Source organism: Schistocerca nitens, chromosome 4 (assembly GCF_023898315.1).
Source record: "Schistocerca nitens isolate TAMUIC-IGC-003100 chromosome 4, iqSchNite1.1, whole genome shotgun sequence".
In the NCBI taxonomy this organism is placed as follows: domain Eukaryota; kingdom Metazoa; phylum Arthropoda; class Insecta; order Orthoptera; family Acrididae; genus Schistocerca; species Schistocerca nitens.
The window spans coordinates 845,834,202-846,987,634 of NC_064617.1; the positions used below are offsets into that span (position 1 = coordinate 845,834,202).

At 42.3% G+C, this 1,153,433-nt stretch overlaps 2 non-coding genes and 2 pseudogenes across 2 annotated transcripts; 2 read left to right on the forward strand and 2 right to left on the reverse strand.

The window, feature by feature from the left end:
- Positions 1 to 291,652: 291,652 nt before the first annotated feature.
- On the reverse strand, positions 291,653 to 291,726 carry Trnat-agu (transfer RNA threonine (anticodon AGU)). The gene has a single exon. It is a non-coding gene; the product is annotated as a tRNA-Thr (tRNA).
- Trnat-agu (transfer RNA threonine (anticodon AGU)) lies at positions 291,719 to 291,792 on the forward strand. Its single transcript has one exon. It is a non-coding gene; the product is annotated as a tRNA-Thr (tRNA).
- A 792,212-nt stretch (positions 291,793 to 1,084,004) lies between these two features.
- LOC126254090 (5S ribosomal RNA) lies at positions 1,084,005 to 1,084,122 on the reverse strand (annotated as a pseudogene).
- A 19,538-nt stretch (positions 1,084,123 to 1,103,660) lies between these two features.
- Positions 1,103,661 to 1,103,778, forward strand: LOC126253837 (5S ribosomal RNA; annotated as a pseudogene).
- Positions 1,103,779 to 1,153,433: the final 49,655 nt, after the last annotated feature.

Below are 1,153,433 nucleotides of genomic sequence, written 5' to 3' on the forward strand. Positions count from 1 at the left end.
TTTGGTCGCGGCAGTGCTGGTGGTCGTGGTGAAGGTGTGGTGGTGGTGGTGGTGGTGGTGGTAAAGGGGGAGGGGGAGACAGTAACACATTGTGAAAATCTCCCTCACCCAGATCCGAACACTGGATTCGCTCCAGTTCATACGTGTAATGAGTGAATACAGCAAGCAAAATTTCATGCGCCAAAAAATTTTAGAATGGAATTAAGAATATATCTGGTAAAGACGTTTGTATGGAGCATAATACGACAAGTACTCATAAAGTTTTAATTATAACCCCAAGAGAAATTAAGTTACGTAATTAATTTTTGTTTGCTTGTAGGGAAAAATCTGCAGTCCTAGAATATGCTGAAAGCCCTGACCCCACAGTACCGTCGTTCGCCACTAGGAGAGTCAGCAGAAAATGGTGCAGCATATCAATGAACTACCTTGGGGTAGTTCGTTTTCTACATTTTAAGTGAAACAGCCCTTCAACAGCCCTTATGTGTATGAAAACAGTTCGTTTTCCGGCACAAGCACACACAGTTTCGATAGGACATTACCGTTTTCGGCCGTCACTGGCAACCTTCAGATCATAAGACGAATGCTGGTAGTTCAACACAACTACTGAGAAAATCTGTAGTTTGAGTGAACTGGTCCTTCCGTCTTATTATCTAAATATGGCCATTAACGCCATAAAATTGTAATTTATTATTTAAACTGTGTGTGATTGTGGCGGAATATATACTATTGTTTCAGAAGTCACGAACGTTCGAGTACGAGCGAAACGTACACACTAATCCAAAGAAAGGTCGCATGACGAAGGAATTATTCGACTGGGACGGAAAGCAGAAGATATGATGTACATGTACATACAAACAAATCGTTACAATTTCAGACAATTTGGATGATTTATTCAACAGAAAGAGCTTCAAGGACGCGTTGTTGCAGCTCTGGCCCTTATGAAAGCAGTTATTTAGCTTGGCACTGATTAATGGAATTGTTGGATGTCCTTCTGAGGGATATTGTACCAAATTCTGTCTGAAAGGCGTCTTAAATCGTCCAAATTCCGAGATGGTTAAAGGGTCCTGCCCATAATGTTCCCAACATCCTTAATTGGGGGGGGGGGGGGGAGAGATAGCGACCTTGCTAGTCAAGGTAGCATGTGGCAAACAGGAGGACAAGCAGGAGAAATTTTCGCCCTGTGCGGGTGCGCATTACCTTGGTAAATGTAAGAACTGGATGGCTTGCCGTAAAGGGCAACAAAACGGGCCATAGAATATTGTCGACGTACATCTGTGCTGCAAGGATGCAGCTACGGTTCCGCCAGACCGCTGCCGTTTGAGGATTAATGTGCATAAATATGCAAGGTGATCAGTAAAATCTGTAGGCCAACGTTCAGCAGTCAACACGTGATCTCTTAACCCGTCAGAAACATAAATCCGATCCAGCCTGCTCGCCGAGTGGCTAGTAAAAAACGTGTAGCCGTCTAGCTGCCCATGGATCTTTTCCCACGTGTCCATGAGTGCCATGTCCCGGCAGATCGTGTGCAACGCGTAGCAGGAGCTCCGGTGTGAGAACACAGTTAAAATCCTCTCCTATCAAGATGTGCTCATATTTCCATTGGAATAGGGGGGCAATCTCCTCCGAGTAGGATCGTGCCCGGATCCGTCGATTGTTAGGTTCGGAGGGTGCATAGATGTTGACAATACGAATGCCCTTCACGGTCAGAGCCAAACCCCGGGCAGAAGGTAGGTAATCGAGGTCACACATCTGAATCCCTCCCCCCCCCCCCTCCCCCCCCCCCCCCCCCTAAGATCGCTATGCCACGTCCTCCGTCTGCAGCCGGCGCTAGATAAGTGTTGTAACCACGCACGTCGGGAAAGGCACCATTGCAGGTTTACTGCACCAGCAGAATATCCTCGTCTGTGGCGTAAATCGTGTCCCGGAAAAGTTGCATCTTTGCAGGCGAGCGAGCGGTGTTAATGTTCACTGTTCCCACCTTATATGCTTGGTCCGTTGTCGTTGTCATTCTCGTGTCACGCCATTGTGAACTCCAAGGGCTTTAGTCCACTTTTCGTGCTCAGAGGGGTGCCCGCCAACGGGCTGCCAGCCGGCCGCTGTGGCCGAGCGGTTCTAGGTGAAACAGTCCGGAACCGCGCTGCTGCTACGGTCGCAGGTTCGAATCCTGCCTCGGGTATAGATGTATGTGATATCCTTAGGTTAGGTTTAAGTAGTTCTAAGTCTAGGGGACTGATGACCTCAGATGTTAAGTTCCATAGTGCTTAGAGCCATTTGAACCATTTTGAACGGGCTGCCCTCCGTTGTTTTCGTTCCGTAGTGTGCATCCTGTAAGTGAGTTGTCACCATTTGGGGTGCCAATTCCTGTATCTCTTCGACTGGTTCCACCAAGTCGCAGTGGTTGTCAACCCCAGAAACGTCCTCTGATGCATTTCGATGTGGCTGCCGGGACATTGTCCCTGACTCTTCCGTCGGCAGTACCGGGTCAGTCGGTGTCAATGAAGACGGTCCGTCTGAAAGGCAGGACATCTGGTCACCATCTGAAGGAATCTTGCCAGCGTCCTCTAACGGCACGTGTTCCGTGACACTTCTTCGGCTAGAATAACTTCCGTGTCTAGGAGACAAGGAGGAGACAAGGGGAGGACATGTCACCCGAACTATGACACTTTTTGCGACGCTTCGAAGATCGTTGTTTGCTCGCCCTGCCCTCTGCTGCTGTAGACGACGCCTCATTGTGTTCGTCGAGCGTTGGTCGGTCCGTTGCTGCAGCCACTGTCTGGACCTCCACTTCCACGCCGAGTGCCACATGTGAGGGTGCAGAAGGTTCCTCCCTCATGATGTGATTAGGATCTAGGGGCATTCTCCATGTCACCTCCATGCTCCCCTAACTCGGTCTGCTCTTGCATCGACACATCCTTGTCACGGACCGAACTTGGCATCAACTTTCTGCGGGCTACCGACCCGTACGTCATCGGTAGTTGCGTGGGAACTTCTCGATGTGACGCTACTCCACCTGGCAGTTGCATGACGCGGCGCTGTATGCACTCCGAGCGGATATGTCCTTCTGCACCACAGCCAGAACATGTGCGTGGCTGGCCATCGTAAATCACAATAGCTCGACGTCCTCCAATATATGTTTCTTAAGGACGATCCGCACCTGTCGGATGTGTGACTGCGTACCGTTCCATATGGTTGCAGCGTTTAAATAACCATCGATTCTGGTACCTCAAACGGCAGTTGAAAGATCCGTATGAACCTCACTCCCAAGCCTGAAGGAGCCACTGTTACACCTCTGATACGGCCATCAGAGTGTCGAAATTTAAATCTTCTCTGAGCAGGGGCGAGAGTTCTTTCACACGCAGCTTCATCGGTCATCTTGACGTACATTTTACAGTTTACAATGGATAGGTGTATTCCAATTAGGTCTGCAGCAGGCAAACGGACTTCTCACCTCAAAAAACGCTCTATTTCGAAATCCTTGGGTCTGGCATATTCGTTGCCAAACGTAAACTGGAGCGCAGTCTTTCTAAAATTGTGTGGCATGACGATCTAGTCAGACAACTACACGCACGAGTACCGGCGGTGTAAACACGTCCTCGACCACGTGCGCCCGCGGCCGGGACGACTGCATAGAAAATGAATGGGGTGTGGAAATGGAAATCAAATCCCATGTTTCCTGACAGAGCGTAGGGGAACGATGCAGGAGACCCGCACCGACGTTCTAGGCATGGTCCAAGTGGAGGTGGTTTGCCGTTGACTTCCTGAACCGTAATGGGGATAAATGATGATGATGAAGACGACACAAGAACACCCAGTCACCTCGGGGCAGTTGACAATCCCTGACCCCGCCGGAAATCGTCCTGGGACCCCGATGTGTTCAAATGTATGTGAATTTCTAAGCGACGAAATTGCTGAGGTCATCAAATGGTTCAAAAGGCTCTAAGCACTATGTGACTTAACATCTGAGGTCATCAGTCCCCTAGACTTTGAACTGCTTAAACCTAACTAACCTAGGGACATCACACACATCCATGCCCGAGGCAGGATTCGAACTTGCGACAATAGCAGCTGCGCGGTTCCGGACTGAAGCGCCTAGAGCCGCTCGGCCACAGCGGCTGGCACTGAGGTTATCGGTCCCTAGACTTACACACTACGTAAACTAAATTAAACTAACTTATGCTAGGAACAACACACACATCCAAGCTCGAGGGGGGACTCGAACCTCCGTCGGGAGGGGCCGCACAAATCGTGAAATGGCGCCTCTAACCGCGCGGCCTCTATGCGCGGCCCCAACTCACCCACCTGATATATACAACCTTATCACTCACAGATACGCGTTTCATGTGCTTATTAGTTTTGGTGTTACTGTTAATTACCGTTTATGCATGTTCTGCTGGACGACAGCACATATCACTAAATAAATCGGTGTTTTAGTTGATACTGGCGATCTGAGTGTTTTACATCTGCACGTTTGGGAGCTAGATGTTTCTTCTTCGATACTAAAGGAAGACTTGGCAGGAATGTAGTCACTGTACATGATTGCTGAGAATGTACGGTCGCAAGAAAACCGGGCTCCAGATGCACTACTGAGACCATCGTGTTCGGCGGTTGGATCTGGAGTATCGTACTGCAGCTGCAGGCGCAATTTGAGCATCAGTTCCCTGCAAATGACAATGAACCGTTGCAAATTGGTTACTGCAAGGACAGCTCCGAGCCAGATGCCATGTAGCGTGCAGACCCCAAACCGCCGCCATTTGCGACTTCACTGCTCTCAAGCGAGAGATCGTCGGAGGGTAGAGAATAGATGTATTGTGTTTTCTAATGGAAGCTGGTACTGCCTCGGTGCCAGTGATGGCCGCGTGTTGGTTAGAATGTGGCCAGCTGAGGGCCTAAAACTAACCTGTCTGCGTGGTATACACTCTGGACCTACACGTGGTGTTACGGTCTGTGGTGCGATTTCGTATGACAGCAGGAGCACTCTCGTGGTTATCCCACGCACCCTAACTGCAAAACTGTTCTTCAGTTCTTGTGCTGCCATTCATGAGCTGCATCCGAGGGGGTGTTTTCCAACGGGATAGCGCTCGACCACTCACCTCTGTTGTAGAGTGCAGAGTGTTGACACGTGTGCTTGACATGTTCGATCGCTAGATCTGTTTCCATTCGAGCTCGTATGGTATATCATCAGTCGACAACTCGAGCGTCATCCACAAACAGCATTAACCGTCCCTGTATTGACGGACCAGGCGCAACAGGCATGGAACCCCATTCCTGTACCGATACAATACAATTCATGCACGTTTGCATGCTTGTATTCAACATCCTGGCTGTTACATCGATTATTCTGTTACGCAGATGACATGGCCCTGGCTGTGCAACATGAAAGTCTTGAACAGTGTGAAAACTCCCTTAACCAAGGCCTCGGAGCAATGGGTAAATATTTCAGATCTTGGAGATTAATTCTTAACCCAATAAAGTCAGAAGTTACAGCGTTTCATTTAAACAAGCAACAGGCAACCCGATCCGTTGACGTTACCTTTGCTGGTAGAAAGTTAAAGCATAATCCAAACCCAAAATATCTTGGTATTAAATTGAATAGATCACTTACATTCAAACCACACCTAATAGATACTGCCGCTAAGATACGTACAAGAAATAATATTATTCAAAAGCTCGCCAATACTAGCTGGGGAGCTGATGTACATACTCTGAAGATTTCTTCTGTAGCGCTGGTATACTCTGTTGCGGAATATTGCAGCCCTGTTTGGCTTAACAGCAGCCACACGTCTAAAGTGGATACTCAACTAAACAATACCATGAGAACCATTAAATCCACCACACTACCTTGGCTTCCTGTTCTCTGCAGTATGGCTCCACCACATCTTAGGCGGCAAACCGCCTTAGTTAATGAATGGCGTAAAATCTCCTCCAATTCCAACCTTCCAATCCATCAGGACATTGCCCCGAATCTTTCCCGACTAAGATCTAGAAGACCACCATGGAGAACAGCTCAAAACCTTATGGCTACGTCTTACGATGCTATGGATTCATGGAAAAATGAATGGTCTCAGACTGGACTATCCAAGAACTGCAATGAAATATCACCTGGTGGAAACCTACCTGGTACAGACCTGCCAAGAAGAACTTGGATTACACTCAATAGACTCAGAACTGGTCATGGCAGAAGTGGCGAGGTGGGGCATAAGAGATTCACCACAGTGCGATTGTGGACATCCAGAGTAAACGATCCAGCACATCATTCAGGGATGCCCTAAACGTGCGTTTAAAGGATCCATTCGAGAACTTTATGCAGCCTCCCCTGCAGCCGTCGAGTGGATGGAAAACCTAGACATAGAACTTTAAAGAGACTCTATAGATTCTATATATGTGATTGCTGAATGACCTTATAGCAACAGTTTCTATATGATAATTTTATCTTATCTATGACAAGATACCTTATTGTAACAACCTGTGCATGCCTACTTTATCCTTAATTGAATGGCCATAAGACGAGACATTATTTATGTGTTATAATGTATGTTGATTTTATCTTTATCTGTCTGTATGTATTTACACATGAAACCATTTGTACTTGAAAACCACCTAAGCTAAATAAATAAATAAATCGGTTATTAAACAACCAGCATTTCAAATTTGCAATGGCTTATTTTGCGATTGTATTAACCTGTGATCTTTCAGTGTTAATCACTTAAGTGTGTTACCTTGAGAAATGTATTACCGAAATTTGATTGCTCTAAATTAATTATTTCTTAGTGTTGCGAGTGTCGGTGAACATAGAATAAAACCGTACGTAGACAGTCGTCCACGTACATGGTCACTTTGAGCGCTTACAGAGGTACTGGGCAGGAGAACACATCTACTGATCACCTCACTTTCCCCGGTTGACCCGCATCAAGAAGTGTTCTCGGAGGCTGGAGAACGCAGAGGTCGTTCTGTGGCGGTGAGCCCCACCGTGCCTTCCTGGCAGTTGTGCCGGTCCTCGGGGGACCTGGAGACGGAGGAGAACTTTGCGCCAGTGTCTCAGCTTAATAAAGGAAGCGGGCGGGTGGGGCTGTTCAGAGCGCCAGCCGGGGACATTACTCGCCGCCGCAAGATCTCCGTTTCCGGTACTTTGTGCCGGCACGGCGGGGCAGGGCGCCGGATGAGCCTCTGGTGAGGCCGCCCGCTGCGAAAAACGCTTCCTCTGCCGCCAGCGAAACAGTCCCATCGATCTCCCGGCTCTCCTCCGTCTTACACTGACGGGTTTCCTCTCTGCACTGTGCGTCCGTGGAGTTATCCTCAATAAATTTCAGTGACACGGTTTACTGACAAAGATTTTGCACAGTTCTGTAAATAAAAAGTGTCACTAGGGCTATAATTTATATTTTGATTCCTTTATCCATCGATTTGCTGAGGCAATTAGATTACGAAATGAGACACTTAAAGAAGTAGATGGGTTTTGCTACTTGGGAAGCAAAATAACTGATGAAGTAAGGAGGATATAGAATGCAGACTGGCAATGGCAGGAAAAGCGTCTCTGAAGAAGAGAAATTTGTTAACATCGAGTATAGATGTGTAAGGAAGCCCTTTCTGAAAATATTTGTATGGAAGTGAAATATGGACGAAATACAGTTTAGACAAGAAGAGAATAGAAGCATTCAAAGTGTGGTGCTACAGAAGAATGCTGAAGATCAGATGGGTAGATCACGTAACTAATGAGGAGGTACTGAATAAAATTGGGGAGAATAGAAATTTGTGATACAACCTGACTAGAAGAAGGGATCGGTTGGTACGAAACATTCTGAGGCATCAAAGGATCAGCAGTTTAGTACTGGGGAGAGGGGGTGGAGGGGCATAAGTAGCGTGAGGGGGAGGGGGGTGTGGTAAAAATCGTAGAGGGGGACCAAGGGATGAATACAGTAAGCAGATTCAGAAGGATGTAAGTTGCAGTGGTTACTCGGAGCTGAAGAGGCTTGCACATTATAGTGGAGCACGGAGAGCTGCATCAAACTAGACCACAACATCAACATCCTTCTATTCCCTAAGGGGTGCGCTACTGATCTCTAAAACAGCGACATTGGAAGGCCTGCAATGAACGTTTTTTATTGCGCGTATGCACTTTAGTGGCAGGAAGAATAAATCATTATATTTCCTGGTGGTCTTGGCTTTCCCACTGGTACGTTGCAGTTAACACCAGCATCCGCTGAGGATTGCAAGACAAGTGACTGGTGGTTGTGGGTGCGTATAACTATATAAGAACACGTAGTTTGTTCGCAATATAATCATAAAAATCGATTTCATCAGGTGATGCAGTTCAGAATAAAAACTGAATCTCAAATCTTCAAGCAACACACAAGAATAGCGAATTTCAAGTGAGATATTCAGGAAGTGCTTTAAAGGCTTCCCAAATAATGCAGAATAACAATAAACTAACAAGTCATAGAAGAACTGAAGATCACAATAAATGAACAAGATCCAGAGAATAAAAGGACCGTACCAATGATACCAAAAACAACAGAGTTAATTTACACTAATCCAAACCAGTGAATTACGACACAGAATGACTAAATTAAATTTGTTATAACAGATAAAGGCTCATGGAATCAGTGCAGGAGACCACAATGATAAAATGCATAGAATAATTTTGAGCCGTGGCTGGCTCATGTTACGCGTTGGATTAAACCTTGATTGCTATTCTGTGTTTAGTCTCCCACGGTAATCGCGATTATACTGTTATCCTCTCTCTCTCCGCGAGTGACAGCAGCGGTGTGTATCGATATTCTCACCTTATACTATCTTTGGCCTGGAGCTTATAGCTTCCTGCTGTGCTGTGACGGACCAGTTGGTCGGTTGGCGTGGAGCAACGAGGAAATCTTCGCGGCGCGTGGTTTGGCCGGGGCCGCTGGCGGGGTCTACAAGCGGTAGGAGTGTATGGTGCTGTTCCCATTGCTACAAGGTCCGTGGCTTACCGATCCTGGACACGATTGTTCGCCCTATCGACCTGTGCAGAGTGCAAAGTTATAGTAAGGGCCTACGGACCCCTTACAACTGTATGGCGTATTCAGCTGGTTATTAAGTTCCAAATATTAATGCTGTTTTTTTTTAATTTTCTTGGCTCTTGTAATGTTTGGTCAAATAAATAAAGTTGTATGTTCGAGTGTAACTGACAGCCGCTTATTTTCTCCCCTTTCCACAATTTAAACTACCTGTCCTGTCCCGCGGATTTAGCAGGGCGTCTCAAATTTATCGTCCTCAGAAGCCCCTCAAAAGGAAACAATGCAATGTTCTGCTAATATACACCATAATATCCCTCATAGTAACTGGCTGTTCTGTTCCTTTATTATGCTTTGGGGGAGGAAAGTCACACGAATCCAAAGAAAGATTGGACTAATGGTTCTGCTTTTAAGGTTACGCGCATTTTGCATCCTAGAGGAAAGCAAAAGATACATTTTACAAATGAGGCTTCCATTAAAATAATAGTCACCGGGTTAATAAGTTTGAAGTTAAAGTTGTAGTCTGCCCAACTCGTGATTAACCTACAGGCGGCATCCTTACCAAAACCAGTTCAGCACGCAATTCATGAGTTACTCGTTATTTAACAGTCCAGGTAAAATCACAGACATTCACCTATTCTAACACATCCAATAAAGTGGACTTATCAGTGATATGTGACACCAGAAGTGGGTTCAAGTCTGCAGATGCAGCCTTAGGGTGCTGTCGCCTTGATTCTCCATTACCTTGCTTTCCTCGTAGAGAATCATGCCTAAGGGGTATCTGATCCCCACAAGAAAAGCAATATACGAAAGCCACAAGAATGTTACTATCTTTTTTACTCTTTCCACATTCTCCTCAAGGGTAATCAATCACTTTCTTCCCGTCCGAAATGCGTATCAGTTAAAGGTCGCACCGTCCTGTCGGCGATTACTTGTTGGAAAATCTTTCATTCAATAGGCCCTTGAAAGAAACCTTTAAGTGACCCTCAAGAATAGCAAATTTGAACAACTTTAAATGCTTCTGAAATAATGCAGAATGAGAGGAACCAGTTATTAACTAATTAAAATCCGAAATGAAGAAAAACAAGATTTAGAATATAATAGGACAACACCACTCAGTAATACTAAAAAGAACAGAATTCGTTTATACTTGGCTAAGAGAATGAACTACGGCTCACAACGATTAAATAAAATTTATAATGAAACTTTAATGCCAATGGTACCAGAACAGCGGTGATCGGATGCACAGAATAACTTGCCGTGCTCAAGTACCCCAGAAAGTGACACAATGTAATCAGCATCAGAATTAACAAAATCACATATGCAAAATTCGATTCACGCAGTACTGTTTCAAGGACTGCACTACCTAACGTTACCCAGGAGATTCACTACCAGACGAAAACAATCATTCGCATATCAGTCAAAGACAGTGTAATAACATGGGGAACTCTGCACGTACCCGCTGTCTGTATCTGCTGCATAGCACTAGTTAATTTCCAGACATACTTAAACACTAGTTACAATGACCCTTTTAGAGTCTGCAAAACGCAAACACTACCCATGACGCCACATCAGTCATTGATCTCTAGTAGTAGCAATCAACAAATTTCCAGACAGCAAGACAACGCTGGAAGTCTCGTAATTCCAGCCCTCGTGACTGAATGTTCGTGTCGTCAGCCACGACCGCGTCTCGACTCATCAGGCGCTTCTACAAGTCTGTGCTGCTATGTCGTTCTACAACGCTCTCTGCGGTCTCCAAAGATTACCACGGCCACCCTGTTCTCCGCACATACAGGGCTGCTATCATACATTTCCTACAGGTAACAGCCACTCCTCTCCCAAGGCGCAAACTCTGAGACTGCTGTACTGCTGGTTGCCTATCAGCTCAGGAACCAGTCGCTCCGGGACGAAGCCACTGGACGGCGTCCCCTCCATGCCTCGCATGCCGATATGTTGCCCGACAGCTGCCACCCCCGTCTGTGGCAGTGGCTTCAAGATGTAGCTGGTCAGATGTCACACACCAGACTGCGTAACTCTGTCGCTCTGCCCCACTCGTCGATTGCTTTGCTGCTCCGAGCGCTCTCTGCAGCTGCATGACCACATCATCAGTTCTGGCGCCTACGGCCTAGGGGGTGGGACTTTAACTGTGCTAGTACCATGGAGTTTATTCCCCGATGCCTTGATACATGTCCTGTCATCCTGTCCCTTCTTCTTGCCAGTGTTTTCCGTTACTTATCTTATCAGAACACTTGATTTTTAATCTTTTGCTGTAGTACCACGTCTCAAACGTTTCAATTCTCTCCCATTGTCCATGCTCCACTACCGTACAATACTGTGCTCCGAACGCACTTTCTCTGAAATTTATTCCTCAGATTAAGGCCTGTGTTTCACACCAGTAGATTTACCTTGGCCAGGAATGCCTTCTTTGCCCGTGCTAGTCTGTGTTTTATGTCCTTCTTGTTTCGTCCATCTGGGTTTTTGGCTTCCAATGTAGAAGAGCCCCTTAACTTCGTCTACTTCTTGATCAACAATTTTAGTGTTTAGTTTCCCGCTGTTCTCATTTCTGCTACTTCTCATTATTTTCATCCTTCTTCGGTTTACTCTCAGTTCATATTCTGTACACATTAAATTTTTCACTCCCTTCAACAGACCCTGTAATTGTTTTTCACCTTCACTGAGGATAGCAATGTCATCAGCGAATTTTATCTTTGATATCCTTTCACCACGATTTTTTATCCAGTCTTCAACCTTACGTTATTTCTTCTTCGTTGTATAGATGAACAGTGGGGGGAAAGATTGAATCCGTGTCTTACATCCTTTTTAATCTGAGAACTTCGTTCTTAATCTTGAAACTATATTATTCCCTCTTGGGTCCTATACGTATGGCGTATCATCCGTTTTTCCCTGTAGCTTACTCCTATTTTTCTCAGAATTTCGGGTATTTTACACCATTTAATACTGTCGAATGTTTTCTTAGATCGACGACCCATGAGCGTATCTTGATTTTTCTTCAGTCTTACTTCCATTATCAAGCGTAAAAACATTACTGCTTCTGTAGATCTTTACCTTGCCTATAGCTATCTAACAGATCCTCAATTTTCTTTTACATTCTTCTTTATATTATTATTGTTAGCAGATTGGATACATGAGATATTAAGTCTATTTTACCATAGTTTTCGAATTTATCTGCCCTTGCTATCTTCGGAACTACTATCTTCTGATAGTCTGATGGTACGTCGCCAGTCTCATAGCTTCTACTGATCAACATGAATAAACCTTTGGATCCCATTCTCTCCAATGATTTTACAAATTCCGATTGAATGTTATATTTCCCTTATTCTTCATTTGATCTCAAGTCTTCCAGAGCTCTTTTAAACACTCACTAACTCAGGATTCCCTATGTCTTCCTTACGGACTTCAGTTTCTTGTTCCATCAAGTCATCAGATACGTCCATCCTATCACAGAATCCTTCAAAGTACTCTTTTCACCTATCCGCAATTTCCTTTGCGTTTAGCAGCAGCATTGTACGTTTAATGTTACCACCCTTGCTTTTAATTTCACCGATAGTCGTTTTGACTTTTCTGTATGCTGAGTCAGTCCTGCAGACGATCATTTATTTTTTTGGTTTCTTCGCATCTTTCCTGCAACCATTTCTCCTTTCTTCCCCTACACTTCCTATTCATTTCAGTCCCAAGGGATTTATATTGCTGTATTCCTGTCTTTCCCTGAACATATTTGTATTTTCTTAATTCCTCAATCAATTGAAGTATTTCTTCTGTTACCCGTGAAAGGGGTAGCGTCTTTAACTAGCACTCAAAACGTCATGAGTCCTGGGTTCTAATCCAGATACTATTTAAATTTTAAATAAAAATCACTACCAATGACGTCCGAAGACTTCCTGCGTAAGCAGTCATCCTCTTTCCGCCAACGGCCTTGTCAAACAGGATGCAGGAGTGGACAGTGGTTCAGGACATTCTCTTCGCATTGTGGTGGGAAAATCTCACAAAAGGCGGAATAATCAGCAATTATCAACGTCATGAGGATGCAGAAGGCAAAGGAAACCACTGCATTCATGACATATAATGTGTATCCATAGGACATGCGGCCGGAAATTGAAAAAGATCCCGAAGGAGTCCCTCATTCGTATTTCCGGTGCGGGACTGTCAAAGTGGAGGTGATAATGAGAAAAGTCTGGAATTACCAACGAAGAGTTAACATTCTACGAGTTGTAGAAATTAATGTCAGAGGCCTGAAGTAGTGGAAAAGCTAGAGAATCTGAAAAGGAAAATGAAAAGGCACAGTCCAGATGTAATGGGGATGAAGCGAAATGGATAGAAGACAATGGTTTCTGGTCAGAATAATATAGGGTAGTGTGAACACCTAAGCAACTGGTACTGGCCATCCAGGCATAAAGACGACAGTGTGGCTGGAAATGGGGAAATCACAGAAAAGGGAGGGGGGAGGGGGGGAGGGGGCTGCTGCATAGTGGTTGCTCGCTTAACAAAGTCCGGAATGCACCAGCAATGGATGACTTTGAGACAATCTCAACGATGACGAAGTTACAAGTTTTAGAAAATCAATAATAATTCACAGTCAAATATTAAAGCAAATCTAACTACACCTGAAACCTCAGAAAAATGACGCACATCCAGTAAACAATAATATTTTTAATAGCTGTAGGAGTTAATACACTACTGGCGATTAAAATTGCTACACCACGAAGATGAGGTGCTACAGACGCGAAAATTAACCGACAGGAAGAAGGTGCTGCGATATGTAAATGATTAGTTTTCAGAGCATTCACACAAGATTGGCGCTGGTGGCGACACCTACAACGTGCTTACATGAGGAAAGTTTCTAACCGATTTCTCATATACAAACAGCAGATGACCGGCGTTGCCTGGTGAAAAGTTGCTGTGATGCCTCGTGTAACGAGGAGAAATGCGTACCGTTTCCGACCTTGAAAACGGTCGGATTGTAGCCTATTACGATTGCGGTTTATCGTATCGCGACATTGCTGCTCGCGTTGGTCGAGATCCAATGACTGTTAGCAGAATAAGGAATCGGTGGCTTCAGGAGGGTAGTACGGAACGCCGTGCTGGATCCCAACGGCCTCGTATCACTAGCAGTATAGATGACAGGCATCTTATCCGCATGGCTGTAACGGATTTTGCAGCCACGTCTCGATCCCTGAGTCAACAGATGGGGACGTTTGCACGACAACAACCATCTCCACGAACAGTTCGACGACGTTTGCAGCAGCATGGACTATCAGCTCCGAGAACACGGCTGCGGTTACCCTTGACGCTGCATCACAGACAGGAGCGCCTGCGACGGTATACTCAACGACGAACCTGTGTGCACGAATGTCAAACCGTCATTTTTTCGGATGAATCCAGGTTCTGTGTACAGCATCATGATGGTCGCATCCGTGTTTGGCGACATCGCGGTGAACGCACAGTGGAACCATGTATTCGTCATCGCGATACTGGCGTATCACCCGGCGTGATGATATGGGGTGCCATTGGTTACACGTCTCGGTCACCTCTTGTTCGCATTGACTTCACTTTGAACAGTGGACGTTACATTTCAGATGTGTTACGACCCTTGGCTCTACCCTTCATTCGATCCCTGCGGAACCCTACATTTCAGCAGGATAATGCACGACCGTATGTTGCATGTCCTGTATGGTCCTTTCTAGATACAGAAAATATTCGACTGCTGCCCTGGCCAGCACATTCTCCAGATCTCTCACCAATTGAAAACGTCTGGTCAATGGTGGTCGAGCAACTGGCTCGTCACAATACGCCAGTCACTACTCTTGATGAACTGTGGTAATGGGTTGAAGCTGCATGGGCAGCTGTACCTGTACACGCCATCCAAACCCTGACTCAATGCCCAGACGTATCAAGGCCTTTATTACGGCCAGAGGTGGTTGTTCAGGGTACTGATTTCTCAGGATCTATGAACTCAAATTGCGTGAAAAAGTAATCTCATGTTAGTTCTAGTATAATATATTTGTCCAATGAATACCCGTTTATCATCTGCATTTCTTCTTTATGCCAGTAGTGTATTTTGCAGTGACAAAACATTTTCTCACTGAACTTCTGTATCAACAATTTTTAAACGCTTCCTGCGATTTCAGCAAACGATATTTCAGATTATAGCAATGCACTATAGCTATCAACCCTGAAATCCACATATCTGTACCTGAGATCTCAGGCTTTCCCGGCGAATGTGCTGTATCCAAGGTTCTCCGGTGTCCAACCGGATCCGTTCGTCGAAGTTCCACGATATTTCGGCCGATAACCGTTCCGCCATCATCAGGTGGTGCTGATGGAATGATCTGTCTGCCCTGTGTCCGTGGTATTTATGTCCGCGGGGTTCCGAGTCGTACCCCGGCGCGGGCGGCCGGTGGGTCGCCGCGTGGTGGGAGGGGTGGGGGAAGTTGCAGCCACGCCCGGTGGTAGGCGCAGTCCATCTCCGTCTGCCGTGGCGTAAGGATCTCGCGTCCGCTCGTGCCGTTGGTGTTTGATGGTGTTTAATAACGGTTTCCAGGCCTTGCTAAGTTGAAACCCTACTACCGCCACGGCGGACGGAGATGGACTGCGCCTACCACCGGGCGTGGCTGCAGCTTCCCCCAACCCTCCTACCGCGCGGCGCCCCACCGGCCGCCCGCGCCGGGGTACGACTCGGGACCCCGCGGACATAAATACCACGGACACAGCGCAGACAGATCATTCCATCAGCACCACCTGATGATGGCGGAACGGTTATCCGCCTAAATATCGTGGAACTTCGACGAACGGATCCTGCTGGACTCCCGAGAACCTTGGATACATATCTGTCCTATTTATATTTATAGACTTACGAAGTCTTTTATATCTTTTTATTGCAGAAATGTGTTTGAGAACATCGTATTCATCCACAGTTACACAGAAAATGAATTCACCATGAATACCTCATGTCTTGCCTTTCTTGTTTAATTATTTAATGAATGTATTACTATTTTTAGAGATATTTATTTAACTATTGATTACAACTGGTAACACAAAATGAAGCTACTTTAAGAAATGGTCAATCACATGTGTTGGCTGGCACACCATAAAAAACGAGTGACAAAAGACGTTTCTGATAAGCAGACATAAATAATTGTTTGAAAAATATTTAGCGAAAATCTGTTGTCATTTAACGTGAGCGCATTAGCGCAAGAATGATACTTAATTATATATAAACAGCCTATATTTTTAATTGTAGTAAATGGTCTGAGTGTTACCAGTGTGACATTTATCTATTTAAATATTGTTGTAATGTATTAGTTTAGTGCAGCAAGTGTTCAAGTTGAGTGAAATCATGTGTGTAGAACTTAAGAGCGACATATTTTTGGCTGGGATGGCGATCAGCTAATAGAAAAGCAGGCAGTGGCGAAACCTGACTGAAATCAAGCGGGGATAGACTTTTTCTTCGAGTTGTGGGGCGGAAGGGAGCGATTCTGGACACTTTTACATTTGTGTTCGAAGGAGGCCGACCTGCCTATGATAACGAGTGGTATTTGATCACGCATTCAGTATGCTCATTTTCTACCTGTATTTTAAGTGACTATCGTAGGACAACTTTTCGTTTATTTGAGCAGTACTTTCTTGTATATACATTATTCAACATAATTCTCTGTAATCTATATCAATTATAACGTTAGAACACAACCTTTTCTATTAATAATTCATTTATCTTTTATTTTATACTTCTGTGTGTTCCATTAAGTCGCAATTCTAGTCAATCCACAGATTATTTTACTATGGGAGCAGAGCTACAGATTATTATTTGAGCAAGTTAGCTGCTGGGAATAATGGCAGATGTGCACGGCTCGACCCCACGACTACATAGAGCTATACTTTTTAAACTAACCCGTACATAGTCCAATTACCGATCGTGTGAGAAACATTACGTAAAGACGCAACTGGTTTGCTCGTATGGACTGCTCGTCAGAAAGCTTTTACGCAGCAGAAAACCATTGAGTAAAGCTGAAATAGTAATCAGTTGCGTATTTTTCGACGTACTACATCTCACATCAATTTGAAGTTTGTTAGATGCTGCCTTTGCGGTGTTTCAGTGGCAAGCTGTGTGCTTAAAATTCTTGAGGGATGCAAATACTTCGCAGTTTCGGTCAGTGTTCCGCCTCAGGGATCGGAAGCAGCAAAGTACTTTAAAAGCATTACAGCCAGATCCCACAGTGCACTCTGATCACAGACTGTGCGACAGACCTATCTTAATTTTTTAAGTCATATACACACATCAAAAAAAGTTTTGCATCACACTGGTTCACAGAAGTCCTGAAGATAGACGTTGAAACAGACACAGTCCCTTTGACTGTTCAGAGATGTCACTAAGATGAGCAGCACCTATTAGACGGAGGGGATACGACAGCCGATCTGTTCGTCATTCCACCAGGAAGGAGGTACAAGGCTTATGTCGTCTGTAGTTCAACCATGCCTAGACGGTCAATACCGCCGTTCGATCGCGTCCCCATTCTTACTTTGTGCCAGAAATGGCTCCCTGACAGCAACTTCAGCGTGTTAAATAATACTTTTCGTGCAACCACAGGACGTCGTGTTACGACTCAAATTGTGCGCAATAGGCTGCCTGTTGTGCAACTTCACTCCCGACGTCCATAGCCAGGTCCTTCTTTGCAACCACGACACCATACAGCGCGGTACAGATGGACCCAACAACATGCTGAGTGGTCTGCTCAGGATTGGCATCACTTTCTCTACACCGATGGGTGTCGCATATGCCTTCAACCAGACAGTCGTCGGAGACGTGTTTGGAGGCAACACTCCAGCGAGTGAAGCAAGGTGGAGGTTCACAGCTGTTTTGGGGTGGCATTATGTGGTGCCGACGTACGCCGCTGGTGGTCATGGAAGGCGTCGTAACGGCTGCACGATACGTGAATGCCATCCTCCGACCGTTAGTGCAACCATATCGGCAGCATATTGGCGAGACATTCGTCTTCATGGACGTGCACATCTTGTGAATGACTTCCTTCAGGATAACGACATCGCTCGACTAGAGTGGCCAACATGTTCTCCAGACATGAACCGTATCGAAAGTACCTGGGATAGACTGAAAAGGACTGTTTATGGACACACCAATCACTCTGATGGATCTACTCCGAATCGCCGTTGAGGAGTGGGACAATCTGGACCAACAGTACCTTGATGTGGATAGTATGCCACGACGAATACAGGCATGCATCAATGCAAGAGGACGTGCTACTGGGTTTTAGAGCTGTGTACAACAATCTGGACCGCCACCTCTGAAGGTCTTTCTGTATGGTGATACAACATGCAATGTGTGGTTTTCTTGAGCAGTGAAAAGGTCTGAAATGATGTTTGCGTTAATCTCTGTTCCAATTTTCTGTACAGGTTCCGTAACTCTCAGAACCGAGATGATGCAAAACATTTTTTTATGTGTATATACAAAACAGGAACGGATCAGTCGGAGCCAATGAGAATTTGGACATAATAGAGACGTGATGCAGTGGGTGGAACAGGAAAGTTGTTATTGGAGTTTTCTTTCCATAGGCTTGTTTGGTGCAGACATCCACACTAGTTCATCCTGTGCAAGTCTCTTCAGTTCTGCACAACCATTTCGTCCTGTACCCACCTGCGCCTGTTTACTGTAGCTAAGCATTGGTTTCCCTCCAGAATATTTATCGCCCACGCATTCTTCAATTACCAAATTGATCATTAACCTGATACGCTAAGACGTGTTGTAATATTACCCTCCCACATGTCACCATTAAATTTTTCTGTCTCTAAAAGTTTCGAAAGCTTCAAGAGGCGTAAGACATACAAAAGAAAAACTTTTTACTTATCTTCATTTTCTCTGCCTGTTCTTGGCTTCAGTAGTTGCGTCTAGGGGTACATTCTTGCTGCTGAATGATTATAACGTTGTGGGTTCCTGATGACTAAATAACTGATGAAGCTTTGCCTGTATTATTCTTGAATTTTATTCTTTGTCACATTTTTCAATATTACACCGTCTTTACAGTTTCCACTTCTATCAGACCACAAATTACATTATTAGTGACTCAATCAAATGCACGTCTGGTTCCATCAGAGGCATGCGCACTACTACAGCATTCTGCGGTACTTAATCCTGGTACCAGCTACTTCTATAAAAAAAGGTTATGATAGAAAGGGAGTCCCATTATAGTGTCCTACTAATTGACAGCAGCTATTAAATGTCTAGCTGTGTCATAATGTTCTTTTCTACTAAACCTGGTTTTGTATCTTCTCATTAATTATCCGATCCGTCCATCTGATCTTCAATATTCTTCTGTAGTACCATGTTCCAGAAGCCTCTCTTCTCCTCGTATCTGAACTTTTTACCGTGGAACAAGGCTGTGAAGGAAGGATGTTTAGGGTTAAACAACTGGTTGACGGTGAGGTAATTGGAGATGGAGCACAAGCTAGGATTGGAAGCAGACCGTCTGTATCGTTTTCGAAAGACTCATCTCGGAATTTGCACGAATTCATTTATGGAAGCCAAGCAAAATCCAAATCTGGATCGCCGAACGTAAATGGAAATCGTGTACCCTAATCGCTGTCCTCGTCTACAGTTTTTACCCTCTACTTCGCTCTTTAGTACCATATTAGCCTATTATGTTGAGAATCTCCTGATTACTTATCAGTTCCTACTATTTTCAGCACTCTTCTGTAGCACCACATCTCAAATGCTTCGATTACCTTCTGTTTCGGTTTTCCCAATGTCCAATATCCACTACCACACAATTTTGTCCTCCAAATGTGCATTCTCAGAAATTTATTCCCAAAAGTAAGGCCTACTTCACTTGGCCAGGAACGTCCCTTTTGTCAGTGTTAGACTGCTTTTTATGTCCTCTTTGCTTCGTCCATCGTGGGTTGTTTTGCGACCTAAGTAGCAGAATGCCTTGAATTCATCTATTTCGTGGTCACCACTTCGATGTTAAGTTTCTTTCTGTGCTCATTTCTGAAATTTCTCATTACTTACATCTCTCTTCTGTTTATTCTCAATCCATATTTTTTACTCATTAGACCGTTCATTTCACTCAACAGATCCTGTAATTCTTCTTCACTTTCACTAAGTGTAGCTTGTCATCAGCGAACCTTGTCATAGATATCCTTTCAGCTTGAATTTTAATCCCACTTTTCAGCCTTTCGTTTATTTCCGTCATTGCTTCTTCTATGTATAGGTTGAACACTAGGGACGAAAGACTGCATCCGTATTTAACACTCTTTTCAATCCGAGCTGTTCGTTCTTGGGCGCTCAGTCTTATTTTCCCGTCTCGGCTCTAGTACATATTGCTTATTAGTCACCGGACAGAGTGGCCGAGCGGTTAAAATGGTTCAAATGGCTTTGAGCACTATGGGACTTAACATCTATGTTCATCAGTCCCCTAGAACTTAGAACTTCTTAAAACCTAACTAACCTAAGGACATCACACAACACCCAGTCATCACGAGGCAGAAAAAAGCGCCGAGCGGTTATAGGCGCTTCAGTCTGGAACCGCGCGACCGTTACGGTCGCAGGTTCGAATCCTGCCTCGGGTATGGCTGTGTGCGATGTCCTTAGGTTAGTTAGGTTTAAGAAGTTCTAAGTTCTAGGGGACTGATGACCTCAGACGTTAAGTCCCATAGTGCTCATAGCCATTTGAACCATTTTTGCTTATTAGTCCTAGCATACTGTAAAGTACCCCCACTTCCATCAGAATTTTGAACATCTTGCACCATTTTATACTGTCGAAGGATTTTTTCAGGTCGACAGATCCTATGAACGTGTCTTGATTTTTCTCATGTCTTGCTTCTATTACCAACCACAATATCAGGACTGCCTCTGTGGTGCCTTTACCTTTCCTAAAGTCATAATGTTAATTGTTGCTAATTGCCAGTATTACGAGGATCGATTTGTAACTAATGACTTACTTATACAGTGCAAGATACCTGACGATAGTACTTTCGGAAACGAAGTACACGTGGTTTCTTTAGCATTTATTTATCCTTTTCTAGATTGTCCCCAGACAATTTGATACAGTTTCGCCAGCGATACTCAAAACTGTACGACATGTTAGAGGAAGAATAGTTTCTGTTTATGCAAGCAGCTTCTCCTCAGCGCCTGAATTTCTTCCTTGAAGCCACAGTGATCTGAATGAAGGCGATCTTACATTTAGGGAAAAATATTAAAATCACAGGGCGCCAAACGTGGGCCGTATGGTGGATATCGTATTGTCGTGAGTTTCAGCTTCCTAAGCTACTCATTTACATCTACATTTACATACATCCTCCGCTAGCCACCGTATGGCTGGTGGCGGAGGGTACCCTGTACTAACTATTCCATGGTGACACGTGAAGTGTGAAGCCTAACTTTGTCTTGCTGCATTAAAACATTTTCTCTCTCTTCAAATTCTCCTCGGATTGACAGGTAGGAGAGTATTTATGTAACAACTTGAGGTTATCAGTTGGTCGATTCTTCTGTGGAAAATTCGTCAGGTACTGAAAAAAGTTTTGCGTAGCTCATTTAACTTAATTTTAGTCAATAAAACGAAACCACACATCCTTGCAGTACATAAAACATAATTTTACTTCTTCTTGTCCTTCTTCAGTGAGAACATGTAGTGGCTTATTGGGCATTTTTCACTTGCCACTTGCAGACTCACTTTTCGTTCGCTGTGACGAAGAAAAGTAATAGGATGACAGCAGGAAAGGAGAGTCAAATGAAAGGTACCTCGTACTTTCTATGCACTGACCAATCTGCGCAAATATCAGTCCGCTTGTGGCAAACAAAAGGGTAGACCACCTCCTGGATGCGAGCCAAGTTCGACCCTCATGTCAAACAGGCTACAATAGCAGACATTGCAGTCTTCTTCAAATTTAGGGGCGTCATCTAAAATTAATTATTGGTTTATTTTGTTTCAGTGTGAACACTGTCTCGACAACTACAGTATTTTTTTCTTTATTGCGAGGTTCCTGGTTATACTTCGAGAACTAAATGTTAAGGATTTCTCTTTTAAAACTTCTGAACTAAATATTTTTTGTAACGTTCTGTCAATAATTCTCTATCAAATATTCCGCTAAGTAACTCCATAACTGCGATAGTGGCATTTGTAATTTAACACAACTTCAGTTGTGTAGTTCATAGATCATCTTGGTGGCTGGGAGCTCAACAGCATCAAAAATAGCTAACCAACTTTTCTGCACTGTATTTTTACCTACTGAATTTTTGTTACTTTGCCACAATACTCCGTATCATTTGTTTAAAAAGCTGCCCTCGGCATTCAACAAATTTACAAGATACCTTTAACAGGAGCGAATGGAGAGAAAATTCCACAAAAATGTTAACTACAGGACGACGTAGCCAAATGCACGCGTTCTTATTTTTCAGGCATTCTACGAAGAAATCACAGGCTATGACTGGGAATGATATTGACATAAATGGGCTGTGAATGTGAAAGAAGAGTTGCAAATCGTGTGAAACCGATAGTTGCTGACTCTAAATTACTTGTTGCTTCGTATGGTGTTCCAGGCCTGCTACGTTGTTTGCGCTAATTAGTAAATCATCGCTTATCTCGTAATTATTACGTAACTGTGTACTGGCAATTTGCATCCTGGAAAGCTCTTTTTGTATCAGCTACGGGGTGGCAACGATTGTGGTATAAAAATGAAGATCAATAGAACACCTGGAATGGAGAAAGAGCTCCAATAGCTCATTACTGACTGCTTGAGGTGCAAGAAAACGGCACTATATCAGAGATGTAGTATCAACAGCGATAATAATCGTTGTTGGATTTTCTGGACCTGAGGAATCTAAGGGACAAAACTGTGCATTACGAAATGGTTCGATTAATCTTTTCTGCCGCATTAATCGTCTCAGTAACTGACGAAGGTTTTTCTCAAACAGCAGCTTTAACTCTCGTTAATGAAAGTACGTTCATCAAGAAAGAAGTGAATCAAACAAGTGAATCTTACTGTCATATTTCTGACCTATGAAACCCGTAATTTTTGGATGATATTTTATGTTTTTAGAGACGGTTATATTATGCATTTAAAAGACTTTTTATCGTTTTCAGGTGTTCTCTGTTAAGTATGAGCGCTTGTAACGAGCTGGAACTATGTGGCGAAGTGGGACTTGAAATCCGATCTCTAGTTTATCACATAGTGAACTACAAGTTGTGCTGTCGCATACTTCAAATTTCTTCATGTCACCAGTTCTTCCCCACTCTTTTCGGGCTTCGCAGAGGCCTTGCCGCTATATTACTGTGCTATCATATCTTTGAAAGAGAATAGAGTGTAGAAGTCGACACACTGGCAACATATTAGTGAGATGACGTATGTTAACTATTTAAAGGAGTCAGTGCTCTAGTGAATATTCATGTACGTTAAAGTCATCTGCCGCTCGGCATTCTAAATCCAATCTCTGCTCTTCTTGGGCATTCCGTGAGAAAGTGGCAAGATACTTTCGTTGGTCCCTATAATGACTGCAATTCGGTTATCTATTGTGCGTGTATGATGTTTTGTTATCGGTTTCTCTCGATGATTTAGGGAGGAGATGGAGAATATGTTGTTTCCACCACAAACATGTTTCAAAACTCCGATTGTGAGAGAAGAAATGCAGCATGAATTACTTAGTTCAAGCAGAAGACACGTTACACCCTTTCAGCGGAATTTTATTTTCCCAAGTTCCCATCGTCGAGTATAGGATGGTTTTGTTGTCCGTATGTCTGTCTGTCCGACTTTTTCTCAGAAACACTTAGAGGAATCAAATTGAAATTTGTTTCATATGCTAAGGTGTGCAGCTTCTTGACGGTGTAAGTAATTTAAACTTCTAAATCAATGAAGTAAAGAGAAGATGAGAGAGGCGGCGAGGAAAAAAAAGGGAGAGAGAGATCAGTCTTCGGATTAACCTAGCCTTCACCTCTCAACGATATGAGGAGTCGACAGCAACAGATTTCGGATTCCACATTAAACTGTAGGTCCCCTTTCCCCAGGTGCATAACAGGGGTTGGTTTGATACATGTAAGTCACCGAACTGGCGTCAAAGTGAAAGACATGCACCAAGCCATTGGGCCAAAAGAAATTGTTGTTATTGTTACCATTTAGACACATAGATAAGTTTTTATGGTAGACTCAGAGCGCGAGGCTTACCCGCACTTGGCCGATTTTTTATTACATACTAATTATTGTGGATTATCGTAATACACCGCCCTTCCAAAAATGTTTCGACACTGGTTTTATTCAAAGCATATAAGCGATGTTAGCGCAGTAACTACGGTGGGAGCTTGAGCTAAAAATCTCTAAATCGCAGATGTGCATTCGTGCAGTCAGTTGTGAGCAGACAGTTTTAACTAGTGGACGTGCAACTGCAGTGTGTCAGTGTTGTCGAATCACAAATCTAAACGGAGCACTATGTCGAAATAAAGTTACGAGGCGTTCTCCAGAACGTTTTGAAGAAGAGAAAAGTTTCTGCTTAGTCTGCACGCATACCTTGACTCCCAAACATAAACGATGACTCATGAACGCATGCCCCGACTTGACTGAGGTACGAAACGTGGACTGTTATTTTCTCGAAAAAATCATCATGGGTGATGAGGTTTGGTGCCATCAATACGACGAAAGGCAGAGATTCACATGAAGGGTCAACATGACGTACATACGAGACAATGTGATCGACGAATTGAACAAAATCCTAAAGAATGGCTCTGACAGTTTCACGTGGTTGTATGGACGTGCTGTGCTTTATATTCAAGTGGGGGGAGGGCGCTATATAGAACACCTGAAGCACAACAACCATCAAAAGGTTACTCTATTTTTTATTAATCGAAACGCTTTTGACTGATGGGGTATAACACAACGTCCTTGAATGGGTCCGTGATTAAGGTCACTGTCGATGAACATCCCAACCAAGATTGGGCAAATCTATTCGCTACACACCAGATAAGTACCAAGTTACAAAAACTAAAATTCTGTTGTTGAAAACCCAGTGGACTATAGGATTTTTCTCCACATTTGTTACTACTGTATGAAAAACTGCCAAGTTGCAGCGTTGTTCGGAATCATCGGTAACCTGGAGATCCTCTTATAAATGACTGGGTAAGTCGCCTTGAAGGTCGAAGGAAGGCAGTGGCACATATGACAAGATCCTGTATGGAACTGCGGTGTTCAGACCAACCTTCGATCTGAAGACTGCTTTTCTACGCTCCAAATTGAAGATGGATCTACATCTACATCCACATCCATACTCCGCAAGCCACCTGACGGTGTGTGGCGGAGAGTACCCTGAGTACCTCTATCGGTTCTCCCTTCTATTCCAGTCTCGTATTGTTCGTGGAAAGAAAGATAGTCGGTATGCTTCTGTGTGGGGTCTAATCTCTCTGATTTTATCCTCATGGTCTCTTCGCGAGATATACGTAGGAGGGAACAATATACTACTTGACTCTTCGGTGAAGGTATGTTCTCGAAACTTTAACAAAAGCCCGTACCGAGCTACTGAGCGTCTCTCCTGCAGAGTCTTCCACTGGAGTTTATCTATCATCTCCGTAACGCTTTCGCGATTCCTAAATGATCCTGAAACGAAGCGCGCTGCTCTCCGTTGGATCTTCTCTATCTCTTCTATCAACCCTATCTGGTACGGATCCCACACTGCTGAGCAGTATTCAAGCAGTGGGCGAACAAGCGTACTGTAACCTACTTCCTTTGTTTTCGGATTGCATTTCCTTAGGATTCTTCCAATGAATCTCAGTCTGGCATCTGCTTTACCGACGATCAACTTTATATGGTCATTCCATTTTAAATCACTCCTAATGCGTACTCCCAGATAACTTATGGCATTAACTACTTCCAGTTGCTGACCTGCTATTTTGTAGCTAAATGATAAGGGATCTATCTTTCTAAGTATTCGCAGCACATTACACTTGTCTACATTGAGATTGAATTGCCAATCCCTGCACCATGCGTCAATTCGCTGCAGATCCTCCTGCATTTCAGTACAATTTTCCATTGTTACAACCTCTCGATACACCACAGAATCATCTGCAAAAAGCCTCAGTGAACTTCCGATGTCATCCACAAGGTCATTTATGTATATTGTGAATAGAAACGGTCCTATGACACTCCCCTGCGGCACACCTGAAATCACTCTTACTTCGGATGACTTCTCTCCATTGAGAATGACATGCTGCATTCTGTTATCTAGGAACTCTTCAATCCAATCACACAATTGGTCTGATAGTCAATATGCTCTTACTTTGTTCGATAAACGACTGTGGGGAACTGTATCGAACGCCTTGCGGAAGTCAAGAAACACGGCATCTACCTGTGAACCCGTGTCTATGGCCCTCTGAGTCTCGTGGACGAATAGCGCGAGCTGGGTTTCACACGACCGTCTTTTTCGAAACCCATGTTGATTCCTACAGAGTAGATTTCTAGTATCCAGAAAAGTCATTATACTCGAACATTATACGTGTTCCAAAATTCTACAACTGATCGACGTTAGAGATATAGGTCTATAGTTCTGCACATCTGTTCGACGTCCCTTCTTGAAAACGGGGATGACCTGTGCCCTTTTCCAATCCTTTGGAACGCTACGCTCTTCTAGAGACCTACGGTACACCGCTGCAAGAAGGGGGGCAAGTTCCTTCGCGTACTCTCCCATCAGGTCCAGCGGCCTTTCCTCTTTTGAGCGATTTTAATTGTATCTCTATCCCTCTGTCGTCTATTTCTATATCTATCATTTTGTCATCTGTACGACAATCTAGAGAAGGAACTACAGTGCAGTCTTCCTCTGTGAAACAGCTTTGGAAAAAGACATTTAGTATTTCGGCCTTTAGTCTGTCATCCTCTGTTTCAGTACCATTTTGGTCACAGAGTGTCTGGACATTTTGTTTTGTTCCACCTACCTCTTTGACGTAAGACCAAAATTTCTTAGGATTTTCTGCCAAGTCAGTACACAGATCTTTACTTTCGAATTCATTGAACGCCTCTCGCATAGCCCTCCTCACACTACATTTCGCTTCGCGTAGTTTTTGTTTGTCAGCAAGGCTTTAGCCATGTTTATGTTTGCTGTGAAGTTCCCTTTGCTTCCGCAGCAGTTTTCTAACTCGGTTGTTGTACCACGGTGGCTCTTTTCCATCTCTTACGATCTTGCTTGGCACATACTCATCTAACGCATATTGTGCGATGGTTTTGAAGTTTGTCCACTGATCCTCAACACTATCTGTACTTGAGACAAAACTTTTGTGTTGAGCCGTCAGGTACTCTGTAATCTGCTCTTTGTCACTTTTGCTAAACAGAAATATCTTCCTACCTTTTTTAATATTCCTGTTTACGGCTGAAATCATCGAGGCCGTAACCGCTTTATGATCGCTGATTCCCTGTTCTGCGTTAACTGTTTCAAATAGTTCGGGTCTGTTTGTCACCAGAAGGTCTAATATGTTATCGCCACGAGTCGGTTCTCTGTTTAACTGCTCAAGGTAGTTTTCAGATAAAGCACTTAAAAAAATTTCACTGGATTCTTTGTCCCCGCCACCCGTTATGAACGTTTGAGTCTCCCACTGTTTAACTGCTCAAGGTAGTTTTCAGATAAAGCACTTAAAAAAATTTCACTGGATTCTTTGTCCCTGCCACCCGTTATGAACGTTTGAGTCTCCCAGTCTATATCCGGCAAATTAACATCTCCACCCAGAACTCTAACATGGTGGGGAAATCTACTCGAAATATTTTCTAAATTATCCTTCAAGTGCTCAGCCGCATCAGTTGCTGAGCCAGGGGGCCTATAGAGACATCCAATTACCATGTCTGAGCCTGCTTTAACCGTGACCTTCACCCAAATTATTTCACATTTCGGATCTCCGTCAATTTCCTTCGATACTATTGCACTTCTTATCGCTATAAACACGCCTCCCCCTTCACTGTACAGCCTGTCTCTGCGGTATGCTTTCCAATCTGAGTTTAGGATTTCATTACTGTTTACGTCTGGTTCCAGCCAACTTTCTGTCCCTAGTACTATATGGGCGTTGTGACCGTTTATTAATGAGAGCAGTTCTGGATCCGTGTGGAATGGCACGGAGTGAACACGCACGACACCGCCACATCAAGCCTATCAAGATACCTCCCAGATTCGGCTGCAAAAGCCAACGGCTCATATTTTCGAGACAAACTGCACTAAGAAACAAAGTGGGAAGCACAGACATCGTCCCCCTCTAACCAGCAACATTCCATGTTCGTGAGAGCAGACGCTGACTGCGGAGAAGAGCTGGAAGAAGTTAACGCAGAGGAAGTGGAATATCTACTTCGACGCCTCAGTGTCAGAAAAGTAGGAAGCTTCGACCTGCTTTCTGACCAACATCTGCCGACTATTTCACAGAGGTAATTAACCAGATCCTCCGCTGGGAGATTTTCTGGGAGTGGGAAACAGCCGGTCGTGGCCATCGCCAAGGCCGTGAAGTATCAACGAGATCCAACTCCTTACCAGTTTTCCAGCGTATGCCTGCTTAAGCACGTTGCGCCTAACAATTGAACGTTGCATCAGAACAACTATTCCCACTAGAACAGTCAGGATTCCCTGGGGATTTGCGACAATGTGGCATTGGTCACTCTGAAATGGAGTGAATATTTCAGAACAGTGATCTTCAATGTCTCGAGTGTACTACAAAGGTATGTTCTAGCTCCACAACATTGCATATTTTAGCCAGTTGATAGGCCGATCATAGTGCAGCTGGACCTTTGCGCTGACAACACTGTGCTTTAATTGCTTAGAGTGTACGTCACCAGATTGCCCATAACAGAAGGACCCAGGGCTGTACTATGGCACCTCAGCATCAATCGGCCATGAACGTAAGCCACTGAGATTACCAAAACACCAGTCGCTGCACAAGCAGTGCATATTAACACCCGTGAAATGGTTGTGCCCCTGAACCACAGCGAAATACTTGGGCATCACTGATTGAGGCCAGATGTGTAAGCGACGCGTGGGAGGACTGTTCAGGAGAGTGACAGGAATTATAGTGATTCTGCGTCCCTTCTTGAATTCGCGTTCACCACTACTACCACAACTGGCTGTCTCGGTCTGGTGCCGGCGCACCTAATACGGACACGCAGCTGCAGCGTGAGGTAACATACCGGAGCTGCTTGCCAAATACCTGTAGCGGCTATAGAGCTGACGCTTCATCTCACACTACGCCTTTCACCAGACATTCCGTCAGTTGACGTCATCTACCGGTACATCTACATCTACATGGATACTCTGAAAAGCACATTTAACTGTCTGGCAGAGGGTTTATCGAACCACCTTCACAATTCTCTATTATTCCAATTTCGTATAGCGCTTGAAAAGAATGAATACCTATATATTTCCGTAAGAGCTCTGATTTCCCTTATTTTATCGTGGTGATCGTTCCGCTCTATGTAGGGTGGTGTCAACAAAATATTTTCGCTTTGCGAGGAGAGAGTTGGTGATTGGAATTTCGAGAGAAGATTCCGTAGCAAGGAAAAAGGCCTTTCTTTTAATGATGTCCAGCCCAAATACTGTATAATTTCTGTGACTCTCTCTCCCATATGTCGCGATAATACAAGACGTGCTGCCTTTCTTTGAACTTTTTCGATGTACTCCGTCAATCCTATCCGGTAAGGAACCCTGCCTGGGATAGATTGAAAAGGGCTGTTTATGGACGACGTGACCCACAAACCACTCTGTGGGATATACGCTGAATCGTCAGTCCTATCAGGTAAGGACCCCACACCGCGCAGCATTATTCTAAAAGAGGACGGATAAGCGTAGTGTAGGCAGTCACCTTAGTAGGTCTGTTACATTTTCTAAGTGTCCTGACAATAAAACGCAGTCTTTGGTTAGCCTTCCCCACAACATTTTCTATGTGTTCCTTCCAATTTAGGATGTTCGTAACTGTAAAACCTAGGTATTTAGTTGAATTTACGGCTTTTAGATTAGACTGATTTATCGCGTAACCGAAGTTTAACGAGTTCCTTTTAGCACTCATGTGGATGAACTCACACTTTTCGTTATTTAGGATCAACACCCACTTTTCACACCGTTCAGATATCTTTTATAATTCGTTTTTCAGTTTATTTTCATCCTCTGGTGGCTTTATTAGTCGATAAACGACAGCGTCATCTGCAAACAAGTGAATACGGCTGCTCAGATTGTCTCCCAAATCGTTTATATAGATAAGGACCAGCAAAGGGCCTGTAGCACTTCCTTGGGGAACGTCAGAAATCACTTCTGTTTTACTCGATGACTTTCCGTCGATAACTAGGAACTGTGACTTCTCTGACAGGAAATCACAAATCCAGTCACATAACTGAGACGATATTCCATAAGCACGCAATTTCACTACGAGCCGCTTGTATGGTACAGTGTCGAAAGCCTTCCGGAAATCCAAAAATACGGAATCGATCTGAAATCCCTTGTCAATAGCACTCAACACTTCATGTGAATAAAGAGCTAGTTGTGTTTCACATGAACGATGTTTTCTAAATTCCTGTTGACTATGTGTCAATAGACCGTTTTCTTCGAGGTAATTAATAATGTTCGAACACAATATATGTTCCAAAAAACTGCGGACTATCAACGTTAACGATATGGATCTGTAATTTTGTGGATTACTCCTACTACCTCCAAAAAAATGGTTCAAATGGCTCTGAGCACTATGGGACTCAACTGCTGTGGTCATCAGTCCCCTAGAACTTAGAACTACTTAAACCTAACTAACCTAAGGACATCACACACATCCATGCCCGAGGCAGGATTCGAACCTGCGACCGTAGCAGTCGCACGGTTCCGGACTGCGCGCCTAGAACCGCGAGATCACCGCGGCCGGCTCCTACTACCTCCCAAGGATCAGTCATGTGCATCTATAGAACAGGCACTTCCTCTCGCATTAAACCTCTCGTGAGACCTTCCATCAGATGAGCTACCAAGGATGAGCCCCATGCGTCTCCGGGGTGATTTTTCGATCGTGTACAAACTCTAAGCATTGATCAATAAGAGGGTATGGAATAAGAAATGTCTCATGAACTTATGTCCGGATATGCATGGTTTACATGCTAGAGACCGTTTGTTCCATCATACTTTGTTACGTAGACTGCGGTCTAATACGCGCTGTACCATGCAACGACAGATGCAGTATGCACGGTTTGCTCGTAGAGGGCGGTTAGGAGACGACTGAAACAACTCACTAACGGTTGCCAACAATGACATAACCGTTTCTACATTCTTAATGAAAAGTAAACAAATTTACTTGTATAATAAACCTTGCTCCTCTGGATGTTCTGGAAAACTACTGCAGATACACATCTGGGACATATTTTATTAGATTCACCAGACCAATAGCAACCAAATAAGTGGAAATCGTACTTCACTTTAACCTCTTACAGCTTTGCGATAGCTTCATATTAGCGAAGTTGCTAAATTTCAGGCAAAATCTTTCATTAGCCTTAACTAAACATTTGCGGACCTATGTTTATATGAACTTCTTTCTTTAGTTTTACGTGTAGAAAAAATATTAAAATATTTGCATATCTTCGTGAATCACCCTATATAAGGGACAACGTATGGCTGTAGGCCACCCATTCGACGTCAAATATAAGTTTAGATATTGACTGCGCTTAGCGATCTCTACATTGTTGTTGTGACGAGAGGGATTTTTTCGCCCCTATCTTTTGTCATGAATGCTGTCAGGCTAGTTACGAGCTTTTGCATTTGTTGGCCGTCGGCGATAAGAACTCGTGTTTGCAGCCGAAGACGCTATCGTAGAAAGTGTTGGTCACTACAACCTCAACGCACTGTAGCGCCGCTGGATTACTTTTCCAGGCATGAGCATCTACTACGAATTTGTTTCTCAAGATGCTCTCTTCAACCTCTCTAAGGTGTTCTATATCTTTTTGTCCCATCCTATATGTGACCCGCAATTGCTCTGGATAAGAGTACAAACAGCATCAACAGATGGAAGTGGAGAGTTAGGGAATTGTATTTGACGATTCAGTACTAATCTTGGACAAGTTCACATATGTTAATTAATTTCCGTTATCTGAAGGTAGTTCATTTTCCTGCCTTTGTGGATGTTAGGTACGACTTCATGTTGCAACTTATAACTGCGGCCTTCTTTAAGGAGTTGGTGTATAAATGCAGAGTCTCTTTTTCTAAGTCTCCCACTTCTATAGTGATCTTTCAAGCGGGTTGATACTGCCATGGCAGACTGGCCTATATGGTATTTGCTACAACAAGTGACTTTGGATATTCCAGTCTTTTCAAAAGCTGAGCTTTCTATAACATCGGTCAAAATGAATCCATTAGTGTTGTGCACAGAAAATGTTTTAAACTTCCTGAATTTCATATTTTTGGGCACCCTCAAAGAGAGTTTTCCTAAATGTGGAACAATTATTATTACTATCCCTTGTACCTGCGATGGCGTACAAGGAGATTATAAAGGAGCACCCACAGCTTTACAAGCTCTGAGGTATCTTTGTAAATATCAGCAGTGTAAGTAAAATCTGTGTAATTTTTTTGTCATGAATTTTTAAAAAAATAAGCTGCTGGGACTGGTTGAACTTCAGGTATCTTTTTCTTCCTGGCGCCTCTGCTGTCTGAACAGAAAGCGGAAGGTGATCTTGTCTAATGTCTATGTAAAGTAGATTAATTACATTTGATTCACTACTATAATTCTTTTACTTAATATGAGGGTTGTCCAGAAAGTAAGTTCCGATAGGTCGCGAAATGGAAACCACAGTGAAAACCGGAAACGTTTTATTTACAACAGTTAGATACATCTTACACCTACTTCTCTACATAGTCGCCGCTCCAACTCCGAGTTTTGTCGTAGTGTTGTATCAACTATCCAATATCCTCGTCATAAAAAGCAGCCGCCTGTGCTTTCGGTCAGTTATCTGCACTGATCTGCGGCTCGTTGTCTGTGGAAAAATTTTGTTTTCTTAGCCAGCGGTTCTTGTGAGCAGAGATGAGACTCAGGGGGAGCCAATTACAGACTGCATTGTGGGTGATCAAACACTTCTCATCGGAAACGCTGCAGGAGCTTCTCCATTGTCCCTGCACTGTGCGACCGAGAATTGGCATGAAGAAGGAACTCCTCGGCGGTTGTGTTATGTGGGCTGCATGACACAGGCGAAATGTCTAACCAGGCCCTCATACTTGGCGGGAGACGCTATTCCCTACGCATCGTTACGTGCTCGCTGTTCACTCAAAACTGAAAAGAGCCACACGAACGCTCAACGGGCGTACTAGAGACACTGCCCAACACATCTGTGCAAAGCTTTACCGGATTTTCCCAGTGGTTTCCATTTCGCGACCTATCGGAATTTACTATCTGGACAACCCTCGTATTATCATTATTCCTTGTCCTAACCAGATTTTAAATCTTCTTAATGTGATAATGCTATTGATCGGTCGCCATTGCTGCATTTTGAATGCATACTGCATGGTCAATAAACGATCCTGTAATTCTTCTCTATTAATTTTAGAAAGTCTGATACCTTCTAAACAATAATTTAAATGCTAAGCAAATACTGACATTGAAATACTGATATTTCTTCCCACGGTCATGCCATGCAACGAACCAACAATTACTGATTATGCTGACACCTCTCTCCACTCCCATCATTAAAATAATTCCGCTTTCTCTTTTTGGTAGCCAATTAAAAAAATAACGTTAAACATTTCACTAAAGAGAAGGAGGAATTATGCGCAACAGCTGAGACCCGTTTTATAAATCAGTGAACGCTGTACAATATTACACCAGTGTCGTGTGTTAATTGTACGAGTATTTGTTACAGATATCTATATTACGCATGTTGTTAACTCATTTCGTGGAATGTAAACACTCTAAACGATGTCTGAACACAGCGCTGCCACTAATTTAAAAGGCGTGCTACCGAAGGGCCGGACAGAGGGAGGTGGAGCAGTGGTTAGCACGCCGGACTCGCATTCGGTAGGACGACGGTTTAAATCCGAGTCCGTCCATCCTGATTTTGGTTTTCTGTAATTGTCCTTAAATCGTTTCAGGCAGATGGCGGGATGGTTCATTTGAAAGGGTGCGGCCGATTTTCTTCCCTAATCCGATGGGACCGTTTACCTGGCTGTGTGGTCCCCTCCTACAAATCAACCAGTCAACCAACCTAGGGCCGGTAAAATAATAATGCGAAATATCCTGTAGTTGCTGCTTGTGACGTAGTGGTGTAGAGCGGATGAGGACTCGCGTGCTCGTACTTTAGTATATCGACAGACTGAGCAAGCTGCGAACACGACTACCAGCTCCACAGAGGATCACGTGGGCCCAATCAGCTTCTTCTGAGGCGGAATAAAAGTGCAGACACGCCTAGCGGAGGACCACTTGCCTGTTGTTCTCGAATAGTGCTGAGACCATGTGATCCTCTTCTTATTTATACGACGACAACTGTGGCAGACTTGAGCTTTACATGCTTTACTGCCCACAGTCGACCACTCTTTGAGTTGGTTTCAAGTGTTGCAGTCCGTGTAACAGTGTACTGTGCGTGTAAGGGAAACTCCACAACGCACTTCATTCAGATTTAGTGGTAAGATGGCTCTGTGGACAGCCCGTCAAATACTGGACACAGATCAAGCATGAAATCAGGAAGAAGGTGTACTGAACTGTGAAAAAAGAAGTAAAATTGAAACAGTGAACGATCCTAGCTCAAGATGTGCAACAGCGAACACATTTCTGTAGCCATGGGAATTTGGTTATATGGTCACGATGATGGACTACGAAGGTGAAGAGCCGTGTTCAAATGTCCCTCGTGCCTTATTTTTTTCACAAAATTTGGAATGTCCGTCCGGTCATTGGCGTGTCTGTCCGCTGTGTTCAAATTTGTGTCTGTGTCGTGGTGTAACCTCTGTTCGCAACAGCGAGGGGTAAGGAGAGACCTCCAGACGTACGTACCTCCAATTTTTTTCTACACAAGTACCACACGATCTGACTCTAACGTTCCGTTTTAGAAGTTTTGACTCTTAAATTGCTTTATTGTAACATCGTTCACACCCACTTATTTGTTATTTTTGTTTCTGTGAGAGGCCTATGCCGCATCTCGCATGGTCTCATTGTTTACCATAATTACTTGCGACGGTAAATGTATTCTTACTATATGACTCATATTCTATAGCCGACGTATAGTATGACAATTGACAAAACCACAGAAGGAGAACAGACACGTCAGTGACCGGACGGAAGGTCACAAACACACACTTTAATCAAAATTGATCTTGTTTCTCTGTACGTTCTACCTTTCTGCATTCGCTCTCTTTGGTTTTCCGTGTCGGTATATTTATTTGTTGATTCTATACAATTACAGCCTATCGTCTGAAAAACTAAAATAGGCCATACAAATCAAATTGCGTGCTTATGGAATATCGCCTCAGTTGTGCGACTGGATTCGTCATTTCCTGTTAGAGAGGTAACACTTCGTAGTAATAGAAGCAATGTCATCGAGTGAAACAGAAATAATATCCGGCGTTCCCCAAGGAAGTGTTATAGACCCCCTATTGTTCCTGATCTAAATTAATGACATAGGAGACAATCTGAGTAGCCATTGTAAGTAGGCTGTTTATGTTTTCTTATTGGCAACGTTACATAGCGCTCTGTATGAAAATCACTGGATGTGCTGTGTGCAGTCTGTGGCTAGTTTGCATTGTTGTCTGCCATTGTAGTGTTGGGCAGCGGCAGCTGGATGTTAACAGCGCGTAGCGTTGCGCAGTTGGAGGTGAGCCACCAGCAGTGGTGGATGTGGGGAGAGAGATGGCGGAGTTTTGAAATTTGTAATACTGGATATCATGAAGTGCTATATATATTATGACTATTAAGGTAAATACATTGTTTGTTATCTAAAAAAAAACATATAAAACGTCCCCTTTGAACAATTATACATGACTGTGCTTAAACTGACACACAATGTTTTTAGCGCAACGCAATCTGACTTTCAAAAATCCCTACAAAAGAATGGCCCTGACTAACATTAACCTATGCGTTTCACAAATCGCTTACCTCACAAAAATCTTGGTAACTCGAACTACTGCAATACAGCGAGCGCCACTACTGCCAGCTAAATAAAGGATTCAAACTACTGAAGGCACTAACTACTGATAGGCATAGTTAGCAAATGAAAGATTTTGATAGATAACAAACAATGTATTTACCTTAATAGTCATAATATATATAGCACTTCATGATATCCAGTATTACAAATTTCAAAACTCCGCCATCTCTCTCCCCACATCCACCACTGCTGGTGGCTCACCTCCAACTGCGCAACGCTACGCGCTGTTAACATCCAGCTGCCGCTGCCCAACACTACAATAGCAGACAACAATGCAAACTAGCCACAGACTGCACACAGCACAGCCAGTGATTTTCATACAGAGCGCTACGTAACGTTGCCAATAAGAAAACATAAACAGCCTACTTACATACACGGCAGCATTGGTTAAAATAAAGTTTTATGGATGTACTAATATAAATATTTTATGTCTACAGATCCAGTAAATAATAACTTAAAAAAAACGAAGGAGCACAAAAAGACATTTCCCTTCACAGGACATGCATACATAATTTTCTTTTCAACTACATGGTAATATTTTTCGTAGAATAAATTGTGGTGCACCACTTTAATTACATAGACATTAAGATGTGTATAGACATTTCCCTTATATGCATTGTTGTCTTTAGGTTACTATTCTTTCTGCTTGAGCTTTGTTATGTTTAGATATAAGTTATTGCATTTGCTGCTGCTGTTTGCCAGGCATAGTGTTACTGAATTTGACTTTGTGTTACTCTGCTAAGCCAGTTTACTACTGATTTATTTTTCTTGTTAGCTGCACAGTGCCTTATATTAGTTGTAATATTGCAATTGCTTTGCCAATTTGAATTTTTTGTCATTGATGTTTGTGTTAATTGTTTTGTGCTGCTGCATTGCCTCATCCCTTAGTTTAGCATCTGAGCTCAGTAGATTTAAGTTAGCTTAAGAGGGGGTAGCCTATAAGAGAATGAGTTGCGATGAATTTGAAGAAATGCACTGAGAGGCTATACGAGAAAAGTACAGAAAGCAGGTATAAATAGGACTTTTTGGAAATAATGAAGAACGAAGGGAGATCTCCGAGAAGTAAAGAAAGTTTTGTTTGCAAAATACTGCATTAAAACAAACCCTGTCCTTTCCCTTTCTGTTATTCCGCTATGTCTTTGTGTACTCTTGTATATTTGTGTTCTTCCTGTATTTATATGTTTAGCTAATAAGATTTATGTTGTAGAATTTTTCAGATAATATGTTATTTTCTTTGTAAAGATGTTTAGACATTATTTATTCTGTTCTGTTTTAACGCTCATGTGTGAAGTTGATGTTTCGAAAGTTATTCTGATCTTTTATGTGTGTACACATGTCATAATTCCTGTAACACTGGTGTATATGTATATTTCTCTTCTTTTGTAAAGCCTGTGTTACTACAAATGTTATCTGTATTGTTATGTTCTTTAATGATGTATTTTGTACCTTTGTAATTGTATTCTTATGTTATAAAATTGTAATTGACACCAGTTCATCATATGTTAACTTGTAAGTTCCATTTCACTGCACACGTTTCTGTTGGTTATATTAATGCACAATATGTGAGAAGTAGGGACTGTTAGTGTTTGCACGTGTGTTAATAATTCAGCAAGGGACTGGATAACAGCATTGCTGGTTATAAGGACAATTCCAAAAACTTTGTGAGTGCACAAGTGGTGGTTATGGACTTGCTACATTATCTGCAAGACTCTTCAATGGTGATAGTGCACCTGCACAGTCACAACAGATGGCTGCTGGCCGTCTCTACAAGGACTACAGTGGGTCTGCATCTTTGATGGCCCACCATTACCATTATTTCTACAAGGGCTGCAGTGGGTCTGCACCTCTGGTGGCCCACCAATACCGTAATCTCTACCAGGACTACAGTGGGTCTACTCTGTGATGACCTACGTACCAACATTCTTCAAACCTTCGACTGACTCTGCGGTGGGTTTGTTCTGTTGTGGCCCATTACCTGTCTGCATGTCAAGAGTCAGCACTGTCTTTTCGTTGGAAGGACAACACTACTTCTTCAAGACTGCATGGAAATCCACTACTTACGTGTGCATTTTCTTCTACTGCTCAGACTTTGAGAAAAACACTGCTATTTTACTGTAATGAACGATCAGGACTGTCTTTATGGACTGTAAGAAAATTTTAGCTTTTGACCAACATTGTATCAATAAGTGTGTGCCTTTGATTTCTTTGTTATTGTAATTATGAAAAACTTTATCAAATCATTATTGGCCACTGCCCAAAACAATTTGTAAAATTTTTTGTGGAGAGCATGGGGGCTATGTAAGTAGGCTGTTTATGTTTTCTTATTGGCAACGTTACGTAGCGCTCTGTATGAAAATCACTGGCTGTGCTGTGTGCAGTCTGTGGCTAGTTTGCATTGTTGTCTGCCATTGTAGTGTTGGGCAGCGGCAGCTGGATGTTAACAGCGCGTAGCGTTGCGCAGTTGGAGGTGAGCCACCAGCAGTGGTGGATGTGGGGAGAGAGATGGCGGAGTTTTGAAATTTGTAATACTGGATATCATGAAGTGCTATATATATTATGACTATTAAGGTAAATACATTGTTTGTTATCTATCAAAATCTTTCATTTGCTAACTATGCCTATCAGTAGTTAGTGCCTTCAGTAGTTTGAATCCTTTATTTAGCTGGCAGTAGTGGCGCTCGCTGTATTGCAGTAGTTCGAGTTACCAAGATTTTTGTGAGGTAAGCGATTTGTGAAACGCATAGGTTAATGTTAGTCAGGGCCATTCTTTTGTAGGGATTTTTGAAAGTCAGATTGCGTTGCGCTAAAAACATTGTGTGTCAGTTTAAGCATAGTCATGTATAATTGTTCAAAGGGGACGTTTTATACCATCTTAGATTGTTTGCAGATGATGCTGTCATTTACCGTCTTGTAAAGTCATCAGATGATCAAAACGAATTTCAAAATGATTTAGATAAGTTATCTGTATGGTGCGAAAAGTGGCGATTGAAAAAAGAAAAGTGTGTAGTTATTCACATGAGCACTAAAATAAATCCGCTAAGTTTCGATTACGCGATAGGTTACACAAATCTGAAGGCTGTAAAATCAACTAAATACCTAGGTATTACAATTAAAAATAACCTAAATTGGAACGAGAGACTGCTTACACGACGCTTGTCCGCCGTATTCTGGAGTATTGCTGTGCAGTGTGGGATCTGCATCATGTGGGACTGACGGATGACATCGAAAAAGTACAAAGAATGGCAGTTCGTTTTGCACTATCACGAAATAGGGGAGATAGTGCCACAGACAAGATACGTGAATTGGAGTGGGAATCATTAAAGCAAAGGGCGTTTTTCCGTGCGACGGGATCTTCTCATGAAATTTCAATCACCAGTTTTCTCCTCCGATTGCGGAAACATTCTGTTGGTACCCACCTACACAGGGAGAAATGATCATCACGATAAAATAAGAGAAATCAGGGCTCGCATAGAAAAATTTAAGTGCTCGTTTTTCCCGCACGCCGTTCGAGGGTGGAACTGCAGAAAAATGGAAATGAGCGTGTGGCATCGTTGGCCGGGAGGTCCCATCCGGGGAAGATCGGCCGCCAAGTGCAAGTCTTTAGTCGACGTTACATTGGGGGACTTGGGCGCCAGTGATGAGGATGAAATTATGACGAGGACAACGCAACACCTAGTCTCCGAGCGGAGAAGAACGTCCATCCCAGCCGGGAATCGAACCCCGGCCCTCTTATATGGCAAGCGAGCATGTTACCATCCAGGTAAGCAGACGGACTGGAACGGCAGAGAGACAGCTTAGATGTAGACGTAGAAATCACATTTTATCGGATAATAATAAATTTAGAATGTTAATTATTTCTTTCTGATACATATTTAAAAAAAAACTACTTCTGCTACTACACAACTACAATAAAATCACTAACCAGTCAACCCTCTGCTAATACTACTGTTATCACTACAGCGTCTATTCAGTTTTATTTATTTTGGTCGATTTAATCTGTAGATCGGTGTTTCCGTTGTTGGATTCACCCTCACACTAACACTACCCCGGTCAACAGCCATTGTCTGCTGCATTCCTCGGGTGTCGGGCATCATGTCAGCAAACTTTCCACTGTGACTAGAAATTCTACCATTCACTGTTACGTCTGAAAGTGCATTTTTCGATGACCATTTGCACCAACAAATGTAAATGCTTTAGAAACTGTTTCATTCGGTGGCCGCCGACATCGGTTATCTTTAATCCATCTGTAGAGTTCGTTGACTAGCCGGGATGGCAGCAGGCTGCCGTGTGGTTGAATGCCTCGTGAAGCCTTCCGTGACCGTCCTGGATAGTGCGGCTGTAGTATCGTCCAAGACGCGCCAGGTCGACTCGCTCCTTAGTGCTGCTTCGGGATCCAAGATCCTTAGTACCTGACATGCATTATGCGCCGCACCTCCGTAGAGAAAACAGTCTCACGATGTGTGTTCTGGCGTGCCCCCACTACAGCTAACTTACGAGTGTCTTTTGATTTTGTATAGATACCTAGCATACGGACCATAGCCAGTCACATAATATATCAATCCACTCGACGTGTTAGGAAATCTCACTCTTAGTCTCTGTCTATGTTTGGAGGAAATTCATATGTTCTCCCGCTTCTGCCTGAAGTGTTCCATTCAATTTGCGACAGTTATAATACGCGATCTTTTATTAACATTTTCGTACTGCCCTCCTTTCCAAGCATCCTTCGTATTTGTTCAAACAAATTTCGGGCTTGCAGCCGGTCGTTATTCAATACTTCGCACGATATTTCAACTGGGCACCTGCCAGTCATCTTCAGGTGAGCCGTCGCAGACTGGCGGTAACGTTTTTTTTTTTTTCCTTTATTGAATTTCAATTCCCCCCGAAGGGGGCGGGCTGGCAGCAGCTGACTACGCCGCTCTGCAGCCTACAGAATTTGTGTTAAAAAGAGGAAGATAATAAAAAATAACAGTCGGCGATAAAATCGGTGACTTAAAGGTAAAATGGCAGAAAATTCTAGAACTTAAAACATAAAACACATGGGTGATGATGCTAAGATAATACACAAGAAGCAGAAAAATAACAGACAGACAGTTAAAAAAAAAAAAAAACACGGCGACAGTCTGGTTTCTGTTCGCAAGGTATAAAATGCACACCCAGCGACAGCATGATTTCTGTTCGCAACACTGTGGAAAGACGCACAACACTGAACACTCACTTAAACACGGCACTAAAAAGTTGGCACAAATATGACATACCACAGCCGAGAGCAGGTGGGGGGAAACTGGACAGATGATGAAGAAAATAAAATAGGGGGGAAGGAGAAGAAAAGTGAAGGGTGGGAGGGGGGAAAGAAGCCAATGGAGAAGACCCATAAGAGGGGTGGGGGGTGCTGAGCAGACGTGCCAGGGAGTGGGGAAGGCAGAGGAGGGGAATGCAAAAGGACTCGGGGGGTGGGGGAGGAGAAGGGACACAGGGGGAGGTTGGGCGGGGAGAAACACAGGATGGAAGGGGGGAGGAAGAGGGAGCCCAGGGAAAGGTCGGAGGAAAGGAGGGGGGTGAGGATCAGAGTTGATAGGAGGGATAAATGGATGGAGAGAGGGCATCATCCGGGAGGGGGAGTTGACGGAAGCCACCTTGGGAAAGGAGATGGAGGGTGTAGAGATGGAGGGTAGGGGGGACACAACGGTGAAGACGTGGCAGGGGGCGGGGATGGGAGAGGAGAGGAGCAACCAGGGGGTGAGGGGGTTCAAGACGGCGGAAGGTGTAGAGGATGCGGATATGTTCGAGGAATAGGAGCAGATGGGGGAAAGGAATGAGATCATAGAGGATCCGCGTGGGGGACGGGAGGCGGATACGGAAGGCGAGGCAGAGTGCATGACGCTCAAGGATCTGGAGGGACTGATAGAATTTGGGGGGGGGCAGATATCCAGGCAGGACTGGCATAACAGAGGATGGGACGGATTAAGGATTTGTAGGTGTGGAGGATGGTAGAGGGGTGGGCGGTAACGTCCTCCGCACCGCAATATATAGCGTACTGTAACTATTCTGCGCATGCGTCGAAAACTTGATAGTTGAACCAACACTGCCCGCCAGCAGCGCCCTCGCTGGTGGAATAGCGGAACTCAGTCGCCCTCTGCGTTGCTGTTTGCCACGGCCGTCGACGCACTCTGTCGTCTTCGATTTGAGCAAATCGTGGAGATGATGGGATTCCATGCACTGTCCAGCTGGTAGCCGCTGTCACAGTTTAACAGATTTTCCGCCAGTCGTATTTCTACGGATTCTTTAATAATGGAGTCCCAGAAAGACGTTGCTGTGGACAAAATCAATGTTTTCTCATACTCCATTGAATGTCCAGTAGAAATACAATGTTCAGCAATAGCGGACTTGCTTGGCTGCAAAAGGCGGGTGTAACGTTGATGTTCAGTGCAGCGTTCGTTCACGGTGCGTGTGGTTTGACCTATGTAAGCCATACCACATTGGCACGGTATCTTGTAAATTCCGGCCTTTCGTAGTAACAGATTGTCCTTAACTGATCCCACAAGGTCCGCAATCTTCGATGGTGGGCGGAAAACCACTTGTACCTGAAATTTTCGGAGGATTCTTGCTATTTTAAACGAAAGGAAGAAAAGCTAAGAGTGTTCCGGCATGTTCTCCGCTTTATTCACTTTTAGTCCCCTGTTAATCTGCCGGATGGAATACCCATTTTCGCTGAATACTGTCTTTAGATGGGCGAGTTCTTGAGATAAGCTGTCTAGATCTGAGACAGTATGAGCTCTATGAACAAGCGTTTTAAGCAAACTCATGGTTTGCGATGGGTGATGGCAACTCGATGCTTGCAGGTACAAATCAGTATGAGTGGGTTTTCGGTAAACTGAATGCCCTAGAGAACCATCATTCCTCCTTCGAACCAGGACATCCAAGATAGGCAAACAACCATCTTTCTCTGTTTCCATGGTGAACAGGATGTTGCTATGAATGGAGTTGAGGTGATGTAGAAACTCCATTAATTTATCTTCTCCATGAGGCCACACTATGAAAGTGTCATCCACATACCGCCAAAAAACTGTTGGCTTCAGGGCAGCTCATTCAAGCGCTCTCTCTTCAAAATCCTCCGTAAAAAGGTTGGCGACCAAAGGAGACAGGGGGCTACCCATGGCGACACCGTCAGTCTGTTCAAAATATTCTTGATTAAACATAAAATAAGTTGAGGAAAGTGCGTGCCTGAACAAAGCAGTGATATCAACAGGAAACATGTTACCAATCAGTGTCAAAGAATCTGCGAGAGGAACTTTTGTAAAAAGTGAGACCACATCAAAACTTACTAGAAGGTCTACACTGCTAAGACGAAGAGCCCCCAGTCTATTGATAAAATCAGCTGAGTTTCGTATGTGATGTGCGCACTTGCCTACGAAAGGTCTCAGTAAGGAAGCGAGATGTTTAGCTAAATCATATGTAGGAGCTCCAATGTTGCTCACTATTTGGACGCAGAGGAAGACCCTCTTTATGAATCTTTGGAAGGCCATACAGTCTTGGAGGTACACAACCATGTGGTTTTAACCTCTTGATGGTCTCTTGCGGTAAGGAGGAGGAATTTAATAGTGCTGAAGTTTTTCGTTGCACACGTCCTGTAGGATCGTAATCAATCCTCCTATAGGTAGAGTCACTTAGCAGACCATACATCTTATCTTTATACACACCACGAGGTAACAAAACAGTTGCATTACCTTTGTCAGCTTTCAATACCACTACGTCAGGGTCCTCTCTCAGATTTTGTAATGCAGCCCTTTCTGCAGAGGTTAAATTACTGCGTTGAGTAGGAGCCTTCAACAGAGCACGGCATGTTTCCCTTCTTATTTCGTCTGCGGCATCCAAAGGAAGACGTCGTACAGCTTCTTCAACACCACTCAAAATACTTATTAATGGCGGTGCTGTAGGTGTAGGTGCAAAATTGAGTCCCTTGCTTAATACAGACAGCGTAGCGTCGTCCAAATTCTTCTCCGTGAGATTGACAACGGAACGTCGTACCATTATCCCTTCTGGCGACGGCTTCTGTGGCAACAGTCGATCAAATTTTGATATCTGCCGACAATTAGCATCATTGTGGATACACTCGAACTTGGCCGAAGTCACTCCATCAACCCAGTCCCATGATACAGGAGAAAGATACCTTGCAACCTTCAGATGTAACTGGTAAAGTTCTGCTGAAACAGCAACTGGCAGGTGCCCAGTTGAAATATCGTGCGAAGTATTGAACGACGACCGGCTGCAAGCCCGAAATTTGTTTGAACAGTCAATTCGCCGGGAAAATTTTAAAATTCACATCCTTCGTATTTGTATTTGACTGTCTTCCTTTAGCCAGTAAGGAGTTCCTCTTTTCCTAATTTCCTAATCAAGTGGTCATATTCCTAGAATTACTAACAGTTCGTTAGTCGAGATAGTGCTGTGGCACCCGTTTATCTTGGTAGCAGTCCTCGTTGAACTCTTCTTACTAATGAGGCTGGCTTCACTAGCTGCAATCTATGAGCCCAAACACCCACATCATATCCTACAACTGACGGTAATACATATCGGTGGTATGCTCTGATTGTTTCAAAGGGAAGCCGAAATTGCCTATTTACAATGGTTATAATTTTATTCATCGCATTTTTTATCTTTTCTGTCAGCATAGGCCAGCGCACCGATGTTTTAAATTCCCATACACAGCGATGCTCGTTGCGTTTATGTAATGTCGAAATATAGGCGTTTACCGAGGCCGTTACCTGACGCATTCACGTAAGTTTTTAATCTAAAGATGTCTAACACTTAGTCTCCGCAGCGCGGGATTAGCCGAGCGGTCTCAAGCGCTGCAGTCATGGACTGTGCAGTTGGTCCCGGCGGATGTTCGAGTCCTGCCTCGGGCATGGGTGTGTGTGTTTGTCCTTAGGATAATTTAGGTTAAGTAGTGTGTAAGGTTTGGGACTGATGACCTTAGCAGTTAAGTCCCATAAGATTTCACACCCATTTGAACAACTTAGTTTCCCTAGATCATCACAAACAGTGGCCGTAACCAGTGTGTAGAGAGTGTACTAGTATTGCGCTGCGTAATTGTTATGGAGCTCTACGGAAATGAAGAAAGGGGTAGGATGGGTACAGTGTCTTGATATTTTCCGTCAAAAAGATCACGGATTACGACCAGTATTATTTTCTACAACGATACTGCCATTGGGCATTCAGCGCTCGTTTGGTAACAGATTTGTTAAGAGTTTTTAGTGCAGAAAGAAATTTTATTAAAATGCAATGAAGTAATTTTTCTGGACCAAAATAAAATTAGCTAACTACAAAACCACAGACGCTTAAAAATAGGTTTGTTGTTTCATAATTACGGGAAAACATTTGACAAGACCACCGGACGATTTATGCTCCGTACTGTTAACGATTAAAATGTTTCACTGGTGGTCTCTTGCAAAAAAACGGAGCAAATTGCGCGGTCGCTCTCTTAATTACATTCATAATGCCCTATTTGTATTTTTGCCCGAGCTTTTTCAATTCATTTTTTTGTTTTTAAATAGGACAATTTTATAGTGATTTGCTCTGGTGATTTTCCGAATGACCTGCGTAAAATTTGATTAGCGGCCGCGTTATTACTTCCGATTGGGGACGCGTAATTGGTTTAACGGGCAGCACGGCAGTCATACGGGGGGGAAGCACGCTGCCCGGGGCGACCTTGCCCCCCCTCCCCCTACCCCTCCCAATCCCGTCCTCTCACCCCCGCAGTCTCCCGCCCCCTCATCGCCATCAATATTACAGAGCGAACGGGGCCAGCGAAGCTGAGGACAGTCGGGAAGCAGAAGCTTAGCAGGGTCTGCAAGACGGCTGAGGTGGTGTGGAGGGAGGAAGGGAGGGTCAGTGGCGTCGTAAAGCGGGGGCGCCCGCTACTCAGCCGCGATTACAGCAGGCGGTCCGGCGCCATCGCCGCAGACACTCTGGACCGCCGTAAAAACACTACAGGAGGGGGCGGAGGACACGCAGTCTCACGGCGCTTGTGGCCACGCCTGACTTTCGCACGAGACACGCCATGGCAGTGGAGCAAAACCCTGTGGACCGCCGGCCGCGGTGGCGCTGCAGTCCGGAACCGAGGGACTGCTACGGTCGCAGGTTCGAATCCTGCCTCGGGCATGGGTGTGTGTGATGTCCTTAGGTTAGTTAGGTTTAAGTAGTTCTAAGTTCTATGGGACTTATGACCTAGTCAACTTATGACCCATAGTGCTCAGAGCCATGTGAACCATTTTGAACCCTGTGGACCCCTATACATCGAGGCGACGAAAGTTACACGATAACGCTATGCGCATATACAGGTGGCGGCAGTATTGCCTAACAAAGCTACACTACTGGCCATTACAATTGCTACACCACGAAGATGACGTGCTACAGACGAGAAATTTAACCGGCAGGAAGAAGATGCAGTGATACGCAAATTATTAGCTTTTCAGAGCATTCACACAAGGTTGGCGCCGGTGGCTACACCTACAACGTGCCGACATGAGGAAAGTTTCCAACCGATTTCTCATACACAAACAGCAGTTGCCTGGTGAAACGTTGTTGTGTAAGGAGCAGAAATGCGTACCATCACGTTTCCGACTTTGATAAAGGTCGGATTGTAGCCTATCGCGATTGCGGTTTATCGTATCGCGGCATTGCTGCTCGCGTTGGTCGAGATCGAATGACTGTTAGCAGAATATGGAATCGGAGGGTTCAGGAGGGTAATACGGAACGCCGTGCTCGATCCCAACGGCCTCTTATCACTAGCAGACGAGATGACAGGCACCTTATCCGCATGGCTGTAACGGATCGTGCAGCCACGTCTCGATCCCCGAGTCAACAGATGGGGACGTCTGCAAGACAACAACCATCTGCACGAACAGTTCGACGACGTTTGGAGCAGAAGGGGCTAACAGCTCGGAGATCACGGCTCCGGTTACCCTTGACGCTGTGTCACAGACAGGAGCGCCTGCGATGGTGTACTCAACGACGAACCTGGGTGCACGAATACAGGTTCTGTTTACAGCATCATGATGGTCGCATCCGTGTTTGGCGACATCGCGGCGAACGCACATTGGAAGCGTGTATTCGTCATCGCCATACTGGCGTATCACCCGGCGTGATGGTATGGGGTGCCATTGGTTACACGTCTCGCTCACTTCTTGTTCGCATAGGCGGCACTTTGAACAGTGGACGTTACATTTCGGATGTGTTACGACCCGTGGCTCCACCCTTCATTCTCCCCTGCGAAACCCTACATTTCAGCAGGATAATGCACGACCGCATGTTGCAGGTCCTGTACGGGCCTTTCTGGATACAGAAAATGTTCGACTGCTGCCCTGGCCAGCACATGCTCCAGATCTCTCACCAACTGAAAATGTCTGGTCAATGGTGGCCGAGCCTGGATCGTCACAATACGCCAGTCACTACTCTTGATTATCTGTTTTTATCGTGTTGAAGCTGCATGGGCAGCTGTACCTGTACACGCCATCCAAGCTCTGGTTGACTCAATGCCCAGGCGTATCAAGGCCGTTATTACGGCCAGAGGTGGTTGTTCTGGGTACTGATTTCTCAGGATCTATGCACCCAAATTGCGTGAAAGGGTAATCACATGTCTGTTCTAGTATAATATATTTGTCCAATGAATACCCGTTTATCATCTGCATTTGTTCTTGGTGTAGCAATTTCAATGGCCAGTAGTGTATAAAAGGGCAGTGCATTGGAGGAGCTGTCATTCGTACTCTGGTGATTCATGTGAAAAGGTTTCTGACGTGATTACTGCCTCTCGGACGGGAATTAACAGACTGCGAACGTGCGATGGTAGTTGGAGCTAGACGCATGGGACATTCCATTTCGGACGTCGTTTCGGAATTCAATATTTCGAGATCCATAGTGGCAAGAGTGTGCTGAGAAAACCGCATTTTGCGGGTGCGACGTGTAGACGCCTTCAAGATCGTGAACCCGGGCAACATCCTTCAAGAAAAGGACGACGAAAAGTTTACACAAACGACGACCGTGCTGGATCAGCGATGTCTCACGGTCTCCACCGGCAGCAGCGTAAAAAAAACAAAAATGGCCTTTTTAAACGCCAACTCACAAGACACTTTGGCTCCAAATTAAAGATCTTGCAAATCAATGTAGATGGAATCTACTGATACAAATGCGAATACTTAAGTAGTTTGGCAACTCATAGTACCATTGACATAATACTTTTTCAATAAAATCACCAACCACCAGAAGCTTCTGAAGCAAGATTTACTATCACACGTTTGCTGATAGCACACATACCATGTACTAACCATGTATCAGATGCATACATCTGGAACGCTCTGTGACTATAGAATAATTAAAGAAGAACAGCAACATGGCGTTGACACAATAGCTGTCGAAGGTAATGGTGTAATTGTCATGACTACTTACAAACCACCCAAAACAAGCAAGGTAAATTCTGTACTTCCAACGTTCCCTCACCGTTGTATATATAGCCGTCACACTAACTGGGTTTAAAGCAACACCGATGAAAACGGTCAAAAACTAGCCCAGTGGATAGAAACAGAAGATCTACATCTGAGCTACAGTTCCAACCACCTGAAAACTTTCCGATCCGCGGGATGGAACACAAACACCAACCCATATTTATGTATGGTTAGTAAGGACATTAATAACATCCCTCTATCCCATACACAGAACGTATTACAGAACTTCCCAAACAGTCAACACAGGGCTGCGCTAGTCACCGTGGGTGTAGAATTCCCCCTAGTAAATTCCATCAGGAAGCTACGATGGAACTTTAACAAAGCAAACTGGCAGCAGTACATCAAAGAAATTGAAGACAATATTGGATGGATCAGACCTAAAGTAGAAAACTACAAACGATTTATCGTGATGATAATCAGTGCTGCTAAGAGAAACATACCCCGAGACTATCGTAAGGAGTAGATACCATACTGGGACGAAGTCACTGAAAACCTATACCAAGAACACAGCGAGGGCGGTGATAACGAGAAGTGAAAACAAATACTAGGACATTAACATCAGAGCTGAACTTTAGCCACTCCAGCAGATAGTCATGGTCCCTACTAAGGAGGTTGGGCTCTGCTTCTTCTAAAACCATTAGTGAACCAACCTTATGGTCCTTACAGATAGCACAGCACATTAAACAACGAGCTGAAAATGTTCCTCTGGACCGAACAGCTGCAGCTGAAGTAAAAAAAAGAGTTAGACGAAATGGCCAAAAATCAGCAACCTCGCCCCTATTACTCGAACACCTTCACAAATTTAGAAATAAAAGAAGCCATTAGGAGTCTCAAAAATAGGGAAGTCGCTGGCACTGACGGGATCTTTCCAGGATTCATGAAACACCTAACGAAGAACGGCGCAACTTGGCTACGAGATTTCTTTAACAACATTCTCAACACTGGGAAGATCCCACAACAGTTAAAAATAGCTCACACTGTAGCAATACTCTAACCAGGTAAACCACCCAAATATCCAATAAGCTATCGCCCAATGGCATTACTGAGCGTAAACTACAAATTGCTGGAACGACTCATACACAACCGTATCTATAAGGCCATAGATGAAGTGATGCAACCATTCCGGGCAGGCTTCTGCAATAACTGTAGCTGCTGCAAGCAACTACTGGTTCTGACATCATACACAGAAGCTAGCTTTCAAAGAGGACTGAAAACATCAGTGGAATTCGTGGACTTGACAGCTGCCTACGATACCATCTGCCTGGATGGCCATGCTGAAACTGAAGAAAACGATCCCATGCCCTCGGCTCACGACTATCCTGAAGAATATGCTCACCAATCGCAACTTTAAAGTGACAATTGGAATGCACGTCAATAACTCTTTTAAGATCAAGAATGAACTATCTCAAGGCTCAGTCCTAGCACCACTACTATTCAACCTCTACACCAGCGATATGCCTTACACAGTGAGCAAAAAATTCGGATACGCTGACGACCTGGCCACAGCAGTGCAAATCAAATCTCTCGAACAAGGGGCAATGACTTTAACGGATGACCTTGAATTCTTAACAAATATTACAGAAGAAGGCGTCTGCACCCAAACCATTCTAAGACAGAAGTCTGCGTTTTTCACCTCAACAATAAAGCCTTAATGAAAGGCTGGCTGTGTTATTTGACGAACAGAGGGTGAAACACAACTTCCATCGTAAATATTCGGGCGTAACACTGGGCAGGACCCTAACCTACAAAGAAGACCTTAAAACGTTTAGTGAGAAGATCAAAACACAGAATAATATTCATCAATAAACACTTACGGGCTAAGTTGCCGTGGTCGATCTGTAAAACTTCTTCTCCCTGACGTTTCGTTCTCAACTACGGAGAACATCTTCGGAGGTGCTCACCTCCGAAGATGTTCTCCGTAGTTGAGAACGAAACGTCAGGGAGAAGAAGTTTTACAGATCGACCACGGCAACTTAGCCCGGAAGTGTTTATTGATGAAGACGCCGGCCCTGAAAGCCTACATGGAATGACAGAATAATATTATTAGGAAATTGGCGGGTATTTTCTGGGGTGCAGATGCATCAACTCTACGAACAGCAGCAACATCATTAGCCTACACCAGTGCAGAATACTGTGCTCTTGTCTAGCAGAGAAGTCTCCATACCAACATAGTGGACGAGCAGCTTCAAGATGCTATGAGTATTATCACTGGGACATTGAAATCTACCCCAATACCATGGCTCTCTGTCATCGCCAAAATAGCACCGCTAAAACTAAGATGGCAAGAAACATCTAATAAATAATGGGAAAAAATAACACAAATAGATGAAGCGAAATGCCTACCTATTCAAGACGTTATTATAAATTTACCAAATCACCAATTGAAGTTACGAAACCCGATATGGAGTAATTGCTACCTAAGAGGAGAGGATAGCTTATACCTTACAGACGCTTGGAAAAAGGAATGGGAGAACTCGGTCAGTAATTATCACCTTATAACTGACCCCTCAAAAGCACTAAAAGATTTCGACTTTGCTAAGAAAGGGTTAAGCTCAACCGTACCCGAAGTGGCCACACTAGATGCAAGGCCACGGTCTATAAATGGGGATTCGTGCATAACCCAAGCTGTGACTGTGGGGCACCTGAGCAAACTCTGGATCAAATCACAAAAGTGTGCCCTACTAGGAAATTCAGTGGATCAGAAGAGTACTTGACAGAAGCCACACCTCGAGCTATGAAGTGGATCCAAGACCTGGACATCGATATGCAACCAATAGCTTCTGGTCTCACATGATACAAGTCACATTTCTGTATATCACATCACGTTGACCACTTGCATGTATAAGAAAAATTTATTCACTAGTTCATTGTTTTAAATGTATTGGAAACTGAGCCATGTCACCAGGTCACAATTGTTGTCGACTGGTTTGAAGAACATTCTGGAGAATTCGAGCGAATGATTTGGTCCGACATGAACGCCATCGAACATTTATGGGACGTAATCGTGTTGTCAGTTCGTTCACAAAACCGAACACCGGCAACACTTTCGCAATTATGGACGGCTATAGAGGGAGCATGGCTCAATATTTCTGCAGGGGACTTCCAACGACTTGTTGAACCTGTGCTATGTCGAGTTGCTGCACTAAGCTGGGCAAAAGGAGGTCCGACACGGTATTAGGAGGCACCCCAAGATGTTTGTCACCTTAGTGCATATCGAGGTGACTTCTTGTCTTGCGAATACAATGGTTTAATTTGTCGTCAACGCTCTGCATAATCTTTAGTCTTTCTTAGGTGGCCTGAGAACACAGCAGCTGTTTTCGAAAATATGAGTCATCAAGGAAACTGCAGCAGGTAATGTTTTTTGTGCGAACGATGTATTTAAACGTCACCTGCATAGCGGCCGTCAAGATTTATTCTTTTTTACATACTTTCTACTCGTAATCTCTACATATAAAAGGTGCTATCCCGACTAAGTGACTCACTCACTGACCCATCATCGTTCAGCCCAAACCACTAAGGACACAAAATTGAAAGTTGCAGAGGGTATTGACCTTACACTATAGGCGTCGTTTAAGAAGGTGAAGCATTACTTTTGTTTCGCTTTATTTCATTACTTTTAAGTAATAATAGTTTTGATATCGATAACTGTGGTAGCAATAAGCATTTTGAATCTTTAATTTATATACTTCGCCTGGTGAAGGAGAAGCTGCTCTCTCTTATTTTTTGTTTTGTTTTACATGTCACATTCCCTTTTCTCCTTTTTTTCTCCTTTCTTGTGTGTGATCTGTATGAGAATGAGTATAGGTTGAATTTAGCGGGATAAGGGCGGACCAGTGGCAGGAAAAGTAGTGTAGAGGCAATATCAACTTGGTGAGCAAGTTCAGCAAAGAGAAGGTAGCACCAAAGATATCCTAGCTTAAGAGTAAGGGTCGTCAGGTTGGTCACGGAGGTGGTCGTCGTACGCACACCACTGTAGTTTGACCGAGAGAACTGCAGACGGCGAGCACGCTATGCCCTAGTCTAGCGGGAAATGGCAAGATGAGCGGACGCAGCCGGGTGCAGTTCTTCATATTTGGGTAACAAAAGAAGGTAACGGAATGTATTATTTCGTCTTGGGGTACGCGAATGATGTGGGTATCAAGCTTAATTTTTGTCAGTAAAATTTTTAATTTCAGGTTAATTATCATGACTTTGCTGGAATACATGACAGAAAGTAAGGACTTAGTCGTGAGTGGACCTGGGGTGTAAACCTTCAGTTCACGCCGTTTCTTCGTTTGCTAGGAGCTTTTACTTGTTGCTCATTTACACAAAACTTTTTTCTGTTGCCGTAACAGTACAATTTTGAATTTTGGCACATTAGTTAGATAATTTCAGGCCTTTCGTTTGTATGATGTATTGTATTGCATTGAACCGGGGACCTAGAAACGACGGAAGGGCTTCGTCCCCGCTGTAGCCATCAGTAGTTCACAACCCCACAACAGGCTGCAATGCGCCCCCCCCCCCCCCCCACTCCGCGAATGTCTCCTACCAGACGAGTGTAACCCCAAATGTTTGCGTGATAGAGCAATTATGGTGTACGCGTACGTGGAGACAGTGTGTGTACAGCAATCGCCGACATAGTGTAACTGAGGCGGAATAAGGCGAATCAGCCCGCATTCGCCGAGGCAGACGAAAAACCGCCCTAAAAACCATCCACAGCCCACCCGGAGAGCACTGCGTTAAATGGTTCAAATGGCTCCGAGCACTATGGGACTTAACATCTGAGGTCGTCAGTCCCCTAGAACTTAGAACTACGTAAACCTAATTGACCTAAGAACATCACAAACATCCATGCCCGAGGCAGGATTCGAACCTGCGACTGTAGCGGTCTCGCGGTTACAGACTGAAGCGCCTAGAACCGCTCGGCCACCACGGCTGGCGCACTGCGTTAGACCGCGCGGCTAGCCGGGCGAGCTTTTTATAAGACGTACTTGAGCACATGTTTGCAACATTTGTTGGATGCCTACTAATTGTGATTAAACTGTAATATTTGTGTTCTAAACTCAGTTAAAGCCTGTAGTCACAACTACAGTAATTTTGTGGGGTAATTTGATTTAATTTTTAGTGTTTCGTTCATGATTTGTGACTGAGTACGTGTTCGCGCCTTTTGCCTTACGTTGGCCTATTTTGTCAGGGGCTGTGTTTTATTGTTACCCCATTTAATTAAAAGTAAAGTAAATTCAAAATCTTTCACGGAGCAGTAATTTTTTGTGGGAATATTAGTTTCTTTGTGCAGTTTTCTTTGTGTGTTGCGTTCAACCATACAGCACGTGGGTGTCCTCTCTTACATTATATAGCGTATACTGCTATCTAATTTTGGTGTTAAGGCTCCTGGAAACTTAATCATTCTCATGATGTCAGACAGATTTATCGTGAGAATTTTTATTGTTTTTATAGTTTTCTTTGTGCCTTGTGTACGACCACATGTGTTACTTACGTTACACGAAAGTTAAGGTGCCCTTAATGCAACTCTATGCAAAGAGATGTAGTGTCGGTCCATATAATTTAAGTTTCAATAACAGTCACTGATTCATTTTAGCCAGACAGCTTAGTAATTTTAGAAACTGTTTAGAAGTGAACCGTGTGTGTTCAAGCATTCCACCCATCTGATATCTTCCCCTCACTTTTTACTGTTTTAATAACTTTTCTGCATTAAAGTAATCTCTGATATCAGATCTTGCCCAATTTTTGTGGTAAAACTAGCAGTAATACTTGTTCCACTGCCTGGATTTAGCTATGTACACACATGTTGCACCAGTGTTAAGAAATAGGCATTGCACTGTTGAGTTCCGGAAGTAAATTCCGTATCTGTTGCTTAATTATAGGTTTCAGTCTACTGGTAGTGAACCAGACAGTTAATTAATAGGCGTGCACTTGATAACTTTGCAGAGATTCGCTCACCACTTTCAAGTAGATCTCTGTCCACGCCCTACATTGTTCTAATTGCATGTGCACGACTTTGAATTGGTGTGTTCAGGGTGGTTGAGTGAATCCTTCATTTTCCTTTCCATTATTTTCCAAGAGAAAGAACATGTGACCATAATCATGTACTTAGTGAGACCGTTGCTGCAACTGTATCGTCAAGGTAATTTAAAATGTTCCATAGAAAGCATTACAAATTTTGCATCGACTGTTATGCCAGTTTTAGGATAAATAAATGTAAATTATCAGCAAACTACATTTGGTCAGTTGCCCAACTTCCCCCTCCTTTGCCTAATTCTAACGAATCTTATTTCACCCAGAATTTAAATGACTGGCATAAGTATTGAATTAATAGTTGCAACAGAGTTCAATGAATAAGTTAATGAACGAACCTATGCCAATCGCAATGATAATATTACAAGCTCCCGCTACATTTATGTTTTGCTTCATGGTATCTCGCCCTACTAATGTCATCAACTGCGCTTGTAATTAATTCATTTAAAAAAATTTGGTAAAAAGTCGATGTTGACCTCCGTTTCTCGGCTGTTTGCCTAGAGCAACTGAAATAGAGTTTTTAACCATGAAGTAAAATGCATAGCGCGACTAGAAGCCAGCCTATAAAGAAAATGTCATTGAGTCATGTGTATAGAAGAACCAGACGGTAATATTACGAAGGACTGTTTGAAATTCCATTCCTAAGGGGTGCAAATCGGATGAAAAGTTTTTGAGAATACGTCGCTGTTATGGCAATTCTGAGGCTAGACCTACGAAAATTGGTATTTGGTTTCTTGGGCAGAAATAAAGAAATATGTGTTTCATTAATTTTGGAAATTTAAGCGCTGTGGGGGAGAAATAGTAGGTGAAAGTTGTTTTTGAAAATAACCCATTATTAAAGAACTACTAAAGTTACATATATGAAGATTGGTATTTGAGTTCACAGTCCCAAATAAGGAAATACATTTTTCAGTTTTTTTGCAAATTCAATAGTGGAGGAAGTGTGTTATGAAAATATTTAATTATGAAAGCATTTTTGAAGCTAAATACATTAAAATTTGAATTTGGCTTCTCAGTTAGATATAAAAAATACGTATTTCACTGTTTTTGGAAATTCAGCTACTAAGTGGATGATATAGGAACTGAAACTTCACACGGAAATATATCTTTACGCAATCATTTTTGAAGCCAAATCTATTAAAATTTGTATGTAGCTTCTCTGTTGGATATTAAAAAATATGTTTTTCACTGTTTTTCGAAATTCAACTCCTAAGAGCATGAAATAGGGCTATCATCACCCAGCCAAAGCTGCTAAGGATAGAAACTTGAAATTTGGAGACGGTGTTGATATTACACTGTACGCATAGTTTAAGAAGAGATTGTTCGAAATTTCACTCCTAAGGGGAAAAATAAGGGATGAAAAGTTTTATGGAATTATTTCATGATGAAAGCAGTTTCAAAGCTAAATCTATGAAAATTTGTATTTGGTTTCTCTGTTAGAAATGAAAAAAAGTGTATGTTTTACTGGTTTTTAGGGGACGAAAGTTTCTATGGAGATAACTCCACAAGAGTGCGAAATGTCTGATTAGCAGAAACCGGAGTCGCTATTTCGTCAGAAGTATATTCGGAAAACACCATGCTCCTATGGTCTTAAATAGCGTGAAAGTTTAGAAAGTGTTGCAATGTGTGAGCAACGTAAAAATTCGATTAAAGAAAAAAAAAGTTCTACCCAGAACATATAGTCTACGCGAGCGAAGCTAGCTACCACTACTGACCATAATTATATTGGACTCCCAACTCTGCGTTACAACACAAATTTTACGAACACATACAGTTACTTTGTGTGCACAGCTTTGAAAGTGAAATTGAGGAAAAAACGATTTTTTTTCGTACGATAACTGAAAGGTTTGAGTAGAAATGGTCAATGATTTAGTATTCACCGGCACTAGATTTACGTAACAGCTGATTTACATGTCAATAGAAGAGCATTCAGGCACACATTCACACTCACTACATTACCTAACACGCATAAAAATAAAGCTGTATTTTTCGTAAAAATATATTGTGTAGCTAATAAAATTCAATGACTTAACTGCAATAGCTCTGAACAGTAAATTTCGTCAGGTAAGTGTGATGAAGCGAAGTAAAATACACAGTAGTGGTAAACAGTACTGCTGAAGGAGGTTCGTCTTTACGTTTCGATAGAATAACTAGTATTATTTTATAGTGTTGGGTAAAACAATATGATCCAAAGAAACATAACGTGGCTGACGTCAAGAAAATTTAAAAATAAATTTTTGGGGGCTGCACTTTACAATTTTTGTTGATAGATTTAGCTTTGTGGATGCATTGTTGATACGGGTGTCTTTAATTTATTGACAGATGGGCATCTTCGATTCTCACTGACTCTTACTCTCTCACTCTCTCTCAATCATTTAGTAGCGGTTTCATGTTAAATAATCCGTGGCGGCAAACGTCTTCCTCCTTCCATTCAGTAAACCACCACAACACATACATCAGGCCACATGTTTTGTTTCGCACACCACAAGCGTACACCACTGTATCGAAATCACTGCCAGCATCGGACTGTCAATGTTCGACTCTTAGCAACAAATAACCCATTTGGCCTACTCAGTTCTGCTCCCTTCCAAACCTTAAAAAAATTGTTTACTTATATTCTATACAACATACTCAAACATTTTCATGTTATTTAAGTCTTAAAGAAAATTTATCATAGTAATAATGAGAAATAACATTACAACTTGCAGATAGTAAATAAACGCATTTACACAAGTAGTTCCTCACGCCACTAACAGGAGGCACCCGTTGGTGTGTTCACCTTCCCAGATCACTCGTTTCCAGTCATACAGCGTCCAGTGGCGTCCCTCTTTACATCATGTCAACCGTCGTTCAGTATTGACCACATAAATGTGTGGCTTATGGGCAGCTGGTCAACCATTGCAGCCAATTCTTTTTAACTTCCTATGCAGACTCCTGCTGCCAACTGAACTTCTCCTAGCTCTTCGGATCTCACGAGTGATTGTTTCCACTGATTTTCTTTAGCTGTCATTGTTTCTTCGCGATAACACTCTACAGTCACATCACCAATACTCTTTGTCAGCTTTAGAAGGATTGAAATGTCCCTCATAGAGTAGTAGCTCAGTTGCCATCCAGCGACTAGTCAACGTTCGTAGACACTGATCTTTCCTGACTGACTCATTCTGGTGTCTCTGCTTCTCTAGTGATGTCACAATTCTCCCTGCCTCATTTTTCATTGGCATGTTCTCCTCTCGTGACATTTATATGTCAATCTGGGACTGCAGAGGGGTGCCTGGAGACTTTTTATCAGGTAGTGTACGATTCGCTGATATAAAGATCTTGCTTTTACATTTTCCATAGAATGCAACACATACTGTATACGTCTACTGTAACTTCATATAGATAATACCATAGTATTGTGCACTTTTTGGTCTAATCAGTTGTAGGGAAGTAGCAGTTTAAGTATACATGAGCAAAATAAGAAGGTTACGAAGGAGGAGAAGGCTCATTAGCAGCTAATCGTGCGCGTGTGTGAGCCTTAAATGACATGGCAAAGTGTTTTATTTTGGACCTGGTTACAAACCCTAACTGAAATTTTATTACAGCACTGATTGTGAGTCATAAATAGGCGTAAACAAACGTGAAATATCGAAGTTTTCTTCAGCATCAGCTTGGAAGTCTGAAATTGAGATTACATGACGAAAATTTTGTAAAGGACTGAGAATCCTATCCAGCACCTGTTGTCCCTGGTACCCAACAACTAAAGATGTTAAACATGGTTTTATAAATATAAGTGAGAAAGTATCCTCATGTCTAAACTTCTAATGATGTGACGGGAAGCTATGTGATGGACGTTATTCGAACCCAGCTACTAATCACGTAAGTAATCGTATTCAGATGACAGATCTCAAATTTTTCAACATTAGAGAGATGTTTGAGTCTGAAATAGGACGAGGATTTTTTTGCCTTAAAAAAGCCACTACTCAGGATGACGTCAAATTTTAACGGAATGTTATCGAAGAAGTTGGAAACGTTATGGAAACAAAAACCAATTATGCAGATTTTCTCACTAGTTGGCGCTATAAGCGTCATAACGGCAATGGGTTGACCACAAAAGACCGATGAACCGTATTACGACGGCTGTGGTAAGGGTATCACATTAAGCCAACCGTACTGTGCAATGTGCATGACCGCATAAGTTTGGCATTCAACAGTTGTAACACTGTCAGCTACGTAAGCCCTTCCACCATGTCTATGTCATACCTAAACGACTAGAAAAATCTGTTTTTAATTGACCTAACGTAAAAACCGCAAAGAAAGCGACAATGACATTGGTTTTTAATTGTCCTGAGACCAGAAGAAGCTTTAAAAGCAATAATGAAATAGGTTTTTAACTGTCGTGATACTATCGCAAGACATGTTCGGTATCCTGTCCACCGTTTTCTGCCACAAGCTGAAATCGTGAAACAGCATATTCCACAACTGATCGGAGCGCCTCAGGGGAGACGCTCAGAATATGCTGTGCAATACGTGCCTCCAATTGAGCTACGTTTGTAATGGAAGCGCCTAGCATTTACAAAATGCGTCTGCAGCAGCTGCTTCACTGACTGTGCAGTGTGCGAATGAGCACCATCTTGCATAAAAATGATCCTACCCAGACGTACACGCCGGTTGAAACGGCGATTGTCGGCAACAGACTAAGAGTCGGTTGATTCGGGAAAGAGGACCAAACAGCGAGGTCATTGGTCACATCGGATTAGGGAAGGACAGAGAAGGAAATCGGCCGTGCCCTTTCAAAGGCACCATACCGGCGTTTGCGCGAAGCGATTTAGAGAAATCAAGGCAAATCTACATCAGGATGGTCGGACGCGGATTTCAACCGTCGCCCTCCCGAATGCGAGTCCAGTTTGCTAAAAACTGCACCATGTGGCTTGTTACAGACTGTTGTAGTGTTTGACAGTGACGGCACAGGTAACATAACCCGCAACACTCATCTCCTCGACAAAAAAAATCGGCCCAGCGATAAACGATGCCGCCAACCCACACCACACATTTACTATTGTTGAATGAATCGGCACCAGGTGCTGTGCGAGTGGATTTTCCGTTACCTATTTTTGGCAATTCCGCGTATTAACATGTCCCAGGAGATGTAAATGAGTTTCGTTTGTCCACAGAGTGTTCCATGGTCATACATTGTCCCATGTAAGCAATAAATTCTAGAGAAAAGGTTTGTCTCATTGGTAGGTCAGCGTGAAGTAACTGCTGAACGTGGGTGATTTTCTATGGGTAATAATACAGGATTTTTCGTAGAATTTTATGTGCCGTACTCACAGACATGTCCATCGTTCGGGCAATTCCCCGTGCACTGCATGTTTGCACACCAGTGCTCCACCCTTCCTGCGATGCTATCGATCAATTGCTTTCCGCCCTCTGTTATATTGCACTTCAAAAGACCCTGTCTTTTAGAATTTCGTGATCATTTCCGCCAGACCCTTTGTAGACATCAGTCCAACGCCAGTTTTCATACCATTGAAATCATCGGAGCTATTGGCGCACAGTCACCGTTCTTGTAAGAGTACTTTACCAGCAGTGTGCGATTCTGCATTGAGACAGGCATGCCGAACGCCTCAAACACGATCTGAGGAACAGCTGTGTACCCTGCTGTTAATTTTGTTTCCACAACGTTTCCATCTTCTTTGATAAAATTCCGTTGAAATTTGACGACATCCTGAGTATTTGTTCCCTAATGGTGTGTGAAACTGGAGGACGAAAGTAACTTTTGCAAGCTTTCTCACTGCCAAGCAACAGATATCGATTAATCTTGGACCATACAAAGAAAGTGCTGCAGGCTATGTTATAGTACAAAAGATAACTGTCGGAAATACGCAGTGAAACGAACAGAATTGCCACTTTTATTCAAGAACAATAATTACACTGAAATCACAGCGATTGGTAATGATTCCTTGGACGTTAAAAACGGTGGATCATGTTTCTTAATGGGGTGTGTGATCACCATGACCCCAATGCATTATCTGCAACATGATCCCATACTGGCCAGAAGTTTGGTAAGGGGTTATAGTGCTAGAGCACTCCACTCCTTTACCAGCGTGGTTGAGAACTGCTGGATGGTAGCTGGCGCATGTGGACGTGCTCTAATACTTCCCTCCATTGCATCCCACAAGTGCTCGAAGGGATTTAAGTCCGGGGAGAGGTCGGGCCAGTCCATTCGCCAAACACCTTCCAAGAGCACCTCCACCGGCGTGTTCGAAGCGTTCGCGCATGGTCACGCAGAAAAATGAAGTCAGGTGTGAAAGAACCCCTTAAAGACGCACTTGCTGAAGGAGTGCAAGTCAAAAGAACATTGACCAGCGAGTGAACCATAGTCAGAGAGTTGAAGGTCAGTGCGCCTTTGCAACATTTCTCCACACCATAACACCTGGACCACTAAAGTGATCATGTTCAGCAATGTTCCTGGGAGCATTTCGTGTCCTCCTCTTTCGTCACACGAGGGTTTATCCAAAGTCATTACAGAGACTGAATCTGCTTTCATTCAAGAAGAGCACCCGGCCCCACGTTTCGTTGGTCCAGTCCCAATGTTCTTGGGACCATCACAGACGGAGCCGGCTATATGCGGGTGTCCACGAACGCAGCGTACTGGTTGTGGGACAAAGAGACCACGCCCATGCAGTGGCCCTGCCACTGTCGAGTGTGAGATATCGTGCCATGCAGTCCTGATAAATGTGAGCGCAATTGCACGTGTTGTTGGACGTGGGTTCCTTCTTGCCTGTTACCCAACGTAGCGGTCACCCGCTGCTGTAATTGACAGTGGTCCGACACCTCCTCTCCTTCGGGCAGCAGTGCCTGTGGTTCTGAGCGGTCCCGAAGAACGTGAAACAACGTTGTGAAGAGCGCCGAACTTCTGGACTACGTTAGTCACACTTCGTTCTTCTTCCAGTTTTCTGATGATTGTTCCCCGATGAAGTCACCAATATGTTGTCTCTTGGGCATGTTGTAATGAAGGACACTACCACAATGAACTGGCCGGCCGCTGTGGCCGAGCGGTTCTGGAACCGCGCGACCGCTACGGTCGCAGGTTCGAATCCTGCCTCGGGCATGGATGTGTGTGATGTCCTTAGGTTAGTTAGATTTAAGTAGTTCTAAGTTCTAGGGGTCTAATGACCTCAGCTGTTAAGTCCCATATTGCTCAGAGCCATTTGAACCATTTGAACCACAATGAGTTTTAACGCTAACTGATTGACACACACTGTCTCTTCCAAGTTCCTTCAACTGCCCCGTATTGGGCGACCAACCCCATTCGTCGCTAAAGTCACGCTGACTCAAGCATCAGTCCCCTAGAACTTAGAACTACTTAAACCTAACTAACCTAAGGACATCACACACATCCATGCCCGAGGTACCCACTAAAAGTCTTAACTTTGGCGTGTGGTATCAAGGCTTGCGTGCATTTAAACATGTAGTCAAGAATTATTAAACTCGTCTGAAATAGTTACTCGTTCATCGCCAGAGACTGCTGCTGGCACTCGTAAGACCTGCAATATCACGTGCTCTGAAGTACGTGCTACGACCTGTCTTTCTCATGGGCCTCGCCTCACGCTAAGTGACGTTTCACTTCCTTTTTACGACTGGAAGACTTCTGGCAATGTGCTCACGCACGTTCATTCATTTGCTCCTGGTCGTTACAATGTTATATTCTTTATCTATCTAGCCCTTACTCTATGCAGAGGTTAAGATTATGGCTTAGAACATATGTGACCTGTCACCTGTGTTAGAAGGATTGTATCGACTTTTGCATTATCTGAGTGGACATATCGTAGAAACAGCTCAGCTTTTTTCTGAAATGTCCCGCTTGCGGTCATATGGAAAACAGTGATCAAGCTTCAACAAGTGTATTTTGACACCAAGTATTTTGGTAAGAACAAAAATCAGGAACTACAGCGTTTCACTAGGTACAGAGGCTTGACAGAGCTGTTATCTGAAAACCACCAGACTGTTTCTTGTAGATAGTAAAGCCAATAGCAGCTTCGTAGGAAAATGCACTTGCAGTAAAATAATGCAAGTTACAAGAATGTCGTCCTGATTAGGACCAAAACGGCCACGGAAAGGTATATCCTTAATGCAGTCTAAGTCTACAGAGGTAACAACGATGAAAGCTGCGAACAGTGTCATTGTTCCCTACGGTGGGCTTCGAGAGTGTCATGAGATAATGAGGTGATAAGTACCCGCCCAGAGGCCAGGAGACCCTCTCCAAGTTGAAAGAACTGACTCGTGTCAGCTGTACAATGCTGGCGGTGATAACTCGTGATAATATTCTCTTATCGCGTGATGTGCGAACGCGAGTAGGTTCCTCGGAAGTGGCGACCTCTACCAGCATTTGGACTGCTGCCTGCCCGGTCTTAACAGCCACATGGAGAGCTCGCGAGGCTGAGGCGTGCAGCGGCGATGTAGACTGCACGCGTGTCTGAGGTGTCCGACGGGTTGACGCTCCATTTCTCGTACATCTCCGATATACGAGGGCTATTCCGAAAGTAAGGTCCGATAGGTCGCGAAATGGAAACCACGGTAAAAATCAAAAATGTTTTATTTGCAACAGTTAGATACACCTTGCAGCTACTTATCTCCATAGTCGCCGACTCGACTTAGACGTGTATCATAGCGTTGTACCAACTTTCCCATACCCTCGCTATAGAAGGCAGCCGCCAGTGCTCTCCGCCAATTCTCTACGCTGGCCTACGGCTCGTTATCTTGTGCCGAAATGTTGTCTTCATAACCAGCGGTTCATGTGACCAGAGCTGAAACCCAGAGGGAGACAATTACGGGCTGTATTGTGGGTACTCTCACATTTCCATTTGAAAACGATGCAGGAGCATCGTCATTGCCCCTGCAGAATGCGGCTGAGAATTGTCTTGAAGACGAAACAGCACGACAGTTATGTAATGTTAGCTGCATAGCTTCAGGGGAAATTTCTCACCAGGCCCCCGTACTTGGCGGCAGACACTATTTTCTAGACATCTTTACGCACTCACTGCGAACTCAGAAATGAGAAGAGCGACGTGATGCTAACTGGGGTTATACTAGAGACACTACCCAACACATCTGTGCAAAGCTTTATCGGATTTTCATAGTCGTTTCCATTTCGTGACCGATCGGACCTTACTTTCGGAATAGCCCTCGTACACTACTGGCGATTAAAATTGCTACACCACGAAAATGACTTGCTACAGACTCGAAATTTAACCGACAGGAAGAAGATGGTGTAATACGCAAATGATTAGCTTTTCAGAGCATTCATACAGGTTTGGCGCCGGTGGCGACACCTGCAACGTGCTTACATGAGGAAAGATCCCAACCAATTTCTCATACACAAACAGCAGTTGAACGGCGTTGCCTGGTGAAACGTTGTTGTGATGCCTCGTATAAGGAGGAGAAATGCGTACCATCACGTTTCCGACTTTGATAAAGGTGGTATTGTAGCCTATGGCGATTGCGGTTTATCGCATCGCGGCATTGCTGCTCGCGTTGGTCGAGATCGAATGACTGTTAGCAGAATATGGAATCGGAGGGTTCAGGAGGGTAATACGGAACGCCTTGATGGATCCCAACGGCCTCGTATCACTAGCAGTCTAGATGAAAGGCATCTTATCCTCATGGCTGTAACGGATCGTGCAGCCACGTCTCAATCCCTGAGTCAGCAGATGGGGACGTTTGCAAGACAACAACCATCTCCACGAACAGTTCGACGAAGTTTGCAGCAGTATGGACTATCAGCTCGGAGACCATGGCTGCGGTTACCCTTGACGCTGCATCACAGACAGAAGCGCCTGCAATGGTGTACTCAACGACGAACCTGGGTGCACGAATCGCAAAACGTCATTTTATCGGATGAATCCAGGTTCTGTTTACAGCATCATGATGGTTGTATTCGTGTTTGGCGACATCGCGGTGAACGCACATTGGAAACGTGTATTCGTCATCAGCCAGCGTGATGGTATGGGGTGCCAATGGTTACACGCCTCGGTCACCTCTTGTTCGCATTGACGGCACTTTGAACAGTGGACGTTACAGTTAAGATGTGTTACGACTCGTGGCTCTACCGTTCATTCGATCCCTGCGAAACTCTACATTTCAGCACGATAGTGCACGACCGCATGCTTCTGGTCCTGTAAGGGCCTTTCACGATACAGAAAATGTTCGACTGCTGCCCTGGCCAGCACATTCTCCAGATCTCTCACCAATTGAAAACGTTTGGTCAATGGTGGCCGAGCAACTGGCTCGACATAATACGCCAGTCACTACTCTTGATGAACTGTGGTATCGTGTTGAAGCTGCGTGGACATCTGTACCTATACACGCAATCCAAGCTCTGTTTGACTCAATGCCCAGGCGTATCAAGGCCGTTATTACGGCCAGAGGTGGTTGTTCTGGGTACTGATTTCTCAGGATCTATGCACTCAAGTTCCGTGAAAATGTAATCACATGTCAGTTCTAGTATAATATATTTGTCCAATGAATACCCGTTTATCACCTGCATTTCTTCTTGGTGTAGCAATTTTAATGGCCAGCAGTGTAGCATTTGCTCCTTGAATATGGGGAAAACATTGCACATTTCTGGCGCAGCTGTATTAACTGCGATCAACTTTAGCTTGACAGCTACGGCGCGATTAAAGTTCGTTCAGGTTCCGTAGTAATTTCCTAATATTACTGTTTATACCACGGCGTACCCTCTCCGACCTTCACAACTTTGCACTGTATGCATTCATGCAGGTATTTTCATGTAATATTCGTATTTCCTAAGCGTGTGGGGGGATTCAGCAGGACGAACTATTACGACACGAAGACAAGGAGCTACTGGCACCCAAATGAGCCTTCTGTTTGGAGATACGCCGAGCAGCAGCCAAGTAACCCCAGTGTGTTGTGTGTACGGGAGTCACTAGTGGCGTGCCGACTGCCTCCGCGAATATAGGAAGAAACAAAGAGCCCGGCCCGGATGCGCGGCGAGACGTAAAATAACGAGAAACGCGGCACAGATTGCGGCTCGGCGTGCTAAACTCTGATTACGTACGGCCGCGCGGTAGGTGTCGCCTCTGTGCCTCGCAGCTCGCTGGTCGCGTCACACTCTGAGGCTTAAAATGGCGGCCGGGTAATGGAACCGCTGTAAGCCCCCGCTGGCGAAGCCGTATATTTTGCAGGCATATAAAACGTCCTGCGCCGGTGTATATATTGGGCACAATTCCGTGTTATTACACAGTATTACATCCGCAGCCAACATCCCTCCTAAGGTATAAGAAAATTACTTGCTGTGCTTCACGTTACTTTACACAGAGCGAAGAGAAAGAGATTTAAGAAAATGGTGGAGCGTATTCAGCAAGAAATATTTAGGTATGAAGGCTGTAACGAGGTGTTGTATTAAAACAACATTCGTATCTCCTATGGAATACGAGACGTCGAATATTGATAATAACGACTACCTCACGTCGTTTATCCAAAGTATCCGTCAACACCTGGCGGAACAATTACCCATATCAAAAAAATTACTGCCACCTTGTCTACACCATAGATATACATCTCATACACCCTTCCACCCTCATTTCTCACCAAGTAAATACACTACTGACCATTAAAATTGCTACACAAAGACGAAATGCAGATGACAAACGGGTATTCATTGGACAAATATATTATACTAGAACTGACATGTGATTACATTTTCACGCAATTTGGGTGCATAGATCCTGAAAAATCAGTACCCAGAACAACCACCTCTGGCCTGATACGCCTGGGCATTGAGTCAAACAGAGCTTGGATGGCGTGTACAGGTACAGCTGATTACATTTTCACGCAAATTGGGTGCATAGATCCTGAAAAATCAGTACCCAGAACAAGCACCTCTGGCCGTAATAACGGCCTCGATACGCCTCGGCATTGAGTCAAACAGAGCTTGGATGGCGTGTACAGGTACAGCTGCCCATGAAGCTTCAACACGATGCCAAAAGTAGTGACTGGCGTATTGTGGCGAGCAAGTTGCTAGGCCACCATACACCAGACGTTTTCAATTGGTGAGAGTTCTGGAGAATGTGCTGGCCAGGGCAGCAGTCGAACATTTTCTGTATCCAGAAAGGCCCGTACAGGACCTGCAACATGCGGTCGTGCATTACCCTGCTGAAATGTAGGATTTCGCAGGGATCGAATGAAGGGTAGAGCCACAGGTCGTAAACGTCTGAAATGTAACGTCCACTTATTTTACACCACAGATTAACTCTTTCATTCGTGTTAACCTTCCTTCTATTCCTTGTATACAAACAGAATGGCTTATCCGTTGTAACAACACAAGTACCATAATTTCTGTCTCCAACAACACCAATTGCAAATGTTTTATAACAGATAATGTCTCTGTCATAGTAAGCCTCCAATCTTTGTAAAGGCTTGTCACTACCTCTCACCAAAGCAACAGACATCCATGAATTGCCTGTGACTACTTCATTTGTAGTACAAGAAAACGTAATCTTACAGCCAACAAATGTTATTGGCCCAGCTAATATCTCCTGTTGAGACGTTGGGTTTGGTGTCTCGTCAAAACTTAAAACAGTCTTGTAAACAGGCATTCTGCTCCTCCTAGAGTATCTCCTACGACGGTACGGCATGGCTGTGTGCTGCGTGCTGCTGCCTGCAGTCGACTGACGCAGAAACAGGAAGCGCGCCCAGACCACAGCGCTGACCTTATCAGCCCGGAAGTTGCGCAACCCATTCACACAAGTTTGATTTTAGCCCGCCGCGGGCCTAGTAATACTAGGGCCCGCAGCTCCCAGCAGCCTCGCTCAGCGGCTAAGTCCCCTTCAAGGTCACCCGCCTATAAGGCGGCGCACACAGCCATAGCAGCATCTATGGCTGTGTGCGCCGCCTTATAGGCGGGTGACCTTGAAGGGGACTTAGCCGCTGAGCGAGGCTGCTGGGAGCTGCGGGCCCTAGTATTACTAGGCCCGCGGCGGGCTAAAATCAAACTTGTGTGAATGGGTTGCGCAACTTCCGGGCTGATAAGGTCAGCGCTGTGGTCTGGGCGCGCTTCCTGTTTCTGCGTCAGTCGACTGCAGGCAGCAGCACGCAGCACACAGCCATGCCGTACCGTCGTAGGAGATACTCTAGGAGGAGCAGAATGCCTGTTTACAAGACTGTTTTAAGTTTTGGCTGTGTGCGCCGCCTTATAGGCGGGTGACCTTGAAGGGGACTTAGCCGCTGAGCGAGGCTGCTGGGAGCCGCGGGCCCTAGTATTACTAGGCCCGCGGCGGGCTAAAATCAAACTTGTGTGAATGGGTTGCGCAACTTCCGGGCTGATAAGGTCAGCGCTGTGGTCTGGGCGCGCTTCCTGTTTCTGCGTCAGTCGACTGCAGGCAGCAGCACGCAGCACACAGCCATGCCGTACCGTCGTAGGAGATACTCTAGGAGGAGCAGAATGCCTGCTGGGAGCAAACAAGAGGTGACCGAGACGTGTAACCAATGGCACCCCATACCATCACGCCGGGTGATACGCCAGTATGGCGATGACGAATACACGTTTCCAATGTGCGTTCACCGCGATGTCGCCAAACACGAATACAACCATCATGATGCTGTAAACAGAACCTGGATTCATCCGATAAAATGACGTTTTGCGATTCGTGCACCCAGGTTCGTCGTTGAGTACACCATTGCAGGCGCTTCTGTCTGTGATGCAGCGTCAAGGGTAACCGCAGCCATGGTCTCCGAGCTGATAGTCCATACTGCTGCAAACTTCGTCGAACTGTTCGTGGAGATGGTTGTTGTCTTGCAAACGTCCCCATCTGTTGACTCAGGGATCGAGACGTGGCTGCACGATCCGTTACAGCCATGCGGATAAGATGCCTGTCATCTCGATTGCTAGTGATACGTGGCCTTTGGGATCCAGCACGGCGTTCCGTATTACCCTCCTGAACCCTCCGATTCCATATTCTGCTAACAGTCATTGGATCTCGACCAACGCGAGCAGCAATGTCGCGATACGATAAACGGTAATCGCGATAGGCTACAATCCGACCTCTATGAAAGTCGGAAATGTGATGGTACGCATTTCTCCTCGTTACACGATGCATCAGAACAACGTTTCACCAGGCAACGGCGGTCAACTGCTGTTTGTGTATGAGAAATCGGTTGGAAACTTTCCTCATGTCAGCACGTTGTAGGTGTCACCACAGGCGCCAACCTTGTGTGAATGCTCTGAAAAGCTAATCATTTGCGTATTACATCATCTTCTTCCCGTCGGTAGCACGTCATCTTCGTGGTGTAGCAATTTTAAGGGCCAGGAGTGTATTTAGTAGGTATGAAGGCTGAAACGAGGTGTTCTGTTAAAACAACGTTCGTATCTCCTATGGAATACGAGACGTCGAATATTGCGAATAACGACTACCTCACGTGGTTCATCCAAAGTATCCGTCAGCATCTGGCGAAACAATTCCCCATAACCAAAACGAGTTGCTGCCACCCTGCCTACACCATGGATTTACATCTTCACCCTTCCACCCTCATTGCTCATCAAATAAATAAACGAGATTCCGGTATTTTCATCTCCCTTGACACCCAAAAAGCCTTTCAGCGAAATATGTCACTCTGATGTTACATAAAAGGTACACATTTACATACGCCGGGAGCGCACTACCTTCATTCGCTTCTTACGTGTGTCACTATTAAACACATCTGGCAACGCATCTTTTATCCTCTATCTGGTGTGTCTTGTCCATTGACCTGTATACTGCGCACGCCGCAGAAAGTTTCAAATTTCAACCTATAACTAAAAATTATGTCTTCTCGACAACTTCTTCTATTCCATGGACGAATTTATACTTAAAACCTAGTGCCTGTAAAAAATATCTAGTTCCATCAGTAAGATGTAGGAATAAAAAATCAGGTGTTGTTTAAAACTAACAGGAAACATACGGTCGTATACATGTCCAGTAAAGTCATTCATTAAACATAATTTCGGTGAAAGAATCGTTAGTGATCAATGGAACTTGAAAGTAATTTACTTACACATAGGTGGACAAAAATACAGAAACACCTAAAATACACTGAAGCGACAAAGAAACTGGTACAGGCACGCGTATTCAAATTCGGGGTTATATAAACAGGCAGAATACGCCACTGCGGTCAGCAATGCCTGTATAAGACAAGTGTCTGCGCAGTTGTTAGATGGGTTACTGCTGCTGCAGTGGCATGTTATCAAGATTAAAGTGAGTTTGAAAGTGATTTATTTGCCGGCGCACGAGAGACGGGACACAGCATCTGCGAGGTAGCGATGAAGTGGGGATTTTCTCTTACGACCATTTCACGACTGTACCGTGAATATCTGGAATCTGGTAAAACATCAAATCTCCGATATCACTGCGGCCAGGAAAAATATCATGCCAGAACGAGACTAACACTGACTGAAGAGAATCGTTCAATGTAATACAAGCGCAACCCTACCGCAAATTTCTGCTCATTTCAGTGCTGGGCCATCAACAAGTGTCAGCGTGAGAACCGTTCAACGAAACGTCATTGATATGGGCTTTCGGAGAACAAGCTCCACTCGTATACCCTAGATGACTTCACAACACAAAGCTTTACGCCTCACCTGGACCCGTCAACACCGACACTGGACTGTTGACGACTGGAAACATGTTTCCTGGTCGGAAGAGTCTCGTTTCAAATTGTATCATTGTATCGAGCGGATGGAGGTGTACAGGCATGGAGTAAGCCTCATGAATCCGCGGACCCTCAATGTCAGCAGCGCACTGTTCATGTTGGTGGAGGCTCAGTAATGGTGTTGTGCCTGTGCAGTTGGAGTGGTATGGGACCCCTGTTACGTCTCGACACGACTCTGACAGGTGACACTTACATACGTATCCTATCTGATCACGTGCGTCCATTCCTGTCCATTGTTCATTCCGAATAACTTGTGCAATTCCAGCGGGACAAGGCGACACTCCATTCGTTCAGAATTGCTACAGAATGGCTCCAGAAACACTCTTCTGGGTTGAAAACCTTCCGCTGCTCACCAAACTCCCCGGACATGAAGATTATTGATCATATCCGGGATGCTTTGCAACGCGCTTTTCAGAAGAGATCTCCACTCCTGATTTATGGACAGCCCTGCAGGGTTCAGGGTGTCAGTTTCCACCACCACTACTTAGGTATTAGTCGAGTCCATACCACGTCGTGTTGCGGCACTTCCACGTGCTTACGGGGGCCGTAGACGACATCAGGCAGGTGTACCAGTTTGTTTGGCTCTTCAGTGTACAACACATTACCACGCCCAGTAAAGTGTAGGAAATCCGTTGGTATTCAAAGAATCTTATGGTCGTCTCGAAATGGGTAAATACAGTCCCTGTATGGTTTGAAAGTGAATCTTATTGTATTCTTCCCGAAAGATAGCGTCACGTTCATGTAACGACGATGCAGATGAATAGCGGTCGCGGGCACTTTTCTGCAGAGTAGACCACAAAGGCTCAATAAAACAAATTTGAGGACTATGGTAGCCAGTGGATATGCAACAATTCATCCTGGTGCTCATAAAACCCGTTTTGGACGATGCGAGCTGAGTGAACAGAGTCCCTGCCGTCTTGGAACACAGCATCACCACTGGGAAACAAACATTGTACCATGGCACGGACATGACCGGTCAAAATGCTCACATAATCCTTACCATGCAGTAAATGAAGCAGGAAAAGAAGGTTACAAACGTCTCAAAAATGAGACCGACAGGAAGTGCAAAATGGCTAAGCAATGATGGCTAGAGGACAAATGTAAGGATGTAGATCCATATCTCAGTAGGGGTAAGATAGATACTGCCGGGAAAAAATTAAAGAGACATTTGGAGAAAAGAGAACCACTTGCATGAATATCAAGAGCTCAGATGGAAACCTACTACTAAGCAAAGAGGAGAAAGCAGAAAGGTGGAAGGAGTATATAGAGGGATATACAAGGGTGATGTACTTGAGGACAATATTATGGAAATGGAGGAGGATGTAGATGACGATGAAATGGGAGGTATGGCACTGCGTGAAGAGTTTGACAGAGCGCTGAAAGACCTGAGTCGAACAAGGCCCCAGGAGTAGACAACATTCCATTAGAACTACTGACAGCCTTGGGAGAGCTAGTCCTGACAAAACTCTACCATCTGGTGAGCAAGATGTATGAGACAGGCGAAATACCCTCAGAAATCAAGAAGAATATAATAATTCCAATCACAAAGAAAGCAGGTGTTGACAGATGTGAAAATTACCGAACTATCAGTTTAATAAGTCACTGCTGCAAAATACTAACTCGAATTCTTTACAGACGAATGGAAAAACTGGTAGAAGCTGACCTCGGGGAAGATCAGTTTGGATTCCGTAGAAATATTGGAACACGTGAGGCAATATTGACCCTACGACTTATCTTAGAAAATAGATTAAGGAAAGGCAAACCTACATGTCTAGCATTTGTAGACTTAGAGAAAGCTTTTGACAATGTTGACTGGGGTAAAATACAAGGAGCGAAAGCTATTTACAATTTGTAGAGAAACCAGATGGCAGTAATAAGAGTCGAGGGACATGAAAGGGAAGCAGTGGTTAGGAAGGGAGTGAGACAGGGTTGTAGCCTATCCCCGATGTAATTCAATCTGTATATTGAGCAATCAGTAAAGGAAACAAAAGAAAAATTCGGAGTAGGTATTAAAATCCGTGGAGAAGAAATAAAAACTTTGAGGTTCGACGATGACATTGTAATTCTGTCAGAGACAGCAAAGGACTTGGAAGAGCAGTTGAACGGGATGGGCAGTGTCTTGAAAGGAGGATATAAGATGAACATCAACAAAAGCGAAACGAGGATAATGGAATGTAGTCGAATAGGGTCGGGTGATGCTGAGGGAATTAGATTAGGAAAAGAGACGCTTTAAGTAGTAAAGGAGTTTTGCTATTTGGGGAGCAAAATAACTGATGATGGTCTAAGTAGAGAGGATATAAAATGTAGACTGGCAATGGCAGGGAAAGCGTTTGTGAAGAAGAGAAATTTGTTAACATCGAGTATTGATTTAAGTGTCAGGAAGTCGTTTCTGAAAGTATTTGTATGGAGTGTAGCCATGTATGGAAGTGAAACATGGATGATAAATAGTTTGGACAAGAAGAGAATAGAAGCTTTCGAAATGTGGTGCTACAGAAGAATGCTGAAGATTAGATGGGTAGATCACGTAACTAATGGGGAGGTACTAAACAGAATTGGGGAGAAGAGAAATTTGTGGCACAACTTGACTAGAAGAAGGTATCAGTTGGTAGGACATGTTCTGCATGTTCTGAGGCATCAAGTGATCACCAATTTAGTGTTGGAGGGCAGCGTGGAGGGTAAAAATCATAGAGGGAGACCAATAGATGAATACACTAAGCAGATTCAGAAGGGTGTAGGTTGCAATAGGTACTGGGAGATGAAGAAGCTTGCACAGGATAGAGTAGTATGGAAAGCTGCATCAAACCAATCTCAGGACTGAAGACAACAAGGGCAACAATCCTTACCATTAACGCTACCTTGCAGAGTAACAATGGACCCAATGGAACAACGCGATGTGTCTGTCCAAATCATCACCGAACCCCCGGCATCTTTCGTTCTTGGGATGTAAATTCAGCCAGAAGGTAGTAACAGTGCGCAGCATGACTCATCCGACCAAATGAGATTCTTTCGTTTCTGCACACTCCAGGTCTCATGACCTCCGCACCACGATTTCCCGTTAGCGAGTAGTTGCCTTACTGATTAGTGGTTTTGGAATACCAACTAGTCCTGCAATTTGCCTGCTTCTGGAACTTCGTTCATACTGTTCTGTTGCTGGGATAGTTCGCAAGTGTGACAGTCAGTTCTGCAGTGGCCTTTGCACCTGTTGTTCTCTTACTTTTCGTCACAATCCTTTTCATTGACCGTCTGTCACGATCACTCGGGATACACCTTCGTAAACGTTGCGACTTAGCGGCTGATGTTTTTCCGCTTTCGCTGTGTGTGGTATAAAACTTAGATATGTTGCCTTTTGGAATACCCAAATGCACTTATGTTCATGCATGCACTTCTCGGGGTGTTTCCATATATTCGTCCAACCACTTTATGTACTGAAATATTCTGACGACAGTTCCAAATCGAAACCCACCACATTCTCTAGTTCAGCCATACTTCATCCAGCGCTACGTGAAACCCTCGTTCGAGCGGTGTAACAAATGGAAACAAACAAAGTTAACCCATGGAAAACCGAGCTGTCATCTGTGAACGCACAACTCAACGATTCTGATGTGCAGATTTATACCTGTCTCAAATCTACTCAGTCCTCTCCCTAACACAGTCAAATATTTAGCATTAATGTTAGAATTGCGTTGTTTGATACACAACTGTACCAGATTTTTTGTTTTTTATTTCTACTATTGACTTCAGTCAAATTCAGCCGTCTTTGGGTCACAGCTGTGCATTCCGCAGCTGCAATGACTACTCATACTTGTAAAGTTCTATTTACTTACCTTGGGTTACGGCAGACAAGCACCCAAAATGATGAAAAGTTCTGAACACTCCTGTGTAATGCGGAACTTACTTTCTAGCTGGTTCGTGCATTAAACAGTTTATGCAAAACTGCTACGTCAGTTAATTGGTGGTTGGAAAACCTTTTAGAGACCAAGAATGCTTCGAGTTATAATATAACCTTAGGTGGCCAGACATTCTTGCAAAATGTCTTATTAAAAATATTTGGTTCTGACTAAGGACTTTTGCATTATAAATGTGACACAGATACATATATTTGTTGTCTCATGAATGTCAGAGTACGCAAAGGTTGGAATGTTGACTCTGACCCCTTCTTCACACAAACAAAGAATCTAAAGGTATCTCCTACCACAATGCAACCAAGGATTGATCCCCAGTTCCTTACAGAGAACTGACACCACGCAAGAAGAAATGAAAGACTGGAACCAGCTGAGGTCCACTGTAAGCGAGGCGACTAATAACCTCGGACGACCTCGAAGGAAGCGACGTCATAGATGGTGGAATTCAAAATAAGACCTTGCAGTTGATGAGCGTGCCACAGCCTGGAGGAAGTGGAACTAGACTAAACGGCAAGAATACTGGGAGGATTTCACAATGGTGCGGAAACTGACAAGCAAGACCATCAGGCGTGTGAACAGATCTTACGATCCATCAAGACTGGAACAGTTTGATGGAGAATTTAATGCGTACAACACCAGAAACTTTTATCGGGCCTTCTAAGAGGAACTCTCAGTGTATAAGCCACAGTTCCTTCACTTTAAGAATACTGCTGGGGAGCTGGTCACTAACAACGGCGAGAACGTGGAACTTTTGGCAAACTATTTTGAGCAATTGTTTAATTGTGAAGAGCCCACGGAAAGATTGCCTGTTGAAGATCCTCAAGAGATACATATAACATCAAACCCACCAACTATACAGCAAGTTGCTGCTAATGCCATCAACAGTCTTAAGAACTGCAAGGCACCCGGGGAAGACGGCATCAATGCAAAAGTTCTGAAAGCATGTGGAAATACGATCACAGAGACCCTACATCGGATTTTTCACAGGAGAGGAAGGAAAATTTATCAGTACGGCTCAAGACATATTGGGAAGGGAAGAGAGCATCGAAGAAGAACTAGTCATAAGCGCTCCTTAATGGGCTTAATTCAATAATAATTTGTTGTCTCAGGTACTAATGAGAGTGCTAACGTTTTACAATTGTCACTTATTGTTAATAATTTTGATTTTACACTCGTTAAGAGCTGTCTCGTCTCTAATAATTAGTTTCCTGATATTTGTAAAAGCGTGGTACTAATTTACATCTGGACTGACTGCCAAACAACCAGTGTTCTTTACGAGTGTCTTGTGCTAACCATTTTGTGTAATCAAACAGCTATTCCGAACAGCAATCAGAGGACCTGTAAGAAAGTGACATTATGTGGGCTGCATACAAATTGGGCGGAACGGAATTCCAATAGGTCTTCCAGTCCTGAGCGTGATAATACGACGGTTAGCCAATAATTATCAACAGTTTTGTACTAATTGTCTTTAGTTTGGCTCTACGGTTTTGCGTCCTCACAAGTCGCTAGATGACGTTGTTGTCTTCGCCTGTGGCTGGTTGCAGGATTATCACATCGGTAAGCTTTGCAATGTTGCGACGTGAAAACGTCCGCGCCACTCTCTTTCTGCACCATAGGCGAGCAGCGTTCCGTGATCCGTTTTTCGTGGTCTGAAGGCGCACCACTACACTTCCAGCACAATACGGGGACAACGTTTTGTCACAGAAAAGTATTTGCAAGTGGACTGAGTAGCTCAAAAGTTGTCGAAGGTAAGATAAGGTAAGGGAGAGGCATTCAGTTACAGCCACATCTGACGTCAATATTGACCAAGTCCATGCACTTATATTGAATGATATGATAATGATATGATGATGTAACAAACGATATGCAGATTAGTCCACTTAAATATGCTTTAAGAGGCCGTCAATTCAGTTCTGATCAACAGCTGAAGAAAGCGGGACATAAGCAGCTTGCTCCGTAACCAAAAACCCTGTTTTTAGAGGGTATGGGAAAGCTTGTGCAGCGATGGACCAAATGCATTGAAAAACAGGGTGACTATGTTAAAAATTATATCAATAAAATTGTTCTTGTAATATATTCTAAAAATTTATTGTTGATACTTATTGACTTACCTTCGTACAAATATCAAGATCAAATTTGCTTTCATTGTGATTGTTTTGATAGATATGTTCCTATACAAATTGTGTAGTTTCAATTACCAAATTATCAGTACACTAGCTTCAAGAACATTTCGAGAAAATGAGTTTGTGTTTATCATTTGTCAGATTAATGGGTACATAATGGGTGGGGTTCATAGTCGCACATCTTGTAGGCATCTGTTTAATAGATTAGGAATTCTTACAACTGCTTCACAGCACATTTACTCAGTAATGAAATTTTTTCTCAACATGGACCAGTTTAAAATCAACAGCGACATTGATGATTACAATACCAGAAAAAAGAAAAACCTACACTGTCCTTTACTTAACCTATCTTTGGCACAAAGAGGGGTAAAATATGCTGCTATAAAACTTCTTGATAAATTACCTGATGAAATAAAATGTCTGACAGACAGCAGTAATAGTTTCAAAAACAAATTGAAATCATACCTCCTTGACAACTCCTTTTGTACCATAGATGAATTCTTGAATATGAGTAAATAAATCTAGAGATATAATATATGCATTTTGTGCCATTTAAGGGAATGGAATAGATAATGGAAATATTTAGGTATAGCAGTATAACGTAAACAAAAAGAAGAAAATAAACTTGTTTCCTGTGCACATTTCTTGAGCATTTGACACGTTCCACATCATAACGATTTTTCCGTGCTATTGATCAATGGAACACACAACTAACTAACCAACTAACATTTTGGAGTGCACTTAATTTAAGAATATTTCAAGAAAATGATATTGTGTTTAAAAGAAGTTAGTAACAAATTAAGTTGTCCATACCGTTAGTTCTTCTCATGGTGAATTTGTCTAGTGGATTAGCTCTCTCCATTCCGACAGTTCAAGGAGGGTCGAGGGGGAGGATGGGAGAATACAGGATCCTCACAGTCTGCTGATATTATTTTGTTGAAGGAGATACGATTACATAATAAGAAAACATTTGACAGATTTTTTTTCTTTGCGAGTGCCGCACAAACACAAAAATCACATATACACTCCTGGAAATGGAAAAAAGAACACATTGACACCGGTGTGTCAGACCCACAATACTTGCTCCGGACACTGCGAGAGGGCTGTACAAGCAATGATCACACGCACGGCACAGCGGACACACCAGGAACCGCGGTGTTGGCCGTCGAATGGCGCTAGCTGCGCAGCATTTGTGCACCGCCGCCGTCAGTGTCAGCCAGTTTGCCGTGGCATACGGAGCTCCATCGCAGTCTTTAACACTGGTAGCATGCCGCGACAGCGTGGACGTGAACCGTATGTGCAGTTGACGGACTTTGAGCGAGGGCGTATAGTGGGCATGCGGGAGGCCGGGTGGACGTACCGCCGAATTGCTCAACACGTGGGGCGTGAGGTCTCCACAGTACATCGATGTTGTCGCCAGTGGTCGGCGGAAGGTGCACGTGCCCGTCGACCTGGGACGGGACCGCAGCGACGCACGGATGCACGCCAAGACTGTAGGATCCTACGCAGTGCCGTAGGGGACCGCACCGCCACTTCCCAGCAAATTAGGGACACTGTTGCTCCTGGGGTATCGGCGAGGACCATTCGCAACCGTCTCCATGAAGCTGGGCTACGGTCCCGCACACCGTTAGGCCGTCTTCCTCTCACGCCCCAACATCGTGCAGCCCTCCTCCAGTGGTGTCGCGACAGGCGTGAATGGAGGGACGAATGGAGACGTGTCGTCTTCAGCGATGAGAGTCGCTTCTGCCTTGGTGCCAATGATGGTCGTATGCGTGTTTGGCGTCGTGCAGGTGAGCGCCACAATCAGGACTGCATACGACCGAGGCACACAGGGCCAACACCCGGCATCATGGTGTGGGGAGCGATCTCCTACACTGGCCGTACACCATTGGTGATCGTCGAGGGGACACTGAATAGTGCACGGTACATCCAAACCGTCATCGAACCCATCGTTCTACCATTCCTAGACCGGCAAGGGAACTTGCTGTTCCAACAGGACAATGCACGTCCGCATGTATCCCGTGCCACCCAACGTGCTCTAGAAGGTGTAAGTCAACTACCCTGGCCAGCAAGATCTCCGGATCTGTCCCCCATTGAGCATGTTTGGGACTGGATGAAGCGTCGTCTCACGCGGTCTGCACGTCCAGCACGAACGCTGGTCCAACTGAGGCGCAAGGTGGAAATGGCATGGCAAGCCGTTCCACAGGACTACATCCAGCATCTCTACGATCGTCTCCATGGGAGAATAGCAGCCTGCATTGCTGCGAAAGGTGGATATACACTGTACTAGTGCCGACATTGTGCATGCTCTGTTGCCTGTGTCTATGTGCCTGTGGATCAGTCAGTGTGATCATGTGATGTATCTGACCCCAGGAATGTGTCAGTAAAGTTTCCCCTTCCTGGGACAATGAATTCACGGTGTTCTTATTTCAATTTCCAGGAGTGTAGAATCGTGGAATCGAACTGAAAGAAAATTTTATGGACGAAAGCACTACTATATTTGGTGCCACTCAAATACAATACAAATTACTCGAGAAAAATGTTCGCTTTTCTGGAACAAAGGGGAATTTCGTGAAATGCGGAAAAGGACATCAGCTTTTAGTAGGATCGTAAAATAAATTCTTAGATCTATATCACTGAAGCAGACTATTAACAAATCCTCTGTAATAATCGACATAGATTCTACAACCATTCATCTTGCGAAGAACAGGTCACTCTCTTATTTCGCTTCCGATATCTTCGCTCTGCACGTAGCAAACCAAACAGTTGCTAATGGAATAACGGATTAAGGACTTGAGTAGACTACAATTCTCTTATCGAACAGGACTCGCTTAAACGTTCTCAATTCGAAGATGTCTGGCGTAGATAGTGTTGGCCGCACACCTAGGACGTAAACAAGTTTTTTACTACTATTCACGACACGTGCAAGTGAGCTGATAGATAAAATTAGTCGTTCTTTATTGCTTAGGGATTACACGGCTGTTCACAGAGCGTTAAACGTGTTTCGAACATTTTGAGAGGTGGTAGTACCTACGAAAACACGAAGGAAAGTCCTATAAACGAAGGAAAGCCACACTTTCTGCGACCTGCACCCTCGCTCACAGGAGAGGTCCAGCCTGACCCATTCATGACACTTGTTATTGAAGGTGCTCAATTTGAAGTCCGTCCATGGGAATGCATCCCTGTGCCTTGCGGCATAAGGAATCACGCACTCTTTGAAGTACACCCGGTTGTTGTAAGTGCTGTCATGTACTGGAGACGCGATCTTTTAGTGGCTGGACAGCGCTGACAGGGGCGGCGTGCACTAGTGCTTGTGAGTCCCTACCAAAGGTCTAGGGGGTTGAAATCTGGGCAAAGTGGAGGTGCAACTGTGGGATCTTCAAGACCAATGCAGCGGTCCTGAGATGTCAGCGTCAGATGTTCATGCACACTACGGAGAAATTTTGCTGGCGGGCTATCGTGCCTAAAGCGCATCTGCAGGCCTTGCTAACATGGTGCATCCTCCAGCAAGGCAGGAAACACTTCAGTAAAAAGTTAATAATAATGAGCCCCATTTAATCTTTGTGGTAGGATGTATGGCCCTAGTAATTTGTCATGAAGAACGCCTGCCAATACGTTGATGGAGAAACGATGTTGACACCGTCTTTCTACAACTGTATAGGGATTTTCATCAGGCCGTACATGCTGTTTATGAAAGTTCACAACGCCATCCTTTGCGAAAACTGTCGGTAAATAAAGTCTTCGATGAAAACAGTGGATCTGCAGCACACTTTTGCAAGAGCCATTGACAGAACTGCAGTATGCTACGGTAGTATTCTAGCCTTAGTATCTGGACGCGCTGAAGATGATGTGGATACAGCAATTGTTTCTGTACTATCGGCCAGACAGGAGGATGATCACGCACTCTGCTGCAGCCAATCGCCGCACACTGCTTCCAGGTCTTTCGTCCAGTAAATGTAGCACATGCTTCTCTGTCTGAGGTGTGCGGACTGACCGAAGGCCGTCCAGTGCTCGTCTTGTGGGGTTCTAGAGAACCTGTATCCTTAAGACGCAGGAAAAGTTGCTCGAACAGCTTATCAGATGGTACTCACCGACGTGGATATTTTTCCACGTAGGGGCACAGGCTCACAAGCTACTTCCATTTCCTAACCCGTAGCAGAAAATCATATCCGCCATATCAGTTGTGGAGTAGTAAGCTTCAGCTGCTAACATGAGGAAGAGAAAGAGAAATGTACTGGTTCAAATGGCTCTGAGCACTATGGGACTTAACTTCTGAGGTCATCAGTCCCCTAGAACTTAGAACTACTTAAACCTAACTAACCTAAGGACATCACACACATCCATGCCCGAGGCAGGATTCGAACCTGCGACCGTAGCGGTCGCACGGTTCCAGACTGTAGCGCCTAGTACCGCTCGGCCACTCCGGCCGGCGGAAAATGTACTGTACCATTCGTGTACAGTAGGGCACAAACATCGCAATAACCGTAAACATAGCAATGTAGGCACTTTTATAAGTAGATACGACAGTACGATACATACCCAGCGTTACTAGTGATTTGCTGCACAGTACCACACACGTAACTGAAACATCTACAACACAATGAAACCAACGCAACTGCCTGTAGACTAGGAAATACTGACTGGTATGTGTCCTAGAATACGTTGATACAGAGAGACATGTACAGTAGCGAACCCTGTTGTCGAATCACCAAGGCAACGATTCCGCCCACATGGTATTTGTTTCGCTGTCACCGAGGCGGACATTTTCGCAACAAAACGTCTTCTGGCACTATGGTCAAGTATACAAATCTCAGAAAGTACCCGCTTCTGGACCCGTGTTTATTCGACTTTTTCTCTTGTTTTGATGGTTACTACCACCGCTCAAAATATTCGACCGTTTTTCTTTATTAACACGTTGTATAGTGGGTGTCATCAGAAAATTTTTGTAAATGAAAGAGGATCTAATTATGAGCAACATTTAGTGCAAATCTGAAGCGATTTCCTTCTATAGTGTGTTTGGGCGGAAAGATACTGACCATTTATGGGCTGAAGTTCCATTTTCGACTGCTCACCGTCTGAATGCGCAATGGACTGTTTATTTTGTTTGAGGAGAAGTCCATCTTATATCAAACAATGTTCATAAAGAATGAAATTTTCACTCTGCTGTGGACTGTGCGCTGACATGAAACTTGCTGACAGATTAAAACTGTGTGCCGGACCGAGACTCGAACTAGGGACCTTTGTAAGGTAGAAGACGCGGTACTGGGTGAAGTAAAGCTGTGAGTTTGAATCATGAGTAGTTTCTGGGTAGCTCAGTCGGTAGAGCACTTGCCTGCGAAAGGCAAAGCGCCGAGTTCGCGTCTCAGTCCGGCACACAGTGTTAAGCTGACAGGAAGTTTCAATGTTCTAAAATGTCTCGTATGATGCCTCCATTAACGCACAAACCGATAATCAGAAATCTGGTGAATTCTCTTGTGATGTGTAAGACGGGCCGTGGATCAGTAAAAACAAATAATGTAAAAATGTAAACGTCGTGTGACTAGGGCCTCCCGTCGGGTAGACCGTCCGCCGGGTGCAAGTCTTTCGGTTTGACGCCACTTCGGCGACTTGCACGTCGATGAGGATGAAATGATGATGATTACGACAACACAACAAATCTCCGACCCAGCTGGGAATCGAATCTGGGCCCTTAGGATTGACATTCTGTCGCTCTGACCAATCAGCTACCGGGGTCGGACAAACAAATAATATTAGACGCTTAGAAAGAATCGGAAAGTTGAAGACATGGTTATATCACCTTCGGAGAAGAGACAGTTTACCAATGTTATCACTATTTCTTCGTTATCCAAATCGGGTATGATGGCGACCTTTTGAAAACATATTATGGGCGTCGTAATGAAGGCCCATCTCGTTCACCGACTGTCTTGTAACAGAAGTAAAGTAAAGAGAAGCTACACCGTATAGGAGGACCGATTGATGGCAGCGGGACCTTACACATGGAGCGTTCAATAAGTAATGGAACGATTTCTTTTCTCGACAGATTCTGGTTCAATCTTATGTATTTCCAATTACTCCCAGTAGAAGGCAGAGCTATAGCTAATCTTCAAAATGGCATTTGCAACTGAGATGTCTTCCAAGTACAGAGCAGTTGTTGAACTTCTTTTGGCAGAAAACCAAACTCTTAAAAATATAAGCAGCATGTCTAGAGACACGGGGCAGTGGATAAGAGCTCAGTAAGTCACTGGGCACAGTCGTGACTAGGAGAAGGAATGCTGGTTTCCCACGCACTGGCTGGTCGCACACAGCTGAAACCCCTCAATGTTGCAACGCGCGGACTCTCTTATTCGATTTTATCGACGAATAACAATCAGGTAACTGGGCTCAGCTTGACATCTATGTTGGTTGTGCTCACACATGTTAGCGCATTCACAGGTTTATGCCCACTGGGTTCCACGTACCCTAGCTGAAGAGCACAAACAGGAGAGAAGGAACACTGGTGCTGACTTGCTTGCTCATATGGAGATTGATGATGACGATCTCTTGTCATTTGGACAGGCTATGAAACATAGATTCACAACTTTGAGTCTGAAATAAAAGCGGAACACGTGGAGTGGCACTACACAATGTCTCTTCGGAAAATGAAGTTCAAAAGAGTACCGTCAGCTGGTGAAGACATAGTTACAATCTTATGACATTCTGAAGGGGTTACTGAGTTCGATAATTATTTCAAAGGTAACGTTACTGGCAAATTTCGTAGATGCTGCTCTACATGTGTTCTTGTTCCAGTTTTGAAGCTGTTCTTCTACTGATGATAGACTGAAGGCTTTCACGACTGGTGAAAATTTCTGCTGGTAAACTTTTCGGGGTATAAGATCGTGGTTCTGGACAAAACGTTAGGAACAGAAGAGTTTCGTTGACCACGACCTTGTACACCGGAAAGTTTAGCAGCAGCAGTGTTCTTCTACTGTTTACAGTCATTATAAATTTTATTTTCATAGCACCAGGAACTGGACAATCGTTCATTTCATGTTATAGCCGCGCCGGACTAGTCGAACGGTCTAGGGCGCTGCAGTTATGGTCTGTGCGGCTGGTCCCGGCGGAGGTTCGAGTCCTCCCGCGGGCATGGGTGTGTGTGTTTGTCCTTAGGATAATTTAGGTTAAGTAGTGTGTAAGCTTAGGGACTGATGACCTTAGCAGTTAAGTCCCATAAGATTTCACATGCATTTGAAATTTCATGTTATATGTAGAATCAAATAAACGAGTTTCGTTTCTTAATGCTGTGCAAATGAAATTTCGAATGGGAGAAAGGAGAAGAAGAGCTGTAAAATCGGAACAAGGAAACATTTAGAGAAGCATCTACGAAATTTGCCACTGAGGAAGCCTTTCTCATTACAAAAACAAAACACGTAGACACGAAACATTGTAGCGCTTCCCAGCTCACCCTCTCCCTGATGGACAAGGGAATGCCATAACAATAAATGAAAAACGTCTTGGACGTAATTTAGCTCTTGATGATGAACATGGTCAGTAGCCTCGAAAGCTCGAGTTTCATCTCGGTTGTTACTTGTGTCTTCTACACAGTTATTGCAGCTGAAATGTATTTTTAAGATCCCCGCCAATATTCGATATCGGCTCAGAGGCGCTACAGCTCGTGGTTGAGGATTGACACCAGAGGAGAGCACTTCACGTCCCGTGGAACCAGCCTGCTCCCAGCAGTGGGGCCAGACAGCCTGCAGTGATTCAGTCTAGTACAGTCGGTTGCAGGAGCTACTATCAGTTAAGATGTTGTGCCTATTGTATTTGGACCGTGCATTGTACCTCGACTTTCTTTTCCTCGTTACTGACTTTCAATCAGCATTCTGCCCTCCACGAACTGGGCTTTGTTCACAGATTATGCGTTTGCAGTGGTGGCTGGTGTAAAATTTTACCTATGTGCTACAGTGCGGTGGTCTGTAGCGTTTTGATTTACAAGGGTAGTAACCATAACTAAACTGAATACAGTAATCTTTCGTATGTAAAATGAACTGTCTAAATATAGAAAGACGGGAAAATATAGCAGCACCAAGAAGGAGTAGTGTGACATAAATGAAAGTTTGCAGGCGTGTTTCTACGTCTGAAAGATGATGTCAAGTCACTCTGAGGATCCAAATCATATTTGCTTTAAATAGTGAGCGTTAGTTATCTTTGAGATCTGACATCGTGAGTTGATGTTAGTCAAGAATGACTTTAACACGAGAAAGACGCCGTTATCAGAATCCATCTGAGTTTAAACGATGTCGTGTAATTGGCCTGCGAGACGTTGGACGTTCATGCTGCGAAATTTCGGAAGGGCTTGGCAGGAATGTAGCCACTGTACGTGATTACTGCCAGCGGTGGTCACGAGAATTTACGACTTCGAGAAGACCGGGCTCTACTCAGCCACGTGGCACTACAGAAAGGAAAGACCATCGTGTTTGCCGTATGGATCTGGCATATCATACTGCATCTGCAGCAGCAATTTAAGCAGCAGTTGGTATCACAGTGACACAACGAACTGTTACAAATCGGTTACTTCAACAGTAGGGTGGAGGTCTATTGTGTTTTCTGTTGAAAGCTGGTTCTGCCTCTGTGGCAGTAATGGCCATGTGTTGGTTAGGAGGTGGCATGTTGACGGTCTGCAACCAACATGTCTGCTTGCTAGACACACTGGACCCACACCTGGAGTTTTGGTGTGGTGTGTGGCAGCAGGAGCACGCTCGTGATTATCCCACCCACCTTGACTGCAAAATTATACGTCAGTCTGGTGATTCGATCTGTTTTGCTGCCATTCATGAACAGCATTTCAGGGAATGTTTTTCAACAGGATAACGCTTGCCCACATACTACTTTTGTAATCCAATATGCTCTACAGAGAGTTGACTTGTTGCCTTGGCCTGCTCGATCACCAGATCTGTCACCAATCAAACGCACACGGCACATCATCGGACAACTCCAATGTCACCCACAACCAACGTTAACCGTCCTTTTATTGACCGACCAAGTGCAACACGCATGGAACTCCAGCCCACAAACTGACACCCGGCACCTGTACAACATAGTGGACGCACGTCTGCATGCTTGCGTTCAACATTCTGGAGGTTTGGTTATTATTGTACCAGCGTTTCACATTTGCAATGGCTTATCTCTCGCTTAAATTAACCTGTGATCTTGCAATGTTACCTGCAAAAATGTATTACAGAAATTTCTTTACTCAACATTAATCATTTTTAGGTGTCACAAATATTTTTCCGTCATTGTATTTACATTTTATAACTAATCGTTTAACACTTCGAAGAACAAAATAAAATAAAAGACAAAAAATAATGGATTTAGTGGGTATCGAACGCAGGCCACCAATTTGCGAGTACGCGTCTTAACCACTTTACTCCTAGAAATTTACTCACAATATATGCGTAAATCTTTAGAGGGATTTCAGCTTTTCCTATGACCCACTCAGGAGGAATATTTGAGGAATTTGAAAGGGCCATCTACCTGCTTCTTTGAGCCAAATCGGTGTGCCTCTGCCAAAGCTTTCCTGTTGTCAGATTTCGAATAGACCCTCCTAACTCTTTAAATCTCACTGTTCCCCTCCAAAGTTCTACTGGAAAAGTGCCTCTTTACATTATCTCACACACATAAAACAGTATCTTACTAAGAAAAGGTGGCATTTTCTACTCTTACTCTATGAATTTTATTTGTACACGACTAATTTCAGTCTTCCAGGCCCTTTTATAGTTCTGCAATAGGAAAATATTCGTTATATATTGAAATGTCAGCGTCTTTAAATTTGTGTTTTCTATTAGTTTTGGTTCACATGATCCATGGACCTTGCCGTTGGTGGGGAGGCTTGCGTGCCTCAGCGATACAGATGGTCGTACCGTAGGTGCGACCACAACGGAGGGGTATCTGTTGAGAGGCCAGACAAACGTGTGGACAAACGTGTGGATCCTGAAGAGGGGCAGCAGCCTTTTCAGTAGTTGCAGGGGCAACAGTCTGGATGATTGACTGATCTGGCCTTGTAACACCAACCAAAACGGCCTTGCTGTGCTGGTACTGCGAACGGCTGAAAGCAAGGGGAAACTACAGCCGTAATTTTTCCCGAGGGCAAGCAGTTTTACTGTATGGTTAAATGATGATGGCGTCCTCTTGGGTAAAATATTCGGGAGGTAAAATAGTCCCCCATTCGGATTTCCGGGTGGGGACTACTCAAGAGGACGTCATTATCAGGAAAAAGAAAACTGGCGTTCTACGGATCGGAGCGTGGAATGTCAGATCTCTACATCGGGCAGGTAGGTTAGAAAATTTAAAAAGGGAAATGGATAGGTTAAAGTTAGATATAGCGGGAATTAGTGAAGTTCCGTGGCAGGATGAACAAGACTTCTGATCAGGTGAATACAGGGTTATAAATACAAAATCAAATAGGGGTAAATGCAGGAGTAGGTTTAATAATGAATAAAAACGTAGGAATGCGGGTAAGCTACTACAAACAGCATAGTGAACGCATTATTGTGGCCAAGATAGATACGAAGTCTGTGCCTACCACAGTAGTACAAGTTTATATGCCAACTAGCTCCACAGATGACGAAGAGGTTGATGAAATGTATGATGAGATAAAAGAAATTATTCAGATAGTGAAGGGAGACGAAAATTTTATAGTCATGGGTGACTGGAATTCGATAGTAGGAAAAGGAAGACAAGGAAACGTAGCACGTGAATATGGAATGGGATTAAGGAATGAAAGAGGAAGCCGTCTGGTAGAATTTTGCACAGAACATAATGAGCCGTGGTAAAAATTGCTGTTCTGAACAGCGCGCCGCAACGCGTAGTGTGAAGCAGTCGCCCTCCGTTTCTGGCGGTGGCGCCGCTGTGGCAATCGCAGCTTTGGTGTCTCCCTCTGGTGGGAAAGGGGAAAGGTTGCCTGTTCACGTGCATTTAAGGGGCCCCATGAGCTCATGAAAGTAATCAGTTGGTCAGCCGGGTCAGTGTGGGACAATCAATGTCTGTCTGTCGTCCAGAGTGCCAGTATGTGTTAGGCCGCCAGTCTGCTCGAGTTTGTTCGGGCAATGGTCATTGGCGGTTGGATCGATCGGTTGGTCGGTCGCGCACTGGGACGCAAGATGACTTGTCCGCTTTGAGCGTAGGCGCACGTGAGGTCGCCACGGCAGTCCGGTGGGCCGCGCCGTATAGCGAGGGGTAGTGGCTGCACGGGCGACACGAGAGCAACACGAGTCAACCCACGACATAGGTCTGGCCGGCGCGAGCTGCGACGCCGTGAGACGGGAGATCGCCGCGCCTTCCTGCGTCCGTTGAAGCGGCTGGCAGCGGACGATTCGGGATACCGTTTTGGGGGTGCTGCGCCAGGTCTTCGCCAGACACTGCAGTTTATTAGAAGTTAAGTGATTCGTGATATGTTGTTTCATTGTTTCATTTACTTGTTAAATTCTACTTGTTTTCTTGGTCAGTTTCTCGTCCCCAACTTGCTCGTCTGTATCCCGTCCGCATTTGTTAGGCCGTTAGTGTCTGTCTGTCGGTCTACCGTACGTCAATAGCTGCCTCTGTCATGATTGTCGGATTCGGGGTTAACGAGTTTATTGCTTGATGTGTAACGGCCGAATTCCTGAAATATGTTTTTATCTTGCGTATCATCTTGAGAGGCGATGTATGTGTAATGTAGAGCATGTTTGTATATTTTATGAAAGAATGCATTTCATGGGTTTTTATTTAAATGGTCATTTTAGTATATAAAGTTGCCATCCTTCCACCGTAAGAGTTTTTTTTTTTTTTAATCAAGTTGCACCTTCGGTGGCAAGTTAATTTTTTTAATGTTAGTGTTTTGTACCATTTCCATCCCTCCTATGGGGTGCATAGTTTATGTGCTTGTGTGAGTTGTTAAAATTTTTAGTTTAAAGTAATCTGGTGTGTTGCAGATTTGCACCAGTGTAGTTTTTCAGAGGTTGTTGTGAGCGGTCGTGACTACGGCCGTGTCAAAAGGGAGCGGCAAGGTTCTCAGCCCGAAGGCTCGTATTGTCAATATTTATTCTTTCTGCCTCTGAATAAATTGTAACATGATATTTAGATGGTGCTTTCTGATTATAATTTTGAATCTGTTTAAAAAAGAAATAATTAAATAAATAAATAAAGGTTTTTAGGAATAAAATTTCAATTACTTGAAAGAAATTTAATTTGTTTTCATCAGTTACCTACTGGTAACTACTTCCACGCTCACATAGTGTGATTAAATGTGTTAATGTTCTTGATGAATCGCTAGTAAATTAAGTAAATTCTTAAGAAAACGTTTTGAAGGTAAATTTACGGTTCACATAACTTAATCATAGCTAACACTTGGTTCAAGAATCATTAAAGAAGGGTGTATACATGGAAGAAGCCTGGAGATACTGGAAAGTGTCAGATAGATTATATAATGGTAAGACAGAGATTTAGGAACCAGGTTTTAAATTGTAAGACATTTCCAGGGGCAGATGTGGACTCTGACCACAATCTATTGGCAGATGTGGACTCTGACCACAATCTATTGGCAGATGTGGACTCTGACCACAATCTATTGGTTATGAACTGTAGATTAAAATTGAAGAAACTGCAAAAAGGTGGGAATTTAAGGAGATGGGGCTTGGATAAATTGAAAGAACCAGAGGCTGTAGAGAGTTTCAGGGAGAGCATTAGAGAACGATTGACAAGAATGGAGGAAAGAAATACAGTAGAAGAAGAATGGGTAGTTTTGAGAGATGAAATAGTGAAAGCAGCAGAGGATCAAGTAGGTAAAACGACGAGGGCTAATAGAAACCCTTGGGTAACAGAAGAGATATTAAATTTAACTGATGAAAGGAGAAAACACAAAAATGCAGTAAATGAAGCAGGCAAAAAGGAATACAAATGTCTCAAAAATGAGATCGACAGGAAGTGCAAAATGGCTAAGCAGGGTTGGCTAGAGGACAAATGTAAGGATGTAGAGGCATGTATCACTAGGAGTAAAATTAAAGAGACCTTTGGAGAAAAGAGAACAACCTGTATGAGTATCAAGAGCTCAGAGGGAAAACCAGTGCTAAGCAAAGAAGCGACAGCAGAAAGGTGGAAGAAGTATATAGAGGGTCTATACAAGGGCGATGTTTTTGAGGACAATATTACGGAAATGGAAGATGAGGTAGAAGAAGATGAAATGGGAGATATGATACTGCGTGAAGAGTTTGACAGAGCACTGAAAGACCTAAGTCGAAACAAGGCCCCGGGAATAGACAACATTCCATTAGAACTACTGATAGCCTTGGGAGAGCCAGCCCTGACAAAACTCTACCATCTGGTGAGCAAGATGTATGAGACAGGCGAAATACCCTCAGACTTCAAGAAGAATATAATAATTCCAATCCCAAAGAAAGCAGGTGCTGACAGATTTGAAAATTATCGAACTATTAGTTTAATAAGTCACGGCTGCAGAATACTAGCACTAATTCTTTACAGACGAATGGAAAAACTGGTAGAAGTCGACCTCGAGGAAGATCAATTTGGATTCCGTAGAAATGTTGCAACACGTGAGGCAATACTGGCCCTACGACTTATGTTAAAGAATAGATTAAGGAAAGGCAACCCTACGTTTCTATCATTTGTAGACTTAGAGAAAGCTTTTGACAATGTTGATTGAAATACTCTCTTTCATATTCTGAAGGTGGCAGGGGTAAAATACAGAGAGCGAAAGGTTATTTACAATTTGTACGGAAACCAGACGCCAGTTATAAGAGTCGAGGGGCATGAAAGGGAAGCAGTGGTTGGGAAGGGAGTGAGACAGGGTTGTAGCCTCTCCCCGACGTTATTCAATCTGTATATTGAGCAAGCAGTAAAGGAAACAAAAGAAAAAATTCGGAATAGGAATTAAAACGATCTGGACGTGTGTCCATCAGAAAAAAAAATTGTCAAACTGGATGTCACGAATTGATATATAATGACTTTTGAACATTATTAAGGTAAATACATTGTTTGTTCTCTATCAAAATCTTTCATTTGCTAACTATATGACTATCAGTAATCAGTGCCTTCAGTAGTTAGAATCTTTTATTTAGCTGGTAGTACTGGCGCTCGCTGTATTGCAGTAGTTCGAGTCACGAAGATTTTTATGAGGTAAGTGATTCATGGAAGGTATAAGTTATTGTTAGTCAGGGCCCTTCTTTTGTAGGGATTATTTAAAGTCAGATTGCGTTGCGTTAAAACACTGTGTCAGTTTAGTGATGATCAGAATGAGTAAAGAGAGAAATGTCTGAGTACCTTCAGTTTTACTCAGCTGTTTCAGTATCAAATAACGCAGGAGGTTACCAGCACAGTCATTCATAATTTTCAAAGGGGAAGTTTCAACACTAGTGTATGTGCAGTCGAAAACAGACAGATACGTCCCTTCTCTGAGTTGAGTGTAGCGTGACTGACGATAATTTCTGCACTCGACATGAGTTTATAATTATGCTGGTGAGAACGCCACAAAACACATTTTCGTCTACTTTATTTTCGTACCAGGACGCATTTGAAAGGAAACGGCGTAATTTTTATTTGATATCCGGCTCGCATTTGAGAGAAAGCGCGATACTTACACCGAGTTGACGGAAGTCATAGGATAGCAATATGCACATATGCAGATGGTGGCAGTGTCTTGTACACAAGGTATAAAAGGGCAGTACGCGGGTGGAGCTGTTCTCTGTGCTGAGGTGGTTCATGCGAAAAGGTTTCCAGCGTAATTATGGTCGCACAATGGGAGATAATAGACTTCGAATGCGGAATCATAGTTGGAGATAGAGGCATAGGACGGTCCATTCCGGAAATTGTATTCTGAGATTTGCAGTGTCGAGAATGTGCTGAGAAAGCGAAGCCAAATCTAAGACATTACCTATCACCATGGACAACGCAGTTACAGACGAATGAGAGCGGCGGCTTTTGCGTTGAGTTTTCAGTGCTAAGAGACAAGCAAACTGAGTGAAATAACGGCAAAAAAGTATGTATGACAGATGACAAACATCTCCTTTAGGATGTTGTTGTTGTTGTGGTCTTCAGTCCTGAAACTGGTTTCATGCAGCTCTCCATGCTACTCTATCCTGCTTCTTCATCTCCCAGTACCTACTGCATCCTACATCCTTCTGAATCTGCTTAGTGTATTCATCTCTTGGTCTCCCTCTATGATTTTTACCCTCCACGCTGCCCTCCAATACTAAATTGGTGATCCCTCGATGTCTCAGAAAATGTCCTACCAACCGATACCTTCTTCTAGTCAAGTTGCGCCACAAATTTCTCTTCTCCCCAATTCTGTTTAGTACCTCCTCATTAGTTATGTGATCTACCCGTCTAATCTTCAGCATTCTTCTGTAGCACCACATTTCGAAAGCTTCTATTCACTTCTTGTCTAAACTACTTTTCGTCCATGTTTCACCTCCACACATGGCTACACTCCATACAAATACTTTCAGAAACGACTTCCTGAGGTTTAAATCTATACTCGATGTTAACAAATTTTTCTTCTTCAGAAACGCTTTCCTTGCCATTGCCAGTCTACATTTTATATCCTCTCTACTTCGACCATCGTCAGTTATTTTGCTCCCCAAATAGCAAAACACTTTTACTACTATAAGTGTCTCATTTCCTAAACTAATTCCCTCAGCATCACCCGACCCTATTCGACTAGATTCCATTATCCTCGTTTTGTTTTTGTTGATGTTCATCTTATATCCTCCTTTTAAGACACTGTCCATTCCGTTCAACTGCTCTTCCAAATCCTTTGCTGTCTCTGAGAGAATTACAATGTCATCGGCGAACCTCAAAGTTTTTATTTCTTCTCCATGGATTTTAATACCTACCCCGAACTTTTCTTTTGTTTATTGCTTGCTCAATATACAGATTGAACAATATCGGGGATAGGCTACAACCCTGTCTCACTCCCTTCCCAACCACTGCTTCCCTTTCATACCCCTCGACTCTTATAACTGCCATCTGGTTTCTGTACAAATTGTAAATAGCTTTTCGCTCCCTGTATTTTACCCCTGCCACCTTCAGAATTTGAAAGAGATTATTCCAATCAACATTGTCAAAAGCTTTCTCTAAGTCAACAGATGCTAGAAACGTAGGTTTTCCTTTCCTTAATCTTTCTTCTAAGATAAGTCGTAGGGTCAGTATTGCCTCACGTGTTCCAACATTTCTACGGAATCCAAACTGATCTTCCCCGAGGTCGGATTCTATCAATTTTTCCATTCGTCTGTAAAGAATTCGATTAAGTATTTTGCAGCTGTGACTTATTAAACTGATAGTTCGGTAATTTTCACATCTGTCAACACCTGCTTTCTTTGGGATTGGAACTATTATATTCTTCTTGAAGTCTGAGGGTATTTCGCCTGTCTCATACATCTTGCTCACCAGATGGTAGAGTTTTGTCAGGACTGGCTCTCCCAAGGCTATCAGTAGTTCTAATGGAATGTTGTCTACTTCGGGGGCCTTGTTTCGACTCAGGTCTTTCAGTGCTCTGTCAAACTCTTTACGCAGTATCGTATCTCCCATTTCATCTTCATCTACATCCTCTTCCATTTGCATAATATTGTCCTCAAGTACGTCGCCCTTGTATAGACCCGCTATATACTCCTTCCACCTTTCTGCTTTCCCTTCTGTGCTTAGAACTGGTTTTCCATCAAAGCTCTTGATATTCATGCAAGTGGTTCTCCTTTCTCCAAAGGTCTCTTTAATTTTCCTGTAAGCAGTATCTATTTTTCCCCTAGTGAGATAAGCCTCTACATCCTTACATTTGTCCTCTAGCCATCCCTGCTTAGCCATTTTGCACTTCCTTTCGATCTCATTTTTGAGACGTTTGTATTCCTTTTTGCCTGCTTCATTTAGTGCATTTTTATATTTTCTCCTTTCATCAATTAAATTCAATATTTCTTCTGTTACCCAAGGGTTTCTACTAGCCCTCGTCTTTTTACTTATTTGATCCTCTGCTGCCTTCACTATTTCATCCCTCAAAGCTACCCATTCTTCTTCTACTGTATTTCTTTCCCCCATTCCTGTCAATTGTTCCCTTTACGCTCTCCCTGAAACTCTGTACAACCTCTGGTTCTTTCAGTTTATCCAGGTCCCATCTCCTTAAATTCCCACCTTTTTGCAGTTTCTTCAGTTTTAGTCTACAGTTCATAACCAATAGATTGTGGTCAGAGTCCACATCTGCCCCTGGAAATGTCTTACAATTTAAAACCTGGTTCCTAAATCTCTGTCTTACCATTATATAATCTATCTGATACCTTTTAGTATCTCCAGGGTTCTTCCATGTATACAACCTTCGTTCATGATTCTTGAACCAAGTGTTAGCTATGATTAAGTTATGCTCTGTGCAAAATTCTACAAGACGGCCTCCTCTTTCATTTCTTAGCCCCAGTCCATATTCACCTACTATGTTTCCTTGTCTCCCTTTTCATACTGACGAATTCCAGTCACCCATGACTATTAAATTTTCGTCTCCCTTCACTACCTTAATAATTTCTTTTATCTCATCATACATTTCATCAATTTCTTCGTCATCTGCAGAGCTAGTTGGCATATAAACTTGTACTACTGTAGTAGGCGTTGGGTTTGTGTCTATCTTGGCCACAATAATGCGTTCACTGTGCTGTTTGTAGTAGCTTACCCGTACTCCTATTTTTTTTATTCATTATTAAACCTACACCTGCATTACCCCTATTTGCTTTTGTATTTATAACCCTGTATTCACCTAACCAAAAGGTTTTCCTTTAGGATAGCGTGGCGAAATTTAGCTTTAATGGGCTATGGCAGCAGACCACCAATGGGGGTGTCTTTCTTAATAACATGACATCGCCTGCAGTGCCTCTCTTTGGGATTATTGCCATATAATTTGGAGCCTAGACGACTGGAAAATCGTGCCTGGTAAGATGAGTTCCGATTCCAGTTGATAGGAGCTGATGGTAGTGTTCTTGTGTGGTGCAGACCCCATGGAGCTATGAAGCCCAGTTGTCAACATGGAATGGACTGGGTCCTCTGGTCCAACTGGGCCCACCATTGACTGGAAACGGCTACATCCAGCTACCTGGAGACCATTTGCAGCCATTCATAGACTTAATGTCACGGATGACAATCTGCCACGTGATTGGGCCACAATTGTCCGCAATTGGTTTGCAGAATTCGAGCGAATGATTTGGCTACCCAGATCGCATGATATGACCGAGCGAGGTGGCGCAGTGGTTTGCACAATGGACTCGCATTCGGGAGGACGACGGTTCAATCCCGGGTCCGGCCATCCTGATTTAGGTTTTCCGTGTTTTCCCTAAATCGCTCCAGGCAAATTCCGGGATGGTTCCTTTGAAAGGGCACGGCCGGCTTCCTTTCCCGTCCTTCCCTAATCCGATGAGACCGATGACCTCGTAGTTTGGTCTCTCTCCCCAAACAACCCAACCCAACCCTCGCGTGATATGAATTCCATCGAACATTTATGGGACATAATCGAGAGGTAGTTTGTGCGCAGTATGTTGCACCGGCAACATTATTGATGGCTACAGAGGTAGCAGGACTGTATATTACTGGAGGGGGGGGGGGAGGGGGACGTCCAACGACTTGTTGAGTCCATACCTAGTGGAGTTGCTGCACTATTCTGGACAAAAGGACGTCTGGCACGATATTAGGAGATATGCCATGACCTTCATCACCTCCGTTTATAGCGTGACGTGGTACAGTATCGCCGGCTGGAGTGGCCGTGCCGTTCTAGGCGCTACAGTCTGGAACCGAGCGACCCTTACGGTCGCAGGTTCGAATCCTGCCTCGGGCATGGATGTGTGTGATGTCCTTAGGTTAGTTAGGTTTAAGTAGTTCTAAGTTCTAGGGGACTGATGACCTCAGAAGTTAAGTTGCATAGTGCTCAGAACCTTTAGTACGGTATCGCAGGATAACCGGGAACCTGTGCGTTTGTATCACGGGACGACAGAAAACTGTTGACTGAATGTTTCATGTCCTTGAAATGAAGTCATACAAAAAGAAGAGTTGTAGCCAAAAACATGGTGCGCGCATTGCGGTCGAACCACTATGGTTCCAGCGGAATTTGCCAACGTCAGACCTTACCAGTCAGAGGCGCTGTTCTCGAGGCACAGAGGCCCTCTTTCACTTTGCCCTCGCAGCTCGCACTTGTTACTGCGGGCGACACTCGGCTGCGGCGATACTTTGGCGCGCCGTAATGAAGCGGCTCCTCCTGGCTGCCAGGACCGCACATCGGCGCTCGTTGCCGTCACCGCGGCGCGGTGCGTTCCCCGGGCCATCTCATTATCATAACTCCGCCTGGAGGCGCTGCGCGGCGCGGAGCGGCGGCCGCATTCCAGCGCGGGACGCTCCGCCCCTTTATTGGGTTCCGGGCCGCCGCCATTAACAGCGTGTTCTTGGCCTCATCACGTATTCATGTACGGGCCGCCCGGGACAGGCCGGAGATACTTGGCTGCGGTCTAGCGCCACCCGGGCTGGGGCGGGGCGAGCAGCGGTCGCCAGGAGGCGCCGCTCTCTCGCAGTTTGTCTGAGGCGTCGCCCGTCGCTGGGGCCTCAGAGGCGCGCAGGGAAACACCGGTTGCTCCGAAGCACGCATGCTGCACCACAGGGCGTTACTCTCACCTTCATTGATGGTGAACTGCAGCCACTGAAGGTCTGTCTCGTCACCTGAGCCACTTGCCGAATAACAACTGTGTTACTGGACGGCTAATCCGTGGCACGGTCCAGTTGCAGGTTGCTGTCTAACGCCCTCCAGGGGCAACAGAAAATTTATTTTCAACATGCCATACAGCTACTGACATAATTTGAAAATCAGTTATCCATGAGGGGCGTTCAATAAGTAATGCAACACCTTTTTCTGAAATCAGTTTGGTTTTATTAAGGATTACAATACACTCTATTTTTCCACACCCTGCCGGCCGAAGTGGCCGTGCGGTTAAAGGCGCTGCAGTCTGGAACCGCAAGACCGCTACGGTCGCAGGTTCGAATCCTGCCTCGGGCATGGATGTTTGTGATGTCCTTAGGTTAGTTAGGTTTAACTAGTTCTAAGTTCTAGGGGACTAATGACCTCAGCAGTTGAGTCCCATAGTGCTCAGAGCCATTTTTTTCCACACCCTTCTGGCGGTGCCCCATTCCATATTATTAACGACGGCATGTGGAACAAGTTCACAGGTACAATACTGGCTATTAAAATTGCTACACCAAGAAGAAATGCAGATAATAAACGGGTATCATTTGTCAAAAATATATTATACTAGAACTGACATGTGATTACATTTTCACGCAATTTGGGTGCATAGATCCTGAGAAACCAGTACCCAGGACAACCACCTCTGGCCATAATAACGGCCTTGATACGCCTGGGCATTGAGTCAAACAGAGCTTGGAAGGCGAGTACAGGTACAGCTGCACATGCAGCTTCAACACGATACCACATTTCATCAAGAGTAGTGACTGGCGTATTGTGACGAGCAAGTTGCCACCATTGCCACCACTGACCAGACATTTTCAGTTGGTGAGAGATCTGGAGAATGTGCTTGTCAGGGCAGCAGTCGAACATTTTCTGTATCCAGAAAAGCCCGTATAGGACCTGCAACATGCGGTCGTGCATTGTCCTGCTGAAATGTACGGTTTCGCAGCGATCGAACGAAGGGTAGAGCCACGGGTCGTAACACATCTGAAATGTAACGTCCACTGCTAAAAGTGCCGTCAATGCGAACAAGAGGTGAACGAGACGTGTAACCAATGGCACCCCATATCATCACGCCGGGTGATACGCCAGTATGGCGAAGACGAATACACGCTTCCAATGTGCGTTCACCGCTATGTCGCCAAACACGGATGCGACCATCATGATGCTGTAAACAGAACCTGGATTCATCCGAAAAAATTACGTTTTGCCATTCGTGCAACCAGGTTCGTCGTTGAGTACACCATCGCACGCGCTCCTGTCTGTGATGCACCGTCAACGGTAACCGCAGCCACGGTCTCCGAGCTGATAGTCCATACTGCTGCAAAAGTCGTCGAACTGTTCGTGCAGATGGTTGTTGTCGTGCAAACGTCCCCATCTGTTGACTCAAGGATCGAGATGTGGCTGCACGATCCGTTACAGCCATGCGGATAAGTTACCTGTCATCTCGACTGCTAGTGATACGAGGCCGTTTGGATCCAGTACGGCGTTCCATATTACCCTCCTGAACTCACCGATTCCATATTCTGCTAACAGTCATTGGGTCTCGACCAAGGCGAGCAGCAATGTCGCGATACGATAAACCGTAATCGCGATAGGTAACAATCCTACCTTTATCAAATTCGGAAACGTGATGGTACGCATTTCTCCTCCTTACACGAGGCATCACAACAAAGTTTCACCAGGAAACGCCGGTCATCTGCTGTTTGTGTACGAGACATCGGTTGGAAACTTTCCTAATGTCAGCACGTTGTAGGTGTCGCCACCGGCGCTATCTTGTGTCAATGCTCTGAAATGCTAATCATTTGCATATCACAGCATCTACCTCCGGTCGGTTAAATTTAGTGTCTGTAGCACGTCATCTTCGTGGTGTAGCAATTTTAATGGCCGGTAGTGCATAGCAGTGGTTCCAAGACCTCTTAAATAACAGAACCCAGTACGTTGTCCGCGAAGGCGAGTTTTCATCAGAGTAAAGGGTATCGTCAGGAGTGCCCAGGGAAGCGTGATAGGACCGTTGTTGTTCTCTATACTTATAAATGATTTGGCGGACAGAGTGAGCAGTAATCTGCATTTGTTTTGCACATGCTGCCGCAGTGTACCGTAAGGCGTCGAAGTTCAGTGAGTGTAGGAAGAGAAAATTTCTATTGTCTGATGAATGGCAGCTAGCCCTAAACGTGCAATAATGTAAGTTAATGCGGATGAGTAGGAAGATCAAACCTGAAATGGTCTGATACAGTATCACTAGTGTCCTGCTTGACACAGTCGAGTTGTTTAAATACGAGAGGGCTGACTGAAAAATAATGCCTCCACCTTCGTAACTCTTCAACAGTTGGCAGCCTTGGTGTGCGGCAGGTTCTGATTTGTTTCGTATCTTCTACTTTACAGCTCCAGTTATTGGGAAGCCTTAACATTGTGTTGTTACAATGTAAAGTATGGAACGCTGCGCGGACGGTCGGTCAGTGCGATTTAAGCAACGTGCAGTCATTGACTTCTTGACAGCAGAAGGTGTCACCCCAAAGGAGATTCATGAGAGAATGAAAGCAGTTCATGGTGATTGTGATGATGTGGGTATTGTGCGTTGTTGGGCGAGTAAGTTTAAAGATGTTGAGGTGGGAAATCTGACCTGCGTGACAAAAAAGAGTCCTGTGAGAGTAACCACCGAGTTTCACAAGCAAAATGTTGACAGACTGATTCAGGACAATCATCGTATCACTCAGAGAGAAACTGCTTGCACAATCGGCATTTCACAAGAACGTGTGGGTCACATTACTACTGTGCTATCGGAAGATCTGTGCACTATGGGTACCCCGGATGCTGACTCCTGAAATGAAAGCGCACAGACCTGAAATTTGCCAGGAACTCCTCTCTCGTAACGATAATGAAGGTGAAGTCTTTCTTCATTCAGTTGTGACAGGAGACGAAATGTGGGTACACCATTACGACCCGGAGACGAAACGTCAGTCTATGGAATATGGACACAAAGACTCGCCCGAGAAAAAGAAATTCAAGATGCACCCTTCAGATGGAAAACTCATGACCACAGTGTTCTGGGACGCAGATGGTGTTATCCATGTTGATTTCCTTGATCCTGGAACAACAACAAATTCAGAGTGTTACATCTCAACCCCGCGAACTCTGAAACGACGGCTAACAAGGGTCCAAAAGGAAAAGGGAAACGTTTTCCTCAAGCATGACAATGCCAAACCGCACACTTCACATGCCACCGCAGCAGAACTTCAATCTCATCACCGTACGGCATCCTCCATACAGTCCAGATTTAGCACCATTGCGGCTGGTGCGGCTGGTCCCGGCAGAGGTTCGAGTCCTACCTCGGGCATGGGTGTGTGTGTTTGTCCTTAGGATACTTTAGGTTAAGTAGTGTGTAAACTTAGGGACTGATGACCTTAGCAGTTAAGTCCCATAAGGTTTCACACACATTTGATTTTTTTTTTTAGCACCATTTGACTTCCATCTGTTCCCAATAATGAAAGACGATCTGCAGGGACATCATTCTGCTTCTGATGAAGACTTTGAGAGAACTGTGAGACTGTGGTCGCGGAAACAGAGTGTCAACTGCTTCCGTGACGGCTTCAGAAAACTTGTTCATCGTTGGCAGAAATGGATCAAATTGGCTGTTGATTGTGTGGAAAAGTCAATATTAGTAATTAAAGATCACATTTTAAGGATTATTCTGCGTTTGATTTATTAAAATATTCCCGTCCGAACTGAATTAACGAAGGTGGAGGCATTGCTTTTCATTCAACCCTCGACCGAGCGAGGTGGCGCAGTGGTTAGCACACTGGACTCGCATTCGGGAGGACGACGGTTCAATCCCGCGTCCGGCCATCCTGATTTAGGTTTTCCGTGATTTCCCTAAATCGCTCCAGGCAAATGCCGGGATGATTCCTTTGAAAGGGCACGGCCGACTTCCTTCCCCATCCTTCCCTAATCCGATGAGATCGATGAGCTCGCAGTTTGGTCTCTTCCCCCAAACAACCCAACCCATTCAACCCTCGTGTTTGGGCATAACGTTGCAAAGCGGTATGAGCTCGAAACAGCATATCCAGACACTCCGGGATGATGATGACATTGAAACAGAGGATGACACGCGTAAAGCTGAAATACTAAACACCTTTTTCCAAAGCTGTTTCACAGAGGAAGACCGCACTGCAGTCCCTTCTCTAAATCCTCGCACAAACGAAAAAATGGCTGACATCGAAATAAGTGTCCAAGGAATAGAAAAGCAACTGGAATCACTCAACAGAGGAAAGTCCACTGGACCTGACGGGATACCAATTCGATTCTACACAGAGTACGCGAAAGAACTTGCCCCCCTTCTAACAGCCGTGTACCGCAAGTCTCTAGAGGAACAGAGGGTTCCAAATGATTGGAAAAGAGCACAGGTAGTCCCAGTCTTCAAGAAGGGTCGTCGAGCAGATGCGCAAAACTATAGACCTATATCTCTGACGTCGATCTGTTGTAGAATTTTAGAACATGTTTTTTGCTCGAGTATCATGTCGTTTTTGGAAACCCAGAATCTACTCTGTAGGAATCAACATGGATTCCGGAAACAGCGATCGTGTGAGACCCAACTCGCGTTATTTGTTCATGAGACCCAGAAAATATTAGATACAGGCTCCCAGGTAGATGCTATTTTTCTTGACTTCCGGAAGGCGTTCGATACAGTTCCGCACTGTCGCCTGATAAACAAAGTAAGAGCCTACGGAATATCAGACCAGCTGTGTGGCTGGATTGAAGATTTTTTAGCAAACAGAACACAGCATGTTGTTATCAATGGAGAGACGTCTACAGACGTTAAGGTAACCTCTGGCGTGTCACAGGGGAGTGTTATGGGACCATTGCTTTTCACAATATATATAAATGACCTAGTAGATAGTGTCGGAAGTTCCATGCGGCTTTTCGCGGATGATGCTGTAGTATACAGAGAAGTTGCAGCATTAGAAAATTGTAGCGAAATGCAGGAAGATCTGCAGCGGATAGGCACTTGGTGCAGGGAGTGGCAACTGTCCCTTAACATAGACAAATGTAATGTATTGCGAATACATAGAAAGAAGGATCCTTTATTGTATGATTATATGATAGCGGAACAAACACTGGTAGCAGTTACTTCTGTAAAATATCTGGGAGTATGCGTGCGGAACGATTTGAAGTGGAATGATCATATAAAATTAATTGTTGGTAAGGCGGGTACCAGGTTGAGATTCATTGGGAGAGTGCTTAGAAAATGTAGTCCAGCAACAAAGGAGGTGGCTTACAAAACACTCGTTCGACCTATACTTGAGTATTGCTCATCAGTGTGGGATCCGTACCAGATCGGGTTGACGGAGGAGATAGAGAAGATCCAAAGAAGAGCGGCGCGTTTCGTCACAGGGTTATTTGGTAACCGTGATAGCGTTACGGAGATGTTTAATAAACTCAAGTGGCAGACTCTGCAAGAGAGGCGCTCTGTATCGCGGTGTAGCTTGCTCGCCAGGTTTCGAGAGGGTGCGTTTCTGGATGAGGTATCGAGTATATTGTTTCCCCCTACTTATACCTCCCGAGGAGATCACGAATGTAAAATTAGAGAGATTAGAGCGCGCACGGAGGCTTTTAGACAGTCGTTCTTCCCGCGAACCATACGTGACTGGAACAGGAAAGGGAGGTGATGACAGTGGCACCTAAAGTGCCCTCCGCCACACACCGTTGGGTGGCTTGCGGAGTATGAATGTAGATGTAGAGATGGAACGAGCATGCGAGAAATGTGGTAGTGAAGGCGAATGGTCTACTTCGGTTGGGAGAATTTTAGAAAATAGTGATTCATCTGTAAAGGAGATCGCATATTGGGCGCTGGTGCGGCTTATTCTTGAGTACTGCTCAAGAGTCTGGAATCTGCACCAGGTCGGATTGAAAGGAGACATCGAAGTAATTCAGAGGCGGGCTACTAGATTTGTTACCGGTAGGTTCGAACTGCAAGTAAGTGTAACGGAGATGCTTTGGGAACTCAAATGGGAAGCCCTGGAGCGAAGGCGACGTTCTTTTCGAGAAACAGTATTGAGATAATTTAGAGAACCTACGTTTGAAGCTGACTGCCGAACTATTCTACTGCCACCAACATACACTGCGCGTAAAGACCACGAAGATAAGATACGAGAAATTAAGGCACATACGGAAAAATATAGATAGTCTTTTTTCACTCGCTCTATTTCCGAGAAAAACCGGAAAGGAATTAACACAATCCCCGTTAAATGCGACGGCCTTACGCCAACTTATTGGCAGGGTCAGCATGCCCGCATAGTACTATTCTACTGGTCGATGTCGGAGACAACGTCTCGCGTCATAAATAACCTCTCCATCATCCCATGCTGCAATGTGGAATTCCACACAGATGGTTCTTCATTGCACTCCATGGTCTCCTATTAGGTGGCGAAGAACCCAGTAGGCACAAGCCTTTGGTCACCCCAGCTGGTGGAAGAGTGCGTCAGCACTATAAACGGAGATGTCAAGTTCTGCAGCGAGGTGTTTGAGTTGATCTGTAGATCTTCTCGAATCAGAGTGTCCGCACGTTGCAACATTGCGGGAGTCAAAGCTTTCTGCATCCGACGGTTGGACAGTTTTGTGCGATCTTGTTTTGATAATGACAGACGCCTGACCCAACGACTCAGTGTGCTTTTGTTCATTGCCTGGTCTCCCGACACATTTTTCAAGCGCCTATGAATATCTGCGATGTTCCAGTTTTCCGCCAAAAGCAACTTAATGACAGGTCTGTATCTGGAACACACCTCCGTTCCAGACGCCATTTTGATGATTACGTATAGCGGTGGCACCTAGCGGTACTTCATGAAACTACGAGGGTTATTCCGAAAGTAAGGAACGATCGGTCGCGAAATGGAAACCACAGCGAAAATCCGATGAAGTTTTGCACAGTTGTGTCAGGCATTGTCTTTAGTATGCTGGTCGATAGCATTACGTCGCTCTTTTTAGTTCTGAGCACACAGGGATCACATAAAGATACATAAACCAATAGCGTCTCCCGCCAAGTACGAGGGCCTAGTGAGAAATTTCGCCTAAAGCTATGCATCCAACATTACATAACTGTCGTGCGTTTCCTTCTTCAAGACAATTGTCAGCCGCATTCTGCAGGGGCAATGAAGATGCTCCTGCATCGTTTTCAATTGGAAATGTTTGATTACCCACAATACAGCCCTTAATTGTCTCCCTCTGAGTTTCATCTGTGCTCAAATGAACCGCTGTCTATGAAGACATCATTTTGGCACAGACATCGAGCTGTAGGCCAGAGTAGAGAACTGGCGGAAAGCACTGGCGGCTACCTTCTATAACGAGGGTACTGGAAAGGTGATACAACGCTACGACAAAGGTGACTATAGAAATAATTAGCTGGGAGTCGTAGCTAACTGTTGCAAAGAAAACGGTTTTGATTTTCACTGTGGTTTCCATTTCGTGACAAATCGTTCCTTACTTTCCGAATAGCCCTCGTACAATGGCTGAAACGTGAATATTCCACTGCGTTACACAGCAAATTCGGCTTTTTTTAAAACCAAAACAGGCCGAGGAATAAATGTGTTGCATTTCGTATTGAACGTCCCTGGTAATAATTAAGAGCTGTAATCTTATGTCACAGTTTAACACCTTAAGTCAAGAATTACTGTTACGAGTTGTTGTGCGTATCTAAAGGCAGCGTAACTCATGGTACAAAAATCATCCATACTATATTCATTAAGTACTTGAGAACGGGACTACTTAGCGACTTCCAACAAACTTTACACTTAATTTCAAATCTTTACGAAACTTTTTTCCGCTGACATCCTTCACAAAATGCCGAAACGAGAAAAGTTTATTGCTTACTACATCTTTGCCGTTCATGCAGTAAATCGGCAGCATCAGGTACCACATTTTAATCTGTTACTTCTTTCCTACTAACTCTGCTCGCAAGACCTTTTGCACACAGTAAAATTATATCATTGTACCACACATATTCCAGAAGATATTGCGAGCTAACATTGCAAAGATGTTCGGGCTCACATGCGGTTCCTCTTCGTCGAAATGCCTTGGCTCAAACTCGTCCAGGGATTGAACTGTATGTGTCACATTAGACGCCCTGAATTAAACGCTTGTGACCTTTTGGTTAAATTATCTGACTGATGACAAGTTCGTGAAATTCTATAAACATTCAGTGTCAATATAACATATAACAACAATAATAGTAATATCGGGAACTAAATTTACGACCCATAAATGATGTAGGCTACAGAGTTGCCATTTGGTTAGAATAATGTTTATTCAGAAAGCAAACTAACAGCGAAAGTGGTCGTATTTAGAGTTACTATTACACTCTAGCTAATATCCATTTGATACAGTTCGATCATTCACAATCTCATCGCGAAACACAAGTCCAATAACCTGCCCCGTTAACCAGGTGCGCGGCTGCTCAACGCTCAGAGAATATGTCCCGCGATACCACACAACCCGAAAATTTCTAAGTCGTTTCACTTCCTAGCCACCTAAAGACCTAAAGACCAACCGTCTCAATCCGAACTGTACCCTTTGGCGTCTAGACCAGGACTGTCTCTCTGTACATCTCTGGCAGCGTCCCCCGCGTGCCAAAAATCGTTGCCTAACTGACTATTGCAGTTACCTTTCCTGAAGCCGTTTATTTGATTAGCTACAGCTTATTCTACATTATTTTACATTTTAACATATTTAAATAATCAAAGCTTGACCACTTTCACGTTCTAAATAAAGTAACAATAATATCCATTATATAATAAAAGTTAAATTCTTTTGCATAAACCAATACAAGTTTCTTCTTAACTTTGAATGTACCAAAGTGCTTTCTGATAAATAAATAAAGAACAAAAGTAAATATTATGCACTGAACTTTACAACAAATATTATGTTACCTAATGATTCAATAAGGTGTCATTCTATCATCGTTCATTGTGTTTTGTGTGAAGGAAGTGATGATCTGATGCTAACTGAAAATACTGATAATTTAAATTCATTATATCTTTTAAACAAATAAAGTTACAGAGTTAATATTTACATTATTAGTCATTTTATTGATGCGCTTCTATATGAAATGTCGATCGTTAAGATCGACCAAAGCGTTCAGATTTAAGAATTCAGGTCTTTGTTGCAAAACTTTTTTAATTTAACTCTAACAGTAAATCCTAAACTATTATAGATATTATGAATATTCAAATTTTATTGGGATCTCCATGAAAATTTATAAAGGATGGTAGATTAAAATTACTGTGGCTTCATTCCCTGAATTACTACAGAATTAGTTTTCATAAATGTTTCCCTTTATGACCAATCTTAAGTCCGCCATATTTAACACTGCTACGTCTCCTTGGCCACAAACGGCTTCTACAGGGTTTCTCTACGACGTAGGTTCTCGACTGTCTCAGTCGCACACTACAGCACCTAGGCCTCATTCAGTCCAATAGACGCCTGTGAATTTCCCCATCACATGGCGAATCTGAGCTCTTTGTGGCACACAGTCCTGGACGACAGGGTTCGTTTCACGATTCCTGAAGGCTGACTCTTTCGGCCATATATTTAAATGAGAACGAAATGCTCGTTAGCTCACAATATGCCGTCATAAACACTAAGATGCATGACAATATAGCTTTCATTAAAACAGGTCAAATCATCTAGACTGCTCATTCAGTGTTTGACAATGAGAATACTTAGCGACTTCCTATAAACTTGTATATGTACTGATGGAAAAACATGCACAAGACCAAGATGGAGTTATGTGTGAAACACCCGCTAAACCCGCGGGGCAGAACAGGAAATTAGGATTGTGGAAAGGGCCAAATAAGGTTGGGGTCAGTTTCACCTTCTAATTGTAATTTAATGACACATTTACAGCCAAAGTGGCACATAGCCGAACCTTTACCAAATGCAATTCTTTCAAGGCTGAAGGCCTCCAAACAAGAAATATTAAAAATCAACAAGATAAAAATGCAGTTAAAATAGCAAATAAAATAATTAAACATATATCACATCACAGTGGAAAAGCCTCAAGGCAAGGTAGATAGAACAAACATATGCAACGTGCAATATAAATGGCTGAAGGCCACAATTATGTTTCAAAATTTTAAAATATATTACCATAATCTTTTAAGGTAGAAGGTCGCAATGTTTAAGTTTGAAAGATAATTTTAGGAATAAAGTTGCAAGGCTGAAAGCCCACAATTAATTTTCCAAAATTAAAAAAAAAACATAGGCCTTACATTTTAAATAGCTGAAAACAGATAATTAAACACCGGTGGGAAAGACAATAAAGACAACGGCACTCAGAAGCTTCCAGGGAGTTCGGTCTGTCCTCGTTCACTTAGGTGAGACAGGTGGTGAGCCCAACTATACTTGATCTGTCGGAACCCAACCAGGGGACAGCCACGAACCGACTGACACAACGGCTTTCTTGCCACCAACTAGGGGAGTGATGACCTCAGATGTTAAGTCCCATAGTGCTCAGAGCCATTTTGCCACCAACCGGTACATGAGAACTCAAACACAAAAAGTTACGAACGTGATTATGCCCAATGAAATATGCATTAGCTGTCAAAACTACACACCATGTTGGACAGCAACAACAGGTGAGGAAAGGACGCTGCCTGAAATTACGTTAGTGTCCAGGGCAGGTAAGCGGAACACTAACGGCCAAAAGGCAGAAAAATATGCTGGTACACTTGAATTTGAAATACGGTAATATAGTTAACTTCATCCAAAAGGAACACTGCCTGAATTTACGTCAGTGGCCAGGGCAGGTAACCAAAACACTAGCGGCCACAAGGCAGAAAATTCCGCTGGTGCACTTGAATTGTAGTCAACCAATATAGTTAATTGCAGCGCATAGCGGATAAATTTCAGCAATATAAACACTCGGTGTTGCTCACAGGAAAACCTCCCCAACAGCGAACCACCGAAACGAACCACACAACATGAATGGACGTGGCGTGGGAAGTTGAAACCGGTACTCAACTTTGACGTCCTGGGTCAGTGAACCACGAAGCTCGTAGCGATCAGACAGCTTCACACACGCTCCGACACTGCGCAGGGACCGCCATCAGATCCGATTGACTGCACCGCGCGGAGAAGACAAATCGGGAGTCGATGCACACACACGCAGCCGACTCATGAACGATCGGCGAGCCAAAACGCTTCGTCCGGTAGGACGACCGCCCGACGATCGACCAAGACCGTGGACCGGCTCAAGCGACGCGTGGCGGCAATGGTCGAGCGAGCCATGTCGACACAGACCTCGCTGCTGCTCCAACCCGACTGCACTAGTGCCGCATTGCAACTCCCGACTGGCAGGTCCGGACTGCGCTACAGACGCGTTCCAACTGATTGGCAGACCTGAATTCGCAACCCGAACTAGCCTACGACAGACAACGACCGGGAAGTAATAGCAGCCGAGCAAAGATACTACGAGAGGGGATATATCGATACGCGCTGCTAGCGCTGGTCACGGTCAGGCAAGGCAGCGACTCAGTGACAGTAGCGATCTAAATTAACGTAGTGAGGTGGAAGTACGTTAAAAACAGGGTGTAAAATACATGATGGTGGGAACACGAGCCACGCACGGCTCAATGTGAGATAAACGAAAGTTGGTAGGCGTTTTCTATATCTGAAAGATGGTGGCGCTAGTAGCGCCACTATGAGCGTTCAAATCAGGTTTGCTTTAAATACGTGCTGTAATGGTCGTGAGAGTTATTTACCTGTGTTAGCAAAGAATCCCTTTAAGATGACGAAGACGCCTTCATCAACAGCTCAGTGAGTTTCAAGAATGTCCTGTAATAGGGTTACGAGAAGGTGGGTGTTCTTTCCGTGATGTTGCAGAAAGACTTGGTAGGAATTTAGTCACTATACGTGATTGCTGCCAGCGGTGGTCATGGAAAAGTACGGTCGCAAGACGTCTGGGCTCTGGACGGCCACATGGCGCTACTGAGAGAGAAAACCGTCGTATTCGGCTTATGACTGTGGTGCATCGTACTGCGTCTGCAGCAACAATTGGATCAGCAGTTGGCACCACAGTGATACAACGACCTGTATGGAATCGGTTACTTCAAGCACAGCTCTGAGCAGAACGCCCTTTAGAGAGCATTCCACTGACCCCAAACCACCACCGTTTGAGAAGTCAGTAATCTCAAGTGGGAGCTCATTCGAGGGCAGATTGGAGATCTGTTGTGTTTTCTGATGAAAACCGGTTCCGCCACGGTCTCATTTATGGCCGTGTGGTGGTTACAAGTAGGTCAGGTGAGCGCCTGTTACCACCCTGCCTGCGGCCTAGACACAGTAGACCTACTCCTGTAGTTATGGTGTGGGGTGCGATTTCATGTGGCAGCAGGAGCACTCTCGTGGTTATCCCACCACCCTGACAGGAAATTGTGCTGCCGTTCATGAACAGAATTCCCGGGAGTGTTTTCCAATAGGATAACGCCTGCCCACACACCGCTGTTGTAACATAACATGCTCTACAAAGCGTTGACATATTGCCTTGGCCTCTTCAAGCGCCAGATATGTCTGCTGTCGAGCACGTACGAGATACAGTCGGACGACAACTCCAGTGTTTTCCACAACTAGCATTAACTGTCCCTGTGTTGACCGACTAAGTGCAACAGGCATAGAACTCCATCAACAAACTGACATCCGACACCTGTACGACACAATGCATGCACGTTTGCATGCTTGCTTTCAAGATTCTGGTGGTTACACCGGCTATTAATGTACAAGAATTTCGTATTTGCAATAGCTTTTCTTGCGCTTATATTAATCTATGATCTTGCAACGTAAATCACTTCAATGTGTTACCTAGACAAATGTAACTCGAAATATCATCACTCTACATTGCTTATTTCTTAGCGTTGCAATTTTTTTTCCGTGAGCGTGATTTGAAAACTTCTTCAATTATTTACCGGTTATACAAAATGGTTCAAATGGCTCTGAGCACTATGGGACTTAACTTCTGAGGTCATCAGTCCCCTAGAACTTAGAACTACTTAAACCTAACTAACCTAAGGACAATACACACATGCCCGAGGCAGGATTCGAACCTGCGACAGTAGCGGTCTCGAGGTTCCAGAGTGTAGCGCCTACAACCGCTCGGCCACCCCGGCCGACCACCGGTTATACAAGTAACATCAAATACACATATAAAAAAAGTTTTGCATCCCTCGGTTCCGAGATTTCCGGAACCTGTACAGAAAACTGGAATAGAGATCAACATAAACATCATTTCCGCCATTCTTATTGCACATGAAAACCACACACTGAATGTTGTACCACCATTCAGCGAGACCTTCAGAGGTGTTGGTCCAGACTGCTGTACATATCAGTACTTCTGATACCCAGTAGCACGTCCTCTTGCATTGATGCATGTCTGTATTTATCTATGAACTATCCACAAGTTCACAAGGCACTGTTGGTCCAAATAGTCCCATTCCTCAACGGCGATTCGGCGTAGATCCCTCAGAGTGGTCGGTGAGTCACGTCGTTCATAAATAGCCCTTTTCATTATATCCCAGACATGTTCGATAGGGTTCATGCTGGCCACTGTAGTTGACCGATGTCATTATCCTGAAGGAAGTCATTCACAAGATGTGCACTATGGGGGCGCGAATTGTCGTCCATGAAGTCGAAAGCCTCGCCAATATGCTGCCGATGTGGTTGCTCTATCGGTCGGAGGATGGCATTCACGTATCGTACAGCCGTTACGGCGCTTTCCATGACCACCAGCGGCATACGTCGACCCCACATAATGCCACCCAAAAACAGCAGGGAACCACCACCTTGCTGCACTCGCTGGGCAGTGTGTCTAAGGCGTTCAGCCTGACCAGGTTGCCTCCAAACACGTCTCCGACGATTATCTGTTTGAAGGCATATGCGACACTCATGGGTGAAGAGAACGTGATGCCAATCTCGAGCGGTCCATTCGGCATGTTGTTGGGCCCACCTGTACCGCGCTGCATGGTGTCGTGGTTGCAAAGAAGGACCTCGCCATGGACGTCGGGAGTGAAGTTGTGCACTATGCAGCCTACTGCGCACAGTTTGAGTCGCAACAAGACGCCCTGTGGCTACAGAAATCCATTATTCAGCATGCTGGCGTTGCTGTCGGGGTTCTTCTGAGCCATAATCCGTAGGAGCGGTCATCCACTGCAGTAGTAGGCCTTGGGTGGCCTTAGCGAGGCATGTCATCGACAGTTCCTGTCTCTCTGAATCTCCTCCATGTCCGAACAACATCGCTTTGGTTCACTCCGAGAGGCCTGGACACTTTCCTTGTTGAGAGCCCTGCCTGGCACGCTGTAACAATGCGGACGCGATCGAACCGCGGTGTTGACCGTCTAGGCATGGTTGAACTACAGACAACACGAGCCGTGTACCTCCTTCCTGGTGGAATGACTGGAACTGGTCGGCTGTCGGACCCTCTCCGTCTAATGGGCGCTGCTCATGCATGCTTGTTTACATCTTTGGGCGGGTTTAATGACATCTCTGAATAGTGAAAGGACTGTGTCTGTAATACAATGTATCCATACAATGTATCCACAGTCTACGTCTGTCTTCATGGGTTACGGGAACCGGTGTCATACAAAACGTTTTTTGATGTGTGTATTTAACAAATTGACTAATTTGTCTAGTAAATAGTCGTTTGAGGCTATTTTATAAATGAGTTCTCGATTCTTTACAGAAAACTTCGACGAGGATGGAGTATAAAATCAGCTGTAGCTTAAACCAGAACATTCCTCGTAAGGGATTTGGGAAAACCATAGAGTCTGAATTGCGTTATTAATGCGTGTCTGGCCTCTCCCCTTTGTACAAGTTTTTGCTTTGCCACATACATGCGTTGATCAAGAATGTATTGTATTCAACAAAATATCTTCGCATTCGGCGGAGAAAGATGGTGATTGGAATTTCGTGAGAAGATTCCGTCGCAACGAAAAACGCCTTTCTTTTAATGATGTCCAGTCCATATCCTGTATCATTTCTCTGACACTCTCTCCCATATTTCGCGATAATACAAAACGTGCTGCCCATCTTTGAACCTCTTAGATATGCTCTGTCAGTCATATCTGGTAAGGATCCCACACCGCGCAACAGTATTCTAAAAGAGGGCGGACAAGCATAGTGTAGGCAGTCTCCTTGGTAGCTCTGTTACATTTTCCAAGTGTCCCGCCAACAAAACACGGTCTTTGGTTAGCCTGCCCCACAACATTTTCTATGTGTTCCATCCAATATTAGTTGTTCGTAATTGTAATACCTAGGTCGGGCAGAAGTAGTCGGGGGAAAGGAGTTGCTTGCTAGCCATAAGTGGTCTAGTGCGCAGGAATGACTTTAAACATATGGGTAGGCACATTACGTGGCTCTAAATGGGCGCAGTACATCGTCATAAAGAGGAATTTATATTCGAGAATAATACTGTGGGCCAAAACTCGTTATATGGAGCGACAATAAAGCAAGCCTCTTGCCATACGTTTCCGACGAATAATGTTTCACATCGCACTGGTTGCAACCCATCAAAGTAAGATCCAACCAGTATCATTTTTAGAATGTACAAGGCTAGCCAACGTAGCAGCTTTAATTAACAGCGTGTTTAGTGCAGCAACTGTTGTAATGTACTGGGTGACAGTTATTGAACTATATAAAAAAAAAACGTAAATTAGTTACAAACTATGGCGTGCGCATACTTTATGCAACATGTAGACGTCACTAAACATATTCGGATTTAGTTTATGACATGTTCGATATGCGTGCCATCATTGGCGATGATGTGGCGAAGACGAATAGCGATATTCTGCATGAACCGCTGAAGTGTCGGAACACCGGTGCTGTCGATGACATCCTGAATGGCTGTTTTCAGCTCAGAAGTGGTTTTGGGGTTATTGCAGTACACCTTGTCTTTAATATGTTGCTGTTGTGGTCTTCAGTCCTGAGACTGGTTTGATGCAGCTCTCCATGCCACTCTATCCTGTGCAAGCTTCTTCATCTCCCAGTACCTACTGCAACCTACATCCTTCTGAATCTGCTTAGTGTATTCATCTCTTGGTCTCCCTCTACGATTTTTACCCTCCACGCTGCCCTCCAATACTAAATTGGTGATCGCTTGATGCCTCAGAACATGTCCTACCAACCGATCCCTTCTTCTGGTCAAGTTGTGCCACAAACTCCTCTTCTCCCCAATCCTATTCAGTACTTCCTCATTAGTTATGTGATCTACCCATCTAATCTTCAGCATTCTTCTGTAGCACCACATTTCGAAAGCTTCTATTCTCTTCTTGTCCAAACTATTTATCGTCCATGTTTCACTTCCATACATGGCTACACTGCATACAAATACTTCCAGAAAAGACTTCCTGACACTTAAATCTATACTCGATGTTAACAAATTTCTCTTCTTCAGAAACGCTTTCCTTGCCATTGCCAGTCTACATTTTATATCCTCTCTACTTCGACCATCATCAGTTATTTTGCTCCCCAAATAGCAAAACTCCTTTACTACTTTAAGTGTCTCATTTCCTAATCTAATACCCTCAACATCACCCGACTTAATTCGACTACATTCCATTATCCTCGTTTTGCTTTTGTTGATGTTCATCTTATATCCTCCTTTCAAGACACTGTCCATTCCGTTCAACTGCTCTTCCAAGTCCTTTGCTGTCTCTGACAGAATTACAATGTCATCGGCGAACCTCAAAGTTTTTATTTCTTCTCCATGGATTTTAATACCTACTCCGAATTTTTCTTTTGTTTCCTTTACTGCTTGCTCAATATACAGATTGAATAACATCGGGGGGAGGCTACAACCCTGTCTTACTCCCTTCCCAACCACTGCTTCCCTTTCATGTCCCTCGACTCTTATAACTGCCATCTGGTTTCTGTACAAATTGTAAATAGCCTTTCGCTCCCTGTATTTTACCCCTGCCACCTTTAGAATTTGAAAGAGAGTATTCCAGTCAACATTGTCAAAAGCTTTCTCTAAGTCTACAAATGCTAGAAACGTAGGTTTGCCTTTCCTTAATCTTTCTTCTATAATAAGTCGTAAGGTCAGTATTGCCTCACGTGTTCCAGTATTTCTACGGAATCCAAACTGATCTTCCCCGAGGTCGGCTTCTACTAATATAGCCCCACAAAAATGAGTTGCATGTGTTCAGGCCAATCGAGGCCTATGCCCATGGCCTCTGGGTATCCCGGAGCCAGAATGCCGTCCACAAAGTCTTTCTCCAGGACTTCAAACCTCTCCTGCTTCAATCGGGTCGAGCTCCGTCTTGCACGAACCACATCTTGTAGAAATCAGGGGCACTTTGGATAATGGTGAGGAAATCATCTTCCAAAAACTTCACGTACCGTTTGGTAGTCACAGTGTCATCAAGGAATATCGCACCGATTACTCCATGTCTGGACATTGCACATCACACAGTCACCCGTTGAGGGTGAAGAAACTTCTCGATCGCGAAATGCGGGTTCTCAGTCTCCCAAATGCATCAATTTTACTTATTGACGAACCCATCCACATGAAACTGGGCTTCGTCACTAAACTAGACCATTCAATTCCGATCATACAAAAGAGCCAACCATGCAGTTTGAATGTCCCAACGCAAACCGTTCAGAAGTTATGACGATTTTATTTCATATAGTTCAATAATTTCCACCCTGTAAGCGAACTTTACCTCATTCATTTATCTAACAGGGTCCTATCCCGTCACCATTATCGATTCCGAGAATACCACCAGAGATAGAATAGTAAAATACTGAAAGTGATGAGCTTATTTAATTTCGGTAGCTAAGATAAAAAAGCGCAATTTACAGAACTGAGAACTATCCAAAATTCTCACTCAACAGCAGGGAACTTTGTTATTTGGTACAACAGCCAGTTAAAACTTAATGCTTAACAGTGAAAGTGTAAAACCATAATTTAAATGAATTTTGACAAAATATTACTTCAGAATAACACAATTCATGCTTTTTTCTGTGAATTGCGAACTCTGCTAACATTTGCAAATTACATAAACGGGCAGTGTAAAATTACTGATTCTTCGCTAACCCAAACGTTAAGAACTTCCAGAAATAATTTACTGTATAAAAAACAAGTATTTGTGAACATTTTCGTTTCTGCATTCAGTAACAGCATTACAGCGAGTAACCCAAGGCTATTCATTAAGTGAACTGTTTTGCAAAAAATTAACATGTGTTCAGAACGAAATATTTGGTAGTTTTCTAATTGACTTTAATTCGTGGTATGAACTGTGACTTTATATCTGAGCTTGAGACAGCGCTCTTGGTTCCCTTCTCGCCTGCTTGCAATTCAGTGAATAATTAACTACAGTCTATAAAAATTTAATAACCTACAGTAACATGTTGCTCACATAGTGAGTTGGCGACCGTCATTGAGTTATTGGCACTCTAAAATTATAGCAGATTCAGTTTATTTATTCCAAATTTCTCTATTTCTTATTTTTATCTTTTTTGGTCAAAGTTTGTTTCGATCGTTATCATGCGAAACTTGTCGCGCGATAACGATTCGTTTGTAACGGTATCTGCATTCATCCGGATATTCATTATTCTAAGGAATAGATGGCTTTCCAAAACAACAGGGAATATTAGATGCACGTGTCATTTAAAAATCTTAATTATCCTGAAGTGTTGATCCGTTATAAGTGGTATTACTGTTTGCAACAGCATCTGTAACACGCCATAGTCCTGACATTCTGTTTAAAGCCCAGCACTGCTGGTATAGGAAAACAAGGTTCTCAACGAAACCACGGCTCATTTACTAGAGAACAGAAAAATTTCCAGAAGGGAATAGGTTGTGGACAGGTGCACTTCAGTCAACGAAATATAGAATGCAAGCGATACGTCCTGATAGTTATCTAAATAGGACTGCTTCGTTGTAGACAGTTTTTCAGATGTGTCCCCTCTCCATAGCTTGCGGACTTGGAATAGCATTATTACGAGGGTTGGTTTACAGACTCATGGAGTTCTGCTTGCATCTTAGATCAGAACTGAAAGACCGAGCCTCTCTGGACAGCTTACAATCGCTAAGGGCTCAACTAGTTGTACGCCTTGGTCAGTGTTAATAGAACTTGTTCTGCTGTAGGTGTTGTGCTTGAAAGGAACTTGGCCAATCTTTATGAAGTGATATATTAACCCTAGAGTTACCCTTGTGCCTGCTGCATTAAGCTTCATTAAAATTCTAGATCACAGGTGTGGCCAGGACTGTTAATATGCGAGGACTATTCCGAAAATAAAGTCCGATCAGTCGCGAAATGGAAACCACTGTGAGAATCAAAAATGTTTTATTTGCTACACCCACAACTTCCCCCATGAACCATGGACCTTGCCGTTGGTGGGGAGGCTTGCGTGCCTCAGCGATACAGATGGCCGTACCGTAGGTGCAACCACAACGGAGGGGTATCTGTTGAGAGGCCAGACAAACATGTGGTTCCTGAAGAGGGGCAGCAGCCTTTTCAGTAGTTGCAGGGGCAACAGTCTGGATGATTTACTGATCTGGCCTTGTAACATTAACCAAAACGGCCTTGCTGTGCTGGTACTGCGAATGGCTGAAAGCAAGGGGAAACTACAGCCGTAATTTTTCCCGAGGACATGCAGCTTTACTGTATGATTAAATGATGATGGCGGCCTCTTGGGTAAAATATTCCGGAGGTAAAATAGTCCCCCATTCGGACCTCCGGGCGGGGACTACTCAAGAGGACGTCGTTATCAGGAGAAAGAAAACTGGCATTCTACGGATCGGAGCGTGGAATGTCAGATCCCTTAATCGGGCAGGTAGGTTAGAAAATTTAAAAAGGGACATGGATAGGTTAAAGTTAGATATAGTGGGAATTAGTGAAGTTCGGTGGCAGGAGGAACAAGACTTTTGGTCAGGTGATTACAGGGTTATAAATACAAAATCAAATAGGGGTAATGCAGGAGTAGGTTTAATAATGAATAAAAAAATAGGAGTGCGGGTTAGCTACTACAAACAGCATAGTGAACGCATTATTGTGGCCAAGATAGACACAAAGCCCATGCCTACTACTGTAGTACAAGTTTATATGCCAACTAGCTCTGCAGATGATGAAAAAATTGATGAAATGTATGACGAGATAAAAGAAATTATTAAGGTAGTGAAGGGAGACGAAAATTTAATAGTCATGGGTGACTGGAATTCGTCAGTAGGAAAAGGGAGAGAAGGAAACATAGTAGGTGAATATGGATTGGGGGAAGAAATGAAAGAGGAAGCCGCCTTGTAGAATTTTGCACAGAGCATAACTTAATTATAGCTAACACTTGGTTCAAGAATCATAAAAGAAGGTTGTATACCTGGAAGAATCCTGGAGATACTAATAGGTATCACATAGATTATATAATGGTAAGACAGAGATTTAGGAACCAGGTTTTAAATTGTAAGACATTTCCAGGGGCAGATGTGGATTCTGACCACAATCTATTGGTTATGAACTGCAGATTGAAACTGAAGAAACTGCAAAAAGGTGGGAATTTAAGGAGATGGGACCTGGATAAACTGAAAGAACCAGAGGTTGTAGAGAGTTTCAGGGAGAGCATAAGGGAACAATTGACAGGAATGGGGGAAAGAAATACAGTAGAAGAAGAATGGGTAGCTCTGAGGGATGAAGTAGTGAAGGCAGCAGCGGAACAAGTAGGTAAAAAGACGAGGGCTAATAGAAATCCTTGGGTAACAGAAGAAATATTGAATTTAATTGATGAAAGGAGAAAATATAAAAATGCAGTAAATGAAGCAGGCAAAAGGGAATACAAACGTCTCAAAAATGAAATCGACAGAAAGTGCAAAATGGCTAAGCAGGGATGGCTAGAGGACAAATGTAAGGATGTAGAGGCTTGTCTCACTAGGGGTAAGATAGATACTGCCTACATGAAAATTAAAGAGACCTTTGGAGAGAAGAGAACCACTTGTATGAATATCAGGAGCTCAGATGGCAACCCAGTTCTAAGCAAAGAAGGGAAGGCAGAAAGGTGGAAGGAGTATATAGAGGGTTTATACAAGGGCGATATACTTGAGGACAATATTATGGAAATGGAAGAGGATGTAGATGAAGATGAAATGGGAGATAAGATACTGCGTGAAGAGTTTGACAGAGCACTGAAAGACCTGAGTCGAAACAAGGCCCCTGGAGTAGACAACATTCCATTAGAACTACTGATGGCCTTGGGAGAGCCAGTCATGGCAAAACTCTACCATCTGGTGAGCAAGATGTATGAGACAGGCGAAATACCCACAGACTTCAAGAAGAATATAATAATTCCAATCCCAAAGAAAGCAGGTGTTAACAGATGTGAAAATTACCGAACTATCAGTTTAATAAATCACAGCTGCAAAATACTAACGCGAATTCTTTACAGACGAATGGAAAAACTGGTAGAAGCGGACCTCGGGGAAGATCAGTTTCGATTCCGTAGATATGTTGGAACACGTGAGGCAATACTAACCTTACGACTAATCTTAGAAGAAAGATTAAGGAAAGGCAAACCTACGTTTCTAGCATTTGTAGACTTAGAGAAAGCTTTTGACAACGTTAACTGGAATACTCTCTTTCAAATTCTGAAGGTGGCAGGGGTAAAATACAGGGAGCGAAAGGCTATTTACAATTTGTACAGAAACCAGATGGCAGTTATAAGAGTCGAGGGGCATGAAAGGGAAGCAGTGGTTGGGAAAGGAGTGAGACAGGGTTGTAGCCTCTCCCCGATGTTATTCAATCTGTATATTGAGCAAGCAGTAAAGGAAACAAAAGAAAAAATCGGAGTAGGTATTAAAATTCATGGAGAAGAAGTAAAAACTTTGAGGTTCGCCGATGACATTGTAATTCTGTCAGAGACAGCAAAGGACTTGAAAGAGCAGTTGAACGGAATGGACAGTGTCTTGAAAGGAGGATATAAGATGAACATCAACAAAAGCAAATCGAGGATAATGGAATGTAGTCAAATTAAATCGGGTGATGCTGAGGGGATTAGATTATGAAATGAGACACTTAAAGTAGTAAAGGAGTTTTGCTATTTAGGGGGTAAAATAACTGATGATGGTCGAAGTAGAGAGGATATAAAATGTAGACTGGCAATGGCAAGGAAATCGTTTCTGAAGAAGAGAAATTTGTTAACATCGAGTATAGATTTAAGTGTCAGGAAGTCGTTTCTGAAAGTATTTGTATGGAGTGTAGCCATGTATGGAAGTGAAACATGGACGATAACCAGGTTGGACAAGAAGAGAATAGAAGCTTTCGAAATGTGGTGCTACAGAAGAATGCTGAAGATAAGGTGGGTAGATCACGTAACTAATGAGGAGGTATTGAATAGGATTGGGGAGAAGAGAAGTTTGTGGCACAACTTGGATCGGTTGGTAGGACATGTTTTGAGGCATCAAGGGATCACAAATTTAGCATTGGAGGGCAGCGTGGAGGGTAAAAATCGTAGAGGGAGACCAAGAGATCAATACACTAATCAGATTCAGAAGGATGTAGGTTGCAGTAGGTACTGGGAGATGAAGAAGCTTGCACAGGATAGAGTAGCATGGAGAGCTGCATCAAACCAGTCTTAGGACTGAAGACCACAACAACAACAACCCACACCTTCCACCTACTTCTCTACATTGTCGCCGCTCCGTCTTACACAATTGTCCTAGCGTTGTACCACCTTTCCAGTACTCTCGCCATAGAAGGCAGCCGCCTGTGCTTTCCGCCAATTCTCTACGCTCGTCTACAGCTCGTTGACCGTACAAAAACATTAACTTCTGAGCCAGCGGCTCATGTGAGGAGAGATGAAACTCAGGGGCATCCAGTTACGGGCTGTATTATGGGCGGTCAAACACGTCCAATTGGCTGCAGGAGCATCTTTATTGCCCCTTCTGAGTGCGACCGACAATTGTCATGAAGAAGGAACTGCATGATAGATATGTTACGTGGGCTGAGTGGCATGAGGCGAAATATCTTACTTGGCTCTCATACTTAGCGTGAGACACCCTTTAGCAAGGCATCTTTATGTGCTCACTGTGCGCTGAGAACTGAAAAGAACGACATGGTGTTATTGACAGGCATTTAGAGGCACTGCCCCACACATCTACGCAGAGCTTTATCGGACTTTCACTGTGGTTTCCATTTCACACTCGATCGGGCCTTACTTTCCGAGTAGCCCTCGTAACATTTAATTTAGGCAAGTATGAGAGACGTTCAATAATTAATACAACACATTCTTCTGTGTAAGCAGGTTGGTTTTTTTTCAGGAGTCCAATATACCATATTATTCCCCACTCTTTTGGCTACAAAACCCTCTTTTTCAACATAACTTCTGCACAATATGATGGCCTTACCTCACCTTACTGGGGGGGGGGGGGGGGAGGGATGGAGGGGGGTGTCAGTTCTGTATGCCTCCATGGAACCACTCCACTGGTCGACTTCAGAGCCACCATCTTGCTGCATCAATAACCTTCCCATCATCCACGTACTGATTCCCGCTGAGTCCGTCCTTCATTGGACCAAGCAGATGGAAGGTGTGAGATTTGGGCTATGGAGTGTGTGGAGGTAGTACAATACACTTCAGAGTTGATCGTGGCACCATGAGACAAGACATCAAACAGATCCCTTAGGAGTCACATAAGACTGTGGCATTTTTCGGAGGAGAGGTGGTGTGGCGCCACTCCTTGCATTGTCATTTTATTTCTAGTTAGTAGTTATGAACCCATGTTTCACCGCCAGTGACGATGTTAGACAGACAATTATCGCAGTCAGCTTCGTAACGTGCAAGGAATTCCGCACAGATGGTCCTTCATTGCTCTTTATGGTCTTGTGTTAGGTGGGGACGAACCAAGTGGGCACACCCTTTTGATTTCCCCAACTAGTGGACGAGTGTGTCAGCACTACCAACAGAGAGTCCAGCTGAGCAGCGAGATGTCTGATTGTGATCCGTCGTTCACTTTAAATGACAGTGTCCCCTCGTTGTAACACTGCAGGAGTCACAGCTGTGTACAGCTGGACAGCGCAAGAGATCGGTGAGATTTGCGTGGCCTTGTTGAGATGATGACAGACGTCTCACCCAAAGACCCACCGTGCCTTTGATCTCTACCAGACCTCCATAGACATTCTGCTAGAATATGTATCTGTGATGCTCTGGTTCTTCGCCAAAGGAAACTCAGTGACAGCTCCCTGCTTGGAACATACCTCCATAATAGACGCCATTTTGAAAGGTACGTATAGAGCTGCTACCTATCGGATCTTCATTAAACTATAGGAGTTGGAAGGGGAATAATCCACGATGTCCCACAAATAATTCCGCAATTTTTTAACTGAAATTGGCCAGGTACAAGATGTTGTTTTACTAAATGAAAGTCCCTTTTACTTGGCCATAAGTCGTAAGTGGGCATGCTGAGTACACTAGGGGGATTTTTTTGTGGTCTAGCTTTTGTAAACCCATATTTTCCTGAGACATGAAAATGAATGGATAACAAAAATATGCGAAGTATAGGGAAATGACAAAAAAGAATGGAAAATAAAAGCCATCATTCATGTCTAAAATAATCTTACCACAATAATAATTCGGGATACGGAACTGGGTAACAAATACAAAAATAGTGTTACGAAAGATAGGAATGTGTAACCTGTAGACAACACTATTTGTGAAGGAAGTTAACAACTGCCATGTGACTGCAACAGAAAGCTAGATAAAGCAAAACGGAGCAAATTAATTAACAGTTGGCATGCAGAAATAGTAGCAAATCAATGGAAAATTATCAATTAAAAAATTAAATATTCGAACTAGAAAATCCAGATTATGAAATTCATTACTAATATCATTTTTAAGTTTCTTCATTCACTTGTATCTCAGTTTAACATTTCCATCTTAAAAAATTGTAAATCCGAATCAATAATTAATTTGTGGTATCTATGAAGCAAAATAATCTTAAACTCGTCATTGAGCTCTACACAAATTTTTTATCCATATCTAGTATTCAAATCTTCACATCCAGTAATGTTATATAACACATTTACTTATAGCTCACTAATCTTCTTAAATAAATTAGGATTGTTGAGCTTTGTAAGTAAAGTTTCCATTTAAATTGCAAAAATGTTTAAGAAGTTGAAAAGAAATTTTTTGGAACAATGAAACAGTCCCTATTAAATACCTTTCACTCGGTGACCACCTATAGACCAAACTTGCAGACCCCAAAGTTCCATATATCATTGCATCACAGAGACCAACTTCTGAATCAGCAGAACTGCTCCATTTATTCAGGCTAAGACATGCCACCCCTTCTTTAGGAGAGGTCTCAAACCTGCCCAGGGAATTGCTATGAGTCATACAGAAGTGAGGAAAGAAAACGTTTTACCTAATGGGCAGCTCTCCGAATAGATATGATGCAGCATATGACTCAGTGAGATAATGGCCAAAATTCTTCAGTTGGCATACTGGTGTAGGGTTTGACCAAGAAAACAGCCTTGAAAATTGTTTGTGTACTGGATTACAGCACTAAAACTTTTCATCACTTATTTGCATGTAAATACTTTTTTTGTTTCACACTATTACGTTTTTAGAAGAGACGAATTGTAAATAGCATGCAGGCGTGAATGTGAAAACTCAAAATGAAATTACAAGTGAATATCTTGCATGTAAAATGAAGTGCGATACTACATTAATTTAATAGGAGCTTGCCACAATGCCATCTGTGAAGTTATGCAAGTTACCAACTGCTTTCTCTTTGTGTACAACTGTGGAAGAGTGACAGAGATAAGAGGAAGAGTAAACTCGAAGGAATATGTTGTTATCTGGAGGTTGCACTGCGGCTGCATATATGTTGGCAGTCTTTTCTGTCTATCTCAGTCTGTCGGCAAGGCTCATGGAGGCAGGAGGTACACAACTGCTGTGTTCTGCAGCTCATAACTCAAATAACTTAGACGAATATTGATCAATTTTAAAAACTCAAAAAGCTTGGATAATCTTCACGAAAAGTGCTACACAGAAAAATAACGTTAAAGATTTTCATTTGGTAATCTGTGCTGATACCTTACATGAGATTATTCTTATTATATATAATTATGTAAACAACTGTGTCATTCTGTATTTTGTCCCTAAAAGTTGCACAAACCGTCATCATGGTGTTTTGAGGTGGAATATCTTTTTTCCTAGGAGTCATGCTAGTTGCATAGATTGGGTAATTTGTTGTGAAATAATATGAACTCACAATTACATCTCCTCTGGGCTTTATAGTTCACTTAAAATCATGAAATTTATCATACACCTTGAGGCAGTTGTTTGGTAGATCTAGGTTCCACATTTCTCGAGGAAAAACTTCATTTCTTCAATTTTTAAGTTGATGTTCCGTAGTTTGATCTGATCAAGTAATGATAAATCAATCAGCTGGCTATTACTTCAATTAGTTTGAAAGACAACAAAAATAAAATAAGGCAAATCAGGCACCTCCATATTATAATTATTTTTGATATCTATCTCAAAACTGTTTCTACCACTTAATCACGCTATTTCTATAGATGGAAAAGAGTATAGGAGTTTTGGTCTTTCTTGCTCTAATTCAAGTTAATATTCAGGTTCATATTTAACAACTAGAATCCGAATATCCATAGTTTCAACAATAATTTTGCCTTCTCTTAGCAAACTATATTTAATTTACACTCCAGAATTATTTAAATCAGAGTATCTAAAAACAGTGTTATTTTCATTTGAGCTACATATAAAACAAATGGTAAGGTCTTCTTTCCAAATTACTTCTTTGTTATCTTTAAAAAATCCACCACACTGCAGGGAACATACTTTCAATTTTGCCATTGTTCAGAATGTGTCCATCTACATTTATTTTATCAACAAGAAGTGAGGTGAATAAAACTGATGATTTGAGATAAAATATTATTTCCTTTTATTATGATGGCAAAAAAATAATTTTACTATATATTTATTATTTTTTGTTATATTTTCCATCATATCTCAGATAATTTGTTCTATCAGTTGTAACCTTTTCAACCTCATGTACAACTGATTATGATTAGACTGAACCTGACCATCAAGAATATGAATATTACTTTCAGGTACAGTCAATTTTTTTTGAGAACAGATGAATCACCTCCAACAATAAACTATTCCTTTACTACTAATTAAGTTACTGATTAAATGAAAACGTTTTGGTCCTAAGAGAGGAAATCAAGAACAATCACAGCATGATTTTGCATAATTCGCTTTGGTGTGTAACAACAGGACCAAGTAAATATGGAAAAACAACATTAATGATTGATAATTATATTTAGCTCCAGGATGGCTGAATTGGAATAAAATCAATCATTTCTATGTTAACTCAAACTGTTGATCAGCCGAAATACCAACAATTTGTGAAAATGTGTAAAAAAACTAAAAGCCAGAAATAATGAGAAAGTTACTAGTTTTACTAAAAAAGTGACAAAATAATACCATTGGATTAATGCCAAGATAATTTCCTTATAGTATTCAATGAAGTCATTCTCTAAAATCAGGAAGCAGTTAGAGAATGAAACTTCCTGGCACAATAAAACTGTGTGCCGGACTGAGACTTGAACTCAGAACCTTTGCCTTTCGCGATCAAGTGCTCTACCAGCTGAGCTACCCAAGCACGACTCACGCCCCGTCCTCACAGCTTTAATTCTGCCAGTACCTCGTCTCCTACCTTCCAAACTTCACAGAAGCTCTCCTGCGAACCTTGCAGAACTAGCACTCCTGGAAGAAAGGATATTGCGGAGACATGGCTTAGCCACAGCCTGGGGGATGTTTCTAGAATTTCATTCTAGTTAGAGAATATTTAGCTAGAGAAAGACATAAAGGAATAGACCGATTTTCTTTAGCTCTAACACATTTGAAGATACAAAACTAATTAGTCACAGATAATCAAAATTTTAAAAATATTTTTAGGCAAGATGATTCGAATTTAAATATCATTTACCATACGTTTGTCAGTGGTAATCTGAAATTTGATGATTTTATGGGAATTTGTAGGAAATTCTAGAATGGGGATAATTCCAGATTTTTTTACAACTGATGTGACTTGAAAACATAATGAAGGCAAGTACAGAGATAGAATTAAACATTTTTAAACAATGTAAACATAAACATAAGCCATTAAGTCTACAGATTTCCTGGGTTTAATTAATGTTAAAAATTAAATCTTAACTGTTTTTTATCTTTACTAAGCCTTTGCAGAGTATGACCCAGAAGTTGTTAAAAAGTTAGATGAAATAGAAAGAAAAAGGAGGAATTAAAAGAAGCATTTAAAACATGGAAGAAACGACTGAGAACAAAATACAGAAAATATGAAAGAGAGGATCAGCCTGTTATCAATGAAACTGAACAAGTAAAACAAGGAATTGAAGCTTTAGTTGATGAAATGCATCGAGGAAATAGAAAGCTTCCTTATACATATTATCAAACCACTTCCCACCTAGTCGAATTTGGAGATATTCTACAAATTAAGCAATATAGTAGTAATAGTGAAGATCATACACTGATTCAGAAATACAGGCTGCATTCAAGAAATATGAAGAAGAGAAAAAATTAAGTAAAAAGTTAAATGCTAAAAAATAAAGCAAATGAATGTTGAAATATGTTAACAATAGTGGAGATAAAGTTTATGGATTAAAACTTGTTGGTATTGTTCAAATACATTTTTAATTTACCAGTAAAATGTGATAAATTTAATTTATTATTGGCAATATAGAACACGAATTTACAGAGGGATTAACGAATCCTTTAACAAAAAAATATTACTTTAGGTGATATGAATACAAAATTTGATTCTATCAATTTGTGTTAACATATTATTGGATTCAATAGCATTATATTCTGAAAATAATCCAAATAAAATTAAATAAGATAATTTCATAAAAGAAATTGATAAAAGAAAAAATTAACAGCAGATTCTGTGCCGTCCCAGCGACATTTGTGCCGTACAGACATTTAAGACAAAAAAGAAAACTTGGAACAAGGAGTGTATCTCATGACAGAATAAATGTACACGAACCTTATGTGTTTCACTGACTGCATAGGCGGCGTAAAAATCCATTTCTTATGGCAAATATTAAAATTTTAATCTTAGGATCAAGGAGTAAACTATTTATGTAATAACTTCTGTGATACTGATAAGGGAGAAGAAAGCTCCTAGATTGTTCTTCTCTTCCTCTTGCTTCGTTTGTTTCTGGTGTTAAGAAGCAGACATCATGTAACACAAAAGTAATGTAAGCATCTATGCTGTTAACCTTGTTAATATAGTATGTTGAAGTTTATATGGGAGTTATTTCGATATACAGTGAGCCCTCTATCATGATCATTGCATTGGATTAATAATATTTTCTTAATACGTTTACAGCTCCACAACAGCAGCGGCTGCTGCTTCAACAGACGCCATTATGCGTCGATCTAAAAAGTTAAATCATAGTGGAAGCGCAGAGATCGCCCGCTTTCAGATTAAACAAACAATTTTTCACAGCAATGAACCATAGCGGAGAGCAACATTAGTTCTAAGATTTTACTTTTCAGCTTCCACCCTGAGGCAGGTTTCGACTACCACAGCCCGAATATGATAGTAAGCGAAGTATTCTTCGAGTGTTGTGTGGGTCCACAATAACTTCAACGGTCCACAGCTCATGGTCGTGCTGTAGCGTTCTCGCTTCCCATGCCTGGGTTCCCGGGTTTGATTCCCGGCGGGGTCAGGGATTTTCTCTGCCTCGTGATGACTGGGTGTTGTGTGATGTCCTTAGGTTAGTTAGGTTTAAGTAGTTCTAAGTTCTAGGGGACTGATGACCATAGATGGTAAGTCCCATAGTGCTCAGAGCCATTTTTTTAACTTCAACATTTGAGTTCATGCTCTTCAAAATTCGAATACGCCGATGCTAATTGTCATACTATTATATTTTCATTCTCATGTAATATTCTTGGAAGTAAAAACCAGTTAACAACTTTATCATATCGGACACACAATTACATTTACACAAGACACCAAATAAATAAATAAATAAATATACTGCCCTCTCAAAGAACACCCACTTCCATTCCTTAAATGAAAAAAGGACAGATGAAGGATTGATAAAAATATCTACAGAAAAAAAGTTGAATGTATTTGGATGAATGATGTACATGAATTAATTAATACATTAGTAGTCACACATGGTGAAGACATGGTTGGAAATAAAATTTATCATAATGAAAATGTTAACAAATAAATTAAGTCATTTTACTATCAACAGACCACAAGGAATTTCTTATTCGATCAGATTTCTCAATAACCACCCTCACATATTCTGGAAGAATGAAAAATATAGCAAAGGCTTTGTGAATAATTCGATGAACAAACTGCCATTCTAAATCTATTTTCCTCGTCACAAATTTTGTGATCCTGGAACCAAATTAGATGAAAGATAAGCTAGAGGAGATTATGGTATAAATGCATTAGATGAAACATGTAAACAGCCTGACGTTTCCTACAGAGATCATGAAGTTTTAGAGAAAAGACATGAAGGAGATAATTAACTACATCAGGCTGGAGTGGAAAGAATGCATGCTGCTGATGCTTCATTTGGAGGCAAATTAGCTGCAAGTGCAGTTAGATGAATATTATATGGGAAAGTTACAAATGGGTTGAGATGTTGATGAAAATGGATGAGGTTTGTAAAAATAATCTTTCTCATAAAGCTGTATTCTATACAAATGAATAAGTTCAGTATTGTTTACAGTTTGCTGCCTAGTGGCAAGATTAAAGCTAAATCAATTAAAATTAAAGTCAATAGTGAAGAATTAAATTGTATCGATAATTTTTAAACTGATGCTCAAAAAAGAGAGATAAGAAAACTGGAGGAAACATACTTACAACATTAGCTATATCAGTTGTGAAAGAAGTATTTAATATCTAAGAAAAGACAAAGAAGGATCAGGACTAACAAAACATGAAGGTGAGTTTCTACCTTCATTATTGACTGCATTACCATTTTGGGATTCTAAGCTCGATGGCTGGAGGAGTAACTACTAACGTTAATACAGTAATATGCAAGAAAAAAGCTGATAAAGAATTGGAAGAGTAAAAGAGAAACAATATGGCAATGGAGAAGAAGGGTTCTGTAGCAAAAAATTTTCCAAAATGTAATCGATACTCTCCCTAAGGCATTAAGTAATTTTGATACAGAGAATCTTGTTAAACACCTAAAAATCAATCATTTTTGTGACGTTTTTAAGATTGATGAATTACCCAATGGACCAAAACGTTTTGAATGCAGGATAATAAATTTATGTATTTCTGATAATGTTGGCACTCAATGGATATGCTATTATAAGGATAACCATTAAAAATTTGTTTGTTTGTGTGTGTGTGTGTGTGTGTGTTATCAATCCACGGAAGTTCACCACTACACATTCGCACATTGGCTCCTTACCAACAACTTCCAGCTAAGTCTGACTTAACCATATCAGAGCCTCTCCTTGGCGAAGTTAAGTCTGCCCAAGGTGGAGCCTGCCTGTCAAGATCTGCCTGACAGGGTCCACCTGGTTGAAGGGTAACTTTCTCCTGTCTACTTTTGAGAAGGAATTAATAGGTTCGCTGAATGATAAATATTCCATGAGCTGACAACTGAGAATTATCTCAAGAGGTGCAAGTCTCTCTCTGTCATTTATCTTTCAGGTGGTTAACCAGTTACGAAAATCGTTGTATTTGGTGCTACAAAACTAAGTACTACCCTTTCCATCTCTCTGTCTTTGATCGCATGTCGGTCAATCAGAGTTGACCTCTGTAAGTACATTTGTGTGACTTCTTCCCACTTCTAGATAGTTTTGGTTGATCAATAGTAGCTGGATCGTTAAACATTTGATCTTGCAGGGTATGAGTGCGGTGGGAGTTTGTCACAAAGGTATTCTAAACTTTTGGTTCTCCATTCACACTCTCAGATGTTATCTTAACGTCCTAAATATTTCTTTTCCCTGACTGTCTACTGCTCTGTGCACAGTAGCCGGTCTTCCGAGATCCTGCCAAACCAGCAATGCTCCATAGACCTCGGAAGTCCTCTGTCCCTGCACAGCCTAGAGATGCGAACTGCATCGTAACTTATATTGCATCCAGCGCCGGCTCGGCCTACTTCAAAGAGCTGCCCAGTCTGCCCACCTGCCGCCGTTCCTCACCCGTGTTCGAGAGTGCCTTCAATCCTTTCGTGAATTCTGCAGAGGGCTCTTCTCTGCCGGATTATGACCCATGACGCTTCCCCTCACCTACAGTCAAGTTCATTACGCTTTCAAAGAGGTTTCTTATTTAGGTGTACATCCATTTCGATGAAGAAAATTGTAACATATGTAGTTAAGTACTTACTGTCACTGATTCCGATTCATATTTCATATATCGGTGGGGGATTAATTCACTCCGATTTGATCTGTCGTTTTATTTCGAGTTTTACGTCAGTCACAGGACAGTTTGGGAAAACGGTTACCTAACAGCGATGTTTAGCAATACTTGGAGTAAAGGTCATCTCTGAACTATATCGAGTGTTGATTATGGCAGGAAAACGTTGATGAATTTAAAAAAAATATATCAATGTATGCATGTGAACTTTTCATGAATATAACGATTTGTTAAAATAGTAAACTTTCATTTACAGCCGAAGTTCTCAACTAATTTTGTTCGTAAAGAGAGAGTTAGAAAATTTTCTTCCAGTTCTTGAGCTGGATTGTGGGATTGTGAAATGGAGATTATGTGCAGCTGGTTTCTCGATTAATTTCTGGGTGTCTGCACAAAAAATTTTCAGACTCTTGTAAACAGCAGTGGTATCTGAAATAGCACAAACGCATACTAAATGCACAAAAAACAAATAATACTTTAGGAAGCAGTAACAAAACTGTTAATCTACCTTCTCAGAGCTGACTAACCATAAATCGCAAACAAAATACTCTACACCACACAAGTTGTCTGTCTGCAGCTACTTAATGCTACCCATGCAGAGCTGGGCTGAATCGCTAATTATGTCATAAAGCAAGTCGCTTCATATCAGTGTGCACAGTGAGCATGACTATGTACTGATGTACACACTAGTGATCACTTAGACGTAAGCCTGGGTGGTTCAGCAGTATATTGATAGAGTCTTGGTGGTTGAGGGTAGCTATTAGTAGTTCAGCACGAAATAGCTAGTAGAGAATTCACTCAGTTTTCTGTTACAGATAAGTGAATATTTCCTGGTATTGTAAGGTAGTACTGAAGGTCGAACGTAGTCTATTGCAAAGTGTTACGTCGTTATTTGCGTTGCCCTTGTGGGGTCAGATTGAGCTGTTTTGTATCAATTATTTTCATTATGTGAAGAAGATATTTTGTGTTATTCAAGCGCTGTACACATTTATTCGGGGATCAAGGGATCTTTTGTTCATTGTACTGTTTTCTGTCCTGCTAAATTGATCATTGAGCCCAACGTCTGCACTCCCCCCCTCTCCCCCACCCCGCTCGGACCCTGCTCTGCCTAGACTGCGATTTCACTAATTTTTTTCGTTGACTTTGGAAACTTTTGACGTTTGCACTTTTACCCCATGTTCAATGGCTAAATCCCTGCGGCTCGATGCATGGGTCTTTAAGCATCTGAATTCACTTTCCTTGTGTCACCATGTAACCTCCCCCTTACTAACACGTTAATGCGATGATATGACAGTGATTGCGAATGACTAATGAACTTCATTCTGGATGAGGCTATCGTCTCCGAAGAAATGTTGACCAGTTAGTGGAGTGAAGTGTACAACAAGTCGTTTTAGAAAACACTTTATCCTACTATTGCACATTCTACTTATTTGGATTTAATTTAGTGCATAAACAGTACCATCATTCACGTAAAATACGAAACGAAAAGGGGTATCACATGACTCAAAGAGTCCACAACAAAACTGATGGAAGAAATACAGTAATTAAATAGTATGGCCGCTAGCTCAGTTGGACAGTGTGTCTTCAATATCTCATCAATAACTCTGAAAGCAATGAATACAGAACCGTTTGGCTATATGGGTGGCATCATAAACTTTACAAAAGTGTCTGATCACACACTACGTTACGAAACAATAATGAACAAAGGAAACAACGCTTCATGCTTACATATGTTAATTTACAAAAAAAATATTTGACTCTTTATTGCGAAGTAAATTGCTGACTCTAGATAGTTCTTTTGTTATGACAATAATCCGTGTAACCTCAGAAAAACTTACTTATATGCACTAGTTTCCCGGGTATGGCAAGTTACGTACATTGAGTAGAATATAACTACTATGAACACACTTTCTCAAATAAGCGACTGTTGGTTTTCAACACATAGTCAACACCGAAATACGTACCATGTAAGTACACAATGGCAGTATTACAATCTTCACAGATATGAAATCTGTGAACTTAGTTTATTATTTTGTTGGATCTGTGACTGCCAGAATTACTTTAATTTTAAGTAACTTTCCTTTAATTTGCCTTCACTCAATTAGCAAGTATGACATTGCCTCTGAATACAAATGAACATTGTAAGACATTTCCAGGGGCAGACGTGGAATCTGACCACAATCTATTGGTTACGAACTGTAGATTTAAACTGAAGAAACTGCAAAAACGTGGAAACTTATGGAGATGAAACCTGGATAAACTAAAAGAACCAGAGGTTGTACAGAGTTTCAGGGAGAGCATAAGGGAACAATTGACAGAATTGGGGAAAGAAATACAGTAGAAGAAGAATGGGTAGCTTTGAGGGATGAAGTAGTGAAGGCAGCAGAGGATCAAGTAGGTAAAAAGATGAGGGCTAGTAGAAATCCTTAGGTAACAGAAGAGATACTGAATTTAATTGATGAAAGGAGAAAATATTAAAATGTAGTAAACGAAGCAAGCAAAAAGGAATACAAACGCCTCAAAAATGAGATCGGCAGCAAAGGCAAAATGGCTGAACAGGGATGGCTAGAGGACAAATGTAAGGATGTGGAGGCATATATCACTAGGGGTAAGGTAGATACTGCCTACAGGAAAATTAAAGAGACCTTTGGTAAAAAGAGAACCAGTTCTATGAATGTCAAGAGCTCTGAGGGAAAACCGGTTCTAAGCAAAGAAGAGAAAGCAGAAAGGTGGAAGGAGTATATAGAGGGTCTGTACAAGGGCGATGTACTTGACGGTTACGGAAATGGAAGAGTACGTAGATGAAGAAGAAATTGGAGATATGATACTGCGAGAAGAGTTTGGCAGAGCACTGAAAGACCTAAGTCGAAACAAGGCCCCAGGATTAGACAACATTCTATTAGAACTACTGATAGCCGTGGGAGAATCAGACCTGACAAAACTCTTCCATCTGATGAGCAAGATGAATGAGACAGGCGAAATACCCCCAGACTTCAAGAAGAATATAATAATTCTAATACCAAAGAAAGCAGGTGTTCTCAGGTTTGAAAATTACCCAACTATCAGTTTAATAAGTCACGACTGCAAAATACTAACTCCAATTCTTTACAGACTAATGGAAAAACTGGTAGAAGCCGACCTCAGGGAAGATCAGTTTGGATTCCGTAGAAATGTTGGAACACGTTAGGTAATACAAACCCTACGACTTATCTTAGAAAATAGATTAAGGAAAGGCAAACCTACGTTTCTAGCATTTGTAGACTTAGAGAAAGCTTTTGACAATGTTGACTGGAATATGATGATGATGATGATGATGAGCCCCTTACTTCTTTACAGAGCGTTGGGGAGCGACGCGGGGGAACCGCGCCGCCTTACCAGGCAAGGTCCTAGTGGAGGTGGTTTGCCATTGCCTTCCTCCGACCGTAATGGGAATGAATGATGATGATGAAGACGACACAATAACACCCAATCATCTCGAGGGAGGAAAAATTCCTGACCCCGCCGGGAATCGAACCCGGGACTCCGTGCTCGGGAAGCGAGAACGCTACCGCGAGACCACGAGGGGCGGGGTGAAAATCTGGGTAAAACATCAGTTTTAAAAATTAAAACATCTCGTAACTTCTAATTTATGGTATAATTAAATACATCAATTTTATGAAGGTCTTCAGAAGGCAGACCACTACTCCATCCTATTGTGTCCAACAGTCATTTTCACATAACAATGTTGAACTATTTTTCAAGTATGACAATGAGTAGGACAACCCACACAAAAAGCACTTAAATTAAATGAGATGTAATTACTTACTGCAGCAAAGATTGCTTTGATATCTTGGTCCACACTGGGTTGCTGATACGTTCTATGTTCTTTAAGATTTGTTTCCGAACGAATGATTTGCTCAAGACAATATCTTCATCTTCTTCTTGTTGGGTTGGTGGTAATTCCAATATATATACTCTTTCAAATGCTGAAGGTGGCAGGGGTAAAATACAGGGAGCGAAAGGCTGTTGACAATTTGTATAGAAACAAGATGGCAGTTATAAGAATCGAGGGGCGTGAAAGGGAAGCAGCGGTTGGGAAAGGAGTGAGACAAGGTTGTAGCCTATCCACGATGTTATTCAATGTGTATATTGAGCAAACAGTAAAGAGAACAAAATAAATATTTGGAGTAGGAATTAAAATCCATGGAGAAAAAATAAAAACCTTGAGATTTGCCGATAACAATCTAATTCTGCCAGTGACAGCAAAGGACTTGGAAGAGCAGTTGAACAGAATGGACAGTGTCTTAAAAGGAGGATATAAGATGAACATCAACAAAAGCAAAACAAGGATAATGGAATGTAGTCGAATTAAGTCGCGTGATGTTGAAGGAATTAAATTAGAAAATGAGACACTTAAAATAGTAGATGAGTTTTTCTATTTGCGGAGCAAAATTACTAATCATGATCGAAGTAGAGAGGATATAAAATGTAGACCAGCAATGGCAAAGAAAGCGTTTCTCAAGAAGATCAATTTGTTAACATCGTGTGTAGATTTAAGTGTGAGGAAGTCGTTTCTGAAAGTATTTGTATGGAGTGTAGCCATGTATGGAAGTGAAACTTGGACGATAAATAGTTTAGACAAGAAGAGAATTTCTATTCTCTTCTTGTCGAAATAAAGGTGTCGAAATGTTGTGCTACAGAAGAATGCTGAAGATTAGATGGGTAGATCATGTAACTAATGAGGAGGTACCGAATAGAATTGGGGAAAAGAGGAATTTGTGGCACAACTTTACGAGAAGAAGGGATCGGTTGGTAGGACATGTTCTGAGGCATAAAGGGATCACCAGTTTAGTGTTGGAGGGCAGAGTAGTGGGTAAAAATCGGAGAGGGAGACCAAGAGATGAATACACTAAGCAGATTTAGAAGGATGAGGTTTCAGTAGGTGCTTGGAGATGAAGAAGTTTACACAGGATAGAGTAGCACGGAGAGCTGCATCAAATCAGTCTCTGAACTGAAGAGCGAAATAACAACAAATGAACGTAACTGTCAACTTATTGAGGCCTCATTATGAATTACTTTCAATTATCTTCTTAATAAACATAGCTGGAAATGATGGTCTTTCATTATTTTTCGTTTAGGTATTTAGCACCATCACTCGGTTATTCAGGAGGGATGGGACCCTAAGTAGATGACAATGACAGAGGGTAATGACAAGATCAGATTGAAACACGCTTATCTATATTACTATAATGGTCTTCCCTAACTTGTGTGTCCATTTTTACTTACTGTGATTTTTGTCTAACCATGTTTTTTGATGTAACACCCATGTAAATGCTATACTGATTATTTATGATAATTTACTTGTATATGATTGTTATTTATCTATGGATACAATTTCAAAATTAATATACTGTAAAAGAATGAAAATGTTAAAACTTTACTTCTAATACTGGTTTAAGCATAGGGAAAGTAGGTTTGCAACTATTTAAAACTTGGAGCGAAGTCCCACCGCAACGGAACTGACTTGGCGGGAATAGAAAAGATGGATCTGGCGTTCGAACTGCAAAGATCCTATGTGGCATGAGTCAATCGGTGGCTAACAGGCAAAAGGGTGCGCATCTTGTGAACTGAAAGACGCGAGAAGAACAGCAAGACTATGTAATATAGTCTTAGACGTGGAAGTAATCGGGCTGCTATTCAAGGCATACTTTGGTTAGCTCTGTATTACGAAAATCCGACGCTAAGAAGATATGTTTCAGAGCTTGTCTCAGAGGAGGAGCCATGTATACTTTTGCCGCCTTTTTTGGAACAGCACGGGCGATCGACACTGCGACTGCCTTCGTCTCAAGTTATCAGGTGAGTAGCGTCTAACTGCATGGACTAGTTATCTGGTATCGTTTTTGTGTTCTGTAAACTTTGTGGTAAGCCACTGCATTTTATGCTTATTGGCCTACCTAGATATGGTCCTATCCCAAATGCTACGATAAATCGGAGTATCTTCTTTTACTGAACAGAAAAGCAATTGTCTTCCTTAATAAAATTTAATAATTTTTGTGGAGTTGTAAAGTACATGATTATTTACTGAGCATAAGTTTTGAAATACTCCAAGTAGTTTTCATAAATGGACAGTTAAAGATTTAGAGAAGATTTAAAGTATTCAGTTAAAAGATTATTCTTATTGAAATAATTTCATATGTTTTGTTGTCAACAGCGTTTCCCTTAGTGTGTTGCGGCTAAAGTGTTCAGCCTCGATCTGAGTCTACCGACAGATCAGTTTCTGGGTCCTCATGCTAATAGTTGAGCCAGAGATAAATGTCATATTACAACAATGGCAATCAAGATTAAGCAGCTGGCTACAAGTATATCCAATTATACAACATCGAGCTATCACATGTTCTATTTGAGGTAAATAGTAAAAGGAAGTTAATATTTCTAAAGAATGCAAATAATTAAGAAAGGAATATTTCTAAAGAATGCAAATAATGATCAGTTCAAAAGATACAATTACTTCATAACTATTTCAATAGCACTAATTTCCTATAATGAAATTGACAAAAAACCTCTTGACCAAGTCAGTAGTGCTCCACCATCAGCAATCATCTACCTATAATTACACAGCTCTACAAAATAAAATTTTTTTTTCGTTGCCAGGGAAGTTTGAACGAAAATGGGATTTTGTTATGATACTCATTCCGAGTAAATTTGTACTTTTTCCAAATTGGCTCTGGTTTTTGAGATATAGGTTATTTGTGGAAATGAGAGTTTCATGTGGATAATATCGACTGCAGGGTCCATATATGGTGTAATGTATTTGCTACCTGTTTTTTAATTAGTGATATTGTACTATCTTTATTAAACAATCGTGCTCAGGGAGTACATCTGTGTGGTTGAGGATTACATCATGCAAACATCACACTGTCAGCATGTGTTCAGTCCTGTTGTGCAGTGCGTGTGTTGAAGATATTGAGGGTTGTGCAGATTTGAATTCGGCGGTACTCGACATTCATTTGTTGGCCGAGGTAATCCCCGCAACAGCCGATAGGTAGCGTTCAGTGTAATTAAGAAAAATGGCGATGGTCGAAAGTCACACACATGTACAGTGCAGCTTCAAGGAGATAGAACCTTTTCATCGTGACGTAGCAAATAAGAGGTGAGTATTCATTTCACACAAAACAATTAATGATGTTTGTTGGATGTGATTGACATGCAAATACAAGAAAGTTCTGCATAATATGTAGTATTTGTGCAATTTTGTTTTAGGAAAACATGAGTTCTTCACGCCGTCTTTGCGTGAACCATCCAGATGAGTTCTGCTACATTTGTGGTGAATACGTTCTTCAAAAGAACAGGAAGAATATCACTCCTTTTGTGAAGGAAGCGTATTTGGCATATTTCGGAATTAAACTTGGAATCAAGACAAGGCGTGGGCACCCCATAAAGTTTGTAAATGCTGTGTGGAGTGCTTACGGCAGTGGACAAAACGAAAAAGGAAAAGCTTAAACTTCGAAGTGCCTATGGTATGGCGAGAGCAGAAGAACCATACAGATGATTGCTATTTTTGAATTGTTAATGTGAAAGGTTTTAATAGGTTCAAAAAACGAAAGTGGGAATATCCCGATTTGGAGTCAGCAAGAAGACCGGTGGTGCACAGCAACGATGTTCCTGTACCAACCTTCACAACATTACCCACGCTAACATCATCAGATGACGATGTGCACGGCGAGGAATGTACAAGTAGTGGTTCGGAATACGAAGGACGTGAGACACAACCCCAGCAGTTCGACCAGAAGGAGCTCAGTGACTTGACACGAGAACTCAATCTTTCAAAGCAAGCATCAGAACTCTTAGCATCCAGGCTTAAGGAAAAGAACTGTCTTCATCCAAGTGTTAAAATAACAGCTTACCGGACGAGAGAAGAAAACCTTCTTCCATACTTCAACCAAGAAGAGGTTATAGTGTATTGCAGCAATATACCTGGACTTTTACTTGAATTGGGGCTGCCGGAATATAGACCAGAGGACTGGCGTCTCTTCATAGACAGTTCCACTAGAAGTTTAAAATGTGTTCTCCTACACAATGGCAATCGTTACGCATCTATTCCAATTGCCCACTCAACAAAACTTTGTGAAGCATATGCTAACATCAAGATGGTTCTGCATAAAATTCGGTATATGCAGCACCAGTGGTTGATTTGTGTTGATTTGAAAATGGTGAACTTCTTGCATGGACAACAAAGTGGATACACAAACCACCCATGTTTTATCTGCATGTGGGATAGTAGGGCAAAGCACGAACATTGGAAGCAGAAAACATGGCCTCAAAGGGAACATATGGCTGTTGGTGAAGCAAACATCATTAATGAACCTCTGGTTAGTAGGGACAAGATTGTTCTTCCACCATTACATATTAAGTTAGGACTAATGAAGCAATTCACCAAAGCTTTAGACAGAAATGGTAATTGCTTCACATACATCTGCAATACGTTCCCTGGACTCAGTAGTGAAAAACTTAAGGCAGGAATATTTGATGGTCCTCAAATTCGCAGGCTCATCAACGATACCAATTTTACAAGTGTCATGACTGTCACTGAAGCATCGGCCTGGAACAGTTTTGTCGCTGTTGTAAAATGTTTTTTGGGCAATCATAAAGCTCCCAATTACGAGGAACTGGTCAGAAACATGCTCACTAACTTTCAAAACTTAGGAGCTAACATGAGCATAAAATTGCACTTCCTTCACAGCCACTTGGATCGATATCCTCGTAATCTAGGTGATTTCAGTGAGGAACAAGGAGAGCGGTTCCATCAAGATATGAAAGGAATAGAGGAAAGATATAAAGGAAGATGGGAGAGGCATATGATGGCAGATTATTGCTGGAATCTGCAACGTGACTGTTCTGAAGAGACCTATAAAAGGAAAGCGTGCAGGAAGCGGTTCGTCATGGACGGAAAATGATATACTTATAGAGAAACTTTTCAATTATGTTTTATACGTGAACAAATGCCTATCAGGTTTTCATAGAAGCTATTTATAAAGATTATTTTCTTTTTTCATTGTAGTTTGTAGCCCTCGAGTTCAGTATTAGCAATTTTTTCTAATTTTTTGAATAAATCATGCATTATCTCAAAAACTAGAGCCAAACTGCATAAATGGTTGCTATATTCGTCCTCAGCACCACTAACCCATCCTAAAGCCACTCAAATATCCTTGGCAAGAAAATGAGTGTTGACCAGTGTTATCATTAACTTCCTACTGTAATGTACATGTAGTAAGTGTTATTGAGAGCCAGTTGGTGCCTAAACGTATTAATACACCTCCTATGTAGTTCAAGTCAAATCATTGGTACATCACTTGCTAAGCTGTGCTATTGTCTTTTATCTTATCAGCAATACAGAAGTTCAGTATCAAGTAAAGTCAGTCCCAATAGTTAACTTTCTTTATGAACCACGCTACTACTGGCTATAACTTCTCCTCTCCTAATTAGGGTGGAGACCATTTACGTTTACATAATTACAGTTTACATGATTAATAACAGAAGCTTGGTTCGATTCCTGTTTATCTTGCTACTGCTTCCTTTCAATAGAAATGTTTATGGAAACAAAATTAACCCAATAAGTTTCTATTACGCATGATCACAGTCAAATAAGTATCCTAGCACAGGAATAACATTGTTGTTGTTGTTGTGGTCTTCAGTCCTGAGACTGGTTTGATGCAGCTCTCCATGCTACTCTATCCTGTGCAAGCTTCTTCATCTCCCAGTACCTACTGCAACCTATATCCTTCTGAATCTGTTTAGTCTATTCATCTCTTGGTCTCCCTCTACGATTTTTACCCTCCACGCTGCCCTCCAATGCTAAATTTGCGATCCCTTGATGCCTCAGAACATGTCCTACCAATCGGTCCCTTCTTCTAGCCAAGTTGTGCCACAAACTTCTCTCCAATCCTATTCAATTCCTCCTCATTAGTTATGTGATCTACCCATCTAATCTTCAACATTATTCTGTAGCACCACATTTCTAAAGCTTGTATTTCTTATCTACACTGTTTATCGTCCATGTTACACTTCTATACATGGCTACACTCCATACAAATACTTTCAGAAAAGACTTCCTGACACTTAAATCTATACTCGACGTTAACAAATTTCTCTTTTTCAGAAACGCTTTCCTTGTCATTGCCAGTCTACGTTTTATATCCTCTATACTTCGACCATCATCAGTTACTTTTCTCCCGAAATAGCAAAACTCGTTTACTACTTTAAGTGTCTCATTTCCTAATCTAATTCCTTCAGCACCAACCGACTTAATTCGACTACATTCCATTATCATCGTTTTGCTTTTGTTGATGTTCATCTTAAATCCTCCTTTCAACACACTGTAGATTCCGTTCAACTGCTCTTCCAGGTTCTTTGCTGTCTCTGATAGAATTACAATGTCATCGGCGAACCTCAAAGCTTTTATTTCTTCTCTATGGATTTTAATTCCTACTTCGAATTTTCTTATGTTTCCTTTACTTCTTGCTCAATATACAGACTAACATCGGGGATTTCTGTACAAATTATAAATAGCCTTTTGCTTCCTGTCTTTTACCCCTTCACCTTCAGAATTTAAAAGAGAGTATTCCAGTCAATATTGTCAAAAGATTTCTCTAAGTCTACAAATGCTAGAAACGTAGGTTTGCCTTTCCTTAATCTAGCTTCTAAGATAAGTCTTAGGGTCAGTATTGCCTCACGTGTTCCAATATTTCTACGGAATCCAAACTGATATTCCCCGAGGTCGCCTTCTACCACTTTTTCCATTCGTCTGTAACATTGTCGGCATATTACTAATGTAACAGTAGCCGGTAGTGTTATAGAGTACAAGTACGTGCAGTTCCCACCCACAATACGTATTAATGCAACAAAATTCACTGGGAATAAAGCTGGTTAATGCCTCACTCGATTTTTCACATGAACGCAAATAAAACAATCTTACAGTTCCTTTCAGGTGTTAAGCCGTCTTCTTCGTTGTCGTCTACAACGCTCTCATTCCTCCATGTAACACTGCGGGCACACCTTGATTCGCAATGACCAATTATGGGGCAGGACCTTGATGTTACTGGAGCCTCTTACATCTGCCCACACCCGTCATTCTCTCGGTGCCTCACTAGTAAGACCTGTGCACGCCCCTAGCGTCTGTTTACTCTCACGTGTCCCAACCAAATCTGTCTCCTACGCGCTCATCTCTGACGCCACACTCGCGTCCTAAGACGGCGCTCCTACACTAATCCTTACTCTCTGCCAACGAGATTGTTTTTCCTAACTTTCCTCAACGGCATTAATCCAGAACAAATACATCACAACAGAAAAATAATTTATACACGTTATAGTGTCTATCACATTTCTAATTAAAGCACAGAATCGAAAAATATACAGAATAAAACAAGCGCATCATATTAACAAAAAACATAGTGGGTAAAAACTTTGAGGTGGCACATCTGTACTATAGCGGCGCAACCACAGCCTCCAGGCATTATGATAAAACAGCTTTGGCAAGACAATTTCCGCACAGAAATGTCGCCTAGAAAGCGAGCACTATAGCACCGCGTCAGACGTTGCTCTACGTGCTACCTGAAGGGTTAAGGTTAGCTGTCAGCCACTGTGGAAGAAGAAACGAGCTACGTCAAACATCCACAGAACGTGAAAGATGAATACTGCCGGCTGCAAATCAAGACCAACGCTTTGCGCGCATCCTGCATCTGCTCCAAACGCCTTCATGCAGAACTGACTTTCGTCAAGCGGTGAGAAAGCATACGTAAATACATCTCTACATGCGCAGTTACTGAGCTGGTCAGTTGACCCTGGAGTTTATGTTTGTGTTAGCAGTATGATGTTCAGTCCGAAGACTGGTTTGATGCAGCTCTCCATGCTACTCTATCTTGTGAAAGCCTCTACATCTCCGAGTAACTACTGCAACCTATATCCTTCTGAATCTGCTTACTGTATTATTCTCTTGGTCTCTGTCTACAGTTTTTATCCCTTATACTTCTCTCCAGCACTAAATTGCTGATCCTTTGATGTCTCAATGTCTGCTGCCAATAGCTACCTTCTTCTAGTCAGGTAGTGCCACATATTTCTTTTCTCCCCAATTCTATTCAGTACCTCCTCATTACTTTCGTGATCTACCAATCTTATCACGATAATGAACGTAAATGTTCCATGTCGCAACTTTTTAATCAAGTTGTTTGATTTGCATATTACTTTACATCCCCGTACCTTGAATTTATTACCTTTTGCCGCCCAGTATATTGGGCCTCTTATTTTCCACTCTCTTTATTCTTTACGAATTCACTACATTTGCCACCCAACGTATGGCTACTTAATTTGTTATTTGCTTTTCATTTTACGGCAGACCTGGAGGTGTGACCCTGAAGGCAGAGTACGGAACAATCACATACGAGATTTGCTTAAGGTAGCAAACATCTGGAAGGCTTCAAAAGAATCGGCAACACTGGTGCGAGCATGTCGTGCGCCTTGAGCCTAAGCATGTCACAAGATTTATATATTGGCGTGCGAAACTTAAGGACGAAAATAATTTTCGCTTGATATGTCACTGATATGACATGAAGAGCATGCATTACAATCCGTGGCGATCACGTACCATATTGAGAACCATGTCCCCTTTAGTAAACCGAGCGAAGTGCCGCAGTGTTTAGCACACTGGACTTGTATTCGGGAGGGCGAGCATTCAAACCCACGTCCAGCCATCCTGATTTAGATTTTCCATGATTTCCCTAAATCGCTTCAGGCAAATGTTGGGATGATTCCTTTGACAGGGCACGATCGATTTCCTTCCCCATCCTTCCCTAATCCGTGGGACCAATGACTTCGCTCTTTGTGTCATTTTTGCTCGTCTCAGTGCAGAGTTCTTTAATTTACCATCTGCACTACACTATCAGTTCTTTCTATGCGTGATCCAAGTTTCCTCGAGATACACTCCTGGAAATTGAAATAAGAACACTGTGAATTCATTGTCCCAGGAAGGGGAAACTTTATTGACACATTCCTGGGGTCAGATACATCACATGATCACACTGACAGAACCACAGGCACATAGACACAGGCAACAGAGCATGCACAATGTCGGCACTAGTACAGTGTATATCCACTTTTCGCAGCAATGCAGGCTGCTATTCTCCCATGGAGACGATCGTAGAGATGCTGGATGTAGTCCTGTGGAACGGCTTGCCATGCCATTTCCACCTGGCGCCTCAGTTGGACCAGCGTTCGTGCTGGACGTGCAGACCGCGTGAGACGACGCTTCATCCAGTCCCAAACATGCTCAATGGGGGACAGATCCGGAGATCTTGCTGGCCAGGGTAGTTGACTTACACCTTCTAGAGCACGTTGGGTGGCACGGGATACATGCGGACGTGCATTGTCCTGTTGGAACAGCAATTTCCCTTGCCGGTCTAGGAATGGTAGAACGATGGGTTCGATGACGGTTTGGATGTACCGTGCACTATTCAGTGTCCCCTCGACGATCACCAGTGGTGTACGGCCAGTGTAGGAGATCGCTCCCCACACCATGATGCCGGGTGTTGGCCCTGTGTGCCTCGGTCGTATGCAGTCCTGATTGTGGCGCTCACCTGCACGGCGCCAAACACGCATACGACCATCATTGGCACCAAGGCAGAAGCGACTCTCATCGCTGAAGACGACACGTCTCCATTCGTCCCTCCATTCACGCCTGTCGCGACACCACTGGAGGCGGGCTGCACGATGTTGGGGCGTGAGCGGAAGACGGCCTAACGGTGTGCGGGACCGTAGCCCAGCTTCATGGAGACGGTTGCGAATGGTCCTCGCCGATACCCCAGGAGCAACAGTGTCCCTAGCCGGCCGAAGTGGCCGTGCGGTTAAAGGCGCTGCAGTCTGGAGCCGCGAGACCGCTACGGTCGCAGGTTCGAATCCTGCCTTGGGCATGGATGTTTGTGATGTCCTTAGTTAGGTTTAACTAGTTCTAAGTTCTAGGGGACTAATGACCTCAGCAGTTGAGTCCCATAGTGCTCAGAGCCAACAGTGTCCCTAATTTGCTGGGAAGTGGCGGTGCGGTCCCCTACGGCACTGCGTAGGATCCTACGGTCTTGGCGTGCATCCGTGCGTCGCTGCGGTCCGGTCCCAGGTCGACGGGCACGTGCACCTTCCGCCGACCACTGGCGACAACATCGATGTACTGTGGAGACCTTACGCCCCACGTGTTGAGCAATTCGGCGGTACGGCCACCCGGCCTCCCGCATGCCCACTATACGCCCTCGCTCAAAGTCCGTCAACTGCACATACGGTTCACGTCCACGCTGTCGCAGCATGCTACCAGTGTTAAAGACTGCGATGGAGCTCCGTATGCCACGGCAAACTGGCTGACACTGACGGCGGCGGTGCACAAATGCTGCGCAGCTAGCGCCATTCGACGGCCAACACCGCGGTTCCTGGTGTGTCCGGTGTGCCGTGCGTGTGATCATTGCTTGTACAGCCCTCTCGCAGTGTCCGGAGCAAGTATGGTGGGTCTGACACACCGGTGTCAATGTGTTCTTTTTTCCATTTCCAGGAGTGTATATTTCTCAGCAGTAACACATCACAAAAAAGTAACATTCGTCCTTAAGTTTTGCTCCCCAGTATACCCACATAAGAAAATGGACAAGATGTCTTTAATGCCCACTGAATACATGAAATTGAATCCGCCGGCCGTTGTGGCCGTGCGGTTCTAGGCGCTACACTCTGGAACTGCGTGTCCGCTACGGTCGCAGGTTAGTATCCTGCCTTGGGCATGGATGTGTGTGATGTCCTTAGGTTAGTTATGTTTAAGTAGTTCTAAGTTCTAGGGGACTGATGACCTCAGAAGTTAAGTCCCATAGTGCTCAGAGCCATTTGAACCATTTGAACAAATAGAATCCGAAAAATCGACAAGAAACAGTGGGACTGCACCGTGAAATAACGTAAATACGTCCAGAATGCCACGACAAGACTTACGTAAAGACGTGAAAATTTCTAGCTTTTTACAATTGTGAAAAGTTTACGAAGCGATTTCAACAAGTAAAGCAATGCATTTTTTTTTTCGTCCAATTTCGGCTGCAAAAAATACCGCATTTGTTGTGAGACATGTGTAATATTCCTGCTCGAGCCCCTATAGTGTCATGAAGTTCCCATAGGTGAAGGCGCAATACGAAGCCTTCGAAATTGCGTCTTTAACAGAGGTGCGATGCAAGGAGAGATTTTTTTTTTTTTTGGGCTGAAAACGAGAGCATCGCAGATATTTGTAAGCGCTTGCATAATGCCTACGGAGACCTGGAATTGAACAAAAGCACGGTGAGTCGTCGGGCGAGGCATTTGCCATCATCACAACAAGGTCGCTCAAACCCGTCCGATCTCCCGCGTGCCGACCGGCCACACACAGCTGAGCAATGTTAGAACGTTCGGACTCTCTCATTCGAGTTGATCGGCGGGTGACAAACACGTCTCTGCGCAAGTGGATGTTTCTACTGGCACTGCTGACACACACGTCCACAGGTTGGGTTACTCAAAAGTGTGTGTGCGCTGGGTTCCTCGCCGCCTAATAGAACACCAATAAAGAGCAAAGAAGACTATGTGTGCGGAAATGCTTGCACGTTAGGAGGCTGATAGTCACAAATTTTGTTCGAACTTCCTCACAGGCAATGAAACATGGGGTCATCACTTCGAACCTGAAACACAACGACAGTCCATGGAGTTGAGCCACAGCAACTCTCCTCCACAGAAAAAGTTCGAAGCCGCAGCCACAGGCTGTAAAGTCATGGCGACAGTCTTCTCAGACTGTGAAGTGGTTACTCTTTTTGATATCCTCTCTCACGGTGCAACGATCAACTGTGAAGTGTATTGTGCTACCCTCAATGAATTGAAAAAAATGACTTCAGCGTCTTCGTCGCCACAAAAATGCAAACGAACTTCTCCTTCTCCACGACAATGCAAGGTCTCACACAACTCTTCGCATCTGAGAGAAACTCACAGAACCTAGGTAGGCTTTCTTCCTCATCCACTCTACAGCCCGGATCTCGGACCTTCTATCTGTTTGGCCCGACGAAAGACTCTGCAGGAAGTAGTACGTGCATGATGGGGAAAGTTATTGATGTAGCAATACCTTCTACATGTACATCTACAGACACTACGTGATCAAAAGTATCCCGACACCTGGCTGAAAATGACTTACAAGTTCGTGGCGTCCTGCATCGGTAATGTTGGAATTCAGTACGGTGTTGGCCCATCCTTAGCCGTGATGACAGCCTCCACTCTTCCAGGCATACGTTCAGTCAGGTGCTGGAAGGTTTCTTGGAGAATGGCAGCCCATTCTTCACGGACTGCTGGACTAAGGAGAGGTATCGATGTCGGTCGGTGAGGTCTGGGACGAAGTCGGCGTTCCAAAACATCCCAAAGGTATTCCATAGGATTCAGGTCAGGACTCCGTACAGGCTAGTCCATTAAAGGCATGTTACTGTCATGTAATCACTCCGCCACAGGCCGTACATTATGAGCAGGTGCTCGATCGTGTTGAAGGATGCAGTCGCGATCCCCGAATTTCTCTCCAACAGTGGAAAGCAAGATTGTGCTTCAAACATGAATGTAGGCCTGTAGTGTGATAGTGCCACGCAAAACAACAAGGGGTGCAAGCCCCCTCCATGAAAAACACTACCACACCGTAACACCACAGCCACTGAATTTAACTATTAACACTACGCACGCTGGCAGATGACGTTCACCGGGCATTCGCCATACCCACACCCTGCCATCGGATCACCGTGATTCGTCACTCACACAATGTTTTACCACGGTTCAATCGTCCAATGTTTACACTCCTTACACCGAGCGAAGCGTCGTTTGGCGTTTACCAGCGTGATGTGTGACTTATGAGCAGCCACTTGACCATGAAATCCAGGTTTTCTCACCTCCCGCCTAACTGTCATAGTACTTACATTGGATTCTGATGCAGTTTGGAATTCGTGTGTGATGATCTGGATAGATGTCTCCCTATTACGCATTACGACCCTTCTGACACTTCACTCCTTTTCTGCCGGCCGGGGTGGCCGAGCGGTTCTAGGCGCTACAGTCTGGAACCGCGCGACGGTACGGTCGCAGGTTCGAATCCTGCATCGGGCATGGATGTGTGTGATGTCCTTAGGTTAGTTAGGTTTAAGTAGTTCTAAGTTCTAGGGGACTGATGACCTCAGAAGTTAAGTCCCATAGTTCTCAGAGCCATTTGAACCATTTTTGAACTTCTTTTCTCTTTCGTCATAAGTCAGCAGAAACACTCTTTGAGTGCGTTAGCGTCTATAGAATAAATGAATGGGGTAAGGAGTGGACTCTTATTCTATGACAGAGCACAACGGTGTTTAAGCTGTAAATTGGTTTTAATTCTGAATTTTTGTCAAAGAAATACACGAATTTATACAGTATGTGACGTGACAATGTTAGAACGACTGTCAAGATAATGCATCTCGTCCTGAGTAATCGTAATAAGCCAAACACAACAACATCAAGTATTAACCAGAAGTTTCGTTACTAATTTAATCTTACTACTGCATCATGAAGTTCGCCAATATTACAACAAATAATCCGACTCCGGTTCTAAGTCCGGTACTATTTAGGATAACAATCAAGTCTATGGAAAATGGTTAGTTTTTTGTGACAAACGGATCAAAAGATTACACAGGGTTGCTCGAGTTCACAGTGGACGCAAGCTCGCGGTATTTACCTTAGTTATGATGAGCTGACGTCTGCATGGCTGTTCTCGTCCTCTCAAATTCCTATGAAAGCTAATAAAAACCTTTGCTGATTTTATTAACAGGAACTCTAGTATGTTTCTTGTTAGGTGACAAAACATGCACTCATCTTGAAATATGGTGATATGCATGCGCATGGCTGGAGCAGCGTGCATATTATAATGCCCTCTCAGTTCTTGCACGAACAATTAACTAAGTGGCTGGTTTGTTTCTCTGCTGTTGGAGCTCAGCGACGCTCCAGCAAATATCCAGCTGAATGTCAGCCGCAGTGAACGCAGTGGTCTCTCAAATTTCTCCTCTGCATCGTACAGAGCGTTATGCGCCCCGTTCTGCACTTTACAGTTTTCTAAAGCTTCTTTCCCTACTGCTCCGGTGGCCTGCTACTTGCCGTTCTGGCCGAGTCACGTGGCCCGTTCGTTGACTCTCGTCGCGGGACGCCTTTAAAAACTTTCCGTTGTCAACCGTGGCGCGCCCCTCATGCTTGCTTCCAAATGCACTGTTCTCTCCAGCCACTTGTTTCACCTTTTGCTCATTAACATGCAGTGTATAGGTTTGGTGTGTTAATACAGTCGATTGAGTGTCAACCCTTTGCATTGAATACTGTACATTTTATAGGCAAATCTGCCGAAGTAAGTCAGATTCATTCACCTTCCCGTCTTACGATGTATAAAAATTCTTATGTAAGGTGCGAAATTGACCTTCATTCAATCTGCCACCTTATATCCTCTTCAACTGTCAGTGGTCTCTGTCAGTCAGCAGACGAGGTCCGCCTGTACGCTTTTGTGCTGTACATGTCCCTCCACGTTTCCACTTCACGTTTCCGTTACACTTCCCTGTGGACCTACGGATGTTTAGGAGTGTGAAAATCTCTGCTTACAGATGTATGATTGAAGTGACACCCAATCACCTGACCACGTTCGAAGTCTGTGAGTTCCGCGAAGCGCTCCATTCTGCCCCCTCACGATGTCTAATGACTACTGAGGTCGCTGATATGGAGTACCTAGCAGTAGGTGGCAGCACAATGCACCTAATATTAAAAACGTATGTTTTTGTGGCTGTCCGGATACTTTAGATCACATAGTGTAGTTACTCCGCAGGCCACTGTACGATGCATGGCAGAGGGCTCCATCACAACTAGTCATTTCATTTCTTGTTCCACTTGCAAATAGATCGATGGAGATACTACTGTCTATCTGCCTCCATATAAGCCCTAATTTCTCGCATCTTATCTTCGTGGTCCTTACGTGCAATGTATGTTGGCGGCAGTAGAATCGTTCGGCAGTCAGCTTCAAATGCCGGTTCTCTAAACTTCCTCAACAGTGTTTCTTGAAAAGAACGTCACCTACCGTACAGGGATTCCTATTTTAGTTCCTGAAGCATCTCCTTAACACTTATGTGTTGGTCAAACCTACCGGTAACAAATCTAGCAGACTGCCTCTGAATTGCTTCTATTTCATCCTTCAGTCCGACCTGGTACGGATCCCAAACACATGAGCAATACTCAAGAATAATTCGCACCAGCGTGGTGTATGTGGTGTCCTTTACAGGTGAACCACTCTTTCCTAAAACTTCCAATAAATCGAAGTCGACCATTCACATTCCGTACCACAGTTCCCTTTCACATCACTTTTGCTCAGATAGTTAAACGACTTGACTGTGTCAAGCGGAACACTTGTAATACTCTATTCAAACATTACGTGTTCGTTCTTTCTATTCATCAGAATTAACTTACATTTTTTCACATTTAGGACTAGATGCCATTCGTCACAGCAATTAGAAATTTTGTCTAAGTCGTATCTTCCTATAGTCACTCAACTTTGACACTTTACCGTACACCACGGCATCATCAGCAAACAGCCACAGATGGCTTCCCACTCCGTCCGCCAAATCGTTTATGTATATAGAGGACAACAGCACTTCTATCACACTTCCCTGGGGCACTCCTCATGATACCCTTGTCTCCGATGAACACTCGCCGTCGAGGGTTCTATTACTTAAGAAGTCGTTGAGCCACTCACATATCTGCGAACTTACTCCATATCTCGTACGTTCGTTAGCAACCTGCAATGGGGCTCCGTGACAAATGCTTTCCGGAAATCTGAAAACGTGGAATCCGACTGTTGCCTCTCATCCATAGTTCGCGGTGTATCATGTGAGAAAAGGGTAAGCTGAGTTTCGCACGAGCTATGCTTTCTTAAAGCATGCTGATTCGTGGACATAATCTCGAATTGAGAATATGTTCAAGGATTCTGTGTCAAACAGAAGTTAATGATATTGGTCTGTATTTTTGCGGGTCTGTTCTTTTACCCTTCTTATATACTGAAGTCACCTGCGTCTTTTTTTATGCTGGGCGAGAGATTCGCGATAAATACAGGCTAGATAAGGGGCCAATGCCGTAGAGTAAAATCTCTTTGTAAAATCTAACTGATATTACATCATGACCTGTGCATTTATTTGCTTTCAAATCTTTCAGTTGTTTCTCTACACAAGGGATGCTTATAACTATGTTGTCCATACGGGAGTCTGTGCCTTGGCTCCAACGACCACAAGTAAAGTAGTAAGTTGACATAAGCTTGCCGCACTGAATGGAGATTATTTAGAAATGTAGGGATTTTGTACATACTTCCGTCATATTGTCAGTGCACAGCGACCGATGCATACTGAAAAAGCGTATGTTTTAGTCTATAGTCGAATTTATTTATTTCGCCGACTGACTACGTGTTTCGGTACACAGTGCCATCTTGACGCCATATGATGTGATAATTCGATTACATGGTCTGAACAGTACTCCAATAACAATTTACAAAAGTATTGTACACTACAACAGCAGACGTATGCTATACGACGAACCTTAAAATGTATAGTTAGGCTCTTACTGTTGGCACGTAGTCATCACTCTGGCTTCCCAAGTAGATCTGTCAAATACTAAAAGAAGATGTCAATATTGAGCTTTAAATAAATTTAAATAAAGACAAATTAACTATGGACTTAAAATCGTTTCATCAGATATAGACATACAGCATCGTCAGTTCAGAACTTAATAACTGGATTACAGTGTGACAATACGATAATTTTCATAGTATGGCAAGTTAGTTTATGGTTCTTAGTGGTCACCTAAGTCAAAGCCTATCGATGTAGTCCTTCACAACTGCACGTTATCTACGGGAGCGGCTATCGCGACCTTCGCTCGTTGGTGAGCTGCGACATGGCGTCGAGAGGGCCCGATGCATCGTCCCTGGTGTGAGATCCCCAGCGTACATACGCACACTGCTTGGACAAACATGAAACTGGAGGTGTGGCCACAGAGCGTCAACAGATGCTTGCAGAGTAATGTAAGGCCAAAGTATGTCACTATTCACTCTGGTTGCTTTATTTCTTTCCAATAAAAATAATTTTGTATTTTTAATATGTAATGCTACAATTTCGACGACACATACTTCATTAAACATTCTTGGTAACATTGATGTATAACGGTATACAGTGTATACAGGGTGTTCGGAAATTTGAGGTAAGGGGCCCGTACTGGAAAGTACTGAGACGAAACCTGTAACCGAAAGTAATTCTGATACCGCTGACAGTGGAAAACCTGTACCGGCACTGTTGTTGCTAAGTTCGTGGGGTAGGCAACTTTCAGAATTCGTGGTGTAGACCAAGATTAGAAAAAAATTTCTAATAAATATGGGCACTAAAATGCATACCTGAGGACCTACGAACACTTGTTCATCTTCGCTACTGTGAAGCACATCTGGCCAATTGAAAAAGGCATGCATTTTAGAGCCAAGGTTTACTGGACATTTTTTCTTGTTTCATACTATCACCTCTGAAAGTTGCCTACACTACAACCTTAGCAAAAACAGTACCAGTACATGTATTCTTCTGTTGGAGGTGTCAGAACGGTTTTCGCTTTTAGCTCGTTCGATTATGATAGAGAGACCATTACTTCCGACTGATACATTTTTCCTTCTCCATCATCCAAGAAAGTCTGTAACATCATCACATACACTCCCCATGTATGACTTTAAAACTTTGAGGCTCTGTAGCATCGTTGGATTACGTTTGCGGACATGGGTTCCTGTTCAAAATATTATATACTTCTTTCCCTCTACAATCCTAGTCTGCTGGTCCCGCGTGGCGCCATCCTATGCCAAGCTATTCATGGGCCATGTAGAGGAATCCTTCCTGAAAACCCAGAATTCTAAGCCCCTCACCTGGTTCAGATTCATTAATGACATCTTTGCTGTCTGGATCGAAGGTGAGGACACCCTATCCACATTCCTCCAGGACCTCAACAACTTCTCCCCTGGTTGCTTCACCTTGTCCTAATCAAACCACCAAGCCACGTTCCTAGATGTTGACCTCCGCCTCGAATATGGCTACATCATACCTGCATTACGACAGCTGCCACCCATTCCATACCAAGAAGTCCGTTCCATACAACCTAGTTACCCCTGGTCCCTAGTCGCCGCAACTGCAGTGACGAGCAGTCCCTCTCGAAATATAACTAGGGTGTCACTGAAGCCTTTACTGACTGTAATTATCCTTCCAACCTCGTACACAAACAAATCTCCCGTGCCTTATCTTTCCAGGTTCTCACCACCTCCCAAAGTCCCACTGTCTGGCCACTGAGGAACATTCCCCTTGTAACTCAGTACCATCCAAGACTGGAACAACTGAATTACGTTCTCCGCCACGGTTTCGATTACCTCTCGTCTTGACCTGAAATGAGAAATATCCTGCCCACTATCCTTCCCATCCTTCCAGTAGTGGTATTCCGCCATCCACCGAACCTACACAATATACTCGTCCGTCCTTACACAACGCCTACTCCCAGTCCATTACCTCATTGCTCATATCGTTGTAATAGACCTAGATGCAAGATCTGTCTCCTACCATCACCTACTCCAGTCAGGTCATTAACAGCACCCATTCCATCAAAGGCAGGGCTACCTGTGAAGCCAGTTATGTTGTCTACAAGCTAAGCAGCAACCACTGTGCTGCATTCTATGTAGGCATAACGAAAAACAAGCTATCTGTCTGCGTGAATGGCCACCGACAAACTGTGGCCAAGAAACAAATGGACCATCCTGTTGCTGAACACGCAGCCAAACATGATATCCTTAATTTCATAGCCTGTGCCATAAGGATCCTTCCCACCAACACCAGCTTTTCTGAATTGTACAGGTGGGAACTTCCCTGCAATACATCCTACATTCCCTTATCCCTCTTGGCCTCAACTTTCGTTACTCACTGTCCTCACCCATCCCGCCACTTCCCTGCTCCCATTCCAGCACTACACAGCCTTCATTGCACCACCACATCCATTTTTTTTCCTTTACTTCCCTCCTCTCCCCATCTCTCACCTGCCCTCCACCTAACCTGCAGAATTTCACTGTCTGTCATCCTCACCAAACTATCTGTCCCTCTCCCCGCCCTAGCCTCCTCCTTACCCCCAGCCAGTCACCACTCCCATCATGCACTGGTGCTGCTGCTGGCAGTGTGGTTTCAATTGCCTGAGACTGCAGTTGTCTAGGTGAGTTGCGTTTTCGAGAGTATGTATGTGTGTCTATTGTTGACAAAGGCCATTGGCTGAAAAATTAAAGTGTGAAACTCTTTTAGTTGTCCCTATCTGCGACTCAGCATCTCTGCTATATGGTGAGTAGCAACTTTCCTTCTCATAATATTGTTGCATTTCATCCTGGATTTTCCATTGTTTTGAAGTTTATAACGAACTTTTCCAAACACCATGTAAAATGGTAAATTTTAAATTTGGCTGAACAGATTTGCGATTCTGCTTTTAATGTTTTGCTGCAGTGTGTACTATTTTGTTACGTGAAGTCTTAATTTAAAATGTGATGGTACTTTTACAACTGTTTTATACTCTTACTATCATTACACAAAAAAAGAAAAAAATAGTTGTGAACTCTGTACATAGGGGGCACTCTTGTCAGTGTTGGTCGAAATTTACATCTGTTTAAAGATAAATACAATAGTAAATATTGAAATCTTCCTTCTTTCTTTTAGTATTTGACATACTTACTTGGGAAGCCAGTGCGACGACAACGTGCCAGGGTAAGAGGGCAGCTACACATTTTAAGGTGCACTATGTCATACGCTTCCTGTCATAGAGTATAATCCTTTTGTAAATTGCTCTTGCACTACTGTTCAGACTGTGTAATCGATTTATTCGATTACCGAGTGACCTGAAGATGGTGCTGTGTACCGAAATCGGTAGCCAGTCAGCAAAATAAGTAAACTGCGACTATAGACTAAAACATTTATTTTTCAAGGTTTTTGTAGCCAAAAGAGTGGGGAATAATTTTGTGTATTGGAATCCCGAATAAAACCAACCTGCTTTCAGGAAAGAAAACGTATTGCATTATTTATTGAACCCAACTTGTATTGTAAAGAGTTGAAAAGGAGAAACACGAGACCTGTTAGGGTTTGTGGCCCAGAAAGAGAGACGAGAACGCTTCCGGAGCTAGTGCCCGACGTCGTTCTTCTGCGATGCAGCGGCAGGCAGTTTTCCGGTTGGCGGGAGATAACGGGAGCACCCTGGAGGGTCATTAGGCAAACAAGACGCACGTTGATAGGGCTTGGCAGGGACTGGGCGTGGGGGGGGGGGGGGGGGGGGCGGCTGCCCGCGGGCCCGGAAACTTGGCCCGCCTCTCGCGTAACAAATCGGCGCCCTCGCGGGTGGCGCTTATAGAGTGGCGACGTCCGGCGCCGCGACGCCACCTGATGGATGGCGGGCACCGCCCACCGCCCGCCGCTCGCCGCCCCGTGACGTCACGGTCGGCATAATTAGCCTGGTGGAGGGGGAGGAGAAGCTCCCGGCTGTCGGAAGATCCGGGCACTTTCTTCTCGCGTGCGGCTGTCTGTGATGGATGGGAGGGAGCTGTTGTCAATACAAGGCGATCGCCGTTGGCCTTAAGCGTGACCTCCGCTACTGGCAGCTCAATCTGTCTGTAAGATTAACTCCTAAAGGAAATGGGTCTTTTTCTCCTAGGCTGTTCTGCCACACGCCTAACTAGCGAACCATTTATTTTCTTCGATAGGAACTGAACCCTGATGCTCTGTTATTTTGATCACGTCATGTCTTTTATTAAGAGAAGTAACTTTTCGGTTTGTTTTGGAAATCCGTCTTATGCAAACAGTATTTATTTCTTTCTATTCACCCAGATATGTTTCGACAGCTATGTGTCATCTCGTGTGGGTCAAATTTCATTTCTGTTAAGTATAACATAAGGTTTATAATTTTTAGCTACTGCAGCCCTAAAAGATACAACATGTGCATTTTGTTTCCTCTATTTCGATTGCTCACCTGAAAATTTAATTACAAGTGAAACTGCGTTATTTTACGAGGGTCGTTTGCTAAGTAATGCCCACAATTTTTTTCTCACAACATATTTATTGTTAAGAGTCAGAATCTGGTGACAATATACATCAACATGTCTTGTCCATGTCCTAATTTCTACGTAGTCCCTATCACGTTCTATGGCCGTACGCCAATGTTGTTGAAGAGCATGTATACCTTGCTGGTAAAAGCTCTTGTCTTGTAGGTGTAGCCATGTTTACACTGCATGACTGACACTCCCGTCATCTTCAAAGTGTTTCCCCGTAGAGATTATTTAAGCATCCCCAAGAGATGGAAGTCCGAGGGTGTCGGGTCGGGACTGTAGGGTAGATGACACAATGATGTCTGACCCAATCTGGCGATGTGTTGACGTGTTCTCAGACTTGTGTGTGGGCATGAATTATCGTGTTGGAGCAAGATTTCTGAGCAAGATTTCTGCTGGATTCGTGTCCGGTTCTTGAGTCTATTCAGAACCACTTGGCATCAGATCCACGAGAATGACGCCATCGCAATCCCAGAAGACTGGCAGAGGGGGTTGTCCTGAATTTCTTCTTTTGTGGTGAATGAAGATGATGTCACTGCAAGGATTGCCGTTTTGTTTCCGGTGCAAAGTGGTGCACCCAGCTTTCGTCCCCCGTAACGGTCCGTGACAGAGATGCCTCTCCGTCGGCTCCAAAATGCTCCAGCAAGTCAGATGAAATGGCCTTTCTCTGAATCTTGTGGTCCGCTGTGAGCGTTCGTGGAATCCATCGTGAGCACCTCTTTGAATATCAGAGAGTCTTGATCATTGCAGACGCACTTCCAATTCTGGCCGACAACTGTAGAGCCAATTGTCGAGGTGTGATGCGCCGGTCGGCAAGGAATAATGGCATCCGCACGATTCAGTGTGTCTGGAGCATTGGCTGTGACAGGACGTCCCGAGCGTGGCTGATCATGGAGCTCTGTTTCTGCATTTCCTGAAGCTGTAACTTTCTTTACCCGTCACCCAACTGTACTATCAACCGCAGCATCGCCATAAACTGCACACAAACGTTTATGGATGTACACCACGGTTTATTTTTCTGCACATAAGAATTAAATAACAGCACACTGGTTGTAACAGGAGTCGTATGTAGACGCCATTTTGACGCTGTACTACGGCTCTGCCATCTGCCAGAACGGTTCGAAACTTCACCGGCGCACGGAACAAACATCCAATGTGAAGCACCAACAGGGACGTCTGTCTATGTACAATATTTTATGGCTTTTTTTAAAAAAAAAGTGGGACATTGCTTATTGAACGACCCTCGTAGATTGGTTTTTGTGACTTTTGTCACAATCTGTGAAGTAGTCTCGAAGAAAATTCTTTGTGCATTTCTGAAGTACAATTCGAAGGTAGTGATTATGTATGTTACTGTACTTAAATTTTCCATCCTGTTGCATGTCTCTGTTGGATATCTCTTTATAGTGATACTGAGTACACTGTTTCCACACTGTTATTTATAAAATTTCATTCACAAAGTTACTCCACAACTATTTTCCACGAAACGGGAGAAAAAGCGATTCCAGTAGACACTTGTGTCTCCAAACTCGTTGAAAGTTGCTACGTTGTTGTAGCTGCTCACTTGTTTATCGTTTATATTTAATGTGACACTAATTCTGAATGTTCCGTGAGAACTAATGTGTGTGTGTGTTAAAATCACTGTAGCGCTGAGACATAACTACATACGAAAACTTTCCCTCTTTCCTCCATCAAACACACTCACACACACACACACACACACACACACACACACACACACACACACACTCAGTCACGAGAAGTGATGGGGACGCACCGCAGCTGCTAAATCTATGATGACGACAAATGGCGACAGACACCAGCGAGAACATTCCTCGACAAGTCACAACTTCAGTAAAGGTTGTAGTTGGCTCCGCAGATATTTTATGTATTGTATACTGTATGAGAATCGTCAGCGTAACGGTTGCGAGGTACGCCGATATGCTACACATTTTTCGTCTCAACCTCAGGTTGGCTGAGAAACACTTGCTGGAAGGTGCGACTTTTATGCAGGATGGCGCTCAGTCCCATACTGCTACAAGTGCGAAAGATCTCTTGCGCTCTTCGCGTTCTGGGCGGCCACATCCGTCATGCTTGGCCTCCAATGTCCGCTGACCTCAACCCGTGTGGTTATTGTTGTGGGCGTACCTGAAGTCACAGGTCTAGCACCATCGTCCGACCTCATTGGGGACGCTAAAGGACAACATTCGACAGCAGTTTCTCGCCGTACATACTGACATACTGTACAGAAATATTCACAACATTTGTTAGTCACTTTGTGCAATTTTTTTTTTTTTTGATTCGAGTAACACTCCGTGTTATTTATAGTACGTGTGTCAGTTTTTACCCCTCTATCTACATCTTTATGCGAGGAATTCAATTTTCAAATGTTAATGGACTTTTGGGTCACACTGTACATATGTTGTGCCAACTGTTCGCTTGTTTTCGGAATTCGGAATCCAGTTGAAGTTTCATCAAAGTACAGTCATTAAGAGAACATTTAAGGCATCCAGTTCAAAGATTTTTCTTATTGAAATAACTGTGTTTGCAGTTTCGTGTGTTATGTAATTAACAGTGTTATGTAATTAACAGTGCTAGTGACTAAAATGTTCAGCCTCGATCTGATTCTACCGATAAATTAGTTTCTAGGCTGCCATGCTAATAGTTGAGTCAAATTTAATTGTCCTATTACAATAAAAGCAGTCAACAATAAGCAACTGGCTACAAATATTCCAACTATATTAGATACAGGTATCACATGTTTCACTTGAGCTAAATGATATAAGGAAGTGAATGTTCCTTGAGAATCTAAATAATAATCAGTACAAAAAATACGATTACTTCATAACTATTTCAATGGTAGTAATTTCCCATAATTAAACTTACAAAAGAACCGTTTGTCCAGCTCAGTAGTACTCCACCATTAGTAACCATTTACCTATAATTATCATTATCTTCCTGCTGTAATATACAGATAGTAAGTGTTACTAAGAGCCAGTTGTTGCCTAAACGTATTAATATTCCTCTTTTGTATTTCAAGTCAAATCTCTGGTATATCACTTGCTAAATTGTGCTAATGTCTTTTACCTTATGAGCAAAACACCAGACCAGCATCAACTAAGTCATTCCCAATATTTAACTTTCTTTACAAACCATGCTAATACTGGGTGAAACTTTGCCCTGTTAGGCTGGCGACCGTTTCCTTTTACGTAATTACAGTTTACTTGATCACCAACAGAACCTTGGTTCGATTCCCATTTATCTTGCTACTGATTCCTTTCAAAATAAATCTTTAGGGTAACAAAATTAGGTCGATACATTACCATTACACACCGTCAAGGTCACAAAACAGAAAATTCTTTCACAAGAGTAACATTATCGACGTATCACAAATTTAGATTTAGCGGCACGAACTAGCAGTAAATTCAGTAAAACAAATGACAGCAAATATTACAAGAGTTTAGAAAGTAAACTGTAATTCATATTCAGCCTTAAATGGATACGAAAACAGTAGTAGAATAAGGCGATCAGAACGAGACAGTACAGAACGTACCGAGACACATCATGGAGTGCTGTTGAGGGAAGAGTGTCATAAATTCTGCCTACTGTGTTCTGACTCGTTCCATGTCTCGGTAGGTCCGTCTCGCGTCTTAAGGAACCTGAGAAATCAGTGAATGAATAAAATAAGCAACATTCAAAATTAAGGTTTTCAGAAAATAAGAAATGAGGGATCAATCATGTGATAAGTACAGACTTCAGGTATTGTTAAAGGTCTCTTTCACAACGTGTAATTAATTCATAAATACATTTACAGGTTGGATAGTTCAAAGAATATCAGTTACTCTAAGTGAAAAGCACATAATACTTTTTTAATTTTTCGTGTAGTGTTTTCTCCATTTCGTTTTTATATTTCACACATTTCAGTAAAAATGCGGAAGGTCATCTTCATCTGTATATTTATATCAATTTGTAGAGGGTTTTAACTTTAACAAATTTTTCGTTTTGTTGGTATACATGCGATTTACTCTTAATATCTTAATGGTGACAATTTCCTCCCGCTTAAGACCAGAAATAAGAAACCACAGGTTATAATTTATGTGCTGCTGAATCGTCCAGTACCAAGTTCATTTGGAATTAATGTTTTTGTTACATAACAGTAACTATTATTCTTAACAGCCTGCCGTCGATAGTAATCACAGTACCGATGTGGCCTGGTATCCATTGCAAACAGTTTAATTTATGAAGATATTCAGATCTCGTAAGATGTCTTAGGACGTCCTGCAGTAAATAGTTTTCAGTTATCTGGTGGATATACTCATCTACCTCAGCGGAGAGTGGCACTTTCCGAATAGATGGCTGCTATTTTCAGTATAGTTCCTACACTTCGTGCTAGTCGTAGCAGAGGCAGTATCATTTAGACTGAGCGGAGAGCTTTAAATCACTCGCGGATACTGTTGTTTTAATAACTTGATCATCATGTACTGAAAATTGAACACGAGCTTGAATATCGACTGAATGGCACCATGTTTCCCCGATAAATATGAAACTGACAGCGGAAAGGCAAAAAACGCACACTCTTACCATGCAGTGCGATGTTGATGACAATGATTTGCCATTCTTCGTCCTGTGTGCTTTATTCTCCACACCGTATCGCAATAGGGCATCTTCTGTCGCAAGGGACGATTTAATGGTAATCTTACTCTCAACGTTTAACTTAGAAGTTTCCGTCTCAAAGTGAGGGTTAGTATAGCCAGGTCTGCATGCATAGTTAAAATCTTTGTTGCTCTAACATAGCCCCCACAGACGCTCAGGCCAGAGGAATGAAGCGATCTAAAACTTCCATTGCAGAAGAAGGAGAAAACATATAAAATGAAGCTATATTCCATCATGCTACGCATTAAAATCTTGTAAGCAACTAGGAGTGCCTGATAGAAACAAACAAAATTTTTTCAGACCATTAACAACAACAAGCACCCATGGGGGGCATCTGTCGATGGTTTTAACATTCCGTAAACATTACGGTACGCTGAAACTGTATATTGTTCATTAAATGAAGTCATACGGGGTTGTGTTTTGTAGTCTTCCTAAGCCTTATTAGACACTTTTCTTCTTGCTAGTCTATCTTATGCAAGCCTCTGGATCCCAGCAGAGCTACTGTAGCCTATATCCATTCAGACCTGCTAACTGAAGTCAACCGTTTGGCTCCGTCCACAAGTTATACCCTCTACATTTACCTCCTTCTTTTATTTTTTTTATTTTTTTAAATAAATTTCTTTTTTCCTCTGTTCGACTAAGTGCCTAATCGTTGGTTATCAGATCTAGCCATTTAATTTCCAGCGTTCTTCTGGACACATTTAAAAAGCTGTACTATTTTGCTGTCTAAACTGCGTAGCCACCCACTTATCAGTTTCGTAAAAGGCTACGATCTAGAAAATACATTCAGAAAATAAGTCCTAACCTTTACGTTCATATTGAATGTAAAACAATTTTCTCTTTTCCAGAAACTCTCTTCTTGCTATTGCAAGGTTGCATTTTGCACCCCCTCTACTTCTGTCTTCATCAGTTCCTTTGCTGCCTCAGCAGCAGAACGCATTTAATATTTTTACTGTTTCGTTTAGAAAGGTAATTTCCTCATAATCACTTGATAACTTAGCATTACCCATGTGTTACTATTGTTTATATTAATTTTACAATCTCTTTTAAAGACACTGTCAGTTCCGTTCAGCTGTTCTTCCAACTCCTTTTCCGTCTACGACAGAATTACAACGTCATCGACAACCCTCAAAGTTTTTGAACTCCAAATCCTTTCAAGAATTGTTTGTTTACGTGTGAAGTAACAAAGATCTTTTCTGTAATCCAACAGTACGTTTAATCTTGACGATTTCTTACACTGTTTAATATACGTACTAAGAGAAATCGGGAGAATAGTGCATAAACATCGATCTCGGGGTAACTACTTGAAACATATCTTCTTTCAGAAGCAGTAAATGTATGTAATATACATAATGCAGTATCGTAAATTTTCTTTGTGTGTACTTGTCACTGCAGGTGGGTTGTTTGTGAAGAGATATTCCACACCAAGGTGGCTGACCCATGGACTACGACACTAACAACAAAGTAACAGTCTGTACAGGATGGGGACAATGAAAGTGGCCTGGAGAACAGAGTTCCAGGGTACAAAGAAACAAAGCAGAGGAAAGGAAATATTAGGGCTATTCAGAAAGTAAGGTCCGATCAGGAGTGAGAAGGAAACCACAGTGAAACCTGGAGAAGTTTGACACAGATGTGTTGGGCAGTGTATCGACTACGCCTATCGATCGCGTCTAGTCCGTCTTTACAGTTCTGAACTCGTAAAGATATCTAGATAAGTAGTGTCTTCCGACAAGTATGAGTGCCTGTGAGAGATTTCGCCTGATGTCATGCAGCCCACATAACACAACTGTCATGCGTATACTTCTTCATGACAATTCTCGGCTGCGCACTGCAGGGGCAATGAAGACGCTCCTGCAGCGTTTTCGACGGAAAGTGTTATGTCACTCACCATCGGCTCTCTTTCATTTTCATCTCTGCTCACATGAACCGCTGGCTATGAAAACAACTTGTTTGGCAAAGACAACGAACTGTGGCCCAGCATAGAGAATTGGCGAAAAGCACAGGCGGCTGCCCTCTATGACGAGGGTATTGGAAAGTTGGTACAACGTTACGACAAGTTTCGGAGCGGCGACTATGTAGAGAAGTAGCTGGAAGGTATAGCTAGGTGTTGCTACTAAAACATTTTTGATTTTCACTTTGACTTCCATTTCGCGATCGACTGGACCTTAATTTCGGAACAGCCCTCATACAGTACTGACCTGACTATAGCAGATGTTGAAAGTGAAAAACATTCATGTCTTGGCACTTCTGGGCCCTGGTCAGCAGGTTGCTAAAAGCGGATCGAAGCTGGACCGCTGGAATTGCTGCAGTCTCATCCGAAATGTTCTGCTGCAGTTCTTGAAGACTCTGAGGATTGTTGCGATACACGTTAGACTTGAGGGCTCCCCCACACAAAGTAATCGCACACTGAAAGATCAGGTGACCTCGGTGGCCAGCTGGGACTGTGACCGGACTGACCTCTGCTGTCAAACCCGTCAGGCGTGAAGACTATGTAAATGTGTCCCAGCATTCAGCCGGGCGTGTGGGCAGTTGCTCCATTCTATTGAAAATAATTGTAGGTCTTTACTGCCTCCGCTAACGCTGCCACAAACTGACATCGAATCATATCCAATTCTCCGGACCACTTTTATTCGTCCCATCCTGTACTTGGTACGTCCTTGTACTATTTGACGAGATACATTGAGATTTTTCAATTTTTTGATCCAAGGTTGGCCGAATGCCGAAAACCAAAGAAACTGGAATAGGTTGTTGTTGTTGTGGTCTTCAGTCCTGAGACAGGTTTGATGCAGCTCACCGTGCTACTCTATCCTGTGCAAGCTTCGTCATCTCCCAGTACCTACCGCAACCTACATCCTTCTGAATGTGCTTAGTGTATTCATCTCTTGGCTTCCCTCTACGATTTTTACCCTCCACGCTGCCCTCCAATACTAAATTGGTGATCCCTTGATGCTTCAGAACATGTTCTACCAACCGATCCCTTCTTCTAGTCAAGTTGTGCCACAAACTTCTCTTCTCCCCAATCCTATTCAATACTTCCTCATTAGTTACGTGATCTACCCACCTTATCTTCAGCATTCTTCTGTAGCACCACATTTCGAAAGCTTCTATTCTCTTCTTGACCAAACTGGTTATCGTCCATGTTTCACTTCCATACATGGCTACACTCCATACAAATACTTTCAGAAAAGACTTCCTGACACTTAAATCTATACTCGATGTTAACAAATTTCTCTTCTTCAGAAACGATTTTCTTGCCATTGCCAGTCTACATTTTATATCCTCTCTACTTCGACCATCATCAGTTATTTTACCCCCTAAATAGCAAAACTCCTTTACTACTTCAAGTGTCTCATTTCCTAATCTAATTCCCTCAGCATCACCCGACTTAATTCGACTACATTCCATTATCCTCGATTTGCTTTTGTTGATGTTCATCTTATATCCTCCTTTCAAGACACTATCCATTCCGTTCAACTGCTCTTCCAAGTCCTTTGCTGTCTCTGACAGAATTACAATGTCATCGGCGAACCTCAAAGTTTTTATTTCTTCTCCATGGATTTTAATAACTACTCCGAATTTTTCTTTTGTTTCCTTCACTGCTTGCTCAATATACAGATTGAATAACATCGGGGAGATGCTACAACCCTGTCTCACTCCCTTCCCAACCACTGCTTCCCTTTAATGCCCCTCAACTCTTATACTGCCATCTGGTTTCTGTACAAATTGTAAATAGCCTTTCGCTCCCTGTATTTTACCCCTGCCACCTTCAGAATTTGAAAGAGAGTATTCCAGTCAACATTGTCAAAAGCTTTCTCTAAGTCTACAAATGCTAGAAACGTTTGTTTGCCCTTCCTTAATCTAGCTTCTAAGATAAGTCCTAGGGTGAGTATTGCCTCACGTGTTCCAACATTTCTACGAAATCCAAACTAATCTTCCCCGAGGTCGGCTTCTACTAGTTTTTCCATTCGTCTGTAAAGAATTCGCGTTAGTTTTTTGCAGCTGTGACTCATTAAACGGATAGTTCGGTAATTTTCACATCTATCAACACCTGCTTTCTTTGGGATTGGAATTATTATATTCTTCTTGAAGTCTGAGGGTATTTCGCCTGTTTCATAAATAGTGCTCCCCAGATGGTAGAGTTTTGTCAGGACTGGCTCTCCCAAGGCCGTCAGTAGTTCTAATGGAATGTTGTCTACTCCGGGGGCCTTGTTTAGACTCAGGTCTTTCAGTGTTCTGTCAAACTCTTCACGCAGTATCGTATCTCCCATTTCCTCTTCATCTACATCCTCCTCCATTTCCATAATATTGTCCTCAAGTACATCGCCCTTGTATAGACCCTGTATATACTCCTTCCACCTTTCTGCTTTCCCTTCTTTGCTTAGAACTGGGTTTCCATCTGAGCTCTTGATGTTCATGCAAGTGGTTCTCTTATCTCCAAAGGTCTCTTTAATTTTCCTGTAGGCAGTATCTATCCTACCCCTAGTGATACTCGCTTCTACATCCTTACATTTGCCCTCTAGCCATCCCTGCTTAGCAATTTTGCACTTCCTGTCGATCTCATTTTTGAGACATTTCTTTTCATTTTTGCCTGCTTCACTTACTGCATTTTTATATTTTCTCCTTTCATCAATTAAATTCAATATATCTTCTGTTACCCAAGGATTTCTACTAGCCCTCGTCTCTTTACCTACTTGATCCTCTGCTGCCTTCACTACTTCTTCCCTCAGAGCTACCCATTCTTCTTCTATTGTATTTCTTTCCCCCATTCCTTTCAACTGTTCCCTTATGCTCTCTCTGAAACTCTGTACAACCTCTGGTTTAGTCAGTTTATCGAGGTCCCATCTCCTTAAGTTCCCACCTTTTTGCAGTTTCTTCAGTTTTAATCTACAGCTCATAACCAATAGATTGTGGTCAGAGCCCACATCTGCCCCTGGAAATGTCTTACAATTTAATACCTGGTTCCTAAATCTCTCTTACCATTATATAATCTATCTGATACCTTTTAGTATCTCCAGGATTCTTCCATGTATACAACCTTCTTTTATGATTCTAGAACCAAGTGTTAGCTATGATTAACTTATGCTCTGTGCAAAATTCTACCAGTGGACTTCCTCTTTCATCTCTTAGCCCCAATCCATATTCACCTGCTACATTTCCTTCTCTCCCTTTTCTTACTACCGAATTCCAGTCACCCATGACTATTAAATTTTCGTCACCCTTCACTATCTGAATAATTTCTTTTATTTCATCATACATTTATTCAATTTCTTCGTCATCTGCAGAGCTAGTTGGCATACAAACTTGTATTACTGTAGTAGGCGTGGGCTTCGTATCTATCTCATTTCTTTTCACTCCCTACGAACGAACGGTAATTCTGTTGGCTGGGCTGCTGGTGGCACAATGGAATTCACCAGAGACCCCTTTTACTGTATACACGCGAGTTTTGGAACCACTCTCCACAGTGCGTCACGGTTCCTATCCACGAGTACATGAGGTCTACCTGGTCTTTTTTTATTTTTGGCTGTTCCTTAACGTTTCCACTTTATAACCACATCAGATACAGTCACCTCTAGCAGATGTAAAAGGGCTGAAACGTCCCTGATTCATTTATTACTCTGATTACATGAAATAACTAGCCAGCGTTCGAAATCACTCTGAGCACTTCTGATTACCAATACTGCTGCTACTGCCTCTGTGCTGACAACACAGTACTCCCTCCCTCCTTTCAAACTGGCGGATCCCCCTCTCGTGACATTTACTGATCAATTTAGGATCACCTAGGTGTGTCTCGAAACTTATGATCAGATCATGTAAAGATCTTGGTTCAGACATTTTTCATAGAATAGTAAAGAGATCGGTACATGGTTACAGTAACTTAAGATGAGTAATAGCATAGCAATGTGCAGTGCTTGGTCTGTTCACTCGTAGAGAATGACTGATATTTTTCACACGTTATGGTGTAAAAGAAGCACCATATAGTAATTCCATTGCCCGCATTGCTCTATTTCTGTTAACCGATGTACAGTTACAGATTTCCCTTAATAATTATTTGTCTGGTGCAAGATAAGCAGTAGCGTAATAAATAATTTCGAAGTGTTTATAACAGTGACGTGTTTAGAACAGGCTGGTTTCACTATTATTGCTTCGATGTGTTGCTTCCAAGCACTGACAAATGTACTAGCGACAGGGCACGCCAAAGGGGCACAAAAAATGGCAGCTCTTATTTAATGCAAAATAACGACCATAACAAAGAGAAAGAACTAGGTAGTATTAGATTACAAGTGCAAAGACAAACTTATGCAGATCGACATATCGCACAAATATTTTTACCTTTAGTAGCAAGAAATGCAGGAGAAGCGTAAAATTAGTAGGTCTGAAAGCGAACGGGGACTTCTGGGAAGGTCCTAGGGAAGCATTCCGCGTTTGTAACGGAAGACACGTGTAAAACATTGCAGGACACATGGCCAGCTTCTCGAGACATTATCAATTAGAAGTAATAATAAACATCGAAGAAACTGAGAGAAACTCTGCTGAACTCATAACAGATACACTATGTGATCAAAAGTATTTGGATACCTGGCTGAAAATGACTTACAATTTCGTGGCGCCCTTCATCGGTAATGCCGGAATTCAGTATGGTGTTGGCCCACCCTTAGCCTTGATGACAGCTTCCACTCTCACAGGCATACGTTCAGTCAGGTGCTGGAAGGTTTCTTGGGGAATGGCAGACCATTCTTCACGGACTGCTGCACTGAGGAGATGTATCGATGTCGGTCGGTGAGGCCTGGCACGAAGTCGGCGATCCAAAACATTCCTAAGGTGTTCGATAGGATTCGGTTCAGGACTCTGTACAGGCCAGTCTATTACAGGGATGTTATTGTCGTGTAATAACTCCGAGACAGGCCGTGCATTATGAACAGGCGCTCGATCGTGTTGAAAGATGCAATCGCCATCTCCGAATTGCTCTTCAACAGTGAGAAGCAAGAATGTGCTTAAAACATCAATGTAGGCCTGTGCTGTGATAGTGCCACACAAAACAAAAGGGGTGCTAGCCCCCTCCATGAAAAACACGACCGCATCATAACACCACCGCCTCCGAATTTTACTATTAATACTACGCACGCTGCCAGATGACGTTCCCCGGGCATTCGCCACACCCACACACTACCATCGGATCGCCACATTGTGTACTGAGTACCGTGGTCGTCATTCCACATAACTTTTTTCCATTGTTCAGTCGTCCAATGTTTACGTTCCTTACACCAAGCGAGGCGTCGTTTGGGGTTTACCGGCGTGATGTGTGCCTTATGAGCAGCCGCTCGCCCATGAAATCCAAGTTTTCTCACCTCCTGCCTAAAAGTGATAGCACGTGCAGAGGATCCTGATTCAGTTTGGAATTTCTGTCTGATGAGCTGGGTAGATGTCTGCCTATTACAAATTACGACCCTCTTCAACTGCCGGCGGTGTTTGTCTGTCAACAGACGAGGTCGGCCTGTACGCATTTGTGGTCTATCCGTGTCACTTCACGTTTTCACTTCACTCTCACATCAGAAACAGTGGACCTTGGGTTGTTTAGTAATGTTGAAATCTCGTGTACAAACGTATGACAGAAGTGACACCCAAGCAGCTGACCACGTTCGAAGTCCGTGAGTTCTGCGGAGCACCCCATTCTGCTCTCTCACGATGCCTAATGAGTACTGAGGTCGCTGGTATGAAGTACCTGACAGTAGGTGGCAGCACAATGCACCTAATATGGAAAACGTATTTTTGGGGGTGTCCGGATACTTTTTATCACGTTGTGTAAGTGATGCCCATACAAAACTGTACTAGAAACTTGGTCTCTCGCGCAGGGACCGTGACAATAACAAAGGTTAAGCAGTGTCTGAAGACACAGAATTCTTCCCTCGCTCAGCACGCTAATGGAATTGGAGTGAATAGAGAAAATATTAGTATGAAATACCTTCCATCACGGATTGACTGTCGTGTGGCTTGCGTATTATGTGCAAAGTGTTTCAAAGCCTTTGCATCAAACGTTTAAGGGGGATAGATGTCGCCATGACGGACAACTTTTGTTAGAGAAAAAATGTTTGCTGGGCGCTCTTTTGTATTGGTTATGCCCCTTAGAGGCAACAGGGCGTAGTCAATCTGGGACGTTTGTATTCAATGTGTATTGCTTATAATCCAGTCATCTACTCCGCGTGAAAGGCGTTAGTCCCAGCAATTTAAAGTTTCTGATTCGTTTCTAAAATTTTTTTGTCTCCATAAAGTCACTCATTCTTAAGGTTTTCTCGTTGAAAATTAGTGACTTTACTCAGCACAACTGGTTAGTAGACCCCTGCTAGTTTGGTAAAATCCCTTCTCAGCCTAGCGTCAGCACGAAGCGGCAGCGAACGCTTCGTCAAACAGAAGTAGTTATCCGTGTGTTATTTATCGCACATAGATATTTCATGCAAAGGCTTTGAAACTCCCTGTGCATACATAGAGTTAATATATGAGACGTGGAAGTGGTAACTATAATCAATGCCCTCGCTCATTTCCGATGTTGAACTGAGTAATAGGAAAAAGAGGTTGGGACAGAAGTTGTCTGGGTGCGTTTGCTGAACACCAAATGGTGATCACAGTTATGAATCACGAGCTACTTCAGCTATATTACGGGCATTGAAAATAAAAAAATTAAAGTCTTAATTGAAAAATTATCACCAGAGACTTGTGCTCAGCTATCCCACTGTTTCACGAGCTGAAGTATTCCATGTGCGGCGACGCAGTGCATTGCGAAGTTCTGCTCACCTGGTGGTGAATTTCTTCTTGCGCACAGGCCTCCTTGAAGTTTCTGACATGCAGCTCTCAGCTGGAAAAAGCTATAGAGAAAACAGGGGTACACATCATAACCTGAAGTCGCACTAAAATTCTTTTATCGTTGGGAGGAATAGTTAAATAGAAGTATTTGTGCGCGTAATATTTCACTCTATTACGATAAGCTTGCGTACACCAATCATTACCAAGCCTTGCATTAAACTGTACGTAATCTGAAACGTTCACGCGCACACCTCATTCATAACTGTAGCCAGTTTATGGCAATCCTTCACCGAAATTTTACAGATTTTTCTTTTAGAACAACTCACTCAAATGTTGCTACTATCAGCCTCGCGGAACAAAATATTCGATTTAACGAGTAAGCAACACTCCACTCGGAGGTTAGTTATTTAAACCTCACCAAATGTTTCGGGTATCACATTGTACTTGAAATCGAATTCATTTTCACACTTTACGGCACTTCTCAAACATTTTTGTATCGTAATATCACAATATTAATAATGTTTGACGGAGCACATACCAATAGGTCTAATCACTATGAGATCGAAGCCACGTCTCTACTCTTCTCTCTACACAAAAGAAACTTCTAGTTCCCAAAAATCGTGCCTTATGCTAATATCTGATTAGCAGAGAAACATAACAGCCAATAGGAAAGCAGGATGAAGCCCGCTCAATCCTGAGCGTATATACAGAACCAATCGAAATTCGTCACTGAATAACAACAGTGAATTAAAAGATAAATTATGATAATCCATAAACATAAAATTAATTTATAGGATATGGGTTCCGCCCTTTTGCAAATACACTCCTTTTTGTTTTTACCCAAGCTTGTTTCAGCATCTCTGTACCATCATCAGTGAGTTTTTAGTGGGGTACGGTCTTTGTGCATCTTTGGTAGGGTTTGAAGAGTGGGTGCCTTTGGATTTGTATGTGTCATTCGTTTTACTGGCCTTTTGAGAACGTATTTTTGATATTTTTAGTGGTTGTTGGTTGTTTCTCCGATATCTTGCTGTTGGGTCACTGGTCAGTTTGGTGATGTCCTTCAGAAAGAATAGTGGTTTATCTATGTACTCCTGTTCATTAATAATCACAGTGATGTTCCCTTTTTCTGCTCTTGTTGGTATGGAATTGTTTTCTTTCAATTTTCGTTTCAGCATGTTGTCTGTGGTTTCCTCTGGTGTTTTTTTTTTTTTCATTACATTATGGTGGATTTATGTGTTCCGAGTATCTATGTCATTTCTGCAGCAACTAATTCTCTTGTAAAGTTTGCATTAAAATTTGGTGTACTCAGTCTTTCTTGTTCTTTTTTTAATGTGTTCAGATTCTGTTATGAGATCTATTGTTTTTTGTGATAAGTGCGTGTTGATGTTGTGTTTTGGTACATTTTTCAATAGGCTTTTCTCTTGTTTGGTGAGGTAAAGGCCTGTTTGTCGTGGAATTGATGTGTTTGATTGCGGTGACTGTTTGTAGCAAGTTTGCTTGTGCTGTTTATAATTCTATTACGTTTATTGTTTTGTTTCTTCTGGTTTTCTTGCATTATTTTCTGCATGTGTGCTTTTTCTCTCTGTTATTTCCTAAAACTGAACTGATATTACAATTTTCTAAAATCTCTACCAAAGGTGCACAAAGGACATACCTCATTAAAAACCCACTGATGATGGCACAAAGGGCTGAAACATGTTCGGGTAAAAATAAAAAGCAGTGTGTTTGCAAAAAGACGGAACCCATTTCTTATAATTAAACTGCGAATGCGGAAATAGAGGGCGAGAGCTGTGGATCCGAAAAATGAAATAATAAAATTAATTTTCTTTTAACAAAACTATTTTACCAAAATTAAGATCTAATTTCCCCCAGTACCATAAACCGACAAAAAAATTTATATTAAATTTCCCAGTACGAATGACCAATATACACGTCATTCTCGAATATTACTACTTCACTGTTTAGTATAAAAACTTTACATAGAACAGTACTTCACATTCACACCTTCTTTCACTCTCAGGATGAAACACAATAATAATAGTACAAGGGCTGGAACTTAAATAGTGGCAACTATTTATTCACAACCGATTTAAAAGTGTTACATGTTTGTCCTATTACTGTCCTTCAAAGTAGTCACCAGCGTTGTGTGGAACCCGTTGCCAGCGATGTGGAAGGCGTAGTATACCGTTAGTAGAGCCTGTTCTGTTGATGGTGAAAATGGAGCGAGTTATGGTGATTCTCGTGTACAACTTTGATGGTGTTATCCTAACGCAGTACGTTTCTTCACGGCAGACCGTCAATGCAGAGTATTACTGCTTGTTTTTCGAGCATCACCTGCGACCAGCTTTGCGAAAGAAGCGGCGAAACTTTCTGCGCAAACCAAGCATCATTTTGCACGACAATGCACGGGCGCATTTAGCCCAAGCTGTGGCTGCTCTGTTCTGTCGATGGGTCTGGGGGGGGGGGGAGGGGTACTGTACCACCCACCATACTCCCCGGACTTAGGTCCTTTTGAGTTTGGTTTGATTCCGAAGATGAAGGAACCACTTCGTGGCATTCCCTTCAGAAATGTTCCTGAGATTCGACAGGCAGTAGACCGCTCCATTCGCACCACAAACAGAACAGACCCTTCTAACGGTATATTACGTCATCCACATCGCTGGCAACGGGTTCTACACAACGCTGGTGACGTCTTTGAAGGACAGTAACAGGTGCAAACATGTAACTCTTCCGAATCGGGGTTCTACACAACGCTGGTGACGTCTTTGAAGGACAGTAACAGGTGCAAACATGTAACTCTTTCGAATCGGTTGTGAATAACTAATTGCCACTATTTAAGTTCCAATCCTCGTGATTAATAAACAATTAGAAAATTAAACAAACAAAATCGGAAATAAAATTGACAGTAATTTCACTGTAGCTTGTAATCTTACCCTCCCAGACATCATCATTAATTTTTTCTTATTCTCTTCATTATTTTCAGAAGCTTCGAGGGGCGTAAGATATACAAAAGAAAAACTTTATACTTACTTTCATCTCTTGTTGTTGGCTTCGAGTCTTGCGTCTAGGGGTGCATTCTTGCGGCTGAAATTTTGATTTAACGTTGTGGGTTCCTGATGAGTAAATAACTGATGAAGATTTGCCTGTATATTTCTTGAATTTTCTTCTTTGTCACATTAGTAAATATCACACCGTTTTCACAATTTCCACTTAATATTTCAAATTACATTGTTTGTGTCGATCATATAAATACGTTTGTCTCCATCAGAGGCATGGCCCCTACTATTAACATTCTGCTGTATTCACAATATTCGAAAGAGTTTACAAAGCAAAAGCGTTTAAAAAGCAAAAGAGCTTACATGTTTTCTTGACAAAAGAAGAATCTTCACTAAGCCGTGTCATTATTTTATAAATGAATCCAGAAATAAATTTGATAATTGGCGTTAGATTGTGGAATTCATATATGAATTTTAAGCATACCAGAAATTTCGTAATTTCAAATTTTTTGAAAGAAGAGTAATTTTAACTGTGCGTACAGAGTGATAACTAAGTAATTTCTTTTTACACATTTTAGCCTGAAATATAATACATCGTATACAAAATCATATGAAATTCTTTCAGTGAAGCAGCCGAGAATCTTCACTTACACCAGATTCGAGATAAATCCTGGTATCTACTACTTCCATAAAAAAAGGCACTGTTAGAGGTGGGTGTCCCATTACAAGCTCCAACAGTGACCTCTATCGTATCGCATAGAAACTACGTACATTCGAGTCACCTGACGCTACCTGTCTTGCTCGTGACTCGTGCTGCACATCCGATCGCTATGTAATGTCCCATCTGAATGGGAATGATGCGAGGCGCTACGTCTCACCCGTTCCCGGACTTCCTATGGCTGTAACATGAGCCACTCCTCCACTGTGTCCTGCAGTGCGTCGTCCGAGTTGAAGCGCTTCCCTCTGAGATGCTTCTTTTTGAACGGACCAAACACATGGAAGTCGCAGTGCGACAGGTCCGGCCATTAGGGTGGATGCTGAAGCTGCTCCCAATTGAACTTGGCCGTCATACCTTGTGTGATCTTGGAGATGTGTGGACGCGCGTTATCGTGGAGCAAAGTCACTGCCTCCACAACCAGCCCATGCTGTTTGGTCTTGATAGACTTGCTGCTGAGTGGTACTTAAGATTGGTAAATAAATTAGTGAAATCAATGTGAAGTAAAGTAGAAATTAGAAAATAAAAGAAAAACTTAGTTTAGTTTAGAAGAATTACACACTGGCAAACAGCGGGCAGAGCAGAAGAGGCAATGACCGTGTAGCCAGCACGTTCAAGAGAAGCCATCGCTCTCCCCACATAAGCGGAAGCTGTCGATTCAGCCGCCAGGGCATCGCCCGACCGGCTCACGTGTTTCTCAATTGTCACATGTGGTCAAAGGCCCTCGCCTGCATTCCAAGAGCCAATGACCGACGTTGAGAAGATTCTTCGAGAAGCTTTTCAACGTGACAGAAGAGGCAATGACCGTGAAGTCGTTCACCTCCAGTGAACTGAAGTGAATAAATACGCGAGACGCAGTGGACCCGACAAGAAGAGTAGTAGTTTTCAGTTCAGTTTCGGTGGTGAAGACCGTCATGCAGGAAGAGACTACATCGTACACAAAAGTACCAAGTCCGCCGCTGTAATGGAATAGCAAGCAGCAGCCTCGCCGCCAGAAGACAGAAGTTAGAAGGTATTTGAAGACTGAGTTTTAAGTACCCGGGTGACTCGTGAGGACGGGAAGGAGACGGCCTCACATCAGCAGTCACCTGTGAGCTGGGATGAAGATCTGACAGCCGAAGACTGGCAAGCTGGAGTCCGTTGTTCGAGTCCAGGACACTGCCCTTCCTCCGCCGCGCCGCTCCGCTGGCCGACGCACAACAATGACACACGCGGCCGCTTGGAGAAGAGAAATACTGGGACGCCACATCCAAGGTATCACCATCCGATTCACGACTTCGCTGTCAATAATTAAACGGGCCAGTCAACTGGGCGAGATGGCGACACGAGATACACACCGCCAGGCGTAATCAGACGCCGCCGCTCACGCAGCATGAAGGCTTCGCAAACGACACAGCTGCCGCTCTCCTAGCCAGAACAATCCAGTAAGAAAACCGTTATACAAAACTTTCAATAAAAGTTATCTAATGTAAAAATGCTGTTTCATTCTACCTCATACCCGAGCCAAGGAAGAACCCACCCTGCCCACATGTTGTTAAGAGAGAAGAAGTAATTTATTTAGTGTTGTTTTTCACCCTGACATAATGCTTTAGAATCAAATGCCCTTTACGGTAATGCTCATCCTGACAATTTACTAGCATCAAAAGAGGTTCCCAGTTACATTGCGTAGGCTAGAGAGTTTCTCACTGTACGCGTCAGTGTTAATGGTTTTCCGCGTTCGAGGAATTCCATGAATATCGGACCTCGGACCTCTAGAAAGACGGTGAGCCTCGCGTTACCTGCTTACAGGACAATTTTGAATTTCTTATGGGGAGATGACACGACTACATTTGAGTCCCTGAATATCTCACTGATTTATCGTTAAGCGGCTTACGCAGATTTCAACAGGTTTGGTAGTTACAATGTTTCACATCTTTTTATTCGATCTCTCTCTATTTAATTATAAAATCAGAACTTCTGACAGCATGCAGACGTTGATGGCAATCACTGCGAGAGTTGGGGCGAACGAGTGTCCAATGACCTCAAGCTATCATGAAAGGGGGCAGAGCACAACGACGGAAACTTTTCCAGAAGCCACCGTAACAACGCGAAGGGCGCAAACTGAAAGGTAGATGCAGCTTGCAAGGGTGGACAGCTCTTAGCAACAAGCAGATGGACAAGTCCAAGGCACGGAGGACCGAAGAAAGAACAATAGACCATCCGAGAAACACGATTCATGAGAATGAGTTTGAAGGGAGAATTATTTCAGTGTTTCGCAAGATTTTCCACTTGAGAAACTAATACGGGATACTACAATTTTGGTAGGATAATAATTTACAAAGTCACATGTCTGACATGACGGATGTCCTAAAAGTTATAAGTCTGGGTGACAGAACATTCTGTAGAGGGGAATATGTCGGGGCTTAGTTGAGGTCAAACCTATGTCTGATAGCTGTCCACTTCTGTTACCTCATGAGCTTGTTCATTTGATGTTGACTGAGTCTGAGTACGTACAGTCACGAAGGCTGTGCTTTTAATCGATTTTTACATGTATATTTCTGGATGGTGACTATCTGCAGACGTAGCAATAGATAGGTTAACTGAAGAAAGCTTATGGCGCGTCTTACGTCATGACTCAACCGGATGTTGGTAGACTGTATTGTGTACTGACTCAGTGTTGCGATTGATTGCCACTGACGACTAGCTGGTAAGGACTAAGAGGTTAACGTATTTTGTTACTTAGAGAAATCATGTGACATATTGTTGCAGATTCAAAATCTATCCTGGAGGTCCGTGTATAAGCCCTGCTCTGCGTGACAGAGCAGAAAAGTGGATGTAATGATATGTGTGAGCTAATTCCGTAGGGCGTAATTGTTATGTCAGTCGGAATAAGTATCGCAGTCTCATGAGTGTTATTGTCAACTTGACATAAAAGCTGTATCTCAATTGGAGGACAAATGACCAACTTGATTTTACCAGATTGGTTTGGTCTTTCTTTAGCGGTGTACTGACGCATTGCGGAGTATGGTTGTATTCAGACAAAGTTCAGTTAGGTTCACTTTACAACTGGATCATAGGTAAGGGCAGGCAGGTTAAGAGGTCGAGGATGTGGAGCTGGACGTCAAGAATGCAGCATCAGAAGGAATGTCTGTGTTGTAACTGAGTCACGAATCCTTGCTAGACCAACGCTCACCCCCCCCCCCCCCCCCCCAAGCTGATTGTTTGATATTACATTGCCGAAGTGAGTTTTTGGCTGGTTCTTTTCCTTCGTGCAGACCGATGTTTGTATAATACTGGCTTGAACTGATCTGGGCACTCCAGTAGTACAGGTTTTCATTCTAATTGCCAACAAGGTCCTAAAACACTGTTACGAGGGGCATTCAATAAATAATACAACACATTTTTTTTCTGAAAGCAAGGTGGCTTTATTCAGGATTTCAATACGCCATATTATTTCCCACCATTTTGACTACAAACACGTGTTGTTCAACATAATCCCTATTGAATGTGACGACCTTGCACCACCTTAGTGGGATCACTTGCATGCTTCCTGCAGAGTGCGTTCTTCATTGGACCAAACAGGTGGGAGATCATAAGGTACGAGATCCGAGCTGTAGGGAGGATGAGGAAGAACAATCCAGAGAAGTTTCGTGAGCTCCTCTCGGGTGTGCAGATTTGTGGGTGGCCTTGCGTTGTTATGGAGAAATTCGTTTGTATATTTGTGGCGAAATCACGCTGAAGTCGTTTCTTCAGTTTCATGAGGATAGTACAATACACTTCAGAATTGATAACTGCACCACGAAGGAGGACATCAAACAGAAAAATCCCTTCGGATTTCCAGAAGACCGTCACCACGACTTTACCCGCTGAGGGGGCAGCTTTGAGCTTCTTCTCCGAAGAAGAGGTGGTGTGGCGCCACACCACAGATTGCTATTTTGTTTCTGGTTCGAAGTGATGAACCCAAGTTTGTGACGACATTCGACGAACAATTGTCACGATCAGTCTCGTAATGCGCAAGCCGTTCAGTACAGGTGGTCCTTCATTACTCTTTATTGTCTTATGTTACACGCCGAGGAACTCAGCAGGCACAAACCTTTGAGTACTCCAACTACTCTACGAGTGTGTCAGCACAATCAACAGAGAGTTCAGTTATGCAGTGATCACTTTGAGTGAGAGTGTCCGCATGTTCCAATATTTGAGGAGTTCCAGCAGTGTGCGGCCTTCCGGAGCGCAGGAGATTGGACAGGATTTCGCGACCCCTTTGCGATGATGACAGACGCCTCGCCCAATGACTCACCGTGCTTTTCTTGAGTGCCAGGTCTCTGTAGAGATTCTGCAAGCGCCTGTGAATATCTGTAGTGCTCTGGTTTTCCGCCGAAAGAAACTCAATGATGGCTCTCTGCTTGGAACAGATCTCCGTTACAGACGCCATTTTGAATGCTACATATAGCGTCGGCACCTAACGGAACTTCATTAAACTATATTGTCTGGAGCGGGAATATTCTAAAATGTCCCACAGGAAATTTAGCATTTTTTCAACCGAAATTGGCGGAGAAAAGAAATGTGTTACATTACTTATTGAACGCCCTTCTTAGGTTCATAACAAAGGGGTAGTAAACCATGTTCAGGCCTGCCTGGTTAGCCCTGCGGTCTAACGCACGGCTTTCCGGGTTCCCCTTATTCCGCCTCAGCTACACAATGTCGGCGATTGCTGCGTAAGCAAGTTCTCCACATACGTGGACACCCCGTTTACTCTACCACGCAAACATAGGGGCTACACTCGTCTGGTGTGAGACGTTCCCTGCGGCGGGGGGGTCCGAAAAGCACAATAACCCAGAAAGAGTGGTTCGGTGTGGGGCGGCGGAGGGGTGAAGTGGACTGCGGTAGTCGTCGCGGGGTCAATACAGAAGACTCCACTCAAATCTTCTTCGCAGATAACGCAGTCGACAGAAAGCACGGAAATGCAGAATGTGCAAGAAAAAGTTCTTCTGCTTTTACAAGATTGTATCTTCCGCATGGATTAAGACAGTAGCGTGGGATGAATTTTAATTTACGCGTCGATATTAAAAGTTTACCTTGGCATGAGTTGTGAGTGGTTATCGGTAGTGGTGTTTCTGTCGCAACTAGTTCGTACACTCACGCACTCATTGATTACGAAATGTGCGTCGAGTCGAATGGCGAAAACTCAGTCTCAAAATGAGCATGCGTTTTAGGTTTCAGTATCTAAAATTCAGTTACAACTATGCGGAGTAATTTTTATCGAGAGTATATGTCCCTGAAACTCATACAGAGCAAGACGCGTACGGATTTAGCACTGCACCATGGGTCTTCAAAGTCGCCTGATGCGACTATATGTGACTTTTTTACGAGGATCTGTGAAGGCTTCGTCCGTGTGTCTCTCCTTCAACAGCTGCGACACCCCATGGCAGCAGCAGTAATTGGAGAGACTCCAGAAATGCTCGCAAATATTTGGAAAAAGTGTCACAGTCATCTGTATGTTTGTCGTGCGACCAGTCGAGGGCACAGTGAACATCTTTGATAGGTAAATGAAATCAGTTACCTTAATTGCAAAAAGTATTCCAAGGTTGAATGTGCATGCATATAAAAGGTACACCCTCGTAGAATCGGATGATTCATTTGAAAATAGAAAGCTTTGCACTCCTATGCATACTTACTACTTTCTTGCTAGGTGGGCTACGCGAACCACAGTCTTTCGTCTAGCCATTCCATCTCCTTCATCTTTCTCGGTCCATGTACTCTTCTCCAGCTTGTTCCACCGTAATCATATCCTGCCTGATGCTATCAATTTATCTCAGCCGAGGTCTTCCAGTTGGCCTCTCATGCCTTCTGCCACCACCTGCCCGGTGATCTGACCTTGGTGCAATACGTGCCTATATCACTTCCGTCCCCTGTGTTTAATCAGAGCCACAATGTCCAGCGATTTGCACAACTCCTGAAATTCACAGTTTTTTCTTTTTCTCCAGTCGTCTTCATCTTCCACTGGTCCAAAAATCTGTCTAAGAATAGCGTTCTCGAATGCCAGGCGTTTTTGTTTTCTATTTTTTTTTTGTCAGAATGCAGGTCTCTGCTCCATGCCGCAAGATTGTATTACTGTCCTGCAGTTCCAAATCTTTCTGGATCTCGATATAAGCCGGGACTTCAGCAGTTTTCAGAGTACTAACCTTGACGTGTTCCCTGCCTCGATACTTGCCATTATTTCCTGGTCTCTCTCATTGCTTCCACTGAGTAATACAAACATCAAAAAAGTTTTGCATTGCACCGGTTCCCAGAACTCCTGAACAAAGACGTTGACAGTGGATATTGTATCAGAGACATAGTCCCTTTGACTCTTCAGAGATGTCGCTAAACCCACCCAAAGATGTAAACAACCAAGCACGAGCAGCGCCTATTAGACGGAGAGGGTCCGACAGCCGATCAGTTTCAGTCATTCCACCAGGAAGGAGGTACACGGCTCGTGTTGTTTGTAGTTCAACCATGCCTAGACGGTCAATACCGCGGTTCGATCGTGTCCGCATTGTTACTTTGTGAGAGGAAGGACCCTCCACAAGGGAAGTGTCCAGGCAGCTCGGAGTGACGCAAAGCGATGTTGTTCGTACATGGAGGAGATGCAGAGAGACAGGAAGTGTTGATGACATGCCTCGCTCAGGCCGCCCACGGGCTACTACTGCAGTGGGTGACCGCTACCTAAGCATTATGGCTCGGAGGAACCCTGATAGCAAAGCCTCCATGTTGAATAATGCTTTTCAGCAGCCACAGGACGTCGTGTTACGACTCAAACTGTGCGCAATAGGCTGATGATGCGCAACTTCACTCTCAACGTCCATGGCGAGGTCCATCTTTGCAACCACGACACCACGCAGCGCGGCACACATGGGTCCAACAACATTCCGAATGGACCGCTCAGGATTGGCATCGCGTTCTCTTCACCGATGAGCGTCGCATGTGCCTTCAACCAGACAATCGTCGAAGACGTGTTTGGAGGCAACATGGTCAGGATGAACGCCTTAGACACACTGTCCAGCGAGTGCAGCAAAGTGGAGGTTTCCTGATGTTTTGGGGTGGCATTATGTGGGGCCGCTGGTAATCATGGAAGGCGCCTTAACAGTTGCACGATACGTGAATGCCATCCTTCGACCGGTAGTGCAACCATATTGGCAGCATACTGGCGAGGCACTCGTCTTCATGGACGACAATGTGCGCTCCCATCGTGCACATTTTGTGAATGACTTCCTTCAGGATAACGACGTCGCTCGAATAAAGCGGCCAGCATGTTCTACAGACATGAGCCCCATCGAACATGTCTGGGATAGATTGAAAAGGGGTGTTTATGGACGACGTGACCCACCAGCCACTCTGAGGGATCAACGCCGAATTGACGTTTAGGAGTAGGACAATATTGATCAATAGTACCTTGATGAACATGTGGGTAGTATGGCACGACGAATACAGGCATGCCTCAATACAAGAGGATTTGCTACTGGGTATCAGAGGTACCGGTGTGTACAGCAATCTGGACCACCACCTCTGGAGGTCTCGCTGTATGGTACTACAATATGCAATGTGTGGTTTTCATGAGCTTTAAAAAGGACGGAAACGACGTTTATGTTGATTTCTGTTCCATTTTTCTGTATAGCTTCCGAAACTATCGGAACCGAGGCGATGGAAAACTTTTTTTGATGTGTGTAAAACTAAATGAAACTCCGCCCGAACAGACCATGAAGGGCCAACGGTGCCGATCGGCCACCGTGTCATCCTCAGCCCACGGGTGTCACTGGATACGGTGATAGAGGGGCATGTGGCCAGCACACCGCTCTGCAGGCCGTATGTCAGCTTAAGATACGGGAGCCGCTGCTTATCAAACAAGTTGCTCCTCAGTTTGCCTCACAAGGGCTGAGTGTATCCCGCTTGATAACAGCGCTCGGCAGACCGGAAGGTTACCCATCCAAGGGCTATACCAGACCGACAGCGCTTAACGTCGGTGATCTGGCGGGAACCAGTGTTACCACTGCGGCAAGGCCGTTGCCTTTCACTGAGTACTGCCCCAAGATATTTGAGCTCTTTTACGCTTTCAAAGATTTTATCATCCACATCTAAATGTCTTCACCATTCTCTCTGCTCACTACGAGGTAACTGGTCTTATCCATATTCATCTTCATGCATTCTCTCATTGCCTATGCCATTAACACTTTTTTTCATCTGAACCAGATCGTGCTCATTTTCTGTTATTAAAACTACATCATCCACATAGGCCAGGATGTTGATTCTCTTACCCAACTGTATTCCCATGTCTAGGCTTGTTACCTTTCTCAGCGCTGTTTCGAGGACCAGATTAAATAGAAGGGGGGAGAGGCAGTCTCCCTGCCGCACTCCAGTCCTCATCTTGAACTTCGCCTACATCTTTCCATTCGATTTCACCGTGAATGTTGTCTCTTGCTTACATGCTTCTGTTAGTTTTATTGGTTTTCTGAGAACCTGCGCCCATTACAGTTCTTGGGTGTTCACACTGTCATACGCTTTCTGGGAGTCCGTAAAAAGATAGTGAACACCTCTGTTAAATTCTCAGCTCTTTGACACCACTTGCCTTATTACACGTAGTACTTTAATTTTCCCTTTCTAAAACCACATGTCGGAATCCACGTACCTCCTCGACGTATGGTACATAAGTAAGATTAATTATGATATTCCCAATCTGCATATTAGAACATTAAAGCTTATTTACTTTATTCTAAATAACCAATCAATAAAATATGTCATACTGATATTACAATGTAAAAAAAAAAAACTTTAGATTCGATGTTCAAACGAAGTTTAATCACTGTAACGAGAAATATGCATTATTTTGCTTTTGCACTTTATACAATGTAGGTCACCTAATGTCCATTGCTTCTTCTGTTCCGTGTACAGCATGTTTCTCACATTATAATCGGTTAATCAATAAAATATTTCATAATATTATTTATAATGTGGACTGAAACTTTACATTGGTTGTTTTAACTCATTTTCGTCACTGTAACACAAAAGAAAAAAACGTGCCACCGTACTTCATTCAGTATTGGTACATCTAATCCCTATTTTCAATGTGATTCTATTCACCTATAGATAATTTATCTGATCACAATGTAACACACATAAAATCTGACTAGATAGTTCACACCTAGAAACCTTTCATTCCTTTCATATAATACTAGCTGAATACCTAGCATTGCCCAGGTGTGTATTTATAACATTCTTCTATTAGACCATCTACTCCTCCATCTCTCGCTCCTCAACTCCTCCATCACTTCCTCTCTGTCCATCTCCTCCACTTCCTCTTCCTGTGCACCTCCTCCACCCCACACTCTGTCAATCTCTTTGTATCCCTCTCCTTGTCTATCTCCCCCTCGCTCCTCTGTCAGTCTGCACCTCCCAGCTCTGTCCATCTGCTCTTCCTCCCTTTGTCCATCCCCTCCTCCCCCCTCTAATTCCGCCTTCTACTCTCCTCTTCCTCTCTCCCTCTTCTTCTCACATCTCTCTGTGCATCTCCTCCCTGTTCATCTCCTCACCTTTCCTTTCTGTGTCCAACTCCTTCCATCTCTCTATCTTCTGCTCTTCCCTTTCTCAGTCTATTTCTTCTTCTTCCTCTCTCCATCTCCTCCTATCCCTTCTCTGTCTCTCTCTTTCTCCCCCTGTCTCTGCCCATCTCCTCCTCTTTCCTTTCTATTTCGATCTCTTTCTCTCCCCTCACTCCATCTATTTCCCCCTCCTGTGCCTCTCGCCATTTCCTCCTCCTTCTATCTGTGCCTACCTCCTCGTTCCCCCTCACTGTCTGTCCACCCCCACCGTCCCCCCTACTTTTCTTACATCACACTCACTCCAGTAGGAGGCCAGTGACTCGTACCCCTACTGTATTTCTTTCAAGAATATAACTAGTATGTGACCCACATTTGATAGAAATCGTGCCAGGGGTTCATGATGAGCTGTTTACTCGTGGCTTTGCTCGCATTCGCACGTGTCAAATATGTTTTATGTGTATTGTAACCTCCCCGCAAAAATGAAAGATATTATCAAATGTGAATGGACATAGAGCTAAGTGTAACCTCCCCAGAGAAATTTTGAACACAATAATTGAATGTTAACCAGAATAGAACCTAATGCAACCTTCCAGCAAATAAATTTAATGACAATGACAATTAAATAAAAATTAGCAATCTGACCCTAATGTAAGCTGCCCACAAAAAATGTAAGACAATTCAATGATAATGAAATCTCAGTGACAATGAAAACATAAATAGACTGAAATGTCGATCTTTAGGCCCTGATTAAACTCAAATTCTTACCTCAGTAAAACTGGATCTGCTCTTATTTTTCGCCATAGCTCGAAGGAAATGCATTGCAAAAATTTTGAATTTAAGGGAAACTTTTCTTTAAGGAATACCGAGGGAAATATTTCTTTCAATAAAATGTTTCTTTTGTTAAAATGCTTGGTTTGAAAACAAATTATTATTGGGGCGATTCTTGAACAAATTAGTTACAGTTAATTTACATTACATTACCAAATGTGCGCAATGCTGCTTCATTACCTTATTTAAAAATCTACCTCGTCCTGAATCTTGACCAGTGTGCCATGTCGACGCCCGCCGACTCCTCACACACAACTGCGCCTATCTCTCGCGCGCTACTACCACAGACTACGTCATCTCGCATGCGCTACTACTCTCGAACTCTAACTCGCGACTGAACACTCGCGCGGTCAAGCACAGACTAGGAACGACAAATAGCTCTCTGGTCAGAGACTCTGCAATGCCTCGCCATCGCCGCCACGCAACATACGTGTTTCAGTATTTAATGTATTTCACTCGTATTTGTGTTCACCTGTAAGTCCAGTCTCATTTTTAAGCAGCTCGATCTTTATGATATCGTTACTCCTGAACTTTGTGCTGTACAATGATATAATTTTGTAGATACCTTCAGTGTAATATGTGGATATTGTCTGAGTAATGTGTTGTGAACAGAGTTACTAGTAAAGAACTAATGACTTAAAACGTCATGCATGATGAGGCATTTTTTCGCGTATGTAAGTGTTTATGACCTCATATTGTAATATTTAAGGCCTTAGAGCCATCGTAGTCAGCTACAAGGAGCTCTTCTTAGAGCAGTTGAGAAGGCAGCCGTGACAAGATGGTGTAATGTGGTGTGAGATACCGATGACAGATGGTTTGTTCCGTAGGGTTATCGTGAGAAAGATCGCTTAAATTGTGGTCCTTCTCCGCGATTGACTGCTGCGTTCGGAAGTAGCACGCTAAAATGATAAGTTTTTGTTATGAATATTAGAACAACTAACCAGTGAATTTACTTGCATTTCATATAAAATCAACTCTCAATAGCAGGCTACCATTCCGTTATTTCAAAAGTGTTAATTGGCAGCAGAATAGTAAACAGTTGCAAAGGCAGACGAAGCACTTCCGAGATATTCGGATCACTACGATGGCGGGCGAAGTGGTTCGTCTGTTAGATCAGAGCTGGTTCGGCTGTCTCGGAAGGCAGACATTTGTCTGCCTTAGTCGGTATCGGTAAGGACTTAAGTAGCAATGTCTGGTTACTTGGATGTATAACTGACAACAATTTGACAGTAATTACGCAAAAACGAAGTTCATTGGCTTGTTTTTATGAAAGTGTGAAGATTGGAAATTGTTTATGATTAATAAAGTGGAATATACTTGTGCACTCCACTCAGGGTGTTGGAAGCAAATAGGTATCTCACGTTTGCACTGCCATAGGACATAGATTTTTGAGAAAATGTTTTAACAAACGCACGTATATATCTCCGTCTCTGTCCCTCCCTTTTGAACTTACCGTAATACTTCCTGAACTGTGTTTCATACAACGATATGTTTTTACAGGTATATTGAGCGGCATATGGAGATACTGTCTGCGAAACGTGTTGTGAATAGAATTAGTAGTAAATAAGTAATAAATTAAAATGTCATGGACGATGCGTCAGTGTTTGATGCATCTCAGTATTTGACGTCATAACTCCTTAACTAAGTGGTGTATAATGATGTAATTTTTCTGGTATATTCAGTCGTATCTGTGAACACTTTATGTAAAATGTGTCACGAATACAAGTACTAGTAAAGAAGTAATAAATTAAAACGTGATGATTCGTGCGGCAGTTTTACTGCATGAATGGCGAAAATGTAGTAAGCAATGAATATTTTCGTTTCATGATTTTGCGGGGGTCGTCACCGAGAAAAATTTTTTAAGGATTGGAAATTATGTGTAAAGTTTTTTGGAAGTCTCTAACCGCTCTTATTCTGAAATACTGGATGACTGAAGTATGGGGTGTTTGCGAGTCATGGGCTGCACCTCCATCCCACCCATTTGACAGATGCGTTGTTTTTACCCACACAACGATTCTTCACAGACAGTGAGCGATATATGTATCAAATTTGGTTGAAATCGATCCAGTGGTTTAGGAAAAGGTGTGCCACATAAATACATAGACGTATACATACAATAATTTTTATAATTTGTATAGATTCGTTTGTATAATCTTAGTCAATCAATAGAATTCCGTATTAGAATTCTATCTACATAATTTCTCCTGTCTTACAGACTTTTGCATTAATTTCATCGTTCTAGCAAAGACATGTTTTGCTGGACCCATATACGGTATACAACTTCAGTTAGTTATTATCCCTACTGTTGTAGAGTCTTTTAAACTGATTCTTTTTTCTTTACTTATGGGACCTAGGCCACAAGTTTTGAGTTCGTGCTGCAATAAAATATAGTACGCTGTGCTTTAAACTAGTTTCCAGAGAATTTAAGACGTTCACACAGTGCACGCGCCAAAATATGTCAACTTTAAATGTATGGCACAAAGACACGACGAATTCGTGACACAGAAGTATACACCACTTAAGTACTCACCACAGTTCATGTTTTATTAATCATACAATCGTTTCACGTATGTTTCTGTGAAGGCCAAGAAGAAAAAGAAACAAAAATATCTTGTACCTTAATGAATTTTGAACGAAAAAGTTTATTTGTGTCAGTTCACAAAACCGAAAACAACTACAAAACAAGGCCCCAACAGGAAAGCAAGAAAATCTGAAAAAGCCGTCTAAAGATGGACTTTTAATAAATCGGAAGATAGTAACATTTTGCAATAAATATTTTTTTAAATCATACCACTGGCTGGTTTCTGCTTTAAGTTATAAACTTTATAATTGACTAGCCACGTTTATCATAATTTATGCTTTCGACAAGATAGCATCAAGTTAAAAATTACACGAAGTTTTGCCTTTCATCTATTAATGGACATAGACATGTGGAATAAGACAAATCTTCCTGAAACAGCTTGAGATTTATTCTGGGAGAAAACCGAAAATCACCTTCGGCGCTGGCTAGCTCTTGCAAGGAACAGAAGTAAAAAATTACACCCAAACCAATTAACTGATTAACACTAATGATTAAACCAATTTCAAAAAAGATTTTTTTAAAAAATGTAAAGGGACTGACGAGACTCGAACCTGCAACATTCTATTATGGACTCTGACCCTAGCCATTAAGATACGCAAACAGTTTGTGCAGAAATACTTCCTTGAAGCTACCTAGTGACATGCGAGATTCCGAAATCTTTTTTCGTCGTTTACTCACAGTGTGCGATGGTGGATTACTGCAGAGTGTGACACCTGGGATCTTAACCTACATCATCGAATAGATGGTTTCAAGAAAGCCGACCCCACCGCTGGTGACCTCTCGTTAGCACGCAGAGTACAGACTCAGAGGCACTTCGCTCTCTGGTTGTCTCCAGCCGTTCCGGTATCACGTGGTCGCCCGTGACGTCACTCGCGCTCCGCGGCGGCAACACGTCCCAACTTCCGCCCAGAACAGGCGGCCTCTAAACCTCTTTCAGCAGACGCCCGCTCCGCCATTCTCTGCCGTCGCCATCTGCACCCGCTTTTCCGCCCCTTTCGGTTGGCCCGTAAATCCTCCTTCCCGACCGGAATTAATTACGTGAATTATTAAACATCAGAAAGGGGCGTTCCGAATTCTCTCAAGATCCAACTTTGCTTTCTACATCGGGGGCGGAAATTCCTGGCATAGTGCGAATTTGGAGCGTTCAGTCATTCTGGGACGTGTGGCTGAACACAACGTACCAATATGCCTTTGGGCGGGGTAAAGAGTGTCTCAAATATCATGTGAATTCTCAGTTTCTTTGTGCGCTACGAGAAAAATACTACCCGAATCAACGCTAGTACAGGCACAGTAAAGTTTAAACACTATATTGAACCTTATCTCCTGTCATCAAGTGTCAATGTGAATGTAATACACGCTACATTATGGACCCTGTGAAATTTTCAAGCCGGCCGCGGTGGTCTCGCGGTTCTAGGCGCGCAGTCCGGAACCGTGCGACTGCTACGGTCGCAGGTTCGACTCCTGCCTCGGGCATGGATGTGTGTGATGTCCTTAGGTTAGTTAGGTTTAAGTAGTTCTAAGTTCTAGGGGACTGATGACCACAGCAGTTGAGTCCCATAGTGCTCAGAGCCATTTGAACCATTTTTTGAAATTTTCTGAACCGAAAAACGTCTAACTGTCTCTCCAACGTCACCGGTACAAAAACTATAAGAGACGTCGTCTGCAGGTTTGGTTATACCCGCCCGGATAGAGGAGTGCACTAACGCGCCAGCTCCCGGGACAGGGGAGGCGTTCCAGCCCCGGACCGCGTCAACGATGAGGGCTAGTGAACCCACCAGTCTGGATATGATTTTTAGGTGATTTTCGTAATCCAGCTTGGTAAATATCGGTTTGGTACCCTTGTTCTGCCTCATGTACAAAGTATGGAAACACTTCTTGTGTTTGAGTCAGATCAGTCTTCTGATTGGTTTGATGCTGCCTGCCATAAATCCATCTCCTGCACTAACGTTTTCATCTCAGAATAGCTACTAGAACCTACGTCCTCAGTTATTTTCTGGATGTATTCCAATCCAATTTTTACCCTCTACAGCTGCCTCTTGTACCATGGAAGTAATTCCCTGACGTCTTAACAGATGATCTGTCATCCTATTCTTTTCTTCTTCTCAGTGTTTCCCATATATTCGTTCCCTTGCCTATTCTGCGGAGAACCTCCTCATTTCTTACTTTGTCAGTTCGCCTAATTTTCAACATTCGTCTGTAGCACCACACTTCTCTTCTGTTCCGGTTTTCCCACAGTCCATGTTTCACTACCGTACAACACTGTGCTCCAAACGTATATTCTCAGAAATCTCTTCCTCAAACTAAGGCTCATGTTTGATCCTAGGAGACTTCTCTTGGCTAGGAATGCCCATTTTGTCATTGCTAGTCTGCGTTTTATGTTTTCCATGCTCCGTCCATTAAGGATTATTTTGCTCTCTAGATGGCAGAATACCTTAACTTAGTGTACTTCGTTATATCCAGTTCCGATGTTAAGTTTGTCGCTGTTCTCATTTTTGCAACTTTTCGTTAGTTTCGCCTATTCTCGATTTACACTCAACCCATATTTCTCACTGAATGAAATGTTCGTTCCAGTTAGCAGACCATGTAATACTTCTTCACTTTTACTGAGGATAGCAATGTCATCAGCGAATCTCATCACTGATATCCATTTACCTTGAATTTTAATCCCAATCTTGAACCCATCTTTTATTTCCGTCATTGCTTCTTAGATATCTAGACTGATCAGTAGGGGCGAAAGACGACATCCCAGTTTTTCACCCTTTCTAATCCGAGCACTTCGTTCTTGGTCTTCCAGTCTTACTGTTCCCTCTTGATTCTTGTACATATTGTGTATTACACGTCTGTCTCTGTAGCTTTACCCTATTTTTCTCGAAATTTGGACCACCTTGCACCATTTCACATTGTCGAACGTTTTCCCAGGTTTACGAATTCTAATAATATTTCTTGACCTTTCTTCAGTCTTGTTTCCATTACGAACCTCAACGTCAGAACTGCCTCTCTGGTGCCTTTACATTTCCTAAAGCCAAACTTATCGTCATCTCACAGATTCTCAGTTTTATTTTCCATTCTTCTGTATATTATTCTCGTCAGTAACTTGAGTGCCTGAGCTGTTAAGCTGATTGTGCAATAATTCTCTCATGTGTTGGCTCTTTCCATCTCTCGGAATTGTGTGGTATACTGCGTCTCATACATTCTACACGTCAAAGTAAATAGTGATGTTGTTGCCACTTCCCAAATAATTTTAGAAATTCCGAAGGAATGTTATCTATGCCTTCTGCCTCATTAGCTCTTATGCCTCCTTAAGCCGTTTTAAATTCTGATTCTAATACTGGATCCTCTGCCTCTTCCCTATCCACTCCTGTTTCTCCTTTTATCACACGCAGCAAGTCTTCCCCCTCATAGAGGCCTTCACTGTACTCTTTCCATGTACACACTCTCTCCTATGTATTTAACACTGGAGTTCCAATTGCACCCTTAATATTACTGCCCTTGCTTTTAATTTCACTGAATCTTGATTTTACTTTTCTATATGAAGAGTGACTCCTTCCAATCATCATTTCTTTTTTGATTTCTTCACATTTTTCATGCGGTCGTTACTGCTTAGCTTCCCTACACTTCCTGTTTATTTGATTCTTATGAATCGTATATTTCTGTATTCCCGAATTTCCCTGAACCTTCTTGCACTTTCTTCTTTCGTTGATCAACGGAAGTATTTCTTCTGTTGCTCGCGATAGTTGACAGTTGCCTCCCTTGTATCTGTTCTTTCCAACTTCTGTGGGTACCCTTTTTAGAGATGTCCATTCCTCTTCAACTGAACAATATACTGTATGCGAGTATAGTATGGGACAGGGTGGCTTCAGGGACCATCCTTCATCCTGTAGGTGGCGTTACTGTCCTTCCAGCTATCAGTTGATATCGTCGCTGTTGGCCATCGAATTTGGCGATTCCACGCATGCGCACTTCCTGCCTAAAACTGGCATAAATAGGGGGCCCTGGTGCTGCGTTAGCAGTGTGTTCGTCGCACCTGAAGATGTCGGCCAGTTGCGCTGACGAAATATTGTGGAGTTTTCACTATAACATCCGACGTCTCGCCCGAGAACCATACATGCAAGGAATATCATGTTTAACATGACTGTCAGACCACAATGCCATTATAACTTCTTCACCTGGCGTCGGCAGAAGAGAACAGAATCTGTCTCTCCTTATCAAAAATCATCAGCAGAAGTTGAAATCGAACCCAGACCACAAGTATATGAACCTAAAATCAATCCAAGAGACCACCAAATTCTCTTCTTTCTCCCTCATTTTTCTGTCATAACTACGTTGCGCCACACTGGATGAGAATTCTGACACACAGGCTCCCTGTAGTGGTTTGCAGTATGTTCAGTACATTCATTTACTTGGTTGACCGAATCGCCATGAACTAGCTGCCTCGGCTACCCAGTGCATACATTCGACTCTATTTTGTAATCACCGAAATAAAATCACGTAACTGACACCTACACAGAACTGCCAACAGTGTAGGATGCAGAAATTTAAATAGGAAGTGTTCCTTTCGCCTTGAGCTACTCTAATGCGCTATCTGTTTGTTAAAAACGTCGTGCAGTGCAAAAGAAAAGCTGTAACTGTCTGTCTCTCAGAAGTCTAGATCCGGCCATATGCATTATCTCACAGCACTGTGCAATGTGGAAATTCTGGAGGAATTGTACTTGGGTTACGAGGTATTGCTGCTATGTGTTAACAAGTAGCGTAACGGTAAGCGTCGCGCACTGTTGATAAGACGTCGCGAGTTTGTGTATTCACTGCTACATCTTTTAAAATGCCATACTGCTGTCTGGTGAAGTTATCGATCTAATGGAACTTTGAACATAATTCCCTTCACTTCTCAACCCAAAATAGTCGCATGTGGAAAAAGGGCTAACTTCTGCGACGTTTTGTTCTTTTCAGGTTTAATAGATAGCCAGGCCGCAGATGCATCTCGAAACTTTTGTATTATGTATAGGGGAAAGCGCATCTTGCCAGAATACGTCAGAAAAGTATTTTCTACATTATCTGTCGTGTGGCAGTGGCATTTTATTCTTCATCAAACCTTGTTTGACACCTTTAACTCAAAACAAGTTTCCTACAAGCATGTAATCAATAAACTGCGTGTGCATTGTCAGACTGTTATAGATAACATCAGAGAATTCGCATATATCATTGATGATTAATTTCTCTCTCATGTTAACTAATGTTTTAGCAACACTAAAAGAAACCGTACGAAAATTGTGCACTGTATTATAGGAAATGAAATAAAACTACCCACGATAACCTTACGACGAAAGTCTGTTTCAATAAAACTGAGCATCTGTACACAAGCGTGCCTCTATCGGCACGAATTAGTAAAATACTAATCAGTTAGATTTCGATTGGGTCGGTGTTTGATTGGTATGCTGTGTCGTACTCAAGTGGTATGCAAATGTGGCATTTCATTAATAAAGTTACGTATTCCTAGAAACCCAAAATTTGCTTGTCAGCAGCGGAAAGAGGCGTTACCTGTTGTGCAGCATTGTAAGTTTTTCTCAATTGCACTATGAGCCGAAAGTATTTTCTTGCGATTTCCTTATCGATGTGTGATCTGACTGCTTGTAGCTCTTTCACAGAAGGGACAGAAACGTTACAGTCAGCAAGACTGGCACCGCAAACCATAACCGACGCTTTCTCACAGGTTAGCACGTTTCCAATGGGCTAGGGAACAGGCATGCGTCTAGGTTTCCTCTTACGAGACCAGTAGTGGCTAGAATTCGAAAAACCGCTACTTAAAGGACGAGATTACATGCGATTTTCACGTGCAACGACTTTTCTGGGCTGAAAATCGTAAATTTACAATCTTTTGTTACAGCTCAAGCGATAAGAACTAAGATTATTTAATGGAAATGATAGGAAAAATCAAGTGAACTTTGAGGCTTAATTCCATGCACACCAGGAAGTAACTCGTCGATTACAGAGTTGCCAAATATACCTTGCCTTGTTGCCAAATCTCAGTTACATTACCAGCAGGAAGAAGACGAACCGATGTGATCCTACAGCGTACTGAGAAATGACCATAGCTGACGTCTCAAAGACGCGGCTGCTACGGCCTGGAATACGTAATCCGTCTGATTCACATTTCTATAACTGGATTTAGGGACTGGAGCGCAGTTACTAATAATAATCAGAACTGACTACTAACTAAGCTTCATAAATCAGTAACTCTCATAGTTATTTTTATATTTCTTTCGTAAGTGTACTCAAAACTAAGGAAATCATTGACGAACGTTTTCGTCCCTTGCCGATAGTCGAGCACAACAAACAAATAAAAAAATAAATAAAGACTGTGTGTGTGTGTGTGTGTGTGTGTGTGTGAGAGAGAGAGAGAGAGAGAGAGAGAGAGAAAGAGAGAGAGAGAGTGTGCGAGAGAGAGAGTGAGTGAGATAAAAATAAAAAAAAGAATGAGAGAGATAGTAAACAATTGTTGCAAAGAAACTGAATCACGGTACGTAAAGAAATCTTTCATCAAAATGACACGCTCTACATTATTACGAAATGTCGTATTCATGATTTATGGAACAAGTATTAATCTAATCTAGTCTAATCATATCATATTGCTGACTAGTCATGAAGAGGCACGAATTACAGAAATTTTCGCTAATATCAGTAACCAAATCTAAACTTGAAAATAAAAGATGACAGTTTTTGTAATAAACCGGGACTCCTGTAAAGACCCTTTCGTCCCTTTGAACTAACCACAAAAGTAGTGTGATATACCTCCATTCAGAAGGAACAAAGTGTTCATGCATTTAAAGATGAAGCGCATGATGTGAAGTTCTGTGACGGAGATACGAACCCAACAAGCAATCGGATTGTTAACTAAGCAAAATCAAATGTTACGCATTGGTTTTTCTTACCAGCTGCTAGATGTTTCAATCTAAAATAAGGATAAAAATTTTTATGAATGAGCGACAATCGAATCGCACACCTACCGTCCTTCTTTATCATCCACGAACAGAGCTTTAGTAACACTTGCTTACTCACCAACAGTAAGATGTGTGCGTGTTTGACCAGAAATAACGACACCTATTGCGATTGTTGGCAACACATGAACAGACATTAAAAATGCACGTTAATTTTCACTAGCAGACTGGTATGCACGTGAAAGGGCTTGAAATGAAATTATGAATATTTTTGTACTGGATCAGGATTCGGACCCACATACTTACCTTCGGAGGAGACCTAGAGAAGATTGCAGTCTTGGGAAAAGGAACGAAATGATTGAACTATACTGTTCCGAGAGATTCAGATCCTCGAAAGATGAGATACGAATTCGGATCACAGTCCAGCACCAAATTTTTCAACGTCTCTAGTTCAATCAAGTATAAGAAAAATAAGAGCCCTGTTCCTTTAAATGGCTATCGTTTCATCAAATAAAATAAAATTTTCTAATGTAAGTAAGTTTACTGGAGACAGTATTTCTGTTTACCATGACTTCCGCTTATGTCATTTCTCAACGTAAACCGGCTCTGCCCAGTTGGTAATGAAGGAACGTTATGTTTAATGCGGATTCTGGATTATAGCGTCTTTCTCTTGAGGTTACCAGAGGTAAATTAAATCTGTTTGTGCCTCTTAAAAGTAAATGCCTGAACCCACGCATTGCACCTGTGATAGTTCGTTCCACCAGACCATTGTGGCCACATTTCCCAGCCCCAGGAGTGTGCTGTAACGGATGATGTGCTTAGCTTACAAAATTAGTCACGGTGGAAAAAATGTGAGCCTATTAAATGGTTAAGTAGAAGCAATCTGCTGACGTGGAGATTATGCTATTCTCATGTCAGCAGGATGTGAAGACTCTTCTAGGCATCATAGCCTCGATGTGAAGCCATTTTGAAATATTCACTAATTCAGCAAATTTCTTAGTTCGAGAAAATCCACTGTGGAGTGTGAAGTTACCGGATAATTCGATTATTACCGTCATTGTTACTATCATTTTCTTCATACCGTTGGGGGAACACATGTGCTTGAAGATCATTTAATGCCTTTTGGTCATTATAGAAGTAGTTGCCCAAGAAGAGGTTCTTTCCCTGTCTACGGAGTCCTTTTCATGTTAATATCAAACATCATCCATTACTCGCAGATTACATTAAAACTAAAGTAATTGATGAAGACGTTACTTGATAACAAAAACGCGCTGACTTTTTAACTTTACTTGCGCCTAGAAATGGCTGTCGAATATTGCCAAACCAAAAGCCAAGGGATCTTACTGCCTTCCGTTATACGTCGCTGTCAGTTCTTCCACATGATTTGGTCGACGTGACCTGTTGCAAGTTGTTTTTCTGGGTGTTCGGCGTGCAATGTGTGATGTAAATACAGTCTTAAACAAAAAAAAAATTGTCCGTGAGGTGGACAATACACTCGTGATGCCATCAGAATTCTGTGTCCGGCAATATGCTCTGTGATCGACGAGTTACTTCCTGGTGTGCATGGAATTAAGCCTCAAAGTTCACTTGATTTTTCCTATCATTTCCATTGAATAATCTGAGTTCTTATCGCTTGAGCTGTAACAAAAGATTGTAAATTAACGGTTTTCAGCCCAGGAAAGTCGTTGCACGCGAAAATCGCATCTAATCTCGTCCTTTAAGTAGCGGTTTACGAATTCTAGCCACTATTGGTCTCGTAAGAGGAAACCTAGACGCATGCCTATTCCCTAACTCTGTGGAAACGTGCTAACCTGTGAGAAAGCGTCTGTAATGGTTTGCGGTTCCAGTCTTGCTGTCTATAACGTTTCTGTCCCTTCTGTGAAAGAGCTACAAGCAGTCAGATCACACATCGATAAGGAAATCGCAAGAAAATACTTTCGGCTCATAGTGCAATGGTGAAAAAAATACAATGCTGCACAACAGGTAACGCCTCTTTCCACTGCTGACAAGCAAATTTTGGGTTTCTAGGAATACGTAACTTTATTAATGAAATGCCACATTTGCATGCCACTTGAGTATGACACAGCATACCAATCAAACACAGACATAATTGAAATCTAACTGATTAGTATTTTACTAATTCGTGCCGATAGAGGCACGTTTGTGTACAGATACTCGTTTTATTGAAACAGACTTTCGTCGTAAGGTTATCGTGGGTAGTTTTATTTCATTTCTTATAATACAGTGCACAATTTTCGTACGGTTTCTTTTAGTGTTACTAAAACATTAGTTAACATGAGAGAGAAATTAATCATCAACGATATATGCGAATTCTCTGTTGTTATCTATAACAGTCTGACAATGCACATGCAGTTTATTGATTACATGCATGTAGAAAACTTGTTCTGAGTTAAAGGTGTCAAGCAAGGTTTGATGAAGAATAAAATGCCACTGCCACACGACAGATAATGTAGAAAATAGTTTTCTGTCGTATTTTGGCAAGATGCGCTCTCCCCATACATAATACAAAAGTTTCGAGATGCATCTGCGGCCTGGCTATCTATTAGACCTGAAAAGAACAAAACGTCGCAGAAGTTAGCCCTTTTTCCACATGCGACTATTTTGGGTTGAGAAGTGAAGGGAATTATGTTCGAAGTTCCATTAGATCGATAGCTTCACCAGACAGCAGTATGGCGTTTTAAAAAATGTAGCAGTGAATACACAAACTCGCGACGTCTTATCAACAGTGCGCGACACTTGTTACGCTACTTGCTAACACATAACTGCAGTACCTCAGAACCCAACAACAATTCCTCCAGAATTTCCGCATTGCACAGTGCTGTGAGATAATGCATATGGCTGGATCTAGACTTCTGAGAGACAGACAGTTACAGCTTTTCTTTTGCACTGCACGACGTTTTTAACAAACAGATAGCGCATTAGAGTAGCTCAAGGCGAAAGGAACACTTCCTATTTAAATTTCTGCATCCTACACTGTTGGCAGTTCTGTGTGGGTGTCAGTTACGTGATTTTATTTCGGTGATTACAAACTAGAGTCGAATATATGCACTGGGTAGCCGAGGCAGCTAGTTCATGGCGATTCGGTCAACCAAGTAAATGAATGTACTGAACATACTGCAAACCACTACAGGGAGCCTGTGTGTCAGAATTCTCATCCAGTGTGGCGCAACGTAGTTATGACAGAAAAATGAGGGAGAAAGAAGAGAATTTGGTGGTCTCTTGGATTGATTTTAGGTTCATATACTTGTGGTCTGGGTTCGATTCCAACTTCTGCTGATGATTTTTGATAAGGAGAGACAGATTCTGTTCACTTCTGGCGACGCCAGGTGAAGAAGGTATAATGGCATTGTGGTCTGACAATCATGTTAAACATGATATTTCTTCTCTACCAAGTAGACGTTAGGTTAAACCACAATAAAGTCAGGAGCCGCGACATCAACAGTAACCTTTCTTATACTAGTTATTTATTTCTAGTGACGAAACAAACGCTATGTAGGATCACAGGACACTTAGTCCATCTTTTATTTGAGCTTCTGTATGTCGATAGAATTGGTTCTGAACCGGGAATGCGACTCAGACCGCCCTTAACGCGGAATTTGATCCCTTCGTGACAATACAGGTCGACTGCAATTTGTTGTTTGTTCAAAACTGCAGATTCCTCAACATCTCTACATATTGAACGTGAAAGGGTTCGAATCCTAGCCCGGCACTAAAGCTTTCATTATGTATTATCAAGCTCTAGCATGAGAACACCTATTTACTGGTGGATAATAATTTTGATTTTTAATGTATTTTCATTCGTTGTCAACACTAGAGATATCTGACGTTTTTGTGTCCCAGTGAGACACAGAACTGTTTGCGAAATCATTGTAAATTCAAGGATGTTAGTCCGAGCTGCTGGTGGAGAAAAGTTCGGTGGCTGACGTCGCTTTGTGTGCAGTCAACAACGGTATGTGTGGGGTTCGATTCCCAGTCAGCACTGAACTCCTCACATGTCGCTGCTGGTGTAACAAATCCATTTTTAATGTTCGTTTTCTCTAGATTATAACAGCGATAGGTGCCAGGTTGGAGTCCTGGGAAAGAAAAAATTAATGTTTCGTCTCGTCATTTCAGTTAAAACATCTAGCTACTGCCGAGAATATCCAATATGTCACAGTTAATTGTGCTTCGATGACAATCCAATTAGGTTATGGGTTCGAATCCCTGTCTAACACAAAGCCTTACATCACAGCATTTCAAGTAAGTTAGTTGTGAAGAATATTTAACATCTCTCGTAGTTCGTTAATAAGGACAATAGATGCTTGGTTAGGAATTCGCGTCCGTTAAAAATGTTTACGTTATGTAATTTAAAGTTGATATTTGCTAACTGATACTGTCGAAAATCGAGGTATATCACTCTCTGTATGCCTAGTCAGGAATGACTGTTAGTTTCCGACAGTCACGAAGTCTTTGCTTAGTCTGCCTGACCTGGGTTTGAATCCATATGCAGAACGAGACGGTTCGTCGTGTCATTTGAAGTTCATATATATTCTCAACTAGCTGCTCGTGAATAACTTAAATTTTTAATGTCATTTTGTGTTAAATAACAAGTACAGTATCTTATTTTGAAGAGGAAGTCATGAATACGACGAACTTACTACGTGAATTACCTATCTAACGTAATAATGAGAGTGGTAACATTTCATGTATGTCATTTATTGTAATAAATGTGAGCTTACAAGCCTTAAGAACCGTCTTATCTGTAATAAGATGTTCCCTGATATTTGTAGTACCTCGGTGTTACTTTACACCTAGAATTATTGCGATACAGAGCAGTGTTTTGTAGTGGTGACTTGTTGGAACCATTTTCAATAGTCAAACGACTGTACCGAGGGGCGATTAGAGGACCTGCTAGACAGCTGTGCTATGTGGGTTGCATTCGAATCAGGCGAAATGCAATTCAGGTCGTTCGGCTACTTTTGAGCGCGTCTTTACGTTGACAAGCATTCCTGGTCTATTTCCTAGTTCAGGGATCTGAAAACATTGCCTATGAAAATAGTTTCGGTAATATGAACTTTCTGTGTCGTATACTTTCAGTCTTGAACTTACTCTCTTGACGAAAAACAAGGATCCGGCCGCTGTGGCAGAGCGGTTCTGGGTGCTTCAGTCCGGAAACGCGCTGCTGCTACTATCGCAGGTTCGTATCCTGCTTGACCCATCTGAACCATTTTTTTTGAAAATCAAGGGAACCTATAGCGTTAAAGTTCTTGATTAAGTAATTGCACTAAAAAGTAGAGTCATTATCTGACAAGCAGATTACTTGTTATCACTCTCACTAATTTCCATATTTATGATCAGTTTTACGGAGTCGCTGCCCTTACTCATCTAAGATTCATTTAATAGAGAAATATTTTCCAGTTTCTTTTCTGATAGGGTAAAGAATGCATCGTACTGATTTTGGACGCTTATGCAAATCAGACAGTGGGATGCAGAAATGAATACCTACAGGTCTCTGGCATTTCGATCTACAGCACTACTCGTCTATTTAGTTACTATAATTTTACATTTCCTTCAAATGATTAAGATCTAACTTAGCAAAGTTTCTTTCCGTGCACCTGATAAGAGCGGAGAAGCTACCCTTTTCCGATACTTCACAGGATCTGCAACGGCCAAATTATTTTTCATTACACTCGCTAATCCCATATAAGGGGCGATGTCTGTTTTCGTCTGGCCTCGCGGCGGAAGGGAGGAAATTTCGCCCAGCCGGCGCTAGCGGGCCGAATCTTGGCGAGGGAAACTTCTGGCAGCTGCTGTTAAAATGCTTACCTCGGTGTTTTACATTATTGATCTAATTTACAAGCTCAACCTTAATTGCTTCTCAGTTCAGAGGACGAAAGAGAGAGACCAGCGAGCGATGCTGAGAGATAAGAGATAAGGGGGAGATGGGCAGAGGGTTGAATGAGAGAGAGAAAGTGTGAAAGGTGAGAGTAGAGGGAGAGCTGGAAGAGGGAACTAGGGTGTCGGAGTATTGGTGGGATGTGCGGCGAACGCCCGGAATATTGTAAAGTTTTTAATTGGAGCGATTACCCCTTAAGTTGAGTGAGGCAATGCATTAGTGATATCAGCTTCCGCACGTGAGTTCCCCCCGTAGTTCAAGGCGGCGGAGATGTCCTCCTTGGTGTCTTTTATCTCCCTGACTGAGGTGCTAAGGTAGCGCCACGAGGGAACGGACCGGAGATCTTAACAGTGAAATAGGGGTGTCGACTTTGTAAACAGGTAAAAGGACTTCACAGTTTTTGTTAGAAAGGAGCTAGCAAGACAAAAATTTCTTTCTATTCTTCTGATTAATAGACGCAATGAATGCGAATGTCCACGGCAAAACTTCAGAGGCTGTTGAAGGTCTGACTAGTGTGACAGACCAACGATCATTTTATAGATGTCTATTATCTGCAGACGTATTATGTACTTTGGATTATCATAAAGATTTTCTGTCACACCTATTGTAATTCTACGGAAAAGGAAATCCCCCAAGTTTTCCATTGATGTGTCCAATGCAGAAACAAGAGTAAACAAAAGCGAAAAAGAAATGTCAGGCAGCACTTCTACATATACTCCGTAGACTCAACAAACAGCCATTCAACAGACAAAACTACCAAAAAGAATTTGACATAATAACGCATATATTCCAAAACAATGGTTACAGTAGTAACACAGTCACAAAGGTAAACAGCAAAATTAAAAGGAAATTAAAAGCAGAAAACACAAAATCTTTTAAAACATCACAACAGAACCAAACATAATCACAAACACGCAGTTCCGTAAAAACTACACAGAATAATCAGGAAAATATAAGAGAAAACACAAGATGGTATACAATGGCATATAAACACAAACTCACACATAAAATCACAAACATTTTCAAAAGACAGGGAATAAGCATAGCATACACAACCGACAATTCTATCCAAAAATACACCCGATAACTGTCACAGAAGAGAGACATATACTAGAAAGCAGGTATATGTCAGTTACAGTGTAAAACTTGTGACGGCAGATACATAGAACAAACAGGTTGATGTATGGGACAAACCACTCCACATTTGCAGAAAACTTAAGAGAACACAATAACAAACCAACCACTAGAGAAGAAGACATGAAAATAATTAGAATCAGCAATAAAAAACACCTCCTAACCCAGCAAGAAAATTACCACATACAGAAAAGCAAAGCAGAAAAGAAAACCCTGTTGAAAGTTTAACCATACACGCCAAACAACTCATTATTTATAGATAAAATAATAGAGTAACACTACAATGGAGGACTATCATAATAATAACAATAATAATAATAATAATAATGCCACCCAATCCCTTTCCACTTACTTTTCCACGAAGCTTTCCACAAAACATTTAAACCAAAACTCTAATCAGCTGAACAAAACCTTCAACCGTCCTCTGACAGCTATTACAGTCATACTCAACATTCTAAAACTCAAACTGGATAACCACCAACAACCCCACCCCCATCCCACAAAAAAAGGAAAATAAATCCGTGCATACGTACTCTTTTTCATTCTCAGTCTCTCTCTCTCCCTCCCTCTCTCTCTCTCTCTCTCTCTCTCTCTCTCTCTCACACACACACACACACACACACACACACAAGTAGAGATCTAAACATAGAGGATAGACATAGAGTGAAGTCATATAGTGAACATACATCTTGGAATCACATTTTTCGATCAAATATCTATAGTTAGTGACAGAAGACTGATAGTACATCTGAACAATAAGGACAAACAAGATGGAAAGTGGGAAAACATGTTTCTATTTCGTAACTAAATCTGTAGTGCGTCTCCAGCATGTGAGCAGGTGAGAGGAAACGCAAATGCCAATCAAAAACACGAAGAATTGTAAGTAATCACTTATTTACATACAAAAAAGACGTGAACTCTTTTATAATATACAAATAATACATGCTGCTCTATCCTGTGAAAGCTTCTTCATCTCCCAGTACCTACTGCAGCCTACATTCTCCTAAATCTGCTTAGTGTATTCATCTCTTGGTCTCCCTCTACGATTTTTACCCTCCACGCTGCCCTCCAATGCTAAATTTGTGATTCCTTGATGCCTCAAAACATGTCCTACCAACCGATCCCTTCTTCTAGTCAAGTTGTGCCACAAACTTCTCTTCTCCCCAATCCTATTCAATACCTCCTCATTAGTTACGTGATCTACCCACCTTATCTTCAGCATTCTTCTGTAGCACCACATTTCAAAAGCTTCTATTCTCTTCTTGTCTTTTGCTGTCTCTGACAGAATTACAATGTCATCGGCGAACCTCTAAGTTTTTACTTCTTCTCCATGAATTTTAATACCTACTCCGAATTTTTCTTTTGTTTCCTTTACTGCTTGCTCAATATACAGATTGAATAACATCGGGGAGAGGCTACAACCCTGTCTCACTCCTTTCCCAACCACTGCTTCCGTTTCATGCCCCTGGACTCTTATAACTGCCATCTGGTTTCTGTACAAATTGTAAATAGCCTTTCGCTCCCTGTATTTTACCCCTGCCACATTCAGAATTTGAAAGAGAGTATTCCAGTCAACATTGTCAAAAGCTTTCTCTAAGTCTACAAATGCTAGAAACGTAGGTTTGCCTTTCCTTAATCTTTCTTCTAAGATAAGTCGTAAGGTTAGTATTGCCTCACGTGTATCAACATTTCTACGGAATCCAAACTGATCTTCCCCGAGGTCCGCTTCTACCAGTTTTTCCATTCGTCTGTAAAGAATTCGCGTTAGTATTTTGCAGCTGTGACTTATTAAACTGATAGTTCGGTAATTTTCACATCTGTCAACACCTGCTTTCTTTGGGATTGGAATTATTATATTCTTCTTGAAGTCTGTGGGTATTTCGCCTGTCTCATACATCTTGCTCACCAGATGGTAGAGTTTTGTCATGACTGGCTCTCCCAAGGCCATCAGTAATTCTAATGGAATGTTGTCTACTCCCGGAGCCTTGTTTCGACTCAGGTCTTTCAGTGCTCTGTCAAACTCTTCGCGCAGTATCTTATCTCCCATTTCATCTTCATTTACATCCTCTTCCATTTGCATAATATTGTCCTCAAGTACATCGCCCTTGTATAAACCCTCTATATACTCCTTCCACCTTTCTGCCTTCCCTTCTTTGCTTAGAACTGGGTTGCCATCTGAGCTCTTGATATTCATACAAGTGGTTCTCTTCTCTCCAAAGGTCTCTTTAATTTTACTCCTAGTGATACATGCCTCTACATCCTTACATTTGTCCTCTAGCCAACCCTGCTTAGCCATTTTGCACTTCCTGTCGATCTCATTTTTGAGACATTTGTATTCCTTTTTACCTGCTTCATTTACTGCATTTTTGTGTTTTCTCCTTTCATCAGTTAAATTTAATATCTCTTCTGTTACCCAAGGATTTCTATTAGCCCTCGTCTTTTTACCTACTTGATCCTCTGCTGCCTTCACTACTTCATCCCTCAGAGCTACCCATTCTTCTACTGTATTTCTTTCCCCCATTCCTGTCAATTGTTCCCTTATGCTCCCCCTGAAACTCTGTACAACCTCTGGTTCTTTCAGTTTATCCAGGTCCCATCTCCTTAAATTCCCACCTTTTTGCAGTTCCTTCAGTTTCAATCTGCAGTTCATAACCAATAGATTGTGGTCAGTATCCACATCTGCACCTGGAAATGTCTTACAATTTAAAACCTGGTTCCTAAATCTCTGTCTTACCATTATATCTGATACCTTTTAGTATCTCCAGGATTCTTCCAGGTATACAACCTTCTTTTATGATTCTTGAACCAAGTGTTAGCTATGATTAAGTTATGCTCTGTGCAAAATTCTACAAGGCGGCTTCCTCTTTCATTTCTTCCCCCCAATCCATATTCACCTACTATGTTCCCTTCTCTCCCTTTTCCTACTGACGAATTCCAGTCACCCATGACTATTAAATTTTCGTCTCCCTTCACTACCTGAATAATTTCTTTTATCTCGTCATACATTTCATCAATTTCTTCATCATCTGCAGAGCTAGTTGGCATATAAACTTGTACTACTGTAGTAGGCATGGGCTTTGTGTCTATCTTGGCCACAATAATGCGTTCACTATGCTGTTTGTAGTAGCTAACCCGCACTCCTATTTGTTTATTCATTATTAAACCTACTCCTGCATTACCCCTATTTGATTTTGTATTTATAACCCTGTAATCACCTGACCAAAAGTCTTGTTCCTCCTGCCACCGAACTTCACTAATTCCCACTATATCTAACTTTAACCTATCCATTTCCCTTTTTAAATTTTCTAACCTACCTGCCCGATTAAGGGATCTGACATTCCACGCTCCGATCCGTAGAATGCCAGTTTTCTTTCTCCTGATAACGACGTCCTCTTGAGTAGTCCCCGCCCGGAGATCCGAATGGGGGACTATTTTACCTCCGGAATATTTTACCCAAGAGGACGCCATCATCATTTAATCATACAGTAAAGCTGCATGTCCTCGGGAGAAATTACGGCTGTAGTTTCCCTTTGCTTTCAGCCGTTCGCAGTACCAGCACAGCAAGGCCGTTTTGGTTAATGTTACAAGGCCAGATCAGTCAATCATCCAGACTGTTGCCCCTGAAACTACTGAAAAGGCTGCTGCCCCTCTTCAGGAACCACATGTTTGTCTGGCCTCTCAACAGATACCCCTCCGTTGTGGTTGCACCTACGGTACGGCCATCTGTATCGCTGAGGCACGCAAGCCTCCCCACCAACGGCAAGGTCCATGGTTCATGGGGGTGGAAATAATACATATGAAAGGCGTCACCATTGGGATCTAGAATGATACAGTTTTGTTTTCAAATAATACATATGAAAACAAAACTGTATCATTCTAGATCCCAATGGTGACGCCTTAAAGGTGGTAGAATTAAAATAGATTGCAGCAAGAAAAGGCGGTTTTTATTTACAAAACAAATGTGTCGGTGCCTTCGTTGTTTCATATAAAGATCCTACTTCCATACCAGAGGTACCTTTTTGATTTATTTAATTTATACAGGTTTATTCACAGTCAATTAACTATGTAACTAATATGGTCAGTATGTTTTCACACAATCGTTTATTGGTACACTTTGAACAAATGTATTCAACGTGTTTAAAGAGAAGGGTTCTATACACATTAAGGGAGATAGTATAGGTTAAAACTAGAAAAATGGGCTATAGTTATGTCTATTAATAGCTTGTTGAGACGTGGGCCATTCTGCTCTGGCTATTGACACCACAGCTAGTACTCAGTCTGGTATCTCTCATTTGTACTCGCCACTCAGTCCCCATTCTCAAAGACACTGCAAACACGCCTGCCTGACAACTATTCGCTTACATGCATTGGACACGCTTTCCTGTTATGTGTGCATGGGAGTGGAATACACCAACGCCTTCAGATATCCACATAGGCAGAAGTCTAAGAGACTGATATCAGATGAACAGGGAGGCCATATTACTGGAACACCTCGACCAATCCCTCGCTCATTAAACATTTGTGTTAGGCACTGTCGTGCGAGCTGTAGTAAATGGCATGGCACCATATTGTGGATAAGCCATATCTTCTGCCTTTCCGCTCGGGTAACGTTTAACAGTAGCACAGGTAATTTTTTGCAGGATCATCTTGTAGTATACGAATGCACAGTTTCGCGACGATATTTACTGATAAAATTCCCTCAAGCTTTCAGCTGCAGTGGTTTAAAATCCACGAACTATGGGCTAAGTATGCTTCGCTCATTGTGAAGTGGTGATTGTCTTTTGGATGCTGCTATAGTCCTTATATAGCTACACCGCCTTCTGTGACTTCACTGGTTTTCGATCCAGAGCCCTAAAAGTTAACATTTTCATTGCTCTCCCACCGCGCCCGCTTGTACCTTTGGATGATCGGGTCAAAAACAGTGTTTAGGTGATGGCCGCCGTCTTATTGATGGTGCTGTCAACAATTTGTATCTCGATTGTGTTTTTTATTACGCTATCCCTGAAATTCTTAGTCTCATCGAATGCAATACGATGTCCGTTTTCGACAGGGTGAAAAGTATTTAAACCGACAAACTCTGGGAGGTTTTAGGGGACATCAAAACTAATATTTTTCCCTAATGTCATTTTTTTTCTATTAGGATTATTTAAACCAGTGGAGGTCGTATTACGCTCTTCAGTTGTTAGGGGCCGTATTATGATCTTCAGCTGTTAGAGGGCGTATTACGCTCTTCAGTTGTAGGCAACTGCTGTCTACCAGGGTAGTAGTGCATTGTCTCTGTTTACTAATGGAGCGATACGCCTGGAGTGAGTACACTGATATGGTTGGTGCGTACTACGTAGCGCACCACAACGGACGAGCTGCACAGCGTGTTTATCAACAACAATATCGTAATCGCCGTATTCCGCATCATACGACCTTTGCTGCTGTGCACCAAAGTTTGTGTGAGACCGCGTCATTTAGCAGATTACCTGGACAGGGACGCCATCGCACGGTAAGAACGCTGCAATTTGAGGAAGCTGGCTTGCAGCATGTGGAGCGGAATCCTTCAATCAGCACTCGTGCAATTGCACGTGACATGGGAACGAATCAGACGAATTTAAGAGCAGTCCTTCGAGAGCAGTTGTTACGTCCATTTCACTTTCAGCGTATCCACAACATGAAACCAGTTGATTATCCACCCAGAGCACAGTTTTCGTAGTGGTACCTGGAACAGTCTGAAATGCATCCTACATTTCCATCCTCTGTGTTGTTTACCGATGAAGCAACGTTCGGGCGTGATGGAGTCTTCAACATGCACAATTCGCATGTTTGGAGTGAGGACAACCCACATGCCACAGTTACTAGCGCTCATCAAATGCCGTTCTTCGTTAATGTGTGGGTCAGTGTTATTGGGGATTGTTTAATTGGGCCGTATCTGCTACCTAGGCCATTGAATGGCAGGCACTATTACAATTTTCTCGACAGAGCATTGCCAGAATTGCTGGAAGACGTCCCGCTCCCTACAAGACAACACATGTGGTTCCAACATGACGGGGCGTCGGCACATTTCAGTCGTCGTTTGCGTCGATTCCTAGACCGACGGTTCCCAGAAACGTGGACTGGAAGAGGTGGTCCTGTACCATGACCTGTTCGATCCCCAGATATGTCCCATCTGGACTTTTTTGTGTGGGGAGAGATGCGCAACCTTGTTTACGCAACTCCTGTTGCATCAGAAAACGATCTGCTTGCCCGGATAGTAGCAGCAGCAGAAACAATTCAGAATAGTCCTGGAGTTTTTGCCCATGTCAGTCAGAACATGATCCGACGGTGTAACCTTTGTTTACGAGTCAATGGAGGCATTTTTGAAACTCTACTATAATTGAAATTGGGTTGTGTTAAGGTGTTGTCTCTTGGTCATAAAAAAATTGAAAAGTGTTTGTTGGTTTAACTAATTTGCCGCCAGAGAAATCTTCCTCTACCGGTTTAAATAATCGTCATAGGAAAAAATGACATTAGGGAAAAATATTTGTTTTGATGTCCCCTACAACCTCCCAGAGTTTGTCGGTTTAAATACTTTTCACCCTGTAGAGCATACTCTGCTATCATTGATTCCTCGGGGTACTGAAGGCGAAAGCGTCTCTCGTCTTATATACAGCGCCGTTCAATAGTGCGGACAGTCTGTCCGACATAAAACTGTCCACACCCACATGGCGTGCTTGTATCGTTACGCCGACGGCACGTTTGTTGTCTGGTCTCTTGGACGTGAAGAGCTGGAAGAAATCTTGGACCACATCAACAATACCCGTGACAACATCAATTTCACGGTGGAAGTAGAGACAGATGGTGCCTTGCCGTTCCTTCATGCTCTCATCCGCTGTAAAGCAAATGGGTGTCTCACCCACAGTGTTTACCGGAAACCCATCCATACGGACCGATATCTCCACGCTACTAGCTATCACCATCCGCCGAAGAAACACTCTATTCTGAGGACCTTGGTGCGTCGACATGAAGTCGTCTCAGACGCTGAAAATCTGGGGAAGGAACTGAGCTTCTTATGGAAAGTATTCAAGGAAAACGGGATCAACAACCGCTAGATTTCGAAAGCCATCTTTCGGAAAACACATAAGCAGAAGGACTCCGATGAAGACTCTTGCTCAGTAACAGGAAAGATTAGGTGGTCCCTAAAGAGGCATAAAATCGATTCGGTATTCAGGATTCCAGGAAAAATTTGACAACTAAAGACGCCTTTGAAAGAAGAAGTAAGCCTCAGAACGCCAGGAGTATATAAAATATTGTGTTGGTGTGGACAGTCTTATGTCAGGTAGTCTGTGCGTACTCAGCAATAGCAGAGCATGCTCTAGAACACAGACATAGTATTACATTCGACGAGACATCTATTATTACACAGACTAATAGTTTCTGAGACAATCTAATAAAAAAGCGATCGAGGTAAAAAATTGTGACGTCATCCTCAATAAAGATGGCGCACTGCACCTAAGCACGGCTTGGGACCCGGTTGTCGGCGGATTGAAGCGGGTGTGGTGGGCACGTAACGAAAAGTTCGAAACATTATTTTATATGGCGCTAGAGTGAGCATCAGTGACGTCACAGAAGGCATCGCAGCTATACAAGGACAGAACAACAACCAAAGACAAACACCATTTACAGTGGCCGAAGATTACAAGGACGACAGAACGTGTATTCTATACCACTCTACGTAGCTGTGAGTTATGGGGGTATTTTATGATCTTCTACTAATCTCAATCTTCCGTCTCAGGCCAGCGAAGTCTACCACTTACCCCTTGTGCTTGTTACGAAGTAACCAGTACCTACAAGTCGCTGGAACAACTTGAAAATTTTTTCTTATGGAACGTATACGTGATCCATGTCTGTTGATTAAAACTGTTGGCTAATCTGTAGTAGGATAACATGTCTACCGTTTATTGCGTTGACTTATAGGTCCCGACATACTGCTGTTGTTTACACTCCATGGAATCGCAAATCTTGTTGTGATGTCAGCACATTGTCACTACAACACGTATGGAATGGATCAAGTGGAAGATACTCGAAACGCGTTAGCTATTTACACTGACTTGTCTCATCAGCGTTCAACGAGTGCAACTTGGTATTCCGCTCTTTTCGAGATAAGCATGTATTTCTGTCGCGCTGCAAGACTCCGGTTGCCTGCTGTATAGTGTATGAAGTGTCGTTTGTGGTGTCTGTCCCTCAGGTCAGGGACTCTTCCGCGAATCTCGGTCCGGCGAGAGCTTGGCCAGCTGGAAGCGGCACCCTGTCATTGTATTCTGCGTAGCTAGGACATACTCCAGGCTAAATGTTAAGTGCTGGTCTGCTGTTTTATCATGGTGCTGCACATATTTGGGTGAGATCTCTAAATGCTCTTGGCTTAAACTGCGTTTTTCACTCTCATTTTACTTACGTTTCTTGCGGGGCAGAGTAAAGTCTCGCGCTATGTGTATTTTTATATTACTGTTATGGAACACAATATTTCTTCAACGGTATCCATTTGTGCTTCTCTCATTCGTGAAAATTTGCGGCAATCAGTCTCTCTCCCTGTCTTCTGTCTGTCTGTCTGTCTCTCTCTCTCTCTCTCTCTGTATGTTTCTCTACTCGAAACGTTAGTTCTCTCGTGTTGTAAAACTAGGAATTTGATGACTTTTATGCAATACTTGAAACGAGCGGTTCTAGGCGCTTCATTCGGGAACCGCGCGACCGCTACGGTCGCAGGTTCGAATCCTGCCTCGGGCATGGATGTGTGTGATGGTCTTAGGTTAGTTAGGTTTAAGTTGTTCTAAGTTATAGGGGACTGATGACCTCAGAAGTTAAGTCCCATAGTGCTCAGAGGTCATTTTTGAATACTTGAAACGTTTTGTGATCTCCCATACTGGGCTGTCTATCGTATAATTAAGGTTCTTGAATATTTGATCATCTTTGCAAAAGAAGCTCTATTCATCGTTTCATCCTTTTGAAAGTCTCCTTTGTCTGAGCACGAAACGGCGTCACCCCTGCTCATATCTAACGGCTCTTTTGCTACAAGAAACGTACACTCTTCGTACCGCCGTCCATTACTCTTTTGTCTTACGTAACGTCTTTCAACTCCAAGCTATATACCGGTGTTGCTGTTTGTCGCTGAATTCAGTTTCTTTGGCAGCAACGACATTACATCATTCTTCTACGTAGTTTCCTTTATGACCATAAGAGTTCAAAAGCTCATGGAGATATTTATCTTCCGATCGTGCAGATGGCAGATAAATTTGCGATGCAAGAGTCTTCCTCTGTAAGATGGGACTTATTGCAAGAAGCATTTATTAGCTTCGACGAATTTATTACTACTAACAACTAATTTGTGCCCTTCAGAAACCCATCAAAGAAATATACTTGCCCGTTGCGAAAGGTTAACCAATGTCACTCGACATTTAGAGTCAGACAGCCGTACATCTGTGTAAAAGTTGCTTCAAAATTTCAGTTAAATATTCAAATAAAGTTACAAATAAAGTTATTCAAATAAAGTTTTCAGCACTTGATAACAGCATCATTTAAAGGACTAAGGAGAGAGAGAAATAAAGCCAATTAGAAATGAACGCCAGCAAGTAAACAACGTGAACGGAGCAATGAAAGTTCATAACACAAGTAAAATAGCCCATATCTCAACAAGTATGAAAATCCGGGGACGTTAGTATTTCTAGTTTCCACCGGTACTGTCTCGTGCAGTGATATATAGGGCACTCATTCTAAACACTGTCTAAAAGCTTTTCTTATAATTTCTTAACGTGCGCTTTACATTGTACCGATGTCGTTCGCTGTTAACGGACAACGTTCCTGGCAGTGCACGTTATCAACAGTTTCTTCTCTTCCAAATTGTGTGGCATATATTTGATGGTTTCTATTTTCCTTAAAATTACGCCAATTGGTGAGCGTAACCAAAGATGGTTCTGAGCACTATGGGACTTAACTTCTGTGGTCATCAGTCCCCTAGAACTTAGAACTACTTAAACCTAACTAACCTAAGGACACCACACACATCCATGCCCGAGGCAGGATTCGAACCTGCGACCGTAGCAGTCGCGCGGTTCCTGACTGCGCGCCTAGAACGTAACCAAAGAGGCCTTAACAGCCACAACCTCCGAGATGTGTCCTCACCCTTTGAAATCGAGATGGGCGCGAGACATGGAGACGGACTGTTACCGCTACTATTCAACTGTGTTCTAGACAAGATTATGAGAATTTGGAAATGGGAAATTGAAAATAAAGTAATCTTGCCGATCTGCTTAGCGAAAAAATCGAAAGGAATTAATTTCGAATGTCTGGCCTTTGCATATGACTTTACGCCGCTATCTGAAAGCACAAAGGAAGATCATCCAGATCAGTCCCAGAGCAATGATCATCGGCAGAAGGGACTGAGGATGGAATGAAATTCCTTGAAACAGAGACAGCCCAGATTATGAGTGTACAGAGATTTAATGTGCCTCATTAAACCCATACAAGAAAATGGCCTAGAGAAAACGGCGATTGATGATCGGATACCAAAAGTGGGGAGAGCGTATAGGAGAACTAGAAAACGTTTCCAACAAAAGGTGCATGTCATGGAGTGCCAGACTAAGCCACTATAATACAGTGATCGAAACAGAACACCTGAACACCTGTATGCCAGTGAATACCTCTCGATGATCTGTAACCTAGAGAAGTTGGAGATTCTGGAATGGAGATCCGTACGAAAAATCATAGTTGCAATGCAGATGGAGGCTGGCTGTTCGAAAATGTTCAAATGTGTGTGATATCTTATGGGTCTTAACTGCTAAGGTCATCAGTCCCTAAGCTTTTTTTTTTTTTTTTTGGTCACCAGTCTACTGACTGGTTTGATGCGGCCCGCCACGAATTCCTTTCCTGTGCTAACCTCTTCATCTCAGAGTAGCACTTGCAACCTACGTCCCCAATTATTTGCTTTACGTATTCCAATCTCTGTCTTCCTCTACAGTTTTTGCCCTCTACAGCTCCATCTAGTACCATGGAAGTCATTCCCTCATGTCTTAGCAGATGTCCTATCATCCTGTCCCTTCTCCTTATCAGTGTTTTCCACATATTCCTTTCCTCTCCGATTCTGCGTAGAACCTCCTCATTCCGTACCTTATCAGTCCACCTAATTTTCAACATTCGTCTATAGCACCACATCTCAAATGCTTCGATACTCTTCTATTCCGGTTTTCCCACAGTCCATGTTTCACTACCATACAATGCTGTACTCCAGACGTACATCATCAGAAATTTCTTCCTCAAATTAAGGCCGGTATTTGATATTAGTAGACTTCTCTTGGCCAGAAATGGCTTTTTTGCCATAGCGAGTCTGCTTTTGATGTCCTCCTTGCTCCGTCCGTCATTGGTTATTTTACTGGCTAGGTAGCAGAATTCCTTAACTTCTTTGACTTCGTGACCATCAATCCCGATGGTAAGTTTCTCGCTGTTCTCATTTCTACTACTTCTCATTACCTTCGTCTTAATACGATTTACTCTCAAACCATACTCTGTACTCATTAGACTGTTCATTCCGTTCAGCAGATCATTTAATTCTTCTTCACTTTCACTCAGGGTAGCAATGTCATCAGCGAATCGTATCATTGATATCCTTTCACCTTGTATTTTAATTCCACTCCTGAACCTTTCTTTTATTTCCATCATTGCTTCCTCGATGTACTGATTCAAGAGTAGGGGCGAAAGGCTACAGCCTTGTCTTACACCCTTCTTAATACGAGCACTTCGTTCTTGATCGTCCACTCTTATTATTCCCTCTTGGTTGTTGTACATATTGTATATGACCCGTCTCTCCCTATAGCTTACCCCTACATTTTTCAGAATCTCGAAGAGCTTGCACCATTTTATATTATCGAACGCTTTTTCCAGGTCGACAAATCCTATGAAAGTGTCTTGATTTTTCTTTAGTCTTGCTTCCATTATTAGCCGTAACGTCAGAATTGCCTCTCTCGTCCCTTTACTTTTCCTAAAGCCAAACTGATCGTCACCTAGCGCATTCCCAATTTTCTTTTCCATTCTTCTGTATATTATTCTTGTAAGCAGCTTCAATGCATGAGCTGTTAAGCTGATTGTGCGATAATTCTGGCACTTGTCAGCTTTTGCCGTCTTTGGAACTGTGTGGATGATGCTTTTCCGAAAGTCAGAAGGTATATCGCCAGACTCATATATTCTACACACCAACGTGAATAGTCGTTTTGTTGCCACTTCCCCCAATGATTTTAGAAATTCTGATGGAATGTTATCTATCCCTTCTGCCTTATTTGACCGTAAGTCCTCCAAAGCTCTTTTAAATTCCGATTCTAATACTGGATCCCCTGTCTCTTCTAAATCGACTCCTGTTTCTTCTTCTATCACACCAGACAAATCTTCACCCTAATAGAGGCTTTTAATGTATTCTTTCCACCTATCTGCTCTCTCCTCTGCATTTAACAGTGGAATTCCCGTTGCACTCTTAATGTTACCACCGTTGCTTTTAATGTCACCAAAGGTTGTTTTGACTTTCCTGTATGCTGAGTCTGTCATTCAGACAATCATATCTTTTTCGATGTCTTCACATTTTTCCTGCAGCCATTTCGTCTTAGCTTCCCTGCACTTCCTATTCATTTCATTCCTCAGCGACTTGTATTTCTGTATTCCTGATTTTCCCGGAACATGTTTGTACTTCCTCCTTTCATCAATTAGCTGAGGTATTTCTTCTGTTACCCATGGTTTCTTCGCAGCTACCTTCTTTGTACCTATGTTTTCCTTCCCAACTTCTGTGATGGCCCTTTTCAGAGATGTCCATTCCTCTTCAACTGTACTGCCTGCTGCGCTATTCCTTATTGCTGTATCTATAGCGTTAGAGAACTTCAAACGTATCTCATCATTCCTTAGTACTTCCGTATCCCACTTCTTTGCGTATTGATTCTTCCTGACTAATGTCTTGAACTTCAGCCTACTCTTCATCACTACTATATTGTGATGTGAGTCTATATCTGCTCCTGGGTACGCCTTACAATCCAGTATCTGATTTCGGAATCTCTGTCTGACCATGATGTAATCTAATTGAAATCTTCCCGTATCTCCCGGCCTTTTCCAAGTATACCTCCTCCTCTTGTGATTCTTGAACAGGGTATTCGCTATTACTAGCTGAAACTTGTTACAGAACTCAATTAGTCTTTCTCCTCTTTCCTTCCTTGTCCCAAGCCCATATTCTCCTGTAACCTTTTCTTCTACTCCTTCCCCTGCAACTGCATTCCAGTCGCCCATGACTATTAGATTTTCGTCCCTCTTTACATACTGCATTACCCTTTCAATATCCTCATACACTTTCTCTATCTGTTCATCTTCAGCTTGCGACGTCGGCATTTATACCTGAACTATCGTTGTCGGTGTTGGTCTGCTGTCGATTCTGATTAGAACAAACCGGTCACTGAACTGTTCACAGTAACCCACCCTCTGCCCTACCTTCCTATTCATAACGAATCCTACACCTGTTATACCATTGTCTGCTGCTGTTGATATTACCCAATACTCATCTGACCAGAAATCCTTGTCTTCCCTCCACTTCACTTCACTGACCCCTACTATATCTAGATTGAGCCTCTGCATTTCCCTTTTCAGATTTTCTAGTTTCCCTACCACGTTCAAGCTTCTGACATTCCACGCCCCGACTCGTAGAACGTTATCCTTTCGTTGATTATTCAATCTTTTTCTCATGGTAACCTCCCCCTTGGCAGTCCCCTCCCGGAGATCCGAATGGGGGACTATTCCGGAATCTTTTGCCAATGGAGAGATCATCATGACACTTCTTCAATTACAGGCCACATGTCCTGTGGATACAAGTTACGTGTCTTTAATGCAGTGGTTTCCATTGCCTTCTGCATCCTCATGTCGTCGATCATTGCTGATTCTTCCGCCTTTAGGGGCAATTTCCCACCCCTAGGACAAGAGAGTGCCCTGAACCTCTATCCGCTCCTACGCCCTCTTTGACAAGTCCGTTGGCAGAATGAGGCTGACTTCTTATGCCGGAAGTCTTCGGCTGCCAATGCTGATTATTTATCAAAATTTTTGCAGTGGCGGGGATCTAACCCGGGACCGAAGGCGTTTTGAGTATGAATCAAAGACGCTTCCCCTAGACCACGGGCACGCACTACCTAAGCTTACACACTACTTAACCTAAATTATCTTAAGGAAAAACACACACATCCATGCCCGAGGGAGGATTCGAACCTCCGCCGGGATCAGCCGCACAGTCCATGACTGCAGCGCCCGAGACCGCTCGGCCAATCCGAGGCTGGCTGTAAACAGGTAAGTCTACCAGAATGTGGATGTAGAGTATGAGAGAAAAAGAAGCTGATGTTTCTTGGACACCTGTTCAGAATGGACAAAAGTGGACTACCTTGCCGAGTATATGATTACCTCTGGAACGAGACGAACGGTACGACGCGGCTTAAAAAAGCTCAGAAAGAGCTTGAGAAGTCCAGTGCCGACGAAGCCCTCATGTTATCGCGGGACATGTTTCGAAGAGGAAAGCAAAGTTCTGAAAACAGTCAAGTAGAAAGGAGATCTACACAGACAAGAAGAACGTGGAGTGGAGGACAGGAGCAGCTACACAGCGACCGTATGAAGGAGAAATGGAATAAGAAAAAAATGTGTGTGTGAATTCCTAAGGGACCAAACTGCTGAGGTCATCAGTCCCTAGACTTACACACTACTTAAACTAACTAGTGCTAAGAACGACACACACCCATGCTCGAGGGAGGAGTCGAACCTCCGGTGGGAGGGGCCGAATGGAAGAAGAGGAGGCACTGGACAAGGAGGACAAAATGAAGTTTTAGGTGATCCTAAGTGATCAGTTTGTCAATAAAATAATAATAATAATAATAATAATAATAATAATAAAAGGCGACGAAAAGAACAAACCACTAATAGGGCTAACCCCGCTTTTAGTGTGATTACTTGGTTCAGGACAGAACTAAAGAAGCCTCGGACAAGCGCCGTCATGGTCGGGGACGACGCTTGAACCCTATGCCCGCCCACAATGGTAACGACACTGCTAGCCAACTGGAAAATGATTTAAATCCAAATAGAGGTGTTTTGCAGGATATGCTTCCTGCAACCACCCTAGAAGGAAAACAAAGACAGAGGATGAGATGGTCAGATGAAGTTAATCGACACCTCATGTTCTGTTATTACCAAGCAACAAACCTAGGAACCAACACAACTGGATACAGATCACAAGTACACACAACATTTATTACCAGATACCCAGAATTAAAATTTTTAACAGAACAACGACTAGCTGATCAGATCCGTGTAATAATCAAAAATAACAGGATACCCCAGTCAGAATTAGAAAACATCAAACAACAAGTACAACAAATACTAGAACAAAATAATGTGCAATCAGAAGAAGAAGAAGAAGAAAATACAGTAATGGACTCAAACATCCCAGAGCAAACAAACAAAGAAGAACACACATCAATTAAACAATCAGAGGAAAACGAAATCTTAAGACAGCCACCAGAACAAGCACAAATAGAACACGAAGTGACACACATGTTAGATATAGAAGAGAAATTTCAGCTGACATATATAGAATACAAAGACACAAATACAGACATTAGACCATTCTTGCATAGACCACCAAATAACCCACAAGTCGAAACAACAATAACAACTATCAACAAAATCATACACAACAAAATAAATGAAAATACAACAATGGAAGAGTTACAACTACTGGTTTATGTAGGAGCACTCACTACACTAAATATACACACTAGGCAGAGATCAGAACCAACCAACACACAGAAGAAACCCACAAACCAGCATGGCAACACAGGCTACAGATCAGAATAGAAAAACTGAGAAAAGACATCGGACAGCTAACACAATTTATAAGAAATGAAATATCAGACAAAAAACGAAAAAGGTTAGGTAAAATCTCACAACAAGAAGCAATGGAGCAATTAGATGAAAAGAAGCAGAAGTTACAAGCATTGGCCAAACGACTTAGAAGATACAAAAAAAGTGAAAATAGAAGGAAACAAAACCAAACATTCAACACAAACCAAAAGAAATTTTACCAGACAATAGATAACACACACATTAAAATAGACAATCCACCAAACATAACAGACATGGAACACTTCTGGAGCAACATATGGTCAAACCCGGTACAACATAACAGGCATGCACGGTGGATACAAGCAGAAACAGACTCATACAAGATGATACCACAAATGCCTGAAGTGATAATTTTGCAACATGAAGTCACCCGAGCAATTAATTCTACGCACAATTGGAAAGCCCCTGGAAATGATAAAATAGCAAATTTCTGGCTAAAGAAGTTCACCTCAACACATTCACATCTAACTAAATTATTTAACAGTTACATTGCAGACCCATACACATTCCCTGATACACTTACACATGGAATAACCTATCTGAAACCTAAAGATCAAGCAGACACAGCAAACCCAGCTAAATATCGCCCCATAACATGCCTACCAACAATCTACAAAATATTAACTTCAATCATCAAACAGAAATTAATGACACATACAACACAGAACAAAATTATAAATGAAGAACAAAAAGGCTGTTGCAAAGGAGCACGAGGATGTAAAGAGCAACTGATAATAGATGCAGAGGTGACATATCAAGCTAAAACTAAACAAAGGTCACTACACTACGCATACATTGATTACCAAAAAGCTTTTGATAGTGTACCCCACTCATGGTTACTACAGATATTGGAAATATACAAAGTAGATCCTAAATTGATGCAGTTCCTAAACATAGTTATGAAAAACTGGAAAACCACACTTAATATCCAAACAAACTCTAATAATATCACATCACAGCCAATACAGATTAAGCGTGGAATATACCAAGGAGACTCATTAAGTCCTTTCTGGTTCTGCCTTGCTCTGAACCCACTATCCAACATGCTAAACAATACAAATTATGGATACAATATTACTGGAACATACCCACACAAAATCACACATTTGCTATACATGGATGATCTAAAACTACTGGCAGCAACCAATCAACAACTCAACCAATTACTAAAGATAACAGAAGGATTCAGCAATGATATAAGTATGGCTTTTGGAACAGACAAATGTAAGAAAAATAGCATAGTCAAGGGAAAACACACTAAACAAGAAGATTACATATTGGATAACAGCGACTGCATAGAAGCGATGGAAAAAACGGATGCCTATAAATATCTAGGATACAGGCAAAAAATAGGAATAGATAATACAAATATTAAAGAAGAACTAAAAGAAAAATATAGACAAAGACTAACAAAAATACTGAAAACAGAACTGACAGCAAGAAACAAGACAAAAGCTATAAATACTTATGCCATACCAATATTGACCTACTCATTTGGAGTAGTGAAATGGAGTAACACAGACCTAGAAGCACTCAATACACTTACACGATCACAATGCCACAAATATAGAATACATCACATACATTCAGCAACAGAAAGATTCACATTAAGCAGAAAGGAAGGAGGAAGGGGATTTATCGATATAAAAAACCTACATTATGGACAGGTAGACAATTTAAGAAAATTCTTTCTAGAACGAGCAGAAACTAGCAAAATACACAAGGCAATCACTCATATAAATACATCGGCTACACCACTGCAATTTCATAACCACTTCTACAACCCTTTAGATCACATAACATCAACAGATACGAAGAAAGCAAATTGGAAAAAGAAAACACTTCATGGCAAGCACCCATATCATCTAACACAGCCACACATCGATCAAGACGCATCCAACACATGGCTAAGAAAAGGCAATATATACAGTGAGACAGAAGGATTCATGATTGCAATACAGGATCAAACAATAAACACCAGGTATTTCAGCAAGCATATTATTAAAGATCCCAATACCACAACAGATAAATGCAGACTTTGTAAACAACAAATAGAAACAGTAGATCACATCACAAGCGGATGTAAAATACTAGCAAATACAGAATACCCCAGAAGACATGACAATGTCGCAAAAATAATACATCAACAGCTTGCCTTACAACATAAACTTATAAAACAACACGTTCCTACATACAAGTATGCACCACAAAATGTACTGGAGAATGATGAATACAAATTATACTGGAACAGAACCATTATAACAGATAAAACAACGCCACATAACAAACCTGACATCATACTCACCAATAAAAAGAAGAAATTAACACAACTAATCGAAATATCCATACCCAATACAACAAATATACAAAAGAAAACAGGAGAAAAAATTGAAAAATACATCCAACTGGCTGAGGAAGTCAAAGACATGTGGCATCAGGATAAAGTTGACATCATACCAATTATACTATCAACTACAGGAGTCATACCACACAATATCCACCAATACATCAATGCAATACAGCTACATCCAAACATATATATACAATTACAGAAATCCGTAATTATTGATACATGTTCAATTACCCGAAAGTTCCTAAATGCAATATAACATATACCGTACAGCAAAAAGGAAGTGACGCTTGATAAAGGTCCGCGTCACTCCATTCCTCACCAGACTTAACGTCTGAGAAAGTAAAGATAATAATAATAATAATAATGGTAAATCGATAACAGAAATGTGTCAGACAAAATAAATAGGAAAAAGTGGAATGAAAATAGAATGATTACTGCAATACGTGGAGGAGGCGATAGTAATAGTATGTCAGTTTTTAAACATTCTCAGTCGACCTTGATGGTGGTGGTATTTTACATCCTATTCCGTTTCAGGAATCTCGTAGATACGGAAGTAAGTCGAAGCTGTACTGGAACAGTCTCGATTCAGCAATGTGTAATGTATGTTGGATGCTAGATACCTAATGCCCATCGACACAGTGCACTCCATATTCCACCTGCGACACAGAGACAAATTGCAATGCCTAACTTACCAATGGATCCTCCATGAAAAGCGAGGAAAATACCATACTATGGAGATATCTTTGTGTTAGACGTACCTCAAAAAAGCGAGATGGAAGTCAGCAACAAGGCTGGTCAATAAACTGTTTAACAACATCAGCGAACCGACAGGTCCCGACAACATCAGGACGCAACAGCCGGAGGAATGAGGCATCTCTCTACAAGAAGTCGGCTGCCCACAAACACCCTGCCACAATGAACCACCCGCTTCGAATTACGCGAAAAGATAAGAATCGCGAATATGGTGAACTGAAAATATCAGATTTGCTTTCTTAGTTTTTAATTTTCTTTTCTCATAAATGAATGAAGTGTCAAATTATTTCCAATTTGAAATGTTGAATTAACAACGTAACTTCGTAAGATGATAACAAAAACAAAAAAAAAAAGTGTAAGAGGCAGTCGTCTCTCGCAACTGCTCTCTTCTCTCAGTCTTCATTGATCCATAAACTGGACTTCCTTGTTTGGTGCTGCCAGCTGCCAATAATGTTCGACAATAGCAGTTGCTTAGTTCTTTTAATAAAGTGCACTTAACCAGGAGAGCCCCCGTGTCTTGTCAAACAGTAAACATACCAGCGATTCATTTTATATAAACTATTGGACGTCTGTTCCTGACATGTGAAAGGAAACAGTACGTTCGCCTTCAAATAGCACAGAAATTTAATCTCTCTTGCCACAAATAAACAATGTGCTTTCTGATGGTTCCGCAATTATCCTTACGAGTCTGAAGTATTTGTACAATACTCTCGTGAAAATCGTATGGTTGTCCTAATTTAACATTGTACTGTTATTTGGCTAGCTGAGTAATTAATTCAGGGAGACAGCCATTTTAACAGAAAGTTCTCAGCTTATTGCAGACTGGCGTTAGCATTTGAATTCTTCGTTAAAATCAGACGTAATAGTTGTATTTCTAAAGTTAATGTCATTACAATGCAGAAAATGACATCATTATTTCTTATCGCGAACTCGTTTGGATGACATTTCTGATGATGAGTAAAACAGGTGAAAATTAACTGTCCGAATCACACGTACAGTTTCATTTAATGAAAAAGGCGGAAAACATTAGCCTACGAAAATATGTAGAGTCGGTTTTAATACAAAACTGGTTTGCTGTAGAGCGACTACTGCTTAATCACCTTGTCATCAGATAATTCAACAAACGAATCATTATTAGATCTCAGTTATTTGTATATCATTTTAAATTCAATGCAGATGGTGAAATGAACTAATACAAGTAAGGAAAGCAGTTTTATGGACATTGAGTTATTATTAAAATTTCGAGTAACGGTACAATGGAAATTACAATACGGCATCAACATGCGGAAACGAAACGTCCTTGTTACTTATAATCCGTCTTGACTGCATAAAATGTTTATTCACATGACCGGTTTAGGTTCCTCTTGAACCATCTTCAGGTCTGCAATTTCGGTTACAGGAGTAACCTGTCCACACACAGCAACCTTCACAAGCTGACACAGCTGTGTGTGGACAGGTTACTCCTGTAACCGAAATTGCAGATCTGAAGATGGTTCAAGAGGAACCGAAACCGGTCATGTGAATAAACATATTATGCAATCAAGACGGATTATAAGTAACATTGTAAAACCACTGGTTGCGGTCATCCCATCAGACATCGTGTCTGTTTTTGCGGGACGTACTTGATTACTCTACGACCTCTCTGTGGGAACAGACGATGTAAAGTCGGCATCGCGACCATTTAAAATGATCTGATTACAAGGAATAAGATACAGTGGAGATTCACACACACATCAAAGAAAGTTTTGCATCACCTCGGTTCCGAGAGTTACGAAACCTGTACAGAAAACTGGAATAGAGATCAACATAAACATCATTTCCGCTCTTTTAATTGCTCATGAAAACCACACATTGATGCCTGCCTGTATTCGTCGTGGCATACTATCCACAAGTTCATCAAGGCACTGTTGGTCCAGATTGTTCTACTCCTTAACGGCGATTCGGCGTAGATCCCTTAGAGTGGTTGGTGGATCACGTCGTCCATAAACAGCCCTTTTCAATCCATCCCAAGCATGTTCGATAGGGTTCATGTCCAGATAACATGCTGGCCGCTCTAGTCAAGCTATGTCGTCATCCTGAAGGAAGTTATTCACAATATGTGCACTATGTGGGCGCGAATTGTCGTCCATGAAGACGAATGCCTACCAATATGGTGCCTATATGGTTGCACTGTCAGTCGGAGGCTCAAATGGTTCAAATGGCTCTGAGCACTATGGGACTTAACATCTAAGGTCATCAGTCCCCTAGAACTTAGAACTACTTAAACCTAACTAACCTAAGGACATCACACACATTCATGCCCGAGGCGGGATTCGAACCTGCGACCGTAGCAGTCTCGCGGTTCCGGACTGAAGCGCCTAGAACCGCACGGCCACCGCAGCCGGCTCAGTCGGAGGATGGCATTCACGTATCGTACAGCCGTTACGGCGCCTTCCATGACCACCAGCGGCGTACGTCGGCCCCACATCATGCCATCCCAAAACGTCAGGGAATCTCCACCTTGCTGCACTCGCTGGACAGTGTGTCTAGGACGTTCAGGCTGACCGGGTTGGTTCCAAACACGTCTCCGGCGATCGGCTGGTTGAAGGCATATGCGACACTCATCGGAGAAGAGAACCTGATGCCAATCCTGAGCAGTCCATTGGGCATGTTGCTGGGCCCATCTGTACCGCGCTGCATGGTGTCGTGGCTGCAAAGATGGACCTCGCCATGGACGTCGTAAGTGAAGTTGTGCATCATGCAGCCTAATGCGCACAGTTTGAGTCGCAAAACGACGTTCTGTGGTTGCATAAAACCATTATACAACATGGTGGCGTTGCTGTCAGGGTTACTCCGACCCATAATCTCTTGGACGGCTTGAGCGAGGCATGTCGTCTACAGTTCCTATCTCTCTGAATCTCTTACATGTCCGAACAACATTGCTTTGGTTCACTCCGAGACGCCCGGACAGTTCCCCCTTGTTGAGTGCCCCTCCTGTTTTGTTCCACGAAATATTATTGCTGTAGGTGTAAGTTATGCTACATGTTAAGATAGAGGACAATTCGGATGCTACATTTTTCACTTACTCTATGTGCTCTAACTTCTTCAGAAAGTAGATCGCTGCTCCTCCTCTGACGTGCAAAAGAAGAGCTATAGAACTTCTGCAATCGATTATAGTGAAATAAACGTTTGACGTATTTAAATCCATTAAAATTGTTCGAACGATCAAAGTACGAAGTTCTTTTTCTTTATCTCTTAGATTATACAATGAATACGCAGCTGAACTGGTACGTTGGCTACCAAATAAAATGTGAGGCTAGACACGGCTAGACATTAGCACAAGTTTCCCTTGATCGTACAAAACATAATGAGGAACAGCATAAGGATTTTGCAGCAGTATATTTGAAGTCTGTTTTTACAGGATTCTGTAGTGTCCAACACAGGTTGAGGACGGACCATACGGAGTATCTAGTGAATACTAGACGCATGTAAACAACAGAGTTTGTCTCTCTAGATTTTTCTCAACCATTATGTCGGTTGATAAAAGAAATATGTTCATATGCTGTGACTTCTGAAATGTACTGCACAACACAATTGAAGAATTACTTTTTGGAAACCCAGTAATTGTTGTTTTTAATTTGGCTCAACGCCTTGTTCTTTGATGTGTCGTCGAATCCGAAGGATAGGTCGCAGCACAACACGCTTTTGAACTACGGGTATTACTAAGGTTGTTGCCGAACTGTCCTTTGTTGTTTTGTTCAAGCATATGTCAGTGTCGCAACTCCCATGATCACGCCTTAGCAGGGTTGCGAGAGATGAAGGCTGAAAATGTTTAACTGCTTTTACTGCTTCGGATCACGTTCAAGTTATATCGAATATCTCGATCACTAGTGGTTACAGCCTGCACGTGACAGCAAAAATTGCTATCGCCTTGCACTCCAAAGAAGTGTGATTACCTTCAGTGGGTTTGCAACCCTACAAAGTCCTCTGCGAAGTGTTGAAACGTGTATGGATGTCAGCAGTGCCGATGGTTGTCGAGAACGTCGTCTTATTTCTCATCACACTCCGAACCGTCGTTTTCGATTGAGAAATGTGTGGAAATCAACGCCCCAGGAAAAGGAGCGTTTTCATTTGCGCCCTTTATGCCACACCCTGAGGCCTTCTCGTGTCTATTCTGAATGGCGGCGTGTTTGATACAGTATGTTTTCCTCGACCACCCGTAAGAAAATCGCGTTCTTTCAACGCTGGACGTCGCAGTTCTGACCTGCATTGCAGTGGCCTGAGAAGGAAGGGTGAAGTGTTGGTAAGAGAGGATGTGACGACTTTTCCACTGAGTGACACGTGCACGATGGCGTGGGGCAGAATTTTGGTGAAATATGGTGCCGATGTGACTTCGTTAACCCACCTTACACGTCACCCGTGCTGCTGAGCTATGGCTTTCTCTCCCACGTATCGACACCACGCTCTCTGAGGCATCGTCGAACACGAGTTGTAACTAATATGTGTACCAAATTCGATTAAAATCGCTCCAGGGGCTTAAGATTTGATTTTCAATCTTGTCTTTGCTCGCATACGCCATCTTCAAATACGTTTCATACACATTTAATCTATTCCACAGGTATTTGTACACATACTTCACCCGTATGTCTAGCGAATTCGCCCTGCAATTACATTTTCCCACAGATTCATGTTTATGACGTCATACCTCCTGAACTGGCAACGGCCTTGCCGCAGTGGATACACCGGTTTCCGTGAGATCACCGAAGTTAAGCGCTGTCGGGTGTGGTCGGCACTTGGATGGGTGCCCATCCAGGCCGTCATGTGCTGTTGCCATTTTTCGGGGTGCACTCAACCTCGTGATGCCAATTGAGGAGCTACTCGACCGAATAGTAGCGGCTTCGGTCAAGAATACCATCGTAACGACCGGGAGAGCGGTGTGCTGACCCCACACTCATCCTCTCCTCCACTGAGGATGGCAAGGCGGTCGGATGGTCCCGGTAGGCCACTCGTGGCCTGAAGACGGAGTGCTACCTCCTGAACAATGTGCTGAAAAATGACATAATTTTGCACGTACATCCAGTTCTATACGTGGCTACTGTCTGTGAAATGTACTGTGAGTGCCGTCCGGTATGGCCGAGCGGTTCTAGGCGATTCAGTCTGGAACCGCGCGACCGTTACGTTCGCAGGTTCGAATCCTGTCTCGGGCATGGATGTGTGTGCTGTCCTTGGGTTAGTTAGGTTTAAGTAGTTCTCAGTTCTAGGGGACTGATGACCTCAGATGTTAAGTCCCATAGTGCTCAGAGCCATTTGAGCCGTTTTTGTACTGTGAGTACATGATAAAATCTCGAGGTGATTTCGCCTGAAAATGGCAAGTAAGAAACTTCCTGAAACGTTGCCGGAGAAGAACTCATTGACTCGGCTATCAACTCTAGAAGATTCTATCACCGAGATTCGCCGAGAAAGCCTGCATTATCATACTGTGAATAGAGTTAGTAATAAAGAAGCAATAAATTAAAACGTCATCTACGACGCGGCAGTCTTTATGACGTCATATTTTCTGAATTATGTGTCGTACAATTTTACGCTTTCTAGCTACATTCAGTAGCATCTGCAGATATTTTCTGTGAAAACTGTTGAGCTGCTTAATATGTCATGTTCCCTGAACCATGTGCCGTAAATTGATATATTTTTGTAGATACGTTCAGTGGTATACAAGCTCTCAGTCCGCGAAATGTGTTCCGAATAGAATCAGCAGCAAAGGAGCTACAAAATAAAACGCCATGCATGATGTGGTTGTTTTTCACGCATGTGAGTATTTGAAGTCATATGTCCAGAACTATATGTCGTACGATAACACGTTTTTGTAGGTCCATTCAGCGGAAATTGTAGATACCGTCTGCGAAAGGTATTAGCAACAGATTTAGTAGCAACGGAGTAATCAATTTAAGCGTTTTCCATGATGTAGTTTTTCACCCAGTCAGTGTTTACGACGTCGTATGTCCTGACCCATGAGTCGAACAATGACGTAATTTTTATGGTAAATTCAGTGGTACATGTGCATACTGTCTGCAAATTATGTCGCGAGGACAGCTAGTAGAAACGAGGTAATATTTTAAAACGCCATGATACATATGTTAGTTCTACTGCATGAGCAGCGAAAATGTAGTGAGCGGCAAACTTTTTTTTCTTTGATCATTTTGTGTGTGTCAACAGCGACAAAAAGTTACGTAAACGTGTGAAATTATGCTTGAAGTTTGTTGCAAGTCTCTAAGGGCTCTCATTCTCAAATACTGGATGACTAAACTATGGATATTATCGCGTCGTGGAATACACTGTATTTTCATTCCCATCTCCACCCCTTTGATAGGTGAATGGTTCTTACCCCTACACTGATTGTTTTCAGACGGTAAACGATATGTCTATAAAGCCTGGTTGAAGTCGGTCCAGTGGTTAGGAGGAGATGTGGAATATACATATATACTTATTTAAATACATTCATAGATACATACATTTTTAAAATTGCCGTGTGTTAAGACAATCAAAATTACTATGCCTTCTAACCAAAATACGATGATGATTGCAGAGCCAAATTTATAATAACGGTAAAGACATAAATATGCCCCAATGAATTATAACTGTCTCTCTATGTCGTGGTTTTTGCAACTGGTTCCAATCAGCGTCTTAGCAGGATTGTAGACTCACAAATAAGTCGTTTTAACTCACCTTATGGCTGTTCCTCTGAAATCGAATTGTAATTTAGCAATGCTCAGTCACCAGCTCGGAAGGAACAAATGGATTTAAACGTTTCTGAAGTTAACTTGGATTTATTTTGAACTGATTAATAACTGTGTTACGTCTGAAGAACTTTCACTTATAAAGAAGATGGCTCAAGCTCCTCAATTAATTATCCAGCACTGTGGCTACTACTTTGCATTTGACGTCACCAATGAAGTTTTGATTTATTTTCGAATGAAATCAGCCATAAAGAAACCAACAAAGTGCAATTCGACTCTTATTGTCAATTAAAAATTAAGTCAGCTCCGAAGGCGCACCTTTTTGTTGTTTAAGCATTTATGTTATGACTGATAAACGTTGTCCTAAGAACTATCCCTTTGAAAACTCTTACAAAACATTTATAAAAGTATTATGACCGGGAAACAGGACGTGAAACAAATAACAAGAGAATGACGTTAAAACTAAATTGAATAAAGTGTACCTATTCCGAAAACGATTGCACCATTCCAAAATTATTAACTGTAACTCTTCACATTTCTAATTGGCTTTCAGTTTTTACTTAAATGTGCTTGCCTTGTGTGCCGGAGGAATTGTAGTATTGTAAATGTAATTTGGTGACTGATGGCTGGTTCTCACATCTCAAGATTCTTGGAAAAGATTGCAATATTCCATTTTGCCCAGTGCCGCCACTATTCTTACAGTTGCAGACTCTGACATTTCCAACTAGATAAAGTATGGGAAATCTTGCACCCCTTGCGTCTTACGTTTGAGAGACTATCCCTTCCAGATTAAATAGCCACACCAAATATTAGCGGCATAGACACGAGTTTAGCACACACTTTTACTTTCTTTCTTTTGCTTGTGCCCTTTTCCTGCAATGACTCAGGGTCGGCATGGTTAATTGGATTTGGCAAGGTTAATTTAAGGGGTGGCCATGCCCTTCCTGCCGCTACCCCATACCCCCCGGGACGGAATTAATGTAACCCAATTGTCTGAGTCTAGTGTAATCCATGGAACAGTGCGAATGTGTTCAGATGTCTGCGAGCTGTGTAACTGAGGTGGGACGTGGGGACCAGTCCGGTATTCACCTAGGGGGATGTAGATCAAAAGTATCCGGACACCCCCAAAAAACATACGTTTTTCATATTAGGTGCATTGTGCTGCCACCTATTACCAAGTACTCTATATCAGCGACCTCAGCAGTTATTAGACATCGTGAGATTGCAGAATGGGGCGCTCCGCGGAACTCACGGACTTCGAACGTGGTCATGTGATTGGGTGTCACTTGTGTCATACATCTGTATGCGAGATTTCCACACTCCTAAACATCCCTAGGTCCACTGTTTCCGGTGTGATAGTGAAGCGGAAACGTGAAGGGACACGTACAGCAAGAAAGTGTACAGGCCGACATCGTCTGTTGACTGACAGAGACCGCCGACAGTTGAAGAGGGTCGTAATGTGCAGACATCTATCCAGATCATCACACAGGAATTTCAAACTGCATCACGATCGACGGTAAGTACTATGACTGTTAGACGGGAGGTGAGAAAACTTGGATTTCATGGTCGAGCGGCTGCTCATAAGCCACACATCACGTAGGTAAATGCCAAACGACGCCTCGCTTGGTGTAAGGAGCGTAAACGTTGGACGACTGTACAGTGGAAAAACGTTGTGTGGAGTGACGAATCACGGTACACAATGTAGCGATTCTATGGCATGGTGTGGGTATGGCGAATGCCCAGTGTACGTCATCTACCAGTGTGTGTAGAGTCAACAGTAAAATTCTGAGGCGGTGGTGTTATGATGTGGTCGTGTTTATCATGGAGGGGGCTTGCACCCCTTGTTGTTTTGTGTGGCACTATCACAGCACAGGCCTACATTGATGTTTGAACCGCATTCTTGCTTTCCACTGTTGAAGAGAAATTCGGGGATGGCGATTGCATCTTTCAACACGATCGAGTGTTTTTTCATAATGCACGGCCTGTCTCGGAGTGTTTACACGACAATAACATGCCTGTAATGGACTGGCCTGACCAGAGTCCTGACCTGAATCCTATAGAACACCTTTGGGATATTTTGGAACGCCGACTTCGTGCCAGACCTCACCGACCGACATAGATACCTCTCTTCAGTGCAGCAGTCCGTGAAGAATGGGCTGCCATTCCCCAAAAAAGCTTCCAGCACCTGACTGGACGTATGCCTGCGAGAGTGGAAGCGGTCTTCAAGGCTAAGGGTGTGCCAACACCATATTGAATTCCAGCATTACCGATGGAGGGCGCCACGAACTTGTAAGTCATTTTCAGCCAAGTGCCCGGATACATTCGATCACATAATGTACTTGTGGAATAGATTAAATGTGTTTGAAATATGTTTGACAGTTTCGTAGCCGGCCGCGGTGGCCGAACGGTTCTAGGCGCTACAGTCTGGAACCGCGCGACCGCTACGGTTCCAGGTTCGAATCCTGCCTCGGGCATGGATGTGGGTGATGTCCTTAGGTTGGTTAAGTTTAAGTTGTTCTAAGTTCTAGGGGACTGATGACGTCAGAAGTTAAGTCCTATAGTGATCCGAGCCTTTTGAACCATTTTTGAACAGTCGCGTATGCGAGCAAAGCCACGACTGATAATTTAATCCTAATCCCCTGGAGCGATTTTTATCAAATGTGGTACCAGTATTAGTTACAATTTGGAAAGAAATACTATATGGGTAAGAACCACCAGCATCATACTGGATTGAATGTGATAACGGAGAGAAGGGTGGACGAGGAGATGGACAGACAGCGAGGGAGAAGAAGGAGATTGACAGTGTTGGGGGTGGTGTGAGGGTATGAGATGGACAGAGAGAGAGGTGGAGAGTGAATTGTACAGAGAGAGAGAGAGAGCGAGAGAGAGAGACAGAGAGAGAGAGAGAGAGAGAGAGAGAGAGAGAGATGAGAGGAGGAGAGAGAATGAGTAGGAGCAGGTCGACTAATAGAAGACTGCAGAAAATACGTACCCGGACAACGTCGGACACTCAGCTGTTATTTGGTATTTGTCTCGATGAAATCTATTATTAACTTACCACAGCACCTCTTATTAACGCAAGTATGATCATATCTGGCACCAAACGATATTTATGACATAACTGAGGATTTCTTGGTAGAGAGGACGCGGCGTGTTTGCCTTGTACATAGAGTCATCGGGCGGATGTAGAAGTAACTTCAGGTGTGCTCCAGGAACGTGTACTGGGAATTTTGCTGTTCATGTTGAACATGGTTGATGACCTGTAGATAATATTAACAGTAACCGGAAACATTTTGCAGAATGTACAAGTATTTATATTTGGTATGCGTGTGGCAGCATGCTTATCAATATGTTCCAAAACGCCGTGCATATAAACGGCATTTTCCGGTGCTCATACTTGGGGTTCTATTGGTAATAAAAGGGTAAGGGCAAGTGCTTTGGTTATCCCTTGGGCTAGGGACCATTTGTATAACCAACACAAGGATCGTTTTAGTGTCACAATCCTACAATACCGGAACAAAGTACGAATATTACACACTTCTTTCTGCTTAGGCAAATGGAGCAAATCCGCTGTTTCTTGTTTTTGCGCTTCATGTGGGCTACGGTGGGCTTGATGGGACTTATGGCGGCACAGTTATTTCACTTTGTGTTCCTCGGAAAACCCCAAAAAAGTGTTTTTCACTTTATTTTCGCTGTCAGCAGTGGACCGTAACTCTGCGGAGGATTCCAAGACGCGTATGCCCAGAAAATGGTAGAAATTTTTACGATATATTCCAAACATACTTACCTCTAACAACACTGAAAATATTCCTGATATCTTCATCCAATTCCCAGAGGCAAAAATTGAAAGCTACATTACACGTATGTACACGTAAAATATGCCCGTAAAAATGAAATATCTTGATTGGTGACGGGTATATCAGCAATAAATCAGACCGGTGTACTCGTAAATGAATGAATGACTAAATGATACATTTGGGTAAATTCGTAGGGGATCCCTGACAAAGCTTCCCAAAAAACGTTTATCTCCACTTACTCGCCGTCAACAGCGGATCAAAATCCAGTCGCGGATTGTAAGAAGGCTATACACGGCAATATTAACAACATAATTTTTACGTCTGCAATCTTTCGATATATTCCTAAGATTTCGATCTATATAAACCTTGAAAAATTTCTGGATATCTCTACTCGTTTTCGAGATACAGAGGTTCAATGTTATCCTATTTGTCGTTGTAAAATGCACACGCAAAATGCGGTTGAGGCGAAAACGTAGTGTATAAAGAGACGAAGCACGGGAAAATATGATGCAGAACGTCTCCATTATGATCAGAAGGGTACTGTAGTAATGAAGCAGAGTTAAAACTTTGCACCCATAAAATCCGATCTGAGGTGCAAAACTAGTTTAGCGTCATTCATTTTCATGTAAGTAAACTATCAAAATCTTACTGATGCATGAAGTTCTTTTCATATGATTGAAACGCCCTGCTGTGCCAAGAAAAATAACGAAACCAGTGGAAAAATGCTCCTATCGGAGCACAAAAATGGCCAGTATGCTCTTCTTTATGAAAAGACTGACAGAAAAGTGGGATACCAGATGCCTCATTTCACTTTCCTCAGTACATTTAAAAATGTGTTCAAAAATTAATAGCATGCAAACATATTCGCGCTGCTTTTTTGTGCTGAGAGAGAAGGAAACATTGGCAGCAGGTAAGAGACTGAGAAGTCGAACACTACTGGCCATTAAAATTGCTACACCACGAAGATGACATGCTACAGACGCGAAATTTAGCCGACAGGAAGAAAATGCTGTGACATGCAAATGATTAGCTTTTCAGAGCATTCACACAAGGTTGGCGCCGGTGGCGACACCTCCAACGTGCTGACATGAGTAAAGTTTCCAACCGATTTCTCACACACAAACAGCAGTTGACCGGCGATGCCTGGTGAAACGTTGTTGTGACGCCTCGTGTAAGGAGGAGAAATGCGTACCATCACGTTTCCGACTTAATAAAGGTCGGATTGTAGACTATCGCGATTGCGGATTATCGAATCGCGACATTGCTGCTCGCATTGGTCGAGATCCAGTGACTGTTGGCAGAATATGGAATTGGTGGGTTCAGGAGGGTAATACGGAACGCCGTGCTGGATCCTAACGGCCTCGTATCACAAGCAGTCGAGATGACAGGCATCTAATCCGACAACAACCATCTGCACGAAAAGTTCGACGACATTTGCAGCAGCATGTACTATCCGCTCGGAGATCACGGCTGCAGTTACCCTTGACGCTGCATCACGGACAGGAGCGCTTGCGATGGTGTACTCAACGACGAACCTGGGTGCACGAATGGCGAAACGTCATTTTTGCGGATGAATCCGGGTTCTGTTTACAGCATCATGATCGTCGCATTCGTGTTTGGCGACATCGCGGTGAACGCATATTGGATACGTGTATTCGTCATCGCCATACTGGCGCATCACCCGGCATGATGATATTAGGTGCCATTGGTTACACGTCTCGGTCACCTCTTGTTCGCACTGACGGCACTTTGAACAGTGGACGTTACATTTCAGACGTGCTACGAACCGCGGCTCTACTCTTCATTCGATCCCTGCCAAACCCTACATTTCAGCAGGATAATGCACGACCGCATGCTGCAGGTCCTGTACGGGCCTTTCTGGATACAGAAAATGTTCGACTGCTGCCCTGGCCAGCACTTTCTACAGATCTCTCACGAATGGAAAACATCTGGTCAATGGTGGCCGAGCAACTGGCTCGTCACAATACGCTAGTCAATACTCTTGATGAACTGTGGTATCGTGTTGAAGCTGCATGGGCAGCTGTACCAGTACAGCCATCCAAGCTCTGTTTGACTCAATGCCCAGGCGTATCAAGGCCATTATTACGGCCAGAGGTGGTTGTTCTGGGTACTGATTTCTCAGGATCTATGCACCCAAATTGCGTGAAAGTGTAGTCACATGTCAGTTCTAGTATAATATATTTGTCCAACGAATACCCGTTTATCTTCTGGATTTCTTTTTGGTGTAGCAATTTTAATGGCCTGTAGTGTAAATACTGAAAGGTAGTTGTGGTAGAGAAAGAAAGAAGGAGACAATAGCAGTGTGCGAGAAAGAGAGATGCACAGTGGCAGTGGAACGTAGTAGTCAGTGAGAGAACAGTGCTAGCAAAAGAGCGAGAGAGGCAGTGCCGGTGGGAGAAGAATGAAGAGAAGGAGAAAGTGGAATTGGGTGAGAGTCAGTGATTATGCGTGAAGGAGTTTAAGACAACGACAACGAGGAAGATAGAGACAATGAGATTGAGGAGAGACAGCAGTAGCGGAAACAATGAATGACACAGTAGCAGTAAGAGAGAACAAGAGGCAGAAAGTGAAAGTGAGAGGAGGCAGCAGTAGTAGGACAGAACGAAGGAGACTGTAGATGTGAGACAGGACACAGTGACAACTGGGGAGCCATAGAGAGGTAATGACAATGAGTTGGGCTGAATTAATGAGTGTGATTGGCCAATTGGGAGTGGATGGGCATGAGAGATAGCGATGGACTAGTGCATGTGATCGAATTATAGTTAGGGCAGCTTGTGCGAGCGAGAGGTTGATTTCATGTTAAAAAGAGAGCTAATACGTTCGCATGACAATATTTTTGTGAAAATTTTAAGGCGATTCGGAAGGTAGGATGAGGCAGCTGCTATGTCACTTTTCACTTGTGAAGTGTTATTTGAAAAAAAAATGCTCATACATTGTTAATGTTTACAAGACTTAAAAATGTTTCAAAAATTGGCAACGTGCTTTAAATATTCAGAAATGCAAAAATGTGCACTTCGTAGAACGTAAAAAGACATTACCGCATGACTTCAATAACAGTCACACTTTGACTTAGTCAGCTCATAAAAATGTCTGGGACTATGAATTTTTGACGATATGCTGTGAAATGATCACACAGGCTTAGTCGTAGATAAAGCGGGCGGTAGGGTTCGGTACATTAGTAGAATACTCGGAAAATGCAATCAGAGTAAGATAGAGATTGATTATAAAACATTCATATGACTTCTCCCAGATTATTGCTCAAGTGTATGGCGCCCATACAAGACAGAATTGACAGGGGCCGCTGAACATGTGCAGAAATTTAATATCATGTTCACAGGCATTACTGGCTGAAGTAAGAACGGCACTGAAACGACGGACGCTTGAGGAGTGATGTATACTGTACTACAAGAGTCTACTTACAAAGATCAAGAACCACAGTTGAGTGAGGAATTTAAGAATGTGCTACAGGGCCCTGCTTATCGCTCTCGTAGGGCCCAGAGAGACAGGTTTACGGTAATTACAGTCTGTAAAGGATAACCGAAGCACTGGTTCTTTCCGCTCCAGACACGCATATGGAACGGGACGACAAATCTAAAGCGTGGCAAAATGGATGGATCTGCTGCAATGCATTTCACAGTGGTTGGTAGGGTATGGGTGGAAAAGCAGATATTTCAAAATGGAGGAATGGCCAGATTGCAGAGTATAGGGAAGGCGTTCGCAGTGGCTTGGTGCGCTTTTAAATTAGAATAGTTAATTCCAGTCCACGTGGTACACACGCCTACTTTCAAAATCATCTCACTTAATCATGGATGTCATCAGCGACATTATCATCTTCAAGAATTATGTCTTTTGCTTCGCTCCGCCTCTCAGATGGTCATGCTTCGCTTTAAAAGATTTTTCTTTCTTGTTGGATTATATAGTATTGTTGGGTTATATAGTATTGAACCTACAGTTATCCTATTGTTAGACACACGTTGGACACAGTGTTTCCAGTATAGTCTGTGTTTTTCAGTTATAGTGAAGGGGTACAGTACCGCCCGACATTGAAAATAGGTACAACATTCTTCATTATTCTTGTCAGAACAACATATTTTTTGTAATAATAACTCAATTTCAATTAATACACCGAAGCCGGATACCAGTGTAGGAACGAATGACAATTTATTTATTTAATTGATCACATGTGCACTCCCACAAAATAAATCCCTACATCCAATTTGGTGAGATCTGTGAACTGAATGAATGTATGGTCGTCTGCTAACCGCAGATAGTGAATGTGAATATATGATCACCATTAAGACGCTCCTTTGGTCACCTTTGTTGGAACCAAAGAGATAAAATTTACCGGAGCTTTGAGTGCCTGAAATGTGGCTGACCAATACGGTAACAAGGTGCTCCCCCACTTCAGCAGAGGTGCGAGATGACCTGGAGAACGGCCATGTTATCAGCACTCTGCCGCTGGATCTTGTGTTGGTAAGACCTGTTTTAGGTGTGCTCCGTAAAGACAAAAGAGTGGAGACATGGTATGTATGTGAAATACTTAAGAGTAGTTTGAATAATAATTTCTCTATTTCAGGAACTTTTGTGGGGAGAATTAAATGTCAGGCAGGTAATATTAAGGGGATCGTAGTAATCTTCGAAAGTGACCAGCGGTCACAATGAAACCACGTGTAGCAATAAGTTGAAATACTTCCGAGTACTTAAGTCAAGCTGAATTACTAGCGTGTGTACTATAAGTTGAAATATTTAAGAAATGGCGTGTGCAGGACTTGAAATTAGAGACGAGTACTTCCACGTGGTGAGTACTGTGTGAGTCTCAATCTGTGTATGAGACAAAGGATAAAGAGAAGTACTCGTCCATGGTATCAGTTGAGGACTCGCGTGTGTGATGAATATGTTCTTAATATTACTTTGCGTGTTATGTTTCCGTGTGACGCTTGATTCAAACTATAATACTCTGAGAGAGAAGCAAGGTGAGTCACCGTCTATCCAGCAACGCCACTTGGCTTGCACTGCACAGGAAGACGTGCATATATCCTCCAGAGTTCATAGTAGGAAAGAAAAGTTACGAAGTGGGTCAGTGTCGTGTGAAACTGGGATAAATACTAATTGAAGTGGGAAAGCTGAAAGTGATGTGATTATAACGTTGTGACTATTCTTTGTATTGTGTGTTGCCAGTGTGATGTATTTCATGAAATTTAAGTATGTGTGGTTGGCATGGGAGAGAAACAAGATAGTTTCAGAGGCAGTGGGTTATGCATGTTCCTTTTTGTACCACTCGGTCTGGAGGAAATTTTCGTGATGGTGGGTGTGAGAGTTGAAGTGTGAGATATAGCAAAAGATCCACTATCCTATCCAGAAAGTGCACTGTAGCGTTAAATAATTACGAGACCATCAGATAGAGAATCACCAATGTAAAGCCATGCCCACTGGGCGGAATTTATCATGTGTTATTGTTGTAGGTTACAGAATTTGTGTGTTTAGGTTATAGAATTTATCGGAATAAAAAAAGATAGTGAAAAGAAAAAGATTGGTGGCCTTTTCCTTCGAATTGTATGTTGTCATGATATCCAAGAATTTATAAGGTGTTCGCATTCATATTCAGTGCGATGGCCACGTGTTGATCAAATCCGTTAAATAAGAAAGAAAATGTGGTATTGCCAGTGTGTAGTGAACAGTCAGAGTTGTGTAAATTACTAATAGTCAGATGTGCGTTTCCGTTTACGTTGCCTAATATTCATACAGGAGAATAACTTGTAACTTAATTGTGAGTACTAGAGCTCATGTTACTGGATAAATAAGAATGAGACCACTCGCTTGGCAGACCACTCATCTTGCATGCCTGACTGCTTGATGCCACAGTATGAGCAAGGCATGTGGGTGCCTCTCATAATTTCGACCCTGCCAGGATTGTGCTGTTAGGGTTTGCTGTTAAGATTTTTTTTGATTGGATTTGTTAATATTTTTATGTATATTGTGATAGCGCTACGAAGTAAAATATTTTGCTTGCAATTTCTTTCTGGATTGGTGAGTATCTTTTTTTTATGTAATTCATTGCTACGTCGTCCAAGGTTGGAAGATCGTTGTATAATTTTTTTTTGCATAATATCCGTGGTAACTAGGTAGCAGTCGAAAAGTGTAGTCACCATGGAGGAGAGTTATTCTGGGGTAAATGTAGCAGGCGGCATAGTGGAGCAGGAAGTTATTGTCGACCTTGGGTTAATGAGTGAGGATTCAGAAGTGGCTGAATTGGTAAGCGGACCGCGTCTAGGCGATCCGTTAGGCGGCGGGCTTAGTCCACAATCGGGCGAGCCGGGACTAGGTCAGGTATGCAGTGAAAGTGTAGCTACCCTTAGCGAAGCTACGGTTTCTCAGGCGAACGAGGTGAGCGCACCGAAAGTAGCAAATGACAATGTGCTACTGCAGTTTTTACAGAGGATGGATAGAGACAATAAGGAAAGATTGGAAGCGATGAATAGAGATAATAAGTAGTGCGAATAAGGAAAGGTTGGAAGCGATGGATAAAGATAATAAAGAAAGATTGGAGGCGATGGATGAAGATAATAAGGAAACATTGGAAGTGAATAACGGAAGATTGGAAACGATGGATAAAGATAGTAAGGAAAGATTGGAGGCAATGGATAAGGGAAATAAAGAGGCAATGAGGAAGCTACACACAGTTATCGATGAGCGTCTGTCCGCAGTTAATAATCGGTTAGGTGAGGGGAAGAAGAATCTGTGTGCGTTGAAGCAAGTATGTGACGCCATGAAAGAAAAAGCCAATAATTTGGAGGTACGAATAATTGCAATAGAGAGTGATATTACAGAACATAGGGATGTGTTGGCGGATGAGCGAATCAAAGAGGTAGTGGAGGACTTACTTGCAGATAAACAAGGGGCATTAGACAGCGTGGAAGCTCAAGTCACCTGGCACGAAGTGGCGCTAAATAAACACAGGGATGAAGTTGCGGAGGTAGTGGTCAGAATGAATACGATTAGCGCAGATGTAGAAAAGATCAGTATAAGAGGCGAACAGGCCCTGACAGTACGCAGCGAGAGGTTTATGACGACCAGGAGGAGATACAATCACTATTACAGTTTAAAGAGGCACAATTAGAAATAAATAGGAAACATCGGGAAGAACTAGCACAGTTGCAATTAGCGTGCAGTAGCGAAGGTGAAAACCACCAGGTAGATTGCAGAGGGAGAGTGAGATAAATTCAAAAAACGAAAATAGGCAGAAAGAGGAAGACGAACTCAGAGAGTTAGAAGAACGGTTGTGTCGGATAAAACAGGTGGCAAACCCAACTGGGTATAGTCCAAGGTCAGAAAACATAAATGCGGAAGAAGAATGTAGGAGGAACTTCGTGTCGGTACAAACGTACACTTGTTTTCCGGATCCAGATAACTACCAACATCCACGCCTGTGGCTGTCTCAATTTCAAGATTCATTACCTTCATCGTGGGGACCGCTCCTCAAAATAAAGTTTGTGTGTAATCATTTGAGGGATGAGGCTAGAGCGAAAATGCAGGAAGTTATTAAAGACTGTAGTAGCTACAAGAAATTTTGTGACAAGTTTTTAAATGAATTTTAGTCGAAAAGTAAGCAGGACCAGGTTGATGATGCCAAATTGTAACGAAGGTGATGTAAGAGATCCAGTGGCGTGCTATCAGGAAATGCTGAGACGAAATAGGTATTTGGGTGTGCCATACGAACCTGGGGAGCTCATTAGGATCTGTATAACGAAGTTGCCAGTGACATTGCACAGAGATATGGCGATAGCAGGCAGAGGCTTAGACGATTCTGCGTCATTTCAGCACTTGTTACAGGAACTGGGTAATGAGAGCAACATTTTGAACAGAGAAACGACTCATAGGTCAGACAGAGTCGAGGATAGGAACGGCAGAAACTATCAGAATGACAGTGCGAGGTGCCAGGGCTAGCAGTGTATTTAACACTAAATTCTTCTCGAATCTTCATATGGAAATGCCCCCCCCCCCCCTTTTCTAACTCCTACTTTTGCTGTTGCACATGGATTAAGGAGAAACGTGAACTGACAGTAATCGACCCTGCAAGTGGAATAGAAAAGAGTTTGGCACCTGCAATAATTTAATTGGATAGAAATTAAGGGAAGTTTCATTAACGTAGTGAGAAATGAAAGGGTTGCTCTACTGATTAACAGAATGAAAGTTCTGTCCAAAATAACAATTTGATTTATTATGACTAAACTCAAAATAATAAACAAAACACATGAAACATTTACAATACATCAAATTGGATACTCAAATAAATGCTGTGAAGGTGAAGTTGTACATAAACTAGATTGTGACATTTATGACCAAGTGGTATGTGGAACCAATTCCTTGCAACTCAAATCTTAAAAGAAACACCCAGCCAACTCAACATTAATTGCTGCTACGGTAGTGATAACTCAGACAATGAACACCGAAGACAGAACAAAGTTAAAAAAGACGAACAGGCGCGCTCTGCTGAGCTCTGATTATCACAGTGCAAATTCCCTAATCTGCCGGTGCTGTGAACATACATTACCAAGCTGTCTTCTTAACTGCAAGGACACGACCTGGCGTACCGGAAACGATGGCTGGTTGCTTCGACATCCTGTCGTGGTGATGATAATCTCGCGAGTATAGCCTGAAACAAATTGTCCTCGTCTGATTGTTCCAGACTAAAGATTTCCTATCAATACAAATGCGCAGCTGAGGGAGACGAAGAAGGCTCGTCACACAATCAATGACGGTACAGTGATTGATTTTAACAAGCGAAGTCACACAGTAACTCCGATAAAGTCAACTTGAGCCAAAACTGCCCAAGACAGACAACATAGGCCGCTTGTACGCAGAACGCTCAATAGCCAACTGTACTCAGAAAGTTACGTTGAAGTCGAAACTTCAGCAACTTCGTTAAACAGTTACAATCAAACAAAAGTATATTAGACAGCCAACGGAAGGCAGGCTGTCCAGAGCAGAGGGAGCTCAGTCTTGTAACCTACTCCGACTGAAAGGCGAGCGTCGACTCCCACAAGAGCACCCATACAAACCGAACACATAACATTCCCGCCCCCACGACAGTGGCCGTGGTTAAACGTTCCAATTAGCAACTGGAAAACCGGCGGAAAATTCCACTCTATTGCCGAAGCACTACCATTCCACCAATGGAGATTCTTGGCGCCAATTTCTGCGCCGATTTTGCTACGTCACGGAGCTATGTCCTGAGAAAGCCAATAACAACTACGGTTTGGCAGAAAACGCGGTAATTTTCCCGCCAAGACTGCCTGGGGACACAAGTCATTCCCACGCCTCGCTGGTAGCCGGCCAGAAAGTGTTTTCGCTAAGTTTCTACGAAGTAACGGAAATTCTAGCCCAGCCGCTCCTTCAGGCCCCTGTAGGCGCGTCTCCGCCGCTCTACTGACAATGTCGGCGTCTGGAAAGCATTCACTCGACTCCCTCACACCCGTCGGCTTAACCCTTCCAAGATCAGCAGAGCCCGCCTGTCACCAGACCACCCAGGTGACGAGAGACGATGCGTGGTAAGTCCGGGTGTTAAGGAATAGCGACTTTTCACCGCATGCAATTAGAGAGGAACATCGAATTACTCAGACTAAGATAGAAATATGAGAGGGGGCTTCTGCCACCTCTCGACAGGAGAGCATGGAATCAGAGGAATGACGGAAATGGAAAATGGCGAGGAAATAGGGGACAGAATTCATGGGGATATCGACCGTCAAACCGGGAAAATAGAAGATGGGACAGAGATTGAAGAAGAAGGCAAAATGAAAATGATGGGTGAAGAGAGGATAGGCAGTCATTGGGTTCACAACAGAACAATCACTGTGACAATGACGGAGGGACAAGAAGGTGACTACATGATAGACGGGTACAATCTGGGACTATTAATGATGTAAATATTAGGTATATCGATTACGAAAAACTAAGGGAGAATCTGTTAGAGGAGGTAGGAGATGTGGGGAGTGAAGTCCACCCAATAATTAGCGTAGAAATAAATAATATAATCGTACCTTGTGTCATCGACACAGGCAGTGTAATGAGTGTTTTGAGGGAAGATGTGTTTAAGTGTTGTAGTCTTACAAAACCATGGCCAACGTTGCCATTGCAAAGGACAACAGTGAGAGGGGCACTTACAGGAAAGGGAATTGAAGTGAAGTTACAAGCGCAGGTAGGCTTTGTGTGCCAGGTGAAGAGGTTTAGTGAAGTGTTCATGATTGTGTCGTCTCTAACTGTTGAAGGGATATTAGGCGTTAATTTTTTGAACCAATATAAAGCAGTCATTATAACATGAGAAATGGTTCTATGGAGTTGAAACGAGATTCGGAGGAAATTACATTAAGGTTCGACGATTGCTGGAGTGCCAAGGATAACGCACACTTAGCATTATGTCTGGTGGTAAAGTCCGATAGACAGGCACAGAATACGGGGTTCAAACAAGAGAAGAAGGAAATTCATAAATGTTTGGAGGAGGAGATCAGGGAGTTGGTAGATTTTCCGCGATCAGGAAAGCAGAGGCACACAGAAATTGTCAAGATTGCGATAGAGCGTATTAAGAAGGCAGCTAAGGATAGGCAGGAGAAGCAGAAACGAAAGATCCGTAAGATCGAATTAGCAGTAGGAGACAAGGTTCTAATTAAAACTCGTCGATTATCAAAGAAGCACAGATTCCTAACTAGCAAATTCTTTACTGTGTGTAGTGGACCATTCAGAGTGAGGCGGATTGTCCATGAAAATGCTGTACTGATTGAGACGATCAAGGGAAAACAATCTCGTGGGCTTCATGAGATTTCTAACATCAAATTATGGAAAAGTTAAGGCTAGATCAAAAGTAGGCAAGTTATGGTAGATAGTCAGTGTATTTATTTGTGGTGTGTAACGTTGTGCAGGGTCAAATCGAACATAAGAATTTTCAGGCGGGATGTCAGGAAGTATGACGGAATAGACTGCTCGAATGAGTCATGAACAGGAGTCGACTGAGTGGTGTATGTACGTATTTTTTGTCATATGAATAAGGATAAAGCAGAAACGACGTGATGATTAATGAGTGGATAAAGATGGTAGATAGAGAGAGAAGCGATGTGATAAATAGTAGTGGATAAAGGTGATATTTAAGGAGAGAAGCGACGTGAAGCAGTGTGATTAATAAAGAGAGATTCGACGTGATGAAACAGTGGTAAATGAAGGTGAGTAGAATTAATAATGTGGAGATGTCTTAGATGTATGTTACAGAGAGGCCTGGGTATGCTGCAGTCGAGACTGAAGGCGAAGGAACATCAGGAAATGATGGAGTAATGGATGGACGAAGAGCCGAAATACGAATGAAGAGATGAGGTCAACTGCACAACGTGAAGGGACATAAAGGGAGTATGAGATCCAGATGGTAAACGTTGTGGAATAATGACGTAAGATGTAATATAAGTGTAAATCTAATTCTTACCATAATATTTGCAATATGACAAAAATAATTTTTGTTGTTGTTGAAGCCTGGTACCAGTATAACTACTCAAAACGGTACCAACAATGTGTACAGTTATTTTTCAGGATGAATAATTTGTGTATTTTTTGTTCTTAGATGAAATGTCGCAATTCTAAGTTGATATTTAGCAGGATGAATTATCGGTAAAGTGAATGCAGAGGTAAGCCGATGGAGAGAGGTGCCAGAGTGAAAGGACGTAATCCGAGACTGGAATGCTATCTCCGAAACAACTCCATGTGTTATGTGGTTGAGTATAAGGGAGCAAAGGTATGGTATGTTGACGTGAGTGTGGTGGTGTTAAGGTTAGCTGACTTCTAGACCTATTCTGTTAGTGTATTAATGGATTGCATGAAAAGGAAAATGTGGTGTCTGTTGAGTGAGAGTCGAAGAGTCCTGTAAAGGGGATGCTACCGATCCATAACTAAAACATTATTGTGCTTTATTGTTTGATTTGGATGAACCTCGATGGCAGGTCAGGATATGACGTAATGTGGATGGTACATACATGTCCTAGAAATGTTGTTATATATAATAAAAGGTAAAATATGTAAAGAGATACTAATTTCTGTCTGTCACAAGCATAAAGGTGCAATGTATGTTGTGGATTTAGAGTCATCAGTTTCTAAAATGTTTATTGTGTTAGGATGTTAAAGAAGTTTACTATTTAACATTATTGGTAGGTAATCGTGAGCTGTATAGATTGTTTCTTATTTTTTTGTTAGAACACTTTCTTAGGGGTATTAATTTCAGTCTGTCACAAGTACAAAGGTGCGTTGTATATTGTAGTTTTAGAATCAACAATTTCTAATATGTTCACTGTGATGTTAAAGTAGTTTACTATTTGGTATTGTAATTATGAGCTGTATAGATTGTTTCTTATTCCTTTTTTTTGAACACTTTCATGTTTTGTATGAGGGACGACAGGTAAAATCAGTAGCACAAGTGTGGGCTGTATATAGAAAAGGGATAAATGTTGATGTTGTATGTGTAGAAAACTAGGGTGTGTGATTTTATGTTTTTTAGAAGAAAGATTCTTTTATTACCAATCTATCTAATAGATTATACAGGTAATCAATGAGTATTTAAATACTGAAAGAATATCCTTTTGTCTGTAATGTTGCGAGATGCACAGAAGGGTCTGAATGATTGGGTGTCATAGCGCTGAGGTGCCCACGCAGAACGCGCCCATGCCTACATAAAAATAAAGGAGGCCACGCTGACGTCGCCATGGCAGAGGCGACAGAGCCATGGCGCTCCCCACTCCACTGTCGGTCGGGGTACACTCCACGTGCCCGCTACAACGGGTCAACGGCCTAGGGCGACACGCACCTGCAACAGACCATTCATAAGTTGCGCCACCCTTACGACTGGAGACAGTATCCCGCGGAGGCAACAGTGGGTGGTTTTTCTGCTCAACGCTCGCGCGGCGGCGGTGCGACGGCAGAATGAACGACCCCTGGCAGAGTCTGGTGGGCATTTTTTAACAGCAACTATTAACTAGTACTGGACTGTGGAGCCGTGAAACAAGATGACTGCTCGTGTGTCTCAATAAGTTGGAAAGTGAAGGACTGGTGTTTCCATGGTATGACTGGTGGAAAAGATTTTGTCTTTAGCAGACAGGACGATTGTTTTGTTTTATCTTGACCACTGATCAGTGGGATCAATAAACTTTTGGCAGTGACTTGTTAAGTGTGCTTTGTAAATTGCAAGTGGGACGCTTGTTATACTTAAAGAGGACAGTTGTCGTATGGTGACTAAGAATTGTCTGAATGCAAGAAACTAAAGTGGGACATTGACATTTGCATTTGTAGTAGGAGACATTTCTTTAATTGGTGCGGGAATAAGTGCTGTTTGTTGGAACTTACGACTTTTAATTACACCATGAACTGAAAGGACATAACCGTGGGTAATAGTAGTTGTAGGGCCATATCTGGACGACCACATTTGTGTGGATGGTACTCTGAGAGTGACTATGACATTTGTGTTTAATGTGAGATACACTTTACTGTTCAGTGCGTATTCAAAACGCCGATTTGAGTAACTTAAAGACTTTCGTCAGGGTAACCATGGGAGAGCTTTGACACCGAGACAGTGTTTCTGGGAAAACTATCAGCAACTTTTTGACCCGAAGAAAATCACAGAATTAAATGATTCCGTGTGACTCGCAAGGCATGGAATAATGTTCAAATGGTTCAAATGGCTCTGAGCACTATGGGACTCAACTGCTGTGGTCATCAGTCCCCTAGAACTTAGAACTACTTAAACCTAAGTAACCTAAGGACATCACACACATCCATGCCCGAGGCAGGATTCGAACCTGCGACCGTAGCAGTCGCACGGTTCCGGACTGCGCGCCTTGAACCGCGAGACCACCGCGGCCGGCAGGGAATAATGTATTTGTATTTGTAACTGTGTACATTTTTTGTGTTTGATTCCTGAAGGAACAGCAAGTGTTTTTTTGTTTGTTCTGGGTTATCAAGTTCACGTAGCATGTTTATTAGAATATTTGGTACAAGGATGCTTTAATTATTAACCAGTGACGTAATACTAACGTAGCAGCTCTTGTTGCATTGGTCAGTAAGGTTGTCACAGGGGACAAGAGTTTGCATTGCACAACAAATATCGGAATTAACTGATGCATTTTGATGTCTTGGACAGTAATAATCTTGTTGGTGTGTTGACTGAAGCTACTTATTTTCATTATCACAGTGGTGATATTTCACATTGAAGTGTAATGGAGGCTAATCGAAACGCAAGTTCTTGTCGTCTAAATATGTAACAACAGAGAAATGAGCAGTAGAGTAAAATACGAGAGTTACTGGTGGATTCAAACACTTATTGCTAATTATTTCCTCCGTGTATTGATCAAAGTTGATGGACTGACTAGCTCAGCAGCAGGTATTTGTACTGGTGGACAAGGATAAACTCACAGTCGAGTAGTGGTGGCAATTGCTTGAGTGATGATAGTTAATGAGGTATGACATGATGTCTTAGACTATATTACATAACCAGTAGGTAACTTCTGGTATATTTCGTTGTTGTTTTTATTCTCAGTTTAATTTCTCGGTAGGTTTGACGTACATTTTAGAGTAATGAAATGGAGCCTGACATTCTACATGTAACTAGTGTACGCAATTTTTTTCTTCTGTTGATTTTATTTTGTATTTAGACATTGTCATGTAAAGATTACTACAACGCACTTTATGAATGTCAGGTTACTTGCTCTGTGTTTGGATGGTGAGCTGTTTAAAATTACATGAGTACAATTAGTATTTCTTTCATTTGCTATACAATTAGTGAAGTTTGGATTACTCCTAAAAAAATAACGGAGATCCCGGTAACTAAGCAAATTTTTATCTCACCATTATTTTTTATTTGTATGACATAATGTTTTATTTGTCATTTGGATTGTTGTAAATTTGTATGTGTACGTTACTCCGGATTGTAGAGTACAATAATGCAACAACTGTGTCAATAATTTGGTAAAGTAACAGCATTTGGTCGTCTATTTGAGGTCACCAGGGGCTAAGGTATCCTCCTGGTTATTATGATGACTTGCTACATTTGTTCTAATACAGCTTTCTTAAGAAAATGTTCGGAACTACCCTCGCATTGCAAGGATAGTACCGTGCCATTTTTTTCTGCATGGGTAGCCGGTGGTGAAAGGGTACAGTACCGCCCGACATTGAAAATAGGTACAACATTCTTCATTATTCTTGTCAGAACAACATATTTTTTGTAATAATAACTCAATTTCAATTAATACACCGAAGCTGGATACCAGTGTAGGAAAGAATGACAATTTATTTATTTAATTGATCACATGTGCACTCCCACAAAATAAATCCCCACATCCAATTTGGTGAGATCTGTGAAGTGAATGAATGTACGGTCATCTGCTAACCGCAGATAGTGAATGTGAATATATGATCATCTTTGAGACGCTCCTTTGGTCACCTTTGTTGGAACCAAAGAGATGAAATTTACCGGAGCTTTGAGCGCCTGAAATGCAGCTGACCAATACGGCAACAAGGTGCTCCCCCACTTCGGCAGAGGTGCGAGATAACCTGAAGAACGGCCATGTTTTCGGCACCCTGCCACTGGATCTTGTGTTGGTAAGACCTGTTTTAGGTGTGCTCCGTAAAGACAAAAGAGTGGAGACATGGTATGTATGTGAAATACTTAAGAGTAGTTTGAATAATAATTTCTCTATTTCAGGAACTTTTGTGGGGAGAATTAAATGTCAGGCAGGTAATATTAAGGGGATCGTAGTAATCTTCGAAAGTGACCAGCGGTCACAATGAAACCACGTGTAGCAATAAGTTGAAATACTTCCGAGTACTTAAGTCAAGCTGAATTACTAGCGTGTGTACTATAAGTTGAAATATTTAAGAAATGGCGTGTGCAGGACTTGAAATTAGAGACGAGTACTTCCACGTGGTGAGTACTGTGTGAGTCTCAATCTGTGTATGAGACAAAGGATAAAGAGAAGTACTCGTCCATGGTATCAGTTGAGGACTCGCGTGTGTGATGAATATGTTCTTAATATTACTTTGCGTGTTATGTTTCCGTGTGACGCTTGATTCAAACTATAATACTCTGAGAGAGAAGTAAGGTTAGTCAGCCGTCTATCCAGCAACGCCACTTGGCTTGCATTGCACAGGAAGACGTGCATATATCCTCCAGAGTTCATAGTAGGAAAGAAAAGTTACGAAGTGGGTCAGTGTCGTGTGAAACTGGGATAAATACTAATTGAAGTGGGAAAGCTGAAAGTGATGTGATTATAACGTTGTGACTATTCTTTGTATTGTGTGTTGCCAGTGTGATGTATTTCATGAAATTTAAGTATGTGTGGTTGGCATGGGAGAGAAACAAGATAGTTTCAGAGGCAGTGGGTTATGCATGTTCCTTTTTGTACCACTCGGTCTGGAGGAAATTTTCGTGATGGTGGGTGTGAGAGTTGAAGTGTGAGATATAGCAAAAGATCCACCATCCTATCCAGAAAGTGCACTGTAGCGTTAAATAATTACGAGACCATCAGATAGAGAATCACCAATGTAAAGCCATGCCCACTGGGCGGAATTTATCATGTGTTATTGTTGTAGGTTACAGAATTTGTGTGTTTAGGTTATAGAATTTATCGGAATAAAAAAAGATAGTGAAAAGAAAAAGATTAGTGACCTTTTCCTTCGAATTGTATGTTGTCATGATATCCAAGCATTTATAAAGTGTGCGCCATTCATATTCAGTGCGATGGCTACGTGTTGATCAAATCCGTTAAATAAGAAAGAAAGTGTGGTATTGCCAGTGCGTAGTGAACAGTCAGAGTTGTGTAAATTACTAATAGTTAGATGTGAGTTTCCGTTTCTGTTGCCTAATATTCATACAGGAGAATAGTTTGTAACTTAATTGTGAGTACTAGTGCTCATGCTACTGGATAAATAAGAATGAGTCCACTCGCTTGGCAGACCACTCATCTTGCAGGCCTGACTGCTTGATGCCAGAGTATGAGCAAGGCATGTGGGTGCCTCTCAATAGTTGCCGTGAGTTCTGTGTTTAATTTTCTTCTTTAGTGTTCCTTTTATGGACCAGTAATGAATATTCTAATACAAAAGGAGAAACTTCTTGTCTGACAACTTTATTTTTCGTAATTTATCGGATATTAGGATCCGACACTAGCCGCCTTATAGCAGCTAAGGAAAGGTTATTACTTTGTAAAGTTTAATTAACGTTTCTTTCCATCCGTTATTTTTTAATGTACGTTGTATGGTTACACAGAAGTGTCTAAATCTGCTCACTTTGAGCTCCACGCCATCTGACTTGGAAAACATGAAGATAGTTATACTTTCTTACTTATTCAATTACACTGAAGAGCCAAAGAAATTGGTAGACCTGCGAAATATCATGTAAGACCCCGCGAGCACGCGGAAGTGCAGCAACTCGACGTAGCATGGACTCGGCTAATGTCTCAAGTAGTGCTGGAAGGAATTTAAACCATGAATCCTGTAGGGCTGTCCATAAAAGCATAAGAGTACGAGGGGGTGGATATCTCGTCTGAACAACGCGTTGGAAGGCACGACAGATATGCTCAATAATGTTTATGTCTAGGGAATTTAGTGGCCAGCGGAGGTGTCTAAACTCATAAGAGTGTTCCTGAAACCACTCTGTAGCAATTCTAGACGTGTGAGGTGTCGCATTGTCCTGCTGAAATTGCCGAAGTCCGTCCGAATGCGCAGTGGACATGATTGGATGCAGGTGATCAGGTAGGATGCTTACGTACGTAACACCTGTCAGAGTCGTATCTAGGCGTATCAAGGGTCCCATGTCACTCCAACTACGCCCCCCCTCCACACCATTACATAGCGTCCACGAGCTGCTACAATAGCAGGTTATCAAGATTTAAATACGTCTGAAAGTGCTGTTGTAGTGGGCGCACGAGCGATGGGACGCAGCATCTCCAAAGTAATGATGAAATGGGTACTTTCCCGTACGACCATTTCAAGAGTGTACCGTGAATATCAGTACTACTACTGACATTCAGGGTCTGTGGATTCATGAGGTCGTCCCCATGACCGACACGTCCATGTGCTCGATACAATTTGAAACAGTGCTCGTCCGACCAGGCTAAATGTTTCCAGTCATCAACAGTCCAATATCGGTGTTGAGGAGCCCAGGCAAAGTGTAAAGCTTTGTGTCGTGCAGTTATCAAGGGTACACAAGGTGGGTCTTCGGCTACGAAAGCCCACATCGATGGTGTTTCGTTGAATGGTTCGCACGCTGACACATGTTGATGGCCTAGATCTGAAATCTGCAGCAACTTGCGGAAAGGTTGCACTTCTGTCACGTTCAACGATTCTCTTCAGTCGTCGTTGGTCTCGTTTTTCCAGGATTTTTATTTTCGGTCGCAGCGATGGCGGAGATTTGAAGTTTTAACGCATTCCTGATATTCACGGTACACTCGTGAAATGGTCGTACGGAAAAATACCCATTTCATCACTACTTTGGAGATGCAGTGTCCCATCACTCGTGCGCCCACTACAACAGCACTTTAAGACTCATTTAAATCTTGATAACCTGCCATTGTAGCAGTAGTAACCGATCTAGAAACTGCGCCAGGCTCTTGTTGTCTTATATAGGCGTTGCCGACTACAAAGCCGTATTCTGCCTGTTTACATATTTGAATACGCAGGCCTATACCAGTTTCTTTGGTGCTTCAGTATATTTGTCCAAATACAAGAAATTTTGCTGTTGTGTCTTCCAATACTTGAAATGACATCATTTTTATTTTGTTTATTGATGTTTTCGTTGTGTATTTGGTGGTTGTTTGAGCTACTTACATACTGCAACTTTAAACTTTCTTCAGTTTCTGCTATTATAAAATGGCAATCAACAAATAGGAGCGTCATGGAATTAAAATTCTCACTTCTTAACGTGTAGTTTGATATAATCAACCATTTATGAATGATATCGTCACTACAAGCACTGAAACGTTTAGATGCTAGTGGGCAGCCTTGGTTGGTTGGCTGATTTGGGGGAAGGGACCAAACAGAAAGGTCATCGTTCCCTGGGCAGCCCTGTCTAAGTCCTGGATAATTGTCGGCATATTCTGTCCCATTCCTAGCAGTAGGGAACCTCATTTAATTATTTTTGTGTAACGACTGTAATCAGATGTGATGGCACTGCTACTTCCTTTAGTTCTTTCCGCAGAATTTTCCTTTTTGCCTCGTCAACTAGCTTTTCATAAATGATAAAGAACATAGTAAGATGGTAATCTGAGGGCTCTTTTGCTTTTTCAGTTACCTGGGCCAAATTGAAAAGACAGTTATAACATGACCACGGATGCCACAGACAATAACATACACCGAGGTGTAAAGCTAGAAGGAGGAGAAATTTTGTTCGAAGGAAATGTTATTGACATATATTATTGGAACCCTTAGTAAAGAAAAAGTCATTTTATTCGGCTTTTGAGGCAGTCTGTCTAATACTGCGTCAGTTGGCTTTTGATACAATATGGAACTTCTCGTAGACGGGAGCTGGTAACCTCGGATTCTGTATATGTTGGGGGCAATCACAGGCTGCGCATTTCCCCTGGTGCAGAAATCGGCTACTGATTGGAAGTGGGATTTGCAGTCGGCTGCCCACTTCAAGCAGTGGACTGTGACGTCAGTCTCAAATACTGGAAACACATACATCTGCGGTCAGCGACCTGTGCGTCTATCGACAGTCCGCCTATCGACAGTCCGCAACTGGGGAACGCGTGTTCAAACAGAACCGCAATTCGCGAACGCGTCCTGAATTATTCGCAGCAGGCGATCTGCGCTGGAGGAGTTGGTCCGTTTCCTCGCGTGCGGCGACCGGATGCCGCACATAGGCAAGTGAAGGGTCTGCTGCCTGCAATATTGAAGAGAGCATCCGCACACACGTGCAACTACTCACACGACGGGCAAAGTCTGCGCACCCACACGCCGTTGCAGAATACTGACTTTGTGTAAAAGATCAAGAAATGCAGACGGGGGCCCTTTTTCTCGTTCAAGCTAGGCCCACATTCTAGCTCGCTGACTGGTGCAGGCTGTACGCTGGCCGTTCGATGCCACTGATGGAGGAACTTGCAAGTTCTAACTACAGTACTGATAAGCAGTTTCAAAACTCAGGAAACACTAAAACATAGGATCATCGCATTATTTTCTAAGGGCAGCTGGAACACATTTCACATCTACATCTACATCTACGTGGATACTCTGAAAATTACAATTAAGTACCTGCCAAAGGGGTCATCGAACCATCTTCACAATAATTCTCAATTCTATTGCCGGCCGCCGTGGTCTAGCGGTTCTAGGCGCTCAGTCCGGAACCGCGCGACCGCTACGGTCGCAGGTTCAAATCCTGCCTCGGGCATGGATGTTTGTGATGTCCTTAGGTTAGTTAGGTTTAAGTAGTTCTAAGTTCTAGGGGACTGATGACCACCGAAGTTAAGTCCCATAGTGCTCGGAGCCATTTGAACCATTCAATTCTATTCTCAAATAGAGCACGGAAGAAACAAACACTTGTATCTTTCAGTGCGAGCTCTGATTTTTCTTATGTTATTGTGAGGCTCGTTTCTCTCTACGTAGGTCGGCGTCAGAAAAATATTTTTGTATTCGGAGGAGAAAGTTGGTGACTCAAATCTCTTGTCAAGATTCCGTTGCAACGAAAAACACCATTGTTTTAATGATGGCCACCACAAATCCTGTACTCTATCACTGACACTCTCTCCCCTATTTCTCGATAATACAAATCGTGCTGCTCTTCTTTGAACTTTCTTGATGTACTCCGTTAATCCTATCTAGTAAGGGCCCCACGCCGCGCAGCAGTACTCCAAAAGAGGACGGACAAGCGTATTGGAGGCAGTCACTTCAGAGGACCTGTTGTATCTTCTAAGTGTTCCGCCAATCAATTATAGTTTTTGGTTCGCATTACCTACAACATTTTATATGTATTCTTTCCAATTTAAGTTGTTTGTAATTATAATTTCTACGTATTTTGTTGAATTTAGGGCCTTTTGATTGATTTATCGTGTAACAGAAGTTTAATAGATTCCTTTTAGCACTCATGATAGGTGACCTCACATTCTTCATTATTTGGCGTCAATTGCCAATTTCTGCGCCATACATAAAGCTTTTCTAAGTATTTTTACAATTTGTTTTGACCTTCTGATGAGTTTTAGTAGACGATAAACGACAGAGTCATCTGAAAACAACATAAGACGGCTGCCCATATTGTCACCTAAATAATTTATATTGAAAAAAAAAGAAACAGCAGAGGGCTTGAACATTAGCTTGGGGAACACCAGTAATCACTTCTGTTTTACTCGACGACCTTCCGCCAGTTACTAAGAACTGTGGCCTCTCTGACATGAAATCACGAATCCAGTATTATAAAAGACAATATTCCATAAGCATGCGATTTGATTTCAAGCCGGTTGTTAGGTACAGTGTGAAAAGCATTCTGGAAATCTAGAAATATGGTATCAATTGGACACCCCTTGCCAATTGCACTCAACACTTTGTGTGAGTAAAGAACTAGTTATGTTTCACTTGAATAACGTTTTCCAAATACGTGTTGATTGTGCGTCAATAGACCGTTCCCTTCGAGGTAATTCATAATGTTCGAACACAATATATGTTCCAAAATCCTGCTGCATATCAACCTTAATGATCTGGGCCTGTAATTTAGTGGATTACTCCTATTGCTTTTCATGAATATTTGTGTCACCTGTGCAACTTTCCAGTCTTTGGGTGGGGATCTTTCGTCGAGTGAGCGGTTGCACATGATGAGTAAGTATGGAGCTGTTGTATCAGCATACTTTGAAAGAAACCTATTTAGTATACAGTCTGGGTCAGCTTTTATTAAGTGATTTAAGATGCTTAAGTACTCCGTGGATATCTACTTCTAAGTTACTCATGTTGGCAGCAGTATGTCGTAGTCCAGGATACCTGCAACCGAATGAGACTTGTGCTGGCATACGCCTTCGCCAGCACACCGGTCGGCACTAGGAAATATTGTATAGCAGGCGCTGAACTAGGCGTGCCTATGACAAGAGAAGACCAAGACATACCCCCGAGGCCACGCGCCACCATCGCCACCTGGGCAGCGTGCATATAGGCGGCCGCCGCCACCGCCGACCGAGCTGTTTCAATCACTCAATCTCAGTACCTCAGTACGTCGCATCGGGACTCAGTTCGCATTGCATCTCAATACGTCGCGGTGTGCTCTGGTCTTCCACAGTGGTGGTCGTCGCCTCGCAACTTATCCAGCTGTGAGGGAGCGTAGTCAATGCATACAGGGTGTCTCAGCCAACTGTGCCACCTCAAATATCTCTGGAGAAACAATAGATATTCAAAAAAGGTTTTGACCAGCATGAACGTACGGCAGGGGCTTAGGAAACCAAATACTAAGCGAAATTTTAAAACGTAAACAAATACTATTTTCAACACAAAATTTTGTATTTTTATACACCCCCTATTATTTCGTATGCGATCAATAGCATGAAAAATCACAAAAACGTGCGTTGGTTACATCGCAAGCTGATGCTTGAAATAAATGAAGCGAGCAGCTAGCACACGTCCTGAGACTCAAGCGTGCACCTCACGCAGCCGGTAATCGTGATGTTATTGACGCACTACGTTAGTGGTGTGTTAGTGCATGGTGTGGTGTTGTATGACAACACCTTATTGGCCCGTATTTATTTGATGACACACCTAAAGAGGGATAGTTTAGCTCCTTCTTGAGCTGTACCTTACTTGAACCCGTCCCCCTCTTATAATGTATCGAACAATGCAGTATCAGAATGTTGGATGTCCTGCACATAATGTTTATTGTTGCGAAATGACAACTAGGGGTACAATTAGTGGTAACACACTTGGTTTCACGTTTCTAAATCTCATAAGTCCTGAAATATGAGGCTTGTAAAGGATGACAACGGCGTCACAGTTTCTGACGTAATGCATCACATGTAGTACTGTGGTCGGAGCAGGAGTTGCCTGCACTGGTGCCTGTATCCTGCCGTAAACATACCAATATCACCACGGCACGCTCTACCTTCAGTGTACAAGCGTCTCTTAATCTGGTCTGCTGAGCTGCTCTTATACTGTAACGTAATTCACATACGTGCCACATTAAAACCTGTTTTCTTGTGGCTTGTTACATTTACCGTCATGTAGTCGATATGCCGGCCTTCAGTAATAAAGGAAAAATAGATATTATTTTAATTTTTGGCGAATGTAACAGAAAAGCAACCGCAGCTGTGACACGGTATGCGGAACGCTACCCAGATCGGCAATGTCCGCCACGTCGAACCATTGGCAACATGTGAAAGACACCCACGGAAACTGGAAGCTGGGCTCCCACAAAACGTCGACGTACGACGCCAGCGGCTGGCAATGGAAACGAAATTGCTGTTCTGGGTGTTATACCGCACAATCCTCAGGTGGGTGCACGAGAAATTGCTCGAGGTGTAGGAATATGCCACAGTAGTGTGTGTAGAATCTTACATCAGCATCGGTTTCATCCGAACCATATCTCATTGCACCAAGAACTGTATGGGAATGACTTTGAATCCGGCATTGCATTCTGTCGTTATGCACTTCAGCAGTTGCAAGGTAATCCATTATTCCTAAAATGGTTCAAATGGCTCTGAGCACTATGGGACTTAACATCTCGGGTCATCAGTTCCCTAGAACTTAGAACTACTTAAACCTAACTAACCTAAGGACATCACACACATCCATTCCCAAAGCAGGATTCTAACCTGCGACCGTATCGGTCGCGCGCTTCCAGACTGAAGCACCTAGAACCGATCAGCCACTTCGGCCGGCACTGAAGTAACATCACATACACTGTCTACATCTACATCTACATCTACATGGTTACGTGCCTGGCAGAGGGTTCATCGAACCATTTTCATACTACTTAACTGCCATTCCACTCGCAAATGGCGCCCTGGGAAAAAGGAACCCCTAAATCTTTCCGTTCGAGCTCTGATTTCTCTTATTTTATCATGATGATAATTTCTCCCTACGTAGGTGGGTGTCAAGAAAGTATTTTCACATTCGGAAGAGAAATTTGGTGATTGAAATTTCGTAAACAGATCTCGCCGAAAAGGAAACTGCCTTTGTTTCAGTGACTGCCACCCCAACTCGGGTATCATATCAGTGACACTCTCACCCCTATTGTGCGATAACACGAAACTATTTGCTCTTCTTTGCACTTTTCGATGTCCTTCGCCAATCCTACCTGGTAAGGATCCCACACCGCGCAGCAATATTCCAGCAGAGGACGGACAAGTGTAATGTAGGCTGCCTCTTTAGTGGGTTTGTCGCATCTTCTACGTGTTCTGCCAACAAAGCGCAGTCTTTGTTTCGCTTTCCCCACAATATTCTCTATGTGACCTTTTCAATTTAAGTTGCCCGTAATTGTAAAACGTAGGTATTTAGCCGAATTGACAGCCCTTAGATTCGTGCGATTTATTGTATACCCAAAATGTAATTGATTTCTTTTAGTACCCATGTGGATAACCTCGCACTTTTCTTTGTTTAGTGTCAATCGCCACTATTCGCACCATACAGAAATTCTCTCTAGATCATTTTGTAATTGACATTGATCGTCTGATGATTTAAGCAGACGGTAAATTACAGCGTCATCTGAAATCAATCGAAGGAGGCTGCTCAGATTATCACCTAGATCATTTTTGTAAATCAGGAACTGCAGAGGGCCTGTGACAGTACCTTGCAGAACGCCAAATATCACTTCTGTTCTACTCGATGATTTACCGTCTATCACTACAGACTGTGACCTCTCTGAGAGGAAATCACGAATTCAGTCACACAACTGAGACGATACTCCATATGCACGCAATTTGATTAATAGTCACTTGTGAGGAACGGTATCAAAAGCATTCTGGAAATCTGGGAATATGGAATCGATCTGAGATCCCTTGTCGACAGCTCTCATTACTTCATGGGAATAAAGAGCCTAGCTGCGTTGCACAAGAACGATATTTTCTGAATCCGTGTTGGTTATGTATCAATAAGTCATTTTCTTAAAGGTGATTCATAATGTTCGACTACAGTATATGCTCCAAAATCCTACAGCAAATTGAGGTTAGTGTTTGGGTCTGTAATTCAATGGGTTACTCCTATTTCCTTTCTTGAATATTGGTGTGACCTGTGTTACTTTCCAGTCATTAGGAACAGACCTTTCGTCAAGTGAGCGGTTGTATATGATTGCTAAGAAAGGCGCTATTATGTCTGCATAATATGAAAGGAACCTGATTGGTATACCATCTGGACTGGAAGACTTGCCTTTCCTAAGTGATTTTAGTTGTTCCGCAACACGTAATATATCTACTTTTATCTCACTCATTCTAACAGCTGTTCTGGTTTCGAATTCTGGAATATTTACTTCGTCATCTTTTGTGAAGGAATTACGGGAAACTGTATTTAGTAACTCCGCTTTAGTGGCCCCATCATCGGTAACATTTCCATCGCTATCTCGCGGTGACGGTATTGACAGTTTTTTGTCGCTGGTGTACTTTACATATGACCAGAATCTCTTTGGGTTTTGTGTCATATTTTGAGACAATATTTCATTGTGCAAACTATTAAAAGCATCTCGCAGTGACGTCAGCACTAAATTTCGAGCTTCCGTGATTCCGTCTTGGGGATTTTGCGTTCTTCTGAATTTGGCACGCATATTCCGTTGCTTCTGCAACAGTGTTCTGGCGTATTTTGTGTACCATGATGGATCAGTCCCGTCTCTTATTAACTTATGCGTTATGAATCTAGCTATTGCTGTCGATACTGTATCTTTGAATTTGAGCCACATCTAGTCTACACTTATATAATTAGCTTGGAAGGAATGGAGACTCTCTGTTAGGAAGGCATCAAGCGAATTTTTATCTGCTGTTTTAAATACACTCCTGGAAATGGAAAAAAGAACACATTGACACCGGTGTGTCAGACCCACCATACTTGCTCCGGACACTGCGAGAGGGCTGTACAAGCAATGATCACACGCACGGCACAGCGGACACACCAGGAACCGCGGTGTTGGCCGTCGAATGGCGCTAGCTGCGCAGCATTTGTGCACCGCCGCCGTCAGTGTCAGCCAGTTTGCCGTGGCATACGGAGCTCCATCGCAGTCTTTAACACTGGTAGCATGCCGCGACAGCGTGGACGTGAACCGTATGTGCAGTTGACGGACTTGGAGCGAGGGCGTATAGTGGGCATGCGGGAGGCCGGGTGGACGTACCGCCGAATTGCTCAACACGTGGGGCGTGAGGTCTCCACAGTACATCGATGTTGTCGCCAGTGGTCGGCGGAAGGTGCACGTGCCCGTCGACCTGGGACCGGACCGCAGCGACGCACGGATGCACGCCAAGACCGTAGGATCCTACGCAGTGCCGTAGGGGACCGCACCGCCACTTCCCAGCAAATTAGGGACACTGTTGCTCCTGGGGTATCGGCGAGGACCATTCGCAACCGTCTCCATGAAGCTGGGCTACGGTCCCGCACACCGTTAGGCCGTCTTCCGCTCACGCCCCAACATCGTGCAGCCCGCCTCCAGTGGTGTCGCGACAGGCGTGAATGGCCGACGAATGGAGACGTGTCGTCTTCAGCGATGAGAGTCGCTTCTGCCTTGGTGCCAATGATGGTCGTATGCGTGTTTGGCGCCGTGCAGGTGAGCGCCACAATCAGGACTGCATACGACCGAGGCACACAGGGCCAACACCCGGCATCATGGTGTGGGGAGCGATCTCCTACACTGGCCGTACACCACTGGTGATCGTCGAGGGGACACTGAATAGTGCACGGTACATCCAAACCGTCATCGAACCCATCCTTCTACCATTCCTACACCGGCAAGGGAACTTGCTGTTCCAACAGGACAATGCACGTCCGCATGTATCCCGTGCCACCCAACGTGCTCTAGAAGGTGTAAGTCAACTACCCTGGCCAGCAAGATCTCCGGATCTGTCCCCCATTGAGCGTGTTTGGGACTGGATGAAGCGTCGTCTTACGCGGTCTGCACGTCCGGCACGAACGCTGGTCCAACTGAGGCGCCAGGTGGAAATGGCATGGCAAGCCGTTCCACAGGACTACATCCAGCATCTCTACGATCGTCTCCATGGGAGAATAGCAGCCTGCATTGCTGCGAAAGGTGGATATACACTGTACTAGTGCCGACATTGTGCATGATCTGTTGCCTGTGTCTATGTGCCTGTGGTTCTGTCAGTGTGATCATGTGATGTATCTGACCCCAGGAATGTGTCAATAAAGTTTCCCCTTCCTGGGACAATGAATTCACGGTGTTCTTATTTCAATTTCCAGGAGTGTAGATATACACTACTGGCCATTAAAATTGCTACACCAAGAGGAAATGCAGAAGATAAACGGGTATTCATTGGATAGATATATTATACTAGAACTGACGTGTGACTACATTTTCACGCAATTTGGGTATATAGATCCTGAGAAATCAGCACCCAGAACAACCACCTCTGGCCGTAATAACGGCCTTGATACGTCTGGGCATTGAGTCAAACAGAGCTTCGATGGCGTGTACAGGTACAGCTGGCCATGGAGCTTCAACACCATATCACAGTTCATCAAGAGTAGTGACTGGCGTGTGGTGACGAGCCAGTTGCTCGGCCACCATTGACCAAACGTTTTTAATTGGTGAGAGATCTGGAGAATGTGCTGGCCAGGGCAGCAGTCGAACATTTTCTGTATCCAGAAAGGCCCGTAAAGGACCTGCAACATGCGGTCGTGCATTATCCTGCTGAAATGTAGTGTTTCGTGGGGATCGAATGACGGGTAGAGCCACGGGTCGTAACACATCTGAAATGTAACGGCCACTGTTCAAAGTGCCATCATTGCGAACTAAAGGTGACCGAGACGTGTAACCAATGGCACCCCATACCATCACGCCGGGTGATACGCCAGTATGGCAATGACGCATACACGCTTCCAATGTGCGTTCACCAAACACGGATGCGACCATCATGATGCTGTAAACAGAACCTCGATTCATCCGAAAAAATGACGTTTTGCCATTCGTGCACCCAGGTTCGTCGTTGAGTATACCATCGCAGGCGCTCCTGTCTGTGATGCACCGTCAACGGTAACCGCAGCCATGGTCTCCGAGCGAATAGTCCATGCTGCTGCAAAGTCGTCGAACTGTTTGTGGAGATGGTTGTTGTCTATCAAACGTCCCCATCTGTTGACTCAGGGGTCGAGACGTGGCTGCACGATCGGTTACAGCCATGCGGATAAGATGCCTGTCATTTCGACTGCTAGTGATAAGAGGCCGTTGGGATCCAGCACGGCGTTACGCACCGATTCCATATTCTGCTAACAGTCATTGGATGTCGACCAACGCGAGGAGCAATGTCGTGATACGATAAACCGCAATCGCGATAGGCTACAATCCGACCTTCATCAAAGTCGGAAACCTGATGGTATGCATTTCTCCTCCTTACACGAGGCATCACAACAACGTTTCACCAGGCAACGCCGATCAACTGCTGTTGGTGTATGAGAAATCGGTTGGAAACTTTCCTCATGTCAGCATGTGGTAGGTATCGCCACCGGTGCCGGCCTTGTGTGAATGCTCTGAAATGCTAATCATTTACATAACAAAGTATCTTCTTCCCGTCGGTTAAATTTGGCGTCTGTAGCACGTCATCTTCGTTGGTGTAGCAATTTTAATGGCCAGTAGTGTATTTTGCGTTTATTTTTAGTGGTTTTGGTTGTCAAAGCCCGATGTTTCATTTCGAGTTCTTCTTCTATTCTGGACCGTTCATTTTTTGTCCGGTGGTGTGTGCTGAAGTGTGGTGTGTCCGGCTGAGGTCTTTTCGGCGAATACTCATTCCGGAGAGGAGGCCGCAGCCCTCCCCGGAGAGAAGAGGCGCGTTCTCGCGGGATTAAGAGGCCCGTAAACCTCTGGCGAGTGGTGTCCGGCCGAGCGCACTGGGCGTGCCGTCCACTGTGCCCGGCGTTCCACTGTGCGCGGAGGCCGGCGCCCCTGGGCGCTGCAACCCGCGCAGCTCCGCCGCCGCTGTTGACTCAGGGATAGGCCGCCTAATGGCTGTGAAATCCCCGGCGCTGCGCGGCGCCTCAATGAGATGCTAGCGCGCTGGCCCGGTTGTGCCGGCGCCGTGTCGGCGCGGCGTCACGGCGCACACAGGGTGGCGTCCCGGCCGGCCGGCGGCAGGCAGAGCGCGTCTAAAACCCGCCACGCCCCTCCACCCCGCCCCCCTGGGGCCTGCACGGGCCGCAGCCGGAATTCATTAGCGGCATTTATCCGGCCCCGCAGGGAGCCCGCGCCGCAAAAATGGAGGCGTCGCTACCTTGCGGCAAATTCACAGGCGCTAGAGGCGTCCACCCGTAGCACGAACACATGCACATGCACACACACACACACACACACACACACATACACGACCCTCACAAGTGCTTTGTGAGTGCAGAGCGGAAACACAGAGGAAGCTGACAAGCATATTTCCCAAGCGCAACATGCTTCAAAAATGGTTCAAATGGCTCTGAGCACTATGCGACTTAACTTATGAGGTCATCAGTCGCCTAGAACTTAGAACTAATTAAACCTAATGTGGTGTGCGTACTGTAAGACCTTCGGTACACACACCATCAGATTATTTTACTTGTCGCTCTAACGAAGTAGGCGAGTGTCAGCAATATGTCTCGTGATCTTATCGTGGCGTGTTTATCTTCTGCCGTTAGGTCAGACGACAGAAATGCCACTTGCACGCTAAGAGTAGCAGGTTGACGGTGACCAACTTTAAACAGAACTCGAATAATTTTCACACACATTTATTAAAATAATAAATAGCATAGACATTACGTAACTTGATTCTGGATGCTGTTTACAATTGATAATCTGAAGTTCCTTTGGTCTTGGTACGTTAATCTTATTCTCAGATATCTCTGATACTTGACAAGGTGTCTATACATTTCTCTTCATAGCTATGTACAGGAATATGATAATCTTATAAGGCGCAGACTGAAACTTGACTATAGACTGGCACAGACTAAAGCAGACGGGTACAGACTGGTGCACACAAATGCAGACTAGAGAGACTGGTGCAGACAAATGCAAACTGACTGATCGGAGGTCTGTACACTCGTTATAATACCTCGCGCGTTCAGGTATCACTGCGCGAGTGTGATCCGCGAGGAGAAAAGGTTCTACGTTAGCAGCAATCTCATTGGCTGCGTTACATGTTAATACGCGAATCGGCGGAAGCAGAATTTGGTCCGTCTGCATGGCAGCGCCATCTCGTAGTGCGGAGAAGGACGAGTGCTGCGCGTGCGCTGTTGTGCTTAGCGGGGTGCGCTCTAGTGGGAAACTTGTGTACGCGCTGACTACGTGGAACTATGTAACAACACCTAACTAACCTAAGGACATCACACACATTCATGCCCGAGGCAGGATTCGAACCTGCAACTGTAGCGGTCGCTCGGTTCCAGACTGTAGCGCCTAGAACGGCACGGCCACTCCGGCCGGCAGTCCAACATGGGACTGAATTGCAATTTTGTCATATGATGACATGATGTAGACCGTGGCTGTTGTTTGAAGACAAATGTTGATGGTGTTGGGTCAGCAACCAGCCACAAATGAATTCTTCACAGAATAAGTGGTAACTTTTTTCAGAGTTGTATCGCACCAACGAGAAAACATATAGGATCATTCAGCTGCCCCTACTCTTGTCCTTTTATGCAATCCCGTATGTTACATGTGTCCCTCAAAACCAACGATCAAGATTTCCATATAGTATCGCTCGCTACGCGCTTGTGAGGTAGCAGTATTTGGCACCTTACTGTAATATAATAATTGTTGCAAAGACGAGTTAAATATCGGTTATTATGTTATTTATCAGGCAATCGGCCTATTGAAATTAATATAGGGAGTATCAGACGGAATAAGACGCGTATTAACTTTAAGAAATTCGCATGTTGCATGAAGTCGGGGTTCAGGTGATATTTTCACGGAGTTTGGCTGGAGCGGACGAGCGGCACTGCGCAAAGGCAGGGCAGAGGGGTGCGGAAGTTTACAACCGACCGTTACGAGTCGGCATGCGACAGTGTCCCACTGGGGGAGACGCGCCGCCGGTGCAGGTAGGCACCCATTGCGTGGACAACAGAGGCAGGCCTTCGAGGGACGGCGCCTCGTTGGCGCTGGACGTTACGCCGACGCCACTATGTCGAGATGAGCTGGCGCCTAAGGGAGCCTTCCCACGAATCTTAACGTTTTCTGGGGCTTTCTAAGAAACGCGGTTAAGTTAGTGCAATGACCTTTTCCTGCGCGAGGGCGAACAGAGAGACGCGATTGGTGGGTTCAATTTTGAATGGAGTTTCAGTTTTTTCCAGAACATTCTACTCGCAGAATGTTTTAATTGGCTGGAAGAAGCCAGGAAATAATAGTGGGAGCGAACTGTGCTGGTCTAGAGCCACGGGATTGGCCAGCTCGAAAAATAGCGTGGGGGTGGTGATTTTTACAGAGGGAAGCTTTTGGAGCTGTTATCATTGAAGAAGCGTCTTAGCTCCTGTAGCGAGCGGAAGTCGTATTTTCGGCTCTGCTGTAGGAGAGTAAATTCTTTTCAGTGTACTGTGCAGGACTTTGAATAAGTCTGCCAGCTACAACTGAAACTAGTATTCAGTCAGGGGAAATGTCGTGTTTTACTGTTAGAGACAGGCTAATCCCGCTAATTGCGGTTGGGAATACTGTCTCACAGGAAGCAGACAGGAGCAGAGCAATTTCCTTGAGCCACACTATATTAAAGATGTTACTGGATTCCGCCTTTGGGCTGGTGAGTCCCGTCTTAACGAGTGCGAGACGATTGGAAAGAAAGCAGAATTAGCTTTTGAATAGGAGTCTACGAACAGGAAGCCTGTTCGCGAAAATAAATTAATTTTTGTTGCAATTGAAGCTCCGCCACGACGCAGACGCCATCGGCAGCTTGCTGACCTGTCCACGACGCTGCATTTGGTAACGTCATGCTCAGCTTCGGCACTTAATCCGATATTACGCACGCCTGTGATTACCAGAGCTCAGTTTTCCAGCCACGCTTGAGAATTTGTTAATTGCAGTAGGTTTGTCTGACGTATTTTATCCCGTCTGACAAGGGGAGAGAGTAGAAAATAACAGATGCGTTATCCGACCTTAAGAGTTAGTTTTGGAATTTAAGGGCCATTGCCATTACTAGCTTAATTTTATCACTTATAAATGTATGTCATTGTTTAGTTTGATGTCAGGAAGATTGGTGTTCAATAAATTTGTTCAATGCTATCCTTGTTTGTTTAGTAGTGATCAGTTCCCTGAACACTATTTAGTTATTAAATATTAATCAAAATTAGTGAAGGGGCAGTTTTAATTAACAGGTTGGGTCTCATAACAGGCCTTCAGCCAGAGTCAACGACCCGATCCATTAGGCAAAGTTAACAAGTAAAAGCATTCTTGTAACCCCCCCCCCCCCCCCCACGACATTTGGCTGACCCGCCTAGAGTCAGTGATCATCATTTTATAGAAAGAAACCCCTTCCACGCTCATTGTCAGACATCCAGAAAAGATGAAAGGAAATGAAATGATACGTGGGGAGGCTCTGGCGCCAGTCGCTTTCTCTGTTCGATTCACCCGGATCGATTGTTTCCCTCTGGCGTTGCTGATCTTTGCCTACTTGGCCGGTGGTGGTGCTCGTGGACTGGCGGGTAGACTGGGTTTTGGCTTCGGAACGGCCGGTACGTGTCGCTGCTCAGAGAGTGAAACTTGTGTTTGCGTGGAGTTAGCTGGATTTGACCGGTGTATGTGGCTCGGAGTGCGGAAGCGCGCCTGTTATTACGAGTTCTTGAGGCGTCACTGGGTCATGGTCTCCTACACGGGACGCTGAGCAATGTGTTATTCATTTTGGCTAGTGGAGTTGAACTATGTACCACGCAGCTGTCTATTGAAGAAGTAGACATTCAAGCTTTCTAGTTTTGCACTCGGGCCTACCCGTGTTATCACTAACTTCTATCTTTTCTTATGAGTGCCAATATTGTATTGGAACTGCGACGTACTGGTGTAATAATATTATGCTTTGTCTTATCGTCGTCCTTTTAAAACTAGTCTGTTTGTGCTGGGGCAACTTTACATATTTTGAAATTTGAGGTCTACAGTTAATTCTATTAACCATTTTTAATTTGCCTTTGTCTTGATGTGATCTATCTTTGCAAAATTTTATCTTACTATGTTCTGGGGCTGTTAACATTGTTTCTTTTGGCTGTGGCTGAGTGTTTGTGCTTTTCTGTTGCAGCACTGCAGCGGGCACCTAGTCCATGTCTAAATCGATGTCCGGTGTACGACGCCTTGGCCGACCAGTACCAGAGGGAACGGGAGGTTCTTTTGGCCGCGGGGAAAATGGCAACCGATACGGCGGCCACTGAGTTCTGCGGGTTGCAGTGAGTGGGGATCTTTCATTAAGTTAAGTTTCCTCTGCATTGGGACGCCAAGGCGTCTGCTCTGTTTGCTATACTGCTTATATATTTACCTTCAAAACCATAAAGGAAAGAGACTAGCGCTCTGAATTATACCTTGTGCAGCGGGAGTTGAACTTATGTACATGCTAAAGAGAAATACTTGATGGGTAGCGGAAATTGGAAATTATGTGAATTGTCCTATTGCGCTTGCCCAGGTGACCTATTTAAAAGAAACGTATTTCACCTTTATTATTCAAGTGCCCTTTGTTAAATGAAACTGATATTACCTTTTATTATTGAAGTGCTTACAGTTAGTATAGAAGCTATAAGAAGTTCTTGTTTGCACCTAATTCAATTAGAAAGGTATTGTGTAATGTATTTTTCTGACTTGTGAATAAGAGACACTTGTAGAAAAATTTCTGGTAAATACTGTGCCCTTTGGATTAAGCTGTTGATCAGTAATAAATTAGATTATCTTGCAAGTCCTCTGTACTTGTTGTTATTTCACTTTTCACCGGTTTGCACGTAAACCCCACGTTGCAATATGTGTCCCTCAAAACCAACTCTCAAGATTTCCATATAGTCTCGCTCTCTACGCGCTCAATGTCACACATCCAGAAAAAATGAAAGGACCTTTTTTGTAGGAAGTTTAATGTAGTTTAATTTTGTATAGGGATACATTTTCTCTAGAGGCCGTGGTTTTCGAGTTAATCACGAAAAACGTACAAAAGTGACTTTCAATCGCACCCACAGTCCCACATTAAGCTTCCACCTGTCATGATTTTTAGTGTGTTATCCATGGCGCTCCCTCCTATAACTACACAAAAATTGGCCGGTGCACGAATAATTTCCCATTTACGACCTTTTTCGGTATTGATTGACTGCCCTTATTACGCTATCGGCTTAGTCGAAAACATTTATGTAAATTTGATCTAAAAATTTCGTTAATTTCAACAGCATAAACTAAACAACCATGTCGCTGTATGCGTCAAGCCTTCTGACTACGATATTTCCGTGCTTCTAAGTGTCAAATTTGGATCGAACTGTTAACGAAATTGATTTTAGCATAACTCTTACAAAAGTAGTTTTCCTTTCATTACTCTTAAGGCCACGTTTAAAACAATAATATTTGCGAAAACTACGCTGGTGGCGAAATAGCCGCATCAATAGTGACCTGGAGATGGAATATCAGGGACAGTTCGTGCAGTCAGAAATTTTTGTACAGTGTAGGGGTGCCACGAATGACATACTGGAAATTCTGATTGGTGACGGCTGGTTGTGATGCTGGAGGTGTGTTTCAAGGTCACTTTTGTGTGTTCTTTTTGAACAACTCGAAAACAATGTCCTCCAGAGAAAACACATCCCAGTAAAAATTTTAACTGCATTTAATTTCCTGCAAAAAGTTCTGTTCATGTTTTCCGTAGACTGAAGGTTTGTGTGTAGCGAGCGAGAGAGTATAAAAACCAATTCTTGCTTTTTAAAACCCAGATTTAACACTGCAGGTTTCATAAAACGTCATTGGTAGACATTAGTAATTGTTTCTTACAAAATCTTTCACACTGAGTTTGAGCCATGAGCCTGACTGAGAACACATGTTTTCACAGTTTTTATGTTTGCGTCTAAAATCACATCAGTTTAGAAATTTTATTGGTTTTAGCAAAGACCGAGGTGATCAGTACCAGAGGAAACTTTTAGCTCGTATGATACTTTTGCTATACTGCACAGTTGTTCTCATGCCTTTTTCTTTTGTACAGCAAATTTTTCGTTGTCTTTTTTTGTGATTAATAAATCGAATAGAAGAAGCTTTCTGTGATTTTGTTATTTGTCAAGTGAAGATTAGAAACATACCAACACTCTTATTCAATGGAAATGGAAGGCGGCTAACATCAAGAGTTGCCACTATAAAATTATATCATTCGAACTGTATGAAAGCTAAGCGTATATGGCACACATTACGTTTGGTCATGCTCTTCACGTCCACTGCTCAGCTTCAGCTGAGGAATATCCTACAATATACTGTCTAGTGACTTTACTGTTACAGTATCAAGCGAACTGTACGTCAAAATGGCACCATGACTCTTAAAATGATTATGTATTCCGGCTAATTTATGCTGATGGCCAAATAATTGCATGTTAGTGCTTCTCTCACAGATCATGTGTCCATGAAAATCATGGTTATATCGTACTGACAGAAAAAATCAGCCGGCCGCTGCGGCCAAGTGGTTCTAGGCGCTTCAGTCCGGAACCGCGCTGCTGCTACGGTCGCAGGTTCGAATCCTGCCTCGGGCATGGCTGTGCGTGATGCCCTTCGGTTAGTTAGGTTTAGGTAATTCTCAGTCTAGGGGACTGATGATCTCAGATGTTAAGTCCCATAGTGCTTAGACCCATTTGAACCACTTGAAAAAAATCACAACACCAAGAAAGAGTTGTGCGACATAACCGGAAGTTGGTAGGCGTGTTTCTACGTCTGAAAGATTATGTACTTTCAAATTCTGCGTTAGTCGCATAAGAGTGGCGTTAGTAGCTCCAGTATGAGGATGCAAAACAGAGTTGCTTTGGATACACGCAGTAACGGACGTGAGAGTTAGTTACCTTTGAGACTTGACACGATGAGTTGATGTTACTCAAGAATGCCTATAAAGTTACAAAGACGGCATTATTATCACCTCACTAAGTTTGAATAAGGTTGTGTAATATGGCCAAGAAAAGCTGGATATTCCTGATAGTCCTTCTGCGATATTGCAGAAAAACGTGGCAGGACTATAACCACTGTACGTCATTTTGGCAGTGGTGGTCATGAGAATGTACAGTCACATGAAGACTGGGCTCTGGATGGTCACGTGGTACTACCTAGAGGGAAGACCAAGCGTGTTCGGTGTATGGCTCTGGTGCAAGGTACTGCGTCTGCAACAGCAGTCTGAGCAGCATCTGGCACCACAGTGACAACGAACTGTCACAGATCGATTACTTCAAGGACAGCTCCGAGCCTGACACACTGTAGGGTGATAGCGCACACCTCGCTGCAGAGTGAATATTTCATTCTGGACCCTGTAGGGTGCTTCCCACTGACCCCAAACCACCAACCATTGCTACCTCAGCGTTGTCAAGCGACAGCTCATTGAAGGGGAATGATGAAAGCAGGTTCGGCCTCGATGTCGGGGATCGCTGTTTGTTGGCTACAGGTAGGCTAGTTGAGGGCGTGCAACCAATCTGCCTTCGTGCTTGACACACTGGACCAATACCTGTAGTTATGCTCTGGGGTGCGATTTGGTACTGCATCAGGAGCACTCTCTTGGACTGGAAATTCGTACGTCTTTCTGATGATTCGACCTGCTGAGCTACCATTCATGAACAACATTCCCAGGGGAGTTTTACAACAGAATAATGCTCGCCCACATACTGTCGTTGTAACCTAACATGCTCTACAGGGCGTCGACATGTTGTCTTTCGCTGCTCGATCACCAGACCTGTCTCCAAGTGAATACATATGGGATATCATCGGACTGCGACTCCAGCGTCATACAGAAATAGCATTAACCGTACCTGTATGGACCGACCAAGTGCCACAGACATTGAACTCCATCCCACAAACCGACATCCGATCCCTAAGCGACACAATGAATGTATGTTGGCATGCTTGCATTCAACATTCTGGCGGCTATACCGGTGATTGACGTACCAGCATTTCTCATTTGCGATGGATTATCTCATTCTTATATTAACCTCTGATCCTGTGAAGTTAATCACTTATCACTTAATAATTATCACCTAGACAAGTGTGTTCACGAAATTCGTTACTCTGAAGTTATTTTTTGGTGCTGCAACTTTTTTCCATCAATGTATATTAAGTGAATCATAGTCACCACGAAAAATTCCAAAAACACAAGGAGACAAAATGTACTATAAAATTACAGAAAGAGAAATGGGAGGGACTATTAAACTCACTCACATATGGGAATATGAATCTAAAATCAGATGTCTAGTCAAAATGTTTTAAAAATAATGGAAGATTTTTATATCGATATTTTAATTAAGTAATTTTAGTTAAAACATCGTCTTGAGTGAGAAACTAGGTGCCTGAATTGAGTGTACTGACCTTTTTAGATTTAGACAGCTTTAAATGGACTTTTTCTGAAAGGAAACTTGCAAGTACATTACTTAGTTTTAAAGCTGAAAATATCACATTCAGGTTATTTTGCAGAAACTGCGCATTGCTGTCTGTAGTAATACAATAATTATTAGTGCCACAAGGCTGAAATTTCGTTTACTTGCTTATTTTCAGTCTACTATATCCTATAGTATCGCATTTGCAGGCAACTTCATATATTTATCAAACCATGATCACGACCTGAGGAGTCTTGAAACTAAACTGTACACCTGACTGAAGGTAACCCACAAGTAAAGCACAGACAAAACCAAAAGAAAGTTACCTAATCTATGAATACTGAAACTTTGTGAACGCAGTACACAAAAATAATGGTGATACTACCTTACCTATTTTATAGAAGGCTGTGCGCTTTTCTACAAGTTATATTTTTAATAGACATCCAGTATAACTGAAAAGTGAATGAAAACCTCTACGTTTACTAAACATCAATTGAAAGCCATCGGCGTGAAACAGTCTTTTTATTTTGTACAAATGTTCTTTGTACTTCCTTAGGTCACTAGTGCGAATCAAGTTCTGTCTGTATCAAGTTGGTATATTAAGTTGATACGCGTTATATAACAAAGCAAGACGAGCGCCATCGTAATCAACAGAATGTTGTTGTTTGTGTTTCTTCTCATATCGTTGTATGTGCTTCGTTGTAATGTATAACATGGAGTAATGCGTCATCATGAGAATTCATAATACGTGGTAGGACCCACTATAGTCACTATTGCAAAGTTAAGACAGTCAGTCAGTTGTAAGCCGTCAATTCCGTATCTCTGTTATTTTTGAATGGCTCGTCTGCTCTGATTCATGTAGTAAAATCACAAATTTCGACCACTTGTAATGGAAATCTCATGGATCAGTTGTTACGTTCAGATGTAATGTGAAGGGAACCGTTCGTGCCCTTAGTCTCAATCCACATTCATGTACCATACTAGAATCGTGTGCAGGTTACTGAAAATATTTGACATTAGAAAAATGAACATGGAATTTGGTTCATATGCTGACATGTGTATTAAAGAAATAAATGTAAAATGTTTGGATATTAAAGTCAACATGAAATTACAACCAGTCACCCACTGTAGTACTACAGTAGATGTTAAGGCTCATCAGAAAGACATTTTACTTCGTGTAACTTTTGAAAACCAAAGAGATTTTAGTGTGATGAAATTAGTTAGATGTCGACCATGTGTTTTGCTAACGGTAATTGAATTTAGATAGATAGGGATGAGTGACAATCATGTTATAAATATGTACGACGAGATTAAGTAAAGAATGTGTAATGCTAGGACTCTCAGACCGCTGCTAATACCGAACCAGGACTTTTCGTAGATGTTGTTGTTGTGGTCTTCCGTCCAGAGACTGGTTTGATGCAGCTGTCCATGCTACTCTATCCTGTGCAAGCTTCTTCATTTCCCAGTACCTACTGCAGTCTACATCCTTCTCAATCTCTTTAGTGTATTCATCTCTTGGTCTCCCTCTACGATTTTTACCCTGCACGCTGCCGTCCAATACTAAATTGGCGATCCCTTGATACCTAAGAATATGCCCTACTAATCGATCCCTTCTTCTAGTCAAGTTGGGCCACAAATTTCTCTTCTCTCCAATTCTGTTCAATACCTCCTCATTAGTTATGTGATCTACCCATCTAATATTCAGCATTCTTCTGTAGCACCACATTTCGAAAGCTTCTCTTCTCTTCTTGTCTAAACTATTTATCGTGCACGTTTCCCTTCCATACAGGGCTCCACTCCATACAAATATTTTCAGAATCGACTTCCCGACACTTACATCTATACTCGATGTTAACAAATTTATTTTCTTCAGAAACGCTTTCCTTGCCATTGCCAGTCTACATTTTATATCCTCTCTACTTCGACCATCATCAGTTAGTTTGCTCCCCAAATAGCAAAGCTCCTTTACTAATTTAAGTGTCTCATTTCCTAATCTAATTCCCTCAGCATCACCCGACTTAATTCGACTACATTCCATTATCCTCGTTTTGTTTTTGTTGACGTTCATCTTATACCCTCCTTTCAAGACACTGTCCATTACGTTCGACTGCTCTTCCAGGTCCTTTGCTGTCTCTGACAGAATTACAATGGCATCGGTGAACCTCAAAGTTTTTTTTTCTTCTCCTTGGATTTTAATTCTTACTCCGAATTTTCCTTTTGTTTCCTTCACTGCTTGCTCAATATACAGATTCAATAACATCGGGGATAGGCTGCAACCCTGTCTCACTCCCTTCCCAACCACTGCTTCCCTTTCATGCCCCTCGACTCTTATAACTGCCATCTGGTTTCTGAACAAATTGTAAATAGCCCTTCGCTCCCTATATTTTACCCCTGACACCTTCAGAATTTGAAAGAGGGTATTCCAGTCAACAGTGTCAAAAGCTTAGAGAAAGCTAGAAACGTAGGTTTGCCTTTCCATAATCTATTTTCTAAGATAAGTCGTAGGGTCAGTATTGCCTCACGTGTTCCAGCATTTCTACGCAATCCAATCTGATGTTCCTGGAGGTCGGCCTCTACCAGTTTTTCCATTCGGATAATAGTGTGGGAAATAAAGAACGAGAATGTTGCTGCAATGTCAGCCTTGTTCACTTTACTACAGTATACCGACCGTACGACTTCTCTTAGAAGATAGTGTAACGACAACTGTACATATAATAATTTTTTTCTTTATGAATTTCTCTAAATTAGTGTGAAAAATGGTTGATTTAATTTCTTGCTCTTTTCGTGATGTTAAAGAAACTGTGAGTAACTTTTGAAATGAATATTATTAATTAGGTTAGATTTCAAATGATGTGATAATCAAAAGAAAGTGTACTTAATGTTAAAACTATTGTAAAATGTGGAAATTGTAATTTAAACACTTGGTCCATACGTAGGTAATGCATTAGGATATGTGTAGTAGAAAACCTGTGGTGAATACCCTACCTGTAGGGGAGCGGGAAAAGGTGGAGGAGGCGAGCGCGGGAAAACGCACACTGGGCGCGGTTCGGCACAACGGGCTCAGAAGTTAGTCGGAGGCGAGCAACAGTAAGAGTCGGAGTGGTGAATTGGTCAGAGGAACACGTACTGTACCGAGGCGGCTACCCAGGAAAAGTGGATTCCATTGAGCCTCGGGTGCACCGATTCCGACGAATACTTGGCTTGGCTATAATCTGAGGCACAAAGTTGGAAAGATTACGACGCTAAGAAGATGGAAAGTGCCGATGTAGTGTGAGCCTTAGCCGTGCTTGTATGTGTGCCGTGCTGCCCGCTATCTCGCTGCCCGCCAACCGCCGCACCGACTTGCACAGGTCAAACATTTATTTCATCTTTAGAAGTGTATCTGTGTGGACCAGTGTTGAAACTGTTCTAAATGTTCAATAATAACGTGACTTTTACCAGAATTGCTTTAGCCATGACTTATCCCGATCACTGACCTAGACAGGATCCTTACCTCGTATTGTGTAACCCGAGTATCCTGAACTGAAAGTTTATAATTAGTGTAAATGAGAATTATCAGCAGTCAAACTTTTGCTATAAAGAAATTTAAAAGTTCTGTGTGTTATTGCAAATGTTGGTAAAGAACAAAAGTATGACTAACTTGGAAGAAAGTTTTTTGAATTGAGTTAGCGATGTTATTTAATAAATCTGAGACAGAAATAATGACAGTTAAATTATTCAGAAGTAAGGCAAAAGAGTAGTTATCCATAGATTGATAATTTTGAGTGTTAATTTGCCTTCAGTACTTAATAGTTTCAGTATAACGACAATAACAGTTTCAGGGCCCCCCCCTTCCCTTGTTCATTCTTTCAAACCTTGAAATGTGCTGATCATATTTGACCTGTAAATTTAAGTCCTTTATTGAACCTAAGTGTATTAGTGTTGTTTTCCCAATTTCAATAGTGACATTGTATGTGAGTTTTCAAAACTGTGCACTCTAGGAAAATCTATGTCCGATTTCAGTCTGATCAATATACGAAATGCAGTTCATAATAATCATTGCTGTGTGGTGTTGTGTGAATTTAGCTCGTCCAAATTAGTACAAAAAGAGAAAGCTTTAGTTCAGTGGATTTTTCCGGGTCCAAACTTTGCCATATAACGCATCATTACTACGTGTTACTATGCTTGTACATGCACCCACTTGTACAAGGAAAAGCTCACTCATTGCCTAAGTAGGCTGGCGACCGAATCATTAATTATAGGTAGCATCTACTGTGTATACTTCTTGTCCATGCGAACGAGCGATTATACTTTACATATGCTTGATGAATCACTGTAGTTATTGACTGGTTACAAGTCCGATCTTGCTTCTATTAGGTACACGCGGTCAATTTATGTACTAAAATCCTTGGTTATAAGGTGAAGCCCGTGAACTTATTACAGTACAGGCTTTATACAGCTAACGCACGTCCGTTTAAGGGCGGTAGCGTTACAATAGGTTAACGAAAGGTAAACCAACGTTAATAGCAGTTGTAGACTTAGAGAAAACGTTTGACAGTGTTGAATAGAAATCTCTTTGAAATTCTGAAGGTAGGGAGAGAAAGGCTATTTATAACCTGTACAGGAGTCAGACGCAGTAATAAGGAGCCAAGGGGCATGGAAGGGAAGGAGACGTGGAGAAGGGAATGTAGCCATCTCCAATGTTATTTAATCGCTGCTTTGAGCGAGCAGGAAAGAAAACAGAAGAAAAAATGGTTCAAATGGCTCTGAGCACTATGGGACTCAACTGCTGAGGTCATTAGTCCCCTAGAACTTAGACCTAGTTAAACCTAACTAACCTTAGGACATCACAAACATCCATGCCCGAGGCAGGATTCGGACTTGCGACCGTAGCGGTCTTGCGGTTCCAGACTGCAGCGCCTTTAACCGCACGGCCACTTCGGCCGGCAAAACAGAAGAAAAAATTGAAGAAGAAATAAAATCTTTGAGGTTTGCCGATGACACTGTAATTCTTTCAGAGACAACAATGGGCTTGGATGTACAATAGCACGGAATGGACGGCGTCCTGAGAGGAGGATATAAGATGAACACCAAGAAAAGCTAAACAAGAATGACGGAATTAGTCAAATTATATCAGGTGATGCTGTAGGAATAGGATTAGGAAACGAGTAGTACATGAGATTTGTTATTTGGGCAGTAAAACAATAGATGATGTCCGAAGTAGAGAGGATCTAAAATGTAAACTGGCAATTACAAGGATAGTGATTATAAAGAAGAGAAGTTTGTTAACATTGAAGACAGGTAAGTGTTACGAAGTCTTTTCTAAAGGTAATTGTATGGATTGTAGCCATATATGGAAGTGAAACTTGGATGATAAACAGTTTAGATAAGAAGGGAATAGAGGCTTTTAAATTGTAATGCTACAGAAGAATGCTGAAGATTAGATGGGTAGCTGATGTATCTAATGAGGAGGTATTGAATAGAATTGGGGAGAAGAGGAACCTGTGGCACAACGTGACTAGAAGAAGGGATCGGTTGGTAGGACATCTTCTGAGGCATCAAGGGATCACCAATTTAGTATTGGAGGGAAGCATGGAGGGCAAAAATCGTAGAGGGAGACCAAGGGATCAATATAGTAAGCAGATTCAGAAGGATATAGGTTGCAGTAGTTATTCTGAGATGAAGAGATTCACACAGGATAGAGTAGAACAGAGACCTGCAGGAAACCAGTCTCAGGAATGAAGACCACGACAACGACGACGACCACCTGCTTAATAACGTTTTCACCCAGTTTTGAAACTCAGAACTGCAGCCATTCTACGTGGCAGGATTCGACGAGTCCTTGGTAGTTTACCTGTGATGTGTGCCGCCAGAGTTCTACGCATGGATCACGTAATTGGCGTAACTAACAAGTCAGTTGTTTGTAAAAGTGGAGTGGCGCCCTCTTGCGTTCCAGATATCTCCCGTCGGCTCCATATGAGGCGAATTTGTGGACGAGACATAAGTCTGAGTTTACCCCCATGCTCCTTCTGGACTTGTGACAGAGTTATCTTACAGGAAGATGGCATCGTCATAGAAGTAGGTATCAAGCAAAAGAGTTCACGTAGCCCAGAACTGTCTTTGGGCCTTCAATTACTGTCACAGGTCCCGTATAAGACCAAGTGAATGTCCCACATAGTCCTTTCCCAAGGTGGCTTCTGTCGACTCCCCCTCCTGGAGGATGCCTTCTCTCTCTCCATTTATCCCTCCTATCAGCTCTGATCCTCACCTCCCCCTACCTTCGTATGTCCTTTCCCCAGGCTCCCTCTTCCCCCCCTTCCGTCCTGTTTTCTCCCCACCTACCCTCTCTCTGCCTCCCTTCTCTCCCCCAAATCTTTTGTGCTCTCCCCTCCACTGCCTTTCCCACTCCTCCCCGCCATCACCCAGTTCCCCCTTTTCTATGTCCCCTCCCTCCATCAGCTCCCTTTTTCTTCTTTTCCCTTCCTCTCCCATTTTTTCTCCTCATAGGTCCAGGTCCTCCCCCCCCCCCAATCTGCCTCTGTGTCACCCATTTAGTGCTGTTATAAGTGAGTGTTCAGTGTTGTATGTCCCCTGTCAGTGTTGCAAACTGCCACTGTACTGTCGTTAGTTGTGTTTTTTATCTGGTGCAAACAAAAACCAGACTCTCGCCGGTTTAGCGTTTTTTTCTTGTTTGCTTATATTTTAATTATGTTTTTTAACTTTACTGTAGGCTGTAAAGCAGCATATTACACTGTTGCCAGCACGTACCCCCCTCCTCTGGGGGGGGGGGGGAATTGAAATGCAGTAAAGGAAAAAAGAAATCCCACATAGCATTATACTACCCCACCAGCAAACATCTGTAATCTGGTGCATGTTTTATGCAGCAATTCTACTGGATGATGGCTTATCCATACACGACCGTCGATCTGCTGCTTCACCCGAGCAAGCGACGCGTTCCCCAGATCCATCGTCCAATCTGGACGTTCCCGTGCCCACTGAAATCGTAATTGACGATGACGGTGGGTCAACATGGGAACGGGTAGGGGTGGTCTGCTACGTTCAACAACGTATTCGTTAATTAACGCAAGCAGAATGAATAGTGAATCAAAACAATTTGGAGACAAATGAAGAGGAACAGGTAGGAAGGAGAGAATTCGAAATAGATGTTGAAAGTAGCAGATTTTGCTTCACTACCCGAGGGAGACAGGTGGGGTATCTCGAGATGGATGGTGCTCCAATAAGAACAGAAAAAAACTGTTGGCTTCACTCGAGTGCAGCAGGGGTGTAATAGTGCACGAAATTAACCTTGAAAAAGAATAAGTCCCGTCTCAGAAGGTGACCCCTGATCACATGAGCACAAGAAATATTGTGAAGATAACATACTAGCTGACAGACTAAAATAGAGATGCTGCTCGCGTCCTGAGCCTACGAATACCGTCAACAACTGTTTGCAGATTAGCGGCGGTAAGCAAGACAGAGGAGGACGTAACCGTAAGCACATTCCCTTCCTTTGTTTGCGTAAGTGCTTTGCTTTGTTTGGCGGCCCCTAAAACGTGATAAAATGGTCAAGCTTTGTTTATTCGAAAATATGTAAGAGGTACCATGATGCGGCAGAATTATCTCATGTTGAAATATGAGAATGAGCGATCTGTTTTGCTCGGTAAGAAACTTTCTATACCAAAGATTGCATAAATATTTCTTGATTTTCGACAAACGGTTTCCACAGTCTTTTCTATCATCTACTGGCCTTCAAAAGTGTTTGGTGCAAAACGTGATCATTTTGAACAATTTTTCTTCTTTAGGGCTCGATGCATAAAATACGTCTGATAACGACATGTACAGTCGTGCTCAAAAGTATCCGAACGACCTGAATTGCATTTCGCCTGATTCGAATGCAACCCACATAGTGCAGCTGTCTCGCAGGTCCTCTAATCGCCCCTCGGTACAGGCGTTTGACTATTGAAAATGGTTCCAACAAGTCACCACTAGAAAACACTGCTCTGTATCGCAATAACTCAAGATGTAAAGTAATACCAAGGTACTACAAATATCAGGGAACATCTTATCACAGATAAGACGGGTCCTAAGGCTTGTAAGCTCACATTTATTACAATAATTGACATACATGAAATGTTACCACTCTCATTATTACGTCAGATAGGTAATTCACGTAGTAATTTCGTCGTATTCATGATTTCCTCCTCAAAATAACATACCGTACTTGTTATTTAACACAAAATGACATTAAAAATTTAAGTTATCACGAGCAGCTAGTTGAGAATATGTATGAACTTCAAATGACACGACGAACCGTCTCGTTCTGCATATGGATTCAAACCCAGGTCATGCAGACTAAGCAAAGACTTCGTGACTGACGGAAGCTAACAGTCATTCCTGACTAGGCATACAGAGAGTGATATACCTCGATGTTATACAGTATCAGTTAGCAAATATCAACTTTAAATTACATAACGTACACATTTTTAACGGACGCCAACTCCTACCCGGCATCTATTGTCTTTGTTAATAAACTACGAGAGATGTTAAATATTGATTCTTCACAAGTAACTTACTTGGAATGCCGTGAGGGAAAGCTTGGTGTTGGACAGGGATTCGAACCCAGAACCTAATTGGATTGTCATCGAAGCACAATTAACTGTGACATATCGGATTTTCTCGGCAGTAACTAGATGTTTTAACTGAAATGACGAGACGAAACATTAATTTTTTCTTTCCCAGGACTCCAACCTGGCACCTATCGCTGTTATATTCTAGAGAATACGAACGTTAAAAATGGGTTTCTTACACCAGCAGCGACATGTGAGCATGTTTGAACTAGAAATAATATGACGAAGAGTTCAGTGCTGACTGGGAATCGAACCCCACACATATCGTTATTGACTGCACATAAAGAGACGTCAGCTAACGAATTTTTCTCCACCAGCAGCTCGGAATAACATCCTTGAATTTACAATGATTTCGTAAACAGTTCTGTGTCTCACTGGGACTCAAAAACGTCAGATATCGTTAGTGTTGACAACGAATGAAAATACATTAAAAATCAAAAGTATTATCCACCAGTAAATAGGTGTTCTCATGCTAGAGCTTGATAATACATAATGAAAGCTGTTGTGTCTAGACAAGACAGCCTAGACCCAATGAGAGGAAGCCGAAAGGCACGCGCTTAAACTCACGCAGGCTGGCGTGAGGTCTGAAACAGGATACGTAATGAATGCTATAAAGAAAAGTACGTAGCTTCTGGAATACTTAACTTTAATCCACATTTGTAGAACATCGCTCTTGATGATACATTAATAGAATCTCAATATCAATTGAATACGGCGCCTTGCTAGGTCGTAGCAAATGTAGCTGAAGGCTATGCTAACTATCGTCTCGGCAAATGAGGGCGTATTTGTCAGTGAACCGTTCCTTGCAAAGTCGGCTGTACAACTGGGGCGAGTGCCAGGACGTCTCTCTAGACCTGCCGTGTGGTGGCGCTCGGTCTGCAATTACTGACAGTGGCGACACGCGGGTCCGACGTATACTAATGGACCGCGGCCGATTTAAAGGCTACCACCTAGCAAGTGTGGTGTCTGTCGGTGACACCACAAAAGCTTTTGTGCCGGGCCAGGATTCGAACCCTTTCACGCGCAATATGTGGAGATGTTGAGGAATCTGCAGTTTTGAACAAACAACGAATTGCAGTCGAGCTGTATTCTCACGAAGGGATCAAATTCCGCGTTAAGGGCGGTCTGAGTTGCGTTCCCAGTTCAGAACCAATTTTATCGACATACAGAAGCTCAAATAAAAGATGGAATAAGTGTCCTCTGACCCTACGTAGCGTTTGTTTCGTCACTAGAAATAAATAACTAGTATAAGAAAGGTTACTGATGATAGAGTTTCTACATGTCGCGGCTCCTTACTTTAATGTGGTTCAACCTAACGTCTACTTGGTAGAGAAGGAATATCATGTTTAACATGACTGTCAGACCACAATGCCATTATACCTTCCTCACTTCGCGTAGCCAGAAGAGAACAGAATCTGTCTCTCCTTATAAAGAATCATCAGCAGAAGTTGGAATCGAACCCAGACCATAAGTAGATGAACCGAGGATCAATCCAAGAGACCACCAAATTCTCTTCTCTCTCACTCATTTTTCTATCATAACAATGTTGTGCCACACTGGATGAGAATTCTGACACACAGGCTCCCTGTAGTGGTTTGCAGCATGTTCAGTACATTCATTTACTTGGTTGACCGAATCGCCATGAACTAGCTGCCTCGGCTACCCAGTGCATACATTCGACTCTATTTTGTAATCACCGAAATAAAATCACGCATCTGACACCCACACAGAACTGCCAACAATGTAGGATGCAGAAATTTAAATAGGAAGTGTTCCTTTCGACTTGAGCTATTCTAATGCGCTATCTGTTTGTTAAAAACGTCGTGCAATGCAAAAGAAAAGCTGTAACTGTCTGTCTCTCAGAAGTCTAGATCCGGCCATATGCATTATCTCACAGCACTGTGCAATGCGGAAATTCTGGAGGACTTGTTGTTGAGTTCTGAGGTGTTGCAGCTATGTGTCAGCTAGTAGCGTAACGGTAAGCGTGGCGCACTGTTGATAAGACGTAGCGAATTTGGGTATTCACTGCCTCATTTTTTAAAACGCCATACTGCTGTCTGCTGAAGTTATCGATCTAATGGAACTTTGAATATAATTCCCTTCACTTCTCAACCCAAAATAGTCGCATGTGGAAAAAGAGCTAAGTTCTGCAACATTTTGTTCTTTTCAGGTTTAATAGATGTCCAGGCTGCAGATGCATCTCGAAACTTTTGTATTATGTATTGGGAGAGGGCATCGTGCCAAAATACGTCAGAAAAGTATTTCCTACATTAGCTGTCGTGTGGCAGTGGCATTTTATTCTTCATGAAACCTTGGCTGACACCTTTAACTCAGAACAAGTTTTCTACATGCATGTAATCATAAACTGCATGTGCATTGTCAGACTGTTACAGATAACATCAGAGAATTCGCATATATCGTTGATGATTAATTTACCTCTCATGTTAACTAATGTTTTTACAACATTAAAATAAACCGTACGAAAATTGTGCACTGTATTGTAAGAAATGAAATAAAACTACCCACGATAACCTTACGACGTAAATCTGTTTCAATAACATTGAGTATCTGTACACAAGCGTGCCTCTACAGGCACGAATTAGTAAAATACTAATCACTCTGTGTTTGATTGATATGCTGTGTCATACTCAAGTGGTATGCAAATGTGGCATTTCATTAATAAAGTTATGTATTCCTAGAAACCCAAAATTTGCTTGTCAGCAGCGGAAAGAGGCGTTACCTGTTGTGCAGCATTCTAAGTTTTTCACCATTGCACTATGAGCCGAAAGTATTTTCTTGCGATTTCCTTATCGATGTGTACTCTGACTGTTTGTAGCTCTTTCACAGAAGGGATAAAGACGTTACAGTCAGCAAGACTGGCACCGCAAACCATAACAGACTCTTTCTCACAGGTTAGCACGTTTCCACAGAGATAGGGGAGAGGCATGCGTCTAGGTTTCCTCTTACGAGACCAGTAGTGGCTAGAACTCGTAAACCGCTATTTAAAGGACGAGATTAGATGCGATTTTCACGTGCAACGACTTTCCTGGGCTGAAAACCGTAAATTTACAATCTTTTGTTACAGCTCAAGCGATAATAAATCAGATTATTCAATGGAAATGATAGCAAAAATCAAGTGAACTTTGAGGCTTAATTCCGTGCACACCAGGAAGTAACTCGCCGATCACAGAGTTGCCAAATGTACCTTGCCTTGTCGCCAAATCTCAGTTACATTACCAGCAGGAAGAAGACGAACCAATGTGATCCTACAGTGTGCTGGGAAGTGACCGTAGCTGACGTCTCAAAGACGCTGCTGCTATGGCCTGGAATACGTAATCTGTCTGATTCACATTTCTGCAACTGGGTTTAGGGACTGGAGCGTAGTTACTAATGATACTCAGAACTGACTGCTAACCAAGCTTCATGAAACAGTTACTCTCATAGTTGTTTTTATATTTCTTTCGTAAGTGTACTCAAAACTAAGAAAATCATTGACGAACGTTTTCGTCCCTCGCCGATAGCTGAGCACAACAAACGAGAGAGAGAGAGAGAGAGAGAGAGATAAAAATAAAAAAAAAGAATGAGAGAGAGAGTAAAAAATTGTTGCAAAGAAACTGAATAATGGTATGTAAAGAAATCTTTCATCAAAATGACGTGTTCTACATCGTATTCATGATCTATGGAACAAGTATTAAACAAATCTAATCTAATCATATCATATTGCTAACTAGTCATAAAGAGGCACGAATTACAGTAATTTTCGCCAATATCAGTAACCAAATCTAAACTTGAAAATAAAAGACGACAGTTTTTGTAATAAACCGGGATTCCTGTAAAGACCCTTTCGTCCCTTTTAACTAACCACAAAAGTAGTGTGATATACCTCCATTCAGAAGGAACAAAGTGTTCATGAATTTAAAGATGAAGCGCATGATGTGAAGTTCTGAGACGGAGATACGAACCCAACACGCAATCGGATTGTTAACTAAGTAAAATCAAATGTTACGTATCGGTTTTTCTTACCAGCTGCTAGATGTTTGAATTTACAATAAGGATACAAATTTTTGTGCCTGAGCTGCAATCGAACCGCACACCTACCGTCGTTCTTTATCATCCACGAACATAGCTTAAGTAACACTTGCTTACTCACCAACAGTCAGATGTGTGCGTGTTTGACCAGAAATAGCGACACCTATTGCGATCGTTGGCAACACATGAACAGACACTAAAAATGCACGTTAATTTTCACTAGCAGACTGGTATGCACGTGATAGGGCTTGAAATCAAATTATGAATATTTTTGTACTGGATCAGGATTCGGACCCACATACTTACCTTTGGAGGAGACCTAGAGAAGATTGCAGTCTTGGGAAAAGGAATGAAATGATTGAACTATACTGTTCCGAGAGATTCAGATCCTCGAAAGATGAGATACGAATTCGGATCACAGTCCAGCACCAAATTTTTCAACGTCTCTACTTCAATCAAGAACAAGAAAAATATGAGCCCTGTTCCTTTAAATGGCTGTCGTTCCATCAACTAAAATAAAATTTTCTAATGTAAGTAAGTTTACTGGAGACAGTCTTTCTGTTTACCATGACGTCCGCCAACGTCATTTCCCAACGTAAACCGGCTCTGCCCAATTGGTAATGAAGGAACAAGATGTTTAATGAGGATTCTGGATTATAAAGTCTTTCTCTTGAGGTTACCAGAGGTAAAGTAAATCAGTTTGAGCCTCTTAAAAGTAAATGCCTGAACCAACGCGTTGCACCTGTAGTAGTTCGTTCCACCAGACCATTGTGGCCACATTTCCCAGCCCGAGGAGTGTGGTGTAACGGATAATGTGCTCAGCTGACAAAATTAGTCACGGTGCAAAAAATGCGAGCCTATTAAATGGTTAAGTGGAAGCAATCTTCTGACGTGGAGATTATGCTATTCTCATGTCTGCAGGATGTAACGACTCTACTAGGCATCATAGCCTCGATGTGAAGCCATTTTGAAATATTTACTAATTCAGCAACTTTCTTAGTTCGAGAAAATCCACTGTGGAGTGCGATTATTACCGTCATTGTTACTATCATTTTCTTATTACCGTTGCTGGAACACATGTGCTTGAAGATCATTTCATGCCTTTTGGTCATTATAGAAGTAGTTGCCCAAGAAGAGGTTCTTTCCCTGTCGACGGAGTCCTTTTCATGTTAATATCAAACATCAGAAATTACTCGCAGATTACATTAAAGCTAAAGTAATTGATGAAGACGTTACTTGATAGCAAAAAAGCGCTGCCTTTCTTTATTTACTTGCGCTTAGAAATGGCGGTCGAATACTGCCAAACCAAAAGCGATGTAATCTTACTGCTTTCCGTTAAACGTCGTTGTCAGTTCTTCCACATGACTTGGTCGACGTGACGTTGTGTATGGCAGAGAATGTTTTAGAAAATCAATTGTTTTCCTTTGCAATAAACAGAAATATTCTCATTGTAAGCTATGCAAGTTCAAAATTTTCGCATTATTAGTTCAAATTTAATATTAACTTCCATAATGTAGGAAAGTATTTCACAGTTGCAAAACCCGCATCCGACTCATTGACCTTATACTTAGTCGCTGACCATAAATTCTAGCTCAGAGTGACATCAATTTAAGTAACCTATTGTAGTGAAGACTGTTTGCCAGTGCTCTTTTTCACGGGAAATTTGCGGTTCACTCATTGGGCTCCAATAGTACACTGTAACAGCAATTTCTGTGTGTATGCAATGCATGCGGATTGTAGAATTTAGTGGTGCTCTCTCTTCCACTTCTGTATACAATATGCCTGACCTAAACGAGCCCTTTATCATTACAGGCCCTGGGCAGTGCAACATCATATTGACAGCAGTAATGTGCTTATAGTGACAGCCTCACTATTCGTTTTACCTGATTTTGTAATCATTTAAATAAAACAACATGACCTTCCAGTGGGAGACATTTCGTCCCCCTTTTCCTTGTGTGAAATTTGTCACTAAGCTTTTTGCCTTCCAACCAGAGAAATACGGCAGAGTACGGCCAGTAAACGAGTCACAAAACACTATTTAGAGCCGTTAAGACGATTTATTTAAACATTGTCGTAGCTGAAGGAATTTAGTTTCTTCTTAAATCGTCTTATGCAGCAACGTTCACAGATATGTCAAATAGGAAAATCTCTTTATCCATATACGAATGTTGTGAGACAAACTTCCCACAGTTTGTATCATGTCGACCTTTTCGTCTGATAGCACTGCGTAAGTATTTTGTTTAAGAGGTATCACAAGTCTCTTCTCTAGGTCTCCTCCAAAGGTAAGTATGTGGGTCCGAATCCTGATCCAGTACAAAAATATTCATAATTTGATTTCAAGCCCTATCACGTGCATACCAGTCTGCTAGTGAAAATTAACGTGCATTTTTAATGTCTGTTCATGTGTTGCCAACAATCGCAATAGGTGTCGTTATTTCTGGTCAAACACGCACACATCTTACTGTTGGTGAGTAAGCAAGTGTTACTAAAGCTATGTTCGTGGATGATAAAGAAGGACGGTAGGTGTGCGATTCGATTGTCGCTCATTCATAAAAATTTTTATCCTTATTTTAGATTGAAACATCTAGCAGCTGGTAAGAAAAACCGATGCGTAACATTTGATTTTGCTTAGTTAACAATCCGATTGCTTGTTGGGTTCGTATCTCCGTCTCAGAACTTCACATCATGCGCTTCATCTTTAAATTCATGAACACTTTGTTCCTTCTGAATGGAGGTATATCACACTACTTTTGTGGTTAGTTAAAAGGGACGAAAGGGTCTTTACAGGAGTCCCGGTTTATTACAAAAACTGTCGTCTTTTATTTTCAAGTTTAGATTTGGTTACTGATATTGGCGAAAATTACTGTAATTCGTGCCTCTTCATGACTAGTTAGCAATATGATATGATTAGATTAGATTAGTTTAGTACCTGTTCCATAGATCATGAATACGACATTTCGTAATGATGTAGAACATGTCAGTTTAATGAAAGATTTCTTTACATACCATTATTCAGTTTCTTTGCAACAATTTTTTACTCTCTCTCTCATTCTTTTTTTTATTTTTATCTCTCTCTCTCTGTCTCTCGTTTGTTGTGCTCAGCTATCGGCGAGGCACGAAAACGTTCGTCAATGATTTTCTTAGTTTTGAGTACACTTACGAGAGAAATATAAAAACAACTATGAGAGTAACTGTTTCATGAAGCTTGGTTAGCAGTCAGTTCTGAGTATCATTAGTAACTACGCTCCAGTCCCTAAACCCAGTTGCAGAAATGTGAATCAGACAGATTACGTATTCCAGGCCATAGCAGCAGCGTCTTTGAGACGTCAGCTATGGTCACTTCCCAGCACACTGTAGGATCACATTGGTTCGTCTTCTTCCTGCTGGTAATGTAACTGAGATTTGGCAACAAGGCAAGGTACATTTGGCAACTTTGTGATCGGCGTGTTACTTCCTGGTGTGCACGGAATTAAGCCTCAAAGTTCACTTGATTTTTGCTATCATTTCCATTGAATAATCTGATTTATTATCGCTTGAGCTGTAACAAAAGATTGTAAATTTACGGTTTTCAGCCCAGGAAAGTCGTTGCACGTGAAAATCGCATCTAATCTCGTCCTTTAAATAGCGGTTTACGAGTTCTAGCCACTACTGGTCTCGTAAGAGGAGACCTAGACGCATGCCTCTCCCCTATCTCTGTGGAAACGTGCTAACCTGTGAGAAAGAGTCTGTTATGGTTTGCGGTGCCAGTCTTGCTGACTGTAACGTCTTTATCCCTTCTGTGAAAGAGCTACAAACAGTCAGAGTACACATCGATAAGGAAATCGCAAGAAAATACTTTCGGCTCATAGTGCAATGGTGAAAAACTTAGAATGCTGCACAACAGGTAACGCCTCTTTCCGCTGCTGACAAGCAAATTTTGGGTTTCTAGGAATACATAACTTTATTAATGAAATGCCACATTTGCATACCACTTGAGTATGACACAGCATACCAATCAAACACAGAGTGATTAGTATTTTACTAATTCGTGCCTGTAGAGGCACGCTTGTGTACAGATACTCAATGTTATTGAAACAGATTTACGTCGTAAGGTTATCGTGGGTAGTTTTATTTCATTTCTTGTAATACAGTGCACAATTTTCGTACGGTTTCTTTTAGTGTTGTTAAAACATTAGTTAACATGAGAGGTAAATTAATCATCAACGATATATGCGAATTCTCTGATGTTATCTGTAACAGTCTGACAATGCACATGCAGTTTATGATTACATGCATGTAGAAAACTTGTTCTGAGTTAAAGGTGTCAACCAAGGTTTGATGAAGAATAAAATGCCACTGCCACACGACAGCATAAGAGTAGCTCAAGTCGAAAGGAACACTTCCTATTTAAATTTCTACATCCTACACTGTTGGCAGTTCTGTGTAGGTGTCAGATACGTGATTTTATTTCGGTGATTACAAAATAGAGTCGAATGTATGCACTGGGTAACCGAGGCATCTAGTTCATGGCGATTCGGTCAACCAAGTAAATGAATGTACGGAACAAGCTGCAAACCACTACAGGGAGTGATTTCCCTAAATCACTCCAGGCAAATGCCGGGATGGTTCCTCTGAAAGGGCACGGCCGACTTCCTTCCCCATCCTTCCCTACTCCGATGAGACCGCGCTGTCTGGTCTCCTTCCCCAAACCAACCAACCAACCACTACAGGGAGCCTGTGTGTCAGAATTCTCATCCAGTGTGGCGCAACATTGTTATGATAGAAAAATGAGTGAGAGAGAAGAGAATTTGGTGGTCTCTTGGATTGATCCTCGGTTCTTATACTTATGGTCTGGGTTCGAGTCCAACTTCTGCTGATGATTTTTCATAAGGAGAGACAGATTCTGTTCTCTTCTGGCTACGCCAAGTGAAGAAGATATAATGGCATTGTGGTCTGACAGTCATGTTAAACATGATATTCCTTCTCTACCAAGTATACGTTAGGTTGAACCACATTAAAGTAAGGAGCCGCGACATGTAGAAACTCTATCAACAGTAACCTTTCTTACACTAGTTATTTATTTCTAGTGACGAAACAAACGCTATGGAGGGTCACAGGGCACTTATTCCATCTTTTATTTGAGCTTCTGTATGTCGATAAAATTGGTTCTGAACCGGGAATGCAACTCAGACCGCCCTTAACGCGGAATTTGATCCCTTCGTGAGAATACAGCTCGACTGCAATTTGTTGTTTGTTCATAACTGCAGATTCCTCAACATCTCCACATATTGCGCGGGAAATGGTTCGAATCCTGGCCCGGCACTAAAGCTTTCATTATGTATTATCAAGCTCTAGCATGAGAACACCTATTTACTGGTGGATAATACTTTTGATTTTTAATGTATTTTCATTCGTTGTCAACACTAACGATATCTGACCTTTTTGAGTCCCAGTGAGACACAGAACTGTTTACGAAATCATTGTAAATTCAAAGATGTTATTCCGAGCTGCTGGTGGAGAAAAATTCGTTAGCTGACGTGTCTTTGTGTGCAGTCAATAACGATATGTGTGGGGTTCGACTCCCAGTAATATTATTTCTAGTTCAAACATGCTCACATGTCGCTGCTGGTGTAACAAACCCATTTTTAACGTTCGTTTTCTCTAGAATATAACAGCGATAGGTGCCAGGTTGGAGTCCTGAGAAAGAAAAAAATAGTGTTTCGTCTCGTCATTTCAATTAAAAGATCTAGCTACTGCCGAGAAAATCCGATATGTCACAGTTAATTGTGCATCGATGACAATCCAATTACGTTCTGGGTTCGAATCCCTGTCCAACACCAAGCTTTACCTCACGGCATTTCAAGTAAGTTACTTGAGAAGAATCAATATTTAACATCTCCCGTAGTTTGTTAACAAGGACAATAGACGCTGGGTAGGAATTCGCTCCCATTAAAAATGTTTACGTTATGTAATTTAAAGTTGATATTTGCTAACTGATACTGTATAACATCGAGGTATATCACTCTCTGTATGCCTAGTCAGGAATGACTGTTAGTTTCCGTCAGTCACGAAGTCTTTGCTTAGTCTGCATGACCTGGGTTTGAATCCATATGCAGAACGAGACGGTTCGTCGTGTCATTTGAAGTTCATACATATTCTCAACTAGCTGCTCGTGATAACTTAAATTTTTAATGTCACTTTGTGTTAAATAATAAGTACGGTATGTTATTTTGAAGAGGAAATCATGAATACGACGAACTTACTACGTGAATTACCTATCTAACGTAATAATGAGAGTGGTAACATTTCATGTATGTCATTTATTGTAATAAATGTGAGCTTACAAGCCTTAGGACTCGTCTTATCCGTGATAAGATGTTCCCTGATATTTGTAGTACCTTGGTATTAGTTTACATCTTGAGTTACTGCGATACAGAGCAGTGTTTTCTAGTGGTGACTTGTTGGAACCATTTTCAATAGTCAAACGACTGTACCGAGGGGCGATTAGAGGACCTGCAAGACAGCTGCACTATGTGGGTTCATTCGAATCAGGCGAAATGCAATTCAGGTCGTTCGGATACTATTGAGCACGACTGTACATTAGAGAAGATGCACCAGACAGCTGCTTATAATATGTAATCCATATTTACGACAGACTGTTTCGACTTTATCGCTAGTTTCAACTACCTGCGATTATAATTTTGGTGTGAACATGTATGAATCAGGATGTCATTTATATGATAGTAGCTATATTGATGTGACGTCTACGGATATGGATAAATCGGAAATAACATATGCAGCAAACAAAGACAATCGTAACAAATTTTAGTTTGTAAAATAATATCGCTACTCATCTGCACAATCTTTGTATATAAATAGCATTGTAAGACTGGAACTGTCAGACTACTATCACATCGTAATTAACATTTTATTTTCTACACATTGCCATCATTTACCATCTTATTAAAGCAGTGCCAGCTATAATACAGTCACTAACTACATGTTACGGACGTCACGTCAATCAAGACGTGAGTGCAATCTGGCTAGTTTAATATAAATGACATGCACATTGATATATGTTCTCGCTAAAATTGTAATCGCAGGTCCTTGGAAATGGCGATAAAGCCGAAACAGTCTATCGTAAATAAATATTACTTATTATAAGCAGCTATTCGTGCATCTAATCAAACAAGTACTCATTTGAGATGGAACCTGTCAGCAGCACGCGACTGCTACGGTCGCAGGATCGAATCCTGCCTCGGGCATGGATGTGTGTGATGTCCTTAGGTTAGTTAGGTTTAAGTAGTTCTAAGTTCTAGGGGACTGATGGCCACAGATGTTAAGTCCCATAGTGCTCAGAGCCATTTGAATCATTTGTCGGCAGCACTGCCATTCAATTGTGCCGAACATGCTGCTTAAAGTGAAAGACGTGGGAATGTGCATTTTACTGCATATTGTGATTTTTAAGACTTAATGGTCATCTAGTCGTGTGCACGAGGTGCTTCTTTATTGTAAATGTCTCATTTATGACAAACCTCTGCATAATGCGCCACATTTTATTCGCTAATATGACAACTTGGCATAAGGTCCCAACTCACAAGGAACACGTTTTGTAACAAAAAATTTTATGACAGCAAAGTCTGCCGACAACGGTTGTCAGAAACAAAGAAATATTTATGTGATCTTGGCTATAGAAAGGTTTTACGTTGTATAATAGCCTGAGACAAATGCAACCCGTTTCTGTCACCGTGTCGGTTAAGTTGCTCAGTGTGACAAACACGAGGGATGCGAGGTATCACGACTCCATGATGCCTGTAGTTGTCATTGTCATCGAAAGTGACCAGGTCACTCTTGGTTCTAAGCGTTCACAACTTATCTAAACAAGATGTTGCCCACATCTGACCTATGTGACTCATTCTTGTGTGCTGCTGTCGTTCATATTTGATATAATGAGTGATATTGAAAGAGTGCAAATGATTTTTATCGGACCACAGACGCTGAGATAAAATTTTCTGTAAATTAGTAGTTGAAACTATTCGTAATTCAGGTGAAATTCTACATTTTAAATACTTAGAATAAATTTAGCTGTTCCATTTCTTTGTATATAAGTGGTGGAAAAAAACGTAAGGGCGAAATTAGAAGCAGGCGAGAGGTAAACTACTCGTTGATCAGAGACTGAAACCCACGCCGTTGGAATGGAGGTTGGACAAGGATAAGTTTTATGACTTTTTTAACGTAGCACTCCAACAAAAGATGCTGGAAAAACCTCTCAGGACTGAAGGTAAGAAATTCGAACGCCACTTACGCTGGAAATAATTTCATTTAACAAACTGTTCCTACCAAAACTTTTATCCATTGTGGAAGTGGAACACTATGACTGTAATATGAAAAGGTTTTCATAAAATTAAGTTAATCTGGCACATATATTCCCTATAAGATATATCCTCCCTCAATGTGAATATCAACCAATAACGTCTTTGGTTTAATGCGAAATCTTTGAGCCTCTAGTCTAATCACACTTTTTGGTTTGTTTATAAAATGTGGAAGTTGGTGTCTGTGGCAAAGTCTGTTAGTTGTAGTGCGTGAAAGCAATTCGAAAACGTGAATAATGTTTTTCAAAATGCTACACGTAACAAATGTACACTACTGGCCATTAAAATTGCTACACCAAGAAGAAATGCAGATGATAAACGGGTATTCATTGGACAAATATATTATACTAGAACTGACAATTGATTACATTTTGCCGGCCGTGGTGGCCAAGCGGTTGAAGACGCTACAGTCTGGAACCGCGCGACCGCTACGGTCGCAGGTTCGAATCCTGCCTCGGGCATGGATGTGTGTGATGTCCTTAGGTTAGTTAGGTTTAAGTAGTTCTAAGTTCTAGGGGACTGATGACCTTAGAAGTTAAGTCCCATAGTGCTCAGAGCCATTTGAACCATTTTTGATTACATTTTCACACAATTTGGGTGCATAGATCCTGAGAAATCAGTACCCAGAACAACCACCTCTGGCCGTAGTAACGGCCTTGATACGCCTGGGCATTGAGTCAAACAGAGATTGGATGGCTGTACAGGTACAGCTGCCCATGCAGCTTCAACACGATACCACAGTTCATCAAGAGTAGTGACTGGCGTATTGTGACGAGCCAGTTGGTCGGCCACCATTGACCAGACGTTTTCAATTGGTGAGAGATCTGGAGAATGTGCTGGCCAGGGCAGCAGACGAACATTTTCTGTATCCAGAAAGGCCCGTACAGGATCTGCAACATGCGGTCGTGGATTTCCTGCTGAAATGTAGGGTTTCGCAGGGATCGAATGACGGGTAGAGCCACGGGTCGTAACACATCTGAAATGTAACGGCAACTGTTCAAAGTGCCATCAATGCGAACAAGAGGTGACCGAGACATGTAACCAATGGCACCCCATACCATCACGCCGCGTGATACGCCAGTATGGCGATGACGCATACATGCTTCCAATGGGTGTTCACCGCGATGTCGCGGATGCGACCATCATGATGCTGTAAACAGAACCTCGATTCATGCGAAAAAATGACGTTTTGCCATTCGTGCACCCAGGTTCGTCGTTGAGTACAACATCGCAGGCGTTCTTGTCTGTGATGCAGCATCAAGGTTCAGCCATGGTCTCCGAGCTGATAGTCCATGCTGCTGCAAACGTCGCTGAACTGTTCGTGCAGATGGTTGTTGTCTTGCAAACGTCCCCATGTGTTGACTCAAGGATCGAGACGTGGCTGCACGACCCGTTACAGCCATGCTGACAAGATGCCTGTCATCTCAGCTGCTAGTGATACGAGACCATTGGGATCCATCACGGTGTTCCGTATTACACTCCTGAATTCACCGATTCCATATTCTGCTAACAGTCGTTGGATCTCGACCAACGCGAGCAGCAATGTCGCGATACGATAAACCGCAATCGCGATAGGCTACAATCCGACCTTTATCAAAGTCGGAAACGTGATGGTACGCATTTCTCCTCCTTACACGAGGCATCACAACAACGTTTCACTAGGCAACTCCGATAAATTGCAGTTTGTGTATGAGAAATCGGTTGGAAACTTTCCTCATGTCAGCACGTTGTAGATGTCGCCACCGGCGCCAACCTTGTGTGACTGCTCTGAAAAGCTAATCATTTGCATATCAGAGCATCTGCTTCCTCTCGGTTAAATTTCACGTATGTAGCACGTCATCTTCGTGGTGTAGCAATTTTAATGGCCAGTAGTGTATATCTGCAGAATCTATTAACTGTAACTAACACCTTTAAGTAGAACTTATATTGTAAATATTTCTTGAAACTTTACCACACGTATTGCTTGTTTACTGTTGTTTTCTATGTTGTCACATATACACAAGAAGCCTCACAAAAAAAAAAAAAATCTCATGGCTTACTGAAATAAAAAGGCGACTGGTTGTGGTAATTTCTGGAATCTATCGCAATTGTTGTTAAATATTTTTGCCATCATTTTTGCCGTTATCTGCCTAACCGTATTTAGTCCTGTGACCAGACTGCATAGTTGCTGTGGGCAAGCAAACCACGTAAGTAACAGCAGCTACTTTCAGTTGTAAGGGGTACTCTCCCGTCAAACGTACGTTGGACACCAAGCGCAATTCGTAAATACAATAAGAACAAAACTTCTTAAGATATTTGATCACACTGGCTAGCCTTATTTTAAGTATGATTTAAGCTCCATCAGCTTATCGAAATGACTATACTTTGTAACTTTTATGTCTCTGATTATTATTACTAGGAATAACATCGTAACTTTAAATTATTTGACATTATTGAAAGTAGCAATGTAATTAATCAATTATTCCTTACCGAAAATTGGATGCTGCCTCAACGAACAAGTGAAATCCATAGCTAATGTCCTTTAGTAACTCGTCTAACTGGAAGCAGCCTTGAGATGATTGAACACAATTAGCCTGCCAGTGATTTTGTGTATCGCAACAGAATCTCGTAGCACACCCGCTCGGCAACTCGTAGACTATCTCCGGCGACTCTTACCTAGGCTGCGACTACTGTGGAACGCCGCGACACAACCAGAGTACAGCTGAAGAAACAAATAACTGCTGGTCAATGCGTGTAATTGTAGCGGCAACAAGCAAAGCGGCGCTGAGCGAATCAAACATGTTTGTTTCACGTAGCGGCCGACCAGAACGTTCGAGTGACTCCGGCCGCGTTCTGGCAACGCCGCCAACATTCGACTGGTGCTGTGAGTGGTAGAGTCACTACTGTTGCTGGCGCTTGTATTTCTTTCGTTGTACTGTTGCGAAAATGTCATCAGCGGAAGCCTTGACAGCAGTTGTCCTTACACAGCGCTCTTTATGGGATCAGCGAAACAACTGTCATCACAAGTGATTCATTTTGGACAAGTTACCTGATGTGATGCCAGCAAGATTGCAAACAAGTACAGAATAAAATTTATATTTGAGGGGGTCCACAGCCTCCAGATGTTTTATAAACGAAAACGTGGTCCATAGTAGGCTGTAATGTGATTTTTATTTAATCGCGCGATTAGCTGATTTCGACTATTTGTCATTGTCAAGCGCCTGTAAGACCAACGTGGAAAAGCACTACATTCTCTGCATACATGGTCATGTATAAATAACGCTTTACACACCTCACATTAAAATAAAACATTACCGCACAAATTTCTGAGCAAATTCGTGCAGTAATATTTTATCTTAATGTTGGTTTTACAGGTGCTTGACAATGACAAGTAATCAAAATTAGCTAATAGCACGATTAAATAAAAATCACAATACAGCCTACTACGGACCATACTTTCGTTTACAGAATCCATGATTTTTTCCTTTCTGGAGCGAGAGTCATGTAAAATTTTTGAAAAGATATTTCTGCCATTTGCCTGTATATAATACGTTCATTTCACTATGAAGATTTCGGCTTTAGTACGTTTTCAAACTTTACAAAGTCAAAAATCGTCCGACGTGTGTGGTCGAAAAAGTACGTATCACGTTATATAGACCGGTTATCTCGAAAGTAAGTGAGTCAACATTCCTCCGATACACAAAAAGACTGCAGACTTGCATCTCTGACAATTGTAGTTGAGCTACAATGTAAATTAGATGTCCAAAACACAGGTGTAAGCTTCATTTCAACATATCTAAACATCAATAAATGGTTCATTTGGCTCTGAGCACTAGGGGACTTAACATCTATGGTCATCAGTCCCCTAGAACTTATAACTACTTAAACCTAACTAACCTAAGGACATCACACAACACTCAGTCATCACGAGGCAGAGAAAATCCCTGACCCCGCCGAGAATCGAACCCGGGAACCCGGGCGCGGGAAGCGAGGACGCTACCGCACGACCACGAGCTGCGGACTAAACATCAATACAGCGAAGTGAAGCTTACACTTGTATCTTGGGCGTCTTAACTTACATTGCAGCTTCACTATAATTGCCAGAGATGCAAGTTTCCAGCATTTTTATGTAACGCAGATATGTGCTCACACTCATCCACGAGACAACTGCTTTGTATAATGTGATACGTATTTTTCGACAATTTTTGATGTTGTAACACTTGACAACGGTCTAAGGCCGAAACCTGTATAATGAAAGAAATACATTAAATATAATCAAATGGAGGAAATATCTTTTCGAAGAGTAGAGAATACATTTCCTGAATCGCTTATTTGTTTCACTGTCTTAAAACGAGAGATGGTAATAAAGTTCAGGTAGTGTAAATGGTAAATGACAGGCACATGAAAATCTTGTTTTATCATGTGAGAAAAACTTTTCATGTGAGAAAAACATTTCAAAACCTGTATAATGAAGGAAACACATTACATATAGTCAAATGGAGGAAATATCTTTTCGAAGAGTAGAGAATACATTTCCTGAATCCCTTATTTGTTTCTCTGTCTTAAAACGAGAGATGGTAATAAAGTTGAGGTAGTGTAAATGGTAAATGACAGACACATGAAAATCTTGTTTTATCACGTGAGAAAAACTTTTCAAAACTGCCTCATTTGAACAGCTTCATTTGAAGCTCTGTTAAAAGTTTTGGGCTGTCTGGTAAGTGCCCTGCATAGAACACACGATTTCTTACTGCAGGTTGCTGGTTGACACTCAGGAATCTTTCTAGGTCAACGCCAATGTTGTGAAGAACATGTACATTTCACAATATCGCCAGCAAATTCTGGCGAAGTTTCTGTTGGCTTCCACACTATGCTCCACTTGGCGCTCAGTGCTACAAAAGCATATGAATTAATCGCCGTCGTCTGGAAACAGCGTTTGTTGAAATATTCTTTCTCCGGAGCTAAAAGTCATCAACTGTTAGATCTGATAAAATACCTCAACATTGGCTGTGCCTCATTTCCAATGAATGCAGAAGACAACACAAATGATGTCTAACGGTAGTGGAGAGTCCTCTCTGTATCCTCTAACATCGATTATAGTGAATTTCCCATGTGTATCTACAACTGCTTTTAGTACGATTGAATGAAAATGTTTATAACTGTAAGACAGACGTGGGCCGCGCGGGATTAGCCGAGCGGTCTCGGGCGCTGGCGTCATGGACTGTCCGGCTGGTCCCGGTGAGGGTTCGAGTCCTCCCTCGGGCATGGGTGTGTGTTTGCCCTTAAGTTAATTTAAGTTGTGTGTAAGCTTAGGGACTGATGACCTTAGCAGTTAAGTCTCATAAGATTTCACACACATTTGAGCATTTTTCAACAGACGCTGGACCAGAATTTTTGATGAACGTCTTTTCTGTCAACATCATAACTGCATTTGGAAAGTTCTGTAAGTTATATAAATGATTTACAGTATTTGAAAAATAATCCTCAGAGTGCACTCTCATATGGAGTAGTTGGAGGCAATCCCACGACACTTTGGTAGTTGACTCCACAATTCTTGCATGGTTGTGAATCCCACTCTGATTGGCAGGGCCATGACACAAAAACGACGTCTATTTTCCAGGAATCTGTAAGAATCCTCGTGTCACCAGTTGTTGATGCCCCTTAAAAAAATTACATTTTTCCATTGAAAAAAAAAATTACTTGTGTATATTATATATGACGGTAGTATCTGTTACCGAAAGAACAGTTACCGTGGATGACCATGCAGCTTTGCTAGAAATGAAATATTAATTAAATGGAAGCCCTAGCTGCAAACAGGCGTTGATGTACTTCATTGGGGACATGTTGAAAATGTGTGCCCCGACCGGGACTCGAACCCGGGATCTCCTGCTTACTTGGCAGACGCTCTATCCATCTGAGCCACCGCGGTGGCTCAGATGGATAGAGCGTCTGCCAAGTAAGCAGGAGATCCCGGGTTCGAGTCCCGGTCGGGGCACACATTTTCAACATGTCCCCAATGAAGTACATCCACGCCTGTTTGCAGCTAGGGCTTCCATTTAATTATCATTTCACTTATGTATATGAGAAAAAGTACCACCACAGCTGTATCTTGAGAACTTCTTTATCCTATCACACGACTAATTTCGGTGGCACATTACCGTGATCCTCAGGCCCCACCATTGCCGATAGGGTATTTGATTTCCTTGGCATTTACGGCGGGATCCTTGTTACTGCGGCATATGGGCTAGCTTTCATCAGGAATGTATACTCGACACCTTGTTATCTCTAGTGCCATTGGAGATAACACGGTGTCGAGTGTAGACCCATGATGAAAGCTAGCCCACTTGTGCTAGTAACAAGGACCCCCACAGTAAATGTGCCAAAGATATCAGATACTCTTTCAGCAGTGATGGTGCCTGAGGACGACGGTAATGTGCACCGAAACTAGTCATGTGATGTAATAAAGACATTCTCAAGATACAGCTGTAGTAATACTTTTTCTCATATATATCATCAGCTGGAGTACCTCGTCCATACAATAAGATGGACATCCAAAACTTACTTGCATATTGCATTAGATACGAAAGTTCCGTATAGTAATCATATGGCAACATACTCTCCTCTTTGTGTGCTGTTATTTTCCCAAATCTTGTTTCGATAAACTCAAATTCATAGCAGTCTTTATTTTTCATTGCAAACATTTCGTCTTTCTTCCAGTCGGTCACCCAATTTTGAAGTATCGCAATAACACTGACGATTTAAAAAATTGAAACGTCCCCTTTGAACAATTATACATGACTGTGCTTAAACTGACACACAATATTTTTTAGCGCAACGCAATCTGACTTTCAAAAATCCCTACAAAAGAATGGCCCTGGCTAACATTAACCTATACGTTTCACAAATCACTTACCTCACAAAAATCTTTGTTACTCGAACTACTGCAATACAGCGAGCGCCACTACTGCTAGCTATATAAAAGATTCAAACTACTGAAGGCACAAACTACTGATAGGCATAGTTAGCAAATGAAATATTTTGATAGAGAACCAACAATGTATTTACCTTAATAGTGTTCAAAAGTGATAATATATATATCAATCCATGATATCCAATTTTACAAATTTATTCTTTCTGATGGACACACGTCCAGATCGTCCGTTCTCAAAATTCCGCCATCTCGCTCCCACATCCAGCACTGCTAGCAGCTGTCCTCCAACTGCGCAACGCTACGTGCTGTTAGCAGCCAACTGCCCAACGCTACAATGGCGAATATTCCAACGATGCATACCAGCCACAGACTGCACAGCACAGTCAGTGATTTTCATATAGAACGCTACGTGGCGTTACCAATAAAAAACCTAAACAGCCTACTTTCATAGCCCCCATGCTCCCCACAAAAAATTTTACAAATTGTTTTGGGCAGTGGACAATACAGATTTAAAACAAATTCATAATTACAATAATAAAGAAATCAAATGTACACACTTATCGATACAATGTTGGTCAAAAGCTAAAATTTTCTCACAGTCCATAAAGACAGTCCTGATTATTCATCACAGTAAAATTGCAGTGTTTTTCTCAAAGTCTGCGTAGTAAAAGAAAATGCACACGGAAGTAGTGGATTTCCATGCAGTCTTGAAGAAGTTGTGTTGTTCTTCCAACGGAAGGACAGTGCTGACTCTTGACATGCAGACAGGTAATGGGCCACAACAGAGCAAACCCACAGCAGAGTCAGTCGAAGGTTTGAAGAATATTGGTAGGTAGGTCATCACAGAGCAGACCCACTGTAGTCCTGTTAGAGATTACAATATTGGTGGGCCACCAGAGGTGCAGACCCACTGCAGTCCTTGTAGATATAATTGTATTGGTGAGTCATCAAAGATGTAGACCCACTGTAGTCCTTGTAGAAATAATGGTATTGGTGGGCCATCAAAGATGCAGACCCACTGTAGTCCTTGTAGAGACGGCCAGCAGCCATCTGTTGCGACTGTGCAGGTGCACAATCACCATAGAAGAGTCTTGTGGACAATATAGCAAGTCCATAAACCACCACTTGTGCACTCACCAAGTTTTTGGAATTGTCCTTAGAACCAGCAATGTTGTTAACCAGTCCATTGCTGAATTACCAACACACCTGCAAGCACTAACAGTCCCAACATCTCACATACTGTGCATATAATATGACCAACAGAAATGTGTGCAGTGAAATGATACTTAATTTGAAGAACTGGTGTCTATACAATTATAAATTTACAACATAAGAATACAATTACAAAGGTACAAAATACTTCATTAAAGAACGTAACAGTACAGATAACATTTGTGGTAACACAGGCTTTACAAAAGAGTAGAAATAAACACATACATCAGTGTTACAGGAATTATGACGTAAGTAAATATATAAAATAATGAGAATAGTTTTCGAAACATTAATTTCACACATGAGCATTGAAACAGAACAGAATTAATAATGTCTAAACATCTTTACAATGTAAATAACATATTATTAATGCAAAATATATTTGAGGATAACAGTATTCCTCATCATAGTGAATGTAGCTTAGTACTAAAATTCTACAACATAAATCTTATTAGCTAAACACATAAAGACAGGAAAAACACAAATACACAAGAGTACACAAACACATAGCAGAATAACATAGGAGGAAAGGACAGGGTTTGTTTTCAGCGCAACATTTAGTACTGCAGTCCAACCCAAAACTTCATTCCATAGAACTTTCGTCTTATTTTAACATTTGTTTCCACCAAAAAAAAGTCCTTTCCAAGCATGCTTTCTGTATTTATATGTTCACATATTTCTTACCTCATTATTTATTTTCCATTATCTTACCTCATCATTTATTTTTAAGAAAATCCTACCTAAACCTGCTGTCCCTAAACCCTACTTTTTTGTTCATATCCTGTTTCAAAATACTTTTTTGTTTGGCCAAACCATTTTCTTATAGCTTCTCGATGCATTTCTTCCTATTCACCACAACTCGTTCTCTTATATAGCCTAGCCCCTCTTAAGCTAACTTAAATCTACTGACTTCAGATTGAAACACGTATGTATTCAGTAGCAGCGATGGCGAGGCATGACAGAATCTCTGACCAGAGAGTTATTTATCGTTGCTAGTCTGCGCTTGACCGCGCGAGAGTTCAGTGCAGTTCTGAGGCAGTTGCGAGGCAGTAGTTGTACGTAGCGAGTCGCGAGAGCATGTAGTTCGTTCGTGCTAGTAGCACGCGAGAGAAAGTCGGAGTTGTGTGTGAGGAGTCGGCGGGCGTCGACATGGGTCTCTGGTCAAGATTCGGGACGAGGTATATTTTTAAATAAGGTAATGAAGCAGCATTGTGCACATGTGATAATGTAATGTATATTAACTGTAATTAATTTGTTCAAGAATTGCCCCAATAATAATTTTGTTTTCAAACCAATCTTTTTTAACAAAATAATCATTACAATTGAAACAATACTTCCTATGCTTTTCCTGCCAGAATCAATTTATCAGATTTACACAGGGCCTAATGTCAGCGCAGATGACCTTATAAAATTTAGCAGGTTGATCTTAACGTTAATTTTGTGGGGACTTAACATTTTTCACATTTTTTATTATCATTGAATTTTATTACTGTGGGAAGCTAACGTTTGGCACTAATTGCAATTCTATTAATTATTTCCTTTCATTTTTATTTGCATTTTTTATTCAATTCATATCATTTAGTAATAATTACAGGGAGATTACACTTAGCACGATGTCTGTTCACATTTAAATATTTTCCTTTTCATTTTTACGAGGAAACCTACACTTCGGTCTATTCCCATTAACATTTAAGTATTGTCATTTCAAAATTTTCCGGGAAGGTTACACTTAGCTATATGTCCATTTACATTTGAATATTTTTATTTTTCATTTCTCTGGGGAGGTTACACTTGGCGACATCCGGTCCAGGATCGTATTTCGTTGAGAATCTTCTGAAAAGTAGTCAGATATCTGCTCTTATTTAATAAAATATAATTAGCATTTGGCGCAACGCTTTTACTAATTTTATGACTTTCTTTCCTCAGATCATCGGCAATTCGTTGCTCTGTTGTATTTTTGTTTGTTGTTTTTTTCATTGTGCTTATTTCTTTTGTGAACAATTGTGACTATAGTAAAAATCCGCGAAAGACTGTGAATAGTGTATCGCAAAGTATAATGAATGCAATTACCGACTTAAACAACTTGACCGATAGTAATTGTGACACGCAGTGTAATGATGACAATCCTGCGTTCACTGACAATCAGTGCGTTCCAACCACTCATGATGATTTTTGTCTTAATGATGAACAAACGAACTCGGTTATGTCCTCTGTTGATTTGATGACAATCGATGACGCGGGGCGTTCTGTTGTAATGAGCGCTGCCCAGCTTAACACACCCGGTTTGGAAAATTCAAGTAACGTACAGAGAAATTTTTCTAATGGAAATGGACAGGATACTCAAAGTAGGACGGATCTATTGAATTCCGAAATAGGGTCTGACAGTGTACATCCGACTGATAAACCTTTTGGTAAATTACAGAATGACCAAATGGTCAAACAAAACGCGACAATTGCAAATACACCGTCAAACAGTACAGAGAATGGAGTAGGTAATGTTACTTTGGATCAAATTATGGCAATATTGCTACAACAGGGTAAAAAACATGACAGCCTTAATGAAAAACTAGACAACACTTCCAAACAGTTGAATGAAAAAATAGGCACCAATTCAAAACGGTCAGATGAAAAACAGGACAACAATTCTAGACAGCTTTGTGAACAGATCAAACAGCTTAATGAAAAACATGACAGCCTTAATGAAAAAGTAGACAACAATTCCAGACAGTTAAATGAAAAATTAGACAACAATTACAGACAGCTTAGTGAACAGATTAGAGCCGTTGCGGCACAATGTCATGATGCTAAGGAACAGTTACGCGAGGAAATTGAGGCTTGTTCAAGAAAAAGTAGCGAAGAAATTAGATCTGTTGCGCAAGAATTAAGGGAAATGCAAACAGCTACAACAGAAACACTTAGAGACGAAATTAGCGGAGTCGCTAAACAATGCTCTGAAAAGGCTACACAATTATGCAACGAGTTTAAAGCAATGACAGCAGAACTTTCGCGCACAATGGATGAAAAGATTGACGCGAAATTCGACCAACAGAACACTCAGATTGACGAACGTTTTAATCACCACATACAAAACAGTGATACGCATTTCCGCAAATTTATTCAGGATCAAAATAAAGTAAAACGTCAAATGATGGAAACAATCACTGCACAGAGACAAGAAGATAAACGTAAAATGTTTGCGAAGGCAAAAACATACGTAGACAACAATATTGCTACAGTGTCCGACGAAATTAATACCATCAAACAGTTGAACATAGAATTACGTGAGGAAATTTCTGATCTTAAATCAAAAACAGATACACACACAGCTAATATTCAGACAGTGACAGACAGATTCGAACAATTAGAACTAACACAGGATTCCGATGTCATGAAAGCTGACGTTAAAAAATTGAACGAAACCACACGTAAATTACAAAAACAGATTAATGCTTCTGACAGTAAAAACGATGACCAGGCAAAAATACTGACTGAAAAATATGATGAATTGGCCAGTCATATTGATGTTATCGAAAGTACTAATGACAATAAATCAGACGATACCTCACCGGTTTCATTTAATCAAACACCTGAATTTCAAAATCTTCAACAGACAATCAATGAGATAGATTTATCTAATAACACATTGCGTAGAAAATTGTCAAGTTTACAGCAAGAAGTAACAGAGATGAAAAATATTTTAGTTAATAACACATCACAGCAGACGCCACTTTGCGAACAATTGTCAGACTCAAGCAGCGCGTATCATTTGGGTAATCTACAGAGAGCACGGAACTTAGATTCCGAACAACCACAGTTCAATAGATTCTCATACAATCCTGAACCTGTTCCATCATATAGAGACGATAATTTCGATTACAAACATTTTCTATCAGTGAGAAAATTTAAAGTGCTTAAAAATGACAGAACACAGATTCATCCGCTAGATTGGATACAACAATTTAGCTTTGCTTTCTTTTCCACTGACTTGGCCCGTAACACATAAACTTGAATTTATTTGCAGTTTTTTGGAAGGCGAACCGGCAACTCGTATGAGACCAATCGCGAGACGATGCTATTCGGTAGAAGAGTTTCAGAATGGTTTTCTATCAGCGTACTGGTCGAAGACGACACAGTGTGGAATTAAAGATCAGTTAATTAGTTTACCAAATTATGAGAACTCAAATTTTCCCAGTGTTACGCAATTTTTTGAGCATATGGTCCAACAAAACCAGTATTTAAGTGAACCTTATAGTGAATCTGCACTTATACAATTATGCATTTCTAAATTGCCACGATCATTAAGAGTGTCACTTTTAACAGGTCAACAAAAAGAAAATATTTCGGCATTCAGGGATCTGCTGCAGCTTTTAGAAGTGCAGCAATCAGATTATTCTTTCGTAAACAAAAATTTTTCATATAACAACCAAGGCCAACAAACGTACAGCAATTACGATCAGCCACGTAATTTCAATAGTAAAAGTAACAGACGGTTTAGGAACGACAACCACCAGAACTTTAATAGCAGACAAAATTTTGATTATCAATATCGTCAAAATTATCAGCAGTCGCAAACACATCTTGGTAATAATAAAGGTTTTTCTCCGCAATAGCATCAAAGCCAGCCGGTTAGCATACCTAACCAACAATGGAGTCTACAAGGTCAACCAAGCTTTAAAGTTTCGCCGCGTGCATGTATAGTCTCAGCTCCAACAAATAGTAACGCACGGCAGCGAGGAAACAACTACATACAGAAAACACAGTATTTCAATTCCTATCGCAATGCACCATATAAAAATGACTATTACGACAGACATAAAAATAATGAGGACAATTTTCAGCGTACATCTAACAACAGTCGGTCATACCAACAGCAAAATTATCCACAACAACATATTCTAGTGAATGAACCAGATAGTAGGTATCATCCAGAACGTAATACGTCTGGAAGAAGTAATAGAACAGTTCAAATAGTAGAAATGCCACAACATCCTCCTGATAATAATAACACGTCAGATAGAATCTGACTAGATACTGTACAGGTCGCATCTTCCAGTAACACAAGCATTACTTTTGACACGCAAAATATTGTTCGCGAAAATGTAATTACTTTTGACGATATCAGAGACACTCTTTTGCAGGAAAGACCAGTTGTTCAGAAATCCATTTCACACCCTGTCTTCGAAATTAAAATAGGTTCATCGAAATTTTCAGCAGTAATTGATTCTGGATCTCCTATGTCAGTAATAAATGAAGAAACTTTCAACGAATGTAACAAAGAGAATACCTATCCTACATTACCATTAGGCAAAACGAAAGTGAAAGGAGCAGTATCGAGTAAAGGTGTAGACGTTAAATTACAGACGCATTTATCATTTTGTATTGCAGGTCACACATTTCACTCAAATTTTTGGATTGTTCCTTTATTGACAACAGACGTTATTTTAGGTACTAATTTTCTCCTACAACACGACGCAGTGGTTGATTTTCAGAATTCCTATCTAATGTTGAAGGATGAAAATGTGCAATTGGCTTTAGAATTTCAGCATTCTTTATCTGCGGAAGAACAAACAATTAATCGTACAGAGGTCATTTCCGCAACACGTAACATAGACTGTAATTCCACACTGTTCACGGATACGTACATACATAACTATAATACTTCAGACGAAGCTGACTACGACGTAATGCAGATGATTTCTGATAAAGTTAAACAAAGCAGTTCAAATACAGACGACAAACACACGCAACTACATAAAATTCTTTTACAGCAAGCTCCAGTTTTTGACAACATTCCTGGTACTATGTCCGGTTTTATGTATGAATTTCGAGTTAAACAGCACGATACATTTAAAGCAAAGCATTATCCCATTCCATATATCCACCGAGAACAAGTTAAGAAAGAATTGCAGGATATGCTTGACCAAGGAATTATAGAACCGGCAGTTAGTCCGTACATAAACCCGCTTCATATTGTTAAGAAAAAAGATGGCTCACTTCGCCTCGTACTTGATTCACGTCACATCAATGACATAATTATTAATGAAACTGATCGACCACAGACACTAGAGGAACTTCTACAGAAATTTCATGGTACGGCTATTTATTCCACACTAGATTTGAAATCGGGATTTTGGCAAATTCAGCTTCATCCGAATTGCAGAAAGTACACAGCATTTCTCTGTTTTGGTGACTGTTATCAATTTTGCAAATTACCATTCGGCTTAACTTTCTTCTGCAGCCTTTATTCGCGGTTTGAACACAATACTTCAGACAGAACTTAGGACAGAATTACGACGTACGTAGATGACATTCTTATTGCAGAAGCTAACTGGACTGAACACAATCTGATTCTAGAACAACTGTTGCAAACTTTTCATGCACAAGGACTCACAGTTAATCTCAGTAAATCGCATTTTGGTAAAACTTCTATAAAATTTCTTGGACACGTAATTTCAGCAGAAGGCATTGCGCCTGATCCGGAAAAACTTCAAGCTATACGTGACATTACTGTTCCTACGACGAAGAAACAACTACGCAGTTTTTTGGGCTTAATTAACTTTTTTCGTAATTTATTCATCATTCTGCTTTAGACGCACCTAGATTATGCCAATTAACAGGTAAAAACAGTATTTGATCCTGGGATAAGCAAGCACATTGTGAGTTTATGAACTTGAAACATGCTTTGTTGAATGCACCACTTTAATCACACCCAGATCTTACCAGAAATTTTTCCATTGCCACCGACAGTTCTAACACCACTTTAGGCGTACACATTTTTCAGGAAATTGAAGAAGATGGCTCAACTGTAATTAAAACCATCGCATTTGCAAGCCGCATTCTGTCACCTGCAGAACGAAATTATTCCGTTACGGAATTGGAAACATTATGTGTTGTATGGGCTTTTACGAGATTTCGGCATTTTCTTTATGGAAGACACACCACCGTTTACACAGACCGTAGATCGATACAATTTTTACTTTCAGCTAAATTCACACACGACAGATTAAGTAGATGGAAGCTTTATTTACAGGAATTTAATTTTACAATAGTTCACAGTCCCGGCACACAAAATGTTATAGCAGACGCACTATCTCGTTCTCTCAGCAATAATCAGCAAGACGTCGCAACCAACTTCTGCAAAGCAAATTTCAGCGTGATGTACATCCAACAAGTTGCATTTGAAAATTTTATTTCGTCGTCATTACAGGACATAGCAAAAGAGCAAAGTACAGACAATGTGTGGAAAGAAATTAAACACCTTTGGCAAAATAAGAATAATGTTACGATTAGAAACCATTACACTGTACGCAATGACATTCTGTTTCGCCGCTCTCATCCTGACAGCAACAATTGGTTATTATGCATTCCTGACGAACTGGTTAACAAATTAATCTGGTACACTCATTTAAGTTACGCACATTACGGAGCCAGAAAATGTTTTCTTATACTGAGACAGTACTGTTATTTTACCAACATGGAAAAACGTATACGACGAGTTTTAGCGTCATGTAAAATTTGCCAGAAAGCTAAGTCAGACACCACTTCACATATTCCTCCATTATATCCCATTGTACCTGTTAAATTAAGACATATGGCCGCAGTAGACATTTTTGGTCCAATTCCCAGAACCAATACAGGTTTTTGCTACATCTTTGTCGCTGTTGAACTCACTTCAAAATTTGTTACTTTCGTTCCGTTACGCAAAGCTACTGCTAAAACTGTTTCGAAAGCATTTGTAAAGCATTTTTTATTTATGTAGGGCATGTGTTGAAAGTAATTTCTGACAATGGATCACAATTTCGTTCTGCTATATGGATACGCATGTTACGAGCTAGAAACATTTCTCCGATCTATATATATAAGTACCATGCTTCTTCGAACCCTTGTGAACGATTAATGAAAGAAATTGGTAAACTGTGTAGAATATACTGCCACAAAAGACATATTGATTGGGACACACACATATTCTCATTCCAAGATGTAATTAATTCCATTCCAAATGAATCCACTATGCTATCTCCGTCTGTTATACTGAAAAATATTGAACCACCTAACAAAATTAAAGAATTAGTAACATTTCCTACATCTCTTCGATTACGACACCACTAAATAATTGACATTGCACTGAACAACATCAAACGTGCCGCAGAGCGCCGGAGAAGACAGCAAAAACAGGTTTGTATACGCCGAGACTTTCACATTGGACAGAAGATATTAGTACGCACACACTATTTATCCAGCAGAATAAAAGGTAAGTGCAGTAAATTTGAACTTCTATACGCAGGTCCATATCGAATTCGCAGCATTCCTCACCCCAATGTTGTACACGTCGAAACCCTGAGAACCAGAAAAAGTAAAGGCAACCACCACGTCTCTAACATTAAACCCTTTATTGAATGAAGACACTTTATGATTTAACATGCTATGATGCCATTTACACATTTTATGACTATTTCTGCAATTATATTCACGTGACTACCTATTGATGATTATCGCTTTATTTCTTGGCAAGTTGTCATCATTTGTTTATGTATGTACGATTGTTTTCATGTTTTGTTTGTATGCACTATGACATAGTTAAGATATAACACACACCAGTTGACTTTGACATTTTTTTTGCCCTATGATATATCAACATCGTGACTGTTTTACATTTTTTTTGCTACTGCATTGTGATATTCTGTGTACACTTTTTGCATCTGAACACTGTCAATGTCTTTGACATATTACGTTTTCTGTCATGTTATGCTGTATGCTTAATTATGTTACCATAAACCAGTCATTATTTAGTGAGTATATGATGTAAATGCACGATATTAATCTTTGTTCATCATTTTCAGAAACGAATAACGTGTAAAAGAAATAAATTAAACAGAAATGGGAATTTCACATACGGAATAGATGAAAGAAGATGCAAAAACCCTATGAGGAAGAGTAAATGGGTCAGAATTAACAAGCATTAACAAGAATATACTATACACATCGCAGAATAGCAGTCTTAACTAATTTTTTCTTTCAGAATACGAAGCGATTGATGCAGGCTGTCAGACAGAACTACACATCTTAGTTTTACTGATGAAATATGCTAGAGATAAGGAATAGTTATGTAATGAGTAATGAAGTGATTTTTTCCAGATGATAATGAATGCTGATGAATAATGATGAAGAATATGCTACTATGGATAACTTTAAATCATTATATGAATATTATTATGTTATGACTTCTGATGATTTGTAATTAGGAAATGAGTACCAATGATTTGTAATTAGGAAATGACCAATGTTCTCTGTAAAACACCACATGAGCATTAATACTTCTGATGATTTGTAATTAGGAAATGAGTGCCTATGTTCTCTTTAAATCATTATATGAATATTATTATGTTATGACTTCTGATGATTAGTAATTAGGAAATGAGTACCAATGTTCTCTGTAAAACACCACATTAATACTTTTGATGACTTGTAATTAGGAAATGAGTGCCAGTGTTCTCTGTAAAGCACCACATGAATATAATGACATCTGATGACTTGTAATTAGGAAATGAGTGCCAACGTTCTCTGTAAAACACCATATGAATATTATGACATCTGTTGATTTATAATTAGGCAATAAGTGCCAATGTTCTCTGTAAAACGCCAATTTATGAACATTATTCTGTTATACTACATACATGGTACAGAAATGTTCAATAACTGGGCAATGAATGCCGCAAACTACTAATGTAATTCTCAGTGAAGACTAGTATATGACTTAATGTGCTTCACCTTCTGGCCTAACTACCCTGAATTACTGCAGTATCCGTTTATCCTGTATATCCTCTTGATCATGGAGCACTATATTTGGTTTTTGCACTAATTCTACGTTGGTGTACCTTACAAGAACGTGGTGTTGACACGCCATGCTGTCCACCACCTTGAGCGATGGAGATGTTATTATGGTCCCACTGTTTGGTGTACCTAATGTACTGCTAAAATGATAACATGGAATATTACTACGACATTTCAGTGTCTTGGCTACGCTGATAAATACTTCTGGGAAAAGAACTTCAGATTGTTCCACTTGGTGTTGTGCTACAGTAGAAAGATATGGACTTTCAGTGCAGCTGCGTGCAACCTAAAGTGCTACAACCATGATGCAATCCTTCCCTTTCCTATCCTAATTCTTGTAACATAGTGAAAATCATTTTTTTTGCTAATATGATTTGTATTCATGACTGATACATTTTTTTATCATTTGCTGATATGTTCTGAAATACAGTACATGTGCATTTATGTCATTTGTCAATGAGATTGGTACTCATTATGTCTATTTGTTGTGAAGACTTTGAAGAATTTTTCAGTGCATGTGCACTTATGTCATTTGTTAATATGTTTTGTGCTGAACGTCAGTAAGTGTGCACTTTTGTCATTTATCAATATGATTTGTATATACCTTTTTCTGATTTGCTGATATGTTCTGTACTCATTGTATATATATTTTGTTATTGCCTAATATGTTTTGTACTCGGTGCATGTGCACCATATTTACTTCATGATCTACATCTGTTTGTAAAGTTAATCAGTTAAGAAAATATTTGTTGCTCATGGCAAGTCCAAATGACTCACCATCGCTGCCAAATTTTTGCCCCCCCAGTGGAGGGTTATGAAACACGTATGTGTTCAGTGTATTCATTAACAGCGATGGCGAGGCAAGACAGAATCTCGGACCAGAGAGTTATTTATCGTTGCTAGTCTGTGCTTGACCGCGCGAGTGTTCAGTTGCGAGTAGGCAGTTGCGAGTGGGAGTTGCGTGTAGGGAGTCGTGAGGAACAGTTGTGAGTTGGACTCAGTCGGAAGTTGTGTGTGAGGAGTCGGCGGGCGTCGACATGGGTCTCTGGTCAAGGTTCGGCACGAGGTATATTGTTAAATAAGGTAATGAAGCAGCATTGCGCACATCTGATAATGTAACATACGTTAATTGTAATTAATTTGTTCAAGAAATGCCCCAATATTAATTTGTTTTCAAAGCAATCGTTTTTTTTTTAAAAAAAAAAGAATCATTCCAATTGAAACAATATTTCCTATGCCTTTCCTCCCAGAATCAATTTATCAGATTAATTATTGCACAGGGCCTAAGGTCAGCGATGCTGCCCTATTATTGTGGATTTAATGATTAATGTTCCTTTCTCAATTTTTGTGTCGAGTTTACATTTGGGTCATTATTATTCTATAATTTTCGTGGGGACCAAACATTTGGCTCGTTTTCATTATCATGGACTTTTCTTTCAGGGTTATGAAACACGTATGTATTCAGTAGCAGCGATAGCGAGGCATGACAGAATCTCTGACCAGAGAGTTATTTATTGTTGCTAGTCTGCGCTTGACCGCGCGAGAGTTCAGTGCAGTTCTGAGGCAGTTGCGAGGCAGTAGTTGTACGTAGCGAGTCGCGAGAGCATGTAGTTCGTTCATGCTAGTAGCGCGCGTGAGACAGTCGGAGTTGTGTGTGAGGAGTTGGCGGGCGTCGACATGGGTCTCTGGTCAAGATTTGGGACGAGGTACATTTTTAAATAAGGTAATGAAGCAGCATTGCGCACATGTGATAATGTAATGTATATTAACTGTAATTAATTTGTTCAAGAATTGCCCCAATAATAATTTTGTTTTCAAACCAATCTTTTTTAACAAAATAATCATTACAATTGAAACAATACTTCCTATGCTTTTCCTGCCAGAATCAATTTATCAGATTTACACAGGGCCTAATGTCAGCGCAGATGACCTTATAAAATTTAGCAGGTTGATCTTAACGTTAATTTTGTGGGGACTTAACATTTTTCACATTTTTTATTATCATTGAATTTTATTACTGTGGGAAGCTAACGTTTGGCACTAATTGCAATTCTATTAATTATTTCCTTTCATTTTTATTTGCATTTTTTATTCAATTCATATCATTTAATAATAATTATAGGGAGATTACACTTAGCACGATGTCTGTTCACATTTAAATATTTTCCTTTTCATTTTTACGAGGAAACCTACACTTCGGTCTATTCCCATTAACATTTAAGTATTGTCATTTCAAAATTTTCTGGGAAGGTTACACTTAGCTCTATGTCCATTTACATTTGAATATTTTTATCTTTCATTTCTCTGGGGAGGTTACAAGATGCTAAACTAAGGGACGAGGCAATGCAGCAGCACAAAACAATTAACACAAACAGCAATGACAAAAAATGCAAATTGGCAAAGCAAGCAGCAGTATATCTAAATTATCAGAGCAAATGCAACATTACAACTAATATGAGCCAATGTGCAGCAACAAGAAAAATAAATCAGTAGTAAAACTGGCTTAACAGAGTAATACAAAGTGACATTCAGTAGCACTATGCTTGGCAAACAGCAGCAGCAAATGCAATAACTTATACCTAAAAATGACGTAGCTCAAGCATAAAAATAGTACACTAAAGACAACAATGCAGATAAGGGAAATGTCTACCCACATCTTAATACCTATGTCATTAAAGTGGTGCACCACAAGAAGTTATTCCACCAAAAAAATTACCAAGTAGTTGAAAAGAAAATTATGTATGCAGTAACTGTTATTAATCCCTTCTTATTGTTCTTTCCTTTCCAAGTGCTCCTTTTTCGTAGAATGTGGATCATAAAATTATTATTTAATAGATATGTTGACAGGAAGTGTTCACATTAGCAAATGCATTTAATTTTATTTTATAAAACCAATGCTGCAACACAGCTGGAAACCAGATATCAAATGAAATAAGCAACTATGAAAAGCAAAGCATAAAAATATCATTCAATAGTCATGTGACATTTCATAAGTTAGTAGAAATTCTCTCAACTCTCGTAGAAAGACACTTGTCATAATCAGGTGTGCAGATGTAAGAATATTTCCCATCAGTTTATAAGGATTTCAGTAAGTAGCACAAAGTACGAGCTCCACAATATAATAATATGTTTCCAAGTAAAGAGCGTGTCGTATTTGCGATGCTTTCTAGAAAGGAATGTCAATAGCGATGTTAGTGTCTCTCTTTTTTTTCACACCTAATGGCTTTCTTTTTTCAGACGACTACCTCTCAGCTGGGCGCCCAAAACACATTACGTCAAGGTCACTTACCTTTCTTAATGAAATATTTACGACAGCAGTTTCCGCTACAGTGACAGTCTCATATAAAAAATTTCACAGGTCGAGAATTTGCGTTGCAAATGTGTAGAAACAAAATCCTTCGAATATAACAGTGTCCAAAAAATTTTCGCCGGTATTGTGATACATTCATGCATTTACATACATTTCATAACTCTTAAAGTACGATTCTTGATTTCCAACATCCTTTTTCCCATATCAGAGTCCCTAACCACTACTCACTATTCATATACATATAAACACATAATCACATTCCTCATATATGGTAGCATCATTTTATTGATCATAAACATACCTCAATAGCATAATGCACATTGTCGTCATAATAATAACATCATAACACCTCAGTCAAATCTCAAAATCGTTGTAGCTTCCTCCAATAATTTGAAAACCTAAAAAAAATTCTCTGCTCATTTCAATAGTGTCATCTACCTCAAATGTACTTTAAAAATCATGATCCCATACCAAATACATCATTCAAAGCTCTCATAGCATCACAATGGTTCCGAAAAAATATGAACAGTTCACAAAGTACTTACAAAATACAATTTCGTAAGTGTGAAGTTATCCAATGGTACAATTACGCAAACATCTGTCATTGATGTAGTAAAAAAAAATGTTTGTCTCTCTCAGTTAAATGGTCAGATAGCTGTGTAATTTATGTGTTAGAGAAATATAGTACCGATGTGTAAAGTTGTATAAGCAAATACCATATTAGCTAGGGCTCCTTGTGCTTGCCAGACACATGGTACACAAAGTAAGTGTGTACCCCCCTGAGGATTAATGTAAGTATACCCTCAGGTGTAACAGATTACAGCAATCGAATGAAATGCATCACGGAAAACTTTCTTTGTAATTCGAAAATCTTTAAAAATAAATGTTTTAAGTACAAGATTAATCACTCAAATGCGTGTCCTGTAGCGCTAAATTGTGCGTCATGTTGTAACATGATCTCTGACATTACTTAAGGGTAAAAAATGTGCCAAGTGTCGTAATTATCGTCGTCCGTAAGCAAAGTTCTGTGGAAGTCAATGTACTTACCTCGTAATAAACAAATGTGAAATGCTATGTGAATAGATATCGTAGTTATTACGTACAGTACCGTGATCAAGAAAGTACTACACTGTAACGTATTGTTGTGCTACAAAAAAGGCTGTCTTATTGTAGCTATACCACAAAGTTACTACTAAAACATGTTTTACTTTCCAGAAGAATTCAGAAAAATTGTGCAGATATAAAGCAGATACAGTAAAAAAGCAACAATGTAAATTGTGTCACAAATTAGTAGCGCCGTGATATAACCGTGTAGCTGTCAAAGAAACCAAATGCTAAGTCATCTTTAATCCCACAGAAAGTACTTCAAATAAAGAATGTCTTTTCAAGTAAACCAAAATGTTGCATGAAAATCTCATTAGCAGTGCCGATATATGTTCTAAGTATGTGAGCCTTATAGTCGTTACGTGATCGTGGAACTAACAAGCAAGAATGTACACACACAATAGCACTGTGTCGTCTGTTCACTATAACAATGCATTCGTAATTACTGTCTAAATATGTTCCCTAGGTTCTAGACTGGATAGTTAACTTCAAAACATTGTTGCATGTTAACTGTTTCTAAGTGTGACAAAGCGTATTAGTAGCGTGAAGTGAAAAATTTTAAGGCAAAGACTAAGTTAATAAGCAGATTATCTCTCAAGAAACGGTTTTACAAGTGAAATGTGGTACAGTCCTTTACGCTTCCTAGTGCTCAGAGTTAACTTGAACGCAATTATCATGCAGTATACGTCCGTAAAGAATACTGGAATTTTTCTCAAGGTTAGCGTCTATGTTATTTTTCTCTGAGCCAGCCGGCTGCTTGCGGTGCGAGTCATTTTCTGTCTCTTTGTTGGCGCGCGTCGTTATTGGGATTAGGACACCTAACTTCTACAAATACACCTTGTCGAGCGGGCCCTGCGCTGTTTGAATCCCGCCAGTTCAGATGCAATTCAGGTCTGTCGTTACGATCATATCGTCTGTCGTCATGTCGGTAGATTCTATAGTTTCTTTCTTGTTTGTCACGTGGTGGAGAATTTCTCCCTGAATCGTAACTGCGCGCTGGACCGTTGCGTCTGAAGTTATTCTGTCTCCCTTGATAATAATTATTTTGGTTCCCATACTGTCTGTTTCTCTGATTGTCTCTGTGATAGTAATTACTGCGGAGAGGTCATCTTTCCCTGTATTATTACTACTCTGCCAACGGTTGTCATACGGGTGGTGTCTGTTTTGGTCACGATTTACGTTGTAAGAATAGCCTTGTCGTGTCCATTTATTATTTCTGTCATCGCGGAATTGTGACGGATGTGACCTGTAATGGTTGTGCTCCTGTTTTCGCGTTCCGCGATTGTCAGTGTCAATTTCCAATTCTTGTAACAGTCCCTGAAAAGCTTCAATGTCGTCTTTGCAACGTCCTGCCAAAATAATATGTCGCAAATGTTCAGGCAATTTGATTAAGCAAATGCGGATGAGTTCTGAAGGGCTGTATGGGTTTGAAAGATATTGATTCTTATGCAACATGTCTTCAAAATATGTGACAAGACTGGAAAATTCAGATTGCTCAAAGCGTTTCATCGTCATGATGCTATGTTTTACTCGGTCTTGTGTAGCTTGACCAATATACTGAGAGGAAGGCATGATAAAATTCTCCTTCACTGTGACAATCGTGAATGACCGATCGCATTCTTTCAGCTGGTTCAGTCTCTAAGTAGCCACACATAAATTCTAATCTGTGCTCTAATGACCAATTGGGAGGAAAACAATGAGAGAATTGATGGAGCCACGCTCGTGGATGAATATCGTTGCCAGAATTCTTAAATGTTTTGAATTTACGTGTAGTAATGAACAGCTTATAGTCAAAGTCATCGTGTTGGCGAGTCGCATATCGGTCATTGTTACGTTGTGTCGGCAGTTCGATCTCAAAAATCGGTGCACCTTGCCGATTTCTTTCATAATTTCCGAAATGCCCTATGTTATTATTATGCGACTTTTCCGTATTTCTAAGTCTCTCTTCCCGTGTTGGAGCGCGAGTGTCCTCTGAAATATGTAATTTTTGTATTACTTGTGCCAACTGATCTTGTACTTCCCGGATTTCTCTTTTGTGTTGCGTATTAATTTGATTCTGATTTTGTTTGAATTTCTTAATTTGTTCATACTCTTATGTGTCAGTGATGGCTACAGGTCTTGTGTCATTCAGATCATCATCTACCTTTGTAGATAAGTTAGTGAACTGATCCGAAAGTTCGGCTACTTTTTCCGATAGTGTACTTATTTCCTCAGTGTGTTTTTCTGAACCAAGTTTCAGAGTGTCCATTTGTGTTGAAATCGTGTCTACTGTGTCCCATAAGTTTTCCTGAGTTTTTGCAAGTTGCGTAACCGAATCGGTAGATGCAACTGAGTCAATTTTAGCTTGCAAGGTCTCTCCATGATATCCAATATTACAAATTTACTCTTTCTGATGGACACACGTCCAGATCGTCAGCTCTCAAAATTCCGCTATCTCTCTCCCCTCATCCACCACTGCTGGCGGCTCACCTCCAACTGCGCAACGCTACGTGCTGTTAACAGCCCTGCGGTCGCAGGTTCGAGTCCTGCCTCGGGCATGGATGTGTGTCATGTCCTTAGGTTAGTTAGGTTTAATTAGTTCTAAGTTCTAGGTGACTGATGACCTCAGAAGTTAAGTCGCATAGTGCTCAGAGCCATTTTGTTAACAGCCAACTGCCCAACACTACAATGACGAATATTCCAACAATGCAAACCAGCCACAGACTGCACACAGCACAGTCAGTGATTTTCATATAGAGCGCTATGTGGCCTCAGTTCATCATGAAGCTGACGAATAAATCTATGAAATGCGTGAGAATAAAATTTTTTACGAAGCAGTTCCTTTAAAATCCTATGAAGAAGATCAGCCGTCTTGCGCGGCGCGATTGCAGTGCCCGGAGACAAACGAGCTTATGTGATTCCGCGCCACTATCTCCCTTCCTATCTTTTTCTTCTTTTTTGTGGGAAGTGAGCCAAAGTACTACTGTGTATTAAGGCTGGACTTCCGTAATGTTTGGGTAAAGTGATACATGGATTTATTCAATCTTTATTCAGATGCAAGCAGAGGGGAAGGCTCGTATCCCGTGGCCCTAATAAAGGTGTTAGTTTTCGCTGGATTCAGTACTGGGGGGCTTCAACTATTACACGAGAGACCCGCACTCGGTGTCAACGATATGGAGCGATAGAGTCAGTATATTCCAGATGTCGGGTAGTGGGCTTCAGTTCGTCGACAGTATGGAGAAACTTCTGCGTTGCAGATGTTAGGTGATCAGAGGTGCTTGGGATGATCAGTTGGGCGTCTATGTCGGCAGCCCGGGTCCGTCTTGGAGCTCCTAAGATGGGGCGGAGGCGTCTGTTTTGAATGGCTTGTAGTGGCCGAAGATTGGAGGGGCTGATGGCTCCCCAAGTCGACCAGATGTAAAGAAGTGCGGGTAAAACTTTCCGTTGATGCAGCCGAAGCTTCGTTCGAAAGTTCGTCTGGGCAAAGGGGTTCAACTGGTGTAGGAGAAATATGCTGCTAAGGCAAAACCTTATGACCACTGCCTACCGCGAGGTTGGATGCCGGCCGGTGTGGCACATGATGCAGTATGAAAATTATGTAAGAGTAGCAGAGACGGATGGGGGGTAACTCCAGCCAAGATATGGCCTGACAGTGGAGTAATCCTTTGAGATAAGGCACTTTGTCAAAGGACACATTATTATTACGCAAAGCTTTGAACGAGTATCTCGAAAATGGCGAAACTGGTCGAATGTTCACGTGCTACTGTCATGAGCATCTACAGAAAGAGGTAGAAGGACAGTGAAACTACCATTAAACGCTAAAGGGTTGGACGTCCACAACTCTTCACAGACGGTGTGTTTCGGAGGCTTGTCTGCTCTGTAATGTAGGATAGATGGTGATCTGTGGCATCTCTGTCGACAGAGCATAATGCTGATTCACACACAAGTATTTCGGAGCTCACTGTTGACAACATATAGTTGAACATGGAACTGCGCAGCAGCCAACCCCTACGTGTGCACGCGTATACCCAATGACATCTTCAACTGCGACTGCAGTGAGCACGGGACCATAGGGATCCGACCATCGATCAACAGAAACGTATCGGCTCTTCAGTCAATCACACTTTTGCTACACTATGTCGTCGGTCGTCACAAACGCCATCGTCGAGGTGAACGACGGTTCGAAACTTGCAGCTCCGTCACGGACGCAGGCTGGTGGGAGAACTATTACTCTCTAGCGTTTGAATGGGACCTGTGGTAGTAATCGAAGACACACAGACACGCGAAACACCTGCATCCCTTTACGGTTGAAGGCGATCTCATCTTTCAGCAATATAATTGTCCGTGTCTCGGAGCCAAAACCGTATCACAGTACATTGAGGTCATTATTGTGACCTCTTACGTTTATGTCTCGGCTGCCGAATTCGCCTGATGTAAATTCTATGGAACACATCTGGTTCGCTGTCGGGCGCCACCAGCGCATACGCAAATCAGGGGTCCGTTATTTACCCGAATTACATGACCTGTGTGTAGACAACTCATGCCACATACCTCCGCAAATCAACAAACTGTCGGATCCCTGATAAGCAGAATCAGTGACTTATTTCGTTTCAAAGTCGGAGAAACGAGCTAATAAGCAGTTGGTCATAAAGTTTTGGATCATTAGTGTCATAGCTGAAACCTCTTGTTGTGGATATGACGTTTGTAGAGGAGTTTTCTATCCGGAGTGACGCCTAGGTATTTTACTTGGTACATACACGAAAGTTCTTGATACTGAAGAGTAAGCCTGTACCGCAAGTGTGGGCGTTTGCGAGTGAAGAGGACAGCCTTAATTTTGTCGACATTGAGCCGAACCTGATGGTCTGATGCCCACTGTTCCATCAGCTTGAGTTGACGCTTCAGCCTCCCCACTGCTGCAGTGATCCGCCGGTTACCAGTGAGTAAGGCTGTGTTGTCTGCGAATTGAGCTAGGACGACCTGGGCAGCACGAGTAAATCATTAACATAAACGGTGAAAAGAGTTGAGGACAGGAATGTACGCTGTGGGAGACCTTCCTGTAGGCGTCTAGCTCTGGAGCGGTACCAACCGATGTGAACCATTAGCTGCCAGTATGAAGGAAAACTGTCGATTATCTGAAGAAAATAGTTGGGCAAAGTTTGCAGATCTTGCAGTTTGGTTAAGAGTTTATCAGTCCACATATAGCCATAATATTTTTCTATGTCTACAAAGATGCCCGCTGGATAACTGGAAATATTCATTTATGCCTAGTAATTTACTGGCCTTATACAACAGTGTGTGGCGTCCATTATAGGCAGATCACGCACAATGAGGCTGTATAACCTGAAGAGACTCTACATGTGCCTCTTAGTGGTTTTGTTAGCTCTGGCGCGTCAACTCAGCGCACAAACTGTTAACTATATAAAAAAAAAGTCTGAGCAGGTGTGTGACTATAGTGGCCACCATGTGTATTATCTTTACGTCCCTTCTCGTTTCACTAAGATTTTGGTAATTATCAGAGTCCCACACTCATATTCAGTACGTTTATGTCAGTATCACTCACACATCAACAGTGTTGCAGAAACGACGAAGAAACATTCTAAATTTACACGGACGCAAAATCTCCAAGATTGGCGATCTTTTACGGAAGCTCAAAATTTAGCGCGGACTTCAATGCGATATGATTATAACAGTTTCCACAACGAAACTTTGTCTCGAAAACTGGCAGAAAATCCAAAGAGATACTGGTCGTATGTGAGGTATGTTAGCGGCAAGAAACAATCAATGCCTTCTCTGTGCGGCAGCAATGGAAATACTGTCGACGACAGTGCTCCCAAAGCAGAATTACTAAACACAGACGTCCGAAAGCAGACGAAGTAAATATTTCAGAATTCGAATCAAGAACAGCTGCCAACACGAATAACGTTGAAGTAGATATCTTCGGACTAGTGAAGCACTTGAATCACTTAACAATGATACAGTAGCTCCACATTTAACAATCATATACAACCATTCTCTCGACAATAGATCCGTACCCAAAGACGGGAAAGCTGCACAGGTCACACCAATATTCAAGAAAGGTAGTAGGAATAATCCCATAAATTACAGGCCCATACCATTAACGTCGATATGCAGCTGATTTTGAAACATATATTGTGTTCGAACATTATGAATTACCTCGAAGAAAGCGGTCTATTGAAACAAAGTAACGACGGATTTAGAAAACATTGTTCTGATTAAACAAATCCAGCACTTAACTGACACGAAGTGTCGAGTGCTATTGACAAGGAATTCCGTATTTGTAAATTTCCAGAAGGCTTTTGACACTGTATCACACAAGCGGCTGGTAGTGAAATTGCTTGCTTATGGAATATCGACTCAGTTACGTGGCTGGATTCGTGATTTACAGTCAGAGAGGTTACAGTTCGCAGTAATTAACGGAATGTTATCGAGTAAAACAGAAGTGTTTTCTGGCGTTCTCCAAGGTAGTGTTATAGGCCTTCTGCTGTTTCTCGTCTATAAAAATGATTTACGAGAGGGTCTGAACAGCCGTCTTAGGTTGTTTTCGGATAATGTTGATGTTTTTTTGTCTAGTAAAGTCATCAGAAGATCAAAACAAATTGTAAAACGATTTAGAAAAGATATCTGTATGGCCCGGAAACTGGCAATTGATGCCAAAGATTTAAAAAAAAATTATTTACAAAACACTTTGGAAAAGATATCTGTATGGTGCGGAAATAGGCAATAGATCCTAAATAATGAAAAGTATAAGGTCAGCCACATGAGTGCTAAAAGGAAGTCGGTTACACGATAAATCAGTCAAATATAAAGGCCGTAAATTCAACTGAATACCTAGGAAATTCAATTAGGAGCACCTTAAATTGGAAAGAGTACATAGGAAACATTGTGTGGAAGGCAAACCAAATACGACATTTATTGTCAGGACACTTAGAAAATGAAACAGATCAATTAAAGAGGCTGCGTACACTACGCTTGTCCGTCCTCTTTTGGAGCACTGCTGCGCGGCATGGGATCCTTACCATATAGTATTAATGGAGTAAATCGAGACAGTGCAAAGAACAGCAGGGGGTTTTGTATTATCGCGAAATAGGGGAGAGAATGTCATTGAAATGCTATAAGATTTTGGGTGGACATCATTGAAACATAGGCGTTTTTCGTTGCGGCGGAATAGTCTCACTAAATTTCAATCACCAACTTGGTCCTCCGAATGCGAAACTATTTTGCTGACGCCGACTTATATAGGGAGAAACGATCACCATAAAAAATAATGGAAATCAGAGCTCGCACCGAAAGATATAGGTGCTCGTTTTTTCCGAGCGCTGTACAAGATTGGAATAATAGAGAATTATTATGAAGGTGGTTCGATGAACCCTCTGCCAGGCATTTAAATGTGATTTGCAGAATATGCATGTAGATGTAGATATACATTCTTTCCTCGTCTCACCTGATGAATGAAACGCTTGAACGCGGGTGTACAAGATAAATTTCAATATATAAATCTGTGGGAGTAAAAGTAGTCTGCTACTGTGGCGTAGAATCCAACCCTAGAAAGAACGTACCGTGTAGCGAAGAGGTTTCTGTTCACGTTGGACGAAGCTCTTGTATAGTTCGGCACCGGATAACAGGGAGCACTCTGGGCGATTCCAGAGGAACGGGCCGTGTGGATTCCAAAAGGGTTCGCTCGGCAGTGTGCCGGGAGATGCGAGACGCGCTACACCGACTAAGTTTGAGTCTACCTGCTCACAGTTAATTCACAATTTTATTTTTGTAAATGTCAGCTCCGAGTACGAAGTCTCCCCAACACTAACTTACCTTAATGGCTGCAAAAGCATGCAGAGAATTCGAAAGATTCCTGTTTAGAGCATTTCCTTCTGTGCTGACTGATAATTCTGCTGAAGGCAGAATGAATTGAAAAATTTGTTCTCAGAGATATTGTCGTAAGTACAAGCACACGTGAACAATTAAAATATCGCTCATACTTCATAAATGACTGGGGAAAGAAAATAAATCTAAGCTTCTTGGGGAAATTCCTGATGAATAAGAAGTTTAGTAAACAGTGGCAAACAACAAATTTCCACTTGTCCTATGCTGGACCACGTGGTGGAATCAGAACAATAGGGTAAAATAGGTACATATAATGGAAATTGTAAATTTTAAAGTATTATCCAAGAGCATAAGCGACATATTGAATACAAAGACGTATATGTGAAAGAACGCTACGGGGCAGCCATCGCTGAGGCAGAGTATGTGTAACGAAGAGCGTATGTTAGGTCGCACAGTTTTAAGCAGTGGCTGCTTGGGAGTGCACGAGTAGCGCGTCAGAGGCTGGGAGCGTCTATAGCGATGCTCCAGAGTGGGCAGTCGCTTAGTATTAAATATGCAGTGTAATAAACTCAGTGTTGTGTATTAATGATTTATGGAAGAAATCAGATCTGAAGTAAAATTAATTAAGAAAATGCTACAAATAGTATTATGAAATTTTGATGAAGACTTTTTCTACATAGCTTAACATTGATCTACAATAAGGTACTCAATATTCATGTATTTATGCGCTTGTGTTGTAGAACGAATTGGAATGAGACCAACTTTATATGCAACGCCAAGTTTTTTATTGCAATTTTTTGTAAAGATCATTTGTTTGCGTAAACGTAATTCTTATGATATAGCTTAACAACTGCAAGTCAGTTTTACAATGTAGTAAGATTTTCAAGTAAGGTATTACTGTCATTCTCCTCAGGCATGTTCCACCTTCCAATTCAAGTCGTTTTTATTTAAAGAAATTCTAAATGTGTCTCAGTCAAATGTCTTGCATTTTTGGCTTTCACACAGTTTATGGATTTTCGCAAAGGGACCACTTTTGTACTTATTCAGATTTACGGGGCCTTAGTAAGATCGAGTACATCTGAATGTACTTACCTTTATTTTGTTATTATTTCGCACAGGTTTTAATTAGTTTGCGTTTACTGGTATTGATTTCTTGCTAGTAGACAGATTGTTTAAAACAGGGTCAGGTAAATATAAAGATACACTTAATCAGATACGCAGTCACCTGGCCACTTGATATAACTGGTCTTTGTTAGGCTTGAACATCACACCTTACTTTAGACATAAACCTTACAAGGGAACTCTGCACCTTGTAATATACTCTGAGCAATGTTAAATCAACGGGAATAACTATTGCTGTATACTAACTTCACGAATGGGGAACTGAAATACAGATACTGTGCTACGAGCATGGAACAAAATACCTCTCTTTGAACAATGGACGCTTCCCACGCCCGGGTTCCCGGGTTCGATTCCCGGCGGGGTCAGGGATTTTCTCTGCCTCGTGATGGCTGGGTGTTGTGTGCTGTCCTTAGGTTAGTTAGGTTTAAGTAGTTCTAAGTTCTAGGGGACTTATGACCACAGCAGTTGAGTCCCATAGTGCTCAGAGCCATTTGAACCATTTTTTTGAACAATGGAAATTAAATATGGACACGACTGAAGATACATATATAGATCCGAAAGCGTAGAGAACAAAATATGAATCCAAGCTGCGCGAGCATTCCACGTCCTCACCACAACCCTTTTAGTTCAGAGCGTGGGCGTGACATCGGCACGTAACCCGAGCTCAATACACAGGCCCAGAACCGCGTTCCGACATGCGTATAGATCCGGAACAGAAAATCGCCGAATGTAAAAGACGGGAAGTTGTCGGCAGACTGCCATAAACCGAACGCCTTTGTCTCGCATTCAACGTGGCAGTGTACATTCTAAGTCTGCTGTGCGGGAATATGAACTTCCGAAGTGTCGACTACAGACATACCTTCACTTTACCAGCCAAAGACAGTAGTATGCTTAACAATCGAGAACCTGGTTGCAGAATGTCTGTGAAATCGTTTAACGACTCACAATTTCCATTGAAAGGCGACTTCTAATGAACGGCTTTCAGGGTGTGCCTGTGACCTCTGGAGTGACGGAGTGGAAGTGCAGGATATTATTCGCAGATTATATAAATCAATCACTGGCGGCTTTATTTTAATCAGTATATTGAAAATTGAGACGAAGAACGTGAGGTCCAAAATATATATAACGATTACTTGCATACCTAATGAAATACGTAAGCACTGAATGAAGTTTTGAGCAGTGCTTAAACGGATAACATGTCAAATTACTGTAGATACGTGACAACAACTAAAACTGAACCGAACATCAAACTAGCAAGGAGAAAGAGTCATGCTAGAATATCCGTATGGGCATGTGTGCAACGTGAACTACAAAAGGCGTTCAAAAAGAAACGAGCCGAAGTCATAATTACAGAAACCAGTACCTGTATGTTAGAAGTATTGACCCCGGCTTTTGAGACACTTGTCCCATTGTGACTTAAGGCGGTAAAGGGCTGTCTCATAAAATTCACGGGGCTGCGATGTTAACCATTTCCACACGTACAGCTGGAAGTCGTCGTCCGAGGTGAATTGTTGTGCTGACGTCCTTCTTTGCCCAAGATGGGCCTCTTCTGATTCACTTTCTGAAGCACGGGACAACCTTGACCACCCTTCGCCAAGCGACCAAATCAAAACGACCAGGCAGCCTCACCCGTGGGATCATCCTGCTCCACGACACTGCAAAGCCTCATACGGCCAACACAGTCGCGGCACTCCTGCAAAAATTCAAATGGGAGATTCTAGGCCACCCTCCATACAGTCCAGATCTCTCTCCTTGTAATTACGCCGTTTTTGCTCCCCTTAAAAAGGCTCTGAGGGGTAAACGATTCACCTGGGACGATGATGTCCAGCGGTACGTGCGGAACTGGTTAACATCGCACCCCCGAGAATTTTATGAGACAGCTATTCACAGCCTTGTGTCACAGTGGGACAAGTGTCTCAACAGTCAGAGTCAATACTTCTAACATACAGGTACTGGTTTCTGTAATTATGAGTCCGGCTCGTTTCTTTTTGAACGCCCCTTATATCAAGCGTAACATAAACTTCATCACAAGTGCTTGGCAGACTAATTAACAACAAACACGGAATAATTTTCTAATTGCTGTACAGTTACACTATTGATGACAAATTCTTGGAAACAGCATTTACTGTAAAATATCTAGGAGTAATCTAGGAGTAGCTATCCAGAGCGACCTTAAATGGAATGGTCACATAAAAACGGTAGGAAAAGCCGACGCCAGACTGAGATTCTTAGGAAGAAACTAAAAAAAAAAAAAACTCATCCATGAAAGAAGTGGCTCACAACATGCTCATTCGGCCGATTCTTGAGTATTTTTCATCAATCTGGGATTCCTAAGACGTAGGATTGATCATTCAGTCAGCGCGAGAGTGTTACAGAGATGCTCAACAAACCTCAGTGGTAGACACGGATAGCTTTACTACTGAAATTTCGAGAGAGTATTTTCCGGGAAAAGTCGGACAACATATTCGTTCAAATGGCTCTGAGCACTATGCGACTTAAATTCTGAGATCATCAGTCGCCTAGAACTTAGAACTAATTAAACCTAACTAACCTCAGGACACCACACACATCCATGCCCGAGGCAGGATTCGAACCTGCGACCATAGCGGTCGCTCGGTTCCAGAATGTAGCGCCTAGAACCGCACAGCCACTCCGGCCGGCTCATATTAGGTCCCCTACATACATCTCGCGAAATGAGCACGACGAAAAAATCCAAGAAATTAGAGCTAATACAGTGCCTTACCAACAATAATTCTTCCCACCCAGTGTTCGCGAGTTGAACAGGGAAGGGGGAATCAGTTAGAGATACTAGAAGTACCCTCCGCCACACACCGTCAGGCGGTTTCTGGCCTATTGATGTAGATGGAGATGTAACACAATCTACGCCCTTGCAGAGAAGCGAGAGGCAAAGATTTAATGGTAGCGAGGCGACACGGAAAGTAATTGCGCCAGTTAAATTCTCGATTGCACAAAGAAAAAATATGCTGAGTGCAATTTAGTTGATATGTCATTGCCAGGAGATCCTATAAATAGTCTGGCTGCCTGTAATCAATGTTGCTCAATTAACACCACCCAGGCTAGTATATAACAAAGTAAGTAGCGCTATCCTAGGGAACTTTCCAATTGGTCAGGCAGGCTTCAGACAAGGGCGTAGCTGCTGCGACCAAGTACTGTCTCTCACACGCATCATAGAGTAAGGATACCAAATGAAGCAGAAAACATATGTGGCGTTTGTTGATCTAACTGCCGCCTTCGGCACTGTGTGGAGGGAAGGCCTTATTTACAAATTTCTCCGCATCATACCCTGCAGAACAATAGCTCGACTGATTAACACGATGCTAAGCGATTGGAAGTTCCAGGTGATCACTGGAAGCAACATAAGTGAGGAGAGGAAGCTGAACAACGGATTGCCTCAAGGATCAGTTCTTTCACCATTACTGTTCAACCTATATCTATCTGATCTGCCTGACGCTTCGTCCAGAAAATACTGCTATGCCGATGAACTGGCTCTAGCCGAACGACACCAGGAAATGAAGATAACAAAAGAGATTCTAACCAATGACCTGTCTGCATTAGATAATTACTTCAAAATCTGGAGACTCCAACCCAGTGTGAGTAAAACAGAAGTGTGTTGCTTCCGTTTAAATAATCGGTTGGCGAACGTAAAACTGGAAGTAAGTTTCAGAGGCTGAATTCTTCGTCATAATTGGAACCCAAAATATCTTTGTGTCATCCTGGACCGTACACTATGCTTCAAACAACACCTTCTTAACTTCGCTCAAAAGTTGAGGACTCGAAACAACATCCTCCATAAGCTGTGCGGAACTACCTGGGGATCTTCAGCAACCATCCTGCGATCTTCAGCCCTGGGCTTGGTGTACTCAAGTGCTGAGTACTGTGCACTTGTTTGGATGAACAGTCATCATACAAGGCTTGTTGATACCCAGCTGAATACGGCAATGCGCATAATATCTGGCGCAATCAGATCTACTCCAGTATATTGGCTACCACTGTTAACCAGTATAATACCTCCTGATCTACGCAGATGTACTGCCCCTTATGAGAGAATTCCACAAGATCTCTAGGAATTCTAACCTACCCGTGCATAGCGACTTGCCACTTTTAAATCGTAAGAGCCTGAAATCACGTCACCCATCTCTGTGCGATGCCGCTGACATGGTTGCTAAGGATTTCAAACTCCTTTAAGAATGGAAAAATCGGTGGGAAGCAGGGACAGATGTGCGCCTGCATAACATCTTCTCAGGTGCTGGACTTCCAAGTAGATTCGACCTACCACGGAAGAGACCTGGACTACTCTCAACAGAATCCGTACCGGCCATGGCCGATGCAGGGATGCTCTCTTTAAGTGGAAGAAGCTGCCTAATCCAGCCTGTGACTGCGGGGCTGCATACCAGACTGGTCACCACATTGTCAGTGAATGCAGGATTCGAGCCTATCACTGTGCCGAAGAGGACTTCGTGCTAGCAACTCCAGATGCAGTGCGCTGAAGGACTGGATATTCACTTGTGAAGACAACCTTATGTTTCTTGTGTGTCAGTATGTACATATGTCTATGTAATTTAATTTTATGATATGTCCGTATTAGCCATACGCCAAATAAATAAATATGCTGAATGGCCATTTCTACCGTACGTACCAAACCCCAAGACATGCAGCGCAGTCGGCAGAGTGTAGCCCCACACCACGAACCAGGCAGAAGTTCATATTAAGAAGCGGCAACAAGAGTCTTAATTACTCACTAAAGCCAGAATGAGATTTTCACTCGGCAGCGGAGTGTGCGCTGATATGAAACTTCCTGGCAGATTAAAACTGTGTGCCCGACCGAGACTCGAACTCGGGACCTTTGCCTTTCGCGGGCAAGTGCTCTACCAACTGAGCTACCGAAGCACGACTCACGCCCGGTACTCACAGCTTTACTTCTGCCAGTAAATCGTCTCCTACCTTCCAAACTTTACAGAAGCTCTCCTGCGAACATTGCAGAACTAGCACTCAGTGTGAGCGAAATCAATTAAAACTCGTGAGTATTGTAGCATGTTGGCAGTTGTGGACAATCGGAAAGGCACTAAGTCGCGCTCATTATCAAAACACAATGATCACTGAGAAAAATGTCAGTCATGGACAAAAGCAAACGTGCAACTACTTCATGAAATTAATTACTAGTTCTGTATACTACCAGTTACCTAACAACTAAACTGCGTTCCTGACTGTAATGCTAACTACTGTTAAACTGTTTTGCATAAGATAAACTTTTCCAAAAGAATGTTAGTATTTAAACTGACTACAATAATAACTGGTTGTTAAAATGACTACAGAGTTCTCTACTTTGACTTTTTGTTACGTAAATTACTTCTCATATAACGAACAGTGTAGGTACTTAGCTCTTACGATGATGGCTGCGTTGCTGTCTTCATAGTACAGCTTGGCTTCGTGAAGTCTACGGGTGATTCCACTGCGAGGTTCCAGCGGTTTTCTTTGTGTTAGGATGAGACTATCTGGTTTGTAGGATAACGTGGTATTTTGTTTTTTTAGAGAGAAAGCTTTACTTGAGTTTTGAAAATCACTTTTTAATTAATCTACTCACATTTAACACTTTTACACCAATATAAAATGAAAGATTGTCTTCCATCACATCTGTATCACCACCTCAGCCAATTGACGCTAGAAATAAAAGCCCACCAATCTCGTGTTCCAAAGATCCACTTCCTCCCCGCATGACCAAAGATAACAGTCTCTTTGAGAAGTTAAACTGCAAGTCAAAGACAATATTTACATAAAATATGTAAAGAAATTACAGAAATAAATGATTTTACGTTCTGTTATAACATGAAATATTATTAACTATCCTGCTTTGTCAAATTATTTGTCAATAATCATCACTCAATTAGCAACTCTAAAAAAACTATATTATTTGTTCACTTTCCTTTAAAGTATTAATCAGTTCGATAAACCTCACTCTTCTTATCATTTACTTTCAGTTCATTAATGACACACACTGTTAGTTACGGTTATGGAGAGGGTCCAGTCAGGTAGCTGTTTCTAAGGATTACACACCTTAACACACATAAGTTGCCAAAATATTTGTATTGGTTAAAAACAGTCTTGGTTGCAATTTTATTTTTTTATTTTTCGACAACATGTTTCCCTTCATTTAGGCATCTTCAGGTTGATCTTAATTTGGTATTTCTTAGGACGATCCTTTAGACAGTGAAGCCAAAGGGCATCGTCGAATACAGCAGGCCAACATCGCCTTCGTTAACCTCAGTAAAATCTTTTCCAGATGGACGTGAGTGACTCCAAGACCTGCATAACACGTTCCCGTTCACAGGAGCGAGTAACAGAATAAGATGGGGCTCAAGTAGTAAGCATAATGCACCAATGCACCATAGCGTCGTGTGCTAGTACTGACGCCTAACACAGAATCACCTCAGTAGGTGGTGCTGCCCCCTGCCGCGCAGCTGCTGGTCAGATGCCGAAGTAAAGGCAAACGCGTAGTTAAAAAAAAATTCTAAAATATTTGTGATTAGACGATTCGCAACTAACGCTGGGAAGCGTTTTAAATACTACCCGTTCGCTCGCTACTAACCGACTCTGCTTACCACCAGACAGACACTGCCCGACTACGCAGCGCTACTGCGCCCAGCGCCAGTACGACAATAACGTTAACCTCCATAGTTTACGTAACGATATTCCCTGACTTTGCCAGTGAGTCAACTACGGTTCTTTACATTCTCTTTCATCGGTTATTTTGCACACAGGAAATTATTAAAATATATAGACATCACAGTGATACACACAAAGTATTTATACACTTCATTTCAATGTACATAGTTAGTTAATAAAGGAGGAAAAAATTGTATGTCGGCAATGTGTTGTTGCGTTACAAACACCCTACCAAAACAACTTCTTACCAATCTTATGTCCAGCATGGGAGCGCGTTGCATAGCATGCACTGCCGCCCCTGCTCATCACACGTCTTCTTACAGGGTGTTTCAAAAATGACCGGTATATTTGAAACGGCAATAAAAACTAAACGAGCAGCGATAGAAATACACCGTTTGTTGCAATATGCTTGGGACAACAGTACATTTTCAGGCAGACAAACTTTCGAAATTACAGTAGTTACAATTTTCAACAACAGATGGCACTGCAAGTTGGTTGGTTGCTTGGAGGTGGAGACCAGACAGCGAGGGCATCGGTCTCATCGGATTAGGGAGGGTTGGGGAAGGAAGTCGGCAGTGCCCTTTCAAAGGAACCATCCCGGCATTTGCCTGAAGCGATTCAGGAAAATCACGGAAAACCTAAATCAGGATGGCCAGACGCGGGATTGAACCGTCGTCCTCCCGAATGCGAGTCCAGTGTGCTAGCCACTGCGCCACCTCGCTCGGTGCACTGCAAGTGATGTGAAAGATATAGAAGACAACGCAGTCTGTGGGTGCGCCATTCTGTACGTCGTCTTTCTGCTGTAAGCGTGTGCTGTTCACAACGTGCAAGTGTGCTGTAGACAACATGGTTTATTCCTTAGAACAGAGGATTTTTCTGGTGTTGGAATTCCACCGCCGAGAACACAGTGTTGTTGCAACAAGACGAAGTTTTCAGCGGAGGTTTAATGTAACCAAAGGACCGAAAAGTGATACAATAAAGGATCTGTTTGAAAAATTTCAACGGACTGGGAACGTGACGGATGAACGTGCTGGAAAGGTACGGCGACCGCGTACGGCAACCACAGAGGGCAACGCGCAGCTAGTGCAGCAGGTGATCCAATAGCGGCCTCGGGTTTCCGTTCGCCGTGTTGCAGCTGCGGTCCAAATGACGCCAACGTCCACGTATCGTCTCATGCGCCAGAGTTTACACCTCTATCCATACAAAATTCAAACGCGGCAACCCCTCAGCGCCGCTACCATTGCTGCACGAGAGACATTCGCTAACGATATAGTGCACAGGATTTATGACGGCGATATGCATGTGGGCAGCATTTGGTTTACTGACGAAGCTTATTTTTACCTGGACGGCTTCGTCAATAAACAGAACTGGCGCATATGGGGAACCGAAAAGCCCCATGTTGCAGTCCCATCGTCCCTGCATCCTCAAAAAGTACTGGTCTGGGCCGCCATGTCTTCCAAAGGAATCATTGGCCCATTTTTCAGATCCGAAACGATTACTGCATCACGCTATCTGGACATTCTTCGTGAATTTGTGGCGGTACAAACTGCCTTAGACGACACTGCGAACACCTCGTGGTTTATGCAAGATGGTGCCCGGCCAGATCGCACGGCCGACGTCTTTAATTTCCTGAATGAATATTTCGATGATCGTGTGATTGCTTTGGGCTATCCGAAACATACAGGAGGCGGCGTGGATTGGCCTCCCTATTCGCCAGACATGAACCCCTGTGACTTCTTTCTGTGGGGACAGTTGAAAGACCAGGTGTACCGCCAGATTCCAGAAACAATTGAACAGCTGAAGCAGTACATCTCATCTGCATGTGAAGCCATTCCGCCAGACACGTTGTCAAAGGTTTCGGGTAATTTCATTCAGAGACTACGCCATATTATTGCTACGCATGGTGGATATGTGGAAAATATCGTACTATAGAGTTTCCCAGACCGCAGCGCCATCTGTTGTTGAAAATTGTAACTACTGTAATTTCGAAAGTTTGTCTGCCTGAAAATGTACTGTTGTCCCAAGCATATTGCAACAAACGGTGTGTTTCTATCGCTGCTCGTTTAGTTTTTATTGCCGTTTCAAATATACCGGTCATTTTTTAAACACCCTGTAAGAACCGTGTAACGCCGTTTTTAATTACACTACTGGCCATTAAAACTGCTACACCCAGAAGAAATGCAGATGATAAACGGGTATTCATTGGACAAATATATTATACTAGAACTGACATGTGATTACATTTTCACGCAATTTGGGTGCATAGATTCAGAGAAATCAATACCCAGAATAACCACCTCTGGCCGTAATAACGGGCTTGATACGCCTGGGCATTGAGTTAAACAGAGCTTGGATGGCGTGTACAGGTACACCTGTCAAAGCAGCTTCAACACGATACCACAGTACATCAAGAGCAGTGACTGGCGTATTGTGACGAGCCAGTTGCACGGCCACCATTGACCAGACGTGTTTATTGGTGAGAGATCTGGAGAAAGTGCTGGCCAGGACAGCAGTAGAAAATTTTCTGTGTCCAGAAAGGCCCGTACAGGACCTGCAACATGTGGTCGTGCATTATCCTGCTGAAATGTAGGGTTTCGCAGGGATCGAATGAAGGGTAGAGCCACGGGTCGTAACACATCTGAAATGCAACGTCCACTGTTCAAAGTGCCGTCAATGCGAACAAGAGATGACTTAGACGTGTAACCAATGGCACCCCATACCATCACGCCCGGTGATACGCCAGTATGGCGATGACGAATATACGTTTCCTATGTGCGTTCACCGCGATGTCGCCAAACACGGATGTGACCATCATGATGCTGTAAACAGAACCTGGATTCATCCGAAAAAAATGACGTTTTGCCATTCGTGCACCCAGGTTCGTCGTTGAGTACACCATCGCAGGCGCTCCTGTCTGTGATGCAGCGTCAAGGGCAACCGCAGCCATGGTCTCCGAGCTGATAGTCCATGCTGCTGCTAACGTCGTCGAACTGTTCGTGCAGATGGTTGTTGGCCTGCAGACGTCCCCATCTGTTGACTCAGGGATAGAGACGTGGCTGCACGATCCGTTACAGCCATGCGGATAAGATGCCTGTCATCTCGACTGCTAGTGATACGAGGCCTTAGGGATCCAGCACGGCGTTCCGTATTACCCTCCTGAACGCACCGATTCCATATTCTGCCAATATTCATTCGATCTCGACCAACGCGAGCAGCAATGTCGCGATACGATAAACCGCAATCGCGATAGGCTACAATCTGACCTTTATCAAAGTCGGAAACGTGATGGTACGCATTTCTCCTCCTTACACGAAGCATCACAACAACGTTTCACCAGCCAACGCCGGTCAACTGCTGTTTGTGTATGAGAAATCGGTTGGAAACTTTCCTCATGTCAGCACGTTGTGGGTGTCGCGACCGGCGCCAACCTTGTGTGAATGCTCTGTGAAGCTAATCATTTGCATATCACAGCATCTTCTTCCTGTCGGTTAAATTTCGCGTCTGTAGCACGTCATCTTCGTGGTGTAGCAATTTTAATGGCCAGTATTGTATTTATGGCACTTGCCCTACAGCACTTGGCATTTCCACTACAGCGCCTGCCAGCAGCCCGCACCACTACCTCTCTCCCCACTCGTGTCCTGCTGTCAGCGCATCTACCGGCTGCGGTGTTCTGCGTGCGCTATAGTACACAACACACATGGTACCACAGCGATAAATGGAAATGCCGTGTGGCTAGGGCCTCGCGTCGTGTAGTCCGTTCGCCTGGTGAAAGTCTTTCGAGTCGACGCCACTTCGGCGACTTGCGTGGCGATGGGGGTGAAATGGATGATGATAAGGACAACACAACACCCAGTCCCTCGTAACACCCCACCCGTTGCTTGTCCGATTTTTGCGTGTGTTCGCCCCTGACAAACAATTTTACAGAGAAATTGGGAGTGGAACAATAAGCAAAAATAGATAACGCTAGATTCAAAATGTGGCCCTGTCACCCCTAATTAATCTGGGGTGGTAGTGTTGACGATAAATCACACGTATTTTTACTTCCGAACATGAACGATCACGAACACTTAGGGTGTTCAATGACATTAAACGAATACACAAATATAAAATAAAGCAAAAGTTTGAATTCAGGATCAACTACTGAAAGTAAAGGCTCTACTGAATCACAATAATTTTATTACAGCCTTCAGATCAATGCTGAATGAAACACAATGAACAATTTACAAATTATCATCCTAACTGGCATTGGCAGTAACTGTGTGAAAATCGGTCGAAAACGCGATCTCTTATAACATCCGAAGAACCACTATACTCCAAAGTACTGTGAAATCTCTATGGAAACAGAAATTACAGTTGATACAGCTATTTAACGTTACTCCTCACACAGGCCGAAGCGGGAACGATCTGACCGCAATATTCCTGTTGTAGCGGCGGTCTGCTACGGCGACGGCGCGGCCGTGCGATCGGCGTGTGGCGTCTCGGAAAGTACAATTCTACAGTATTCGAACACCAGACTGCTGTCCGTAAACTTCTCTAATTGTCACAATGTTTCCGTCAGCAATGAGCTGGCACGGCTAACGTCCTCTCAGAATGAAAGACCAAGAGGGGAGACGACCTGGCTAACGTCCTCTCAGTACGAGAGCTCAGAACGGAAGCCCCTGACCGAGAGTCCAGGCAGATCGCTCTTCACCTTTCTTTTCTCACCTCATCTTTTACCGAGCGAATCACATCTGTACAAGCTCTCAAAATACCCAGTTTGTCAGTGCCGACCAATGTACGGCCTGGGAATAGAACTCTTTTCCACAATTCTTTCATTTCTCCAAAATTTCACAAGTAAACTCCGCCCTCGCCGGCTGGGAAGAACCACAGCTATACGCAATAACACGTTTAATGGTTCAAATGGCTCTGAGCACTATGGGACTTAACTTCTGAGGTCATCATTCCCCTAGAACTTAGAACTACTTAAACCTAACTAACCTAAGGACATCACACACATCCATGCCCGAGGCAGGATTCGATCCTGCGACCGTAGCAGTCGCGCGCTTCCGGACTGCGCGCCTAGAACCGCTAAATAACACGTTTACTGCAAGTTTTCTCCCAAGAGACCACTCAAGATTTTTCCGGCAAGATTCCCCGTCGTAGCGAACACAGATTCTGGCATTGAAAGTTTGTTATTCGGAACTCCTGGCCTGCCCCACTTGAGTTATTCGAAGGCGTAAAATTAGTGGGACATAGGCGAGAGCACGCACAGGAAAGCCCATCCAGCTATCCACTGCTCTGTTTTGGTAAACAATTGAACACCTTCAGTCGCACGTCCCTCAGAGGTTGGCGACCGCTGTGGCCTCTCTAATCGGATTACAGAAATCCACCAGTTCACCATTCATACTGTTAGGCTCTGTCCTTCGGCGGCTAGGTGGGGACGTAGCCGAGCTCTGTCTCACGTACTGCCTTTCCGCAAAATTTTATAATTACAAAATCGAGGAATTCTCGCGTGCCGATGCGTTTCCTCAAAGATTTCCTACACCGTAATTTAGAGTATTACTCCAACAAAACCTAAAGTGTCATGTTGCCACCTTACACCTTGAGTGGAGAAAATGTCCGACCCAGCCGGGAATGGATCCCGCACGGTTAGGTATGACAATCCGTCTAGCTGAACACGCAGCTACCCGGGGCGGACACCACAGTGATAGAACTTGGAAGGCTCAGCAGCAGCTAAGACATCCTGTCATGAAAAGCACCATACGGTTACCAATATTACCAGACCACACCGCAAAATTGCCATATGTTGCAGTGACATTGCAGCAAGGTTGACGGCAACGCTATAGCAGCCAAATGTTGCCATAAAATGTGGCCCACGTAGCACGTCAGGTTTACCCCACTCTCATTAGTCGACTTCCCAACGCCCAGCTCGCTGCGGCCCCACGGCACCTGCTGCCCGGTCTCCTTCCCCTCCGCCCCCAGCGCACTCGCTCAGTACCACTGCCACCAGAGGGTCCGCCGACCGCCACACGCCCACGCTGCCGCCTCTGCCTCTGCCTCCGCCCGCATGGCGGCGCTTTCCGCCCCATCGCGGCTGCCCTCATTAGCAGTATTTCAGCCCCCGCCTTGCCCGCTGCTTTCGCGCGGCCTGCGACGCCAACACCGCGTCCGAGCCCACGGCCCGCGGGCGCGAACGGGTCACTCGGAAAAGGGCTGGCGATCGAGCAAAAACGTGTGTGCATCCGGCGAAAAAAAATTATACAATAAAGTCGGTAGGGCCCGCTACAGATCGGGTCGGCCCTGCCTCGCGAATAATGAGGCTAGTCACCGCTGGCGGTCCGTTCGTCGGCAGGCACGTATCCCTCTGTGGCAACTGTCGATTTTGACGGTCGCAGCTATCGCAGCCTTTCGCTATAGTTTTTCTTTGAGCGTAGAAATACTCTCGGTTTCAAATTCATTGTGCCTATTGGACATGAACGCATTTCGTCGAAAAAGACCGATAGCGGTAGGGGCGGATGAGAATACACAGGTTTTCAGAGACAACGGATGTATCTCGTTCAATCGTGGATATTATGGAGCTCGTTAAAGTAGGATCGTCTATACACCTTCTTTTTTGCTCCGCTGCTGGCCATTAAAATGAATGCAGCATGCAATAACTGTCGGAGAGACACTGAATGTTTTACGTGATTGCATTTGCAAATCACTAACATTTCAGCACAGTCGCTGAAACTAGGTGGGAGTTACACAATATACAGGGTGATTTTCTCCACCATGCAAAAACGCTAGGGTTTACTCGATGAGAAGATACAGAGGAAAAAACGTCTAATGAACTTATGTCCAAAATTACACGATTTCCATACTAGAGACCATTTGTTGAGTCATACATTGTTACAGATATAGCGTGTAACACCATAGCTCTAATACTCTACTGATTTATTTTGCTTTTATTTTATTTAATGTTACATCGTTGAGCTTCTGTAAATGTTGTTTGATTGAATCAATAACACAAACCTGTATACTCCTTTCTCTGTAAGAACTTTGATGTCGTGATTTGTTTCTATGCAAAGTAGTATATCTGTCATTTATTTAAGTTCTTTGTTCCATTTGGAGGGAACAAAACTTACTATATATAATTGTAATTAATGTGTGAATAATTTTTTGTAGAAATGTCAATATGTGCAAATGTTCTGTTTTACTTAATGTATTTGGTTGCTGTTATGTAAACTGCTGATCCTCACTTAGGATTCTTAGTTATTCTGTATGTAAAAGTTGTTGTGGTGCCTCCCGGGAACGTAACTGTGTAGCGCGCGCAAATTGTGGCTGGCCTATGTAGAAAAGGTGGAACTGATAGTCAGTCGGGGACGAGCTACGAGTCGGGGACTAACTACCAAACTGTGAACTTCCATGCAAAAGTTGCATAGTGCTGGTTCAGAGAGAGGCTTTTTCTGCTACTTTCCAATGCCTCGGATGGATGGATAAATAGCTGGAACTATTCTGGAATTTGTATCTATCATCGCCACCAAGAAATGACAAAGTCCAGCAATTCTGCCTGCAATTCCACCTACCAACATGCAGTTGCCACCACATTGCGCAATCATTGCATCGGAATGCTATAATGATGTACAGTGAAGGATCAGTAATGGATTATTGTGCTCAAATATAAGGTAATTTATATCGGAATTTATGTACCTACCTTGATTTTTCTCCTCATCATAACACCTCTCAGGTTCCTCTCCGTTTGAATAAAAGTGATTACCGAGTGTCCCTACTGAAATAACAATAAATCCCAGTGTTTTGCTAATCGATGCCTCTTGAACATAGTAAAAAGAAAGTTAAAGTTAATGTAGCTTGCTGAAAATAATTTTCCCAGTAAAACTGCTTATTAATGTGCTGATGCCAACTTCAAAATTAAAAGTTCTTAAGATTGAGTCTTATAAAGTTTTGCTTGGTGAATGATCACATTACTGCCTGTTGTAAATCGCAGAAGGTGAGTCAGTATCTTACACATATGTTAATTTTGTCTCTCAATGTAGTAAAAGTGGAAAACTGCAGTTGTGAAAAGTTATATACTCATGTTTGCTAAGTGTTTGTCTCTCTTGTGTATTGGAAGTGCATATTAATAATATAACAGGATCCACAGTTTGTCTATTGTGTTAATGCTGGGTAACAAGTAATGGGAAGACGACTAATTATGAAAACTATCATTTCTTTATTCAAATGATAGTGAGAAGCAACCTGTTAGTGGAATCCAATTAACTTTCATTTTAAATAGTAAAGTATTTAACCGAGAGAGACTTAACCTATATCCAATTAATGATTCTGCAGTGAATAGTAATAATAACGTTATAAAGACCATTCAGTTTGTATAAGCCCTGAAAGTGATAGTGTTTTTCTGTACCTGTTATAATTTTGCAAATAGTTTGTGCTGCTCTAACTGTTAGTTTCAATCTTACCGTAAACATATGTATGTGTCAGAGTTCACTGCACTCGCGTGTGGCCAAGTATAGGTTGTGTTTATCCATTATAGTTACTAATAACTACTTTCTCTTGCCAAATTAGGCTGGCGACCGTTTTCCATTATCAGTTAAACAGTGCAGATAGGCAAAATTTTGTTTGTTACTGTTCAAACATTTACGTAATTCTGAATTTCATTTCCGATAAGCCACCTCCGTTAGGTACAACACGGTCAACATAACAAAATTCCTCTCAGAGGGTAACACTGCTCTGTTGCTATATACCATAATTGCTTTAACAAAATAGTTTTATTTCACAACCTGTTCCCAGTTTTAAGGTTATGGTACAGTAGTAGCAGACGGGAGTGTTATAAGCGGTCTAATACGCGCTGTACCATGCAGTCACAGTTACAGTATGTGCTGAAAATGGTTTCCTACTGCCTCAACACGTGCGTGTAAGAACCATTGCTGCATCCGAACAGTGTCAAAGGCAACGAATACGCTGCGCTAGTGTCTCCACATCTGGAATGGGCTCTGCATACACGATACTTCTGAGATGGATCGATAACCAGAAACCGCACGGCTTCACATTCGGCAAACGAGGAGGCCAAGCAACTGGACAGCCTCGTCCGATCCATCGATCTGAGAAGATACGATTGAGATGCGTCCGGACGTCAACGGTGAAGTGGGTTGGAACACCATCATGTAGCAGCCACATAACCCTTCGAATCATCAACTCCACTTCTTCCAGCAGGGGAGGCAAAGTCACCTGTAAAAAATGCCGATAGTTCGGGCCTGTTAGGCGACGTGGGAGGAAGACTTGCCCAAAACTCGGACGACAATTATCCCGGCCCACACATTCCGGCTGCACCAATGTTGATATTTCAAATGGTTGAAATGGCTCTAAGCACTATGTGACTCAACATCTGAGGTTATCAGTCTCCTAAACGTAGAACTACTTAAAATTAACTAACATAAGGACATCACAAACTTCTATGCCTGAGGCAGCATTCGAAGAGGCAGGATTCGAACCTGCGTCCATAGCAGCAGCGCAGTTCCGGACTGAAGCGCCTAGAGCCGCTTGGCCACAGAGGCCGGCTGCTGATGTTTCGCTGTCACCGTTCCATAGGGGTTCTGCATACTAGCCCACAGACGACTGTTATGAAAGTTGAAGATACTACTACCCCTAAAGGTGGCCTCATCTATGAATAGGATGGATGACACAATTCCCAGTATCTTGGTTGCCTGGTGAAGAAACCAATGACAAAACTGTCCGCGATGTGGAAAGTCTGTCACTAGTATTCCCTGCGCACGTTGTAAGTGATAATGGTAGTAACAATTATCGTGAACAATGTTCCATATGGTCGTCTGGCTTACGCTGTAATGGCGTCCCAACTGCCTGGTACTGACACGGCGGCCACCTTTCACAGTGTTAATCACATTTTCCTCCAAGTCTGGTGTCCGAACATTTTGGGTACGTCCTTCAGGATTTCCTGCTTGCTGAAACAGCCCTTTCCCAGACAAACGGCGGAACACTGATGCAAACACTGAAAGCTGTGGTTGTTGTCGGCGAGGACAGGTCTCCTGATACAACCTTGCTTCCCGCCGTCCTTTCTGTAAGTAAACACCATGCCGGCAAGCTCTCGATACGAATACGGAACCACTGTGTACACCGCTGTATCACATCCACTTCAAGGTGAGTCAGCAAGAGAAGTGAATCGGACACAAAATTACCAATTACTATGGCAAAAGACGGCTCTAGGGCATGACGTTTAAGGAACAGTGCAACCTATTAGGGGGAAACTATGCATACTGTAACTGTGGCCGCATGGTACAGCGCGTGTTGGGCTGCAGTCTCTGTACCAAAATATGATTGAATAAATGGTCTCTAGCAAGGAAACCATGCATTACCGGTCAGAAGTTGATTAGACCTTTTATGTTCCGTATCCTCTCATCGAGTTTGAACACAGTGGAAAAAATCATCCTGTAAACGGTGAACCGGAACTCAACCGCCAAAGTTTCAGGGGTTGTTCAGGGACGCCTTCTGAGTGTCTTGGTATGAAGGACCTGCCGTGTCCGGCGGCGGCTGGTTACACAGTAAGAACGTAACAATAATCCATTCAGTTTGTTACCCATCCGTTATCTTTGTTTCTCTGTAAATACCTTAACAAAAGTAAACAAAAAGAAATCCTGTAATATACAATCACCACGTTCCAGCTAATGGTGGCGGTGAAAGAGTTGCGAAAACCTGCGTGAAACTGTAAGGTGAGGCTTTATGGCAGATGACAAGCTCATTTAGCGATTATATATTTGTATTGTAAAGCTCCTAATCTATTTTTTATTAAAAATTGGAAATCACATGTCACTGTTTCGGTCATACCCAAATCGTCATCAGAAAATGTCTCTCGAATGGAAAAAAGTGTTTTCCTAGCAATATTATACAATTTATTTACATAATGAAGTATGAATTCACGATAATAATAAAAGAGAGATGTTTGTACCATTGGATGGTGAAAAGAGATGGCGAGGGGAGCACTAACAAGTGTCGGAAGACACATGCGGCAACTCCTAAATAGCGTCAAACCCTATGCTTTATAAAGGTGAGGCTTAATCCCTCACCTGCTGTATGACCTCATCGGGAGCCCTTAGGGATTAGCGCACGAAGATAACGTATGTGTAAAGTTAAGAAAAAAAGGGAAAAAAGAATATAGGTACAAATAAAATATGATATAAAAGATTCCATAAATGGAAGATAACAGCTTTTCATTTGCAAATGGTAATTACAAATGTTATAAGAACGCTAAACTGTCATCTATGGCATTGCGTGAAAGTTCAAATTGAGATGTGTGGAAACAAAGACAAGTGTAGAGACGCTGGCCATTGTCATGGAGACGGTAGTGTGGAACGTCTCGATGAGTAACGTCAGTGGCGAGGGATATGGCGCGCCAGAGATTTAGCGACATAAATACCCCATCAGTCACCATGGAGGCAGGGGGGTTGATCAGTGGCAATCAGTTTTGTAGCTTTGGGAGTACAAAACCTAAAACTTGGTAATAAAGTTAGATAAGTGGCGACGAAGTGTCTGAACAAATGTCAAGTTAGTCACACTTAAAGCTAAACAAGCACCATACACTGACCGTGCGAGGTGCCGGGCCTAGCAGAGTATTAAACACTAAATTCTTATAGAATCTTCGTAGGGAAATGATGCTCGAAGCCTCCCATTTACAATGGGAAATCCACACTAGGATCTAAGCACAGATGGGGCAATCAGAACAATTACATAACTAAAACCTCATGACATATTTATAATCACACAACAGATTGTGAAAAGAAACAGTCTCGCAGCAGATTGGATGCCTAAAAGATTCTTCTAGAATTGGAAGCACTGCCCTACAGAATAGAAAAATAGCTGGTATTTTCCATGAATTTCCGATGTTCTACAATTGATGGTCTGGAGCTGCTCTAAAGCCACAATGGCCAGGGGAGGGGGGGATAGCATCATACCTGTACATCTGTGCTAACCAGAGGAGGCTGGTCTTCATGGACTTGTCTCTGAACACTCGAACAAGGAAGACATCACGTGACTTTCTGACGTCACATAACTTTCCGTAGGTGCCTTGTTCTGCCCCTGTCTTGTTAGAACCAGTATGTAGAGACTCCTATGTCCTCACAAACGATGTCTTGTGACACTCTGACGTCATGGAACTTCCTGTGAATGGAAAATTCTAATTGGTTCTTACTGAATTTTCCAAGCAAAATGCTACTGGTGTGGGAGCACCACCAACCACTTCTTACAGACGGAGCAATTCCGATATTTCAGCTGAAAATTATTTTTGTTCAGATCTAAAAAAAAAAGGCATACAACAGTCAAATTGCACTGACAAACCCAGCAAAAGTGGTGTGCAGATCATGAAATACGAAACTATCGCGAAAGACACTTAGGCAGTTACACCGCTCTGCTACTGTCAAAAAAAGTTTGAATTTTTCGGCATGAAACCGATCTCCAGCCAGGCTATATCACCACAAACGATTGCGCAACCATACCATCTCGCTATGCAGCACTGCTAAACACAATTCATATCTTGCCCCACACAAAATCATCACTTCCGCATTCTGCATATAACTATCGATCGTCAGATACTCCTACATATACTGTGAAGACACAAAAATTCCGAAACCAGAAGCTTACGCACCGTCGTAGCGGTAGATATCCCCCACAGGGTCGGTTGGTCATCCACCGCGGCGAACACGCTAGCCTGATGCGCGATGGGGGCGTCCTTCGTGGACAGTGAACTCTCACCATACTGATGCACCAAGGCCGAGCTGGTTTCTCTGGCGCAAAGGCGTCAGCTGAGGTACTGTTTCCGGTCTGGCCTGCTTGCTGCCGTGACTTCTGCAATGAGCTGCGACCGTTTTCTGACTCTGCGATTACAAGAACATTCACTTCCTGAGCTCCTTCGACGAGAAATGCTTCATCAATCGCGAAGTAATTTACCGATATCGAAAAAGATATCAATTGCAGTATCCGATGTTACACATCAAAACGACGATATTTTTGACACTTTTATGCAGAAATCGTAGAGTAGCATATGACAATCACCAAAATTTTATGTACTTTACAAATAGTTTGCAGAATATCGTACTGTTTACGCGACTGTTCTCGGTATTAACTACAGAGTAGTATGCCACCGATTGCTTTCACAGTATAAATCCGAAATTAATTCTGTTAAATTCTTCCTCTCTTGCAGCTCATAAGAGACTGATCATTTACTGCCAATGTCGTGGTGAGGGGTGACGTCATAGGAGTGGGAGGAGGGGAGCTGGGTGAGGGGAGTTAGATTAGTGGAGGTAGCTCAATCGGCCTTTCCACACTAAAATTTTCTGTGATTTCCATGGGGTGGATGGGGTTAGGTGGCATCATGGGAGAGCTGGGGGGGGGGGGGGGCACCGCCATTTGAAATGGCTTAGTGGCTTTGTTCCTCTACGAATACCACTTTTAGAGGCTAATATCTGCCATACGAAGGTTTTAGATAAAAAGAAATATATATTTTTGTAGTAAGATGGAGCGAATGGATTAATAGTGTGAGATTTCTGGTGGAGGTTGACACACAAGGGCACAACTGGAAATGTAATATCCTCACGAAACCCCTAATTATTGTGTGAAGCATTATTGTTACTATTAGAATGTGAAGATTTTTGTTGCTCCTTTTTCAAGTGCGTATGCGAAGTGCAAAGTGAACATAGATGCGCCACTTTGCCATGACTCTGAAAAGCTCAACAGTCATGACAAGGAGCTGCATGATACCTCTGTTGGCGGCCACCTTCGCTGATTCACAGCGCCAGCAACCCAGGAGATAAGCCGGCTCCCTTTCACTGAGCGCCGGAGAAGCGGACATTGGGGCCATTCTGCAAACATTCAGAGGGTAGCCGTGCAAATACCCTCACCTCACTTCAGAATGGACACGTTGCGAAGAGGCTGGCGGACAGTGAGAAGCGTGCTGAGAACTCACGAACACCCGGAGCCATTTGGAAGTGTCAAGAATGCACACTTGAAGGCGTGTGAACTATTCTGCCTGAGAGCAGCCGTTTTTACCTGCGTTAAAAAAGCGGGAACCTGTCGACAGTTCAAGTACCCCACGACGTCTGGGAGGGAACGTGCACACAAAGCGCCAAGAATTCGCACAGGGAGGCACGTGAGACTAAAGAACTACATAAGAAGTCAGCCTGCTTAAAAAGGTGTTTTCCGGAAAGGAAGGACATTGCTTATAAATGACGAAAGCTAACAGGTTCTTAGACGAAACACAAACATGAGAATACCCAGATTCCATGCATGGATTGCCGTTACAAAGAATTGCTGTGTGGCTCCTCTCACAATAGCTCAGAAATGCAGAAAAATACCGAAACAATTAGCTGCAAACGCTGGGAACAGCCTTGACAGTGAAATTGTGAGGAAGACGGCAATTCCCTAGTTACACGCCAGCACACGCAAGATAGAAAATTTCCAGTATGCACTGGGAGGAGTGGTCATGAAACGGCCATCAGTCATTGGGCCGCGTCGCAAATTTAGTTCCCCAATGGCAGTGTCGAGAGGAGGAAACTTTCGAGGAGTCGGATGATAGATGGGTGAAAATTGAAGAGGACAGTCGGTGAGACAGATCAAAAGCAGTAAGGTCATCACCATACACAAATGGCTACGAAAAATTGTGAGATCGTTCATTCCCCTCCCCCCCCCCCCCCCCCCCTTAATAATTGAGTCGTGTCCTGCACAGTCAAACTGGCCATGAGATATGTAATTTTTCGTGTTGTTTTGTTTTGTGTGTAAAAATTTCTGAAATAATTGCATTCAATAATGGTTCAAATGGCTCTAAGCACTATGGGACTTAACATCTGAGGTCATCAGTCCCTAGACTTAAAACTATTTAAACATAACTAACCTAAGGACATCACACACATCCATGCCTGAGGCAGGATTCGAACCTGCGACTGTAGCAGTTGCGTGGTTACGGACTAAAGCGCCTAGAACCGCTTGACCACAGCGGCCGGCAAAAATTAGTCATTTCATGATTTATTTATCTAAGCAGTCTGGCCGGCCGGAGTGGCCGAGAGGCTCTAGGCGCTACAGTCTGGAACCGCGCGACCGCTACGATCGCAGGTTGGAATCCTGCCTCGGGCATGGATTTGTGTGATGTCCTTAGATTAGTTAGGTTTAAGTAGTTCTAAGTTCTAGGGGACTGATGACCACAGCAGTTAAGTCCCATAGTGCTCAGACCCATTTGTGCCATAAACAATCTGTTCCATTTGCTTATCAATCCCTTAGTGTAATAACCTTTTGGTTTCTGATTTTACTCACTTGTTGATGTCTTGCTCCCAAAGTGGGGCAACGTAAATAGTAATCTTCTTTCAATTTACGCAAGACATCAAAAATTCTCGATTCACAACAGTTTTGGCGTCCAACGTGGTGCGATGTCATAGGTAATTTGCATGCATTGTGACATCACAAACAATTCTAGATTCACTACAACATTGTCACCCAACGTTGGGAGATATCATCATTAATCTACATGTCATTTCATGTCACAGAGGAGAGAATTTTTTCTGGTTCAGTACAACAGAGATAACTTAAATATATTTGCCGCAATAAAAAGGAAAGCAGGAGAGCAGACATGCGTTATAGCTAGAGCTGTGCCCGACCAAAACTACGGTTCGTTAGTTTTCGTACACTACATAAATGATGTAGTAAATGGTAAGATTACTGGTAGTATTGGTTGAGTTTGTAGGTAATGAAACAAATGTATGTGTATGTCTATCACTTGGTTTAAGAATCATAAAAGAAGGTTCGATACACGGAAGATACCTTGAGACACTGGAAGCTTTCAGATAGATAATGGTTAAACGGAGATTCAGGAACCAGATTTGAAATTGTAAGACATTTAAAGAGGCAAATGTGGACTCTGAGCACAATTTATTGCTTATGAACTGCAGGTTAAAATTGAAGAAGTGGGAAAAAGTTAGGAAATTAAGGGGATGGGACCTGGATAAGTTGAAAGAACCAGAGGTTGTTGAGAAATTCAGATAGAACATTTTACAACGGTTCGCTAGAACAAGGAAAAGGAATACCTAGAAAAGGAGAAAGGAATACAATACAAGACGAATGACTAGCTGTAAGAGATGAAACAGTGAAGGCTGCAGAGGGTAAAAAGGTAAAAAGACAAGGCCTAGCAGGAATTCTTGGATAACACAGGAGATACTGAATTTAACTGATGAAAGGAGAAAATTTAAAAATGCAACAAATGGAAAGCAAACCTTTAAAAATTCGATTGACAGGAAGTGCAAAATAACTAAGCAGGAATGGCCAGAGGACAAATGTAAGGATTTAGAAGCGTATTTCACTAGGGGAAAGATAGATACCGCCTACAGGAATATTGAACAGGTCTTTGGGGAAAAGAGAAATAGATGTATGAATAACAGAGCTCAGTTGCTAAACCAGTCCTAGGCAAAGAAGGGAAAGTGGAAGGGAAGGTGGAAGGAGTATACAGAGAGTCTATACGAGGGAGATGAAAGCAATGTTACAGAAAGCGAAGTGGACGTATGTGAAGATGGGATGGGAGTTGTGATACCGTGAGAAGAATTTGACAAAGCTCTGAATGATCTAACTCGAAACAAGGCCCCGGGAGTAGACGATATTCCATCAGAACTACTGATATCTTTGGGAGAGCCAACCAAGACACAACTCTTCCATCGGGTGCGCATTATGTATGAGATAAGTGAAATACTCTCAGACTTCAAGAAGAACGTATTACTTCAAATTCAAAGAAAGCAATTCCTGAAAGATGCGAAAATTACCAACTGTCAGTTTAGTAAGTCACGATTGCAAAATACCATCAACAACTCTTTACAGAAGACCTCGGGGAAGATCGGTTTGAATTGAGAGAAGTAAAGGAACACCTACATCTACATCTACATTCATACTCCGCAAGCCACCCAACGGTGTGTGGCGGAGGGCACTTTACGTGCCACTGTCATTACCTCCCTTTCCTGTTCCAGTCGCGTATGGTTCGCGGGAAGAACGACTGTCTGAAAGCCTCCGTGCGCGCTCTAATCTCTCTAATTTTACATTCGTGATCTCCTCGGTAGGTATAAGTAGGGGGAAGCAATATACTCGATACCTCATCCAGAAACGCACCCTCTCGAAACCTGGCGAGCAAGCTACACCGCGATGCAGAGCGCCTCTCTTCCAGAGTCTGCCACTTGAGTTTGCTAAACATCTCCGTAACGCTATCACGGTTACCAAATAACCCTGTGACGAAACGCGCCGCTCTTCTTTGGATCTTCTCTATCTCCTCCGTCAACCCGATCTGGTACGGATCCCACACTGATGAGCAATACTCAAGTATAGGTCGAACGAGTGTTTTGTAAGCCACCTCCTTTGTTGATGGACTACATTTTCTAAGCACTCTCCCACTGAATCTCAACCTGGCACCCGCCTTACCAACAATTAATATTATATGATCATTCCACTTCAAATCGTTCCGCACGCATACTCCCAGATATTTTACAGAGGTAACTGCTACCAGTGTTTGTTCCGCTATCATATAATCATACAATAAAGGATCCTTCTTTCTATGTATTCGCAATACATTACATTTGTCTATGTTAAGGGACAGTTGCCACTCCATGCACCAAGTGCCTATCCGCTGCAGATCTTCCTGCATTTCGCTACAATTTTCTAATGCTGCAACTTCTCTGTATACTACAGCATCATCCGCGAAAAGCCGCATGGAACTTCCGACACTGTCTACTATGTCATTTATATATATTGTGAAAAGCAATGGTCCCATAACACTCCCCTGTGGCACGCCAGAGGTTACTTTAACGTCTGTAGATGTCTCTCCATTGCTAACAACATGCTGTGTTCTGTTTGCTAAAAACTCTTCAATCCAGCCACACAGCTGGTCTGATATTCCGTAGACTCTTACTTTGTTTATCAGGCGACAGTGCGGAACTGTATCGAACGACTTCCGGAAGTCAAGAAAAATAGCATCTACCTGGGAGCCTGTATCTAATATTTTCTGGGTCTCATGAACAAATAACGCGAGTTGGGTCTCACACGATCGCTGTTTCCGGAATCCATGTTGATTCCTATATAGTAGATTCTGGGTTTCCAAAAACGACATGATACGCGAGCAAAAAACATGTTCTAAAATTCTACAACAGATCGACGTCAGAGATATAGGTCTATAGTTTTGCGCATCTGCTCGACGACCCTTCTTGAAGACTGGGACTACCTGTGCTCTTTTCCAATCATTTGGAACCCTCCGTTCCTCTAGAGACTTGCGGTACACGGCTGTTAGAAGGGGGGCAAGTTCTTTCGCGTACTCTGTATAGAATCGAATTGGTATCCCGTCAGGTCCAGTGGACTTTCGTCTGTTGAGTGATTCCAGTTGCTTTTCTATTCCTTGGACACTTATTTCGATGTCAGCCATTTTTTCGTTTGTGCGAGGATTTAGAGAAGGAACTGCAGTGCGGTCTTCCTCTGTGAAACAGCTTTAGAAAAAGGTGTTTAGTATTTCAGCTTTACGCGTGTCGTCCTCTGTTTCAATGCCATCATCATCCCGGAGTGTCTGGATATGCTGTTTCGAGCCACTTACTGATTTAACGTAAGACCAGAACTTCCTAGGATTTTCTGTCAAGTCTGTTCATAGAATTTTACTTTCGAATTCACTGAACGCTTCTCGCATAACCCTCCTTACGCTAACTTTGACATCGCTTAGCTTCTGTTTGTCTGAGAGGTTTTGGCTGCGTTTAAACTTGGAGTGAAGCTCTCTTTGCTTTCGCAGTAGTTTCCTAACTTTGGTGTTGTACCACGGTGGGTTTTTCCCGTCCCTCACAGTTTTACTCGGCACGTACCTGTCTAAAACGCATTTTACGATTGCCTTGAACTTTTTCCATAAACACTCAACATTGTCAGTGTCGGAACAGAAATTTTCGTTTTGATCTGTTAGGTAGTCTGAAATCTGCCTTCTATTACTCTTGCTAAACAGATAAACCTTCCTCCCTTTTTTTATATTCCTATTAACTTCCATATTCAGGGATGCTACAACGGCCTTATGATCACTGATTCCCTGTTCTGCACTTACGGAGTCGAAAAGTTCGGGTCTATTTGTTATCGGTAGGTCCAAGATGTTATCTCCACGAGTCGGTTCTCTGTTTAATTGCTCGAGGTAATTTTCGGATAGTGCACTCAGTATAATGTCACTCGATGCTCTGTCCCTACCACCCGTCCTAAACATCTGAGTGTCCCAGTCTATATCTGGTAAATTGAAATCTCCACCTAAGACTATAACATGCTGAGAAAATTTATGTGAAATGTATTCCAAATTTTCTCTCAGTTGTTCTGCCACTAACGCTGCTGAGTCGGGAGGTCGGTAAAAGGAGCCAATTATTAACCCAGCCCGGTTGTTGAGTGTAACCTCCACCCTTAATAATTCACAGGAACTATCCACTTCTACTTCACTACAGGATAAACTACTACTAACAGCGACGAACACTCCACCACCGGTCGCATGCAATCTATCCTTCCTAAACACCGTCTGTACCTTTGTAAAAATTTCGGCAGAATTTATCTCTGGCTTAAGCCAGCTCTCTGTACCTATAACGATTTCAGCTTTGGTGCTTTCTATCAGCGCTTGAAGTTCCGGTACTTTACCAACGCAGCTTCGACAGTTTACAATTACAATACCGATTGCTGCTTGGTCCCCGCATGTCCTGACTTTGCTCCGCACCCTTTGAGGCTGTTGCCCTTTCTGTACTTGCCCGAGGCCATCTAACCTAAAAAACCGCCCAGTCCACGCCACACAACCCCTGCTACCCGTGTAGCCGCTTGCTGCGTGTAGTGGACTCCTGACCTATCCAGCGGAACCCAAAACCCCACCACCCTATGGCGCAAGTCGAGGAATCTGCAGCCCACATGGTCGCAGAACCGTCTCAGCCTCTGATTCAGACCCTCCACTCGGCTCTGTACCAAAGGTCCGCAGTCAGTCCTGTCGACGATGCTGCAGATGGTGAGCTCTGCTTTCATCCCGCTAGCGAGACTGGCAGTCTTCACCAAATCAGATAGCCGCCGGAAGCCAGAGAGGATTTCCTCCGATCCATAGCGACACACATCATTGGTGCCGACATGAGCGACCACCTGCAGATGGGTGCACCCTGTACCCTTCATGGCATCCGGAAGGACCCTTTCCACATCTGGAATGACTCCCCCCGGTATGCACACGGAGTGCACATTGGTTTTCTTCCCCTCTCTTGCTGCCATTTCCCTAAGGGGCCCCATTACGCGCCTGACGTTGGAGCTCCCAACTACCAGTAAGCCCACCCTCTGCGACCGCCCGGATCTTGCAGACTGAGGGGCAACCTCTGGAACAGGACAAGCAGCCATGTCAGGCCGAAGATCAGTATCAGCCTGAGACAGAGCCTGAAACCGAGGCGATAGTGACTCTACGACCTACCTTAGAAGACAGGTTGAGGAAATGGAAACCTACATTTATAGCATTTGTAGACGCAGAGAAATTTTTTGACAGCGTTTACTGGAATACTCACCTTGAAAATGTGGAGGTATCAGGCGTATAATACAGGGAGCGAAACGCTATTTACAACTAGTACAGAAACCAGATGGCAGTTATAAGGAAGGAGGATATAAGATGAACATCAACAAAAGCATAACAAGGGTAATGTAGTGTAGTCGAATTAAATCAGATGATGCTAAGGGAATTAGATTAGGAAACGAGACACTTAAAGTACCAGTTGAGTTTTGCTATTTGGACAGCAAAACAACTGCTGATGGCCGAAGAGGAGACAATATAAAATGTAGACTGGCAATGAGAAGCAAAGCATTTATGAAGAAGAGAAGTTTGTTGAAATCGAATATAGATTTAAGTGTTTGCCTGATGTGTAGCCATGTATGGAAGTAAAACAGTGACGATGAGCAGTTTATGTGAAAAGAGAATAGAAGTTCGGGAATGTAGTGCTACAGAAGAGTGCTGAAGAATAGTTGAGTCGATCACGTAACTAATGAGGAGGTAATGAATAGAATTGGGAATACAAGGAATTTGTAGCAAAAGTTGACCATAAGAAGGGATTGTTAATAGGACACATTCTGAGACATCAAGGGATCACCGGTTTAGCATTGGACCAAAGTATGTGGGGGTAAAAAACGTAGAGGGAGGCCAAGAGACGAATAGAGTAAGCAGATTCAGAAAGATGTAGATTGCAGTAGTTATTTGCAGATGAAGAGGCTCGCACACGATAGAGTATTACTGAGAACTGCACAAAATCAATCTTCTGTTTGCGGACCATAATAGCAACAACTAAGAAACTAGGAGCCGACAATTTCTCTTTGTTTTCTGTTTGTTTGGTTGTTTGTTCTGTACATAATTAGAACTTACATCATTCATTGTTAGCCCATTGTGTATTTTATATTTTTACAGATTATAAATTGCGTTTATAAGTAATAAAAATCAGCTGATCATGTAACTTCTGCCCTTTTATGTACCCAAAGAAATTACTTCTCATGCAAGTACAGCTTACATGCACAATCATAAAAAAATATGCATAGATGTTGTTGTACCCCGTAGAATGTTCATCATAATCAATGGCAAGAGTTTCCTGTTATTATTGATAAATGCTGAAGTTGTCTATGAATAACAGAAACATGTTTTATCTAAATTCGACCAAGTATTGTTGTTGAGTGTTTTTCATTTTATATTTTATTGAGGAAACTGCATTTTCTAGCGATATGTGATAAATCCATATTGTTTCCTGTATTTTTACTAAAACATCCTTCTGTTTCACGTTACAGATAAAAATTTTTCGAATGAAACGTGAAATTAAGCATTGACAAGTCCTTTTTAAATATAAATACTGTTTATTTTTAAGCAACAGAAAGCAGGATAAGTATGTAGGACAAAAATGATACGTCGGTTACATGGCCGTTTGTGTAACCTCACTCAATTTGTAGATGGTCCAGTGTTTCCTGTTTTTAGGGGACTCTAGCAAGACACTGATGATATAGTCTAAAAAAGCGATCGTTGTGAGGTAGCGCTCACTTGGTACGCTACACAGCTAAGATACAGGTACACAGGTACGACCTTAACTCACAAAAGCTCGTAGGAAAGCTACCATAGTCTGCACATAACTATGATAGTCTATGGTAGTTTTACATGTATAGTTACAGCAAATCGTCAAAAATATCTAAGAAATGTATCTCCCTAAAATCATGTATTAGGGTAGATGGCTGTTTTGTTATGGTGGGTATAGATTTCAGTCTGTTCTAAAACATTTAATAGGTGCGCTTTGGGTGTGTTGTGTAGAAATTTTTAAATTTTCTTCAATGAGCCCTTCGAAATAAATTATATAATATTGGTACCTGTTACCCCCTAAGTGGGTTTGTTTTGCACCCCAGAGACATGGTCTGATGCTCATCGCCGCGCGGGATTAGCCGAGCGGTCAGAGGCGCTGCAGTCATAGACGGTGCGGCTGGTGCCAGCGGAGGTTCGAGTCCTCCTTCGGGCATGGGTGTGTGTGTTTGTCCTTAGGATAATTTAGGTTAAGTAGCGTGTAAGCTCTTGGACTGATGACCTTAGCAGTTAAGTCCCATAAGATTTCACACACATTTTTTTGATGCTCATCTAGAAATGATCGAAACTGGTTGTCACTGATGTTGTGCTTTTTCATTCTTCATAAAAAAATTGTTATCCAGACTGATCACTATTTCAAATTTTCTAATCAGAATGCTGCTTTTTCAAAAATTATTGAGCTGAGGTTGGTTTGGACAATTATTGAATATGTATGATGACAGGTACCAGAGGTAAGTGTGTGATAATAAGGTCTATTTTGAATAAGGTTGTGCTTACTCTTGTTTGATACCAAGGGAATGGATGAGGAGCAAAATTTCTTTAATCTGTTATGCTTGCTACAAAGGAGAGTCACACCTACGAGGAGAGAGGCAGTACATATTAGGAATAAGTTTCGAAGAAAGACTCAACATTGACGAATTAATCAATTACTGCAGAAAGCCAACTAGTCCGAGACGTACACATTTCCGGTTTTTGACGCATATGGTTTTGAGTGGATCAAAGCACTGCTTACCGCAAAATGGAAGTCTGTTTGCACGATAACACGTATCTTGCAACGCCGTCAATTTTCTGTTTACTGCAGATACGGAACTAGTCCGAGACATGTTGGTGGATGGAGCAAAAAAATGGTTCAAATGGCTCTGAGCACTATCGGACTTAACATCTGTGGTCATCAGTCCCCTAGAACTTAGAACTACTTAAACCTAACTAACCTAAGGACATCACACACATCCATGCCCGAGACAGGATTCGAACCTGCGACCGTAGCAGTCGCGCGGTTCCGGACTGAGCGCCTAGAACCGCGAGACCACCGCGGCCGGCTTTGATGGAGCAAAAAATGATGTTGTTCAACTGATAAAAGATTCCTCAAAAAAGGCAACAAGTTTTAGACTGCTCAAACTAATGTGGATTCTTTTATCGACTACAGTTCCTGGTGGCCTACATTCCATAAAAGGTGCTATACTGTGGATGATGAAGTTCAACTGATAAAAGATTCCTCAAAAACGGTAACAAGTTTTAGGCTGTTCAAACCAATGTGGATTCTTTTATCGACTACAGTTCCTGGTGGCCTACATTCCTTAAAAGAAACTGCCTGAGAAACGATTTGTATGGGAAGGTCGTTCCTAGATGTCTGAAGAGGGTTTTCACTATTTCAGAATACCATGAAATGACCTTTCCAGCTGAAAATCTGCGTATTGTTACTTGCAACATTACTATTACAAGCTTGATGATGGACACGTTTAGGGTGAGAAGAACTGTACAACCTTTGGAACTCCCTTCAAAGAAAGCCTAAATTTCTGTACTGCCTATAAATAAGAACAAAGTGGATGACATAAAGAACTCTACGATCTATATTCCTCAAGAGAAGATGCAGTTTTAGAATTCAGTCACATCACGGTCGAGAACAACATCTCGTGATATAAATGAAGATAACTGAGTGATGAAACCATGCAAAATTTCAATAAACGAAATTCAGAATTGTGTAAGAAACAATGTCTACTACAACCAAAAACGTTTACATGTACAATTACATTTTAAAAACGGTAACTTAAACCTAAAATTAATTTGAAGATCCAATGTACTGCAGATTGGTTGAAATGGCTCTGAGGACTATGGGACTTAACATCTGTGGTCATCAGTCACCTAGAACTTAGAACTACTTAAACCTAACTAACCTAAGGACATCACACACATCCATGCCCGAGGCAGGATTCGAACCTGCGCCCGTAGCAGTCGCGCGGATCCGGACTGAGCGCCTAGTGTACTGCAGAAAGGGAACGTGACCTACTAAGTCGTGACCCTCTTTCTTTTTATGTCATACTTGACTTTTACATGTAGATAGTAAGTACAGCTACATCAAGAAACCAGAACTGTCTACTGATAAATTGCATTAAACCGGTTTTACTCAGTTCTTTGTTTCTAGTGCAAAAGTAGGGAATGTGGACATGCAGATTTTCTGCAGTTAGTGGTTCATATATATGTTTGATATTTGCGAGACACTCACGACGTAGCTAGTATCATTATTGAAAGAGAGAAATATTGTTAAAAAAGATTAATGTAGGTGCGGGAGGAAGGGTAACCATTGGATTACTGAGAAACTATGGGTCAGATATCCGTTTCTTGTGGATGTTTATGTAGATGCACATACATTTGTTTCGGGAGCCATCGGCGTCCGGGCTGAAATGGCCCCGTAGAGGTAGTAACCGTTTTTACGCTGAACGAAGATGCAAGTTCACGTTTTAGCAGTAATGAGGTACTTTCGAATCAGGAGTTGCTAGGGAATAGCACTCCTAGCAGGGTATCACATGTTCACAAAACAGTAGTTAAGTGTGTTGCATCGCACACATCTCTAAGGTTACGCAGGTTCAGAAAATGAAGTTTTGAGCTACACGAAGGCACATTCTGCATCTATATAGATACTCTGCAAATCATACTTAAGTGCCTGGCTGAGAGTACGCCGTATGTTATTGCCCTCCAGCCATATGCATAATTAGTTGCGATTGGGGAATAGTGATTCTGAGTATTATTGGTTTATGGGCACCATAACAAAGAATATGTAAACTGCATGTACTGCTATAAAGCTTGTAGTGAGAAAGGAGCTAGGTATACAGGGTGATACAAAAAGGTACGGCCAAACTTTCAGGAAATATTCCTCACACACAAATAAAGAAAAGATGTTATGTGGACATGTGTACGGAAACGCTTAATTTACATGTTAGAGCTAATTTTAGTTTCGTCAGTATGTACTGTACTTCCTCGATTCACCGCCAGTTGGCCCAATTGAAGGAAGGTAATGTTGACTTCGGTGCTTGTGTTGACATGCGACTCATTGCTCTACAGTACTAGCATCAAGCACATCAGTACGTAGCATCAACAGGTTAGTGTTCATCACGAACGTGGTTTTGCAGTCGGTGCAATGTTTACAAATTCTGAGTTGGCAGATGCCCATTTGATGTATGGATTAGCACGTGGCAATAGCCGTGGCGCGGTACGTTTGTATCGAGACAGATTTCCAGAACGAAGGTGTCCCGATAGGAAGACGTTCGAAGCAATTGATCGGCGTCTTAGGGAGCACGGAACAGTCCAGCCTATGATTCGCGACTGGGGAAGACCTAGAACGACGAGGACACCTCCAATGGACGAGGCAATTCTTCGTGCAGTTGACGATAACCCTAATGTCAGCGTCAGAGAAGTTGCTGCTGTACAAGCTAACGTTGACCATGTCACTGTATGGAGAGTGCTACGGGAGAATTAGTTGTTTCCGTACCATGTACAGCGTGTGCAGGCACTATCAGCAGCTGATTGGCCTCCACGGGTACACTTCTGCGAATGGTTCATCCAACAATGTGTCAATCCTCATTTCAGTGCAAATGTTCTCTTTACGGTTGAGGCTTCATTACAACGTGATAAAATTGTAAATTTTCACAATCAACATGTGTGGGCTGACGAGAATCCGCACGCAATTATGCAATCACGTCATCGACATAGATTTTCTGTGAGCGTTTGGGCAGGCATTGTTGGCGATGTCTTGATTGGGCCCCATGTTCTTCCACCTACGCTCAATGGAGCACGTTATCATGATTTCATACGGGATACTCTACCTGTGCTGCTAGAACATGTGCCTTTACAAGTAAGACACAACATGTGGTTCATGCACGATGGAGCTCCTGCACATTTCAGTCAAAGTGTTCGTACGCTTCTCAACAACAGATTGGGTGACCGAAGGATTGGTAGAGGCGGACCAATTCCATGGCCTCCACGTTCTCTTGACCTCAACCCTCTTGACTTTCATTTATGGGGGCATTTGAAAGCTCTTGTCTACGCAAATCCGGTACCAAATGTAGAAACTCTTCGTGCTCGTATTGTGGACGGTTGTGATACAATACGCCATTCTCCAGGGCTGCATCAGCGCATCAGGGATTCATGCGACGGAGGGTGGATGCATGTATCCTCGCTATCGGAGGACATTTTGAACATTTCCTGTTACAAAATGTTTGAAGTCACGCTGGTACGTTCTGTTGCTGTGTGTTTCCATTCCATGATTAATGTGATTTGAAGAGAAGTAATAAAATGAGCTCTAACATTGAAAGTAAGCGTTTCCGGACACATGTCCACATAACATATTTTCTTTCATTGTGTGTGAGGAATGTTTCCTGAAAGTTTGGCCGTACCTTCTTGTAACACCCTGTATTTCTATTCCGTAAATAATTTCAAGATTAAAAATCAGCTCCATGTCAGTGTGAGTACACTGGGAAGTATCCACCGTCTTGGCTTATCTAATGAGATGGTAAGTTTATATCTGTTGTTGTCATCGCAATTGTATTGGAGTGTTCTGAAACATTTAGTATAACTGACTCTTGAGAGACTAAATAAATAGTAACCGTTAGATATTGATAGCATGCAACTTATAGCTAATATAAGTGCCTATTAGATTACAAAACTGCATGAAAACAATAGCTCAATAATGTGTACAGAAATATATATTAACAATAATATTTGCACTATGATTGAATAATATACGTAGAAAGACATTTTTCAGATCCTAATGTACTTCTGAACAGTCTGACTAAAACACGAGTAGTTTGCTAGAACCAGCAGGGCTTACAATTATTAAATTCTTCCTATACGGCATAGAACCTTTCAAAATGGTAAGGGTGAGTATCGCTGACGTTCACCTGGCAGTCATGTGATGATACGAGCTAGATCTATATTCATGAACGATTTGCCTGGAAGTTTACACTTACAATTAAAAGCTAGTGACGTAACTTGAAAGTTAGGTATGGCGTGATACAAAGGGAACTGGTGTTATTTAGAGAATATTCAGTGAAGTATCCGCGAAATAAAGGAACAATAAAGATATATTGTGCATGACGGGACATGGAAATCCAGGATTACGAGATCAATACTCTGTGTTAAATTGAACCTTCGATTAAGATTGTGGAAATTTGTTAAAAATGTTTGGCTGGAATGTTGTGTTTATGTTCTCTGCTCGAAATAGACCAATTTATGGACACGTATTTCAAAATCACAGTTGATCAGAGTTGACTAAAAGGAACTTTTTGTTGTTAATGTAAATATGCAGTTCAGAAACGTACGCCACTGGTATCTGAAGCTCTATATGTATAGTGACAGTCTTGTCTCCGGTATCACTACGCTGGAGAGAGGGGCTGCTGTGTTACAGAATACTGGACGCTGTCACACCAGTTTTCTTACAGCCCCTGGCGAGTACGGGTTAGAAGCTGAAGAAATTGCAGTTACAGCATAATAAGTCGGTTTATTTAAGAATTTATGCCCTGTTATCCGTTTTGTTGGAACTGTTTATTACATGAATGTTTTTTTTTTTTCCTTTTGTTGCATGTCGAGACAAAGAGCGACGCAATACACGGACGATGGAATCTTCGGTTCGCCGGGCAGAGAGGCTATGTCTGCCATACCTGAATCGACGGGCAGCGATAGCAAGATGATCTTGCCGGTGACCGTTGCTAACGCTGGCTTTCATTGAAAACTGATTGATAAAATTGTGATTAATGGAAATGTAATCATCAGCAACTTCTACGACAACAACTGAATGCATTTTTTCCAGTCACAGCTCTTTCTAACAAAACGGAACTACAAGCTTAACAAAGAAACATTTCACTATTTCACTTCATAAATTTGGTTGTGACTAACCTGCTCTCAATTGAATTCCAGGCTTGGTTTAACTGATTATTCTAAATACAACCCTTCTAACTAGTAGCGTTATGGTGCACCGTACAGGATATGGCACTGTGCTTTCTTGCAGCAAGGCGCTTGAAGATGTGGACGGTGTGATGACGAATTAGATGAGGCGATTCTAAGGGAATTAGATCAGGAAATGAGACACCAATTACTGTCGACGAGTTTTGCTATTTGTGCAACAATATAACTGATAATGGCCGAAGTAGAGAGGAAATAAAAAATGCAGACAGGCAATAACAGGAAAGATATCTCTGGAGAAAAGAAATATATTAAAAATGAATATAGATGTAAGTGTTATAACGTGTTTCTGCATGTACCTGTGTGGCGTGTAACTTTGTACCTAAGTAAACACGGACGATAGGCAGTTGAGATAAGAAGAAAACAGAAGCATTAGATATCTGGTGGTACAGATTGATTTTCAGATTTAGGTGGTGTAAGCTGCTCCTTCTTACTTGAACTCTGAAAATATCTAAGAATATCTACAGAATGTCTGCAGAATGCTGTGCTATCTCAAATGCTCTCTTACAGCATCCATGAAACATTATTAAACTCTATCTGACTGCATTTTTAAGAATTAATACAAAACGGTAAGGTCTACTTCACACAGTGGGTTAATCTGTGGACGTAACGAACATGTGAATTAACTTTACTGATCAAATTTCCAATCAGTAAGTTCATGATCTGACTTACGAAGTGTATAAATGTCTTGTCTTACGGACGAGGTCATGTGGAAAGAACATAAATGGCGGAGATTTTTGTCTTAGCGCTTTCTACATAAAGTCTCGAATTATGTTCTTCTACAACAAACTGAATGGTGCAAGATATATCGTTGGTTTTTATGAAGATATCGATGCCACTTACCTTCAGAAATCTGAAAGATAATGCAGAAGCGCTGTAGATAATCGTGTGCTGAACAAATAAATACTGACTGCAAAAGCAGTTCGTATGAATTAACACGTTGGCTGAAAGCAAATTATTTTTGTAGAACCTGTACTCCAGCTTAATTGCATATCTATCGTCACCCATTGAAAATGTTACTGTAATCTGTTTGTGATAATTACAGATGCTCACAAGAGGACACTGCCATAGTTTTTCAGAGATGTTCAATTTCAGAATTGACACAAACATTAGAGTGCACTGCTATTAAACGAAACATGTGACATTGTTCGTTGTGAAGATATTTCCTAATGAAGATAGAGTTTCTCCTTTAAAAACGTGGTGCAAATGTACTTATAATTTAATAAAAAATAAGTGGAATAATAATTTCAACAAGTATAGATAACCTACGACGTCTTCAAATCAGTTCACTTTCAACGTGATGAGTCCCTATCGTATCACTTAACAGTTGTACGAAACTACATTGATGAGGTACTTGATGAGAAAGTTACTGCACGGCGAGGGGTACTAAAAATGCCACCCACGTCCATTAACTTTGCATCAATGGGTTTCTTCTTTTGGTGGTATGGTAAAGAGAACTCGTATGCTACAAAACAATAAGCAGTTTAGCACTTGAAAGAAGCTATTTGCAAGGCTTCTGAAGACATAGATTCTAATAAACGACTGTGTAAACAGGTATACTTAAACATCCCAGGTCGTCAGACGAAGTGTACTAACAAAGATGGAAAAAGAATTCGAGAAATAATGTCATAATTAATCGTTTAGCTTCAGCGAAATGTTCAGTTATTACAGAATTCCAATTTATTGTTTTGTATTCAATTAAGTTACGATGGATAGTGACTTTTGGGTCACCCTGTACATGACGAGTTACATAGAATCATTACTTTCAATTGTAAATTTAACAGTATTAAGAAAATGTAAATATGTCCGGAGGGACCGAATTTAGATAATGATTATTTCAACTCAAAACAGAACCCATGGCACAAGGAAGGATACAGTTATTCATATATGAGGCACGTGCCATGCTATGGCATAGTATAATGGAGAATAAGTGAAAGAATTGAAAGCATATAAGGCACCAGGTCCGGATGGAGTCCCAGTTCGGTTTTGGCCTCTTGCCTAGCTAGCGCAACGTCCCAGACGACTGGAAAAAAGCGCAGGTGACTCCAGTATATAAGAAGGGTTAAAGAACGGTCGCACGTAGTTACCAACCAATATCTCTAATATCGGTCTGCTACAGAATCCTTGAACATATTCTCTGTTAGAATATAATACATTTTCTTGAGATAGAGAACTTACGTCCACGGATTCTACATCTACATCTACATTTATACTCCGCAAGCCACCCAACGGTGTGTGGCGGAGGGCACTTTACGTGCCACTGTCATTACCTTCCTTTTCTGTTCCAGTCGCGTATGGTTCGCGGGAAGAACGACTGTCTGAAAGCCTCCGTGCGCGCTCGAATCTCTCTAATTTTACATTCGTGATCTCCTCGGGAGGTATAAGTAGGGGGAAGCAATATCTTCGATACCTCATCCAGAAACGCACCCTCTCGAGACCTGGCGAGCAAGCTACACCGCGATGCAGAGCGCCTCTCTTGCAGAGTCTGCCACTTGAGTTTGCTAAACATCTCCGTAACACTATCACGGTTACCAAATAACCCTGTGACGAAACGCGCCGCTCTTCTTTGGATCTTCTCCATCTCCTCCGTCAACCCGATCTGGTACGGATCCTACACTGATGAGCAATACTCAAGTATCGGTCGAACGAGTGTTTTGTAAGCCACCTCCTTTGTTGATGGACTACGCTTTCTAAGGACTCTCCCAATGAATCTGAACCTGGTGCCCGCCTTACCAACAATTAATTTTATATGATCATTCCACTTCAAATCGTTCCGCACGCTTATACCCAGATATTTTACAGAAGTAACTGCTACCAGTGTTTGTTCCGCTATCATATAATCATACAACAAAGGATCCTTCTTTCTATGTATTCGCAATACATTACATTTGTCTATGTTAAGGGTCAGTTGCCACTCCCTGCACCAAGTGCCTATCCGCAGCAGATCTTCCTGCATTTCGCTATAATTTTCTAATGCTGCAACTTCTCTGTATACTACAGCATTATCCGCGAAAAGCCGCATAGAACTTCCGACACTATCTACTAGGTCATTTATATATATTGTGAAAAGCAATGGTCCCATAACACTCCCCTGTGGCACGGCAGAGGTTAGTTTAACGTCTGTAGACGTCTCTCCATTGAGAACAACATGCTGTGTTCTGTTTGCTAAAAACTCTTCAATCCAGCCACACAGCTGGTCTGATATTCCGTAGGCTCTTACTTTGTTAATCAGGCGACAGTGCGGAACTGCATCGAACGCCTTCCGGAAGTCAAGGAAAATAGCATCTACCTGGGAGCCTGTATCTAATATTTTCTGGGTCTCATGAACAAATAAAGCGAGTTGGGTCTCACACGATCGCTGTTTCCGGAATCCATGTTGAATCCTACAGAGTAGATTCTGGGTTTCCAAAAACGACATGATACGCGAGCAAAAAACATGTTCTAAAATTCTACAACAGATCGACGTCAGAGATATAGGTCTACAGTTTTGCGCATCTGCTCGAAGTCCCTTCTTGAGGACTGGGACTACCTGTGCTCTTTTCCAATCATTTGGAACCTTCCGTTCCTCTAGAGACTTGCGGTACACGGCTGTTAGAAGGGGGGCAAGTTCTTTCGCGTACTCTGTGTAGAATCGAATTGGTATCCCGTCAGGTCCAGTGAACTTTCGTCTGTTGAGTGATTCCAGTTGCTTTCTTATTCCTTGGACACTTATTTCGATGTCAGCCATTTTTTCGTTTGTGCGAGGATTTAGAGATGGAACTGCAGTGCGGTCTTCCTCTGTGATACACCTTTGGAAAAAGGTGGTTAGTATTTCAAAGATAGGAAAGTTTAGTATTGGCATGGTTTTAGAAAGCATGGCTCGTTCGAATCTGTCCTTGTCCTTTTATCACATGATATACATCGAATTGTAGATGAAGAGCTACAGGCGGATTCCATATTTCTCGATTTTTGGAAAGCATTTGACGCGGTGCCCAATTGACGGCTGTTAACAAAGGTACGAGCACATGAAACAGGTTCACAAATATGTAAAGGGCTCGACGATTTCCTAAGTAATAGAATTCAGAGTGTTGTTCTCGACGGCCGGTGATGCTCAGAGAAGAGGATAGTCAGACGTGCCCCTGGGAAGTGTGACAGGACCGCTGGTATTCTCTATACACATACATGATTTGGTGGACAGGGTGAGCAGCAATCTGCGGTTGTATGCTGATGATGCTGTGACGTACGGTAGGGTGTTGAAGTTGAATGACTCCAGGAGGATACAAAACGGCTTAGACAAAATTTACAATTGATGTGATGAATGGCTGTTGGCTCTATGTGTAGATAAACGTAAGTTAATGTGGAAGAATTGTACAGTCTGGAACCGCGCGACGGCTACGGTCGCAGGTTCGAATCCTGCGTCGGGCATGGATGTGTGTGATGTCCTTAGGTTAGTTAGGTTTAAGTAGTTCTAAGTTCTAGGGGACTGATGACCACGGAAGTTAAGTCACATAGTGCTCAGAACCATTTGAACCATTGGATGAATAGGAAAAACAGACCTGTAATCTTCGAATACAGCATTAGTAGTTTCTGCTTGGCACAGTCGCGTCGTCTAAATATCTGGGTGCAACGTTACAAAGCGATATGAAATGAAAAGAGCATGTGAAGACTGTGATAGGAAAGTTGAATGGTCGACCTCGATTTATTGGAAGGATTTTACGAAAATGTGGTTCGTCTGTAAAGGAGACCGCACAGAGGACGCTAATACGACCTATTCTTGAGAACTGCTCGATTGTTCAGGATCTGTAACAGGTTGGATTAAAGGAAGACATTGAGAGAACTCAGAGACCAGCTGCTAGATTTGTTACCGGAAGGTTCGAACAACACGCAAATGTTTTGGAGATGCTTCGGGGACTCAAATGGGAATCCCGGGAGGGAAGTACACGTTCTTTTCGAGGAATAATATCGAAAAAATTTAGGGAACCGGCATTTGAAACTGACTGCAGAACGATTCTACTATCGCCCCAATACATTTCTCGTAAGGACCAGGAAGATATGATTTGAGAAATTAGAAATCGCAAGGAGGCATATAGGTAGATGTTTTTCCCTCGCTCTGTTTGCGAATGTAACATTAAAGGAAATTAACAGTAGTGGTACGGGGTACCCTCCACTGTTCAAGAAGCCTATGAAAACAAAACGGCCGGCCAGGGTGGCCGAGCAGTTCTAGGCGCTGCAGTCTGGAACCGCGCGACCACTGCGGTCGCAGGTTCGATTCCTGCCTCGGGCATGGATGTGTGTGAAGTCCTTAGGTTAGTTAGGTTTAAGTAGTTCTAAGTTCTAGGGGACTGATGACCTCAGAAGTTAAGTCCCATAGTACTCAGAGCCAGTTTAAAAACAAAACAAAGAAATTGTTATTAAATTAGAATGTCGTTTATCTAGGTCGCTTACAATTGAAATGTGTAGTTGAGAAACATATTTCTAGTCCATGTGAATCGAGACTGAATGTCTGACAGTACGAAGCTCCTAAAATCATACCATTCGTTATGGCTCATTACAGGCCTGAAATCGTTGCACTGAACTAATGCGCTATGTTGTGCAGCATTAGGGTTTACCTCACTGTGACACGTTGCTCGTAATAATTATAATACGCAGTAAGCAATATCACGGGATGTTTGCACATCTGTCTTGTCCACCAAGAATGTGTCAGCACAAGACTACACAACAAAGAACTATGCCTTCAGCACTGAAAGAGCAACACTAACAAGCAATTCTCTTTCACGTCTACTTCGGCCTGTGTTCCATTCGTACGCTGTTCATTTGTTAGCAGCATGAGACTGCGTGGAGATCTCATTAGCTGAAACATTGCTTGCCAAAGTAGTATCCAGAGAATCCTTTTGTAGTATTGATAGCAACGATGCCACGGAGTATTAAAGTTATTAGGTTGGCACTACTACGAGACACCGACGACAGCGCCCTCTAGCAGGCGCTGTTGAAGTCTACGAGCGCCGCTACAGATTAAGTCCATTTGATTAAGAGCAGACGACGGGAAACTTCGCTTTAGTTTTGCTCTACATACGATGGGCCTCAGAATCGCACCTCATTGCAAGTTAGGTAGTATGTTTGTATATTTTTAAACACTAGTAAAGGTGCTTTAACTGTATTTGCAGTACCGACGTATTTTTCCTGCTCCTGCTCCAAACCCACGCGCCGCCTTCGCGGCGGGATACAAAAGTTGGCGCCGAGGTTTCCCCTGTCATTTCCTTTTTTGCTCGGTACTGCTTTAGCTTTTTTGTGATACCCCCGTGCGATTGAGTGACTGTATCTGCGTGCTCCCACCTTTCGCTATATGTTGTTGTTGTGGTCTTCAGTCCTGAGACTGGTTTGATGCAGCTCTCCATGCTACTCTATCCTGTGCAAGCTTCTTCATCTCCCAGTACCTACTGCAGCCTACATCCTTCTGAATCTGCTTAGTGTATTCATCTCTTGGTCTCCCTCTACGATTTTTACCATCCACGCTGCCCTCTAGTACTAAATTGGTGATCCCCTGATGCCTCAGAACATTTCCTAACAACCGATCCCTTCTTCTAGTCAAGTTGTGCCACAAACTCCTCTTCTCCCCAATTCTATTAAATACCTCATTAGTTATGTGATCTATCGATCTAATCTTCGGCATTTTCCGTAGCACCACATTTCGAAAGATTCTATTCTCTGCTTGTCTAAACTATTTATCGTCCACGTTTCACTGCCATACATGGCTACACTCCATACAAATACTTTCAGAAACGACTTCCTGACATTTAAATCTATACTCGATGTTAACAAATTTTTCTTCTTTAGAAACGCTTTCCTGGCCATTTTATATCCTCTTTACTTCGACCACCATCGGTTATTTTGCTCCCTTACCAATAACTGCTTCCCTTTCGTGTCCCTCGACTCTTATAACTGCAGTTATAAGAGTCGAGGGGTATGAAAGGGAAGCAGTGGTTGGGAAGGGAGTAAGACAGGGTTGTAGCCTCTCCCCGAAGCTATTCAATCAGTATATTGAGCAAGCAGTAAATGAAACAAAAGAAAAGTTCGGAGTAGGTATTAAAATCCATGGAGAAGAAATAAAAACTTCGAATTTGGCCGATGACATTGTAATTCTCTCAGAGACAGCAAAGGACTTGGAAGAGCAGTTGAACGGAATGGACAGTGTCTTGAAAGGAGGGTATAGGATGAGGATCAACAACAGCAATACGAGGATAATGGAATGTAGCCGAATTAAGTCGGGTGACGCTGAGGGAATTAGATTAGGAAATGAGACACTTAAAGTAGTAAAGGAGTTTTGCTATTTGGGGAGTAAAATAACTGATGATGGTCGAAGTAGAGAGGATATAAAATGTAGACTGGCAATGGCAAGGAAAGCGTTTCTGAAGAAGAGAAATCTGTATTGAATAGGATTGGAGAGAAGAGAAGTTTGTGGCACAACTTGACTAGAAGAAGGGATCGGTTGGTAGGACATGTTCTGAGACATGAAGGGATCACCAATTTAGTATTGGAGGGCAGCGTGGAGGGTAAAAATCGTAGAGGGAGACCAAGAGATGAATACACTAAGCAGATTCAGAAGGATGTAGGTTGCAGTAGGTACTGGGATATGAAGAAGCTTGCACAGGATAGAGTAACATGGAGAGCTGCATCAAACCAGTCTCAGGACTGAAGACCAGAACAACAACAACCTTCAGAATTGGAAAGAGAGTATTCCAGCCAACATTGTCAAAAGCTTTCTCTGTGTCTACAAATGCTAGAAACGTAGCTTTGCCTTTCCTTAATCTTTCTTCTAAGATAAGTCGTAGGGGCAATATTGCCTTACGTGTTCCAACCTTTCTACGGAATCCAAATTGATCTTCCCCGAGGTCAGCTTCTACCAGTTTTTCCATTAGCCTGTAAAGAATTCGTGTTAGTATTTTGCAGCTGTGACTTATTAAACTGATAGTTCGGTAATTTTCACATCTGTCAACACCTGCTTTCTTTGGGATTGGAATTATTGAAGTCTGAGGGTATTTCACCCTGTCTCATACATCTTGCTCACCGGATGGTAGAGTTTTGTCAGGACTGGCTCTCCCAAGACTGTCAGTAGTTCTAATGGAATGTTGTCTACTCCCGGAGCCTTGTTTCTTTCAGTGTTCTGTCAAACTCTTCACGCAGTACCATATCTCCCATTTGATCTTCATCTACATCCTCTTCCATTTCCATAATATTGTCCTCAAGAACATCGCCCCTGTATAGACCCTCTATATACTCCTTCCACCTTTCTGCTTTCCCTTCTTTGCTTGGAACTGGGTTTCCATCTGAGGTCTTGATATTCATGCTTCATGCAAGTGGTTCTCTTATCTCCAAAGGTCTCTTTAATTTTCCTGTAGGCAGTATCTATCTTACCCCTCGTGAGATAAGCCTCTACATCCTTACATTTGTCCTCTAGCCATCCCTGCTTAGCCATTTTGCACTTCCTGTCGATCTAATTTTTGATACGTTTGTATTTCTTTTTGCCTGCTTCACTTTCTGCATGTTTGTATTTTCTCTTTTCATCAATTAAATTCAATATTCCGTCTGTTACCCAAGGATTTCTATTAGCCCTCGTCTTTTTACCTACTTGATCCTCTGCTGCCTTCACTACTTCATCCCTCAAAGCTACCCATTCTTCTTCTACTGTATTTCTTTCCCCCATTCCTGTCAATTGTTCCCTTATGCTCTCCCTGAAACTCTGTACAACCTCTGGTTCTTTCAGTTTATCCAGGTCCCATCTCATTAAATTCCCACCTGTTTGTAGTTTCTTCAGTTTTAATCTACAGTTCATAACCAATAGATTGTGGTCAGAGTCCACATCTGCCCCTGGAATTGTTTTACAATTTAAAACCTGGTTCCTAAATCCGTATTACCATTATATAATCTATCTGAAACCTTCTAGTATCTCCAGGGTTCTTTCATGTATACGACCTTCTTTCATGATTCTTAGACCAAGTGTTAGCTATGATTAACTTATGCTCTGTGCAAAATTCTACCAGGCGGCTTCCTCTTTCATTTCTTAGCCCCAATCCATATTCACCTACTACTGTCGAATTCCAGTCACCCATGACTATTAAATTTTCGTCTGCCTTCACTACCTGAATGATTTCTTTTATCTTATCATACATTTCATTAATTTCTTCATCTGAAGAGCTAGTTGGCATATAAACTTGTACTACTGTAGTAGGCGTGGGCTTCGTGTCTATCGTGGCCACAATAATGCGTTCACTATGCTGTTTGTAGTAGCTTACCCGCACTCCTATTTTTTTATTCATTTTTAAACCTGCTACTGCATTACACCTATTAGATTTTGTATTTATAACCCTGTATTCACCTGACCAAAAGTCTTGTTCCTCCTGCCACCTAAATTCACTAATTCCCACTATATCTAACTTTAACCTATCCATTTCCCTCTTTAAATTTTCTAATCTACCTGCCCGATTAAGGGATCTGACATTCCATGCTCCGATCCGTAGAACGCCAGTTTTCTTTCTCCTGATAACGACATCCTCCTGTGTAGTCCCCGCCCGGAGATCCGAATGGGGGACTATTTTACTTCCGGAATATTTTACTCAAGAGGACGCCATCATCATTTAAACATACGGTAAAGCTTTATGCCCTCGGGGAAAATTACAGCTGTAGTTTCCCCTTGCTTTCAGCTGTTCGCAGTACAACAACAGCAAGGTCGTTTTGGTTAGTGTTACTGGGCCAGATCAGTCAATCATCCGGAATGTTGCCCCTGCAACTACTGAAAAGGCTGCTGCCCCTCTTCAGGAACCACACGTTTGTCTGGCCTCTCATTAGATACACCTCCGTTGTGGTTGCACCTACGGTACGGCTATCTGTGCCGTTGACGCACGCAAGCCTCCCCACCAACGGCAAGGTCCATGGGTTATGGGGGGGTTCGCTATATAGACTTTCGTTTGTGCCAACCATGGCTTCGCCACAGCAAGAGGCTTTGCTGCCACAAATGGGCTGGTCACACTGCAAACTGCAGCTACTTCGGCGCCTCCGACGCCACCGCCTGTACCGACGCCGTCGCCGACGGCGCCGCCATTTCGTGCCTTCAATCCTGACGTTGAACGCTGGCCAGAATACATCGCCCAGCTCGAGGTACACTTCGCAGCTTACAACATATCAGGTACAGAGCGGCTTGCCTTTTTCATTGCCAACGCGGGTGTTGTTGTACCACGTGCTTGTGAAATTGTTTCCCACAACCCGCCCAGAAACTAAAACGTACGATGAAGTGATTGATGCTTTGAACTCCCACTTCCGTGACAATGTAAATGTGGAAGCTGCACGCTACAAATTCTTTCGCCTCCGTCATGGCCCTACTCAGTCGAATAAATCTTGGTTAGCGGACCTTCGGGGACTAATTCTGATTGTGACTCTAATTGCTAATGTCGACGCTCATATGCGGATATAATGATTAGAAACACTATTGTGCAGAACGTGGCCGATCACCGCATCCGCGAACAAATCCTCAAGCTTAAGAACCCGTCTTTGCAGGAAGTAGTGGACTGGCTAGACCAGGGCTTAACAACTGGCCGGTTTTGAGCGCGAGTACTCGCGTCTGCTCAGGCACGTGCTCGCGAGCAGGTGCAAGGTCATGGAGTAGGGAGGGAGGGGAGGGAGGGGAAATGCGCGCGCACGTTTGAATGTGATCTCGCGTTCTTAGCAGATTTAACTAGCCATCTGAATGCTTTGAACATTTCACTACAAGGTAAAGATCTGCTAATTACTCATTTCATAGATCGAATACGAGCTTTTAAAATGAAATTGACACTTTGGGTGAGTCAGCTGGAAACAGGAAACCTAGCTCATTTTCCTAAATTATCATCCACGCAAGATGTTCACAAAGACTGTGAACGTTATTCACATAGTTTAGTTGATCAGCGCTTTAAAGATCTGACAGCACTAGACAGTGATTTTGATCTGTTCTCTCCATATTCAGCGAATATTTAAGAGATTCGTCCTGAGCTGCAGCAAGAAATTATTGACCTGCAGTGTGACAGAGAATACAGAGACAAATTTCAGAACAAGAAAAACATTTTGGAATTCTACAGACACTTCCCTCAGGATAGAATTCCTCGTTTGCACAAACTGGCGGCTACAATAATATCAATGTTCGGTTCCACGTATGTTTGTGAACAACTGTTCTTTGCAATGAAATGTAACAAGACACGCCTGGGCGGGCCAAAGTGGCCGTGCGGTTAAAGGCGCTGCAGTCTGGAACCGCAAGACCGCTACGGTCGCAGGTTCGAATCCTGCCTCGGGCATGGATGTTTGTGATGTCCTTCGGTTAGTTAGGTTTAACTAGTTCTAAGTTCTAGGGGACTAATGACGTCAGCAGTTGAGTCCCATAGTGCTCAGAGCCATTTGAACCATTTTTTGAAGACACGCCTGGGAAACGCATTGTCTGATCGAAATTTAAACTGCACGCTGCGCCTAAAATGCACAAGAACAATTACTCCGAACATAGACGCAATTGTAAAGGGCAAAAAGTACAAGATAACCGAGAATCCCACACTTCAGTGACACCTTTTATTGTGTAACAGTTCACAAATTAATGCGAATGTAGAGGCATACACTAAGCTAATAAAATTATGTGGCATTTGTACATTCTCCTTTATTTGTTTTATTTGTCACAGTAATAATTCGTGAGTGATATCCCTGCAGGTGGCCGCGGATTTACATTGACTGGCGGCAGCTGTTGTGTGCCCCACATGACTCTTCCCACTCTCCGCTCTGGTCTGGTAGTGGGGGTAGCGTGCTCGCGCTGCTCCGTGCTCGCGCCTTGCTGCCCTCAGCTTGCTCCGCGAGCACGTATGTTGTGAAGCCCTGGGCTAGACGAAGATACTTTAGACATGGCTACTTCCGCGTTCGACGTGACCCCGGGTCTTACCGCGGCACACCACGTCCCCTCCCGCCCGCTAGCACGGCCAGCTAAACTGCGCCGCTCGCGCGCATGCAAACACCTTTCCAACCAGGCACCCTCTACGAAACTGAAATCAAGTCCGAACTGCTTTCGTGCCCACCCACGGGACAGTTGCCAATCCCGTCAAGCGCAGTGTTATTTTTGTAATGAGAAAAGGTCTCACGTTCACGTGACTCGCGTGGGCGTCACCTCAACGGCAACCGCCGTGATTGTGATTCACATCAACCCATGGACGTTAATGACATCTATTCAAAGTCTTCTGCTTCACGTACTTCTACAGCTCGTCGTGTGAATAAAGTTTTGCCAGACACTTCCTCTCGCATTCGGCGCGATGGGGGGAAACTTTGTGTCTTTCAACATTTGTGGACGTTCTGTTCGCTTCAGTTTCTTTACTGAGCAAATCAACGTTTGACTTGCTTGGTTCACCCCTGCTTCGTCGTTCGCATTCCACGCTGACTGCATTTACTGGACAGGAAATGTCAGTGCTCGGCGCGTGTAGTTTGCAAGCCACGTATGGTGCAACGACCCGTACAGTGTTTCTTTCATGTGCTCCGCTCTAGTGATGCTACGAACATTTTTGGCATGGACGCATTTGAACTTTTTGGCCTCGCAATTCAGGACATTGTACTTTGTATTAACTCTAGTGACCATGCAGACAGTGTTGCCGCACTATGCGATGATTTTTCTGAACTCTTCTCTGATGGCCTTGGTTGCGCCACAGACTTTGCAGCGCATGTTGCAGTTAAAGACAATGGCATGCCTATTTTCCGGCGCGCACGCCCGGTACCGCACGCACTGTGCGACGCAGTAGCTTCTGAACTTACGCAATAGCAAGACAGTGGTGTAATTGAACCTGTTTCTGCTTCGCTATCGGCTTCGTCTACAGTGTGTGTGTGTGTGTGTGTGTGTGTGTGTGTGAAGAAACGAAACGGTCGTGTCTGTATTAGTGCTGACTTTGTCTACAGTAAATCCCCAGACAGTGGTAGCTACATTTCCCTTACCGCATCCTGAAGACATTTTTGTTAAGCTTGGAGCGGGAAAATTCTTTTCTACGATTGACTTGCGGGACGCATAATTTCAGATTCCGCTCGACGAACAGTCGCAGCGTTATTTTGTGATAAACACCCACCTTGGATTGTATAAGTTTCGCCACCTTCCATTCGGTTGTGCTTCGGTTCCTGCTACTTTTATCTTATTTGCAGCAGTTCTGTGCCACTGTCCCTTGTTCAAATTAGCTGGACGATATAGTTGTATCTGGTCGCACCCCTGACGAACATTTGCAGAATTTGCGTGCCTTATTTACTGTACTTTTGCAGGCAGGACTCTAGTGTAAGCGAGACAAGTGCAAATTTTTTCAAACTGAGATTCAGTATTTAGGACATACCATTAACGGACAGAGTATCAACCCCTTGCCGTCACATCTCAGTGCGATTAGAACTTGCCAGCAACCAGGAACGTGAAAGAACTTCAGTCAGTGCTGGGCAAAATTACATATTATATTCGGTTTCTACCAAATTCAGCGCAGATTTCAGCGGCTTTGCAACGCCTTCGGCGTAAGAACGTTCCTTTTGTTTGGCTTCGGAATGTGACGCTGCTTTCCACAAGCTCAAGTCTGCTTTGGTGAGTGATCGCTGTTTGATTCTTATCGATCCTTCCAAACCAGTTGTTTTGGCTGTCGATGCATCTTCATGGCATCGGAGCGGTTCTCTCGCACCGCATTAATTCTGTCGATCGCCCGATTGCTTTTGCGTCTAAGTTGGTCAATTCAGCCTAGCAAAACTATTCTCAAATCGAGAAAGAGCTTTAGCTATTGTTTAGGGCGTGACTAGGTTTCATGATTTTTTTTTTGTACGGTCGCAAGTTCTATTTGGTCACCGACCATAAGCCTCTGACGTTGTTCTACCCGTCAAAGCCAGTTCCGGCCCGTACTGCACAAAAGTTGCAACGTTGGTCTTTGTCCTTGTCTAACTACAATTACGAAATTTTGTTTTGGCCTACGCCACAATATGGCAATGCTCATGCTTTGTCGTCTGCTTCTCGGTCCTGACGAAGTGTTTGATTCTTCCGGACTGTCATGCATGTTTATTGATCAGGAAGACAAGGAATTAGCTGATGATTTTCAGGTGGATTTTCGCCGCATTGCTTCCGCGACACCCGCCATTGCTTCTCTGCAGATTCTTTTGCAGTATATTCGTACTCAGTGGCCTCCATCTGCTACGCAAATTCGTGATCCACTTGTTCGACGTTACTTTACGCATCGTCACAACTCGTCTGTACACCACGGTGTTCTCTTGTTACGAACTATGACCAGTCTCGTGTGGTTGTACCTCGTTCATTGTAATCGGAAATCCTTCGTTTACTGCACGCTCGTCGTTGGAGTGTAGTGCGGACGAAGGAATTAGCGCGTCGTCACTGCACTTGGGTCGGCATTGATAAAAAAAAGTTGAGAATTTTCACGCTAACTGTCGCTCTTGCGCGGAGCATCAATCTGCTCCACGTCAGTGCTTCTTTCAGTGGCCGACTCCTACTGCGCCTTGGCAGCGCGTTCATACTGATTTTGCGGGTCCTTTATGGGACAGCCGCTGGTTGATAGTCACTGATGCGTGCAGCAACTTTCTTTTTGGTGTCCCTATGTCTTCTACATCAGTGAGTATTATTCGGGCTATTTTCTGCATTGAGGGCTTTCCTGAAGTTATTGTCTTAGACAACAGCCCCCAATTCGTGTCCTCAGTTTGAAGCGTTCTGCGCTGCTAATAGCATTCGCCATCTGACCTCAGCCCCGTTCGACCCCCAGTCGAACGGCGAGGCTGAACGCTTTGAGCGTACGTTTGTCACAGACGAGCAAGTTGCACACTACGCACTCGCGCTAGCGCCCGCTCTGGACTTTCTTTGCTTCGTATCGCTCTCAGCCGCGCGGCACCCGTTCCCCAGCAGAATTGCTACACGACCGCGCCGATTTGGTCGTTCCTGTAGGTATTGCACCCACTGCTGCACGCTCCCGCTGCTTCGCCTCGTTCTGGCTTGGCGCCGCATGCTTTGGTGTTCTATCGCGTTTTCTCTGGCAGGCAGCGTTGTGAGCAGGGGCGCATTCTTCGCCAGCTTGGCCGCGTCTTATTTGTAATTTCTGGTCCTTCCAGCACTGTCAAGCGACACCGGTACCAGCTTCGTTTGTGACATCCTCGGTTTACTGCCGCTGGTTGTTTTCCGGCAGAATTGGAGGCTTCGCGTCATCCGCCGCCTCGGCCCACGACACCACCGACGGCGAGTCCACCGCTCGCGCCTCCAGCGGCGAAGACTGTAGGCGCGGCCGCGCCGGTCCGGTCTCCTCCGCGGTGGCAGAACCGGTGGACGCTGAGACTGACGTCACGCCGCCGCCGCCCATGCCATGGAGCTCGTTACTCCGCCTCCTCATCCGAGCATAGCCAGTGGCGGTGCGCGGCCTGGGCAGGTTTTTCACGGAGCATTTTCCTCGCCCCCTCCCCCCCCCCCCCCGCCCCACGCGAGTAATTCTGGGTCGCGGATGGACAGCGCGCCCCAGCAGTTCCGCTGTCCACCCCTCAGCTGCGCCGCGCCTGGGTCTCTCCCCCCGTCGTCGGAAGCCATACTCAACGACAATGCGTCGTTTCAGGGGGAAGGATGTGGTATCGATAGCAACGATGCCACGGCGTATTAAAGTTATTAGGTTAGCCCTAAGAGACACTGACAACAGCGCCCTCTAGTAGGCGCTGTTGAGGTCTAGGAGTGCCGCTACAGATTAAGTCCATTTGATCAAGAGCAGATGGCCAGACACTTCGCTTCAGCTTTGCTGTACATACGACGGGTCTCAGCATCGCACCTCATTGCAAGTTACGCAATATGTTTGCATATGTTTATACACCAGTAAAGGTGCTTTAACTGTATTTGCAATACCGACGTATTTTTCCTGCTCCTGCTCCTACCCGCGCTCTGCCTTCCAGGCAGGATACAAAACTTTTCACAACTGGCTAAACACTGCCCTCATATCAGACATCGATTACTAGGCACTGAATGTGTTACGAATGTGCTCGCGAATGGTAGAACGCGGAAAATACTAAAGGTAAAAGTTGATAGAGACGAGCAGTTTTCAAAGAGCAGTCAAATAAAAAACTAAGAGGTAGTGAACCGAACAGGGTAAAAAGAAACTTGAGGAACAACTTCAATAAAAGAAGGGGTCGTTGATACGAGACATACTGAGGCTGCAAGGAATCGTCCATTTGGCAACGGAAGTAAATGTTGGAGGGAAGGAGGAAAGGAGGCTGTAAAAATTGTAAAGTGGTAACAAAGCAAAAATACAGTAAGTAGTTTCAAATGGACGAAGGTTGCAGCTGTTATGCAAACAGACGTTTGTATAGGATAGGCTAGGCCGGAGAGATGCATCAAACCAGTCTTCGGACAGAAGACTACAACTGCAACACGTTATAAATATGTAGCCAGGATCAATTGTTAAACAGGCGAGGACTTTATTGGAGTCAAGTAGCTAAACACAGCGCAAAGAAGACATGGAGAAATAACTGGACAGTACAGCTTTACGAAAATATGTGCAGTAAAAGCGGGGAGGGATCTAATTCATTTCATTGTTAACGGCACTGTTTCCTTTTGGTTAAATCACACTGTCACCTACATAAAGTACTGCCGGAACACAGCTGTTGGTTTGGAACATAATCTGTCGAAATAATAGTTCTCTAAATTTAAGAAGTTAATATTCATTGACATCTGTTTCTGTTGCTTTCTGGTTTAGCTTCTTCTGGAAAACTGAAAGGCGGCCGTTTGGTCATGAACGCCTTTTATACATCACACACCCGCGTGTAAGTCACCTGTTGATTGACAGTTCACCCGTCATAGCTGTCTGCACGATCGCCGCATCTTTGCCAAAACGGAAAAGAGTAAGTAATCTCTTGCTGCAAGCCTAGAGTTCTCTGATCAATGTTCGAGAATAAAGTCTAGCCGCGCATAGTTCGGTCGGTTGCTCTATTCAGTTTGGAACAGAAAGGCACTCTCGTCTCACCTCACATTCTGGACAAGACACTGGAACAGAAGTATTAATTGTCTTGTGTACTTGATAATGGCGCATTCAACATCCAAATTCCAACATACTAATGAGATTGCAGAAAGCTGCAGTAGTTCTAAAATTAGGTAAAATCTTGTCCTTGCACGTCTACTTTTGTATGTGGCCTTGATATACAAAATGCTAGTTTTTCTCATTTTCAGTTGCTTCAGAATGCGTCATGATCGGTATTCGTCTGAGTTTGACCTGTGAAACCTTCCCGTCTCCTCTATATTTCTTTTGTCACGCAACCTTCCCTTCTACAATAACCTATGAAACCTTCCCTTAGGATTTCTAACTCTTGCTTAATAATAACAAATGAAATATTCCCTTTGAAATTTATTCTTTCTCAGTCTTCTCATACAAATTTAATTGCTGCTTATTAAGTGATTTTCTGATTATTTCGACGAAACATAGAATGTGTCGTCGTCGTGGCCCTCAGTCGTTATCTGCAATAACCCAAAACTGTTCCTTACCTTTTTACTGTTACTGGATCGCCATCTGACTGCTACATCGAACTGCGACATGACTATACCTATTGTTTTACTATACTTTATTAGCTGCTGGTGGGCTGTCATAATAAGTGGCCGTATTTATTACCAAAGCTGACGTTATTCTTTAATTAGACTGACGTTACGTAATTCATAGTTAAACTTTTTCTTGACAACAATAAAATTTTGCAAAGTTTTACTTTGATGGTTTTTGGGATGAATTATAATCAGTAATGCAATATTGCTGCCAAAAATTAATTATATTCTGAATGAAATGATTTTACAAACATTCAAAAGGGACTTACATTTTACAATAATCTTACAACTAGCATTGCGCAAACATACCTTCAGTTGTCTTGAGTTTCTCAAAAAAGTTATTCAATATTATTAGTTCCTCTTATAAGTTATCTGGTGTCTCTGTACATCCGTTTATGATGTCTTGTAAATCATAGCTTGGTGGCTGGCAGACACACCGCTCCTCTCAACCTCTCGCTTCAGACCTGCTACCGACTCGCTTCACATCTCGCTTACTACTGACTTCCTACGGACGCTAAAGTGCGGTCTCTCCCGCCAACAATACTTTGGTGCAGACATTCCCTGCTACCACAATTATTTACATAATGACAAATATTAATTATTCCTACTTAATCCTATTAATAAAATATAAAAACCTTTCATAAATTGTGGTTTGACAATAGACAATAGAAATATACACGTCTTACACCTGTAAATTCAAGTGACTCAGAGACACTGTCACAAGAAAGGCAGGTGGGCAAAAATATGGAAACACGGGAAATGCAGCACACTAGCATGTCTAAAACGGCTTAGTCAACCAGTTTCTATTCAAAACACCTTCCATTCGGCTCGGGATGGACAAATACAGGTCTCTTGTGGTTGTCAAAGGAGTCATATACCATTAGATCTTCAAAATAATGGCTAGTGCAGGTAGCGATATGAAGGTGGATAACGATCAAGTGCCTTTCTCTCCGAAATAGACCACAAAGGCTCAATACTATTGACATTTGGTGACTGGCGAAACGCGACAGTTCATACACCAGACCTGATCGATGCGTGCTGTCTGAACAGGGGCCCTTTCGTCTTGGACACAGCATTAGGGAGCAAACGTTTTACCATAGGATTTACCTGATCAACCGAGATGGTCGTACACTCCTTGGCAGCAAGACTACCTTGCAGAGAACCATGGAGCTATTGGAATACCACGACGTGGCTACCTACGTCATCACCGAACCCGCACCATGTTTCACTCATTGGGGATAAATTGGCTGGAAGTTGGAAACAGTGTGAAACAAGATTCGTCCGACAAAATGACGTAATTCAATTGCTCCATAGTCCAGGTTCTATGGTCTCGGTACAACTTTTTCCTGTAACTGGCGTTTGCATCACCAACGAGTAGCTCTGGAATTCTAGCTTGCTCTGCAATTCCTTGCTTCTTCCCCTTTTTTCTTATTTTACACTTTTCTTTTGTAATCAAATTGTACAGTGTGTATCTTGCCTCCGTGTTTGAGTATTTACTCTCTGTTTCATACAAAACGAGCTCGGTTAATTTACACTGTATTTTGCTCAGAAGCCATACCGCGCGTGCTGCAGTGTTTGGGTTTATTTTGTGTAAGATATTTCAGCAACCCAGAAAGGGTGACGTTAATGCATCTTCTTCGAGTTGTACGGCGGCGAAGACAGAGGCATCGCAAATTATTGCTTTGGGCACCCCAACTCACTATTTCCAAGAAGTTAGGTTGTGTAAGGAACAGAAGACGAAAACGTTTGTATTGCGCAAATCGAGGCTGCAAGTCACGATTCATTACACTTTCAGGCGGTATCGAAGGAGGTTTTCAGCTGATGTTCTAGCTGAACACTCAGGTGTGTTACTTCTGAGTGACCACCTTTTCTTTTTTCTTTGCGCCGCGCCGGATTAGCCGAGCGGTCAGAGACGCTGCAGTCATGGACTGTGCGGCTGGTCCCGGCGGTGGTTCGAGTCCTCCCTCGGGCATCGGTGTGTGTGTTTGTCCTTAGGATAATGTAGGTTAAGTAGTGTGTAAGCTTAGGGACTGATGATCATAGCAGTTAAGTCCCATAAGATTTCACACACATTTGAACATTTTTTTTTCTTTGCGTAAGCTTGGCCATTATAGAACTCAACCGTCGAAGTCGGGTAGCGTTATTAATGGCTCATATGAAATATTACAAAGTTGAGTGTCACCTTTCAGCATTGTTGCCCAAGGTGTTACTCTCGATGTTCCACAGCGCAGCCAAATGTGAGGGCATTGATGGTCGCCCCCATGGTTGAAAGGTGAAAGCGCGGGTTGTCTGCGGCAGTGGTGTGTACACCACCAAGAACGGAGAGTTTTGCGTGGGCCACAACTCCAGATCCGCTATTACTAGCAACAGGAACACGAATGCGATGGCCGTCTGCGAACGGGGATGTGCACTACTCTTTTCAGTTCGTTTTTAGTTGCGAGCATGAAAGTGTTATGTTACACGCTGTGGCACAATACCATTGCAAAAATGAAGGCCGTCTGCCTGTTTATGAATACGACCATGGTAAGAAGTCAAAATTTGTAACAATGTCGCGCTTGGTAAAGCCGGAAAAATCAAAGTAGCTGTAACCTTTTTTCTGTAGAATTACCAATGCAGTGTCTGTGCTCACATCGGTAACCAAACGTATATCAGAAAATATCGTTTCCCGTTGGCACGTTTGCTGCACTTATTTCTCTTGTTTCACTTTCGTTAACACCTCACAAAACATTGAACATTTCGTTTAATAGCGTCTGTATACTGTTTAACTGTAGTTTTACTAATGCTATCGATATGTCACACTCTACAACCAATTCCATAACGTCCCAGGCGTCTCAAGAACAGAGCACCCAGACGAATTTTCAATATCACTCGCATTTTCGCAATCTGACTGTCGCTGTAGAGATTTTAACTCTTCTTTCAATGTCTATTTTTATCAGAGACGTCAGAAGATCGAAGTTCTGCCTTTCCTTTCAGAAGCAAGCTAGCAATCTGTACATAAGGTCAGCATGTTTTCTTTTTATCCAAAACATGTATGACCTGCTCAACATAAAGACATTTTCAAGAAAGCCATTTTCTAGATGAATTACAAAACTGACCTGCACAGTACACAGAATATATGTAAACACAAGAGAGACGCTCCAATAACAGAAAACCGCAGCTGCCCGGAACTGCGCCAATACTGAGACGTTACCATGGAAATGTAAACAGCATCTAACTGTTTGGTCGAGGTTGACGTGAGACGCAGCTGTGCCAAGGTTTACTTATGTGCCATTGATCTCCTCTGGCCGAATGAGGTATGTTTACTTTTTTTTCCTTGATTGAGTTTCGATTCCCCCCAGAGATAGGTGGGCTGGTAGCAGCTTAGCACGCCGCTCTTCAACCTACAGTATACTTAAAAACATAATAAGAAGACAATAAACAATAAAAACAGGCGATAAAACTGTGGCTTTTTAAAACTGTAAAATGGCGAAAAGTTGTGGAAGTTGAAATATAAAAAACAGAGGGTTGGTGATGCTAATTAAGACACACAGTAAGTAGACAGGTACAATAGTACACAGACACTTACAAAACACCGTGACAGTCTCGTTTCTGTTCGCAAGAGATAAAAAAAAGACGGACAACACTTAACACTCACTTAAACACTGCGCTAAAGAGTAGACACGAAGATACACCACAGCATAAGGCTTATGGGGGAGGGTGGTGGGGAGGACCCGGACAGGTGAATGGGCGGGCGAGGAGCCGAGGAGGGAGAAGAGGTGTGTGTCATAGACATCTGATGTGTACACACTACGAAGAAATCTTACATGAGAACTGTTTTGTCTTACATCCTATTTCTTCAGTTTAGAGCTCTAGGAACCTGCTGGTGCTGTATTGTTAGTAATCTTGTTTGCTGTTATCTTTTTACTATTAACATCCAATGTGAATTCATAGTATCATAAAGCAATTAATTTTGTCCGCCCTTCAATTATCACGTTAGTGTAAGCACTCCACAATGCTGGTGCAGTTTTCGTAAAACCTCTCTGAGGCACGAGCGATGACCCTGCACGTCCCCAAGCATGCTGCTCTTGCAGATAAATATTGTTTCCATGGAGTACGGATTCACAGTGCTTGCTGCTGAAGCAGTAACACTTTCTAACACATGAAACACGGGTGTTATTGAACAGCACAAATTTGCAGATATCTGAGAAGATAATGTGTGTTCCGTGAATATAATTTTTAGTTAAGGTATTTTTACTTTTTGACGCATGGACGAACGAGCTCTTCTTGTAACGAATCCTGTGGCACATCAAACTCATACATTTGCGAATTCCATAAAGGGACGTCGTTTGTGCATCAACAAATTGCTTTGCTCACACCAGCAAGTACTTGTGCTGACCATAGAAGACATACAGGAAGAGGGGAGGGGGTGACAAAAACATGGGAATACCAAAATAACAACAGATAACCATGCCTAACGCTGTGTAGGAAAGCTATTGGCATTCAAAACAGCTTCCGATCGCATCGGAATGGATAAATACAGGTCCCGTATGGCTTTCAAGGAAATCTTATAGAAGATCACAGAGGGTCAATAAATTTTGATATCTGGTTTGTATGGTGGGACAATTCGTCATCGTGCTCACAAAATCAGTCCTGGAAGATGCGAGCTGTGTGGACAGAGGCCCTGTCGCCTTGGAACACAGCATCACCATTGGGGAACAAACGCTGTACCATGGGACGCACCTGACAGCCGAAATTGTCTCAAAATGGTTGGCAGTAATGTGACGTTGTAGGATGACCATGAGGCCCATGGAATACCACGACATGGCAGCCCAAATCGTCACTGATCCACGGTTATGTATCACTCTTTGAACGTGAACTCGCCAGAAGTTGGAAACAGTGTGAAACAAGATTCATCCGAACAAATGACTTTTGCTCCATAGACCTGGCTTTATGACTTGGGCACAACGTTTTCCTGTTACGGCCATTTGCATCATTAATGGGTGGTTTTGGAATTGCAGGTCGCCCTGAAATTCCTGCTTCTGGAGCTCCTTCCGTGTTTTGGTGCTGTCAGTGTTCATGAGCGGGACATGCATTTCTTCCGTACCTTTGCAACTATCACCCTCTGTTTTTGGTCACAATCCTCTTCGATGACCGCCCGCTACAATCACTAAACACGCACTTTCGCCTGCGTTGTGACTTATCGGATGAAGCTTTCCGGTCCTCCTTGAATGCGGTATAAATATTCGGCGCACCTGGCAAGACAAGACACTTCGGTTATCTTGATTACCGCAGCACCCACCATACGAGGAACAACAGTTTACCCGAATTCGACCTGACGTAGCTCCAACAGAACGCATTCATAACTACACAGAATACTTTTCTGATCCCGACTGATACCTGCAACGTATTGAGGACATTACACATGTGCCGTTCATTGTCAGATTCAAAGTGAAACCCTCAAGCTTGGCCGGCCGGAGTGGCCGAGTGGTTCTAGGCACTTCAGTCTGGAACCGCGCGAACGCAACGGTCGCAGCTTCGAATCCTGACTCGGGCATGGATGTGTGTGGTGTTCTTAGGTTATGTAGGTTTAAGTAGTACAAAGTTCTAGGGGACTGATGACCTCAGATGTTAAATCTTATAGTGCTCAGAGCCATCTGAACCATTTTTGAACCCTTAATCTTGGCTAGTACCTGCATTAATGTTCCAGCATACATTTTTCGCGATGTCTCCATATTTTGGTCCACGGCCTGTACATGAATAACATGCGCGGTTTTTACATGCTATTTGCTACTTCCATGTGTTTCTTACACCTCTTATGAATTGTGAATCCTAGTTGCGTTTATCGCAATTTTAATGAAAGCATAACATTTAAATGATGCACTATTGGCCATTAAAATTGATACACCAAGAAGAAATGCAGATGATAAACGGGTATTCACTGGACAAATATATCGTACTAGATCTGACATGTGATTACATTTTCACGCAATTTGGGTGCATAGATCCTGAGAAATCAGTACTCAGAACAACAACCTCTGGCCGTAATAACGGCCTTGATACGCCTGGGCATTGAGTCAAACAGAGATTGGATGGCGTGTACAGGTACAGCTGCCCATCCAGCTTCAACACGATACCACAGTTCACCAAGAGTAGTGACTGTCGTATTGTAACGAGCCAGTAGCTCGGCCACCATTGACTAGACGTTTTCAACTGGTGAGAGACTGGAGAATGCGCTGGCCAGGGCAGCAGTCGAACATTTTCTGTATCCAGAAAGGCCCGTACAGGACCTGCAACAAGCGGTCGTGCATTTTGCTGCCGAAATGTAGGGTTTCGCAGGGATCGAATGAAGGGTAGAGTGACGGGTCGTAACACATCTGAAATGTAACGTCCACTGTTCAATGTGCCGTCAATGCGAACAAGAGGTGACCTTCACCGCGATGTCGCCAAACACGGAGGCGACCATCATGATGCTGTAAACAGAACCTGGATTCATTCGAAAAAATGACGTTTTGCCATTCGTGCAGCCAGGTTCGTCGTTGAGTACACCATCGCAGGCGCTCCTGTCTGTGATGCAGCGTCAAGCGTAACCGCAGCCATGGTCTCCGAGCTGATAGTCCATGCTGCTGCAAAACGTCGTCGAACTGTTCGTGCAGATGGTTGTTGTCTTGCAAACGTGCCCATCTGTTGACTCAGGGATCGAGACGTGGCTGCACGATCCGTTACAGCCATGCGGATAAGATGCCTGTCATCTCGACTGCTAGTGATACGAGGCCGTTGGGATCCAGCACGGCGTTCCGTATTACCCTCCTGAACCCACCGACTCCATATTATGCTAACAGTCATTGGATTTCTACCAACGCCAGCAGCAATATCGCGATGCGATAAACCGCAATCGCGAGTGGCTACAATCCGACCTTTATCAAAGTCGGAAACGTGATGGTACGCATTTCTCCTCCTTACACGAGGCATCACAACAAGGTTTCACCAGGCAACGCCGGTCAACTGCTGTTTGTGTATGCGAAATCGGTTGGAAACTTTCCTCATGTCAGCACGTTGTAGGTGTCGCCACCGGCGCCAACCTTGTGTGAATGCTCCGATAAGCTAATCACATTTGCATATCACAGCATCCTCTTCCCGTCGGTTAAATTTCGCGTCTGTAGCACATCATATTCGTTGTGTAGCACTTTTAATGGCCAGTAGTGTAAGTACGTAGTCAAAACTGATCCTGTAATAAAATATTAGTGCAAATACTTCTCCAGTATAAATACTATACCGCAACAATGTTGCCACTCCTTTGTACTAAAATATAAAATACCAAATGCAGAAGTATGAAACCGTAATTTCCCTGTAGACGATGCTAGCCGTCAGTGTAGGGCCCGTGAGACCGCGTCTGCAGCGCCATCTGTTTCCTGTAACGGCTGACGATGAATGTCAACACACAGTAACCAAAGTTCCATACATCGGTATCTGCTTCAAACCCTTAAACATGTCGAGTTTTGTGTTTACGAACTACGATTAGCGGTCGACATTAGTTTTCTGTTATCATTTGAAAAAAAACTGCTGCAGAATCAGATCGAATGCTTGTAGAAGCTCGGCGAACATGCACTTGGGAAAACAGTGTTTCGAGTGGTTCAAAAAATTCAAAAGAGGTGATTTCCACGTGAGAAACGACGAGTGCGGGAAGCCACCGAAAAAGTTCGAAGACAACAAACTGCAGGCTTCATTGGAGGAAGATGATACTCAAACTCAACAAGAACTCCCGGAACAATTGAATGTGATGCAGAAAGCCGTTTGTCTGAGGTTGAAAGCTATGGGAAAGGTGCAGAAAGTGGGAAAATGGGTTCCACATGAACTGAATGAAAGACAGCAAGCAAATCGAATGACCACTTGGGAAATGCTGCTTGCCAGATGCAACAGAAACTTGTTTCTCTGTCGAATGGGGACAGGTGACGAAAAATGTCAATATTTTGAGAATCCCAAGCGTCCTAAATCATGGGTAAATCTAGGCAAACCATCGACATCCACTGCAAGACCAAATCGCTTTGGAAAGAAGACAATCGTCTGTGTTTGGTGGGATCAGAAGAGTGTAATCTATTATGAGCTGCTAAAACTTGGTGAAGCTGTTTATACTGATCGCTACCAACAGCAAACGGTCCACTTAAATCGAGAATTTCGTGAAAACTGACGAGAATATGGAAAAAAGACAACACAATTATATTGTCCCATGATAACGCCCCATCTCAGATGCAGCAAAACGGGTTAGGGATACGATCGAGGCGTTCAGATGGGAAATACTAGGGCATGTGGTTTATTCTCCATAGTTTCCGCTTATCATCTATTTATGTAACTGGGGCACGCTCTTGCTGAACAACGCTTCAATTCGCATGAAAACATACCAAAATGGCTCGCTGATTGGTTTGCTTCAAGAGAACAGTTTTATCGGCGTGGAATTCATAGCCTGCCGCAGAGGTGGGAGAAATGTATAAATAGCAACAGAGGTTATTTTGAATAAAATATTGCTTATCAGTTTCAAGCAACAAACTTGTAATTATTGCAATCAGACTGTGGTTTCATACTTCTATACCTGGTGTATCTTACAAAACAAATAACTTATCAAATACTGGATGATATTTGGATCTTTCTAATCAGCCTCTATTGTGAAAATATAGCTGGATGTTAATAATAAGCCGGCCGTAGTGGTAGAGCGGTTCTAGGCGCTTCAGCCTGGAACCGCGCGACCGCTACGGTCGGAGGTTCGAATCCTGCCTCGGGCATGTATGTGTGTGATGTCCTTAGGTTAGTTCGGTTTAAGCAGTTCTAAGACTAGGGGACTGATGACCTGAGATGTTAAGTCCCATAGTGATGAGAGCCATTTGAGCCATTTTGTTAATAATAAGAATGAGCATTAGAGGATCGAAAAGTATCCCTTTCAGCTACTATTTTCCAGATGGTACATCTAAATATACATGGATACTCTGCAAATCACATTTAAGTACCTGGTACGGGGTTCATCGAACCACCTTCACAATTCTCTATTATTCCGATCACGTATAGCGCACGGAAAGAACGAACACCCATATCTTTCGGTACGAACTCTGATTTCCCTGATTTTATCGTGGTGATCGTTTCTCCCTATATAGGTCGGTGTCAACAAAATATTTTCACATTCGGAGGAGAAATGTGGTGATTCGAATTTCGTGAGAAGGTTCAGTCGCAACGAAAAACGCCTTTCTTTTAGTTATGTCCAGCCTAATATGCAGTAGGATTCTGGAACATATATTGTGTTCAAACATTATGAATTACCTCGAAGAAAACGATCTATTGACAAACAGTAATCATGGTTTTAGAATTTGACACTGTACCACACAAGCGGCTTGTAGTGAAATTGCGTGCTTATGGAATATCGGCTCAGTTATGTGACTGGATTTGTCATTTCCTGTCACAGATGTCTCAGTTCGTAGTAATTGACGGAGAGTCATCGAGTGAAACAGAAGTGACTTCTGGCGTTCCCCAAGGTAGTGTTATAGGCCCTTTGCTGTTCCTTATCTACAGGGTGTTACAAAAAGGTACGGCCAAACTTTCAAGAAACATTCCTTACACACAAAGAAAGAAAAATATTAAGTGGACATGTGTCCGGAAACGCTTACTTTCCATGTTAGAGCTCATTTTATTACTTCTCTTCAAATCACATTAATCATGGAATGGAAACACACAGCAAAAGAACGTACCAGCGTGACTTCAAACATTTTGTAACAGGAAATGTTCAAAATGTCCTCCGATAGCGAGGATACATGCATCCACCCTCCGTCGCATGAATCCCTGATGCGCTGATGCAGCCCTGGAGAATGGCGTATTGTATCACAGCCGTCCACAATACGAGCACGAAGAGTTTCAGGAGAGCGTGGAGGCCATGGAATTGGTCCGCCTCTACCAATCCATCGGTCACCGAATCTGTTGTTGAGAAGCGTACGAACACTTCAACTGAAATGTGCAGCAGATCCATCGTGCATGAACCACATGTTGTATCATACTTGTAAAAGCACATGTTCTAGCAGCAGAGGTAGAGTATCCCGTATTAAATCATGATAACGTGCTCCATTGAGCGTAGGTGGAAGAACATGGGGCCCAATCAAGACATCACCAAGAATGCCTCCCCAAACGTTCACAGAAAATCTGTGTTGATGACGTGATTGCACGATTGCGTGGGGATTCTCGTCAGCCCACATATGTTGATTGTGAAAATTTACAATTTTATCATGTTGGAATGAAGCCTCATCCGTAAAGAGAACATTTGCACTGAAATGAGGATTGACACATTGTTGGATGAACCATTTGCGGAAGTGTACCCGTGGAGGCCAATCAGCTGCTGATAGTACCTGCACACGCTGTACATGGTACGGGAACAAATGGTTCTCCCGTAACACTCTTCATACAGTGACGTGGTCAACGTTACCTTGTACAGCAGCAACTTCTCTGACGCTGACATTAGGTTTATCGTCAAATGCACGAAGAATTTCCTTGTCCATTGCAGGTTTACTCGTCGTTCTAGGTCTTCCCCAGTCGCGAGTCATAGGCTGGAATGTTCAATGCTCCCTAAGACGCCGATCAATTGCTTCGAACGTCTTCCTGTTGGGACACCTTCGTTCTGGAAATCTGTCTCGATACAAACGTACCGCGCCACGGCTATTGCCCCGTGCTAATCCATACATCAAATGGGCATCTGCCAACTCCGCATTTGTAAACATTGCACTGACTGCAAAACCACCGTGATGAACACTAACCTGTTGATGCTACGTACTGATGTGCTTTATGCTAGCACTGTAGAGCAATGAGTAGCATGTCAACACAAGCACCGAAGTCAACATTACCTTCCTTCAATTGGGCCAACTGGCGGTGAATCGAGGAAGTACAGTACATACTGACTAAACTAAAATGAGCTCTAACATGGAAATTAAGCGTTTCCGGACACACGTCCACATAACATCTTTTCTTTATTTGTGTGTGAGGAATGTTTCCTGAAAGTTTGGCCGTACCTTTTTGTAACACCCTGTATATATATTATTTGGGAGACAATCTGAGCAGACGTCTTCGGCTGTTTGCAGATTATGCTGTCGTTTATCGACTAATAAAGTCATCAGAAGATAAAAACAAACTGCAAAACGATTTAGAAGAAATATCGGAATGGTGGAAAAGTGACAGTTGACCCTAAATAACGGAAAGTGTAAGGAAATCCGCATGAGTGCTAAAAGGAACTCTTTAAACTTCGGTTACACGATAAACCAGTCTAATCTAAAAGCCGTAAATTCAACTAACTACCTATGTGTTAAAATTACGAACAACTTAATTTGGAAGGAACGCATAGAAAATGTTGTGAGGAAGGCTAACCAAAGACCGTGTGTTATTTGCAGGACACTTACAAAACGTAACAGATCTACTAAGGAGACAGCCGACACTACACTTGTCTGTCCTCTTTTGAAATCCTACTGCACGGTGTGGGATCCTTACCATGTAGGACTGACGGAGTACATCGAAACAGTTGCAAGAAGGGCAGCACGTTTTCTATTATCGCGAAATATGTGAGAGAGTGTCACACAAATGATACAGGATTTGGGATGGTAGCTATTCCAATGTCTGCCACGGCCGTTGTGCTAACACTTTGTTACCGACGGCGTCGTTGGTCTTCACGTCCTAATGTTGCGGGATTCTTTCTGTTTAAGAGGCGTATGTGGAGGTCGGAAGCTCCGCAGGGTGAACCAAAGCTCGCCGCTACCTGCTTCTGCCAACTCCCGATCAACCCAATCCCAGCGACAGTCTTTTGCTATTCTAAACAGTTTTACTGTCATACTACATGTGTCTCTAGTAGGATTTAGCTGCTGATGTCAGTCTCATATTCCTTCTGCTTCTACTACAGGATCATCTCATAAAGTACTTGAAATGCAATGAGGATGGTCGCTCCAACACCGCCGAAGTATCGATTGTTTTAATATTTTAGCATTCTTAACTATTTTGTATGTTGACACGACAGTCGATCAAGAAGAAGTTTAATGATACGTGTCTCTAGTGTTTATTGTTTTCCAAGAAAAGCGTCATGAGCAAATCTTTCTCTTTCACCAGCCATCAAATCTTTAGCTTTCTTAATCATTCATTTGACTGCAAATATTTTCCCATATTGTTTCTTTATTTCAAACGGTTCAATACATGCACTTACTAACATGAAAGTCCCGTTACCTGGTACATTACATTTCTGTATCACATTGCTAAAAAATCTTTTTCAGGACTGTATGCACACGGCAGCATAGTTTTTAATTGGCTTGTAATAACCAGCCCGGTAGGCAATTCAGTAAGTTAAATGAGACGTTAATTGAGCATAAAATAACGCCATACGCATCAGTTATTGTAAAATTTCAGGTCTCAAAGTCTGCTTTATTAAATCAGAATTACAGGTGTAGCATTCCGGACTCAAGTGCGGCCAAAGTTCTTACAGACAGAAAAGCTACAAGGGCAACTGGTGCGTCTTTTTAGGTTAGTATTTCGTAAAATGTATCACAAAATCACAGAACAGCATCCCCCCGCGACATTCGTCCATATTTTTCACTCTGACTTTTCGCTCATAATTCGTAATGAGATACGCCAGTAGCTTCTCGATCATAAATCACTTTTCCTGTTTAGATTATTTCGAGTATTTTCCCACGTGTAGTTGCTTGCTGGTTTACTACGTCGGTATGACTGTCGAACTTGGTGTTCATTGTAAGTTGGACAGTGTCACGTGCTTTTGTGCACACTTTGACAATCGAACAATTCGCAAGAATCGTATCCCAGAATCAACAGGCGGCTATAAACGTATCAGCATATTACCCACAGTAACTAAAGCTTTGCAATTCGTTGTTCATGAACATCTGTCGAATTACCTTAAGCCCTCCAACATCCGCTATGAATATCAAACAGGTTTTCGGAAACAAACTAGCACTGCAAGTGCATTGTTGAATGTGACTGACGACATCAAACTTGCACCGACAAGCGGGAATCAGCCGTTTTATCACAGTTTCAGTTGAGCAAGGTTTCAAAGACTTTATTTCGATATATTACTCATAGAAATGAAAGAGCGGAATTTCTCAGATAGTGTAGAAACGAATAACAAGGAGTCGTCTGCAGGTCATAGATGTCGTCATGGAACAATATATCTTTTCCCCCAAGGCTCAGTCCTTGGTCCATCGCTTTTGTTGCTGCATATCACTATCTCATTCATATTTGACTCTGGTAATACTTCTTCACCCGTCCCCTTCGCTGTGATGCATCCAACGACTACAGAGCCGAAAGATTATTTAGAGGAAACAATGGTATATACAGGGTGACAGTTATTGAATTATATGATATAGAATCGTCATAGCTTCTGAATAGTTTTCGTTAGGATCTTCAAACTGTACTTTTGGTGACGAGGCATGATGGGAATTAGTATGCGCGTGCGTACGCGCTTCATTGTTGCCATTTGCACGTGCAAATGTCACGGTAGAGCGTGCATGAGCGTATAGCGCTTGTAAAGGCCTTCTATGCGAGCAATAACAGCCCAACTACGGCTCAAAGGAAATTTGCAACCGAGTTCAAGCTGAAGACAACCTTTCCAGGTGTACCAACAATCAAAACTTTGATTCACAAGTTTGAGAAAACGGATAGTGTTAATGATTACAATTCTGGTAATAACGGTCGTCCAAAAAGGGTGAAAACGCCTGAAAATATCGAGAAGACACGCGCTGTGTTTTAAACCATCCCCAGTAAATCAATCAGACGAGCTCCACAACAGATGGGAGTCAACCAGGAGAAACTGCGACAAATTGTTGTTGAAGACTTGCTTCTCTTGCTAAACAAAATTCAAACCCATAAGCCATTAATCCCCAGGGTCATGGAACAGCGGATGCGTTTTGCCAACACTTGTGTCCACAGAATTGACGAACAGGACTTTGCTGCGAACACGGTTTGGTTTGGGGACGAAGCAGACTTTCATTTGGATGGGCTCTTCAATACGCAAAATTGGCGCATTTGGAGGACTGACAACATGCATTTCACAATCGAGAAGTCTCTTCACCCTCAACGGGTGAGTATGTGGAGTGCAGTGTGCAGTCACGCAATAATCGGTGCCATATTTCTTGATGGCACGGTAACTGCCGAACGGTGCGTGAAAATTTTGGGAGATGATTTCATCCCCATTATTGTCCCTGATTTCGACAAGATGTGGTTTATCCAAGACGGAGCTCGACCCCATCGAATCAGGAGAGTGTTTGATGTCCTGGAGGAGCACTTTTCGGACCGCATTCTGGCTCTGGGGTATCCAGAGGCCACTGACATGGGCCTTGATTGGCCGCCATATTCTCCGGATCTGAAGACATGTGACTCCTTTTTGGGGGACCATATTAAAGACAATGTGTGCAGCAATAACCCCAAAACCATCGATGTTCCGACACTTCAGCAGGTCATGCCGAATTTCTCTATTCGTCTGCGCCACATCATCGCCAATGACGGGAGGCATATCGAACATGTCATAATCTAAGTCCTAATATCTGAAGTAATGTTTACATGTCTAATAAAGTGTGTGCTCGCCGTAGTTCGTCACTAATTTACGTTTTTTTTTCATATAGCTCAGTAATTGTCATCCTGTACCTCCTAATGTAAACTCACCATTATCCCTCTTCTTTTAAATCAGTCAATTATCAGGGGAAATAAAAGTGTATTATTGCATGAAATGCGACCTTTCTGTGTAATTTCCTCACATGACTGTTACATTTACGAAAACACATGTCTGACATTTCGCTGAGCGTTACTCTTATAGACATTAGTGTACTTTGCCAGTCTCAGATGCAGTCTTAGGACGGGCACCTGCAAATAATGTGAAGCGCAGAAGCGTTGTATGAATATCATAAAACGCTTTATTGTTTCTCTCTGTAGACACGTAAAGTACTACTCGCACAAGTGAGATGTCTATGTTATGAACTGCTGAGGTCCTCAAAAGCGTTTCCATTCTTTCGCCCGGAAAACGTTTTCGCGCCTTTCTGAAAGTGTTGTGCCGCAGACTAAACGAACGTTGGTGAGGGGTGCCGTGCAAAACGGGCGGTGCCGACATGAACTCACTTTCGGCTCCACTCATTCTAACGAGGTGCGACGGACGGAGACGCATTATGCAGACCCGCCAAATGAGGGCTTTGCGCCGTTAATTAAAACACACACATGCGGCGGGAGCCGGCGAACGTTCGTTTGCCGAGAACAACGGGGCGACAATCCATCTGAATAATTTTAATTGCTCTTTAGCCGGGGCCAGATTATTATTTTTTAATTTCGTGTGTTTTCCCAATCCCAGAGCCGGCCACAGATGGCCTCCATATTTATCTTTCAGGCGTCAGCGTTAGTAATCGCTTGCCTATTATTCGGCGGCTGTGCCCTTCTTGTACCTGTCCAAGGCTCGGAAGAACGCAATTGGAGTACCGTCACTGAAACAGCTTTTTCTCTGACATATTTATGTAAATCGGACATATATAGCACGGTTTATTGTCGCTGAACATTTGACGTCATAATTGATGCACGTTGGTAATACACTATGTAATCAAAATCACCCAGACACCCCTATATAATGCCGAATTGACCACTAGATGTCACGAGAAGTCGACCCACCAGTGTCAAAGGCAGGAGAGATGATTGTCTTCGAACGTCGACCCCTCATTTCATGTCACCCGAGCGACCAGGACGATCAGCGACTATTCAACCCTTCTAAATCAGTCCAAATTGACTACTGATAATGTTATTGTTAAGTGGAAGCGTGAAGCAACAACGTAGCTGAAACAACGCTCTGCCAGGCACTTAAATGTGATTTGCAGAGTATCTATGTAGAAGAATGACCGACAGGACGCTTTGAGCACTCGGAGAGTGGTTGTAGAAAATCACATAATACCGGTGGAAGAAATCCCTCCGTAGCCACCAGAAGTCCAGCAAGCACAATGCTTAGGGAGCTAAAAAGAGTGACGTATAATGGTCGAGAGGATTCTCACAAACTACACTTTTCTGTAGTCAATGCTAAGCGACGGTTTAGGTAATATAAAGGGCGACGTCACTTGACAGTGGGTTTCGAGTCATGAGTCACGCTATACTCTGTTCCCGTCCGACAGAAGGGTTTGGGCATGACAGATTCCTGGTGAACGTTACCTGCAATCGAATGTACTGCCAAAAGAGATGTATGGAGGAGGAGATATTGCGGTATGGGGATGTTTCTCAAGGTTAAGGTGCAGTCCCTTATTCTGCCTAAGAAAACAGTAAATACGCAGTGGCAGGAACACATTTGACAGCACTGCTTGAAGTCGAGGAACAGTTCGGAGGCGATGATTGTATCGGCATTAACAAGGCACCCTGTCATAAAGCAGCATCTGTGAGGCAAAGGCTTGTGCTTAATACCATTCCTGAAGTAGACTGGCTTGTCCAGAGTACCAGTGGAATTACGTCGCTGCTCCCGACTCCAGCGTAGAACATTGCTTCTGTCTCTGGTTTTGGATCTTGAGGAAGACAGTGCTGCCATTTCTCCACCGACATTCGGACACCTTACTGGAATTGTTCCTAGCAGAGTTAAAGGGTAAACACACTCCATATTTATGTCCACTATAGGCGTCCGAGTACTCTTGATCAGTTAGTGTGCATGGAAATTTATGGAAATACTGTGTTGGACCATGTGGGTCATGATCACTATTGTTCGTGTCCCCTGTCCCTTCAATGCGAATCTAGTGATCACACCGGTGACAGCAAATACTGAACAGATACATGCAGAAGCTACATAGCTGTCACTCCTAACTGGTTGTTCTCCTATTCACTTTGACGTGAACACATTCTTTCCATCTTTTTATCAGTCTCTTTCAACGGAACTTACTACTTAGAGCACAACGTTATTAGAATGTTAAAAGGTGGATGGGGTTTCATTTCTCATTAAGAGAGCTCGATATTAGCCCGCCGAAGACACTGCCTAGGTTGATACCCCGAAATAGCAGTGTCTTCAAAGTACGGGAATAAATCATCGTATGAACTCATATAGATCAAAATAGATACCGAAATGCTCGTACAATATTTAGCAACAAAAAGAAAGAGTAATGCCATGTGTAGCAGCACAAAAGAAATATGAATTTGGGACAGGTATAAATTTTAAACGACGCAGTGAATTTAGTAAAATTATTAAACTAGAAGTAAGGTCACACATGATGGCCGAAAATATCAACACATTAGGAGCAGATTTCAGTTTGTGCGAAATCTTTCTCAAATAACAGAAATCTATAGCTACCCACATCTTACCTAGAACTGAAGAAACGCTTTTTTGAATAAAGTCTTCTGGGTCAGGGGTGAATCGTAAAGTCTAGGGAAACTACGTCAGAGGAAACTAGAAGCAGTTGTAACATAGAACTGCAGAAATATGTCGCAGTTGTACTAAATAGATGAAGTACGAAATTGAGAGAGGTTCCAGAAAAAATGGAAAAGATTTTAATGTAATCTTCTCACTTTCCATGACATCGTCATATCATTTCTTTTATAGAATACAGAAAACTGGAGCCTTGGTCATATATTACACATTCGCCTGACTGTATGTCCCGTTTCATCGTCATTGGATTTGCAATTACGTCTTCCTCTCTGATCTATTATTCTGGTCCGATTGTACCTTTTGCTGTCTTTCCTAGTTATTCCTAAACTGTACAGGGTGTTTCAAAAAGGACATCACAACTTTAAAAATTCATATAAATTTATTGAAAGAAGATATAGAGCTGAGTTTAGTATTATTTTGTAGGGAAACGCATCAAGATGTTTCACCTTAAAGTAAAGATGTTGTATGTGGCTTCCGTTGGTTATCCTGCACACATCCCACCGGAAGACAATTTCTTCCCAAACTCGCTGTAGCACTGCAGGTGTAACTTGCTCAGTGGCGGTGTAAATTCATGCCTAGGTTCAGGAAGAGAAGACGGATAGGAGGTACAAACACGATATCCTTGATGAATGCCCATAAAAAAAGATTGAGTGGTGTCAGAGCTGGGGAACGTGGGGGCCATGCATTTGGCTCATCACTGCCAATCCATTGACCTGGAAAGCGGTCATTGAGAATATCCCAGACGTCTGCCTGGTAATGGGTGGTGCACCATCTTGATTGAAGCAAACATTTCGTTCTTGGTCATCCTCATCGATCTGTGATATCAAAAATTGTTGTAACTTTGTCTCCCTCGCTCAATGACATCGTCAGATGTGCTTGGACGACCTGATGATTTCCCATGTCTTACCGAGCACCCTGTTTCTCCAAAACGTTAGTGTCACTCATAAATTGTAGACCTACTAGGAGGATCTTCAGCTCTGAAGTGTCGTCGCCCACTTCGATTCTTCAAACCAAAACACACAGCTAGCACACTCTGGTCCAGTGAAGACAGCCGTCTTTAACGCAACTGCCGCTAGCGCAACTTACGATGCGATTCGGCACTAGCGAACTAAGCGAGACAAAACCTAATGTATCTCCCTACAAAGTGACACCACTATGACCACTGTAGGTACTATGGATTAATTTATATGAATGTGCAAAATTGTTAAGTCCTTTTTGCAAAATCCTGTGTTTCAATTCAGTTTTTGGATGTTTTCCTTTTTTGTGAATTAAATGTCCTTGAATCATTGGTAAAAGGCAAAACTCGTAACACACACTTGTTGTAAATTTAAAACGTCGGAAGTTTCATTTTGAGAACCCTACTTAGTTCACCAAAAGCGCTGCAGCCCGGTTTCACTTTCCAGTATCGAGATGTACTAGTTAACGCACTTGAAAATTATGCCGTTGTACGATACATACTTCGGGAGGCACGACGCTGGAGTCTGTAAAGAATCGGGGTAGGGATTCACAGGCGCAGAGAGCGGTCGCCAAAGATTGTTTTTACAAGTACAGATTCCATAGGAGTGTACAGACCGTAGTCTCCCATTGTGTTGCCCTACAGTGATATTAGACAATGTGTGGCATCACACATGTGCTTTCGACTAATGTTTGCAAGTTTACTATAGCACTGTGCTGTACCAAGTGTGGATTAGCGATTAGTGTCGTTGGTTGGCGTGATGTGGGTCTTCTGTTTACCATAAAATATTTGTTATTTAGTATGTACCATCTCTGGAAGCTTCTCGCAATTTATTACGTCTCTACTGTTTTCATAGTCTGGACTATTCGATGTTTATATATGTATTAGCACTCTCCGTGGAGAAGGCAGTCCTGTTCTGTCAGTATGTCAGTGTCTGTGTTAAACGTGCTTTCAGTGTTACGGATTCTGCTTCATTTCGGATTTGGACTTGGTTGTGGTTGCAACGTGACTGTGTGCCTCGGTTAAGAAGCATTGACCACTCGCAGTAGGGAGCACGGAGTGGGTTTAAATACATTTGTGTCAGCTTCAATCAAATATTAAATATGTGAAACGTGTTAAAGACACACCTTTCAAAAGAACATTGTGAGCGAACGGGCGAGTTGTGACGCCCTGAAAATATTCTAAGTTCGGAGTTGGCGTGGCCGCTCGGCAAGCCGGGGCTCGTCAGCAACCGCATGGTGCCAAACGTTAGCCGGAGCAAGAGGGGTAGCCGCAGGGCGTGGTCCAGGCCGACCGCGGGGCTGGGAATCCCATGTTGACGCTGTGTCGAGGGCTGTGCTTTGTGTCAATGAAGGAGATGATTTGTATGCTGCGAGTGCCAAAGATGGTGGACTTTGTGACACCATAATGGCAGACATTTCACAGTTCATGTAGAAATTAATAATTGCCAGAGGAATCATGATACCTTAAAAATAAACATGTACACTACCATTATTTGCACGAAGATTCTGATTGTGTAATCAGATTTTCAATATATTTATTAGTTTAACTTTTAGTATCTGACTGTAAATTATACAAGTAACACCCAGCAACGAATTTCCAAAGTCTAAATGGTTCATCCGATTTTGTCAACCGACGTGTGTGTAGAAAGCTATAAGTGTAAACCTAAATTGGTATGAATTACAGGCATGTAACTTGAATAATACATGAGTTATTGGAGGTCAAAGTGGCTGATTGCTATTGATCGTGTCAGGTCATAAGTACTCCACAGTTACACGAAATAACGGTAGCAGCATGTTTATAAATATATTTATTCGTTCTATGTCTTTGTTTATACCCGATATATACTATTCATGAAGAAATTGGTCACTATTTACTGTGTTTTAGAAAGCACAGAGACATTAGGCTACTGGCTTGCTTTTGTTTCTGTTCCTTTGATATATGTTTATTTGATTTGTTTATCTATTTAATAATGTGTGTTAGAGCGAGTTTATGGTCCAGCCGCAGGAATATTTATTTAATTTCATATTATTTAAATGTAAGTACAGTCTTTCGTATGTGTGTGTGCGTGGTGTTGGAGACATGGCTGGAGCTCTCTAGCCAATCACAGCTCTCGCTACTACGGTAGGCAACTATCGAAGAATGGAGAGACTGTATGGAAGTGGGGGAGGAACATTGGGTCGCACAGGACACGGGGGAGTGCTGGACGGGAAGGCGCGGTGGACGGTCGCGGGAAATACTTGGAGAGTGGAGCAATTTGTGCGTGGTCGCGGGAGATAGAAATATTTCGTATTGCCGACTTGTGCACTTGTGAGATTTCCATGGCTTCTGCAGTGAAGACGTAGTATGCGTTTAGAAGTGAATATTTCGCGAGCTATGTTGTTGTTCATAACTAATTACTTGAAGTAGGAATGCATTGTTTCCCTGTTATTCAACTTATATTTTATTTAATTGTTGGACCATCGACACCAGAAAGTATTTTGCAGTAATAAACGGCATTCTTATACACTCCTGGAAATTGAAATAAGAACACCGTGAATTCATTGTCCCAGGAAGGGGAAACTTTATTGACACATTCCTGGGGTCAGATACATCACATGATCACACTGACAGAACCACAGGCACATAGACACAGGCAACAGAGCATGCACAATGTCGGCACTAGTACAGTGTATATCCACCTTTCGCAGCAATGCAGGCTGCTATTCTCCCATGGAGACGATCGTAGAGATGCTGGATGTAGTCCTGTGGAACGGCTTGCCATGCCATTTCCACCTGGCGCCTCAGTTGGACCAGCGTTCGTGCTGGATGTGCAGACCGCGTGAGACGACGCTTCATCCAGTCCCAAACATGCTCAATGGGGGACAGATCCGGAGATCTTGCTGGCCAGGGTAGTTGACTTACACCTTCTAGAGCACGTTGGGTGGCACGGGATACATGCGGACGTGCATTGTCCTGTTGGAACAGCAAGTTCCCTTGCCGGTCTAGGAATGGTAGAACGATGGGTTCGATGACGGTTTGGATGTACCGTGCACTATTCAGTGTCCCCTCGACGATCACCAGTGGTGTACGGCCAGTGTAGGAGATCGCTCCCCACACCATGATGCCGGGTGTTGGCCCTGTGTGCCTCGGTCGTATGCAGTCCTGATTGTGGCGCTCACCTGCACGGCGCCAAACACGCATACGACCATCATTGGCACCAAGGCAGAAGCGACTCTCATCGCTGAAGACGACACGTCTCCATTCGTCCCTCCATTCACGCCTGTCGCGACACCACTGGAGGCGGGCTGCACGATGTTGGGGCGTGAGCGGAAGACGGCCTAACGGTGTGCGGGACCGTAGCCCAGCTTCATGGAGACGGTTGCGAATGGTCCTCGCCGATACCCCAGGAGCAACAGTGTCCCTAATTTGCTGGGAAGTGGCGGTGCGGTCCCCTACGGCACTGCGTAGGATCCTACGGTCTTGGCGTGCATCCGTGCGTCGCTGCGGTCCGGTCCCAGGTCGACGGGCACGTGCACCTTCCGCCGACCGCTGGCGACAACATCGATGTACTGTGGAGACCTCACGCCCCACGTGTTGAGCAATTCGGCGGTACGTCCACCCGGCCTCCCGCATGCCCACTATACGCCCTCGCTCAAAGTCCGTCAACTGCACATACGGTTCACGTCCACGCTGTCGCGGCATGCTACCAGTGTTAAAGACTGCGATGGAGCTCCGTATGCCACGGCAAACTGGCTGACACTGACGGCGGCGGTGCACAAATGCTGCGCAGCTAGCGCCATTCGACGGCCAACACCGCGGTTCCTGGTGTGTCCGCTGTGCCGTGCGTGTGATCATTGCTTGTACAGCCCTCTCGCAGTGTCCGGAGCAAGTATGGTGGGTCTGACACACCGGTGTCAATGTGTTCCTTTTTCCATTTCCAGGAGTGTAGATACTTCTGCTATTGTACTCATCATTTAAAGCCGTTAAAAATTGTACCTGCAGATTTTATTTAATTGCTATCTTTCATTTATAACTTTCTATGTTACATTCAAAGTTCGCAATTGCCGAGTGATAGGAACCTTCGACCATTCGATTCATGTGTATATTCATATTGTATACCGTAGACTCAGCAGTATTTGGCCTGTATTGCGGCAACTACGTATCCAGCCCCTATGCAACGAAACCAGCCAAAACCTTTTATTTGTAAGCCCGCAACATGTAAGGTTCTAAATTACATTACACAATGAAGTTTTTTTGTATAGACTACTACCTCGATCTGCATGACAAGTGAATTCTTAAAAAATTTCTTTAATCAAACGTAGCTGATAAAAAAAGAGAAAAATAAGTGCCCGTGTCTCTTATAAGTATTTTTGGAACCGTAATATGACTTAAATTCATAATAACGTAAGGCTTGGTGGTAGAGAGAGAAAAGCAATACACTGCTTCAAGCGCATGCAGCATTAACATTCCACTAAAGGCATTAAAATTTAAAGCTGGGCTGTGTCAAGTTGCACAAGAAAAGATGTCCAAGTTGCTCTGAACATCCGTACTCCTCCTTACAACTATACTTTCCTATAGCCAAAAACACCATCAGTGAATAAATCGCTGACAGTGCTGCTTATACTGCCCGATAAATTCTTTATGTATATTAAAAACACTACAGGTTCTATCACGCCTCCTTATAGCACATATAATGTTAGTTCCGTTTCTAGTGAACAGCTCGTCGTCCGGCGTTACGTTGTGGATTCTATTAGTCACAAATTCATTTAATTATTAATATTGAATGTATATAGAGAAGGGCAGCACGTTTGATCTGTGGGAGAGTATCACACAGATGCTGAAGAAACTGAACTGGCAGAGTCCTGAAGAGAGATGGAAACTATCCCAAGAAAGTCTACTGACAAAGTTTCAAGAACAGGCTTTAAATGAAGATTCCACAAATATTCTACAACTTCGTACGTATCGGTCTCTTACGGATCGTGAGGACAAGGTTAGATTAATTACAACACGCACAGAGACGTTTGAACAATCATTCTTCCCGCGTTGCATATGTGAGTGGAAACTGGAAAAACCCTAATAACTGATACAGTGCGACATAATCTCTGCCAAGCAGTTCACAGCGGTTCGCAGATTGCATAGGTATGTGTAGAAGAAGTAATCAGACGTGTAAAAAAGAAAAAGCCCCTTTTTTTTGTCAACAGTCTTCTGACTGGTTTGATGCGGTCCGCGACGAATTCCTCTCTTCTTCATCTCAGAGTAGCACTTGCAACCTACGTCGTCATTATTATTTGCTGGATGTATTCCAATCTTTGTCTTCCTCTACAGTTTTGGCCCTCTACAGCTCCCTCTAGTACCATGGAAGTCATTCCCTGATGTCTTAACAGATGTTCTATCATCCTGTCCCTTCTCCTTATCAGTGTTTTCCACATATTCCTTTCCTCTCTGATTCTGCGCATAACCTCCTCATTTCTCACCTTATCATTCCACCTAATTTTCAACATTCGTCTGTAGCACGACATCTCAAATGCTTCGATTCTCTTCAGTTCCGTTGTTTCCGCATTCCATGTTTCACATACAATGCTGTACTCCAGACGTACATTCTCAGAAATTTCTTCCTCAATTTAAGGCCGGTATTTGATATTGGTAAACTTCTCTTGACCAGGAAAGCCCTTTTTGTCATAGCTAGTCTGCTTTTGATGTCCTCCTTGCTCCGTCCGTCATTGGTTATTTTACTGCCTAGGTAGCACAATTCCTTAACTACATCTACTTCGTGATCATCAGTCCTGATGTTAGGTTGGTTATTAGTCGAAGATATGGTGCACTGACGAACGCCTTCCACAACTCTAGGAAGACGGAGTCTTCTACCCGTCACCTGCATCTATTGTCTGCAACAAATGGTTCAAATGGCTCTGAACACTATGGGACATCTGTGGTCATCAGTCCCCTAGAACTTAGAACTACTTAAAGCTAACTAACCTAAGGACATCACACACACCCATGCCCGAGGCAGGATTCGAACCTGCGACCGTAGCGGTCTCGCGGTTCCAGACTGTAGCACCTAGAACCGCATGCCTGCAACATATCGCATATGAAAACACCGATGATTTGTGCTGGATCCATGCTGATCCTTTGAGAGAAGTTTCTTTTCGTTCAGAAATTTAATTGTTCAGCTTAGAACATGGGCCACAATCATGCAATAGGTAGAAGTCAACGATATCGGTCTGTAAGGACAGCGTGGCTGTCTTTCATGCTCAGGACCTGGGTTCGATTCCCAGTACTGCCACTGTATGTGGCACACTGTGCCTCGTGAGGTCACCTGAGTAACTGCTCGACCGAGTAGTAGCGCTTTCAAAGTCAAGAAACCCGACAACGACAGAGAGAGCGGTGTGCTGGCCACATGCCCCTCCATATCTGCATCAAATGACGTCATTAACGGAGAATTGGTTGGACACGAATGGCCCCTTTATGGCCAGAATACGGAGCTTCACTTTGTTGTAGGAGTGATCTGCCCTATCTTTCAATAATAACAGGGCTATTGTGTACGCAATAGATTATCAATCAATACGGATTGGTTCAAATGGTTCAAATGGCTCTGAGCACTATGGGACTTAACATCTGTGGTCATCAGTCTCCTAGAACTTAGAACTACTTAAACCTAACTAACATAAGGACATCACACACATCCATGTCCGAGGCAGGATTCGAACCTGCGACCGTAGCGGTTCCTGACTGAAGCGCCTAGAACCGCACGGCCACACCGGCCGGCTAATACGGATTGGGAAAGGGGTATATTCCTATACAGAACGGATACCACACATACAACAATATATCCAGATGAACCAAAATATTACGAATACCTCCTTAATAGATTGTTTTTCCGTCTTTGAAACGAAATACATCATTGATTCTGCGTATCAGGGATCAGACAGTTTGTTGGCAGGTTTCTGGAGGTATGTAGCATTGGATGTCTACGCACAGATAATGCAATTCGCTTAAATAACGGGCCGCTGATTTGCTTACCCGGTGATGGCGCCCAATAGCATCCGAGATGGGTATCACAGACTTTACATCAGGCGAATTTTATCGCCGAGACATCACCGAAGTTCACTACAGGGTTACTACAAATGATTGAAGCGATTTCACAGCTCTACAATAACTTCATTATTTGAGATATTTTCACAATGCTTTACACACACATACAAAAACTCAAAAAGTTTTTTTAGGCATTCACAAATGTTCGATATGTGCCCCTTTAGTGATTCGGCAGACATCAAGCCGATAATCAAGTTCCTCCCACACTCGGCGCAGCATGTCCCCATCAATGAGTTCGAAAGCATCGTTGATGCGAGCTCGCAGTTCTGGCACGTTTCTTGGTAGAGGAGGTTTAAACACTGAATCTTTCACATAACCCCACAGAAAGAAATCGCATGGGGTTAAGTCAGGAGAGCGTGGAGGCCATGACATGAATTGCTAATCATGATCTCCACCACGACCTTCCATCGGTTTTCCAATCTCCTGTTTAAGAAATGCCGAACATCATGATGGAAGTGCGGTGGAGCACCATCCTGTTGAAAGATGAAGTCGGCGCTGTCGGTCTCCAGTTGTGGCATCAGCCAATTTTCCAGCATGTCCAGATACACGTGTCCTGTAACGTTTTTTTTCGCAGAAGAAAAGGGGGCCGCAAACTTTAAACCGTGAGATTGAACAAAACACGTTAACTTTTGGTGAATTGCGAATTTGCTCCACGAATGCGTGAGGATTCTCTACCGCCCAGATTCGCACATTGTGTCTGTTTACTTCACCATTAAGAAAAAATGTTGCTTCATCACTGAAAACAAGTTTCGCACTGAACGCATCCTCTTCCATGAGCTGTTGCAACCGCGCCGAAAATTCAAAGCGTTTGACTTTGTCATCGGGTGTCAGGGCTTGTAGAAATTGTAAACGGTAAGGCTTCTGCTTTAGCCTTTTCCGTAAGATTTTCCAAACCGTTGGTTGTGGTACGTTTAGCTCCCTGCTTGCTTTATTCGTCGACTTCCGCGGGCTACGCGTGAAACTTGCCCGCACGCGTTCAACCGTTTCTTCACTGACTGCAGGCTGACCCGTTGATTTCCCCTTACAGAGGCATCCAGAAGCTTTAAACTGCGCATACCATCGCCGAATGGAGTTAGCAGTTGGTGGACCTTTGTTGAACTTCGTCCTGAAGTGTCGTTGCACTGTTATGACTGACTGATGTGAGTGCATTTCAAGCACGACATACGCTTTCTCGGCTCCTGTCGCCATTTTGTCTCACTGCGCTCTCGAGCGCTCTGGCGGCAGAAACCTGAAGTGCGGCTTCAGCCGAACAAAACTTTATGAGTTTTTCTACGTATCTGTAGTGTGTCGTGACCATATGTCAATGAATGGAGCTACAGTGGATTTATGAAATCGCTTCAATCATTTGCAATAGCCCTGTACAATGCTCTAAAGCCACCGCATCACGGTTCTGGCTCCGAGACATGGACAATTATTATCCTGCTGAAAGACGACATCGCCGTCGGAGAAGACATAAAGCCTGAAGGTATGCAGGTGGTTCGTAGCTGTCAGCGTGTCTTCGATTACTACCATAGGCCCCACGCAAGCGTAGGAGAACGTGTCCTGTAGTAAAATACAGCTCCCATCAGCCTGTGTCCGTTGGACGCTGCACGTTTCCAGTGGCCGTTCGCCTCGATGACTGTGTTTGTGGAGACGACCGTAGCCCTAATGTAGCAAAAGTATGATTCACCCGAAGAGTCGTTATGTTTCCATTGATTCACTGTTGAATCCCTGTGGTTCTGTGCCTACTGCAATTGTAATTGACGATGTCGTTGGGTTCAAATGGTTCAAATGGTTCAAATGGCTCTGAGCACTATGGGACTCAACTGCTGTGGTCATAAGTCCCCTAGAACTTAGAACTACTTAAACCTAACTAACCTAAGGACAGCACACAACACCCAGCCATCACGAGGCAGAGAAAATCCCTGACCCCGCCGGGAATCGAACCCGGGAACCCGGGCGTGGGAAGCGAGAACGCTACCCCACGACCACGAGATGCGGGCGATGTCGTTGGTCAACATGTGTACACGTAGGGGTGGTCTGCTGCGGAGCTCCATGTTCAACAATGTTCGATGAACGGTGTGCTCCTAAGCACTTGTGCGTGCACCTGCACTGTGCTCTTTCGGCAGAGATGCCACAGATCACCATCTACCCTACTTTACAGAGCAGACAAGCCTCCAAGACACACTTTCTGTGAAGAGTCGTGGACGCCCAACCATTTAGCGCCTAGTGATAGTTTCACTGTCCTTCTACCTCTTTCCGTAGATGCTCACGATAGAACACGTGAATATTCGATCAGCTTCCTCGTTTCCGAGATACTCGTCCACAGGCTCTGCGCAATAATAACCTGCCCTTTGTCAAAGTCGCTTATCCCCGTGGATTTCCCCATTGGCAGCCCATATCTGCGCTAAGGTGATCCCCCATCCGCGTCTGCACCGCTCACATGCTTTTGTTAGTGCGTCACGTGTCCGCAACGTCATCAGGCGGCATCCATCGTCGCGGTGGGCAGTGGTCATTAAGTTTTGGCTTATCAGTGTATAGGCGCCTTGACAGTAATGATAACTTCAGTGCGGATGGACACTATATCCGAACTCCTGCATGTGTAGTGTCGGTAAATTGAGAATCTGGTTACGAAGTAAAGTGCCTGCGGATAGCCAAACCATTTAAAGCGAGCGCTCGCTAATGCGAAATGCAGGGTTCGAGTTCCGGTCGTATATAAATTTTCGCTTGTCGCCACTGAGCTGAATTCAATGCCGAATTGCGGACAACATCTGCATTTCTCTTAAATCATGGAGTATACTACACAGTGTATTCAATGTGAATTCCAACAAGGATTCCGTCAGCGCATCGATCCATGATCTTATCGACACCTTTCGTGGCTTTGCACGGCAGTCAGACATTGGTATCATTGTATCTTCTTATGAGTTTACCTGTTTAAATGTGAAATTGTCAACCCCCGGTAGCTGAGTGACACAGTCTGCCTTCGGCAGGGCAACAGAGCGGATGCGTACGTGTTGACTTCGTGCGGCGCGCGAGCTCGCCTTGTTTACTTTCTGACGGCCGTTGCTTAAGTGCCGGCTTACCTTGTACGATCCATGGCGAACCGTTACCGTAAATCAACAGTCCGATTTACTTTCTGCAACGATTATGCCCGACCCAAAGCACTCGAGGTGGAGCGTTTACTGCGAGAGGAAGTGAAGATCCCGGCGACCGATATTATCGGCATACATTTGTACATCGTGAGCAGCACGGTCTATGTGAAGATCATTAACGACGCGGCGTGCGAACGCATACTACGTGAGACCAAACAGGGGCTCCGCTTCTGTCACGCTCATGGCAATGTGGGGGAAGTAACCGTCAACCACGCAGGCTTAGGTATGCGAACGATACGCATTTTCGAATTGCCATTCGAACTTCCTGCTGAGGAAGTCGTCGCGACACTACGCCCATACGGCACAGTCCATGGCCACACTGCGGAGAAGTGGACACAGTTTCGGACGTATCCTGTCCTAAACTGGGTCCGACAGGTCACCATAGATCTCCGAAGCCACGTCCCGTCCTACTTACAGATCGGCGGATGCCGTGCAATAATTATATACGACGGCCAGCCTCGGACCTGTTCCGGGTGCGGCAAAGAAGGCCACCTTAGATCCGAATGCCTACAACGGCGTATTACGCAACTTGCAGCTGCCGAAGAACCACCCACGTCGCAAACTACGGTGCTACCGGTGACCTATGCCACTGCTCTAGCCTCTCCTACCGCTTCGCAACGTCGCCCGGTCACCACAAACGACGCCACCAAAGAGCCCGACCCGACACCGACGGAGAGGGCCTCGGACGACCCGCCGCCTCGGCCGGCCATCGACGCCGCTCCGAAGATGCCGGCGCAACTCGACGCTGACTCTGACCTCGGAAACACGATGGAAATCGACTCGCTCATCGTTCCTACAGCGGCCTTTCTGCCACAACGACGTGACTCCCTTGCGTCGTCGGACACGGAGGGTCGCACAAGGAAACAACGTTCCCCGAAATGTCGCAAGCGAAGACGTCGCACCGTTTCCGGCCAAGAGGAGACGTTACAAGTCGAGGAGGACGTAACCGTCGACCAGCACGAGGCCTCAGAACCCGCTACTGCTGACGAAGACGTAATGAGCGCGGAGACATCTATCGGTGTGCCTGCGCCCCGTGCTGACGCTGAACTAAATCATGAACGTAACACAGGCGCCACTACACCACGCACAATTACAACATCTTCTGCAGACAAAATGGACGATACACCAGTTTCCGCTTCCACGGCGTGGCACGAGGAGGAGGTCAAGGAGCAGGAGCCGTTACGGGACCCTGCGCCGTCACGGCCGCACCACTAATCATACTCTCCCCAGACTCCCCTGCGGGCCAGCGGGATAACGTTCCGCTGCGACGCCCACACCCTTGCGCGGACAGCGGGGTGGACCAGCCTCCAGCAATCCGACACCAGGTCTACCGGATAGCAACCATCAACACCAACAATATCCGTTCCAGGGTGAAAATCCGCCTTATGCAGGAGATGTTCTGGGCTTCGGATATTGATTTCGCCCTTCTGCAGGAAGTTCACTTGGCTAGTCTCCCGGATATCAATGGCTATACCGCCCACGCCTCCGCGAGTGATCCTATGGGCCGCGGGGTGGCCATCTACGTCCGCCACGGAATTTCTGTGACCGATGTCGCCTTCCTTCCATCAGCTCGGGGCATGGCACTCACTGCCATGGGGACACGCATCATTAATGTCTACGCTCCCTCAGGCACCGACCGACGGCATGAAAGAGCCCAGTTTTATTCCGAGGAAATCGCTTCCCTGTTTTTAGGGCGTTATGAGCATTGCCTACTAGGAGGTGATTTTAACTGCGTTCTGCATCCTAAAGATCAAATTCCCCACTATACTACATGCCAGGAGCTACGTATAGTGGTGCGAGACCTCCTGCTTCACGATACCTGGGAAGTTCAACACGGCGACCTTTCTGGCCATACCTTTCTTACAAGTCATTCCGCAAGCCGCCTAGACAGGATATATGTCTCACAAACTCTTAGATCTGCGATACGGGGCGCCGAACGATGGCCGCTGGCCTTTTCCAACCATTGCGCTTACATCTGTACGGTCCTCCTTCCGCCGCAATCAGTATGGCGCAGCCGTGCGCCATGGAAACTCAATACCTCACACTTGCATGACCTGGCGTGTCGCCAACAAGTCACTGAAACGTGGACAGCCTGCGAACCACGCCTTCTCCGCTACCACTCGACATTGACATGGTGGTTGGACTGCGCCGAGCCGGCGATCCGGAGGACACTGATGAGATACGGGAAGGACATGGCCGACTGGCATCGCACCACTGTTGACTTCTATTACGCGATTCTCCGAGATCTGGATGCTCAACCGCCAATCCCGGACAACCAGTTGGAACGCAAAGAACTAAGGCGAAGATAATTGCGCTGGCACGCCGGAAGCTGCAAGGGGTCGTGATATGGACGCGGCGCCACGATCACGCGGATTTAGAAATTCCATCCATGCATGATATAGTGTCCGACAAACGAAGGCGTCGTCGGCAGATCATCAGAACTCTGACCACGCCTCATGGAACGCAGGTGACCACTCAGAATGACATCGTCCACGCATTCGTCGAGCACTACCGTCGTACTTATAGTGGTGAAGACGCTGAAACTGCAGCACACGACTCCATTTTGCATTACGTCACGAGTGAAAGTTCTCTGTTTCTGAAACTGGAAAATCTAGGAAGCTGTATTTGTTAATGGAACAAAAGTATAGCAGCTTTCGTTTTTTCAATGAAATTGTGCTATTGGTCTATAGTGAAGTGAAATATCAACAGCTAGAAGAAGAAGTTAACATGGCTCCGTTGAAAATAAGCCTGAGAATCATTTATAATACGACTAAACCAGTATGTAATCAACTCAGTGCAACATAACGGTGTAAAAATTAATAATAAAATTATACAACTAGTTGACAAATTTTTGTATCGAGGGCACCTGAAGACAACCACTAGATCAACTACAGAAGAGTTAAACAAAGAGAGACGTCAATCTAAAGTGCTATTGGAGAACTACATAAAGTTATTAAAATATTTCCACTGTCTCTCACACGGAAAATTTACAATCAGTGCATATTACCAGTTTCGAACTGAGGTACGCCTTTCAATGCGTAAAATATGTTTTAGGTTTCTCAGCAAGTGAATAGAGAGGCGGCAGCTGGGAATTAGTAAGAGTGTCAGGGAATCAAGTAAATGGACGTGGGAACAAACGGGAGTGGATTACACAATTATGATTGTAACGTAAAGGAAATACAGGGACACGTAACCAGGAGAGTAGACAGTGGACCGATGAACCAAGTTCCTTTCTGCATTTGTAATATAAAAGAGACGAGTTCAAGACCTAACCAAAGATGGATATATGGTGCTAGGAAATATGTAGGGACGGCACAGACATGCTTCACTAAAGACTGTAGTGTACGAAGAAACCTAGAGAAAACATTTAGTTGAAGAATAGAAGAGAAAAAGGAAGATAAAAGGGTAACGGTCCATTGACGAGGACAAGATGGGGATTGGAGAAGAAATTCCTCCATATCCTCTTCAGAGGAACTAAAGCAAAATTTTCCTTATGCGAATTTTGGAGCTATGAAAAACCTAAATCTTAATTACAAGATGGAAATTCCGATCGCAGTCATCCGGAATGTTTGCACAGTGTGGTACCAACGGTGTCACATTGTCGGTTTCATACTTGAAGGGTATTATTTGCAGGGAGCAAGTTAGTTTCGATAAAAAGTTATTCAAAAAGAAGGATGTGAGGAAAACACTGTAAATCCATTTACCTACACCGTGAAACACAATTAAAGGATCACTTTTTAAAAAATGCATAATAGTTTCTGTTGCTCACATAAGTCTGGAATTTCACTCAAAGGTGCCTACAGCCTTCCTCTGTAATGGTGCAAAGGCATGGCGCCCTGTGACTTCACCATTGGGCTTAACAACGCTTTTAACAAGAAGTGTTGACACATGCGAAAAAAAAAGAGCCAGAGCTCAGAAGTTCATGTGAGGTGGAAGGTGGGTTAATGATGGCGCCAAATTTCACTACAATTCTGCCCACCAGCCTTTGTAGATGCGTCGCACTGAGGGAAGGGTATCACAACCCCTCTTACATTTCACTCCTCCTCTTGATGCCTCTGTGATGGAGATCAGAACCACGACACACAGCTTTCAAATCACTGTTTTTATGAGTAGCCCAGGAAAAACAATCCAGAGACACCGCCGCTCATAATCGACACGAGAAGCCCTTTGGAAGTGGCATAAATGGCGTCAATGGAACCACTCCTTCCATTGGGGTACTGATTTCCACAACTGTCGCCTTCGGAAACGACAATTCACAGTGAAGTAAGACGTTCTTGACAACCTTTGACACTGCTGTGCACCACCCCCCACCTCGCCAAACATTCAATCCTTCTGTAAGGACATTATGGGGCTGCAAACCCCAATGAACATGATATGCACCTTTGGAGGGCAGTGCAGTCACAATTCTTTTCTGATGTGCAGGTGGAAGAACTAGGGACCGTTCAAAATCATTTGAAGAAATTTGAAGGTGATCTGCAGCAGCAAAGGTTGTCTATGGTTTTGCACCCTCCTTCACAGGCTTCTGTGGCGTCATTATGTGGGAGATGAAAGGATGTAATTTTGAAGCACTGTAAGGTGGCTGCTTGTATGAATGTTAATTTCACATCATACATAAGATTTTTTACATCATAACAAGTAGATGGATATGTCCCCTGATACACTTCGGTGATAACGAGCAGATCTGCATATTAAAATGTACATTATGTAATGCAAAAATGCATGACACTCGACTCGTATTAACGCACCGATCTCAAATCCTGCAGGTCAATGAACAAAAGGTGAACAAAGCTACTGGAAGAAATGCTTTAGTTTGGGACAGACTCGAGTTGCTCAGCCATGGCACAATTACAACGAAACGTTTCTAACAGGGGTCATTGACCCACAGCGATGTAGACAACAAACGCACCAGGCGATACATTGAATGGAGCAGGTAACAGCCCAGCGCTGCCTGCGATGGAGAAATTCTTTACAAAATTGCAATGCGGAATTTCCGGATGGATACAAACAGGCCAGAGATGCAGTTAAAAAAGAGTCGTATTTACTGATCATGTGAAAGGTCTGTGGTGCTCTCGCGATGTATGAGTGTAACTTCTAGGTGTCAGAAGAGGGCACAAATAGTCCGATTGGCATAATACAGTCGGAAGGAGTAGAGGTGGCGAGAGTACGGCGCAATTTAAATGGTTCAAATGGCTCTGAGCACTATGCGACTTAACTTCTGAGGTCATCAGTCGCCTAGAACTTAGAACTAATTAAACCTAACTAACCTAAGGATATCACATACATCCATTCCCGAGGCAGGATTCGAACCTGCGACCGTAGCGGTCGCTCGGCTCCAATCTGTAGCGCCTAGAACCGTACGGCCACTCCGGCCGGCGGCGCAATTTAAAGGAACACCCTTTACAATTGGCGGAGGTAGTTTTTCACAAGATGAAAGGCATGCTCCCTTTGGTCTGAAAAAGCCATGATGCAAAGCACGAAAGGACACAGGGGGGGGGGGGGGATAGTTTTTGCTAAAAGAGACAGAATACCGAGAACTTCATCTACTTTCCTCTGAACCAGCATCAAGTGTAGAACAGAGCACATCATGCTCTGTATGTTGCCAAAAGAGGAATTTTGTATGAACACTGCATTCACGTTGTCTGACATTCAGCTAGAAATTAGCTGAAGAGTTACTGAGATCTGATAGCGGAGAAACAAAATAGCCACGTAGTTAATTGTTCTTGCGAGAACTGAGAGGGCATTGAAGTATACAGGCTGCTCCATTTATGCACTTGTATATCGCCATATTTTCCAGACAAGTGATCCTACGTTTTATATCCTAACGAGAAACATAGGGCAGTTTCAGCTGATAAAAATCAGTAAAGATTTTGATAAGCTATTTGTACGATTTTCTGACGGTGAGAGCAGCCATGCACCCGACAACACGTCACAGCTAAAGGTAGTCACTGGAAGAAGCGTAAAATTGTCGGATCACCAGCTTGCATCCACTGTGAACATGAGCAACATTGAGAAATCTTTAGCATATCTTGTCACAAAAACTAATCAACCTCCATAGACTTGATTTTCATCTTAAATAGTACCTAACTTAGAACTGGAATCGGATGACTTGGCGTAATATTCGCCAACTCTGTCAGTGCTTCACTGTCTAGATGTAAGAAAAATCTTGTAGAGAACTTTCTATTGAAATTTGATATTATTGTGTTCAGTGTTATTTATGCTAGTATTATAATGTCATAATCTATATAAAACAGTGTCCTTCATTGACAGCAACACAAAAAATAAACACATTTTGTGCAGCTAAACACCGATGCGCTCTGTCGTAGAATAAGGGTCCTCTCCTAACCCTAGTAATTTATTCTAATGACGCTAACACACTCACAGGGTGTTTTTGTTGATGTCTGACGAATGTGAAAAGGAGTGGAGTGTCAGATAATGGCGACCCTGACAGGAGAGCAATTGGTCTACCAGGATGTCAATTAGTCAAATTAGAATGAGTAATTAAAAATTAGGATTAAGGATTCAAAAAACGTTTCAAGGTATGTGTCTGCATAGTGGTCAGATTAGTGTAAATGTGCGATCCACAGAGTAGAAAAGGTTGTATTAATGAGTAAAGAAAAAAAATTAGTGTTTTGAGTAAAAGTAGCTTGTGGATGATCTTTCTGGCGCGCAAAGTTATTCACGGCGTTGTGGAGTTGGTTTGAGCACCCATAAACTGTGAACGGCGTTGATAATGATGTGATAATGTCACAAGAGATTTTGTATGATATTTTGGAGATGTGTTAGGTCATATAACTTCACATTGACTACAGCTCAGGCATGCGCAAATCGTGAAAGACAGAGGTCAGTTAGATGGTCTGAGATGGCGGACGGACGAAGATCGTCGCATATACGGCAGACTGAAGATCTTGATATCGTAGAAAATGACTTAGAGCAAAAGGTATCGAATGCGCATCACGAAACCGAACGAAGTGATAATGCCGAGGGAATGGTGGGAAGTTCGCAATCAGTATCTCATGTTGAGGCCGCACAAAACTGAGCAGATGACGGATGGTTCAGAAGCAGAATCAGAGGACGTGCAGCTTCGGTACGTTGCACAAGATGTTGTAATTCTGACTCAAATGGGACAGTTTCCTACGGACAGAATGTGTGTAAGTGCATCAGTCGGTGAAACGTCACATGGAAGACGCGAACGGCAAAATTTGCACCAAATGGTCACATATGAAAATGTCGAAGCGTTTGCTAGTCTGTTCGCAACTCGCTACTGTTGTCAAGCAAACAAGTGATCGATGGGCGCAGGGTTAGCAGGCATAAAAACAGCAACAAACTATGTGTTCGAAAAAGTTCGCTAAGATCAGCAAAAGATGCGAACGGAAGTTAATGAACAGTTTATTGAAATAAGGAAAGAGACGAGAGACTCGCGCGAACTACTTCAATAGCTTATGGCCTACTAGAAAAGGATGCCTATTGCCATCGACCAGGTGTGGGATGCAGTGTCTGATATCAACCCAAGAGTTGATAATTTAGCACCTAAGGCGTCTGGTGAGGTGCAACAAATCGTGGAACAACTCAATATCAGAAAACGTGTCACTCGGGCCGCGTTAAAAAGATCCGATACATGCATTGTAAATATCGTCTCGGAAAAATAAGCAGCAGTATGAACAGCTTTGTACAGAACTGAAACAGTGTATTGAGAACCGTACAGAAAGCAGTAGTGAGGCGACGGAATTGATAGTATCATCTGACGTAGTGGTGGAAAAAGGTCCAAATGTAACCAAGCCCGCTATGCAATCTTCTGTGTCAATTGCGGAAACGCTAAAACTCATGAGATTCCACTTGTATGTGCAAAAGATGTTGCGTTAATATTTTCCGATCCGGAAACAGAAACACACCGTACAACAGAAAGACATTGCATGGCTTGTCGGGGCTCATTAACTTCTACGAAAGGTTAATTTGGATAGACACCCTTGCTACCCCACGTTTATGAACATGAACTAGTAAAAAGATGCCCTGGGTGTGGGATGCTCAAGCAGGACAGCAGTTCCAACAACTAAAAAGGTCGTAGGATAGGCCCCAATTTTAGCGCATACCGATCTGACCAAGGAATTCTGCATGGCGACCGAAAGTGATAAAACAGGCTTGGTTGTGGTACTTTTTCAACAATGTGAAGAAGACGGACAGTGGACAAGAAAGACGATAACTTTCGTCAGTCGAGTACTTACCAAATGTGAAAAAAAGCTACTTGATCACGGAGTTACAAAGCTTGGCAGTAGTACGGTGGTTTGGTAGATTCTGATACTTCCTGTCTGGTCGAAAAACCAATGTGTTTACTGACCACAAGGCACTGGAATTTATATTAAGTGCAAAACAATTGCTAGGAACATTAGGTCGGTGGATGTTAACGCTGCAGGAATATGATTTTCGAATCACCTACGTGCCTGGACTATCAAACATCATAGCTGATATCCTCACCAGATTGCTGGAAGGAGTTAACGAAACCAGGGTGAGTAATACAGAAGAAGAGCCAGTAGCCATTTATTACTTGAAAAACGAGCCATTTTAAAATTACGTCACCAATACATTAAAATAGTTAGGAAGGGAACAAGATAAAGACCCAGATCTCGCCACAGTTAAAGCTAAGTGGAAAAACCGTGAATCTAGGGCAATTAGTCAATTCTGCCTCATAAAGGACAACGTCTTGTTCTACAGACTTAATGCAGTGTAACCTCCCCACAAAATTGAATAAATAATAATAATGAATATGATCCTGATTTTAGTGTAACCTCCCCACAAAAAAAATTAAATAAATTATAATAATGAATATGATTCTAATTTTTGTGTAACCTCGGAACAAAATTGGTTCCCATTTATAACCTCCCTACAGAAATGCATTCACATTTAATGTACCCACAAAATTCTTTTCTCATTTAATGTAAGCTCGAAACAGAAAAATTCTTAAACCTCGTAATAAAAAATAAATTCAGTAACCTGGTAAATTTTGGACGACAGCAGTGCTGCGTCATGGCCCTCTAAGATCATTCTGAATAAAAAAAGCAAAAAATTCTTACCTCAATAAATTCGCCAAAAATCTGCTCTTACAATAAAACTTTTCCGGCACAGCTCTGTGCAATGCTGCCCGATAGATTTGTCATTTATGAAAAGAAGCAACTGATTTTTCTTTTGCAACAATCGGAATGATCATGGATTGCAGAAATTAGTAAATTCTTTAAATTGAAATGAATGCTTGTAAAAAAATTACTTTATATGACAACGACTATTATTAGGACATTTTTAAAACATTTACATCGGAGTTCACATAACATTACTAGATATGCACGAGGCTGCTTTTTACCTTATGCAATAATACTCAGGCTCCGGCATCGCTGCACCGCGACCGGGCCAGACAACACGATACACTATACCAGACCAGAGCAGACTCCAGACAAGCGCAGACTAGCGCAGACTAGCAACAACTTACTGCTACAGCTACACAGTTCGTACTTCAGTCAACACTGCTCTCTGGTCAGCGACTCTCTTATACCTTGCATATCACAAGCAGCGCATGAGCAATACATCGAAATTACATCTGCTCGGACCTCTTACATAAAATTACATCTGCTCGGACCTCTTACAGAACCCTTCACTGGGGGGGGCAAAATTTGGCAGCGATGGTGAGTCAATTGGACTTGCCATGAGCAACAAATTTTTCTTAATTAACTAAGATTAGAGTCACAGAGTATATATATATATATATATATATATATATATATATATATATATATATATATATATAAGTGCAGAACACGAAATGGTGCACATACACTGAGTACAGAACATATCAAGAAATCACAAAATATATACGCAATGAGTACAAAACATATTAACAAATGACATAAAGTGCACACGCACTGTATACCTTTTTACCATTTTAAAAGAACTAGGATACGCAATGAGTACAAATCATAACAAATCATATTAACAAATGACATAAAGTGCATACACACTGTAGTACAGAACATATCAAGCAATGACAAAATGTATACGCAATGAGTAGAAATCATATTAACAAATGACATAAAGTGCACACGCACTGTATATATTTCTACCATTTTACAAGAACTAGTATACGCAATGAGTACAAAACATATTAACAAATGACATAAAGTGCACACGCACTGTATACCTTTTTACCATTTTAAAAGAACTAGGATACGCAATGAGTACAAATCATATTAACAAATGACATAAAGTGCACACGCACTGTATATATTTCTACCATTTTACAAGAACTGTATACGCAATGAGTACAAAACATATTAACAAATGACATAAAGTGCACACACACTGTATATATTTCTACCATTTTACAAGAACTAGTATACGCAATGAGTACAAAACATATTAACAAATGACATAAAGTGCACACGCATTGTAGTATTTTTTTACAATTTTACAAGAACTAGGATAGAAAAAGGGAAGGATTGCATCATGGTTGTAGCACAGTAGGTTGCACGTAGCTGCACTGAAAGTCCATATCTTTCTACAGAAGCACAACACCAAATGAGACAATCTGAAGTTCTCTTCCCTGAAGTATTAATCAGTGTAGCCAAGACACTGAAATGTCGTATTAATATTCAATGTTATAATTTGGTAGTACATTAGGTACACCAAACAGTGGAACAAGAATAACATCTCCATTGTTCAAGGTGGTGGGCACCATGATGTGTCAACACCACACTCTTTCACCAACGTAGAATTAGTACAGAAACCAAATATATTGCTCCATGATCATAAGGATAGACAGGACAAACGGATATTGCAGTAATTTCTGGTAATTAGGTCAGAAGGTGAAGGACATTAAGTCTTATGCTAGTCATCATTGAGAATTACACTAGTCTATCAACCGATTTGAGTAATTGGTGGCACTCATTGCCTAGTTACTAAACATTTCTGTACTATGTATGAAGTATTACAGAATATTATTCATAAGTCATCTGATTACAGTGAACATTGGCACTCATTGGCCAGTTACAAACCATTTTTATGCATTATTCAAAAGTGATCATTCAAGCAAGAGTTAATTAATGGCATACCATTTACATAATTCATCTAGTTATAGTAATCATTGGCACTCATTGGCCAGTTACAAACCATCAGAAGTCATCATTCAAAACAGGAGCTAATGAGTGTAGCATCAAGCTACTGGTATTCATATATAACAGCATGTAAGTGACATAATACAAATTTAAAATATAAGAAACAGTGGCATTCATTGGCCAGTTACTAACCATATAGCAAGTATTGAATATTACAAAACATTTTTCATCATTCAAGTGACATATGACATATTTAAAATAATTATTGGCACTCATTGGCCAGTTACAAACCATCAGAAGTCATCATTCAAAATGAGAGCTAATTATTAGCATAGCATTTATAGAGTATAACAAAAATATTATTTACAGAAATTATTGGCATAGCATGTATACATTATTACAAAATATCATTCACTATTACGCAAAACTCATCATTCAAGTGAATAGGACATATTTAAAATGTAACACACTGTAACTATTACTCAAGGCCTGTGATTAGAAAACATCATTCAGTATTACTCAGAACTCACTTAAACTGGTAGCATTATTTGGGACTGGTAATACATTTTTTTTGTGCTAGCAATGCATTGCGTTGGGATCGATAATTAATTGCTGGGGCATAACAATATTTGCTTTTGACTTATTGCTGCAAATGAGGATAGGTAACGTCATTCGTCATGAGTCAGCTGTAGCAAGGTTATGAAACAAGTAGAGTATATGTGATCACATTCATGAATGACACACGCAAATATGTAAAAAAAATGCAAGTACTAGAACAGGTTTAATGACTAACTGCTTATAGCACATTAATTTCATGAATAGCTTCTCCTAGAAAAAATACAAAATGGATTATTAAGCTGAAAGAAGAAACGCATATTATGCTGAAAAGTAGTGAACTTCGAATTAACAGGCAATGAAACGTGTACTCAATAGGTATGTACTCTAGCTGTCCTTTCCAAAACATTCAGTCATTATACCATGCGACATAAGACATACTGTCAAAACGAACTGCAACAAATACTCAAATAACTACATAGCATTTCTTAACTAACAGTAAATATATAAACTTCATCATTATTTTCATCTGCAAAGAAAAACTTCATTATTCATATTACCATAACTTCATTACTATCATAACCTGCAAAGAAAAACTTCATTATTCATATTAGCATATTCTTCATATAACTATTCATCATAATTCATTATCATCTGCAAAAAAGACACTTTATTATTCATTATTCATATTACCATTTACTTCATACAACTATTCATAGTATAGAGTTTCTTATTCCTAGCATATTTCATCACTAAGACTAAGATGTGTAGTACTGTCTGACAGCCTGCATCAATCGCCTCGTATTCTGAAAGAAAAAATTAGTTAAGACTGCTGTCATACGATGTGTATAGTATATTCTTGTTTGTCTTTGTTAATTCTGATCCATTTACTCTTCATGACGAGGTATTGCATCTTCTTTCGTTCATTCCGAAGGTGAAATTCCCATTTCATAGTAATCCCCTGTGGTTTGTTTAATTTATTTCTTTTACACGTTATTGCTTTCTGAAAATGATAAATAAGGATTAATATCTTGCATTTAAATCGTATACCCATTAAATAAAAACTGGTTTCTAGTGATATAATTAAGCATACAGCATAGCATGACAGAAAACGTATTATGTCAAAAACGTAGACAGTGTTTAGGTGCAAAAATGTACACAGAGTATCATAATGTAGTAGTAAAAATGTAAAATAGTCACGATGTTGAGATATCATAAGGCAAAATGTCAGAATCAACTGGTGTTTGTTATATCTTAAAGATTTCGTAGTGCATACAAACAAAACAGGAAAACAATCATACATACATGAAAAATGAAAAATGTGCACCGGTCTGATATATAACTACAAGAAAAGCGACCTGCTAACCTTACCTTTATGCCGGGCACTTGCCAAGAAAAAAATACGATAATCATCAGTAAGTATTCATATAAATATAATTGCATAAGTGGTCATATAAAAATCAGGAAATGGCATTACAGTGTGATAAATCATAAAGTATGTTCATTCAATAAAGGGTTTAATATTGGAGTCATGGTGATTGCCTTTACTTTTTCTGGTTCTCAGAGTTTCGACGTGTACTACATTGGGGTGAGAAATGCTGCGAATTTGATATGGACCTACGTATACAAACTCAAATTTACTGCATCTATTCTTTCCTCTGTTGGATAGATAGTGTGTACGTACTAATATCTTCTGTCCAATGTGAAAGTCACGGCGTGTACAAACCTGTTTTTGCTGTCTTCTCCGGCGCTCTGCGGCACGTTTGATGTTGTTCAGCGCAATGTCAATTATTTCATGGTGTCGTAGTCGACGAGATGTAGGAAAGGATATTAATTCTTTAATTTTGTTAGGTGGTTCAACATTTTTCAATATAACAGTCGGATATAGCATAGTAGATTCATTTGGTATGGAATTAATTACATCCTGGAATGAGAGTATGTGTGTGTCCCAATCAATATGTCTTTTATGGCAGTATATTCTACACAGTTTACCAATTTCTTTCATTAGTCGTTCACAAGGGTTCGAAGAAGCGTGAAACTTGGATATATAAATCGGAGAAATGTTTCTTGTTTGTAACATACGTGTCCATATATCAGATCGAAACTGTGATCCATTGTCGGAAATTACTTTCAATACGTGTCCTACATGAAATAGAAAATGTTTTATAAATGCTTTCGAAACATATTTAGCAGTAGCTTTGCGTAATGAAGTGAAGGTAACAAATTTCGAAGTGAGTTCAACTGCGACAAAGATGTAGCAAAAACCTCTATTAGTTCTGGGAATCGGACCAAAAATGTCTACAGCGGCCATGTGTCTCAATTTAACAGGTATAATGGGATGTAATGGAGGAATATGTGAAGTCGTATCTGACTTAGCTTTCTGACAGATTTTACATGACGCTAAAACTCGTCTAATACGTTTCTCCATGTTAGCAAAATAACAGTTCTGTCTCAGTATAAGAAAACATTTTCTGGCTCCGTAATGTGCGTAACTTAAATGAGTATACCAAATTAATTTGTTAACATGCTCGTCAGGAATACATAATAACCAATTCTTGCTGTCAGGGTGAGAGCGGCGAAACAGAATATTATTGCGTACAGTGTAATGGTTTCTAATGGTAACATTATTCCTATCTTACCAAAGGTGTTTAATTTCTTTCCATACGTTGTCTTTACTCTGCTCTTGTGCTATGTCTCGTAATGACGACGAAATGAAATTTTCAAATGCAACTTGTTGAATATGCATGACGCTGAAATTTGCTTTGCAGAAGTTGGTTGCGATGTCTTGCTTATTGTTGCTGAGAGAACAGGATAGTGTTTCTGCTACAATATTTTGTGTACCGGGAATGTGGGCAATTGTAAAAATTAAATTCCTGTAAATAAAGTTTCCATTTGCTTAATCTGTCGTGTGTAAATTTAGCGGAAAGTAAAAACTGTATAGCTCTATGATCTGTGTAAACGGTCGTATGTCTTCCATAAAGAAAATGCCGAAATCTCGTAAATGCCCATACAACACATAATGTTTCAAGTTCTGTGACAGAATAACTCCGTTCAGCAGGTGACGGAATGCGACTCGCAAAGGCGATGTTTTTAATTACTGTAGTACCATCTTCTTCAATTTCCTGAAAAATGTGTACGCCTAAAGCGGTGTTAGAACTGTCGGTGGCAATGGAAAAATTTCTAGTAAGATTTGGATGTGATAAAAGTGGTACGTTCAACAAAGCTTCTTTCAGATTCACAAATTCAGAATGTTCTTGGCTATCCCAGGACCAAATAGTGTTTTTACCCGTCAATTGACATAATCTACCTGTGTCTAAAGCAGAGTAATGAATAAATTTACGAAAAAAGTTAATTAAACCCAAAAAGCTGCGTAGTTGTTTCTTCGTCGTAGGAACAGTAATGTCACGTAAAGCTTGAAGTTTTTCCGGGCCAGGCGCAATGCCTTCTGCTGAAATTACATGTCCCAGAAATTTTATAGAAGTTTTGCCAAAGTGCGATTTGCTAAGATTAACTGTGAGTCCTTGTGCACGAAAAGTTCGTAATAGTTGTTCAAGAATCAGATTGTGTTCAGACCAGTTAGCTTCTGCAATAAGAATGTCGTGTACATACGTTGTGATTCTGTCTTTAAGTTCTGTCGGAAGTATAATATTCAAACCGCGAATAAATGCTGCTGAAGAAATAGTTAAACCGAACGGTAATTTACAAAATTGATAACAGTCACCAAAACAGAGAAAAGCCGTGTACTTTCTGCAGTCCGGATGGAGCTGAATTTGCCAAAATCTCGATTTCAATTCTAATGTGGAATAAATAGCAGTACCATGAAATTTCTGTAGAAGTTCTTCTAGTGTCTGTGGGCGATCTGTTTCATTAATAATAATGTCATTGATGTGACGCGAATCAAGTACGAGGCGAAGTGAACCATCCTTTTTCTTAACAATATGGAGTGGGTTTATGTACGGACTAACTGCCGGTTCAATAATTCCTTGGTCAAGCATAGCTTGCAATTCTTTCTTAACTTGTTCTCTGTGAACATACGGAATGGGATAATGTTTGGCTTTAAACGTGTCGTGCTGTTTAACTTGAAATTCATACATAAAACCGGACATAGTACCAGGGACGTTGTCAAAAACTGGAGCTTGCTGTAAAAGAATTTTGCGTAGTTGCGTGCGTTCGTCGTCTGTATTTGCACTGCTCTGTTTAAATTTATCAGAAATAATTTGCATAACGTCATAGTCGGCTTCGTATGGAGTACTATAGTTGTGTACTTATGTATCTGTGAACAATGTGGAATGACAGTCTATGTTACGTGATGCGGAAATGACCTCTGTACGATTAATTGTTTGTTCTTCTGCAGATAAAGAGTGCTGAAATTCTAAAGCCAGTTGTACATTTTCATCCTTTTACATTAAATAGGAGTTTTGAAAGTCAATAATTGCGTCATGTTGTACCAGAAAATTCGTACCTAAAATAACGTCTGTTGTCAATAAGGGAACAATCCAAAAATTTGAGTGAAATGTATGACATGCAATACAAAATGATAAATGTGTCTGTAATTTTACATCTACTCCTTTACCAGATACTGCTCCTTTTACTTTAGTTTTGCCTAATGGTAATGTAGGATAGGTATTCTCTTTGTTACATTCGTTGAAAGTTTCCTCATTTATAACTGACATAGGTGATCCAGAATCGATTACTGCTGAAAATTTGGATGATCCAATTTTTACTTCAATGACAGGGTGAGAAATGGTTGTTTGAATAACTGGTCTTTCCTGCAAAAGAGTGTCTCGGATGTCGTCAAAAGTAATAACATTTCCGTGAACAAAATTCTCTGTGTCAAAAGTATTGCTTGCGTTGCTGGAAGATGCAACCTGTACTGTATCTAGTCAAATTCTATCCGACGTGCTATTATTTGCGGGAGGATGCTGTGGCGTGTCGACTATTTGTACTGTTCTGTTATTTCGTCCAGACGTATTACGTTCGGAATGATATCTACTGTCTGGTTCATTCATGATAATCTGTTGTTGCGGATGATTCTGCTGCAGGTAAGACCGACTGTTATTAAACGTACGCTGAAAATTGTGCTCATTACTTTTACGTCTGTCATGATAATCATTGTTATACGGCGCGTTGCGATACGAGTTGAAATGACGACGCTATACGTGTAGGCGGCGAAACATTAAAGCTTGGTTGACCTTGCAGATTACATTGGTGGTTAGGTATGCTAACCGGCTGGTTTTGTTGCTGTTGTGGGGAAAAATCTCTATTGTTACCAAAATGCATTTGCTGTTGCTGATAATTTTACACATACTGATGATTAAATTTTTGTCTGGTATTAAAGTTCTCGTGGTTGTCATTTCTGGAGCGTCTAATAAAAACTGTCACTTTCGGTAAAACTCGTCATATCAGATTTCTTTACACGTTTCTAATCCTAGATAGATCGATAGTTGAAGAGCTGTTTTGATAGATATAAAGGATAGTAAAAGAGAAGGCAGCAGTGCAGAAAACTAAAGATGAAGTAGCACTACTACGCCTCGGGGCCCTGTGCACGCTACGGAACATATTCATCGAAGTGTAATGAATCCCCTGAAGTCCATTACGTGCTGCAAATAAATTTTAGTTTCTGCGTTACAGGCAATGGCGGTGAAAATTCAAAAACAAATTGTTGTATCCAGTCCAATTCTAGTTTCTGCGTTACAGGCGAAGCTGATAAAAATACGAAAGCAAATTGTCGTATCCAGTCCAAAGCGTGAATCTGTGTTCTGTCATTATTAAGTACCTTAGATTTTTTTACAGATAGAAAGTGCTTGTAATCAAAATTTTCGTCTCTGAATGTCTGAACAGGTTCATGATTGTATGATAATCTGTTTGTCTGTGTCTGTTCGGATTCTAAGTCGCGTGGTCTCTGTAAATTACTTAGGTTATACTGGCTGTGTGAGTGTGACAAATGTTCGGAACGTGGCGTATCTGTGATGTGTTAGTGACTGAAACATTTTTCATTTCTGTCACTTTAAAACGTTCGTCAATTTGGCTGATCTGTTGTTCAAATTTCTTATCGACTTCCGTATCCAGAGTGCGTGAAACTTCTGCTGACATTAATTTAAACTCGTCGCGTATCTGTGTTGCGTTTTGTGAACATTGTTCAGTGACTGCATTACTTTCACCTCTAAGTAATTTCGTTGTGGTTACACGTGTACTACTTAATTCTTGTGCAACAGATCCTATTTCTTCACTACTGTTCCTAGCGCAAGCCTCAATTTCCTCACGTAATTGTTCTTTAGTATCATGACATTGCGTGGCAACGGCTGTAATCTGTTCACTAAGTTGTTTATTCTGTTCGTTAAGGTTATCGTGTTTTTCATTCGACAGTTTGAAACTTTCATTAAGTCGTTTGCACGATTCAGTAAGTTGTTTGAAATGGTTGTCGTGTTTTTCATTAAATTGTTTGTGCTGATTGTCTATTTTTTCATTAAGTTGTTTGAAATTGTTGTTTAGTTTTTCATTGTGTTCATTAATTTGTAGCAATAATGCCACAATTTGATCCAAGCCAAAATTAGCGACTCTTTTCTCTGAGCTGTGTGGTGGTGTATCTGCATTTGTCACGCTTTGTGCAACCACTAGGTCATTCTCTGATTCACAAAAAGGTTTGCCAATCGGATGTGCACTGTTGGTCACTATCTCGGAATCAAATAAACTTGACGTGTTCTGACTACACTGTTCATTTTCGTTAGAAACATTTATCTGTTCGTTACGTAAATTTTGCAAACTGGGCAGCGTTCATTGTAACGGAACGTGCCACGTCATCATTTGTCGCATTTACTGTGGACATAACTGGATTTGTTTGCTCATCATTAGGATCAAAATCAATATTAGTGGTCGGCACGCACTGATTGTCTGTAATTAGGGGATTATCACTATTAGACTGAGTGTCGCTAGTATTATCTGTCAAACTATTCGAGTCGGCTATTTCACTCATTGCACATCGCGATGTACTTTTAACAGTTTTACGCGGCATTTTACACAAATCAAAATTAAGCACAAAAATGAAACAAAGACAAAGCAAAAATGGAACAAACACAATTACAACAAAGAGCAATAAGTTGCCGATGATCTGTGAAAGAAAGAGTAACAAATTAGTAAATGCGTTGCGCCAGATGCAAACTACATTTAAGTAAATAAGAGCAGATATATGACTACTTCTCAGAGATTCACAAAGAATATGATCCTGGCCGGTTGTCGCCAAGTGTAACCTCCCCACAAAATTGAATAAATAATAATAATGAGTATGATTCTGATTTTAGTGTAACCTCCCCACAAAAAATTTAAATAAATAATAATAATGAATATGATTCTAATTTTTGTGTAACCTCGGAACAAAATTGGTTCCCATTTATAACCTCCCTACAGAAATGCATTCACATTTAATGTACCCACAAAATTCTTTTCTCATTTAATGTAAGCTCGAAACAGAAAAATTCTTAAACCTCGTAATAAAAAATAAATTCAGTAACCTGGTAAATTTTGGACGACAGCAGTGCTGCGTCATGGCCCTGTAAGATCATTCTGAATAAAAAAGCAAAAAATTCTTACCTCAATAAATTCGCCAAAAATCTGCTCTTACAATAAAATTTTTCCGGCACAGCTCTGTGCAATGCTGCCCGATAGATTTGTCATTTATGAAAAGAAGCAACTGATTTTTCTTTTGCAACAATCGGAATGATCATGGATTGGAGAAATTAGTAAATTCTTTAAATTGAAATGAATGCTTGTAAAAAAATTACTTTATATGACAAAGATTATTATTAGGACATTTTTAAAACATTTACATCGGAGTTCACATAACATTACTAGATATGCACGAGGCTGCTTTTTACCTTATGCAATAATACTCAGGCTCCGGCATCGCTGCACCGCGACCGGGCCAGACAACACGATACACTATACCAGACCAGAGCAAACTCCAGACAAGCGCAGACTAGCGCAGACTAGCAGCAACTTACTGCTACAGCTACACAGTTCGTACTTCAGTCAACACTGCTCTCTGGTCAGCGATTCTCTTATACCTTGCATATCGCAGGCAGTGCATGAGCAATACATCGAAATTACATCTGCTTGGACCCCTTACATAAAATTACGTCTGCTTTACATCTGCTGGGACCTCTTACATAAAATTACATCTGCTCGGACCTCTTACAACAGATACAGGTTTATGGGTCACTTGTGTACCACAGGATCTTATAAATAAGTCTGTTTGGTATACTCATTCGAGTAGATCCTAAGAAATGTTTTTTTTAATTAAAGGTGTCTTGTCACATTGCAAATATGGAGCGAACAATCAGACAGGTTCTGGCTAAATGTAAGAAATGCCGGAGAGCAAAACATGTAACTTTTCAAACGAGACCATCAATGTTCCCTACCATTCCGAAGAATCTATGTAAACCAGTGTGATTCGTCGAGAACAACACAGAAATTAAACAAATTTTGTACAGCTTAACACCAATGTGCTCTGTCATAGAGTGAGGGTCTACTACTAACACCAGTAATTTATTCTAGTGACGCTAACGCGCTCACATGGTGGTTCTGCTGATGTCTGACTAATGCGAAAAGGAGTGCAACGTCAGATCATGCGTGAATTAAACGGCAAAAGGTCATACTAAGATAGCCCCCCCCCCCTCGATTGGAAACACCCTTGGTGCTACCTGCGCACCCTGAAATTGTACCTGTGCAGAGACTTCGACACCTATTCACCTCGGTGGCGCTCTGTTGCAGCTGTAGCACCTGAAAACAAAGCGAGGGAGGTAGCGCAGTGACTAGCACAGTGGACTCTCATTCGGTGGGACGAAGGTTCAGACTCGCGTCCGGCAATCCTGATTTAGGTTTTCCATGATATCCCAAAATTGCTTGTGGCAAATGCCGGGATGGTTCCTTTGAAAGGGCACGGCCGAATTCCTTCTTCATCCTTCCCTAATCCGATGGGACCGATGATCTCGCTGTTTGGTCCCCTTCTCCAAATCAACCAACATGAAATCAGGCATGCGGGATCTTAGTGGTGTGTGAGGGGTTGCCTGCACTCAGACACTAGAGCATCGTTGGAGCGCCACTCAGGTGAATGAGTGTCTAGGTTTCTGTACAGCTAGTTTTCTTAAACAGTGCAATGAAGATGTGCAGGTGGCACCGGGTTTTTTGCTGAACTCAGGTATGTTAGAGAGAACCTTTGCGGTTTTATTCAAACATGTGTCAATTTTGCACTCCCACACCATTGACCGGGTGGAAAAGGAAGAGCTGAAAAACCAGAAACACCCTTTACTACAGCGGATCACCATCAAATATACTGCAGTCTTTAGTGAACCATATCTGTGCTGTCCCTACATTATATCTAACATCATATATCCATCTTCAGTTAGGTCTTGAACTCATCTCTCTTATATTATGAATCCAGAAAAGAGCTTCATTCATCCATCCAGTATCTGTTCTCCTGCTTGCATGTCCCTGTATTTCCTTTATGTTCCAATCATAACTGTGTAATCCACTCCAGCTTGTTTCCTCGTCCATTCCCGGCCGCTCTTAGTAATTCCCAACTGTTATCTCTCTATTTACTCGCTGGTATTGAACAGTCCCTTTTCTCTGCCTCGTGATGGCTGGATGTTATGTGCTGTCCTTAGGTTAGTTAGGTTTAAGTAGTTCTAAGTTCTAGGGGACTGATGACCATAGATGTTAAGTCCCATAGTGCTCAGAGCCATTTTTGAACAGTCCCTGGTTCTTCCTTTCTTTGTTCTAGAGGAAACATTGCCGTCGCTCTACTCTCCAACGGGCTCAGATCAAGTTTAGTAGGGTTGCAGCTCTAGAATATGCTTGCAGAAGGGTGAAATCCTCTCGGGGTTGTCATTCCCATCGCACTGAGAACTGTGGTTTTCGGTAGCGAAATCAGTGCCTCAGAGAAGGGGTGGTTCCGTTAATCCCCTTTATACCATCTCCTAAGGCTTCCTCGTGTCGATTGTGAGCGACGGTGTAGCTGAAATGTTTGTCTGCGGCCCCCCAAAAGAAAAATGAGTGGCTTAAACGCAGGGCGTTGCGGTTCTAATCTCCAAAAAGAGGTGAATTGTAGGTAAGAGGGAGTGTGACAGCCGGCCACTGGTGGCCGAGCGTTTCTAGGCGCTACAGTCTGGAACCGCGCGACCGCTACGGTCGCAGGTTCGAATCCTGCCACGGGCATGGATGTGTGTGTTGTCCTTAGTTAGGTTTAAGTAGTTCTAAGTTCTAGGGGACGTATGACCTCAGCAGTTGAGTCCCTTAGTGCTCAGAGCCATTTGAACCTTCCCATCATGTGACACGTTCACGATGACGCTGGGAAAAATTGTAGCGAAATTTGGTGCCACTGTGACATCATTAAGCCACCTTACAGCTCACATGAATTTCTGAGCTGTCACCTTTTTTTCGCATGTGTGCTGTTTGGAGTGTCGCCGAGCCAGAGGCTGACGTCGCAAGGAACCACGATCTTGCACCAGTAGAGACTAAGATTGTTGACACCTTTTAACTAAATTTCAAACTAATGCGTCGTAGTGGGAGACGTTTACGGGGTCTCAAAAAAGTGATTCTTTAATAATGTGTTGCACTGTGAGTTTATGCAGGGTGTTAGGAGCGTAAGTGCTGATATTGTTATCTTTGGTTCCTTAATATGAACCGACTTCAGTGTGTGCGTTGCTTCTTCTCTGTGGCTGTCTTCCTGCAAACACGTCACATAATTTGCTACCTGATGTTTTGTGCCTGGTAGTAACCGGACCACTAATAATGGAAACTCCCCTTCGCACTCCCCTCCTCTCCCCCCCCCCCCCCCTCAGATTTAGTGGCAAGAAGGCCGAGTGGACAGCCCATCGGAAGCTGAACACAGATCAAGCATGAAAACAGGAAGAAGGTGTACTGAACTGCGATAAAAGGCAAAGTAGAAACAGTGAACGGTCCAAGCTTAACAAGTGGAACATTGAGCGACGCAAGGAAGTGACAGCGTCGTGGGGTAGTGGTCACGATGCTGCATTGCAAAGCGAGCGAAGCGTGTTCAAAGCTCGTTTGTGCCCGTCTCTAGTGTTTTATTTTATATTTTTTCATTGTTCGCTGCGTTCAAATTTGTGTTTGTGTCGTGATATAACGTCCGTTGGCAACGGCGAGATGCAAGGAAGGGACCTAAATGATTCTATTAGCAGCCGAAGGGAAGTGGCTTTCGAATGGGAAACCTAAACCTTTGATGACAAGGCGACAAGTCAACAAAATCCCCCACCGGAAAATACGCCTGGCGTGTCATATACGGCAGTAGTTGCAGTGGGTGTGTCATATGACAGGACCTGATTTGTACGCCTGGTGAGTGAGATGAGATATGCGTCCTTGCCCGATTTAGTATGAATGTGAATGTGATGACTCCCAAGGAAATGACGACAACATAATAGTTTGTAGCATAAGTTGCAACAAATGAACGCAACAGTTTTACAACCACACAGTTTTTCTGGTCTCTGTCAAAACACTTGTTTTTAACGTTTTTCTAGTTGCTTTCTGTTTTGGAAGTTTCGACTCTCGAACTCCTTTGTTGTAACATAGTTCAAATTCATTTATTTGTTGTTTTCATTTCTGTGAAACGCCTATGTAGTATCTCGCCTGCTCTCACTATTAATCACATTTACTTGCTACGTAATGTATTTTTACCATGTTACTTATATTCTATAAGCAATGTGTAGCATGACAACTTCCAAGAATACAGAAAGAGAACAAATATTTCAATGTCCGGACGGACAGTTCATTAAGTTGTGCAAAACAAAAGGAAAAGTAGATGGCAGCAGAGGGTATAGAACCCGGGTTGCCTGCTTCGCAGTCCAACACCATAACCACTTTTATGATCTTCGAAAAGTAAAATAAAATAAAATAAAAACGGGTGGACGCGAACACGCGACTATAAGCTTAGAGTGCGCTGCACCTTTTTACCCTCCAAAGCACTTATTTAAGGCAATCAGTTAAAATAAAACAAAAGAAGTCATTTAGACAAAAACAAAATCAGAAAAACGTGTGTGAAGGAATATGGCGTTAATATTAACGTACCGACACCTTCTTTCCTCCGTCACTTCTATATCGGGGAACATCTAAATCCGAACAAGAGTGTCCACTAGAAAAGGGGGTTGTCAAGTCATCCAACTCGTTGTCGATTAAAAACAACATACAGCAAATTAGAAAAAAGCTCACGATGACGGGGCATCCTGAGCCACGTCCAATGGGCTGTGGCCACATATTGGGAAAAGGCACTCGGATCTGCGTCATATCCACTCACCATCACGTAGTGGACATAATGTCCAACAAGCCACATGACGGCATTGTTCTTCGATCGGGGAAAGGAGGTTGAATCGGGACGCACTAGAATCTCCCCCGAGATAGCCGCCTCCGACGTCCTGAGGAGAAAAGCCAGTTGTCGGCGAAGCCATTTCCAATGGCCATGACCACAGGAGATCAACCGATGATATAATGTATCAGTTTCATGGCAACGATTGCAACGATCCGTCACATTGAGACCAATACGAAAAAGTCGCACGTTGGTAGGTACAATATCATGAACAACTTGGTACAACGAGGACGCCACTTTCGTTGGAAAAATCGGGTGGCTAACGTTAGACCAAACAATCTTCCAATTCGTTTCTGGCGACAGTGCTTCCACAGAGGGAATATTATGAGGAATTGGCCAGCGGCTTAACAGCATTTTTAGGGAGAGATTCGCTTGGGAAAGGATATTTACTCCTAAATAACTGACTTCAATAAAAAATTCCTTAACATGCCGTAGTTTATAACCAATCCTACCAATATCTACTGGAGGTGTTAAACTCGCCGGTCGGATACATTCATGAAGGCCAAAACCTCCCAGCAGACGGGGGCGTACCATGACTCCATAACGCACGCGAAATATAGAGTTGCGCTAGATAAACCTGCCAGTTAAACTTTACAACTTGTGGTATATCATCGCAGGAAGTGGCAAGATTTGGCAATAAAATAAGCTTTACTTAATACATACGTTTCCATGGCCCGGACCTTATAAAGAAGTGAGAGGGAGCGACGCTCTTGTTCAATGATGGGCCCCTGAATCTTATCCGTGACGACTTCCAGTTTATCGTAGCCATCTTTAGCGGACAACTGTTAATTATAATACCTAACGATCGATATCGGGTGACCTTCAGAGCCCATGGAATTTCAACAGCGTAAAATCCTCGCAGACTGAGTAAGCTACATTTCTGGTCATTAATCCGCGCTCCCGTAAGATGACAAAAGGCATCCAAAACTTCCTTCAGCAGTGGTATATCATCATGGGTACGAAGAAGAACCATAACGCCATCAGCATATGCACGAACGGTAAACCTTTCTCCCAACAGCGACCAGCCACCAAAACGAGCAGCTATAGATCGTAATAAGGGTTCCAGAAACAGCACGTAGAGGGACATAGATAATGGAATCCCTTGAAGGACGCCACGACATACCGCGATGGAGAAGTAAGACGGCCATTTACGCCAAATGACGCCCGAATACCAGTAATTAGAGAGCTAAACAGCCGTCGTGCAACATCGTTAAAACCAACAGTCGTCAACACTCGCATAAGGAATCCATGATTAACGCGGTCGAACGCTTGGTGAAAATCAATGAACAGCAAAGCGCTTGGCACGAGAGTGGTGGAAGCAATCGAAATTAAATCACGACTTTGAGCATCGGGAGTCAGGAGAGAAAGACCCGGAAGACAACTTTGATGGCTCGCGATGATGGTAGCCAACAATACCGATAGTCGGCTATTTACCGCTCGCGCCACTATTTTATAATCATAGTTGAAGAGGGTTATCGGGCGGACCTGATCCACATGCAAACGTCCCGGATTTTTGGGGATCAGGCTAATTTTAGCAACCTTAAAGCTCGGTGGGAAAAGGCCTCCGTGCAATACTTCATTCACCACGGAAGTTATCGTATCTCCTGTCAGGGGCCAAAATGGAATATAAAATTCTTGGGGAAAGCCATCGGGGCCAGGCGATTTGTGGGAGAGAGAACGAGCCGCAATATCAAGTATGTCATCACAATGGAATACAGAGAAAAACTATTCCTGAAGAGCTGGCGTAACAACACTATCAAGGAGGGAGGTAAAATCAACAGAGGGTGGACCGTCTGAATTCACTTCAGTATAAAGTTCGGAAAAGTACTGATAAAGTTCACGCATGATATCAGATTGGGACGACCACTCACGCCCATCTAGAGAGCGAATGGTAGAAAGACACGTCCTTTGCGATCGCTTGTGAAGCCGGAGAAGGTGATAGAGAGAGGCCAACTCATCCTGTACGATTGAACGAGGCTGGCAACGCAATTGGGAACCATCCATCTGCCGACGTTTGAGTTGTAGAAGTTTCGCCTTCACACGGTCGACGTCGACAACACTCAAGGGGGTATCACGAGCATTATCGTAAAGATCGTGAAGGACAGCCCAATAAAATTCCCTCGTTCGCCTTATTTCATCCGCTTTTTCAGCGCTAAAATGCTTAATCCGGGGGTTAGCAAACATAACCCACCATTCTAGATGTGAGGAATAATGCGCCTGGGACTGGGTTGTCCGCCGCCATACGTCTGCGATGATGCCTGCCAGAGAGGGGTCCATGAGATGTAGAGTGTATAGCTTCCATAAGAGGGCGCGAAAGATGGACCCGCTGCGGGACGTGGTTAAAAGTGATTGAAACAGTACAGTGATGAGTGAAACTGGCAGGAATTACATCGGTCGATAGAAGCTGACAACATATGGGGGCAGATAAATGAAAGCCGTCCAATCGGCAACTTGAAGTTGCGGTAAAAAACGCAAACGGCACCAATGTAGGATATCTGCAAACCCAAGCATCTTGGAGATGTAAGGATGTCATCTTATCATTAATTTCATGACAATATGTATAAGTGGGGGTCTGATCTACACGACATAAGGCACAGTTAAAATCACCCCCCAACAATACCTTGCGCGGGTTCCGTCGGAGTAAATAAACAACTTCTTCCTTACAAAACCGAGCGCGATCGGATGAACGACCGGATCCAGACGGAGCGTAAAGAAAAATTAAGGTGAGGTCATAAAAACTACAACCTATACCGCGACCATCGTCTAGCGTTTCGAAGTCTGTCAGCGGGATTGCCGGCCGTTGTGGCCGAGCGGTTCTAGGCGCATCACTTCGTAACCGCGCTGCTGCTACGGTCGCAGGTTCGAATCCTGCCTCGGGCATGGATGTGTGTGATGTCCTTAGGTTAGTCACGTTTAAGTAGTTCTAAGTCTACGGGACTGATGACCTCAGATGTTAAGTCCGTGCTTAGAGCCATTTGAACCATTTTCAGCGGGATTCCATCTCGATAGAGCAAGGCCAGAGTGGTAGAATTTTCAGGCGCGACATTGAAAAACAGAGTATCCAGGAAGACAAAACACATCAAATAATACCTCTTGTAAACACACGATATCAGCGTGGGAATCGTAAATAAACTGGCGTAACGCAGCAAGCCGCAATTTGGAACATGTCCTATTAACATTGAGGGTTAGAAATGTATATGCCTGCATCCGTAAGGTCAATGAAGCAACACTAAGGAGAAAGCACTCATCACGTCCTTCACTTCTCAACATCCGCAGGCGGGGGAGAGAAGGTACATTTCTAATCCTCCCCACCGGATGCCGAGGTATCCTCGTTTTTCTTTTTAAGACGCACCGCTGCACGTGCAGGTTGAAAACGCTATTTCACAACACTCCGTGAAAACATACGCTCTTGATGTGGAAGGGTTGGGGGCACGCCAAGCTCCGATTTGATAGGGGAGCCAACGCCACTGCACTCATTGTAAATCGGGGAGTACAACTCAGAAGAGACAGGTAATGCAGTGCCGGTGTCCGATTGCATCACCTGGTCATCAGGATGAGAACCTGTAGAATCCTGTTGCCCCACCGTCTCAGCGTGGAGGAGGTGTGGTATTTCACTGGAACACTTTAAATAAGGGCTAGCAGGCAACGTCTCTGCGGGAACATCTGAACTCACGGGAACCGTCGCGTCTGCAGGTGAAATTGGGAACACAAGTACAACACACATTTCAACATCAACAGAAGCAGCTACACCATCTCTGGTAATACTGGAATCACAATTAACGTCAGTAGACAACTCATTACCGCTAGAAGGTGCACCATCTGTCAACGCCGCATCGGAAGAGCGAGACAGGAGTGGGGCGTCCTCGAAATCTGTACCGTCCTCAGTCCGCCGACGTTTGACTTGCACTGCAGGAGCCGTCGTCCCCTCATGGACAGAGGCCGCACCGGGACGCGCCGGTAGCGGTCGAAATTCGCGAGGAGGAGGGGGCTACGTTGCCCTTACATCGCTTAAAGCTGGAGACTGACTGACAGCCGACTGCGGTGACACTATGTCTGCTAACGTTAAAGGAAGATGTTTTCGATAAGACGACGTCAGAACAGTAGGACGGCGCGGACAATCAGACCTGAGATAACCGCTTTCGTTACAGAGAAAACATGTTCCTTCTTGCCCTGCATACATAACATGGATTCGGTAACCACAAACCGTTCAATGGGAAGGAATATTCTTTTTAACGCACATGTTCACAGTCCGGATACCATTATAACTCTGGAAGCGACGATGTGTTGACCAGCGTTCCCATTCGATATGCCGTATTACTCCAAACGGAAGCAACGCTATTTTATGAAATGAATCGTCCACTTCAGGAGGAAGGTTATAAATTCTAACCGGAGTGTACTGGAGTGCCTCATTTTCAAGGAGGACTTGGTTAACAGAACCATCTCGATGGGTAAACAACATTTAGAACCAAGAGGAGTGCGCCGTGCTTGGTTCGCGCTCGTTGACATCTCTTATTTTACATCCGGTTTCTTTGGGTGTTGCCGCCTCGTTATGTTAGTTTCAATATCTGCTGTCACTGAGTTGCTGCTCTGTCTGCCCGTCAGCGGTAGCAGCGGCGCCTATCGATATAGCTCTCACGTGTTATCTTTGCTACACTGCTATAACTTCCTGGTAGTCGTCTGTCACGGAGTTAGTTGGAACCTGCCTGGAGGGAAGTTCGGACCTGCCAGTCGTGTAGTTGGAACGGAGCGCTAGTTCAGTCGGGCTGGAGCAGCAGTGAGGCCTGGATGTCCATGGCTCGCCCGACCGCTGCTGTCACGCATCACTTGAGCCGGGGACGGTCTTAGAGGATCGTCGGTCGGTCGTCCTACTGGACGACGTGAATTCGCTCGCCGATCGCTTATGGGTTGGCTGTGTGTGTCGACTCCCGATTTGCCTTCGTGATTGCACAGCCACTGCTGAGTGTTGCTCGAGTCTTCGTGTAAGTGTTTGTCAAAGTGTGTGTGTAGTTGTTGTCATTTCAACTGACAACTTGTTTTAAATGTTGTTGGCGTACTGGCAGTGAGTCGGTCAGTTGGAGCGGATCAGCAAGCAAGTCTCTGCACGGCGCAGTCGACCGGGCCCGCCGGCGGTCTCTACGCAGTGTCAGAGCGTGTGCGGGCTGTTCCGAGTGCTACGAGGTTCGTGGCTCACCGACCCAGGACGTGAAAGTTGAGTGGGGATTTTACTACCGAAGCCACGTCTGTTCACGTTGTCCCCTTGGTTGGTGGTTCGCTGTTGGCGGTATTCTTGGGAGCAACAGCGAATGTTCGAGTTGGTGAAGATTTAGCCGCCTTGTGGTGGAATTAACTATATTTGTCGATTTGAAATTCAAGTGCACCAACGGAATTTTCTGCCTTGTGGCCGTCAGTGTTCCGGTTACCTGTCCTGGTCGCTGACGTAAATTCAGGCAGTGTCCTTTCCTCGCCTGTTGTCACTGTCCAGCATGGTGTGTATTTTTGACAGCTTAATGTATTTTTGGTTGTGGGCGGCTATGCCTGTAACGTTTTGGCTTTGGAATTGTCATATACTGGTCGGTGGTTAGCAAGTCGTCTTGTCAGTGGGTCCCTGATTGTCTCTTGATTGTGTTGCTGGCGGATCGAGTATAGTCGGGGCGACTTCTTGTCCCACCTAAGCAAATGTTAAGATTTCAAGGGCAGACCAATCCTCCTGGAAAATTCTGAGCACCGTTGCCTATACTGCCTTTCTTGCTGGCGTTTAATTGTGTGTTTTTAATGGTTCACAACCGATGGTTTGAATGTGTATGCTTGTAATTGTGTTTTTAAAATAAAAAGCTTTTTGCCTGTTCGAAAATTATGGTATTGTTTTTTAAAGGAATCGGCTCAACGGCCTTCAGTCGCTTTAAGTTTTAAGGATCTTACTTATCAAGTATTACCTTTCCGAAGACAAACCTATGAGCTTTTCGCCTGTTGAAAATTTATTGTGCTTGCATTGTTCTTAAAATGATGGGCCTTCAGCCGCTTTAAAATTTTGGATTCTTACTTATCAGGCCTTACATCACTTTTGCTTAAATACTATTTAAGGTTAAAAGCTTTGGGCCTTCTGCCTTGGACAATTGGTTACAGTTTTTTTAAAGAAATTCCTTCAGCCGATTGAAGTAAGCTTTCTTATTGGTCATAAAGATGGAGCCTTCTGCCGACTGAAAGGTTATTGTAGTTCTTGTTTTAAATTTATGGGCCTTCAGCCGCTTTTAAAAACTTAATGTATCTGACTAGTCAAGTCTTACATCGCTTGGCCTTAAGTACTATTTAAGGTTAAAGCCTAGAGCCTTCTGTCTCAAAATAAAGGAAGAAAAAAAAAATTCCTGTCGATAGTCAAGCTTAGAAGATCCGTTGTAATATCTGGAGAACTAAATAATGTGTTATGTTAGGAGTGTAACTGACAGCCACTCATTCTGGTCCCCTTCCACAACTCCAAGTACTCGTCCTGTCCTGCGAGTTTAGCAGGGCGTCTCACTTAGAGAGGAGCCGTTGTACTTGAACGGGATCACAAAAGCCGGCCGCTTGTGGCCGAGCAGCTGTAGGCGCTTCAGTCCGGAACCGTGCTGCTGCTACGGTCGCACGTTCGAATCCTGCCTCGGGCATGGATGTGTGTGATGTCCTTAGGTTAGTTAGATTTAAGTAGTTCTAAGTCTAGGTGACTGATGACCTCAGATGTTAAGTCCCATAGTGCTCAGAGCCTTCACAAAGAATGCATACAAATCAGAATCAAAATAAGCAGTACCTACCTGATGAGGTGTAACATGGATAACATCAGCCAACCAATCTTGATTTTCTAAAGAGCCAGGTTGAACACGAAGCGTACTCTTGTCTAAATTGAAACGAACAGTAGCTCGACGAGGAACAGGTTGAGGAGACTCGACAGACACCATGGAGCGGGCAGAAAACATCGCTGCCAAGAGGAAAACGACAACAAACTCCGCTACACAAGTACGATGTGACTCCGGTCGATACACCAACAAGACTGAGTAGCTTCGACACAAACGGCGCTGCTGCACAGGCGGAAGTTAACTACGACCTGCTCGTTCGACGCGCATGGTGACACTGTTACCACTGAATCACAAAGTCATGACCCTAATACTTCCCTCAACGTTGCATATTACAGTTGGGCAGTTCAGTGTTTCTATTTTGCTTGTTTTCCTCCTTTTTTCATGCTTGGTCTGTGTTCAGTTTCTAATGGGCTACCCACTGGGCCATCTTACCACTAAATCTGAGGAGGAGGGGGGGGAGGGGTGCGTGCGTTGAGAAGGTTGGCTTGCGACTAGATTACGCCTGTCGGTATAGGATAACTGTTTTTCGACCACGCATCCACACTTCAACTCCTCTCCTGTTGCCCAATAAAAATAAGTTATGTCTTGCTGTTGCCGCGTGTACTTGGAGGTAGTAACAAGATTGAAAACATACTACTCCTAATAGTTACAATTCTTAGTCTTCAAATGAAGTAAATACTAATGTAATGTTGTTCATTACACTACGCTTAGCCAGCAATAAAATTATCTACACTTACATCCCTAAAATCCTTTATTTAATTCGCATACTAATATTAGTTTACAATGTAAAACTGCTAGAAACTGAAGGGATTTTATTTTGTTGTATTTACCGCTTTTTTATCTAACTCATTTCGTCAATCTTAAAACAATTTGTAGATTTTTTAATTAAAAAATTTTAGTAACATTTTATTGTAATAATATTCTGCAAGAGAAGGGAGTTTGGATGTTAATCTATAGGTAACGAGCTGTCACGTAACAATGGATGGACAGCAATTATGACAGGCTACGTTTTGACTGGTGCACTGGAATGTTTGAACAAGTTGTAGCTGCGGACATGTGGGTCGTTCACCAGTGTATTGTGGACTGAAAAATGGTAGAATGTAATTAAATGTTACAAGTCCTGTATAGCACTCTAGTAGCGTCTGAATGTTTACAGATAATTACCAAAAATGATTTATTACGCACAGTATATGTTAGCCTCTGAAAGGATTTTTAGTAATTTGACCGAGATTACCTAACGGATAATTTGGAATCGAACCTTAATTCCGCAAGAATAGGTGGAGGTAAATAACAGAACTAATTAATTTTTCATTGGGTAACAGTAAATGATTACTGTTAACTGGAATAGTAACACGGTCGCCAGCCTAGTTAGGCATAATAATGCAAAACCATTATTCATAAGGAATCTATTTTTACTATTGCAAAAACTGAACTTTCATTAAACACTGTTCTATGAAGTGCGATAACCGCACAAGAATGGACAAATTACACAGGTAGAAGCAGCAGTTGTCACCTTAGCATTTAAGCAGACACAGGACTTGCAAGTAAGCTCTTTCTCTTGTTTACCTCAATCATTACTTTAGTCTACAATTAATATGGCTCAAACCTGCCCTTCACTAACTACACAAGGACAGACAGCACATGATAATAGTCAGGTACAATAATCACACACATTCACTATACAAGGCAATAAAGAATACACAGTATACAACCCAATCTTTGTCACTCGTTGATTACTTCAAGAACCATTAGCTAGAAACCTACTAATCAGATTTATCTTTTTTATTATCTTGGAAAGGAAATATTGTCCCACCTACTATATCTTTCTTTGTAGTAGCAACCAAACTTTTTTCCCTCTCAACAGTAAGTATTCTTGTCATGTATAAACTATTTCATTACTAATTCTTGTGAAATATACTATTAAACTAGAACTGGACATGGGCTTATCCCTGTTTCAATAGTTGCCTCTCATGTAGTAAAGGTATAATAAAAAGTCACTTGCAATTGAATTTTTACACTCTATATAAAGCCAAACTGTTTTGTTTTCATGAATCAAAACAATTATAGTAACTTTTTATGAACAAAGGCTTAAGTGAGTACCTCAAACTGGGTTTCCAAGTTCTACTACACAAAGTACACAAAACTCTAGTATTTCTTCAGAATGCAATTAGTAAATTCGTTACCTAAGGATGTTTTCTCACAATAGTGTGAACTCTTAAAATATCCATTACCATGAAGCTGACTAAACACTCTTTTCTGGGAAAAACTGTGTACTAATTTTACTCACCTTATATGAATTTTGAAACAGTTAATTTCAGTAACCTTTTATAATATAATTTTAATGCATCAAACAAAAGATTCATAGTATCACTTCTGAAGTAAGTAGGTTTTCAAAGCAATTTTGATTCAGTAAAATTTAACATTCTCTTTTCCTAAACTGATTATTAGTTCATTTTCTAGCTCAGGTTTGAAACTTGCAAAGCAAGATAGTCAATGTTACAAGTATGAGAAATGAACAATTCTTGACCAGCACATTAAGTGTACTGGCAGAAAACTTTACCACACATCATAAAATTTGCACGGTATTTTTTTTTAATACTTTTATGCAAGAATCACTGTCGGAATTCATTAATAAATAGTGAGGATCCTTTGGATAAGTGCATAGGATACACATATGGGTGGAACAGAATTCTTTTAACTTTAAGATTATATTTCCACTGAACCAACTACAACATAACTGATTCACCCATGCTTACATAGCTGACCTTTTGTGAGTGTGACGAAGTGGTTGTTCAATCAATGTGGTGAGTATGTGGCAGCTAGGTGGTCTCTCCATTGGCACAGATAAGCTCTTTGTATTTCTTCTTAGCGTTAATAATAATAATTTCAGAGCTTTTTTCAAAACGAGAGCACCACTTTAGAGCGACATATTACATCCGAGGCCGTTCCATTCCACCGGTAACACAACAGGCCTCACTCGGCACCTGCGCTGTTTACACGTCGATGTCTCACTGCCGACTGACTACCGTGCTCTCTCGTTTGGCGGCCAGACGAACGCCACATCCACTTTTTCGTTCGTGCTATCCACATTTTGGCGCGCGATAATTCACTTCCGTTTTAGAGGGGAGTACATTTACTTTTCAGTTTATACAATGCAAGGTCCCTATATATGAACCGGTTTCAACATAATTACCAATAGACATAGTTTAAAAACTTTGTCATTTAAGCATATTAAGAAATCAGTACAATATTTATCTCACTGAAAGACAATCTCCTCCAAATCATACAAAGAACTTAACACACAAAGAGCAACCATATTACAAATATTATCGTTTCTCCAAAGTAGACCAAAGATATTACATGGGAAAGAATATACACTTTACATTATTCACGATAAATCTGTACAAATTATTTACAATATTAAACATTAGTGATACACCTGGACTAATCTTCCACGTGATAGTTAAAACCTGCTAAATGTACTAGTGCAGAGACACGTCTATTTCTTGGGCAGTTTACGAAGCACAACGAGAACTGCTGAGCAAAAGTTCCATTACGTCGATGTCCGTCTTGTCGTGAAGTAAGATATCGTGGCGCAGTAGGAAAAGAAAAGGACAAGCTGACTGAGTGAACCAAGTCCAGTACTGTTCTCGTTCTCCGAACTGCATACCAAACTGCCTTTTACAGTGATCTAATGTCTCGTGGAGGAATACAAAGGCACTTACTGTATACGTATAATTTTGCCGAGTCAGCTGATTTCAATAGTGAGCACAAATATTCCGACTGTGTACCATAGAAAAAACTACAAAGCTCGAATAGTGATTACCGGTGTTTATTACCTGCAGTGTCGTCGGCAAAGATTACGTCGTTCAGTACAGATTACAATTGCTCTATGACGTCGACCGCCAACAAAGAGATGATACGGGTCTTTTACTGCACATTTATAGTATCACTTTCAAGAGGAAAGCTGCAGCGACATTATGTAACGACGATTACAGCCGCTGGAATATGTTCGTATGCCGCCAGCTCAGGACAATGGCACGCCGTTTCTCACAGCTAAGTTAGTTTCTACAAGGATTGTAAATGTTAGGAAACTCTCCTCTAGCGATTACATTTTTTGGTAATGATTTGTTACATATAAGTCTCTTTTGATTATGCTCATTTGGTATATCGTTTCTAACTGTTGTTACCAGCCTCTCGTAAATTTGTGGTAAAACCATTTGATTGGTTCTTTTAGTAATATCAATCTTTGGACAGTGTCTGAATTCACTATGCAATGCTTTTCAATGTAAGATGTTAATGTAAATTGTATCTGTCTACGTTATATTATTTTAGCACTTGCCTGCATTATACATTGTTGACTCCCAGCAGAGCTATAAAATATTCTACTTTATTTTTTTTGTTTTGTTTTATTATGTTTAAAATTAGCACTGGCTATGTTTCTGCTCGTTGCTTTTTATTTGGCATGGCCGGCCGGAGTGGCCGAGTGGTTTTAGGCGCTACAGTCTGGAACCGCGCGACCACTACGGTCACAGGTTTGAATCCTGCCTCGGGCATGGATGTGTGTGATGGCCTTAGGTTAGTTAGGTTTAAGTAGTTCTAAGTTCTAGGGGACTGATGACTCAGAAGTAGAGTCCCATAGTGCTCAAAGCCATTTGAACCATTTATTTGGCATGTTTATTGGTATTTTGCAGTGGTTTATTTAGCATTTCGTTCGATGTGTTAATAATAAAATACAAACTTATTAAAGGGACTCCATTAAGCCAGTTAGCTGCGACCAATCACAGCAGAGTAGCTGTATTTTCCATTAGAGCGTGGTTAGACAGGGTGAAGTCTCTAAGCTCGATAGTTTTGTGTCGAATAAAGTTTGTTTACATCTAGGAAATTTTCATTTTGCAGTATTCCAGAGCCACTGAGAGATCTTACTTGCTTGTGTTGATGGGTATTATTATTCTACTACAAATGAGAGTACTATCCGGTAAATTCTGGCAACAGTCAAACTTTATAATTATTTTCAGTTTCTTCAGCATTAAATACGACGGACTATATACTCATTTCACGAGTGAGCAGTTGGGTTTCTTCCCATTCTTTAATTATGTTCAAGAGCTTTCGCTTTAATTTAATAAACCAGTTAAAATTTCGTTAGATTTTTTTTCCATTATGGATCGGAATGTTATTTAAGGGGGAGGGAGGGAAATCCTGTTCTGCACAAGGAGAAAATTTAAAAAAAATTATTTCTCATAAACTGCAAAGGCTAGGCGCGTAATTCCAACGTCCTGAACTAAGAAAGGTTCATATTCCGAGGATCATAGGCCATGTTCCAAATTTTAGCAACATGTGTTACACAATAAATACCAAAACGGCCTTTCACATTTTGCCATACATGAATCCGTTGGTCTGGCGCACGCAGTACACAAACACGGTCTTCTATATAACCACATAGATAAAAAAACCAGGTTGTAAGGTATGGGAACCAGGGAGGTCAACGACAATGATACTGATTCGCTGGTCTTCCTCTTCCAATCCAACGGCCTGGCATGATCTTATTCGAGTAACATCTGAAGTGGTTGGAGAAGAGAGATGGGGCGCCATTTTGCATGATGATGAAGTTATTTGAAGCACTTTGAAGTTCTGGAAATAGCTAGTTTTCTTAACTTCTGTAGATACGAGGCAGCTGTACTCTGTACTTAGTAAGAAAGAATGTTCCATAAAGTTCGTTTACAGAAAAGGCAGAGAAGACGCTAGCCTTCGGCGGTTGTCTTTCGTGTTGAATCGGATCTTTACTCGCCCTAAATCTGGTATTCTGGCGACTAATTGTAGCAGAAATTGAAAAGTATATTCAGTCGTAAAATTAATACATAAAAAAAATTTCTAGTTCTATTTCGCCTAGAATTCAGTGCAAAAAACTTTCCTTCTGGTTTCGTCATCATGATGCAATGCTCGCAATAACTGCAGTTTGTGTAACTTATCATGTAGAGGATGTTTCAGATCTCTCCGTTCCGTTGGTTTAGGGATTTTTAAGTTCATTGGTTACTCATGCTGTAGATTTCCTATGGCTGACTTAATATTTTACGCAGATACGCACAACATTTCATCTGATATGGGGGCATTTCAATTGGCAGATACAAGCATCTTCTACGAATTTTCGATGTCACTCACAAATTTACATATGTTTAACCCACTCTTTTGGAACTATCGGCGAAATGCATGTTGCACATTAGTAATAGACTCTTGTTAATTGCAACACACATAACAATTGTTCCTGGGGTGTCACTATTTTCCTACTAACAAGCAACAGCGCATCAGTGGCTTTGAATCGAACTTATTCTTGGGCTGTACACAACTCTCAACTTTTCTCCGTTTGGATAGCTGAAGCTGCCTTCCTGTCTTTTGTGGTCTGTGAAAGATACAGTCTTGAGATATGCTGCTACCTTTTAAATATTCTGTTATTATCGAAGTGCAACTGGCAGCCATATAGTCCTCGGTCACCCTCTCGCCCTTGAATGGCGTCTTCTTTGGCACGAACACTTTTTACACAGCATTTTGGTATGTGCTTCGACAATTACTTGTTAGCCTCAAAGATATGGAATGAACTGTCTGGTAGCGCGGTGTATCTCTAGAGACAAACTGCAAGGTATATCTTGACGGAAACAGCGAACACTGACAAGCTACGGCCAATCAGAATGCAGGGTGGCATATGTCGGTTTCGGTTTGGAAAGACTCATAGCCACAACAAAAGGGCCACTTCTTCTTATCCTACTGCTATGATGGCTGCCTGGGCCGATGTTCCTCGCTTGGCGGACGCTTTATCTTGTGATTTAAACAAGAACGCATCCAACTGACTTCGTTCGGCATTATGGTGATATTGTTGCTGGCTTCGTACATTTGCACTAAATTTACCAGATTATAAATTACGTGGACTTTCGGATCTCTGAGAACTGAGTTTCTTTTCACGATACTTTTTGCAGTTGTATTTGCTGTGGGAACATTAGGTTTTTACCCGCGTTTTAACTTCCTTAGAACACGCATGGATCAGTGTAATTTTTTGATTTAGTCATCGGAATTTTCAATTGGTTTATTTAAATGCCCTTCAACTCGTAATAAAATGCTTCAGAAATTAGTAACAAAATTTCGCAACCTTCTTTTGCCTATGATTTCGATGGTCTGTTGAGCTGGGTCAATCCATGGAACATGTTTTGTTGTGTATGTACTGTGATCACTATATTAGATATGAGTACAGTTGGGATTTTACTAAATTTTTGTCCTCGTCCTCGGGCTTTGTTCTATGAACCTTTCCACGTGTTCCATACGTCTTCATGTATTCACTTAAGAGCCATGTTTTCGAAATGTATTCCATCTATTTTCATTTCATTGTATTCAAAGCTGGAGTGATTCACCTTGAATTAAGCAATGCTCGCAGTTATGTAAGAATTTTCAGCTATATACAGGGGGTGAACAAACTTACAGAAAGAAACCGTTGTCATTCAAATCGGCTTCCCCTCGTATCGGAATGGGTAAAGACAGGTCTTGTATGATTCCCAAGGGTATTTTGTTCCATTCTTCATGAGAATAAGTGGCACGTACACTCTTTGACATAAAACTTGACCGGCGGCCGGCCGCTTCAGAGGCTAAGTCCGCGCCGATCGCGACATGGGACAAAAAAACTGGCCAACTCGCTAATTCTCTAAGTCCGGTTATCTGCACAATCTGGCAACACTGTAGACTGCGGCACTTCCTGGAGGAAAACTTGTCCCATGATAGAGAAACTCTAGGCTGATTGCACCTGTGGTCTAGCGGTAGCGTGCGTTGTTTCTGTTCATAATGTCAGTGGATCGAGAGCAGCTGGCATAAAATATTTTTATAGCCTCTTCTGTCTGAATGCTGAAGACGTGAATGTAATGGTAGCGCAGATTCAATCTATTTCGCTTTGTGACACACCGATATCAAAATTTTATCCAGTAACGATTTTGCGGCAGATTTCCTGCAGACAGTCCTCCTCTGGACGCCGTATGCGGCAAAGCTCCGGGATCCATTTGCTGGCTACTGGCAGCGGCCGTGGCGACAGCAGCGGCGCTGCACTCCCCCGTTCTTTATCGAAAGCGCCTGCTACCGCTCATCGCTTTTGATGATTTAAAACGCTTTATTATTAAATGTTGCTCCACAGAAAATTTCTACAATTTCCATTCACGCTCAAAAGCAACGGAGTCAGACGCCCTGATTAGTAGGCGGGTATTATATTACATTAATCGGCAAGAGCTGAGTATGGCCCGAAATTAATTTTATAGACTGGGACGAAATTAAACCACCTCACTACATTCGATGAATTTATAAATGCTTCATACCTCGTTTCTTTTCCTTTCAAACTCAATTATTTGTGCAACTTTTGGTCAATGTTTGGATGTTTTCGTCAAGCCAGAGTGAGCGTCTGTGGTGTAAAGTGTATTACAGTTCTTGTTTCATTCCTTATGGTAAGTCTATGCGATAAACTGTGTGAATACCTTGCAATGCATGCTCTGTAGCAGTGCAGGAACACTGCACATTTGGAGTTCCATGTATGGGTTCATGAAGTATTTATTGTTGATCGGAAGTGATAGTTAAGGTAATCAGATTTAAACCAGAAAAATTTGTCGTTTTGAAGGTTTCAGAGAACGGAAAGGAATTGCTAACGCCGGTGTTAGAAAACGTCTACAGTTAAATGCTATTGCAAAAATTTAGAAGAAGGGAACTATATTAATGAACATGTGCACTTCATAAACAACCTTCTGACATGTTACACCTATATGACGAACAAAGCTCAAATTTATATCGTTGACAGTCGGTTTGAATCTTTTCAGGGTCTATTTTACAGTGAAGCACCTTGGAATTTGCAAAGCAGAAATCCATGATATTAACTTAATTTACTAAGTCGAAATCGGACGAAGATTGATGTTTAAAGTCATTCTTCAGATTTCGCATAAGAAATTTTTACTAGCAGTTTGCAACTCCATTAATTAAAATGGAAAATAAAAGGTTGTAGTCAGCGGCTTCTACCGTGATTCGAACTGCTATGTCTTATAGTACAAGCACTGCAACGCACAAGGGAACCTCTGAGCTAACGACACACTGGCCGCCAGAGGCGGAATATAGTCACTGCGATGTTGCCTGAGCCTCAAAACGCAACCTTAAACACACGAACAGAGGAGGTGGAGATTACTGTTTTAACGTCCCGTCGACAACGATGTCATTAGAGACGGAGCACAAGCTCGGATTAGGGAAGGATGGGGAAGGAAATCGGCCGTGCCCTTCCTAAGGAACCATCCCGGCATTTGCCTGAAGCGATTTAGGGAAATCATTGAAAACCTAAATCAGGATGGCCGGGCGCGGGATTGCACCGTCGTCCTCCCGAATGCACACACAAACAGTTGTTACTTATGTGAAGAACGCCGTTCTTGGAGTCCAGAAATTAAATATACTTTCTAATTGTGTCATCTTGCAGTGGATTATATCGTACGAGTCTTCGATGTGGAAAACGAATGTCAAGTGAATTTAGCGAGGTAACGCCGACCTACACCCGGAAGTAAATGCACTATCAGAGTGTTGACAAATACTTGCTACGACGCTGCCATTTCTAGGCTCTCTGACGAGGCAGCTCTTCAGCGAAATGCTTGCCGTGATCCTCCGATACGGTTCTTCAGAGTGGAGACGCGCGCGCACGTTTGGTTTTTATGCGGCGTTCTCCCCTGATGGTTTCTGACGTCGCCTTGTGGGCTATGTATACATATGAGACATTCAATTATCATTAATCCAGAATCATACAAGTTTCAGCTTCCGGCGTGGAAGAAGTCTGTTGACGCCGACATTATATCATTTCAACGTAGGGAAAGCAAAACGGATCATTCAATGTTTCTCATTCAACATAAAGCATGTGAGATACTTTTCCGTAACGTTCATAATCATCTAAAAATACAAACGAAGTAAAAATACACCGGAAGCTTATTCGAATTGAATATAACGCTTTGCACCTCGATGTCGAATTTGTCCACTTGCAATCTTTTGCAGCATACACATAGAATGTCATGATTACCACGAGAATGAAGAAATATGTTGGTAAGGATGGAAGCAAGAAGAGACGCAGTCAACAAATATTCTATTCCTCATGGCATTCATTTCATTTGACACGTAAGAAGAGGTAAAGCGGGAATTTACTTTCGTTAACACGAAAGATATGCCGCACATATTGATAACGAGGAAGTCTGCGTCTTCATACGTTTCCTCCTTGAAATCTGTATGCTCTATTATATACTAAGTAGCCCGATCATTGTTTCAGTAATGTTACCCTCTTGTTTGACCCCGTAACGATGAACAGATTCCAAATGCATGTCTCCCTTCCTGGGTTGTTTTTTGTGTTTTATTGCTTGGAATTCCTGAAGCAGACCACTGTGCCTTCCCCCCTCGTGGGTTAGGTCTCAAAACTAAACCGCTTTGTATCCAATGGCATAATTTATTCAGATAGCATCAGCATAAGACTATCAAACAAAGCCTTCCATTTACAGTTGCAGCACTCTAACCAGCACTGACCAAAGTGTAATCCACGGTCATGGTCCTAAATTACCAGCTGTCTGCTACTGTGGCAAAGTCCGTACTACACTTTCGATTCCGCAGCACCATTTTATCTGGTAACACTGTGTAGTTGCACAGTTGTGCTACCAGGTCTGTCCTCACACTGTCAACTTTATGTATCTCACTTCTCCTGTAGCGTAGATCACGAGGAGCCGAAGTAAATGAGTGTATTCTGCATGACGTAACATTCAGTATTCCCTTCTTTCATAGCCACTCTTCATGTGCATCGATACCAAATAGGAATGCGAAAACTCTTGCGAGTGAGAGAATGACAATAACAATCGTAACAAGAACAAGCAAATAATGAATGATGTTTATTCCAACGCAGAACGAGAATGGCTTTAAATATAAAAATCTGTATCTATATCTATATCCATATCTATTGATCTTTGAGTTGGCACAATGCAAATATATTCTTAGCATTTAGTTACTGAATTTAGTTCTGGATATTTGCAGAGAAAAGGAAAAGTCGGTACTTCTCGCTAGTGTAATATAATGTGAACCAGCAACTACCCTTTCCTTAGAACACGACTCAAGCAGGTCCTCAAGTAGGTAGCAAGGCACTGCTGCATTCTGTTCCCTGATATTGCTCTGATGACGGTTAATGCAGATAGTTCCGATTATGAAATACAAAACGTATTGCAGGTTAGTTCCTAGGATAGTAACATTAAATTTGCGTTGTAGACGGCACATGAACGTGACGACTATCCATATTACTCATCAATGTAAAGAGACAATATTTTGGGAATTTAGCGGGATTACTCAAAATGAATTCTGAAATTGGGTGACTGACTGCACAGGTGCTAAACGTCGTCAAGAGTATACGATGTCCTAATCGCATTAGGAATATGAAGATCGTCTTCGACAGCTCGCAACTTTCACATTGCTATCTCCACCCTACTCCAGACAGCCCTCGATGGAGTTGCACTACGTTGCCGATGTTATGGAAGGCCTTCAAACCGACAACAGACCACATATTGAAAAATACCAGCGAATTCTCTTGCAGCGTAAGCTTATTGTAACTAATCTAAAAATTATTGGAGAGGAACATTGTCCTATTCAAAAAAAGTAAAAAGTTACACACTGTTGACGTCAAACGGACATTATCTATGTCGTGTCTTGTGTCCCACTCATCTATAATATCAAGTGTACTATGAAAATGATTATATATAATGGATGATAGGGTAATGCATTGATACCAGATGGTGGGGGCCGGCCGGTGTGGCCGTGCGGATCTAGGCGCTTCAGTCTGGAACCGCGTGACCGCTACGGTCGCAGGTTCGAATCCTGCCTCGGGCATGGATGTGAGTGATGTCCTTAGGTTAGTTAGGTTTAAGTAGTTCTAAGTTCTAGGGGACTGACGACCTTAGAAGTTAAGTCCCATAGTGCTCAGAGCCATTTGAACCATTTGAACTATTTAACACAAAATGACATTAAAAATTAAAGTTATTCACGAGCAGCTAGTTGAGAATATGTATGAACATTAAATGACACGACGAACTGAAATAATATGACGAAGAGTTCAGCGCTCACTGGGAATAGAGCCCCACACATATCGTTGTTGACTACACACAAAGAGACGTCAGCTACCGAATTTTTCTCCACCAGCTGCTCAGAATAGCATCTTGAACTTACAGTCATCTCGCAAATAGTTCTGTGTCTCACTGGGAGGTAAAAACGTCAGATATCGTTAGTGTTGACAACGAATGAAAATACATTAAAAATCAAAATTATTACCCACCAGCAGATAGGTGTTCTCATGATAGAGCTTGATAATACATAATTAAATCTTTAGTGCCGGGCCAGGATTCGATCCCATACACGCGTAATAGGCGAAGGTGTTGAGGAATCTGCAGTTTTCAACAAACAACAAATTGTAGCCGAGCTGTATTGCCACGAAGGGATCAAATTCCGCGTTAAGGGCGGTCTGAGTTGCATTCCCAGTTTAGAACCAATTTTATCGACATACAGAAGCTCAAATAAAAGATGGAATAAGTGTCCTGTGACCATACATAGCGTTTGTGTCGTCACTTGAAATAAATAACTAGTATAAGAAAGGTTACTGGTGATAGAGTTTCTACATGTCACCACTCCAGACTTTATTGTGGTTCAACCTACCGTCTACTTGGTAAAGAAGGAATATCATCTTTAATGTGAATTTTCAGACCACGCAGCCATTATATCTCCTTCACTTGGTGTAGCCAGGAGAGAATGGAATCTGTCTCTCCCTGTCTGAAATCATGACGGAAGTGGGAATCGAACCCAGACCATAGGTATAACAACCTACCATCCGTCCAACAGACCACGAAATCCTCTTCTCTGCGAGTCATTTTTCTATCGTAACGCAGTTGCGCCACACTGGATGAGAATTCTGACACACAGGCTCCCTGTAGTAATTTGCAGCATGTTCAGTAAATTCATTTACTTGGTTGACCGAATCACCATGAACTAGCTGCCTCGGCTACCCAGTGCATACATTCGACTATTTTGTAATCACAGAAATAAAATCACGTAACTGCCACCTACACACAACTGCCAACAGTGTAGGATGCAGAAGTTTAAATAGGAAGTGTTCCTTTCCACTTGAGCTATTCTATTGCGCTATCTGTTACTAGAAAACGTCGTTCAGTCCAAAAGAAAAGCTGTAACTGTTTGTCTCTCAGAAGTCAAGACCTGGCCATATGCATAATCTCACAGTGCTGTGGAATCCAAAAGTTCTGGAGGAATAGTTGCCGAGCTCTGGAGCTGCTGTAGCTACGTGTCAGCTTGTAGCATAGATAAGATGTCGCGAGTTCGAATACATTCAGTGCTACACTTTTTAAAACGCAATTCTGCTGTCTGCTGAAGGTATCAATCTAATGGAACTTTGAACATAATTCCCTTCACTTCTCAACCCAAAGTAGTCGCATGTGGAAAAAGGGCTAACTACTGTGACGTTTTGTTCTCTACAGGTTTAATAGACACCAGGCAGCAGATGCATCTCGAAGATGTGCAGGGAGAGCGCATCGTGCCATAATATGTCAGAAAAGTATTTTCTACATTAGCCGTCGTGTGGTAGTGATATTTTATTCTACTTCAAACTTTGTTTGACAGCTTTAACTCAGAACAAGTTTTCTACATGCATGTAATCAATAAACTGCATGTGCATTGTCAGACTGTCATAGGTAACATCAGAGAATTCGCATATATCGTTGATGATTAATTTCTCTCTCATGTTTACTATTGTTTTAACAACACTAAAGGAAACCTTACGAAAATTGTGCACTGTATTATAAGAAATGAAATAAAACTAACCATGATAACCTTACGACGAAAGTATCTGTACACAAGCATGCCTCTATCGACACGAATTAGTAAAATACTACTCACTTAGATTTTGATTGGGTCTGTGTTTAGTTGGTATGCTGTGTCATACTCAAGAGGTATGCAAATGTGGCATTTCAAAAATATAGTTACGTCTTCCTAGAAACCCAAAATTCGCTTGGCAGCAGCGGAAAGAGGCCTTACCTGTTGTGCAGCATTGTAAGTTTTTCAACATTGCACTATGAGCTGAAAGCATTTTCTTGCGATTTCCTTATTGATGTTTGATCTGACTGCTTGTAGCTCTTTCACAGAAGGGATAAAAACGTTACAGTCAGTGAGACTCGAACTGCGAACCGTAGCAGACGCTTTTCACAGGTCAGCACGTTACCACAGAGCTGGCGAGGAGGTATGGGTCTTAGCTTCCTATTACGAGGGCAATAGTAACTAGAACTCGTAAACCGCTATTTGAAGGTCGAGATTAGTTGCGGTTTCCACCTGCAACGACTTTCCTGGGCTGAAAACCGTAAATTTTCAATCTTTTGTTACCCTTCAAGCGATAATAACTCAGATTATTCAATGGAAATGACAGGTAAAATCAAGTGAAATTTGAGGCTTAATTCCGTGCACACCAGGAAGTAACTCGTCGATCACAGAGTTGCCAAACATACGTTGCCTTGTTGCCAAATCTCAGTTACAGTACCAGCAGGAAGAAGACGAACCGATGTGATCCTACAGCGGTCTGGGAAGTGACCATAGCTGGTGTCTCCAAGTCGCGGCTGCTACGGCCTGGAATACGTAATGCGTCTGATTCGCTTTCTGTAACTAGGTTTAGGGACTGGAGCGTAGTTACTAATAATACTCAGAACTGACTGCAAACTGAGCATCATAAATCAGCAACTCTCATTGTTGTTTTTATATTTCTTTCGTAAGTGTACTCAAAACTAAGAAAGTCATTCACAGGCGTTTTCGTGCCTCGCCGATAGTCGAGCACAACATACAAATAAAAATAAAAAAGAATGTGTGTGTGTGTGTGTGTGTGTGTGTGAGAGAGAGAGAGAGAGAGAGAGAGAGAGAGAGAGATAAATAAAAAGCAATGAGAGAGAGTGTAAAAAATTGTTGTAAAGAAATTGAATCATGGTATTTAAAGAAACCTTTCATTAAAATGACACGTTCCACATCATTACGAAGTGTCGTATTCATGATCTATGGAACAAGAGTTAATCTAATGTAATCTAATCTAATCTAATCACATCATATTGATGATTAGCCATGAAGAGTCATGAATTACCGAAATTTTGGCCCATACCAGTAACCAAATCTAAACTTGAAAATAAAAGACGACAATTTTTGTAATAAACAGTGACTCCTATCAAGACCCTTTCGTCCCTGTTATCTAACCACGAAAGATGTCTGATATACCTCCATTCTGAAGTAACAAAATGTGCATGCATTTAAAGATGAAGCGCATGATGTGAAGTTCTGTGACGGAGATAGGAACCCAACACGTAATCCGATTGTTAACTAAGAAAAATCAAATGTTACGTATCGGTTTTTCTTACGAGCCGCTAGGTGTCTGAATCTAAAATAAGGATACAAACTTTTGTGCCTAAGCGACAATCGAACTGCACACAGACATTGAAATTGAGCGTTAATTTTCACTAGCAGGTGCGTGTGCACTTGATAAAGCTAGAAATGAAATTATGAATATTTTTGTACTGGATCAGGTTTTAGACCCACATACTTACCTTTGGAGGAGACCTAGAGAAGATTGCAGTCTTGGGAAAAGGAACGAAATGACTGAACTATACTGTTCCGAGAAATTCAGATCCTCGAAACAGGAGATACGAATTCGAATCACAGTCCAGCACCAAATTTTTAAACGTCTCTAGTTCAATCAAGTACAAGTAAAATAAGAGCCCTGTCCCTTTAAATGGCTATCGGTTCATCAAATAAAATAAAATTTTCTAATGTAAGTAAGCTTACTGGCGACTGGATTTCTGTTTACCATGACTTCCGCTGTGTCATTTCCCAACGTAAACCGGCTCTGCCCAGTTGGTAATGAAGGAACGTGATGTTTAATGCGGATTCTGGATTATAACGTCTTTCTCTTGAGGTTACCAGAGGTAAAATAAATCAGTTTGTGCCTCTTAAAAGTAAATGCCCGAACCCACGCATTGCACCTGTGATAGCTCGTTCCACCATACCATTGTGGCCACATTACCCAGCCCCAAGAGTGTGCTGTAACGGATGATGTGCTTAGCTTACAAAATTAGTCACGGCTGAAAAAATGCGAGTCTATTAAATGGTCACGTAGAAGCAAGCTTCTGACGCAGAGATTATGCTATTCTCATGTCAGCAGGATGTAAAGACTCTGCTAGGCATCATAGGCTGGATGTAATGCCATTTTGATTTTTCACAAATTCAGCAAATTTCTTAGTTCGAGAAAATCCACTGTGAAGTGTGAAGTTGCCGGATAATTCGATTATTACTGTTATTATTACTATCATTTTATTCATACCGCTGCTGGAACACGACCGTAGTCTTCAGGTAAAACGCGAGACCAGCTAAATGATGTCTGGCGACCGAAAGCACATATCGACAACATTTTTATCGCCTCTTTCCTCTCGGTGCTGAAGCTATGAGTGTAATTCAAGCGAATCTACAATATCATATTAGTTGGTCTCGCATTTTACCTCAAGACTACGGTCGTAGTCAAGAGTAATGTACTAAGACTGGAGTCAAGACTTCCTCTGGGAAGTGCCGCAGTCTACATGTTGCTAGATCGAGCATATTGCCGGACATAGACTTCTGAGAGGAGCACGACTGTATTGTCCACCTTACGTGAACGACTCGGCGGCCAATTTTTTGGTCTGAGACTGTATCTACAACACATATTGCACGCTGAAGACCCAGAAGAATTTAAATTAAAAGTAGTTTATGAGAGCAACGTTAACCATAGCGTTCGAAGTATTCATAGTATCGTATACGTGTGTGTAAACGCCTTCCAATGACCACTCAAGAAAGACGAGGATACACAGTCTAGCTCCAATATTATAAATACGTCTCAGTTTGTGGATTAACTCAGACTTAGGTTGATAATAATTGTGAAAATTTAGCAGCAGTGTACCCATTGGTGTTAAACTCGTTTTCAACCAATGATTCCCACAGCTACAGGGATACTACTTGTGATACCTCTTAGAGAAAATACTTAAGCAGTGTTATCAGACGAAAAGATCAACCTGACACAAACTGTGGGAAGTCTGTTTTACAACCTTCGTACCTGGATATTCAGCTTTTTCCTATTTGAGATATCTGTGAACGTTGCTGCTTAAGACGATTTAAGCAGAAACTAAATTCCCTCAGCTTCGACAATGTTTAAAGAAATCGTCTTATTGGCACTAAATCGTGGTTTGTGAATTGTTTACCGGCCGTACTCTGCCGTATTTTGCCGGTTGGAAGGCAAAAGCTTACTGACAAATTTCACACAGAGATTACTGTTACAGTGTACTTATGGAGCCAAATGAGTGAATTGCGTATTTTCCGGTGAGAAAGAGCACTGGCAAACAGTCTTCGCTACATTAGGTTATTTAAACTGGTGTCACTCTGAGCTAGAATTTATGGTCAGCGACTAAGTGTAAGGTCAAAGTTTCGGATGCGAGTTTTGCGACTGTGAAATACTTTCCTACATTATAAAGGCGAATATTAAATTTGAACTAATATTGCGAAAATGTTGTACTTGGACAGCTTAGAATGAAAATACTTCTGTTTATTTCAAAAGGAAACAATAGATTTTCTAAAACACTGTCTGTCATACACAACTTGAAACAGGTCATGTCGACCAAATGATGTGGAAGAACTAACAGCAACGTATATTGGAAGGCAGTAAGATCTCTTGCCTTTTGGTTTGTCAGTACTCGATAGCCATTTCTAGGCGAAAGTAAATGAAGAAAGGCAGTGCGTTTTTGTTACCAAGTAACGTCTTCGTCAGTTACTTTAGTTTTAAAGTAATCTACGAGTAATTGCTGGTGTTTGATATTAACATGAAAAGGATTCCGTAGACAGGGAAAGAACCTGTTCTTGGGAAACTACATCTATAGTGACCAAAAGGCATTAAATGATGTTCAAGCACTTGTGTTACAGCAGCGGTATGAATAAAATGATATTAATAATAACAGTAATAATCGAATTATCCGGCAACTTCACACTTCACAGTGGATTTTCTCGAACTAAGAAATTTGCTGAATTTGTGAAAAATCAAAATGGCATTACATCCAGCCTATGATGCCTAGCAGAGTCTTTACATCCTGCTGACATGAGAATAGCATAATCTCTGCGGCAGAAGCTTGCTTCTACGTGACCATTTAATAGACTCGCATTTTTTCCACCGTGACTAATTTTGTAAGCTAAGCACATCATCCGTTACAGCACACTCTTGGGGCTGGGTAATGTGGCCACAATGGTATGGTGGAACGAGCTATCACAGGTGCAATGCGTGGGTTCGGGCATTTACTTTTAAGAGGCACAAACAGATTTATTTTACCTCTGGTAACCTCATGAGAAAGACGTTATAACCCAGAATCCGCATTAAACATCACGGTCCTTCATTACCAACTGGGCAGAGCCGGTTTACGTTGGGAAATGACACAGCGGAAGTCATGGTAAACAGAAAATTTTATTTTATTTTATTTGATGATCCGATAGCCATTTAAAGGGACAGGGCACTTATTTTACTTGTACTTGGTTCAACTAGAGACGTTTAAAAATTTGGTGCTGGACTGTGATTCGAATTCGTATCTCCTCTTTCGAGGATCTGAATCTCTCGGAACAGTATAGTTCAGTCATTTCGTTCCTTTTCCCAAGACTGCAATCTTCTCTAGGTCTCCTCCAAAGGTAAGTATGTGGGTCTGAAACCTGATCCAGTACAAAAATATTCATAATTTCATTTCTAGCTTTATCAAGTGCACACTAACCTGCTAGTGAAAATTAACGCGCAATTTCAATGTCTGTTCATGTGTTTCCAACAATCGCAACAGGTGTCGTTATTTCTGGGCAAACACGCACACATCTTACTGTTCAAGAGTAAGCAACTGATACTTAAGCTATATTCGTGGATGCACGGTAGGTGTGCAGTTCGATTGTCGCTTAGGCACAAAATTTTGTATCCTTATTTTAGATTCAGACACCTAGCGGCTCGTAAGAAAAACCGATACGTAACATTTGATTTTTCTTAGTTAACAATCGGATTACGTGTTGGGTTCGTATCTCCGTCACAGAACTTCACATCATGCACTACATCTTTAAATGCATGCACACTTTGTTACTTCAGAATGGAGGTATATCAGATATCTTTCGTGGTTAGATAACAGGGACGAAAGGGTCTTGATAGGAGTCACTGTTTATTACAAAAATTGTCGTCTTTTATTTTCAAGTTTAGATTTGGTTACTGGTATGGGCCAAAATTTCGGTAATTCATGACTCTTCATGGCTAATCATCAATATGATGTGATTAGATTAGATTAGATTACATTAGATTAACTCTTGTTCCATAGATCATGAATACGACACTTCGTAATGATGTGGAACGTGTCATTTTAATGAAAGGTTTCTGTAAATACCATGATTCAATTTCTTTACAACAATTTTTTACACTCTCTCTCATTGCTTTTTATTTATCTCTCTCTCTCTCTCTCTCTCTCTCACACACACACACACATTCTTTTTTATTTTTATTTGTATGTTGTGCTCGACTATCGGCGAGGCACGAAAACGCCTGTGAATGACTTTCTTAGTTTTGAGTACACTTACGAAAGAAATATAAAAACAACAATGAGAGTTGCTGATTTATGATGCTCAGTTTGCAGTCAGTTCTGAGTATTATTAGTAACTACGCTCCAGTCCCTAAACCTAGTTACAGAAAGCGAATCAGACGCATTACGTATTCCAGGCCGTAGCAGCCGCGACTTGGAGACACCAGCTATGGTCACTTTCCAGACCGCTGTAGGATCACATCGGTTCGTCTTCTTCCTGCTGGTACTGTAACTGAGATTTGGCAACAAGGCAACGTATGTTTGGCAACTCTGTGATCGACGAGTTACTTCCTGGTGTGCACGGAATTAAGCCTCAAATTTCACTTGATTTTACCTGTCATTTCCATTGAATAATCTGAGTTATTATCGCTTGAAGGGTAACAAAAGATTGAAAATTTACGGTTTTCAGCCCAGGAAAGTCGTTGCAGGTGGAAACCGCAACTAATCTCGACCTTCAAATAGCGGTTTACGAGTTCTAGTTACTATTGCCGTCGTAATAGGAAGCTAAGACCCATACCTCCTCGCCAGCTCTGTGGTAACGTGCTGACCTGTGAAAAAGCGTCTGCTACGGTTCGTAGTTCGAGTCTCACTGACTGTAACGTTTTTATCCCTTCTGTGAAAGAGCTACAAGCAGTCAGATCAAACATCAATAAGGAAATCGCAAGAAAATGCTTTCAGCTCATAGTGCAATGTTGAAAAACTTACAATGCTGCACAACAGGTAAGGCCTCTTTCCGCTGCTGCCAAGCGAATTTTGGGTTTCTAGGAAGACGTAACTATATTTTTGAAATGCCACATTTGCATACCTCTTGAGTATGACACAGCATACCAACTAAACACAGACCCAATCAAAATCTAAGTGAGTAGTATTTTACTAATTCGTGTCGATAGAGGCATGCTTGTGTACAGATACTTTCGTCGTAAGGTTATCATGGTTAGTTTTATTTCATTTCTTATAATACAGTGCACAATTTTCGTAAGGTTTCCTTTAGTGTTGTTAAAACAATAGTAAACATGAGAGAGAAATTAATCATCAACGATATATGCGAATTCTCTGATGTTACCTATGACAGTCTGACAATGCACATGCAGTTTATTGATTACATGCATGTAGAAAACTTGTTCTGAGTTAAAGCTGTCAAACAAAGTTTGAAGTAGAATAAAATATCACTACCACACGACGGCTAATGTAGAAAATACTTTTCTGACATATTATGGCACGATGCGCTCTCCCTGCACATCTTCGAGATGCATCTGCTGCCTGGTGTCTATTAAACCTGTAGAGAACAAAACGTCACAGTAGTTAGCCCTTTTTCCACATGCGACTACTTTGGGTTGAGAAGTGAAGGGAATTATGTTCAAAGTTCCATTAGATTGATACCTTCAGCAGACAGCAGAATTGCGTTTTAAAAAGTGTAGCACTGAATGTATTCGAACTCGCGACATCTTATCTATGCTACAAGCTGACACGTAGCTACAGCAGCTCCAGAGCTCGGCAACTATTCCTCCAGAACTTTTGGATTCCACAGCACTGTGAGATTATGCATATGGCCAGGTCTTGACTTCTGAGAGACAAACAGTTACAGCTTTTCTTTTGGACTGAACGACGTTTTCTAGTAACAGATAGCGCAATAGAATAGCTCAAGTGGAAAGGAACACTTCCTATTTAAACTTCTGCATCCTACACTGTTGGCAGTTGTGTGTAGGTGGCAGTTACGTGATTTTATTTCTGTGATTACAAAATAGTCGAATGTATGCACTGGGTAGCCGAGGCAGCTAGTTCATGGTGATTCAGTCAACCAAGTAAATGAATTTACTGAACATGCTGCAAATTACTACAGGGAGCCTGTGTGTCAGAATTCTCATCCAGTGTGGCGCAACTGCGTTACGATAGAAAAATGACTCGCAGAGAAGAGGATTTCGTGGTCTGTTGGACGGATGGTAGGTTGTTATACCTATGGTCTGGGTTCGATTCCCACTTCCGTCATGATTTCAGACAGGGAGAGACAGATTCCATTCTCTCCTGGCTACACCAAGTGAAGGAGATATAATGGCTGCGTGGTCTGAAAATTCACATTAAAGATGATATTCCTTCTTTACCAAGTAGACGGTAGGTTGAACCACAATAAAGTCTGGAGTGGTGACATGTAGAAACTCTATCACCAGTAACCTTTCTTATACTAGTTATTTATTTCAAGTGACGACACAAACGCTATGTATGGTCACAGGACACTTATTCCATCTTTTATTTGAGCTTCTGTATGTCGATAAAATTGGTTCTAAACTGGGAATGCAACTCAGACCGCCCTTAACGCGGAATTTGATCCCTTCGTGGCAATACAGCTCGGCTACAATTTGTTGTTTGTTGAAAACTGCAGATTCCTCAACACCTTCGCCTATTACGCGTGTATGGGATCGAATCCTGGCCCGGCACTAAAGATTTAATTATGTATTATCAAGCTCTATCATGAGAACACCTATCTGCTGGTGGGTAATAATTTTGATTTTTAATGTATTTTCATTCGTTGTCAACACTAACGATATCTGACGTTTTTACCTCCCAGTGAGACACAGAACTATTTGCGAGATGACTGTAAGTTCAAGATGCTATTCTGAGCAGCTGGTGGAGAAAAATTCGGTAGCTGACGTCTCTTTGTGTGTAGTCAACAACGATATGTGTGGGGCTCTATTCCCAGTGAGCGCTGAACTCTTCGTCATATTATTTCAGTTCGTCGTGTCATTTAATGTTCATACATATTCTCAACTAGCTGCTCGTGAATAACTTTAATTTTTAATGTCATTTTGTGTTAAATAGTTCAAATGGTTCAAATGGCTCTGAGCACTATGGGACTTAACTTCTAAGGTCGTCAGTTCCCTAGAACTTAGAACTACTTAAACCTAACTAACCTAAGGACATCACTCACATCCATGCCCGAGGCAGGATTCGAACCTGCGACCGTAGCGGTCACGCGGTTCCCCGTCTACAACGCAAATTTAATGTTACTATCCTAGGAACTAACCTGCAATACGTTTTGTATTTCATAATCGGAACTATCTGCATTAACCGTCATCAGAGCAATGTCAGGGAACAGAATGCAGCAGTGCCTTGCTACCTACTTGAGGACCTGCTTGAGTCGTGTTCTAAGGAAAGGGTAGTTGCTGGTTCACATTATATTACACTAGCGAGAAGTACCGACTTTTCCTTTTCTCTGCAAACATCCAGAACTAAATTCAGTAACTAAATGCTAAGAATATATTTGCATTGTGCCAACTCAAAGATCAATAGATATGGATATAGATATAGATACAGATTTTTATATTTAAAGCCATTCTCGTTCTGCGTTGGAATAAACTGTGGTGTCACCGCTAGACACCACACTTGCTAGGTGGTAACTTAAATCGGCCACGGTCCTGTAGTACATGTCGGACCCGCGTGTCGCCACTGTGGAATCGCAAACCTAGCGCCACCACAAGGCAGGTCTCGAGAGACTGAGGAGACCTCGTCCCCAGTTGTACGGACAACATAGCTAGCGATTGGACGTGCTAAGCCTTGCTCTCATTTGCCGAGAGATAGACAGTAGAATAGCCCTCTGCTAAGTTAACTGGCGACCACCTAGCAAGGCGCCATTTGTATCAGTGCCTATAGCTTACTAATATTCAAGAGAGATGTATTCCAAGGACTAATTAAAAGTTAAGTAACATCTACGTACTTTTCTTCTTATTCATTTATAAGTCTCATGTTCCAGACTTCACGCCCGTCTGCGTTAGCATTGCGTGCCCTATCGGCTACAGCATTGTGTCTAGGCTGTATGGTCTAGACACAACATTATTGGCGACGAGAAAAAGAGTTTGTATTAATTCGTTTGTGTCATGGCTTCGCCACAATCTCCGGATGTACTGTCCGCATTTTTTCGCTTGCAGAATCAGCAGTCGCAGGCGTTATTGGATGCCCTGGGACAGCGCGTCCAGGGTCAACGTGTGCTGCAACACGATGCGGCAGCCGCCGCTTCATCGCTACCGCTGCCACAAAACGCTGTTGCACCCCATTCGTGGCGGCCGAAGAAACATGGCACGAGTGGTCTCGCCAGTTCAACTTTCATCTAGCAGCCTACAGAATTCAAGGTAATGAGCGGCAGCCGTTTTTGCTTTCTTGTGTCGGTGTGTCTACCTACCGTGTGATAGTGAAATTGTTTCCCCGACGCGACGTAGCAACTCTGTCCTACGAAGAAATTTTGTCTGCTTTAGATGCCTATTTCAAAGAAACAGTTAATGTAGTTGCAAAACGGTATACGTTCTTTCGTACAAAACGTACGGCCGGTCAGACTAATAGGGAGTGGGTTGCAACTTTGCAAGGACTTACTAGGGAGTGTGCCTTTGAATGTGACTGTGGCCTCCCTTATTCAGATACTAGGGTGCGTTATGCAATTGCACAGAACGTTTCTGATGTTCGCATACGGGAACAGATTTTGAAACTAGTAAATCCCTCCCTTCAACAAGTGATAGACATATTGGATAGGCAAGACACACTTGACTCTGCTCAGGACTCATTTGAAACTTCGCCAGCAGTGTGTCACATTAACCGGCCCGCCGGGCCCGCTGCACGGGACGCTACGCGGCCCTCGCGCCCGTCACAGCAGCGGCAGCCTACCTTGCCAACACGTGCGCCGCGTAAGCAAGCAACTGCAGTGAAATCATGCCCGCGGTGTGCAACTAGACATTCGCGTGAAAATTGCCCGTCACGCCAAGCTATTTGCTTTTACTGTCAAAAGAAAGGACATGTTCAAAGTGTTTGCCAGAAAAAGCTTAGATCAGACAATCACAATAATTCCAGGCCCTTGGCTTCGCGCCGGAATCGAACCCAGGACAATCAGGCTCGTGGACCTTCGCCCATGGACATTCATGTAGTTCATTCCCACCCGTCCAGTGACACTTTAGCTAACGGTGACTGTGTTCGTCCCAAAAACAGTGTGCGTCGACGTCGCCGAAAATCCCGTGAAGTCGCAAGTGCTTCTGTACCTGTATCAGTTCACATTGCACGTGACAGTCGCTCTTGTCGTCAGCAGGACAATAAACTTTTTGTGGACTTAGACTTTGAAGGCAAAGTGATACCATTCCAGCTCGATACCGGAGCTGCAGTTTCATTGCTCAATCACGACACGTACAAACAACTGGGCAAACCGCCATTGCGTGCCGCAAATGTTAAGTTACATAGTTACTCAGGACAGCACATACCTGTGTTAGGACAGTGCAGCCTTATTGCAACATACAAGGGACAAACAAAACTTGTGTCATTTTACGTTCTTTGTTCTTCTACTGCAGTGAACTTGTTTGGTTTAGATTTGTTTCAATTGTTTAATTTGTCAATAGTAAATCAGGTCCTATCAGTGAATCAGACTGTGCCTTCCGCCAGTGTTTCTAGTCTTTGTGAAGAATTTGCAGACATTTTTGCACCGGGCCTTGGTTGCGCTAAGAACTATGAAGCGCATTTGGAACTGCAAGAAAGCGCGCAACCGAAATTTTTCAGAGCGCGCAATGTTCCCCACGCATTGCGTGATGAGGTCGCCAGAACATTAGCCGATTTAGAATCTCAAGGTGTAATTGAACGTGTGCAGGCTTCTCTCTGGGCCTCACCCTTAGTAATTTTGCCAAAACCTTCCGGTAAACTGAGACTTTGTGTGGACTTCAAGGCAACAGTGAATCCACAACTTGTGACTGCCACTTTTCCTTTGCCCCGCCCGGAAGATCTTTTTGACAAACTGTGCCCGGGAAAATATTTTTCCAAATTGGACCTAGCAGATGCGTACTTGCAAATACCTGTGGACGAAGAATCCCAGCGTATCTTAGTGGTTAACACGCATCTTGGCTTGTATCGCTTCAAAAGACTGCCGTTCGGGTGTGCATCCGCCCCTGCTTTGTTTCAGCAATATTTACAAACTGTTTGTGCGTCGGTCCCTACTGCTGCGAACTATCTGGACGATATTGTGATCTCAGGAAAGACAGAAGCCGAACATTTGCAAAATCTCCGAACATTATTTCAGGTCTTGCGTCAGAATGGTCTTCGCTTGAGGAAGGACAAATGTGTGTTTTTTGCTCGGGACTTACCCTACCTGGGGCATGTCATAAATGCCCAAGGTATACATCCGAGTCCAGAGCACCTCCGTGCCATACAGGAGTTGCCTTCGCCACGGGATGTTAAACAACTACAGAGTGTGCTGGGTAAAATTAATTATTATGCAAAGTTTGTGCGCAATGCTTCTTCCATTTCAGCTCCGCTTCATCGCTTACGCCATAAAGGTGTTCCGTTCGTCTGGACGACGGAATGCGAACGCGCCTTTCGCCAGTTGAAATCGGCGTTACTTTCAAATACGTGCCTTACGCCATTCGATCCCCAGAAACCCCTTTTGTTGATGGTGGATGCATCGGATTTCGGGATCGGTGCTGTGCTTGCGCACAAGGATGGCTCGCATGATCGCCCTATTGCCTTTGCGTCCAAATTGCTCTCATCTGTGCAAAGAAATTATTCCCAGATAGAGAAAGAAGCTTTAGCTCTCGTGTTTGGTGTTACAAAGTTTCATGATTGCTTGTATGGTCGTCACTTTACAATCATCACGGACCACAAACCTTTGACATCGCTTTTTCATCCGAACAAGCCTGTACCTCCACGTACAGCGCAGAAATTCATTCGCTGGTCTCTTTTTCTCTCGCAGTACCGCTACGATATCTTGTATCGGTCCACTGCTAAGCACGGAAACGCTGATGCGTTGTCCCGTTTGCCTGTTGCTGAGGATAAAGCATTCGATTCTTCCGAACTTGCTTCCATGTTCATTGATTCGGAAACCGATGACGTGGTCGAATCGTTTCCGATTGATTTTCGTCGTGTAGCTACAGCCACAGCTGCTGACCCTGTCCTTGCTACTGTTTTGCGTTTTGTTGCTACGCAATGGCCCTTGTCCAAGTCACGGATCGAGGATCCTTTGGTTCGTCGTTTTTTTGCTCACAAGGAGAGACTTTTTGTACGACGTGGTGTTTTGTTGTTGCGTTCTGATAATGATCAGTCCAGAGTCGTGGTCCCACGTTCGTTACAGTCCTCTGTCTTAAAGCTTCTCCACCAAGGACATTGGGGTGTAGTGCGTACGAAACAACTTGCTCGTCAGCACTGTACTTGGTTCGGAATCGATACTGCGATTACGAATATGTGCTCCTCTTGCGTGGCGTGTGCCGAACAACAATCCGCACCACCGCGGAAATTCTTTGCATGGCCGAAAGCCACTTCCCCTTGGCAACGTTTGCACATCGATTTTGCTGGTCCATTCTGGAATGCTCGATGGTTGGTTGTGGTCGATGCTTTCAGTAATTTTCCTTTTGTTGTCCGGATGTCTTCCACGACGTCTTCTGCCACAATCCAAGCCTTGTCTGCTATCTTTTGCATTGAAGGTCTTCCGCAGACTATTGTTTCCGACAATGGCCCACAATTCATGTCCGCCGAATTTCAGTCTTTTTGCAAGGCCAATGGTATTCAACATCTGACATCCGCGCCGTTTTCGCCTCAGTCAAACGGTGCCGCTGAACGATTGGTCCGGACTTTCAAGTCACAGATGTTGAAACTGAAAGAATCGCATTCTCGGGAGGACGCTTTGTTGCTATTTTTGTCTTCGTATCGCTCTCAGCCCCGCGATGGTCGCTCGCCGGCTGAATTGCTCCATGGTCGTTCTCATCGCACCTTGATGTCTTTGCTGCATCCGCCACATCAGGTTCCTGTGCAGCGGCAGACTCCTGCTTTTGCTCCTGGCGACGTTGTCTATTATCGCACCTATCGCGGTTCACGGCGTTGGCTCGCAGGGCGCATTCTTCGCTGCCTCGGCCGCGCGATGTATTTGATTTTGGGGGCCTCTGGTGAGGTGCGTCGGCATCTCAATCAGCTGCGCCTCTGTCGTCGCCTGGGTTCTGCCGCTCCCCGTCTGCTTTCAGCGACGGTGCCGTCAGGTCAGCGCCTTGGGGACCCATCTACTGGCTCGTCTCATCCCCAGGTGTTACCGACGCTGCCTTCCCTTTTGCCTCATGGCATCGCGCCGCCGCCGCAGCCGCCGCCGGCGCCGCCCGCAGTGGACGCTTCGCTGCAACCGCCCGGCACCTCCCAGGGTCACGCGCCGCCGCTCGCTTCCCGTGACCAGCCGTCCTCCGCCATTGACCTCTTGCCCGCTCCGGACCAGATGTCGTCATCGCGCGTCGGATTCCCCGACGCAATGGAGGTCGACCCTTCGGCCCCTCCTGTCTCATTACGTGCGCATACACCGCATGTTGACGTGCACCCTGGACTAGGTTTTCAGGCGTTTCCTAGCTCCCCTCGGACCGAATGGCCGGGTGCGGGTGGCACAGCCTCGCCTGTTGTTAGGCTCCCCACCTCATCGCATACGTCGACATGCGGTCCTCCCCACGGCGGGCGGAAGCCTTATCTCACGACCGTTCGCCGATTTGCGGGGGAGGAATGTGGTGTCACCGCTAGACACCACACTTGCTAGGTGGTAACTTAAATCGGCCGCGGTCCTGTAGTACATGTCGGACCCGCGTGTCGCCACTGTGGGATCGCAAACCTAGCGCCACCAGAAGGCAAGTCTCGAGAGACTGAGGAGACCTCGTCCCCAGTTGTACGGACAACATAGCTAGCGATTGGACGTGCTAAGCCTTGCTCTCATTTGCCGAGAGATAGACAGTAGAATAGCCCTCTGCTAAGTTAACTGGCGACCACCTAGCAAGGCGCCATTTGTATCAGTGCCTATAGCTTACTAATATTCAAGAGAGATGTATTCCAAGGACTAATTAAAAGTTAAGTAACATCTACGTACTTTTCTTCTTATTCATTTATAAGTCTCATGTTCCAGACTTCACGCCCGTCTGCGTTAGCATTGCGTGCCCTATCGGCTACAGCATTGTGTCTAGGCTGTATGGTCTACACACAACATAAACATCATTCATTATTTGCTTGTTCTTCTTACGATTGTTATTGTCATTCTCTCACTCGCAAGAGTTTTCGCATTCCTATTTGGTATCGATGCACATGAAGAGTGGCTATGAAAGAAGGGAATACTGAATGTTACGTCATGCAGAATACACTCATTTACTTCGGCTCCTCGTGATCTACGCTACAGGAGAAGTGAGATACATAAAGTTGACAGTGTGAGGACAGACCTGGTAGCACAACTGTGCAACTACACAGTGTTACCAGATAAAATGGTGCTGCGGAATCGAAAGTGTAGTACGGACTTTGCCACAGTAGCAGACAGCTGGTAATTTAGGACCATGACCATGGATTACACTTTGGTCAGTGCTGGTTAGAGTGCTGCAACTGTAAATGGAAGGCTTTGTTTGATAGTCTTATGCTGATGCTGTCTGAATAAATTATGCCATTGGATACAAAGCGGTTTAGTTTTGAGACCTAACCCACGAGGGGGGAAGGCACAGTGGTCTGCTTCAGGAATTCCAAGCAATAAAACACAAAAAACAACCCAGGAAGGGAGACATGCATTTGGAATCTGTTCATCGTTACGGGGTCAAACAAGAGGGTAACATTACTGAAACAATGATCGGGCTACTTAGTATATAATAGAGCATACAGATTTCAAGGAGGAAACGTATGAAGACGCAGACTTCCTCGTTATCAATATGTGCGGCATATCTTTCGTGTTAACGAAAGTAAATTCCCGCTTTACCTCTTCTTACGTGTCAAATGAAATGAATGCCATGAGGAATAGAATATTTGTTGACTGCGTCTCTTCTTGCTTCCATCCTTACCAACATATTTCTTCATTCTCGTGGTAATCATGACATTCTATGTGTATGCTGCAAAAGATTGCAAGTGGACAAATTCGACATCGAGGTGCAAAGCGTTATATTCAATTCGAATAAGCTTCCGGTGTATTTTTACTTCGTTTGTATTTTTAGATGATTATGAACGTTACGGAAAAGTATCTCACATGCTTTATGTTGAATGAGAAACATTGAATGATCCGTTTTGCTTTCCCTACGTTGAAATGATATAATGTCGGCGTCAACAGACTTCTTCCACGCCGGAAGCTGAAACTTGTATGATTCTGGATTAATGATAATTGAATGTCTCATATGTATACATAGCCCACAAGGCGACGTCAGAAACCATCAGGGGAGAACGCCGCATAAAAACCAAACGTGCGCGCGCGTCTCCACTCTGAAGAACGGTATCGGAGGATCACGGCAAGCATTTCGCTGAAGAGCTGCCTCGTCAGAGAGCCTAGAAATGGCAGCGTCGTAGCAAGTATTTGTCAACACTCTGATAGTGCATTTACTTCCGGGTGTAGGTCGGCGTTACCTCGCTAAATTCACTTGACATTCGTTTTCCACATCGAAGACTCGTACGATATAATCCACTGCAAGATGACACAATTAGAAAGTATATTTAATTTCTGGACTCCAAGAACGGCGTTCTTCACATAAGTAACAACTGTTTGTGTGTGCATTCGGGAGGACGACGGTGCAATCCCGCGCCCGGCCATCCTGATTTAGGTTTTCAATGATTTCCCTAAATCGCTTCAGGCAAATGCCGGGATGGTTCCTTAGGAAGGGCACGGCCGATTTCCTTCCCCATCCTTCCCTAATCCGAGCTTGTGCTCCGTCTCTAATGACATCGTTGTCGACGGGACGTTAAAACAGTAATCTCCACCTCCTCTGTTCGTGTGTTTAAGGTTGCGTTTTGAGGCTCAGGCAACATCGCAGTGACTATATTCCGCCTCTGGCGGCCAGTGTGTCGTTAGCTCAGAGGTTCCCTTGTGCGTTGCAGTGCTTGTACTATAAGACATAGCAGTTCGAATCACGGTAGAAGCCGCTGACTACAACCTTTTATTTTCCATTTTAATTAATGGAGTTGCAAACTGCTAGTAAAAATTTCTTATGCGAAATCTGAAGAATGACTTTAAACATCAATCTTCGTCCGATTTCGACTTAGTAAATTAAGTTAATATCATGGATTTCTGCTTTGCAAATTCCAAGGTGCTTCACTGTAAAATAGACCCTGAAAAGATTCAAACCGACTGTCAACGATATAAATTTGAGCTTTGTTCGTCATATAGGTGTAACATGTCAGAAGGTTGTTTATGAAGTGCACATGTTCATTAATATAGTTCCCTTCTTCTAAATTTTTGCAATAGCATTTAACTGTAGACGTTTTCTAACACCGGCGTTAGCAATTCCTTTCCGTTCTCTGAAACCTTCAAAACGACAAATTTTTCTGGTTTAAATCTGATTACCTTAACTATCACTTCCGATCAACAATAAATACTTCATGAACCCATACATGGAACTCCAAATGTGCAGTGTTCCTGCACTGCTACAGAGCATGCATTGCAAGGTATTCACACAGTTTATCGCATAGACTTACCATAAGGAATGAAACAAGAACTGTAATACACTTTACACCACAGACGCTCACTCTGGCTTGACGAAAACATCCAAACATTGACCAAAAGTTGCACAAATAATTGAGTTTGAAAGGAAAAGAAACGAGGTATGAAGCATTTATAAATTCATCGAATGTAGTGAGGTGGTTTAATTTCGTCCCAGTCTATAAAATTAATTTCGGGCCATACTCAGCTCTTGCCGATTAATGTAATATAATACCCGCCTACTAATCAGGGCGTCTGTCTCCGTTGCTTTTGAGCGTGAATGGAAATTGTAGAAATTTTCTGTGGAGCAACATTTAATAATAAAGCGTTTTAAATCATCAAAAGCGATGAGCGGTAGCAGGCGCTTTCGATAAAGAACGGGGGAGTGCAGCGCCGCTGCTGTCGCCACGGCCGCTGCCAGTAGCCAGCAAATGGATCCCGGAGCTTTGCCGCATACGGCGTCCAGAGGAGGACTGTCTGCAGGAAATCTGCCGCAAAATCGTTACTGGATAAAATTTTGATATCGGTGTGTCACAAAGCGAAATAGATTGAATCTGCGCTACCATTACATTCACGTCTTCAGCATTCAGACAGAAGAGGCTATAAAAATATTTTATGCCAGCTGCTCTCGATCCACTGACATTATGAACAGAAACAACGCACGCTACCGCTAGACCACAGGTGCAATCAGCCTAGAGTTTCTCTATCATGGGACAAGTTTTCCTCCAGGAAGTGCCGCAGTCTACAGTGTTGCCAGATTGTGCAGATAACCGGACTTAGAGAATTAGCGAGTTGGCCAGTTTTTTTGTCCCATGTCGCGATCGGCGCGGACTTAGCCTCTGAAGCGGCCGGCCGCCGGTCAAGTTTTATGTCAAAGAGTGTACACCCAGGATAATGGAGGTGCATAGCGATCACCCACTGTTCTATTCATAGTAGACCATAAAGGCTCAATATTACTGAGAGCTGCTAACTGTCCGAGAGAAATGCAACAGTTCTTCCTCGTGGTCAGCCGGCCGAAGTGTCCATGCGGTTAAAGGCGCTGCAGTCTGGAACCGCAAGACCGCTACGGTCGCAGGTTCGAATCCTGCCTCGGGCATGGATGTATGTGATGTCCTTAGGTTAGTTATGTTTAACTAGTTCTAAGTTCTAGGGGACTAATGACCTCAGAAGTTGAGTCCCATAGTGCTCAGAGCCATTTGAACCATTTGAACCTCGTGGTCACAAAACAAGTCCTGAACGATGGGAGATGTCTGAATAGGGGCCCTGTCGTTTTGGAACGCAGCATCATTGCTGGGGAACAATAACTGTGCCATAGAATGGACGTGGTCAGCCAAAATGGTCACATAAACCTAGGCAGTAACGTGCTCTTGTGTAGTACCAGTGGGGCCTATGGGACAACACAATATGGTTGCTGGAATCAACCCAAAATCCCCGGTTGTTTCGCTCTCGCGACTTAAACTCGGCCAGAAGTTGGAAACACTGCGCATCAAGACTCATCTGATCGGAAGACTTTCTTCCATTGCTCCGTAGCCCAGGTTTTATTGTTCCAGCACCGTGTTTTCCTATAACAAGCATTAACATCAATATTTTGCGGTTAAAAGTGCGCGCATCTGATCGGTTTTAGTCTCTGAACAATGACGCCTGTCAACGTACTCATTGGCCTAATATCACGCTGATCTGCAAATAAACTAAACGAGGGTGGGTTGCTATCAGAGAAAATGTTATATGAAAGCAGGAATGTTTACTGTGACGCATCATTCCGTGCGCATCTTACTAGAAGAGGTTCTCAGTTTCTGAAATCATCTGAACTGTGATGTAGACTAAGGTCCCAGGTATCACAACCTGCAGCCATTCAACCTTGTGTGCTCTCGTTTGCCAGTAGTCGACGAAAACCAGTTCTGAATTTCGCTTGATGCTATGTAAGTTTAAAGATGGCACTTTAAGGGGCTATTTGGTAAGTAAGGTCCGATCAGTCGAGAAAGGGAAACCACAGTGAAAATCAAAAATGTGTTATTTGCTACAGCAAGCTACAGCTTCCAGCTCCTTCTCTACATAGTCGTAGACATTTGTCGTAGCGTGGTACCAATATTTCAACACTGTCATCGTGGAAGGCTGCCGCCTGTGCTTTTCGTCAATTCTCTGCGCTCGTCTGCAGTTAGCTGTGTGTGCCAAAATATTGTCCTTATAGCCTGCGGTTCATGTGAGTAGAGATGAAACTAAGGGCAGCCATTTACCAGTTGCTGTTGGGTGACGGAACACTTCCCATCGAAAACGCTGTGGGAGTCTCTATGATGCCCGTGCAGAGAGCGGCTGAGAACTGCCGTGAAGAAGGAAATGCATGACAGTTATGTTATGTGGGCTGCATAGCTTGAGGCGTAACCTTTCAGCAGGCACCCATACTTGGCGGGAGACACACTTTTCTAGGCATCTTTACGTGCTCACTGTGCGCTCAAACTAAAAGAGCGATTTGAAGCAATCGACAGACATACTGGAAACACTGCCCAACATATCTGTGCAAATCTTCATCGGGTTTTCAAAATGGTTTCCATTTAGCGCCAGATCGGAAGTTACTATCTGAATAGCCATCGTACTCTCGGCTCAGTTGCATAATGCAGTAGTCGTAGTAGTGGTACTGACCTCAAATGCGAAAGGATGTGAAGTTGAACCTTGTTATGTGCTTTCAATTTTGTTCATTTTTAAACCTTTATCGAAATGCCTCTGATCATTATTGTTATTCAGTTAATTACTTTAAATGTAATTATTTCTGTTTCTTTGCCATCTTATATTTTTCATTGTATGAAATTCTTAATTTGGTCTAATTTTTCTTCCTATCAGTCTTTCCCACTTGGAGTCCTCATTCATTTGATTTTGGTCATTGTTACATACTAACATCTATTTAATTTCTTGAAATGCACAGTCAATATAAAAAGCTTATTTCGTCTTTTGTTTTTTAATGGACAGATCTGCATTTTCTAATGTTGAAACATTATGACGGATAAATAAAAATAATTAAATTCACATGCACTAAGATCCCAAATCACGAAAAACAGTGACAGGAAGAAAAAAATATAAGCAATTACTGAAAGAGTTAATGCCTTGATTAAAAAGATGTGACAAAGGAATTGCTTTTAGCCCGATTAATTCAATAAAAATAGTGATCAAAGTCGTTTAGATGTAGTTGACGAGTTTCTAATCAACAACCTCTCACACGTCAGGACTATACCTTAATCATTATGCTACGCAACTGATCCTTATGTTGTTATTTTTATGGTTATATAGTATAATACGATGTTCTTGTTGTGGTCTTCAGTCATGAGACTGGTTTGATGCAGCTCTCCATGCTACTCTATCCTGTGCAAGCTGCTTCATCTCCCAGTACGTACTGCAGCCTATATTCTTCTGAATCTGCTTAATGTATTCAACTCTTGGCCTCCCTCTACAATTTTTACCCTCCACGCTGCCTCCAATATCTACATGTACATACATACCCCGCAATCCACCATACTGTGCGTGGCAGAGGGTACCTCATACCACAACTAGCATATTCTCTCCATGTTCCACTCCCAAACAGAACGAGGGAAAAATGACCGCCTATATGCCTCTGTACGAGCCCTAATCTCTCTTATCTTATCTTTGTGGTCTTTCCGCGAAATATAAGTTGGCGGCAGTAAAATTGTACTGCAGTCAGCCCCAAATGCTGGTTCTCTAAATTTCCTCAGTAGCGATTCACGAAAAGAACGCCTCCTTTCCTCCAGAGACTCCCACCCGAGTTCCTGAAGCATTTCCATAACACTCGCGTGATGATCAAACCTACCAGTAACAAATATAGCAGCCCGCCTCTAAATTACTTTTACCTCTCTCAATCCGACCTGATAGGGATCCCAAACGCTTGAGCAGTACTCAAGAATAGGTTGTATTAGTGTTTTATAAGCGGTCTCTTTTACAGATGAACCACATCTCCCCAAAATTCTACCAATGAACCGAAGACGACTATCCGCCTTCCCCACAACTGCCATTACATGCTTGGCCCACTTCATATCACTCTGGAATGTTGCGCCCAAATATTTAATCGACGTGACTGTGTCAAGCGCTTCACTACTAATGGAGTATTCCAACATTACGGGATTCTTTTTCCTACTCATCTGCATTAATTTACATTTATCTATATTTAGAGTTAGCTGCCATTCTTTACACCAATCACAAATCCTGTCCAAGTCATCTTGTATCCTCCTACAGTCACTCAACGACGATACCTTCCCGTACACCACAGCATCATCAGCAAACAGCCGCACATTGCTATCCACCCTATCCAAAAGATCATTTATGGAGATAGAAAACAGCGGACCTACCACACTTCCCTGGGGCACTCCAGATGATACCATCACCTCCGATGAACACTCATCATCGAGGACAACGTTGTTGTTGTTGTGGTCTTCAGTCCTGAGACTGGTTTGATGCAGCTCTCCATGCTACTCTATCCTGTGCAAGCTTCTTCATCTCCCAGTACCTACTGCAACCTACATCCTTCTGAATCTGCTTAGTGTATTGATCCCTTGGTCTCCCTCTACGATTTTTACCCTCCGCGCTGCCCTCCAATGCTAAATTTGTGGTCCCTTGATGCCTCAAAACGTGTCCTACCAACCGATCCCTTCTTCCAGTCAAGTTGTGCTACAAACTTCACTTCTCCCCAATCCTACCTCCTCATTAGTTACGTGATCTACCCACCTTATCTTCAGCATTCTTCTGTAGCACCACATTTCGAAAGCTTCTATTCTCTTCTTGTCCAAACTATTTATCGTCCATGTTTCACTTCCATACATGGCTACACTCCATACAAATACTTTCAGAAACGACTTCCTGACACTTAAATCTATACTCGATGTTAACAAATTTCTCTTCCTCAGGAACGATTTCCTTGCCATTGCCAGTCTACATTTTATATCCTCTCTACTTCGACCATCATCAGTTATTTTACTCCCTAAATAGCAAAACTCCTTTACTGCTTTAAGTGTCCTAATCTAATCCCCTCAGCATCACCTGATTTAATTTGACTACATTCCATTATCCTCGTTTTGCTTTTGTTGATGTTCATCTTATATCCTCCTTTCAAGACACTGTCCATTCCGTTCAACTGCTCTTCCAAGTCCCTTGCTGTCTCTGACAGAATTACAATGTCATCGGCGAACCTCAAAGTTTTTACTTCTTCTCCATGACTTTTAATACCTACTCCGAATTTTTCTATTGTTTCCTTTACTGCTTGCTCAATATACAGATTGAATAACATCGGGGAGAGGCTACAACCCTGTCTCACTCCTTTCCCAACCACTGCTTCCCTTTCATGCCCCTCGACTCTTATAACTGCCATCTGGTTTCGGTACAAATTGTAAATAGCCTTTCGCTCCTTGTATTTTACCCCTGCCATCTTCAGAATTTGAAAGAGAGTATTCCAGTTAACGTTGTCAAAAGCTTTCTCTAAGTCTACAAATGCTAGAAACGTACGGTTGCCTTTTCTTTATCTTTCTTCTAAGATAAGTCGTAAGGTTAGTATTGCCTCACGTGTTCCAACATTTCTACGGAATCCAAACTGATCTTCTCCGAGGTCCGCTTCTACCAGTTTTTCCATTAGTCTGTAAAGAATTCGCGTTAGTATTTTGAAGCTGTGACTCATTAAACTGATAGTTCGGTAATTTTCACCTCTGTCAACACCTGCTTTCTTTCGGATTGGAATTATTATATTCTTCTTGAAGTCTGTGGGTATTTCGCCTGTCTCATACATCTTGCTCACCAGATGGTAGAGTTTTGTCATGACTGGCTCTCCCAAGGCCATCAGTAGTTCTAATGGAATGTTGTCTACTCCCGGGGCCTTGTTTCGACTCAGGTCTTTCAGTGCTCTGTCAAACTCTTCACGCAGTATCTTACCTCCATTTCATCTTCATCTACATCCTCTTCCATTTCCATAATATTATCCTCAAGTACATCGCCCTTGTATAAACCCTCTATATACTCCTTCCACCTTTCTGCCTTCCCTTCTTTACTTAGAACTGGGTTGCCATCTGAGCTCTTGATATTCATACAAGTGGTTCTCTTCTCTCCAAAGGTCTCTTTAATTTTCCTGTAGGCAGTATCTATCTTACCCCTAGTGAGATAAGCCTCTACATCCTTACATTTGTCCTCTAGCCATCCCTGCTTAGCCACTTTGCACTTCCTGTCGATCTCATTTTTGAGACGTTTGTATTCCTTTTTGCCTGCTTCATTTACTGCATTTTTATATTTTCTCCTTTCATCAATTAAATTCAATATCTCTTCTGTTACCCAAAGATTTCTATTAGCCCTCGTCTTTTTACCTAATTGATCCTCTGCTGCCTTCACTACTTCATCCCTCAGAGCTACCCATTCTCCTTCTACTGTATTTCTTTCCCCCATTCCTGTCAATTGTTCCCTTATGCTCTCCCTGACACTCTCTACAACATCTAGTTCTTTCAGTTTATCCAGGTCCCATCTCCTTAAATTCCCACCTTTTTGCAGTTTCTTCAGTTTCAATCTGCAGTTCATAACCAATAGATTGTGGTCAGAATCCACATCTGCCCCTGGAAATGTCTTACAATTTAAAACCTGGTTCCTAAATCTCTGTCTTACCATTATATAATCTATCTGATACCTTTTAGTATCTCCAGGATTCTTCCAGGTATACAGCCTTCTTTTATGATTCTTGAACCAAGTGTTAGCCATGATTAAGTTATGCTCTGTGCAAAATTCTACAAGGCGGATTCTTCTTTCATTTCTTCCCCCCAATCCATATTCACCTATTATGTTTCCTTCTCTCCCTTTTCCTACTGACGAATTCCAGTCACCCATGACTATTAAATTTTCGTCTCCCTTCACTACCTGAATAATTTCTTTTATCTCGTCATACATTTCATCTATTTCTTCATCATCTGCAGAGCTAGTTGGCATATAAACTTGTACTACTGTAGTAGGCATGGGCTTTGTGTATATCTTGGCCACAATAATGCGTTCACTATGCTGTTTGTAGTAGCTAACCCGCACTCCTATTTTTTATTCATTATTAAACCTACTCCTACATTACCCCTATTTGATTTTGTATTTATAACCCTGTAGTCACCTGACCAAAAGTCTTGTTCCTCCTGCCACCGAACTTCACTAATTCCCACTATATCTAACTTTTACCTATCCATTTCCCTTTTTAAATTTTCTAACCTACCTGCCCGATTAAGGGATCTGACATTCCACGCTCCGAACCGTAGAATGCCAGTTTTCTTTCTCCTGATAACGACGTCCTCTTGAGTAGTCCCCGCCCGGAGATCCGAATGGGGGACTATTGTACTTCCGGAATATTTTACCCAAGAGGACGCCATCATCATTTAATCACACAGTAAAGCTGCATGTCCTCGGGAAAAATTACGGCTGTAGTTTCCCCTTGCTTTCATCCGTTCGCAGTACCAGCACAGCAAGGCCGTTTTGGTTAATGTTACAGAGACAGATCAGTCAATCATCCAGACTGTTGCCCCTGCAACTACCGAAAAGGCTGCTGCCCCTCTTCAGCAACCACATGTTTGTCTGGCCTCTCAACAGATAACAGGACAACGTACTGGGTTCTATTGCTTAAGAAGTCTTCGAGCCACACACTCATTTGGGAACCAATCCCATATGCTCGTACCTTAGTTAGGAGTCTGCAGTGGGGCACCGAGTCAAACGCTTTCAAGGAATATGGCATCCGTCTGATACCCTTCATCCATGGTTCGCAAGATATAATGTGAAAAAAGGGCGAGTTGCGTTTCGCAGTAGCGATGCTTTCTAAAGCCATGCTGATGCATGGACAGCAACTTGTCTGAAGGAAATTCATTATATTCGAACTGAGAATATATTCGAGAATCCTGCAAGAAAACGATGTTAAGGATATTGGTCTGTAATTTTGAGGATCCGTCCTTCTACCCTTCTTATATACAGGCGTCACGTGCGCTTTTTTCCAGTCGCTCGGGACTTTACGTTGGGCAAGAGATTCGCGATAAATGCAAGCTAAGTAAGGAGCCAATGCAGTAGAGTACTCTCTGTAAAACCGAATTGGAATCCCATCTGGACCTGGCGATTTATTTATTTTCAACCCATTCAGCTGCTCCACAACCCCAGGGATGTCTATCACTATGTCTGTGCGACGGCCGTGGCGTAGGCGTATGTATCAGTTAACCTTCACGCACTCGCGCGGGCGGTGAAGTGACCGCCTTTTTGCAATTTCGCGCCATACTTACTCCACAAAGGTAACGAGGCGGCGGGAGGGACATGTATTCTCTAGTTGCACCTTTTTCCGACAGATGCTGCTCAAAGTTCGTCCAAGTCGCACCTCTCTGCCTCTCAGGACAAGTTCAAATAGGTCCGAACACGTTCGGCGGTCAGTTTACCGCCTTGCGAGCGCTTACGAGACTTTGTTCTAGTCGTCTACTTAGGAATGTAAGTATTTCTTTTTGTAATTCCCCTATAATTCCTCAATTTTATAGACTCTTCAAAATGGTTCAAATAGCTCTGAGCATTATGGGACTTAACTTCTGATGTCATCAGTCCCCTAGAACTTAGAACTACTTAAACCTAACTAACCTAAGGACATCACACACATCCATACCCGAGGCAGGATTCGAACCTGCGACTGTAGATAGACTCTTCCAATTCTCTGGTGAATGTGCATGTGCTCCAGAATTTCAACATCAAGAAGAACACAAAGGTGGCCTGATGTATATTTTGCCGCTTACTTGACTTGGCAGGAGTAAATTCGTTACGCATTTTTCAATTCAATCCAGGTAATATGAAAGAAAAAAACGAGAAGACAATTCATACATGCGTTATCTTTGGAACTGATGAGCGAGAACCTGAGAAAAAGAGCTAAATTGAAGCATTTACCAAAAGATTTCTTAGTATTTTTGGAAAATTACAGAGAGAGTGACGTAGTTTATCGAGCTGTATCAACCCCTACAAGGAGAGGAATATGTTATTTGTGTGGCTCAAAAAAAATATAAAAACAAAGCGAGAATGCGGTGAATGTGGAAGAAACGTCTGTCTATGACATTCAACCACGACAATTACGTGCAATAATTGTTGTCAGCCTCAAAACGAAAATGAAATGCATACAGACTGATCAGCATTTTCATCTGACAGAAATGTTTGTGACGTTTTCAATCAAAAATTCTTTTTTCAAAGCAAAATTAGCTTTTTTTGTGACGAGTTAAGACAGTGAATAATTCTAGTCTTAAGTATTACATCATGTAATCCCAAAACATTGCAATTAAAAAAATGTTCTTATATTTCATTTGGGTATTTGGCTTCCTTTTTGTATTCCATTGTGTATTTTATTGTTAAAAAATAATTTTGTTACAAATGTGTTTGCAATATTGTGTGAGATATCCTATGTCGATATTTTATGGAAATATGACCTTTAAAACCTCAAGAGACTGATGAAAACTCTCGGGCGGCCGGCCGACCGCTCGCGCGAGCGCTCGCGTGACTATTTCTAGCGCGAGCGCATGGAGGTTAATAGCACCTCACCCCACCTCCAATACTAAATTGGTGATCCCTTGATGCCTCAGAACACGTCCTACCAACCGATCCCTTCTTCTAGTGAAGTTGTATAATACGATAGACTGAAAAAAAAATTTTTTTTTCGTGGGTTACTCGCAGTTGAGTACCCACCAGGGTCAGTGACTGCAGGGTGCGATCCCTTGGACCTTAACCAACATTGCTTCATAGATTGCTTCAAAAAGTCGATTCCACAGCTGGGGACCTCTCGTTGTTAGTAATATTATTCAAACCTCAATGTGGGTTGCCTCCATTTCGCGGCTTATCTATTGTACTATCTAGCACCGTTTGCAAAGTGTTAAATTCTCGCCGCACCTTTGAGAAACCTCCTAACTCTTTTAACACTCCTTGCGGAACAGGAGCGCAACGCCCCGAAAAGCACACACACACACACACACACACACACACACACACACAGTCTCTAAACAGAGAGAGAGAGAGGAAGAGAGAGTGAGAGAGAGAGAGAAAGGGGGGGGGGGGCGACACAGAGATGTAACCTCACGGTATCCATCAACGCTGACCCTTTTTCTGCTGAACGCGGTGTCCCAATTATCTGCTGGCGAGGACGACAATGTGGGCGTGGTGCTCTGCAGGCCCGAGCATCGCCGGTACGCCAGTTACCGGGACACGGCGGACACCGGGCCCTCTCACGCCTGCGTGGTGCCGGCCCATTCGGCGCCAGAGGAGTGTGATGGGTCGGCAGCGTGCTGTGCGACGGCCGTGGCGTAGGCGGATGTATCAGTTAATAGCACCTCCCCCCACCGCCACTCCACGGACCCCCACCGCGGCCGCCGGCGCCTGCAACAATGTGCATTGTCCTGGGCCTCCTGATTCACTGTGGGCACAACACAATTAATTGCCGCGCGGCCCGCCGCCCAACAGGTGATTGTCCGCAGCTGGGAATCGAACCCAGATGTGGGCAACCCGATAGGTGGCCGACGCGGCTGTGCTCCCCTGTTCGCTGCCACGATGAGGTATTCCCGACTGATGACAGTCCTTGTGCATTATTCGATCATTTAGACACAATTTAATTCAGAAATGTGTTCACTGTTTCACAATTTTAGCAAAAGTAGAGCTTCGAGGCATGAAACTGGATAACGAGGAGAACGCGGCAAGTGCCGTCAATCGATTTCCCAGGAACTTCGTTCAGTGGAAGAGCAGTGAAAATAAGCGAACACATTTCTTGGCTTATCCGTATAAACTCGGCCGGTTCTGAAACAACGAGACTATTAAGACCAATACAAGAAAAATATATCTAGTAAACATGGGATCTAATGTGCATACCTAACAGCAAGGAGCACTGGTCCATCTTTGCTACTGCGAAACACATTTCTTCTGCTGAAAAAGTGCTCATAGCTCTTAAGGTATGCACTTTTCATAACCTTTGTTTACTGTACATTTGTTTCTCGTTTTGGTGCATACCACGATCACTCAAAATGTGGAATACTTTTCTTTATAACACCATGTATTTCATCATTAGCAGTGACTAATTGAGCTTTTGGCGTTATGGAATATTGAAAAATCTACAGAATGAGTATTCTGTAGGATCCACCGTAGGTGAATTAATTCCTTGGAACTATTCTTGTGAACCTCGGTCTGACATCCGTCAATTTCGCCATTGGCTTTTCGGGTGATATTTCCGCTTTAAATCACATGCTCCTATCCATTTACTCAAACAATAATAAATTCTGTAGCCTGTTGTATGCGCAGAACGGTACTTTTTTAATGGAACGTTTAACGTGTATTTAATTTCCTAGTGAGGATCTGCTTACGAGATATGTCCATTTGGAGGCTTCTCGCAGGTTAAAACTGTATAGCGGACGGAGACTCGAACCTGTAACCTTGTCTTTGGCCTGCAAGACCTGTTAAGGCACAACTTATGAACTGGCCTCACAGGTTCATTTCTGCTACAATGTACCTCCTGCTCTCGAAGTTTCAGAGAAGTTCCCCTACATAACTCGCGGAGTTAGCACTCGTGGGAGAAAGGATACTGTGAAGAAAATGCTGAGCTACAAACTATAGAGTTCTTTCCGGAATGAAAGTTCAACTCTGCAGCGTGGTGTGAGCTTCTTTGGAGTTTGCTGGCAGATTAAAACTGTGTGCAGAATCGGGACTTGAATCTGGAGATTTGAAATTCCGTAAATGGAAGAGAGGTAATAGCAGTAGCGAATCCATGAGGAGGATGAGTCGTACCTGAATAGCTCAGTCGGTAAGAGTACTGCCCACTTAATGTTCCAAGTTCGAATTCGGATCGGATACGGCTACCTGTTTATCTGGTCATATATTACTGCAGACGTCATCTCTTTTTTACAGCAGCTTAGACCTTACAAGAATAACATGGGAAGTGGCATATCTCAATTACCCAGAAACTTCGATGAGTGACAGAGTGGTCAAAATAAATGAACACATGTCTCGGCTTATCAGTAGACACTCGACCGTTTCGGAGAAAAATGACGTTCAAAGATTTCGAGATATTTTCGAGGTACTTTATGTGCCTTTTACCACGTTGTCACATCAGACGAAATAGCGGTCCAGTGGTTACGTTGATGACTTCTTAATTTGGCACCCTGTGTTTGAAACCGGATTATTGTGTCCATTTATTTTACTTTATTTTCTTTTCAATGTTTTCATTTATCTATCCACCCCCGCACAAGGTTACTAGACGAATATGTCTGATCAAATTATGGGACACAAGTGTAGAGCCTTGTACCTCAGGACAAGGTATCCTTGGTGACAGGTATCCTATTTCTACAACACAGTGGCACACGCGGATTAATACGGTTCTTTATTTACTTCAACAGATATCTGCTACTTGACTTTAACAGAGTAGATGTGTTGTGGTACAAGCTCTTCAATAATAGCCTCTGTTAGACTCACTGCTGGTGATGTACAAGTCCCTCTATGAACACTGCCCTGGTCACTATACAGGGTGTTACAAAAAGGTACGGCCAAACTTTCAGGAAACATTCCTCACACACAAATAAAGAAAAGATGTTATGTGGACATGTGTCCGGAAACGCTTAATTTCCATGTTAGAGCTTATTTTAGTTTCGTCAGTATGTACTGTACTTCCTCGATTCACCGCCAGTTGGCCCAATTCTACATCTACATCTACATTTATGCTCCGCAAGCTACCCAACGGTGTGTGGCGGAGGGCACTTTACGTGCCACTGTCATTACCTCCCTTTTCTGTTCCAGTCGCGTATGGTTAGCGGGAAGAACGACTGTCTGAAAGCCTCCGTGCGCGCTCGAATCTCTCTAATTTTACATTCGTGATCTCCTCGTGAGGTATAAGTAGGGGGAAGCAATATATTCGATACCTCATCCAGAAACGCACCCTCTCGAAACCTGGCGAGCAAGCTACACCGCGATGCGGAGCGCCTCTCTTGCAGAGTCTGCCACTTGAGTTTGCTAAACATCTCCGTAACGCTATCACGGTTACCAAATAACCCTGTGACGAAAGGCGCCGCTCTTCTTTGGATCTTCTCTATCTCCTCCGTCAACCCGATCTGGTACGGACCCCACACTGATGAGCAATACTCAAGTATAGGTCCAACGAGTGTTTTGCAAGCCACCTCCTTTGTTGATGGACTACGCTTTCTAAGGACTCTCCCAATGAATCTGAACCTGGTGCCCGCCTTACCAGCAATTAATTTTATATGATCATTTCACTTCAAATCGTTCCGCACGCATACTCCCAGATATTTTATAGAAGTAACTGCTACCAGTGTTTGTTCCGCTATCATATAATCATACAATAAAGGATCCTTCTTTCTATGTATTCGCAATACATTACATTTGTCTATGTTAAGGGTCAGTTGCCACTCCCTGCACCAAGTGCCTATCCGCTGCAGATCTTCCTGCATTTCGCTACAGTTTTCTAATGCTGCAACTTCTCTGTATACTACAGCATCATCCGCGAAAAGCCGCATGGAACTTCCGACACTATCTACTAGGTCATTTATATATATTGTGAAAAGCAATGGTCCCATAACACTCCCCTGTGGCACGCCAGAGGTTACTTTAACGTCTGTAGACGTCTCTCTATTGATAACGACATGCTGTGTTCTGTTTGCTAAAAACTCTTCAATCCAGCCACACAGCTGGTCTGATATTCCGTAGCCTCTTACTTTGTTTATCAGGCGACAGTGCGGAACTGTATCGAACGCTTCCCGGAAGTCAAGGAAAATAGCATCTACCTGGGAGCCTGTATCTAATATTTTCTGGGTCTCATGAACAAATAAAGCGAGCTGGGTCTCACACGATCGCTGTTTCCGGAATCCATGTTGATTCCTACAGAGTAGATTCTGGGTTTCCAAAAACGACATTATACGCGAGCAAAAAACAAGTTCTAAAATTTTACAACAGATCGACGTCAGAGATATAGGTCTATAGTTTTGCGCATCTGCTCGACGACCCTTGTTGAACACTGGGACTACCTGTGCTCTTTTCCAATCATTTGGAACCTTCCGTTCCTCTAGAGATTTGCGGTACACGGCTGTTAGAAGGGGGGCAAATTCTTTCGCGTACTCTGTGTAGAATCGAATTTGTATCCCGTCAGGTCCAGTGGACTTTCCTCTGTTGAGTGATTCCAGTTGCTTTTCTGTTCCTTGGACACTTATTTCGATGTCAGCCATTTTTTCGTTTGTGCGAGGATTTAGAGAAGGAACTGCAGTGCGGTCTTCCTCTGTGAAACTGCTTTGGAAAAAGGTGTTCAGTATTTTAGCTTTACGCGTGTCATCCTCTGTTTCAATGCCATCATCATCCCGGAGTGTCTGGATATGCTGTTTCGAGGCACTTACTGATTTAACGTAAGACCAGAACTTCCTAGGATTTTCTGTCAAGGAAGGTAATGTTGACTTCAGTGCTTGTGTTGACATGCGACTCATTGCTCTACAGTACTAGCATCAAGCACATCAGTACGTAGCATCAACAGGTTAGTGTTCATCACGAACGTGGTTTTGCAGTCAGTGCAATGTTTACAAATGCGGAGTTGGCAGATGCCCATTTGATGTATGGATTAGCACGGGGCAATAGCCGTGGCGCGGTACCTTTGTATCGAGACAGATTTCCAGAACGAAGGTGTCCCGACTGGGAGACGTTCGAAGTAATTGATCGGCGTCTTAGGGAGCACGGAACATTCCAGCCTATGACTCGCGACTGGGGAAGACCTAGAACGACGATGACACCTGCAATGGACGAGGCAATTCTTCGTGCATTTGACGATAACCCTAATGTCAGCGTCAGAGAAGTTGCTGCTGTACAAGGTAACGTTGACCACGTCACTGTATGAAGAGTGTTACGGGAGAACCATTTGTTCCCGTACCATGTACAGCGTGTGCAGGTACTATCAGCATCTGATTGGCCTCCACGGGTACACTTCCGCAAATGGTTCATCTAACAATGTGTCAATCCTGATTTCAGTGCAAATGTTCTCTTTACGGATGAGGCTTCATTCCAACGTGATCAAATTGTAAATTTTCACAATCAACATGTGTGGGCTGACGAGAATCCGCACGCAATCGTGCAATCACGTCATCAACACAGATTTTCTGTGAACGTTTGGGGAGGCATTCTTGGTTATGTCTTGATTGGGCCCCATGTTCTTCCACCTACGGTCAATGGAGCACGTTATCATTATTTCATACGGGATACTCTACCTGTGCTGCTAGAACATGTGCTTTTACAAGTACGACACAACATGTGGTTCATGCACGATGGAGCTCCTGCACATTTGAGTCGAAGTGTTTGTACGCTTCTCAACAACAGATTCGGTGACCGATGGATTAGTAGAGGCGGACCAATTCCATGGCCTCCACGCTCTCCTGACCTCAACCCTCTTGACTTTCATTTATGGGGGCATTTGAAAGCTGTTGTCTACGGAACCTCGGTACGAAATGTAGAGACTCTTCGTGCTCGTATTGTGGACGGCTGTGATGCAATACGCCATTCTCCAGGTCTGTATCAGCGCATCAGGGATTCCATGCGACGGAGGGTGGATGCATGTATCCTCGCTAACGGAGGACATGTTGAACATTTCCTGTAACAAAGTGTGTTTCCATTCCATGATTAATGTGATTTGAAGAGAAGTAATAAAATGAGCTCTAACATGGAAAGTAAGCGTTACCGGACACATGTCCACATAAGATATTTTCTTTCTTTGTGTGTGAGGAATGTTTCCTGAAAGTTTGGCCGTACCTTTTTGTAACACCCTGTATACTATTGCAGCCTAAGCCCTCCCTGTGAATGAATCACAAACGCCAAACTGGAGTGCGAATTAGTGTGTCAGTGACTGAGCAACTGACTGGCTGGGTGAGAGCCAGTCCGTCAGACCCTCTGGTCAGCGGCGGCGGCGGCGGCGGCCTGACTACTTGCTGTCGAGAGGGCGTTGGCAGAGAGTTGCTTGCGAGTCTGTCTTTGGCCTCTCTCCTGATAGGTGTGCTTGATCCATTACCTACTGTCGATCTTCTCGAAACAGCTTTGTCGACCGGTATGCTGGCGAGAGCTTACGCCAGCACAACAAGGACGTTATATTAATTGTAAAATTATAGCTGCATTTCACAACAGGTGTCACACATTCGTTATATAATATACATGGTGTTCCATTGATAGTGACCAGGCCAAATATCTCACGAAATAAGCATCAAACATAAAACTGCAAACAACGAAACTCGTCTAGCTTGAAGGGGGAAACCAGATGGCGCTATGGTTGCCCCACTAGATGGCGCTGCCATAGGTCAAACGGATATCAACTGCGTTTTCTTAAATAGGAACCCACATTTTTATTACACATTCGTGTAGTACGTAAAGAAATATGAATGTTTTGGTTGGACCACTTTTTTCGCTTTGTGATAGATGGCGCTGTAATAGTCACAAACGTACAAGTACGTTCTATCACGTAACATTCCGCTAGTGCGGACGGTATTTGCTTCGTGATACATTACCCGTGTTAAAATGGACCGTTTACCAATTGCGGAAAAGGTCGATATCGTGTTGATGTATGGCTTTTGTGATCAAAATGCCCAACTGGCGTGTGCTATGTATGCTGCTCGGTGTTCTGGACTACATCATCCAAGTGTCCTGACCGTTCGCCGGATAGTTACGTCATTTAAGGAAACAGGAAGTGTTCAGCCACATGTGAAACGTCAACCACGACCTGCAACAAATGATGATGCCCAAGTAGGTGTTTTAGCTTCTGTCGCGGCTAATCCGCACATCAGTAGCAGACAAATTGCGCGAGAATCTGGAATCACATAAACGTCGGTGTTGAGAATGCTACATCAACGTCGATTGCATCCGTACAATATTTATATGCACCAGGAATTGCATGGCAACGACTTTGAACGTCGTGTACAGTTCTGCCACTGGGCACGAGAGAAGTTACGGGACGATGACAGATTTTTTGCACGTCTTCTATTTAGGGATGAAGCGTCATTCACCAACAGCGGTGACGTAAACCGGCATAATACGCACTATTCGGCAACGGAAAATCCACGATGGCTGCGACAAGTGGAACATCAGTGACCTTGGCGGGTTAATGTATGGTGCGGCATTATGGGAGGAAGGATAATTGGCCCCATTTTATCGATGGCAATCTAAATGGTGCAATGCAGCGATGTAGCGATGTTACTACAATATGTTTTCCTGCATGACAGAATGGCGATGTACTTCCAACATGATGGATGTCCGGCTCATAGCTCGCGTGTGGTTGAAGCGGTATTGAATAGCATATTTCATGACAGGTGGATTGGTCGTCGAAGCACCATATCATGGCCCGCACGTTCACCGGATCTGACGTCCCCGGATTTCTTTCTGTGGGGAAAGTTGAAGGATATTTGCTATTGTGATCCACCGACAACGCCTGACAACATGCGTCAGCGCATTGTCAATGCATGTGCGAACATTACGGAAGCCGAACTACTCGCAGTTAGGAATATCGTTACACGTATTGCCAAATGCATTGAGGTTGACGGACATCATTTTGAGCATTTGTTGCATTAATGTGGTATTTACAGGTAATTACGCCGTAACAGCATGCGTTGTCAGTAATGATAAATTCACAAAGGTACATGTATCACATTGGAACAACCGAAACAAAGTGTTCAAACGTACCTACGTTCTGCATTTTAATTTAAAAAGTCTACCTGTTACCAACTGTTCGTCCAAAATTGTGAGACATATGTTTGTGAATATTACACCGCCAACTATCACAAAGCGAAAAATGTGGGCCATCTAAAACATTCATATTTCTTTACGTACTACACGAATATGTAATAAAAATGGGGGTTCCTATTAAAAAAAACGCAGTTGATATCTGTTTGACCTATGGCAGTGCCATCTATCGGGCCAACTATAGCGCCATCTGGTTTCCCCCTTCAAGCTAGACAAGTTTCGTTCTTTGTAGTTTTTTCGTTTGACGCTTATTTCATGAGATATTTGGCCCGGTCACGATCAATGGACCACCCTGTATGTGTCTCTGGTATACTGACAGGTTACAATCTTTTTAAATTGTAATATCCTGATATTTCATTCTCAACTCAATTCTTAAAAAAATTTTTATGTTTGATTAACACATTTATTCTTCAGGAAGATCTGGTGCATTCCCTTTGACGACATTGATCATAGGAACATTCCAAAGAGTGCGAGCATTGCGTGAAGGGAGGTTTGCCACAATGACGTTCCTTCATATCACTATCGATGGAGAAAGAAACGCCGTTCATGTTGGTGAAGATTTTACACGTTGGCAATAATTCCGCGGTAAATCGCGCATAATGGATCTCTTTTCCGAAAACTGGCGCTTGCAACTGATTAAGATACACTACAGGAACTTCAGCAAAAACAATTTCAAATAATTTTCTCGTCTTTTTTCTTTTTTTTTAAATTCATTCATCTAACGTACAATTAGTGATAGATGAATAAGGTCAACCTTATATCAACATACACTGGAAAACATTCGTGTAGTAATCTTCTACAGACATGGATACATAATTTAAAAACAAACATAAATCTAATAATCGGAGCTGGCAGGGGTGGCCGAGCGGTTCTAGGCGCTACAGTCTGGAACCGCGCGACCGCTACGGTCGCAGGTTCGATTCCTGCCTCGGGCATGGATGTGTGTGATGTCCTTAGGTTAGTTAGGTTTAAGTAGTTCTAAGTTCTAGGGGACTGATGACATCATAATTTAAGTCCCATAGTGCTCAGAGCCATTTGAACCATTTAATAATCGGATTCCGAACGTAGTGCTCAAAATTTGCAAGACGTGATACTAACCACTCTGGCATCAATTCGTCTGAGAATATCGTGCAGTAAAAGGCACATAAAGAACCTTGAAAATATCTTGAAATCTTTGAACGTCCTTTATTTTTCAGAAACGGTCGAGTGTCTACTGATCAGCAGAGACATGTGTTCGCTGATTTTGACCCCTTTTCCACTGAGCAAAGTTTCTGGGAAATTGGGATATAGCACTTGCCATGTTCTTCTCGTAAGTTCTAAGATGCTTTAAAAAGAGATGACGTTTGCAGTAATATACGACCAGTTACAAGAGGTAACCGTATCCCGAACGGAACTTCGAAAGAGCCTAGTAGCATAAAACCACATGCCCGATCGGTATTAGAACTTGGAACATTTCGTTTAGGTACGACTCATCCTCCCCACAGATTCACTACTGCTATTACCTCTCTTCCATTTTCCGAATTTCAAATCTCCGGGTTCAATTCCCGATTCTGCACACAGTTTTAATCTGCCAGGAAACTTCAAAGAAGCGCACACCACGCTGTAGAGTTGAACTTTCATTCCGAAAAGAGCTCCGTAGTTTGTAGCGGAGCATTTTCTTCATAGTACCCTTTCTTTCACGAGTGCTAGCTCCGCAAGTAATGTAGGAAAACTTCTTTGAAATTTCGAGAGCAGGAGGTACATTGTAGCAGAAATGAACCTGTGAGGGTAATTTGTAAATTGTGCCTTAACAGGTGACTCGGTAAGACATTGCAGATCAAAGACAAGGTTTCAGGTTCGAATCTCCGCCCGCTGTACAGTTTTAACCTGCGAGAAAGCTTCAAATTGACATATCTCGTAAGCAGATCCTCACTAGGAAATTAAATACACGTTAAACGTTCCATTAAATGATGGCAGTGTTCCCTCAGCATAAAAAAGTACCGTTCTGCGCATAAACAGGCTATAGAATTTATTATTGTCTGAGTAATGGCTAGGAGCATTTGATTTAAAGCGGAAGTATCACCCAAAAAGCCAATGGCGAAATTGACGTATGTCAGACCGAGGTTCACAAGAATAGTTCCAAGGAATTACAATTCACCCACGGAGGATCATACAGAATACTCTTTCCGTAGATTTTTCAATATTCCATAACGCCAAAAGCTATAAAAAAAAAGTATTCCGCATTTTGAGAGATCTTAGTGTGCACCAAAGCGAGAAACAAATTCCAGTAAGCAAAGGTTATGAAAAGTGCATACCTTAAGAGCAATGAGCACTTTTTCAGCACACGAAATACGCTTCGCAGTACCAAAGATGAACAAGTGCTCATAGTATGCATTTTAGATCCCATGTTTACTAGATATATTTTTATTGTTTTGGTCATATACCAGTTCTCAAAAAATGGAAAGCAACACCTTGAAGTAGAATATGTGTTGACAGTAGCGAAAATGAACACGTTCTTATAGCTCTTAAGGTCTGCGTCTTAGAGCCCATGTTTACTTTACGTATTTTTCTTATTTTGGTCCATAATACCAACTCGTAAAATACGAAAATCAGCAAGCTTGAAGTAGAAGAGATATGTTGTACAGAAACTTAAGATGAACAAGTGCTGTTATCTTTTAGGTACGCATCTTAGAGCCCATGTTTCTGGAGATATTTGTCTTGTTTTGTTCGCACTATCATCTTTTAAAATGTGAAATACTTTTCTTAGTACCCTGTACGGAGATGTACAAACAAAGACGAAAGGAGTTCAAATATATCCTACAGGTTGCTAACAGTTAAAATATTGCGGGGTGCTACTCTACATACAGCACAACAGTGTGTTGAAAATAATCTTTCGATTTGTATTTGTATTTGCTTTTGATATAGTAAATCAGTTATAATACTTTGTTTGTACATAAAATTAAGGACACATGCAGAGCAATGCAATTAATTTATAATTACAGTTTTTAATTGCTGAGACAACAATTTCAACACTGTCAGTGTGAATAGTAATATAGAGTTAAGATAAAGTAGATAGAATGTAACTAACAGTATCTAATAAATTTTATTTATTTATGATGCTCAGGAATTCAGGAACATAGCAGAAACAGTGATCAAGCAAGAGCTGTTTCATCGTCACTTTGAATGTATATAACATCTGAAGGTATATGGTTGTACAATACCTCCTGTATTATGTGCTCCTCTTTTGAAGATATTTCTAGTTCCTATGTTTACATGTAAGTTAAGCTTCTGACTAGTTTCATATCACACAAAGTATTTGTCATGTTTCATAATATTGACTTATTTTAAGATAATCCCTTCTGTAGTCTTGTATGTCATATGCGTATGAAGAAGACAGAGCTCGCTATTCCACCTGTAAAAAAATAAAAAAAAATTCTGTGCGTCAGTGACAACTGTATGGATCCATTTTACATTGTCACCACTGATGAGTTGCTTGTATTTTGAGTAAGAATTCTGCCTCTTTATGTAAGCGTATGCCTCTTTTCATTTACATTGTTCTGGTGTACCTCCCCCTTCAAGACTGCCTGAAAGTATCAGCCTAAAACTTTCTTATCACTCACTTTTGAGTCGGTTTCCCTCAGTGATAAAACGAGCTTTGAAGAGTGGTCATTTTGTCGAGTGTGGAAGTTAACTACCTCATCTTTCCTCAGAATCTCTCATTACCCGTCAATTATAAACTGTCGTGCTGATAAGTAGCTTCGTCTGCATACACTCTGCAAGCCTCTCCGCAGTAGCCTGCGTGATGGAGAATGGTGTGCATCACTGTTACAGGTTCCCTGGTGTAAAAGTTCGCAGATTTATATGTTACTATGTTGTTCATTTTTTGATAGTTCCTAGTATACCGAAATCCTTTTCTTAGTATCATGTGAGCAAATTTTTACTGATTGCTATAGAAGAAAATCTGTATGATTCATTCTAAAGTTAATTTTCATTATTCCCTAGAAATAAAATTGAGGTTCCAATTACATTTGACTCACATTTTTAGTATTGGCACTGTTTTTCTCTGTTTAAATACCGGGAGTCTCAGGCACTGAGGCCGTAAGCTGACAGTCCTGCTGCAACAAGAATAGTAGAGCTGACGTTAAAAGTGCATGAGACACGGTGCTTTTACCAGGACTCGCTTTAGACACAAAGTGATTCTCCGTGTTCTGCTGCTGATGCTACATTGTGGCCCACGTAAAGCAATGTAGTAACTGTTACCCAGTGGCTATACCTAAGTGGTTTTACAATCTTGAATTTAATTTTATTAATGACTCTATGCCCACTGGTATATCCTTATCCTACCCTGGATAATGGTGTTGTAAGCAGTATCGAGCTGTGAACAGGAAACCCAACTGCAGCAACATTTACCGATAGATTGCACAATCATCATCGTTCATATTGATCACAACCTTGTCTAAGTTTGTAATTCAGCTACTTTAAATGTTCATACTGGGAAATTACTCACTACCTTAACTGCTTCATATGTGACATAAAGGTGTAGTTTGCTGAGGAAATTAGTATGCTACTGAAGAAACTGCACAAAGGTGGGAATTTAAGGAGATGGGACCCGGATAAACTGAAAGAACCAGAGGTTGTACAGAGTTTCAGGGAGAGCATAAGGGAACAATTGACAGGAATGGGGGAAAGAAGTACAGTAGAAGAAGAATGGGTAGCTTTGAGGGATGAAATAGTGAAGGCAGCGGAGGATCAAATATGTAAAAAGACGAGGGCTGGTAGAAACCCTTGGGTAACAGAAGAAATATTTTTAATTGATGAAAGGAGAAAATATAAAAATGCAGCAAATGAAGCAGGCAAAAAGGAATACAAACGTCTCAAAAATGGTATCGACAGGAAGTGCAAAATGGCTAAGCAGGCATGGCTAGAGGACAAATGTAAGGATGTTGTAGAGGCTTATCTCACTAGGGGTAAGATAGATACTGCCTACAGGAAAATTAAAGAGACCTTTGGAGAAAGGAGAACCACGTGCATGAATATCAAGAGCTTTGATGGAAACCCAGTTCCAAGCAAAGAAGGGAAAGCAGAAAGGTGGAAGAAGTATATAGAGGGTCTATACAAGGGCGATGTACTAGAGGACAATATTATGGAAATGGAAGAGGATGTAGATGAAGATGAAATGGGAGATATGATACTGCGTGAAGAGTTTGACAGAGAACTGAAAGACTTGAGACCGAAACACGGCCCCCAGAGTACATAACATTCCATTAGAACTACTGACAGCCTTGGGAGAGCCAGTCCTGACAAAACTCTACCATCTGGTGAGCAAGATGTATGAGACAGGCTAAATACCCTCAGACTTCAAGAAGAAATTAATGATTCCAATCCCAAAGAAAGCAGGCGTTGACAGATGTGAAAATTACCGAACTATCAGTTTAATAAGTCACAGCTGCAAAATACTAACGCGAATTCTTTACAGACGGATGGAAAAACTGATAGAAGCCAACCTCGGGGAAGATCAATTTGGATTCCGTAGAAATGTTGGAACACGTGAGGCAATACTAACCTTACGACTTATCTTAGAAGAAAGACTAAGGAAAGACAAACCTACATTTCTAGCATTTGTAGACTTAGAGAAAGCTTTTGACAATGTTGATTGGAATACTCTCTTTCAAATTCTGAAGGTGTCAGGGGTAAAACACAGGGAGCGAAAGACTATTTACAATTTGTACAGAAAGCAGATGGCAGTTATAAGAGTCGAGGGGTATGAAAGGGAAGCAGTGAATGGGAAGGGAGTGAGACAGGTTTGTAGCCTATCCCTGATGTTATTCAATCTGTATATTGAGCAATCAATAAAGGAAACAAAAGGAAAGTTCGGAGTAGGTATTAAAATCCAGGGAGAAGAAATAAAAACTTTGAGGTTCACCGATGACATTGTAATTCTGTCAAAGACAGCAAAGGACTTGGAAGAGCAGTTGAACGGAATGGACAGTGTCTTGAAAGGAGGATATGAGATGAACATCAACAAAAGCAAAACGAGGATAATGGAATGTAGTCGAATTAAGTCGGGTGATGCTGAGGGAATTAGATTAGGAAATGAGACACTTAAAGTAGTAAAGGAGTTTTGCTATTTGGGGAGCAAAATAACTGATGATGGTCGAAGTAGAGATGATATAAAATGTAGACTGGCAATGGCAAGGAAATCTTTTCTGAAGAAGAAAAATTTGCTAACATCAAGTATAGATTTAAGTGTGAGGAAGTCGTTTCTGAAAGTATTTGTATGGAGTGTAGCCATGTATGGAAGTGAAACGTGGACGATAAATAGCTTAGACAAGAAGAGAATAGAACCTTTCGAAAGTGGTGCTACAGAAGAATGCTGAAGATTAGATGGGTAGATCACATAACTAATGAAGAGGTATTGAATAGAAATGGGGAGAAGAGGAGTTTGTGGCACAACTTGACTAGAAGAAGGGATCGGTTGGTAGGACATGTTCTGAGACATCGATGGATCACCAATTTAGTATTGGAGGGTAGCGTGGAGGGTAAAAATCGTAGAGGGAGACCAAGAGATGAATACACTAAGCAGATTTAGGAGAATGTAGGCTGCAGTAGGTACTGGGAGATGAAGAAGCTTTCACAGGATAGAGTAGCATGGAGAGCTGCATCAAACCAGTCTCAGGACTGAAGACCACAACAACAACAACAACAACAACAACTGATTCCCACCTGGTGTTGCAAAACATAATAAATTCAATTCATATAATAATTTTTTCTGTATAAATATCGACTTTAGAGCATCGAATTCCAAAGGATCACTAGTTGCAGTGACATTTGCCAGTTACTCGCTATCAATAGGGTGCATCTCCATAATCGGAAAATTATCGTTTATAGCTTACCCGTTCGGGAAATATGAGACTCGCAGCAAAAACAAAACATGAATTTTGTTGGAAGTGGTGCTAAAGGATTCATTTAATAATTTACAGAGCTGGTTAATTTGTTTAAGGTCAGTTAAAGATAAAATAACTTTTTTTCGTAAACTGGTGCTTGCAGTAGTGGAACGCATTAATGAATTTTTACCCGGTTGGAAACGGCAGATCAGTGAATGTCAGCACTATGAAGGCGATATACAGGTTAAACAGTTACCTGAAAATAACATGCCTGTTAGAAACTAGCGGTGATGCTTTTCCTTAACTAACTGAAAGAGCAGTTGCTGTATGGGCACGGTAAAAAGTAATGTCTCCGACAATTTTGTGAAAGAATTTAAATTTTTTGAAAATAAAACAAACTTTATTAATATTTTTCACCTTCCTTCGACACAATTAAGAAATTAATCCGGCCACAGCATGCTTCAGAGTGTTGTTCATAGTTTGCGCTGAAATAGCGTTAAAGAATTGTCTGCGTAACTTATGTAGAAACTGCTGGAACCATGGCAAAAATGTGCTAATGTCGAATGTATCGTATATGCAGTTTTTATTAATATCAGCACAGAATGGATGAAAAAATTGCAATATTAGTCTGTTGACATTGACACTTGTAAATTCGACCGACACGCCAGTGAGACGCCTGTTCGTTACAGTGTTTTACGAGAAAACGGAAAGGAAGTGGTGTAGATAATTTTGGAAAGCAGCGTGTCGTCATATACGCTATTATCATTGCTAACCGAAATCCAGTTATTTTACACTGTCAGAAATTGACAACAAGTAATTATTCGTAGATTCTTGTATTGTTAATGGCAGTTGCGTTTAATAGCTTAACTTAGAAAAAGGGTCCTTCACTGATGTCATTGCATTTTGCAGCTCTTGTAGATGAATCCTGTATTTTTAATGTAAACTTTGTATGTAAATTCAAATAACCGTATGATTTTCTCGCAAGGCATTCAGAAAAGAACTTATGGTTATTTGAAGTTCTTCCGTTCAGAATTTCCTTTGCTGTTGACACGTAATTTTGTTGAATTCTGCAAGTTTTTTGAAAAACTCTAGATCTATAGGTGATCGTTTGCTTCAGACGGAGGATTTTTTGTTCATTATCTATAAGTTTTCGCGCTGTAAAAGTTGATTCTCCTGCGACCTGACAGGTAATTTCGCACAAAACATACAGTTACTGGAAATTATCTGTCTCTTTCGATTTCAGTCTTTTTACTCGTTTTTAGTTTGTCAGCTTCCATCAGGTGACTAATATTTCGTATTTGATTTCCTGTTAATAAGTTATGCCCACCATTATTATCATTAATTGGAAGTTAGAATCAGCTCTTATTCTCATTGGGGTAATATGTTACACGGGCGATGGCTTTCATTAATACTAGATACGAGAATACTGTTCAACTTAGCTTTTACAAAAATATCTGAAGCAAATGAGATACCTCAGATGATGTACGACGGAATGGTGAAATGTAATGTCCCCGAATTTTTTACAAGAAAGAATTTAAAGATTTTTAAATAAAATACACTTTATTAACATTTTACATCTTTGATCTTCGTGTCTACATATTTGTATCTAAAGATAGTCATACTGGCGACGAACACATTTCTCTCAACGAGAGACCAGTTTGTTGATAGTGTCACTGTCGAATGTTTGACTTTGCTGACTAAGCCACAATTTCACCTTTGCTTGCACCGTTTAATAGCTATCATACTGCAGTCTTCGAAGGTGTTTTATACGCTTTAGAAACATATGAATGTCGGATGGAGGGAAGTCGGGATTGTATGGAGGTTGATCGATGAAAGTGTAGCCAAGGCATCGAGTAGTTGCAGATATCGCAGTGTTCGTGTGTGGTCCAGCATTGCCATGCTGAAGGAGAGGATGCTTCACGTGGGGGATAAACTCTTCGAATTCGAAATCAGAATATAGCACGTTGTTTCTCACGCACGTAGTTACGTTACACAGCACCATGTTGCCCTTTTCAGTTCAAAGTTATCTAGCAGCGGAGGGCTACAAATGTGTAGAAATGAATATTAAAGATGTAGAATGTTAATAACGTTCGTGTTATTTAAAAAGATTTAAGACTTATCACATAAAAGTTCGGAGAAATTAGTTTTCAGCGCGCCTTTGTATGATTGACAATATCTCCAAACAGTTAACCTGTTTCATCTAAGAGGCAATTGTATAATTAATATTAATGAATCAAAACATATATAAAATGCGGCGACAACTTTCAAGATACTTCGCCATTGCAGAATGTTGTCGTTGTTGTAGTGTTCATTCCAAGACGATCTGGAGCAGCTCTTGGCACGACTATCCTGTGCAAGCTTCTTCGTCTCCGAATTAGTACTGCTTGCCACATCCATTTGGACCTGCCTACTATATTCATTTCTTCGTCTCCCTCTATGATTTTTGCCCCTTCCCCTCCTCACTCACATCCACTTGCCTCCATTACTAAACTAAAGATTCCTTGATGTCTCAGAATGTTTTCTACAAGTACCAACAGATCCTATCGTTTAGTCAAGTTATGCCACATATTTTTTTCGCTCCAATTGTATTCAGTACCTCCTCATTAGGTCCGTGATCTACCCACGAAATCTTTGGCGTTCTTCCGTAGCACCACAGTTTGGAAAATTGAAGAGCCGCGCGGGGAAACAGGCTAACCCTCAAATATCAAAGCTTAGATGTAAGTGTTACCATCTTTTGCTGGGTACGGGAACTATCAAAATTGTCGTTGGTATCACCTCTAAAAATCACATTAGGATTTTTATGGGTCAGACCAATGTCAATTTTGATAGTTCCCATACACTTTAACAGATGGTAACACTTATCTCTAAGCTTTTACATTTGAGGGTTAGCCCGGTTTTCCGCGCAAGACTTCTATTGTGCTGTTATCTAAACCATACTGTTCAAAGCAAAGTAGGCGAACACGTGTATCAGTATCAGAACATCAGGTATGTTAATTCTGTTTTGATACAGGCGGTACTTGTGGTCTTATGCATGGCTTGACATCATCGCTTTCAATGTGGATAGTAATTGAAAATGATTGACCATCTGTCGTCTGTGTTATGTATTACAATGTCAGGTGGCCTGTCAGAAGGAAGTGAGTACCGGTCTCCAAACGTTTTTTTTAGCGAAGTACATAAATGACAGTTCTCATTTGTTCACGCTGTATTCAGCCAAGAATATGCAATGTGACATCTTAATGCAGTGCAAGTTGCAAGGGCGATTTTTTTTTATCCAGAAAGGATGGAATTTCGGCCTTATTGCTGCAGATGCCAATGCCTCTCCATGTGTCATTCGTAGGTTGTATACACGCTCCAGGGAGACAGGTTAGCACACAAGGCGAGTTGGTCAAGGGGTCGCCGAAGCTTTACATCCAACGTGTCTCTCTCTGCGCTGCGGCGTCTTATAGATGCCGCCAGAGCACTGCAAGACGATCTTAGAAGGGCTACCGGAGCCAATGCGTCCAATCAGTTTGTAAAGTACAGGTTTCGAGAAAGGACCTTACGACACGGATGTCCTCTTCGAATACGCCGCTTGACATAGGAACATCTTGCAGCTCGTCTTCAGTTCTTCCGTTCCCATTGTAACGCCGGAAATGCATATCCTCCTACTTCCATCTATTGTACTATACTTTTTTCCTTGTTTTGTTACCTCAAGATATGACATTTCTGTGTCTTTATATATTGTAATTGTTTTACTATTTGTATATATATATATATATATATATATATATATATATATATATATATATATACACTTATGTCGATGTATAATTGGTTTGTTTTGTAAATATTATTTGTATTTTTTCGCTGGGTCTTGCCTAGGGAAAACTATGCTATCGAACGATTACATCGATAGGTCGTGTGGAGAACCAAAGTGTTTAGGATCTTTGGTAGTGTGAACTCTGCCGCATGGGGCGCGGGCAGAGGGAGTCTGGCTGGAGGAGGGCAGTGAAGCAGGTGTGTTGTGTGACGCTCCCGCGAGTTGCCGCGCTTTCGGGATTTGGCAGCATGTAATTGCGCTCGAATTGCTATGATAGTTTCTGACACGGTGTCGCGGACGGGAATCATTAGCTGGCGCACATCAAGAGCCCGTTTCGCCTGGTGACCGTGTCGAGAAGAAGGCGCGCCAACATCCAGCTTCTGCAACAGCGACGGCCGACAATAAGTGACTGTCGCCACCTCCTCGATCGACGGATTCAAACTTCCAATCAACCAACAAGGAAGACTAGTAGCACGAAAATTTTTAGAACTGTATGGCAGACCTCAGCTTTTCAAACTGTTAAATTTTTCTCACTAAATTACAGCAACGTAGCATGAACATTTGTTGCTCATTGTCCCAATGGCATTTAGTGCTAATTGTCCCTTCCTTTTCCGGAATGAACCCGAGTGTCGCTGAAATTCAAATGCCAGCATTAAAGTAATATTATTCCATTTCACTGCTTTAATTTCAAAGTTCAGTTAAAGTATTCATAGCTGGCTACAATATTTAGATTACACAAGCACAAATTGTCAGTGCGAGTTTTGTTACCATATTTTAGCTTACATGTGACTACAGTTCAGCTTGGTACGTACTAAATTTTCCTATTGTTAATTGTTCAGAATCATTAAATTCAAGTTCAAAGTTAAATCTCTTATTTCTAAATTGCGTAGATTCAAGTAGCTTTTGAAATGATTGTTGAGGTAGCCCAAGACTAACCTTATTTTAGTGAATTTCGATGTGCTTCAGAAACAAAGCTCACTATTAATTTCAGTCACTAAATTAACTTTCAGTTTTCCGGTTTTATTAATTCTTTTGCTAAATTAAGTCAGAGTGTAACGAAATTTATTACTTCTGACGAACATTCAGTTTTCACACAACACGTGTCAACCTTCAGTTGCCACGCTTTTAGTGCTAATTGTATGTGCAATAACCTTTATTTTTCAGTTACTATAGTAATTGTCCATAGGACTGGCGAACGTAATTTTCCCAAAATCTCAAATATCTAATTACCGCTAGTTAATTGTTAACGTAACGACCGCACATTTACTTTCTTTATTAACTTTACCCTTTTTCAAAATTAATATCCACCAGTTTCATTTGCATTTTTCCTTTCATTAAGATGTAACCCTTCCCTCCCTCCTTACCGACAGATTAACTTCGGTGACGATTGCTTTTCCCAAATTTCCATTAGGTACACGCGGTTTAATTTTTCACTGTCATTAAGGTCGATAAGTGAGGGGGAGGTTACACCATGTCAACTGCAACTTCGTGACTGGCGAAACCTGTTATTCACAGACTAGTCCAGATGTCCTCTGACGCAAGGCGATGGACGTGTCGTGTGCAGAGGTCCATGGTGAGCGGCAGCTACCAAATGTTTTCCAGGAAATCGGAAGACTTCCAAGGTTTTATGATGTTGTGGGGAGGCTACAGTATTGAGAGCCATACCGATCTTGTCGTTCTCTATCGCCGTCTTACCTCCAGGAAGTACATCGAAGAGCGCCTGTTGGACAATGTTGTGGTTGCCGCATACGGCGCTTCCCCTGAAACCCTTATAATTCCAGGGCCCATGAGGCGGGCGTCAGCAGGGATGTCTTGCGAAGACGGGACACTGAGGTAATGGAATGGCCGGCGGTGAATCCCGATCTAAACCCCATACTGCATGTGTGGGACGTGCTTGACAGATGTGTTCGTGGTCGTCCTGTTCCACCACAGACTCTCCAAGAACTGTCATCGGCTCTCACTGAAGAATGGGAACGGATACCACAGGGTGGTTCCCGTGGACTTACACGGAGCATGCGTGTAGGCCTCAGGTTGTGCTAAACGTTGACGGAAGGCATATAGGAGATTGAAACTCTTTGAAGTCCAATAGCACGCAAGATGAGGGGATGAAATATAGTTTCCAGTTTGGTTTCGACGTTTGTCGGACATTTTAGTTCTTTTTATCCGAACGATCGAGGATGTAATGATGTTTTGTTGTGTACTTCATTTGTGAAAATGAAGGTACAATTTGCGACCATATTCATTCCTCAACTATTGTTCAGTGGAGTATGGCGGATACCCAAAATCATGTTCCCCTAATTATTTTGAGCAGTATATTTATCGCCCATGTTTCACTTCCACACAAAGCTAACCTGCAGACAAATGCTTCCGGAAAATACTTTTCAACACTTATACTCGGTCTTAAAATTTCTCTTATTCAGAATCGTTTTTCTTATCTTTGCTAGTCTACATTTTGTATCCCCTCTGCTACAGCCATTATTAGTTATTATACTGCCCAAATAGGAAAACTCATCTACTAAATTTAGTGTCTCATTTCCTAATCCAACTCCGTCAGCATCGCCTGACTACATTCCGTTACCTTTGTTTTGCTTTTGTTGATGCTAATTTCAAATCCTCGTTTCAAGAGATGGTACATTCAGTTTAACTGCTATTCCAAACCCTCTGCCGCCTCTGACAGAACTGCAGTGCCATCGGCAAACTTCAAAATCTTTATTTCTTACCCCGGAACTGGAGAACTGGAATTCCTTCTCCAACTATTTTAGCAGTTTCCTTTACTGCTTGTTCAGTGTACAGATTGAATAACATGGGGGATAGTCTATAGCCCTTCCACTCTCCTTGCAAAACACGACTCAAAATTTGTTTTCAACTGAGAATAAGCAGTTATTTCACTTTATGCATCAAACACATTCTCTTTAATTTTTAACTGTCATTTTTATAGTACTATTTTGCATGTTTTTAGTCCTTCAATAAGTATACTGTGAAGAGATTTGCATGCTAATAGAAGCAGTAATCTGCGAAAATCGCTCAATTCTATTTTTATCGACTTCATCGTGTTGGAAACTGGTCTTGAGTTTCGTTTGAAATGGTGCAAATATTAACTTCATCTGGAAGACACTGTAATCCCGACTCCGGGGTTAGTTGACGCCATACGAATGATGCCAAAAGCCACTGTTACAAATGTAGGGCCCTCATCTTACACTTTACCTCCTTTGGATCACTTAATTGAGAATAACAACTTCTTTTTTGACGATGACTTATTGATTAACAAATTATATTTAATTTTCGGTGGATGAAGTTCAGGAAGTACAACAGACTAAAATGCAACTACTGATTTATTAATGCCTTGCTAGACAATTGTTACGAAATCAGTGTAATGTAATCATCGAATGAGACAACAAGTTTACTGTTACCAGTCACTGTTTACTCATCTCCACGACGCGTTTCAAAGGTTTAAACCTCCATCATCAGTTGGATTTACATTTGTTAGCATGACATATGTGTGTGTTATGTTAAGATTTTTGGAGGAAATTGTGATACTGTCTCCAGTGGTCACAGGTTACATTCACTGTCGTAACACATCACATATATAGTGTCATATTTTGTAAATAAAAATGGCGCTTTCAGGCTGTGAATATCAAGGACCTCTTGACTGCGAGGTCGCAAGTTCAGTCTCTAGAACGGCTCATCTGAAAGTGGTGTGCTAACAATCCTGACACGAAAAATATTAGCTGCCAACTCACCATGTGCATCAGGAGAGTGACAGAAACTGAGTATCCAGGAGGTGCAAAGATCAACCTTCTATGGGATGTATGTATTACACTTCACGAAATGGACGTCGACATTCAAGAAATGTTCTACCATTAATTGTTCCATGAACACAGAATGAAAAATGGCGCGCCACTTTGATCATAAAGGTTCGCACCATCAAGGTCGAAAGCGAACCTTTGGAGTTACAAACCGTGCAGGGCGCTCACCTAGGCATCCACACTTAAAGAATGCATATAGAATCATATTAGCTAACTCGGTGAGGAGAACTGATTGAATGTGTTGGCATGCAATCAAATGTAATTATTATGTCGTGGAGCTTATAGTGAAAGTGGATGTTATTTAAGACGTAGCTGCAGATAGTCAGGTAGTAGGTTTTATAGGCACGGAAAAAAATAGACTTTCAAAGGCTGAAAAGGTGGTATGAGTTGCAATGTCACATACTTTTCAGGAGATATAGTTTGCTCTAAAGGAGTATGATTTTATACGCAGACCCGGAATGAAGAAAAAGCGAGTTATTCAGACTAGCTATTGGCCAAAAGCAGTCCTGATACCATAGTTATAGCTCTCTTACGCGCGTTTTCCCACTCTTGCTTTCTGTAACATAAGTATTCCCTGCTGTACTTGCAACACCACGCACACGAGAAAGAGTCGTAGGCGGCAGAGCACCTCCAACTTCTCGCAGCACAATAAACTACGTACCAGTCAATTTACCATCCAGATTAACAGTCGGCATAAATTGTACATACGAATGCTTAAGGCACTGATGTTATTTGTTCTTGATACAACTGTCTTGATAACTCTAATAGCCAGGGTTCCTTACATACGCAGTTCCCCTTCAAATCCCGATAGTACGGAGTTGAAAATAAATTCATTACAGAACAATGGGTTAAGTTTGTTTATCCATCTACAAATTTTCTGGCAGATTCCGCAGTTTGATGTGCATCGTCACGTTGACCCTTTGTTTTAAATTTTGTTGTCTTATATCTTCCAGCTCTGTAGCACTGTTTGAAGTTATGCAACCGTTTACCAAATGCCTTGAAATCACTGTAATCTATACTGCGCCCGATTTGATTTGCATAACGTAGGAGGTCACTATAACGTACATCTTGAAAACAGTATCGAGCATCAAAATGGTTCAAATGGCTCTGAGCACTATGGGACTCAACTTCTGTGGTCATTAGTCCCCTAGAACTTAGAACTACTTAAACCTAACCAACCTAAGGACATCACACACATCCGTGCCCGAGGCAGGATTCGAACCTGCGACCGTAGCAGTCGCACGGTTCCGGACTGCGCGCCCAGAACCACGAGACCACCGCGGCCGGCTATCGAGCATCCTTGAAACGCGCGAACACCAGATTTTGTAACACGTGAGTCTTTTCCTTCCGTAAATATCTTTAGTTTTTCTTACGCACTACATGGTCATATTGCTGCGAACTTATTCAAAATCTGTTCATAATTGTTTATTTACTATGTTGAGGATGATCTTCCATGTGGGTGATTATATATAAATATCTGGTAACCAACCCCGCACCTGTCGGATTCACGCCAGGCAGTGTATCTGCTGGACTGACGTCCAAATGTGGACCAACACGGTATTAGCTAGTTCGTCATAATGTTTTGGCTCATCAGTGTGTCTCTCTTAAGATATTCTACGTCATTCCTTTACATATGACCCTACAAGTGACATGACTATAACTGAGACTCTGAATTTACTGTTGGGAAGACTAGGATTCAAAATCGCCGGACCGCTCTAATACTATTTCTCCGGTGCTCTCAGTCAACCTAATGACGGTGATTGTCGGGTTCTTCCTTTCCTTGAAGCCACGGAAGATTTTACTTCAAATGGTTCAAATGGCTCTGAACACTATGGGACTTAACATCTGTGGTCATCAGTCCCCTACAACTTAGAACTACTTAAACCGAACTAACCTAAGGACATCACACACATCCATGCCCGAGGCAGGATTCGAACCTGCGACCGTAGCAGTCGCGCGGTTCCGGACTGAGCGCCTAGAACCGGAAGATTTTACTGTCCGTGCTTCTTTGATATAGTGATTCACCTCAGTGAACTATAAGCTAAATCCTGTTTTCGTTTTCTTTTTGTATTCGATCCGCAATTACAAGATTCTACCTTTCAAAATGTCAACAAAGTACAAGAGAAGTCTTTGTATTCTGTGAAGTATTACTGTTGCTTCATCGTAGTTGTAAACTGTATCTGAATTTGAGAACATGTTACCCAAATTTGAAAAAAAGTAGGAGCTAAAAGAAATCTTTGATTTTGTGGGACGCATCAGTCTCTTTGTGGAAAATGTCTAGTCAGTTGCTAATACAAATCAGCAAGTGAATAACACAAGTCATTCGAGCCAATGAAAAATTCCCTTGCAGCAGGACGAGACGCATTCGCGTTCCTGAATAAAACATAAGCCTGCCAACGGTTTCCTGTAACTTTGGAAGCGCGTCCACAGGTGCTTGTTTTATTCAGGAAGAGTCAACCGCTTTGACGAGTCACGTTAAAGCGATACAGTACCAAATGAACATCCACCAAAGGGAGGCTGGACGCTTTTCGTACACTCGCAGGTAAACGATAAACGTATTGGTGTTCTTCACTCAGTACACTTAGTAAAGCACAAATAAAATTCATGAAACTAAGTTTCATCAATAAATAAGCCCAAAAAAGATGTTAATAACTACAGAGAAATTTCTTTCCCACCAGCGGCCTATAAAATACCGTATTTTCAAAAATTGTACTGAACTGAACTAAATGACTATCACTGGGCTTCAGAAAAAGTAGACCCTGCTCAGAAGAGAGAGTCGATTCAAAAACCGTAGTAATCAGTCAGACGCTAGTGAACTTAGTTATAATACTTGTGCATTCCAAGAAGTCATTCGACACTGTTCCAAAGGAAACAAATTAATCCGAGAATTGAGTGTTAGAACTACACAGGCAAATCTAAATCGTGGAACACTTAACAGAAACAGTCTCAGAAGTATAGGTCATGGATGTAATTTCTAAGCCCTTGAAAATAAATATATGTGTAATGCGAGGTGGTGGCTTATTTCTTGTTCTCTTCACCTGCATATTTAAAAAATAATTTGAAATCAAAAATGAAAATAACAAAAAAAATTTTACAGACAAATATTGGTAAAAGAAAAATTGTCAAAAAGCTCAACTATCTACGAGAGGTAGTTAAAGAAAATGGATAGGAAATACCCTGCCATAAATGAAAGTATACACAAAATTGAAAGAAAGATGTCTGATATAATTTGAAAAATATTAACAATTAAAAGCACATATCAAAAAATGAAAATAATGCATTATAACACGGTAGTGAAATCTGAACGAATATATCCAAGTGAATGCTTAGCACTGCATTATAAAGTAGACAAGCTAGACATTTTAGAGAGAGAGGAATCATTGTTCAAATGGCTCTGAGCACTATGTAACTCAACTTCTGAGGTCATTAGTCCCCTAGAAGCTAGAACTAGTTAAATCTAACTAACCTATCACACACGTACATGCCCGAGGCAGGATTCGAACCTGCGACCGTAGCGGTCTCGCGGTTCAAGACTGCTGCGCCTAGAACCGCACGGCCACTTCGGCCGGTGAGAAATCATGCAGAAGCTTTAATATCTCATAAGTAAGTGCATATGGAGACTAAGATGCAGTGATGAAATATATCAAACTATAGAAGACGTAACAGAAACAGTATCATAAAGGAGACTGGCAACATTTGAACGTTTGCACAGGATGAATGACAGTAGACTGGCAGGTATGTGTGGTAAAAATGTTAGAAAAAGTTTAGAAATACGTAATAGGAGTACAGTTAAAGCAGCAGAAATACATATTTCCAGAAGGGTAGTGTTAGATTTTGGATGACTGTATGCAGTAACAGAACAGCTATGATGTCGTATGAAGAAGTAAAAGAGAGATGGGGGAAAGGTGAGGGAAGATTGGAAGGAAAAGAGCAAACGACACGGAACTGAAACTGCCTCACGTTGACTATGTAAACAAAACGGAAAAAAAGTTTATTACCGAATATATTAGTAGTGTGCTGGACTATGATGTGTACTCTTCTTCTTTGGCAGAATACGGTCACAGAGTATTGAAAAACATCGAACATCTGCGTCGGTACCTAACGGTTACTGCTAAGTTGTCGCTCTACCAAATAGCAGTCCATAGGAAGAATCAGTTACGTCTTTATCAGTACTTGGGCCATGCACGGCTCTGTTTGAAAAAGTATAGCTCGATGTTGTCATAGGGTCGAGCCACGCACGTCTGCTTCCATAGACTGCAGGTAATTCGCTGCAAATAATAGTCTGTAGCTGTGATCCGGCAATCAGTCTATGCATTGGCTTGAATTACTAGTTAATGAAATACACAGATATATAAAATAAAATATAAATGAATAATGTAATAAAAAGAGTTCTGTTCTAAAGTCTGTAATATATGTAGTCGAGAGACAAATATGGTGAATAATATTTATTCAAGAAAGGACATCTCAAGTGAAATAGAAGTGGTCCTACAACTTTCGGTTTAAATACAGACACAAAATAGCCTTATTAAATACCGTAAAGTTAAGTTGAGAGCGTTACGATAATGAGCAAAATTCCCAAACCAAACAGACACCAAAGATACGTGAAAACTAAGTCCATTTCGTGGTCACAAGACACGAAATATTCATCATCTCAAAACAGTTCAGAGCTCAACTTGATGAATAGTGAATTAACACACGCGATACAACGAATAGTAGCTCATACTTTGTCTATTCTCAGTTCCGCATTTCAACAGGTTAAACGTAAGGTCTTACTAGTTGTATGGAACACATTCAGACCTCGCGAAATACAAAGACCCCTCAGCTAGTAAAGTGTGGTAGCGGCCGTTCACCAACATGGCCGATTCACGCACGTTACCACAGGTAGGTCTGCCTTCTTCCAACAGTCGACACCAAGTGTCTAAAAGTTAGACGTCTCATAGTGGCCGTTTACCGCCAAGAATATATCAGCCACACGAGCGAATAAAGCGCTGTATCACAGACGGGTCTCCTTCTTCAAGAACAAACGTATAAGTGTCCAGTATCGCTCGCTTGAGCTCGCCACTTGAAAAGTCCCAGTGTCCACTTGACTCACGTAGTGATCCGCTAATATCTGCGTCTTCTTTGATTTAAAACAGTCCCCATCCAAAGTATATCGTCCTTACGCTCTAAGACATTATCTGATTCTTCTTGACTACCTTTCCGCACTAAACTAATATATTAAAAAAATATTTTAACTAAGAAATTTTATAAACATTGTGTCACACTCAGTTAAAAATGGCTCTACGCACTATGGGACTTAACATCTGAGGTCATCAGTCCCCTAGACTTGCAGCTACTTAAACATAACTAACCTCAGGACATCACAGGCATCCATGCCCGAGGCAGGATTCGAACCTGCGACCGTAGCAGCAGCGCTGTTCCGGACTGAAGTGCGCAGAACCGCTCGGCCACAGCGGCCGACACACTCAGTTAATTTTCAATAATTGTAAGTAAAGATTTGTCTATAAATAAACAGATTTTCGTTGTATACTATTTACTTGACAGCGGCGTCTTTAGTTTCTGTTTCCAGTTGTGGTGTCCGCAAACACGTGCGACTGCCAGCTTTTAAATTAACACAGTTTTTTTAGTACCTTTTGTGATCAACATTCAGATAAAGTTACTGGCGAAATTGTAAACCGTTTACTAAATAACTAGACAAGTATGACAATATGTGAGGTATTCATGCTGTACTCATTAGCTGTGTAAATGTGGAGGATGCGATATTCTGACAACATTTGCATAGAAAAAAAACAACATAAAAGACTAAATAAATCGAGAAATAAAATAGATACAGGTATGTAGCTTTCAGCGATGATAGCTATAGTGCAATGCTGTCATCTGAGATAACGTTTGCTGGAAACGCATGAAGCGTTTAGAAGTTATATAATTAAATTTTCCTTGAGACATTTGAGTCTCACCCTTATCTGCGAGGCCTATTCGGAAAGTTAGGAACGATCGGTCGTAAAATGGAAACCACTGTGAAAATTCGATGAGGCTTTTCACAGATATTTTGGGCAGTGTCTCCAGTATGCCCGTCGATCGCATCAAGGCGCTCTTTCCAGTTGTGAGTGCACTGTGAGAGAGTAAACTTGCCTAGAACAACGATGTCTCCCGCCAAGTAGGAGGCCCCGCTGAGAGGCTTCGCCTTAATGAATGCAGCCCACCTAACACAACTGCCACGCACTTCCTTCTTCCTGGCAATTCTCAGCCGCACTCTGCAGGGGCAGTGAAGAAGCTCACGGTGCCTTTTCGATGGGAAGTGTTCGATCACCCACAACACAGCCCTAACTGGCTCCTCCTGAGTATCATCGCTGTTGACATGAAACGCTGGATACGATGACAACACTTGGCCGCAGGCTACGCGCTATAGACGAGATTAGAGGATTGCCAGAAAGCACAAAAAATGAAATGGCTCTGAGCACTATCGGACTTAACATCTGAGGTCATCAGACCCTAGAACTTAGAACTACTTAAACCTAACTAACCTAAGGACATCACACACATCCGTGCCCGAGGCAGGATTCGAACCTGCGACCGTAGCGGTCGCGCGGTTCCAGACTGAAGCTCCTAGAACCGCTCGGCCACTCCGGCAAGCTCCGGAAAGCACAGGCGGCTCCCTTCTGTGACGATGGTGTTGGAAATTTGGTATAACGCTCCGACAAATGTCTAAATCAGAGCGGCGACTATGTACAGAAGTACCTGGAAGGTGCAGCTAAATGTGCAAGGAAACCAGTTTTGATTTTCCTTGTGGTTTCCATTTCGCGACCGACCGTTCCTTACTTTCCGAACAACCCTCGTATGATAATGATAGAAGCACAAGAAATGAGTTAAAATTTGTGTCACAGCCACGACTTGAACCGTGATCTAATTGTTTACTAAGCAGGTGTGTTAGCCATTACAACACCATAGCGGTATAGCTGACGAAGCTGCACGGAAAACCCTACTCTAATGCCCTCCGTAACACAAAATTCAGTTCACCTCATTAGCTTATTTTCCCCTCCTTAGGTCGTCGCTCAAGACGTTAAATGAAGTTTGTGTTTGGGAGGGCAATAGAGTAGGGTTGCCCGCGCAACTTTGTTGGCTATACTGCTATGGTGTAGTAATGGCTAACACACCTACCCAATAAACAAGTAGATCACAGTTCAATTCCTGGCTGTGGGACAAATTTTACCTCATTTCTTGAGCTTCCATCATTATCATCTAGAAGATGTTCATCCAGAGGTTCATAGTGAAAATATTTATTTGCTGCCAGATATTGAATAGTTTTAAAGATATCGAAATATTGCTGTGTCGTTAGGGACGCCTCATTTTTCTGGGATCAGCAATATATTCGAATTTGCTTTAATACTTGATGGTAAATTATTATAGACTCTCAAAGAGCTGCAAAACTATAATTCAGTTTGTCTTAAATCCCGCCATTACTGGTAGTACAGCCGTCTCTCTTAAGCGATCGACGTGTCGTCTAGATTTCCCACACCGAATTTTATCAATTTCCGGCCAAACCTCTACACCCGCACTTTGGCTCGCCAACAACGGTCGCTGCATTTGGACCGGTAGGGGCACTTTGACGGCCCCGAGGCTGTCTGCCAGCGCTCAGCCGTACAATAAATTCATCGTATCTCGCTAAATACATGTAACTTTACACACCTCCACTTAAAGTGGCGCATTAGCTCGCTAACTTGGCACATTTAGTAGAGCGAGATTTTAGATACATAATATAATAAATGTAATACCCTAATTGTACGTCAGAACAATAGTGTATTTATTTGGTGGTGTATGGAACAGTGTGTACTTTCTAGGTTATGTCATAATATCTCATCAACATACATTTAATAAATCTAACACAACTTATAAAAACTGCTGCAATTTAATTGGATGCCCGAGACAACACATATATTTAACGTTACTTTGGAGTCAGCTCGTTCTTTTCAAAAGTTGTTTAACTCTTTTGTGCTCATCTGATAGCTCCGTTTGATTTCAACACATCGTTGCACTGCACTGCTGACGATTTGCTTGATGGATATTAAATGACGAGTGCATTACAGAGCGGAGGAATAGGAACCACGCCTGTTGAAACTTATTCAACACAAAAGAGACGCATCGGACGACCGTCTGCTGAGACACGTAAGTATCACGAAAACTGTAATTGAAGACGCAGTAAAAGGGAAGAACGTAAGAGGCAGGCCGAGATTAGAATACACCAACCAGATCGGGTTCTGAGCACTATGGGACTTAACAGCTATGGTCATCAGTCCCCTAGAACCTAGAACTACTTAAACCTAATTAACCTAAGGACAGCACACAACACCCAGTCATCACGAGGCAGAGAAAATCCCTGACCCCGCCGGGAATCGAACCCGGGAACCCGGGCGTTGGAAGCGAGAACGCTACCGCACAACCACGAGCTGCGGACACCAACTAGATCATGCGGGTACCAGCTGCACCACGTATACTACTCTCAAGACGAAGTTTGACTGCAGAAATGTGTGGTGAGCTGCTGCTCAGAAACCTGATGACTGAAGACCTGAAGGGAGATGAACGGCGGAGCCACTAAGTTGGTAGTTGGTCCTTCTCCACCATGTTCTGCTTTTACTTATTCCCAACGATATACGGCTTGGAGGAGACCTTGGTTCTAGAAGTCTGCATTTTGGCTGTTTAGAAAACATTCCGTCTTGGAAATCATCTGGTCATCATGATGACAGTGCCTTTCATGCAGCTTTTTATTCAGCCGAGAAATGAAGAAGAAGTCAGTGGATGCCATGTGAGCAGAATACGGGGATTGGGGGCGGGGGGGGGGGGTAGATAATAGCCAAAGAAAGCATCATATGTGACTTTCTCCTGTGCAGGACAATCTGGGGCATTATGGTGGAGGAAAAAAAAAAGTTACACAGCTTGCAGCTACGTTTCCTCTTGACAGCTTCTGGTAACCTCGTAAGGAAATTTCTATGGCTTGGTACTGTGACAGTTTGCCCCTTACGAATATAGTCTGTTAGTTTCACTTCATGGGAGTCCTAAATAACATTCGCCATCACCTTTCTCAAAGATGGCTGGGAAACTTGATACCGGAGAGAAGTTAGTGAGATAAAGTTGATGGGTGGCTAGCGGTCACGAATACCTTAAGATTTGCTCGTCCTTAGTACTGTTCCGAGGCAAGTGGGACTTTGACTCAGGAAGTTAATATGAAATTTAACTGTGAGCGATAATTATGAGATTTACTTCAGAGAACTTTGACGTGATTTACTTGATGTTCAGAGATTACTTGTGCCTAGTTCAAAGCATGGGACTTCGTTAATTTGGAGAAATAGTGACGACATTGATTTCTGGAGAATCTACTACCATTCTTATTACGCGTATTTACGTATTCTTAACTACAATTAAATATTTATCAAGTCGTTATTTGAAAATAAATTGTTATTCGACGCCGCGTGGGGTAGCCTCGTGGTCTAGGGCGTCATACCACGGTCCGCCTGGTTTGCCCTGTCGGAGGTTCGAGCCCTCCTACGGGCATGGGTGTGTGTTTTCTCCTTAGCGTAGGTTAGTTTAAGTTAGATTAAGTAGTGTGTAAGCCTTGGGACCGATGACCTCTGCAGTTTGGTCCCGTAGGAACTTACCACAAATTTCCAAATTTGTTATAGGATTGCCATTTCTAGATGTCCTTCCAAGTGAATGATGGAATAAATTATTACTTTACTTAGTACAGATGCGTGGTGTCATCTACATCAGTTTACGATCATCATGTAATAAGCTTGTATTGTCATTTATTATTAGACTTTTAATTGCATTTAGGATTTTAGGATTTCGCTTAACTTGCCATTGCTTTAGCTATTTGACCGGAGAATCATAACCGGTATCTGTTACTTCAGCTATCTTGCGGCGGCGCGGTTCTTTCCGTCCCTTTACGACGGACCTGCACCTACCTGTGAACATTGTCTCGGCAGACCATCAGTTTGAAAGCCGAGTGAAACCTACTATACTTCGACGTGAACCACGCTGCAATTTAAGTCACTAATCTACGTTTCGGTAGAAAGTTTTCACGGAAATGAAAGTTTGGAATTTTTGTCCTCAATTAATATATTCTGAAACTTAGGTGAACAAGTATCACTGCCAAGCCCATGCTAGTCTTAATACAGTCACTCAAAATCCCTTTGACTCACGTTAGCAAGTTTATGGTGGTGCATTTCCCGAAAACGTAATAGCTACAAAAATACTGATTGTTTTTGATTGATAATGCTCGCCAAATATTAAGTCTGAGGGTACCAAATGCAGTCACAGGTTTTAGGCACCGACCTGCTCAATACGCCACGCGGACTATATGTCTTTTCTCGTCACAAAATTCACTTAAAAATTCCGAAATTTCTACACACACATCGGAATAATTATACCGTCACTTTCCAACACTTTTTATATATGAAACACTGCTAGACCGGGCAACTTATCGTTTCCATCGGAACTGTTACTACACACGTCCGAACTGTTTCATGGCTAGGCTCACACTCTTCTCTAGAATACTCTAAGTCATCTCTACCAGCCGAGAAAGGCGCGCGAAGAATATTGCTTTACCATTGGTCAGTTTACACAACAGCCATTAGCAAAACAACATTCTCCCTCGTCAGTCCGCGCTTTTCATCAATAACCAATCGCAAAATAGTAGATATAACGACTGCACTTTTTACCGATGTAATTTTCTAATACGCTGAAGTTTTGATTATGCATAAAGTTATTTACTATTGTTATTTATGTCTGAATTAACTTTCCCTTTACCATAAACTTACTTTACAAATCTATTCTACAAAAATCCCCTTTGTCCATATCCATACTTCTTCGAATTGGTCCCACACTAAATCCTACTAAGTAACTCGTTAAACAATTATCTTCATATTAACCTTAAACCACACTCACGCATCGTTCATACTGCTAAAATGCATTTATAACATTTTACATACACAAAAAGACATACTAACACTTTATGAAAATACTAGAACAGTTTATGAAAAACATTGTATTACTTTAGAGCACTCTAGTAGGCACAATCGAAACTAAATCAGTCCCCTATACAATATTGTCCTCTATCGGCTGATACATAAACTACGCGCGCGTCCAGTCTCGCGTCACCATCTGTCACTATCCAGCTCTGAGACACATCTCCCACTTCATCGCCTCCAAGGCAGGATCGTTATACGGCGCTACGCCTCAATCTCAGCTAATGAGCATGAAAGCAGACGTGCACAGCTCGACTCTATGACAACGGCGAATGATATTTTCTGAACGGAGCCGTGCTTAGCCCAATCACCAATCGACGAGGAGTCCTTTAATTTGGTACTTCGCAAACATCATTTCACGTCAGGTAATATGATTATAGTACCTATCAATATTCCTTATCAGTTGGTATGTCACATCGTCCGAACTCTATCTGTCCATCTCCTACTTCCTCGTCACTAACTGTCCATCTCGTCCTTCTCCCTCTCCCTCCATCCATCTCTTCCTCCCCCTCTCTCTGTCCACCTCATACTCGCTGCTTCTCCCCCTCTCCTTGCCCATTCCTCCTCCCAAATTCTTCTGTTCATCTCCTACTCCCCCTCTCTGACAATGTCATCTTCTCTCCTTGTCCATATTTTCCTGCAGCCTCTCTCAGTCAATTTCCTCCTTCGCTTTCAATGACCGTTTCCTCCACACTCCTTTCTTTGTCCATCACACTGCCCATCTCCTCTCGCCTCTCTGCTGAGGCGTCGCCATCCTCGTGTATAACCCCAGAACACATTCTGATACTACCCACAAAACACACCAATCGTGCCGAGTGGCGTAGATATCAAGTGTTACCAATGTTATGCAACCCGTATGGGAGCTAGGAGCTATATACCCCGATAGTACTTCTTTCCAGACAATAAGTAGTACGTGTACCAAATTTTGCTGCTGTCAATTATCTGATTTATGGAAGATGTGGAGTATACATGCTATAATATATACGTATGTGTGTGGATCGATTGGTTGAGTTTCTCTCTGTATTAAGTACACTAGTTGTTTGCCTGAAATCAGTCAGGGAATTTATGATGGGTAGTCATAATTTTTTAATTATCACCTCGGAAACATTAAGGTAGAAAACTAGTTTTTTTGTTTCTTTTCAAGTACATCCATGCAGACCTGATACGCAGTGAAATACCCACGCCACAATACATCTACATCTACATTTATACTCCGCAAGTCCCCCAACGGTGTGTGGCGGAGGGCACTTTACGTGCCACTGTCGTTACCTCCGTTTCCTGTCCCAGTCGCGTATGGTTCGCGGGAAGAACGACTGCCAGAAAGCCTCCGTGCGCTCTCGAATCTCTCTAATTTTACATTCGTAATCTCCTCGGGAGGTATAAGTAGGGTGAAGCAATATATTCGATACCTCGTTCAGAAACGCACCCTCTCGAAACCTGGACAGCAAGCTAGCGCCTCTCTTGCAGAGTCTGCCACTTGAGTTTGCAAAACATCTCCGTAACGCTATCACGGTTACCAAATAACCCTGTGACGAAACGCGCCGCTCTTCTTTGGATCTTCTGTATCTCCTCTGTCAACCCGACCTGTAGTAGACAATACCGTAGCAAAATGGTTCAAATGGCTTTGAGCACTATGGGACTTAACATCTATGGTCATCAGTCCCCTAGAACTTAGAACTACTTAAACCTAACTAACCTAAGGACATCACACAACACCCAGTCATCACGAAGCAGAGAAAATCCCTGACCCCGCCGGGAATCGAACCCGGGAACCCGGGTGCGGGAAGCGAGAACTCTACCGCACGACCACGAGCTGCGGACAATACCGTAGCAAACGACCAGAGCGGCCAAAAGAAAATTAATAGAGTATCGTGCGGCATTTCGTTTACTGCATTTGAAGTGGAGCAGTGCTGTAACAATCAATGCTGAGAAGGCAGAAGTGTGCAGCAACAACCCACCATCATATGCTGGAGATGCTTCCAGCGTGGTCTGTTGTGTTTGGTGATCTGTGCGTCACTTTTAGACATTGAAAGCGGACGACACTTCTCTCCTGTTGTATTAATGCTGAAAACTGAGGCGGCTAAACGTCAAATGGTCCGGATACCTGTATTGGACTCGCATATCAAAAGAACTTCCGGAGAAAGGAAATCTCGTGGAGCCAACACTGAGTTTCTATAGTTGCGTATTTTTTTTTTGTCTTGGAATGACTGTACCTAAGTGGCGCAGAGGTACTAAACGAAAACTCCTGCGAGAGATAAACTTGCTGCCCGTGATAATTGTAGTACGTGAAGGAACTTGCCCCACTTCTTCCAGCGGTGTACCGTAGGTCTCTAGAAGAGCGTAGCATTCCAAAAGATTGGAAAAGGGGACAGGTCATCCCCGTTTTTTAAGAAGGATCGTCGAACAGATGTGCAGAACTACAGACTTATTTCTCTAGCGTCGATCAGTTGTATAATTTTGAAACGCGTATTATGTTCGAGTATAATGACTTTTCTGCAGACTAGAAATCTACTCTGTAGGAACCATCATGGGTTTCGAAAAAGATGATCGTGTGAAACCCAGCTTGCGCTATTCATCCACGAGACTCAGAGGGCCATAGACACAGGTTCCCAGGTAGATGCCGTATTTCTTGACTTCCGCAAGGCGTTTGATGCAGTTCCCTACATTTGTTTAATGAACAAAGTAAGAGCATATGGACTATCAGACCCATTGTGTGATTGGATTGAAGAGTTCCTAGATAACAGAACGCAGCATGTCATTCCCAATGGAGAGAAGTCTTCCGAAGTAAGAATGATTTCTGGTGTGCCGCAGGGGAGTGTCGTAGGAGCAGTGCTATTCACAATATGTATAAATGACCTGGTGGATAACATCGGCAGTTCACTGAGGCTTTTTGCGGATGATGCTATAGTATATTGAGTGGTTGTAACGATGTAAAATTGTACTGAAATGCAGGAAGATCTGCAACGAATTGACGCATGGTGCAGGGAATGGCGATTGAATCTAAATATAAACAAGTGTAATGTGCTGCGAGTACATAGAAAGAAATATCCTTTATCATTTAGCTACAATATAGCAGGTCAGCAACTGGAAGCAGTTAATTTCATAAATTATCTGGGAGTAGGCATTTGGAGTGATCTGAAATGGAATGACCATATAAAATTAATCGTCGGTAAAGCAGATGCCAGACTGAGATTCATTGGAAGAATCCTAAGGAGCCGGCCGTAGTGGCGGTGCGGTTCTAGGCGCTGCAGTCTGGAACCGCGAGACCGCTATGGTCGCAGGTTCTTCGAATCCTGTCTCGGGCATGGATGTGTGTGATGTCCTTAGGTTACTTAGGTTTAACTAGTTCTAAGTTCTAGGGGACTAATGACCTCAGAAGTTGAGTTCCATAGTGCTCAGAGCCATTTGAACCATTTGATTCCTAAGGAAATGCAGTCCGAAACCAAAGGAAGTAGGTTGCAGTACTCTGCTTGAATACTGCTCACCGGTGTGGGACTGGAATAAAAGGGAGAACCGATAGAGGTACTCTAGGTACCCTCCGCCACACACCGTCAGGTGGTTTGTGGAGTATAGATGTACCTGACGGTGAGTGAAATCTCTGTTCAAACTAACGTTAGGGATTTGTAGGTTAGGAGCTCTGTCCTCCCCTTGCCCATGTGGTGGGGACGGTAACCAATCCAGCATTAGAGATTTCCAGAGCATGGCGGAACTATCCGAAGTGTGCTAGTCTCCATTCCTGTGTGGTCAAGAGGAAGGGTTCCTCTCCATTTTCTATATGAATAGAAATGACAATTTCCGGTTGTACGGCGTTTGGTCGGGCTGGGCAGATTGTTGCTACGTTGACCCTGCTGTCGTGGCTAAAATGCCTTCCTTCAGCGTTCCCAGCCATAGGAGGAAACATGCTGAGCTGTCACCTGGTTTGAAGACATGTTGGCAACCACATACTGACAGCAGGCCGGATAAAAATGTGTCACTGTAAAACTCTACGTGACCGCCAGAGGTTCAGCACCTTCAGTGCCGCCAGCCGGACGATCAACAAAGTCATTTCTGAGGAGGGAATTGTGCTCTATGGGTCCTGAAGGAGTTGTTTATGCATTTAGACTGTATGTCCACTGCGTAAGCTGGAGCTTCTGGTTCCGGCTCTCTGCTTCTCCTGCCTTAACAATGGCAGTCGCTGTCGTAGACCACGACAAGTTAAAAATGTCTCAACGACGAAGGGCGAGGCGATAGAGCATCTCCCACTGAAGAATCGAGAACCTCGAGGAAAGTGGTGGCTGTAGTACTCCAAGTGATCCTATTGCTCCAAGACGGGCGTATCACAACCGAGGAGACAGTGAAAAAAGTGAAAATCAGTCACGGATAAGTTTTCAACATCTTGCACGACAGTTTGAACACGACGAAAGTAGTCATCCGCTGCGTTCCGCGACAGGTCTTATCTGTTCAAAAAGCCGGCAGAACCATGCCAGTAGCGAAACATTGCAGCTGTGTGAGGGCAGTCCAGATGACTTCTTTGGTAGCCTAATCTCCACGTAAGAGGACGGAATGTATCACTATGATCCTGAAACAAAACTGACTCTGAAGACATGTGGAATCACGCAGCTGTCGTTGGGAAAGGTGACGGCGAATGTTGTTTAGGACTACCGTGTACTTGTACCAACAGATTACACACGTAAGGGGCACTTTGCCACAGGACCGAACCACAGAAAGCTCCTGACCCTACCATGTCGACACTCAGCCTTCCATGTATTCCGTCTCGACACAAAATGTTCCCTCCATCACATTTTCCAGAAATACCACCTTGCTCCCAAGATCCACTCCACAAATCAGAAGGTCCGAACACATCATCGCTTGCGCCAGTGAGAAAGATTCACTACCTCACCAAATAGCATTATTTACTAAAATTTGTAAAATGGATATGATAATAAAACTACAGATTAGACACATGACAAATTGAAATCATTTTCTCTCGCTTCTATAGAGATCGAAAACAGTATTGTATACAGACGTATTTAAACATTACCCAGCACATATACACTTATGAAACAATAGTTCAGTCGGTGCAACTGTTACGTCTTTTCATACTCAATCTATTTATGGTATTAAATACTTACGGATTATTTCTCTAGCTTATGCAATGTATTACAAGGATGAGATGAACAGATAGAGATGGGCTGAAACGAGGACGGCTAGACAGAGAAGGAGGAGATGCACGGTCAGAGAGGGGAAGAGGAGAGACGGACAGGTAGAGATCGAAGGACGAGATGGACTGAAAGATATGGACAGCAGGAGATGGACGGAGAGAGTGGGGAGTAGGAGGTGGACACAGAGGGAAGTGTAGGAAAGAATGGAAATAGGAGGAGGAGGAGACTGATAGAGTGGGTAGAAAGAGATGGACAGTGGTAAAAACGAGTTGGTCAGGTAGAGGCGGAGGAGGAGTTGAGCAGAGATGGGGTGAGACGGATATGACAAGAAGGAGTGGGTAGGACGAGATGGAGAGGGAGAGAGAGGCGGAGGAGGAGGGCAGATACGTAGACAGGCTGCACCACTGATTGCTAGACAGTCACGAAGCATATAAAATAGTATACACTTAAATGTCTTTTATAGATCTAAGCTTATATGACGTTTGATTTTCTTGTTCTGACGAATACTGTAGTAATATGGGTATACTTGTTCTCAACTTCCAGATATGTTGCAAGATTTATGTGACTACCAGTTTCTACTAGATTATTGCTGTACAGCCACACACACTGTGAAATAGAGCGTTGAAAAATTTTTCCACTTCTCAAAAGTGTGTTCCCAGATCAACCCCACATCAGCAGGTGCCCGTATGTTTATTCACAAATAGAGGAAAATCACCTGAAACACTACTTAAGCAAACCACGTGTGTTACAAAGCTTCCGAATCGCCTCGATGGATCGTTGATAGGAGCTACGGGTTTCGGGAAATTTTATGTCGCATGGCAACTAACGGGTAGCGCGCTGAATTCGAAATGTGGCGTCAGCTTGGAAATACGTCAGCATCCCGGTGTGAGCAGAAATTAATATTCCGTGCAGTTCCGTGAGATACGTTGTTGCATATGGAATTGAACGCATTCACTGGCAAACTATGACAATTCTCGTAGAGCTTTAGACACTTTATTCGACTTCAACGTCTCCAGAGAACAGTAGAACTTATTATTATTGTATGAAAAAATGACCTCAATGTTCTTAGTTCGTAATTATGGATGTCCTCTGAATTTCACCATGCTAAGTGTCATCGTTGGAACCACGACTACTTTCCATTGGAGTTTAGAGTTGCTTCATAAAGCTTTGAATATTGTACGAATAGAGTTGCATGCATTTCATGATACTTTTACACTATCATACCCAACGGACAGCACTCTACTGCAAGATTCCTTCTCCACTGTCTTAAATCCATCGCTGCCGTCCACCAACCATCCACACCTAAAGCTGACTGTCGCAGGTGTTCATGCAGGCCATCCCTTCACCTCTTCTATGGTCGTCCCGGGGATCTCCTACCTGTGAGAAAGAAATCCAGGAGCTTCCGTGGTCATCTGTCGCCTTCCATCGAGCCCACTGTAGTCACTTGCGTCACGATTCCTGCTGTATTGACATCTCAGTACAGTCCTTTAAGGTCATGTTTGTATCAGATTGTCCATTCTCCGGCGTTTACATCCAACACAGGTCTAAAGACCCTTCGCAGCACGTTTCTCTCAAATAAGAGAAAGTTATGAAAGTCCTGCTTTCGGATACTCCACGTCTCACAGCCATATAGAAGCACGGGTTCCATCAGTGTAATGTATAGCCGGATCTAGAACTGTTTCGAGAGACACTTAGAGCGAAGAAGTTCGTATGACGAGTTCTCCGTGAAAGTGCTTCCAGATACTTAAATTCACAGACTGTCTTGTAGTACCTGTCTCCTATCCTCAATGGCTGTAGTTGTTCAGTTTCCTGACATTGTCGACGAATGATGACGACGTAATCCGCCTTGGCTTCGTTTATGAGTAGCCCAAATTTGCCGGCAGCATACCCGATGCACTGCTCATTTATTTCAATTCCTCTTCAAGGCTGCTGATAGTTTAGGGAATACCGAGAGGAACGGCAAGTCTTTGAAAGAACTGTGGAAGCTCGTATTCGAGAACAGCAAATTCAGAAAGACAAATGTTCCGCAAATATCTATGTACATGAAACGCATCACTTTAAGTAAATCAGTATATACATACATCAAAAAAGTTTTGCATCAGCTCTGTTCCGAGAGTTCCGTAACCTGTACAGAAAGTTGGAATAGAGATCAACATAAATATCATTTCCGCTCTTTTTATTGCTCATGAAAACCACACACAGCATGTTGTAACGCCATAAACCGAGACGTTCAGAGGTGGTGGTCCACACTGCTGTACACACCGGTAACTCTTATACCAAGTAGCACGTCCTCTTGAATTGATGCATGGTTGTATTCATCGTGGCATACTATCCACAAGTTCATCAAGGCACTGTTGGTCCAGATTGTCCCACTCCTCAAGGGCGATTCGGAGTAGATCCCTCAGAATGGTTAGCGGGTCACGTCGTCCATAATCAGCCCTTTTCAATCCATTCCAGGCAGGTTCGATAGGGTTCATGTCTGGAGAACATGCTGGCCAATCTAGTTGAGCGATGTCGTTATCCTGAAGGAACTCATTCACACGATGTGCACGATGGGGGCGCGAATTGTCGTCCATGAAAATGGTTCAAATGGCTCTGAGCACTATGGGACTTAACATCTGAGGTCATCAGTCCCCTAGAACTTAGAACTACTTAAACCTAACTAACCTAAGGACATCACACACATCCATGCCCGAGGCAGGATTCGAACCTGCGACCGTAGCAGTCGCGCGGTTCCGGACTGAAGCGCCTAGAACCGCTTGGCCACCGCGGCCGGCGTCCATGAAGACGAATGCCTCGCCAATATGCTGCCGTTGCACTATCGGTCGGAGGATGGCATTCACGTATCATACAGCCGTTACAGTGCCTTCCATGTCCACCAGCGGCGTACGTTGGCCCCACATAATGCCACCCGAAACCAGCAGGGAATCACCACCTAGCTGCACTCACTGGGCAGTGTGTCTAAGGCGTTCAGCCTGATCAGGTTGCCTCCAAACCCGTCTCAGACGTTTGTCTGCTTGAAGGCATATGAAAACACTCACTGGTGAAGAGAACATGATGGCCGTCCTGAGCGGTCTATTCGGCATGTGGTTGGGCCCATCTGTACCGCGCTGCATGGTGTCGCGGTTGCAAAGATGGACTTCGTCATGTACGTTGGGAGTGAAGTTGCGCATCATGAAGCCTATTGCGCACAGTTTGAGTCGCAACACGACGTCCTGTGGCTGCACGAAAAGCATTATTCAACAAGGTGGATTTGCTGTCAGGGTTCCTCCGAGCCATAATCCGTTGGTACCGGTCATCCGCTGCAGTATTAGCCCTTAGTCGGCCTGAGCGAGGCATGTCATCGACAGTTCCTGTCTCTCTGTTTCTCCTCCATGTCCTAACAATATCGTTTTGGTTTACTCCGAGACACCTGGACACTTCCCTTGTTGAGAGCCCTTCCCCACACAAAGTAACAATGCGGACGCCATCGAACCGCGGTATTGACCGTCAAGGCATAGTTGAACTACAGACAACACGAGCATTGTACCTCCTTCCTGGTGGAATGACTGGAACTGATCGGCTGTCGGACCCCATCCGCCTAATAGACGCTGCTCATGCATCGTTGTTTACATTTTTATGCGGGTTTGGTAACATCTCTGAACAGTCAAAAGGACTATGTCTGTGATACGGTATCCACAGTCAACGTCTATCTTCAAGAGTTCTGGGAACCAGGGTGATGCAAAACTTTTTTTGATGTGTGTATTTTGCCTTCAGTCATAACCCGTCAGTGTTCTAACTCTTTGACATGGGTGTCTGTCGTTATAAGGGGCTATCCATAGTAGGCTCTAGGGATCGAGGAGACCACTGCAAGACATTGAGAACAACTACTCATAGGCTCTCAGTCGACAGAACATTCTTCACATTAGTCGTCACGTAACTGCGGAGCCCACCACTGGGTATAATGGAGCGATGCACGCGCTTCGCGTCCTTGAACTGGGTAAATTAAGTCAACTGTGACGAGTGAGCAACGTATTCGTACCAGATATCGGGTAAAACCTACAACAAACAATACAATTCATGGGTGGTACGACACATTCCGCGAGACTGGCCGCTTAGGTGCAGTGAACAAAGCAGGGCGCCCGGAACTGGCAACAGTGAGGATAGAGCGTGTGCGGGAATCAGTGGCCACCTTCCTGAAGAAATCGACGACATGTGTGAGGAGAGAACTGTAAATATCGAAATGAACGGTCTGTCGCATTCTAGCAAACGTCTACAATACGTGTAAACAGCTGCAGTTGCCACACATACTGACTTAATTAGAATGGGCTCCTTTCTGACGTTTGCAATGACTTGCAGCGGCTGGTGATGGAAGATATTTTTTAAACAGAAGTTGGTGCTCAGTGACAGCCACGTTTTATGTATCTGGGAAGTTGAATCGTCTTAAAGTACGTGTTTGAGGCATAGAACGTACACAATGGATTGTGTAATGCATTCGTCTTTCACCTAAAGTTAACGTCTTTCTTGCCATGTCTGCTACAAATGTTTAGGGACAATTTTTCTTTGCCGAGAAAACTGTTATTGGTTTCATGCACTTTGACATACTGCAGCAGTGGCTTACACCACAAATGCAACAAGACAGTGGAGACTTAAGTTTGTAACAAGATGGCGCTCCATAACACTTTCTTTCAGACGTCTGCGATTACCTCAATGCTGAATTGCCTCAGGATTGGATTGGACCTGTTTCGTATCAGGACTCTCCTTCAGTGGTTCCCACAGTCACCTGACTTAATTGATCCCAAGTGGTCTCTTTTTATGGGATTAAGTCAAAGGTCTTGTGTTCCTGCCCCCAATGCCGCTTAATTTGGAAAGTTTGCAAGAAACGATAATTAATGCGGTCGCTGATATATACTATAACGTTTCGGGACGTCTGTAGAGATTTACTATCATACTGAAGTTTACCGAGAAACAAATGGCGCCGATATTAGGGATCTGTATTTTAAGTTAAGAACTTGGAGAAATTTTCCATCCGCAGATATTTGCCATTTTCCTCTACGTATTTTTTAGTCTTCGCGCAGTAATCCTCTGAAACAATGGAGGTAATTTCTAAAAACCCGGTCTACTTTATTTCTGCCTCACACACATACAATACACTCTCAATTTTGGTCTGGAGCGATGAAAATTGTTGTCCCTGAAACAAACCAAAAATAGTTCTAATATCCTGGGACCAAACCTAACTTTTCAGGAGATTTCTCTTAATTACCTGGCGAATACTAGAATTGGAAATAACCTTGCCAAGTTTGCCCAACTGAAAATGAGTTTTTCCAATTCTCAAATTGCTGAGATTAGATTTCAAGGAACAGAGTTTCACAAGAGGCCTGAAATGCCCTGATGAATCTTTTTTTCTGACGACTTCACATTTCGAGATTAGAAACTAAAATGTAGTGCAGCTATCTTTACATTTATTGTGTTCTTTCTCAGGAACTGAAAATATTTCAGAAGATGACAACGTAATATCTGGAAGGTCATGTCAACACGACTTCTAATTTTAGTAGTCTGTAACATTTCGAATGCTGTACACTCATAAACAATGAATTCGATATCTTACATTCCTCAAGTACTCTTGGTGTGAAAGTTAAATTTGGCATGAAGAGTAACCCCTAATACAGAAAGATTTTGTTGCTATTATGTGGTTTGTTTGCACACAGCAATTCTTCAGCCTCCTCACAGGGCCAAACAGATATAGCGAAATTACGGCAACGTAGATAGCAACAATTTACAATAATTTATAAAGAGAAATTATACATTATGTAACTTGAATGCAATGATGACGCGTGGCAATATAGTTAAACGCTCATCCTTTTCAACACCAGTTTAGTCTTGAATCCAGTAAACTAACGTAATCGAATGGGAATAATGAGAAACCCCATAATCCATTTTTTGACAAGGTTAAGTTATTTATGATTTTGTACTTTAAACATATAGGTCGATCATGACATATAGAAACCCCATATATTCTGACATTTCTGTGTTGTTAAGCAACCATTGTATCACTTTAACTGAAGAGAAACCACACATCTGCAAAAGACACGGGGTTTATGAAAATGTTAAGTTGTCACTAATGTTTTAAACAGATGCAATAGTCGATACTGCCTCTTACCGTTTGGCTTAGTAGGTTTCTATTGTTATCAGTGATAAAACGTCAGGGAGTGGCAAATGTCAGGAAAGTATGGATAAAAGGAAGTATGTAGTGGGGTTTCTGAAACATACAGCTAAAAAAAGTAGCAGTAGTCAAAACTGAAGCATGTATACACTGGAAAGGTAATATAGTTTAACCAAAACTACATTTTTATTACTGCAGCTGAGCTCTCATCTGCAAATTCGTATTGCTTCAAAATTATTCTTCAGTTATCACAGTGAACATACTCGTAATAATGTGGAACCTTAAATTCAATTGAATATGTAATGCTATTACCAGTTGCCGGATGAAATGCGTGACAGTTAAGATACCAGTTCATCACCCATTACTTTCCACTAAGAGACCACACTTACCTTTATGTGACGGACATTTCTGCAAGGTAAAAACGAAAATTAGTAAGGTGGACAGGATATATTCGCTGAAAGATTATGAAGATTTAATAATAGAATCCAGCACAAGGATGAAATTTGGCTAGAAAATACCAAATTACTGCAGAGGTCCAAAACCTTGAGGACTGGTGGCTAAAGGTCTACTGAAAGATTGCTATTTCTGTTGAAACTCAAGGAAGGACTACACAAAGAAAAAACAAACAGAAGTTTCAGACAATTAATGCAGTTCTACTATTTACATGGAAGTTTCAGTGTTTTTTAAAGTTAGGCCATTAATTGATGACCGGTCGCTGTGGCCGAGCGGTTATAGGCGCTTCAGTCCGAAGCCGCGCTGCTGCTGCGGTCGCAGGTTCGAATCCTGCCTCGGGCATGGATGTGTGTGATGTCCTTAGGTTAGTTAGGCTGAAGTAGTTCTGATGTAGGGGACTCCTTAGGTTAGTTAGGTTGAAGTAGCTCTAAGTCTAGTGGACTGATGACATCAGATGTTAAGTCCCATAGTGCTCAGAGCCATTTGAACCATTAATTGATGGAGTAGAAGAGCCTACATTACAGATGGCTGATCTATCAGTAATTCCTTGAAGACGTGTAAGGTAGGCTTTTCAAAATCACATGGTTATAAATGAGAAGGACGTGCATGACCTAAGACATTTCTATCATTCCTACCAAAAGGAGAACTCGTCCAGAAGTTCCACTATGACATATACCATTGGCTAACATGTGTCAAATAAAGTGTCACGTAGGAGAAGAATGCCGACGGGAATGGAAAACAGGCATAATATATTTTACATATGTCCATATTAACAATAAAATAGGAGTTTAGTAATGATTTAAGCTTATTTATTACACAGTGTCGAGAAATCCCTTATATTCACTAAGGAGAATTTAACTTAAGACAAAGAAAATGTATCAAGATTGTCTACAGTGGGTTGGCATTCTTCACTCTACATTCATTTCAACGAAGCATGAGAAGAAAAACGGAATTTCAGCATAATTTTAAAACGTGCAATGTCTTTTTGTATCTCTTAAGACGTTTACCTTTTGGGACATGTGAGATTTCTCAGTATTCCCATTTAATTACCAAACTGTCCAGTTAAACACTTTTGGGTGACAACTGTAGACAAAGCCTGATCCCGTCTTCAGGCACGATGTTGATACTATCGAACTAAGTGACTGAGTGAAGCCGTGGGTTTGTTTACACCAGTATTTGGATGTCCACCTGGGAGCGATTTGGGTGACATAAGATAGAACCATAAGGCAGCTGGTGTCGTGTGAGCTCTCTATGGTGACTGGCGATAACTGTGTGGCTTATCTTTGGAGACTGGCCTCACTCTGTGCCGCCAAGTCTGTTTATGGCTGTGTCTTGAGTCTTTTGGTGAACGCAACGTGAGATAGCGGCTTTGTTGCAGGGAGAATTATATTCTCGGTGGACAAGACGCATCGTTGACTGCGAACAAATCGTGCGACGGACTCTCCATTTCCGAGATCGTGCAGGCTCTGAGCTCTACACTTTTTACAACATTAAAGGTATAAGTACCGTAAGTACATTCATTCAGGAAAAATCGCAGGTGTCAGAGTCGGCTGGAGTCGTCAACAATATGATGATGACTGGGTTCACAGCCGACTGCCGTAGACTGGAACAGGAATAGAGGAGACACAGTGCTGGAAGCCTCTCCCCAATTCCAGACTAAATAACAACAGTCGTCAATTAATCATATCATCGATGCTCAACCCTTCGCTATGTGGTACAGATGCCACTGCCTTACACGTGAGCGAGCGAGGTGGTGCAGCGGTTACATCTTGGGTTTCGGTTCTGAAGGAGGAATGGGCTGCCATTCCTTCAGACATTCAGGGAACCTAACTGAAATTGTCCCCTGCAGAGTTCAAACCACCACAAAGGTGAAGGGTGGACACACCCTATATTAGATGGTGTTCGGACAGTTTTCATAATGTAGTGTATGTCAGAACCAACTTCTCCATAAATCTATGCAGTACTTATCCAAAAATTACATCAGTATGTGGAGGTAATTCGAGAAACTGATTTTTTATCTTTGATGTACGAACTTATTTATTCTATCTGCTCTGTAGCCGCGGTCACCAACGCATGCTCCTGTGTTGGCACTCAAAGGGATGCAGTTGGTTCGATTACCGCTGCTGGAAAAAAGTTTCTGATCGCCAGACTTTCCGCCAGTGGATTAAATTTCAAACTCTCTTCAGTGCGACACAACGTGTGACACAGTTGATGGTCAATCGTTCGTCGGATGGGGACGTTAAGTTCGGCAACCACCTTTCGCGCTATTCGATATGAGTAGGTAGTTTATGTTCCACACAAATTTTCAGCCTCTTTCTTCTGTCGTTGCAGTGAAACAAAGATAGGGTACCACACCTTACTCAGATTCATTATAGTCACACTCAACAAACTCACTTCAATAAGACAGATCTGCCATACTAACAATGAAAACGTGCATTGGTGTGCGAAGAAAAAAACATCCTACCTCATTTGGCGGCTTAACCTACCTCTTTGAGCCTCCCAACGAAACATTTTAAGAATTTAAGAACTTTGTACTTTTGCAGAAGGCCAAACGTACTCATCAACGTCATCACAATAAAGTGAATGGTGAAAATGCTCGGAGGAAGATGGCATTGTTCCTGTCAGTGATACATCAGCAGAATTAGAATCTTGAAAGATCATTGTGCATGAATTACCATACTGTTTTCTGCAGTTTTGCGAGATGTATTCAAGTCTGCTCTGGGTTGAAGTTTCTGTGACAATGAAGGGCACACAGGATCGTCACTCAGACTTGTGATCACACGCACTGCCGAGCTCGTTCACTGCGACTGACTGTACCTCTCCATACGTCGCGGGGCTGGCGCCTGTACCTCTTCCTTGTACTGTCATTTGTGCCATCGATTTCGCTTTGGCCAACCGCGAGTCAGTTGTTCATCGCGGATTCGGCTATGTAATTATGCATCGTCGAGGCAGCATCTCTCACTGTGTGGTCCGTCCGTTGCGGTTGCAACGGGGTAGGGAGGTTGCCCCGTAATTTGTGCGCATGCTCATTTCGCGTGGTGTTACTTGAGTTCTGCGACCGGAGACGGCGGAAAGGTTTCGGGTTACGACACGAGGCGTGGTGTTTTGGTTTTTCTCGCCACGCAGCGCATGTTGAGAAGAAGAGCTTGCCGGAGCGTCGCTTGGCATTAACAGTTCGCCTGGGCATATGGTGTGTGTTTGATTTAAACAGGTGCAATTGTGTGCTTACGTACACAACGTGATCAAAAGTATCCAGATATCTTGCTGAAAACGACTAAGAAGTTCGTGGCGCCCTCCATCGGTAATGCTCGAATTCAATGTCGTGTTCACCCACCCTTGATGACCGCTTCCACTCTCGCAGGCATACGTTCAATCAGGTGCTGGAACGTTTCTTGGGGAATGGCAGCCCATTCTTCACGGAGTGCTGCACTGAGGAGAGGAATCGATGTCGGTCGTGAGGTGTGGCACGAAGTTGGCGTTCCAAAACATCCCAAAGGTGTTCTGTAGGATTCAGGTCCGGACTCTGTGGAGGCCAGTCCATTACAGGGACAATATTGTCAAGCAACCACTCAGACACAGGCCGTGAGTTATGAACAGGTGCTCGATCATGTTGAGAGATGCAATCGCCAACCGCAATTGCTCTTCAACAGTAGGGAGCTAGGAGGTGCTTAAAACATCAATTTAGGCCTGTGCTGTACCAGGCAAACAATAAGGGGTGCAAGCCCCCTCCATGAAAACCACGACCACACCATAACACCACGCCTCCAAAGTTTACTGTTGGCACTACACACGCTGGTAGATGACGTTCAACGGGCATTCGCCATACCCACACCCTGCCATCGGATCGCCACGTTGTGTACCGTGATTCGTCACTCCACACAACGTTCTTCCACTGTTCAGTTGTCCAATATTTATGCTCCTTACACCAAGCAAGGCGTCCATTGGCATCTACCGGAGTGATGTGTGGCTTATAAGCAGCCGCTCGACCACGAAATCCAAGTATTCTCCTAACTGCCGGCGTGTACCAGATTCCGTGTCAATGTGGTAAGTCGTATATTGATCAGACGATGCGTACCGTCGAGGATCGATGCCGTGAACACCAGAGGCACACTCGACTGATGTATCCGAGCAAGTCGGCGGTCGCTGAACATTGTTTGTCGGAAAATTACGATATGGAGTATGAACGCACGAGGATTCTGGTACAGACGTCGAGATACTGGGACAGCGTTGTTAGAGAGGCCATCGAAATTCGCACCAATGACGGACGACCTCATAAACCGTGACTGTGGCTATAATCTTAGCAAGGCTTGGGAACCAGCGATTGGGTTAATAAGAGTAAATCGAGCAAATGTATAGTTGTGACGACCACGGCGGACAGAGCCATCTCACCGACGTTATCTCAGACGCCGTCGCAATCTGTTCCACCGCGCGACCGTGGCGCGGGGCGCGGACGGCGGAGTGAGCGCGCCGCGGGCGGAGGGTATTTAAATCGGCCGCCGCCGCGACCGAACCCAGTTCCCTCTGAGCAGCCATAGTGTACGGATCTCCGTGCCGGCACGTTCACAGGAGCTCAGTCCGTCAGTTCACCTGATGATGGCGACATGTATGATCGCCGAAATATTGTGCCTGTTGGACACTGTAGACCGGCAGTACACCCGTGGATATTTTGATTACTCTATGTGCTATTTACGACTGAGCTCGTACATGCACAAAACACCACAAACTTTCATGGATGGCTCGTCCTGTGCTGTTTTAAACTGTACACTTCATTTTTGTAGAGAGGTTCGTGACAGGCTTCTTCAGTGATCAAAACACAACAAAATTTAATGTATGAGTAGTTTATCATGAACTTGTTCAATGCTCAAAACAAAAAAACAAAAAAAAAAGATTTCATGAATGAGCTTCTCATAACTGGTCTGTTAGTTACTTACCTGTTTCATAGATCATTTGAACCATATTTTATCGAAATGCTATAATAAACAGTTAATACTAATGTTGATGAACGTGTTATCCTTTTGTATTACTTGCGCAAATACAAGTATTTTAAAAGGCTGCGAGTTTTTAGATAAAAATTCGTCCATGTATTGGAAGGAGATGTCCAAGAGAAATGATTTTAGGCTAGACCGCAAACCTGTTTCCTATCTGTCAGAAATATTGTTCAATTGGACAAAAATTTTTGTTGCTGCATGTTTAACTTCTTTCCGAGCCACTGACAGCTTTAATAATGGGCAATAAAAATCTTTTTCCTCTAGTGTTGTTGACTGTGGACATCACTGTTGTTCTAATAGGTGGTAGGCTATTAGCAAATACATGTACTGTGATGATGCAGTTAAAATTCGTAACTCCTTGAAGGGGTAAATACATGTTGGACACCCCATATTATTCTCACTACTAGCTTTTTTGCAATCGATAATTTCTTTCTAAATGATGAGTAATCCCATAAAATTGTTGTGCAAGACATTGTGGAGAGAAAATATGCAAAATATACCAGAAAGTTGAGTGATTTGTTTCAAGAACTACCAATTACGAGGGTCGTCCACAAAGTAAGTTCCGTTTCTATTTCTATTCGCGGCAGTGTTTCCAAAGCAGTTCCGAGCATGCGCGGCAGTTACTCTGACTCAAGAAGAAGACATGTACGCCATTTCTGATCGCTGCTTCCGACGTTTGCTTAGTAGTGCTTCTTTATAATGTCAGCCGTAATTGAAAATGGCGCCACGTGTGACATCAGATCTCTGATTCCTTTTCTAAATGCAAAGGAAATGCATCGGCAAATCTGCGAGATTTACAGACAAAGTGCTATGAGCAATTCAATGGTTAGAAGACGGGTGGGTCTGTTCAATGAAAAAAGTGATCAACTGCACGATGAAGAACGAAGTGGACGCCCATCTGTGGTTACTGATGAACTGGCTCACACAATTGAAGAAAAGATTAAGCACAACCGTAAGTTTATACTTAGTGCTCTTGCTATGGAAGATACGCAAATCTCACGATCACTGATTCATGAAATTGTTACTGAGAAACTGCAGTTTTGAAATCTTTGCTCACGTTGGGTATCCAAAATTGTTACTGAACAACATAAAAAACAACGGATGGGCAGTGCACTTCAGTTTTTGAGAAGCTACAATGAAGAAGGTGATGGTTTTCTTTCTCGGATGTTCATGGGGCATGAAACTTGGGTACCGAACTACACCCCTGAAACAAAACGGCAATCAATGGAAAGGAGACACACGTCATCCCCAACAAAGGTTAAGCCGAAGCAAATCTTGACACCTCGAAAAGTCATGTGCACCGTTTTTTGGGGCAGAAAAGGCATTTTGCTGATTGATTTGTTACCACGAGGCCAAACAATCAATTCACATGGTTACTGCGAGACCACTAAGAAATTGCGCCGCGCAATACAGAACAAGCGCCGAGGATTACTATTAAAAGGTGTTGTTTTTCTCCACAGTAATGCCCGACCTCACACGGCGAATGTGACCAAACAACTCTTACGGGAATTTCACTGGGACGCGTTTGATCATCCTCCGTACAGCCCGGACCTCGCTCCTAGCGACTTTCATCTCTTGTTACACCTAAAATCTGTCCTCGGTGGTCAACACTTCAACGATGACGACGACCAAGAAGAACATATTACCACATGGTTGAATACACAGGTGGCAACCTTCTATGAAGAAGGTATACAAAAACTGGTACCTCGCTACGACAAGTGCGCTCAACATTTCGGAAGCTATGTAGAAAAGTAATTTGACAGTTGTAGAATTTTATTCAATAAATATTTTTTCTGTCTTCATACACGTTTGTTTTATATAACCAAACGACACTTACTTTGTGGACGTACCTCTTATACGAGTAGCAAAAGCAGCTGAACTTAATTGTTTGAGATGCTCAGTAATATGATTCTTGCATTTCAAGTTTTCATAGTTATGTACACCCAGAAATTTGGAGTATACTAGCCTGATTACTGACTGTTGCCCATGAGCTACATCAGTTGTTGGTATGACTATTTGTTGTACAGAACTAAACATAATGTGTTTTCTCAAAATTTCTCTATGATAATTTTAGATAATTCTTTGAAAAACAATATTAAAAGCCTCTTCTGTTAGTTTCTCTCTAATGAGATTTATGAAAACACTACTATCGTCTGTAGAAAGTACCAACTCTGCTTAATGAATGTTAACTCGAAGGTCATTCAGATACATAAGGAAAAGAAGTGAAGCATTGAATACTTCGGGACTCAACAAATGACTCTAAGCATTATGGGACTTCACATCTGAGATCATCAAGCCCCTAGACTTTCAACCACTTAAACCTAACTAACCTAAGGACATCACACAAATCTATGCTCGAGGCAGGATTCGAACCTGCAACCGTAGCAGCAGCGTGGTTGCGGACTGAAGCGCCTAGAACCGCTTGGCCACATCGGCTGGCTTAATCAGCACAACTTTTTGAATTCTGTTTAAGAATTATTCCTAGTAGTAGTGTGAAGAGCCATCAGTTCCATTAAAATTAAGTTTTTCTGAACGAGTAACATGGTTTACTGGGTCAAACGCCTTGTAAAGATAAAAAAAAAAAAAATTGGCGATCTTTTGTTACATACGACCTGTAATATTTTGTGAGTGAATGATGAGCAAACCTTATGGCAACAGTGATGTGCTAGATAAATGATTTCCACTTAAATGTGAGACTACTATTGAGTAAATTACTTTCTCGAATATTTTGGGAAAGAGACATCAGCAAGGAAAGTGGAGTACAATTAATAAAATATTTTCTGTCACATTTTATGTAAAGCAGTTTAGTAATTGTACGGAAGACTCTGATTGGGCAGTGATGCATTGACATATCACTACAGACATTTCTTATTAAGTTAGTAAAACTTTTCAGAATTATGTCTGAAATGCCATCAACACCATATGAGCATTTTTGTTAGAATTTTATTGATTTCAGTGAAGGATGCTGTTTTGTCATGTGCTAAAAACACTGTGTCATTTATGAATGATTGGTCCATAATGGGCTAGAAACACCAAAGCATTTCATGAATCAATGGATGATATTATGCTCATTCAGTGCTCAAAACGTTATAAATTTCACGACTGAATGGCTCACGGCAGATTCTTCCAGTACTCTAAACGCCACGCACATCGCCAAATAGGCCTGCTTGGTGCTCAAATCACTGTGGACAGTGACGAATGAGCAGTTCAACAGGACTCTCTCTGTGTAAAATGTACTCACTGACAAACGAGCGATGAGATCGCTGGTGGGTAAGCATCTTTGTGGCACCAGTTTCGGTCGCCACAAAGCCACATGTTTTCGATAGCGCTCTGAGCGCACGTGTGATGACGTATGAAAAGGTGCAGCAGTGCGTGCGAGTGAGGCGAGGCGGGCTGCAGGCGTGGAGGGGCTGGCTGTTGGCTGGCTGCGCTTTTTTACCTCGGCGCCTAGTGGGCAGGCAGCCCGGCAGAACAAACGCGCCGCCGTCAGATTTACGGCGTCACACCGCAATAATTACAGGTGCTGGCGCGGACCACCGCCGCCCACCCGCGGCACCACAGGCCGTCCCTTTAAAGGGGATGCGGCCAGCCCTGCTGCAAAGCAGGGGACGTTTCCCTAACCAGTCCAGTGGGCTGTGGCGCGGCCAGTTCTGCTTCTGCAATGACAGGAAGAGTAGGTAATTCCATAGCAATGAAACTGCCTTTACCGCCGAGTTCCATAATGTAGACTTAAGCACTGACACTCGCCTCGGAGGTAGGCAGTTTGAACTGTGGTGCTGTAATAAATTTGCACCAACTACAATGAAGGGAAAAAATCGCAATACCCAAAAATCATTAAGGTAGTGTAACGAACGTTCTGGAATACATTTGTCTAGGTAATATATCTAAGTGATTAACACTGAAAGTCCACAGGTAAAAGTAAGCACGAGATAAGCCACTGATAATTTGAGATATTGGTACATTAATAACCGTTGTAATCGGCAGAATGTTGAAAATAAGCATGCAAACATGCATGCATTGTGTTGTAAAGGTGTCAGACGTAGTTTGTCGGATGGAGATACATGCCTGTGGATAATGCTGGAGTTTTCATCCGATGATGACCCATATGTGCTCCATTAAAGACATCTTGTGATTGAGCAGGCCAAGGCAACATGCTGACACTCTGTAGAGCATGTTAGCTTACAAAAGCGCCTCCTGGAATGCTATTCATGAATAGAAGGGCAGTAGGTCGAGTCAGCAGACAGAAGTACAAATTTGCAGTCAGGTTTCAAGGGATAACGATGACAACGCTCCTGCTGTCATTCAAAATCGCACCCCAAACCATAACTCAGGTGTATATCCAGTGTGTCCACGATACAGACAGGTTGATTACTTGTGTTCAGCTTGCCTCCTTGTAACCAAGACGTTGCAATTACAGGCACAAAGTCAGGACCACTTGTCAATGGAAAACACAAGAGACCTTCACCATGCCCTCCAATGAGCTCTCGCTTCCTATCACTAAAGTGGAAAGTGGCAGAGTTGGAGTCATTGGAATGCACGCTACAGGCTTCGGAGCTGTCCTTGAAGTACCCGATTTGTAACAGTTCGTTGTGTCGCTGTGGCGCCAGGTGCTGCTCAAACTGCTGCTGCAGATGCAGTACAATGGTCCGGAGCCTTACGCCGAACACATGACCTTCTCAGCCGGTAGTGGCACATGGCTGTCTGGGCTCTGGTCTTCTTGAGACTGTACATTCTCGTGACCACCAGTCTCAGCAATCATGTACAGTGGCTACATTCCAGCCAAGTTCTTCTGCAATGTCGAGAAGGAACACCCAGTTTCTCGTAGCCATGTTACACGACTTCGTTCAAACCCAATGAGGTATAGATAATGGCGTCCTTGTCGCCTTACAGACATTCTTGACTAACAAGAAGTCACCACGTCCAGTCTCAAAGGTAGCTAAAGCTCATGACCGTTACAGCGTGTATTCAAACCAAGCCTTATTTGCATCCTCATAGTGGCGCTACTATCACCACACTTACGCAACTGGGGCGAAATCTGAACAGACATCATTTTTCAGATGTAGAAACACAGCTACGAAATATCATTTATGTCTCAGAACTCCTTCTTGGTGTTGCATTTTTTTCCCCATCAGTGCATTTCAAAGCATGAACCGCCCCTTGCAGCCCACGTCCATAACGCAAGCCTATGCACTGACATCGTCAGAATCTCGGTGCTGGAATAAATTTGCACCAAATACTCTACTGGCCATTAAAATTGCTGCACCACGAAGATGACGTGCTACAGACGCGAAATTTAACTGACAGGAAGAAGATGCTGTGATATGCAAATGATTAGGTTTTCAGAGCATTCACACAAGGTTGGCGCCGGTGGCAACACCTACAACGTGCTGACATGAGGAAAGTTTCCAACCGATTACTCATACACAAACAGCAGTTGAGCGGCGTTGCCTGGTAAAACGTTGTTGTGATGCCTCGTGTAACGAGGAGAATTGCGTACCATCACGTTTCCGACCATGATAAAGTTGGGATTGTAGCCTATCGCGATTGCGGTTTATCGTATCGCGACATTGCTGCTCGCGTTGGCAAGATCCAATGACTATTAGCAGAATATGGAATCGGTGGGTTCAGGAGGGTAATACGGAACGCCATGCTGGATCCCAACGGCCTCGTATCACTAGCAGTCGAGATGACAGGCATATTATCTTCATGGCTGTAACGGATCGTGCAGCCACGTCAGGATCCCTAAGTTAACAGATGGGGACGTTTGCGAGACAACAACCATCTGCACGAACAATTCGACGACGTTTGCAGCAGCATGGACTATCAGCTCGGAGACCATGGCTGCGGTTGCCCTTGACGCTGAATCACAGACAGGAACGCCTGCGATGGTGTACTCAACGACGAACCTGGGTGCACGAATGGCAAAACGTCTTTCTTTCGGATGAATCCAGGTTCTGTTTACAACATCATGATGGTCGCATCCGTGTTTGGCGACATCGCTGTGAACGCACATTGGAAGCCTGTATACGTCATCGCCATACTGGCGTATCACCTGGCGTGATGGTACGGCGTGCCATTGGTTACACCTCTTGTTCGCATTGACGGCACTTTGAACAGTGGACGTTACATTTCAGATGTGTTACGACCCGTGGCTCTACTCTTCCCTGCGGAACCCTACATTTCAGCAGGATAATGCACGACCGCATGTTGCCGGTCCTGTACGGGCCTTTCTGGAAACAGAAAATGTTCGACTGCTGCCCTGGCCAACACATTCTCCAGATCTCTCACCGATTGAAGAAGTCTGGTCAATGGTGGCCGAGCAACTGGCTCGTCACAATACGCCAGTCACTACTCTTGATGAACTGTGGTGTCATGTTGAAGCTGCATAGGCAGCTGTACCTGTACACGCCATCCAAGCTCTGTTTGACTCAATGCCCAGGCTTATCAAGGCCGTTATTACGGCCAGAGGTGGTTGTTCTGGGTACTGATTTCACAGGATCTATGCACCCAAATTACGTGAAAATGTAATCACATGTCAGTTCTACTATAATATATTTGTCCAATGAATACCCGTTTATCATCTGCATTTCTTCTTGGTGTACCAATTTTAATGGCCAGTAGTGTATATTTGGCAGGCAGATGAGGAGACATGATATCGTGACGATCACTAGAATTTGCATAGAAACTTATTCACCATCCCAAAAAGGGAGAGCACGTGGCGCCATTGATGGTGAACCGTCAGTAAAGTGGGGAACTTAAGCCTGGGAGTCTCCTTGGTGCCCTTCTGGAAGAGTAGGCTATGTACCTGCATTGGATTTCACCCTCTCTCTCTCTCTCTCTCGCTCTCTCTCTCTCTCTATTCGTTTGGGAAATTCTACCCTAGATGGGTGAATTGGACTCAGCTGACCTCCATGTCATCTTCAGTTAACGGCATCATGAGATGCTGTTTGGAAGGGCACAATGTCAGCTCACCGTTCTCTCAGTCGTTATTCTTCTTGATCATGGAACCACTGCTAATAGGCCGATTAGCTCATCAGTTGGTCTCACTTTGCTATGTGCACTCTGCAGAGTTTATAACTGGTTTATTCGGAATTATCAAAGACCAGGAAACCCCCTAAATAGGTGAATGATTAGGAATCAATAACAGGGTGAACCAATTTTTTTGTTTTACCGCAGCAATTACTCAAAAAAGTTAATTTTGAATTTATGGTTCACTGAATTGATGGTTCACGCTTCTACAATTCTAATTATATTGTTCGTAACCTGTTGGCGTAGGCGTTGGGTGTGATAATAACGGCATAATAACGGCAGATACACTACCTGTGGTATAACGTACACGTTTCTTGTAGTGTGGACTAATTAATTGCTCTTGACGTCGTTTTAACGTCCATAACATAGCCCAACAACTTGTACCAAAGCCGTAATAATTCAGCAGCCCTCATCCGATGCTACTGTGCAACAATTTGCAAGCAAGTCACCGCCTGCTCCGTCGGAGTGTTGCCTCTTTTACTGCTGTCTACAGACTATGTCTTCTCGTTCCCGTTCGCTCTAGGGGTGGCAAAACCCAAAGCACCTATTACGCTTCCCACAGTAACGTCCGTACAGCACAAAAGCACTCTATTCTCTACGTAACACATATCCTACACATTATCCCTAGGCTTGTACCATTTTACACAAATAAAAAGTAGCACATGTATATAGGACTACACAGACAAACATTTTCATTTCATTAATCCATGACAAAATATTATTTAGTAAATTACATGTTTCACATTTTTCTTTACGTAAGTTACAAATAGACATTAGCAAAGCACTCTAATATCACATATATCACCCTTCCCAAATAGTCTTTGCATATCACAATTATATTACAACAGATTTTAAATGCAAAATGTTTTTGTGAATTTAGATGAGTGATTGAATTGCGAAACGTGGTTTGTATGGCATTGTTAACCATTGTATTTGACGCTGCTTCAACCGTAACAATTACGCCTTATACGCCTGAAGTCTGCAATCCGAAGCGGAGCCTGATGAACACTTGCATAAAGATCACGTAAGAGTGAGTAGTAAAATTCTTGCGTTCTCCGAAATTCCCGCACTCTGTCAGCACAGAATCGTATCAACTTTTGCCAAGTGAATCCACCACTCCAAAGTAGAGGCGTATAGCGGAGTTGAGCGGAGACTGTGGTCCCACACTTCCCGGACATCTCACCGTGAGAGGGAGCCTCCAAGCGCGTCACATTCAGTGTCCAAAGTGGTGGAAACATTTTCACTGACTGTCACCAGTGATTTAAAGTAACAGTCATTGTACAGTGGTCAGAGAGGCTGGCGGGGATCACATGTGCAGCCAAAATCTTGTAACGCATCCTATCAGATAAATAAAATCTGTGAAGCCTATTGCTAGAAGTAGCAGTAGAGTAGGTCTGTTTGACAAGAGTCGGATATTTACAGTCCCAAACATCTTGCAGTTTCAAAGAACGAACTAAATCCTGCAATTCTCCACAGAAATTGAAACTGGGAGACTGATCTGCAGGATGAAAGACCACGTCCGTACACCACCTGTCAAAATATTTTGCAGATTTTTCCACCTCTGTTTATAAAATCGGGTGCGGTCTAAAGTGCGTCCGGTGGTGGACGGTGCATAAAGGAGAATCAACGTCAGGCGTAGAAAAGTACGTCTTATTCCCCTACAATTATCAAGAACTTCTATTTCTTCAATGAAAATATCCTCCCTAGAGAACAAGGCGGTCGCTATGGAAGGTTTGGGGAGCCACATTAACCGCAGTGCAAAAAGCAGGGAGACGAAAGCGACTAAATAGATCTTCTTGAAGGTATGCGATATCCGCGCACGAATCATAGATAAACTGACGCATCTAAGCCAGCCGCAGGTCCGACTCCACCTTATTAACTTTCAAAGAAACAAACGTGTAAGCCTGCATACTTGAACAACAAAAAACGAAATTCGAGCTGCTGAGCAAGTGAACTAAGTAATCACTGTGTGTTAACGTCTATTGCCGAGCCCGGTGACGAGTCGGAATGTCGGTGGTTCCCACCAACGCCTGTTGAATCTTCATGATTCTTCTTTTTACGAGCCACAGCCCGCTCGGATGGACGCGTTTCTTACAACGACTATGAGGCAACACGGCATCGGCAGTAGGGGACGTAGGCGGTGCTTGAACATTAACCTAAGTAGATGACAAACGAGGATCCGCAGAGGCCTACTCTGCAGGATGGGATCTTTGTAATTCAAAGCGAAAAACAAGAGAGGGCTCACGCACCAAACATCTGAGTCGACACCTGTTTTCTCCACTGGAGCAATAACAGTTGGCTGCTCCGATGACACCTGAACGGGTGACATCCAGGAAATAGGTATTTTTAGGGACGTTCCTATTTGATGCTGTTGAATCGTTGGAACATCAGAAGGCTCAACGACTTCCCCGCCCTTAGGTGGTTCCGGAGGAATTAGCATAGCCGCGGGAGTAATAATAGGAGAAACGCTAGAGACCTCAGCAGCAGCTTTCGGACATTGACACCAATACCAATGCTGGACTCAGCATTACAAGATAAATCAACCGGGAAAGATACTTCAGGGAGGGGTGGCTGATGAGCAGACTTACACTATGTGATCAAATGTATCCGGACCCCTGGCTGAAAGTGACTTACAAGTTCGTGGCGCCCTCCATCGGTAATGCTGGAATTCAATATGGTGTTGGCCCACTATTAGCCTCGATTACAGCATCCACTCGCGCAGACACATGTTCGATCAGGTGATGGACGGTGTCTTGGGGGAATGGCAGCCAATTCTTCACGGAGTGCTGCACTCAGGAGAGGCATCGATGTCGGTGGCTGAGGCCTCTCACCAAGTCGGCGTTCCAAAACACTCCACACGTGTTTTATAGGATTCAGGCCAGTACTTTGTGCAGGCCAGACCATTACGGGGATGTTATTGTCCAGTAACCACTCCGCCACAGGCGGCGCATTATGAACAGGTGCTGGATCGTGTTGAAAAATGCAGTCGCCAACCCCGAATTGCTCTTAAACAGTGGGAAGCAAGGAGATGCTTAAAACATCAATGTAAGCATGTGCTGTGATAGTGCCTCGTTAAACAAGGGGTGCAAGCCCCCCCCCCCCATGAAAAACACGACCACACCATAACACCAACGCCTCCGAATTTATCTGTTCCCACTACACACGCTGGCAGATGTCGTTCAGCGGGCATTCGCCATACCCACACCATGGCATCGGATCGACACATTTTGTACCGCGATTCGTTACGCCACACAACGTTTTTCCACTGTACAATCGTCTAATGTTTATGCTCCTTACACCAAGCGATGGCCGTTTGGCATTTACCGGCGCGATGTGTGGCTTATAAGCAGCCGCTCGACAATGAAATCCAAGTTTTCTCACCTCCTGCCTAACTGTCATAGTACTTGTGAAACGTCCCCTTAGAAAAATTAATGAATTACTGTGCTGATAAACCTCTACGTTATTTGATTTTCAAACAGCTGAGCAAAACTGAACGTACTCAGACATTACTCTCTTTACTTATTCTGATCAACACTAAACTGACACACAATATTTTTAGCGCAACGCAATCTGACTTTCAATAATCCCTACAAAAGAATTGCCCTGACTAACAATAACCTATACCTTTCACAAATCACTTACCTCACAAAAATCTTCGTTACTCGAACTACTGCTATACAGCGAGCGCCACTACTGCCAGCTATATAAAAGATTCAAACTACTGAAGGCACTAACTACTGATAGGCATAGTTAGCAAATGAAATATTTTGAGAGAGAACAAACAATGTAATTACCTTCATGACATCCAGTCTTATAAGTGTACTCTCTGTGATGGACACACGTCCAGATCATCCGCTCTCAAAACTCCACCATTTCTCTCCCCACATCCACCACTGCTGGCGGCTCACCTCCAACCGCGCAATGCTACGCGCTGTTAACAGCCAACTGCCCAACACCACAATAGGAAATTCCAACAATGCAAACCAACCACAGACTGCACGCAGCACAGTCAGTGATTTTCATATAGAGCGCTACGTGGCGTTATCAACATAAAAACCTAAACAGCCTACTTACACTTGCAGTGGATCCTGATGCAATTTGAAATTCCTGTGTAATGGTCTGGGTATATGTCTGCCTGTTACACATTATGACCCTCTCCAACTGTCGACGGTCTCTGTCAGTCAATAGACGGGGTCTTTCCTCTCGCCTAACTGTCATAGTACTTGCAGTGGATCCTGATGCAGTTTGGAATTCCTGTGTGATGGTCTGAATTGATGTCTGTCTATTACACATTACGACCCTCTTCAACTGCAGACGGTCTCATTCAGTCAAAAGACGAAGTCAGTCTGTACGCTTTTGTGCTGTACGTGTCCCTTTAAGTTTCCACTTCACTATCATGTCGGAAACAGTGGACCTAGGGATATTCAGGAGTGTGGAAATCTCGCATACAGACGTATGACACAAGTGACACCCAATCGCCTGACCACGTCGGAAGTCCGTGAATTCCGCGGAGCGTCCTATTCTGCTCTCTCACGATGTCTAATGACTCCTGAAGTCGAAAAGCTGTGAGCACCGGGCGTGAGTCGTGCTTCGGTAGCTCAGTTGGTAGAGCACTTGCCCGCGTAAGGCAAAGGTTCCGAGTTCGAATCTCGGTCGGGCACACAGTTTTAATCTGCCAGGAAGTTTCATATCAGCGCACACTCCACTGCAGAGTGAAAATCTCATTCTGGAAACATCCCCCAGGCTGTGTCTAAGCCATGTCTACGCAGTATCTTTTCTTTCAGGCGTGCTAGTTCTGCAAGTTTCGCAGGAGACCTTCTGTAAAGTTTGGAAGGTAGGAGACGAGATACTGGCAGAAGTAAAGCTGTGAGTACCGGGCGTGAGTCGTGCTTCGGTAGCTCAGTTGGTAGAGCACTTGCCCGCGAAAGGCAAAGGTCCCGAGTTCGAGTCTCGGTCGGGCACACAGTTTTAATCTGCCAGGAAGTTTCATATCAGCGCACACTCAGCTGCAGAGTGAAAATCTCATTCTGACTACTGAAGTCGCTGATATGGAGTACCTGGCAGTAGGTGGCGGCACAATGCACCTAATAAGAAAAACGTATGTTTTTGGGGATGTCCGGATACTTTTGATCACATAGTGTATGCCACTCGTCACCATCCTGCTTACCACGTCTCTTATGTTGCACTGCAGACATTGCCGGTTTGGCAACAACAATTTCACGACCGCGCTTCGAGGTTAAGGGCGGAAAGTCGGAAGCTGTAAGCGGCCATCCCTCTGCTGTTCCATTGCACCCGGAGAAGAAGTGGCACGAACCTTGCGAGAAGTATAAATGAGATAAGCTAACGTCAGTGTTAGACGGTGTTAAAATGTTGACTTCAATAGTAATACCCACCGCGAGCAATTAGGTATAAGGTGGCCAATTTCACTGCAGAGAAACCATGTCCCCACTTGTTCACCATACGTTGTATGAATGCGGTAACCACAGACCTCTAGTTGGAAGGGAATGCTACGTTTGACTACCATCTCCACTGAACGGATTCTGCTATAATATTGCAACCGGTGTTGAGTGGAGCAGCGTTCGTGTCGCGTAGGCCTTGCGTCACCGTCTCGTCCTTGAGTAAACTGTCGTCTGCTTCCGGTGGGAGACTCGGACATTAATATAATCCAGTTCCAAGTTATAAAGAAGTACTATACTAATGGAACCATTACGATGCTTAAAGGGAAGTTGAGAACCATGACGGAAAAGCAAGCTACCTAATTGTGGTAGATCCAAAAACTTTACGAAAAAGACTTAGTTATCAGAATCAAAATAGGCAGTATGAACCATAAGTTACATGAATTGTATAAACGAGCCAACCATGAATTTCCAAAGATCTGGACGAGTGGATTTGTCGTAATTCAAGCTCACTATAATCTTTCTAGGAACACTCTTTGAACCTGTGGCGTATATTACGAGCGGACTACGCCTCTTCCAAGGGACACACATCTCAAATAACCCTACGGATCGAACACCGGCGCGACACACACGACAATACAAACGAGTCTGAGGAAAAGCTGTCGAGGTGCGCGTGGCACTGCGATTAGGCGACAGTCAACAAACATCCCACTTGGAATGCGAGGCCGCTTTGGCCATTCGCACACGGTCGCTAACCAATTCAAATTTCCAATTTATCGAACGCAGCAAAGCAGTGTCCCTCGTCCGACAGAACAGACACCACTCAAACGTATATATTTCTGTGATAGCGCGACGGTTCCTTGACGTCTGTTTCAGTGCTGGTGCCCTAATATCGCCTGAAATCCTGAGGGAACCAATAATTTGCGAGTAGTGGGTTAACGGATGAGGAACGCTGCATTGCAGCATGTGATACGTTGGAAATTTGAGTCGGTCAGGACCGTGACCATATGGCCGAAAAGGTTAACCGCTCATGAGAAGCGGTAAATCCGGCTTGGTGCCCTGGTCCGGCACAAATTTTCGGCTTTGATCATTGCATTACCACAACACCATATTCGGCTGGACGTCACTAACTCCCACTCGTCCCTTTCCTTCCTCTGCCAATTTTTTATTTCACGTAAATGCTCTGATCTCGGCTGGCCGAAGTGGCCGTGCGGTTAAAGGCGCTGCAGTCTGGAACCGCAAGACCGCTACGGTCGCAGGTTCGAATCCTTCCTCGGGCATGGATGTTTGTGATGTCCTTAGGTTAGTTAGGTTTAACTAGTTCTAAGTTCTAGGGGACTAATGACCTCAGAAGTTGAGTCCCATAGAGCTCAGAGCCATTTGAACCATTTTTTTTTTTTTTTGCTCTGATCTTGTTCCTGCGACGAGATATTTAAGTACAGGACAAGCAACGTGATTTTTCGGCAGTCATATTGTGGTGCTCGGCGCATGGCACACACTGTCCCCGAGGTCGTACAGGCGCTGGGCTTTTCACGTGCCTGCGTGTCAATCCCTATCGATTATCGCTGGGTTTAACAGCCGATAGACAGGCTACAGTGCAGCGAAACGTTCGGCAATCCAATACTGGATAACTGCAGACGCTGATCTGCCATACCGTCCAGCACGATGGCCTCGCTGTTGGTTACGGAGGCTTTTGTGTTGCGGCGCGACACAAGTTACTCACGCCGCTGACACTGACCACGTGGCGTGAGGAAACCCGGATCGATGCTGAATCTGTTGTTAGAAAACGTAGCAAAGGGCGAACGTTGGAACTGGAAGCTGAGACCTACCTGTCTATTATCTTAGCACAAAAGGCGAGACCCCATCAGAAGATTAGGATATATATAGCTCTTGCACTTGTACACAAACAGCCTGACAATAATTTTGAAGTGGGTGGAATATAGTGGAATCGCTGCCGAACCACACAGGGTAGTAAGAAGGGTACCACGTAATGTTTTAATGCGACAAATACTGATAATACAAAAAATACTGATTAGCAAAAAAGGGCTAATTAATCGGTTGCCAGTCCACCAGGCTAATGAATATCCAGAATTTTAAGAAAAGTAATGGAAAGAAAGTGAAGCAAATAATCACCGGTGTGGCAACAGAAGGTTGTCACGCTTTTCCACAAAGCAATAGTTCAAAAGAAAACAAATCTATCAGAAAGCTCTGAGTTTGCAGTTACTTATTCTGAAATACTAAAATTTGAAAGTATTTTTTTTTTTTTTTTTTTACTTTCATCATGGCAGCAACACCAGCAACCATTACGAAATTGTCCCGAATGAAAAACAGCCCACAGTTGCACTAATTTTGTTTATTCGAAACCTTGACCATGGTTTCAGCTGTAATAATATAGCCTTCTTCAGAAGTCCTGGAAAGTGATCAAACTAACATCTAGACCAGTAATATAATCTATACATAAACTTCAAAAAATAACTTACGTGATAACATATTACTTACATAAGCTTTTAAAAATGAAATATATCTTAGCCCAGCGGCTGCGTCAAGACCAATAAAATAAAATAACTTCAACAGACATAAGCCTGTTTCGATCATAAGTGGAACTACACGTGGCACTGTATGTCCTCCGCCACTACATTTGTTATTCTATGCGCATGGTCGTCAAGTGTGCTACCTCCTGCGCGCCATGAATGGCACTCCCCATATTGAGCTACATCGCACCGTTTATCAGGAAACTAGTTGATATCTACGATAAAATATTAATAGCAAGCCTACAAGTGCAACTGAAGGACCATATACTTATTAATACGACTGTCCAACAGCTAAAATGCTGTTGGATACGATCGTTGAATTGGTGAAACATTAACAAATTCATATAACAAAGTTTGCATCACTACAATGATCACTATACAAGTGCAACTGAAGGACCATATACTTATTAATACGACTGTCCAACAGCTAAAATGCTGTTGCATACGATCATTAAAGTGGTCAAACATTAACAAATTCGTATAACAAAGTTTGCATCACTATAGTGACTGCTGGCAGCGTAACGTAATGCAAAATTGGGAAAAAGCAGAAAGTTTACTTTTAACAACTGAAATACTGAATTGAATTTACTTCAAGTGAATTCGCTAACTCCAGGGAAAGGAAAGGGATTCTGCTCGGTATTAATGTCTGAGGACAATGACAACAAAGGTGCCCTACAAGATTTAGCTATTGCATGTTATTATTCATGAAGGTTAGTCAAAATTTGTGAAAGAAACGCCACTCGGTAACGCCTATGCAACATTAATTATACTCTGTCAGTTAACTGTCTTACGATGTTGTAGATGTGCGGACGACGGAAAATGTAGCAGTGGACAATGCTGAGCAGTTGCTGGTTGAGAATCACGAGTCGTATCCAGAGCCACGGATAATTAGGGGACAGGAAATAGTTGAAATTGCAGCTACGCCCGCCTGTTTATTCCGACCGTGCTCTCTACTCGTGGGTTAATGAATTAGTCGTGCCTACACTGGCGCCGTCATAGCTCCACACCACGTCTGCGAGAGCGCCCAACAAACACTTCCGCACTTGGTTCAAATGGCTCTGAGCACGATGGGACTTAACCGTAGCGGTCGCGTGGTTCCAGACTGTAGAGCCTAGAATCGCTCGGCCACTCCGGCCGGCCACTTCCGCACTCTTTCATGACTCAAGCTGCTCTGCTTCCTCTCGGTTCACAGCGTGAATCTCGTGGTCGTGCGGTAGCGTTCTCGCTTCCCATGCCCGGGTTCCCGGGTTCGATTCCCGGCGGGGTCAGGGATTTTCTCTGCCTCGTGATGCCTGGGTGTTGTGTGCTGTCCTTAGGTTAGTTAGGTTTAAGTAGTTCTAAGTTCTAGGGGGCTGATGTCCATAGCTGTTAAGTCCCATAGTGCTCAGAGCCATTTTTTTTTCACAGCGTGACAGAGACTATCCAAACGTGGAGGTAAACAACGGCACAGCTACTGCCATTTCGTTGTTGCTGTCGATACATTAAAATAAAGTTCCTTTGGCTATTACCAAGAAATTTACAATATTTACATTACAGTTACAATCAATTATATACATTCACAAATAAATGCACTATTACATCCATTACATATTAAATATAGTTTCTGTAATAAGGTTTGTAGATTCAGAATCAGAAGTGCAGTACAAATAATCAACGGATATTAGTAGTATGGTAGTGGGTTTGTAACTCCACTTCTGATATAAAATTGATATGCAAATTAATTAAATTGATCAATTAATCACCCATGCCCATACCTACCACCTCCCCCACCCACCCCCGCCCCCAACCACGCCCACCTACGCCCCAGATGATGTCACGTGTTTTCCTCAGCCTGAACATGTGCCCGAGCCCCCACCCCCCTCTCCTCCCTCCCCATCCCCCAACCTACCCCATTGTCGGGAATTTCGAATTTTGGTGGCAATTTCGAATTTTAGCGGGATTTTCTTTGTTCCTGGGTTGTGTTGATGGCCCACTCCACCCCCACCCAGGAATTGGCGGGAAATTAAAATTGGCAGTGCCCTTTCCGAAACTCAAGCCTTGGTCCTCCTGGATGCAAAGCCCAACTGCACACCCCTAACACAATTATACCACCAGGGGCGCTTGGAATTGAGCGGAAATAAAGCATACACTCGAGCACTAACTCGGATCTACTGTGGTACCTGGGAGCCGTCTGCGACTCATCCACAGACACAGACATACAGAAAACAAAGGAAATGTGCTGCAACTGTAGAATGTGCAGTAGGAGGTGACTGGATGCATTCGATTACAGTGCTATACTATGCCGCCCGACCACAAATATCGTACATTTGCGCTAGGTGCTGGCAGCTGTACTACATTTACAAGCAATTTTAGGACACGGAACAAGAAGTGATGTCATGATAGCACGGATAGAAGTGATGTAAAATCGATAAAACGACGGAAAACACGTATAAATTGAGGGAAAATACGCCGAAATGCGGGGAATTGAGGGAGTACTTGCATGTCTTCTGATTGGTGCAGAACAATTCTTATACATGGGAACGAGTATAGGGCAGCAAGAGGAATACGGGAAAAAGTTGAGATGGAAGCACCGGGAACTGGGGAAACAGTCTTTTATTTTCTGTCGAGACGACATTCTACTGTATTGAGGTAATAGTGATACACGCGAATTGACTGCTGTCTTTCATGCTTTCCTGGAAAAAGAGAGAACCATCTGCCTCTAAACTTACTTGCATATGTGTTAAAGGATGACAAAGAGTAGATGGAGTTGTAACGAGGTAGGATTTAATAGTAGACTGATGATGCATTCTAGAGAGAGAGGGAGATGTTGTTGCAGGTCACTTGATCATATTTTACCGTTGTTCTGTCGAGATGCCTCAGTTGTATGACATTACCTGCGTTCGACTCTCATACAACTGCATGTTCTGCATGTGGCTTAGAGCACTGTGTACTTACGATCGTTAACAGCAAACCTCTCGGTCATCAGAGGATTTCCATCCTGTGTCGACACATTTCTCTAGACGAACGAAGATTTATGCGACATAATGCATTCCCCTGCCGCATCTTGGGCATACAATCGAGTCTTCAGTTCGATAACTACGGTGATTCTAAGTTAGCGACAGGTGTTTGTGAGGTATTACAATCCCCGTGTATACATCTGCATGTCAGATGTCCTGTTTACGGAGTTAGTGGTGGACTGACGTGTAATTTCACATGTCAAACACCACTGCTGTGCGTTTATCCTTCCTTTGTAGGAGGAATTCTCCGTTACTAACGATCATTTTATATAGGACTGATGCGAGCATAGTATAATTTTTGAACCGTGAATCGGATGTGAATAGTGGGGAGCTACACACCTCTGGAAAGTTATATTATGCGTGTATCACAAGGGATCGATGTTTTAAGGAAGTAGTTTATCATTTTACAGTTCATCACTATAGTAGAGAAACCTGCAAGGAGAATATATCTCATGCCCTGGAAATATATTTCTTACATTGGGATAGTAACAGCGTTGCATTCCATATGACTAATAGGCCAGAAACCGCAACGATCTAACGTTGTAGCATGTTTTAAGTGCAGAATATTGTAGCCTTAGGAGTGCATGTGTTTATGATCTCTTACCAGTGCTTTTCTGGTAATGACCCCAGACACTAGAACAATAGTTCAGAATTGATAGCACATTTGATTAACGTAAAATGCAGCAAACTCCGTCCGTCTGGAGCTCCATCATGCATAAAAACCACCGTATCTTGTTCTTAACCGTCTGTCGTAGCATCACAATAGTTTCATATCTACTGGGCACTGATAAGCAGTCCTAACTTCCTCTACATTCGCGCATCTGGAGAAATCTTGTGGTCTTTGATGGTTGCGGGACAGCAGTTACAGCCTCGGTTCGCACTGTTCCTACACGGAATGTGGAATGTTGCAGTCTACTTCTGGTCAACTGCAGGGAGCGTTGGTCAAAGACAATGCGAGGAGATCTTTCGGTCTGTTAACTTTATCCTAAGAACGCGAGAGTTCCCTGTGACTCCCATCCACATAGAGAAAGATCGTAAGTTACGCACTATGATCGAAGTGCTAGAGATATGTAGTTTGCTGTCTGGTATACTTTGGTGTATATGTTCGAGAATTAACAATGAATGAATGTGCTGCACAGTCATCTACTTACATTCGCCATGGTACTCGCAAAGTAGTGGACGGGTTGTTTAGCAATGATACGGAAATGGCCTCGCGGGATTAGCCGAGCGGTCTAGGACGCTGCAATCTAGGACAGTGCGGCTGGTCCCGGAGGAGGTTCGAGTCCTCCCTCGGGCATGGGTGTATGTGTTTGTTCTTAGGATAATTTAGGTTAAGTAGTGTGTAAGCTTAGGGGCTGATGACCTTAGCAGTTAAGTCCCATAAGATTTCACACACATTTTAACATTTGATACGGAAATTGGTAAGTGTGGTGTCACAGCCAGACACCACACGTGCTAGGTGGTAGCTTAAATCGGCCGCGGTCCTGTAGTACATGTCGGACCCGCGTGTCGCCACTGTGTGATCGCAAACCTAGCGCCACCACAAGGCAGGTCTCGAGAGACTGACTCGAACTCAGCCCAGTTGTACGGACGACAGAGCTAGCGACTAGACGTACGAAGCCTTTCTCTCTCATTAGACGAGAGACAGAATAGCCTTCAGCTAAGTTAATGGCTACGAACTAGCAAGGCGCCATTAGCCTTACAGTGATTGTAATTAGAGTCTCACTTGTGTTCACCATAGAGATGTACAAAAAGAAATTAAAGATAAGTATATGAGAAGCTCCGTTCTTTTCTTCATAGCATTAATTACGTATCCTGTTCCAGTACTTCACGCCCGTCTGCGTTAGTCTCGCGTGCCTTGTTAGCCACCTCTATTTACAAGGTGTTGGCCCAGCTGCCGACACATCAGTAAGCATGCTGCCGCGTCATTGGTCGCTGTTGAAATTACGATAATACTGCTGAAATTGATCGGACTATCAACTATGATGCTTACTATTACAGTACATTGGCCATGTCTTTTCTATCCCAACAGTCAACTGGTACACTGTTGATTACCACAAATGATCGACTGACATTGCTTGTTTGAGATGGAGAAAGACTCTTGGTGGAGTAGGCAACACCTTCCAGGGATGGCTAACACCGAAACAGTAATCTTGTGCATGGCAGCAATATGAGGAATCAATCAAACGGAAGACAGTGTCATCACCTATCCCATCACTGTGAATGATGAGTTTAAATGTAGAGGTCATCAATAACCTACGGACAGCAGTTTGTAAGTGTTCCACAACGCCTCAAAACTCTTCCAGTTTCCTTATGTTGTAACTGTCTTTTAAATCAGTCAGTGCGTGGGTGTGTTGTGGGACCAGCAGCACCAACAGGATTTACACCATGCCTTGTCTAGTTTTCTGGGGAGCCAATGGACCAAAACGTGTTAATCTCAGTTTAGAATGTGACACAGAGGTCGAAGTTTTGGTGAAAAAAAAGTATGGCAGTGTACAAAGTGTATTACAGCAGAAAAAGTGGTGTATCAAACAACGAAACAGGGACCCTCTCCTGCAACTGATAACCTTTGAGAGAAGGTTCTCATATGGTACAGGCAGTGAAACTTTACACCGTTCTGTGGAAGTGATGTTGATCACTGGCCGCCTGCTCCAATGGATAAATACCTGTATATGTAGAAGGATCGCCGCATATGCTCTATACCGGCTCGTAGACAGTATTCGTTTACGATACATCGGAAGAGAGAGATGTGGTAAAAATCCATCGGATGAAGTTAGCGGAGCTTTTATAGTTCGTAATTTTTCTCTGTTGGATGGTACAGAATAACGATCTTAGAATGTTTGGGTGATAGACGTGAATGGACTCTCAGGGACGCGGATCAGCTTTGGACTGCAGTACCTGTATGAAGTTGAGTGTTCCTAATTTTTCCGATAAGAAACACCAGTGTAACTGTTCGTACTGTCTTTTATAATACTTTGTGTTGCAGGAGCAAGCTTCATCTGGCACTGACCTTACACATAGTACATGGGTGGCGGAGCTACAACAAAATGTTCTCATTTCCACCAAGTGGCCCTATAGCATTAACTCAGCTCGCTCTATTTGTACGCGTGTTGCTGAATATGGTAGATATAGCTCTCTCAAAATTCTGGGTAAAATTGCTAAAACTGATCTCACTATCAACTGCAGTGTGTATTACAGCACATCGTTCCATATCAGCGGTGTCTTTCCCATCCTGACCGTCCACTAGGTACGCTGTTGAATACCGCATAATGATTGACTGACACAACTCCGTTGAGATGGTGGGAGCCTTGGCAGAGCACTGGATATCTGCTACTTGTCGCTGTGGAACATGAGATTAAATGTAGAGGCCATCACCCTAATACAGTTGTTTGGAAGCGTTCCTCATTGCTACAGACTCATTCTATTTCCATATGATGTGATGCCCTACACATGTTTTTATTTCTTTTACTTTTTTCCACCAATAAGATAAAGTACCTCTTTTCATTTGTGCTACCTCACGCGTGTCGTGGACAGCACCTTCTTGCGATGGTCAACACTGGAACAGTAATCACGTACATGACTGCAGAATGGAGGAACAATGCTTTTCGAAATGGAGCACTGGGACATCAGCTACCCTGTCTATTGGAAGATGAGATTAACTGTACAGGTAATCAACTTCCAAAGCTGTTGGAAGCGCTCTACAATACCGCAAACTCTTCTAGTCTCCATACAATGCGACGCCTCCCACATTTTTGTCAATGAGAAACTTCCCCTTTGTGTTTTATTGCTACCAGCCTGTGTTGTGGTAGCTGTATACAGGGTGGTCCATTGATCGTGACCGGGACAAGTATTTCACGAAATAAGCGCCAAACGAAAAAAACTACAAAGAACGAAACTCGTCTAGTTTGAAGGGGGAAACCAGATGGCGCTATGGTTGGCCCACTAGGTGGCGCTGCCATTGGTCAAACGGATATCAACTGCGTTTTTTTAAATAGGAATCCCGGTTTTATTACATATTCGTGTAGTACGTAAAAAATATCAATTTTTTTAGTTGGACAACTTTTTTCGCTTTGTGATAGATGGCGCTGTTATAGTCACAAAAATATGGCTCATAATTTTAGACGAACAGTTGGTAACAGGTTGGTTTTTTAAATTAAAACAGAGATCGTAGGTACGTTTGAACATTTTACTTTGGTTGTTCCAATGTGATACATGTACCTTTTGAAACGTCCCCTTTGAACAATTATACGTGACTATGCTTAAACTGACACACAATATATTTAGCGCAACGCAATCTGACTTTTAAAAATCCCTACAAAAGAATTGCCCTGACTAACATTAACCTATACGTTTCACAAATCACTTACCTCACAAAAATCTTCGTTACTCGAACTACTGCAATACAGCGAGCGCCACTACTGCCAGCTAAATAAAAGATTCAAACTACTGAAGGCATTAACTACTGATAGGCATAGTTAGCAAATGAAAGATTTTAATAGAGAACAAACAATGTATTTACCTTAATAGTCATAATATATATAGCAGTTCATGACAGCCATTCTTACAAATGTACTGTTTCTGATGGACACACCTCCAGATTATCCATTCTCAAAAATCCGCCATCTCACTTCCCCACATCCACCACTGCTGGCGGCTCACCGCCAACTGCGCAACGCTACGCGCTGTTAACATCCAGCTGCCCAACACTACAATAGCCAACAACAATGCAAACCATCCACAGACTCTACACAGCACAGCCAGTGATTTTCATACAGAGCGCTACGTGGCGTTACCAATATAAAAACCTAAACATCCTACTTACATAACCCCCATGCTCCCCAAAAAAAATTTTACAAATTGTTTTGGGCAGTGGCCAATACAGATTTGAAAATATTTTTCACAGTTACAATAACAAAGATATCACGTATTGTTACACTGTTGGTCAAAAGCAGAAATTGTTCTCATAAAGACAGTCCTGATCATTTATCACAATAGTAATTACAATTTTTTTCACGAAGTCTCATTAGTAAAAGAAATTGCGCACAGAAGTAGTAGATTTACATGCAGTCTTGAAGAAGTAGTGTTGTCCTTCCAACAGAAAGACAGTGCTGACTCTTGACATGCTGACAGGTAATGGGCCACAACAGATCAAACCCACAGTAGAGTCAGTCTAAGTTGAAGAATATTGGCAGGTAGGTCATCACAGAGCAGACTACTGTAGTCTTGTTAGAGATTACGGTATTGGTGGGCCACCAGAGGTGCAGACCCACTGCAGTCCTTGTAGAAATAATGGTATTGGTGTGCCATCAAAGACGCAGACCCACTGTAGACCTTGTAGAAATAATGGTATTCGAGAGTCATCAAAGATGTAGACCCACTGTATTCCTTGTAGAAATAATGGTATTGGCGGGCCATCAAAGGTTCAGACCCCCTGTAGTCCTTGTAGAAATAATGGTGTTGGTGGGCCATCAAAGATGCAGACCCACTGTAGTTCTTGTAGAGACGGCCAACAGCCATCTGTTGCGACTGTGCAGGTGCACAATCACTATCAAAGAGTCTTGCGGACAATATTGCGAGGTGCCGGGGCCAGCAGTGTATTTAACACTAAATTCTAGAATCTACATATGTAAATGATGCTCTAAGCCCCCCCCCCCCTATTCTAACTCCGACTTTTGCTGTTGCACAAGGATTAAAAATTATACGCGAACTGACTGTAATCAACCCTGCAAGTGGAGTAGAAAAGAGTTTGGCACCTGCAATAATTTAATTTGATAAATAAGTTAAATAAAGGAAGGTCTCATAAACGTAGTGAGAAATGATGGGTTGCTCTACCGATTAACAGAATGAAAGTTCTGTCCAAAATAACAATATGATTTATTAAGACTAAACACAAAATAATAAACAAAAACACATGAATTCTAATTTATAATACATCAAATTGGCTCAAATTGGATACACATACAAACACTGTAAAGGTGAAGTTGTCCCTAAACTAGATCGTGAGGTTTAAGACGAAGTGGTATGTGGAGCCAATTCCTTGCCACTCAAATCTCAAGAGAGACACACAGCTAACCCAACAGTAATTGCTGCTACTCAAGACAGAACAAAGTTAGAAAAAGACGAACAGGCGCGCTCTGCTGAGCTCTGATTATCACCTAGGAAAATCCCTGGACATACATTACCAAACTGTCTTCTTAATTGCCCGAAACACGATCTGGCGTACCGGAGGCGAAGGTTGGTTGCTTCGACGTCCTCGACCGAAAGGGGAGAGCCGACTACCTAGAGCACCCGTACAGGCCGAACACACAACATTCCCGCCCCCACGACAGTGGCCGTGGTTAAACGTTCCAATCAGCAACTCGAAAACCGGCGGAAATTCCACTCCATTGCCAGAGCACTACCATTCCACCAATGGAGATTCTTGGCGCCAATTTCTGTGCTGATTTTGCTACGTCACGGAGCTATGCCCTGAGCAAGCCAATCACAGTTACTATTTTGCAGAAAGCGCGGGAATTTTCCCGCCACAACTGCCTGGGTACACAAGTCATTCCCACACCTGGCTGGTAGCCCGCCAGAAAGTGTTTTCGCTAAGATTCTGCGAAGTAACGGAACCTCTAGCCCAGCCGCTACTTCAAACCCCTCTGGGCGTGTCTTTTGACAATGTCGGCGTCTGCAAAGCATTCACTGGACTTCCTCGCACCCGTCGGTTTAACCCTCTCCAGTTCAACAGAGCCCGCCTGTCACCGGACCACCCGGGTGACGAGAGACGCTGCGTGGGAAGTCCGCGTGTGAAGGAATAGCAACTTTCCACCGCATGCAATTAGAGAGGAGAATCGTAAGATAGAAATATGAGAGGGGGCTCATGCCACCTCTCATTGCCCCTACGCCATTTTTAGATTGTAATTGGTGAGCGGTTGGCTCACTTAGGAGCAAGGTAGTGAGTCAATCGCCCAAGAAGAATCTCGCAAACTGACTCCACATGCCGCACTCTATAAAGAAAATCACTGCAACTGAAAAATGCAGCTCATAGAGGGAGGATTATTTATGATGTAGCCAACTTCACCTTCTTAATATGGAACACTAACACTCAGATCACACATCCATACACAGGGAGATCCTTCCAAACACCGATTCACACAGACATTCACGCTCTAAATATGGCCCGGGCATCTGAGCCAAATATGGAGCAGTTTATTCTTTACAATCACAGTTGGAGTGCTCCGCAATTAAATGCCCAAGATGTTACAACAATTTGTATCATTAAACTAACCTGAACTCACTCACACATGATACTATTTAAGTTAACAATCCCTTTGTGAGCTTTCAGAATCTAATTACAACCTCCGATTCATTCTGTCTCCCTGCAGCAAGAATAACCTTTTCAAAATGTTCCCTGAACTGATGGTCCATTCACAATGACAGTGGTGGTATCTGCTTCAGTTTATGGGGACTTCAGGCACACTGTTCGCATACACACAACAATAAATACAAAATACAAAAAAACATGGTGTGGAGAACAATACAGTAATTTGTAATAAGAATTACAGTGTAAAACACAAACACATACAAGGTATAACATACATTACAAAACCAACACTAGAGAAAGAAATTTAAGAAAGAAAAGAAAAAAAAAGGTTCATGGGGCATCAAGTTGTGCGTGCACATTGCACAATGTTCACGACTGTGCTGAGAATGAGGCACTAAATCACATTGTTAGAAATATTCGAAGCACTTCACACATTACACCTTACTGACATCACATAGGGCTAAACGTCGGGTGTTGTTGCTACGTTGTTGCAACGGCAATAGGGTATGCTGGAGCATCTACAGTACTATGTTGAGATCGGACCAAGACCCACGCATATGATGACGGCAGTATGGTAGGAAGACACAGTGATAGGCTCTCCTCACGTCGATTAATTGTCTCTGAGGTCTACTTGTTGGGATACATCACTAGTCTAGGCCTCTTCTCTCGCTGGACAGTACTTTATGTTTCCCAATATTGCAGTTCGACGAGGGATGATGGCACGTGGAGTGACTCCACAAGTGTGTGAGGTCATCCATACAGGATCGAACTAGGAGTGACGATTGCTAAAACTGCTCTCTAATGGAGAGGAGAAGTAAGAAATGAGACCATACATTTGTTAGTGTGGCATGATACTGCTTTGTGTATGCAGATCGGCCAATGCTAGTGAGTTGTAAAAACCCAAACAGGTGGGTATGTAGCGTCCCTTTCTGTCCTGAGGCACATGAGGCGCAGGTTCTGACATGATATGTGATCTTCTTCGTGTACTCACGACAACGTGGTCTGCCGCAGGGAATCCCTCCAAACGACTGCCGCGTCCGGAGAGCTAGCAGGCTGGCGCGTGTGGGTCGCGTGTCAGTGTCAACGGCCAGCCCCACTTTCGCTTGTGGCCCGGCGAGGGCTGTCTGCCGCCTAATCCCTCAGGTACACGGCCCGGTGCTGTCAGCTTGTAGGACCAGATGCTCTCCCGCCCTTCACGTCAGGTAGCGCGCTGACGCTTTCTTCTTGCAGGTAGCCGATGACCTCCGGTTGGCCCCTGCATTGCCACGATCCGCGTCATCTGCACAATTCTTACAAAAATCTTATGCCTAACTTTTCCCCATGACCTTCTATGTTATAATAAATTTACATCACGATACATTGATGGTCTGTCATTTCAGACACTCTAATTTTAATTTTATAGTTATTTATCTGTAGCTATCATAACAAAAATCATGGAAATAATTTATCTTGATATTTGTGTAGAGACCGATCTCACTATTGTACATGGTGTGTGACGCTATATTGGATGAAGAACTAAATGTGCGGGCCCGCACTAATATTACTATTAATTATATAGATCGACAGTAGACATGCTCAAGTATTAACTACCATATGCCAACGATCTACATTCTATGTCTTCTGAATAAATTATGTTATTATGCAGGCTGAAGTTTTACTGAGCTATAAAGAACATGCAACTTCGCTCGTCGGTCGTCCCTCCATCTCGGGCCTGTGATTTGATGACCTGAAAAATAGCATCCCAACAGTCGCGCGCCACACTTGTGGTAGAAAACCCCCACAATATTAATCTAGTTATTGTTAAATCCTATAGTTTAACTTATCCTAGTATATCGTACTTTCCCTTTTATTTATTTGTTTATTTATTTATTTATTTATTTTATTTACTTATTTATTTATTTATTTATTTTTTTGTTTACCTTATACAATACTCTTACATAATTCCCATTACGTTGAGATGTCTCGCTGCTCGCCGCTACTGACGACAGTGATGTGCGCGCCGTACGACATGGCCTCCGAGTTCTCACTACGCCTCACTGAAACTCCGGAGACTGGGTTAGACATGGCTATACAAGACAATAAATTTATAGTTGAACTTAATTTTGTATGTGATGCAGTTTTAGCAATGAAAGCGCACCTTTCCAGAGGCAATGTAATTTGACCAAGCCAAGTCTGGTTCCTGTTGAGGATTCAGTCGCCCACCACACGCCAGCTACAAAGTATGTCACGAATATCCTAGTATGAGTCACTGGTTATTCATCTGTGACAGTCGCAAGCATCATGCTAAATCTCCAACCAGCACATTGGCATGGTAGGCTTTATGCCCGCATTTCTACCGTCTAGGGCACCATTGGAGTCAAACGCTCACAGGTTCACCCCGACTTGCAAGACAACGATGCTGGCGCATCACTGTAAAAACTATACTGCCCATATTAATCCTCGAAATCACGCAATATACCACAATCTTGCAGTGCACTGACGCGTGCCTGCAAGCATTGGTATGAACGTCTCACGAACTGGTTGTGGCCGCTATGGAGCGTATCACGACTTCTCAGAACGCTTCTAAGAGCACGTTCTTGTATGCGCCCGTTTGTGCGACATCTCGTCACTCATCTTTATCCCTTAACATGGACACCAGATAGGAAAGGACAAAAAAAAAAAAAAACATTGCTCATGGAAAGGTAGTGCCTCTTATCGCAAAGACAGAGGAGATCGCGAACATAGACAAAAAAAACGTTAACAGCAGTAAATTCTTATGCAGCGTGTTAATACTTTGACAATCTTAATCTATTAATGCAACGATTATCGTTCCCCGAAGAAAGGTTCATATATTTGTCTATTCTACTATGTACACCACTTACACTACTACTATAGCAAGGTTCATGTATTTGCCCATTCTACTATGTACACCACTTACACTACTACTATTCCACGAACTCCTTTATGTGAGAGATGTGGTGGAGTCCTATGGACTTCTTTCCTTTCAGCGTCTCCAATTCATAAGCATTGTGGTGAGCTGCTCTCCTTATACGGTACGGGCCGTTGTAAACAGAATAGAATTTTTGGCATTTCATTTTTGTTTGTTCGAAAGTCGGAAAGACTTCACGAGCACCTTTTGTCCAATTTGGAAGTGACGTAGACGAGCTCCCCTGTCGGCACGTCTCTTCCTGACCTCTGCTGCAGCCCGTATCCTCTTGAGAGCCAAATCCACTATGGCTTGGTGCTGTGTTCGCGCCCTTGGTGGGAAGTTTACGACCTCGGTTATCAAGTCCTTAGGAATCCGGTTTTTCAGTACTGTAATGGGTGTCAATTTTGTTATCCCATGGGGTGCCTCATTGATCACCTCCTGGAAGTCTTTAAGGAAAACGTCCCATGTCGTGTGCTGTTTGTTACAGTACAACCGGCACAAGTTTCCGAGTTCCTTAATAACCCGTTCTGCAGCATTCGAGCTCGGATGGTGTGAAGATATAAAAATGGGATCAATTTTACATCCACGCAACGTCTCCTTCCATGTTTTTGACTTAAACTGTGGCCCGTTATCAGAAATAATTTTACTCACATGACCAACCCGTGGTAGGAAATCCCGGATTAGGGCTCGTAATACAGTTCGTCCTGTCGCCCTCTTCAGTGGCGTAAAGGTAACGTATTTGGACGTTAGTTCAACAAACACTAATACGTCAGTATATCCTCTTCTTGTTCTTGGCAAAGGTCCCATCAAATCTGTTGCTGCTAATTGTCTTAATTTGGTCGGTACGATTGGGTATAATGGTGCCTGCATGCTCACAGTGGTGTGCTTAGCCTTTTGGCAGTCTTTACACACCGACAGTACCCTCCGTATTCGACGCTCCATGTTTCGAAAGTAACACATGGTCCTTAGCTTGAGATTGCACTTGCGTGGTCCGAAGTGTCCATAGCTGAGGTGAGTATGCATATAACCTTATTTATTAGGTGTTCAGGGATGCATACCCCCCATTCAGTGTCATTGGTATAATTTCGGTGGAAAATTATGCCTTTCCGCAAGAGGTAGAACTGCCTGATGGTGGCGTGTCTTCTGTCTATCCATTTCTGTTTCAATAACACTAGGGCAGGGTCCTTGTCTTGCTCCTTCTTGATGTCCTGCATACTACAGGTAATAAAATTTTCAAAGGCTACTTTCTGCATATAGAAAAGGCAGTAGTGATTTTCCTCCAGATCTTCTTCCATGTTGTGCTCAAATCCGATCGGTGACCGTGATAAGGCGTCTGCAATAATGTTCTGACTGCCGGGGATATATTCTATCGAAAAGTTGTACTGCTGCAGATATGATGCCCACCTAATGAGCCGCCTGTGATTAAGCTTTGCAGTCATCAAGAACTCGAGTGCCTTGTGGTCTGTGTAGACCCTCGTCTTGCGACCAAACAGAAGGTATCTGAATTTTTCAAACGCCCATACAATAGCCAGCGCCTCTAACTCGGTTACTGAGTAATTCCTCTCACTCTTGGCTAGTACTCTGCTACCAAACGCAATTGTCTTCCACACCCTGTTTCCTTCATGTACATAGTCTTGGAACACCATGACACCCAGACCTGAGTATGAACTGTCCGTTACTATGCAAAGCTCTTCTGCTAAATTAGGGTGTGATAGGATGGGTGCTTGTAATAATGCGAATTTTAATGCTTTCCATTCGGATTCGGCCGCCTCATCCCATTCCCAAGGAATCTTCTTTCCTGTAAGTTGATGCAACCTACGACTGCTCTGAGTTTTGACATGTATAAAGCGGTTGTAAAAATTTATGATCCCCAAGAACCCCCTTAACTGCTTCTTTGTCGTAGGAATGGGAAACTTTTCAATCGCTTCGATCTTTTCGGGATTTGGCGCAATGCCCTCACCCGTGATGATATGTCCTAGAAATTTGACAGAGGACGTCCCAAAATTCGATTTTTCGATATTGATAGTCACTCCGTATTCCTTGAATGTCGCAAGGAGTTCACCGAGGACCGCATTGTGCTCTCCCCAAGATTTCTCCGCGATCAGCAAATCGTCCACATAGCTGGTGACATGACGTTTCAAATTATCGCTTAGTATGCCGTCCAGGCCCCGAATGAATGCGGCAGACGAAATGTTCAAGCCAAATGGGAGACGACGAAACCGGTAACATCTTCCAAATGCTAAAAAGGCTGTGTACTGTCCGCAATTTGGATGGAGCTCGATTTGCCAGAAACTCGTTTTTAGATCAACTGATGAGAAGATTGATATTCCATGGAAGTTTTGTAAGAGTTCCTCTAATCGTTCCGGTCTGTCTGTTTCGGGTTCTATTATGGTATTAATTTGTCACGAATCCAAGACTAACCGAATACTACCATCTGCCTTCTCGACTACTCTTAACGGGTTATTATAGGCTGAAGCCGTAGGTTCTATTATTCCTTCACTCAGCATTCGCGTAATTTCAGATGCTACTTTCTGTCGATATGCCAAGGGGATTGGATAGGGTGGCACACGAAACTGGTTGTGCGGACGTACACGAAATTCATATTGGAAGTTCTTTATTGATCCTGTCTTGGGAAGGAAGACCTCCGCATGTTCTACTAGTAATTTCTGAAGTTCTTTGCGGTGTTCGCACCTTATATTCTTTATTGCTTCCACTTTTTCTCCTATTTTCTCCTTTATTTCTCCCATTATTCCGACTTCATTCTCATCCGTGTCCTCTCCCCTACCCGCAACGTCGACCTGTTCTTCCTTTCTGTCTTTCAGACACGCATAGTTTATCCGAACACAGTTAGACGGTAGTTGAGCTGGGATCAGCTGGTCGTCGAACTTAATGTGGACGGGATTCCCTTTCCTCAAAACCACTTCGCCTCGTCCTAGATCAACTATCGCTTCATGTTCATTTAGGAAGTCCGTTCCTATTATCATGTCGATCGCCAGATTTGGCACGATCCAGAAGTTAGACTCTATTTTGTGTCCTTGGCAGGAGAATTCCAGTCTTGTTTGTTGGGTGACCTCCGTACATTTACCCGCTAATGCCCCTTTTATTTTGGTTTTCTTAACCGATAGGACAGGCCAGTCCATCTCCTGAGAGCACCTCTTGTATGCTGCCTCAGATATTGCTGTTATGTAGCTTCCACTATCTATTATCGCATTCAGACTCTTTTCAGCTATTGCTACTGTGATAAGAGGCTGCCGATCATGTCGAGGAGTTGCTTTATGTTCCTCGAGCAGGATTTCTGATAAATCTTCGTAATGCATCATCCGTAGTTGGCCAGGTCCGAGATTACGTGCGAAATTCCGGCGGCCTGTGTTCGCACTAGTCTGCGTCAATCCCTAGTTAAGCTCCCCCTCCTCTGACGTGCATTAGGATTTGCGGTCTAGTTTCAATCTCCTGGTTCCACTGTTGTCCTTGGTTTCGCTCTCTCCAATTACGGTCGCTTTGCCGTTCGTTATTCCTCCTATCCCAGATTCCTTGTCTAGATTGACCCTGCTCCCTGACGTTCTGGTTTCCGTGTCTTTGGTTTCCATAACCTTGAATAGCGTAACCTTGACTTCCGTAACCCTGGTTTCCTAACTGGCCAGTGCGATTATGCGATCTGTTGTCGTCTTCCCTTCCTGGCCCGTGGTATTTGTTACTTTGCCCCTTCTTCCTGTCCTTTGCGTCTTGTTTATCAAAGACTACTCCGAGTTCGCGCAATAGACTCTTGAATGCTTCTATGTCAGATCGACACTTCCCGACAAGTGTCTGTTGGTACCTAACTGGCAATTTGGAAAAGCAAAATTTAATGATTTCTCCGTTGCTATATGGACTATCTAAAAATTGATTCTTCTTGAGTAAATCATCAAGAAATTTGGTTGCGCTCCTATGCCCGGACACTTCCAGTTCAGGACAAAATATTATTTCCTCTTTAATCCTGTCTTGCGTTTCCTTTGACCAGTAGGTCCGCAGGAATGCACCAACAAATTCCTGATAAGTCCGACACGTCACTGCCACACCCCGCATCTTTTCCGCGGCTTGGCCTTCGATGTGTCCACATATGAATTCTAATTTTGCCTGGGTTGGCCATGATGCCGGTAATGAATTTGTAAACTGCATCACCCAGCTCTTCGGATGCATCGACCCTCCATTTTCTTTGAACTTCTGGAATTTTAGTATCGACAGGAAGTGATTGTGATCAAAATCCTGTCTGATCCTCGCACTGGTGTTGTCACTCGTTTCCGATACTTGCACGTCTGCTGAGTGTCCTGTTCTATCTTGCTGATAACTGTGATGTGCAACCTCCGTATCACAGTGGAAGTGGCACTCATAATTCACTCTCCTAAGTGGGCTATAATTATTGGAGCTATTACTCGCTGTTTCTGCGTGTGCATTGTTAGTTCCGCACTCGGTCAATGGGCTAGAGCACGGCGGGCTTTTTCTCGGAGACACAATTCTTTGTACTCCATCACTGGTATCCGAACGCGCAGTGCTCGTGTGCCCGTTTTGCTCTAGTTTTGCTATCCGACTCTCTACTTCTTCCATTCGTTTCGTGGTGTTCGCAACCGCGATATTACCTTGAGTTTTTAAGAATAAAAAATTGCCCCTATTGCTGCCGTTTTGGCCAGGCTTGCTACTTTTTGTGCAGCCATTGACATTTGTTTTACTTCTCCACATTCTTTCTTTATTGTTAGTCATTCTCCACGAATTTCCCCTATATGGGAAATTATTGCCTCAGTGTCCTTCTTACGCTGTTCGTCAGCTTCTTCCTTCTCCTTCTTACGTTGTTTCTCCTCTTCTTCCTTCTCCCTCTTACGCTGTTCATCAGCTTCTTCCTTCTCCTTCTTACGTTGTTTCTCCTCTTCTTCCTTCTCCCTCTTACGCTGTTCGTCAGCTTCTTTCTTCTCCTTCTTACGCTGTTCGTCAGCTTCTTCTTTCATTGATCGTAGGAAGCTCAGTATTGGGTTTACGTCATCTTTTTGATCCTCTTCAAACGTGGGAGATGTAACTCTGGACACCTGGGCGCTAGAGCTCTGACGTGGCCGAGCTAGCCCCTGTCTGCTCTCGTTCGTTTGATTATAAACTTCTGCTACCGTCTCGACCTGTGTGCCTGTCTCTGTTTCATCCTCTACTTCACTATCATAATCACGGCCGCAACGCTGCTCTGAGATCGCGTCCAAATCACCTTCCTCATCAATGACCCTGGCGTCCTGTCCTGCTAGAAATGTGCCCATCTCATCTCCGAACCTATTCCCGTCAGTAAACTGCCCCTTATCCATTATGTAATCCTCTTTTGTTTTAGCTTCGCTCGATAATAGTCGTGCCTTACTTCTCGTTATCATTCATGAAAAACTAATTTATCTAAAATGCACAATAAAATGAATCTACTCCATATATTTTTACACATAAACATAAAATTTCAACAACGCCGCTCCAACGCTGTAATTATACGCACGATTTGTTGTGGTACAGAAACCGCACACAAACCTGACAAAGTGTGAAGTGGTACGGACACCACATCAAAGAAACATATAAAACAATGAACAAGCAAACAAATATATACGCTGAAAACAAAAACAGTAAACATGCGCCGCTACTTAAAAACTAAACGCGGAACTACCAGAAAAAATTTGGGTATTAATCAATAAAAAATTAAGCAAAAAAATTCTGAGTGTCCCTACTAATATTACTGCTTGCTTATCAGAAGATTCCAGGTTCGAATCCTGGCAGGGTCGCCATTTTATGCGAGGTGCCGGGGCCAGCAGTGTATTTAACACTAAATTCTAGAATCTACATATGTAAATGATGCTCTAAGGCCCCCCTATTCTAACTCCGACTTTTGCTGTTGCACAAGGATTAAAAATTATACGCGAACTGACTGTAATCAACCCTGCAAGTGGAGTAGAAAAGAGTTTGGCACCTGCAATAATTTAATTTGATAAATAAGTTAAATAAAGGAAGGTTTCATAAACGTAGTGAGAAATGATGGGTTGCTCTACCGATTAACAGAATGAAAGTTCTGTCCAAAATAACAATATGATTTATTAAGACTAAACACAAAATAATAAACAAAAACACATGAATTCTAATTTATAATACATCAAATTGGCTCAAATTGGATACACATACAAACACTGTAAAGGTGAAGTTGTCCCTAAACTAGATCGTGAGGTTTAAGACGAAGTGGTATGTGGAGCCAATTCCTTGCCACTCAAATCTCAAGAGAGACACACAGCTAACCCAACAGTAATTGCTGCTACTCAAGACAGAACAAAGTTAGAAAAAGACGAACAGGCGCGCTCTGCTGAGCTCTGATTATCACCTAGGAAAATCCCTGGACATACATTACCAAACTGTCTTCTTAATTGCCCGAAACACGATCTGGCGTACCGGAGGCGAAGGTTGGTTGCTTCGACGTCCTCGACCGAAAGGGGAGAGCCGACTACCTAGAGCACCCGTACAGGCCGAACACACAACATTCCCGCCCCCACGACAGTGGCCGTGGTTAAACGTTCCAATCAGCAACTCGAAAACCGGCGGAAATTCCACTCCATTGCCGGAGCACTACCATTCCACCAATGAAGATTCTTGGCGCCAATTTCTGTGCTGATTTTGCTACGTCACGGAGCTATGCCCTGAGCAAGCCAATCACAGTTACTATTTTGCAGAAAGCGCGGGAATTTTCCCGCCACAACTGCCTGGCTACGCAAGTCATTCCCACGCCTCGCTGGTAGCCCGCCAGAAAGTGTTTTCGCTAAGATTCTGCGAAGTAATGGAACCTCTAGCCCAGCCGCTACTTCAAACCCCTCCGGGCGTGTCTTTTGACAATGTCGGCGTCTGCAAAGCATTCACTGGACTTCCTCGCACCCGTTGGCTTAACCCTCTCCAGTTCAACAGAGCCCGCCTGTCACTGGACCACCCGGGTGACGAGAGACACTGCGTGGGAAGTCCGCGTGTGAAGGAATAGCAACTTTCCACCGCATGCAATTAGAGAGGAGAATCGTAAGATAGAAATATGAGAGGGGGCTCATGCCACCTCTCAATATAGCAAGTCCATAAACCACCACTTGTGCACTCACAAAGTTTTTGGAATTGTCCTTAGAACCAGCAATGCTGTTAACCAGTCCCTTGCTGAATTATCAACACACGTGCAAACACTAACGGTCCCAACTTCTCACATATTGTGCATATACTATGACCAACAGAAACGTGTGCACTGAAATGAATGCTTACAAGTTACTTAATTTGCTGAACTGGTGTCCATTACAATTTCATAACATGAGAATACAATTACAAAGATACAGAAAACATCATTAAAAACATAATAATACAGATAACATTTGTAGTAATACAGGCTTTACAAAACAATAGAAATAAACATATACATCAGCGTTACAGGAATTATGACATAAGTAAATATATAAAAGAATGAGAATACTTTTCGAAACATTAATTTCACACATGAGCATTGAAACAGAACAGAATTAATAATGTCTATGAACATCTTTACAAAGAAAATAACATATTATTAATGCAAATTATATTTGAATGTAGCTTAGTACTAGAAAAATTCTACAACATAAATCGTATTAGCTAAATACATAAAGACAGGAAAAACACAAATACACAAGCGTACACTAATACATAGCAGAATAACACAGGAGGAAAGGACAGGGTTTGTTTTCAGTGTAACATTTGGTACTGCAGTCCAACCCAAAACTTCATTCCATAGATCTTTCGTCTTATTTCAACATTTGTTTCCACCAAAAAAATGCTATCCAAGCATGCTTTCTGTGTTTAAATGTTCACATATTTCTTACCTAATTATTTATTTTCCATTATGTTACCTCATCATTTATTTCCAAGAAAATCCTACCCAACCTGTTGTCTCTAAACCCTACTTTTTTGATCATATCCTGTTTCAAAATACTTTTTTGGCCAAACCATTTTCTTATAGCTTCTCAATGCATTTCTCCCAATTCATCACAACTCGTTCTCTTATATATCCTACCCTTTCTCAAGCTAACTTAAATCTACAGAGCTCAGATGCTAAACTAAGAGACGAGGCAATGCAGCAGCACAAAACAATTAACACAAACAGCAATGACAAAAAAATGCAAATTGGCAAAGAAAGCAGCAGGAAACCTAAATTAGCAAAGCAACTGCAACATTACAACTAATATAAGGCACTGTGCAGCAAACAAGAAAAATAAATCAATAGTAAAACTGGCTTAACAGAGTAATACAAAGTCAAATTCAGTAACATTATGCCTGGCAAACAGCAGCAGTAAATGCTATAACTTATACCAAACCATTACAAAGCTCAAGCAGAAAAAATATTACACTAAAGACAACAATGCAGAAAAGGGAAATGTCTATTCACATCTTAATATCTATGTCATTAAAGTGGTGCACCACAAGAATTTATTCTACCAAAAAAAATTACCAAGAAGTTGAAAATAAAATTATGTATGCAGTAACCGTTATTAATCCCTTCTTATTGTTCTTTCCTTTCCAATTGCTCCATTTTCGAAGAATTTGGATCATAAAATTATTATTTAATAGATCTGTTGACAGAAAGTGTCCACATTAACAAATGCATTTAATTTTATTTTATAAAACCAATGTTGCAACACAGTTGGAAACGAGATATCAAATGAAACAAGCAACTATGTACAAAGTAAAGCATAAAAATATCATTCAATAGTCATGTGGCATTTCATAAGTTAGTAGAAATTCTCTCAACTCTCATAGAAAGACGCTTGTCATAATCAGGTGTGCAGATGTAAGTATCTTTCCAAGTAATGAGCGTGTCGTATTTGTGATGCTTTCTAGAAAGGAATGTCAATAGCAAAGTTAATGGCCTCTCCTTTTTTTCTACCTGTGCCTCTGAAAGGCACACACTAATGGCTTTTTCCTAGGCGACTGTCGTGCAGCTGGGTGCTTACAGTGACCTACCTTCCTTACCAAAATATTTACGACATCAGTTTCCGATACAGTGACAGTTTGATACAAATAAAATTTCACAGGTCGAAATATTTGCGTTACAAATCTGTAGAAACAAAATCCCGTAAATATAACAGTGTCCAAAAAATTTTCGCCAGCATTGTGATACATTCACGCATGTACACACATTTCATAACTCTTAAAGTACGATTCTTGGTTTCCAACATCCTTTTTCACATATCAGAGTCCCTAACCATTACTCATTATTCTTTACCTTATTACACATATACATATTCATCGACACTTCTTCAATATTTCATCACAACAGATACATAGCATAATCAAATTCCTCAAATAGTATCAGCTTATTGATCATAAACATAACTCAACAGCATAATACACAGTCATCATAATAATAACATCATAAAAACTCAGCCAAATCTCAAAAACGTCGTAGCTTTCTACAATAATTTCAAAACCTAAACAAATTCTCTGCTCATTTCAATAGTGTCATCTACCTCAATCGTACTTTAAAAATCGTGATCCCATACCAAATATATCAATTATAGCTCCCATAATATCTCAATGTTTCCGAAAAAATATGAACAGTTCACAAAGTACAGACAAAATACAATTTCATAAGTGTGAAGTTATCCAACGGTGTAATTACGTAAACATCTGTCACTGATGTAGTAAAATAAATGTTTGTCTCTCTCAGTTAAATGATCGGATAGCTGTGTAATTTATGTGTTACAGAAATATGGTACCAATGTGTAAAGTTGTATAAGCAAACACCATATTAGCAATGGCTCCTTGTGCTTGCCAAACACATGGTACACAAAGTGAGCGTGTACCCCCGTGAGGATTAATGTAATTATACCCTCAGGTGTTACAGATTACAGCAATGGAATGAAATGTATCATGGAAAACTTTGTATCATTGTAATTCAAAAATATATAGAAATAAATGTTTTAAGTTCAAAATTAATCACTCAAATACGTGTACTGTAGCGCTAAACTGTGCATCTTGTTGTAAGATAATCTCTGTGGAAGTGTCGTAGTTATCGTTCACCGAAAGCTAAGTTCTGGAGAAGTCAATGTACTTACCTGATGATAAACAAAAGTGAAATGCTTTGCGTATAGATATCTTACGTATTACGCTTATTGCAGTGATGAAGAAAGTACTGTGCTGTAATGTATTGTTGTGCTACAGAAAAGGCTGTCTCATTGTAGCTATACCACAAAAGTTACTACTAAAACATGTTTTCCTTTCCAGAAGAATTCAGAAAAACTGTGCAGATATAAAACAGATACACTGCAAAAGCAACCATGTAAATTGTGTCACACATTAGTAGCGTCGTGATATAGTCATGTAGCTGTCAAATAAACTAACCACTGTGTCATCTGGTATCTCGCAGAAAGTACTTTAAATCCAGAATGTATTTTCAAGTAAACCAAAATGTTGCATTAAAATCTCATTAGCAGTACCAGTATATGTTCTAAGTATGTGAGCCTTATAGTCGTTATGTAATCGTTCAACTGACAAGCAAGAATGTACAAATAACAACACTGTGTCCTGTGTTCACTATAAGAATGCATTCGTAATTTCTGTTTAATTACGTTCTCTTGGTTCTTGACTGGATATTTAACTTCCAACATTGTTGCATGTTAACAGATTGTAAGTCTGACAAAGCATACTAGTAACGTGAAGTGAAAAATTTTATGTGAAAGACAAAGTTAAAAAGCAGATTATCTCTCAATAAACGGTTTTACATGTGAAATGTGGTGCAGTCTGTTACTCTTCATAGTACTCAGAGTTTCAACTTGAATGCAGTTATCACGCGGTATACATCGGTAAAGAATACTGGAATTTTTCTCAAGGTTAGTGTCCATGTTATTTTTCTCTGAGCCAGCCGGTGCACATGGCTGCCTGCGGTGCGAGTCATTGTCTGTCTCTTTGTTGGCGCGTGTCGTCATTGGGATTTGGAGGTCTAACTTATAGAAATTCACCTTGTCGAGAGGGCCCTGCCCTGTTTGAATCTCGCCAGTTCTGATGAAATTCAGGTCTGTCGTTACGATTATATCGTCTGTCGTCATGTCGGTAGATTCCATAGTCACGTGGTGGAGAATTTCTCCCTGAATCGTAACTGCGCGCTTAACCGTTGCGTCTAAAGTTAATTTCTGTCTCCCTTGATAATAATTATTTTGGTTCCCATTTTGTCTGTTTCTCTGATTGTCTCTGTGATAGTCACTACCGCAGAGAAGTGATCTTTCCCTATAATTATTACTACTCTGCCAACGGCTGTCATATGGGTAGTGTCTGTTTTTGTCACGATTTACGTTATAATAATAGCCTTGTCGTGTCCAGTTATTATTTCTTTGATCACGGAATTGTGACGGATGTGACCTGTAATTGTTGTGTTCCTGTTTTCGCGTTCCGCGATTGTCAGTGTCAATTTCTAATTCTTGTAAGAGTCCATGAAAAGCTTCAATGGTGTCTTTGCAACGTCCTGCCAAATTAATATGTCGTAAATGTTCAGGTAATTTGATTAAGCAAATGCGGATGAGTTCTGAGGGGCTGTAAGGGTTTGACAGGTATTGATTCTTGTGCAACATGTCTTCAAAATATATCACAAGACTGGAAAATTCAGATTGTTCGAAATGTTTCATCATTATGATGCTATGCTGTACTCGGTCTTGTGTTACTTGAGACCAATATGCTGAGAGGAATTTATGATAAAATTCTCCTTCACTGTGACATTCGTGAAAGACCGATCGCATTCTTACAGCTGGTTCATTCTCTAGATAGCCACACATAAATTCTAATCTGTGCTCTAATGACCAGTTGGGAGGAAAACAATGATAGAATTGATGAAGCCACGCTTGTGGATGAATGTCGTTGCCGGGATTCTTAAATGTTTTGAATTTACGTGTAGTAATAAACAGCTTATAGTCAAAATCATCATGTCGGCGAGTCGCATATCGGTCATTGTTACTTCGGTTCGGCGTTTCCATCTCCAAAATCGGTGTACCTTGCCAATTTCTTTCATAATTTCCGAAGTACCCCGTGTTATTATTATGTGGCTGTTCCGTTTTTCAATGTCCCTCTTCACGTATTGGAGCGCGAGTGTCCTCTGAAATCCGTAATTCTTGTATTACCTGTGTCAGCTGATCTTGTATTTCCCAGATTTCTCTTTGTTGTTGCGTATTAATTTGATTATAATTTTGTTTGAATTTCCTAATTTGTTCGCACTCTTCTGTGTCATTAAAGACTACCAGTTTTGTGTCATTCAGATTATCATCTACCTTCGTAGATAAATTATTTAGCTGATCCGAAAGTTCAACTACTTTCTCTGATAATGAACTAATTTCCTCCATGTATCTTTCTAAACAAATTTTCAGAGTATCTACTGTGTCCGTTAAGTTTTCCTGAGTTTTTGCAAGTTGCGTAACCGAATCGGTAGATGCAACTGAGTCAATTTTAGCTTGCAAGGTCTCATGATTTTCAAGAACAATAGTTTGCAATTCTTTTATGGCTGCTTCGTGATTCTGTAATGCATTTTCATGCCGCGAAAAAATAGGTTGGAAATGCTCACAAATTTGTGTTTTTACGTCATTACAGACTTTTTGACATTTCGATTCGATGTTATGTAACTCAGTAGTTAAATCTTCACGTGTTTGTTCAAGTGTGGTGTCTAACTTTTGAAGATTTTGTTCCATTGCATCTAACTGTTGCTATGTTTGTCTCTGGTGTTGTTACACTGTGTCTAACTTTTGAAGCTTTTGTTCCACTGTGTCTAACTTGTGAAGCTTTTGCTGTGTTTGTCTCTGATTTTGTTCCATTTGTTGCATTAATTGCAATAATAATGTATTAAGGTCTGGAATCTATTTCTCTATGCTTTTGGCAGTGCATTTTCACCGGCAACTTTCACATTTTGACAAGCAGAAAATGTGTCTTGACTCATTTGAGAAAACGGTGAGGACCCAAAACCTGAGTCTACAATATTTGCAATATTGTGTTCTGTCATTTCGGATTCCTGAGGCGAGCTGTTGCCGACCGATCGATCGATAATGCTTCCCTGTTTACTACTTGTTTCACTGTCCACACCATTATTTGCCGCCCGCTCCATTTCCCTATGCACAGTTACCAAATTACTATTTCGAATGTCTGTTAATTCTTTACCCAGTGGTGCTGATAAGGTTCGCTCGTCGTCATTATTATTTCTCAGTTTACTTTGGAGCCTAGTGTTACGTTCTTCACACGCCATTATTGTCACAATATTTCACACGATAACACAGAAAAGCACAATTTGAAGAGCAAAAATAAGAGAACACGTTAACATAGCACTGAAGATAATATCTAGTTAATTGCAAGCGCAGCTGCGAAATACTTTGTGCAAATCTACATGCATGCCACAACTGTTTTACTGTACAACAATGAAAGACTGCAACTACAAAGGAGATTCTCTCTACAATTACGCGCTGGCAATAAACAAGAGCTACACTAATTACACAAACTGCAAGAAAAAATCAGAAGATTCCAGTGAGGTGTCCTCGGCTAAGGGTCGACATATGAAACGTCCCCTTTGAAAAATTACACATGACTGTGCTTAAACTGACACGCAATATATTTAGCGCAACGCAATCTGACATTTAAAAATCCCTACAAAAGAATTGCCCTGACTAACATTACCCTATACGTTTCACAAATCACTTACCTCACAAAAATCTTCGTTACTCGAACTACTGCAATACAGCGAGCGCCACTACTGCCAGCTAAATAAAAGATTCAAACTACTGAAGGCATTAACTACTGATAGGCATGGTTAGCAAATGAAAGATTTTAATAGAGAACAAACAATGTATTTACCTCAATAGTCATAATATATATAGCAGTTCATGACATCCATTCTTACAAATGTACTGTTTCTGATGGACACACCTCCAGATTATCCATTCTCAAAAATCCGCCATCTCACTTCCCCACATCCACCACTGCTGGCGGCTCACCTCCAACTGCGCAACGCTACGCGCTGTTAACATCCAGCTGCCCAACACTACAATAGCCAACAACAATGCAAACCAGTCACAGACTCTACACAGCACAGCCAGTGATTTTCATACAGAGCGCTACGTGGCGTTACCAATATAAAAACCTAAACAGCCTACTTACACTTTGTGAACTTATCATTTCTGAGGATGCATGCTGTTACAGCGTGATTACCTGTAAATACTACATTAACGCAATAAATGCTGAAAATGATGTCCGTCAACCTCAATGCATTTGGCAATACGTATAACGACAATTCTCTCAACAGCGAGTACTTCGCCTTCCGTAATGTTCGCACATGCATTGACAATGCGCTGACGCATGTTTTCAGGCGTTGTCGGTGTATCAGGATTGCGACTATCCTTCAAATGTCCCCACAGAAAGTAATCCGGGGACGTCAGATCCGGTGAACGTGCGGCCCATGGTATGGTGCTTCGACGATCAATCCACTTGTCATGAAATATGCTACTCAATGTCGCTTCAATCGCACGCGAGCTATGTGCCGGACATCTATCATCTTGGAAGTACATTACCATTCTGTCATCCAGTGAAACATCTTGTAGTATCATCGGTAGAACATTACGTAGGGAATCAGCACACATTATACCATTTTGATTGCCATCGATAAAATGGGGACCAATTATCCTTCCTCCCATAATGCCGCACCATACATTAACCGGCCAAGATCGCTGATGTTCCACGTGTCGCAGCCATCGTGGATTTTCCGTTTCCCAATAGTGCATATTATGCCGGTTTACGTTACCGCTGTTGGTGAATGACGCTACGTCGCTAAATAGAACTCGTGCAAAAAATCTGTCATCGTCCCGTAACTTCTCTTGTGCCCAGTGACAGGACTGTACACGACGTTCAAAGTCGTTGCCATGCAATTCCTGGTGCATAGAAATATGGTACGGGTGCAATCGATGTTGATGTAGGATTCTCAACACCGACGTTTTTGAGATTCCCGATGATCACGCCATTTGTCTGCTACTGATGAGCGGACTAGCTGCGACAGCAGCTGAAAAAAATGGTTCAAATGGCTCTGAGCACTATGGGACTCAACTGCTGAGGTCATTAGTCCCCTAGAACTTAGAACTACTTAAACCTAACTAACCTAAGGACATCACAAACATCCATGCCCGAGGCAGGATTCGAACCTGCGACCGTAGCGGTCTTGCGGTTCCAGACTGCAGCGCCTTTAACCGCACGGCCACTTCGGCCGGCAGCAGCTGAAACACCTACTTGGGCATCACAAGTTGTTGCAGGTCGTGGTTGACGTTTCACATGTGGCTGAATACTTCCTGTTTCCTTAAATAACGTAACTATCCGGCGAATGGTCCAGACACTTGGATGATGTCGTCCAGGATACCGACCAGCATACACAGCACACGCCCGTTGGGCATTTTGATCACAACAGCCATACGTCAACACGATATCGACCTTTTCCGCGTAATGTATCACGAAGCAAATACCGTCAGCACTGGCGGAATGTTACGTGATACCACGTACTTATACATTTGTTACTATTACAGCGCCATCTATCACAAAGCGAAAAAAGTGGTCCAACTAAAACATTCATATTTCTTTACGTACTACACGAATATGTAATAAAAATGGGGGTTCCTATTTAATAAAAACGCAGCTGATATCCGTTTGATCTATGGCAGCGCCATCTAGCGGGCCAACCATAGCGCCATATGGTTTCCCCCTTCAAGCTACACGAGTTTCGTTCTTTGTAGTTTTTTCGTTTGATGCTTATTTCGTGAGATATTTGGCCCGTTCACGATCAGTGGACCAGCCTGTAGATTACACCACGCGATGTTCAGTTTTCTGTCAGAGCCAGAGGATTGAAATGTGTTAATGTCGGTTTAGCAGCAGCTGACAAGGATATCTAAGTCATGGTAGAAAAAACAAAGTGTATTGCGATGTGCACTGATTCGGTGTGTTGCAACCGAAAACAGCCGGCCGAAGTGGCCGTGCGGTTAAAGGCGCTGCAGTCTGGAACCGCAAGACCGCTACGGTCGCAGGTTTGAATCCTGCCTCGGGCATGGATGTTTGTGATGTCCTTAGGTTAGTTAGGTTTAACTAGTTCTAAGTTCTAGGGGACTAATGACCTCAGCAGTTGAGTCCCATAGTGCTCAGAGCCATTTTTGAGCAACCAAAAACAACAATGTATTAAACTGCTTATGAAGGAACTGTGGTGTCACCGCCAGACACCACACTTGCTAGGTGGTAGCTTAAATCGGCCGCGGTCCATTAGTACATGTCGGACCCGCGTGTCGCCACTGTCAGGATCGCAGACCGAGCGCCACCACAAGGCAGGTCTCGAGAGACGTACTAGCACTCGCCCCAGTTGTACGACGACGTTGCTAGCGACTACATTGACGAAGCCTTTCTCTCATTTGCCGAGAGACAGTTAGAATAGCCTTCAGCTAAGTTAATGGCTACGACCTAGCAAGGCGCCATTAACCATTTGTAACGTTGCATGTACCTCAAGATAGAGTCTCACTTGTATCATCCAGAATGCTGTATACCAAAGGACAATATAAAAGTTAAGTGTTCTAGTAGCTACGTTCGTTTCTTTATCACATTCATTACGAATCCTGTTCCAGACTTAACGCCAGACGGCGTGAGTTGACGCGTGCCCTTTCGGCTACTTCACTGTGGACTGGCTGCCTTGTCAGTCCACTACAGGAACAATACAGGATAGTATGTTGGATATGGTCATCCTACAATACAGGTGATGAAACTTTACACTGGTCTGTCGATGGGACTTCCATCACAAACCACCTGCTCCATTGAACCAATACATCTATATTTAGTAGGATCGCCACATGTGTTTGGGTGATAGACATGAATGCATCCTGAGAGACACAGATCTCCTTAGGACTGCAGAAACTGTATGTAGTTTCGAAATGTGTTGCAATGCAATAGCAAAATCTTCGTCCTTCCTCCATTCCATCATAATGTGTAGTCTCCCTAATTTTCCCAAAAAGAAGCACCACCGTAACTGCTCGTACTATCGTTTCTACTACCTCGTGTTGCAGGGGAAAGCTTCGTTTGGTGTTGGCCTTACACACTGTACACGGTTGGCGGAGCTGTGACACCATGTTCCCATTTCCATCGAGTGGTCAAAACGCGCTCCTGTTGCATTAACTCAGGTCGTCCTGTTTCCCCGCAGGATGCAGAAGGCCTTAGATATAGCGTTCTCCGATTTCTGTACATTAATTGGAACTATCACGTGGACTAAGCTGCACTGAGGGCAGGGTAGAGACATAGGCGCAGTTACAAGATGCAGAGGGACTGTCTAGGAACAGCGCTGGAGTTCTTGGTATATGGGATCCTTAGCAGATAGGTTCGAAGAAAGGTGACTCGTATCGAGATTCGAGAACGGCACGAATATAATTCACCAGTGGCTGTAATCATTCAAAGACGTCTCTACAGGATCCAGTGCAAATATGTGGCTGTATGGATAGACTTGATTCCAAATTGCGGACAGCATTTCGGACAGCACTTCTGCCTGAAAGCATAACACTATCAGCGACCTGGGTGTGCCTGTACACTCAAGACCGCTTTTCATGCAGGGTGAAGATAACATAGGCATTATGATTGTGTTTTTAATAGCACGGTCCTTACGCGAAATGTATGTTTTGGGCTGAAGAAACCCTCTGTGGTCAGCTTCTGTTGTCATGTCTCAATAGTGTTCCTCGAAAAGAAAATCGTGTTCCTTCCATGGATTCCCAGTTTTCCTACTTGGAGAAGGTAATCCGATTGCTGAAAAAAAAAATTACTTGCCATGCAATGTGACTTCCATGATCAATTTCATTAATTAGCCTATCAAATTGATAAGAATGACATGCTGCCTGGCAGGTGGAAGAGATGGATAGGGCGCCATGGAATGATTCTTGGTCCCGGTGGAGGTTCGAGTCCTCCCTCGGGCATGGGTGTGTGTGTTTGTCCTTAGGATAATTTAGGTTAAGTAGTGTGTAAGCCTAGGGGCTGATGACCTTAGCAGTCCCATAAGACTTCACACACATTTGAACATTTTGAATGATTCTTGACAAGCGTTTCTTTTTTTCTGTTGCGGCGATGTCTTGCAACGAAATTCAATCTCCCATCTACACATGGAGAGACAATTCTCTCACGCTTTGTTTCGTATACGCTTGTATGATATTGCATCGCACTGGTAAAAGGGGACCTTTCATAGTGTACAAAACAGCTACGTTCTCTTGAATTATAGCTTGTTGTTGTCGAATGTAAAATGACTGTGTTTCTTCCAATATGTGAGCCAATGGCATGAAAGATTGTATTCTGTAACGCAGTTTCACGTGCATGACAGTTTATTTACGGTCACTGAACGCCAGGAATGTCTTGTAATTTGTTCAAGAAGCTAGAAGAAATTGATTAATATAGATTATTATTTTTTGTTTGGAGTTTATATTATCGCTTTTTCCTTACTCTGATGACAGTTTCGAAATAACGAAGACATTCTGTGATGGTCGGGAGTTTTCGCAGCAAAATAGTCGAAGTTTTTTTTCCTGGTTTGACGCAGGATGGGCACGTCTCTACTGATGATCTGTAATCGGTGGCAGTACACTTCGCTGGAAGTCGCAAAATAATGAGATGTGGATTGTATCTTGCAGTTGGCTGTAAAAGCTATACCGATTTTGCTCATAAAATTAAAAGTAAATGGACTGCGTCTATTTTCATGAAAAAGGACATTTATAACCGTTGCAATTGTTTTTTTCTTTCTTTAATAGACGCTTGATTATAGATGCATTGGTGTCAAACAGGCTGATAAAAACATGTGGTGTCATCTGGGGGTGAAGGTGGAGGTGGGCGTGGTCAGGGCGTGCGTTGGGAAGATTAATTGATCAATTTAATTAATTTGCCCATTAAATTCATATCAAAAGTGTCCTGACACCGCCACTAGCCTACTACTGATATTAAATGGCAAAAACGTTGGGTGGTTCAGACGGTATTTTATTTGCAATTTCTGTGTTAGAACTGTCACTAGGACAGAACTGACGCCGGAGTTGGCCGCACACATCTTCTACTGGGGACAAGTTAGGGGATCTTGTTGGCCATGCGAGTTCTGACAAATCATAGAGACATGTGACAGGTATCAACAAGCATTATCCTGTTGAAGAATGGTATGAGAACATGGTCACGTGAGAGATAACGCCTGAGGACGAGGAATGTCCGCAACATGCCATTGATTCCTCAGAGTTCCATCAATCGCTGCGAGGCATGACTTGAAGTCAATCTGAAGGCTCACCATGTCACGACGCCAGTAGTAACATAGTAATACTGCTCCGCCTCTCGAAAACATTGGAAGAATGTTACCTCTCCCCATGTCGTTACAGTATTGCTGACTTTGGTCATTCAGGACAGTGATGAACTCCGATTCATCGCTAAACACAGTGCGAGTCCATTCAACGCCAGTCGACTATTCCTGGTCATGACCCTCCAAATTCAGTCGTTCTTGTTGTAGTGTAGATGGCAGCCTACGCATGGGACGTAATTTCCCAGTCGGATGACGCTGAATGTCGCAGGAAGTCCATTACTTGTTCTCGGACTGCAGATGAAGATGTGAAAGAGCTATGGCGATCCTCCTCCCTTGTTGCACTCAGAGATGGTGGACCACAACACTGACAACTCTCATGCCTTCCCTGACGTTTCCATGCTGTACAACATCGCGCCATTGTCACACGCCCCACAGATCTGGATTCGACCAGCTGACGAAATGGGGACCCACAATGAGGCCCCTTTTAAGGTCTCTCGGGAGCTGATAACGCTGTGCCACATTTGTGCACGACATCTCCGTATCCTTCACAGAGATCTCTGAACACCCGATGCTGTTTGCACCCTTCTATACGCTACCAAGCATGGTAAGAACACTAAACACGCACAACAGTAACGCAATCTGGTGGCTGTTCAACTTTTCTCAGAAAATTGCAATTCAAATCATTGATATACCCGCTGATTGCGTGAACGTGTATGTATTTCACTGGCATCCGATCATGTCTACTTGATGCCTGAGTTTTTTGTCAAGTAGTGTATACTGCGATTGCTAATTTGTCCAAGGTTGCAGGTCCACGACTTCCTGCAATCTCATTACTTGGTGGAGAAATATATATCAATGATAGAGGCAGGCGACCATTCTGATTTGGCACAATTTTGAAATGTAGAAAGGTCAGGATCAAACAAATAAGTGTAACGCGTTTCAAAATTTCGTCATCAGAGTTAAACTCAGAATAAGGTTTACAAAGAAATTAACTATAGCAAATATGTACATAACAATATAATCATGCATCTTAATCCATATACAGAATTTTCAATGAATACTGTACATACATTTAAATCAAACTCTAGTAAAAAGTTCGCGAAAGTGAGCACATAGACAATATCTCAAGTCATATAGGCGTATTTGACGGTGTAGTTGTCTATTGGAAGAGATCCAGTGCCAAACTCACCTTGGCGATTAAGCTATCTAAGTAGTAAACGATGGCTGGTGGTGCTAGCATTGACCACTGAAATAAAATGAAAGAGTAAATATACAATGAACTGTATACTGATCAGCCAGAACATTATGACCATCGATTTGTATGTATTGTATTGTATGTTAACCGGGGACCTAGAAACGACGGAGAGGCTCCGCTCCCGCCGCAGCCACAGTGGTCCACAACCCCACGACGACAACCGCAGTCCACTTCACCCCTCCGCCGCCCTACACCGAACCCAGGGTTATTGTGCGGTTTGGCCCCCGGTGGACGCCCCGGGGAACGTCTCACACCAGACGAGTGTAGCCCCTATGTTTGCGTGGTAGAGTAATGGTGGTGTACGCGTACGTGGAGAACTTGTTTGCGCAGCAATCGCCGACATAGTGTAACTGAGGAGGAATAAGGGGAACCAGCCCGCATTCGCCGAAGCAGAAGGAAAACCGCGTAAAACCATCCACAGACTGGCCGGTTCACCGGACCGCGTCACAAATCCTCCGGTCGGATTCGTGCCGGGGACCAGGCGCTCCTTCCCGCCCGGAAAGCCGTGCGTTAGACCGCACGGCCAGCCGGGCGGGCGACCATCGACTTACTATCGACATAAACTCTTCCAGGCGATGGCAGCGTCACCTGCTTAGGCTTGACTGTCAGTCAGCCACACGCACGGTCCATGTACTATGAATGAGCGTGCTGTTCGTGCGTAGAATGGGGATGACATGCGATCTATATGAGTCTCACCGACGGTAGATTGTGATGACTTAGAAAACTGCACGAATTGTCGGGTGTTCGAAGAGTGCCATGGCGGTTGTCTTCGACACGTGGCGAAACCAAGGAGAAACCACGTCCAGACGTCTTGCGGTTTGGCGACCACACCTCAATACAGATGTCGGACGTCGTAGGTGGGGCGGACTGGTAAAACAGCACAGGCGGCGAACTGTGACGCAACTAATACCAGACTTTAGTACTTAGCGGAGTACTAATGTGTCTGAACATACAGTGCACCGAACGCTCGTAACGACGGGCCTTTGCAGCCGACGAGCCACGCATATGCCAGTGTTAACAGCACTACATCAGCATCTACGACAAAAATGGGCATGTGACCATCGGCACTGGATGCTGGCGCAGTGGCAGAGCGTGCATGGTCTGATGAATCCCGATACCTTCCTCAGCATGCCTTTGGGAGGGCGCGAATTCGTCGTCTTCCAGGGCAACATTCCTTGACAGCTGTTGCGGCGGCGGCCCCATTATGCTCTGGGGAACATTCACGTGGGCATCCACGGGTTCCGTAGAGCTCGTGCAAGGCACCATGACGGCCAAATAGTATCTTAAGTGGTTGCAGACCACGTACACTCCTTCATTACGATCATGTTCTCCGGAGGCAGTGGCATTTTTCAACAAGATAATGCGCCACGTCACAAGGGCAGAGGCGTGATGGTTCGAGGAATAAAGTGCCGACTTCCATCTGATGTGCTGGCCCCCCCTACTCGCAAGATCTGAACCCGATCGAAAACATCTATGATGTGATTGAATGTGGCGTCAGAGCTCATCGCCTCCCTCCCCGGAATTTTCGGGAATTAGGTGACTTGTATATGGAGATGTGGCGCCATCTCCCTCCAACGACCTACCAAGGGCTCTTTGCTTCCATGCCACAACGCGTCACCCCTGTTATCTGCGCCAAAGATGGACAAAGGTGCTATTAAATAGGTGGTCATAATGTTCTGGCTGATCAGTGTACATTGCGATGAATTAAATGTCGGAGCATCGTGAACCACTTGACGAAGATACACTTATGCTACTTTTACGCAGGAGAAATTTATGTAACAGTAGCTAAAATTTTACTTAGCATGAAATGTACGTCGTTGGGTAACATAGTGAACGACGGAACAGAGATAGTCGTTAGTCAATAATCAAAACAGAAGGCATGTTTTCAGTCTTTAACTGGTGTAGTATAATGTAAAGTCAGTTTTGCACTGTTTATCTTCGAATAGACAACGGAACTGTCAAATATGCCAGTATGAGATAAGGTCTGTACCTGTATTACAATGTCTATGGGCTGACGTTCGTGAGCTTTTTACTAAAGTGCGACTTAAATGTGAGTACGATATTAACTGAAAATTGTTTATATGGATCACCAACATGTATAATTATGTTAGTACGTACATGTTAGCTATCTTTAATTTCTTTGTACACTTTATTCCATCGCTTCAGTATGATGATTAAATATTGACATGCGTAACGCTTAATCAAGAATTGTGAGATTAAGGGTTTTCTATATGTCAAGATTGTGACTTCATATAATGTTTGAGGTTATTCAAAAATTATAACTAACATAGAGAAACTTTGCTTGACGCTTCTTTACTACTATTCAACACAAAATAAAAACCTGTTGTTGCGCTTCAATATGATCTCGTCAGTGTCGCCAACAGGTTATTTATTGCAAATCGTCTGAAATTGCTGCTCCAGTCACTCTTCTAATGACTGATCTAATCTGTTGAAACTCTCCAGAACTGCCCACTTTGAGTTGAGACAGATTCTTTTGTTATGGGGATTGTGACTTTTTATAGTTATCAGCCAGGCCCCGTAATGAAGTTTCTTTTGAATCAAAAATTCATATACACAAATTCAGACGACACTGAAGGCAAATTATGTGAATGATTCAGTACGTCATAGATGGAATTTGAGGACGGCATATTGACTTAAGTTGTAGATTTTCTTGCGTAACTTATAGGTTCCTCACAAATCATTTTATTAACATCATCTGTGAAAAATATTCAAACAATTCAACAACTGTTAAATGAGTAATTTTTGACTTCAGTGCCTCTAAATTTTGATTTTATTCTCGTATGCTGATTCCCAGCTTTACGACAGTGTATCAGTGAACCATTCTGGAACATTTGGAGGTCTTTCATTTGATTCACATTCTAGAAGCTCACCTTTTTCATTTTCATCCAGATGTCTTGGTTCTTTAATAGGACCAGTGATACCTATAACGCAAGGTATTTCAGTCTCTTCATCATAAATCCATTCTTTGCGGTTAGGTTATCAACATCAATCAGTAGTGATAGAATGTCAGCATCAATTTCTTCTCACGTAAGTTGTACTGCTGTTTCATATAAAGTCTTAAAACATTAGTATTCATTTCTCTGTTTTTCCTTTACTTACTCATCAATATGATTTGACATATACCGACATTTCTAAAAATTGTAATCAGTTATAGATTTATTCCCACGAGCGTTAATTGTTCACACGATGTCCCAGCGTCTTTATTTGATATTAATGTTGGTGTTATGGGCTTATGAATAAAGAAAAATTCAATTAAAAATTGTACACCTGTTATGAAAGTACATGTTTATTATTTAATTATATAATTACTAACGGAATAACGCATTAGTATAAAAGTAGAGTATTGAAATTGATTACTGCACAGTGGACACGAACGAAGTTAAACAGACACTTCTAATGAGCTGAAGTACATTTGGATTGTGCATTAGTAGCACTTATTTTTTATTGTTGCTGACTCCATTGGTCATGTCAGAACATGAAATTAATAGCTGTAACCATAAATAATGGAGCAGACCTCAAATGACGGCGGTGGGTCGTAATGGGTTACGAATCTCCCAGTGAACATCAGCCGGGCGTCTGCTTTTCCTACAGTTTGTCTTAGGTGATAATTCCATTTCTGGTCGATCTGGAAGATTACTGCTGCATCCTTCACGTAGGTACTCTTTCCAGTGATTTGTCCCCAATAGTGTAAGCAAACAATAGTGGCCTTCTTACTTCATTTATGTGCAACAAATTTCAATAAATTTCACATATTTACTTCAGTGTCCACTTCCTGTATCTGGATAATCGTCGACCTTTTACGTATCTCCCTACAATTCACTACATTCTCCTGTCGTTCAACTTTACTATAGACAACAGCGTCGTTTCCAAATAGCTTTATGATGTTATTGACGGAGTTATTAATTAACATTAATGTATGTCATATGGTCATGAGCAGTGGTTATGGGAGAGGACGAGCTCGGTTAACAATCTAATCTGAAGGTCATCGCCCACGTCTATGGTATATTCAAGTGCACGATGCAGCCAGATACCAATCACGTGTCTAGATAAGTCCCCCCTTCTGCCGCCGACGCTTATACGGCAATTGTGTGACTAAGAATGGCAGAGAAATTAAAGTCACCCATCCACTGTGCCCGTTCTGGCACTAAAATCAATGTCATTCTCCTGCCATTGATCTAGGTCGACATGATAATGTAATCAACAATGCCGGGAAAACAATTTTCTCCCTCACCATCACGCTCTCCTCCTCGTTTTCCCTCTACTCCAGTTGCAGGAGTTTCGCCATTTGCACTGGAGTGAAAGGATCATTAGAGAAATCGCCCACCACCTCATGCATAATAAAAAGAAACTGCAAAGTGGAATGTAAGCATTATTACCTCCTTCCTCTAATTATGTTAATAGTGTGGTAAAAAGAATGGCGTTTTCTATAAGCACTCCAGCCTATGGACAGCGCCCATTCCTATTTACAGTTTTAGGGTAATTTGTTACATTTTTTTACTGATTTTCATCACACTTTTCTAGATTGTCATCCTAAGACACATACAAATATTACGATTTTAAAAGTTAAACTATTAGAACAGTATGATATTTTAACAAATACGTCGACAGGCGAGGATAAACAATTAGTACAGTGTTATATTGTGACAAACACTCTGGGTATTCCTCGTTAAACAGTTAGCACTCTACAAAAAGTACGCTCTTGCTATGTACCACACCTACGCTTCACTGTAAGGGACTTATCCCTGCGTTATTGACGTAATAAAGAGATAGAGTTCACTATATGACTGCGTCAGAGGTGTCTAACTCTATAAGATTATAGCAGCTTCCATATAATGGTGGTAAATTCAAGTACATACACACACACACACACACACACACACACACACACACACACACACACACGCACATGACATTGTTAAATTTACACTGTAAACCATCACCCTTACCGCACATGTGCAGCTAACCACCACCACTGGCTTAAAAATAGCTTCCTAGTGGGTTAAAATCAATACCGTAACTTACAGGATGCCTCAGGCGAGTCAGGCAAAACAAAATTAAAGACTTGTAAATAATGGCGGGAAATCCGAGTAGGAGCGCTTCTACATCAAGTATTTCACGTTAAACGACATCCTAAACTGCTCTATAAACAATTTCCCCATTTGGTACTATTTTCGCCTCACTATCATTGGGTAAGAATGGTAGAGGTATCCACTTAATTTGAAGCAATGAACATCTGTTATCTGCTCCATTAGTACCCACAGTCTCTGCATTGTCCTACCGCACCGTAAGGCCTGCTTGGGTCGTGGTCATTCTGCTACAATGCTACGTCACTGGAGTGCGAAGGGCCGTTCTCTGTCACATAGGCAGAAACATCCCACTCAGCTGATAGACGACAGCAAGTGAGGTGGCCTCTTGGAAGTTTCTTATCACATAGGCAATGGCCTTAAGTGTCCGATGTCCCACGCACCCGATAACATTTCGGAGAAGTCCGCCCCTGGTAGCTGAGTGGTAAGCGCGACGGAGTGTCATACCTAACGGCCCGGGTTCGATTCCCGGCTGGGTTGGAGGTTTTCTCCGCACAGGGACTGGGTGTTCTGTTGTCCTTATCATCATCATTTGATCCCCATCGACACGAAAGTCGCCGAAGTGGCGTCAACGTGGAAGACTTGCACCAGGGGAACGGTCTACCCGACGGGCGGCCCTAGCCACACGGCATTTCCATTTCCATTTCGGAGAAGGCGAGTGAGATGGACAGTGGCCTTACAGGTGCTCTCTGTCGCATGGGCAATGAGCATACGAGTCCGACACACTTGTGATAAGGCCAACCGGTCGCTAGTATTCAGATGTGAGAGCCATTCTATCAGCAGAAACCTCAGTAAGGCCAAAAGGACCCAAGTCACAGATCACAGACATAGAATGTAGGCTGTATTAACTGCTCTCACTCTTCTTTAATTACATACCCCTCTACTTTTGAAGGATAATGCCAGTAATAAGTCATTATTAACACTGTATCACCTTTACATATTTCTCAGTAGCAGGACATGTACCGTAACCAGTTTTACATCAGCTGTAATACATACTAAAAACTAAACTGCACATTCTCAAACGGCACACCCTATCTGATCCAAGTATCCAGGAACCTACCCCTATCTCAGCTATCGGAAATACGGTGTGTGCCTTGCAAAATAATCGTTAGATATTTAGGTATATATTCGCAATTTGCAGGATGGTGACTCCGAAGCAAATACTAAGCATCGCATCTTTAATGTGGCAGAAAGCATCAGTTTGTGTCCCGCTACAAACCATATGCATTTGAAGCTGAATTTTACTAGGTCATATTCGTGGACATTAAAAACACCAAGAATAGCGAAGCACTAATCCCTCCAAGTCCGCTTCCGATCCGATCCTCCTTATACAGTACCCCCGCCCCTTTTAAGTATTCCTCTTTTTACCTGCACACGCCTTAATATAAATCCGACAATGATCCTCCTTTCATTTAATATATAAATTTTTTGTAGCTGCTCGAATGTGGAAAAGCATCACAGAGATACTGCAGGAACTAAACTGGAAGACTCTTGAAGATAGCAGCAAACTATCCCGAGAAAATCTGTTAACAAAGTTTTAAGAACCAGCTTTAAATGATGACTGTCATACACTACAATGCCCTGCTTACCGCTCACGTAGGGATCGTGAGTATAAGATTAGAATAATTACTGCACGCACAGAGGCATTCAATCAATCATTCTTCCCATGGTCAGTACGTGAGGGGCATGGGAAGAAACTCTCACAACTGGTATAATGGGTCATACTATCTGCCACCCACTTCACGGTGGTTGCGAAGTATAGATGTAGGTGTAGAATGTTATGGATGCCAGCACACTGTATGGTCTTTTGAGGTATCAAGTACCGTCCACCATGTAAGGATTGGTTGGACAATCGTCATATTGTAACAGTTACTGAAATAGAGTGGCTGTATACCTAGTGAGGACAATGGTAGTTTAACGGCTAAAATATAGTGGACGACGGATTACCAGTTCCCTAGAGCAAAGACCAAATAAGCACCGCTGCTGACCATTTAATGAAACATTGCTTAGTTCCCTCTCGCTGTAACGTATTATCCTTCTCATGCAGGGGAAAGGTGGTAATGTAACATCGTGTTTTGCAGAGACAAACAACTGCACCTGTCTCTAGGAGATGAAATTCCATTACTGTTTCACATCGCCATCCAAAAGAAACATGTAGATCACTGTAAACAGGAGAATTTTTAGAATTTTTTATTTTGGCTGAGTGGTGAATAACAAAGCAAATATCTGGGTACAAAAAGACTATTAACTTTTATATACATTTAACACAAAAAACAGTGCTATCTTTATATTGGCTTGATGTAGTATTAATAACATCTGGCTTTATTGCAAGTTTATAATTTAAACCTACTACAGAATCACCTAAATCTTTCTCTAATAAGTAATTTGACAAAGCATGTATATTGATGAATTTTATGATGTATTTAAAATTGTTTCGTGTGAAGTACCAATTCTATGCCTTTAACAATTGCGTATGTTCCTTCTTGCAATTCTTATAGCCGAGAGCATCCATGAATATTATTTCCTGCATTACACTACTGTTACAACATTCCACATCTTCCCTGGTGTATGTTGGCAGCTGTTCTGCCCGACATTATTGTGGACTTTCTGCATAAAATTCAAGTTTACAACTTTTTCAAAGAATTTCCATTAAATGTAGTAATTTTTTCAGTTTACAACTCTTCAAAGGACTCTCCTGTAGCAAAATGTCCATTCCACAACATTTAGATACAATATAACCATCATCCTCAAGGTGATTCAAATGGGAGTGGATTTTTACAAGGAAATTTTTCGTGTATCCTATAATACACTAAATGTCCACGGGACCAAAGAATTCTGCAAGCTCTGCAACGAACTATGTTCTCATCTGACAGTCGTCTTCTCTGTAACATTTTCAGCTTGCAGAATAGGCAAATGTTATGCAGTAATGCACCAAAATAAAGATTTTGTTATTACAAGGATGACTGTAGAAAACTGAAAGAATAACAACGCGAGTCAACAATAGCAAATAACGTTAAATAAAGTGGATACTTCTACCATTCCTAACCAACGTCAGTGGCAAACGATTACAAATGACCACAGCAAACTTGATCAGAGAGCAGTTTGAGATTATTCTATCTGCATGTGATCCTTCAGGTCCCAATCGATTCTGAAATACTGAGAAAATGTGAGGGACGATGTCCTCACTCAACTACAACGAGACTCTCTAAAATCAACATTATATTTTAACGAGGAACTTTGCAGCAGTGCCTGGATTTTGCTAGAGGGTAAATTTTCATCGATGTCTAATCCAACGTTACTACAAACTGGAGTTCAGACAACTCCAGAACGCCAATTTAACGCTACTAACCGTGAAATATTGAGGGAAAAAGGTTCCGATATCTGTTACTTGCGGTGCTACATGCAACATAACAAACCATTATTAAATAAAGATAAAAACGTGCACGTGATACAATGACGGAATATTATGACAACCACAACGGTGGCATAATATTTGTAGATGCACATGGTGGTACCGGCAAAACGTTTTACCTTAATCCTAGCAGACGTTCGCACAACCAAAGAAATAGCAGTCGCGCTTGAAACATCCGGAATATCGGCTACGCTTATGGATGAAGGCCGAATGACATTTGCGTAGATGAAACTACCTTTAAACGTAGCTGTAAACGAACTGCTTCTTTGTGACATAACAAAATAATCAACACGTGTCCAAAACTGAAACAGTGCAAAGCCATCATGGGGGACGAATGCACAATGGTCCACAGAAAGTGTTCATAGGCGCTAAATAGAAGACTGGAATACATACGGGATAACACGAGTGTAATGGGAAGTGTTTTACTAATAACGTCAGGCGATATGCGCCAAACTCTACCAGTTAATCGGAAACGGACCCCAGTGGATTAAATAAGTACCTGCATAAAGAAGTCTGTCATATGGCAGCACATAAAGGTACTCAGATTAACAACAAATATGAGAAACCAAATTTCGGGCGACGTAAGAGCGCAAGAATTTGGTCAAAATATGTTGAGAGTAGGAGAAGCCATGTATCCAAAAAACAAAAGTCTCGGCCATATTATAATCATAATAAATTGTGTAATATTGTAAATACATAAAGCTGCAACCATTCACTTTTTTGAAATCGTTATTTATTCCTTAATGAATCAGTTTTCGAACCTTTTATCTTCGGATTGTTTTCTGGAAGATACGTAGTAGCTATTTAAAGCATGTTGCTTGGATCTGGTTCTGTGACAAGAAGACGGAACACGCTTTAACGCAGCACCACGAGTACTGTTTATCTGTCGATTTCGATCCAAAATTTAGTTTTGTACTTACTGCGACAATATGTAATAAACTGTGTAATATTTTTAAGAAACTTGAAGTAATAATAACCCAGTTATATCCGGATACTGTCAACAATTACACCAATTCAGGCTTTTTACACGAAAGGATTATTCTGGCTCCGAAAAACGAAATTGTCAATGAAAGGAAGAACACAGTCCAAGAACTAAACTAATCTCGGGGACAGAGAAATCTTAAATTTCAGTCTATTCAGCGACTGATGAAAATGGCATCGTCTATTTTCCAAGTTAATTTTTAGATTCTTTGAATACACCAGGAATGCCATTGACTGCATCAAATTGAATTTTGGTTGGTCAGTCATTTTACTACATGATCTAAACCCGCCAAAAATGTGTAATGGCGTGAGACTGGCATGAAAATGGCATGAGACTGCATCACAACAGCTGCACAGTACTATCAACGGATCGAGTATAATGACAAGAAAAAAGGGGTAGACGTTTTTATACCACAAATACATTTCTTATCATCTGGGTTGCCCTCCATCTTAAGACGACAGCAATTTCCAGTTATATTAGCGTACAGCATGACCTTCAAGAAAGCTCCAGGGCATACATTTGAATGCTGTGGAGTTAATTTTATGGAATAAAATTTCTTTTATGGGCAGCTGTATGTAGCGTGCTGGATCTCCTACACATTTGTTCCTTTACAGTCTGAACAAGTAAACTGCAAATATGGTCTATAAGAAAATATTGTGAAAAGAAGATATTATACTTACGTATATGCAATGAAAAGTGTATGTATAATGACAAAGTAACTTCCATACCTTACCAACTTCATTTAAGTACTATATTGTTAAGACAATATTATTACTACGCTAGCACTGGCCCTGTAGTGTTACCCTCAGTCAAATATGTCTGCGTAACGTAATGTTAATGCCATTATGAATTAAGCAGATTGAGAATTGTATATGTGGGTATATTGGCTAATATGAAAAAGTTCAAAAGTCATAGAGAACATAACTCTTTGCGAGAGAACTACATGTTCCACACTCGCATTTTAATGAAATATCTGCCAACCACGATCACCCACTTACACCCATCGTAGTATGAACGAAACACGTAAAGGATCCTGTCACAATTACACTGCATCCGGAATGAAAGAATAAAAACATTTTGAAATATACGGTAAAGTTCAGAAGTTATATATTATTTAGCATTACCTAACAGTATTTACTGCTCCATATATCACGGATTTTTTGCCCGTCACATTGACACACTGCCACTCACTGTGACCAAGCTACCTTACTAACAGGATAATTGGATTCATACTATTCTTAATAAGATATACGTCTCTCTGCATCTCATGTCTAGAATGGTACTCATTTCTCTTTAACGTAGTATCTCAAATCTTTAAAAGCTTTTAGTGAAAGCAGAAAGGAGTACAACTATTGTATTATTGTAGTTTTTTTAGTTTAACAATAGAACGTTTTAGTAACATAATTTAAAAGTTACTTCACTTTCTATCAGAAAAAGTGTGATGGAAGTACAAAAATTATCATCGATACATGTGAAGAAAACACAACAGGAGGTAGTTGAGTATTAGAAAATTTGTCATAAAAGTAAATGAAAATTGATATAAATGTTCAAAATTCTCATGCATACAACTGAAAAGAAAAACATATATTTGTATGTCATATAAAAGAGAAATATTTTAAAGTCATGTATAAAGCTTACAGCTGTTTAATAACTGTACTGACAGTTTTCTCCATGGTTAAAAACATTACACTCAAATATTTCTGGTCTTTAAATTAGAAACATCATTCAAATTGGAAATTCAACCTATAGACTTAAACATATCACTTTCAATGGCTAATGTTGACAGTTCTGGTGAAGATGTTGACATGAGGTGTGTCTTTATAATTTGAGCTTTGAAAAACATCTCCCAGGCCATATATTCTGAACTGGGCAGCTCTGGGTTTCTTTTCTAGTTTATTTAGTCGAACTGAGAACTTGATATTGTGCTAAGTGGTAGAGATAAATGTACATAATTGGGAAGGAACCATGTGATAAGTTCTCATTTTAGGCCCATCCATCCTGGTGGAAATTCTGCACTAAACTCAATATCTTATATTACAGAAAGTATCTTTATTGATATTTTTCCAATTTTATCTGTAGTACTGATAAAATGAGTTTTTCAAAACTCAGATTCATGAAGACACACCTTAGGTCAACACTTTCTCAAGAACGATTATGTGGTCTGTCAGTATGAACCAATGAAAGTGATACACTGAAGTCAACAGATTCAGTTTCTATTTTGAACAATGTTCTTAACTTACAGGCTAGAGAAAATTGTCTGTCATCTTTTCAACCAAGGCAAAAAATTAGTACATTTATTAAACAGCTGTAGGATTTATACATGACTTTAGAGTTTTTCTCTTTTGAACCACACACAAATATTTATTTTCCCTTTCAGGTATATACATGCAAATTTTGACCCTTTTAACCAATTTTCATTTAGTTTCATGACAAATTTTCTAATATTCAACTACTTACTGGTCTGTTTTCTTCACATTTATGGATGATAATTATGTACTTCCATCCTACTTTTCCTGATGGAAAGTGAAGTAATATTAAAACTGTGTAATTAGAAAGTTCCATTGTCAAACTGAAAAAAATGTTAGAGTAATACAACAGGTCTAGTCATTTCTGCTTACACTAAAATGTTTTAAAGATCTGAGGAATTACTTTAAAGAGAAATGAACTGTTTATTTCTTTAATATTAAACATTGGAATAAAATTGTGAAATTTAAAACTGAGAAGTACAACGCTGTATGTGTTTTATGGGGTTATGTTTTCTAGTTAAACTGTTTTCGGCTTAGAAGGCTATCGTCAGTACTTAACTGATTACTGTCGCCACTTTTCCAGGGTAGATTTCAAAGCAGAGTTAGATACAAATATTTTTGACTTAACCAATGGCTACAACACTGCCTGATTGCCCGCATCTTGCATAGGAAACAAAAACTGAAAATTATACTCCTCCTGTACAGCACAGTGTATTTTCATTAGACCCAGTAAGTAGCCAACAGTGCGGTATACAAAATGACGTTAAGTTTTATATTGGTCACTCAAGCAGAGTCATACCAAGTGTACTCTATTCTGGCTAAACACGAATGCAGCTAGTCATTGCGGAATTCTGACTCCACATTCGCTGAGCATGTAGTGAGTGAGAGCCACAACTACGAGCCACAGTAAAATGTCCTCCGCTTAGCAAACAAAGGCCAGACACTCAATCTGCTGGTAGATCTGGAAATCAATAAACATGTGGTAATTCTAGTCACAAAGCTGATACAGTACATGATGTAAATCACTCATAAGCGATTAGTTAACAAAAACTTTAATGATAGGTGGAAGCACAAAACAATTGAACAAGCCATAATGGTGACCACACACAAAGGAAAAGAGAGCAGTGTGAAAGATCATAACATCAGTGACAAAAGACATTTTTCTAGTGGTCGCCACAAACGTTTATCCTACAGTCCTGGTTTAGTATTAATCACCAAAAATAGTTCAGTATTTTCCCTGTTCTAAACTTCACTTTATCATCATAGTTTTGGATGTTTTCCACACTGTCTCTTCCTTCATATTCCTCTATTTTCCTGTATTTATTCATTTTGTAGTGAATACCCATGTATGTCATGTATTTCTTTGTTACTATTGTCTATCCTAACGTTTACTCTGTTTCTGTATCTCTTTCCATATGTAACACCTCTTCAAGCTTTTTGTTTTGTGCTCTTGTCAAGTACTGATTTTATTTTGTTACCTTTTTAATTTAAACTGTTATGTAAGCACTGTTTTTCGAGTTTAGTATTAATGATTTCCCAGTTTTGCTCTCTATATGCTTGTTTAGAATTCAACTTTTAACCTTTTAATTCCATTACCACAGCACAGCCACAGAACACTTTTCTTTGTGTTCGTGATGCAGTATGGATGAGTAACATCTTTTCCATGTTGCTTGCAGATTTCTTGGACGACGATAGTTTAAGTCTAATGATGGCATTGTAAGCCAAAAACCCGTTAACTAAGTAAATTAATTCTGTAGCACATAAGCAATATAGCGCTTGTCATTTACAGTTACGTTGTTCTACCAAGAAGCAGCGGAAGAACTTGTTAACATCATTAAGAAATTTGCATCTGTTACAAAGGAACGAGTGAGGGAGGGAGAAGGTGGCAGATGGCGCCTAATGATGTGTCGCCCGTGTGGAAAAATGTTCTCTAACCAGCCTCGCTCCTTTGAGCGGTGTGAACTTCGCAGGAAGTACTCGGGATGATGGCGGACAGCGCGTGTGGTAGCCTCGCCCCGCAGGCCTGTCCAGAGTTCTCGACAAACAAAGAAATGACAATCTGAGAGCGCCTCGCAGGCGGTCAGGGGCGGACAGGGATGGCATCACAGTTCCGTGTCCTCCCGCCGACAAATTGAGACGCTGGCGGCCGGGGCTGGCTCCATTTATCCGGCCGCGGACTGTCCGTGGGGACACGGCGGGCAGCGGGCAGCGGACAGGTACTCTTTGGCCCCGCATTGTCCCCGCCAACAATGGCCGTCCAGGAGACGGCGGCCCATTGTAGGCGCGCATTGTATCCGGCCCCATCAGCCGGAGATGATGGATTTTGTTGCTGCCGTTGTTGTTGTTGTTGTTGTCGACGCTCTGTCCGTCCCGCGGCCGTTGTTTCTAGTTGTTGCGGTTGTAGTTGTCACTGTGCGTTCCCACTGCGCTGTGGGCGGACCGAGCCACTCGGACATCGGAGCCTCTTTTATTCTTCAGCCTCCTGTCGATTGTATTTTGTACGCGCCCGTAGTACGAAGGGCTGGTCAACTCATCCACATAGCGGCAGCGCGCAAACATCGAAGTCTGGTAGCATTTGCATCGCTGTATATTTGGAAACAAAGTAATGAAATTATTGTAGCTACGAAATAAGAATTCCGTTGTGAACACGTTGTCACTTGTTACGAGCAGACTGGTATTACTGACGTAGAGGAAGATAAAGGAAAGTATATGTACCCAGTTTACCTCAAACACGAATTCTCGATGCAAACACTTGAGTACCTTTGGAGACAGTTTCTCGTTGAAGTGTAAAAAGGATGTAAATAGGTATTTCCACATATCTTCCTTCTCCTTGTTCTTCCGTTAACGATTTCCACGGACCACGTTCCAGTTTTAGTCCGCAGTCCTTTGTTGATCTTTCCTTTTCTCCGAGTGTTGCTTCATTGTGTCACTAATTATTTACCTGTCCTCACGTGATATAGTCGCAGATGCTTTTCCGTCCAACCTTAAAATCCTTCCAGTGTCAAAACTTCTCGCCAAAAATTTATGTGCCGGCCGGGTGGCCGAGCGGTTCTAGGCGCTACAGTCTGGAAGCGCGCGACCGCTACGGTCGCAGGTTCGAATCCTGCCTCGGGCATGGATGTGTCTGATGTCCTTAGGTTAGTTAGGTTTAAGTAGTTCTAAGTTCTAGGGGACTGACGACCACACCAGTTAAGTCCCATAATGCTCAGAGCCATTTGAACCAAAAATTTGTCTTTTCATTATTTCTCTCTTATATTATTCCTCCCCCATCCCCCCCCCCCCATGAACCATGGACCTTGCCGTTGGTGGGGAGGCTTGCGTGCCTCAGCGATACAGATAGCCGTACCGTAGGTGTAACCAAAACGGAGGGGTATCTGTTGAGAGGCCAGACAAACGTGTGGTTCCTGAAGAGGGGCAACAGCCTTTTCAGTAGTTGCAAGGGCAACAGTCTGGATGATTGACTGATGTGGCCTTGTAACAACAATCAAAACGGCCTTGCTGTGTTGGTACTGCGAACGGCTGAAAGCAAGGGGAAACTACGGCCGAGGGCATGCAGCTTTACTGTATGATTAAATGATGATGGCGTCCTCTTGGGTAAAATATTCCGGAGGTAAAATAGTCCACCATTCGGATCTCCGGGCGGGGACTACTCTAAAGGATGTCGTTATCAGCAGAAAGAAAACTGGTTTTCTACGGATCGGAGCGTGGAATGTCAGATCCCTTAATCGGGCAGGTAGGTTAGAAAATTTAAAAAGGGAAATAGGTAGGTTAAAGTTAGATATAGTGGGAATTAGTGAAGTTCGGTGGAAGGAGGAACAAGACTTCTGGTCAGGTGACTACAGGGTTATAAACACAAAATCAAATAGGGGTAATGCAGGAGTAGGTTTAATAATGAATAGGAAAATATGAATGCTGGTAAGCTACTACAAACAGCATAGTGATCGCATTATTGTGGCCAAGATAGATACGAAGCCCACACCTACTACAGTAGTAGGAGTTTATATGCCAACTAGCTCTGCAGATGACGAAGAAATTGAAGAAATGTATGATGAAATAAAAGAAATTATTCAGATAGTGAAGGGTGGCGAAAATTTAATAGTCATGGGTGACTGGAATTCGGTAGTAGGAAAAGGGAGAGAAGGAAACGTAGTAGGTGAATATAGATTGGGGGTAAGAAATGAAAGAGGAAGCCGCCTGGTAGAATTTTGCACTGAGCACAACTTAATCATAGCTAACACTTGGTTCAAGAATCATAAAAGAAGGCTGTATACATGGAAGAATCCTGGAGATACTGACAGGTTTCAGATAGATTATATAATGGTAAGACAGAGATTTAGGAACCAGGTTTTGAATTGTGAGACATTTCCAGGGGCAGATGTGGACTCTGACCACAATCTATTGGCTATGACCTGTAGATTAAAACTGAAGAAACTCCAAAAAGGTGGGAATTTTAAAAGATGGGACCTGGATAAACTGAAAGAACGAGAGGTTGTACAGAGTTTCAGGGAGAGCATAAGGGAACAATTGAAAGGAATGGGAGAAAGAAATACAGTAGAAGAATAATGGGTAGCTTTGAGGGATGAAGTAGTGAAGGCAGCAGAGGATCAAGTAGGTAAAAAGACGATGGCTAGTTGAAATCCTTGGGTAGCAGAAGAAATATTAAATTTAATTGATGAAAGGAGAAAATATAAAAATGCAGTAAATGAAGCAGGCAAAAAGGAATACAAACGTCTCAAAGATGAGATCGACAAGAAGTGCAAAATGGCTAAGCAGGGATGGCTAGAGGACAAATGTAAGGATGTAGAGGCTTATCTCACTAGGGATAAGATAGATACTGCCTACAGGAAAATTAAAGGGCCCTTTGGAGGTAAGAGAACCACTTGTATGCACATCAAAACCTCAGATGGAAACCCAGTTCCAAGCAAAGGAGGGAAAGCAGAAAGGTGGAAGGAGTATATAGAGGGTCTATACAAGGGCCATGTACTTTAGGACAATATTATGGAAATGGAAGAGGATGTAGATGACGATGAAATGGGAGATACGATACTGCGTGAAGAGTTTGACAGAGCACTGAAAGACCTGAGTCGAAACAAGGCCCCCAGAGTAGGCAATATTCCATTGGAACTACTGACGGCCTTGGGAGAGCCAGTCCTGTCAAAACTCTACCATCTGGTGAGCAAGATGTATGATACAGGCGAAATACCCTCAGACTTCAAGAAGAATATAATAATTCCAATCCCAAAGAAAGCAGGTGTTGACAGATGTGAAAATTACTGAACTATCAGTTTAATAAGTCACAGCTGCAAAATACTAACGCGAATTCTTTACAGACGAATGGAAAAACTAGTAGAAGCCGACCTCGGGGAAGATCAGTTTGGAATCCGTAGAAATGTTGGAACAAGTGAGACAGTACTGACCCTACGACGTATCTTAGAAGCTAGATTAAGGAAGGGCAAACCTACATTTCTAGCATTTGTAGACTTAGAGAAAGCTTTTGACAATGTTGACTGGAATACTCTCTTTGAAATTCTGAAGGTGGCAGGGGTAAAATACAGGGAGCGAAAGGCTATTTACAATTTGTACAGAAACCAGATGGCAGTCATAAGAGTCGAGGGACATGAAAGGGAACCAGTGGTTTGGAAGGGAGTGAGACAGGGTTGTAGTCTCTCCCCGATGTTATTCAATCTGTATATTGAGCAAGCAGTGAAGGAAACAAAAGAAAAGTTCGGAGTAGGTATTAAAATCCATGGAGAAGAAATAAAAGCTTTGAGGTTCGCCGATGAAATTGTAATTCTGTCAGAGACAGCAAAGGACTTGGAAGAGCAGTTGAACGGAATGGATAGTGTCTTGAAAGGAGGATACAAGATGAACATCAGCAAAAGCAAAACGAGGAAAATGGAATATAGTCGAATTAAATCGAGTGATGCTGAGAGAATTAGATTAGGAAATGAAACCTTAAAGTAGTAAAGGAGTTTTCCTATTTGGGGAGCAAAATAACTGATGATGGTCGAAGTAGAGAGGATATAAAATGTAGACTGGCAATGGCAATGAAAGCGTTTCTGAAGAAGAGAAATTTGTTAACATCGAATATGGATTTAAGTGTCAGGAAGTCATTTCTGAAAGTATTTATGTGGAGTGTAGCCATGTATGGAAGTGAAACATGGACGATAAATAGTTTGGACAAGAAGAGAATAGAAGCTTTCGAAATGTGGTGCTACAGAAAAATGCTGAAGATTAGATGGGTAGATCACATAACTAATGAGGAAGTATTGAACAGGATTGGGGAGAAGAGAAGTTTGTGGCACAACTTGACCAGAAGAAGGGATCGGTTGGTAGGACATGTTCTGAGGCATCAAGGAATCACCAATTTAGTACTGGAGAGCAGCGTGCAGGGTAAAAATCGTAGAGGGAGACCAAGAGATGAATACACTAAGCAGATTCAGAAGGATGTAGGTTGCAGTAGGTACTGGGAGATGAAGAAACTTGCACAGGATAGAGTAGCATGGAGATCTGCATCAAACCAGTCTCAGGACTGAAGACCACAACAACAACAACAACATTTTATTCCTTTCTTAATTTTCCCTAACGTTCTAAATTATTCTTCCCTAAGACATCTTAAGATATGCTTCGTGAGTCTGTTCCCATTCTTGCTATAAACAGGTCCAAAAACTACGAGTCTTACTTGTTAATTGTATCTGCAGTGATTCTGTTTTCTGATAAGTTACTTCGTTACTTCTGAATTTTCAAACTGCTGCTTAATTTTTATGTCTAATATTTCTAATTTGTTGTTATTGTTGTCTTCAAAAAAAATGGGTCAAATGGCTCTGAGCACTATGGGACATAACATCTATGGTCATCAGTCCCCTAGAACTTAGAACTACTTACACCTATCTAATCTAAGGACATCACGCAACACCCAGTCACCACGAGGCAGAGAAAATCCCTGACCCCGCCGGAAATCGAACCCGGTAACCCGGTCGTGGGAAGCGAGAACGCTACCGCACGACCACGAGCTGCGGACACTGTGGTCTTCATTCCAAAGGCTTGTTTGATGTAGCTCTTTATGCTATTCTATCCTCTGCAAACCTCTTCATCTCCGGGTAACTACTGCAACCTACATCCTTCTGAATCTGCTTACTGTATTCATATCTTCCTCTACGACTTTTACTGCACACGCTTTCCTTCAGTAATAAATTGGTGATCCCCTGATGCCTCATAATGTGTCCTACCAACGGATCCCTTCCTCTAGTCAAGATGTGCCACAAATTCGTCTTCTGCCCAATTCCATTCAGTACCTCCTCATTAGTTAGGTGATCTACCCATCTAATGTTCAGCATTCTTCTATAACACAACATTTCAGAAGCTTCTATTTCCTTCTTGTCTAAACTGTTTATTGTCCATGTTTCACTTCCATAAATGGCTACACTACATACAAAGACTTTCAGAAAGGACTTCCTGAGAATTAATCTACACTGGATGTTAACAAATTTCTTTTCTTTAGGAACGCGTTTCTTGCCATCACCAGTTTACATTTTATATCCTCTCTACTTCGATCATCAGCAGTTATTTTGCTGCCCAAATAGCACAATTCATCTACTAATTTAAGTATTTCATTTCCTAAACAAATTCCCTTGGCATCACCTGATTTAATTCGACTACTTTCCTTCATCCTCATTTTGCTTTTGTCGATGTTCATCTTATACCTTCGTTTCACGGCACTGTTCATTCCGTTCAATTGCTCTTCCAAGTCCTTTGCTGCCTCTGACAGAACTACAATACCATTCGCAAACATCAAAGTTTTTATTTCTTCTCTCTGGACTTTAATTTGAATTCAAAAGTTTTCTTTTATTACTTTTACTGCTTGCTCAGTATTCAGATTGAATAACATCGAGTATAGGCTACAACCCTGTCCCACACCCTTCTCAACCACTGCTCCCCTTTCCCGTCCCTCGACTCTTATAACTGCTGTCTGGCTTCCGTAAAAATTGTCAAAAGTTTTTCGCTCCCTGTATTTCACCTCTAGCATACTCAAAATTGGAAAGAGAGTTTTGCAGTCGACATTGTAAAAAGCTTCCTCCAAGTCTACAAATGCTATAATCGTTGGTTTGCCTATCTTTAAACTATCCTCTGTGACAACCGGCCGATGTGGCGGAGCGGTTCTAGGCGCTTCAGCCTGGAACCGCGTGACCGTTACGGTCGCAAGTTTGAATCCTGCCTCTGGCATGGATGTGTGTGATGTCCTTAGGTTAGTTAGGTTTAAGTAGTTCTAAGTTCTAGGGGACTGATGACCTGTGATGTTTAGTCCCATAGTGCTCAGAGGCATTTGAACCATCTTCTGTGATAAGTCATAAGGTTACCATTGCCCTGCGTGTTCCTACATTTTTACAGAATCCAAACTTATCTTTTCCTAAATTAGCTTCTAACAGTTTTTTCATTCGTCTGTAAAGAATTCGTGTTAGTATTTTCTGTTTTATCAAGCTTATAATTTAACACTAGATATTCGCGGACATAGAGTTTTCGTGGTTTTATAAGTGCGTTACAGTGCTTAAAGCTGTTTAGATAAGTAGTTCTTGTGTAGATATTCTCATTTATACCATACGCTCTTTCCATCTTGTGTATCCTTCCCTCTAAAACAAATTTTTCTAAACCTTTTTGAATAACCTTGTTCTACCGAACGAAATCACTGGTTGGTAGAGTAGTGGCATATGGAAACTCTTCTGATCGTGTTCACACCCACGGTCTCTCATTCGTCTTTTTTTCTGGCAGAGACTATGTTTCCTTGTGGCTGCGTCGCGAGGTACCAGTCTTTCCTTATCACCTTGCTCTTTGGTCGACATCAAAAGACTCACCCAAATATTTCAAATTTTCTACCTTTTCTATTTGCCTAATATATGTTATTAAACATTTGAGAATTTTTTTATTAATGTCGTACATTTTGTTTTCGCTACACACATTCTCAAGCCTGTCATGTTGGCCATCTCTCTGAGAAGATTGGCTTTCACTGTTGCATCCGTCAGACTTCCAGAAATTATGACAAAATCATCCGAAAATGTTAGGAAACGTGTTGCACCATCTTTGTTTATTAGGTCGTGCCCTTGTTCGGCGTAGAGAGCTATACTTTGACAAAATCTTCCTGGTCTGCAAGCCTAGTAACTGCATTGTCTTACAGACAAAGTCCAGGGTCTGTGGGAGGTGAAGAAACTACAACTCGCATGAATCGCTATCCTCGTGAGTTGTGATACGGTCCGTATTTCGCATCTGAACGAGAGTGATGTCTTACGCTGCGTTAATCCACATCTCCCGAAGCACTTGCCGTTTGAAGAGTACTTCTCATGGCCCAAAGTCACTTCCAAAAGGGAACGGTCAAACTGTTTCGCCACGCGCTTACCAGTTACTACTGATTACTTTAACACTGTAACATGTTTCATGAACTATAGACGGCATCGCATTCTGATCTGCTGTGACTTTGGGTATCGTAATCTTTTTCTTTTGGAACGGGTAATAGTTTTCAAAACTGCTTGCTTGAAACCGTATTCGTTCTGTAGGTATAAGGACGACACCTAAAATGGTTCAAATGGTTCTGAGCACTATGGGACTCAACTGCTGAGGTCATTAGTCCCCTAGAACTTAGAACTAGTTAAACCTAACTAACCTAAGGACATCACAAATATCCATGCCCGAGGCAGGATTCGAACCTGCGACCGTAGCGGTCCTGCGGTTCCAGACTGTAGCGCCTTTAACCACACGGCCACTTCGGCCGGCTAAGGACGACACCTCACAGAGTTTAGCGCAGTCGAGAAAGAAACGTGATAATATTCCTGTTACAGGATTCACGAGGACACCAAGTTTATCACGTATATGCAATGTCAAGGATTTCTACCGTACGTTCTACAGTGAAGAATGTAGATTGTATGCCAGTTTTAGGCGACTAAAGGAGAAAAACATAAACAAGGTGGACCAGAATATCATCAACAAAATTTAAAAGGTTGTTAAGGGCTATATTCTGAGTACTTTGGCATAAGGGGCATATGGTGCCGATGAGTAATTGCAAAATAGCACTGTGACTACGATTCATTCAGCTGTGATTCAACAGAAATACTTTCAAAACAATAAAAAAAGCCTGTAATATGCAATAACTAAAACGAGCAGCACAAAACACAGAGCGATGCAGCAACACTGAGACGAATCACGTACAGTCATGCTCAAAAGTATCCGACGACCTGAACTGCATTTCGCCTGATTCGCATGCAACCGGCATAACGCGGCTGTCTAGCAGGTCCTCTAATCGCTCCTTGGTACAGTCGTTTGACTATTGAAAATGGTTCCAACATGTCACCACTAGAAACGGTGCTCTGTCTCGCAATAACTCATGATGTAAAGTAATACTACGATACTGCATATATCAGGGAACACCTTATCACAGATAAGACTGTCCTTAAGGCTTGTAAGCTCACATTTATTACAGTAAATGACATACCTGAAATGTTACCAGTCTCATTATTACGTCAGATAGGTAATGCACGTGATAAGTTCATCGTATTCATTTCTTCTGCAAAGTAACATACCGTACATATAATTTAACACAAAAGACATTACAAATTTAAGTTATTCACGAGCTGCTAGTTGAGAATATGCATGAACTTCAAATGACACGACGAACCGTCTCGTTCTGCATATGGATTCAAACCTGGGTCATGCAAATTAAGCAAAGATTTCGTGACTGGCGCAAACTAACAGTCATTCCTGATTAGGCATATAGAGAGTGATATACCTCGATTTTAGACAGTATCAGTTAGCAAATATCAACTTTAAATTACATAACGCAAACATTTTTAACGGACGCGAATTCCTCCCCAGCGTCTCTTGTCCCTGTTAACGAAATACGAGAGATACTAAATATTGCTTTTTCACAAGTAACTTACTTCAAATGCCGTGAGGTAAAGCTTTGTGTAGGACAGGGATTCGAACCTAGAACCTAATCGGATTGATATCGAAACACAACCAACTGTGACATATCGGATTTCCTCGCCAGTAGCTAGATGTTTTAACTGAAATGACGAGAAGAAACATTAATGTTTTCCTCCCCAGGAATCCAACCCGGCACCTATCGCTGTTATATTCTAGCGAAAACGAACGTTAAATATGGGTTTGTTGCACCAGCAGCGACATGTGAGCATGTTTGAACTAGAAATAATATGACGAAGAGTTCAGTGCTCACTGAGAATAGAGCCCCACACATATCGTTGTTGACTACACACAAAGAGACGTCAGCTACCGAATTTTTCTCCACCAGCAGCTCGGAATAACATCTTCAACTTACAGTGATCTCGCAAATAGTTCTGTGTCCCACTGGGAATCAGAAACGTCAGATATCGTTAGTGTTGACAACGAATGAAAAAACATTAAAAATCAAAATTATTATCCACCAGCAGATAGGTGTTCTCATGCTAGAGCTTGATAATACATAATGAAATCTTTAGTGCCGGGCCAGGATTCGAACCGATTCACACGTAATAAGTGGAGATGTTGAGGAATCTGCAGTTTTGAACAAACAACAAATTGTAGCCGAGCTGTATTGCCACGAAGGGATCAATTCCGCCTTAAGGGCTGTCTGAATTGCATTCTTAGTTCAGAACCAATTTTATCGACATACAGAAGTTCAGATAAAAGATGGAGTAAGTGTACTGTGACCCCACATAGCGTTTGTTTCGTCACTAGAAATAAATAACTAGTATAAGAAAGGTTACTGGTGATAGAGTTTCTACATGTCGCCACACCAGACTTTATTGTGGTTCAACCTAACGTCTACTTGGCAGAGAAGGAATATCAGACTACACTGCCATTATATCTTCTTCACTTGGTGTAATCAGAAGGGAATGTAATCTTTCTCTCCCTATCTAAAATCATTGACAGAAGTGGGATTCGAACCGAGACCATAGGTATAAGAACCTACCATCAGTCCAACTTTTTTTTTGTGTTTTTTTTTTTGGGGGGGGGGGGGCTCTTTCCTCCTCTACAGTCCGTCTTTCCGCTCGCCATTTGTGCCTTCTTCGGCTAGCTTCTGTGGTATGTTTGTTCCATGAGAGATAGTTGACCAACGATGTAAATGTGTACAAGTAAACAAAATCCCTTCTTTTGGGGTTGTGGAAAAAAATAGGTCCGCTACATTCTTCCATCATTGTGCGGGAGCAATTTTTATAGGTGAGCCAGGCGTACTTCAGCCTGCTGGCGTCTCATGTTTGCGTCAGCAACCTATTAGTGCTGCTACACGAGGGCAAAGGGCAAACGAAAATAGCGACCTTGTTGGCGTAAAATGAATGAGAAACTTAACAGATAAATTCATAAAGAAAATAAAAATAAAAGGAATCCTGAGATTTTACAAAATATCGTTTAATCGTTCTTCAGCTCTGTCGGAAAGACAATGTTCGGTTCTAGAAATTTGCGTAATTGTCTTCGTATTTCTTTTGTCGTTCGAGCTTTTGATGTTCTGTCATCAGATTCATCCAATAATCTGCTGCACTCTTCGTCATAGCCGTTGAGATGTAATGGACTGTCAGTCCTTTGAGTCAGTTGGCTGACCGTCTTTTAGTGGTAGGATATGGCACGTCATCTGGCAGAAGGACGTGTGTCGGTGTAATCGTGTTAGGTGACGTGCGGAGCACATGTGCTAGTATTTGCCTGAAGAGATTCCACACGTCTTTCACATCGTCACAGACGAAGCGATGTTCTTCGGTGTCGACGACATTGCAGCTAAGACAGTTTGGTGTGTGTGCCAGACGTATCGCGTGCAGTTTAGAGTTGTTGGGGATTTTTCTATTGACTGCGAGGTACCACGTCGATCGCACATTGGATGGTAGATGGGGGTCAGATATGTTTCCCCATATGTTTTTCCAGTTATTATGTCGAAACTTGTTTTCTATTAGATTGCGCAATTTTCCTTCCAGCAAGGTGTTGTAAACCTCCTTAACCTGATACATGTCCTTCTCCGGTATTCTATGGCGTACATAGCTGTAGTCCACAAGAAGATGTTTATAGTGGTACAGCTCGTGGGACATGTGATGCACATCGATTGGGGGATCTCTGCTGACTGGGGTGATTTCACGTAAGAGATGAGCCACTAAGGTCCGCGGTGATCGTTGCCACTGTTTATAAGTTTTCCTAACGTGTAGCGCTTGCGCTTTAAGGTAGATGTCTGTTAGATGTAGCCCGCCATTGGTTGTGGATAGCGTCAAGGTATCATATGAAATCTTAAATATCTTACCTCTGCTGACAAAATAACAGAGCGCTGCTTGCATTTGGTGTGCTATGGTTCGTGGCAGAGGCAGCACTTGAGCAACATAGTTTACTTTGGAGGTTATATAGGTATTGGCTAGTTGCACTTTTTGTATTGCATTTAAATTACGCAAGCTGTGTTGTTTTATGCTTGCTCGTAATGTGGCAAGTAATTTTCTATAATTGAGAGCGGCCGTGCGGCGAATAATATTCGTATAGTCTATTCCAAGGCATTTCAATTTTTCCACCGTGTTGATACGTTCAGCGACTCTGATCTCTATACCCTGACCAAGATTCATAATACCAGATTTATTGCGGTTGAGTTTAGCTCCCGACGTCAGTTCGTAGGTCGCCACAACTTCAAGTACTGTTGCCACCTCGCTTTCGTCAGTCACAAGTACCCCTACATCGTCCGCGTAGGCTTGACATATGATCTTCTGTCCTTGTATATGTAGTCCACGGAGTTGCCGAGTCAGGGATACTCAAGCGCAATCGCGAAAAGCGTCATGGACATTGGGCAACCTTGTCTTACCGAACTCTGAATATTGATCGGGTGACTGAGTTGTCCGTTGACACTGATTCTTGACGTGCTATTCGTCAGTATGTTTTTCACGGAGGCTATAATTTTCTGTGGGAAGTGCATGTATGTCATACACCAGAACAGGTACGAATGATTGACTTTATCAAAAGCTTTTTCAAAATCAAGCGACATCAGAGCACAGCGAATGTTGCAGGCTTCCGATATCGCTATAATGTCTCTGTAGTCGCATAAGGTCTGAAATATCGTTCTATCCTTTCCCACACTTCTCTGGTAAGCTCCTGTCACTGTACGAATAACTGAATTAAACCTTTGCATCATGATACGGGCGAAGATTTTATAATCACTATTGAGAAGTGATATGGGTCGAAGATTCTCCACGGTTTTGCCTCCTGGTGTTTTGGGGACTAAGACCACTGCACCTTCACAGAATTCCTTCGGAAGGTCAGTGTCGGCATTTGGTATTTCATTGCAGACGAGTGTCAATTTAGCAATTATCTGTTCGCGAAAAGTTTGATAAAATTCAGCGGGTAGCCCATCTGGTCCAGGTGATTCATTCTTTGGGCTCCCCGAGATGGCATCTTCGACGTCTTCGTCCGTTATTCTTGCTGCGAGCACATCAGCTTCTTCTGGAGTGAGTCGCTCTGTCGTCCTAGCAGTGAGAGCTTGCTGCGCTGTTTCATCTGTCTGTGTATTGGCCAGCAATTCACTAAAGTGTCGATGGATCTCGTCTCGTATTGCAGCTTGATCTGTCAAGAGTCTCCCGTCTGAAGTTCTGAGTTCCGTCAGAATTTTCCGTTTTTGTCTTTTGTTCTCTTGGAGGATGTGGTACATCGATGTTGTTTCTTCTCGTGTACCGTTCTGCAAACGCGTTCGTATGTTACAGCCTTCGAGATGGTGTCTCTGCAGGGTGAGCAATTTTGCTTTTGTTGTGTTGATTTGCTCATAGTTTGTTATGATTGTAGCATCCCGAACGCACAAGTCTCTCAGACAGCTGAAGTAAAAGTCTAATGTCCGCTTCCGCCAGGCGACTTTTTCACGGGAGTAAGTTTTCATTGTCTTTATTATTGCGGGCTTCGCGCAGTTTAGCCACCAATTCAGCGCCGTACCGTACAAGTGGAACTTCCTTTCACATTCTGCCCAAGTGGTGTGGAAGGCTGCGTGACATCCAGGATCCGAAAGATGAGCAACATTTAGCTTCCACTGACCTCTCGCCCTGTAAGTTCCTTGTTTCTCTAAATTTATCGTACATATGTACGCGATATGATCAGAGAAAATAGTGGGCCATAGCTCGGACTGTAAAACGTGTCTCCTTAAATTGGATGTTGCGTAAATCCTGTCGATACGACTGGCAGAATGGCTGGTGATATAGGTGAAGCCTAGCTGATCACCATGTTTTAGTTCCCGAGTATCTAACAGATGGAATTCTCTGACGATGTTCTCCAGCTCCAGAGATTTGTTAAAATTTGGCGTCTGATCTTTGGGACTCAGCACACAATTAAAGTCACCCGCAAATATTATTTGTTCAAATCACACCGCGAAAAGGGGGGCGATGTCTTCCTTGAAAAATTCGGCCCTGTGGAGCTTGTTTCCGGTTCCTGACGGGGCAGTTTCACCACGTGTGTAAGTAGGATCCCCTCTTTAGTCACAATCGCTGTGCCGAGGCTATTGTCATTGCCAGGATTGATGACGGCGTTGTAGCCAGTGATGTCGTCCAAACGGATAGCCGTTACTTCTTGCAGCATTAAGATGTCAATATCAGCGGCGTACAGAAAATCTTGGAAATTTCTCAGATTGAGGGTGCTGCTAATTTTATTTATATTCAAGGTCGCAATTCTGTACGCCTGCAAGGACGTCATGTCAACTATACCGTGTCAGGTGGGATACTGTTTGCCAGGTGAAGTGGATGTTTGCTCCACTTAGAAGAAGTCGGCATCATCATCTTCTGCACGAGCGTCTTTGATGGTGGTTTGTTGCCGGGTGGACACATCTTGTCGACGGTAGGGTGCCGTCTGTCCTGAACGTTGTGGTATGTCAGCCATCTCTGCATCATGGCTTTGCTCCTCCATGTCATCCGCCCAATCTCGCGTGCACGTAACTTCCCGCGTGTCCGTTTTTGGTACAAGTGGAGGGTCCTTCGGACTAGCTGTACCGTCTGGAATGTGGATTCCACGGTCGGGTTCAGTATCCTCGTTTCGGGTCTTCGTTTTTGTTGTTCGATCTTCCAGAGGAGTTGCTTGTGTCGTCTCCGCAAGTTCTTGGCCTATCTGTTTCGCCTTTTCACGCAAGATTGGCGCGATTTCTTCTGCTCCCTGACGGGCTATTCGACGTTTCTTCCGTTTCTTTGGTGAAACAGTTGTAGGCTGCTCGTCATTATCCTCCGATGTTGCAACCGTGTCCTCTTTGTGTTGCCCGACTTCTTCAAGTGGTTTGCACTTGCCTTCTTCTGCCGTCTTAGCGTGGTCTTGTTCTGCACGCCTGTCAGTTTCCTCGTCGTGTGAGTGTGCTGGACCTGTAGCTTCTGTGCTGCTAGTATCCATGCCTACGGTGCCACCGGGAACGTCGGCATTAGCAACTACCGCCCTGTCTGTCGAAACACATGTCTGGGGCGACGTCACTGCGAATTGCGGCGGCGTACGTCACGGGTAGCGTGGCCATCTGACTAGGCGGGTCTCGCTCCCCAGTCGGCAATTGCGTCACACGCCGTTGAACACACTGCGCGCGGACGTGTTGGGTCGAACCACAACCCGAGTAGGTTCTCGGCTGGCCATCGTAAATGATGATCGCCCGGTATCCACCAATCCAGAGATACGATGGGATATGTTTCAGCATGTCAATCTTAACTTGCCTGACTCCATTTAATACTGGATACTTGTGCAAGCTAGACCATTTTTCGGCGACATTGCTGATAAAGGCTCCATAGCCTCTCAGTTTGTTGTTAATCTCCTCGGGCGTTATTTCAAAGGGGAGCTCAAAGATTCGAACCGTTCTTATTCCCATTCCGGCACGCGAAACCATGTCCGTCTGAATGTTTGAATTTGCCACCCCACCACATGCTTCTACAATTTGGTCGCACTTGTCAGAACTGGATAACTTAAGGAACACAGTCGGACTGACAATCGGCAGGTGAATTCCAATCAATTCATCCACTTTGATCTGAAAAGTTTCTTCGATAAATGCCTCAACTTCGTAAGATTTCGGTCGGGCGTAGTTCGGATCGAAAATCAACTTCAAAGTATCGCGTCGCGTTGTCTGTTCCATTATGTCATTCTAGAATGTGATCGTGGACTATGACTAACGCAGAAAGCGCGCACTCACCACACAGCGCCGGCCGCTCGCAGCGACGATGTAAACACCGCAGACAGCCGCTGCGCACGTCCGCACAGCACGGCCACCGGCGGCGGAATGAATGCTCTAGCCGACACACAGATACAACAGCTCCAGAGCTGAATAACAATTCCTCCAGAACCTCTGCATACCACAGCGCTGCGAGATAATGCAAATGGCAGGGTCTAGACTTCTGAGAGAAACTGTTACAGCTTTTCTTTTGCGCTGCACGACGTTTTTTACAAACAAATAGCGCGATAGAATAACTCAAGTGGAAAAGAACACTTCCTATTTAAATTTCTGCATCCTACACTGTTGGCAGTTCTGTGTAGGTGGCAATTACGTGATTTTATTTCGGTGATTACAAAATAGAGTCGAATGTATGCACTGGGTAGCCGAGGCAGCTAGTTCATGGTGATTCGGTCAACCAAGTAAATGAATTTACTGAACATGCTGAAATTTACTACAGGGAGCCTGTGTGTCAGAATTCTCATCCAGTGTGGCGCAACGGCGTTACGATAGAAAAACTAGTTACAGAAAAGAGCGTTTGGTGGTCTGTTGCACTGACGGTAGGTTCTTATACCTATGGTCTGGGCTCGATTCCCACTTCCGTCAATAATTTTAGATAGGGAGAGAATGATTCCACTCTCTTCTGACTACGCCTAGTGAAGAAGATATAATGGCAGTGTGGTCTGAAATTCATATTAAAGATGATATTCCTTCTCTGCCAAGTAGACGTTAGGTTGAACCACAATAAAGTCTGGAGTGGTGACATGTAGAAACTCTGTCACCAGTAACCTTTCTTACACTAATTATTTATTTCTAGTGACGAAACAAACGCTGTGTAGGGCACAGGACACTTATTCCATCTTTTATCTGAGCTTCTGTATGTCGATAAAATTGGTTCTGAACTGAGAATGCAACTCAGACCGCCCTTAAGGCGGAATTTGATCCCTTCGTGGCAATACAGCTCGGCTACAATTTGTTGTTTGTTCAAAACTGCAGATTCCTCAACATCTCCACTTATTACGTGTGAATCGGTTCGAATCCTGGCCCGGCACTAAAGATTTCATTATGTATTATCAAGCTCTAGCATGAGAACACCTATTTGCTACTGGATAATAATTTTGATTTTTAATGTTTTTTCATTCGTTGTCAACACTAACGATATCTGACGTTTCTGACTCCCAGTGGGAGTCTCTTTGTGTGTAGTCAACAACGATATGTGTGGGGCTCTATTCCCAGTGAGCACTGAACTCTTCGTCATATTATTTCTAGTTCAAACATGCTCACAATGTCGCTGCTGGTGCAACAAACCCATATTTAACGTTCGTTTTCTCTAGAGTTTAACAGCGATAGGTGCCGGGTTGGATTCCTGGGAAGGAAAAAAGTAATGTTTCTTCTCGTCATTTCAGTTACAACATCTAGCTACTGGCAAGGAAATCCGGTATGTCACAGTTGGTTGTGTTTCGATATCAATTCGATTAGGTTCTGGGTTCGAATCCCTGTCCAACACAAAGCTTTACTTCACGACATTTCAAGTAAGTTACTTGTGAAAAAGCAATATTTAACATCTCTCGTAGTTCGTTAACAGGGACAAGAAATGCTGGGGAGGAATTCGCGTCCGTTAAAAATGTTTGCGTTATGTAATTTAAAGTTGATATTTGCTAACTGATACTGTCTAAAATCGAGGTATATCACTCTCTGTATGCCTAATTAGGAATGACTGTTAGTTTACGTCAGTTACTTAATCCTTGCTTAGTTTGCCTTTTTGGGTTTGAATCCATATGCAGAACGAGACGGTTCGTCGTGTCATTTGAAGTTCATACATATTCTCAACTAGCTGCTCGTGGATAACTTAAATTTTTAATATCATTTTGTGTTAAAGTACTGTATGTTACTTTGAAGAGGAAATCATGAATACGACGAACTTACTACGTGCATTACTTATCTGACGTAATAATGAGAGTGGTAACATTTCAGGTATGTCATTTATTGCAAAAAATGTGAGCTTACAAGCCTTAAGGACAGTCTTATCTGTGATAAGGTGTTCCCTGATATTTGTAGCATCGTGGTATTACTTTACATCATGAGTTACTGCGATACAGAGCAGTGTTTTCTAGTGGTGACATGTTGGAACCATTTTCAATAGTCAAACGACTGTACCAAGGAGCGATTAGAGGACCTACTAGACAGCCGCGTTATGCCTGTTGCATGCGAATCAGGAGAAATGCAGTTCAGGTCGTTCGGATACTTTTGAGTATGACTGTACATTGGAAAGTGGTTGCCATCTCTATGGCAACAGCTCAATGTAGCGTCATCGTGCAGCGTCTCTCTTCATTACATTCAATAACTCCATAAATGACGTTCATATCGGCCAACACTTCATCAACACTTTATTGGGTCTTCAGCGTGGGTACTGTTATATTTCCAATGGTGTGTAGCTTGATAAGCAATAACAAGACAGAGGGAAACAAAACAAGGTTTTATTATGGGCACAGAAGAGAGATTTAATAACAAAGAATAAACTCTTCTGAGTTGAAAATAATAAAACTTCTCAGTCACTATCTATCCCGTACTGGGACGGGATACACCACCGATAATCCCCAACGACGGAGGTTCAGTGTTCGGCGTAGTTGACGGACAGGTGCGCCTTGAGATATCACTGGGAAGTCGTAGGACACGCTGCTTCCGACCGGACTGTGACTGATGGGCTACTAAAAGCCGGTGCATGAATTGGACCACGTGTTGGCCTGTGCCTCACTATATAGCCGAGACGATGAGCAATGGGTGCCGATCCAGTTCCGCACACGTGACACAGCGGAGGATACTAGTCTCTGGTACGAAGGTGCTCTGGTGGTACTTGCCCTACCGCCGTCGTCCTTGTGATCGAAGAAGTCCGGGGAGGAAAGGCCGTGTTTTTTATGCACACCCGTGACTCTTCAGTGTCTGGAAGGTTGCCGATCCCTTTAGGCGAACGTCGTGTAAATGACTGATTTACTCTGAACAACCAAAGAAATTGGTACACCTGCCTAATATCGAGTAGGGCTCCCGCCAGCACCCAGAATTTTGCATTGACTAGACTAACGTCTTTAGTAGTGCTGGAGGGATTTGATACCATGAATCCTGGAGGGCTGTGCATGATTCCGTATGAGTACGAGGGGTAGAGATAGCTACGGAACAGCACTTTGTAAGGCATCACAGTCTACTTAATAATATTCATATCTGGGGTGTTAGGTGGTTAGGGGAAGTGTTTAAACGCAGAAGAGTGTTCCTGGACCCACTCTCCAGCAATTCTGGACGTGTGGGGTGTCGCATTGCGCTGGTGGAATTTCCCAAACCCGTCGGAATACACAATGGACATGAATGGCTGCAGGTGATCAGACAGGATATTTACGTACGTGTCACCTGCCAGAGTTGCAGCTAGACGTATCAGGGGTGCCATATCACTCCAACAGCACACGCCCCACACCATTACAGAGCCTCCACGAGCTTGAACAGTCCCCTGCTGACATGCAGGATCCATGGATTCATGAGGTTGTCTCCATATCCGTAGACGTCCATCCGCTCGATACAATTTGAAACGAGATTCACCTGAACAGGCAACATGTGTCCAGTCATCAACAGTCCGATGCCTGTGTTGACGGGCCCAGGTGAGGAGTAAAACTTTGTTTTGTGTAGTCATCAAGGGTATAAGAGGTGGCCTTCGGCTCCGAAAGCACATATCGATGATGTTTCATTGAACGGTTTGCGTGCTGACGCTTGTTGATAGCCCAGCACTGAAATCTGCAGCAATTTGTGGAAGGATTGCACTTTTGTCACGTTGAACAATTCTCTTCAGTCGTCGTTGGTCCCGTTCTTGCAGGCTCTTTTTCCGGCATCAGCGACGTCGGAAATTTGATGATTCCTGTACTCAAGGTACAGTTGTGAAATGGTCGTACGGGAAAGTCTCCACTTCATCGCTACCTCAGTGATGCTGTGTCCCATCGCTCGTGCGCCGGCTACAACACCATGTTCAAACTCACTTAAATCTTCATAACCTGCCATTGTTGCAGTAGCAATCGATCTGACAGCTGCAGCGGACACTTGATGTCTTGTACAGGCGTTGCCGACAGCAGCGCCATATTCTGCCTGTTTAGATATCTCTGTATTTGAAAATGCGTACCTATACCATTTCCTTTGGCGGTTCAGTGTTCTATCAAGTCATCGACAATTACAATGTCTAGGCTTCAAAGTCACACTTTTATAAACGTGTAGATGTACAATTTACTTAAAAATAACTGCACAATATTTTTTGACTCGGGTAAAAAAAGAAAGATCTTCTAGATACATACTGCTGTGTAACTGACAGTGCAACTGACAGCACTGCTAAAACAAAAGCGCAAGACACAAATGAGAAGTACCAAATACAAGCTTTAGGCGAAGGGTAAAGCGTGCATTGCTGTTGACAAAAAGCAACAACTCGATACTGCGAAAGATCGGAGCAAGGTAGAAGCGTAGCACACGACTTTGATATTTGTACCGTTGTGCAAATACTTTCAGTGGAATACAGGTTCCAGAGGGTGAGTAAAATCGTGGTAAGGAATGAAACTAAAGTAATCTGTAACGTGCCTCCGGAGACCTTGAGTCCCTAACACCAAAATACTCAAACTGTTCATAAACAACCTCCGAATTTTTGTCTCTGGTGTTCGGCTTAACCCTGTATTACAGACGTGTATTTAAACGCCAGCGGTTCGCACCAGTGCGGAAAAAGGCAGCATTTTTTACACCAATATGGCAACAGAGCCACAGCCACATCAATAAGAAGAGCCTTCCAGTAGAGCAGCAAAACCTTCACGACAGTTCTCCCACAACAGTTACAAATGCAAATAAAATTGGCTCCGTAGAGAACAGGTTGGAGAAGAAGAACATAAATGCAGAAGAAGACATTAAGTGTCTTTGGATCTACTTTTACACAACGTACGCTGTGTCAGAATCGAGAGCACCATGGAAAACGTAAGGTAAATCCTCTTTCCCACCCAACACGCAAGCACCTGTGTCAGAACTAAGTGACTTGGCGTAGAGGTTGCTACAGTGGACTTGTATTCGGGAATACGTCGAGTCAGATGCCTGTCCGGCCATCAGAATTTAGGTTTTCCGTTATTTCCCAGAATCACTTAAATCAAATGCAAGGATGGTGCCTTTGGAAAGGACACCACCGATTTACTTTCCCAATCGGAGATCGTGCTTATTATCTGAACCTCATCGCCTACGAGACGTGAAACTTAAGCTTCCTTCCTTATATAGTAGAGAGTACTGGGAAGTAGTGACTGCACGTATATCACTCACATGCTATGCTGTACATCCAGCGCTACTTGTTGCGCAATCGTTGATGAACAGGAACTTAATGACCACTTGCTTGAAACCGTGTTGTTCCACCTTTGGAACGAAGTCCTGGTAGGTTTCCTGAGGCATGTGACACCATATGTACAGGGGGTGGACAAAAATATGAAGCAACCGCGAGAATTGCGTGTTTGAACATAAATACAGTTTCTAACCATGGCTGCAGGTTGCGCTGTTCTTTTTGCCACGTGTACAACGACCACATGTCGGTCTTGGTCAGAACAGTGTTCTGTGTAGTATTGAGTGGATTATGTCGAAGCTAAGTGAATTTGAACATGGCAAATTGATACTTGAATGGTGGGTGCTTCCTTTACCAAGGCAAGAGGAGTGTTTGGTTTCTCTAAGAGACAAATCGGACGAAAGTGTGTGTCGGATGATGGTTATGGTCGGTCATTGAAGTGGATTATGACGAAAGAAAAGATGACGGCAGCTTCAGAAATCACTACAGAGCTGCATGTCACACTCGCGAAACCTGTCAGCAGCAAAGCAACAGGAAGGGAGCTCTATAAGCATAGAAACGTAGAGCGAGCTGCAATTCTAAACCCACTCATCAGGGATGAAAATGAACGAAAGTGGCAAAAGTGGTGTTTCAGCCGTAAAACGAGGACTTTGGAGCAATGTGTGAATGTCAGTTGGTCAGACGAATCTTGTTTCACATTGTTTCCAACTGCCGGCCGACTTTAAGTACCAGGAGTATAACATGGTGGGGTTTCAGTAATGATTTGGACAGGCAGGTCGTGATGTTTCAGGGCCCCATGATTACTACTCTGCCAAGGATTATGTGACAATTTTTGCTGATGAGCTCCATGCCATTAAACAATGTTCGTTCCTCAGTAGTGATACTGTATTCTAAGACGACATGGACCCCTGTTCACACAGCACGAAATCGTCCAGGATTGGTTAAGTGAAGACAAGCATGAACTATCGCATCTCCCCTGGCTACCACAGTCGTTAGATCTCAATATCATTGAGGCTTGTCGGTGTTATTTGGAGAGAATGGTGCGCGATCGCTTATCTATCACCACTGGAAGAACTTGCCATTATATTTCAGGAAGAATGGTATAAGATTATCTTGAAAACCACGCAGGACTGGCAGTCGTTTTGAATGCCAACGTATTTCCTTCACCTTATAAGGCATGGTAAGTGTTGTGTTTCTGGTGTTCCCATATTTTTTCCCAACCTGCTGTGTATGCGCAGATGACGCAGTGCCCATAAACGACAAGCCAGTTGTTGGTTGGCGCGGAGCAGGCGCTCGATAACGTGTAAATATGTTCCATCGGGTTCATATTAGGTTAATATGTGGCCAAGAAATCAACGTGAGTACACTATAATCTTCACTAAACGAATGTAGTTCGATTCTGGCTTGTGGCAGGGACAGTTATCGTGCTGGAATATGCCATCGCTAACAGAAAAGACGTGAAACTTGAAGTGATGCACGTGGTCCGCAATAATGTTCACGTACTTCGCAGCTATCATGCTGACTTCGATTATTGCTACATTTCCAATGAAAGCCCAGGCATAACACCACTGCCCCCAGCAGCTTGTGTCCGTGGCAGGTCTCGGGGTTTCAACCATTAATTATCTCCCTCACCACGAATATGAGGATCACGATTTATAAATAGAACACTGTAATTTTAATTCCAAAGTGAGACATTTATTTATTTGTTTTGTTGGGTATAACTGCTCGTGGACAGCGAGATATTTATATATAAGAGATACGTACTCCGAGAAGAAAAAATGGGAAGAGGTATCGGATGTAATTAAGTTTACAAAATATTTACTGTATACTCATCGAATTGTTTGAGGTCTACAAGACTTCGTTTTCCACGTGGTTTCAGTGAATTGCTCCTGATGAATGTTCCTTTAAACAGGAACCATGCTCTCAGAAGTTAGCTTCTGGCCTGTTGCTCACGGGATAACGTGATAGAAGAGCATGTACACATACTAAAATACGAGACTCTGTATAAGATTCTAAGTAGAGGGGAAAGATTTAAGACAAGCAATGGAGTTTCAACCTTTTATTTAACTGACAGATATCTATAATCCATATTTGATTCCCCGACTGTTACCAAGAAAATAATTTGATTGTTATTTCTCACATCTAGCACCCAGAAAATAATTTCCTCCAGCGTAATGTTCGGCTGATAGAACAACTTGAATTGACCGATCCGAAGTCAGTATATGAAAAAGTCAAACACGCCTATTCCGCTATCTTTTTATAGTCATCATATTTTATCTGGTATCGTTATCGACATCATCGTATCCTATCAGATTAGTGTCTTCTTTGTCTGCCTGTAGCAAGCTGTGTATTATCTACGTAGCACATTCAAATATTTGTTTATCTCATAAGCCGTTCCATCCACTGCACCTCCATCGCCAAAGTTACTGCTCCTAGTTGCCCTGACATACTCCTCACCAGTCCTCAACGTCCCTCTCTTTCTATCTTTTGTTCACAACAGGGTTTTCACAGAGCTTTTTCTAACAGTTTAGAGAGATTATGAGTGGTATTTTTTTCATTTACATTTCTGCAGGACCTTTACATGTACCTGATTCATGGTTTCTACAGTGCACTACTTCATGAACACTGGTTTTGAAACCGCAAATTTCTTTCTCTATGAATCACTCTTATTATTTCCAGTTTTTCTGTGAATATTGGAAATCAGTCCTTTGTATACTTCACCCCTTTCATTACAGATTTCTTAATATTTTAATGCACAATGTCAAATTTCTGTGTATACGTAAAAGTAATGTAAATTTTATTAGTTCTGTTAGCCTGATTACTCTTCTTAACCCATTAAGTTCCAAATTAATTTTTTTTAAACATTGACATTTTTATTCTTTAATTATAATGTAGATAGTGTATGAACCACAATATGTACAAAAATAGCCAAAGAATATTTATGAAATGGTTCAAATGGCTCTGAGCACTATGGGACTCAACTGCTGAGGTCATTAGTCCCCTAGAACTTAGAACTAGTTAAACCTAACTAACCTAAGGACATCACAAACATCCATGCCCGAGGCAGTATTCGAACCTGCGACCGTAGCGGTCTTGCGGTTCCAGACTGCAGTGCCTGTAACCGCACGGCCACTTCGGCCGGCCAATATTTATACATGCTGATATATTGGCCGTCCTCAAAATAGGACACTGGAATCTAACAGTATCGTATAGCATACTAAACTGTGTTCTAGTCTCAACTATTTATTTCTTGTGAAACAGTACAATCCACCTCACACACAGTGTTACATGGCATTTAACACAATATGTCTTTGGTTTCCCGTTGCATTTAGCTCTTACACATCTTCTTTGCGTTCTTCTTTTGTATATCATATGACCAATTCCATCAAACCTGATGTCTGGCATCACTCTCAACTGACTTGATGGGTATTCCATTGGAAGTCCAATATTCGGTCTTCCAGTGTCCATTTTCAGGTATGTAACTGTAACAGCACGTCTGAAATCCAGTAAATCCTGTGCATTTTTCCCATGTACTAGTCTGTAGAAGAGTCAGGCATTTACGAGGGCCATTTCCAGCAAATGTGTAATAGGACCCAGTACCATTTTTTCCCTCTAATTACCGTCGCATATTTTCCAACTAATCAGTTACAGTGGTCAACACCTCCCATATACGGGTCATACGACTTCAAAACGGCAGGTTGTTGTGTCTTCTTACTTGCTTGTCTACCGTACCGCGTAGCTGCTCCCAAAGGTTCAACTTGGTCAAAATTTGCACCAATTGTAACGCATCTGTTGTCGTGCCATCGAACAAATAAGACTTCACCATTCTTGTCGAACTCGTAGTAATAGTTTCTTCGAACTGTCTTTTTCAGTTTCTTGCTGCTCAGTAGTGGACAGTCACCAACTCGATTCTCTCTGACAGTCCCAGTTGCTAGAAAACCCAAATTTCTCAGATGAATCAAAAGATCTCTACTAGTGAATAAATTGTCAAAGTACACACAATGATTCTTGGGTTTTTCAATGCTGTCCAACATGTTTAGGACTACTCTTGATCCCAATAGTAGGTCATCCCTTGCAGTATCTTCTGGATCCTTTCCACAGTATAAATCAAATTTGAAACAGTAGCCACTTGCTCCACAAAGACACCACAACTTATAGCCAAATCTAGTAGGCTTGCCTTGGATAAACTGTCCACCTGGAACTGTATTATTTACTAATGGGTAAGATATTCATAAATATACTTACATAATACACTGTAAATTTCTAAGTAACTTCATATCCTGTAATTTATATATAAAAGAGGGGTCGTACTTACCTCAGCAACAAAATCTGGTAAAATTACCACATTCTAAAAAGAAAATACATCAGCAGTAGCAGAGTTTCATATAGGAACGTGCAGCAATACAAATAACTGAAATGATAACACCAAGTCCCAGTGTCCTATTTCGAGTACACCAAATTTTATAACAATGGAAAACAATGAATATAACTCCAATTGAGCTAACAGTGCAAGTAGTTTAAAAGACACACTGTTGATTATAAATAATAGCAAAAAGATCTTTGCCACATATTTCAGATATGCGATCTGTGGAGATGTCCCATTTTTCCATTGTTTTGAAAGACACAGTGCTGTCACTCCTGGCAGCATGGTCTGTGGAACCACTAGGTATGACGTCACAAGTGGTAGTGACCGAGCGAACTCTGAAGGTACTACGGTACGTCACGGACGTCCTACTTGTTCATGTGTTACCTCTCATACTACAGTATTGTGATGCCATTTTTGAACAGAAAAATGTTCACTCATACATGGCAAGTGTATCTGCGAACTGTGTATGTTATGTTGAGGTACTCCTGTGGCTATCAGGATTTCCATTTACAACAGTTGAGGGCCAACTTAGATAAATAAGAGTGTACGTATGGTAGCATCAACTTATAATTGTTGTAACTGTTGTTATCTGGAAATGAATAGCCCTTTTAATTGCAGTCTTTACAGGGTATCAGTTCGGAACTGTTCAATATTCGATAAACTTTTTGGTTTGGTTATTTTTCATGAACATAGAAATATTATTGCGTCTGCATATAAATAATATTTGGAAAAAATTCATAATGCAGCGTTTATGTTTCTTTTTTCACTTGCTATCCTGTACTCTAAGGAACAGAGTGGCCCGTAAAGATCGAGCCTATTAATGAGTCTCTGTTTATTACAGACGAATGCTCCAGCGGGCTGGAGGTGTATCAGACGGAATACCACTGCTAGGGAGGGAGCTTTAGTTCCAGCATTCTACTGGAAACCAAAGGAAACCTCACGAATACCTTGGTCGTAACCTTGGCATTGCGGCTATTTCAATTTATTTCTGGCACAATACTATCAGTTATCAACACAATAATGTAATTTTAATGTATGTGTTTTTTACGTGAACTGCTTGTCAGTGTAAGTGTGGTAACGTCGAGAGACTACATTCGCCATGAGAATCAGCGGGAATGATCCCTTTTCTTGCTTGTTGATTTAATGCACGAGGCGGTGTCGTATGTTCTAATTATCATACGGAAAATATTATGCTACGTAGATGAAATTCTGTCAGATTTACCACGTTTCCTCCATGCATGATGTTGAAAATTTTAGTTTATTGTGTCCATTACCTTCATGTTTTACGGGCAGTGTAATACTGAGAAAATTCAGGCTCGCAGTGTGATAAATTTCGCGCATTTGAAGAATAAAATGCCCAGGCAATCAGGGATGAGATGTCGGCTGTTTATGGACATAACTGCCCATTTTAAGACAATATTGTGAGGTGGAAATTTAATTCCCAAACTTGTCACGTGTCCCTGACAAACAAACAGACTGCCGTAGAGTGATCCTCACAAATAACCTCACCAAGGTAACCTTCGCTGGCAGATGCTGCAGCAATCTACTGGACCAGTTACGCGAACCTCTGACTAAGGAACGCCGCGGTATGCACTCCAGACACTGCACCGGCTCATTCATGTCAAGTAGGCAGTTGACAAAATGCGGGAATGGGTGTTTGAGATCTTGCAGCATCCGCCTCATTCTTCCGCTCCTGTACCGAATGATTTTTCTTGTTCCCAGAAATGAAGAAGCCGTTACGTGATCGCCTATTTGACAACACAGATAATGTCATTAATGAAGTGGAACAGTGGCTTAAGATAAAATCTGCAGACTTGTTCACACAGGGTATTCTGGAGGTCAAAAAATGCTGTAAAAATTTGTTAAATCTGACTATGTAGAGAAAAAAATAACAGCAACAAATCAATACAAATGCTCCATCACATTTTTTAAGGGTGCTTATTAATGTTTTACGATATCATCCCGTAAATTAAGTGTAGCCACATTTGGAGCACTTTGTTTTCAATATTAATACAATTTTATCCACTCCGGTATCGACTGCTAATCTTTTTCTACGTTCGACCGCATGTTACCTTTTTGTCGTGTTTTGACTCTAGAGCGAGAGCACCAGCAGCAGCGAGTACTGTTTGTATAAAGCGTTTATTTTGCATTTTGTTTACGACCTTCCACTAAGGAAGGGATTCTATTTGTGTTTATCTGCTCTGCATAGAAACTAACAGTTCTTGATCGTTAGGAGAGAAATTTATTTTGTACTTATTTGCTGCGCTTAGCTTTTAAATAGTTTTTCTGGGAAAACCTAGCGTAGTTTTCGCGTCTCGTATTTCAGTGAGTGTCTCTTGATTATCAGAGTAGCTCATCAGAAGATTATCTTGGGAATTTGTCACCGTGTAGAGTAGGGTAAACATAGTCATGTGTAGGGACTGTGGTTGTTGTGAGCGGTCGCAAGGAGAATTGGCCACTCTTCGGGGGCAGGTGGAGGCTTTGTCTGTTAGGCTCATCGAGCTCGAGGCGCAGGCGTCGGCTCGTAGTGGCGTTGGGGCAACTGTGGTGAGACCTATGCCTACTTCGGTGGCCTTGGAATCACATGGAACCCCTGATGTCGCTGCGTCTTCCGGCAGTGAGCATCTTACCGGTCAGCCATCACTCCAGGGTGAATGGCGGGCAGTGGTGGGCTCGCGCGTGCCTGGCCGAAAGGCGAAGGTGGGATCTGGCCGCGTGGCAGCTGCCTTACCCCTTTCCAACAGGTACGGGGTGCTTCCTAGGGGTGATGACATCGTTTCCGAGCCACCACAGGATGCCTCGCCTGTTGGGCCAGTGGCCGATTCTCCGGCAAGGTCCCGACAGTCACAGAGGGCGGGCCTATTAGTTATAGGGAGCTCCAACGTTAGGCGGGTTATGGAGCCCCTCAGGAAAATAGCGGGTAGGTCGGGGAAGAATGCCAGTGTGCACTCGGTGTGCTTGCCGGGGGGTCTCGTCCGTAATGTGGAGGAGGCCCTTCCGGCAGCTATTGAACGCACTCGGTGTGACCGGCTGCAGATAGTAGCACATGTCGGAACGAATGACGCCTGCCGCTTGGGTTCTGAGGCCATCCTTGGTTCCTTCCGGCGGCTGGCTGATTTGGTGAAGACAACCAGCATCGCACGCGGAGTGCAAGCTGAGCTTAATATCTGCAGCATAGTGCCCAGAGTCGATCGCGGTCCTCTGGTTTGGAGCCGTGTGGAGGGTCTAAACCAGAGGCTCAGACGACTCTGCGACCATAATGGTTGCAAATTCATCGACCTCCGTTATTGGGTGGAGAACTTTAGGGCCCCCTAGACAGGTCAGGCGTGCACTACACACCGGAAGCAGCTACTAGGGTAGCAGAGTACGTGTGGCGTGCACACGGGGGTTTTTTAGGTTAGAGGGACCCCCCCCCCTTGGGCGAAACGATAAAATACCTGACGGCTTACCAGAGAGAACATCATCATCGTTGGTAAAGAACGTCCGTCCTCAGAGACCAAAAACAGGAAAAGTTAACGTAATATTGGTAAACTGCAGGAGTATCCAGGGCAAGGTTCCTGAATTAGTATCTCTTATTGAAGGAAATAGTGCGCATATAGTATTAGGAACGGAAAGTTGGTTAAAACCGGAAGTGAACAGTAACGAAATCCTAGACACAGAATGGAATATATACCGCAAGGATAGGATAAACGCCAATGGTGGAGGAGTATTTATAGCAGTAAAGAATTCAATAATATCCAGTGAAGTTATTAGCGAATGCGAATGTGAAATAATCTGGGTTAAGTTAAGTATCAAAGGTGGGTCAGATATGATAGTCGGATGCTTCTATAGACCACCTGCATAAGCAACCGTAGTAGTTGAGCGCCTCAGAGAGAACCTGCAGAACGTCGTGAAGAAGTTTCGTGATCATACTATTGTAATAGGGGGAGACTTCAATCTACCAGGTATAGAATGGGATAGTCACACAATCAGAACTGGAGCCAGGGACAGAGACTCTTGTGACATTATCCTGACTGCCTTGTCCGAGAATTACTTCGAGCAGATAGTTAGAGAACCAACTCGTGAAGCTAACGTTTTAGACCTCATAGCAACAAATAGACCGGAACTTTTCGACTCCGTGAATGTAGAAGAGGGTATCAGTGATCATAAGTCAGTGGTTGCATCAATGACTACAAGTGTAATAAGAAATGCCAAGAAAGGAAGGAAAATATATTTGCTTAACAAGAGTGATAGGGCACAAATCGCAGAATATCTGAGTGACCACCATCAAACGTTCATTTCTGAGGAAGAGGATGTGGAACAAAAATGGAAAAAATTCAGAAACATCGTCCAGTACGCCTTGGATAAGTTCGTGCCGACTAAGGTCCAAAGCGAGGGGAAAGATCCACCGTGGTATAACAATCATGTACGAAGGGTGCTACGGAAACAAAGAAAGCTTCATCATAGGTTTAAGAGTAGTCGAATCATAGCTGATAAGGAAAAGCTGAACGAAGCGAAAAAGAGCGTAAAGAGAGCAATGAGAGAAGCATTCAACGAATTCGAACATAAAACATTGGCAAACAATCTAAACAAGAACCCTAAAAAGTTTTGGTCATATGTAAAATCGGTAAGCGGATCTAAATCCCCTATTCAGTCACTCGTTGACCACGATGGCACCGAAACAGAGGACGACCGAAGAAAGGCAGAAATACTGAATTCAGTGTTCCGAAACTGTTTCACTGCGGAAAATCGTAACACGGTCCCTGACTTCAGCCGTCGCACGGACGCCAAAATGGAAAATATTGAAATAAACGATATCGGAATTGAAAAACAACTGCTATCACTTAGTAGCGGAAAAGCATCCGGACCAGACGAGATACCCTTAAGATTCTACAGTGATTATGCTAAAGAACTTGCCCCCTTTCTATCAGCAATTTATCGTAGATCTCTGGAAGAACGTAAAGTACCTAGCGACTGGAAGAAAGCGCAGGTCGTTCCCATTTTCAAGAAGGGTCATAAATCAGATGCGAATAATTATAGGCCTATTTCGCTTACGTCAATCTGTTGTAGAATAATGGAACATGTTTTGTGTTCTCGTATTATGACGTTCTTAGATAATACAAATCTCCTTCATCATAACCAGCATGGATTCCGCAAACAGAGATCATGTGAAACTCAGCTCGCCCTATTTGTCCAAGAAATTCACAGTGCCGTAGACACTGGCGAGCAGATTGATGCCGTATTCCTGGACTTCAGGAAGGCATTTGATACGGTTCCGCACTTACGTTTAGTGAAAAAAATACGAGCTTAGGGAATATCGGACCAGGTTTGTGATTGGATTCAGGATTTCCTAGAAGAAAGAACACAACATGTCATTCTTAACGGTTCAAAATCTGCAGATGTAGAGGTGATTTCGGGAGTGCCGCAGGGAAGCGTGATAGGACCTTTATTGTTTACAATATACATAAATGACTTAGTTGACAACATCGGTAGCTCCGTGAGGCTATTTGCAGATGACACGGTTGTCTACAAGAAAGTAGCAACATCAGAAGACTCGTACGTACTCCAGGAAGACCTGCAGAGGATTAATGAATGGTGCGACAGCTGGCAGCTTTCCCTAAACGTAAATAAATGTAATATAATGCGCATACATAGGGGCAGAAATCCATTCCAGTACGATTATGCCATAGGTGGTAAATCATTGGAAGCGGTAACGACCGTAAAATACTTAGGAGTTACTATCCGGAGCGATCTGAAGTGGAATGATCACATAAAACAAATAGTGGGAAAAGCAGGCGCCAGGTTGAGATTCATAGGAAGAATTCTAAGAAAATGTGACTCATCGACGAAAGAAGTAGCTTACAAAACGCTTGTTCGTCCGATTCTTGAGTATTGCTCATCAGTATGGGACCCTTACCAGGTTGGATTAATGGAAGAGATAGACATGATCCAGCGAAAAGCAGCGCGATTCGTCATGGGGACATATAGTCAGCGCGAGCTCCAGTGGCGGACACTTCAAGAAAGGCGTTACGCAATACGGAGAGGTTTATTATCGAAATTACGAGAGAGCACATTCCGGGAAGAGATGGGCAACATATTACTACCGCCCACATATATCTCACGTAATGATCACAACGAAAAGATCCGAGAAATTAGAGCAAATACGGAGACTTACAAGCAGTCGTTCTTCCCACGCACAATTCGTGAATGGAACAGGGAAGGGGGGATCAGATAGTGGTACAATAAGTACCCTCCGCCACACACCGTAAGGTGGCTCGCGGAGTATAGATGTAGATGTAGATGTAGAAGGATTTTCGGTTAGAAGTGCTCCTTTACTTCGCGTTGACAAGGTTCGTGCAACTAATGTGTTTCACTCTCTCTAGCTCGCAGATATTTGCAAAGTCGCTTTCTTGGCTTTAAGTGAATCGACGGCAAGTGTTTTTGTCTTCTTAGGTGACAAATTAGACGAATCAATACCTTTTCTCAAAAAGTACAAATAAAATAGGAACAGTGTCTGTAGTGTTACTGAGGACGAGTAGGACTTTCAATTTACTCATAGTTGTCTATTTTCCATACATATTTAATGCCAACGCACGGAATTCAACTACAAGCAGGCAATAGTTTACTAAACAGAAAAAAACACAAATAAGTTTTATAGTAGGAACAAAAATCATAGCACAAAAAGAATAATGTAGTGTAGTGAAATTTCCGGAATACATTTGGCTAGGAAATATATTTCAGAGATTACCATTGCAAGATCACAGGTTATTGCAAGCGCAACATTAGCGATTGCAAATATAAAATTCCGGTGCTTTAATAACTAGTTTAACCGCCCGGACATTGAATTCAAACATGGAAACGTGCGTGCATTGTGTCGTACAGGTGCCGGCTGTCAGTTTGTGGGATGGACTATCATGCCTGTTCCAAAAAAATGGTTCAAATGGCTCTGAGCACTACGGGACTTAACACCTGAGGTCATCAGTCCCCGAGAACGTAGAACTACTGAAACCTAACTAATCTAAAGTCATCACATACATCCATGCCCGAGGCTGGATTCGAACCTGCGACCGTAGTGGTCGCGCGGTTCCAGACTGAAGCGCCTAGAACCACCGACGGTGGAGACAGATCTGGTGATCGAGGTGGCCAACGGAATATATCAACACTCTGCAGATTATGTTGAGTTACAACAGCGGCATTTGGGAGAGCGTTATCTTGTTGGAAAACATTTCCTGGAATGCTGTTCGTCTGTTCTTGAATGGCTGCACAGTAGGTCGAATCACCAGACTGACAGACAAATTTTCAGTGAGGGTGCATGGGATAACCGGAAAATGCTCCTGCTGTCATGTGAAATCGCACCCCACGCGATAACTCCAGGTGTAGGTCCAATGTATCTAGCATCCAGACAGATTGATTATAGGCTCTCAACTGGCCTCCTAACCAATTCATGGTCATCGCTGTCACCTAGGCAGGACCAGCTTTCATCAAAAATTGCAACAGATCTGCTCCCTACCTTCCAATCAGCTCTCGCTTGACACTAATGAAGTCGCAAATGGCAGTGGTTTGAGGTCAATGAAACGCGGGCTGTCTTTGCAGTAATCGGTTTGTAACAGTTTGTTGTGTCATTGTCGTGCCGACAGGTACTCAGATTTTTGCTACAGATGCAGTACGATGCTCCAGAACCATTCGTCGAATACCGAACACAGTGGTCTTCCCTATCGATAGTGCCATCTTCGGTCTGAAGACCGCTCTTCTTGCGACCGTACATTCTCGTGAACACCGATGGCAACTATCATGTACAGTGGCTACATTCCTGCCGAATATTTCTGTAGTATTGCAGGAGGAACACGCAGCTTCTCGCAGCACTATTACACCACCTCGTTGAAACCCAGTGAGGTGTTGATAGTAGCATGTTTTTCGCCTTGATGGGGTTCATCACTAACATCAACTCAACACGTACAATCTCAGAGGGAACTAACGCTGACGACCGTTACAGCGTCTATTTAAAGCAAAATTGATTTGCATCCCCATAGTGGCGCTACTAGCGCCACTCTTATGCGACTGATGAGAAATTTGAAGAGACACCCTCTTTCAGATGTAGAAACACGCGCTACCAACTTCCGTTTATGTCACATGACTCCTGGATGTTGCAATTTTTCTCTTCGATGTGTCTGTTATTCCCTTAGGAAAGTATCGCTTAGTAAATAGTTTAGTAATTCAATAAAAATAAGCAGCTACGAAGCAAGTTTCTCCCTCCATTTCAATCTCATACAAATGCTCAGAACACTTTAGAAAACTCTCAACGTGTAACACTACGCTACTGCGCACGATACTTACTAAAGCCTGTACTATGGTAAGTTGACGGGCTTCACCTTATAAGAAAGTATTTTGGTATATATGTTGACCGCGTGTACCAGAATGGAGGCAAAAATCAGACTTTCACCCACTCAGTAACAACAATGATACGCCAAGCAAGTCTGAAGTGCAACTACACGTTAGGACGGACAAGAAACGACACAGCAGATGCTACCAAATTGTTAATAACACGGTCGCCAGCCTAATTAGGCATTAATTGAGTTTCTTCCCTGTACAAGTTGAAGTACTTGTACGCAAAACAACACGTAATAACACTGCATAATATGGTAAATTTTAGAACCAGAAAATATACTGAATTAATAATTTCACTTTCTGTACTAATATGAATAAGCCATAAATACACAACAATATACTATAATGTTTACTACAAACTTCGTACAGTCTATTGATCTTATTAAAATCGGGCATAGGTTACCCTAGAAATAGCACTTTCGAAACACACATACAATGTCAATTTTGAAAAAGGTAAAACACTAATAACTTTTGGTTTTATCTCGACTTTAACTTTGCTGGTCAAATCAGTTCAGTACATTTCAGAATTTACATGAATAGAAAAAAAGGGGGGGGGGACCCTGAAACTGTTATGATCACTGTACTGATTTTTTTGATTATCGAAATCGTTAAGCACTCAAGATTTCCAATATATGAGTTACTACTCTTTCTGTCTTATTTCTTGCTCATTGAACTACCATTATTTTTGTCTCAAATTAATTAGCCTTCATTACTAAACCAATTTCAACATTATCTTCCAACTTTGTCAGACCTATATTATTTACCTATATATTCATTAACAACAAAGTTCTTTAAACATCATTCTAACATAGATAGGTCTGCAGGTAAGTATTATTAACATAAACTTTAAATCTTCATTTCGGGACACTCGGATTGCACAACATGTGGAAAGGACCCTGTCTAGGTTAGTGATGAGGATAATTAAATGATAGGACAGTTCTGGTAAAAGTTAAGTTGTTATTGAACAGTCAGGAACAAAAGTAACACCGGTCCACAGAATACAGTACTAAAAGTTTCAACCTGTTCGTGTCGATGCGGCGGTTGGCGGGCGGCGAGATGGCGAGGCGCAAAGCACACATACAATCACAGCTATGGCTCTTGATGTATCGGCACTTTGCTTCTTCTTAGCGTCGCAATACTTTTCCATTTAGTGCCTATGGAATATAGCCATGCTGTATAGTCGTCGGAAACGGCACATCCGAGGCTCAACGAAATCACGTTTTTCAGGAGAGCCTCCTCGATCCAGAGCGTGTTTCTCAGACCGATGCCCAACTCCGACTACTACTGCTGAGCCCGTTATGCCGTGCCTCGCCCGTGTGCATTTTCCCGCGCTCGCCTGCCATCCACCTTTTACCGCTCCCCTACAGACAGGGTAATCACCAAAGGTTTTGCACTCCACATATCCTAATACTTTGCCTACGTATGGACCAAGCGCACAATTACAACTTTAACATCTTACAACAGTTTCAAAATTTCTTACATTTCCATTTTGTTATAATATTGCTTGCAATTTGACATAAACATTAATATTCACATCGAAAATTGTTTACAGTTTCTTTAACATAATGACATGAAAAGAAAAAAGAAATGAAATCAGAACATCGCTTACACTAATTTATCGAAAATCAGAAGAAAAAATTATTATATGTACAGTTGTTGTTGTTACAAACGAACTTGTATCACTTGAAATCGCACAGTCCATATACCATTTTTATGCACATTTTTCAGTAACTTCCTGTTCTTGTGTCGTTAATATCCTCTTTTTCATAAATTCGATGTTCAGTCCAACCACCATGAAAGACAAATTCCTTCACTCCGTCTTCCTTCCTTAAATAATCAATATGCAAGACCTTCCATCGATTCCATATAGAATTTTCTTGCCCTAGCAGTGTATAATATTAAAAAATTTTCACAGAACTTTGTATTTCATAGGTCAGCAATCACACAGTAAAATTGTTTACGTTTACGAAATATCTGTCACAGTATAATGTACGTTAATGTTCAGTATAGCATTTTAGTGTTAAATATGTGTTAATGAAAATGTAGGTGCGAGTAAAATTTTATAAGGACATTTCTGCGACCAAACCGACTGAGGTGGCGCCGTGGTTTGCACAATGGGCTACCATTCGGGTGGACACGGCTTAAATCCGCGCCCGGTCATCCATGTTTAGGTTTTCCGTAATTTACTCAAATGGCTGCAGCGAAGTGCCGGGATGGTTCCTTTGAAAGGGTGCTGCTTATTTCCTTAAAAAAAAGAATGGTTGAAATGCCTCTGAGCACTATGGGACTTAACATTTGTGGTCATCAGTTCCGTAGAACTTATAACTACTTAAACCTAAGTAAACTAAGGACATCACACAGATCCATGCCCGAGGCAGGATTCGAACCTGCGACGGTAGCGGTCACGGGGTTCCAGACTGAAGCGCCTAGAACCGTACGGCCACACCGGCCGGCGCTCATTTCCTTCCCCATTCTTGATACAATCAGGACGTGTTCCCGGTCTCTAACGACCGCGATTCGAAGAGACGTTAAGCCCTAAAGTTCCTTCTTTCCTTCTACATCCCGTCCATGATTATTGCTACTGTTACGAGTTGCTTTGTGACCGCCGACGTAACCAGGTGGTAGGGAAGTCTACGGAGTAAGCGTTCATACTATCGGAACATGATTTATGTCAAAATACGTTGCCTCCCGTGCTTGTGATTTTCCTGTAACTTACTGCCTTTTCGTACTTTGACGTACTTTAGTTTGCATCCGTAGCTCACTCAGTAGATGTTACTCCTACAGGGGACTTCAAATGATTTCATATTATTAGATTTCCTCACAAGCGATTTCCAGTGAAATTGACTATTATTCCAGTTGTGTGACTGGATTCGTGATTTACTGTCATAAGGGCCACAGCTCGTAATAACTAGCGGAAGCCATCGAGTTACACAGAAGTAATATCTGGCTTTCCCCAAGAAACTGTTCTAGCCCCTCTACTGTTTCTGATCTATGTAAAAGATTTACGAAACAATCTGAGATGATGCTGTCATTTACCGTAATGTAAAGTCATCAGATGGTCAAAAAGAATTTCAAAATGGTTTACATAAGGTATCTGTATGTTGCAAAAAGTGGCAACTGACTCTGAATCACGAAAAGTGTGAAATCATCCACTTGAACACTAAAAAGGCTACGCTCAGTTTCAGTTACACGATAAATCACACATATCTAAAGGCTGTAAACTCAACTAAATACTTGGGGATTACATATGCGAATAACTTAAACTGTAACGATCACATAAATAATGTTGTCGGAAAAGCAAACCAAGGATCACGCATAGAAAGTGTAACAGGTCTGCTAAGCAGATTTCTTACACTATGCTTATCCGCCCTTTTCTCGAATACTGTTGTGTGCTGTAGGACCCACACCAGATACGATTGACGGAGGACATCGAAAAATCTCAAAGAAGGACAGCACGTTTTGTATTATAGCGAAATAAGGGAGAGAGTGCAACGGATTTGATACACGAATTGGAGAGGCAGTCATTAAAACAAAGAGGCTTTTCACTGTGGCAGGAACTTCTCAAGAAATTTAAGTCACCAACTTCTTCCTAGAGTGTGAAAATATTTTGTTGGTGCCCACCTGCACAGGGATAAATGATCACCATAATGAAATAAGAGGAATCAGAGCTTGCACTGAAAGATTTAAGTGTTCGCTTTCCCGCGCGCTGTCAGAGTGTGAGACGGTAGAGATGGAGCTTGTATGTGGTTCAATGAGCCCGCCGCCAGGCACTTTACTGTGAATTGCAGAGTATTCATGTAGATGTAGATGTAGATATTGATTTAACCATAGTCGTTACGCCGTGGTATGTCTCTTACGCTCAACCTTGCCTTCTTAAGACAACTGTGTAATGAAACTAAAAGATTCTTTAGGATTATAAACTTTGATTGGATAAACTTCTTTTGTAACATAACTTTGGGTTCAATAATTGTTTGTTAGCAGTTATCTGACTTGATGTGTACAGCCATGAACATGTAGTCGTCACCCGAAAGACGAAATCCGAGAAGGGTTTTAGCAGGTAGTCTCCAATGCCCAAAATTTGTCACAGTCCCGGGCTACTTACAACGCACCTAACATAGAGTGTTTGCGTTACTGCGCTGCAGATTAGACCTGGTTCGACGGAATGTGAGTGACGTATCCACATGCTGAGGAGTGACAAAGATACTTTGAGAGACTAACTGTCTATTAACAAAACCAAAACTCAGTTACAATGCCCTTAGATGAATATTCAGAAAACTACACTCCTGGAAATGGAAATAAGAACACATTGACACCGGTGTGTCAGACCCACTATACTTGCTCCGGACACTGCGAGAGGGCTGTACAAGCAATGATCACACGCACGGCACAGCGGACACACCAGGAACCGCGGTGTTGGCCGTCGAATGGCGCTAGCTGCGCAGCATTTGTGCACCGCCGCCGTCAGTGTCAGCCAGTTTGCCGTGGCATACGGAGCTCCATCGCAGTCTTTAACACTGGTAGCATGCCGCGACAGCGTGGACGTGAACCGTATGTGCAGTTGACGGACTTTGAGCGAGGGCGTATAGTGGGCATGCGGGAGGCCGGGTGGACGTACCGCCGAATTGCTCAACACGTGGGGCGTGAGGTCTCCACAGTACATCGATGTTGTCGCCAGTGGTCGGCGGAAGGTGCACGTGCCCGTCGACCTGGGACCGGACCGCAGCGACGCACGGATGCACGCCAAGACCGTAGGATCCTACGCAGTGCCGTAGGGGACCGCACCGACACTTTCCAGCAAATTAGGGACACTGTTGCTCCTGGGGTATCGGCGAGGACCATTCGCAACCGTCTCCATGAAGCTGGGCTACGGTCCCGCACACCGTTAGGCCGTCTTCCGCTCACGCCCCAACATCGTGCAGCTCGCCTCCAGTGGTGTCGCGACAGGCGTGAATGGAGGGACGAATGGAGACGTGTCGTCTTCAGCGATGAGAGTCGCTTCTGCCTTGGTGCCAATGATGGTCGTATGCGTGTTTGGCGCCGTGCAGGTGAGCGCCACAATCAGGACTGCATACGACCGAGGCACACAGGGCCAACACCCGGCATCATGGTGTGGGGAGCGATCTCCTACACTGGCCGTACACCACTGGTGATCGTCGAGGGGACACTGAATAGTGCACGGTACATCCAAACCGTCATCGAACCCATCGTTCTACCATTCCTAGACCGGCAAGGGAACTTGCTGTTCCAACAGGACAATGCACGTCCGCATGTATCCCGTGCCACCCAACGTGCTCTAGAAGGTGTAAGTCAACTACCCTGGCCAGCAAGATATCCGGATCTGTCCCCCATTGAGCATGTTTGGGACTGGATGAAGCGTCGTCTCACGCGGTCTGCACGTCCAGCACGAACGCTGGTCCAACTGAGGTGCCAGGTGGAAATGGCATGGCAAGCCGTTCCACAGGACTACATCCAGCATCTCTACGATCGTCTCCATGGGAGAATAGCAGCCTGCGTTGCTGCGAAAGGTGGATATACACTGTACTAGTGCCGACATTGTGCATGCTCTGTTGCCTGTGTCTATGTGCCTGTGGTTCTGTCAGTGTGATCATGTGATGTATCTGACCCCAGGAATGTGTCAATAAAGTTTCCCCTTCCTGGGACAATGAATTCACGGTGTTCTTATTTCAATTTCCAGGAGTGTATATACAACACTAATGTCTCTCCGTTGACGTTGTCCTTGATGTTCCTACAGGATGAACCCTAGAGTCATTACAAGGGGCAGCGTGAAAATCTGGGACGGTAGCGTGTCGGTGCTGCCGGGATGTGACGGTTGACACGCTGCTGGCTCAAACCAGGACGAACCCGGGCGATTCTAGGTACGTGGAGCACTGAGCTGAAACTGTTGGTACTGCCAACTGGCAGCGATGGAAATGAACTGCTGTTGCTGCCGGACGGTACTACTGGTACTGCCAACCTGAGGCGTAAGGCGTAACTCGCTTCGCACTGTCCGGTCGCGTCCTAAATAGTCTGGTGCGGATGGATATCCGCATGGCGTTGCGATGGCACGTGACCTGGCGCATTAAAATACTGCCCTACCGCCAGCGCAGGGCACGCTGCCTGCTGTCGAGGTTCGCGTCACCAGATTCTGTGGATGTGACGTGTAAATTGGTGCTAAACAGCCCTGGCCATACAAGGAAAATAATGTATCTCGATGTGTATGAAGGCGAGGCGGATGCCCGCGCCGCCTGGCTGGCACGCGGAGGAAACGACTACTAGGCGGATACAACAGTAACGATAATTTTTCTTGTCTGTCGAGCGAGCCAGTTGCAACCTTAAGGTGACTGAATTAAGTTACTAATCAAAAACATTACGTTAGAAACTGCTATATTTTAATACTGTCACCTTTTGAGGCCGTGACATATGGCCAGTAGATCATGCATTAGAGAGGGCCAGGTTGCGTATTACTACCCCCCACCTTATATATATATATATATATATATATATATATAATATATATATATATATATATATATATAGTGTTTCCCTGACGTTATTTAATGTGAATTTTCGAATGTTTTTTTTAAACTGAGACTGTTGTATTTGTGTCGTATTCTTTTTTTAAATCTGGGCTTCGTCTTCGCTTACAAGAACTAATTACCAATGTGAAATGTTATTTTGTTTTCTTTGATACAAGAAATGCTATAGTCAGTAATATCCTGCATTTTTGTAGACCAGAAATATATTATGACGTAATTGGTTTTGTACTGATCATTTTAATTTCGACTTCACGTGGTAGCACTGGGACAGATATGTAATAGGATGAGAAAATGTACATTGCCACAGTATAACTGCCTGAAGTACGTGTTCTTTGTGTCATAATCGAGTCAGTATCATTAATTCTGTTCAAATATGCAGAGGATTGGAAAACAGTAGGCTGGTTGGTACTTTATTTTAGAATATAAGCTTATTTCGGCTGTATTACGTTCATCGATACATGTCCTGACAGTGTAGATGGATATACCTAAACTTTGAGTAAACGATTGCTGCTGTCTGTAGTTGTTTGATGTAATAGTTTTTCAGCAAAATTTTAAAGTTGTTCGATAATTTGCTGTTCCACATATAATACGTTTTTTATTGTCTGACAATTGAAGAAATTCATGTCTGACAGCTAGTTGTTTACTCATAGATGATGAACGCAAAAGGCCGAAGTAAGATTGTATGCTAAAATAAAGTAACAAGCCGCATACTCTCTTCCAGGCCTCTGTAAAATGTCCTATTGTGACATAATATATGCTACAGGTCCCATAATAAAGAAACGTTGTTCAAAAACTTTTTGCTAGCCTAATTTTAATTATCAAGCGTTTACCAGAAATTCTGTATTTCGTAAAGTCGTTTTGCTAATGACTAGTATGTTCATATACTTAGTGTGCCCCGGAAGATATATGACAACAGAGAATTACGTCGTTTACCAAGTCCCAAAACGCAGGCAGTTACTTGCTACATCTTCGTTCCATTACGCTGTGCAGTAAGAGATAAACGCATGAGTATTACTTAAGCAATAGAGGAACAGTCGAAGGGAAAAAGTATGCAACCAGTGTGCTCTCTCTGATGGCGGGAAAAGCGTTAGAAGAACAAACCTGGGAACGGATGTGAGTGTATTTTAAAATTTCACAGCAGAGCGCTCGTACTGGTCGTCGTAAAAGCTGCACTAAATAATTTCCTCCTCTGCTGCCCCGCTTTTGTTCCGGCTGGGGAAGAAGTAGCTGCAGGTGTTTCAGTTAAGCAAAAAAGAACGTTTATTCCCCATGATTATAGAACGAAATCAACAGATGTATCTGGTACACATTAATGTTGATTAGATGATGAGGAATAAAGACATAAGTATAATATTCGGTCTGTAGATATGAGTGATCCAGTGGGAGAAGGACTCCTCTCTGTGGGAGCTACTTTTGAGTGATAAGAAGGTCGACAACAACCCACTTTTTAACATACCAACAGGCTTTAGGAGTATCGCGCTCGCACAAAATTATGAATCTCAAGAACCATATTACCACCATATCCTCAAGAGGCTATGTGGGTAATTTTTCAAATTATTTGTCGTTTACTGTGAACTTCCAAATTTTTCTAGTAGAAATGGACAAAAATCAACTCAGTCGACAGTTAGTTATTGACTGCAAATTCTTTATTATGTGTTCAGTTCCTTAATTTTATTACAAAACAAACACACATGGATAAAGAAGAATGACAAGCAACAAAATTTCAGCTATCGTATAAACCAGTTTCTACGTCCATCTTGAAATCAACGTCCTTAATGTCAGATTAGAAGCGTCTGCGGTCTCTACTTTGTGATGCTATTAGAACATCTGATATGCTAGTAGAACATCTGCTATGCAGCACGAGTAAATTGTATGAGGACGGTCATGTTATCGTATTACATTTCAATATGCTGCAGTGAGGGTATTACGTTGCAAAGATTACATGAAGAAGCTACTGCATGTTGATTTTCATTTTAATTGACTATTTTTTATTGATCGACTATGATAAACACAAGAAATTGGATACACAGCAAACGGGAGTTTGTAAAATCAATGTGCTGACACACTTAGTTTCACCAACAGTTCATGAAGATCACCAAAATGTTTAAAATTCGCATTTATAATTTCACTGATCTTGCACGAAGTCTTTTCCGGTATTGTTTATGTTCTCACTCGAATGTCCTCGGGTTTAAAATGCATGTGTTCTCTTTTCATTATGATAAAATCTAGATTACACGATGGGATGAATGCACTGGCGTAGTAATATTTGGCTTCATTTCCTCAAATAATCGGCAAACAGAAACAAACAACCGTAAACACAAATCTACGAAATTCTAATTTCAGCCGACATACAAAAATATGTTAACTATTTATTTTTTTGTTGCCGCCACGTGAACTAACGTTATTGCTGTCAGAAGATAGCTTCCTTCCAGTAAAAAAATACCGGAGCATGAAATAAATTCCATTCTGCCACTGCACAATACTTTATTCTTCACTTTGATACTTTCATGAGGTTACTGTCTCCCTTTTTCTTTTTACCACTATCAGTATTACCATTTTAGATATAATACGTAATGAATCATCAATGTATATATGAACACTGAAGAGCCAAAGAAACTGGTACACCTGCCTAATATCATGTAGGGCCCCTGCGAGCACGCAGATGTACCGCATCACGACGTGGCAAGGACTCGCATAATGTCTGAAGTAATGCTGGAGGGAAATGACATCATGAATCCTGCAGGACTGTCCATGAATCCGTGAGATTACGAGGGGGTGGACATCTCTTCTGAACAGCACGTTGCAAGGCATCTCAGATATGCTCCATGATGTTCATGTCCGAGGAGTGTGGTGGCTATCGAAAGTGTTTAAACTCAGAAGAGTCTTACTGAAGTCACTCCGTAGCAATTCTGAACGTGTAGGGTGTCGCATTGTCCCGCTGGAATTTCCCTAGTCCGTCGGAATGCACAACAGACATGAATGGATGCAAGTGATCAGACAGGATGCTTACGTACGTGTCACCTGCCAGAGTCGTATCTAGAAGTATCAGGGGTCCCATATCACTCCTACTGCACGCGCCCCACGCTATTATAGAGCCTCCACCAGTTTGAACAGTCCCCTGCTGACATGCAGGGTCCATGGATTCATGAGGGTGTCTCCATACCCATCCGCTCCATACAATTTGAAACGAGACACGTCCGACCAGATAACATGTTTCCAGTCATCAACAGTCCAATGGCGGTGTTGACCGGCCCAGGGGAGGCTAAAACTTTGTGTCGTGCAGTCATCAAGGGTGCACGAGTGGCCTTTGTCTCCGAAAGCCCATATGGATGATTTTTCGTTGAATTGTTCGCACGCTGACACTTGTTGATGGCCCAGCACTGAAATCTGCACTACGGTCGCATGTTCCAATCCTGCCTCTGGCATTGATGTGTGTGATGTCCTTAGGTTAGTTAGGTTTAAGTAGTTCTAAGTTTTAAGGGACTGATGACCTCAGAAGTTAAGTCCCATAGTGCTCAGAGCCATTTGAACCATTTGAACCAGAGGCTGTTGTTGATTTGGGAAAGCGCTAGACTTCATTCACGTCGAACGATTATCTTCAGTTGTTGTTGGTCCCGTTCTTGCAGGATCTTTTTCCGAGCGCAGAAATGTCGAAGATTTGACGATTTATCGATTTCCTGATATTCACGGTACATTCGTCAAATGGTCGTACGGGTAAATCCTCACTTCATCACTACCTCGGAGATGCAGCGTAACATCGCTCGTGCGCCGACTATAACGCCCCGTTTAAATTCACTTAGATCTTGGTAACCTGCCATTGTAGCAGCAGTAGCCGACCTAACAACTGCGGCAGACACTTGTTGTCTTATGTAGGCGTTGCCAACTGCAGCGTCATATTCTGTCTATTTATATATCTAAGAATTCGATCTTTGCTCTGATCTGCTATTTATATCCTCCTTGCTTCGTCCGTCATGTGGTATTATGCTACCCAGATAGCAAAATAATTCCTTAACTTGATCTAGTTTTTCTTCCCCAGTTTTGATGTTCATCGCTAATCATATTTCTGCTATTCCTCATTACTTTTGGCATTCTTCGGTTTCTCATTCCATATTTTTTACTCGTTAGCCTGCTATTCCATTCTACAGGTCCTGTAAATCTTCTTCCCTTTCAATGAGGATAGAAATTTACTCAGCAAATATAATCATTGATATCCTTTCACCCTGAATTATAATCCCACTCTTGAACTTTTCTTTTACTTCCATGACTGGTTCTTCGATGTATAGCTCGAACAGCAAGGGTGAATCCGAGTACTTCGTTTTTGGTTTTTTCCTCCCCTTTCTTTTGCACTGCACCTTCTACGGGGTTAGTCACTAACTATTGCCACCAAGAATAACTCCGAAAGTGTGTTAGGAGCTGAAAAGTTTTTGGGACAAAAGTTGCATTGGACAATTGTGGCCATAATATGACGTTGGTGTTTTGTTCCTAGGTGAGGTCACTTGAGAGATATGAAGGTCAACTTTTTTTTTAATGGGATGCTATACTTTGGCACATATTTTCTGATAGCTGCTATCGGGATGAACCCAATGCTGTATAAGAGTAATGTCGTTCAATGTCAACGAATGTCACAAAGGTAGCAGGAACGTCCATTTACAGAAGGTGTTCGAAGTGATGACCATTGATTCCAATGCAGTTCTGCAATCTTCTTATCATGGATTGAGTGGTATTCCGTATCACATCGGGGGAAAATGGCGGGAGAGACCGCGTATGGATACATTTTAAGAAAAGACCGGGAAAGACCGCGCATTGATACATTTTGTAATGGTAGCAGGGATTGTCTGCACCAGAAAGCATTGTTGGCTGGGGAGACCGCACTTTAGTGTTCGTAGGAAGTCAGTAGTAACCGAGAAGTGAAGCGAGTCGATAGCAGGTCTGAAGCGAGAGGTTGAGAGGAGCGGTGTGCCTTCCAGCCACCAGCTATGATTTACAAGAGATTATAAACGGATGTACAGAGACATCAGCTAACTATTATCATAAGAGGAACTAACATTATTGAGTTAGTTTTTGAGAACTCAAAGACTACAGAAGGCATGTTTTCGCAGCATTCAGAATATAATTAATTTTTGCCGGCAATATTGCATTACTGATTATAATCCACCCCAAAAACCATCAACGTAAAACTTTGCAAAGATTTACTGTTGTCAAGAAAAAGTTTAACTATGAATCAGTCGAATTAATTAAAGAATGTCAGCTTTGCTATTAAAGAATAACGTCAGCTTTGGTAATAAATACAGCCACTTATTATGACAGCCCACCAGCAGCTAATAGAGTATAGTAAAACAGAGTAAGTATATTCAAGTTGCAGTTCGATGTAGCATTCAGATGGTGAAAAAGGTAAGGAACAGTTTTGGGTTATTGCAGGTAACGACTGAGGGCCATGACGACGACACATTTTATGTTTCGTCGAAATAATCATAAAATCACTTTTAATAAGCAGCAATTAAATTCGTATGCCAAGATTGAGAACGAGATTTAATTTCAAAGTTAAGATTTCATTTGCTATTATTAAGCAAGAGATAGAAAACCTAAGGGAAGGTTCCATAAGTTATTGTAGAAGGAAATGTTGCGTAACAAAAGAGATATAAAGGAGACCGGAAGGTTTCATTATAAACAACGATTTTTACGAATCCCGACAAGAAAAAATCCAGAGGCGTCAAGTCTGGTGAAATAGCCGGCCACGACACATCTCCTCCATGTCCAATCCAACGATTAGGGAATTTATAGCTATCAGCGAAAAATGTGCCGGACCCCCATCGTGTTGATACTACATGCTGTTCCTTGTTCCTAAAGGTATTTCTTCCAATAACAGACCTAATGTTTCTTGCAGGAATGTGGTGTACTTCCTACCATAAAGATTTCCTTCGATGAAATAGGAGCCTCTAATTCTGTCCTCCAGGATCCCACACCAGACATTCATCGGTCACGGTTTTTGGTGTGCAACTTACTGCAGTCAACACGGATTTTCAGTTGCACGATAATGCATATTATGCAAATCAACAATTCCATTAATGTGTCATCCCTCTTAATCTGAAGTTGAGCCCATCGGCAGAATTCAATTCGACGCATACAGTCCGATCCCAATTATTTCTTTGTGGATACTGATATGGTAAGGATGATATTTATGGCGATGCAGAACACGAATAACGCTACTTTGGCTCATACCAGATATCCTTTCTCAAATGTTCAAATGTGTCTGAATTCCTAAGGGACCAAACTGCTGAAGTCATCAGTCCATAGACTTACACACTACTTAAAGTAACTGATGCTAAGAACAACACACCCACCCATGCCCGAGGGAGGACTCGAACATCCAGCAGGAGGGGCCGCGCAATCCGTGTCATGGCAACTCAAACCACGCTGCCGCTCTGCGAGGCGATTCCCTTGCGATTTGAAGCGGACTACCACAAGGATCACGAACCAGAGTGGCAAGAGTACCAATTTCCATTTCCTCGTTAGTAACTTTCCTTTGCCAGATTTGTTTCCCATGCGGTTCAAATGGTTCAAATGGCTCTGAGCACTATGGGACTCAACTTCTGAGGTCATTAGTCCCATAGAACTTAGAACTAGTTAAACCTAACTATCCTAAGGACATCACAAACATCCATGCCCGAAGCAGGATTCGAACCTGCGACCGTAGCGGTCTTGCGATTCCAGACTGCAGCGCCTTTAACCGCACGGCCACTTCGGCCGTCCCATACGGTAATGATCCTGTTGTTCTCAATTTATCATACACATATGTATTTAAATACACGATGTGTAGGGTGAGTACATTGAGGACATTTTTCAGCATATAAATCTCTAGCTCTCTCTGAATTTCGTTGGCATTCTCCGTAAATGGAAAGCATATCGACTTGTTCTTCGAAGGAATACATTATTCACATTCACTTGATTCGACGGTACTAGTCTTGCTGTTCCTGTTAATGTTGTATTGTGAAACCGTCGAATGGTATTTACGTGTCAATGTCACGTTGTATGGATACGCCGTAATTGGCGAATATTTACTGTTTGCACGATATACGAGAGAGAATTATCAGAGCATGTGCTTCGATAAGCGCCTAAGTGTTACGGAATACCACTCAGTCCACGATAAGAAGATAGCAGCACTGCATTTATGCCAATGTTCGCTTCGAACGCCTTCTGTAAATGGACGTTCGTGCCACGTTTTTGACCTTGCTTGACCTGCAAAGACCTTACTGTTACACGTCATAGGTCCACTGTTTCCGATGTGATAGTGAAGAGGAAACGTGAACGGACACGTACAGCACAAAAGCGTACAGGCCGACATCGTCTGTTGACTGACAGAGACTGCCGACAGTTGAAGAGAGTCGTAATCTGCAATAGGCAGGGGTCGGACAGTCAGTGATGCCACACAGGAGGCACAACTACATATTATAAATGAAGATGGACGTACACTCACTCACCGGGGAGCAGACGGATCCAGTAGCAAAATTTACATTACTTTAATCGACAGAGTACTAAGAAGGGTAAAAAGATATACTATGCACGACTCTCTGACCACGAGTGATCACAACGTGATAGAAATTAAACTCACATCAATAACCATATCTCTGACGCGACCCCACCTAGCAACAAGAAACCAACGTCATATTATGGCAGCCAATGTCTCATGCAACATTTGTCCCACTAGTTTTTCAGCTACTATCATACTTTCGGATTTACTCTAGGTGGCAATAATTAGTGACCGTGTATATTATCTTTCTTTCCCAATAGCTCACTCGTTTTCTTCACAGAATTTCGAACATCTTCCACCAATTTATATGGTAGAACGCTTTTTCCAGGTCAACAGATGCTATGAACGTGTCTTGATTTTTCTTAAATCTTGCTGCCATTATCAATCGAAACGTCATAACTGGTGCCCTTAGCTTTCCTAAATCCAAATTGGTCGCCGTCTAACAGACCCTCAATTTTCTTTTCCACTCTTCTGTGTGCTATTCCTCTCAGGAACTTGGGGTGCATGAGCTCTTAAGTTGAGTTTGCGTAGGTTCTTACAGTTACCTTGGGCACTCTATCTTCCAACGTGGTCAGGTGTTTGGGTGTTACTTGTGTTATACGTCTGTACACGAGATTTTCACACGCCTAAACATCCATAGGTCCACTGTTTCCGATGTGATAGTGAAGAGGAAACGTGAACGGACACGTACAGCACAAAAGCGTACAGGCCGACATCGTCTGTTGACTGACAGAGACTGCCGACAGTTGAAGAGAGTCGTAATCTGCAACAGGCAGACATCTGTCCTGATCATCACACAGGAATTCCAAACTGCATCAGGATCCACTACAAGTACTATGACTTTTAGGCGAGAGGTGAGAAAACTTGGATTTCATAGTCGAACGGCTGCTCACAGGCTACACATCACGCCGGTAAATGCCAAACGACGACTCGCTTGATGTAAGCAGAGAAAACATTGGACGACTGAACAGTGGAAAAACGTTGTGTGGAGTGGCTAATCACGGTACACAATGTGGCGATCCGATGGCAGGGTGTGGGTATGGTGAATGCCGGGTGAACATCGTTTGTGGGCGTGTATAGTGCTTACAGTAAAATTCGGAGACGGTGGTGTTATGGGGTGATAGTGTTTTCCATGGAGGGGGCTTGCACCACTTGTTGTTTTGCATGGCACTATCACAGCACAGGCCTACATTGATGATTAAGCACCTTCTTGCTTCCCACTGTTGAAGAGCAATTCGGGGATGGCGACTGCATCTTTGAAGATGGTCAAGAACCTGTTCATAATGCATGGCCTGTGGTGGAGTGGTTACACGACAGTAACATCCCTGTAATGGACTGGCCTGCACAGAGTCATGACCTGAATCCTAAAGAACACCTTTGGGATGTTTTGGAACGCCGACTTCGTGTCAGGCCTCACCGACCGACATCGATAACTCTACTCAGTACAGCACTCCGTGAAGAATGGGCTGCCATTTACCAAGAAGCCTTCCAGCACCTGACTGAACGTATGCCATCGTGAGTGGAACCTGTCATCAAGGCTGAGGGTGGCCCAACACCGTATTGAATGCCAGCATTACCGATGGAGGGCGCTACGAACTTGAAAGTCATTTTCAGCCAGGTATCCGGATACTTCTGATCACATAGGGATGCTGTCACAATAGATGACAGTCAGAATTACAAGGCAGCATTAATGATTCTTAACAGAACACTAAACACTATAAAGATCTCGCAGATGTGCAATTGCCACCTGGCCACGGCAGAAATAACTAAGGGTTGAGGTACAAGGGTGGTCGCATCACTGTACGCACAGTATAGCAAATAATATAGAACCATATCTAGAAATGATAAAAGACATAGCGCAATACTGTAGACATAAGAACCTAATTATATGTGCAGAAATTAACGCCAAATCCACACTATGGCACTCCGACAAAACAGACGACAGGGGTCGGACAGTCAGTGATGCCACACAGGAGGCACAACTACATATTATAAATGAAGATGGACGTACACTCACTCACCGGAGAGCAGACGGATCCAGTAGCAAAATTTACATTACTTTAATCGACAGAGTACTAAGAAGGGTAAAAAGATATACTATGCACGACTCTCTGACCACGAGTGATCACAACGTGATAGAAATTAAACTCACATCAAACAGTAACCACACCATGCACAACACAAAAAAAAAATGGCTGTGAGCACTATGCTACTTAACTTCTGAGGTCATCAGTCGCCTAGAACTTACAACTAATTAAACCTAACTAACCTAAGGACATCACACACATCCATGCCCGAGGCAGGATTCGAACCTGCGACCGTAGAGGTCGCTCGGCTCCAGACTGTAGCGCCTAGAACCGCACGGCCACTCCGGCCGGCACTGCACAACACATTTCAATTTTAAAAGGGCAAACTGGAATAGACTAGAACACATTGCACAAGACGAAAACATACAGAACATATAGGGAAGTGTGGATTACAGGGCCCACAGATTAACTGAAATAATACAGAAAGCTCAAGAAACAGCAGTACCAAAGATCACAAACAGCAGACAACGGGAAACACAATGGTTAGTCCGACAAACTAACCAGACTTAAACGTGAAATGACAAGAAAACGAAAACGGTATCAGATGACCTGGATACAAAGAAATAAACTAATAAGACCGGCTGCGTATAGGGAAGCCAAAGACCTTTTCAAAAAGACCATGTTACAAACCGGAAAATAACACTGGGAAAGCTAAGTGGCCACCCACACACAACAAAACAGCTGGGGGGGGGGGGGGGAACAATACAAGATACTGACAGACAAAACCATGACCAGATTGGTACAAGGCACGCTACGGCGTGATGGCAGTACGATGACAACGGGTTGGAGAAACACAGCGCAACATCTGCTGAACGAACTCCTCGCGGAGGATGTCATCGACACAGACACACCGGAACAGACTGCGCTAAGGAATGAATTACACGCAGCGTACATTACAAATAGTGTCATCTGTCCCTTTGCGCACGAGGAAATTGCGGTAGCGATAAGAGAACTAAAAAACAAGAAAGCACCAGGACCGGATAGGATCCATGCAGAAGTGCTTAAGAGGCTAGCAACACAGATCATCCCATACTGAACAGAATTACTAAACGACGCCTTACGGCCTGGCCGAGTGCCGACAATCTGGAAAAGCTCAAATGCAGTTATCATACGAAAGCCAGATCCCAAATCATATAGACCCTTATGTCTAATAAACACCATGGCAAAAATCCAAGAGAGGCTACTGTGTGACCGTTTGCAGGCCCACGTACTTGGACTCAGCCCACCCCAATTTGGATTCAGAAAAGGAAAAAGCATTGATGACGAAATTAACAGAGCTCTCGAAATTACACAAAATACCGACGACACATACTCCTTGGCAGTTATGATTGACATCGCAGGGGCATTTGATAACCTGGGGTAGCCAGCACTGTTTCTGACGTTTCGCCAGGCTGAAGTACTGGCAGCCGTACGCAGTAGTCTACTAGACTACTCAGGGATAGAGTAGTGGAATGGATTGCCGCCAACCGGAAGGTAATAAGGAAAATTACCAAGGGTTGTCCCCAGGGTTCGATCTGTGGTACCATCTTCTGGGGCATAACTAGGGAGTGCAGCTGCTGGATGGGGATAATAGGACAGCTGGAGTTGTCACATATTCTGATGACCTACTTGTGGTCATTACAGAAAATACAAGAGCCCAGTTAGGGGGGAAGGCAAGTGGTACACTGCAAACAATAACACAGTGATACGCCACAAATAAGCTCAAGACAGCGGATAGCAAATCTACATACACACTTTTGAAAGGCCAACTAAGACGTAACCCATCAGTAAAAATTGGGGACTGCAACATAAAAAGATCTAAAATCACCGGCCACTTAGGCGCACACATAGATGAAAAACTGAACTTCCATGAACATATCAGAATCGTAACAGACAAAGCAGAAAAAATACTACACAAACTGGCAGGGATAAATTCAGGACAATAAAGACTCCCTCTGTCAGTCACACGAACCCATCACAGCGCACCCTTCGAAGCAGTACTAAGCTTTGCGGCCAATACATGGGCGCATAGGCACAACCTCGTCACAAACAGAACAGCCGTTAGGCGTGGACAGAGAAGCGTCCTATTGAGACCATCTGGAGCTCTTGGCACGACATCAGTCGAAGCACTGTGCGTTGTGCTCGGAATCTTCCCGATAGATATTACAATCAGGTATCGGGGCTCTCTGTTCTGGTTAAAGATGGGTAGACTAGACTGGGTTAATATAATTACTGGCTCACCGCTGAATAACAAGCGGGACCTCAGAAAATGGAAAACTGTCACATGGCAGTAAGAATGGGGCACAAGAGTGTGTGACGGAGGGACACACATTTCTTCCGGATACAACGGAAAGATTAAGAATGAAACATGCCGACCCTATCCGCGGCATGGTGCATTTCTTTACTGGGCATGGAGCTTATCCCACGCACTTGAACCACGTGAGTCTGAGAGACACATCCAGATGTACATGCAGAAGCATGGGAGCCCCCAAACACACAGTTCTATTCTGCAGGAAATGCAGACAACACAGGAACACACTTGGGATACAACAGATACAAACTGTACGACACATATACAACGCAATCAGAACACCAGAACTATGGAACGAACTGAACGTACTAACAGAAAAAAATGTCAGACGAATGCCATAAAAAATACAGACGTGAGAGGCTCTACAGACGACAAACCTAATGCAGTACTTAGACAGACACCATAGTATGGAGGATAAGGACTAAGACAGAACAAAAAACCCGAGAAAAACATCCTTAACGTAGAATTAGCGTCCTAGATCTAACACAATTATTGCCATAATAACGGATAATACTACACTAGATCCAAATCTGTACATAGACGTAAACAGTGTAGGTGCACTGTCGCAGTTTCCATAGGCAAACACAGCACTTTAAACCTGTAAACAGCGTAATTAGTTTAGAAGTAGTTCTAGTATGGCATAGATCTTCCTAGTTCAAGGCCTGAATTTAAAAGGTATTGGAGCCTGAGGATCAACGGCTTCACGATCAGTTCCAAGGCTTTCATCCTCAGTACCCCACGATGAGAGGGACTTCAAACTTCTGCCTTTCCTATCTTCTTTTCTTCGTTCACAACTATTTATTTGTATTTCTTTTTCAATTTTCAAAAAACATTGTTAAATTTTTGTTACATGATTTTTGGATATGCTGACAAAGAAAGTAAACAAATAAAAACAATGAAAACAAAAGAAAAATGAAAACAAAATCAAAATCAAAATAAGATCAACCAAGACTCGCCTGCACATGGCGGGACATGGCCATCGGTGCGACCGGATGCGAGAACTAGTGTTGAGGTTACTCGCCACATCAGGGCCCGTACACGTGTCGCAGCGGCTAAGTGGTCAATAAAGACTCACCGCAAGCAATTAGGTGGTGGGTAGTGAAATAGGCCAGAAAGTGAAAAAATAATCACATAGTGTATGTCTGCAGACTGACAAATTCTACACGCCAACCTGAATGGTCGCGTGGTTGTCACTTCCCCCAATGATTATAGAAACTCCGAAGTTCCGGTCATTCTGATTTAGGTTTTCCATAACTTCCCTGAATCACTTCAGGCAAATGCCGGGATGGTTCCTTTGAAACGACGTGGCCGACATCCTCCCCCATCTTTCCCATATCCGGTGGGAGCAATGACCTCGCTGTTTCGACCCCTCCCCCAAATCAACAAAGCAACCAACCAAACTCCGAAGGAATGTGGTCTATCCATTCTGCCTTTTGATCGTAAGTCTTTCAAAGTTCTATAAAAGTGTGATTCTAATACTGGAGCCCCTATTCCTCCCACATCGACCACAATATCTACTTCAATCACCCCATCGGACTAGTTCTTCCCCACGAAGGAGCCTTCAGTGTACTCTTTACACCCATCCGCTCTCTGTTCTATGTTTAACAGCGGAATTCCCATTGCACTCTCAATGTTAATCTCCTAGTATTGTATTGCATGTTTTTTATGTTAACCGGGGACCTAGAGACGACGGAGAGGCTCCGTCCCAGACGCAGCCGCAGCGGTCCACAACCCCACGACGACTACCGCAGTCCACTTCACCCCTCCGCCGCCCTACACCGAACCCAGGGATATTGTGCGGTTCTGCCCCCGGGTGATCCCCCCCCCCCACCCCCCAATGAACGTCTCACACCAGATGAGTGTAACCCCTATGTTTGCGTGGTAGAGTAATGGTGGTGTACGCGTACGTGTAGAACTTGTTTGCGCAGCAATCGCCGACATAGTGTAGCTGAGGCGGAATAAGGGGAAGGAGACCGCATTTGCCGAGGCAGATGGAAAACCGCCTAAAAACCATACACAGGCTGGCCGGTTCACCGGACCTCGACATAAATCCGCCGGGAGGATTCGTGCCGGGGACCAGGCACTACTTCCCGCCCGGAAAGCCGTGCGGTAAACCGCACGGCCAACCGGGCGGGCTTAATCTCCTTAATTTTACACGAGGCTATTTTGTCTTTTATGTATTTTGAGTCAGTCTTCCGGAGTCCATTTCTTTTTAGATTTCTTCATATTTTTGCTTCAGTCATTTCGCCTTGGCTTCCTTGCACTTCGTATTTATTCCATCCCTAAGTGACCGATATATCTTTATTTGCCTACTGAGTATGCACTCTAGAAATATCCATATTATAATTAATACCAAAACAGCATAAATTGCCTTTAGTAGCCGCAGCTATACGAATCTATGCTCTGGCTCGTGTTGGACCCTTTCCGCACTCATGTATGGAAACGTCGACGTCAAGTGATACAAACAAACTTCCTCTGCATCCTAGTGGAGAAAGATTTAAACCTGTTATTCGGTAAACTAATCACGGACGGGGCCACTTTACACTCGGTATGCACAGTGACTTTTCGTTCGTCGTCTGGTATGAGCTTCTTTTCCACAGAGACACTTATTTATTTATCTTTTAACGCCATTTCTGGCGACAATTCAGTATTAGGTCCCCATCAACCATGAGGTACCATTTATGAATATATTTACATGTCACGAAGCGGAATATATTACCTAAATAGAAAATATTAATATAAAGTAAGGACACTGCTAATTATTTTGGAGATATGAATAACGGACGTGAAATGATGAGATCATGTCAAAACTTCATAAGACCTTTTTGCAGCCCAGTGTACTGACGTTAAACGTCTATAGAGTCAATATAGTGTGCGAAGAAAAATTTCGGAGCAGGAATAGAAATTAGGGACGAACAAAAATGTCTGCTGATGGCGTAGTCGTCACCTATGTAGGCAAGCTAGAATGACGAAAAAGAAATTAATAATATGGAACATGAAAATGGAAATGAAGTCCCATGCTTCTTTACAGAGCGTAGGGGAACGATGCGGGAGACCCGCACCGCCTTACTAGGCAAGGTCCTAATGGAGGTGGTTTGCCGTTGCCTTCCTCCGACCGTAATGGGGATGAATGATGATGATGAAGACGACACAACAACACCCAGCCATCTCGAGGCAGGAAAAATCCGTGCCCCCGCCGGGAATCGAACCCGGGACCACGTGCTCGGGAAGCGAGAACGCTACCGCGAGACCACGAGGAGCGGACGAATAATATGGATAGGTTGCTTAAGATGACATTTGTGTTGATAATAAACAGAATACATACGAAATTAATGAAGTCATCAGACATGAAAATAAGAACCAAATAAACATAATAATAATAGAAAGGACTATCCTGCAGCGGAAGTAAAATGATCCTATGAACACGAAAATGAGATTATATACTTAAAAAGTGTCTGTGGAGAAATATAATGCTATCAATCTCTGGCCTCGAAGCAAGAGACGGTTTCGTGAACCTTTACAAACAGATAAATTTGAAAGCAAACAACTACCATTTGTGTCTGCATTAATGTTATTGTTGTTGTTGTTTTTGTTGTTGTCTTCAGTCCAAAGATTGGTTTGATGCAGTCCTACACGCTACTCTATCCTGCGCAAGCCTCTTCGTCTCAGAATAATTACTTCATGCTACGTCCTTCTAAACATGCTTACTGTATTCATCTCCAGTATGAAATTGGTGATCCTTCGGTATCTCAGAAAGTGTCCTATCAACCGATCCCTTCTTTTAGTCAAGTTATGCCACAAATGTCATTGCTCCCCAATTCTGGTCACCATTTATTACGTGATCCAACCGTCTGATCTTCACCACTCTTCTGTAGCACATATTTCAAATGCTATTGTCATCTTCTCTGAACGGTATTTATCGTCCACGTTTCACTTCCATACAAGGCTACACTCCAGACAAATACTTCGAGAAAAGACTCCCTAACACAAATATCGACATTGGATGTTAACAAATTTCTCTTCTTAAGAAACGTTTTACTTGCCGTCGCCAGTCTACATTTTTTATCATCCTTACTTTGACCATCAAGAGTTATTTTGCTGCGCAAATAGCAAAACTCAGCTCCTACTTTTAGAGTCTCGTCTCCTAATCTAATTCTCTCAGTATCATCTCATTTAATTCGACTACATTCCATTGCCTTTGTTCTGATTTTGTTAATGTTCATCTTATATCCTGCTGTAAAGACGATGTCCATTCCATTCAACTGCTCCTCTAGGCCTTTTGCTGTGTCTCACACACTTACAATGTCATCGGCAGACCTCAAAGTTTTTTCTTCTCCTCCCCGAAATTTAATTCTTCCTCCTAATTTTTGTTTGGTTTCCTTTACTGCTTCCTCAGTTTTCACATTGAATAAAATTTGGGGTACGCTAGAACAATGTCCCATTTCCTTTTCAACCATTGCCTCCCTTTCATCACCATCGACTCCTATAGCTGCCGTCTGGTTTATGTACGGGTTCTATAGAATCTTTCGCTCCCTGTATTTTGCCTCTGTTACTTTCAGAGTTTAAAAGACTGTATTCAGATCGACACTATCAAAAACTTTCTCCAAATCTACAATAGCTACAAGCGTAAGTTTTGCCATTCGTTAACCTATCTTCCAACAGTAAGTCGTAGAATCAGTACTGCCTCGCATATTGCCAGATATCTCCGGAATCCAAACTGATCTCGTCTCAGATCGACTTTTACCAGATTTTCATTCTTCTGTAAATAATTTTTGTTAGTATTTTGCAATGATGACTTATTAAAACTATAGTTTGGTAATATTCACATTTGTCAACAACTGATTTTACATTTTTGTTTAATTTTGGGGGTACTTCCCCTCCCTCAGGAGGTTCGAGTCCTCCCTCGGGTATGGGTGGGTGTTTGTCCTCAGAGTATGTTAGTTTAAGTAGCGTGTAAGTCTAGGGACCGATGACCTAGGCTGTTTGGCCCCTTAGGAATTCACACACATTTGAACGCTTTTGTGGGTATTTCACCTTTCTGATATATCTTGCTCACTGGGTGGAACAGTTTTGTCATGTCTGGCTCTCCCAAGTCTGTAAGCAGTCTTCTACTCCAAGAGCTATGTTTCGACTTAGACTTTTTAGTGCTCCTCCAAGTTCTTCCCGCAGTATCAAGTCTTCCATGTTTTCTTCTTCTACTTCCTCTTCTCTGTCTACAATAATATCTTCAAGTTTATTCCCTTGGATAGACCTGTATGTATTCCTTCCATCTTTCAGCTATCCCTTCTTTGTTTAGCTCTAGTTCTTTACCTGAGACCTTGGTACACATAGAGCTCATTCTCTTTTCTCCAAAGATCTCTTTAATTTTCCTACAGGAGGAACCTATGATTCCCCCTAATTACATATGTTTGCATTTCCTTTCATTTGCCCTAGCCAATCCTGCTTGGTCATTTTACCTTTCCTCTCACTTTCATTATTCATTATGTGACGTATTTATTCCGCTTCGTCTGCTTTATTTGCTGCACTTCTGTATTTTCTCCTTTCATCAATCCTATGATATTCAAGGTTTTCTAGTAGCCTTTGTGTTTTTACCTGTTTGGTCCTCTGCTGCCTTTTTTTATTTCGTTTCTTAACGGTACTCATTCGTGTTCTGTTGTTTTCCTTTCCCCTGTTCCGGTCAATTGTTGCCCCTCTAAAACTCTCAAGAATCTCTGGTTGTTTTACCTTAACCATGTTCCATCTTCTTAATTCTTACCTCTTTACAATTTCTTCAGTTTTAATCTACAGTCGATAACCAATAAAGGGTCGTCAGAGTCCACATCTGCCCCTGGAAATGTCTTATAGATTAAAATCTGGTTTCGAAATCTCTTGTCTTATCATATGCATTAATATCCATCCAACAGCTAATACGACGTAATACGGTTGTGAATCGCTGTCTTAAGTAATACGAAGAGCTACAGAGAGGTGTCGTAGCGGAAAGACAGTAGACTTGAATTCGAGAGGTCGGTTGCTCCGATCGTCGTCCAGCGATATAGATTAAAGTTTCCCGTCATTTCCCCGAATCGCTGAAGACCAGGATGGTTCGTTTGAAAGTGACACGTTCAATTTCCTTCCGCATCTTTTGCCATTATGAGATTGTGATCTATAGATGTATATGTAAAGCTGCGGTATGGTGTCTGTTCATTCAGCCATATCCAATAAATAAACTCCACACATAAATATATAAGCTTGACGATAATTAAGGTCATTAAAGTGTGGATGCACTCTCTCTCCTGAACTCTTGCGGACACAGCGTCATGTGGCGAGCAATGAATATGGTAGACAGTGGGCAATACGTAAGTATTGTGCGACGAGATGGGAATCTGAGTCGGACTGACAGTATGCTCGGATAACAAAAGTGGTTTAGGGGAGAAGGTTCCTTGAATCTTCGCCACGTTAAATTGGCCGTATGTCATGTACCTTCTACCAGTAAGTATTAACAGTAGAACACTGAAGTTTTTGTCACATACATTTGCACTATTAGCTAAGAATCTGACATTTTTTAAAGAACAGTGTATGAAAAAGTAATTTTGGAAAATGTTTTAATAGTTATCCGTCTACCGAATAAATTTTAAGACGAAAAACGTCGTAGGTTCCTTCACAATATAGCTAGAAAGCTAAAAAAATGTCGCTTCATGCAGATGTTCTAAGGAAATTGACTGTTAGAATTTCATTGCTCTGTGATAAATGGTTTCAGAGAAAAGGTACTTAAAAAGCAGAAGTTACTGGGAACTGAGATTAAAGTTTCCTTGTACTTGCTGAGTCTTAAATCCCCTCCTTATACGCAATCGTCATTTAAATTCACAGCTTCTTTCACTGCGTCTGTCATAAATTATTCTGGCATTGGTCTGTAAGCACCATGCAACAAAGAATTATAGAGGGTGTTTCAAAAAGAATATACGTATTTAGAAAACTTCAGACGCGTATTTACGAACCTCTCAAGTTCAGACTGCTGATGTTCAATATGTCCACCATCGGCGACACGAACAATATCACATTGATACTCAAGTTCCTCCCAACCTTGGGCAAGCATGTCGTTCGTCACAGATGTTATGGCAGTGCAGAGCCGATTCTTCAACTCTTCCAGGTTCTGTGAGAGTGGTGGTACACAAATGTTGTCCTCAACGAAATCCCACAGGAAGAAGTCATAGCGTGTCAAATCTGGTGACGGTCGAGTCTAGCTAGCTAAGACATGCCAAGTCGCAAGCTCCTTGACGACCAATCCAACGTCCGCAGCTCGTGGTTGTGCGGTAGCGTTCTCGCTTCCCACGCACGGGTTCCCGGGTTCGATTCCCGGCGGGGTCAGGGATTTTCTCTGCCTCGCGATGACTGGGTGTTGTGTGATGTCCTTAGGTTAGTTAGGTTTAAGTAGTCCTAAGTTCTAGGGGACTGATGACCATAGATGTTAAGTCCCATAGTGCTCTGAGCCATTTGAACCATTTTAACCAATCCAACGGTTCGGTAGAGTTTCATTCAGATGCTCACGCACTTGGCAACTCCAGTGAGGGGGTGCCCGGTCTTATTGATAAATGTTTGTCTTCGTGCAGCCTCGGAAACAAGTAGTTTTCTAACATAGCGAAATACTGGTAAACGTTAACATCAAAGAAGAATGGGCCGAAAACAGATGATCGGGATTTCACACAAAACACATTGACTTTGGGCAAATCTCGTACATGTTCAATGGCTACCTGTCGGTTCTGTAGGCCCCAAATTCAAACATTGTTTGTTTACCTGACCACTAACACGGAAAATCGCTTCATCACTGAACACGATGCGTTGTGGGGAAGTGTTATCATTGTCAATAGCATCAAGAATCTCGATACAAAATACCACACGTTTGCGTTTGTCAAGCTTGTAACAGTTGTAACTTGTAAAGTTTCATAACCAACGACGTCTCGAAACACGCCAAATTGTTGTTGTAGACAGTTGTAACTCGCGACTGGCACGACGAGTTGATTTTGGCGCCGGCCGAAGTGGCCGCGCGGTTCTGGCGCTGCAGTCTGGAACCGCGAGACCGCTACGGTCGCAGGTTCGAATCCTGCCTCGGGCATGGATGTGTGTGATGTCCTTAGGTTAGTTAGGTTCAACTAGTTCTAAGTTCTAGGGGACTAATGACCTCAGCAGTTGAGTCCCATAGTGCTCAGAGCCATTTGAACCATTTGATTTTGGCGGTTAGGAATCTTTCCTTTACATACACATCCTGTATCCAGAAACTGTCGATACCATCTGCGAATGTTCCACCCATATGGAGGATCAGTTTGGTGCCTCAAGCTTAAACGTCTTTGCACTGTAATCACGGAACTGCACTTCGCAAACTCGAGAACACAAAATGATTTCTGCTGCGGAGTAGCCATTTTAGACATATGACGGTTATCAAGCGAAACAGAATAGCGGCTACGAATAGAAACTAGACTATGTATTCGTTTCTGCAATAGTCGAGTCGAGGCACAGCGATCGATAGTTTGGACAAAATAATGCTTTTTAATACGTATATTCTTTTTGAAACATCCTGTATTTATGAATTTCTGTAGAGAACTTGTTAAGTTCATAATGACACATCAGGCTTCCCTGTCGTTAACCTCTTTCCAATAGCATGTATCGTACAGCAACCGAATACTGTTTTCATTGTATTCATTTATTTCTTCTAGGTCCTCCAGAAATTTTTCTTGACGACTTTTGGATGTCTATCTCGGCATTTCTATGCACAAAAACAAGAAACAGAAGTGTTGCGTTATTACTATAGCAAACAACTGAATGTAAGACAACAGACAGAGTAGCTAATAGTTGGAAGCTCAAAGCAACGGAAAAAAAATATCCCTAGGCTTATGAACATAAAGAAGAGAAGTCACAAAGCAACGAGTGTCCGTGTATGAACTCAATTTCATCTGACATTTAGGACCTTTAAATAAGGATTAGGGCCAAAATACTTTTATATTCGCAGAAAGCGTACTTCAGACCATCATAACCACCAACTTTTGTCATTTTCAAGATATTCTCTGCCCTTAAGGCGACCGCTCGCGTAAATTGGGAAATGTGGATTAAGTCCCCTCCGGCACAAATTTTCGCTTGTCTCTATGGAATTCATTTCAATCCCCAATTTCGGGCGATGTCAGAATTTACGTCGTTTCATCAAATTATGTTTCCGCTTTTACCTCTTAAACTTCGAGATCTTATGAATTTCTGGAATGATCCTACAGGACCAGTCCACTGTAGTAAATACTGACACGTGGCAAACAAAGAGACCTTCTGAAGATTCCATCAGCCGGGAGCAGCTCTCTGGCATGAACTCAACAGGTCACTATGCAGATCTGGAGTCAAAGCATTGCAATGCAAACGTGTTTGAAAGGAACAAATGTTGAGAATGTTTGTAGTTCAGCTGCAAGTGCAGTAAAGACACAAGTGGAGTGCTAGTAAAAGAGCGGTACTTTTCTTGAGTAGATACACTCAACAGCGAGTTTCTGAGATTGAGGACAAGCGTGCCATTTCCCCGGTCGTGAGGGAGACGCTGGCGCAAGCGGCGACTACTTCTTGGAACGCATCCTGTTTCACCTCAGGGCAAGCACTCCCGGTTCGCCCCGGAAATTGAACTGTCTTCCGCTGGTTTCAGCTGTCCACCAAAACGTTTCCCATGTATGACTATTCCCGTTCTTGAGTCCGCATAAGGAGCGCAGAATCAATGTCTTCGTATTTCGGTGCCATCATCTGAATAATAACGGAAACATTTTCCCTAAATGAATTTGCGATAATTGTGCATTTTTACGAAGAAACCGCCTAGATCTCTTATAATTAATTTGTTACGAAGATTTGGCTACTGCCACCGTAATGTCTAAACGTGGAATTCGTTAAAAGGAAGCTGTGACAGTCATCCAGTGGCAGTTTATTGACTCTAAATTTTGATTTACAAATCACAACATCTGATCTGGTTTTTAAGCGGCTGACAATCTGGAATAACATATCGTGATTGATTCATTAGATTTACCAATTCATGTATCGAAAGGAGGATGCAGCATGTGTGAAGCGACATTTAATTCATATTAGGGGCGATTGTCATTCTGGGACAGAAATCACGTACGTGCAGCAAGTTTGAACTCACGTTTGCTCAAGATGTCAAAAGAGATTTTGTCTACCAGATCTGAGATCGCACATCGTATACAACCGCCCTACGATGGAAGTGTTACACAGGTAATTTTTTTTTTACATAGTTAGCTTTGAAACACATAGACACAAATAGTTCATGCATAGATATGTTTGGGTAAGGGATTCTACTTTGAGCAAACATAATCCATTTCCAAATAATACTTATTTGTTAACGTCGCGGCGTGGTGATGGGACGCATTAACAGGAGCTACCAACCGAAAGTTAGCGGAAACATTTCGGATGTTATTGATCGACGAACTTATCGAAATGGGGAAGCAAGACATCTACTATTCCACGGCACGGGTTCGCAAAACGGCAGCTACGCGAGTCACAGGTCCCCTCTCCTATATATACGCCTCTCGAGACAGACTGGTTGTGGCGGCCGAAAATAAATAATACAACTGGTGCTGTTATTTTATTCCAAGTAATTACTACAGTTGTGGATCCTGCATCATCATGGTCCACATGCTGGACAAGAAATTAATCTCCAAACTCTTCGTTTCAGGTTGTTGATGTGGGGGAGGAGACCAGACAGCGAGGTCATCGGTCTCATCGGATTAGGGAAGGACGGGGAAGAATGTCGGCCGTGCCCTTTCAAAGGAACCTTCCCGGCGTTTGCCTGGAGCAACTTAGAGGAATCGCGGAAAACCTAAATCAGAATTGCCGGACGCGGGAATCAACCGTCGTCCTCCCTAATGCGAGTCCAGTGTGCTAATCACTGCCCCACCGCGATCGGTTTTGTTTTAGTAGCTGCTACACTGCATAAGACAATGCTTCCCGCAGGAAAATGCGCTATCGGCTCTGAAAGTTCTAGGGAACCTTAATTGATTAAGGAGGTACGACTGACTACCTTGTACTACCTCATACTACACTTACGACCTTCCGGGTGTGATGATAAATGTTGAGCATATTTTTTCCAGCTCTGGACGTTTATATTCTCACTGCCAACATCCACGCTATATACAAGTTCTGCCTATTTAAATATTTGCTAGAAAAAATCGTGAAGTAATGCATTAATGAGTGGGAATACATAAATTATGCTCAGCCAATTTGTGTTTCCAATACTGACTGTGGCGCGAAGAGAAAGAGCTGTTGGCCATCATTATTTGAAATCTTAAATTGGCTGCTTCTTACCCGTCTGATTTTCAACAGTCTCGAAATCAGAGGAAATGGAACGCAGTGGTCATCAAAACGGACTCCCATTTGGGAGGACTGCAGTTTTAATCCCCGTCTGGCCGTCCAGATTTATGTTTCCTGAGAGATCCCTAAATAACTTTAAGCAATTGTCGGGACCGTTTCTTTGAAATGGAACGACTGGCTCCCTTCACCATCCTTTTCCCCACAGATCTTACGTTCTGTTTCTGACGTCGTTGGCGACTCGACGTTGAACGAAAATATTCATTCCTTTTTCCGAAAATTTGGTGAAAGTATCATTACTAACTTTGTAGTTTTCTTGTCTTGCACTGACACTTAGTACTATTATTTTAGCCCTACAGAACTGTACGCACACAGCCTTTTATTTTATTTTTATGCAATGTAACGTGATGAAAACATTCCTGTCTCGTAGGACGAGCATCCATGAAGCGATCGAAGCAATATTCTTACATTCAGATATCCATACTCGAGGGCGAAACAAAAATGTGTCATACGAAAGGTCGACTTTTCAGTTTATTTCGAAAGTTGCATCCAAATTTGCCATTTGTAATTTTTAATAACGATTGCAACTCAGAAGTTGGTCGAGTGATTGTTTACAGTCAGCATTTAAGGCCACAGTGTTGTGTGATCTGAGAGAACTCGCTTCGAGGTTTCGTTGGGTGAATTTTTATGGTTTCTGTAAAGACTTACCAACATCACGCCGAACCGTTTCGTTCAGTTTTTGATAACCTTTCACTTTCATTAAAAAACTACAAATCTTTGCAGAATGTCATAGTAGTCATCATTCCTTTGAACGTCGGCCTACTGTCTGCTTACCTGTATATTGAGTGTTTAACTAATATGACTCCGGTACAAACGCACTGAAAATATACTCTTAGTTTACAAAATATTGACCCAAGAATTAAGAGCAATGTGATCTGACTTTCTTACCTGAAATATTAGGTGGTAAGCACTCTTACATAACGCAGAATTATTTAGCCGTTCTAATGTAACGTATACGTTTGGTGAGGCTGCTCTTATGGATAAAAGGGGTGCCATACTGGTGTACCCTACACCTTGCATTCCGCAGCACCTCATACTAAGAAGCGTGAATCTTAAAAGAACTGACTCCTATGTAATCAGGACTACAAGATGTGGCTCGAAGCCCTCTACAGCTCACGCCTCCCTTATATTGACTGAAAGATGTACGCAAAGAACGGAAACAGTCTACCTGCCGAAAGCAGTTTATCACTATATTAATTCTGTGTACTGCAGATTGTTTCTAGTGATCTGTGCTCGCGCCAAATACGAATGTGAGAAAAGATTAATAAGCATATAAAAATTAAGCATAAATGTCTGTATGTTTACAATTGTTTACGAGAGGAAAAGTAATAAAGGGTGGATTTGAAACAATTCACGTTATCATTTAAGAATAAGCATTAAAGTTCACAAACAAGGGATACATGTGATACTCATCATACCACATGAAAATACCAAATATTCTCAAAAACTAACAGAAAAGGAAACCCAATTCTCGAATCCCCGTAAAAATACAAACTGAATGGGAAAGTATCGTGAAACACGACCTACCATACTCATGGGAGACTTGACAAAAATCCGATAATGATCCTTGGGCTGTAGACATAGTCTCAATCGGAACGTACATCGTGACTTCCTGCAGTGAAAACACAGCTGCAAAAGTGAAAAATTACTTAACATAGCTACACCAGTGCACAACTAGCAAGAAAAAAAAACACGTGCAAATGGCACCAAGCACTATGGGACTTAACATCTGAGGTCCTCAGTCCTCTAGACTCTAACTAACCTAAGCACATCACACACATCCATGCCCAAGGTAGGATTCGAACTTGAAACCGTAGCAGCAGCGCGGTTCCGGACTGAAGCGCCTAGAACCGCTCGGTCACAACGCTCTCACTATCAATCGCGAATACGGAAGCTTAGAAATGCTGATCAGGCTTTACGTCTGAATTTAGCACACAGGAGAAGATAGCTGGAGTATTCGCGCGACCACGACAAGAAAAATGGCTTCGCCAAGCATCAACGTCTAGCGTCAGAAACAGCGAACCACGAAGAAATGTTCGAGATCACTGCTTTAGGTGACCAAAGGATAATTGGAACTGAACGCTATTCGACAGTTTACGTGCGACAAATCAGCGAAGAAATCAGCAGAACCATTGCAAAGTATCGTTTCGTTTTTCATCATGACAGAATTCACGCCAAACTATTGTTTATTTAAAAGAAACGATATTTTTGGCTCCTTCACGTCAAATAAAAACGTGTCAAAACAATTTTCATCGCTTCTCGAATCTATTCCAAAACTATGCCACTTAGGTGTCAACATCATTGTTGTGGTCTTTGATCTAAAGACTGGCTTTCTGTAGCTCATGTAACATTTCTAGCTCCGTGAGACGTAATATTCATTCCAAAACTTCACTTCGTAATAGAGAAAATAGATGTCAGTTGAAGTATGATGTAAGAAGTGGAGTAAGGTGGAGACATATTTTCATTGATTAATGTTTCTTTATATACACTGAGGCGACAAAAGAAATGAGATGCCTCCTAATATCATGTCGTACCTCCTTTTGTCCGACGCAATGCAGAAACTCGACGTGATGTGGACTCAGCAAATCGCTGGAAGTTCCCGATAGGAGTGTTGAGCTACGCTGCCTCTGCATACGATGCTACCGCCATCTCTATGTGTGCATATCGCTATCCCTTGACTTTTTTCACCTCAGTTCGGCCATCGTTAGTTATTTTGCTGCCCAAATACAAAAACCCTTCTGCAACCATTAGTACATAATTTCCTAACAAAATACACTTAGTATCACAGGTATTAATTTGACTGCACATGTAACATACGTAGCTTAGTCTCCTATTCGTAATTAGGACTAAGGGAACATATTAGTTTTTATCATTCGGCGTTACAGCCGTGGTTCCGAAGTCGAATTATAGCGTAAGTTCAACTTTGAGTTCATTAACCTTGCAGTTGGGTAATAATCGACTTTTAGTTTTACCTGACCATGTTCGTATATTTGCTTACCAGGTCGTAAATCACAACTAAATTTTGGAGTAACTTAATTAAATTTTCTGATAAGCAATTAGCAGATACGAAAGTCTATAGACTATCGTGAGCAAAAATACTTTCAACTGCTCTTGTAAAAATAATAACCTCATCCAAAGAATTGCAATGATAAAGCCTGTCTTTGGAATGGACAGCACTGTAAATAATCTTGGCGTGAACTGTCGTATTTGTGAAAATCATAGAAGTGAAATTATTTTTAATTCTCTGCACCACTGATGCGCTGGCATTTCAGTAAGCTCTTGCAAAATAATCAGTCACTGTGATCTTCTCGAATGATAACTAGAACAAACAATTTTTTATTTCTTGCCAAGTTTATTACATTGTTAGTAGTTACATAAACGTTCACCTCAGATCTTGACAGAAAGACTTCAGTAGGGATACTGAATCATAATACCATTACATGTTACCAAAATTAATACAATGCATCAATTTTTAATCACCTACAATATTTTCATTAGGCAATTCAACTGAGAGCAGAGGTGAGCAGGTGCCGCCGACAGGATCTTCTTCTACACTCTGGCCGTCACTATGCGCTGGCTTGCCTCTAAATAGCTTCGATGTCTTCCTTTAATTCGATGTTGTACAGATCTCAAACACTCGAGCAGTACTCAAGAACAGATCAGCTTAGTGTCGTATAATTATGTTGTTTCCGTTACAGATAAACCACATTTTCCCAAAATTGTCCCGATAAACCGAAGTCGGCTACAACTCTCACCCGTCCCTTACGTTTTTTATCGCTGATGGTCGCATCCGTGTTTGGCGACACTGCGGTGAACGCACATTGGAAGCGTGTATTCGTTATCGCCATACTGGCGTATCACGCAGCGTGATGGTATGGGGTGCCATTGGTCACACGTCTCGGTCACCTCTTGTTCGCATTGACGGCACTTTGAACAGTGGACGTTACATTTCAAATCTGTTACGACCAGTGGCTCTACCCTTCATTCGATCCCTGCGAAACCCTACATTTCAGCAGGATAATGCACGACCGCATGTTGCACGTCATGTACAGGCCTTTCTGGATACAGAAAATGTTCGACTGCTGCCCTGGCCAGCACATTCTCCAGATCTCTCACCAATTGAAAAAACGACTGGTCAATGGTGGCCGAGCAATTGGTTCGTTACAATACGCCAGTCACTACTCTTGATGAACTGTGGTATCGTGTTGAAGCTGCATGGGCAGCTGTACCTGTACACCCCATCCAAGCTCTGTGACTCAATGCCCAGGCGTATCAAGGCCCTTATTACGGCCAGAGGTGTTTGTTCTGGGTACTGATTTCTCAGGATCTAAGCACCCAAATTGCGTGAAAATGTAATCACATGTCAGTTCTAATATAATATATTTGTCCAATGAATACCCGTTTATCATTTGCATTTCTTCTTGGTGTAGCAATTTTAATGGCCGGTAGTGTAAATTCCGAATCTAATAACTTACCAGATATTGAGACTTTATATTATCTTCTCACAAGCATACACAGGCGCAGTAAAGGTGCTGACGTTACAACTGCTAGTTTATGTTACAGCACTCAGTGAAGGAAGAGACTGTTGTTGCGTCGCTGATGCTGTGCTCCTGTGTCACTTCTATTCGCGTTCTTTCGTGTGATCGTGGCAGAGGGTTTTCTTTGCCGGGCGCTCTCATGTTTTGAATGTTACAAGCAATCTTTCTAGCCTGATCCCATGAATATTCATAGAAAAGTTACTTTGATCTTGAGCAGTTGTTTAGTGACACGTGGTATGTAATTTTGTGATGGAAAAGTGCAAAACAAAACAAAAATATAAATGAAAAATAAAATGAAGAGTCAAGCTGTATTACGTTGGTTCTGTTGTTAATTAACCGACGAATCCTCGACATTCACGTGATGTATGCTAAAAATCATTTTGGAACGGCGGGCCCTCTTAACGTGGTCTACATATTTGAAACGAGGGGGAACTGTTATACGCTCTTTTGCCGTTGTTAGTTTTATTGATGTTCACCTTTTCAAGCCACTACCCATTTTGTTCGGCTGATCTTCCAAGTTCTTTGCCATTTAGCAAGAATTACAAGTGGGAAAAATGATTCAGAATATATGAGAACACATATAAATGTGTATAAATGTTAAATATTAAAATGATTTGTACAGAAAATGTCTTTTTTTTAATTGTTTTTGAAAGGACATGAAACGCAACATTCGTAACATACAGAATGAGAGGCATTCAATAGTAACGACCCAGCTCTGTCGCTTCAGCACTGGTGAGAGATAGGACCAAGCTGAGAGGACAGCAAGAGGGACAGAAGATTACACGTAACAGGTCACGTTGGCAGCGGGCGGCATTAACTAAGAGGAACACTGGCGGAGCGGCGGCGGAAAGAGCAGGGGAATTCCCGCGCGCAGTTCCGCCACTACAGCGCGCATCCATCAGGAATTCATCGCGCGACCGGAGCAGATATTGGTCGGCGGGCGACCAGTGCTCGCGAGCGCGCCCGCTGCATCACAATGACAGGGGCAGGCAGGCAACCAGCAACCCCTCTCCTCCCTTTCCTGCTAGCCCGCGACGCACTTGTCTCTGGCTGCTAGTGCGATATACGTCACCTGTTATCATCGCGTGCGGACGGCTGTCAGGTTCAGAGGCTGTCGTTCACTAGTGAGCAATCAGCCGCCCAACTGCGTCGATTTAGCAACGAAAATAGGTTGGCAGTAATGCATCACGGCCAGAAATAGAAACGTAGTATTTTCTGTGATCAAAAGCTAGAAACTAGCAGGCAGTTAAACTCTGGGAGATGTCACAGTGTGTTCCTGATTGAGGGTTCTATGCCCCCTAAATGAAATAAGAACATGGGAACATGTGACGTCATAAAAATGACCTCAACGAGTGCACCTTTATACAAAACTTCGACCAGAAAAATAATCTATGAGGAGCGATCAAAAAGTAATACAGGGTGATTCAAAAAGAATACCACAACTTTAAAAATGTGTATTTAATGGAAGAAACATAATATAACCTTCTGTTATACATCATTACAAAGAGTATTTAAAAAGGTTTTTTTTTCACTCAAAAACAAGTTCAGAGATGTTCAATATGGCCCCCTCCAGACACTCGAGCAATATCAACCCGATACTCCAACTCGTTCCACACTCTCTGTAGCATATCAGGCGTAACAGTTTGGATAGCTGCTGTTATTTCTCGTTTCAAATCATCAATGGTGGCTGGAAGAGGTGGCCGAAACAACATATCCTTAACATAGCTCTGCGAGTCGATTTTCCTGGGCTGCAAACAAATGCTTGCTGGATGCGTGCTACATTTTCATCACTCGTTCTCGGCCGTCCAGAACTTTTCCCTTTGCACAAACACCCATTCTCTGTAAACTGTTTATACCAACGTTTAATACACCACCTATCAGGAGGTTTAACACCATATTTCGTTCGAAATGCACGCTGAACAACTGTCGTCGATTCACTTCTGCCGTACTCAATAACACAAAAAGCTTTCTGTTGAGCGGTCGCCATTTTAGCATCAACTGACGCTGACGCCTAGTCAACAGCGCCTCAAGCGAACAAATGTACAACTAAATCAAACTTTATAGCTCCCTTAATTTGCCGACAGATAGTGCTTAGCTCTGCCTTTTGTGGTATTCTTTCTGAATCACCCTGTATAACACATTGATGTTCTCAGCTCAGTATTTGTTGTGAGACATCGTGAAATATTGCCGCTTCAGCCGCTATATTTACATGAAGTTCCGATTGGTGCTGTACTACACCTAGCCTTCAAATTTGGGCCTTGAACGGAGGAGCATTCCAAGCAGAGAACAGTAACTGAGGTTTTTTTTCGGAAAATGAGAGGGTCGCAGATATTCATAGGCGGTCACAGAATGTTTACGGAGACGTGGCAGAGACCAAAAGCACAGTGAGTCGTTGGGCAAGGCGTCTGTCATCGCAACAAGATCATCAAAACCTGCTCTATCTCCTACGTGCTAGCTGGCTGCACACAGCTGTGACTTCTGGAATGTTGGAACTTGCAGACACTCTCACTCAAGAAGATCGACGGATCAAACGAGTTTCTGTTTCTCTATGACAATGCAAGCCCTCAAAAAAGCTTGGATACCAGACAGGAACTTAAAAACTTCATTAGACTGTTGTTCCTCGTCCACCCTAAAGCCCAGACCTCGCACCTTCCTAGTTCCATCTACTTGGCCCAAGAAGGATGCGCTTTGCAGTGTGCAGTACATGGATTATGGGGAGGTTATTGGTGCAGCAAGACGCTGGCTTCGACGTCAATCAGTAGAGTGGTATTTTGTTTGCTTACACCCATTCCCAATAAAGTGGCGTAAGGTCGTCGCATTGAAGGGATATTATGTTGAGGAATATGGTTTTGTAGCCACAAGAGTGGGGAATAATGTAGTGTGTGGCAATCCTGAATAAAAGCAACCTGCTTTTAGGAAAAAAAAGTGTTTAATTTCTGCGATGTCCCTCGTATAACACATTTTGACCACAGTTTGATGAACGTATTCAAGAGTGGAGAGTACCCACATGGCGCAACGAAATAAAATGGTGAGCTGTATTAGTATTTGAATAAATTTAAGATCAAGATTGCTTAACGTAACTTCATAACCTGATACGGTACACGTGTAATAGATCTTCCTTGTTGGTAGACGACGTGCTATGGAGATGTGAGCCTGTCTCATAGCTTGATACCTGTCTACACGAGAACATGAAATACAATAATCACGTCGATTATAATCTGGAAAACAGTAAATAGTCTGCGACTCACAGCAACACTATTTACCTTGTGAGCTATAAAGACATGCAAAGAGATTGGAAAAGGCTCCTACTGGTGGCAGTTTGGTTTAGCATTAATTGATTTTTCTGCTGGAGGTGCCATACTCAGTAAAGTTGGTGCTCGAATTAATTACGGATTTCGAGATGAATACGCAAGTACGTGCGGAACTGAATTTTAACAAGGATTTCATTAAGTGACTGGAAACGAAAATAAATCGTAGGTACTTTATTGAATGTGCTTATTATTCAGGCTCATTTTAAAGACTATTATTCTCCTGTGATGGACCATGTCGTATGAACGGCCACGACCTTTGAAAAATTGACCGAAGAAGAAGTCTAAACAGATGTGATAGCTCTGAACACATTTAATTAAGGGGGTGGTGATGTAAGTACGCCTATCGCATGGATGAACGAGTGAAAAACCGATATTGTGCGACAGGCTCTCTGAACAACAGAAGTTAAGTTCAAACACAAGTGAAGGAATGCTTAAATATCTAAAACGCTATGGACAGAATATTAGGCTAAGCTGGAAAATACAAACTGCAACCTCACCACACTTCACATAGTTCGTTGCATGGCAATCAGAAAGCAACCTCAAAGTAAGCTAACATACCAGTCGTCCTTACCAAAACGTGGCAACTTAGACCAGCCAAGAACAGTATCAGAAACAGAATGACAGTGCAGATTGGTTTATCAGCCTTACATCAGGACTCACAAATTCGCTCCCTCTGTTTGGACGGAATCACTGCCACCAATGCAAAGGCTAGCAGATAGGTCTTTATTCGTCTAATCAAAGGCCACAACATACTAAGGAAACTATCACCTGGTCCCGAAGTGTTTGCAACATACTTCCGACACAGAACTCGTGCAAGAATGAATTATTTAAAAGTCGACACTTTAATGAACGACTTTCAGAATGATTTTACAAATATCTTTCATTTTCAATATCTGTGTAAGAGCAAGAGGGCAAGGAGAGGAGGAGGGTAGGAGAAATGTCAAACACTCCCCCCCCCCCCCAAAGTTCATGTGTTATTTTCTGTGTAAGCTAGTTTTACTGTAGATCATCCAAGTTTACACAGTGTCCCATGTCCAGTATTAAAACCACTAGGACTTCAATAATATTCACAATAAATACATTAATATAGTTTTACAACATAATAATAAACAACTGATAGTTTTTTTACACCAGTAATTACTCCTTTGTTATAACACAGCTCTAAGACACTCTGATTCAGAGACTTAAGAACCCCTATAGTAACGAACTTTCACAACCCTGACTACATAATTTACAACATATAAAACATAAGTGTGCATTCAACATTACCAGTATTACACTTACTATTTCGATTTTGAAAAGTATGCTGACTACGGCTATGCAAGTGCGTAAATTGGTTGAGTGCTGTTTTTGTATCGGTCATTTCTTCCTATATCTGGTGAATCCTTTTGATTTACTTTTTGCAAATGTTAATGGTCCTTGCAAAGAAGTGCTAAATAAATGCTACATGACAATAATGAGTGAATGTTTCCAATACGAATCCAATCAAGATGAAATTACCTCACAAAGACAAAATAACAGCCATAACTTCATTGAAACACTCTAGCAAACTGTGGAATAAGAGCTACAGTAAAGGAAATTAAAATTAGCAACTAATTGTGAAAGAAGCGTTAGAGAATTTGAATTGGAAGTACCAGAAAATGTTTTCAAACAATACAAACGTAATGAAAAGTGTCGAGAAGGCATTAAATGTTATTGCCAAGAGAAAAGTAATTTGCAAAGGTGTATGAGCAGAATTAAAGAATTAGCAGTCGAAATACAAGAAAATGTTTTCGAGCACTATACGTTTATTGAAAAATGACGAGATATCATTAAATGTTAACTGCAAGTTAAAGATTTATTACGAAAATTGTGAATAGCAGTATATTATGAACAGAGTACCTAACCAAAATCGCCGGCCACTGTGGCCGAACGGTTATAGGCGCTTCACTCTAGAACCGCGTGACCGCTACGGTCGCAGGTTCGAATCCTGCCTCGGTCATGGATGTGTGTAGTGTCCTTAGGTTAGTTAGGTTTAAGAAGTTCTAAGTTCTAGGGACTGATAACGTCAGATGTTAAGTCCCATAGTGCTCAGAGCCATTTTTTTAACCAAAATCTGGTAGACGTGTCACACCCTTAATATCAGTTGGTGGGAGACAAATATAACGTAATTGTTGTAAAAAATACCTTAACAATGAATAGTAGGCAATGTGGCTATGACTAGCTTGAATATCAGGTACCAGAAGAAGCACTTCTTTTGCAAATATCTACATTAGAACGAGAAGATGTTATTGGAAAGAGGCTATAATACATAATGTGATTCATCAAATGTTTATCAACATACATGAGATTGTCTGACCTGAATGGCCATGTAGATAATGACTCTAGAGAAAGGAGAACTCTAGCATGGTATTTGAAGTGCATGGAGAGATGGGCAGCCCAGTGCTAATGGCCTCTAGGAAACTGGCGTCCAGAGCAAGGTTGATGTATAAAGGACTAATAAGGGTATTAAGCAGGTACACGCCACTGTATGAGGCGTTTGTAAATAGAAACTGTAAATAGCACTAATGCTCAAGGATATTTATATACATATGTTCTGAGCATCGTAGTTTGGCTCTGAGCACTATGGGACTCAACTGCTGAGGTCATTAGTCCCCTATAACTTAGAACTAGTTAAACCTAACCAGCCTAAGGACATCACAAACATCCATGCCCGAGGCAGGATTCGAACCTGCGACCGTAGCGGTCTTGCGGTTCCAGACTGCAGCGCCTTTAACCGCACGGCCACTTCGGCCGGCCATTGTAGTTTGTTTTGATCCAGATTCTGGGTTTACCTGAAGAGTATGATTTAATGTGTAAAGAGAGAAGATACACTAATTATTTACTTACGAAATTGAAAAACGTTTGTGTGCCATTGGGGCAGAGAAATGAAATAATTAATAATATACAAACAGTATGGAAAATGTAAAAGTTCATTAGTATGTGGTGTCTAATATACGTATCTTTGTTACATGTAACTATAGTAAAATTAATGACTCCTGGAAACACGGGTAATTTGGACCCATGATAACGAGATGACGGGAGTGGAAAGTCAAAACCAGAGCCACAGTCAGTAAAGAAAAAAAATGCAGTTGGGAGATGTGTAATGACGGCTGCCAACAATGAACTATAATCTGACGGCAGCACCTAGGATTGGGAGATTCACGAAAAGAGTGAAACAAGATTTAAACAAAGATTATGTCTCAGTGGCATATGCTATAAAAGAACGAGCGCCCACTTGTCAGTGGTTGTTAAAAGTGTAGTTGTGGACGGCCAAGTGTTTCATGTAGTAAAAGAAAATTAAGTACCTGTGTTTAGTCTAACTCAATATCTGGAGCAATTATGAGTCGCCAATACAGACTTTCGCTTTTATATTTGTGTTTGTGTAATGCTTAAACTTGAAAGATCGCCCTTATGGATTTCTATAGGACAGGAAACAAACAGCTGAAAAATGTGAGCGAAATATTTAATTTTGTATGTCTAAATTAATGTAAGAAAGATATTTCACTAATGATTGCCATCAAAATACTCAATTTGAAGAGAATGTTTCAAATTCTGTGTTCATTGTCTTGAAAGCTGAATTAAAGTATGGCATTTTTTATATCACCTAGCGTTCAATGTTTATCAAATTAAAAAAATTGGGTATAGCTGGGGAATGGGATGAGAATATCGTGTGGACATCAAGAAAATGGAATTAAGTTTGCTTTTCATATTAACATAAACTTGTAAAATATGTTTGTTTTTGGAAAATCTCGAGTGAGATGATTTAATGAAAAAAAGTTTAGGGTGAATCATCACAAGATTCTGTATCTGCTTTTAAAGTTTGGAAAAAAGCTAAGTTTCCTGCTTAGGAAGAAATAAGCAACAATTTTACAGGCTACTCCTAACAAGATAATCCTGTGACTCTGTTATTATCAAATTTGGGATATTTTTTCAAAAACAAAATAATTTTCAAAAGAAATCACCAAAGAGGATTGTGAGATTCCTACTGTTTTGAAATGTATTTTATTTTCTAAATTTTACTCTTACTATAACTCGGTAGCTAGCAAAAGTAATTCACTGCTTTAGGCAGTGCTGCAGGATACGATATCAACGAGATAGTGATGACGAGTGGGCTGTATGGCACGTCAGCGAATCGTGGTGCGGCGGCGTGGTTCTTTCCGTCCCTTTACGACGAACCTGCACCTACCTGTGAAATTTTCTCAGCAGATCATCAGTAGGAAAGCCGAGTGAAACCTACTGTACTTCGACGTGAACCAGGCTGCAATTTAAGTCACTAATCTAGGTTGAGAGAGAAAGTTTTCATACAAATGGAAGTTTGGAAATTTTGTCCTCAATATATTCTGAAACTTAGTTGAACAAGTATCACTGCCAAGCCCGTGCTAGCCTTAACAGTCACTCAGCCCGTATCTCGTGGTTGTGCGGTAGCGTTCTCGCTTCCCACGCCCGGGTTCCCGGGTTCGATTCCCGGCGGGGTCAGGGATTTTCTCTGCCTCGTGATGGCTGGGTGTTGTGTGCTGTCCTTAGGTTAGTTAGGTTTAAGTAGTTCTAAGTTCTAGGGGACTGATGACCACAGATGTTAAGTCCCATAGTGCTCAGAGCCACAGTCACTCACAATCCCTTTCACTCACGTTAGCAAGTGTATGGTGTTGCATTTCCCGAAAACGTAATAGCTACAGATATACTGATTGTTTTTGATTGAGAATGCTCGCCAAATATTAAGTCTGTCGGTACCAAATGCAGTCACAGTTTTTAGCCACCGACCTTCTCAATACGCCACGCGGAATTTGTCTTTCCCTGTCACAAAATTCACTTAAAAAATTTACTTAAAAATTCCGTAATTTCTACACATTCATCGGAATAATTATGCCGTCACTTTACAACACTTTTGATGTATGAAACACTGCTCGATCCGGCAATTTATCATTTCCATCGGAACTACTACCACACACGTCTGAACTGTTTCATGGCTAGGCTTCCACTCCTCTGTAGAATACTCTGTCTTCTTTACCAGCAGAGAAAGGCGTCCGAAGAATATTGCTTTACCATTGGTCAGTTTACTCAACAGCTAATATCAAAACAACATTCTCCCGCGTCACTCCGCGCTTTTCATCAACAACCAATCGCAAAATAGTAAACCGAACGACTGCACTTTTTACCGACGTAATTATCTAATATGCTGAAGTTTTGCTTATGCACAAAGTTATTTACTATTCTTATTTATGCCTGAATTAACTTTCCCTTTACCATCAACTTACTTTACAAATCTATTCTACAAAAATCCCCTTTGTCCATATCCATACTTCTTCGAAATGTTCCCACACTAAATCCTACTACACAACTCGTTAAACAATTATCTTCATATTAACCTTAAACCACACTCACGCATCATTCATACTGCTAAAACACATTTATAACTTTTGACCTAGACAAATAGAGATAACAACACTTCATGAAAATACTAGAACAGTTTATGAAAAACATTCTATTACTTTAGTGCACTCAAGTGGGCACAATCGAAACTAAAATGACAGTCCCCCTATTCAACATTGTCCTCTACCGGCTGATACACAAACTACGTGCGCGTCCAGTCTCGCGTCACCATCTGTCACTATCCAGCTCTGAGACACATCTCCCACTTAACCACCTCCAAGGCAGGATAGTTATACGGCGCTACGCCTCAGTGGTAGCGGGTAAATGAGCTAATCCTCCTTGGCTCTCAGTACATAGGGAAACCACAATTGTTGTGGTGCGAATTTCAGAAACTTCTTTATTACGTATTAGTTTCTTCAACTCATTCAACCAGGAAAAATATCATTCCCCCCCTCCCCCTTCTTGGCTTTCAGGACAGAGACAGCCACACCCACAGCCACACACACCAGCACCCACCCACCCACCCACACACACACACAACACACACACACACACACACACACACACACACACACACATACATACATACACAAAATGATAACCCACCAAAACACACACACACACACACACACACACACACACACACACACACATGCCACAAAACTCTTCCCCCCTTCGCCTTCTGGACACACACACACACACACACAGACAGATTCAAATACCAACAGATCACAGATAGTTCAATAATTACACTCGAAAGTTGGCAATAACATTCGATATTTGGCAATAACATCTGACAGTCGGCAACACAAACCAACACGTTGCACATAAAAACATGTGTTCCGTTCATAGTGCTGTGAAACTTGGGAAAAAATCGCAAATCGACATTTATAAGAAGAAGAACAACACCACAAGTGCAGCAGGAGCGTAATATGTAGAAAATCGTCAACGCAACCTCTAACTACAGTTCGAAATATTACTTGATAATAGCAAAAACAAACCACCAGAACTGTTTGTAGCCTATAGATACATTGACCAAAATATAAACTAAATAGAAAACGTATGTACATATTCCAGGCCACTGAAGATGCCTTGCAGAGAATAAAGGCGAAACAGGTGTGGCATTATATTGTGTTTCATACAGTTGCTGTCAGACGGCCCATAAGGTATCAATATACCGTAATATAAGTATGAGTTGGAACCAGCTTTTATGTGACAGTCAGTCCTACAATGTTCTCGAACTTTATTAATTTTTTGAGAGGACTGGTTTAAATTGATACTGTTTTACGTTTGCTAACAAACGCATCGTAATGGCATCCTGGAGCTTTTCCAAGAAAAGTAGCTATCCACCGATCCACTTATAATCTAAGGTAGTCTGCTTGCATCTTCTGCAGAAATCGCTGCTTTGAGGATCAACATCTACTATAGATCCGTAGAAAAGAAGTAAGAGGAAGTCCTACGCACCGATTGGTAGAGATAATCGACGAAAGGGTTAAGTTAACTGGCGTAACCTCGGGTGGGAAGACATAAGCAGTTATACTGTACGTCACCTGTACAATTTTCTACGAAACAACGGCAAAATTGAGAAATTACTATGTAGGTTTAGCACAGCGAGTGGATTTTGCAAGTGGCCAAAACATATCGCACCTGAACAAGCAGAATACGCAATGAGCACATGATAAAGAGCGAGTGGACATAAGTAGAACGACTGTAAGCAGAATTGGTGTAAGGGGAATAACCACAAGCAGAACGAGAGTTCGCACCATGTTGCATTTCATTTGATTAAATGAATCGGAGAGTTGAGGTAATAAGTAGCAAGAAGCCATGCACTAGTAATGTAATATAGCTTCTATGGATGGCTAACTGCGAAGCAGAGATATAACTGTTACACAAAGTGCACACTCGTAAATAAATTTCGGAATAATCGGTATGTTTAAATGGTACACAACATCCGGTTGCGTTGCATCGGGGGATCCTGTTCATTTCATACAAACACAGCCTGAACCTTTATGGAGGCACCTCCAGCTATCACAAGGCCTTGTTGATAAACTGAGTCCATGGCTTCAGTGGGGTCTGCGCCGCACTCTAGCCCAGCTATCAGCTGGTACCAACCGGGACTCATCTGACCATACAACGGGTTTCCAGTCGTCTAGGGTCCAACCGATATGGTCACGAGTCCGGGACAGGGGCTGCAGGTGATGCTGTGCAGTTAGCAAAGGCACTCTCGTCGGACGTTAACTGCCATAGTCCATTAACACTAAATTTCGCCGCACTGTCCTAACAGCTACGTTCGTCCTTCACCTCGCATTGATTTCTATGGTTGATTCACGCAGTGTTGCTGGTCTGTCGGCACTGAAAACTCTACATTCAGATACCTCATTTAAAGTGAACCTGACGGTCACAAAGACAAAAGGTTCTTGGCCCCAATTTTAATGTCCACTAATAAGTTTCCGCAATGTTGGACGGTCCCCGTTCGTCAGCACACGAGGTGTGCCCGGTCGTGATTTCACTGTGGTCATTCCCTCACGTTTCCGCTTCTCAATCACGTCAGCTACAATCGATTTGGACAGTTCTAGATGGGTTTAAATGTTCGATGGAATTGTGTTACGCTGGTTCAAAGTCACCGAGCTCTCGTCACCGCCCTATTCTGCTGTTACTGCTTCTCTCCTGCCAATAGAATATTCACCACCTCATTTTATTTTGGCGTGTCCTCTCTCGTGACATCTAGTGCTCAATTCGAAGCGGTGTCCAGACTTTTTGATCGGATAGTGTACATCTGGAACATAGTATTGTATGGAAGTGAGGCATGAATTATGTGATAACTGGAGACGAAGAGAACTGAAGTGTTGAAGTTGTGGATTTATAGAAGGATGCTGAAGACATTTTGAACACGAGACAGGTTTCCAACCCTGATTTCCGACACCACTTATACACATTCTAACGTGTAACGTTTCCTGTACAGCGAAAATGGTGACTCCCACTACTAGGGTCTCCGCAAAATCATCCATCTTTGGCAAAAATTTGTTGCACATGAAAGGCGAATGCGTAGAGAAGGGTCGACAACATAATCAAAGTTAATGTTCGTAGCTTTCGAGGAGATAACTTAAACGTTATGTCTATGGCAATCAGGGGTTACTGTGGTCCAATTTTTGCCTGTATTTTTATGTGTGGCAAGAAAACAAAGGGCAGTGGCAGAGAGAAAATCTAAAATACGTTCTTCTATTGTTGTCAAAGACTTTTTCCATTAATTGAAAAAAGGTATTGAAATATATATCTCATCTGTTGCTGTGGTACCATTAATCCACTTCGGACAGTTTTGACCCACTCATAGAGAAGTGGTAATATAATGTCGGGACAAAGTAAACTCAATGAATATTTCTAGAGTAGACATTCAGGAGCACGACGAACAAATAAATACTAAATTTTGAAGGCAACGGAATGGAATATTGAACTTAATTCAGAATGTGAGACAGTGTAGAAGTGTAATACGTTTCACCTATTGACTAACTCTCCTCGGAATGATGGACCAACAGAGAATTCCTTTTCTGGTTGCATTTTACACTACGGTCACGGTGCAAAGAGAATACATCATGTTTTAAAGATATTTTACAGTATGAATACGAGCCTTATTGTATCAGTTACTACTGAAGCTCTGGTAGTTGAGAACAATCACGTTTTTAGTCGTTTTGGACTAATTATTCTAATCAAATCTTCCGAAGAACAAAATAGTTTGTATTTATGTCCTGGCCATATACAGTAGGACTTTTGTCTTTCCAATATAGTTTGCTTTAGGAATATCGTGACTTACGTTAGTCGCAGTCCTGAAAAATTCTTGTCCGTCGTATAAAGCTGTAGCACATTGCACAACTGCTAAATTATCTTTCGACATTTTGTGGTGCTGTACATGATCTTGCACATCAGACACTTTCAGAATCGTAATCATATTCTAGCACTACTTCAACTTCATATTGGGGTTGTTTTGACTCGTGCTAAAGTAACTCTCTATCTTGCAAAAGTCTGTACCATTTTACAGCAGTGTTAAATATATCATCTAAATTGTATTTCAGACAAATAACAGTTTCTCATCTTATTGCCTAACACTGACAGAATGCAAAACTACACTCGTCGTGTTTTTAACTTATGTGATGTGAACGCCCCAGGCAGAAGTTATTAGGATGTAAACAACTCTTAAAATATTTATGGTCAACATTGAGTACAGTACTACCATCCTAATATCACTGCATGGAACTGGCACATTCCGAATGTATACTGTCTTGTTTGCCCATGATAACGATGTAACATTTTACGTTAGGCTTTACCGTGACTGTGATTGACATTAAATGAAACAACAAGTTTACTGTTACCAGTCACCGTTTTATTTATTTCCAAGACGCGTTCAAAAGGTTTAAACCTCCATCATCAGGTGGATTTACATTATTTAGTATGACATTTGTGTGTGTGTGACATTAAATGAAACAACAAGTTTACTGTTGCCAGTCCTTTAAATAGTTATTCTGTAATAATGTTGTTACGATATATATTATATGGACTTCGCGATTATGTCTTCTCTTCTGCTATACGGACCTTGCACCCAGCAGATTCCAGACGCCATATTTGTTTACAAATGTGATAGAATACATGTGATGTGTTACGACAGCGAATAGGGACCTGTGACCACTGGAGGTACTCTATTTTACTTACTTTATGTCTAATATTAGATATCAGTTTAATTTTTTGTCAGAAGAAATCCAAAGCCATGTTCTGAAATAGTGTCTTGTTTCTCCACTAGGCAGTGCCACAAGTTCCTCCAAAAATCGTAACACAACCCACCCACAAATGTCGTACTAAATAATGTAAATCCACCCGATGATGGAGGTTTAAACCTTTGAAACGCGTCGTGGAAATAAATAAAACGGTGACTGGTAACAGTAAACTTGTTGTATCAATTCATAACGATGTAAGTCTGGCGGGGAAAAAAAAATTTTGAAATTTTTTTCCGACAAGTGGGCCTAAGTTACCCGCAAAGTGCCGAAGCAACTACAGCTTATGGTACCCCCACTGACAATGCTCCAGGTTCACAGCATAGAAGGGTTGGATAAAAAGTAGTGCCAAGATTGTCATAATTCATACCAGACTTTACTAACAGATTTTCACCGTATTACAAGCGTTCATTATAATCACCCCACATGTCGATCACCTTCCCCCACACAGACGGAAGGCCTCGTACATCGTTAGCACATCCAACTCTGTCAATATGTCGCAAGGACCGCCCTTTGGCAAGGATGATGTCGTCTCTTGCCTGATAGCCCATGCCTTGAGTTTTCTTCGTTTTGGCGTATAGGTCGCTACCTCACGGACTCGTACTGGGTGAATAGGGTGGAGCCGGCCGCGGTGGATGAGTGATTCTAGGCGCTTCAGTCCGCAACCACGCGACTGCTACGGTCGCAGGTTCGAATCCTGCCTCGGGCATGGATGTGTGTGATGTCCTTAGGTTAGTTAAGTTTAAGTATTTCTAAGTCTAGGGGACTGATGACCTCAGATGTAAAGTCTCATAGTGCTTAGAGCCATTTGAACTACTTGAATAGGGTGGATTTCTAGTATCTCTTACCTTCAAATATGCAGGAGCACAGGGTTTGCCAAGTGTCGTCATTCATTGAAATGAAGGATGATGGGATGCAATCCATCGGCGATCCGTATACAGCATAGACAAGCAGCTGAATTGCCATGTCCACGGGAGGACGTTCCAAATGGTGCCATCTTGAAAGACATCCCTGCCATCGCGAAACACTTTCACCCATCTGGCCACCATATGAGATGGCAATGCTGCATCAGCACATGCCTGACGCATTCCCTGAAAACACTGTTGTGCTACCCGACCACGTGCTGAGGCAATAGTGATCCATGCATGTTGTCCATGTTACCTAAACATACTATTCGGGCGCTTGACCTGATCTCCCACACTTTCAGACAGTACGCACTGCAACTGACTCAAACACAGCAGTACTACAGCTAATCTTCTGCTGTCAGTTAAAGCAAGAGCGCATGCCACTGGATGCAGGTTCTTCATGTTACGGAAATGTTACCGCTGCTTTTCATCCAGCCCTAGTATTACAGTAAAAGAGTGCTCGGAAGGCGAGTCTTGGAAATGAACAGTTTAGGCGGCGAAAGAAGCTCGAATCGCCATCACTGGAGTGGAGGAGGGTGTCTGAGTGTGTGTGTGCGCGCGCGCGTCTGTGTGTGTGTGTGTGTGTGTGTGTGTGTGCGGATCGGCCGCGGTGTAAATAAGACCCTTCCCTCGGTTCCGCCGGCGCGGCGGCGTCTCGACACCCAAACAGCACGCGGCCCACTACATGGCACCCACCCCCCACCTACCCCGCTGCTTCCGAGCTGGTGCTACCGCCGCCACCTCCGTCTCCCCCCTTGTTCTGTTTTCGCCCGTGGGGAAACAAGGAGCGAGCACTGCAATCGCTCCGCCATGCCGCGCCGCCCCGGCGCTGCCAGCGGAAATCTGATTCCGAGAGGGATCCCTGCGCCCTGATTTAGGTCGTTTCCTCCACATAAACGGGCCCTCAGGCGGCCCCGCGTCAGCCGCGGCGCCCTCAGCCCTGCGCTGCTCTTCTGCCCCGCACCACTTGGTAACCGCTTAGCGCCGAGATTACTGGCCGGCCCTTCGACATGTGAAACAACGAAACGTTAATGAGTGTAGTATGCAGGAGGAAAAAATAAAATGGCGATCAAAGTGTAAAGATACTGGGAAAGTTGTCAAGCGTGAGGTCTAGTTGGAAAATAAATAAATGAACAAATAAATAAATAAATATTAACCTTCGAAATGTCAGAGAGGGGTGAAGGATACTTCACGCCCACCTTTTCAAAGTTGTTGTTGTTGTGGTCTTCAGTCCTGAGACTGGTTTGATGCAGCTCTCCATGCTTCTCTATCCTGTGCAAGCTTCTTCATCTCCCTGTACTTACTGCAACCTACGTCCTTTTGAATGTGCTTAGTGTATTCATCTCTTGGTCTCCCTCTACGATTTTTACCCTCCACACTGCCCTCCAATGCTAAATTTGTGATCCCTTGATACCTCAGAACATGTCCTACCAACCGGTTCCTTCTTCTTGTCAAGCTGTGCCACAAACTCCTCTTCTCCCCAATTCTATTGAATATCTCCTCATTAGTTATGTGATCTACCCATCTAATCTTCAGCATTCTTCTGTAGCACCACGTCTCGAAAGCTTCTATTCTCTTCTTGTCCAAACTATTTATCGTCCACGTTTCACTTCCATACATGGCTACACTCCATACAAATACTTTCAGAAATGCCTTCCTGACACTTAAATCTATACTCGATGTTAACAAATTTCTCTTCTTCAGAAACGCTTTCCTTGCCACTGCCAGTCTGCATTTTGTATCCTCTCTGCTTCGACCATCATCAGTTATTTTGCTCCCCAAATAGCAAAACTCCTTTACTATTTTAAGTGTCTCATTTCCTAATCTAATTCACTCAGCATCACCCGACTTAATTCGACTACATTGCATTATCCTTGTTTTGTTTTTGTTGATGTTCATCTTATATCCTCCTTTCAAAACACTGTCCATTGCATTCAACTGCTCTTCCAAGTCCTTTGCTGTCTCTGACAGAATTACAATGTCATCGGCAAACCTCAAAGTTTTTATTTCTTCTCCATGGATTTTAATACCTAATCTGAATTTTTCTTTTGTTTCCTTTACTGCTTGCTCAATATACAGATTGAATAACATCGGGGAGAGGCTACAACCCTGTCTCACTCCCTTCCTAACTGCAGCTTCCCTTTCATGTCCCTCGACTCTTATAACTGCCATCTGCTTTCTGTACAAATTGTAAATAGCCTGTCGCTCCCTGTATTTTACCCCTGCCACCTTTAGAATTTGAAAGAGAGTTTTCCAGTCAACATTGTCAAAAGCTTTCTCTAAGTCTACAAATGTTAGAAACGTAGGTTTGCCTTTCCTCAATCTTTCTTCTAAGATAAGTCGTAACGTCAGTATTGCCTCATGTGTTCCAATATTTCTACGGAATCCAAACTGATCTTCCCCAAGGTCCGCTTCTACCAGTTTTTCTATTCGTCTGTAAAGAATTGGCGTTAGTATTTTGCGGCTGTGGCTTATTAAGCTGATTGTTCTGTAGTTTTCACATGTGTCAATACCTGATTTCTTTGGGACTGGAATTATTATATTCTTCTTGAAGTCTGAGGGTATTTCGCCTATCTCATACATCTTGCTCTCTAGATGGTAGAGTTTTGTCAGGTTGGCTCTCCCAAGGCCGTCAGTAGTTCTAATGGAATGTTGTCTACTCCCGGGGCCTTGTTTCGACTCAGGTCTTTCAGTGCTCTGTCATACTCTTCACGCAGTATTGTATCTCCCATTTCGTCTCCATCTACATTCTCTTCCGTAATTTTAATTTTTTAAAAAATTATATATTGTTTTGAATGATTACTTATGTTAGATTCCGTAACACAAAAATGAACCATATTTCATGGACAGCTCCGAGCATTCACCGCGGGACACAAAGATATTGAGCATCTTTGGTTGGAATCTATTGTCCACCATGTGCTAGAGAAGTATGTGCCTAGCAAAAGTATATGGGAGGGAAAGGATCCACCTTGGTGCAACAAACATATTACGAAGTTGCTGAGAAAGCAGAGAATTTTGCACAGTCGTTTGAAACGTAGGCACTGCCCCGCTGACAAACAGAAATTATGAGAAATGAAAGCAGCCGTCAGAAGGACAATGAGAGATTCTTTTAACGAATTTGAAAGCAATATTTCATCTGCAGATTCTAAAAATACCCTCAAAAAATTTGGTCGTAAGTAAAATCTATCAACGCTACAAATAATTCAATACTTTCTCTTGCTGACAGTATGGGTAATGTAACTGATGATGATAAACAGAAGGGCGAAATTCTAAACCCAGCTTTCAGAAACTCGTTTACGGTAGAGGACTGCAGCACCATTCCCACTTTCAGTTATCGAACAAACACAAGGATGGCTGACATAGTGTTTAGTGTATCTGGGATTTTAAAACAGTTAAGATCTTTAGACGCCAAGAAGGCATCTGGCCCAGACTGTATCCCCGTAAGATTATATGTTGACAATGCTACAAATATAGCACCATCATCTATCAGAGATGATTGGAACAGCGGAAAGTTCCACGGGTCTGGAAGAAATCCCAGGACATAGCAATCTATAAAAAGGGTAAAAAATCGGATGCACATAACTACCGGCCAATTTCACTGACATCGATTTGTTGTAGAATCATGGAACACATTTGGAGTTCAGACATAATGACCTTTCTAGACTCTGAGAAGCTCATCTGCAGAAACTTTGTTGTAAAATCATGGAACACATTTGGAGTTCAGACATAATGACCTTTCTAGACTCTGAGAAGCTCATCTGCAGAAACTAGCACGGTTTTAGGAAATAGCGGTCATGCGAGACACAGCTGGCCCTCTTTGTGCATGATATACAATAGGCCTTATATACCGGCTCCCAGGTTGACGCCATATTTCTCGCGTTTCGAAAGGCGCTAGACTCAGTTCCGCACTGTCACCTGCTCCAAAAAGTGCGCGCTTATGTTCTATCCGATGACTTATGCGGTTGAATAAAAAGTTTTCTAACAGACAGAGAGCAGTATGTCGTCCTGAATGGGGTGACTTCAACAGAAACAAGCGTAACTTCAGGTGTGCCCCTAGGGCAGCGTACTAGGTCCGCTGCTTTTTACGATTTACATAAACGATCTAGTTGATGGTATTGACAACGGCATTACACTGTTTGCCAATGATGCTGTACTCTGAAGGAAAGTAGTATCACACGAATGTTGTGAACAAATCAATGAGGATTTGCAGAAAATAAATGCGTGGTGTAATGACTGACAGATATCTCTCAATATTAGTAAATATAACCTACTGCGTGTAACAAGGCGAAAATCTTCATTAATGTACGAGTACAAAATAAATGCCTAGTCTTTGGAAGCGGTAACACCCGTCAAGTATCTGAGTGTGACTGTTCGAAATGATCTCAAATGGAATGATCAGATTACACAAGTAACGGGTAAGGCAAACTCTAGATTGCCGTTTATTGGTAGAATCCGGAAACGATGCAGTCCTTCAACAAAGCAAATAGCTTACAATACGTTAGTTCGTCCAGTCTTAGAGTATTGCTCATCTGTATGGGACCCTTACCAGTTGGGTCTGATTCAGGAGATTGAGAAGTTCCAAAGAAGAGCGGCAAGATTCGTGACTGGTACATTTAGCCATCGTGGGATTGTTACAAGTCTCATAGAAAGTTTGAAGTGGGACACACTTGCAGATAGACGGCGAACTGAACGGAAGTGGTTGCTGACTAAATTCCGAAATCCTATCTTCACCGAGGATGTGGAGCATATATTATTACCAACATTTTTAAAATCGCGCAATGATCACCATTCAGAGATAATGGAAATTAGAGCTCGTACTGAGGCGTTCAGACAGTAGTTTTTCCCTTGCGCGATCCGAGAGTGGAACAGAGGGGGGGAAATATGACTTTGGCGCGAATTGTGCCCTCCGCCACACACCGCTTGGTGGCTAGCGGAGTATATATGCAGATGTAGATGTAGATGTAGACAACAAGATGCGGCGCTTAAATCCAGGCAAAATACAATTTTAATTTCCCGCCATATCTTAGTTCCGCCGACGGACGAGACGGAGTACAACCGAAAAGCAGTGATTATCGAAAGTCTTCGCTCTGGGCGTTCGCCCACTGAAATAGTCCGATTCTTTAGACACCTGAGATCAACTGTTTACTATATTGTGGCCAAGCATAATGCTTTGGAGAAGTCTGGGGAAGGTTCCAAAAACCTGGCGAGAACGCCTCATTGACGGAAACGCGTTTCACGAACTGAAGCAGTCGTTGAAACGGCTCAGGCGCTGATTTCGGAGGATCCGGGTCAATCACCGAGGAAATTTGCGTCATTATTGAATGTCAGCGAACGAACAATGCGTTGGATGGCAGAGGAGGCCATCATACGACTCATTTAGCCCAAAACTCGCTGTCGGATACGTTGCCATGTTCTGCTCAAGGGAGTTCTGCCCCCCGAATAACCCTGATTTGCACCTCCTCGACTACTATATTTGGAGCGCAGTCGAAAGAGTTGCAGACGAGATGAGGCACCGTAATGTTGTATCTCTACGCACCGCTACCGAAGCAGCGTTCGCGAATACGTACAGCGCTGTTTTGAAGAGTGCGTGCCATCGCTTCAGGACAAGATTGGTGGCGGTCATTGCAGGTGAAGGAGGCTACGTCGAGTAATGTTACTCTTGAAAGTTACCACTACTTGTATGTAAAAGGATTTTCATGTCCATTATAATTATCCGGGCTGTTATGCCGTGGTCGGTTGATGAATTCCGTATTGTTTCCCAACGTTTCGTCTCCGACTGCGGGAGACATCTTCAAGGGGGTCCGTAGCTTGATGGAAGGTCCAACACACACACTGGCTCGCTGCTGACTGCCGCTAAATTCCGTGTCCGTGCGCCCCCGCGCCGAGGCGTGACGTCACGTGTTTTGAAAACGTCAGTGCAATTGGCCGCTGTCCGTCGCCGTCGATCGCCGTTGCCATCACCCAGTAGTGGACGAGTGGTACACATCTTCTTTAACACCGGCATCCATATACCGTTTAATTTGACGCCCTCCTCCTTTCGGTTGAAATTATTTGGGTGTTTAGCGATTTCGATTGCCTCCCTGTAGAACCTTTCGTAGTATCCGCTCGTGGCCGCTAGTACTTGCGTCTCCTCGAAACGAATATTGTGGTTCCCTGGCTGAATAGGGAGGATCTTGACGAAGCGGAAAATTACCGTAATTTACAAGCCCACCAGGAAGATACAGGAATACCTTAGGCCTGCCAAGGACGCTCGCAAACCATTGGAAAAATCTGGAGTGTATAGGATCCCATGCAGCTGTGGTGATGTTTATGTGGGTACCACCAAAAGAACTGTTTCTAAACGTTTGGAAGAGCACAAGGGAAATTGTAGAAGAGGAGAAACGGAACGATCAGCTGTTGCGGAGCATGCTTTCTAGCCAGGGAACCACAATATTCGTTTCGAGGAGACGCAAGTACTAGCGGCCACGAGCGGATACTACGAAAGGCTCTTGTGGTGTCACCGCCAGACACCACACTTGCTAGGTGGTAGCTTTAAATCGGCCGCGGTCCATTAGTACATGTCGGACCCGCGTGTCGCCACTGGCAGTGATCGCAGACCGAGCGCCACCACAAGGCAGGTTTCGAGAGACTGACTAGCACTCGCCCAGTTGTACGACGACGTTGCTAGCGACTACACTTACGAAGCCTTTCTCTCATTTGCCGAGAGACAGTTAGAATAGCCTTCAGCTAAGTCCATGTCTACGACCTAGCAAGGCGCCATTAGCCTTAGATAGCTTGTATCTAAAGAGTCTCACTTGTATCGCCACAATCTCCAGATGTCTCATCAAGAACGATGTATGCAAGGATGTATTAAAAGTTAAGTATTCAAGGAGCTACGTACTTTTCTTTATAACATTCATTACGTATCCTGTTTCAGACCTCACTCCATCCTTCGTGAGTTAGCGCGTGCATCTTGGCCGCCTCTTTCAATTAGTGTGCGTAGTGTTGGCAAGTCTGCCGACACTACACCTCTACTCGGTGTAAACATCACAGAAAACGCATTGGTGTTGCTAAGATATTTTCAAGTTCTGTAGCCTACTAATACGTCAGTGCCTATTTAAAAGGATTTTGTATATAAAAGTTAAACACATATACCAAAGTTTCCTTTTATAAAGTCTTTTTTTTTGGTGGTGGGTACGAAGTACTCACCCCTTTGGTATTCCTTACTATGGAAAATGCATTTGTATTGCTGGGTTAATTCCTTGAAAGTAATCAAGATAAGTAATAAAAACTTAATTTGCAACTTGCGGGAAAATTACACTATGGATTCTTGTTCGGATTTTCAAAGCCAAACGAGCAGTGGTAAATGGACAAATGGAGAATCAAATTGACCAGCACGAGATCAAATTTTGCAAAAATGGTTTTTGCCGCGCGGGATAGCCGAGCGGTATACGGCGCTGCAGTCACGGACTGTGCGGCTGGTCACGGCGGAGGTTCGTGTCCTCCCTCGGGCATGGGTGTGTGTGTTTGTCCTTAGGATAATTTAGGTTACGTAGTGTGTAAGCTTAGGGACTGATGACCTTAGCAGTTAAGTCCCATAAGATCTCACACACATTTGAACATTTTTCGAAAAATGGGTTTAAACGCTTGAAACCAGGGCAATTAATGAAAATTCCAGTAGTGGCTTCAAGGAAAGATTTTAAACAGATTTCCGTACCCAAACGATGAGTGGGAAATTGACAAATGCAATATCATACCGATGAGCGTGATGTGTAGTTTAGAAGGAGAAAATTTAATTTGCTTGAAAGTAATTGGGGAAATCAATAAAAATTTAAAAATAATTTTAGAACAAAAAAGCGTCAAATATTGAGGTAATAGTGTACAGAAACGTCATTTGCCAATATTGCAATTGTTGATACAGTGATTACTAGTTTCGAAAATTTTTAACTCCCATTTTCACATCAGTATCCCGCCGGAGGTTCGAGTCCTCCCTCGGGCATGGGTGTGTGTGTTGTTCTTAGCGTAAGTTAGTTTAAGTTATTCTAAATAGTGTGTAAGTCTAGGGACCGATGACCTCAGCAGTTTGGTCCCTTAGGAATTCACACACATTTGAACATTTTGAACACATCAGTACAAGCAGTAGCACCGAAAACGATTATTATAGGTAGACACTATGTTTCAATTAATAATAATGTTACTCATAATAACATCGAGTATGACAAAGTGTCTGCCCATAATTGTAGTTGTACTAATACGATCTGAAAATGGAATTCAGATTTGGCGAAACTAGCCATCACTGTACAAACAATTGCAATCTTGGCAAATACAATGTTCCTAAAAGGAAAATTAACCATTAAAAATTATGTATAGCGCCCTAGAGGATTGTCTACTTCAGGTAATCACAAGAAAATAGTCAATATTTTTGAGAAAACATTTGTTTAAAAGTAAGAAATCAATACGTTAGTGATATATTGGTCCGCCTTTGAATGATTCTCGAAATGATGTACTTTTTATTACCTAAACCAATCGCTGACCACTTAACGCTAAAACTGAGTGAGCATGAATAATGATGACGACAGCTCTTACAAGGGAGGCATTGTTTCTTCCGCCACACAAGTTCTTTTTTCTGATACTTGAAGGATCCCATACTGAAATATTTTTGAACTGAAAAATTCATGGTACTGTTTTTACATCTTCAGACACAGGTAATTGCAATACGTCAAGGGCACAATTCACCAGGCAAATGTCGTCTAGCACTCTTTAAAATTGCAAGGTTACAAGTGGAACGTTGAACTTACTGCCAGAATGCTGCATGGCAGAAGAGAGCAACTTATTACGATTTAATGAAATTACAAACCCGTAAGAGTTGCACAGAATTTTGTTTTTATTTAAATAGTGTCCAGTTTCGGTCTTCTTTCCATTATGAAGCCGTCGTCATAAGTCCTATCATAGCACCATACCACGATGTTATTATCAATGGCTAAGTGCAAGTGCATTCAGCGCTGGACTCTTGTTCACAAGAAATATTTTGTGCTTAGCCACTCACACAAGCAATGTGGCCGGGTACACATGTAATGGCAGAACTTACGTGGATGGTTTGCTAAAGGACAAAAATCAGAAACTTGGTCGTCATTTTTAATTGAAACAAATTATCTGCAAATTTGGCTGTTTTGTAATTTCATGAAACATTGGACTTCAAAACCTCAGTTGGCGCTTTGTTTGCCGAAGATGCTTTTTTAACGTCATTCAAAGGTGCGGCAAATGTTGTCCAACCTTTTTTTATCAGTAGGGCCTGCAGCATGAATAAAGTCGAAATACAACCTTGTAGAAGAACTCAATACCAGTAGCTGCAATGTAATATTTATTTGCTTGTCACGTTATTCCTGCACAACAACCTTGTCTGTTTCGTCTTACGACATTTTTAACTGCTCGTCTACGTGAAGTTGTCAATCGCATGACATACAGGGTCTACTGTGAGGTTTCTGTTGCAAAATATTGTTATTATAGTCACGAAGCTGTTATAATACGATTTTTTTATAATAATTTGACAGATGTTTGACGGTTGGGATTATTAGTCGCTATACTGTGCTAATTCTGATTTATAAGGCGAGAGCAACACTCCTAAAAAGACAAAAAGTATGTTTTTCTTCTACTACAGTGAAACACAACTAGGAGTTGCGTCTAAGGATGCTAACTGTCAAATAGCTGTCAGACAATTATCATGACAAATAAAGTCATATAACAACAGCGACGTTATTTTAAGATTAATATTTCACAACAGAAAGCTCACAGTTGATCTCTGGATGCCACATGATCGTCAACTCCACCTACATGTGGACTTGAAAACGACACTGTAAGCAGAAACAGGTACGCATGTTGTGCAGGAATATATGGATATCAGAAAATAAATATTACATTCCGGCTACTGGAACTGACTTCTTGTGAAATATTATCAAACGTATTTCATTTCTTACTTTTAGGAAAATGGTGTCGCAAAACATTTGATCAGCATTTTTTAATGATTTTTGCTCCTTGTATTACTTTTTTGCCAATGATATTTAGCAATAAATGTTAATACAGTCAAATATTACAGACACATACATCTGAATATGAAAGTTTTATTGTATTTTTATGTATTGTTTCTACAAGAAACCCAGTTTCGGCTATCGAAAGTAAACAAACACGTAGTGGGTTCGGAGACGGGTTGTCTTGACGTTGTGGCTTGTGGGTTTACTTTCATTTGGGAGGACACGGATAAAACAATTAAATTAAAATGTTTATCGTGTCAGTGTCAACTGTGAAAAAATAAGGATTACTCTTGGGTAAATTGTCAACTGTGTACTTTGCTTTTATTTCTGGACGAACTAAGACAGTTTTCACGTGTGCAATGTTCGCAGATGTGTGAGTTGGTTGCTGAAAGTGCAGAGGATCGAATGATTAGAAAATTTAAGTTAGTTAAAGGTAGCAGCTTTACAGGAATGAAGGTAGTTGAAATGTGAAGGCGTGTTGCTCGGGAGAAGTCGTATGTCTGTTACATTCTGTTGTACAGCTGAGTGGTAGGGTACCATGAAGCAAGTGGGTTGGCGCAGCGCTGAGTTAAGCAACACTTAGGAAAACACTGTGTCACTGACCAGCAGAGTCGGTAATCATGTCAGTTACGCCAGCCAAGCAACACCAGACGTACTTGGGAGGAAGAACGGCGAACATCAGCGGCGGAAAGGGGTATTCAAGGACCTGCAACCAGCTCCTCATCATCGACCGTCGTGAGATGTTGAAGTGACGCAGAGGCTATGTTACTCAGCACCGCCACCGTTTCGGAGTCGCCTCTGTCACCACGTCATCGTAACAGATGCAGGTCGTCGCCTTAGAGGTGCCAGAGTGACGCCGCCACTGTAGTCATCACCGTCAGTACCGTCGGACGCCAACACTGGGGAGCTGACTGTCATGGGAATCATCGCCTGGGATGCACTGTGGTACTGTACTGTCGCCGCCGTCCTGGGACGCGGCGTCCAGAAATGCTATCTCCGGGGTCGGAGCAGGAGACCCTGGCTCCCCGCCGCCAGACAGCCGCCGTCAGGGATGATCGATGAGACAGGGCCTGGACCTCTCCCACCGTCATGATCCCCATCTGCGGTCAGAGCAGAGGCCCACAGAGCGTGGTTCTAGCCGCCGCGGTACGACCCAGCAAGGCCGTAGAACCGCTACCGAGGCAACGGAGCCGGCCGCTGTGGCCGAGCGGTTCTAGGCACTTCAGTTCGGAACCGCGCTGTTGCTACGGTCGCAGGTTCGAATCCTGCCTCGGGCATGGATGTGTGTGATGTCCTTAGGTTAGTTGGGTTAGGTAGTTTAAACCTAGGGGACTGATAACCTCAGATGTTAGGTCCCGTAGTACTTAGAGCCATTTGAACCACTTTTGAGGCAACGGATTCTAGTTACGCCAGCACAGCTGGAGTGGCTGCAGCGGATGCACGTGTGCGCGACCGCAGGACATTTCGTCACCGCCAAGAGTGTATTACGAGTGGAAGCAAACCTCGCCCAGAGAGCCAACATCCACTGTATCCCAATTGATCAATAAATGTTGTGATCGTTTCACCAGGAGCCATCCGTGGACATAGTCTCACAATGCTCTTTCTCACGCCCAGCAGAGAAGCCAAGTTAATATCTGGCAGTGGATTGTGGAGTCCCATGCCTGTTTACACAAGAATGTGTGTGCACAATATCAGATTTGAAAATTACGAGGGCATTGCTTGTATTTGAATAAGCTTTGAACTTCGTCGTGTTACTCTTTGAACTGGAAGTATTTAACAGGTGTCACGGAGTAGGACATCGTATAGACAAGTATATTCCACGCGTAAGTCAGAGGTGCGTGTTTCAATATGTGCACACTCTGATATTGCAATCGCACATCAAGTTCCCGACAGTTATAGCGCTAGTACAAGAGTCGTACATTACCTGTCAGAGACGGATCTGGAGACTGATTTCAATGCAGAATCGTCAGGTCAACATCATACATCATCGTCGCCACACTACGATGGAGTCCTGCAGCGATGAGAGGGGCAACCACAGTGAAGATTTTTGAAACGGACTGCTAAACAGGATCAGGCTCTCAATTTCATACGTTGCGAATTGCTTCCTCTTTGAAAAGACATATTGTCCCACTTTTAATTATGTTTTAGATCGATAGTATTGTTGCGAACTGCTGCTACAGTGCTCAGTATAAATGTAGCCTTTGCCCCACAACAGTCCATGGAATTTTTGTGTTGATTTGTAAAATAGTAGTAACATATGCACCTATTCATTCAGTGCATATTCCATGTTCCGCAGTTCTGATTTCTCACATCTCAATGAATTTAAATTCTGAAGTGTGTAGATTTGTGAACTGCCCTTATACTGCGTTCTTGCGAACCTGTCATAAATATGCTTTGTTCTGATTGGATGAGAACCGTAACAGGCACTGTTTTGAAAGATGATAGCTGGTGTAGACCTCTACGGGGCTGCTTTGTTTGTTATGTTATGTGATTTGCACGGTTTGAGTACGTCAGTGTATTTTGAGTGATTGAGTGCATTTATGCAAGCATACATGCTTACTGCTCAACAACATTGGTGGTAACTATATTAAATATCAGATTATTGTATTTAATGGATATTTATTTTTATTTAACTGTTTTCATCCTGATTTTTGTGTTCCTGTGTACAAGCACAGAGCGAGAATATGAGTGCAGTTTATTGATTTTGGGTTGGACGGCAAATTTAATTTCATTCTTATTCTTAAGGTTATCCAGTGTAACACAATGAGATTAGGTCACTACTTGATTCCACGGTCATTTACACTATTTAAAAATAAATCCACAATGCCATCGTATTGTCAAGTCCGACAGTGTTACAGAACCTAACATCCGATTACTAATACTTAAAACATTAATAATATGCGCTTCCCACGCCCGGGTTCCCGGGTTCGCTACCCGGCGGGGTCAGGGATTTTCTCTGCCTCGTGATGGCTGGGTGTTGTGTGCTGTCCTTAGGTTAGTTAGGTTTAAGTAGTTCTAAGTTCTAGGGGACTTATGACCACAGCAGTTGAGTCCCATATTGCTCAGAGCCATTTGAACCATTAATAATATGACAGAGACGCCTTTAGCAAAACAAAAGTTTACTTAAAGATGGTTCGAGTGGTCACTGTCCGCAGAAGACATGTAAATGTCATGGATTTATGTTATCTGTTATTTATTTTATTTTGTACCTTCGTGTGCTGACACGTACCATGACCTTGGAGATTGCTCCTCAATTTGGTACTAAGGAACTAGACGTGTAAAAAAAATCATTTAAAAATTGCACCTGTACTGTATTTCGCAGCCTATGATTTGATATTTATTACCCCAGACGAGTTTCGAATTGTACTATAGAACTCTCTTCAAAGAAATTTCTTCAATAAAGTGCCGCTTTACTTGTCACATAGTAACTATCGATTTCAAAAGAAGTTCATGGTCAGGTTGTTTCATTAACTGAAATGCTACTTACAGTGAAAGTTATATGTCTTCAGTATCTGAATGTCATTTCTCAATGTGCCTACACATTTAAAATTGCTCTTGTACTCAACTTGAGAAGCGTATTCGTGCCGAAGCTGTTTATTTTCTTGTTTCATCAGACTATGTGCTATGCACTCACATGAACAGTGGACATAACCGCAGCTGGGTGGTTTGAGTACCCCAGTGATACATACAGCCGCGACTTAGGTCCGACCAGAGAGCAGAACATCTGTGGAGACGCCATACTAACCCATAAGTCCTAAACATGAGGTTAGTTATTACGGCGAAAATCTGGATGATTGATCTGGCCTTGTAACATTAGCCAACGTGGCCTCTCGTCTGCTGGTACTGCGAACAACTGAAATCAAGGGAAAATTACAGCCGTTATTTATTCCAGGACATGTAGCTCGACATGTAGCTCTACTGTAATGTTAACTGAAGACGAAATCGTCTTCGTTAAAACATTCCTGAGTTAAAATAGTTACCCTTTCATATGTTTGGGCGGAGACTGCTCAGGAACTTGTCGTCACCAGGAAAAACAGTACTCGCATACTACAAAGTTTCGGACAGATTACCTAATGGTAAGATAGAGATTTACAAACAGCATGTTAAACTGCAAAGCATGTTCGGGGGGAGATGTGGATCATTAATTTTATCAACGATGTGTGTGCTGGCTCACGCGCGTGCATGTGAGCGTGCCTATATATACGTGTGTATGTGTGTGTGTGTGTGTGTGTGTGTGTGTGTGTGTGTGTGTGCACATTTGCCTGTATGTTACATTTTCTTTAGATTATTGGTTACAGAAATGAAATTCATGGTACGATTTGTAACACCGAAAATGCAGATAAATTACCTCCTGCACCATCTTTTCGACGTTTAATATCCGTTGACAACTTGCAAAGAAAACAATGGTTCAAATGGCTCTGAGCACTATGGGACTCAACATCTTAGGTCATAAGTCCCCTAGAACTTAGAACTACTTAAACCTAACTAACCTAAGGACATCACACACACCTATGCCCGAGGCAGGATTCGAACCTGCGACCGTAGCAATCCTGCGGCTCCGGACTGCAGCGCCAGAACCGCTAGACCACCGCGGCCGGCTGACAACTTGCACTGTACTTTAGACTCTGAAGATGTAAGCTGTATTACGGAAACTATATTTAATGCGCAATCGATGTACTAGTGTATTCATGTATATAACTGATTGTAATTACAATGACAATTTTGTAAATTGCTGGGTAGTTGCCAAGAGAACTTTATTGAAATGTGTCGATAGCAAAGTCAAAATGACAGTAGCTTTACGATTGTTTATCTTTGCATATGGAGAGTCTCTGTCGCATGGCGAGCAGAGAGGAAGCACAGCAGCTTGAGTCATGAAAGAGTGCAGACGCGGTGTCTAGCTATGATGGCACCAGTGTGTGCCTCAATTGTTAACGCTTGAGCAATAAGAGTACGGTAGGAGTGGACAGGTGGAAGAAGATACAGTCCCAACTATTGGCTATCGCATAATTATTCATGGCTCTGGAGACGGCTCGGGGATCTCATCGAAGAGCAGCAGTGGCAATAACGGCAGCTCAGCATTGTCGTCGGCTACATTCTTGGTCGTCCGCACAGTTACAGCATCGTAAGACTGTTAAGCGAAAAATTATAAACTTACGTTGGCACTGCACAACAATATTTCTTTCACAAAGTATGAATAACTTGAATAAAAACTTGAAATAGTTAAAACTTGTAGGGCACCTGTGTTGTCGTTGTCTTCAGAAATTATTACCAAGCAGGACCCTTTCTTTCCATGCAATCACCGAGTGTTATAAGAATATGAAAATTGATGAAATATTTACTGCCAGTTTTTTGTGTTTGCTAATGACCAGTTTCGGCCTAAATTCTCTGCCTCAGTAACTGTTCATTCTTGTATTGCATGACAGAAGCTACCTAAAGTGAAGTAAAATTTCACTGGCAAAACTAATAACTAAAGATGCAGCGCAAATTAAGAGTGCACAATTTCATTTATTCTGTATTTTGCTTAGCGAGTGACTTCTGCTGGCCTGGTATGCACTTTATTGTTGTTATTTTAAAATTAAAATCAATTGCTCACTTGCTTAAATTAAATTCAGTTCAATCTTTCTCTAATCAAAAGTAAATTGCTTGCTTTTTCTAGATTTTCCATTACGTTACACTGAGGTTACTGAATGTAATTTTTTTTTGCATAACAGAGTTTAGGTTATGCCAGTCATTCATTTAGACAGTAAATCCATTTAATTTTACTTTCAAAATTTAGTTTTTCATAACACGTAACTGCAAATTCATAGCTTTCTGATTCATTTATTTCCTCGTGAACTGCTGTGCTGTGGAAAAGCGTGACAATCTTATGTTTCCACGCCAGCGACATTTACTTACATTTGTTTGCCCTTACCTTTCTCAGTATTTCGAGATTCATTAGCCTACCGAACTGGCGACCGTTTAATTATCCCTTTTTCAGCTAATCTGTGTTTTCATTGTGCTATCAGTGATTTTTGTAGTAAATATTAAGTGGTACCCTTTTTCCCCCTGTGCGGTTGGTGAGCGATTGACTATATTCCACCCGTTTCAAAATTATCATCTAAATTTAGCTTAAATTTAGAGTAGATTGTATTTCAGGAGAGCCTGTTGTACACTTTTCACCAACTAACCGGCGTTATTTTCCTTCGGTAACGAGAGCCCTATTCATTGTAAAATTTAATTAATCAAAAGCGATCACTGTCAGTTATATCTCCATCCAGTAGCCCGATTAGTAGGAGGGAGGTTACATATTCAGGAAAAGACCAAAAAGAAGGAGATATATCACGTCTCTGAAGTGTTCCCTGAAGTGGGGGCAAGACTCCCGAAACGACAAAAGTATGTTTCTTTCCTCTCTGTGGCAGTGAAACATTACTTGATAGTGAGGTGTTGAAGCAGAGGCCAGTGACCATCGTAAGGAAAAATATTATAATAAATGCTATGTTACAAAACAATGTGTAACCTGTAGACATAATTATATGACGTATACGTAAAAAAATAGGAATCAATTACAAGCGGTGGCTCGTTTTACTTTACAGGTTACTATCCCTCTGTGTAGGGGCTGTAATTTTTTATATTCCTTTTTTTTTTAACCAGCAAGGTAAAACAGAGGCCACTACTTCCACCACATCAAGTGGATTTAGTGCTCACGTACTCACACTGATACGTGAGCACTTCCCAGTTTATCAATGAGGGATAATTGAAAATTATTATTACTATTATCGGTGCCATGCGTGCAATGGTCGTGCCAGGCGCGCGATATTGAATCTTGATCCTATCATTAATGGCGCGAGACCTGCACGACACTGTAGCAACCGTTATAGTTCTTCATTATTCTACTGTGACACTAAGGATGGTTTCACGCAATGAGTGGGAGAATGTACAGATTAAAGGACTCATTTATTTAACAGTTGAATACTGAACAATTATACAATCAAATGGGAATGGGGGAAGAATGAATTGAGTTCAGCAGCTTGCTCCAACGCTCGTTCATAATAAGCCATGATAGCAGGAGACAAGGAATTTCAGGGACGATCGCCGTATTATCAAATGGGGTCCAATTCACTAAAGGAAGGGGTTTCAGGCATGCAACGACCACCACCATGAATCAGCCAAAGACTAAGAAAGATGCTACTGTGGGTGAATCGCTAGGTAGCCTCCTGTACTAAAGGAATACAATCAGCAAGACGCGAAAGTATTCATATAACTGTGGCTCGCGGTCCGACTACGTTAACGAAACATGAAGGTGCGCCAGACACTCACCACGTGGCGTAGGACAAAGGGCACAAGTTTTCAAGCTAGGAAGACATAAATTGTGAGTCGAATTATACACAGGAGAACTGAAAGAGCTACTGACGGACGAAGTGGAAAAGTGAGCAAGAATGTATGCACTTTAGTGCCGTACTGCAAGCTTCTGTGACTAACCAACACGTCTCGCACATTGTTCCCGACTGTATAAAGAAAACCCTACGGTCTTATGACACGTAAAACATAGCATAAACCGTAATTCAAGGAGCGCACATCAGTACAATGACCTATAAGGTTCCCTCTGGGCCGCAGGACGCGAATCTACAGTGCGCGTCGGCGCTCATGCTTACCGAACTTCGTCTCCTGGAAGCAGCACCTCCGGCCTCAGGCCGGTCACACTATAACTGACTACTGCCTAGTGGTGGGCAGGAAATGGCGTATCTGTTAGAAATCACAGTGATTGAGAAGTCACAGATATCACAACAACAACTTTACAAAATCTAACTGGGATTTCAGTCACAGTTAGCAGTCGCAAGTAGCATTTCACATTCAACGCCGTGAGCCATCTGTTGGCCGAATTCCATACTCCTTTCTGCGATTTAAGTGACAAGCCGCGGCTAGAAGTCGCAAGTAGCAACTACAAAGCGCATTTAACAGTGCCATCTGGTGGCCAAAGTTCGTACTACGCTCATCTCTGCAACACGCTATCGAGTCCAACTGCGATTTCTGTGACAAGTCGCAACTAGGAGTCGCAAGTAGCAACTAAAAAGCACAGTTAACAGTGCCATCTGTTGGCCAAAGTTCGTACTACGCTCATCTCTGCGACACGCTATCGAGTCCAAGTGCGATTTCTGTGACAAATCGCAACTAAGCGTCGCAAGTAGCCACTAAAAAGCGCAGTTAACATACTTTTCCTATTGCCATCTGTTGACCGACGTACGTACCTCGTTATGAGAGCCTTGTGCCTCACGAGGTCGATGTTATGTGTGTGCATATGAAGGGCTTATTTCAATAGTGGTACAAGTCCATTTTTGTTCATTTTGAGATACAGAGTCGTAAAGTTAAACGAGCGCTGAAAAATCTGCAGTTTAGATACCAGAAATATTCAAGCATATGGCATCTTGCTAGAAATGAACCTCTATTTATGTTTATTTGGATCATTAATTTCAGAAGCATTATAGACAGAAAAGTGGAGGTAATGGACTTGTACCACTATTGAAATAAGCCCTTCATATTATATGACATGCACATTCAGCATCAGTTATGGTTGGTCAAACACTGCTGTGACTCTGAATGTATTATATTAATAAGAAGCAACATTGCCTTTTTCTCCTGAAAATATCAAGTAATGTAACAAATGTGTTTGATTCTGCTTCCAATATGACAGTTAATACTCCACGTGCCTACAGGACTTTACAATGTTAACACAGCAGAGCTCAGACATCTGTATAAGTGCAGTGAAATGAAAACAGTATTATTGAGTCATATGAATGCCTCACTTTTGTTCCAACACAGTTCAAGGCTCGGGAGAAAAGTTTTACACCTGGTGTTCTACATGGCAACTTCACACACAAGAACTTTTTGCCGACACTACTACCACTTACATAAGTAAGCTTTTCCTGTGTTACTTTCAAGTAATGCACTTAAGCTATTCCTGATTTAACTGGAAGATCTGTACTTCCTACTTTCATATCAAAAACCTCAAAATGCATATTGTTCAAATGGTTCAAATGCCTCTGAGCACTATGGGACCTAACATCTTAAGTCATCAGTCCCCTAGAACTTAGAACTACTTAAACCTAACTAACCTAAGGACATCACACACATCCATGCCCGAGGCAGGATTCCAACCTGCGACCATAGCAGTCCCGCGGTACCGGACTGCAGCGCCTAGAACCGCATGACCACCGCGGCTGGCAAAATGCATATTGTAGACTTCGGGATATCTTACAGGTCAGTGTCACACCAAGATTGTGGAGAAAGGGGGGGGGGGAAGGGGGGGTGGGAAGCCATGTCACTTTCCAACAAGTGTTTACCAATAAGTAAGTGGCGGAAAATTACGGGTATTGGACGGCTTAACATGTGGAAAATGAGATTTTCATTATTCATTCACTGCATTTAACATTTATTATTCCTTTAAATTCGCACAACAACTTCAATAAAACACAGTTTAATCACTCACACACTTATTTCACTTTTAAACAGTCAATCCTCTAAGAGCTGTCTTGAACGTTCACGAGTCACTCTCAACAGCCTTGATGTGGATAGACAGGTGCAGCAATCAGTAATCAGAGTCAGAACTGCGTCTGCAAAAACACAAGGATTATTACACAATTTTTGCTGTCACTAATTACTAGCAATATAATTGACAAAGTAGATTGCTAATATTTGCAGTAATGAATATCACATTTGCAAGAACGATCTCGCTTTAGTAATTACGTCCATCGAAACGCTTAGAAACTGACCTCTCGTCTGACGAAAACGGTATAAAGACGCAGTGGCAATTTCTTCAGATCTGTTGACAATGATATTTTGAGTTATCACTTTACTGAGTGACTGAAATGTAGTTCAGGTACCTGTGAACCTAACAATATGTTAGACTTCATTTTCTAAACACGAACTATTACGGTACTGTATGGCTACTTACATATTGATTACACTATTAATATTTTCACAGTTGTTTCTTTAATACAAAGTTAAAGCCAACGGAAGAAAAAACGTAAAACATACTTACCAATGACAGGTTTTTTGAGATGCAATTTTCTGTGTGGACAGATGTAACTTTTTCATACGGTGGTAAGTCGCAGAAATCGCAGGAGTCACAGAAATAGCAGAAGTCACAGAAATAGTAGAAGTCACAAAAATATCGGAAGGCACAGAAATAGCAGAGGTCACAGAAATAGCAGAAGTCACAGAAATCGCAAAAGTAGCAGAAGTCGCAGAAATCGCGGAAGTAGCAGAAATCGCAGAAATAGCAGTTGCAGAGGGATACACGACCTGTGTTCCTTAACTGCGACTCTTAACTGCGACAAATCAAAGTTAAGAATAACAGATACTGAAAAGTTGCATTCACAGAAATCACTGATATCGGAAAATCGTAGTTTAGCCCATCACTACTACTTTGTCCACTATCCATCTGCGGGGGGCGGTTGGCACCCGCCCGCGAAAAACGGGCACGCACCTGAACTGGCCAATCATAGGGCCGGAATTTCACAGGAAGGCGACCTCGCGACGTTAAAGTTGAGAAGAAATATCAGTTGCAAGGTCGGTAAGGCAGGTTGGGGAACTGAGAGCAGGAGAAACTTTGGCCACTACTGAACTTTCAAACGCCACCACGTGCTACCCTGGCGATCGGAAAAAGGATATTAAACGGGGAGCCATCATGGCTGCTAGGAATACTGCTGACCTCACCCATAAATAAAGAAAATTCCTGGCGCCAAGCTCCTCTCACAGATCAGTGTGAGACAAGCTGTAAAAATCGTCAAATAAATCAGGCAACCCATAGAAATTATTAATATTACCTGAATTATTAGCTTACCGAATACCAGAATGCGTGGATTAGAAATATGAAATGCGAGCACTGAATGGTGAATAAAGTGCACGTCTTTCATCACAGTGACCTATGAAAGAAGATTTTCGTAAGTACTCTTATCGAGAAAAAATGCGAGTGCTTCGAAAATCTGGACATTGACTGGGGCAGGGGGAGTTCCATGGACGGAACCATGTGGGTACTTATGGGAACTTTGGGGCTGTTAACCCCTTTAGTTTGTTTACATATTTTTTGAAACCACATACATGGATAGTGTGATACACAAATACAAATACGTTATCAATGTCACAAAATACAACAGTAGTTGAGTATACATTGAATATTATACCGCGGCACAAAAAAAAAATAAATAAATAAATCACACAACACATTAACACAAAAAATGATATACCATGTAACAAAAACAAGAGAAGCAGAAGATTCTGTAACACATACGTAACAAACGAAACAATAATGACAACACACAGAATGAGATACGATTATCCAACTGTCAAGAAAGTAATGACGTGAAGGACACAAAATAAAACACTGCAAAATACCCTAACACATAAATAATAAACCAAAACAGTGGGAATAAAACACATTGACCATACCATTATGCAAATCATAAGACTATGATGAAAACACTGCAAAATACCCTAATACGTTAATATTAAACCAAAACAGTGGGACTGAAACACATTGACCATACCATTATGGAAGTAATAAGACTATGATGATACAAATGACACAAAATCAAGCGAAAAAAATTCCAATGCACACTGACGTTTAAATATTACATAAAATGGTAGACACTCAATTGAACATGATGCTAACACAAAAGAGAAGGTCATTGACCAATGTCAAGCCCGTTTGTGAGTCTCTTAAACTGGACCTCCAAGGGTCCAACATATCTTGGCAACAGTGAAGGACACTTTAAATTAATCAGTGAGGGAAAACAGTAAGAGAAATAGTGACAATGTATGGAAAAAGTGGAAGAGCACGACATGGACACACACTGCGTAAGATGAAACAAATAAATACATTCAAACCACGTTCAAATATCGGTTAATTCTGACGGAACAACTGTAGCAAAGTCACTGAAACAGTAAAACCCCCGACAACACATCATCAGAACTCAATTTGCATCACCATTCACTATGTATGTACTGACACAAAAAAGAGCACTCGAAAAACTTGGGTGGAAGTGACCCATTTAATCGACGCACTGCACTGTTCTAAGCACTCGTAGGTGTGTCAACGAAATCACGATGGATGCGGATCAATGCCTCCGAGGCTGAGTTGGAAGTTCTGCCTCGCTGGCATGACTCAAAGTGCAGGAGCGGTTCGGTGCAATCGTCGCAGCCATAGCGAAACTGTCCTGGCGTCCGGGTACTCGACTCACGGCCCTTTACAACGCCGACACTTGATGTCCATACGTGCCTTGTCATGCACACACGAAGAGGCAGATCAGCTGTCGACATTGGTGGCTGACGGCTGGGGAGACACATCTCTCAGCACTGCATCACGTAGATCGTATTACTACTGGTGGGAGCGGGAAAGAAATAGTCTGGGCTCCTCAATGTTAGGGGACCCCTAGCCTGATTCCAAGACGCTCGACCCACAACCAATAAAATAGGACTGAGTTCAGCATTTTCAGCACCACAATGTCAACTAACAATTTCACTGGTAGCACAAGGGCGGTTGCCATGCCAAGGTCCTTGCTCTATGCTCCAATGATAGTCAGTCATGCGGCAACAACCAAAACATTATAGTTCACCTCCTAACACCAGCGTAATGCACGAGGCTGTCACTACAGACCATCTCTTAACTACCTTGGCGCATCGGAGGTGTAGCACGATTTCCGTAATGCCGGTAGTGACCACTAAATAGTTCCTAATTACATTCTTTGAGAACCACACAAAAATTAACTCAGAACAGCAAAGCAACCAAACTCGAGAAGCACAGTTTTTCACTTCAGAGAGTCTTTGTTGTGCCACGCGAGTGGAAGACCCGTGACTGCCCCGAATTGTCCGCAGGTCATCAATTAATTTCCTGAGACCTGAGTTTCTCCTGGCGTATACAACTTTCAAATAACTTCCGGGAATTCAGCCAGGTAACACTTTCAGCGACCGCCGATATTTCGGCGGGAGAACGCCCCGCCATGTTCAAGGCAAACTGCAACGGACAGGCGGCGTACATGCAAATTTAATACCTCGGTTTTCGGACAGAAGCTGGAAAGATAACACACACACACACACACACACTGAACACTAGTGCCACCAAAGATGACCAAAGTCAGAGCTATCGATAGTGAGACTATGAATTCGCAGGTGAGGCAGCATTGACTCTGTTCCTCTGTTTTTTGACAAGGGAGAGAGCCGGATTCCAAACAGAGTTTAAACAGAAACCTCCATCTCTGTTAACGAGGTTGCTCGCTAATTTAATCTCAACTGCCTCCCTAATAACACTGTCCCAATAGCTGGACGCGCATACCAATATCTTGGTGTTATTATATAACATGGGGCAATGTTCGGCAATAGCAGATCTACTTGGCTGCTGTAATCGTGTGTGCCGTTTATGCTCAGTACATCTGTCCTCCACGGTCCTAATAGTTTGACCAATATATGCCATGCCTCAGCTACAGGGAATACGATATACACCCGCCTTGTGCAATCCAAGATCATCCTTAACGGAACTCAAAAGTGCTCTAATTTTAGATGGAGGTCGGAAAACACATTTCACATCGTATTTCCGTAAATTACGACCGATCTTATTGGACGTGTTTCCTACGTAAGGCAAAAAGGCAGTAGACTTAGGTGTTGACTCAGAATTATCATCAATCACCCGATGTACAGTTGGTCGATAGCGCAACGCACGTTCAATCTGTCTATCACTATAACCATTTTGACGAAATGTAACTTCAAGATGGGACAGCTCAGCTGGCAAAGTCTCAGCGTCAGAAACGACATGTGCCCTGTGTACCAAGGTACGAAGTACCCCTTCACGCTGAGCCGAATGGTGACAACTATTAGCTTGTAAGTACAAGTCGGTGTGAGTACGTTTCCTGCAGACTGCATGTCCCAATGATCCATCATCCTTCCTCCTAACCAGCACGTCGAGAAAGGGAAGGCAACCATCCTCTTCCACCTCCATTGGTAAACGAATGTTCGGGTGGATCGAGTTCAGATGTTCTAGAAAGACATTCAAATTCTCCCTACCGTGAGGCCAAACAACGAAGGTATCGTCAACGTATCTAAAGAAACAGGCGGGTTTTAAAGGCGCCGACTCCAATGGACGTTCCTCGAAGTCTACCATAAACAAATTTGCTATCACAGGAGACAACGGAGTTACTCAGCTGGGCGGCTGTCGGCGGAGCCGGCCGCTGTGGGCGCTGGAGACGTAAGGAGCCCCCAACTGCAGGCTGCTTTGGGCCCAGTGTTGCCACAGCTACGTCGCCATGGCGCGAGCGACGGAAAGCGGGGGGAAGTGGCGGCCGCATGTCGCCAGGCCACAGCACCACCCCTCGCCGCTGTTCCGGTTGCCTCGACTGCTGGCCGCCCCAGCACGCAGTGCTTTTGCTCCGGTGACATGCAACAATGTTTTCAGTGACAAATGACAACAGTTTCATACAAAGCTCTTACAACTGGTACACTGACCTATGGAAGTGTGTTACATTTAGGAAAAAAGAGTTACAATAGGGTTCACATATAAAGAGCAATAGGCTCTGGCTTTACACTTAGGAGTGCCCAGATCATTTCATGGGTTAACAAAGGTCATTTTTACCTATATGAGAAAAACTACACACTAAGGGAAGAACGTAACAAAGGTCGTAAGATAGTTGACAAACTATACAGTCTTTTAAAATTCACTTGGAACATTGGTCTTGTAGCCTTTACAATTAATAGGACCAAGCTCATTTACATTGACAAAGTCAGACACAAAAACTTTATGGGAACACAATATTAAAAAAGGACCTATCCTGACCCAACAGGGCCATAGCACTGTCTTACTGCTTAAAAACAAGTCACAGGTAGGGACGGTGACGTCACACAGGACCTCTGGGAGAGCACGCACTGTGTTAATTCTGTCACCAGTAGTACAACCGTTAGTCCACATGTAACAACATTCTTCATACAAGGGGATAATGAATACAATGTCATACTCCCTGGTCATTCTCCCGGCCATTACCAAAGAAATTTAAATTAGGGCCATCCCTCTATATTTACTTTGATGGACGTGATTTTGGCTTTTGTATGTTTTACTCCCTCTCTCTCTCTCTCTGTCCAGCATCATGGCGGATTTGGCAAATAAAACCTCACATCACTTAGGTGTCTGAAACATAGCACGAAAAGTAGTGAGCACAAGGACACAAGATACATTCACTACAAGGGGACACAATGAAACTAGCTTAAGTAAAGGTCAGTCTGCCTACCGGTAGGCGTGTTTACTTACTGCTTTATAATTATCATTCCATAAATACGTGGATAGTTGGTGCTTTGGTACCAGTTGTCGTTCGCTCAGTACTGTACTTTACCTGCTCCACTGGGTTATCCTCTCTGACAGGTTCCGATTCATCATTGCTTTTCTGGAAAAAGGAATAGTGCATTCGTAAGTCAACGGCATGGCACTCTCATACCCGGGGCCGCCAACACAAATAAGTCATACTCAGAACGGGGGGGGGGGGGGGGGTGGTTAGTGTTTAACGTCCCGTCGACAACGAGGTCATTAGAGACGGAGCGCAAGCTCGGGTTAGGGAAGGATTGGGAAGGAAATCGGCCGTGCCCTTTCAAAGGAACCATCCCGGCATTTGCCTGAAACGATTTAGGGAAATCACGGAAAACCTAAATCAGGATGGCCGGAGACGGGATTGAACCGTCGTCCTCCCGAATGCGAGTCCAGTGTGCTAACCACTGCGCCACCTCGCTCGGTCCATACTCAGAACGATTCCAAACGTCTGGCAGAGCTAATTGACTCGAATTCCTAGTCCTCCCCGTCACAGACAAGATTTCTCTTCTTCTATCAAGCGAGAAACGCGCTGTATGAACCAACTCAATCCAGCACTTGCGACGGAAAAGGGTCAACCAACACGGTGACATTTAAACCAATACAAACAACACTAAGAGGGGAATGCAAGGACACCATAAACAACCAAATACACTAGATCATTCTAAACACGCTAACGAGAAAAAGCTAGTTTACAGTTCCTTGAACTTCTTCGGGTTAGTTACGTGGTGCATACCTCATGATCCTTTAGTCGTCAGGGTTTCTGTTTCTACACCTTAAGTTCCACGTAGTGGCTTTCCATGTTAAAGCTTGCACGATAACAATGGATGGAGTGTAATCCTAATATTGCCTTGACTGACTGATAGGAAACCACTAGAAAGTTTGCACACAATCGCACCGATTGGCATATGAAGTCAATCAAAACTTGTTTGGTGGCAGGCACAGTCATGCCTCCTATTGCACCCCGAATTTTCGTCCTTTGAAGGGACAATACGGGCAACGCCTTCTCCTCCATGCAACTTTCAAATACGTTCTAGTTCATGAATGAAACGTAACTTCCTGTGTCTAGAATACAATGAATACATTTACCACTGATATTTACACTAAGTACTGGGTACGAAATAAAGGAAACGTCCTCTGGCTCCCGCAACAAATCTTCTCTGATGCCCTCAGTATTCATGTACAAGAGTGGGGGCCAATGATATTGCGAATTGCAGCCAGAGCTGGCCGGTTTTAGTCAGTTGTTGGCTTGGTTAACTCTTTCCCGTGGCGCATTATGCCGGGGATCAGGATCGTGAATTTCCACACTATTATCGACCGGCCCACCATTGGCCAACCAGCCGTTTTGCGTCCCATTCCGACGCCTATTTGAGCCATTGCGCGAGAACCACTGGTTATTGCGGTTCCGACGCGAACCATTTAACCTCGGCTGTGGCTCCGATTGATCATTCGTGTTGACATTGTCCTGTGTGCCACCGCCAGTCTGTTATGGCCCGCGACTGTCGCCACGCCTCTCATACGCGAGTTCTTGCAACAAGAGCTGAGAGGACTTGAGATCACTCATGCCCCTTCCGGCATTTATGATGTCGCGCTGGAGACGTTGTGGCAGTTTCGCCAAACATATGCGGATGAGTTCCGGCGCGTCATATGGTGAATCAAGTAAGTGATTTCGCTGAATAAAATCCCTGAAGTGTGTGAGTGGGCTATGATGGCTCGATTCAAGGAATGGTTGCGTCATCATGATCCCTAATTTTACGCGATCTTCGTCACCCTTCGGCCAAAACTCGTCTAGGAATGCCTTCCTAAAACCGTCATATGAGTGACAGTCGCGCATAAGAACTCGCATTCGTGCCGCCGCCTCATTCCGGAGGTGCCCACAAACAAAGTTTATCTTGAGCGCAGAGCTCCAGGAAGACGGGAACACGCCCTGAAATTGATCTATGAACGTCCGAGGGTGAACCTCGACGGCCGGATCAGGAAACGTGCTGTATCTTTGCACGGAAAGGAAGTGCTTTCTATTTTAATTTTCTTCATCATTTAGAGAAACCTCGCGAGTCGAGTTGCTTGCGTTATCCCACCTACGTAACGGGCACAGTCTATCTTCAAGAGCCCTCACGTCACCGCCACTGACTTCTCTAGGAGCGCGGTCGTCGCGGACACAGTGAAAGTTCACAGCATCATCGGCTCTTCCCTGTGCCGCATTCTCGCGCCCAGCAGGCGAGTGCAAAACACGTGCCGGGTCTTGACAGGCTCAGTTCACTGCCGCGCGACGCTCCGTCACCTCGGAGTGGGAGGGGGCCGGTGCTCCAGCCGGCTCTATAATACCGCAGGCTGTGTTCGGTCTGAGGCAATACTGTTCCTCGCCGACAACTGCTCTACGGCAGTGGCTAAAGATCCCAGTTGCTCGTTCATGCGGTTCACTGCTTCCTCGTTGCGTGACACTCGTTCACATACATTTTGTACTGCTGCCGCTTGCTCCTTGTTGGCATCACTAACGACCTCGCGAATCTGTTCCAGATTGAATGGTGCTGCCTCGGAGTCACTAATCGTACTACCTTCCACCGCTCTCAGTCGTTCCTCTACTCGCTGGTTGACACTCGATTATTTCTCTATAACATCTGCAACATGAATGTCAAGCTGCTCTTTCCAGGACTCAATGGCTGCAAGACCATCCTTCACAAGATCTACATCGTACCTAAGTCCAGCTGTTATGCCCTGTACCTCTGCTATGAACGAGTCTGTCTTTTCTTTCTGTTCGTCAATTTTATTACTAAGAGTGTTTATTTCCTTCCGCTGTCGTTCTTCAGAAGTTTCGATTTTCTTTCCTAGCTGCTCGGCATCTGCCTTCAATTCATCACGTAGTTGCGCTACCGTAGCCTGCTGTTGCTCTGCAAGTGTTTTCTGTTGCTCCGCGAGTGCTTTATTCTGCTTCTCAGCAGCTGCCTTATTGCGCTCTTCCATTGCCCTCATTTTATTTAGTAAGATCTGGAGCAGGGACTGTTCTGAGGTGGGCGTGGCCGCAGCCACCGCCGGTGTAGCAAGCTGGTTCGAGCGCGCGGGTGTGGGCTCATTGAGCTGCGGCGAGGGGTGGGGACACACACCGGCACCTACCCGCTCAATCACGTGGTCCGCGCGGGCTGGTGCACCCTCCTTTGTGCCGCGTAACGGTCCGCCCGCCTCCGCTGTCCTTGGCGCTGAACTGCTATCCTCGGCCACGGCCGCGTGCGCGACTTCAAGGTCGGCTCACCTACCCTTACCAGATCGCGTTGTAACACTCATATTGCTAATAATGTGTTAGGGCCGCAGCACGATTTTATGAATAACACACGGTCTCAAATGAAATGCACGCGATGGGGGGCAACCAATTACGGAACTCGCACTTTGTTAATGACCACTCAAAAGAACGCGAAACATTAATTCAACAACAAAACAACGCCGTTTTTTTGCAACGCCGATCACGGATGCAAACAGAATTGCACGATCACCTATGGAAAGAGAGAACAATACACACATACAAATTATTATGCTACGCCCAGGTAAAGAGACGAAAACAAGGAAGGACAGGGGGAATGAATAACCTGATTTGGGGGGTCGGAAGATCCAATCAGTATCGATCCTGGACCAGGGTCGCCATGTACAAGCGGTGGCTCGTTTTATTTTACAGGTTATTTTCCCTCTGTGTAGGTGCTGTAATTTTTGATATTCCTTTTTTTTAGCCAGCAAGGTAAAACAGAGGCCACGACTTCCACCACATCAAGTGGATTTAGTGCTCACGTACTCACACTGAGTCGTGAACACTTCCCGGCGCCAGACACTCACCACGTGGCGTAGGACAAAGGGCACAAGTTTTCAAGCCAGGAAGACATAAATTGTGAGTCGAATTATACACAGGAGAACTGAAAGAGCTACTGACGGACGAAGTGGAAAAGTGAGCATGAATGTATGCACTTTAGTGCCGTACTGCAAGCTTCTGGCCGGTCGTGGTGGCCGTGCGGTTCTAGGCGCTTCAGTCCGGAACCGCCTGACTGCTACGGTCGCAGGTTCGAATCCTGCCTCGGGCATGGATGTGTTTGATGTGCTTAGGTTAGTTAGGTTTAAGTAGTTCTAAGTTCTAGGGGACTGATGACCTAAGATGTTAAGTCCCATAGTACTCAGAGACATTTGAACCATTTTGCAAGCTTCTGTGACTAACCAACACGTCTCGCACATTATGCCCGACTGTATAAAGAAAACCCTACAGTCTTATGACACGGAAAACATTGCATAAACCGTAATTGAAGGAGCGCACATCAGTACAATGATCTATAAGGTTCGCTCTGGGCCGCAGGACGCGAATCTACAGTGCGCGACGGCGCTCATGCTTACCGAACGTCGTCTCCTGGAAGCAGCACCTCCGGCCTCAGGCCGGTCACACTATAACTGACTACTGCCTAGTGGTGGGCAGGAAATGGCGTATCTGTTAAAAATCACAGTGACTGAGAAGTCACAGATATCACAATAACAATTTACAAAATCTAACTGCGATTTCAGTCACAGTTAGCAGTCGCAAGTAGCATTTCACATTCAACGCCGTGAGCCATCTGTTGGCCGAATTCCATACTCCTTTCTCCGATTTAAGTGACAAGTCGCGGCTAGAAGTCGCAAGTAGCAACTAAAAAGCGCACTTAACAGTGCCATCTGTTGGCCAAAGTTCGTACTACGCTCATCTCTGCGACACGCTATCGAGTCCAACTGCGATTTCTGTGACAAGTCGCAACTAAGAGTCGCAAGCAGCAAGTAAAAAGCACAGTTAACAGTGCCATCTGTTGGCCAAAGTTCGTACTACGCTCCTCTCTGCGACACACTATCGAGTCCAACTGCGATTTCCGTGACAAGTCGCAACTAAGAGTCGCAAGTAGCAACTAAAAGCGCAGTTAGCACTGCCATCTGTTGAGCAAAGTTAATACTACGCTATTCGCTACCGAGTCAAACCGATATCTGTGACAAATCGCAACTAAGATTCGCAAGTAGCAACCAAAAAGCGCAGTTAAATTACTTTTCCTATTGCCATCTGTTGACCGACGTACGTACCTCGTTATGAGAGCCTTGTGCCTCACGAGATCGATGTTATGTGTGTGCTTATGGAGGGCTTATTTCAATAATGGTACAAGTCTATTTTTGTTCATTTTGAAATACAGAGTCGTAAAGTTAAACGAGCTCTGAAAAATCTGCAGTTTAGATACCAGAAATATTCAAGCATATGGCTTCTTGCTAGAGATGAACCTTTATTTATGTTTATTTGGATCATTAATTTTAGAAGCGTTATAGACAGAAAAGTGGAGGTAATGGACTTGTACCACTATTGAAATAAGCCCTTCATATTATATGACATGCACATTCAGCATCAGTTATTGTTGGTCAAACACTGCTGTGACTCTGAATGTATTATATTAATAAGAAGCAACATTGCCTTTTCTCCTGAAAATATCAAGTAACGTAACAAATGTGTTTGATTCTGCTTCCAATATGACAGTTTCGGTTAATACTCCACATGCCTACAGGACTTTGCAATGTTAACACTGCAGAACTCAGACATCCGTATAAGTGCAGTGAAATGAAAACAGTATTATTGAGTTATATGAATGCCTCACCTTTGTTCCGACACAGTTCAAGACTCGGGAAAAAAGGTTTACACCTGGTGTTCTATATGGCAACTTCACACACAAGAACTTTTTGCCGACACTACTACCACTTACATAAGTAAGCTTTTCCTGTGTTACTTTCAAGTAATGCACTTAAGCTATTCCTGATTTAACTGGAAGATCTGTACTTCCTACTTTCATATCAACAACCTCAAAATGCATATTGTTCAAATGGTTCAAATGCCTCTGAGCACTATGAGACTTAACATCTTAGGTCATCAGTCCCCTAGAACTTAGAACTACTTAAACCTAACTAACCTGAAGGACATCACACACATCCATGCCTGAGGCAGGATTCCAACCTGCGACCATAGCAGTCCCGCGGTACCGGACTGCAGCGCCTAGAACCGCATGACCACCGCGGCCGGCAAAATGCATATTGTAGACTTCGGGATATCTTACAGGTCACTGACACACCAAGATTGTGGAGAAAGGGGGGGGGGGAGGGGGGGGAAGCCATGTCACTTTCCAACAAGTGTTTACCAATAAGTAAGTGGCTGAAAATTACGGGTATTGGACGGCTTAACATGTGGAAAATGAGATTTTCATTATTCATTCACTGCATTTAACATTTATTATTCCTTTAAATTCGCACAACAACTTCAATAAAACACAGTTTAATCACTCACACACTTATTTCACTTTTAAGCTGTAAATCCTCTAGGAGCTGTCTTGAATCTTCACGAGTCTCTCTCAACAGCCTTGATGTGGATAGACAGGTGCAGCAACCAGTAATCAGAGTCAGAACTGCGTCTGCAAAAACACAAGGATTATTAAACAATTTTTGCTGTCACTAATTACTAGCAATATAATTGACAAAGTAGATTGCTAATATTTGCAGTAATGAATATCACATTTGCAAGAACGATCTCGCTTTAGTAATTACGTCCATCGAAACGCTTAGAAACTGACCTCTCGTCTGACGAAAACGGTATAAAGACGCAGTGGCAATTTCTTCAGATCTGTCGACAATGATATTTTTAGTTATCACTTTACTGAGTGACTGAAATGTAGTTCAGGTACCTGTGAACCTAACAATATGTTAGACTTCATTTTCTAAACACGAACTATTACGGTACTGTATGGCTACTTACATATTAATTACACTATTAATATTTTCACAGTTGTTTCTTTAATACAAAATTAAAGCCAACGGAAGAAAAAACGTAAAACGTACTTACCAATGACAGGTTTGTTGAGATGCAATTTTCTGTGTGGACAGATGTAACTTTTTCATACGGTGGTAAGTCGCAGAAATCGCAGGAGTCACAGAAATAGCAGAAGTCACAGAAATCGCAGAAGTAGCAGAAGTCGCAGAAGTAGCAGAAGTGGCAGAAGTATCAGAAGTCGCAGAAATCGCGGAAGTCGCAGAAATCGCAGAAATAGCAGTGGCGGAGGGATACACGACCTATGTTCCTTAACTGCGACTCTTAACTGCGACAAATCACAGTTAAGAATAACAGATACTGAAAAGTAGCAATCACAGAAATCACTGATATCGGAAAATCGCAGTTTAGCCCATCAATACTACTTTGTCCACTATCGAACCGCGGGTGGCGGTTGGCGCCCGCCCGCGAAAAACGGGCGCGCACCTGAACTGGCCAATCATAGTGCCGGAATCTCACAGGGAGGCGACCTCGCGACGTTAAAGTTGAGACGAAATATCAGTTGCAAGGTTGGTAAGGCAGGTTGGGGAACTGAGAGCAGGAGAAACTTTGGCTACTACTGAACTTTCAAACGCCACCACGTGCTGCCCTGGCGATCGGAAAAAGGATAGGAAACGGGGAGCCATCATGGCTGCTAGGAATACTGCTGACCTCACCCATAAATAAAGAAAATTCCTGGCGCCAAGCTCCTCTCACAGATCAGTGTGAGACAAGCTGTAAAAATCGTCAAATAAATCAGGCAACCCATAGAAATTATTAATATTACCTGAATTATTAGTTTACCGAACACCAGCATGCGTGGATTAGAAATATGAAATGCGAGCACTGAATGGTGAATGAAGTGCACGTCTTTCACAATGTCAAGGGAGGGACGTCAAAGCTACAGCTCATGCGCGTTGTGTCGGATTTTCAATACTCTCGCGCTATCTTCGTACAAACTGTTAGTCCTATAGAGAAAATGAAAAGGACCTTTCTTGTAGGGATTCAATGGAAGGTATTTTAATTACGTAATGTGAGACGTTTCCGCTGGAGGGTGCGGTTTTCGTGTTTATCAGAAAAATCGTATATAAGTAACATTAAATGTCTTCTACCACTGTAACCATTCAGAATAGAGTGCGTGTCCTTTCCAAGATTTTTTTCAGAATCACTAGTACTATCACATCTCAAAACATGAACCCTTCCTACTGACTCACCGTGTAAAAAAAAAAAAAGAAAAAAAAAAAGTTCAACGCATCGCGAAATTCCAGTGTATGAGTGACGTTCGTAAAGGGCAGAACAACTGAACGTTGTGTACTGTCTCTGCGAGAACCGAATACGAAGGCACAAAGTTCCTATCTACGTTAAAATCTGCTACGATCGGCACGGAAGGTTGCTGTCCTACGACAGAAACAGTAGCTGTTCCCCTAGTAATGTCATTACAATTATGAAAGAAACTCATCATTTTCGGAATACGCTGAGTGGAACTGACAAATGGGAACGATATATCTATGCGTATTTCCAAGTAGTTTCAGTTCAGTGATGAATGTGACTTGCTAAACCAAAGTTAATATGCCCAAGAGAAATTGTCACCTTGGACAGTCCAAGTCTCTCGAGTAAATATGAGTAGCAGCGTCCTCGCCTGTCTGATGACGATATATGTCTTCAAAGTCATACATTAGATTACTACATTACATTACATTACATTTATCGTTTCCCATGGATCCCTTGGTGAGGAGTCTCTGGGATGTGGAGAGAGGCACGCTGTTAATTGAACATAACTGTTTCAAAATACGAAATGTGCCTCAGGGACAGCTACTAGTCACAAAGTTTTTTGACTACTTAAATTACACTGAAGCGCCAAAGAAAATGATGCAGGCATGCGTATTGAAATACAGAGATATGTAAACAGGCAGCATACGGCGCTATGGTCGGCAACTCCTATATAAGACAACAAGTGTCTTGCGTAGTTGTTAGATCGGTTACTGATGCTACAATGACAGGTTATTAAAATTTAAGTGAGTTTGAACGTGGTGTTCAAGTCGACGCACGAGCGATGGGACACAGCATCTCCGAGGTAGTGATAAAGTGGGGATATTCCCGTACGATCATTTCACGAGTTTACCGTGAATATGAATATCAAGAGCTCAGATGGAAAACCCGTTCTCAGCAAAGAAGAAAAAGCAGAAAGTTGAGAGGAATATATAGAGGGTCTATACAAGGGCGACGTACGTGAAGGCAATATTATGGAAGTGGAAGAGGACGTAGATGAAGATGAAATGGGAGATATGATACTGCGTAACGAATTTGACAGAGCACTGAAAGGCCTGAATCGAAACAAAGCCCCGGGAGTAAATAACATTCCATTAGAACTACTGATAACCTTTGGAGAGCCAGTCCTGACAAAACTCTACCATCTGGTGAGCAAGATGTATGAGACAGGTGAAATACCCTCAGACTTCAAGAAGAATGTAATAATTTCAATCCCAAAGAAAGCAGGTGTTGAGAGATGTGAGAATTACCGAACAATCAGTTTAATAAGCCACAGCGGCAAAATACTACCACGAATTCTTTACAGACGAATGGAAAAACTAGTAGAAGACGACCTCGGGGAAGATCAGTTTGGATTCCGTAGAAATACTGGAACACGTGAGGCAATACTGACCCTAAGAATTATCTTAGAAGATAGATTGAGGAAAAGCAAACCTTCGTTTCTAGCATTTGTATACTTAGAGAAAGCTATTGACAATGTTGACCAAAATACTCTCTTTCAAATTCTGAAGGTGGCAGGGGTAAAATAAAGGGAGCGAAACGCTTTTACAATTTGTACAGAAACCAGATAGCAATTATAAGAGTCGACGGTTATGAAAGGGAAGCAGTGGTTAGGAAGGGAGCGAGACGTGGTTGTAGCCTATCCCCGATGTTATTCAATCTGCGTACTGACCAAGCAGTAAAGGAAACAAAAAAAAATTTTGAGTAGGAATTAAAATCCACGGATAAGAAATAAAAACTTTGATTTTTCCGATGACATTCTAATTCTGTCAGAGACAACAAAGGACTTGGACGAGCACTTGAACGGAATGGACAGTGTCTGGAAAGGAGGATATAAGATGAACATCAACAAAAGCCAAACGAGGATAATGGAATGTAGTCAAATTAAATCGGGTGATGCTGAGGGAATTAGATTAGGAAATGAGACACTTAAAGTAGTAAAGGAGTTTTGCTATTTAGGGAGTAAAATAACTGATGATGGTCGAAGTAGAAAGGATCTAAAATGTGGACTGGCAATGGCAAGCAAATCCTTTCTGAAGAAGAGAAATTTGTTAACATCGAGTATAGATTTAACTGTCAGGAAGTCGTTTCTGAAAGTATTTGTGTGGTGTGTAGCCATGTATGGAAGTGAAACATGAACGATAAATAGTTTAGACAAGAAGAGAATAAAAGCTTTCGAAATGTGGCGCTACAGAAGAAAGAAGGTGTAGACAGGTGTGAAAATTACCGAACCATCAGTTTAATAAGATCACATAACTAATGTGGAGGTACTGAACAGAATTGGGGTGAAGAGACGTTTGTGGCACAACTTGACAAGAAGAAGGGATCGGTTGGTAGGACATGTTCTGAGGCATAAAGGGATCACCAGTTTAGTACTGGAGAGCAGTGTGGGGGCTAAAAATAGTAGAGCGAGACCAAGACATGAATACACTAAACAGATTCAGATAGATGTAGGTTGCAGTAGTTACTTGGAGATGAAGAAAAAAAAATGGTTCAAATGGCTCTGAGCACTATGGGACTCAACTGCTGAGGTCATTAGTCCCCTAGAACTTAGAACTAGTTAAACCTAACTAACCTAAGGACATCACAAACATCCATGCCCGAGGCAGGATTCGAACCTGCGACCGTAGCGGTCTTGCGGTTCCAGACTGCAGCGCCTTTAACCGCACGGCCACTTCGGCCGGCGGAGATGAAGAAGCTTGCACAGAATAGAGTAGCATGGAGAGCTGCATCAACCTGTCTCTGGGCTGAAGACCACAATACACAATAACTACACCATGAATACCGAGAATCCGGTAAAATATCAAATCTCCGACGTCGCTGCTGCCAGAAAAAGATCCTGAAAGAACGGGACTGACGACTACTGAAGAGAATCGTTCAATGTGACAGAAGTGCAACCCTTCCGCAAAATTGCTGCAGATTTAGATTTCCTGCCATCAACAATTGTCTGCGTGCGAACCAGTCAACGAAACATAATCGATATGGGCTTTCAGAGCCGAAGGCTCACTCGTGCACCCTTGATGATGGCACGATACAAAGCTTTACGCCTCACCTGGGCCCGTCAACACAGACATTGGACTGTTATGACTGGAAACATGTTGCCAGGTCGGACGAGTCTGGTTTCAAGTTGTATCAAGCGGATGGACGTGTACAGGTATGGAGACAACCTCATGAATCCATGGACCCTGCATGTCAGCAGGGGACTGCTCAGGCTGCTGGGGGCTCTGTAATGGTGTGGGGCGTGTATAGATGGAGAGATAGGGGACTACTGAAACGTCTACATACGAGTATGACAGGTGATAAGTCCTGTGTGATCACCTGCATCCATTCATGTCCATTGGGCATTCCGACGGATTTGGGCAATTCCAGCAGGGCACTGCGACGCCCCAGAAGCACTTCCAGAATTGCTACAGAGTAGCTCTAGGAACACTCTTCTGACTTTAAACACTTCCGCAGGCCACCAAACTCCTCAGACATCAACATTATTGAGGATATCTGGGATGCCTTGCAACGTGTTGTTCAGGAGAGCTCTCCACGCATCGTACTCTTACGGATTTATGAACAGTCCTGCAAAATTCATGATGTTAATTCCCTCCAGCACTGCGTCGGACGTTAGTCGAGTCCAGTCCACGTCGTTCTGCGGCACTTCTGCTTGCTCGCGGGGGCCCTACATGAGCATAGGCAGGTGTACCAGTTTCTTTGGCTATTTAGTATATTTATAGAAGCAACATATTTCGTGGTACAATCCTTATCTTCAGGCTACAACGGCAATTTGAAAATATTTAAGAAAAGTGTATATAGATATTAAGGTTGTTTTGAACAATCTTGGCATGTATCGTATAGTCTGTCTGTAAACTCAAGAGCGAGCAGCGCTTTTGGTGGGGCAAGTGGCCTTTCCCGGAAGAACGCTGCCACCGGACTACAGGGGCACCCAAAATCTGTTGTCCGTTACCTGTGTAGCAGTGTAGATCGGCGTGCAGTGATATACGTCGTTTCTGTTCATATGATCTTAGTTGCCAGTGTCAGTCAGTTAACTTTGTATACTTACTGATGGATAATCGTCTAGCATTGTAAGAAAATGTGCAGAATACGAGGAAGAGGAGGTATTTGCGGAGTAACGAGCGTTCGATCGTCTCTAATGTTATAACAGCGTGTATTAAAGAGGCGACCCAAAAAGAGCTGTTGGCTAATATTACCAGTCCCAATCAAAGGGCTGCAATTTATGCAAACGTCAGCCTCGTCCAATAGGACGCATAAGGAAGGAACGCGAAAATAAGCCGCATGGTTTAGTGGAATCGCCACGAAGGAAAACTAATAATCTTGGTAGGAAACCGAACGTTATAGACAGTTTCAAAATAACATAAAACCTTTGATGCTTATGGAACACTAAATGTCTATCTCGGTCGCTATTCGCCTGATTCTGAGACAAATTGCTTGAAATTTGTGCGCAGTAGCTATTCTAAACACTGCTGAAATTTTCTTCGAAACATGTACATTGATTCTGGACTTCTAAGCAAAAAGCTTGAAATACGAAGTGCGTTCACGTGTTAATTTTTAATTTTTGGTAAGAACTTTATTTGTTAATCTACAGCAATGTTATCCTCTTCAAAATATTCCCCATTGCATACTATATACTTGTGCCAGTGCTTTTTCCAATTCCCGGAATTCTTTAGGAACTATTTCTTCGGGGTAGTTTGTAGGTCTCTTAACTGTGCATTTTTAATCTCATCCATGCCCGTAAAACCGCTGTCCTTTAAGTATACCACTTGTATGCCCTTGGTTCACTTATAACAGGCTCACCAAAGGCAATATTTAACATTTCTAAAAATTTCATAAACTTTATTCCATTTCTATAACAAAATTTAATGCAGATTCTGTAATCTATTTTTATACAAAACAAATAATCTTTGCTGCTACCAAAACACATGTAACCTTTTTGACAGCTAACAACAGAGTAAATATCCAATATGCATAACATGGTACACATACTTTTGAGTCATGTTTACGAAGACAGTGACAAAAAAGTAGTGCAAATCGGACTAATACAACACGCAAAATTATAAATTTATGCTTACTTTTTAACCACTTATCGTGTTGCAAAACTTGTTAAGTTTCAATGCAGTCCTTCAAAGAAAACTCCTACCTTCTAGTAGAAACACAAAGTAAGAACAAGCCTCAATTTCTACAGATTGATTGCATTAAATGGGGTTCGTTTTACGAATAGCAGTAGAGGAACTTCAATACATTCACATGAACATTCTTATCTTAGCATTATTTACTCTATAATGTTGTGTTTCGGAAGAAGCTATAGTTTTTTTGTATTCCTTATTGTCTTAATACATTTGTCTAAAAATGAACGCAGCCGAGACGTATCTGTACAAGGCATCTCCACAGATTTAAAGCGCGCGCCGCGGCAGGGGCGATACTACATTGTGAAACAGCCTGTAGAAGCGCCCTGTGACGTAGCTGGGTTGGCAAAGTGGGGACTCGCTCGCTCGCTCTTCAGTTTACCGACAGACTATAGTCATCCTTTGACGAAAGAGGAGGAAAATCTCACATGAGAGGATTTTCATTTCTCATGTTCGGGTGCTGTTCACTAGAAAATATTTAAATAATTACTCACTTTGTTCGTATGAAATGGCTGTCTCCTTGTGGTGTACTCACTCACCACCATACCTATTGCTCCTGGGTTCTTGTTAATCACTTGCAAAGGACAGTTACAACACATCATCAGAATGAAATATACTGTGCAGTGAAACAAGGTGGCCTTCAAAACAATGTTTGTTTCGATTTAATTGTCGATAAGTCGATCCTGATGTTGTCGGTCCGTTACAATATCCTCTCCAGATCTTCCTGTCGCATCTCTTACGGTTGCTAGTTATCGGGGCTCAGTTCGAAGAGGGACTCGTCACTGAAGACAGTTCTTTTCAAGTCAGTGATTTTCCAGGCCAAAAACATATCTGGAGGCCACCCGGCCAACATTGGGATACCAATCAGACTCTCACCCGCCAAACGCCCGGACAACCTGGAATGATGGGTGTGGATGCCATTTGTTCATAGCAGTACGTCGAAGATATTCTACGCCCCGTTTTGTTGTCCTTCATGGCAAGCCGAGGTTTACATTTCAGCAAGATAATGCCCACCTGCACAAGGTGAGAGTTTCTAGTGCTTGTCTTAGTGGTTGCCAAACCCCACCTTCACCAGCAAGGTCGCCCGATCTCTCGCCACCTGAGAACCTTTGGAGCATTATGGGCAGGGCCCTCTAACAAACTTAGGAATTTGACGAGCTAACGCGCCACCTGGACAGAGCTTGGCGCGATCTCTCTCAGGAGGACATCAAACAACTATATCAATTAATGCCAAGAGGAATAACTTCTTGCATAGGGGCCAGATGTGGACCAACGCGTTACTGACTTGCTCAGTTTATGAAGCTAATTCTCTTGAATAAATAATCAAATTTTTCTAAAATTCTAATAATTATTTTCTGTATGTGTACATCACATCTACTTATTTCCGTCATATTTGGATAATTACTTCGTGATACGTAATTTTTTTCGTAGAATGTATATTTCAACAAGAGAGATGGTGAGAATTTGATGATAAAAATGACACCATGAAATTATTTTAAAGAATTACGATTACATTGCTGGAACACAGATTCTTTTATTTTGACTGAACTGAAATGAAGTTGGTAAAGAAATGCGAGTTTGCATCTACATCTACATCTATATGGATACTCTGCAAATCACATTTAAGTGCCTGGCAGAGGATTCATCGAACCACCTCCACAATTCTCTTTTATTCCAATCTCGTATAGCGCGCGGAAAGAACTAACACCTATATCTTTCCGTACGAGCTCTGATTTTCATTATTTTATCGTGGTGATCGTTTCTACCTAGGTAGGTCGGTGTCAACAAAATATTTTCGCACTCGCAGGAGGAAGTTGGTGATTGGAATTTCGTGAGAAGATTCCGTCGCAAGGAAAAACGCCTTCCTTTTAATGATATCCAACCCAAATCCTGTATCGTTTCAGTGACACTCTCTCCAATATTTCTCGACAATGCAAAACATGTTGCCCTTATTTGAACTTTTTCGGTGTACTCCGTCATTCCTATCTGGTAATGCTCCCACATGGCACAGCAGTATTCTAAAAGAGGTCGGACAAGCGTAGTGTAGGCAGTCTCTTTAGTAGATCTGTTAAATTTTCTAAGTGTCCTGCCAATAAAACGCAGTCTTTGGCGAGCCTTCCCCACAACATTTTCTAGGTGTTCCTTCCAATTTAATCTGTTCGTAATTGTAATTCCAAGGTATTTAGATGAATTTACAGCCTCTAAATTTTACTTATTTATCGTGTAACCGAAATTTAACGAATTGCTTTTAGCACTCACGTGGATGACCTCACACCTTTCGTTATTTAGAGTCAACTGCCAATTTTCGCACCATTCAGATATCTTTTCTAAATCGTTTTGCAGTTTGTTTTGATCTTATGAGCGTCATCTGCAAACAACCTAAGACGGCTGTTCATATTGTCTCCCAAGTCGTTTATATAGAGATCCTATAACACCACTATGAGGAAGACTAGAAATCACTTCTGTTTTACTCGATGCTTTTCCGTCAGTTACTACGAACTGTGACCTCTCTGACAGTAAATCACAAATACAGTCACATAACTGAGACGATATTCCATAAGCACACGATTTCATTACGAGCCGCTTCTGTTATATAGTGTCAAAAACCTTCCGGAAATCCAGAAATACGGATTCGATCTGAAATCCCTTGTCAATAGCACTCAACACTTCATGCGAATAAAGAGCTAGTTGTGTTTCACAAGAACGATGTTTTATAAACCCATGTTGACTGTGTGTGGATAGACAGTTTCCTGCGAGGTAATTCATAATGTTCGAACACAATATACACTCCTGGAAATGGAAAAAAGAACACATTGACACCGGTGTGTCAGACCCACCATACTTGCTCCGGACACTGCGAGAGGGCTGTACAAGCAATGATCACACGCACGGCACAGCGGACACACCAGGAACCGCGGTGTTGGCCGTCGAATGGCGCTAGCTGCGCAGCATTTGTGCACCGCCGCCGTCAGTGTCAGCCAGTTTGCCGTGGCATACGGAGCTCCATCGCAGTCTTTAACACTGGTAGCATGCCGCGACAGCGTGGACGTGAACCGTATGTGCAGTTGACGGACTTTGAGCGAGGGCGTATAGTGGGCATGCGGGAGGCCGGGTGGACGTACCGTCGAATTGCTCAACACGTGGGGCGTGAGGTCTCCACAGTACATCGATGTTGTCACCAGTGGTCGGCGGAAGGTGCACGTGCCCGTCGACCTGGGACCGGACCGCAGCGACGCACGGATGCACGCCAAGACCGTAGGATCCTACGCAGTGCCGTAGGGGACCGCACCGCCACTTCCCAACAAATTAGGGACACTGTTGCTCCTGGGGTATCGGCGAGGACCATTCGCAACCGTCTCCATGAAGCTGGGCTACGGTCCCGCACACCGTTAGGCCGTCTTTCGCTCACGCCCCAACATCGTGCAGCCCGCCTCCAGTGGTGTCGCGACAGGCGTGAATGGAGGGACGAATGGAGACGTGTCGTCTTCAGCGATGAGAGTCGCTTCTGCCTTGGTGCCAATGATGGTCGTATGCGTGTTTGGCGCCGTGCGGGTGAGCGCCACAATCAGGACTGCATACGACCGAGGCACACAGGGCCAACACCCGGCATCATGGTGTGGGGAGCGATCTCCCACACTGGCCGTACACCACTGGTGATCGTCGAGGGGACACTGAATAGTGCACGGTACATCCAAACCGTCATCGAACCCATCGTTCTACCATTCCTAGACCGGCAAGGGCACTTGCTGTTCCAACAGGACAATGCACGTCCGCATGTATCCCGTGCCACCCAACGTGCTCTAGAAGGTGTAAGTCCACTAGCCTGGCCAGCAAGATCTCCGGATCTGTCCCCCATTGAGCATGTTTGGGACTGGATGAAGCGTCGTCTCACGCGGTCTGCACGTCCAGCACGAACGCTGGTCCAACTGAGGCGCCAGGTGGAAATGGCATGGCAAGCCGTTCCACAGGACTACATCCAGCATCTCTACGATCGTCTCCATGGGAGAATAGCAGCCTGCATTGCTGCGAAAGGTGGATATACACTGTACTAGTGCCGACATTGTGCATGCTCTGTTGCCTGTGTCTATGTGCCTGTGGTTCTGTCAGTGTGATCATGTGATGTATCTGACCCCAGGAATGTGTCAATAAAGTTTCCCATTCCTGGGACAATGAATTCACGGTGTTCTTATTTCAATTTCCAGGAGTGTATGTTCTAAAATCCTGCAGCATATCGACGTTAATGATATGGGCCTGTAATTTAGTGGATTACTCCTTCTACCTTTCTTAAATATTGGTGTGACCTGTGCAACTTTCCAGTCTTTGGGTACGGATTTTTCGTCGAACGAACGGTTGTATATAATTGTTAAGTAATTGAGCTAATGAATGAGCATACTCTGAAAGGAACATAATTGGTATACAGTCTGGACCAGAAGACTTGCTTTTATTAAGTGATTTAAGTTGCTTCACTACTCCGAGGATATTTACGTTACTCATGCTGGTAGCTGTTCTTGATTCGAATTCTGGAATATTTACTTCGTCTTCTTTTGCGAAGGTATTTCGGAAGGGTGTGTTTGGTAACTCTGATTTGGCAGCACTGTCTTCAATAGTATATGCATTGCTATCGCGCAGAGAAGGCATTGATTATTTCTTGCCGCTAACATACTTTACAGATGACCTGGATGTCTTTGGATTTTCTGCCAGGTTTCGAGACAAAGGTTCGTTGTGGAAACTGTTATAAGCATCTCGCATTGAAGTCCGCCCTAAATGTCGAGGTTCTGTAAAAGATCGCCAATCTTGAGGATTTTACGTCTGTTCAAATTTGACATGTTTGTTTCGTTGTTTATGCAACACTTTTCCGACCCGTCGTCTCTTAATTTATTGGTTATAAATATCTGAATTGCTGCCGATACTATTTATTTGAATTCAAGCCACATCTGGTCTACACTTTTACTATTAATTTGGAAGGAATGGAGATTGTCTCTAAGGAAGGCGTCAAATGAATTTTTTACTGTTTTTTTTTTTTTTTGAATAGGTATATTTTTCGTTTGTTTTTGGAGGATTTGGGGGTTACGATATTCAATCTCGCTACGACAGCCCTGTGTTCACAAATCCCTGTATCTGTTTTGATGCTCGTTATTAACTCAGGATTATTTATTGCTAAGAGTTCAAGTGTGTTTTCACAACCGTTTACTATTCGCGTGGGCTCGTGAAGTAACTGCTAGAATTAATTTTCAGACAATGCGCTTACCACAATTTCTGATGACGTTTTAAGCGTACCTCCGGAAGTATACATGTATTTTCGCCAACATATCGAGGGTAAATTAAAGTCACCATCAACTATAATCGTTTGCTTCGGGTATGTGTTTGAAGTCAAACTGAAGTTTGTAACGTTTTATCTTTAAATTGGTATGATGAACGGTGGTGCTCCCCCTACAATCCTATTTCCTGTGTAATGTTGTACTTTAATTTTGGTATGAAGAAAGCGTTACTGCTAATAGCCAATGAAAACGGGTTGAAAGCTGTGATCTGTCTGGGGAAGTTAACCGTGGATTACTGGGCAACATTAACATTAGGTATCTAGTCTAAGTTTACCTAGTTCCCAAACAGACTAACATTAATGATAATCTTTTAATAGTCATACAACAAACGGTAATATATATATAAAAAGGAGAATTTGAATAAAAAGAAAGAAATCAGTTTATATTTGGAAATTTATTTTTAAGATTGGTCATTGAAATTTCACCATATTAAATTTTATTCGTAACAAGCTGGTGCCTTATTTAGGATAGTGAAAATCTTACGGAACACATCAAATATGGAGCCAAGATTGGGAGTCTGCATACAACACTGCATTCATAAATCAACACACAAAGAACGTTGAAACGCATGCAAGAGAAAGTTAACCACTACAAACAGATTCAAATTTTTACCCAAAGAAATTACGTTCGTAGCACAATCCTGTCCGTCATGTAATTACCACACACTGGTATACTAAATTCATATTAACTCTTTGTGAAATCTTCGCGAAAAGAATAGCTGAGGGCTACTTTGATGATTACACCACATGCTTCACGTGGTCAACTTGGTTTACACAAAGCGTATAACTCCACAATAATTTCGATAATTAAAATAAATTAGATCAAAAAGCAATTTACAAAAGGAAAACCTCGAACTGGTTGTTAACGTCTTACTGTTAACCTGACGGGTCAAACAGTTATATAAGCACGTGGTACTGGTCTCGCAAAGTACACCCCACGTGTGTTGAACATAAAGAAAAGTTGCTACATTGCAAAATATTGTCAAGACGAGACGTTATAATCACACAAGCATTTGCATTTAAGATTGATCTTAGTTAGAGTTACTGATCAACACGTGGTTCCACTTTACTCACAAAGTAGTAACAAAGCAACTCCCGGAAAATAATATGAACTTCACACGAGAATTACACTACGCTGCAATTTAAGATAACCTTAGATATTTTAGAGCTAACCCGAAATCAAGGTGATTAAATTCTCAGTTAGGCTGAACTTAACAAATCCATTGTCCTACGGACTTAGCAGACACGCGCTTAGCTGGAGATCTTACCATTTCAGACGCTCGCCACCGCCAGACTGCAACTGCCTACTACTGAGCGTGCTTCCTGAGGGTGGCTCCCAAAGACAAACGGAAGGGGCCAGAGGGGCAGCTTCCTATACCAACATGACAACGGACGGACAGGACCATACAAGGATAGAAACCTCTTTGCTTTTAGGAAGCGTAGCTACCTGTTCCGACGTTGGTCCTACTGTTCTCCAGCAGACAGCCTTGTCTGCTACCCTCAAGCATGCAACTAGAAATACATTTGTTCATTCATCCTCTCACACAGAAGGGAAGGGAGATGACAGTATCTTATCATATACAGTATATAAAAGAAAGCGGATGTAGGTTCCGTATGAGACTGTGTGACATGAATTACATATAAACTGTGTTTTAAAGTGTAGTAGTGTGACAGACCGTTCTTGTTTACGTGTAAAAGTAACACGTTCCACTACTCAGTCTCCTCCCAGATAGTCAGAAACGCCACAGTAAATTTAGAAGAGGAATTTATTCCATAAATGACAACAGATTTAAGAAATCAAACATGAAAGGAATCCAACAGAGACCTTTCATAACCCCAACGCTCCGGGAAAAGACTGTGCAGGGAATTTTCTGGCCATGCTAGGACATTCCCAAGCAGGCTTCTCACACCCTACTTAAACCAAAAGTGTAAAGAAAAGGCAAAAGGTCACCAGCTACTTGCTAAAACACAATAATTTCAAACATCTTTACAATCTACCAATTTCAAAGAGAAAAACAGCACACAATCTGTGACACCTATTTAAAAGATCGTGTAGACCTAATTCGGTCAGCAAGTAAAAAGAATGGTTCCTGTGTCATTAATATGAAAACAATTTCTGGTTGTTACCCTTATGGAGTTCACCAGTATTTGCTCATTGCAAGAGCCAACTGATCACAGGCAAATTTATGACTGTTTATTAACAAGCAAAATTTATGAAAATAGCAAAGGTGCAACAGCAATTAAAAAGGACCATGAAATAACATCAGTATTATAAAGCAGAACATTACAATGCACAATCCGCAAAAGCAAAAAATTGATAAGAGAAAAAACATGTTTTACAAAGTGGTTATCGCAAAAAAATTCTATATCTTATAAAAATAATAATTTGTAGAATTAAAATAACTATGTGGCATTAATTTAATCACTCTACTATATTTCAATTAGTTAGCAAACAATGAGCACTGTGTCATTATACTGAGACTACAATAATTATGTGATTGTTACCCTAAAGGGGTTCCTCACAATAAATATGCCCCATGCAAAGGCTAATCGATCACAGTCCAATGAGAATGTAATGCTATCTGACTGATAAAGGAAGCAGTGCCACAGCAATGAATTTACGAAACAAAATAACACAAATCTAATACATCACACAAGAACAAACATTGATCAATAAAACAGTACAATAGTCAACATCTAAAAAAAACCACCAATAAGTAAAACACCTGTAAAATAGAAGAGTCAAAGTCTAAAAAAAAACAAAATAGAACACCTGCAAAATACAAGAGTCAAAGTCTAATAAACACCAATAAATCGAATCCCTGCAAAACACACGAGTCAAAATTTCTGTGACAGAAACACACGTATATGCATTGAACTAAGAACCGTATAATCACTGTTCACTGATACACTCACTAGTTCCACTGTTCCGAGGCACAATATAAGGGGTGGGGGAGGGGGGTTCGTCGCCACAGCTGTCAGTAGGGATTTTTTTGTCCATCTGTTGCGTGCAATCCCGCCGTCTCTGCCCTCTCATGAAGTTTCTCTTGGTGGTCTGTGTCACGTATATCTCGATTTTGTTCCATGTTTGTGTTGTCAAATTCGTGCGGTATCCTCGATTGACACGCCAGGTTGATATTCCTGGGCAAGGATGACACTTAATGGCTCTTCTTTTGTGCCACCCTTAGCGACCAGAGAACATCGAACCATGATTTACTGTCACTTGACAGTAGGCATCCATCAGGAAATGTTGATAGGCGTCGTTGAAGTCTGCCAGTTTCTCTGGACAGTATGTGTCAAAAGGCTCCACGCCCCTTGTGTCGTTACATTCTTGAGTTATCCTCAATTGGCTCGCCGGTTTGATATTCCTGGGCAAGGATGACACTTAATGGCTCTTCTTTTGTGCCACCCTTAGCGACCAGAGAACATCGAACCATAATTTACTGTCGCTTGACAGTAGGCATCCGTCAGGAAATGTTGATAGGCGTCGTTGAAGTCTGCCAGTTTCTCTGGACAGTACCTGTCAAAAGGCTCCACGCCCCTTGTGTTGTTTCTCCGCGGCCGTCTCGTCACGGTCGCGTGCGTGTGGTGCGTTGCCAGCAGATGGATTTCCGCGCGGTGGACCGCTCGCCCATCTCAGGTTATCCCCTTCAGGGAGGGTCGCACGGGGCGGCCGCCCATTAGCTCCAGGTACAAGGGAAAGTGTTTGCCGCGTCCCTTCTTTTGTGGTCGACCGCGCTCCCGAAGTGGCCCGGTTGACAGCGTCCCCCGCCGGGAAACCGCCAGTTTACAACTAGTCCGGCTGCTCCCACTGTCTCGTAAGAGTTTAGCCGGTTCGCTTTCACGTTCTCAACTGCATTCACAGAAAATTTTTTTATTGTTGTTATGTGATTACACAATGTCATACATAATACCACTTAGTATTGTCTTTCAAAATTTTTAAGAACAAACGTGAGACTTAAATTTTTTTTAAATAAAAAAATTAGATGAATCGACAATATAAAATAAAATTTAAATGACTTGACAATGTCAAAAAAATAAACGTGAAATGACTTGACAATGTAAAAATAAAAATTAAATGAACTGACAATATAATATTTAAATCCACATCACTAATGTGGTTCACTTACGTTCTAATAAATCAAATGCTACTTATTAATTCACTAAAATGAATAGGATTATCCCTTGTGCAAGTATAGGTCAGGACAGCATAGGGTTCACATGTTATTTACACACACACACACACATGCACACCTGTTGTCTATTCTACAAACTAACTACCCAAAACATGCATTACTCATAATTCTACTTCTATAAACTACTAATTAATCCAACAAGCTACTTCAATGCTACTTCAGCAAAGTGTATATACCACTACAACATTGTTCTAATTCGTCCTCTTCCTGACGCTCGCTGCCTACGTCTTGTCACATGATAAATATGGAGAAACTTTCCTTAAACATACACAGTAAAAAGAACAATGGTTATTTACACGCCAAAACATTTATACCAGTTCACACACCTGAAAAGAGACTCGCAATTATACATTTATCATACTCATATATTCACACATAAAACAGTAAGAAAATTTCATCTAAAATTACGTTATCACAAGAATTAATCACGCAGATGACTCTGAGAACGGTAAAGATGTCTGCATCATACAGGTTATACTGCATTTTCTTACCCATTTTGCTGCGATTTCGTTCCTTCTTTACGTTACCTTTCGCTTCCAAATCAGTTATTTCGCCTGTGGTGGTTATTCTGGATTCATTTCTCATGAATGGCAAAATTGTGGTCACCTCTATTCTGTAAAACAGTATCATCTTAACATATTGAACTTACAACAGACACAAAAGATTCGAATCCTCCTGTAGTTTAAATGAAAAATGTTTTGCTTCATCCTTATTACCTTAAACCAAGCTTTCCTTCGGTCCCATAATCAAAATTATTTAATCATCCTCTACCTTCAAGAGGGAAATTTCCTCAGTACAAATCATATAGGCTGCAATGCATCCTGCACCAGCGAAAACAGTAAGCTGTAATGCTCACAGCATCAGCAAAACACATAAACGTCGCTTTTCTGGGACAAGTATTAACGCAGAATAATTTTTCAGGTTCTGACTCAACATCAGTGAAGACTTCAAAAAGGATCCACATCTCCGTTCCATTCTCCATTTGCTGGAAAGCTGCTCATATTTGACTGCCACAATAATATTTCAGGGCGACGTAAATTACACAAACCACAATTCTTCTTTCACTTTCAAGGGAATCAATATACTTACGAAATCCACAGACAGCACTTTACGTACTCAGCTATACAAAACAAAGAAAACATATATCATCAATATTAACATATATATTGGGAAGCCAATGGTTAAACAATGGTATTATCGCATCCTGTTTTCAAGATTCCAACTTACTCATTCCTTTCTCAGAGTTCTCCTATCTTAAAATATTCATACAGCACGCATACTATAGTAAAAGATCCTCATTTATACTGACAGATATAGAATAGTAATAGATAGATAGTAGCACTGAAAGCAGAAAATCAGAAACAAGGCTACTAACAGCTGGGGACCTGGGTTTGCCAGACCCATAATACCCACAGATCGGATATTCCCCTGAGTTTTGCATTAATTCAACACAGATATTGCTTCTCTCAGGAGCGACTCTTTTCAATTTACACAAAAAAACATAAACAGCATTTCACTCGTTCACAAAGAAACCTTTTATCTTCACGTTTGAATCAAACTAAATCCTAATTGCACAAGGAAAGAAAAAAATTAAAACATCACTTCAATCAATCACATAGTATCATCTTTATCATTAATTTTTACCAACATATTATTCAAAATGCATACGTCACAAATTTAAACTAATCAATTCTTTCTCCTCACCATCCTCTCTACTTCTCACTGTCCTTTCTACTCATTTGCCATGTCGCTCATTTGTTCCGATTTGGCGCCTTCTGGGCTGATCATTTGTCATTGCCGGTTTCGTTCGTTTCCATTTACTGGATTATGTCTAGGGTTGGCTGGCCGAATTTCAACATCATGAGGTGCTCCGCCTACAATCCTATTCCCACCGTGTTCATCGTAGTAACGATGCTGGTTGCCGTACCTGTTGCGTTCACGATCTTGTCTACGTCCTCGATCATTTCTGTTGTTCCACCTGTGTTCGCGACTGTCACCCCAGTTTCTATACGGCCGGTCCCGATTATTGTTCCGTTCGCGTCGCGACGACCAGTCACGCCGTTGATTAGTAATACGGCCACGACTGCGGTCGCGCTGCTGTGCCCCGTAATAACTTTGTGCCTGATTAGGCGGGCATTCTGCTGTATTATATTCCAACTCTTGGAGAAGTGTCTTAAATGTTTCCACGTCCTCTTTGCATCGTCCCGCAAGAATGACGTGGCGCAAGTGCATCGGCAATTTGGTGATGCATATCTTAATTAGTTCCGCAGGCCCGTATGGGTCGTATAAAAATTGATTTGCCTGCAGCATGTGGTCGAATAGGCGTGCAGGGCTGCCGAAACCAGACTGGTTCAAATTTGGCAGCATAATTATGCCATGTTTGACCCTATCTTGTGCCGCTTCCGACCAATAGGCGGACAGAAAGGCTTGTCGAAACTCCCGAGTGGAGTTGCAGTGACGCGCTGCCGACCTCATGCGACTCGCCGGTTCGCCTTCCAAATAGCCACACATATATTCTATCTTATGTGAACTTGCCCAGTCGGGAGGACGACAGAGCTCAAATTGCTCGGGCCATGCTCGTGGATGTATTCCTTTTTGCGAATTTCGGAATATCTCAAACTTTCTCACCGTAAGGAAATGTTTGAAATCAAATCCCCGCATTTCCTCCTGGCGAGGCCCTTGTATGTTTCTATTCATCTCATGTCTGCCCCTCAAAATACATTCTTCCCTGTCATCAAAATCTCCCTCGTGGCCGGAGTCCCTCTCTGCACTGTTCGTACGGCTATTTTTAGTGCTATTGGCGAGTTCGGAATCACACGCCATGCGGTTTTCCAGATGTGCCACGCGTTCTTGTAATTCGCCTGTTACCGCTTTGTTTTGCCTGTTCACTTCGAACTGTCCCTTCTGAAATCTCAGAAGCGAACGCACTTCTTCGGTCTCTGCGGCCGCTACCGGTGTAGTATTGTTCTCGCTTTCCGTCAGCTTCATCGTGCCTACAATGTCCGCTAATGCCGCAATCTTATCCTGTATTTGTCTCTTGTCCTCCGCCCCAGTCTGTTTCAATTGTTCAACTTGCTGTTCCAACTCGTGGATCGCTAAACTGTTGTCCGCTATTGTGTTGCTAACGGCCGTGGGACAATGTGTTTCCGCGTCTTGGACCCTCAAGAGTACCTGTTGGTGCTCCCTTTGGCATTCTTCTCTCAGCGCTTGGAAATTCCAAAGTAGCTGTTCTTCGCTCTCTTTCGATTCTGCATCGCGACTCCGCTTGCTCTGTTCTAAGGCTTGCAGACGACCATCGATTTGTTCAAATGTACGGCCCAATTCTTTCATAATATCACTTTTTATTTCACTTGCCAGATTGTTTATTCTTTGTGAGATATCATTGGACACTCTCTGCATCGACTTGTCGACTTTATTTGTCTGCTGGATTAGTTATTCGTCTATTTGTTCGCCTAGCTCGCGGATCGATTTTTCCGATTTCTGCGTCATTTGTTCGCCTAGCTCTCGGATCGATTTTTCGGATGATTCTTTTTGTTCTCGGAACGATTTTCCGGATGATTCTTTTTGTTCTCGGAACGATTTTTCTGATTTCTGCGTCATTTGTTCGCCTAGCTCGCCGATCGATTTTTCATATTTCTCTGCGTTTTCTTTATTTTGTTGCAATAAGGCTTTCATGACTTCTGCCAAATCAATTTGGTTAGTAGGAGGCAAACTAATTTCTGGCTCTGCTGTGAGCCCGTTTGTGCTGTTTTGCATTTCGTCTGAAGTATTCTCCATTGCATTTTCGGAACCGCCCGACGCGTTAATATTGGAAATCAAATTATCCCCTTGGTTCATGTTGCTTAAGTTGTCGGACTGCTTACTTTTAGCAACACACTAATCACAATAAATGTATCCCACAAAAATTACGACAGTCACACGAAAGATACCCAACCTAGTACGCACTTTTTCACACGCAAAACAAATTTTTATCTTTGTTCGAAACAGTGGAATTTACAAGCGAGAAAAAAAAACACACATATAAAACACACACATATAGAACACACAAATATAGAAAACAAAACAAGACAAACAACACAACGCCGCTCAATGACGCCGTGAATCTTTTGAAAGCCTGCTCAGAAACAACGCAGAAGTTGTTTGAGCGCTGTAGGGAAAAAAAAATTAAGATTACAACACGCTCGCAATCTAACGTTTCAGAGATTCCAGAGTCTAGCGGAATCACAGAACAGGGTCGCCATGTGTAACGTTTTAACTTTAATTTGGTATGCTAAAAGCGGTACTGATGGATAATAAAAGCGGGTTAAAAGCTGTGATCTGTCTGGGGAAGTTAACCGTGGATTACTGGGCAACATTAACATTAGGTATCTAGTCTAAGTTTACCAAGTTCCCAAACAGACTAACATTAATGATAATCTTTTAATAGTCATACAACAACCGGTAAAAAGAAAGAAATCAGTTTGTATTTGGAAATTTATTTTTAAGATTGGTCATTGAAATTTCACCATATTAAATTTTATTCGTAACAAGCTGGTGCCTTATTTAGGATAGTGAAAATCTTACGGAACACATCAAATATGGAGCCAAGATTGGGAGTCTGCATACAACACTGCATTCATAAATCAACACACAAAGAACGTTGAAACGCATGCAAGAGAAAGTTAACCACTACAAACAGATTCAAATTTTTACCCAAAGAAATTACGTTCGTAGCACAATCCTGTCCGTCATGTAATTACCACACACTGGTATACTAAATTCATATTAACTCTTTGTGAAATCTTCGCGAAAAGAATAGCTGAGGGCTACTTTGATGATTACACCACATGCTTCACGTGGTCAACTTGGTTTACACAAAGCGTATAACTCCACAATAATTTCGATAATTAAAATAAATTAGATCAAAAAGCAATTTACAAAAGGAAAACCTCGAACTGGTTGTTAACGTCTTACTGTTAACCTGACGGGTCAAACAGTTATATAAGCACGTGGTACTGGTCTCGCAAAGTACACCCCACGTGTGTTGAACATAAAGAAAAGTTGCTACATTGCAAAATATTGTCAAGACGAGACGTTATAATCACACAAGCATTTGCATTTAAGATTGATCTTAGTTAGAGTTACTGATCAACACGTGGTTCCACTTTACTCACAAAGTAGTAACAAAGCAACTCCCGGAAAATAATATGAACTTCACACGAGAATTACACTACGCTGCAATTTAAGATAACCTTAGATATTTTAGAGCTAACCCGAAATCAAGGTGATTAAATTCTCAGTTAGGCTGAACTTAACAAATCCATTGTCCTACGGACTTAGCAGACACGCGCTTAGCTGGAGATCTTACCATTTCAGACGCTCGCCACCGCCAGACTGCAACTGCCTACTACTGAGCGTGCTTCCTGAGGGTGGCTCCCAAAGACAAACGGAAGGGGCCAGAGGGGCAGCTTCCTATACCAACATGACAACGGACGGACAGGACCATACAAGGATAGAAACCTCTTTGCTTTTAGGAAGCGTAGCTACCTGTTCCGACGTTGGTCCTACTGTTCTCCAGCAGACAGCCTTGTCTGCTACCCTCAAGCATGCAACTAGAAATACATTTGTTCATTCATCCTCTCACACAGAAGGGAAGGGAGATGACAGTATCTTATCATATACAGTATATAAAAGAAAGCGGATGTAGGTTCCGTATGAGACTGTGTGACATGAATTACATATAAACTGTGTTTTAAAGTGTAGTAGTGTGACAGATCGTTCTTGTTTACGTGTAAAAGTAACACGTTCCACTACTCAGTCTCCTCCCAGATAGTCAGAAACGCCACAGTAAATTTAGAAGAGGAATTTATTCCATAAATGACAACAGATTTAAGAAATCAAACATGAAAGGAATCCAACAGAGACCTTTCAAGTTTTCTTTGAAACTTTCAGCAACTGTATCATCTGAATTGGGAGATCGGTAAAAGGATCCAAGTATTATTTTATTCTGGTTGCCAACAATAACCACTGCTCATACTACCTCAGAGGAACTATCTACTTCAATTTCGCGACAAGATAAACTACTTTAAAAAAATGGTTCATATGGCTCTGAGCACTATGGGACTTAACTTCTGAGGTCATCAGTCCCCTAGAACTTAGAACTACTTAAACGTAACTAACCTAAGGACATCACACACATCCATGCCCGAGGCAGGATTGTAACCTGCGACCTAGACCTGCGCCTAGACCGCACGGCCACACCGGCCACACCGGCCGGCAAACTACTTCTAACAGCAACAAACACGCCACCGCCAACCGTGTTTAGCCTATCCTTGAGGAACACCGTTAGGTTCTTCGTAAAAATTTAGGCTGAGCTTATCTCTGGCTTTAGCGAGCTTTCAGTGCCTGTAAGATAAAATGCATGTGTACTCCGGTTAAATATTTTGGCACTGCTATTTGTAGCCTGAAGATGATGTTTATACCCCGAAACATGTTGCTTCATTATACAGTTTAAGTGGTCAACAAGATTCGTGACCGGTAGTGGTTTCTGAAAAACATTTTGATGTGGTGAAATTGAATCTAGATGCAATTTATACCCCTGTAAATTCACCAATTTATTCCAAACATGAGGTCACATATAGCAAATATAGCAACGTCTCGTCGTTTGAAAGACTGCGGAATGTTGTCAACTGACCATGTCGTCTTACAGATGACACCAGTGGAGAGAAACACAACATATCGGAGGTTCAAAATGGTTCAAATGGCTCTGAGCACTATGGGACTTAAATGCTGTGGTCATCAGTCCCCTAGAACTTAGAACTACTTAAACCTAACTAACCTAAGGACATCACACACATCCAAGCCCGAGGCAGGATTCGAACCTGCGACCGTAGCGGTCACGCGGTTCCAGACTGTAGCGCCTAGACCGCTCGGCCACTCCGGCCGGCCATATCGGAGGAAAAATACATCTTCGATAAGAGTAACAGAGAGGAAATGAGATAAGTTTCTCATCTTCTGGAAAGTCCATTGCTGGGTGATGAAGTAGATATGAAAGAGCGCGAAACTTACAACGACGAAAGCGTCAATACCCATCACGAGATGTCCGTCAGAGCAGTACCTCGTATCGGCACCGCGGTGCTGCAGAAATGTCGATAAGAAGCATGGAGTGCTAGGAAACTGCAACGTAAAAACGTGTTCGTGCAAGAAAGAATCCGAAGCTGCATAGATACTGAAACACCAAGTAATAGCATAATGGAAAACTATGGCGAATAGTCATGGTTGGATGGAGACAATTAGTAGAAACTTGGGAATGTCATATACGAACTTCAATGGCGAGATACGATCACTAACTCTTCTGTCCCTACTCAGACGCAATGATATGTCAGCGACAGAAGGCTGAAGAAAATAAGCTACAATGTTAATAGAAACTCTGCTTCCTGATCATCCAAATGAAGGCGATACAGATAAACAGCGTTTATTACGAACAAATAAATGCTCCAAACAATGTTGCAGATAAAAAGGAAAAGCACGACCCCCAGTGTCATATGGGAGACCTGCAGTAGTAATTTATGCCTTAACTGATCATAAATCTACCTAATTGAATTTTACGAGTACCTCCAGCAAGGATCCAGTGATACTGATTTATGTACCAACGTTTCTCGCAAAACATACGAAAAACATTATGTAGGAGATTTCAGGATCCTAAGAAGCGCACTATATGAGCTGTCATTGGTGTGGTCTTAGGAAAGTCAACAGAAGGCGATCTCGTTTGCTACGGACACCACTTTATTATGTGTGATCGCGTATGTGGGCACGACGGTCGACCTAGCGTGTAACAAGAAACTCGATTCATCCATTAAAAGGTCAGTTTACATCGATACAGGGTCTAGTCTTGATCATCCGGTGCTGAACGATGTGTTCGCAAACAAATGTGCCTGCTCCGGTTTTGTACTCTGGCACCAGATCTCCTTCTATTCACCTTTACGCAGTGAACAAGCCTTTGACGTCCACGTTCTATGATGACGTATCGATGTCCAACACCCTGTAAGCTGCCTGTGTCTCACCGTCCTTCACTTAAGATAGTAGCACGTGAACAATTTACCAGTTTTCCCGTTTCAAACGTGATCAGTTGCAAGTGTCGGGTCACAATAACATCCCCTTTGTCACAGTCTCTAATGTAAGTCAATTTCCCTGTCTGCGACCTGTATCGTTGCTATAGTATATGCTTTTACACCTACATACACAGTCTGTAAGCCACCGTACGATACCTAGTTGGGGTTACTTTGTACCATCACTAGCCATTCTCTTACCTGTTCCACTCTTCAATCGAGCTACGGAGAAACGACAACGTACATGGTGGATCATAAGTCAGTTGTCAGTGGTTGGACTTTTCTTTCCCTAGAATAGTGAAGTCAGCTGTGAACCTCACTAATGCGTAGTATACATAAGCCAGTTGACACTTGTAGTTTGATATTACATTTGTGGTTTGTTGTTATTTGAAAAGCAATGAATGGAAAGTTAACTACAGAAAAGCGTGTATTTATTTAACAAACATGGTGGAAACGTGACCATAGCTGCCGTCATCTTTGTGATTCGTTTCTGGAACATTTTCCAAATATCTGACGTCCAACTCGACTGGGTATTAGGAAAATATTTCAATAAATTGGTCAGTTGCAGAGCTTTCTCGTTAAGGTAGGCTAAAATGTGTTACTACAGAACAGAATATTAAACTTGTCACTTGATGTTTTATGCAATCATCGACAAAATCTGAAAGAAATGTATCCATGGAGTATGGAATTTCAAGAAATGAAGCAAATTTTAAGATTAATATCAGAGTGAACAGATACAACTGTGTCTAGTGGGATTCTACGAAAACCAGTGTTGTGACGGAGACAAGAGTTAAACTCTGGTAATCCAATAAGTGGCCGATTTCGACACCAAATGGTGTAATTTTCAGGCACCGAAGGTAACCGGCTGTCCACAACCGTTTTCCTGTGCAATTAAGAGGATCGTACGCGGCCTGAGAAAATGAACTGGATTCCGTACCTTCCGTGGCAATAACAAGTCCAGCATGGTCAGACAACAATAACAAGTGTATGGACAGGGAGTTTCAACAGTGGGCTTTTGGAATCCTTTTTTCTTTAATGGCATAGTCAGATCTGCAAATGAAGAACTATTGTTAGAATAGCCCAGTTTTTGTACATCTACACCAAGTCAAGGAAAAGTCGATTTGGCAGCGATATGAAGAGCCCCTGCATTATAGATTTATTATTAGAGACTTTCTACGAGGAGCGCTTAATAAGTAATGCAAGACGTTTTTAAACTGAATGTAGGTTGTCATGGAGAAGGAGAAGTTCGTTTTTTTAGTGGCGGCGAACACACAGAAGTCGTTTCTTCAAATTCCTGACGTTAGCATAATACACTTCAGAGTTGATCGTTTCACCATGGGAAGGAGATGAAACAGAACAGCCCTTCAAAGTCCCACAAGACCATCGCTGTGACCCACTGGCTGAGGATACGCCTTTGAACTTTTCCTTCAGAGGACAGGTAGTGTACAACTTTTTCATGGACTGCCGGTTTGTTTACGGTTCGAAGTCATGAACTCATGTTCCATCGACTGTGACAAAATTCGACAAAAAAAATCACGATCAGCTTAGTTACGCGCAACCAATTCCGCACAGATGGCCCTGAGTTACTCTTTATGTTCTCCTGCTAGGCGGCGAGGAATACAGCGGGCACACACTTTTGAGTACCCCAGCTGATGGACGAGTGTGTCAGCACTAACAGTGGAGATGTCCAGTTGTGCAGTAGGTGTTTTATTTTGATCTGTCGCTCGCCTCGAATGAGAGTGTCTGCACGTTAAAAGAACACACGAGTCACAGCTATGTGGGGCCGGCCGGCAAGCGGGAGACCGGACAGGTTTGCGTGACATTTTTGCGATGATGACAGACGCTTCGTCCACCGTGTTTTTGTTCACTGCCAGGTCTCACTAGATTTTCTGCAAGCGCCTATGGATGTCTGTGATGCTCTGGTTGTCCACCAAAAGAAACTCAATGACAGCTCTCTCCTTGGAACACACCTCTGTTGCAGACGCATTTTGCAGGCTATGTAGGCCTATAGAGCCGCCATCTATCGGAACCTCATGAAACCATAAGGCCAGAAGCGGGAACATTCCAGGAAGTCCAACAACAAATTCCGCATTTTTTAAATTGAAACTGGCATTAATTATAGAAATTTGTTGAATGGATTGGCAGCTGGAGTACTACTGAATGGCCTGCATGATCCCCAGATATCATACCCATGGATTTTTCGGTCTGAGGTTTATTCAGTCAAGATTTCTTATGTTGAGCAGTTGATAAAACAAATCCAGTCAACTTGCTAAAATTAAACTCCAGACCTATGTCCTTCCTCTCAACTTAGTCCATGTGATTGTCTCCTTCCTCTCCCGCCGCCCCTCCTACGTTACCATCCATAGCGCCGTTTCCTCCACTTTCTACTCCTCCGCAGGTGTGGCCCAGGGCTCTGACCATTCCCCTCCCCTCTACCTCCTGTAGACCGCAGATATGCCCCAAACCCCCCCCCCCCCTCCCCCGGTCCACCTCCTGCAGTATGCTGATGACACCACCTTCCTTGCCCTCTCTCCTACTCTTCAACAGTCCCAACGCCTTCTCCAGAATCATGATGACCTTTTTGCCATATGGTGTAACCAGTGGCTCCTCAGAATCAATCCTTCAAAGACCCAGGCAATGATTGTAGGCCGTACCACTCACTCCTTCCGGCTCCTTGATTTTTCCCTTACTCTGTCTGCCTCTCCCCAACCCTCACCTATCTTGGCCTCACCATTTACCGTCACGTCACCTGGACTCCTCACCCCTCAACCGCCTCCATCTCCTTAAACTCCTCTTTGGCCTGACATGGCTATTGAATCCCTCTAACATCCTCCAAACCTACAAATCCTTAATCTGTCCACTGCCATTGTGGCAGAGCGGTTCTAGGCGCTTCAGACTGGAACCGCAGGACCGCTATGGTCACAGGTTCGAATCCTGCCCGGGCAAGGATGTGTGTGATGTCCTTAGGTTAGTTAGGTTTAAGTAGTTCTAAGTTCTAGGGGACTGATGACCTCAGATGTTAAGTCCCATAGTGCTCAGAGCCATTTGAACCACTTAATCCATCCCATCCTCTGTTATGCCAATCCCACCTGGATATCCTCCTCCTCCCCCCAAATTCTATAAGTCCCTGCAGATCCTCGAGCATCAGGCAGTCCACCTCACTTTCCATGTATGCCTCCCATCTCCCACTCAGATCCTCTATGACCTGATTCCTTTACCCCAGCTTTTCCTTTTCCTCAAACATATCCATGTCCTCCACATCTCCCGCGAAATTTATCCCCCTCATCCCTTGGTTGCTCCTCTCCTCTCCAGCCCCTACCCACTTGTGCAACTTCACTGTTGTGTCCCCCTTACCATCCACCTCTACACCATTCATCTCCTTCCCTGAAGTGAGTTCCATCAATTCCTCCCCCCCCCCCCCAGATGATGCCTCTCTCACTCCATTTATCCCTCCTATCAACTATGATCCTCACCTCCACCTACCTCCCTCACTTACTTTCCCAGGCCCCACTCCCCACCCTTCCATCCTGTTTTCTCTCCACCTACCCACTCCTTGACTACATTCTCTCCCCCCGAGTCCCTTTTCTTTCCCCTTCACTGTCTTCCTCAATCCTTTCTTACGTCTGCCCTCTCCCTCCCTTTTCTGTGCCCTCTCCCTCCATTGCGCACCCCTTTCTTTGCTTTTCCTCCCCACTTCCCCTTTTTCCCCCTCATCTGTTCGGGTCTTTCCCCCCTCCCCCTCATACCCATATGCCTTCGTACTCCATAGTGTAGTGTTTCTGTGAGTATTTAATGTTGTCCTTGCCGGCAGGAGTGACCGTGCTGTTCTAGGCGCTAGTCTGGAGCCGAACGACCGCTACGGTCGCAGGTTCAAATCCTGCCTCGGGCATGGATGTGTGTGATGTCCTTAGGTTAGTTAAGTTTAATTAGTTCTAAGTTCTAGGCGACTGATGACCTCAGAAGTTAAGTCGCATAGTGCTCAGAGCCATTTGAACCATTTAAAGTTGTCCTTCCATTATTAAAGCGTTATTTTAATTGTGCCTGTCTATTTCCTAAGTGTTTTTAATCAGCATCATTGACCCCTTTGTTTTTTATCTTTTCTCCACAACTTTTTCGCCATGTACTAGTTTTAAACAGTCGCAGTTTTATCACCTCTTTTATTGCTATATCTCCTCATTATGTTTTTTAACTTTATCTGTAGGTATATTACGCTGCTGCTAGCCCGCCCCCAGAGGGAGTGGGGGGGGGGGGGGGGAGATTGAAATATAATAAAGGAAAAAAAACTTTCTTAAACCCTATGTTGCCGGCAGGTATGGCACAAAATTTTCAGACCAGTATTTAAAAGATGCAGCATTTGCTTACAAGAGCATGGAAACCACTTCAAGCATCTTTTGACATCTAGGCCATTAGAGATGGAGCACAAGTTTGGGTTATTTCAAGAAGTGGGAAGGAAATCAGCCGTGCCCTTTCAAAGGAACCATCGTAATATTTGCCTGGAGCGAATGATGGAAATCATGAACAACCAATATCTGAGTGGCGGAAGCGAATTTCAACCATTGTCCTTACAAATGCTTGTCCAGTGTGCTAACCACTGTGCCGGCTCACTTGTTTATATGCTCCCAAACAAACCTTCATTTTTCTTGTGCCTTCATAGGCCTTACGGAGGTAAACGTCGGTGGGAGCACATCGTTGTGGAGACTGTCACATATGTCAGGTTTGTAAACGTCCTCAATAGTTTCTCACGAGAAGAACGTCCTCTACCTTCCTGCCATTCCCAACCGAGTTCACGAAGCATTTCGGTAATACTTGTTTGTAGGTCGAAGCTACTGGTAAGAAATATAGCTGGACGACTCGAATTTCCTCGATGCCCTCCCTCAGTCTGACCTGGTTGGGACCCAAAACTCTCAAATAGTTCTCAAAAATGGGTCGTACATGTGAGTTACACTTTCCTAGAAACCTCCCATAAAACCAAGGTTGACCATTCGCTTTTCCTACAACTGAGCCTACGTGCTTGTTCCACTTCATGTCGTTTTTCATCTTTACGCCTACATTTTTAACCAACAGGATTGTGTCAAGCAGTGCACCACTAACAGCGTATTCCAGATTCATAGGATTATTCCTCCTACTCACCTGCGGTGATTTATATTCTTCCAAATTCATCATACCAATGGAATTGCATACATCTCACAGTCATTTAAGGTCGACACTGTCCTGTACAGTACAGAATCATCAGCGAACAGTCGCAATTTGCTGTGTACCCCATCCGTCAGATTGTTTATGAAGGAAGAGAACAAGAGAGGTCCGTTTTTCTTCCCTTAGGCACTATTGACGATACCATTGCCTCTGAATCAAACTCACTGTTGAGGACAAAGTATTTGATTCTATGACCTAGAAAGTAATTGAGCCACCTACGTCTGAGAACCTATTCCGTGCACTCAGGGGAAGGCCAGAGACTAATCCACTAGAGATTCAATCAACGGTGACGCGCAATCTTCCTTGCAGCTAGACAAACGAGATGTGGAAACATTGAAGGAAACAGTTAGCATGTGTAGTTGTAAGATGGCAAGAACTATGCCCCTTACATGAATTCATTAAAGATCACTGAACTCACGTTGAGCGAACAGTAGGGCTGAACAAAAATGACTGACAATGCAGAATGCATCTTGTAGAGGGTATAGTATGGACGTATTGGAATAATTAATGTTAAGTGATGGTTTTAAAGTAATTCAGGCAACGTGAAAATTTTGTGGAAACGCGTAGATTTACTGGAGGCTAGTTTATCCTAGGGAAGTATTCAGAGTTGACCACGGCCAGGTGGCAGCATGTGAAGGGAAGCGACAATAGGCAGCTTAGGGCTGCTCAAACTCTGAGAAAGCGGCAACGGGGCGCGGCCTCCAGCTTCCTTAAGATGAGTGACAGTGAGGGGGTGGTTGACCCCATGCTCGTGTACCGGGAAGCAGACGGAGAACTTGTACGCCTGTTGATAGCCGGCCGAAGTGGCCGTACGGTTAAAGGCGCTGCAGTCTGGAACCGCAAGACCGCTACGGTCGCAGGTTCGAATCCTGCCTCGGGCATGGATGTTTGTGATGTCCTTAGGTTAGTTAGGTTTAACTAGTTCTAAGTTCTAGGGGACTAATTACCTCAGAAGTTGAGTCCCATAGTGCTCAGAGCCATTTGAACCATTTTTGAAGCCTGTTGATAAATATCTGTTGTCCCGTTTTCAGTGAAACATGCAAGAAAGCCAGGCAAAGCTATGGTGGAGCGGTCAACAGAGGCCAAAATATGCATGTTCGTGACTATAGCAACTTCATGGTCCACAGAGTCTGAAGTAAATCAGGTGAAGAGCGAAAGAATGAAATACGCTGGCCTCCAATGGGAACGTAGGACCAAAGAATTTGAAGTACTCTCCTGGGAGTCAGAATTACGGATAAATTGGTGTTTTGTGCTGACGCTAACCTTGATGGGTGGCCTGGGAGGAGCTAAATAGCAGACGTTGAGAGGAAGGGAAATTTTGTGGGAATTTGTTCACTTCCCAGAGCAGGCATTGGTTGGTGCTGGGAAGCGACGCATAATTAACGCGACTTGCGCTGCAATTGGAGTAAGTGATTTTTCTGGAGGGGAAACCGAGGCGAAGAGTGGACTGGCAGAAGTCTCTGTAGAGGTCTTCCGTTACCAGCTTGCCTAGAATGCGGACGTGGCGTTCTTTACTCAGCTTGCCTGAGAGAGAGTGAGCATCTCTACAGTTTATGACTTAGCAAACGGAACGATTAAGCTTGGAGATAGCTATGTACTGAGCCAGGTAGCTAGGAGTGAAGAGAGGAGCACAGCCTTTAGCACCACGAGGCCGGCCGACGTCCGCACAACGACGACGCCCCACCAAGTTGAATTCGGTGATACTGCGCCCTCTCCGGCTTGAGTTAGGCCACTGATTAATTTTTTGGATCACGCTGGCAAAGTTTCCACGAGGGTTTCATGGGCCATGTATTGTAGAATTCTTTTCTCACTTCGCATTACGCCTGGTCAGACGATGGGAATTAATTTGATTTATCGCGTTTTACTCCACGTAAGCGCAATTTATTCCCACTGCCTGTTAGGAGAGTCGTGTAATGTGATGACTGAAGGTCGTGAGTTGAAATAAATTTGTGCTAATCGATTGCATCTGTTTTCAATCAAGTAGTTGAAATCCCAAGTCACTTTCTTAATTAATTTTATGTTCAACATTTGCATCTGGTGTTCAATAGTTGAATATAACATCAATGTGCACCCCTTTTTAATGAAAGGGGATCAATTATGAATCAATTAATGTCAACACTGCCACCGCAGTTCAATCAGGAGTCACAGGGCCTTATTACTTTCTTTGGGTTATCCGATATTGCGTCAGTTTTGCACTCTCTGTTGATCTGTTAGTCAATTAGCTGGGGTGAACACACGCTAAAACCAGATAAGTGACAGGTGGGGTGTTACACACTAGTGACAGTAACCGCAGAACAAGTTGCTTGTGATGGCCGTTTTTCGCAGCAACTATTCATAAACTGACGTAGTTTACAAGAAAAACGCTTTCTGCATGCCGCACATTTATTTTGGCATCCAGAAGCGTTTCGCAGTTTCAACAAGGGACCTTCAGTGGGTGTCCTCGAATATTGCATGATTTTGACGATGTGACGCGCCAATTGGACAGGATGTGGCACGATACTCCTCAGGAGGACATCCAACAACCCTATCATTTCAGTGCCTACCCGAATAACTGCTTGCGTAAGGGCCATAGGTGGACCAACGCTTTACTGAATTGTTCAGTTTGTGAAGTTCTCTCGAATTAATCATCCAATTTTTCTGAAACGATTATCATTTGTTCGTCTGTAGATGTACATCAGATCTACAGATTTCCGTCCCATTCGGGTTGCGTCATTTTCGTGGTCTTAGAGTGTACGTTGTGCTCTGTTTTGCTGCTAACATAACTATGTTTTCAATGCCGGAGTCCGTTCGCAGTATCAGTGACTTTGAATTAAGAATGTTGTTCACGCTGAATCATGTCAGGTGTAGAAGTATGAAACCGGCATTTTCCTATACATGACGCTAGCCATCAGCGTAGGGCCCGTGAGACCGCGTCTGGAGCGCATCTGTTTCCTGTAACGGCCGACGACGAATGTCAGGACACAGTAACGAAAGTTCTACACATCGGTATCTGTTTCAAACCCCTAAACATGTCGAGTTTTTATGCTACGAACAACGATTTGCGGACGGCATTTGTTTTCTGGTATCATATGAAGAAAACTGCTGCGGAATCGCATGGAATGCTTGTCGAAGATTTCGGCGAACATGCTCTTGGTAAAACACAGTGTTTCTAGTGGTTCAAAAAATCAAATGAGGTGATTTTCACGTGAGAAACGACGTGCGCGCGAAACCACCGAAAAAGTTCGAAGGCAACGAACTGCAGGCTTCACTGGATGAAGAGCATACTCGAACTCAACAGAAAGTCGCTGAATAATGAAATATGGCGCAGAAATCCTTTTCCCTTTGGTTCAAAGCTACGCAAAAGGTGCATAAAGTGGGAAAATGTGTTCCGCAGGAGCTGAATGAAAGACAGCAAGCAAAACGAAAGACCACTTTTGAAATGCTGTTCGCCAGATACAAAAGAAAGTCGTTTCTCAATCGAGTAGTGACAGGCGGTGAAAAATGGATATTTTTTGAGAATCCTAAGCGTCGTAAATTATAGGTGAATCCAGGAAAACCATCGACATCCACTGCAAGACCAAACCGCTTTGGAAAGATTACAATGCTTCGTGTTTGGTGGGATTAGAAGAATGTCATCTATTATGCTAAAACTTGGTGAATACGATAACTCTGATCGCTACCACAGCCAATGATCGATTTAAATCGAGCATTACTTGAAAAACGACCGGAATGTGTAAAAAGGCAACACAAAGTCATATTTCTCCATGATAACGCCCCATCACACACAGCAAAACGGGTCAGCGAAACGATCGAGACGTTAAGTTGGGAAATACCAGTGCATGCGGTTTATTCTCTAGACTTGACTCCGTCCGATTAGTATCTACACATATCAAATAAAGTTTTGCATCACTTCGGTTCCGAGAACTACGGAAACTGTACAGAAAATTGGAATAGAGATCAAAATAAACCATTTCCGCCCTTTTTATTGCTCATGAAAACCACACATTGCATGTTGTACCACCATACAGCGTGACCTGCAGAGGTGGTGGTTCAGATTGCTGTAGACACCGGTAACTCTTATACCAAGTAGCACATCCTCTGGCATTGATGCATGCCTGTATTATTCGTGGCATACTATCCACAAGTTCATGAAGGCACTGTTGGTCCAGATTGTCCCACTCCTCAACGGTGATTCGGCGTAGATCCCCCATTGTGGTTAGTGGGTCACGTCGTCCATAAACAAACTTTTTCAATCCATTCCAGGCATGTTCGATAGGGTTCATGTCTGGAGAACATGCTGGTCACTCTAGTCGAGCGATGTCGTTATCCTTAAGGGAGTCATTCACAAAATGTGCACGATGGGGGCGCGAATTGTCGTCCATGAAGACGAATGCCTCGCCAATATGCTGCCGATATGGTTGCAGTATGGGTCGGAGGATAGCATTCACGTCTCGTACAGCCGTTTCGGGGCTTTCCATGACCACCAGCGGGTGTACGTCGGACCCACGTAATGCCCCGCAAAACAAGAGGGAACATCCACCTTGCTGCACTCGCTGGACAGTGTGTCTAACGTGTTCAGCCTGACCGGGTAGCCTCGAAACACGTCTCCGACGATTGTCAAGTTGAAGGTATATGCGTCACTCATCGGTTAAGACAACGTGATGACAATCCTGAGCGGTCCATTCAGCATGTTGTTGGGCACATCTGCAACACGCTGCATGGTGTCGTGGTTGCAAAGATGGGCCTCGCCATGGACGGCGAGACTGAAGTTGCGCATCATGCAGCCTATTGATACACAGTTTGAGTCGTAACACGACGTCCTGTGGCTGCACGAAAAGCATTATTCAACATGGTGGCGTTGCTGTCAGGGTTCCTCCGAGCCATAATCCGTAGGTAGTGGTCATCCACTGCAGTAGTAGCAATTGGGCGACCTGAGCGAGATGTGTTATCGACTTTTCCCGTCTCCCTGTATCTCCTCCATGTCAGAGCAACATCCCTTTGGTTCTCTCCGAGACGCCTGGACACTTCCCTTGTTCCGCAAGACCGCTACGGTCGCATGTTCGAATCCTGCCTCGGGCATGGATGTTTGTGATGTCCTTAGGTTAGTTAGGTTTAACTAGTTCTAAGTTCTAGGGGACTAATGACCTCAGCAGTTGAGTCCCATAGTGCTCAGAGCCATTTGAACCATTTGAACTTCCCTTGTTGAGAACCCTTCCTGGCACAAAGTAACAATGCGGACACGGTCTAACTGCGGTATTGACCGTCTAGGCATGGCTGAACTATAGATAACAAGAGCCGTGTTCCTCCTTCCTGGTGGAATGACTGGAACTGATCGGCTGTCGGACCCCCTCCTTCTAATAGGGACTTCTCATGCATGTTTGCTTAAATCTTCAGGAGGGTTTAGTGATATCTATGAACCGTCAAAGGGACTCTGTCTGTGATCCCCAGTCAAAGTCTATTTTTGGGCGTTCTGGGACCCCGGGTGATGTAAACTTTTTTTCATGTGTGTATTTGCATCACTGGGACCAAACATCGCTTCAGTTCGTATGAAAATGTACGAAAATGGCTCGCTGACTGCTTTATGGCATGGCATTCATAGCATGCTGGAGAGGTGGGAGAAATATAGAATAAAATAATGTTTACCATTTTCAAACAACAGACGTGTGATTATTGCAACCAAATTCCGGTTTCATACTTTTACACCTGGTACATAACCACAGAAAGATATATAAGGTGAAGGCAAATGAAAGGGTCCATTTTCTCCTAGAGACTGTATTACCGGTTAGAGCTATGTGACCATGGCTGGTGAGGCACGAGATGATGAATGCCCTGTAAGAAGAACTCCTTGCGTTGAGCATGGGACCACTCTGTCACAGCTTGCTGCAATTTTTCATCCGATCCGCAGTGGTGCCTGCGGAGGTTGAAGCATACCAAGCGCTGTATCATGTGTGAGATACAGAGGCGAGCGAGTGCGCCGGGACTTACCCAGTTCACTGCTAGTAGCGCCACGTCACCTCAACGCGTCTGCATGTAGCGCACAAGTATTGCACCACAATTTAGTTTGAAAGTAAAAATCAAAATTTATGTTTAAAACTTTGTTAAATTGTAGTTTAGTGTAATAATGTTCCAAATACCAAGTCTTGATGTTCTAAACTTAATAGTTTGCGGAAAAATGCAGTTTTAAGAGAAAAATCAGAGGCGCTAAATAATGACGCTAGGAAGCCAGAGTTTGGTCAGAAGGTGCAGCAGTTAGAAGTTATAAATAAGTGATGCTGGTTTCCAAACCCATAAAACAAAAATTAACGCCAGAATGCCAGAATCCACGTTTTTCGGAAAAAACAGAGGCACTAAGTAATGGACTTAGAAACTTGACCATTTGTTTTATGCTTCAGTGCACCCCAAAAATAATAACAGAGAGTCCACGTTAACCTACCTCTTATAGTTTTTGAGTAATTAAATATAAACTAATTTTGTAACTAAAATGTACCTAAGTGTTGTACATTAAGTACTTGAAATTTTTATGACAGAGGATTTTCGTTAAACCATATGATCAAATATATCAAATAATAGAGCAACCCCATGAACCATGGACCTTGCCGTTGGTGGGGAGGCTTGCGTGCCTCAGCGATACAGATAGCCGTACCGTAGGTGCAACCACAACGGAGGGGTATCTGTTGAGAGGCCAGACAAACGTGTGGTTCCTGAAGAGGGGCAGCAGCCTTTTAAATAGTTGCAGGGGCAACAGTCTGGATGATTGACTGATCAGGATTTGTAACATTTACCAAAACGGCCTTACTGTGCTGGTACTGCGAACGGCTGAAAGCAAGGGGAAACTACAGCCGTAATTTTTCCCGAGGACATGCAGCTTTACTGTATGATTAAATGATGATGGCGTCCTATTGGGTAAAATATTGCGGAGGTAAAATAGTCCCCCATTCGGATCTCCGGGCGGGGAGTACTCAAGAGGACGTAGTTATCAGGAGAAAGAAAACTGGCATTCTACGGATCGGAGCGTGGAATGTCAGAAAATTTAAAAAGGGAAATGGATAGGTTAAAGTTAGATATAGTGGGAATTAGTGAAGTTCGGTGGCAGGAGGAACAAGACTTTTGGTCAGGTGACTACAGGGTTATAAATACAAATTCAAATAGGGGTAATGCAGGAGTAGGTTTAATAATGAATAAAAAAATAGGAGTGCGGGTTAGCTACTACAAACAGCATAGTGAACGCATTATTGTGGCCAAGGTAGACACAAAGCCCATGCCTACTACAGTAGTACAAGTTTATATGCCAACTAGCTCTGCAGATGATGAAGAAATTGATGAAATGTATGACGAGATAAAAGAAATTATTCAGGTAGTGAAGGGAGACGAAAATTTAATAGTCATGGGTGACTGGAATTCGTCAGTAGGAAAAGGGAGAGAAGGAAACATAGTAGGTGAATATGGATTGGGGGGAAGAAATGAAAGAGGAAGCCGCCTTGTAGAATTTTGCACAGAGCATAACTTAATCATAGCTAACACTTGGTTCAAGAATCATAAAAGAAGGTTGTATACCTGGAAGAATCCTGGAGATACTAATAGGTATCAGATAGATTATATAATGGTAAGACAGAGATTTAGGAACCAGGTTTTAAATTGTAAGACATTTCCAGGGGCAGATGTGGATTCTGACCACAATCAATTGGTTATGAACTGCAGATTGAAACTGAAGAAACTGCAAAAAGGTGGGAATCTAAGGAGAAGGACCTGGATAAACTGAAAGAACCAGAGGTTGTACAGAGTTTCAGGGAGAGCATAAGGGAACAATTGACAGGAATGGGGGAAAGAAATACAGTAGAAGAAGAATGGGTAGCTCTGAGGGATGAAGTAGTGAAGGCAGCAGAGGATCAAGTAGGTAAAAAGACGAGGGCTATTAGAAATCCTTGGGTAACAGAAGAAATATTGAATTTAATTGATGAAAGGAGAAAATATAAAAATGCAGTAAATCAAGCAGGCAGAAGGGAATACAAACGTCTCAAAAATGAGGTCGACAGAAAGTGCAAAATGGCTAAGCAGGGATGGCTAGAGGACAAATGACAGGATGTAGAGGCTTGTCTCACTAGCGGTAAGATAGATACTGCCTACAGGAAAATTAAAGAGACCTTTGGAGAGAAGAGAACCACTTGTATGAATATCAAGAGCTCAGATGGCAACCCAGTTCTAAGCAAAGAAGGGAAGGCAGAAAGGTGGAAGGAGTATATAGAGGGTTTATACAAGGGCGATGTACTTGAGGACAATATTATGGAAATGGAAGAGGATGTAGATGAAGATGAAATGGGAGATAAGATACTGCGTGAAGAGTTTGACAGAGCACTGAAAGACCTGAGTCGAAACAAGGCCCCGGGAGTAGACAACATTCCATTAGAACTACTGATGGCCTTGGGAGAGCCAGTCATGACAAAACTCTACCATCTGGTGAGCAAGATGTATGAGACAGGCGAAATACCCACAGACTTCAAGAAGAATATAATAATTCCAATACCAAAGAAAGCAGGTGTTGAAAGATGTGAAAATTACCGAACTATCAGTTTAATAAGTCACAGCTGCAAAATACTAACGCGAATTCTTTACAGACGAATGGAAAAACTGGTAGAAGCGGACTCGGGGAAGATCAGTTTGGATTCCGTAGAAATGTTGGAACACGTGAGGCAATACTAACCTTACGACTTATCTTAGAAGAAAGATTAAGAAAAGGCAAACCTACGTTTCTAGCATTTGTAGACTTAGAGAAAGCTTTTGACAACGTTAACTGGAATACTGTCTTTCAAATTCTGAAGGTGGCAGGGGTAAAATACAGGGAACGAAAGGCTATTTACAATTTGTACAGAAACTAGATGGCAGTTATAAGAGTCGAGGGGCATGAAAGGGAAGCAGTGGTTGGGAAAGGAGTGAGACAGGGTTGTAGCCTCTCCCCGATGTTATTCAATCTGTATATTGAGCAAGCAGTGAAGGAAACAAAAGAAAAATTCGGAGTAGGTATTAAAATTCATGGAGAAGAAGTAAAAACTTTGAGGTTCGCCGATGACATTGTAATTATGTCAGAGACAGCAAAGGACTGGGAAGAGCAGTTGAACGGAATGGACAGTGTCTTGAAAGGAGGATATAAGATGAACATCAACAAAAGCAAAACGAGGATAATGGAATGTAGTCAAATTAAATCGGGTGATGCTGAGGGGCTTAGATTAGGAAATGAGACACTTAAAGTAGTAATGGAGTTTTGCTATTTAGGGAGTAAAATAACTGATGATGGTCGAAGTAGAGAGGATATAAAATGTAGACTGGCAATGGCAAGGAAATCGTTTCTGAAGAAGAGAAATTTGTTAACATCGAGTATAGATTTAAGTGTCAGGAAGTCGTTTCTGAAAGTATTTGTATGGAAGTGAAACATGGACGATAACCAGTTTGGACAAGAAGAGAATAGAAGCTTTCGAAATGTGGTGCTACAGAAGAATGCCGAAGATAAGGTGGGTAGATCACGTAACTAATGAGGAGGTATTGAATAGGATTGGGGAGAAGAGAAGTTTGTGGCACAACTTGACTAGAAGAAGGGATCGGTTGGTAGGACATGTTTTGAGGCATCAAGGGATCACAAATTTAGCATTGGAGGGCAGAGTGGAGGGTAAAAATCGTAGAGGGAGACCAAGAGATGAATACACTAAGCAGATTCAGAAGGATGTAGGTTGCAGTAGGTACTGGGAGATGAAGAAGCTTGCACAGGATAGAGTAGCATGGAGAGCTGCATCAAACCAGTCTCAGGACTGAAGACCACAACAACAACAACACCAAGGTTAAGACTTGTAACATAAATAGCAACTGATATAAGTCTTAGCAAAGGTATGGTTCAGAGGTAACAATCTACCTTTAGTTCCACTAAATAAATTCTATTAAGCAACGTTTCCATTCCAGCGAGCTGAAACTTTCTACGAGCTTTAAAACTGCTTATCTGCATACCAGCAAAAATTAAGAAGTTCCTGAAGTAATTGGTAACTATATTATTAAAGATAATGTGCCCAAAGTAGCGGTCGTTTGTAGACTGCCGCCGTATGCAAATAGACAGAGAGAACAGATGTTTTCTCGGCAGTCCGCACCGGCACCTTATAAATACAGCCAGTGAAGCAGTAGGAAGGTTCACTTCGCTCTCAGACACTGTGAGGTCCACGCCAGTTGCCGGCCGTGGTGGCCGTGCGGTTCTAGGCGCTGCAGTCGGGAACCGCAGGACTGCTACGGTCGTAGGTTCGAATCCTGCCTCGGGCATGGATGTGTGTGATGTCCTTAGGTTGGTTAGGTTTAAGTAGTTCTAAGTTCTAGGGGACTGATGACCTAAGATGTTAAGTCCATAGTGCTCAGAGCCAATTGAACCATTGAACCACGCCAGTTAAACGTCTGGTCGCGCTCTGCCTCGGAAGACGTCAGAGCCGAGCTGTGACAAGCGCTTATTTGGCAGTGAAAACGGATAGTGAACTCGTGAGGACTGTACACCGTCCTGGATCGTTTAGAATTCGATAAAATAACTGTTAGTGTGCCGTCCGTGTGAAATTGAATTCCGCGTGGCAAGTGGTGAATTTATTTCCACTTTTATGGCGAGCATTAATTTTTGAACATTTATTGCGAACTTTCAATTGAGTGATGTTAGTCAGGGCGAAAAACACTGTGGAAGGAAGTTACCGTAGAGGTCGCCTCTGAACTACTAAAGGTGCTATTAGAATAGAAAGACTTTGTTTTCAATTGAACATAACGCAATTTTAAGTGTTGTTTGTGAGAAACTTTCGTGCGTTCTAGGCGCTGCAGTCTGGAACCGCGCCACAGCAACGGTCGCAGGTTCGAATCCTGCCTAGGGCATGGATGTGTGTGATGTTCTTAGGTTAGTTAGGTTTAAGTAGTTCTAAGTTATAGGGGACTGATGAGCTCAGAAGTTGAGTCCCATAGTGCTCATAGCCATCTGAACAATTTTTGTGAGAAACTTTAATTAAATTAAATCTTGATTGGAACTTTAAACTTTTACTGAAGTCAATGCCTGATCCCGCAAAGAAATGGGAAATAGACACTTTCCTTTCAGTGGGCTGGACCGGAATGTGGCCGTGCAGACTGGAAACTAAGGTCGGTAAGTTTCCCTTCGCTTTCTGGCTGACCACCAAATTAGTTGGCAGGCTCACGTGATTAAAGACGGCATCAAAACTTTAAACCAGTGAAGTCACTTACTCGCCGCCCCACAAGGTATTCCTTGAGTGGCCAAAAAGCTTGGGAAGCACAGAGACTCAGGTCAGGAATATACGCCATTTCCACGACGCCAAAAGTTTCTGTGTTTTTTTTGGAAGTGTGAGGCCGGGCATTGTCGTTATATAAGATGACGCCCTTTGTGAAGTTTATTGATGATTGTTAGCCGCAGCTGACGGAACAGCGTCGCAGTATTTATTGGCGTTTATTGTTTCTCCTTTAGGGAGGAACTCCGCTAGCAGGGGCCCCTCCTCGTCGAAGAAACACAGTCACCATGACCTTTGCAGCTGATATTGAAGAACGTATTTTCTTTGGTCTAGGCAACTCTACGTGCTTCCACTACATACTCCCTCGTTTGGATTCCGGTTGAAACAGTAGGTATACAGATTCATCTCCGGCAATGATTTTGGAAAGTAAATCATCGCCCTCGTTGTGATATAGCATCTAATTGTTCAGTGATATTCCCATTCTGTTCCTCGGATGAACATTTGGGAACCCACTAAGCACAAACCTTCCGGCAACCAAGACTACTGCGCACAGTGGCATGCACGCTGCCATGGGACTTCCGTACTTGAAGACTAATGGCATCGAAGGTGACCCGTCTACCAGTTAGAATACAATTGTAGTAGCAACTGTGTTATCGGGAATACGATTCGTCACCTGCCCACGTCGTGCATCATTCGTCAGTGTCTCCCTGACACCACGAAAACGCCGACGCCACTTACTAACTGTTTTTTTTTTTTTTCAGAAACACACTTTCCACCAAACACACCCTGCATTCTCCAGTGTACGACCGGTGGACGGATACCTTCCCCACAAAGAAAGCGTACCACACCCCGCTGTTGTTCTATCGTCACTGGCACCTCCACTGCTGTGTCACACGGCTGCACGTCTTAGCTGGGGGAGAGTAAGGGGCAGTGGTAAGTAACCAACCTCTGCTTGCGTGCTACACTATGCCCATGCCTAACAAACGTAACATTTATTATGGCGCACACATCGGTGGATATAAACACCATACAGGACTAACATCTCCTTGAACACGTTGTCCGGATATCTGCAATTACACCTTTTCATTTGACCGAACCTTATAATTCACAGGAAGCTGAAACATGTTATAGCAGCGTAGAGAGAACTGATGAGATACTACTTCATTTGTACCATCACACCAAAATGGAAGTGTCATAAAGTATGGCGAAAGAGAAAGTATGTGAGGTGGAATGGTAGAGTACACTGGGATTGAGTGAGAGTACTTTAAAAGAATATTTTACAGTTTCGGTTTTAGAGTTTATAAGATGTGAAAATTTAGTTGTGATGTTATGCCAGATATCTGCGCAGTGGGTACTCTTGATGGAGCCTATGTTGGAACATTTGAATCGCCACTAAAGTTTTACAGTGGCGATTTGTAGTACTTTCAATGCTGATGAGACTGCAGTTTGTTTGTAAGATTTCGAGGGTGATTACAAACAATGACTTTCTGAAATTACATTTCACATCTCACCTACCTACTACACACTGCTTTCAAGGGAAGCGTGAATACAGTTGAATCTTAAAGACTTTCTTGCACAGCTTTTTGCTATCTTCGCATCTTGTCTCTATTCGAGTGAGGCAGTCATCCTTTCCTGTATAACTAACGCACCACCAGTTTATTTGAACTTCTTCAGGATGATTTGCTGTGATTCCCCAACATTTCTCTTACGATTTCTTCTTCTATCACGCAAAAATTTTAGATACTGGCTTGTTTGCAGCTTGTGGTGTTTATTTTTCTGATTGTTTTAAGTATGTCTTACATGTGAGCAAATAATATTATATGCCTCCTAACTAGTACGGCATTTCATGCATTAGTACGTCAGTTGGTCGGTGGTATAGTAGTCGCACGCGTATGCCTAGTGGCGGTTGGCTTGAGTACACAAGAATAGCAAATATTCATGTGCTGTAAGCGCAGGACAGTGCCTTAAAGTGCATCATTAACTGATGTCATTCGTTATGTCTCTCACTTTCCGATGAAACGACTGCTGGGTGTCGGCAATGTTATAAGAGTTATAGTAAAGTAGAACATAGCCCGCCCGGTTAGCCGTTCGGTCTGACTCACTGCTTTCGGGGCGGGAAGTCGTGCCGGTCCCCGGCACGAATCCGCACGGCGGATTGGTGTCGAGGTCCGGTGAGCCAGCCAGTCTGTGGATGGTTTTTAAGGCCGTTTTCCATCTGCCTGGGCGAATACGGGCTGGTTCCCCTTATTCCGCCTCAGCTACACTATATGAAGTTGGCATCTGCTCTTTCGGACATGTCCAGAAGAACAAATGCCATCTTCAGAGACGAAACCATTCTCGAGTGATTTACCCAAAATATGTCTTATGTTGATTATCTGACATTAGTAAACCTCCCCCGAGTTTTTAAGGAATCAAAGTTATATGTATAAAACGTCGCATCTCCCAATCAACGTGTCGTACATTGACATAATTTTTCCTGTAAGTTCATGGTGTGTGTCACAACTGTCTGCAAAATGTGTTGCGAATAGAGATAATAGTAAAAAAGCAATAACTTAAAACTTCATGCTTGACGCAGGAGCTTAATTGTATGAACAGCGAAATAGCAGCAAGTGATAATCTTTTTACGCTTCATCATTTTGTGGAAGGGAGGGGGGGGGGGGAAGGGCCGAAAGTGGTGGGGTGTGGGTCAAAGAGAAACAGTTTCGTAAGGGTTTGAAATTATATGTAAAGTTTCTTGGAAATTGCTAAGTGCTCTCCATCTCAAATACTGCATGAGCAGAATAAAAAATGCTCCTATCATAGCACAAAAAGATGCGAGTATGTCATGGGCAGAGTTAGGGATGTAAAAGAAGGGAACTAGCTTTTCGACTTGTCTGACAAATCCAAAGACATTTATGTAATAATCACGCTTTTTTACGTTTTAGTGTTACTAATCACGTCATGCAGTGTAACGTATCGTGTCATGTGAAGCGACTTGATACATGTTGCCATCGCTCAGGAACAAATCCAGCCCGAGAAAAACTTTTTTAGCCATTACATGTATGTTCTTCAGCAATATGATATTATACATTTTTAATATGGCTGGTGAATCTTCTGGATTAGACACAGGCTAAGGTAATTTAGGCAATATATTGCAAGATGCAGGTGTCTCAACGCCTTGTTGCTAAGAGGGCTTACTGCACTTTGGAAGTATGGTTAACTCGTAAGAAAGGGTGAATGTGTCAAGATGGTTTGATTTAAATGTCTTTGAAGCTACCAAATAAGTCGAAAAGCTAGCTCCCTTCTTTTACGTCCTTAATTATACCCAGGACGTATTCGCCTTTCTGTCTTACGATAAGAACATTTTTCATTCCTTTGCCCAAATTTTCCTCTGCTATAATTTTGACATTAGATCGCCATAGCTTCACAATGACGTAGATTTTTGTTGACTTGTGCGACGACTGAACTGGTATAGGTTTTTTTTTTTCCCGAACCCTCTTGATTTCATCGTGGCAACGGATGAAGCTTTCACAAAACAACACGACAACCATTATTTACATGTATTTGTCTACCTTCTTAAAAATTTTAACACATTCGCACAAGCTTCAAACATATAACTGCTGCGCGTAAACAAAATCACAGAAATGTGTTTTTTGGGTCTAAAATCCGAATTATACTATATTTTTGAAAGCAAGTTTTGAATTTGATCTTAGAAATGCATTGTTTATTTATCTGAATCACTTTAAAGAGTTTCCGCGCATTCAGTTCACGTAAGAATGATTTTTGCGTGCTACATTTAGTCCTACTTTAAACTATCGTTTCTCAACAACGAATAAAGATTACTGGATGAAAAATTCGTTTCCACTTTATCCATTTATCTAGAATAGTGCCAAGAATGAACCGATTCGTACAAGTAGAGAAGTGGCGCGCTTTAGAAACCTCCCAGAAAAAAACGAGTTTTTTGCATCTTTTTTGCACATAAATTCCGAACGTTGCACGTAAAATGGTGCCGTTACTTGAGCATTAAGTTGAACCTAATGAACATCTTTTGCAAAAGGAGTTAATCGATTCGCACAATTTTCTGGTTGCCAGCTCCGGTTTGTTGTTCAAATCTTGCTTAATATACTGTAAGGAATCTACACTAAGACAGATGTTCGAATGGCTATACAAATGGCCGCTGGTCCGAACCAAACCAATAGGTTTTGACTACATGTTCATAGTTTAATTCTTTCGCACTGTAACTGTGTTGTCTGCGATATGAAATAGTTGCCTCAAGACATAGACACGGTTTCTAACACTAGACTTAACTAAGAGCCCAACATAACATAATGTTATTGCTGTTAACGAGCAGACTGTGGCAGTATTTTAAATTTTTAAATTCGTTCAATAACTATGAAATTTAGAAAATAAAATTTTTATTGTCCCTGGAACCCTTTACATAAGCAAAGTGCAACTGCGACTACATAATGGGTTAGTCGTTTAGTAATATGTATAATTGGCAGAATAATCTTTTGATGAATGCCGGCCGGAGTGGCCGACGGTTCTAGGCGCTACAGTCTGGAACCGCGCGACTGCTGCGGTCGCAGGTTCGAATCCTGCCTCGGGTATGGATGTGTGTGATGTCCTTAGGTTGGTTAGATTTAAGTAGTTCTAAGTTCTAGGGGACTGATGACCACAGCAGTTAAGTCCCATAGTGCTCAGAGCCATTTGAACCATTTTTTTTATGAATGTATGAAAGGTTGAATTGTGATTTCAACAGTATGTGAGTAATAGCTAGGAAAGATATTGACTGACATTTGATTTTACATACATCTGAATGTTATTAGTAATTTACCTGTTGACGAACTGACTGTTAGCTTTGTCTCGTGTTCATCGGCCGACATTTGTCTGATGATTTTTCTGACGTTTCGCCAGCGCGAGTACCTGGCACTGTCAAAGCTTCAGCCTCCATTGCTGGTGGTGGCAATGGAGTGTGAAAATTTGACAGTGCCATCCATTCGCGCTGGCGGAATGTCAGAAAAATCATGTGAGTGTGATGTTCCTGGCTGTGTCCGCCAGTATTTTATCTTGCTAGAACACGAGACAGAAGCCAACAGTCAGTTTGTCAACAAATGGCCATGAAAGCCTTAACAATTTCGCTGTCATTAATAGTGTACAGTTATAATAATGCCTTTAACAGCGATCATATTGGTTAGGGCCCCCGGTCAATGTTAGAAGGGGATACGACCAAAGGATGTAACCTCCATTACTAATTAAACAATCCGATTGCCGAAAAGTAATTAAATTGTGATGTCAGTTTACCATAAGAGAGTGTGATGTTCCTGGCTGTGGCCGCCAGTATTTTATCTTGCTAGAACCCCGCCTTGATGCAACTTCATATACGTGAAGTAACATACGGTACAAAAGTGGAGTGAGGTACAAGCAGCAGATGGTACAGTAAGTACCATTCCCGTGGGAGAGTCGGCCAATTGTACTGAACTTGCTTCTTATTGGTCGGCACATTCGGATGTTAGGCGCCAAAACGCCTAACTTCTCTTATAAATTATTTATATACTTTTTATTGTATTTAACGTAGTTTTCAGTATGACAATATCTCGTTGTTACCCTACGAGTCTACCATTTTTGTTTATTATATTTGACTAGGTTTGAGAAACATAAGAGCAATGATATTACAACCGAAGTGTTTCGGACACTTTGGGGTCGCTTTGGCGCGCCTGGGAGACTAACTACTTCGGCTGCGCTAGTCAGACTGTTTCGGGTGTTCTTCAGAACTGAACGTGTATCTCTGTTTCGCACGGATTTGTCGTACTCCCTATCGGAAGTTGTTAGAAAAGTTACCGTACTATTAAGAGAGATATGTCGAGTATTGTAGAAGACAGTGTCATATGTGATTTTAAAATATAAACAAATGAAGCGTCGCCTACTAACATTGTCAGTACTATACATCGTGCCCTCTATAGATACAGAGACGAACCTGTGCAAGTAGCATCCCACACAGAAAGCACAATCACAGGTTCAAGATCGCGATTACAGCATAGCAGCCTCCACCGAAGAAGATCCCACGACCGACGAGCTTTCTTCTGCGCTGGGGACACAACTTTAGAAGATGACAGGTTGGTGGAAAGAGCGGTTAGGGACTCTTATTCAATATCTACACATCTCTCCTGCTTCCAGATCTGACTTCCAACGCGACAGTTTATAAGAGATTACACAAAGAAAACATTTTATCGAAATAAATGATTGTAATGTCTCTATTTATGTTTGTAGAACCAGCGGACGTATTCCATTTATTTATCAATGATTTTCAAATGCCGCAACTGCGTAATAATCAGCTTTCATCAGCATCACAACTCGCTAACATCGTGTGATACAGCCTCCAGCCCTGCCAATGGCCATCATTTCTTCGAGGAAGATAACCAAAAACTTCTTTTTGTATGCCACATCAAGTTGCAGCCCCTCAGTGACGACAAGATGCCGCATAGCTACCATGCTTTTGGGATGTTTATTCCTAACGTTAATTTGCTGCTCCAGACAGTACCAGGTATTTTCTATGGAGCTAAGATCAGTTAAAACTGAAGGCCACTACAAGTACGGTAGCGTGTGTATGTGTTCGTGACGCTGGTAATCTGTGCGTTCTGCCCTCTAAAAGGGCTGTCAATCATCATGAAATAGTGAAACAAAGTGGAGCAAGTTCAAATAAACAGCATCGATCATGCTCATGGTAACATGAACGTGTCGGAGCAATTTGTGGCAGGATATTGATGTGCCACTGTGGGCAGCTGTCTTTTGCAAAGTACTCGACTCCAAATGTCCACTTCATGAAGTTTCCTTCACAAATTTCATTTGGGAACTGTTTGAGACGGACCTGCGTTCCACGATGGTAGCTGTTTCTCTCGGATTTGAAGTCTGTTGGCATTTGAAAGGCGAGGCACTCGCCTTCGGTCCCTGTCGTTTAGAACATTTTAACCATCAATTTTTTGCCTTGTTACCACGCTGTTAATGATACAGCATTCTTTGTACACGTGCTGGAGTGCCGCGTTGAGAAGCCAAGAAATCGGGTAACTTCCTTCACGTCCAAACACGACAGCTTCTAGAATGTTTAGACGGTAGGAGACGAGGTACTGGCAGAATTGACGCTGTGAGGACGGGTCGTGAATCATGCTTGGGTAGCTCAGATGGTACAGCACTTGCCCGCGAAAGGCGAAGATCCGGAGTTCGAGTCTCGGTCCGGCACACCTCTTCTCTACCATGATTTACGTCAGTGGTGGGAAGCCATTTGACCAACTGCAACCTAGTTCTGGAACGTCTAAAGCCATCCAGAAAGGCCAATGTGTTCTTTCAAGGGAGGATTACTATTTTGTTCGTTGATCTTATCCCTCGTATACAGTCATTTCCAATGTATTTCTTTAGTCTGTGAACTTTTGTAAACTGCATTCCAACCTAACAGTGTTACCTATGTTGGCAAATAGTCATTTGTTCTACGTGTAGTCATGAAATATAGTAAAATTATATGCAAAACCACTATAGTTAAAATAAATGGAAAGTAAATAAAGAAAATCAGAACTGTTGAGGTTATTGTGGTAAATAAAAAATCATGTAAATAGAAAGAAGCCATGTTCGGTAGTACGTTAGTTAGTTGCACGTTACATAGACCGTTTGAACCGTTCTTTTATCGAAACGACGTAGACTGAATCAGTTTACATGATATGTAAACATAATTAGAGTTAAAAATACTGAGCACATTTTAGTCCTACCCATGCAGCTACATTTAAAAACTAGATATTGCTAACGGGAGACCTGTTATTAAATAAAAATCCGTGCATAGAATAGAAAGAGTTGGCCTAGAGAAACCAGTTTGGATTAGATTAAAAATTTGCTTTGGTACCTGTCAGACATATCAAGTTAATCAGTCAAATAATCAAGCATTTTTGCTGCTGCAAGTAGAACTCCTTTCTGAGCCACTGTCACCTTTAATAAGGGATAGTAAGGGTCATTTGTCCTTTATCGGTGTAGTTATTGACTCCATTACTCCGCTGAAATTGTGACGGATTATTTGCGAAGAAATTCATTTGCGAATATTTGTGTTCCGGATTATTTACGACGAATTTCATTAGCGATCATAGTTGCTGTGATGGTGCAGTTAAAATGCCTAATTCTCTGAAGAGGTATCTGCATGACGACTACAGCTGAGCACGGCATATTATTCTTGGTGCCCGTTAGCGTGCAGTCTCTTTCTGAGTGACGAATCATTCGTTAGTTTCGAAGACTAGCAACTGAGGCGAGGAGCAAAAGTAGCTGAACCCACTTGTCTGAGAAGCTCAGTAATTTACTTCTTCCAGTTCAAGCTTTCATCACAATGTACACACAGAAACCTTCAGCATTCTACTGTGTTTACTGAACGCTGTTCATTTGCTTTGCAAAGATAAGGTTCTTAAGTGCAGTCTAGCATTTAATTCGAAACAGTTTAATAAGTACCTTACAGTTCGGATTCCAGAACTGTTGCTCAAGTGAAAATGCTATTTATGCATTTACTTCCCAAATATTACAAACCTTAAATAATAAAATATCGCCAGCTAGTATTGTTGTCATCCTTCAGAGGCATTTGATTACGTAGATCACATAACGCTCTCAGAAAAAGTTACGTTTTATGGAACTGATGACTTTAAACACAACTGGTGTACATACGTACATTAATCCTTGTTCCATAGACCACGACATTTCATAATGATGTGGAACGTGTCACTTTAACATAAGCTTTTTTTACACAAAAGTATTAATTATTTTTTTTAATTTTTTGAATACTTTCTCTTTTTTACAGTTACAACTTCATATGTAAGAATTCATCTATTGAGTAGAAGGAGTTGTTATTCATTGAATGTTGGCTATCTGTAAGACCTTTAATGCTGTTTGGAAAATGACCAAAGATTTTTGTGGCAGCATAATTCACCACTTTCTGTGCCAAAATGAGATTTAATTCAGAATAGTGAAGAGCATCATTTTTCTAGTGCTGTAGCTATGCACTTCGCTATTATTTTTGAATTGGGATGACAAATTTCATAAGTCAATATGTATATTGCGAAGGTATTGTGAATATCCCGTGTTCCTTAAATAAATGTCTGCAAGGTGATCTTCGGTGGGCTCCAGCTATTATTCTGACTACACGCTTTTGTGCAATGAATACTTTCTCTGTTAATGACGAATTGCCCCAAAATATTCCATATGAAAGCAGTGAATGAAAATAGGCATAGTAAACTAATTAACTGATATGTTTATTACCAAAATTTGCAATAACCCGAAAAGCATAAGTTTCAGCAGATCATCTATGTGTTTCTTTCAATTCAATTCCTCATCAATGCATACATACAGAAATTCTGAGTATTCTACCTTCTACATAGTCTATATTTATCAATGGTCTTATGCCATTCACTGTACAGAATTGTATAAACTGTGTTTTCTCAAAATTTAGTGAGAGTCCATTCCCTTGGGTTTCGAGAGGTGGGTCAGCTTTGATATTTCTAAGAAAATTCACTTTTAAGAATGAGTCAAATTCTGATTCAAGAGTCGTCAATCAGCACTGAGGGATATGAGCATTGGCTGTCACATATAGGATTGTTGGACAGTTATAGAGACATATTAGGGATCACCAAAGGCTAATGGAGGTACTAAGCAGTACATGTGTTGAGTGTAGTTCTTAATCACAAGTTCAGAAGGTTAAATGAAGAAAATACGTGTGTGGGACAAACATCCATTAGGTGGCTTGCGTGTGCAGATGTGGTGCCAGCTCCCTCCAGCGAGCTATGAAGGCATCACTGCTTCTGTACCACGACGCGTCACCGCTGTTTTCCATACCAAAGGTGGAAATATCGACTATTGGGCAGGTCGTCATAATGTCATATTCACATGTTGTCTTCTTTTGTTTGTCCTCTTTTTCCACAGTTGCAGATATACAAGTCGTACAGTTTATTTTGTCGTTTTCAGCTGCGATTATATATACTTAGGACAGAGAGGCTGAACGTTTGATAGAATGTATAAGGAACTCGAAAAGCATGGAAATGTTGCACCAGACACTCAAGATTTGCAGAACGCCTTCGGCATGGAAACCGTCGTTCTACAATATTAGGAAAGGACATGAAAATAGTGAAATTCAACATCAAGAAAAATCTCCTAAACCAACAAGAGAAATTTCAAATTCAGAAAGCAATATTAAATAAGAAACACATAACAACTAACCAGATAACAGCAACCAGATGTTATTTAAATTAATAAAACTGGAATAAGAAGAAACCCCTCCCCCTACATACCTGAAAATAATACCACAAATTATACGATGTCTCCTCCCCACATTCTCCACCACTGTGTCATTGTAAAGCAATAATTTTAGTGCACGGCAGTTAGAACATGTTAGTTCCTTTCACAAAAAACACACACACAGTAGTGACGCTCCCACCACTTTCAAAATGAAAAAACGACGAACGCATTCCGTAAAAGCAAAACAAAACCAACGAAATGGTGAGATGACAATAGTTTTTCACAGTATAGAAACGTGAATATATTTAGCGCACTGAAAATGCTGTGGGCTAAAATCTAACTCATACATGTGGGGGAACATGTAGAATGAAGTAAACAACAAAAAACTGTGAATAAAGATAATAATAAACACTGTTTATAGCAGCCAGTAAAGCATGCAAACAGTTCAAGATCCTAGGAAACAAAACGGTAAGAGGAAAAGAAAAATTTGTTACAGTGACCGCTGAAGATTCTTTAGAATAAAGCGAAAAGCATTTGGCCTTAAGACTATCATTACAGTTGCTAAAGGCGGCAATTAACCTATTCACCATATAAGTATGCATGTTTCTTATGACAGTTGCTCGCTTTTAGTTTATCCTTTCATCAAAGGTTTTCCTCAGAGCGAAAGATATTATTGTATGATTGTTTTAATTAACGCCATAGTCAGAAAACAATTCCTGTCATTTTGTTTACCAATGCAGGAAGGTGTGGAACATCCATAGTTATGCATAAATACTTCTGGGTTTTCAGAAGGTGATTACGAAGAATCTAACAAGTCATACAGAAAACAATCACACAACAGTGGATAGAGTATCTCTACAATTTTTTAACCCACATTACAGGTTCTCAATATGGTCACTATCTGTGACACATCACATGTCAATGTGTGCGTGCTATTCATTCACATTATCTGTTCACTGGATTGCCTATCTAATTAGTTGCGACAGTACAGGGCGAAGTGGAGCAGATGGTTAACAATGAAAATTGAAGACAGCACAAGGTATAGGTGCAAGTTGTAATTATAAGAATTCTGTAAACCATTAGCAGGTTTCCCTTTATCAGAGTGATACTGATACACAGTAATAACATGAATCAATAAAAGGAACCTACCGTGGATAATATAGTCCCAGTGGTAGTGAAAAGCTCTTTTATTATGTCTTGCAGTCCCAACAGAACTTCTTTCTTCACTTACCACACATTCATCTTGTTATAAGTCTTGCCATTTTAATTTTCATTATAATTGTAATTATATCATTCACTCCAATCTGTTTCCTGATGAAATTACTTGTTTTCAGCTGTTACTGGTAATCCCTAACACGTGTTCATCAGGTGCTCGCTAAGCAACCATCACTTATTGAATGGCGTGACATTATGAGTCCATGTCTTGCTACCAAAATTCAGACCAGTAACACTGACTGAATGAAACTTTTGGGTGTCAGTTACACCAAAAACCTATTTATGAAAACACTGTTGTTGTTGTTGTTGTTGTGGTCATCAGTCCTGAAACTGGTTTGATGCAGCTCTCCATGCTACTCTATCCTGTACAAGCTTCTTCATCTGCCAGTACCTACTGCAACCTACATCCTTCTGAATGTGCTTAGTGTATCCATCTCTTGGTCTCCCTCTGCGATTTTTACCCTCTACGCTGCTCTCCAATGCTAAATATGTGATCCCTTGATGACTCAGAACATGTCCTACCAACCGATCCCTTCGTCTAGTCAAGATTTGCCATAAATTTCTCTTCTCCCCAATTCTATGCAGTACCCCCTCGTTAGTTATGTGATCTACCCATCTAATCTTCAGCATTCTTCTGTAGCATCACATTTCGAAAGCTTCTATTCTCTTCTTGTTCAAACTATTTATCGTCCATGTTTCACTTCCATACATGGGTACACTCCATACAAAGACTTTCAGAAACGACTTCCTGTCACCTAAATCTATACTCGATGTTAACAAATTTCTCTTCTTCAGAAACGCTTTCCTTGCCCTTTCCAGTCTACATTTTATATCCTCTCTACTTCGACCATCATCAGTTATTTTGCTCCACAAATAGCAAAACCCCTTTACTACTTTAAGTGTCTCATTTCCTAAACTCATTCCCTCAGCATCACCTGATTTAATTCGACTACATTCCATTATCCCAGTTTTGCTTCTGATAATGTACATCTTATATCCTCCTTTGAAGACACTGTCTGTTCCGTTCAACTGCCCTTCCAAGTCCTTTGCTGTCTCTGACATAATTACAATGTCATCGGCGAACCTCAAAGTTTTTTATTTCTTCTCCATGGATTTTAATACCTACTCCGAATTTTTCTTTTGTTTCCTTCACTGCTTGCTCAATATACAGATTGAATAACATCGGGGAGATGCTACAAACCTGTCTCACTCCTTTCCCAACCAATGCTTCCCTTTCATGTCCCTCGAGTCTTATAACTGCCATCTGGTTTCTGTACAAACTGTAAATAGCCTTTTGCTCTCTGTATTTGACCCCTGCCACCTTCAGAATTTGGAATAGTATTCCAGTCAACATTGTCAAAAGTCTACAAATACAAAAAACGTAGGTTTGCCTTTCTATTTTCTAAGATAATTCGTAGGGTCAGTATTGCCTCGCGTGTTCCAAGATTACTACGGAATCCAAACTGATCTTCCCCGTGGTAGGCTTCTACCAGTTTTTCCATTCGTCTGTAAAGAATTCGTGTTAGTATTTTGCAGCTGTGACTTGTTAAACTGATAGTTCGGTGATTTTCACATGTGTCAACACCTGCTTTCTTTGGTATTGGAATTATTATATATTATATTCTTTTAGAAGTCTGAGGGTAATTCACCTGTCTCATACATCTTGCTCACCAGATGGTAGAGTTTTGTCAGGACTGGCCCTCCCAAGGCTGTCAGTAGTTGTAATGGAATGTTGTCTATTCCCGAGGCCTTGTTCCGACTAAGATCTTTCAGTGCTCTGTCTCACTCTTCACGCAGTATCATATCTCCTATTTCATCTTCATCCACATCCTCTTCCATTTCCATAATATTGTTTTCAAGTACATCGCCCTTGTATAGACCTTCTACATACTTCTTTCACCTTTCTGCTTTCCATTATTTGCTTAGAACTGGGTTTCCATCTGAACTCTTGCTATTCATGCAAGTGGTTCTCTTTCCTCAAAAGGTCTCTTTAATTTTCCTGTAGGCAGTATTTATTTTTCCCCTAGTGAGACAAGCCTCTACATCCTTACATTTGTCCTCTAGCCATCCCTGCTTAGCCATTTTGCCCTTCCTGTCGATCTCATCCTTCAGACGTTTGTATTCCTTTTTGCCTGCTTCATTTACTGCATTTTTATATTTTCTCCTTTCATCAATTAAATTCAATATTTCTTCTGTTACCCAAGGATTTCTACTATTCTACTAGCCCTCGTCGTTTTACTTACTTGATCCTCTGCTGCCTTCACTACTTCATCCCTCAAAGCTAACCATTCTTTTTGTACTGTATTTCTTTCCCCCATCCCTGGCAATTGTTCCCTTATGCTCTCCCTGAAACTCTGTACAACCTCTGGTTTAGTCAGTTTATCCAGGTCCTATCTCCTTAGATTCCCACCTTTTTGCAGTTTCTTCAGTTTTAATCTACAGTTCATAATCAATAGATTGTGGTCAGAGTGCACCTCTGCCCCTTGAAATGTCTTACAGTTTAAGACCAGGTTCCTAAATCTCTGTCTTACCGTTATATAATCTACCTGAAACCTGTCAATATCTCCAGGCTTCTTCCATGTATACAACCTTCTTTTATGATTCCTGAACCAAGAGTTAGCTATGATTAAGTTGTGCTCTGTGTAAAATTTTACCAGGTGGCTTCCTCTTTCATTTCTTACCCCTAATCCATATTCACCTACTACGTTTCCTTCTCTCCCTTTTCCTACTACCGAATTCCAGTCACCCAAGACTATTAAATTTTCGTCTCCCTTCACTATCTGAATAATTTCCTTTATCTCATCATACATTTCATCAATTTCAGCGTCATCTGCAGAGCTAGTTGGCATATAAACTTGTACTACTGTAGTAGGCACGGGCTTCGTATCTATCTTGGCCACAATAATGCCTTCAATATGCTGTTTCTAGTAGCTTACCCACATTCCTATTTTTTTATTCATTGTTAAACCTACTCCTGCATTACCCCTATTTGATTTTGTATTTGTAACCCTGTATTCGCCTGACCAAAAGTCTTGTTCCTCCTGCCATTAAACTTCACTAATTCCCACTACATCTAACCTTAACCTATCCATTTCCCTTTCTATATTTTCTAACCTACCTGCCCGATTAAGGGATCTGACATTCCACGCTCCGATCCGTAAGACGCCAGTTTTCTTTCTCCTGATAACGACTTCCTCTTCAGTAGTCCCCGCCCGGAGATCCGAATGGGGGACTATTTTACCTCCGGAATATTTTAACCAAGAGGACGCCATCATCATTTATCCATACAGTAAAGCTGCATGCCCTAGGGAAAAATTACGGCTGTAGTTTCCCCTTGCTTTCAGCCGTCGGTGTACCAACATAGCAAGGTCGTTTTGGTTAATGTTACTAGGAGAGATCAGTCAATTATCCAGACTGTTGTCCCTGCAACTACTGAAAAGGCTGCTGCCCCTCGTCAGGAACCACACGTTTGCCTGGCCTCTCAACAGATACCCCACCTACGGTGGCCTATTAGCATGTGTTAATTGGTCAATTTCCCCGTGAAAGCATTTGAAAACTTCTTCTAGGTCTGCTGAGAACTATTTTGGTGAGATTTAAATTCTAAACTTCTCACAATTCTGCTGAATTGCAATAGAAAGTGTAGCTTAGATGTATATATTTTTCAGTATACTAAAATCAGTTTAAACAGTGCCTTGTTCGATAACGACCATTATTATAAACTTTGTTGGAACTGAATTCAAAGACGTTACATAGCTTATGGATCCCTGACTGTGCAGCAATTCACATTTATTTCTTCGATCTGTGCTTTCGGTTGCCACATACAAGTCTCATTGTTACTAACAGTAAACTGTTACATATTCATGATCTTAGCGGGCTACTTTGTAGATGATATATGATTAACAATATGAGACGGAGAATAATGAAATATTGTACTTCAAAGTGCTAAAGCAAATGAGAATTGGTATCACTTAGGAAACATATCTGCATACAGTGTGAGAAAAATAGAACTATTCCCGAAAATATTTCATGTACCTTAAGACAGACAACCCAGCTTAACATCATTCGACCCGGGGCAGAAGATGTAAGTTGGATTGCCCATATTAAGGTGTATGAGATATTTGCCGGGACATTTCTATTTTTCCCACCCTCAATAGTAACCAGATCGAAGAATGTACTAAGATGTGCAAAGTGCACTAAACGAAAAATTAGGGTTTTATATCCAATAGACAACAAGACTGTTAGCGACTAAGTACCACCTCATAAAGGATGTGGCAAGAAGTCAGCAATGGCGTTTTAGAAGGAACTGTGAGGTGTCTGACTAAATCGGAATGAACACAACAGTGTCTGTGCAAAGATGGTTCGTAATACGAGTGAAGTGACCGTACCACTGTAAAACGTTGTGCTAATGACGAAAGCTTACTAGTCAGATGGAATCCACTGATATTTAACACAAACATAATATTAAGGATTGTCTTTAACAAACTGTAAATTTCTTAGTAGGTGAATGTGAAAGTTGTGAAAAAATAATACCTAACGTATATAACCAAATGTGTACATAAATAATAACAGACAGAGAACATATCCTAAGATATTCTGCTTTGTTCTTAGAGGAGGGAGAAAATTTTAGCCAGGCAGAGGCTGTATATGATATCAGAAATTACTTACATTATTTACAGTAATAAGTACTAGAGGTAACTGCAGAGTACTAAGAAAAGTGTGAGACAAAACATATACTCGTAACTAAAAGTTTCAATACCCAGTATTAACGTTCTACAATAATACTTATTTAATAGATGGTTATGAACCAGCATTCAGCTCCCTATATCATCGTTAGATAAGTGATACAATTGGTATCACTTAGGAAACATATCTGCCTACAGTGTGAGCAAAATAGAACTATTCCCGAAAATATTTCATGTACCTTAAGAAAGACAACCCAGCTTAAGAAGTCGAATGTCCGTTCATAATGAACTATTAAATAATTATTGTTGTAGAACATTAATACTGTGTACTGAAGTTTTTAATATACCTATGTTCCTCTAAGGGCCGACGGATTATTCCGTTAGTATTACTATCGTAATACTGGGTTCAATGAAATAACTTATGGACATGGCTGGAACACCATTCCACCTGCCCCACAGATTTTCCTTGCATAATTTTAACAGAAAAGTAGAGGTGACAAAGACGCACGAGAACCGTAACTCTCTCGCTAATGTATGCCACAAGTCCCACCAATACTTTATCGGAATCAGAAGAAGCACTGTATAGGTAAAAAATGAAATTGTTGGTCACAGTCGTCGAGAACACTCCAACGAAATGGAATAATTAATAAAGTTAATTGTTACTAATAATGTCCTTGGTACACATGTATATATGTGGTGCTTACTGACCAAGCAGCCATTTCAATCAATAAGCGCTCTTAGCCAATGTGCTTAATTTCTTTGGGCACTTACATGGCAAGCCTGTCAGCACGTAAGTGTGATTGGAATTATTAATGGAATACAAGGGACGATAAAATTGAATATGATTACAGCATCTGTGATTTGCGATTCTCAGTAAAAATCTACATGCTAAGAAAAAGAGTGTCGAGTTGTGAAAATCTCTGAACAGCTTACTATTTGTTGTGTTACGGCGTTCATCAACTGAAGAGCAACCTCTGGCAATGTGCCGGGAAGGGAGCAACGAGGTGATCATCGTGTCCTCATAAAATATCCAATATCCTTGTTGCGCACGTGGAATACACTACGGCGCACCCCTAAGGAAATACGAGAATCGGGAGCCAATACGATTTTCAGCAACGTTGTCGACGCTAGGGACTGAATAATCCCTCCGGAGCGCAAAGAATCACAGGCGAAATGCAGTTACCTACAGCAAAACAGGAAAAAGATACGACAAGACTGATACAAAATTCGTTGTACTCCATGACTGAAATGCTGTTTGTATAGCTTATTTATGCCTCTCAGTTTTCACCCGAGTCAGAAACGAGAAAACTAGTTAACCCTTGGCGCAAATCTGACACGGCAATTTATGCAGTCTCTGGACGCTAATCATGTACGACGAGTTTTCGGAGTGACGAGATACACTTGAAGATATGCTGTCTGTTATTTAAATACATTAAAAATTGTTTCTATTATTCTACAATGTTTACTGAAATGTTCGGACAGAATTTTAGGATTTATTCTTCACATATTGTAGAAGAAAGTCACATGAACGTGGTTTTAGAATTCTCTCCTTCTAAGTGTGTCCTTTGTCGTGAACGTTAGGTGGTGTATTTTTTGTACACCTTGTTTGGTAGTTATTCCAGTTTACATAGATTAGTCAACGTAAAAGTATATTATGCGTAATGGCAGTAACTGGAGTGTATGATACATAGAATATTTATTGTACATTCACCTGAACGATTCGAATACACAATTACTAGATTGCTGAGAAGTTTTAGAATACTGCATCTGGTTTACAGTTTTCCCACAGCCCGTAAGTCACTTTTATACAATGCTGTCCTCAAGGCATACATTCTCAAAAATGTCTTTCTGAAATCTTTATGAATGTTTGGTACTAGTAGACTTCTTTGCTGAGAAATTCACTTGTTATCTGTGCTAAACTGTTACTTATATCCTTTTTTCTTTGTCCTTGATGTATTTTTTGCTTCCAGCGTAGCAGAATTGCTTCACGTCATCTAATACGTGCTCCTGCATTGGATGTTAAGTTCATCCCTAATTTTATTTCAATCGCTCCTTAACATCTTCATTTTTCTTTCATTTACTCTGAATACATGTCCTGTGTTCAGACACTATTCATTCCACTCACAGATCCTATAAATATTCCTCACTCTCACTAAGGATAAAAATGCTATCAACGAATGTTATCAATGAAATCCTTTCGTCTTTAATTTTAGCCGTACTTTTGAACCCTATTTCCGTTTCCTTCATCGCTTCTTCAGTGCATAAGTTAAAGAGAAGAGGTGAACGACTGAGTAACTGTCTTACACCATTTCAATCTGGACATCTTCTGACCTCCGTTTTTTATTGTTACTTTGGGTTTTGCCGGTCTTGCGTATTTCCCGTCATTTCCTACAAATAAATTTTTTTTCTGTAAAGGTATGGCAGGCACTAATAGTGTTAATTGTTGATTCTAGGTCGGAAAATCTTATGGAAGTGTAACGTTAGAACTGCCTTTCCGGTTAAGATGTTTAGAACAGTAGCGCCCTCGCCACAAGTTGTATGCCTACTGAGAAATTCCGCCTGATTTCATGCAGCCGACGAAACGCACACTATGTGATCAAAAATATCCGGACACCTGGCTGAAAATTTTCAAGTTGTGGAGGTTCCAGCTGCTTTCTATTTCTTCGTTTGTTGTCCTCGGTGTCGACGTACTGCGCTGCTACACTGGCCGAAGAAGGGGGTTTGTGGATTCTAACACTGACTACTTTAAATGATGTAGCCGATAGATGCACAGTTACGTTTACAGTACTTTAATTTTCACTTTGCCCAACCTCCTAATAATACATAGTTATATGTGTATGGCCAGTGCACTATAATGTAACCTTCGACTAAACTCATTAATAGTTTGCATGCGAAACTCCACATACTGCTACAATAGTTTATTGTTGAACATCTACGAACAGTAAAACCTAACCACAAAGTTCACAGTTCTTGAAGAATAATCAGGTACGTATGCATCAGACACTATCACCAGTTTTTACAAACGACTCATTGCTTAACACTTATTTCACAGTTAATTTGAAGCATTGTTACTGTTCTAACCAGAACATTTTTCTCGTCTGAAACTCGGCCGTGGAATGACTGCCTCGTGACCAAAAATAGGGCACTTATATATAATCACAATAACAGGTGCTGAAATTACACACTGTTTAAAGTTAAATTTACAGAAATTGCAATTAAAACTTAATTCATTAAATGAACTGAATACATCGAAAAATTGGTTGATTTTAGCAGTTTCTTCTACTTCGAGGGTTATGCCAAATTATTTGTTTATATCGTGGAATTAACAAATATAGTTACGTAAACAATATTTTTGACAAAATTGTTAATTACTTTGAAACTGATTCAGGGCTGGTTTTGCTAACATGTTTTTAGTATAGCCAAATATATACTTTAAGGTTACTAGCATTTCGTCTTCCAAATGTTTATAATCAGTGCAGAATTTGTCAACAATAGAATTAAAGTTACGAAACAATTACTGATTTCTCCCTATAAAGAATGATACTAATTAGGAATAGTCAAAACAAATTAGAAAATCATTTACATACATAAAACTAGGCACAAAACTAGATCTGTTGTTATATTCTTTAAAACTGAGGGCCCATCATTCTCTTTTATGAAAATGCAGATTATGCTCACGTATGTTAATGTTAGTTAAGTCAAAATGAAAAAATGAATTATAAGGAGGCAGATGACAAAACAAGAGCGGAATTAAAATTATCCCAGCTTGCTTCGTCACAAAGTCCGTGGTCAACTCGATCGGTAATGCTGGAATTCAATATGGTCTTGGCCCACCATTATCCTTGATGACAGCTTCCACTCTCGCAGTGATACGTTCAGTCAGGTGCTGGAAGGTTTCTTGGGGAATGGCAACCCATTCTTCACGGAGTGCTGCACTGAGGAAAGGTACCGATGTCGGTCGGTGAGGCCTGGCAGGAAGTCGGCATTCCAAACAATCGCAGAGGTGTTCTATAGGATTCAGGTCAGGACTCTGTCTAGGCCAGTTCATTACAGGTATGTTATTGTCGTGTAACCACTCCGCCACAGGCCGTGCATTATGAACAGGTGCTCGATCGTGTTGAAAGATGCAGTCGCCATCCCCGAATTGCTCTTCAACAGTGGGAAGCAAGAAGGTGCTTCAAACATCAATGTTCGCCTGTGCTGTAATAGTGCCACGTAAAACAACAAGCAGTGCAAGCCCCCTTCCATGAAAAACACGACCACACGACCACATCATAACACCACCGCCCCCGAATTTTACTGTCGGCACTACACACGCTGGCAGATGACGTTCACCGGGCATTCCCTGTACCCACGACCTGTCTTCAGATCGCCACGTTGTGTGCCGTGATTCGTCACTCCACACAACGTATTTCCAGTGTTCAATCGTGCAACTTTTACGCTCCTTACACCAAGCGAGACGTCGTTTAGCATTTACCGGCTTGATGTGTGGCTTATGAGCAACCGGTCACCTCCCGTATAACTATCATAGTATTTGCATTGGATCCTGATGCAGCTTTTAATTCCTGTGTGATGGTCTGGGTTTATGTGTTCCTATTACACATTACAGCCCTCTTCAACTGTCGACAGTCTCCGTCAGTCAACAGACGAGGTCGGCCTGTACGCTTTTGTGCTGTAAGTGTCCCTTCGCGTTTCCACTTCTCTGTCACATCGGAAACTGTGGACCTAGGAATGTTTAGGAATGTGGAAATCTCCTATACAGACGTATGTCACAAGTGGCACCCAATCGCCTGACCACGTTCAAAGTCCGTGAGTTCCACGGCGTGCCCCATTTTGCTTTCACGATGTCTAATGACTACTGAGGTCGCTCATATGGAGGACCTGGCAGTAGGTGGCAGCACAATGCACCTAATATGAAAACGTATGTTTTTGTGGGTTGTCCGGATACTTTTGATCACATAATGTAAGTCTGATGTGTTTCGTTTTTCAATGTTTGGTTGTACACAGGAGATGCAACAACGACGCTCCTGCAGCGTTCTCGATATGACGTGTTTGCCCACCCGACGTACAGCCCGGACTTGGTTCCCTCTGATTTTCATCTCATCGCTCATACGAACCGCTGGCTCTGAGAATAGCATTTTAGCACTGACCAGCGCAGGGAATTGGTGCAAAGCGCAGGCGGCTGTCTTCTACGACGGGGATGTTTGAATGTTGGTACCACGATACAAGAAATATCTAATTCGGAGTGGTGAGTATGTGGAAAAGTAGCTGGAAGGTACAGATAAGTGTTGGAAATAAAACATTTTTTATTTTCACTGTGGAATCCATTTCGCAACCGATCAGAAGAAAGCCCTCGTATCACACACTTCTCGTTATCTTTGGGATTTCTCCAGTTTCACAGCTTCTAAACATAACTTAAACAGTTATTTAGTTACCACAGCCGTCTGCTATTTTCATATTCATGAATTCTGCCGTGACTGGCTCCACAACGTCCTGAAAAAACTACTATAATTTCTTCTACCGCATTATTAGACAGTTCCTCCACTACACAGTCCCCTAATCTACACATTCCATCCACTCTGTCTCTCCCAAGAGTTAATTAGCAGGTTTTCTTTTGCACTATTAATGTTGACTCCTTGGCTGTTATATTCCCGAATATATAACTTGACTTTTCTCTACGATGAATCTATCTTTACGACGACCATTTCTTTTTAGATTTCTTGGTACTTTTCTTACGCCTGTTTCGTTTTCACTTCCGTGCGTTTTCAATAGACTTAATTTTTGAGTGACTTATGTTGCTGTAATTTTTTTCTTCGAACATTGTTTTTACCATTAATTCGTCAGTCAATTTTCATATGTTACTCAAAGATCTTGAATTATTATAACGATATGTATAAGTCCTAATTTGTGACTGTCCTTTTTATAACTTCGAATGCACATCAGGCATTCCTCAGCACATTAGTATCCATCTTCCTTGTACGATGATTCTTTCTGATGATTCTCTGAAGTTATCTTCACAATATACAGACGATACTATCCTATACATTCATCTGCAACAATTGTGTTCACTACAGAAATAGTGCTGACACACGTTACAGGCAAACCTCCACAAGTGGCGTCACCTACATAGACATAGCTGTCTGCCCTATGATTAATTAACTGGAAACATAATGCTATTCGTGCCGTTTGGTGTTTCAATTACAAGTATATCTGTCTCAGTTCAATTATATTTCGGCACTGAAAGTTCATTGGGCTGTGTAGTCCTTCCCGGTGTGTTAACGTGTCTATGTTTGTCGAGTTTGGATCAGGATCATAAAATCTATGTGAAATAATATTTGGACTTCATGAGCACTCTGCTACGGAGCACTCCCGCTCTCTGCTACATGTGGTGAGTCCTTTCTGCGACCTGTCTAAAGGCGACGACACTGATTTCTCAGCAGTTTGGTTTCACATCTGAATATGGCGGGCAGTTGGAGTGCCGAAACACTATATCAGACTGATTTGAAGACTTGAGTTCCGATTTGACAGACATATCACACATTGCAAGTTTTTGTGGTTTTCCTTAAAATTCTCGAATCATTAAGTAGTCTGCTCATTGAGGAATCTTGCGGCTGTTATTGATGACGCCTGCAAATACAGTATAACACAACGGCAATATGCTTATTATAATCCAGAACAATTGGAGCTTGCTAGTACACATCGTCGACCGTGCAATTTTCGTTGACGTGTGCGAGTCACGCCCTGTCTTCTGGAAGTAGAATGTGCTCTTGAAGAATACGAATGTGGCGGCACAGATTTACTCAGCTGCATTCTCCGTTTCCTGCAGTAATGAGCTCTAAATCTCGCAGACTGTGTGACACGAGCTGTTAATATCCGCCACGTCCAAGTCGTGAAATACGCACGTTTGCGTCTTCGTGAATAAGGCTTTCCTCATCCTGACAACCTACAGCAGCCTTGAGGCGAAATAAATAAACACAAGGACGGAATATTCCGGCGTCACATTCCAGTTTTAGTGAGATTGTACGTCTGTCTTGCGTTGCATCCGTTATTTATCTACGTTTTATACTATACTACAACTGTAAAATTACAACATGCTCTTCGAATATGTTATTACATCAGCTAAACCACAGCCAAACGTATTGAACCATAATAATAAGAAGAAGTAGAAATTATAGTCCTTTTAAGAGACATTGCGATGAAAATAACATTGCCGAGTAATTGAATGTCATAAAGGGGTCCAAAAGAAGATGTCTTGTTGTGTATAATCAGGCCTTTAAAATGCGCCGCAGCTTGTTTCTGGCCTAAATAGACTAAGGGAAAGGTCTTGATTGATCGATAACTAAGTTTTCAATGTCAGTACCACTATTATTTCATTGCTACAACAGACGGTCATCGTAGAACAACTGATCATATGGAATAAAAGTTTAGAGAGCGTTGAAACTGAAGAGCTTTCATTAAAGGGAGGCATCATTTAAGGCTATTCACTCAGCTTTTTGTCAATTGAATTTATTGGCCTTTAGCTTACACCTTACGGTCAGCTCATAGTTACATAAAATACGGAAGTATTAGCAGAAAGTTAGCGTCACAGTATTTGCTTGCACTCACACGAACGTTGCAGAAAGAACATACACAGGACAATACTGTATAACCATTCTAACATCAAATAACCCAGAATTTTTATGCCGTCTGCTGTTAGTGATAAGCTGGTGCTAGATCGGGATACATGCGGCATCAGTGGATCTGTACAATGGGCAGAAGTGACTATGATCCTGCATTGCCAATAAAGCAGGTGGATAACGGAAGGCTAATCATCGGATTTCCGTATAAAAAAAATTGTAATATTTCTTTGCGGTCTGGGGCACCCAAGGGAAAAGTGGTCTGCGTCCTCCCCTTCTTCTTCACAAAAGCAGAAACGAGTCTCCACAATAAGCAACCTGTGAACAGTTTATGGGAACACTTGTAGTTGAATCTGAGTCTGGCTGTTAGATTTGTTTTATGCAAGGTGATTCAAAAAGAATATCCCAACTTTGAAAGTCGAGAACTTTGCAAAGAAGAAAAGAAGAGCTACTGTCTTTCTGTTGTGGATTGAAGGAGGCTCTGAAGTTTCGTTTCCTTGCTCATTTCGTCGCTAGGAGGGCTGCTGGCGACGTAACCGTCATTTCTGTTGTCAGTGCAAAGATGGCGCTGCTCAACAAAAAGCTTTTTGTGCTATCGAGTACGGCAGAAGTGAATCGGTGACAGGTGTTCAGAGTGCAGTTCGGACCAAGCATGGTGTTCAGGCTCCTTATAGGTATAAACAATTCACAAAAAAATGCTGTTTGTGCAAGGGGAAAAGTTCCGGACAGCCGCCCACGAGGTGAAGATAATGTTGGCCGCATTCAGGAAGCATTTGCCACCAGCCTAAGAAAATCGAGCAGCCGAGCTAACAGAGAGCTGAAAATTCCGCAATCGACCATTTGGAGAGTGCTAAGGAAAAGGTTGTTAATGAAACTTTATCGTCCACTTTTCGAAGCTGGTAAGCTGAAAAGAATCGAGTTCTACGAGTTTGTCCTTGAGCAAATGAAAACAGATGGCCGGTTCACTTCGAGGCGAGTGTATAGCGATCAAGCAACACTCCAAACAATTGGGAAAGTCAATCGGCAGAAGGGCCGTACATGGGGCAGTAAGAATCCGCGGGAAACAACTCAGCACTAACATGATTCATCTGAGGTAAACGTTTTCCGTGCTATTTCAGCCGATAAATGTTTTGGTTCTTTTCCCATCGAAGGTGCAACTGTAACTGGACAAATCTGCCCGGAAATGTTGTAGAATTGGCTCTTTCCTTATCTCTAAGGGGAAGCGCGTCAATTCATATTCCATCAGGATGGGCCACCAAGCCATTGGCACTTATCTGTCCATGCCTGTTTGAACGAAAGATACGCACAGTAATGGATTGGCCGCCAGGAAGTTCGTGACAGAGCACCTCATCACTGGCCCACAAGAAGCCCTGACTTCAGCCCATGCGACTTTCTTTTCCATGAGGGAATGTTACAGACATGGCGTTTCGACCACCTCTACCACCTGACATTGAGGAACTGAAAGATGGAATAACTCCAGATATCCAAACTGCTACGCCAGAGATGCTATAGAGATTGTGGAACGAGTTAGAGGACAGGGTTGGTGCCACTCGCGTTTCTGAAGAGGGTCATACTGAACATCTATGAACTTATTTTCTACTGAAAAAAAACTTTGTTAAGTACTCTTCACATTGATTAATTTCCCAAGATTGCATCATGTTTCTTTGATTAAATATATATTTTCAAAGTTTTGCTATTCTTTTTGAATCACCCAGTGTATGAATTTATTTCCAAACCATGTAAATTCCACCAATTAAGTGGTGTGATATAAAATCACGTTTGATCCGCCGTACTTTAACCAACGTGTATGCAATAAATATGGAACGAGTGCAGGACTTGCTGAATGTCGTTCAAACTTCTTCTAAGATGCTTCAGATGAAGCTTGGGTTCGATACCACGAAGAAAGAATTCTTAAAGGCACATTGCAGCTGGTGTCGCAAGAGCGATTACCAAGCACCTCGGATGTAATCTGTCTGAGAGGGTCTGCTCTTCTAAAGGGTGCTCATAGTGAAGGCAGAAACCTGAAATGGTGCCAAGAAGATGGATGCGAATGAGATGATGACTGTCTTTTAAGCATAAGGGAAACTGTGGTGTACAAAATAAGAATGAAGTGTGTGAAGTATGTACGGTGATGAATAACGAGAAATGAACCAATAATGTAGCGGAATGATCCCTACTTTAAGGCAGTGGCCACGGCGAATAAAGCTACTAGTAACACTAATAGTATTTCTACTACTAATATTACTGGAAATGTAAAGCTGTTCATACATGTGTCCCTATGGAAGGATTCTTTAAATATTCAATGGTAGCGTGTAGGAAATAACCGATATTCCACCGTAACGTCCAGGCTTCCAATCGCAGACTTACGTTACTGTACTAGAAATAGACACTTCTACTTTTACTAAGATTAAACAGAGTTCTTGCTTAATGGTTGACTACGAAAATACCGCAGACAATGAATAAACGAGACACCACACATAGAATAAGATTCAGCCGGAATCCGATACCTGAGCTTTATGAAGTCTATAGAAAACACCTGAACAAAGTGAAGAGAAATGATTGCAGCTTCAAACTGAGTCTTTCCTGCTTTTTGTAAAAAAGCGAACCTAAATCTGGAACACTGCGGAATAAATTGCGAGCCTTCAGTATAGGAAAGGCAGATTCAGATGATGTTCTTCACTAGAACCCCCCAAAAAAATGATTTATACAAGACGAACTGGTTGACTATAAGAAGTACAACGTAGAAGACAATTCTGCTGCAAATAGGAAAAGAATACAAGATGAAGAACGAGTAATTCATAAAAGTAATTGTACTGAGGCATCAATTAATTTCTTGCACCAAACAACATTAAAAATTTGAACTTGAGTACGGGTTAAAAAATGATTAACGGCTTATGCGGACAGCAGAAATGCTCAATTCCGTTTTCAAATGTACCTTTACAAAGGAAAATCCAGAATAGCCCCAAGACAATTCTCGTTCCACTGAGAAGATCGGAGATTTATTGGTGTCAGTGCCGTTGAAAAACAGCTGAAATCGTTACAATTGATCCAAGACCCACGGCTCGATGGAATCCCTATCAGTTTCAATTATGACAGTAAAAATATTAGCTGTTAATGACTCACCATCTGCATCAGGAGGCCAACAGGAAATAAATGAGCAGAGAAAATAAGGCGCAGGGATAAAACTTCTGTGGGACGTATGTATTACACTTCACAAAATGGACATCGTTGACATTCAAGAAATGTTCGAAACAAACCATTAACTTGCACCATGAGGTTCGCACCATCAAGATCGGAGGCGAATCCCTTGGGGATTAAAAACCGTGCACACCGTCCAGCCAGATATCCACTCTCAATGCACGTAGAATCGTATTGGTGTAACGAGATAATTATAAGTGATGGAATGTGATGGTGCGCAACCGAATGCGAAACAGTCTGTCCTGGAGCTCATCGGGAAAACGGCTTTCCTTTCAGGTGTAGCTAAAGATAGTGCGATAACATCTTATATAGGCAGGGAAAAAGAGGCTGAATTTTTTCTGTGGTTCAATCTGGTATGAACTGCAAGGTCACACACTTTTTACGAGAGATATTTTGCTCTGAATGAGTATGAATTTTATATACAGACCAGGAATCAAGTAAAAACAAGTTATTTTGACCAGCTATTGGCCAAAATCTGTGTTCAGACCATAACTGTAGTTCTCTTACGCCCGTTTTCCCGCTCTTGCTTGCTGTGAAGTAAACATTCCGCATATCCCTGCAAAATCACGCACGATCAAAAACTTCTCGCAGGCCAATAAATAGCTTTCCAGCTAATTTACCATCCAGTTAAACAGTCGGTATAATTGTATCCGAATGCGTTAAGGCATTGATGTTAGTTGTTCTTGATACAACTCTCCTGGTACCCCTAACTGCCAGGCTTCCAAAATGCGAATCCCGATTAGGCGGAGTGGAAAATTCTTACTGATATATGGGAAAAGTTTGTTTGAAACTTCCTGGCAGATTAAAACTGTGTGCCCGACCGAGACTCGAACTCGGGACCTTTGCCTTTCGCGGGCAAGTGCTCTACCATCTGAGCTACCGAAGTGAGTACCGGGCGTGAGTCGTGCTTCGGTAGCTCAGATGGTTAGAGCACTTGCCCGCGAAAGGCAAAGGTCCCGAGTTCGAGTCTCGGTCGGGCACACAGTTTTAATCTGCCAGGAAGTTTCATATCAGCGCACACTCCGCTGCAGAGTGAAAATCTCATTCTGGAAAAGTTTGTTTGTCTGATCTGCAAATATTCGGGTCGATTGGGCAGTTTCCTGTGCATCGTCAAGTTGACCCTTCATGTGAAATTTCATTACCTTACGTCTTCCAATTCTGTAGCGCTGTTTGAAGTTATGCAAGTATCCGATACTTCTCTTGAAATCACTGTAATCTATGTAGCGCTATTTGATGTTCATGTGGTATCACGTCACCATCGTGCATATTCTGTAAATTGTATCGAACATCCTTGAAATGCGCAAGCATCATTTTTTGTAACAAGTGCGCTTTGTCCTCCCTTGAATACACTACAGATCCCTTGTATACATTACATATCGCTGCTGCCTTACTCTAAAATTCATCCTAACTGTATTTTACTTCGGTACGGATGATATTCCACGTATTTTTAGCACCCGCTACTTGGAAAGCGATTGTCCTTTACTACGCTTCACTGGAGACGGAATTTGTGGCCCATTGTCCGACAACAGTGACGGACTATGTGGTTTGTTAAGCACCTATAGTCACTATTTTACTCCTCATGTATACTGATCAGCCAGGACACTACGACCGCCTTCCTAGTAGACGATATGTCCATCTTTGGCATGAATAACAGCGGTGACACGTCGTGGCACAGAAGTGATGAAGCCTAGGTAGGCCGCTGGAGGGAGTTGGCACCACATCTGCACACACAATTCACCTAATTCCCGTAAATTCCTGGAGGGTCCCGAATAGCTCTTACCCCAAGTCCTCCCACATCCTAAATCTGTTCGATCCGAGGCCCGCATATCAATTGGAACTCGCCACTGTGTTCCTCGAACGACTATATCACACTCCTGGATTTGTGACATGGCGCGTTATCTTGTAGACATATGCCTCTGCTGCTGGGAAACGTCATCGCCAAGAATGGGTTCACGTGGTCCGCTAACAGTGTACGATACTCCTTGGGCGCCCAAATGGACCCATATACGACCACGTGAATTTTCCCCAGAGCGTATCGGAACCGCCGCAGCTTGTCCCTGTCCCGCAGTACAGGTTTCAAGGAGCTGTTCCCGGTTTCGCGCCCTCCCATTGACGTCATCTAAAAGGTAACTGGATTCATCAGACCGTGCAACGCTGTGCCACTGCGCCAATGTCCAGTGCCATTTTAGTCGTAGTTGCCGATGTCGCGGTGCTAACATTGCACATGCATGGATCGACGGCTGTGGAGGCTCATCATTAGCAGTGTTCGGTGCACTTGTCCTCTGCCCAGCATTAAAGGCTGATGTTAGTTCCGCCACAGTTCGCCGCCTGACCTGTTTTACCGGTCTGCCTAGCCTACGGCGTCCGACATCTGAAATTTGGGTGGACACTCAACCCAAAATGTTTCACCTCCGTTTCGCCACCTGTTGAAGACTCCCACCTCAGTACTTCCCGGACACCTGACAAGTCGTGTAGTTTCCGAAATGTTCGTGAGAGCCTCCGGGCCATCATAATCTGCCCTCGGTCAAAGTCAGATAAACCGCTTGGCTTCCCCATTCTACACTCGGACAGCACGCTGACTGATACTACGCGTACCGAGCGTGTGTCCGACTACCATTCATTCCTCGCCAAGTGAAGCTGTTATCGTCTGGACGGTTATAACGACAGTAGGTCGGTGGACACAATGTTCTCGCTGATCAGCGTGCATTCTCCGCACAGTCGAACGAATGCGACACCACACTTTCCACTGCCTCACCTTGCTGAAACGGTAATATTTCATCTTACTCTTCATTTTCACTCTGCGAAATTTCTTGCGTTCCTTTCTGACGAAATGTCAGTTTCGACAACTGTTCTTGTGGATATAATACCATTTTTTCTTTGGTTATCGTCGCCATTCATCTGCTTTGTATCAGTACCACTAATTCTGTAGCACTGCTGCGAGCTACTCGTCGACTAAGCAGCTCAACTACGCTCCGTAGCCTCATGCTGTGTTCAACATTGGATACCTCGCCCTCTGTCGCCATTAGCAGCCAATATTGTGGTTGCGTGGTAGACAATATGTGGGGCGTCGAATTCCGTAAATATCATTGGCCTTCTGCGATGTAGTATCCAAAGGGTTTCTTGTATGTTAGGCTCCATGTTAACTATAGTTTATCGTAGACCCCCATAGCAAAAAACCGTGTCCAGTAGCTGGAAGAAAGCACAGATCAAACCTGTCTACAAGAACGTTAGTACAACATATCCACACAACTACCGATAACATCCCTGACATCCATTTGTTGTAAAACATAATGAGCTATCTCGAACAGAACCATTACCTCCATGCCAACGAGGATGGATTGCGGAAACAGATCATGTGAACCCAATTCTCCCTTTTCTCACATGACGTCCTGAAAGTCATTCATGAAGGCCGCCAGATAGAGTTCCTAAAACCATTTGACTCGGTACCACAACTACGGTTACTATCGAAAATACAGTCGTGTGGGGTGTGAGACGAAATTTATGATTGGATTTAGGATTTCTTGGTAGGGAGGTCGTAGTATGTTATCTTCGACACAGAGTCATCAACAGTTGTAGGAGTAACTTCATGTGTACGCCATGGAAATGTGTTGAATTCATTCCTGTTAAAGTTGTGTATTAATGACCCTGTGAACAATATTAATAGTAACCTCAGACTTTTCGCAGATGACGCAGTTACCTACAATGAGTTAAAGTCTGAATGAAGCTGCATTAATATTCAGTCAGAGCATCATAATATTTCAAAGTGGTGTAAAGAATGGCTACTTGATTTAAATGTTCAGAAATTCAAAATTGTGCAGTTCGTAAAACGGAAAAGAAACGTAATATTCTAAGACAATAATATTAGTGAGTCGCGATTGGAGCAGGTGAACTCATATAAATACCTGGGTATAACATTTAGTAGGGACATGAAATGGTAGCATCACATAAGATCAGTCGTGGGTAAAGCAGGCAGAATACTGGGGAAATGCAGTGAGACTAAAAAAGTGATTACTTACAAATCACTTGTGCTGCCCATCCTAGAACATTGTACAAGTGTGTGGGACCTCTACCAGATAGGACTAACTGGGGATACTGAAAGTATACAGAGAAGGGCAGCACGAATGGTCACAGGTTTGTTTGACCTGCAGACAAGGGTCACAGAGATGTCGAAAGAAACGAACTGGCAGATTATACAGAACTGGCAAACTATCCAGAGGAAGTCTATTAAGGCACTTGCAGGAAACGACTTTAAATGGTGACTCTAGGAACATACCACAACCCCTTAAATATCGCTCCCACTGTGATCGTGAGGACAAGATCAGAGTAATTACAGCATTCACTTAATATGTGGAGGGAATGTGTAGAAGCCCAGATAACTGTTACAGTGAAAAATACCCTCTGCCGTGCGCTTCACAGTTTATCGCATAGTACAGATGTAGATGAAAAAATATTTTCCCTCCATTTATAATAGTCCCCACTTCGTCGTGAAGGAAACTTTTGTATGTTAATTTATAATGACGATGATGTTAACAAAGTGATACCTGGATAGCGTTTTAGCGTTAGACTGAGGAGTATGCCATAGATTGTCAACATACAGTAATAACAGTTTTAATCGGTGGTGGTTATCAGCTGCCAAGCATGTTTTCAATATCGTGGTTGTGCCACTCAGGTATTCAGAAGACCGTATTCATTCTGTAATCGAGCAGAGCTCAGTTAAACATGTCGGACCTTCATGAAACCTGATGATCAGGTGCAATTAAGAACGTTTCATCTAAACTGCCAGGTAATACAGTACAACGTTACAAGTACAATTGTGTGATGCATATCCATGAAATGGAAGTGCCTGACACATAACGATGAGTTAGTTGAATCAGGTGAATTTATAATACCTGGTTGTCCTACTCGTTCCTAAAACATGTCCCGGCGGAGATACTATCCGCCAGACAAATTAATACAGCAACAACTGCGTATTGTTATTTATGGGTTACGAAAAGTTCGGCGATCGTATGTGGTGGGGGGAGGGTGGAGGGTAGAAGTTTCAATTACGTTTTGGCTAAGAGTGAGGGAAGTACGCACGATAGATACGAATGTCCAAACTAAAAGTTCTCAAAGTGCCGCTGTTACTTACTTTCTAAGAGGTAAGAACGTTGAAAGATTGCTCTATGGGAAACAAATGAGAACGAGATGCCCACCATACTCATTTCAGAAAGCATAGAGAGCCGGTGTCCTCAACCCTACAGGCTAGGCATGATTGCACACTGAAGAGCCAAACAAACTCGTACACCTGCTTAATATCGTGTAGGGAACTCGCTACCATGCATAAATGTCGCAACACAACGTTTCACCGACTCGACTAATGTCTGAAGTGATGCTGGATGGAAGTGACGCCATGAATCCTGCAGGACTGTCCATAAATACTTAAGAGTGCGAGGGGGTGGAGATCTCTTCTGAACAGTACGTTGCAACGCATCCCAGATATGCTTATTAATGTTCATTTTTGGTGAGTTTGGTGGCCAGTAGAAGTTTTTAAATTCAGAAGAGGTTTCCTGGAGCCACCCTGTAGCAATTCCGAATGTGTGGGTTGTCGTATTGTCCTGCTGGAACTGCCCAAGTCCGTTGGAATGCACAATGCACATGAATGGATGCAGGTGATCAGACAGGATGCTTACGAACGTTTCACCTGTCAGAGTCGTATCTAGACGTATCAGGAGTCCCATATCACTCCAACTGCACAGAGAGTCTCCACCAGCTTGTACAGTCGCCTGCTGACATGGAGGGTCCATAGATTGATGAGGTTGTTTCCATACCCGTAAACGTCCATTCGCTCGATACAATTTGAAACGAGACTCGTCCGACCTGGCAACAAGTTTCCAGTCACCAACAGTCCAATGTTGGTGTTGACGGGCCCAGGCGAAGCGTAAAGCTTTGTGTCGTGCACTTATGAAAGGTACAAGAGTGAGCCTTCGTCTCTGAAAGCCCATTCGATGATGTTTCGTTGAATGGTTCGCACGCTGACACTTGTCATGCAGAGTATTGAAATCTGAAGCTATTTTTGTCACGTTGAACGATTCTCTTCAGTCGTCGTTGGTCCCGCTAATGCAGGTTCCTTTTTCCGCCGCAGCGATGTCGGAGATTTGATGATTTACCGGATTCCTGATGTTCACGGTACACTCGTGAAATGGTCGGACGGGAAAATCCGTACTTCATAGCTACGTCGGAGACACAGTGAAGCATCGCTCGTGCGCCGACTATAACGCCACGTTCAGACTCACTTAACTGTTGATAACCTCCCATTGTAGCAGCAGTAACCGATCTAACAACTGCCCCAGCTACTTGTTTTGTATAGGCGTTGCCGACCGCAGTGCTGTATTCTACAAGTTTTCATGTCTCTGTATTCGAATACGCTTGCCTATAGCAGTTTCTTTGGCTGTTCAGTGAATAATGGACTGTACAAAGGCAGCGACTAAAAGAAAAATATTTTCTTGGAACTCAGTAAATATAAATATTTAGAAATTATAATGAGCTATTTTACTTTCTAATTTTTACTTTGGTAAATACTAGAGTAGCAGTTCATGCAAAGTTCTTATCGTAAGAAAAGAGACGAAATAAGGAATTGACTTCGTCCTTGTTTCTCTGAGCTTAAATACTTATTTATTATTCGTTTGTTTATTTATTGCAGTCATAAAACATGGTCTCCTGTGCATCTAAAGCATGTCTAAAACACAACATTCACTACATTGGAAATACTCGAAATTTACGAAATTCCAACATGCTGGAGTAGTTGTGAGTCAGTAGAACGAAAAATCAGAACGAAATTGAAAATGTTTTACTTTTTTATCCACTCGATGACTAGTTTCGGACCGAAGTCGAGAATAGCATTTCCGAGGCTGTGAAAACCATGCCAGAAACGTGCAACGAACTGTTACAGCGCATGCGGATACCTAGTTATCTTTATGCGCTGTAACTGTTTAATGTTTTCACATCGTCGGAAATGCCATTTTTGAATATGTTACGATGATTGGGAAATGGGTCTCTGCCAGAAACTAGTCACCGAGTGAATAAAAAAGTAAAATTTGCAACTTCGGAGTGGATTCTTTTTCTACTTAATTCTCGACATAAAAATATATTTTTTTCTTAATCATAATAATGCACCGTTAAGTTACTAATTTACACAATATAACTTAATAATAAATATGTAAAGGAAACGCCGGCCGGAGTGGTCGTGCGGTTCTGGGCGCTACAGTCTGGAGCCGAGCGACCGCTACGGTCGCAGGTTCGAATCCTGCGTCGGGCATGGATGTGTGTTATGTCCTTAGGTTAGTTAGGTTTAATTAGTTCTAAGTCTAGGCGACTGATGACCTCAGAAGTTAAGTCGCATAGTGCTCAGAGCCATTTGAACCATGTAAAGGAAACATACGGAAGGAAACGAAGGTAAGTAATGAAACAAAAACGGAAGAAATAAATCTCTTATCTGTCTATGTCTCCTTTTAGTGGAAAGACAAAAATTCATTCACTAAAAATTGAAGGATAGTTACGGTCTCATACTTGTCAGTACTGCTATTTAATATGTTGAATTCGTGACTTCTGGGTTCAACAGACAGAGCTACAACACTGCTAGACAGTGACCAATTAACTAAAGTTTAGTGAAAAAGCTATCCAGAATAATTCTATTATAACAATGAAAGTTCTATATGGCTGAATATCTACGTGGAGTGGTTGTACTGATACGAAAACAGTGCGTGAATGATTCATTTACCTTTTGATTTAAATGTCGAACAAAGATGTATTGTTGTGAACACTATAAGCAACCTTCATACTTTCCATTCCTAGCGAGTCAAGAATTTGCGACACTAACATTAGACGCGGAAAACTGTACGTAGGGAAACGGTGGAACGGGAAGTAAAAGTTTATGCGAACGTTTGATGCAATTAACGTGTTTGGTTAGGTTTCGTTTTACGTCTTTATGTGGAAAGAGCACACACATGAATCCATTAACATTGACACTACATGAAAATCCTTACTAACTATCGGCCCTTTTTCTTTCGTGTGATATGCCTTCTCGCACCTGCATGTTACAGAGTAGAATTGAGAGGCAGAAATGAGAGACAGAAAGTGGTGTTTTAAGCTGTTGGAGAGCTTACGTAAGAATTACTGGCGTTATCTACAGAGCGGAACAACAATGCAAGTCGAAAACTTACCTTTTTAGTCGCCATCGAGAAAGAGAGCGAATAAACCTGTTAATCAAACTACGTCCGCTTACAATCCATGTTGTATTAAGCCCGAGTTGCATTGAAGAAATAGAAAGAGTGCTGTATTGCAGTATTGTTACCTCATAGTTAGATCTGTTGACCTGCCTACTCCGGTCATTGCGACAAGGACTAGTAGATTAGGTTACTGTCTTACATTTGTCTCCCCCCCCCACCCCATGAACCATGGACCTTGCTGTTGGTGGGGAGGCTTGCGTGCCTGAGCGATACAGATAGCCGTACCGTAGGTGCAACCACAACGGAGGGGTATCTGTTGAGAGGCCACACAAACGTGTGGTTCCTGAAGAGGGGCAGCAGCCTTTTCAGTAGTTGCAAGGGCAACAGTCTGGATGATTGACTGTTCTGGCCTTGTAACAATAACCAAAACGGCTTTGCTGTGTTGGTACTGCGAATGGCTGAATGCAAGGGGAAACTACAGCCGTAATTTTTCCCGAGGGCAGCTTTACTGTATGATTAAATGATGATGGCGTCCTCTTGGGTAAAATATTCCGGAGGTAAAATAGTCCCCCATTCGGATCTCCGGGCGGGGACTACTCAAGAGGACGTCGTTATCAGGAGAAAGAAAACTGGCGTTCTACGGGTCGGAGCGTGGAATGTCAGATCCCTTAATCGGGCAGGTAGGTTAGAAAATTTAAAAAGGGAAATGGATAGGTTAAAGTTAGATATAGTGGGAATTAGTGAAGTTCGGTGGCAGGAGGAACAAGACTTCTGGTCAGGTGACTACAGGGTTATAAACACAAAATCAAATAGGGGTAATGCAGGAGTAGGTTTAATAATGAATAGGAAAATAGGAATGTGGGTAAGCTACTACAAACAGCATAGTGAACGCATTATTGTGGCCAAGATAGATACGAAGCCCACACCTACTACAGTAGTACAAGTTTATATGCCAACTAGCTCTGCAGATGACGAAGAAATTGAAGAAATGTGTGATGAAATAAAAGAAATTATTCAGATAGTGAAGGGAGACGAAAATTTAATAGTCATGGGTGACTGGAATTTGAGTGCAGGAAAAGGGAGAGAAGGAAACATAGTAGGTGAATACGGATTGGGGGGAAGAAATTAAAGAGGAAGCCGCCTTGTAGAATTTTGCACAGAGCATAACTTAATCATAGCTAACACTTGGTTTAAGAATCATGAAAGAAGGTTGTATACATGGAAGAACCCTGGAGATACTAAAAGGTATCAGATAGATTATATAATGGTAAGACAGAGATTTAGGAACCAGGTTTTAAATTGTAAGACATTTCCAGGGGCAGATGTGGATTCTGACCACAATCTATTGGTTATGAACTGCAGATTGAAACTGAAGAAACTGCAAAAAGGTGGGAATTTAAGGAGATGGGACCTGGATAAACTGAAAGAACCAGAGGTTGTACAGAGTTTCAGGGAGAGCATAAGGGAACAATTGACAGGAATGGGGGAAAGAAATACAGTAGAAGAAGAATGGGTAGCTCTGAGGGATGAAGTAGTGAAGGCAGCAGAGGATCAAGTAGTAAAAAGAGGAGGGCTAATAGTAATCCTTGGGTAACAGAAGAAATATTGAATTTAATTGATGAAAGGAGGAAATATAAAAACGCAGTAAATGAAGCAAGCAAAAAGGAATACAAACGTCTGAAGAATGAGATCGACAGGAAGTGCAAAATGGCTAAGCAGGGATGACTAGAGGACAAATGTAAGGATGTAGAGGCTTGTCTCACTAGGGGTAAGATGGATACTGCCTACAGGAAAATTAAAGAGACCTTTGGAGAGAAGAGAACCACTTGCATGAATATCAAGAGCTCAGATGGCAACCCAGTTCTAAGCAAAGAAGGGAAGGCAGAAGGGTGGAAGGAGTATATAGAGGGTTTATACAAGGGCGATGTACTTGAGGACAATATTATGGAATTAGAAGAGGATGTAGATGAAGATGAAATGGGAGATAAGATACTGCGTGAAGAGTTTGACAGAGCACTGAAAGACCTGAGTCGAAACAAGGCCCCCGGACTAGACAACATTCCATTAGAACTACCGATGGCCTTGGGAGAGCCAGTCCTGACAAAACTCTACCATCTGGTGAGCAAGATGTATGAGACAGGCGAAATACCCTCAGACTTCAAGAAGAATATAACAATTCCAATCCCAAAGAAAGGAGGTGTTGACAGATGTGAAAATTACCGAACTATCAGTTTAATAAGTCACAGCTGCAAAATACTAACGCGAATTCTTTACAGACGAATGGAAAAACTGGTAGAAGCGGACCTCGGGGAAGTTCAGTTTGGATTCCGTAGAAATGTTGGAACACGTGAGGCAATACTAACCTTACGACTTATCTTAGAAGAAAGATTAAGAAAAGGCAAACGTACGTCTCTAGCATTTGTAGACTTAGAGAAAGCTTTTGACAACGTTAACTGGAATACTCTCTTTCAAATTCTGAAGGTGGCAGGGGTAAAATACAGGCAACGAAAGGCTATTTACAATTTGTACAGAAACCAGATGGCAGTTATAAGAGTCGAGGGGCATGAAAGGGAAACAGTGGTTGGGAAAGGAGTGAGACAGGGTTGTAGCCTCTCCCCGATGTTATTCAATCTGTATATTGAGCAAGCAGTAAAGGAAACAAAAGAAAAATTCGGAGTAGGCATTAAAATTCATGGAGAAGAAGTAAAAACTTTGAGGTTCGCCGATGACATTGTAATTCTGTCAGAGACAGCAAAAGACTTGGAAGAGCAGTTGAATGGAATGGACAGTGTCTTGAAAGGAGGATATAAGATGAACATCAACAAAAGCAAAACGAGGATAATGGAATGTAGTCGAATTAATTCGGGTGATGCTGAGGGAATTAGATTAGGAAATGAGACACTTAAAGTAGTAAAGGAGTTTTGCTATTTGGGGAGTAAAATAACTGATGATTGTCGAAGTAGAGAGGATATAAAATGTAGACTGGAAAGGGCAAGGAAATCGTTTCTGAAGAAGAGAAATTTGTTAACATCGAGTATAGATTTAAGTGTCAGGAAGTCATTTCTGAAAGTATTTGTATGGAGTGTAGCCATGTATGAAAGTGAAACATGGACGATAAGTAGTTTGGACAAGAAGAGAATAGAAGCTTTCGAAATGTGGTGCTACAGAAGAATGCTGAAGATTAGATGGGTAGATCACATAACTAATGAGGAAGTACTGAATAGGATTGGGGAGAAGAGAAGTTTGTGGCACAACTTGACCAGAAGACGGGATCGGTTGGTAGGACATGTTCTGAGGCATCAAGGGATCACCAATTTAGTATTGGAGGGCAGCGTGGAGGGAAAAAATCGTAGAGGGAGACCAAGAGATGAATACACTAAGCAGATTCAGAAGGTTGTAGGTTGCAGGAGGTACTGGGAGATGAAGAAGCTTGCACAGGATAGAGTAGCATGGAGAGCTGCATCAAACCAGTCTCAGGACTGAAGACCACAACAACAACAACTTATATTTGTCTGCAACGAAACTATTATGATACAGGTAAATACTGTTTCTCAAATAGTTGACGACACGACTCTATTGAGTGCACGAGCTGGGCAGTTTTGTTAGAACTTCCACTTCAGAAAATGTACGATGAAATGCTTGCCAGGCGGCACAGAATCAGCATTCACTGATGAGATTGAGGGTATTTTCAAACCGCATATGTAACTATATGCCCACAGGATTGGCAGAGGTAGAGGTGGCGTTCTGCACGTGCAACCCGAGCGGTGTCTTCCAAGAGGAGGCGGCAGCGGTGGCGGCGGCGGCGGCGGGGGCGGCGGCGGCAGCGGTGGTCTGGAGAAATCTTCTTATCTGCTCTCCGCAGGCAGCCGGGGGCCAGCTCCACCCTGCCGCCCCCGCCGCCTCCGGCCCGCCTCGCCGAGGCGAATAAAAACCTCAGCGGGCCGCGGGATCCGTTGTTAACACCAGCAGGCAGCCGATAGCAGCCGCCAACAAGTACTGGCCGAATTTGACGCCACCCAGTGTTGCCGAGGATGGCTCCAGTCGAGCTGATAAAATGGAAGGGCGGAAGTGCGAAAGAAGGCAGATTGAGCTGTAGCCTCCGCAAGACTAATAACGTTTCAGAGGTTGCCAAACGAAGGGTGTACACTGAACACGTCTTGTCTTCCACGTCAAAGGCGTCAGTCAATCCTCCACTCACATAATTTTGTGGTTTTGCTTTATCAAATTCGGCAGACTATCTTTTCTCTGCCTGAATTGGTTCATAGTTTCCGCCGTAAGGAGGAAGACCACGTTGGAACTCAAATTACGTATATTCTCATCTTAACTACAACTGATATGACAATACGAGCCGCATGTTGAGGTCACATAGTGACTACCACCAATGTTCGACGCCAACGTGCAATAACCACTCGCACACGGCAGATGCAACACTAGCATTGGAGGGGATATACACCGTGTGGTGGAAAAGAGTGAAGTCATTGTCATAACTCAGAAACGGAGCAATTTGCCTGCCATCCAAAAGGATGTGACCATGGGCTTTCGGCCCAAGGGTGGGGAATGAGAATTCTCCTCGTGCCACTGTGGTTGAAGAATAGCGCTATCCAAAACCGGCGTGTAGGCAACAGCGGTGCACCACGGACCGTAGACGATATGGGTGAACATCTACGGTAATGTGTACTTGCGAACAGATGTGCAACGGTTGGGTAACTGACAGCTCAGATGAACCAAGGGGTTACCAACACAGTCTCCTCAACGATTATTCAGCGCCTTTTACTGCGTATGGGCCTCCGTAACAGGCAGCTGGCTCACGAATCCACTCTGACTGATGTTCATTGGCGACGAAGTTTGGAATTTACACTCTAATTCCGCAACTTGACGTCCACTCCGTGCTAAGCGCACAGAACCGAAACAATTTTGGGTGCTGTTTATAGAGTTCAAGGAGTCGCTGTATACATTCATGTTGTACACTTTCATATGCCTAATTTTCTCATGACGTACTCAGATTTCACTAAATTTCTTTGGCATTCATTAATATCGTACGATTTTATTGAGACCTAATATCTCAGCACACTCATATCATACCTTATGACTGTCTACCTGCTCAACTGGCGTAAGATTATATTACTGTAATTGTTTGTAAATTTCATATCGAAAAGCATCTCTGATTACTTTATAGATCAGTGGCGGAGTGGTAATAGATTTGTAATTCTAAGGTACTCATTCGTCAGTTTTGTTAAGTAGCTGCTTCAGACCGGAAGTCAACCCTAAAGAGAGCTCTTAGTCGTTGCCAAAAACATGATTTACTGCTGCTGTTAAATACGTTTAGTTTTTCTAGTTCAAAAATTCGGTATCTGTTCGACACATTGTCATTGTTTATTGATATTACTATCTTAATTAATGTAATTGGTACACTGAACTGAGGGGAATGGTGGAAATGCTGCCTTTTCTCTTATTCTCTGTCAGGATCCCTGCGTTATTTCACTGAAACCCATCTACTTGTATTCTGACCATGGTCTTCGCGCTTTCTTTTTTTGGAAGTACTCGAGAGTCTCTACATTACGATAACTTTCTCTGCACATGAGACCACAGCCTCAATATATTTTTTAAACGCTGACGTTGTCTGTTATGGGATATATAATTTTCAAATTTGAAAATTTCAGCTGAAAAGTCTCTACGTTAGTTTCACTAACGTCCTTATTAAGAATGTCCTATGGAACAGTCATGCATTTCTCTGTATAATTTCTTCAAGCCAATTTGCAGGCACTTTTAGTCTATTGATGTAGTTATACACTTCCTTTGTTCTGATTACTTTCACTCATTTTCAAAATGTGTTCATATGGTTTCAACATTTCATTAAGTTTTGAGTCTAATTGTCTGCACAAATATACATTTTTCAGTACCTCTTCAAAACATTTCCTTATCTAGTGCCAAAATAATCCTAAACACTCTGCCTTTGATCCTTTCTTCTCTAGTTCTTCGTAGTAATACGGTAAAGTTTTGTTCCTTGATAGAAACTGGTGGATGCCACTTTGAACAGCTTTGTAATTATAGCCCCTTGTGTAATTTGTGCATATACATAAAATTATTAGAAAAACTTGTCCACTTTGACATCTACCATCGTTATCAAATCAGCGAAATCTTGAAAATTCTCATTTTTGCGTTGTTGTTGTTGTTGTGGTCTTCAGTCCTGAGACTGGTTTGATGCAGCTCTCCATGCTACTCTATCCTGTGCAAGCTTCTTCATCTCCCAGTACCTACTGCAACCTACATCCTTCTGAATCTGCTTAGTGTATTCATCTCTTGGTCTCCCTCTACGATTTTTACCCTCCACGCTGCCCTCCAGTGCTAAATTTGTGATCCCTTGATGCCTCAAAACATCTCCTACAAACCGATCCCTTCTTCTAGTCAAGTTGTGCCACAAACTTCTCTTCTCCCCAATCCTATTCAATATCTCCTTATTAGTTATGTGATCTACCCACCTTATCTTCAACATTCTTCTGTAGCACCACATTTCGAAAGCTTCTATTCTCTTCTTGTCCACACTAGTTATCGTCCATGTTTCACTTCCATACATGGCTACACTGCATACAAATACTTTCAGAAACGACTTCCTGACACTTAAATCTATACCCGATGTTAACAAATTTCTCTTCTTCAGAAACGATTTCCTTGCCATTGCCAGTCTACATTTTATATCCTCTAAATACTTCGACCATCATCAGTTATTTTACTCCCTGAATAGCAAAACTCCTTTACTATATTAAGTGTCTCATTTCCTAATCTAATTCCCTCAGCATCACCAGATTTAATTTGACTACATTCCATTATCCTCGTTTTGCTTTTGTTGATGTTCATCTTATATCCTCCTTTCAAGACACTGTCCATTCCGTTCAACTGCTCTTCCAAGTCTTTTGCTGTCCCTGACAGAATTACAATGTCATCGGCGAACCTCAAAGTTTTTACTTCTTCTCCATGAATTTTAATGCCTACTCCGAATTTTTCTTTTGTTTCCTTTACTGCTTGCTCAATATACAGATTGAATAACATCGGGGAGAGGCTACAACCCTGTCTCACTCGTTTCCCAACCACTGCTTCCATTTCATGCCCCTCGATTCTTACATCTGCCATCTGGTTTCTGTACAAATTGTAAATAGCCTTTCGCTCCCTGTATTTTACCCCTGCCACCTTCAGAATTTGAAAGAGAGTATTCCAGTTAAAATTGTCAAAAGCTTTCTCTGAGCCTACAAATGCTAGAAACGAAGGTTTGCCTTTTCTTAATCTTTCTTCTAAGATAAGTCGTAAGGTTAGTATTGCCTCACGTGTTCCATCATTTCTACGGAATCCAAACTGAACTTCCCCGAGGTCCGCTTCTACCAGTTTTTCCATTCGTCTGTAAAGAATTCGCGTTAGTATTTTGCAGCTGTCACTTATTAAACTGATAGTTCGGTAATTTTCACATCTGTCAACACCTCCTTTCTTTGGGATTGGAATTGTTATATTCTTCTTGAAGTCTGAGGGTATTTCGCCTGTCTCATACATCTTGCTCACCAGATGGTAGAGGTTTGTCAGGACTGGCTCTCCCAAGGCCATCAGTAGTTCCAATGGAATGTTGTCTAGTCCGGGGGCCTTGTTTCGGCTCAGGTCTTTCAGTGCTCTGTCAAACTCTTCACGCAGTATCTTATCTCCCATTTCGTCTTCATCTACATCCTCTTCCATTTCCATAATATTGTCCTCAAGTACTTCGCCCTTGTATAAACCCTCTATATACTCCTTCCACCTTTCTGCCTTCCCTTCTTTGCTTAGAACTGGGTTGCCATCTAAGCTCTTGATATTCATACAAGTGGTTTTCTTCTCTCCAAAGGTCTCTTTAATTTTCCTGTAGGCAGTATCTATCTTACCCCTAGTGAGATAAGCCTCTACATCCTTACATTTGTCCTCTAGTCATCCCTGCTTAGCCATTTTGCACTTCCTGTCGATCTCATTCTTCAGACGTTTGTATTCCTTTTTGCCTGCTTCATTTACTGCATTTTTATATTTTCTCCTTTCATCAATTAAATTCAATATTTGTTCTGTTACCCAAGGATTTCTACTACACCTCGTCTTTTTACCTACTTGATCCTCTGTTGCCTTCACTACTTCATCCCTCAAAGCTACCCATTCTTCTTCTACTGTATTTCTTTCCCCCATTCCTACCAATTGTTCCCTTATGCTCTCCCTGAAACTCTCTACAACCTCTGGTTCTTTCAGTTTATCCAGGTCCCATCTCCTTAAATTCCCACCTTTTTGCAGTTTCTTCTGTATCAATCTGCAGATCATAACCAATAGATTGTGGTCAGAATCCACATCTGCCCCTGGAAATGTCTTACAATTTAAAACCTGGTTCCTTAATCTCTGTCTTACCATTATGTAATTTATCTGATACCTTTTAGTATCTCCAGGATTCTTTCAGGTATACAACCTTCTTTTATGATACTTGAACCAAGTATTAGCTATGATTAGGTTATGCTCTGTGCAAAATTCTACAAGTCGGCTTCCTCTTTCATTTCTTCCCCCTAATCCATATTCACCTACTATGTTTCCTTCTCTTCCTTTTCCTACTGACGAATTCCAGTCACCCATGACTATTAAATTTTCGTCTCCCTTCACTACCTGAATAATTTCTTTTATCTCGTTATACATTTCATCAATTTCTTCATCATCTGCAGAGCTAGTTGGCATATAAACTTGTACTACTGTAGTAGGCATGGGCTTTGTGTCTATCTTGGCCACAATAATGCGTTCACTATTCTGTTTGTAGTAGCTAACCCGCACTCCTATTTTTTTTATTCATTATTAAACCTACTCCTGCATTACCCCTATTTGATTTTGTATTTATAAGCCTGTAATCACCTGACCAGAAGTCTTGTTCCTCCTGCCACCGAACTTCACTAATTCCCACTATATCTAACTTTAACCTATCCATTTACCTTTTTAAATTTTCTAACCTACCTGCCCGATTAAGGGATCTGACATTCCACGCTCCGATCCGTAGAACGCCAGTTTTCTTTCTCCTGATAACGACGTCCTCTTGAGTAGTCCCCGCCCGGAGATCCGAATGGGGGACTATTTTACCACCGGAATATTTTACCCAAGAGGACGCCATCATCATTTAATCATACAGTAAAGCTGCATGTCCTCGGGAAAAATTACGGCTGTAGTTTCCCCTTGCTTTCAGCCATTCGCAGTACCAGCACAGCAAGGCCGTTTTGGATAATGTTACAAGGCCAGATCAGTCAATCATCCAGACTGTTGCCCCTGCAACTATTGAAAAGGCTGCTGCCCCTCTTCAGGAACCACATGTTTGTCTGGCCTCTCAACAGATACCCCTCCGTTGTGGTTGCACCTATGGTTCGGCCATCTGTATCGCTGAGGCACGGAAGCCTCTTTACCAACGGCAAGGTCCATGGTTCATGGGGGAAGATTTCTGCGTTATAGCTTCAAATTATTTCGTTTCAAAATCAGAGTTTTCTTTCTTCACTGTCCCCAAACAACTTTGATATATGACAGGTTGCATCCAAATTTCTATTTTGCGTTAGTAATATCGTTGACTCACCCCCTGCTCCTTGTCACCCACTTATAAATTTATAGATAGTGTTTTAAGTACGATAAACCATGAAAAACTAATTGAATTTATTGAGTAAAGCCGTCCGCTGTGGCCGAGTGGTTCTAGGCGCTTCTGTCCGGAACCGCGCTGCTGCTACGAACGCAGGTTCGAATCGTGCCTCGGGCATGGATGTGTGTGATGTCCTTAGGTTAGTTAGGTTTAAGTAGTTCTATGTCTAGTGGACAGATGACCTCTGACGTTAAGTCCCATAGTGCTTAGAGCCATTTGTACCATTTTTTTATTGATTATAGAATTTAAATATTAGTTTAAAATACGTCATAATTTTAATTAAAATCCTTCCGCGTATACTGTCACGTCATCTTATAAAATGCTTAAAATACTATAACTAAGCGGTGTTTTTTTGGCCAAAATACTACGGTACTCCTTATTGCAAAGACTACCTAGATGCGGGGGGGTGAGAACTTCAAGTTTTTCACTTCTGACTTTCGCACTAGATCACTCAAACCATATTTATTATATTTTATTTACCCTAGAACAACAGAATGCACTCTCCAGCTTAATAGCCTTTGCACTGATAAAGGGCTCTGCAAATCGACCGAAATATCAGTTTGTGTGATTCCTACTCAGTTTTCGTCCAACACATCCAACTCAGAGGTCAAGATAGAAGAGAGTTAGTGATCGTTCACTTTGGGTAAGTCTCAAAGCAAGTAATTTAGAGGTTGATGAATAATTAATTCAGTTAAAATTGAAACAAACTATTGCAAAATTATTCTTAATACCAATAGAGAATCTTCTATTAAGTGTATAAGGTAAAATAATAAAAATCAAATAGTTGATATTGAGAGTTCTGATAAGCGGATAACTTCGAAGAGGCTCAGGCTGTATAATCGGATTGTACTGTATGAAATAATATGAGAATCGCAATTTAAGAAATGCATGAACGTTTCTTTTCGGGTTAGATAACCAGCACATTTAAAAATATCGAACGAAAATCGTAATCGCAAGGCAATGTTCGTGCCTCATGCTCACTACAAAATACAGTAAGTACTTCAAGAACTATGCCTAAACACATGGGAGGTATGTAGGATAAGTAAAAGGAAGGTTTCATTAAAGAACAAACATACGCTCATTCATACTGACAGTCCACATAGAAAAAAGAATAAAATCCATAAGGATATTTCTGTACACCTATATTATACGCATGGGCCAGACAGTAACTAATTTTACCGGCCATCTGTATGATTAATAACCTACACAGAAATTTCCCGATTCTGGCTAGCGATAAGCAGAGAAACGTTTGGAACAGAAGTATTTTGGGACACTGCATGGAATTTAACTCGAACAAAGGAACTTGAATACACCGACAACTATACGATTCGAAACAAACTGCAATTGACATTACCTGATCCAGGATTCCCTAGCACATGTCGGTCACCATTTAGACTTGCTAAACAATTCAGCAATGAAGAAGGTCCTACATCAATAAACAAGCATTAAAACCATTGCTGGAAATAAGTACTACTAGAAAGAAGCATTTACCGAGGAGATAAATTAAAATTTAGAGCAAGCTGACAAGAACGCATAGTCTAGCTCTGACATGAAGGATAATGCAAAACACAGGACTCGGGAAGATACTGGCATTAAAGAAAACCACATTCACAGGCAAGACTACTAAAAATGTTACAGCAAAAAAAGATGGATTACCAAATCTGAAGGCTTATGGGAAACATCTGGCTTGGATTAAACAATCTCGTACACCACAAGAAAAACAAAACTCGTGAAATGAAATGAAATCGAACAACAAGGAAAGAAATCTAGCATGAACAAATAAGAAACAGACAACATATTCACACGTAAGAGACAAATTAAATGAATTTAGACACACATTGGTTAAAACACTCTCCCGTCGTTAAGTTGCTGTAACACAAAGGATCAAGCTAAGGAAATTGAATATTAATGAACATGACCCCACTCTAGAACTGAAATGAACCATAAGGTATGATTCACAATGGTTACACCTGAAAGAAATGCGTTAGGATCTGAAACTGAACTTAGTCTCACATATCACCAATTCCTAACTTACACTACCAGACATGACCATGTGAGGTAGTGGGCGAGTTGAGGCGCCATGGAAATATTTTAAGTTTGGATTGGCATAGCCGCACGGGCTGCTCGGCAAGCCGGGGTCCGGCAGCAAACACGTGGTGCTGAACGTTAGCCGGACAAGAGGGGTAGTGCCAGAGCGTATTCCAGGCCAAGCACTTGGCTGGGAATTATATGCTGACGCTGTGTCGATGAAGGGGACACGCTGGGAGTGCCAAAGATGGTGCACTTTGTGAAACCATCATGGCAGACATTTCAGAGTTCATTGTTGTTGTTATGGTGCTCAGTACAGAGACTGGTTTGATGCAGCTCTCCATGCTACTCTATCCTGTGCAAGCTCCTTCTTCTCCCAGTACCTACTGCAACCTACATCCTTCTTAATTTGCTTAGAGTATTCATCTCTTGGTCTCCCTCTACAATTTTTAACCTCCACGCTGCCCTGTCGCGAATAGTAGAAGATAGAATTAAAATCATGTAGGCTGTAGGCTGGAAAATTATTGCTACAGATCAAGCGAGGCGGACGTGACCATACTATCTCATGTGTAATGTGTAATGTGTAATCGACTAACAAGAGCGGAGTATGCAGTATCACGAGGCTCAAGCACAGTTAGTGGCAACCCTTGGACACAGCAAACAGTGGAGAATGGCTAGTTCATCACGTAGGCATCACATGCTGCCGCGTGACTAGACTACTCAGGGGGTGCTAGAACCTTCTAGAACAAGTGGTGCCGGGTGCACTACCCCCTATAAAAGCGGATAGCCGCTAGATCGAAGACAGTGATGAAGTGAGGTACCTAGGACGCCGGTCCACGTTAGTCGGTGTCGGGATGCTGCAAGAGTTGCAGGAGAGTATTGAGCACAGCAACAAGTAGGGACTTAGGCTGAATCGACACAGCTGACACTTAGTCTGGTGCGCTCGCCTCTGCTGTATTAGGACTTAGGTTTGGGAAGTTAGGAATGGCAACTGCATAGTCAGATAGACAATCATTGGAGACTGTATATAGAATCTTAATTAAATCACAAGTGCCAGGGGTACTTCCAGTATAATCGCTCGATACATCGAGTGTTCATACACGAAAGCTTCCCTAAGATCCTATCCGAGTTCCGTACTCTAGCTCACCTTGCAGCCTTCTCTACCACGGAGCAGTGAGGAGTTGGCGGCCCACACCACCGAGACCTCATGCCAATTAAGTTCTCTGACGCGCACCAACGCAGTCCTTCCACTCCCTCTCATGACACGTCAGTGGGACACGACAGAGGTTAGACATTTTTCTGGTGCCAGGTGTGGGGTATAGGTGAGGTATCTACGGGTGAAGAAGCGACAGTATAGAGTACTGGAATAGGCAGAGGGGCGTTAAGTAGCACCAGCATCACAGAACGAGAGGATCGACACATCGCGCCGTCGCAGAACGAGAGGGTCGACACATCGCGCAGCTGCGGAGCCAGAGGGTCGACGCAGTGCACCGTCGCGGGTCCAGGGGGTCGCCGCGGCACGTCTAAGCAGAAGGTGCTGATTCACGTCAACGCAGCACCAGCGTCGCATCGCGCCGCCGCCGGGGTAGAGAGGCGCCGGTCCGCGCCGTCCCAGCAGCTGCACCGTCTCGCACCGCGCTCATCTCGAGCGGGTCTACGCGCCGCCACCGCGACGCTTAACATTCAGCGCCAGCCAGCAGGAGTCAAGGTTAGTGGAGATGTCAGCCTCCAATGAAGTAGACTCGGGCGAAGGCCCGCAGACACTCTCCAGTGGAAGCAGGCTATATTTAAGTTATAGTGAGGCTACCAAGTTGATACCCCATAAATTTGATGGGGACAGAGAAAGATTGTCCGAATTTATTGATAATTGCGATAATGCTTACAATTTAGTGAATCCTAGTTATAAGCAAGTGTTTCTGAAGTTCATTATTGATCAGATAACTGGCTCAGCCCGCAGTAAACTATTAGTTAGAGATCATACAGAGACGTGGTCTGCCGTGGGGTCTATATTGTTGGAAAATTATGAGAGCAAGCGCACAATTGACTACTATGCTTGTACTATGTTTAATAGTAGGCAGGGAAACGGTGAAAGTGTGGCTCAATGGGACTCTCGCGTTGATTCTATGCAGTTCCACTTTCGAGAGGCAATGAAGAGTGTCATGGATGAGGACGAGATTGCAGGATGCAATGCGCTGATAGGGAAGCTAGGACGGGCCGTGTTCATACAGGGATTATACGATGAGAGAATAAAAACAGTAATACGGGCACAAGGCGAACGGATAACCCTGTCAGAGGCTATTGACTTATCCGCAACGGAGGAATGCGCGATAACGTCCGAGCGAAATAAACGCCGCGTGGCGACTGCAAGCAGGACAGGAAGGAAAAGTAGTATGAAATGCTTTAATTGCGCAAAAGAAGGGCATGTAGCGCGTGAATGTAGAACAAAGTATACCGTCCGAAAGACAGACGTGGTAAAGGGCGGCTCCCAGGGGACAGACCGAAATCGATTACCAGTCAAGGAAATTGACGTGCGGGAATTTAGGGGAAATGGGGGACGAGCTCAGTGTCCTCCACCCGTAAGGTGTACAGCATGTAACCTACCGGGACACCCCCCCCCCCCCGTGTACCAAAGCCAAACCAATGACATGCTTCACGTGTCACCGACACGGACACTATGCTCGCGATTGCCACGAAAGTAAATGGGTTAACATCCGTGGGAAGAATATGCAGGGAAACGAGAAGAGGGCGTAATGCCGCAGTTCCATTACGCAGCGTCAGGAATAATAAGCGCTGCCGAATGCACGGGCAAAAATGACTGTATATGCGTGAGCAGCAAAGATGTAAAAGGAACTGAGACGAGATTACTAATAGATAGTGGGGCCACATTAACCTCATTAAATCCGGGGTTTGGAGGGATGGTGTAAAGAAGGAAACCGAAAGGGCAGTGACAATAAATAGTATCGTCAATGAAGAGGTCAGGACGGAGGGTCCTGTATTAATCGAATTAAGTAGCGGTATAGAAAGAAAATGGGTTACTCAGTTTCAAGTTGTAAATGAATGTCTTGATCTGCCGTTTGATGGGTTACTTGGACGGGAGTTCCTGGACGAACATAAAGTCGTGCTGGATTATGGGCGACGGAGAATGTATGTGCAAGACGAATGGGTAGAGTTACGAGCAGCGTGCGAAGAGGACACTGCAAATCGATTAGTTGCGCAAAGTGGTAAGATTGGGACGGAGGTAAGAGCCAGTTACGCAGATGTAGCGCGAGGAGATAAGGCGCCGGTCGAGGTTACGACGCGCGCGCGCGCAGTCGCTGGGAAACAAATAAGAGATAGCGGTCCAAGTTATACAGATAGTAAGGGTGGCGGTTACTCCAAATACCCGACGAGGCGAGACAGCCGAGTGCCGGTTGCGCCAACTTGTAAGAATTGTGCGACGCCAGATGACAGTGAAGTTATTCGAAACGAAGAGCTGCCAGAACGAGCAAAGGAGCCCTGTAATATCACGACGAGTAGGCGTGACAAGTCGCTAGCCCCGGAGGATCTGGAAGAAGTCAGGATGGGACCGCGGGAAGAGAGGTTTCTAAGAGTCCGCGTGACGTGAAAAATAGGTAGGGAGGCAGTAATTCCCAAACAAGAAATTAGACCAGGGGTCTATATACCAGAAGCCATAGTGGCCGTCCAAGATGGAACATGTATAACGAGCCTAATGAATACCCGAACCCAAGAAGTGCGGTTTAGGGTGCCGGGAGTACTAGCAGAAGAGGTCCCACCGCCCAGTAGCTACAAAGTTAGACGTGCACCCCAGAACAGGAGGATCGAGAGAAAAACGCGGCAAAAGTTGTTAACGGAAAATATGCGTATAGACCACTTAAATCGGGAGGAACACAACGTCATACGGGAATTGTGCTTGGCGTATAACGACGTGTTTCACTTACCAGGGGAAGTGCTCACCTACACTACCGTAGTGAAGCACCAGATCCCACTAACACCGGAAGCTGAAGGAACAGTTATAAATCAAAGACCGTATCGCATCCCACAAGCACAGCAGGATGCACTGCAAACGGCAGTTCAGGGCATGTTGAGAGACGGCATAATCTCGCCGAGTACCAGTCCATTTAATTTCCCCTTGTTATTATTGCCAAAGAAACTTGATGCTAGTGGTAAACCCAAATGGAGAGTAGTTGTTGATTATAGGAAACTAAATGATGTCTCGATAAATATGGTTTATCCGTTACCTAGGATTGACGAAATTCTAGATAGTCTAGGAAAGTCAAAATATTTTTCAACGTTAGATCTCGCGAAGGGATACTACCAAGTATTAATAGATGAGAAGGATCGGGAAAAGACAGCATTTAGTACGCCGACGGGACATTACGAATATAATAGAATGGCCATGGGCTTAAAAACGGCCCCATCTACATTTCAACGGCTAATGAACACCGTGCTGACGGGCGTGCAAGGGAATAAAGTGTTCATTTATCTAGATGACATCGTCATCGTAGGTGCATCGCTTGAGGAGCATAACGCACGCCTTGAAGAAGTATTTGAACATTTAAGGGAAGCGAACCTAAAGTTGCAGGTCGACAAATGCGAATTCTTGCGGACAGAAGTTACGTTAGGACACGTTTTAACGGCTTAAGGTTTGAAACCCGATCCCACGAAGGTAACGGTAATAGAAAATTACCCGCCGCCAAAGACAACTACGGAATTGAAATGTTACCTGGGAATGGTCGGATATTACCGACGGTTTCTGAGCAATTTTAGTAAAATTGCCAAGCCTCTACATGAACTACTGAAAACGGGAGTTCCGTACGAATGGGGCGAAGTGCAACAGGAAGCTTTTCAGACCTTGAAAGAGAAGTTAACCAAACCTCCAATACTACAGTACCCGGATTTCACTAAGGAATTTTTGGTAACCACAGACGCCAGCAAATACGCGGTAGGAGCGTATCTGAGTCAAGGTCCCATAGGAAAAGATTTACCGGTTGCGTACGTATCGCGCACTCTCAATAAAGCAGAGATAAACTATAGTACAATAGAGCGGGAGTTAACTGCTATAGTGTGGGCTGTTACATATTTTCGTCCTTATCTGTTTGGGAGGAAATTCAAAATACTCACGGACCACAAACCCCTGATGTGGTTAGGCAGTATCACAGATCCATCGTCTCGATTAATGAAACTTCGGCTAAAATTGGAGGAATATGATTACCAAATCCTGTACAAGGAAGGGAAACAAAACCGCGTAGCTGATGCATTATCACGGATTCGGAGTGTACAAGACAGCGATATGGAAGTACCGCAGGACAGCGGGAGGCAAGGAGAAATAAAGGCGGACGCCGCGCAGCGGGACGAGAACCGAGAAGTACATAACGAAGCAGCGACAGAAGCAGTAGCGACAGCTGAGATAACAGACCCCGAGGAAACAGCTGACGCGACCGAGATAAGTGAAGACGGAGCCGCACCGCCGATAAACGAAGAAGACGTTCTAAGCGCAGAGGACAAATTGGAAATCCTAAAACAGATGCATATATCTCCCATAGGAGGCCATCAGGGAATGGGAAGAACATATGCGCGAATAAAGCAATATTGTACCTGGCCGGGTATGAAAGCCGATATAGAAAAATTCATAAGAATGTGTGAAAGTTGTCAAAAGAATAAGATAACCCAAGCAAAAACGAATCAACCGATGGAACTAACTCCGACTCCCGAATTAATATTTGAGCGATGTGACATCGATACAGTAGGTCCCTTACCAGTTACCCGAGTTGGCCACAAGTATATTTTGACCTTTCAAGACTCTCTTACGAAGTTTGTAGTAGCTGAACCGATACCTCGACAGGACGCGGATACAGTCGCTCTAAAGTTAGTAGAAAACATTATTTTGAAGTTCGGCGTTCCGACCGCCCTATTAAGTGACATGGGGAGTAATTTTATTGGTGATACGATGAGACGAGTCTGCAAACTACTGAGAATAGAGAAGATACAAACAACGGCGTATCATCCGCAGTCAAACGGGGCATTAGAACGTACGCACCGCACGCTAACAGAGATGTTACGACATTACGTGAACCGGGACCAGACGGATTGGGACGAATGGGTATCGTTCGCATGTTTTGTGTACAAGACAACACCACACAGTACCACGGGATTCACTCCATTCCAGTTATTCTTCGGCAGGGAGTGTAATCTGCCAGGGTGGTTACAGAAGAAGCCAGCCAACGTGATCTACAATTACGAGTATGATGATTATGTGACGGAAATCCGACAGCGACTGCAGTTAGTACACCAAGAGGCCCGTAAGGCAACACAGGAAAGCAAAATCAGGAATAAAAGCGATTACGATAAAACGCAGAACCAGAGAGAATTTAAAAAAGACGATCGCGTATTACCGTATGATGAAAGCGTGCGTCGGGGACGCTCAAGGAAGTTAGACAGCCAGTGGCGAGGACCGTTTACTGTAGTAGATGTACAGGGACCGAACGTGATAATTAGACTGAAAGGAAATAAATGTATAAAAGTGCACGCGAATAGGCTGAAGGAATTTTTTTAAGCAGGCTAGAATATCTTTTAGTTGTTCGTGGTAGAGGAAGTGAACAGATTGCAGGCGATAGCAAAACATGAGAGTGCCACGTGCGTTTCTATTACAGATGCCACTGATGAGGGCTTTGTGGATGACAGCGATATTCGGGAGTATATGGCAGATCGGACTCGCAGGACGCGAAGCAAACCCACAAGATGTAAGAGTGCAAAAACTCCAGTCTCCACCAGGAATGTATTACGACAACCAGGGCAGTGTCAAACTATACAGCACAACGTGAAGAGTGGTGACCTATTTCAACCTCAAGGAATTGCATGACAAATTTGAAGAGACGCAGGTGGGGGCCAATAGAGCGATAGCACATTGTGTAAGTACGATGAATCAAGCAAAGTTAGATGCCGGAGAATGTGAAAATGTACAACAAACTGTAAAATGGCAGGTGGGAGAGATTTATAAAGCAAAAGACTTGATTGACCAGTTGGCTATACATGAACGGCCCAGAACCAAAAGGGAGATATTGAACTTTATTGGGGTAACAAGCAAGGTATTGTTTGATACACTCGATGAGGATGATGCGGAATTCTTTAAAGCTAAGATAGACGTTTTAGAGGAACAGCAAAGGGAATTATTGCGATTGTCCAAGGAACAAGTAACCATTGTGAGGGCGTCACTGACGGGGGTGAACCAAACAATTAATGCAGTCACCAGGAATACTCAAATAATTGCGGATGGGATAAGGAAATTGAGTAAACATGTCGAGGATTACGAAAATAGTACCAACAGGAAGATACAACACACCCTAATTGTTTTGACTATTACGGAACAACTGATGCAAATCTCTAATATGTTCAATGAGCTCGAAAGGGAATATGATCTACTGATCTCTGCCATAGTTAATGCGCAGAAAGGGCTATTGGAACCACACTTGATTAACCATGTACAAGTAGTCACGTATCTCGAACTGATAAAGGAGGAATTAAAAGACAAGAAATTTCCCGTTGAACTCACGAAGGACCAAGGGTATCTGTTACTTCGTATAATAGATATAGATGTAGTTCTTGCCGGCAATACCTTAAGTTATGTACTAAATATACCTTTAGTAGATAGTAGTGTATACACTTTATATAGAATATGGCCATTACCCGCAGAATATGATACAGCAAAGAAGTTATTTGCGTATATCGAGCCTGAACGAAACTTTCTACTTATTGACGATGCGAAACGACAGTACGCACTACTGTCTCGTGACCAATTGCAGTGTAAAACGGTTACGGCGAGAAATCAAATTTGTAAACAACGGTTCGTTCTGATGTCGACCTATGATCACGAGCGATGTGAAGCTCGAATGCTACAGCCCATAAGGGAAATTCCGAAAGATTGCAATCAAAAGTATGTCATACTGGACGAAGTATCTGGACACAGGTACAGGACAATGAGTGGCTGTATGTCGCTCCCAAGGATGAAGGACTGACTATATTATGTAACGGATTACCCCCAAATGACCTTATTGTAAGGGGTACCGGAAAGTTAACCTTTACGAGTCAGTGTAAAGGATACGGTGCGCAGGTCATGTTACAAGCTGACCATATAATGTAAGTAAGAATGATATAGTACCTATGCTAAACTTAAATATAGATTGTTGTATCATAGACGAAACAAAGCAAGAGGTCACACGTATACCTATAGATTTACCTTTAGAACATATTGTTAGACACTTAGATGACCTCAAAGTAACCAGTACAAAGTGGATGAACTGCAGAGTGAAATAGAATATCAGCAGCGAACCACCTTTAGCGGATGGTCTAAGAGCGTATATTCCGTATGGGGATATACGGGTTCAGTAGTGTTAGTTGTCTTAATTATATCATGTTGTTTATGCATCTATTGTAAGTGTTGCCGTATGTGTGGCAAAAGATTGTGCGAAATCGGAGGACATTGTTGTGCTAAAGTGTGTGTGACAAATACAGTGGTAGCGGATGGCCGCTGGGAACGAAGTGTTCGGTACACCCCTGCCCGACAAACCGAGCAATGTGAAGCGGCAGCAGAAGGTGGAGAGTATGAATTAAGTTGTTCACGTCGCACTCCTCTCTCCGATAGGGTACAATGGAGAGAACAGAGTCAAACGCCACAACTCACAGAGCCCCGTGCCAGAGCAATGGAGCTGTTAACCTCCAAGACAGACAGGAGATAACACAATTGAATGTTTATTGATAATCTTACCCTCCTGATGTATCCTAAATTGTTGACAAATCAGATCTTTTGTATGTGTATGTGTACTTATGTATGTAACTATTCTGTATGCTCTTGGTAAAAATTTGCAGCATTTTTGAATATGAGACATAAATTTTGTTTGTTCTATGCACATTATGGACGGCACTCAACTGTATCTTATAACTTCTTGTGTGTGTGTTTTTTTTTATTTTTGTGCCATGTATTTTTCATGTTTATAATGTCAAGTCTTGATGGCAATAAAGACTGGTAAGTTTTACTGGCACCGCGAGTAGAAAACGAAAATTTTGTTATCTCGAGGGACCGAGCTTACAAAATTTTCCCCTGGGGAAGGGGAGGTGTCGCGAATATTAGAAGATAGAATTAAAATCATGTAGGCTGTAGGCTGGAAAATTATTGCTACAGATCAAGCGAGGCGGACGTGACCAGACTATCTCATGTGTAATGTGTAATGTGTAATCGACTAACAAGAGCCGAGTATGCAGTATCACGAGGCTCAAGCACAGTTAGTGGCAACCCTTGCACACAGCAAACAGTGGAGAATGGCTAGTTCATCACATAGGCATCACATGCTGCCGCGTGACTAGACTATTCAGGGCTCAAAGTTCGGGGGTGCTAGAACCTTCTAGAACAAGTGGTGCCGGGTGCACTACCCCCTATAAAAGCGGATAGCCGCTAGATCGAAGACAGTGATGGAGTGAGGTACCTAGGACGCCGGTCCACGTTAGTCGGCGTCGGTATGCTGCAAGAGTTGCAGGAGAGTATTGAGCACAGCAACAAGTAGGGACTTAGGCTGAATCGACACAGCTGACACTTAGTCTGGTGCGCTCGCCTCTGCTGTATTAGGACTTAGGTTTGTTAAGTTAGGGATGGCAACTGCATAGCCAGATAGACAATCATTGGGGACTGTATATAGAATCTTAATTAAATCACAAGTGCAGGGGTACTTCCAGTATAATCGTTCGATACATCGAGTGTTCATACATGAAAGCTTCCCTAAGATCCTATCCGAGATCCGTACTCTAGCTCACCTTGCAGCCTTCTCTACCACGGAGCAGTGAGGAGTTGGCGGCCCACACCACCGAGACCTCATGCCAAGTAAGTTCTCTGACGCGCACCAACGCAGTCCTTCCACTCCCTCTCAGGACACGTCAGTGGGACACGACAGCCCTCCAGTACTAAACTATTGGTCCCTTGATTCCTCAGAACATGTCCTACCAACCGATCCCTTCTTCTAGTCAAGTTATGCCACAAAATTTCTCTTCTCCCAGTTCTATTCAGTACCTCCTCATTAGTTATGTGATCTACCCATCTAATCTTCAGCATTCAAAGTTCATATAGAAATTAATAGTAGCCAGATGAATCATGATGCCTTAGAAAGAAACATGTATATTACCATTATTTTCACGACGATTCTGATGGTGTAATCAGATTTTCAATGTTTTTATTAGTTTAAAGTTTATTATCTGACAGTAAATTATACAAGTAACACCCAGCAACGAATTTCCAAAATCTAAATAGTTCATCCGAATTCATAGAACGACGTGTCTTTAGAAAGCTATTAATGTAAACCTGAATTGGCACGAATTAATGGCATGTAACTTGAATAGTACATGAGTTATTGGAGGTCAAAGTGGCTGATTGCTATCGATCACGTCAAGCTGTAATAAATCCACAATTACACGAAAAAACGGTATCAGCATGCTTATAAATATATTTATTCATATATGTGTTTGTTTATATCCGATATATGCTATTCATGAAGAAATTGGTCAATTATTTACTGTGTTTTAGAAAGCACAGAGACATTAGGCTACTAGCCTACTTTTGCTAGCTATTCCTTTGATATATGTATATTTGATTTGTTTAATTATTCAATAACGTGTGGTAGAGCGTGTTTATGGTTAAGCTGTAGGAATATTTATTTAATTTCAAGTTATTTAAATGTAAATCCAGTATTTCGAATGTGTTTCATTATGTTTCTGTGGGTGCGTTGGCTTGAAGACATGGCGCGAGCGCTCTAGCCAATCACATCGCTTGTGAATGGGGAAACTAGATGGAAGTGGGGGAATAGTTCGGGAGGACGGCACAGGACACATGAGGTGCTGGACGGAGAGTGCGGCGCGACGGATAGTCGCGAGAGAGACTTGGAGAAGTGGAGTGGTTTGCGCATGGTCGCAGGTGATAGAAATACTTCGGAGTGCCGACTTGTGAACTTGCGAGATTTCGGTGGTTTCTACAGTGAGGACGTAGTATGCGTTTAGAAGTGAATATCTCGCGAGCTATGTTGTTGCTCATAACTGATTACGTGAAGTAGGAATCGTTTCCCTGTTATTCTATTTATGTTTTATTTAGTTGCTGGACCATCGACACCAACAAGTGTTTTGCAGAAGTATACAGCATTCTCAAAAGTACTTCTGCTATCGTACTCATCACTTAAAGTCGTTAAGATAGTACCTGCAGATTTTATCCAATTGCAGTCTTTCATTTACAAATTTCTACTTTACATTCGCAGTTGCCGAGTGATAGGAACCTTCGACCATTCGATTTGTGTGTATATTCATATTATATACTGTAGACTCAGCAGTATTTGGCTTGTATTGCGGCAACTTCGTATCCCAGCCCCTACACAATGAAACCAGCTATAACTTTTATTTCAACTCTGAGTCTGAGGGTACGTAGTTAAGGGCCACCCCATCTAATAATTTTTATATATTAGAAAGCCCGCAACCCAAAAGAAGGTCCACACCTACCGAAGCCCCAAAGCACAGTGGGGTTCCACATTACCGGACTGGGGTCCACAGGTTACACTGGAAAACGTGAAAGCAAATACGCGCCAACCGCCTGTGCCAACCTACACAATAGCTGCTGACCAGTAGCCACCAACGTCTCTCTGGCCCAGAATAACTCTACGTAATCTCTACACAAAAGTTTGCTAAATTACCACTGCCTTCCAAAGAACAAGTGCCCATGAACCAAAGTACTTTGAAACAACGTACACAGGCACAAACGCAGTTTTCCTAGGGGTCAAGAGAAGGAGCAGGAAAAGAGAACACACAAATATTGCAGTGGTACGTAATAAAAGTTGTTATGGGAGACATAAACACGAAACAGACATATAGATGCGTGAACGTAAATTAATAATTGAAAAATTATGTGATCTGAGAATTGAAGTTATCGCTGTGGTTGTCGAATGATGCACTCTGCTGTTAAACTATTCCCCAGTTCAAAGTAAAGATCCACCGATAGTTGGAAGTGCTAAGAAATATCGAAAATCCGAAGTCAGCTCAACAGGACCAATGGAACGTCTGACGAGGAGACAGATCAAATTTATTTTAGTATTTTATTGTATAAGATGATGCTGTAGTAGGTCCAGAAACGTTTAAAGAGATTGACACTGGTTGCTAAACCCCACTTATTTCAAACGTAGCAAGTGGTTTTCATAAATTGATTTTAAAAAAGTCAGTGACAGACGGTCTTTTACCTTGTGTCCTTTTTCTACTCACTGGCACCATACAGTGTGGTCCTACAGAATATGTTAAAAATGTAACGGCAGATAGATGGGGAACGAAATAAGCAGATGTCGAATAGAAATGTGGCAGCTTGAGGCGGTAGAGAAAAATGGTTCAAATGGCTCTGAGCACTATGGGACTCAACTGCTGAGGTCATTAGTCCCCTAGAACTTAGAACTAGTTAAACCTAACTAACCTAAGAACATCACAAACATCCATGCCCGAGGCAGGATTCGAACCTGCGACCGTAGCGGTCTTGCGGTTCCAGACTGCAGCGCCTTTAACCGCACGGCCACTTCGGCCGGCGGCGGTAGAGAGCGCTAATGACTGCGACGTATAAAAGAGCTTCGCTAGCTGGATTCGTTATTTCCCGCTCGGATCTCGAGAGCAGCATGCATCGTTTCACCAATGCGGAGCTGACAGACATGCATTTCATCTATGGGGCTGCACAAAGAAATGGATTAACTACTCAAAGGATGTACAGAGACCTACTCCCAGATAGGAATCAGCCGGATCGCCGAACTTGGAGCAATTTCTTTGAGAGTTAAGCACGAGTAGACCACGTTATGCTTCGAGGTGTGTAAATGGCATTGGAAGATTCCGCAGAACTCCTGCAGTGGAAGAAAGAATACTAAATACGGCAGAGGATAATCTTTCGACAAGCTCAAGAGCTGTAGGACGTGCCTTGACTGTGAACCATCAAAGTGTTTTGGGGACTTTACGTGAAGACGGAATGCATCCGTATCATTTACAGAATGTGCAGGCGATTACCGCTGACCATTATCTTCCACGTCTCAACTTTTCTCATTGATACCTACAACAGACTGCAGCCAATGAAACCTTCCCTGCAGATGTATTATGGTACGTCTGCAGCTCGTGGTCTTGCGGTAGCATTATTGCTTCCCGCGCATTACCTAGTCGGCGGTGCGGGTCTCCCGCATTGTTCCCTACGCTCTTCGGAGTATGGGACTTCATCTTCTCTTCTAACTGGCCATACATACAACATCTTCCTACAGGAGGTCTTACCTGAACTTAAGGGCGATGTTCCTCTAGTTGTAAGCAGACGACTGAGGTTGCAGTACTATGGAGCCTCAGATCACTTGTCGAAACGTCAGCAACCACGTGAACGCTGTCTAAGGTCAGCAGTAGATAGGACGAGACGGTGAAGTGCCCTGGCCACCGGGTTCTCCCAATTTAATCTGTGTGGATTTTTTTCTCGACTGGCCATATGAAAGGCCTGGTGTATGAGAGTCCCGTCACATCTGAAGAAGATCCAATTGCCCACATCTTTGTTGCTGTCGAACATTGGATCGACATGCCTGACGTCTTTTCTAATGTTCGCCAATGCATGCGCGGTCGCGGGGAATCGTGTATCACTATTGGTGGCCTCGAGCGCTCTCTCCAGCACCTCTTGTAAACTACTAAAAAATTTCTGATATCATTTGTCTATACATGCCTTTTTAGTTTCCTGTGATTCATACTGCTGTACAAGCTAGCGCTGTAATGGTGTGTCATTACCGCACACATATTTCTATACGACTTCAGCTTGTTTAGGTGCCTTCTTCCTGCCTTTACATTTTTGAATTATAATTTAAGACCACCTTCAATAGCACTGGGATTAGAAAAAGCTTTCTCTTAACGATAAAAATAAAATGCTGGGTTTTTGTTGTGGTCTTTAGTCAGAAGATTGGTTTGACGCTGCTGTCAATGCGAGTCTATTATTTGCAAGCCCACTAATATTTGAGTAACTGTGCCAACTTCCATCTATTTCAACTGGCTTACTCTTGTCACGCCTGCAGTATTGTGGCTTGGGATACTGCCACGGCCAGATCCCTGTGCGGACCGCGAGCAGGCTTTGAGCATTGACACCAACAAATAACCTTCAGGCTGCTGGCCAATGAAGAGAGCCAGGACGGTGTTATAAGCTCTGGGACCTGGGCACCTGTCTACTAGTTGAAGGTTACTGAAAGTTGCCGCACGTTGCACTTAGTTGATGACAGCTAGCTGTACCGGCAAACAGTGTACACAGATGCACGCCCACGCCTTCTGCTTATAGCTAGCAACGGCTGCCACAAGTTGTCAACAGTGTGGCACTGCAGCATCTATTCACCCACAGGTCGATATAAACATTTACTTAAACTGCCCTTGTGTCAACTAATCTTATGCATCCGGCGACAGATCCTTTAGCCACCTGCGACCCTTTTATCATTAGCAGCGACGACGTAACATTTGGCTACTCGAAACCTAAGGGTTACATAACAAAGCCTTCATCTCCTTCTATAGTTTCTAGCTACCATGCTTCCCACCATTACCATAACGATAATTCTTTGATCCTTAGGACCTCTCATTTGCACATTTCATATCAGTGCCTCCATAGCAATTACTCGATCTACTCATTTAATATTTAGCATTCTACAGGATTTTTCACTGTTGGGAGAGGAGAGTTTGGGTAACTAAATGATGAGAATGAGCTGAATACTACGAGGGTTTCTCAGAAAGTAATACACCGCATTTTTTTTCTTTAACAATTCTTTATTGAACATAATGAGAACTACACAGACGGAAAGAATGGTGTTTTGCCTACATACCCTACTTTTACACGTAATCTCCATCCCGTTCTATGGCCCACCTCCAGCGCGAAACAAGGGCGTGTATGCCCTGTCGGTACCAATCCCTAACCCGGTTTTTTTTTCTTTTTTTTCTTTGCTTCAGGGCGCAAAAAACAATGGGGTCATACGCGCCCAGGTCAAAACTAGAGAAGACGATGACAGATGAGTTAAAAAACGACTATAGGTCAGTCCCAATTGTCATAATAGAAGACAGCTAGTAACAGGGGAGTTGGAGAAGGCTAAAAAGGAAACCGTTCAGAAATGGAGGTCCAAAACTAAAAATTAAATGGCGTTCGCCGTATTGTTTTGGTGGATAAAAAGTAAACGCGCGTCATTTGTTAAAACGGCCGATAACTCAGACGGCAAACCCAAGCAGAAATGTAACCAGTTAAAAAAAGGGCATTCCTTCAGGAATTGGCAGGCAGTTAAGATTTGGGCGCAATGTGTACAAAGCGGTGGGGTAGCGCCACTCATCAAATGACGATGGCTAAAACGGCAGTGCCCAATACGCAGCCTAGTTAAAACGACCTCCTCCCGACAAGAGGACCGAGAGGATATCGTCCAAGCCGGTGGGAGAGGCTTAACAAGCCGAAGCTTAATCCTGTGAAGGGGGGGCCATTGGCGATGCCAAAGGGGCACCACCTCCTGACATATGGCAACACCTCATCGGAGGGAATATAGAAACTCGCGGGATGGCGTACGAGGACTGCAGCCTTGGCAGTGGCGTCAGCAGGCTCGTTTCCTGGCAGACCGACACGACCAGGAACCCACAGAAACATCACACTGGCTCCACCAAGACTGAGCAAGTGACAGTTTTCCTGTGGACACTGCACAAGGGATGGGCGGTGTACAGCGCACATAGACTTTGAAGGGCGCTGAATGAGTCTGAGCAAAGGACACAATTGAAAAGGTTGTGTCGCCGGATGTACTCCATGGCCTCATACAGGGCGAAGAGCTCGGCTGTAAATAATGAGCAGTGTGCCAGAAGCCAATATCGAAAGACACGGCTGCCAATAACGAAGGCACAACCGATACCACGGTCAGTCCGAGAGCCATCAGTGTATACAAAGGTACTATAGCGAAGTTCCATGCGATAGCCGTGAAACTGAAGGCGATAGACCGAGGCTGGAGTAGTGTCCTTATGAAGTGAATGAAGGCCAAGGTTAACATGGGCCGCTTCACGAAGCGAAGATGGTGAAGGGTTCACACCCAGCGGGAATGTTGCAGGTAGTGTGAAGTTAAGCCGCCGTATCAACTGCAGAAAGGGGACTCCAGGAGGTAAAAGAGTAGAGGGACGCGCACCATACTGGCGATAAAAGAAGGAATCGTAAGATAGTTGGCCACGCATGGCAGACAAACGGCATGCATACCTGCTGAGGAGAAAGTCACGGCGGTAGGACAGTGGTAGTTCAGCAGCTTTAGCATACAGTGTCTCAACTGGGCTAACCAAAGCACCGACAGTCGAGTTTCGAACAGACAAGGGACTGGTAGAAACGGAGGAGTGTGATTCGATCGGCACCCCAGGAAGTACCATTGAGGACACGTAGGACATCAAGGAATCGATTACAGTGGGCTGCCAGGTAAGATGCACGGGAGGACCAAGAGAGTTTCCTATCGAGCATGAGCCCCAGGAATTTCGTAGTTTCAACGAATGGATAGGCAACAGGTCCAAGGTGTGAAGATGGTGGAAGAACTGCGTCGCTAGAAATTCATACAGACGGTTTTGTCAGTGGAAACGCGAAAGCAGTTGTCGATGCTCCAGGAATAAAGACGATCAAGACGCCGCTCACTGAGACAGGTTCGTGGAGAGCTGCAGTAGATGGCAAAATCGTCAATAAAATGAGAGCTGGAGATGACAGGTGGTACGCAGGCCATTATAGGGTTAATGGCGAGAGCAAAGAGGATGACGCCCAGGACGGAACACAGAGGCACACCATTTTCGTGGGTAAAGATGTCAGACAAGGCAGAACCCATGCGCACCTTGAAAACTCGGTCTTTTAAAAATGCCTGAAGGAGGCAGGACAGGTGGCCAAATAATCCCAACGTGTATAGAGTACAAAGGCTGCCAGTTCCCCAGCAGGTGTCGTAGGCCTTCTCCAAATCGAGAAACATGGCCACAGTCTGGGAATTCCGCAGAAAACCATTCATGGTATGGATGGAAAAAGTAAGAAGATGGTCAACTGCAGAACGCCGCGCTCGAAATTCAGACTGTGCATTCGTCCGCAAATTGCGAGACACGAGCCGCCATACCAGCCGGGCATGAATCATACATTCCATCACCTTGCAAACGCAGCTGGTAAGAGAGATGGGGCGGAGGCCAGAAGGATGGTTTTTGTCCTTACCGGTTTGACGGTGGCTTCATGCCAGCATCCAGGAAATGTGCCCTCTGCCCAGATGCAATTGTACTTGTTAAGCAGAAAGTGCTTGCCTTCAAAAGAAAGGTGCTGACACATCTGAATGTGGATGGCTCTGGCCCTGGGGCGGAAGATCAGGATGAACTGAGAGCATGATCTGCCTCCCTCATAATAAAGCCGGCGGCATTGTAGCACTCACGATTCCGAGAAGAAAAGGGTATCACCCGAGCCTCCTCTGCTCGTTTCCGATGGAGGAAGACAGGGTGATGTGGGAAGAGCTCGAAACTTCTTGAAAATGGCGGCCCAAGGTGTTGGAGATAGCAAAAGGGTCCACGATGATATCGTATGGTAATGTCAGACTGGAAATCGAGGAATGGATCTTGGTCCCAGAGAGCTGTCGCAGGTTGGCCCACATGACAGAGGAAGGGGTGGAACTGTTAAAAGAACTAGTGAATGAAATCCAGCTATCCCTTCTGCTATCCCAAAGAACGCGATGACACTTTGCGTCCATCTGTTTATAATGAATGCAGTTTGCCGACTTAGGATGACTGTTAAAAACGCAGAGAGCACGTCTCCATGCACGAATTGCGTCGCGGAAAGTCTCAGTCACCAAAGGACTGGGACACGACGTGGTAAAGAGGAAGTTCGAGGAATGAAACGTTCTGCAGCAGTAAGGATAACGTTTGTGAGATATCCACTTGGTCATCACAAATGGGGAAATGTTGTTCTGCAAAGGTCGCCAAGGAGGAATAAAGCTGCCAGTCAGCCTTAGTAAGCGGCCATTTGGGCATGCACACGGATGGGGTAGGAGTCAACAAACCGATAGCATGCGGGAAATGGTCGCTGGGGTAGGTGTCAGAAAGAACGGACCACTCAAGACGATGGGCAAGCTGGGTAGTACAGACAGACAGGTCCAAATGGAAATAGGTGTGAGAGGAGTAGGAAAGGAAAGTGGGTGCTTCAGTGTTAAGGCAGAGGTGGTTAAGTTAGTTAAAAACGTCAGCCAAGAGGGCAACTATCTGATAGGTCCTGGGAAAACCCCAAAGGGGATGATGCGCATTAAAGTCACTGAATAGCAAAAATGGGGGAGGTAGCTGCCCAATAAGCTGAAGGAAATCTGCCCTGGTGACATCGAATGACGGAGGGACAATAATGGCACAGGGGAAAAAGTCAGGTGGGGAAGGAAAAGGCAAACTGCAACAGCCTGAAGATCGGTAGTCAGGGAGATGGGTTGACTATGAATTAATCCTGTATGAGCACCATAACGCGCCCATGAGATGGGATGCCGACCTTAGGGTGAAGGTCTAAACTAATCGGTAAGAAACGTGAAAGTTTAAAGCAGTCGTGAGGGCGAAATTTCGTTTCCTGTAGGCAAAGTACAAGGGGACGCTGAAATGCTAACAGCAGCCGTAAATGCTCTTTGTGGGACAGAAGGCCGCGAACGTTCCATTGATGGAAAGTCATGATGAGGAAGAGATGTAGGGGTGTCACCTCGGCGACTGCCGAGTGGCAACTGGTGAAGAGTCACTACTACGGGGCACAAAAGCAGGAGGATCCTGTTCCAAGAGGTCCACAGAAGCATCGGCTTGCTTGTGTGAGCAGTCTGTGGAGTCCAACGCTGAAAAACGGTTGGTGTTGCACACCGGTGGCACAGAGGCCGGCCAGGCTAAGGTATCATGAGGTGACACTGTCGAAAAGGATTTTAGAGTTGGCGTAGGAGAAGACCGTTTTCCTTTGGTGGACTTCTTCGTGCCTTTCCCTTCAGAGGAAGAATCGGTTGTTGTTTGGCGTGGAGGGAAGGTGGAAGTCTACACTTGAGTACTCCTTCTGGCCTTTCCAGCCTACCGGTTGAGTAGCTGGTGGCTTTGCCCCAAGAGGCTATAGTTTGACCGCTTGTTGCACAGCTGGACGGGCGCATGGCGATGCTACCTCGACGCCGGGCGATTTCATAACCTCAGGGCTGAAATGGTGGTCGCATGTCTGCATGGCCATGTCCTTCATGGGGCGAGGGGTAACAATAACAGAACTATAGGTGCGACTAGCCAATAACTTGCGAGTGACTGGGTAAAGCACTTTTTCTTTTACCTGGATCTCTTGGACAGCCCACTGATCGAGACACAGGACATTCCCGAGAGGAGGCGGCATGGCCGTCATTGCAGTTGATACTGTGGGGACAAGGAAGCAATCACTCTCGTGCACATACCTACCGCGGGTTACACATACGGCTGGGTGTCGACAAGACATTCTAGTGTGGTTGAAATGATAACACCGGTAGCAGTGCATTGGGTTGGGAATGTACTGCCAGAGTGTGATAATTTCATAGCCTGCTTTTATCTTGGACGGAAGTACCACTCTATGAAAGGTGATAAAAAGAGTTCGGGTGGGCACTAAGGAGGAATCTACCTTTTCCACTACACTACCTTTTCCACTACACGATGGATGACAATGACACCCTGATCAGAGAGGTAAGACTGGATTTCGGCCTTGTTTGTATAAACTGATCACATACCATTATCATTATCTATTATTATTTGTCTGTTCTCTGACGTTCTCAAACCAGACAGGAAAAGCCACGATAAATCAAACTGGTGACTTCGTGTCTGGACCTTTTATTGTATTTGTTAGATTGTTTTTCTTTGTTCACATACCATTATCATTATCTATTATTATTTGTCTGTTCTCTGACGTTCTCAAACCAGACAGGAAAAGCCACGATAAATCAAACTGGTGACTTCGTGTCTGGACCTTTTATTGTATTTGTTAGATTGTTTTTCTTTGTTCACATACCATTATCATTATCTATTATTATTTGTCTGTTCTCTGACGTTCTCAAACCAGACAGGAAAAGCCACGATAAATCAAACTGGTGACTTCGTGTCTGGACCTTTTATTGTATTTGTTAGATCGTTTTTCTTTGTTACATGGATAATGGGATATCTGACGAGCCATTGCCATTGATTATTTGTAAAGACTAAACAAAGGTCGAAGCATTGAAATTGTTGATGAAACCTGGAATCTACACTGCATACCTCGATCCAAGGTAAGACATTGCATTTTTACATTAGCACTCTAATCCAAGCGCTTTCAGTAATTGTAGCTTGCTTCCTAGCTTTGTCAAAATTTTCCGTAACGGTAGCAGTCATTTTCGTGCAAGATCTCGTATTCCAGATTATTTTTATCATACAGTTTCTTACAACAATACAGGCATACCATTCCACAAAATGGGTGAATCGTATTATGTGCAACGCAAAATGGCAAGCAGTCATTAATGTTAATTATTTCACCATTAATTGAAATTCTTGCTCAGTTAAGCCTAAACTTTTGCTATACGAAATTAGTTTCATGAATTCATTCTCAAACGTGTTTGAAGATTTTTCTTGTAAAATACATTACGTGTAGCATTGTGGTTAAAAGTGAGCAATTATTAAAAATGAACCACAACAGACAAAAGCCGAATCCAACTTTGACATTGAACAAAACATTGATAATGACTCCCGAGTTGACTGCAATACTTACGCTCAATCAGCAGTTAACATGCCTAGCGACGGAAATTTCATAAATAGACCGACCACTAGTCAAATGGTTAAATTCAGCACAGAGCCCATTCTTGTCCATGGTGTCTTGTCAAACAACGTGGCAGGAGCAGAGTAGTTTCAGTTGACAAATATTGCCAGCACGTTTGACGCTATTAACAAGGAAATCACTGAAAACAAAAATCACATGACCTCAATACAAAATCAGATGACTGAAAACAGAAAAGACATTGACGAACAAATAACAGTTTTAAGAACGCGATATGACGAGATTAAGGCTGAATTAAGAGCACTAAAAACTTCTAATAACACATTGTGTGAAAGAGTAGAAGAGTTTAATACGAGGCTGAGGGGACAAGTGTCCGAACGTGACTCAAAATTTTCCGAATTGAATTTACAACAGAAAAAAAGCACAAAAGACGTAAAAGATGTTCAAACTGAAGTCAAACATTAATATGCTACAAGCGATGCTGTTGCCACTCAAGTCAAATCTTATCCATTAGTTCATGACTCAATAAAAACACGCATTACTGTAACTAAAGGCAAAGTTAACACTATGGATAAACAACTTGCAGACAAACTGCAATTACACACTGACAACCATTTTATAACACAAATAAAGAATTTCCTGACTGGTTTGATCAGAAACATACACATTTTGACCAATGTATACAAGAAAAGTTACCGACGGTTGTGCTCGAGATAGTTGCCGAATTTGTCAAAAATAATAAACATGTCATAGCTGAGGTAACTCAGTCCAACGCAGCACAACAGAAACAGCTCAACGATGATATACGACTGGAGTGTAGGAACGCTAATAATCAAAATTCTCGCTTTGGTAATAACAGATACATGTATAACACGTATCCTCCGTACACAACACACACCTCACAACAACAACAGTACACACCGGTACACATGACACCTAATTACAATCGTGACATTTATGAGCAGTAAATTCCTTTCCATTCACCAGACGATCACTACAATAATTACAGTGAAAGCAAACGACATTATAGTGCCAAAGAAGAAGAAAGTCTGATTAAACATCGGCAATTTCATCCTTTCAACCCAGAAAAACGTACTGTACATCCTGTAATTTTTCTCAAAGCGTTTAGATTTGCGTTCCAAGAACATGGAGTGACCGAAAGAGAATTTCTTACGTTGTAGGATACATCAAGGGTGACGCACCTGTCTCGGCATATAATGAAGCTGACAGATGCGTGACATGAGCAATTTAAAAGAGCTTTTTTGGGCAAATTTTCTTCGCAGTCGGTACAAGAACGTCTTAGGAAACTGATTGTGGAATCAGAACGTTTCAACGCTAAACATGCCAATTTGCGCCGATATTTTGCGAAATATTTGAATATGGGACACTTTCTTGATGAACCTGTTGCTACGTGTTATATATTCCTCGCACTGAAAGCCAGATTGCCTTTTAACATTACAGAGAAGTTACTGCATATTCCAGACTGATGTAGAATATTTTCTGACTGTGCTTGATTTTGTTGATATGTTATACGAGGATCAACGTCCCGCACGCAAAACAGCTGCCACAATGTTTACGTCAGTGGCACGCAAGAAGACGTGTAGGCAAGCCGGCTTAATCCTACCGCGCCGGCAGCTGTCGGTTACGTAGCGGAGCAGAATCAACAGCTTACTTCTGCAAACCAATACACGTACCAAAATCAGCAGACACACCCCTATATGGGGTATGTCTGCACAGGATAGAGTAGTATGGAGAGCTGCATCAAACCAGTCTCAGGACTGAAGACAACAACAACAACAACCCCTATATGAACAATAATCATAACAGACCATACACAACAAGCGACAACCCACAAAAGAGGCACAGCAACAACAATAATGGAAATAACAGAAACGGAAACAATAAAAACTGCAAGAAAAACAGAAACATTTATCAGCGTGCACAAAATCAACAGCAAAACTGGAACAGTAACTAAGATAATGCGTACCAAAATACTGGTCCACCACCTCAGTACATCATCAACACAGGTCCCTGGAAAAATTCTCTACAGCCTGTACTGAAACAAAATTGGGCTTCACCGGCCGCTTAGCGGGTATATCAAGTTGCTCAACCACAAAAGCCACAACAGATTGGAGAGTGAAATACACAATATTCTAATGTAAACGTAAACGAGGTGCCAAGTGAAACTCCACCTCCGCCTGTATCATCACCTGCACCAATTATGACCACGTCAAACAAAAGACAGTCACTACTGTGCCCCCGGTCGTGGTTGAAGAAAGTTTGGGGGGCGATTTCAATATCAAATCATTGTTTGATACACCCACTGATGAACAACACAATGATTATGAAGCAAATAGTTTTAAGCAGCAACCACTGTTATTTATAAGCTACAATCATGATGAGAGCTTATCTGATGAACTATTTCAGGAAAATACACAGTGTCGTTCATCTAGCAATGAAATAGTTTTTGCTATAACTTCTGATATAGTAGGAGGTATTCCAACCAGTATTGTATGGAGACAGGAGCGGCTGTGAGTGTTTTGTCGTACAATTCCTATAACAAAATAACTGAATTTGAACCTGTACCAGTGTTTCCTTTTACAAAAGTGTAAGATTTTAAGTGCCGTAGGTAATAAGTTTAGTAGAGTTACGAAACAGGTTTTTGTGACAATGAAGATAAGTAATGGAACTGTACAATGGCCATTCCTCGCGGTCGAGAATCTAGTTACTAACTGTGTTACACGTTTAGAACGTGAGAAGGACAGTCTTATTGACTTCTCGAAACGTTAATGTTTCCTTAGACTTAAGGGCAGTGAAATCACGATTGACTTGGATACCAGGACTTTCAAACAAGACAAGTATTGTACTGGGTACAAAATTCAATTTTTGTAAGAAAGCGACGGAACAAAAATACAGACACTCGCACTTGATACAGAATATGATGATTTGAAAACACTGATTAGCCATAAGTTACGTGAAACCACTTCCATTACTGGTGGTGGACGAAATGAGCTTTATCAAGTACTATCTAAGAATTTACAGGTCTTTACTAAATTACCATTTGTCATTACGATATGCACTATGTGATCAAAGGTATCCGGACACCTGGCCGAAAACGACTTACAAGTTTGTGCCGCCTTTCACGGTAATGCTGGAATTCAGTATGGTGTTGGCCCACTCAGACTTAATGACAGCTTCCGCTCTCGCAGGCATACGTTCAATCCGGTGCGGGAAGGTTTCTTGGGAAATGGCAGCCCATTCTTCACGGAGTGCTGCACTGAGGAGAGGTATTGATGTCGGTCGGTGAGGCTTGGCACGAAGTGGGCATTCCAAAAAATCCCAAAGATATTTTGTAGGATTCAGGTCAGGACGCTGTGCAGGCCAGTCCATTACAAGGTTGCTTTATCATGTAACCACTCCCGCCGGCCGCTGGTGGCCGAGCGGTTCTGGCGCTACAGTCTGGAACCGCGCGACCGCTACGGTCGCAGGTTCGAATCCTGCCTCGGCCATGGATGTGTGTGTTGTCCTTAGGTTAGTTAGGTTTAAGTAGTTCTAAGTCCTAGGGGACTTATGACCTCAGCAGTTGAGTCCCATAGTGCTCAGAGCCATTTGAACCATTTTTTGTAACCACTCTGCCACAGGTCGTGCATTATGAATAGCTAATCGATAAAGTTGAAAGATGCTATCGCCATCTCCGAATAGCTCTTCAACAGTGGGAAGCATGAAGGTTCTTGAAACATAAATGTGGGCGTGCGATGTGATAGTACCACCCAAAACAAGGGGTGCAAGCCCCCTCCATGAAAACCAAGACCACACCTTAACACCACCACTTCCGAATTTAACTGATGGCACTACACACGCTGTCAGATGACGTGTACCAGACATTCGCTATACCCACACCTTGCCATCGGATCGTCACATTGTGTACCGTGATTCGTCACTCCACGCAACGTTTATTCACTGTTCAATCGTGCAATGTTTACGCTCCTTACACCAAGTCAGTCGTCGTTTGGCGTTTACCGGCGTGATGTGTGGCTTATGAACAGCCGATCGACCAAGAAATCCAAATTATCTCACCTGCCACCTAACTGTCATAGTACTTGCAGTGGAATTCCTGTGTGATGGTCTGGATAGATGTCTGCTATTACATATTACGACCCTCTTCAACTGTCGGCGGTCTCTGTCAGTCAACAGATGAGATCGGCCCGTACGCTTTTGTGCTGTACGTGTCCCTTCACGTTTCGACTTCACTATCACATCGGAAACAGTGGTCCTAGGGATGTTTAAGATTGTGGAAATCTTGCGTACAGACGTATGAAACAAGTGACCCCCTATCACCTGACTGCGTTCGAAGTCTGAGTTCCACAGAGCGCCCCATTCTGCTCTCTCATGATGTCTAATGACTTCTGAGGTTGCTGATATGGAGCACCTGGCAGTAGGTGGCAGCACAATGCAACTAATATGAAAAACGTAATTTTTTTGGGTGTCCATATACTTATGATGACACAGTGTATGTTTATGAAATTGAAGTCAAATCTCACCAAATTTTGTATCACCAAACGAGTAATCTACCACCATCTCAATGATCTGCAGTGTGGCAAGAGCTTAAACAGATGTTACAGCGGAAGATCATCGAATCTCCCACATCTCCCAACTATAGGCCATCGCTTGTTGTCGAGAAACCTAACGGAAATATTAGAGTGGTGTTGGACGCACATGCCATAAATGAAATTACGCTACCTGTGTGCACCAAACCAAAAAATTTAGAGGAACAATTACAGAAATTTTTACATGCTAATTACGTTTCCAAGATCAACTTGACAAATTCGTTTTGGCAAGTGGCAATCACTCCTCATTCCAGAATATAAACTGATTTCATATTCTGGGGATGGACATATTCTGAGTTCTTCCTTTCGGATTGAGTGTCAGTTCAGGATTATTTGTTACTGCTTTGGATACTGTGCTTGGTAACGAGTTAGTTGAGACACATTATGTCGATGAGATTTTGATAGCTTGTAAAACTTGGAATGAACATCTTAGCACCCTTGAAAATATTCTGCATAAATCTGCAGAAACTGGTGTAATAGATAACCTAAGGAAGTCAGAATTTGCTTGCAGTGAGATTAGGTATCTTGGACACACAAGGTATATGCCCTGATCCAGGTAAGTTGGACGCTATTAGGAATTTTCCTAGTCCTCGCAGTAAAAAGCAAATGAAGTCATTTTTAGGACTCTGTCCTTTCCTTCGACGTTTCCTGTCAGAACAACTATTGAACAGTAAGCATCTCCTAGATTTACTTAAGAAGCATTCTATGTTGTGTGACGCCTCATGCAGTGGCTGGGGTTGTTGCCTATTTCACGTAGTTAAGAACGGAGAAGAGGAACAGGTAAAAATTGTTGGATTTGCAGGCCATACTTTAAGTAAATGTGAACGTACTTAATCAACCACTGAACTCGAAACTCTATCTATTGCTCGGGCATTCAAAAAATGGTTCAAATGGATCTGAGCACTATGGGACTTAACATCTGAGGTCATCAGTCCCCTAGAACTTAGAACTACTTAAACCTAACTAACCTAAGGACATCGCACACATCCATGCCCGATGCAGGATTCGAACGTGCGACCGTAGCGGTCGCGCGGTTCCAGACTGAAGCGCCTAGAACCGCTCGGCCACACAGACCGGCCTGGGCTTTCAAAAACTTTAACTATTGTTTGCATGGTAAATATACAAAAATTTATACAGATCACCAAGCTCTGGCATTTTTGTTAACATGTAAGTTACTTCATCCTAGATTACAGGCTGGGCTTCATCCCTGCAGAATTACTCATCTGAGTTTGTGTACATTAAAGGTAAAGGCAACATCTTTGCTGATGTTTGTCCCATCTTCCAAAAAGTATGAATGATTGAAACACTATTCTTGACAATCCGTTCGACTACTGAATACTCCTAATGAACCTAAACAGTATTACATTAGTTTTGTAGAAATATACCAGCTTTACAGAAATCTGATCGCACTGGAGCAAGGTAAGAACTTTAGTCATAGTTCAACCTGACCATCTACTGTCTAGCAGTTATCTGATATATAATAATATGTTATTCTATCGGCATCATCCTGATGGCTCTAACTGGAGTGTATGTATTGCCAAGGGCTCTGAACAACTTAATCTGGCACATTCACTTAGTCTAGGGGCATTATAGAACGAAGAAGTGCCTTGCAAAACTTAGCACGTATTGTTATTTCGCTAATATGAGTGGAAAAATTCACAATGAACTTAAAACATGCATGTCTTGTCAGAAATATAAACATCAGAACATATCTTCTAAGACAGATCTGCATTCCATACAACCCAGCAAAACGTATGGAGACTGTAAATACGAACATTAGTGGTCCACGTCCAGCAAGTAGTGGTGGTGTGAAGAACATTTTAGCATTTGATGACATATTTTCTAAACATGTTAAGCTGTACCCCATAAAATCTGCAGCTGCTAACGCAATCATCAGACGATTCTCATGTGATTACATTCCTCACGTGAGAAAACTCAAGGAAATTTTATCTGACAACGCCACGTACGCCGGCCGGTGTGGCCGAGAGGTTCTAGGCTCTTCAGTCTCGAACCGTGCGACCACTACGGTCGCAGGTTCCAATCCTGCCTGGGGTATGGATGTGTGTGATATCCTTAGGTTAGTTAGGTTTGAGTACTTCTAAGTTCTAGGGGACTGATGACCTCAGATGTAAGTCCCATAGTGCTCAGAGCCATTTGAACCATTTTTTGAACGCCACATACTACACTTGGTACAAATGGTGCAAATTCTTAAAGGACTTTAGCGTTAAGAGCATCTTTATCTAGAAGTTTAGCCCACAATCTAATCCTACTGACGAATTTTTCAGAGAACTGAACAGACTCATGACGATATATATACTTGCACATCATTGTAATCGGGTAAGTTATTCGTCAATATTTGAAGAAGTTCATAACAACCTGAATATAAATAATCAACCTATACATCTAGCGAGCTTATGTTCGACTGCAAAAAAGTCAATTAAGTGGAGCGATCCGCTGCCAAAGCTTTCGCCTTAGTAGCTGTCGCATGATGAAAAGATAAGCAGTAACTCCGCTGACGCAGCACCTTAATGCAAGAAACACATACTACCCTAGTACTATTAAGCGAAAACAGGAATTCAAGGTCGGCATGCAAGTACTATTGCGTACTCACCGCAAATCTTCTGCACTAACACGGCGCATTGCGAAGTGGCGTCTGCTATACGACGGTCCTCATGTAATTGTCAACATACCGCATCCTGGTGAATACCTGTTGCAGACTTAAGAGTATTTAATTCTAAACAGTAAACGTATATCTATTAGTAATGAGTAATTAAACTGTATATTTATAAAACACTCATATCTCTCAGTACTACTGCAAGGAAATTAGGCAGCATAAGAAATTTTATTTCAGCTGCAAGTGTGATGAAAATATTTTTGAAACACACATTTTACTAACTATAGCGTCTGTCAAGTACTATTCATGACTGACTGACGTATACACAAAACCACATGATAACGAAACACTATCACCTAGGAACGGATTAGATGCACTTCATACTGCATAACACATGTTTATGTGAAACCAAGGGCATATTCACACTCTACACACACTCGTAACCCGAAAATTCTGTAGGTTTGATTTCAGTGTGTTTTTTTAGACGTTTGTCCATTAGTATACGTGCGCTTGGGCTTGTTTTCTGATGTATCCAGATGTTGTGTGCTATCTTCCCCATTTCAAGTGACATCATTGCGCGAATGCAACATTTGTTTCAAAAGTCTGTAATATGTTTAAAATTATGTAAATACTTATATTCCATATAAAGCCAAAATGTAATATATGAACTTATGTGTACTTCTTGATATTGATGTAAAGCAAAATGTAATATGTTGGTATGTAAATGCGATCATAATTTGTAATATGTATCAAAATGTGTAAAACAACGAGATATATGGGAAAGAGACTACTTTAAAGACATTCTACATACATCGCAATGCCAGTAATCGCGATGAAGTATGTGTGCAAAACTGTCGAAACTATTCTTCATATATCGCTATGAGAATGATTGCGATAAAATATTTATCTAAAAACTTGTTAACACACATTCTTTGTATAGCGCCAGATAAACTGTGAGAGTGATAGAACTGTGCATGTGAAGTGCAGTAACATCTGTACTGCATCGGGTAATGATATTTACCGCGATGCAGCTGTGCCAAATAAGGAACTGGAAAGCCACTGGACCTACGATCGCGATTCACATAAGCATTGAAGACAACTGAACGGGAGGAGGAATTTTGAATGGGACTTCTGGGAATATAATGTTCTTGGAATGCGACGGCCAATCTCACTTTTAGAAATCGAGGATCGATGCCGTCCGAAGTCTTGCACCCATGCCTTCACGAAACTTATGTTGTGGAATGGAAATCCACTGGTCTCCAATCACGCGAAGCATGACCCAGGAAGAAGTGTTATCAGTGAAAATAAACTGTGCAACCAGTGAACTTGCCCACATACAGCTTGTCAAATCTGTCTACATCTACGTGATTACTCTGCTATTCACAATAAAGTGCCTGGCAGAGGGTTCAATGGACCACCTTCATGCTGTCTCTCTACCGTTCCATTCTCGAACGGCACGTGGGAAAAACGAGCATTTAAATTTTTCTGTGCGAGCCCTGATTTCTCTTATTTTATCGTGATGATCATTTCTCCCTATGTAGGCGGGTGCCAACAGAATGTTTTCGCAATCGGAGGAGAAAACTGGTGATTGAAATTTCATGAGAAGATCCCGTCGCAACGAAAAACGCCTTTGTTTTAATGATTGCCACTCCAGTTCACGTAATATGTCTGTGACACTATCTCCTCTATTTCGCGATAGTACGAAACGAGCTGCCCTTCTTTGTACTTTTTCGATGTCATCCGTCAGTTCCACCTGATGTGGATCCCACACCGCACAGCAGTACTCCAGAATAGGGCGGGCAAGCGTAGTGTAAGCAGCCTCTTTGATAGACCTGTTGCACCTTCTAAGTGTTCTGCCAGTGAATCGCAGACTTTGGTTTGCTCTACCCACAGCATTATACATGTGATCGTTCCAATTTAGGTTATTTGTAATTGTAATCCCTAAGTATTTAGTTGAATTTACAGCCTTCAGATTTGTGTGACTTATCGCGTAATCGAAATTTAGCTGATTTCTTTTAGTACTCATGTGAATAACTTCGCACTTTTCTTTATTCAGGGTCAATTGCCACTTTTCGCACCATACAGATATGTTATCTAAATCATTTTGCAAGTCGTTTTGATCACCTGATGACTTTACAAGACGGTAAATGACAGCATCATCTGCAGATAATCTAAGACGGCTACTCAGATTGTGAAGCGTGACGTCGAAATGCAATAACATTTACGTTATGCAAACTACCAAAACAATGCTTACCTTTGCGTTATTATTGTATGTATTATGGATATGATTTGCAAAAGACGACAAGTCGTACAAGCAGAACTAATCTGAAACAGAAAGACATTTTAAATGCAATACTTCCCATGAGACACAATGACCAATAATGAAATGTATTTCGCTTTAACACATGCAGTAGTTTTAAGATTATTGTACCTGTTTTAGATGTTTACACATATTTTTTGTAAAAACTCCATGCAATGTCCAATCACAGCGATGTCTTGCGCACACGCACATACCAGCTTTAATATCAACTGTGATCACCGTGTCGTGGGTTCAACTAACGGTTACTGCCACACTGCAATACACGCGACTGCGTATGCGCAGCAGCCGCAATACCGACATTGAAATATTCTGGGCGCATGCGCCTTATTCAAGTATTGTATACCATGTATTGTATTTGAACATGTATGCAAATATTGTACTGAATGTGCTTTAGGGTGAACTGCTCGCCTGCAGGTGGGTCCTTTCGCCTCCCAATTCAGGGGGCATTTTACGAGGTGCATTCAAGTTCTAAGGCCGCCGATTTTTTTTTTTTTCTAATTAACTACTTACCCGAAATCGATGAAACTGGCGTTACTTCTCGACGTAATCGCTCTGCAGACGTACACATTTTTCACAACGCTGACGCCATGATTCCATGGCAGCGGCGAAGGCTTCTTTAGGAGTCTGTTTTGACCACTGGAAAATCGCTGAGGCAATAGCAGCACGGCTCGTGAATGTGCGGCCACGGAGAGTGTCTTTCATAGTTTGAAAAAGCCAAAAGTCACTAGGAGTCAGGTCAGGTGAGTAGGGAGCATGAGGAATCACTTCAAAGTTGTTATCACGAAGAAACTGTTGCGTAACGTTAGCTCGATGTGCGGGTGCGTTGGCTTGGTGAAACAGCAGACGTGCAGCCCTTCCCGGACGTTTTTGTTGCAGTGCAGGTGCAGGAAGGAATTTGTTCGTCAAAACATTTTCGTATTACGCACCTGTTACCGTAGTGCCCTTTGGAACGCAATGGGTAAGGATTACACCCTCGCTGTCCCAGAACATGGACACCATGATTTTTTCAGCACTGGCGGTTACCCGAAATTTTTTTGGTGGCGGTGAATCTGTGTGCTTCCATTGAGCTGACTGGCGCTTTGTTTCTGGATTGAAAAATGGCATCCACGTCTCATCCATTGTCACAACCGACGAAAAGAAAGTCCCATTCATGCTGTCGTTGCACGTCAACATTGCGTGGCAACATGCCATACGGGCAGCCGTGTGGTTTCCGTCAGCATTCGTGGCACCCACCTGGATGACACTTTTCGCATTTTCAGGTCGTCATGCAGGGTTGTGTGCACAGAACCCACAGAAATGCCAACGCTGGAGGCGATCTGTTCAACAGTCATTCGGCGATCCCCCAAAACAATTCTCTCCACTTAATCGATCATGTCGTCAGACTGGCTTGTGTGAGCCCGAGGTTGTTTCAGTTTGTTGTCACACGATGTTCTGCCTTCATTAAACCGTCGCACCCACGAACGCACTTTCGACACATCCATAACTCCATCACCACATGTCTCCTTCAACTGTCGATGAATTTCAATTGGTTTCACACCACGCAAATTCAGAAAACGGATGATTGCACGCTGTTCAAGTTAGGAAAACGTCGCCATTTTAAGTATTTAAAACAGTTCTCATTCTCGCCGCTGGCGGTAAAATTCCATCTGCCATACGGTGCTGCCATCTCTGGGACGTATTGACAATGAACGCGGCCTCATTTTAAAACAATGCGCATGTTTCTATCTCTTTCCAGTCCGGAGAAAAAAAATCGGAGGCCTTTGAACTTGAATGCACCTCGTAAAGGCACATTAGCAGTATGGACGTGGATATATTGCAAAAACGTAGATATAAGGTCAGAACATAAAGAATTACATAAGATATTAATTAATATAAGCGGCTGTGTCGATTAGGGCGTGCAACCGCTTTGTTGTTGAAGCCGTCCGCATTGGATACATATCTGTCATCCCTGTAGATAATTATTTGGCATCGCCATAATTCTGTTTCATTGAGACGCAGTGTTACTAGGCGTACTCATAGCTGCACACAGCAACACAATGTTTCTATGTAATTTAATTTTGTATAATATTTTGTGAACACAGTGATATTATTTAATCTTGTGTTTCATTTATGTTGCAAACTATTGTTCCAATTAATCGGCGTCTTGGCATGGCTAAAGGTTCTGTGTTACAAACACTACAAATGGTCCAGCACATACCAAAACTCTGGAATTATTCAATCTATGAAGTTCGTAAAAGAAGTATTTTCAGAAAAATCACTCACGGTCGAACTTAAAATGAATGGACCTTACGCAAAAAGCCATTGTCAAGCTCCCAAAGTTTGTACAAACTGATTACATACTACTATCATTACTTATTATTATTTGTCTGTTCTCCGACAGTTTCAACCCAGACCGGAAAAGCCAAGATAAATCAAAACCCCAGAGCATCCAGCAGTATTTGTTCTGAAGTGCCCACGGGCCAACGGTTTACGCAGTTCTCAACTTCGGCTGTCGCTAATACTATCAGAGCACTCTGCACTACTGATCCCGATTCTACGTCTAAACTGGATACTCGAGGACACAGTGAAACTAAATAAACTAAATGCCACAGCAACAGACCACAGCGAAGTAAATGCATCACCCAGTATCACCTTAGAAGACGTGCCGCGTGCCTGGGCCAATCCGACCGTCTCCTACTACGACGTTAAGAACCCTCACCGACAAAGCAGTATAAATTACCAGTCAGCAGCAACATTAAAAAATAAATAAACCTTCGTTCAACACTGAATGTGGCTAATTACACAAGGGTGGCGCCGGTGGCGACACCTACAACGTGCTGACATGAGTAAAGTTTCCAACCGATTTCTCATACACAAACAGCAGTTGACCGGCGTTGCCTGGTGAAACGTTGTTGTGATGCCTCGTTTAAGGAGGAGATATGTGTACTATCACGTTTCCGACTTTGATGAAGGTCGGATTTTAGCCTATCGCGATTGCGGTTTATCGTATCGTGACATTGCTGCTCGCCTTGGTTGAGATCCAATGACTGTTAGCGGAATATGGAATCGGTGGGTTCAGGAGGGTAATACGGATCCCAACGGCTTCGTATTACTAGCAGTCAAGATGACAGGTATTTTATCCGCATGGCTGTAACGGATCGTGGAGCCAAGTCTCGATCCCTGAATCAACAGATGGGGGCGTTTGCAAGACAACAACCATCTGCACGAACAGTTCGACGACGTTTGCAGCAGCATGGACTGTCAGCTCGGAGACCATGGCTGCGGTTACCCTTGACGCTGCATCACAGACAGGAGCGCATGTGACGGTTTACTCAACGGCGAACCTGGGTGCACGAATGGCAAAACGTCATTTTTCTCTGATGAATCCAGGTTCTGTTTACAGCATCATGATGGTCGCATCCGTATTTGGCGACATCGCGGTGAACCCACATTGGAAGCTTGTATTCGTTATCGCCATACTGGCGTATCACCCAGCGTGATGGTATGGGGTGCCATTGGTTCCCCGTCTCGGTCACCTCTTGTTCGCATTGACGGCGCATTGAACAGTGGACGTTACATTTCAGATGTGTTACGACCCGTGGCTCTACCCTTCATTGTTGTCATGAAGGTTAGGCGCTAGTCACACATCATGGACTGACCAAGACTGCAGCAGGTCTTCGCGAGTCGGCTAGGGACTGTGCGAGTGCACCACGCCTGGACGGTGTAGAGGTAACAGCTTGCAAATCATCCATGGTTGACCCTCAGAGGGAGTAGGCGACATTTTACAGAAGCTCGACATTTAGCGCGGACTTCAATGCAAGATGTTTTAAGAGTTTCTGGTCGTATGTAGAGAACGCTGGCGGCAAGACACGATCAATGAATTCTTTGGGCGACAGCAATGTAAATGCTATCGATGACAGTGCTGCTAAAGCAGAATTACTCAACACAGCTCTCAGAAATTCCTTCGCTAAAGAAGACAAAGTAAATATTTTGTTATTCGAATCAAGAACAGCTCACAGTACGAGTAAATTAGAAATAGATATCTTCGTGGTAGTACAGCAACTTAAATCACTTTATAAAAGCAAGTCTTCCGTCCAGACTGTATAAGTAATTAGGTTGTTTTCACGGTATACTGATGCAATAGCTCCACACTTAATCATCACGTACAACCATTCGCTCGACGAAAGATCCCTACCCAAAGACTGGAAAGTGGCACGGGTCACACCGATATTCAAGAAAGGCAATAGCATTAATCCACTAAATTACGGACCCATGTCGTTAACGTCGACATGCGGCATTATTTTGAAACATGTATTGTGTTCGAACATTATGAATTACGTCGATGAGAACAGTCTATTGACACACAGTCAACATGGACTCAGGAAACGTCGTTCTTGGGAAACACAACTTTTTCTTTACACACACGAAGTGCTGAGTGCTACTGACAAGAGATTTCAAATTGATTCCGTGATTCTAGATTTCCAGAAGGCTTTAGACACTTTACCCAAAATCGGCTTGTAATGGATAGGATGCTTATGGAATATCGTCTCAGTTATGCTACTGGATTCGTGATTTCCTGTTACACAGCTCACAGTTCGTAGTAACTGACGGAAAGTCATCGAGTAAAACAGAAGTGATTTGTGGTATTCTGCAAGGTAGTGTATATGCTCTCTGCTGTTCCTTATGTCTATAAACGATTTAGAAAGCAATCTGAGCAGTTGTCTTAAGTTGTTTGGAGATGTTTCTGTCTTTTATCATCTACTAAAATCATCAGAAGACCAAACGAATTGCTAAATGATTTATCTAAGATATCTGTGTGGTGAAGGATTGTCTATTGGCCCTAAATAATGAACAGTGTGAGGTAGTCTGTGGTGCGGCGGTTAATTTTAAATATTGTTGCTGTATAAATGTTTCAATGTTGAATCAGTTCCTAGCTTTTAGAATGTTATTAATGCTGTCTTTCGCCGTTCTCAACACTGGCTCTCTATTTACTTTTTAGCAACCAGAAAGTGATTTAACAAAACGTGAAGCCTGTAATTAGAATTCCTAGTGCTCACTTCATCTGAGAATACAATTATAGCTGCAGCTTATAGCTCTGAGGAATTAGGAGACTGTCCGGGATTTATAATCAAAACGATATTCCAAAATAGTTGAGTATATTCTGAAAGTCACTGATAAAAAACACAAGTATCCCTACAACCTAACTACCAGAGCAGTTCAGAGTCTAATGCGCTGATGCAACTAAAAATGTCCGAATTAAATGTTGAAATGAATGCTCGCCATAATTTGATGATTAGTTTCATCAAACGCCACGTTAAATAATTGGTAGAATGTCTGTCCCGCGACGGCACGTGAAAATACGACAATACGCAAACTGAAGCTAGATAATGAAAATCATCCCAGAATTAACACTTCACTTGAAATGATTTCATGGTTACGCGTATCTCTAGTAACTTAATACGGCACCCGAGGCTGTTTGTAGCAGTGATACCGATGCGACGCGACTCCCAACACAGATGACGTGTTATTCAGCGTCTGGAGAGAACTGGGGCCTTCCTTCCTCGCACAGCGTTCTTATATATAAAGCCGCGGTGCGGACGGCTAAGGGAACGCCTGATCAAATCGGCTCTCCCGACTAGCCGCTGGGCTAGTAACGCACCACTTCAAGTTACATAATAAATCATAGCTTCTCTTGCTGATGGCCGATGAAGCTCTTAATTTAAATGTGCATTCAGCACGCAGGTAAGTATTGATAATAAAATTTTGACGTGGCTAAGTTAAATATTTTGGGCGAGAAAATTAATTTAATTACACTGCACGCAGTAGATGAGCTCTGAACTGGCCCTTTTGAGATCCGCTATCGCTATAATTTTATAGGTATTCAAAAGAAACTTTTCACATCTTCATAGTCATAGCGGACCTCCAACCTATTTAAATCTAAACATCCTAGCCTTATTTATTAGCTTACTTAATCTATTTTGCTTCCTTCAGTTTTGAGACGAAAACCACAAAATCATGAATTTCCACTAAAATCTTAATTTGTGAAATCCAAAGTACTGTTTTTATTAAATTATTATGAAAGATGAATTTGAATATAAATTTTGAAGTCTCTAGCTCTTTTCTGTTGCGCCAATGATTTTTACAGAAAAACGTCCAAATTTCAAAAATGGCTAAAGTTATCGAACTGATATTTAACACACATTAATTTAGTATTACTTCTGACATGCTAGAAAAGTTTTAGGTTATTTGCTTGATTTTTTAAGTATTACGCAACATTTATGACGTCAGAGCTAGTTACAGCACACTGTCTGGCACAAAATGGAAAGGCTGATGTGAGTTTATTACGGCGTTAGTAGGCTGCTTCCCTACATCACCCTCTACTGAATTTTTTTTGTTTATGAATGGTAATGAATGAGAAAAAAATTTAATTACAAAAAGGGAAGCAAGAGTACAGCGTAACTTCCTATGAAAAATTGAAATGTAAACATATAGACACATTAAAGAAAACTGATTACCTACATTAATTATTTAAATTGTGGGCACGTTCACTGCCTCTTAAGCAACATAATTACTCAAAATTTAAGCAAAGTCAATGAAATATTTTTGGCATACATATTGCCTTAGACGAACAAACACATACATTATGTATAAATATGAAAACCTTAAATCCATTAAATACATTAAATACATTTTTACATACACAAATTCAAAGAAAATAACATGATACATAAACAGATGATTATCTCTTAGCAGTCTTTTCCAAACCTGAAAGAAAATTTTACAAATAATTTTTACACACGTGGTTGTAGCCGCTTTGGCTGGCGTCCTACACTTCCATTCACAAGGGTAGAGGGGGGAATTGCTATGGTGTGCGTCCTTCACGTTCACTCTAAATTGCATGGGGAAAGGGGAGGGGTCACTGTGAGTTGTGTCCAAGTCACTCCACGCTTTCACGCAGCTACCAGGCTGCCATTATCTGGTTTGTCCTGTAGAACAAACAAAAAGAGTGCCTCAGACTCTGTTCACTTAATATATAAGGGTGGGTCACAATGAAATGGGAATATATACATTTTATCCTTCAATATGTTGCTGGAACAAAGTTAACAGAACTTTTTCAATTTTACTCTCGTGGTTACTTAACTGTCATAAAATCGGTAAACAAATGGCTCAAAACGCCGTTAGTCATGTACTAGAGAAAATTTATGCTCAAGGCATATAATCATAAATCATATTTAATCTGAATTTATTATTTCTGGGCCGGAACACTGAACCAATGCTCGGTACATTCCTGTTACATTTGTATTGTTCACTTAGCTGACTCATCTTTGATTACCATATTCTTAGAGATAGTATGAGTATATTTGATTAGTAGTTGTATTCTCAGCTTCTTTGTACATGTGAGTAACTTGTGGTAATAGTACAGTTCTGAGTGTTCAAAACACACTACGGTTAGTTGACTACTAACTCCACTTATTGGTCCTCTGCTGTTGTGTCACTTCCACATCTGCAATTATTTACTTACTTACTTTGAAGTGTATCTATGCTGAGCTAAAATAATGTTTCACGTCTGCCATTAGGTTACTCACTTACTTTGCTAGTGTATGAACTTAAGTAATACTCCACTAAAATTTAAAGCACAGGATAGCACATTTATTTCATATCCATAGTGTATTGCAGCTGATCAGTTTGCTCACGTGGCAATCCATTTCCACTCGATCGGACGCTGAAACCTCAGGTAGTCTGTCTCGACCTACCACTAAAATGCATCAAGTAATTATGGACGTGCGTAATGCTAAATTCCTTAAACCTATAGGACACCATGAGCTGCTCTGTCTCATCTAACATAAGAGTACCTATGGTCGCATTCACGCCTCCAACTCATAACCTCAATACGTGTAGGTGTGTCCTGTCACACACTACACCAAATAACGGCCAGCTCCAACCTTATAAATATTTCAAAGACGTGTCCTTCACGTCTCAACCACAAACACTGCACAAATCTATTACACTGCTATTCCTTGCTACACAAGGTGAGTTTATTCTTACAAATTATCTGCATATTTTTCATAACATTAAGCACTCTCTCTTACTATTAATTAGTTAGCTCTAATGCATACACTAGGTTTCACTACCACTTCAGATCCTGCTTAAACACGAATTCATATATCTTTTTAAATTACTGTTGGTGGACCATTTCCAATAACACAACACTTTGTACTTACTATATTACCAGGGTTCTATACATAATTGTTACTCAAATACATTTGTATCTTAATTACGTCATACTTCTCTATTGTTTACGTCACTGTTAGGTTTGTCACATTAGGTATTTTTCTTCACTAATCGATGGATAGGATGGTTTCAGAATTCATGGCTTGATAGCCATGACGGAAAATTTTTGTATTAGAGAGTAAGTGCCGAAATTTTTGTGGATAGGAAAGATGAAGAGTGAGTGAGACCTGCAATGGAAAGAAGATCTCACACAGCTGGGACTGCACAGCTGCCACACTGTGTAGAGGTTACAGAACAACCTCCTCCCTACAGCATTCATTAGTTTAATGCTGGCTTAATAGTCATACCGGAAGATTTTAGTACTTGAGAATAAAAGTCGAAATTTTTGTGGATAGGAAAGATGAAGATTGAGTGTGACCTGAAAGGGAAAGAAGATCTCACACAGCTGGGACTGCACAGCTGCCACACTGTGTAGAGGTTACAGAACAACCTCCTCCCTACAGCATTCATTAGCTTCAGAAAATTTTCGTAATGGAAAGAAGAGGTCGAAATTTTTGTAGATAGGAAAGATGAAGAATGAGTGAGACCTGAAATGGAAAGAAGATCTCACACAGCTGGGACTGTACAGCTGCCACACTGTGTAGAGGTTACAGAACAACCTCCTCCCTACAGCATTCATTAGTCGAATGCTATCTTGATAGTCATAACGGAAAATTTTGGGTTGGAAAGAAAGGGTCGAAATTTTTGTGGATAGGAAAGATGAAGAGAGTGAGTGAGATCTGAAATGGGAAAGAAGATCTCACACAGCTAGGACCGCACAGCTGCCACACTGTGTAGAGGTTACAGAACAACCTCCTCCCTACAGCATTCATTCATAACCTTTGACCACACCACGTCGATCTGAAAATACTTTATGATGCCTTTTTAGAACCTGTCTCAGTTCTTCCTTCTGATTGGCGGAAATTTTATCGATTTCCAGCAATTTAGTTTCTATTTTGTCCAAAATAATTGCTTCTCCCTCTTCTGTGTTTAGATTATTTTTACTATGATTAACACTTTCGTCCCAATACCTCCTATTTTTCAGAACTCGTATAGGCAGCTCCCAAGTTTCATCATTAGTTACTACATGATTATCACTAAAAGGGACTGTAATTACTCCGGTTATCGGCAAGACCATTTTTAACTGGCTTCTTTCAAAGTCAACAACACTCTGATATTTTGACAAGAAATCTATGCCAATTAAAACCTCAATACTGAGATTGTTTACAATTAAACATGGATGATCAGTTAAATTACCATTAATGTTAAAGGGCAGTAAAACTTCTTGCTTTACCGTTTTTGACACCTTGCCAGTAGCACCAATTATTCTTAGTCCTGATACCCTCATTACTGTAAGCTTGTCTTTACCAGGTAATGCATCAAAGAAGGTCTGAGATATTGCACTCACCTCACTTCCACTGTCTAAGAGACAACGTACATTGATACCCAACATATTCACTATTATTATAGGGTGGCTTATTCTAGGTTGTACATGTGGTTTCTCAAATTCATCTAATAGTTCCTTTTGGATTTGTCTCCAACTAAAGTGATTGACATCTGTCTTCATTACATTTAGTTCACAGGGTGTAGGGGTTTCCTGAATTACATTTTCAGCTGCCTTTTCCAGTCGGTCTATTAATTTCAAATCGAAACACCGCACGATTTCATTACATTTAGTTTGCTGAACATAACCCAAATTACTGTAGTCTGGGCGATTCTGCGCCTCCAGACCGGGCATAACATTAGTTACAGCTAAACCACTTTCACCATTATCGTCGGTTCCCTTCTCAAGTGACAACTGGTCACAGCTACTTGGTTCATCGACCCCCAACAGTCTACCCTCTACATTCTCATTTATCTCCTGTCCTAAATCTATTAGTACATTATCAACATCCTGAACAGGCACTTTAGATAAGAGCACATCATCTTCATCGTAAATATAAGCATGAATTTCTTCTGCTTCTTCACCTGACAATTCAATATTTTGTAGCTCTTCCCTATCGTTACACAGCTGCGCCTTCTCTTTCTCTTCCCACTTAGAAAGCGTCTCTAACACGGTATCTATCAAATACTGTGAGTGATCTAATATTTCTGTTGTATCCTTAGGTGCTCCCGACTCTTCATCCACATGTTCAGTTTGAGTATTCTGATCTGTCTTAGCAATTATTGTAATTACTGGCTTAGGAAAAGTAACCGCCTGGTGAGCGCCAGTGTCCTCATAGACGGGAACTAGTTTTCCTGCCTCGGCCTACTACTGTTTGCTTTATTTCCATTATAATTAACTGGCACAGCATTGCCTTCCGCACTGTTGTTTACCTGCATAATTCTATTTGGAACAAAATTATTATCTCTTGGATGCCACTGTTGGTTCTGATAATCATTTCTCCAATTCCTACCTCTCTTAGGATGGCGAACACCTACTGTTCTGATGTTTCCATTGCCATTTTGCTCGTTCCGAAAATTACTACTATTATTATTGGCATTTCTGTTATTATGTGCTTGCTCCTCATTGGCAGAAACACGTTCTACACGTTCCAAATACTCAATGGAACGATCAAGATTGTCTCTAGGGGCAGATATAATTCTAGTTTGCCAATACCATGGCAGTTTGGCTTCAAGACCTAGTATAATCATTTCAGGTTTCAGCTTTTCGTCCAAATGTGACAAACGTGAAATCCATGACCTAGCAAACTCTTTAATTGATTCCTTGCCTGCATTGAAGCGTTTTCCACTCCAAAATTCTCTCAATACTTCATTTTGCTTATTGCTAGACCAATACTCATTAATGAAAGCTGTTTTAAACTCCGCTAATGTTTTACACTTCAACATAACATCAGCTGACCAACGCATGGCGTCACCTGCTAAACGGCTTCTAATAAATGAGATTTTCTCTCGTTCAGACCAAGTTGGTGGAATCACATCTTCAAAATCGTTCCAGAAAACTAGCGGGTGGATATTTTTATCTGCATCGAACCGCAAGAACTGCCGACACCCGATAAAAGCGGCGTTTGCAGCTACAACTTGTTGTATATTACCGTTACCAGAAGTTACTGAAGCTACTTTACTCTCAATGTAGTACTGATATTTTCTACTTTCATTTCAACATTATCTACTCTTTGTATAATATGAGTAGTATCAGTTTTGATTGCATCTACGTCTGCTTGACGTATGTTTACTTTTATATTAATATCTTTAAATGTATCTGAGCACAGTTCAGATTCCGCCTCGATCTTTTCTGTTAACTTGTGCTCCAGCTTCCATTTGGAAGTCTTTGCGAACCTCAGCAACTTCGGATTTTACTGTTTTATACATTTCAGAAAATTGTTGAGCAACCTTTTTCTTAATATCCTCATGATTGTAATCAATTTTATAATTCAAACTGTCTAGATCCTCTTTCAACTTATTGCAACCAGCCTTGAAGGTATCGTCCATTACCTCCAATCGTTTATTAAAATTAGTATGGCTGGCCATAATCTCATACTTTAATTCAGCATTATTGGATTCTAATTTATTGTCCATTGCCTCAAACCGTTTATTAAAATTTGTTTGGCTGGCCACCATTTCAGACTTTAATTCAGCTGTCATTTGAGCATTACTGGCAGCTATTGCTTGTAATATAACATTTAAATCAATAGCCCCAGCATCTTTGGGTTGCTCACTAGCTGGCGTTTTATCACACTCAGGTGACGAAAAACTAGCTCCAACACCAGAATCATCAAAACTAAATGAAACTTCTGATTGATTAGTCATATCTAACTTCTCCTTCTTAAACTCTACCATCTCTGATGACTGTTTCATTTTTAATTCATCAGAGAAACTATCATCCAATAAATTAACAATTTCTGCTTTCTGCTTTACTACAGGGGTCTCTATTATTGAATCATTGCCCCTTCACACACTACTGTCAGGATACAATACTTCATATTTCACCTTAACATTACTACTTTCATGCATGTTTACACTTGAACCGTTGTCTGGATTTACAGTTCCCTCAACATACATAGGTTCTGATTTAAGTTTAACTTCAGTTTCTTTTGGCGGTTCCATCGCCGACAGTCTTTTAGTGCAGGTTAGTAAAATTTTTAACAGCTTTTCACTTAACTTAGTTCCTTCTGCACGACGTATGGCTTTGCCGGCGCGGCGTACCAGAATTACTGATGCGACGTGGCACGTTGAACTGCAGACGGCATTTCGATGGCTGTAGTGTGTTTGTGTGGCCCGTAACTGCAGGCGCAGCTCCGGCTGCTGCGGCGGACGACTGCGGTGCGGCGAAGTGGCTTCTCGCGATGCCGGCAGCACCGCTAGATTCAGTGTCAGCTCTGTCAATCCAGATGCGTTGTTAATCCAATTGCGTCGTCCACATGCACACGTAACACTTTCACTTTCTATTACTCAGCTGCGTGTCGCATTCCACTCGCGAATCCGAATAGTTAAAAATTACTTTCACTTAGTATAATTTCCCGGCCGATGCACCATATGTGGGGCGGCGGTTAGAATTGTAAATATTGTTGCTGTATAAATGTTTCAATGTTGAATCAGTTCCTAGCTTTTAGAATGTTATTAATGCTGTCTTTCGCCGTTCTCAACACTGGCTCTCTATTTACTTTTTAGCAACCAGAAAGTGATTTAACAAAACGTGAAGCCTGTAATTAGAATTCTTAGTGCCCACTTCATCTGCGAATACAATTATAGCTGCAGCTTATAGCTCTGAGGAATTAGGAGATTGTCCGGGATTTATAATCAAAACGATATTCCAAAATAGTTGAGTATATTCTGAAAGTCACTGATAAAAAACACAAGTATCCCTACAACCTAACTACCAGAGCAGTTCAGAGTCTAATGCGCTGATGCAACTAAAAATGTCCGAATTAAATGTTGAAATGAATGCTCGCCATAATTTGATGATTAGTTTCATCAAACGCCACGTTAAATAATTGGTAGAATGTCTGTCCCGCGACGGCACGTGAAAATACGACAATACGCAAACTGAAGCTAGATAATGAAAATCATCCCAGAATTAACACTTCACTTGAAATGATTTCATGGTTACGCGTATCTCTAGTAACTTAATACGGCACCCGAGGCTGTTTGTAGCAGTGATACCGATGCGACGCGACTCCCGACACAGATGACGTGTTATTCAGCGTCTGGAGAGAACTGGGGCCTTCCTTCCTCGCGCAGCGTTCTTATATATAAAGCCGCGGTGCGGACGGCTAAGGGAACGCCTGATCAAATCGGCTCTCCCGACTAGCCGCTGGGCTAGTAACGCACCACTTCAAGTTACATAATAAATCATAGCTTCTCTTGCTGATGGCCGATGAAGCTCTTAATTTAAATGTGCATTCAGCACGCAGGTAAGTATTGATAATAAAATTTTGACGTGGCTAAGTTAAATATTTTGGGCGAGAAAATTAATTTAATTACACTGCACGCAGTAGATGAGCTCTGAACTGGCCCTTTTGAGATCCGCTATCGCTATAATTTTATAGGTATTCAAAAGAAACTTTTCACATCTTCATAGTCATAGCGGACCTCCAACCTATTTAAATCTAAACATCCTAGCCTTATTTATTAGCTTACTTAATCTATTTTGCTTCCTTCAGTTTTGAGACGAAAACCACAAAATCATGAATTTCCACTAAAATCTTAATTTGTGAAATCCAAAGTACTGTTTTTATTAAATTATTATGAAAGATGAATTTGAATATAAATTTTGAAGTCTCTAGCTCTTTTCTGTTGCGCCAATGATTTTTACAGAAAAACGTCCAAATTTCAAAAATGGCTAAAGTTATCGAACTGATATTTAACACACATTAATTTAGTATTACTTCTGACATGCTAGAAAAGTTTTAGGTTATTTGCTTGATTTTTTAAGTATTACGCAACATTTATGACGTCAGAGCTAGTTACAGCACACTGTCTGGCACAAAATGGAAAGGCTGATGTGAGTTTATTACGGCGTTAGTAGGCTGCTTCCCTACATCACCCTCTACTGAATTTTTTTTGTTTATGAATGGTAATGAATGAGAAAAAAATTTAATTACAAAAAGGGAAGCAAGAGTACAGCGTAACTTCCTATGAAAAATTGAAATGTAAACATATAGACACATTAAAGAAAACTGATTACCTACATTAATTATTTAAATTGTGGGCACGTTCACTGCCTCTTAAGCAACATAATTACTCAAAATTTAAGCAAAGTCAATGAAATATTTTTGGCATACATATTGCCTTAGACGAACAAACACATACATTATGTATAAATATGAAAACCTTAAATCCATTAAATACATTAAATACATTTTTACATACACAAATTCAAAGAAAATAACATGATACATAAACAGATGATTATCTCTTAGCAGTCTTTTCCAAACCTGAAAGAAAATTTTACAAATAATTTTTACACACGTGGTTGTAGCCGCTTTGGCTGGCGTCCTACACTTCCATTCACAAGGGTAGAGGAGGGGAATTGCTATGGTGTGCGTCCTTCACGTTCACTCTAAATTGCATGGGGAAAGGGGAGGGGTCACTGTGAGTTGTGTCCAAGTCACTCCACGCTTTCACGCAGCTACCAGGCTGCCATTATCTGGTTTGTCCTGTAGAACAAACAAAAAGAGTGCCTCAGACTCTGTTCACTTAATATATAAGGGTGGGTCACAATGAAATAGGAATATATACATTTTATCCTTCAATATGTTGCTGGAATAAAGTTAACAGAACTTTTTCAATTTTACTCTCGTGGTTACTTAACTGTCATAAAATCGGTAAACAAATGGCTCAAAACGCCGTTAGTCATGTACTAGAGAAAATTTATGCTCAAGGCATATAATCATAAATCATATTTAATCTGAATTTATTATTTCTGGGCCGGAACACTGAACCAATGCTCGGTACATTCCTGTTACATTTGTATTGTTCACTTAGCTGACTCATCTTTGATTACCATATTCTTAGAGATAGTATGAGTATATTTGATTAGTAGTTGTATTCTCAGCTTCTTTGTACATGTGAGTAACTTGTGGTAATAGTACAGTTCTGAGTGTTCAAAACACACTACGGTTAGTTGACTACTAACTCCACTTATTGGTCCTCTGCTGTTGTGTCACTTCCACATCTGCAATTATTTACTTACTTACTTTGAAGTGTATCTATGCTGAGCTAAAATAATGTTTCACGTCTGCCATTAGGTTACTCACTTACTTTGCTAGTGTATGAACTTAAGTAATACTCCACTAAAATTTAAAGCACAGGATAGCACATTTATTTCATATCCATAGTGTATTGCAGCTGATCAGTTTGCTCACGTGGCAATCCATTTCCACTCGATCGGACGCTGAAACCTCAGGTAGTCTGTCTCGACCTACCACTAAAATGCATCAAGTAATTATGGACGTGCGTAATGCTAAATTCCTTAAACCTATAGGACACCATGAGCTGCTCTGTCTCATCTAACATAAGGGTACCTATGGTCGCATTCACGCCTCCAACTCATAACCTCAATACGTGTAGGTGTGTCCTGTCACACACTACACCAAATAACGGCCAGCTCCAACCTTATAAATATTTCAAAGACGTGTCCTTCACGTCTCAACCACAAACACTGCACAAATCTATTACACTGCTATTCCTTGCTACACAAGGTGAGTTTATTCTTACAAATTATCTGCATATTTTTCATAACATTAAGCACTCTCTCTTACTATTAATTAGTTAGCTCTAATGCATACACTAGGTTTCGCTACCACTTCAGATCCTGCTTAAACACGAATTCATATATCTTTTTAAATTACTGTTGGTGGACCATTTCCAATAACACAACACTTTGTACTTACTATATTACCAGGGTTCTATACATAATTGTTACTCAAATACATTTGTATCTTAATTACGTCATACTTCTCTATTGTTTACGTCACTGTTAGGTTTGTCACATTAGGTATTTTTCTTCACTAATCGATGGATAGGATGGTTTCAGAATTCATGGCTTGATAGCCATGACGGAAAATTTTTGTATTAGAGAGTAAGTGCCGAAATTTTTGTGGATAGGAAAGATGAAGAGTGAGTGAGACCTGCAATGGAAAGAAGATCTCACACAGCTGGGACTGCACAGCTGCCACACTGTGTAGAGGTTACAGAACAACCTCCTCCCTACAGCATTCATTAGTTTAATGCTGGCTTAATAGTCATACCGGAAGATTTTAGTACTTGAGAATAAAAGTCGAAATTTTTGTGGATAGGAAAGATGAAGATTGAGTGAGACCTGAAAGGGAAAGAAGATCTCACACAGCTGGGACTGCACAGCTGCCACACTGTGTAGAGGTTACAGAACAACCTCCTCCCTACAGCATTCATTAGCTTCAGAAAATTTTCGTAATGGAAAGAAGAGGTCGAAATTTTTGTAGATAGGAAAGATGAAGAATGAGTGAGACCTGAAATGGAAAGAAGATCTCACACAGCTGGGACTGTACAGCTGCCACACTGTGTAGAGGTTACAGAACAACCTCCTCCCTACAGCATTCATTAGTTGAATGCTATCTTGATAGTCATAACGGAAAATTTTGGGTTGGAAAGAAAGGGTCGAAATTTTTGTGGATAGGAAAGATGAAGAGAGTGAGTGAGATCTGAAATGGGAAAGAAGATCTCACACAGCTGGGACCGCACAGCTGCCACACTGTGTAGAGGTTACAGAACAACCTCCTCCCTACAGCATTCATTCATAACCTTTGACCACACCACATCGATCTGAAAATACTTTATGATGCCTTTTTAGAACCTGTCTCAGTTCTTCCTTCTGATTGGCGGAAATTTTATCGATTTCCAGCAATTTAGTTTCTATTTTGTCCAAAATAATTGCTTCTCCCTCTTCTGTGTTTAGATTATTTTTACTATGATTAACACTTTCGTCCCAATACCTCCTATTTTTCAGAACTCGTATAGGCAGCTCCCAAGTTTCATCATTAGTTACTACATGATTATCACTAAAAGGGACTGTAATTACTCCGGTTATCGGCAAGACCATTTTTAACTGGCTTCTTTCAAAGTCAACAACACTCTGATATTTTGACAAGAAATCTATGCCAATTAAAACCTCAATACTGAGATTGTTTACAATTAAACATGGATGATCAGTTAAATTACCATTAATGTTACAGGGCAGTAAAACTTCTTGCTTTACCGTTTTTGACACCTTGCCAGTAGCACCAATTATTCTTAGTCCTGATACCCTCATTACTGTAAGCTTGTCTTTACCAGGTAATGCATCAAAGAAGGTCTGAGATATTGCACTCACCTCACTTCCACTGTCTAAGAGACAACGTACATTGATACCCAACATATTCACTATTATTATAGGGTGGCTTATTCTAGGTTGTACATGTGGTTTCTCAAATTCATCTAATAGTTCCTTTTGGATTTGTCTCCAACTAAAGTGATTGACATCTGTCTTCATTACATTTAGTTCACAGGGTGTAGGGGTTTCCTGAATTACATTTTCAGCTGCCTTTTCCAGTCGGTCTATTAATTTCAAATCGAAACACCGCACGACTTCATTACATTTAGTTTGCTGAACATAACCCAAATTACTGTAGTCTGGGCGATTCTGCGCCTCCAGACCGGGCATAACATTAGTTACAGCTAAACCACTTTCACCATTATCGTCGGTTCCCTTCTCAAGTGACAACTGGTCACAGCTACTTGGTTCATCGACCCCCAACAGTCTACCCTCTACATTCTCATTTATCTCCTGTCCTAAATCTATTAGTACATTATCAACATCCTGAACAGGCACTTTAGATAAGAGCACATCATCTTCATCGTAAATATAAGCATGAATTTCTTCTGCTTCTTCACCTGACAATTCAATATTTTGTAGCTCTTCCCTATCGTTACACAGCTGCGCCTTCTCTTTCTCTTCCCACTTAGAAAGCGTCTCTAACACGGTATCTATCAAATACTGTGAGTGATCTAATATTTCTGTTGTATCCTTAGGTGCTCCCGACTCTTCATCCACATGTTCAGTTTGAGTATTCTGATCTGTCTTAGCAATTATTGTAATTACTGGCTTAGGAAAAGTAACCGCCTGGTGAGCGCCAGTGTCCTCATAGACGGGAACTAGTTTTCCTGCCTCGGCCTACTACTGTTTGCTTTATTTCCATTATAATTAACTGGCACAGCATTGCCTTCCGCACTGTTGTTTACCTGCATAATTCTATTTGGAACAAAATTATTATCTCTTGGATGCCACTGTTGGTTCTGATAATCATTTCTCCAATTCCTACCTCTCTTAGGATGGCGAACACCTACTGTTCTGATGTTTCCATTGCCATTTTGCTCGTTCCGAAAATTACTACTATTATTATTGGCATTTCTGTTATTATGTGCTTGCTCCTCATTGGCAGAAACACGTTCTACACGTTCCAAATACTCAATGGAACGATCAAGATTGTCTCTAGGGGCAGATATAATTCTAGTTTGCCAATACCATGGCAGTTTGGCTTCAAGACCTAGTATAATCATTTCAGGTTTCAGCTTTTCGTCCAAATGTGACAAACGTGAAATCCATGACCTAGCAAACTCTTTAATTGATTCCTTGCCTGCATTGAAGCGTTTTCCACTCCAAAATTCTCTCAACACTTCATTTTGCTTATTGCTAGACCAATACTCATTAATGAAAGCTGTTTTAAACTCCGCTAATGTTTTACACTTCAACATAACATCAGCTGACCAACGCATGGCGTCACCTGCTAAACGGCTTCTAATAAATGAGATTTTCTCTCGTTCAGACCAAGTTGGTGGAATCACATCTTCAAAATCGTTCCAGAAAACTAGCGGGTGGATATTTTTATCTGCATCGAACCGCAAGAACTGCCGACACCCGATAAAAGCGGCGTTTGCAGCTACAACTTGTTGTATATTACCGTTACCAGAAGTTACTGAAGCTACTTTACTCTCAATGTTAGTACTGATATTTTCTACTTTCATTTCAACATTATCTACTCTTTGTATAATATGAGTAGTATCAGTTTTGATTGCATCTACGTCTGCTTGACGTATGTTTACTTTTATATTAACATCTTTAAATGTATCTGAGCACAGTTCAGATTCCGCCTCGATCTTTTCTGTTAACTTGTGCTCCAGCTTCCATTTGGAAGTCTTTGCGAACCTCAGCAACTTCGGATTTTACTGTTTTATACATTTCAGAAAATTGTTGAGCAACCTTTTTCTTAATATCCTCATGATTGTAATCAATTTTATAATTCAAACTGTCTAGATCCTCTTTCAACTTATTGCAACCAGCCTTGAAGGTATCGTCCATTACCTCCAATCGTTTATTAAAATTAGTATGGCTGGCCATAATCTCATACTTTAATTCAGCATTATTGGATTCTAATTTATTGTCCATTGCCTCAAACCGTTTATTAAAATTTGTTTGGCTGGCCACCATTTCAGACTTTAATTCAGCTGTCATTTGAGCATTACTGGCAGCTATTGCTTGTAATATAACATTTAAATCAATAGCCCCAGCATCTTTGGGTTGCTCACTAGCTGGCGTTTTATCACACTCAGGTGACGAAAAACTAGCTCCAACACCAGAATCATCAAAACTAAATGAAACTTCTGATTGATTAGTCATATCTAACTTCTCCTTCTTAAACTCTACCATCTCTGATGACTGTTTCATTTTTAATTCATCAGAGAAACTATCATCCAATAAATTAACAATTTCTGCTTTCTGCTTTACTACAGGGGTCTCTATTATTGAATCATTGCCCCTTCACACACTACTGTCAGGATACAATACTTCATATTTCACCTTAACATTACTACTTTCATGCATGTTTACACTTGAACCGTTGTCTGGATTTACAGTTCCCTCAACATACATAGGTTCTGATTTAAGTTTAACTTCAGTTTCTTTTGGCGGTTCCATCGCCGACAGTCTTTTAGTGCAGGTTAGTAAAATTTTTAACAGCTTTTCACTTAACTTAGTTCCTTCTGCACGACGTATGGCTTTGCCGGCGCGGCGTACCAGAATTACTGATGCGACGTGGCACGTTGAACTGCAGACGGCATTTCGATGGCTGTAGTGTGTTTGTGTGGCCCGTAACTGCAGGCGCAGCTCCGGCTGCTGCGGCGGACGACTGCGGTGCGGCGAAGTGGCTTCTCGCGATGCCGGCAGCACCGCTAGATTCAGTGTCAGCTCTGTCAATCCAGATGCGTTGTTAATCCAATTGCGTCGTCCACATGCACACGTAACACTTTCACTTTCTATTACTCAGCTGCGTGTCGCATTCCACTCGCGAATCCGAATAGTTAAAAATTACTTTCACTTAGTATAATTTCCCGGCCGATGCACCATATGTGGGGCGGCGGTTAGAATTGTAAATATTGTTGCTGTATAAATGTTTCAATGTTGAATCAGTTCCTAGCTTTTAGAATGTTATTAATGCTGTCTTTCGCCGTTCTCAACACTGGCTCTCTATTTACTTTTTAGCAACCAGAAAGTGATTTAACAAAACGTGAAGCCTGTAATTAGAATTCTTAGTGCCCACTTCATCTGCGAATACAATTATAGCTGCAGCTTATAGCTCTGAGGAATTAGGAGATTGTCCGGGATTTATAATCAAAACGATATTCCAAAATAGTTGAGTATATTCTGAAAGTCACTGATAAAAAACACAAGTATCCCTACAACCTAACTACCAGAGCAGTTCAGAGTCTAATGCGCTGATGCAACTAAAAATGTCCGAATTAAATGTTGAAATGAATGCTCGCCATAATTTGATGATTAGTTTCATCAAACGCCACGTTAAATAATTGGTAGAATGTCTGTCCCGCGACGGCACGTGAAAATACGACAATACGCAAACTGAAGCTAGATAATGAAAATCATCCCAGAATTAACACTTCACTTGAAATGATTTCATGGTTACGCGTATCTCTAGTAACTTAATACGGCACCCGAGGCTGTTTGTAGCAGTGATACCGATGCGACGCGACTCCCGACACAGATGACGTGTTATTCAGCGTCTGGAGAGAACTGGGGCCTTCCTTCCTCGCGCAGCGTTCTTATATATAAAGCCGCGGTGCGGACGGCTAAGGGAACGCCTGATCAAATCGGTTCTCCCGACTAGCCGCTGGGCTAGTAACACACCACTTCAAGTTACATAATAAATCATAGCTTCTCTTGCTGATGGCCGATGAAGCTCTTAATTTAAATGTGCATTCAGCACGCAGGTAAGTATTGATAATAAAATTTTGACATGGCTAAGTTAAATATTTTGGGCGAGAAAATTAATTTAATTACACTGCACGCAGTAGATGAGCTCTGAACTGGCCCTTTTGAGATCCGCTATCGCTATAATTTTATAGGTATTCAAAAGAAACTTTTCACATCTTCATAGTCATAGCGGACTTCCAACCTATTTAAATCTAAACATCCTAGCCTTATTTATTAGCTTTCTTAATCTATTTTGCTTCCTTCAGTTTTGAGACGAAAACCACAAAATCATGAATTTCCACTAAAATCTTAATTTGTGAAATCCAAAGTACTGTTTTTATTAAATTATTATGAAAGATGAATTTGAATATAAATTTTGAAGTCTCTAGCTCTTTTCTGTTGCGCCAATGATTTTTACAGAAAAACGTCCAAATTTCAAAAATGGCTAAAGTTATCGAACTGATATTTAACACACATTAATTTAGTATTACTTCTGACATGCTAGAAAAGTTTTAGGTTATTTGCTTGATTTTTAAAGTATTGCGCAACATTTATGACGTCAGAGCTAGTTACAGCACACTGTCTGGCACAAAATGGAAAGGCTGATGTGAGTTTATTACGGCGTGAGTAGGCTGCTTCCCTACAAGTCCACATGGGTGCTACAAGGAATCCGTTAAGCTTTTGTTGCACGATGAATCGATCAAATCTATAGGCCGTAAATTCAACTTAACACCTGGCAATTACAATTACGAACAACTTCACTTGGAAAGAACTCGTAGAAAATGTTGCGGAGAAAACGAACCAAAGTCTGTGTGTTATTTACATAACAGTTACAAGATGCAAGAAATCTACTAAAGAGACTACCTACACTACACTTAGCTGTCGTCTCAGAGTACTGCTGTTATGGGATCCTTACCAGTTACGATTAACGGAGTGCATCGAAAAAGTTCAGTGAACTGCAGCACGTTTTGTGTTATCGAGAAATATGGGAGATATTATCACAGACACGATTCAGGAGTTGGGCCGGACGTCAGTAAAACGAAGGCGTTGTTTGTTGCGGTGGGATCGTTTCACGAAATTTCGGTCATCAACTTTCTCCTCTGAATGCGAAATATCTTGTTGGCGCCGACCTACATATGCCAGAGCTCACATTGTTCGATTTATCTGCGCGTTGTTTGAGAGTGGAATAACAGAGAATTATTGTGAAGGTCGGTTGATGAACCTTCTGCCAGGCGCTTAAGTGTGATTTTCAGAGTATCCATGTAGATTTAGATGTAGAAGGGCTGGAAGCACATCAGTCTTCTAACCCGCGATGTCGTAGCGGCCAGAAACGGCAGACCACGCCGATGGTTTGCATCAGGTTGGCAGCATCTTGGTGTTGCAGTCATCAAGCGAATAGCAAGTGGACTATCATCTATCAGCTTTCCGTGGCTTCACTCACACTGAACAGATCATCATTCTCTCTGGTTCTAGCGACACGGACAGGATTTGATAAAACAACAGTCGAGATAGCAATAACGTTTTTTTTATTATTACCGGTGAAAGGGTACAGTACCGCCCGACATTGAAAATAGGTACAAAATACTTCATTATTTTTGTCAGAACAACACATTTTTTTGTAAAATAACTCAATTTCAATTAATACAGCGAAGCCGGATACCAGTGTGGGAAAGAATGACAATTTATTTATTTAATTGATCACATGTGCACTCCCACAAAATAAATCCCTACATCCAGTTTGGTGAGATCTGTGAAATGACTGAATGTATGGTCGTCTGCTAACCGCAGATAGTGAATGTGAATATAGGATCATCTTTGAGTCGATCCTTTGGCCACCTTTGGTGGGACCAAAGAGATGAAATTTACCTGAGCTTTGAGCGCCTGAAATGTGGCTGACCAATAGGGTAGCAAGGTGCCTCCCCACTTCGACAGAGGTGTGAGAGAACCTAAAGAACGGCCATGTTTCAGCACTCTGCCGCTGGATCTTGTGCTGTTAAGATCTGTTTTAGTTGTGCTCCGTAATGACGAAAGAGTGGAGACATGGTATGCATGTGGAATATTTAAGAGTAGTTTTAAATAATAATTTCTCTATCTCAGGAACTTTTGTGGGGAGAATTAAATGTCAGGCAGGTAATATTAATGGGATTGTAGTAATCTTCGGAAGTGACCAACGGTCACAATGAAACTACGTGTAGCAATAAGTTGAAATACTTCTGTGTGCTTAAGTTAAGCTGAATTACTAGCGTGTGTACTATAAGCTGAATTATTTAAGAAATAGCGTGTGTACCATAAGCTGAAATATTTAAGAAATGGCGTGTGCAGGACTTGAAATTAGAGACGAGTACTTCCACGTGGTGAGTACTGTGTGAGTCTCAATCTGTGTATGAGGCAAAGGATAAAGAGAAGTACTCGTCCATGGTATCAGTTGAGGACTCGCGTGTGTGATGAATATGTTCTTAATGTTACATTGCGTGATATGATTCCGTGTGACGATAGATTTAAACTCTGAGAGAGAATGAAGGTGAGTCGGCCGTCTATCCAGCAACGCCTCTTGGCTTGCATTGCACAGGAAGACGTGCATATATCTCCAGAGTTCATAGTAGGAAAGTAGAATTACAAAGTGGGGCAGCGTCGTGTGAAACTGGGATAAATATTAATTGAAGTGGGAAAGCTGAAAGCGATAACGTTGTGACTATTCCCTGTGTAGTATTTCACATTGTAGTGTGGTGTATGTCATGTAATTTGGGTATGTGTGGTTTGCATGGGAGAGTAGCGAGGTAGTTTCAAAGGATTAATGGGTCATGCTTGTTCCTTCTGTACCGCTCGGTATGGAGGAAAGTTTCGTGATGATGATTGTGAGAGTCGAAGTGTGAGAAATAATAAAAGATCCACCATCCTATCCAGAAAGTGCACTGTAGCGTTATATAAATTACGAGACCATAATATAGAGATTCACCAATGTAAAGCCATGCCCACTGGGCGGAATTTCTCATGTGTTATTGTTGTAAGTTATAGAATTTGTGTGTTTAGGTTAGAGAATTTATCGGAATAAATAAGATAGTGAAAAGAAAAAGATTGGTGGACCTTTCCTTCGAATTGTATGTTGTCATAATATCCCGAATTTATAATGTGTGCGCCATTCATATTCAGTGCGGTGGCCACGTGTTGACAAAAGCCGTTAAATAAAAGACAAAAATTAAATGTGTTATTGCCAGTGCGTAGTGTACAGTCAAAGTTCTGTAAATTACTGATAGTCAGATACGTGTTTCCGTTGCGTATTATTCATACAGGAGGATAATTTGTAACTTAATTGTGAGTACGAGAGTTCATGTTACTCGATAAATAAGAATGAATCCACTCGCTTGGCAGACCACTCATCTTGCAGGCCTGACTGCTTGATGCCACAGTATGAGCAAGGCATGTGGGTGCCTCTCACCGGTTTCCGCTTATGTTAAAGCCATCCTGAGAAGTTTTAGGCTTCCTATGGCACAATGTACCGTCGTGGTATCAAGTGGAGAACCGAGGATCCGCCAGCGCTAGCCATAGGGGGCCTAAAACGTCTGAGAATGTCTTTAACGTAGGCCAAAACTGATAATAATAGCCGGCCGTAGTGGCCGTGCGGTTCTAGGCGCTACAGTCTTGAACCGAGCGACCGTTACGGTCGCAGGTTCGAATCCTGCCTCGGGCATGGATGTGTGTGATGTCCTTAGGTTAGTTAGGTTTAAGTGGTTCTAAGTTCTAGGGGACTGATGACCTCAGAAGTTAAGTCGCATAGTGCTCAGAGCCATTTGAACCATTTTTTTTCTTTTTGATAATAATAAACAAACGTTATTGCGATCTCGACTGTTGTTTTATCAAAGTTTGTACTAGATTGCTGCACTCCATAGACAATGTTGTCTAAATTTAACACAGAATTGCGGCATGACTGGATATGCTTTAGAGCTTCGAAAGCTTCGTTAGTTATAGAACAGTGTCCACGCCTATTACGCGGTGACTTTTGGTCCATGATAGGGAATGCCCTCGTTTATTGCTCTCATCAGCGCCCCTTGACTAGCTGTAGTGGTTCAATAATTATTCTGGATCGTCGAGCTGGGCTCTTTCTGCAACATCTGACTATTACAATGGCGCTATGGTGCTTGAAGTCACGGAGTGTTACTTCATACTGTCTTGTTATGTCTTACTGCGGTGTTTGCTCTTTCGCTTCTCCCACTCGGACGATGTGGGACAATGCATGCCTGGTGCCCTGTATTCTCCAATATGGACACAACTGGCACATCGGTCTCGAGCTGGAATAATCAGCTCTGATTTCGTGAGGGAGAACTTAAACAAAAATAGACACGCACACGTAAATTATTTCGTGGAGCAGCAGCATCTACGACTGGAAGACTTTTCTGGCGTAGCGGTAATAAATTAAAAAGCGAGATCAGGAACAACCTAGAAAGCTTGCAAGGTTGCTGCAGGGTAGGTTGTGCTGAGAAGTAATTGAAAAAAAATTCGATTCGTTGCGTCGTTTCCGAGTTAATTATCGTTGAAATTAGCCGGCCAGGCCGTTGTGCCGCGGAAGTTCGAACGGCACGCCAGTTGTTGTAATAGCATAGATGACTGCTCACGGGACTGCTCCGACTTTCGGTAGCGTTCGATCGTTACTAACGCTACATGTACAATTTTTGTTTCGCTGTCTTGTTCGGTTTTAGAAAACCAAACGAAGAACACTTTTGGCTACATCGCCTCTGGCGGGGGGCTCGAATTTGCGCTCGCTACAGCCTGATTGCTAACTTCAACGCTAAATAGCTCAGACACGGCGCAACACATCGAATGTTTTTCTTAACTGTTATAACTGAGCACAAACTGCCCCGCAACATCATTACAAGGTTTTTAAGGCTGTTTCTGTCGACCCTGTATAAAGCAACTTCCGCCGTGAATCAGGCTTTCTGTTAGCGAAAACCTTACCAACACCCCCTACAGTAGCTCCTGGGATTAGCGTTCACAAATACACAGAAAAACGAGGCATTGGATTTTACATCTACATCTGCGTCTATATAATTACTTCTTAATTCACAATTAAATACCTGGCAGACGACTCTTCGAACGACATTTAAGCTACTTCCGTTCCACTCTCGAACAGCGGTCTGGAAAAACTAACTGTGGTGTGCGTACTGTAAGGCCTTCAGTACACACACCATCAGGTTATTTGACTTGTCGCTCTAACGAAGTAGGCGGGTGTCAGCAATATGTCTCGTGGTCTTATCGTGGCGTGTTTATCTTCTGCCGTTAGGTCAGATGATAGAAATGCCACTAGCAGATTGACGGTGACCAACTTTCACAGAACTTGATTAATTTTCACACACATTTATTAAAATAATAACGAGCATAAAAATTACTTAACTTGGTTCAGGATCCTATTTACAATTGACAATCTGAAGTTCCTTTGGTATTGGTACGTTAATCTTACTCTCTCATATATCTCTGATACTTGACAAAGTGTCTATACATTTATCTTCATGGCTATGTACAGGAATATGGCAATCTTACTAGCCGCAGACGGAAACTTGACTATAGACTGGTACAGACTAATGCAGACTGGTACTCGTAGTGCGGAGACGGACGAGCGCTGCGCCTGCGCTGTTGTGCTTAGCGGGACGCGCTCTAGTGGGAAAGTTGTGTACGCGCTGACTACGCGGAACTATATACACAACACTAACATATTCGTGTGAGCTCTGATTTCTCTTATTTTATTGTAATGACCATTTCTTCCTGTGTAGGTACGCGCCAACAAATTTTTGCGCACTCTGACGAGAAAGTTGATTGGAATTTCATCAGAAAGTCGTTCTGCAGCGAGAAACGTCTTTGTTTTAATGTATCATATATACGGCAGTGTCTTCCTTATTTAGCGGTAATATAAGACGAGCTACCCTTCTTTAAACTTCTTCGGTGTTCTCGATAAATCCTTTCTGATGAGGATTCCACATCACACAACAATACTCCAGAAGAGGGTAGACAAGTTTAGTATAAGCAGTCTCCATAGAGTCTCCTTAAACGGACTGACTATTTGTAGAAGATATATATATAGTTTCTAGGCAAGCTTCACTGCTCTCTGGAATTGTAGTGACTATTTAATTGACTGTTTTCAGTTTTTCCCACCAGATACCGGGTCCTCTGTAGCTGACCAGCTCATAGCTCCCAACATTGCCCCAAGATGCCACTCCAAATGCTAATTAACATAGAACAGATTACAATACATATATTGCACACTCATCATTATTACAGCTATAAATTATATACTGAAACCTTCATCTAGTATCAGTCTATCTATTAATAACATCTCTACCAAAATCTCTACAGTTGTTCCTGAGGTTAGCCTTCACGCACAGAGAGAAAATACGGTTGGTTATTTTAATTTATAATATGTGTAGACGTTAACATTTTTAATGCAGTGTATTTCCATTGCTGTGCTATAGTTGATATTTATCGTATAACATATTTTAGAAAACTATCCTTTCAGCTAAGCTCATGTTCCGAGGCTTTTGATCTCTCTATAGAATTACAGCATCACTAACAAACCACAAATTTTTCATTTTCTCTTCCTAAATTTTAATTCTCTTTCCAACCTTCTGCTTGGTTTCCTTTACTGCTTGCTCAATGTACAGACTGAATAACATCGGGGATGGGCTACAATCCTGCCACTGCTTTTCTTCAACATCTCTTAACTAGAGTATCATTTCTACACAAGTAGTAGATATCGTTTTGCCCCTGTATTTTATCCATGTTAACTTCAGAATTTCAAATATACTATTCCAGACAACATTGTCAAAATTTTCCCTTAATGTGTAAATCCTGTAAACAAAAGTCTACCTTTCTTTACTCTCTCTCCAAAGATAAGTCCTTGGGTCATTGTTACATCACCTGTCCCAACATTTTTCCAAAACTTAAATGGCTTATGGAATGTGTAATGTCATTGCTTGTGATTAAAGAAACAGATTGAACGATATTATTTTATGATGGCCAATATAACTGCCACGCTGCAACGCACTCTTGATTACACAGAAAATATAGATCCGCAATAATCACCTGCTAATCACAACAAGTACACCCCTAATTATTTAAAGAACTGAACTCTCGTTGGTATAAAACAGCTTCAGACGTCCCCTGACTGCTTTACAAATGAGCTAGTGTGTTTAATATTCGACTTCGACATTGAAAGAAAAAAAAAGAAAAAAAAGCTTAGAAGAAGTTTTAAAAGTTGGAATATAGTTTGTTGGAAGTCGCTAAGTGCTCTCATTCGCAAATACTGAGTGAGTAAGGCCTGGGTATTTACTCGTCGTTAGTTACATTGCCTCGATACAAACACAACGATTATAACCGTAATAGTTGCCTTACGTATTGTCTTAAACTTTAATGTAAGATTACACCTTTTGATGTGTAGGTTATGACAACACTTTAAGTTCTTAAATTCAGTCAATAATGAGGCGAATTATAGGAAATCAAATTTCAGTTCCCACCGGAAGCCATTAGATGGGCAGTCTACAAATCTGACTGGGTATCATGTCCCACAGACGGGAATAGTCCTTTACAAATATAGATTCACAGTAAGAGACCGTTTCAAGTCGTCACAGATTTTGTACAACACACCATGAAAATGATCCCGATAGTCCAGAGTCAAGTAAATCCGTATATATTATAAAAATGGATGCATATATGTATGTATATATGTATGAGTGAATGAATGACTGAGTGAATGAATGAATGAATGCCGTGCGGGATTAGCCGAGCGGTCTAGGGCGCTGCAGTCACAGACTGTGCGGCTGGTCCCGGCGGATGTTCGAGTCCTCCCTGGGGCATGGGTGTGTGTGTTTGTCCTTAGGATAATTTAGGATAACTAGTGTGTAAGCTTAGGGACTGATGACCTTAGCAGTTAAGTCCCATAAGATTTTAAACAAAACAAGAAAATGAATGAATGAATGTTCCACATCCCCTCCTAAACCCTGGACCCATTTCAACCAAACTTTGTGCACATATCACTTACTGTCTGGAGAATCGATCTGAAGATAAGAATAACCTATTCGTTGAAGGAATGGCGTAAAAAAGGTAGGCCACTACTCGTGAATACCTAAACATTAGTCATCCAATATTTGAAAATGAGAGCAGGCAGTGACTTACAACAAACCTTACACGTAATTTCAAAGCACAACCAAATTTTTCTCGCTGACAACCCCCACAAAGTCCATACTTTAAGACTGCAGCATGAAGGACGACGTTCTAATTTATTCCTTTTTTTACTATTAACTGTATTCACGACACATTTTGCACAATGCTTCGGTGCTACTAACTCCGTTCACAATACATTTCGCAGGTCGTAGCCACATATACCAATGGATGTCCCTGCAGAATTATATCATTGTACAGCGCATAGCCCAGGAGACACATCGCGAACATTGAAGTGCGTGCAAACGAGACTGCAGAGCGAAATTGTCTACAGGTAAAGCTGAAATATGTGTACAAATATGTGCCAAAATGTTAAATATTTTTTAAATATATCTGAAATTTGTGTACGTCGCCAAAGTCACTGGTGAAAAGTTCATCTAAACACGATGAAACAATTTCAAGAAAATATGGCACATGTATTAGTTATTAGCTGGAAAGTAACACTGTGGCATTGGCAACTACCAGACTCCTGCTAGTGTGTGATAACATCCAGAGAGAAAGGTAAGGAGCAGATTGACAGATAGCGAGGGGGAAGGACGAGATGGTCAGAGACTAGGGAGGAGGAGAAGACGGGAAAATACAGGGGAGGGAATGGACAGAGAAGGAGGGAGCAGAGGATGGGAAGAGAAGAGGGAAGAGGAGGAGTTGGACAGAGAGAAAGGACGAGGAGGTGATGCACAGAGAGAGGGAAGGATGAAACGGTTGAGGAGGGAAAGAGGAGATGAATTATAACGAGTGGAGCAGACGGGCAGAGGTGGAGGAGCAGATTGACAGAGAGTGGGAAAGAGGAGATCGACAGAGAGGCGGAGGAGATGGACAGAGAGTGGGGAAAGTGGAGGGCGCAGACATAGACAGGGGGTGAAGAAGATGGCCAGAGAGGGAGTGATGGAGGATATGGAACGAGACAGCATTAAGGAGGAGATGAAAAAATATAAGATTGGAATTAATGAATTCCTGGGCGACATCAGATACCCAGCTAGCCCGTCAGCGATCCACAGAACGGAAATCCAAACGTAGTCCATCTGAAATTCCGTAAACCCCCAGGTTACATAGTTGCAGCGTAAGCGAGGTGGATACTTGAGCACAGTACGATTCAAAGTGTCTTGCTGTCACCTGGCGACCAGGTTTTGCCGCTGGCTTGAAGTTAGGGCCCAGGCTCACTTGGCAGTCGCCAGGCGTCTCTTAGCCACTGTCGGCAGGGCATAAGCGGCAGGGTATGGAGCTCACTGTCGGATGACAAAGATGTTAGTAGGGACGATGTTACAGTATGTACTACAAGAGATGCAAGGAGTACGTCTGTCGCTCGCAGCAGGTGTCATGCAAGTGTGACACGCGAAGAAGTCCGCCCTTCCGCCCCCGCCACCCAGCAGCGAAGGTAGAAGCGGAGCGGCGCGCCGCGGCAATTTCGCCACCGGACGCCGTGACAAATGAGCCGCCTAATGGACGCTTGATTAGTCGCTGATTGAGCGGCGGCGGTGGGGGCGGAGCCGGACAGGGGCGGTCAGGCGGGCAGGACGCGGTCAGCGGCGGGGGTAAACACCTTGCTGCCCCCACCCGCCCTGTCACTCGCCAGCAACTCTGTACTCCTGGAGGCCACTTGCTGGTTGAGGGTGGTGTCTGAAGAGGCAACTACACTACTGGCCATTAAAATTGCTACACCAAGAAGAAATGCAGTTAATAAACGGGTATTCATTGGACAAATATATTACACTCGAACTGAAATGTGATTACATTTTCACGCAATTTGGGTGCATAGATCCTGAGAAATCAGTACCCAGATCAACCACCTCTGGCCGTAATAACGACCTTGATACGCCGGGGCATTGAGTCAAACAGAGCTTGCACGGCGTGTACAGGTACAGCTGCCCATGCAGCTTCAACACGATACCACAGTTCATCAAGAGTAGTGACTGGAGTATTGTGACGAGCCAGTTGCTCGGCCACCATTGACCAGATGTTTCCAATTGGTAAGAGATCTGGAGAATGTGCTGGCCAGAGCAGAAGTCGAACATTTTCTGTATCCAGAAAGGCCCGTACAGGACCTGCAACATGCGGTCGTGCATTATCCTGCTGAAATGTACGGTTTCGTAGGGATCGAATGAAGGGTAGAGCCACGGGTCGTAACACATCTGAGATGTAACGTCCACTGTTCAAAGTGCTGTCAATGCGAACAGGAGGTGACCGAGACGTGTAACCAATGGCACCCCATGCCATCACGCCGGGTGATACGCCAGTATGGCGATGACGAATACACGCTTCCAATGTACGTTCACCGCGATGTCGCCAAACAGGGATGACACTGTCATGATGCTGTAAACAGAACCCAGATTCATCGGAAAAAATGACGTTTTGCCATTCGTGCACCCAGGTTCGTCGTTGAGTACAGCAAAGCAGGCGCTTCTGTCTGTGGTGCATCGTCAACGGTAACCGCAGCCACCGTCTCCGAGCTGATAGTCCATGCTGCTGCGAACGTTGTCGAACTGTTCGTGAAGATGGTTGTTGTCTTGCAAACGTCCCCATCTGTTGACTCAGGGATCGAGACGTGGCTGCACGATCCGTTACAGCCATGCGGATAAGATGCCTGTCATCTTCACTGCTAGTGATACGAGGCCGTTGGGATCCAGCACGGCGTTCCGTATTACCCTCCTGAACCCACCCATTCCATATTCTGCTAACAATCATTGGATCTCAACCAAGGCGAGCAGCAATGTCACGATACGATAAACCGCAATCACGTTAGGCTACAATCCGACCTTTATCAAAGTCGGAAACGTGATGGTACGCACTTCTCCTCCTTATACGAGGCTTCACAACAACGTTTGGCCAGGCAACGCCGGTCAACTGCTGTTTGTGTATGAGAAATCGGTTGGAAACTTCCCTCATGTCAGCACGTTGTAGGTGTTGCCACCGGCGTCAACCTTGTGTGAATGCTCTGAAAAACAAATCATTTGCATATCACAGCATCGTCTTCCTGTCGGTTAAATTTCGCGTCTGTAGCACGTCATCTTCGTGGTGTAGCAATTTTAATGGCCAGTAATGTACTTAGAAAAAGACTGATGATGCTACATTAAACTTTCTGAAGATTTTAACACTGCAAGAGAATGATGACAGTGAATCGAAATATAGATAATGTATAGAGCAGTATACGAGATATAAAATAAGATACGACACTAAGCCGAAAAATAATCTGAAGTGACAGCTCCACTGTCTGAGCCGAGCGGGGAAGCCGCGCTGTCTGTTGCATCCTGCACTGTCGGAGTTTGGAGTCCTTCCTCGCGCATGAGTGTGAGTGTTGTCCTTAGCGTACGTTAGTTTAAGTTAGATTAAGTAGTGTGTAAGCTTAGGGACCGATGACCTCAGCAGTTTGGTCCCATAGGATCTTACCACAAATTTCCAAAAATTTCCACATCTGATCAAAAATATTCGGACATTTAATGGCTGAAGTGGCTCTAAGCACTATGGGACTTAACATCTGAGGTCATCAGTCCCCTAGACTTAGAACTACCTAAACCTAACTAACCTAAGAACAGCACACATATCCATGCCCGAGGCAGGATTCTAACCTGCGACCGTAGCGGCCGCGTGGTTCCAGACTGAAGAGCCTAGAAGTGCTTGACCACAGCGGCCGGCGGACACTAATTAATCGATACCACTATACGATGCGTCCGCGCTTCATCATTATGACGGCCTTAACTCCGGTGGAGACACTTTCAATAGAGTGGCTGAATGTCTGTGAAGGAATGACAGCCAATTACTTCTCAGGAGTCGGAACCAGTCGGATGCTGGTGTCTGGATTGAAGTCGATCTCCTATGTCATCGCAAAGATGTTTCACTGAGTTCAGATTAGGAATTTAGGCAAACCAGTCCTTTCCAAGAATGTCATTCTCCACAGATGATAGACTCACATATGCTGCTTCATGACCTTGTGCATTGTCATGCTGATACAAGCAATCATATTCTCCAAACTGTACACAGTACACAAAGCTGCAAACTGTGTTCTTATCCTTCCGCATTTAGAGTTTTCGTAAGCACAATAACAGTACCACGCCACAGCCAGGAAAAACACCTACACACTGTTTGGCAAAACAACTGCTGTATGGTTTGAGGGATACAGAGGGGAGCGACTGTGCCCGGACTTACCCAGGTTCACTGCTAGTAGCGCCACTTCACCATAACGCATCTGTGCATAGCACACGAGTATTGCACCGTAATTAAGAATGCAATTAAAAGTTAAAGTTGCTTTTTCAAACTTTGTCAACCTATGCTTTAGTGTAATAATATTTAAACCTTCAAGTCTCAGATTGGTTAGGTCCATATTTTACATAAATACATCGTTTTAAGAAACAAATAAGTGACACTAAATAATAAAGCTAGGAAGCCAGAAATTGGTCACACCGTGCAGATGTATGTCAAAATTAGTTGGCACAAGTCTCAAAAATTAAAGTTGCATTCTCAAACTCTGTCAACATATGCTTTAGTGAAATAATGTTTGAACTGTCAAGTAGCAGATTCATTAGGTCAATATTTTACCTAAATACATGGTTTAAAGAAGAAATAAGTGGCGGAAAATAATAATCCTAGGAAGCCAGAAATTGTTCATACTGTGCAGAGGTATGTTAAAATTAACTGGTACAAGTCTCAAAAGTTAAATTTGCTTTTTCAAACTTTGTCAACCTATGCTTTAGTGTAATAATGTTTAAAGGGTCAAGTAGCAGATTGCTTAGGTCAATATTTTACCAAAATACATGTTTTTTTTTTTTTTAAATAAGTGGCGCTAAATAACAAAGCTAGGAAGCTAGAAACTGGTCATACTGTGCACACGTATGTCAAAATTAACTGGGACAAGTCTTAACGTAGTTAAAGCAATGTTTAGCTCAGAATCCACGTTCTTAAGAAAAATTGAACGGGCTAAGTATTAGATTTAGAAATGTGAAAATTTGTATGACGCTTCAGCTCAACCTAAAAATAATAACTACATGACGCCATTAATCCACCTCCAATAGTTTTCGAGTAATTTACTGAAAACTAAATCCGGAACAAAAACGTCCTTATTTGTAGTAGATTAAGCATCTGTCGTTATATTAACGCTAGAAAGCTTTGGTTACAGCACATGATGAAACCTATTAAATAATACAGCTATAACAAGTTTTAGGAGGACGATGGTTCAATCCCGCGCCCGGCCATCCTGATTTCGGTTTTCCGTGATTTCCCTAAATCGCTCCAGGCAAATGCCGGGATGGTTCCATCGAAAGAGCACGGCCGAATTCCTTCCCCGTCCTTCCCTAATCCGATGAGACCGATGACCTCGCTGTTTGGTCTCTTCCCCCAAACAACCCAACCCAACCAAAGTTTTAGGGCTTTGATGTTAATAACAACCAATACAAGGTCTCTTAAAGTGGTAGTTCAGAGGTCATATTCTACTGTCAGTTCCGTTCTAAACATTCTAGAAGGCAAAGTTTTAATGCAGGGGAGCTAAGACTCTCAGTGACTTTAACCAACTTACCTACATTCATACAAAAATTACAAAGATTCTACACTGATTCATAACATTGTTATTAAATATAGTGTGTCCGAGAAAGCGACCGTTGAGAGACTGCTACCGTGAGCATAGGGCACGTGACAGCAGGTGTACCCTTGGCCGTCCGCTGCGCCACATATATAAATACAGCCTGAGAGGCAAGACTAGGGCCGGCCACAGAGGCTGAGTAGTTCTAGGCGCTTCAGTCTGGAACAGCGCGACCGTTACGGTCGCAGGTTCGAATCCTGCCTCGGGCATGGATGTGTGTGATGTCCTTAGGTTAGTTAGGTTTAAGTAGTTCTAAGTTCTAGGGGACTGATGACCTCAGATGTTAAGTCCCATAGTGCTCACAGCCATTTGAGCAAGATTAGGCTTCACTTTGGACCCAGCTGCCGTAAGATCAGCGTCAGTCAAACGCTGGACTGCGCTGCCTCGGATGACGTCACAGACAGGCTGTTACAAAACGCGTATTTTCAGTAATAATAGAAAGTGAACTCGCGAGGACTGTACACCGTCCAGAATCGCTTAGATTTCGCTAAAGTAACTGTTAGTGTGCCGCTTGTGATATTAACAAATCCGCGTGGCAAGTGGTGACAATTATTTTCCACTTTTGTGGTGCAAATGGCTCTGAGCACTATGGGACTCAACATCTGTGGTCATAAGTCCCCTAGAACTTAGAACTACTTAAACCTAACTAACCTAAGGACATCACACACATCCATGCCCGAGGCAGGATTCGAACCTGCGACCGTAGCAGTCGCACGGTTCCTGACTGATCGCCTAGAATCGCTAGACCACCGCGGCCGGCTCCACTTTTGTGGCGAGCATTTATTTTGATTGTCAGTAGTCAGGGCGAAAGACAATTTAGTAGGAACTTACCGTAGAGGTCGACTCTGAACTGCTCATAGAGCTGTTAGGGATAGAGAGATTTACTGTGAGTATGATCATAATGAATATTCCAATGCTGTGCGTGTGAACCTTTACCTAATATGTATCAGTTAGAACTGAAAAGCTTCATTAATATAGTCCTGATCCCACTGAGCAAATAGAGAATTGAAACATTTCGGCCGGCCGAAGTGGCCGTGCGGTTAAAGGCGCTGCAGTCTGGAACCGCAAGACCGCTACGGTCGCAGGTTCGAATCCTGCCTCGGGCATGGATGTTTGTGATGTCCTTAGGTTAGTTAGGTTTAACTCGTTCTAAGTTCTAGGGGACTAATGACCTCAGCAGTTGAGTCCCATAGTGCTCAGAGCCATTTGAACCATTTGAAACATTTCGTTCAGCGGGCAGGACAAGAATGTGGACTTGCAGACTGGGAACAATGGCCAGTTTGTTCTCCATCGCTTCCTGGCTCACCACAGAAATAGTAACCAGGCTCTCGTAAAAGACGGCGAACAATATATTCAACAATATTCCAATATTCTAATCTTTCCAATTTATTATTATTATTGTTACTATTACCAACCCTCCGCTCCCCAACCGTAGTTCACTGCTGACACCACACATTATGTCAGGTAGCGTCTTCCAGGCATTCTCCTAACCCAAACCCTTCGATCGGGTAGCCACAGGGTAAAGTGTGATTCATCAGTCCAAATCAGTCGTTTAAAATCATTCACTGTCCACAGGCGTCGCTGTTTACATCACCTCAACCGTTGCTTAACATTTTGCCTCCACATATGTGTTTCTTATGAGGAGCCGGTCCACCACGGTACCTCTTTCCTTTTAACTTCCTATGCACAGTCACTGTGCTAACTGCACTGGTATAAGTACTTTGCACCTCACGAGTGGTTCATTCCGCTGACTTCATGCTGTTTATTTAGAACCAACCACGTTAATGCTAGACGGTCCCTGTCCATCAGAACATAAGGTCTGTTTGGTTCTAGTTTAACTGCGGTTGTTTGTTCGCATATCCATGTGACAATTGTATCATCAACAATCGACTTGGTCATATACAGAAGGGTTGAAACATCCCTAGTGAGTTTGTTACTCAGGTACTATCCAGCAATTGTGACTGGTGTAAAGAATGGCAGCAAACTCTAAATATAGATAAATGTAAATTAATGCAGATGAATAGGAAAAAGAATCCTGTAATGTTTGAATACTCCATTAGTAGTGTAGCACTTGACACAGTCACATCGATTAAATATTTGGGCGTAACATTGCAGAGCGATATGAAGTGGGACAAGCATGTAATGGCAGTTGTGGGGAAGGCGGATAGTCGTCTTCGGCTCATTGGTAGAATTTTGGGAAGATGTGGTTCATCTGTAAAGGAGACCGCCTATAAAACACTAATTCGATCTATTCTTGAGTACTGCTCGAGCGTTTGGGATCCCTATCAGGTCGGATTGAGGGAGGACATAGAAGCAATTCAGAGGCGGGCTGCTAGATTTGTTACTGGTAGCTTTGATCATCACGCGAGTGTTACGGAAATGCTTCAGGAAAACGGGTGGAAGTCTCTAGAGGAAAGGAGGAATTCTTTTCGTGAATCGCTACTTAGGAAATTTAGAGAACCAGCATTTGAGGCTGACTGCAGTAACAATTTTGCTACCGCCAACTTACAATTCGCGCAAAGACCACAAAGATAAGAGAGATTAGGGCTCGTACCGAGGCATATAGGTAGTCATTTTTCCCTCGATCTGTTTGGGAGTGGAACAGGGAGTGAAGATGGTAGTTGTGGTACGAGGTACCCTCCGCCACGCACCGTATTGTGGATTGCGGAGTATGTATGTAGATGTAGATGTAGAACAATTAGTGAATATTTCACGACACTGGGCATTTCTGACCACCCCTTTCTGCTGTTACTGCTTTCTTACTGCCAATACAACATTCCACAACTGATTTTAAAGTGCTGAGTCTGCCTATCATCACACCTAGTGGTTAATTACACATTAAGTAGTGCTGCCTGGATAGTTTTGATTAGACAGTGCTCTAAGTCAAGCCGTTACACATCGCTTAACACCAACTGTGATAAGTTGGGGCAAACTTTCGAATTCTTTTCTGCCTTTACAGAGGAAATATATGGAATGTCATCATTTCCACCAGGCACCTTTTGAGCCTACAAGTTTCACTTGTAATTGTATTGTCGTATGGCTGATCTATCGATAGCCGCCTCTCTGTAGGGGTTGAGTACGTTATGAGTCGTAGCTTCGTTACCGTGGGACGCAGGCATCGTGCAGTCTTGACGCTGTGGCTGCACCATGCATTTCTCAATTTATTATGATGTAGTTGAAAATATTTGTCACGCAAGTTGTACATTCCACAGCAGTGTTCATTTCAATGTTAATGTTTATCTAGGATGTGACGATTTTCGATCTCGTGTTTTGTGTCGGGTAGCCAGTAATCAACAGCGTCAGGATGGTTACGGGAAGATAACATGGCTGGCTTGACTACAGGTATCACAAGTTCCAAGTGAGTGAAACTTGTCTCGTGGAACTGTGTGAATATCACGAGCGTAGGTATATTCTCGTATCAGGTATCGCACATCGCTGTGTCATTTCATTTGTATAGGTACCTGCTCCTGATTCTCAGGCTGGACCTCCTAAGTTCGTTGATGAGCTGCTATTCCAGAACATGCAGAGCCTCGTCAATTCTGTTCGTGTGTAACGGGAAAATTAAAGTAGACTGGAGGGGCAGTGAGATATGGGATCGAGGAGTAAGGCGCGCCAGGGTAATTCCTGCAGGTGTGGGAACCGCTGTGACAAGATGGCTCAGTGGCTAACGCACCTGCATAGTAAGCAGGAGACCCGGATTCGATTTCCAGCTTTCGCACGAATTTTCACTCGATGCTTCCGTCTAGCTACACAAATAAAATCTGTATCAGACCAGTAACGTCTCTCAAATTGCGTCGTTTCATAGTATAAGAGAAATTTGAGTTCGTGCAGAGGAATATAGACCGTTCTTTCCCCCTCGCTCCATTTCGAGTGGGCCAGGAAATGGAACGAATAGTAGTGGTATACTGTGCCCTCCGCCATGCACCCAATAGTGTCTGGCAGATGCGGATGTAAAATACAACGCCAAATTTTCCGATACGGCTAAATAATTCGTTATGATGTTTTCCACACACAAAATAGTTTCCGAGCACTCTCAATTGGCAGTGAAGAGATGACTTTCATTCTGAAAACCAGGTTTTGGAAAAGCGTAGGCCGAGGGCGGGGCTTTGGCGGAGCTCAACAAGTCTCCCGTTGTCCTCGTAATATTGTGGGTGCGGGAAGGAGCTCTGAGAGACTTGTGAAGTATGGTGACTACTTCAGGAAAGTTAAAGTCCAGAGTGGTCTTCTGGGAACAGCTTTAATCGGTCGTGAGATGTAGTTTCGCAGTGGCAGCGAGAGCAAGAGGCACTGTAGCGATCAACGAGTGTAGTTGAGGTTTATATTTTATTTTTAGGGACGCCTGTTGGTGAATATACAAATGGACACTCAACACCTTCTCTGGTACCGTAAGTTGAGCTGACTCTTTGAGAAAAAGAGTACACGAAATGAAATGTTGCGTACTGAATATTACATATTCCAATACATAGTATAGCAGAAAGTGTTGTAAACTTACGAGCCTGTAATATAAACACACAGCCAACGTTACGAAGCGGTATGAAATGCTTCTTGAACGTTAAGTCAATAGTATGAAACGGAGGAGTTAAATTTGTTAAGGTCTCTCATATATGTCAAGGAGACAATTCTACAATACTGTATCAGTTCTTTGGTGTACTTATCCCATGTCATCCTAGCGTAAGTATTCGAAGGAAATCAGACTCTATTTGCTACAGCACTACGAGGTAGATGTAATACATACGAATGTGTAACAGAGATTTACAGGGTCAAATTGAAACCTGACAAACAGAAAATAGTGAACGGGACACCGACCATCCAGGCAAGGTTATGGGCGTGTTGGTTTGCCTGTTCGGGTATCGGATACGTACGTGAAATGCCGTACCCAGCAGAAGTCAAGGTTAAGCATCCTCCCTCCTCCATCCCAGAATAAGAATTCTTCGCAAATCAAACTCGTATAGCCTTATAGACTTATCAGTTCAGTTTCTGCATGAAGACAGCGGGAATGTGTAATTAATATCGACTAGTAGCAAGTGTCTACAGAAACATCTGCCGCAATGTTTCGAAACAACGTCTTCATTGACAGCGAAAACTGCTGTCAATGGTTTTCCCTCATTCTTTTCCATATTCAAGTTGTTATTTGATTTCAAAAACAGATTCGTAATTTACTACTCGGTTGTTGCTGTTGTGGTCTTCAGTCCTGAGTCTGGTTTGATGCAGCTCTCTATGCTACTCTATCCTGTGCAAGCTTCTTCATCTCCCAGTACTTACTGCAACCTACATCCTTCTGAATCAGCTTAGTGTATTCATACTACTCGGTAGTGTTACAAAAAACAGGCTTGATATATTTTGGCGTTTACGATTTGCCCATCTGACAGTCTTGAATATGAACTTTAGTAATTGCTACAATATTTGCACTTTATGTTGGGAAGTGTTACTCAGGAATTCTGTTTTTAACCTTATAGCTCCATGGCGTATTACGTAACATCATCTACAATGAGTGATGGCCTGGTGAGCCATAGTCGAGAGTGCCCTCTACATACACACATATGTACATCTACATCTGCATCCACACTCCGCAAACCACCTGACGGTGTGTGGCGGAGGTTCTCCCTTCTACTCCAGTCTCGTATTGTTCGTGGAAAGAAAGATTGTCGGTTTGCCTCTGTGTGGGCTCTAATCTCTCCGCTTTTATTATCATGGTCTCTTCGCAAGATATGCGTAGGAGGGAGCAATATACTGCTTGACTCCTCGGTAATGTTCTCGAAACTTCAACAAAAGTCCGTACCGAACTACTGAGAGTCTCTCTTGCAGAGCCTTCCACTAGAGTTTATCTATCATCTCCGTAACGCTTTCGCGATTGCTAAATGATCCTGTAACGAAGCGCCCTGCTCTCCATTGGATCTTCTCTATCTCTTCTATCAACCCTATCTGGTACTTGTTTACTACGATATTGCACTCCGTGTGCTGTTCGGAAACGCGATGCAAGTTCCTTTGGACGCGCAGGCACTGCAGCCTCCACAGCCGTTATGAAATACATGAAATGTATTTACAACTGCGTATATGGACAACCATCAGCTGTATAGTCGAATGATGACAGTGAAAAGTTGTACCAGAAGGGGTATCGAAACATGATTTCCCGCTTATCGTGAGAGGGCCACGTCCGGCAAAAAATATTAAAAAAAGTACTCTTGGGAAGCGCAATGGTAAGGCAACCTCTCGCAAGAAGCAACTAGTCCGGGTTCGAGTTCCGATCCGGCACAAATTTTCATTGTCGTCATTCCATTCTACAGCTGGTTGTTTTCCACATTCGCAACTGGGAATACATTTCATGTATGTGTGTGTGCATATTCGTTTAGTTGCCAGCTACAAGACCGGGAACGAAATGGTACCAATATTGTACACTGAAGCGCCACAGAAACTGGTATAAGCCTGCGTATTCAAATACAGAGATATGTAAACAGGCAGAATACGTCGCCCCGGGCGGCAATGCCTATGTAAGGCAACAAGTGTCTGGGGCAGTTGTTAGGTCTGTTAAGTTGGCAGGTTATTAAGATTTAAGTGTGTTTGAACTTGGTGTTATAGTCACCACACGAGCGATGAGACCCAGCATCTCCGAGGTAACGATGGAGTGGGGATTTCTGCGTACGACCATTTCAAGAGTGTACCGTGAATATCAGGAATCCGGTACAACATCAAATCTCTAACATCGCTGGGGCCGGAAAAAGACCCTGCAAGGACGGGACCAACGACGATTGAAGAGAGTCGTTCAAGGTGACAGAAGTGCAACCGTTCCGTAAACTGGTGATTATTTTAATGCGGGCCATCAACAACTGTCAGCGGGCGAACGATTCAACAAAACATCATCGATATCGGCTTTCGGAGCCGAGGGCCCACTCGCGTAGCCTTGATGACTGTACGACACAAAGCTTTACTCCTCGCCTCGGCCCATCAACCCCTAAATGGGACTACTGATGACTGGAAACATGATGCCTGGTCGCACCAGTCTCTCCAGTCCACCTACCAAGAATCAAAACAAATGTTTGAGGCAAAATGTACGTAGTTTTTTTTATGAAGAATCTGATTCTGCAATAAAAAATGGGGGTTCCCATTTGAAATTTTAAAGTTTCCTCCCCCCCCCCCACCTCCCACCCCTAGGGGGCTGGGGTGGCGGGCTAATTTCAGCACCAGCAGATGTTCCCCACGAAAATAATCAACTTTGGATTCTGCATGTTTTTCCGTGTGAAGCTTATTTTTCGAATTATTCTGGTTTGTCGACTTAAAATTTACACCCTGTAAAATAGTTTAAAAGTTATTATTTTAAAAATTGTAGATTTATGAAAGTTTAAAAGCTAATATTTCGGTAATTCTTTGGCTGATTAACATAAACAAAGTGCCTACAGATGCGACTAGTTAAGCGGCATCGAGCAGTCATAGCCGATTTAGAAGAATCTGTACCATTTTATAATGAGAGGTCCGAACATGGGATTCAACTGAGAGAAACTGTGTTTTTGGTAATTAATAAATTTAAAGAGACGAAACTAGCCTCATTATTCTAAAATTTAATGAGGTAGACGGGTAATTTGTATATATTTTTATTTGTTTATTTATGCTTAGTATCAAAAATGTGGGAAAAGCAAAATCACCCCACAAGAACAGTATTTGTGAAAAAACGGTGTCAGATACAAAACATTGGACTTTAAATTTTTATTACCCGGAAAACTTACATATTTTTCTATAAATCATATGTGTTTTGTGTTTAGTTTTTCAAAATCCGTATTTTATTGTCAAACATTGTTATTGCCTGGAAAATTTCCATATTTTTCAATAAATCATATATGTTTTTGTGTTTAGTTTTAGAATATTCGTAATTTTTGTCAAACATTGTTTTCAGTTAGGCAGGCGTTTCGAGGGTGTATAGGGCGGCCATCTTTCACGGAGTGGAGTTGGAGCGACGCTAAGAGCAGGACGTGCCGCCCATCTGGGGGTAATATTGGGCTGGTAGCCACGATCGGGGACAAGTATGTAAGAGGCGACGTTCGAAAACGATCAAGTTGAGGCCAATATAGTGGTTTAGGACTGCAGACAACAGTGTATTTTGCGAACTGTGAACAGACTGTCGAGTGCCGTGATCTCGACATATGAATTTTACAGTGAAGTATTGTAGCACCACTTATTAACGGCCGCCATTACGTAAGAGCCGCTCAGAGTGCATTTTAAGTGTGTAGTCAATATCTTGAAGACTATTCTTGGAAAAATAGAAATAAATTACTTGCTCAAATTATAAATAAACGTGATTGACTCAATACTTTTAAATTTCACCGCAATACCTGCATGCATATTTTTTATATTTTATTTCAGCTTGAAAATTGAGTTTACGACAGGTTTGATCTGGCACCCTACGACGAAATACGTAGCCATACATTGATGCCAGCCACATCTCTCGGCAGCTCAATTAAGCTGAGTGTTGAGTGTAACAAATATATACATTTTTTTGCCATAGCACGTGGGGGCTTGAGCTAACTATACAATATACAATGTGTAGCACCCAGTACCATAGTAGGATGCACTGCCATTAATAGTGATGACACACGCTATTAAGAACCATGTCCTTTTGTAATATCCATGGGACCATCATGAATAGTTAAGACTTTGGTGTGATAAATGTCTTTGAAAAAAGTTTAATTTCAATTCATCATATACTGACGGTCATGGCATGTGGAAACCCAGATGTTGATGCGGGTTAAGCGACACGAGGCCTGAAAATGACCAAGTTCGGCTTAAGATGATCAAATCGATTGGTCCAGTGATTTACGATGTGGTATTTTAAAGTTACTACCGAAATATTAATTTTGCAAGCTTGTAGTTACGAATATATTGAAATACCACCACATGTCTCCCTGCAAATCCTTCTTGAAACATAGTGATAAGTGATTGTGAAGTGAGTGGTTTAATTGGTTGTTGGTGAGTGTTTTTTCATTTTCGTGTTTCTGCGCATTAGCGATTTAGCGATAGATGATCTGAAAGAACAGCAGTCCAGTGTAATGTTTTGTTTTAAACTAGGGAAAATCTAATCTCTTAAGGAACGCACCAAATGTTATAGAGAGCTTTTGGAGATAACGTTTTTGGTCTGGGAGACTTATGAATGGTATAAGCGTTTAAAAAAAATGGCAAACTTGGAGTGATGATGATGACGGTTCGTATAGACTGTTAATTGGTGTATCAGATCCAAAAATTTGCAGGTAGTGTTGTATTTGATTCCGCAGGTCGTGGACTGACCATGGAATAGTTCTGAATCAAAAATCTCTAAAAGTCAACAGTAATTCCTTGTTGATGAGTTTTCATTTAAATGTGTACTGAGAGGATTTAAATAACTCCTTGTCAGATGGTCAATGAACAGTTCTATTGCTTTGTTATAACATGTTTGTGGTAGGACGTTAGGAATGTAAGCAGAAGTGGCATATGGACAACTGAAAACTTCATCATGACAATTCATGCTCGCATACGGTCTACATCATTTTCCTCGTCTCTGAGATGAAAATCAAATTGAAGAGGTGAACGTTTGACGCAGTGGAGGAGATTCGAGCAGAATCGCAGAACGTGATCTACGTTCATGCCGCGTTTCAGAAATGGTAGAAAAGTTGGGGTCGCTGTATTCACTCCCGTTGGAATCACTTTGAAGGTGAAGCTGCAAAATAAGACGTAATAATTCTGAATGGTAACAGCTAGAAAAATTTTAGATACCACTTCGTAGAATATTGTTTGTTTGGAAAATAAAAGTACTACTCCTTATAAAAGCGAAAACTCTCGCGATGAAGATGGAAAGCTCAAGGTACTCAATGGCACAATAAATATGTAGAGCGTGTGGGGATCGTTTCTAAGGCCTGAGAGTTATTAGCTCGCCAACAATCTATGTCGACAGGCCTTGAGAATAAGTCACTGTCGTAAGAGTACTGAATAACCAAGAAATATGTAGTACGTGCTATGACATTAATACGATTACTAAAAAAAATATTTATTTTCAATGTTTGTACTCTGTTTGCAACTGAAATAAGTTAATCTTAGCATTTAACAGCATTTTGAAATGTAAAGATCTGAATGTGAAAATGTTAAGCAATGAACTGTTTATTGCAATGCCCTGAGAGTCAGAAAATAAATTTCAAACAAAAAATGTAGACGAAGACGTTAATGAAATGATTTAAACATACACCTCATCTGAGGCGTACAACAGTGTACATGAATAATGCAGTATGGGGTTACATTTCGGTAGATAACTTCGTCGGCTCACCTTGCAAATAATGCTCCTCTCACTTCAAGTTAAGGTACACGCACCTGTAAAGCACTTGCTGCCGAAACGTGTCGTGCTAATAGAATTAGTAGACACTGACGGAAGCAGTGAATATTAGTTTATAAACTAAATCTTCAGTTTTGTGTACTGAGATATAACTGCGTTTAGTTTTACCATACCGATGGTAGTAGCACGCGAGCAGGCAACATTAGGGGAAGACTGTGCAACGTTCCAGAATTTCCGGCAGGCGTAATAGTGATGCCGATAAAGGACAACGCGGTGCCCCTGTCTGTTATCTTCGAGTGCAGAATTCCAGGAACGGAGCTGTAGCGCCATCAAAGGTGCCGGTGCGGTTCTCTCCCGGGCACACGGCCGCCCTTACGCCCTTACGCATTCTGCAGGGCTCTTGGCGTCCGACGTGACGCGATGAGCCTTCTCCGCGCCGTGACTCCCTCCCTCCGTCCCTCCACCACCTCTCCCCAACCCCTCCTTACCTCTCTTCCTCACCCTCACACATACACGCACACACACACCCACACACACCTTCCACCTCTGCTTGCCTCTACCCTGCTCCCTCTCCACCGTCTTCCGCCCACCACCCACAACCCGGCAGTTTAACCAATAACTTCCTCGATCCCAATCAATTCAGCCTTTGTGTCTTCTGCGTGTTTGCATACCTTAACTTTGCGCGCCGAGGGAGCAGGTACAAAAGGATCTCCACGGAGCAAGGAAAAAGAGGAAGGAACTGATTTTTAAGATGCCTTCCTCCTGCCCCTTCCCCCGTCCATCGCTCATGTTTTCGTCTCTCTTTTCTTGCGCGGATCGTCCGTTTTCGGTTCCAATATCGGGGTTATGTGTTATCCGGCGGCGATCTTGTTTGTGTCTGTTCTGACGTCGGTAAGGCATTCCCGCAACCTCTTCCGCGTCCCTGAGCCGCAGAATACACGACCTTCTCGTCGTTTTGAATGTGCTTAAGGGCTGTAGGCATTATGGACGGGAGGCAATCTAGGGGCCGGCTGAGAGGAATGCGGACAATTTATCAATATGGGACACACATAGACTCTGACGGCGCATCCCGCTATAAAACTAGGCGTCTCATCGAAGATGGCAGCCCATGTTGTAGCATGCAGAGTGTTAGGAACACGTGGACGATTTCCTTCGAACACCTGCTGCACAAGCGTTGAAATTTTGTGCACTTCTCTCTTACCTAAGTGTTCTGTATAGTAATAAACACAGCCCGACACAAGTTCAAAATACTATTGTCTTATACAGGCAGATAAATGATACAGACTCTACTATCAACTTTCGAACTACAGTGCACCACAATGAAAACTGATCTGCCGAATGGCAGTCGATGGATCAGAAAAATGGAGAACTAGAAAGGCGCTTAGAGAGGGTAGGGTGTTCACATGAAAACTCCCTGAATTTCAAAAGGCACTAAAAACAACTATAAGACACAAAATACTTGGGGTTTATGGCATCATGCAAAGAAATTAAAATTTTTGTCTAAATTTTCTTAAACTATTCCTTCTGTTCTGTTTCAAGTGCCAAATAATTACCAGAAATGGCTACACCTCAAAACAGAGCCCACTGATTGGTGTGGTATGCTGAAACAAGATGGCTCAATTATGGCTAAAGAAATTCCCTGCTTGAATTTCAAACGGAGCCACCAAACGTTAAGACGATTAAGACTTTGTATGACAAGTTCGTTGCGCGCCCACATCTCATGAAAGGAGACCAGAGAGACCTGCCAGAAAAGCCCTTCGAAGTAACTTAGCAGCGGAATGCGAGACCTAAATGTCACTCGCTCAGCTGTTCACAAAGTGCTGCTTACATGACTTCTCTCAGAAGCTTAAAAAGTTCTAATTGTGCAAGCAGTGAAGCGAAACGACTTGAAAATTGGCCAAGAATTTGCTATTGAGATGTTAGACCGTACAGGGAAAAACCCCAACTATTTAGAGTATGTCGTATTCTCTGACGAAGCACCCTAACACACATGTCGAAAATTCAATCGGCGCAAGATTCGCATCTTAGGTTCGGAAGTCCCCCAGTTTCTTGAAACATATCACAGACAGCGAAAAAGTGAATGTGTGGTGTGTGTCATGAAGGCAGTATAATTGTAACATTTTTGTTCATCATGCAAACAGTTACAGCCAAATGTGATCTTCCAGCTGGACATTGCAGCACCACACTGGAATTTGAATGTTCATCAGTTCCTGGAGCAGACGTTTCCTCAGCGATGTACAGGACGGGATGTACGAAATCGGAGTCCACTGTGACATGAGGACATAATCTGTATGGATTTGTTCCTGTGGGGTTATGCGAAACGTTTTGTGTGCGCCTCGCCTGTACGTAACCTTAGCCTACTCCACAAGAGAATGCTGTGATGTAATAGCCTTCATAGCCGCAGACATGCTTATGCATACATGATTTGAGATAGAGTATTAAGCTGACATTTTTCGGGTTACACAAGGGACCATGTGAAAAAGTATTAAGTTTGTGTACAAACCATTTTCATTTATTTAAACGATTCCACAAACAGCAAATACCGTATTTACGCGAATCTAATGCGCAGTGGTGTGTAATGCGCACTCCAATTTTAAATACTGATATCGTAAAGAAAGAATTTGTTTGCACATCACTGGTACATCACTAAATTTGTTTTACTCTACAATGGATGTATACATGATCAAAACAACAACAATTTTTAAGTGACTCACTGTTAAGAGACGCTGTTGTTAAGAAGAGTGCCTAACATGATTTCGTATACGAGATGCAAATAAACATACCGTAAATTACAGGCGTTACACATTATTATTCACTACTTTCTTCATTGCTCGTATCCTCAGTGGAGTCTACATAACACACAGCTTCATTTCGTGTATCCCCAACGTCCTTGGTGTCGCTCTAGAGCATGTCATCTTCACTACCGTCCAGAGTTTCTGAAACAGAATTATTTTACGATCTTTGGTACTTCGACATTTTCCAGGAGTGTGCAATACTGTGGGGTGTAGTACCCTTAATTTTTCCTGTCAGATTCGTTCTCAATGTGGTGGGCAAAAATAATTTTTCGTATTGTTCCTGAATGTTGTTGTTGTTGTGGTCTTCAGTCCTGAGACTGGTTTGATGCAGCTCTCCATGCTACTCTATCCTGTGCAAGCTTCTTCATCTCCCAGTACCTACTGCAACCTACATCCTTCTGAATCTGCTTAGTGTATGCATCTCTTGGTCTCCCACTACGATTTTTACCCTCCACGCTGCCCTCCAATACTAAATTGGTGATCCCTTGATGCCTCAGAACATGTCCTACCAACCGATCCCTTCTTCCGGTCAAGTTGTGCCACAAACTCCTCTTCTCCCCAATCCTATTCAGTACCTCCTCATTAGTTATGTGATCTACCCATCTAATCTTCAGCATTCTTCTGTAGCACCACATTTCGAAAGCTTCTATTCTCTTCTTGTCCAAACTATTTATCGTCCATGTTTCACTTCCATACATGGCTACACTCCATACAAATACTTTCAGAAAAGACTTCCTGACACTTAAATCTATACTCGATGTTAACAAATTTCTCTTCTTCAGAAACGCTTTCCTTGCCATTGCCAGTCTACATTTTATATCCTCTCTACTTCGTCCATCATCAGTTATTTTGCTCCCCAAATAGCAAAACTCCTTTACTACTTTAAGTGTCTCATTTCCTAATCTAATACCTTCAACATCACCCGACTTAATTCGACTACATTCCATTATCCTCGTTTTGCTTTTGTTGATGTTCATCTTATACCCTCCTTTCAAGACACTGTCCATTCCGTTCAACTGCTCTTCCAAGTCCTTTGCTGTCTCTGACAGAATTACAATGTCATCGGCGAACCTCAAAGTTTTTATTTCTTCTCCATGGATTTTAATACCTACTCCGAATTTTTCTTTTGTTTCCTTTACTGCTTGCTCAATATACAGATTGAATAACATCGGGGAGAGGCTACAACCCTGTCTTACTCCCTTCCCAACCACTGCTTCCCTTTCATGCCCCTCGACTCTTATAACCGCCATCTGGTTTCTGTACAAATTGTAGATAGCCTTTCGCTCCCTGTATTTTACCCCTGCCACCTTTAGAATTTGAAAGAGAGTATTCCAGTCAACATTGTCAAAAGCTTTCTCTAAGTCTACAAATGCTAGAAACGTAGGTTTGCCTTTCCTTAATCTTTCTTCTAAGATAAGTCGTAAGGTCAGTATTGCCTCACGTGTTCCAGTATTTCTACGGAATCCAAACTGATCTTCCCCGAGGTCGGCTTCTACTAGTTTTTCCATTCGTCTGTAAAGAATTCGTGTTAGTATTTTGCAGCTGTGGCTTATTAAACTGATTGTCCGGTAATTCTCACATCTGTCAACACCTGCTTTCCTTGGAATTGGAATTATTATATTCTTCTTGAAGTCTGAGGGTATTTCGCCTGTTTCATACATCTTGCTTACCAGATGGTAGAGTTTCGTCAGGGCTGGCTCTCCCAAAGCCGTCAGTAGTTCCAATGGAATGTTGTCTACTCCCGGGGCCTTGTTTCGACTCAGGTCTTTCAGTGCTCTGTCAAATTCTTCACGCAGTATCGTATCTCCCATTTCATCTTCATCTACATCCTCTTCCATTTCCATAATATTGTCCTCAAGTACATGGCCCTTGTATAGACCCTCTATATACTCCTTCCACCTTTCTGCTTTCCCTTCTTTGCTTAGAACTGGGTTTCCATCTGAGCTCTTGATGTTCATACAAGTGGTTCTCTTATCTCCAAAGGTCTCTTTAATTTTCCTGTAGGCAGTATCTATCTTACCCCTAGTGAGATAAGCCTCTACATCCTTACATTTGTCCTCTAGCCATCCCTGCTTAGCCATTTTGCACTTCCTGTCGATCTCATTTTTGAGACGTTTGTATTCCTTTTTGCCTGCTTCATTTACTGCATTTTTATATTTTCTCCTTTCATCAATTAAATTCAATATTTCTTCTGTTACCCAAGGATTTCTACTAGCCCTCGTCTTTTTACCTACTTGATCCTCTGCTGCCTTCACTACTTCATCCCTCAAAGCTACCCATTCTTCTTCTACTGTATTTCTTTCCCCCATTCCTGTCAATTGTTCCCTTGTGCTCTCCCTGAAACTCTGTACAACCTTTGGTTCTTTCAGTTTATCTAGGTCCCATCTCCTTAAATTCCCACCTTTTTGCAGTTTCTTCAGTTTTAATCTACAGGTCATAACCAGTAGATTGTGGTCAGAGTCCACATCTGCCCCTGGAAATGTCTTACAATTTAAAACCTGGTTCCTAAATCTCTGTCTTACCATTATATAATCTATCTGATACCTTTTAGTATCTCCAGGGTTCTTCCATGTATACAACCTTCTATCATGATTCTTAAACCAAGTATTAGCTACGATTAAGTTGTGCTCTGTGCAATATGAAAGGTTTATATAAACTAACGTCCCAGGGTTCTAACACAGAAATCATTCCTCCACGAATAACAAGTCACTGGCTAGGCTATTTATCTTCGTTTCTATGTCGCCAGTGAGATAACCATGAAATGCATTAAGGCAAAGAGTTGATAGCTTGGAAAGCTACCCAGGACGGAGTCCTCATACTTTTCTGAGCCAGTCAAGAATTAAAATTTCATCCATTAATTCTTTATTTTGATTTCGAACAATAACGTGATGAGGGAGCAGCTTTTGGTTTCTAGGGGTCTTGGCGCTTGAAGATTAAAAGGAAGGGGGAAGTTTTATGCCCATCTGCTGTGACTGCCAGCATTAGAGTTATGCGCTGTTTTTCACAACCTGATGTTTTGATGGTAACTTCTTTTGTCCCCTTCTCATGAATAGAGTAATTACGTGGCATGCAAAACCAAACTGGCGTCTCATCAGCGTTACCTATCTGGCTCATCGAAAAATTCTTTTCTTTCCGAAGTGTGATGACATATATCACTGAAGGTCTTGAAGTTTTTTCTCAAAATTCTGTGGAAGCTTTTGGCCTACGGTTGTAAGATGTCATAGAGATAACCCCACCCATTTCATAATGCCATCCACCCATCCGTGTTTTGCCTTAAACTCTTGCCTAGGTGTATTAAGAAATGCTATCACCTCTTTTCCTTTGTGTCTTATTGCGTCAATAGACTGTCCTTTTTCGTGCTTTCATGTAAGTATTTCAAAATTTTTACTTCAGCATCAGGATGTCTTCCTTTGCGTAGGTCAGCGAATACCTTTCTAGCAATAGTAATTGCATAAAGTGCCAATTTCTGTTTCTTCCATAATGGAACGTTACTCTCAGCTACATTGACCTCTCGTCCTACCCCCCTCTTTTTCATCATGAACTACTTGACGCTTGAGCATCATACGATATTCTTCTCTGCTTGCCTTCCATTTTATGACTGTCTAATACAAACTCACTGTACAATTATAGGCAAATAATAATGTAACGGTATTGAGAAAATCACGAATATTATCCGCACCCCAGTCTTGAATACTGCATTTGGTAAAAATAAGTATGCTTTAAATTCGCGTGCATGCGGTATCTACGTCTCACAGTCTTTTTCTTCTTTTTAAACTACGTTTGGAAAACAGGGAAGTTTGATGTGCACGCCCTATATACCGAGATATTTGAATGAGGGTTGATGAGGAGGCTCCTGTGACCCGTTGAAAGCAGCGCCGAGTGGTGACAACTGACAAGTAGAGATATTTATTCTATCACATTACGCACTTTGTGAACAGCAATAGGATCCAGTGGATTGGTTTCTCTACCAATTGCCGCGCGGGGTAGCCACGCGGTCAGGGCGCCTTGTCATGTTCCGGGCGGCTGACCCAGTCGGAGGTTCGAGTCCTCCCTCGGGCATGGGTGTGTGTGTTGTCCACAGCGTAAGTTACTTTAAGGTAGATTAAGTGGTGTGTAAGCTTAGGGACCGATGACCTCAGCAGTTTGGTCCCATAAGACCCGTAAGACCTTACCACAAATTTCCGATTTCTCTACCAATACTTCTTTGCTGTAGAAACACTTGAAATTCATAATCAAACAATATATCATTAACAATGGTAAAAATTGGGCCATAATTCCACAGAATAACTTTTTAGCCTGAGATCAGTGAATTCCTCACAACAGTACTCCATCTCTAAAGAAAATGGGTTCAAAACACATTTCATATTCGTCGTGGTTGATGTAATACAATTCTCATCTGTCCCTGGAAACATGAACTATTAACACAAGATCTTTTTTCTGTATTTTGTTGCAAAGAAATCCAGTCTCACCACAGAATTTATTTACTAAACAAAACAAATTTTAAATAAAAAAATGAAAAAAGTGGCATATATACAGACATAAACTCCTACATAACATTAGAAAAATCCTGATCAAATTTATGTCTCCTTCAATCTCATTTGCTTATATTAGTACTTGTACTTCTTAATTTAGTTTTCTCTTGGCCTCCTCCAAATAATTCTTCTCAATAATTTTGCTCTGCATATTTTCATCTTTTCTTTCCACTCCAGTTTGATCTCCCACTCCATACAAAAAAAAAAAATCAAGTTAGATTATATGCCCCAGGCATTTTCAATTTTTGCATGGGTTTACTGATCTGCAAATATCAACATACATTGTTCAAAATTCATGTAATAATAAATGTAATCAAACATCTTCTCATTGATTACAAATTATCATTCTCCACAACTCTTTTGCTTCGTGAATTTCCTGATGCTCTTTGCCTCTTCACAAAAATGCTTCATATACAATAGCACTTAATGCTATTTATGCTTTCTTCTGTCAACCTCACAGAAACATTCACCAATTCATTAAAAATTTCAAAACACAAATAAAAACTGCAGAAAAGCATTTAGTCTCACATACGTCATACACTGTCAGCCCTCCTAGCTGTAGGTAACGCCATCACCATAACATGATCTCACACTATTAATAACTTTCATTATTGTTCCACTAAGCTCAGGATTACAGATGATCAACTCTTATCAAAAAGTGGGAAAAAAAGGTTTGTCCTTCATACAGAAGCTAATACCATTCACCTTTATTCCTTTCCCCGACGATACTTGGCAACATACTTTTCTGTATCAGTAAAATGTAAAACTCATGGTCATGGTCATATTCCATTCAAGTACGGGAATAGATCTCATAAAACATCATTAATTCCATGATTTCTTATATCATGGATTCGACGATTCCTCACATACTCAATTCATCATTTATTAAATCATGTTTCGACTTCAGCATAAGATTTGATGTCATATAGCTTGTCCACCTACTGCCCTACTGTGTCGAAAGGACAACAACGAAAAATTTATGTTGCAAGAGCCCATACCAGGGAAACATGATTCCCTTTTGATCACATCGCTGAAACATATTAGTAAACAGAACCACAATATACCAACATTATCTTCATCTCGAGGGAATCAAAGGACACATGAAGTCAGTTTCTACACCATCTTGCAAACATTAATTACTGCAATATTCATTTAGTACAGAGAGACAGTCACCACGTTATATCATTGATCCCTTGTCAGAAGATCTTGCAAATACCAAGTTTCCATCTTAGTACAATTCAGATAATGCCAAATTAATAATTTACCATTTAATTACATTTTACATCCAGACTTTGGCAGCTAACTGCTCTTCAATGATACCTGAAACCTTTTCTGAATCTCTTCACTACGCTCACGCCAGAGGGTAAGAGATATCTACTGACACAGGATAGAAAAAGAATCTCTAGCAGTACCGAAAACAGAAACACAATGAAAAAATACTGCCAATAGCTTGAATAATATGTACTCGCCATACACATATACCTAAAAGAGCAGTATGTTCCAGGATGTTCAGAAAAATCCACAGAAAAGTGTCAAAACACAACTAATGATTTTTTTCTGCATTTCAGCTTCTCACAAACCCTATCCACGCAATTTCATATTTGTTGCGAAATACAAACATGTCATTGGCAATTTATTGCTACACTGTACCAATACAAACCTCACTCACAACAGGCTTCGGCACATGCACAACTCAGATCTTATAAGAAATTGAATACAATGGTCTGAACTCGTTCCCTAATCGCACATTTATCAAATCTCTACTTCTACATAGGGTCATTACTCTTTAAAATCACTGCACCACAAGCGAAGTTCATCACTGCTTGGTGCACAGACAAAAATCATCCCCTAAAATTTGTCATCAACTTTGGCATAATCACAAATTTTGCAGAAAGCCTGTTACCTTGCCAAAAAATTAGATATCCAAACAAATCTTCATATCCACATTTTTTTTCCAATAACTGCTCTTTTCGCCTTAATCTCCAGTAATGGAAGAGTAAGCCTTAAACCTACACTTTCACACCCTTGAAATGCCAACTCACTTGACATAGACATTTGGCTAATCATATCCAGAACACATGACAAAGTGATTCCATTAACATTTGTTTGAGGCATTAGACTCGGCAAAGAATCTGTATTTTTGTGTGTCTCTCCTTGTGTGGGAATTGTACGACTTGTATGCGACCATTGTGGGATGGGGACACTACCATATATTAAAGTCTGAGTTGATCCAGGAGGCATTCTTGGCTGGGTTAGGTGATGAAGGCGGCCGTCGTGTAAAGTGGTAAATCTAGATTTGAGTCCCAGTCTGGTACAAATTTTCATATGTTACTAGTAAATAGTATGGCCGTTGTACAATCGTATACAACATTTGCGAATGCGTTTCAAAAGATAAGAATATACTGTCCTCAAAACCAAATGTGCTTCCATGATTTACATTTCAAAATTGAAATAACCATAGCTATGATGCTTGCTCTTCATTTCATAATGAGATGCATGGAATGGCTTATCTTCATGACCTGAATCCACTTGACCACCAGATCTACTATGACAGTGACTTTCAACAACACCATCAAATAAGTTTACCACTGTCTTAGACACCTCTCGTTTAATTCCTCCTCTAATTCTCTTCTTTCCATATTTAATTATATCTGATCTTCCTTAAACCTCAATAATGGCGTCACCTCTTTAGATTAACCTTAGCGATTTGGTTAATTTTTCTTCCCTAATTTCGGATATCTCCTTCACTGAAATAACTTTCAATTTCTCAAAATTCTTTCTGAGCTCTGCAGTAATGTAGTGTCATTTGCAATTTGTTTTTGAACCTAAGCAATAACTTCCTGACTTGGAATCAGCTCAAATCTCTCTGATAAGTCAGTCTTATACTTCTCACTTTCCTCCTTTAAAAATAAAAAAACCACTAAATCACCAACAGCGCTGTAAAACAATTAAGTTATCAGGATAATAAATACCACTACTCAACCTGCCTTCACAGTACCATAGAATAGCTGAAGAAATAGAAATTCAAGCAAGGAATGCGTGACTTTAAAAATACTTCATGTCTCCTCAACACTACCTATCTCAGATCTACACTTGATCTTATAAAAAACTTGATGTTATTAAAAAAATCGTTGAACGGAAAAAAAGAATACTGCAAGAAAATTCCTACATTGAAAGTACAAAACCATTGTTCTCACGCACCACAAAATATTAACCACATAGCCATCGAGAAATTCAATAAGAAAGTGGCGCAAGTTCGCCTAAAGACCACACCTAAAGACCACTGATTGAATGCGGTAATTCGATATATATTTCCAAAGAAAGTTTTAATAAAGAAAAACAGTGTCAGAACGCAATAAATTATTTATTTATATTTCCAGTAACTGTTTCTCTCTGTATGCGAATCTTAAGACTCGAGGTTAGGGAGACATGAGGAACCAGTAGACAGCTCTGCTGCGAGTAAGTTAGTACCGGTGACGAAATATTATGTTGTATAAATTTTTAAAATTCTATCAACGCAGTTTTATGTAACTTGCGTGTATTCTGAAGTTTTGGTCCAGAAGGTAACGTTTAATTTATGTTAAAATTATTTGCAGCGAAAGACAGTCCCATTCTGACTGCAGAATATTGAACTCACATTGTATGAAGTTTTCCCAGTTGTTAATATTAGACTGTAGTATTAGGATTTGATTGTGTTTTAGTGGTTCTTTGGACTCGAATAAAGAAATTTAATTTTGCTTGTATATATGGTAGACCAATATGGAAAATGGCGAAAAACAGCAAAAAAGTAAATAACTCTATGAAGTGAACAAACAGTGAACCTGTTAGCTGCAGACGAGTATGACAAATTATAGTAATTCATATTTCAGAGATGGTGTTAGGTGACACACGAGATGTTGCAGCAGGCTTAAAACTGCATTTCAGAATGCTGAAAAATATTGATTTCGAGTTACAGTGACCCTTCATTCATGCAAAAAATAACGAAGTGCGCTGTGATAAGATTACTAAGTTTGTAAAGTAAACTATGGAAATGTAAGTGTCCAGATACATACAGTATTAGAGTATTAGCAATTGGCACAGTAATATTTCATATTAAGAACTACACACACACATGAAAAATTTGATTCTGTTTCTAAGTATTCTTGAAATGACATTATTAACTTAATATTTTGTAAATAGTTAAAAAACCAGTAATATATTTCAATTACTACAATTAAATTCTGAAGGCAATAGTACACACATCGATAAAATCTCGAAGTTGTTTATTTCTAGTTTTAGTTTTTTCTCTGACACATATAGAACACTGGCAGGTAGACTTTTTAGCGGAGTCCGTTACCACTGATTACTGCCAGTTCATGATGAGTCAATAGGCCACACCACATGATGCAGAAGGCTTTCCGGGGCAGCAGCATGATGGCGACACAAGGTGCCTATCTGTTGGCTGTGGCCAGATGGGCAGAGGTTGATACTGGCAAGCATGTACTAACTACAGACAGTTATTACGCTCAGAAATAAAGTCTTGGTGGTCTCTGAGCACCACGTATGGTATATATCATTCCTCTCAATAAAGTTTCTCACATGAAGTTTCACAGTGAAGTCTCTCTCGTACACTGGGAAATTGCCTCTCCTAGTGCCTCAAACATATCCACTCCTGGAAATTGAAATAAGAACACCGTGAATTCATTGTCCCAGGAAGGGGAAACTTTATTGACACATTCCTGGGGTCAGATACATCATATGATCACACTGACAGAACCACAGGCACATAGACACAGGCAACAGAGCATGCACAATGTCGGCACTAGTACAGTGTATATCCACCTTTCGCAGCAATGCAGGCTGCTATTCTCCCATGGAGACGATCGTAGAGATGCTGGATGTAGTCCTGTGGAACGGCTTGCCATGCCATTTCCACCTGGCGCCTCAGTTGGACCAGCGTTCGTGCTGGACGTGCAGACCGCGTGAGACGACGCTTCATCCAGTCCCAAACATGCTCAATGGGGGACAGATCCGGAGATCTTGCTGGCCAGGGTAGTTGACTTACACCTTCTAGAGCACGTTGGGTGGCACGGGATACATGCGGACGTGCATTGTCCTGTTGGAACAGCAAGTTCCCTTGCCGGTCTAGGAATGGTAGAACGATGGGTTCGATGACGGTTTGGATGTACCGTGCACTATTCAGTGTCCCCTCGACGATCACCAGTGGTGTACGGCCAGTGTAGGAGATCGCTCCCCACACCATGATGCCGGGTGTTGGCCCTGTGTGCCTCGGTCGTATGCAGTCCTGATTGTGGCGCTCACCTGCACGGCGCCAAACACGCATACGACCATCATTGGCACCAAGGCAGAAGCGACTCTCATCGCTGAAGACGACACGTCTCCATTCGTCCCTCCATTCACGCCTGTCGCGACACCACTGGAGGCGGGCTGCACGATGTTGGGGCGTGAGCGGAAGACGGCCTAACGGTGTGCGGGACCGTAGCCCAGCTTCATGGAGACGGTTGCGAATGGTCCTCACCGATACCCCAGGAGCAACAGTGTCCCTAATTTGCTGGGAAGTGGCGGTGCGGTCCCCTACGGCACTGCGTAGGATCCTACGGTCTTGGCGTGCATCCGTGCGTCACTGCGGTCCGGTCCCAGGTCGACGGGCACGTGCACCTTCCGCCGACCACTGGCGACAACATCGATGTACTGTGGAGACCTCACGCCCCACGTGTTGAGCAATTCGGCGGTACGTCCACCCGGCCTCCCGCATGCCCACTATACGCCCTCGCTCAAAGTCCGTCAACTGCACATACGGTTCACGTCCACGCTGTCGCGGCATGCTACCAGTGTTAAAGACTGCGATGGAGCTCCGTATGCCACGGCAAACTGGCTGACACTGACGGCGGCGGTGCACAAATGCTGCGCAGCTAGCGCCAATCGACGGCCAACACCGCGGTTCCTGGTGTGTCCGCTGTGCCGTGCGTGTGATCATTGCTTGTACAGCCCTCTCGCAGTGTCCGGAGCAAGTATGGTGGGTCTGACACACCGGTGTCAATGTGTTCTTTTTTCCATTTCCAGGAGTGTATATTATGCATGTGTCCTTATGCCTGAATGGACAGACTGGGTCTTTTCGTCTGTGAAATTGAATTATTTCCTAACACTTTTGCTGATGTGATGTAGCACTCTGTTATCCGACTCTGGAAGACATACATAGTTCCAAAGAAAGCATATTTTAGAAAGTATTCGTGTATTACTTGTGATATATGCCTCTCTTTTGGGCAGTACTAGGTATGGCTCAAAAAGTAACAGGACATTTGTAATCCCCCATTTTGTATTCGTCCAAATTGCGGTATTTTTTGGGTATTATATTGGTAAACATGTTAGAAGTGTATTTGTCGGAGCTATCAACATAAGATACCTAGTCTGTTGTCAGATGTCAAAAAGGTTGCAAGTATTTGGTAGTATCCCAAATCATTAATTTTGTACAAAACTGGATTATGTAGTTTGTACTGAATTTTACTATAAGAACGGAATAAAGAGCCACATAGTTTGAGAAGTATTAAATACTGCTTTCGGCTAATCTGCTGTGACTAAAACGAAGGTCTAAGAGTGGTACATGCGTTTCGAAAATGGTCGCGATGTCATTGAAGACAACGATTTCCTTGGGCATTCCAGCACATTAACCGATGAAATTATGGAAAAATTGAAATAAATTGTTGTTAGCTGAATCATAGAGAAATTGATGCTGTTATTGGGACATCAGCTGGCTCATCCCATAAAATAAATACTTGCTAATACTTTAAGGAAAGTAAAGACTAACCGCCAATAAGGCCACCTGCATACAGGATGAAAACGAAAACTTTTTACAAGGTACAAGGGTGGTTTAGGGGAAGCCGGGACAATAAAATATGATATGAGTTACTTGTGGCCCAAGAAGTCGGGAAACGAGCTGAAACTGGACAACAAAAGCCACTTACGTTACAGCGCATATCCGCCGTGAGAGGTCTTTAATACCTTCTTGCCCTCTTGTGCCACCAGCTTTCTTTAAGATTTATAAGTTACACTTTCCTATGAAGGAAATGAAGACAAAACACTTGTATGTTATGCTAAAAATATTTATGCTCCCAATGGGATGTCAACTTAGCCCTTACAGCATAGAAGTCTCGTAGTAAGAAGCCCAGATAAACGAAAGGATTTCATTGTTAATTCTCCGCTGTTAAAATTAAAAAACCTGTAATGTAAAATTTCCACAAACATCAGTTTCAGAATTTGTAAACGAACGACTAATCCGGTGATTGAGAGCGCGAGAGGGCATTAAAAACCTCTTGCGCCACGCATGCGCTGTAGCTTAATTTGCTTTTGTGGCCCAATTTCAGTTTATTTTCCTGATTCACAGGAGTCTTGTATCAAATCGTTCGTCACGACGTTCCCTTCACTCCGTCTCTAATGACCTCGATATCGACGGGAAGCTAAGTCCTAATTTTCATTCCCTCTTCTTTTATTAAAGTTATATTCAAAATTACTTAGTTAGATTAATGACTAGCAATCACTGCCATCGTATCATAGCTCGGGTAATTGCTGAAACTTTACTACGTCTTGGTAACACCCTTAGTTACTCATAGATTCTCTCGGAAACTAGTGGCAGTAACGTAAAACTACATACAGATACTTCATTCCTTTACGGAGCAGAATTCCTTCCTCCAACCCGTAACCTGACTACTACAGGTTTTCTTCAACACTGTAACCTAAGTGACGGCTTCTATGCGCTTCGCGCCACTCCACATAGAGCTCCCGGCCTTTTACTTCGTACATCGTACCCTCTGCTGCCCTTATACCTCTCGTCATGCCCCGAATTCTCCAATTCAGCTTTTGGCAGCCAGCACCAGCCTTTCATCGACTCATTCTACACCCTTCCATCTCCCGTACCTTGATTCATGTTCTTGGCCTCTTCACCATTTCACTGTTTTGTGAGACTACAATACATATGTTCTAAGTAAAATTTTTGCCCGTTACGTTTCTCGTAAACGCGTATCATGTATTTGCTTTATTCTGTAAATCTTTAGATAGTACGTGTTAATTAGAAATATGGTATGTGCTGTAACCTGTAAACATTATTTCGTATTATGATGTTTTGTTCTGTGTTAGTGCCGTTAGGGAAAGTCAGGAAAAGCAGTATCGTTGGCGGAGGGTAAGGACTTACGTAGGAGCACTGCCACTGGACACAAGTGTGACGTCAGAGCAGAGTGCGAAGGAACTTACTTGATGGCGAGACGTAAGAGTGAACACACGTAAGTGGCGGACGCTGTTGGACCTATGCGAAGCACAATTGTTACTAACGAGGCACGAAGAGCGTGACGAGTGTAATCAGACGCAAGAGGCTCCAGTATCATCAAGATATTGCCCCATAATTGGTCACTGCGAATCAAAGTGTGCCCGCAACACGACATGGAGGAATGAGAGCATTTTAGACAGCAACGAAGACGACGTCATAACATCTCCAAAGAACTGTAAAGTTATTTTATTTTCTTTCACATTATAAACTTTATGAGCCATTCTTCTGTGACATTTTTAGTGAATTTTACTTCAATAGCAAATTTTGTACTCAAAATCTATAGGTACCTGATCCTTTCAGTATCCACAGGCATCGTCACCTACTGAGGATCGTATTTCTTTCCAGTCACTGAATATCCCTAGAGTCGTTGTTAAGCAGTTAAGAAGAATATTGTGTGTGTATGAATTCCTAAGGGACCAAACTGCTGAGGTCATCGGTTCCTAGACTTACACACTACTGAAACTAACTTATGCTAAGAACAACACACGCACCCATGCCCGAGTGAGGACTGGAACCTCCGGCGGCAGTGGGCCACGCAGTCCGTGACATGGCGCCTCAAACGGCGCGACCACTCCGCGTGCCAAAAGAGTATTAAGACACTATCGTTAAAGTAATTCTGGCAATTTCAAATCAAATAAATAATAAATTACGTTCACATATTCTTTATCTAAGTCTACTGAAATAATGCTGCCATAGTTCGCATTTTGGCGTTGTCAATCTGTTGAAAGCCTGTAGTTGCTTATCCTAACCTGTAAATTTTCATAGTAATTTCAACCGATTAAAAGTATGTAGCTTCCCATGTGCAGGAGTGGTCCACGTAAGCAAACGTTAATATCAGGTTGAGCATATTACTGTCGTAACAAAAGAGGTACTTCGAGTCAATAGTTTTAACTGCGACTTTAAATATCTTTTCCCAATTAACATAGCTGATTTCTAAAGATATCAGACAATTGTTTTCTCATAATAATTTCGTAACATATTTTTTTGTCAGATGTACATACAAACGGTCACGTATTCATTGCCGTCCGCATTATTGATCAGATATTGGAGAGACAGTATCCAATAGCGCTGGAGTTTACGGAGCTGCTATGATTCCATAATTACTCCAGGTGTCACACAGGCTCCTTAGTAAAAATTACCGTGCACGTGTTAACTTTGCTGTGTCCAATTTTCCTGGGCACTTGTACATGGAATGACTAGGCACGTCTGCTTCCCCAGAGATACGACACAATATTCACCGTTCCCACTCCTTCACTAGAGACCATTATCCACGCATTTTCCAAGATAATGGGTATAGTGACTCCATAAAAAAAAAACAAATGCCAGTAAAAAGAGCTTGTTCAGGTAATAACTCAAATGAAATCAATATGCGATTTGTGTTGTACGAATATATGAAATGAATAAATAGACTGTTTAATGAATTTGTCTCCCCCCCCCCCCCCAACACTACCACCCCAACCCTGAACCGTGGAACTTGCCGCTGGTAGGGTGGCTTGCGTGCCTCAGCGATACAGATAACCGTACCGTAGGTGTAACCACAACGTAAGGGTATTCATTGAGAGGCCATACAAAAGTGTGGTTCCTGAAGAGGGGGCAGAAGCTTTTTCAATAGTTGCAGGGGCAACAGTCTGGATGATTGACTGATCTGGACTTGTAACATTAACCAAAACGGACTTGCTGTGCTGGTACTGCGAACGGCTGAAAGCAAGGAGTAACTACAGCCGTAATTTGTTCCGAAGGCATGCAGCTTTACTGTATTGTTAAATATTGATAGTTTCCTCTTGGGTAAAATATTCCAAAGGTAAAATATTCCCCTATATGGATCTCAGGGCTGGGAATACTCAGGAGGACGTCGTTATCAGGAGAAACGAAACTGACGTTCTACGGATCGGGGCATGGAATATCAGATCCCTTAGTCGGGTGAGTAGATTAGTAAATTTAAAAAGGGAACTGGATAGGTTAAAGTTAGATATGGTGGCAATTAGTGAAGTTCGGTGGCAGGAGGAACAAGACTTCTGGTCAGGTGAATACATTGTTATAAATGCAAAATCAGATAGGGGTAATGCAGGCGTATGTTTAATAATGAATAAAAAATAGGAGGGCGGGTAAGCTTCAACGAACAGCATAGTGAACGCATTATTGTAGCTAAGATAGACACGAAGCCAACGCCTACCACATTAGTACAAGTTTATATGACAAGCAGCTCCGCAGATGACAAAGAGCTTGAAGAAATGTACGATGAGATAAAAGAAATTATTCAGCTAGTGAGGGGAGACAAAAATTAAATAGTCATGGTGGACTGGAATTCGATACTAGGACGTGAATATGGAATGGGGGAAAGAAATGAAAGAGGAAGCCGCCTGGTAGAATTTTGCACAGAGAATAACGTAATCGTAGCTAGCACTTGGTTTGAATAATTAAAGAGCGTTATATACGTGGAAAAGGCCTGGAGATACTCGAAGGTTCCCATAGATTAAGTAGTGATAAGACAGAGATTTAGGAGCCCGGTTTTAAATTGAAAGACATTTCCAGGAGCAGATGTGGAGTCAGGCCACAATCTATCGGTTATGAACAGTAGATTAAAACTCAAGGTACTGTAAACTGGGGGGAATTTAAGGAGATGGGACCTGGATAAACTAAAAGAACCAGAGGTTCTAGAGAGTTTCAGAGAGAGCATTAGGCAATGATTGACAAGAGTGGAGGAAGAAATACATTAGAAAAAGAATGGGTAGCTTTGAGAGATGAAATGTGAAGGCAGCAGAAGATCAAGTAGGTAAAAAGACGAGGGGTGGTAGAAATTCTTTGGTAACAGAAGAAATTTGAACTTATTTGATGAAAGGAGAAAATACAAAAATGCAGTAAATGAAGCAGGCGCAATAGGAATATAAACTTCTCAAAAATGACATCGACAGTAAGTACAAAATGACTAAGCAGGGATGGCTAGAGGACAAATGTAAGGATATAGAGGCACATATCAGTAGGACAGGAGAATTGAAGTGACCTTTGGAGACAAGGGAACCGCTAGTATCAATATCAACAACTGAGATAGAAAATCAGTTCCAAGCAAAGAAAAGAAAGGAAAGAAGAAAGGTTGTAGGAGGATACAGAGGGTCAATACAAGGGCGATGTACTTGAGCGCAGTATTATGGAAATGTAAGCGGAACCCCCCCCCCCCCCTCCTCCCCATGGACCATGGACCTTGCCGTTGGTGGGGAGGCTTGCGTGCCTGAACGATACAGATAGCCGTACCGTAGCTGCAACCACAACGGAGGGGTATCTGTTGAGAGGCCAGAGAAACGTGTGGTTCATGAAGAGGGGCAGCAGCCTTTTCAGTAGTTGCAGGGGCAACAGTCTGGATGATTGACTGATCTGGCCTTGTAACACTAACCAAAATGGCCTTGCTGTTCTGGTACTGCGAACGACTGAAAGCAAGGGGAAACTACAGCCGTAATTTTTCCTGAGGGCATGCAGCTTTACTGTATGATTAAATGATGATGGCGTCCTCTTGGGTAAAATATTCCGGAGGTAAAATAGTCCCCCATTCGGATCTGCGGGCGGGGACTACTGCAGAGGACGTCATTATCAGGAGAAAGAAAACTGGCGTTCTACAGATCGGAGCGTGGAATGTCAGATCCCTTAATCGGGCAGGTAGGTTAGAAAATTTAAAAAGTGAAATGGATAGGTTAAAGTTAGATATAGTGGGAATTAGTGAAGTTCGGTGGAAGGAGAAACAAGACTTTTGGTCAGGTGAATACTGGGTTATAAATACAAAATCAAATTAGGGTAATGCAGGTGTAGGTTTAGTAATGAATAAAAAAATAGGAGTACGGGTAAGCTACTACAAACAACATAGTGAACGCATTATTGTGGCCAAGATAGATACGAAGCCCACGCCTACTACGGTAGTACAAGTTTATATGCCAACTAGCTCTGCAGATGACGAAGAAATTGAAGAAATGTATGATGAGATAAAAGAAATTATCCAGGTAGTGAAGGGAGACGAAAATTTAATAGTCATGGGTGCCTGGAATTCGTCAGTAGGAAAAGGGAGAGAAGGAAACATAGTAGGTGAATATGGATTGGCGATAAGAAATGAAAGAGGAAGCCGCGTGGTAGAATTTTGCGCAGAGCATAACTTAATCATAGCTAACAGTTGGTTCAAGAATCATGAAAGAACGTTGTATACGTGGAAGAACCCTGGAGATACTAAAAAGTATCAGATAGATTATATAATGGTACGACAGAGATTTAGGAACCAGGTTTTAAATTGTAAGACATTTCCAGGGGCAGATGTGGACTCTGACCAAAATCTATTGGTTATGAACTATAGATTAAAACTGAAGAGACTGCAAAAAGGTGGGAATTTAAGGGGATGGGACCTGGATAAACTGAAAGACCCAGAGGTTGTACAGAGTTTCAGGGAGAGCATAAGGGAACAATAGACAGTAACGGGGGAAAGAAATACAGTAGAAGAAGAATGGGTAGCTTTGAGGGACGATATAGTGAAGGCAGCAGAGGATCAAATAGGTAAAAAGACGAGGGCTAGTAGAAACCCTTTGATAACAGAAGAAATATTGAATTTAATTGATGAAAGGAGAAAATATAAAAATGCAGTAAATGAAGTAGGCAAAAATGTCACAGCTGCAAAATACTAACGCGAATTCTTTACAGACGAATGGAGAAACTGATAGAAGCCGACCTCGGGGAAAATCAGTTTGGATTCCGTAGAAATGTTGGAACACGTGAGGCAATACTGACCCTACAACTCATCTTAGAAGAAAGATTAAGGAAAGGCAAACCTACGTTTCCTGCATTTGTAGACTTAGAGAAAGCTTTTGACAATGTTGATAGGAATACTCTGTTTCAAATTCTAAATTTGGCAGGGGTAAAATACAGGGAGCGAAAGGCTATTTACAATTTGTACAGAAAACAGATGGCAGTTATAAGAGGCGAGGGGTATGAAAGGGAAGCAGTGGTTAGGAAGGGAGTGAGACAGGTTTGTAGCCTATCCCCGATGTTATTTAATCTGTATATTGAGCAAGCAATAAAGGAAACAAAAGAAAAGTTCGGAGTAGGTATTAAAATCCATGGAGAAGAAATAAAAACCTTGAGGTTCGTCGATTACATTGTAATTCTGTCATAGACAGCAAAGGACTTGGAAGAGCAGCTGAACGGAATGGACAGTGTCTTGAAATGAGGGTACAAGATGAACATCAACAACAGCAAAACGAGGATAATGGAATGCAGTCGAATTAAGTCGGGTGATGCTGAGGGAATTAGATTAGGAAATGAGACACTTAAAGTAGTAAAGGGGTTTTGCTATTTGGGGAGCAAAATAACTGATGATGGTCGAAATAGAGAGGATATAATAAGTAGACAGGCAATGGCAAGGAAAGCGTTTGTGAAAAAGAGATATTTATTAACATCGACTATAGATTTAAGTGTTAGAAAGTCTCATCTGAAAGTGTTTGTATTGGAACGTAGGCTTGTATGGAAGCAAAACAAGGACGATAAATAGTTTAGACAAGAAGAGAATAGAAGCTTTCGAAATGTGGTGCTAGACAAGAATGCTAAAGACTAGGTGGGTAGATCATATAAATAATGAGGTCGTCCTGAATAGAATTGGGGAGAAGAGGAATTTGTGGCAAAACTTGACTAGAAGAAGGGATCGATTAGTTGGACATGTTCTGAGGTATCAAGGGATCGCCAATTTAGTGCCGGAGGGCAGCGTGGATGGTAAAAATTGTAGAGGGTGACCAAGAGATGAATACACGTAGCAGATTCAGAAGGATGTATGCTGCAGTAGTTACTTGGAGATGAAGAAGCTTGCACAGGATCGAGTTGCAAGGAGAGCAACCTCAGACCTATCTCTGGACTGAAGACCGCACCACCACCGCCACCAACAACAACAATGAATTTTTAGATGTGTGTTGATACGCTGACACGGAAGAAACAGAAAACTATGTAATCTATGAAAATACGGTATGTAATATCGCTTGTTTACTTCGTTACGAGAACAATGCAAAATACTCTCTGGAATGAAAGAATACGGTCGTCTCTCACACTAAGCGGATGTAGAAGTTTGTAGTAACTGCATTAATGTGAATATATGTGTTAAATCAGTCGTTTTTGTTTATTTACGTAGTGCCACAGGACCTCCTGTACATCAAATAAATAAGCATTGCAAAATATGAAAAATAATTACGGCCAATATTAAGAGCATCTCTGCTGTCGTAGTTGGAAGCTCAAGAATACTCCGCCATTACCCACTCAGTTCAAACTTTCTGAATTATAGCGCTGAAGAGACAGTAATTCCTATTTGAATTATAATATTTTAGAAGAGTAAAATAATACGCTTCCAGTTACGCATACCAGAGAAGAGCTTTGGCCTGTACTCATGACTGGAAAAGTTTATGAGAAATCTGAATTAAATTCGACGCCCAGAAAATATTGAAAGAAATACTAATAACCAGTCTTGGTTCAAGAAAAACATTGAAAAGAAACAATAATTTTTATTTTTTCTGATAACGCTCGTGCTGCTTTGTATTGAGTAGTAAAAAACGCAATTGATAAGACTCATCAGGCTAACGTCACGTGAGACGCGAGCGGTACACAGCTGATCCATATCTACAGATTAAATCCTCAGTAAATGAGCCGTTACAGAGAAAAGCCGTCCTCACACGAGGCAGTTAACAATGACGTGATCGTGGACTGGAAATCCAACCTTTTGGGACACAGAGCAATCGGCACAAGGGATGGGTCTGTTAACGTGATGGGTGATTCCAGCGCTCTCCAGCGACAGTCGTCGACTACATTTGGCTCGCATCCCACACGTTTGCTTCCGAATATTGTGGCACATAAAATTCTGTGTTAGCTCTATTAAATCGCACGTGTCGTCCATTTTGCATATGCTTTCCGTGTTGTCTGGTCTGCAGTATACATAAATAAAAACTTCAATATTCATGAAAGTGCTATGAGAGAAAAAGATAGGTAAGGGCATCAGCTTATGAAACTTCATATAATCGGGAAAACCTACTAACTTACTCGTAAGCGACGGCGCACTTAGGTGTACATTACATCGTATATTACTGAAATCATTTCTATTAATTTAATAAGGAAGTCCCACAACCTTCTGGAAAACGGCAAGATGAATGAAAGAGAAACATGTGAACAGTGGAATACCAACCGCTCCACATTTCTTCGCTACTCAGCATCCCAGCCAGCTACACTATGATGAACTTCTGCAGCGAACGATCTTGTACGTTACGTCACAATAATCTTAGGACTTTAATCATTATTATGTTGTTAATTGACATCGAATTACAAAATTCCCATCAGATACGTGATTATGATGAATCTTCGAAACAGTATACTTTCATAACATGTGTTATATCACGGAAATAACTAAGTACGAAAAATCTTTAACCATCTATTTTACATTTTCCTTCACTTTATTAAAAAAATGTACCAATTACGACGCCTTTTAGAGAGATTTTCAGTATGCTGGAGATTAGAAACAGCATACACTCATAGGGTGTAAGGTATAACATAAAACCCACCAAATACGGGCTTCAACTGAAGACGCCAATACCAAAAGGCGTCTCGCAAGTTCTACGTATGTCGTAGTTAGCGGTATTGCTTCTTATTGATTATGCTTTATATGGCACATTGCCGAAATATGGTCGTGCTTGTTGTGTGTTCCACGTTACAAAATAGCTAATCAACGTCAAATAGCAGGAAATGACGTTATAAAACTCGTACAGTTCCACATAAACGGCTTAAGTGTACATTATTTAATGGTGGCCGTCTTGCAGGGGATATTATTCACGTGGACCAATAAATAAAACTCATTCAAAAAAAATCCTGTAATCTTTTGAACACATCTCGTGTAACACAGGTGCGAAGATTGTATTCATCCGCGGTTGCAGTTTATAGCATGTGAATTACCTACATTTATTTTCTGCTACTAGTCACTTTTATTTTCTTTATGTTTAACTTAACATATTGCAATGCGTTTCGAGCATTGGTCATCTTCAGGCTTTTGTACGTACAGAAAATTGTTACATACAAATAAAAGTTCTTAGACTAAATGAGCATAGTACTTGTTTATTGCTCGCTGTTGGTCTGACTGTTGGGGTATTTGGAGGGAGGGGGATAGTGGTTGTTCATCTTCATTACATCTACGTACTCACTCCGCAAACCTCTGTACGGTGCGTGACGGAGGCTACCCTGTACCAGTATTAGTCATTTCCTTTCTTTTCCATTAGAAAATACAGCGAGGGGAAAACGATTGTCTTCATGCCTCTTACGAGACCTATCTCTCTAATATTATCTCTATGGTCTTTACGCAAAACGTACGTTGGAGGCAGTAGACTGTCTTGCAGTTAGCCTCGAATATGGGTTCTCTAAATTTTGTCAATAGTGCTCCCCTAAAAGAACACAGCCTTCTCTCCAGCCATTCCTATTTAAGTTCCCGAAGTATCTCGCTAATACTTACGTGTTGTTCGAACCTAACAGCAATAGACCTGCCTTTCAATTGCTTCGATATCTTCCTTTAATCCTACCTGGTACGGATTCCAAACACTCGATCAGAACTCAACAATGGATCGCACTAGTGACCTATATGCAGCCCCCTTTACACATGAACCACATATTCTTAAAACTATTCCAATAAACCGAAGTCGACCATTTGGCGTTTCTACTGCAGTTCTTAGATGCTCAATTCATTACATATCGCTTTGCAACGTTACATCTAGATATTTAATCGACTTGACTGTGTCACTACTAGTACTGTATTGGAGTATTGTGGGTTTGTTTCTGCTACTCATCTGCATGGATTTCTGGCCAGCCAGAAATTGATGCTCAGTTATGTCTTCTGCTCCAGACCAGCATAATTTCTGGCCAGCCACTGCCCCCATCCCTCCAAATACTCCAACATACACACCAGCAGCGAACAGTAAACGATAAAATTCGGCATATCCATTATTATCAAACAGGAAGAGACGAACACACCCGATAGGAACATTGCAATTTTCAGCACTATTGTCAGCTGTATTTTTATTATCAATTTTTTAGCAACTGTGTGAATTTTCCCGAAAGACATCAGTCACAAAATCCCACGTGAAAATAACCAGCATACGTAGCAGCTCTTGTAAGCAACTACACACGTTGAGACCGCAAATACACGTCTTCTCACTTGGGAATTTCTGATGTCTCTCGGGAAAATAAATCTACTTTGTACAGGGTGGCAATTAAACTATACGAATCAAAATCGTCATAACTTCTCAATGGTTTGCGTTAGGACGTTCAATTTGCACGGTTGGCCACGGGCCCTGATGGGAATTAGTTATGCTCGTGGTATGGTTTGGTTTAGCGACGAAGTCCAAATGGTTCAAATGGCTCTGAGCACTATGGGACTAAACATCTGAGGTCATCAGCCCCCTAGAACTTACAACTACTTAAACCTAACGAACCTATGGAGATCACACACACCCATGCCCGAGGCAGGATTCGAACCTGCGACCGTAGCGGTCGCGCGGTTCCAGACTGAAGCGCGTAGAACCGGTCGGCCACTACGGCCGGCCGACGAAGTCCACTTTCATTTCAGTGGGTTCGTCAATAAGCAAAACTGGCTCATTTGGGGGTCTGAGAATCCGCACTTGGCGAACGAGAAATCTTTGGCCCTCAGCGGGTGACTGTGTGGTGTGCAGTCGCCAGTCAGGGAATAATTTGTGCGATATTCGTTGATAGCACGGTGACTGATGAACGAGACGTGAATGTTTTGAAAGATCATTTCATTCCCATTATCCAAAGAGACACTGATTTGGACAAGATGTCGTTCATGCAAGATGGAGCTCTACCACTCCGAAATAGGGAGTGACGTCTTGGAGTTGCACTTTGGGAAGCGGTTTCTGGCTCTGGGGTACCCAGAGGCCACAGGCATGGGCCTCTATTGGCTGCCGTATTCTCTTGATCTGAACACATCCGTGTTTTTGTGGGGCTATATTAAAGACATGGTGAACTGCAACAACTCTAAAAACATTGCTGAGCTGAAAACAGCCATTCAGGAGATCATCGGCAGCATCGATATTCCGACACTTCACCAGGTCTATATCTACATCTACGTGATTACTCTGCTATTCACAATAAAGTGCCTGGCAGAGGGTTCAATGAACCACCTTCAATCTGTCTCTCTACCGTTCCACTCTCAAAAGGCGCGCGGGAAGAACGAGCACTTAATTTTTTCTGTGCGTGCCCTGATTTCTCTTATTTTATCGTAATGATCATTTCTAAATAATGCTGAAAGTTTTTATGATCATTTCTCCCTATGCAGGTGTGTGCCAACAGAATGTTTTCGCAATAGGGGGAGAAAACTGATTATTGAAATTTCATGAGAAGTTCCCGTCGTAACGAAAAACGCCTTTGTTTTAATGACTGCCACTCCAATTCATGTCTGTGGCACTATCTCCCCTACTTCTAGATAATACAAATCGAGCTGCCTTCTTTGTACTTTTTCGATGTCATCCGTCAGTCCCATCTGACGCGGATCCCACACCGCACATCAGTACTCCAGAATAGGGTGGACAAGCTCGGTGTATGCAGTCTCGTTGCACCTTGTAAGTGTTCTTCCAATGAATCGCAGTCTTTGGTTTGCTCTTGCAGTAATTCGCTATTCGTCTGCGCTACAACATTGCCAATGATGGTAGGCATATCGAACATGTCATGACCTAAATCCGAATACCTTTGGTGACGTCTACATGTGGTATAACGTGTGAGCGCGTCGTAGTTCGTAACAGATATACGTTTTTTTTTTTTTTCATATAGTTCAGTAATTGTCACACTGTATGGAGAGGGCCTGATAATGAAGTGAATCATCGAAACCGGTTTCCACTAAATTGGTAGTGAAATTTCAGCTGATGGTAGTGTTGAAAACTGTAATAATAAAAAGTCCTACGATAATTTAGTTTAAGATATTTTATTTTGAAGTAACAGTTTTCTGTATGTACAGGGTGTTTCAAAAATGACCGGTATATTTGAAACGGCAATAAAAACTAAACGAGCAGCGATAGAAATACACCGTTTGTTGCAATATGCTTGGGGCAACAGTACATTTTCAGACAGACAAACTTTCGAAATTACAGTAGTTACAATTTTCAACAACAGATGGCGCTGCGGTCTGGGAAACTCTATAGTACGATATTTTCCACATATCCACCATGCGTAGCAATAATACGGCGTAGTCTCTGAATGAAATTACCCGAAACCTTTGACAACGTGTCTGGCGGAATGGCTTCACATGCAGATGAGATGTACTGCTTCAGCTGTTCAGTTGTTTCTGGATTCTGGCGGTACACCTGATCTTTCAAGTGTCCCCACAGAAAGAAGTCACAGGGGTTCATGTCTGGCGAATAGGGAGGCCAATCCACGCCGCCTCCTGTATGTTTCGGATAGCCCAAAGCAATCACACGATCATCGAAATATTCATTCAGGAAATTAAAGACGTCGGCCGTGCGATGTGGCCGGGCACCATCTTGCATAAACCACGAGGTGTTCGCAGTGTCGTCTAAGGCAGTTTGTACCGCCACAAATTCACGAGGAATGTCAAGATAGCGTGATGCAGTAATCGTTTCGGATCTGATAAATGGGCCAATGATTCCTTTGGAAGAAATGGCGGCCCAGACCAGTACTTTTTGAGGATGCAGGGACGATTGGACTGCAACATGGGGCTTTTCGGTTCCCCATATGCGCCAGTTCTGTTTATTGACGAAGCCGTCCAGGTAAAAATAAGCTTCGTCAGTAAACCAAATGCTGCCCACATGCATATCGCCGTCATCAATCCTGTGCACTATATCGTTAGCGAATGTCTCTCGTGCAGCAATGGTAGCGGCGCTGAGGGGTTGCCGCGTTTGAATTTTGTATGGATAGAGGTGTAAACTCTGGCAGATGAGACGATACATGGACGTTGGCGTCATTTGGACCGCAGCTGCAACACGGCGAACGGAAACCCGAGGCCGCTGTTGGATCACCTGCTGCACTAGCTGCGCGTTGCCCTCTGTGGTAGCCGTACGCGGTCGCCCTACCTTTCCAGCGCGTTCATCCGTCACGTTCCCAGTCCGTTGAAATTTTTCAAACAGATCCTTTATAGTATCGCTTTTCGGTCCTTTGGTTACATTAAACCTCCGTTGAAAACTTCGTCTTGTTGCAACAACACTGTGTTCTAGGCGGTGGAATTCCAACACCAGAAAAATCCTCTGTTCTAAGGAATAAACCATGTTGTCTGCAGCACACTTGCACGTTGTGAACAGCACACGCTTACAGCAGAAAGACGACGTACAGAATGGCGCACCCACAGACTGCGTTGTCTTCTATATCTTTCACATCACTTGCAGCGCCATCTGTTGTTGAAAATTGTAACTACTGTAATTTCGAAAGTTTGTCCGCCTGAAAATGTACTGTTGTCCCAAGCATATTGCAACAAACGGTGTATTTCTATCGCTGCTCGTTTAGTTTTTATTGCCGTTTCAAATATACCGGTCATTTTTGAAACACCCTGTATAAACACCTGAATATCAGCAAAACTTGCTAGAAACGCGTAGCAGTGTGTTAAATTGAACATAAAGAAGTAAAGGTGGCTGGTAGCAGAAAATACAAATAAGCATTCCACACAGTCACGATTCTCAAACGTAGCCAGTACGGCCACAAGTAGTTGTAGCCAGTGGGGCCGCTACAACTGTGGCAGAGGCGAAGCGGCAGGCGGTGTTTACAGCGGCGCCCTTGTCCGGAAACACTTTGCGGCTCTTCGGCCGCCGGCCCCCGGGGACAGCCGTCCGTCCGTCTGATCCCGCGCCTCTCCAGGTCCCCGGCGTGGCGCGACATGCCGCCAGACCGCGACCCCGCGCGTGCGCGTGTGTGCGCCAGCGCGCGGGCCCGGTAATCTCGCCGGATCCCTTTTAAGTGCGGTTAATATTTAATGCGTCCCGGAGTGGGGTTACGGTGATCGGCGCGACGTCAAAGTTGCGCCGCCGGCGCAGCTGCCGCCCTCTCGCGTCTACCCTGCTGCAACCCCCCACCCTCCAACCCCTCTCTCCTACCTGATCCTCTCGCAGCCACCTCGGTCCGTCTCGCGGCGTCCCAGAGCGGCGCTTTTGATGTGAAAGAGATTTAACGACGTTAGCGTTACTTACGGCTCACTTGGCGCACTCAATTTCCTCGCACGCCACGCCCCCCTCTGCAGCCCCTCCCACGCCCTCGTTGCGCTCGCCTTACACTGCGCCCATCTTCGCGCCACCTCGCGCCGGCTCGCGTATTCACTAGCGGTAATAGCAGCTATTCATAGCGGCGTCTGGAGCGCGCGCCCGGCGCCGTAAGTTTTACGCCTTCCTCCCTGTCGAGCGGAGCTGAGCCGCCTCCCTCTCTTCACGCGCCGCCTGTTTGCTTCGCCTACTCTGTATCTTGTTCCCCCCTAACACATACACGACGCTTTTGGCTCAACAGCTTTCTGAAATCTCTCCACCTTGTGTCACGTTTTCCACTGACTTTACCGTTTTCACAGATAGGCGTAATTTCCATCATCACTATGATACAGAAGTATGGCTCTACACCTGTATAAAACTGGATTATGAAGCACACCAGACAACAGAAATGGTCATCCGTAGGAGATGGTGCAGAGGAATTCGCATTAACGACAACAGCGGTTGTGGGAATGGTAGTCGGTGGGGGTTGCAAGGTCTAATGACAGTAATAGGAACATTTGCAAGCTAGCAGGTGGAAGTCGTAAGGTGCTTTGCCAGAAAAGAAAAAAAAGAAGAATTAGAGCAAACTGTTATCATATTTTTTCTTTGATACGAGAAATCTGGCAATCATAAATGAATTCAATTATTTACACCGAAAATCAGCAATAAACATACAGTATTTAAAACTAGATGAATATTAATTTGAGTAATGAAATCGAAAACTTGCGTAGAGCTTCACGTTACTCAGCTCCTTCTGTGTTAATATGAATTCAATGAAGCACAGCATGAATACTCTTTGGTCATACAAAAAAGATTTAAATTAATAAATGTTCCAAAATAATACATCGGGCATGAATAAACATGATAAACATACAGTCAGCGGACAATAACGATGCTCGTGATGTACCAGAAATAATGTTCATTTCCTGCAAGCCGGCCGGTATGGCCGTGCGGTTCTAGGCGCTTCAGTCTGGAACCGCGTGACCGCTACCGCCGCAGGTTCGAATCCTGCCTTGGGCATGGATGTGTGTTATGTCCTTTGGTTGGTTAGGTTTAATTAGTTCTAAGTTCTAGGCGACTGATGACCTCAGAAGTTAAGTCGCGTAGTGCTCAGAGCCATTTGAACCATTTCCTGCAAGTAAACACAGGTCACTTTTGAGTGGTGGTGACCTGCCGGCTGAAGGCCTGATTAAGAAACAAAAATACGTCTGAAGCCCGTATTAAAACAAGAGCAAATAATATCTGGATAAATGCAGAAAAAGTGAAATAATTCTTGGCGGACGCAAATTTCTATTAAGAACAACAATTGATAAGTCAATTAATTAGTTCTGGTGAAAAGCCGGTGTTGAAAAGTATTAAAACCGACTGAAATTAGACTGACAGGTGCCAACGCAATCCCGGAGAGTGACAAGTAAGTCAGTTACTTTCCTGAAGTTCAGCACCAGTTACTGATAGTCAAGATCCACAGTTTCTGAGTTGAATTAGAGTACGGAGTAGTCAAAGAAAGCAGCTAGTATTGAGTACCCAGCCAAACTGTTAATATGTTATGTAAGCCAAACGTTGACTGATGATGATCAGAAGCCTTGCAGTTTCACCAGAAGAATGACTCGGAGTCTTAGATGGCGGCGTACTGCGACGCATCTTCCTACATGCACCGCAGTAAGCCCCTAACTGTGGAAGAGCTGTTGCTCTAGGCACCTGGCCCTGTGGCTTACTCGGTGAAGACTGCCCTCTGTGGTCTGCGCACAGCCTTACGTGAACTACCCGTAGAAGCATGCACCGCGCACTGTTTTCAGTTGGGTGTCTATGTGTAATAAACTGGCTCGTGTACGTCGCCACCCGTAGCGGCGTATCTGACGCCCCTTGGCGACTGCCGGCTTGACCTGTTTCTGCCTGACGGCAGGTGGGCTTGCCCTTACTAAGTCCGGGACCCGCCTGACAGACCTGTTGTGCAGATAGCCGCTATGCATAGGCGCTCGACCGAGATATTGTATTACTCGTACATTTCGTTATAACATCAGTTATCGTCTGTGAACACACCAGATCACAACAGAGTATGCGCAACAATGAAAACTTGTAAAATATGGACTGTACGTAAATCAGCGGAATACCATCACTCCGAAAGGGGGTAGGGGGGAGGGGGGGCTGACCGTGAGGAAACGCCTCAATCCGCGCGGCTACCCCGCGCGGCACCCACATAGCTTAAACAAGAATAACAGCTAGTAAAATTGAAGTTATGCAAATCCAGGGTACCAAATAAATTACACAGAACCAGCACGAATAATATTCACAAATTATCTACAGAGATGAAGTCCGATAGAGAGCGACTACCCATTCGTACCGAATGGCTGCATCATAATTTTAGAAATGTGAGTTAGCAATACCGGAACCAGTAAACTGTTCAAATAAAATCGGGGTTAACTCAAACGTAAATTCGTATATCACACATGGGCTAAAGAACTGTATGCACAGAGGATAGCAGCAAAAAACGTTTCGAACAGTCTACATACACGGTAAGGTGCTCACCAATAACTCCAACAAGAGCCGCTGACAAAGGCTCGCTAATGCCACTCTTCCCGTTAATTCTGTAGCCACAAAAAGGAGACAAAGTTCCAAGCCATATCGCACCAAACACGTGCTTCACGGACATCTAGGTTGTTAGAATACAGAATGATACTACTACTTAAAGTCATACTCCATTTCGGCAAATGCTCATAGCATCCACATGTCACATGACCGACAACACTTGTCCTTGCATACCCATTCCGCAGTTACCGGTGGTAAACGATTGATAGATAGCTCATGTGAACGGCATCAAGTCATCGCGGTGGAGAGCGCACACGTCCCGTGGAGTGACGTGAAGTAAGCAGTTGCTTGGTACTCAGGCAGATTATACGACACTTTCGAGTTCATATCCAAGCACAGACTGAGTCAGATTTAAGTTGAAATATTCACCGCTACTTCCTCTCGTATTTTACATTATTTTGACTCGAACCTCTTTAGTGCCAATCCCAACAAAACACGTTGGCCAACAAAGAGAGAAAACAACTGATGTTCGAATCCGAACCCAGGAGGCACCACAAACAAACTGTCTGTATCAGCCAGCGGATGTCTAGCAGAGGTGCATGGCTATGATAAACAGCAGATCTATTTGTTGGCTCTGACTCTTTGAAGTCCTACCCTGCATCCTCGACCTGGGAAACCAGCTCTTAATTTTAAGCAACATGGTAAGGAGGTAACAACGAGCTTTGTTGAAGATAATTAGTAAAGAGTAAAGATCGCAGAATACCTCATTTATTAAAATGACCGACTTTGGCACGCTCAATCGTCCATTTTCAGATTATGAGCAGTGTAAAGATACGAAAATACTTGTTAATGAAGGAAGTCAGCCTTTACATAACATATGCAAACGATCAGAAATACTGTAGCGTGGCATTTAGTTGGAGTTTTACACAACGTATACAAAAGGTCAGTAATACTACAGCGTGCTATTTACCCATTTGGCTGGAGCTATCGCTGTGGTGAACAGCTGCGTGTGGTTACGACGCGGGGGCTTCGCGTCGTAACGACAAGTCTACAAAATCCGTCTTTTGAGACGTAGGCAAAAGAAATATTTAGCAACGGTAGAAATATTAGCACTGCTACCACCAAATTCACGTTTCTGATACTTGTGATACGTCAAGGTTTTTTAGACAGTGCTTATATTCATTCAACAATTTCGCACCTTTAACATTAAAGACAGTAGTGGAACAGATATGTCAAAATGGCGAATTTTACAGATACGATGTTATGAGTGTAAACCCCAAACGGTAGCCGCTGGTAGAGGGTATCCCACCGTATGTGAAATAGTGTACGAAGGTGCGCTTATTTTCTGCATTACGTCAGCTACAGCCATCGACTCTTAACTCACATTAAAAACATTATAACTTGTGAATAAAATGTAAAGATAATAGGACAATTGTATGTAAAGCATTATACAAATATAACTGTTCAAACAAATAATGGAAGTCTTTAGCAGTCTTGCTTAAAAGCGGTCTTTCAAACATTATAATGCTGATAACTTCAAGCAACATGTGGCATAACGTTCAGTTACAGCTGCAGAGGTATTTGGCATCGATACAAGGCACCTTCATGGTAGTTGCCACGTCGTTTTCTACATACGTTTATGCGGCCAGCGGCTACTGCAAACATGACATCGTTATATTTGTCCTCGGAGTCTCTCGCGGCGCTTGTCTGAATAAAATCTTCTCGTTGTTCAAGCAGCGTCAATTCGAATGTCATCACCTTGGGAACAGCTTCCGGTAAATACATCTTCAACCATTAACGCCCACATGAACAACGTTTCCATGGTAACAGCTTCCTCTGCGGTCATCATTGGTCGCCTGGGCCCGCTATATAGCATCTCCGTCGAAATGGCGCCTTGCAGCATAATCTTTGACTACCAATAGCCGTCCTATCGATATTTCCATGGAAACGGCATCGCTAGAAGTTCCAAGGAACATTACTAGCTGGCGTTGAAGGTTCGTACAACTTTCTCTATTGGCGTTTCTCTTTAAAATCTTTCATAAATTTGTAACGAGGTTGTTAAAGCCCTTAAGTACTTTCTCGAAGAGTTATGTTTGTGAATTGCTATACATACAGTTGTCCTATTATTTCTGCATCTCAAGTTTTAATGATTTTTGCGTGGGATGAATTTCAGTAGCTGCAGCTGACGTAATATAGAACATGTGCGTGCCTTCGTACACTATTTACCCCGTGTCAGAATAGCCGCCAGCAGCAGTTGCCGCTGTGACCACATGTCGCTGTTCACCACACTGCCAGCCCCAGCGATGTGGGTAACACTGCACTATAGAACTTCTTGTCTTTTGTATACGCTATGCAAAGCTCCCGTATTTGTGACCTTTTGTATATGTTATGTAAAGGTTGGCTTCCGTTATTAACAACCATTGCCACATCTTTACATTGCTCATAAACTGAAGATGACCGCTTAAACTTCCAGAAACTGGCCATTTTAATAAATGAGATATTCTGCAATCTTCATTATTTTTGGTATTAGATTATCTGATCTTACATGTAGAGGAGCTGTCAGTGGGATTCACGCGACTACATGGACTTTCATAAAATATTTGCTCCGAGATAACATCATTGTGGGGGAGGTTTGGATACCTGTAAATAGTTAACAGACAAATCTGGTAAAGCGCTAATACAGAGGAGTCCAGAAAAATGTTGACACTCTCTGATAGTCAATAGTAATGCAACAAATTGGCTTACCGTTACGGCTATTCCAAGGGGGGAGGGGAGGTTATTTTATGTGTTCTAAGTGTTCATCTTCAGCCATACAGCGTCGATGACGCTCAATTGATAACCGAACTACGGCTGTAGTGTTGCCGGTGTGGCAGATGCACGGGACGCCTCGATGGTTTCTAGTAGCCTTTTCAGTGTAGCTTGCTTCTGTTGATGAACTTCATTTTTCAATGTCCCCCATAAGTAGATGTCAAGAGGTGTAAGGTCGGGAAATCGTGGTCGGTACTCAACAGCTCCTCTTCGACTTATCCGTCGTCCAGGTCGATTTTCATTCAAGCAGGCTCTGACATCTCTGTCGTAGTGAGGTGGAGTGCCATCTTGTTGTAGGTAAAATATTTCACCTCCAAACAACTCCCGAATGGCAGGTAAAATCGATTTTTGCAGCATATGAAGATACAGCTCGCAAGTTTCGGTACCTTCACAGAAGAATAGGTCAAACAAACAGTGCGATGGCACACCACACCACACATTGAGACCCTGTAAGTTAGCATGTTCGTCCAGGATCCCAGTAGACGCAGTTGTGGCGGTTTCTAGTACCGTTCAGCTTGAATTGCGCCTCGTCAGACCAGTTAACATTCCCTGCAAACCGTTCATTCTCGGGAAGCATGCCTTCAAACTACTCGCAGCACTCCATCCTTCGATCCGAGTCGTCCTCATTCATAGCGTGCAGCTATCTTGGACTGTACACTTTTCACTCTGCAGCCTTCAGAATTCGCCTTACGCTTGATCGTCTTACCCGCTATCACCTGCGCCCTGCTTCACAGATTTCTGAGGTGACCTAGTAAAATGTTGCAACACATCAGTGCTGGAAGCTGGAATTGTTGCTGATTCTGGTCGACCAGACCTCTGCTTATGCACATCCTGAAAAGTGCCGTCGGCTCCAAATTTATCTCGAATAATAAACTGTTGTACGTGTTGGTGGCTAATTCCCGCACACATTGCGCCAGTGCCGTTACACCTCCATCATGTGTCTGTACTTCCAGCACCACTTCAACATGGCATTGCGTTTCTCAAACGACAACGTTACTTCATTCACTGCTGCTGGAAAAACGGGTGTCAATGTCTGTTGAGAAAAAGTTGGAATACGCTATCGCGAAAAATTGCAACGATATGTCATTTTGTTCCAGGGATATTAACTATCAAAGAGTGTCTAGAAAAATTCGTAGGAAACTTTTCTTTTCATATTTTCCAGTAAACTAATAAACGGGCATAACACAAGTGTAAATTAAATATTTTTGGACTATTCATTAAGGCATAAAAAGAGATTCACATATGTGGATCTCAAGTCTCACCTATCGAGAAATCGCACAAACTTAGTTTTATATTTTCCTTCCATTTCTTCAGTAAAAATATTTGTACAGAAAATATATACTCAGAAAACAGGGTTCGTAATGTTAACATCTCTGAAGTATATAATATCCAATAAAGGCTTTCGTTGATACCCTAAAACAGCTTCTTAAATGGAAGAAAATAATAATCATACAATAATCTCTGAGAAAAAATAATTTGCTACTGAAGTTAGAAAATCTTTATGATACGATGAAGACAATTATTTTTCACGATATATATATATATATATATATATATATATATATATATATATATATATATATATATTCCACATTTGAGGTACATGTCTCTAATGTTGGAACTGCAGCAAGCTTTCCTGAATTTTGAGGCATTCCTTGGCTCCATAAAGTTTGGTACTTGGGCACCATTCTAAAACCTAACTTATGAAATTGGTTTCAACACAGCTTTGCTTTGCTTCTTAATCACATTTTCTATTGCATCTACATCTTCACAGTTATAGGAGTTCATTGTACAAGGACATCCTCTTCCACTAGCTACTGGCAGGAAATATTAATGTTCGTATGATTTACCAACCAGTTTGCCGGCCGGGTGTGGCCGTGCGGTCTAGGCGCTTCAGTCTGGAACCGCGTGACCGCTCCGGTCGCAGGTTCGAATCCTGCCTCGGGCATGGATGTGTGTGATGTCATTAGGTTAGTTAGGTTTAAGTCGTTCTAAGTTCTAGGGGACTGATGACCACAGCAGTTAAGTCCCATAGTGCTCAGAGCCATTTGAACCATTTGAACCAACCAGTTTCATCAAGCTCAACAGCACAATCTTCAGTCAAAAACGAGAATTCATCATCTCCCAAACGGATAATCCCGCACTGCTGTCATTGCTCACCACTTAATAATTCATGCACTGCTGTAGAGTGTAAGAAAAACGGTTATTTCAGTATTCCATCGTCGAAGATCAAATTGAGATTAGCAGATATGCATTGTGGACTGACGTACACCACAAAATGTGTTATTTCATAGTAACGAACTAAATTCATACATATCTGAACTACCTCTCAACGTCTAGAACAGTTAGCGAACGTTAGGTAAAAAACACAAACTCTCAGTACCATGTTTAGACACAATAATTACTTATATACTTTTTCGATTTGTAGATGTAATCATTTTCTTGGTGCGACCAGCTGTAAACTGACACACGAATTGTTCGTTGGAAGCTGCTGATCCCTGGCTTCAAAACTAATAACTAGGAGGTACACACTCGCAGACTATCGCTCTATAAGCAGAAAAATACACCTACTTACGTAGAAAAGAATAAGATCGATGGTCCACATGTGTGGACCAAGAGAACGAAGACATTAAGCTACCACAATTCTGCTATGCTATGCGGCATATGATTATAATCAATGCTACCCGCTGTGAGGGACTTGAGACAACATCGCCATGATACCTTAGGACTTGCTGGGAATCAATAACCCGATATTCTCCAAGACACTAGAAAATATCTTACACTGCTGTCGCAACCAAATGGTCATCAGCGATAGTAAAATCACAACACCGAGACAGTGAACAATCGGATAGTTACAGAATCCTACTTACCCACATGGACAGGAATGATGGCACCTCACCTAGCATAAGCTTCATGCATTATCTGCCATCATCTAAGTTTACGTGTATTGTCATGATTAAAAACAGTAAGCATCGAAAAAATTGACTTCCTACAGGACTTAACAAGATGAGACCGAAACCATAGTTTATTATGCCACAACTGTGGAGTCGACGCTCGCCATGTGTCCGAGCCCTCCTTGTTCTACCAACAATGAAGAACGGCCAGACTTCTACTCCTTTATCGTGCTCTGTTTATCCGCTTACCTTATGCTCTCCCTTTGACTCTTCCATCGGGTCCTACCGAAGTGGTGTCTGTCTCTGCCAACTACACAGTATTTTCAGTCAGGCCACAGTCAGTACACTTACGCCAGCCTCTAAACTTCTCAATGGTTCACCGTGAGTCCCCGCCTGGCTGAACAGACTTCGTAACATGTGTGAAATCTTATGGGACTGCTAACGTCTTCAGTCCCTAAGCTTACACACAACCTAAATTATCCTAAGGACAAACACACACACCCATGACCGAGGGAGGACTCGAACCTCCGCCGGGACCAGCCGCACAGTCCATGCTTGCAGCGCCCTAGACCGCTCGGCTAAGCCGGCGCGGCCCACTTGGCTGACTTGGGTTTTATGGGTACGAAGGTCCCACTACAAGACAATGGCGTTCCTCGCCATCCACTGGTTCGCACAAAGCTCAATTGAAAGTCAAATATCTCATGATTCTCCACTCAGACCACAATAATGTTTGCACGAAACGTACTGTAATAAAATTCTGCGGTATATATAAACCCACTGGCAGTGCAAGAAATAGAAATAACTATTTAAGAAACGAGAAACTACAAAGCGTGTGGTGGAAATCACGTGTTTGCGGCAATGTGGATGTACACTGGTAAAACAACTCAGACATCTTTACATATTATTTTACAAAAAATTTGGGCAACAGAAAAATTCCCAGAAGAATGTCTAACCCTACCACCAATATTCTAATTTAGTAAGCTTTTACCTAAATAACAGAAAACCCTGTCTCTATGTTGTTACATATAACCCTCTTACTAAATTTAGTTTAGTTTCCAAATAAACTACGCTATGGGAGGATAGTCTTTTAATAGGAAATGCTAATCAATAAAGTTACCCTTGTTACAGGATCTGACCGTGTGTTGTGTCTGATGGATAAGTAAATCAGACTATTCACTTCTTCTCCCAAGATCTTACCCAGCAGTTAGAAAGAAACGCAGTATGAATAGTATTATATTGAAGCTAGAACAACTCAGTTCCTAGTTCATTTAGTGGTTTAAAGTATATACTAGAGGTCGCCAGCCTATCGAGGCAATGAAACAGTATAGTATTGGAAAATCAGAAGCATGAATTTTGCTTACTTTCTTGCTACTGTTTAAGTTGCTTCTTAAAAAAATATTATTGCACGTAAACAATGTTGCTGGAGACACTGGAATTATATGACTACTACACCCTCATAGATTACGTTTCTAGAAGAGAAAATAGCCCAGTAGATAACTTCAAGGAAGATAAAAAAAATTTTACTAGGGGGACCTTTAGAGAAGCACTTTCCATAATCAGCCAACTTAAATACTAAAATACGAAGATACTAAAGCACACATTTTTTTACTGAACATTTAACTTCAAGAAAACGTCTTTCTTACTGGAATTTAGCTTCAAAAGCTATTACTCTTTGAACTAATTCTGTACAGACATTTAACAGATTCATGTAACTTTGCTTCACTCTGACTGAATTTTCCTAAAGCAAACTTTTACTATAGCACTTTGCAGTAGCTAAGAAAACTTTTAAAACAAGAATAGTTTGACGCTATTTCTCTGTAATGTACTAAAGCATGGACGTGTTATTACTCTAACTAAAATTTTAATTACGCCTTTCAGTGAAACAACTAAGACAGCTTTTCTTTAACTATTGCTCTAATTGAAAATATTTATGAACTCTTCAACTCGGATTAATCAAACACCAGGAAGGAACACTAAATCGGTGTATGATTAGGATGAAATATCAGGGTTAACCAGTTTCTTTAAAGTTCAGGGATGGTTGTTCACTAATAGAACACAGTTTAAATTAATGGTTCACGCTGTACGAAAGTAAAATGCCAAAAAATCTTATCCGTTGGCTGTAGGCTTGGGTGTTGCGAACAATTATGATGGCTACAATACCCACAGTACGGCCTGCAAGTATCTTGCATGGGCTCTGTTTCTCTTCTTGGCGTCGTTCAGTTTTACATACAGTAGCCCAACAACTTGTGGCTATGCCGTAAGCCGTTTGCAGTCTTCATCCGAGGCGTTTTTGTGCAAATGTGGAGGCAAAGCTTCTCCTGCTCCACAAAGGTGTTGCCTCAATCGCTGCTGCCTACAGACTGTGTGACTACTTCCCGCGCTTGCTGCAGATAGCGCGCCAATTCGTCCTTGCCACCTTTTCCACTCCTCAGAGCTACTTTAGTTTCATACAAAAGCATACTGGCTTTTACATAACACCTATTTCTTACATTGTTCCTAAGCGTGACCATTTCTCACAATTGTCAAATTTACATCAACATGAACAGTATATACCAAAAATGCTTTAAAACACAAAATGTCATCAGAAAATTATTTAACGTAATAAACAATATGTAAAGGCAATAAGAAATCCATATGAGGGTTGATTAAGGTAGGTAACAAAATTTAACAAGATTCTCCGTAAATAAGGGCTTAGAACAAGAGTGTTCGTTAGCACCAACTATGTTTAAAGTATGCTTAGAAGAAATTTTGTAAAATTGGCGGAGGAAATGTTAAGAAAAGAGAATCCGTATACAACAAGAAATACTGTATACTTCACTCTTCACCGATGAAAAGGTCCTGATGGCAAAAGTCAAGCATGACTCTAGCTACACTTTCAGGAAACTGCACGAAGAATACTCAGAATGGGACTTGACAAGAACACAAAAATGGTGGTGTACATGGTAGTGTGTGAAGATGACCGATAAAATTTGTATGTAGGATTTTGAAAAATTAAAAATGTATGCATATTGAAGTACTTGGGTGTGACTTTTACAACAAATCGAAAAAGCACACAAGATACCACAAATAAAATTCGTCAAGGAAAAAGAGTAAGTGATCAACTTAACTTCTTGCAATGGAGTGACAAAATCACAAAGAAAAAGAAGGTCTTGGAGCACACGTCAGTCGTAGAGATCATCATCAAATATGACACTGAAATATGTGAGCTAACGAAAGAGGAGTAAGAAAAGTTGGTGTTCCTTTAGATGGAATAAGGCGATCAAGTTTTCGCATCTCCAGACTGGAACATGTCAGGGATGATGGAATATGGGAAATTATATGAGATAAATACGCTATTCAGGATGACACAGATGGCAGTATATTAGCTTGGTATGGTCACTACTAACAACTGGATGATAACCCAGGGCCCAAACGCTGTGCGAAAAAACGTGAAAGACCACCTACAAGCTGGATGCAAGCTCATAAAGATGATAAGAATTTAAGGGACATTCAGAAAGAAGTTTGAATAGATATGAAACTGTGGAAGCTGAGAGGCGAAGGACAACGACAGTCGTAAAAGATTAACGCACTAGTGTTGAAACCCCAGTCACTAAACTATTAAATATTATACAAAGTTCTCCAGAAACAATTATCTTAAAACAGCACAATAATACAGAGTGTACCAGTAACAATGGTCAATATTTAGGGATATGAGAGCAACGTTCATTCGAAGCAAAATCGTTTAACAAACACGGACTCTAAAATGTGCACCATAAGCGCTAAGAACACTTGTTCATCTCCGCTACGCTACTGTGAAATGCAACTCTTTTACTGAAAAATTGATCATATGTCTTAACGAATGCATTTTAGAGCTAATATTTACTTGATTTTTTTTCTTCTTTTGGTCCGTACTGCCTCCGGCCAAGATACGAAAGTAAAGAGCTGGCACAGTAGAAGAAATTTATTTCAGAGTCCGAGGTGAAGAAGTGCTCATAGCTTTTGATGTACTCATTTCAGAGCTCACGTTTCTAGACTTTAGAATGATGGTTTCCGCCATATCCCTAACTATTGACCATTTCTCCAGGTGTACCGTTTATAATTGACCTCTAATGGATTTAAAATCAGTAATGCCCACTCAATGTTCAGGGAGAGAAACAGAATTACCAATAGTTCCTTAAGAGTGGAATTAAATCACACTGCATAGAACGCAATTATCCAGGTACACGACAATGTTGGCTGAAGACAAAATACTTCAATAATTGAAAACTTTGCTTGAATACACAAAAGTAATCCGAAAATACGAACAACATCAGATTGTAAGAGTATGACAGGCTCCTAACATGGCTAAACGTCCATCCTGAAAGATATCTTGACGCCAAACCAAAAACTGGAGAACTTGTGAACAATGTTTTATGGGTATAAACACGAATATTGCGCTCAGTCCTTCCCACAAACAGTAACAGTGAATGTGAGCAAGGTACGAAAGGTCACTGTGCTAACAATGTTGCATTGCAATCGCCTCTAGTAGATAGTCAGCCAATAGACACACAATTTCGAGACTATAGGAGCTTTCTAAAATCAATGAAACACATTTTTATCTCACAGCAGGCTGTTTTTATTCAGGATTCCAATACACCGTGTTATTTCCCACTATTTTGGGTACAAAATCCTATTTTTCAGCTTAATCTCCGTTCAGTGCGGCAGACTTAAGCCACTTCTCTGGTTGACCGACGTCGGAGTAAGCGTCTCGCTGCACCACTAGGCTGGATGAGGAAGAACAGTCTAATGAAGGTTTGTGATCTCTGAGGTGCACAGACTTGTGTCAAGCCTTGCATTGTCATGGAGAAGGAGAATTTCGTTTCTATTTTTGTGGCGACTGACATGTTGAAGTCGTTTCTTCAATTTTCTGAGGGTATCACAATACGTTTCAGATTTGATCATTGCACCACAATGTGAGGGAACGGGTTTGAACTTTTTCTTCGGAAGAAAGGTGGTATGCCACCTCTCCATGGATTGCCGTTTTATCTTCGTTTCGAAGTGATGAATCATTTAATCACCTGTGACGATTTTAGACAAAAATTGTAACGCGCAAGCAGTTCCGCATGGATGATTCTCCGTTGCTCTTTATGGTTAGGCGGCGAGGAACCCAGCGGGTGCACATCTTTGAGTAGTCCAGCTGGTGGACGATTGTTTCAGCCGTACCAACGGAGACGTCCAGTTGAGGAGAGAGGTGTTTGATTGTGATCCGGCGATCACCTCGATTGAGAGTGTCCGCACATTCCAACATTGGTGGAGTGACAGCTGTGTGCGGCTGGCCTGCATTCGAGAGATCGGACAGGCCTGAGCGACCTTGTGCGGATGATGATAGACAACAGCTCGACCAATGACTTACCATGCTTTTCTTCTCTGGCAGGTCTCTGTAGACATTCTGTAGGCACCAACAAGTATCTGTGACTCTCTGTTTTCCGACGAAAGGACCCAAAAGAAACTAAATAACACGTCTCTGCTTGGAACACAACTTCATTCCAGACGCCATTTTGAAGGCCCGTATAGCACCACCAACCATCGAAATTTCATGAAACTATAGGGGTGGAAGGGGAATGTTTCATGATGTCCCACAACGAATTCCACATTGTTTCGTCAGAAACTGAGCAAAAAAAAAAATTGTTGCATTGCCCCTTGCACAATAAGCACACACCTAAATCAATCTACCGTGGTATGGTACGAAATCCATAACAAATATGAAAGCTGCAATTAGCCCACGGCAATGGTTGAAAACGTCCTTGCCGGCCGGTGTGGCCGAGCGGTTCTAGGCGCTTCAGTCTGGAACCACGCGGCCTCTACGGTCGCAGGTTCGAATCCTGCCTCGGGCATGGATGTGTGTCATGTCCTTAGTTTAGTTAGGTTTAAGTAGTTTTAAGTTCTAGGGGACTGATGACCTCAGAAGTTAAGTCCCAAAGTGCTCAGAGCCATTCTAACCATTTTTGAAAACTTCCTTTAGCAATTCTGCGTTCACGACACACAGAATTAATCATAGCCACGTCCATAACCTCCAGATACAATGTTCCCGAGAAGTAGAAAATCCCCATTCGGCCCACTCTTCCTGTGTTTGGCTCCGCTTCCTCGGTGTCGGCAGCTGCCAGCTACCCCACAGCAACATTTTCAGGCGAGCATGCGCCTCTGCTCCCAAACACATTCCCTTAGAGTTGCCGCAGCTTACTACTCGTCCTTCTAGTTCACGTTGCCGCTACAAGTCGCCAGCAGCCAATCGCCACTTGTCTCCCAGGCGAAGACTCCCACACTCGGTGGTTCAAAAAAAATGGTTGAAATGGCTCTGAGCACTATGGGACTCAACGGCTGTGGTCATTAGTCCCCTAGAACTTAGAACTACTTAAACCTAACTAACCTAAGGACATCACACACGTCCATGCCCGAGGCAGGATTCGAACCTGCGACCGTAGCAGTCGCACGGTTCCGGACTGCGCGCCTAGAACTGCGAGCTCGGTGGTTCCGCTGCTCCCCGACATACTGCCAGACAGCAAGAAAACAACTGCCAGCCGACGCTCCTTTCATACAGCAAAGCTGGTACTCAGTTCTGATAAAAGTAGATTACTTCACCTCATAAGTTAAACTTTTGGTAGCTGAGCGCTAACTGTACACAAACAACGTGGTTGGCATTATTTATTCAGTCCCTAGAGCGCAATCATTGGAAGTTCCATGAATTTTCAATTGATTACCAGCTCTACTCTCGCAAGGAACCCGTTGAGTGGGAGGTCGAGAAATGACGTCACGGCATTTGACATCCTACATATTGTCTACCATGCTAGCACAATATTGGTTGCTAAAGGCAACAGTGGGCGGGACTGTAGGCATAGAATGGTGAGCACACTATGAAGCTACAATGCGTGTTTGAACTGCTTAGTCGACGAGAAACTCCCATCAGTGTTATAATACAATGCTAGTAGTTTCATGCCATCACATTCCATCAGCTTTCATCGCCCCGTTACACCAATACGATTCTCTACGCATTCTTTAAGAGTGGGTACCTACCTGAAAGTACTTCGTGGTTTGTAATTCCTAAGAAGTCCGCCTTTGATCTTGATAGTGCGAAATTTTGTGGTCATTGTGGAGCGGCATGTTTAATTCGGGTTTCACTCGGTTTTCATGGTACAAGTTAATTTTTTTAAAAATATTTCTTGACTGTTAACGGTGTCCATTTAATGACTGTACTACGGGTACATACATCCAATAAAAGGTTGATCTATGCATGTCACGGACACTCAATTTCTGTCGCCCTCCTGATGCACATGGTGAGTCATCATCAGCTAATATTATTCCTGTTATAATTGTTAACACAACAGTGTCAAATGGACCTTACTGCTGGCTGAAGTTGCGAACTCGCACTCAAGTGGTTAATTGTCGGTGCATCGCATTGTGTAGTTCTGACCGTGGCTGACTCGCTAATTACAGCATCTGACGTCGGGGTGCAACTGGTAATCTCACCTTCGCCTCACGGGCCGGTAGCGGATGCAAGTATCGGTGACCGCCGTCTGCCTCCCTTGTCTAGCGAAAATCGCTACAACAAGTTGCAACGCATTTCGGACACTGTGTCCGGAGACTACCAGAACCCCTGGACAAATGGATCTCACTTGAAGACTGCTCCTTTTCACCTAGGCACTAAGCGGTGTATCCTCACTTAAACTTCGACCAGTCGCTTGGAAAACGCGAGACGCAGCTACCAATCAGATTAATTCGCAATAAAGTTCAAGCTCACACTCGTATGTCGAATAGGAACGCCCAAAACCTATCCATCCAGTACACGCCAGAGTCAAACTGCCTCTCCCACGATAATTTAGACAAATACGAAACATATTATTCTGTGTTGCTTATATGATCGCCCGGGTGTGGAAGAGGCGCTATCAGGCTATGACACCTCTGCCGCCTTCATTCTTCCATCACGGGCCAGACTCAAAATCAGCATTAACTGGCGTTTACTTGTACAGACTCTGCAACTGAAAGCTTAAGTTAATGTCACGGCTTCTCCCCTTGCCAATGCCATGTTTCCACCTAAGACAAGAGCTGGACTGTTGGTGCAGCCGGATAGAAGTTGCATTTTGCATCTTACATCTTAACTGCAAGAAAAGGCTATAAAAGTAATTACTGAGGAACCGTGATACCAGAACCTCATAGCCATTCATATATTGATGAAAACAAAACAGGAACTACAAGGGAAACAAAGCCGCATAAACTGGAGTGTGTTTTATATCAACAGGGAATCGAAAACGCAGGGACAGACGACTCGGCCACTGCCTCATAAAGCGGCCACTCACTAACATTGTGATCTGTTACACGGCAGCTGTATTATCACGCAATCTATTTCATGATGCTATATGATAGCTCCCTGGGCCAATGTAGTCGACCTCCTACGTTCCAGTCATAACTGCAGACAATATTCAGTGCTACCAGTGACAGCCCAGCTGATTCCTTCTTCTCTTTTCTTGTTACCGTGAGCGTCTGGTTATTCTGCTGCAGAGTTGCTTCGTCCACCCACGTACTCTGCGTGGTACAGAGAAAGAGTTAGCTGCCAGAAAAAAAGTATTGTTCGAGATACGGGGAAGCATTCTTTTTAAAAAGATATAGACCAAACAAGGAGTAGCCTTTCACAGAAGTTGCAGTCTTAGAACCGCCGTTTGGCTCAGCAGGCACACCACGGATGAGTGTTCTTTTTAAACCCTTGTAGCAGTCTCCGTCACTGGTTTGTTTTGTTTATTTCTGTAGAGCGTGCACTTCCTCGTGTGTAACTATGTGGAAGCCTTTCTATTTTCCGGCTTCAGAATCGTACCATGGAGTGGGAGAAGTTTTCTTGTTTCCTGCGTACACAACAGCACTATTTGTTAATTATAGCAAAACCTGCAGGAACACGAGCGTGTTTAAACTTTTTACAAAATTATTACTGGATGAAACTCAAAATGTCTGCTAGTACTGGCCAGCGAGATTCCTACACTGTAAGAAACAGTCAAGTTCCAAAACGTTACGGTAGAGAAAACTTGCGGCTAGGCGATCGAAGGGTAAACATTTGCCGCTGGGCGACCAAAGACTTAAAGACTTGCTGCTGGGAGATCTATGGGGTGGGTCTTGCAGCTCTTAGGAACAACGACTCCATTTTTTACTATGTACACAGGTCAAACTGGATTCCCAGCCATTATTACTGCCGTTTTCAAATATCGTGCTGTATGAGTGAGGTAAGAATGGGTCGGCGTTACAAATACTGATTTGGTGGTAAAGCAATCATACTTAACCCTCATCAGGAGCTAAATGCGCAGTTTTGATGTTTTGCAACCCAGCTGGTTGCTTCCATGATACGCTTTGGCGATCTTACTCATGTTCATACCTTTTTCGGTGTTCTATCATTAATCCACCAATCACTCTTGCATTCGTTGACTGTATCTGTGAACTATTGTCATAATTATGATTTTACTATGCTCAACCTCATGTTCCGAGGTTAGATTTCACAATTGTAATCGCTTAAACATTTATGTAGCAGGTAATTCATGTGTTTAAGCTTTACGGTAATAAACTTGTTAGGTACAGTGATCACTTGTTTCTGTTATACATAGCCGGCCTCTGTGGCAGAGCCGTTCTATGCTCTTCAGTCTGGAACCACGCGACCGCTACGGTCGCAGGTTCGAATCCTGCTTCTGGCATGGATGTGTGTGATGTCCTTAGGTTATTCAGGTTTAAGTAATTCTAAGTTCTAGGGGACTGATGACCTCAGATATTAAGTCCCATAGTGCTCAGAGCCATTTGAACCATCTGTTATAGATAAACCCTATTCTCACTAATATATACTTGTCATGTATGGTAGGCACATTTTCATGCTTGATTCGACTACTCTTCTTAACTACCATTCAATAAGACGTTACCGTTTGCACAACATTATCATTTCGTTAAATTTTGCGTATTTTGTGGAACTCAATGTGGGACGGCGGGTGGATCTATATTATAAAAATCCCCCTTTACAAGTGCCTGAAAACCATTCTTGCGGTCAGCCAGAAAGCGATGGAGAACATATTGATCACAATTTCCAGTCTGTAAGTGCAAATTATTCTTGTGCTCACTGAAACAAATTTTTCCTACTTGTTATTGACCTAGCCGGATCAGAAACTGATTAATATATTACTTAAAATTTCACACCCACAAATATAACAATATTACTAATAATAATAATAATAATAATGTCCCTATAGAAACATCACTTTTAACAGTTCAGAGGCGACCTCTACGTTAAGTTCCAAGGAAAGTGGGCTATCGTCCTGACTTCTAATCATCAAAGTTAACTGTTCGCCACAAAAATGGAAAATAATCTTACCACTTTTCACGAAGTTTTGTGAACATTACTTACACGACAAAAACAGCTAATGTCCTGAAAACTGAGATCCAGGATGGTGTACAGTGCTCGCGAGTTCATTTCCTAGATTTACCGAAAACGTGAGTTTGATAGGAGCCTATCTCCGACGGCAGCCGAGGCGCAGCGTGTGCCGGCGTTTGACTGACGCGGACAGATTGATAGCTCAGTGCGAAGTGTCTCTCTGAAGTCTAAACGATCCAGGACGGTGTACAGTCCACACGAGTTCGCTTCCTACTTTTACCGAAAACAACTGAGGCGCAGCGTATGCCGGCGTTTCACTGACGCAGACAGATTGATCGTTTGGTGCAAAGTGTCCCTTCTACTGTCCCTCTGGCTGTATTTATACAGGGTGTTACAAAAAGGTACTGCCAGACTTTCAGGAAACATTCCTCACACACAAATAAAGAAAAGATGTTATGTGGACATGTGTCCGGAAACGCTTAATTTCCATATTAGAGCTCATTTTAGTTTCGTCAGTATGTACTGTACTTCCTCAATTCACCGCCAGTTGGCCCAATTGAAGGAAGGCTGATTGGCCTCCACGGGTACACTTCTGCGGGTGGTTCATCCAACAATGTGTCAATCCTCATTTCAATGCAAATGTTCTCTTTACGGATGAGGCTTCATTCCAACGTGATCAAATTGTAAATTTTCACAATCAACGTGTGTGGGCTGACGAGAATCCGCACACAATTGTGCAATCACATCATAACACAGATTTTCTGTGAACGTTTAGGCAGGCTTTGTTAGTGATGTCTTGATTGGACCCCATGTTCTTCGACCTACGCTCAATGGAGCACGTTATCATGATTTAGTACGGGATACTCTACCTGTGCTGCTAGAACATGTGCCTTTACAAGTACTACACAACATGTGGTTCATGCACGATGGAGCTCCTGCACATTTCAGTCGAAGTGTTCGTACGCTTCTCAACAACAGATTCGGTGACCGATGGATTGGAAGAGGCGGACCAATTCCGTGGCCTCCACGCTCTCCTGACCACAACCCTCTTGACTTTCATTTATGGGGGCATTTGAAAGCTCTTGTCTACGCAACCCCGGTACCAAATGTAGAGACTCTTCGTGCTCGTATTGTGGACGGCTGTGATACAATACGCCATTCTCCAGGGCTGCATCAGCGCATCAGGGATTCCATGCGACGGAGGGTGGATGCATGTATCCTCGCTAACGGAGGACATTTTGAACATTTCCTGTAACAAAGTGTTTGAAGTCACGCTGGTACGTTCTGTTGCTGTGTATTTCCATGCCATGATTAATGTGATCTGAAGAGAAGTAATAAAATGAGCTCTAACATGGAAAGTAAGCGTTTCCGGACACATTTCCACGTAACATATTTTCTTTCTTTGTGTGTGAGGAATGTTTCCTGAAAGTTTGGCCGTACCTTTTTGTAACACCCTGTATATGGGCGCAGAGAATCGCCGAAAGGAACATCTGCTATCAAACGCTGTAGGCACAGGTAGCAGCATCCTGATGGCTCCTTTCACCGACGCGTATTAATATCTCTGTTGTGTACCAACTTACAATCTTAATAAGTTTTATATAATTAAAGTTAACTTTGCATTAATTACTGAAAAGGTTGTAGCTCGACTGCATTTAAACTTTGCCAGCTAGAGTTTTTAGACAGGAACTGACAGTAGAACATGACCTCTGAACAACCAATTTAAGAGTCCTTGTATTGATTGTTGCTTCCATCAAAGTCTTGGAATTTGGTACAGCTGCATTATTTCATCAATGTAATAGAAATAAATTCCTATCATAAATACAAATTATACTTAATCTATTACGAATAAGGACGTTTTTGTTCCAATTTTAGTTTTCAGTAAATAACTTGAAAACTAATAGAGAAAGCTTAATGGAGTCACATAGTTAATGGTTTTACGTGAAACTGAGGGTAAATTTGGTTTTCATGTTTGTGAGTCTAATATTGAGCGCCCTCAAATTTTCGTCAAAAACGCCCATTTTGATCAAAATATTGCTCGGATCAAGTTGAGATTCGTAACTTTTGATTGTTATATACATTTGCACATTGTAAACAATTTTTGGCTTTCTATATGCATTATATTTTTCTTAAAGTGACATATTTAGTCAAACTTATTCATATGATCATTCTGAGATTTCACAATGTTAACATAAATATATTGAAGCATACACTGCCAAAGTTTGGAAACGTTATTTTAATTTTTAATTTCATCCTTAGATTATGGCACAATACTTTGTATGCTACGCACAGGAAGGTTAAGATGACGTGGTGATGGTAGCAGTGAGCTACGGAAAGTCCCGGCACAGTTGCCCGCATCTGTATCTCTCACAATGACACAGCGCTTGTTTCGCCACGTCCGCTTCCACTGAGGTCTCCAGAGATCTGACTTCAAGCATCTTACGGGCAGCTCAAACAGCACCCCACTCGGACACCAACGGCAACTCCTCTCCACATGGACAGTCCAAGACTCTGCAATTCTGTTGCCAAGCAACAGGTCACAAGCGGACCACATCTACTCATAATCACCGATTTCGTTCGAATTTCTGGTTTATACAGGGCTTGGACAGAAATAAAAGTAACGGAAGTAGAAACTCCAGACGACTAGGTGGAAAGGAGTGGCATCTTGGGCCCGGGTCGGTGAGGCATGAGCCGTTTACCTTCACCTAGTTCCCACGCAGCGGTTGGTGCAGCACAAATGTGTACAAAACGATAATCTGAAGGTTATGGCGAAGAAACCCCCTGCCGAAACATCCTTTTACCTTCCGTTTCTACGCTAGTTACGGTGCACATAAGCCGAAATAATGCTTGGTAGGTTGTATATGTAAATTTTTCATAAAGGCATGAAAAGGAATAGCAAAGGAAAATTTGGGATGGAAATTTAATTTCAAGTAAATGATTGTAATAAAAGTGTACAAGAATTCGCATTGAATTAGTTTCATTCGAGGAGCCCTTGAGAGGTGCACACGAACGACAGGTCCCCGGTGCAACTAAAATCTGCGAATCGAAGAGAAAAAAAATGTACAGCCCGAGAGGACCACATCAAAACACATTTCGTTACATATCAACATCTATCCTCAGCAATAATTGGAGAAATAATATGTTACATATGATTTTCCGTATACTGTGCGATGAGAGGGAAAGTTTTAAAAATATAATACTAAGTTTGTTTTTCTATAGAAACTTTAAGTGAAAGATGTAATTGTAAAAATGAGACATTTATAACGCGTGCAAGATGGTGAGACAGTTATTCCTTCCCCTGTTTGTACGGTAAATACCACCCCAGCACACGTAAATCGTCAACTGTAATATAATAACAGTTATACAATTTTACATACGAAGTTCTCGTGAATGCCCTACAAACTCTTTCTGGTAATTAATTTACAATCCTAAATTTTCCATTGCCTTCCCTTCTCAAGCCTTTTATTAAAATATTAATAATTCAATATATGCAACACTACACAGTTTATTTGCATTGTAAGTAACCTAAAACTTGAAAATACACTGACGGAAAAAAATTTCAACACCAAGAAGGTGTCGTACAGGATAAACGAACGTTGGTATGCAAGTCTCTAAATGTGGAAGATGACGTCTATTAAAAATTCGCGTAAGATTGGTGCTAGCATTGCCAATATGAGGATGCCAATCCGGTTTGCTTTAAATAAGAGCTCTAACGGTCGTGAGCGTTAGATACCTTTGATGTTGGATGTAGTGATTTGATGTTAGACATGAATGGCTTTAAGACGACGAAGGAGCTAATATCAGCAGCTCACCGTGTTTGAACGCGGTCGTGTAATAGGGTGTTCCTTCCGCGATATTGCAGAAAGACTTGGCAGGAATGTAGCCACTGTACAGGATTGCTGGCAGCGGTGGTCACGGGAAAGTTCTACTCAAGAAGACAGCACTCCGGATGGCTACGTGGCGGCGTAGCACATACTGCGCCTGCAGCAGCAATTCGAACAGAAGTTGGCACCGCAGTGACAGAACTAACTGTTACAGATAGGTTACTTTGACAGATAGGAGCCAGACAACCTTTAGTGTGCTTTCAATTTACCCGAAACGACCGCCGTTTTTTACTTCAGTGGTGTCAAATGACAGCTCATTGGACGTCTGTTGTGTTCTCTGATTAAAGCCGGTTGTGTCTCGGTGCCAGCTATGGCCGTGTGTTGGCTCTAAGGACGCCAGCTGAGCGCCTGCAACCAACCTCTCTGTGGCCAAGACGTACTAGACCTACACCGGGGGTTCGATTTAGAATGACAGCAAGAGCGCTGTCGTGGCTATCCCACTCACTCCGACCGTAAGTTTGCGCATCAGTATAGTGATTCGACCTGTTGCGCTGCCACTCATGAACAGCATTCCAGGGGGAGTTTTCTAACAGAATAACGCTCGCCCACATACCACTGTTGTAAGCCAACATGCTCTACAGAATGTCGACATGTTGCCTTGGCCTGCTCGATCACCAGGTCTGACTCCAGTCGAGCACATCTGGTACATCACCTGACTACATATCCTGCGTCATCCACAACCAGCATCAACCGTCCCTGTGCTGAGCGACCAAGTGCAACAGGCGTGGAACTCCACCCCACAAACTGACATTCAGCATCTATACGACACAGTGCATGCACGTTTGATGCTTGCATTCAACATTCTGGCGGTTACAGTTACGCTACCCTGCGAACTAGCAGCAATACTCTCTTAAATATGTTACCTAGACAAATGTATTCCAAAAATTTTCGTTATTCTACATTAATTATTTGTTCGTGTTGAATTTTTTATTTCAGTTTAAAGAAATTCAGTTGCCGCATAGGGATTACCGTGCAGTACTCTTTCCTCTGCGTCAAACGCTGACTGGAAACTACATTAATTTAAATGGCGCATGCGTCAACTGCCATGCGGTCTAGTCTCTATATGGAAGATTCTTTTTATGTTTTATTATAACGTTACTTACACAGCAAGTAAATCAGAAGAGTAATTTAATGTAAAGCCATCTGGAGTTCCCAATTCTGTCACATTCATTTCGAGTCATGAACTGCAGGTATCATAAATCTGAACGAAATCAGAGTTGACAAGTACTAACGATCCCCTTGTCAGGAACGAACCACTCCGGAGCAGACACACATTGGATGCATTTGGCCATCACGCGTCTGCCGCCGGACAAAGTACAATGACAACCCTCTGCTGTCCACGGTCATGGCGCCGGCTGCCTGCTGGTTCTGACGTCTCTTAGTCCTCCTGTCCTAACACTCTTGAGTATGACCAGGTTCGAGTACTTGTCTTCTACTCTAAAGTATTTAAATTTGGGCGAAGTGGAGAAGGCGTAGCTGAATTAATTTATGCTTAGCTTTTTGGTGTCGTTGAAGGTTTGGTCGGTGTCTCTCAGGCTGCTGCTGCTGCCGCTTCTGGTGCAAGTTTATAAAAATAGCTCCTGGTAAGAGGTTTGACGGTTGTCTTTAAATAAAAAGTCTTGGCCATGATGTCATTTTCCACTAGATGATTTCCTTCCAAACTCTGATTACACTTTCACTTCTGGTTACAGTATTCACATGTATTAATGATGACGACACTTTTTAGATCGACCCTCAAAACACGTCCACTTTCTACCATCCCTGACGACCACGTGCGTCGCCTGCCTCGAGACATCAAGGACCTCGTAAGACTTCGAGGTTCAGGCTTGAGTTGTTATTCTGGATTTTATCTGCAAGCATTTGACACTGGTTAATACTATTACAGTAAGATCCACCCTATTTTTCTTGTCTATAGAGCTTGTAAGGTGTCTAAAAATGTTATCTGTCGAAATATTGTCCGAACAGTTTGAACGGATTGTAAAGATGAAGTAGAAAGCTTTAGTGAATCTACAGATACCACCACCATAACGTTACATTGTCCGGTGTCAAACCTAGGACTCCACATTTTCACCGCAACTGCCCGACTGTTGACTCGAATAGCTTTCCATTCGGCTGCTTTGAAGTTTCGCGAACTCTCTTTTGTGGAAGGAAGGACGATCAGACTGGGCCCCAAATGCCGGAAGCGGTGGGTTTTACAATGTACCTCGCAATACTATTACAAAAACTAGTAAAATGTGAAACTTACAGGTTGAGAATAATTATTACAGTAATTATTGGTAATTACTTATGAGAATATGATGTTTATATTTTGTTGACAATTGGTCGTGTTTTCCACTCTGTGAGACAGATGTTTTACAGTTTTTTGTTTTTCTACGAATAGGTTACATCTGTTTTGTGTTTCAAATCAGGATTTACAAATAATAACAGTAATATTAGTGTGAACAGTTCTGTGAGTCAGTAATGCTTTTTAATTCAAAATGTCGACGCAATTATCATATTTCAAATTTAGGTATTATCTATTTGGGACAGAAATGACAAAAACCTAGGAAGCATTTCAGTGTATTTGTCTCCTAAGTTTTCGGATGAAAGACGATTTAATTATTAATTTAACAATGTTGCACAATTCATAATTTTCGTTCTTTGGTTTGTTATTGAAATTAACATGACTGTTTGTAGGATGTCCGTGCTTAGAGGTTTGTTTACACGTAGTATGCATTTTGTCTGTTCCAGAAATTTACGTTTTCTTGATAATTGTGTGGTTGCAAATTTGGTTGTAAGTCGACATTGACGATAATTTTCGATAACCTGTAAGACCCACCCTATATTTCTTGTCTATAGAGCTTGGAAGGTGTCTACAAACGTTATATGTGGAAATATTGTCCGAACAGTTTGAACAGATTCTAAAGATGAAGTAGAAAGTTTTAGTGAATCTACAGATACCACCACCATAATGTTACATTGTCCGGTGTCAAACCTAGGACTCCACAGTTCCACAGCAACTGCCCGACTGTTGACTCGCGGTAGTTTCCATTCGGCTGCTTTGAAGTTTCGTGAGCTCTCTGCTGTGGCAAGAAGGGACGACCAGACGAGGCCCCAACTGCCGAATGGACTGGGTTTTACAATGTACTTCGCAATCACGGCACAGAGACATAGCGCTAATTCCGTGTAACAGCGTCTCTGGACTTCTTAATGGTCTCACTTAGCCAAAGAAGAGAGTCAAGTTGTTCTGCTGTATGTTTTCGTTTGTTTCAGATTCTCGGCCACAGGCGAAAGTTACCGGTCTTTATCATTTGCCTGTCGTATATCAGTATCTTACATATCAACAGTTGTTAAAAATGTTTTGAAGATATTAAGAATAAGGCTGCTGCCCATGCTGATGCCACCTTCTACTGAATCAGATTTCAAACGTATTGAAGAAGAGTTTTGGCTTAAATGCAATATACCTAATTGTGTAGGTGCTATAGATGGAAAACATGTTCGCATAAGGGCACCAGAAGAAATGTGGATCTCTGTTTTTTAATAACAAACATTTTTTTCAAATGTTCTGCTGCCTATTGTGGACGAAAATTGTAAATTCATTAGCGTTGATGTCGGCGATTACGGAAAAGAGTCTGATAACGGTATATTTCAGAAATCGGCTATGGGCAAGGAAATAGCCGCAAAGGAGTTTAATATACCTCCACCAAAATGTTGACCAAGCACAAATATGGGTATATTCGGCCAGTAAAAACAGTCTCCGCTCGCTATGCGATTCGGCGGCAGCGGCACTACTGGTTCCTGGCTGGATGTGCGGTTTGCCACCGAAGCAGGTATACGGCGGCAGACGACACTGCCTCCGCGTTCAGCACGCCTCATATTGCAAACAATGGCAACCAGTGGTGACGCCTGCAGCCGGTCGGTGCAGTCTGCGGTCTGCGGTCGTCGGTCGTGTTCGGAATCGCACCTTTACTGTGAGTGTGGTCGTGCTTTGGGGTGCCGATTACACACTTCGTTGGCACCTTCCGTTGGCTACTGTCTCTGTTTGAAGGTCTCCGTGTGCTAATACAGCCCTAATCGACACGTGCCCGGGTTACGGGGCGCCGCCACCGGCCCTTGCACGGAGTGTTCCCTATTCTTTGGGAGGAGGCAGAAGAATTCTGCCCCACGACACTGTGTGGCACAAAAAAATTTTGCCGCTACCAAAGTTTGGTAGCTGCACAGCGACAAATTTTGCTTTCTTCGAAACAGCGGCGTAGTGAACTGGCGCTGTGTGCAGGATGTCGTCCACGTTGTTCCGTTCGGCATAGGTGGTAGTGCTGAAGTAGACGGCTGGTCTCGGCGTGGTCGTCATCGGGATCTTCTTCCTCTGCTAGCCCGCCTTCGCGGCTGCCTTAACGCGTACCGAACATCTCGCAACAGGCGCTCGCGCTACGCCAGGCGTCTTCACTGCTCCGCTGCACCGCCTCGTCTGGTAACGCACCGGTCTGAATGGCTCCCCTTTACCGATACGCCACTCCAGCAAATAATGCCTAAAGAAACATTCTCTTTATGTTCGCCCAGAATTTCTTCTGGGGGTCGGATTGAAAGTCGTGGGCCACGGGCTGTCCACCTATGCTGTATGTAGATTTACCTGACTGACAGATTTTTGATTGTTAAATGTCACCGACTACTTCAAAATGGTTCAAATGGCTCTGAGCACCATGGGACTTAACATCAGTGGTTATCAGTCCCCTAGAACTTAGAACTACTTAAACCTAAGTAACCTAAGGACATCACACACATCCATGCCCGAGGCAGGATTCGAACTTGCGACCGTAGCGGTCGCGCGGTTCCAGACTGAAGCGCCTACAACCGCTCGGCCACACCGGCCGGCTACAACTACTTCCAACAGCCTGAGAGACTTAGTAAGGGGTTAATATCGGGTCATTTAGCACTGCAGCTAAAGTTCTATATTGTGCCAGTGTTTTCGTTAAACATCGGACACCTGCGTGCAGTCCTGTCAACAGAATGTTGTCGTCTTGGAAGATGGGACTCCTCACAGCATACTAATCATGAAGCAGTAAGAGAGAAAGCAAAGCTTGGTCACTAGGAATGTAGAAATATACATCGATGTTCACATAATGAGTTGGTCCAAGTCATGTTACAAAAGATTACAAAACATCACACTGCAAGACAAACACCCCATGCGCTACCTCTACAACTACAATTACTCCGCAAGCCACCGTAGTGTGCATGGTGGAGGATACACTGTCACACTACTTTTCATTTCCTTTCTTGTTCCAATCGCAAATAGAGCGAAGGGAAAACGACTGTCTATGTGACTCCGTGTGAGCCCTAATTTCTCGTATCTTATCTTTGTGGTTGCGAGCTAACATCCCACTGATGTTAGGGCTCACTTGCGGTTCCTCTTTGTCGAAATGTCTTGGTTCTAACTCGTCTAGGGGTTGAAACGCACGTGTCGCATTACACTCCCTCAATTAGACACTTGTGACCCTTTGGTTAAATTGTCTGGCTGATGGGCCGGCCGAAGTGGCCGTGCGGTTAAAGGCGCTGCAGTCTGGAACCGCAAGACCGCTACGGTCGCAGGTTCGAATCCTGCCGCGGGCATGGATGTTTGTGATGTCCTTAGGTTAGTTAGGTTTAACTAGTTCTAAGTTCTAGGGGACTAATGACCTCAGCAGTTGAGTCCCATAGTGCTCAGAGCCATTTTTTGTCTGGCTGATGGCAAGTTTGCGAACTACAAAATTAATGTAACATATAATAACAGTAATAATAATACCGGGAACTAAAGTAAAGACCGATAAATGATGTATGTCACACCGTTGCGATTTGGTTAGAATAATGTTTATGCAGAAAGCTAACTAAAAGCGAAGGTGGTTGTATTTAGAGTTACTCTTACACTTGAGCGCATATCCATTTGACACAGTTCGATCATTCACAATCTCTTCGCAAAACACAAGTCCGATACTCCACCTCGTCATTTACACGAGAAGTAAGAGTTCACACCAGGCGTGCGTCTGCTCACCGCTCAGAGACTAAGTCCCGCGATACCACACAACGCGAAATTTTCCAAGTCGTTTCACTTCCTAGCTGCCTAAAGACCGACTGTCCGCTTTCCCGTCTGAATTCGAACTGTCCACTTTGGTGTCTCCATCCGAAATATTTCTCTCTGCGCGTCCCCAGCCGCGTTTTCCCGCGCTCCGAACATTATCGCTCGACTGACTTGGGCAGTTCCCTTTCCTGAGGCCGTCCATCTGATTGGCTACAGCATATTCTACATAATAATTTTACATTTTTACATGTTTAAATAATCAATGTTGACTACCTTCACATTTTAAATAAAGTAACAATAATATCCATTACATAATGAACGTTAAATTCTTTTACTTAAAACCAATACAATTTCCTTCTTAACTTCGAATGTCTTATCCAGTAGCCTTGCACCAATGTGCTTTCTGATAAATGAATACAGAAAAAAAGTAACTATTATGCACTAAACTTTACACAAAGTATACTATCACGTAATGATTCAATAAGGTGTCATGCTGTCAACGTTCAGTGTGTTTTGTGTGGAGGAAATGGTGATCTGATGCTTAACTGAAAATACTGATAATTGAAATTTACTGTATCTTATAAACAAATAAAGTTACAGATTTGATATTTACAACATTTGTCATTTTAATTATGCTATTCTGTATGAAGTGCCGTTAAGTTCGACGAAACCGTTCAGATTTTAGCATTCAGGTCTTTGTTACAAAACTTGTTAATTTCACTTTAACAGTAATTGCTAATCTTTTATAGATATCAACAATATTGTAGTTTTATTGGGATTAAATGAAAATTTATGAAGGATGGTAGATTAAAATTACTTTGGCTTCATTCCATGAACTGCAACAGAGTTAAACAGTTTTCGTAAATGTTTCCCTTTACGGCCGATCTTAGGTCTGCGATATTTAACACTGCTACATCTCCTGTCCACAAACAGCTTCTACGGGGTTTCGCTATGCTGTAGGTTCTCGTCTGTCTCACTCACATAGTAGAGCTCTTAGGCCTCATTCACCACAATAGATCGTTTCCCCATCTCGTGGCGAATCTTCGCTCTTTGTGGTACACGGTCCTGGACGACAGGGTTCATTTCACAGTTCCTGAATGCTGACTCTTTCGGCCATATACTCAAATGAGATCGAAATGCTCGTTAACTCTCACAATTCCACTTCATAACATGTTGGGGTGCCATATATGTTATGAAGTATCATCGAAATTTACAAGACACAAATTCATAATAGAATAACATAAATATCCTAAGCGCCAAATCAATAGTGTAATTATTTGTAGTGGTGTTGATGCAGCATGCTTTAAATTTAAAGAAATTTATATCTAACCTAAATTTTGAATTGGGGCATATTAATTAAATGCCAAATAAAACTGTACATTTACCAAAATTGACTGTCTCGTCGTGAATCACAGTACAGCAGCGATTAACAGTCTAGTAACACTTTATTTCATAGTCACAGAACATAGAATACAACATGTCAAAGATACACTGCCCTAAGAGTAAACAGACAGTCTTTCACTTGCCCGAAGTACATCACTCTGTGACATCCTCCCCACCCTGGTCGACCTCCAAAGGTACGGCCAGCTGCACTGGACGACTACTGATGTGACCTTCTGGTGCCTGGAGTATTATCGTCCTTACCCTGCCGTCTCTTCCTGGTAGTATCTTTTCTATCCTGGCCTTCTTCCACATATGCCGTGGACGAAGGTCCTCTTGAATCAGCACGATGTCGCCAGGGCGAAAGGGGATGACGCGTCCCGATGGGCGTTTAACTTCATGGTAGTTCCGGAGCTCCAATAGGTATTCTTTAATCCAACGGTTCCAAAAACTGTCACAGAGTTGCTATCTCTGTCGGAATTCCTTTGTTAAATCCGTGTTCGCTGAAGGCTCTGGTTCCGTCGGAAAAGTCGTAAGTTTTTCTCCCGTCACAAAATGGGAAGGTGTAAGTGCATCACAATCATCCCCTCGTGTGATGGGCCTGGAGTTCACCGCGGCTTCAGTACTGACCAAGGTGGTGTTCAGTTGTTCCTCAGTGAGCTTTGCGAGTTCCAATACCTTCCGTAGGCAACGCTTTATAGTGCCCACCATTCTTTCCCACCATACTCCCCACCAAGCCGCCCGGGAGACAAGTAATACCGTGGTGGGCGAGGAACTGATAAGTTTTTGTGGTGGTTAATGCCTTCCAAAGTTGGGCTAGTTCCATATTCGTGGCCGGCCGGTGTGGCCATGCGGTTCTAGGCGCTTCAGTCTGGAACCGCGTGACCGCTACGGTCGCAGGTTTGAATCCTGCCTCGGCCATGGATGTGCGTGATGTCCTTAGGTTAGTTCGGTTTAAGTAGTTCTAAGTTCTAGGGGACTGATGACCACAGATGTCAAGTCCCACAGTGCTCAGAGCCATTTGAACCATTTTGAACAATATTCGTGGCGTGGAATGTTTTCGCGTTGTCTGTATATATAGTGTGGTGTAGTTCGCGTCTTCCGGCGAATCGCCGAACTGCCTTAAGAAACTTGTCCGTTGACAAGTCTATACAGAGTTCGAGGTGTACAGCTCGTGTGGTAGCACATGTGAAAAAGAATGATATATGACTTGTGCGTTTCTTTCCCCACTTTGATGAATAGTGGGCCAACAAAGTCTATTACGGTTACAGCAAATGGTTTCGCAGGCGAAACTCGTTCAGGTGGCAGCGTTGCTTCGATGTGTTGCCTTCGTGGATTCTTCAAGATCTTGCATGCGATGCATGAGTGTAGGATTCTTTTGATGGTCTGACGAGCTCTAAGGATCCAAAATTCGGTTCGCAGTTCGGATAGTACAGAACGAACGCCAAAGTGATGGAGGCGGGAGTGTGTCTCTCGAATAACCAATTGTGTGAAGTGGTGGGAACCGTCAAGGAGTACAGGATGTTTTTGTTCCCTATTTAGGCTAGTGCACTGCAGTAGACCTCCTAGACGTATCAGTCCATCTTCTACAAAAGGATTGTATCGTGTGATTTTTGACTCTTTTGGCAGTGGTAAGTTATTCTGAAGTGCATTTAATTCGCTGGGGAAAGAATCTCTCTGGCCCACTCGAATCCAATACATTTTGGCAGCTGATAATTCGGTGGCTGTAAGTTCTCCTGATGATTTATTCTTCTAACTAATGTTGTGTAGGAAGCGGAGAGTCCATGCTGTGATACGAATGAGCTTCCAGTATGAGCTGAAGTTAAATAAGTCCAGAAGGCTGGTTGGCGTAGATATCGACAAGACTTGGCTCTGGGTTTTCTTCCTCTTTTCTTCGGGAGGAAGTCGTACCATCGTTGGAGTATCTTTTGGCCATCATTCAGGAGGGCGTGTAAGCCAAGGCGGCCCATGCCACCAAATATCAGAGAATTCATTTGATAGCCGAGGAGTCCACGTGAGAGGTGGTCAGCAGGATTGTCTGGTCCTGAGCAGTGTTTCCATTGCGTGGGAGTCGTGTGTGTTTGTATCCCAGTTACACGATTACAAACGAAGGTCTTCCATTTGTTAGGATCACAGCGAATCCAACTTAGTGTTTTGTGGGATCCGTCCACAATATCGCATGGGCAATTGTAAAGTCTATTGCGCGGCAAAAGTAACACATTAGTCTGGTCCCAACCACTGCCGCTAAAAGTTCGAGTCGAGGCAATGTCACCTTCTTAATAGGAGCAAGTCTGTTCTTTCTACAGGATAAATGGGTTACGACGTCATCATCTAAGACAGTACGAACGTACAAAGTTGCTCCATATACCTTTTCCGAGGCATCACAGAATACGTGCCTCTGAGAGTCTCTTCCATGAGCTGTAGCTAACTATCTAGGGACACGTATATGTGACAATAAAGCTAAGCTAGATATCCAAGTGCGCCATCGGGCCCCTAAGTCTCAGGACATAAGTTCATCCCAGCCAATTCCTCGGCACCACGTATCCTGGAATAGCAATTTCCCAACAAGTGAAAGAGGGGTAAACAGTCCGAGTGGGTCATAGAATTTAGCCGTACATTGTAAAAGGAGTCGTTTGGTGGCTGGCTCTTCCGACGACCTTTTGATGATTTCGCTAGGATCGATACAGAAGTAGCCACTTAACGGTGTTCCAGTCTACGCCTGAAACTTGAGTCTGGGTGTGGAGTTCTCGCCCTTCTGATCTCCAGATAGTTGCGAGTTGTTCACAGTTGGTAGCCCATTTTGATAAGGGGAGACTGATCAATTTCATTAGGGTTGAAAGTTCATAGTATATAGTTACCACCAAATTATCACCTTCTACTGAGATCACAAAGTCGTCCATGTATGCAGTCTTGTTTATAAGTGGCGCTACGGTGGGAAATGCTGTCATACACTTGTCGGCAAGTTCTATTAGTGTTGCAGAAAGTGAAAATGGGCTGCAGATCAGGCCGAATGGGAGTTTGTTAAAACTGTATTCTGTTAGTTCGTCCGTCGTTTGAAGATTCCCTGTTTGATCCTGGCTAATTTTGAACCAGAAGAATCTGGTCAAGTCTTTGTCCTTTTTGTTCAAGGTTAATCGAAGAAAAGGTTGTGTGATGTCCGCGACGATAGCCGTACAATATAGTCTGAACCGCAGTAAAATTTCCAGAATCTCTGGTAATAGGTTCGGTCCCACTTCTAATACCTCATTCAGAGAAGGAACATTGTTTTCGTGAGATGAAGCGTCAAAGACTATTCTGCACTTAGTGGTTCCGTATTTCTCCTTCCTCACTGCATGATGGGGGAGATAAAATAGCTCCTTTCCTGAGAGTGGGGTGGGAGCGACCTCTACTTGCCCCTTAGTAATGTAGTCTAGCATAAGATCGAAATACATTTGCTTAAAGGTCTCTTGACATTGAAATCTTTCCCTAAGGTGCTTGAATCGTTTTTCCTCCATCGGTCTATTACTCAAAAGCACTTTATGTTGTCTTTTGGGAAGTGTAACCACTGCTCGATGATCCTTTATAGAGAAAGATACTCTAAGCTCTTGAAGAAGTATCCTTGTTGTTCACAGGTAGATCCTGATCGGCAGTAATCCCTATAGTGTCCAAGTCCCAAAAGCGTCTGAAATCATTGTCCGATTGCAGAGGAGATCGGTCAGTCTGAGCAAAATTTACCACGGTTGCATGCACACAGGCTTGTGACTTGTTACCACTAAGTATCCAGCCAAACAGAGAAGGAACTAACACTAAGGTTTCAGAGATGCGTATGGGCGAATTGTGCTTCACTATCTTCCAATAAAAATCGCCTCCTACAAGAATCTCCACGGGAAGATCTTCTGTTGAATCGGTTTTCGGATCTGCTAGCGTAATCTTACGGGCATCTGGTAAACTCTTTATATGTTGTGGAAACGAATGCTGGTGAGAAATAACGTGAGTACTTTCGAAGGCAGTAGTTGGCACTGAATAATTCTGCCAAAGCCCCTTCATATTAAACTGAACAAGCCTGCGGTGGCATGGGCGTGTAGGGTAAGATTCAAAGGAGCCAACAGTTAGTTCTCGTCGGTCTACCGTTTGCAGTTTCAGATCATCAATCAGCGATTTTGCTATGAAGCTGGACTGCGTCCAGTAGACATCGCGTTGTCCTTCTCAATCCTGTAGGTCCTGAGACGCATACTTGAGCTGTCTGAAGGTACGTGTATCCGTGGGGAGCGACAGATATGTTTCCCACGGAAGTAACGTATGTCTGACCCGCAGGACTCCTAATATCCTTTCGATCCTCGCAAATGGACTTATGATGCAGTCTTTTACAGTTAACACACCGAGCCTTTTCTTTCTTTTTGTAATTTGACGCTTTGTGCCCACGTTGAAGACAAAGAAAGCATCTGTTTGCTAGTTCCAGTTTACCTTTTCGATCATTAACGCGTACGATCTTCTTAGAGTCTTGCGCCCAATGACCGCAAGATTCGCAAAAGACGCAGAATGGTTCCTTTACGGTTTTATTCTCCGGAGTCGATCTTTTAGATTTCGCGTGTACGTGAAGTGTGGACGCTGTGGGAAGGTTACTAGAAGGATTGTAAAATTCACCGTGTATCTTCAGCATGGTAAGCGCCCCGTCGACTTCCTCGTTCAGAAACTCCATCAGTTGCAAAATGTACCCTTCGGATATACCCGTACGTTTGGATTGAATTATCCACCGGCGGCATTTGTCATCCGTAAAATTTTCGTCTTCCCCAAGTGCCCGGAGAGTTTGAATACGTCGCTGGCATTCAGTGAATGTTGTATTAAGTTCCTCTGGGGTGGACAGCTTAATTGGTTTTATGGCTTCGAGGTAATGTAAGTGGGCTTGAATTGTTCGATCCTTGTTGCCATAACGCGTTCGGAGAATCCTCTTCATTTCTGCGTACGTCTCGGCTGTCACAGCAATACCGAACACTAAATGATTTGGTTCTCCCGAGAGATAGCCGCGAAGAGATATGTGTTTATTAATTGTAGTTACCGTCGGATCGTTGTCAATCGACTGCTCAAACTGCTCCCAGAATCGTGCCCTTGTCTCGAGATCGCCTGAAAAAGGCTCAAGCTTGATCGGGGGTGGTGGTTAGTGTTTAACGTCCCGTCGACAACGAGGTCATTAGAGACGGAGCGCAAGCTTGGGGTAGGGAAGGAAATCGGCCGTGTCCTTTCAAAGGACTCATCCCGGCATGTGCCTGAAACGATTTAGGGAAATCACGGAAAACCTAAATCAGGATGGCTGGAGACGGGATTGAACCGTCGTCCTCCCGAATGCGAGTCCAGTGTGCTAACCACTGCGCCACCTCGCTCGGTAAAGCTTGATCGGCGGAAGTTTTACTGAAGCAGTGGGAACACTCATTGTTACAGATTGTACCGGCGGATTGTCGGAAATATTTATGTCTGCTACCGATTTTGCAAGCTGTTTCTCTATTTCGTGAGACAATCGAGAAATTGTGAGTTTCGCGGTGTCTATATAATCTTCGCATTTAAGAACATCTTCGTATTGGTGATCGTCTAACAACTCGTGAATATCCTCATCTAATTTAACGAGGCGTTTCAGAACGCTTCCCAATCTGTCACTTTAATGTTTATAATCCGCGACTTCCGATGTGTCTGACTACCTTGCAGCTTCCGGTACGAATCGCGTAATGTTTGCTCTTTCCCTCATACGTTTTCTCTTTAGGGAGTGTAATTGTGCTTCTGGCTTGTGGTCTGGGATGTGGCATGTCCATTCCGTCCGATTACTCCAAAGTTTAAAGCAGTGTCGGCTAGCGAGCAGCTGATCCTAGTAAGGCGTCATCTTTGGATCGCTAGTCGAAGTAGTTCAATTGATGGGCGCTAAATGGCAGCACTAGTCATAAACAGAGCGGCAATAACGTAATCAGTTGCCTTTACAAATGGCACTACAAAACATGTCGCGTGATAATTCAATTGAACTTAACTGTGTATGCAGGCGGTTGTCGTCGAAGAGCTTGTTGCGTGGTGTGACAAATCGCTGCAGTAAGCCCCCTCGTAATATTGCCGCGTGACGTGCGTCCACAATTCGTGTTTCACAACGGCAATCGTGGAAATTGTCTCCCGGGTTTCTGCACCAAATTCTTATGTCGTGAATCACAGTAGAGCAGCGAATAGCAGTCTAACAACACTTTATTTCAGTCACAAAACATACAATACAACATGTCAAAGATACACTGTCCTAAGAGTAAACAAACAGTCTCTCACTTGCCCGAAGTACATCACTCTGTGACATGTCTATTGAAATACCTCTGAAATATCAGGGCCACTGCGCTCACTTTCACAGAATTGTTTCTTCACAATGAAGTCTCCATCGTCGTTCCACAGATTCGGATCCGGGTACCCCGCTGAAATTCTGTATGGCTCTGCATTCCATCGCCAACGTTTCTCGGGAACAAATCTGTTGAAATTCGAATCGGGTGTAGATACCAGAAAACACTTTCTGAAACGTCCAGGATCTGCACTGAACACTTCTCCCAGTGGAATCGATACAAACAGATTTAAACTACACAGTAAACAATTGATTTACAGTGTTTGCAAGATACTCGTAAATTCTTCAATGTTTCTGACACGTTATTCAAGTTCCACTAGATACATGTATCTCGTCATAGATTTTCAGTCAACTTCATCAGCAAATTAATATTTTCTTTTAATTTAAATAACTCTCTTAGACTCAAAGCTAACAACAAATATGAACAAATCTCACCCCTCGTTTAATTCCTTGCAGTGAAGCTGCGTACACAAATCGATACTCCATACAACAATAAATTTTAGCCCCAATATATTCTCAGATAAGTACATAAACATACATCAGTCTTCCTAGGTGTGCATTATTAATTTTCATTTTCCAAATTTCTCCGATGTCCATGCACCCAAACTGGCGTGACAATATCTTATAATTTGGAATTTAAACTAACATGAAACCATCCAAAAACGTAAGCCTAACACATACATACACATAAATAAATCCTTTATATACCCCCAAAACCCTAATTTATGTGCATGCTGTGCACTGATTTTTGACTTGATACCGTTCACCAAATAATTGAGTTCTCCGACCTCCTCGCACCTAAATGTGGGTCTAAACTATCTCTTTGTAATTGCACAGAGCTCGTGCCAAAAATATCCTTATGCGACGTAACAACAAACAAGCTACAACAAATCCTGAAATAAAACATTGAAAATTACCCCTCCAAATAATCTTATAATCTAAACACATATACACTTATTTCTTAACCTACTTTCCCCTTCTCAAAGTACAGTCTCAATTCTGTCACATTTATTAATACTAGAAGTTTTCCTGAGACAGTGTGTTTGAGTCGGTAGGCACTAGGGTGCGGACATTCTGCCACTACAAATGGCCCATAGGACAGCTGAAACACCTTTCTTATTTCTACATCGACTTCGCTGGACTTTTCTTTCAACGTACTAGGACTTAATCTTCTATTTTGTATTTAATTGGTTTGTACCGCCCATTATGCCGTTTCTTCCTTTCCTCTGCCAACTGATGCCTACGGTATTTTACAGTCTGCTCCCTCTCAGCAGCCGACTAAGCCAGGCGCTGAGGGAACTCCACATTGTCTATTAACAGAAATTTCGCTTTGACTCTCATCACCTCCTCCAAGGGCGAATATCCAGTTGCGTTACTTTTCACGCTGTTCAGAAAGTCTGAGGACTCGTCCAACGTCTCGCATATACCTCTGTCAATGTTTACTCGCCGGGTGGTACACGGATATTTTATTGGGTTTTATATCCTTGCCGTTCACAAATTTGTTTCAGACGTTTGATGTAAACTGTGATCCGTTGTCAGATAACAGCCTTTCTGATATGATTACGTTTTTAAAGAAATCTTTTTATAATTTTTGTATCACCATCTTGCTGTTAGCTCTCCGTATCGGTTACAGTTTAATAAATTTTGAAAAGAGGTTCTAACATTCTGCGTGGTGTCTATTTGTTCTAAGTCGTGTCTCCCTACCACTTTCGCGCAACGACGTTCTGAGCGTGTTTTTTAGGGAATTGACTAGTTTGAACCTGGGACCTGTTGCTGGTAAGGAGACGCCAGACCACACATGACATGTAGAGTTCAGTGAGACTAGCGATGATATAACCAAATACTTAATGATTTCAGCGTCAGCTCCACTGCACTCCCTGTAAAAGAATTTTAATACTAACTAAATTTAGTGGAAGGGGTTCAAGGCTTTCCTATTTTTAGTTAGCTGGTAAAATAACGTCGAAAAAGCAGTTAAGTTTACCATTGGAAATTTTATTCTACTCACAAAACATTGTTTATAAATTGCACTATTGATAAAAGGAAATGTTTTAATACAGGATGATAAAAACCAACTGCGTTCAACAAAAATTTGAACGAATATTCCCAGAGTGGGTTTCCAAGTTCTACAATGGATCGAAGGATGGCCTATGCCATATCATATCTATAATCTAGGTTTAAATTAAGTTTCACAAAAGAGAAAACTATCAAAATGGTCTACAGTGACCCTCAATTATCTTTAATTACTTATTTAACTTGTCGTAAATTGCAGTAGCTGATGTGGCTTCTCAATAATTATATAACAGCGTTTCAGATTTTAACTTACGTAGCAAATGTGAATACCATGATCTTTAATTGAGGATCGACACTAGTATTACACAAAAAGGGAGTGTAACAGATGAGACTTCTGCAGTTCTGAGTGAAGCTTTATGCGCTGTTATGCGGCATCGCATGCGTTCATTACCTTGTCGTTGGTTAGGCAGTGTCAGGGGGCGGTGGGCAGCGTAGCTCCATACAGCTCGCCATCTCGGAAGCAACTCTCTCCTAACTTCTCCTTACTACAATTTACCGAAGTTGGTTTAAAAAAAAAGCTATCTGGCTGTGTTTTCATCTGACCAATCAGGGTCTCAATGTTAACCTCAAGCTCCGCCTACAAAAATTCTGTCTACAAGAATCCTCAACTCCGTTTTTTATTTTTGTGTAGTGTCGTGGTGTATAACATTTTAGTATTTCATGCTGTTAGACTATCTACGCTTTATCCCTTCACCTTAATCTATGGTACTATTGGTGTTATTTCAGTTTTTGTTTTTATTGAAACTACTTTCTTTTTCCCATCTTCCTCTCTCTTCATTCTTCTTTATCCTGACGATCTTATCTGCAACATAAACTTGAAATATTGTGCTGATTATTTAACAGTAATAAAATTAATCTTCAAACGTTTTGATATGGCTCACATGGTGAAGTCCTAAGGTTTTGCCAGGTTATGGGTTCATTAGTTCCACAGCATTATCATGAGCAATTCGGCTAATTATGACAGGTCCTTTGTATGCAGCGTAAAACTTATGTATTTTGTGTTTCGGTCTGCTGCAGAGATGATGTGTTTTTACAAATACTTTCTGGCCTACTGAGAATGTTCTTTTAATTGCTGTTCTATCTCCTCTTTCTGTTCTTTTAATGGCTGCCTTTCTGATGTTGGAGAGTGCTGTTGCTGTGACTTGTTTGTGCTGTCTACATGGTATAATAGGAAATCTAACATTTTCTCTGGTTATGTTTGGGGGTTCAACATTTTTAAGTACAGTAACTGGAGGTAGTAGTGTAGTGCTGTGTGGCATTTCATTTATTACTTCTTGAAAATCTTTAAGGTATATATCCCAAGTGTTGTGTCTCTTGCCTGCATATAATCGGCATAAAGTGCCTATGTCCTTCATAGATTGTTCTGCTGGATTTACGCTAGGTTTGTAATTAGATATGTAGATGGGTTTTATTTTGTGTTGTTTTAGCGTGTTCTGCCATTGCACTGATTTGTATTGTGGGCCATTATCCGAAATTATTCGTTCCACTCGACCTACTTGTCTGAGAAAATCTTGTCTAAATGATTTACTTATAGTAAGACCTGTTGCCCGTTTTAATGGTATCAAGGTAACATATTTAGAAGTAAGTTCCAAAACGACAAATATGAAAATATATCCATTTTTTGTGCGTGGGAGGGTCCCCATCAAATCTGTTGCAGCTATTTGTTTTAATTTTTTAGGGATTATTGGAAACATAGGTGGTTTGGTTTGGAAAGTGACGTGTTTAGCCCTCATACATTTTTTGCATTTGAGTAATATTGTTCTAATTCGTCTTTCCATATTAGGAAAATGGCGTGTTAGTTTTATTTTTAAAAAGCATTTCTTTGGTCCAAAGGGGCCTTTACTTAAATGTGTATACCATACGTACTTATTAATTAGTTCATCTGGGATATAAATTAACCATTCATTCGTTGCAACATTTCGTCTAAAAAATAAAACGTTGTTTTTTACGAGATAGTGCTGTTGAATGTCTGGAAAATCCTTACTTCTCCACTTGTGTTTGATTCCTAGTATTTCGGGATCCTTGTCCTGTTCTTTGCCTATGTCTTTCAATGCTGTCGTAATGTAGTTTTCGAAAGGTACTTGTTTCATATAGTACATTGTAAACTGGTCTTCTGCTGGTTCCAAACCTATGTTATTGGATGCACCCTGTGGACATCGTGATAAAGCATCCGCTAATACATTCGCTGGTCCTGGTATGTGTGTAATAGTGAAGTCAAATTCTTGTAGTATTAACATCCATCTGGCTAACCTCCCATGAGTTAGTTTGGCGGATAACAGAAATTCTGATGCTTTGTGGTCAGCGTATACTTTTGTTTTTCTTCCGAATAGGAAGTATCGAAAACGTTGGAAGCCCCATAAAATAGCCAATGCTTCCAGCTCCGTGACTGAATAGTTTTTCTCGCTTTCTGTGAGTACACAACTGGCAAATTCAATTGTTCTATATGATCCTAGCCCTGCCTGTTGGTATTCTTGGAATAAAACAACTCCTAAACCTGTTTTCGCGCTATCAGTGGCAATACAAAAATTTTGTGTTAGATCAGGATGTGCTACAATCTGTGCTGTTGTTAGTGCGTTTTTCACTTTTAAAAATTATTCATTGACTTGTTGATCCCATACACATTGCGTGTTTGTTCCAGTCAATGCACATAGGCGTGGTGTTGCGAAAGAGTCGATCCAAATAAATTTTTTATAGAATCCGGTGAGACCTAGAAATCCTCTGAGAGTTTTCTTATAATTTGGAGTACAGAATTCTTTGATTGCCGTTAGTTTTTCTGGGTCGGGCATTACCCCTTTCTCTGAAATTATGTGTCCTAGAAATTTGACCTCTCGCCTTCCAAATTTGGATTTTGTTATATTTACTGTGACCCCATGCTCTTTCATGATCTGTAAAAACTGATTTAATGTTTCGTTGTGATGTTCCCAAGAGGGTTCTGCTATAATCACATCATCAACATAACAAGTAATTTTTTGTAAAATTTCAGGACTGAGTAGTATTAAATCCCCTAATAAACGCTGCTGATGATATGTTTAAACTAAATGGCAATCGTTTAAATTGGTAACATCTACCGAATACGATGAATGCTGTAAATTTTCTACATTCTGGGGCCAATTCTATTTGCCAGAAAATACTCCGTAAATCAGTTGATGAAAATATCTTAGCACCGTGGAAGTTTTGTATCAATTCCTCTAATTTTTCTGGGCGATCTGTCTCAGTGATTATGATTGTGTTGATCTGTCTGGATTCAAGCACTAACCTGATGCTCCCATCTCGTTTTTGTACAATATGGAGCGGGCTGTTATATGTGGAGGTAGCTGGTTCAATAATATCATCATCTAACATTTTAGATATCTCCTGGAGTACTTTATTCCTGTAGCTTAATGGCATTGTATAGGGTGGCACTCTAAATGGTTTGTGCTGTTTTACTTCAAACTTGTACTGAAAGTGTTTAATACTGCCAGTCTTAGGTAAAAATACCTCTGCTTTATCTCGTAAAATACCCTCTAATTCTCTTTTACTGTGTTCCGGAATACCTTCAACTTCTTGCAATTTTTCGTCGATTTCTTTATGGACTTCTAACATGAGTTGAGGCGATTCCCGCTTTTGTGCATACCATTCTAATTCTTCATCCTCTTTATCTCACATCATTCTTAATTGTTTGTTTATGGCTGGTATTTCTTCTAATTTTTGCTTTTGCTCAAAGAGAAGTGTGAAATTTCCGAATGTTACGCTACCTTTCCCCATATCTATTATCGCTCGTCTCTCATATAAAAAATCTTCACCTATAATCAAATCTACAGTTAGTTTAGGTATAATCACGAAGTTGGCTTCGATCTTTTGACCTTGGCATTAACCTTGTTTGTCTCGTAACTTCCGCAGCATTGTTTCTAATAGGACCTCTTACTTTAATCTTACGTGTTTTCAGAACTGGCAATTCCTCATTGGCATTACACTGCATGAATAAATTTTCTGAGATCGCGGTCAGTTCACTTTCGCTATCAATTACAATATTGACTGGGATATGCTTTACCATGGCCTTCACAATTGGCTGAATTTGAAAGGGTTGGTTCTGTTCTTCTTCTTGCATCAACGAATAAAAAAAAAAAATGGTTCAAATGGCTCTGAGCACTATGGGACTTAACATCTGAGGTCATCAGTCCCCTAGAACGTAGAACTACTTAAACCTAACTAACCTAAGGACATCACACACATCCATGCCCGAGGCAGGATTCGAACCTGCGACCGTAGCGGTCACGCGGTTCCAAACTGTAGCGCTTAGAACCGCACGGCCACACCGGCCGGCATCAACGAATCCTCCACTGAATCATACATGAGTTTTTTCAGGACTTTCCCCTGTGAATTCGAACTTTCTGTAGGATAAGCTTCGACTGCTACTTCTCTCTCTTTTATTTCCTCTTCTCTATTTCTTCATTCATTTACGCTTTATTCAACATCCTCTACTTTTTCCTCATCCTCCTCTATCTTCTCCATCTTCGTCGCTACTTCCACATAATCGCATTTAAATGCTCTAATTATCGCTTCATAACTTCCTTCATTATATACGTTGGGTTGTGTGCCCACTAGTAACTTATTTTCAACTTCTGTCGGCTGCGCATTATCCTCATTGAATTCGCTTTCCCAGGTTTCCATCTCAAATAGCTCTGCATTACTCATTACTTCGTCCTTTCCTCCTACATTCGTTGTGCATGCCTCTGGTAATTCATCTTCCTCGTCAGTATTCTCCCAATTTACTTCTCTGTTCAAGGTTCTGCAATTGTCCTGGGTCGGTGCGTCATTCTCTTTGCATGGGTGCTTAGCTGTCAATTCGAACGTTTATCGGGGTTTGGTGGTCTTACCTCCACCTCTTCTATCGGTATTCTCTTTTCTTGTTCCGCTTGTTGATACTGGTTTCTTTGTTGATAATTTGTCGGTCTATTGGTTCTCAAATACCCATTCCGGCTGTCGTTATTCCCTCTGTCATAGTTGTTGCCGTTCCTGGGTGAATTATAGTTATTGCCATATTCTCTTCTAAATCCATAACCGTTTTTTTTTGTTGAAATCTGTTGTCGTTTCTTGGTGCGAAGTTATCAGGTTGTTCGTAATTATTGTTTCTTCGTACTGTGTCTTGTGGATTCCACTGTTTTTTGCTTTCGTTTTCACGTGCGCTTCGTCTTTTTCTTGCGTCATCTTCCGAAAATATGAACTCTAGTTCCCTTAGAATACCTTTAAATGCTTCGACGTCATTGCCTCCGCGACCTACTAACGATTGCTGGTATTTCAATGGTAACTTCATAGCGCATAATTTAATCAACTCTCCGTCACTGTATGGTACATATAAGCATTGATTTTTCTTTGCCATTACTTCGAAGAATGTCACGGGTCTCTTCTCTCTTGAATTTTCAAAATATGGGTTCTGTAATAATTCGTACTTCACTCTGTTCTGTGCTTCGCTGGACCAATATCGTTTGAGAAACTTGTCTCTGAAATCTTCGTACGATCGGCATGTCGCTGCAACATTCTGCATGGTTTCTGCGACTGTTCCTGGCATGTGTGCACATATAAAGTCTAATTTGTGTGCTAGCGTCCAGTGTTCTGGTAATCCTACTCGGAAATGATCAATAAAAGTTCGTGGATGTAATGAGTTTCCTTCTCGAAAGTGTTGAAATTTTCTGACTGAGAGGAAATGATCGTTGTCGTACTTCGTCATAGTTCCATATGAAATTCGCGATTCTTCGCCACTTTTGTTTCTGATCATTTATCCCGTCGTTCTTTCCGGTTGTGGTAGATCCATTGGATATTGTCCACTGTAACTTTCGCCTACCCTTGCGTAGTATCGTTGGAGTGGTACGCAATAATTTTCTTCCATCGGTTGTGAACGTGTAGCCGAATGCATTGCACTGTACTCTTCTCGACCTGGCTTTCCATTGTCACGTATTGGTTCGGTATCTTGTCTGGCTAACCTTGCCGCTTCATTGCACGATCCAAACTGTCTTGAAACATACATTCGTGGTTCCGAATGTGTTTGTGATGCCGTTTGTTCATCAAGAATTTCGAAACGTGTTTGTTGCTGTGCAGGCTGTCTGATTTCACGTATGTTGCTTTGGGCCCGTGATTGGAATCGGAAATGCTTAATATCTTCGTTAACTGCTTGTTTTTCTGGTGCTGTTACAGATACGGATGTGGTTGCAGACTCAGTGCTTGTTCGATCCTGTTCACTACGCCCTTCAATATTTTGCAACAACTCTGTTCGCAATTTCTGAAATTGTTGCTTCTTTTGCGCTTCTATTTTGACTATGCGATTATCATGTCTTTTCAGCGCAGCTTTTGTGATACTTTTGTGTAACACACTGTTTTCAACAATTTCACGCGCTGTACCTGCTGCTTATCTAGTAATTACGTTTATCTGTTTTTCTAGTTTCTTGACTTCTCCCTGGGTGTTGTTACGTAATGTTTTGATCTCGTCCTGAGTGTCATTACGCAATGTTTGTACGTCCACTTGTACCTCGTCAATGTCTGTTCGCAATTGATTGTGACCTGTTATTAAGTTTCCTATCACTTCTCGAGATTCTTTTGCCTCGTCTTCAATATGACTTAGGTGTAACTGAACTTTTTTGTTTTGTTCTTTAATCTCACGCATTTGTCTCGTGGTTTCTGCATTCTGAATTTGAATTTGGTTCGCTATTTCTTTATTTTGCCTTGTCATGGTTTCCGTTATTTGTTGTAATAATTCTGCCAGATTGGTGGGTCCTATTGCGTTTTCCTCCGACGTCCTACGCTCTGTGTTTTCGCCCAAGTATTGGTTCGCAACCGATTGCATTGAACTGTGCAGTGACACGTTTCTGCTCGCATTCCTTGTACTCTGTGGTGAGGGAGCTCTGATTACTTGTACTATGGGTTCTACGTATTCAAGACGCAAGTTAGAATCCTCATCGACTGTCTCTCTACGTTCCTGCTCCTCTGTCGTGTGCTGACTTACGTTTTCTATGCCTTGACGTACATTATCCTCGTTATGGTGCGTTATCTGTCCTATTTCTCGCGATACTGCATCGTCTGTTCTAGTGTCCTCTATGCTCTGTCCATCTTCATGCTGGGTCTCTACCTCAATTCGGTCAAGGTCTCGATCTGCCATTGCTAATCTTTCCGAATCCCTTATTTTCTGTTTTAAAAGCAATTCACGCGCCCTACTTCGCGTCAACATGCGCTCATACGATTATTGGAATATAAACTTTTTGTTCACACGACTTGACACTTATTATACCCAAGACTGACAATCCATTCACTTACTTGTTGGGTCAGAACCAACTTGTCAACGATGTATCCGCCACCTGTGCGCTTCCATTGGAGAAAAAAACTTAATTCTAACAATATTAAAATTCATAACTTAATTATGCTATTGTCTCTGCTAGAATGTCTCACTTTCTATTGAATACTTTCTTACTATCTATCGCTGCAGCTACTGTTTTCAACTATTAATGCCTTTAAAAAAAATTATTACGAAAATTTTTTAACAGGATATTTTTCTGACCTAGTTGGGCATGTGGTCGACCTTCAATCATGGCATTTTAGCATCCCGGCAGGGTCGCCATTCTCTAACATTCTGCGTGGTGTCTGTTTGTTCTAAGTCATGTCTCCCTACCACTTTCACGCAACGATGCTCTGAGCGTGATTTTTAGGGAATTGACTAGTTTGAACCTGGGACCTGTTGCTGGTAAGGAGACGCCAGACCACACATGACATGTAGAGTTCAGTGAGACTAGCGATGATATAACCAAATACTTAATGATTTCAGCGTCAGCTCCACTGCACTCCCTGTAAAAGAATTTTAATACTAACTAAAACCGAGCGAGGTGGCGCAGTGGTTAGCACACTGGACTCGCATTCGGGAGGACGACGGTTCAATCCCGTCTCCGGCCATCCTGATTTAGGTTTTCCGTGATTTCCCTAAATCGCTTCAGGCAAATGCCAGGATGGTTCCTGTGAAAGGGCACGGCCGATTTCCTTCCCCATCCTTTCCTCACCCGAGCTTGCGCTCCGTCTCTAATGACCTCGTTGTCGACGGGACGTTAAACACTAATCTCCTCCTCCTCCTCCTACTAACTAAATTTAGTGGAAGGGGTTCAAGGCTTTCCTATTTTTAGTTAGCTGGTAAAATAACGTCGAAAAAACAGTTAAGTTTACCATTGGAAATTTTATTCTACTCACAAAGCATTGTTTATAAATTGCACTATTGATAAAAGGAAATGTTTTAATACAGGATGATAAAAACCAACTGCGTTCAACAAAAATGTGAACGAATATTCCCAGAGTGGGTTTCCAAGTTCTACAATGGATCGAAGGATGACCTATGCCATATCACATCTATAATCTAGGTTTAAATTAAGTTTCACAAAAGAGAAAACTATCAAAATGGTCTACAGTGACCCTCAATTATCTTTAATTACTTATTTAACTTGTCGTAAATTACAGTGGCTGATGTGGCTTCTCAATAATTATAGAACAGAAAAATCATCGCGTTTCAGATTTTAACTTACGTAGCAAATGTGAATACCATGAGCATTAATTGACGATCGACACTAGAATTACGCAAAAAGGGGGTGTAACAGATGAGACTTCTGCAATTCTGAGTGAAGCTTTATGCGCTGTTATGCGGCATCGCGTGTGTTCATTACCTTGTCGTTGGTTAGGCAGTGTCAGGGGGCAGTGGGCAGCGCAGCTCCATACAGGTCGCCGTCTCGGAAGCAACTCTCTCCTAACATCTCCTTACTACAATTTACCGAAGTTGGTTTAAAAAAAGCTATCTGGCTGTGTTTTCATCTGACCAATTAGGGTCTCAATGTTAACCTTAAGGTCCGCCTACAAAAATTCTGTCCATCCAATGAGAAACGTTATACTTTTTGTGGTGGGGCAATGTTTTTAACGTTTGCAACGTAACAGAGACGCGAAAAAGTCTCAGGCTAAAACATTCAGCTGGTGTGGCCCTTTTAGTGTTATTGTAAGATCTTTACTGGTCTTCTGGCGGGCTCTATCTTTTAACATGGGCTGGGGGGTGGTCCTTGCGGTTGGCTGGCGACGTTGGTGTCCGTCTCTTATCGTAGGACCTTGTAGCTTAACACGGTTCTGCTCTCGGCTTCTGTTCTAGTTTCTCCTCTCGGAACCGCGTCTGTTTCACGGTGGGAAGGTATGACATGCATTTACGCATTCTTGTGTTAGTCTGTGGTATTCCATTTGCTCACTCGTTAATCGTATTACTTTGGTTAATTTAATGTCATGATTTATTCGGAGCTATGTGACATACTGCTGGGTTTGCTTATCATGTCAGGGTTTTCATGGAAGGTGTTGGATACCGCCACGTCCTGTGGGCAGTGGGCCAAAATTCTCAATCGCCAGCAACTCTCCTACCTTGATCAATATTATACTTTGCGTTTCACCTTGTGTGCAATATTTTAAACGCTGACATCGATCCTAGGCAGCCAGCTGTGCACGTATTCGTCAGGCGAGGTTATTAATGTGGATATATTGCTCAATGAGTTCCGTGCACTTATGGGCTCCGTAATGACCGTGACTTACATGGACGTAATCTATCACCTGTTCCACATATTTGTCTGGGAAGCACAGTGTTCAGTGGCCCGTCTTCTCGTCTCTTCTGCGAAGCAGCACACCCTTGTGGTTCTTGAAATAGCGGGGTATTTTTGCGTAGCCCTTGCTGTCAAAGTTAATTTTTATGTTCTTCAGTCCAGAGTCATCATTTTGCGCTCTCCGCATGACCCTGCAGACCGCACGAATTTCCTTTTCTCCCGGTACTCCTTTCATGTACAGCAGTTGAAGTTCGATCTTTGTCTCCTCCCCTTCATGTTCTTCCTGTCCAACTGGCAGCCGCGACAGAGCATCGGCAATATAATTCTCGGCCCCTTTAATGTAGTGTATCTGGTAACTAAATTGCTGCAGGAACATTGCCCAGCACATCAAACGGACGTTTGGTATTCTACAGTCTTGCAGAAAGCTGAGGGCTTTATGTTCGGATTGCACTTATCACGGTATAAGTGTATATTTTTATGTTTGTATGTGATGCCACTCTATCACGGGATAATTATGTATCTTATTTTTATAATTATATGTTTTATGATTTTGGTTTGGGAATGGCTTTAAATACTGTGGGCTAGCATGAGACTTTTAATTAACTTATACCGCGATAACACTCGTACGGACATCGGCTGCCCCGAAGTGCGTACGATATAATATTTTTTTAAACACAACGCTCGACTCACCGCCTTCTAATAAATAGTTTGCGTGAGCGCTGTAATTTAGAAAAGAAAATGTGCTTATTCTTACGCAAACTGTAATTATTAATATGGGTGTCAGGGGCTACTGCTTATTTATGTACCAAATTACATAAAAATCAACTGAGATATTACGGAATGTAATTATTTTTAATATTTCTTATTCATTATTTGCAAGGCAAAACTGGAGAGAATCTCGTCTGCCGTTAGGCGGCCAAAATGAAACATACTGAACTCATTCAGTGCTGTGAATTTTGGTAACTGAACTTAATTTTAACTTCGAATTTAATGAAAGATCAAAACTGAGAAGTGTCTCGCATTTACATTTAATATTATGATATTAAATTTTAATTAAATAATACAGTCAGCGTAATGGCCGACTAAACCCTGCTAGGGAAGATGAGCTCCCTGCACTACAAAGTTCTGTAAACATTTTGTTAATTATGATTAATGGTTGCGATCATGCGAGGTGGCAACTAAGTCAATAATACACACTTTCCAATAAAAACTTCTATTGTATTTTTCAAAAATACAGATTAATCTTACGTTAATTATCAGACAGCACTACAATGGCGGCCTAGCGCTAGACGAAACAAAACAGGAGAGATGATTCAATCAAAGCATTGTCTCTGATCTTCATGGCCTCTATAAGAAACAAAACAGGGGAGATGATTCAATCAAAGCATTGTCTCTGATCTTCATGGCCTATGTTACCCAGAGATTATACCAAAATAACTGTGTTTTGTTAATCACATCGATATTTGTGTTTTGATAATACTAACGTACATTTCCAGAATGAGATTTTCACTCTGCAGTGGAGTGTGCGCTGATATGAAACTTTCTGGCAGATTAAAACTGTGTGCCCGACCGAGACTCGAACTCGGGACCTTTGCCTTTCGCGGCAGAGTAAAAATCTCATTCTGGAAACATTCCCCAGGCTGTGGCTAAGCCATGTCTCCGCAATATCCTTTCATTCAGGAGTGCTAGTTCTGCATGGTTCGCAGGAGAGCTTCTGTAAAGTTTGGAAGGTAGGAGACGAGATACTGGCAGAAGTAAAGCTGTGAGTACCGAGCGTGAGTCGTGTTTCGGTAGCTCAGATGGACAGTCGGCTTTCAGCCGTGTTACCGTGCGGACGGGCTCGGCGCGCCGGGCAGTGCTCCGCAGGTGTTGTTGTTTACCCGCTAGCGCGCGGTCGCGTCGTTGTATTGCCGTATAGTACCTGTACCGACCCGACATGGCGTTCTCATATCGAAAAGCTACAATCAAACTAATGTTCAACGCATCGTACACGAGACCGAAGGCCCATGAAATTGAACGGTTTCTACGAGACATCATGCACATCGAACCACAAGAACTGATAGGAATTCATCTGTCTATTGTAACCAGCACAGTGTACCTCAAACTGATTGACGAAGCGGCCTGCGACAAATTACTCCAACGATCTGCAAACGGCTTTCGCTTCTGTCACGCAGACGGTAACGTGAGCGTGGTAGGAGTTGACCATGCTGGTCTGGGGGTGCGTACCGTGCGCATCTTTGAACTACCGTTCGAAGTTCCTGCCAACCTAGTCGTTGATGCGCTGCGGCCATACGGCACAGTTCTGAGCCACACAGAGGAGAAATGGAACACATTCGAAACGTACCCTGTCCTTAACGGGGTACGACAAGTGCGCATAGAACTTAAGAAGCACGTTCCATCGTATATTTTCGTTGGTGGCTGCCGCGCAATTGTTATATATGATGGACAACCGAGGACCTGCTCGGGCTGCGGCCAGGAGGGCCATGTTAGAACTGAGTGTCTGCAGCGCCGCCTCGTTCAGGTGCCCCGCAATGAACTTCCGCAACGATCCACTATGACCTCTCTCCCGCTAACATATGTGGAGGCGGCACGACATGATGTGATGGATGATCAAAACCTGTTACCTCCTCAAGCCGCTGCCAGCTCCGTTGGAGAGTCAGCGCCGTCGACGACGCCGCTGCCCAACGGTGCAGAGGTTCCTACAGCCTCTGCCCACCGCAGCGTCGTGGGCACCCAGCCACCGTCACTGTCGGGATCAGACACAGGGGTTCCTAGCGAGCGAGACTGTGTCGAGCCACGCCCTCCAGTGGATGTCGAATCTCGGACCCGAAAGCAAAAATCACCCATGCGACACAAGAAGAGGCGATTGTCAGCTGACGAACAGGACAGGGGCGTGAAGCCGGCGGAAGCCATCGACTTCGTTGACTCGCCCACAATTGCAACGGACTCCAGTGGCATCATTCACCAGAAGGTGCCTGAAGACAAGGAACACTCTCCTAAATCTGGTGGCCCAGAAAACGAGGCGCACTGCGTCGACTCCCAAAATCTGGGCTCCTGTGAAAGCGACCAGCCCCAAATGACATCACAATCGTCTCTTGGTGATTGGGCAGACGATATGGAGGCAGATGATGCACAGAAAACATCGATATCCCCACCAGAGCCCATGGCTGACATTGAGCCCGGAGGGCTCTGCCAGTCAGGGACTCCTACGGCACAGTAATGCACAGCATGCAGATGGATGGCTGTGTGGTGTGTGGTGTGTGAGATCACTGTGGGATTGCACCGACACACTGCTTCCGCCACTTGATATGTCTCAGTCATACCGTGTGGGAACAGTCAATGTAAATGGTGTCCACTCCACTGTCAAGACCCGCATGTTACACGACATGATCAGAGCGGCAGACTTGGACATTGCCCTTCTCCAGGAGGTCCGTCCCGAGCTGCGTTTAGACCTATATGGCTACACCACGTACAGCCTACCCGTAGCTGATGGCGCAGGAGGAACGGCCATCCTTCTCCGAGATGGCATAGACGCGACGGACGCGACGTACTTGCCGAACGGGCGAGGCATCGCACTCACACTTGGCGCAGTCCGCCTCATTAACGTCTACGCTCCCTCCGGTAATTCGCACCGTGGTGACAGGCATGTCTTCTATTCGGAGGAGGTAGCCCCACTTTTGCTAGGATATATGGACCATTACATACTGGGCGGCGATTTTAACAGTGTTCTGCGGCCCGAGGACCAGATACCGCATTACGTCTCATGCCCGGCTCTACAAGCATTGATACGTGACCTCGCGCTCCACGACACATGGCTCTTACATCATGGGACCCAGAGTGGATATACGCACTTTACCAGCCATTCTGCCAGTCGTCTGGACCGGATATACGTCTCGCGTGCCCTCCGCACAGCAACCCGTGATGCAGAACTCTGGCCGACGGCCTTCACGGACCATCTCGCGTACATCTGCACTGTCACCTTGCCCCAACAACTCACAAGACGCAGCAGGGGCCCGTGGACGCTGAACGTCTCCCTCCTTCACGAGGAAGCGTGTCGGCGAGCAGTCACTGACACGTGGCGTCGATGTATCAGGCGCCTGCCTATGTATGCTTCCACGTTGCTGTGGTGGCTGGGATGTGTCAAACCTGCACTCCGAAAGACCTTGATGGCCTATGGGCGTGACGGATCGAACTGGCAAAGGGCAACATCGGAATTTTACTATACAGCGTTACGTGAGCTGGCGACGCAACCGCCGTCTCCCGAACGTCAGATGTCCGTACAACGCATCAAAGCTCCTCTACTTCGCATCAGGACAGAGCAGCTAGACGGTGTCCGCATCCGTGCGCGAGTGCAAGACTGTATCCCCAACGAAACAGCGTCAGTGCATCACATTGTGCGCGAGAGGCGCCACCGCTAACGTCAGCTCATTACGGCGGTAAACACGGGGGACGGCGGGCGCGCAGTGACACAAACGGACATCGCGCACACGTTCGCCAGACAATATGGGACCTTGTACATGGAAGATCCGCGAAATATACGTGACTATGACGAGCTATTACACGATTTTCCCGCCCCTCGGGACGTGGCACCCGATGATACTCTGCTGTTGCCCATTACACCCGACGAGCTGACATCGGCCTTGGCACGTGGAGCACCGAACAAGTCGCCTGGACCGGACGGTTTACCCCTGGAATTCTACCGCACTTTTTACCACCTTATGGGTGACAAGTGGCTCCAAATGTTTCAAGACCTGATCCGCCATGATTTCACTGTCCCCACAGAATTCACAGAAGGCATCTTGATCCCAGGTCCGAAACCGAATGGTGGTTGTAGGTGGCAGGATTTTCGCCCACTCACACTCCTCAACAACGACTACAAGATCTTCGCCCGTATCCTCTTCGCGCGTCTCCACACCGCTATCGGGAAAGCCATCCACACCGATCAGACATGTTTAGGTGGTGTCACCAACATTCATACGGCGTTAGGAGCATACCGCGACGTAATTGCTTTGACGGCGGCCTGCAAAATACGAGGCGCCCTTGTCGCCGTAGATTTTGACCACGCATTCGACCGCGTCGACCACGGCTTCTTACGCGCAGTTTTGCAACACATGGGCCTCTCTCCGGAGTCTGCACAGTTGGTCCTTCGACTGGTACACGGACCGCGCTCCCGCATGATGGTCAACGGTTATCAGTCTGGTCACATTGTTGTTGGACGGTCAGTGCGACAAGGGTGCCCCCTGTCGGGCATATTATTTGCTGCAGCGCTTGAACCAGCTTTACATGGTCTACGGCAGGGATTAACTGGTATCTCCTTGCGGGACGTGACCTTTTGTTGTGGTGCATTCGCCGATGACGTGGTGTTCCTGGCCAGATCAGAGGATGAAATGCATATGGCGCTACAGTGGCTACGCCAGTACGGGGCGGTCGCTGGGAGCGTCATCAACGTGAAGAAGACAAAATACATGGATGTCGGAGGGGGATTTCCCACACAACGGCGGTGCCCTTTGACAAGGTGCCCGTACTCAAGTGTTTAGGAGTGCAATTCTATAGCAATGTCCGCCGCACGGCGGCGGCTACGTACCGCCGGCTCCTACACCAGACACGTGCTCTGCTGCAGGAAAACAAACTGCGTAGCTTGGATATGCTCCTCAGAACACGTTATGTCAACACCTATCTTGTCTCAAAACTGAACTATTTTGCGCATATCCTTCCCTTGACAGCTACGATGGCCGACAGATTGCAAGCAGCATATGGACATTTCGTAAGCACCGGTCTGGTTTTTAAAGTCCGATACGCCACCCTGACACTGCCGCAGTAGGCGGGCGGTATCGGTTTAATTCACGTATATAACCGTGCGCGATCGCTATATCTCAACACTATGCGTCGCACGTGGACCTCTGCCCACGCCACTCTGACGGGCACCCTGATAGCGGAAGTGGCACCACACTCTCTGCATCCCCCGGTTTCTGTAGGACACGTTTCACCGGCACTCACCCACATCAGAGAGTTCTTTATTGACTTCAGCTACTTACGGTCAGAACTTCCGACGACACGGAAGCCCAGCACAAAAGACTATTATCGCCTCTATCAACGGCGGCAACCTGTAAATACGGTCCCCCACAGACATCCTGAAGTTGCTTGGAACACGGTGTGGCGAGCGGTACACACGCCTTTTCTACCTACGACGGTGCGTTCATTGTGGTACGTGGTTGTGAATGGGAAGTTTGCTACTCGTCAGAGGTTACATTCCATACATCTGACGGACGACCCCTTGTGTCTGACATGCTCAGTCGCTGACTCGGACGCACACCGTCTGACGTGTGCCACGACCAGCGAGTGCTGGCTACTGACGCAGCGCATGCTGGCATTACTCTTGCGGCGATTGCCGGAGTCTATCTCCCCTGAGGACGTATTGCGCCCCGACGGCGTATACTTTCCATCAACCAGAACGAACGCCGTTAACTGGCTAAAAGGCATGGCCGTTTACTACATATTTTGCGATGGTCCCAAAGGCACACTCGACTTTTGGTCCCTATTGATGACGACACATGCAGCTTTCAGCCGCCACCCGAAGTACAGAACTCGTTTCGCAAATTATTTAGGTTCATTATTTGCGGATCCTCCTGCTCACTGGGGCGTTCCGGGTATGAGACGCTGAAAATTAAGAAGAATCCTGGAGCATATTGATCCTCTACGGACGGAATAGGGGGGAACCCCTCCCAACAGACGAGAAGACGACTCGGACGCTCAGCTACGGCAGTTGTAGGATCTTTCTTTGTAATGAAACAAAAATAAATCTATAGTACAAAAAAAATGTTATAACAATTAAAGAAATAAATAAATAAAACAACATCGACAAACCCACTACATCTTCTTCCTGATCCTTCGATCCTCGAACTCGAACACGTTGCTTGGGCGTGGCGGCGGGATGGCCAGGCTTCGGGTGTCGACCCCTGCCCTACCCGTCGTCCTGCTCCTGCAGCGGTTCATTAGATTAAAAAAAAAAAAAAGATGGTAGAGCACTTGCCCGCGAAAGGCGAAGGTCCCCAGTTCGAGTCTCGGTCGGGTACACTGTTTTAATCTGCCAGGAAGTTTCACTAACGTACGTTCTTTACTATTTGTTATACATCGCGCTGACGTACACAATCTTGAAATAATTTATAATTTACACTTCTCGTAACAAAAACTTCCTTCCCCTTTCTCCAAATGTCCATTTATGTGACGTACGGTCACACACTGTTACCTCTCTACCTACAAATACATACGGAACTTTGTGAATCCATTCACGATTGCAAGCAGCTCCTTCTCTGATATGCTGTATCCGCGTTCGTGTTTGTTGAATATGCGGCTGGCGAAAGCCACACTCCGGTGTTCTATCTTTTACAATATAGAACTACTACCACGAAGACAACGAAAATTCAGCCAAAATCACCTGCGTCACTTTTCAACCAAAACAAAATTTATTCTGAAATTAACTTCAGATACTACACTGAACCTCTGTTCAACTTTCTAGGATAGTTCAGTCCTTAGTTTATAAACCGTTTGGAAGCATCTAGCTTCAAAACTTCCCATTTCAATCAACATAAGAACAATCTCCGACCGAGAATTATTCCCTTTTTACAACGAACTTTATATGGTTGTTCACTCGCCTTAAGTGAAAACAGACTTATCTTCTTGCGAATTAAACGAAAACATGAGCCTTACGTAAGTGATGACTAATGTCAAACTTTCCAATCAGGATAGAATCCAATATTATCTTGCTAATTTTCCTTTCTTTACGTATCGATGTAAATACGTAAGTCAGATCATAAATTCTCCTACTGCAAGATATAATATTAATTAAGCGTCAAACGCCGAACTAGTGTCCTAACCGTAAACAAACGACGAACTCTGTCTCTTCTTCAGACCTACTTCGGACATACTAACAAAATTCTTATTCTTTAACATCATTGTTGTTTTAAATGATTAACTCTCCTGTGGCCTTCTCTATTCTTTTTCCTTTAGACGTCAGGTCGCTGTTGTACCGCGATCGGCAGCCAAGCCCACCACTTTGTCGTGCGCTTTATAACATATAACAGAATTCCTTTAAACAAATAAAATTTATATACTTATTATTCAACCACTTTGCGTATTTTGAGGTTACGTACATCTTGTGCTGATAAAATATGAACGAATTTTTACTCAGGGGCAGCACAAAATTTTGCTCATTTCATCCCGAATGGCTTTTAAATTTCCGTCTATCAATTCCTCAATTCCTCTAGCCATTTTACTTACTTCGTCTTTCACAAATGAAGCTATTTTGGATTGAACCGAATAAGTTTTTAAAATTACGTCACCAATATCGGTTTTAACAGGATCAATTTTGGATCCCATATCGACTTTAACAGAATCAATTCTGGATCCCATATCAGTTTAAACAGACCCAATTTTGGATCCCAATCCTCTTATTATATTCATTAATTGCGATATCATGTCTCCCCCAAATTCACCTCCCTTGCCTGATTTCGGACTATTTGCCCTGCTAAATTTACCGCCGATCATGCTCTTCCTCTCCGACTTCGGGCTAAGCGGTACGCTAGTTCTTTCGGAACCACACAAACTGGCCGACTGCTTAATATTAGCGACGTCTATTACTGGCGATTGAACTACAGAATCATACCTAATCTGGCTATCAGCGCAGGTACTTAGCTTTTTGTGATTGATCCTTCTGCCAAGGTATTACTGCCGATGCTGCAGTTGAAGCCGACGCTGAAGATCTCGTAGCCTCTGCTGTGCTACTGCAACCGCCACTACGCGATGAATCACCGTTCAAGATGCCGCTGCTAGCTGGAACCATGTGCTTTCGATGTCGCCTCTTTTTCGGTGCTATTTTTTTTATCACTCCTAACCACTGCTAAAACTCGGTGTTCACAACAGTTGCAAAATCCGTAGCTCAGAGGCCCTATGCAAACTGTTTAAATTGCCACAGACTTGGGACGTAGATCACAGATTGTCGTCAACTGTGACAATTACAATTGTTATTTTACAACTTTTAAAGAAACCAAATATTGAGTCCTGAGCCGACCTCACATTTAACCTTTGCGAGAGCACCTGCCTATCGAAGTTCAGATAATACATTTTGGAAACACTTTGCAGAATTCAAATCCAATTCTAATATTTTCCAGAGTTCATCTTCCGCAACTAACACTTTCCAAAATCTAATCCCATTCCAACACTTCGCAAGATTGTTATCCCCCAACTAACATTTTCTAAATTCCTATCCCGGACGAGCCCCCAATTGCGAGCTAAAATACCATAGATGTTCGGGCTCACATGCGGTTACTCTTCGACGAAATGTTTTGGCTCAAACTCGTCTAGGGATTGAACCTCACGTGTCGCTCTTTGTAGCACACGGACCTGAAGGCTGATCCTTTCTGCCATATACTTAAATGAGAGTGAAATGTTCGTTAACTTACATTGTCCTTACGCGCAGTGTATGTTGATGGCAGTAGAATCATAGAGCAGTCAGTTTGTAACGCCGGTTCTTTAAATTTTCTCAATAGTATTTCTCTAAAAAAATTATCTGGTTAGTTGCTTTCTGGTATCCATCTATGTGGCTGGGGTCACCCTTTGTATAAACCTAAGAATACATTTGTAATAACAATGAAACAAACTAATGTAATTAGCAAGGAACGAATTAGTGAACTGCCACATTTTACTCAGTCATAATCAACAAACAACCACTGTAATTTCCCAGTTAATTTGTGTGGTTACAATATGTAAAAGTAAGTACGAAAGAAGTCTGACAGATCTACACCTAAGATCCGATTTGTGATATGCATAACATAAGAGCTGTGTGTAGCTTCTGCTGAACTAACGTTTCACGAGTATATCTAACATTCTTCTACTTTTTCTTATGGCATTATAAACTAGTGAACCAAATCACTATACCCACCTGCTGAATAGTGTGTTCGTCCACCTGTGGCCTGCAAAACAGCAGGGATCCCGCACGGCGTGCTTTCAACAGGTTCCTGGTGTGCGGCACCAGGTGTTTACACAGAGGTCACGGAATTCCGGTAAACTACAGGCTGGCTGTTTGTTGGCGCTCAGCCAGCGCCCGATAACGTATCAGATGTGCTTCATTGGTTTCATGTGGTTATATATTTGGCTAATCTGATCGACAAATCACAAGCGTGTGTTCAAACCACTGTAGAGTGATTGTGGGCTTGTGACACCTACAACTATCCAGATGGAAGTTGCCACCACCGTTGGGGGAGACATCAAGCATGCATGGGAAAGGTTGATGGAGGTTGTTTAACTTAGTTGTTCTTATTTAATTAATTCCGGTTGGTGGTTCAAGGTTAAGGGGATGACTAAAGCCTTCGTAGTATGGTGCCTGAAGGGAGCTGCAACAATATGTCTACAATTATGAATCTTACAGACGAGTGATTCTCATATCATGTCTGCACTTCTACAACTAAGGCGCCGGGCGGGGTGGCCGAGCGGTTCTAGGCACTACAGTCTGGAGCCGCGAACCGCTACGGTCGCAGTTTCGGATCCTGCCTCGGGCGTGGATGTGTGTGATGTCCTTAGGTTAGTTAGGTTTAAGTTGTTCTAAGTTCTAGGGCACTGATAACCTCAGAAGTTAAGTCCCATAGTGCTCAGAGCCATTTGAACCATTTTGAACAACTAAGGCGTGCTTGCATGTAAGTCTTTGCGTCCTACTGATAGCTCGATTTGTAATAAATATGGTCCAAAAACGAAACTAAAAGTAGTTTGTAGTAAATAGATTAATGACGCAATGCACAACGCAAGGACATGTGAGTTTCCAGAGAAGATTTAATAGTGCAAGTACCTCTCAGACATGCCATACATTTCATAGGACTAATCGCCAAGGTCTAATAAAGAATAGTATCGATCATTTGGCGAAGTAATGATACGGGGGGAGCCAGCGTTGCTTTCTGGCATACCAGCGATTACTTGGTAGCTACTCTTTTGAACAGAACATTTCCTTTATTGGCTATACTCATACATTGATAATAAAACAAAACATAATCTAACTTATAAAAGATTTCATTCGGCAAAGGGGTATAACTCCGCCAAGGATACTACAGTCGTAGAAGGTGCAAGGCTCGGTACACACAACACATCCACATGCATGCAACTACTGCATTACAGGCGGGCTTCAACGGCCACTAGACCTTTCTGGACAGACTAAGCAAATGTCCAACGCACCAACGATTTTCATCTACATCTATATCTACATGATTACTCTGGAATCCACAGCTAAGTGCCTGGCAGAAAGTTCATCGAACCGCCTTCATGTTATTTCTCTACCGTTTCACACTCCAACGGCGCTCGGGAAAAAACGAGCACGTAAATCTTTCCGCGCGAACACTGATTTCTCTTATTTTATTTATGACTATCATTTCTCCCAATGTAGATGAGCACCAACAACCAACAAAATATTTTATCACTCAGAAGAGAAAGTGGTGACAGAAATTTCATGCGAAGATCATTCCGCAACGAAAAACGCCTTTGTTTCAGTTACTGCCACGCCAATTCGCTTGTACCATCTGTGGCACTCTCTCCCCTATTTCGCAATAATACAAAACGAGCTGCCCTTCGTACGACGAACGTATCAATTAGGACAGTGCGGCGTAATTTGGCGTTAATGGGCTATGGCAGCAGACTTCCGACGACATCGCCTACAGTGCCTCTCCTGGGGTCGTGACTATATCTATTGGACCTTTACGACTGAAAAACAATGGCCTGGTCTGATGAGTTCTTATGTCAGTTCGTAAGAGATGATGGTGGGGTTCGTGAAGGCACAGACCCCACGAAGACACGGACGTTTTGTCAACAAGGCACAATGTAAGCTGGTGGTGACTCCACAATTGTGTGGGCTGTATTTACATGGAGTGGACTGGTCACTGACGGAAAATGGTTATGTTCGGCTGCTTGGACACCATTTGAAGCCAATCATGAACTTCATATTCCCAAACAACGATGGAATTTTTGTGGTTGACAACGTATCATTTGACGGGGCCAGAATCGCTCGTGATTGGTTTGAAAAACATTCTGGACATTTCGAGTGAATGATTTGGCCACCCTGAACAACCGACCTGAATTTCATCAAAATTTATGGGACATAATAGAGAGATCAGTTCGTGCACAAAATCCTTCACCGGCAACGTTTCCGCAATCATGCACGATTATAGACGCAGCATGGCTCAATATATCTGCAGAGAACCTCCAACAACTTGTCCAGTCAATGCCACGTCGAGCTGCAGCACTGAGCCGGGCGAAAGGAGGTCCGACACGGTATTAGGAGGCATCCCATGACTTTTGTCAGCGCGGTGTACTTTGTATAAGATCAGAATATCCTTGAAATTTCTGCCACATGTCGAGAGAAAGTTTTGTTGCGATAACTATTAAAAGCATCTCACACTGAAGTTCGCGATAAATTTCGGGCTTCTGTGAAACTTAATCAATTTTGGGTTTTTGGGTTATTTTAAATTTGGAATGTTTTTCGCACTTTTTCTACGCTTACCTAGTTTGGAAAGAGTGGAGACTGTTTTTTAGGAACACATGAAGGGAATTCTTATTTGCTGTTTTTAATAGATGGATTTTTCGTTTATTTTTAATGGGTTTGGGTGTGTCGGTATTCAGTCTCGCCACATCAACCTTGTGGCCCCTAATACTCGTTCCGTCATGATACCCGCTAATTGCTCATCATTATTTGTTGCTAAAGGTGAAATATGTTTTAGTAATCATTTAATCTTTGGGTAGGCTACTGAAACAACTGTTCAAAATGAATTATAGTAAACGCATTCAGTACTATTTCGTTAGTGTTTTATACCCACCACCGACTCTTAAACACTGAATTCATTATCAACTATTACTATATGAGTGGGAACCCCACTTCAAATGAGACTCAAATTTTGATTGAACTGTTCACCAACTGTATCTTCTGAGTCAGGCGGTCGGTGAAAGGAACCAACTGTTAATTTATTCCGGTTGTCTAGTATATCCTCTACTCATACTAACTCATAGGAACTATCTCCGTTAATTTCACTACAAGATAAACTACTTCTGACAGCAGTAAACACTGCACCACTAACGCTATTTAATCTACCCTTGTTGAAAGTAGTTAGGTCCTTTGAAAAAATTTCGGCTGCACGTACTTTCGGTTTTAGCCAGCTTTCGGTACGTATAACGATTTGAGCTTCAGTGCTTTCTACCAGCGCTTGGAGCTCTGGTTCTTTCCCAACAAAGCTACGACAGTTTACTACTCCAATTCTGTCGATGATGTTACAGATAGCGATCTCTGCTTCCATCTCGCAATAAGAATGGAGGTCTTTATCACTTTAGCTAACCACCACAACAAGAGAGTATCTCTTCCGATCCAAAGAAACAAACAGCATTATTACCGGCATGAATGAACCGCTGCAGTTGCCTGCACCATATGCTCTTCACGGCATCTTGCAGCAGCCTTTCCACATCTTGAAATAATCCTCCAGGTTTGCACACAGAGTACTCACTGGACTCCTTCCCCTTCTTAATAATCATATCGCTATGGGGTCACATTACGCGCCTAATGTGGATCTCCGAACTGACAGTAATCCCATCCTTTGTGAATGGTCAGTATTTGTGGGTCGATAGGCTTCCTCTGGAACCGGGCGTGCGACTGTATCTGCCCCTGTTTCTGATACAGCCCCTGGGCTGTATCAGAAACCTGTTCTTCAGACTAACGGGGAGGCCCTTCTATCGCCCCTACCTGCCAAGAAAATCTTTCGCTGCCTGCCACACATTGGAGCGACTTCCAACTTGTAGAGGACAAGAGGTTATTTTTAGGAAATATGGTGCGAAATTGTGATTTAGTGTGTTTCACTGCGCGATGCCTCACGGCAGACGGCGGACAAAGGTTCGCCGGCGCGTTATGCAAGTGACACAGTTTTGCAACGAGCGTCGGTATGTGTGTACGTGGGCGGCAGCCATCAACAGCCAGAACGCAGCATTAGCAGAATTACGCAGGCGCGGGCCGCGTAGGGCGCAATTGCGTCAGCCAACTCATCGAGAACCTCCTAATAAACACGCCGCCGCGAAACCGGCGGATTCAGCAGCGGTCTGCACTATTTAAAGGCATTAGAGGTGGGCGTCGACATCGATTCGACCGACTGGGCGTTCGGTCGCTGTTACCACGTCACCCGCTCCGGTCATCCAATTACACACTCGACCGCTGGTCATCTCATCTTCAGCAAGGGCAGTACCTGGGGCAGGCACAGTAGTGGACTGATCGCAGGACACGTGGGATGTGCTGGTTGTCCCTCACATCCTCACGTCCTGTCACCCACAGTGACGCCCATTGGCAACAGCTTCCACCTGTGTGACGGAAGCCAATACCACGTAGACCTGTGGGTGAAGGGTCACCAACTCAGCTCGCATGTGAACAAAGCAATCGCTGCCCCTGTTGTTTCAGTCATCAGCCTTCTGACTGGTTTGATGAGGCCCATCATGAATTCCTCTGCTGCGCCAACCTTTCCATATCAGAGTAGCACTTGCCACCTATATTCTCAATTATTTGGTGGATGTATTCAAATCTCAGCCGCCCCCTTCAGATGTTTACCCTCTACAAATCTATCTAGTACAATGGAAGCTATTCCCTGATGTCTTAACCAATTTACTATTATCCTGTCCCTTCTTCTTGTCAATGTTTTCCATATTTTCCTTTCCTCTCCGATTCTGTGGAGCATCTTCTCATTCCTTACTATATCAGTCCACCCAATGTTCAACATTATTCTGTAGCGCAATATCTCAAACATTTAGAATCTCCTTTGTTCCTGTTTCCCCACAGTCAACGTTTCACCACCGTACAATTCTGTGCATCAAATGTACATTCTCAGAAATTTCTTCCTGTAATGAAGGCCTATGTTTGTACTAGTAGGCTTCTCTTGGCCAGGCCGCGAATGTCCTTTTGGCCAGTGCTAGTCTGCCTTCTATGTCCACCCTGCCGTCTTGCATTATTTTGTTACCTAGGTAGCAGATATCCTTAACTTCATTTACTTCGTCATACACATTGATTACAAAGATGGCAAAAATCTACACTTCACAGTTATTAGAACTCTAGACTGTCCATTGTAAGCACGTAAGCACAGAAACAAGCACAACATTAAAAAGAAACTGAACTAGTAACCATTCAGACAACTGAAAATAAGTCACAACTGTTTGGAGCTCCCAAAATTAATTTACAAACAAACCGTGTACTCGACTTATCTGCAGCAGGAAAGCAAAGTGCTGCCTCGCTGACGGTCAAACCAACACTAGTAGTTTGCTTCATACAAAGCGGACTCTCCATCCGTGATAAATCAGTCATTGCCAGAGAACACACGCGCGGTAGTCAGACATAGTTCACGGGGAAATTATTAGAAAACTCGGTTAAGTAACCCAGGGATCGTGGGAGAAAGCCGAACTACCTGTGTAATTTAATACTGAACTCAATTTCGAGGAGTGAAATTCGTCAATATTTAACTGGGACATGTATAAGGTGCTACTAGACAAAGCCGCTCCGAGTTCCAACACAGAAATCGTCACTGAAGTTAATGAAATTACACATAAATCGCCTATAGTCGGGTCAAAAGTGCACGCGGAAGAAATAAATAAAATGGAATGTTGAGCAATAAGACTTGCTAATGGTGATTTGCGACCACGTGAAAGGTGGTATCAGAAAAAGGTAGTCCGAGTTCCGACAAAGAAATCGTCACTGAATTTAACGAAGGTGCACGCTTTTTAATTTTGCACTGTCATTAAGGTCGATAAGTGAGGGGGAGGTTACATGCTGCAAATGAGTACAAGTCCCGCCCACTTCAGATGTAGCGCGAGATTGTACTACCACAGTAAGATCGAAACGTTAACTCAGTAGTGACTGTTTTTCTTTCAGAAGATAGCTGAACTTAGATATATGACCGCGTCTTGAGTCCAACTATTTCAGTAGCCTTGATTAGTGTGATATTAATTTTTGCTAGGTTTAGTTTTTGAGACTTTCAGTGCTATAACACACATACAATGCATCTAATAGTTCTTTAACAGTCTTCAACAATAATTACTTACGGTAAAATTCAGTTTTTCTCGTAACTAGTTCTGTTACTTACAATGAAACCGCCACACAAAATACTACGCAAGTGATTATATCATCTAAACAAATGACGTAACAAGTTAACGATATCGTAATTTGTTGAAGTACCATCCCTTCATTAATATAATAAGATTAAGACGCCTAAGTAATACTGGATTTACGCACATAGTCCTTCTTAGCACTAAATACCTGAGCAGATTCGATTTATTTCCTTTTGTAATGTAATATCTGTCACACTCAAACGGTGTTCCTCAGCGTACGTTTAAACTACGCAGGGTCATATCACTGCTCATTCTCTGCATGGAACTTACGAAACCGCGAAATTAGTGACCACAAAGTAATGCTCTTCAAATAAACGAGACAGGTATTTTTGTTGCCAGTCATACAACAATTTACTGTAAAATGCTCACGTTACAGAACGCCAATCTTTCTTCAACGATCGGCAATTTTTTTGTTACTAAAACAGAACATTGCTAAATATTGACTACTGAAGAACATGACCTAATTCCCATAAAATCTCAAATTATCTCTTATCTTTTGTCATAAATATTCCCTTTTTCCGTTTAGAATTGTTAGCAAGTCTACCCTTTTTCTTGATGAATAAAAAAGTCTAAATATCTCTGTTGTATTAAGCAAGTGTTAAACCTTCTAATTAGGTGGTTAAATCTCTTTGGTTGCTTCACTGAATATTTATGTTCTTCAAACTGATTAACTTCTTTAATTATTCAATTTCTGGAGCTTTGCCGAGCGGACAGTAGGATGAATTTATATGTCGGGACGCTTTAGTTGTCTGTTTGACGTACAATATTTTATTTCCCTTTCATATTACAGTCGTAAGTTTTTATATTATTCCAGCTGGCATCTCTCTATTAGCTGAATGAATATTAATGATATAAATAAGAAATACACCACCAAGTGCTATCGTTACTTAAACTCTATCATTTAACGTGATAAGCTATGCACTAATGAGGGGAATGAATATTAATAAAATAAACCAGAAATAAACCAATAAGTACTACCACAACTCAAACTCTGACATTTAACACGATAAGAAACACTGTTGATTCAATTTTTGGACGAATCGAATGAAATAAAGACGTTAATTGAAGTGAGTGGTAACTTTGTACTCACAAGGGAAAAGTCAGTTGTATTTTTTCAGTAAAACTGTGTCGCTGCAAATGGTTCACTTCCAGTGAGGACAGAAATTAAGCTTAGAAATCTGAGCTGCACGATTAAGTCAAGCTGTAACTGCTGTTAGTACAGGATTTTCCGCTCACTTGTAGCTATATAGTGTCATAGTGTCTGCCACAAATCCCGTACCCATGCAATGGAGCTACTATCTCAAACATTGACCACAAACCAACAGCAATACACAGAAGCATGATCTCAAGTAACCTTGAGCGAGCCAGAAAAACGCTGCTGAACAATCGGATCTCCGATCCGAACCATATGTAGCGAATGAGACCAACTCCATCTTTTCTAAGACATACAAGGCCAACAGCAGCTGCAATACCTTCAGTATAACTAAATTAAATGTAGCGGAATTACCCCCTCACATTAACCATCAATAGATACAGATACTAAATCTCTCGATATACATCAACGTAAATAATCTCAAGGAAAACCCTTTATTACATCGCATATTAATAAGCTTTAAATTTGAGCAGTTTGTTGGCGGGCTAAATGCGTCTGGCGGTGACCTCCCGACTGCACACTACTACTTCAGCATGTTGACTCTTCAGACAAACTTGCACTGCTTGCAACTGCGCGCTTTAAATATATTACTCCTCTTATAGAAATGTCCATTCACGTTGTGGTGATGTCTTCTTCTGCAGTCCTGTCCACACGAATGACCTCTTAGAAAATAAGTACTGTTCGCCGGGACCACGAGGCTATCGATCCTATGTTAGCATAAGTAAAGGCTCACTGGACACAGTTTTCAGGAATGCTGCAAAGTGAGTGGTTCGCAAAGTTAACTCTGTTTCATAACCGAAAGGAAAGAGTCAGTACAAGACTAGCCACGCACTTCATAATGTGACCACACGAGCGGTTCATGGCTAACACGAGACACACTTGCTCGATCTAAAACTTCTCACGAAATGACTGAATTACCAAAGCCATAGAACGAATATAGTGAATCACTACCTACTGCGGCTGACACTGGTGCTATTAGGTTTGAACGCCACATCACTTATAAATTTTCTACCCACATTAACTATTGGAACCACGTTTCAGCAGAAACGTCGGTTCTTAGCGATGCCTGGAACAATACAGTCCTCGTCGGAACCTTAACACCCCTCCGCCATACGCAGAGTCCAGAGGAAATTCTTGTGATGGCGGCGTTTACGGCCCATTCACTACAGGTTAAACCAGCTAGAGGGACTGGGAAACTGAGGACAGGAGAACTTCTAGTACATTCTGGAAGTTTTCTCAAGCGATCTCCTCCACACCTATAGAAAGGCCTAGCTTAGAAAACGGCTGGAAAGTGCGTTGTCGCCCTTATGGCTCACTCCCGCCCGTCAAGCGTTCAGAAGTCCAGAGAATTTCCGTTGCCCTCGGTGAGTAAGGAGAGAAGGAAGGAATCGCCTGAAACATACGGAATTCGGATATGGTAAAGAATGGGGCCGGGGATGTTAGTAGTTACATAAAGAAATTATATTGCATATGTTGTCCATCAGAAATCCTTACCCAGGCATTGACACAAGTCAGAATAATATGGATTATATAAGGATTCAACATAAACCCGCAACAGCACAAAAATGAAATTATGAAGGACTAACTTAGCGCCTGCTGCAGAGCTCATGTAGACTGTGTGGTCAACGCAGATTTTTTTTTTTTTTTTTTGTCTATCTTTAAACGAATTTTTATGTTGTGTTGTGCCGATTTTCGGCACGATTGTGTTCCGGCTGCAAATGTTAAGGTCGATATTGGCCTCACCAGGTGTACTGGGGCACCGAGTGGCGAGTGATGAACTGATGGTGAAACCGAGAAACTTGGGAATTCAACGCTGCTGTGGAACGGTAAGCCGTGGGCCCTGCAATTGTATGGAAGCAATTTACGGCGACCTGTGGCCGATGTCGTTTGTGGGTGTTTTACCCCGGCAGATAAACAAGACAGCGTGGGCCCAACCTGAACACGTTCTGGTGTAGCATGTTCGCCCACAATAAGAATGTCATGACACTGGAGAAGAAAGCAGTGGAGTACGGTACGTGTATTAATCTTCCATGACTTCTTAGGTGATAGTTTACTTAACTGTGTGGAGATTGAGCAGTAACTGTCACTTTTCAACGAAATTTACGAGTGTGTAAAAGTGTGGACAATGCCGGATGAGCGTTGTCACAAAGTTATTATATTTCTTATTTGTGAACATAATTTTCTGATATCAGAATTACCCATTGGACAGATTTGGAACTGTCAGGTCTGCGCTGTAGTTCATCGGGTTATAAATACTGGAAATTGACAAATATGCTAACTGTGAGTTTAGTATATGTTTTTATATCTGCGTGTTAAATGAAAGTGAATTTCGAACATTGTAAGGTACATTTCTACCATTACGATTCTGAAACTTTTTATTTGGAAGTGATGTTGTTTGCTACTGTTATTGGTTGAGAATTTATTACCCGATTAATCAAAGAAACAGTTATCTAAGCAGCGTTTCTATGAAGTGTTTTAAGAACTGTTTTTCAGTGAACTTTTATTAATAAATTACGTAAATCAGTAATCTACATTAGCTAATCAACCATGGCAAGTTGGTAACGGGCACTGATGTAACATTAGGGGACTAGAGGCTATTTGTTAAGTTGTGGCAACGGTAATCCTGTTGTTTGTTGTTCTTGTTGAAGTGTCTAGTCGCCCCCAAATTAAATACTAATTCCGCACAGTACACAAACTGCAACATCTTTCAAATTTTCCATGTTAACTGAAGCCCTAGAATAATTGCTTTTCCGAATGTATTTCTGACCAAAAACTGATTCTGGTAGCTGGAGTTGGAGGTCTTTGTTAATCGTGCCTGCCGGCCGAAGTGGCCGTGCGGTTAAAGGCGCTGCAGTCTGGAACCGCAAGACCGCTACGGTCGCAGGTTCGAATCCTGCCTCGGGCATGGATGTTTGTGATGTCCTTAGGTTAGTTAGGTTTAACTAGTTCTAAGTTCTAGGGGACTAATGACCTCAGCAGTTGAGTCCCATAGTGCTCAGAGCCATTTGAACCATTTTAATCGTGCCTCTTCAGTTTCTGTTGTGATATTTCTATAAAAAACTTGCATCCTCTAACACACTTCTTTAGAATTCAGAAAACAGTTTTCATAGTTTTAGCTTTAAACATGTAATATAACGAAATACATACATAAAAAATTTCATTCCCTGAGGCCCCCCCCCCCCTCCTTACGGATGGAATTTTGAACAATCCCTTTCTAAAAGATGTCTACCACGTAAGATCAACACCCTCTCCAAATTTCATGTTTTTATCCTTAGTGGTTTGAGCTGGGTGCGGATGGATCAATGAATCAGTCACGCTCTATTTCACCCCCATAGGGGTTGAATTTCCAAGAACACTGAAACATGTAATTTTTTTTATTTGTAATGGAGAGGTGGATCTTTAAACATGCTTCAGCAGTTCTTTAATAATAATTTATCTTGAAAATAAAACTGTCACCCACTATTTCACCCCCATAGAGGTTAAATTTACGAAAATGCTGAAACATGTACTCCTTAATTTCTGACCGGGAAACAAAATGCTAGTATTCTTATTTCTAGCTACAAAACAGCATACATTGGTACACATAAAAAAAAACATTTCATCTTCTATTTCACCCACTTACGGGTGGAATTTTGAAAAACCCCTTCTTAAACGACGCCTACATTATAAGACCAACACCCGATCCAGATTTCAAGTTTCTGTCCTCGGCGGTATGGGCTGGGCGATGGTGAGTCAGTCAGTCAGTTAATCAGAACATTTTTTTCTGTATACAGATACATGCAGCCATTCACTGTAAATGTATGCTTTGTAGTGTATTTCATGTAATGCCAATAAATTTTGTGCTGTATGTAGAATTACTGCTGTGGCCCAGTAGTATGAAAATTAACATTTTTTGCAATTAAAAACAGAAAGGACGACAATTAAAGGAATCGAGAGTGGAGAAGTCGTGATGGAGACACTTTCGTGAAAGCACGATTTCGATAACTGCGGGGTGAAGAAATTTATTTCGGGTTTAACTTCGGTTTCCGTCAGATCGCCGAAGTTAAGGACTGTCGCTGTGCTCTAGCACTTGGATGGCTCAGCGTCCAGTCTGCTGAGCGCTGCTGGCAAGCGGGATGTACTCACCCCTTGTGAGATAAACTGAGGAGCTACTTCATTGAGAAGAAGCGGCTCCGGTCTCTTAAACTGACATACGGTCGGGAGAGCGGTGTGCTGACTACATGCCCCTCCATATCCGCATCCAGTGCCGCCTGTGGACTGAGGTTGACACGGTGGCCGATCGGTACCGTTGGGCCTTCATGGCCTGTTCGGGCGGAGTTTTATTAAGTTTCTAAGTCATTCCATGGTGGGGAGAACATTACAATTAACATTAATGGTTGTATGGGCATAGCACATACTTTTGAGTCAAATATTTGAATAAATTGACACCCGGCCAACTAAAATAAATAATAATGTGGGTGTATATTGCTGACTGTAACAGTAGTGTGTGTGTGTATGTTCTACGAAATTACTCGCTGCATCCCATTCATACCTCCTACATGACATGATTTAAAGCATTTATAGTCACCGAATTATTGTGTTACAACGTTGCAATCTGAGTTCTAGAAATTTTCAGTTAATTAATTTAATTTTCGAGGCAACACGTCAATGTATTAGCAAAAAAAAAAAATTGGTTCAAATGGATCTGAGCACTATGGGGCTTAACATCTGTGGTCATCAGGCCCCTAGAACTTAGAACTACTTAAACCTAACTAACCTAAAGACATCACACACATCCATGCCCGAGGCAGTATTCGAACCTGCGACCGTAGCAGTCGCGCGGTTCCGGACTGAGCGCCTAGAACCGCTAGACCACCGCAGCCGGCACGTATTCGCACGTAGCGCAGAACAGCGTTCGTGCTGCCACGTAGAAGAACTCCCATATAGTAGTTCGCAGAGGACGGAGGCTACTTCGTGGGTATGTGGAGTACTTTTAAAACACTGACGGAAACAAAATCGCAACACCAATAAATCACTAATGTAGAGTAATGAAATTTCTGGAATACATCTGTCCAGGAGAAATACTTCAGTGATTAACATTAGAAGAACACAGGTGGGCGTAAGTGCAAGCAGTTGAAAATGTGCAATGCTGTTACATTAAAAACCGGTATATCAGCCAGAATGCTCAGAATGCAAACATGCATGCACCGTATTATACAGGTGCCGGATGTCACTTTGTGCAATGGAGTTCCATGCTTGTGGTACTCGGCCCGCCAAACAGGGACGTTTAATGCTATTTGTGGATGACACTGGAGTTATCCGATAATGTGTAATATGTGCTCCATTGAAGAGAGATCTGGTGATCGGGCATGTCAAGGCAACTTGTCGTCTTTCTGTAGAGCATGTTGGGTTACAACAGTGGTATGTGGGCGAGAGTTACCTTGTTGGAAAAGACACCCTGGAATGCTCTTGATGAATGGCAACACAGCAGATCGAATCACCGGATTGGCGTACAAAGCTGCAGTCAGTGTGCGTGCGATAGCCGCGAGTGTGCTCCTGCTGTCATACGAAATCACACCCCAGATCTAAACTTCAGTTATAGGTCCAGTGTGTCTAATATGCAGGTAGGTTAGCTGCAGGCCCTCAAATGGCCTCATTCTAACCAACACTCGGCCATCACTAACGTCGAAGCAGAAGCAGCTTTCGTCAGAAAACATAACAAACCTCCACCCTGTCCTCCAATGAGCTCTCGCTTCACTGAATTCGCGAATGACGGTGGTTTTTGGGGTCAGCGGATGCACGCTACAGGGCGTAGGGCTCGGGGTTCTCTTCGCAGGAATTGATTTGTAACTGTTCGTTGTGCCACTGCAGTGCCAATTATTGCTCAAACTGCTGCTGCAGATGCAGTACGATGCTCTAGACCCACACGCCGAACACGATGGTCTTGCCTCTCGGTAGTGTCACCTGGCCGTCCGGAGGGCTGTCTTCTTGCGACCGTACGTTAATGTGACCACCGTGGCCAGCAATCATGTACAGTGGCTACATTTCTGCCAGGCATTTCTGCAGTATTGTAGAAGGAACATACAACTACTCGTAGTCCTATTACACGACCTCGTTCGAACTCAGTGAGGTGCTGATAATGGTGTCTTTGTCGCCTTGTGGCATTATTCTTGACTAACATCAACCCACCACGGGCAGTCTCAGAGGCAACTAACGTTCGCGACCTTTACAGCCCTGTATTTAAAGCAAACCTGATTTGCATCCTGATGGTGACTATAGTAGCGCCACTCTTATTCGATCGGCGCGAAATTCTAACAGGCACGTTAGGATATAGAAATACGCCTTCTGACTTTCGTTTCTGTCTGAGAACTCCTTGGTGTCGCGATTTCAATGTATTATGGAAGACGAATGACGACTTACTATACACAAAAATGTTCCATTACCGACCCTGTTAAAAACATGCGTAATACATAATTCTGAATCACTTCGTTGAAGGAAAAACACCTAACTGCACTGTATTGTTTCCTTTACCTGAGAACTAGAAGGTGGGAGAGCAGTGGCGGCCCCCCTTTATCCCGGGTATGGGCGCTCTTGGCCGTGCAGAGTCCATGTCGTCAACGGCTGGATTCAGTGGAATTGCGACAGAGGATGGTGCATCATTGGCTTTCAGTCGGAAGACAAAGTCAGCGAGCAGTAATAAAAGCTATAAATTTCAAAAGACAATTTTGTTAAGTAAAAAATTCCGATAGACAAATCGTTGAGTATGGGCAAAAGCGCCCATGCTATACATTTTAGAGATGAGGGACGAGACCCGATGGTATGGAGTATTTTTAATATATTGGAACACAAATAGCGACTTTTAAGCAGCCACAATAAAGTTCCGGTTCCGACCCTGTTACAAACCTGCGTAGTACCGACTCGTACGTCATTTTATTGAAAGAAAAACACCTGAAGAATATTTTTTTCTGTGCCTCCTTGTCGCAGGGTATGGGCGCCCTCGAGGATGGGGAAGGTTTATCAGCAGTGATAATATTCGTTTTATACAGCAAAAACCACAGTATCACCCGTAGCTAGGTACATTATAAATTAGGTTAAGTTCAGCCAGCTACATTTTTTGCGCGGAAGCGAAAACGAAATCGTTGAGATCATTCTTATTTACTTTGATGATTGGCAAAGCTTGTCAATGTATGTAGTTGTATCACTTCACAGTTACGTTAATTGGAGATAGTGCCAGAAATATGTGATATTAGGTACATATCAATTAACAATAGATGTTCTAGGCAATCCTCCTCAGTCATATTTACCACATATAAGCCTCAACAGCCATTCATCAACCTCTACATGTTCACCTCACAGCTCACAGTTACGTTCCTGGCAGTGGGTAAATAGACTTACTATACTTATTACTATTATTCTACTTCACTGATTGATCTGTGTTCTGTTTGCCTTCTCAATTTGAATGAGGTTAAGTGTATATCTTTGACACTAGATCAGTACAGTTTCAATGAATTTTATGACTTTATATTGTGGGTCGAGTTTTTCTCGATATCTGTTGACGACAGTGTTGGTACACAATAGTAATTAAAGAATCATCTGCGTAGAACTGAGACAGCTCGTAGTCCACAGTAAAGGCAGTGTGGTAGCAGTTTGGTGTATAAACAGAGTGAATACTAAGATCGCATCTGAGTGACAGCCAGCAGGAGCACAATTACTACTTACGGAGTAAAGAAACTTACAAGACAAGCAATAGCACACATAACAGATTTAATCTTTATCACTGATGATATATACTTCACGGAAGCTACGTGACTTCTCCAGTCTGCTTAGGATAAGCCCCTCATCTTGAGACAAAGAAAAACCTAACCACCGCATCGGATTAAAAAACGGAAAATGTGTTCAATATTTAAAAAATGTTATCCGGCGATACCACACTCCCAGGGGTTAGGGCAGGGGGCAGCTTTGAAATCTTAAACAGGCACGTCCAACTTTTATTCAAGATTCGGATTATACGGGAAAAATGAGTAACTTCTGAATGTAGCACTTTCGTCGTCGCGCGACAGATGCCACTATAATCGACAAATAACACAACTGTGTTCCAAAATGATATTATCTCGAGAAAAATGCGTTGGATCAAAAACATAAAAGCAGGAGTATGTGGCAAACGATTCTGGGTTCTGCAGTTTTCTGCATTTACCTGTTTTGAAACGTTCACCATCCTTTATTTGACTTGATCTCATTGCGAGCACATGATTCAGCATTATCACTAATGCATGTGAGCAGATTACATCGTAAACAGTTTCAGTTCTGTCGAATCATTACATGAGAGGATAAATAAATGCATCGAAGTGATCGGCGACATCTTTAAGCACTTACTGTGGAATAATTCTTGAAAGCAAGAACCTCGTTGGTCAGATATGAGAAGATTCACCTCAAACAAGTTTTCTTCACAAGTACCGAACACGTCTGGTTTTCTTTTATTTTTGATCCAACGTTCCTTGTTCCTCGTCAGTAGATACTTTCTTTCGTGACTAACTGCACTATAATGAACACACCAGCGAATCTCAATCATTTCAAACTTTTTTCTCCTTTTCCTACAAATAATTCTCACCTGTGTATAGAAGACGAGAAGAATGAATGAACCTCTCTACAGTTCCAAAACAGGTGACGCTAGAGGAACACACGAGAATGCGTCCCACAAAGGTCTGCGGGAAGATTAACACAGGTACTGAACAGAGCTTTTGGATTGGCTCCACGAATTTTTCGTTATAATCCTCCATCTACACCTGACATTGGCGCTGCACTGACATAACTGAGCCCTGCACACCTCACAGTCCAGCCCACCTTTGTTCAGCTGCAGTTGAATATCTTTACACATACGCTCCGCAGTCTTTCTCGACATACAAAAAATTTACACGTTTTCCGTTGGTTAGTTGCTTGGAATAAGGTACAGATTATTCTGGGGTTCATCTTGATGTCTACAGTTGGCAGGAACTGTTGCTTTCATCTAGATTATCAACTCCAGTTCATCCAGTTAGTTTTTCATATTCATACAATAAGATATACTTTAGTTACGAATAACCTTTGGAAACGAAATTTTTAGAATATTTTAACTAAGGTGCAGGTACTCACACAGGTCGAGTGTGGGCCGTGATTATCGTATCGCAGCGAAACTTGGTAGACATTCTAGTGCATTGAAGCGGAGCCGATTTACACGGGAAAGAAGTTAGTACCAATTTTGGCCACCAGCTAAAAATTTTCCTCAGTGAATGCAGGAGAGAGGTACAGAATTCTTTCTTTTTTGTTGTTGAAATATATAAATGCCGTTTGGCAGTAAATTGGTTTTAGTTCACAATCCAGATTTCGGCAATAGGCCATTTTCAAATTTTATAACTGCGAAAGATTAAAGCACAACAAAAGTACAAGTATCACAAAATATAGCAGGACAAACAGTTAAATTAATGTAAGGGTTGCATGATTCGTTCTCTTACTAACGTACATCGTCAAAATATGTATCTTCGGTTATACAAAAGAATTTTGTCAAAAGTAGATGCTTGTGTTCACAGGTTCAAACTTCGCTACACTGTGTCTCAGCAGCCACTCACATCAACATAAATGAAACGATCGTTAAAGATCATCGTAAAGACATCTCAGTTTGCACCAAGTAAACTGTGGCATATGATGGGAACAGGTAGTGGGACTCTTTATTATACAAGCGGATTATATTATCTTTGAATTAAGCAGAAGATGCTAGTTTTTACGTTAAATAGCTTGAAGAGTCAACTTTCCAGTGTGCATGTAAAATCGCGTCTTACACCATCGTAATTAAAGATACACAGAAGTACAGTCTTGAAAGAAAGTGAAAATTTTGACACATTGTCAATTATATAATAAGCAGTTAAATTTTGTTATGAATTACAGTCACGTTTAAAACCTGGTTAGTTATATAAAATAAATGGTCATAAACATCTTTGGAATTTAACACCCTTTACATACAAGAGTCAATTATTATCACATGGCAGCAAAATTTGGTAGATATTAGGGTCAAAAAAGAAAAGAAAAGACCACTAGTTTCGAATTGACGTCACCAGGTACAAATCTGGTGTTGTGCGCTGTTGGTAAGAGTACGACGGTAAGACATCCACGCTGTCATTTGAGAAGCCATACCGTGAGTGAACGGTATGGCTGCCGAGAAGACAGAGCGCTCGCTGTTAGTGAACGGCGGCAATTACAGTGCTGTATTGAGAGAGTATCGCCGACTGAAAGGTCTGAGGAGACGTCCGATGTCATTAAATGATTTAAAGAAGATGATAATGGTTCAAAATGGTTCAAATGGCTCTGAGCACTATGGGACTTAACTTCTGAGGTCATCAGTCCCCTAGAACTTAGAACTACTTAAACCTAACTAACCTAAGGACAACATACACATCCATGCCCGAGGCAGGATTCGAACCTGCGACCGTAGTGGTCACGCGGTTCCAAACTGAAGCGCTTAGAACCGCACGGCCACACCGGCCGGCCGAAGATGATAATGAAATTTGAAAACTCTGGTGAGCTTGGTGTGACACCTGGAACGAGGAAGGGAGGTGTTCTATTCCAGTGGACGTTATTGACGAGGCTGCTGTTGCTGACCACGCAGCACGTGCCACGGAAACGCTGGTGTCCGTGCAGCTTCACGAAAATTGTTCATCCCGAAGTCAGCAGTGTGGAAAATTTTCCAGTCTATTTTACAGTGGTGCTTGTACAAGGTTCAAACGGTGCAGCTCTTCTTTTTCTGGCAAGGATCTAAGTTGATGACACATGACTGGACGTGTTCTATGTAGTGATAGCCACATTTTATGACACAAAGTACGGCAGAATTTGTGGTACACTTCAACCGCGTGTTGTCGAAGAAGGGGCACTGAACTCGCCGTATGCGACTGTATGGTGTAGATTCAGAAGCACCTTCATTCACCGTCCGTTCTCCTTTGAAGACAAGACGTGTGAGGTCAACCGTGACGTCTGCACGTGTCGAGACCTTGTGCAGCATGTGACTCCTGCTTTGGAAGTATGCAACTGTGTGAAAAGCACTGTTTCCAAGCAAGATGCGGCAACACCTTATATCGCTCGCCCAGTGACAGTTCTTCTTAATGCAACCTTCCACGAAAGTTTTATCTCCAGATGTTTTCCAAATGCACGGGCAGCAAAATCACCTGATCTGGATCAATGTGACTTCTGGCTCTGGCGATACCTAAATGAACACTCTTACCAGGCAAACTTTCAGTCTCTACCTGACTTGAAGGCTAGTATACAGCAACACGTTGCTCAGATTCCACTGCAACCGCTGCGAGCAGCTGTTGATCACGTCGTTCTGCGGATACAGTATCTCGTCGACGTCTCTGGTGCCCACGCTGAACAAACTGTGCAAGAGGCCGTTAATAATAAAATTACGATTATGCGTTCCTCACCATCCTACTAACAGCGTACTGCGCCAAATTTGCACCTGGTGGCCAAAACTGGAACTAACATATTTTTTCCAGCGTAAATAGGTTCCGCATTAATGCAATGGAATATTTATCAAGTTTCGCTGCCACACGATTACAGCCAACAATGGATCTGTGTAAACAGTTGCACCTTCTTAGAATTTTTAATCTATAGGATTGTCATCTACCAACTTGAATAACAATGGAGGAATGAACATACAACACGTAATACTGAGTTGCGAATTGAAACCAATCTTTACCTATGTTTCAGCCAAAATAATTTGGCCTTTTTCAGAAGCTATTGGCACTAAACTATTGCGTGCAAAAGGTTGGCCATATCAAGTATAAAACTATAGCACCGTAGTGCCCAGTCATAAATCTACATTACTTGGGCTGAAGAGAAACATCAGGCCCCACTGCACGGACGAGTGCGGTAGGCCACGAGTACTGCGCCGGAACTCCGCCCAGTGGGGCCTGATGTTTCTCTTCAGCTAAGTAATGTAGATTTATGACTGGGCACTACGGTGCTATAGTTTTATACTTGATATGGCCAAACTTTTGCATGCAATTGTTTAGTGCCAATAGCTTTTGAAAAAGGCCAAATTATTTTGGCTGAAACCTAGGTAAAGACTGGTTTCTATTTGCAACTGAGGCTGACGTGTTATATGTTTGCCGGCCGGTGCGGACGTGCGGTTCTAGGCTCTTCAGTCTGGAACCGCGTGACCGCTACGGTCGCAGGTTCGAATCCTGCCTCGGGCATGGATGTGTGTGATGTCCTTAGGTTAGTTAGGTTTAAGTAGTTCTAAGTTGTAGGGGACTGATGACCACAGATGTTAAGTCCCATAGTGCTCGAGCCAGTTTGTTATATGTTTAATTATCAGAGTTGCTGACGGAGCTGCACGATTTTAAAAATTCTTAAATGGAGGAATGCTTGAGATTCATAGCACTACTTTTCTAATCACAATGTGCTCATACCTAATGACACTAAGCATGTCTGTCATGTGTAAAATGTCAATATAGCATAACTGACATAGGCGTGGAGTCTGTTTTGAATCTTGAACAACGACAACAACACAGTACACACAATATTTTTTGTTGCAAATAATGTACATGTTACTGACATACACTCTAAGGAAAAAGATGAAACTCCTCGAAGGAATTATCCAAATGCGACGGGAATCGGTAGATGTGATGTACATGTACGGAGAAACAAATGATTAAAAATTCTGAAAAAGGGGATAATTTATTGAGGCGAAAGAGCGTTACAAACTGAGCAAGTCAATAACGCGTTCGTCGACCTCTGTCCCTTATGCAAGTAGTTATTAGCTTGGTTTTGACCGACAGAGTTGTTGGATGTCCTCCAGACGGATGTCGTGCCAAAGCTGTCCAATTGGCGTGTTATATCGACAAAGTCTCCAGCTTGATGGAGAGCCATGCCCGTAATGCTCCAAATGTCCCCATTTGGGGAGAGATGTGGTGACCTTACAGACCAAACTAGGGTTTGGAAACTACGAAGACAAGAAGTAGAAACTCTCACTGTTTGCGGACGGGCACTATCTTGCCGAAATGTAAACTCAGGATGTCCGGGGCGTAGAACATCGCCAACGTTGCACTGCGCTGTAAGGGTGCGGCGGATGACAACCAAAGTGGTCTTGCTATGAAAAGAAAGGGTACCACAGACCATCACTCCTGGTTTTCGAGCCGTATGGTGGGCGACAGTCACATAAGGTATCCCACCGCCGTCTGGGGTGTCTCCGACACCTCTTCGCGGGTCACCGGGCCTCAATCCGATGCACGACTCATCACTGAAGACAGTGATACCCCAGTTAATGAGATTTCAGGCCGATAACATATCTGTGGATTTCCCGGAGAACGGGTGGATACCAATCTGACTGTCGTCCGCCGTGCGACCCGAAAACCAGGAGAGATGGTCAACGGTGCCATTTAATTTCACAGCAGGACGCCTTTGGTTGTCATCCGCGGCACACTTACAGCATAGCGGTACGTCGACAATATTCTATTCCCCGTTTTGATGACGTTCACGAGAAGCTGTCTTGGGCTTACATTTCAACAAGTGTTGCCTGTCATAGAAGAAAACAGCCCTGCCACAGTCACCCTGATGTTAACATATTACTGGTGCTAATATTGTATAGAAATTGCACATAAAAAAGGAACTGATTACTGGTTATTAGATACATTTACAGAGAAAGTACGAGCCTATAACTATCGATACTCAAGCACAGAGACCGATGACAATCAGGCACGCAAATTCATCTCGCTAGCACGTGCTACATAACCAAGCATAAGATAATAATCATTTGTAACGAATATACCTTAGGCTATTGTTTCATGTAATCAGCATTTTAGGTGTTATAACGTTAGTAGAATGTAGTGAACGTTTCTTTCGATATTAACAAAGTTCACGTCAGCACAGCTTTACAGGTACCCATGTTAATCAGAGATGAGCTGTCAAATAAGGAATCCATTTTTTCTCTACAGAACTTCATTTTGTTTTATATTTTAGCGTCAGTGAACTGGGTACTTCGATAATTGTTACGTGTAGCGGATTAGTAGCCGCTAAGTTACAATTCATCTAGTAAAAGTAGCAAAATAATATCGTAAAATAATAGGTTTTAGAGAGTTTACCAATCACAAACAATCATATGTAACGTCCGACTGTAGATAGATCATTTGTGTGTGACGTTTCAACAGTGAGCTATTCTGCTATATACCTTCTACTCTACGGAAAGCTTCTTGTCAGAATGGGCAATCTGAATGAATATTCCAACGAATATTTAAGTATTACAGTGGCCTTCCGTCCGAAGACCCGTTTCACACACTCTCCATGCTAGTCTATCCTGTGCAGTCACCTTCATCTATGCAGTCTGCAACAATCTACATCCATATGCGGCTTGTTACTGAATTCAAACGTTAGTCTCCCTCTGTAATTTTTCACTCTCACTTCCCCCATTACCAAATGATTTCTAGTAAAATAACAAATCTACTAATTAATGAAATAATGAGTTTATTAATATTTGACAGCAACCACCTCACCTACAGCTAATGTAGAGAATTATAAACGAAATTAACTATTTCTTCGTTTCGTATGAAACAACACGTTTGCTGTAGCCAGCCATTGTTTGTTTGGATCAACAAAGCGTTCAAAGGTTTAAACCTCCATCATCAGGAGGATTTATTTGTGTCAATAAGACATGTTTGTGATCTATTACGACTTTGGGTAACCTGATACACTGTCTGCCCGCATCTCGTGGTCGTGCGGTAGCGTTCTCGCTTCCCACGCGCGGGTTCCCGGGTTCGATTCCCGGCGGGATCAGGGATTTTCTCTGCCTCGTGATGGTTGGGTGTTGTGTGCTGTCCTTAGGTTAGTTAGGTTTAAGTAGTTCTAAGTTCTAGGGGGCTTATGACCACAGCAGTTTAGTCCCATAGTGCTCAGAGCCATTTGAACCATTTGATACACTGTCTAGTTGAGCGTTTTTCCACTGGACAGGGCCACTGGTTACCACAAAGTTGTAACACAATACACACTTGTCGTCTTAACACATACACTCATGTTCAGAAGAAAGCAGAACACTTTGAACTACTAGCGATAAGTCAGCCACATTCACTGGACATGTACATTAGAATGTGAAACCTCCCCTTAGAAAAATTATGAACGACAGTGCTGGTAAACCTCTTACGTTATTTGATTTTCAAACAGCTGAGCAGAACTGAACGCACTCAGACATTTCTCACTTTACTTATTCTGATCACCATTAAACTGTCTCCCAATATTTTTAGCGCAACCCAATCTGACTTTCAAAAATCCCTATAAAGGAATGACCCTAACTAACAATAACCTGTACCTTTCGTGAATCACTTACTTCACAAAAATCTTATTTACTCGAACCACTGCAATACAGCGAGCGCCAATACTGCCAGCTAAATAAAGGATTCTAACTATCGAAGGCACTAACTATTGATAGGCATAGTTAGCAAATGAAAGATTTTGATAGAGAACAAACAATGCATTTACCTTAATAGTGTTCAAAAGTCATAATCTATATATCAGTTCATGACATCCACTCTTACAAATTTACTCTCTCTGATGGACACACGTCCAGATCATCCGCTCTCAAAACTTTGCCATCTTTCTTCCCACATCCACCTCTGCTGGCAGCTCACCTCCAACTGCGCAACACTACGCGCTGTTCACACCCAACTGCCCAACACTACAATAGCAAATATTCCAACAATGCCATCGAGCCACAGACTGCACACAGCACAGCCAGTGATTTTCATACAGAGCGCTACGTGGCATTACCAACATAAAAACCTAAACAGCCTACTTACATATGTTCTGCAGAAATGGTTAGCATTTCAGTCAACTCGGTTCGGGATGTGTCCTGTTGCCTAGTAGACACAGGGACCACCATGGGCTCTGATGACTTGTTCCATGCGTGATGGCATCGACATGTATACGGCGCGAATGGCATCCTGTGATACAGCCATCCGTACTTCATTCACCTGGTTCGAAAGTTCATCTGTGGTGATTGGCACTGGGTCACAGCACTGCACCCATCGTTTCATCATATCCCACACATTTTCGATTGGCGACAAGTCTGGTGATCTGTTGGGCCATGGCAAAAGGCTGACATCCTGTGACGCCAAGAAGGCACGTGTTGTGCTGCAACTTGTGGTCGTGCATTGTCTTGATGAAAAATGGTGTCTGCGGTGTTGTGCAGAAAGGGTATGGCTGCGTGTCGCAGGATGTCATTCACGTAGGTCATGCTGGTCACAGTGCCCTGACACGCAACTGTGATTTGTAATTGTTCCCAAAAGGACCACACACCATGAGTCCTTGAGCTGGCGCTGCATGTCTTGTACGACTACAGTCGCTGTGATGCCGGGCCTCCCGTCTGCTTCGAACCAAAAGTACAGCAATTCGTCCGGAAACACTATCTAATGCCATACCTATCCTCACTGACGTCGTTCCACACAGCACTGCCGTCTAGCAAGTGTCTGCACATTCGTCAAAGGTAGGTGGAGAAGTGGACGACGCGCCCCTAAGCCATGCCGAAATAAACGGCACGGACTGTCACCCGTGATAGTGTACGATGTGTTCCACTGTAGCGCCAGAGCCGAGGAGGACGAAGATATGTCCTGCAATGCCATTCGGATGGGGTATCGACCTTCGAGGGGGTTGGTCTGAGTGGTGCGACCTGACCCATCTCGTCGTTTCCTATGGCCTTCCGTAAACCATTCGACAAACACCCATTGCATTGCCAGACCACTTAGTCCCATACGAACAGCAATTTCCGGCTTGAATGCATCACATTCTGTCTTGTCAGTAATATTCCCTCTTTCAAACTCACGGATTAGACGGTAAATGGAATGTAGTCGAATGAAGTCGGGTGATGTTGAGGGTATTAGATTAGGAAATGAGACACTTAAAGTAGTAAAGGAGTTCTGCTATTTGGGAGCAAAATAACTGATGATGGTCGAAGTAGAGAGGATATAAAATGTAGACTGGCAATGGGAAGGAAACCGGTTCTGAAGAAGAGAAATTTGTTAACATCGAGTATAGATTTAGGTGTCAGGAAGTCGTTTCTGAAAGTATTTGTATGGAGTGTAGCCATGTATGGAAGCGAAACATGGGCAATAAATAGTTTAGATAAGAAGAGAATAGAAGCTTTCGAAATGTGGTGCTACAGAAGAATGCTGAAGATTAGATTGGTAGATCACATAACTAATGAAGAGGTGCTGAATAGGATTGGGGAGAAGAGAAGTTTGTGGCACAACTTGACTAGAAGAAGGGATCGGTTCGTAGGACATGTTCTGAGGCATCAAGGTATCACCAATTTAGTATTGGAGGGCAGAGTGGAGGGTAAAAATCGTAGAGGGAGACCAAGAGATGAATACACTAAGCAGATTCAGAAGGATGTAGGTTGCAATAGGTACTGGGAGATGAAGAAGCTTGCACAGGATAGAGTAGCATGGAGAGCTGCATCACACCAGTCTCAGGACTGAAGACCACAACAACAACAACGATTAGTCGGTACGGTTCGCGCATACGCCTGCGAGGCGTCCTGCACGTCTGCTCAAGTCACACTGATCTATTACCTTCGATTTATAACGAGAGCCTTAGGGACATTTTACCGCTGGGTGGTGTTGCGACGTGATATCGATGTTGACCTAGAAACCTCGGACCGACATGGTTCAAAAACTAACCATTTATGCAGATCATGCTAATGTAGGTGTCCTGTGAATATGAACATCATGTCTCTAGTCGTTCAAGATGTTCTGTTTGCTTTCCGAACATGAGTGTATAAATCCACCTGATAACAGAGGTTTAAACCTTTGAAAGGCATTGTTGATATAAATAAATAGTGCCTCGTAACGGTAAACTTGTTGCTCGCGTTTAAATGTACTCTTTAATTGCTTTCAGTGTCCAATCAATGTATCCCTCCATTCAGTTGTTGTATTGCCATAATTTTTGTTCCCCCAATTGCGTTGAGTAATTTCTCGATATGACCGCTTAAGCTTTAGCTGCATAGTAATTATTGTTATTGTCTTCGGATTTTCTGCCAGATCCTAAAATCAAATGGTTCGATATTTGTGTGATGAATCTGTCCGCCATCTACAGGAGAGACACTGCTGCTGCTAACAAGGGAACCTCCCCATCGCACCCCCCTCAGATTTAGTTATAAGTTGGCACAGTGGATAGGCCTTGAAAATCTGATCACAGATCAATCGAGAAAACAGGAAGAAGTTGTGTGGAACTATCCAAAAAATTAGTAAAATATACAAACTGAGTAGTCCATGCCAACATATGCAACATGAAGGACACTCGGAGACAAGGAGCGCCGTGGTCCTGTGGTTAGCGAGAGCAGCTACGGAACGAAAGGTCCTAGGGTCAAGTCTTCCTCGAGTAAAAATTTTAATTTTTCATTTTCTGTTTATGTGAAAAACTCTTATGTTTTCATCACTTTTTTGGGAGTGATTATCACATCCACAAGAAAACCTAAATCGGGCAAGGTAGAAGAATCTTTTTATCCATTCGCTAAGTCTACAAGTTAGGTGGGTCGACAACAAAAAAAAATGGCTCTGAGCACTATGGGACTCAACTGCTGTGGTCATCAGTCCCCTAGAACTTAGAACTACTTAAACCTAACTAACCTAAGGACATCACACACATCCATGCCCGAGGCAGGATTCGAACCTGCGACCGTAGCGGTCGTGCGGCTCCAGACTGTACCGCCTTTAACCGCTCGACCACTTCGGCCGGCAGTCGACAACATATTCCTGTCATGTGACGCACATGCCGTCACCAGTGTCGTTTAGAATATATCAGACGTGTTTTCTCGTGGAGGAATCTGTTGACCTATGACCTTGCGATCAAATGTTTTCGGTTCCCATTGGAGAGGCACGTCCTTTCGTCTACTAATCGCACGGTTTTGCGGAGCGGTCGTAAAACACAGACACTAAACTTATTGCAGTGAACAGAGACGTCAATGAACGAACGGACAAATCATAACTTTGCGAAAATAAAGAAAGTAACATTTTCATTCGAAGGAAGACTTGAACCAAGGATCTCTCGTTCTGCAGTTACTCACGCTAACCACGGCACCACGGCGCTCTTGAGCCAATATACTCCTTGGTGTTGCCTATCTTGCGCATGGACTACTCAGTTTGTATATTTCACTAATTTTTTTCACGGTTGCACACAAATTCTTCCTGTTTTCTCGATTGATCTGTGTTCAGTTTTTCAAGGCCTATCCACTGTGCCAACGTATAACTAAATCTGAGGGGGTGCGATGGGGAGGTTCCCTTGTAAGTACCACCGAAGACTGGTTGCCAGAACGAAAACCGTAGCCTTATTTGGGCACCCATACCATACACGGCACTTGCGTCGCCCACCACAGGTGATGCCCCCAAGACGGGACACTGTAGCGCCACTCGTGGCATACACCGGCGCCAACGATGTATCGCTGTTAAAGACTTTCATTAAACATTCAAGCCGGCCGCACAAAGAGCGTTGTGCTGTGATGGGGGACAATACAGGATTCCAAGTCCTGCTGAAAGAAAATCAAATCTTTGTCTCCGTTAATCCTGTTGCCTGCCAACCTAATTTTGATTGAGACCTGTCCCAAGAAGTGGGCTCACCGGCAGCTATCAGTTTCTCATCAGATTTAATCCCCTGATCCTCATCCAAACAATGCTCCGCTACTGCCGTTTTTTCAGGCTGCCCTAGCCCCGTGTGAAGTGTATGGCACACACAATTGTTCTTAACTGTGCAAATTGACCGGCTGACGTAAACCTTACGGCGTCGACAGGGAATTTTGAATATACCTGGATATTCCTGTTAGAAGGACGTGGCGCTCCGTATTATTCCGCAAACAGGCGCAAAGTTCTTTCGTGCGGCCGGTCAGCGTATTTGAGAAAAGTCTTTGACTGCGATGCAGCGTTGGCGTCCTAGTCTACTACAGACGGGACCACAATGCCCTGTCTTGGGTGGCAGCACCGGTGATGGGTGGCGCATGCGCAGTGTTCAGTACGGAAGCTTATATAGGACAACAGTTTACAACTTTGGCATCCGTTTTCAGCGTGACTCAGTAGCAGCAGCTCCTCTCCTGAAGATGGCAGACAAATTCACGCCGAAATATCGAACCCGATGAGAATACCAATTTCTCAACATCCCTTTCTATTTTTTTATAAATGAAAGACAATTTGACCGTCAAAATGTTGACAGTAAATTGTCGAGTTACTCGCAGCAAAGTTCCTGTATTTACTGTCCTCCAGTAAAGTCTTCGCACTGAAGTTATTCTCGGAACCGAGAGCTGGCTGAAACCAAACGAGCAGAAAGCACCGAAGTATTTAGCAGGCCGTGGAACTTACATCGAAAATACGAATTAGACGCCATGGGATGTGGGGGTCGGGAGGACTATTGACTTCAGTCGATAAAAATATTGTGCTTTAGAGATCGAAATTGAATCTGTGAAGTTTTCTGACAGCCTAGGTGAATTTAAGTATACATCAGATGTTTTTACATGACGATTCCGCGGTGACATTCAATCATTCATTCAAAGGTAGTCTAAATGCAGCAGCTGGAAAACACTTACATCATGCTATATTAGTTGGACACGACTTTGACTAATCGAGTAGATTCTGGGACGACTATGGATTGATTGCAAGTGGTACAGCCAGACAGCGTAGTGAACTGGTTTTCAAGACTTTTCCGAAGAATACTTTGAGCAGGTATTTCGAAAGCCCACACACTATGGAAATATTTTAAGACTTATGTCTACTTATAGACAATTTCAAAATAGAGACAGGGACTAGTTGTCATGATGTCATTTTACCGACGGTGGTTGCTAAAATTAATAAATCCACCAAGAAGGCTAGGAGAGTATTTTTACTAGAAAGAGCTGACAAGCAGTGAGCATTAGAACTGTTCACATTTTTAAAACAATCGGGAATCCGATATTTCGATACTTATAAAAATATCATTGTCGTCCTTCGGCATATCGAGAAAAATATCGATATACTGATATTCGACGGATAAAATATCGACTTACTGACCTATAAAAATATCGGCTGTGCATCGTAAATATACTGCCGGTTTTAGAGCTTTACATTTAAGTATTGATTTATTATTAGATATTCTGTACATCAACATGTAGAAACCTGCTTATCCCTCTGAGAGCAAGAATTGAAAGGAAAACGATGCACGTTCACGTTTGGCAATAACCACTTTGCTAACGATGGTAACTGATTGTACGTGCCACAATAAAAAGTGTCCGATAGGTACATTGTTCGGTTTCGTCACATATCGGATTTGTCCTGAATACTTCATGTCGACTTCGCTGTTTTTTCGTTTCTGCAAATGTCAGCGACCTAGACGTTGTAGTGTCAAAATTGCGTGGTGAAGCTAAACGTTGCAGTTTTTTTTGGTAGCGCCGAGTGCCAATTGCGTAAGCATTTCCCCTCACACGTCTCAGCCCATGACAAAGACCAGTCTTGTAATTTAGATTTTTGTTCATCATTTTTAGAAACTATTTTTGAAGAATGCCTGTATGAAGAAACAGTACACTATTTGCATTAAAAATTGTTTCTTGACACAACTGGTATGCTATGTCTTCTCATCGGAAATCTTGTTATGCAATTCACAACGCCACCTCCCAGAGCAATCGGACTTCTTCTTCTGTGCCACTTATACTTGCTTGACACAGTCATAGAGAAAGACGGGAAGTGATGAAAGCCTAAAAAGTAGTAAGACTCCTTCACACAGTGATATTAAAATTATATTCCATTACTAATTCAAAAGAACAATTTCAAATATTTACCTAAAATTACGAAAAAATGGAATACAAAATAAAAATATCGGCACTTGATATATTTTGGGGAGGAATATAGCCGATACATGCCGATATACTTTTGAGAAAATATCGATATGTCGGTATATAGACGTTTTGTCAACAGCTCTAGTTAGCATCCATCTTAGACAATGAATGGCGATCACTTAGTTTCAATATAATGGACTTAGAGGAATTATGGGCACAGTTGAAACTGGTTATAAATCATGCTCTGGAGAAGTATATGCTGAGTGAATGGATCAAGGGAAATATCCATCCAGGTTTAATAACAAAATTTGGAAAATGGTGTGGAAACAGAGACTGTAATACTTTCGGTTCACAAAAGAACGCGCAAATGACGCCAGGCAAAGTTAGTAGGAGCTGATGCGGCTGTAAAGAACGAAACGCGAAGCGTGCAACAACTTACGCTGTCATACAGTAGCGAAAGATCTGGCCAAGAGCCCGAGGAAATTCTGGTCCTGCGCAAAATCACTTAGCGGGTCAACGGTTTCTATACATCCTATCTGGTATGGCAATTGAAGACAGCAAAAGGAAAGCTGAAGTTTTAAATATCGCCTTTAAGCAGTTAGTTACACAGAAGGATCGTACAGAATATCGTCGTTCGATCACTGGCCAGAATCACTGTCATTCAGAAGCAAATGAAAGAGTTCACAACAAATAAGTCACCAGGTCCGAGTGGAATCCCAATTTGGTTTTGACACGGAGTACTCTACGGCATTGGCCCCTAACTTATCTTGCGTTTATCGCAATCCTCTTGTCCAGGGGAAAGTCCTAAGCGATTGGAGAAAAGGTAAAAGAACGGTGGGACAAAATTACAGACCATTATCCTTAATAACTGTTTGCTGCAGAATTCTTGAACATGTTCTCAATTTGAATAAATTAAATTTTTCAGAGACAGAAAAATTTCTGTCCACAAATTGCCCATGCGTAAGTCAGTTTTCCTTTATCTTACATGATATACTGGGAACAATAGGTGAAGGGCAGCACGCAGATTCAGTACTCCTACATTTCCGGAAACCGGGAGCAGTTTGACACGATGGCTCAATGCAGACTGGTAACGAAGTCCAAGTGCACGTAATAGGTTTCCAGATATATGGGTGGGTCGAAGACATCTTTTGTAAAAAAAAAAAAAAAAAAAAAAAAAAACACACAGTACGTTGTTCTTGACGGGTATAGGTCATCTGAGAAAAGAATATTGTAAGGAGTGCCCCAGCGAAATGTGATAGGTCTGCTACGTAGTGATCTGAAGGCAGGGCTAAACAGAAATTCTATAAGGTAGCATTGTGTCATTTATGTCTGCAAGAACAAAATTTGTATTTAGTGTGATGAGTGACAGCTTGCTCTGAATGTAGAAAAATGTAGTTTAATGCAGATGAGCAGGAAAAACAATGGCACGATGTTTTAATACAGTATTAATGGTGTGTTACATGGCACAGCAGCAACGATTACATATCTTGGCGTAACACTGAAAAGCGATGTGAAACGGAACGAGCACACGAGGGCGGTAGGAGGAAAAGCGAATGGTAGACTTCGGTTCATTGACAGCATTTTGGAAAATTGCAGTTGCTACCGCGTACTGACACTGGTGTGTACCATTCTTGAGTACTACTTGAGTGTTTGGGATCCCCACAAGGCCGCATCAAAGGAATACGTCAAAAACTATTCAGAGGAATGCCGCTAGATTTGTTAGAAGCAGGTTCGACCAACACCTGAGTTTACATATATGCTTCGTGAACTCAAACAGGAATCCCTGGTGGGAAGACGATTTCATCTTCGCGAAAGGCATCTGAAGCTGACTGCAATATGAGTCTACTGCTGCCGTTGTATATTGCGCCTAAAGACCACGACGATTAGATAACAGAAATTAAGGTTCGCTCCAATTGCGAGTGGAACAAGAAAGTAAATGACCAGCAGTAGTACAAGACACCCTGCACAATGCATCATGCGGTCGTTTTCGGAGAGTGTATATAGATGTAGACCAATGTGCCCTGCCTAATCTTCAGCATTCTCCTGCTGCATCAAATTTCAAACGCTCCTATTCCCATCTTGTACGAGGTGTTATCGTCCATATTTCTTGTTCGTACTGGGAAACTCTCTTGACAAATACCTCAAAAAAATACCTTCAAAAAAGGCTTTCTAACCCTTAAATTCATCTTCAACCTTGACAAATTTCCCTACTTTAGAAACTTCATTCTGTAACCAGACTATTTTGAATCACTACTACCTCATTGTCAGTTATTTTGCTGCCCGCAAAGCGAAACTTACCTACAACTTGTAATCTTGTTTCGTAATGTAATGTCCTGAGAATCGCCAGTTTCAATTCGGAAATGCTCCATTAGCCAGGTTTACTTTCTTTATATTCATCCTAAAACATATTTTCAAGACACTTTTCGTTACGTTCAAATTATGACCCAAGTCCTTCGCCGTTTCTGTCAGAATTATAACGTTATCGGCAATCCTCAAAGTTTTTATTTTTTCTGCCTCATCTTTAATTCCCACCCTAATGTCTCCTTGGTTTTCTTTGCTGCTTGCTCAGTGCTCACACTAAATAACATTCGGGATAGGCTCAATCCTGTCCGACTCCCTTTTAAACTACTTTTCTGTTGTGTTTCTTCAAACTCCCGGCGTATTTGTTGCTCGAACAGTCCACGGGTATACTGCCGGTTCATAGTGTCCAAATTTCCTGTTTCATGTCTTTCAACTCTTAGAATTGTATACTGGTTTTGAACAAGTTGTAGAAAATCTTGCACCAACTAGGTACTCCCTTCAAAATTTCAGAGAAAATATTTTAGTCAACTTTGTCGCAAGCTTTCTGTGAATCTATTTCCGTTTTTCTTCGCGTGTTCCTTAGTTCCTCCGGAAGCCAATATTATCTTTCCAGAGATCCGCTTCTACCATACTTTACACCCTTTTGTAAATAATTCGCATCATTGTACTGCACCCATGGTTGATTAAACTGAAGGTTCTGTAACATTCACACTTGTCAGCCTTTACTTAATCTGGAACTGGAGTTGTTACATTCTTCGTAAAGTCTGAGGGTATTTCACCTGTCTCATAATATTACTAATTCTAGGGGAATATCGTCTACTCCAGGTGTGTTTAACTATGCTACAAGAATCTTAGATAACGTTCCTACTGTTTAATTCAGTTTGCTTGAATGTTTGTATAATATAGTGCATAGCAGCCTGAAATACACAACACAAACAGGAGACAATCTCGAATAAGTTTATAAATACGAGACATTGGGAATTATTACACCCTGCAAACCGCAGCCCAAAATGCTTACCCCGTAGAAAGAAATGAAAAACGATAAGCTGCCTTTAAGGTCTGACATGCAATTCAGGAGCGAACATCGTTTATTATGAGCGTGCTGAAACAAGATAAGGGGCAGCGTAATGCATTATGTAACATTAGGCACGATCTAACGAGATTAGGTCAGTGGCCTTTATTATTAACTGCTTTCCTGTAGTGGGTTATTAATCGCGGAACGAGAGGTAAATTGATCCTTCCGCAGCAACTTACAACTGGGAACATGCACGCGATTGTGTTCTGTGCAATGAAATTATTTTCAAGCTATACGCCGCCAGGTATACGAAAGAGCTCGTACATAAATTTCACTATAGTCAAACAACTATATCCGTAGAGTACTGAAAAATATAGACCGAGATTTGCAAGTACAAAATAGGTATTACTTCACGTAATGAGACATACTGAAAGACAGTGTCTTACTTTTTCCTATTGCACGGAAATACGACTTTTTTCCGTAGGTTAACGTAGATACTACATTGAAGTGCTAAAGAAACTGGTATAGGGATGCCTACTCCAATACAGAGATATGTAAAGAAGCAGAATACGGCGCTGCCATCGGCAACACTTACATAAGACAACAACTGTATGGCATAGTTGTTAGATCGGTTATTGCTGCTACAATGGCAGGTTATCAAGGCTTAAGTGAGTTTGGACGTGATGTTATAGCCGGCGCGCAAGCGATAGGACACAGCATCTCCGAGGTAGCGATGAAGTGAGGATTTATCCGTACGACCATTTCACGAGTGTACCGTGAATATCAGGAATCCGATAAAACATCAAACCTCCGACATCGCTGAATGCGGAAAATGATCCTACAAGAATGGGGCCAACGACGACTGAGGAGAATCATTCAACGACACAGAAATGCAACCCTTCGGCAAATTGCTGAAGATTTCAATGTTGTGAATTCAATAAAAGTCAGCGTGCCAACCATTCAACGAAACATCGTCGATATGGGCCTTCGGAGCCGAAAGCCCACTCGTGTACCCTTGATGACTGCACGACACAAGGCTTTAAACCTCGCCTGGGCCCAGCAACACCGACATTGGAATGTTTGGTGACTGGAAACATTTTGTCTGGTAGGACGAGTCTCGTTTCAAGTTGTGTCGAGGGGATGGACGTGTACGGGTATAGAGACAACCTCATGAATCCATGGTCCCTGCATATCAACAGGACGCTCTGTAATGATGTGGGCCGTGTGCAGTTGGAGTGATGTGGGACTTCTGGTACATCTAGATACGATTCTGACAGGTGACACGTACGAAAGCATCATGTTTCAATACCTGCGTCCATTCATGTCCATTGTGCATTCCGAAGGCCTTAGGCAATTCCATCAGCACAATGTGACACTCCACACGTCCATAATTACTACAGAGTGGCTCCACGAATACTCTTCTGAGTTTGAACACTTCCGCAGGCACCAAACTCTCCAGGCATGAATATTATCGAGCAAATCAGGGATGTCTTGCAACGTTCTCTTCAAAAGAGATCTCCATCCCCTCGTAATCTTACGGATTTATGGACAGCCCTGCAGGATTCATGGTGTCTACTTCACACATTAGTCGAGTCCATTGAAACATCCCCTTAGAAAATTATAAATGACTGTGCTTAAATTGACAGACAATATTTTTTAGCGCAACGCAATCTGACTTTCAAAAATCCCTACAAAACAATGGCCCTGACTAACAATAACCTATACCTTTCATGAATGACTTACCTCACAAAAATCTTCGTTACTCAAACTACTGCAATACAGCGAGCGCCACTACTGGCGGTAAATAAAAGGTTCTAGTTATTGATAGGCATAGTTAGCACATGAAAGAGTTTGATAAAGAACAAACAACGTATTTACCTTAATAGTGTTCAAAAGTCATAATATATATATCAGTTCATGACATCCAGTCTTACAAATTTACTGTCTGTGATGGACACACGTCCAGATCATCCGCTCTCAAAATTCTGCCACCTCTCTCCCCATATCCACCACTGCTGGCGGCTCACCTCCGACTGCGCAACGCTATCCGCTGTTAACAGCCAACTGCCCAACACTACAGTGGCAAATTCCAACAATGCCAACCCAGCCACAGACTGCACACAACACAGCCAGTGATTTTCATACAGAGCGCTACGTGGCGTTACCAATATAAAAACCTAAACAGCCTACTTTCATAGCCCCCATGCTCCCCACAAATAATTTTACTAAATGTTTTGGGCAGTGGCCAACAGAGATTTGAAAAAAACTTTCATAATTACAATAACAAAGATATCAAATGCACACACTTATTGATACAATGTTGGTGAAAAGTTAAAATATTTTTACAGTCCATAAAGACAGTCCTGATCATTCATCACAGTAAAATTGCAGTAAAAGAAATTGCACATGGAAGTAGTGGATTTCTATACAGTCTTGAAGAAGTAGTGTTGTCCTTCCAACGGAAAGACAATGATGACTCTTGACATGCAGACAGGTAATGTGCCACAACAGAGCAAACCCACAGCAGAGTCAGTCGAAGTTTTGAAGAATATTGATAGGTAGGTCATCACAGAGCAGGCCACTGTAGTCCTGTTAGAGATTACGGTATTGGTGGGCCATCAGAGGTGCACCCACTGCAGTCCTTGTAGAAATAATGGTATTGGTGGGTCATAAAAGATGCAGACCCACTGTAGTCCTTGTAGAGACGGCCAGCAGCCATCTGTTGCGACTGTGCAGGTACCCAATCACCATCGAAGAGTCTTGCAGACAATATAGCAAGTCAATAAACCACCACTTGAGCACTCACAAAGTTTTTGGAATTGTCCTTAGAACCAGCAATGCTGTTAACCAGTCCCTCGCTGAATTATTAATACACGTGCAAACGCTAACAGTTCCAACCTCTCACATATTGTGCATATACTATGACCAACAGAAACGTGTGCAGTGAAATGTAACTTAATTTAAAGAACTGGTGTCTATACAATTATAAATTTACAACATATTAATACAATTACTAAGGTACAAAATACATCATTAAAGAACATAATAGTACAGATAACATTTGTAGTAATACAGGCTTTACAAAAGAATGGAAATAAACATATACATCAGTGTTACAGGAATTATGACATAAGTAAATAAATAAAAAAAATGAGAGTAGTTTTCGAAACATTAATTTCACACATGAGCATTGAAACAGAGCAGAATTAATAATGTCTATAAACATCTTTACAAAGGAAATAACATTTTATTAATGCAAATTATATTTGAGGATAACAGTGTTCCTCATCATAGTGTAAGTAGGCGGGGTCGCCATATGAAACGTCCCCTTTGTTTCTCATTTTGTTCAAGCGTTGTATCTAACTTTTGTAGCCTTTGTCCCATTTGTTGCATTAACTGTAATAACAATGCATTGGTGTCTGAAACATGTTCCTCAGTGCTATTCTGCAGTGCATTTGAACCGGCAATATTCGCATTTTGAAAAGCAGAAAATGAATCTTGACTTGTTTGAGGAAACGGTGAGGACGCAAAACCTGAACATACAGTATTTGCAAGATTGGGTCCTGTCATTTCGGATTCCTGAGGCGAGCTGTTGCCGACCGATCGATCGATAATGCTTCACTGTTCACTAATTGTTTCACTGTCTACGCCATTATTTGCCGCCCGCTCCATTTCCCTATGCACAATTACCAAATTACCACTTTGAATGTCTGTTAATTCATTACACAGTGGTGCTGATAAGCTACGCTCGTCGTCACTATTACTTCTCAGTTTACTTTGGAGCCTAGTGTTACGTTTTTCACACGCCATTATTGTCACAATATTTCACATGATAACACAGGAAAGCACAATTTGAAGAGCAAAATAAAAAAAAACACATTAACATAGCACTGAAAATAATATCTAGTTAATTGCAAGCGCAGCTGCGAAATACTTGGTGCAAATCTACATGCATGCCACAACTGTTTTACTGTACAACAATGAAAAACTACAACGACAAAGGAAATTCTCTCTATGATTACGCGCTAGCAATAAACAATAGCTACACTAATTACACAAACTACAAGAAAAAAATCAGAAGATTCCAGTAAGGTATCCTCGACTAAGGGTCGACATATGAAACGTCCCCTTAGAAAAATTGTACATGACTGTGCCTAAACTGACACACAATATTTTTTGGCGCAACGCAATCTGACTTTCAAAAATCTCTACAAAAGAATGGCCCTGACTAACAATAACCTATACCTTTCATGAATGACTTACCTCACAAAAATCTTCGTTACTCAATCTAATGCAATACAGCGAGCGCCACTACTGCCAGCTAAATAAAAGATTCTAGTTACTGATAGGCATAATTAGCACATGAAAGATTTTGATGAAGGACAAACAATGTATTTACCTTAATGGTGTTCAAAAGTCATAATATATATATATATATATATATATATATATATATATATATATATATATATATATATATATATCAGTTCATGACATCCAGTCTTACAAATTTACTGTCTGTGATGGACACAGGTCCACATCATACGCTCACCTCCAACTGCGCAACGCTATGCGCTGTTAACAGCCAACTGCCCAACACTACAATAGCAAATTCCAACAATGCCACCCCAGCCACAGACTGCACACAGCACAGTCAGTGATTTTCATACAGAGCGCTACGTGGCGTTACCAATATAAAAACCTAAACAGCCTACTTACACCATGCCACATCGTGTTGCGGCACTTCTGCGTGTTCGCGGCGGTCCTACATGATATTAGGCAGGTGCACCAGTTTCTTTGGCTCTTCAGTGTGAAATATTAGGGGCCATCGACATACTTATATATTCTCACAATTTTCGCTTGATCCGAGTAAATGCGTGTAGCTGCATCTGTCTAAGAATTCTGTGAAAGTACGGAGTGTAGAGGAAAGTAGCACTAACTGGTCTCCTACCTCCTCCCCTCCCCCTCCTCAGATCGGATCCCCTGGTCTATTAGCCCCGCACATTCTGAACTCTAGTGAGACAAAATGTAAGTAGTAGTTTTCGCTCCTACCACTCTGTTGTGCAGCGCACAAGTCGCCTGCGCCAACTGTTGGCTATAAGTCCACCTTCAATCGTTTTGACGACGGAAAACGTTTTCACTACAGTTTTCGTTAATTCTCCTTCGTATTTGAAGGCGAGGATTTTAGTAGGTACTTGTTGTTGAATAACAAGTTTTATGGTTAATGTTCATGACTTGAGGTTTCATTTAGATGTCTGGCTAAAAATTTACTGGATCAAAAATATATAACCAGTCGACGCATGAATTGGGCCCAATTCAGTTGCTTAAGCCGGACACCTTACTTTTTCAGATTTGGTCTCACTCTCTTAGTATTCTCTTGCAGATTACGAGACGGCAAAGGGGAAGTTCGTCCATTAAAAGTGTAACCCAAAAAAATGACTAAAGGTATTGATGCAGTTCAAAGGAAGAATGTGAGTTGGAAGGAAGCCAGTACATCGTTTAATGTTCCACAAACAAAACCTATGAGACTGTACAAGATGAAATATGGTACACCCAATGAGGCAGCAAAAACAAAAACAGATAGACATACGATTTACTGGTTTACTCTTGTCTTCCTATGGAAGCTTCTTTCTGTGGATTTATTCGTAATAATCAGCGAAGAATCGAGAATGGCCATGCAATTGGCAGAGAGAAGTAATATTGAACATCCCTTGACAGCCTAGCGGTTCTAGGCACTACAGTCTAAAACCGCGCGACCGCTACGGTCGCAGGTTTGAATCCTGCCTCGGGCGTAGATGTGTGTGATGTCCTTAGGTTAGTTAGGTTTAAGTAGTTCTAAGTTCTAAGGGACTGATGACCTCAGTAGTTCAGTCCCATAGTGCTCAGAGCCGTTTGAACCATCCCTTGATAGACGACACTTCCGGGAAAAAGTGGGTTAATTTTGTTTCTTAAACGATACAACATCAAACTGTCTGAAACAAAGCTTGCAGTAAAATCCTATAGTAAGGCTATTGGGTTCAAAAACAAGAAAACACCGAGAAATTCTATAACCTTCAGGATGATGTTATATTATACATTTATTGAAAGTAAATTATGTTTTCTATGCTTTGAAAGTAGATAATGTTTTCTCTGACTTAACACCTCTTTCTAATAGTGTTTGGTACTATTTGAATTATTTTTACAAAATGTGCGGATTTTGGTAACTATTTTTCCGACTTGGAGTTTTGTTTAGGGTATTTTCCACTATATTTAAGTGCAAAAATATAGAAATAGTTAAGAGAGCTGGGAGAAAAAGAGCAATTATTTTTTCATAATGTAGGGTGGCTTCCCCCATGAACCATGGATCTTGCCGTTGGTGGGGAGGCTTGCGTGCCTCAGCGATACAGATGGCCGTACCGTAGGTGCAACCACAACGGAGGGGTATCTGTTGAGAGGCCAGACAAACATGTGGTTCCTGAAGAGGGGCAGCAGCCTTTTCAGTAGTTGCAGGGGCAACAGTCTGGATGATTGACTGATCTGGCCTTGTAACATTAACCAAAACGGCCTTGCTGTGCTGGTACTGCGAACGGCTGAAAGCAAGGGGAAACTACAGCCGTAATTTTTCCCGAGGGCATGCAGCTTTACTGTATGATTAAATGATGATGGCGTCCTCTTGGGTAAAATATTCCGGAGGTAAAATAGTCCCCCATTCGGATCTCCGGGCGGGGACTACTCAAGAGGACGTCCTTATCAGGAGAAAGAAAACTGGCATTCTACGGATCGGAGCGTGGAATGTCATATCCCTTAATCGGGCAGGAAGGTTAGAAAATTTAAAAAGGGAAATGGATAGGTTAAAGTTAGATATAGTGGGAATTAGTGAAGTTCGGTGGCAGGAGGAACAAGACTTTTGGTCAGGTGATTACAGGGTTATAAATACAAAATCAAATAGGGGTAATGCAGGAGTAGGTTTAATAATGAATAAAAAAATAGGAGTGCGGGTTAGCTACTACAAACAGCATAGTGAACGCATTATTGTGGCCAAGATAGACACAAAGCCCATGCCTACTACAGTAGTACAAGTTTATATGCCAACTAGCTCTGCAGATGATGAAGAAATTGATGAAATGTATGACGAGATAACAGAAATTATTCAGGTAGTGAAGGGAGACGAAAATTTAATAGTCATGGGTGACTGGAATTCGTCAGTAGGAAAAGGGAGAGAAGGAAACATAGTAGGTGAATATGGATTGGGGGGAAGAAATGAAAGAGGAAGCCGCCTAGTAGAATTTTGCACAGAGCATAACTTAATCATAGCTAACACTTGGTTCAAGAATCATAAAAGAAGGTTGTATACCTGGAAGAATCCTGGAGATACTAATAGGTATCAGATAGATTATATAATCGTAAGACAGAGATTTAGGAACCAGGTTTTAAATTGTAAGACATTTCCAGGGGCAGATGTGGATTCTGACCACAATCTATTGGTTATGAACTGCAGATTGAAACTGAAGAAACTGCAAAAAGGTGGGAATTTAAGGAGATGGGACTTGGATAAACTGAAAGAACCAGAGGTTGTAGAGAGTTCCAGGGAGAGCATAAGGGAACAATTGACAGGAATGGGGGAAAGAAATACAGTAGAAGAACAATGGGAAGCTCTGAGGGATGAAGTAGTGAAGGCAGCAGAGGATCAAGTAGGTAAAAAGACAAGGGCTAATAGAAATCCTTGGGTAACAGAAGAAATATTGAATTTAATTGATGAAAGGAGAAAATATAAAAATGGAGTAAATGAAGCAGGCAAAAGGGAATACAAACGTCTTAAAAATGAGATCGACAGAAAGTGCAAAATGGCTAAGCAGGGATGGCTAGAGGACAAATGTAAGGATGTAGAGGCTTGTCTCACTAGGGGTAAGATAGATACTGCCTACAGGAAAATTAAAGAGACCTTTGGAGAGAAGAGAACCACTTTTATGAATATCAAGAGCTCAGATGGCAACTCACTTCTAAGCAAAGAAGGGAAGGCAGAGGGGTGGAAGGAGTATATAGAGGGTTTATACAAGGGCGATGTACTTGAGGACAATATTATGGAAATGGAAGAGGATGTAGATGAAGATGAAATGGGAGATAAGATAATGCGTGAAGAGTTTGACAGAGCACTGAAAGACCTGAGTCGAAACAAGGCCCCGGGAGTAGACAACATTCCATTAGAACTACTGGTGGCCTTGGGAGTGCCAGTCATGACAAAACGCTACCATCTGGTGAGCAAGATGTATGAGACAGGCGAAATACCGTCGGACTTCAAGAAGAATATAATAATTCCAATCCCAAAGAAAGCAGGTGTTGACAGATGTGAAAATTACCGAACTATCAGTTTAATGAGTCACAGCTGCAAAATACTAACGCGAATTCTTTACAGACGAATGGAAAAACTGGTAGAAGCGGACCTCGGGGAAGATCAGTTTGGATTCCGTAGAAATGTTGGAACACGTGAGGCAATACTAACCTTACGACTTATCTTAGAAGAAAGATTAAGAAAAGGCAAACCTACGTTTCTAGCATTTGTAGACTTAGAGAAAGCTTTTGACAACGTTAACTGGAATACTCTCTTTCAAATTCTGAAGGTGGCAGGGGTAAAATACAGGGAGCGAAAGGCTATTTACAATTTGTACAGAAACCAGATGGCAGTTATAAGAGTCGAGGGGCATGAAAGGGAAGCAGTGGTTGGGAAAGGAGTGAGACAGGGTTGTAGCCTCTCCCCGATGTTATTCAATCTGTATATTGAGCAAGCAGTAAAGGAAACAAAAGAAAAATTCGGAGTAGGTATTAAAATTCATGGAGAAGAAGTAAAAACTTTGAGGTTCGCAGATGACATTGTAATTCTGTAAGAGACAGCAAAGGACTTGGAAGAGCAGTTGAACGGAATGGACAGTGTCTTGAAAGGGGGATATAAGATGAACATCAACAAAAGCAAAACGAGGATAATGGAATGTAGTCAAATTAAATCGGGTGATGCTGAGGGGATTAAACTAGGAAATGAGACACTTAAAGTAGTAAAGGAGTTTTGCTATTTAGGGAGTAAACTAACTAATGATGGTCGAAGTAGAGAGGATATAAAATGTAGACTGGCAATGGCAAGGAAAGCGTTTCTCAAGAAGAGAAATTTGTTAACATCAAGTATAGATTTAAGTGTCAGGAAGTCATTTCTGAAAGTATTTGTATGGAGTGTAGCCATGTATGAAAGTGAAACATGGACGATAACTAGTTTGGACAAGAAGAGAATAGAAGCTTTCGAAATGTGGTGCTACAGAAGAATGCTGAAGATAAGATGGGTAGATCACGTAACTAATGAGGCGGTATTGAATAGGATTGGGGAGAAGAGAAGTTTGTGGCACAACTTGACTAGAAGAAGGGATCGGTTGGTAGGACATGTTTTGAGGCATCAAGGGATCACAAATTTAGCATTGGAGGGCAGCGTGGAGGGTAAAAATTGTAGAGGGAGACCAAGAGATGAATACACTAAGCAGATTCAGAAGGATGTTGGTTGCAGTAGGTACTGGGAGATGAAGAAGCTTGCACAGGATAGAGTAGCATGGAGAGCTGCATCAAACCAGTCTCAGGACTGAAGACCACAACAACAACAACAATGTAGGGTGGTATCGAACACAAAATTTTGGAAGTTTTTCAAGAATGTTTACCGGGTATTTTGGTATAGGGAACCAGTGGCATCAAGTGACTCTTTACAGAGTTGTATTTCCATTTGTGATCTTACCACATTTATCTTTGTATCCGTATTACACTCAAAATAACTGCACAGCAGTGCAAAAATCCACAGTACGCGCTGTTAAACGTCAAATCAAAAGCACCCTCAGGCGTCTATGTTTCCAGTTATTATTTTATTTTATTTTTATTTTGCACCCTGGAGTCTGCAACTGATGAACGAAGTGATGGTGTTATTAAAAAGAAGTCTACGGAACCACTGATGTATGCTGGCCGTTATTTCGATTGTCTGTACAAGAGCAGGGGTTCATCCTTCAAGTCGGTCAGGGTGACTGAAGATGACCTAGTGCAACGCCGAAACTGGTAGCGAAAATAAGATCATAGTCGGAAATATAGGAGGCTGAAGGTGTTTCCGATTTGAGACTTTGTACTGAACAACAGAGGTCCCAAAACCATCCTGCATAAAGATGGACTTACTGATACGCGTTGTGTCTTGTTAAGCAACAACTTGCTCCATTCAGTATGGTACTTGCTGTTTGACAACACTTATGCCCTCTTTACTCTTCGCTCTCAATGTTGCATTCAGTACTGCTCGTTTCTACCTCGGATTCTACTTTCCCGTACTCTTCGTTGTATTTTGACAGTGATCTTCATCGGCAAGAATAGGCTCACGGTTGAAAAGTTGGCCGATATACGCTTCGTGTTTGCGTTCATTGAATGTTTTATATCTGTCTCGCGATTGTCGCATTACTCTACATCTTGTGCTAGACGTTCTGGCTTTTGCAGTTTACATACTTTTTCTCTCTTTTGAAGATATTTTCATTTTCATAGAAACAAAGATAACTGGGGAAAAAACGATAAAACTGTAATTACATTATTATTTCGCAACGGGACACATGAGATTATGCTTAAATACTCAGGAAATACCTCTAACAACTTCCGAAGTTTGGTCCGTGCAGTTCGGGACCACACATACAATAAGTCGCGTCAGACGTGAGATACAATTTCATTGTCGGCTATCGATTGTTGGAGCGAAACCGATCACAATGAGGTGCAACAGACACTTTGACCTAGCATAAGTTTATGTTACTTAGTTACCATTTTTCTATACATAAGACATTTTTGTAACAGCAGCCAACATTGTTGATTCCATGGAGACCACAGAGTCCTTCTTAAATCAAATATCAGGATTCATGTAAAAAGTCGATAAGTCGAATGTTGAAATCAGTTAATTTTACCAACCCATTTTTGCTGCCACACACTGAGGCTCTATAACAGCTAAAGGTCATAAGAGCATAATAGGGTTCAATGCGGACCTTTTCCTGTGCCCAATTCCAAAATTGTCTCATGTATCATCGAGAGAATTCATGATGCAATAGTGAAATTCATTTAAATGGCGATTTTCAAAAGCAATATTCATTCATCCAATACTAGAGAACCAAATATCATGGCTTACACGTACAATTGCAGGCCAAGCTAATCAAGTGAGTTAACATCAATAAAATGTTAATCATAACGTTAAAATATCCAAAACTTTGGAAATATTTCAAACTCACAAAATCTAAGACCAGTTTTGGAATCACCACAAAATTTCATTTAAGATGGGACATTTTCCACGTCATTTGACAGCTATTTCAAGTTTAGTAAAAGTTACGTTTATCTTATTTCGATAAGATGGCAAAATGATTTGAGGGTGGAATCGATTACACAATTATTGTAGCTACCACATTAAAAATGCTTTACGATTTATTAATGTACGAAGGACAACCTCTTTTCTGCAAAAAATAGAATAAATTAAGATAGTGCTGGCCATCATGTAGTTTATCCCATACACATTTTAAAAATGGATTACGTATGTGTGTATGTTCCACATCTGCTGCTAAACAACTGGACCGATGTCAACCAAACGTGGTACACATATTTCGGCGGCGCGATTCCTTTCGTCCATTGCCTGCATCTACCTGTGAACTCGTTGCAGCACACCGCCGGTAGGAAAGTCGAGCAGAAATCTACCGTACTGGAACTCGCACCAGGCAAGTAATTATTGCAAGAATCGTGAAAAGTTCTTAATTTTGAATGAAAGGGGAAAATACTGGAAACGGTATATTCTGTACCTTGATAATGTACACGTTCACTGCGAAGCCTGTGCTAATCTTCACACAGTCATACACAAACCCTTTCATTCACGTTAGCAAGTTTATGGTAACATATTTCCCGAAATCTGAATAGCTACTAAGCAAGGATTGTTCTTAAACGAAAATGCTCGCCATATCATTAAGTTTATGGCTGTGTAATGCACTCAGGTTTTTAGCCACCGATCTGCTCAATATGCCACGCGGAATTACTGTCTTTTCTCGTACACAAAATTACTTTAAAAATTCGTAATAAATATGCCTTCGCTTTAAAACACTTTCGAAATATGTAGCACAACTAAAACCGGCGAATTATAACTTCCTTCGGAGCTCACACTACACATGACCATACCATTGAAAGGCTGGGTTCTGACTCCCTTAGACTGCTGTAAGCATTCTACATCTCCAAAAGATAAGACGCGCGAAGAATACTCCGTTCCGATTGGTCAATTTTCTTTAAGGCCAACAGAAAAACATTATTCTCCCGCGTTATTCGGCGCTTTTCATGACTAACCAATCAACAAATAACACACTTTCCAACTATTTTTTCCCGACATAAAGATCTAACATTATGATATTTTGCTTACACTTTATGCTATTAACTAATTACATTTGCATTCGAATTAACTTTCCTTTTACCATAAACTTACTAAACATATTATGATACAAAATTCCCCTCGTACAACGTTCATCTGTAGAACAATGATCTGCATAATTACTCTAGACCACATTCACGCATCATTCACACAACTAAAACCATATACAAAACTGTACGAACACAAATAAACGAAAAAAAGCCTCTGGTGGTCACAATTCTTAACAACATTATAGTTCTTTCTGTTTAGTCCTGTCCGCTACTGTCCTCTAGCAGATGAAACTCATCAGAACTAGGTGCTCGGTTGAACCCGCTTCAAGCCATCTGTCACCGTGCACGCATTAGTCATTCACCCGATACACAAGGCTATAGACAGGAGCGATATAAGGCGCAACGTCTCAGTATCTCTTATTATCAGGCAAAAATCACTATGGGAGTAAGAACCACCTGCCTATAATACTTCATGAGATGCGTGAAAAACTTCATCATGCAAGATTATTACTTCTTTACTGCTATATTTACTCGTGATATACTTCGCAGACGATATTCAAATTCCCCGCTGAATTTATTTACACAAATATATCACTGTACGACACATAGTTCAACAGATATGACGCCAGAAACACAGAGATGCATGAAAAAATACCGCATCATGCATGAAGTTTGAGTGCACTCATTTTTTTATTCCTAAGACACTGCTACCGTCGAGTCAACTTAAGGAACTCCCTGACAACAGGCAGCTCTTTTGACAGCTTTCAACTGCAAAGCGTAAACGGCTGTAGACGAAAACAGTAACAGTCTATAGAGTTATGGAGAGGTGTTGACAGCGATTTTTACAATATCAGGCTGTAGACACGCGAAGCAACTGCGCCCAGCGCACATAAACTGTCGAAGGTATTGTACTTACACATTTGTACATTGTGTGTATTTATTTGTACGACTGTTTAGGAATTTCAAAGCTGTTTTCATGAATATATGAAAAAGAATTCTTTTCTGTAATTCACTACAAACACAGTTCGTTTTTGTTTTCGTTTCTAACAGAAAATTTGCAAATTGAATACCCAGGCAATGATCTAATATAAAAGTACATATTTATACTCCGTTTTTCTGACACTGCATCCCTTAAACAGGTGGTGAGAGGCATGTGCATAAATAGATTTTTGAGAGACACCAACAGGCAGTTCAACTTGAATTAACATTGGGGCAGGTCGTGTCACCGACAACATGTGTGTTTTTTGTGACTGCCCAGCAAAGTTAGGTTGGCATCACTTGAAAACTTGGTCGATTGCTGTTGATGTTGTGATTCTGTTTGTCAGCTGTGTTTATGTAATAAATGGAATTATATGAAGACATGTTTGACTTGTTGTTTGCTACGTGGAAGACTGGTCTAGCACAAATGAATACTGGGACCGAATTCCTGGAATGGACTGTGTAATTCAAAATTGGTAGTTGAGGAAATCCGTAGAAAATAGATTTGTGGCATAATAGTGTGGCGGCTTGGAATTTGATTGATTATTGGCGTCAACTATTAGGAAACGCCACATGCGTAACCTTCTATTTTGTGAACGGTTTGTAACATCCACGTGATAAATGTTTGGCTACAGTGCGACGAGAGGAAATTATGCCTCTAACAGTTATAAACATTATGTATTCGACGTACGAAAAAACAGTGAAAACTTATAAATATTAATTATTTATATAATATTGTATGATGTAATTAGACATATCGATGTGTATCATACAAAGACAATGATAATTGTAAATTCCTTTTATGATCTACGTTTGTCTTCCTTTGTTTTTACCTTTTGTTGGTTGGCATTTGTAAGTTGCGGACGCATATCAAACTGAGGTCTGTTAAGAAATTGTAATTATTTGTTAATTATTACTTGAAAATAGAGTTCATTATTATTATAAATATGAGTGAAAAATTATTTCTAACTTTAATTCTCTCTCAGTAAGCATTACCTGTTTTAATTATTTCTTTCCGCTGCAACGAGCGCAGCCATTGGTGATACCGATTTGTATCGCGTTTTTGTCTGTGTTTTCCTTAGAAACAAATCAAATATTTGCTTGATGAGGTCTACATACTGCACAATATGAAAGTATATTTTATAGCGCTTAATAAACATTTTAAATATTTACTTATTTGCTCTAACAATAGAAAGTCTCTATCAATTGTCTGACGCCATCTTAACTATTATCACAGCGGCAAATTCAAATTACGGAACTCTGCAGACATAAATGCTGAACGTAATACAAATGTGTAAAAATAAATGTGCACCGGTGGTCCCGAACTCATTTTAATGAAAATAATTCGAATCAGATTGGTTCTTTAAAAACAGTGCTCATAGCACGATCGTTATAACAATTTTTTCTAGCTGATGTATGGAGCCTAAATTAATTACGCACGAGTTGCGAAGAATATTGTTTCAGGTAACATACGTCAGTGTTGTGCGCGGCTGATATTCTGTGGTTTTAATGATCATTTTGCTGAAGATAACTGTTTCCATCATAATCCATAGTTGAATAGAATCTGTTGTATGAACTGCGATTTAGTGACACTTACACAACTTACAGACAACACTTTAACACGACGTTAACTTCGAGTTCTTTAGCAGCTTGATCAAATCTTTAGCCGGCAGAAAAATTATTTAGTAATTACTCAATGTATTAAAATAAGATTATCATTTCCATTTACAAATTACTTAAATACCAAACCACTGAATAAGCCAGCGAACGCCACAGGTTGAAGCTGTCTAAACGAGGTTATCCGCAAATTATAATAGGGAGAGAGGCTCTTTATTTTGTCGCGTGTTGCATGTTCTTAACTGCTGCACCCAAGATACTGAGGCAAATATGGTTACCTTAAATTGAACGGTCCACTTTTCTCAACGGCATTTGGAAGCTCCTGAAAAGACGAATGCAATGATATAACGCTGGTTAATATTACGTCTTGGACATTACTTTAAATTTATTATTTTTTTAAGGATGAATATGGATGTGTTAATTTTTTTATTTTCTCCATTTATTGGACTTTAGCGAGATGTATATGGTAGTGTCAAAATATTTATATGTTTCTACGAAAAGAAATGTAATACAAAAACTAAATACAGTGCATGAATTGTAGTTTTTTTGTTTTTTATTCCAAATAAAAGTTATAATATCTCTAATAACGTTATTGAAATATTTAATGGATTTGCTTAGTATGTTTGTAATACATTAAGTCACTGACATCATTCTTAAAAAAATATGTCTTTGAATCAACACGTCTTAGCCCCAGAAGTAGCGAAGAGCTTTTGACCAACATCTCTTTGACTAAAAAGTGACTTCTCAACTGTTAAAATGAAAGTGCTTAAATCATTCTTGTTCTTTAAGAAACTATCAGTATAATGTTTGCCCTCGAAATATCAAATACTACATACATTCAATGTAATTGACTGCTTACTTATTCGATACATTTTAAACAAATTCCTAGTCTTCCTCTAAAGAAACAATGGCGATCAATGTTTGTGCACAGTCCAGTCACAGCCGGCCGGGGTGGCCGAGCGGTTCTAGGCGCTACCGCCTGGAACCACGCGATCGCTATGGTCGCAGGTTCGAATCCTGCATCAGGCGTGGATGTGTGTGATGTCCTTAGGTTAGTTAGGTTTAAGTAGTTCTAAGTTCTAGGGGACTGATGACCTTATAAGTCCCATAGTGCTCAGAGCCATTTTAACCATTTAGTCCAGTCACATTGTGCCCAACGCCTGTTTTCGATTTCAACATATAATAGTTAGTCACAGGCGGTATGTCGAAGCAGTAGCAGTGGAGGGGTGTATAATCCATGTAGAGGGGACACGGAAAACGTGCAGTCATTGTCCTCATGTCGAAATGGGGTGACGTCCAAACGTGCATAATTTTTGACTTTCAGGACAATGGTAGAATCATTTCAGAAACGGCTAACATAGTAGACAGTTCGCCTGTCGACACAGTTAAAGCATACCATGCATGGCATAATGACGCTATGGAAAACTGGCGCCGAGGCAATTGTGGTGCACCATGGGTCACAGGTGGCAGGGGTGAACGACGGCTGTGGAGACGTGCACAGGCGAACAGGCGTGAAACTGTTGAGAAAATGACCGCCCAGATGATTGAAGAAGCTACCAGCAGTGTCTGCTCAAAGACAGTTCAGCGAACGCTGCTGTGTATAGTCCTCAACAGCAGGCGCCTGGCTCATTCACCTACATCGGCGAGGAGGGCTGCAATTTGCACGCCAATATCGCAACTGGACGTCTACCGAATGGCGAAAGATGCCCGTTGGAACGTACGGCCCTGAAACAGTCATCGGAAGCGTCCAGGTCCGAGGGGGGACTTTTACGGTCTGGCAAATGTTTTCGTGGCATTCCCTCAGTGACCTTGTTATTCTGGAGCTCAGACTGGACAAAATATGTGCTCAGCTATCACTGGACACTACGTTTGCCGTCTTATGTGTTTTCTTCGTCATGATGGCGTCTATCAGCAACACGATGTAATGTGTCACACAGCTAGCAGTGTATGTGCGTGGCTCGAAGAACACCAGGATGAGATTGCAGTTCTCCACTGGCCACGAAACTACCAGAATTGAAACTCAATGGAGGCTATGTTGAACGACCTCGAGCAGTAAACGTAGTGCACCGGCCACGGCACTGGAATCGGCAGGGCTCTGTATCCCTGTTGATGCCGTCCAGAAGCTCAATGACTGCCTTCCTGCACGTCTGCACTCCAAAAGATGCTTGTTAAGACTTTTGACCGGTGGTCACATTAATGTACTGGTCAGTGTATTTACCACACAAATTCCGAAAATACACTCCTGGAAATGGAAAAAAGAACACATTGACATCGGTGTGTCAGACCCACCATACTTGCTCCGGACACTGCGAGAGGGCTGTACAAGCAATGATCACACGCACGGCACAGCGGACACACCAGGAACCGCGGTGTTGGCCGTCGAATGGCGCTAGCTGCGCAGCATTTGTGCACCGCCGCCGTCAGTGTCAGCCAGTTTGCCGTGGCATTCGGAGCTCCATCGCAGTCTTTAACACTGGTAGCAGGCCGCGACAGCGTGGACGTGAACCGTATGTGCAGTTGACGGACTTTGAGCGAGGGCGTATAGTGGGCATGCGGGAGGCCAGGTGGACGTACCGCCGAATTGCTCAACACGTGGGGCGTGAGGTCTCCACAGTACATCGATGTTGTCGCCAGTGGTCGGCGGAAGGTGCACGTGCCCGTCGACCTGGGACCGGACCGCAGCGACGCACGGATGCACGCCAAGACCGTAGGATCCTACGCAGTGCCGTAGGGGACCGCACCGCCACTTCCCAGCAAATTAGGAACACTGTTGCTCCTGGGGTATCGGCGAGGACCATTCGCAACCGTCTCCATGAAGCTGGGCTACGGTCCCGCACACCGTTAGGCCGTCTTCCGCTCACTCCCCAACATCGTGCAGCCCGCCTCCAGTGGTGTCGCGACAGGCGTGAATGGAGGGACGAATGGAGACGTGTCGTCTTCAGCGATGAGAGTCGCTTCTGCCTTGGTGCCAATGATGGTCGTATGCATGTTTGGCGCCGTGCAGGTGAGCGCCACAATCAGGACTGCATACGACCGAGGCACACAGGGCCAACACCCGGCATCATGGTGTGGGGAGCGATCTCCTACACTGGCCGTACACCACTGGTGATCGTCGAGGGGACACTGAATAGTGCACGGTACATCCAAACCGTCATCGAACCCATCGTTCTACCATTCCTAGACCGGCAAGGGAACTTGCTGTTCCAACAGGACAATGCACGTCCGCATGTATCCCGTGCCACCCAACGTGCTCTTGAAGGTGTAAGTCAACTACCCTGGCCAGCAAGATCTCCGGATCTGTCCCCCATTGAGCATGTTTGGGACTGGATGAAGCGTCGTCTCACGCGGTCTGCACGTCCAGCACGAACGCTGGTCCAACTGAGGCGCCAGGTGGAAATGGCATGGCAAGCCGTTCCACAGGACTACATCCAGCATCTCTACGATCGTCTCCATGGGAGAATAGCAGCCTGCATTGCTGCGAAAGGAGGATATACACTGTACTAGTGCCGACATTGTGCATGCTCTGTTGCCTGTGTCTATGTGCCTGTGGTTCTGTCAGTGTGATCATGTGATGTATCTGACCCCAGGAATGTGTCAATAAAGTTTCCCCTTCCTGGGATAATGAATTCACGGTGTTCTTATTTCAATTTCCGGGAGTGTACAAGCCGCAATCGTCAATTGGTCGGAACACAAGTTAGACTAAAGTATACACTAAAACCGATGTGTAGTTAAAGGGACATTGTACGTGTAATGCCTTGAAATTTGACATTTTCTGTTTTCTACTCCATAACGTACTTTGGACATTCCTGAATATTTTGCTATATGATTCATTAAAATCAGACCTTCAAATAATATTCCGAATGCTGACCTGTGACTGTCAAATTTCACACAGTATAGAAGGCTGTGAATTGCTTTGTTTTATGTCCACTGCTACGTCTCAGAAGTTGGTATTACGAATAAACAAATCAGTCCTTTGTTTCTGATACTAGTCTTCGTAGAAAGTAGTCTGATTATCGGCTATTTTCGTAGTAAGCTAACTTCTATAAAATGACTAAGCGTAAAATTAACTTAAAGAAACGCAAATTTGCGTGTAATAGATATGTGAGACTTGCATTTTCTTTTGAAGTACTTGAAAACACGTGTGCTACCAGTGAAGGAAATCAAAATGATGTTTCTGAAGTAACCACGCCCCCTAGTGCATCGAAAAGGAAAGCAATTTTAGAAACGGGTTGTTGTTTTTGTTGTTGTTGTTGTGGTCTTCAGTCCTGAGATTGGTTTAATGCAGCTCTCCATGCTACTCTATCCTGTGCAAGCTTCTTCATCTCCCAGTACCTACTGCAGCCTACATCCTTCTGAATCTGCTTACTGTATTCATGTCATGGTCTCCCTCTATGATTATTACCCTCCACGCTGCCCTCCAGTACTAAATTGGTGATCCCTTGATGCCTCAGAACATGTCCTACCAACCGGTCCCTTCTTCTTGTCAAGTTGTGCCACAAACTCCCCTTCTCCCCAATTCTGTTCAATAGCTCCTCATTAGTTATGTGATCTACCCATCTAATCTTCAGTTCTTCTGTAGCACCACATTTCGAAAGCTTCTATTCTCTTCTTGTCTAAGGTATTTATCGTTCATGTTTCACTTCTATACATGGCTACAATCCATACAAATACTTTCAGAAACGACTTCCTGACACTTAAATCAATACTCGATGTTAACAAATTTCTCTTCTTCAGAAACGCTTTCCTTGCCATTGCCAGTCTACATCTTATATCCTCTCTACTTTGACCATCATCCGTTATTTTGCTCCCCAAATAGCAAAACTCCTTTACTACTACAAACGGGTGACAGTGGTAAAAGTAGTGATACTATGGACAACGTCATTATTTATCTGCAAATCCTTGCACAAGTTTTTTCTGAAACTATCTCTTGCTGTCTTTGTGGTGGTGAAGTTAAACTTTATGAGGATATTGAAGCTAGAGTAGTTGTTGTGTCTAAATTAATCATTAAATGTCAGAAGCGCAAACACAAAAACCATTTCATACTTCATCAAAGTCTTCAGGGAATGAATTATATGAAACTAATATGAGATTGTTCTATGGCCTTGGATACACTGGTAAAGGTGCAAGGGCTGGTAATGTTCTCTGCACTGTGTTGAATTTGCCAAAACCACCTTCTAGGTATACGAAATATGTAACAGCAATTGGGGACTCTGTAAATGCTGTGGCTGAAGATTCAATGGGTGCTGCTACATCAGAAGCTGTTAAACAAAATAAGGCTGACACAAACATCAGCACTGCTGTGGATTGATCCTGGCAAAAGCGTGTGTTTAGTTCTAAAAATGGTTTTAGATCTACGATAAGTATTGACATTGGAAAAGCTTCGGATTTTGAAGTTCTCACTAAGTACTGCCAAGGTTGTACAGTGAACCAGAATAACAGATTACATCATAAGCAGCAGTGTATAAAAAATCATGATGGCAGAAGTTGAGGAATGGAGGTAAAATGAGCATTTAACGTTTTCCAGCGTTCACAGAAGGAAAGAGGTGTCATATATGTGAATTAATTAGGTGATGGAGACAGCAAGATGTTCCTACAAAAATCTTGAGTGTGTAGGACATGTCAATAAAAGGATGGGAAAACTTCCGTGTAACCTAAAAGTCAAGTTGGGTAACACAAAACTGTCTGACGTCAAGACAATAAAGCGTGCTGGATGACTAACGGACAAAGTAACTGATGAATTACAGGAATATGATAAGGCCATTAAAGATAACTGAGACAGTCTAGAGAAGATGAAAAGAGCTGTGTGAAGCATTTTTCTTTCATCGAATATCAACCAATGAAAAGCCATGTCATGCTTTGTGTCCACCTCCATCAAACACTTGGTGTAAGTATATGCAAGCTAAATTTTCTGGCACCCTGCATTAATTTATGCATAAACATTCTCTTCCTTTGGCAGTAATGGATGCAATCAAATCTATTTACAGAGATTTGGCAAATCCTGAGCTAGTAAAGAAGTGTTCACATTAGGAGAGCCAGAATGTGAACGAGTCCTTCAATAATGTTTTATGGATCTGCCTAAAAATGTATGTGTTGGTCCTCTGACTCTAACGTTAGCGGTGTCTGGTGCTGTAATAACTTCAGTCGTGGGAACTCTGAAAGACTTAAGGGTCTGGAGAAGTTAGGTGTAAGACTTGGACAGAACTGCGGGGACTGAATGAACTTTGTGGACGTGAAGCAGAATTAGCTGCTCAGCAAATGACAAAAGAATCAAGAAAGAAAAGGAGGAGGCAAGCACTGGGTTGTTGTGACACTGAAGGAGTCACAGGCTAAGGACCAGGGCAATTCTAGTGCTTAATAGACGTAGAAATTTAAATCTGTATAAGAATTTGTAATAAAAATGTTTTAAACCTCAATATTTTTGAACTATATTTTTTTAAATAAATGACCCGTTTTCTAAAAAAGACATGAACGTTTCACAGCATGCCAAGTGTGAGATTCAACACATATTGAATTAGAATAATTAAAATATTTTGAGTTGTTCTGTTTTTATTTTCATTTATTTATAAAATTCTGTCATAAAACTGAGTGTTTGAAAAAAAGATAACATGCCCCACAATACAATTTTATTAATAATTCTAGTTCAATGTATCTAGAAATGTGAATTCAATAATTATGGAAAACTGTAAGTTGTGTCTTAAAATGTTTCCAAGATAATTCGTCACAAAATTCGATAAACACTGGCGGCATAAGACATACAATGTCCCATAATGGAACGGGATTGCAAATTTGCTTATCACGTACTTATATTAAAACAACACAACTTAAACTGGAAGCTACAAAAAATCAGAAACAAGCAAATTCAGTATTACATCCGAAGTGTGTCATGCTGTAAACAAAACATTGTTGACAATGTCAACAACCTTGAATCTCATAATTTCCGTTGTAGACTGATTCACTACCAAAATAGAACAACAATTGAATGATATTTCTATTAGTCTTCTGACATAACATCATAGAACGTTTTTCGAAGTTCAGTTTCTATTCACCCCATTGCTTCTATTCACCCATTTTACGATAGCGATAGTGATATTCAGCCTTGAGGCGTGACTCATTGACTACAGCCTAATTGATCAACGATCGAGTAAGATTTGTTCACTGCTGGCGTTATCTGTGTTATGCCGGACAATGTCCTCTACTAAAACGTGAACATGGAATTATCATATGGTTTTTCGTGAAACAAAAAACGTCGGCTGCAAAGACTGTTCAGATGGTGTCAGAAGCTTGTGAAGATAGGCATATTTCGAGTGTGCGTGTTTTTTATGTCATAAGGCTTTTTCAGATGGCTCTAACTTTTCAGAGATTGAACACCTATCAGCCTGCCTAGGGCCACGAAGGCCGCGCGGAATTAGCCGAGCGGTCTTGGGCGCTGCAGTCATGGACTGTGCTGCTGGTTCCGGCGGAGGTTCGAGTCCTCCCTCGGGCATGGGTGTGTGTGTTTGTCCTTAGGATAATTTAGGTTAAGTCGTGTGTAAGCTTAGGGGCTGATGACCTTAGGAGATAAGTCCCATAAGATTTCACACATATTTGAACATTTTTTTGAAGGGCCACGAAGCATAAACACGCTGGAGACGTTCAAGAACCGACGCGGGAGGAGCGAAGTCTGAGTAATTCTGATCTTGCTGAAATGTAACCCATAATCTGCTCAGTGACTTTAGTACGAGGACGTTCAAAAATTCTTTACAAGCTGATGTAGAAAAAAATTGAACTTTTTCAAAACGACACTTTCAATACTTCTAAATATAATCGCCACCAATATTGTTACACTTGTTCCAACTAATAATTGGCTTTTTGTACCTGATACAAAGAAGTCCTTGCCTTGTTATTTGAGCCACTTTTCCACAAATTCTTTGATTTCCTCATTGATGATGAACTTTTCTATACGGAATGCTTCCTTGAGTGGACCAAAAAAATGAAAAACCCAGAGAGCTGAATATGGATTGCAGAAAGGATGAAGTAGTACCCCCCAAACCGTTTTTCAATGGCTTCTTGCGTCAGTTGAGCGGCGAGGCAACCTTGTACATCTCAAAAGACGCTCAACATGGTTGTTCCTATTTATGCTTGAGTTCTGAGTTTCTTTCGGACAGCTGGTGTGATTCGATGACATGCTTTGCTTTCCGAATCTGGTTCAAATCGGTTAACCCAAGTTCCATAAAAAGTTAAAATCTTATTTACAATATGATCACCTTCTCTTTCATAGCATTCCTTCAAGTCTGTAATCACTTTTAGTCTTCCCTTGTGTTGTGTTTCGGGACCAACCTTGCACATGTTTTAATGAACTAGAGCTTTTTACTGATAACGTTAGCAACTGTGGGATCTCTTCCTGGAACTGTTTTTACTTTAAGTTCAACTACACTGAAGAACCAAAGAAACTGGTACACCTACCTAATATCGTGCAGGGCCGCCGCGAGCACGGAGAAGTGCCGCAGTGCCGCAAGACGACGTGGCATGTACTCGACAAATGTCTGAAGTATATACTTATATGGATATGGTGTCTGTTCTTTCGGACATGTCCGAAATAACAGACACCATTAATGACCGGCAGCCGTCTAGAACGAATTTAGAACTATATAAATACCTCCAGCCGCTGACGGGCGTTGATATATACCAAGAGGGACAGGTGAAAATGTGTGCCCCGACCTGGACTCGAACCCGGGATTTCCTGTTTACATGACAGATGCTCCATGCATCTGGGCCACCGGGGTCACAGAGGGTAGTGTGACTGCAGGGACTATCTTGCGAACTTCTCCCGCGAGACCCACATTCTCACCTTGTATGTCCACACACTACATTCGTATTGTCCCACCCCAACACACACATTACTCGAGGAAGACATTCTTTCCAAGTCCCGTAAGAGTTTGGGGAATATGTGTGCATCCGCACAGAAGGAGGAGGTCATGGCCGGTATTGCCAGAACTATATACTTACACGGATATGGTGTCTGTTCTTTCGGACATGTCCGAAAGAACAGACACACATATTCCCTGAAATGTTACCTAACTTAGAAAGAATGTTTTCCTCGAGAAATGAGTGTGTTAGGGTGGGACACTACGAATGTAGTGTGTGGACATACAAGGTGAGAATGTGGGTCTCGCGGGAGGCATGTGCGAGATAGTCCCTGCAGTCGCACTATCCTCTGTGCCCTCGGTGGCTCAGATGGATAGAGCGTCTGCCATGTAAGCAAGAGATCCCAGGTTCGGGTCCCAGTCTGGGCACACATTTTCACCTGTCCACGTACGTATATATCAACGCCCGTCAACAGCTGAAGGTATTAATAAAATTCTAATAATGTCTGAAGTACTGTTGGAGGCAATTGACACCATGAATCCGGCAGGGCCCTCCATAAATCCGTAAGAGTACGAAGGGATGGAGGTCTCTTCTGAAGAGCACGTTGCAAGACATCCCATATTTGCTCGATAATATTCATGCCTTGGAATATGGAGGCCAGCGGAAGTGTCTGTACTCAGAAGAGTGTGAAAGGTATGTGCTAAGGTCTGATCAGGGTGATCCAGAAAATAAAGTCGATAGTTGCCAACGGCAAGGTGGAATGAGTATAATATCTTTGAGTAGGAGGATCTCTGATGGTTGAGAGAGCCGGGCGTGCGCAGTAAGAAACTCGGTCGTCGCAGCTAGGTGCCCGGAGGAAGCAGACGTGTGAGGACAGCTTTAAGGGAGGATTTGCATCAAGCAGTTTTCAGGTTGTACACTGAGCAAACTTTAGCACGTTAATGGGAGAAGCTATAAAAATGATTTCAAAATGGCTTTTGTTAGATAACGTTCAGAGTTAGGATTTGTATGTCCAAGTTTTTAAGCAGTAAGCGTTTTGAAATATATTTTGTAAGAATGATTTGTGCTGCAAAAATGTTGGAAATAGTAGGTTTTGGAATCATAATCCACATCCTTTGCTTGTATTGAATATGAAAATGTGTAGTAAAGTAAAGTTACCCACCAAATGAAACAAAGTAAAGAAAATGAGGCCTCTACGAAATATAAATATGTGCAGTTTATGGTTTGAAATCGATTTTGGTATAACTAAATTTATCAGAGCAAAGTTATTTAAAATAACTAATTTTATGCCATTGCACAACTTGCATTATTCATGTCAAGTTATAATTTCATTAAGTAAACATCAGGGCCAAAAGTTAATTTTTCAGTACCATCTTAATGCCATTGCACAAACGGCATTATTCTCTTAAACTTGATTGCTGAATCAAATACATGTTTCATTACTGCCAAAATGGAGGAGTGCACAGTCAGATGCGGGTTTGTTGAATAATTATTTTGGAACAATTTTATCTTTGATACTTTCACTAATTAAAAAGAAAACAATTTTGGTTAGATACGTTCTCTTTCAAAGATAATTTTCGACATGATACTTTCAAGTGTTCCTGGAGCCACTCTGTAGCAACTCTGGACATGTGGAGTATCGCAGCCGGCCGCGGGGGTCTCGCGGTTCTAGGCACGCAGTCCGGAACCGTGCGACTGCTACGGTCGCAGGTTCGAATCCTGCCTCTGGCATGGATGTGTGTGATGTCCTTAGGTTAGTTAGGTTTAAGTAGTTCTAAGTTCTAGGGGACTGATGACCACAGCAGTTGAGTCCCATAGTGCTCAGAGCCATTTGAACCATTTTTGAGTATCGCATTCTTCTGCTGGAATTGCCCAAGCCCGCCGGAATGCACAATGGACACGAATAGATACAGGTGATCAGACAGGATGCTTATGTACGTGTCACCTGCCCGTGTCGTATCTAGACTTATCAGGGATCCCATACCACTCCAACTGCACACGCTCCACACCGTTATTGAACCTCCACCAGCTTGAAGAGTCCCCTGCTGACATGCAGGGTCCATGGATGCATGAGGTTGTCTCCATACCCGTACACGTCCATCCACACGATACAATTTGAAACGAGACTCCTCCGACAATGCAACGTGTTTCCAGTCATCGACTCTCCAATGTCGGTGTAGACGGTGTAGTTTTCTTTTGTAGAATTATTATTTGTTTCTGTTAATGGATGTACAATGCGTAATGTTTGTCTTACGGAAAGCTACTGTATAATGTGTTGTTGAGCAAATGGTGTGCTTAAACAGTATTACTGTAATTCAAAGAAAAATTAAACAACTTAATCTGAATAAGCAGTATGTGATGCCTATAATGAAATGAATCCCTCTGAAATTTACTCAGTCACGTGAGCACCGAGTTCTGTGGCCTGTGCAATAAACTGATAACATTCCCTATGAAAATAAACAATGAAAGACATTTTCCTTAGCTCTTGAGTCGCAGGGAATGTAATCTTGGTATTCTGTTCTCTCCACAGTAGGCATCCAAAATATTCTCTTACGACGAGGGAACGTGTTTCCAGTCATCAACAGTCCAATGTTGTATTGACGGGCCCAGACGATGCGTAGGCTTTGTGTCGTGCAGTCATTAAGGGTACTCGAGTGGGCCTTCGGCCCCGAAAGCGCATATCGGTGATGTGGCGTTGAATGGTTCGCACGCTGACACTTGTTGATGGCCCAGCAATGAAATTTGCAGCAGTTTGTGGAAGGGTAACATTTCTGTCACGATGAACGATTCTCTTCGGTCGTCGTTGGTCCCGTTATAGCAGGATCTTTTTCCGGCCGCAGCGGTGTGGGAGACTTGATGTTTTACCTGGTTCCTGATGTTCACGGTATACTCGTGAAATGGTCATACGAGAAAATCTCAACTTCATCGCTATTTGGGAGATGCTGCACCCCGTCGCTCGTGGGCCGACTATTACGCCATGTTCAGACTCACTTAAATCTTGATAACCTGCCATTGTAGCAGCAGTAATGAACTAAGGACTGCGCCAGACACTTGTCGTATATAGGCCACCCGCAGCACCGTATTCTGCCTGTTTACATATCTCTGTATTTGAATAAGCATGCCTATACCAGCTTCTTCGATGCTTCAGTGTATAAAACATCAGTCTTCACGGATAATTTCGTTAATGCGTGGTTCAAGAAAGGGAGTTGACACTTCAACTACCCGGCCAGAATATTGCTCGTCAGTCGCTGAGATTTGATCATTTTTGGAACTGTTCTACGCACTTATAAAAATTTCTGCAATGTATACAACTTTCACCGTACTGTAATATCAATCAAAGACGATTTTAGCCTGTTTCTTACCCTCAGAATACAAAAATAAACAAAAAAAACGGGTAACTGAATGTCGATCAACTTTTGTGGAGACTTCATGCTGACACGCCATCGATTGAGGCAAATGAGGTGGTCATGAACAAAACAATATTTATTCAAACGTTTAGAGTGACGATAAGGATCGAAGCAGACGAAATAAATTAAAACTTGTGCTGCGGCCGGGTCTCGAATGCGAGTCTTCTGGCTTGCTAGGCAGAAATGCTAACCATTACACTACCGCAGTACGATGGTCAACAGTGATGCACGAACTTCCTAAGCTCAGTGCCCTCCCCATCACGAACTTCAATTCATTTTCCCTTACATATTGTCACTACTTCCAGGGCTCTCCGATATTGGCAAGCACCCCAGCATTGGACGTAATGGGACGTCCTTGTACCATTTAGTGATCTTAGAGATCTTATAATTAAATGTTTCCCTGAGACTTCTACGTCTCAGGCAAACATTTAATTATAAATTTTCAGTGACGTTAGCCGCATTTGAGCCTTGAAATAGACTTACATCTACATCTACAGACACACTACGCAAGCCGCCGTAAGGTGTGTGGCGGTGTGTACCACTAATAGTCATTTCTTCTACTGTTCCACTCGCAAATAGAGCGAGGGAAAAACGACTGTCTATGTGGCTCCGTATTATCTCTAACTTTCTTTGTCTCAGCTTCGTGGTCCTTAAGCGAAATGTATGTTATATAGAATAAAATCGATTGAAACACGTGGAAATTTTTGTCGGAACGGGATTCGAACCCAGATCTCCCGCTTAATTCGAGCGTTTTCCTAAAACGCCTCAGCCATCCAAGGACGCTTCCCAGCAGATTAAAATTTCCAGCCTGTTGAGCGAACCTCTCTCTCACCGTTTCGAATTTCCACAAGATATCTTGTTTGGTGTGCATCCAAACTGAAAGAATGAATCTTTAGCTGTCGGACCATATTCATATACACATATATGTGTTGTTTGTATTTCCGGTTGCCTCCGAAAGAGTAAACACCGCATGTACGTACATATCAAACAATTTTAAGTTTCAGCTGTGCTCAGTTTGATGCCAATCCGAAGTCAAAGAAATACGACATTTCTCCTCTAAAATGTTTCGTTTCTACGTCATTTTGTCTCTTTAATTACCGAACATGCCTCACATATATGTATGTTTACATATAGGCTGGCTTCTGCCCAACAGTCAACACGTAACGAGAGGCTGCTGGCTGAAATTCGACAGCTTCATTTATTATACTTAAATCGCCAAAAGAAAAAGGACTCGTTTGAAAACAAATGATTCTTTAACCTAGTTTCTTCTGATCAATTACTACGGCTTTTAGGACAACATTAGAACGGAAGTAAAAATCTTCAGCAGGTTTGATTCGTCAGATACTTGCCGTTGTCAGATCTGTCCACAAACAACTCACGAACATGGGAGATACACCAGCAGTGGTGAAGCCCTTGTCGGCAGAAACGAGTTCCAACACCGCAAACAGCTACCAAGATGGGCTATCAGTCCATATATCTCTTCTGACAATCACCAATTGTGCACTAGAAGTGAACGCCACCAAGCCTACCGAGTAAGGTGGTTCAGTGTTAGGACACACACTGGCCACGTATTCGGAAGGACGGCAGTTTGAATCCTCGTCCGGCTGTCTAGATGTTGGATTTTCGTGATTATCCTGAATATCTTTAAGACGATTTCCGGGATGGTTCTTCTGAGAGGATCATCCGACGTGCAGTCGTCTTTTTCCCCAGTCCGTCTCCAATCACCTTGTCGTCAACGGGGCGTTAAGCACCAGTTTTTCTCCTTCCTTTTCCACCAAGCTTATACGAGAAGTGAGTTTCACCGCGTCTCCGTCAGAATTGATACCGAATCATCGACAAATGGCACGATGTGCTAGGTAAGCACTTCATGAACATCGGCATTTAATCACTGTACCGCCGCACCCCTTTGGTCCCTACTGTTGGTACTACTTCTGGTTATTGACTTATATACCTGTTTTCGTATGTCAGATAACATAGATCATAAGCTTTTCCTCTTCTCAAACAAACAATAATTGTAGCTGTTTGTGTGTTACTTTTAGTATCTCCATTTTCTGAATTTCTGGGACAGCATTTGTCGTGCACTCTCGGCTAGCTACCATCTCTTTTTGGTTATTTTATTCTTTTCCCATTGGATGCCTACCCTGATGTCAGTCGGCACCAACATCGTGACCTCTTGGGACGAATTCCGAGAATATGCTTGTGGACTGCAGCAGAATATGATCGAAAATTCTTTCATAAAGTCCTAATAAATTCTGGTCGAGTGTAAAGGCTGTTAGTGGCACCAAAGTTAGTGATTAGACACATACGGACGTGACAGCAACTGAAAATGAGGGGAGCAAATCAGAGTTACAAATACTGAACTCTGTTTCCATATAACCTTTTACAAAGAAAAAAATCTAGACGTATTGTCCTAATTTAACTCTCGAAACTCTGAAGAGGTGAATGAAGTAGATATTAGTGTCATTGCCGTAGAGAAACAAATGGAGTCGTTGAAAGGGAAAAAAGGTCTACGGTCCGATGCAATCCTTATCAGATGTTATGCCGAATTTGCCGCTGAAATCGCCTTCGTCAGCTGTAACGAATGATTGTCTAACGGATGCTGACCCTTTAAGTGTCGAGCCAAGAGTGTGAACACAGATCTGAAGAGTGCCAAGTGCCTCTGACACCTACTAAAACAGTTATTTTTCTGGGACTTTCCAGTTCCTAGCAGTGAACTTCCTCAATTTCTTTTCTGCACGAAGACAAATATCCACATCATTTGATGTTGAAATTAAACTACCGCTGCTCTTCCTATGTATGAGAAAATAAACAGTGTGATTGCCATCCCCAGGCTATGCTGATAATGAATGTTTCAGACTGCAATGTATTTTCTCTAAACAGCGGACAACAGTCTGTACACAATAACATGGACCGCCTTTTCAATGAGAAACACACCATCGTCTTTAGTAACTGTGAACGATCTGAGGAGAGATTCATATGTTATTCAATGCTCTGTCCAACGGAAGTCATAATAGGAATTTCTTCCAGTGTCATACCAGCTGCTTTTCTTAATTTATTTTTCTGTAGGAAGACATTACCCGACCTGATCCACGGTTACGAATGGCACTGAAAAACATTTCTGATTGGTCCTGGAAGCACTTGTAAGTGGCAAGGAATGTTAATTACAATGCAGAAGATTGAGGCCCAACTAACTTTGCATGAAGGTGCAATGCACTGTAAATATACACAAGAAAACTAACAAATCCTGCCTTCCTGTTAGTGTTTACCACTCTTGTGCCAAGTGTACTAGAATCACTATAAGTGATTTTAAATAGGTCTGTGCATCCAACAAGAGTCGCTAGAAGGTCTGAACTGGCATAGATTGCTCCCACTGTTTCAGGGTAAGGCTCCTGCTTCAGACCAGTTGCTAACAATTGTGACTCAGTGATACTGTGCATTGTCATCCATAAAATTCGGTCATTGGTTGGGAACATAAGGTCCATGAATGGCTGCAAATGCTCTCTCGAAGTAGCCGAGCATAACCATTTCCTGTCAGCGATCCATGTAAACGCACTCCACACCATTATGCAGGCACCACCACCTTGCCCAGTGCCTTGTTGACAATTTGAGGCCATGACTTCGTGGAGTCTGCTCCACACTCGAACCCCACCATCAGCTTTTGCCGACTGAAATCTGGACTAAACTGATCATGTCGCGGTTTTCCAGTCATCAAGTGTTCAACCGACATGGTCACGAGCCTAGCAGAGCCACCGCAGATGATGTGCGCATTCCCCTCTGTCGTCTGCTGTCACAGCCCATTAATGCTGAATTTCGCCGCATTATCCTACGGGATACGTTCGCCTTACAGCCAGCGTTGATTTCTGCGGTTACTTCAAGCAGTACTGCTTGTCTGTTAGCACTGACAACTTTACACGAACTCTGCTGTTTTCGGTCGTTAAGTGAAGGGCGTCGGTCACTGTGTAGGCCGTGATGAGAGGTAATGCCTGAAATTAGGTGTTCTCGCGGCACTCTTGACACTGTGGATCTCGGTATACTGAAGACCCTAAAGATTTTCTCACTCCAGGCAAATGCCGGGATGGTTCCTCTGAAAGGGCACGGCCGACTTCCTTCCCCGTCCTTCCCTAATCCGATGAGACCGATGACCACGCTGTCTGGTCTCCTTCCCCAAACCAACCAACCAACCAACCTAAAGATTTTCGAAATGGAAGGTCCCAAGCGTCTAGCTCTATCATTCCGCGTTCAAGTTCTGTTTATCCCCGTCGTGCGGTACAATCACGTTGGACACCTTTTCACATGAGTCACCTGAGTACAAATGACAGCTCCGCCACTGCACTGACCTTTTATACCTTGTGTACGCGATACTAACTTTATCTGCATATGTGCCTACCTCTGTCCCGTGAGTATTATCTCAACTTAGCATTTACTGATATTGATTCTGAGCTGAATGCATTTCACTACCACTGCTATTCTTTTTTTCATGTGCATTTCTACGTTGTTGTTGGTTGTAAACCTACTTCTCAAGTATTTGAAATGGCTGACTCCATGTACCTCATGGCATTTACCTCAAGAAATTCTTGCTGCTGTTGCCTTCTTCCTAACTCCAAGAACCGTGTTCTGTTTTGATTCACCTTTAGCCCACCTTTCTGTGGGTAGTAGTCCATTTCTTGGTACATTTCGTTCAACTCACAGTTTGATTCACATAGCAGTACTGTAACATCTGCATATGCGAAACAAAGAAACCTTGTCTTTGACTAATGATCCAGATGTAAATTCGCCGTCAACGTACGCAGTAAATTCAGGCAACATGTTTGTACTCACCATTCTATTAAATTTCTTATTTTTTACGATTTGTGGGAAAGTGATAGTTTGTGCCTTTCTTCAGCCAAATGCTCACATAGTCAGTGCTAGAGATTGTGCTGTTAGGTCAATAATAAATCCTTGTGCCTGCAGCACCTGTTCAGTATACATTTGAATTTCCGAAGTGAAGTCTTTTTGTTGGTGAAACAGATGCGCTTTTCTCGTCTGCACAACAGATATGTGCATCGACATGGTTCCCAGGTAAACACTGGCTCATAATCTCATTAGTTAATGAATAATAAGTAATTTTCTCCATCGAGTGAGTACCTATATGTGTGAACAAATTTTATGTCTCGTCTTCATTTTCAATTTAATATATTTTTCACAGTTTACAACCTGTTCACGAATGTAGTTCCACTTCTCTGCCGACTAACTTTTGTAGATATTGTTTGTAGCGGAGAACATCATTTGCTATACCTAATTAATACACAAATGCACGTGTGAAGGTTTCTCTTTGCATGCTAACCCCATGTGTTAGTGAGTATTCTTTCCAATCCTTGCTAATACGATCTGGTACAGCGACCATTCATACTTACCAAGAAGGGTTAGTATATATCACAGTTCTTCAACAATGATGTACATACAGCTGCTTTATTTCCATCATGAGTGGGGACCAGATTATCGGTATGAAAGTATATGTATCACATTCACAAAGAGCTATCTAGTTTATCAATAAATGTATTTAATGAAAGCTCCTACAAAACCAGGTCTTCTATTTTCCATTCACCGACCGATCCTTAATCAAGCTCGTGAAATATAACATGTATTATTCGCCCAAACTTTGAACATTACTTGCATTTTCCATTACTGAAATCAAATGTTACCTTATTGCATCACCTGTTTCCACATTTAAATACTGAGTATTTATGCGTAGTTAGAGGACTCGTTATTTATATAAGCATCACCTAACACAAAAATTTCAAACTATTCCCATATGTTACTTTTTATTATAATTGACCTCTTGTACAGTAAGACATGGACTTCCATTGCATAAAAAACTGGGGTTTGCTCAACAAGAATCCGAGAGATGTTTTTTGGTAATTAGTGAGGGATACAGACAAACAACAGAGGGATCAGGAAGGCGATTGGAGTAGACCTGAGAACAAATTTCGCTGGATGCGTCTTGTATCCAGGTAAATGGGTGGAAGATGGAACTAGGAAGTTCTTTAAGGGCTTCCAAGGGATAAGGTTGTTGTGTTGACAGAAGAGCCAACACCGTGTTACTAGAGAAGGCCGAAATGCACGCGTTTTAGCTCACGCACGCTGGCGTGAGGAGGGAAGAACTATACTGACGTGAGGTCTGGAACATGACAAGGAATTAGAATTCAGAAAGCGGACGTAATTAGTTTGATACTTTAATCCATTAATGATGAACGTCGCTCTTGACGGTACATGATTCACAATATTATCTGTTCCGAATACATTCTTGAAGAATATGGCGCCTTGCTAGGTCGTAGCAAATGGCGTAGCTGAAGGCTATGCTAAACTGTCGTCTCTGCCAATGAGAGCATATGTAGACAGTGAACCATCGCTAGCAAATTCGGCTGTACGACTGGGGCGAGTGCTAGTGAGTCTCTCTAGACTAGACCTGCCGTGTGGTGGCGCTCGGTCTGCAATCACTGATAGTGGCGACACGCGGGTCCGACGTATACTAACGGACCGAGGCCGATTTAAAGGCTACCACCTAGCAAGTGTGGTGTCTGGCGGTGACGCCACAAAGGTAAGACCGAGAAGATGTCCTAACGGAATGACATTTGGTAGAGGAAAACATATCTAGTCAATATTGACACACAGTGATGAAAGTAGTAGTGGATGATAAATGATTGATATTAATGGTGATAACAATGATGTTTAGCTGAAACTAAAAATCCTAAAATGGAAGGAAAACGTTTTACGAAACGGCAACGTCCTGTCATAATTGAATGGGTTACCATTCTTAAAAAATGAGCATGCAGAGAATATAAAGAAAATTCCTATACAACTTTTTAATGCCCTCAGTACCCCCTACATTTCCGGAAATCAATATTTGTAGTTGACAGTTGCCTGTGTTAGAAATTCGTTGTGTTGTGAACAACTAACAACTTTATGTAGGACGTCTTACAATCTAGTTGTTATGCGAGGTTTTCACATTGTAATGCATTGTTGATAATAAGTCTATATTTTCCATTTTATCACCAGGTTTACTTTTATATTTTTCTGGCACTATTTGCTAATAGAATTTCCTTTAAACTTATGAGTGATCCCGAATTAGCATACGTATAGTGCGACTGGTTAGTGCTGACTGATGTTAGTGGTATTCAGCTGCTTGATGTGATAGTGATATTATTTACTTTCGTCTTCTTCCTGACCACCTTAAAATGGAAACCTCATATGGTGATGAAACGTATAAAAACTGTACTCGTATACAGGATAGTTTATCCTCATTCCTAAGTTTATCAACACTCAGTTTGCGTTGTTTGAAGGCTTTCCCGAGTAACAGTTATTTGGCGGCATTGTTGCAGAAATGCACGGTACATCAAGGAAGAGGCCAGCCACCTACATTCAGTATTGATTCGACTAGTAATCAGCACCTTGAGATAGGGCGCTGTTACCTATTTAATAATTTTTGTGCATTATCTGTAACAACATCCGAGGCTACCCCCGATTTAATTGATACTTAGGTATCTTGAGTGCCTGATTATTTTCTAGAAAATGTCTAACACCGGTTTCTCGTCCTCATCTCAGTCGTCCGTGCTACTGCTGTATCTATGGTGACTATACGCCGCCTGTTTGCTAAACATAATTACTTTTTATTCCTATTAAAATCACTATCTGTAAGATAGTGTAATAAGTTTACTCGAGACCAGTGCTATCTTTTGTTCGATAAAATTTTTTATCGTTCTGCATTTCGTTATCATCTTCCATCGGGTAAAAGTTTTACTTCTTACGAATGTCTAATTATTAGTGGTTACACATGTAGAGTTCTTTAAAAAATAATGCTTTCACCATTTAAGTGCTTCAGTCCCTTCTGCATACAATATCACAATTTAGGTTTGTAGTCTTTTCAAGTGAGCCTGCAATGAACAAACACATTTTAGCATTAGTACATCACTAACTACACCGGCAGCTTCGCCTGTGTATCTCACTTACGTTGCACACATCTCCTTTTTTCTCTTCTCAAGTTCATCCTGCCTCTATTCCTGTCCAGCTCGTTCTCGCACCAATATCTTTCTAAATCCTCCTATCACAATTCTCTGTCTGTCTTCTCCTCTCCATTTCTCTCTCCGTCTCATTATTCCACCTCTATTTATCCATCTTCTTCTACCACTCTCTCTGTCCATCTTCTCGTCCTCCTGTCTCCCTGTCCATATCCTCCGACATCCTCTATGTGGCTTTGCTCCTCTTTGCACCTCAGTCAGTACATCTCATCCTCTCCCCTCATCTGTCCATCTCCTCCTACAGCCTCCCTCTGCTCAGCCATGCCTGTCTGCATGAATACTGCCCAGAATGCATTCTGACAGTACACGTGCAACACATCAGTTCCGCAATGCAGGCATGGTGTCCCATGTTACCAACACTTTTCACTCTCACTCCCATCCCTATGGGTGCTAGGCAGTTCCTACCCACATGCTACCTCCTTGCAGACAGTAAGTATAACGAGTACTAATTTTGGTTCAAATCGATCCGGTCGTTTAAGAGGAGATGTCAAACATACATGCACACCTACATTAATCTGTACGTATATAATAGATTGCAAAGCTACAATTTAGCAATGAAAAGTCGTAACAAGTATAGTGTCAATAGACAACATACTGTTGATGTCTTTTGGAAATTATTTACGTTACGTGCCGATGTACATGTCAGTTTAATGGTTTCTTCGTTTGACCATATAGGAATCATGTTATCATGTTAAGGTCACGTATGAAAGATACAGACAAAAAAAAAATATTTCACTCTTTTCATGAAGCCTAGAAAGCGAATTTTTAACTTCTAGCTGCAATAAATACCTCTGACAAAAGTAATTATTTCAGATATAGTGACGTATTGATACATATACTGGGTGGTCAGACACAGTCTGAAAAGCTTGTGAGGCTTCTGCCGGATACGTTGTGTTGAGAAGTGACTGTTAAGAAACGAATTCGATATGTTGCGCCGTTTCCGAGTAAATTAACTTTTAACTTAGCCAAACAGGCCGTTGCGCGTGCATATTCATTTGGGCTGCCAAATACAATTAGTGTCAGTTGTTCTCATAGTATAGATGATAGCGCACGAGGCAGCTCAACCTTTGGGTAGGGCTCAATATTTACTACCGTTACACTTCCAGTTTTTGTATCGCTCTACTGTCGCTTTTAGGAAACCAGAGGAAGAACACGTTTGGCGACACCATCTCTGGTGGGCCAATATAATTTGCGATCACAATGGCCTGACTGGCTACCTTCAGAGCTAATAAACTGGAAGACGTTGCAACGTATCGAATTTGTTTCTAAACAACTATTTCTTAGCGAAAGCCACCATGCAAAATCCTTACAAGCATTTCAAATTGTATCTTCCCAGTATATTTTTAGGTTTGGGACCTTACTCACACAACAATATCTGCTTAAAACGTATGTTGTGAGTAAAAGCTGACATTTATTAACGAAATTGGCATTATTAAAATTGTCTTTGCGGTAGGCTTCAAGTACACCACCAACTCTCCCCCCCACTTGTAGTATATCTTACTGAAAATATGCTGATTTCGGTACGAGTGTGTTCTTGACCCTACATTCCTTCGTTGCCGCCAGAGAGAGAGATACACGACTTATTAATGCGACTTTTTGTGCACCCTTTACTGTGAATTGTGTAAAACCCACGGAAAAGCGGGGTACGTCCATTTCATTAGGAAATTTTGCTTATTGCTTATTCCGATATCCGGCCATCGGTATTACAATGTAATTGAAATGACTTTCAAATGACATAGCTCTGAGATGCAAAGGATTTTACTTTTAATGGTAACGGAAATAACATTGAAAGTTCGTCTCCTCACCGAAAAAATGAGGCAAACGAGGTTTGCTTCCACTGTTTGCATTACACCTGTTAGGACAGTTGGGCTGCGACTGCAAAGGTGGTCAGATGAGTTTCTTACTCTGTGTTGTTTTCTTAGAGCAATAGTGTTTAACGTTAAGTGTGACAGTAGCGTGGTTCTCTTAGGATCTTTCGAGTGTATTAATCATACTTCGTAGGGACCTTAGGGCAATGTCTCATGCAAATGCTCATTCTCTGAGTATTTCAAACAAATCAAACCGAGCGAAGAATTGGTGATCAAGAATTTTAATTCATTAGGTAACTTGAATGATCAATTTTACTATTTAACCAGCTTAATTTCTGTGACATTAATTTCTCGCAGAAGGCGTAAGGATAGCGATTCTAATGCCAGGCACTGCTCTTTCCGATACATTCTAATAATCAAACGAAATGACACCATTAGTGAAATTCCTGTCTGCAGAGGTCTTCATTGTTTGCATGGATTTATCGTTTTGAAGTTTCAACATTCATCAAAAGTCCAACAGTAAGGTAGTATTATATACCTAGACTGAAGATGTAACGAGTAAAGGAGCGAATGAAGTCATCACTTTTTGCACAATATGAGAGTGAAATGGTTGATTCAAAAGTAAGCGCAATTATAATATTTTGTGATTTGTGCCCAGAACAGAGTAATAATTATACAGTGTCAATACCTTCACTATCTGGTTCATACTATTAATAGATTAGATAATCACAAAATAGCATTTCCAATAAGAGAACACTCTTACATAGAATGTGATAAAAACTTTGGTTTGGTAAAATAGAAAGTAATTGCACAGTTACCATTAAACTCATGTAACGCTTTTTAAACCGCAAGAATGAATCCAAGCCTTTGAAAAGTTATTCCAGTTCAACAAGAAATTGTACGAGATTGGAAAATCTTCTTGAATGCATGTTCCTAAAACGACTGCTCACAGAAGCTCTGGTTGTGAAGGAAAGCAAACCGTTAATGTGCATGATTATTAACAACGTACCCTGGACACCAGTGCGTTTGGAGGATACTGGTGGTCCACAGGTAGACATCGAGCCTGTATATTACTCGCAGGGACCTGACAAATTCCTATTATCTCATCGAGCATATTATAATGGCAAGTGTTTGTAGTATGAAACTTCCTGTGAAGTAAACAGGACTGTTTTGCAAATAACTAATTCTAGGGGTATATTTTCAGAGCTCCTGTCAATACCTTATGCAAATTATGCAGAGGTTCAAAAATTTAAAGAGTTATGTGGTCAAGACGGAAGAAACTTCTATTCCAGTCTACTACATGACGAACCCAATTGAAAGACCAACAGAAAGAAACTTTAATGTTAAACAACACAAAAAGTGTTAGACTTACCAAGTTCTTTTTGTGGCAACGATGTTCTTGCAATGCAAGTAATGTGTTTTTTATCATGTAATTTCAATTTTTATTTCTTATACTCTAATTCTCCATATTCAATAAATTTGGCATCGTAATTGTATTGGTTACACTCGATTATAGTGTTTTATATACTTTTTCGAATCCTGAAAGAATAAATTGACTCTTCTGAGAAATGTGCAAAATGTCACTTATCCGTTTTTTTCCCGCTGGCTCTTCATGTGTCTTTATTTGGTCTGAATTTATTATCATGCTCTTAGAATTATGAACTTCCTGTCACATCATATGTTAATAAAGTGACCTTCCCTGGTGGATGTTCCATTTTCCCGGCAGTGTCCGCAGTGTGTCACACTCTTTGGGAAGAGGTTTCCTTCGCATAAAAAAAGAGACAATAGTAAACATGGGCATTTCTTCATCTTCGATACTGTGAAACACAGCTCTTCTCTTGACCAAGTGCTCTTAAAAAGTTGTTAACGGATGCTTTTCAGAGGTCATGTCTACTAGAATTTTCTTTCGAGCCTAGATTTAACGAATCTGTCCTCATTGTTTCTAAAAGTATTTTTCATAACCCCCTGTGTATCAATAGCAGCATCTCTTATGAATTTCTACATTGCCTATATTACAACAGTATTATTGTTGTTGTTGTGGTCTTCAGTCCTGAGACTGGTTTGATGCAGCTCACCATGCTACTCTATCCTGTGCAAGCTTCTTCATCTACCAGTACTTACTGCAACCTACATCCTTCTGAATCTGCTTAGTGTATTCATCTCTTGGTCTCCCTCTACGATTTTTACCCTCCACGCTGCCCTCCAATGCTAAATTTGTGATCCCTTGATGCCTCAAAACATGTCCTACCAACCGATCCCTTCTTCTAGTCAAGTTGTGCCACAAACTTCTCTTCTCCCCAATCCTATTCAATACCTCCTCATTAGTTATGTGATCAACCCACCTTATCTTCAGCATTCTTCTGTAGCACCACATTTCGAAAGCTTCTATTCTCTTTTTGTCCAAACTGGTTATCGTCCATGTTTCACTTCCATACATGGCTACACTCCATACAAATACTTTCAGAAACGACTTCCTGACACTTAAATCTATACTCGATGTTAACAAATTTCTCTTCTTCAGAAACGATTTCCTTCCCATTGCCAGTCTACATTTTATATCCTCTCTACTTCGACCATCATCAGTTATTTTGCTCCCTAAATAGCAAAGCTCCTTTACTACTTTAAGTGTCTCATTTTCTAATCTAATCCCCTCAGCATCAGCCGATTTAATTTGACTACATTCCATTACCCTCGTTTAGCTATTGTTGTTGTTCATCTTATATCCTCCTTTCAAGACACTGTCCATTCCGTTCAACTGCTCTTCCAAGTCCTTTGCTGTCTCTGACAGAATTACAATGTCATCGGCGAACCTCAAAGTTTTTACTTCTTCTCCATGAATTTTAATACCTACTCCGAATTTTTCTTTTGTTTCCTTTACTGCTTGCTCAATATACAGGTTGAATACATCGGGGAGAGGCTACAACCCTGTCTCACTCCTTTCCCAACAACTGCTTCCCTTTCATGCCCCTCGACTCTTATAACTGCCGTCTGGTTTCTGTACAAATTATAAATAGCCTTTCGCTCCCTGTATTTTACCCCTGCCACCTTCAGAATTTGAAAGAGAGTATTCCAGTTAACGTTGTCAAAAGCTTTCTCTAAGTCTACAAATGCTAGAAACGTAGGTTTGCCTTTTCTTAATCTTTCTTCTAAGTATATCTTCTTCTAATTATATCCAGAAGTAAATAAATAACAACTAAATGGCAAAAGCGTTATCTTTGTTTTCAATTACTGCGCTGTCCCCCAAACATGTTGTTCATGCCAGTTTTCGACCATGGTCCTCTTTTTCGTTTGATTTATACCTCACATTATCAGATCGACGTTGATAAACGTAACAGCTGTTTGTGGGCTGGTTATTCATGTCAAAAACGACTTGGTGAGAAGGGTGAAAACGAAGCCTATGGAGGCAGTCATTAGGGAAGCGATCTAGTGGCGTGGTCGTTCTCACTCGTGTAAGCTGGTCGGCCGTCGCATCACTCTCTGCTGGAGTGGATCGGAAGTAATCAGTGAGCGCGGCGACAGTGGGAGAAGCTCGGCTCGCGGGGGGCGGGGAGGGAGGTTGGGGGTTGGCTGCAGCCGGAAATGGCAGCGCGGCTCGGCTGTTTGCCGGGCCACACCCCTGGTCGCATTGACCGCCCGCTGACTGATGGACGAGTGTTTGCTCGCGCCGGCGCCGCCGCCGCTGGTTTACCTTATAATTACGGGCCGAGTGTCGTATATCAGGGCACCGTGTTTGTGGAGGCCCTGCCCCTCTCGGACGCTCCTTCTGGAGGCGCAGTGACGACTGATTTACTGCCCTCCCAACAAGGCAGACCCGCCTCGCGCCTGCGCACTTATGCCAGGGGAAAACTCAGTCCAAGTACATCCACTTTGCGCTCGAGGCAGTGCTGGTATTAAAAGTAAACCGATCGAACATGGCGAATCCTCATCTGCGCGATCAGTCAACTCCGGTTGCCGGCTGTAATGCGCTCATGCCCGAAAGCAATTGAAATGTAACTCATGTTTGGAGGGAAATTTCGCTAATTCGGTTTATGCAAGACAAAGATTGTTTATTGGTCAAATGTTTAAGCGGAGCGATGGAAAGCTAGAAATGAAGCAAAAAATTTTTGTCCGAAATTTTATAGCCAAACGAAGAGTAGAAAATACACAACTGCGGTATCAAACTGACCAGCATGAAGTCAAGTACATGTTCGAAAAAAGAAAATCAGCGAAACAAAAAAAAATATCAAATGGCTCTGAGCACTATGGGACTTAACTTCTGATGTCATAAGTCCCCCTAGAACTTAGAACTACTTAAACCTAACTAACCTAAGGACATCACACACAGCCGTGCCTGTGGCTCGATTACAGGTGTAGCGCCTAGAGCCGCCCGGCCCGCCGGCCGGCAGCGTAAGTAAGAAAAAAGTTATTGACTTCAGAGAAAACTAAAATTTTTCACTGACACCTGCTGTTAGTTCTACGAACAAAGTGTCAATAAATATCAAGTCACAATATAAAGTAAAATATCTGTGCTGTCTCTTCATTTGTATACCCTAAACAATAAAATAATACCGATCGATATTTGAATATATTACATTTAGTGCTTTCTGAAGAAAGCTAAAAACTAAAAGTCTAAAAGTAAGAAATAACATATATATGACAAACTGTAGGCACGTCAGTCAATAACGATCGGTATGATGTACATCAAATGAGGTGCCGACTAAGAATTTAAAGTTCCATGTCGAACTTAGTCTTAGAATCATAATAAGTACTTGTGGATATATTTGGTGGAATTTCACTCACTGGTCTCATTATGTCACGTACTATGAGCATTTCATCTATTGGACATATTTTGAAGCACCACTCAATGGCGCGTCGAATGTCTCTCTATTCTGTTTTATTACTTACTTTTAGAAACAATTCCCGAAAACACTGGAGTTCCCCTAAATTTTTTTATTTTTGTTTTCTCTTATTTTATCGATTACTAATGGACAACCTGTGACAGTAACACGAATGGTTTTGTTTGTTACAAATCAACACTTGCTGAAGTACCAGTCATTACCCTATGCGTAAAAAATAGATTTTCTGCGTCAAAATACTACTGTGGGGGCTAATACATGATATAAAGTGGGATCATGAGTCATATTCATATTATGGAATATGTGAAAGAAACAACAGTTTAGGAATGCATCGTGTTCTACTTAGGACGAACAGGCCGTAACATTAAAATCAGGTGTACATAGCACATTTGAGCCAACGCACACATCAACTTTAACATTACACACACATTATTTGGGTCACTCATATGAACGTGTATTACCAAACGTCAAAGTACTCTTGCTATTACATAACGATCATGAATTGGGCCCGTTGGAAGAACTGGAGGTATAGTCAAGTCATATACGAAAAGTATCGTACCCCTCCACCCTCCTCCCCTTAATTTCTCAAGGTTGATGGACCTTCCATGACGGGGTTGTCTGCTCAGATATACAGATAGCCGTAAGACAGGTGCAACCACAATAGAAGTTTGCAGACAAACATGCTGTTTCTGAAGATCGGCAAAACACTTTTCTGTAGTTTCAGGGGCATGAGTCTTGGTGGGTGACTGATCTGGCCACGTAGCAACAGGTAACATGGCCTCGCCATGCTTGCACTGCGAATGGGTGAAAGCACGGGAAAAAAAAACTACGGCCGTAATATTTCCCCATGGCATGTATCTCTACAGTATGGTTAAATGATGATGAAATCCTCTTGTCTAAAATATTCCGGAGGGAAAATAGTCCCCCAATTGAATCTCCGAGCGGGGACTGCTCAGGAGAATCTCATCAGGAGAAACAAAACTGGACTTCTACGAGTTGGAGCGTACACAATTATAAATTAACAAATCATGAAGGGGTATTGCAGGAACAGGCGTGCAAGTAATAATGTATAACAAATAGGAATGCGAGTAAGCTAGTATGAACAGCATAGTGAACGCATTGTAGTTGCTAAAATAAGCATGAAGTTAATACCCACCACAGTGGTAAAAGTTTATATAACAACCAGCTCTGCAGATGTTGAAGAGATTAAAGAAATATATCATGAGATAAAGGAAATTATTCAGATTGTTAAGGGAGATGGAAATTTAATTGTGGTGGGGGACTGGAAGGTAGGAAAAGAAAGAGAAAGAAAAACAGTAGGTGAATGTGGACTGGGGAGAAGTAATCAAAGAGGAACCAGCCTGGTAAAATTTTGTATGTAGTGTAACTTAACCACCGCTAAAATTTGATGTAAGAATCATGGAGGAAGGTTGTATAAGTAGAACAGACTTGGAGAAATCGGAAGGTTTCAGACTGATTATACGCGATGAGAAGTGATTTCAGATGCAAATTTTAAATTGTAAAACATTTCCAGAGGCACGTGTGGTCCCTGGCCACAATTCATTGATTATGAATTGCAGATTAAAACTGAAGAAATTGGAAAAATGTAGGTAATTAATGAGATAGAACCTGGAGAAGTTGAATGAACTAGTGGTCGTGGAGAGTTTCAGAGATAGATTAGGCCCCGATTTACTGCAAAACCGAAAGGAATATACTAGAAGGCGAATGAGTAACTTTGAATTAGTGAAGACAGTAGAGCATGCAATAGTAAAAACAAGGAGTAGTAGAACACACTGGACATCACAGAAGATATTGAATTTATTAGGTCAGAAAAATGTATGATGGCTCTCGTGTAGCCAAGGTAATTTTATGATTTTTTGTTCTGTAAACGATATTATATGCATATGTCTACGTAACTTTCATATTGATAAATAGTGGTTTCCATGAATGAAAGTCTAACGGCATCACTTGAAACGCAATCAGTACAGAATAGTAATCAAATTTGGTCACGATTATGCAAACCATATTACCGTGAGTTATGCGATACAGTACAGTTTTCATGAAGTGTTTCCAGTTGTTCCATATTATTGGTTTTCGTAATTATAATTAATAACATTCGATTCCAAATTAACTTCTTTAGTGTTCATGTTACACGTGTTTTGTATCTATAAGGCTCAAATGGCTCTGATCACTATGCGACTTAACTTCTGAGGTCATCAGTCGCCTAGAACTTAGAACTAATTAAACCTAACTAACCTAAGGACATCACACACATCCATGCCCGAGGCAGGATTCGAACCTGCGACTGTAGCGGTCGCTCGGCTCCAGACTGTAGCGCCAAGAACCGCACGGCCACTCCGGCCGGCCTGTATCTATAAGCTCACGGAGTGCATTTTGCTCACGTTATGCGTTATCGTTCTTGCCCAGTATTTACGTGATTTCATAGTAATTTAGGAAATTTAGCTCTTTGCTCGTTTTAGATGTAGTGGCCGTTGTTATTGTGGAATATGATTTCATTCAAACAGTTTTTGGTATACGAAATTATGGACAACTAAAATGCATCTTTAAATTATTACCATTTTCTTTTTTTTACATTTCGATTGTTGTTGCACACAGTACATACCCGTGTGGTAACGATCAGGGTGTAACTGTCTAAATTCTTTTGGTAAGCGTTGAGCGGATTCCATGCCTTTTTTCCATTAATTACGGATTATTAGATACACGTATCACAAAAACCTTTTTCTTCGCTGGAGAGTATAGGTAAGTTATAGTATTACGTTATGAAAGTGTCTATTCATCTGCCTTCACAAGTTTGATGAACCTTGGTACACTGATACGTGCGAATTTGTTTACTTTGCGGGGTACTTGATATCTGACAGATAAGAAGTTGTGATAGTATTGACCAGGGCGACGTGATATTACTGAAGACCGATCATGTGATGAAATCGAAACAGTTATATTCTCCCCCCCTCCTCCCCCCCCCCCCCAAGAAAATCGCACAGCATAACGGAGCCTTGAACGTGTATTGTCAAAGAAGCAACAACTAATTCTGAACCTTTTCCAGTTTGTGGAGTTTGTTAATCGTATGGCAACAGATTCGCCATAAGCTTGCTGTCTGCTTGCATAACTAATTTGCATAACTAATTATGTGACCTTTGTTAATAAAGATTCAGATTTTATCGTTAACTTGGAGAGTGATCAAAACTGGATTGAACTGCATTAATCACGTTAGTGGTTTGACACATTTGTCGAATTACTTGACCCAGGAATTATTCCACTGCAATAAAATAATACGCGAAGTTACAAAACGTCTGCGATAAAATCTGTTATATGAGGCGCAATATGAGAGAAAATACACATTAGTCTCTATTATCATGCCACATATAATACATTTTACCTAATTTCATGTATTATTTTAGTTACTGGTACAAGGAATTCATTCATTATTTTACTTCTATTTTACTACTACTACATTACTTTGCTCATGAATCATTATACTTGTTGATGCAACACGTGTTATGACGTCCAACCAACCTGCATATATGAATCTCATACGGTTATATAGTTTTTATCTACGGTGTTATGGTCACAATTTGATGTGCATTTCATTGTCTTTTAACTTTTATATCTGTCATTGTAATATCTCCATGCACATTGTATTGTCATTTGTCTTTTATCTATCAATGGTCTACATTTCTTGTTTGTTAAAGGTCTTTACGTCGTTTTGCAGAGGAAGCATCTTAGTATATTTACTCGTCGATGTGAAGTGTCTTTTGTTAAAGCTTACGCCTTGTGTCGGTGTAGTTTACTTCTTTGACAGTTTAATACGCTGCAGCCATTTTGACACTTGATTTAACTGAACTGAGAATTGTACTACCGTGAACAGGCTTCATGAAATGAGAATTGTATTTTTATATGCGGTCCAAGTGCTTTGTTTGCTGAGCCTAAAACTAGATCTATACGTAAGTAATGAAAAAATGCCTACAGTGTTTGTCACAATCATGCGCTATACTGGTGTGTTTTACTTATATTTAGTAATTTGTGTGCAGTGTCCCACAGTTATGCCTGACAATGGTTTTCCGGGAAGCGTAAAATTTGATAAAGAACTGTACAAACAAGAATTCCGTAATTGTAGTTTCTGTCACGTTTGTCTAATATTGTGTTCCTGGCTGTGGTTATATAAACAGTGATTATTTTCAAATCAAATTCAGATTGAAGAAGTGTTATTAAATAGGACGTAGTTAATTCTCTGGTAGATAGTTTCAAGCTACTCACTGCACCACCGATTAATGAATTTACAAGGGTATTTTGTGTTTCATTTTCAGTTGCTTCTATTTTTAAGAATCAACACATTCTGCCCTCTTTACCAACACAGCATATTATTGTCCAAAACTACAGTATACCGAAGGTAGCTGCGTGGAATAGTACGTAAATCTCCTCTATTTATGCAACAATTAACACTGTTTTTCATGCTTCAGAGCCTGTCAATTATTGTCATAATATAAATACAATATCATTTATTTTACTGAACTGGCACCGCCTCTGCATTAAGATTAAAGGAACTTACAGTTTTGACATAGTAATTCCCTTTCTTACCATAATAAATACTTAAATCACATTGATTAAAGGCTAAGGTAGCATTTCTGATACAGCCTTCACTGAAAGCTGATGAAAATATATAGCGTTTACGATCAATATTGTCAAGTCAGAAGGACAATTTACCTGTTGCTTAACCAATGCAGAGTGTCAGGCCAGGAGGTAAAAGCATAGGATTTAAACAGAGGCTGGATAAGCAATGGAGAAGATGAAACATCTGTTCGAGATAAACCGAGTGCCAGCGGAGACACTTTATTCTCCCTTTCTTATATTGCCCAATTTCACGGTGGACTGAACGTTCTCTATTACAATTCGCGGGTCGCCTCCTGCGACAGTAGCTACTGTGTTGCTGATCGTATTATAAGCGTAAATAGCAGACACTTTTAGACATGAGCTTATCCTAGTCAATGCTGCCTGTGTAATGAATTTGCTGTTATTTATACATTAAATTTCCGAAAGGAAACAAAATCTTACGTATATTGTTCTGATAACAGTAATGATTTAGCTCTGGATGTATGTTACCTGATTCCATGTTGTTATTGCAATAGCAGACACTATTATAATGATTATGGATCGTCAGTTGTGCGGAAATTACAAGTAGTAATTCTTTCTCCGAGGCATTGCAAAATTCTGATAGTAGTGCTGAATTTATTAATTTCGTAAAAGCTTATATTCCATATCGTACGTGGCCGTTGCTTAGTGTAGGAAATATCTGTGGGCCATTAATATTACCGCAGAATACTTCACATCATAGACGTATCCAAGTGCAGATATACGAAGACTGTGTTGTTCAGAACTGCCGTTGGAAAAAAGTCACCTGTGTGTTATTGACTCTTCATAATACACTGGCCAAGACTTTTATGGTATTACGTGTAATTGTGTAGTGAAATTAGTTTAGTTGAATCAGGAAGCGGTTTTTCTATGGACACGATACAATCCAGCAAAGGTTCAAGCGGCCATTGGGTTTTTTTAATACCCTGTATGTTAAAAGAGCACTTCTTTGTCACAGGGTCTTGACCGAACTTCCCTGTCCCTCGCATAGATGCCTCACACAAATGCAACGATCGTGGTTTCCAACACCATTCACATGCCAATCGGTTGACTCACAATGACTGAGTTACCGAAATGAAGGAATTAGTTCCAAAAGACAACAAAGCAGAAGGAGAAGGGGGAAATGTGGATCTTTTGTGGAAAATTACAGTCTTCCTTCTCATTCAGCTTTAAATAAGGAGTGTGCTTACATTATTGACAATACTTATTCCACAAGTGGAGATTGCAATTTACTCATATGCACACGTTTATCTTTAGCTATATGGTCCTGAATATAAATATAAAACTTCCCAATATTCTATTCAAAATGAAGATACTTTTATATATATATATAAAAGCCGACCTGAGTGGCCGTGCGGTTCTAGGCGCTACAGTCTGGAACCGCGTGACCGCTATGGTCACAGGTTCATCCTGCCTCTGGCGTGGATGTGTGTGATCTCTTTAGGTTAGTTAGGTGTAAGTAGTTCTAAGTTCTAGGGGACTGATGACCACAGACGTTAAGTCCCATAGTGCTCAGAGCCATTTGAACCATCTTTGATATATAAAAAAAACTGGCAGCAAAACTTCTGAAGAACGGCTAGTGCTCTATCTAATCTTAAGGAATCTATTAAAACATTTTTTCTGAATGATATAGGAAACAATTTTTCGCTCAAAATGACAATTCAACGCCTGAATACTGCATGCCTAGCCGCGACAACGTCAACCCCAAGACCCTGTAAATAAGTTAGAAATTATAAGAAATTCATTTCCAATTAACTGCCAGAAAACAGTTAAATTAGTTAAATTGTTGGTTCCTTTTAAAATTTAATACAGTAGGTTTTAATTTAATGTTTCTAATATTGAATTAGTCCAGTGAGCAAGAAATTAAGTTTTGAATTGCTATTGCAAACAAATTTTGTGACCCTTTTATATAATATAACTGTTATAATTAGGAATATGTAGTGAGTTTTATCCCAGGTAATAATCACATGAGTAAAATGACAGAATCTAACTGCAAAGTAAAAATAACGTAAATGTTTTACTATTATTTATCCAACAACTGTCTTTTACGTGCTAAATGGTTTAAACGATGTTCCTTACAACCTGTCGACATTTGAATCTTTATTCACTTATTTATTTTTTATTTAAAATGACAAGATTAGTGCTTTAAAGCTCTTTAGCATATCTAAGAAATTATTACGAGAGCAACTATAATGGCTGTTGTTGTTGTTGTTGTTGTTGTCTTCAGTCCTGAGACTCGTTTGTTGCAGCTCTCCATGCTACTCTATCCTGTGCAAGCTTCTTCATCTCCCAGTACTTACTGCAACCTACATCCTTCTGAATCTGCTTAGTGTATTCATCTCTTGGTCTCCCTCTACAATTTTTACCCTCCAAGCTGCCCTCAAATGCTAAATTTGTGATCCCTTGATGCCTCAGAACATGTCCTACCAACCGGTCCCTTCTTCTTGTCAAGTTGTGCCACAAACTCCTCTTCTCAACAATTCTATTCAATACCTCCTCATTAGTTATGTGATCTACCCATCTAATCTTCAGCATTCTTGTGTAGCACCACCTTTCGAAAGCTTCTATTCTCTTCTTGTCTAAACTATTTATCGTCCATGTTTCACTTCCATACATGGCTACAGTCCATACAAATACTTTCAGAAACGACTTCCTGACACTTAAATCTATACTCGATGTTAACAAATTTCTCTTCTTCAGAAACGCTTTCCTTCTCATTGCCAGTCTACATTTTATATCCTCTCTACTTCGACCATCATCAGTTATTTTGCTCCCCAAATAACAAAACTCCTTTACTACTTTAAGTGTCTCATTTCCTAATCTAATTCCCTCAGCATCACCCGAGTTAATTCGACTACATTCCATTATCCTCGTGTTGCTTTTGTTGATGTTCATCTTACATCCTCCTTTCAAGACACTGTCCATTCCGTTCAACTGCTCTTCCAAGTCCTTTGCTTTCTCTGACAGAATTACAATGTCATCGGCGAACCTCAGCGTTTTTATTTCTTCTCCATGGACTTTAATACCTACTCCGAATTTTTCTTTTGATTCCTTTAATGCGTGCTCAATATACAGATTGAATAACATCGGGGACAGGCTACAACCCTGTCTCACTCCCTTCCCAACCAGTGCTTCCCTTTCATGCCCCTCGACTCTTATGACTGCCGTCTGGTTTCTGTACAAATTATAAATAGCCTTTCGCTCCCTGTATTTCACCTCTGCCACCTTTAGAATTTGAAAGAGAGTATTCCAGTCAACATTGTCAAAAGCATTCTGTAAGTCTACAAATGCTAGAAATGTAGGTTTGCCTTTCCTTAATCTATTTTCTATGATAAGTCGTAGGGTCAGTATTGCCTCACGTGTTCCAACATTTCTGCCGAATCCAAACTGATCTTCACCGAGGTCGGCTTCTACCAGTTTTTCCATTGGTCTGTAAAGAATTCGCGTTAGTATTTTGCAGCTGTGACTTATTAAACTGATAGTTCTGTAATTTTCACATGTGTCAACACATGCTTTCTTTGGGATTGCAATTATTATATTCTTCTTGAAGTCTGAGGGTATTTCGCTGGCTCATACATCTTGCTCACCAGATGGTACAGTTTTGTCAGGACTGGCTCTCCCAAGGCCGTCAGTAGTTCCAATGGAACTGTAATTAGCAATACAAATAACAAAATTGAATAATACTAATAATAATAATAATAAATGTATTAAATGAAAAGCACCAGTTTTCTTTTGTTCTACAGTATTAATTTTTGTTGTGTTTACCGATTAACATAATAAAAATTAATACTGTACAACAAAAGCAAACTGGTGCTTTTCATTTATTGTTGTTCTACCAAGAATCGACGGAAGATTCTGTTAAAATAATAAATGCCATTAACAATAATAATAAAGGGCATTAAGAATATAAATAATATACGTAAGTTTAACACATTTGATGACTTATTTAGTATCTTCAGAAGCGTAAAGTATGATGGGACATGAGAATGTCGAACTGACAACATTTGTTAAGAAGGAATAGACATTCAGTGGAGAATTATTTAGGCAAGGGCGAGGGAATGGCGGTGGGAGGTAACGGGATTGGAAGGAACAGCTACTGTGAGGGAAGGTAGACCTTAGATGCCTTTTGGAGTTCGAAACTAATTTAATTTCTGTGATTTTTCAGGAAGATTGCTTCAAAGGTGAGTCCATGATACGGGAAATGGTTTTTAATTATCTGTGTTATTTATTGGTATAAAAAGGATTATACTTTCTTGAGAACGAATGTTTCTGCTGTGCTGTTCAAATAGCGTATGAGCTGAAGGCATGTAAGAGGGAGTCCAATGTTTGAGAGGAAGATAGAATAAACACAGTATATGACATTCTCTACGGCCGGCCGAAGTGGCCGTGCGGTTAAAGGCGCTGCAGTCTGGAACCGCAAGACCGCTACGGTCGCAGGTTCGAATCCTGCCTCGGGCATGGATGTTTGTGATGTCCTTAGGTTAGTTAGGTTTAACTAGTTCTAAGTTCTAGGGGACTAATGACCTCAGCAGTTGAGTCCCATAGTGCTCTCTACGCTTGTCAGCACGTTTTTATGACGATTTTTCGTAGGTAAGAGTGATATGACCGAAATAGTGAACTTCACAAATATATCGTACACAATTAATCATGGAAAATTCCATCCAGTGCGAGGTCTGATACGAAAATTCTTCAATAGTAGGATTACCAAAATCACGTATGAGGAGTACATTTTTTTTTAAAAGCTGTGGAGGGAATATTTGTATATCTGTAGTGAATGAAGTGGCACTGACACGTTCTTACGTACTACAGTTGTGTGTTCAGTGCAGTCTGTGATGTGGCACTAACCAGCATTTTATGTAAAAGTATTAAATCTTTAGTGGAAGTGACTGAAAGTAGCATTGAGGCTGCCACGGAGTACTGTGGTAGCAACGCTGGCTGTCGGCCACACTATGTCGACATGAGGGGCACAGTGTCAGGTGCGCAAGTGATCTGCGAAGCGAGGGCAGCTGAGCACAGTGCTAAAATTTCCCGCGCAGCAAGGAACGGTGTAGTAATCGGGTCATTGCCACCACACTCAAGCGAGTCCCTATGTTATGGGCGACGTGCCTAGACACCAGGTTCTAGAGAGAGAAATGAGCAGTATAAATTGGAGTACAAACGAGGCTGAATTTGAGGACAGGACATGATTCGATTCAAGGAATTGGTCAGCCGCTCCACGACACCGGAGCACCGCCGGACCGCGAGACAATAGGGCAGTGCCAGCTGAAGCCTGCGGTTCGAAACTAGGCTGCTTCTGCCGCCACAGTTGGCCCTTCACTGGTCTTGTTGCTACAACCCCACCGGCCTGCTGTCCAGGACTGCTGCTGTGTACTCTGAGGCCCGGGGAGGGACTTGCGTTACAACGCCAGCTGCTGTCCACTGCCTGCCCAATAGGTAGGGGTCAAGACCCGAACACAACCGCCTCCGTCACCACGGAGCAAAGAGCAGTGGGGCCATCGGCTGGCGGGTCACTCCACTGGGAAGCGCTGCTGTCACAACTGGCCGTGGCTTTGACTTAGCTGCCATGCTGGAGTCCTCAAGTAGCATCACCGAGCACCGTCCTAGCAGCCGACGCTACCTAAACTGTCCAGAGCACACAAGGAGAGGCGTGGCTGCCACTATAGAATTCAAAATATTGTCACCACACACGCACCCCTGCCTACAGAGGTCCGACTCCAGAGTGAGACATAGAGTGAAGATTCAGAACTAACGCAAGTACTTTGTAGAAGCTTAATTACCTACAATTTTATATTTTCATTAAGGTATTATTAAACACAATATGTAAAAGATGTTCATTAATGACCAACGTGTCAATCACCGATTATCACCTTATATGAAAGCAGGTTAAGTCAGGATGTGCTGAATACACACCTAGTCAGTATCGTGTCTACAGCTGCACGATACTTGCATCCATCCCGACGGATACAGAGGGGCATTATGTCCAACACGTCTCAAGCACACTGCAAACCCACCAGCAAATTTTTGTTTCATTAAGTGAATCTGCTTTGTCATGGCCCCTTGAATATGACATTGAATAACTTGAAGTAGCTCATACTAGACTTAATTTTTTTTGGAAAAATACTAAACAACAGTAATTTTTGTGTACACTGGCAGAAACAAAGATAGCTTTAGACGAAACTTTTCGACGCAGATAAAATTGTCAGCCGACTTAAACTATACTATTCGTCCACCCACGATAACTTAACAATTTGCTCGCAAACAACGCAAATCAGTGCAGTTTAAGGAGGCACCACCTGAAGATTATGGATGAAACTTCTAACCGCGTTGTAGTTAACTAATAGAAACTGCCCTCGGGTAGAAATTCTGCATTTTTGTAGCTATTCTAAGCGTGCAGCGTAGCCTCATAAACCAGTCCTACAATATATACAGGGTGGTCCATTGATAGTGACCGGGCCAAATATCTCACGAAGTAAGCATCAAACGAAAAAACTACAAAGAACGAAACTCGTCTGGCTTGAAGGGGGAAACCAGATGGCGTTATGGTTGACCCGCCTGAGGTCAAACGGATATCAACTGCGGTTTTTTTTAATAGGATGCCCCGTTTTTATTACATATTCGTGTAGTACGTAAAGAAATATGAATGGTTTAGTTGGGCCACTTTTTTCGCATTGTAATACATGGCGCTGTAATAGTCAGAAACTTATAAGTACGTGGTATCGCGTAACATTCCGCCAGTGCGGATGGTATTTGCTTTGTGATACATTACTCGTGTTAAAATGGACCGTTTACCAATTGAGGAAAAGGTCGATATTGTGCTGATATATGGCTACAGTGATCAAAATGCCCAACGGGCGTGTGATAGGTATGCTGCTCGGTATCCTGGACGACATCATCCAAGTGTCCGGACCGTTCGCCGGATAGTTCGGTTATTTAAGGAGATAGGAAGTGTTCAGCCACATGTGAAACGGCAACCACGACCTGCAACAAATGATGATGCCCAAGTAGGTGTTTTAGCTGGTGTTGCGGCTAATCTGCACATCGGTAGCAGACAAATTGCGCGAGAATCTGGAATCTCAAAAACTTCGGTGCTGAGAATGCTACATAAACATCGATTGCACCTGTACCATATTTCTATGCACCAGGAATTGCATGGCTATGACTTTGAACGTCGTGTACAGTTCTGACACTGGGCACCAGAGAAATTACGGGAAGATGACAGATCTTTTGCACGCGTTCTATTTAGCGACGAAGAGTCATTCACCAACAGCGGTAACGTAAACCGGCACAATATGCTCTGTTGGGCAAAATCCACGATGGCTGCGACAAGTGGAACATCAGCGATCTTGGCGGGTTAATGTATGGTGCTGCATTATAGGACGAAGGATAATTGGCCCTCATTTTATCGATGGCAATCTAAATGGTGCAATGTATGTTGATTTCCTACGTAATGTTCTACCGATGTTACTACAAGATGTTTCACTGCATCACAGAATGGCGATGTACTTCCAACATGATGGATGATCGGCACATAGCTCGCGTGCGGTTGAAGCGGTATTGAATAGCATATTCCGTCGAAGCACCACACCATGGCCCGCAAGTTCACCGGATCTGACGTCCCCGGATTTCTTTCTGTGGGGAAAGTTGAAGGATATTTACTATCGTGATCCACCGACAACGCCTGACAACATGCGTCAGCTCATTGTCAATGCATGTGCGAACATTACGGAAGGGTAACTACTCGCTGTTGAGAGGAATGTCGTTACTCGTACTGCCAATTGCATTTAAGTTGACAGACATAATTTTGAGCATTTATTGCATTAACGTAGTATTTACAGGTAATCACGCTGTAACAGCATGTGTTCTCAGAAATGATAAGTTCACAAAGGTACATGTATCACATTGCAATAACCGAAACAAAATGTTCAAACGTACCTACATTCTGTATTTTAATTTAAAAAACCTACCTGCTACCAACTGTTCGTCTAAAATTGTGAGCCATATGTTTGTGATTACTACAGCGCCATCTGTCACAAAGCGTAAAAAGTGATCCAACTAAAACATTCGTATATTTTAACGTACTACACGAATATGTAATAAAAAGTGGGGGTTCCTCTTTAAACAAACGCAGTTGATTTCCGTTTGACCTATGGCAGCGCCATCTAGCGGGCCATGCATAGCGCCATCTGGTTTCCCCCTTCAAGCTAGACAAGCTTCGTACTTTGTAGTTTTTTTCGTTTGACGCTTATTTCCTGATATATTTGGCCCGGTCACGATCAATGGACCACCCTGTATACAATCACGAAAAAAAGGTTTTGCATCACCCTGGTTCCCAGAACTCCTGGAGATATACTTTGACTGGGATATTGTATCACAGACACAGTCCCTTTGACTGTTCAGAGATGTCACTAAATCTGCCCAAAGATGTAAACAACCATGCATGAGCAGCGCCTATTTGACGGAGGGGTTCCGACAGAGGATCAGTTCCAGGCATTATACCAGGAAGGAGGTACACGGACGGTTCTTGTTGTCTGGAGTTCAGCCATGCCTAGACGATCAATAATGGGTTCCATCGCGTCCACATTGTTACTTTATGCCAGGAACGGCTCTCAACAAGGGAAGTGTCCAGGCGTCTCGAAGTGAACCACAGCGATGTTTTTCGGACATGGAGGAGATACAGAGAGAGACAGAAACTGTCGATGATATGCTTCGCTCAGGCCGCTCAAGGGCTACTACTCCAGTGGATGACCGCTACCTACGGATTATGGCTCAGAGAAATCCTGACAGCAATGCCACCATGTTGAATAATGCTTTTCGTGCAGCTACTGGACGTCGTGTTAGGGCTCAAACTGTGCGCAATAGGCTGCAGAATGTGCAACTTTAGTCTCGACGTCAATGGCGAGGTCCATCTTTGCACCCACGACACCATGCAGCGCAGCAGGGATGGGCCAAAAACGTGCCGACTGGACCGCTGGGGATTGGCCACACGTTTTCTTCACCGATGAGTGTCGCATATGCCTTCAACCAGACAATCGTCAGAGACGTGTTTGGAGGCAACCCGGTCAGGCTGAACGCCTTAGACACACTGTCCAGGGAGTGTAGCAAGGTGGAGGTACCCTGCTGTTTTGAGGTGTCATTACGTGGGGTCTACGTACGCCGCTTATGGTCATGCAAGGCGCCGTAACGGCTGTACGAGACGTGAATGCCATCCTCCGATCGATAGTGCAACCATATCGGCAACATATTGGCGAGGCATTCGTCTTCATGGACGACAATTCGCGCCCCCAGCGTGCACATCTTGTGAATGACTTTCTTTACGATAACGAAATCGCTCGACTAGAGTGACCAGCATGTTCCCCAGACATGAATGCTATCGAACATACCTGGGATGGATTGAAAAGGGCTGTTTATGGATGACGTGACCCACCAACTACTCTGAGGTATCTTCGCCGAATCGCTGTTGGGGAGTGGGCAATCTGCACCAACAGTGACTTGATGAACTTGTGGATAGTATGCCACGATGAATACAGGCATGCATCAAGAAAAGAGGACGTGCTACTGGGCTTTAGAATTACCGGTGTTTACAGCAATCTGGACCAGCACCTCTGAAGGTCTCGCTGTATGGTGGTACAACATGCAATGTGTGGTTTTCATGAGCAATAAAAAGGGTGGAAGTTATGTTTATGATGATCTCTATTCTAATTTTCTATAAGGGTTCCGGAATTCTCCGAACCTAGGTGATACAAAACTCTTTTTGACTTAATTCAATAACCTTATTATCTGAAATGTGCTTCGTTCCTTAAGCTGTAACTATAATCCTTTCTTTCTCAAGTAATTATTAATTTTTGTGTCTTCCAGAACTGTGAAATGTATAATATTTTTATATCTATAGGCTTTGTAATTTTAATTTAGCTGGACTAATTTTATCTGGAATTAAAGCATCTGTCATTCTTCAACCATTCATTTGGTTCATAGCCTTCAAAGAAGTAACTAACGTGTATAATACTGTAAGGTCTGTAATCTCATAATATTCATTTTACTATCTTAACTAAGATATATTACTTTACTTGGAATTACAGCACCGATTTTCCTCTAGAATATACCTGTTTTATAGATACTATAGAACTGTGAATTAGTCACGTAACGTTTTAAGTTCTGGATGCCAATAGTTTCATGTTTATTAATATTATAATCTTAATCGGGTGGGTTAGTCGTAACTGGGTTAGCCTACTGCTGATCTTCCATATTATAGATCTGACAGAGCTGTGTAGTATTTGCATTAATTTTAGCGGTACTTATCCTTTCTGGAACAGCTCCTAAGGCTCACCCCTCCCCTCTTCCTCCAGTTCGGTAACTAGTTTCAGATACTTGTCTTTTCATTGCCAGTGATCTGATAGCTTACCTTCCCTACAAACAAAAAATTAAAATCGTGCACTTTATGCGCTGGAAAGATTTATGTACTGTTTGTCTCACATCGCTGTAGCGCTATATAAGAGATACAAGCAGTATGGCTACTTTATGTATGTAAAATGTACTAGAATTCTTACATAGTGTGTTACATATCGATGTTTATGTTGGTTTAAATTATTCTGTTCCTCCTGCTAATAATTTGCTAATGTAAATTATAGATTTTAGTTTAATTTGCCCCATGAGGACGTCTGGTATATTTTTTGAGGCTTTAAAATGGAAATTCACTTTACATTTGTGTGTGTAACATGACACACGATGTGTGAGCTGTGAACCAACTAATATCATAAAACTCACAAGTATGAGCGCTAAATGTGGCTGTTTTCCTCAAACCGATAGTTACTACTTCTATTTCGCATTACGTTTTAGATGCCCCACACAGGCAATACTAGATAGGTCCCTTCTCCTGTACATAAGAAGGGTAGGTTCCAACATCTGTATTGTGATATATTGTTGAAATAACTGTACTCCCATGTTGTAATCCAACTATGGTTATCCAGTTATATTATAACAGTTATTTATTTATTTTTTATTTTATGTCCTTCATTGGACCAATCTTGTCAGTCATAGAAGGGTTGATACATGTTGTTATCAAACAATATATCTCAATAATATTCCAATAAAACAATTCAGTAGTGAAGTGATTATACACGGATTATTATAATTTATTGTTACATGAAGGGTGTTTTGCTCTTCTGTCTGTCCAATACTTCTTCATTCTTTCTGATATTTTCTTTCTTTCTGGATTTGAAATGGCTGATCCTGTAGCTCTTTTGTTGATCTTCATTTGTAGTCTGATTTGTGTATCTTATAGCATTCAGGTTTTTTCTGTTTTGTTTTTTAGGTCATATGCTGTAATTTGCAGTTCTCTTGTATTCTCCTTAACTTTTATGATCCATTTAATGTTCCTCTTACTACTCCACAATTTTTCTAGTATTCCCTTACTAATTCTGTTTTCGGTGTTCTCACCAGATGTCTAAAGAATGAGATACCTGATCATGTTCCTTACTGGTCCCATTTCTGGGATACTGTTACATTTGAAGGTATTCTCAAACACCCATTAACTTGACATTCTTTATTCGTCCATGTCGTAATTATTGTTCTTTCTGTCTTCAGTATTTTGCCACTTTCTGCTGTATTAGCTGTTTTGAATATCGATTCAGCTGCATAAGTTATTTCTGATTCTGTAATCGTATTATGATGTTTTAATGTTGCATCTGTAGATAGACTTCTTTTGCTGTATGTCAATTTAGTAATGTAATTACCTTTGTTGAGTATTTTGTTCTATATTGCCATTCTAGATTCGCATTTAGATTGTAATTACGATTTCACCTAAGTATTTAAATTTATCAACAAGTTCGATTTTTTGTTCTCCTACAGTAACTTTCTTTGGAAGCAGTGGGCCCATTAGCATAATCTCTGTTATTTCAAACGATATTATGAGGTCAGTTTTTTTTTTTTTTGCTATTTCTTGTAGTGACTTTATTTGCCTCGCTGGCTAGGAGAGCAAAATCATCGGCAAATTCCAAGCAGTGCAGTCTTATATCATTTTTAGCGCATCCAGTTCATATGTTTCTTGGGTTAACCCTGTAGCATTCTCTCATTATGTATTCCAGTGCACAGTGTCGTTGACAATCACCTTGTCGTACATCCGTTTTTACAAAAAATGGTTTTTAAATTTCTTCTTTAAACTTCACTTTCGATTTAATGTTGTTTAGAGTAATTCCTATTAATTTAATTAGTTTTGGATGGAATACCAGATTCCTTCTTAAAAGTTACAAATGTTACTGCCAGAGATTTGTTCTATTTCCAGTAGAATTCCTTAATCAACTTTTGCCTAATGATCTGCTCTGCACAGCTTCTCCATGTTTGGAAACCCCTCCTAATGTTTGTGTGGATTTTTTCCTTTAATTTTTCAGTTTGGTAGAATTTTCTTCTGTTTTGAGTTTTTCAAACCTTAAACATGCCTTGTTTCTTTCTTCATGGCATTTTTCACATTTTGGAGTTCACTAAGCACGTTTCCTTCGTCAGTTGAAGCGAGCTACGTTCTCGGATTGTTTCCTGAGACTTTGTACCAGTTCTTATGGACCATCTGTTACTTTAATGGTTTGTGTTATTTGTTGGTATTTATTGTTTTTAGTTAGCTGATGTTGATCATCCTACCTTCTTGTTTTATTAGCTTTTCCATTCTCCCTTTGATGGAGTGATTTTGACTTTAATCTTAACTGAGTAGAGAGTTGAGCCTGTGTCTACTACTCTCAATACTTTCATTTTATAGACAACCTTACGAAAACTGTTTTCTACACAGACATGGTCTAGCCGCCACTTCACCTTCCTCGGGTCTTCGTGTTTCCGTGTCTTAAGTTCATTTGGCTTTCTCTTGAAGAACGTTGATTTACATATAACGATGTTCTCTGCAGAAAACAATTCGTGTTTAACCATTCCTGTTTGTAATGTTATGTGGACTCTATTTTTCGGTTATATCTCTAGATTTCAAGTCTTCTAACAATCGTTTTACATTTATTTATTCTCTCCAAAATTTGTTCGAGAAGCTCCCAAAATTTATCTACCTCTTCAGTTGTTCTTGTTAGAAAACATTTTTGATTTGTAGGAGCATGAACACTTATAATATTGTAGGTTTTTCATTGTTTTAAAAGTCAGAGCTGCAATTCTTGGTGATATTTCTTGAAAGTCACTTACTGGATCTTTTTTTTGTTCACTATAAATCCTGTTCCAAATTGGGAACATTGTTTCATAACTTTCTGTCCTGCTTTACCATTGTAAATTCTGTATCCTTGTGATTCAAATTGGTCCTCCGTCGAGTTCCTCATATATTGGAATCAGGATATCAAAACTTTTTCTTTATTTAATTCACCGGTGAATTTCTTCAGATTTTTTATCTTAAGTAATGAGTTTATATTGTGTGTTGCTAATTGGGTGTTTGATGAAGATATGCAAATATTTTAATATGTTATTGTATAAATAAAACTAAAGAAACAAGTGCATGTAAACGTAGATCCGCAAATGTTTAGTTACAGAGTTACGATTAATAAAGGATTTTGCCTGAAATTTAGCAACTTTGCTAATATGGAGCCATCGCAAAGCTGCTCAAGGTTAAAGTAAAGCACGATTTCCATTTATTTTGTTGTTATTCGCCTGGTTAATCCATAAGCTCCCGTCTCCTTGGAGATTATATGAGTTAATTAATGATTATTATGTTACATTCCTCTTGTTTTAGTTGACCGGGTATATCGTGACTTCATTCATTGTTAAATGCAATGGTGTGGTACTAACTGATGGAGACGCATAAGAACTCGTAAAATTTAATTTATTTCCTTTATCACACTGCACAAAAATAAACACATTATTATTCAAACTGTGTGTCACTGCTATTAAACATAGAGATAAATCCTTCGCTACGCAACTACCTTTGGTTCAAGCAGCCTAAACCTTCCACAGCCTCTCAACAACTGCTAGAACGTTCAGAGATGCAAAGATTATTATAGAAGTAAATTTGTTTACTTTCCATTAAGAATGTAGAAACGTTTGTCATTACTGGCAACCGTTAGTGAATTGTTTCTATTATTGGTGTTTTTCGAATGTTATGGGAGGGAGGTTCTATATCTAGCGTTCTTAATCAGTACGAGCGCTCGATAAGTGAAGACGATGATGAGGATATTATGGATGCTGTTCAACGTAACCTATGCACAAACACGACATATCTCCCAACGATTAGGTATTTCACAATCTAAGGTATGGCGTACATTGAAGTACAATAATCTGTGTCCTTACCATAAACAAAAAGTGCATCATTTACATCCGGCAGATCCTGCCCTTCACTTGGAGTTGTGCAACTGGTTAAATACTCTTCGGCAGTTACACAAATACATTTTATTTACTGATGAGGCACGGTTTACTCGAGATGGTATAAACAATTTACATAACGAACACGTTTGGTCTGAAGCAAACCCATATGCAACAGTCCAATGCTATTTCTAGCAGTGATTTAGCATAAAAGTGTGGTGTGGTATAATCAACACACACTTTATTTGACCATTCATTTTCCGAGGACGTCTAACTGGCGAAACGTACTTACAAATCGGTCAAGAAGAAATGCCCCGCTTGCTCGAAGATGTTTGCTACGCGACTGCAAATGTATTTTCAACATGATGGCGCGCGTCCACAGTTCATCAATGCAGTTACTACACATTTAAATGAACATTTTCCCCAGAAATGAATTGGTCAAGGTGATACACGTCTGTGGCCACGCAGATCTCCCGGTTTAACACCAATGTATTTTTGTGTATGCGGATGGATGGAAGACATAGTTTATGAGGACGAAGTCAATACACGTGAGGCATCACTTGCATTATGAATACAACAGACGAAATTAAGAACAACCCTGTGAAACTGAAACCAGCCACAAAATCTGTTCATACACATGTAGCTGAAAGAATTTCGTTAACGCTGAGCTTTGTTTTTTTCTGTTTAACATGAATTCACGTGTGCTATGGTATTAATAAAAGCTGATTATCTGACTCATTCATATAGTTTCAGTTAGCGTTGTTACCATCATTTTTCCAAAATTAAATCCTCCGCAACTTCTGTTGATAACTTTGTGCTATTGTCTGCAATAAAAAAAAAAAAACAAATTGGGCGAAGTAGTTAAAAATTAAATATTTTACGAAATTACTTCTTTGCTTCTCTGCTACTGCAAATACATGTCTCGGACATGTTTTATTATGTTCACCAGATCAGTAACAACAAAATAAATGTGAATCATTCTTTATTTTAACCTCATACAGGTTTTCGATGGCTTCATACTAACGAAGTTGCTAAATTCACGCAAAATATTTTATTAGCCTCAACAACGTAACAAAATATTTGCTGATCTATGTTTATATGAACTTTTTCCTTTAGTTTAGTTGTAGAATAACATATTAAAATATTTGTATGTCTTCGTGAATTATCCTGTACAGTTTATTAGCTTACGTTGAATCTTCTTTTTGTGTGTCGGTGTATATTTGGGTAATTGCAAAAGCTCCGATATACTCCTGTCTTCTAGTTGGCACTCATTGAATCCGATGTGCCCATTGCTATATGCAAAAAAAAAAAGGAAAAGATAAATTGCCTAGTATGTATGTAATCTCATACTGTTTCGAATGTACCACATGGCATAGTTGTTACTACATCGGCACTATTTTACTTTACAGCCTGACTGGCATTCCTCATTAAAAGGACTGACAGGTTTTTTCATAGTTGGGCTTTGTACTTCAATCTCTATCATTACATGTAGCATGATATCGATGTATGAGTTTCGATCCTCTGCCTTTAATAACATAGCACATGTAAGAATAACGTTCATAATATCCTAGTGCATATTGTGCCAGTAGCTTACCATTTTTTAACATATTACAGATGCATGAAATAACCTGCCGTTGAAACTGGCCAGTTGCACAGCAGATAATAAAAAGAACACAGCCTACTTGGATCATGTTGACGCTGTGGAACACACCCCCCGCATCCACCCACACACATAAAAGAAAGAAAAAGGAACTTAACTATGAAGCCTTTCCTGCGGTCTTCGTTCAGTTTTCTGGGGGACCACGCCCGAATTGAAAGGCCTTAAATGATCAGAGCACGTGCTATAATTGCGGCTTTAGCCAGAAACTAAAGATATCCCTCAAAACTCACATGTAAATGCTCACTTCTGTTGGTACAGAATAGCAGGTTACGCCTCATTGCAACACTTAAGATAATAGTTTGTAATATCAGTGCAACTAAAACCATTCAGTGAAAAGTGTGCCTAACAGATGAAGCAAAAACCTCCAATAAAATTAGATAGCCACAGGTGAATTCTGGAAATGAGATTATCATATTCAGTCTGTTTACAAATTTTGAGTGGCCTTTATAACGTTCATTTTAGTTTTATTAGTTAAATCTCCAGGTAGAATAACATGCGAAAATTTCGTTTGATCACTGTGTTATCATGAGAAGCATAAGTAGAGCAATATAAGATGCAGACAGGTGGAGGAACAATAGTATTATAATTAGTAATAAAGAAATTATATCTCTGTCTTTTGGAAAGATGAAAAGTTTAATGTCTGATTTATCTTACCTTATTACTGTATTGGATGTCTTCCAGAGTAAACGAGAGTTGTGTATGATGCTCTTTTAATGATAACCCCTCCTAACGTTGATCGTATAGTGTTAATTATTCTAACCCTGCTTTTCACAAAATGCTAACGATAAAGTTACCTAAATAATGTTAAATTTAATCCTCAGTACAACAGAATCGATTCGTTTGGCTGAAAAATTTTGAGTACCATTATTCTCCAGCTTGTTGACTACCATTTTTAAAGCTGAACCTGCAGAATTAAGAAACAAAGTCCGAATATTACATTAAATGAGATTTTCATGTAAAGAATACCGTTTAGTAATGATGTGGTCGCGCAATTGTTAAACAGCTCGATTCCAAGAAAATTATGGCGTAGCAGATATTTTTTAATTCCATAAAAGCCGAATGAAAACCCCCTTCATATTTATAGTATTTCATTAACAGAAGAAATATCCGGTACGGTCATGCCACTTAGACTTGCAGAGAAGGCAAAGATTAATTAACTTTTTCCTTTAATGTGGTCTGCCCATTGCATCATAATTCTCAATTGAGGAAGAGGGGGAATTAATTATCCACTGGCAGTACCAGCCCATACTGAATCAGTCTTCTGTAACCAGAAGCGCCGAGTGATCCATCGTTGGGAAAATGGTGTATCATTAATAGGTTAATGTAAATGGATTAACACCATCAGACAGTCCCACAGTCACAGCTTGATTTTATTAGAGGTGATAACTGAATCTCTATGAGTAACCGTCATAAATTACAACAGGTGATGAACTTATATTTAGCATGAACAGGTAAAAAAAAAAGATGCTGATGATGCCTGATTCCTCGCAGAATCCATCTGGTATGCTGGACGCCACAGCAGAAGATTATAAACCCCATCAACAGCGGTTGCAGGACAGAAATTCCAGCGCGCTGGAGCCGTGAATGGGCAGGCAGCTCCGCGATCCTCTTCGCCCTCTCTGGAAGCGCCGGCACTCGACGCGGTCACCGGGGCGCCGCTGGACAATGGGCGCCTGCACGGTCTGCGCGGCTGGGATGACGTCACGTCGACAGGCCCGGTTGCCCAGGATTCACTGCCTGGATGACCGAATCCGCATTCACGGGCAGCAGCAGGTATTAAACGTGATCACAGTCTGTACGAGTATCATAGAGAGACTGTCTGCCGAGGACGCAGTTGCGAACGAAATGTGTCGTCCTTCTCTAACTGCAGAAAAAAGTGTAGCAGGATACATATCCACTAAACGTGAAGCCCGAGGAAGGATACGAACTAACGAAATTGTAACTATAGTTGTTATACAATATAGTTGGGAGAATACGCGATTAAATTGGAATATTATTTGGTGGTACACTATCCAGTCACATTAATGTGAAAACCACCTATATTCGATGTCAACGTGCAATAACCATTCATAGACGACAGGTGGCAGCACTCGCAGTAGAGTCTATGTAAAACGTGTCGGGCGTACCCAAAAAACAGTGAAATCGTTACCATTATGTGGAATAAGAGAGATTTATTTGACGTCCAAAAGAGCATGAATATTGCCTTTCGGGCTAAGGGTGGAAGCAGTTTCGAAACGACTGAGTCCGTAAACTGTTGGTGGGCCGCCGTAGTTAAAGTATGGCGTGCACGGCAGAATGTTGCTATCCAAAACCGGCGCTGAGGAAACTGTGGTGCATAACGCACTATAGACGACAGGGATGAAAGACAACTGTACGGGCAAATAGACGTGCAACTGTTCAACTGACCGCCCAGATGAACAGCGAACGTTACAGCGTTTGGGACTCCACAGCAGACGCCTCCTCCATGCACCCATGTTGACTTATTCTTCGGCGATGAATTCTGGAATTCCTTACCGCAAATGGACGTCCAGTGAATGCGACAGGTGGCCTTTTCCCATGAATCACAGTTTTCCTCCATCGGACAGAACGCAAACATCATTCAACAATCGTCAGAATGTTTGAGGGCTGCTAAGGTAGCGCTAAGGTCTGGGGAGTGTTTTCATGGAATACTCCTGGTGATTTCAATGCAGTGCGCGGACTAATCGTATCGTATTGTTCTTCACAGTGTACTGACATCCTGAACATCAAACTTCAAAATACTCTGAGCACATATCCAAATCGAGTGATTGCTTTATACAGTATGAACAGCATAAACAGTCTGATGTATACCGTATACTGCTGGAATAAACATGAAAGAATACAATTTCTCAACGTCAACTGACATTCCGAACATTAATTTTGAAAATCCGATTGCACTCCGCCAAGTCAAGGATTGCTGTAAATACGATGTACGGTGTGAACAGCACAAACATTTTGATGTCGACTGAGGTACATGAAATGTTTCTTGTCGTAATCAGAGAGGAAAGTACGAAATTCGAACAGTGAGTAGAAGTAGTTAACAAACGCTACGACATCGGAAGACACCACGTGTTAATTGAGTGATATACTTCGCCCGTTGCAGATCTGTTACTCAAGAGGGATCTGTCAACATCGCACGCGCCTGCTGTGTCCATGAATCAACAGTCATTATCAAGACGATAATCACAACAGGAATTATTACATGGATTATTTACTGACAACAACAGTTAAGTAATGAATGACTTTGTAAATGGCAGAAACGTCACCTCTAGTGAACTAATGTTGAAAATGTTGTTATAATAAAATCATCAATTGTACTGAAGCTGTTTACGACTTATCATTGTTGCTGCTTTTCCACGTAACTTCAACCACGAAATTTTTGAATGACATTTTCAGTATCTTTCAAACTAAAAAATATAACTAATTTCATTCATTAAACAGCTTTCTACTTCAGATACTGTATTTTTTTCAAATATTTTATCTTTCGACACGGCCCTCACTCTTGCAATATTGAAGAGCACTTTTGTCGGCAGTGATAGATGAATTTTTCAGTCTGTGTTTTCCTTTCGCTTTTACAACACACATACACTACTGTAAAAAACGCTGTACGCCTAGAAAGACGAATTCGCTTTTGATCTAATGGGGGCATATGCCACTTGGAGGATAGTGGATGTACTGATAATGGTTTTAGCATCGTCCACCAGCTGATATTGCAATGGCATGGCTACAAGAGGGCCATCTGTGTCTACCCTTTAATAGGGAATGCTCACAGCCAGAAGGCTCAGTAAAGTGCATATATGAGAAGCAAGCAGGGAATCATGCCACAGAGATACACTCGTGCTTCTTGCAGCCAACAAAACGAATTTGAAAGGCGGAAAACTCCGGCCTTCCGAGTGTCGGGATGGTCCTTTCTGAGAATTGCCACACAATGTGGACGTGCAACGATTCTAGTATCACTGTTCACCTGAACATTCTCACACACATAGAGGAGGTTCTGGACGTCCACAGACCACAGATGCCAACCAGGATCATCGTTCTGGAATGGCAGTAGTGGCAGATCGTACACCTACCACAGGGCAGATAAGACGGCTTGTGAGCCCAAATATGTCAACAGGAACTATTGCATACATGTTATTAGCAGTGGGACTACGGGCACGCACAATTCTAGCCCGTCGTCCTTTCATGACACAGCATCGACATTTACAGCTCGACTGGTACCGTCAGAGGATCACTTGGAAGATTCTATGGCGTGCCGTGGTCTTCAACGATGAAATCAGATTCTCCTTGGACGCAGGTGACGGTCGTTTTCGCACACGACTTATACCTGGTCAGTGCCGTTTCATAGAGTGCATTCGTCCCAGATACATTTGCTCCAGCCCAGGCTATGTGATCCGGGGTGCGATAAGCTATGACTCTCGTTCACCAAGGTGTTTCTAAAGGTAACGCCAAACAGAGCTCGGTATGTACAGGATGTTGTTTGACCAGTTATTTTGCCGTTCTTACAATAGGGAGTTGATGTGTTGTTCCAACAGAATGATGCTCGTTCACACACTACCAGTGAACCTCAACCTCTTCTGCAAGACGTGCAGCAGCTTCCCTGGCCAGCACAATCTCCGGAATTGTCTCCTATCGAGCATGTGTGGGATACGATGGGATGAAAATTGACTAGTACGACTCGTCAACCAACAACTCTTAAAGAATTATGCGAAACGATTGATTTTTTTCCCTCGCTAGAATGAGGCCTCTCCACGCTCACACGTACGTGGTGACCAAACCAAAAGTTCTACTGTCACCTCCGCATAACATGTTAGTTTTCAAATCAGGAGTCACAGGATGCGAGCCGTGATTTTGTCCATGCGTCTGGGTTCGGATTACTCATTTACATGGTCCATCAGGAGACAGAACGTGGACGAAAGCGATCGAAGGGCAGAGGGAAAAAAGTGACAAGGCAAGCGCCAAGGGGAAAAACCTCTGCGACAGTAGGACGGGTAGTAAGGGCAGTAGAGGCTTGCTAGCTGCTACAGTTCATGCAAGGTGTGGTTATGTTAGTGCGAGGTATCGTGCATCGTTACCTTTGTCGTTGCGGGTGCTCGTTGTAGGGCCTGCTGCAGCTGCTGCGTCCCTGTAACAGTTCGAGGTCGTCATACACTAGTGGGTGATCGGCCATACATCAATTCACAGTGTAGGGCGTGTGTGGCTGATTTGCGTATTGCTTACAGTACGTCTTCACTGCGATTGCATGTTTTTCGGAGGGTCAAGCGTCTGGCGTTGCCAGTAGTAGCTGTGTTGCAGGTGCTCGTCAGAACTGTCGTGTTAGCGTGCTATGGACCATAGATTCTTAGTTTCTTGCTAATAGTGTCTTTGGTTAATTATGTTTCCATCTATGGTTGTGGTCGTGCATGGCACCTGCGCGAAACGTTAAGAGTAAACGTGTCCTAATATATACCAGGACAGTATCCGACATCTGTATTATGGACTGGATGCCAGAGTCAGCAACTGCATTGGTGCCCATGGGGCTACAGCACATACTGATACGGGTGTTCACTGCCTTGTATTGAAGAAATGTCTGCCTTGTATAGTTAGCTAACTGGCGGCAGCCAATCACAAAACCGTAACTATATTCCCGTTGGTGCCGCATTTAGATTATGGAAATGTTTCTTTTCCGACAGATATGTGTTGCAGTGCATTTGATCACGTATCAGTATTCGTCATGCTCTGGTATTCTAAGTTAGTATTATGCTTTTCTTACTTGTTTGGTAAAGATTAATAAGCGTAGCACTCAATTAACCTTGGGAAAAGCTAAAATTTTGTTAGATTTAGCTACCTCAGAATTTACACACACATCTTGGGTACATTTTATAAAAGGTCCTTCCACCTTTACTAAAATGAGCACGGTAATATCTAGTAGCATTTATATCAGAGAAAGTTTCGGTTTCGTCACTAGATACTTAATATTATGAAATACATTAAGAATTAATTATTTTTAAAAATATATATACAAATCTTTCTTAATCAGTTGTAATTACTGAGTTATTCATTGAAATGTTAGATTCTGTAGCACTTGTTTTACGTTACCATGTAGCTTGTCTTCTGTAAAGAAATGCTGTTTGATAGAGAGGTCAGGATTGTATGGAGTATGTGTAAGGGCTTTCCTGCTAAACTTCTCACAGCATAGACGAAAAACGTTTGGCAACATGTGGGACCTTCGCTGGGTAGCCCTTACGCATCCTCCATACCATCCCAGTCTCTCCCCATGCTGCTTCCATATTTTTTGAGCGCTGAAGAAAGACGTTTGTGCCAATGGATTTGCTTCAGACAAAGAGGTGCATCTCTGCGTACAATCATGTTTCCGTAGGCAACTGCCAACATTTTTCCGTTAAGACACTAATCGTCTTGTCTCACAGTCGAAGAAATGTATTAACGGTTATGGTGATTACTTTCGAAATAAGAGTTTACTTACTTTTTCCATCTGTCTCATTTTCATTTGACTCCTCCATACACAGGATGTCCCATCTAACTCTGCCACATCATATACTTTCAAAAGGAAACGAAATGTGAAAAATGCAGTTTGTCAGGGATTCACCTACATTACGGGCTCTCACTATGGGCAGCAACCCGCAGTCCATAAGTGTATATGCAATGCGCGTTACTGGCCATAATATGTAAACAAACATAACTTTCAGTGCAATGTTACGTTTTTTTAATGTCATATGCATGTTTCTTCTACGAAATGAAAACTAGAAGTACATTTTGTGACGGGAGACCTGTACCTTCTCAGGTACATAGACTATAAAACAATAGCAACGGTTCCAAAATCACTTATGTAACGCACAGAGCACGGATTACCTACAGCAGGCTTCAGGGCAATGTAGTCAACAAGGATTACAGCAACACGACAGTAGCCGTGGCACCGTTTCCATCATTTTAAGTCTAAGTATTCCAGAAGGTATGAAGGTCAGAGCAGTGAAACCAAGTCTTCCACCACTAATTCTACCGCTAGATTTAATTTCTGTAGAAAAAAGAAAACATACATACGCCACTTTAGGGGAAAGCAACTTTGTGTTGAAAGAGATGTTTGTTTACTTTCAGCGACCATGCATTCTTGCCCATTTCGTGAGCCTCTGATATATGTTCACCCTGGCTAATTGCATGTCTTTCCATCTTGTCTCATTTCGGAAGTACTTCAGTGAAATGTGGATGGGACAGCCGGCCTAGTGATTATCTGCTCGGATTTTACTGGCTCTAGTCTTCCAATACAACCCTGTGAACCAATTCTTTATTAAAACAGCTGTTATTAATTAACTTACTTCCCTGTTTATATTTCTTTCGTGGTGTATAGAAAACAGCGCTCACACCTTGATGTCCTGAATAACATACGAAAGACGATAATGTGTTGCACTGTTGGGTCTGGACTCAAATTGTTCCTGCCGCCTATCTTCCTCATCATGACCAAGGTTTCAAAAAAACATTAGCAAATTGGGTATGTAATTTATTTCCTAGTGTCCATTCTGTGTTGCATATGCAAGGATGCGTTGCACTGGCGTCTATGCTGTTCTTCAGTATTGTGTGTATTGATCCGCAAAGTAGAACGATTTCACAAAACAAAACGAAAACCAATGACACAGGTATATAATTGTGTTGAATTACTGGTTGGTACCGTTAAATGAAACATAACAAAGCGATGGGCTAAGTGAAGGAGACACAAAGAACATTTATGCGTGATCAGGAGCTGACTTTTATCCGCTGTTGACTGCATATACGTTATTCAGCTAACTTAATATTAATTATGCGACTTACCAATTTGTTAAGAAAAGTTTTTGTCCTATTAAGGTGGCAGTCTAATATTATTTTAGTATTTCTTCGTTCTCTCGGATTGTCAAACTTGTCTTATTTTCTATCCCAAACATAGTTACCTACTGCTGCGTTATTTCACTGAATTCTATTTTTATTTATTTTTATTAGAAGAGAAAAGTATACTTTTTGATGTGTCGCTTCCTGTTAGTCTCTCAGATCTAGTTCTGACGGCATAATTTTATGATCTCATATACCTTTTGTTAAGGGTGGAGGAATAAGAGATACTGTCCTAAACCGCATAAGTTGTCTTTCGTTTCTGAGTACTTTCTTTTAAAGTAATCAGCCAGGCGAAACCTGTTTCTATAGACTGTACTATTTAAATCATTGCTTTTATGAAATAATCCTCCTGGATGTTGTTTAGGCTGTCATACATCGTATTAGAACTCTATTTTGGGCTCGATACAAAAGTATCCATTAATGCACACCATGGCGTGAAAATGACGAAACTCAAATAGAGTAATTTTTGGGAAAATTGGAACGACGAAATTAACTCATACAGAAAATTATGCACAAGAAGTTAGTCACTAAAATTAAATTTTTATACAAAATTATGCACCTGAAGCTACACAAATTATCAGTTGAAAAGACGTCATCATCTGCACCATGCAGTAGGTTGAAATGAGTACATCATTTCTTAGAAGAATAGGAAGAACGTGCGAAACAAGAACTTGAATGAAAATGCTCATGTAAGGAAATATTTAGCAATATAAAACCTAAATGAAGCAATAAAATAAAATAAATAAAATTTAAGAAGCACGTAGGTGTATGAGTAGTGAAAGACTCTTGGTAAAGCTTTCAATTATAAATGAAATCGAACAATAAATGTAGCAACAAGAGATGGAGTACCGTAACAGGCAATTTTCCTAACACATGAAGTGAAGAAGATGAAGAAGAAGAAGAAAAAGAAAATGGTTGTCAACATACACGATCTGTCATCCTGTGCTGTGCTTACATTTCGATGTCAAGTACATCTCTCACATTGTGTACTGCTATATCTGTGTCCTCAGACAGCCAGATCGATAGTCTGCGACATATACTGTCAAAGACTTCATCTCCGACCACTAAGATACTCTCGTGAGGAATCACATTGGCGTGGCCCTGTCAGCATGAGGTCACTTTGTTTTGTTCTTTGCCCTCACATTTACCTTACTAACGCTGTTTATATGTGCGTGGGCTGCTTACTGGATCTCATCTGGCCAAATATCTGGATTGCAGTTACTCAGATATTGACAGAATAGCGCGACGAACTGAACTTGGACAATCCGCATTCTTCTCTTGGTATTTGTCTACAACTTTCTGATGACCTGACGTGGGCAGGTTTTCTGAACTGTCAAGTGGTAATTGTAAATCGATATTAATAGTACAGTAACATGTGTTTGCGGTATGTTTCCAGGTTACTGCAGCTTCCAATTTAAGGGTAAAACAGTGACAACTTGTGGTGGAGTACAGCAGCAGTTGCTAGTAGCTGGTAAGTACAGGATGTTGTCATTTCACTTGTAGCACCAAGTAGTTAAATTAGGTTCAAATGGCTCTGAGCACTATGGGACTTAACAGCTATGGTCATCAGTCCCCTAGAACTTAGAACTACTTAAACCTAACTGACCTAAGGACAGCACACAACACTCAGTCATCACGAGGCAGAGAAAATCCCTGACCCCGCCGGGAATCTAACCCGGGAGTAGTTAAAATATTGCGAGACGAGCGAGGCCTACTTGCTGAATCTTCCCAGTGAAGCAGTTCTCACAGGAGCTACGCCAAGCGAGGGGTTTATATGGAGCTGCCAGCAACAGTTACGAGTTCGAGTCTGCATCGCAATACCTGCTTCCTGTACTAAGTCTGCCCTGTGGACTTCCAGTCACAGTGAGGTGGCCTTCCTGGTTCACGCCAGTTGCAGTAATGAGTTCAGGTCTCTGCCGGGGTACCACTGTCCTGTGGACTTGGTGCCACAGCGCGGTGGGCCATAATGGCCCGTTTCAGCAAGAGCCAGACTATTATCTAGGGGGCAGTCGGTCACAGTCCATGCTAAACAGGCATTTTCCGCCACTGCTATGGGTGCGTCTCCTTGCTGCATGCAGAACTGGCCACTCTGCAAGATTCTAATGTTGCTGACGCCTGGTCATTGTAGCTCAGTCAACAGTGTCGAGTGCCAGGCACTGCGTGGAAGCATCAGCAAAGGTGTAGATGTGCGTGTTTCAGCCTGTTGGTCAATGACTTTGCGTCATACTGTGGGCCCCCGACCTCTTTCCATGGAGTGGGGGCATAGTCCCCTTACTACGTTGACGCAATGCTAATATAACAGCTGTAAGGGGTCCGCAGGCCCTTACTACTAAGTTTGCATCAGCACAGGTCGACAGGGCAACTATCGATAGTGTTGGGTCGCGAGAGCGAGAGTCAGTTCAGTCTGTGTGTGTTGTGAGTTCCCGCGAGGCGGGCAGAGAGCTGTGCAGAAGCCAGCAGTAGTTGATTCATGAATTACCGACAAAGGGAGTGGCCATCGCCGCGGTTTAACCCCTTTGTGTTAGTATTACACGGGAAAGTGAAGAAGTTTAATTACAAGTGTAATCAGTGATATTTGTGTGCCGTTATTCAGATTCCGCGTCTACCGCGCCGGCATTATTTGGATTACAGTGTTGGATTACAGTGATTGTATGTTGCGTGTGACGATTATGAATAGCGAGGAAGCCTGTGTTGAGATTAACCGTTATTAACAGTGTATTGACGAAGGCAGTGGCTGTCTCCTTATTTTTATGTTTTTGGTATGAATATAGGTCTTGATTAGTGAAGCTGTGTTTGTTGTTCTTCTTGCCACCAGACAGTACATTATTACAGTATTTGCGAAGGACAATATGGAATGTAACATCTCCTGAGCAGTCCAATCCGATTGCCAGCCCCATTAGGTACACGGTCATAATAATTAATACTTATGTGGGCTGCTATTCAGATCCCGAACGAACGGACTATAATAATAATAGTATAATAAGGGAGTGTTACACCCTTGGCTTACCGTGAAAGGACAAGTGCAATTTTCGGACGAACAGTAAAGTGCAATAGATAATTTACCTTGCTTAACGCGAGAAAATTAATTTTTCAATTTGGATCGGGACAGTGCATAAACTTTAAAATCGCGACAGGAACAGTGCATTTTTGAACAATACGAAGTAATAATATCATATGATTGTGACTAAACTGTTTTTCTTGCCATATTAAATAGAACAATAGTGTCAATAAACTGTGTTGTAAAGTGGAAATGCGTAAATTCGCGCGAAAAAACTGTGAAAAGTGAACACTAAAGAAAGACACGTGTGAACAGTAAAGTAGCACAACGAGCTAAGATTTCGTCACGAAAGTTGTTAAAAAGGTGTTTAGCGGTAGTATTTTGACTGAAATTGCTTTTTGAACAGTGAAAATCGGACAGCTTCGTGTGGGCCCATAAACTGTTATGCAGACGACAATTTATTGTGGCGACGCAATTGTTGAGTGACGTCACGCAGACCTGTGTAGCAGTGGCGCCAAAGAGATTCGTTCTGCGAGGTGATTTCACTCGTCATCCCAACTACCTGTGCAAGGAGTAGATCAAGCTCAGACGCACTACACCGAGCGCCGTGCCGGCATCTAGCAGCCGAACTACAAACTACGCCCGCCTGCAGCGCCACGGAGCGGCCGACGGAGAACTACGACGACTCGGCAGCGCAACTTCACGCAGCTCCAGCGGCAGTACAGCGCCACGCCCACTTCAAACGTCAAAACATCGCGACTCGCGGTAACGTCAGCTGGTGAGTGAAGACGACTGGTTGACCTAACATTAAACTGCGGTGTGCAATCTTCGCGATAAATAAACAATTTTTAACTGATATTTACATTAGGAAAAGTGCCCAATGGTAATAATTTCCGAAAAATTTGCGAAGCATACTCTGAAATATTGCATACTTATTTATGCACACTGCACTGTCTAAATGGTAATTGTTTTTGGAGATTTTACATTTATAGATTTTATGAGTGTTGTGATTTATCTTGTTTAGAACATTTTACATAAACTGTGTATGTGAAAATTGATATTTGAAGTTATTAGGTTTTGAGAGTCGTTATGTTCAGTGTTCATACATGTTGTATCAATGGTAATTAGGAGTGTTTTGGGTGACTAGAGGTTATTTTGTATTACTTGGCTGTGTATTAAAAATAAACCAAACATGTCTACTGAAGATAAGCAGGTCTGTGAGGCAGTAGTTGAAAGGAAAGGGATAGGACAGGAAGACAGAGATGATTCGGGAATCAGTGATTGTGGATTGTCATTAGGAAGCCCATCAGCACATTCAACTAATTATCCCGAGACACCGAGACAAACGACGAGAGATAAGCCAATTTCAGAGGATGCAGATATGCGGTGGATGTTAGCAGAGTTGCTAAAGGGGACCAAATCAGTAGAGAAGCGTTTACAAGAAACTAACGAATCGTTAGAGAAGCGTTTACAAGAAACTAACGCATCGTTAGAGCAGGGTTTACGAGAAACAAGAGAATCACTAAAGGTTTTACTAGAAAATAACGCATCATTAAAGGAAGAGTTACAAGAAACTATAGCACAAGAGATCAAAACATCGCAGATGAAGATGGAATGTAATCTGAAGAAGGAAATGCAGGAGCTACAAGAACAGTTGAAAATGGATATCAACGAGAGAGAGAATAAGCTGCAGAAGAGTATAAACCAAGTCCAGGGAGACGTAGAGAAGGTGGAAGGAAAGTTAACAAAAAAGATAGAAGACGATATTGAAGAAACGAAAGCCGAATTGGGAGAAAGAATCAACGAAGTGGAAACAAATTGCAATCATCGAATCGCCGAGGTGACGGAGATGCAGAAAAAATGCAATGAGGCGGTTAAGGGGATAGGAGATAGGCAAAACCAACTAGCTGTCAATCTGAGAAATGCTATAGCCGTGCAACGAGAAGAGGATAACAAGAGGGTTGAAATGGAGGTCAAGCAGTTACAACAGGGAGTGCAGCAATTGGAGAGCAAGACAGAAGAAATTGATAAACGAATTAGCAATGCCACCTTAGCCATTGGGGGAGGTAAGGTCGTTACATTGATGAGCAGTGATAATCGGTGCATCCAAAATAATACAGGGCAGAAATTTAGACCGAAAGGAGGGTTGCACCCAATGATATTTATGAAATGGCTAAAAGGAGTTTTCCCAGCACATCTTAAGGACTCAGACAAGATTCAATTTGCAATAGATAGAATGGAAGGTGAGGCCTTCACTTGGGGAGTCAGGAAGAAGGAAGGGACTACTAGTTATGATCAGTTTGAAGAGGAATTCTTGAAGAAATACTGGTCCACAAGTCATCAATGTGCAGCAATTGAGGACCTACTCCATCGCAAATCACTTAGTACATGGAGGGGAACGTTGAGAGAGTTTGCCGAACATTTGTGGGAATTGAACGAGACCTTGGAACAACCCCTGAGTGATAACGTAATGATATCGGCGATAAAAAGAAGATTGAATCAGAAAATGCAAGAAACGATATCTGGGAGCCTAATTAAAAATAGGGAGGCCCTGATGGAGATACTGGAACAGTTGGAATCTGTTCGATCACAGGGACACAATCAAGCTAATGATCAAAACCGAGGGGGAAGTAATGACCCAAGGAATCATTTTGGTAATTCGTCTAATTATAGAGTAAGAGGTGGCAGTCATAGATACAGGAACCATGGTGGTGAACGTCAATGGAGAAATGATTGGAGAAGGAGTGAAGAACCAAGAGATCATGAGAGAAGATGAGATAGGCGAATGAATGACACGGTGCATATAGAAGAGGTGGAGAGACCGGAAAACTGAATGACACTCCAGATGAGGTCCGATCGGGAGTGAGAGCTACGAGGACCAGGGTAAACCTACTAAGACACGACAATGGTGGAGACCTAAGAGAAGATCTGCTGGAGGAAAGAAGTGGGATTCCCAGAGAACCCATGTTACCCATGATAGGGATCAAGTTATGTGGACTGAATATCAAGGCATTAGTCGATACAGGAAGTGAAGCGTGTGCAATATCCAAAAGGTTATATGAACAGATACTAAAAGTGAATGTTAGCTTGCCTAGTTTCCCAGTGAGTGGAGTGAGAATTGTGAACGCGTTGGGTGCAAGGAGTAAACCTATTAAAGAACAAGTGTTGATTACCTTCGAGATAGAGGGAGAAGAATACGAAGCAACATTTTTGGTGGTGGCCGGATTGAACACATCAATTATTTTAGGGATAGATTGGTTGAATGAAGTTGATGCAGTAGTGAGTTTTGATGAAGGTACTATCAAGGTCAAAGGAAGAAAGGGAGAAGAGAAGAGGTTAAAGTTTGCTGAGGGGAGTGCAATCGAAGAAGAGGAAGAATTCAGAAGAATAAATTTGTGTCATGAAGAGGAACCCACCATGGGATACGGGGAAGAGGAACTAGGAGAAGAAGTGTTGATATACATTGAGGGACTAGCACGAGAGGATAGACATAAAGAGGATAAGATCAGAAAAAAGTTGGAGGAGATGACAGACCTAGATGAGAGGACTAAGAAGAAATTAGCCACAGTATTATACAGGCGTTGTAAAGTATTTTCTCAATGGCCAGGTACCATGAAAGGGGTGGAGTGTAAGCTAAAGATAAAGAACCATAAACCGTTCAATATAAAACAGTATTCCATTCCCCAGGCGAAACGAAGAGCAGTAGATGAAGAAATACAGAGGATGATGGACCTTGGTGTTATAGAAAGGGCCAATAGTCAATACAACAACCCCCTATTTGTCGGTGATAAGAAGGATGGAAAGGTGAGGATGGTTTTGGATGCACAAACAGTGAACAAAATCATCGAACCGGAGAGGGACAAACCAGAGACTATAGAAGAACTGATTCAAAAATTCCGAGGAGCAAAGGTGCTTAGTAGTATCGACTTGACTGCTGGTTACTGGCAGATACCATTGGCCACAGAGTCTCGCCAGTATACAGCATTTACTTATGGAGGAAGGTGCTATCAATTTAGAGTGTTGCCATTTGGGCTTAATGTGTCAGTGTCTGAATTTATAAGGGCGATGGATAAGATACTAGGCGAGGAGTTACTTAAGAAGGTCACCATCTACGTGGATGACCTCTTGATAGCAAGCGAATCATGGGAAGAACATTTGAATAGACTGGATGCAATCTTGGCAGCTTTTGAAACCGCAGGGGTAACTGTAAACCTGGACAAGTCGGAATTTGGCAAATCAAAGATAAAATTTCTGGGCCATGTAATATCCGAGGAGGGTATCTACCCTGATCCTAGTAAAATGGAGGCTATTAGAAATTTTCCGACCCCCCATAGTAAGAAACAGTTGCGAGCATTCTTCGGGGTTTGTGAGTTTTATAGAAAATTTGTCAAAGGATCTGTACTTAATGCCCCGAGTATGAGGGAATTGACCAAGGCGAGGATGCCGTGGCATTGGAGTGCAGAATGCCAAACCGAGTTTGAGAATATCAAGCAAGCACTATATAATGCAGATATATTGTACCACCCGGATTTTTCCAAGGATTTTTATTTAGGGGCAGACAGCTCTGACTATGGACTAGGAATACATTTGTACCAAATAGAGAGGAGCGGAAATGGTGAGAGTGTAAGAACAATAGCGTTCGGTAGCAGAAGTTTAAACGCCTGGGAGAGGAAATATTCAATTACTGAAAGGGAAGCATTGACAATTGTGTGGGGGTTTAAGCGTTTCCGGTATTATTTGGCCGGGAGGCATGTGAAAGTCGTGACTGACCATAAGGCCCTTACATTTCTGACTACAAGCAAGTTAGGCATAGTAGACTAACGCGATGGGCCCTGGCATTACAGGATTATGACTTCGAGATAATTTATGAACCAGGAGCAACACACATAATACCTGATGCTTTGTCAAGATTACCAGCTGACTCGAGGAGAATGTTGGTGGACAGGCCAGAAGGAGAAGGAGTTAGGATTAACCTAATGAAGGGAGTGCAGTATGAAGAATTCATAAGGAAGTTCCTAAAGAATGTGCGCAGGGAACAGAACGAGGACGAGAAATTAAAGACAATTAAAAACAAATACAGGTGTGCAGGAGAGGAAAGAATTCGTACATTTTATTATATTCACAATGGGATACTTTATAAAAGAAACAGGGAGAGTGAGGAGAACTGGAAACTCTGTGTGCCTGAGCATGTGGTAGAAAAATTAATTTGGTACACGCACTATAGTAATGCGCATTATGGACCAAAGAAGTGTCTGGAGAAGTTGAAGTTAGATTGTGCATTCAACAACATGGGAAGGCGTATACGTAAAATACTGAGTACATGTGACACCTGTCAAAAATCTAAAACGACTACAGTACAGCACAAAGGATATATGCATCCAATTGTACCAACGGCAATTAAGGACATAGTGGCAGTGGATCTTTTTGGGCCACTTCCTGCCTCACGAGGGAATTACACACAAATCTTAGTAGTGGAAGAAATGGTTTCCAAGTACATAAAATTTTACCCATTGAAGAAAGCTACTAGTAGAGCCATCATTTACCATTTTGAGAAAGACTATTTTCAAAAGGTGTTTATTCCTAAGCGAATTTTGAGTGATAATGGGTCACAGTTCAGGTCAAAGGAGTGGACAGAGATGCTAAATGAGCACGGAATAGAGCAAATTGCCATTTCTAGGTATAGACCAGCTTCTAACCCAGCAGAACGAACAATGAAGGAATTGAACCGTTTGTGCCGAACCTACTGTCATAGGAAGCATGGTTCATGGAAGGAATATCTGGATGAATTTGAGCGGGTTAGGAATCACCTCCCACATGATTCTACAGGGTTTGCACCATGTGAAGTATTGCTCAATCACGAACCCGACAGTATTTTTCGTGAGTTGGTAGTCTACCCACCAGGAAGTTCATTGACCTGGGAAAGGAAGTTGGAGCTAGTGGAATTAAGCATGAAGGAGAAGGCTAGGAAAAGACAGGAAAGACACGACAAGCTAGTGAAACCGATAACTTACCGAGTGGGAGACCTGGTATTAGTAAAGGTTCATGCTAAATCAAAGAAAATAAACTCTGAAATGCATAAGTTTAACCACGTTTATAAGGGACCGTACAGGATTATAAAAATTGGTCATCCTAACACTGTGGAGTTGGAATATGCACGCACAAAGAGAGTGCATGGTAAGGAGCATGTGGAAAACATAAAAAAGTACTACTCACACGAGAGCAGAAATAACCCAGATGAGGAAGAGGAACTCGATTAGGGCCGATGTCTGAACTGAGAGTGTTCAAGCTCCTTGAAGTAGTGGGGTAGGACATGGTTAGAACATTTAGCTGTAAAATGGACATTTGAAAGAGGGAAAGGTTTATTTACATTGTGTTTGGTGATGTATTATAATTAAAATTGCATATTTCATATCGCAGTTTATCTGAGAATGGGTATAAAAAAAACCTGTAACAATTAATTGTAGTGTAGTATTCATATGTCATGTGTTTGAACAATAATTTTTGGTTATATGTTGTGTGGTTCATTTAATATCGGACTATAGAGGACTATTGCTGCTTAATATAAAAAATTGTAATTTGGACAATACCATATTTATGTGATGTAATAACCTTTTTGTAAAAATTATTGTGGAGGCAGCTCACTACCGAAGTCGAGGGACTATTTGATGAATTGTAATTTCTTTCATTATTTACACTGTGTGTGTTTTGTTCAAATGTAGCAATGTTTAATTCCCCTGCCGATTCTTTTTCGCCTGCGGCTCTAAAGAATTTTTCGAGGGCGGGGATGTAAGGGGTCCGCAGGCCCTTACTACTAAGTTTGCATCAGCACAGGTCGACAGGGCAACTATCGATAGTGTTGGGTCGCGAGAGCGAGAGTCAGTTCAGTCTGTGTGTGTTGTGAGTTCCCGCGAGGCGGGCAGAGAGCTGTGCAGAAGCCAGCAGTAGTTGATTCATGAATTACCGACAAAGGGAGTGGCCATCGCCGCGGTTTAACCCCTTTGTGTTAGTATTACACGGGAAAGTGAAGAAGTTTAATTACAAGTGTAATCAGTGATATTTGTGTGCCGTTATTCAGATTCCGCGTCTACCGCGCCGGCATTATTTGGATTACAGTGTTGGATTACAGTGATTGTATGTTGCGTGTGACGATTATGAATAGCGAGGAAGCCTGTGTTGAGATTAGCCGTTATTAACAGTGTACTGACGAAGGCAGTGGCTGTCTCCTTATTTTTATGTTTTTGGTATGAATATAGGTCTTGATTAGTGAAGCTGTGTTTGTTGTTCTTCTTGCCACCAGACAATACATTATTACAGTACTTGCGAAGGACAATATGGAATGTAACATCTCCTGAGCAGTCCAATCCGATTGCCAGCCCCATTAGGTACACGGTCATAATAATTAATACTTATGTGGGCTGCTATTCAGATCCCAAACGAACGGACTATAATAATAATAGTATAATAAGGGAGTGTTACACAGCGCAAAATGAAATATTAATTTTGAGTGCTTTTTCTCTCTGGCCCTTCACTGGGCTAGTATACCTCATCAGCCCTTCACAGTCTGCCTTCCTTACATCGTCGTCATCCTTTCACCCTTGGGTCAGTTAATGTAATGCATGCTATCTTCTTCTATGCAATAGTTCCATACAGGCACGAATGTGATATCTGTATTTCTTGTATCAGCTGCTTCAAATGTACAGTGCGACAATAGCATTTTCCATATATCGACCAGTCTTCCTCGTTCTAATTCACGTACCTACTATATTGCAGCGCTTAGTGTGAACTGTAGGCTGCTACCATTATTATCCTCATTCGATGACTTTCCGCTGGTAAATCGCACTGCAGTCCTTTACATGACACAACACAAAGGGTTACTGGGCTGTCTCTCTTAAACCGTAATTGGTTGTTACTGGTAAACTGTTCTGTAAGTCTTTCGAATTCGATTTCCTGTTCTTCCTCGCAATATGTTATAACACCTCGACTGTACCAACGACCAGTATAGGCGGCGTATCATTGTTTTGGCCGACTTCTCGCTTGTTGAAACTTCCTGGCAGATTAAAACTGTGTGCCCGACCGAGACTTGAACTCGGGACCTTTGCCTTTCGCGGGCAAGTGGTAGAGGACTTGCCCGCGAAAGGCAAAGGTCCCGAGTTCGAGTCTCGGTCGGGCACACAGTTTTAATCTGCCAGGAAGTTTCATATCAGCGCACACTCCGCTGCAGAGTGAAAATCTCATTCTGGAAACATCCCCCAGGCTGTGGCTAAGCCATCTCTCCGCAGTATCCTTTCTTTCAGGAGTGCTAGTTCTACAAGGTTCGCAGGAGAGCTCCTGTAAAGTTTGGAAGGTAGGAGACGAGATACTGGCAGAAGTAAAGCTGTGAGTACCGGGCGTGAGTCGTGCTTCGGTAGCTCAGATGGTAGAGCACTTGCCCGCGAAAGGCAAAGGTCCCGAGTTCGAGTCTCGGTCGGGCACTCACTTTTAGTCTGCCAGGAAGTTTCATATCAGCGCACACTCCGCTGCAGAGTGAAAATATCATTCTTTTCGCTTGTTGTTTACCGACAATACCATCCGGACATAGTTGTATGCTTTGAACTTATACTCTGCATTAAACCTCTCCGTGACCTATTTTCAGCAGAGGCGACTTGCACAACATAACAGATTTGACATACCTGAAGAGATCTGTGGACTCCCTTCTTCACCGAATTGAGGCAGCTATCAAGGCTGGAAGCTGTGTTACAAGGTATCAGAGTGATGCCACTTGAGGGTTATTAATTTATTTTTGTTTGGTTGTTTTAACTAGACATCGCAAGAATATTCTGTAGAATATTATTTGAGAGAAGACATTAATATACGCAGTCAGTGTACCACACTTTCTACATCATTTCTTTCCTCTCCTGTTTCAAGTATTTTGTCTAAGATTCGTGCAAATTGTCCATTCGAAAAATAAAATTGAGCATCATAGTATGTGGCTGACTATAAAAAATGTCAAGAATGTAAATACAGTGTGTGAAGCATTAATCAGAAAGGAGCGACTTTCGGATAACATCACGCTTCACGCACCGCAGCTACAGAACGCCATTTGCACAATGGCGGTGTGCCCTAAAATTCCTGCCACCAGGATGGAGGAAACAAAAAGAGATCGGAAAAGGGGTGCTGCAGAGGACGATCGTGGCCCCAGTGGCTGCCAGCGGTGCTCGCGAACGACCAACGACTGCCGATCGTAAAGCGCGGACGAAAGCTCGGGCGCCTGCAGCGCCGGCCGTAGGCAGACCCACGCGACACAGCCGCACAGTGGCGGCAGCGGCGAGGCTCTCCATCAGACGGCGCGCGCACGGCAGACAACCAAATCGCGTTCCGGTCACGCCCTCCGTCAGCCCCTCTCTCACACACACATAGACACACACACAGACACGTTCAAGCTGAGGGGTCAGGCGTAGTTTTCTCCCGCGCGCCCCAACGCACCGCCTCTGGAATGGAAACATCACCTTTGTTCTTCCAGGACGCTTCTCCTGACGCGACTCCTCTCGTTTTCGCTTCAGCCGTTCGTCTGCCGAGTCGCACTAACACTCCTTCCTTCCCTGCTCACCTCCGGCCCCTTCCCATCGGCTTCCGCAGCTCCGCGGACGGGGGCGTGCATGCAGGATGGAGAAGGCGGCGAGGCGGCACAAGTAGCTTACGCCACGGACAGTTGAAATACTATTTGCATGTAAGGGCACTGGCCCCTCCTAATGGGGCACGCCACTGAGCGCCGAACGCCAGAGAGCAGAGCACACTTCATAAATTTTGCGTCAGGCAATGACGTGGTGTTTTATTCCACAGCGAAACAAAAACAAAGTGTCCATAAAGCCTCTTTACGAGCTGGAAAGCTCTATTTGACTCAATGCCCAGGCGTTTGAAGGCCGTTATTACGGCCAGAGGTGGTTGTTCTGGGTACTGATTTCGCAGGATCTATGCACCCAAATTGTGTGAAAATGTAATCACATGTCAGTTCTAGTATAATATATTTGTCCAATGAATACCCGAGTATCATCTGCATTTCTTCTTGGTGTAGCAATTTTAATGGCCAGTAATGTATATAGTGTTGTATTTGATCTGTATTTTATTTATCTACTTACATCTCTATGCGATATCCTTTATGCTACAACTCCATTGAATCGTAAATTTCCTTTTTATCAAGTTTCAATCAGATAAATTGCGTATGTAGGACAGCAAATGTATGAGGGTGGTTATTCCTTTGAAAAGCGGCACGATGAAGGCATTATGTGATGTGCGATGTGTGTTGCCTACAACCTGCTCATCTGCTCAGTGTGAAAGAGACTAAGTCGAGCCAATTACAGTACCTGATATGCTGGTAAAGCATCGTTCTACGCTTAGAGACTTCCATTCGTAAGCTGGAAACTTACTCTGATTTCTGAGATAAGTACCGTACAGCACACCTGATCGCTGTATCCTACAAATTCGGTGAAATATCGCCGTCCCAGGTATATCGTCTCTGGGAGGCATTAATGATCATTTTGATTCTTAGTTTTCCGTGACGTGATCTATAGCCCTAGACGATTGAGTGATAGGTTTCGAAAACAACATAAATATTCAAAGTCTGGTGCGAAATGTACCAGAATGTTGCATGGAGTGCTTTACTTGCGTTCTCTGATTCGATGAACAGATGTGAAAGTTTTATGACATGCGTGATGTACATTACGTCCTTGTAACGGCTAGACGTGGTGGGATGGAACGTTGATGGCGATAATGCGTGCTCTCACATTCCCATGCAGTCCGACAAATGGGCACTGTCACATCTGAATGTCCAAAAAATGTAGATATTGTAGATCCGACAGTCCAGCAAAGTGGAGACTCCCAATAAGGCCATTTGAAACTCTGTCAGGCGCTGATAACGCTGACCCACACGAGTAAGCGGCATCTCCGGATGCTTCACAGAGATAAAATGCCGCTGTTCACGCCCCTTATACAACGTACCAGGCCTGGTAGCAACCCTAAACACGAACAACGCTAAATCACTCTGGTAGTTGTTGAACCTGAGAATTGCAGCTTTAATAATTTACCATCCGGCCAGTATTGTGAACGTAACTGTTTCAATTTTATATGTTAAACGTGCATTTACTTTTAAGTCACCACCGCATGGCACTGAATAGTAACAATTGATTGAACTGTATGAAATCTTACATTTGATTCAAAGAAGGAAGGACACCTTAATAGGGATTTTAACGTCCAACCCTCTCTACCCTGTTAAGGGATCTAGTGGAGAATGGATGTAATGAACAAAGCACTTTTGAAAAGGAGGAATTTGATATTGTCAGATACAAATTCATATAAAAGGGAAATATGATAAAACCGAAAACAAATCTAAATGATAGGAAGTCATTTTTGAAGCTATTGGTGTGTAGTGAAAATTTGTACAGACGTGAAACATGGACGAAAAGCACTTCAGGCAGTAAGAGAAGAGAATCTTTTCAAATGTGGTGTTACAGAGGAATGCTGAAGAACAAATGGGTTGAGCATGTACGTAATGAGAAGTTACTAATGGAACTGAGGAGAAATCTTTACTAAAAGATGGGATCAGTTGACAGGACTTGAGGCATCAATGAATCATCAGTTTAGTATTGGAGGGAAGTGTGTGTGTGTGTGTGTGTGTGTGTGTATGTGTGTGTGTGTGTGAGAGAGAGAGAGAGAGAGAGAGAGAGAGAGAGAGAGAGAGTGGGGGGGAGGGAGAGAGAGAGAGAGAGAGAGAGAGAAAGGGGCAGTAATTGTAGAAGAGGCCAAGGGATGACTACAGTAACCAGATTCAAATTTATATATGATGCAAGAGTTATTCGGATATACAGATGTCTGCACACGACAGACTATCGTGGAAGGTTTCATCAAACCAATCTTCGCACTCAAAACGGACACAGGGTAGGGAGGCCTCTGTGACCGAGCGATTCTAGGCACTTCAGTCCGGAACCGCGCAGCTGCTACGGTCACAGGTTCGAATCCTGCCTCGGTAATGGATGGGTGTGATGTCCTTAGGTTAGTTAGGTTTAAGTAGTGTAAGTAGGCTGTTTAGGTTTTTTTATTGGTAACGCCACCTCTGTATGAAAATCACTGGCTGTGCTGTGTGCAGCCTGTGGCTGCTTTGCATTGTTGTAATACTCGCCATTGTAGTGTTAGGCAGCTGGCTGTGAACAGCGCGTAGCGTTGAGCAGTTGGAGGTGAGCCGCCAGCAGTGGTGGATGTGGGGAGAGAGATGGCGGAGTTTTGAAATTTGTCATGAACTGCTATATTTATATATGATGATATCAAGGTAAATACATTGTTTGTTCTCTATTAATATCTTTCATTTGCTAACTATCCCTATCAGTAGTTAGTGCCTTCCATAGTTTGAATCTTTTATTTAGCTGGCAGTAGTGGCGCTTGCTGTATTGCAGTAGTGGGAGTAACCAAGATTTTTGTGAGGTAAGTGATTTGTGAAAAGTACAGGTTAATGTTAGTCAGGGCCATTCTCTTGTAGAGATTATTTAAAGTCAGATTGCGTTGCGCTAAAAAAATTTTGTGTGTCAGGTTAAGGACAGTCGTGTAATAATTGTTCAAAGGGGACGTTTCAGTAGTTCTAAGTCTAGGGGCTGATGATCTTAGATGTTAAGTCCCATAGTGCTTAGAGCCAATTGAACCAATTTTTGACACAGGGTAAAATTGTGGACGGACGAGGGTACAGAATCGGCTATGTCCTTTTCAAACTAACTACCCATCGGTGTTGACGCATTATCGAAAGATTCACACTGTCTGGACATGTTTGCCAGCTGCGTTGACGCAGACATGAAGGATACACTAGTAATGGCTGGTAAGCCTTTTGGAATAACCTGCTTGTGCGCCTTCCAACGAAGCTGGTCGGAGGGAGTGACGACTCGCGTGTTCGCTCATCACTTAGCTTGCGGGCTATATAGTAATATAAATGTGGATTGCGAGTGGGATTGTGTTAATCATTACTGTAAAATGCCACTTGGCTTACGTGTGGTACCCGTAAATTACAGTCATTCATTTCAAAATGTTTGTAAGTACTTGTAGTTAAATAAAAACTATTTAATAACGCAAACCAGTTGAAAAAGGAAATTAAAAAGAATAGGTGTACTATATGTAAAGTGTTGATATTTTCTGTTTATGGTGGCACCTGATCTGTCTCATCGACAGAAGAATTCGAAATTAGAGTGCTATTTCTATGCAAGACAGTTAGTTGCTTTGCAATACGGTCACCTATAATTTTTTCCTGATGGTGGTAATTCCCTATATTCAATGTCAGCATCCGCGAACAACGTGGTGGAGTTTTCAATACTGCACTCCAGATAACGTACATCCTGTCTGTATACATACATTTAAGAACACTGTGAAATGCCTGGCTGAGATTAATTTCCACTTTACCACATCTAATGGTTTCTTCCAGTTCCTCTTGTGTGTAGATCGGAGGAAGAATGTCAGCTGAAATGCCTCTCTGCGTGCTGCATCTAATGCAGTCTTCGCGAACATTGCAAGAACGATTCGGAGGACATAGTAGTGTGTTCTTCACATAATACTAGTTCTTTAAACTTTATGAGAAGCATTGTTGACGTGTGTCTTCAGAAGTTTAGATTTTTTAACAGTTCTATTACGCCATGCCTTGAGTTAGACAAACCTGCGACCGTTCGTCCTGCCGATTCGTGCTTGCATACATTCAGTGTCCTCTGTTAGTTCTATTTAGTGTGGGCCCCCACTTCAGCAGTATTCTAGAATGAATCACATGAGCACCTTGTGAACGATATCCTTTGACTTCATCGAGATGAAGTCTGCCTTGTAATGTATGAGGGGTGATCAACAAAAACTGAGACTGACTTTTTCCCGTAACTTCTGTGATAGTTTCCTGTCTGTACACTAAATATTTGAAAGGAGCTAGTTCTTATGTGTAATGCCCATAGATGGCAGCACATGCGTATCGGTGGGTTGGTAGTAGTGCTCTATTCTGCAGGAGCTCTTCGCGTTTTGCATACCAAACAATGTAAGTGATACCAGAGAAACAGAACAGTGCAATTAAATTCTGTAATCGTTTAAACGGCACAGCCAGGGGATCTTACGAAAAGCAGCAGCAAGCGTGCCGTGAAGATGCACTATCTCGTGCGCCAGTGTTTAGGTTGTCCAAGAACGTCAAAGAAGGCTGACCTGCCTGTGTTAAGTAGAGTTGGGCTGGTCTTTCGGCTTTTGCTATGACTGAAGTCAACATCAACACAGCTCCTGTGATTGTGAGGATTGGCAGATAGCATAACGTAGCCTCAGTGAATTGGTGAGAATTTCATATGACAGAGTATTTGCGATTATGCATGTCCATTTCAATACGATTTGTATTTGTGCTCGTTGGAGGTCACGTCTGTTGACGTCCAAACAAAAGGCTATGCGGATGGAGACTAGCTGTGAGGTGCTGCGTCTCTCTGATAACAGAGGGGATAGGTGTCTGGGACCAGTTATCACCAGTGATGAGTCAAGGGGTGCATCATTACGATACTGAAGGAAAACGAGCCAGCACAGGGTGAAAATCTCTGGGTTCTCCGACACCAAAAAAAGGAGAAAATTGTTCCGTCTGCTGGGAAAGTGATTGTGATAAAGTTTTTTTTACTATCATGAAATGATTTTCCCCTCCGAATAGCACTACGGCAGAATACTACATATCAGTATCGGCTAAACTGAGGAAACACATTACATGCATATGACCAGAACTTTCTCCTACCGGATAGCGTCTTCATCATGACAATACGCGGCCTCACGTCACAAATCTAATCGAGTGGTTTCTGCCTCAGTTCAATATTACCTGTGTACCTTATCTATATTTTTCTATTCCCATCATTCGACATGAGAATTTTGAAACAGTGCTCAAGAAAAGTGAAGAGACTGTCAAGAACCTAACAAAGGAGGGCGTGCACCAGGTGATCGACGACTGGCAGAGATAATATAAATCTACATCTACATCTACGTGACTACTCCGCTATTCACAATACAGTGCCAGGAAGAGAGTTTAATAAACCACCTTCAAGCTGTCTCTCTACCGATCCTCTCTTGAACGGCCCGAGGGGAAAAATGAGCACTTAAATTTTCTCTGCGAGCCCTTATTTCTCTTATTTTATCGTTGTGGTCATTTCTCCCTATGTAAGTGGATGCCAATAGAATGTTTTCGCAATCGGAGGACAAAACTGGTGATTGAAATTTCATGAGAAGATCCCGTCGCAACGAAAAACGCCTTTGTTTTGATGGTTGCCACTCCAATTCACGTATCATGTCTGTGGCACTATCTCCCCTATTTCGCGATAATACATAACGACCTGCCCTCCTTTGTACTTTTTCGGTGTCGTCCGTCAGCCCATCTGATGCTGATCGCAGACCTCACAGTATGATTTCGCAACCATTTACGCTTCGAGTGGGGCCATGAACTAATTGTTCAAAATAATTTTCTGAGAAAGCATTCAGTGCAATTTCGGATGACGTTCTATGCCTGCCGCTGGCTTTAAACGTATAATTTTTTCAGCATATCGAGGGCAAATTAAATTCACCTGCGTCTATAATTGTATGAGTGGGGTACCTATTTAAAATGAGATTCAAGTTTTCTTTGGACTGTTCAGCAACTATATCTTCTGAATCGGGGGAGGGGGGGGGAGGTAAAACGACCCAATTAATAGTTTAGTCCGTTTGTCAAGTATAACCTCTACCCGTACTATTTCGCAGGAACTATCTACTTCAATTTCACTGCAAGGCACACTACTTCTGACAGCAATAAATACTCCGCAACCAATTGTATTTAATCTATCCTATCTGAACTCTATTAGATCGTTGGAAAAAATTTATACTCAGCTTATTTCCTAATTTAGCCAGCTTTCTGTACCTATAACTATTTGAGATTCAGTGCTTGCCATTAGGGATTGGAGCTCTGGTTCTTTCCCAGCACAGCTACGACAGTTTACAACTACAACACCGATCGTTTCTAGAACTAACTTACTGTATTTTACCTGCCCTCTTTTAGACAGGCAGGTTACCTGAGGCCCTCTAACCTAAAAAATCGCCCAGTCCCTTCGACATAGCCCCCGCTATCCGTGTAGCCGCTTCCTGTGTGTAGTGGACTCCTGACCTACTAAGTGAAACCCGGAAACCCACCACCCGATGGCGCAAGTGAAGGAATTTGCAGCCTACACGATCACAGAACCGCCTGAGCCTCTGATTCAGACCCTCCAATCGGCTCTCCACCAAAGGACAACAGTCGGTTCTATCGACGATGCTGCAGATGGTGAGTACGCCTTAATCTCGGAAGCAATACTGGCAGTCTTTATCATTTCCGCTAGTCGCGCAAAACCAGAGAGAATCTCCTCCGATCGAAAGCGACATATGTCATTGGTACCGACATGAGCCACCATCTGCAGCTGGCTGCACCCTGTACTCTTTATGGTAACCGGAAGCAACCTTTCCACATCCGGAATGACTCCCGCCGATATACACTCGGAGTGTACACTGGCTTCCTTCCCCTCCCTGGCAACCACGTTCCGAAGGGGCCCCATTACGCGCCTAACGTTGGAGCTCCCAACTACCACCAAACCCACCCTCTGTTAACGCCCAGACACTGTGGTCCGAGAAGCTTCCTCTGAAACAGGGTGGACAACTGCATCCGGCTCAGAGACGTCGTTAGCCGCAGATAACGCCAGAAACATGTTCGTCAAACAAACCGGGAAGGCCCTACGATCGGCCCCTCGCAAAGTTTTTCGCTGCCTGCCGGAATTTGGAGTGATCTCCCACTCGACCACCGGTGAGGTGTCAACCTCAGTTGTAGGCATTATCTCGGGAGGCCACAGCAGTGGACCAAACGAGGGACACGTGGGACATGCTCGACGTCTCTCACATCCCCACGTCCGACCCCCCACGGTGATGCCCCTTAGCAGCAACCTCAAGCTGTGTGGGGGAAGCCAACGAAGCCTGGAGCTGTGAGGGAAGAGTCGCCAACTCAGCTCGCATCTGTACACAGCAATCACCGTTCCTATGCATTACTGCAGTCGCTCCCGTTAGAAACTCGTAAAAATATACAACAAACGAACGGTGTACCCGCCTTCTTAGCATCAGGAACCCGAGGTGCTCTGTCACTATCCGACACTGAGCTATACTAACCAAATCAAACAAAAGCCTGTAGGATCCGAGGGTCGATAGCAACGGCGGTACGGTACGCTACACTGTTATTAAAATAAAAGCTTTTACCTAGTAAGAACTCGACTGTGCAAGAAATTACAAAAATAATCTAGTAACTACACAGGTATTTGTAAAAAAAAACAAGTCGTTCCTGCTGGAAGCTCGTAACAACGTACAACAAACGAACGGCGGCAAGTACGCCTCTGAATAATTTTCCATTTGAATAATAATTTATCATAAGGTATAACGTCTGTTCCGATCAGTGGTTTTACTATGGAGTACGAATTGCGGTCTCTGTTCTCTGGCAGCTGACGCCGAGCTTCAGGGGTAAAAGACAGTTTTAGTTAACTTTCAGTCTGCCATTACATGAGACCACATATCCTTGCACCATACTACTGAGTAATTCAATGAGAAATTTATCATAAATAAAGGACTAAAGAGATCTAATATTCTGGTAGCTTAATTACTCTACTGCTTGTAAACTCAGTTGCCTCACTAATAGGCTAGATGACAACTGTGTCTTGGGACAAGCTAAATATAAATGTGTTTGGAATTTTCAGAATTCCAGTTACGATGAAAATAAGTGTCTTAACACACTGAAAATATCATGGAGCAAGGCTAGAGAATCAAAAATCTTCACAGGCTGCAAGAAATACGTGGTACTTGTAAAGCTATCAGCATAAAAAAATTAGAATCAAGTAATACTGAACAATAAAAAATCTCATTGAAGGCGGTACAAGATGTGCTGAAAAACCTTAGGGAAAGTAAAACAGTGTCTTGCATTAAGAGGAATGTCTCTCCAGTACTTATTTACTCTGTTTTACTAAGTTACGGATCATATCTCCGGGTAAAATGCGATGTGGTCAATTACTGTACAAAGAATAAATAATAGTAAATATTCAGGGAAAGGTCCATAGGGGTATCTTGATAAATAAAACGAAAAATAAGGAATGAGAAAGACCGGTAGCACTATTGTAGAAAACCTGGCCTTTTTCTGCTTTCCTTGAAAGTTGTGCTATCACTGACCGTCCCTCTCCCACGGTAAACAAACGCGAGGAAACATTTCAGCGAAGAGAGAGCGATGCGGCATCCGGTCTCGTCTCTGTGCTGTGAGAAGGCAAACGACCCTGTGTGTTTTGCGGGTTGCCGGAGTCGTGCGGTTAGGGGATCACGTGGCCAGAGAGGGCGCGTGTGGTTGGAGGTCGGTGGGCAGAGCCGGCCAGCCACAGGAATCGGACAGAGCAGCCCTCATAAAGTATCGTCTGGGGTGGAACCTGCATCAGGTGTGATCGCGGCCTGGTGTGGCACAACACACGTTTCCAATGTGTCCGCACATGATTATATCGTTCCAGTAAAAGCACAGGAATGACATAGCGAACTGAAACTTTTTTTAAGGATTGTTTTTTTGTCAGATTCTTCTAGGATGTAACAAACTGTTGGTTACAATTGAAATATCGTCTAATTATTATAACGAATATGTCCATCTACAAAGTTCAGTCTGCCTAATAGAAACATTAATGTGCAGTTGTATAATAATATTTGTTGTTGGTCTTGGTAACAACTATAAATTAAATTAAAAATAGGTAACTGATTAACTTCAAGAAAACTTTTGTTGACAATGTTTATGCTCTTCACGGGTATACTGCGGGATATGATCGTCTTTACTGCACGATATTTCGGCGATCCATCTGGCCGCCATCTTTATTGTCGATCGCAGAGAACGCAGTCATGCCAGAACTGAATAAAGTTAAAAAACGGAATGAGGAGACATAACAGTAAAAAGAGGTTATAAAACGGCGACTGTTTAAAACTGGTACATGGCGAAAAAGTTATGAAGAAAACACAAAAAACAAAGTAACATATAGGGAATAGACAGGCACAATTAAAAAACACGGCGATAGTCTGGTATCTGAAAGAGCAGCACTTTAAAAAGGGGACGCACAACACTGAACACTCACGGAAAACACTGCACTATAGAGTACGAAGGCATATGGGCATGGAGGAGGGGGGAGGGCGAGACCCGGACAGATAAGGGGGAGGGGAAAAGTGTGGAAGAGTTAGAGGTAGAGGGCACAGAAAAACGGGGAGGAGCAGGGTGGACGCGAGAAAGGAGTAGGGAAGACAGTGGAGGGGAAAGAAGACGGACTTGGGGAGAGAGAATAGTCATGGAGTGGGTAGGTGGAGAAAAAAACAGGATGGAAGGATGGGGAGAGGGAGCATGGGAAAAGGACAGAGGGAGGGAGGGGGAGGTGACGATCATCACTGATAGGAGGGATAAATGGAGGGAGAGAGGGAATCATCTGGGAGTGGGAGGTGATGGAAGCCACCTAAGGAAAGGAGATGAAGTGTGTAGGGGGGGCACAACGGTAAAGGCGCGGCAACCGGGTTGGGGGGGGGGGAGTTGGAGAGGAGAGGAGCTACCTGGGCATGAGGGGAATCAAGTCGGTGGGAGATGTAGAGGACGCGGCCTTGTTAGAGGAAAAGGAACAGATGGGGGAAAGGAATCAGGTCATAGAGGATTTGCGTGAGGGACGGGAGGCGTATATAGAAGACGAGGTGGAGTGCGTGGCACTTGAGGATCTGGACGGACTTAAAGAATTTGGGGGGACGGATATCCAGGCGGGAATGGCATAACAAAGGATGGGACGGATTAAGGATTTGTAGCTGTGGAGGATTGTAGAGAAGTGCAACCCCCAGTCCGGCCAGACAGTAGTTTAAGGAGGCCATTTTTAGGTCTTTTTCAGGCCTATATTGGACAGACTATTCGCACTGTTCATGACCGATGTGTGGAACATCGGCGTCACATACCTGTGCTGTAGCCGGAAAAATCTGCCATCGCCGAACATTGTCTTAATGAAAGGCATAACATGTCGTTTGAAGAGACGGAAATTATTTCTCCGGCTTCTCGTTACTGAGATTGTGTGCTCAAGAAATCCATAAAAATACGATTATCTGATGACATTATTGATAGAGATAATGGTTTTCCTTTAAGCAAGATATGGAACCCTATTTTATCAGATATAAAACAACAACAGTCTGGTTTTCGACGCACTACCCCCTAATTTGCGATGAATTACTTTCACCAATTTCCACTGCCGGCGTCGTAGCAGTTCTTCGCTCTTCCGCTTCTTGCGCAGGTGCAGTGGCCTGTACCTGGGGTACAAAGGAGCCGCCGTTTGTAATGTTCAACCCGTTCCGGTGTGACTGTATACTCAGCGATTGCACCTGATAGATGGCGGCCAGATAGATCGCCGAAATATCGTGTAGTGAAGACGTTCATATGCGACAGTATAACCGTGAAGAGCATAAACAAGTATGACACCGGGAAAAATCTACGGAATCACTACAATTTTGGCTTTCCTTTTTTTAAATTTGATCGCTCATGTTTAACATAAAATTGTAATTAGTTTTAAGAATATCACTGCCGGGCCCTAGAAAATGTACAGGCACATGACACTTTCAGAGTTTAGTGGACATCAGACAAATTGCTGCAAATAAACTCATACTCATATTTCGTTTGTGGCGACCAGTCCTTTGATCTACTAGCAAACTAATATTGTAAATTTCTTGAAAACAAGTCCACTGATAATATTTAAAATAAATAAAATGAACACGTATAGTGAAATAAATATGAAATTTTCGTAGTTGCAAAGACGAAGTTCAAATACCTTCAATACTTTGCAAAACAAATTAAGGACGCTATGAGCAAACAAATGCAAAACTATATTTGAGGATTTATTATTTATATTTGCAGTTTCTAAGGAATTAGTTTGAGATACATAGGTTGAATGACAGAAGGCGAGTACTGTAAACAATTTAGAAGAAGAAAGTAAATTGGCCAGTACGTAAGCTGAATGACAGAAGGTGAGTACTTGCAACAATGTAGAAGAGGAAAGTATATTGGCCAGTACACTAGATGATCAGAGACTACTTAAAAAAGAGAGCACTCGAAGGAGTGTTTAACAAGAAGAATGCGCCCCTTAATGACGATATCGAAATAAGTGCTTCATATGCAGCTGCTAAATGAATGATAGAGCACCGAGAGGACATGGAAACGCTGGATCTATGGTGTTGGACGGGTCTAATGGGCTGAATAGATTACTAGCATCATATAATAGGAAAACGAGTAGTCTGTATCGTACGTTTTCTATACACGTATTTCCGTGAATAATGTTTCTTAAATCACTCAACACTTTAAGGCGTAGCGCCGTATACCGATCATCCCTTGGACGCGGGTAGGTGGGAGATGTGTCTCAGAGCTGAATAGTGACAGATGGTGACGCGAGATGGGACGCGCACGTAGTTTGTGTATCAGCCGATAGAGGACAGTATTGGATAGGGGACTGTGATTTAGTTTCGATTGTGCCCACTAGAGTGCACTAAAATAATAGAATGTTCTTTATAAACTTTTCTAGTATTTTCACAAAGTGTTATGTATTTTTGTGTATGTAAAATGTTATAAATGTGTTTTAGCAGTATAAATGATGCGTGAGTGTGGTTTAAGTTTAATATGAAGATAATTGTTTAACGAGTTATGTAGCGGGATTTAGTGTGGGAACATTTCGAAGAAGTATGGATGTGGACAAAGGGGATTTTTGTACAACAGATTTGTAAAGTAAGTTTATGGTAAAGTGAAAGTTAATTAAGGTATAATTAACAATAGTGAATAACTTTACGCATAAACAAAACTTCAGCATTTTAGATAATTACGTCGGTAAAATGTGCAATCGTTAGGTTCACTATTTTGCGATTGGTTATTGATGAAAACCGCGGACTGACGCGGGAGAATATTGTTTTGCTATTGGCTCTTGAGTAAAGTGACCCGTGGTACATCAATATTCTTAGCGCGCCTTTCTCTGCTGGTAGAGAAGACATAGAGTATTCTAGAGAGGAGTCGGAGCCTAGCCATGAAACAGTTCGGACGTGTGTAGTAGTAGTCCTGATGGAAATGATAAGTTGCCGGATCTAGCAGTATTTCATACATCAAAAGTGTTGTAAAGTGACGGCATAATTATTCCGATGGCTGTGTAGAAATTTCGGAATTTTTAAGTGAATTTTCTGACGAGAAAAGACATAAATTCCGCGTGGCGTATTGAGCAGGTTGGTCGCTAAAAACTGTGACTGCATTAGGTACCGACAAACTTAATATTTGTCGAGCATTCTCAATCAAAAACAATCCGTATTTTTGTAGATTTTACGTTTTCGGGAAATGCAACACCATAAACTTGCTAACGTGAGTGAAAGGTATTGTGAGTGACTGTGTTAAGACTAGCACGAGCTTGGCAGTGATACTTATTCACCTAAGTTTCAGAATATATTAATTAAAGACAAAATCTCCAACCTTTAATTTCGTGTGAAAACTTTCTCCCGAAACGTACATTAGTGACTTTAATTGCAGCCTGGTTCACGTCGAAGTACAGTAGGTTTCGCTCGACTTCCCTACTGATGATCTGCTGAGACAGTGTTCACAGGTAGGTGCAGGTTCGTTACAAAGGGACGGAAGGAACCGCGCCGACGCAACATTTCTTCATACACAGTTGGTTGCACAATGCTTGTACTCCTTACTTATAGACGCAAGTCTCCTGTTGCTGATTTCAGAAATCACCGTGGGGGTTACCGTAGTTAAATTTCGCTAAGGTGACGAAACACGTGAATTATAGATCTGCATATGCTTTTCGTACTCTATAATTTATTTTTTTTTTTTTTTACAATGGGCAAATACCATGGTTCTGTGAAATAAAAAGTCTATCTAAGGACAACACACATATCCATGCCGAGGCAGAATTCGAACCTGCGACCGTAGCGGTGGTGCGGCTCCAGACTGAAGCACCTAGAACCGCTCGGCCACACCGGCTGGCCTTGCAAAACACAGATACTATCCAGTATACTTGAGGTTCTGTATGATCGCAGCGATTTACTTTACACAGCAAACATTCATTTATTTTGTTCGTTCGTCTGCATACAGTCCATCTGCCCTTTTCCTGTTTCGCTGGGTGTCGGTTCAAACTTTCTCTCTGTGTTGCTGCAACTGCGGTCTTCTGCCTTCGTTTCGAAACAGGTGTCAGAGCTGTGACAGGTAAAGTGTCCTAAAATGATGTTTCTGTTCGAGACGAGCGTGGACATGGAAGGAATTGTCTCATCCCCTTCTATCAAGTTTCTGTTCTTCCGCCCTGCAGGTGCTGTGGAGGCTACCCTTTGGAACTTACAAACTCGTGTACAGCGGAACTGCTGGTACTACGTGTTGTGGGGCGGCTGGTGGAAATTAATGTTGTTATATAAATGTTCCTATTATTTATGCTGTTGTTTTGCCGTTCTCAACACTGGCTCTCTAACTACAATATTGGTACCAGAAAGTGATTAGCAAAACGTGAAGCCTGTAATTAGAATTCCTAGTGCCCACTTCATCTGAGAAATACACTTATAGCTACAGCTTATAGCTTTGAGGAATTAGGAGATTGTCTGGGATTCATAATCAAAAACGATATTGAAAAAAAGAACGTTTGCTATATTCTGAAAGTCACAGATGAAAAAAAAAAAAAAAGAATCCACACAATCTGACTAACAGAGCAGTTCAGAGTCTAATGCACTGATGCAACTATAACTGTCCAAATTATATGTTTAAGTGAATGCTCGCCATAATTTGATGATAATGTTCATCAAACGCCACGCTAAATAATGGTAGAATGTTTGTCCCGCGACGGCACGTGAAAATACGACATACGCAAACTGAAGATAGATAATTAAAGTCATCCCAGAATTAACACTTCAATCGAAAATGATTTCATGGTTACGCGTATCCTGAGTAACTTAATACGGCATCCGAGGCTGTTTATAGCAATGATACCGTCGCGACGCGACTCCCGACACAGATGGTGTGCTATTCAGCGTCTGGAGAGAACTGGGACCTTGCTTCCTCGCGCAGCGTTCTTATATATAAATCCGCGGTGCGGACGGCTAAGGGAACGCCTGATCAAATCGGCTCTCCCGACTAGCCGCTGGGCTAGTAATGCACCACTTTAAGTTACCGAATAAATCATTGCTTCCTTTGCTGATGGCCGATGAAGCTCTCAATTTAAATGTGCATTCAGCATACAGGTAAGTAATCATAATAAAAGTTTGACGTGCCTAAGTTAAATATTTTGGGCGAGAGAATTAATTTAATTACACTACACGCAGTAGACGAACTCTGAACTTGCCCTTTGGAGATACGCTATCGCTATAGCTTTATAGTCATTCTGTTGAAACTTCTCACATCTTTATGATTATAGGGCTTCTCCATTCTACTTAATTATAAACATCCTAGCCTTATTTATTACCCTACTTAATCTATCTTGCTTCCTTAATTTTTAAGACAAAAACCAGAAAATTATGAATTTCAACAAAAATGTTAACTTGTGAGATCCAAAGTACTGTTTCTATTAAATTATTATGGAAAAGGAATCTAAATATACATTTTTAAGTCTCTAGCTCTTTTCTGTTGCGCCAATCATTTTTACAGAGAAACGTCCAAATTTCGAAAATGGTTAAAGTTATCAAACTGATATTCAACACATATTAATTTAGTATTACTCCTGACACGCTAGAACCGTTTCAGGTTATATACTTGATTTTAAAAGAATTGCGCAACATTGATGACGTCAGAGCTACTTACAGCGGACTGGCTGGCACACAATGTAAAGACTGATGTGAATTTACTACGGCGTGAGTAGGCTGCTTCCCTACAGTGTCAGCACGTCGTCTGTAACTGAGAAATCTTCCTTCGATTCTACTGGCATCTTCCCTAATTACTGTGGTGGTACGCCTGGAGATGTTACACGACGGAACATAGCTCAACAACGTCTGTTGTTGGTGGCACTGGAAAATTTGAATCTCCAACTACATTATTTGATAATCTCAGTTGTCAAATATGTGAGTAGGGCAGACCTGGGAATGTTTAGGCACGGGGCACGCTTACGCAGAGCCCTTTTCTTGCTAACCAGTCTTGATAGAACGCTACTGACAATAAAAAATTAGAACTGCAGTTATGAGGACTCTCTCAAACTTCACGGCATCAGCTGAGTGAACATCTTAGAGCGAATACCATGTTAACATTTTTGTGCAAGGCGAGCAAATTTTGTCACTCAACCATCAAATGTCCTAAGGAGCATATATTTTTGAATTGAGAGTAGATAATTATGTGTTCGTTTACGGGAGATTCTTCTATTTTACGAGGTCCATTCGTATAATTTGAAAACTTGAAAATTACTACTGTAGTTCCCAAAATAATTCAAATAATACGCAACCCTGTTGGTGTACGTTGACGCTCTATTTTGCATTGACGTCCTGACACTGCAGTCAAGGAAACTCTAAGACGACCACACTTTCAAACACAATATATAAATATATTAAGAAAATGAAGATAAAGGCAACAAAAGGTAGAAGCTGCTAAAAAAAGTTATTTGAAGCTAATGAATCTCAAGCGGTAAGAATTAATTCATTGTGAGCAAGGTCTGCTAAGCGCAAGCAAAAACATATAAAATGTGGACAGACCTGCTTCTGATGTCTTCATTAGTGCTCTGCCCAACATGTTACCTCCTGTACTTTCCTGTCTCCTGCCATCTTCTTCAGATGCGTGTAATTTACGCCACCATTTATGTCGCCTATCGGTCTCATCTCACTAACTGATCCTTTAATAACGTCTGTTAGCATGCATTCCCGTCTCAAAGAAGGTCCCATCCAGTTCTTCATCCTTTCTCTGATTAAGACGATGAAATTTGTCGTTGTCTTTACTGCCCGAATAAATACTGCCAACGAAAAAGAAAATAAGAAAGGGTCCTGTGTCATCGGCGTAAAAGTGGGCTCATGACGACTGTTCCGCGGGAAACACATTAATTTCTTGTCTGCATAACTAACAACTCAAATAGTGATGAGGAACAGGTCTCTAATTAACAATAAAACATCTTTGTAGGTCGTACTTTGCTAACAGGTGAATAGGTCTCCAACAATAAAACTTCTATGTAGGTCACATTATGCTAACAGGTGGAAGTTGCCGAATTTTTTTAATTGGCAATAGAATTTTTGTGTGTTACCATGATATTTGTTGTATGTAAGCTTGAAATTGTATAATCCATATTTTCAGAATCTTAGTGATGTGTTTTGCTTACTCATCACTGTATTCTATGATACGTAAGAACATGCTCCCATATGTGTGTAAACTTGCGTCATACCTGGGGCACGTTTATGCACTCGACTTGAGCATGTACAAAATTATTTTGTAGTCTTAAATGTAATGTTGAATCAGAAGCATATATACTAAATTATTCTTTAATAACCATGTTAAAAGAATCAACAATTTTAAACACGATAAATCTAACCAAAGAATGAAAAAAAATTGTATGAAATCCGCGTAAATGTGCCCGGTCTCCCATACATATATCAGTTTCAGCATACGTTTGTGATATCTTCACCACCGTGAAAAATACTCCTTATTAGACTCTTCTGGTTCAACAACGCGAAAGAACAACCCACGGTGGAAAGTTCAGCTTTCCCGATACTTTCACATCACAAAACTAACTCTTTGATGATGTACACTTCAGCGTGACACATTCTCTTGTCTAAATGTAAAATTATCCATCTTACCTCTATAGTCATCTTCCCCACATTCACTCTAAACACAGTGCATTACAGAAAAGCCATAACACTCATTAAAAATTAAGCTGTTGTCTCTGAAAAGTACACCACTGCAAACAACAATTTGTTTGTTCTTTAACATTCGCTAACCAGAGTGAGAATCGTTCGTCAAACCTAATGAATATTCATTGTCCATATGGTATCGTGTTTCTCATCAGTTTACGACGATGAGCGGTGTCGATAGACTTTTTGAAATTTCGAACTAGTTTTACCAACTGGAATGCATAAAACAGAATGTTTCTAGTGTTACGGATGTTACGCAGGTTGTTAATCTAAAATCTCCTATCGTCTCTCTCGTTCTACCGATTGGACGCAACGCATTTCCCACACTCTCCTGACTCAACCGCTAATTGCCACTAGTTGTAGCATCACAGTAATCGGAGTATTAATTTCGCGACAGAACAGAAACGGTTGTACGTTAAACGCAGACGCGTTCTTGTGTGCTGTGCATGATGTTTATCGAGTTAAGTAGTAAGTTTAACTACAATAATGAGCTTAGATTGGATGTGCTTTAACTGAGTTATTCAGTTACGGTTTGTTTTGTATGTTCAACAAGTGGAATTCCCAATAAATTTCTGCATTCGAGTAACAGCAGCATTTAGACAACTATTATGTACTTCGTCAGTTGGTAAAGGGGAAAGAAATATAACACGAAACGCCGATAACTATGTAGGATAACATGATTAACTGACACTGCTTGGAGACACGCATTTCGCAAAAGTAGAGCCCAGCTGAAAGATATGTTTCACAAATTATTATTATCACTTACTCAAGGAAATGCCATGGTGTTTAAACCGCACGAGGGAACTGCATATTCTGGAGAAATGAAACAGCTATATTTCTCTTATACTTTAAGTCCTAGCATAGCAAGGCTGTGTTGGTTAATATTAAAAGAGCAGATCATTCAGCTATCATGTTCACACATTCCCTTCTGTGTGGTTGCACCAGCGGTATGACTGTCTGTAAAAGACATCCACCATACCAACGTCCATGGGTTCATAGAGGCTACTGTTTTGTGTTAGACAGGAATCCACTTACATGTGACTTGTTGCATCCTATTGATATAGCGATACAGATGGCCGTACCGTAGGTGCAACCACAACGGAGGGGTATCTGCTGAGAGGCCAGACAAACATGTGGTTCCTGAAGAGGGGCAGCAGCCTTTTCAGTAGTTGCAGGGGCAACAGTCTGGATGATTGACTGATCTGGCCTTGTAACATTAACCAAAACGGCCTTGCTGTGCTGGTACTGCGAACGGCTGAAAGCAAGGGGAAACTACAGCCGTAATTTTTCCCGAGGACATGCAGCTTTACTGTATGATTAAATGATGATGGCGTCCTCTTGGGTAAAATATTCCGGAGGTAAAATAGTCCCCCATTCGGATCTCCGGGCGGGGACTACTCAAGAGAACGTCGTTATCAGGAGAAAGCAAACTGGCATTCTACGGATCGGAGCGTGGAATGTCAGATCCCTTAATCGGGCAGGTAGGTTAGAAAATTTAAAAAGGGAAATGGATAGGTTAAAGTTAGATATAGTGGGAATTAGTGAAGTTCGGTGGCAGGAGGAACAAGACTTTTGGTCAGGTGATTACAGGGTTATAAATACAAAATAAAGTAGGGGTAATGCAGGAGTAGGTTTAATAATGAATAAAAAAATAGGAGTGCGGGTTAGCTACTACAAACAGCATAGTGAACGCATTATTGTGGCCAAGATAGACACAAAGCCCATGCCTACTACAGTAGTACAAGTTTATATGCCAACTAGCTCTGCAGATGATGAAGAAATTGATGAAATGTATGACGAGATAAAAGAAATTATTCAGGTAGTGAAGGGAGACGAAAATTAAATAGTCATGGGTGACTGGAATTCGTCAGTAGGAAAAGGGAGAGAAGGAAACATAGTAGGTGAATATGGATTGGGGGGAAGAAATGAAAGAGGAAGCCGCCTTGTAGAATTTTGCACAGAGCATAACTTAATCATAGCTAACACTTGGTTCAAGAATCATAAAAGAAGGTTGTATACCTGGAAGAATCCTGGAGATACTAATAGGTATCAAATAGATTATATAATGGTAAGACAGAGATTTAGGAACCAGGTTTTAAATTGTAAGACATTTCCAGGGGCAGATGTGGATTCTGACCACAATCTATTGGTTATGAACTGCAGATTGAAACTGAAGAAATTGCAAAAAGGTGGGAATTTAAGGAGATGGGACCTGGATAAACTGAAAGAACCAGAGGTTGTAGAGAGTTTCAGGGAGAGCATAAGGGAACAATTGACAGGAATGGGGGAAAGAAATACAGTAGAAGAAGATTGGGTAGCTCTGAGGGATGCAGTAGTGAAGGCAGCAGAGGATCAAGTAGGTAAAAAGACGAGGGCTAATAGAAATCCTTGGGTAACAGAAGAAATATTGAATTTAATTGATGAAAGGAGAAAATATAAAAATGCAGTAAATGAAGCAGGCAAAAGGGAATACAAACGTCTCAAAAATGAGATCGACAGAAAGTGCAAAATGGCTAAGCAGGGATGGCTAGAGGACAAATGTAAGGATGTAGAGGCTTGTCTCACTAGGGGTAAGATAGATACTGCCTACAGGAAAATTAAAGAGACCTTTGGAGGGAAGAAAACCACTTGTATGAATATCAAGAGCTCAGATGGCAACCCAGTTCTAAGCAAAGAAGGGAAGGCAGAAAGGTGGAAGGAGTATATAGAGGGTTTATACAAGGGCGATGTACTTGAGGACAATATTATGGAAATGGAAGAGGATGTAAATGAAGATGAAATGGGAGATAAGATACTGCGTGAAGAGTTTGACAGAGCACTGAAAGACCTGAGTCGAAACAAGGCCCCGGGAATAGACAACATTCCATTAGAACTACTGATGGCCTTGGGAGAGCCAGTCCTGACAAAACTCTACCATCTGGTGAGCAAAATGTATGAGACAGGCGAAATACTCTCAGACTTCAAGAAGAATATAATAATTCCAATACCAAAGAAAGCAGGTGTTGACAGATGTGAAAATTACCGAACTATCAGTTTAATAAGTCACAGCTGCAAAATACTAACGCGAATTCTTTACAGACGAATGAAAAAACTGGTAGAAGCGGATCTCGGGGAAGATCAGTTTGGATTCCGTAGAAATGTTGGAACGCGTGAGGCAATACTAACCTTACGACTTATCTTAGAAGAAAGATTAAGAAAAGGCAAACCTACGTTTCTAGCATTTGTAGACTTAGAGAAAGCTTTTGACAACGTTAACTGGAATACTCTCTTTCAAATTCTGAAGGTGGCAGGGGTAAAATACAGGGAGCGAAAGGCTATTTACAATTTGTACAGAAACCAGATGGCAGTTATAAGAGTCGAGGGGCATGAAAGGGAAGCAGTGGTTGGGAAAGGAGTGAGACAGGGTTGTAGCCTCTCCCCGATGTTATTCAATCTGTATATTGAGCAAGCAGTAAAGGAAACAAAAGAAAAATTCGGAGTAGGTATTAAAATTCACGGAGAAGAAGTAAAAACTTTGAGGTTCGCCGATGACATTGTAATTCTGTCAGAGACAGCAAAGGACTTGGAAGAGCAGTTGACCGGAATGGACAGTGTCTTGAAAGGAGGATATAAGATGAACATCAACAAAAGCAAAACGAGGATAATGGAATGTAGTCAAATTAAATCGGGTGATGCTGAGGGGATTAGATTACGAAATGAGACACTTAAAGTAGTAAAGGAGTTTTACTATTTAGGGAGTAAAATAACTGATGATGGTCGAAGTAGAGAGGATATAAAATGTAGACTGGCAAAGGCAAGGAAATCGTTTCTGAAGAAGAGAAATTTGTTAACATCGAGTATAGATTTAAGTGTCAGGAAGTCGTTTCTGAAAGTATTTGTATGGAGTGTAGCCATGTATGGAAGTGAAACATGGACGATAACCAGTTTGGACAAGAAGAGAATAGAAGCTTTCGAAATGTGGTGCTACAGAAGAATGCTGAAGATAAGGTGGGTAGATCACGTAACTAATGAGGTGGTATTGAATAGGATTGGGGAGAAGAGAAGTTTGTGGCACAACTTGACTAGAAGAAGGGATCGATTGGTAGGACATGTTTTGAGGCATCAAGGGATCACAAATTTAGCATTTGAGGGCAGCTTGGAGGGTAAAAATCGTAGAGGGAGACCAAGAGATCAATACACTAAGCAGATTCAGAAGGATGTACGTTGCAGTAGGTACTGTGAGATGAAGAAGCTTGCACAGGATAGAGTAGCATGGAGAGCTGCATCAAACCAGTCTCAGGACTGAAGACCACAACAACAACAACATTGATATAGCGCAACTGTATAGTTCATAAAATTTGTTTATAAGGATGACACGACAGATCATTATTAACCATCTCAAATTTAACTACTGTTCCTTAGTATGCAGGCTTTCCAATTTGTTTTAGCTATACAAAAACAGGAAAGATTATTGGAGTATAGTATCCAGTCGATGCAGATCATTAGAAATGGATCGCATACTCGATATTACAATGATGTTCCAGAGAATCGGTCTTATCATTTTTCATATCAATCCGTCATGCACCATAACTAAAGTATGATAGCTTTGGTCTGGGTGACCAGACGTGGATATGAAGGCAAATACAACCAGTTCTACAAGAAAGTGTATGCCTTTATCTGTATGAAATAAAAAGACACCATTATAAATATATGTTTACATAAAACTCCGTCCGCACAGGCCTTAGAATACCCAGCGGTACTTACCGGCCGTGTCATTCTCTCAGCCCAGGGGCGTCACTGGATGCGGATACGGATGGGCATGTGGTCAGCATACGGCTGTCCCGGCCGTTGTCACTTTTAGTGGCCGGAGCCGCTACTTCTCGGTCTAGTAGCTCCTCAGTTCGCCGCACAATGGCTGAGTGCAACCCGCTTGCCAACAGCGCTCAGCCTCTCGGACGGCCACACATCCAAGTACTAGCCCAGCCCGACAGCGCTTAACTTCGGTGCTCTGACGGGGACCGGTTTTACCACTGCGGTAAAGCCGTTGGCGTATGTTTACTTGAAAATACATATTATTACTAACTAAACAAATACGTAATTATCCAATCGCCCCCATATCGATTATAGATTGGAATCTTTTCGGCATACTTTTCACGAGATTTTCTGCATATTCTCTTGGTAACGATCTGCATATTGTGCCGTTTTGATATGACAAATGAGAACTGCTTCAAAGTATATATTGGCTTTCCTTTAAGCTTCATCTTAATATACGACCAAAATTTCGATCGTATTTGCATCCGGAGATATTCCAGGCCAATCCATCATGGTCACCCCGTTTTACTGTTTCCACACTGCACAGAGACGGCTCCGATGTTTCGGATCACTATCCTCTTGAAGCACCCAGTTTGCATCGTTCGAACCAAATAGGTATTTAAAGGACCTCAGAAGGCTTTTTTGATAAGCATGTAAATATAAATATAAATAAGTGACGCTTCAGATATTTTGCACTCATTTTATAGTACAATCGACAAAACTAAATATTCACCTCTCACACGTGTTATCTATATACTGTGCAAAAACGCAATTGTTACAGATTCGAGACCACTACCAGAGATGTCACTGCGAGCGTTACATTTAAAATTATACCGTACACTTTCTTGTAGAACTGACTGTACTCGTCCAATCAGTTGTCTCGCTCTATAAGGAAAAAATGATTCGGAGACTGACTGTGCGATTATTCACAGAATTTTTTAATCGAAGGGAGAGCAGCAGAGTCACATTCAACAGATTTCATCTGGAGTCGTGGACGGCGTCTAAGCACGGATTACTCCTAATCTTCTGAGAACGTATGTTTCAACAGACGAAAAACTCACACACTGACGTATACAGTGCCATTATTCCCAATCATTATTGAAGAAAGGCAGAAAAAATGTTCGGGTGCTCTCTCTTTTCTTGGCTGAGCTTCCGATGTTGGCTTGTGCAGTAAGGATCTGCTTTTTAGTAAACAACTATACAAACCCTACAGGTATGATCAGTGAGTTCAACTATGTATAATGTAATGCCACGAAAGTATAAACACAAATATTGACTGGTTTGTAGTACAGCTAATGCGTGACTGAATCGTATTTTACGTCATCTTTGGTGGCAGTAGCAATTCGAAAGCGGCAACGGGGCGCAAATTTTACAGCCAGTGTAAAATTCCTCTTTGAGCGAGCCTGTGCTGCTACACGCGTCGAGACCGGCCACAAAAGCCGATCGGCGGGAAACATGGCCGCTGCAAAGTGCATTATTTGTAAACATTTTGTTCATTAAGTTATGACATCATTGCGGCGTCACAAAAAACAGAGGGTTGGGGGGTGGGCAGACTGATGGAGGATGGGGAGAGGGAGGAATGGCGTGGGTGGGAGCCAGGCGTAAATCTGTTATTCTGTGGCAGCGCTCGGCAGTAAATGTGATTAACAATAATTAATTTTATGACTGCCGGCCTTACATCACTCGTCGGCCGTGCGCTGGCCAGCAGGGCATACGAACGGCGACCGCAGCGCTGCAGCGGCGCGCGCGGTGATTATTCATAAGTGACGGCGAGCGGCGGCATTGCTAATGACGTCAGCGGAGCCGGGCCCAGTGAGGGAGGCGGGCGCAGGGGCGGATCCAACCAACCACTGGGCTCTTTATTCCATTGCTGCAGGTTCTCAGCTCTGTTTCCCGAATGAAAAAAAAAAAAACAAGAAGGACAGTTTATATTTAACCGCTCGCTTGGCGGACCTACTTTTATACTGGTCGAAAACCAGGACTCTAGCTAAGTATTTTTACAGTTCGTGTTAGGGTGAGAGTTTACTCAGACCTCCTTATTGAGCAACAACTAATGATGAAACTATTAACAAAACAGTAACACGAAACTAAACGTTTTCCTTCTGCACAATAAAAAAATATCACATTTTTTAAAGCTCCTTCTTATGCTCAAAAATTAAACAACAGTTTTCCAAGTGGCTATATAGGGGCAAACAATAATACAAAGGCATAATTTGGTACAGCATAGCACCCATATGTCAAGGCATTGGAACTGAGTTTTTAACTCATTACATTTAATATTTACAAACGGCTAGCTACTTATTAGCCTACATTTTCATACCTGTCTAATATTACAGTTCAGTTTTCTGTTGTATGAAAAGGGTGTTACGAAGATCTCTGTACACATTAATTACTGTTCGATACACATCACACACGCAGCATCAAATACAGGGTAACAGTTATAGTACTATATAAAAAAAATCGTCACAGCTTCTGAATGATTTGCCTTAGGACGTTGAAATTACACTGCTGGCCGGAGGGCATGTTGGGAATTATTATAAGCATGCATGGCTTGGTTTGGCGAAGAAGCACACTTCCATTTGTGTGGGTTCTTTGATAAGCATAACTGGCGTATTTGGGGAACTGAGAATCCGTATTTCGCGATCGAGAAGGCTCTTCACCCACAACGGGTGACTGTGTGGTGTGCAATATCCAGTTATGAAATAATCGGTGCGACATTCCTTGATGGCACGGTCACTACCGAACTACCTGAAGGTTTTAGATGATTTCATCCCCCTTATCAAAAGTGACCCTGATTTCGACAAGGTGTGGTTCATGCAAGACGGAGCTCGACGCCGTCGGAGCAGGAGAGTGTTTGATGTCCTGGAGGGGCACTTCAGGGTCCCCATTCTGGCTCTGGGGTACCCAGAGGCTACTGGCGTGAGCCGCCATATTCTCCGAATCTAAACACATGCGACTCCTTTTTGTGGGGCTATATTAAAGACAACGTGTTCAGCAATAATGTCAAAACCATTGCCGAGCTAAAAACACCCATTCAGGAGGTCATTCTCAGCATCGATGTTCCGACACTTCAGCGAGTCATCACCAATGATGGCAGGTATATCGAACATGTCATAACCTAATTCCGAATATCTGTATTGACGTTTACGTCTTGAATAAAGTGTGTGTACGACGTAGTATGTAACTAATTTACGATTTTTCATATAGTTCACTAATCGTCACCTCTAGTATGATAAAAAAATTATTATTATTATTATTATTAGGTTAAATATATTTCAATTCTTCCTATTTAAATCTGTGTTTCATACTAGAATGTCGTGTTCCCAGTTTGGCACAGCTTTGCCACAGGAGACACGAAAGCGGTCGAAGACGTCCGTCTTCTGGTCGGCTCCTGATCGTTGTCAGAAGGAGGCTAGTTTTTGATTACGCAAAGACTTCTATTACTTGGAAAAGAACAACCCGGATTTCTTTACGTAATCAGTATGATTTTATAATTACCTAAGGGACCTTTAACAATGAACAGTAAAAAAAATGCATTTGCAAATGAAATCATTAATAAATGGGGCTGCTATGAGTTGTATAGAAGACAAGGGGCGGTCTTCTGTACACGACCAGGATGCCGCAGTATTCTCTGCTGCAGTAAAGGCTGTTTGACATTTATACAAATAATATGGCATGGAAGTAAAAAAAGTATAAAGGAAAAGAACAGAATAAGAAATCTGGTAAATACTAAATATATTCAAACAATTCTCACTAGCAAATTAGGGCTTATTTTAAACAATATAACTTACATAAGTACTTTTCTAACTGAATGGTGCGATCAGATTTCAGCCTGTCCTGTGCTGTCTCCTTGGTTCACGTTTTTGTCACAAATTACAGTCATTACTTTTCTCCTTCGTTAAAGACAATTCTCGCACTGTTCAACACCTTCATAACAATAACTTGCCGATTTACAGTTTCGAACATAAATTACTTGACTTTTATTAATTAATAGTGTTGTCTGCACGCTGGCAAGACCGCTCACTTTTCTAGCTTAAAGTCGACCACCTTTACGTTTTCACATAACAAGCAGAAGTACATTAAAATCTGAAGATCTACAAAAGTTTTTTTTTACTGTCATCTTTTATTTAGATCGAAGCGGAACGACAGTTCAGCTTCTGTTAAAATGTTTCTTTGACTGCGCAATCGATGTATTAGCGTCCGCGCTAGATGCGCATCTTTACAGTTCGTAAATTATATAAAACAAATGTCTTTCAAAGAATAGGTCTCATTTCATAAGTTGATCATTTAATATAAAGATAGGTGAATGCCTTTCCAAGGGTACTCACAGCTTTCATATGACGGAAATCCCAATAATATTACATCGCTTCCCGCGTGAGGAGTAATGATCCTGAAAGATCGTTGCGACTCACGCGCAGTCGTAATATTATTGGATTCACGTACTTAGTGAATGAAGTATTTAAGGATCTCTCCTTGTAAAGAGCAAAACAAACATAACGTAAGGCATATAGAATTATATACGTTTCACACTAAGTCGTCAAAGCTACTCACAGTTGCTTGATCATTAACAAACTTGGTTATGATGCCATCATAAGTGTTCAAGGATTTAACATAGGTTCCTTTTTTAGCGTGTTCTCTAGAATTACTCTCATTCAATCAATAGAAACATTGAAATACTAACATAGATACAAGTACAAATCAAATACACATACAGATAATTATATACATAAATATTGACAAGAAGAAAAAAGTTCGATTACGGTAATGGTGCATTTCCACCAATTTTGAACAGAACATAAAAATTTATCAGTCTTTCTCGTAGCGACGTCACTCTTCACTCTGTAGTTGGGAGTATTTTCCATGAACTCGGATGATTTTCACAGGGGAATTCTTTCATCACCTTTCACTTTTCACTGCATTAAAACTGGGGATCACCTTTTCACATTCTGGTGGAAAACACTGGAAATTTCACTATGTGAAGGGGGAAGTGATATTTCTTGACGATCCATCGGGTCATGTCGGGAATCAGGAAATTTGATGACTGGTTCAATGACGAATGAGTCAGTTTGGTGGCTGTCTTAATCTCATTCCAATCCATGTCTCAGCACATGAAAATACAGAAAAAAAATCTGTATTAGGACTTGCTCATTAACTAGCATCTTAATCTAAGGGAATATAGAGTAAGAATTTAAGACAATAAAAATTACTACATAGACTATGTACATATACATTATATATTATTCATATTTTGTGTCTAGGTTTTATATTCTTTCGTTAGCAAATATTAGCAAAACACGTTTCGTCTTGTACAGGTATTTCTTAAGCAATGTATTTAGCAATATTGCCGTAGCAATTTTCATAGTTAAGGAAAAGTCATCATTAGTGTCCTTTTAATGTAAATATAGTAAAATCGTGCGTAGTTTATCAACGTTTTATTATTTTTATGTCCATTTTCATCTCAAATCTGGAGCACGCTCGCGCCCGTTATGGAGAGGAATGCTTATTGTTGAGTACGGGCCGGCGAGCGGTCATTGAATGTTGCCACAGTGCTTCACAGTCACGTGATAACGAACTGGCGGTTTAACAGCGTTGGCAGTCCGCGTCCTGCACGAGACAGATAGTTCAGTGGCTACCAATCGTTTTATAACTTGTGCATTTTGTTGAATCATGGGTACTGGAGCAGCTCGTCAAGGTGACATGGTCAACCTGAACAGTAAATTGACTGCACCAGCGTCGAAGAACAGTCATCGATGAAAATGACTATTGTCACCTATTGCAGTGAGTACAATAGCTTGTCTATCCTTTGACTGATAGTCACTGCATCGTCGTTGCAGCGTGAGAATACTTGTAATGCTACTTCACACGCGGAACATCACTCGTGTCCGTAAGTTTATTACAGTTTTGATTCACTCAAGAGATAACTAGTTTTCGTGTCCATACCTGTGTCAAATTACGATTTTACACACGTGTCCATCATTTTTGTCACTGAGTCACACGCATCGGTCCATATAGGTGTCTTTATACTACAGAGTAGCACAGGTAATGCTAAAATTGCTTATCAAGAAAGGATTATTTACAAAATATACACAGTTTTTTTTATTACTGTCCAAGACCTAACGAAAAACGTGTTTGCTATTCTGAATGGTGCTTCTGAAGCACGTTAGATTTTATATATATTTTAAATCTGACACTTTTCCTTTTCTTATTGTTCTATAACAGCCATTTTTTGTTTCTTTGTTCATTTATTCGGTTACATCAATAATCAGTAAAATATACCCACTTTGGCGTGCCGAACAGTTCACGTTCAAAACTTCATCTAACAGAAATCGGGAAAATTATTCCTATTTCCTAGGATGCTTTTGCTCACAGCAAATCATATTTACATCACGTTTCGATAAGTAACTGCAGATACGCATTAACCAACGGGCCACGATCGTCAATACACACAATATACACACGTCAAGTCTTTTGAACCAATTTCCAAATTTTTTCCCCTACCGGGTAGGGTAGAAAGGTAAGAATGCTAAAGAAGAAAACTACAATAGGATAGTGCAAGGAAATGAAAGATACGAAGATAGATAATAGGTGAAATAATCAGTTGAGCAAATTCATTCTTCGGCTCCACCGTTTTTAGTGTCATCCACGTGGCATAACTTGACTTCAGTATTAAAATGTCGCACAAATCCGCTTCCAAAGCATCTTCAAATACATCTCAAAATCACGGCATGCGGACACAGCAGAAAAATATAACCAGATTACCTCAGTCCTCAACTAGGTATCTTAGTATCGAAGGTTTCTGCATGATACTCATGACATAGGAATAGTCTCTCTAAGTTTCTCCAATACAGGACCTAATTATCATTATAAATGCATATTTCTTGACTGGTTGACTCATAGTAATAAATAAATTAAAGTTGCTCTCCAGTTGCGAGTATCATTATTCATTTCTTTGTACATTAACTATATGTTGCTGCTTATACTCGGTGTAATCTACAGATTACAATGTATCAGTTTTGCATCGTACATGGTTCTAGCGACTTAAAATATCAATCCTTTGAAAGCTTAACTTAGGTTAATACTTCACATATACGGACATTCTGGTCTGAATGAGGGATTTAAAGAAAACCTTTAGAACTTGGTAAAAAAAAGATTTGCCGTAACTTAAAACTAAAGCAGCAGGTGGCACTTTGGCACATCCCTTACTCAATTCAACGACTGCAGTCTTCTATTGCTCAAGAAACTTAAAACTACCCTAAAACTAAAGCAAATATTATTTTCCAAATACGTAGAGTACCTTCTTCAATCAGTTCATATCTTTCAAGGTCCATCATTACTTTGTGTCCACCTCACTCAAATGATTACGTCACCTGGAGAATACATCTACATGCTGTTGACTCACATACTTTCTAAACAGATCACACTCTTGTTTCAAGTTGCAGCTTAACATAATAAATGATATTTTTTTAATGTTTTACACACCCTGTATTTCAAAGAAGTGCCGTAAACAGCTGCGTGAGTAGGTTAACCACGCACGATGCAAACATCGCCAAATCCAGAGAGTTGCGGAAAACGTGGTGGACTATTCTGCCTTTTTTTTCTAACTCTTATGATGACGTTGTGTGAAGAAGGCTAACCAAAGGCTGCGTTTTATTGGCAGGACACTTAGAAAATGTAAGAGACCTACTAAGGAGACTGCCTACAGTACGCTTGTCCGTCCTCTTTTAGAATACTGCTGCGCGCTGTGGGATCCTTGCCACGTGGGACTGACGGAGTACATCGAAAATGTTCAAAGAAAGGCAGCACGTTTGTATTATCGCGAAATATGGGAGAAAGTGTCACGGAAATGATACGGGATTTGAGCTGGAAATCATTAAAAGAAAGGCGTTTTTCGTTGCGACGGAATCTTCTCACGGAATTCCAATCACCAACTTTCTCCTCCGAAAGCGAAAATATTTTGTTGACACCGACCTACATAGGGCGGAACGATCGCCACGATAAAATAAGGGAAATCAGAGCTCATACGAAAAGATATTGGTGTTCGTTCTTTCCGCGCGCTATACGAGATTGGAATAATAGAGAATTGTGAAGGTGGTTCGATGAACCCTCTGTCAGACACTTAAATGTGATTTTCAGAGTATCCATGTAGATGTAGATGTAGACGTCACAGAGAACACAAATACCGTTCGCAATGACGTAGACACGTGATGTATTCATTGTGCGGTAAACCATTGTGTACGCATTACTAGTCTCGTAGTTACTAGCGAGTCATATATGACAGGTATTTTGTCAGACAATGAAGGCCGACCGACGAGCGAATGGACGTTTCCACTTCAATCCAGCCCAATGCTGTTATGAAGTCAGTGTAAAGTTGGTAGCTTAGTATTTTTTTTATATTTTTTTTATTTATTTTTTTTTTTTTTTGCTGGTAACTTGTGACACTCGCCTGCACTGTTCGTGACTTTTAAGACGTCACCAGCAAGAATGACAGGCGGCGACAACAGGCTATGGCGTGTAGGCGAAAGTGTCGCTGTGAAGTGTGCTGCGAGGGCGGATTTCGCGTGACGGGCGGCAGTTGGCGAGTTGGCGCCGGCGGCTAAACATTTGAGCAGAGTGGCGGAGTGACTGCGGGGTGCGGTGGAGGGAGGAAGGGCACTGCTGCGGGGGTGGGCCCGGTAACTCGGACAAGGAGTTAGCGACGCTCACGGGCGGACCTGTTGCCCGTCGACAGGGACACTCCTCAGCGCCGGGCGACGAGACGACGACGTCGCTGTCCCGCTAGAGGGATGCTTGTTAACAAGTGATTCGGTGGTCTCGGCGCCCTGGTTGACAGGACGTAGCCACCGTGCTTAGCCTTCCACTTTAGCCACCTATTGCTTGGTCATTGTGCTTTCCGGTCCCTGCGGATCTAGACAGTTTGTTTTAGAAGGAATAGTAAATGACTTAGGAGGTAACAGTACAGGCTAATAGGAATTTTAATTGGTTACAAAGGTACAGCCGGTGACAAATATAAATTCTAATTATGAGTGTTGGTATTTTTACCCTATCGATTACGCTTTTTGTATTTACACAGCACAACTCAATTAAAAAGCTCACATTTTCGAAACCCTGCAATACCACCCATTGCGACGCACAACTATGAAATTTCACTCAAAGGTGCCTACAAGCTGCATCTGTAATGGTGCAAAGGCTTGGAAACTCTTGAAGTGAGGAAAAAAGGCCGCAATTTAGAAGTTCATGTGAGGTATAATGTGAGTTACTGACGTCACATTCGCACCAAATTTCACCACAATTCGTCACACCGCCGCCGTGGACGTATTACGTGATGGAAAGATCAGCACACCCTTTGTTACCCAAATTTCATCCCTCCTTTTGATGCTTCTGCCGTGGAGGTAGAACAGTGACGCCCAGTGTTGAAAAAACTTAGTTTCCTTTTTGACAACCTTCGACACAGCTGACATCTTCCCTATCATTGCACCCATCTCTAAGCACATAGTGGGCCAGCAACACCATCCAATGTGATCGTAGCCTTTTGGAGTGCAAAGCGATCGCAAGTTATGCTCTGTTGTACAGGGTGGAACAGGTAGGGACCATTCAAAACTATTCGTCGAAATTTGAACGCGTTCCGAAGCAGCAAAGGATCCATATGGTTTTTTAGCCATCCTGTTCCGCTACCTCCTGCACGGTGATCACGGAGGGAAGCGAATTTGACACATAAGTGAATAAAATGGCAAAGGGCTTCTCTACCCCCAGTTCGGCAACATCACAGTGCCAACTAGCCGTCTTTATTAAGCACCATGAAAATGCATGTGTACGGAGACAACCTGTGATAGGGTCCTAGGCGCTTGCAGATACGCAACCTGTTTGACACGAATCAGATTCTACATGCCTCCTATCTAGAGCAAGAGCAGCAACGTAGCCTGCTTCCAGGCTCTTAGGATTAGCATCACTGGTTGTCTCTATACTGGTACATTTTAAGATGGTCTACAAAGGGGAACGGCTGGCAACGAAGGTGTTGCTGAACTGTATCGAGTTGGAAGGAGTCTTCACCGTTTAGAACGGTCCCTAGTTTCTCCAACAAGTGCACCAGAGGAAAACGATTGTCTCACTGCACTCAAAACATTAAGTCCTGTTCCTGGCCCACAATGTTCTTAGAGATCAGTTGAACTGTCTGGTGGAGAGGGAGTGTCAGCAGTGTCAGAGACTATCAAGAATACCATGATGCTGCTCATCGCTCTGTGAACTGTCGTTTACGATCGCGAAATGAGTGGAAATCAACGCCGCAAGGAAAGTGGTGGTTCCAGTGGCTCCCTTTATACTACCTCCTGAGGCCTTCGTGTCGATTCTCAGCGGCGGTATGTCTGAAATCTTTTCCTTGGCTACCCATAAAATAACCTCGTGATTTCAACTATGGGCGTCCCGTTTATGACCTCCATCGCAGAGACGTCTAGAGAAGGGATGAAATGTGGATAAGAGAGAGTATGACGACCTTACCATTGTTCTAGACATCCACGGTGGCTTTGGGCAGAATTGTCTTGAAATTTTGTGCAAATGTGACATCATCAATCAATCTTACAACTTACCTGACCATTTGAGCTGTGGCACTCTTTTTGTGTGTGTCGGCACCTTGCTGTTTCAGCTGTCACCAAACCCTAGGCTACCATCGCAGGGCACCACGCTTTTCACCATTGCAGAAGAAGATTGTAGACCACTTTGAGACTTATATTAAACTTACGGTATGACTCGCAATGGGAGACAATTGTGGGGGTTTTTGAGAATCTTATGTGTGGAGTATTTGCAGATTGTGATTTAGCTGATATTGTATTTGTGTGCACGTCTTGTAATGGAAATAGTGCATATAGAGAACACGATAGACGATTTCTTGTTGTAATTTGATCGTTGGCTAGTTACAAATCGCTCGAGTAATACCATTAATACTCTTTACTGCTGAAGCGACTTCCATTCGTGACTGTATCAGAAGCGCTGGTACCTCACAGCGGTGGATTGACAGAAACCAACATGCCTTCGTGAAGACACATTTTCAGGAACACTTCTCTGCAGCTATGATGTACGACAGACTATAAATTGACTGGGCCTCTTCTGTTACTGGATAGTGGAACAGGGTTCCTTTGTCTAGAGTTTCCTGAAAACGGCGTTACTGGAAGAGGTTCCTCCGGCTACAAGGACGGATGTGTTCTTCCAGTATGACTAGGACGCAAGGCATTCTAGTCGGCAGGTGACACATCGTTTAAACCTAACATTCTCCAGAAGATGGATCGGCAGATATCGTCAAATTTCTTGGCCATCAACGTTCACGTAATGTACCTCTTTAGGTCTGTGCTTGTAAGGGTGGTTTACAGGTAAAGTCAACCGGATGAATATAAACACAAGAGACGAATTCATCGCTTGGATTGTGAATAGTACTGTACTTACAAAAGAAAACAAAGACGACGCTGGAAGAGCTACACCTGATATCAAAATAAATTAAAAGTTGGATCACTTTGTAGGTGAGATTTATGAAAATGAATTTCAAACTTAATCACATGCTTTTGATTAACACCTTTTGTGAGAATCTGCGTTACGTTCAAATAAATGTAACTTCCTGGCCAACGAAAATTGGAAGTATTACGTGAATTATTTTGTTTCAATTAGTGTATAATGCCATCTCATCTGCTTGGATAGTCTTGTGTGATAAGGCACCGCTTTCGAGACAGGGACGTACTCCAGGCCTGGATAGAATCCACCTGGAGGATTAACAATCCCTTAAACTAATCACTTCATTAACGGTATCTGTAATGAAATAAACCAGCATCGTAATCGCATTCAGGTACGTGACCTCTTCAAGAAAATCAGCAGCATCACAGGTGAATTTAATCCGCGTAGGTGAGTGGTAGACGACGAGAAGGGTAACCCTATTGGAGACAAGGAAGATGTTTTGCGAGGTGGAAACAGTACTATGAAAAGCTGTATTCTGGAAATAACAACAGTTCGGACAATCAAGCAGTTGAGCAACTTACTTTGGAACCTACAATTTTACACAGTCAAATAGAGAATACGATTCAACATCTGAACAATTATAAAGCCCCTGGTGTAGAGGGTATATATGGAGAAATGATCAAAGAAATGGGACAGGAAGGTATTGATGTGCTGCATTCATTGTATAAAATAATATGGGAAACTGGGGAGTGGCCGGATGACTGGTCAAAGTCTCTCTTCAAACCCTTACACAATAAAGTTTCTGTGAGCTGCTCCAACTACCAACTATTGCCCTCATATCTCACGCGAGTAAAATTTTATCTACATCCCGAACCAACGTTTGAAGCCATTCATTCAGCCTCACATATCCACAGAACAAGCAGATTTTTTTTTGAAGGGAAAGAAAGTCGTGAACAGATCCTCAACGTAAGACAAATAATAGAAAAATCGCGAGAGTTGTGTCCTCCTGTTATCATCGGCTTCCTTGACTATAGGAAAAACTTTGACTGTGGTGTCTGGGAAAAGATGTGGCAGGTGTTTGCAGAGTTCAGTGTCCCACCCCACTTGACAGCATTGATCAAAAGTCTATACAATAATCACTTCGAATTTGTAAAGGCAAGCGCTGGCACGTCTGATTCCTTCAGAGTATCAAAATGTGTGAGACAGGGTTGTGTCCTATCCCCACAACTGTACAACATATATGCCATTAGGAAAGCTCTTGATGGTTGGACCAAAGGCATCTCAATTGGTGGGAGAACTATCAACAACCTCCGTTTTAATTATGACACTGTGCTTTTAGCCAACAGCGAAGATGAACTTGCTGAGCTACTAAGAAGAATAAAGGACATTAGTCTAGCATATGGATTAGACATCAACCTCAGCAAGTCCAAACTCATGATAACTGATGGAGATGAACCGATCCAGCTTACAGGTCGATTAAAGGAAGTCGTGCATTCCCTCATCTATCTTGGGTCAACCATCTGCAGCACAGGAACTTGTGAAGATGAGATAAGACACGGATCACGCTAGGGCGTTTAGCTATGAAGAATATCACCAAGATCTGGCAGAGCAGAGCAATAACCAATAGCACAAAGGTCCTGCTAGTTGAAACACTCGTGTTTTCTGTCCTTTTATGGTTGCGAAACATGGACACTCAAGCCGAGAGACAAGCAGCGCATTGATGCGTTTGAGCTTTGTTGCTGGCATAGGATGCTGTGCGTAAAATGGACCTGGGCTAGTCCGCTTGTGGTGTCCTTGCTTCGTCTGTCATCTGCTATTTTCCTTCCAAGGTAACAGAATTTTTTAACCTCTTCCACATGGTGGTCCTCAGTTTTGATATTAAATTTATCATTTCTGCTACTCCTCATTACTGTAGTCTTTATAACATTTACGGAATACTCCGTTGGAGTTAGGAGGGAAGAGATACACAAAAACTTAAATAGACAATACTGACGTTCCACAAACGTATTTATTTAACAGTTCGCTATGAACTGGATTTCTTCGGCGTCCTCAGACTTAACACTAAACAAGTAATCTACACGACATTGGAGTTCATAGATGTATAAAGATATTTTTTTCAAAGATATGTGACATTCTTCCATTATTCACAAGCAATACGACATTATTTAAGTGCAAGAAGCTCTGAACGAAATAAAATAGAAATGAATAAGCCAACTACTTGTACAAGCGAGTAATGGCACACACAATTACGTTACATGGACAAACTGGTGAATGTGATCAATATTCCGAAAAGAGGGGGAGAGGGGGGGGGTTGTGGATGGGGCAGGGGAGAAACAAGTCTATTGAGTGTGGGCGTGGAGTGTTATACCAAGTACATTATCTAATGGCGAGGAAAATTTTAACTAGCTGCTGCTACTTAGTAAGACTGAATTTTGGAATTAATAAACAACCAGTGAAAGAATCCTAACGTAGTCCTTAATGACCAAACACAGGTTTATGATTCATCGTTATTAATGTAGCTGCAGCCAGTTAATATTTTTCTCACCATTAGATAATATGATTGTTATAATTGTTCCACAGTCACATTTCCCACATAACATAGTAGTCTGAGCTGCCACTCACTTATACAACGTTTTGGGTTGTACGTTTCTAAGCTTATAATTTTCGAGGTTAAAATAAAGTTTATTTTTCAGAGCTTATTTGTGTATTTTATCACGCTTATGTTTTTCTTGTCGATATTGGTCTTGAAATCTACGTCTATATCTACATAAAAACTTTGCAATCCACCGTACACTCGGTGACGGATGGTATCCTGTACCACTACTAGCCATTTTCTTTCCTGTTCCACACGCAAATGCAAGGAAAAATGTCGTATATCTTTGTAAAATAATTCTTATACAGTCATGAACTCTCAATTATGTTCTGTTGACTGTTTGTTTGGTATTAAGTCACCTGAGGATATCCAAGAAATCGCAAAGCCAGTTCATAAAGAACTATAAAATAAATATTATTGTAGAACATCAGTACTGTGTTCAAGTTTTTAACGTTCCTCATTTCCCGGTCTACTCTAAATCCATACTCTATACTCATTAGACTGTTGATTCCATTCAAAACGTCCTGTTATTTGTCAATTTCTCTAAGGGTAAAAATGTCATCACTGAATCTAACCATAGACAGTCTTTCGAGATAAAATTTCATCCCACTCTTGAACGATATTTTATTTGCATCATTGTTTCTTTGATGTATATATAGAGCTCTAGGAGAGGAAGCCTGCAACCCTGTCCAGCCCTCTCAGTAATCCGAGGACATAATTCTTGTTAATGTTCACACTTGTTTCTTGAATATACTGTACAGTATACGTCTCTCCTTATTGTTTACTCCTACTTTCCTCAGAATTCCAAAAATCTTGCGTCATTTTGCACTGTAGAACGATTTTTGCAGGTCGACAATTGCTATGAAAGTGTCTTGACTTTTCTTCAGTCTTGCTTCCATCAGTAATCGTAAAGCGAGAACTGCCTTCCCGAAAGCCACACTTATCGTCATGTAACAGATTCTTGATTTTGTTTCCAATTCTTTTTTTGTTATTCTTGTCAGCAACTTGGATGCTTGAGTTGATTGTTCCGTAGATGTCTAATTGTTCTGCTCCTGCTGTATTTGCAGTACTGCATACGAATTTAAATAGTCACTTTGTTGCTACTTGCCCCAAGGATTTCAGAAATACCCAATGAAATTTATCTATCTCTTCTGCCTTATTAGTTCGCAAGTCTTCCAAATCTCTATTAAACCCTAAAATTTGGTTCCCTATGTCGTCCATATTTTCAACACGGACTTCCATTTCTTCCCCAATCACGTCATAAGACAAGTCCTAGCCCTCATAGAGGCTTTCAGTGTACTCTTCCCACCTATCTGCTTTCTCTTGTGTGCTTAGCAATGGTGTTTCCATTGCACTCTTAATGTTGGCACTCTTGATTTTAATTTCACCGACTCATCCATACAAAATCAGTCCTTTCGACAAACATTTATTTTTCGATTTCTTCATATTTTCTCTGCAACCATTTTGTCTTGGCTTCCTGCTTATTTGATTCCTAACTGACATTCGTCTGTGTTCCCAGACTGCCCTGAGCGTTTTTGCACTTCCATCTTCCGCCGATCAACTGAAGTATTTCCTCTGTCACCCAAGATTTCTTCGCAACTACCTTCCTTGTACCTACATTCGTCTGTCCAACTTCTGAGATTTCCCTTTCTGGACTTGTCCATTCTTCACAAACTGAGCTGCCTACTGTGGCAGCCATTACTGCAGGCAGCACTGATGGCTCTGTTTAATCTACTACCAAAAACACCTGCAGAATTATTGTAATGAAATTTCGCAACACCACCTGTTGTGAACTGCGCTTCACTAGTACATACTCGTAAAATATTAGATTCACACTGTGCATCTACATTACAACTTTGGACGACAAATGGGTCCAACTGCAGTCTGTGAATGTGGTCTCGGGATCTTAGGTCCTCGACATGCTACAAGTAGTATGGACCTAACAGTGATTCTTAAATTACCATCGAGACAAGAGGACGAAGCAAGTTTTTCTTCACCGCTAACCTTAGCACATTGGTTATAGAAGTTTTATCCATTAAATGTCGTACACACTCCTCCATCTCAGACGTGAAACCCGAGTGAAACCATCCACTGTTTATAATTTAGCGTGTTAGAGAAGCTGTCTTCCTCTGAGATTGGAAAACTTGGCCGAACCGCTTATCTAAAGCGTGAACATTTTTCAGCGTAGATGGTGAGGACTGGCATGCTACCTCCACTTGGTAATACGCGGCAGAACATCAAAACCGCCATACAACTTGCGGAGTAGTACGGTTGCCTTTGAAACAAGTGGTGGAAAACCGAAAAGGAAACGTACTGAACGAATCGCACGCACGAGCAGCACAAGATAATCACAAAAGTAAAGTCAATTGTATAAACAGGTAGGATTTCACGAGACATACGATAGCCGGGGTGGCAAGAAATACCTGAAAATATTTTGTCCATCCTGTTGACGAATCACCAAACCAACGACCGCACTCACATCCACAAAAAAAGTCTGTCAGTTCCTCCTCTGAACAACTGTTCAGGCCTCAGAAAGTATGTTCTTCCGAATCCCTGGTTTTGGACTTTTTCTTCTTGTTTTTATGAATACTATCACCTCTGAAAATATTTGACATGCTCTTTTACGATCCTGTACATAAGGAGAGGTATACAAAGAAGCAACAGATTTGCGTGGGAACTGGAAAAAATTCTGGTACGACATAAATTCGCAAAGCGGTCTGAGGCATCTATCCAGACACACAACGAACAGTCGGTACTAGAAGGTAGCAAAAGGAAAGCCTATATTTTAAATTTCACGTTTAAGAAAGCAAGAGATTTGGGTGGGAACTGGAAAAAATTCTGGTACGACATAAATTCGCAAAGCGGTCTCAGGCATCTATCCAGACACACAACGAACAGTCGGTACTAGAAGGTAGCAAAAGGAAAGCCTATATTTTAAATTTCACGTTTAAGAAAGCAAGAGATTTGGGTGGGAACTGGAAAAAATTCTGGTACGACATAAATTCGCAAAGCGGTCTGAGGCATCTATCCAGACACACAACGAACAGTCGGTACTAGAAGGTAGCCAAAGGAAAGCCTCTATTTTAAATTTCACGTTTAAGAAACGCTCATGCACGAGAATCTTACAAAAGTACCAATTCTCGACCACTGCATAGACCCCCGCATGGGCGACATAGCAATAGGCATCCCTGGCGCAGAGAAACCACTGAAAAGTTGAAAACAAGTAAGCCGCCATGTTTGGATGAAATCCAAGTTCGGTTTTACAAAGAGTACTCTACAGCACTTCACATAGTTTGCGTTTGTCGCGAATATCTCACCCAGCTCAAAGTCCCAGGCGACTGGAGAAAAGTGTAGGTGACTGCTGCATATAAGAAGGTTAAAAGAACGGAACCGCAAAATTACAGACCAATACCGTTGACATCGTGTTGCTGCCAAATTTTTGACCATATTCTGAGTTCGAATACAAGAATTTTCAATGACCCCGAAAAAAACACAGTCCACGAATCAGCACGGTTTTCGAAAGCATCGCTCTTGCGAAAGTCAGCTTGCCCTTTCTCACATGATATACTTCAATCTATGGATGAAGCCTTATAGGCAGAATCTATATTTCTACTTTCCAGAAAAGCATTTGACACGGTGTCCAGCTGCAGACAATTAACGAACGTTCGAGCATATGGAATAGGTTCCCAGATATGTGGGTGGCTCGAAGACGTCTTAAGTAATAGAACCCGCTATGTTGTCCTCGTCAGTGAGTATTCATCAGAGACATGGGTACCGTCAGAAGCGCCCCAGTGGAGTGTGATAGAACCGCTATTATTTTCTTTATACATAAATGATTTGGCCGTCAGGGAGAACAGCATGCGACGATTGCTACTGATGATGCTGTGGTGTACGAGGAGGTGTCATTTTTGAGTGGCTGTAGGAGGATACAAGATGACTTAGAAAAAATTTCTGGCTCGTGTGATGTCATGGCAGTTAGCTCTAAATGCAGAAAAATATAAGTTAATGCAGATAAATACGAAAACAAACCCGTCAGAATACAGGATTAGTAGTGTTCTGCTTGGCACAGTCACATCGTTTCAATATGTTGGCGCAACTCTGAAAAGCGATGTGAAGTGAAACGAGCATGAGAGGATTGCAGTTGTGAGGGTGAATGGTCGACCTCGCTTGACTGGGAGAGTTTCTGGAAGGTGGGATTCATCTGCAAAGGATAATAACATATATGAAGCTAGTGCGACCTATTCTTAAGTACTGCTGGACTATTTGGGTTCCGAATCAGGTAGGCATTAAATAAGACATTGAAGCAATTCAGACGTGCTGCCATATTTGTTACCAGTGCGTTGGAACAACACACAAGTATTACGGAGATGATTCTGGAACAAAAATGGGAATCCCTGGAGGGAAGACGACTTTCTTTTAGAGAAACACTATTAATAAATTTAAAAAACTAGTATTTAAAGTTGAAAGCAGAACGAGTCTACTGTCGCAAACATACGTTTAGCGTACTGACCACGATGATAAGATATGAGTAATTTGGACTCACACGAAGGACTATAGGCAGTCTTTTCTCCCTCTTTTCATTTGCGAGTGGGACAGGACAGGAAATGAATAGGAGTGGCTTACGGAGTATGTATTTAAATGTAGATGAAGCCAGAATTCAGAAAATTGTATATCAAATCAGCCAATTTAAAAAAATTTAGAGCACTCGCATATCTATGAACTACCGTCAACGAACTTTGTTAGGATTTTCAAAGAAGTTCACTTTAACACAGCACAAGTACCATCAGTACAGGGGAAGTTTGTTGGGCTGCCTGTCTTAAGGTGCATGAAATATTTGCTGGGCGAGGTTCGCTTTGCGCGATGTGTACATAGCAACGAATGATGTAAATATTAGTGTCTACGAAATGCACAGGTCACAGGTATTGAATGTGATTGACCCGAATGCGCCGTGTCAGGGAAGAGCAAGTGCGAGCTGCTGCACTTGTCCCAAACAAATGTTGGATTCAGTCCGAAAGATCAAAAAATGGCACTGAGCACTATGGGACTTAACATCCATGGTCATCAGTCCCCTAGAACTTAGAACTACTTAAACCTAACTAACCTAAGGACGTCACACAACACCCAGTCATCACGAAGCAGAGAAAATCCCTAACCCCGCCGGGAATCGAACCGGGGAACCCGGGCGTGGGAAGCGAGAACGCTACCGCACGACCACGAGTTGCGGCCTCCGAAAGATAGACGTAGGCACTATGAGCCTGAAAATATTTTGTAATTGTCGAATTTCCGCCACTACAGGTGCCCTGACAGATTGAGTGCTGTTGTAGAACAAAATCATCACTTGTTGGTTCGCCGTAGGTAACAATATAATGTCTGAGTATGAAGTCACTAATTATTCATGTTTGTTAAGACATGCTTATGAATGAGAATCAACATTTCGGCCGACCTGCGTATTGACAGTGATGGTGTAATAATTTCATTGCATACTGTAACTCATTTCTGTAGACGATCGAAGTCACAGTGCTTCCAGGCTACAATGAATCCCGTATTCTATAGGTGTAGATACGTATCCCTTATCATGATGTAGACACTGATGCACATGGAAACACATATGCTTTTTTTACGTCAATCTAAAGAAATACTACCAAACACAAACACACTGTCTCGATCAGAAATATCCCTTCAAGTGATTTATGTTGCATGATGTTAATTTTTAAACTGTTTTCAAATAAATTATAGTGTGTTAACATAAGCCAACGGCCTTGCCGCAATGGATACACCGGTTCCCATCAGATCACCGAAGTTAAGCGCTGTCGGGCGGAGCCAGCTCTTGGATGGGTGACCATCCGGGCCGCCATGCGCTGTTGCCATTTTTCGGAGTGCACTCAGCATCGTGATGCTAATTGAGGAGCTACTCGACCGAATTGTAGCGGCTCCGGTTAAAGAAAACCATCATGACGACCCGGAGAGCGGTGTGCTGGCAACACGCCCCTCCTATCCGCATCCTCAACTGAGGATGACACGGCGGTCGGATGGTACCGATGGGCCACTTGTGGCCTGAAGACGGAGTGCTGCTGCTGCTGCTGTGTTAACATAGGCGCTCCATTGTGCGTGTTAGTGAATCAAAGCAGAATTGTTACGAGAGATTTGTTGATGAAGTGCGAAACGAGAAGGGGACGAAACGAGATAACTTACAATTCTGTTTCAATGAATCCAGTGCAGAACGTAAAAATCACCTTGACTCTAGAGGCTTCTGGAGAGCTGACTTTCATTTGAGTTTGATATTTCAATATATCCGTTAACGTGCGTTTAACGAACAATTAACTTTGATGTAATACCAACGACACTTCCTGTGCAATCGACGTAACAAAATTTCAAGTGGAACATGAAAAGATATCTTCCTCAGACGGCTTGTAACACGATCGAAGGTCAGTCCTTCATAAAGTGGCACAATTTTCAGTAATCGTTTATGTGCACTAAAATTGTTTTGTATGTTAGAAACGTGATTATTCATATTGAGTGTACTCGTCAATGAACCTTCACAGTTTCGAAAAACTCTTGAAATTTTCTAAACACAGCTTGCAATGCTAAGGCACGCCGATCACGGTCAGTAATTGACACGATCAGTAATTGACAAGATCACACGTGGTAATATCAGATTCCCTATAGGTTTGGTGGTGTCTTCCATATTTTCATCTCTTGTACTAAACTTCTCGTCTGTATGTAATTACAACTGCCAACGACCTCTGCAGCGTGTGTCGCATGTTCAGCTCCTTCTCTCGTCTGCTCCATTGGCTGCCCGGTTAACTATCTCTCGATGCCATAACAGATATCACACTAACATCATCTCCATTCTTCTGATTAGTGTCCTTCATTTATATCTAGATCTATACTCCTCAAGCCTCGTCAAGGTGTGTGGAGACGAGTATTTATTATACTGCGGTCGCCTCTCCATGTTTCTGTTCCAGCCGCGAACGATACTCACGAAGAACCATTATTAGCAAATCTACCTATAACGTCGAATCACTGCAAATTGACCTTGACTGTCTTTTGCAAGATATGTGTAGGAGGACGCAGCACATTGGTAAACAACACCGTGGTGCCCAACGCCGCTCTTCCACTACTCGCCACTCACCTGGGATGAGCATTTCTGTGATACTCCCACGAATACTAAACGAAGCAGGGACGAAACACGTTGCTCATCTTTGGATGTACTCTGTTTCATGCATTAGTTATATCTCGTAATGGCTGCAGACTGACGAAAAACACACGCGTGTCGGTAGAACGAGAGTTTACTACGTCCTTCGAAGGTAGACTCTGCGGATTCTCAAAATACATCTCAGACCTTTCCCTACACTGGGGTTATTTTTTTGTGATCGTTCCACTGTAATTATGATCGTGCGTCTACTCGCAGATACAATGCCGAACCAAAACATTATGACCACCTCCTTAATAGCTTATGGGGCCATCTTTGAAACGCAATACATCACTGATTCTGCCTATCATGTGTTCTACAATTCGTTGGTAGGCTTGTGGTGGTATGCGGAATTGGATGTCTACGCACAGGCCATGTAAATCGGGAAATAATGGGCCGATGGTTTGTGGACGCAGTGATGACTCCTTATAGCGATCCAGATGGGTTCCATCGGATTCACATTGGGAAAACCCGACGGCCAAGACATCGATGGTAAGTTCACTATTCCGCTCCTCAAACCACTGTAGCACGATTCTGGCTGTGACACACTGACAATTATACTATTGAAAGATGACATCATCATCGGTGAAAACATCAAGTATGAAGGGATGCAGATGGTTCACAGCTAAAATGATGTCTTCGATTGCTACCACACGTCCCACACAAGCGCAGGAAACTGTTTTCCATACAATAATAGTTTTCCATACAATAACAGTTTGCTCCTAAACACTTGTGCATGCACCAGTATTGTGCTCTATCAGCAGAAATGCCACAGATCACCATCTAGTCTGTTTTACAGAGCAGACAAGCCTCCGAACCCCACGTTCTGAGAAGAATCCTGGACTTCTAACCACTTAGCGCATATTGGTAGTTTCACTGTACTTCTACGTTTTTCCGTAGATGCTCACGACAGTAGCACAGGGACATTCGACCAGCTTCGCTTCTTGAACAAGTTAGGTTGGTTTTCTGTCCCACATAACGTATTTCCATGTATGTCATTCTGGCGTTCGTGTGACTATCGAAAGAAGTAGCAGCATTTAGATCTCTCCCACCGAAATAATTATTGTAAAAGAAATTTATTATTTCGGTCTTTTCTGTCATTCTACAAATCGATGTCGTTGTGCTCATAAATTGTCTTGACAGATGTATTTTATCCGTTTATTGATTTAACGAAAGTCCACCACTTCTTAGGATTTACTGTCAGACTGTTACGTAGAATTTTATTTTCGAATTTATTGAACGCAATGGGCATGGCCGCCCTTGCCATAATTTTGGTTTCGTTCAGTTTCTGCTTGTCTACAACGAAGCTTCTGAACCAATATTCTAACACCGCTGTCGAACTACGTCGGTCTTTCGTATTCCTCATGACTTTGCTTGGTACATACATGTCCAAGTAGTAACGGTAGTATTGAACTTTGTCACCCTTATTAAGGAAAAATTTTAACCTACATTTCTCAATAATCCCACTGACAGCTGTATTCAATGATGATATAACGGGCTAATGGTTACTCATTCTCTTTTCCATGCAAACTAAGTTTGGACCAGTTTGTAACAAGGAGACCTAAGGTATTACCGTGACGAATCGGTTCTCTGATTAACTGCTCAAGGTAATTTTCGGATAAGGCGTTTCGCACGGTTCCCTATGTCTACCGTCTGTCCAAATACACTTACAAACAAAATTATTCTATTGGAATGGAAATCGGTAGATGTGATGTACATGTGCAGACAAATAAATCATTACAATTTCGGAAAAACACGCTGATTAGTTCAACAGAAAAAACTTCACAAATTGAGAAGTCACGAACGCGTTGGTCCATCCCTGACACTTATGCAAGCATTTATCTGGGTTGGCATTGATTGATAGAACTGTTGGATGTCCTCCTGACGGATACCATGCCAAGTTGTGTCCAACTGGCAGGTTAGATCGTCAAAATCCATGAGACCAGAGGTGTACCAATGTGTCTCTGACTTGCTCAATTTGTGAAGTTTTTTCTGTTGAACAAATCATCCAATTTCTCTAAAACTACAGTCATATGTTTTACCCTGAATGGGGAACAACTGTAACTTCGTTTATGGCCTGAAACTTCTGGATGATCAACGTGTGACATTACGTTGTCATTATAGAGGAACCAGTCCACCTTAAGCCCCTTTTCTACGTTTATATCAGTACTCCGCAAGTCAGCTGACGGCGTGTGGTTGAGGGTACCTCAGGTACCACTAACTGATTCCCACTTTCCTGCCCCACTCGCGAAAAGCACATGGGAAGAATAATTATCGGTAAACCTGTGTATTAGGTCTAATTTATCGAATTTTCTCGTCGTGATCATTACGAGAGACGTATGTGGGAGGAAGAAATATGTTGTCCGACACTTCCCGGAAACTTCTATCTCGCAAATTAAACAGTTAATCTCTCCTTGGTGTGCAACGCCTCTCCTGTAGCGTCTGCCACTGGAGTATGTTGCACGTCTATGTAACTCTTTCGCGCCGATTAAACGATCCCGTGACGAAATGAGCCGCTTTTAGTTGTATCATCTCTATCTAGTATGTCAGTACTACTTGTAAAGCCGGCCAGTGTGGCCGAGCGGTTCTAGGCACTTCAGTTTGGAACTGCGCGACCGCTACGGTCGAAGGTTCGAATCCTGCCTCGGGCATGGATGTGTGTGATGTCCTTAGGTTGAATAGGTTTAAGTAGTTCTAAGTTCTAGGGGACTGATGACCTCAGATGTTAAGTCCCATAGTGCTCAGAGCCATTTGAACCATTTTTTGAACTACTTGTAAAGATCCCAGATTGATGAACAGTACTCAAAAATCGGTAGGAAAAGCAACTTGTAAGCCACTTTTCTCGTATATGAGTTACCTTTGCTTAAAATTCTTCCTAATAATTGCAGTCTCGTATCTAACTTTCCTATTATTTTATTGTTACCATTCCACTTATCGTCGCTGCGGCTATTTTACGGTTGCTACTGTCTCCAGAAATTTCTCATCGATAGTATAGTTGTACACCAGTGGATTTCTTTTCCTATGTATGAGCAATATGTTATGTACGTTCAGGGTCAGCCACCAAGCCCTCCACCATTCATCTATCCTCAGCAGGTACGCAAATCAGTACCGTCTTCTGGGGTTGCTACTTCCTTCTATGTAAGGGCTTCATCTTTAAACAGTCTAAAAGACATTCCGACACTTTGTACCCGATCATTTGTATACATTGTGAACAGTAACGATCCAATCACATTTCCAAAGGTACTCCGCAAATTACCTTTCGCATCTGTCTATTTCTTTCCATTAAGAGCGACGCGTTGAGTTGCTTCTGCAAGAAAATCTTGAATTCAGTCGCAAATCTGGTCCGGTAATTGGTAAGGTCGTATTTTTGTCACTAAATGGTAGGGTGGGCCAGTGAAAAATGGCTTCATTAACTCAAAGAACAGAGCGAGATGAGTTTCGCAAGGTCTGTGTTGGCGGAATCCAAGTATAATTTTATCCAGGCGGCTTTAGTTTTCCAAAAACGTAATAATTCTTGAGCGTAGAGCATATTCCATAATTCTGCAACACATCGGCGACAGCGATGTAGATTAAGAGTTATGTACTCCTATCCCACGGCCCTTCGTGGAAGCTTTAATGACCCACGCTTTTCTGCAGTCGCTAGGTACCCTTCATTATCGAGCAAACTATGAGAAGCTGCTGCTAGAAGAGCAGAAAGTTCTTCCGCATAATCTTTGTAGAATCGTACATGATCTCATGTGGTCGTGATGCCTTTCCACTACTATGTTCAAATGGTTCAAATGGCTCTGAGCAGAATGGGACTCAACATCTGAGGTCGTAAGCCCCCTAGAACTTAGAACTACTTAAACCTAACTAACCTAGGGACATCATACAGATCCATTCCCGAGGCATTACTAAGTGATTGTAGTTGCTTTTCGAGATCTTTACTTCTTACGTTCTCATTCAGCCACTTAGGAAGATAACGGCAGAACACTGCACTGACGGACTGACAAGCAGGAGCGGTGTCATTACGGCTATTTCTTCCCTGTAGAAGATACATATAAGCATGAATTTCACATTACTCTTCACTTGCTGGATTTTATGCACGGGTTGACTGTGGGATCTTCCATTATGACGTCTGTGGCTTGGTTCGTGATCAGTTCCTTAAGCCCAGCTTTCATCTTCAGTAATAATCTTAGAAAGTAAGTCTGGCTAACACTCAAGACTTTCTTGACATTCTCTGCAGACTTTAGAGTTCATGTCACAAACTTGGCCGCAATCCATGGGCCAGTTCATAGTATAAAATACCCTGACAGGTGCCATAAGGCAGCCCCGCGATATTGCTTACGACTTGAATCATCTTCCTGCGATCTTCCAGCACCGTATTCCGAACAGTAGCGACGTTTTCGAGGGTAATGCCAGTTTACGACCATCCTGAACAGGACCATCGTCAAACGATGTTCTGTCACCTTTAAGATCTTTAAGGAAATCCTAGGTTTGACTGTGACCTAAGGCGTCTTCCCGAAATACTTGCTTCAACATGTTATTTGTTTATGAAGCGGTTGTTTTGAGTGTGATATTAAGTGGTATGTACACACGTTGCTCCCGCACTGCCACCGTCGAATTCGCAAAACACCCAACAAATGGCACAGGAGAACTGCGCGTAAATACGAAACGGAAACACCTATTACGAAGCTGCTTGAAGCACTCATTCACAAAGGATATATGACGTAGCACCTGGCGGTGTTTTGTCATATAAATAGACTTCACGACCTAAGCGCACGTAGAACTTTTGGGTAGCATGTCGTAGTTCTAATACACACATCAGAAAACGTATTGTATCAGCCCGGTTCCCAGAAATCCTGAAGATAGAGGTTGACTGTGGATACTGTATCACAGACACAGTCCATTTGACTAATCAGAGATGTCACTAAACCCACCCAAATATGTAAGCAACCATGAATGATGTGCGCCTATTAGATGGAGGAGGTCCGACAGCCGATCAGTTCCAGTCATTCCACCAGGAAGGAGGTTCACGGCTCGTGTTGTCTGTAGTTTAACCTTGCTTAGACGGTCAATACCGCGGTTCGATCGCGCCCGTATTGTTACTTTGTGCCAGGAAAGGCTCTCAACAAGGGAAGTGTCCTTCTCGCAATGAACCAAAGTGATGTTGTTAGGACATGGGGGAGATACAGACAGACAGTAAATGTCGATGACATGTCTCGCTCGGGCCGCCCAAGAGCTGCTGCTGCAGTGGATGACCGCTACCTACGGATTATGGCTCGGAGGAACCCTGACAGCAACGCCATCATGTTAAGTTATGCTTTTCGTGCAGCCACAGGACATCGTGTTCGACACAAACAGTACGCAATAGGCTGCATGATGTGCAACTTCACTCCTGACATCCATGGCGAGGTCCATCTTTGCAACTACGACACCATGCAGCGCGGTACAGACGGACCCAACAACATGCCAAATGGATCGCTCAGTATTGGCATCACGTTCTCTTCACCGATGAGAGTTGCATATGCCTTCAATCAGACAATCGTCCTAGACGTGTTTGAAGGCTACCCGGTCAGGTTTAACGTCTTAGACACACTGTCCAGCGAGTGCAGTAAGGTGGAGGTTCCCTGCAATTTTGGGGTGGCATTGTGTGGGGCCGACATATGCCGCTGGTGTTCATGAAAGGCGCCGTAACGGCTGTACGATACATGAATGCCATCCTCCGACCGATAGCGCAACCATATCGGCATCATATTGGCGAGGCATTCGTCTTCATGCACGAAAATTCGCGCCCCATCGTGCACATCTTATGAATGACTTCCTTTAGGAAAACGGCATCGCTCGACTAGAGTGGCCAGCATGTTCTCCAGACATGAACCCTATCGAACATGCCTGGGATGGATTGAAAAGGATTATTTATGGACGACGTGACCCACCAACCACTCTGAGGGATCTACGCCGTATCGCCGTTGAGGAGTGGGACAATATGGACCAAAAGTGCCTTGATGAACTTGTCGATAGTATGCCATGACGAATGCAGGCATGCATCACTGCAAGAGGACGTGCTACTGGCTGTTAAAGGTACCGGTGTGTACAGCAATCTGGACCACCACATCTGAAGGTCTCGCTGTATGGTGGTACAACATGCAATGTATGGTTCTCATGAACAAAAGAAAAGGTGGAAGTGATGTTTGTGTTCATCTCTATTCCAGTTTTCTGTACAGGTTCCTGAACTCTGTTAACCGAGGTGATGTAAAACTCTTTTTGATGTGTTTATATTAACATTGATTGCAGTGAGTACGATAGAAGAAGTTTTCTCCATTGTTTTTTAATAAATTTCGATTTTCAATAGTCTGTTGTAAGGTATGTTATACATATCATTTCTCTTACCTCACTTAAAAATAGAGTAATACTTCTGTGTAATAACAGTACCCAAACAGTGTGTTTTGGCTTTGTGTTCTTAGAGATAGTTGGGTACAAAGAAGCCTAGAAAAGGTGTCCATATGTCCTAGCAACAGAAGTGGGACCGTATTGTGATTGAAAACTAGATTCATTCTGCAGCACCAAAGAAATTGTATGTTCCACAGAATACTGTGGAAAGAAAAGTTCTAGGAAAAATTAAGATGCAGTAGGTGGTAAAACGATTATGGGTAGCTTATGGAGTGTGTTCAATAAAGAAAAAGAACGAGAGACAAAGAACAACAAGGTGTTCGAACTTAAAGGAAAACACCATGCCGGTGACCTTACTTCAGCCAAAATTGTATGTCTACTTTCGGAGAATATTTGTCTGCACTGACCTCTTTATCGCATTTGGTTCAGAAATGTGATCACTATAAGATGCATATACATGCTATTCATTCCCCCTTTTTTTAAATTTCGATATTTAGCTCATGATACGTAGATTCAAAATACACAGAGTGATCCAGCTACCCCTAACTACAGGTTTTATGCAACCCGTAACTCCTTCAAAAACGACAGTGACATTTTTCATATTCTCTCGCTCACTATGAGCGTACTATTAGTACGGGATATTGTTGTAGGACATTTAATGTAGTTCAGTTTTGTACTGGGAGAGGTCTTCACTGGAGACCATAGTTTTTGCTTCAATCGAGACAAACGCTTTTGCAGCGCACATTTGTACGTTTTTCTTGACTAATCCAAAAACATAGGCGTCTGGTGAAAACGTATAGCAGTAAAAAATTTAACTACATTAAATTTCCTAGAGGAGGGTCCTGTTCCTTTTCTCTGTAGGACTAACAGTTTGCGCATAGCAAGTGACGAAGTGCTAGAATTTGAGCGTTGATTTGAAGGCGTTGGGGTCTGTGTATAACCTATTGCTAGGGGCAGCTCAGTCACCCTATACAATCAACTAGTTCCTATGACTAACCATGGTTCTCGGGAAGTTCGTTTTCAGAGCTGGGGGCTCGGCCAGAGCTTCGACATGGGCAGTCAGTGACACAGTGCTGCTGGAGAGAGACCAAGGAAAGCAGTTTTGCAGCAAGCCGAGTCCAAGACCTTCACTGAGTCTACACGTTCATCGACACTGGACGGACACAGTCTGCACCTTTGATGTTGGTGTGTGATGAACATGATGGTATGGTTTCTGTTTCCTCTGGTCGCACAGCACTTTGCAGGAATGCCAGAGACAGCGTCAGCACACTGCAAGGAGCACAATCAAACTAATTTTGAGTTAAGGTCGGTATCCAAGTGCTGTTGTGTTCATGCTGAGACACGGTATTGTATGCAAGGTCCGATTAAGTGAAATTCACTGTAGTTCAGTTTGACCAGAATTTATGAGTGTTGATGTACGGCTTGTTGAGGCTATTGCACAAAGCATTGTGGTACGTGTATTCCACTCTGGGAGTGCTGAAGTAAATGCTCTGCCATGAAGCAAGTTGATTCAGATCAGTGTGCACTGTTGGTATGATTGTGCAAAAGTTAGATGTAATTTCAAAACTTGTTATATTCTGGAACTGCTCCGAAGTAGGTCGCTTTTTTGTTGATTCGGCATTGAACTTGTTAGCAAACATGTGTTTCGGTCATGTATATTGTGAACCGGTATGTTCTCATATGCAAATCAATTCCTCCTATGTTTAACTGGTGTTATCAGACATAAGCATGGGTTGTTGAGTAGTGTGTTGGAATTTGGTGCTTTGATTATTTGGGATAGCTAGTAGTAGCCGGGTAAGAATTGGCTAGTGGAGACTGCAATCGGTTTTCTGTTATTGATAAGTGAATGCTGTATTTTCTAGTACAGTAAGTAACTATTATCGGAACTATTAAATGCCCAAAGCCATTTATTGTAGAGTGCTACGTCGTTATTTGGGTTACCCGTGTGGGGCTAGATTGAAATGTTTCATATACTCTTATTATTTCAAGAACACATCCTGTGTTATTGATGTCCTTTACAACTTTATGTTGGCCACAAAAAATCTTTGGTTTTACAACAGTGTTTCATACCTTTACTCAGTTTACACATGTTCATAGGGAGCGATATGTTATTGGTAAATAGGAAAATCTTCCATGTTATGGAGTAAAGTCATGCGCCGTCGCACCAGTCGGGAACGATACAAAAGATATGTCTGTGAGAAGACGTCAGTCAGTAGCACGCTGACCGACCCATCTCCAGGACGACAACGTGACAGCAGCGGTCCCTAGGTGAAGAGGACGTAAGCGCCGCGCCAGACTGGCGGGATTTAACATTCTACGGACAAGATTACTTGGTATTTTTAATTATTAAATATTAAGCAACATAAAAATACCAAACGATCTTGTCTGCAGGAAACTTTCCTGTGTTTCCTGTCTCACTAAATTGGTCTGTGCTTGGAAAATAGAATAGTAAAAATATTGAGCCCTGCGTCTGCACAGCCACCAGCCGGTAGCTCACTCTACCTAATCACACGCTACAACATTAGTACATTTTCTCTCCTAAAATTTTCTTCCACTTTCGGCATTGATTCTTCGACATACGTGCTGAACAGCACCGACGGTAAGGTACAGTCTTCCTTCATATTCTACTCCCTCTTGGAAGATGTGTACGACCGCTGTGGCCTAGCGGTCCAAGCGCTTCCGGCCGGAACCGCTCTGCTGCTACGGTCGCAGGTTCGAATGCTGCCTCGGGCATGGATGTTTGTGATGTCCTTAGGTTAGTTGGGTTTAAGCAGTTCCAAGTCTAGGGGACTGATGACCTCAGATGTCAAGTCCCATAGTGGTTTGACCCATTTTTTGAAGATTCATAGCAACAGAAAAATATACGTATAACAGTACCGCTAAATGCACAACAGTCGACTGTTTTTGTGCTTATAGTGAAGCGTTTGGCCTAATAAATATCACAATTAGTATGGTTTTTCCTAATATATGTTCGTTAGGCTTGCTTCAAACTCAAAAACTTAAATGGTTAATATAACATTCATCATCCTCATAGATGTTCTTTACGTAGGTCCATCGCCACGACCATCTTCATTATCAGTGATCTGATATGAACTGCTGGGTAAATAAATCCTGTAGACTTTTCTATACAACTTGCTTTTCAGCTGTATTTTGATGGCTACGTTTGCTTAGTTCTTGATATTCCATCGTGCTCTATTATACATGAACGAAGATCCTCTGGCTCTGTGGACTTGTATAGTCGTATATGAATTCGAAATTTCATCACGGTTCTGCAACGTAGGTTAGATATTAAGTATGAGGTCTGACACTGTCATAAAGGTTACCTGACGTACCAGCCCTAAAAAATGTTCTTCCCGAGAGACGCACAAATATAATTTGTAGCTTCAGCTCGTTTTGTATTAAAATGGAACTGACACAAAAGTAGGTCTGGCCATTACTGTGTATAGCATTTTCAGACGGTTTCTGCAGGAAGTTGGACCATAGCTTTGGCGAATATGTAGGCGACGGATACTGAACCGCATTGCTCACTGCCGCTACAGGCGGTATAGGTCAGGGGTGACCAAGAGTTTCAAGCTCCAGATTGAAGGTCTGCATGGAGAGGGTGATGGAGAGAAGATTGACAAGTTGTTTTTTGGAGAGGAGACTGACAAGTTGTTGTTTACTGACTGAGACCGACGACGTGTGGCAGCTGATAATTTGTGTCCAATGGGGTGTGAGAAGATACGACAGACATTGTGACAATATTGAATAGCTTATTCTTCTTATGGCACAGAGATGCCGTAACTAGCGGTTTGAAAAAACGAGAACTAAATGAAAAGAGAAGGAATGATTTTTTGTGGTAAGACACTGGCAGAGAAATATAAACCACATACCTGAAATATTGGAACATGAAACTCTTTTAATCACGCCAACTGTATCATATGTGGGAGAGAATAAACCAGTGTTGATCAAGAAAGCAGCTGAGTAATAGAATCAAGAGGCACAAGAACGAATACAAGATCAAAAGATTTTTAGTCCTAGAATTGAAACCTGTTGATTCGCCTTTCAAATTACCCATTTACTGTTACGCGAGTTGTGGAGCTCAGGACAACACAGGTCCTCTCAGAAGGTCTTTGCCTTGAGATGACTTATGTTTTAGGGGCAATACTTTCCTAAAATGACATAAGGTAGCCGTTTGCTTCTGTGCCACAACAATCACAGATTGTGCTGGTGCCCCTGTGTCTCACATCGTATAGTGAAGTTATTGATGAACGTCATTTACGAAGGAAATGGAAGTTTACTCAATTAAATGCCTTTATACGACGAACAGTTGGACAAAGTTTGGTTATTATCGGACTGGTGGTTTATCGTGAAACACTCTCCATTTCTGAACGTGAGCATATGGGGTATATTACAACTAATAGCGTAATCTGACACGGATGGAAGAGTACGAAAATAGAGGTGAAAATGATCCAGTGAGGTAACAGTGAATGTGTGAGTACTAGGTGAAATTTACTTCAGTGTTATATAAATTAGTAGAAATGTTCTTTATATGTAAACTTTTTGTGTACATATCATATTTTAGACTTACTAATTTTGATGAATGTATAGTGCCCCAATCCAGTCTTGATTGGAAAAATTACTAATCTTTAACAACAGTAAAGAGAAGTAGTAATAAGTTAACAATCTTGGGCTAGTACCCTCAAGTATGGCGACATGTGGGTTACAATAACAGAAACATCAGTGGATTGCATAGCGAGAATAGGAGAGCTCAGTGGTGAAAGGTGCTGCACAGCTATAGCTGAGTGCCAAGTGGAATGGTACTGCCACACCAGGGCAAGTTTCATGTTATGGCTATGTGACTAGACGCCGGATTTTAACGCAACAAATGGGCGCTGGAGGCATATAGAGAAACCTGGATTTTAAGCCATGGTTCACTTGTCATCGCCAGAAGCCTGCAGTATCACCACCGCGTCAGATCAAGGCCATACATGAGGCTTCTGTGCTCCACCACCTGTAGCAATAGATTCCCAGACTGGGCTACACCTACCGTCTGCACCAAGTCCTTCCTGGGAATTGGTGTGACAGTCCTACTTATCTGCTGACCGCATCTCCCGACTCCACCGACTGATTCCTAGCGGGACCTGCCACCAGAACGGCAACCACCAGTCAACTGCGGTCTGTGTGCAGTGGTTTGTACCCCCCTTACAATCACCTTCGCGTTCTATCGCACTGACGTGAGTGAAGCGGGAGGCCACCAAGCCTACACTACTATGAGGGAAGTGGCGCTTACCTATAGGAGATGCCAGCCTCAGCAACATGAGGCGACATCTCAGCAGCACCAGGCGGAAACCGCCGCCCATTCATTGGCATAAGTCAGGGTCAGTACAGGGGATGTACCTGCCTGACTTATGCAGTGTACCAAGATCAATAAAGCTCTGTATAACTGTTGACAGTGTTTACCCAGGAACACCCTCGTTCCTGTCACCACCCGGCTCATTCTTCAGATGCTAGGTAATGTAAGAAGTATATTATTTTGTTCATGAATATATTCTTACTGACGTGTCAGTTATTGCTTAGGGACATGGATGAAGACCAGTTATTGTTCTTTACCTTGACATTCTGAAGCATGAATTGTCTGAGATCAGAGATGTGGTTATCTGCTGTAGTGCTGCAATGGTCAATGGAAGACGTGGAGATATGTTTGTAGTGTCTATGAACATCAGTTTTTTCGATTCGAGTAGAAATAGGATCTACACACCCGATATGTTATTGGTGGGAGGTATAAACTGAGTACACTGTTGTTTTGACGTCTCCATGATAGATAGATTTGATAAGGCAACTTCAAACAGAATTTGATCTGTGACCAGTATTAACCGGTTGGAGGGTACAGCAGGAATCCACTTCACACATGTACCACTTGCAGAATGTTATATAATTTGAAAAAAAAATATTTAAGTTTACCAACTATTTTTATGGCCCTAATCGGCTGAAGCATGGGAAACTGATGCCCAGGTTCACTGTGAAACACAAGTTTATTTATGAAAACGTAAAAGCTTCTCTTACCCTTCTTTAGAACTTAAATACGGAAACACAAGATACAATTCTCAGTAAAGTCTCTAACTTGAAGTGAATGAGATACAGTAAGTCCGGTGGGTGTCAGCCACTTTACATTGAGTCACAATGAGAGTTTCTGTTAATGTCTCACATGGTTCACTGCGGCAGAGCCCAAGTCTTGGCATTTCCTGACGGAAACTGCTGGCAGCTCCGCATAGGATCGGACGCAAAGACCCAAATTCGGTATTCTGACATCAGGAAGACGGCGGCTAAAGGCTCCACGAGAGATTCTGAATGATGGACCAGAACAGCATGCGGCGTAAAGTCAAGAAAACTCATTCTTGGAGAGCTCGATGTGAACTGGCGTGTTGTGGTTGTGCACTACTACGAATATGGTTACGGCAAGTGGATACAGTGCCACCTGCTTGCGAGAACGCGACACGTGGTGGTGAAATTGTGTCAGCAATAACAGTGTCGCGGTCGTGGATCCACCTGTTTCGGTTGACAAGTCTGAAATATCTCATGGTGGCTCCTGCTGATTCAACAAATAAGCCTATTTGGTTGTTGTCTGGGATATACACTAACAAGCGAGGCAATTGTTGGTCAGTAATGTGTGTGGGAACGTGTAAGCTGGCTGCCTGATAACCTGCAGGACTTGGGTGAGTAACCGGTTGCTGTCTTGTAGGCATAGCTGCAGATACGTCCCCTCTCTTCCAGGAATGAAACGGCGAAACAGTCCTTGGGCAGAGTGACGACCCAGCCTTCTTCACCCCCCAGATAACGATGGTTGCGTTTTTATGATACGCGCGGTGAGGGGCCATCGCATTGTCTGCCCAGAGTAAGCGGATCAAGGTGTCAGAGATAACATCCAGCGGGGATTTCTGTAGGCTGGAATGCTGCACCCACACTGGTATTGGCATGAGTGGATCCAAGGCAGCTGAGTAGCGAACCACCTAGAGTTAGTCTGATGGTACAACAAAAGTATCAATTGATATACCACACCCAGAACGCTGATAGTGGTGCATGACCACCTGGTCAGCATGCATGAAACGTTTGTAAGACGGAGAATGTAGAGAGCGCACGCCGGGAAGGATACAGTAAAATAACGAGAGCACTTGAAAAGTAGAAATTAATACGTTAAAGTAGAAATTACTACATGAAGAGTAGAAATGGTACGTCTGGAGTGTGTATGTGACTGCATAAGCACTTGAGAAATAGGGATATTGCGACTGGAGGAGGTATATGCGTGTAAATCCACTCGAAAAGTAAAATCAGTGCAAATTTAAGTCATACGTGAGTGCTGGAGCACTCGATAAATAGGAATATTATACCTTGAGGACGTACGTACATGCAGTAGAGAATGGGGAAATGAAGGAAAATGAGTCATGTGGCTGGAGCATGGAACAAAGCAGAGGTTTGACTGCTGAGGTCAATCAAGGAACGTTGGGCGTCACAGCATTTCAGACCATAGCCCATTAACAGGTGTTGCTGCAAAGTCCATAAGTGATATAATTGTTTAACTGCAGGTCCAAGCCTGGGGCAAAGATAACATGGAGCTGGTGCTGACCAGAAGAGGCGGACCATGGCGGAGCTATCTGGGACTGATGGATACCGGAGGTACTCTGGGCAAGGCAACTCGATGCCTTTTAAGCTGCAGTGATACTTGATATTACCTCCAACGACAGAGTTTTGTAGGCTCCACTGTGTCTGCTACACGTGGTGCAGCACGGACAGAACTTTGGGAGCCATCTGGGAGTTAATGATGAAGACATTGCAAAGAAAATTGGAATTTAAATCAATAAGTTGCAAGGAAAGTAATTGACAGGCCCAATCCAACTGAGCAGAAGCACACAAATTCATAGCAAGTTTACAAAGAAGCTTCCTGATTAGCTGAAGTTGGACAAGACAGAAACCATCGCCAAAAACTGTGGAACCCACTAAGCAGTCCCAAATGTTGAGTCGAAACTGGACAAGTGGCTCTGGAAGCATTACAAATAATGTTTCTCCTCGTCGCCAGTTGGTGGGATGAATCAATAAGTGGTGGTGCTGAAGTCAGCGGTAGTACCAGAGCCTGTGAAAGACTTTTTTTATTACAGCGAAAAGAAAATCAGATGCTGAGGTAGACTGTGAATAAGAAATTTATTGATGAAATCACAAAAGCTTCGCATGTCCTTCCTTGTAGCTTATTTACACGAACACAAGAGACAGTTTTCAATAATGTCTGTCTTGAAATGATAGAGATCCAGTGCGTCCAGTGAATAGCCAGACACTGAGAAGTGAGTCACCAGTACTTTAGTTACTGTTGATGTCTCAAATGGTTCACGGATTTTCTATGTTTGTTCGAACACTAAAACGCACTATAGCACCAAAGTCCTGGAGGTCCATTGTGGTAGAGGCCAAGCCTCAATGTAGCCCGTAGCGCAACGAACACTGCTGGCAGCTCGATATGGTGTAAGAGGAGAAGACCCGAGGCTGGTAGGCTGGTTGGCACTGGAGAGAAGTTCAGTGAAGTTTGCAATTGAGACCCTGATAGGTGGACCAACCGCGCTGAAACCCAGAGAACTTCTCCATGTGAACTGGTTGAATAAATGTAGTTGGGGTGTTTGGATACGATGCGACATGTACTTGTGGGCATGTGACACATGGAGGTGAAATAGTGCCCGCTACAGAAGTGCCGCTCTCGTGGATGCACTTGCTGTTGTCGCAAAGCCTGGCGCCGCTCGTACCGTTTACCATAGAATCCATGCACAACAAACCAGCCTGTTAGTTGTTGTCCAGGATATTTGCTAATACACGAGGCGAGCGCAGATTTAGTAATGAACTTGCTAGCGATTAGCTGGAGAGAATAATGCCTGAAATTTGATTACCTGCAGACGTGTGATGGGCTGCAGATACAGCAGTTACGTACATTATCTGAAATGTTTCAGTCAGGATAATGAAGCCAGTATGATCTTTCTAAATGGAACCACACATCCAAATAAACCTACGTAATGGGGCATTAATCACCACCTACATCGACATCTTCATGGATAATTTGCAAACCACATTTAAATGCCTGCCGGACGGTTCATCGAATTACCTTCACTGTTCTCTATTATTCCAATCTCGTGTAGTGCGCGGAAAAAGAAACGAACACCTATATCGTTCCGTACGAGCTCTGATTTTTTTTATTTTATCATGGTGGTCGTTTCTCTCTATGTAGGCCGGCGCCAAAAAAATATTTTCTCATTCTGAGAAGAAAGTTGTGATTGAAATTTCGTGAGAAGATTCCGCCGCAACGAAAAACCTCTTTGTTTTAATGATGTCCACCCCAAATCCTGTATCATTTCAGTGACACTCTCTCCACTATTTCGCGATAATACAAAACGTGCTGCCCTTCTTTGAACTTTTTCGATGCACTACGTCAATCCTATCTGCTAAGGATCCCACACCGCGCAGCAGTATTCTAAAACAGGACGGACAAGGTTAGTAGATCTGTTACATTTTTTTAAGTGTCCTGCCAATAAAAGGCAGTCTTTAGTTAGCCTTTACCACAACATTTTCTATGTGTTCTCTTAAATTTAAATTGTTCGTAATTGTAGTTCCTATGTATTTAGTTGAATTTACTGCCTTTAGATTTAGCTGATGTATCGTATAACCAAAATTTAACGGATTCCTTTTAGCACTGATGTGGATGATCTCACAGTTTTCGTTATTCAGGGTCAATTGCCAATTTTATCACCATACAGATATCTTTCCTAAATCGTTTTACAATTTGTTTTGATATTCTGATGCCTTTAATAGTCGATAAACGACAGCGTCGTCAGCAAACAACCTAAGACGGCTACTCAGATTGTCTCCAAAATCGTTTATACAGATCAAGGACAGAAAAGGGCCTATAACACAACTTGGGGAAACGCCAGAAGTCACTTCTGTTTTACTCGATGACTTTCCGTCAGTTACAACGAACTGTGATCTGTATGACAGGAAATCACAAATCCAGTCATATAACTGAGACGATATTCCATAAGAACACAATTTCGCTACAAGCCACTTTTGTTGTACAGTGACAAAAACCTTCCGGAAATCCAGAAATACGTAATCAATTTGAAAACTCCTGCCAGTAGCAATAGATCTCGCGAAAGGGCCACCTGTCACTATAAAAAGAGGCGGGAGTATTACATAGTCACAAGAGAAGCACTAACATCATAATGTATTGCGTTGGGCAGCCCTCGTGAAGTGGAAATGCGAAGTAACAACCACAGCTAAACTAAGAAAGTAAGACCAGGCAGTACTTGTGTACTAACGGACAGGAACCGTCGAGCATTTTAAAAAGTCGCTAGAAATTAGCACAAGGAACCACTTGTTGATTTCAATGTACTAACAGCAGTCCAGCTATCACAGTATGTGGAAAGAGTTAAAAAGAATAGCGTACAGTTGTCGAGGAGCTCCTTATATGCCACACATTTCTGCAGTCAATGATGAGCGACGTTCAAGGCCGAGTAGAGACACCACTGGACAGTGGATGGCTGGGAACAAGTGATTCGGAGCGATGAACCGGTGGAGATTCGATGGATTTGATAAATGATTGGAGAAGATCACCTGACAATCGCTGTACTGCCAACAGAGAAGTATAGAGGAAGTTGTATTATCGTATGGAGGTGTTTTTCATGGATAGCTGGTGGTCCCCATATTACACTCAAGAAAACGCTAAATACGGAAGGATATGAACTTATTTTACAGATTTATGTACTGATTACAGTAGAGGAACAGATCTGGGACACTGAATGTTTGTATCAGTGCGACAGTACAGCCTAACATAAAGTAGCATCTATAAGACGGTGTTTGAGGATAATAAGAGTCTTGAACTGGACTGACCAAGAGTCCCAACTTGAACCCAATGGAACACCTTTGAGATGCAGACCCCACCGTCGAACATCACTACCTTCTCTGATTTCGGCTTTGAGGAAGAATGGGCTGCCAGTCCTCCAGAAACATTAAGACACATCACTGAAATTGTCCCGAGCAGAGATCAACCCTCATAAAACCGAAGAATAGATATTCAGAATGAGATTTTCACTCTGCAGCGGAGTGTGCGCTGATATGAGCTCAGATGGTAGTGCACTTGCCCGCGAAAGGCAAAGGTCCCGAGTTCGAGTTTCGGTCGGGCATACAGTTTTAATCTGCCAGGAAGTTTCATATCAGCACACACTCCGCTGCAGAGTGAAAATCTCATTCTGGAAACATCCCCCAGGCTGTGGCTAAGCCATGTCTCTGCTGTATCCTTTCTTTCAGGAGTGCTAGTTCTGCATGGTTCGCAGGAGAGGTTCTGTAAAGTTTTTGAAGGTAGGAGACGAGATACTGGCAGAAGTAATGCTGTGAGTACCAGGCGTGAGTCGTGCTTTGGTAGTTCAGATGGTAGAGCACTTGCCCGCGAAAGGCAAAGGTCCCGAGTTCGAATCTCGGTCGGTCACACAGTTTTAATCTGCCAGGAAGTTTCAATGGATATTCACTTTCTTAATGTTCACTAGTAGGTGTGTGGTATCTTTTTGTCTGACAGTGTACCCTTTTTAACTGCATTCTAAATCTTTTAAGATACGAAAACAGTGATATAATGACTGCCTAGAAACATTATGCAAAGGTATCCGAGTAATCTGCTCAGTCTGAGATATATGACGACTAGAGGCACGAGAGGATATCTTATCAGCCTCTATGGTTAAATGCATCAAGAAAATAAGCATACGTGACTGGCTCATGGCTCTACTTTATACGACACAGAATCAAGCGAGCTGCGATTTTTGTGAATCAAATCAACTCCTAGGGTACTATAAGGCTGTTTCAGATATGAGTACGCACTCATGTTTCAGTGCACGTCTTATATGGGAGGAAGTAAATAATCAAAAGCCGTGATACAAGAAGACAGCGTAATGTGAGAGCCCCAAAGATGTTTGACTCACAGTAGTTGATTTCGGTAAGCATGCCTTTCAGTTTTACACTCTTTTGGAAAACGTTTCAGCATTGTATCACTATACTCGTCCTTCCAAGAGCTCTCGAGTCCTATGAAAAGCTATAGCTTTCCATTTAAAACAAATTTCCATCAGGTCTTCGTTAGGTACCAAAATTAAGAAGGTTGAACAAAAAACTAAATTACGCACCCTTTTACTTAGTAACATCGAAAATCATGTTTTGATATGTTGAAGCGTTCACGAGACATAAGGAAATGTATGTCTCGCCTGACTCATCCTGTATTTCCCAGATCCATGATGTGGAAACAAACTCACTTTTCTCACACAACATCCTGAAAGCCATGAATTACGTTAGTCGAGTAGGTAGAAGCAGTATTGCCTGACTTCCGATAAGTATTTGACACGTACAAATACTGTCTAATGTACGTGCAAACGGGTTTCATCATAAATTTGGAATGGGGAGATTTTGGCACGGAGGGTGCAACTTGATAATGTCGATGGACATCCACTGACTGATACAGAAGTAACTTTTAATGCACTTGCAGCCAGTATTAATAACAACCTTAGACATTTCACAGATGATGTGATAATCTACAATAAAGTAATACCTGAAAAAAGCTGTGTATTTATTCAGTCGAATCTTGGTAAGTTTACAGACAGGCACAAATACCGGTAACCTGCTTTAAATGTTCATAAATTTAAAACTACATAGTTCACAAACAGGAAATGTGAAATAACGTATGACTGTAACAACACGGACACACAATTGTAATAGGTCAGTTCGTACTAACACCTAGGCGTGAAAATTTATGGATATATTAAATGGAGAGATCATATAAGCTCTGGAGTAGGTAAAGCAGGTGTTTCATTTCGATTTATCGATATAATACTAGGAAAATATAATGATTGTACAAAGGAGATTGCTTACAAAATATTGGTGTAATCCAGCTTACGATATTGCTGAAGTGTGTGGACTTGTAAGAAATAGGACTAACTGGGGATATTAAAAGTATACAACGAAGGACAGAACGAAAGGTCACAGGCCTGTTTGATCCATCGCAAGTATGAAATGTTCAAATGTGTGTGAAATCTTATGGGACTTAACTGCTAAGGTCATCAGTCCCTAAGCTTACACACTACTTAACCTAAATCATCCTAAGGACAAACACACACACCCATGGCCGAAGGAGTACTCGAACCTCCGGCAGGACCAGCCCCACAGTCCACGACTGCAGCGCCTTAGAGCGCCCGGCTAATCCTGCGCGGCTCGAAAGTATCACAGAGGGCCAAAAGATCTAAAGTGGCAGACTGTTTAAGATGGACGTAAATATCACAAGAAAGCCTACTTATCAGGTTTAGAGAATGGCTTAGAAGTGATGAATGTAGGAATGTAGCAAAATCGTGCTTGTATCGCTATCGTAGGAATCAGAGAGTAAGTTTAGGCTAATTGCAACCAGCACAGAGGTGTTTAACAACCTCTTTCCCCGTGCTTCATTCGTGAATGGAACAGTGGAAAGCCGTTATAGCTGGTACAATGGGTAGTACCCCCTGCCACGCACTCCGAATAGTCAAGTACGAATGTAGAGAGTTAAATGTCATAAGAAATGTGACCGCCGCCGGCCGCACAGCAGTCGGCCGGGGCTAGGTTGTGTATCGCTGGGTAGCCTAAGCAGCAGGCGTCGCCTCGGGCCCGCTCGCCACTTGCTGCTGCTACCGTGTGCCATTTGCAGGCGCTGCTCCTGCTCGCTGCTCTGCGGAGCACGTGCCCGGCCCGCCTCCCCGGAGGCCCGGCCCGTAGGTGGGAGGTGGGTGTCCCCCGGCGCGGCGCATGCTCGCAGCGGTACACGCGCACGCCGTTCCGACGCCGACGCCAACGCCGACGCCGACGCCGACGCCGACGCTCAGTGGTCGCGCGGCAGGCGCCCCGCAAACCACGGCCGGCCACGCATCGCGGCGCCCTGCTACGCTCGCGGTATGCGACGATCGCGGACGCCGACTCCGCTACCGCCACTGCCTGCTGCTGCCGCTGCCGCCCGCCGACACGGCGACCAAGACGACGACGGCGACGACCCGCGCCCGGCCCCTGCGGCCCGCCACCGCATCCGCCGCTGCCCTCGCCACTGCCAGGTAAATCAGAACGTGCCTGCAAAGTGTCTGCACTTTACCTGCGAGTCAGTATCATCCGTATTCCGAGTCATTCTTACTCCACACTTGTCTTACCTCGCATCAATTCAGTAAACTACAATTAAATGCTTACCTTGCTACTGACAGCTTGTATACGAGTTTGTATTAATCTTTTCGTCTACACCAACAGTTTCATTTTAGAAGATGTGTGCCTCTGCAGGTGCCCACTGTCATATTGATGACGGAAATGTTCTGTTTACTTGGGAACACAGTTATATAGATTTCAGAGAAGACGACACATGCCGCCCATGCTGTCACTGGATTTATTTATCTCACAACACTAACTACGATATGTGTGCCATTTGCGAGTGATAAGATTAAATACATCATTACATACAGATTATACGGCATACCTAGCTTAATTACAATGATCTAAAGTGCACAGTTTTTATATTGAGTTATATACCAGTAGTAATCACGTATGATGTGTTACAACCTCCTTTTACACAGACGACGAGAAACATTCTTTTATAGATGAGATAAAACATGTGAATATAATTGAATAGGATGACCGCTCCACAGTAAAGAAAATGTGTTGAGGCGCTTCATGTTGAGTTATCGCTTCAAAATGGCACATGTGCTGAAGTTATGATTGTGGTATAAGTAAATCCAGCAACAATGCTCATGGAACCTGTCGTTTCTGAAAAGTATTAATGTCAGGTTTTAAATGAAACAGAAATTACAACCTTAATAAGAACACGATTTGAAAAAAATATAATTATGTCATATTGACATTTAGTAACACTATGTTTTTGAAAATTGACAGTGGAGATACTTGACAAACTCAAAAGGCACAGTATCAATAGAAACAGGTTTTTTCAGACATGTTCATTGTAATTTACACAGCAATTACAGGAAAACTGTAGATAGTCTTCCTTATGTATAGTCTGTTCTATATAGCCTACAGAGATACGTAATTTCAATTTGTTCTCTCCTAAGTATTAGACAGTCTGCTGCTACAGGCTCTGCAAACGTGCCTAAGTAACCTATACAAAATATGATTTTAGAGTCACTGGAACTTTATTTAGGGTTTGAAAATAACTGCCGCTGAAAGAAACAGACTTCATAAGTATGTTGTGACTTATAAGCCAAACAGTAAATTTTGCATGAATCATCGTTGTTTTACTGTTGTCGCATACAATCTGAAGGAAGCCAGTTCCACCTCTTTCCTATCATATTACCTACCTGCCGTTCGTAGTGTTTCTACTCTTCCTTAATTCTTAATTCGCCCCCCTGTTGTTGGATGGTACGAAGACATGATGTGGGTAAATTATGCAAGATGATGTATCACAGTACAGAGCAGTTTCACTCGCTGAATTACATCATAGAGAATTACTCATCTACAATAAAAAGAATGTTGGTCGTAGAATCACACTTCGTGGAACCTAAATCTGAAGACTGCTTTATAGCCAACTGAAACTTTAAGTCTGTTTATTACTTTGGTGTCAGTTGTACGGGTATACGCTATTCACAATGGGAAAAATGATGGTCTTAGTAAGATTGATAAAACACCTGTCGGACGACGTACTTAATTTGTGCATCTGGTTTATGAGATTCTTAAATTCTTAGTTTGCACAACGGGCTACAATTAAATGAATAAGAGTGGCATGCACTGTATCTTTCAAACAGTGATTATGTCCGTTTTTCATTATTTCCGTATTTGTATACGGTATTCTATGATTGACCTGTCTTACAGGCCACAGCCTAATAGTTACACCCACTTTCATCGAACTTCTACACATTGCAAATTATATTACTGAGCAGCAAACGTTTGTAACTATCCTCTTAAGAACCAAGCACGTGAAAAGGAATTAAGAACTAGTTTCATATGCATTATCTGTACTTCCAATTCAAATACGACCGCGAACTTCTGTAGTTCCGTATGGTAACGAGTTGACATCAATGAACTACAACATGAATTGTATGCAGAATTATGTGTGTAACATATTAAGGGAACTAGTATGTTTGTTACCGCTGAAATTAACGGCTTTCAAAAATACTTTCGTCTCCACGTCATTAATGTACAACACTTATTTGGCTACAGATAGAGGCCTACGTTTAATAACCTGTTAGGATTGTGAAACTGCTTGCCATCATTCTAATTTTCTTAAACTTTTATTGATTTACTTATTTATTCGTATCGGCTTAGCATCTGCGTGGTATCAATGTCGTGAGGCAGATTGCTGACAAATATGAAACTTGTAGAGGAGAACGAACAAGCCATGGCCATTAAAAAAAAAAAAATAGAAATAATATATCACTGCAACCTAAATTAAACACACAGTAAGAATCTAAAGATGGGTCCTTCAAAATGCGAGTACTGTTCTTACAAATTATTTAGAAGTACTCCTTTTAGTGTATTTAACGTAACTAACAAAAGTTTCTGGAACACACCTCAAGAACTAGTATCTTTCCCGCTAACACAGCCTGAGGAAGAAGTAAGGAAGACGTGAAATTCATTTTGTCCATCATGCAAGCAAAATCTTTGCCGACCTAGGTCAATGCCTAGAAGTGAGACTATGACAGTAAAGAGAAACGAAAAGTATATGGATTGGTTCACACGACGTAAATGTGAAATGTAGGTAGAGTTGTTACAAGTCAAAGCACTACTTTACGTTAAGATTAGGGTTTCATCAAAGTATTTGTAACATCCACTTCTAAGCTGCGAGTTGCATCGAGGAGATCAATATGCATTCTGATATTTCGTTTCCTGGAACGCTAATACACTCCTGGAAATGGAAAAAAGAACACATTGACACCGGTGTGTCAGACCAACCATACTTGCTCCGGACACTGCGAGAGGGCTGTACAAGCAATGATCACACGCACGGCACAGCGGACACACCAGGAACCGCGGTGTTGGCCGTCGAATGGCGCTAGCTGCGCAGCATTTGTGCACCGCCGCCGTCAGTGTCAGCCAGTTTGCCGTGGCATACGGAGCTCCATCGCAGTCTTTAACACTGGTAGCATGCCGCGACAGCGTGGACGTGAACCGTATGTGCAGTTGACGGACTTTGAGCGAGGGCGTATAGTGGGCATGCGGGAGGCCGGGTGGACGTACCGCCGAATTGCTCAACACGTGGGGCGTGAGGTCTCCATAGTACATCGATGTTGTCGCCAGTGGTCGGCGGAAGGTGCACGTGCCCGTCGACCTGGGACCGGACCGCAGCGACGCACGGATGCACGCAAAGACCGTAGGATCCTACGCAGTGCCGTAGGGGACCGCACCGCCACTTCCCAGCAAATTAGGGACACTGTTGCTCCTGGGGTATCGGCGAGGACCATTCGCAACCGTCTCCATGAAGCTGGGCTACGGTCCCGCACACCGTTAGGCCGTCTTCCGCTCACGCCCCAACATCGTGCAGCCCGCCTCCAGTGGTGTCGCGACAGGCGTGAATGGAGGGACGAATGGAGACGTGTCGTCTTCAGCGATGAGAGTCGCTTCTGCCTCGGTGCCAATGATGGTCGTATGCGTGTTTGGCGCCGTGCAGGTGAGCGCCACAATCAGGACTGCATACGACCGAGGCACACAGGGCCAACACCCGGCATCATGGTGTGGGGAGCGATCTCCTACACTGGCCGTACACCACTGGTGATCGTCGAGGGGACACTGAATAGTGCACGGTACATCCAAACCGTCATCGAACCCATCGTTCTACCATTCCTAGACCGGCAAGGGTACCTGCTGTTCCAACAGGACAATGCACGTCCGCATGTATCCCGTGCCACCCAACGTGCTCTAGAAGGTGTAAGTCAACTACCCTGGCCAGCAAGATCTCCGGATCTGTCCCCCATTGAGCATGTTTGGGACTGGATGAAGCGTCGTCTCACGCGGTCTGCACGTCCAGCACGAACGCTGGTCCAACTGAGGCGCCAGGTGGAAATGGCATGGCAAGCCGTTCCACAGGACTACATCCAGCATCTCTACGATCGTCTCCATGGGAGAATAGCAGCCTGCATTGCTGCGAAACGTGGATATACACTGTACTAGTGCCGACATTGTGCATGCTCTGTTGCCTGTGTCTATGTGCCTGTGGTTCTGTCAGTGTGATCATGTGATGTATCTGACCCCAGGAATGTGTCAATAAAGTTTCCCCTTCCTGGGACAATGAATTCACGGTGTTCTTATTTCAATTTCCAGGAGTGTAGTTGCTAGTCATTAAACATGTGTCACAGCAGAAAACAGTACCTACATATCAATTAACTCTTCTATTCCACTTGGCAGTCTAAGCCATTTTTCCACTCCCTGATCTGTCCAACGACTCTACTATGAAAAACTTTTCGCTGTGTACCTCGACTTTGCTAATCTTACCAGAGTGACAAATACTTGGTATTTATGCGGAAAGATGCAAAATTTTCAAAACGGTTTCTCGGAAAACCAAAAGTACCAGTTTACGTATTGCTCGTCGGATTGTTCTAGAATTAGTTAAGAACGTGTTAGAGACAGAAGTTCAGATTTGGTTTGGGAGAGAAAATCACGCAATGTTTTATTGAAGGAAACGTTCTGGAATTTCCCTTAAGCAATTTAAGGAGAATCAAAGATAATGTAAATGTATTTTCGATACTAATCTAAGGTTTACGACAAATGGTTGTACTCAAAATGGTGAGTAAGTTATAGAAACGTAAATTGTCGAAGGAAGTGCTGCTAAAAGCATACTTATTACAAAAATTGAGTACGTACTTATAGAATCGAATACGGTAGCACTTCGCAAGAGAAATACGGTAATACGACGTTGCTTGAAGCTCGAGGTGAAATTCTTCACACAAACAGCTTGACACCAATGTAGTTTTAAGGATTTCGTCACACTGCTTTTTCGCACCAATTGTCACGAAAACCTCGTACAAAGCATCATTAAACAACTTCTTAATGTTTCTCTGAATTTTTTGCAAAATGTTTCACTGGAAACGTTAACAAGCGACATAACAATGTACCATTTTCAAAGGGTCTCGAACGAAAGGTAAGTACATTTCACGCTGTACGAGAATAAAGTAGTTACTTTGGTACTTAATAGAAAAAACAGGTACGACGTTAACACAAAAAAGTATTCGCCGGAGAGTTACAACTCTGTCTGAACAAAAATTCTGCAAGCAACTGAACAGTGCACTGCTGAGGGTTATTTGTACAAATACTAAACGAATATCTGGTATGTTCCGTAGCGAATGAGTGAGCAAGACCTTACTTCACATCTAGTTAAGTGTCGTGTTATTTCTTCATTTAGTCCTTAAGTGTGATATACTGGCTGTATCAGCTAAACAGTTCACCTGAGAAATTTCCTGACTAATTTAAAGAACCATAATTCTGTATTTACCCAAATGAGTTAAAAAATTCTAGAGTGACGTATAGTGTCTTTCATTATCTATATTAATGACAGAGATATTGGATCTGCTTTGATTTCTCCAATGGAACTACGGTACTTCTACTGCTGGAGTCATAGCCATAAAGGAGACCAATTAACAAATTCATCAAAATCCGATTCTTAGTTTCGGAAAAATTGCAGCGTGTAAACCTTAGGATTTATCTGCTTTGAAAATGACACTGATCGCAGTCTTATGCGGAAGGTTGTGTAGTCTTAAGCAACCGTAGATTCAAGCCGATGGGATACCCCTGCCAGATGCAACTAAGAGAGTGTACTTACAAAATCCGCATAGTGGAGGAAAGTTTAATTTAAAAAGTGATACTAATCACAATTATCTACAAGTACTTAGACCGATAAACCAACTGGAAATCAAAGGACATGGAATGTAATGATTATTCACCACGAATTGTTATAAGAATTATTGTCTTGTTTCTGGCAGAATCTTGTAAGAAAAGTCCATGTCAAAAAACGAACGAATTTGTGAAAGAAAGAGTTGAAGACTGTTAAATAATAGCTATGTATCACAAGTGTGATATCAATATACACAAAACTGTATTACAAAATTATTTCTATAACGCTAACTAAAAGGAAAACTCCAAAAGAATGTGATCATAGCTAATTTCTGAAAATTGCATTTATGCTTTCCCGTCCTATCCTGTGACCACGAAAGAACTGAATGTTCAAATGTTTGTGAATTTCTAAGGGACCAAACTGCTAAGGTCATCGGTCCCTAGACTTACACACTACTTAAACTAACTTACGCTAAAGACAGCACACACACCCATGCCGGAGGGAGGACTCGCACCTCCAGAGGGAAAAGAACTGAATGATCGCTTTCCTAGCCGCGAGTGGAAAGTAAGCCGGACATCCATCGTGATGACACAACATCTAAGTATTTCAAGTGACGCATCCTCTACGAAAAAGGAAGGAAGCTAGGATTTAACGTCTCGTGACAACGAAGTCATTACAGACGGATTTCTCTAGGAGAGCCGGTAACACTTCGGTAATAAATTGTACTGATCTTGTATCCAATAAGGTACCTTGAATGAAACAGTGTCCAGTCATCTACTGCCCACGTATTCAGCACCAACCGTTTGTAATTCAGTGCCTCTGATGCTCAATGTGATGTAGCCAGTGGGGGTTTCTCAGTGGTCCAACAACGCATATTTCTTATAGTTTTTCACGATTTATAAAGGTTGCTTCATCGATAAAGAGAATTATTTTAAGGAAGAACCTATTTTCCTGATGTCGCATCAGAACTGAGAGACAAAATACCGGGCGTTTTCTGCACTTGCGAAAGCTAATCAGGTGGTGGAGTGACCCAAGGAACGGAGGGAAACTGTTTGTCCACAAAATGGGAACCATGCTGGTCACACTGAGAGTTCTCTGTACTCGATATGTTGATTGCGGGGCAACAGCTGACAGACACTGTATGTCGTTCGCTCCGCTCGTTGCAACTTTATCCTTACCCTCCGCGCAATCTTGCTGGACACCGCCTGACTTTATACCTTTGTGCGAAAACTTCACTCTTCTCTCCGTGTTCCCACTGCACTCCCTGTAAGATTGTAGCACAGGTATTTTCTCTAAATTTGTGAAAAATACTTATTTTTTCAAACCAATCAGCAGCCGACACACGTAACGGACGCAGGCAAAGGGAAAACTACATTTCTCCCATGCAACATTCCGTTTCCGCAGTATACGACGTGACGTATTTCCTTCTTCGGGTACGGAATCACGAAATTTTGCATAAGACAGTAATCTGTTTCGTTTCGAAAACAGGCAAATCGCAAGTTCTAGATATTGTAATCCCTATAAAATTAATAATCGGATTTTGAAGAGTAAAATGTCGTTGAATTACTCTCTTTTACAACAACGATACTGAAAAAACTAAACTCCTTCCGAATAGGGCATGAAGGCCCAACTCTACCGACCGGCCACTGTCGGCGTCATTGAACGTGGATGTGGAGGGGTATGTGGTCAGCGCACCGCTCTCCCGGCCGTATGTCAGTTTCCGAGGCCCGAGCCGTTACTTCTCAATCAAGTAGCTCCTCAGTTTACCTCACAATTGCTGAGTGCACCCAGGATTTGCAGACCGGATGGTCACCCATCCAAGTGCTAGCCCAGCCAGACAGCACTTAACTTCGGTGATCTTGACGGGAGCCGTTGTGACCACTGCGGCAAGGCAGTTGGCACAACGATATTAACAAGCAGAAATTGTTTCAGTTTCATTTGAAAAGGCGAAGCTGACACCGATATCTCTGCAACTAAAAGAGCTACGAAAAAATACGATAGGTCGTTTAGTCAGGACTTTCTCACAAATGGTTTCACTATATCTTAGCCAGGTTCGGAGGAGATTTGAAGTGAACAATTTAGCTGAAAAACGAAGGCAGCTGGACTGCTAGTACTCCTCGAATAACGGTTCCCAAACTTTAGTAATATGATTTTTTCAATGACAGCATCGCTATTTATCTAGAGATTTCCAATTAATTCCCACTGCTAAGACGCTGAGTGAGTTCACCGCAATTGTTTTCAAATCCGTCACATGAGCCAGACATTTCAAATCTCTAAACAGATGAATGTCTCACATTTACCTCCCCTTCACTGATTTCATGTCTTCATCCTGTTTCGTGTCTCCATCCTACTTTATTTCTTCTTTTGATATTGCAGGTGGATACAAAATATAGTTCCCAAACGTAAAAGCTTACCACAAACGTTGTTTTGATACATTAAACCATATATGAATCACCAAGAATGACCACCAAGTGATGTCCATGAGCTGCTGAAGGGAAAGCGGTTATTTTTGGTACGTGTCTGCTTAATCGTCGACTTTTCATATTGTTTTTTTTTCCATCTACGAAGAAAAGAATAACATCAACTTCCAAAAAATATACTTATTTTCTAACATTTATTTACCACTAGTCAACCTAGCAATGGTTCTCAGTTGCTGTATGTGCATGGGAATCGTGTAAACGTCCTAATCTCGGGTATCCCTGGGAATTGTGTAAGGACCCGAATTTCGTCTCCTCCTAGCGACTTCACCCAGCTTCAAATTTTAGAAATCAAAATTACAATAAATCATATAGAATATGAATGAAAAAGACTTCTACATTTTCGTTTTCGGTCTCTATTTTTAAGGTCTTCTTGAATTTTTTGTACACAATAGAATTACAAAACTTCAGAATATATTAAACTTTTTTCGTTTTTTTGAATGCTGTGTGGTAAATGTATGAAATTATTTTCTGAACTACCAGTTCGTGGATGCTCTCCATACAGCTGACCATGAGAAAAATATGTTGAACTGTTTAAGTGGCCTGCTGTCATAGTTAAAACCGACTGCGAGGAAGAAAACGAAATGAAATATGTTCGCAGCACAACACAGTATTTTTTTCCCACAGTCTGTTAGATGCAACAGAAAACATGTACCTTGTTGTTTAAAAAATCTCGCTTATGTCCGTTTGAACGTTTATTAGTGTATTTTGGAAAAATGTGGAAGTAAATCGCTCAATAGGTTTGAGAGATTTTGATAATAATACTCGTATTTCCCAATACACCAGATGGTTACAAGTAAAGTGCAGATATGGAGTTCCACTGTGGGCTGTAATTATCGTGTGGCAGCGAAACCTGGCAGATATCCTAATGTGTTAATGCAGAACCGATTTACGCTGGATAAAATTACTTCCAATTTTGACCACCATGTGCAAATATGGCGTTGTACAACATCTCGTAGATCTCTCTGGTGCTCATATTCAACAAACCGTGTAAGCGACATTTAATAATAAAACCAACGTTACGGCTTTCTCAACTGGTTGACCTTTTCTGCCCATGCTCCGTTCCTAATCAAGTACATATGGAAACAACTGAATTCGTCTTTCTTGCATTCATAGCGCCAGATTTGCACCTGTTGGCCAAAACTGGAACTAATATTTTTTTAGCAAAAATCGGTTCCGCATAAATGCATTAGAATAGCTACCAAGTTTTGCTGCCAAGTTAACTTATAGCTGACTGGTATATTGATATATTATGAAATAGAATTAAAAATTAAACTCTGGGTTCACGCACTGAAGACCACGTGATGTAGTACGGTCTCCGTGTTATCCTTTGCCATGTGTCGTCATGAGGATGCGGTGTGTGGGGTGGTGAGTGGAATAATTGTTAATGTTCCTATTATTCATATAATGCTGTTGTTTGCCGTTCTCAACACTGGCTCTCTAACTACAATATTGGCAACCAGAAAGTGATTAGCAAACCGTGAAGCCTGTAATTAGAATTCCTAGTGCCCACTTCATCTGAGAAATACATTTATAGCTACAGCTTATAGCTTTGAGGAATTAGGAGATTGTCTGGGATTCATAATCAAAAACCATTCTCTCTAAAATGTTCACTATTTTCTGAAAGTCACAGACCAAAAAGCATCCACACAATCCAACTACCAGAGCAGTTCAGAGTCCAATGCGATGATGACACTATAACTGTTCAAATTAAATGTTTAAGTGAATGCTCGCAATAATTTGATGATAATGTTCATCAAACGCCACGCTAAATAATGGTGGAATGTCTGTCCTACGGTGGCACGTGAAAATACGACATACGCAAACTAAAGACAGATCATTAACGTCATCCCAAAATTAACACTTCACTCGAAAACGATTTCATGGTTACGCGTATCCCGAGTAACTTATTACTGCATCCGAGGCTGTTTATATCAATGATACCGACGCGACGCGACTCCCGGCATAGGTGGTGTGCTAATCAGCGTCTGGAGGGAACTGGGGCCTTCCTCTTCTTGCGCAGCGTTCTTACATATAAAGCCGCGGTGCGGACGGCTAAGGGAACGCCTGATCAAATCTGCTCTCCCGACTAGCCACTCGGCTAGTAATGCACCACTTTGTTATCGAACAAATCATTGCTTCCATTGCTGATGTCCGAAAAAGCTTTCAATTTAATTGTGCAATCAGCACACAAGTAAATAATCATAATAAAAGCCTGACGTGGGTAAGTAAAATATTTTGGGCGATAGCATTAATTTAATTACAATACACGCAGTAGACGAGCTCTGAACTTGCTCTTTGGAGATACGCTATAGCTACAGGTTTATAGTTATTCTGTTGAAACTTCTCACATTTTTATGATTAAGCGAATCTCGCTTCTACTTATATTTAAACATCCTAGCTTTATTTATTCGCCTACTTAATCTATCTTGCTTCCTTAATTTGTAAGACAAAAACCCGAAAATCATGAATTTCAACTAAAATTTTAATTTGTGAGATCGAGAATACTGTTTCTACTAAATTATTATGCAAAAGGAATCTAAATATAAATTTTTAAGTTTCTAGCTCTTTTCTGTTGCGCCAATGATTTTTACAGAAAAACATCCAAATTTCGAAAATGGTTAAAGTTATTGAACTGATATCCAACACATATTGATTTTGTATTACTCCTGACATGCTAGAAACGTTTCAGGTTATTTACTTCATTTTAAAGTATTGCGCAAAGTTTATGACGTCAGAGCTAGTTACAGCGGTCTAGGCTGGCACACAATGGAAAGACTGATGTGAATTTTATAAGGCGTGAGTATGCTGCTTCCTTGCATCACCCTCTACTTAATTTTTTTGAATGTAAATGAAACAAAAATTAATTACAAAAAGTGAAGCAAGACACAGCTTAACTCCCTATGAAAATTAACCTTGAAATGTAAACATATAGAAATATTAAAAGAAAACTGATTACCTACTTCAATTATTTAAATTCCTTGGATGTTTACTGCCTCTTAAGCAACATTATCACTCAAAATTTAAGCAAAATCAATTAAACACTTTGGCATACATATTGCCTTAGACAGACAAACACATAAAACTTTGTAAAATTATGAAAATCTTAAATCCATTAAATTGTCTGTAAATATTTTTACATGGACAAATTCAAAGAAAATAACACAGTTATTCATGATACTTAAACAGATAATTATATCTTAGCTGTCTTTTCTAAACCTGAAAGAAAATTTCACAAATCATGAAATTTTCATTTTTACACACGTGGTTGTAGCCTCTTTGGCTGGCGTTCTACACTTCCATTCACAAGGGTAGAGGAGGGGAAGTTGCTATGGTGTGCGTCCTTCACGTTCACTCTACATTACATGCGGAAAAGAGAGGGGTCACTGTGAGTTGTGTCCAAGTCACTCCACGCTTTTACGCAGCTACCAGGCTGCCATTATCTGGTTTGTCCTGTAGAACCAACAAAAAGAGTGCCTCAGACTCTGTTCAGTTAATATCTAAGGGTGGGTCACAATGAAATGGGGATATATACATTTTATCTTTCAATATGTTACTGGAACAAAGTTAACAGAACTTTTTCAATTTTACTCTCGCGGTTAATTAACTGTCATAAAATCGGTAAACAAATGGCTCAAAACGCCGTTAGTCACCTACTAGAGAAAATTTATGCTCAAGGCATACAATCATAAATCCTATTTAATCTCAATTTATTATTTCTTGGCCGGAACACTGAACCAATGCTCGGTACATTCCTGACAAATCTGTATTTTATTTACTTAGCTGACTCATCTTCGATTACCTTATTCTTAGAGATAGTATGAGTATATTTGATTAGTAGTTGTCTTTTCAGCCTCTTCGTACATGTGAGTAACTTGTCGTAATAGTACAGTTCTGAGTGTTCAAAACACACTACGTTTAGTTGACTACTAAATCCACTTATTGGTCCTCTGCTGCTGTGCCAGTTCCACATCTGCAATTATGTACTTACTTCATCGAAGTGTATTTATGCTGAGCTATAAATAATGTTTCACGTCTGCCATTATGTTACTCAATTATGTTGCTAGTGTATGTACTTATTTAACACTCACTCTATTAACATTTAACGCATAGGATAGCACATTTATTTCGTATCTATAGTGTATTGCAGCTGATCAGTTTGCTCACGTGGCAATCCATTTCCACTCGGTCGGACGCTGAAACCACAGGTAGTCTCTCTCGACCTACCACTAAAGTGCATTAAGTAATTATGGACGAGCGTAATGCTAAATTCCTTAAATCTATAGGACACCATGAGCTACTCTGTCTCATCTAACATAAGGGTACCTATGGTCGCTTTCACGCCTCCAACTCATAACCTCAACACGTGTAGGTGTGTCCTGTCACACACTACACCAAATAATGGCCAGCTCCAACCTTATAAATATTTCACGGACGTGTCTTTCACGTCTCAACCACAAACACTGTTCAATTCTATTACACTGCCATTCCTTTCTGCACAAGGTGAGTTCATTCTTACAACTTATCTGCATATTTTTCATAACACTAAGCAATCTCTTTTATTATTAATTAGTTACAGGGTGTTTCAAAAATGACCGGTATATTTGAAACGGCAATAAAAACTAAACGAGCAGCGATAGAAATACACCGTTTGTTGCAATATGCTTGGGACAACAGTACATTTTCAGGCGGACAAACTTTCGAAATTACAGTAGTTACAATTTTCAACAACAGATGACGCTACAAGTGATGTGAAAGATATAGAAGACAACGCAGTCTGTGGGTGCGCCATTCTGTACGTCGTCTTTCTGCTGTAAGCGTGTGCTGTTCACACGTGCAAGTGTGCTGTAGACAACATGGTTTATTCCTTAGAACAGAGGATTTTTCTGGTGTTGGAATTCCACCGCCTAGAACACAGTGTTGTTGCAACAAGACGAAGTTTTCAACGGAGGTTTAATGTAACCAAAGGACCGAAAAGCGATACAATAAAGGATCTGTTTGAAAAATTTCAACGGACTGGGAACGTGACGGATGAACGTGCTGGAAAGGTAGGGCGACCGCGTACGGCAACCACAGAGGGCAACGCGCAGCTAGTGCAGCAGGTGATCCAACAGCGGCCTCGGGTTTCCGTTCGCCGTGTTGCAGCTGCGGTCCAAATGACGCCAACGTCCACGTATCGTCTCATGCGCCAGAGTTTACACCTCTATCCATACAAAATTCAAACGCGGCAAACCCTCAGCGCCGCTACCATTGCTGCACGAGAGACATTCGCTAACGATATAGTGCACAGGATTGATGACGGCGATATGCATGTGGGCAGCATTTGGTTTACTGACGAAGCTTATTTTTACCTGGACGGCTTCGTCAATAAACAGAACTGGCGCATATGGGGAACCGAAAAGCCCCATGTTGCAGTCCCATCGTCCCTGCATCCTCAAAAAGTACTGGTCTGGGCCGCCATTTCTTCCAAAGGAATCATTGGCCCATTTTTCAGATCCGGCCACATCGCACGGCCGACGTCTTTAATTTCCTGAATGAATATTTCGATGATCGTGTGATTGCTTTGGGCTATCCGAAACATACAGGAGGCGGCGTGGATTGGCCTCCCTATTCGCCAGACATGAACCCCTGTGACTTCTTTCTGTGGGGACACTTGAAAGACCAGGTGTACCGCCAGAATCCAGAAACAATTGAACAGCTGAAGCAGTACATCTCATCTGCATGTGAAGCCATTCCGCCAGACACGTTGTCAAAGGTTTCGGGTAATTTCATTCAGAGACTACGCCATATTATTGCTACGCATGGTGGATATGTGGAAAATATCGTACTATAGAGTTTCCCAGACCGCAGCGCCATCTCTTGTTGAAAATTGTAACTACTGTAATTTCGAAAGTTTGTCTGCCGGAAAATGTACTGTTGTCCCAAGCATATTGCAACAAACGGTGTATTTCTATCGCTGCTCGTTTAGTTTTTATTGCCGTTTCAAATATACCGGTCATTTTTGAAACACCCTGTAGCTCTACAAGATACAATAGGTTTCACTGCCACTCAGATCCTGCTTGTACACGAATTTGTATATCTTTTCAAATTACTGTTGGTCGACCATTTCCAGTAAAACAACAAGTTTGTACTTATAATATTCCCAGGGTTCTATACATACTTGTTACTCGAATACCTTTGTATCTTAATTACATTATACTTCTCTGTTGTTTATGTCACTGTTAGGTTTGGCACATTAGGTATTTTCTTCACTCATCGGTGGATAGAATGGTTACAGAACTCAGGGCTTGATAACCATGACGGAAAATTTTTGTATTGCAAAGAAGGAGTCGAAACTTTGGTGGATAGGAAAGATGAAGAATGAGTGAGGCCTGAAAAGGAAAGAAGATATCACACAGGTGGGACTGCACAGCTGCCACATTGTGTAGGTGTTACAGAACAACCTCCTCCCTACAGAATTCATACCGGAAGATTTTAGTATTTGAGAGTAAGAGCCGAAATTTTGGTGGATAGGAAAGATGAAGAAAGAGTGAGACCTAAAAAGAAAGAAGATCTCACACAGCTGGGACTGCACAGCTGCCACACTATGTAGAGGTTACAGAAAATCCTCCTCCCTACAGAATTCATTCACTACCTATGAACTTCTTTAGGTCGATCACGTTCCTGAGACCGAATAGCTTTTTACTCTTAGGGTACTCTAGCCAATATGCATTGGCATGTGGTTTTCCAATGATTCTGAAAGGTCCTTGGTATACAAACATGAATTTCTTTGTTTCTGCATTTATTTTCTTTTATTGTTCCTTGGTTTTGACAAGGACTAACTGACGTATTTCAAAACTGGTGAGTACAGCTGTTGCGTCATGACGCTTCTCTCTTTCTAATGTTCTTTTCCTTATATTTGCCCTAGCCCTTAACTTCTTCTCGTCTGTGGATATTTGCGTTAGACTAGCGAATTCTACCATATCTACAATCACATTGTGTGGTTCTTGACCAAACATCAATTTGCAAGGAGCAAAACCAGTTGCATCATGCCTTAAGTTGTTAATTACATTCTCAAAATACTTCATGTGCTCTGCCCAACTTGAGTGTTTCCGAGCACAATAAGTCTTGCAAAGCCTATTCAATTCCCTCATAATACGTTCACTCATATTTCCTTGGGGGAAATACGCAGATATTTTCAGATGTTTCACTCCGGCCTTATCCAGACATTCTTTAAATCTATCAGAAGTAAATTGAGGCCCATTGTCTGACCCTCTTTAATGCACTTTCTTCCTTTACTTCGTGCAACGCAAACATTCGTACTTCACTTAGGTCTGTTGCTGTAATTCCCGCGTCATCACAGAGCTCCGCACTTCTAGATAACCCATCAGCTACCATATTATCTTTCCCTTGAATATATCTAACCTCAAGGTCAAACTGCTGGAGATACAATGACCATCTTACCAAACGAGCATTCCTCAACTTACAGGTCTTTAAAAAGGTCAACGCCTTATGATCACTGTACACAATTATCTTGTGACCTAATAGATACTGCTCAAATTTCTGTACCCCAAATACAATTGCCAATGCTTCCAGTTCTGAGATGCCATAATTTCTCTTTGCTGCCTGTAAACATCGACTTGCGAAAGCTATAGTCTTGTGCACTTCTTGTTCGTTCTCTATTTCTACTTGGAATATCTCCACAGCTATACCATAGCCACTAGCATCAACAGACATACAGAATGGTTTTTCAAAATCAGGATGATGTAAAATAGGACTATTAATTAAAGACTGTTTAAGTACCTCGAACGCCTGTTGGCATTCTGCTGTCCAAACCCAAGGGGTATTCTTTTTCAGCAGGAGGTGAACACAGGGCGCATTAAAAGTCTGATCACTAACAAAACACCTATAGAAGCCGAAAAGACCGAACATCGATCTCAACTGCTTCTTGTTTCTGGGAGCCTCAAATTTTTCAATGACTGCTAGCTTGCCTGGGTCAGGCAGAATACCTTTTCCACTTATCATATATCCCAAGAAACCTATTTCCTTTTTAACGCACTCTGTCTTTTCAATCTTTAGTTTCATGTCACCTCTCTCAATAGCCTCTAACACCTCTTCTAATAAAACTACGTGTTCTTCCCAGGTAGGAGTTGCTATTAACAGATCATCTACGTAGACTGTTATTTTATTACTTAAGACTGGTCCTAAAACATGGCACATCACACGTACGAAGGCACAAACAGAGATATTAAGTCCACTCGGTACCACACTGTATTGGTAACAAACTCCTTCGTACAAGAAAGCTGTGTACTTCCTTGAACTTTCCGCCAGTGGCAAATTCCAATATCCACACGTGATGTCCATAGAGGTTAAGAATTTTACTCCCCGGAATTTTTGCAATAACTCGTCCATGTTTTGCGGTCTGTCACTTTCCCTAACCACTATTTCATTCAACCAACAAGCGTCCAAGACCAATCTGACACTCCCGTCTCTTTTTGGTACAACAACAAGAGGATTATTGTACTCACTGACCGCTTTTTCAATCACACCCCACTCTAGGATTCCCTGTATCTCCTTTCGAACCGCCTCCTTCCTAGCTACATGTATTTGGTATGGCTCCCTGAAAACCACTTGGCCAGGTTTCACCTTTAATTGACATTCATAACCTTTGACCACGCCAGGTCGATTTGAAAATACCTTATGACGCCTTTTTAAAACCTGTCTCAATTCTTCCTTCTGATTGGCTGAAATTTTATCGATTTCCTGCAATTTAGCTTCTATTTTGTCCAATATAATTGCTTCTTCTGTGTTTAGCTTACTTTTACTAAGATTAACACCTTCGTCCCAATATCTCCTATTTTTCAGAACTCGTATAGGCAGCTCCCAAGTTTCATCATTAGTTACTACATGTTTATCAATAAAAGGTACTGTAATTACTCCTGTTATCGGCAAGACCAATTTTAACTGGCTTCTTTCAAAGTCAACAACACTCTGATATTTCGACAAGAAATCTATGCCAATTAAAACCTCAATACTGAGATTATTTACAATTAAGCATTGATGATCAATTAAATTACCATTAATGTTAAAGGGCAGGAAAGCTTCTTGTTTTACCGTTTTTGACACCTTTCCAGTAGCACCAATTATTCTTAGTCCTGATACCCTCATTACGGTAAGCTTGTCTTTACTAGGTAACGCGTCAAAGAAGGACTGAGATATCGCACTCACCTCACTTCCACTGTCTAAGAGACAACGTACATTGATACCCAACATATTCACTATTATTATAGGGTGGCTTATTCTAGGCTGTACAGGTGGTTCCTCAAACTCGTCCAATAGTTTCTTTTGGATTTGTCTCCAACTAAAGTGATCGACATCTGTCTTCATTACATTCAGGTCAAAGTGTGTAAGGGTTTCCTGAACTACATTTTCAGCTGCCTTTTCTAGTGGGTTTATTAATTTCAAATCGAAACATCGCACGATTTCATTACATATAGTTTGCTGAACATGACCCAAATTACTGTAGTCTGAGCAATTCTTCGCCTCCAGACCGGGCATAACACTAGTTACAGCTAAACCACTTTCACTATTATCGTCGGGTTCCTTCTCCAGTGACAACTGGTCACAGCTACTGGGTTCATTGATCCCCAACAGGCTATCCTCTAAATTCTCACTTACCTCCTGTCCTATATCTATTAGTAGAGTATCAACATCCTGCACAGGCACTTTAGATAAGAGCACATCATCCTCATCGTAAATATAGGCATGAATTTCTTCTGCTTCTTCACCTGACAATTCAGTATTTTTAGCTCTTCCCTACCGTTACACTGCCGCGCCTTCTCTTTCTCTTCCCACTTAGAAAGCGTCTCTAACACGGTATCTATTAAATACTGTGATTGATCTAATATTTCTGCTGTATCCTTAGATGCTACCGACCCCTCATCCACATGTTCAGTCTGTGTATTCTGATCTGTCTTACCAATAACTGTAATGACTGGCTTAGGAAAATTATCCGCCTGGTGAGCGATAGTGTCCTCATAGTCGGGAACTAGTTTTCCTGCCTAGGACTAGTATTGTTTCCTTTATTTCCATTATAGTTAACTGGCACAGCATTGCTTTCCGCACTATTGTGTACCTGCATAATTTTGTTTGGAACAAAATTACTATCATTTGGATGCCATTGTTGGTTCTGATGATTATTTCTCCAATTCCTACCTTGTGGTGGTGGTGATGGTAGTTAGTGTTTAACGTCCCGTCGACAACGAGGTCATTAGAGACGGAGCGCAAGCTCGGGTTAGGGAAGGATTGGGAAGGAAATCGGCCGTGCCCTGTCAAAGGAACCATCCCGCCATTTGCCTGAAACGATTTAGGGAAATCACGGAAAACCTAATTCAGGATGGCCGGAGACGGGATTGAACCGTCCTCCTCTCGAATGCGAGTCCAGTGTGCTAACCACTGCGCCACCTCGCTCGGTAATTCCTACCTCTCTTAGGATGGCGAACACCTACTTTTCTGATGTTTACATTGCCATTCTGCTCGTTCTTAAAATTACTACTAGCGTTATTACCATTTCTGTTATTACGTGCTTGCTCCTCATTGGCAGCCACACGCTCTACATGTTCCAAATACTCAATGAAACGATCCAGGTTGTCTCTAGGGGCAGATATAGTTCTAGTTTGCCAATACCATGGCAGTTTGGCTTCAAGACCTAGTATTATCATTTCAAGTTTTAGCTTTTCGGCCAAATGTGACAAACGTGAGATCCATGACCTGGCAACCTCTTTAATAGATTCCTTGCCTGCATTGAAGCGTTTTCCACTCCAAAATTCTCTCAACACTTCATTTTGCTTATTGCTAGACCAATACTCATTAATGAAAGCTGTTTTAATTTCCGCTAATGTTTTACACTTCAACATAACATCAGCTGACCAACGCATGGCGTCACCCGCCAAATGGCTTCTAATAAATGAGATTTTCTCTCGTTCAGACCAAGTTGGTGGAATCACATCTTCAAAATCGTTCCAGAAATCTAGCGGGTGGATATTTTTATCTGGATCGAACCGCAAGAACTGCCGACACCCGATAAAAGCGGCGTTTGCAGCTACAACTTGTTGTATACTACCATTACCAGAAGTTACTGAAGCTACTTTATTCTCAATGTTAGTACTAATATTTTGTACTCTCATTTCAACATTATCTACTCTTTGCACAATATGAGTAGTATCAGTTTTGATTGCATCTACTTCTGCTTGACATATGTTTACTTTTATATTAACATCTTTAAACCTATCTGAGCACAGTTCGGATTCCGCCTCGATCTTTTCTGTTAACTCGTGCTCCAGCTTCGCATCTTGCATTTGGAAGTCTTTGCGAACCTCAGCAACTTCGGATTTTACCGTTTTATACATCTCAGATAACTGTTGAGCAACCTTTTTCCTAATATCCCCATGGTTGTAATCAATTTTATAATTTAAACTGTCCAGATCCTCTTTTGACTTATTGCAGTCAGTCTTGAAGGAATTATCTAATTCAGCTTTATTGGATTCTAATTTATTGTCTATTGCCTCAAACCGTTTACTAAAATTGGTTTGCTGGCCACAATCCTGTTTTTTACCGCAGTTATATCAGATTTTAACTCAGCTGTCATTCTAGCATTACTGGCTTACATTTTTGCATTACTGGCAGCTATTGCTTGTAATATTACATTTAAATCAATAGCCCCAGTATCTTTGGGTTGCTCACTAGCTGGCTTTTTATCACACTCAGGTGACGAAAAACTAACTCCAACACCAGAACGATCAAAACTAAATGAAACTTATGATTGATCAGTCATATCTAACTTCTCCCTTTTAAACTCTACCATCTCTGATGACTGTTTCATTTTTAATCCATCAGAGAAACTATCATCCAATAACTTAACACTTTCTGATTTCTGCTTTACTACTGGGGTCTCTACTATTGAATCGTTGTCGTTTTTCACACTACTGTCAGGAGACACTAGTTCGGATTTCACTTTAACATTACTATTTTCATGCATATTTACACTTGAACTGTTGTCTGGATTTACAGTTCCTTCAACAGACATAGGTCCTGATTTATGTTTAACTTCTGTTTCTTTTTGCGGTTCCATCGCCGACAGTCTTTTAGTGCATGTTAGTAAAAATTTTAACAGCTTTTCACTTAACTTAGTTCCTTCTGCACTACGTATTGCGTTGCCCTCGCGGCGTACCAGGATTACTGATGCGATGCGGCGCGTCGAACTGCAGACGGCACTTCGACAGCTGCTGTGTGTTTGCGTGGCCCGCAACTGCAGGCGCGGCGCCGGTTGCTCCGGCGGACGACTGCGGTGGGGCAAAACTGGCTTCTCGCAATGCCGGCAGCGCCACTAGACTCAGTGCTAGCTCCGTCAATCCAGATGCGTTGTTAATCCAATTGCGTCGTCCACATGCACACGTAACACTATCACTGTTCTATTACTCAGTTGCGTGTCGCATTTCACTCCCGAATCCGAATATTTAAAAATCACTTTCATTTTACTCAGTTTCTTTCCCAGCTGATTAGCAACATATGTGGGTCGGCGGGTGGAATAACTGTTAATGTTCCTATTATTTATTTAATGCTGTTGTTTGCCGTTCTCAACACTGGCTCTCTAACTACAATATTGGCAATCAGAAAGTGATTAGCAAAACGTGAAGGCTGTAATTAGAATTCCTAGTGCCCACTTCATCTGAGAAATACATTTATAGCTACAGCTTATAGCTCTGAGGAATTATGAGACTGTCTGGGATTCATAATCAAAAACCATTCTCTCTAAAATGTTCACTATATTCTGAAAGTCACAGACCGAAAAGGATCCACACAATCCAACTACCAGAGCAGTTCAGAGTCTAATGCGCTGATGCCACTATAACTGTTCAAATTAAATTTTTAAGTGAATGCTCGCAATAATTTGATGATAATGTTCATCAAACGCCACGCTAAATAATGGTAGAATGTCTGTCCTGTGGCGGCACGTGAAAATACGACATACGCAAACTAAAGACAGATCATTAACGTCATCCCAAAATTAACACTTCACTCGAAAACGATTTCATGGTTACGTGTATCCCGAGTAACTTATTACTGCATCCGAGGCTGTTTATATCAACAATACCGACGCGTCGTGACTCCCGGCACAGGTGGTGCGCTAATCATTGTCTGGAGAAAACTGGGGCCTTCCTCTTCTCGAGCAACGTTCTTACATATAAAGCCATGGTGCGGACGGCTAAGGGAACGCCTTATCAAATCTGCTCTCCTGACTAGCCGCTGGGCTAGTAATGCACCACTTTAAGTAAGAATTAATTTAATTACGCTACACGTAGTAGACGAGCTCTGAACTTGCTCTTTGGAGATACGCTATAGCTATAGGTTTATAGTTATTCTGTTGAAACTTCTCACATTTTTATGATTATAGCGAATCTCCCTTCTACTTAAATGTAAACATCCTAGCTTTATTTATTCGCCTACTTAATCTATCTTGCTTCCTTAATTTGTAAGACAAAAACCAGAAAATCATGAATTTCAACTAAAATTTTAATTTGTGAGATCGAGAATACCGTTTCTACTAAATTATTATGCAAAAGGAATCTAAATATAAATTTTTAAGTTTCTAGCTCTTTTCTGTTGCGCCAATGATTTTTACAGAAAAACATCCAAATTTCGAAAATGGTTAAAGTTACTGAACTGATATCCAACACATACTGATTTTGTATTACTCTTGACATCCTAGAAACGTTTCAGGTTATTTACTTCATTTTAAAGTATTGCGCAATATTTATGACGTCAGAGCTAGTTACAGCGGACTAGGCTGGCACACAATGGAAAGACTGATGTGAATTTTATAAGGCGTGAGTATGCTGCTTCCCTAGAGGTGTGTAGGGGCATGTGGCCAGCACAACGCACTTCTGGCCATTATCGACATTTCAACTTTGGACCCGCTGCCTTTTAATCATGTAGCGTCTCACTTGGCTCCACAAGGCTTGATGATCCCCGTCCAGTCCCCTCACGAAGGAAAAATTCTTGGCAGTACCGAGCATCGAACTGTGGTCCTGAACATGGTAGCCTTCTACACTGACCACTAAACTCCAGAGCCTGTCATTCAAATAATAAGGTAAGTCGGGTGAAGATGCCCAAGTTAAGGCACTTTCTTCTAAAACGATTGGACCACCCATCCGAAAAGCTTCAAATTCTTGAGGAATCTGGATAATTGGTTTCTTCGTCCGTCTCATTTGCACAGATATAAAATTCTGCTGCAGTGGTTACCCTTTCTGGGCTGACATGGCCATTCTCAAACCACACACCTCGTTATTAACTGTAATTATTCATACGAGGGCTATTCGGAAACTAAGGAACGATAGGTCGCGAAATGGAAACCACAGTGAAAATCAAAACTGTATTATTTTCAACAGTTACTTACAACTTACAACTACTTATCTCCATAGTCCCCGATAACACTTAGACGTTTGTCGAAGCGTTGTACTAAGTTTCCAATACCCTCTTTATAGGAGGTAGCCGCCACCGCTTTCTGCCAATTCCCTACCCTGGCCTACAGCTCGTTGTCTGTACCAAAATGTTGTCTTCATAGCCGGCGGTTCAGGTGAGCAGAAATGAAACTCAGAGGGACACAATTACGGGCTGTATTGTGGGTAATCAAACATATCCAATTGAAACGATGCAGGAGGATCTTCATTGCCACTGCAGAATGTGGTTGAGAATTGGCTTGAAGAAGCAAACGCAGACCGGTAATGTAATGTTGGCTGCCTAGCTTCAGGCGAAATTTCTCACCAGGCCCTCGTACTTAGCGGGAGACACTAATGTTCTAGTTATTTTTATGTGTTCCCTGTGTGCTCAGAACTAAAAAGAACGACGTAACACGATCGACAGGCATACTAGAGACACTGCCCAACACACCTGTGCAAAACGTCATCTGATTTTCACTGTGGTTTCCATTTCGCGATCGCTCGTTCTTTACTTTCCGAATAACCCTCGTGCAATAAGGTGTCAAACGGCATGAACAGCTTCTGCACAGCAAAATATAATGTCGGAACATTACCCTCACTGATCTTAGCGTATGTGTCTCTTGCAACTATCTGACACAACCAATTTTCCTCAGTAATGAATAGTTGCAAATCTTCTATACAGTGGCAGCATGCGTCAAATAAGCTTGAAATTCTGTTGAGTTAAAATACGATCCCATATTTAACTACACTGAAAATATAAACATTAAATATTTCGAAAAAGTGATAGATACACTGGGATACTGAAAGTAATGTACAGCTAGCATCTTTCACTACTTTTTAAATAATTTACCAACTGTACTGGGAGACGATACAACTGTGTGAAAGACAAAATTTGTCAAGATGTTATGAGTAACACAACAAATTAACTTATTTTGATTATGAAAAATAGAAACAAGAATATTTTTAGAGTAAGGCTTTCATTTAATCTTTATTGTTATCTGATTCACGTTTTACACATACTGCAATAGTCACGTATTATATGCAATGCATCGGATACACTCACATGCGTGTCCCCTTTTGTCATAAAAGTAGCCCTTCCAGGCAAGAGAAATATCGTCATCGCTCTCATTCTCTCCATTTCTGTTACTCAGATTCCTCATTGCTTGAAGATGACCCGCTTATTGGTCTCAAATCCTTCCTTAGCAGAATACTACGTTTTGATCCGTTATTTTGTGCTTTGTTCCTTATCTGCTTTCATTTTGGACTGCTCGTTAGAACATCTGAAATTTGCGTTTTCATCTTGGTTGGCCTAGCTGCCGAAACCTTAGGAACATGGCTTAAGTCATCAAAATGATACTTATTATATTGTTCTTCAAGACTTCCGGATTGACCTGCAGCACTTCTGGATGCTCCTACATTGCATTTAGCTACCACTGCTTCGGGTATGGGTGGAACTAGTACAGGAGTGTATTATACAATAAGATTACTAGATTGCTTTACGTTACGCTTGCCCGTCCTCTTTTTAAGTACCGTTTCACAATGTGGGCTCCGTACTAGATTAAAGGAGTACATCGAAAAGAATTTCAAAGAAGGACGACATGTTTTGTATTGTCGAGAAATAGGGTAGAGAGTGTCACGGACATGACACAGCATTAGGGTTGGACATCGTTATGACAAAAGTGTTTCTCGTTTCGGCGAAATCTTCTCATGAAATTTCAGTCACCAATTTCCTCCTCCGAATGCGAAAAAAAATTTTGACTCTGACCAACATAGGGAGAAACGATTATCATAACAAATTAACGGAAATCAGAGCTCACACGGAGAGATATAGATCTTCGTTTTTTCTACGCGCTATTCGAGAGTGGAATAACGGAGAATTATTGTAGAGGTTATTCGATGAACTCTCTGCCAGACACTGAAATGTGATTTGCAGAGTATCCATGTAGTTGCAGTTCCAGAAATAATTTTGTAATTCGGTTCTGTGTAGATTCTTTGTTGTTATTACATATTCTGCTATTTCGAATTGTGTTTCAATAGTATTGCCAGTTGATCTATTGGATATTGAAAATGCCTGGCCTGGAATTCTGGATGTATCATGTGGATAAATCTCAAAGGTCGAAAATCTAGAGGTGCCATTACGAACAGCTGCAGCACGATTCCATGCAGAAGTCAACACTTGTCCAAATTGCTGACGACTAGCTTTGCGCTTGTGAACGCAACTGTTGACAGCCTGTTGCCAAAATCTTTCTATGGGTATGAAGAAGGCCCGACGTAGGGCCAGGAAGTATAGCGTAGTACTACTAGGCAGTCAGACGAGAGTACTCTGATTCTCAGCTACAAAAACAGGAAAATGAACGTCACAACCGTTTGATCTAAGTCTGTCCAGAATTAACAATACTTCGCTAGATTCCTTCATAGGAATGAAGTGATTGTTCAGCCAGTTCATAAACACATCCATATTTACATACATAGCTACCATTCATTTCGACGTGGGAACCCAGAGGAATACAGTCTTCAAATTTAGGTATTTTTCTTTCCCCTTTAAATATTCAGTTGGAAGAAGAAATTTCCCTCCGACCTTGCAGCAAGCACTTAGGGATATGATTTCGCCATTTTCTACTGACGTTACGTGATGGACATGTTTGGAACTTTTCGCTGCTGGAACTCTCCCACGTACATGCTTCAGCGGAAGTCCACACTCGTTCATTTTATCAGTTTTAACAGGCAGCTGGAACAACTTGTTCTTCTGGCTTGTGTGCAAAAGGAGAGAAAAATATTTCTCAGTCTTTTCTCAACAGTACCCCAACCATCTTACAATGGATATATGATGGGTATTCCTTACAATGACAGTCGGGTTCATTTGGAAGAATATATTCAGCCAGTCATAGCCTGTCATATTACTTTCCTTCTTGAATCAGACAGGTATTCCACTTTTTCTCTGCATATTAATACGCTAACAGCCGGATTGGTTAGCTATGATGGAAATCCAGCACCTTGTAGTTGTCTGAAATATTCACAAGTTTGCTATCATTTTCATCATCGTGGTGCCCTGAAGAAGTGTCCAACATGAATTATGATTTGTATTTTGTTATTACTAAAATTCCATAATCTATAGAACAGCAGAATTGGTGCCACTGCTGAATTTGTATTAATATTATTATCTTCAGTACCTTGTCGACCTTTGCCTAAATCTTTCTTTTTCTTGTCCAGTTTCAGGGTTCTTTATGGTACTGGGTAGAGATTCGATGCATCCCACAAGGACATCTTCCCATTGTTGACCTCTTATGCATTCATTGGGAGATTAGCTTTTGACCATAAAACTCCACCTGTTTTTCTCTCGTATTGACGAGAGATGATAAGTTAGCATAAAGATAAATTAAAAGTTTTCACGTAAGGTACTTTATACGGCATACTTCAAGTAAAAGCAATTTTTACATCTCAGATTTAAATGTGCTGCCTACAGAATTTAATATCAACCATAAGTAATTAAAATAAATACCTAATCTTTACACCACACAACTCTTTTGAGCTTTTCCGGCACGCAGAGAGTAACTCTTTGATGATGTGATACCTCAGACCTTTTCTGTCGGGAAGATACACCCCACATTTTCTTCAACATAACCTACATTAAAAACAGCTAAACCTACTATCTGAAAGCCACACAATGCGGTATCAAAACACCCAATAAAATTATGATCATAACGCAAACGTCGAGAGGAGTATTATTACCATAAGCAAGAACGGGATTATAAGCTACATACTTACGACTGTTAACGCATTACATCGTCTATTACTTCGTCTTTAGCTGATAAATGCGGGTAACTTTCTTCTTCCTACAGACAGCACCTTCTCAGCAACAAGTGATGAGAGATAGCGCTGGTATCGATTGGGTATTAGCGGAAATGTCAACATTGCGGAAACTTCTACCTACTGGCATCTCACACCAAATTACCTTGTATTAGTTACCTTATATAATATGTTTTAATCCGCCAGGAATCTTCATTTCCAAACATTATATATATTAAAAATATAGCCTGTATCATTCCAATGTTTATAAGAAGATCTAGTAAGAATTTGAACTAAATCGGAGAAGAAAATTTCGACCTTCCTGGAAACATAATTACTTCTCTATATATTATTATGGACTGTGCCATTTGCGTCTGACTGCACAACTACTATACGACCACCAACGTACATTTCGCGTAAGAACGCAAAAACAAGATAAGCATACAAACAGTCCCTTTTCCCTTGCTCCAATTGAGAGTGGAACCGGGAAGATAATGACTAGTGGTGGTACAATGGTACAAGATACTCCCGGCCATGCACCCTAGTATGGCCTGCATAAAATGTATATAGACGTACAAGACCACCACTTATTGAGCTGAGAGCACACACACAAGAGAATATTGCCCTGATCGTTGGGAGGACACCGTGGTTAGTGACCAAGTAACTGAGAGGAATAGACGTCTAGTGTCAGTCCGTTGTGGATTTAAGATTGCTTCCAACCCCGAGCGCTAAAGTTCAGTAATAATGTAGTTATCATAGCGTGGCTAGGGTAAACCATCGCAATAAGGAGCCTAATTAATAATTCCATGGGAGAATTATGTTATCAGTAAAAAGTCATTAGTGGGCCACAGATATAGAACCTGCCTGTACACGAAATGTAGGACTACTAGGGCATTTTCAAGGGGTAAATGTTTGATTTAACTTCTCGCAGCGGTTTAAAAACTCCACAAAGCTATTCCAAATAAATGGTCACACTTCCATATTAAATAGTTGTGTAAAATAAACCATTACTCACTGAATTAAAATAAAATATATTATTGCAATCGAATGACAGACACTGCGCCTCTTTGTATTAAAATTCCTACTAATCTAGTCGTAAGTTAATGATAACTTCAGTAGTTATAGCCAGGGGCAATTTTAAACATATGAGCCGATAATGGATTCAGTAAAACGAATGACACAGAGAAAATTTTTTAATGATTTTTTCCCAAAAAAACTCAGCTGCTGCTTTACGTATTGCGTGTTCTTCTATGGCGATTCTTCTGGACTTCTGCCGCATCAACATCAGCTTCCTGGTACTTCATTCCATCAACGCAATGCAGCGCGGCTGCTCCGATATTCTTTGCAGTATGTATGCTACAGATGTTCGCAAAATTAATAATAAAAGGACTTTTTCTCACTTGTT